Source organism: Pinus tabuliformis, chromosome 6 (genome assembly GCF_031772625.1).
Source record: "Pinus tabuliformis cultivar Carrire ecotype Pingquan chromosome 6, CPIR1, whole genome shotgun sequence".
NCBI classification, from domain to species: Eukaryota; Viridiplantae; Streptophyta; class Pinopsida; order Pinales; family Pinaceae; genus Pinus; species Pinus tabuliformis.
The window spans coordinates 58,874,188-60,027,620 of NC_142292.1; the positions used below are offsets into that span (position 1 = coordinate 58,874,188).

At 39.6% G+C, this 1,153,433-nt stretch overlaps 3 protein-coding genes and 5 pseudogenes across 11 annotated transcripts; 5 read left to right on the forward strand and 3 right to left on the reverse strand.

The window, feature by feature from the left end:
- Positions 1 to 131,807: 131,807 nt before the first annotated feature.
- On the forward strand, positions 131,808 to 703,337 carry LOC149257211 (uncharacterized). Of its 8 annotated transcripts, none has more exons than XM_089413730.1 (17): positions 131,808 to 132,571; positions 187,253 to 187,563; positions 228,482 to 228,559; positions 266,337 to 266,461; positions 308,142 to 308,234; positions 352,272 to 352,355; positions 352,559 to 352,675; positions 436,824 to 436,929; positions 437,044 to 437,115; positions 475,351 to 475,404; positions 475,517 to 475,574; positions 475,851 to 475,927; positions 521,965 to 522,035; positions 565,785 to 565,845; positions 644,512 to 644,571; positions 702,648 to 702,710; positions 702,924 to 703,337. In XM_089413730.1, the coding sequence occupies exons 1-17, from the start codon at positions 132,247 to 132,249 to the stop codon at positions 703,044 to 703,046; spliced, it is 1,878 nt and encodes a 625-aa protein (XP_089269856.1). In that variant the 5' UTR covers positions 131,808 to 132,246; the 3' UTR covers positions 703,047 to 703,337. The 8 variants fall into 8 exon arrangements, 6 of the variants coding, with proteins under 6 accessions (XP_089269856.1, XP_089269850.1, XP_089269852.1 ...); XM_089413724.1 differs by having other exon boundaries at positions 131,809 to 132,571; positions 266,241 to 266,461; XM_089413726.1 differs by lacking the exon at positions 352,272 to 352,355 and having other exon boundaries at positions 131,809 to 132,571; positions 266,241 to 266,461.
- LOC149257212 (heat shock 70 kDa protein 14 pseudogene) lies at positions 256,952 to 262,088 on the reverse strand (annotated as a pseudogene).
- Positions 447,215 to 448,771, forward strand: LOC149257213 (cyclin-dependent kinase D-2 pseudogene; annotated as a pseudogene).
- LOC149257214 (putative glutamyl endopeptidase, chloroplastic pseudogene) lies at positions 548,773 to 550,608 on the forward strand (annotated as a pseudogene).
- Positions 703,338 to 783,876: 80,539 nt separating the features above from the next.
- Positions 783,877 to 789,498, reverse strand: LOC149257215 (uncharacterized). Its single transcript, XM_089460913.1, has 2 exons — positions 788,809 to 789,498; positions 783,877 to 787,035 (listed from the first exon to the last, which is right to left on the reverse strand). The coding sequence occupies exons 1-2, from the start codon at positions 789,496 to 789,498 to the stop codon at positions 783,877 to 783,879; spliced, it is 3,849 nt and encodes a 1,282-aa protein (XP_089317039.1).
- A 72,683-nt stretch (positions 789,499 to 862,181) lies between these two features.
- LOC149257216 (acyl-coenzyme A oxidase, peroxisomal pseudogene) lies at positions 862,182 to 863,009 on the reverse strand (annotated as a pseudogene).
- An 8,856-nt stretch (positions 863,010 to 871,865) lies between these two features.
- Positions 871,866 to 1,077,604, forward strand: LOC149257217 (plasma membrane fusion protein). Of its 2 annotated transcripts, XM_089413740.1 has the most exons (6): positions 871,867 to 872,234; positions 910,891 to 910,998; positions 912,696 to 912,823; positions 965,927 to 966,027; positions 1,048,534 to 1,048,593; positions 1,076,914 to 1,077,604. In XM_089413740.1, the coding sequence occupies exons 1-6, from the start codon at positions 871,937 to 871,939 to the stop codon at positions 1,076,996 to 1,076,998; spliced, it is 780 nt and encodes a 259-aa protein (XP_089269866.1). In that variant the 5' UTR covers positions 871,867 to 871,936; the 3' UTR covers positions 1,076,999 to 1,077,604. The 2 variants fall into 2 exon arrangements, with proteins under 2 accessions (XP_089269869.1, XP_089269866.1); XM_089413743.1 differs by lacking the exon at positions 1,048,534 to 1,048,593 and having other exon boundaries at positions 871,866 to 872,234.
- Positions 1,073,803 to 1,074,919, forward strand: LOC149257218 (putative E3 ubiquitin-protein ligase RHC1A; annotated as a pseudogene).
- Positions 1,077,605 to 1,153,433: the final 75,829 nt, after the last annotated feature.

Genomic DNA, 1,153,433 nt, shown 5'->3' on the forward strand with positions numbered 1-1,153,433 from the left:
ACTCAATATTTGAAATTCCACTTTCCCCTGATTCTTAACATCCCTCCCTACTTCCAATCATTTTCTCAAGAATTTAGAAGCCACTTATCCCGTTCATTTCGCTTCATTTCGACAAATCTCTTGTTCCACACATCGGGATAGGTTTTACTCCAATGATGTTTTTGAGCAAGAAAAGATGAATTTGGGAAACCTGGGAGAGGTTTTTGTCCACAACATGCCAAGGAAGAAAAATATCCTTCACTTTTTACACATGTGTCATGGTTTTGGAGAAATGTCAAAAATATAGTTGCCTCGGTAGAATTGATGCACCTCTGAAGTGACCTTGGGAAAATAAAGTTTTCTCCTAGCTTGGCTATCCAAATGACTTGACTGATGAGTCAAATGATAACTAGACACAAATTGATTTCCAATGAGCTATCATGAGCTCAATTTGGAGTAGAGAAAGGCATTCAAAAGTTGATTGTAACAGCACTCTGCCTTTAGGCAACCTCATTTGGCACATTTAGACCAATATTGGGAGATTTGATTTTTGACAGAGCAAATGAACTCCAAATTGAAAAATTATGGTTGGGTTGGAAAGTATACTTGGAGATCTTTCCAACACGCTATTCTGCACTGAATTTGGACACCGGGAAGGCCTCCAAAAGTCACCTGGAAAAATGCGCAACGCACATAGAGAGCGCGACGCACTGGGAGAAAATTTCCAGTGTAAATGTACACTGGCGCGGCACACTGGGCTAAAAGGCCTGAAATTCATTAAAATTTCTCCAAATTGCCATTTGTTTGCGTGGATTTACCAAGTAGGGTCAACATCTTAATGTTTCATCCATTTTTGTGCTGAGTGATGGTGTTTTATTGATGATAATGATTGAAACAAAAACTTGAAACCCTACCTCTAAAGTGCCTCAAAGGAAGATTGTTGTGGGTTCCAAAATCTTTGTTTTGCTATCAAGGTCACTCCTCCTTCCCCATTTCTCCCTTGTTTCATCTTTTCCTACCCCCTCACCAAGTTGATCAATCCTACATTACATTCAACATCCCAAAACCCTAGCCCTTATTAAAATCTCCTCAACCCTATATAACTAATCCCAAACCATAAACCTTATTCCCATATATAAAATCCCCTTCCTCTCCCTCATTAAAATTATCCCAATAATTCTCATTCCTCAATATTGTTTCTCCTACCTAACAATCCCTAACAGTCCCTGTTGCATTGGTTTTTTCCCTTGGTGGCAAAAATTGAAATACAACACCAAAAAGAGCAGTTCAAGCACAGTTCATACAATGCAGTCATCTTGTCTTCAAGGTATTTGGCATAGCAGTCATGGCATCTAAGCATTCATTGGACTATGAGGAGGTAGAAACCCAAAGTGACTCTCCCTTGGAAGAAAAGGCACCCCGGAGGCCTCATAAGAGTGGCAGACATGTTAGAGAAGAACCGACCACCCTTACAGAATTGCAGGCCTGCCCTCTTGCTATGTCCTGTTTTCAGTTTCAGTCATGCTATGAGTTTTGTGAAAAGGTTGCAAATGTTCAATTTCACCATGAGTTGGCTCGCCTATTTGTTCTACATCTGCATGGTGCTCAAGTTACTTTGGCTGGTGTTACTTTCACACTTACACCGGACTCTAAGGGAAAACAAAAAGTAAGATAACAAGATTAATTATTCAATTTGTCTTGGTGATTCCACAGTTTGCAATTCAAGGTGATTCCACTAGGAAGTTTTGGCTCATAAGGGAGTTCACACTAGCATACCAGACATCCTAATCTTAATCCACCGGAGCCTCTTTCAAGTCAGGAGAAGTTGTTCAAGAAAAAAGGGTCAAAAAAAGAATCAGGTATTGTTAAAATAGAAATATTTTTTTCTTTGCCTAAAGAGGTACAATCTTTTCTTGGTAAGGTCAATTTTTTGAGAAGATTTATTCTGAATCTCATTGAAATTGTAAATAAAATTACCAGTATGTTGAAAAAATACAGTGAAATAAAATGGATAGTTTCAGCTACAGGAGCATTTGATTGAATTAAGCATGCATTAACACAAGCCCCTGTCCTAATCAATCCATATTTTTCAAAAGAATTTTTGTTTTCTTCATTTGCATCCGAACACACCAATTTACAACTACTACTGAAGAAAAATAGCGACATTCAAGGGCAACCTGTTTCTTTTTTCGATAGATTATTAAGAGATGCATAATTAAAGTATAATGTCATTAAGAAACATACATTTGCACTAGTGAAAATATTGAAAGGTTTCAGATTATAAATTTTACATTCTCATGTGATAGCTTTTTTCCCTAATGTTGTAGTAAAAGATATTTTAAGTCAGCCTGATAGTGATGCTAGACAAGGCAAGTGGATAGCAACATTGTTGGAGTATGACTTAGAAATTAAACCAACCAAGCTAATTAAAGGTCAGGGCTTAACAAAGTTGATAATGGAAACAAACTGTGATTCTTTGGGTATGATTTTTTTCTCAATATTTTCAAATGATACAAATGAGAGGATAACTTCAGAGGTATCTGATGAACTCAAAACTTCCCCTTGGTACAATGATATAATTTATGTTCCGCAGAATCTAGAAGCTCTGCCAGGTACAGACAAATCTTTGAAGTTGAAAGTAGTTAAGTATTGTTGTCTTGATGGCTTTTTGTATTGGAAGGAACCCTAAAGAATTCTCCTAAATTGTTTGATTAAAAGTGAAGAAAATAAAGTTGTAAAAGAGTTTCATCAAGGTGTTTGTGGAGGACACCACTACTGGAGGTGACAATTTGTTCATAAGGAGGTGACAACTTGCTATAAATGCCAAATTTTTTAAGGGAAAGCAAAATTGTTATCATTTCCTTTGAAACCCATCACAGTAGAGACCCCTTTTCAGCAGTGGGGATTGAACTTCATAGGAGAGATTCATCTAGCTTTTTCAGGTCAACATAAGTGGATTTTCAGCACCACTATAAACAATAAATGGATTGAGGCCATACCAACTAGATACGCTAGGGACATTATGGTAATTCAGTTTTAAGAAGATATTTTTTGTAAATTTGGTTACCCTAGGAAGATTATAATAGATAATGCTCAAGCTTTTAAATCTTGCAAGATGATAAAGTTTTGTAAGGAGTATCATGTTACATTGAGCCATTCTACAACTTACTATCCCTAGGGTAATGGCCTAGCAGAATCATCCAATAAAAGTCGAGTCAAAATCTTTGAGTATGTTTTCTTGTTTCTTTGAGTATACCAGCAATGAGGATTTTACAGGAACATGAAGAAGAACCTAATGACATTAAGAGAAGAATAAATCAACTCATTCAAGTTCATAAGTAGAGACAAAAATTATATGGCCAAGTACAGTTGTTATGGGAAAAACTGAATAAATTTTTCGATAAGAAAGTGAAAGAAGATAATTTTCAGGTGCAGGATTTGGTATTGAAGTGGGATTCTAGAATTGAAGATAAAGGGAAGAAAGAAAAGTTTGAGCACCTCTGGAAAGGCACATATAAGATATTTTCTTTTTTTTGCTAAAGCAAGAGTGGGACCTTCTATTTCATTAAAGATGTACATAAATTACAACAATCCACAAGGAATTGTGGATCAAGGGAGGGTCCTGAACACCCAACCGAAAACGGGTAGAACACCAAACTTTCGAAATCAAAACCAGTTGAACAAGGCTGAACAAAAATGAATTCGGAAGCAGAACCAAAACTAATAACTAAGCCAAAGTCAAAAGTGAAAGTCCCATCAATTCTTGGTAATGTTGACCTGGCTTGGACTTAAGGATATCCTCCCATTTTTCTAATCAGCCCAAAAAATAAGACAAGCGCAATTCCCGCCCACCCAGCAACCTGATCCCTTGATCATCACCATTGATCTAGCAGTCCCAATTCCTAGGACTATTTCTCAACGGGAAGAAGCGCGACCCTTACCCAACCCGACCACCAACTAGATCGATCATTTCCAGTCGTTGATCTGTTGCGGATGATCCAACGGTCGGTGATCATATCGCACCGACCAATGTCACTGAACATTAGCATGCAATGAGGGCGGTTTTCAAACCAACCCCACCGCCACGTGTTGCAATCTGTATGTGATCGCTTCAAAATTAGAGATACTTTTTTCCGCCCGCGATCGCCGGAAAACCGTCCCCCACCTGGTATTCTGACCCCGGATGGAAAGCTCGTGGTATTGCAACTGTCGAGGTTGCTTTCCGAAGTGGTTTTTCTTTCGGAGCTGAGGGAAGAAGAGACTCCCCCCAAACTACCCAAATTTTCAGAAACAGAGCCATCCGACAGGCTACCAAACGGGTTGTCTAAATCACCTGGGATCCATGTCCCATGCTCTTCTTTGAAACACGACTCTATTTTCTTTTTCCTGCTCATGACAAATAATTTTTAATCTACTCAGGAGCAGCTCGGGACAATTCAGCACAATCCTATTCTGTGTGTTGATAACACCTCGATTGGCTAGAAGATCTGCCATTTTATTCGCCGACCTTCGAACATGTTTAAAACTGACTATACGAAGGCTCTGGAGGTGAATTTGAATCCATTGAAAGCCGTGGATCAGACTCCAGTTTTTTGAAACTTTTTCTAGCTTAGTTCCCCAGTTGATCCTTTTGACCGAGTTGATGATGAGCTCAAAATCAACTATCACATTTTATCGATTTTCCTGCTTCAGGGGATCTAAAAATTGTTCCATAGCCATTAATTCCGCCATGTTGTTAGTGGCTTTTCCTAAATGACTGTGGAAGATGCAAACACTACCTTTCTCATCCCTTAACACACCTCCATAACCAGCGGTGCCCGGGTTGCCTTTTGAAGCCCCATCAATGTTGAATTTCAAAAAGCCCTTGGGGGGAGGATGCCAGACATCTTGCTCAGACACCATGGAGATTACTTTCCTTTCCAGTCCCTGAGGAGTAAGATCCTGCATACCTAAATCACAGAGAATTCTCAAATCAGTAGCAGAAGGAGGGTTCTTAGGAAGATTTCTCACAATGGTGCCAACAGTTTCTTTGAGTTGTTTTAAGATTAGCTTAAAAATGTGTTAGGGTGGCCTCATTTCATTCTTGAAGACTCTATTACTCCTTTCTTTCCAAACATTCCAAATGATGAAACTTGGGAATATGGCCCATGTTGAGCCAAGAACTTCATTATCTGAGAAGTTTTTTCTCCAATTGTTTAGGGTGTTGATGATATTCCTTTTATCTCTGTCAGTTTGGCAGAAAATGGTGGCAAAAGCATCCCACAGACTAGAGGTGAAAATACAATTGTTGAGAAGATGCTCCATAGTTTCCTCTTGAGCTTCACAGAGTTGACATCTGGAAGGCCCCAGCATACCCCTCTTCCTAATGTTATCCTAGGTTAGAATTTTCCTATGCTAAACCAGCCACATGAATAGTTTGATTTTCATCCAGCCTTGGTGTCTCCATAGTTCAAGCCAAATCTTGTCCGGAGCTTGTGTGTTCAGGTCAAGGAGAATGAGTTTTGCTTCCTTGAGATTAAAGGCTCCCTCATTCTTGTAGCCCCATCTTAGCTGATCTTGCCCCTCTGACTTTAGAATCTTCCTTTGGTCTAACATTTTTTGTAGAGTCTCTGCTTTAGCTTTTAGGGGGCTGTCCTCCCTAAAATCCAAGTTTCCCTAGGTTCTCCATTTTCCATTACTGTTGGCTTGATCCCAAAAGTCTTTTACTTTAGATAACCCTTTGGTTTCTGTTTCATCCTTGAGATCCCTCCAGTCATCTTTGAGCAATATGGGTTCTTGTTGCCATCTATCCTCCCAGAATAGGGCCAGATTTCCATCTCTGATTTCTCATAAGCTGTTTCCTTAGACTAAGTCCCTATTGTCCCAGGCCTTATTCCAAAGGTATGACCCCCTTCTGTGTCCTGACATTCTTATGAGATCATTATTTAGCCAAGTTCTGGCATATTTTTCTTTCCAGATCATTACCCACTGATCCTCTGGGTCTTTAACCCATCGCCACCATAATTTAGCTCCTAAAACCTTGCTTAGAATCTCAGGATCATCCAATCCAAGCCCACCGTAGATTTTAGGTTTGCAGATTTTTTTCCCATGCTACCAAGGCCCATTTCTTTCATTATTCCCCCTTGCCCCAAAGAAAATCCCTTTGAATGGTTCTGAGTTGTTGGAGGACTCCTTTTGGTGCTGGAAGAGCAAATAGCATGAAGACTGGGATTAATTGTAGGACCGCCTTGGTTAACACTAGCCTACCAACCAAATTTAAAGATCTGGTAGTCCATTTCTTGATTTTATCTTGCAGTTTGTTAATCACTGGCTCCCAGATGCTCTTCTGTAAAGGCTTGGTTGTTAGAGGAACTCCCAAATATTTTGAAGGGAGGGACTCCCTTTGAAAGCCCAAAATCCTATAAATATTTCTCTGAATAGCAATGTGAGTATTAAAGAAAAAAATTCTTAGATTTGGAGAGATTAACTTCCATACCTGAAGCCATAGCGAAGTCTCTCAGGATTTGCCTATAAGATACAGATTTTTTTACCGTGGGAATACCCTACATCATGGTATCATCAACGAATTGCTGATGAGTTAAGGCCTGGCCATCTTCAGAAAGTTAGATACCCTTGACCTCCCAACTAGTTTAGCTTGCTTGATCGCTCAACCCAGTCCTTCCATCATGAGTATAAAGAGAAAGGGAGAGAGTGGATCTCCCTACCTGAGGCCTCTTGAGGGAGTAAAAGTCTCTGAGGGAAAACCATTGACAAGGATAGAAAAATTGGGAGAAGTAACTAGGGCCATTACCCATCTGATCCAGTTATGATCAAACCCAAAAGATGTTAGAAATTTTCTAATATAGTTCCAATTAAACTTGTCATAATCTCTGGCTATATCCAATTGCATGATCATTACTGCTTTCCTATTGATTGTTAATGAGTGCACCACCTCATGAGCTTGAATGATGTTATTGAGGATTTGTCTTCCTTCCACATATCCAGACTGTTCAACCGACACCAGAGTGGGAAGAAGAGGTTTGAGTCTATTGGCCACAACTTTATATATTATTTTTAGACCACATTACATAAGGCAATGGGTCTAAACCTGTCAGGGATTTGAGCCACATCCTGTTCAGGGATGAGGGATATAAAGGTGGTATTAAGAGCCTTCAATATAGATTTATCCCTCCTGGAGTATTCCACTACATCCAGAATGTCCTGCTTCACTGTGTTCCAACAAGCTTTAAAGAAATCCACATTAAATCCATCTGGGCCTGGTGCCTTACCATTTTGCATTTCTTTTAGGACCTCACTGACCTCCTCTTCCGAGACTGGTCTATTGAGGTTGAAGTTGTCCTCTCTGGAAACCAGCTTAGGTATATGTCTTGAAATAATCCTGATGTATTGATCTCTGTCTGAGCTGGTTTCTTGAGCAATACCCCGAAAGTGCTGAACCAGTACTGCTTCTATTTCTTCATGAGAGTTGAGCAGGTTACCTCCCTCATCCTTAATCGAAGAAATCCTGTTGTGAGCTCTGTTCGCCATAGTGGATCTGTGGAAGAATCTAGTATTACGTTCTCCTTCTTTTAGCCATTGAACTCTGGATTTTTGACGCCAGAAAATTTCCTCTTGTTTACATAGGTTCTCCCATTCTTGATGATATAGAGTTGCTTGATCATTTCTATCTTTATCAAAACCCTCCATGATAAGGGTTTGGTTGAGCTCCTGCATTTTTCCTTCAACCATTTTTTTTGCTTCAAAAATGTTGCCAAATTCCTTCTTGTTCCACTCCTTGAGCCGAAGTTTGATATGTTTGAGTCTTTTTTGGAGAAGGAACATTCTTGTGCCCTGAATATTTAGATCTTCTACCCACCAGATAGCAATTTTGTTGCAGAAATATAGGTGGGAGAGCCAGATGTTTTCAAATCTGAAAGGTCGATTCCTGGGAGTACCAATGCCCTGAATTTCCAGTTGCACTAGCCAGTGATCAGAGCCTCCAAAGGGGAGAACTCTTGCAACTATGTCCTTATCCTTGATCATAAGATCTTCTGAGATTATGAATCTGTCTAATTTGGATGCCACCTGAGACACTCCTCCTCTTTTATTGTTCCAAGTATAGGTACCATTGTTCATTACAATATCCACTAGCTTCATATTGTCTATGAAGGATTGAAATGCACAAGAGTCCTTGTTCAGAATTCTAGTACCCCCTTTTTTCTCCGACAATGATTTGATCATGTTGAAATCACCCCCTAAGATCCAAGGGATTCTTGCATGTCTTTCCCTAAGATCCTGCAGGGAGTCTAGAAGCTTGAGTTTACCATCCAATCTTTGGGGGCCGTACACATTCGTGACCAGGTAAATTTCTTTATCTCCCACTGGTTGAATGACCACTGATAGATAGTCTCTAGATGCCTCTGCATCTATGATGTCAATTTTTTGGGGGTTCCAAAGCGTGAGAATTCCTCCTGCTGTATTCTTTGCTTTGACTTCTAGAAACTCAAATTTATTGAGCCATTTGCTTTGAATTTCTTTTAATTTTTGCATGAAACATTTTGTTTCCTGGATGACGATCACCTCAGGAGCTGCTTGTCTCATCCTATTACTAAGTAATTTTTGTTTTCTTCTACTGCCTAGACCTCTTATATTCCAAGAAGTGAACTTCATTATTAAATATTTGTACAGTAACTAAATAGGCCTTTCATCTTACCTAAGTCTATCATTAGCTTTCCACATTCCATCAACAGTTCGTTTTTCTTTTTCCGGCCTCGTTTCTTTCCTGGGATATTGGGTGCTAATCCTGGTGTGGTTTTCATAGCTTTCACCCCTTCACTACCCTGTCTTTAATTTTTCCCTTGCTTTTCCAGCCCTTTGGTTTGAGTTTTCCATAAGAACAGCTGTTGAACACTATGGAACTCTTCTAGAGGTAACGAATCCACTCCCTCCCTGGTACCTTGTTTCAAGAATCCTTCTAGATCTAGATTCTCTTTTTCAAGAATCTCCTGGAGTTCGTTGTCCTCCATTTCCATCTCACTCTGGGTCATTTCCTGGTCCATCTCCAGTTATGTGTCACTCATCATTTCTCCTTTCCGTTTATTTTTGTTTTGGGTTTGCTCATCATTTTCTTCATTCCTATTCTCCTCTGGACTGTCTCCCCTGACCTAATTTGCTTCCATTATCACATTCTCCTCTTCTAGGGTTTGAAACCTATTTTGACTGGCTTGTTGTTTTTCTGATTGAAGTTGCTTCGATTCTCTTTTGCTTCCCTTTCCTTTCTGGACCACCTTTTGAAAGCTTTCAAAATCTTTCATGGTGTTTGCTTTGCCCTTGTTTTCCGTTTTACTGAGAGGGCAATCCCTGAATAGGTGCCCATGCTCATGGCATTTACAACATCTGAATGGGATATGCTCATAATCCACTGTTTGCACCAATTCTTCATCAAACACTTCCAAGATCACCTCATCCGGCAAAGCTCCAGAAAGATCCATTTCCACACATATTCTTGCAAAGGATGTGTATTTTTCCCTTTTGGTGGCCTCAGAGGCTTTGACAAAACGCCCAAGCTTGTTTCCTATGGTAGATAAGGATTCCAGTTGCCTGTAATCCAAAGGTAGAGAGTAAAGTCTGACCCAAATTGGTACCAAGGTAAAATTTTCTCATTCTGGGACAAAATTCATAACCCATGGTTGCATGTACAGTCATGCTGCTGCATAGAAATAGGGCCCTCCTTCAAACACTTGTCCTTATCCTTTATATTTGCAAAAACAATAATAAAGAATCCCTTTGACACCAGATGTAGTTCTATGCTTCCTTTTGGTTTCCAGTGGTATTTAATCCATGTTTTTAAAGCTTTTTCAGTGGCCCATAAGCCCATGAATTTACAAATGATTGCATAAGTTTGCATATGATCCCTATGCGCCTGCAGAGCAGGATCATTCAAAACTACTCTGGGTGTGATAGTAGTTTTGGGCTTGCATGGTCCCTTCTATGTTTTGTCTTTTGTTCCCTGTTCCTTGTCCGCTTCCTTGCTTTCTGTGGTGTTATTATTCTCCATCGATTTAGAGCCATCCTGCTCCTCTTCCCTGTTTCTTTGTCTTACCTCTGAAGGACCTCTATTTTCTTCTATCTGTTTTTTACCTCTGCTGGTCACTGCCTGTTTGTAGGAGGGAGTGGAGCTCCCTCCTTCGTGTTCCTTCATGGAGAACAATTCTGCAAACCTATAAACCTAGCTCGAAAATCGCCTCCGCCCCTCAACATAGAAAAATCGACACATATAAGATATTTTCATTCCATGCTAAAAATATATTTATTCTGGAGGACCCAAAAGGTGAACTTATCAGTGGAGGCCTAGTAAATGGGTGGTTTCTGAAGCCTGCCTATCTTGAAAAAATAGACTTTCATTTTTCATTTGTACATATCCATTTTTCTTTAAGAGAAATTGTAGGTTTGGGAAGCACTTGGAAGGATTTGAAGTTTGAAGCGAAGGACCTGATATTTAGAGAGGTTATTGTCAAAGTTTAGTTTGAAGTTAAGTTTGAAGTTTATTCTAACCTTCAGCTTGAGTTACATTTCAGAAAATTTTATTTTCAACTAAAACAATAGTTATAGTTTAGAAATAGAGCATATATTTTAGTCCAATGGATCAGGCACATGGTCAAGTGAGTTATTTGTTGCCTCACGGGGAGATATCATCCCCATGGGAGCTAGTTGTTAACACTTTGTTTATACCTCAAAAGTCAAAATGGTTTGAAAAAGAGTTGACTGTCTTATTTCACTTGAGAAGTTTGGGTCATAAGGCATGCTTAAAATTTTTGATACATAATGAGTCATAGGGCTTTGGGTTTATCAAAGGTATTTTAAAATCATACCTAAGCCATAAACTAAGTTTCAAGAGTCGTTGCATTGTAATTACCAATTTCAAGTGACGTTACGAAAATATTTTCCAGCGCCTATAGGTGGCGCTATGAAAATATTTTGCATCGCCTACAGGAATGATAAAAAACTATAAATTATAACTGTTGGTTTGTCAAATTTGAAGTGTTAAATTCCTTAAATCTTGGATTAAGTTCTATTGCAATCCAATATCACATCAAAAAAAGTTCTAAATGATTGAAAGGGATTTTAAAGGGAAGTTTAAGATTTAAGTCGATGCTGAGAAAAGTCATTTCCAGCAAAGCCCAGAAACCTTATTTTGCAGCAGAGAGTTAGTTTTTTCACCATTTTGCAGCACAGTTGTGAGAGAGATACCTTGTTATCATGTGAAGAATGGGGAAATCAGTTCATATTAAGCATTATGAACCTGATGGTGTTGAGTAGTTCGAAGCCAATGATGAAGTGTTACTAGTGTTCAGAGATACAGGTTGGGAGCCAATTTTCTACAAATTTAGTGGTTATAACTTGAACTGGATCCATGATTTCATCAACTCCTTTTATGGCACTATAGCTAGGGCTAGGAACATGTAATTTCCAGTAACAGAAGATTCAATTGTAGAGGCCATAGGATTTCCAAATGAAGGAGATAAATTATTTAAGAAGAAAATGTTGCAGGGTGTTTATTTAAATTTTGTGTTGAAGGAGCACGCTCATAATCCTTGCTGGGGAATTGGAGTACCTTGGAGCCTATTGAAGCTTGAGTGGAGCAGCGTTGTTAGAACAATCTAGATGTTTTTAATATATGAAGGAAGGTGTTGTTGGGCCTCCAAAATGTCATCCTCTTTCACCCTCGTTTCTATCATTTTACCATATTCCATAGCTCTTTACCATATTCTGCAGCTCCATAACCCTACATTAATACCATTTGCATGATCATATGGGTTTATCATTATTATTTTCCAAGTCATTTATTTTAAGTATTTTAAGAGAATTTATGATTAAATATTAGGAAATTAGCATGTTTTCATATATGTCTAAAAGCAGGATGAGTTTTATGATGTTGTAGGCCTATTTGAAGATTCTAGAAGAGTCTTATTTGGCCACTCAACCACAAATTCGAATTTCAATTTCAACTCATGAATATTTGTGGAATATTTGTAGAATATTTGGATCATTGACTAAGCACATTCAAACGAGAAGAATCATGGATATTTCCATATGTGTCTCCTAAAGATGTGTGTGTTGTGAAGAGAAATCCCCTTTGCGGACAAAGGCGATTTCTCTAGCCCAATGAGTGGGTCTAGCAACAAACTGAACAAACTAATGTAGACTTTCCTAGCTTATGTTTAAAAATTCAAAGTGAGAGAGAAGCCTACCTCACTCTGATGCTAATCGCTCAATCCTTTGATGAAGACTTTGATCCCTTAGCTTCTAGGATCACTCCTAACTTATTCCTTACGTCTGTATATGTTGTGAAGATAAATCCCCTTCGCGGACAAAGGCGATATCTCTAGCCCAATGAGTGGGTCTAGAAACAAACTGAACAAACTAATGTAGACTTTCCTAACTTATATTTAAAAATGCAGAGAGAGAGAAACCTACCTCACTTTGATGTTAATCGCTCAATCCTTTGATGATGACTTTGATCCCTTAGCTTCCAGGCTTACTCCTAGCTTGTTCCTTACGTCCAAATACCTGCAAGAGAGATCAAAGGACAATACAAGATACAAGAGCATACATAGTGTATATCAAACATAAACTACTTGATAGATCAAGGAGTATCAAGCTAAATGCATAAATATTTAGACATTTATGGAAAGTGAACATTAGATGTATATGTTAATGAATCAAAAAGGGAAGTAGACAACCATTTCCTTGATGTTGGAGACCTCCTTTGGGTGGATGTCCAAGTCTAATCCAAGACTCTTCAAGCACTCCTTCTCCAAGTTAGATGGGTAGCATTTAGGACCAGTATCAGCATAGGAATGCAGGCAATCAATGACCAACCATTTGGGGATGGAGGGGATTTGATTTATAGGAAGGGACAGGGAGTTAGGGATCCACAAAAGAGGGAGGAAAGTCCATATATCAAGGGGAAATCTCTTAAAGATAGGATCAAGAGCTCCAAATGGGAGAGATCGACCATATTTATACCCAAAAACATCCAGCTAGTTGTTTCTCGAAGTTTCCAGCATACAAAGCTTCTCCTCCATTTTGAGAAAACCTGCTAGAAGAGGTTCAAAGCGGGATTTCATATCAAAACTCACGCTAGAAGCACTAGGTCAAAGAACTACAACCTGCCATCAACATGGGCAAGCAATGCAGCAAAGCATGTTGTTCCTGAAATTTAGGGTTTTAGTCAACCTACTCTAGAATTGACTAAGGGCAATGTTTCTTCCATTCTTCAGGGATATTTTAATATGTATTTCATGATGAGTACACTTCAAAGTTGTCAACATTTTGGCACTTCGGGATATGGAACAAGAAGTGAACAGGATCTGTGACAAAATACTATGTAATAGATGCCCCCTAAAGTATAAAGGAATAACAGGGAGTGATGGGTGAAATGCTTTACAAGTCAAGGCAAGGACTGGAAAAACACCATCAGGAGACCTGCAAATCAAGCATATACATATACATATCTGACATCTATGATATAAAAATGCCTAATGATACATGAATAGGCATCTAATAATACATGAATCCACGACATGGGCACAAACATCCAAATAGAAAGGATCATATATATGGACCCACAGTATGGTCACAACCATCCGTATAATCATGTGTACAATCATGAATAACTCACAACTCCACGCAACCTGGATTTTATCAGATGGAATCCAGGGTCTTGAGCTCTATCCTAATCCAATCAATGTATGAATTATAACATGTGAATATATATGTCGAAGTCGAATATGATAGATAACTACCTAATTATCGGTCAATGATTTAAACCGTTAACAGGCACAAGAGAAACCACCAATAATGACAATGGCTCTCAAGGTACAATCAGCACAATCCATGAGTGTGAATAATGAAGCTGAAGTCAAACACTCGTAGAATCATTCAATCAAAGGCTAATGATGTAAACCTATCGTCGAATGCGAAGAACTTGCCATTGAGGCATGCAAGCTCCAAGGTACTGGAAGGGAGTTTCTAGATCATCTTCCTGGATAATGAGCTGAAGTTGACAGGAAGCGATCCATCAAAGGAGGGCCATAATGTATCCCACATCATTGACATGAAACAAAGGATAGAGTAGAATAGGTAAGTTTGATTCAATATTATGGCAGAAAGTCAGAAAATGTATAAGTAGTAAAAACTGCAGATATGACTTCTCTTAAACATATCGGCGACACGACTCCAGAATTTAGAAGCATTTGACTCAACATAGGATCAGAGGTCATGATGATGAAGTAGTAAAATCATATGACAGGCAAAATAGATTTCCCAAACTCTGGAAGGCGAGTGACTAAGTGAGGATATCTGAAACCTGACACGAGCAACAAATAAGTGTCATGTTCAAGAGCGACATGCTGCCTTTACACAAAATACAAGAGATGTTCACTTTCATTCTTCCCCACTATTAATTCTAGTGAGTACTCCATTATTTTTTATCGCAATATTGAAGCAGATAGCATATGCTTTCCATATAAGTTCATCCTTCGGATGAATCCATCCTAGTAAGTTTAATGAGTCCTAGGAAGGAGAAACTCAGTCTCGTCATGGTGACAAATCCTACATCATTTAATTTTTATGAGTGTGACATAGGTGAAACTCGACATCTTTTTCATGTTTTAGAGAGTTTGAAAAAGAGGCAAAAAAGAAAACTCCAAAGGTCCCTTTTCGTACATCATCTCCTGAACCTGAAAAGGAAGAAAACAATATACAAGAGAACTGCTTAGCCATGTTTGACTAAGGTATTCATTTTTTGTACAATAGTCTATCTCAGTGTGGAAAACAGTTAAACTTATACTGAGTAGACGTCATTTCATTTACTTTAACGAGTTCGAAACAACAAGTACTTGTTGGAATTTCTAAGTTTATCTGTCAAAAATCCTTCATGTACTTTCTGATTTATTTCTTCCTACTTGTTTTGTTAATTAAAAAGTTATTTACCATGTCAATACTAAAAATAAATATGAGTACAGTCTCAACACATACAAATCATCAACTGAAGGAAAAACAAGCACACAAGTGACGCCATTATTTTTGGACTAATGTCCCTGGAAAAACCTAATGCGGGAAAACTGGGGCAGCTATTTGAGGGTTTTATTATTAAGCAGTTTAAGAATACAATCTAGGTGCCAAAAATGTCTCACCCAATAGAGAATGGCCTTGGCAGTAGTACTTCTTAGTTGGAGACAAATATCAGCCCCAATCTGCCCCATGAAATCTCCCAGCGTCAACCTCTAGGGCTAGCATCAGCCTCTCTGGCCCAGCGTCAACCTCTGGTGGCTCTGTGTCAACCTCTGGAGGCTCTGTGTCTCCCACGCTAGCCCTCCTTAGGCTCTGTGCAGCTCCTGGCTTGCTCTGTGGCCTCTGGTAGCTTCTGTGTGGCCTCTAGCTAGCTCTACGTCAACCCTCTCTCGGCTTCTGCGTTGATGCTCCTGGTACTATCTCTATCTCTCTGTTATTGCATTCATTGCCCCTCATCTGCAACTCTGATCACTCCTTCGATTTCCTCAGCAAGCCCTGCCCCATAAAATCTAATTCTTGATCAACTCGGTGTGTCCTCCAAGTGACCCTCAAGCCTCCTCTTATACTTTTCTTGTTAACAATTCAACGACCGAGATTAAGTCCCTAATCAACGGCTAAGATTAGATCTGGATTGATCCATGACTTTTGGGCCATTATAACTCAATTTTATATTACTTCACATTAATATTTTATTTTCCCTAAGTTTAGACTTAGGGACTCCATTAAAAATATTAATTATTTTAATATCTCCCAAACTGGTCAGATTCTGCCCAAACCATTTCTGGGTATTGGAGATCTCATGTGACTTAGCCTCTCCACCAATTTTCATGGATATATCACATCCAATGTTACCCCAAATCAACATTCCCTCTTAGCGAGGATTTTGCTCTAGTAATACTCCTCACTAAGCATCACCCTCATCATTCGGCATCGGTCCCTATGCTGATACTAGGCCTACTGCCCAACTTCCTCTACACTGCTTCATCATGTACTACTACCCATGGCCCTGCCACTGCCACTAATGCATCTGTATGGAAGCTCCCTCTGCATCTGTTTTGTTGCCCATGGCCCTGCCACTGTCACTGTTGCATCTGCACTACAACCCCTCTCATCATGTTGCATCATCCTGCCCATAGCACCATCACTGCTAACTGCTACACTGCAACTTAGTTATTGAGAAGTAAGTAACTAATCTCCCAACTCTGACATCTGTCAGCCTTGCTACTCCTCTTCCGGCCTCCCGTAGCAAGGTATAATCCAACAAGTTGGGTACCTCGAGGATCCTGCCCCTCGTCACCTGTATTTTGTCTGACTATAGCTCGATGTATCCCCACCTCTTCTCTCAAGGTGCATGAGCACTCATAGCACAGTCATCATCTGTCACCACTTCTTTCTCTGCCCTTGCTGGCACAGCCTTGGTCTCAGAAGCCTCTCCCTTGCTTTTCTTCCTCGGACACTGATTTGCATAGTGACCCAATTCTCCACAGTGGAAGCATTTGACCTTGTAGAGATCCTTCTTCTTATGTTTCTCTTGCTGATGAGCCTCATCATTGAGTAATTATATGGGCCTTAATTGGCCTTAATTCACCTCTTAGCTTAGTCAAACAAACTATTCTCACAACTTATTGCATACTTTTGATTATATTTTGTTTATGAAATGAGTTAGAGTTGGATATGTTGCTTTGTGGTCTAATGTGCATGAAATGCAGGAATAAAGGATAAAAGCAAGGAAAATGTAGGTATAAAGGATAAAAGTAAGGAACTATGGCAAAGACCTTGGTAAAACTAGAATGGGACAAGGGAGAGTAATTATAGGAGGTAAATCCTCCTCATTTACTACCCCTCCATTCGAATATTCCTTCACCATCTTGGAGTGCAAACAGCCATCACTTTGAAGACTAGAAGACAGTCGAGCAAGTGAAAAGGACAGAAACTAGTTTTTCTTGAATTAGAGGCCAAGCCTCCCTAATGGGAAGAAAGTCGTTAGAGACTTCACATGTATAAATAGAGAGGTTTAGGACCTCAGTAGGATTCGGACTTCATTTGTAAAACTCTATTTTATTTCTGAGTTGCAAAGACTTGTGATAGTTTGCTCTGTAATCCATGGTTTTTATAATAAGAATGAGTTCTGTTTAAGCCAACTCTGAGTTAACTCCGAGGGCTGAAGCTCTTGGGTTAGGGCCCAACCCAAGCAGCCAAAGCTCCTCTTTATTGTACATGTATGCTAGCATAGAGTTCTGTTCTGTTTATTTACTTTAGTAGTTTCATGGTTCTCTGTTTATTTGCTTAAGTAGCTTCCTGGTTCTGTTCATTTGCTTAAGTAGGATTCATGGTTTTTTTGGTTATTTACTTAGGTAGTTGCAATTTCATTACAGTAGTGTAGATTAGATTGGTTGTGCTATAGTTTACTTCCATTTGTGCCTTTTTTCAGTTACAGGTTAGCTAGGCGAAAAAGATCACTATCAGGTTATGCGCAGGTGTCTTGGCCTCATCTCCTCCCTCTAGGACCATGACTTGAGGAAGAGACCCTTCAACAACCCCAAAAACATAGGTTTCTGGTTCTCACATGAGCTATGGAGTTCGCTATTTGATGCAGTTATTTGTTCACCCACACTGGTTTTTCTGTCGTTTTCCTTTAAAAACCTCCTTCAGCACGTTCTTCATGCATCACTTCCTCGCCATCCGATCCGCAACAAACCTTCACAATCACCGTCTGATCCATTAGTTTTCCCAACTGCCACTTACTTTATGCGCTTTAAGTCCCCATCGTTGATTTTCCTCTCCTAATTTGACGATTGTTGCTTCACCCAATCGCCAACTAGCTTGGCCAATCTCCACCATTGATCAGCCCCACCTGATCCAATGGCTGTCGCTTCACCCAATCACCAACTAGCTTGGCCGATCTCCACCGTTGATCAGCCCCGCTTGATCCAACGGCTATCGTGCAATCTCGCGTGGATTAGTGCACGATTGTTATCCACCCAAGAGCACACGAGAAAAGTGGTTTTCTCGTGCTACGTGTCGCACAGTTAGGCTAATCGTGTGAAATTTCAAAATACAGCTTACAGCCTGAAGGGCATGCAAGAAACTACTTACCGCTTTAGAAACCCGCTCCATCATTTCTGCACGTTTCTTTTCCCCACGATACAATCTTCATCGTCCATCTCTTGACTTCACCCATGTGATAAGATCTTAGCCATTCATCGCTTCTGTTAGCCTCGTCTGTCCATCTCTTGACTTCACCCACGCGATTAGATATTGGCCATTCATCTCTTATTAACCTCGTTTGTCCATCCACTCACTTAATCCCTCGCGATACGATCTCTACCATTCATCCTGTTCATTAACCCCATTCATCCATTTATTTGCTTAAGCCTTCGTGATAAGATCTCCATCGTTCATCCTGTTAGTTAACCATGTTCGCCCATCTATCTACATAACCTCCTACGATCCAATCTCCAACGTTCATTTGCCTTTCACCCAACTGATCCAACGGTTCTTATGCACTATTGCTCCCTCACGTCCTCCTTTCATTGATTCCGTCCTCCGACTTCTCTTCCGCTTGAAAACCAATTTCGCTTAAGTTTCTTTGCTTACACCTTAGTATAGTTTGATGCTATTTACCTTTGCAACTTAGGTAGTAGCATAAGATTAGTGTTAATTTAGCAATTTTTCTTAGCATAGCTCTTTGGATGGTTAGTTTGGTTATGGTGTGGTTTATCATTACATGTTGTTTTCTTCAATACTACAGTAGAAGTAGCTCTCCCTTAGGATAGATTTTCTCTTCTTCCATCAAAGAGTTAAGCTTCTTCTAACCCTATAGAAGTCTGGCTTGGAACCCCTGGGGTCTCTTACCAGATGAGCAGTGACAACAGGCAGTACCTTCACTTTTACTTGTGCATATAGCACTGTCACCTCCAAGTTTGTACGAACCCCGGGTTGATAGGTAAAGCTGGTAGCCCTGGGAGTTGCAACATTCTTGTTGCAATACCTAGGCTCATCACCTGATTTCCCTCAGATGCTAGGGCAACATCCTCCTCTTCCTCCTTCTTGATTCTGACCCCCTTGTCACTGCTTCCTGCCTTGGTTAGCCTCCTAATCTCTTCTTGATGAAGAGTCACGCACAATTCCTCCCAATATGGAAGGGTCGACCTGCCTAGTATGCTCTAGAAAAATACCTCCCAATCCTTTGATATTGTGTTCAATGCGGTCCTCACCATCATCTCCTCGTCCGGCGTGGCCCCTATGGAAGTAAGTTGATCCTGGATCTCCTTCAATCAACCGAGGAAGGTGTCTATCTGTTCTCCCTTCTGCATCTGGTATGACCGCAGCTAATTTTCCAATAACATCTTCCTCTGCACAGAAGTATGCTGATACAATTTCATGAGGGCCTCCCACATCGCATTTGTTGTGTACTTTAAGGCAATATGTGGTACTACATGGTCCTTGACCTCGTCAAGGATGATGCTCTTGGCCCTCGCCATTGCCTCCTGGTACTTTTCGTTCTCATCCAGGTCAACTAGGATCGCTATCGTGTTCAAGGCGAAGAGCTTGAGACGATTCCTATCTAGAATAGATAAGATCTTGGCCTTCCAGACTACAAAGTTTAAGGCTTTGTCTAATCTGTCATGATCTCTTACCTCGTTCACTGCCATTTCGGTACTTCTCTTTCGACTCTTATGAGTCTCTCTGCTTCCCTCTTGGAAGTTCTCGGTGTGACTCCCTTTGAGCCTCAATTTCCCTCCTGGAAACCCCTCTGCCAATGTCAAGATTCCCCCACTCTGATCGTTAGTGCAGCTGCACCGTTGATCCGTATTTCTTGGCTAGAAACCCTCAGCAGCAACTCCCTCCTCCTTGGTCTTTCCCTATTAGGTACTATTTTGACCATAGTAGCCCACCAGCTTCACTTTGCAACTTACCCATAGCCTCCTATGCTCCATCAAACTGAAGGTTAGAGCCTTCAGGCTCTACGCAATCCCAGCACCAACAAAATCTGTACCTCCTGGCCACGGGCGTCAATCTTTCCTCACTAAGAAAGATGACCAGGCATTGCGTAGGTCAAGTCTACTCCTCTCTGCCACTGCGTTGATCCTCTTCCCGGCTCAAACTAATGACGCAGGCACTGTGTCACCCCTTCCTTGCTGCTTTTCCGCTAGGAACAACTTCTGTCACTCAGGACAACTGTTTCTGCTACTGCTGCTCTGCTTGGCTCATGCCCTCAGTTATCCTGTAATCTACAACCACGCATTGATACCATGTTGGAATTTCTAATTCTAACTGTTAGAAATCCTTCTTTTACTTTCTGATTTATTTCTTCCTACTTGTTTTGTTAATTAACAAGTTATTTACCAAGTAAATACTGAAAATAAATACAAATAATGTCTCAACACATACAGATGATCAATTGAAGGAAAAACAAGCACACAAGTGACATCGTTATTTTTGGACTAATGTCCCCGGGAAAACCCAATGCGGGAAAATCGATGTAGTTATCTAAGGGTTTTATTATTAAGCAGTTTCATAATACAATTTAGGTTTCAGAAATGGCTCACCCAATAGAGAATGCCCACGACAGTAGTACCTCTCAGTTGGAGATAGATATCAGCCCCAATCTGCCCCATGAAATCTCCCAACGTCAACCTCTAGGGTTTGCATCAGCCTCTCTGGACTAGCGTCAGCCTCTCTGGCCCAGTGTCAGCCTCTCGGGGCTCCATGTCAGCCTATGGAGGTTCTGTGTCTCCCACGCTAGCCCTCCTCAGGCTCTACATAACTCCTGGCTGCCTCTGTGTGGCCTCTGGAAGCTTCTACGTGGCCTCTAGATGGCTCTGCGTCAACCCTCTCCCGGCTTCTACGATGATGCTCCCCGTACTATCTCTGCCTCTCTACTACTGCATTCACTGCCCCTGAACCGCAACTCTGATCACTCCTTCGATTTCCTCAGCAAGCCCTGCCCCAGAAAATCGAATTCTTGATCAACTCGGTGTGTCCTTTAAGTGACCCTCAAGCCTCCTCTTATACTTTTCTCGTTAACAATTCAACAACCGATATTAAGTCCCTAATCAATAGCTAAGATTAGATATGGCTTGATCCATGACTTTTGGACCATTCTAACTCAGTTTTATATTAATTCACATTAATATTTTATTTCCCCTAATTTTAGACTTAGGGACTCCATTAAAAATATTAATTATTTTAATATCTCCCAAACTGGTTAGATTCTGCCCAAACCATTTCTAGGTATTGGATATCTCATGTGCTTTAGCCTCTCCACCAATTTTCGTGGCTAGAGCACATCCGATGCTACCCCATATCAACAGTACTCAACGATATTTCCATGTTTCGAGAGCCATAAAAGAGCTTAAATATGACTCGAGGGGTCGCTTTTTCATTTATTGTTTATGAGTCTGAAAAAGTGATAAGATAAAACTCATTGAATTAGTCATAATTAATCACCGTCACCATGTTCCATGACCTGTCACTGCACAAGTGAAACGCACATTACCAATTTCAGGGAAAAGTATTAAAATATAAGTGAAATATGCCATAATCTGGTAAAAATGTCATTTAAAAACTTATAAAAACTCAAAAAGGTAAATCATTTTTACCCTTTTACCATTTTTCAAATCAGAGATCTTTTTTAACCTATTTTACCACAATCTTCAGGCAAGGAATACAATCAATCCCCGACACCATTCATCGAGTCGTTCGCTGCAGGTAAGAGATATGTCCCTTCCCTTCAATTTGGTTGTATTTTTATGCATTTTCATCCATAGATTAGGTTGTACGGAGGGTTTAGCAAAAAATCATGTCAAGGCTGATCAACGTGGGTTTTACCCATTGGACCCGCGATGCTCACCCTACGGCCAATTGCGGCAGCGCTGGAAGCACGTAAAAATACATAGACAGACGTGCTGGTGCAGAGTTGCGAAATTGTTGGAAAATCCTCCATGTTTAATGACTTATTTCTAGATTTGCTTCCATATAAACTCATCAAATGTTGTTTTATGGATGTTCCATAGGTTAATCAACCAAAAATGGTGATTGAATGGGAACAACGAGTATACAAATCCAAATACCATCAAGCAGCCCAGGACCCAAATTGCATTGCTTCCCTTCAAGAATGTGGGTTACTGAAATTCTTTCAGATTCCTGGGATTAGGAGCCAAGTAGAGTTACTACAACATTTGGTTAGTTTGTGGGATGTGGATCGCCAACTGTTCATGATTGGGGACCAGGAACTTGAGATAGATGTCGTAGACATCTATTTCATTACGGTTTTGTCTAGAAAGGGACAACGAATTCAGTTGTCTGGGTCTCATACTGGAGGGGAGAGCATGGATATGTTGACTGTGAGACATTTTCCAAGCACTCAAAAAACTCAAAGTGGGGAGATAGATATAAAGACCATCCCTCAGACCAGTTGAAAACAGTGGGACTTAGACAATCAATGGTGTATTGGAAATGAGACTTTTTTGCTTCATGCAAAGCCTAAGCCCCAACTATTCGGGCCACTCATGGGCTAGAGAAATCATCTTGTCCATAGAGTGGATTTATCTTCACAACAAAATGACCAAACTAATGTAGACTTTCCTAGCTTATGTTTAAAATTACAGAGAGAGAGAATCTACCTCACTTTGATGCTAATCGCTCAATCCTTTGACGATGACTTTGATCCCTTAGCTTCCAGGCTCACTCCTAGCTTGTTCCTTATGTCCGAATACCTGCAAAGAGATCAAAGGACAATACAAGATACAAGAGCATACATAGTGTATATCAAATATAAACTACTTGATAGATCAATGAGTATCAAGCTAAATGCATAAGTATTTAGACATTTATGGAAAGTGAACATCAGATGTATATATTAATGAATCAAAAAGGGAAGCATACAACCATTGCCTTGATGTTGGAGACCTCCTTTGGGTGGATGTCCAAGTCCAAGCCAAGACTCTTTGAGCACTCCTTCTCCAAGTTAGATGGGCAGCATTTAGGCAGAATCTCAGCATAGGAATGTAGGCAATTAATGACCAACCATTTGAGGATGGAGGGGATTTGATTTATAGGAAGGGAGAGGGAGTAAGGGATCCACAAAAGAGGTAGGAAGTCCCACATCTCAAGGGGAAATCCCTTAAAGGTAAGATCAGGGACTCCAAATGGGAGAGATCGACCATACCTCTACCCAACAACATCGATCTCAATGTTTCTTGAAGTTTCCAACATACGAAGCTTCTCCTCCATTTTGAAGAAACCTGCCATAAGAGGCTCAATGCAAGATTTCATATCAAAACCCACGTTGGCAATGCTAGGTCAAAGAACTACAACCTGCCATCAGCACGGGAAAGCAGTGGAACAAAGAGCAATGGTCTTTAAATTTAGGGTTTCAGTCAACCTTGTCCATAACTGACTCAGGATAGATTTTCTTCCATTCTTCAGGGATGTTTCAGTATGTATTTCATGATGAGTGCACTTCACAGTTGTCAACATTTTTGCACTTCGGGATGTGGAATAGGAAGTGAACATGAGGTGTGACAAAACACTGTGTAACAATATGAGAGGATTTGTATCTCATATTTTAGGTAATTGGTTGTAACCACAAGAGATAATTGTTGATCTAAGAGAGATTTGTGGATCTACATTTAATAATTAGTTATCTTAAATTTTTGTATAAATAGGAGTGCATCCTTCATTCAAAGGTGTTCCATCCAAGATATGAGATATTATAGAATAGAGAATAATGGAGAAGAAATGATTAATGTAATTTGTAAAGTGAGGATAGAAAGGAAGAGAATTTAATTATTGTAATATCTTTAGAACTTTCTCCAACTTCATTTTATGGAATACATGTTGTTGCTTTGATCTCCAAGCTTTGATAATTGTTCAGTGTGCTTGTTGAGGAGTGGAGGGCCCCCATCAACCGCAACTTGCGCACCCCTTTTTCTTTGTTGTAAATATTTAAGTTATTTCATTTATGCAATTTTAGTTTAGTTTCTTTTATGTTATTTTGATTATATGTTTTTATGTTTATTTCATTAATGTTGTTTTGTTAAGATTGGTTTAATTTCATTATGTTTGGTTGGATTGGCACACTAGTAATCTCATAGAATACTAGATAAATTACTTTTTCATTTCATAGCTTAGATTAGAATTGTTGGTCTTCTTAGAGCTAGTCTTTGAGAGAGAAAGTGATTAAGACAAAACATGCTTGAGAGAGAATGTGTACACTTGCTTTTAACTTGATTTCATTATTTTCTCTATAATTAGTTTCAAGTTTCTTGCATTAGATTAATTTATCATGAGAAGTAGTCACCTAGTATATACAGTACATGTATACCTCATCAATTCATGAACCTCAGGTTGACAATTTAATGACATTGATTTAACTCACAATCAGCCAACATTTTAGCGTCGTTGCCGGAGAGGTATACATAGGTGCTTATCTTGAAAGTTTAGATAAAATCATGATAGTTGCATTCATTCTTAGATGCATTGTTAAAAGCATATTCAAATTATTTAGGATGCATGAATTTCAAATCCTTTTGGATGTTGTAAGAGTATCGATACTAATCCATTTGTGAAGCAAGAGCTCTAGGCTAGAAACTAAAATGATGCTCAAACATTTGTTGGGAAGAAAAGGATATACCCCTATAAGAGTCTTATCAAGCCCTTGTCCTAGTTTTAGAATAGCCACCAAGGATAAAGTTGCATCCCAAGAAGCAGTAAAAGAACAAGAGATACAATGGACTACAACTGAAGAGAAGCAAGCATTTGAGCCAAATATTGAAGAATTTTTAGCATGTTTGTCTCCATATCCATGGCACACTTTAGAGAATGAAGGGAAGCTTCCAGAAGAAACTCAAGGAATCATAACTTATAAAGAGAACCAGGAAAGAAAGGATTACATTCAATATTGGTTCCAAGCAGTTACTAGGCCACAACATTGCTTCATTCTTCAACAAATCTTGTCACCAAAAGTACAACTAGTCTCTCATATCCTAGAGGACATAGAGATATATTTTTCAGAATTGGATATGAGCACACTAGAGATCTTGATTCGTAGATGGTTACATTGGAAATATGCATATACTTGAAGAAAAGTTTTCATTTTTTAGGTAGAGTAGGTAGAATAAAGGAATAAAACCATGATTGTTGGCATTATGATTCTGGTATGGCTCTATGTTTCAGATGTTGTACTTGATGGCAACACCCTCAAGTGGCAATGCTCTGATCAGGATCTCAAAATGTTGAAAATTAAGAAGTACGTAGGAGAATAGTTCAGAAGATGCGTACACGCAGGTACACCATGAAGGAACTGCGGCCACCCACGCAGGTCACCCGTTCAAAGGGTGCGTACCCCCAGTTCCACTTACTTCAAGGCAGAGAAGCGCGTTCACGTGGGGTTTCCTATGTTTGGCCTGTGGTATTTAGCCCGCCGCTCTTGATTCTATGGTTTTGGCCCGTGGTATTGTTTTATATTATTATTATTATTGAGCCCCATGTTTTTGGGCCCCTGGTATTGGTTATCTATGGTATTGATCCATGATTTTAGGAGGAGCTTCCCTACATAAAGCAAAGGAGATCACTTGGCTAAGCATCTTTTGCAAATTAAATATCTTAAGATCTGAAATATTGGGTTATTGTTTTAAAAGCTTGATCTATATGAAAGTGAAGTTAAAAGCGAATCTGTGAAGGGTGATCTCTCGAGCGCATGATCAGATCTGGGCATCCGACTAACTGTAGCACACTGGTGAACTGCCAATTCGACCCTAATCAGAAGTACGCAGGTGATTAAGGGTGCAAGTGCGTGGGTACGCAGAGCAGAAACAGGAGAACCGCATGTGTACGCAGACCAGAAGTAGGGGAACTGCGTAGGTACGCAGATCACAAGAAGAAGAACTGTGTGGGTACGCAGCGCAACAGAGGTTCAGGTGCGTACGCACAGTAAAAGTACGCGGCGTGATAGTATTTATGAGTGCGTGGTTCCAGTAGCAGTACGCGGCGCGATAGTGTCTCTGGGTGCGTACTTGCAGTAACAGTATGCAGCGCGATTGAAGAAGCAGTGCGTGGGTACGCGATGCAGCAGAAGGCTCTCTACGGGTATACGCAGGGAAGCAGAAGGTGAAGTGCGTAGCGACGCTGGCCAGAGAAAGAAAAACTGCGTATCTGTCTTAAGATCTTCTGTTGACTGAATTTTTCTGTTGATAAGGTGTTCTGGGTTTAGTTCTATTATTGTTGATCTGGTTACTGCAGTTGACTGTGTAATTTACCTGTACTTGATGATCATTTGATGTGTATGGATCCAGTTTGAAAATTTATGAAAAGTGGTCCTTGTAAGAAAAGAAGAGAGAGTTGTAGCTCTGTACAGGTTGCAGCCTGCGTACTGGTAAAGGTCTGCATCAGTACAAAACCATTGTAAAAGGAGTTTCTAATTTGAAAGAAGATAGAGACATATTGTATCAGGTGGTTTTCACCCACATTGGGTTTCCACCTTACATCCCTTGTTCTTTGGTGTGACTATCTGTTTTCTTTGTTCATGCTCATTATTTATGGTACTGACATGCAAAAATAATTCAAAGAATAAATAAGGAAGATTTATCAAAAGAACCTAATAATACTGATTCACCCCCCCTCTCAGTATTATTTCCAACAATTCGTATCAGAGCAGGTCCTTCGGAGAAGCTTGATCGCTTGAAGGAAGATCATTCATCATGAGCAACTACGAGAGGGAAGCATCAATCAGGCCACCAATTTTTGATGGGACAAACTTCAATTATTGGAAGGTAAGAGTTACTGCCTATCTTCAATCTCTTGGTACAGAAGTTTGGGATATCATAGATACAGGCTACACTTTTCCTTCAGCTACTCCAACAGATACGGCCGAAAAGAAGAAATATGAAACAAATGCTAAAGCAGTCAATACTTTGTTGGGATGCTTATCTCAAATAGAATTCGTAAAGGTTATGCAATATAAATCCGCAAAAGAAATATGGGACAAGATTGTCTTGAGCTACGAAGGAGATGAACAGGTAAAGCGTGCTAAACTTCAAACTCTCAGGATTCAGTATGAGAATCTCAGGATGTATAATGATGAAAGTGTGGCTAACTATTTTCTTCGGGTAGATGAGATTGTTAATTGCATGAAAAACTTGGGTGAAGAAATAAAAGAGGCTATTGTGGTTGAAAAAGTTCTAAGATCATTGTCTCCCAAGTTTGAATCTAAAGTGTCTGCAATAGAAGAAAAGGAAAATCTACGAATTCTTACTATGTCTCAGCTACACGGAATTCTAACTGCTTATGAAATGAGAAAGGGAGGTCCATCAGACAGAAGAGAAGCTGCTTTCAAGGCTTCAGGCAAAGGAGATTATTATGAAGCAAGTCACGTGCCAGAAGAAGAAGAAGAAGAATCAAATTTTGTCAGAAATCTTCAAAGGGGTTCTGGAAGGTTCAGAGGTAAGTTACCTTTTAAATGCTTTGCTTGTGGAAGAGTAGGTCATTATGCTGCAAAATGTCCTTATAAGGATAAAGGAAAGGAACCTGCTAGATGGAACAAGAAACAGAGTGCAAATAAGAAAAGCTACTATACTCATGAAGATAGTAATGGTCTATCAAATAGTGATGAAGATGAACGAGGTAATGACTATAAACTGTTAATGGCATTTGAAGATGATGATTATATGGATGCTATAGATGTGGATAGCCTTTATGAAGAAATTACTAAACTCAAGAGATGTATAGAAGAAAAGAATATGATCATTGATACTCTACAATTTCAAATTGATGAAAAGGAAAAACATTTTGAAAAATTAGAAGGTGAAATTGTTGGTCTTAGAAAAGAGATTGAGAAAACAAAAGCTATTAATCTTAAGTTTGTCAAAGGATCTGAAACTTTGGATGAGATTATCAATGTACAGCGTTCTCCACTAAACAAGACAGGTCTGGGCTATAATGGAGAAACTTCTCAAGCATCCACCTCAAAAAGTTATCTTGATGCAGCAAGAAGGAATGAGCAAAAGCACAATGGAGACCATCAGGTAAAGCAGGGACGAATTGCAAACAGAGACTATCAGGGGCAATCCGTCTTAAGGGTGAACAAAAGCTACAACCAGCCACAGGTAAAATCTTCTCAATTTGGTTCAAGAATGGATGACAATAGAAATTACAATCATTTGGCCGGTAGATTTGATAACCGCAGAAGTTTCTTCAATGGACAATGTTTCTCTTGCCATAACTTTGGTCACAAAGTAGCTCAATGTGTTGCATATAAAACAATCATGACTAGAGAAGCTCAAAAACAAAGAGGTATGACCGGGATTACAAAAAGGACCTATAACAACTTTTCGGCTCTTGAAAATGAAATTGAATGTTCTATTTGCAATAACTTTGGTCATAAAGATTCTGAATGCAGGAGCAGGTTTCAGCAGACAAAGGAACAAGCCTCAAGCACCAAAACATGGAGAATAAAGGAACCACAAACAGAAAGATGTGGGATAGCATTTTATGCAGAAGGACAAGAAAATCTATGGTACATTGACAGTGGATGTTCAAAGCATATGACAGGTGATAAAGAAAAACTTGAGTCATATTCTGCTCTAGAAAAAGGAAGAAAGTTTCTTTTGGAAATGATACTCCCGCAACTATAAAAGGAAAAGGCATTGCTCAATTAAAAGAAAAGGTCAAGGCTGGAAATGTTTTGTATGTTGATGGATTGAAGCATAATCTTCTAAGTGTCAGCCAGATGTGTGATCAAAGAACCGAGGTGATATTCAGATCAAATGGATGTCTTGTTCGTGATCTTGATACAGGTAAAACAGTGATCAAAGGTAAAAGAACTCCAAATAATCTATACATATTTGAAGAAGGACAACAACAATGCTATCTGAGCAAGGATGATGAGCACTGGTTATGGCATCGGAGGTTGGGGCATCTAAGCTTTTCACAAATAAGGAAAGCATGCAAATATCAGGCAGTTCGCAATCTTCCAGATATCAAAATTCCAGACAACACCATATGCAAATCATGTCAGTTTGGAAAGCAAACCAGAACTAACTTTCCAAAGAAGGAAGGATCAGCTAGCATGCCTCTTGAGCTAGTACATACAGATACATGTGGTCCATTCAGGAAAAGAACACCTCGAGGAGAAGAATACTTGATATTATTCATTGACGATTTCTCCAGGTTTGTCTGGTTAGGACTTATGAAGCACAAAGATGAAGCATTCGAAAAATTCAAATCCTTCAAAGCCTTGGTTGAAAATGAATCAGGACACAAAATTAAGTGCCTCAGATCCGACAGAGGTGGGGAGTTTACATCAAATGAATTTTTCGATTTCTGTGAAGAACATGGGATAAGAAGAGAATTCTCTACAGCTAGAACTCCTCAGAAAAATGGAGTTGTGGAAAGAATGAACAGAACATTCCAACAAATGGCTCGTGCTATGCTTGATGATTCAGGAACTCCCGCAACTTTCTGGGGTGAAGCTGCACATGCTGCGGTTGTTATTCTCAACAAAACAAATGTCCGGGTAAACAGCACTCAAACCCCTCATGAGCTCTGGTGTGGTGAGACTCCTTCGGTAAAGCACTTCAAAATCTTTGGGAGCAAATGTTATATTAAGAATACTGATGAACAACTTGGCAAACTTGAACCTAGAGCAGATGAAGGCATTCTTCTTGGTTATTCTCCACATAGCAAAGCATACAAGTGCTACAATAAAAGACTTGGTAGAATTGTTGACAACATTGATGTAGTGGTTGATGAGAAGGGATACATTCCTAAGCAAGTACATCATGAAGACATCGAAGAAGATGAAGGCTATCCTCAAAGATAGAATGATGAAGAAGAAGAACCTCAAGAAGAACCAGAGGAGCAGACAAGAATAGAAGAGAAGACTCCATCCAGATATGTTCAGAAGAATCATCCAGAATCTCATATTGTGGGACAGAAAGAAGCAGGTGTACAAACAAGAAGAACAATTGCAGAAGCTTCAAGCTATTTGGCATTACTCTCTTCCACTGAAACACAAAATGTGAAAGAGGCATGCAAAGATGAATGTTGGGTCAAAGCAATGGATGAAGAACTTGAGCAGATCGAAAAGAATAACACTTGGGAGTTGGTTCCTAGACCAAAAGATAAGAATGTTATAGGGACAAAATGGGTCTTCAAAAATAAATTGAATGAAAATGGAGAAGTAATTAGAAACAAGGCCAGACTTGTTTGTAAAGGGTATGCGCAGCAAGAAGGAATAGATTTTGAAGAAACCTTTGCTCCTGTTGCAAGACTTGAGGCCATCCGAATGTTCCTTGCTCTCTCAAGCTTTCAAAACTTCAAAGTATTTCAAATGGACGTGAAATCAGCCTTTCTGAATGGAGACTTGGAAGAAGAAGTATACATTGAGCAGCCAGATGGGTTCATTCTTGGAAATGATCCAAATCTTGTATGCATATTAAAAAAGGTTCTCTATGGTCTCAAACAAGCTCCAAGGGCTTGGTACTATCGTTTGGACAAATATCTTCATCAACAAGGTTTTTCAAAAGGATCAGCAGATAGCAATCTTTATATAAAAGTTGAAAATGACAAATTGCTAATACTTGTTGTGTATGTAGATGACATTATCTTTGGCAGCAATTAAGAAGCTATGAGTCAAAGCTTTGCCTTGGTGATGCAGAAAGAATTCGAAATGTCATTGCTGGGAGAACTGACATATTTTCTTGGTTTGCAAATCCAACAAAAAGAAGGATGGATCTTTTTGTCTCAAACCAAGTATCTCAAACAGATTTTGAAGAAATATGGCATGGAAGATGCAAAACCAGTATGTACACCCATGGTCACAGGATGTAGCCTCAGTGCAAACGATGAATCTGCAACAGTGCATCAACCAACCTACGGATCAATGATTGGAAGCTTACTTTATCTGACAGGTACCCGACCGGACATCATGCATGCAGTTGGAATAGTTGGAAGATTTCAGGCAAATCCGAAAGAGACTCATCTTCAGGCAGTGAAGAGAATTTTCAAATATCTTCAAGGGACTCAAAATTATGGCTTATGGTATCCTAGAGATACAGATCTCACACTTCATGCGTATACAGATGCAGATTGGGCCGGAAGCGTGGATGACAGGAAAAGCACAAGTGGTGGTGCGTTCTTTATGGGTTCCAGACTAGTATCTTGGTTCAGCAAGAAACAGAGTTCAATTGCCTTGTCTACAGCCGAAGCGGAATATGTTGCTGATGCATCTTGCTGCACTCAACTCCTTTGAATGATGCAGACTTTGCAGGATTTTCAAATCACTTGTACACCACCTATCCCCATCTTATGTGATAACACAAGTGCAATCAGCATCTCAAAGAATCTTGTCATGCATTCAAAAACCAAGCACACACCAATCAAATATCATTTTCTCCGGGAACAAGTGCTTGAACAGAAGGTCAAGTTGGAGTATGTTCCTTCTGAGGAACAAGTTGTTGATATACTCACCAAACCATTGCCCAGGGAGACTTTTGAATACCTCAGGCAAAAGCTGGGGGTTGTTGATGCATCATCTTATTGTTGAAACTCTTCTGATTGATGGTTGTACGCATGGTTCATGCGTACATATGTTGGGTTGCGGATTGGTTGAAGATTGAATGGCACCGGTTCAGGGGGAGCATATAATGCATTTTTGGCATTATGGAGGATGTACAGAAGGAGATCATGGATGCTGGTTTGATTATAGCTGCAATATGTCTCTATCTCTTTCATGGTCATTTATGGTGTTTGGTGGATTATGGTTCTTCTTTGCAGATCTGGTTCATATTCAGGGGGAGCATGTTCTTAGGGGGAGCATAACCCTATGCCCTTGATGTCAAAGGGGGAGAATGAAGCTGAAGATTTTGAGGTTGCCATCAAGTCCAAAGGGGGAGATTGTTGTCATTATGATTCTGGTATGGCTCTATGTTTCAGATGTTGTACTTGATGGCAACACCCTCAAGTGGCAATGCTCTGATCAGGATCTCAAAATGTTGAAAATTAAGAAGTACGCAGGAGAATAGTTCAGAAGATGCATACACACAGGTACACCGTGAAGGAACTGCGGCCACCCACGCCGGTCACCCGTTCAAAGGGTGCTTACCCCCAGTTTCACTTACTTCAAGGTAGAGAAGCGCGTTCACGTGGGGTTTCCTATGTTTGGCCCGTGGTATTTAGCCCGCCGCTCTTGATTCTATGGTTTTGGCCCGTGGTATTGTTTTATATTATTATTATTATTGAGCTCCATGTTTTTGGGCCCCTGGTATTGGTTATCTATGGTATTGATCCATGATTTTAGGAGGAGCTTCCCTATATAAAACAAAGGAGATCACTTGGCTAAGCATCTTTTGCAAATTGAATATCTTAAGATCTGAAATATTGGGTTATTGTTTTAAAAGCTTGATCTATATGAAAGTGAAGTTAAAAGCGAATCTGTGAAGGGTGATCTCTCGAGCGCATGATCAGATCTGGGCATCCGACTAACTGTAGCACACTGGTGAATTGCCAATTCGGCCCTAATCAGAAGTACGCAGGTGATTAAGGGTGCAAGTGCGTGGGTACGCAGAGCAGAAATAGGAGAACCGCGTGTGTACGCAGAGCAGAAGTAGGGGAACTGCGTAGGTACGCAGATCAGAAGAAGAAGAACTGCGTGGGTACGCAGCGCAACAGAGGTTCAGGTGCGTACGCACAATAAAAGTACGCGGCGCGATAGTATCTATGATTGCGTGGTTCCAGTAGCAGTACGCGGCGCGATAGTGTCTCTGGGTGCGTACTTGTAGTAACAGTACGCAGCGCGATTGAAGAAGCAGTGCGTGGGTACGCGGTGCAGCAGAAGGCTCTCTACGGGTATACGCAGGGAAGCAGAAGGTGAAGTGCGTAGCGACGCTGGCCAGAGAAAGAAAAACTGCATATCTGTCTTAAGATCTTGTGTTGACTGAATTTTTCTATTGATAAGGTGTTCTGGGTTTAGTTATGTTATTGTTGATCTGGTTACTGCAGTTGACTGTGTAATTTACCTATACTTGATGATCATTTGATGTGTATGGATCCAGTTTGAAAATTTATGAAAAGTGGTCCTTGTAAGAAAAGAAGAGAGAGTTGTAGCTCTCTGCAGGTTGCAGCCTGCGTACTGGTAAAGGTCTGCATCAGTACAAAACCATTGTAAAAGGAGTTTCTAATTTGAAAGAAGATAGAGACATATTGCAGCAGGTGGTTTTCACCCACATTGGGTTTCCACTTTACATCTTGTGTTCTTTGGTGTGACTATCTATTTTCTTTGTTCATGCTCATTATTTATGGTACTAACATGCAAAAATAATTCAAAGAATAAATAAGGAAGATTTATCAAAAGAACCTGATAATACTGATTCACCCCCCCTCTCAGTATTATTTCCAACAATGATTTTGTTTTTGTTTTGTGATTTCATTGTGGTGCAGTAAGAACTACTTCATTCGCTAAGCATTGACAGGAATATTTATGAGGAAAATGGACATTCATGAAAGACGGAGAACTAAAAATTTGAGGTTATATCTTTTTCCTATGTTTTCTAAGTTTCAGATTTTAAAACGTAAAAATAATTGTTAAATTTCAAAGTATGCTCTCTTCTTGCACCTTGTTGTGACCTAGAAGATCAAAAAGTAGGAATCGAATAAATAACTTTGAAAAGTTTTCAGGAATGGTTTAAGTTGTTGACGATGTTAAAAATGGCGAAATTAATTTTCATCTTCAATAATGGAATAATTTTCATCTGCATTTGAGACAATAAAAAAAGGGTCATTTTTTTGCATTTTGTAACAAATGGACCTCGAAACTTTCTTGAAAATAGAAATAAAATTATCAGATCATGTTTTTCATGCATTTACTCTAATCTGTTTATTTTTAAGCACTCAAAATAGGCATCCAGAAAGAAAGATAATCTAAATACACCACCGCCGACAAGTAAAAGTGCATTTCATTTTTCTTTGAATCTATTTCATTAAGCACTATTTGTGAATTTTTGCACATCTTACATTTTATTGTAGATTAGTGCTAAGCTTCTCCAGGTTCGAGGACGATAACAAGACTACTTTATGCATGGGTGGTTTTCAAAGACCACATTTTTCAAAGAAAAGCATGTTCCAAAAGAAAGCTTGAATACGATAAATTGATCACATCCACCATGTCAAATGTTGCCAAAGAAACCTTTCAAACTGCCACTAATGTCATTATGAACTTATTCATTTTCATCTTTATAAGCTTACAGTCCATCTATAAATTTTCATCTCCCTATTGCCAGAGCATGATTTCAAAACTCATTTTCCTTTTACAATCTTCATACTTTCCTACCTCATTTTCACTCACCCTTAACTCAAAAATAAAGCCATTCAACTTCCTTACAATGATGAGTCACCCCATTTTCCTCTTCCTTAAACACTATTTCATGATGAAAATCTTCCATCTATGGTCCTTCAAATTATTATTTTATACTCGCATTAGATGATGGAGGATTCATTAAGGCCTCTCTCCTAACTATTCTTGACCCATCGACTCTGACACATTATCTGAGGTAGAGACTAGAGTTCTTGTAGTACTTTGAGGATGCATGCCTTAATGGCAAGTTCTCTTGCCAATAAACAATGAGAATACATCAATGTCCCCTATTTGTCAGATCTTCTAGGTGACTCGATTATGGCACATCTATTCGTACCTAGTAAGATGTACTTAGGCATATTGAAATCAATGGTGAGTAGTCTCGTGTTGGTTAATCACATTCATTTATGGCCGTTAATCTAACAATTTCTTTCTATGTTTAACGTCAACACATCTATTCACATAGATAAGGATTATGCCACTGAGTGGGAATGAATGAAGACTATATGATTTCAGCAGCTTGCAACAATGTCTTAATAAATCATGACTCAACTCCAGAGTTCAGCAACAATAGCATTGTCCTAGAAATAAAGATTTCAATTTCAGATAGATTCATACAACCAATAGAAAGAAGAAGTATATCATATTTTTTTTCACTACACATTCCATGATCCAGCAACAATGACCACACTCTTTCATATACATAGCTTATCCACTTTTCATGTGGGTGATGGTATGTTGTTTTCTAATATTTAATCATGTAATTCCCTAAATGCTGAAATTGTGATTTTGGAAAATACCTCACCAAATTTATATTCCATTTTTCATTTGCCAAAAACTGAAAATATCTTTAGTTGTGGGGAGGGGAAATATCCATTACCTTTTTTTTCCATATTACATATTCCTCATACATTGTTGACCAACATATCTTTCCCAACCAACTATTATTGCATTTTGATTCCAAAAGTTTATATGTTTTGCAATGATCAATTGATAAGCACATTAATGGTTGGCAACCACTATGGGGCCTTAAAAAGGAATTCTCAATGTGTTCAAGTATTTTGATGCAACAAAAATAAGAAAAATATTGTTACACAAGAACCAATACTCATAAATTTTTTGTTGTCACACAAGAACCAACCATAAAAAATATGTTGCAATCAAATGTCTTTCAAAGTACACTTTGCAAAGAGAATAAAGTTATCAAATGATCTGATTATGCAAAGTTAAAAGAGAAGCAATACAAAGCCAAAGTTCATATAGAAGCAAAACATTTCAAGAAGATCAAGTTATGATTAAAGTAATCAATGCAAAGTTGCATGAGGACATGGAACATCTTCAGTTAGGGGGAAATGTTGGGCCTCCTAAATGTCATCCTCATTTCTATCATTTTACCATATTTCATAGCTCTTTACCATATTCTGCAGCTCCATAACCCTACATTAATACCATTTTCATGATCATATGGGTTTATTATTTTCCAAGTCATTTATTTTAAGTATTTTAAGAGAATTTATGATTAAACATTAGGAAATTAGAATGTTTTCATATATGTCTAAAACTGGGATGAGTTTTATGATGTTGTGGGCCTATTTCAAGATTCTAGAAGAGTCTTAATTGGCCAATCAACCACAAATTCAAATTTCAATTTCAACTCATGAAGATTTGTGGAATATTTGTAGAAGATTTGGATCATTGACTAAGCACATTCAAAGGAGAAGAATCATGGATGTTTTGATATGTGTCTCCTAAATATGTGTGAGAGGATTTGTATCTCATATTTTTAGGTAATTGGTTATAACCACAAGAGATAATTGTGGATCTAGGAGAGATTTGTGGATCTACATTTATTGATTAGTTATCTTAAGTTTTTATATAAATAGGAGTGCATCCTTAATTCAAAGGATTGGAACACTAGTAATATCACATTAGTAATCTCATAGACTACTAGATTAAATTACTTTTTCATTTCATAGCTTAGATTAGAATTGTTGGTTTTCGTAGAGCTAGTCTTTGAGAGAGAAAGTGATTGAGAGAGAACATGCTTGAGAGAGAACGTGTGCACTTGCTTTTCATTTGCTTTCATTATTTTCTTTGTAATTAGTTTCAAGTTTCTTGCATTAGATTAATCTATTCTAATAAATAATCACCTAGTACATATAGTACACGTATACCTCATTAGTTCACGAACCCCGAGTTGACAATTTAATGATAGGGATTTAACTCACAACTAAATCACCCAACAGGTACTTTAAAGTATACCTATATCATAAGAGTTTCCTCTATCATTTGGTTGGTTTTAGTAAAATTAGTTTCCATAATTAATCCACCAAAGTTTGTTTAAAATGACAACCAAAGCTGGAACTAGGAGGGTTTTTCATCCTCATGACATCGGTCACCATAGTTTGATTAAATTGTTTTACATACATGAATTAAACAAGAAAATATAGCAATTCAGAAGAAGGGAATAGATGAACCCTATACCTAGAAGACAGAGAAAAGGTAAAACAAAAAACCTTGTTGAAACCATAGCTATAGAAGCAGAAACCAGTCAACTAGCTCCAGTAGCAGAATTTGTAGAAAACCCTATTAGAGAAACATAAATTAGGGTTTATCAGAGTTTTTCTAAAAGACAACAAATACAAGCACAAGAGGCTAAAGAATTAGAACACATTCAGGTAGAATGAAATAAAGGAAAACACCCTAGTAGAAAAACATAGGAGACTAGCAGAAAAATAGAGAAATGTAGAATACCACACACCAAGCCTTCAAACAAGTTAAGACTGGATTTTAAGGCTAAGTTTAACCCAAAATTGGAGCCCATCATTATTTATGAGGAGGACACATAACCTTCTGATATCAAGAAGAAGTCTACAAGGAAAATGAAAACATAGTCTTCTAGAAAGGTGAAGAAAGAAACCCTAACAACTGACAAGACCATTCAAAAGAGGAGCAAGAGGATCATGATATCAATGGGAAATCAAGATAACCTAAGTATTCTTGCACAAGTAGTAAAATCCATTGAGAACTGAACATGTCTAAAATATATTTTTTACTAACATTACAGCAGCTTTGGAAACAAGGAATGTTGACAATTTTGTCAACCTTAATGTTTTGTTGATGAAAAATATGATAAGCTACATCGATGGAGGAATTTTGATGGTTTCAATAGTTTAGCAAAAATATAGAAATACAACGCTTTTTTGTAGCTCCAGTCATGCAGATGAATGACTCAAAAAAAATAAAGATTCCTTTAAAGATGGAAATTAGGTCGAATAGGTGGAGACAATTTTTGCAGGTTTAATGTATGTCAGTTGTTAGAGGAGATGAAGGAATACATACCCCCCCTGATAGTGCACACTACCCTAAACTCCAACGAGCAATTTCCAGATCCATATTTTTAGTGATTTGACTCCAAAGTCTTCTCCACAGAAGCAACATATATCTCGAGCCTAGTTTTGACAGATCTCTTCATTTTGTGATCGAATTCAGGACTGAAGTACGAATAGCTTTATCAATAGGGGTAGACTTTACTTTGTAATTTGAATTATGAAAATATTGTAATATTCTGCAGTTACTTTCCTAGTTATTGTGGATATCAATATTTTTATGTTTTTCTATGTTATATATGAAAAACAAGGTCTAAAGGTTGGATTTTGAAGAAAGGATATCGATTGTTTGTGTTTTTTTTCAAAGCCATATTCATTTTTACAGTCACCAAGATCAGAAGATTTATGATTACTGATACAAATATTCATGTGATGTTTATTCCTAGTTTGTATTCTCTACATGTGTTTAATGTTTTCTTTCTCTATTATGCCATTTGAATGTTTGTCTTATGATGTTTGAATGAAAACAAATGTCTCATGATTCATAATTTGATGTTTTGTTCCATTAATTTGAATGTCTACACTCCTTCCTTCTAAAGCTACATTAGGATTCATGTTCCATGCCCTACAATATTGGATTGTTTTTCCTATTTTCTATCGCCATCTACAGCAATAATTTGAAATGTCTAAGGTGTGTCGTTTATCTTACCTTTATCAACCGTTGATCATGCAACCAATGTCTTGGTGATTGTAGCAAACCCTAGCATGTTGAATCCATTTCCCAATGGACTATCTCTTTCATGCCCAACCAAACCCTATTTCAACACCACTTAACTCAATACCTAGACGGTGTTTCAAGTACACAGACAATTGTTGAATACTAAGGGATTGAGTTGTAAGAGAGATCCCTCTCTGGGTTGGAAGGGTTAGCCTTCATCCTAAAATCTTGGTTGAAAAGGTTAACTTAAGAGTCTTGTTCGACAACCAAGATAAGATTTTGAGTGATAACACACCCATCAACAATCTAGGCCATGATTCTATTGTCATCAACAAACCAAGCCATGCCCCTGTTGATGTCTCATCAATGCTCCCTCTCACTCATAGAGGGGTTCTCCACAAGACCAAGTTAGTCCCTAAAGTATACTAACTTCACCCCAGACAAATGATTTGTGATAAAATCAATTGTATATTCATCAGCAAGAATATATTGGAGCCTCACTGCTCCCTTCAATACTATATCATGACTGTAGTGGTACTTTATCTCAATATGCTTTGTCTTATCATGAAACACTTGATTGTCTGTAAGCTTCACACAACTTTGATTGTCATAGAACAACACAATCTGTTCCAACATCTGATCGAATAATCCATAGAGTAGATTTCAATGCCATACTCCCTCACAGCATGCCAAACAAGCTGCAATATATTCTGCTTTTGTAGTACTGAATGTAACAAAGGTTTGTTTCTTGTTCATCCAGATATCACAGTAGAACCCAAACTGAAACATACACTAGATGTATCTTCCTTTCATCTGCACTCCTGCCCAATCAGAGTCTGTATATAATTGTAATTTCATCTCAACATTCAAATCATATCTAAAATAATAGTCAACAGTACCATGCAAATATCTCATTATATGCTTTGTTGCAATCCAATGCTCATATATTAGTTGCATCTGGAACTGGCTCAAGGTGTTTACCATAAAGGAAATATTTGGCCTGGTATTCATGAAATACATCAATGATTCAATCGACTTCTGGTACATAGATGGATCCATTAGGTTAGACTCAGAATCTCTCAGCTTTCTTAGGTTCGTCACCATAGGAGTTTCCATAGACTTGCACTCTGTCATGCCAACCTTTTGAAGGATATTGATGACATATTCCCCTTGTCCAAGAAGGATTTTCACAGGGTTTTTCCAAACTTCTAGACCCAAATAGTAATGCATCAAGCCAAGATCATTCATGTCAAATTCATAGGCCAAATCCCTTTTACACTGAGGAATAAGATGCTCTACACCAGTCAGTAACTAATCATCAACATATAGTAGCAGTATCACTGACTCATATTTTACAACCTTGATATAAATATTTGGATCAACAACACTTTTAGAGAAACCAAGTCTCATCAAATATACATCAATTCTAGAATACCAAGCTCTCAAAGCTTGTTTGAGTCCACACAAGGACTTCTTTAATTTGGAAACTAGTGCAAAGACTTCATCATAGTCTTGAAAACTAGAGAAAAAGCACGATCTCCCTCTTACTCAGAGAATCTTATATTCTCTCATCTCTTGTCACAAACAAACATATTTAAAATTTTCTTATCTACCTACTCCCTCTTAAGCCCAGATCTTCAAATCTCGATTTTGGGGCAGATCCTTTTGTCACAAGCTTTGATTCGTTCTTCCACTTCTTCTCCCTATGTTGGCATAGCCATTAACAACCTTCAATACATACCTGCAATCCTCACTAGGAGGCCATGGAAGAGAAAATTTTGAGAATAATGTTAGCTCCCTCTTGATCTTGGCCTTCTTGCATTAGCTTCCTCCACGATGTCATATCTTCCTTGCATGAACTAACATTTCTATCTTCAACGGAAATGACCAATTCAAGATTTTACTGCTTATTAGGGTTTATAAATCCTAGATTCTCAATTTCATAATCAAATGTTAGAATCTTAGAGTCGACATGCCCTTTCACATATCGAAAATTGTCAACAATCAAACAAGAGAGTCCAATTATGATTTACTTTCTCTAAATCATTGAAGCAATATTATTTTGTTCATAAGATTTTGGCCTTCATTTTAATGTACAAGGAATAGCTTCACCATTCTTAAACAAGAGATGGAAGATATCTTCCTGGCATCAATACTTTATTTTCAATAAAAACTTCAATGTATTTAGTCATTTGTGTCCTTGACCTGTCATAGTGCAGAGTTTGTAAATGAATTTACCAAGAAAGCCTTAGAACTTCCAAGCTTAAAGAGGGGCCCGACCTTTCCTTCTAAACTCAAGATATTTGAGCCAACTAAGTGAGCTTACAAGAATCATCTTTAGATTCTTCCAGGATTCTTCAATTCAACAACTTGATACTTTGAGCTTAGATAATCTTCTGATGATCCATGATCCAGGAGGATCTTGTCAGATTAGTTGCACAGGTTTAGTTTCGTTGTCAACATTCAGGTCCAGTGTCATCAGCTTCGACAATGATGTTTATGGTTCAGGTGGTCCGGTAACGTATATGGTTTTCATGGTGATATGGCTTGATACATGGTTGTCGACATGTGATTGTCGTCAATTCCACCAGGATATTGTTTATCGACGTGGGATGGTCATCCGCCTTGCAGAGTTTATTTATCGACAAGGGTTTTTCTACATATGGGTTAATGTCATATTGTGACAAATGATTGTAAAAAAGGGGTAGTTTTAAGAACCAAAAGATGTAAAGTCTTAAGGACTAAGACCTAAAACCCTAACCTAGTGATAACCCATGTATTAAAACACATTCAAATACATTAAAACCTAACACATGTATTAAACATTGCAATACTATGTATTAAAAATACATTAAAAAAAAAAAAAATCCTAAGTCTAAAAACCCTCAGCCTATGTAAGACAAAAATAAACATTACAAATATCATATATCAAAGCTCTAACCGCGTGGGAGAAGACCGCAATGGTTATGAGCATATGTGAACAGGAAGAGGTAACATTGCGGCTAACCACCGGGCTTGGAGACTGTAGTGGGACCGCGGCCATGTGAACAGTCGGGCAATCAACTCGCAGTAGGCTTACAGACAGCGGAGTCTAACCACGCAGGAATCCTCCTAATCGTAACTGCTAGGTTGTAGTCATCATGTGAGCAGGCTAGATCGCAGTAGGTGTAGTTACCAGAACTGCCAGGGGGAAGCTGCACCGTCAACCGAGACCGCTAGGAAGTCAGGTCACATGCACTGACCGTTAGCTGAAATCGTCAGAGATCAACATCGGGTGGTAGCCTGTGATTAGACCGCAACTGGTCACATGTTAACGGCCTCCCTCCTTCGCCCGGTTAGCAAATGTCTAGTGGTTTTCTGTTATTATATGGTCGAATTTGGGTTTTTTGTTATAGTTTGTTCTAAAATTAATTGAAAGACCATGTATGATACCCCTAAGGTGGCAAAACATAACTAGACCGAGCCATTTGTAACCAAAATTAGAAGCAGTTCATTCCTAAACTTGGATGAGGAAGTTCGAATGCATCTAGGAGGTTATAAAGGCAGTTTTTTTCATGAAGAGGACATTGTAGTGGTTTTGAAGTTATGTGTGTAGATTCTAGAGGTTAGAGGTTGTTTTGTTTTCAATGTAACAGGAGCATCTGAAGTCAGAATTGGGAACCGTGACAGGTGTTTGAAAGCTAGTTCAGAGAGATTTCTTATGATAGTGACCCAAATTGCCTGCATGCACATTCAGTTTGGTCAATTTGTTGTGTAATCGACCTTCTTGGATTCAATCCTAATAAAGCGATCGCCCATATTGAAAGCAGACCCAGAGACATAGTCCATCAGGGACGAACTCTGTAATCAATCTTGATGTCTGGTATCGTTGTGTATTTGTTGTTTTCACTTTTGTTTTGCATCTTGCTTATGTTTATAATCTATTGTAAAGTCTTTCTTCTCAAGCAGTTCTCACGGTTTCAGCACTTTAACATTCATTTCACTGTTGGCATAATCAATTCTACTTCAGTTTTAACATATGATCATTTCAGATCATATAATTTGGTATCAGAGCAAGTTGTGTTTGTAGAATTTTCCATTGAATGTTAACCATGTCAAAGTCGCAACGTGGAGAAGGAATCCTCAAGCAGATTGATCCAGAGATTGGAAAGTGAAGAGTCGTTCATAAGTCGACCATGATAGGATCTGATGCAGGTGAAAATCCAGAAACTAAGATGAGCGATGAACAGTTTCAGCAAGCATTCTTGAATATGCAGCAAATGTTGGGAGAACTCTACGAAGACAAGAAGGCGAGAGATGCAACTTCTTCTTCAAAGACATCAAAGAAGGACAAAGGTAAAGGCAAGGCTAATAAACCACCTTCACCTCCATCATCTCCATCATCATATTCTTCTTCTTCTTCTAGTTCAATATTTGAAACAGAAAAGAAACCTAAGAAAACATCTCTTTTGAAACTTGATGTAAAATTTGAGTTACCTATTTATGATGGTGAAATGAATCCTAAAAAGCTATATAACTGGATTAAGCAATTAGAAGTGTATTGTCGTATTCAGAACATTTCTGACGATAAAACAAAAATTCAGTTAGCTACTCTTAGAATGTGGGGAACAACTTTAATCTGGTGGGTAAGTAAAACTCAGATAGATGTAAAGCAGAAAGGAAAAGTCATCTCTTCATGGTCTAAGTTTTTAAAAGCTCTTAGCAAACAATTCTATCCTATAGGATACATGCAGCAAGTTGTTATTGATTGGCGTCATTTGAGGCAAGGTAAAGGGTAGAGTGTTTAGTAGTTTACTCAGGAGTTCAGAAAGAAAGCATTGGCGCTTGGTATTTCATTAGATACACATGAAACTTTATTAAAATACATCGGCAGTTTACATTCATATTTGCAACATACATTATCGATTTTTAATCTTGATGATTTTGATGAAGTGTGTGTTCAAACCATACATACTGAATCAGGTGGTAGACCATTCAAGTTTTCACTGTAATCATCCAAAGAGTTGGAAATCAAAGATTCCAATGACAGTAAAGGGAAGAACAATTCGAAGAGAAAGAAATTAGTGATAGCTCAGAAGGAAAGGCCTACTTGTTCTCATTGCCAGAGAATCAGTCATGATGAATCTAAGTGTTGGAAACTTCATCCAAAACTTAAGCCCAAAAAGTTCCTTAAGGATAAGGATGTGTTGGCAGGACGAATTTTCGTTTTGCCAACAAGGGGAACTAACCCGATCACAAGTCCCAATCAGATCTGCTTTCGTTTGGAGTGGCTAGTTCCAATGGGTTTTAAAGGACCCCATGAACTGTTACAGGTGTTGAAATATTGCTCCCCGAAGGAAGATTTCAATTAAATCAACAAAAGAAACAGCTAACCTATATGTATCAAATCCTATCTATACTAATTTTACTTACTTATGCTAATCTTAACTATTCTAATCTATCCTGCAGGAGCATAGCAAAAGAGATTAAACATCATATATAGATTCCAAGTCCAAATGAGGCACTTACTGCTTCATAGTTGAACGAGGCTGTATTAAATCTTAATTGCAATCAATTTACTCATACAGGAATACACATTCCTTTCAATACAAATAAAACTTGCAACTGATGTTTAATATGGTTTCGAATCAGCAACCGCTCATGAGTTAACCATGCTATTGAATCATATTCAAATAACCAGGACTAATCATGAACTGTATGTTATCAATATGCACAAAACAAAACACATTTATATTCATGCCAGCAACAACATCCTGATTCTAAACACATGAAATAAGCAGAAAATCAATCTGAAAAGGCTCCTTCTAGACCACAACAGTCTTCTTTATTAGCACAATAAATAAACAGTTGTTTTTCCAAAAGGAAAAAGCCCTCTCCTCATCTCTGGAGGTAATATTTATGCAGCAGGAAATGACCCTCAGTCTTCCATGACTTTTCACCTCCCCTCTTTTCATTACACAGATCAAAATATACAGATGAGAACGGTCGGTGAAACCGCTAACACGTCGAGGTCACCCTTGCTGGAGCGTTCTACTTCCTAGGGAATGAATGGATGATTATTATTCCCTATCAGTTTCCTGAAGGAAACTGAAGACGCTGTGCTCATCATCCCACATTTGGCATGCTTTTAGGTGTATCTGGAGGAAATGACATCTTGATGGATCAACGCTGCGATGAGTGCTTCAATTTTGCCTCTCATCTCCTGATCCTCGCCTGCAGAGATATTTAATTATTAGCTATGGATATAAAAAAATATAACAGAAATGCTTAAAAACACAAACCTTCAACTTGTCCTGACGATGAACCACACTATTTGGTTTGAAACGCGTCGACAAATTTCTGTCTACATGTGATTTACGCCGAAGTTATTCTTTCAAACACAAACCTTGTCTTTCTTAAAACTTTCATAAAATCGCAAGGAATAAATGTGAAATAATCAGCCCCTGGTTTAGCTAGGGTAGCGAAGCGATCAAGTCACAATCGCACATCGTAGTGGTCATTCACAATGCAACATCCCCTTGGTTTCATTGATTGCGATATGCAATGGCCGGAAGCGGATTTTCCTTTGAAAACCCAGACCACAACATTATATCGAATACACAGGAAAACACGGGAAAACCTGCGGCCGGACCATAAGGCCGGACTTCAAACATTATGCACCCGGGTCTATAACCATCGTCGGGTCTGCTAATCGCATCACGCCTTATGTTTAAGCCTTGGGCTCCGCCGATTGCGCTATGCGATTGGCCAGACCCAAAATATATATGTGCTGTAGTTGATAGCTCCGGTAGGTCCGCCATATGGGATTTTCCTTTGAAAACAGGACGCAACGTTTTATCAAAACCACGGGAATACACGGGAAAACCGCATCCGACCACAAGGCCGGACTTCAAATACCATAAACCCGGACGTATAATTATTGTCGGGTCTGCCATATCGCAGCACGCCTTATGTATGAGCCTCAGGTTCTACCAATTGCGATATGCGATTAGGTCAGACCCGACGATATATATATGTTATATTTAATAACCTCGGCGGGTCCGGTATATTGCAATGCGCTATATATATAAACCCTGGGCTCCGCCGATTGTGATATGCAACTCGGCCAGACCTGAAAATATATATGTTATATTTAATAGTTCAGCGGGTCTGCCATATCGCATTGCGCTATATATATATATCAATGTGTGAGTGCTGACTGCGTTATGCGATGGGCTCCAGACCCGAAATATATATATATTGTAGTTAATGATCCCAGCGGGTCAGGCAGATCGCGATTCGCTTTATGTACAGGCCTTGGACCCTGTCGATTGCGATATGCGATGGGGCTCTGGACCCAAAATATATATGTGTTATGGTTAACAATGTCGTCGGGTCCGGTGTATAGTGGTGTGCGTTATGTATTAGTGTTGATTGCGATAAGCGGAGAGGGAAATTTATGCATGCTTTGCAAAGCGAAAAGAGTTATAATGGGAATAAAGATGCGATGGAAGGTTTTGAGGGGTAAAGAGTGGGGTGATTATATGTGTGGGCATAGGGCATCATGAACGTTTATGAGGATTTAAAAGAGTCCCAATGAAAGATATGAATGAAGGGCTAGACTAGGTTGTGGATGAATCATGCAGCAGAGATTTATTAAAGGGGGGTCTTGACCATTAAGAATTGAGGATTTGACTCGGCAAAGATTTAAAACCCTTGAGATAAAATCAAATCATTAGGAGAAGTGAAAGATCAAACTCATAGGGGACGCATTCAAATTTTCTACCGGAGCATGTTTTAGTAGGGTGGTGGTTGTGGCCACAACAAATGGCAAACCGTTGGGCAAACCAGTTATCTATGTTTCCAAATAAACCTTGGATCAATAGAACATCAGGGTGTGAAGATAAACTTGGAATGCAAACTATATAGATGGATAGGCATGGGTTCCACTTCAACATTAATTACTTCAGGTGGGATAAAGACAAATAGCGTCATCTTACTGGTAGGGTTTTGACAGGCATTCTCCAATGGTAGTATTATGAGATTTATTAACCTTCCTTTACCTGTTTTCTACTTTCAAAATCATTTCGGGGCCATCACTAGTCTGCCAATACCTATTTAGGTGTGTACCTCAGCTCTTTATTATTCATCAAACTTGATGTAGATATCTTTATATGCACTTTATGTAAGCATTTTAGTGCTATACTTTCGTGTGATTGAATGGGGCGTAGTCATGGATCATGCCATATTTTTAAACCGCTTAAGCAAGGTTGGGTTTGCTGTGTCAACTGGTACTCTGAGTCCAGCAACAATCCCTACTCTAACCGGCTTCCCAAACAACCTATCCTTCCAGATTGGCACAAGGACTCAACATTTCATTTTCTTTTACATAAGTCCTTCCAGTTTCAGGCACAAGGACTAGAGCACAATTGGATTTGCCACAGGGTATATGACAATGAGCTTAGCCCATGAAAGGAGGTTTACTTGTAGATGACAGGTATTGGAAACTTAGTGTGGTGGATGAGACCAAATGGAGAATAACTGCAAACCTTACAGGCAAGTATAGGCTAGGTCTGAGTGGGATTTTAAAATGCAGCGTTCCGCCATGCCATTCCAGTTGTGGTTACACATTTTTTGTTTTATAAAGATGCCCCTACCTACTCCAGGTATCTAGGTTATCAATAGATCTTACCTAGTTCCCAACAGATGCTAATGAGTGGCTTCGATTTGAATTTCGCAGTTGATTTTCAAGTTTTCGTAGGCTCATTGAAAGTTTGTTTAATTTGCAAGGCAATGATGAATTTAGGACCGGCAGACTCATTAGCAGGTTAACGAGGTAGGCAAAATCTAAAGGTGATGAATGAGGGCAATTTGATGAGAGTTATAAAAGTGAAAACGAAATTGGAGGACAAAAATCCATTGGCTGAAAAGAACTGCAATTTGAAGAAAAATAAACTTTGCGTAAAATAGGAAAGGACAGGACGAAAATGCAACTAAGATAATCAGCAAAAATAAAATGAATCCTAACCTACTCAGGAGGTAACCACCATGTGGTGGCTACTGGAAGTATCTCTTAAGATGTTGGCCATTAACAGGGATTTTTTCGATTTCTCCCTGTAATGTTTTCAATCTGTAAGTTCCTTTACCAATTTTTTCCTCAACTTGGAATGGGCCCAACCATAAGTGTTGGAATTTCGTGTGTTTACCCTCTGGCTCATTCAACTTGTCCCATTTCAAGAATAGCTCTCCTATTTGGTAATCTTTATCTCCTGCCAGATGGTGATCAAACCATCTCTTCACAATCATTTGATGATTTCTAAATTTATTTCTGGCTTTATCTCTCAATTCCTCCAACCTTACCAGTTGGTTGATCCTGTTTTGAAGTAAGGCTGAAGGGGTTCCTCTTGAATCTTGGGAGAGATGTAATCAGGGAAAGGTAATGTTGGGAGGCAAGATGGCTTCTTGTCCATAGACAAGGAAGTATGGGGAGTTTCCTAAGGCCACTTTTGGGGTGACCCTATTGGCCCACATGGTGTTTGTCAGAGCGTTGTGCCAATTCCTCTGGTTGTCAGCAACAAACTTACGGATTATGCAGATGAAGTTTTTATTTGAGGACTCTGCAACTCCATTTCCCTAGGGGTAATAGTTTGATGCATACCTTATGCGAATTGATTTATCAATAGCAAATTCAGTCAATTTCAGTGATGAAAAGTAAGAAGCATTGTCAAACATGAGAGCGTCAAGAATGTCAAACTTGTTGATAATTAATTTCTCGATAAATCATATTACCTCATCTTCGTTTACCTTCCGAAGCGGGATGGCTTCGGTCCATCTAGTGAAGTAGACAGTCGTCGTGAGTATATACTTATGCTGCTACAAAGAGTTTGGAGTGATCTCGCCTATGACATCTAGGCCCCATTGCTGGAACAGGCGATAAATCATAACGGGCCTGAGGGGAACAGTTGGCTTTCTTTCTCGTCCTTTAGCAATTTGACATACCTTTCATTTGCGTAGGCATGCGAGTCTCTGAACACTATGGGCCAATAATATCCATCCCTTAATATTTTGTGAGCAGTGGTCTCTCCTCCATAGTGACCACCTGCTGGACTGTCGTGCATTTCTTTCAAGGCGTGATCAGCATCATCCTTCTCCAAACACCTCAACCACACTCCATCATAATTTTTTATGTATAATGTGCCATTGGCCAAGTGTTACTTATTAGATTTCAATCTGAGTGCTCTCCTCCTTAATGCATCCATGTGTTCAGGGCATGCTCCCCGTGTTATATAAAAGTGTATGTCGTAATACCACGACTCAAGATCCACAAAGGCTTCTGATGTTTTGCGCTCATACATAAGTGTCTCATTAATCCATAGGGGCTCCTCCCTGAATTCTACTTGTGCATTTTGCATGCTCTGCACTTCTGGTTTTTCAGACGCCCCTTCTTTATCCGCTAAGGCTTCTGCTGCTAGCCTACACAATCCCTGCCCTCGAACTATCTTCGTCGGCTTAATCTCGAGGTCGAATTCTTGAAGTGCGGTTATCCAATTCCCTCTCCGTTCACCCATTTCTTTCTGCACGAAGAGGGCTCTTAAGGCAGGGTGGGGAACAATTACTTTAGTACTGGCCTTTAATAAATAAGGGCATAAGTGTTTTACGGCTTTAAAAACCACAAAGCCTTGTTTCTCCACGTTTGGGTAGTTTAGTTCGGCTCCTTGAAAATTAGAGCTCATATAAGAAATAGGGACTTCATGGCCATCATCACTTTTCTGGGTGAGGATTGCGACATATGAAACATCAAAAGCGAAAGTGTACAAGAAGAATTCCTTGTCAAAAGTGGGGCTGACCAACGCAAGAGCTTTTGCGATGGCCTCCTTAATTCGCTGAAACGATTTCTTGGCTTCATTGCTCCACTTATACACAATGTCTTTCTTCATCATTAGCCGCATGGGATGCACTATTTCTGCGAAACCTGAGACGAATTTCCTAACGAAATTGATCTTTCCGAAGAAATATTGCATTGCCCTTTTATTTGCAAGGGGTTGTATTCTCATGATGGTCTCTGTTCTTTCAGGATCAATAACAATCCCTTCTTTAGAGAGGATATGACCCAGTAGTTTCCCTTCTGTAACTGCAAAAGCGCTCTTCTTGGGATTCAACGATATTGCATACCTTCAGCATCTTTCAAAAATTTGTTTCAGGTGATAGATATGATCCCTTTTGTGATACGAATACACAGTAATGTCATCCATATACAGTACTGCTGATCTGTTAATCAATCCTCAGAAAGTTATGTCCATATCTCTCTAGAATGTGGCGCCCGCATTAATAAGTCCAAAAGGCATTTTATTATATGCATAAGTGCCCCATTTAGTGTTGAAGGTTGTCTTGAGCCGATCTTCATTAGATACCAACACTTGATTATATCCTGAAAACCCATCTAATAGGGATAACATTTCAGACCCAAAAACGCACTAAAGAATGTGTTCCATAGAAGGGACAGGATAGTTATCCTTTTGCGATACTTTGTTCAGGTTTCTGAAATCGATACATAGCCTGGTGTCTCCATTTTTATTTCTTACTGGCACGAGATTGGCTACCCAGTAGGTGTGTCTGACCGGAAAAATGATTTTGGCATCCAGCATTTTGTTTAGTTCTTTCTTCACCAACGGTTCTAGGCTTGGATGCATCTTATGAAGCTTTTGTTGGTAGGGCTTAGCCTCCTTTTCCAAAGGAATTACATGCTGCATAATGTTGGTATCAAAGGTTTTTAAGTCACCATATGTCCATGCAAAGACGTCCTTGTACTCTTTAAATAGCTTGACAAATGCAGCCTTTTCTTATGGAGAGCACCCCAAGCCCAAATTAACAGTTTTTGGGTCTTCTTTGGTTCCAAGGTTGACCGATTCATACTTCATGGATGAGCTATGCATTTTGCAGTTAGTCAGCTTCCTGAATTTATCATGCAGGTCATACAAGTGCTCCATCTTGACAATTGACTTGGGAATTATATTGGACTGATCTTTTCCTCATCTTACCTCTCATTCATAAGCCTATCATGCTCCTTTTCATCAATGACTATATTTTTGAATGTATTCTCACCATGTAGGAACTCAAGGATTTGCTCGTCATCTTTGAACACCTGCCAATTTGAGATGTTATCAAACACGGATGGTTTGAAAATCAATTCAACATAATATTTATTCTTATTTAATCTAAGATCAGGCAAAAGTTTTGAAGCCATACTAGCCATCAGATCGACATCTTGGTTTTGCCCTCGAGGTATGTACGTGATATTAAAAGAATCAAAACTGTTAATTAAGCTCCAAACCTCATGTTGGTATCTTACCAGGTGTGGCAAATTGCAATGTATCCTTTTCCTTACCTCATCAACAATTATCTGTGAGTCACCAAAAACTTTAAGATTTTTCACCTTCATATCAATGGCTTTCTTCAGGCCCTGCAGCAAGCCTTCATATTTTTCCGTGTTGTTGGTGCACGCGAACTCCAACCAGTTGGCCATCAGATGTTGGTTCCCTTGCGAGTCAATGAGAACGCTTCCAGTGCCTGCACCTTCAAGGCAGTTAGAGCCATCAAAATAGAGTGTCCAAAATATAGAGTCTAATGTTACATCAATTAAATTTCTTCCTACGAAATTAATTCTATCATCTACTATACTACAGGGTGTTTCATCAGTTGGACTATGGGGAAGAGGTTCCAACTGTGTGTTTGTCACAGTTTCTTCAACTGTCTCTGTATGAAATTCTCTGAAACAGGTTTCGAAGGCACAAATGTCAAAACTATAATTCCCAAGGATAGAGTTGGTAAACATTACAGGTTCATTGGGACCGTTTAGCTCCGTCACTACATACTTCATGTATCTTTCTCGATCAACCCTCAACATATCACTTTTTCCCTTCTGAGGCAGCAAGAGATGGGAGCAATCAGTTGAGAAATATCCATTCAGTTTTCCTAACTAGTGCCTACTAAGCAGCATTCCATCAGCCTCGGGTATGTCTACTACCACTATGTCAATGACTTGAGTGTACTGTGGAATGGTAGCCATCTGAACCAACACATCTTTCAGTTCCCCAATTACTTTCACATTCGTTCTGTCCAATTGCATAATTCTCCGGTATTGCATGAAGTCTTTTAGCAACAGCGTAAGGCATAACAGTGGATGAGGCACCGGAATCTACCAAGCAATTGTGTACGTTCATGTTGAAGATTTCAAATGTGATAAGGAAAGGTGGAGTCATGGCTTTTGATTTCCTTCCTATCATGGCCGCACTAACATCTTGGGGGGTCTGATTCATTTGTTATAGAGTTGATTCCATGGCCGACAGTGTTTGGGCTGTACTGGGGGTACTAACAGGTCTGGACGCCGACTTCTTGGGTTGGTTTCTCGGAATGGTGGGAGATTTGCAATTCTGTTCATTCATAACTTTTAAGAGCAAATCTCTTTGCTGCGTTAACTTCAACAAATCGAAGTATGTGATATTGGCTCGAGATTTCTTAAGATCATCCACGATATTGTAATCAATGTTATAAACAAGGTAGGGTAGAGTAAATGTACCAGTTTTGTCGTTCTTAGGTGGGAGCTTACCATTTTGAGTTGCCTTCGTTACAGTTGGAGATGTATTTTCTTTCTCTGGATAGTTTGCAACTGGAGTATTCTTGGACTCACCACTAGGTCTACCCTTCTCAACAGGGACTTTGGGAGTGGATGCCTTCACAAGGCGAACATCTTTATTTGTCTGGTCTACAGGCTTCATCACACCTGCAAGTGGTCCTTTACTTTGTGTATGGATTTCATTAGTATGGATTTCTGCCATACTATCTCCTTTGTCGTCATCGTTCTCATTTGTATAGAAATCCCATAGTACATTGATTTGAGATTCTTTGTCCAAGGGCTCTTCTACTTGGTATTCTTCCTCATTTTCTTGTTCTGGCTCCAGTTCCATTATGGGTTCTTCTTTGTTAAGGAGTGATGCGATAAGAGCTAGCTCTTCTGTATTTAAATTCCCTTCATTGGGTGGAGCAGGCAACGCAAGTTGACCATGACCACCTTTTGTCTTCTTACGATAGAAAGGTTTGAAAGGTTTTCTGTTGTTATAATCTCCTCCATTCCCACTTGTACTCTCTCCAGAATTCCTTTTCATATCGATGACTGTGTTTGTCAATTTCTTAATGATCCGATGTAAACCTTCCACATCTGTGGTGTCCCTTTCTTTGATTTCAACCCCTTTGTTATCACCACCATTATTCTTCTTGGATGCTTGAGAGGCTTTCTTTTATCTGATTGTATGATGGCATGCTGTGAGACTGATCATTTCATTTATGACTTTTACTGCTTCATCGATAGCACCTTGTAAGGTTTGTGTGTTACTCGTTTTGACCCACATCACAGTAGGGACAGGGAGAGCAATGATGTAGAATTCCATGAGCACCTCCTCAGTAGGTCTAACGTTAGCCGGGATTCTTTTGAACAAAGTGTTGAACCAGATGTTAAAATCCTTGACCTTCTCTTTGGTTTCCATTTTCAAACAGGATAGTTCTAAAACTAAGGCCGCAAGTGTTTTGTCATCCCCATACTTGTCTAAAAAGGTCTGTTGAAAGGCAGCCCATGAGGTGATCGATCCTGTTCTCAAGCTAAAATACCATGTGGAGGTCGCACCAATCAAAGTAAAAGAGAATTGTTGACATACTATATCTTCATCAGCTACCCCCAACATGCACACGGCCATGAAGAAAGAGTGAATATGGTTATCAGCGGTGTCTCCCCGCTTAGGATCAAATTTAGGCAGTACTCTTTCTGCATTCTTGGGTAAGCGATGTTGCTGCCCAAGTACTGTTATGACATCCTGAGCAAGCCAGGGAGGGAGTGCTCCCGGAGGAGGTGGGAGTTAGTTCCCACCCGGTTGAGGCTGATTCCCACCTGGAAGAGGAACATTAGCCATATTATGGATAGGGATGCTCTGGTTGAAGGTTTATTCAAGGCTTTCTTTATTAGGATTTCCCAAATCGGGTCAGGGGTTACCTTCAGAGAGTGGATCTTCAGGAATTTCTTCCCAGGGAGTGTTGATACTTTGCAAGGACTCTAGCACAATATCTTCAAGAGACAAGGCTGCAGATGTCTCTTCATTTATGGAACAGATCCTTTGCTTTCTTTTAGTTATCGGAGGTAAAGAGTGAAATATGGTGAGCTGAGAGAGGGAACAAGCGTAAGCCCGAGTAAGTACTCTAATTGGTTGTTCCAGAGTGACAAGATACTCCCACAGTGTATCTTCTTCAAAATGAGGCTTTTCCAAATGGGAGGAAGGGTCTTTTAGACCTTCATGATCCATGCATTAATCTTTTTGAGTCCATGCGCGACATTTACAGATGCAATCATAAAAAGTTGTGGACAGCGGTTCAGGCCCTCCTTCTAGCACCAATTTGTTGACAGGATGAATTTTCGTTATGCCAACAAGGGGAACTAACCCGATCGAAAGTCCCAATCAGATCTGCTTTCATTTGGAGCGGCTAGTTCCAACGGGTTTTAAAGGACCCCGTGAACTGTTACGGGCGTTGAAATATTGCTCCCCAGAGGAAGACTTCAATTAAATCAACAAAAGAAACAGCTAACCTATATGTATCAAATCCTATCTATACTAATTTTACCTACTTATGCTAATCTTAACTATTCTAATCTATCCTGCAGGAGCATAGCAAAAGAGATTAAACATCATATATAGATTCCAAGTCCAAATGAGGCACTTACTACTTCACAGTTGAACGAGGTTGTATTAAATCTTAATTGCAATCAATTTACTCATACAGGAATACACATTCCTTTCAATACAAATAAAACTTGCAACTGATGTTTAATATGGTTTCGAATCATCAACCGCTCATGAGTTAACCATGCTATTGAATCATATTCGAATAACCAGCACTAATCAAGAATTGTATGTTATCAATATGCACAAAACAAAACCCATTTATATTCATGCCAGCAACAACATCCTAATTCTAAACACATGAAATAAGCGGAAAATCAATCTGAAAAGGCTCCTTCTAGACCACAACAATCTTCTTTATTAGCACAATAAATAAACAGTTGTTTTGCCAAAAGGAAAAAGCCCCCTCCTCATCTCCGGAGGTAATATTTATGCAGCAGGAAATGACCCTCAGTCTTCCATGACTTTTCACCTCCCCTCTTTTCATTACACAGATCAAAATATACAGATGAGAATGGTCGGTGAAACTGCTGACACGTCGAGGTCACCTTTGCTGGAGCGTTCTACTTCCTGGGGAATGAATGGATGCCGATGGAATAGAGAATGACTGCATATCATTTCTTTGCACCTGTGTGGAGTGGCTATTATTCCCTATCATTTCCTGAAGGAAACTGAAGACGCTGCGCTCATCATCCCACATCTGGCATGCTTTGAGGTGTATCTGGAGGAAATGACATCTTGATGGATCAGCGTTGCCATGAGTGCTTCAATTTCGCCTCTCATCTCTTGATCCTCGCCTGCAGAGATATTTAATCATTAGCTATGGATATAAAAAATATAACAGAAATGCTTAAAAACACAAACCTTGCCTTTATTAAAACTTTCATAAAATCACAAGGAATAAATGTGAAATAATCGGCCCCTGGTTCAGCTAGGGTAGCGAAGCGATCAAGTCGCAATCGCACATCATAGTGGTCATTCACAATGCAACATCCCCTTGGTTTCACCGATTGTGATATGCAATGGCTGGAAGCGGATTTTCCTTTGAAAACCCGGACCACAACATTATATCGAATACACAGGAAAACACGGGAAAACCTGCGGTCGGACTGGTTGGTCTAAAATGCGGATGCAAATCAGAGTTCAATTAATGTCAACCCAGGAAGGTAAACTTAGAAGTACCACCTATAGGTCTAGAAAGATTTCTAATTTGTCTAATCTATTGGTTCTCTTACAAGAACACATTCGACAAGATCTCTTCCAATAAATAAACAAACTAGAGAGATTCCTAATTTGTTGGAGATCTTATGGTTCCCTTACAAGAACACATGAATTTTAAGATTTCTTCCAACAATTAGAATATATAACAAGAACTTAAAAGCTGAAATGAAATAAAAACATAAATTGAATTATACCTAAAATAAGCATGCAAGTGAGGCCATGGGGGCCCTCCATAACTCCACAAGCACACCACTTCAAAGGAGACTAAAATGTAGAAGTAACAAAATCAAAGTATGATTCTTTATTTCAAAATCTCCATCATGATGTACAAACCGACTCTAAGATTACAAATGGAACTCTAAAATTACAAATGAAGATTCCCCAGATTACAAATGAAGGAGATTGTACTCCTATTTATAGAATGGGATGAGATAACAAACTCATAATGATGATCCATTAATCTCTCTTTAGTTCCATACATCTCTCAAACATAAATCCTTCAATTGAGGATAAAAGAGTTGAATTATTTAACATAAGGATAACTTCTAAGCACACAAAGATATATACAATGTTTGACAGTGGATCACAAGTAAATTTAATATCTGAATATTTAGTTAAGAACTTGGGTTTGGAGACACAGAATCATCCAAGACCTTGCTCATTAGGATGGCTAAATAAATCAACTTAGATAAAAGTCACAAAAAGTGTCGATTAAGATTTTCCATTACAACTAATTACATTGATGAAATGGAATTAGATGTGGTTCTAGTAGACATATGTGGAGTTGTCTTAGGAATTCCTTATCTTTATGATCGTGATGTAGTATTTTATAGAAGAGAGCATAAATATCACCTTAAGAAAGATGGGTTTGAATTTATTGTCAGGGCACATCAAAGTAAAAATCACTTGAATTTATTTGTTGCTAATCAGATGAAGCGGTTACTAAGTTCAAATAAGAGATTTGTAATCATGTGTGTAAAGGAACAACATAAGAATAGACATGATGTTTGTTCAAGTTATGAGTCTCAGCTTAAAGATAGTTTGATCAAAGAAGTAGAAACTTTTCCAATTCTATTTAAAGAAACCAAACATATTACTCATAAGCAGGGAATACAACATGAATTACAGTTGATTCCTAAAGCTCCTCTTCCTAATGTCAGAATGAATCAATTCAATCCAAGTTTGGAAGTTAATAATTTCAAGGATGCAGGTCAGTATTGGGGAAAGTCAGTGTTAAATTTCTCTTGTATTGTGTCACCATTTCATGTTTCAAACAGTTTGGAAGCCTCTTTTCAAGTGGAGAGAAAGCCTATTTGTTTTCACATCAAAGCCTTTTCTAAAGTAGTGTCAAATTATTCAATACCTTTAAGAGAAACTTATGCATCAAGGGAAGTGCTAATCAATGGAAACATCATTTAATGAATAATGAAATAGTGATTCAAACAAATCAATGACCATTTCAATACTTTCAAAGTCAAACTAAGTTGCAGTAGTTTACACCTTACAGTTTGATGGGGTTATTGCAGCAAGTTCACTTAGTGATCAGGAATCAGGAAACTATCACAAGTCAAGTAGCTAGAATGTTGTCAAAAATGTCTTTGATTATCTTTGTCATTCTGCAATATAGATTGCTAATACATGTCAATAGTATTGAACAATATCTTGTAGAGACTGTTTTCAAAGATGATTATGAATCACTAATTCATTCTACTTCGTGGAAGGAAGACAATTGCCATGTTCATAACAGGTTGTTTAACCATCTTCGCAAGTTGTTCATAATGCAAATGGATGGAACATTTCACAGATTCAAAATGTGCCATGATTAGCATCATCAGGGTCATCATTCTCAGGTGGTTGATTGAATGTATTGGTACATCATCAGGGTAAGGTGGAGAGTGAGGGAGCTCTACCCTCATTTGCTATATGTCTAGTCAATCTTTTGTGGTCCAAAAGCTTTCAAGTGGAGAGGATTGATCCAGGAGGATCTTGTCAGATCAGTTGTACGGATTCAGTTTCGTCGTCAGCATTCAGGTCCGGTGTCATCAACTTCGACAGTGATGTTTATGGTTCAGGTGGTCCAGTAATGTATATGGTTTTCATGGTGATATGGCTTGATACCTAGTTGTCGACATGTGATTTTCGTCAGTTCCGCCAGGATATTGTTTGTCGACATGGGATGGTCATCTGCCTTGCAGATTTCATTTATCGACAAGGGTTATTCTCCATATGGGTTATGTCACATTGTGACAAATGATTGTAAAAAAGAGGTTGTTTTAAGAACCAAAAGATGTAAAGTATTCAGGAATAAGACCTAAGACCTAAAACCCTAACCTAGTGATAACCCATGTATTAAAACACATTCAAATACATTAAAACCTAATACATTTATTAAACATTGCAATACTATGTATTAAAAATACATTAAATAAACAATAATCCTAAGTCTAGAAACCCTCGACCTATGTAATAAAATAATAAACATTATAAATATCATATATCATAGCTCTAACCGCATGGGAGAAGACTACAACGGTTACGAGAATATGTGAACAGGCAGAGGTAACATCATGGCTAACCACCAGGCTTGGAGACCGCAGCAGACCGTGACCATGTGAACAGTCAGGTAATCAACTCGCAATCAGGTTACAGACAGCGGAGGCTAACCGTGCGGGAATCCTCCTAACCGTAATCGTCAGGTTGCAGTCAGCATGTGAGAAGGGTAGAACGCAGCAGGTGCAGATACCAGAACCACCGGGGGTAAGTCACACCGTCAGCCGAGACCGTGTTGATGCCTCGAAAATCGCTGCAACAACATTGGGGGATAACCACCCGGTCCAGACCTTAAAGCAGCTCCTTTTTCGTTTGGTGTGGTGGCTCCGACTGTTCAACTAGGTCCAGTTACCTTCTCCCTATTGCTATTGGTTTATAATGTATCTTTAACTACCAATAGACAGGGACATCAGATCACTTCTTCTTGCTGATCAGGCAAGAGAATGACCCTTAAGTTGATTTGGGTTCAGCCAAGCCACAACTAAAGTTTTGCCTCTTTGAGGAGAGGACTTAAAAGAATGTAGAATTTACTCTAAATGCAAGCTTATTCTATGATGCAAGCAAAAGAAATTAATCTAAATCCTATCTTAATTAGGCAGATATAGATCTAACCCAACTAAGAGCAAGATAATTAAAGTATTGGGATTTAGATATGTCTTGTTTATAATGAATATCAAGTTAATGAAGTAGTTCAATTAACTGATATTATGGATATCAAAACACATCCTATTGAGACCTTTTAACTGAAATAATAAACCAACAACACTCAGGAAGTAGTTCACATAAATGATATTGATTATCAAATCAGCAAATCCAATAACTAAACAATAATATGTGGAAATAGTTCACAACATATTACCACTCAATAAATCAGTTTTAATTAGGCAGATTTCTGAGTAAATAGTTACTCAGAAATCAGAAATTAATCCATAAGAACAGAGATACATGATAACAACATTGAGACAAACTACCCATATTGACAATAATGCACAAACATGAATAAGATGAAACATTCCTGTTACCATAAAAATGAAACTGATATTTAAAACAGTAGTATTAAAAATACCAATTTATTGCATCCATTTCTCTGATCTTGGTCTCCAACAGTCATTGCATAAATTGGAATGATTTCTTGAATAGTGAAATCATGAAGATAATTTGCTGCTCTAAAATGAGGATTAGTTGGGATAATTCCTAAATTGAAGTGTTCCTCATCCTCAGATGTTATTTGGATTTTATCATGAGGATTCTCTTGAGAATAATAGAAATCAACATCCTCAATGTCAGATTAATCATCATAAATGACCTCACAAGGTTGTCTGGAATTTCCTTCGATTTCATCCAATATACCAAAACAAGGAGGAACAAAAATCTCATGTTCATTAGTGGCAAAAGAATGATCAATTATTGTTTCTTTATCTTGATAAAAATTTAATGGTAATTCATTTAAATCATCCTCTTTAATTTCTGAAATATCATTGATACTAAGAGGAGAAAAATTACTATCATTAAAAATATCAGGATAAAGGGAAAAATGTGAACCTGAAACAATGCATTTAAAACTGTCTCTGTTTGAGAGCTCTTGTGCATTATGCTCATTGTAAATTTCAGATTGCAGATCATTCCTTTGCATACTCATGCTTTCTTGAAGAAGGTTGCTTTGCTGCTGTGATTTCGGCATTTGCTCATCATGGAGAAATTCAGAAATTTGTACAGCAGTTTGCATTTTATTTACTTTGATTGCTGCTTGTACTTGCTGATTTGCGATTTGATTTTCCGAATTTACTTCAAAGTAGCTTTCAGATTTCAAGGCGGCTTCTTCTCCAAAATTGCTACTGTTGTCTTCTTGCATTTGATTAGAAATATCTTCTAAGCTTTGTGAAACCACTTCATCACAATTTATTTGCACATCCAAATTGGGATTCTCATTTATATTGGAAGGGGATGGAACAAAGCTTGAATCAATCTCATATGGATTGGGAATGGTTGGAAGAGAACAAATATATTTAAACCAATCTAATGATTCTTCTTCTGTAGGTTTATCTTCGTCCTTAAATCTTAAACAATTCAAGTGAAATCGAATATGAAAATCATTAACAGACTCATTTTTAAACCTTCGTAGATATTCAATTTCTTCACATACCTGTTCATAATCGTAGCCGTCAAATTTACAAATAAAAATTGTAACAAATTGATCCCAGCTATGGATTGAGGCAACTGGAAGAGTTTTACACCAGTTTTTGGCTTTTGCCGCAAATGTGAGAGTAAAAATTCTACATAAAATGCCTTCATCAATTCCTTGAAAATCATAATTTGAAATGTTTTGAATAAATTGAAAGACATGGTTAAAAGCAGAAGAATTTCTCTTACCATTGAATTTTGCCTGAGACAAGAGTCTTACCACTTCGGGTGGAGTATTGGAGGATGCACGTCCATGGATACAACTCCAAATTGGAAGTTTGAGAGGAGCCATCGCAATAAATAAAAATATTAAAATTGAAAAGACTCCAATAGATAAAAAATCTCATGCCCTCCTTCTAGCGCCAAAAATGTTGATGCCTCGAAAATCGCTGCAACAACATTGGGGGATAACCACCCGGTCCGGACCTTAAAGCAGCTCCTTTTCCGTTTGGTGTGGTGGCTCCGACTGTTCAACTAGGTCCAGTTACCTTCTCCCTATTGCTATTGGTTTATAATGTATCTTTAACTACCAATAGACAGGGACATCAGATCACTTCTTCTTGCTGATCAAGCAAGAGAATGACCCTTAAGCTGATTTGGGTTCAGCCAAGCCACAACTAAAGTTTTGCCTCTTTGAGGAGAGGACTTAAAAGAATGTAGAATTTACTCTAAATGCAAGCTTATTCTATGATGCAAGCAAAAGAAATTAATCTAAATCCTATCTTAATTAGGCAGATATAGATCTAACCCAACTAAGAGCAAGATAATTAAAGTATTGGGATTTAGATATGTCTTGTTTATAATGAATATCAAGTTAATGAAGTAGTTCAATTAACTGATATTATGGATATCAAAACACATCATATTGAGACCTTTTAACTGAAATAATAAACCAACAACACTCAGGAAGTAGTTCACATAAATGATATTGATTATCAAATCAGCAAATCCAATAACTAAACAATAATATGTGGAAATAGTTTACAACATATTACCACTCAATAAATCAGTTTTAATAAGGCAGATTTCTGAGTAAATAGTTACTCAGAAATCAGAAATTAATCCATAAGAACAGAGATACATGATAACAACATTGAGACAAACTACCCATATTGACAATAATGCACAAACATGAATAAGATGACACATTCCTGTTACCATAAAAATGAAACTGATATTTAAAACAGTAGTATTAAAAATACCAATTTATTGCATCCATTTCTCTGATCTTGGTCTCCAACAGTCCTTTACATTGCTTGAACTTCTGCCTTCAAAGCTAAAGCCACAATAGTGAAAACTCTGCCCCTCATACATAATTCAAGATACAAAGGAAAAATCCTCAATAATCCCCAGATCTGAGATTTTCTCTCCTCTCTCCTACAACTCTAAATTCCTATTACAGTAGTGCTTTTAGAAGTCTAGCATTGCAGAGGAGAGCAGCCCCTTATTCCATTTTGCAATCTATTACTTATACTATTTGTGAAGGAATTCTTGAGAGAAGAGTTTGTTGAAGAGAAATCTGCTAAATCCAATTTTACTTGCTCAAAATTCTGATCTTCAATTGCTGGAGCATTCTCATTGATTGAGATCTTTTTCTCCATATTCTTTTCACTGTTTTCCTGCAAAAAGAAATCAAAATAAATTAACATGCAACAATAAAATCAATCATGGCATTGCTGGCATTTAAATCAAATCCAATCAAATTCTATAAAATATAAATTCTCTATTGATGCCTGGGATGATTTAATTGGCCAAGAATATCATTGACGAGTGAATCTGCAATTAGAAGAGGTCTGGACCAATGAAAATAAAACTCAGAAAAATGATTTTGTTTTCAAAATTCGGAGCTTGATCTTCTGCCTGATTTTTGACCCAATAAATGACCAAATCTGTCAATGAAATCTCCTCAGAAATATTCTCCTTGATTTTCTCTTTCCAATGAGTCGTCATGGGCCTCATTTGGCCAAGTAAAACTCATTCTATGAGCTTCCAAAGTTGATAAGTCAAATCTGGCATGAATCTGGAAATTCTGTTGTTGGGCTAAAAATTAAAATTTTAATTAAAAATCTAATCCTAAATTAGAATTCTAATTAATTCTAAATTAATTGTTAATTATAAACTAAACTAATTATTAATAACCTATTTATTAATCTAACTAACTGATATCTAATTAGCGATTTATAAACAAATTTAATCTAATTAAAAAAACTAATCAATATTAATCTAAATGATATTTAAATTTTAATTCAGTTAATAAAATATTACATATTATTAATTAATATAAAATATTACATATTATTAATTAATTTAATTAATACAATATATTACATATATTAATTAATATAAAATTAATTATTTAAATATTAATATTTAAATTAATATATAAAAAAAAAAAACAAAATACAAACTATCCTCCACCTTTATTCCATTCATTTTAACTCTGATTCGAATGGGTTTAAAAAAAATAACATAGACCTCATATGATAACATGCTCACATAAACCTTTAAAGTGACGACTGATATGGTAACGTAAACCATTTCAAAAACAATCGAATTAACCCATGAGCCTAAAATCAATGTTTGACTTATCGCATCGGCGATCGGGGTATGGAGGTGTCGGGGCCTTTTTAAAATGTGTCAAGCCAAAATCCCGATGCGATACAAGAACCTTTTAATGATCGGCGATCGGGGATATGGAGGTATTCGCAATCGGCGGCATGAGTGTATCAGGGTTTAATAAACTTGCACATATGAAAACTCCCGATGCGATGCATTGAATGCTTTGATGATCGGGGGATCGGCAATCGGGTTGGGGTATGTATCGGGGATTCTTAAAATGTGTTCCGAATAAAACCTCCGATGCGATTCAAACTCCCGATGCGATTAATTTTATTTTATATATATTAATTTTATATATTAAATTTTAATTTAATTTAATTAATTATATTTTATATAATAATTAATTTGATTATTTTGAGATTTAATATATAAAATTAATATTTTGTTTTGATTTTATTTTAATGAAACTTAGTTATGAAATTAACTAAACTACAGCCACTTAAAAAATAAATGAAAAATAAACTACAGCCACTTGAATGTTTGGATTTTTGGGATTATGATTTGATTTGGAAATTGGAGTGAATTTCTTAAAATCGTGATAATTAATGGTTTGGCTGCATAACTAAAAATGAAAAAATGTTAGTAAAAACTCACTATGGGTTAATATTTAAAATGAATGCATTATTGAACTAATTTATTTACAAAATGCAATATTGTACATTTTATGCATTTTTAACCCAGGCCAGATAAATGATGAGACTTCAAAGGAGTGTCATTTTCAAACCGGTTGACCAAATGAGGCGAAACAAGCGTCAATGGGAAGCTTATAAAAAATTGATTCTAAGAAAACAATCAAAACAAGAATCCAAAGAAAACTAAAAATTAACAAAAGCGTAGGGAAATCAACTAAAATAAAAATCCAAAAAGGTGTTTAGCCAAAATTTTATAGAAAGGGTCCCCATTATTTGAAGTGAACACATCAATAATGGGGGGGTTGTGTTTTTACCACAACAATGGCGACACACGGGAGAAGAACCAGTTATCTCTGTTATGAATGAGATTTTCCTAAAATTAAAGCAAAAATAATTAAAGAAGAGAAAATTATGCTTGAAATGCTTGACTAAGTTTATTAATCTGAATAAAAACAGGAATCATCTAATTGTAATTTTTCTCAAAATTTCTCATGAATTAAAATATTTCAAAACTCTATATCAATCCGTAATTAGTTGTAGAGATAAAGCAAGTGTCACTTTACAGCTTAGCTTTTAAAATATACTCCTTTGTCATAGGTAGAGCCGCTGCTGCCAGCAAACATCTATAGTTTCGACAGGGTTACCTTTTAATCATAAATGATTCAGAATCCCATATGTTTAAGAATTATTGATCTAGAGATAAATCCATTTATATATGTTTTTTTTTTTTTTTTTTTTTTTTTTTTTTTTTAATCTTAAAAGCCATTGTCCTGGTTTGGTGGCCAGATAGTTGACAATGCCACTCACTGGCTATAATCGGACTGAACAAGCTGGCTCGTGATGAGACCCCTTGTCTTATAATTGTTTGCAATCATAAGTCATTACCTTGGTTTGTTTAGTAGTGTTGGTAATGTCAGCCTATTTTTCCCCTATGATCATGGTAAGCAGGCTCACGATGAGACCTCTTATCTTCTAAGTTTAAATATATTTCAGGATTATCCTCTAGAAAAATAAGACTCTTTGGGACAGGGAGAATCATTGACTCCTTAAGAGTTAAGAATGACAATTTCAGAGTTAAAGGTGCTTTGCTGTAAAGTGTCTTTACTTGGTTAAAAATAATTTTTCTTCACTGATAATAAAACTTTTGAAAAATCTTAATAAAATTTTGAAATCTCAAAATGATTACAATTTGATGAAAAAGAAATTTTTCAGATTTTATGATACTTTGCCAACTTCTCTTGATTGGTAATCTCTTCCTTAAGTATGTCTACCTCTATAATAAGAAAATCAAACTTCATTAAGAGATTTAAGAAAAAGCTAATAGGTGACTATTAACAATTTTTCTCCATGTATCCTGACCATTGTTAGGTAACAAGAAGACCTTCCATATAAATCACGGCAAAGTCACCAAAATCAAAACTGAAAACCAAAAGAAAAGAAGTCTTATGCTAAAGTGAGAAAAGAAATCAGCAATAAAAATAAAAACAAAGAAATCTCTAAAAATGGGAAGGAAAATCCAAGTTTCGCATGATAAACTCAAACAAGAATGTTTATACCAATGTCTCCAACAATATGAAGAAAAAGAAAATAAGCATGTAATCATTCCTTCTTATGTTGAGATCTAGAAATATACCTTGTAGAGTTGTAAGTGTTTTAGGCTTTTTTGGATAGTAGTGACGATAAAATTCAGCCACCATGAAAACTTTCTGTCTGATATTAATTTTCTTGTTTCAAAGCATCATCTTAATTGTTTTCCAATGAAAGGAATGCTAAAGAAACAAACTAAAGGTTCAGAAACTTCCTGGTGTAGCTGTTTCATGGAAGATCATCGCTGCTTCATGAAATTAATCTAGGAGAAGAGTATGGACTTCGAAAATATGATCTGGCAGAGGATTGAAAGCTTTAAATGGAGAGCTGCAAAACAGAGTTTTACATCAGCATAATTTAAAAACAAAAATGAAACTAGAATGATGAAATGGAAATTGATAAAAATGGGCACATGAATCTTACCATTGGATAATTGCTTTTAATCTTACCTTAAAGGTATCAATTTCCCCAAACTAGCAGACTCCTTATTTTAATTATCATTAAAAACATGAAGAAATCCCACTAACCAAAATCCTATAACCCAAAATCATTATTTATTTTATTTAAACTAAAGCAAGCAGTAAAATGTAAAAATAGAATGCTTAGTGCTCAGGGGAATTGAAATAAAAGAAATGCATCAGAGATGAGAATGAGAATTTGCAGTAATGACTATTCCTCAAAATATTATAAGTTTAATATAAACTCCATGATTTGATAAATTGTCCAGAATCAAGACCAAATCCAAGATAATAAAATTTAAATATAAAGATAGAGGTCTTGAATTCCATTTTTAATTATGGAATTATATATTTAAAACTAAAATGTATGAGAAATTGAAATGATTTTTGTATGCTGCAAATTTGTCATCAATTGCCTTTTTCCCATAGTGGTTACCCAAGCTCGCTTTAACACATCGCCTCATCGGATGATCCACACAACATGTTTCTTCACCATGCTTTAAGTTTAATTTGCAAGAATTCAATTTTGTTGCTATGCCACATATCGATTGAATGTTAATGGCTTAGAGGCATGCATTGGAAGTTCTCGCATCAAAGGTTGCAACGGCGAATCGTCGATATGAAAATATGCGATGAGAAGTTGTGCTATGAGATGGAGCGATCGCATCATTAAAGAAATATTATATCGGGGGTCGGGGCATATTTACACTGTGCTTCCCATATCGCACATCGCAGAGTCAGAGATTTGATGTAAGCATAAATAACAATGCGACGAAGCGATTGCGATATCGGCGATTGGCAAACTTTTGGTACCCGATGTAACACGATATGATTCTTGCGATGCCGATATGCGATGAATGACGTGGCTAGTCGACGATCGGCAATTTTAAGCACATGGTGTAACAATATTTGATATGCCGATATGCGATGAAAAGTGGACCCGATAATTTTATGATGAAAATTTGATAACATATCGGATCCGAGACATCGACCCTTTAAAATTATGTTCCTACCATTATTGCGATTAAACGGACGCGATATTTTTTAAACTTGATTTGAATTTCATATCGGGTCCAGAATTATGTGTTTATCGCAATATCGGTAAAGTTGATTATCAGAGATCGGCGATTCATGATAATGGAAGTATATGTCAACTGCAAAGCTCCGATATGCGAAATGCGATATGGCATATGAGTAAGATAATACATCGAAGGTCTTTGATGAGCAAAGAAATGCTAAAAATTACTTCCGATGAAATCTTATGATGTGAATGGTCTTATGATATTCCTTGGAATTTCAATTGGGTTTTCTAAGTGAATAAAAGCAAAATTAAAAATTGTTTAAATTCTAATGCATCACAAATAAAATTTCCCTGAGCCTATTGCAAATTTGAAATGGGTTTACTGCTTACTTCAAGTTTTTGAAAACAAATGAAAATCTGTAAATAAAATAGAACACGAATCAAAAATAAACTAAGGAAAAGAGAAACTAATAAGAGATGAGAACGAACTTGCAAATGCGTACCTGGAAGGAAATTGTTTGCGAATTTTACCTTACGAATCTTCAAATTCTTCCTTTGATTTATCAAAATTTTGACTTTGTTCAAAATCATCTCATCATTTATTCTAAATCTAAGTGTGCAATCAGCCTAAATAAAATCTGTTTATTCATGTCCAGGGAATATAAAATTTATCAGAAATAAATATTAAGCTATGCTTCCCTTTCGAAGTGAAACAACAATTTATTACCTCTGCTCATTCCGAATTAATCTTGAGAAAAATCTGTATTGTTATAGTGACTGTTCAATGATGCCTTCAGTAAATAAAGATGATGCATTTTACAGCATCAGATAATAAACTAAAGATTAGAATGAGATTAAGCCACTAATTGTGGAAAAATATCAAAACAGATTTGAATGTGTGCACTTGGCAAAATGGACATCCTTAAAATCAGCTTTTAGCAAACTCCGAGGAAGATAATATGAACTTCATATGATTACCGTGAAAGGTTAGACTGACTAATAATGATTGAATTAGAATTAAGCTTATGATAGACAGTGATACATTTCATGGGATAATGGGGTCATGAAGCTTTTTTATCCTCAAATCCTTACCATATAAATTTCAAAAGAAAATCTTAGAAGGAAATCCCGAAATGAAGAAAAGTGGCTTTGAGGCAATCGATACCAAGTGCAACTTTAATTGAATTTAATCAAGACATTATTCAAAATAGGCAGAGTAGAGGTATTGCTGTAAGAAATTTAAAAAAGAAAGCAAGAATTAAAATTTTCTGATAGGGAAAAAATGTTTTCACTGAACATGTATGAGAGTGGCTGATTGCTTTGTTTTATTTCTAATCTACAAAACTGTTGAAAATAAATTAACTACATAAAACAAACTAACTAAATTAATTCTACTCCTATTCTAACCATATACATGAAAATGACTAGGTATAGTCATATTTCCAGTGTAGCCATTTTCTCATTTTTATTCCCGTGTTTATGTACAGTTCAAATGTTAGTAATAAAAATACAGATTTGACTAAACTAAGGAAAATAAATATGAAATCAGAATGTATAGTTATTGTTAGGAACTTAATTAAAATCTCTCTCTCCTGAAATTTCCTTTCCAATTGACTACCAATTGGATCATAAAAATCTGGATGGATTTCTATTAAGGATTGAGAAATGTTCAAAGGAAGAGATAACAGGCCAGATTGTGAAGATGAGCTTTTAGATTCTTTGACCTGAAAAAATTTGTTAGTGTTATGTACAAATGTTAAATCATTGACAATTTTCCTTGAAGGAAAAATTTCCAAACAGTTTTCAAATGAGTCAATGAAAAATGGATGGAAACCTTTCAAATAAAATGGCAATTTATTAATTGAATTGAATTGCTAGCCAGATTGCAAAAATACATTCTCTTGTTGACATTGCCTTTGAAAAGATAGAAGCTTTTGATGAAACATTAGCATTGATATAAATTGGAATATTAATATCTTTCGATGCTGATGATTATAATATGAAACTTGAATTTCCCAATTGGGCAATGCATCAATTGAGTGTTTGATAGTAAGGTATTTAATATGCCAGCGAAAAGTGTGGAAAATTTGAAAAATTAAATCTGATTTTATACAAAATAAGTGGGGAAATAAAAATAAAATGAAATTACTATTTTTACAACTAATGTTACAGCACATTTGGGATCGTTTTGAAATGATTTCATTTTCACAAGGAATGGCCAGAATTATGGAATTTGAATAATTTTGAATTCCAACTTGTGAATTAGAAAATGAATTATGATTATGAATAGGAATGGGAGTTTGATCCTCATATGAATCATAAATTGGAATGATTTCTTGAATGGTGAAATCATGAAGATAATTTGCTGCTCTAAAATGAGGATTAGTTGGGATAATTCCTAAATTGAAGTGTTCCTCATCCTCAGATGTTATTTGGATTTTATCATGAGGATTCTCTTGAGAATAATAGAAATCAACATCCTCAATGTCAGAGTAATCATCATAAATGACCTCACAAGATTGTCTGGAATTTCCTTCGATTTCATCCAATATACCAAAACAAGGAGGAACAAAAATCTCATGTTCATTAGTGGCAAAAGAATAATCAATTATTGTTTCTTTATCTTGATAAAAATTTAATGGTAATTCATTTAAATCATCCTCTTTAATTTCTGAAATATCATTGATACTAAGAGGAGAAAAATTACTATCATTAAAAATATCAGGATAAAGGGAAAAATGTGAACCTGAAACAATGCATTTAAAACTGTCTCTGTTTGAGAGCTCTTGTGCATTATGCTCATTGTAAATTTCAGATTGCAGATCATTCCTTTGCATACTCATGCTTTCTTGAAGAAGGTTGCTTTGCTGCTGTGATTTCGGCATTTGCTCATCATGGAGAAATTCAGAAATTTGTACAACAGTTTGCATTTTATTTACTTTGATCGCTGCTTGTACTTGCTGATTTGCGATTTGATTTTCCGAATTTACTTCAAAGTAGCTTTCAGATTTCAAGGCGGCTTCTTCTCCAAAATTGCTACTGTTGTCTTCTTGCATTTGATTAGAAATATCTTCTAAGCTTTGTGAAACCACTTCATCACAATTTATTTGCATATCCAAATTGGGATTCTCATTTATATTGGAAGGTGATGGAACAAAGCTTGAATCAATCTCATATGGATTGGGAATGGTTGGAAGAGAACAAATATATTTAAATCAATCTAATGATTCTTCTTCTGTAGGTTTATCTTCGTCCTTAAATCTTAAACAATTCAAGTGAAATCGAATATGAAAATCATTAACAGACTCATTTTTAAACCTTTGTAGATATTCAATTTCTTCACATACCTGTTCATAATCGTAGCCGTCAAATTTACAAATAAAAATTGTAACAAATTGATCTCAGCTATGGATTGAGGCAACTGGAAGAGTTTTACACCAGTTTTTGGCTTTTGCCGCAAATGTGAGAGTAAAAATTCTACATAAAATGCCTTCATCAATTCCTTGAAAATCATAATTTGAAATGTTTTGAATAAATTGAAAGACATGGTTAAAAGCAGAGGAATTTCTCTTACCATTGAATTTTGCCTGAGACAAGAGTCTTACCACTTCGGGTGGAGTATTGGAGGATGCACGTCCATGGATACAACTCCAAATTGGAAGTTTGAGAGGAGCCATCGCAATAAATAAAAATATTAAAATTGAAAAGACTCCAATAGATAAAAAATCTCATGCCCTCCTTCTAGCGCCAAAAATGTTGATGCCTCGAAAATCGCTGCAACAACATTGGGGGATAACCACCCGGTCCGGACCTTAAAGCAGCTCATTTTCCGTTTGGTGTGGTGGCTCCGACTGTTCAACTAGGTCCAGTTACCTTCTCCCTATTGCTATTGGTTTATAATGTATCTTTAACTACCAATAGACAGGGACATCAGATCACTTCTTCTTGCTGATCAAGCAAGAGAATGACCCTTAAGCTGATTTGGGTTCAGCCAAGCCAGCAAAAGAAATTAATCTAAATCCTATCTTAATTAGGCAGATATAGATCTAACCCAACTAAGAGCAAGATAATTAAAGTATTGGGATTTAGATATGTCTTGTTTATAATGAATATCAAGTTAATGAAGTAGTTCAATTATCTGATATTATGGATATCAAAACACATCATATTGAGACCTTTTAACTGAAATAATAAACCAACAACACTCAGGAAGTAGTTCACATAAATGATATTGATTATCAAATCAGCAAATCCAATAACTAAACAATAATATGTGGAAATAGTTCACAACATATTACCACTCAATAAATCAGTTTTAATAAGGCAGATTTCTGAGTAAATAGTTACTTAGAAATCAGAAATTAATCCATAAGAACAGAGATACATGATAACAACATTGAGACAAACTACCCATATTGACAATAATGCACAAACATGAATAAGATGACACATTCCTGTTACCATAAAAATGAAACTGATATTTAAAACAGTAGTATTAAAAATACCAATTTATTGCATCCATTTCTCTGATCTTGGTCTCCAACAGTCCTTTACATTGCTTGAACTTCTGTCTTCAAAGCTAAAGCCACAATAGTGAAAACTCTGCCCCTCATACATAATTCAAGATACAAAGGAAAAATCCTCAATAATCCCCAGATCTGAGATTTTCTCTCCTCTCTCCTACAACTCTAAATTCCTATTACAGTAGTGCTTTTAGAAGTCTAGTATTGCAAAGGAGAGCAGCCCCTTATTCCATTTTGCAATCTATTACTTATACTATTTGTGAAGGAATTCTTGAAAGAAGAGTTTGTTGAAGAGAAATCTGCTAAATCCAATTTTACTTGCTCAAAATTCTGATCTTCAATTGCTGGAGCATTCCCATTGATTGAGATCTTTTTCTCCATATTCTTTTCACTGTTTTCCTGCAAAAAGAAATCAAAATAAATTAACATGCAACAATAAAATCAATCATGGCATTTCTGGCATTTAAATCAAATCCAATCAAATTCTATAAAATATAAATTCTCTATTGATGCCTGGGATGATTTAATTGGCCAAGAATATCATTGACGAGTGAATCTGCAATTAGAAGAGGTTTGGACCAATAAAAATAAAACTCAGAAAAATGATTTTGTTTTCAAAATTCGGAGCTTGATCTTCTGCCTGATTTTTGACCCAATAAATGACCAAATCTGTCAATGAAATCTCCTCAGAAATATTCTCCTTGATTTTCTCTTTCCAATGAGCCGTCCTGGGCCTCATTTGGCCAAGTAAAACTCATTCTATGAGCTTCCAAAGTTGATGAGTCAAATCTGGCATGAATCTCGAAATTCTGTCGCTGGGTTAAAAATTAAAATTTTAATTAAAAATCTAATCCTAAATTAGAATTCTAATTAATTCTAAATTAATTGTTAATTATAAACTAAACTAATTATTAATAACCTATTTATTAATCTAACTAACTGATATCTAATTAGCGATTTATAAACAAATTTAATCTAATTAAAAAAACTAATCAATATTAATCTAAATGATATTTAAATTTTAATTCAATTAATAAAATATTACATATTATTAATTAATTTAATTAATATAAAATATTACATGTTATTAATTAATTTAATTAATACAATATATTACATATATTAATTAATATAAAATTAATTATTTAAATATTAATATTTAAATTAATATATAAAAAAAACAAAATACAAACTATCCTCCACCTTTATTCCATTCATTTTAACTCTGATTCGAATGGGTTTGAAAAAAATAACATAGACCTCGTATGATAACATGCTCACATAAACCTTTAAAGTGACGACTGATATGGTAACGTAAACCATTTCAAAAACAATCGAATTAACCCATGAGCCTAAAATCAATGTTTGACTTATCGCATCGGCGATCGGGGTATGGAGGTGTCGGGGCCTTTTTAAAATGTGTCAAGCCAAAATCCCGATGCGATACAAGAACCTTTTAATGATCGGCGATCGGGGATATGGAGGTATTCGCAATCGGCGGCATGAGTGTATCGGGGTTTAATAAACTTGCACATATGAAAACTCCCGATGTGATGCATTGAATGCTTTGATGATCGGGGGATCGGCAATCGGGTTGGGGTATGTATCGGGGATTCTTAAAATGTGTTCCAAATAAAACCTCCGATGCGATTCAAACTCCCAATGCGATTAATTTTATTTTATATATAATAATTTTATATATTAAATTTTAATTTAATTAAATTAATTATATTTTATATAATAATTAATTTAATTATTTTGAGATTTAATATATAAAATTAATATTTTGTTTTGATTTTATTTTAATGAAACTTAGTTATGAAATTAACTAAACTATAGCCACTTGGAAAATAAATGAAAAATAAACTACAGCCACTTGAATGTTTGGATTTTTGGGATTAAGATTTGACTTGGAAATTGGAGTGAATTTCTTAAAATCGTGATAATTAATGGTTTGGCTGCATAACTAAAAATGAAAAAATGTTAGTAAAACTCACTATGGGTTAATATTTAAAATGAATGCATTATTGAACTAATTTATTTACAAAATGCAATATTGTACATTTTATGCATTTTTAACCCAGGCTAGATAAATGATGAGACTTCAAAGGAGTGCCATTTTCAAACCGGTTGACCAAATGAGGCAAAACAAGCGTCAATGGGAAGCTTATAAAAAATCGATTCTAAGAAAACAATCAAAACAAGAATCCAAAGAAAACTAAAAATTAACAAAAGCGTAGGGAAATCAACTAAAATAAAAATCCAAAAAGGTGTTTAGCCAAAATTTTATAGAAAGGGTCCCCATTATTTGAAGTGAACACATCAATAATGGGGGGGTTGTGTTTTTACCACAACAGACCGCTAGGAAGTCAATTCACATGCGTTGAACGTTAGCCAAAACCATCGAAGATCAATGCCGGGTGGCAGCCTACAATTAGATCGCGGCTGGTCACATGTTAACGGCCTCCCTCCTCCGCCTGGTTAGCAAACGTCTAGCGGTTTTCTGTTATGATATGGTCGAATTTGGGTTTTTTGTTACAGTTTGTTCTAAAATTAACTGAAAGACCATGTATGATACCCCTAAGGTGGTAAAACATTACTAGACTGAGCCTTTTGTAACCAAAACTAGAAGCAGTTCATTCCTAAACTTGGATGAGGAAGTTCAAATGCATATAGGAGGTTATAAAGGTAGTTTCATGAAGAGGACATTGGAGTGGTTTTGAAGTTTTGTGTGCAGATTCTAAAGGTTAGAGGCTGTTTTGTTTTCAATGTAACAGCAGCATCCAGAGTCAGAATTGGGAACCGTGACAGGCATTGGAAAGTTGGTTCAGAGATATTTCTTATGAAAGTGACCAAAAGTGCCTACGTGCACATTCATTTTGGTCAATTTTCTATGTAATCAACCTTCTCGGATTCAATCCTAATAAAGCGGTCGCCCATCTTGAAAGCGGACCCAGAGACGTAGTCCATCAGGGACGAACTCCGTAATCAATCTTGTTGTCTGGTATCACTGTGTGTTTGTTTTTTTCACTTCTGTTTTGCATCTTGTTTATGTTTATCATCTATCGTAAAGTCTTTCTTCTCTAGCAGTTCTCATGGTTTCAATGCTTTAAGTTAACATTCATTTCACTATTGGCATAATCAATTCTACTTCAGTTTTAACATATGATCATTTTAGATCATTCCACAACGTGCATAAAAGAGGTGTCATTACTCTAAAGAATTAGATTTTCATTTCTTCTTGTAGGTCCAAATTCCCATGATAAATTCAACATTGTGTAGCATCAATTCTTCCTTTATACATGTACTAGTCATGAGGTTCATAAAGATACTTTAGGCTGATATATCAATCCAAACTAAGACTTTTCTAGCATTTTTAGAGTGACATCATTTCGGATCCTTATGAGATTAAGGGACTTGATTCAAGATTAAGATAAGCATCATCATCAATATCATAAACACCAACATCACAATCATCCAGGTCAACCCTCTTGACCTATAACAATCATGGCATCCACTCAGTACCTATGGTACAACATCAATATCAACTAGTCACCATGATTTGGTTGACGCCTCAACCTCATGGTATCCAGACTAGTCCTTGTTCACCATTAGACAATTAGTGCACATAGTCCAAGTGAAACTCCAAATGACCTCAACCTAGGTCAGATGCCAAAACATGTTCTCTCTAAGTAGTTCTCTCAGAGATCCGAGTAGGATGTTGGGAGGCACTAACTAGCCTCTACCAGACCATTCTCCCTAATTCGGGTCACAACACTTGACACTAGGATACCTTTCCTAATTCTGGTCACAACATTCGACATAGAGAGAATGTTTGTCCACTAGATCATTCTTCCTAATTTAGGTCAATGTACTTGATACAAGGATAACATTCTTAATTCCAATTAGAGTACATGACACATGAAGAATGTTTGTCCATAATGTTATCTAATCCATCAAACCATTCTCCCTAATTCTAGTCAATGTACTTGACACAAGGATAACATCCCTAATTCCGGTCAAAGTACATGACACAGAGAGAAACCATATCCATGATGCAATCATCAACTTTGCTTTCTCTCAACCAGGGAGGCAATATTGAGGGTGAAAAAAATTCCCTCTAGAAAGAGGTTTCAACAGATTATCGACTATCTACTCATCAGTGGAGATATACTCAATCTTCACTACACCTTTCATATGTCATCATACAATCTTACAAGTAGCCTTTGAATCCATACTTCTTCTCAATTTGCAAATCCAGTTGCAATATACTCAGCCTCTACCATACGAGGTGACTTTCTCATTCATTATAACTAGATCCAAACTCAAACTAAATTTGGGAATCCTTGCAACTTCACAGGATCCATCATCACAAATGCACAGATGTTCGGTCTCATTCCTAAGGTTTCTCAAATTCTAGCAGAGATTGATTTAGCGGATTGACCTTGATCTATCTTCTTTGATCTCGAAGCCAACAATTTAGATTACCACTTTATATAGAGCCACTTACTCATATATCTCGAGCATAGAGAATTATTTAGTGCATTTATTAATGTCTTGCATTCTTGTGAACTTGTGTCCTAGACATATAACATAACACAAGTAATTGTAAGTTGGCTCCTACTCAGCCTCAACACTACTCGAAGCAATCATATCTTGCTTTATGCTCATCCATTAGATCATGGAGGATCCCAAACTAAAGCATCCTCCTGTAGTGCCCCTTCCATCCTGCTCACTGCCTACTCAGTTGGAATTTGTATATCCAATCAAGTGGTCATCATTTCTCCTATAATATCTTAGTCAATAATGGATTGTTCCTTGCAGATATCTCAGTATATGTTTTGCTACTATCCAATGATCATGCTTCAACTCCACTTGGAATTAAACAAGAACATTTACTGCAAACCAATGTATGGTCAAGTATTTACCAAGTACATCAGTGAGCTAATAAATTGTCTATACCTGGTAGGATCCACAGGCTTGATTCAAAACTCCTTAGTCTTTTCAAGTTTGTGATCATCCTGGTTTTCATTGGTTTTCAAGTTTGTGATCATCTTTGTAGGTATGCATACATCCTAGTATACCATGCCCTTGGTGCCTGCTTGAGGCCATATAATGCCTTATTCAATGTGCAAACATATGCCTTTATATCTTTAACTTAAAATACCGAGCGTTGATCTATATAGACTTCCTCATCAATTGTGCCATTCAGGAATGCAGTCTTGACATCCATTTGGTGGATGTTCCGTCCCATCGATGCTGCCAAAGAGACCAACGAACGACTAGTTGTATACCTTGTTGGAGCAAATGACTCTTCATAGTCAATGCCTTCTTGTTGAGAGAAGCCCCTAGCCATAAATCTTGCCTTATATTTATCAATACTTCCATCTGCGGCATGTTTTATCTTGTAGAGCCATTTGGAAGTTACCACATATTTGTCTTAAAGCCTAGGTACAATATCCCAAAATCCATTCTTCATTGTTGACTAATATTCTTCATTCATGGCATCCTTCCATTCTTGGTGATTTACAACCTCCTCAAAAGTGGATGGCTTTGATTCTATTAGTTTTTTCATGTAGGCTGCATACCTAGAATATCGTTTGGGCTTCTTGCTTCCCTGAATGTACCTTGAGCTTCTCCATGACCTTCTGCATCTAGTAGTGTAGACTTCAACTAGTTAGGTCTTTTTCTAGTTTCGGGAATTACCACAGGTTGTATAGGTTCACAGGGACCTTCATCTTCATTTTTTTATTCTTCTCCTTCCCTAGTAACTTCTTCTTCGAATACTAGAAGTTCTTCATCATTAGAGTCCATAAGGAGATCCTTTGATTTCTTGAATGCAATAATTTCGTCAAATATCACATCTCGACTAACATTTATTCAATGTCCTTCCTTTATGTAGATCATATATGCCCTAGAAGAGTTATTGTAGCAAAAAAATGTTCCCTTCATGCTTGATGGATCCAACTTCTATCTTTTGTCGTTAGGTATATGAATATATATAGGACAACCAAAAATTTGGAGATGATCCACGGTTGGTTTCTTCCCAGTGAACACTTCTTTGGGAGTCTTGTTATTTAGTGACCCATGGGGACTTCGATTTTGTATGTATACAACTGCCTTTGTAGCTTCACCCCACAAAAATTTCGGTAAATCTTGATCATGTAGCATATATTTTACACTTTATTCAATGGATTAATTCTTTCGTTCTGCAACTCCATTTTGTTTGGGATTATATGGGACTATTAGCTCTATCTTAATCCCAAACTCCTTAGAGAAGGCTATGATTTCCTTAGATGTGTATTCTCCTCCATTATTAAACCTTGATATCTTGATTCTTCTTTCTGTAGGGTTCTCTACTTCAACTTTGAATTCTTGAAATTTGGTAAATACTTCATCCTTGGATTTCATTAAGTAAACCCAAGTTTTCCTTGAATGGTCATCTGTAAATGTGACATAATATAGATGACCTCCAAGTGATTTAGGAGTCATAGGACCACAAACATCAAAATGAATAAGATCCAAGATTTATTTTGACCTTGAAGCATTGCTTCCAAATGTTCTCGTGTTGTTCTTACCCAATGCACATCCCTTGCATACTACTCCATGATCTTCTTTCAGTTTAGGGATTCCATCCACTATTGAATTTAAGGTTGGAAGGATTTTGAAATGGAGATGACCAAATATTCTATGCCAAATTTCACATGGGATAATTTCAATGTGAACTAAAGCTTGACCAAGGGGAGTTAGCAACCTATAAAGTATTCCTTCATGAATCCCAATCACTCTAGCATTTTCTATGCTTGAGTTTTTAACCCATACTACAAATTTTCCATCAATGAAAGCCACTCTATCTCCTTTATCTTATAGACTAGAAATGGAAAGTAAATTCTTATGTAAACCAGGAACAAATATGATGTTGTTGAGATGAATATTTCCTCCATTTTCCAACTCTAGCAAGGTTGATCCAATGTCTCTCATAGGATACTCTTATTATCACCAAGCTCTATGGGGTAAGAGGACTTTCCTTTTGAAAATGTTTTTTGTTGCTTGTGACGACTTTTCATGTGTCTTGATGCTCCACTATCGATCATCCAAATGTTGTCATCTTGAAATGTGCGAGTGAGTGTTGAGAAGAGTCCTTCATCCTTTGTCTTAGTCACTTCCTTCTTTGGAGTAAATAGGAGATTCCATACCTCTTTGATACCATTTTTTAGATGAATTGATACCTTTGAACACTTCTTTAGAAACTTCTTCAACGTAGTAGAGATCTTCATAATGCCCGCATCCAACCTTAGCTCTGATACAATGTTGAGAAATCTACAGGGCAATGATTATATTGATTTCTCTTTTCATGTTAACAGCTTGTGATGTATTTTAACTTTTTCTTACTTATTAGCTTCTTTACTTATTATTATGTTTGTATATCATCAAACAAATACCAAAACAAGAAGGACAAGAACACATAATATAGGTTGCAAGCCAGGGCTAAAACCTCTCCACTTGAGAGGAAAACCTACAAATCTCTTCTTTTCTTATAGATTCTTCAATTGATGAATTCCAAGACCTTTAGACCAAGACCAAGTCCAACCCTTCTGAATTATGTGCTTCCTTTGTCCAAGTCAAACCCATTCAAATCTCTTCGAGTAGCATAACTTCGACCCCCAATTGCAAAATTTCAGCCTCTGTTGCAGGTCTAAAATTTTCGGCCCTCCTGCAATAGTTGTTGCAAAAGTGTGAGCTTATTCTGTCCTCCCAAGGCTTTCTCAAACCTTCTATTGGCTTTATCTTCCTTCTTGAGCTTAAGGATGGCTTATAGTGACCTTCTTTCCCTTCCTTCTTCAAGATCGAACCTGCAGAAGAAAATCCCTATACCAACAGCAGAAACCCTCACCTTCCTTCGCATGTGTGAGAGAGAAATAGCCCAAAGACAAGTCTCCTTCATCCTCTTCCTTCTCCGTTTCCTTCTTATTCTTCCTCCTTCACTTGAATGAATGAGTGATGAATGTATTCCAAGAAGGTCGAGTTTCCTCCTTTATATAGGCTTCTCAAGGTGGACGTAACTCCTCAATTTAGACCAACTTGCCAACTGCAGGTCGACTTGGTCTTGAAGGGTATTTTGACACTTTTATGGACAAAAATAATTTTCTTTACAACTTACAATGTGCCTTATGGGGTCTTCAACTTATGACAATGACTCTTTTGACTTCTTGACCTAAGAAAAATCCTAGAAGCACTCAATGGGTGCTTGACCTATAAAATAAAAGACCTTGAGTATGAAAGCCATACTCCAAAAATAATAATAGTAATTCTTCTTTCATTTTACAGTATACAAGAATCAAAAGTACATTTCATATTTATGAAGATCAAATCTAGTTACACATTTTTCAACACCAAGCTTATGCTTGGAGGTAAATTTTAGAGATGTAAAGCTAGATCTACAAAACAAATTAGAGAATGAAATCTAAAACAAGTGCTTCAATAACAACTAGAATGAGACATTTCAAATATATCAATAATAAAATATAATCCCACTTTTAATTGATCAAATTGGGATGTGTGTTTTAGAGTGTTAAGATGACCAATAAGTAGCAATTATGAATTGCTCAATGAGATACACGGGAGTTAGATCTAATGCAATTTTTTTCAAGATCTAAATATTGGAGAGATTAACAAATTAGAATGACTACCTTAACAAAAATGAAAATGAGATTAGCCCCAAGGGTTAGCTCAATTTTTCGAGTTCCCATTGCTAAGTACCTCCTCGTTGGGAGGTGTTGATGCCCCGAAAATCATTGTATCAACATTGGGGGATAACCACCCGGTCCGGACCTTAATACAGCTCCTTTTCCGTTTGGAATGGTGGCTCCGACTGGGGATAATGGGACCAGTTTCCCAGTAATGAATAAAAGGGGTGGATGAATGATTGATTATCTAATCTAACGATAGGCGAATACTTTGATCTATCAGCAAAATAAAAGAACTACTACTAATCCCGGGAACTATTGTACTTTGAAATGTAGCACTTGATGATCTATGTCTATTGACAGGCATATAGATGACTCTATCTAATAAACATGGACATTTATTCATTCAAGGATTACTTTGTTTAAATAGTTAAACAAAGTGATTAACACAATATTGCTACACTTATCATTTATATTATCGATACATATATGATCAAAAGGAAAGCATATTGTAAACATCCAATAGTGGAAGGAATAAAGAATGTTGTTTAAAACACATATACATATATCCGATAATAGCAAAAGCGATCAAATGACAATTCATATAAAAAGAATGGATTCAGACATAGATAATAGTACCATATGAGTTGCTAATCACTCCCAATATCAATCGCTATTTGAAATTCTTCTTCGAACTCAGAAATACTTTCAAACAAAGACAGTAGTGCACATTCGCATAAAAGCTTCTTTGTCAAAATCAGAATGATTGGTCCAGTTTTATAAAAGAATATGCCTGAAGTACAGTAGTGCAACTTCAGGTTTTAAGTCATGTACAAAACTTACGACCCTTTCCAAATACATGAAAGGGTCTATAAATACTTAATTAAGCTAACTACCTATGAAACTGAAATCCTACTTAATTGGTATCAATTGATTTTGAATATCTCCTTCACAGCAATCTGGCAGTCGGCGGCATGAATCATCATTTAGGTTGTTTGCCTTTAAACCTGAGCTGGCATATCGCAAGCATTGGCTCCACTTCGGGTGGTCTGTTGAGGCGAGAATTCAGTTGGGCAGCATAGGTGGCATCCTGTATATCAGGAATGATATACCCGATTGCATCTGTAAGGCATTTGAGGGCGGCTCTTTGGCTGTATGGTTTGACTAAGAAGAACCAATAGGTGTCCCATGTCAAACTGTTAATTCCTGCGATTAATCTCCCATTTTTCTCTAGTTCCGGATAACATGACTGCTCCAATGTTTTCGCCACTGTCAATTTACCTAGAGTACATTGAGAAATCATATTAGACAAGTAGAGAGTATTATTAACCAATTCAACCAAATTACTTGTGGTTGATTTGCATCTTGAAATTTCCCTCTCTGCTTTCATTAACTGGGATTGCCATTCTGTAAATAATATCTCCTTATGTGATTCTAAAATCTTTGGTAAATTAGCCGCCTGTCCCTGATCGGTATCTTGCCACTCAAGAAAATTAGTTAATGTTTCATCGGCTTGATCCAAGTCTGTTCTAGCTTTTTCCGATTTTTCACTTATTGATGTCGTCAAATCGCATAACGGTTCCGCCTGGGCGATTTGTTGACATAAAAGCTTTATCTGTGTTATCAATGCCTTGTTTATCTGTAATGCCTCTGCTCTAAATTCAGCTAGCTATGGAAGATTCTTTGTTTTCTCTAGCTGGGCTGATAGTTGAGCAATTTGCTCATCTTTTGACTTCAGCATTTGTTCATTCGCTGCTTTCAGTTGTGCCAATGCCTCAGACAGCTCTTTCTGCTTTTGGACTACACTGTGATCAATCCTCTGTTTCTCTTCCTGCAATTGTTTAGTCAATTGATTATTTATTTGCTGTTGTGTTAACAATTGTCGTTCTGCTTGTTCCGCCTTCTACTGTGCCTCTGATAGTTGTGCTTCTAGTGAAAAGATCTCCTGGTCTTTTGTTTTTAATAAAATACTCACCTCTGATGCCTTGTCTATTGTCGCTGCCGAATAGGCTCCAGCATATTGTGATAGTCTTGTTAGGTCATTAGAGGGGTCAAATTCCTCTTTCCAAACCACGTTGCTCGTCACTATTTGTTCTGGGAATAGGGAAGGTTGATCAGTCCTTCTCCTCATCCTCTATCGTTTTACCACAGCTTTGTGTCTTGGGCTATAGAAGACATCTAAGGGAGGAATTCTTCTATTTGCAAAATAATCTGATCGGAGGGATCCTTTGGGATTATCTCTACTTCTTTCGAACTGGGTAGGCCGCTGGTTCCACTTGGAACCTGTTTTGAAGTTGTCTCCTGTGTATCAGCCGCTTTTGATGTCTCAGCTTCCTTAGAGCACTCAAGATTGCTGATGATTGAGTCGAATTGCTGCCATTCTTGGAGCAATTTCGGGTCAATTTGAGTATCTACATTCACCTCTATGATGCTCTATTCCTGCTCTTTCGTCTGGGTTTCCTCTTGTTTTTCCATATGCACTTCCTCCTGTTCTTTTGATGTAACAGGAGGTTCCTTAGTGAGTCGCTGCTCAGGCTCGCTTGATTCTGTCGTTAAGGTTGTTGCTAACAGATCTAGAGGCAAAGTTTGCAACCTCTGGTCTCTAAGTCTGTTGAATTCAACTAACCCGTCATCTTTGTATTCCATTTTGGCCAGTGATTTAACTTGGGACATTGACTCGGTTGAGGAGAACAGGTCATCGAACTTATCTTCTTTATGATCAAACTTTGTCAATTTGGCCTGTTCAAGTGCATTATAGGCGATTTTGTTTGGATCAAATCGCCTATTAGGGAGAGTTGCTAGAGTTAATGCCTTCATATTTTCAGCTTCTTTCTCTACATGTTTAAAATCATGCAAAGTGTAGACACCACATCTCAGAGGAAAAGAGGGCCAAACGTGCTTCTTATTTTTCTTTAGAGTTTGTGTAACTCCTTCGGACATAATCTGATAGGCTATCTCCCTAGCCAACAGTTTCTCGGGAATGTACAAAGGAAGGACATGAGGTTTGGCTTGGCTGCCGAAAATTCTTATATAAGTAAATTTTTCCTCTCCAAACCATCTTCCTATGGATGTCAAATCGACCCCTGCTTGGTAGGAAATCTTGGGAGCAGGTTTATCAAAAATAGAGTAATGAATGGGTAACATAAAGCCATTGCAGACTTGGTATAAATGGTGCTTATAGTAAGTTTTCCACAATTTCTGATGTTATATGTGAATGGGCATGGGGTCTTGTGAAGTCCACCTCCATCCGAGCACGGGAAATTCAGAATTAAAACACAGGGTGTCCAGGATATAAGCACTGTAGTAGAATGGGGGAATAAGCCTTTTAGTGACGCGGGTTTTGCTTCTAAAATCAAGAACTGTTGTTGCTAGCTTATCTGACAGTATAGTTGCCCAATCCATTATCTCACTATTACACACCGCTTCCATCAAAGGAACCATTTCTGTAGTGAAATTAGCGGAATCGTGCAACCCCCACAATCTACACATCATTATCCCAGCATAACAATAAGGAGAACATATAGAATCAACAAAGTACTTACCCGAAGATTCATGCTTGTGTTTTGCCAGATTTTGCCTCCAATCCCGAATGGGTTCAGATTCAATTTCGTTCTCATCTCGGAATTTCTCCAGAAATTCCTTGTTGTACTTCTTCTCTGGTACAGGCAAATGATACATTTTCCTTAAATCATTAGATTGAAATGAACCGAAGATTCTCCCATCTCTGGTGCAAAAGGTTCTATCTGTGATTGGGATTTCCTCAATTGCCCACCTCACTACATCCGTATATGGGAGAATTTGTTCCCGAGCTGCTATCCAATGAAGGAAAGAGTCGGCTAAATCTTTTAGAGTAGCATCAGATTTTCGAGTGGTATCTATTGTGGCTTGTACTGCTGTCACCTCGGGTTCTTCGGCTTCAATCAAATTATAGGTACTTTGCCAAGTAGTTTTGCCGAGTCCTAGACATGTAGTGTCGGATATCAATCCTTTTCTTTTAGTTCCTGGATCAGCGATGAGTTGTCCTATGGCTGGCGAAGCGGAAGCGATTGCAGTCTTCTTAGACTTCTTCCCCATTCTGCTTGAATCTATTGCTTCGGAAGAGTTCTGCATAGGAGTGAAAATGAACGTAATACAAAGAATTGGTAGTGCAAACCAAATATGAGCGAGATATATTGATCAATGCACAGTAAAGGATTAACTTAAAGTGGCCGCGGATACAATCTGTGAAAAGATTTTTAGACTTACTATTTCATTAAATGGCCGTTAAAACCTGCCAATCCTTTAAATGCCCATCATATCGTTTATTGGCCAAATGATTTGTTTAAGCGTGCCTTGGATGTTTTGGCGGTTGAGCGCAGGTGAATTGCTATTGGGAAGATAAGGCCTTTAATACGAATTAATCGTAATATCCCTGCTTTAACAATTCTTTGAAATTCGCGCTTTTGGCTTTATCGCAATCGGTCGTCGGGGAAAACTTAAATCGTTATATTGGTTCCTTTTAGAATCTCTGATTGCCGATAGCAAAATTGCATCGCATCGGGAGTATTAACTGAGCAGTTTGAAAAGCATGCATGGTACATCCCCGATCGCCAAAAGCGATATCGCATCGCATCGGAGCGAAAGGGACTTTATCGCATCGCATCGGAGCGAAAGGGACGTTTGTTATGATAACTCGTTATTGCCGATATCCGATAGCCTTTTGCGTGTTGTCGCGTCGGGGAAAACCAATGGGTCTTTAAGTTATGCCTCCTTTGTCATTGCGACATGCGATCTTGCGATCGCTTTATCGCAATGATAAAAGATTAATCATTTATATATTATAAGACCAAATAATTGGTTTATCAAAAAGGTTTTGTAATGTTTTCATTTTATTTTCGGACCCTTTTGAATAATACTAAGTTGATACCAATTAAAATAAAAAGGGACCCATTTCATATTAAAGTTTTGAGAATAAAATGATATGAAATGGGGGGTTGTTGTAGAGCACAACAATTGACGATTCGCTGGAAGAAGCAGTTATCTCTAAAAAGTACAGAAATACTTAAACTTTTTCAAAATAGAAATCTCATCAAAGGGGAAAATTCTAATATAACTAGGTATATATGCATTCCAAATAAAATGAAACTATCTTTGCTAATTTCTTCTTTTGTTTAAAATTAGATACATTCTAAGTTTTAAATTGGCCTCTATTGGTTGATAATCATAAAACAAAAAACTTTTCCAAATCAGCTTTTAGAATTGACTCCTTTGTCATAGGTAGAGCCTCTACTGCCAGCAAACGTTCATAGTTTCGACAGGGATACCTTTTAACCATGTTATTGTCCATTGTCCCAATCATTTCAGAGTATGATTAACAGAATGAATTCAAAACATGCTTTTCACATTTTGCATTTCTTTTCTATTTTTCTGTTATTTTGTAAGATAAAAAGCCATTGTCCTGGTTTGGTGACCAGCTGAGTGACAATGCCATTCACTGGTAGTAATTTAACAGAACAAGCTGGCTCGTGATGAGACCCCTTGTCTTATAATTCTAAGCCATTACCCTGTCTTGGTATGCAGTGTTGGTAATGTCGGTTAAACTATTTCCCTATGATCATGGTAAGCAGGCTTGTAATAAGACCTCTTATCTTTTATATCAAATATTTTAGAATTACACTCTGAGTAATCATAAGCTTTGGTGAGTGGGATGGACAATTTTCTCCTTAAGAGTAAATGGATGACAAGGTAAGAGTTAAATATGTTGAAGTTAGATTAGTTCCTATTTTGATATTGATAACCCTTTTGTGACCAATTTGAAAACATAAAATGATTTACAATATTTCTAAACTTTGAGAAGCGTTCACAAAACTTGAAGTGTGGTTTCAGAATGCAATTATACCTAGTTTCCTAGAAATTATCCCTTTTGTTTAAGACTTCTATAATTTTAAAAGCAAATATCAACACTACTTCTTTTGAACAACTTTTAAGTACAGCAAAGGTCAATGGAAGATACCTCACAACTTTATTTTCTAATGGTCCTACAAACTACAAAATTCTATTAAACTAAAAAGGAGAAGGGGTTACCTCCTCAATTGAAGAATTTTTTTAAGATAAGGCCATTAACAGGGAGAGAATCTCTCAAACCTGATAAATCTTGTAATATGAAGGTCGAATGGCCTATCTTCTCACAGATCTAAAATGGCCCAAGCCACATCTTCTGGAACTTGGTGTGTTTTCCCTTATCTTCATGGGCTTTGTCCCATTTCAGAACTAAATCACCGACTTGAAATTGTTTTGAACCAGATGAGGCTGAATCAAAGGATGACTTGATAATTTGTTGATGTTTTGCATGAATAACCTTGGCTTTTTCTCTTTCCTCTTCTAATTTTAGAATTTGGTCATGTCTAAGTTGAATAGAAGAGGAAGGGCTTTCCTCAATAAACTGAACTAGGGCTAGAGAAGGAAGGACAAGATTTGTTGGTAGCACTGCTTCTTTTCCATACACAAGATTGAATGAGGAAGAACCTATGGAAGCCTTCTGCGTTATCCTATCAGCCCACAGTGCAAATATTAAGGATTTGTGCCATTTTTTATGATTCTGTTCGATAGTTCGCTTAATAATTTTAATCAGATTTTTATTTGTAGACTCTGCTAAACCATTACCCTGGGGATAGTAATTAGCAGAATATTTCAATTTAAATCCTCTTTTAATAGCGAAATCAAACATAGCATTGCCTGAAAAGTAAGATGCATTATAAAAAACAAGAGCATTTGGGACACCAAACCTGGTAATGATGAATTGATCTATGAATTCTATAATTGCCTCGGAATTTGTTGTCTTTAAAGGAATTGCTTCAACCCACTTAGTAAAATAATCAGTAGCGGTAAGGATATACTTATGCTGTTTGGAAGAATGTGGAGTAATTTCTCCAATGATGTCCAATCCCCATTGCTCAAATGGTTGTTCAATGTTGACTGGTTGCAAAGGGAAAGCTGGTTTTCTTTGTCTTCCACTAGAAGTTTGACAAGTTCGGCATTTCCTTACATATTCATGAGCATCTCTAAACAGAGTGGGCAAATAATATCCAGCGTGAATGATTTTGTGGGTTGTTGTGTCAGCTCCAAAATGTCCTCCTGCTGGTCCATCATGTAATTCCTGCAAAACCTTTTGTGCTTCAGGTTTTTCTAGGCATCTTAATAAGATTGAATCATAATTTTGCCTAAAAAGCACATCATCAATAATTGTGAAATTTTTTGCTTTTAATCTAATGGCCCTTTTGTTTTTGTAAGACAGGTTAGGAGGTGCATATCCATTTTTGAAATAAAAGATTAAGTCAGCATATTGTGATTCAGAATCAGTAATATTTATCTGGTTGATCTCTTCGATTTGATCAGTATCACCTAATTCTTGAATGTTGGATGCTCCTGCCAATAACCTGCAAAAACCTTGGCCTCTAACAATCTTTGCTGGTTTAATTTCTAAGTCATATTCTTGAAGTGTTGTAACCCAATTTGCCCTTTTTTCACCTAATTCCCTTTGGATTAATAGTTGCCTTACCACAGGGAAAGGAACTATAACTTTTGTATGGGCTTTTAAAAGGAAGGGTCTGTAATGTTTGACAGCTTTATATACAGCAAAGGCTTGTTTTTCTACTTCGGAGTAATTCAATTCAGCACCCTGAAGATTTGAACTATAGAATGAAATGGGTGCTTCCAAATTGTGATTGTTAATCTGTGTGAGTACTGCTGCATAAGACAAATTGGATGCGATAGTATACAATGTGAAATGATTAGAAAAATTAGGAGTATTTAAAGCGGGGGCATTGATTATTGATTGTTTGATTAAATCAAACGCTTCCTTTTCTGTTGATCCCCATCTAAAGACTGAATTTTTCTTAATCATAGTTTGAAGTGGCAAAATGATTTGAGAAAAGTCTGGAACGAATCTTTTGACAAAATTGATTTGGCCTAAAAATGACTGCATGGATTTTTTATTATGAGGGAAAGGGATTTCAGAGATTTCTTTAATCCTGTCCGGATCAATATAAATGCCATCTTTAGAAACAATAAAGCCTAAGAGCTTTCCTTGGTCAAGAGCGAAGAAGGATTTTTTAGGGTTAAGTGAAATACCGTACCTTTTGCAGCGTTGAAAGATTTGATTTAAATCATGCAAATGATTGGATTTCTCTTTAGAAAATACAGTAATATCGTCTAAGTAGACAACTACTGTTTTGTTAATCAACCCTTTAAAAGCTATATCCATCGCTCTTTGGAACGTGGCTCCTGCATTAATAAGTCCGAAAGGCATTTTCTGATTCGCATACGTTCCCCATTTTGTTCTGAATGTGGTTTTGAGTCGGTCATCAGGATGGACCAAAACTTGGTTATATCCTGAAAAACCGTCTAAAAAGGACATCAACTCATGGCCTGCCACTGATTGGAGTATCTGCTCTATCGTAGGTAATGGGAAATTATCTTTTAGGCTCACCTTATTCAAATTTCTGAAATCTATACAAATCCTGATGTCGCCATTTTTCTTTCTGACAGGCACCATGTTGGAGACCCAGTTTGAGTGTCGAACGGGAAAAATAATCTTAGCTTTCAAGAGTTTATTGAGTTCAGATTTTATTTGACTCTCTAAGTTCGGATGTATTTTTCTCAACTTCTATTGAATTGGTTTCTATTCGGGAAGCATTGGAATGGTATGTTGGATGATGGATGTATCACATGTCTTTAAATCGTCATATCTCCAAGCAAAAACATGTTTATTTTTCCGTAACAGTCTAATAAATGCTTCCTTTTCTTCCACGGAAAGTCCCAATCCTAAATTAATTGTTTGAGGATTTTGCTCAGTGCCAAGGTTTATCAATTCAAACCTTAAGGTGGAACTTTGGAGCTTTGTATTGGTCATAGGTTTAAACCTGTCTTTAATATCATAAAGATCCTCAAGCTTCACCACAGGCTTTGGGATTGAATTTTCCTCGTGTTTACCTCTAATTTGAAGGTCATGCTCATTTTCCTCAATGATTTGATCATCATAGGACTTTTCAAAAGTTAAAAATTGTAAAATGTCTTCATCGTGGTTGAATACTCTCCAATTAGTGACATTGTCAGGAATCGATGGCCTAAAAATTAATTCTACTGAAAATCTATTTGGGCTATAATCTTCGGAAGGTAGGAGCTTGGAAGCAACATTGGCTAGCAAGTCGGCTGCTGAATTTTGAGACCTGGGAATGGAAGAAATATTGAATGCCGAAAAGTGGGAGGTGAGTTCCTGTACTAGCGACTGATAATGTTTGAGATGGCTAGAAAGACAATGAATTGTATTCCTTACCTATTTAATAATAATTTCAGAATCTCCAAACACTTTCAAATATTGAACCTTGAGGCCAATCGATTTATATAGTCCTCTGACTAAGGCTTCATATTCAGCTGTATTATTCGTGCATTCAAACTCTAGCCTACAGGACAACATTGTTTTTTCTCCCTGTGGGCTAACCAAAATACATCCTGCTCCTGAGCCCTCGCTAGACTTAGACCCATCGAAATATAATGAACAAAATAAAGAAGTATTAACAATTTTATTTACAGTTTCCTCAATATCATTAAAACATCTTGACTTATCTGTTTGTGAATAATTTTCGATCTAAGATGTAGAATTGTTTACTGAGAAAGGAGATGGTTGGGCAGCGAAGTTGCCAAAGAATGACTCAGATGAATAATTCCCCAAAATGTTGTTATTAAATGCTATTGGTTGGTTTTCTTGTTCAAATTTTGTAACTGTATGGGTCATGTGTTTCTCCCGATCGATTTTTATTTTACTTGGCTTTCCCTTATAGGGAAGCAACATATGGGACCAATTGGTAGAAATATACCCATGGAGTTTTTCAGACCAATCCCTACTCAAGATCAAACCATAAAATTCAGGTATATCAGCGATTAAGATATCAATTCTTTGAACTACTCTAGGATCAGTTGATAGCCTGATAGTTACTGAGTTGATTTCCCCTAAAACCTGTACTTTAGTCCTGTCCAACTGCACAATATGAATAGCGGACTTTTGGGGTTCAATGTTCAGTTTGGAACAAACTGAAGCTGGCATTATGTTAGAGGATGCCCCTGAGTCAATCAAACAGTTGTGCAGGTTTCTATTGTATATATCGTAGGTTAGAAGGAAAGGTGGAGTATGAGAATTTGATCTATCTCCAATCAAAACTGCATCAGTAGCTTCGACCATACCAGAAGGTGGTTGACCTGCATCATTTGCAGCTTTAGCACTGGGAAGGGGTGAAGTAGGAACAACATTTAATTCTTTGAGAAGCAATTTTTGTTGATGTTTCAATTTACTAAGTTCAAACATGGTAATGTTTGCCTTAGTCTTTTTCATGTCATCAACAATATTGTAATCCATTGAATCGGACACTACCAATGTCTTAGATGTTGACGGAATATTTGAGGTTGAAGGTTGGTTTTGTGGGACTGTTACAGGTGGCTTCTTCGGGTGTACCTTTTTCTTTGTTGTAGTAGCACCTGCACTCCTTTTCTTTGAAATTTTCTGAACAGGTTTGAAGGTACTTTTACTCCTAGTAGTGACAGGAAACGCTTCTTCTTCATTTTCTGTATCGGAGTTAGGTAATATAAAATCCCACATTCCATGACATTCAACAACTTCCTCTTCTTCATCAGTTGGTGAAGCTGTTTCTTCTTCTCCTTCTTCAAGATCTGAATCTGCATTAGATATAACATTCGGTGGTTTTGATTCAGTTTTCTTGTAATTCCTAAAGGGTCTTTTGGTTGAGGTTTCAGCTACTTGTTTTTTGATTTCAACCATTTCATTTGACATAGTCTTGAGGACCTTTTGTAGACCCTCCATGTCATATGGATCTTTAGGGGTTTTCTTCTTTGAATCATCTTTAAAAGAAACTTTTTTGGTTTTTCTATCTTCAAGAGCAGCTTTCTTCTCTAGAGCATTAATACGTTTCTCCACAGCAAGTGCTTCTTTCATGTTTTCAGCTAAAGTTGGTTTTCCAGCCCTGTCTACAAAAATAGCTATATTGGCAGGTAGGGCAGTTATATACCACTCGCTTCGGATTTGCTCACTTGGTTTGGAGGCCGTTGGGATTTTATTCAAGAGTTTATTGAATCGTGCATTAAATTCTTTAATTGGTTCCCTATGCTCTATCCTAAGATTGGAGAGATCATTTATTAGTGTGGCCAAAGACCTATCATCACCATACTTAGTAAGAAACTGTTCTTGGCAAGTCGTCCAACTGGTAATTGAACCAGAAGGCAAGGAAAAATACCAAGATCCTGTCGATCCTTGCAAAGTATAAGGGAAAATCCTAACGACAACATCTTGCTCCGTTACTCCCTTCAAATTAACTGCCAACATGAAGTTATTAATATGTTCCTTAGCTTTTGTTCCATCATCTGGATTAAACTTGGGTAGCCATTTCTCAGGTGCATCAGGTAATGCATGCAATGGAGCAGGCATGTTGACTACACCAGGCCTGGTCCATGGATCTGCCATTGTAACCGTAGTAGTGGATGATACTACTGTTGAACTTCCAGAAGTCTGGGAAGGAGTTGATATTGAGGATTGCGCAGGTTGGGATGTTGAAGTTGCTAATTCCTGATGAACAACAATGTGTGATGAGGGAGTGGATGGTTGACTTCACACTGGGGAAGGTGAGATGGAGGATGTGGATGAAAGTTCTTCACTGTCAGATCCTTCAGTGTTTTTCTTCGCCTTTTTCCTTTTGGGTAAAGGGAACTCAGTAGGTTTAATACTGAGCTTTCCACTCTGAAGTCTGGTGAGAGGGTGAGGTAAATTGAACTGCGAAGTCGCACTGCTTTGAGATACCTCAGATTTCTGTGGTGATATCGAGAAACTCTGAAGTTTATGGATAAGAGATTGAACTTCAGGAGATTCAAGACTTAATTGTTCTGGAGTATGGTGGGTTTGAGCAGTGGTAGTTGATTCCTCTTCTTCTTGTTTGGATACTGGAAGACCAGCATGCAATTGGGAAGAACAAGGTGATGTGGAGGGAGAATTACTCTTAGAATGGTTTGTAGATTTGGGTTTGCTTTCCATTCACAGTTGAAGCCCTCCTTCTAGCACCAAAAATGTTGATGCCCCGAAAATCGTTGTATCAACATTGGGGGATAACCACCCGGTTCGGACCTTAATACAACTCCTTTTTCGTTTGGAATGGTGACTCCGACTGGGGATAATGGGACCAGTTTCCCAGTAATGAATAAAAGGGGTGGATGAATGATTGATTATCTAATCTAACGATAGGCGAATACTTTGATCTATCAACAAAATAAAAGAACTACTACTAATCCTGGGAACTATTGTACTTTGAAATGTAGCGCTTGATGATCTATGTCTATTGACAGGCATATAGATGACTCTATCTAATAAACATGGACATTTATTCATTCAAGGATTACTTTGTTTAAATAGTTAAACAAAGTGATTAACACAATATTGCTACACTTATCATTTATATTATCGATACATATATGATCAAAAGGAAAGCATACTGTAAACATCCAATAGTGGAAGGAATAAAGAATGTTGTTTAAAACACATATACATATATCCGATAATAGCAAAAGTGATTAAATGACAATTCATATAAAAAGAATGGATTCAGACATAGATAATAGTACCATATGAGCTGCTAATCACTCCCAATATCAATCGCTATTTGAAATTCTTCTTCGAACTCAGAAATACTTTCAAACAAAGACAGTAGTGCACATTCGCATAAAAGCTTCTTCATCGAAATTAGAATGATTGGTCCAGTTTTATAAAAGAATATGCCTGAAGTACAGTAGTGCAACTTCAGGTTTTAAGTCATGTACAAAACTTACGACCCTTTCCAAATACATGAAAGGGTCTATAAATATTTAATTAAGCTAACTACCTATGAAACTGAAATCCTACTTAATTGGTATCAATTGATTTTGAATATCTCCTTCACAGCAATCTGGCAGTTGGCGGCATGAATCATCATTTAGGCTGTTTGCCTTTAAACCTAAGCTGGCATATCGCAAGCATTGGCTCCACTTCGGGTGGTCTGTTGAGGCGAGAATTCAGTTGGGCAGCATAGGGGGCATCCTGTATATCAGGAATGATATACCCGATTGCATCTATAAGGCATTTGAGGGCGGCTCTCTGGCTGTATGGTTTGACTAAGAAGAACCAATAGGTGTCCCATGTCAAACTGTTAATTCCTGCGATTAATCTCCCATTTTTCCCTAGTTCTGGATAACATGACTGCTCCAATGTTTTCACCGTTGTCAATTTACCTGGAGTACATTGAGAAATCATGTTAGACAAGTAGAGAGTATTATTAACCAATTCAACCAAATTACTTATGGTTGATTTGCATCTTGAAATTGCTCTGTCTACTTTCATAACTGGGACTGCCATTCTGTAAATAATATCTCCTTATGTGATTCTAAAATCTTTGGTAAATTAGCCGCTTGTCCCTGATCGGTATCTTGCCACTCAAGAAAATTAGTTAATGTTTCATCGGCTTGATCTAAGTCTGTTCTAGCTTTTTCCAATTTTTCACTTATTGATGTCTTCAAATCGCATAACGGTTCTGCCTGGGCGATTTGTTGACATAAAAGCTTTATCTATGTTATCAATGCCTTGTTTATCTGTAATGCCTCTGCTCTGAATTCAGCTAGCTGTGGAAGATTCTTTGTTTTCTCTAGCTGGGCTGATAGTTGAGCAATTTGCTCATCTTTTGACTTCAGCATTTGTTCATTCGCTGCTTTCAGTTGTGCCAATGCCTCAGACAGCTCTTTCTGCTTTTGGACTGCACTGTGATCAATCCTCTGTTTCTCTTCCTGCAATTGTTTAGTCAATTGATTATTTATTTGCTGTTGTGTTAACAATTGCCGTTCTGCTTGCTCCGCCTTCTGTTGTGCCTCTGATAGTTGTGCTTGTAGTGAAAAGATCTCCTGGTCTTTTGTTTTTAATAAAATACTCACCTCTGATGCCTTGTCTATTGTCGCTGCCGAATAGGCTCCAACATATTGTGATAGTTTTGTTAGGTCATTAGAGGGGTCAAATTCCTCTTTCCAAACCACGTTGCCCGTCACTGTTTGTTCTGGGAATAGGGAAGGTTGATCAGTCCTTCTCCTCTTCCTCTGTCGTTTTACCATAGCTTTGTGTCTTGGGCTATAGAAGACATCTAAGGGACGAATTTCTTCTATTTGCAAAATAATCTGATCGGAGGGATCCTTTGGGATTATCTCTACTTCTTTCGAACTGGGTAGGCCGCTGGTTCCACTTGGAACCTGTTTTGAAGTTGTCTCCTGTGTATCAGTCGCTTTTGATGTCTCAGCTTCCTTAGAGCACTCAAGACTGTTGATGATTGAGTCGAATTGTTGCCATTCCTAGAGCAATTTCGGGTCAATTTGAGTATCTACATTCACCTCTATGCTGCTCTGTTCCTGCTCTTTCGTCTGGGTTTCCTCTTGTTTTTCCATATGCACTTCCTCCTGTTCTTTTGATGTAACAGGAGGTTCCTTAGCGAGTCGCTACTCAGGCTCGCTTGATTCTATCGTTGGGGTTGTTGCTAACAGATCTAGAGGCAGAGTTTGCAACCTCTGTTCTCTAAGTCTGTTGAATTCAACTAACTCGTCATCTTTGTATTCCATTCTGGCCAGTGATTTAACTTGGGACATTGACTTGGCTGAGGAGAACAGGTCATCGAACTTATCTTCTTTATGATCAAACTTTGTCAATTTGGCATGTTCAAGTGCATTATAGGCGATTTTGTTTGGATCAAATCGCCTATTAGGGAGAGTTGCAAGAGTTAATGCCTTCATCTTTTCAGCTTCTTTCTCTACATGTTTAAAATCATGCAAAGTGTAGAAACCACATCTCAGAGGAAAAGAGGGCCAAACCTGCTTCTTATTTTTCTTTAGAGTTTGTGTAACTCCTTCGAACATAATCTGATAGGCTATCTCCCTAGCCAACAGTTTATCGGGAATGTACAAAGGAAGGACATGAGGTTTGGCTTGGCTGCTGAAAATTCTTATATAAGTAAATTTTTCCTCTCCAAACCATCTTCCTATGGATGTCAAATCGACCCCTGCTTGGTAGGAAATCTTGGGAGCGGGTTTATCAAAAATAGAGTAATGAATGGGTAACATAAAGCCATTGCAGACTTGGTATAAATGGTGCTTATAGTAAGTTTTCCACAATTTCTGATGGTATATGTGAATGGGCATGGGGTCTTGTGAAGTCCACCTCCATCCGAGCACGGGAAATTCAGAATTAAAACACAGGGTGTCCAGGATATAAGCACTGTAGTAGAATGGGGGAATAAGCCTTTCAGTGACGCGGGTTTTGCTTCTAAAATCAAGAACTGTTGTTGCTAGCTTATCTGACAGTATAGTTGCCCAATCCATTATTTCACTATTACACGCCGCTTCCATCAAAGGAACCATTTCTATAGTGAAATTAGCGGAATCGTGCAACCCCCACAATCTACACATCATTATCCCAACATAACAATAAGGAGAACATAGAGAATCAACAGAGTACTTACCCGAAGATTCATGCTTGTGTTTTGCCGGATTTTGCCTCCAATCCCGAATGGGTTCGGATTCAATTTCTTTCTCATCTCGGAATTTCTCCAGAAATACCTTGTTGTACTTCTTCTCTGGTACATGCAAATGATACATTTGCCTTAAATCATTAGATTGAAATGAACCGAAGATTCTCCCATCTCTGGTGCAAAAGGTTCTGTCTGTGATTGGGATTTCCTCAATTGCCCACCTCACTACATCAGTATATGGGAGAATTTGTTCTCGAGCTGCTATCCGATGAAGGAAAGAGTCGGCTAAATCTTTTAGAGTAGCATCAGATTTTCGAGTGGTATCTACTGTGGCTTGTACTGCTGTCACCTCGGGTTCTTCGGCTTCAATCAAATTATAGGTACTTTGCCAAGTAGTTTTGCCGAGTCCTAGACATGTAGTGTCGGATATCAATCCTTTTCTTTTAGTTCCTAGATCAGCGATGAGTTGTCCTGTGGCTGGCGAAGCGGAAGCGATTGCAGTTTTCTTAGACTTCTTCCCCATTCTGCTTGAATCTATTGCTTCGGAAGAGTTCTGCACAGGAGTGAAAATGAACGTAATACAGAGAATTGGTAGCGCAAACCAAATATGAGTGAGATATATTGATCAATGCACGGTGAAGGATTAACTTAAAGTGGTCGCGGATACAATCTGTGAAAAGATTTTTAGACTTACTATTTCATTAAATGGCCGTTAAAACCTGCCAATCCTTTAAATGCCCATCATATCGTTTATTGGCCGAATGATTTGTTTAAGCGTGCCTTGGATGTTTTGGCGGTTGAGCGCAGGTGAATCGCTGTTGGGAAGATAAGGCCTTTAATACGAATTAATCATAATATCCCTGCTTTAACAATTCTTTGAAATTCGCGCTTTTGGCTTTATCGCAATCGGCCGTCGAGGAAAACTTAAATCGTTATATTGGTTCCTTTTGGAATCCCCGATTGCCGATAGCGAAATCGCATCGCATCGGGAGTATTAACTTAGCAGTTTGAAAAGCATGCATGGTACATCCACGATCGCCGAAAGTGATATCGCATCGCATCGGAGCGAAAGGGACTTTATCGCATCGCATCGGAGCAAAAGGGACGTTTGTTATGATAACTCATTATTGCCGATATCCGATAGCCTTTTGCATGTTGTCGCGTTGGGGAAAACCAATGCGTCTTTAAGTTATGCCTCCTTTGTCGTTGCGACATGCGATCTTGCGATCGCTTTATCGCAATGATAAAAGATTAATCATTTATATATTATAAGACCAAATAATTGGTTTATCAAAAAGGTTTTGTAATGTGTTCATTTTATTTTCGGACCGTTTTGAATAATACTAAGTTGATACCAATTAAAATAAAAAGGGACCCATTTCATATTAAAGTTTTGAGAATAAAATGATATGAAATGGGGGGTTGTTGTAGAGCACAACAGGAGGTCATGGGGTCAAATCTCCTCGATGCCCTTGGGGTTAGGCCTTGCTTGTTTGGCCGAAGGGTAGATCCCTTTGGGTTGATCTGCCTAGATTTTCCCGTGGATGTAGCGGCCAATCAGTGTCCGTGAACCACCCTTAAAAAGATGCAAATGAGATCAGGATAATAATTGTTGAGATGCAATTTAGGTCAAGTAGTTAACGAATCAAACTAATTAAGTGATGAGCAATTAGAAGAAAAACCAAATCTAAATACAAGAAAATAAATTGATCTAGCAAGTTAGTGATCAATTCATCGACAAGCTCTCCTACCAAATGAGGAGAAGGGATACCATCAAGAAAAACCCTAAGCTCCCACAAGAAAAATATTCTTTATTATTAGATTACAAAGAGAGAAACCCTTTTGAGACAAGAGAGAGGGTTTTAAGATCTTGAAGAGGGATTACAAATCAAAGCTTTGAAAAACCAATACCTCCCCTCAAGCTACAAAATTTTATGAGGAACTATACAAGGCTTTGACAATGAATTACAAGGAATTTCCTTAAACAAATTGATGCCAATTATTCACAAAAATTAGAATCAAACCATATTCATCTAGATGGAGAAATTTGTTCACAACCTAGGAAAAAGAAAGCCCTAAAAATTTTAAAATTCTATTACAAGCCTTAATGATTAGATCTCCTCCAAAATTCGATGAAAAAACCCTTCCAAAAAACCGATTTTGTTGCAAGAAGGCCCAAGGAAGAGAATTTTCACACTAGGAGAAGGAGATAGGCCCTCTAGGGCTTACTACCAAGGAGAAGAGAAGCCAAAAATGCATGCGGCTTCCCAAAAGAAAGAAAAAAATCAATTTTAAATCTTAAAGCCACTTTTTTTTTAAACCCTTCATTTTAGAAGCAAGAAGAGGCCTCCTATGCTTGCGACTAGGAGAAATAACCTCTCTAAATTAAAAACGACTTCCAAAATAATAGATCAAGCTTAAAAAATGTTAATTTTAAATTTCCAAGCTTCAAATGATAATTCTCTTGCCAAATCGGACCTCAAAACCCCATCAGACCCTAGTCGTCTAGGGTATATGCAGAAGAGGATGAGAGGAGAGGGTTTATAACCATGATCAAGGGTGCTTGATCCTCCAAAAAAAAAGATATTTCTCTTAGATATCCAAATGATCCGCCTACAAAAATATTTATGGAGAAAAAACCCGAGAAAAACCCTCCAAATCAAGCTAGATCTGTGCAAGCCAAGGAGACTAGAAACAAGTATATATATATATATATATATATATATATATATATATATATATATATATATATATATATATATATATATATATATATATATATATATATATATATATATATATATATATATATATATATAGATAGAGAGAGAGAGAGAGAGAGACACACACACACACACACACACACACTCGCAAAGGGTTAGATTTATATACAAAATTTATAGATCGACTACATCTAAGGAGTATGAGTACAACTCCGCTCCTTGATTAGTAGGAATAAACTTTTTATTAACCAAATTATTTAGTTAAAACTAGAATGATAGAGAAGTAAATTGATATAAATATTTTTTTCAAACTATGGCCAAGAAAACCCTGCATTTTTTTTGGTACATAAGTCTTGAAAGAAAACAAAGTGGGTTCTTCCACTTCTATGGCTCAAGAGTTGGCTAGTTCAACCGAAAAACACCCCCCCCCCCCACCCTGAACGCTTTAGATATGATATGATTCAATAAAATTATTTCTACACAATCTCAAAGATTTTGTTAAATCCAAATGGAATAGGATAATACAATGGAAGGAAGTTCTAGGGGTCCCACTGAAAACCCACTAGAACGTCCAAGCCTAAAGTATTTCTCCAATTCTAAATACCAATCCAAGGTAATTATACACCATTAAATCTATGAAAGCAAATGGAAATAATAAATGTATGTCAAGTAGAATATTAAGCACAGTGAAAATTTACCCCCAAAGGCTTGCTTTATTATTCATAAAATCTAGTACATAGTAGAGTTTCCAGAGCCAAGAGCTTGATCTAATAATGATACAATGAGGAGCTTAGAGCTTCCTTAAATAGAAAAAATGAGAGATCTAGATCCCTCTCCAAGTGAAAATGGCTAGGTCCCAAGAGTTTCTCATCTTTGACTTGATCCCACAAGAAAAACGACTAGATCCTTCAAAAAATGTGTATCCTTTAATTGCCCGTGCAAATCTCTAAGAGGAAATTTGATTTGCCTTGAAGATTGAGCTAGATGGACCAGACCACAAAAATATTTTCTCAAATTTTCTCCTTGAAAATCCCTCATTCAAAATAACCTCCATGGACCATTCCCTTAAAAAAACAAATTTTCATGTGTTATGGGCCTTTTTCCTAGACCATCGAATTTTTCCTTGGACCACTGTGTTTCTGGAAAATGAAATTTCCACAGAGGGGTATAGGCACATTTTTTGAACCTTAAAGTATGTCTAATTTCAAGTACTCGTACCCCCCTACAACTTCTATAGACAACACTTTTTACATTTTACATCAAATATTTATTAAAAACCTCGACGAGTGGAAACTTTTAATAATTAAAAACTAACATTTATACTCATCCAAATTCTGCGAAACTTTAGACCTAATATAGTATGGCATTTTACATTGACTCTATACACTAGGACTCACCTAAGACCTTACCATCAAGCCTCACTCTAGCTTTAGGGGGTGTGTGGGAAAAAAACTTAATTGATTATAAGTGTTGAAAAATACAAATAATGAGCTAAGGAAAAAATACTCCCTAGAGTGAAAACTCTCTAGCAAAAAATCATGGATTTATTTTCATCATACTAAAATCATTTTTACGTAACATTACAAGGCTATATAATATGGAATACATAATGATAACAATCAACTGAATGATGATGATGAAGTAATTTTGACTTTCTAACCATGACTAAATGTTAAAAACCATACGCTGCTCAATGGGTAGTTGACTAATCCTCAAATGTACATTTGAGTGGTCAATAATACCCAAGAGACATGTTTCTTAAATTAAATCACTTCTCTTTGTAAATTAAATTCAAGTAAGTCATCACATTTACAGTTTTAGTTATATTTGTTAAAGGTTGAACATTACATAAATAATGGTGGGTAGTAACTCCTCATAAGTATATTTATTTACATAGTGTTCCTATTTTGTCTTTTATGCAAATACTTGTATAAATCATGGTGGGTAGTAAGCGATGATAAATATGTTATTTACCTCAGTATGAACTATTTTCAAGGATTTTAATTTTATGTGTTTTTGTTGATTTCATTTCTTTTAATTTTCTTTCTTCTAATTTAACATTTAATTTTCTTTCATGTTTTTACATAGTATTATAAATACATCAAGGATTATGAAAATCGACCATGGTTACTGTTATCATTGAAAAAAATTTCAAAAACAATTTGGACAACTTGTATGGTTTCAAAGTTGTAAGTCAGTCTTGGTCAAGTCATTTCTATTGTTTTATTTAAGGAGTCTAAAACATAAGATAGAGTCTTGTTCCCTTTGTTAAATATGGTCAACAATCTTGTTTTACCCACCATTGGTCCCACATTTATTCAAAGTGTCATGTGTTAAGGCTGTTTCAAAAATTACATGCACTACGAAATCAACTAGGAGTTTTCGTAGCGCAAACTCACAAAAATACACTATGTGCACTACGAAAACACCTAGACAGTTTCGTAACTAGGAGATTTCGTAGCGCAAAACACAGAATTTACACTGGTTGCGCTACGAAATCAGGGATTTGTGCCAGATTTGGTCTAACTGTCTTTTCCATCAAAATTCGTTAATTTTTCATCACCATGTGTCAGTCCTTGAACCATGCCTATCACATGCAGCCATTCATTCTCATTATTAGAGTCGTTAGGAGTCTTGGTATGCTTAGGTTGCAAGTTTCAAAAAGATCCAAGTATTCATAGTTATGATTTAGGTTTGGGTTCATGCATGAGGAGCACATTGACAGATGTTCAATTTGAATTCTTTGAAGATCAAGCGAGGCAGTTCTCAGTTTCAAATTCAAGTAAGGCAGTGTTCAAACCAATACAGTGCAGGTTTATCTTCAAGTTTCCTTGCAGGGATTTCATAGACATGTTTGAAGAAAGGAAAAATCACAGATCAGGCCAGTGTCTTAGACCTGAGCCTGAAGGCTTAGATGTTCTCACGAGGAATAGAGAGGTTGAAGAAGCATTCAAACAGTCATAGAAGAAGAAGGTTCAGATCAAGGAAGTGGTACAAGAGCAGTCTATTGATAAAATAGTCAAAAGAAGAGTAACTAGAAGTCAATTAGCCAAGGAAAAGGGGAAGACAATGATTGTTGATGAAAGCCCAACTTCAAAGGGAAGTTTGAACGATCTCCTCCACACCATCTACATAGAAGAGACTCCTCTGGTCCAAGCAGAGCTACTTGAAGCCAACAAGAACAAAACCAAAGGAGTTAAATCTTCCAAAAAGCTTCAATTTGATGACCAATTCTCAAAGTTTGTTTTCAAAGCCAAGAAGGCATGTGACTAGGCATTTAAGAAGATTACAAGAGGCAGGTACAGAGGTAAAAAAGACAGATTGAGGACCTGCAAATTCATTTGAGCAAACTAGGAGGACAATCTCAGCATAAAAGAACCGGGTTGTAAGTGATTGGAGCCTTAACACAATTTTGGTTAGAACATTACCTTTTCGAAGCTGTTTATGGATGAATTATGTCAAAGATATGTGGCCTATTGGCATAAGATGAAGCTATTAATAAATCACAAGAAGAATATTTTTTTGAAAAAACTGTGTTTTTTTTATTCACACAGCAGTTTCGTAGCGCGCTACGAAACTGCTGTAGCTGCATATTATGACTTGATGGACCAATTTTGAGAGACAAAAAGTAAATATTTGTGAAGAAGGATTTCTGAAAGGGAGTATTTACAAGGTTTAAACATCCAACAAGGGAAAAACAAGTAGCAGAAGGTCGAAGACAAGATTAAAAATGAAACTCTAAAAAAGAGGAACTTTGTCTCCTAGTTTCTACCAGTCAACTTCTAGAAGAGTTTCTGACAGTGGAAAACTACTCTCTGAAAAGTGAAAGAGGTTTTCATTCCTAAGATACTGAAGTACAAAAAATTATTCTACTTTCTTCAAATCCATTATGATCTGGGAGAAATGAAGGACCAAACTTGCGCTACGAAACTGCTGTAGGTGCAGTTTTTTACAAGCATATTACTCTGTTTTCCACCTGTTTTTAAAAGACACATTCTAGACGGTAGGAAAGGTGTTTCAAAAAACCAAGAGAGGTTTTTGTTCAGCATGGATTTTTTCCCAAAAGCCTCCTTCAGTTTTTCCAAATACATTTTTTATGAGAAGTTATGAGCTCTATCCCAAGACCTATTTTTCAGCCAGAACAGAGCAAGGGACAGTCTCCTAGTTTCTAGGAACAGCAAAAGGATGAGTCATCAAGGGCCATCTGGAAGGTTATGAGCACCATAAAATTCAACTTCATCGATTTATAGGTGTCAAATAATGCTTTAAATGTTTAGATAAGGTTGTTGTAATCATAATAAGGAGTTACACTCCTAGTTGTATTAGGTCTCTAGGACTCCTAGTTAGTTGTCTTTTGTATTAAATAGTTAGTTTAAGTGTCAATAGGTGTCAAATAAGGAGGAATTCGAATTCCCCTCATGCTGGAGGAAGGAATCTCAAGAATTCTATATATAGGAGAGAGAGCAATGTACCAAGGGTTGGAAATTTATGAAAAAAGCTCTGATATTTGGCTTATGTAAAGACTCTGTTTTTTTGGTAATACAGTACTGGCTTATGCTTCTCAAGAATCATAGAGAGTTCAATGTGTGAGTTTCTTTTGTTTTCGTTTCATGTTATCTACAGTGTTATGAGTAGTTGATTACTTAGAAATCGCTTACAGTGTTCTAATTTTCTTCATATACTCATAAACTGCCTTCTATGTGTTTGGTGTACTCTACATATGTTGAAATCTGAATGCCTTGACTTTAATGCAAATCCAACCCTACTGTTAATATTGAATCATATATGACTCCATAAGCCCAATGGATACTTGTTAGCTGTGTTTCCACCATTTTCATTTTTATTTGTTTCACAAGAGTTAGTCATCTTGATCATAATAAAAAACCTTTAATCCTTTGAGAGAGCCCTCTCAGGCTAAGGAGGCTAAGCCTTAACTAAAAGATTGGTTTGAAATAGTTACTTGAAGTCTTCCTGATATGTAGCCTTCCAGGGCCTGATTTTGAGATAACAATTACTGTTAGTGTCGGTATCTTCATCCCTCCATCAGTGATCAAATTCTCTTGTTGCATTGCATGGTAGGTGTCTCATCCGATTAGCTGCATTCCATTAGGGTCATGGATCATCTTATGGTAGTGGCATATTATACATTTTCCCTCATGCTCTTTACATGCTGGCCCATTTTCATACATTTACGTCATTGCAGTCATTTTTTGTACTTAAATCTGCAAAACTCATTTTTAGGGTTTTAGGTCTCATTAGGTCTAGGGTTTCATCCATAAGGTCTTGAAAACGCTCAATAATGGTCAACAGGCGCATGAGGAGGTCAAATAAAGTCTCAACAACAATAATTTCAATAATCACATGCTCAATGATTGATTTTTCCTCAAAACCCTGTTTTGAGGAAAAACAGAGTTTTTATGTTTCATGTACAAAATCTCATGTGATTTCATTTTTCTATATGTAATAATTTCAAGAGGCAACCCTGGTCACCTTGCCAAGCCTATGCAACTCCAGTTCCTGCAAAAGAAACAAAATGTCAAAGCATTTCTTCCATCAAAGGCAAAAAGTAAGACAAAGTGCCCAAAACAGAGTTTTAAAAAAGCACATGAAAGATAAACATTAGCAAAGTGGGTTTTCATAAGTCAAAAATTAAAACCATGGGTATATAAAGTTTTTAAATGTCAAAGAGGTTCATTTGCATGCCAAAGGAGAAGAGAGCAAGTATAATTTGTGTTTTCGAAACCAAGGGAGCGATTTTGCAGTCAAAAGGTGAAAATTTGCAGGTGCGGCGCACCTAGCCCGCGCGGTGCACACAGAGCGCAGTCCACATTGAAATTTTTAACTGGCGCGACGCACCTGTCAGTGGGCGCGACGCACCAGTCTTCAAGGTTGAAAATCATTCAAATCTTCCTCCAAAGCTCCCAAAATCGTCAATTCCTCATTGCACAAGTAAGTCAACACTCCCATATGGCGAATGTATGAGTTTGCTTTAGTCTTCATGGTGATTCAATAGGGAAAAATGTAAACCCTAGATCCTTACACAGTTTGTTGAAAAAAATTGCCTAGGGTTCACAAATCACTGTTTTTGTTGTTTAAAACCTACCCCTACCATTTTCACTCCCTCACTACATTTCATTCACCTCTTTCATCCTTTCATTTTTCACTCATACTTACTTATTCCCCTATCCCTAAACTAATAACCCTAATCCCTAATCCCACTACCCCAAACTTGATATCCCTAAACCCTAATATCATTTCCCAAACCCTTCCATCTCCACTTACCCTACAAACAACATTCCCAAACCCCCATTCACAGATCGTTCACTGTCCCCTCACCATTAATCCCTATCTTTTAGCAGCAAATACATATTGTCAATCTAAAATCTCTTCATACTCATCTAAGAAATTCAAGCATTGGCAAACATGGAGTCAGATTCTTCTTATGACAGAAATGAAGAAACAGTCAATGACTCCTCCAAAGAAATTCATGCACCAAGGAGACCTCACAAAAGTGGAAAACATAACCAGGAGGAGCCTACTTCACTTACTGAGCTATTGGCCTGCCCTCTTGCTATGACATGCTTCCAACACCAATCTTGTTATCAATTTTGTGAGATGGTGGAAAGAGTCAAATACCACCATGAGCTTGCCAGACTGTTTGTACTCCATCTTCACAATGACCAGGTCAATTTGGCAGGTGTGACATTCACCTTGACACCTGACACTGTAGCTTAAGCAACCGGTATTCCAAATGTAGGTGAGCAGTGGAATAAGGGGCAGCTGGTGGACAGAGATCATTATGAGCCTTATATCAAGGCTGGTTTTCAGAGACATGTCAGTAGGGTCTTCCTTTTCAAGTACCTACAGGACACATATGCTCCCCTTATGAAACTCATAATCAAATATTTCAACTGTGAGGGCAGATTTTCTCGCTTATACACCTATCATATCAGGTTGTTGATGCATTTCACTAGGGTGAGGATGATGAACCTCCCCTATTTTATTTTCCAGAATATTGAGAAGACGACCACATTGGTTCAAAGGAAGCCTCCTCATCAGCAGTATAACAACATCTATCACTTTGCACTAATCAAGATTGTGGTTTTGCATCAGCTCAGTTTACTGAATGTTTCATGGGAGGATTTCATCTCACATGAGGTCTTTACTGGTCCTCAAGTGCCCCCATCAGTTTTTCATGAGGCAGGAGAGCCCTCACATCAGCCAGAGGTGCATGAGACTCAAACCACTAGTGTGCCAGCGTTTATCACTTACAAAAGGGCACAAGGAGATTGTTTGCAGCAGCAAAACGAGTATTATCTCCACCCGGGGTGGAAGGGGTCTCGTTTCCTCTAACAGCAGAGCAGGTACAGGACAAGGGTAAGTAGCCATTGCATTATGAGGGACCTTCAGGGGGTCAAGAGACAGATTTCATTCTTATTTAGGATGATGGCACTGATTTGAGCTCAAAGCTCAAAGAGATCATTCGGGAGCAATAAGATGACATTCATGACTTGTCTCTCAACCTGGAAAGAGCCAAGTGGATAATCAATTATTTGGAGTAGAGAAACAAACAGTTAGAAGATCAGCAAACCATCATGGAGCTCCAAAACATAAGGGCAAACCGACAAGCTACCAAGAGGAGGAAAACCAAGTTGACACCACTTGAACAAGAAATTGAAGTTGATCGTGAATCTTGGCTTGAGAGGACAAATATGCACTTGGAAAAGATGCTGGAGAAGGCCAACAAAGAGAAAAATATGTTGAGGCACATGGCCTACCACTACTTGGCGAGAAACAAAGCTTGCAAAGCGAGAATTAGGACTTTGAAGGCCAAGTTGAGGAAAGCATTGAGGAAGAGAAAAGAGCAAGATAAACTCCAGATCTTGGCTGAGGCTTCCTTAGCCCAACACAGCACTTGATGAAGGACACTCAGCCCAAATTTCAAGAAATTTTGGAAACTTTTTGCAAATTTTGAATTTTTGGACTAAAAAACAGGTTTTTCTGCCTGGTGCGCCACGCCACCTAGCGCGCGCTTTTGCTAGGGACCTCCTTTGGAGGAAAAATCAGCATTTTTGGATTCCTCATGAAAAAATATGAATTCCCTCACATGGCCAAGAAATTTTTACAAGTTTTGAGCTCCCAAAAAGGTCAAAAACAACTCAAAAATGCCCTTTCAGCCCATTTTACACAGGAAGCAGTGTTGGGAGAACCCATTTTTGGAGGGGAAAATGGACACCAAATTCAGAAATTCCACTTGTTCTGGAAAGTAGACAGGTAGGAATTTCCAACAAACCCACTTGGAGCAAATTTGGTGCATGGGAAGGCCTCCAAAGTCAACTCCAAAGTAGCGTGGCACACAGGGACAGGGGCGCGGCTCACATGATGAAATTTTGTCATTTTGGCCAAAAAATCTGTTTTTCGCCTAGTTTTTTCTCAATTTGACTTTTATCTCTCTAATAGTCAAACTCATGATGTAATTTGATGTGACTTGATGGATTTTGATGTAAATATGCTAAATTTTCACTCATGGAGGTAGATACATCATGAAAAGGTAGTTTGCAACTGAATGAATCAGTTTCCTAGGTTTTAGAGGCATGTTGTTCCACTGCCTACTTTTCAGTTCTTAGTTTAGATCTTGTTGAAACAGCTCCTAAACTCATGAATTCGACCCCTAAATCCTAGCATGAGTTGTTTGTTGCCTATATCTAGTAGTTTTTCAGTCATTGGTAAAGGTTGGACTCTTGTGAATGCTTTGAGCATTATTGTACATTCATCTCTGCAGTTTGGCAAAGGAATAGACCAGGGTTTGCAGCATTTTGTGGGATTCTTGTGGCAACTTGATTTGGTATTGTTTTTCCTTCTGTAATGCAAGTTTACATGTGTTTATGTATGCCATCATCTCTTTCTGTTCAACTTAACTAAATGAATCAAGGATAAAGGTAGAATTCATCGATGTTGCAGTGCTCTACCTAGGGTTTGTTTAGTTTTTCATGTTTTCAACTTTTTGAAGAGGATCCCTGAGACTTTCATGCCCCTCCAACTCCTCACTAGTCTTAAGACTCTCCATCTCACTTATTTCAAAGTACTAAACTATTTGCCTACCTCACCCACAGAAATCTCTACAAGACTGTGTCCATTCCCCGGACCCAAATCCGCCTTTCACATTTGAGCCAACAAACCAAAATTAAATCCAATCAAACTCCTCTGAGCATATACCTAGCCTAAAATTAGTCTTTACATCAGTGATCTCAAACCTCATTGATCATATTTTCCTGAGATTGACAAGGAGAGAGCCCTCTCCCGATCTGGTAGGGCTAGCTACCAGGTTAAGCGTGGTTTGATGTTACCCTAGATCCTGCCTTTCTCAGCCTGAGGTAGATTTAGGCCACTAACAGTTACATTCTTCAACAACTTATACTCTCAAAAGTTCTTGGTCCCAAAACTCATGGGGTAATGAATTTAGTCACAACGATATAGGCATTGCTGAAAATTATTTTTTGTAAGGATAGAATTGCTTTACCCAAAAGCGGAGATATAACCTTGCAGAGTTAAAAAAAAAATATGGACCATTATGAAGGACCCTTTCTTTGTCCTCCAAGTTATTGAAAATTGCAGTAAAGAATCCTTTTGAGCCTAATTTAAGTTCCACATTACTTTTGGTTGCCAAATATTTTGTATCCATCCCTTTAAAGCTTGTTTGGTTGGGTAGACGCCCATAATTTTTCTAATGAGGGTGTGGTTTTGCATGGATTGGATGTTTTTGGTGATTCTTAGGGAAACTATCTCATATTTGGCATCACAACTACTTGTGGGAGGCATGAACTAGTCTTTCAATTCAAATTAGCATCCAAACTATTTAGATTAATCTTGATACATTTTTTTGCTCTTGTTGCCTAATTGTCATGCACAATAAGGGATTTCCTAGCCGATTGTTATCGATCCAGTTGAACCTTTTAATGCAGGATTGCAATGCCCCCTCCTCCGACAATAACATTGCGATACCCCCTCCTTCGACAACAACATTTTGGTAGGAGGGGCAAGTGTCCCCTACTCTTGATATAGCCATGAAGAAAAACCTATAAACCCTATGAACAATAACAAACACTAATTTGTTATATGCATAGCTCTCTTATATCTAAAGAAAAATGTTAAAATATAATATATCTTTTATTTAACAAATAAAAATATATATATTCAAATTTTAATAGAAAAAATAATTTTTTAAACCCAATAACCTAAATCAACCACTCCACCATTATTAGTCCATGCCTCACTAGGGACTATAGCAATCACCTCGTGCTAAAGTGCGTTGACCTCCCAATATTTTTTCGAGTCTTTTGCAATTTTAACCGAATTTTCGAGAAATTAGTTAATATTCCTATTTTCCCGTAAAAAAAAATAATAATAAAATAAAAAATATATATATAATCTGGAAATCTTATTTCTAATAGGGGGATTTTATTTTCGGTATTTGTCAGTGCCTGACAAATAATTTTAAAATAAAAAAGACTAATTTTGTGAGTGGTCATTCCATCGGTGAGTGCTCTGACACTAGCACTAACATTGTTATGCTACTGCTCGGCCCAATGACGCCAGAATTGATGTGGTTGCAGGTCCTTTATGTGGGCAAGGAGGGCTAAGCAAATCTCTATGAAGTAATACTCTATTCAGAATGTGGACAAAGTTCATTGAGCGGAGTGCGGAGAACCTTCACACTTAATACAATTAACTTCCTTCGAAAATTCCATTTTCATTGTTTCCAACTCCACCCCAAAAACCTGGAATTTTGTTTAGTCATGTGGTGGGTATTAAAATTGATTTAAAGTTTCACATATTCGAAAGTTGTTGGCAATATACTCTGACCAATTTAACCTCTTAATTACTACTCTAATAAAAGTTTTTTTTAATGTAATTAATCTAAAACATCAAAGAGCAGATTCTGTAATTCTTAGCTTGATTTAATATAAACAGTTATGTCTTGAATCCTTCGAATAAAATTTATTAATGTATATCCAACATGAATATTTTGTATTGTGCCAAAATTGTATTTATCCATGAAACCAAACGAACATGCCTTCAATTCTTTCAATAAAATTCATTTATGCATATCCAACATGTTTCTTTCTTATAGTGTTTACAAACAAGGCCGCATAGCTAGCATTCCCTACCGCTTTGTATAATAAAATATTTTAATGTCATGATATGTTGTATGTACTCCAAACAATAATAAAATTGCAACACGAGTTATATGAATATTTGTTTAACCTTTTTTTATTAATTTTTTAATATAATTAAACATTTTTTTGGTAGATAAAGGTTATATATATCTATATATATATATATATATATATATATATATATATATATATATATATAATTGACATTGAAGAGAAAGATAACAAGTTAATAATTATTTATTTAATATTGAATGATGACAATTTTGTTGGGTGTGGAGCCTGATTATCTTCTATATTCAAAGGTATCGTCACATTGGACCCCAGTTCGAAATGGGGGTGGCAATGTCGCCCGTAAAATATTCACTTCAGGGGGGTCCGGGGGGGGGGGCGGTTGCGACCTTTAGGAGCCCCCCCCTGGCGGGGGGTTTCGAGGGCAGCGCCCCCGAAGCTAAAAACAGCTGTAAGATTGCCTTGTAAAAGTATAGTAATTTCTAGTCAATTTGGGCCGTTCATTAGGCGGATGATCTGACGGTAGAACTTATGTTTAGTTTAGGGTTTTTTTGCCCTAGAAGGCAACCCCTCTCTTTGTATGAGGGCATTGTATTTGAGGTTGTGTGATAGATGTGTATTCTGTGAGCAAGAATAGAGAGGTGAGACTGTGAGAGAAAACAGAGGATATTACAGCGGAGCTGTTGTAGGTTGTGTCTCTTCATTTTGTTGGATAATAGAAAGGAAGGACTGGTTGTTCGGGGTGGACGTAGCCCAAACTGGGTGAACCACGTATATCTGTGTCTCTCTTGTTTTATGCGCTTTCTGTGTTTATATTTCTGCAATATTTTATGTGTTCCATTGCTCCATAATATATAATTTTCTAACAAATATTTTTTATATAATGCTCATATTATAGTACACATGTCATGTCATTAGAGTATAGATTGATATGATGAGAGTTGTACAAATTGTACTTATGTTATTTCTACATATTTTTAAAAATATTTTTTTGTAAATTAAAAAATAAAACCCATAAAAATGGTCTATTCAATATTTCACAACAATGAGAAAATGAAATTTTTGAATTTAATGACAAACCATTTGTGTTTATGATACATAGTAATTAATATATAATGTTAATTTTCAAATTATTTGTATTTATTGTACATAATAATTAGTGATATAGTACATAGTAATTAATAATAGAGTACATAAAAGTCAAATATTGCAATCATTACACAATAAGAGGGAAGGCATTTCAACCAATTATATTTGAGATAAATATAAATAAATTTAATTAAAAAATAATAAATTTAATTTCATAATGTTAAACTTTGAATAGATTTTAATTTTTAGTCAAAGCAAAACTAATAGCAAGTCAATGAAAAACTGAATACGTTATATCCTGCCAACGATAGGTATAATAAAAGCAAACAAACGCCATATGAAAAACTTGCGAGCCATGATCTCTGCAAATCTCAAGTCACATAAGCTATTTTGAATACCATCAAATCAAAAAGCCCTAAGAAATAAGTAAAATTACCTGTTTGAAAACTTCAGGGAGGTTGTTGTAGATAAAAGGAACAACCCTGGCACCCACCCCTCTGATTCTATGAATGTGACATAAGAAGCCATGATGTATGATGCATTAAATGTCGTGTTGAGTTTTCCATGAGCTCCATCATCTGGGTGAGTGACAATTCCTATTAATGGTTTATAGTACTATGAACTTAATGTATTTTCGACTTTGGCATCTTCTGAAGGCAAACAGAGATGCAGGAATTGTTCTGCAGTTAAGACGTGAATAAAAGGGTTGAGACACATAAGTAGCAGAGTCCTAGCCATGGCCATAGCTTCTCGGCTTCTGCCAACAATCAATTGCTTCTGTCTATTGTTTCTATTATTATTGATTTGTGTGTCATATGGCGTTTGTATGAACTATTTGCTTTAATTTAATAAATACTATGTTATCAGTCTTGGAGTGGGCTTAACAAGTTAATTTACTAATTTATGTGTTGTTAGTCTCGGCATGGCATCTTCGATGACATAATTTGAGAGAGCGAATCAAATATCGTGGGCTTCATGGATTATAACCGAGGAGGTGGCCGCTCGTTGATGTTATGTTACATTCACTTTGTGGTTTCAAGTATAACTAATTTATGTTCGTATTCGGCGTAATGGTCTCAGTGCTCACCACAACGACGTAGGAATTCCCATGGACTTGTAGAAGATTGTTCTCTCGATTCACCACTATGACCTAGGGTTGTAACCCATGTCGGACAGATTAAGCTCATGGTGTTCCTCTGCATTTTAGTGACGGAGATGGGGTTGGGTAAATTTTCAAAATTAACACAAATGCATATGTGCGGGACTGCGAAAAAATCTTGGATCTATGCACTCCACACAATTTTTTAATAATAAAATAACCACTGGTCTTGTCACTAATTTTTCAATTTTGCCTTGTGGTGCAAAAGTGTGGATCTTTGTGCGGGAATGCGAAGTAACTTGCATGTGCAAAGAAAGCATTCATTGTGCGGACATCAGCACTCCACGCAACCTTCGATGTCAAGCCCATGAGTTGAGTTGGACGCGCCAATGTGCGACGTGCGCTCGAACTCGGGTATGTGCAATGAGTTGTGCGGAGGCAAACTCAGTTATTTGCGACAGTGGGTAGACTTCTCAGTTTTATGCGACGAGTCGAGACGGGCGCGCCCACGTATACGACGGGCGCCTGGGCTCGGTTATGTGCGATGGGTTGTGCAGAGGCATTCTTGGTAATGTGCGATGAGTCGTGCGGAGGCGTTCTCAGTTTTGTGCAATGGACGGACGCGCCCATGTGCGAAGGGCAGACGCATCCCAAGACGTGTGACATGAGAGTTTATAGGCCGACTTGGGCATGCGATGGAGGAGGCTTACTTAACTTAAGTGGACCCGACAATGGGGCTGGGCCGACGTAGAAATGGGTAGGCTGACCCATACTTGGGTGGACGGCCGTGTCACTTGAGTGTGGAGACATGGGTATATATACACCATGATGGAGAGCATTCAAGGCATGAAGAAACAACAAAAAAACATCAAGGGCGAAACTTGGTCTGAAGTTTCGTAGAGTTTGGGAGACATAAGGAGAAAAACGAAGGTTGGGTTAGGCTGAACGAGCGCGAGTCAAGATGAACTATCTGGGCGAGTCTGAATGACCTCAGCGAGGCCGAACGACCACGGGCCGAGATGAATGACCTGGACGGGTCTGAACAACCTGGGCAAGGCTGAATGGTTTGGGCAAGATTGAACGACTGTGGGCCGAGCTGAACGATTGCGGGCCGAGTTGAACGACTGCGGGCCGAGCTGAATGACCTGGGCAGAGCTGAACGACTGTGGGCTGAGCTGAATGACTGCGACCAAGGCTGAACGATCGGGGCAGGGCTGAAAGACCGGTGTGACAACAGAGTTGCAGAATTGTTCTAAGGCAAGGAAACTTGAGGTTTCCTCATATTTGTGTGGGCAACAAGCAACTGACAATTGTAAGGTTGTGACATGACATTTGGTGGACTGTGTAGGCCAAGGAAATTGGTAGCACAAGACTATTGTAAAACTTGTAATTGTATATTATTGTACATTACTGTTATATATTACTGATACGGGCAGAATTTACAGGAGTTTCCCCTCCCAAGTATATGCGTGTATACTTGTATGATTTATGATTTTCATTGCATAATGATGATGATGAATGTTAATTGAAGTAAATGTTTTCCCGTTGCATTGTTAACACTTCAAGAATTGGAAAATTGGTTAAGTGTTGGAGTTAGGTGTAGTACATACGTATTGGTAAAAAGAAAAAGCGTAGTGATGTGGTTGAAAGACTACAATGAGGATAGGGGTGTGACATTCGTCATTGCATACGTGTTTGCAGTTTTAAGTCGTCATATGAAAGAGAAATAAATAATCTTATTTTGCATAAGCTCCAACTTATCCGTGATCAAAATAAGAATAAAGAGCTATAAATTCATTGAACAAAGCAATCTCAAATATATTTTTTTGTAAGTCAAAGCTCTATTCATTCATAAAAAAAGGAGTACATTAGTTTCAAAATGCAAGTAGTCTCACCCCGACCAAGTTTGTTGACTATTGCGGTCAACATATGACAAAGAAACAAAAGAACAACTAGAAACATAGTCCACAACTTAGGAGGCCAAAAGCATAAAAAAACATGTAAAACAAGTGAAACACCTGTAACCACGATTAGTGGTCTGAAGTAATTGAAGCAAGATTGTCCGAAGTAGTCCTTGGAGGAAGAGGAGGGCGAAAGGAGCACCGTACATGCTTCTCAAAGTGCACCATCCATGACTCCAGCTTCTCTAGGTTCTCTGTTAGAAAATTTTGGCCGTACCATACCACTACGACCCGTTCCCGAACATGACACTGGAAAGAATGGATCTTGTTCAACGTAGTAATGAGTGCTACATGCGCTTCCTGTCATGCCCTCTCTGAGGTATCCATGCGGTCTAGTATAGAATGGATAAAATCCTGATAATTATCTAGACAACAATGGTGATCCGTCATGCCTCCATGCGCATACCTCTTGCTTTCCCCCTGCTACTAGTGCCCATTCACCACGTCCACCCACCCCTCTTTGGAGTCTGCGAGGTGCTCCCCCCACGACCAGTCGATGGCTCACCGTGACTAGCGAACGAACCACCACGACCTCCAGAAGTTGTCCAACCCGCTCTATCAGTGGTGCAACCACCCTGACAAAAATTAGGAGACATTTATGTCATCGTTGCCACCTGCAAATAAGATCTCTGCCCTCCTAGTCTAGCTGAAATTCGCTTGGTCGGAGGGAGGGAACGAGCGTTACATGACTCTGGATGCATCATAATAAGCCTACCGTCACCATGAAGAGACATAACGAGCATGCAACTGCTAACCCACACCCGAATTATGACTACGGGTAGCCCCCCAACCACACTTGAAGAGCATTAACCAGATCGACTAGGGTAGCACCCAGACACCAATAACCCATACCAACAGTGAAACTATTAACCAACAATTCGCAGACCCCAACCCCTCGCAGACATAACACTAACCAGAATCCCTGAGAGTAGACACCCCACAACCACGAGAGAACTTTACAGATGCAGAACCCCAGGGGAGAGCCACTCAAAAGAGGAAACCTGTGCCTTGAAGACACATAAGAGAGCCAAAAGCTCGAGTACCCGACCACCCACTACCGAGTTTGCAGGTTGACCCAATTACTATGTGTCGAGTCCTTATCCTTCGCAGAGGAGCCATAGGCCACCCACAAGAAAAGAAAACAACTAATTCGATAATACTAACATTGAGGAGGGGGCACCGATGACAAAAACGCCACCAGTCCCATTCAGGATGCCAAACACAGAGGTTCACGCTGCTATCCGAGCTGAAGCCTCGACCAACAAACTGCTATAATAACCAAATCACTTGCCATGACAAAGGTTCGCCACCTTCCATATACCCTCGACGATCGTCCGCTCCCTCTCCCAACAAGGGTGATGGGAAATTCACACGCCAAACATTAAATTTGCCTGTACTATGAACACCGTGAGAGGACGAGAAGACCGATCCCCACACCGTCGGTCAGGCGTCTAACATCATCGTTCACGCGTAGGAATAATTTCCTTGTTTCTCACCCTTTCGAGGACAAACAATCTCAAATATTGCAGTCAAAGGAGGCATGAAAGTTGGACACGTAGATTATTCCTATAATTGTGTAAGATCTTTTGCAATAAGAACAAATTAAGCAAAGGTAAATATGTTCCTTTCTAAATTCATTTTAGTTCATGAAATTTAAAGAGCTATAGTTTAAAGCAATCTTAACAAAATAATGTGTGCAATTTGCTAAAAGAGTGCAAAATGTCCATAATGAACATAAGTATATTTTATGTGAGATCAAAATAAGAGTAAAGAACAATAAATCTATTGAATCAAGCAAATTGAACTTTTGCAGTCAAAGAGGACATGAAATTTGGAGTTGTGGATTATCTTTAATAATCGTGATATTTTGAAATATGTTGAGATTAAACAGAAAGCAAGGTCTCCTCCGAATTGCTCTCAAATAGCTATCGAAGTTTGTACGAAAGTAATTAATTGAACAATAATTGAACTAATATCTTTTTGAAGGCTTTTAATAGTTAATATACCTTCACACAAACTCGAGAGTACGAAGAATGGTGATTTCTTCGCACTCCCGCACTCAATCAACCAATGATTAGTTGACCGAGTACAGAAAAATCACCATTTTTCGCACTCCCACACAACTCGATCCATTATACATACATATAATATAAACTCATCTATTATACATACATATAATATAAACTCTAAGTGAAATTTTGTGGCAAAAACTGAGATAAAAAATTAAAATTTATTTATTATTTCGTACAATATACTTGACTTATTACCATAACAAAACTAGATTGAATGCGATACAAAATTATATGAAATTATACAATCAAGTTGTTTCAGAAGATAAAAATGATACGAGCATATAGTGTATATATTAACTAGGGGACCACAATATGCATCTATAATATGTTATTATTAATTATTATTCCCCTATTGTGAGGTTAATATATACTAATATTATAATTATTGCAAGTCGTTGTATTGGAGAGCAACGCGAAGGATGGTTTCTATTGAGGCTTGTGCAATGGCTAATGTGGAAAATGCTTACGAAATGAAAATGTGGAGAAGAGCTTGCGGAGCTATATATTCACGAATCTTTAAACTATCATTGAAACTTGTGCGAAAAAATTTTATTGTGTAAAAAACTTTCATTGTGTGGGGTTTTCTCCGCACTCACACAATTTTTAATTAATTAATGATAAAAGCAAAAATTATACTACACTATAATTATTAAAACTATGTTACATTATAATTATTACCTTAATAAAGGTTTCACTTATTATTCCCTGCTGCAGCAGGGTAATAATAACGTATTTACGATCCATTATTTTGACCTCGGTCTTAATGTCAAACTAGCAGTTGGTCTAGTTAGCGGTTGGAGGCTCGGCTCAGACTATTTAGCATGCTAAGCTGGATCTATTTCTTCAACTTGTCCTGACAATGAACCACACTAGTTGGTTCGAAACGCGTCGACAAATGATACTCCATGTGATTTTCGCTAAAAAATCTCTCACAAAATTTAACATTATAAATGAAATGAAATTATTTTTCGGAAATATTTTTAATTTATTTATTTAAAACATTATAAATGAAATGAAATTATTTTTCGGAAATATTTTTAATTTATTTATTTAAAATGTGATTGTTTGAGCAATTTTGAGTCTTATTGTTTCATCATGATTTGCGCCGCCATTTAGTTTGACAGATTGACAGCTCTAGGCGCAGTTTGGGCGTTTGTACTAGGTTTTGATTAGGTTAACAGATTGATAGCTCTGAACGCAGTTACGAGCGTTTGTACTTACATCGATCTATTATTTAATACGATTTGTAATTAATGTTTTATATTTTATTTTTTACTACATTAGAATTTTTTTTTATTACTTTTAAATCTTATTCAAGAAAACCTGCTCCTCAATTATGAAAACAAAAGGAATATCAAATATTTACTGGCAGATAATTGCCAAAGGCGCGGTTCAACAGGCGGATGGTGGCTGATAATGGCTAATAAATTCATAGCCAAGCATGAAAAACTAATATGCTAGGTTTGCAGTAAGAAAATACCTTGTGAGGTTTGCAAAATCCAAGAAGAGTTCTGACCAGTCTGGATTACTTGTTCCGTACGCGCTTTTTTTAGAATAAACTTATGGAATAATCTTAGAATATTTTTTTATATGAAATTATTTTGGAAAAACATGCTTTATTTTTCTTCAAATAATTTATATTAATCTAACGCTTATTTATTTATATTAATCTAACGCTTATTTTTTCAACATTCACACTTTACTCAAATCTTATGGAATAAATTTTTTATATGAAATTATTTTGGAAAAGCATGTTTTTATTTTTCTTCAAATAATTTATATTAATCTAAATTTGGTAGGTTATAAGACAAATAAATTGTTTTCATATGAGGAGGGTGCTAGTAAGTTGTAAAGTTTGACTAATGTAATCATAAATTAAAAATAATAATGATTTTGATTTTTGTGTGTGCTTATTTTATTTAAAATATGTCCAATCTATTTTAGTTGGGTTGTTTATTGAAATATTTTTCACACGATGTAATTTTGCTTTAGACTTAAATGGCAATATTTAGAAGCAAAATGGAGGAATTGTAAATATTTGTTTCTACTACTTTTGTGAAACACTTTAAAGGATAAAATTAATAACCAACATAATCCATTTTAAGTACGGACCGAGAGGTATCAAATTTCTTCATGTACAAACTTTTTTAGAGTGCAAAATACAATGTGTTATTCTTCATTCTTTAAATTGTATTTTTGAATGCTAAATAAAGTATATATAAGACCAAATAAAAAACTTAACCATAAAAATGTTGGGTTGTGTTATATTCTTTCTACGACTAGCCCCAGAGCCCCCCTTCATTGCGTCGATTGTGTAGCAGGGCTGTGGGAGGGGTCACAGGGGGTTTGAGGTGTACATGTAACCCCACTCTATGGAGTCTAGGGCAGCGCCCCAAAAATTTTTGGTTTTGGACCCTATGTTAGGTTGGGCAGACCAACCTATGGTTTTGTGCATGATTTTTGCACATGTTTTTGGATGCGATGGTTTTCGATCCATGGTTTTGGGCGTGATGGTTTTCGATCCATGGTATTGGATGCTTCAGCGTGTATAAATATGTATTGTAACATTGAAAGGAACATAATGAAAAATCAAGCTGGTAGTCCCGATTTTGAGATCCAGGGGAAAATCTCTGTGTATATGTGTTTTATGTGTTATGCTCTCGCATTGTTTATTTTCTGTTTTTTAGAATTCGTATGCATGTAATTTTTGTACGGGGTTAAAACCTACATTTGGTATCAGAGCTGTTTTGGCTTCAAGGGGACGCTTTTGTTGCTGAGGGGTTTCACTCGGGCTTGTGAGAGACCTTGTTCAGTGGGAGATCTGCGAGATCGATTCTGGGTGGTGAAAGAAGATGGCGAGCAGTGGAAAGATAGAGATCGAGATACACAACCTTCCTTGTTACAAGGAAGGTTGTGTACAACCGAGATGTCGTGTTCAGAGAGGTGAAAGATGTTATTAAACATGAAGTCCAACCAAAGGAACCTGAGAAGATAGAGTTTGAGCTAAAGGAGGAAGAATCAGACTCTACATCAGAGGAGGAATCAAAAGATGAAGAGCCACAAACTCCAGTTGTGAGAAGATCAGTTCGAGAAAGAAGGCAGCCAAAAAGGTATAGTCCATCTACTTTCTGTTCAAATTTTGCTTTATCTATTACGGATGACGATCCCAAAACTGTGAAGGAAGCAGTAGATTCGGAGGATGGAAAACTCTGGAAAGAGGCCATGGTTGATGAAATGGCATCTTTGCACAAAAATGAGGCTTGGGATCTGGTGGAGTTGTCGGTTGGAAGGAAACCCATTAGCAGCAAATGGGTGTTCAAAAAGAAGACAAATGTGGAAGGAAAAGTGGAGAAATACAAAGCTCGATTGGTAGCAAAAGGTTATTCCCAGGTGCCGGGAATTGATTTTGGTGATATTTTTTCTCCTGTTGCCAAGGTAACTTCTATTAGAATACTTTTATCTGTTGCTCCTGCTTTTGATTTTGAGGTAGAACAGATGGATGTGAAGACAACATTTCTTCACGAGAATCTGGAAGAGGAAATCTACATGAAGCAACCTGAAGGCTTTGCGGTGAAGGGTAATAAAGAACTGGTATGCAAGTTAAAGAAGTCTCTGTATGGGTTAAAACAGTCACCAAGGATGTGGTATCAAAAAGTTGATACATTTATACGGGGACTTGGCTTCACCGGAAGCAAAGCAGATCACTCTGTGTATTTTAAATTAATTGGTGACCGTGTTATTTATTTAGTCTTGTATGTGGATGATATCTTGCTGGTTGGAAATGACAAAGAAATTATCCAGGATTTGAAGACCCAATTGTTCTCCAAATTCGACATGAAAGATCTTGGTGCTGCAAACTATATTTTGGGCATGGAAATTAAAAGAGATCGAGCAAAGAGGAAGCTCTGGTTAAACCAGAGGAAGTATGTCGAGACAATACTGCAGAGGTTTAATATGTAGGATAGTAAAGCTGTGAAGGTTCCTATTCCTGTAGGTGTGAGGTTATCTACTGAACAGTGTCCCAAGACACAAGAAGAGGAAGAGGACATGTCCCGTGTTCCATATGCAAGTGCAATCGGTAGCCTGATGTATGCAATGGTCTGTACTAAACCAGACATTGCACATGCAGTGGGAGTATTGAGTAGGTTTATGTCAAAACCAGGAAAGGAGCATTGGACAGTAGTGAAGCAGGTTTTCAGGTATTTGCGTGGCACTAGTGATTATGGTTTATGCTACCAGGGAAGACCAGGATTGGACAGAGTGTTGGATATTTGTGGCTTTGTTGATGCAGACTGGGCTGGAGATCTGGATCAAAGAAGATCTACAAGTGGGTATGTGTTTAACCTATTTGGAGGTGCAGTCAGTTGGATGAGTAAGAAACAATTTGTAGTGGCACTATCAACTACAGAGGCAGAATACATGGCAGCCACTCATGCAAGCAAGGAAGCAGTTTGGTTGCAGAGATTGTGTTCAAGTATGGGGTTAGTACAAGGAGCTATAAGGATATACTGTGACAGCCAAAGTGCAATTTTCTTGGCAAAGAACCCCACATATCATTCAAAGACAAAGCACATTGATGTTCAGTATCACTTTGTGAGGGATATGATAGAAGACAAAAAGGTGTTGCTAGTAAAGGTGGACACATTGAAGAATATTGTAGATGCATTGACAAAATCTGTGAGCTCTGAGAAGTTCTCTTGGTGTAGAGAGACAATGGGCGTTTCAGGGCTGGAAAAATGACTAAGCTCCCTTGTGGGCTCTTGTGGAAAGAAAACAACAAGTGGGAGAATGTTGGGTTGTGTTATATTCTTTCCACGACTAGCCCACATAGTTAACCGGGAGGTTAGAGGGGGGGGGGGGGGGGGGGGGGTGGAGCCCCCCTTCGTTGCGCCAATTGTGTCGCAAAAGGGGAGGGGTGCACAGGGGGTTTGAGGTGTACCCATAACCCCACTTTATGGGGTCCGAGGCAGCGCCCCAGAAAATTTTGGTTTTGGACCCTATGTTAGGTTGAGCGGACCAACCTATGGTTTTGTGCATGATTTTCGCACATGTTTTTGGACGCGATGGTTTTCAATCCATGGTATTAGATGCTTCAACATGTATAAATATGTATTGTAACATTGAAAGGAACATAATGAAAAATCAAACTGGTAGTCCCGGTTTTGGGATCCAGGGGAAATCTTTGTGTATATGTGTTTTATGTGTTATGCTCTCGCATTGTTTATTTTGTGTTTTAGAAATCGTATACAAGTAATTTCTGTACGGGGTTAAAACCTACAAAAAACTTAAATTTTATTTCTATATATAGATATATATGAAGTTGATATTGACGTAAATTAGTTAACATAGATCTTCAAATAATTTATTTAAATATCTTGTTGAAATATTTTTGAAAAGTGTAAGATTTGAACATTTGATTCACACATTTTTTGTTACTTCTATTTACTTTACAACATTTTTTTTTTAGCTAACATTATTTTTCCATTTAAAACACTATTTTTATTTTTATTTTAAAGGAGACAAACAAATTTACATGTCCCCTCATACTGGGTTGTAGAATGAGTCTATCGACTCAATAATTTAATGAGTATTCAAATGGCACAAAGTGACAGAAAAATTTACATGTCCCCTCATACTGGATTGTAGAATGAGTCTGTCCGCTCAATAATTTAATGAGTATTCAAAAATAAGGATAATTAGTCTCGATCGCTTTGTTGTTTTTAAGTAAAAACTATTTTATAATTAATAATGTTAAACTTTTACTTTTATTATCTATTTTTTAAATTTGGTTATAAATTTTTTATTAATTAAATTAAAAATTAATTTTAACTTAAATAATATCTTGATTTTTCTATGCTTAAGAAAATGTGAGCCTCCAAAACCATACCAACAACTTGTACCTTAAAAAACCATGCATACTTTAAAATTTTGACTAACCTTAAATCTTAATTTGAATTTATTATTATTATTTTTTAAATAAAATGATTTTGAGTGACATTAAATCTTAATTTGAATTTTTTATTATTATTTTTTAAATAAAATGATTTTGAGTGACGTTAAATCTCAATTTGAATTTATTATTATTATTTTTTAAATAAAATGATAAATTTGTCATGAATAAAATTTTAAATAAAATAATAAAATAAATTATGATTTAATGAGTATTCAAAAATAAAAAGATAATTAGTATAAGATGCTTTGTTTTTAAGTAAGGATTATTTCATAGTTTATAATGTTAAATTTTTACTTTTATTATCTATTTTTTAAAATTTGGCATTGAAATTTTTTTGTTATTTTTTAATAACTTAAATAATAACTTGATTTTGCTAAGTGTTATGGTGATTTTACACCACAACTTATCTAGGAAGAACTCACTTGGGTTGAGGGGAAGCTTCCACTCTTAAAATCTAAATCCTTACACATTACCACTTCCTTATTTTTGATGAATAATAATGATGAATGCATTTATATTCTCTAATAATAGCTACCACTTGCCTATTGTTATTGAATAATAATGATCCATGAAATCATATTTTTAATATAAATTAGATGTGCAATTTAATGTTTATTTTAGGATGAAATTATTTCAAGGTTCCTTCTCCTTACATTACAAAGAAGATATTCATTGATGTGGAGAAACAAAATCGAGATGTCCCTCAATGTTTAAACTTATCTTCAATTATTTTCAATTTAAAATAGTCTCATCTCAAGGGACTTGATCACTCTTCCCACATAATAGATCTTAGAGTCAAAACAGATCAACATAATGTGCATGCTTTCAATATATAAATATGAGGTAAATTTGCAACATCCTCTACATTGAATGTGGAGTTAACTCATGTCACCAAACTTTTTATAAAATATTAGGTAAATATAAAATATAAAAGGCATCTTTAATTAATAGCTTATATATATCATTATGCATATTAATATATCTAACACTTTACTCAAAATCACCAAACAAATAGAAAGGACATAAAGAAAAATCTAATTCTAAAATTCCCCTTTGTTATTCTATTCAACGCAAATAAAAAAATCCAAAAAGAACAAAATCTCTCATTTGAATTTCTTAACAAATACTATAAAAAAAATAAGATATTGAAACTAATAACAAAGGGTCTCTACAACAAATGAAATCCCACTCCACTTAAAATTAATGGAGGTAGGTCATGTCCATGTTAGTATATAACCTCTTTGCTTGGAAATCACAGGTGATGTCATATCTATATATGTCTATAAGACATACAACAAGGAAATTTTGCATGTATTATGATGGAGTTATCCCACCTTAACATGGTCATAACAATAAAAATATAAAATATTTTACACATTTAATGTATAGTTATTGAGACGGCATATTGTAAATGATGTATCATAATATTCTAATTTAAAATATTTTTACTATTCAGAAATTTAATTTTTTTCAGGAACGAAAAAGCATAATTATATTATATAAGTTATATAATGAGCAGATAGTACATTGCCAGATATAAACTTCATATGAGCAAAAAACGGACGCATGGACAATCCGTAGCAGAAAAGTCTGAAAGGAGGAGGGAGAACTAGTCCCAAACAAAATGTTTTTGATGATCATCCAAATAGAGCCATTTTAGCTGTAATAGAGTTTACATAAAGAAATTTTGTGGATACAAAATTTGGAGAACTAGGATCCTTTATGGAGTAACAACGTTGTTCAGAAATTCCAAAATATATTCGACCATACATAAGTTAGAGGGAAATAAAAAATGATAAAAATTGACAAAGCATACCTGGAACCCGCAAGATTTGGGATTATGAATCAGGTAGAGAAAATTCTTTGATAGAGAAAATTTCCTCCTCAGAAATTACCTTCATGTTCCAGATACCTGAATCCGATAAAAGGCCTTCCTTTGATAAAATGTCTGCTTTCTTGTTCTGTACTCTGTAAATGTGCTGTATGGAACATCCTTCCATCCTCCTCCACAGGAACACTATTCTATTCATCCAACCTGCAAGGTGAGGATTGCTGATATGGATTTTTCCCAAAACATAATCCACCATGACTTTGGAATCCCCGAATATTGATACGGACTGAATGTTAAAGAAAATACAGAAAGAAAGAAGACCCGCAAGAGCCATCGCCTCCGCTTTGCAATTGGATCCTTTACCCCCATTCCAGGAAATAAGATATTGTGTATTTTCATCCATGATGATGTGGATCCCACATCCACAAGAGTTGTTTTGTGCAGCTCCGTCAAAGAACGCTCTCGGGAGCATGTTATGATCATGAACATTCATGTTGGGATTTGATCTTTTTTCCTTGAGTGGCTTTTCAGGTAAGGAGTCAAAAAGAGATGTTATGCTTTGAAGAATTCCCATGAAGGGCTCCTTACTTTCCTTGAAGATTTTGTTGTTCCTCCATCGCCATATGCACCAAAGGGCAATAATAAAAATAGGCCTCCAGGATTCCTTTTGCCCGCTCCACCAAAAGAAAGCCTCTTTTATGGATGAATGAGAAAAATGAGGGAAACCATATAGATTTTCTAGAGCTTGCCATAATTGCTGCGTTTTCTGACAGAATAAGAACATGTGGTAGTTTGTTTCCTCCTCAGACTTGCATATTGAACAGAGACCCGGCCCCTGCCAGTTCCTCTTTTTTAAATTTTCCCAAGATAAGTTTTTATTGTGGAATACCAGCCACGAGAAATAAATAGCTTTGGAAAGACAACCAGATTTCCAAAAAATTGATGGGAAAGTAGGGCTGGAAATGGTATTTCTTGAGGCTATCAGATTCTGGTAAATGTCCTTTACTCGTACCTGGGATGGACCTTTTGCATCTTTCCATGTAAGGACATCAGTTTCTAAGGAGTGATATATTCCACAGTTCCTCAAACAGTCTTTTAAACACTTCCACTGTCTTGCTATATTATCAGTCATCCCCATATTGCCATCTTCTTTCCAAATCGGGAAGGGTCCATGCCATTCTGCAATAAGTTTGTCCCAAGTAAAAAAACCTTTTCTGTGGAAAAAATTAAGGAGAGTCCCAGGCAAGATGATTTCCTCCTGTCTGCTCAAGAAAGTATCAAATCCTATGAGAATTCTGCTACCAGACTGGAAGTTCCATACCAAGTTCTTTAAGAAAAAACCTTCTATCTTACGAAAACTAAGCCATATTGCTGATCCATAAATGGATCCAATCCTTCCCAACCTGAACCAGTATGAGATATCCTTACTGCCCATATACTTCTTTTTTATTGTATTGCTCCAAGGGCCCTCTCCGAAAATCCCTCTCCATAGTGATCTACATAGAAGAGCCTTTTCAAAACTCTGCAGGTCCAGGAGGCCCCATCCCCCAAGATTTTTCGGCAAAGAGATGTCAGATAAGTTAGACAAGTGATATTTTCTTTTGTCAGCCTGGCCACCCCACATAAAATTAGCAGTTATCTTATTCATCTTCTAAATAATGCTTGCTGGAAGAAAAAAAGATGTGCCCAATAAACCGCAAGTTGATTTAAAACTGATTGAGCCAGAATAATTCTTCCTGCCATTGAAAGGCATTTGTATTCCCACACTGATATCTTTTTGTAGTATCTTTCTATTATCCATTGCCAGTCCGTTTTTGAGTATCTTTTTGCTTTTAACTGGAATCCTAAATATTTCATTCCATGTTTGATGGACCGCACCTCTATCCCAAAAAGAGAGGATATCCACTCTATTAATTCCAAATTGCCATCATTATGAAAGAGAACTGATTTGGATTCATTTATTTGTAATCATGTGGCCTTTTGAAACTTTTTTAGGATGTCATATAAGCATAACCAAGTGAGCCTGCAGAGCATACCAAAGATAAGTATATCATCAACAAATAAATTATGCGAGATATAATTGTTTCTGCAAATCCTCAATGGGCGACACCTGTTTTCACTAACTGCCTTATTGATGTGCAAGCTTAAAGAGTTCATTGCCAATATAAACAATAGGGGAGATAGTGGGCATCCTTGGTGCAGTCCTCTGGCAGCTAGAAAAAAAGGAGATGGAATCCCATTTATGATGATGGCATAGTTCACCTTCTCAACACAGGCCATGATCCAGTTTATCATGTTAACTTTCAGTCCAATCTTTGCAAGAAGGCATCTGATGAAACCCCAATCAAGGCAATCATATGCCTTTCGGAGATCAATTTTGAAAATGACTGCTTCACTTTTTTTGTGTGCATGGAGAACAAACTCTCTTGTGTGTTAGCAACAGCGTCCAAAATATTTCTTCCTTTCAAAAAAGCATGTTGATCCATTGATAAATGCTTTGCTAAAGTTTCTTTAATCCTTTCAGCAATAATTTTTGAAATGATTTTGTATGAAATATTACAGAGAGATATCGGCCTGAAATATTGAAAGGATTCTGCATCCCTTTTCTTGGGGATGAGGGCTATATGAGTGGATGAGGTTATCTGGTGAATGCTGCCTGATATTCTAGAGCCCTCAACCATCCTTAGCAGATCTTGTTTGATGAGGTCAAAGAAATGGATGAAGAATTCGATCGTCCAGCCGTCTGGGCCAGGACACTTATCCTTTTTAAAGGATTTCATGGTTTCTAGCAATTCTTCCTCAGTTATTGGCTGAAAGAGGCATTCATTTTGTTCATCGTTAAACATTTGAGGAAATAGGTCGATACCCCACAGAATGTCCTGTATCCTGCATTCATCAGATCTCTTGTATTGGTTTCCAAAATATCTCACAGCTTCACTTGAGATGTCTTGTTGAGAGTATAGAAAGTCTCCCTTTCCGTCCTTTATTTTCCATATAGAGTTCTTTTCTCTTCTTGAGCTTGCAAACCTGTGAAAGAATTTTGAATTTCTGTCTCCTTCCTTCAGCCAAATAGCCCTGCTCTTTAATCTCCATGATGCTTCTTCCTGTTCCAGGATTTTATGTTTTTTCCTTTGCAGCTCCTTTATACGACATCTCATGTTGAAAGGGAGAAGGTGAACAGCCAAATCTCTAGAGATGCTGTCCAATTCCATCTGAATTTCCCGAAGGGCTGTTCTGTTTTGTTGCCTTTTCTTATACTGCCAATCTTTTACAAGCTTTCTAATGGAGGACAGTTTATCTCTAAAAGTTAAGAAAGGAGGCATATTTTCTTTTGATGATAATTCCTTCCATGTTCTTCTTATGGCTTCATTGAATTTTGTTTCTTCCAAACATAGCCTGTTAAATTTAAACGGATACCCTTTTCTGAAACCCTTTTCTCTCCATCCTAGAAATATCGGCCTATGGTCTGATATGAAGTCATTACCAATTGATGAAAAATGCATGCCCAATCTATCAATTATGCTTGCATGTATAATAAAATGATCAAGTCTTTTTGCTATATATGCTCCTTCAGTCCTTCCATTGTCCCATGTTGGCAACATTTTAGGCGGACTAATGTCAACAAGATTCTTGTGTAGCAACTCATATCTAATGCGATCAGCAAGAGGATCTTTTTTCTGACTGTACCCCATGTTTCATCAGAGCTTAAAGTGACATTTAGATCTCCTGCAATCATCAAATACTCAATATCAAAAATCTCTGATGCAAATAATTTCTCCCAGAATGTTAACCTGTTTTTGTAAGGAGCATAGATGTTTAAAATGTTAATGGGACAATCTTTCCCCCTGATAGAAGCCGATATAAGAATTCCCGCAAAACATTTGTATGCTTTTGCTCTGATCCAATCGGGGTCCCATAAAACTGCCAGGCCCCCTGAAAGACCATTTGCCTCCGAAGCAACCATATGCCAAGTGGGGAACATTTTCCTGAAATAAGAAATAGATACGGGTGTGTTGTGCATGGTTTCTTGGATTAAGATGATTTTGGGTTGTTTTGATATGAAAAGATTCTTAAGGGCTAAAAATTTTTGATCAGCCCCCAGCCCCCTTATGTTCATGGATATAATGAAGGTCATTTGGAAGGCTTTTCGGCCACATTTGCTCTAAGAGGCCCTTCTTCCGACATATCAATGATAGGTACATCTACTAAGGAAAGATTTCGAACTCCTCTGCCTGCACCATCAATCCTTCCTCTGAAATGCCTGCTACCCCTATTATTTTTCCTTCTCACCGTAATATTTTTTGCAGAGTTTGGGCTTATTTGAGGGGAGGATGGCATTCCCGATTTATGAATGGTTAGGGGCCTGAGTTCAAGCGATTTCTTGCTAAGGAGGTAGTCCAGGTCGCTACCAATCGAATTTGATGGGGAAGACGCTGGGGGATTTAGAGGGGTAGCCGAAACCATAGGTTCTTTACCTTTCTGAGAATGAGTCAATCCCCTTTTTGGTGATGGAGAGGAAGATGAGATAAAAGTGATATTTGAGTCCACTTTAAAGTTTTTGATTGGCTGGGGAGCCGGTAGAGGGATTGGGGATTCTTTATCAGCATTAGGTTCCGGAGGGGGCAAGCTAAAAAGATTGGAAATCCTTTTATCAGATGGGGTGATAGATCTTCTCGAGCTTTCAGGCAGGACGCTTTGACTCTGGGGGTATGTTGATGGAGAAAATTTATACTGAGGATTTGATTTCTGACCGGGGGGAGAGAATTTTTGATAATCATCTTCAGGATTAAAAACCCCTTGTAGTTTGCCAGATTCTGATGGAGATGAGCTAATAGTAGAGGATGCCTTTGCCATTCCAGAGTAAGGAGACTTTGTCCTCTATTTATTTTTTGCTGACTGATATTTACCTTGATATATTCGGTTCTTTAAAACAGGGCATCGAGGACAATTTTTAATAAGGTGCCCTGTCTTGTGGCATACTGAACACCTGAAGGGGACTCCCCAGAAATCCAGTCTTTGATTTATCTTTAAATCCCTCCAGGATATCTCGATGTGGTCTGGGAAACCTCCCCTATAAGCTTTCTCTATGAGAACCCATGCTACTCGTTTATCCTTTTCCCCCAAACATCTTGGATCTACATATACACATCTTCCTATGGCATTTCCTATCTGAGTTAAAGTTTCCTTCGACCACAACTCCAGGGGAAGGCCGGGGAGTTTGACCCAAATTAAATTATTTGTGGGAGTATTCTTCAATGGATTATAGCCTATGTACCATTTGTATAGCACCAGGAAGCTCCTTCCGTGCACCCATGGACGAGTCTGAACGACTTCCAGATCGCTAGCACTCAGAAAATGAAAACAATACCATTCCTTCATCAGTTTAGCTATAATGGGGATGTAGCCAATCAAAGGTTTCCATTGAAGCTCTAGCCACTTTCGCATCCTGGCATCATCCATCTCTGGAAAGTGCCATCAGCCAACCAGGGCGAATTCCTGTAAACTTTCGATGCGGTCGGTTAGATAAGTACTATCTAACTTAATCGCCGTCAGTGGCGGGATGGTTTTTACAGGTTTTACATTCTTATTGTAATAGTTTGGAAGCTCAGATTCTACATATACTCTCTGAAGGTGTTCATTTCGGTTTCCTTCCTGAGATGTTTGAGTTTTTTTATGACAATCGTCATCCAGGTCATCAGATTGCAGCAAAGGATGAACAGTCACGTCAGCCAGCGTGGACTGCCAGTCATTTGCCAACATGGCGGTACCCTTACAAGTTTCAGCCTGAACAGTTGCTCGGATCATGGCCTCCGTGGCCGATGCGTCTGACACTAAGTCCATAAAAGTCCACCCCCTGTGTACTGATCAATCCTAAAAAGGATTTTCCGGATCGGGCAATAAATCATGCAATAACTTTGACCTGACCGCTTCTGAATATATTACCCAGAGCAAATATGACTCGGAAGGGAAAAGTAGATCTTGCCTGACATAAGTACTGACAGAAGGAAGCCTCGAGAATAAACAGCTCCCCTTCCAAAGCGGGGATCAGATTCCAAAGAAGCCCACTAGTCTTCAGGAGTTATGAGGGAGTGACGTATACATGAGTCAGCTTAGGATAGCAGTAAAGAGAGTTCAAGAGAATGACGGCTTCTAATGACCCCCAAGATCCGATTTCATACCTTCAAGTACCATTTCTTGTACCCCATAAGCTTTGAAATTCAAAACTCTGCAGTACCAGATCCAGAGGAGTGGAAAAACGTGAACCGGGAAAAAGGTTTCCGATTCCGGTGAGAGGAGAATCCGTCCCGGAAAAACCAGGAAACTGAAAGTTCCAAAGGATGCTGCAGGTCTCAGCCAAAAAGATTACCAGATTTTCGGAATGCAGTCAAGGGATAATTATAAGGAATAAAGAAGCTGATAACTCGTCAAAAGAGCCTTGATTCCCTCTCTTTCCCAGTATCAAAAAGTAACAGAAACTAAAATGGCTTTTTGGAGATGTTTCAGGATGAAAAATTCGGGCATACAATACAACAACAGTAAAACTCATACACACACCACCAAGAACCTATCCTTGAAGCGTATATCTGAACAGGGCTTGGATATAACAAAGAAATTCTTCAAATTGAAGAAAGATATCCACGACCAAACATAATTAACAGACTCCGACATATGGTATTGCCGGAAAACAAGCTAAAGCAGTCCTCCTCATCAGAATTTAGACCTTTGATAGAAAGCTATAATTCAGACTACAGCCCAAAGACACAAACCAACAGTTCCAACTTTTGAAAAGAAAAACTGAGATTTTCATCTTTGAAATGGCTATAACAAAAAGACATATTCCATATCACACTTAAACTTTAAATTTTCCAAGTTCCATGAAAAGGAAAAATTGTCCTTTGATGAGAGATTAACTAACCTGTTGAATGAGCATTTTTCCAAGCAGAGAGCACCGCGAAGCCTGAGCACCACGAAGCCGAAAAGCAAAAAACTTCCCCTTGAGAGCAAATAACCTCAAAAGCGGAATTATTGGGAAAAATCCCCCAAACGACGGATGAAAGAGGAAAATACTGAATTGGGAAAAAGTCTGAACTGAGTAAGAGGGTGCAGCATAAAACATAAAGTGTTTAGATACTTTCTTTTAGTGAAAAGCTGGTGAGAGCTAGATTGAGCCAAATAACTCGCGGGGACAGAGTAATAAAGGATAAAGTTGGCACTAATGGAGGAGTTACACTCAGCCAGAAGCTGTGGAAGAGGTAGCAGCATAAACAGAAAGTGGTCAACATTTTTCCTGTTAAGAAAAACTGGCGAGAGTTTGTATGAGCCAAAACCAGAGACATTCGCAGGGTTAGAGTAAAAAGAAAGTGATGGCGTTTATGGAGATGACATGTTCAGGTATACAAACAAACGTCATCATGCCGATAAAGGCACGTATCCCTCATGCACCCGTCCATTCTCCGGAAAATTCTTGTGGTGTCTTCAAGCTGTGTAATTGGTCAGATGTAGACAGTCGCATACCTGATACGTCGGCCGACGGTGCTCTCCACTGAATCCTGCTCTCCCACTCTCCAAAAAACAAAAATGGTGATTTGTTGTTGTCATCTATTCAAGAATTTAATTATCATCTTCATTCAAGTAAAGTTGCAAAATTATTGATTCTTTTTTTTCCACTTGGGATAATTTGTTTAGACATAGGAAGAGACATGCCCCAGTAAATTTCCTTGTTTGTTAGAAATCTAAATAAATAAAACCATGGTTCAAATTAATAATAGATTAATAATATAAATATTTTACAACAAAGATAATTGAAATAATTTGTACTGAATGGAGTAGATAACTATCCATGTAACTCAATAGACATTGGTCACATTTTTGTTAATTTGTACCATGTTTACTTCTAGTTATAAATAAGAAAGTATGAAGAATATTTGAAATAATAATGAAAGGTAAGGAATAAGTGAAAGGCATATTTAACAATGATGTCAATTGAGAACTTATCCAAAAATGTTAAAGAATCATCATTGTAACATTTACCTAGTCCTTTTCAAAATACAAAAGAGATAAAGACAAAGCTAAATAAGTTCACATGACCATTCAAACATAATTAAAGTTACATAAAGTTTCCTTAAAAAACCAACCTTTCAAATAAACTATATTTCTCGAAGGTGGCAAAACCTATCAAACTCAGGTGTCAAACCAACAGTGAGGACAACCATCTCTGGCTGCTATCCGCGAATGTCGATTTGACTCATCACCGTTATCAAGGAAAACCACGCCACCTGTAATAACCCGCTGGTGGTCCGTAAGGGAGCAGGCTTTCACTCCTGCCAGATGCCTCTGGGTCTTGGGCCGTTAACCTGTTTCCTTACGTCCGAGGAAGACGAGCTCTTAGCCAAGCAGAAGCAGTTTTACGGCATACTCCAGGCCGATCAAATAAACTATATTGTTTTTAATAATACTAAAATTAAAATTAAACTATATTGTTTTTAATAATACTAAAATTAAAATGGATTTGGAGAAACCATATTATTACTATGATTTTAAGAATAATAAACTATTGCTTAATAAAATCTATTTTATATATCCTATACATTAAAACGCAACTAATTTACTAATTTTAAAGCCCACTAATCAAAACAAGGGGCAGGGAACGCTACGCGGCCTTCACTAATTGCAATCCCTTAACTATATGAGAGCCTCATTCGTGAACCCTACACAAGTTAAGGCCGGGAAATATCAAAGATTACGCTTCGTATTCCCTTTGATTACATTAGAGCCTCGTTCTTGCCCTTACACGAGTTAAGGGCACTGCAATATTAAATATTACACCGCTTATTAATTTGGCGCGAGGTTGCCCTTTTCTAATGGATTGATCATAATTGCGGAATACAATTTTTGTTCCGCGGAGAAATACAAATCTACCGGCATCCTTGGAATATGCGGAGCAGACAGGTATAAGTCTGATCCACGGCATCATGGAAAATTACGAGGCGCTGAAATACCGGACAGTCGACTGAATGAGGGAGACATGAAGCCCAATTGGAGCTTGGCATTGCGCTCTAAAACAGATAAGAACGTCAATCAAGCAAACAGACAAAAGGGGCTCTGACGATTCCCATAAAAGCCCTTGCTCTGCTTTAATCTCATGAATGAATGCATGCAAAGGAAATGCGGGCTTGAAAACATATAAACCACAAAAGGAATACTTTAATCCCGTAAATATGACTTCATTGCTATCTAGCCTTATGTACGGGCCGAGATCCTTAGTTCGAACACAACTTTATTCGAATACAGCCGCTTATTTGTTTCCAATGTGCTTATTGGCCCCCGCAATGCAAATTCCAACGAGGTTTTCCGGACATTGTTGGAGAAATAAAAAAGACTCTCCCATTTTCTTTTCTTGCACCAGGCTCGTGAACTCCTCTCGCATTGCTGTTGCTGCTGCCGACTCTTCCGATGCGCATACGAAGGACGGTGAAGTTTCGTTTCACAATCTTTTATCGTAATTCGTTTTCAAAGAATTGAAAGCGTGCGTTTAATTTAAATTTTATTTTCCAATTCTCGCGTTTTTTGCTTGCATATTGGAGTCCTTTTGAAAATATTATTTAGGGCATTGGCAAGATTCACCGGGTCTTGAATCGTATGGAAGTTTTTTGTTCAAATTTAATAATTCATGGTACAATCATCTCTATGCGTTCGTGTTATGAACATAGCGCCTTCAACTTAATTTGCTGGCCAGGAGAATTACACCCTTGGCCTTATCGTTGTAGCTTAGACAATGCTTACAAATTGATGTTACGATTTATTGAAATTTCTTTAACTGATTTAACAATTTTTCAATTTCAATGGAATAGAAGCGGAGACGGTTCATTGTTTAACACCTTTTTGGTGGGAATATTAGTAGGTGGCAGGTGGCAATTTATTATAATGTAATTATAAACTTTTAACTGGAAGCCCCGATGGGTAGCCCAGTTGGTTGAAGCTCGGCCAAGTCTTTGGCCCTCTGTCATGAGGTGTGGGTTCAATTCTTCTTGGGTCCATTAGGGGTCAGGCTCCCTGCGTTGTGTTGAGTATGCTGCGTGGGTCTCGTGCATTGATTAAAAGCTCATGGTGTCCTGTGCATTTTAGTGACAACAACAAGCATTTTAGTGACAACGACAAGGTCAGGTATATTTTTAAAATTAACACAAATGCGTATGTGCGGGACTGTGGAGGAAGTTCATTGTGCGAAGGAAGCTTGGACCTCCGCACTCTGCACAATCTATTAATAATAAAATAGCCATTGGTCTTTTCAACAATTTTCAATTTTTCCTTGCAGTGCACTTCACAACGACAAGGTCAGGTATATTTTAAAAATTAACACAAATGCGTATGTGCGGGACTGTGGAGGAAGTCCATTGTGTGAAGGAAGCTTGGACCTCCGCACTCTGCACAATCTATTAATAATAAAATAGCCATTGGTCTTGTCAACAATTTTCAATTTTTCCTTGCGGTGTGGAAGTGTGAAGAATTGTGCAGGAATGCGGAGGAACTTAAATGTGCAGAGAAAGCATTCATTGTGCAGACCTCCACACTCCCTGCAACCTTCGTCATTGCATACATGTTTGCAATTTTAAGTGGCCGTACAAAAGAAAAATGAATAATCTTATTTTGCATAACCTCCAGCTTATTCGTGATCAAAATAAGAATAAAGAGTTATAAATTCATTGAATCAAGCAATCTCAAATATTGCAGTCAAAGGAGGCATGACATTTGGACACGTGGATTAGTTCTATAATGGCGTAAGATTTTTTGCAATAAGAAAAAATTAAGCAAAGATAATCTTGTTCCTTTCTAAATTCATTTTAGTTCATGAAATTTAAAGAGTTCTCGTTTAAACCAATCTTAACAAAATAATGTGTGCAATTTGCTAGAAGTGTAAACGGTCCATAATGAACATAAGTATATTTTATGTGAGATCAAAATAATAGTAAAGAACAGTAAATCTATTGAATTGAGCGGATTGAACTTTCACAATCGAAGAGGACATGAAATTTGGAGCCGGGGATTATCGTTAATAATCGCGATATTTTGAAATATGTTGAGATTAAGCATACAACAAGCTCTCCTTTGCATTGCTCTCAAATAGCTATCGAAGTCCGTGCGAAAGTAATTAATTGAACATTAATTGAACTAATAGCATTTTTGAAGGCTTTTAATAGTTAATATGCGTTCATATCATATGTTGTTAATTTTAGGTATGTTCTATGCTTAGAGCAATATATTTCAATTTTCACAGTTAGCTCAATATCTTTTCCAGATTAAAGTAAATTGCAGATAGAACATAAACATAGATCGCAGAAGACAAGCTAAGACAAGAAGACACAAGATGTGGCGCGAGTCAGGGACAAACCTGGCGCGAGTCAGAGACAAACCCCAATGTGGGGAAACCCTTGATCAATTCTTCTTATATGTTCTTCAATAGTTCAGCAGAGAGAGAGAGATGATACATATACAACAGAAGTCAACACTTTGACTTATCTAAATAAGAGCATAGATCATCTCTAAGAAGATGAACATGAGATGGCGAAACTTAGTTGAAGACAAGTAGCTTCAACTGATTCTCCAAGGTGACTCCACCTATCATTGTGCTGCATCTCGTCATCATGCTGCACCTCACCGTGCTGCACCATGCTGCACCTCACCGTGCTGCACCATGTTGCACCCATCATCACTATGTTGGACCTCATGACCATGCTGCACACATCATACTGTTGCACCTTATGCTGCCACTGTTGTCCCATGTGCCATTGCTGCTGTCCAACTGTTAGTGATATTGCCATTCCATGTTTGGCATACTACTGTCCCATTTGCTATGCTCCAACAAACATCATAGCCTTGTTGTCCCATTTGCTCATTGCACCAAGCACCATTGCCTAGCTGTCCCATTTACCATGCTGTACTAAGCACACTTGCCTAGCTGTCCTATTTGGCATGCTGTACCTTGCTGCTGTCCTAATGAGTTTGCAGCACCATGCTTGCTGCTGTCCCATTGTAGCCTTGCTGTACCATGTCATTACTTGCTGTCCCACTGTTAGAGACATTGCCATTCCATGTTTGGCATACTGCTGACCCATTTGCTATGCTCAACCAAGTGACCTTGCTGTCCCATGTATCTAGCTGCCAACACACCATACAAACGCTGCTCCACTAAGTATATACTAGCTCACAGTTTTCAGGTCTGTTTGGTTGCAGCAAACTAGGTCTGGTTAGGGCACACAACTGTCCTTAACTAGCCTTCTTTTTGTGCCCAAAAACACTCCCAAGAAATGCGGTTACCCTTCTTTGAGGGCCGAGGGTGGCTGCTTCAATTCTGGGCTTCCCTAGCCCTTGTCTACCCTTCGGCTTGCCTGTCATTTACTGCGGCACCCTACAACAAGACTGTGTAGGGTTGCGATTGCCTTTCCATGGATCTGCACCCCTCCAAAGTGCCCTCAAAACTGTCCTATGGTTGCGACTCTTCCAGCAAGGGAACTCGACCCCTTCTCCAGCACTTTGGACCCTTGGAATAGACCCAAAACAATCCTCCTTTTTACACGCTGTCCCTGCCTCTTCTTGATCCGGCTACCACAGGGAATTATCCTCCTTCAACAAGCTCTCTTCCTCCACAAATGGATGCGTAGAGCTGTCATAGGCTAGGGCTTGCTAGGACTGCGGCTAGGGCTGCTAAGACCTCCTCCATAGCTGCGTAGATCCTCTTTCTTAGGACTGCGTTAGGGCATCCTCCTTAGCACTGTGTTAGGGCTTGTAGTGACTGCGTCTAGGGATTCATTCTAGGGCTCCTTTACCTTATGTGTTTTAGGGCTTCCTCTCTTAGATTTCTCTTCCACTAAAACCCAGAACAAGTGGAGAGAAATCAAGAGTGAAGTGTGTGTGTAAAATGACTCTCAAGTCATCTCTTTTTATACTAAAACGTTGAGCACATGTGGGGTTTATTTGGTTGCTGGCCGACCTTGACGAATTATCTATTAACATAAATAAATTCATAACTCCATGAATACTCATCGGAATTAGATGATCTTTAGATCAATCCTACACCTCTCGATGAGAGGGATCCAAGAAAAATATCAACTGCCATAAATAAGATGACCCACATGGAGTTTGGCCCTGGGATACATCAACACCTGTCCTCCCCTGAACAGTACCTCATATCCTCTATCCTCCAAAGCTAAGACGGATATGAGGTTCTTCTTCATCCTTGGCACATAAAGAACATCTGACACTTTCAAGGGAGGTTTGGACTCCCTCTGAAATGTCAGTGTCCCCACCCCCACTACTCTAACAACTTTGTCATCACCGAGTACTACCTCTATATCAGTGCCACTCTCTGAAAGCTCTGAGAAGTACTCACGGACTCCTGTCATGTGACGTGAAGCCACACTGTCCACATACCAGATACCTGAAGATGCTCCGCTAATCGAGGGAAAAGCATGCTCCCTCTGAACCTGTGTGGCAGGTGATCCTGCACTAGAGGACTCACACGTAGTGAACGCAAACTCCCGGTCAAAACGACCTGCAAAGTCCTCAATCTCTGCTGAAGCTGACACGTCCTGGTTCTTACCCTTCTTCTTCTTCTTCTCCGGACACACAACTGCATAGTGTCCCATCTTTTGACAATTCCAACACTTCACCTTGGAATAGTCCTTCTGTGTGTTCCTCTGTTTACCTTTACCTTTGCCTTTGCCCCCACCACTGGTTGTGGAAGCCTGCTTCTTCCCTTTGCCTTTCTTGCCTCCTGCCACCAGTGCTACATCCTCATCCTGCTCAACTGGCTTGGCTGCCCCAAGCTGACCTTTCTTGATCTCTGTCTGAATGCAATCATCCCAAAACCTCTCCCATGTGGGAAGGGTCTCACGTGCACAAACCCCATCAGCAAAGTTCAACCATGAACGGGGGAGACCATTCACTGCAATCCGCACCAACTCAGTGGGTGGAATGGCCTCTCCAATCGCTGCCAACTCATCTCTCACATTAGTAATCTTTGTGAGATATCCAGCTGCACTATCATTACTCATCTTAATGTTCGTCAGCTTCTCCTTCAGGACCATCTTCAGGTTCTCATTGGTACTCTGGTAGAGATTGGACAATGCTGTCCACATCTCATGGGCATTGCTATTTCCTCTCACATGAGGAATGCAATGGTCTTTGATTCCGTCTAGAATCAACCTCTTACCCTTATTGTTTTTCTTATTATACTTAGCCAACTGAGTAGCATCAGTAGGCACAACAACAGAGTTCTGTGTGGTATGCACCATGATATCCCAGACTTCTGCCTCCTCAAAGATACTCTGCATTCTCTCCTTCCAAACGCTGTAATTTGTATGCCCATCCAACCTATCCTCCACCCTCAATCCCAATGACATCCTGCTGTCCTAAAACTGAAAAATAGCACTGCTGTAGTAAAGATAAAACTGCTGTTTATGAAAAAATCAGCTTGCTGGAATTTTCTGAGTGAAAAATCAGCAGCTGTAATTTTTCCTTTTGCTGTCCCAAACTGCCCTTCAGCACTCAAGCTCTGATACCATGTAAAAATTTCTCATTTCCCACCCTGGTTTTCAGTTTCTTCTTATTTCTCCCATATAGTTAAATGCCCTTTCCCATAAACATACATTTAACAAGCTGGAAAAAATAAATTTGCTGAAAACACAAATTCTGGAAATTTTACAGAATGTTGGAAATTGCAGAAATAAAAATCAGCAGTAATAAACAGCCATTAAAACACATTTAAACACTGAGATTTTTGGTCAACTTGACCCTGGAAAAACCCCCTACAACTTTTGGGGAAAACCGGTTCGAGAGCTCTTCTTTATTTCTGAAAATGCCTTTTTTCACAGTGAGAAATGTTCAGCAAAAAATCAGCAAGCAAATTTACAACTTATCTCTTTTCCCATGCCTCATAGCAAACTGGAAATTACAACAAACAGGACATCAATAAATGCTGTACGGCCTCCTCGATTTTTGTGCCCACTTTCAGCATTAAATGCTGCTGTACGACTAACATTAAATGCGCCGGACTGCAATAAATGCGCTGTACGGCCTGCAATAAATGCGCTGTACGACCCTCTTTTTGCGTGCAGAAAAATGAGCAAATTGCTCCTCGATTTTTGTGCAAACCACTCCTCGAAAATCGTGCCAAAATATACCTTTCACTGTGTGCTGAACCAGCTGTACAAATCTGCTCAACTGCTGCCTTGGAATGTGTGCCAAGCTGCTGTCTCCTTCTCCTCCCTGCTCAGAAATCTCCCTTGCTCTCCTTCTCCCAATCTGCTCATGAAAGAATGAATGACCTTTTCCTCCTTTAATCTAACCCTAAGTGACTTTTGGGTGATCCCTAAATCCAATGGCTGAAATAGATTGAAATCTAAGGCTGAGATTAAATGCTCATTTTTTATTTTTTAATTCACCCCACTTTAATAAAGACCCACTTAGTCATTTATTTCCAAAGTCACTTTTTCTTTCTAATTTTTCATTGACTTTATAAAAGTCACTTTAAAATTAGACTTAGTAACTTTATCACTTAAAGTCACTTTTAAATTAGATTTAACTTTATAAAAATTATAAAGTTACTTTAGGAGAAAAATTAAATTCTTTTGGACACTTTTCCCTAGGCCAAAGATTAAAGCCTAAGGGAACCACCTGTCCTCTGGTACCAAATTTCAACACTCCCTCTTACCGAGGAAGGTGTTCCTCACCACACCCATCTTGTCTCTGAAGTAGACATGCTTGCCCTGTGGTAAGGCTTTGGTAAGAATATCTGCAACCTGCTCATCAGTGGAAATATACTCAAGCTTCACAGCTCCCTTCTGAACAGTCTCTGATGAAATGATATCTGATCCCGATATGCTTTGACCTGTCATGAAATATTGGATTCTCCGTGAGTTTAATGCAACTCTGATTATCACAGTAAATCACTGAAGGTCTCAACGGCTGACCAAATAAGCCAAACAACATCTTGCGAAGCCAGATGGCCTCACAACTAGCTAGACTGGCTGCCATATACTCTGCTTCCGCTGAACTCAGTGCTATTGGCTACTGCTTCCGGCTGAACCATGACACTACTGCTGAACCCAACCCAAAACAACACCCTGAAGTGCTCTTCTTATCAGAAGCACAACCTGCCCAATTAGAATCAGTGTATCCTGCCAATCTCACTCCATCTCCCTACCTGTAGTCCAGACCATAATCCACTGTCCCCTGCAAGTATCGCAAAATGTGTTTTGCAGCCACCCAGTGAACCTTCCTAGGCTCACACATAAACTGACTCATCGTGTTGACTGCAAAACAGATATTTGGTCTAGTGTTGACCAAATACATGAAGGAACCAATCAACTGCCTGTACAATGTGGGATCCACCAACTCGGAATCCGAAGCATGAAGCTTCTTCCAGTTGGTGATCATCGGTGTTGACATGGGTCTACAATCCTCCATGTGGAATCTGCTAAGGATGTCCACAATATACTTCCCCTGCCCCAGGAAGAAATGCCCCTCCTCCTGCCACACCTCCAAGCCCAAAAAGTAATGCATCAAGTCGATGTCCTTCATCTCAAACTCCGTCGCAAGATCTCTCTTGCAGTGCTCTATGAGTCTCTCTGCACCTGTAATGACCAAGTCATCCACATACAGCACCAGAATGAGAGGCTCCTCACCAATCACAATAAAGTAAAGGTTCGGATCTGCCTCACTCTTTGTGAAACCCATCCCCTGCAAATATATATCTATCCTGGAGTACCAAGCTCTGGGAGCTTGCTTCAGGCCATAAAGGGCCTTCTTCAGTCTGCACACATGGGACTCCTTCCCATGCACCTCAAAGCCCTGCGGCTGCTCAATGTACACCTCCTCCTGTATGAAGCCATTGAGAAATGCAGTCTTCACATCCATCTGGTGGATCTTCCAACCCATCTCTGCTGCTATCGATATAATGGAGCGGATCGAAGTATATCGAGCCACGGGAGTGAAGGTCTCCTCATAATCAACTCCCTCTACCTGGGAGAACCCTCTAGCCACAAACCTTGCTTTGAATTTCTCAATGCTGCCATCTACAGCATGCTTTACATTGTAAAGCCATTTGGAAGTAACCACGGATTTGCCCTCAGGCCTCGGCACCACCTCCCAAACATCATTCTTCATGATAGAAGAATACTCCTCCTGCATGGCCTCTCTCTAGACCTGCTGGCTAGCTGCCTCCTCATAGCCAGAAGGCTCAGAGTCAAGGATGCTGGTAACCATTGCCATATAGCTACAAAACCTCTCAGGTGGTCTACTCTCTTTGATCGGCCTCTTCGGCTCAGCAACAGATGTGGCATCTCTCAAGGTGTCCTGAAGCCACTTGGGCTTCCTCTTCCCTGAGCGCACTTCTCCCACCGGAGAATGAAACTCCTCCTCATCATCATCAGGACCCTGAACTCCTGACTGTCTGTCTGCTGTCCTCCTGCCTGCACCTGAACCTGTAGAAGCTGAGGTATCGTGTGAACTGTCCATCAGTGGATTCCCTAGTGAACTGCTCTGCATGCTGCCCGGAGCACCACCCCTCTGGCTCAGTGAGCCACTGCTCACTGACGGACCTGAAATCCTCATAGATGTACCTCCGGATCCTCTTGATCCCCCTGATCCCTGCCCACTGGATCCCTGCGACTGACACAACTGCTGCTGAGGGTTTGGCTGATCCAGATACTCTAACTTCCGTGACCTCCTAAAGGCCCTGTCCTCCTCGAACTTCACATCCCGTCTGACAACAACTCTCCTCTGTGCAGGAATGTAAATCCGAAAGGCCTTTGAGGTCTCATTGTAGCCCACAAAGATACCCTTCTCTGCGGTGGGCTCTAGTTTGGTCCTCTTCTCCTTGGGTATATAGGAGTATGTAATGCATCCAAAGATATGAAGATGACCAATATCAGGCTTCTTCCCAGAGAAAGCCTCCTCCGGATTCATGTGCTCCAAGGCACGATGCGGACTCCTGTTCTGCAAGTAAACAGTTGTGTTGCAGGCCTCTGCCCACAAGAACAATGGCAATCCCTGATCATGTAACATGGCTTTGGCAGCCCCTATGATGGATCTGTTCTTCCTCTCCGCAACCCCGTTCTGCTGGGGGTTGTAAGGAACAGTGAACTCCCTCCTAATGCCTGCCTCCGCACAATAGTCAACAAACTCTCCAAGGGTGTACTCTCCTCCATTGTCCGACCTCAGGGACTTGATCTTTCGACTTGTCTGTGTCTCCACAAGAGCTCTGAACTCCTGAAACCGCTTGAAGACCTCACTCTTGTTCTTCAAAAAATAAATCCAGGTCCTCCTGGAGTGATCATCAATGAATAAAACATAGTACTCATATCCACTCAAGGAAACATGAGACATCTGACCGGTCACATCGGAATGAATCAAATCAAGTATCCCAGTCCCTCTGCTGTCACTGCTGGGAAAAGGGGATTTGGCAAACTTGCCCATCACACAACCTCTGCAAGTATCAAAGTGATCAGTACTGAAATCTGGCACACCTGTAGTGATCTCCCGCAATGTCCTCAAGGCTCCATGATACATATGTCCCATCCTGCGGTGCCAAATCTCACACAGTGCAGAACTACTAGCTCTGTTGTCGGTACTACTGCTCAATGCCAAAAGGGGCTGGAATGCAAACTTGTACACCTTTGCATGGCGTACACCTATCACTCTAGCTGAATCAGCTGGAGTGCCCCTGGGATACATCAACACCTGTCCTCCCCTGAACAGTACCTCATATCCTCTGTCCTCCAAAGCTGAGACGGATATGAGGTTCTTGCTCATCCCTGGCACATAAAGAACATCTGACACTTTCAAGGGAGGTTTGGACTCCCTCTGAAATGTCATTGTCCCCACCCCGACTGCTCTAACAACTCTGTCATCACCGAGTACTACCTCTATATCAGTGCCACTCTCTGAAAGCTCTGAGAAGTACTCACGGACTCCTGTCATGTGACGTGAAGCCCCACTGTCCACATACCAGATACCTGAAGATGCTCCGCTAATCGAGGGAAAAGCATGCTCCCTCTGAACCTGTGTGGCAGGTGATCCTGCACTAGAGGACTCACACGTAGTGAACGCAAACTCCCGGTCAAAACGACCTGCAAAGTCCTCAATCTCTGCTGAAGCTGCCATGTCCTGGTTCTTCCCCTTCTTCTTCTTCTTCTTCGGACACACAACTGCATAATGTCCCATCTTTTGACAATTCCAACACTTCACCTTGGAATAGTCCTTCTGTGTGTTTCCCTGTTTACCTTTACCTTTGCCTTTGCCCCCACCACTGCTTGTTGAAGCCTGCTTCTTCCCTTTGCCTTTCTTTCCTCCTGCCACCAGTGCTACATCCTCATCCTGCTCAACTGGCTTGGCTGCCCCAAGCTGACCTTTCCTGATTTCTGTCTGAATGTAATCATCCCAAAACCTCTCCCATGTGGGAAGGGTCTCACGTGCACAAACCCCATTAGCAAAGTTCAACCATGAACGGGGGAGACCATTCACTGCAATCCACACCAACTCAGTGGGTGGAATGGCCTCTCCAATCGCTGCCAACTCATCTCTCACATTAGTAATCTTTGTGAGATATCCAGCTGCACTATCATTACCCATCTTAATGTTCTTCAGCTTCTCCTTCAGGACCATCTTCAGGTTCTCATTAGTACTCTGGTAGAGATTGGACAATGCTATCCACATCTCATGGGCATTGCTCTTTCCTCTCACATGAGGAATGCAATGGTCTTTGATTCCGTCTAGAATCAACCTCTTACCCTTATTGTTCTTCTTATTATACTCAGCCAACTGAGTAGCATCAGTAGGCACAACAACAGGGTTCTGTGTGGTATGCACCATGATATCCCAAACTTCTCCCTCCTCAAAGATACTCTGCATCTCTCCTTCCAAACGCTGTAATTTGTATGCCCATCCAACCTATCCTCCACCCTCAATCCCAATGACATCCCGCTGTCCTAAAACTGAAAAATAGCACTGCTGTAGTAAAGATAAAACTGCTGTTTATGAAAAAATCAGCTTGCTGGAATTTTCTGAGTGAAAAAGCAGCAGCTGTAATTTTTCCTTTTGCTGTCCCAAACTGCCCTTCAGCACTCAAGCTCTGATACCATGTAGAAATTTCTCATTTTCCACCTTGGTTTTCAGTTTCTCCTTATTTCTCCCATATAGTTAAATGCCCTTTCCCATAACCATACATTTAACGAGCTGGAAAAAATAAATTTGCTGAAAACACAAATTCTGGAAATTTTACAGAATGCTGGAAATTGCAGAAATAAAAATCAGCAGTAATAAACAACCATTAAAACACATTTAAACACTGAGATTTTTTGTCAACTTGACCCTGGAAAAACCCCTTACAACTCTTGGGGAAAACCAGTTCGAGAGCTCTTTTTTATTTCTGAAAATGCCTTTTTTCACAGTGAGAAATATTTAGCAAAAAATCAGCAAGAAAATTTTCAACTTATCTCTTTTCCCATGCCTCACAGCAAACTGGAAATTACAGCAAACAGGACAGCAATAAATGCTGTACGGCCTCCTCGATTTTCGTGCCCACTTTCAGCATTAAATGCTGCTGTACGGCCAGCGTTAAATGAGCTGTACGGACTGCAATAAATGTGCTGTACGGCCTGCAATAAATGCGCTGTATGGCCTGCAATAAATGCGCTGTACGACCCTCTTTTTGCGTGTAGAAAAATCAGCAAACTGCTTTTCGATTTTTGTGCAAACCACTCCTCAAAAATCGTGCCAAAATCTGCCTTTCACTGTGTGCTGAACCAGCTGTACAAATCTACTCAACTGGTGCCTTGAAATGTGTGCCAAGCTGCTGTCTCCTTCACCTCCTTGCTCAGAAATCTCCCTTGCTCTCCTTCTCCCAATCTGCTCATGAAAGAATGAATGACCTTTTCCTCTTTTAATCTAACCCCAAGTGACTTTTGGGTGATCCAAGTGACTTTTGGGTGATCCCTAAATCCAATGGCTGAAATAGATTGAGATCTAAGGCTGAGATTAAATGCTCATTTAAATCTCATTTTTTATTTTTTAATTCACCCCACTTTAATAAAGACCCACTTAGTCATTTATTTCCAAAGACACTTTTCTTTTCTAATTTTTCATTGACTTTATAAAAGTCACTTTAAAATTAGACTTAGTAACTTTATCACTTAAAGTCAATTTTAAATTAGATTTAACTTTATAAAAATTATAAAGTTACTTTAGGAGAAAAATTAAATTCTTTTGGACACTTTTCCCTAGGCCAAAGATCAAAGCCTAAGGGAACCACCTGTCCTCCTGTACCAAATTTCAACATCTCAGAAGATTCTTGGCACTAATCCAATGAGGCTCAACCAAATATGAGTCCAACATGCTAACTGCAAAACATATATCCGGACGGAAGTTCACCAAGAACATCAAAGCGAATGAGTTTATGAAACTCAGAGGCATTTCCCAAATCTAGTCAGGCATCACTACCACAAACTTCTGAAAGTTAAGCTCCATCGAGGTAGTCACGGGCTTGTAGTTCACCCCGAATCCAACTACCTCTTACTTCTGCAAATGAAAGGGTCTGCACCTGTCAGAAAGAGGTCGTCCTCATAAGGTGCCAGTGTGAGAGGTCTATCATCCACAACCTTCAAGCAATGGTTTGGATTGGCTTCACTCCTAGTGAATCTTAGCTTCATCAGACAACTATCAATCGTCTCAAACTAAGCCCGGGGTGTTTTGCCTCAAGCCATAAAGGGCTTTCTTCCACCTGCATACATGAGATTCTCTATCATGAATCTCAAACCCCTCGGGTTGTTCCAAACTTGTGGACCTGCTACATGAGGGGAATGGTCCCCTTGTAGATTTTCCTTCGGTACATCTTGGACATGTACCTTCATGCTCTTCTTGAATTTAGGCATCCTTGACACTATCTGACTCACATTGGGTAGGGCCCCACAATAAGCAGACCTCCGGTGCTATAAATAAGATGTGTTAGCTGACGTGGTACCCAATGGACCATCTCGCAACTTGATACAAATTGCCAACCCTAAACCCATGAGTAAAATCATCTTTGAAAATTCTATTTCAAACACGTACCTTTCCATCAATGAATGCCACCCTGAAACCTTTGACTTCCATTGCTGAAATGGACACTGGTTCTTCTTGCGATCAGGTACATAAAAGAGATTCTTGTAAATGAATTGAGTTACCCTCATCCAATTGAGCGGTAACATTCCCTACACCCTTTCCAGGATAGGTGGCATTGACTCCAAGTATAATCCCATGATTGTTTCCATCTCCACCAAATTAGAGAGAGCACCCTTCTATCTGATGAAGTGCCTTGAAGCACTACAAGAAGGAGAGGGCCAATACAAGATAACGCTTCTTTATCTTATCAGAAACAACATTTGATTCTTCATACCTGGGGTTCTTTGCTTTCTTGAAGAGTCGGTTGTTTCCTAGATGACTTGCATTACTTGTCATTCCTCCGATCATTGAAGATGTCCCCGGAATGATTGTTATCATCATCAAGTGATGTGTCCCTACCATTCAGACACTCCTTTGCATAATGGTTGAACTTATTACAAACAAGGCATTTTCCTTTCCTTCCACCCTTAGATCCGGACTTCCCATTGAAGTGATCTTTAGGTAGGCCATCAGAAGCTTCTGCTGCGCCGTTATGATAATATTCTTTGCTTCGATTTCCCCCTCGCTGAATTTGAAGAGGGATAAGGAATCCATTTATCCTTTTGTCCTTTCCCAACTGTCTTCGGTGATTGCTCTTTCACTCTTGCTTGGGTTTTGTCTTCACCTCAGCTTTGATACCATGTTAATTTTAGGTATGTTCCATGCTTAGAGCAATTTATTTCAATTTTCATAGTTAGCTCAATAGCTTTTCCAGATTAGCAATCACATCAGATTAAAGTAAATTGCAGATAGAACATAAACATAGATCGCAGAAGACAAGAGGACACAAGATGTGGCGCGAGCCAGGGACAAACCCCAATGTGGGGAAACCCTTGATCAATTCTTCTTATATGTTTTTCAATAGTTTAGTAGAGAGAGAGAGAGAGTGAGAGTACATATACAACATAAGTCAACACTTTGACTTATCTAAATAAGAGCATAGATCATCTCTAATAAGATGATACATGAGATGGTTGAACTTAGTTGAAGACGTGCTGCTTCAATTGATTCTCCAAGGTGACTCCTTCACCTATCATTGTGCTGCATCTCGTCATCATGCTGCACCCATCATCACTACGCTGGACCTCATGACCATGCTGCACACATCATACTGCTGCACCTTATGTTGCCACTGTTGCCCCATGTGCCATCGCTGCTGTCCCACTGTTAGTGACATTGCCATTCCATGTTTGGCATACTGCTATCCCATTTGCTATGCTCTAACAAACATCATAGCCTTGCTGTCCCATTTGCTTGCTGCACCAAGCACCATTGCCTAGCTGTCCCATTTACCATGTTGTACTAAGCACACTTGCCTAGCTGTGCTATTTGGCATGCTGTACCTTGCTGTTGCCCTAACGTGTTTGCAGCACCATGCTTGCTGCTGTTCCATTGTAGCCTTGCTGTACCATGTCATTGCTTGCTGTCCTATTTGCTATGCTCCACCAAGTGACCTTGCTGTCCCACGTATCTAGCTGCCAACACACCATACAAATGCTGCTCCAATAAGCATGTACTAGCTCATAGTTTTCAGGTCTGTTTGGTTGCATCAAACTAGGTCTGGTTAGGGCACACAACAATCCTTAACTAGCCTTCTTTTTGTGCTCAAAAACTCTCCCAAGAAATGTGGTTTCCCTTCTTTGAGGGACCGAGGGTGGTTGCTTCAATTCTGGGCTGCCCTAGCCCTTGTCTATCCTTCGGCTTGCCTGTCATTTACTACGGTACCCTACAACAAGACTGTGTGGGGTTACAACTGCCTTTCCATGGATCTACACCCCTCCAAAGTGCCCTCAAAATTGTCCTATGGTTGTGACTCTTCCAGCAAGGGAACTCGGCCCCTTCTCCAACACTTCGGACCCTTGGAATAGACCCAAAACAATCCTCCTTTTTACACGTTGTCCTTGCCTCTTCTTGATGCAGCTACCACAGGGAATTATCCTCCTTCAACGAGCTCTCTTTCTCCACAAATGGATGCGTAGCGCTGTCATAGGCTAAGGCTTGCTAGGACTACGGCTAGGGCTGCGAAGACCTCCTCCATAGTTGCATAGATCCTCCTTCTTAGGATTGCATTAGGGTATCCTCCTTAGGACTGTGTTAGGGCTTGTAGAGACTGTGTCTAGGGCTTCATACTAGGGCTCCTTTACCTTTTACGTTTTAGGGCTTCCTCTCTTAGATTTCTCTTCCACTAAAACCCATAATAAGTGGAGAGAAATCAAGAGTGAAGTGTGTGTAAAATGACTCTCAAGTCATCTCCTTTTATACTAAAATGTTGAGCACATGTGGGGTTTATTTGGTTGCTGGCTGACCTTGACGAATTGTCTATTAACACAAATAAATTCATAACTCCATGAATACTTATCGGAATCGGATGATCTTTAGATCAATCCTACACCTCTCGATGAGAGGGATCCAAGAAAAATATCAGCTACCATAAATAAGATGACCCACATGGAGTTTGGCCCTAGTTGCCAATTTTAACATATGTACATTTAATGAACTGAGTTGTATGGTGATTTATTTATCCGCACTTTCACGTTGGTTGACCGAGTGTAGAAATGCAGAGAAATAAATCACCATTCTCTACACTCCCGCACAACTCGATCCATTAAATGTACATATGATATGAACCCTAAGCAAAAAGTTGTGACAAAAATTGAGATAAAAAGTTGCAATTTATTTATTATTTAGTACGACATACTTAGCTTACCATAACAAAACTAGATTGAACGCGATAGACAATTATATGGAATTATATAATCAAGTTGTTTCGGAAAATAAGAATGATATGAGCATATAGTGTATATATAAACTACGGGAATGTAGTATGCATCTATAATATATTATTAGTTATTATTCCCCCTATTGTGAGACTAATATATACTAATATTTCATATATTGCAGGTTGTTGTATTGGAGAGCAATGCGGAGGATGATTCCTATTGAGGCTTGTGAAATGGCTAATGCAGAGAATGCTTATGAAATGGAAATGTGGAGGAGAGTAATGCGAAGGAGAGCTCGCAGAGCTATATATTCACGAGTCTTTAAACTATTGTTGAAGTTTGTGCGAAGAGCTTTCATTGTGCAGAGAGATTTCATTGTGTGGAGTTTTCTCCGCACTCCACACAACCTTTAATCAATTAATTAATGGTAAAGACAAGGACTATGCTGCATTGTAACTATTACCCTTATTTATTTGGTAAGAGACTTCACTTATTGCAATCCCTTTATTTGTAGGATGTTTCATTAATTGCAACCCCTTAACTATATGAGAGCCTCATTCGTGCACCTACACAAGTTAAGGCTGAGAAATATTAAAGATTACACCTCGTCTTCCCTTTGATTACATGAGAGCCTCATTCTTGCCCTTACACGTGTTGAGGGCACGACAATATTAAAGATTACATTGCGTATTAAATATGTTGTGGTATTTATCCTCATTGATTTCTCCTGTTGCCTTATAATTAGAAGCATTATCAATGATGACTTGGATGACATTGTATGGCCCAATACATTCAATTCTTTGAATTAATGGTTGTGCAATGTTGATGGCGGTCTTGAACTTTTCTGAGTAATCATGTGATGAAAGGAAGACTACACCAATAGCAGACACACCAAGAACATTTATCAATGCCTTTTACATTTGTCCAACCATCAGATACAATGGATACCCCATATTCATTCCAAGCATTTGTGAATTTACCCAAAGAATTTGTTATTTTGGCTTTTTCACGATCAAGTCCCATTGTTATAGCTTTATCATCCCTAGGTCTCTTTTATTCTTTAGGGGCCTCATTGATGGTGACAAACAACCATTTCTTGCCAATAAGGTGAGCGAAGAACATTGAATGGTATCCCACATGTAAAGAGAAATCAATTTTATCCACCTCATCCCTACACCCTTGATCAAGGAATTTTGATATTGTTCTACACCTTAAAGAGATGTTTGTGCCTGTGGCTCTGTATCCACTACTGTGGGTGGATGTTGATGGAGTTCTTACTCTATGTGGGCTAGTGGTGTCATGTTCAACTTCACCCTTTGATATTTTAGATTTGTATTGGGCTTCCTCCTCTTCCCTTATGTATTTGGCTCTTTGTTGTGTTGACACACTTAGGTTTTGATTCCTATTTTCTTAGTTCCATCCCATGCCATTTTCCCACAAAGATGCTTTTTGGCACGAGTATATGACCCTGTGTAAGTGATTTTGCAATGGGGGCATGTAAATTTAGTGATTCCACCCCCTTTCCCTCCTACAAGCCTAGTAACATATTTCCACAAGGGGGTTTGGTCTACCTTGGTTTTCTTTCCAACATCATTTCCACTCTCATTATCCTCCTCCTTCTCTTCCTCTTGGTACTCCTCTTCTCCAGGGTTTCCTAATCCACCACTGCCCACTTCTTCATCACTTTATCTTTTTTTGCTCCCCACCAATGTTGCACAAAGCGGGGACGAAACGGGGACGTTTTTTGGAAGCGGGGACGCGGAAGTGTCATTTTCCAAAAATCTAGGAAGTGAAGCGTCTGCTATATATATATATATTTTGCATTTATATTCAAAACAAACATCCCAAATACCAAATTAGTTGTAGAAGACATGAAAACATGCATATTTTTGCATAAATCAAGATAGATATGGCATCCATGATTCCATTGTAGTTACTAGTATGTACATCAACCATCTATATTCTAGCGATTACAAACATACATCAAATTTTTAAGCATATTATAAAACATAAAACATTTAAGCATATTTTAAAACATAAAACATAGAGCATATTATGATTTATCTAGCAAGTGAGCAACTGTCAACATTTGTCATGTCCAAAATTCAAATAATAATGTTTACAAAATATGTCACTTGGTCACCGCCAAGACAAAAAAGGTTCAAAATTCAAATTCACAGGCCTACAAGTCTAATGAGTAATCTATGACAAAAGTAGTAAATTGTGAATATATCTACTAATCTCTCCTCCTTCCATTACGAAGAGAACGTGGTGGTGGGGTGGCGGGCCTCCACGTGGTGGCAATGAAGAAGATGGTGCCTGTGGAAGTTGTGGCAGTGGCACTGAAACTGATGAAGAAGAACCCCACGCTGTTGGTGTTGAACCATGGAACCTAGGAACCAAGGGACCAGATGGGGGTGGGGGTGGCATATCAACACGATCATCATCATCCTAGAATTGCTCAAAAAATTCATGCAAAAAAAAAACACTAGTTAACAAAAAAATTAAAAACATGAATTAGAGAGATTCTTTATAAGGAAAATTCATACCACAATGGACATACCTGGATAAGAGCATCCTCTAATTGCTCTAATCGCAACACTTCATCCTCCAAATTGGGCTCCTCTGGATTCTTGTCCCAAATCAACAGGTCTTTATTAGACTTTGCATCTTCACAGTAATGGGACAACAATCGCAAGTTGTAATGAGCATAAACCAAGCTCTCTGCCTGGTCTAAACTCAACCTATTCCTTTTAACACTGTGGATGAAAGAATAAGAGCTCCAACACCACTCTGCAGAAGAAATGTTTACCACCTGTGATAGCACCCGCAATGCCAAAGTTTGTAGAAGTGGAGTAGCCCCTCCATGCATGTTCCACCACTCAAGAGAAGAAAAAGTCTCTCGACCTCTAATTGCATGCATGCTCCCAAATGGACTAGTGTTAAGCGTATAGTTGCTCAACTGTCTCCGTACCAATGCAGCCTCCTCCTCATCAGGGATTAATATACTCAATGCAGTCATATATTTTTTGTGAACCTCTTGATCTTGGTGTGGTTTTCTCCCGCTCCCCCCGAGGTGCTAGTGTTGAAAGCCTTGATGGATGATAGTATTTAGGTGTCAAAACATATGCTAATGCATGCAATGGAACAATTAGCATTTCCCATCGGTTTTCCACCTCTGCACGAATATAATTGTACAAGTTGATATCTCTAGGCTCAACAATGTCTTTAATCTGCCCCAACATGCTACCCATTTGCTCATACACCTCCCCAATTACTGGTCGATTTGAATATCCAAACTTGATCATGTAATAAATTGGTTTGGTGAATTGCAAAACATATTTAACCTGTGACCGAAATTAAATGTCAAGAACAGTGTCCTTGACTGCATTAGCACCATCTCTGTCAGTGTTAATCTCATCCCATCATTTAGCACACACCAAACTAGTTAAAGCTTGTCTCACCTTCACTAGCCGCCTAAAGGTGAGGTAATAACTGGCAAATCTTGTCTTTGCAAGTTTAAGCAACTGCAACTTGGAGTAAGTGCCATAGAAGTAGTTTACCCTTGTATGCCCTGCGATGAATTTAATGAGTTGCTTCCCTCTCCTGTAAAGCTTAATAATCCACCCACATTCTTTGTGCTTCACAATATCATGCATCAAAAGGTTCAATGTGTGAACCAGGCACCCAGACCAAAAGATGTGTGGATGAGTACGCTCAATAAATTTTCCTGCTGCCTTACAATTTGCTGCATTATCTGTGATCACTTGAACCACATTATTCGGACCAACATATTTGATTGATTGCAATAGGAGATTTGCAATGTTTTGTGCAGATGCACTGGTGGAGGAGGAGTCATGACATGTAATAAATACTGCACCACTAGAAGAAACACCAAGAACATTTATCAAATGTTGGTTTCTAATATTTGTCCACCCATCTGATACAATGGATACCCTAGAATCTACCCACTCATTTGTAAAACGTGTCAAAGCTCTTTGAACCTTAGCTTTTTCTCTTTCTAATAACATTGTTCTAGCTTTCTCATAGTTGCGGGCCTTGTATCCTTTTGGGGCTTCATTGATGGCCTTTACCATTTCATGCCAATAGGGAGAGCGAAGCACATTGAATGGTACACCGCAAGCACAAAGAAAATGGACTATCTTTCCATCCACATCATCCCTCCTAGCAACATTAAGGAAATCCCCTATTGTTCTTCTACCTCCAGAGCTTGTAGAAGTACCATGAGGAGATGAGCTACCAAATTTAGAGGTTGCACTTGATTCAGAATGAGTTTTTGTTTCTTGTTTTTTTGTTGTGCAACCTCCTTTATTTGGATGTATTTTCTTCTTTGTTCAGATGAAATGTTTGGGCAAATTTGTATCCCCACAGGACCCTTTTTATCATCACTGTCCAACACCCCACAAAGATGCCTCCTCACACGGGTATATGAACCACTATATGGTCTTCCTCCATGACAACCATGAGGGCACACAAATTTGTAGCTTCCACCACCATTTCCCCCATCAAGTTTGGTCACATAGTTCCACAAGGGCGTTAATGCAACTTTCCCCTCTAGTGTTTCAGTTTCCCCTTCAGGTTCAACATCATCCCCTTCCTCCTCATCATACATTGGGTCACTCATATTGGGACCACTGCCCTCTTGTGCTTCTTCCCTTCTATTCCTACTCCCCCTTGTCATCATTAAAACCAAGAGTGGAATGATACATAGAAGTCAAAAGAACACCATCTTGGAATATGGATATAGGTGGTGGACAACCTGCAAGTAAAGGAGCAAGTAGAAACAATGGGAAAGAGTAGGAGAGGGAGGAGAAAAAGACAAAAAAAATGTCAAAAAAATAAGGGAGTTTGGGGTTTGAACTTACCTCTTTAGCTCTTGTAGATGAAGCCCTCCAAGCTCCTCCTCCTTCTCCTTCACTCCTCCAAGCTCTCCTCTCTTCTCCTTTCTTCTCCTCTCCTCTCATCTTTTCTCTTCACCTCTCCTCTCTTCTCTTCTCCAACTCTCATAAACTCAAAGTGAGCAAATGAAGAATGAATGGGGGCTTTAGTCCCTTCATTCCTCACCCTAACCTCACCCTAACCCAAGGTGGACCCACCCCCAATATGCAAACTCACCTAAAATTAAAAAAAAAATCGATTTTCTAAACTGCGTGGCACTTTTTCCGGAAGCGTGTACGGAACCGTACGCTTTGCCCTCTGAAGCGCCGCGCTTTGGAGATTTGGAAGCGCGCTTCGGAGGGACGCTTTCGGAATTTCCAGGAAGCGTCCAAAATAGGCGGAACTGCGTTTCCGAATTTTGGAGTCACGCTTCCAGGGATGCTTCCTGTACGAATCCGTACGGGATGCGCTTCGGGCATTAGATTCGGGGGGGACGTTTCTTGCAACACTGCTCCCCACTGCCATCATCATAACAAAAGAAGGAACCAACAAGAGAAGGCTAAGCCATATACCCATCATGTTTGGTGAAGTTTGAGTTTCTTTCTTGTAATAAAATGGAGGAGGAATGGGAGTTGGGAAAGAGTAGGAGAAGAGAACATCATTCATTCAACATATAAAAATACAAATGCTACATGGAAAAAAAAGAATGGGATTAGACCCTACCTCTTTGGCTCTGCAATGGTGGTGCCTTCAATCTCCCAAGCTCTCTCAAATGATAGCCTTCAATCTCCCTTGCAAGCTCCTCAAGCTCCTTAAGCTCAAACCTTCTCAATCTTCCTTTCTCTCAAGCTCCTCAAGCTCAAACCCTCTCAATCTCTCTCAAGCTCATGAAAATGATACAATGTGGGAGGGGAGGATGCCTTTTATTTTTTTGGCCCCTCCTTTTCCCTAAAAATAAAATTGTCCTCCAGGTAGGCCGTGTGCGTCTCTCAAGAGGGCAAGAGTTTTTTTTTGTTAGTTGTTTTATGTCTGCGTGAATGATCGCTCCCGTATTGATCCCCATACTTAAAAATTTGTTCCAGAGCAAAGGGTGTTGGCATTATGGCACAGGTTTGGAACTATGGCACAAGGGTTGTCCTTGATGGCAACTCACTCTGGTGACAGATCTCAGTTCAGGCTTTCAGAATGAAGGAAAATATATATACGCAGGTTCACCTAGACTAAGACGCGTATACACGCGTGTTATACGTTACAAAAGCGCGTATGCGGATACACGCACTTTCACGCAAGGAAAAGCGCGTACATGTTGGAGAACTTACTTTTGGTCCGCGGTATTTAGTCCTTGGTAATTGAAACCTATGGTTTTGGGCCTTGGTATCTCGTCAGAAGTGTCGATCCCAAGTATTGGGTCCATGGTATTGCTTTATTATGGTTTTGGACCGTGGTATTGTGAAAGGCCTAAGACTATAAAAGAGGAAGGAGATCTTTTGGCAAAGTATGATCTGAATTATTGAATATCTGATATAGTGCTAGATCTGGAATATTGGTGATTGGGTTATGGTGCAGATCTAGATCTAAATAAAGGAAGAACTTGAGCGCAAAGAGAAGGATAAGTTCTATTGATGGGTCATAATCTTAAGGCTTGAATAATAGTATCTTTGTATGATTTTGATCCGTTATATGTGGCGCATGATTGATCTATAAATCTGGTAATCTGGGTTAATTAATGTCTGAATATTTGAAAAGAGTGAATTATTCTTTATAGATCTGTACGCTGGTTTAGTGAGGTGAAGGCGCGTATACACGCTGGTTCTGTGAGTAAAAACAACGTATACGCAGGTTGATTCAAACACAGAAGCGTATGCACGCAGGTTTCAGGTTATTGAAGTAGCGTACATCTCTTGAGTTGTGTTCTAGCTGCTTCTGTTTATTGCTGCAGTGTTCTGGGTTCAGAATTTTGTGTGTGGTTACTGTTACTGTGTTTTGGGTACAGCTGTCAGAGAAGTGTCTACTTGATTCAGTTCTAATTGGTGAAAAGAGATTGTTTGATGCAGAAATTCTTGATGATTGATTGATGTTCATGGATCCAGTTTGAAAATTTATGAAACGTGGCCCCTGGAAGAAAGAGAAGGTTGTAGCCTTCTGTAGGCCAACACCTATGTACTAGTATCTTGGCTAGTGCAAGAGCTAAGGGGGTTGTAGCTCCCTTCCAAGAGAAGCTGAAGAACGAGAGAGGGTTGTAGCTCTCTGCAGGTTGCAGTCTGCGTACTGGTAAAGGACTGCACCAGTACAGAATCATTGTAAAAAGAAGTTTCTAATTAAAAAGAAAATAGAGACGAATTGTAGCAGGTGGTTTTCACCCACATTGGGTTTCCACCTTATATCTTGTGTTCCTGTGTGTGATTGTCTTCTGCTCTGTTTCACTGTTTCTGGTTACTGTTTGTTTGATTCTGATACACAGATTAATGATCAACATCTGTAAGATAAAGTAAATTTATAAGTTTGCATGGTATATGCGGGTTTCCTTATACATAGTTGCGTATATACGCGGTTTTCCCTAACTGAAGTAGCGTATATGATCTGAATTTGAAAAAGAAATAATTGACTTGATAACACTGATTCACCCCCCACTCTCAGTATTATTTCCAACAATTGGTATCAGAGCAGGTCCTTTTGAAGAAGCTTGATCGCTTGAAGGAAGATCCATCATCATGAGCAACTACGAGAGAGAAGCATCGATCAGGCCACCAATTTTTGATGGGACCAATTTCGTCTATTGGAAGGTAAGAGTCACAACCTATCTTCAATCTCTTGGTACAGAAGTCTGGGATATCATAGATACAGGGTACACTTTTCCATCCACAACTCCTACAGATTCGGCTGGTAAGAAGCAATATGAAACAAATGCAAAGGCTGTCAATACTCTATTAGGATGTCTATCTCAATTAGAATTCGTCAAGGTTATGCAGTATAAATCCGCAAAAGAAATATGGGACAAGATTGTTCTGAGCTATGAAGGAGATGAACAGGTAAAACGAGCAAAACTTCAAACCCTCAGAATTCAGTATGAAAATCTCAGAATGCACAATGATGAAAGTGTGGCTAACTATTTCCTTCGTGTAGATGAGATTGTTAATTGTATGAAAAAATTGGGTGAAGAAATAAAAGAGGCTGTTGTAGTTGAAAAGGTTCTAAGATCTTTGTCCTCTAAGTTTGAATCTAAAGTTTCTGCAATAGAAGAAAAAGAGAATCTACGGAACCTTACCATGTCACAGCTACACGGAATTCTGACTGCTTACGAAATGAGGAAAGGAGGACCATCAGACAGGAGAGAAGCTGCTTTCAAGGCTTCAGGCAAAGGAGATTACTATGAGTCAGAAGAAGAGGAAGAATCAAATTTTGTCAAGAACCTTCAACGGGGTGCTGGAAGATTCAGAGGTAAGTTACCTTTCAAATGCTTTGCTTGTGGAAGAATCGGTCACTATGCTACCAAATGTCCTCATAAAGATAAGCTTGACAAGGGTAAGGAACCTGTTAGATGGAACAAGAAACAAAATGTAAATAAGAAAAGCTATTACACTCATGAAGACAGTGATGGACTTTCAAATAGTGATGAAGATGAACAAGGTAATAAATATAGACTTTTAATGGCTTTTGAAGATGAAGATTTCATGGATGCTATAGATGAAGAAGGTCTTTATGAAGAGATTTCTAAACTCAAAATTTGTTTAGAAGAGAAAAATATGATTATTGATACTCTGCAATTCCAACTGGCTGAAAGCGAAAAACATCATGAAAAGTTAGAAAGTGAAATTGTGGGACTTAGAAAAGAGATTGAGAAATCTAAAGCTCTTAATCTTAGATTTGTTAAAGGATCTGAAACATTAGATGAGATTAACAAAATGCAGCGTTCTCCACTAATCAAGACAGGTCTGGGATATAATGAAGAAACAACTCAAGCACAGGAACCATCTACCTCAAAAAGTTATCTTGATGCAGCAAGGAAAAGTGAACAAAGGCCAAATGGAAATCACTAGGTAAATCAGGGACAATTCACCTCAAGAATGAACAAAGACTATCAGATAAATCGAGGGCAATCTACTTTGAACAGAGAATACAACCAGCCACAGGTAAAACCTTCTAATTCTGCCTCAAGAATGGATGTCAATAGGAACTACAATCATTTGGCTGGTAGATTTGATTCACAGGAGTTTCTTCAATGGCCAATGTTTTTCTTGTCATAACTTTGGTCACAAAGCAGCTCAATGTGTTGCCTATAAGACAATCATGACTAGAGAAGCTCATAAACAGAGGAGTATGTCTGGGATCATGAAAAGGACCTACAATAACTTCTCTGCACTTGAAAAATGAAATAGAATGTTCTATTTGTAACAATTTCGGTCATGAAGATTCTGAATGCAGGAGCAGGTTTCGGCAGACAACTCAGAAGGAGCAAGCCTCAAGTGCCAAATCATGGAGAATAAAAGAACCACAACCAGAAAGATGTGGTATAGCCTTATATGCGGAAGGGCAGAAAAATCAATGGTACATCGACAGTGGATGTTCGAAACATATGACAGGTGATAAAGAAAAACTTCAGTCATATAGTGCCTTAGAGAAAGAGAAGAAGGTCTCTTTTGGAAATGACACCCCTGCTCTCATAAAAGGTAAAGGTTCTGTTTAGTTGAAAGAAAGGGTCAAAGCTGGAAATGTCATGTATGTTGATGGCTTAAAGCATAATCTATTAAGCATCTGTCAGATGTGTGATCAAGGAATTGAGGTAATATTTCAATCAAATGGATGTAGTGTTCGTGACCTTGATACAAGAAAAACAGTGATCAAAGGCGTAAGAACTCCAAATAATTTATACATATTCAAAGAAGGACAACATCAATGCTATCTAAGCAAGAATGATGAACACTGGCTATGGCACAGAAGATTGGGGCATCTTAGCTTCTCACAGATAAGGAAAGCATGCAAATACCAGGCAGTTCGTGGTCTTCCAGACAATACAATATGCAAATCATGTTAGTTTGGTAAGCAAACCAGAACTAACTTCCCTGAGAAGGAAGGATCAACCAGCAGGCCGCTTGAACTTGTCCATACTGATGTATGTGGTCCATCTAGGAAAAGGTCACCTCGAGGAGAAGAATACTTTATATTATTCATTGATGACTTTTCCAGGATGTGTTGGATAGGACTTATGAAGCACAAAGACGAAGCCTTTGAAAAGTTCAAATCATTCAAAGCCTTGGTGGAGAACGAATCAGACAATATCAAATGCCTCAGGTTTGATCGAGGAGGAGAATTTACCTCGAATGAATTTTTCGATTTTTGTGAAGAACATGGAATAAGAAGGGAATTCTTTACAGCTAGGATTCCTTAGCAAAATGGAGTAGTGGAAAGGATGAACAGAACGGTTCAACAAATGGCTCGTGCTATGCTTGATGAGTCTGGAACTCCCGCAACCTTCTGGGGTGAAGCCGCATTTGCTGCAGTTGTTATTCTCAACAAGACAAATGTCCGGGTGAACAACACTCGAACTCCTCATGAGCTCTGGTATGGTGAGACTCTTTCGGTAAAATATTTCAAAATTTTTGGAGGCAAATGCTATATCAAAAATACTGATGAAAATCTTGGCAAGTTTGAACCTAGAGCAGATGAAGGCATTCTCCTTGGTTACTCTCCCCACAACAAAGCTTACAAGTGTTACAATAAAAGGCTTGGAAAAATTGTTGAAAGCATTGATGTAGTGGTTGATGAAGAAGGAAACATTCCTAGGCAAGTGAATTCTGAAGATTTCGAAGATGATGAAGACTATCCTTCAACATCAAATCAGACTTATGATGAAGAAGAAGCTCAAGAGGCACCAGAAGAACAGATAAGGATAGAAGATAAGACTCCATCCAGGTACGTTCAGAAGAATCATCCAGAATCTCAAATTTTGGGGCAGAAAGAGGCAGGTATACAAACAAGAAGAACAATTGCAGAAGCCTCAAGCTATTTGGCATTACTCTCCTCCACTGAACCACAAAATGTAAAAGAGGCATGCAAAGATGAATGCTGGGTCAAGGCAATGGATGAAGAACTTGAGCAGATTGAAAAGAATAACACTTGGGAGTTGGTTCCTAGACCAAAAGATAAGAATGTTATAGGGACAAAATGGATATTAAAAAACAAGTTGAATGAAAATGGGGAAGTTATTAGAAACATGGCCAGAGTTGTTTGTAAAGGGTATGCTCAACAAGAAGGAATAGACTTTGAAGAAACTTTTGCTCCAGTTGCTAGACTTGAGGCCATCCGAATGTTCCTTGCTCTCTCAAGCTTTCAGAAATTCAAAGTATTTCAAATGGACGTGAAATTAGCTTTTCTGAATGGAGACTTAGAAGAAGAAGTGTATATTGAACAACCAGACGGATTTATCCTTGGAAATGATCCAAAACTTGTATGCAGACTTAAGAAGGCTCTCTATGGTCTTAAGGGCTTGGTATTATCGTTTGGACAAATATCTTCATCAACAAGGTTTCTCAAAAGGATCAGCAGATAGCAATCTTTATATAAAAATTGAAAATAACAAATTGCTAATACTTGTTGTGTATGTTGATGATATCATCTTTGGCAACAATGAAGAAGCTATGAGTCAAAACTTTGCTTTGGTGATGTAGAAAGAATTCGAAATGTCCTTGTTTGGAGAACTGACATATTTTCTTGGATTACAAATCCAACAAAATGAAGGCGGTATCTTTTTATCTCAAACCAAGTACCTCAAGCAGATTTTGAAGAAGTATGGCATGGAAGATTCGAAACCAGTATGTACCCCTATGGTTACAGGATGCAGCCTCAGTGCAAATGATGAATCAGCAGCAGTGCATCAACCAACTTATAGATCCATGATTGGAAGTCTGCTCTATTTAACAGGTACCCGACCAGACATCATGCATGCAGTGGGAATGGTTGGAAGATTTCAGGCAAATCCTAAGGAAACCCATCTTCAGGCAGTAAAGAGAATTTTCAAGTATCTTCAAGGAACTCAAAACTATGGCCTGTGGTATCCAAGAGATACAGATCTCACTCTTCATGCTTATACAGATGCAGATTGGGCTGGAAGCGTGGATGACAGAAAAAGCACAAGTGGTGGTGCATTCTTTATGGGTTCCAGATTAGTATCTTGGTTCAACAAGAAACAGAGTTTGATTGCTCTATCTACAGCTGAAGCAGAATATGTGGCTGCTGCATCTTGTTGCACACAACTCCTTTGGATGATGCAAACTTTGCAGGATTTTCAAATCACTTGTACTCCACCTATCTCCATCTTATGTGATAATACAAGTGCTATCAGTATCTCAAAGAATCTTGTCATGCATTCAAAGACTAAGCACATACCGATCAAGTATCATTTTCTCCGGGAACAAGTGTTGGAACAAAAGGTCAAATTGGAGTATGTTCCCTCTAAGGAACAAGTTGCTGATATTCTCACCAAACCACTGCCCAGGGAAACTTTTGAATACCTCAGACAGAAGCTGGGAGTAGTTGATGCATCATCTTGCTGTTGAAACTTGTCTGTTTCAGAGAAAAATGGGTGTACGCGAGTTGCCTGAGGAGGATCCGCGTACATACGCCGGTTTATGCAGAGACAGTCGCGTATATGGCAGTTTGAAAGAAATCAGTGGGGACAAACTCTGGTTGAAGAAAGTCTGATATGGGTCTGACAGAGATCATCTGGCATAGGTTCAGGGGGGAGCAGATAAACTACTGATAATGCATTGTTGGCATTACATTAGAAGCTCTTGGTTTAGGTTCACAGCTGTTGATCTCAGGTGGAACAAATGCAGAGGGAGAACAGAAGGAAAACATGGTTGCTGATCTGAATAGTGATTGACAGATGCTGCTGATATCAGTTATTGGTGACTTTCATAAGTCTTGCTCTAGATATTTCGTCTCTATGTCATGTATCTCTTTTATGGTGTCAAGGTCATGTAACGGCCTATTTTGGTTTCCCCACTATGCCTGGGATGAATGATGTAATGTACTTGGTTGTCATATGTAAATTTCTGATGTATCCCCACTTGGTTGGGTGATGGATGTATGTATAGAGTCTCTTGGTGATAGGAAGGTCTTTTATGATGTATAAGTCATGGTTCTTCTTGAAGAACATCCTTTTGCAGATCTTCCCTACAGTCAGGGGGAGCATGGTTAGCACAACAGAGCAGAGATTTCAACATGATGACTCAGGGGGAGCACAACCCTTTGCCCTTGATGACAAAGGGGGAGAATGGCTTTGAGGATCTTGGGGTTGCCATCAAGTCCAAAGGGGGAGATTGTTGGCATTATGGCACAGGTTTGGAACTATGGCACAGGTGTTGTCCTTGATGGCAACTCACTCTGGTGACAGATCTCAGTTCAGGCTTTCAGAATGAAGGAAAAGATATATACGCAGGTTCACCTAGACTAAGACGCGTATACACGCGTGTTATACATTACAAAAGCGCGTATGCGTATACACACACTTTCACGCAAGGAGAAGCGCGTACATGTTGGGGAACTTACTTTTGGTCCGCGGTATTTAGTCCTTGGTAATTGAACCTATGGTTTTGGGCCTTGGTATCTCGTTAGAAGTGTTGATCCCAAGTATTGGGTCCATGGTATTGTTTTATTATGGTTTTGGACCGTGGTATTGTGAAAGGCCGAAGACTATAAAAGAGGAAGGAGATATTTTGGCAAAGTATGATCTGAATTATTGAATATCTGATATAGTGCTAGATCTGGAATATTGGTGATTGGGTTATGGTGCAGATCTGGATCTGAATAAAGGAGGAACATGAGCGCAAAGAGAAGGATAAGTTCTATTGATGGGTCATAATCTTAAGGCTTGAATAATAGTATCTTTGTATTATTTTGATCCGTTATATGTGGCGCATGATTGATCTATAAATCTGGTAATCTGGGTTAATTAATGTCTGAATATTTGAAAAGAGTGAATTATCCTTTATAGATCTATACGCAGGTTCAGTGAGGCGAAGGCGCGTATACACGCTGGTTCTGTGAGAAAAACAGCGTATACGCAGGTTGATTCAAACACAGAAGTGTATGCACGCAGGTTTCAGGTTATTGAAGTAGCGTACATCTCTTGAGTTGTGTTCTAGCTGCTTCTGTTTATTGCTGCAGTGTTCTGGGTTCAGAATTTTGTGTGTGGTTACTGTTACTGTGTTTTGGGTACAACTGTCAGAGAAGTGTCTACTTGATTCAGTTCTAATTGGTGAAAAGAGATTGTTTGATGCAGAAATTCTTGATGATTGATTGATGTTCATGGATCCAGTTTGAAAATTTATGAAACGTGGTCCCTGGAAGAAAGAGAAGGTTGTAGCCTTCTGGAGGCCAGCACCTATGTACTAGTATCTTGGCTAGTGCAAGAGCTAAGGGGGTTGTAGCTCCCTTCCATGAGAAGCTGGAGAACGAGAGAGGGTTGTAGCTCTCTGCAGGTTGCAGCCTGCGTACTGGTAAAGGACTGCACCAGTACAGAATCATTGTAAAAAGAGGTTTCTAATTAAAAAGAAGATAGAGATGAATTGCAGCAGGTGGTTTTCACCCACATTGGGTTTCCACTTTATATCTTGTGTTCTTGTTGTTGAAATTTGGTACCGGAGGACAGGTGGTTCCCTTAGGCTTTGATCTTTGGCCTAGGGAAAAGTGTCCAAAAGAATTTAATTTTTCTCCTAAAGTGACTTTATAATTTTATAAAGTTAAATCTAATTTAAAAGTGACTTTAAGTGATAAAGTTATTAAGTCTAATTTTAAAGTGACTTTTATAAAGTCAATGAAAAATTAGAAAGGAAAAGTGACTTTGGAAATAAATGACTAAGTGGGTCTTTATTAAAGTGGGGTGAATTAAAAAATAGAAAGTGAGATTTAAATGAGCATTTAATCTCAACCATTGATCTAAATCTATTTCAGCCATTGGATTTAGAGATCACCCAAAAGTCACTTGGATCACCCAAAAGTCACTTGGAGTTATATTAAAGGAGGAAAAGGAGGAAAAGGTCATTCATTCTTTCATGAGCAGATTGGGAGAAGGAGAGCAAGAGAGCAAGAGAGATTTCTGAGCAGGGAGGAGAAGGAGACAGCAGCTTGGCACACATTCCAAGGCAGCAGTTGAGCAGATTTGTACAGCTGATTCAGCACATAGTGAAAGGCAGATTTTTGCACAAAAATCGAGGAGCAGTTTGCTGATTTTTCTGCACACAAAACGGAGGTCGTACAGCATTTATTGCTGTCCTGTTTGCTGTAATTTCCAGATTGCTGTGAGGCACGGGAAATGAGATAAGTTGTAAATTTGCTTGCTGATTTTTTGCTGAATAATTCTCACTGTAAAAAGACAATTTTCAGAAATAAAGAAGAGCTCTCAAACTGGTTTTCCCCAAGAGTTGTAGGGGGTTTTTCCAGGGTCAAGTTGACCAAAAATATCAGTGTTTTAATGGCTGTTTTTAATTGCTAATTTTTATTTCTGCAATTTCCAGCATTCTGAAAAATTTCCAGAATTTGTGTTTTCAGCCATATTTATTTTTTTCAGTCTGTTAAATGTATGGTTATGGGAATGGGCATTTAACTACATGGGAGAAATAAGGTGAAACTGAAAACCGGGGTGGGAAAACAGAAATTTTTACATGGTATCAGAGCTTGAGTGCTGAAGGGCAGTTTGGGACAGCAAAAGGAAAAATTACAGTTGCTGATTTTTCACTCAGAAAATTCCAGCAAGCTGATTTTTTCATAAACAACAGTTTTATCTTTACTACAGCAGTGCTATTTTTCAGTTTTAGGACAGCAGGATGTCATTGGGATTGAGGGTGGAGGATAGGCTGGATGGGCATATAAATTACAGCGTTTGGAAGGAGAGAATGCAGAGTATCTTTGAGGAGGCAGAAGTCTGGGATATCATGGTGCATACCGCACAGAACCCTGTTGTTGTGCCCACTGATGTTACTCAGTTGGCTGAGTATAAAAAGAAGAACAATAAGGGTAAGAGGCTGATTCTAGACGGAATCAAAGACCATTGCATTCCTCATGTGAGAGGAAAGAGCAATGCCCATGAGATGTGGACAGCATTGTCCAATCTCTACCAGAGTACCAATGAGAACCGGAAGATGGTCCTGAAGGAGAAGCTGAAGAACATTAAGATGGGTAATGATAGTGCAGCTGGATATCTCACAAAGATTACCAATGTGAGAGATGAGTTGGCAGCGATTGGAGAGGCCATTCCATCCACTGAGTTGGTGCGTATTGCAGTGAATGGCCTCCCCCGTTCATGGTTGAACTTTGCTGATGGGGTTTGTGCACGTGAGACCCTTCCCACATGGGAGAGGTTTTGGGATGATTGCATTCAGACAGAGATCAGGAAAGGACAGCTTGGGGCAGCCAAGCCAGTTGAGCAGGATGAGGATGTAGCACTGGTGGCAGGAGGCAAGAAAGGCAAAGGGAAGAAGCAGGTTTCCACAAGCAGTGGTGGGGGCAAAGGCAAAGGTAAAGGTAAACCGGGGAACACACAGAAGGACTATTCCAAGGTGAAGTGTTGGAATTGTCAAAAGATGGGACACTATGCAGTTGTGTGTCCGGAGAAGAAGAAGAAGAAGGGAAAGAACCAGGACGTGGCAGCTTCAGCTGAGATTGAGGACTTTGCAGGTCGTTTTGACCGGAGTTTGCGTTCACTACATGTGAGTCCTCTAGTGCAGGATCACTTGCCACACAGGTTCAGAGGGAGCATGCTTTTCCCTCGATTAGCGGAGCATCTACAGGTATTTGGTATGTGGACAGTGGGGCTTCACGTCACATGACAGGAGTCCGTGAGTACTTCTCAGAGCTTTCAGAGAGTGGCACTGATATTGAGGTAGTACTCGGTGATGACAGAGTTGTTAGAGCAGTCGGGGTGGGGACAGTGACATTTCAGAGGGAGTCCAAACCTCCCTTGAAGGTGTCAGAGGTTCTTTATGTGCCAGGGATGAGGAAGAACCTCATATCCGTCTCAGCTTTGGAGGACAGAGGATATGAGGTACTGTTTAGGGGAGGACAGGTGTTGATGTATCCCAGGGACACTCCAGCTGATTCAGCTAGAGTGATAGGTGTACGCCATGCAAAGGTGTACAAGTTTGCATTTCAGCCCCTTTTGGCATTGAGCAGTAGTACCGACAGCAGAGCTAGCAGTTCTGAGCTGTGTGAGATTTGGCACCGCAGGATGGGACATATGTATCATGGAGCCTTGAGGACATTGCGGGAGATCACTACAGGTGTGCCAGATTTCAGTACTGATCACTTTGATACTTGCAGAGGTTGTGCGATGGGCAAATTTGCCAAATCCCCTTTTCCCAGCAGTGACAGCAGAGCGACGGGGATACTTGATTTGATTCATTCCGATGTGAGCGGTCGGATGTCTCATGTTTCCTTGAGTGGGTATGAGTACTATGTTTTATTCATTGATGATCACTCCAGGAGGACCTGGATTTATTTTTTGAAGACCAAGAGTGAGGTCTTCAAGCGGTTTCAGGAGTTCAGAGCTCTTGTGGAGACTCAGACAGGCCGAAAGATCAAGTCCTTGAGGTCGGACAATGGAGGAGAGTACACCCTTGGAGAGTTTGTTGACTATTGTGCGGAGGCAGGCATTAGGAGGGAGTTCACTGTTCCTTACAACCCCCAGCAGAACGGGGTTGCGGAGAGGAAGAACAGATCCATCATAGAGGCTGCCAAAGCTATGATACATGATCAGGGGTTGCCATTGTTCTTGTGGGCAGAGGCCTGCAACACAACTGTTTACTTGCAGAACAGGAGTCCGCATCGTGCTTTGGGGCACATGACTCCGGAGGAGGCTTTCTCTGGGAAGAAGCCTGATCTTGGTCATCTTCATATCTTTGGATGCATTACATACTCCTATATACCCAAGGAGAAGAGGACCAAACTAGAGCCCACCGCAGAGAAGGGTATCTTTGTGGGCTACAGTGAGACCTCAAAGGCCTTTCGGATTTACATTCCTGCACAGAGGAGAGTTGTTGTCAGACGGGATGTGAAGTTCGAGGAGGACAGGGCCTTTAGGAGGTCACGGGAGTTAGAGTATTTAGATCAGCCAGACCCTCAGCAGCAGTTGAATCAGTCGCAGGGATCCAGTGGGCAGGGATCAGGAGGATCAGGAGGTACATCTATGAGGATGTCAGGTCCGTCAGTGAGCAGTGGCTCATCGAGCCAGAGGGGTGGTGCTCCGGGCAGCATGCAGAGCAGTTCACAGAGCAGTTCACTAGGGAGTCCACTGATGGACAGTTGACACGGTACCTCAGCTTCTACAGGTTCAGGTGCAGGCAGGAGGACAGCAGACAGACAGTCAGGAGTTCAGGATACTGATGATGATGAGGAGGAGGAGTTTCATTCTCCGGTGGAAGAAGTGCGCTCAGGGAAGAGGAAGCCCAAGTGGCTTCAGGACACCTTGAGAGATGCCACATCTGTTGCTGAGCCGAAGAGGCCGGTCAGAGAGAGTAGACCACTTGAGAGGTTTTGTAGTTATATGGCGATGGTTACCAGCATCCTTGACTCTGAGCCTTCTAGCTATGAGGAGGCAGCTAGCCAGCAGGTCTGGAGAGAGGCCATGCAGGAGGAGTATTCTTCTATCATGAAGAATGATGTTTGGGAGGTGGTGCCGAGGCCTGAGGGCAAATCCGTGGTTACTTCCAGATGGCTTTACAAGGTAAAGCATGCTGCAGATGGCAGCATTGAGAAATTCAAAGCGAGGTTTGTGGCTAGAGGGTTCTCCCAGGTAGAGGGAGTTGATTATGAGGAGACCTTCGCTCCCGTGGCTCGATATACTTCGATCCGCTCCATTATATCGATAGCAGCAGAGATGGGTTGGAAGATCCACCAGATGGATGTGAAGACCGCATTTCTCAATGGCTTCATACAGGAGGAGGTGTACATTGAGCAGCCACAGGGCTTTGAGGTGCATGGGAAGGAGTCCCATGTGTGCAGATTGAAGAAGGCCCTTTATGGCCTGAAGCAAGCTCCCAGAGCTTGGTACTCCAGGATAGATGCATACTTGCAGGGGATGGGTTTCACAAAGAGTGAGGCAGATCCGAACCTTTACTTTATTGTGATTGGTGAGGAGCCTCTCATTCTGGTGCTGTATGTGGATGACTTGATCATTACAGGTGCAGAGAGACTCATAGAGCACTGCAAGAGAGATCTTGCGGCGGAGTTTGAGATGAAGGACATCGGCTTGATGCATTACTTTTTGGGTTTGGAGGTGTGGCAGGAGGAGGGGCATTTCTTCCTGGGGCAGGGGAAGTATATTGTGGACATCCTTAGCAGATTCGACATGGAGGATTGTAGACCCATGTCGACACCAATGATCACCAACTGGAAGAAGCTTCATGCTTCAGATTCCGAGTTGGTGGATCCCACATTGTACAGGCAGCTGATTGGTTCCTTGATGTATTTGGTCAACACTAGACCAGATATCTGTTTTGCATTCAACACGATGAGTCAGTTTATGTGTGAGCCTAGGAAGGTTCACTGGGTGGCTGCAAAACACATTTTGCGGTACTTGCAGGGGACAGTGGATTATGGTCTGGACTACAGGCAGGGAGATGGAGTGAGATTGGCAGGATACACTGATTCTGATTGGGCAGGTTGTGCTTCTGATAGGAAGAGCACTTCAGGGTGTTGTTTTGGGTTGGGTTCAGCAGTAGTGTCATGGTTCAGCCGGAAGTAGCAGTCAGTAGCACTGAGTTCAGCGGAAGCAGAGTATATGGCAGCCAGTCTAGCTAGTTGTGAGGCCATCTGGCTTCGCAAGATGTTGTTTGGCTTATTTGGTCAGCCGTTGAGACCTTCAGTGATTTACTGTGATAATCAGAGTTGCATTAAACTCACGGAGAATCCAGTATTTCATGACAGGTCAAAGCATATCGGGATCAGATATCATTTCATCAGAGACTATGTTCAGAAGGGAGCTGTGAAGCTTGAGTATATTTCCACTGATGAGCAGGTTGCAGATATCCTTACCAAAGCCTTACCACGGGGCAAGCATGTCTACTTCAGAGACAAGATGGGTGTGGTGAGGAACACCTTCCTCGGTAAGAGGGAGTGTTGAAATTTGGTACCGGAGGACAGGTGGTTTCCTTAGGCTTTGATCTTTGGCCTAGGGAAAAGTGTCCAAAAGAATTTAATTTTTCTCCTAAAGTGACTTTATAATTTTATAAAGTTAAATCTAATTTAAAAGTGACTTTAAGTGATAAAGTTATTAAGTCTAATTTTAAAGTGACTTTTATAAAGTCAATGAAAAATTAGAAAGGAAAAGTGACTTTGGAAATAAATGACTAAGTGGGTCTTTATTAAAGTGGGGTGAATTAAAAAATAGAAAGTGAGATTTAAATGAGCATTTAATCTCAACCATTGATCTAAATCTATTTCAGCCATTGGATTTAGAGATCACCCAAAAGTCACTTGGATCACCCAAAAGTCACTTGGAGTTATATTAAAGGAGGAAAAGGAGGAAAAGGTCATTCATTCTTTCATGAGCAGATTGGGAGAAGGAGAGCAAGAGAGCAAGAGAGATTTCTGAGCAGGGAGGAGAAGGAGACAGCAGCTTGGCACACATTCCAAGGCAGCAGTTGAGCAGATTTGTACAGCTGATTCAGCACATAGTGAAAGACAGATTTTTGCACAAAAATCGAGGAGCAGTTTGCTGATTTTTCTGCACACAAAACGGAGGTCGTACAGCATTTATTGCTGTCCTGTTTGCTGTAATTTCCAGATTGCTGTGAGGCACGGGAAAGGAGATAAGTTGTAAATTTGCTTGCTGATTTTTTGCTGAATAATTCTCACTGTAAAAAGACAATTTTCAGAAATAAAGAAGAGCTCTCAAACTGGTTTTCCCCAAGAGTTGTAGGGGGTTTTTCTAGGGTCAAGTTGACCAAAAATATCAGTGTTTTAATGTGTTTTAATGGCTGTTTTTAATTGCTGATTTTTATTTCTGCAATTTCCAGCATTCTGAAAAATTTCCAGAATTTGTGTTTTCAGCCATATTTATTTTTTTCAGTCTGTTAAATGTATGGTTATGGGAATGGGCATTTAACTACATGGGAGAAATAAGGTGAAACTGAAAACCGGGGTGGGAAAACAGAAATTTTTACACTTGTGTGTGATTGTCTTCTGCTCTGTTTCACTGTTTCTGGTTACTGTTTGTTTGATTTTGATACACAGATTAATGATCAACATCTGTAAGATAAAGTAAATTTATAAGTTTGCATGGTATACGCGGGTTTCCTTATACGTAGTTGCATATGTACGCGGTTTTCCCTAACTGAAGTAGCATATATGATCTGAATTTGAAAAAGAAATAATTGACTTGATAATACTGATTCACGCCCCCCCCCCCCCCCTCTCAGTATTATTTCCAACGAAGGGGAGTGATACGAGAGCGATCACTCCCCGATCGCTCCCTCTATTGCTCCCGAATTGGCAGGGAGTGTAAATTTTTTTAGGGAGCGCATTCTTGGGGTCGCTCTTGATGTGCTCCCGCTTAGAGTGTGCTTTAACAACAGATTTGAGGAGGGGGCGCTCCCACGCCGCCTTGGGGTAGAAAGCTTGGTTTATGTACACTACAACTTGAGATGTTGAAAATGTAGCGAAGAAAGGTCTTCTAGCTTGTGCCTCATGCTAGTTAAGACTTCAAATTGTCTTTCTCTAGCATGAATGTGAATTCATAAGTTAGACTTCAATTGTGATGAATTGACTTCTAGTTCACTGGAGTGGTCATTAGTAGATTGCATACGTAGTATTGGAGCTTCAGTTCGTTGGAGTCTTCTTCAGTTAGACTACAGGATGAGGTAGCAGAGACAAGTCCAATTAGGACAAGTTAAGACTACAGAGACAAGTTTAGTTAGGATGAGTTAATACTTCAGAGACAAGTGAAGAGAGGACAAGTTAAGTCCTCAGTTAACTCGGTTCACAACTAGAGGAAATCAAGGAGCAACTCGAGCCAGTTAACTGAGAGCTAGTCCAAGTGTAACTGAGACTTGCTCTAGTTAACTGGCAAAAGGAACTCGTTGCACTTGTGTGAACAACCATTCAAACTTGGCCTCCTTGCATGCATTAAAGATCTACTAAGGTAGAGAAGGATGAAGGCACAATGTTGGATAATTCGTTGTTGTTGATAGAGTGCATTGATTGAGGAGCAAAGATCAAAGTTTGAAGAGGAAGCCAAGGCCCAAGACTAGTTTTCAGCAGGAAACATTTATGTGCACGCTGAGATCAAGAGGCAGGGCCGAGAGCATATTTTCAAGGCCAAGAGCAATGATCAAGGAGCATGCCGAGAGCAATTGTGGAGCTAAGATTAGTGAGAGCCTCCTCAGAGGCTATTGGCTTGCTGCAGTAGCAACATATTGAATTTGTAAAAGATCTATTTGCTCAATGAACAATTAATAAAAGCCCACAACAATGAATGCAGGTTTTCCCATTTGGGTTTCCTGGGTAGAGCACTGGTGTCAAGTTTTTGTGTGCATGTGTTTTTATCTCAACTATTTTCCGCAACATGTTGAATGTTAAGAAACTGTGTATCTTGGTGAAAGTTAAACTTGGTTTTAGTTTTCAGTTGCCTTGATTTTTCAGTAAATTCATCTTAGTAGTTGCAGAGTTTCAAGAAAATTTAACAATTGTTGAAACATTATTGTGAGTGGGCTCGATTTATAGAGCATATATCACTTGGGACAATAACTCAGAGGAGGATAATTTGGAGGATGGGGCCTTACATTTAGAAGAGTTGGAAGCATATTTATTTTCTTTTCTTTGCAATTTTTTTTCGCTCTATTGTTCAACACCCTTGTAAAAGTATGCGACAAAGCTAATGAGAAGGAAAAGGGGTGGAACAACAAATTTTACATGCCCCCATTGTAAAACAACCTGCACTAGTTCATATTTATATATATATATATATATATATTTTTTTTTTTTGAACCGGAGAAAAAATCGAACTTTTTATTAAGATAATAAAAAGTTACATAGTATATGCATTTAAGCATTCAGTTAATTGTATGACTTTGTTCAAATCATAGAGTTGTTCTGAAATGGTAAGTTTGAGTATCTTCTAACTCTACCATCTCATTTTTGCTAAATCAAGATCGCTGAAAATTTTATCCCGGGCCTCCTCAATGAGGAAAACAACCCAAATAGGATATTGATCAGCTTCCAGTAACTGTACTCCAAAAAGAGCATAAGCAAACACTGATAACTGATAAAAATAGCACCAAAAGATATGTCCTGAGCCATTCCCGGGCCTCCTCATTGAGGAAAACAGCCCAAACAGGAATGAGTTCAGCTAACAGTTTAAACCAAGTCGATGTTGATGTTTACTAGTAACAATTTTACATAAGAAAAAATAGTGTTTGCTGCTTTTAATCTAGATTGCTGATAACAAGAAATAAAATAACTGACAGAAGAAAGTATCATATGCCGAAACCAAGTCTGTGTGGCAAGCTTGTCAAAATGGTGGCTGATTCAACACACAGATCTCATCCCAGTCTGCTTCCTCTATCCTCCAACTGTCCATATCTTGTTGTAGACCCGCTTTAGAAAGCTGGTCTGCTGTGCTATTACATTCCCTGTATATATGACATAGAGAAAAATCATTAAAAAAAGATTTTAAATATTTTGCTTCTTCTAATAACGGAGATAAAATGTAGTTTTGGCATCTGCTCACGCCATTGAACCATTTAATGATATTCATCAAATCCCCGAAGATCTGAACCGAATGTATGCCCAGGTGGGTAAGCCAACAAAGGAGTAGTTTTAAGGCAAAAAGTTCTGCATAATTATTGGTTCCATTCCCCAATCCAACCGAGGCTTTGAGGCTTCTATGTGCATTTAAGTGGATCACCAATCCTGCCCCACATTTGTTATTTTGATCGGATGCCCCATCAAAATAAGCCCATGGAATTCCATCCCTTATTTGTTCCTCTCTTACAGGTCTTGGGTTTACTTCCCGAATTGGCTCAGGTATACTTGCGTAAATTGCAATACATCCTACAGCAATGTGCCTAGCCGAGGGGTTCTGGTCTTTAAAAATAATGTTGTTGCGAGCCAACCAGACTCCCCAGGCTATGATTAGGGGTAAATTCCTCAAATTTCCTTCAGGATGGTCCTTCCACCATTTATTCCATACTTCAGCTAGTGAATCCCCTTCCCAAGTCATCCTGATCTGAATCAGTCTCCCTGATTCCATCCATACCTCCTTTGTGAACGGGCATTTTAGGAAGAGATGGTGAATTGTTTCTACATCATTTTTACATAAAGCACACCTCCCTGGGCCCGACTTGTATCTCCTTTGTAATATGTCCCAAGTTGGCACTTTATTTTTGAGTATGCACCAGAAGAACATTCGAGCTTTGGCTGGGCATTTGAGCTTCCAGATGAGGCTAACCCACCATTCCTGATTCCCCCATCCCTTTCTTGACATGAGAAATTTATAGCCTTGTTTTGGAGAATAGGAGCCCGTGGGGGCATGTGCCCATACGAGCTGATCTGGTCTGTCTCTTATCCTGACATTAGACCTGGTCAGTTCCTTGGTGAAGTTGTGCCACTCCTCCCTCCATTGTTGATTGAGATTTAGGTCAGTCCTGGTCAACCAGGCTTGTCCCCATATCGTGGAGTGACCGTTCTTTCCAATCTGGCTTATGTGCTGAATGCCTCTAGAGCCTAATTGGTTTATAAGACCCGGGGATAGTGCAAATCCTTCGTTGCACCCCACCCATGGATCCTTCCCTATCCTGACTTGTTCTCCATTTCCTATTTGCCAGGAAAGGCCTTGTTCTATGATATTGAAGGCATCTATGGTGGCTTTCCACACCACTGAAGCATTCCCTTTCTTCTTATTTGGCTTCCTGATCCAATCGTCCAGAGGAATGGGATCGATGTACTTCCGTTTGACTACTATTGTCCACAGGTTCTCCATCTTTATTAACCTCCATCCTAGCTTGGCTGCTAGAGATGGTCCAAATGCAGATAACTCTTTTATTCCCCATCCTCCCCACTCCTTTGGTCTTGCCACCTTATCCCATGCCACCCAAGGCAACACCGATTCCTCCTTCGAACTTGCCTAGAGGAACCGGCTTCATACTCGTCTGATTCTTTCCAGAATTCCTTTCGAAACTGATGCTTGTGCCGCCTAGTACACTGTTATGGCCAATATGACTGATTTAATGAGTGTCAATCTTCTTGCTCCGGACAGCCATTTGAAACTCCAATGATTGATCCTAGATTCTATTTTTGCTACCAGCCAGAACCAATCTTGTTTCTTGTATGAGTGTGGCTTTAGGAAGAATCCCAGGTACTTGAAACTATCCTCTAACTTCCGATCTTCAAAGGGCAGGTCTTCTGCTATATTCATTGCTTCCATTCTAGTGAATCCTTCCAGAAGTAGATGGGATTTCTCCTTATTAACTAGCATGCCCGTCGCCTTGAGAAAGAGTTCCAGTAGCCTTTTTAACTCCTTTGTTTCGCTCCTTCTTCCATTGCTGAAGAGAAGTATGTCGTCCACAAACAGTAAATGAGTTATGTATAAGTTGACTGCCACTTCAACTCCTTGAATATCTCCTTTTCTTTTGGCTTCTAATAGCAACTGACTAAGACCTTCTGCTGCCAGGAGGAAAAGGAGGGGAGATAAGGGGCATCCCTGTCTCAGCCCTCTTTGGCCTTGGAAGAAGGGGGATGCTGCTCCGTTGATTAGCACCACAAAACTCACATTGATCAAACACCCCATGACCCAATTTATGAAGTCCACTTGAAACCCCAGGTGGGTTAGAAGCATACGAAGGTACATCCAACTGATTCTGTCATAAGCTTTAGATAGGTCAATTTTCACTACTACTTTGCTTTTTTTTTTTTAATTTTATGCTATGAATAGTTTCCTGAGCCACTCCTATCGCCTCATGAATCTGTCTCCCATCCAAGAATCCAAATTGTTCTTTTGAAATATGCCTGGATAGTAGAGGCTTCAATCTGACAGCAATCACCTTTGCTATAATTTTGTAGATACAGTTGCATAACGAGATCGGTCTAAAATCCTCGAAAGAGGCTAGGTCTTCCTTTTTGGGAATAAGGGCTATAAAAGTGGCATTAAAAGGGGCATATCTTCTGGACTCTTCAACCACTTCAGTCAATTCACTGCCTATAGTCTCAAAGAAGTGTTGAAACAACTCCACTGTCCAACCATCTGGTCCTGGACTCTTGTCCTTCGACATTGATTTTATGATTCCTTCGACCTCCCCTCTTGTGACTTCCCCCATGAGCTCAACAGAATCCTCCTCATCCACATAGCGAGGGAAAGCCTGAGCTGTCTGGATCACTTCAGCTAGCGACACTTCTGTAGGTGTTGTAAAGAGGTTTTTGAAATGTCTTATTCCCATTGATGATAAATCCTCAAATGATTCTGCCTGCCTTCCCTCCTCTGATTTTAGAGACCAAATGGTGTTTGAATTTTTCCTTCCTTTTGCATAATTTTGGAAGAATTTAGTGTTTTCATCCCCTGCCCTTAACCAGATGGCCCTACTTTTCAAGCGCCACTATTCTTCTCTTGCTAAAAGGATTTTGCTCCTTTGGGTTTCCAATAGCTTGATCCTATCCCTTTTTTCCGGTGTCTCGTATCCATCAGCTTCTGGGCCTTTGAGCTCATCGAGCTCCATCCCTATTCGGATAAGGATTTCATCTTCTTTCATTTTCTTGACTCTAGACCATTCCATCGTGGCCTTCTTAAGGCGTTTTAGGTTCTCCATAAAGTGGTAAGCTTTGTCCCCATTCTCGCTAAACCTCACAGGTCTCCAGGTTTCTTTAAATAGGGTGTTATATGAATCCTCCATTAGCCAAGCTGGATTGAATTTGAAGGGAGCTGTCGGCTTTTTGGGGGGCCTATTTAGTTCTAACAAGACGGGCAGATGATCAAAATCACCTCCCTCCCCTACCCACTGATGGAACACTAGGATCTTTGCCGCTACCTCCTCTCTCATGAGAAAACGATCCAGTCTTTTGGCCACCCGATCTTCCCCTATTCTCCTATTTCTCCAGGTTGGTCTTGGTTTCAACAGATTAATGTCTAGCAGCTTATTTTCTCTAATGATTTTTGAGAAAAAGTCTGAGAGCGGGTCTGCTCGAGCAGAGGGGCCCCAGGTTTCAACAGTGCCCAGGGAGAAGTTTAAGTCGCCCCCAATCACCAGATTCAGGTTTTCCATAAAAGACTTTGAGCAGAGATTATTCCAAAATTGGACTCTGTCTTGACAGGGCCCATAAATATTGAGAATCAGATTTAGGTTTTCCATAAAAGACTTTGAGCAGAGATTATTCCAAAATTGGACTCTGTCTTGACAGGGCCCATAAATATTGAGAATCAGCAGGTTAGTGCAGAGCTCTGAGGAGTAAACTTCTATTCCAATCGCCTGGTCCAGCCCCCAAGTGTTCAAAACTCTTAATTTCCCTTCTTTTACTCCCAATGCCAGCCCCCCCAAACGACCTTTGGCATCCAATGCCTGGATGTACCATCCAGGCATTAATTTAGACAGAGTTTTTAAAACTTCAGGTCCTCGAACGTTTCTTGAAGTAGAAGAATGTCCGGATTGTAATTGCGAATTACCTCCTTTAGAGCCAGTTTTTTAGGATTACTGGCTAAACCCCTACAATTCAGGGATAGAATAATCATTGGATTACCTCAGGAGGGGTTTTTGCTGCTCTAAGCACCTCGGAGATGGACATTTGCTTTCCATTCGCTATGTCCAGTTTGGCTCTCAACTGAGCCTTAGACAAGTTTGATTTCCTCCCTCTAGCCTTCCGGTCCCCTTCTTGTGGATTCTGCATTTCTATTCCACCCACTGCCTCCCAAGGAGGAGGCTTTTTCTCTCGGGGTCTGAGGTTGTAAGAGGGTTTTACAACAAGGGTATCTACAAGGTTCGAGCCTTCCTCACCCTTCCCAGTCTTTCGGTTCAAATCTAGATCAGGGATTGATGTAATAATACTCTCCAGTTGTTCATTTGCTATGTTTGAAATGGGAATTACAATATTCTGAGGCCTGGAGGGACTAGGCACTGATTCTGAAATAATCAAAGAAAGAGCAAGAGTAAAATGAGGAGGGGTAGAAACCGGAACCGTACCCTCTTTTGGATGAGTATGGCTCCTGGCCTCCACTGCTACTGGTTCTGGTTCCGGCCTTGTCTCCTTCTGTTGCTGAATTGGCTGAATTGCTGGATGACCTTCTTCCTGCACTTCCATATTCTCCACTGAATCCTCCTGAGGCTTATCTATATCCATCTGATTGTCCTTCGAGCCCTTATTCGACTTTCCTTCCTTGGTCTCCTCCTCTGCTGTTTTCCCTCCCTCTGCCTTCCTTTGCTTTCTTCTTTCCCTGAACCCCAACGGGCATTCTTTTGCCAGATGTCCATATTTGTGACACCTGTGACATCTAAACGGCAGGTGTTCGTAATCTAAAATTTGGGCATACTTGAATTCCTTGTATTGTAGATTAATTTCCTCTGCCAAGCCTGTACGAGGGTTTAAGCATACCAATATTTGGGCCATCCCCTGATCTCTTGTTTGTAGAAAAGTCATATCTGCTTCGACCCAGAGAAACAGTGGTAGTCCAGGCATGCGTACCCATACAGGTAACTCGTCCACCCTTTCCCTCTGTGCATCAAACATGGGGTTCCATTTCTTAAAAAAGATTGGGTGCCTCTCGAAACACCAATTCCTCGCCATGACCCATTCCACTGATTCTCTCTTCCCAAACTTGACCATGAACCATCCTTTCGCCAGTGTTGTGACCACAAAAGCTGTGTCCGGTGCTTCCTGCCAATTTTTTGAGGTCCATTCTTGAATATAGTTTGCGGAGTATTTCTTACCTCTAGCCCTTCCTACCAGGGTTAGTTTTGCAACCTCCATGGCCTCGTCTATTTGAACATCCATTCCCAGGACCAAATTTGCTACAGTTTCACTTTTCTTAATTATTTTATGTTTTTTCCTCTTCTCCCCCGCCTGCCGCTGGCGAAACCCTTCCTCCTTGTTCTGTGTGTTTGCTTCCACATTGGTTGTTGCTTCCGGTAGCGTTCTGTTGATTTGGGGTAGCATTGGATGTGCTTTAGCCACGAAAATTAATGGAGAGGCTAAGGCACATGAGATCTCCAATACCTAGAAAGGGTTTGGGCAGATTCTAAACAATTTGGGAGATATTAAAATAATTAATATTTTTAATGGAGTCCCTAAGTCTAAACTTAGGGAAAATAAAATATTAATGTGAATTAATATAAAACTGTGTTAGAATGGTCCAAAAGTCATGGATCAAGTCAGATCTAATCTTAGCCATTGATTAGGGATTTAATCTTGGCCGTTGATTTGTCAACGAGAAAAGTATAAGAGGAGGCTTGAGGGTCACTTGGAGAACACACCAAGAGATCAAGATTTCGACTTTCTGGGGCTGGGTTTGCTGAGAAAGTTGAGAGAGTGATCAGAGTTGTAGCTGAGGGGCAGTGAATACAGAAGTAGAGAGGCAGAGATAGCACCGGGAGGATCAACGCAGTAGCCGGAGAGAGGGACGCAGAAGCAGCCAAGGGTTCACGCAGAGGCAGCCAGGAGCTGCGCAGTGCCTTAGAGGGCCAACGTGGGTGATGCAGAGGGCTAGAGGGCTGATGCAGTGCCTCCAGAGGCTGACGCAGGCCAAGCCAGAGTGACGCTGGGCTAACGCTGGGCCATAGAGAGGCTGACGCATTCCCTAGAGGCTGACGCTGGGGTTTCGTGGGGCAGATTGAAGCTGTGGAACTACCAGAGTGTTTATTCGGGATTTCAGCCGGAATATCTGCTTCCGAGTAGAGAGGTACTACTGCCGAGATTTTTCTTTGTTGGGTGAATCGGATTTGGCACCCAGATTGTATTCTGAAACTTCTTAATAAATCAAACCCTCAGATAGCTGCACCAGTTTTCCTGCATTAGGTTTTTTCGGGGACATTAGTCCAAAAACAACGGTGTCACTTGTGTGCTTGTTTCTGTTTCCTTCAGTTGATGATTTGTAATTTGTTGAGCATGTACTTGTATTTATTTCCAGTATTTACTTGGTAAATAATTTGTTAATTAATAGACCGAGTAGGTAGGAATAAATCAGAAAGTGCATGAAGGGTTTCTAATGGGTTAGATTTAGAAATTCCAACATGGTATCAGAGGGTGGTTGCAGATCATAGGAGAACTGAGGACATTAGCCGAATGGAGCAGCAACAACAGAAAACAACTGTCTTTAGTGACAAAAGCTGTTCCTAGCATAGTAGCAGCAAGGAAGGGGTGACGCATTGCCTGCATCATCAAGATTGAGCCAGGAAGAGGCAGCACAGAGGCCAATGGAGGCAAAGACAGGCTCACACAGAGGCCAGGGGGGCTGACGCAGTTGGTTGAGGAAGCTGAATTGCTGGTGTCGGTATTGCGCAGAGCCTAGGAGCTGTAACCTTCAGTTTGCTGGGGTTTAGGAGGCTGTGGGTAAGTTGCAGAGGGGAGCTGGTGTGGTAATGTAGTCAGAACAATTCCTAACAGGGCAAGACCAAGGAGGAGGGAGTTGCTACCGAGGGTTTCTAGCTAAGAAATCTGGATCAGTGGTGCAACGACACTAAGGATCAGAGTGGGGGCATCTTGACATTGGCAGAAGGGTTTCCAGGAGGGAAATTGAGGCTCAGAGGGAGTAACACCGAGAACTTCCAGGAAGGAAGTAGAGCAACAGCGAGATGGCGGTGAACGGGGTAAGAGACCAGGACAGTCTGGACGGAGCCTCAAACTTCGTAGTCTGGAAGGCTAGAATCCTATCCGTTCTAGACAGGAATCGTGTCAACCACTTCGCCTTGAAGACGATAGCTATCCCAATTGATCCAGCTGATAATGACAAGTACGAGGAGGCAATGGCAAGGCCAAGGGCATCATCTTTGACGGGGTCAAGGACCATGTAGTACCACATATTGCCGAAAAGGAAACGACAAATGAGATGTGGGAGGCCCTAAAGAAATTGTACCAGCATACTTTTATGCAGAGAAGGATGTTACTAGAAAATCAGCTGTGATCATACCAGATGCAGAAGGGAGAACAAATCGACCCCTTCTTCGGAAGATTGAAAGAGATCAAGGATCAATTGACTTCCATAGGGGCAACGCCGGATCCAGAATTGATGGTGAGAACAACCCTGAATGCAGTTTGAGAAGATTGGGAGGTGTTTGTCTAGAGCATATTGGGTAGGGCGATCCTTCCAGATTGGGAGGAAATGTGGGCTGCTCTTCGCCAAGAAGAGATCAAAAGGCCGAGCAAGGCAGGAAGCAGCGGCAAGGGGATCGGAATCAAGAAGGAGGAGGAGGAGGGTGCCGCCCTAGCATATGAGGGAAAGCAGGAGAAACGAAAGAAGGACCTCTCCAAGGTCAAATGCTGCCATTGTGGGGAGCTGGGTCATTATGCGATTAAGTGTCCAAGGAAGAAGAGTAAGGGAGAGGCCTCCGAGACCAAGGCAGTGCTAACAAGGGCAGAGAAGGAAGTGGAGACAGAGGATGACTGTGCCATGAGTGCACACACCACTTGAGCGGAAGTGGGGAGACATCGAGCTATAGTCAGACGGACTACAGATGATGAGGGGCAAGATCCTCGAGGTACCCAACCTCTCGGATTATACCTGGCTATGGGAGCCCTGAAGAGGAGTAGTGGTACTGGCGGATGTCAGTAGAGATGGATGCGGATGGAGCGACAGAGGGAGCTACAGTGCAAGATTCCCAGGACATCGTAAAGCAGCAATGCGAGAAGCACGGGAGTGTTGCACCAGTGCAGGATGGCACAGAGAGGTGTGCAACGGTGTGTGATGCATGGAGTTGTTGCAGCAGCGCAGAGGTCATAGAGGGAGCACTTGTTAGCGACAGAGGGAGTTTCAACATCGAGGGTGTCTCTAGCCTGACAGAGATGTCAGAGTTGGGAGATCAATTACTTCTCAGTAACTGGGTTGCAGTGCAGCAATTAGCAATGGTAGTGCTATGGGCAGCACGATGTAGCATGATGAGAGGGGTTGCAGTGCAGATGCAACAGTGGTAGTGGCAGGGCCATGGGCAGCAGCACGGATGTAGAGGGAGTTGCAGTACGGATGCAGCAGTGGCAGTGGCAAGGCCATGGGTAGCAATACAGGATGCAACAGTGCAGATGATGGGCAGCAGGCCTAGCATCAGCACAGGGACCGATGCCGGATGATCAGGGTGATGCTCAATGAGGAGTATTGCTAGAGCACAGTCCTCACTAAGAGGGAGTGTTGATTTGGGGTAGCATCGGATGTGCTCTAGCCACGAAAATTGGTGGAGAGGCTAAGGCACATGAGATCTCCAATACCCAGAAAGGGTTTGGGCAGATTCTAAACAGTTTGGGAGATATTAAAATAATTAATATTTTTAATGGAGTCCCTAAGTCTAAACTTAGGGAAAATAAAATATTAATGTGAATTAATATAAAACTGTGTTAGAATGGTCCAAAAGTCATGGATCAAGCCAGATCTAATCTTAGCCATTGATTAGGGACTTAATCTCGGTCGTTGATTTGTCAACGAGAAAAGTATAAGAGGAGGCTTGAGGGTCACTTGGAGAACACACCAAGAGATCAAGATTTCGACTTTTTGGGGCTGGGTTTGCTGAGAAAGTTGAGAGAGTGATCAGAGTTGCAGCTGAGGGGCAGTGAATACAAAAGTAGAGAGGCAGAGATAGCACCGGGAGGATCAGTGCAGTAGCCGGAGAGAGGGACGCAGAAGCAGCCAAGGGTTCATGCAGAGGTAGCCAGAGGTCACGTAGAGGCAACCATGAGCTGCCTAGTGCCTCAGAGGGCCAGCGTGGGTGACGCAGAGGGCTAGGGGGCTGATGCAGTGCCTCTAGAGGCTGACAGAGGCCAAGCCAGAGTGACGCTGGGCCATAGAGAGGCTGACACAGTCCCTAGAGGCTGACGCTGAGGTTTCGTGGGGCAGATTGAAGCTGTGGAACTGCCGGAGTGTTTATCTGGGATTTTAGTCGGAATATCTGCTTCCGAGTAGAGAGGTACTACTGTCGAGATTTTTCTCTGTTGGGTGAGCCGGATTTGGCACCCAGATTGTATTCTGAAATTGCTTAATAAATCAAACCCTCAGATAGCTGCACCGGTTTTCCCGCATTGGTTTTTTCCGGGGACATTAGTCCAAAAACAATGGTGTCACTTGTGTGCTTGTTTCTGTTTCCTTCAGTTGATGATCTGTAATTTGTTGAGCATGTAATTGTATTTATTTCCAGTGTTTACTTGGTAAATAACTTGTTAATTAACATAACAAGTAGGTAGGAATAAATCAGAAAGTGCATGAAGGGTTTCTAACGGGTTAGACTTAGAAATTCCAACACGTTCCAGCTCGCCCCTTTTTCTTGAATATGTTGAGTCCTTAGAAAATCACTTCGCCTTCTTGGTTTAACTCTTCCTCTCTTGAAATTTGTACCTTGTCAACCAATTGCCCTTCCCTTTCGCTTGGAATTCCTTTCCCGACCTCTATCAACCTAGTTCCTCCTCTCTTCCCGTCCTCCAGACTTTCTCCAACCGCCTTCCAGGCCTCTGGTGAGCCCTCTGCTATCTCTAGCAAGCTAGCAATCCCCGCCCCTGTAAATGGGTTTTGTTGTAGGGCCTTATTACGTCCATTTGTGTGAGGGCTTCTGTCTGCATGGGTATGTGACAGTCTCAGCCCGATTTCCTCTTTTCTGGGCCCTAACCCCACCGCCTGGAAGGTGCTCCAGCCTTCTTGGCTTTTAAACCCACAGCTAATTACAATATCCTCTAACCCGCCTGAGTAAAAATGACTTAGAGGATGAGAGGGGTCATGACTTACTTGAAAACCTTCGCTATCCGCTGCTCCGTGCTCCGACAAGGACGACCTCTCTTGCAGCTGCTGCCCTTCCCAGCTTTCCAGGCACGACAACCCTAAACTTTCCTCCAAGAGTCCTAGGGTTTTGCTCTGCTTCCAACCCGCTTCCGAACCTCCTTTCTTCCTCCCTGAACGTCTAGCTGGACGAATATACCTCTCTATATTTTGGTCCGTTACCTCCAGACCCCAGATCGACAGTATGTCCCCAGGTTCGGGGTCCAGATCAACAACATCGCTCTGTTTGACCATCTTCTGCCTTCCTGTTCCTTGTTAACTGCTTAGCGAGGAAAACGACCCTCTCTGCTCCAACTTCAGGCGCGTGCTGTGGGTAGAGGACGACAATGCATCTCTGATTAACCCTAAACTCCGTTCCGCCGATTTCCATTCTCTGCCTTAGTTCATGGGCTTATGGTGATTCCTACACCGAATACCATTCACGCTTGTCGCCTTCCACTTGTCCGCCTCTGTCCTCCCGTCCCTGACGACCTCGAGCCTATTGACGTCATATGGTCTCTTCCTGTACCACCTCCCTCTCAACATCTCGGCTCTGCAGGCCTCCCGCCTGCAGTTAGTTCCCACAGTTCCGAAACCCTAGTTCCATCGCCTCTGTCCGTTACCGCACTCCCGTGTTTGACATCTTGTACCTCACTAGTTCATATACTTGTGTAAGAAAACATCTCTACAAGATTATATTATAACATTTTATGAGTCAAAACTTGTGATTAAGTGCTAACAAAAGATAGGAATAGATACAGAATAATACGTAGTTGCAATACAAGTCCCTCATACAAATTGAGGGTTTCCTTCTAGGGCAAAAAACCCTAAATTAACATAACTTCTAGCATTAGATCTTTCGTCTAATGAATGGTCCAGATTGACTACAAAATTATAATATTTTACATGTCAGTTTTCTCAAAAATTTCCTTTTAGGGGCAATGCCCCCTCTGGATCCCCCCTACAATAGTAGTGGGCGGGCAAGACCCCCCACACCCCTGTTACGGACGAGGATCCGAACGTGGGGGAAACAAGACCTTTGAATTAGGAAGATAATCAGGCTCCACACCCAACATGATGAGAATCGAGATGTTGTAACTTGTGGACCTGTGGTTGATGAAAATTATAACTACTAGATGATTGATGTTATATGGTTTAATCCATGTTTTTATGCTTTTTATAACTAATTCATCATTCTACATGCTTTTGTTGACATATATGCATCACAATATATAAAAATATACAAATATAAAAAACACTACCAAAATCGGTCCTGACTTGGAAGTTCCGAAAATTGTTGCTCCCTGCTCCCACTCCTGCTTCCCGCTTCTGCTCCTGCTTCCAAGCAGCCTTGGGTGCACCTAGGTTTGGTCAATTATTCTTTATTGTGATGACTTGGATTCTTACTTCATGATGTTTTATTAGGGTACTCCATTTTCCCATCATTATGTTGACCAAATCATGTGATGTTAGCACACTTTGAGGGGGGTTACACCTCAACTAGAGCATTGTTTGATCACACATGTAGAATCCTAGTCACTATTTTTATTATTTTATGAGGCCACCCTTTTCTTGTGCAAATTTGTTGTAAATACTTGAGAATTTGCCTATGGTTTTGTCCCATGATTTCTTGTGCTCATGGTGACTTACAGTTTGGAGAATACAAATTATTTTTATTTATTTGTATTCTTGGTATTGGTTTAATATTTTCTTGAAGGTTGTTTTTTGAGGGAACTAGCAGGAGACTATTTATAATAGGTGAAAGTTGGTTGATAAAGCTAGCAAGGAGCCACAGGAGGAGCAAACTGCTACAAGTGGAGGAGCTTCATGAATAAAGATTTCTTCATAGTCCTTAGTGTTTTACATTTAGATGTATTGAGTTGGCAATGCTGGATTTGCCTTCCAACTCTTACTTCGGCATGGTGTAGAGGCTAGTCTTTGCCACTTAAGGATCTGGCAACACACTCCTACCACCATCAAGATTTTGGAAGCATCTAAGGTCTTTTGAGGGACCTTGTTGGGTACACACTAGGGTTGCCTAGGCCCTAGAGTTTCAAGATTCTCTGCAGAATCCAAATCCTTGAGGAGTATTGGTTAAATATGCCACCCAACAGAATAGCACTGGTCCTTGTTTCCTTACTCTCACTAAATTTTAAATTTGTTTTCACTCTTTATTGAGCAATTTAATGGTTTCATTGCTCCATTTTATCTGACTAGGTTGCCGGATCTCAGTTTATTTAAACTGTTATATCTTATAAAACTTTGATTTATAACGTTGCTAACTAGTCCTTTCATGACAAACCAATTAAATTTGGCACAGGCTAGGGTAGATCTCGTTTTTTTTTTACTCATTTCCGGATCTACCCTCTATCAAATAAGCTAAGTCCAGGATGCATAGTCTGCTGTCATTTCAAGTGAGTTACTGTTATTCAAGTTTGGAAAAAATATGGTGAATACTGGTCTTGTTCCTCATTGAGCTCATTTTTATAGAAATTTATGGCAGCAATGTGTTGAGGCAAGGTGACACTACACTATGTATAATGATCTAAGCTTTTGACTGGAATGGCCTGCATTTTCTTGCTCTCTATGGTTGATCTCTTGTCTTTTCTCTTAGATCTGGGCTCATTAAATAGTGGCATAAATACTTTTTTTTTTTCGTTGGTTCATGTAACGTTTCATGTAGGAACCCTTTCTGTCACTAAGGTTTGAAGTGCTGCAGAGTAATCGGTCTTGATACACAAACACTGGGAAACATTTGAACACTTAAAACACATCCTAAGCATCCCTTTAACCGAATTGATGCCTCACAAGCTGGGACGCTCTAACTATTTAAGTTCTCTGTGATCTGAATTTTCTTGCATAAGGGTTTAATTTATTTCTGAATGGATGTTCATGTTCTAACTCATACTTTTCAGCAACATCTTCCATCCAAACACCATTAAGAATCAAACAGACCCTATAATGCTTGAATGACCTTTTAATGGATGTTAACAATTGATTGGTTTAAGTGACTGTTCTGTTTCTTTAAGGACTGCAACATCTAAGTTTAAGGAATAGAAAAAAATCAAGGTCATATAGTTTATTCTCGCAATCCTAGAGATGTTTTCACGTTGAACACACTTTTCACATATTAATATTGTGGATTGATGTAGATTTCATCTGGATGTCCTGCTTCCTGAGCCTAACGTCACCCACCAAATTTGCTTAGGCCTGCTGAATCACTGTCTGAGAGTTTTTTGTGAGTGATTTGGTTTTATTTGTGAATTATTAAAAGGGTAGTTGAGGTGCATGCTTTCCTACATCCTCATGGGCTATAAATTCTGAATTCTTGCTCTCTAGTTATGGTCACACTTAATAAACTTGTGGATGGTGATAATCTACCCATAATTGACGATGTATAATTCTCTGAAAGATCGGTATATTTTCTGTCTATCAGCTTATTTTCACATGAATTTTGCCTTGAGAATCCTGTGATACCATGCTATGATGTTAAACATATCTTGAATGATGGTCATTTCTGAACATTGTAAACAACTGAATTTCACATCCTAAACATTCATTTCTTGTGATTGAACAATACGCCAACTGACATGATTCGATCCACATTGGATGGCATTTTCCCTAAAATTTTTGAGCACTATTGATATGGTATACTGGCATGTTTTTGTGGAGGAACAAATCTTTAATGCTGGTGTATTTTCTTAACTACTCACCACCGGTTCACAGTTTACATAGTGCTTGAAGTATTTGGATAATTGATGTTGACATTTGTAATATCGTCACCATTTGAAGTGCTCTAAAATAGTGAAATCTGTTCCAATTCACAATGGTATAAACTCTAATATCTTATTACCTTTAGATGATCATTGTTTATGTGGCAAAATTGCTGACTCTGTCCACTTGCATCTGTTCATTATTTTATGGTTTCAATCTGATCTAAAAACACAGAGATAACATTCCTTGAACGCTGATCATATTATTCACTATTTATTTAGGTTGGATTGCTGTTCTCATTGTCCTTTAGTGATATCAGTTTGCTTGGCATTTCTCTGGTCTATTATTGCAAGAACACAACTCTCTGAATATGATCTTCTAATGATGACAACAAATCCTTGATGATTAAGATGTAGTGACTAATTGGATGCATCTTGATGGCATTTCATGGTTGCTGATAATTGATAATTCAACCCACAAACTTTGACTTGTGGCTTGTGGACAGCTAGAGAAAAAGCATTTCCACAAGGCACTGCTGAGAAGTGCTCCCTAATCTAAACGATAAGCACTCAAAATCTTAACTCTCAGTGGAGTATTTATCAATATTTGATCATAACAGCACTCATACCTTCGATTGTGAATGATCTTCAAAATCTGAGCTCATTATTTGAATGAATGTTGAGCAATATCACTTGGTATTTGATTTTCAAACATAATAAGAGAACACAGGCACACTTGTTGCAATTTCGGATCATTTGATCTTGTTTAAACTCTAAATAATTTGCACATACCTGGTGAAGTGATTTGGTAGAGAATATATTCTTAGTCAAGTTGAGTTAGGAAATTCTCATTTCTACATAACGATTCTAGCTAGATGTGAGCTTAAGGAATCCCCCCTTAGGTTAGGAAACCTTTTCTTAGCCTTAAAGCGAGAGGCAAGGCTACTAAGGTGACAGCGGGTGGCTTGTCTATAGTTGCTCCTAGGCTCTCCTTTTGGATTAGGAGTTTTTCCTTAGGAGAGAGTTTAAACAGTAATAGGATGATAAGCTGATTTGAAGTAGAAATTATTGTGTGCGTGTGAAACTGTTTTATGCTTCGGCCATTTACTTCTCTAGCTATTGTGTAATTGATGATATAGTCTGAAATCATTTTCCACATTAATTAAATTCAACAATTTATTTGTTTAATTGAGACCATAAGGACAACAGTCACCTAGGGCTGTATATTTCTACATTCATTATATTTGAATTGATGGGATTTTATATACTTAGGTACAAGAATATTTTCCGTGTAATTGAAATTGACTTCAGCTGCAACCAACAACTTGAATGCTGAGCACTTCGACACATTCAATTTATAGGCAGATGTGATGCAGATACTTGATGAATTGATTCAAGGTTCCATATTATGTAATTTTGTTTCTTGTATGCAACATTTTTAGTTCTTTATATGACATATTGGCATATAATTCTAATTGTCTTCATGGACAACATATATACTTGTTCACGAGATCTCTCCCAATATTATTGAAAGTGACTTATAATGCAACCAAACAATTTGGATGCTAAGCCCTTTAATACCTCAAGTTGTTCCAATTACAAAAATTCAAATTTATTAAGTTATCCCTTATTTGCTAACTTTCCTACGTTATTTGTTAAGATATTCTCTTTCAGTATGTTATGGTAACATTTCATTATGTTCATCTATCAGGTTCCATGTTGAATGAAGGAGCCAATACAATGGAGGAGCCTATCCACATCAGTGATACATTATTTGAGCACCATCAAACTGCTAACCTTTATGGTCGAAAGTTCCCTCTTTGGATATCACGTGATTCAGATAGGAATATTGATACGAGAAAGAAAATCTTTTGCAACAGATCTCTTAATATGAAGAGCATTGTAGCAATTGGGTTTGACATGGACTACACACTTGCACAATATAGACCAGAAACTTTTGAAACTTTGGCATATAATGGCACAGTTAAGAAGCTTGTTTACAACTTGGGATATCCTAAAGAGGTTTGCTATTCTATTTGCTTTAGCTCTTAGCATTAGCTTATGTTAACTAATTGCATTCTCCATTATTTTCGAACCACTTATTCTTTCAATTTTGCTCCAAATGAAGCATGATAAGTATGTTATATTATTCTAAATGAAGCATGATAAGTATGCTTTATTATTCCAAATGACAAGTCTCAATATTAGCGTCACCTCCTTTAAGACATTGATGTTTTTTTCTGGTGAACTTAACGTTGCCTTATACATAACTTTGTTTAGAATCTATTTTGATCCATTGCCTTTAATTGTGAATAATTCTCCATTGGGAGTCTGAAATGGATGTGTTATCAATAAAAAGCGCATATACGCCAATTAATTGCAATCAACTGGGGAACTCTGTTCTTTTCTGAGCACTATATTTTTTTGCTCCAAATGAAGCATGATAAGTATGCTATATTATTCCAAATGAAAATAGTTTCAATGATAGTGCCACCTCCTTAAAAAGAATTAATGTTCTTTTCTAAACAGTAATGAGAATTTATATTATAAACAAAATTCTGCGCCTGGGATGCGGCCTGTACTGCCTCGTACTGAGGCTGGATAGGTCTATAGACTCCTCATTCCTCTCATGGATAATGCCTAACTGGCGACAATCTTGTCTTACAAAAACTGGGTCATTGGAAGTGAAAACTTTCCTAAAGACCGACAAAATCAAGCAAACTTACAATACATTATCATGGAACAGATTACCAAGGGACCTTAGCATTGTCCACCTTCTTGTCTTCTTCCAGAGTGGGCGCATTCAGATCTAGAGATGGCCCACTCTCATGACTTTCTATGCTTGCTATGGGGGACATCTGGAGAGACATATTGCTAATAATGCCCCGAATCTCTTCCATTTGTTGATGCAGACTGCATAGCTCATCGTCGCTGCACTATGAGTGCTTCTTTTGCTCTGCCAAAACTTCCAACGAGGTCATGGCTGTGTTTGCCAACTGATTGCATTTAATGTACAAGGTTTGAACATTTTCTTGTAATGCTTTCAGCCTGATCAGAATGCCCTCCATTGATGCCAATCTGTGCGACAAAACCAGCAATCTTTTCCAAACTAAAGGCTTTCTTGCCTGAATGGATTCGCTATCATGGTAGGGAGACCACATAACCAGAGAACACAATGAACTGTATGAAACCAGAATTTCCACTATGCGTAAGGTTCCTCTAACATTCCAAGACAGCAAAACTTTAAATGAGGAGCCACAGAAACTAAGTACAGATATATCATCGATGAATTGCGGGACTTTCTCCTGGCCCCTCAGCATGAGTACCCCCACATGCTCGGGGCCTGTTGTCTCTCAAATTGTACACGTGAAAGCGACAACGCTCAGGGTAGGGGCTATCACTCTGATCCCAGCCCTCTTTGTTTACGCTGTCTCCCTACAACAGGCTAAGGGGGGTAGTCCCTATGGATGAAATGATGAGTTCGGGAGACACAACGAAATGGCCTAGCAACTTGGTTGAAGATAACTGGGAAAGTTTAATTATTTAGCACAATTTGATTCGATTTATCGGAATTATCAATTAAAGACTAATGCCTTAGGAGTCAATTTACTTGCACAATATAGATTAATTTTCAAGTTACCGGATGAACAGTTGCTTCTAGGATGAAAACTATCCTATATGAGATGTGACACCTAGAACTAAGTGAAATGCAAACTTTTGGTTAATTTTAGATTAAATGCCTATTCTAAATGAATCCTCTCTCTCAACTGTTTTGAAGCTAGTCTCAAATGTAGGTTGTGGAGAAAAAACTAGGGGAAGAAGGCTATGACTTTATTAACGATAACTACCTTGGGGTTCTAACCACTCTAATGCCTCTGACGCTGCAGGGACTATGGCCGTAACCACTGCAATGTCACCGTGTTAACCACAAGTGAAGGTCTAAACTTCGCAAGCTGGGTGAGAAAGGTGGTCTTATCTTCTTTCAACCAGTCTTATGCTTGGAGGTAAATTAATTAATGCACAACTAATCTTAGGATGAAATGCAAGTTATGCGTGATTGCCTTAAATGAGATTATCAAATGGCCTCTTAAGTACTTCAATTTAAATTACTTGGGATTAGATGCTTATGATGTTCAATACAAGAGCATAAACAAAGTACTTGGAGAGCTATATTAGGAACAATATCAATTAAAACAATGTGCTAATGAAACAAGATCACTATGTTGATTTGGGGTAGCATCGGATGTGCTCGAGCCTTGAAAATTGGTGGAGAGGCTAAATCACATGAGATCTCCAATATTTTTAATGGAGTCCCTAAGTCTAAACTTAGGGAAAATAAAATATTAATGTGAATTAATATAAAACTGAGTTAGAATGGTCCAAAAGTCATGGATCAAGCCAGATCTAATCTTAGCTGTTGATTAGAGACTTAATCTCGGCCGTTGAATTGTCAACGAGAAAAGTATAAGAGGAAGCTTGAGGGTCACTTGGAGAACACACTGAGTTGATCAAGAATTCGATTTTCTGGGGCAGGGCTTGCTGAGGAAATCGAAGGAGTGATCAGAGTTGCAGTTGAGGGGCAGTGAATGCAGTAGCAGAGAGGCAGAGATAGTACCGGGAGCATTAGTGCAGAAGCCGGGAGAGGGTTGACGCAGAGCCAGCTAGAGGCCACGCAGAAGCAGCCAGGAGCTGCGCAGAGCCTGAGGAGGGCCAACATGGGAGACGCAGAGCCTCCAGAGGTTGACGCAGAGCCCTGAGAGGCTGACATTGGGCCAAAGAGGTTGATGCTGGGCAGACGCTGGGCCAGAGAGGCTGATGCAAACCTTAGAGGTTGACGCTGAGAGATTTCGTGGGGCAGATTGGGGCTGATATCTGTCTTCGACTAAGAAGTACTACTGTCGAGGGCATTCTTTGTTGGGTGAGCCATTTCTGGCACCCAGATTGTATTCTGAAACTACTTAATAATAAAACCCTCAAATAGCTGCATCAGTTTTCCCGCATTGGGTTTTTCCGGGGACAATAGTCCAAAAATAACGGTGTCACTTGTGTGCTTGTTTTTCCTTCAGTTGATGATCTGTATGTGTTGAGACTGTACTTGTATTTATTTTCAGTGTTTACATGGTAAATAACTTGTTAATTAATAGAACAAGTAGGAAGAAATAAATCAGAAAGTACAGGAAGGATTTCTAACAGTTAGACTTAGAAATTCCAACATGGTATCAGAGCGTGGTTGTAGATCACAAGATAACTGAGGGCATCAGCCGAGCAGAGCAACAGCAACAGAAACAACTGTCTCGAGTGACAGAAGCTGTTCCTAGCGGAAAAGCAACAAGGAAGGGGTGACGCAGTGCCTGCATCATCAGTTCGAGCCAAGAAGAGGATCAACGCAGTGGCAGAGAGGAGCAGACCTAACCTATGTAGTCCCCAATCATCTTTCTCAATGAAGAAGGATTGTGATGCCCATGGCTAGGAGGTGTGAATTTTGCTGGTGCCGGGATTGCGCAGAGCCTAGAGGCTCTAACCTTCAGTTTGCTGGGGCATAGGAGGCTGTGGGTAAGTTGTGGAGTGAAGCTGGTGGGGTACTGTGGTCAGAACAATACCTAATAGGGCAAGACCAAGGAGGAGGGAGTTGCTGCCGAGGATTTCTAGCCAAGAAATCTGGATCAGTGGTGCAACTGCACTAATGATCGGAGTGGGGGCATCTCGACATTGGCAGAGGGGTTTCCAGGAGGGAAATCGAGGCTCAAGAAATCTGGATCAGTGGTGCAACTGCACTAACGATTGGAGTGGGGGCATCTCGACATTGGCAGAGGGGTTTCCAGGAGGGAAATCGAGGCTCAGAGGGAGTCACACTGAGAACTTCCAGGAGGGAAGTAGAGAGACTCGAAAGAGGAGCAGCGAAATGGCAGTGAACGAGGTAAGAGATCAGGACAAACTGGACGGAGCCTCAAACTTCATAGTCTGGAAGGCCAGGATCTTGTCCGTTCTAGACAGGAATCGTCTCAAGCACTTCGCCTTGAACACGATAGCGATCCTAGTTGACTGGATGAGAACAAAAAGTACCAAGAGGCAATGGCGAGGGCCAAGAGCATCATCCTTGACGGGGTCAAGGACCATGTAGTACCACATATTGCTGAAAAGGACACGACAAATGCGATGTGGGAGGCCCTGATGAAATTGTATCAGCATACTTCCGTGCAGAGGAAGATGCTACTGGAAAATCAGCTGCGGTCATACTAGATGCAGAAGGGAGAACAGATAGACACCTTCCTTGGTCGATTGAAGGAGATCTAGGATCAATTGACTTCCATAGGGGCCACGCCGGATGAGGAGATGATGGTGAGGACTGCATTGAACGCAGTCTCAGAGGATTGGGAGGTATTTGTCCAAAGCATACTGGGCAGGTCGACCCTTCCAGATTGGGAGGAACTATGGGAAACTCTTCGTCAAGAAGAGATCAGAAGGCTAACCAAGGCGGGAAGCAACGACAAGGGTGTCAGACTCAAGGAGGAATAGGAGGGATCTTTCCCTAGTATCTGAGGGAAAGCAGGAGAAACAAAAGAAGAAGGACCTCTCCAAGGTCAAATGCTGCCACTGTGGGGAACTAGGTCACTATGCGAGCCAGTGTCCGAGGAAGAAGAGCAAGGGAGAGGCTTTTGAGACCAAGGCTGCGCCAGCAAGGGCGGAGAAAGAAGTGGAGACAGATGATGACTGTGCCATGAGTGGTCATGCACCTTGAGAGAAAGGTGGGGAGACATTGAGTTGTAGTCAGACGGACTACAGGCGATGAGGGGTAGGATCCTCGAGGTACCCAACCTCTTGGATTATACCTTTGCTACGGGAGCCCCGAAGAGGAGTAGTAGGACTGACGGATGTTAGAGTTGGGAGATCAGTTACTTACTTCTTAGTAACTGAGTTGCAGTGCAGCAGTAGCAGTGGCAGTGCTATGGGCAACACGATGCAACATGATGAGAGGGGTTGAAGTGCAGATGCAGCAGTGGCAGTGGCAAGGCCATGGGCAACAATACAAAGGATGTTGGGCAACAGGCCCAGCATCAACACAGGGATCGATGCCGGATGATAAGGGTGATACTCAGTGAGGAGTATTACTAGAGCATAGTCCTTGCTAAGAGGGAGTGTTGATTTGGGGTAGCATCGGATGTGCTCTAGCCTTGAAAATTGTTTGGAGAGGCTAAAGCACATGAGATCTCCAAAACCCAGAAATGGTTTGGGGAGAATCTAACCAGTTTGGGAGATATTAAAATAATTAATATTTTTAACAGAGTCCCTAAGTCTAAACTTAGGGAAAATAAAATATTAATGTGAATTACTATAAAACTGAGTTAGAATGATCCAAAAGTCATGGATGAAGCCAGATTTAATCTTAGCCGTTGATTAGGGACTTCATCTCGGACGTTGAATTGTCAATGAGAAAAGTATAAGAGGAGGCTTGAGGGTCACTTGGAGAACACATCGAGTTGATCAAGAATTCGATTATCTGGGGTAGGGCTTGCTGAGGAAATCGAAGGAGTGATCAGACTTGTAGCTGAGGGGTAGTGAATGCAGTAGAAGAGAGGCATAGATAGTACCAGGAGCATCAGTGCAGAAGCCGAGAGAGGGTTGACATAGAGCCAACTAGAGGCCATGCAGAATCAGCCAGAGGCCACGCAGAGGTAGCCAGGAGTTGCGCAGAGCTTGAGGAGGGCCAGCGTGGGAGATGCAAAGCCTCCAGAGGCTGACGAAGAGCCCTGAGAGGCTGACGCGGGGCTAGAGATGCTGACGCAAACCTTAGAGGTTGATGCTGAGAGATTTCGTGGGGCAGATTGGGGCTGATATTTGCCTCTGACTGAGAGGTACTACTGCCGAGGGCATTCTTTGTTGGGTGAGCCATTTCTGGCACCCAGATTGTATTCTAAAACTGCTTAATAATAAAACCCTCAAATAGCTGCACCGATTTTCCCACATTGGGTTTTTCCAGAGACATTAGTCCAAAAATAACGGTGTCACTTGTGTGCTTGTTTTTCCTTCAGTTGATGATCTGTATGTGTTGAGATTGTACTTGTATTTATTTTCAGTATTTACATGGTAAATAACTTGTTAATTAACAGAACAAGTAGGAAGAAATAAATCAGAAAGTACAGGAATGATTTCTAACAGTTAGACTTAGAAATTCCAACACACTAGAGTGCCGAATAGAAATAATTTCAAGATCTATCCAATGATTAGCAATCTCAAAATGTCAAGTGCTTTAAATAAATAACCAATGAGAAGCAAAGAGCACCAAATTAATGAATCCTTTGCAACTTGATATGCAAATTAGAAACAAAAAGAATTAATACCAATGAAACAAGATTAGCAATAGGATTATTCAATTGAGATCACAATATTGCTTATGACTAGTGCTTAAAGGAGTTGATATCTGTTAAAATTGGAAACTAGGGCCAAAATCCATGTGGGTCATCTTATTTATGGCAACTGATATTTTTCTTGGACCCCTCTCATCGAGAGGTGTAGGATTGATCTAAAGATCATCCGATTCCGATAAGTATTCATGGAGTTATGAATTTATTTGTGTTATAAGACAATTCGTCAAGGTCGGCCAGCAACCAAATAAACCCCACGTGTTCAACGTTTTAGTATAAAAGGAGATGACTTGAGAGTCATTTCTCACACACACTTCTATCTTGATTTCTCTCCACTTGTCTTGGGTTTTAGTGGAAGAGAAATCTAGGAGTGGAAGCCCTAGACATTGGAGGATTGAGGCTGCCCTAGCCGCAGTCAAGAAGAAGAACGCTGCCCTAATCTAGAGGATGCAGTGAAGTGAGAAGCCTTAACGCTACAAGGAGGACAACCCTAGTAACTACGCAGTCAAGAAGAAGAACGCTGCCCTAATCTAGAGGACGCAGTCAAGTGAGAAGCCCTAACGCTACAAGCAGGACAGCCCTAGTAACTACGCAGTCAAATGAGAAGGCTTTACACTACAAGGAGGACAACCCTAGTATCTACGCAGTCTAGAAGATAGCTGAGTTTATGGACAACCCTAGTATTTGATCACTGTTTTGGGTGCAGATTTTAGAGAAGAAGAGCCACAACTCTTAGCCACATTGTAGGAGGCAAGAAGGATGGCTTGAGCACTGTTTTGTGACACGTTGGAGCAGTGCTACCTTGCTAATCAAGCCGCAAACTATAGGTGAGTTTTGTGCATGTTTTTGAGGTGCATATCTCTGTGTATAGGGCCACAGTAAGGGACTACTACAACAGCTGTTGGGAGGTGAAAGTTAGATGGCCGAGAGGCCTAGAAAGGCCCTCCTAACCAGGCCACAGTCATCTCTAAGGGACAGCGTAAGGAGACAACGTGGAGGGTTGTGATAGGAGCAATTGCTGTAGGTGACAACGGATCTATTAAGGGCTAGTTTAGGGCTGTTTCTAGGCACGGTTAAGAGCAGGAAAGGCAAGCAGCTAGGCCGAGGAGAATAGGAGCAATACGCTGCTGTTTGTGGATTGATAGCTGGGTGTGTAAGGGCTGCCAGATGCCCTAACCAGTCACCATATAAGCAACAGTGAAGGCAACAAATGGAACAACAGTGCTAGTAAATGGGACAACTAGGAGCTTGGTGGAGCTAAAGATGCATGGGACAACAAGGTGACATAGTGTTGCTAAATGCATGGGACAACAAGGTGACATAGTGCTGCTAAGATGCATGGGACATCAGCAAGGTATGTTAAGACATATGGGACAACAGCAAGGTATGGCAAGGCAAAGTGGGACAATAGCTGTGACATGGCAACAAAGGCACATGGACAGCTTGGCAAGCATGGTGCAACATGGAAAGCATGGACAACATGGATAGCAGTGGCAAACATTGTGTTGCTAGCACACGAGACATGTTGTATGAGTAATGCAGCATAAGGTGCAGCAGTATGACGTGTACAACATGGTCATGAGTTCCAACATTGTGATGATGGGTGCAACATGGTACAACATGGTGAGGTGCAGCATGATGATGAGATGCAGTACAATGATAGGTGAAGGAGTCACCTTGGAGAATCAGTTGAAGCAGCGTGTCTTCAATTGATCTCATGGATCATCTTCTTAGAGATGATCTATGCTCTTATTTAGATAAGTCAAAGTGTTGACTTCTGTTGTAAATGTACTATCTCTCTCTCTCTTTGTTGAACTATTGAAGAACATAAAAGAAGAATTGATCAAGGGTTTCCCCACATTGGGGTTTGTCTCTGGCTAACGCCACATCTTGTGTCCTCTTGTCTTGGCTTGTCTTCTGCGATTTATGTTTATGTTCTATCTGCAGTTTACTTTAATGCTGATGTGATTGCTAATCTGGAAAAGATATTGAGCTAACTGTGAAAATTGAAATAAATTGCTCTAAGCATAAAACATACCTAAAATTAACATGGTATCAGAGCTGAGGTGAAGACAATGCCCAAGAAAGAGTGAAAGAGCAATCACCGAAGACAGTTGGGAAAGCACAAAAGGATCAACGGATTCCTCATCCCTCTTCAAATTCGCCAAGGGTGAAGTCGAAGCAGAGAACATTATCAGAATGGCGCAACGGAAGCTTCTGCTGGCCTACCTAATGACCACTTCATTGGAAAGTCCGGATCTAAGGGTGGAAAGAAAGACAGATGCCTTGTTTGTATAAAGTTCGGCCATTATGTGAAGGAGTGTCCTAATGGTAGGGACATATCTCTTGATGAAGATAACAATCATTCCAGGGACATCTTCAATGATCGAGGGAATTACAGGTAATGCAGGCCATCAAGGAAATGACCGACTCTTCAAGAAAGCAAGGAACCCCAGGTATAAAGAATCAAATGTTGTTTCTGATAAGATAAAGAAGCGTTATCTTGTATTGGCCCTCTCCTTCAAATTCTTTGGGAATCTGGCTTATTGATTGTAGTGCTTCAAGGCACTTCATCGGATAGGAGGGTGCTCTCTCTAATTTAGTAGAGATGGAAACAATCGTGGGATTATACTTGGAGCCGATGCCACCTATCCTGGAAAGGGTGTAGGGAATGTTACCCCTCAATTGAATGAGGGTAACTTGATTCATTTACAAGAATCTCTTTTGTGTACCTGATCGCAAGAAGAACGTGGTGACCATTTTGCAAATGGAAGTCAAAGGTTTTAGGGTGTCATTCATCGATGGAAAGGTATGCATTTGAAAATGGATTTTTTCATAGATGCTTTTGAGTTCAGGGTTGTATCATGTTGCAGGAGGTCCATTGGGGATCATGTCAGTTGTCACATCTCATCTATAACACCGAAAGTCTACTTATCATGGGACCCTACCCGATGGGAGTCAGATGATGATAAGAATGCTTGAATTCAAAAAGAGCATGAAGGTACATGTCTGAGATGTATAGAAGAAAAATCTTACAAGGGGACCATTCCCCTCATGTAGCAGGTCCACAGGTTTGGAACAACCCGAGAGGTTTGAGATTCATAATCGGGAATCTCATGTATGCAGGTGGAAGAAAGCCCTCTATGGCTTGAAGCAAAACACCTAGGGCATAATATGAGAGGATTGATAGCTGTCTGATGAAGCTGAGACTCACTAGGAGTGAAGCCGATCCAAACCATTGCTCGAAGGTTGTGGATGATAGACTTCTCATACCGACACCTTCTGAGGATGACCTATTTCTGTCAGGTGCAGACCCTCTCATTTGCAGAAGTAAGAGGGAGTTATATTCTAGATTTCGAATGGTGAACAACAAGCCCGCGACTACCTCGATGGAGCTTAACCTTCAGAAGTTATGTGGTAGGGATACCAGACCTGATTTGGGAAATTCCTCTGAGTTTCACAAACTCATATTAGCATTGATGTTCTTGGTGAACTCCCGTACGGATATATGTTTTGTAGTTAGCATGATGAACTCATATATGGTTGAGCCTTACTGGATTGGTGCCAAGAATTATTTGAGATATCTCCAGGGCACAAGCTCTCATGGATTGAGGTACACTGCTGGAAATGTGAAGCTACATGATTATTCGAACGCTGACTGGGCAGACAGTGTGGAGGATCGCAAGAGCACTTCTGAGTGCTGGTTCTTTTTGGGTTCTGCTTGATATCCTAGATGAGCACGAAGTAGAAGACGGTTGCTTTTCAGCACCGCTGAGACCAAATACATAGCTACGAGTATGATCTCGTGTGAAGCTGCCTGGTTGTGGAAGCTCTTCAGTGAGCTGTTTGTACACATGATGGATATCACCATGATCTTCTGTGTCAACCAAGGAGGGATTCGATTGTTGAGGAATCCTGTATTCTATGATTGCTCCATTATATAGACATCGGATACTACCTTATCTGGGATATGGTACGTCGATGAGCAAGGAGGCTCTATCGCATTGAGACTGATGTACAGGTCGCAGACATTCTGTCAAAGTCCCGGGGAAAGGTCAAATTTGTGACTTTCTCGAACGACTTGGAGTCGTTGAGAGACCTTATGAGGGTCCTGCATGTTGCATGCATTGAGCTCTGGGAGCTCCGGGGGGCTTGGGGTACTTCTCGAAGCAATAAGCGACCATAGGGCGACTCACCCTCCCCTAATGGTGCGCTGTGTACATGGTGAATGGCTCTGCCTTCCCTTGTGATACCTCACGGCGACTTAGGGACATGATGAGTGGTTCTCCTGTCGAGGCATCCTACCTATGCAGTCTAGGAATCATGGGAAGTACCTCTCATCTGGCCAATGAGCAGGGAAATGGGGTTAGGGACCATAGTAGTACTATCGATGGACGCATCGTTGTATCTACCGTACTCCCTATGCTAGGATGACCTCCATTAATATGGGATCAATGAAATTGATCTGGGATTAGTATGAGTGGTTTGAGACTCTCTTGTGATATTGATATGGGATCAATAAAACTGACTTTCGGTCAGTAGAGAATGGTATGAAACATTCTCGATCAATTCTTCTTCTTCATGGTTCAGCAGAGCTTAGCAGAGAAGAGCAGAGCAGAGCAGTGCAGGGCATTGATGGTAGAGATAGTATAGTTAGACATATGGATCAGCAGATGGACTTCTCCCTAGTTGAGAGGGAGTGTTAAAATTGGCAACTAGGGCCAAACTCCATGTGGGTCATTTTATTTATGGCAACTGATATTTTTCTTGGATCCCTCTCATCGAGAGGTGTAGGATTGATCTAAAGATCATCTGATTCCGATAAGTATTCACGGAGTTATGAATTTATTTGTGTTATAACACAATTCTCAAGGTCGGCCAACAACCAAATAACCCCCACATGTGCTCAAAGTTTTAGTATAAAAGGAGATGACTTGAGAGTCATTTCTCACACACACTTCTATCTTAATTTCTCTCCACTTGTCTTGGGTTTTAGTGGAAGAGAAATTTAGGAGTGGAAGCCATAGACGTTGGAGGATTGAGGCTGCCCTAGCCGCAGTGAAGAAGAACGCTGCCCTAATCTAGAGGACGCAGTCAAGTGAGAAGCCCTAACGCTACAAGGAGGACAACCCTAGTATCTACGCAGTCAAGTGAGAAGCCCTTACGCTACAAGGAGGACAACCCTAGTATCTACGCAGTCTAGAAGATAGCCGAGTTTGTGGACAGCCCTAGTATCTGATCACTGTTTTGGGTGCGGATTTTAGAGAAGAAGAGCCGCAACTCTTAGCCACATTGCAAGAGGCAAGAAGGATGGCTTGAGGACTGTTTTGTGACACGTTGGAGCAGTCCTACCTTGCTAATCAAGCCACAGACTATAGGTGAGTTTTGTGCATGTTTTTGAGGTGCATATCTCTGTGTATAGGGCTGCAGTAAGGGACTACTACAACAGCTGTTGGGAGGTGAAAGTTAGATGGCCGAGAGGCCTAGAAAGGTCCTCCTAACCAGGCCGTAGTCATCTCTAAGGGACAACGTAAGGAGACAGTGTGGAGGGCTGTGATAGGAGCAATTGCTGTAGGTGATTGTGGATCTATTAAGGGCTAGTTAAGGGCTGTTTCTAGGCACGGTTAAGAGCAGGAAAGGAAAGCAGCGAGGCCAAGGAGAATAGGAGCAATACGCTGCTGTTTGTAGACTGATAGATGCGTGTGTAAGGGCTGCCAGATGCCCTAACCAGTCACCATATAAGCAACAGTGAAGGCAACAAATTGAACAACAGTGTTGTGGACAACAGTGCTAGTAAATGGGACAACTAGGAGCTTGGTGGAGCTAAAGATGCATGGGAAAACAAGGTGACATAGTGCTACTAAGATGCATGGGACAACAAGAAGGTATGTTAAGACATATGGGACAACAACAAGGTATGGCAAGGCAAAGTGGGACAACAGCTGTGACATGGCAGCAAAGGCATATGGATAGCTTGGCAAGCATGGCGCAACATGGCAAGCATGGACAACATGGATAGAAGTGGTAAGCATGGTGCTGCTAGCACATGAGACATGTTGTATGAGTAGTGCAGCATAAGGTGCAACAATATGGCGTGTATAACATGGTCATGAGGTCCAGCATTTTGATGATTGGTGCAGCATGGTGCAACACGGTGAGGTGCATCATGATGACGAGATGCAGCACAATGATAGGTGAAGGAGTCTCCTTGGAGAATCAGTTGAAGTAGCATGTCTTCAATTGATCTCATGTATCATCTTCTTATAGATGATCTATGCTCTTATTTAGATAAGTCAAAGTGTTGACTTCTGTTGTAAATGTACTATCTCTCTCTCTCTGTGCTGAACTATTGAAGAACATAAAAGAAGAATTAATAAAGGGTTTCCCCACATTGGGGTTTGTCCCTGGCTAGCGCCACATCTTGTGTCCTCTTGTCTTGGCTTGTCTTCTGCGATTTATGTTTATGCTCTATCTGCAGTTTACTTTAATGCTGATGTGATTGCTAATTTGGAAAAGGTATTGAGCTAACTATGAAAAATTGAAATAAATTGCTCTAAGCATAGACATACCTAAAATTAACAATATCACAAGTTTATCCTTCGATCACAAATGATCTTAAACCATGAAACAAGATAATGCTCTTATCCAATTAGTAACCGATACGTTATGTTACTTAGCAATCAGAAACAATAAGTTATTTATAAGAGCAAGACAGAAATATTCCAATGTGCCTTTACTTACAAGAGCAAGATGCAACCAAGTGATGTCAATAGCATTCACAATTATCCATTTTAGAACATTAGTAATTTCTTACAAGCGCATTCGATGAGATTGCAATGCAAGCACCAATGATTTATGTGGAAGTCTTAAGATGCAAATCAAAGCTATGCCAATGATGCAATGCAAAAGTCAATGGAAATGCAATTAAATGACCAGCAAGACAATATGGATATTCAGAGATTACAGTTAGGAGCAGCCCACTTCTTTCACTTTTCCAATAGCATTAGACAATAATGAGAATGATTTAGGAGTTAGGAATGAGTCCTCATGAGTTTAGGACCCTTTTAGTTGCCTTCTCTATCACTGTTATGCTTATGATCAGACTTTAAAGTGCTTATATCAGAGATATCAGACCTTCAAAATCACTTAAGAAAGGCACAAAAGATAAACCTATGAGTTAATTATCCTCTTGAGATTAATGTGCAATTGTTACAGGCTCAAGTTAGAGTGATTTAGGGTTTCTGAAGGATGTTTAGATCAGATTTATGCCACTGTAAATATGATGTTTCAAATCTGACTTATGAAACAGTTGTTAAAATTTGGGTACCAGAGGACAAGTGGTTCCCTAAGGCTTTGATCTTTGGCCTAGGGAAAAGTGTCCAAATTTATTTGTACTTTTCTCCTAAAGTGACTTTATAAGTGGTAAAGTCAATTTAATTTAGAAGTTACTTTATAAGTGGTAAAGTTACAATCTAATTTAAATGTGATTTTTTTAAAGTCAATGAAGAGTTAGAAAGTGAAAAAGTGATTATGGAAATAAAAGGCTAAGTGGGTTTTTATTTAAGTGGGTGATTTAAAAAATAGAAAGTGTGAATTAAATGCACATTTATTCTCATCCTAGATCTAAATGAATCTCAACCATTAGATCTTATGGTAACCCAAAAGGTCATTTAGAGAGTAAAAGGAGAAGAGAAGAGAAAAAGATCAATTCATCCTTTCATGAGCATTTGAGAGAAAGAGGAGAGAGAGGAAGGAGAAAATTTCTGAGCAGTGAGGAAGTGAAGGAGAGCAGCAAGAAGACATTTCATCAAATCTGGGCAGCAACATTTATTGGCATGCATCCTAAGGCAAAACCGTACAGCAAGAGAAAGGCACTGAAATCGAGGAAGAGGGACAACAACAAGGGAACGAATTTCGAGGTAGGTTTTGGGTACAATTTTCGAAGTAGGAATATTGCTGAAATCCATACGGTCTGTACAACAGGTTCCGGGCATGATTTTCAAGGCAAGTCATACAACATTTAATGCTGTTTTATTGTTGGAAAAATTTCTATTTTGGTAGTTTTCTGATTGGCACGATTTTCAAGGCGGAGTTCAAGCACGAAAATCGAGATAAGTTGTAATTTGTGGTTGCTGGAATTTTTACTGTGTATTTCAGTTTCTCTGTAAAAGTATTTTCAGAAATAAAGAAGAGCTTTCAAACTGGTTTTCCCCAAGAGTTGTAGGGGGGTTTTTCCAGGGTCACATTGACCAAAAATCACTGTGTTATTTTTTGTGTGTGGCTGTCATAATTTTGCTGTGTTTTATTTCTGCAATTTCAGCGGTTGTGAAATCTCTAAATTTGTGTTTTCAAAAAATATTGTCATTTCCAGATTTTAGAATTTTTATCATGCTTGGATTTAAAACTAAATGCATGGAGTGATAAGGAAAACTGATAACCAGAGTGGGGGTTGAAATTCTTCAACAGCGAGGAAGAGACAAGGTTTAGAGAGCAAACCCTTAGGCTTTACGGCCTTACTTGATGACTAGTTGTCTTTCCAATGGACTAGAACTTCTTCAAACACCCGCAACACAATTTGTTAGCTTGAAATTGGATGGATCAGCCCTCTTATGACAATGGTTAGGGCTTCCAGGGTTGGTTGATGGATTGTTGAGCTATTGTAGGCCTTGAAACCCTTGTCGAAGAGGCCAAAAAGCTGCAAAACAAATAGTTAGCAAGGAAAAACCCAATATTTATGGCCCAAAATGATAAAAATCAATTACAAACAATTGCCCAACTTACCCTAGGTTTGCAACCACAAAGATTAGTGTTAAATCTAAGTGCCAAACTTAGAAAATAGCCCAAAAATGATTGAAGTGAAGTGATGAAGGGCCAAAGAGGCCAGCGACTAGGGTGAGAAGGCCTAATAGGCTGCGACCTGGCGAAAATCGCCCTCTAAGGCCTATAGCCTAGGGAAAATGGTCCTCTATGGCTTGCGGCCTAGGGTTTTAAACCCACTAAGGGCTGCTGCTAGCAAGAAAAGGCCTTCTAGGCCAGCGACAAGGAAGAGGAAGCCCTAGAAGGGTTGTGGCTTGGTAAGACAATCCCTATAAGGGCTACGACATGCCAAAAATAGGACAAGAAGGCCTATGGCTAGGCCTTAGAGGCTGCTGCTAGGGTAGAAGGGGCCCACAAGGGCTGCGACTAGCCTCCAAGAGGCTAAAAACCCTCACGACACCCAGGAAAATAACTTCGGCCCCCTGCAAACACCAATTTTACCTCAAAATATCATCGCCAAAGGCCCAAAAGGGGTAGCAACTTCCTTCTTCAGTTGGATGTTGAGTTGTTGGGAGCTGGAAAGGCTATATCTTACCCCCTAGGGCCTTGACCTTCTTCTCTTGAATGAATAGCCCATAAATTAATTGCCGCTTCAAACCCTCGAGCTATCACCTACGCAAATGAAAAAATAGAGAGCCCAAATATCCAATATATACAAAAATTTAAAACCCCAAACCCCAAAAGCTATACAAAATTTAAAAATGGGTTAGAATTAAAATACAAGGGTTAGATTCAAAATTATTTACAAAATAAAATTTTCCCTTATTAGCATGTAAATTTCGTTGTAGCACAAGAGAGAGGTTAAATTTTGAGAGATTTTAAAATAAATGATGTATGTAAAAAGATCACCGGCCTAAACCCTCCTGCAAAGTACCCTGCTAAAGAAATTTCAACCCCCACTTTGGTTATCGGTTTTCCTTATCACTTCATGCATTTAGTTTTAAATCTAGGCATGATAAAAATTCTAAAATCCGGAAATGACAAATTTTCTGAAAACACAAATTTAGAGATTTCACAACTGCTGAAATTGTAGAAATAAAACACAACAAAATTATGACATCCACACACAAAAAATAACACGGTGTGTTGACCACTACGTGTCAACTACCCATAGCAGTACACCCCATTTTCTTCGCAAAAGCAATAGCGCCTGATCGATATGTCTGTTCTATTCGACAGTCATCGTCGACCCGATCATGTTTTGTTGTAAACCTAGTTTGCATGTGTAAATTATAAATAATCTTAGCAGATCTAAGTCATGTATGTAAATTACCTAGGGAAACCTAATTTTCTAGTGATAATCTACACTCCAGAAGGTTTTTTTTGACATCATTTGAGATGGCCACTGCTGGACTATGAGATTAGGACAAGTTGGATGGTGCTTCCAACTATGTCGTCTCGAAGGCAAGGATGTCCTTCTTTCTAGATGAATATGGATTGAAGACATATATTGATGCAGTGGTAGCAGTTCCCACAAATGCAGATCAGCGGAAGGAATACCGAAAGGAGATGGCGAGGGCGAAGAGATTGATCCTAGATGGTGTCCGGGATCATGTTGTATCACACATAGTGACCAAGGGAACGACCAAAGAGATCATGTGGGATACACTTTCCACGCTGTACCAAGACACTTCCGAGCAAAGGAAGATGTACTTGGAAGAGAAGCTTAGATGCACCAAAACACAGAAAGGGGAAAGCATAGATCCCTTCCTCACCAGGATTCAGGAGATCCAAGATGAGTTGTCAGTTGTTGGGGCAATGCCTCAACCCACAAAGCTAGTACGATTGGCATTCAATAGTGTATCAGAGGAGTGGCAAGTATTTGTTCAAAGTATATGGGGCAGAGAAACCTTGCTAAGTTGGGACAAGATGTGGGCTAATTTGCAGCAGGAGGAGTTGAGATGGGCTCTGTTGACCACTACCGGTCAACTACCCATGCAGTACACCCCCCCTTTTTCTTTGCAAAAAGGGGCAGCACCTGATCAGCGTGTCGTGCCATCCTGCAGTCATCAGCAGCTTAATCATTTTGATTGTAAACCCAGTCTGCATATATGAATTGTAAATAATCTTAGCAGACATGAGTCATGTATGTAAATTGCCTAGGTGGACCTAACTTTCTGATGGTAATCTACGTCCCGGAAGGTTTTTCGTCTCACCGATCCATGATCGGCAGAGTTTTCCTTCAAACCTGACCCCAAAGCCGGGATGGATTTTGTCATTAGAATTTTAGGAGAATCCTAGTGTGTTGATCTGCTAGATTATAGTCGTGTCGCAGAACTAGGTGATTTATGAGGGTCTATGATAAGTGGGTTTGTCCCCTTAAGATGTAAATTGTAAAAGTCATGATGTAATGTGTCTTGAGGGTTGAAAAATGTTTTAAATCCCCTCATGAGTCCTAAGTCCTAGGTCCTAGGTGATGTTTCCAAAGGCTTAGTTCGATGATCCATTTAAAAAATGAATTAAAAAATAAAAAATAAATAAAAATAATAAAATAATAAAATAAATAAAAATTAAAAAATTAAAAAATTAAAAAATGAAATAAATAAAAAAATAATAAAAAATTATAAAATAGAGCAAAAACCCTAAAATAATAAAATAATAATATTTTGAGTGAATGCATGCAAAATATCATTTTTTAATAAATCGACGGATGAGATTAAGAAATGTCTTGATCCTCATCGACGGTCGAGATCATTTCGACATGGATCACTCGTACTAGCCGTTGGGATCATTTCGTTTAAATAGGGTGCTAGGGGTCATTTCAGATCAAGTGGAATTGGATCTGTGAGTCTGATACTGAAGAAGCTCTCTTGTAAATCTGTTTCTGGTTAATAAAAGAAGACTTTGGGGTCCATATCTTGCTGGTGTTACTCTCTTGAAATGCTGTGAGATTGTTTAAATTTTTTGCATATTTTATTTTCAGCCATTAATAATAGCTGTTTGTAGAGTATTGTGAGCACAGGTATCTTGTTCACTTGCTAGGGTTTGAGTGCTGTTACGGTTTCTGAAGTAATGGCAGGTATCTCCATTACTGTTTGAGATCTAGCAGCATTTTTGCCCTCTTTATTGACGGTTGTTTTGAGCTGTGCATAAAACATTTTCTGAAGGAATTTTGTGGGCGTTCGGGGAAGTTCTCGGCTGAACCAGCCAACTCCCGCAAGCATTTTTTGCTGAGCCTAGTTGGATTTGATCCTGGGTCTATCATTCGGTTTATTTTTCAAATTTGCTTGAGAGATTTTCTGAAGTTCTTCACAGTGAAAACCTTAAATTTTTATTCTTTAAGATATTTCTGTTTTTATTGCTGAATCTGGCTATAAAGGGGCCAAAAAATTTGTACATTAATCAGCTGTTTTAGGGTTTCAGATTTTTTTTTATCTAGGGTTTTAAATTTCTGCTTTACACATATTTTTTCATCTGGGTTTTTGTTTTCTTTTGTGATTGCAGGCATAGGGTTTTGTCTCTTTGCAATAATGGGTCACGCGATCTAGAGGTTCGGGGTTTCAACTTGTTCACAGCCATTGGAAAGCTAATATTACTTTGCCGGAGATTGAATAGCTGCTATCGGTATCAGAATTATTGGAAGAATCCATTTGGGTTCGCAAGAGGCCACGTTGTTGTTACATGGGCAGGGTTCATTGAAGGGAGAGCCATCTTCAATTGATCATTGAACCTTGACCAAACCATAAATTGAGTTGAGCTATCACCTCGACGGAAGTTGGAAGCTCATAATCTGATCCGGTTTTGTGGTGCGTTCTGAGTGAGCAAGAGCAACGCAAAATGCACGCAGGCCATCACGCCAGTAGCTCCAGCGTTTCATAATCCACGTCCACCACCTAAACAAGCACTGCATTAAAATGCGATTCTCAGTTGACGGCTAGGTTTCCCTGGAAAATCCGAGCCCAGTTGAAGTCTTTTAGCAGAAAATTCTTTAGGTAAGCTGTCTTAGATCCAATCGATCAGCTTACGTTATCGGCATGCTCCCGCTCAGGTCGCTCAGGTAACTGCGGGTCGACTGTTATACAAACTCTCTGCTGGCCTGCGTTTTCGACTTTCGTTTGACTCTTTTCAGTTTGCGGCTTGTTAGGTTATTCATCCCCATAGTCATGTACATATGCGCAATTCGTTTCGTTTTGATGTAAGCATAGGTATATTTTAGTTTATATTTTCCCTTCTTCTTTTTTAGATTTTCATATTAGCGTAGATTTTAGTTTAGATCTCAATTTATTTGTTAGTTCTGGGTTACACTATGATGGATTTGATTTAGATTTATTTTGTTTCTTTTAAAATTATCATATGAAAATAAAAAATGCAATTGGCCTTTTAATGTAGATTTTAAATTTTGTTTTATATTTTAATTAATGTTTAGATTTAGTTTTTCTTAGATTTTAATTTATGTTTTAGATTTTTTGTTTTAAATAGATCTTATTTTGTTTATTTAGATTTGTTTTAATTAATTTTTAATGTGTTAGCCTTAGTTTTATTTTATAGTTAGAATTTAGATTTATAATGTTTCAATTTTGTACAAATTTTAATTTTAAATTTTTTTAAAAATTTGGATTTATTTAAAAAAAAATAAAAAATAAAAAATTATTAGGTTAATTTTTTTTAGGTTTTGCTTTTCAGTTTAAAAAAAAAAAAAAAAAAAAATTCGAAAAAATATAAAAAATTTTGTGGAAAATTATTTTTTCCAGTTTCAGTGGTTTTTCATGTTATATCTTTCATGCTGAGATCTAAATTTTCAAGTCGAGATACGAAATTGATATCTAGTTAATGATTTACGATTCTCGTGGTGTTTTAAGGCATTTATCTCTTCAAAACTTTCAGTTGCCGGATATCGTTTTGGTCATGTGATTTAGCTGATACCTTTCGATGACAAATGATTGCTGTTCACGATTTACGTTTCTAACAAGTAATCATCTTAACCATAATCTCTTAAGGCACTGGTCTGCTAAATTAATTAAATCTTTTTTAGTGCTTATCTTAATCGTATCTCGTGTCTCCCAACCAACTGGTCGACAGTTGGCCTCATCATCTCACAGGGACTACCCCCCTTAGCCGCGGGAGACAGGCTTAAACGGAGGGATCGGGGATCAGAGTGATAGCCCCCGGTCTGAGGGTTGTCGTGTCAATCCGCGCGACAACATTTTTGGCGCCGTTGTCGGGGATAGAGTTTTTCTGTTCCTGGAAGTTTCATCGACATTCACCTTCTCATCTTTCTCATCTCTCATTTGAGCTAGCAGATTCAACCTTTGGGGTTATCATTTGGATCTTTCATTGCCTTTTCAGTGTCTCTTCGGTGTGTTTCTTGTTTGGGTGGCGACTCCATTTTCTTATTTTTCCCATACAAGAAGCCTCCCGCATATCTGTTTGTTGATTACTTCTTGGATCTTGGAATCAGATTTATTGTTCAAGTGGCGACTCCACTTCTTTCATCTTTTGATTTTCTTGAGCAGAGATCTAGTTCTATTATCCATTTCATCCCTTATTGTTCATCATGGATTATTCATGTAAACCATGTCGTTTTACTCACCATCTCCATGATTTTCCGGAGGAGGCCATTCCTGAATTACCTATTTTTTCAGATGGTAATCCGATCGCTGCTAAAAGGCATCTAGACTTGTTTATTCGCATCATGATCATATATTGCAGACCCCCTCAGTTTAATCATGAAGATATCAAAATGCGTCTATTTGTCCTTTCTTTAGAAGATGATGCTTTGAATTGGTTTAACAATTTTCCTAAAGATTTTTTCACTTCTTTGGAAGACATTATCAATGCTTTTGAAGATAGATATGGTTATCCAAACAGCTTGCCTTCTTCCTCTAAAATTGTGCAACAGAATGTAAGTAATTTGATAAAAGGTCCGGCTGATGGTGAAAGATCCCAAGACGATTCATCAGATCAGAATGTGTCATCCACCGGAAATATTGCAGATCAAGTTCATGATAGTGAAAAATCAGGGACAATTGACAATGAAAAAGAAGAGCAAAAGCAAATTTTACAAGACCTAATGATGCTGGTGAAAAATATGGAAAGCAATCAAACTAGTTATATCAATGATGTAAGAACTTTATGCACCCATCTGGAAAAACGTAATAGGGAGATGGAGGTCACACAAAATCAGCGTGCTAAAGAAATTGAGGCCATAAAAACTAATTATGAAACAAAAATTAGAATCATGCAAAGCAGGTTGTCAGGATTAGAGGAAAATATGGCGATCATGAAAACTGATCATGATAGAGAAATTGATTCTATGCAAAACAAGTTATTAACTATGGATGAGGAAATGACTATCATGATGTTCAATCATAATAATCAGTTGGCTGACATGCAAGCGAATCATAAAGAAGAAATAAATTTCATTCAGCATTGCTTGATGGACGTAAAGGAAAAGAACGATAAAGTAATAAAAGATATGCAAGAACACCGTGCCAGACAAATCAATGCTATAAAGGTTGAACACTCTAGTCAGATGGATGCCATTAGAATACAGGTTCAAAGGTTTCAGCAATTGGAAGATGAAAGAAACCAGGTGACATCAATAGATCAGGAGCCTTCTCATTTGTTGCAACAAGCTCCATCTTATTATGAGAAGGTTATTGATTCGATTGAAAGATGGTTAATTGAAGGAGATCCAGATAGGCTTAAAAATGATAAAGATCAGATGCAAGATGAAAAAAGACATAGCACGCATATCTTACATACTTCATCTGATAGTTTTGAAACAGAAAGTTCCGTGTCATCAGTCATACAACCAGCCAGAAAGAAAAAGCGCAAGAGAAAGAAAATGAGAAGAAGATTTGACGCATCAGATGGCCGCGAGCAGCTTGATTTTCGGATAGGAAAAAGTCCTACTATATGCAAAATTGGACATGGCACATCCGACAAGCAGCGGACAGATTTGCCTGAAAGCAGGCAAATGCTCAATATGCACTATATTGAACACATCTGATGGCATGGGGCATCCTTATCGTATTTCTAACCCTACTCCTTGTTTTTCCGCATTTTTATTTCTTTTTTAGATACTTAATAAATAAAGAGCTTTTATCTTTTCTTGCGCTTAATGTTATATGATGATTTTCGGATGGACGCTACTTATTTTTGTTGTATGGATGCAGAGTCTGGATTCTCACATTCCTGCAAGCAGCAACGTGTCCCCAAGTAGAGCCAGGTGTTGACCACTACTAGTCAACTACCCATGCAGTACACCCCCCTTTTTCTTTGCAAAAAGGGGCAGCACCTGATCAGCGTGTCGTGCCATCCTGCAGTCATCAACAGCTTAATCATTTTGATTGTAAACCCAGTCTGCATATATGAATTGTAAATAATCTTAGCAGACATGAGTCATGTATGTAAATTGCCTAGGTGGACCTAACTTTCTGATGGTAATCTATGTCCCGGAAGGTTTTTCGTCTCACCGATCCATGATCGGCAGAGTTTTCCTTCAAACCTGACCCCAAAGCCGGGATGGATTTTGTCATTAGAATTTTAGGAGAATCCTAGTGTGTTGATCTGCTAGATTATAGTCGTGTCGCAGAACTAGGTGATTTATGAGGGTCTATGTTAAGTGGGTTTGTCCCCTTAAGATGTAAATTGTAAAAGTCATGATGTAATGTGTCTTGAGGGTTGAAAAATGTTTTAAATCCCCTCATGAGTCCTAAGTCCTAGGTCCTAGGTGATGTTTCCAAAGGCTTAGTTCGATGATAATTTTAAAGAATGAATTAAAAAATAAAAAATAAATAAAAATAATAAAATAATAAAATAAATAAAAATTAAAAAATTAAAAAATGAAATAAATAAAAAAATAATAAAAAATTATAAAATAGAGCAAAAACCCTAAAATAATAAAATAATAATATTTTGAGTGAATGCATGCAAAATATCATTTTTAATAAATCGACGGATGAGATTAAGAGATGTCTTGATCCTCATCGACGGTCGAGATCTTTTCGACATGGATCACTCGTACTAGCCGTTGGGATCATTTCGTTTAAATAGGGTGCTAGGGGTCATTTCAGATCAAGTGGAATTGGATCTGTGAGTCTGATACTGAAGAAGCTCTCTTGTAAATCTGTTTCTGGTTAATAAAAGAAGACTTTGGGGTCCATATCTTGCTGGTGTTACTCTCTTGAAATGCTGTGAGATTGTTTAAATTTTTTGCATATTTTATTTTCAGCCATTAATAATAGCTGTTTGTGGAGTATTGTGAGCACAGGTATCTTGTTCACTTGCTAGGGTTTGAGTGCTGTTAGGGTTTCTGAAGTAATGGCAGGTATCTCCATTACTGTTTGAGATCTAGTAGCATTTTTGCCCTCTTTATTGACGGTTGTTTTGAGCTGTGTAGAAAACATTTTCTGAAGGAATTTTGTGGGCGTTCGGGGAAGTTCTCGGTTGAACCAGCCAACTCCCGCAAGCATTTTTTGCTGAGCCCAATTGGATTTGATCCCGGGTCTATCATTCGGTTTATTTTTCAAATTTGCTTGAGAGATTTTCTGAAGTTCTTCACAGTGAAAACCTGAAATTTTTATTCTTTAAGATATTTTTGTTCTTATTGCTGAATCTGGCTATAAAGGGGCCAAAAAATTTGTACATTAATCAGCTGTTTTAGGGTTTCAGATTTTTTTTTATCTAGGGTTTTAAATTTCTGCTTTACACAGATTTTTCATTTGGGTTTTTGTTTTCTTTTGTGATTGCAGGCATAGGGTTTTGTCTCTTTGCAATAATGGGTCACGCGATCTAGAGGTTCGGGGTTTCAACTTGTTCACAGCCATTGGAAAGCTAATATTACTTTGCCGGAGATTGAATAGCTGCTATCGGTATCAGAATTATTGGAAGAATCCATTTGGGTTCGCAAGAGGCCACGTTGTTGTTACATGGGCAGGGTTCATTGAAGGGAGAGCCATCTTCAATTGATCATTGAACCTTGACCAAACCATAAATTGAGTTGAGCTATCACCTCGACGGAAGTTGGAAGCTCATAATCTGATCCGGTTTTGTGGTGCGTTCTGAGTCAGCAAGAGCAACGCAAAATCCACGCAGGCCATCACGCCAACAGCTCCAGCGTTTCATAATCCACGTCCACCACCTAAACAAGCACTGCATTAAAATGCGATTCTCAGTTGACGGCTAGGTTTCCCTGGAAAATCTGAGCCCAGTTGAAGTCTTTTAGCAGAAAATTCTTTAGGTAAGCAGTCTTAGATCCAATCGATCAGCTTACGTTTTTGGCATGCTCCCGCTCAGGTCGCTCAGGTAACTGCGGGTCGACTGTTATACAAACTCTCTGCTGGCCTGCGTTTTCGACTTTCGTTTGACTCTTTTCAGTTTGCGGCTTGTTAGGTTATTCATCCCCATAGTCATGTACATATGCGCAATTCGTTTCGTTTTGATGTAAGCATAGGTATATTTTAGTTTATATTTTCCCTTCTTCTTTTTTAGATTTTCATATTAGCGTAGATTTTAGTTTAGATCTCAATTTATTTGTTAGTTCTGGGTTACGTTATGATGGATTTGATTTAGATTTATTTTGTTTCTTTTAAAATTATCATATGAAAATAAAAAAATGCAATTGGCCTTTTAATGTAGATTTTAAATTTTGTTTTATATTTTAATTAATGTTTAGATTTAGTTTTTCTTAGATTTTAATTTATGTTTTAGATTTTTTGTTTTAAATAGATCTTATTTTGTTTATTTAGATTTGTTTTAATTAATTTTTAATGTGTTAGCCTTAGTTTTATTTTATAGTTAGAATTTAGATTTATAATGTTTCAATTTTGTACAAATTTTAATTTTAATTTTTTTTTAAATTTTGGATTTATTTAAAAAAAATAAAAAATAAAAAATTATTAGGTTAATTTTTTTTAGGTTTTGCTTTTTAGTTTAAAAAAAAAAAAAAAAAATTCGAAAAAATATAAAAATTTTTGTGGAAAATTATTTTTGCCAGTTTCAGTGGTTTTTCATGTTATATCTTTCATGCTGAGATCTAAATTTTCAAGTCGAGATACGAAATTGATATCTGGTTAATGATTTACGATTCTCGTGGTGTTTTAAGGCATTTATCTCTTCAAAACTTTCAGTTGTCGGATATCGTTTTGGTCATGTGATTTAGCTGATACCTTTCGATGACAAATGATTGCTGTTCACGATTTACGTTTCTAACAAGTAATCATCTTAACCATAATCTCTTAAGGCACTGGTCTGCTAAATTAATTAAATTTTTTTTAGTGCCTATCTTAATCGTATCTCGTGTCTCCCAACCAACTGGTCGACAGTTGGCCTCATCATCTCACAGGGACTACCCTCCTTAGTCGCGGGACACAGGCTTAAACGAAGGGATCGGGGATCAGAGTGACAGCCCCCGGTCTGAGGGTTGTCGTGTCAATCCGCGCGACAACATTTTTTGGCGCCGTTGCCGGGGATAGAGTTTTTCTGTTCCTGGAAGTTTCATCGACATTCACCTTCTCATCTTTTTCATCTCTCATTTGAGCTGGCAGATTCAACCTTTGGGGTTATCATTTGGATCTTTCATTGCCTTATCAGTGTCTCTTCGGTGTGTTTCTTGTTTGGGTGGCGACTCCATTTTCTTATTTTTCCCATGCAAGAAGCCTCCCGCATATCTGTTTGTTGATTACTTCTTGGATCTTGGAATCAGATTTATTGTTCAAGTGGCGACTCCACTTCTTTCATCTTTTGATTTTCTTGAGCAGAGATCTAGTTCTATTATCCATTTCATCCCTTATTGTTCATCATGGATTATTCATGTAAACCAAGTCGTTTTACTCACCGTCTCCATGATTTTCCGGAGGAGGCCATTTCTGAATTACCTATTTTTTCAGATGGTAATCCAATCGCTGCTAAAAGGCATGTAGACTTGTTTATTCGCATCATGATCATATATTGCAGACCCCCTCAGTTTAATCATGAAGATATCAAAATGCGTCTATTTGTCCTTTCTTTAGAAGATGATGCTTTGAATTGGTTTAACAATTTTCCTAAAGATTTTTTCACTTCTTTGGAAGACATTATCAATGCTTTTGAAGATAGATATGGTTATCCAAACAGCTTGCCTTCTTCCTCTAAAATTGTGCAACAGAATGTAAGTAATTTGATAAAAGGTCCGGCTGATGGTGAAAGATCCCAAGACGATTCATCAGATCAGAATGTGTCATCCACCGGAAATATTGCAGATCAAGTTCATGATAGTGAAAAATCAGAGACAAATGACAATGAAAAAGAAGAGGAAAATCAAATTTTACAAGACCTAATGATGCTGGTGAAAAATATGGAAAGCAATCAAACTAGTTATATCAATGATGTAAGAACTTTATGCACCCATCTGGAAAAACGTAATAGGGAGATGGAGGTCACACAAAATCAACATGCTAAAGAAATTGAGGCCATAAAAACTAATTATGAAACAGAAATTAGAATCATGCAAAGCAGGTTGTCAGGATTAGAGGAAAATATGGCGATCATGAAAACTGATCATGATAGAGAAATTGATTCTATGCAAAACAAGTTATTAACTATGGATGAGGAAATGACTATCATGACGTTCAATCATAATAATCAGTTGGCTGACATGCAAGCGAATCATAAAGAAGAAATAAATTTCATTCAGCATTGCTTGATGGACGTAAAGGAAAAGAACGATAAAGTAATAAAAGATATGCAAGAACACCATGCTAGACAAATCAATGCTATAAAGGTTGAACACTCTAGTCAGATGGATGCCATTAGAATACAGGTTCAAAGGTTTCAGCAATTGGAAGATGAAAGAAACCAGGTGACATCAATAGATCAGGAGCTTTCTCATTTGTTGCAACAAGCTCCATCTTATTATGAGAAGGTTATTGATTCGATTGAAAGATGGTTAATTGAAGGAGATCCAGATAGGCTTAAAAATGATAAAGATCAGATGCAAGATGAAAAAAGACATAGCACGCATATCTTACATACTTCATTTGATAGTTTTGAAATAGAAAGTTCCGTGTCATCAGTCATACAACCAGCCAGAAAGAAAAAGTGCAAGAGAAAGAAAATGAGAAGAAGATTTGACGCATCAGATGGCCGCGAGCAGCTTGATTTTCGGATAGGAAAAAGTCCTACTATATGCAAAATTGGACATGGCACATCCGACAAGCAGCGGACAGATTTGCCTGAACGCAGGCAAATGCTCAGTATGCACTATATTGAACACATCTGATGCCATGGGGCATCCTTTGTATCGTATTTCTAACCCTACTCCTTGTTTTTCCGCATTTTTATTTCTTTTTTAGATACTTAATAAATGAAGAGCTTTTATCTTTTCCTGCGCTTAATGTTATATGATGATTTTCGGATGGACACTACTTATTTTTGTTGTATGGATGCAGAGTTTGGATTCTCACATTCCTGCAAGCAGCAACGTGTCCCCAAGTAGAGCCAGGTGTTGACCACTACTGGTCAACTACCCATGCAGTACACCCCCCCTTTTTCTTTGCAAAAAGGGGCAACACCTGATCAGCGTGTCGTGCCATCCTGCAGTCATCAACAGCTTAATCATTTTGATTGTAAACCCAGTCTGCATATATGAATTGTAAATAATCTTAGCAGACATGAGTCATGTATGTAAATTGCCTAGGTGGACCTAACTTTCTGATGGTAATCTACGTCCTGGAAGGTTTTTCGTCTCACCGATTCATGATCGGCAGAGTTTTCCTTCAAACCTGACCCCAAAGCCGGGATGAATTTTGTCATTAGAATTTTAGGAGAATCCTAGTGTGTTGATCTGCTAGATTATAGTCGTGTCGCAGAACTGGGTGATTTATGAGGGTCTATGTTAAGTGGGTTTGTCCCCTTAAGATGTAAATTGTAAAAGTCATGATGTAATGTGTCTTGAGGGTTGAAAAATGTTTTAAATCCCCTCATGAGTCCTAAGTCCTAGGTCCTAGGTGATGTTTCCAAAGGCTTAGTTCGATGATAATTTTAAAGAATGAATTAAAAAATAAAAAATAAATAAAAATAATAAAATAAATAAAAATTAAAAAATTAAAAAATTAAAAAATGAAATAAATAAAAAAATAATAAAAAATTATAAAATAGAGCAAAAACCCTAAAATAATAAAATAATAATATTTTGAGTGAATGCATGCAAAATATCATTTTTTAATAAATCGACGGATGAGATTAAGAGATGTCTTGATCCTCATCGACGGTCGAGATCATTTCGACATGGATCACTCGTACTAGCCGTTGGGATCATTTCGTTTAAATAGGGTGCTAGGGGTCATTTCAGATCAAGTGGAATTGGATCTGTGAGTCTGATACTGAAGAAGCTCTCTTGTAAATCTGTTTCTGGTTAATAAAAGAAGACCTTGGGGTCCATATCTTGCTGGTGTTACTCTCTTGAAATGCTGTGAGATTGTTTAAATTTTCTGCATATTTTGTTTCCAGCCATTAATAATAGCTGTTTGTGGAGTATTGTGAGCACAGGTATCTTGTTCACTTGCTAGGGTTTGAGTGCTGTTAGGGTTTCTGAAGTAATGGCAGGTATCTCCATTACTGTTTGAGATCTAGCAGCATTTTTGCCCTCTTTATTGACGGTTGTTTTGAGCTGTGCAGAAAACATTTTCTGAAGGAATTTTGTGGGCGTTCGGGGAAGTTCTCGGTTGAACCAGCCAACTCCCGCAAGCATTTTTTGCTGAGCCCAGTTGGATTTGATTCTGGGTCTATCATTCGGTTTATTTTTCAAATTTGCTTGAGAGATTTTCTGAAGTTCTTCACAGTGAAAACCTTAAATTTTTATTCTTTAAGATATTTTTGTTCTTATTGCTGAATCTGGCTATAAAGGGGCCAAAAAATTTGTACATTAATCAGCTGTTTTAGGGTTTCAGATTTTTTTTTATCTAGGGTTTTAAATTTCTGCTTTACACAGATTTTTTCATTTGGGTTTTTGTTTTCTTGTGTGATTGCAGGCATAGGGTTTTGTCTCTTTGCAATAATGGGTCACGCGATCTAGAGGTTCGGGGTTTCAACTTGTTCACAGCCATTGGAAAGCTAATATTACTTTGCCGGAGATTGAATAGCTGCTATCGGTATCAGAATTATTGGAAGAATCCATTTGGGTTCGCAAGAGGCCACGTTGTTGTTACATGGGCAGGGTTCATTGAAGGGAGAGCCATCTTCAATTGATCATTGAACCTTGACCAAACCATAAATTGAGTTGAGCTATCACCTCTTCGGAAGTTGGAAGCTCATAATCTAATCCGGTTTTGTGGTGCGTTCTGAGTCAGCAAGAGCAACGCAAAATCCACGCAGGCCATCACGCCAGCAGCTCCAACGTTTCATAATCCATGTCCACCACCCAAACAAGCACTGCATTAAAATGCGATTCTCAGTTGACGGCTAGGTTTCCCTGGAAAATCCGAGCCCAGTTGAAGTCTTTTAGCAGAAAATTCTTCAGGTAAGCAGTGTTAGATCCAATCGATTAGCTTACGTTTTCGGCATGCTCCCGCTCAGGTCGCTCAGGTAACTGCGGGTCGACTGTTATACAAACTCTCTGTTGGCCTGCGTTTTCGACTTTCGTTTGACTCTTTTCAGTTTGTGGTTTGTTAGGTTATTCATCCCCATAGTCATGTACATATGCGCAATTCGTTTCGTTTTGATGTAAGCATAGGTATATTTTAGTTTATATTTTCCCTTCTTCTTTTTTAGATTTTCATATTAGCGTAGATTTTAGTTTAGATCTCAATTTATTTGTTAGTTCTGGGTTACGTTATGATGGATTTGATTTAGATTTATTTTGTTTCTTTTAAAATTATCATATGAAAATAAAAAATGCAATTGGCCTTTTAATGTAGATTTTAAATTTTGTTTTATATTTTAATTAATGTTTAGATTTAGTTTTTCTTAGATTTTAATTTATGTTTTAGATTTTTTGTTTTAAATAGATCTTATTTTGTTTATTTAGATTTGTTTTAATTAATTTTTAATGTGTTAGCCTTAGTTTTATTTTATAGTTAGAATTTAGATTTATAATGTTTCAATTTTGTACAAATTTTAATTTTAATTTTTTTTTAAATTTTGGATTTATTTAAAAAAAATAAAAAATAAAAAATTATTAGGTTAATTTTTTTTAGGTTTTGCTTTTTAGTTTAAAAAAAAAAAAAATTCGAAAAAATATAAAAAATTTTGTGGAAAATTATTTTTTCCAGTTTCAGTGGTTTTTCATGTTATTTCTTTCATGCTGAGATCTAAATTTTCAATTCGAGATACGAAATTGATATCTGGTTAATGATTTACGATTCTCGTGGTGTTTTAAGGCATTTATCTCTTCAAAACTTTCAGTTGCCGGATATCGTTTTGGTCATGTGATTTAGCTGATACCTTTCGATGACAAATGATTGCTGTTCACGATTTACGTTTCTAACAAGTAATCATCTTAACCATAATCTCTTAAGGCACTGGTCTGCTAAATTAATTAAATCTTTTTTAGTGCTTATCTTAATCGTATCTCGTGTCTCCCAACCAACTGGTCGACAGTTGACCTCATCATCTCACAGGGACTACCCCCCTTAGCCGCGGGAGACAGGCTTAAACGGAGGGATCGGGGATCAGAGTGATAGCCCCCGGTCTGAGGGTTGTCGTGTCAATCCGCGCGACAACAGGCTCTATTGAAGAGCTCCATCAGTCGTAGTAGCAGCGGATCGAAGCGGGTGAAGGAGAGGGAGAATGTGGCCCTCGGAGTAGCGAAATAAGAAGGACATGTCGAAGTGTTGATTTGGGGTAGCATCAGATGTGCTCTAGCCATGAAATTTGGTGGAGAGGTTGGGGCACATGAGATCTCCAATACGCAAAAAGGGTTTGGGCAGATTCTAAACAGATTAGGGATATTAAAATAATTAATATTTTTAATGGAGTCTCTAAGTCTAAACTTAGGTAAAATAAAATATTAATGTGTATTAATATGAATCTGTGTTAGAATGGTCCAAAAGACATGGATCAAACTAGATCTAATATTAGCTGTTGATTAGGTACTTAATCTCGGCCATTGAGATGTCAACAGAAAAAGTATAAGAGGAGGCTTGAGGGGCACTTGGAGAACATACTTAGGGAGACCAGTCAATTCAATTTCTGGAGTGGGGTTTGCTGAGAAATTGAACCAGTGGTCTGGAGAGCAGTCAGGAAGCAAGAAATACGGAACAGAGAGATGGGAGATCAGCGTAGAAGAGGCAGACACAGAGCCAAAGGAAGCCACGCAGAGGCAGCAGAGACTGCGCAGAGCTAGAAGGGCCTGCGTCATCCACGCAGAGGCTGCAGGAGTGATGTAGAAGCCCAGAGAGGTTGCGCAGAGCCTCAGTAGGCTGACGCAGAGGGTTTCAGGTTGACGCAGAGGGTTTTAGGCTGTAGTAGAGGTCAGTAGGGCCTACGCTGGGTTTAGGAAAGTGCTGGAAATTTGTCCATCCGTGGGTAAGCTAGTTTGGCACCATGTTGTACAAGAAAATTGCTGAATAATAAAATCCTCCCTTGCTGCACCGGTTTTCCCACATTGGGTTTTTCCGGGGACATTAGTCCAAAATAACTGTGTCAATGTGTGCATATTTTTGTTTCTGTATTACGATGTGATATCTGCAGCAATATTTATTTTAATGTTTGTTGAAGTAATTTCATGAATAACTTATGATGAAATAAGTAGGAAAAGTAAATCAGTTGCTGCAGTGATAGAATTTTCACATGGTATCAGAGCAAGTAATCAGAGACAGAAAGGGAAAATCAGTTATGGGTCGAGACCACGATGCAGAGGCATCCACCTCAGGGGACTCACGCAGATTTTCAGAAGATTGCACAAGAGAGAGATTTCGATTTCTCTATGTTGGCTTCCAGGTTGGAAGAAGTGGCGTGCATGACTAGTGCTGCATCATCAGAAGTATGGTATATAGACAGTGGAGCCTCGTGGCATATGACGAGAATCAGGGAGTGTTTCTCAGAATATCGAGAAGAGAAGATGAACTTTCAGATCACCATGGGGAACAAGGCAAAGTGTACTCCAGTAGGAAAGGGTACCATAGTTTTTCAGATAGAATCGGGAGAGCGGTTCCATGCCACAAATGTGCTGCATGTGCTAGGAATGGGGATGAACTTTCCGTGTCACAAATACAAGGCAAGGGCTATGATGTCTACTTCATCAAGGAAAAGGTATACGTCAAACACCCGAGCTGGAAAAAGAAAGTGCAGATCGGGATCAAAAGTAATCGGTTGTACAGATTACAACTAGAATCTCCAATGGCACTAATAGGCAGTCATGGGGACAAAGACTTGAACGAACTATGGCACAAAAGGATGGGTCACTTGCACCATGGAGCTCTGAGAATTCTCAGGAGCACTGTAACAGGAGTTCCGGATCTGAGTATGGAACAAGATGATGTGTGCAGCGGATGCACTCTGGGAAAGTATGCCAAGGCGGCATTTCCTAGGAGCAACCATAGGGCCAAGAGTGTACTAGGATTGATACACTCAGATATCTGCGGACCTATGTCTGTCAAAGCTCTCAGCGGTGCCGAGTATGTCCTTACTTTCAGTGATGACCACTCGAGGAAAACTTGGCTTTGTTTTTTGAAAACCAAGGATGAGGTTTTCTGTTGATTCAAGGAGTTCAAGGCTCTAGTGGAGAATCTGACAGGTAAGAAAATAAAAGTCTTGTGCTTAGATAATGGTGGAGAATATGTTGATAAGGATTTCACTGATTTTTGCGCTAAGGAGGGCATCAGAAGAGAGTGGACAACTCCCTACAATCCGCAGCAGAATGGGGTGGCAGAAAGGAAAAACAGGACTATTGTAGAAGTAGCTAGGGCCATGCTATATGATCAGGATATGCCAAAATTCTTGTGGGCAGAAGCATGCAACACAACGGTCTATGTTCAGAACAGGACTCCTCATCGGGCAAGATTACTCCAGAGAAAGTCTTCACTGGGAAGACACCTGAGGTCAGTCATTTCAGGATATTTGGTAGTTTGGCATATTGTCGCATACCCGAAGAAAAGAGGAAGACGCTGGACTAGACTGCAAAAAAGGGGTATATGGCAGGATACAACAAGAACGCTAAGGCATACAGGATCTACCTTCCAGGGAGCAGGAAGGTAGTAGTACGATGAGATGTAAAGTTCATGGAGGACAAAGCTTTCAGAAGATGTCGCAAAATATCTTCCAAGGCGCAGTCGAAAGAGGATCCGTTGGTCATGCCTCTTCAACCAACGGAAATGAAAAATCCTTCCTCAGATCAGGAAGATTCTCAAGATGAGGAAGAGGAGCAAACAAAAGCACTTGTTGGCAGAGGAAGAACTAGCAAGGAACTTCATCAGATTCTACGTGATGCAAAGAACTTCATCGGAGAGCCAAGGAACAGCAAAAGGGAGCGAAAACGGCCAGACAGGTATCAGGCGTTAGTAGCTTAGGATGGAGAGCCTGCCAGCTTCGAGGAGGCAGCTCAACATCAAGTCTGGCTAGATGTGATGGTGGAGGAGTATAACTCCATAATGGTAATGATGTCTAGGAGGTGGTGTCAAGGCCTCAAGACAGATCTGTGGTAGGTTCAAGATGGATCTACAAGATCAAATATGTTGCTGACGATAGTATTGAAAAATACACGGCCAGATTTGTGGCTAAGGGGTATGCTCAAAAGGAAGGGATTGACTATGAGGAAACCTTCGCCCCGGTATCCAGGTATACATCTATTAGGATCGTGATATCTCTTGCAGCCCAGATGGGATGGGAGATCCATCAGATAGATGTCAAGACGACATTTCTGAACGGGGTAATAGAAGAAGTATACATTGAACAACCAGAGGGCTTTGAAACTCATGAGAAGAAGTCTCATGTATGTAGACTGAAGAAAGCCTTGTATGGGCTAAAGTAGGCACCAAGAGCGTGGTATGGTCGAATAGATGGCTACTTGCAGAAGATGGGGTTTGTCAAGAGTGATGCGGATCTGAATCTCTACTATCTGGTCGTAGAGAGCGAGCCACTTATCTTAGTATTATATGTGGATGATCTCTTCCTGACAAGATCATCCAGACTCATTGAAGACTGCAAGAAGAATCTAGCCACAGAGTTCGATATGAAGGATCTGGGACGAATGCATTATTTTCTAGGGTTGGAAGTTTGGTAGTAGAAAGGAGAAATCTTCCTTGGGCAAGGAAGGTATGCTACAGAAATTCTGAAAAGGTTCAGGATGGGAGACTATAGACCTATGGCTATGCCAATGATCACCAACTAGAAGAAGATTGATGCATCAGAAGACAAGGATGTCGATCCCACCCTATACCAACAGCTCATAGGGTCCCTGATGTATCTAGTCAATACCAGGCCAGATATTTGCTACGCTGTCAACACCCTCAGTCAGTTCATGGTGGAACCAAAGAGGGCTCATTGGGTAGCAGCAAAGCACGTTCTTAGGTATTTACAGGGAATAGTTGATTATGGGCTCTTGTACAACAAGGGGAAGGATATCATGTCGAGTGGATTTATTGATGCAGATTGGGCAGGAAGTTCAGTGGATCAGAAAAGTACCTCTGGGTACTGTTTCAACATTGGATCAGGAATAACCTCCTGGTGCAATAGGAAACAGAAGTCCGTGGCTCTGAGCTCGTCTGAGGCAGAATATATGGCAGCAAGCACAACTTCGTGTGAGGCCATATGGCTTAGAAAACCGCTGGTAAACATATTCAGAAGAAATATGGAGGCGACCAAGATCATGTGTGATAATCAGAGTTGCATCAAACTCTCTAAGAATCCAGTATTTCATGATAGGTCAAAGCATATTGATATCTGGTGTCACTTTGTCAGAGATTGTGTCCAATGTGAAGCTGTACAGTTGAGCGACACTCCTACAGGGGAACAAGTGGCAGATATCCTCACCAAGGCCCTTGGAAAGTCAAATTTGACTACTTCAGGGAAAATATGGGGATGGTAAAGAACCCTTTTCAGTAGTAGTGTGTTAGCAACACGAATGAAGAGGGAGTTGCAGTGCAGATGCAGTGTTGGGAGAAAGGACCAACAACAACATAGATATAGAGGGAGTTGCAGTGCAGATGCAGTGTTGGGAGAAAGGACCAACAACAACACAGATGTAGAGGAAAATGCAATGCAAATGCAGTGATGGGAGAAAGGACCAGCAACAGCATAGATGCAGAGGGAGTTGTCGTACAAATGCAGCAGTGGCAGTGGTAGAACCATGGGCAGCAGTACAAGATGCAGTAGTGCAGAGGATGTTGCGCAGGGGGGCGTAGCATCAGCATAGGTACCGATGACGGATGATCAGAGTAATACTTAGTGAGGAGTATTGCTAGAGCACAATCCTCGCTAAGAGGGAGTGTTGATTTGGTGTAGCATCGGATGTGCTTTAGCCACGAAATTTGGTGGAGAGGTTGGGGCACATGAGATCTCCAATACCCAGAAAGAGTTTGGGCAGATTCTAAACAGATCAGGAGATATTAAAATAATTAATATTTTTAATGGAGTCCCTAAGTCTAAACTTAGGGAAAATAAAATATTAATGTGTAATAATATGCATTTGTGTTAGAATGGTCCAAAAAACATGGATCAAGCTAGATCTAATTTTAGCCGTTGATTAGGGACTTAATCTCGACCGTTGAGATGTCAACAGAAAAGTATAAGAGGAGGCTTGAGGGGCACTTGGAGAATATACTGAGGGAGACCAGTCAGTTCAATTTCTGGAGCAGGGTTTGCTGAGAAATTGAACCAGTGGTTTAGAGAGCAATCAGGAGGCACCTAGTACGGAACAAAGAGACAGGAGATCAACGCATAAGAGGCAGACGCAGAGCTAGAGGAAGCCACGCAGAGGCAGCAAAGACTGTGCAGAGCCAGAAGGGCTTGCGTCATCCACGCAGAGGCTGCAGGAGTGATGTAGAAGCCTAGAGAGGCTGCGTAGAGCCTCAGTAGGCTGATGCAGAGGGTTTCAGGCTGACGCAAAGGGTTTTAGGCTGTAGTAGAGGTCAGTAGGGCCTACGCTAGGTTTAGGAAAGTGCTGGAAGTTTGTCTATCTGTGGGTAAGCCAATTTGGCACCCTGTTGTACAAGAAAATTGCTGAATAATAAAATCCTCCCTTGTTGCACTGGTTTTCCCACATTGGGTTTTTCCGGGGACATTAGTCCAAAATAATTGTGTCAATGTGTGCATATTTTTGTTTATGTATTATGATGTGATATCTGCAGTAGTATTTATTTTAATGTTTGTTGAAGTAATTTCATGAATAACTTATGATGAAATAAGTAGGAAAAGTAAATCAGTTGCTACAGTGATAGAATTTTCACACGAAGGTCAAGTGCTTCAGATGTGGTGAGCTTGGTCACTACAACACCTAGTGTCTTCTCAAGAAGAAGGACAAAGAGGAGAAGTAGGACTAGCATGCGACATCAACAGAGATCGATAGGCTTTCCTCTAGGTTGGAGGAAGACTTCACCATGTTTGTTGACATACCCCCAGGAGTGAAGTGGGGTGACTTGGTGCTGTAGCCCCAGAGCGTTACAGATGGGCAAGATTCTTGAGGAGATCCGCCTCTTGAATCAGTACCTTGCTACGGGGGCCCACAATATTTTGTAGAAGGATGGATCAGTGGCAGTAGATGCAGAGTCTAGTTGCAGTCAGATGCTGAGTAACGCAGTGCAGAGTTGGCAGCAGTGCAGAGTCAACTATAACGCAAATACCTCAGTGATATCGCAGATACTAACAACAATCAGGGACTTGGGTGGCAGATGTATCATACTAATCACAATTGATTCAATATTTAGGATGCTTTTCAGTTGCAGTTGTTGCAACAACAGATGAGAGAGAGTTGCAGTGCAGATGCAGTGTTGGCAGCAGTATGACAGGGTCAGTTTCAACACAAATGCAACACATATCAGAGTTGCGCAGTAGTTGGTGGGCAACAACATCCAAACATCAACAACGTGACAAGAAATGATGCAGAGACAGAGTGTTGCTACAAGGGGCAACAACACTAGAACACATTCCTCGCTAAGTGGGAGTGTTAGTTTTTGTATCATCGGATGTGTTCTAGCCACATAATTTTGTGGAGAGGCTAAAGTACATGAGATCTCTAAAACCCAGAAATTGTTTCTTGAAATACCGCCTAGAAGTGACTTAATTAGATTATTAGTCAGTTTTTAAATATTTCCTAAGTCTAAACTTAGGGAATATGACTAATTAATCAGAATTAATTAATTTAAGATGTGAATGTTCTAGAAACTCACACGAATCAACTTCAAGTTAATCCTAGCCATCAATTAAGATTTAATCTTGGCCGTTGAAGTCTCAACAGAGGATTATAAGATGAAGTCAATGGGGCTTGGAGAAATCACTTCTATAGTTTGATTTCATGAGCAGATCGATTTCCTGAGTACCAGCATTTAGTTGCCGGAGAGAGAGCCAGTGAAATCGAAGCAGTGAGAGAGGGGCAGAGACAGTGAAGCTAGAGGAAGATTTCCAGATCCAGTGAGTGCATTTGCATCGAGGCAGAGAAGCCACAGTGAGGCTGACACAGAGCAGTGCAGTAGCCTTTAGAGGTAAAGTCGAATTGCTGGGGAGAAGCTGAATTTCAGTGCTAGAAGCTGGGCAAAGGTTCCTGAGGCCAGGAGAGACGTTTTCTTAGACAACAGTTGGTCAGACGGCTTGAGGAGAAGTTGTTCCAAACTGAGAGCAGCAACAACTGCTAGGGTGATGTAGTGACTGCCAGAGGCAGTTTGGATGACTCAATTTGCGCTGAGGTCAGTGCTGGGATTTGCTTGTGGAGTGAGAAATTTCTCCTCATTAGATTTTCTTGCCAGCATTTCTCTGTAGGATTTCCAGTTTCGGTATCTAGTTGTACTCAGATTATTTCCGTGTTGCATAATAATAAAACCCTCAGCTACTGCACTTGTTTTTCCGAGTTGGGTTTTTCCGGGGACATTGGTCCAAAAATAACTGTGTAAATTTATGTGTGTGCTAGCATTTCTTCCAACATTTATTCTTCTGCAGTTTTATTTGTGTAGATTGTAGTGTGATTGATTCAGTATTTGCTGTAGCTCACAGTGTATAAATTGTGAAGAATTATTTTAACAATTAGGAGAATTATTTCTAGTTGCTGCAATAAGATTGGGTTTCCGAATTTTCACTTTGAACGATCTTTTACCCTATTTGTGTGATATCAGTTCCCCCCATGAGGGTTTTAGGAGGGCCGAGTTTTCTCTGAGAGAGGCCGATATTCCTTGTGGAGGCCAAGATTACGAGGATGAAGCTGTACAAATTTCCAGCATAGCCGATAGGCTAATTCCGTCTAGGCTGTGAGCATCAGAGGGCTAGAGAAGCCACACATGTGATATCGTACAGGCTGTATTTTCCAGGAGAGGTCGTGTTAGGTTGCATAGGGAGGCCATGAGCCTTCCAGTTGTCAGATCGACTTGTGGAGGTGAAGAAATATTTTGTTGGAGTTTTGCCGGGGTTTGGCAAACATATTTCAATATTCATCAATTGCAGAATTTGCTGAACATTAATAAAATTATAAAACTGCCAGATCTGAAGAACTGGTTTTCCCTTCGGGGTTTTTCCAGGTATGCTTTGTTCGAAAATATTTGTGTCTATTTTGTGATTGATTTTCTATCAGAGTTTCCACAGTTTGTTTTTTTGAATATTGCAATTGCGTTTTTATTCAGTTTTTGCGGTTTAATAATTTTGCTCGGAATTAAGTACATTGAATAATTACCAGTTGATTGCAATAAACAATTTTTCACACAGCTCAAAAATAGTTGGATCTACTAATAAAAAACATCAAAATAATCATTTTCACCTAGGATCTGCTGAAAAGTAGTAAATCAACAGCTAAAACTTCCAGATCTGCAAATCTGGGCACCAATATATGGAAAAAAAGATGTCAATCTGCTTCCAATTTGTCTATCCTGTCAAGGAAACCCAGAAATGAGATATTCTGGGCCATAAATGTAAATTTTCTGCAGTTTTTTGAGCAATCATGTACAGTACATATGGATTCCCTATGATTTTGTATGACTGTACTGCTGTATTGTACCACTATTTTGTACAACCTCTAGAAATGGTGGATAAAAACAACTGTTGAAAACCACTATATGGTGGCTGAAATTAAAAAAAAGAAAAAATTACCTTGCTTAAAAAAAAGAAACAATACTTTGTTTCAATGAAAGCCTTTTGACTCTTCAATGTGCTACGCTAGTGATCTCTCGATCTGTCTCTGCTGGAAGCAGTCTGTAGATCTTCATGCTCTCACACACTCATCAATCTAATCTTGCTTTTTTTATTCTCCAGATCATCATTCAGTGCAAGAGAAGAACATACTTAACGGATTAAATTGGCTCTGATATCATATTACGGAAATCGAGCACATAAAGAAACCAAGAAAACTCGAAAGAGTTCTTTATATTTAGTGAATAGTGAGAATGTGAAATCTTTCTTATATAGGTTACAATGGAGTCGAGTCAATCCACTTTATGAATGTGGGATAGATCGAAATACACACTAAAAATGAAATAAGACATAAAAAGCATAAAATAAACTAAAGTTGAATTGACTTTATTAATGCCCAAGTCTAGTACCTAATTGACCATTATTAAACTAACATTTGCTTGAGCAGGTAAGTTTCATTCTTTGTGGAGATCTGATATGATAACAAAATTGAATACCTGTGAACTTATAGGAATGGATAGTTCTAGAAAGGGTGGATAGTTCTAGAAAGGGCATTTGGCAGACATAAATATAGCTCATATGTAATTGGAGGTAAAGCTTGCATATGTTGCATTAAGTCAGTCTATATTGAATATGGGAGAGAATGGCTGTAGGAAGTTACTGCACCTATTCTAAAAGGTCGTTAATGCTTGGGGGAGATGACTTCTGATCCACCAAATATCCTTTTCCTTACTCCAAGATTTTCCCTGTTAGAATTTTTATTCTAATCCCATTTGACATAAAAGGTCTTGTTTTTTCTAAAATTTATTTGGAAGTGTGAAGGTTTCTTTTGCCATAATTTGAATTTTTAAATTCTTACAAGTCTACTTTCCTGATACAAGATTAACCCAACTAATCTGTGAGTCCCTAGACAATAACAAAGTTTGAGACCACCTACTTATGAGTTGTAGTCCTTATCTATTGATGAGGTGTTGTCATGATCCACTGATGAGTGGCCAGTGAGATTTATATCTAGAAGTGGTCAAATCCATGTATTATAAATTGATATCATGAGATCAATACAATGTGTAGAGAATGGCTTAAATCCTTTTCCACCAAGATTTCTTATTGTGCTTGCTTGTGCACTAATTCTATACAAACCCCACCTGAACACTAAATCAACATTTTGTGTATTCCAAGTATTAAAGGATGCCATTCATATAACAGCTGACATGCTTTGTTCCCATCAGTTATCTCCACAATGACATTTTTTCTTCTTGAGGTACATAGCCCCCAAGGCACAATATCTTGTTCATATATATTTCCAAAAAAGGTTGAATTTATATTGTGTAATGCTGTTTTGATCATAGCACATGAGAGAGAGGTGTTTCCAAAATTCAGTAAGGTATTAAAATGTCTGCTGGCAACTTTCATATTTCTCCAAGAACGAGGATTAGGGGGTGCACTTTCAAGGAAGGAATAAATCTGTTTGTCACTATTTTTTTAGTTGTTCATTGTAGTGCATTTTATTTTCATTAGATTATATCTTTGTCATTCTAGACTGCAAAAATTTGAAATTTGAACCCCATTCTATGCAGTTGCTGCAGTGGAAATTTGATTGGAGATACATGGTCAGAGGTCTTGTCCTTGATAAGAAACGAGGTAACATCCTAAAGGTGAGTTGTATAGGCTTACCAATATTCTTGTTTTTATGATTGCAAAATACTTGTATTTTACAAAAGAGAGCAAAAGGAAGAAGGGTATATCCATTGAAGATATTACATCCTCTTCCTTAGCATTACTAGAGCAAAAATTAAACATGAATAAGCTAAAGTATCTAAAATGTAATGGGGCAGTGGAATTTTGCCCTAACTTATCCTAGGGTTTTTTATTAAAATATGCAATCAGGATATCAATCAATACTGCAATGTTTATTCATACTGTAAATTCTGAATTTTCTAATGCAATTGTAAAGGCATGAATGCTAAACAGTGTTTACTGATAAGCCAATCCTCAAATAACCATTCATCAATTATGCCCTAGTGTAACTATTTATAAGATGTAAAGTAGTGCATAACGATCAATTTATGATTCCAAATACATGTTCCTCGAATCTCTGGCAGACTTTGATTCCACATAAATTTTTGATACCTATTTAATCCCTAATTTTCTTACTGTTCCAACCCCTGCAGACAGGAACCCTTAATGACTGTGTAATTTCCTTTTCTCAAGATGCGGCTAGCCACGCGATTTGTAAAGACTTCAGGTGATCACTCTGCAACCTGGGACCAGAATTGCTGTAAAAAGTGCCCTAATCGCAGGATCAGGGCTCGATCCTGTTTAGTTCAGGTGTCCACAGAGCTGGAATTCCTCAGGAATAATTTCACGTTAATCGTCCTTGGAGGTCAGAACATGATTTAATTTTCAAATGAACTTTTTCAGATGCTTTTTGCCGATGATCAAACCCTGACAGAAACGCGTAGAATTTTGTGCTCAGAGAATCTCTCACTCCTCTTCAGATGATGATTCCATGCCAGTCAAATGTAAGTTGATTTCGCTGTTCTCCAATTTCGTCCTATAGGAATTTACAAGGTAAGTTCCTTAGATAGAACACCAAAGGACACCGCTCACAAACAGATCACAGATCAGTACACCAGTGTTCTTGACGTGGTTAAAACCTTCAAAGAGGGAAACAGTGCACGACCTGAGCCAACGCGGCCACTTCAGGCAATTTATTAATGTAAATGAAAGAAAATTTACATAAGTTTCTCACATGAACGGTCACCTAACAGATGACCCTCCATGCTCTTGAAACAGAGATCATGGAGCAATCGGGTGTTAAGCCACGGATCAAGTGTCGGTAATACCGAGGAGAGAATGAACCATCGGATCACTTCATGTCTAGAACATATCGTGACTGTCGGATTGTAAGTTACAAAAAGTACATACTAAAGAAACACACTTTACCTAAATGTACACTAGACCAAGTTGTACTCAATTATTTCTTATGTGTCGGAATATCCTAACACCCCCCCCTTAAGAACAACTTGGGATAGGATTGAAGGATGTACAAAGATGACACAATAGGAGAAGGAAGGAGGCATTAGAGCCTATCCCCCCTTAGTGACAACTTCCTGAACTCCAACCATAAATCAAAGTTTAGTAAACTTCACCTCTGTGAGAGCCTTTGTAAAGATGTCTGCAACTTGATCATCGGTTGAACAATATTGCACTTCAAGAACATGGTCATGAATGAGATTTCTGATGAAGTTCATGTGTAGTTCAATGTGTTTGCTGCGCTGATGTTGGACTGGGTCTTTGCATATTTGAATGACACTTTGATTATCACACCAAAGTGTAGTCAGATGTTGGTGCTGAAAACCAAATTTTGACAGGATCTGACGAAGCCACAGGGCTTCGTTACTAGCTTCAATGGCGCCACGATACTCTGCTTTTGCTGAAGAAAGAGAAATGACACTTTGTTTCTTGCAAGCCCATGTAATAGGTCCAGAACCAAGAGTGAAGACATAACTTGCAGTAGACTTTCGATCATCAAGGTCACTAGCCCAATCAAAATCAGTGAAACCAACCAATATAGGAGATGCTTCTGCACTGTAATGAATCCCAAACTAAACTATACCTCGAACATAATGAAGTATTCTTTTCGCTGCTTTCCAATGAATTTCATGTGGTTTTTGCATAAACTGAGCAATAAGGCCAACAACAAAGGAAAGGTTAGGATGGGTATGGGTCATATACAAATGTTATCCAACAAGCTAACGGTAGAAGGTAGCATCAACTTCAGGGGAAGTACAAGTGACTGAAAGTTTGACTCCAGACTGAAAGGGAGAAGGGGTGTTGGGTTGTGTTATATTCTTTCCATGTAGTTAATAGGGGGGTTTGAAGGGCACCCATAACCCCACTTTATGGGGTCCAGGGCAGCGCCCCGGAAAATTTTGGTTTTGGACCATATGTTAGGTTGGGCGGACCCACCTATGGTTTTGTGCATGATTTTCGCACATGTTTTTTGGACGCGATGGTTTTCGGTCCATGGTATTGGATGTTTTGGCATGTATAAATATGTATTGTAACATTGAAAGGAAAATAATGAAAAATCAAGCTGGTAGTCCCGGTTTTGGGATCCAGGGAAAAATCTCTGTGTATATGTGTTTTATGGGTTTTGCTCTCGCATTGTTTATTTTCTTTGTTTAAGAATTCGTATGCAGGTAATTTCTGTACAGGGTTAAAACCTACAAGGGGCTGGCTTATAGTCTTCCATGTGAAAGTGGCGTAGAAGATCACAGACATACTTGGACTGGGAAAGGGAAATACCTTCTTTGGATTGCAAGGCTTGAAGACCAAGAAATAATGCAAGTGTCCTAAGTCTGTCATTTCAAACTGCTTTTAAGGCTACACTTCACATGGTTTATAAGGTTGGGATCACTACCAGTAAGGATAAGATCATCAACATAAAGAACAAGAATGATAAGAGACTTACCCACTTTCTTGGTGTAGACAGTATTGTCAGAATGACACCTAGAAGAGCCAGTATCTAAAAGAAAGCTATCCATTTTGGCATACCATGTTCGAGGGGCTTGCTTGAGACCATAAAGGGATTTTTTAAGCCGACATACAAGGATGGAGTCTGTTTGGATAAAAGCCAAGATGTTGTTTCATATAGATTTCTTCATGCAAGTCCCCATGCAAGAAGGCGGATTTAACATCCATCTGATGGACTTCCCATTTGAAAGAGGCAGCAAGGGAAAGAACAAGGTGGATAAAATTCATTTTAGCAATAGGGGAGAAGGTTTCAGTATAGTCAATGCCTTCAACTTGTGAAAAATCCTTAGCAACAAGATGAGCTTTATGTTTATCAACTTTTCCATCCGGTCCAAACTTGGTTCTGTAAACCCATTTGCATCTAACAAGTTTTCGTCCCTTTGGAAGAGGGACAAGGTCCCATGTATCATTTACCAATAATGAACGATATCTTCATTCATAGCTGCGTCCCATTTTGGATGGCCTGAAGCTTCTGCAAAAGTGTTAGGATCATAATTTGCTGAAGCTTGAGTTAGTAAAGAAGAGGCTCTATCGAATTGAGAATGTGTATGACCATTGACGCTAATTTGTAGGATCACGTGTAAGAGCCTCTGTTGCATCCCGAGTAGCGCAGACCCATTTTGGAAGTTGAGGAGCTGAAGGAGGATCTCGAGAAGGTGGGGGAGGATTGTCATCCTCGCTGTCATCAATTGAAGAAGGAATATTTTCAGAAGTAGAAGGGATAGAGAGAGGTGGCACATCCGCCAAACTAGGCTCGCAGGATGATATATTTTCAACAAACTTTACATCTCTTCTAGTGATAACTTTTTTGGATTTTGGGTTGAATAAGTCAATATCCTTTGACATCTTCAGAATATCCAACAAAAATACATTTTTCACTCTTAGGTTCTAAGGCTTTATGTTTCTCATCTGGAATATGGGCCCATGCTTCACTTCCAAAAACACGAAAGTGACGTACATTTGGTTTAATTGAGCTCCATGCTTTTTCTAGAATAATATTCTTTAAAACCTTAGTAGGAGTGCGATTTACTATGTAATTTGCACAGTTAGTTGCTTCTGCCCAAAAATTTAGACTAAGTCCTTTAGGTTGAAGCATACAATTAGCCATTTCCTTTAAGTTGCGGTTCTTCCTTTCAGCTACACCATTTTGCTGTGGAGTATATAGAACAATATGTTGCAATTGAATTCCATGTTGAGTGCAAAAATTGATGAATTTGTTGTTAACATATTCTCCGCCATTATCAGATCTTAGCTTAAGAATTTGATGCCTAGATTGTTTCTCAACAAAGGCTTTGAAGGCCAAGAACATGTTAAAAGACTTCACTCTTGAGTTTTAAGAAGTATACCTAAGTGTGTTTGGAGAAATGATCAATGAAAGTTAAGAAATACTTGTAGCCAGAGAATGAAACAATTGGAAGTGGACAAATAAATCACTATGCACAAGATGTAGAGGGGCTGAGGTGTGCCAAAAGGCACGTTTTTCAAAACTATCCCGATGATGTTTTCTGAGTACACATCCGAAACAAACAGCATCTCTGCAAGATACCATAGAAGACCTGTCACCATATTTTCTTTACATAGATTTTGAAGGGAGCGATAGTTTAAGTGACCAAATCGCTCATGCCAAAGTTTGCTCACTTCATCATTATGAGCAACAAATGCCGAGGGAAGAGTTGATGACCCAAAGTTGTTAAACTTATACAACCTTGTAGAATCATCAACGATGCCAGTAGCTAAAATCTGTCTAGGATCTCTTAGGTCCTTAATTACAACATTGTGAGGTGAAAATTCAACGGTTTTACCTTCACCTGAATGAGTTATCTAATATACAAATAGAAAGTTGCAGGATAAGGTAGGAACACATAATACATCATTAAATTGACCATTGTTTAGATGAATAGTTCCAGTCCCTACAACACTAAGAGATCTATCATCACCAACATATATATTTTTGGTGTTACAATCATTTAAAGAAGAAAACATGGCTTTGTTTTTGGCCATGTGATAAGAAGCTCCAGAATCAATGAGCCACTCATGAGAATGAGAAGAAGAAGATACATTTAGTGCATAACCAGATCGAAATGCTTGACAACCACATGCAGAAAGTGCTATTCTTGAAGATGAAGTTGAAGTTGAAGATTACGCCAAATGGATGTTATGCTTCTTCATTGCTGCTTCCAAGGCTTCCATCTTCTTAGAGCATTTGTATTCTAAGTGGCCATCACGATTACAAAAGCTGCAATGCCTATCAATCTTCTTCCCTTTATTTTTAGTTGCCTTATCATTTTGTTGAGTTGATTTTTCATTGTGAGATTGAAATTGCTTAGGACCCTTGTTTGGTTTAGGACCATTCTTTTTAGGATGCTGCTTCTTAGGATTCTTTGAATTTGGTTGCTGTCGGGCTGCTAAGGCTTTCTTAGAAGAGTTTCCAGTATTAAGAAGACCAAGATGTAAGAACTTTTCTTGCTCTCTTATTAAAGAATCACAAAAGGCATCAAAAGAGGGGGACTTGTAGTTTTGTCCCTGAGAAATAAAGGCTGCTCTAGTAGATTGGAAGGTGGAAACAAACACAAAGTAGGTTGGTCATAACTTAGTAAGAATGGAATAGATAAGACTACCATTTTTCTTTCTTAACCTTAACACCTCCGAAGAGAAGTCTAAGGGTCTTGAACTTGGACAAAAAATCTTCAATGAAATAAAAATTATGGGGGTCCAACGTAAGCAACTGATTTTCGAGTTGATGGGCTCTAATTTCATTTTTAATTCCAAAAAATTTATTGAGCTGTTTCATTGCTTCATCGGGGGTATCAATTTATGCGACATGGAATTGAAGGTCTGGAGAAATAGACATCCCTATCAACCCATGTGCTTGATCTTTCTTATTTTCCCGTTTGCCTTGCTTATCTTCATCTTTAGGTTTAAACTCTTGGCTTGAGGCTATTCTATAAAGACCTTTACTTCTAAGTAAATCCACTATGTAGGATAGCCATTGGAAGTAGTTGGTGCTGTCAAGAATAACAAGGCATGGACTTTCCATTTTAAAAGAAACTGAACCTGTAGATGTTGAAACTAAGTGTTCCAATGGAAAGATCTCGAAAAATTAGGCTGATTAGAAAAAAGCGATGTCCGGATGAAGAAATTATGGCTTTTTGAAGAAAAGTTGTTGAAGATGCCGACGAACCACGTGAATGTTGGGAAATGAATGATAAATGTTATATTTAAAAAGAACCCCACCTCTTTCCAAACATACTCTGGTTAGCTCACTTAAAAAAAGATTACTTTATGTGATCCACTTTTATAGATAAGTGAGAGTCACTTTTACAATGGTACTTTATGAACTATCCACTAAATTGTAACTTAAATAAAAGATAAAGTGACTTTAGAATTATAAGTGACTCACTTTTTATAATGGGTGAGAACACTTTTACATAAAGTAACTTTAAAACATAAGTTACATGTGCTTTTTGAAAAAGTAACTCAACAAAAAGAAAGACTTGAACCCAAGACCTCTATTTTCATAAAGTAACTTTAGACCAAGTGAGCTAGTTTAAAAGGTTAGTAATTTTTGGAAAGGAGGAAGGTTTTTTTTTTAATTTTTTATTGGCTCACTAAAGCTTTGGGGTGCGTGCTTACTTCAAAAACCCCTTTTTGCCTACAAAACAAAAAAACAACTACACAAACCAAACGAACAAGCAAAAGTATCCAACCCTTACGATTTTAAGTTAGATATGGTCGGAAACTAAATATTTTCCTCGATGTTTCTGATTTTCCGAGATCACACTAAGGCACGGCGGAAAAGAGCACACGCATGAGAAAAATCCTTTCTTTCTATTTCTGCCTTTGCCCAGATCGCATAGAGTCGCGGGGCAAAGAACATACGTAGAAATAAAAGGTACAAATTTGGTAATAATTTTTTTTTATAGAGGACTGTAAACCGAAATAAATAGAGAGATAAATAATTGTAACTGCAAATAAAGATTGTATACCTCTAGATCTTAAAAATGATGTAGCTAGGGCTACCAGAAACCTTTTCGTGTGAAACGAAAGGGATTCCTCATTAGAGCAAATGCTCCTAACACAATAGAGTAATCCTTTCGGCTCGAAAGCAGTTCAAAACAAGAGATCTAGGAAACGACAGTCGGGTGCAGTTTTACCGGCTTCAGATTTGGATCACCAACAGATGCGGCCCTCGAATAGCTCTGATACCATGTAGGAATTTACAGGGTAAGTTCCTTAGATAGAACACCAAAGGACACCACTCAGAAACATATCATAGATCAGTACACCAATATTCTTGATGTGGTTAAAACCCTCAAAGAGGGAAATAGTCCACGACTTGAGCCAACATGGTCACTTCAGGCAATTCATTAATGTAAAAGAAAGAAAATTTACATAAGCTTCTCTCATGAACGGTCACCTAACAAATGACCCTCCATGCTCTTTAAATAGAGATCATGGACCAATCAGATGTTAAGCCACGGATCAAGTGTTAGTAATACCGATGAGAGAATGAACCGTCGGATCACTTCATGTCTAGAACATATCGTGACTGTCGGATTGTAAGTTACAAAAAGTACATACTAAAGAAACACACTTTACCTAACTATACACTAGACCAAGTTGTACTTGATTATTTCCTATGTGTCGGAATATCCTAACACGTCCTTTTGTTCGACAGGAAGAAAGAAATACTCTGCTGCCTTCAAATAGATCTTACCTTCAAAAAGATTTTCGCACCCTTCCACAAACTTCCAGATTTTGTCCTTTTGCCCGACAGGAAGAGTGTAATCCTCCGCTGCCTTCAAACAGATCTTCACAACCCTTCAAAGATATTTTCGCACCCTTCCACAGACTTCCAAAGATCTCAGTGCCCAAGATAAAATTCATGTGCCAAAACAGAGAAATTGATTAGAAATTCACTACTCCTTCAAAAAGGATTATGTGCTAGAACAAGGATAATAAAGATAAAAGATAAAGGAAAATTTTCGACTAGGGTGGAATCTTTCACCACTGAAATTGACAAGGAAAAGGGTCTTAAAACCCTTAGAGCTATTGTTCAATTGTTCAACAACAAATGAATTGATCCACACTTGATGATCCAAATTGAATTCAATCCTCCTCTATTTATAGATTTTCTTGAGGGCTTTCACCTTCTTAAGTGATTGAGTAAATTTTACTCAAAATCCCAATTCTAGATTTTTTCATCTAGCTGCCCCAAAATTTGCCTAGCAATGGATATTTTGGGGCTTTTCCCCCCTTTTAGGTGGACGATAGCCTATGGGGATGGGTAGGCTAATGAGTCCCATTTGTCCTTAATTTGTAGAGGACATTACAGTTCCCCTTGCCTGAAATTGCTTGCCCTCAAGCAATTGCAAGTTTGTGTGTTGCAAAATCCATTCTCCTTCCCACATCGCATCCTCCTCCGATAAATTTTTCCATTTGATGAGATATTTCGGAATTACTCTTCCTCTTAACTTCTTTTCTCGCATGGCCATGATTGTTTCCGAAATCAGTTCCAATTGTCCCTCTTCATCTAATGGTGGCAATTCGACAGAGGTGGTGACCTGTTGACCCACAACCTTTTTGAGGCAGGACACATGGAATACATTGTGGATTCTGTTGTTACTCGGTAGCTCCAACTCAGATGTCACTTCGCAAACTCTTTGGATAACTTTGTAATGTCCATAAAATTTCGGCTTCAGTTTTACCGCCCTGCTCTTCTTGAGTGTAGACTGTCTATAAGGCTACAATTACAAGAAAACAACATGTCCTTCCTCAAAATTACGTTTTGTTTGATGCTGGTATGCCTACAACTTTTGGTAGTTCTGAGCACCCTGTATGTTTTCCGTGAGTACTCTGAGAATATCCTAACTCTCCTGTATCTAGTCTTTGGCCGGAGGTGCCTTGCTGTCTCCAAATTTTTTATCGATGGAGGTTGGTGCATCATATCCATATCGAGCTTTGAAGGGTGTCATCCCATTGGATAAATGGTAGGTGGTGTTATAGCAATGCTCCTTAAGGGACAACCACTTAATCCATGTTTTTTGCTGTCCTCTCACATAGTTCTGTAGATACCGCTCAATCCACTTATTCACAATTTCTGACTGACCGTCAGTTTGAGGGTGATAGCTAGTTCTAAAGGTCAATTTAGTTCCCACTAGCTTAAAGAGCTCCTGCCAAAATGCGCCCATGAATCTATTGTCACGATCACTGACTATATCCTTTGGCAATCCATGCAGTCTAAAGACCTCTTTGAAAAACAATTCTACCACTTGTTTGGCCGAGTAATCTGTTGAGATGACAAAGAAGTGTGCGAATTTAGTCAACTTGTCTACCACTGTGTAGATGCAGTCCTTACCTTATGCTTTGGGTAATCCTGTGATAAAATCTATCGAGATGCTCTCCCATTTTTGCTCTAGGATTAGTAGGGGTTGGAGCAGACCTACAGGATGTGAATGCTCAACCTTATTTTGTTAGCATGCCATGCATTCCTTGACTTATTTCATCACATCTCCCTTGAGCCCTTTCCACGAGAATCGCTCCCGAACCCGTTGATATGCCTTGAAGAAACCCTAATGCCCAGCGGAGGGAATATAACGTGTAATCTTCAAAATCTTCTCCCTGAGTGTAGATTCAGGAACCAAGAATATCCTATCTTTATAATAAATGACTCCATGAACTATTTTGTACCAGTGATCCTAGATGATTTTGTTGATTAGTGCATAGGCAAACTAGTTCTTGGCATATTCTGTTGAGATGTGTGCCTTCCAATTTTCTGTGATTTCGATGAGGGCACATTGTTTCACTACATAGTTTGGAGATTCTCCATTTCACCATCAAGCCATTGGCCATATAAAAAAAAAGTAAAAAAAAAAAGTAAAAAAAAAAAAAATTAAAAATGAGTTTATTAAAAAATAAAAATAAAATAAAAAACAAACAAACATTGTTAACAATAATTATAAAAAAAAAAAGTACAAAAAATGGGACAATATATACAAGTTCGAACAAAAAAAAAAAAAAAAAAAATAATAAAATAAAAAGATTTAAAAATAAAAAAAATTAAAATAAAATAAAAAGCAATAAGAAAAAAAGTTTTATATATACATAAAAGAAAAAAAGAGAATATATTACTTGTCGTAGCATTCTCGACTTACACCAGCCCTCGCCGTCGTCTGAGGCACACAAACCGTGCCCAAGCACCGTAGACTACCCTTTGAAGTCGCTGTCATAATCGTGTAATTCGATTGCAGCCCGAAGCCAACACCTAGACTCTTTGAGAAATCTACTAGTGACTTTGGTTCTGTCCAGCCACCTACTGTCGCTGCATTCCATCTCGACCAACAACTGCAAACCATTGCACCCCCAACGACAACATCCACAACCTTTTTACTGCCGCCTCCACTACCACCTATGCGCAGCCTAACCAACAGTTGTAGCCAGCTAGTAGCAGGCTAGCCCGACACCACTGTTACCTCCTAGGACGGTCCACCACCGTCACTCGATTTGTCCCCTGCCACAATAACCGTAAATCCTGAACATTGACGTGGGAGAAGTTACCTGAGCAGAGAGGTAAAAGAAGCCAAAGGTGCTCGCCATCTAAGAGTCACGACACTTCTAAAATTTAATTTGGACAAATATATTAATTATATTATAATTACAAGTACCTGTTGATATAATTAAGGAAAATAAAATCGTGGAAGAGGAATGAAGTGTTAAAAAAGGAAGAAAATAATGGAGTGTTAATAACTACAAGATATAGGATTTATGAAAGAAGAGATAAATCAAAAGTAAAGTTCAACAATTAATAAAAGGGTATTATAGAGATTTTAATAAAAAGTATAAAGTGAGTATTTTATGAAAAATGTGAAGGAAGTGAAAGAGTCATTAATATTAAGAAGGGAAAAGATTGAATTCTTAAAACATAAGGAAAAAAATAATAACTATTAAAAAAATAAAGTGAAGTGAAAAAGAGTATTATTTTAAGTCAAAGGGGAATAAAAGATCCACAAATAGAAAAGTTGGTTTAAGATTGATTTAAGCTTAATTATAAAAGGGAAGTACCTTTTATTATGCAAGGTTTTTTTAAGAAAAGGGTACTTTAAGAAGTTATAAAAAAAAGGGGATTACTTAGTAAAAGCATTACTTGATATTAATAAAAAAAACATATTATATCATTAAAAAAGATTTAAAAGGGATATTTCTAACGTTCTCCAAAGTTTTAACCTAAATTTGACAAAAATAATTCTAAGTGATAAGGTTTCTTAATAAAACGAGAAAGAGTTTATCATATATACAAGTTGCAAGGAGCATTATTATCAATAAGTGAGAAGGGTATTTAACAAAAAGAATAAAATTAAAGAAGGTTCCATACAAAGTTAAAAGAAGTGAAGAAAAATAAATATGGGTTTCTTTTCAAAATGTCCTTTTTGTTCAGAGGGATATTCTAATTTTCAAGAGTCATTCAGAAATCAAAATGTCATCTGCACAGAATGTTATAAATTTTTTACTTGAGTGGATGTAATGTTCCAAATTGAAATTTACAGCTAATAACAGATACATGGACACATGGACTAGGCTATAGCAGATAAAATCAGAAATACACATGCACCATCAAAAACACCAAGAAACTAGGCAAATTAGCTGAGCCATTTTATTAATTCATATGGGTAAATCAAGTACAATAGGATGAGCACTGTAGAACCTGGGCTTGCCACAAGCAAGCAAGGCAAGATCCCAGGTGAATATGACGGTACCCAAATGCTTTAAATGGCTCTACTACCAAATCTGCGTTCACCTAGAAAAAATGTTGCTGCTGTTGGAAAGGAACTGCTGATTTAGCCCTCCAAACTGCTCCAAAAATTCTGAGAAATTAGCCATAGGCGCTACTCCACCAGCGCAACAAAACCCAAAAATATCTCGTGGACCCAAGTGGTGCAAATGGTCCTGGGGTAAACTCCTCCCTCTAATAATTTCTGTTGTCGGCTGCTGAATGGAACTGGGAATTCTGCCCTCAGAAGTGCTCAGAAAATTTTGTAAAATTAATCCTAGCCTCCTCTCACCAAACCCACAAAAACCCAAGAAGGGTTTGGGTTGAATCCACTGACCCCCGGTGACCCCCCACGAGTGCAAATTGCTCAATTTGGCCAAAAAATGCCCCACAGTTCAGATACTGTTGAATTAGGCTCAAATCTCTCAGTAAGAAATCCTCCATAACTCCTGTGAATTTCTCCCATCAATCACCAAGCAAATCCCAGCTTGAGTGCTCCCCAAATTTTGAATATTTGCAAGCGCACAGAAGCTGCCAATAAACCCTCGTGCAAGCCCTAATTAAACAAATTCAGCCATCCAATTCACAACACTTTCAACCTTGCCAATTCAAGGGAAAAGTTTGTCCTCCCTGTGGGAAAATCCATTGCAGAATTCTGGCCCCAAACTCCTTTGTTTGCTGGCTCTTCTCACCCACACACTATCCTTCTATGCTCAAGGATAAGCACGCACCAGCGGAAGAATTACTTGCAATTTCGACTCCTTTAGAAGTTCTGAAATGGACTTCTCTCTACTCCCCTAGGGTGACACTCGAAGTTCACCGAAGGTAGAGGTGGAATTCCCGCTTGGGAATTCCTTGTGCTAAATAGCACTGGTTTGCTTGGCTAAACAACTCAAGGAAACTTGTGTCAAAGCTAGATTGTCAAAAGATACAAATGAAGGCCTCTTCTCCTTATTTATAATTGTTGGCCTCCTTTTCTCCCTTGGTGGCCCCACTCTTTCACTCTCCTAATTCGCACCCACTCTCTCTCTCTCCTCCAAGAGTGCGAGTTACCTTCTTGGCCAAATTTCTCTCTCTTGTGGGCTCCATGTTCCACTAGAGCTGCGATTTTCCTTTTCCCCCTAAGCCCCAATGTCGGAATTGCCTCCGAATCCAGAAAAAGTCTTGGTTGTACAATTTTAGCGACAACAGGGATCATCCCCTTGGCATCCCATCCTTTCTCTTTGAGAGTTGGAGATCTTGTGTGTTTGTTACTCTTCTATTTTATTGTTTTCCTTTTCATGCGAGTAGATTAGTTTCATTTCCATTTAGTTTCACTCTAATGCTAATGATCTAATTGCATGCAAATTTCTCCATTTACCAATACATTTTGATATTGAGTTGAGTGATTATTTCAATTTCAATTTCACTTAGCTATCACCTTTTTGCAAGTTGTTCATTTTGCATGTTAATTTTTGTTGTAGAATGTAACTAGGTTCGGTCTTCATAATGACTTGTGATTATGAATTTATGTAATGAAGAAGACAAAGATAATAAAATGTATTTTTGTAATACTTGTCTCATGGGTTTCATGAGCAAGGAGTTTTTATTATAGGTCAAAGACTACTTGATGTCTTTAGGGATTTGTAATTTTGTCATAAGTATAATTAAAGAAGTCATGTATATGAAGTGATGTTACACTCAAAGGACGAATTATTGATGTAAAAGTATGCCTCAAAACCTTGTCATATTGCTCCTTGAAGATGGCTCAATACACGTTGAAGATCCTACCTTATTCATGTCAGCCTACACACTTGTTCAAGTCAGCTTCCTAGCAAAAGGTCATGTCGACCTAGAAGTAGTAAGACTGTCTCTATATATAAATGGACTGCGGCATCATGAAGTTTGGATAACTTCTGTGATTACAGTGCTATTGAAGGACCACAAAAAGAACGAAATAGAAGAGGAAGACAACGAAGGAAAGAAGGATAAATATACCACTGTTTTGGTTCTCATCCACCGAGTTCAGTTCTGTGGAAAAGTGCGAAGAAAGGAATTGCTTTCTGAGCTAAGTCCGAAGACAGGAATGTGAAGGAGGAATCTACTCAAGAAGGGAACTGTGATCCGATACTAAAGAGTCGAGGCACTTATAGAGCTCAGCCTTGGATTCAAGGTGTAACTTAAAGGGTGCATAAACGTATTGACAGTATATTGAAGAGAGTCGAGAAAGAGTACCTTGTTTAGGGCTACCGAAATAGAGACCGATTTTCTCTAAGCATAGTCGAAGGAACAAGTACAGTACAATGCAGAAAAGAAGGATTGAATTAGGAGAGGCCAAGAAGGGTAACAAAGGAAAGTGACAAGGTTTTGAAGGCATACTGAAGTCAAGGGTCAGTGTCTTGGTAATGGTACTTGTCAATTGAAAATATATAAGAAGAATTGCTTTTGGGTTTTCCTCTCCAAGAGGGAGAGGTTTTAGCCCTGGCTTGGAGCCTAACTATTGTGTCACTAATGTTATTGTTTTGATAGCTGTTTGATGTATTGAACACTGTAATAATGATGAACAAATATAATAAGTAAAGATATAACACAAGCAGTTATCATGTAAGAGAATTTGAATTAATCTTTGCCCTACCCAATTCTCAACATGGTTTTAGAGCTATGGTTACAGTCAAGGGCATCTTAGTGACACTTAAGGGTTGGCTATCTCTTGGGCGAAGGATTGAAGTCACCATAGTGACTGTTTCAACACTATATCTCTGTGTTACTTCTAGTTTAGTATCAATTCTAAACTCTTTGGTGCATTTCAATGAGAGTCCAAGAATGACATCTAAGCAAATGTAGCATATCTCTATATAATCCACAGTCTTGGGCTATGTTGGATTACAGTCAAGTATACATTGCAAAATTAATCACAGGTTTGGGTCCTCTCTATACCCAGATACCTCCCTCAATCTCGGTTCAGTGATACACAGTTCTCGACATACCTTTACAAGTATAGGTGTTGTAGTTCGGATGTTCTACATGTTGGCTTTAGTTTGGATGCTAACCACAGTTTGGATAAATACTTAGTATAACAATGACATCAGTCTCGAATCCTTTCAAGATATATCTCAGAACCTCAATCAAGAAGATGGGTAAACTTTCGGTGGTACTACAGTGATAGTGCTTCATTGTATAGGTGCCATTTGATAGTGTTATAACCTTGGTAATAAGAAGTCTGGAACAACGACAGTATTAATAGCACATAGTGTCATAGTAATATGCCACACAATGTTGCTCGGTGTCAAGAGTCAGCTCATCATTCACCTTGCCATTGCTACTTTATTACAATTGATCTCAAACAATGATTGGTTCGACCTATATGACAATACCATAAGATGATTGGTGTCATATGTCATATCAATGATCATAAGAATCAGATGTATGAGGAGTCAAAGTATCTCAAGGCTCAAGTGATCTCAATAACATATAGTCTGAAGCAGTTTCGGTAATGTCATAATTATGCTATGGTGCTTGGTGCTGGACAATGCAAGAAGGTCTCAAAGGAAGTCTTGTAAAAGGATTTCAGTTGTGTCATGCTAGGCAGCTCAAGAAAGGATCTCATTCAAGGAAGCATCAAGGTGAAGATCTCCTCTTCATGTGCCAAGTAAGTATCTTTCATGTTTATAATCAATCCTTGGTTTAAATGACTTCGTTTTGCAAGGAAATCGATATGCTGGTTGGGTAACCGAAGGTCCTTGCATGAAATAAGGAGGATAGTCATAGTCCTCAAAGATAAGAGAAGTCATTGAGCATATCAATGAAAAGGGTCTCCTCTGATTTCATAGGAAGGGACTCTTAAGGTTCTCTCACAAAAACAATATTGGAGACATCAAAGAGATATATGATGCAATGAAGCAGGTCATATTGAAGGTATCGAAGAATGAAGGGATATCTTCATAAAATCTCAACTGTGAGATTTGGAGAGATGATAAGAAGATAATCATCATTAACTAATAAGAAAGGTGACAAATGTCCATGGAACAAGAGAGTTGCCTCATTCGACAACTTGTGGGTTCTATGCTAGATGGAAAAAAACAAGTGGAGGACAAAAGTATTGAAGATTAAAGCACTCAAACATTTTCAGAAAGGAAAGGGAAGTTTAGAAAAATTGGTCTTCAGAAAAGAAAGAAGACTATAGCTAAGATTCAATGCTATATGGAAAGAAAGCTCATATCACCGGAAAGATGGAGGAAGCTGAGGAAAAAGACCAAGGAAAGAGGGAGTAACAGATCTCTACTATGATTAAGATGGCCTCCCTCACAAAAGGATCTTATCATAAACTCCTAAATCTTTTGTTATAGATATGACCATGATAAATAATAAGATGCATTGTGGCATCATGGAAGCATTAGAAACAAGAGCTTGTGACATCACCATGGGAATCATGAAGGATAGAAGGAACAAAATCCATGGCAGTCAAACATGAAGGATATAGCTCTTGGGAACCTCATTGGATATTGAAGGAAAGGATGAAGTCATCTAAGACAAGGCTCATCATACATCAAGTCAAAAAGGAAACATCTTCCAGATGGGGATATGCAAGATCCTCAAGATTCTCGGATGGAATCCTCATCAGAGAGTTCACTGATCTAGAGAGGAAGCAAGTGTTTCATCAGGAACCCAAACTTGTGGAATTCATGGATGATGGTATGATGACATAAGAGATGAAGCAAATCAAGGGGTTGGAGATCTTTTCAAACAAGAAAGCTGCTGGAAAAAGCTTATATGACCTAAAGGTAAGATATGTATGCTTGTATTTAATATTATAAAGTCATGTCGTATGGTTGCAGGTAACATGGACCAATACTTCTATCTTGAGAAGCATGATCAAGGGAAAATGATCTCCTCTGAAAGGATGCAGGAAGGCATAAGTCACACTAGTTGAAATCAACATAATATGTCCTCATATGAAGTATGAGGTGGTTGATTACAATTAAGGAACTTTGGTTGGAAGTTCCTGGGAATGGAATTTATAAGAGGAAGAGATCGTGAGATATGCAACCATGATAAAGGCAATCAACATCCAAAAGACCAATAAGATTTGCCGAGGAAATCTTCCGGAAAGATATGAAGACTCTGATGAGAATTTGAAAAAGATGGAGACCCTTGAAAAAGGATATCTTTGGGCGATGTCTCAACATGTATGTGGGATGTTGATCCTTATAGGAAGATGTCATGATGAAGAACCATCTCGTAAGGTACTATTTGATTTAATGTTTTGTGTTGATTTCTTGAATAATATCTAGATGAGTTCATGTAGGGCTACTGGAACAAGAGTTGTAAGTGCAAGTACAACTAGCATTCATGTGGTGGATTGAAATTCCTGAAAGAAGCATGATGCCATATAAAGAAGGTTCCATATATGTACCAAGAAGGCCACTTTCCATGAAGAAAGGAATGACATGAAGAACCAAGAAAGAGAGTGATCAATGGCTAATGTCCTACAATGAAGAAGCTCGAATGAATTTCATGACATCAAGGAAAGAAATTGATCAAGCAGTTGAAGGACCCACGAAAAAGAAGCCGCTGATGAAAAGGAGAGTCCCCAATTAAGAGGTAGCTTGGGCAAGTCCCTGATCAGAGGGAGCTTGGGTACATTCCTTTACAGGAATGGGCATATCTTCCCTAGTTGAGAGGGAGAGATAGACACAACATTCTTGTCTTCACTTGGGAAGAAAGAATGGAGGATTGTGTAATCATCTGGCATCCGATGCTCTTTGAGGATGCATAGGGCATCCTAGATAAGAATAGGCAAGAGGATCGATATTCTTTGAGGGGTTGGAACCCAAGACAAGAATAGTCCTAGAAGGTCATACTCAGTAAACACCCGGGTGATTATGTACCTTGAGAAACAATGATGAAGGTGTCTATAGTCATTGGTCTCACCAACATTGTGCTCTGATCTGATGAGAGATAGAGCTGTCAGTCAAGGCCTTGCTGGGGAAACAATGTTGGTTACTATGATGCTATACAGATGGATTACCAATCCGATTCTTCTTATGAGATCTCTTCAGATTGAGAATGACCAAGTACCATTATTAATACCTCCCTAGTTAAGAGGGAGTGTTGTAGAATGTAACTAAGTTTGGTCTTCATAATGACTTGTAATTATGAATTTATGTAATGAAGAAGACAAAGATAATAAAATGTATTTTTGTAATACTTGTCTCATGGGTTTCATGAGCAAGGAGTTTTTATTATAGGTCAAAGACTTCTTCTTGATGTCTTTAGGGATTTGTCATCTTGTCATAAATATAATTAAAGAAGTCATGTATATGAAGTGATGTTACACTTAAGGACGAGTTATTGATGTAAAAGCATTCCTCAAAACCTTGTCTTATTGCTCCTCGAAGATGGCTCAATACACGTTGAAGGTCCTACCTTATTCATGTCGACGTACACACTTGTTCAAGTCGGCTTCCTAGCAAAAGGTCATGTCGGCCTAGAAGCAGTAAGACTGTCTCTATATATAAATGGACTGCGGCATCATTTGGCACCATGAAGTTCAGATAAGTTCTGTGATTATAACTCTATTGAAGGACCATAGAAAGAACGAAATAGAAGAGGAAGACAATGAAGGAAAGAAGGATAAATATACCACTGTTTTGGTTCTCATCCACCGAGTTCAGTTCTGTGGAAGTGCGAAGAAAGGAATTGCTTTCTGAGCTAAGTCTGAAGACAGGAAAAGTGCGAAGAAAGGAATTGCTTTCTGAGCTAAGTTTGAAGACAGGAATGCGAAGGAGGAATCTACTCAAGAAGGGAATTGTGATCCAATACTAAAGAGTCGAGGCACTTATAGAGCTCAGCCTTGGATTCAAGGTGTAACTTAAAGGGTGCAGAAAAGTATTGACAGTATATTGAAGAGAGCCGAGAAAGAGTACCTTGTTTAGGGTTACTGAAATAGAGACTGAGTTTCTCTAAGCATGGTTGAAGGAACAAGTACAATATAGTGCAAAAAAGAAGGATTGAATTAAGAGAGGCCGAGAAGGGTAACAAAGAAAGTGACAATGTTTTGAAGGTATACTAAAGTCAAGGGCTAGTGTCTTGGTAATGGTACTTGTCAATTGAAAATACATAAGAAGAATTGCTTTCGGGTTTTCCTCTCCAAGAGGGAGAGGTTTTAGCCCTGGCTTGGAGCCTAACTATTGTGTCACTAATGTAATTGTTTTGTTAGTTGTTTGATGTATTGAACACTGTAATAATGTTGGAAATACTGAGAGGGGTGGGGGGTGAATCAATATTCCTTTTCAATTGTTACTTTTACCAGTTAGATCACTTATATTTAGAACACAAAATGAACAATAAGAATAAATGCTTTTATTAATTTCTTTTTCACAATAAATCAAGTACAATGTATATAGGGCTCCAACCCTAGATGAAGACACCGATCTTCAATCTCCCAGGCTCCAACCTATTGCCAAGCACCAACTTGGACTTTTGTGAGGCTTCGACCTCTAGGGCACCGACCCTATCTTCTCAAGGCACCAACCTTGTGTTTAGAGGCTCCAACCCCTAGGGCACCAACCCTTCTCTCGTACAGGCTCCGACTTGGTTTCTTGAGGACACCGATCCTCTAGGGCTCCAACCCTATCCTCCAAGGCACCAACCTTGCCTTTTCGAGGCTCCAACCTCTTGGGCTCCAACCCACTGCAATACTTTGTCAAGATATGTTTGGTAGTAACTCACGGCTCCCAAAATCTTCTTCACTGAGCCCTGTCAATCTTCAGCTTCACTGTAGTCTTCCACTTTACATCATCAATGACAACCTTGTCGTATAGAATTTGTCACCACTGTTCTTCATGGTACCCAATCAAATCCTCCAAGTTCACCTCATGATGACATCAGCAATGCATCATGATCTCCAAAAGTATCTTCACAAGATGCTCCAAGGTGTCCTCAATGTGCTCCAAGTACTCTTCAAGAGTTCTAAGAATTTCACTGCTCCAAAAGTTCTAATACTTCATTGTCTAAGGGCTTCCAAAGCTTCTGCACTGGTACAAGCTTCCATATTCACTTAGTCTGGGCTCCAACTATCAAATCTCCATATACTTCAATGATGTTCAATGGTCTGATTCAAGGGTGACTTCAAGGTATTCCAGTTGTCTTTCTTGCCAATCACATATATCACCACAGGAGTTCACCATTGGAGGGCTATTGCACAGTCATGTGACGAGCTCCAAAACCTGTGCTTGACTGTCCAATATAGGTCTCCACCACCTTCCTTCGCTGTAGCTATATCTTCACTGTAGATATAAGAGTGTTGATGCTGCAATCATAATTTAACTCTGAATCTAGGCTTGATCTCCACAGTCTGAGAGCAACATTTGTCACAACATTGTTCCTTCAATGCTTCATACAAACTGAACCATCTGAGCCACTGTCCACTGTACCTGACCCACAGAAAGTCTCTGTCCACAGTATCCGAGCCTTCTTCAAAGTTTAATGATGTTTCATACTCCAAAGCTGTCACAGCTCTAAAATTGATGCCACAGGTTCCAGTTGCTCACAAAATAAATTCAGATTTGAAACATAACAACTTCCACAGGTCTAAAATAATATATCACAGGTTTGAAGCTTTTATGCACAAGTTTGAGCTTTGTTTTACAGATCTGAGCTCATAAAACTTTGCTTACACATCAGGAAGAGGTCCTATACAGGTCGAGGCTTTGTGACACAAATCTGAGTTCTTAATCTTAGGCTTTGTGACACAAATCTAAGTTCTTAATCTTCACAGGTTTGAAGTATTCTCCTGCCCAGAACCAACGTCTGTCCACAGGTAAGCACAGGACCAAAAAAAACGTTGTTCTGTCCACAATTTTGATGTTTTAGCCAATTTGAACTGTAAAGTGAAGAAGGCCTGCAAAAGGAGGACGAATAGCCCAAAAACCGACCACAAAAAAAAACTTAAAGATCTTGCCCAAACTGAATTCTTCGTCCTCTTCTCCTCCTGTTCGTTTCTTCTTCTTATCTCTGTGCTTCTTCACCGAATTACAGTCCTCTGAAATGATCACCAAAAAATTGATTGAAACAATTGAGCTTAGGTTTATATTTATAGTGGTTTGTCCTCAATGAAAAAACGTGACGGTTGGAGAATAGGCCGACATGAGAGCGGACATGAATGTGTAAATGTAGGTTGGCTAGCAAATAGGTATATTTATCTTAACTTAAAAATTCAATATCTCAACAACCACCGGGAATTTCAGGGCAAGTGATAGCTCCTTAGAAAGAGGAAAAAAACCTCTTTAAGATGGTCTAGGATTCATTTTGAAAAGATGCCTCCAAGGTGCCCAATTTTATTATTCTTTGTGACTGCTCTTGAATTTTTAGTGCAAAAGGTGATTAGGACAGCAAGGGCTTCTTCTTTGTCACCAGGTGTTTTTAAGTGAGGTCTCCACATGTTATGTCTTTAAATATCATGTCATCAAGTGATCTCCAATTCCTTCATTGTCCATGTCATCAAATGTAATGTCACCATATATGTCATCATGATAGTGCAGTGATATGTCGTTAACCATATGCAGCATTCAATAATTTGTTAGAGCAAGGGCTAGATCATCACAAGGAGAGCTTCTTCATCAAGAGTCACTATGAGCATCAATAAGGAATTCTTCATCAAGAGTAAGGACATCATGATGATTTCTAGGGCGGCTTCATCACGAGTAAGGATACAAGAGGTTATAGTGTCTTCATGGTTAGTTCAAGGACATTTAGGACAAGACTTCTTCTTAGTGGCTTGACATCATAATGGCATCATAAATAGCTTGACATCTTCATTAATGGTATCCTTATCAAACAAGAGGGACTTTCCATCATGAGCAAGGACATCATCATAATATGCTCATCATAATATGCATGAGGCTATGCTATCCCAAGAATATTTGCCATCCCAATAGTACCATATTGACATCAATGACAACCTTGATTAACAAATAATGATGAACAAATATAATAAGTAAAGATATAACATAAGCAGTTATCATGTAAGAGAATTTGAATTAATCTTTGCCCTAACCAATTCTCAACAATTTTCTTAAGCAAATTTAATTTCATTTCCTTGCTAATGTCCTACAATATAGTTTAGTTTCATTCACATGCAAGTATCATCTAGCTTGTTAGTTTAATTTTGTTTACTTGCAACAACAATCTAATTTCAATTTTCATTTCATTGTCTTTTACATGCTAGTTTAGTTTCATTTACATTGCAAGATTTCTAATTTCAGGCTTCATAGTTTCATGTTCATTTGATTTAGAACTTGTTTCATTTGTTCAATTTGCAATTTTATTTACAACTTTACTTTTAGTATTTTTCACAATTGCAATTTATCATTTTGCTCATTAAAATTGACCTCCAACATAAGTTGGTTCTATACAGACTAGGATCCCTTCCTTAATACTCTTTTCTCAAGTTTGTGAAAAAGGTAAACACATGATCAAATAGTTTAGGTTCGGCGTGTCCAATGTTGGAGTTCTGGCACATGGGTTGACTTGGTGGACTAGGTGGATACTCATTAATGAAGCCAAGCTTTTCCACTTGAGGCCCCTTGCAACCTATAACAACCCCACCCAAAGTTCTTGTGCAAATAGCATTTGTAAATACATTGTAAATATTTCAAGCAAAAAGGTATTCAGAGGACATGGATTCCAAAACTGGGAAGGAAGTCACTTGCTTGGGATGTTACGGTTCCGTGTGCAATGAGGAAACTTGAAAAATGGAGGACAACCATTAAAAGCTGGTTAGTGCATGACTTGATAAAAAAGAGCTCTTGAAAAATAAATGAGTGACAATAGGAGGTATGCAGGCCCACGCTGCTTGGGAAGCAACCACAAGAAAAAGGATAGGAACTTCAAGGAGGAACGACGCGTTGTAGGACAGGGCAGGATGCAATAATAATGGTGGTCGAGAGAGAGACCAAGAAAAAGGATGGACGCGAGTGAAGAAGGGGGGATTAAAAAAAAGAGAGGAGAACCAGAGAGACAGACATAGAGAGAACCGGGGAAAATTGAGATTTAGCAAGAGATCTCTGCAAGGAGCGTTGAAGAGAAGAGAAGAGAAGGGGATTAGCTATCGATCCTTGGAGGCTATGGGTTGAGTTGCTAGTCTCTGGAGCCCTGTAACAAAATCACTGGAGCCTGTAACAACTTGGGTCCTTGGAGGTTGTGGGTTGAGACAAAAGTCTTTGGAGCCTTGTAACATCTTGGGTCATTGGAGGTTGTGGGTTGAGATGGAGTCTTTGGAGCCCTGTAACAGCTTGGGTCCCTTGGAGGCTATGGGTTGAGATAGTAGGCTCTGGAGCCCTGTAATAGCTTGGGTAGAGGCCATCTTGAAGCAGAAGCTGAGGAATACCATAATGAAGACCAATTGTTACGACCTTGATGGCATAGTGGATTCTGCGACTTCCTAGGAAGGGGGTGAATCACTGTGTGTGCACCTGTGGGTGAGGTTGGGCACCTCTAGACTCTCGGTGTCGGCCAAGTAAGAAGCTTCCAGTTGGTGGGATTGAGGAAGGAAGTCCTCTAGAGTCCCTGAATCAGTGGCAGCTTGGTGCGTTAGTATGTCAAGCAAGCAACCCCCCATACTCTGGATTCTGGTTTGGGGGTGACGACTGCAAGTAAGTGTGGCTGCAACTGTCTGCAATTGGGTGGAGAGTTCTTGTCCCAGATTCAGTTGCCCTGCATGTTCCAAGATAAGTAACTGTGTATACTACTTAACTCATGATGAATGATGTTACTATGTTGTGGATAATGGTTTGAACTTATAGACTACACTGTGATGATGAAGCTTGCATATGTGTTATATTCCTTGTGAAATACGTTAGCGTGATTTTTATACATGTATGTATACGTGCTAAATATATGCATGAATGTGCGAGGAAGCTGAAAGTGAAATATGTCTAACAACTGCTAACGGTAGACATGGAACATTTGGCACATGAAAAGCATAACAAATCGCATGTTAATGAAGACTAGGTCATATTGCAGTACCGAGTCTAGATTTACGCTAATGCTTAGCTGAGTGAGAAATAACGTATTAATAACTCATTAAGAAAAGGACGGAACTCGTTGTAAATCACGACTGAGCCATGAGAGCTTGGATTTACACTTGAAGAATGGTGGGTTTCAAGACCCTTTTTATTAATGTAAGATTACATAGAAGACCCTCTGCATAGCAAGGTTGTACTCACTTGAGATTTATTCGTGGTCATGTTACAAGTTGCTTTGTTGCTCGACTAGAACGACTTTAAGGTCAAAGGGAGTTTTTCCCTGGTATCAGTTGAACCACCAACTTTACTTGAATGTCCTTCAACCATGCATTTTCAGCAGGTTGGATAGCTGTTGTTGGTGTCATAGGGTGGCTGTTGAGGCACTTGAAGCCCCTTCGTATTGGCATGTAGCTATTTGCAGGCCTGGCACCGCGTCTGGCACCATCGGTGTGTGGCAGGCGAGGTGGATACCTCCCTAGAGTCTGTGCCAAGTCTATGGTAAGTTGAAGCAACAAAACTTATGGCTTGTTGACTTTTAATATAAAAATACACAAAGGTATTTTGTAATAATAATTTATTTTATATATAAAATGTACAAGGATGTTGAATGTTACAATGAGGCCTTGCTTATATACCTAGCCAGGTGTCCTTTCATCACTGGGCATGTTTTTTAGACATGCCTTTTCACTTAACTTAATGACTATTTAACATAATCAATATTTGATTATTTATTATTTACATTATTTATATTCATTTTATTTTATGTAATTTATATTTGTAACATTGCCCATTCCTTCAGAAGCTTTGTCCTCAAAGCTTTATTGAGAAAAATTCTCCCTAATTTCACACGTTGTTCGGTATGTATAATTCATCATTATCTCGAAATCGAAGTTTATCCATTTTTCCTTCATATATATAAAATAATTTTATTTTATTTTATTTATATATTATGATTATTATTATTATTATTATTTTAAAGTATCTTTATAAAAATCTATCATAACGTAACTTTATAATTTTAATAAAGTCACTTTAACAATTTTTATAAAGTACTTTATGATTTATTATAATTCTTTTTGTTTATTTATATTTATGAGCAATAGGTAAGTCTAAGTCGGCATAACGCTTCGACTAGAGTCGTGTCTTCACCTCGTTTCGATAGGGCTCTCATTCAATCAAATCATAATTTTCCATAGTCCTTGGTTTGTTGATGATTATGCTGGTTTTGAAGATTGCAACCCTCAGGTTGTCTCCAACCCTCACTCCAACCTTCGATACAAGGTTGCAGATAACACCGATGCCACTGGTTTTCTTGATAAAAACATGACATTATTTTTCACTAAGAGGCTTTTCATCTGTTGTCACCATAAAAGTTTTTTTTTCTAAACCTGAATAGTTTACATTGTTCCTAGTCATTGGTCCTAGATAGGTGTTAAGTCATTTTATGTTTTAATGGGTAGGTGATGGGTTAAGAGTCTCAAAAGTCTCATTTTCATATCCAAATAAAGTTTAACAACCTTATTCCATGTCTTAGAAGTCTCACATTCTGTTTAGAACTCATATCTTAAACCATTTTGAAATTTTTTTGGAATTAGCCTCGAAACCACGTTTTCGTAGCGCAGACAGTGTAAAAGGTCTGTTTTGCGCTACGAAAATGCTGCTCTTTTCGTAGCACTTTTCCTTGAAAATACACTAAGCTCGTAGACAGTGTTGTCAAAACATCAATTCGTTCAAATTCTGTTAATTTTTCATTATTAGGTGTCAACTAGGAGTCAGTTCTTAAGCATGCAACCATCCAAATCCATCATTTCAAATGTAGGGGTCATCATGATAGGTAATTTCAAATTCGAAAGGGCTGGTTGGTTTCTTATTGCAGTTTGCATGCAAACACTCAAACAGATTGTTTTCAAATGATAAGCTTATGGTAATCTCTTACCAAAGCTTCTCTCATCTATAATTCAAGCGAGGTTGATTACCATTAACAAGCGAGGCTGATAAACAGAAATTCAAGCGAGGCTGATTTGTTATAGGAATTCAGAGGCAAAGATGACAGAAGAAAGGAAAAGCCACAGGTTTGGTCATTGTTTAAGAATAGAGCCTGAAAGCACTGAGGTCTTAGCCAGAGATAAATCAATAATGTAAGCCTTCAAGAAAACAGGATGTTGGAAATTTTGTGAAAAATTGTAGGGAGGACACACTTACATGACAAAGGAGTTTGCCCTACATTTCACTGGCTCAAACACAAAAATTGGAATCCTAAACTTGCCAATTACTCCTGAGATCATAGCTTTGGTGACAAGAGATTCCTAGGGGGCAAGATAGATGGTTCAAAAACTTCAGATTTGACATGGAACCATGTAAAGTGTTTTTGAAGCCAGAGTTTGTAGAAACAAACTTAACCAAGGCAATTCCAAGGAACTACATCAAAGACATCTATGCCAACTTGCTCTTCAACATTCAAAGGTATTTTACCTATGAGGGAAGATATCATAAAGTATATTCATATTATTTTAAACTCCTGTTGCATTTTACTGGTATGATTTCTTTAGATTTGCCTTTATTCGTATATTGAAGTATAGCTAAGATGGGAGATAAAAGTGCCAATGAAATCCCAAGGATATGAAACCTCCCTTTTTCATCATGGTCTAATTAAACTAATAGTTTTACATGAACTCAAAAGGATCAACAGAGAATGGTCTTCATTTTTGTTTTTATGTGGTTTTGGAATGGAAAATCAAGATACAGGCATTAACCCTAAGGCTAAAGAAACTCCACCAGCAGAAATCAGTAAGCCTGTAATGACCAGGTCAAAAAGATTTGTTAAGCTGAAACCTAGAAAGCAGGTGAAAGAGCAAGTGAGTAAAGCATCAGTGGTTATTCTTGAGACTCCTTAATATACAAAGGAAAAGATAGCTGAAGTTAAAGAAATGACACAAGAATAGTCAGCTAACAAACCAGTTCAAAGGAGATTCACTAGAAGTCAAATTGCAAAGAAGGGTAAATCAGTGATCTCAGGAGAAAGTCTAGACTTAAAAGGTAGTTTAAATGATATTTTACAAGCCATTGATATTGAAGAATCCCCTTTGGTGCAGGCGGATTTCATAAAATCTGATGAAGGAAATCGAAGAAGATGAAATCTTCTAAGAAACTGGAATTTGAGGATGAGGTTACAACATTTGTGTTCAAACCCAGAAAGCCTTTAACCAGGCAAATCTAAAAAGATGCAAGAGTCCAATATTGAGTTAGGGAAAACAGAGGAAGCTTCCATTGTTTAGGAAGAGTTGATAGACCTTTCATCACAAATACCTGAAGTTGACAAAAACAGAGTTTTTTCCACTCAAACAGAAAAAACCAGTTATGAAGAAATGGAAGAAAGGTTAAGAGTAGCTAATAATGAAATTGCTAGACTAAGGAAGAGAGCAAGAAGGCATGCTGCTGAGAAGACAGATTTCAAGAGGATAAAGGCTCTCTGGGAAGTTGAAAAAGTTTCCAAACCAGAAATAGTCAGTAGTGAAGCTCAATACTTTACTTGGACTATACCTGCAATTAAAGAAGCCAGATTTGTAAGGATGATGAATGTTCAGTTGAGAGCTACTAATAGGAGATTGAAGAGACAGGTTGAAGACCTAGAAATACAGTTAACAAAATCTGAAGAGAGGCTACAACAACAATGAAATAGGTATTTTCGTAGTGCAGTCATTTCATCAATGCCAACAAAACTACTCGAAGATAAGCATAAAGGCTTAAGGGCTAAAAAGGACGAACTTTGTCTCCTTATTTTTAGGACAGTTAGGTCATGAATCAACAAGGTTTGTAACAGTGTTGGAGGCATCATAAAGGTCGAAGATATGGATTAGCAGCTGTCAAAGAATGTATTTAAGTCATAGATAAGGTTGTTGAAACATGTTTTAGGAGTTTCACTCCTATTTGTATTAGGACTCCTAAAAGACAGTTAGCTATCAGTTTGTAATTAAGAAGTTTGTTTTATGAGTAGATAGGTGTCAATTTTAGAAATTCGAATTCTCCTAAGGATGGATCATAGAATCCAAGGTTGTAAAAACTCTATATGAAGCATGAGATCGAATTCCTCAGGGTTGGCAATATTATTAGCAAAAGAAGCTGTGTTATTGTAGAGACTTTGTTTTTCAAACTTAATATAGAGATCAGTTTTACTACTCAAGATTCACAAGGGGTTTATGTGTTTGATATTTCTATGGCCTTTTTCAATTACTTATTTGCAGTGGTATGAGCATGTGTTACTTAGAATTCATTGGAAAATGCTCTAACTTCCTTCACATGCTTGTAAACTGTGTTTATTCACTGTGTTACTGTTTCACTTATAAACCTAAACTCCAAGTGCCTTGACTTCCATGTTTAGCTGATTATGATGTTTTGTTGAAGACTATCTTGACTCCATAGCCCAATAGATGTTTGCTAATCTTTGATTCAACCAGTTATACATTTTTGTCCATTTTTATTCCTAGAGTTAGCCATCTAATCATTAATCAAAAATCTTAAACCTATTGAGAGAGCCCTCTCAGGTTGAGGAGGCTAAGCCTCAACCGAAAGATTGGTTTGAAAGAGTTACTTAGAGTCTACTTGATCAATAGCCTATCAGGGTCAGATTTTGTGATAACATCGTCCATCCTAGGGCATTATTACAGGAAGTTACTTTATTTTCAATTGCTTCCACAAAGGATCCATCGTGGGGGTGTTCGCTAGTGTTTTGTCGGTGTCTAATGAGTATTAGTTAACACCATTTCAAATTCTTCATTAGTAGCCTTTTGCAAATCTGCTCATGGCATGGCCCCAAATAATCTTTCAGTAAATGGTACCTCTATTTTCTTGACCTTCTTTTTCACAGTTTTTGCCTTGGCATCGGTCTCCATCTGGGCAACTTTATCCTTTGCCTCAGGAATTCCATTTTCAGCACCAGTGGTAGTTCCAGCTGTTGGTCCAACAACATTTTTGGTATCTTGCATATTAACATCGACATTGTCACCAGCTATAGATGTACCATTGTTTTGTGCATCATTTGTCTCCATTGCAACAATCTCCTTGCCATCATTTGATCCCTCTTTCACACTAGAAACATGGAATTCTATTTCTTCTTCCTCAATCATAGTTGCAGAATCAATTGAAACTATTCCATGCTTATCCAACTGGACTCTTACTTTCAGCTTAGCCTTTTCACCTTTTGAAGTCTGAAAAGGACTAATCATGTATGAACATATCAGTGCAGGCGCCCGAACTTGGTTCACATCTTCATATAAAATGTCTGCTGTGAAGGTCCCAGACCTTAAGAATGTAAAAAACCTTTGTATTTGGCAATGCGTTGCCTCTAGGAAACACAACTTTGGTTTGCTGTTGCTCTAAAGTTTCATCTTCACACTCGGGTAGAATCATCCCAGGCTAAAGCAATAGAGAATGAAAAACTTTCTTGAACCTAGAATTCCCGCACTTTGAATGTCGGACTAAGTATAGCACACTAAAGAGCACATCCTCGTGTCACACACTTGCTTGCATTCATAGTTCGCGTCGGTTCTTTTTCAAAAGTCTCGGTCAATATTTTTAACATTGCAAGAATATGAGAACCCGAGCCAACAACTTCAACAGCATGAATCTTATTGACAATAACTCCTACTTCAATCAAAGCCTGCACGCAGGGCCCTTTCACACGCTCAAGCATCGATTGTGCGAGTTGTTCAAACTTGTCTCATTTGATAAATTCCCTAACATCTTTTTCATCCATTAAACACTCAATATTGAGAGGTGCCTTAGGGTTAGCACTCAAGACTTTCTTCAACTTCTTTTTAGGCATTTTGCTGATAAATTCAAGGAGCAATATGAGATAGACATGCGATCTAATGTTTGAGCCAGTCAGAGATTGCGGACATTGTAAAGAAGTCGTTGCCCCTGGACATAACTTTGACAAAATAGCTATAAAATTTTGGACTTGCGTGACATCCTTCCCTTGTAATTTTAGAATGATGGCATGGGGAGGAACACCCGCCCTTGACAACATATACCTAGGGTTTGCAACATATACTAGACCACACTTAAAGTGGAAATTCCTATCCTGCTAGTAGGATAGATGATGAATGACGCCACCACTTACTTCCAAGAAGTAATTAGGAGTTATAGAATGCAAATATTGGACTTCCAAAGTAACCTTCAGAGGAACGCTACCTCTCTCAACCTCTAAATCCTTAGTCTTTCCAACATTATCATCCAGAATAAAATGCTTGATATTTTTCAGACTGAGATCCTTGTCTTTTGCCAATGCCAGAATTTATGCGATAAAATCCAACATAGCTCCAACTCCTGCTGAGCATGGGCCTCCCCCAAAACCAACGTTGTCCATTTGCAACAAAAGGTTCGGGCTAATGTTGAAGAAACTATTAGCACCAAATGCCCCCTGTACTTTTGACTTGAGTTCTTGTGATGTATCAATTTCACTCATGGAAGTGGATGGTGTTGCCAAGGATTGAATACCCCCAAAAGGCAGGATGTTCTCACTATGCCCAGAGCTCCTTAGCCAAGATGTTAAGGCAATCACTGGTGACATAGAAAACTGTTGTGCTGGCTTAAAATTTGATTTCTCTGAAGAAATAGGAGACTTTGGAATTAAAATAGACATTATGCTGAAAGTTGTCCACTTCTGACCTTCTCCAAATCCAGGAGGCAATTTCCCCCCTTTCAACTTTTTTGCATTGCTTGTTATGCTCTTAATTGGCAACACCTTCTTGAAAGTCCTTGGCTTTGTTATAGAAGGCAATGGATTTGCTAAAGAAGGTGATGGCTTTGTTAAACAAGGTGATGGATTTTTCTTTTTGGTGACTGAAGAGCTTAGACTGTTATCCCCTTGATTTGAAGGTTTCTTCTTGGAATTAATTTCAATTTTAACAGATTGAGTTTTTCCATTTATGTCTTTCTTAACCAATCCATTTGGTTTGTTCTTTACTGCTACATTATTTACATCACTATCCATAAGGGAACCTTTATTGTTTTAGATTGTCTCTTGTTGATAAAGGTTTCTCATCTTCAGAGTCGTCACTATCCATGGGGGAAATTTCACTGGGAGATTTTGGTTTGTCTTAATGCTAAAGGCTTCTCAACCTTGGAGTCAACACCGCGCATAGGGGAACCTTCACTGGGTGGTTTTGTCGACTGTTTAACCTGAAACGTCATACACAAAGGAACATCATCATCTGAATCATTCTTAGACTTCACAGATTCTGTTTGTGTAGATTGTTTAGGCTGAATAAATTTGCTAGTAGGCAACAAATTGCAATTTTTTTTGAATCTCTGGCCAATGTGTTTTCTGTAGCTCCTTTTCGCAATATAGATACCTCATAACTTAAAGGTTTGCCATGTTTAGAATCATCAATGTTTTCTTTAGCATCTTCCTCATTGTTATGATATTGTTCATCTTCTTATTTTTCAAGATTGTCTTCATCCACAACATCTTCATCTGGATCATCATCTTTACTTACATAGTCTTCATCGACATCATTTTCATTTGAATCATCCTCTTGACCTACATAATCCTCATCTTGGTCAATATTATTTTCATATTCATCATTCTGATCAAAATCCTCTTCTCATGCTTCACCTTGTTTCGTTTCCTCACTGTCGCTATCATCTTCCTTATTATCGCTTTCATTTAGACGTGCTATAACTTTTGCACATGATTTTTCTAATTGTTGAAGCTTTTCTTGGATTTATTAAACTGCTCAATGAATTCAGAACGTAAACGTAATGGCATATTGTGCAACGGATAACGTTCAAGGATTCACATGGTTATATTTTGTGGCGGATAATGTTTAAAGACTCGCATGGCTCTGATACCACTGAAGCAACAAAACTTATGGCTTGTTGACTTTTAATGTAAAAGTACACGAAGGTATTTGTAATAATAATTTATTATATATATAAAATGTACAAGGATGTTGAATGTTACAATGAGGCCCTGCTTATATACGTAGCCAGGTGTCCTTTCATTATTGGGGATGTCTTTTAGATATGCCTTTTCACTTAACTTAATGACTATTTAACATAATCAATATTTGATTATTTATTATTTACATTATTTATATTTATTTTATTTTATGTAATTGATATTTGTAACATAAATAATCCACGTAGGAGCACCTATGTCTCCCATCGTGGCATTCTCTACCCGTGGGAAGGGAAGTCTCGTGGGCCAGGAACTCGCTAGAGAATTTGTCACTCAAGCTCGAGAGGGATAATGTTGTAAATCGTCCTAGGCAACCAAGGGCACCATAGTGAACCCGTAAAACGTATTTGGAGGTCTACCAGACCCCTGAGAAAGAGCTATAGCTAGCAAGGCTAGTTTGGGAAGTTTGTGCGGCGACGGAGCTTGTAGCTGGTGTTAGTTCCAGCCTTTGCAGCCTATCACCGGGGATCAACATGAGCTCTTACTATGTCTGGTTTTGTTATATGTTTTGCACATGATGTTCAACACAAAACATGTTTCAAGTGCTTCTATCAGAAGGATCTCGGAAAAATCTTTCCAACGGCATATCACACTCCCGTAACCGGTTCCTGGATTAGAAGAAATGAATGAGTGATTCTTGGTTATGCATGTTTTTAGATTTCGAGCTATTGGAAATGAATTTCCCAAATTTGAGAGAGGTTTTTCTCCAACACTACCTTATCTACAAAAACCTCTTTCAGTTTTGCAACAGGTGTTATGGTTTAGGAGATACGAGTTCATCTTCAGCACCTATTTTCAGAAATTCGGCCCAAGTTTAATGTAACTAATTCTATTTTGAAGAAAATGGTTGAGCTCAATCCCTTAGTACAAGGATGAGAAAATGTATATATCCTATGAATTTCATAGTGTAGGGGTTGGATTTTGGTAGATGGTTGGACTCTTGGGGAAAAGTTTTGAGACTCTATTGTATTTTTTACTTCAGCATTTTGGCAAAGGAAAGACCAGGGTTTTGCAGCACTGTTTGGAATTCATGTGGCTTTATGTCTTGATGGTGTGTTTCTTTCAGTACTTGTAAGTTGTTATGTGTATCATTTTCCTTCTCTCATCTTCTGCAATTAAACAAATGAAGTGTTAAGGTAGAATCCATAATTTGTATGCTCTGCTTTTAAGTTTGTTTGATCTTCTATGTTTTCTTCTGTTTAAGGAGAATTCTTGAGATTTCCTTGCTCTCCTTAGCTCCTCACCTGTCTGATCTACTCACCTCATTTGCTTTTAACGCATCAAAACAATTGCCTACCTTGCTCCAATCAGACCTCTGCAGAAACTGTGTTTCATCCCCGCACCCAAAATTGCCTTTCCCTTTGATTCAACAAAAAACCTCAAAAAATCAACTTTAAACCTCTGCACTTAATACCTAGCCTAAGATTAGTTACAATTTCAGTCATCTCGAGCCTCATTGATTATATTTTCCGAGATTGACCCGGAGAGAGCCCTCTCCTGTCCTTGTAGGGCTAGCTACGAGGCTGAGCGTGGTTTGATGTTGCCTTGAGTTTTGCCTTCCTCAGCCTGAGGCAAATTCGAGCATTAATATAGTGGCGACCATACTGGGGAAGAAAATGGTTTGCTTGTTGATGTCATGTGTTTTACAAGCTACAGATGGAGCCTGAAGATTAGCCAGGTAGCCTTCGAAACGCTTTTGCTTTGCATTAGCGGAAGTAGATAAACGCTGCTTCAGTCAATCTCCGGTCTAGCTTGTAATCGTGACATCTAACTTGTTAATTGCCCCAGTACATGTATCAAGTTCAGATCTGATTGTTGATGGTGGACAACGGTCAGACACATATGAAGGCTGAGACATTCACCTGGCGACTCCAGCTCGATCCAGAGATTCCAGTGCTCACTGATCCATTCATGCAATGGTAGGGTATGTGGCAAACCCTGCACTTTGTGAAGTTGTAAAAGAAATTAGAGATCAGTTAGCAGATTTTGAAATTGATGAAAGATTTTTCAGTGTCGTGCTTCAATGTTTAAAATCTCCGAAGTTTCCTCTTGAAGCTAAAACGGGTGTCTGTGAGTTAATTGTTGAAAGAATTGAGAAGGAGATTCAGTACTTACATGATCAGATCCAATCATATGAATTCCGAGATCCCAAAAAGTTCTTGGAAACTCTCCCTCCTTCAGAACAAGAAACAATAGAGCTGCCCGTAGATGTTTGCATTGACAGTTTGCAGTTGGAGGTCTATGTTGAGGAATTAGGGCAGCAAACAGAGTCTGGTTTCTTTGATCTTATTGCAACATACATGGAAATTTTTTTCAGTTTGAATGATAGATCAAATTGTCTTTTACACAACCAGACTCATTATGTGCATGTAGGGCTGCATGCAATTGCATCTGTGATCTGGTTGACGCACTCTCAAGCAGCATTCTTCTCAGATTTACTTGATTGGTTGATATGGCATTACAACATTACTTGATCTATCTATTTTGCAGCAAAGTAGGTTAGATTTGTACATAAATAAGCTGCCCGAGGCATCATTTCAGTTTGCGGTATTTGTTTATGTACATGTTGCAGCATGTATATGTTTTTGGATTGGTATGAGTTGTTTTGGGTTTGCAGTTGTTTGACCATCCATGCCCAATGGAAGAGGCACTGTCTACTTTCCAGAGATCGGTATTTGTTTATGTACATGTTGCAGCATGTATATGTTTTTGGATTGGTATGAGTTGTTTTAGGTTTGCAGTTGTTTGACCATCCATGCCCAATGGAAGAGGCACTGTCTACTTTCCAGAGATCTGTAGTTCTTGGCACCTCCAAGGAGCTACCATCCCCATTGGAGCCGATGTTAGTTCCAGTCTTTGCAGCCTATCACCAGGGATCAACATGAGCTCTTACTATGTTTGGTTTTGTTATATGTTTTGCACATGATGTTCAACACAAAACATGTCACAAGTGTTTCTATCAGAAGGATCTCGGAAAAATCTTTCCAACGGCATATCACACTCCCGTAACCGGTTCCTGGATTAGAAGAAATGAATGAGTGATTCTTGGTTATGCATGTTTTGAGATTTCGAGCTATTGGAAACGAATTTCCCAAATTTGAGAGAGGTTTTTCTCCAGCACTACCTTATCTACAAAAACCTCTTTCAGTTTTGCAACAGGTGTTATGGTTTAGGAGATACGAGTTCATCTTCAGCACCTATTTTCAGAAATTCGGCCCAAGTTTAATGTAACTAATTCTATTTTAAAGAAAATGGTTGAGCTCAATCCCTTAGTACAAGGATGAGAAAATGTATATATCCTATGAATTTCATAGTGTAGGGGTTGGATTTTGGTAGATGGTTGGACTCTTGGGGAAAAGTTTTAAGACTCTATTGTACATTTTACTTCAGCATTTTGGCAAAGGAAAGACCAGGGTTTTGCAGCACTGTTTGGAATTCATGTGGCTTTATGTCTTGATGGTGTGTTTCTTTCAGTACTTGTAAGTTGTTATGTGTATCATTTTCCTTCTCTCATCTTCTGCAATTAAACAAATGAAGTGTTAAGGTAGAATCCATAATTTGTATGCTCTGCCTTTAAGTTTGTTTGATCTTCTATGTTTTCTTCTGTTTAAGGAGAATTCTTGAGATTTCCTTGCTCTCCTTAGCTCCTCACCTGTCTGATCTACTCACCTCATTTGCTTTTAAGGCATCAAAACAATTGCCTACCTTGCTCCAATCAGACCTCTGCAGAAACTGTGTCTCATCCCCACACCCAAAATTGCCTTTCCTTTTGATTCAACAAAAAACCTCAAAAAATCAACTTTAAACCTCTGCACTTAATACCTAGCCTAAGATTAGTTACAATTTCAGTCATCTCGAGCCTCAGTGATTATATTTTCCGAGATTGACCCGGAGAGAGCCCTCTCCTGTCCTCGTAGGGCTAGCTACGAGGCTGAGCGTGGTTTGATGTTGCCTTGAGTTTTGCCTTCCTCAGCCTGAGGCAAATTCGAGCGTTAACAGCTGGGAGGGTTGTCAAGCTCTCCGTTTAAGGCACTACATGATGCAAAGTCGGAAGCCTTCGACTGAGTCATGGTAAGAATGGGAAGGAAAGCCTTGTTGTGACTCAAAGGAAGGAGGCCATGAACCTAGAAGAAGTTGGGCTAACCATATCCTCGATGGTCAAAACCCTAGTCAAAGGAGATCTCAGATTGGTGGAGCTATATTTCCTTCACGAGATTGGTTAGAACGATAGGGTAGAAGGCCGTAGAGCTGGAAGCTAAGAGATAATGTAAATTAGAGCAGGGGACTTAGCGGATAAGAGTGCACCGGGGTTCTGTCGAGAGACGATGACAGAGATTTCTTTGTTACCCGAACTGTCAAGTAAGGGCGGGCTGCCATAAAGGGGCTACCCCAAGGGCCCGAAAGGTTGGAACCCCAGGGGGGGGAATATGAGCGAATGACTCCTTATAAGAATCCGGGTTTGAAGGTCTCGTTCACTAAGGGGGGACCCAATATGAATCCAGTCACTGAAGGATCCTTTCTTCCCAGTAACCGTTTTCCCACATTAAAAGATATTTTAATTGAAATGAAAAGAGGGAAATGTGCTCAATGATCTATAAAATAGAAGGTTTTGGAGGGGTCCATAAGATCTATAAAAAGAGGAGGAGGAGGCTATTATAGGACATCTTGGATTTGATTTTTCTTCTTGCATGAGAGGTTTGAGAACCCAATTCTCTACTTCATTGTAGCCCCAGGACGGAAACCCTCAGGTGATTTAGTGAGATTGGGTGAGTACCCATCTCCCTTTGGTGAATTCATACAAAATTTACTGGAGAGCTTGGCAGTGTCAGTTCAGTTCAGTTTTGGTGGAGGGCCAGTGCAACATTGGAGCAAATTCTTGAAAACAGTTCTATATCAGCTCTATCAGTTGTTTGAACATGTAAAAACCCCAGTTTATATATTACCAATAAACCTGAGAATATTTCTGCTCTTTCTTGTTATTTGCAGTTCTTTGTTGCTAAATTTTTACGTGGTAATCTTCTGTTTATGAATGGAAATTTTATATGAAGAATTTTTGAGTTAAAATTTCGAGAAATATCCAAATATTTGCATTTGGAACATTACATTTATCTTTTTTGTCGTGGACGTTGCAATTGGAGAAACTTCAAAATTTTGAGTGTGGCGAAAGCCTGACCAAAGGCTGGTGACCAGAAAACATTGCTTTGATACCGATGTAACAAATAGAGTTCGCACTCAATGGAATATTCAAAGTATTTGGAATATGTAAATATCCATTATAGGACAAGTAATATTTATATATAAGAATGTTGAATGTAGAAGAGATATGTTATCTTACAAATGTGGGCCTTGTTTATGTACCTAGGCAGGTGCCCCTTCATGAACAGTGATGTCCTTTTAAGACATGCCCTTTCATAATTAACTACTTATTAATCATTATTTATTATTTATATTATTTATACATAGTTATGTTCATAACACTCAACAATTTTTATTGCAGAAATTATTAAATAAAATTCTAAATTGCCATGAAAATAAAATCACTGGTATTTAACTTCTAAAATAAAATATTTGTAGCGGAAAAGTAAAATGAGAGATCAATCACATCACAACAGTAGATATAGACAAAATGTTAAGTAACGACAAGTGAAGATTACCATCATTTCAACATGAAATGATCCTATAATTCAATCACTGAATTCAAACTTAAACATTACCTTGGTCAATACTACATGTTGTGTGGGAAAGAAATTGGAATAAACAGCAATGCTTTTTCTTTGTTTCTCCTCTTTGTATCCCGACCCAAAGTGCAAAAGACAGGACATATGCAACTATTGTAGGCATCCTATACTATAAAAACCATTTGCAACTGTATGTTTTAATTACGTTATTGTTTAACTGCATGTTTATCTATATTATTATCAGGCTTTTCTAGTTCTAAATTTTTTATTAAGAAAGTAGAAGCCTTGTTTTTTTTATTTTTTATTTTTGTTCATTTTGTATTTATCTGGTCTGCTTAGAAATTGTGTTGTTAATGAATTTGGAGTGATGATTATTTTATATTACAGATGGACCGTCACAAATATGTAAAAGTAGCATATCATGGCTTCAAGGAAATGTTGAGGGAAGATCGTTTTGCAACTTATGGAAACACCTTATTACAGGAATCCTTTGATGAACCTGATTATGCTCTCATTGATACGCTATTCTCCCTTGCTGAAGCATATTTGTTTGCTCAGCTTGTGGAGTTGAAGGATGTTCATCCAGAGAATCTTCCTGCAGGCACTGAGTATGAATTATGATGATTCTTGAATAGTAACTTATGGCTTTGTATGCTGTAATTTTGAAAGAACAGAAAAATTAATTGATGGTCATCAAAAGTGGTCTTTGTGACATATTGCTTTGTTATTGATTGGACCAAAAATGATGCTGAGATCTCTGCTTATGTAGTTTGTACGGTTGATATCCTTTTCTTTTGGCTATGATGATATGTAAGTTTACTGTCCTGATCTTTAAATGCCCAAAATATTGTTCTTGATGTTTGGAAGCATCCTCCACAAGCAACAGTCTTGGCCAAATTACACCCTGCTTCAAAAACAAATTCCATCTAGAATCTCAAGTAGTTAATGCTGTTAAATATTCAGGAGAAGGCATTCCATTAGCTTTGAAATCAATACATAGTTTTACAAGGCTTGAAGAAATTTTTGTACAATCTCAGGTTATTGTTGAAATATGTAACTAGGTTCGGTCTTCATAATGACATATGTAATTATGATTTTATGTATTTGATGAAAAAGAGAAAAATAAAATTATTATTGTTATTCTTGAGGCATGAGTTTCATGCTCAAGGTTATTTGTTTTATAGGTCAAGCATGTTAGTTTTTGGTACCATCTGAAGTGCTCTAGCCAGCCTTGAAAATTGGTGGAAAGGTTAAGGCACACAAGTTCTAAAGAACCCAGAAACCGTTTGGTGAAATTCCACCCGGATTGTATTTTATTAAAATAATTAATATTTTTAATGGGGTTCCTAAGTCTAAACTTAGGGAAATTAAAATATTAATGGGTATTAATCAAAATAGGGGTGAGAACAATGTTGCACGAAGCGGGGGCGAAGCGGAAGCGTTTTTTGGAAGCGGGACGCGGAAGCGTCATTTTCCAAAAATCTAGGAAGCGAAGCGTCCACGGAAGCGTCTGCTATATATATATATATATATATATTTTTATATTTTTTTGCATTTATACTCAAAACAAACATCCCAAATAGCAAATTAATTGTAGAAGACATGAAAACATGCATATTTTTGCATAAATCAAGATAGATATAACATCCATTGTACATTAATGATTAATTATTCGAGCATCAACCATTTAGATGCATCAACCATCTAGAATATAGATTCTTCTCCTCTTGTCTAGCCTTTGCCTCTACCTCGATTGCCTAGGGATATTAGTCAACATTGCCCAATTTTGATCAAACTACCTAATTCAAGACTTAAAATATGGTAGAAAAAGCTTAACATGCTTGATCGATGATTTTGACTTGATTGAAAGGTAATTTTTTGCTAAGGGCGTGCCGCGTGACAAAGGAGTTCAAAAATTAACACCACCAACACTAGGGTACATATAGGGTTTGGTGCCCGTGCTCTTGATTAAATGCTAATCGCATACCTTCATACTTGATATAATCTAATGAAATGCCACAATCCCATTCGTCACCCTAACCCAAGGTGGACCCACCCTCAACAAGCAAACTCACCTAAAATTAAAAAAAAAATTGAAAAAAAAAACGATTTTCTAAACGCTTTTTTGGAAGCATACAGGAAGCGTACGCTTCCTCCTTCGAAGCGCCACGCTTCCGACGCCCGAAGCGCCGTACGAAACGTGCTTCAGCGCTTCGGAAGCAGCAAAAAATTTGGAAGCGGTGCTTCCGAATTTCGGAAGCGCGCTTCCGGCCAAGCTTCCTAGGCGCTTCCGTACGGGATGCGCTTCGGGGCTTGGAACCGTGGGGGGGGGGGTGCTTCGGCAACATTGGGTGAGAATGATCTAGAAGGCGGACCGAGTCATGTTTTAATCTTAGCTGTTGATTAGAGACTTAATTTCAGTCGTTGAAGTCTCAACAAGAAAAGTATAAGGAGGCTTGGTGTTCATTTAGAAACACACAAAGAGATTAAGGAAGTCGATTTTCTCAGGTGAGAAGTTTTCAGGAGGAAAATCGATTGGGGAGATCTTGCAAGCAGAGGGGTAGTGATATTCTGGGAGAAGGACTTTTTGGAGAATACAAGGCAGAGAAAGGACAAAAGACGTCTAGAGAAGGGCAGACGCTGGCCTACGCAGTGATGACGCAGAGGCAACGCAGTCAGTGAGGGGAAGTCGAGTTTTTGCAGAGGGAATTCTTAGTTCAAGTGCCAGAAGCCAGGGTGTGAGACTGGAGTCAAGAAAGTTGAATTCTCAGCAAATAGAAGATCCAAAGCAGAGAGGCAGCGTAATACCCAGGAGGGGTGACGCAGAATCTACCCAGGGTGACATAGTTTGACATAGAGGCGATCAGACGGTGACGCAAAGCCTCCTAGCGCTGAGGATTAGTCATTGATTTTCCAGTGGTAGGGTGAGATTATTTCACCAGTCTTTTTGTCCAGTATTTTCTTTGTAAATGATTGCTAGTTGAGCATCCTAGATTTGTATTCAGAATTTTCTCCTGGATAATAATAAACCTTTAGAGTTGCTGCATCGATTTTCCCGCATTGGGTTTCTCTGGGGACTGTTTTGTCCAAAAATAACTGTGTCCTATGTATCTTGTTCTTTGCTCAGTTTCATTGTTTAATCAAATTTAAGTAGTGTAGGCTGCAAAAGTGATTTGCTTCAGTACTTAGAAGAATAACTTTATGAATGTAATTAAAATCAAGTAGGTGAAGTAGATTCAGATTTGCTATAGTAGGGGTTCCTTGAGGATTAGAAATTTTCACATGGTATCGGAGCATTGATTTTGAAACAGGGAAGAGCAGATCTAGCATTGAGCATAGAGGCCAATATCTGCACTTGGCAACAATTCAAATCCCCTTGAAGGGATTGCGCAGTCCTTGCTGGGAAGCAGAGATTTCGAGGAAATCTCCCTCAGAGAGTCGACAGAGGTACGATTTCCAGTTCGTGAGTTTGCAGAGGCAGAGGGAGTGACGTAGAGCCTTAACGCAATGCTTGAAGGGCGTTGTTTTTGCCGGGGCAGAAATCTGTCGAAAAAAGAGCGAAGACACATAGAAGGGGAATTTTCTCCTTAGAGAACTTTTTGCCAAAAAGTTCGAATTTCTCACTTGCTAGGAAGCTGAACAGTGACTAAAGGAGTCAGTTCGACAGTTGGGTGAGATGGCATCACATGGGCTCAGAGATCAGGACAGGTTGGAAGGTGCTTCCAACTATGTCATATGGAAGACTAGAATCTTAGCTGTTCTGCAAGAATATGATCTCGAAGCCTACATCAAAAGTGTTGTAACTTGTAGCTGTTCCTGCTGACAACGATCAAAAGAAGAAGTACAAGGTCGAGCAGGGGAAGGCGAAGAGGCTTATTCTCGATGGAGTTTGAGATCATGTGGTCTCATACTTGTAGGGCAAGGATACAACCTGAGAGATGTGGGAAGCTTTGTCTTCTCTGTATGAAGGCTCTTCTGAACAACGGAAGATGTACCTAAAACAAAAGTTGCAATGGACATTGATGCAGAAGGGAGAAGGGGTTAACTCCTATCTTCAACGTCTTCAGGATACAAGAGATTAGCTAGCTGTAGTGGGGTCCACTCCTCAGTCAATCGCGATGGTGAGGATAGCCCTGAATGGAGTCTCAGATGAATGGCAAGTCTTCGTCCATGGCAGCAGTGGGAGTGGCACGAAGACCAAGGAGGAGGAGGAGAACATAGCTCTAGTATCAAAGGGACAACAGAAGCAGACACGGAAGAAGGACATTTCGAAGGTGAAATGTTTCAGTTGTGGTGAGATGGGCCACTATGCATCCGAGTGTCGTTTGAAGAAAAAGGATAAGGATGAGAAACATGATCCTAAGGCTGCTCCAAGAAAGATTGACAAAGACGAGTTTGACATGAGTGCCCGCGTATCTCCAGGAGGGAGATGGGGCGATATTGAGTTGTAATCAGGAGGACTGCATGTGGGCAGGATCCTTGAGGAGTCCACCTCTTGGATCAATTCCTTGCTACGGGAGCCCAAGATACAACAGTGGCGAGATGGACTTGGTGCCAGATGATGTAGTGGATTGTTTGGAGGACAGATGCAGTAGCTGGAGACCAGAGACTGATTAGTGCAGAGCAAGGTTGGTAGCAGTGCAGATGGCACAATGCAAGAGTCAGCAGCAACGCAAAAGATTCAGAGGGTCAGAGACTAGAGCAGTCAAATTCCAACATTCATGGTATTATGCTAAATGCAGTTAGGTTCAGGATGTTTTTCAGTTGCTTCTTTCAGCAACTGAGTTGCAGTATGAATGTAGTGTTAGCAGTGGCAGCGCTAGCAGCATAGCAGATGCAACATTTGAGAGGGAGCTATAGTACAGATGCATCAATGGCAGTGGCAATGTCATGGGCAACAATACAATAGCAACAACAACACAATGTTGGTGGTAGCAATAGTGCAGAAAGGAGGTGCTTCAGAGACAGAGCAACATGCAGGTGGACATTGTTGCTAGAGCACTTTCCTCGCTAAGAGGGAGAGTGTTAGTTTTTGGTAGCATCGGAAGTGCTCTAGCCTTGAAAATTGGTGGAGAGGCTAAGGCACATGAGTTCTAAAGAACACAACAACTGTTTGGTGAAATTCCACCCGGATTGTATTTTATTAGAATAATTAATATTTTTAATGGGGTTCCTAAGTCTAAACTTAGGGAAAGTAAAATATTAATGGGTATTAATCAAAATATGGGTGAGAATGATCTAGAAGGCGGATCAAGTCATGTTTTAATCTTAGTCGTTGATTAGAGATTTAATCTCGGCCGTTGAAGTCTCAACAAGAAAAGTATAAGAAGGAGGCATGGGGTTCATTTAGAAACACACAGAGAGATTGAGGAAATTGATTTTTTGAGGTGAGAAGTTCTCAAGAGGAAAATCGATTAGGGAGATCTTGTAGCAAAGGGGCAGTGAGATTTCGGGAGAAGGACTTTTCGGAGAATACAAGGCAGAGAAAGGACAGAAGATGTCCAGAGAAGGGTTGACGCAGAGGCAGCACAATCAGTGAGGGGAAATCGAGTTTCTGCAGAGGGAATTCGAAGTTCAGGTGCTATAAGCCAGGGTGTGAGACTGGAGACAAGGAAGTCAAATTCTCAGCCAACAAAAGATTCAAAGTAGAGAGGCAGCGTAATACCTAGGAGGGGTGATGCAGTAGCTGCCTAGGGTGACACAGTTTGATGCGGAGGCCATCAGAAGGTAACGTGGAGCCTCCCAGAGTTGAGGATCAATGACTGATTCTCTAGTGACAGGGTGAGATTATTTCACCAGTGTTTTGTCCAATATCTTCTCTATAAAGGATTACTAGTCGAGCATCCTAGATTTGTATTCAGAAATTTCTTTTGCATAATAATAAACCCTTAGAACTGCTGCATCGATTTTCCTGCATTGGGTTTTTTTGGGGACTATTTTGTCCAAAAATAATTGTGTCCTATGTATCTTGTTCTTTGCTCAGTTTCCTTGTTTCATGTAATCAAATTTTAGTAGTGTAGGTTGTAGAAGTAATTTGCTTCAGTATTCAAAATAATAACTTGATGAATGTATTTAAAATCAAGTAGGTGAAGTAGATTCAAATTTGCTGCAGTAGGGGTTCCTTGAGGATTAGGAATTTTCAAAAAGCACCCATTGAGTGCTTCTAGGGCTTGTCATTGAGTCTACAAGTCAATTGAGTCATTGTCATGTATGGAAGACACTTTTGGGCATGTTACATATTGTAAAGAAAATTTATTGGAGTCAAATTTAGAGTCAAAGACCCTCCAAGACCTCGTCACGATGCAAAGAACAAGTTGGCTTCTATGAGGGGACAAGTTGGTCTAAAGTTAGCAATCTACCTAGAGAAAGACCTCTATATAAGGGAGACTCGACATCACTTGAAGGACTCTCTCACCACACACAAGTTAGATCAAGGAAGAGAAAAGGGTGCGAAGAAGAGAAGAACACGAAGGAAAGAAGAGTGAAAATTTTGGACTATTTTTGGGCTACTACTCTTCACACGTGCGAAGAAATTGGGGCTCCTATTGTAGCAGCTAAAGCCGAAATTGCAATTAAGGTTAGGGCGTAAATTTTTCATTCTTTGCAAGCCGAGTTTCCAAGAAGAAAGAACCAATCCAAGTGAACGTGAAAAGAGAAGGAAATCATCATCTTACACACGTGCAAGGGTTAGGGTTTTTACAGAAGAAATTGCTAGAGGTCGAAGTTGCAGAAGAGTCTGCTGGGGGTCGAAATTGCAGAAGTTGCTGAGGTCGAAGTTGTTGGAAGGAAAACTTATCAAGGAGGAAAGGTTTGACTTGGTCTTGGAGGGGTCTTGGTCAAGGGTCATAGGTCTTGGAATTCGTCAATTGAAGTTCTATAAGAAGAGAATAATTCTTGTGGGTTTTCCTCTAAAGTGGAGAGGTTTTGGCCCTAGCTGATTGCCTATATCTTGTGTCCTCTTGTCTTATTGTTCTTTATGGTTTGGTAGCTGTTTGATGAAAAGAACACTAAATATAATCAATTGAAAGAAGAAGCTAATTAAGTAAGTAAAATACATCACAAGCAGTTATCAAAGTAAGAGAAATCACCTAATTAAGTTGCCCTTAGATTTCTCAACAGTTATCATACATACAAATAAATTAATTAATGTAGAAGTAGCTAATATTGCATTGAAGATGTTTAAGGAAGGCTAATAATGTATTTAAGATGGAAAGGAAAGAAGCTTTATTAAATTATGATGGTGTCTCTTAGACACTTGACAAGGTTAGCTGGGTCCCATAGAAGGTCAGTGAATGCTTATAATGTGATCACTTGTAAGACTTATAGGCCACGATGACGATATGTGTGGTAGTTATCAGTACCTGTAAGATACTTTTGGGCTTGAGGACAAAGCTAGATTCTTTAATACTGATGTTTAGATTATTTATAACAGATACTCAACACATTATTATAGGAATGTTAACAGGATCACAAACAACTATGGGGCAAGATGTTAGAGGATGATGTTTAGTGTTTTGGCCCAGGAATTGTTGGTAATTTCTCAACATCATCAAGATGGACAGGAGTAATGTCCCAAATGAAATTTTTGCAAGATATTGCTTCAGAAAATTATGCTGTTAATTTAATTAAACAATTTGTGCAATTTTGAATCACAATCAACAAGAAACTGAGAATATAATCTGCAACTGAAAAATAATAAAGATAAACATGCAGAGAATCTCAACCTTATTTTATTAATATAAGTAAGTTGATACAAGAGACTGAAAATGGTTGAGATGATGGCCTCAACAAGATCTACAATAATGCCGCAACTGGCCTCCAAAATAAATTGAAAATCAGTAAGTTGCAACTTGTGAATTCTGGATGAATTCACCAAGGAGAAAGATGGGTTCTCACCCACTCTCCCTTAATCACCCGAGGGTTTCCGTCTTAGGGCCACAACTCAAATTGGGAACTCTCGGTTCTCCAAACCTCTCTACAAAAAAATACTGAACTCAAGGATGTCCCAAATGATCTCCTCCTCCTTTTAAAGACTCCATAGGTAGATCTCCAAGCCTCCAAAAGCATCTTATTTTATTATTATTTTAGAAACTCCTCCATTGACTTTATCTTAAGTGACTTTTTAATTTTATTTTATTTCACTGAAGTCACTTTTGGCTTTTTTCCTCCAATTATTTATTTCCCCCTTTTTAATTAAATGACTAATTAAAGTCATTTTTAATCTGGGAAAATGGTAAATCCCCTATCATACTCTTTTTGACCATTGGAAGTCACTTCTAAGCATCCCATCTTGTAGATATTTTCGTTCCAGTTCCAATGAGCTATTATATTGAGGTATTCCATCAAATATTCCTCCTGGAATGCATCTCAAGCGTAATTAATTAAGTTAGGCCCAATAATAACGCTGTTTTATGAAAGTTGTCAGAATGCAACGGAACAAAAGGCAAGCTGTGCGGATGATGGAACATTGCCAAGCAAATGCCATCAGAGCCTCTTGCCCCAAGATTGCTTTCCCTCAAGCAATCCATTCTTGTCCATTGTAGAGGCATCTGCAAACTGATACTAGGGTCCCATATGAACCATTGGATGACATCATGCCTCCATGCAATCCAAACATGAATGGATCCCCCAATACCTGGATCCCAAGACCATTTCTGACTCAACTTGCCATCATTGGATCCACCTAGATCCCAAAGTTGCCATGGCCAATTATCTTCTCCCATAGCCCATGGCCTTGTCTCTAGTCGTAGATGCTAGTCCACCAATGGAATACCGACTCATCATTTCTCTCCAATCCAACCCATGGCATAAACTAAGGTCAATCTCACTATGTTGATGTTGGGCTAGTTCTATTGGAGTACTAATGAATTGTCGGCCCACATCCCACTGCCCACTGGAACATGCAGTAACCCTCGCACCTAAGGGCTCCTGTTGTATTGTGCCCCTGACTAAGAATGATACTCCATCAATAGGATACTAACTCACGATCTCCCCGCCAATCCAATGCATGGACACCAGTGTATGGAACAAGTCTGCTATGTTGATGCTGGTGCATGCTCAACTCTTGTCGCTCTATCTGATCAACCAAGGAAATCTTTGTCCCTCTCTCTCGAATGGATAAGGGTGTGCGAATGGTGTCACAAGCCTTATCTATGTACTCATTGAGAAGGCTGCCATCAATAAATACTGCAACTCTGTTGGCTACCACTACACCTATACCAACATGCAAGAATGAATTGTGTGTAGTCTGTGTATGCATGTCAATAAGTAATTGTATTATTGTATAAAATTCTGAATGGTGAGTTACATCCCCTCGAACGGTGTGCCTAAATAGGCATTGACTGGTCACGAGGGTTGATTGGTCATGCCTTTTGACCTTTCATGGTCTCTATTAGTCATTTGTCTCGCTAGCATTGTGCTCTGATCTTGTGGAGAGATAGCGCTGTTAATCAAGGCCTTGCTATGTAACAATGCTGGTTAGTATGATGAGATGCGATGAGATAAGCTGAAATAATAGCTTATGAGATGGCTTACCAATCCAACTCTTCTTATGAGAATTCTTTAGTATGAGAATGTCAAAGTACCTTGTATAGATTATGAATACCTCCTAGTTAAGAGGGAGTGTTGAAATATGTAACTAGGTTCAGTCTTCATGATGACATGTGTAATCATGATTTTATGTATTTGATATTAAAGAGAAAATAAATTTTATTATTGTCATTCTTGATGCATGGGTTTCATGCTCAAGGTTATTTGATTTATAGGTCAAGCACCCATTGAGTGCTTCTAGGGCTTGTCATTATGTCAACAAGTCAATTGAGTCATTGTCATGTATGGAAGATCCTCATGGGATTATTGTATCAAGTCAAAGAAAATTTATGTAAAGTCAAATGTGTCATATAGACCCTCCAAGACCTTGCCAGTAAGCAAAGATCAAGTCAACCTTCATGAGTGGACAAGTTGGCCTCCAATCAGCTATTCGACCTGTTACCCACCATTTTGTGGGTAATATCCCTAGGAGAAATTTTTTCTTCGAGATGATCCTCAGCTGGCAGCCAACAACGCCTTGCAGCCACCAACTAGCTCAGTGTGCCATTTCTCCGCTACCTGAGCTAGCCATGTGGTCCCTCGCCCATCTGCCATGATCGTATGTTTGAAGGTGTGCCTCCCGAACCTAAAGGTATGCCTTGTCATTTGGAAATTAAGTATTGTAGTTTGCTTATCATGGACACTTCTGGGCATGTATTAATGGGGGGATTTGGCGGAAATAATGGGCTAGGTCTGTGCTCTTGTCCCCTAGACCCCTTTTGGGTATTAACCTTGGATTCTAGTCCCATGGGATCTCTTTTATTGACCATTTGGCTCTAGGGATGGTATCTCAAGGGAAGCCTCGATTTTGGTTGCGTGGTCCCACTCCCTTATCTGCTTATATTACCCCCTTTTCATTCATTATTACCCCATTCCTCATTTCTCCCGCCTGCGTTCACATTTCTCCATTGGGTCCACATAGGGTTAGCTTGCCCCTTCCCCTTACCTACAACTTGAGTCATGGCTTGGAATGAAACTTGAAGGTTGATGCAGTTGAAAAGAAAGATAAAAGCATATATGGCCACATTCAACAAGAAAATGTACCACAAAATGCAAAAGATGGCTGGGACGAATACATTTAGCACGTGGGCAAAAGCCAATACATGAGCTCTACCCCATCGTCATGGCCATCTCCCTGGTTCCTATAGGTTCTATGAACCTCTTTCATCATATAGGAACTCATGATTGTCCCAACCCCTGGTGGGAAATGAACCGCCACACCCTAAAAGGGGGTATTCACTGCTATATCTTATACATCATGCTCTTACCCCTTTAGCCCCGAGCAGTTAATCAAGGAAAATCATAAAAGGGCAAAAGACATATAAAGAAGGGTGGAAAAATCAAGGTTGGGGCACCTCATGTAGCACGATTTATCGCTCCTATACATTATAAACCCAAGTGTGGGCTTTCCTCTTATTGTACCCCCGCATGTGACCTAGGGCTGCCCCTTCCAATTCCCTACTTCATTCACCTATCTGCCACATGCCACCACCTTTTGATGGATGTACCTTGACTATATTATCCCCTTTAGAAGTAGAAACCACCGAATACGATTATTGGTTAACCCCATTTGGAGTTTAGGTGACATTGTCACATCCCGAAGCCCATTATGGAAGGGCAGGCCATTATGAATTCCCCACTTGTGGTCCAAGATTAGGTAAGTTCATTTACTCGATTTCTCTAATGACTTTTTGTAACTTGTATTGGAAGGCTAGGGGACGCATTGGATCTTGCGCAGGATTGAAAAGTGTTTCCATCTTGGGTTTGATCTCCCTATATGGGGTCCTAATCCTCCAAAGGGCTACATTGAAACACGTAGAGTGAGTGTTGAGAGCCATGGGCCTCCACAACAATAGCTTGCACCCCATGGATCCCCACAACCATTCAGAGATTGCTTGTGGTTCACTTATTGGATGATGAGGATGCACCTAATCCATCATGCCAAGCTGGCCCCAGACTTGCACCATACACTTGGTAGATGATCCAGGACTTGCACGATGATGTGGCATCACCTACACCATCATCCTAGCCCTTGTAGGTAATCTACATGCATCTTTGATTTGTTTGGAAATCCATGAGGATACTTGTGTGCCCCCACATGTCATTTGGAGCACCACAGATTATTACAAGGGGCCAACCCCTTGTCCACTGCTTTTGAGGGTCCTATTCTTCATTGTGGCACCCATGGACCTCATTAGGCCTCTTAGAGGGCCCTATGACATGCATAGATTATTATTTGACCTCTTGAGAGACTTACTTTTTCATTTATGAGCTAGTTTGGTGGGCTTGTCACCAAAAGCTGAATTATTAGAACATTAGTTTATTTTTGTGGCTTCTGTAGGTCAAGGAGGCTAATTCGAACTCCTAAGTTGTGTATAAATACAAGTGAGATGAACTCATTTGCTCATCATCACTTTGGATTGGATCTTTTCTCTCTTGAGATTTTCACACTTTTTCTTGGTGGATGAATTGGAGCTTTATGGATGAATTTTGATGTGTGGATTTGGTTTATCTTATCTTGAAGCTTCTCTCTTGTCAAATTGTGGATGGTTGGATATATTCTATTACATGTAAGTACATGCTTTTAATGTTATTCTTGTTTAATTTGTCATATACATTGGACTGTGATTTTCACTATTCTTAGGGCTAATTGCTACACTTACTGCTTTAAATTGTGGAATTTTGTCTCTATTATAGCATCTCTCAATGTATGGGCCATGTAATATGAATGAAATCTCCTAGGGGTAATTCTATTAATGAATTGATCTTGATAAGCCATCACCTTTTGCACATCGAAGTATAAGAGCTGCAAGATTGCTTCTTTTTGATCTAGAAGGCTAGGAAAGTGGTCTTGAGGCCTTCTTGACCAAGAACCAAAGGTGCTCACTCATATTCATCATAGACTCCATTCTCCCAAGACTAAGGCATTGATCTACCAAAAGGTGGTCACCTTAAACCAACTTCTTTCACCTTTTCCTAGGTTTAGCCAAGTTGGGTCAAATAGTGCATCATTTTCTCGATGAACTAGCCCTCCAAAAATTTCGATCTGCTAGCCCCTCCTACATTGGTGTTTCCTCAAGACCTCCTCCAAATTTGAGGCCATTCTGACGGTGGAGTTTTGAGAAAAGCCAAGCCCTAGCTTCGAGATCAAACTTTGCCCTAGAATCCCTAAGGCTAGTGCCTCAAAGGATCAATTCAACACCTTTAAGTGAAAATTCTTTCTTTGATCCTTTCCCCCACCTTGTCTAGGATATCATTGGTTGCCATACTCTTTCCTCCTACCCTAAGCTGGGTCAACTTGGTCCTGTGTGGTCTTGTTCCTTTGAAAAGACAACTCTTCAAGAACCATTCGGGATACCAATTTCAATAAGGATTTTGTGGATTGGGAAACTCCTTCAAAAGTCATATATTATAAAGCTAACCCTCAAAGTCTCCCCTCCTTTCCCTAGAAGACATTGTACCTTTCTTAGAAAGCATGCAAGCTCCATCTTTCAAGCTCTTCTAGGAAAGGGATTATTTAGGTCACTTATATCCATTCATTGATTTATCCTTCATCGGTGACTCAATAATATACCGAGTCTCCTCCCATCGGCGAAAGTCCGTAGTAAATAAAAGGGAGCGTTAGCTAAGGTGACAGTGGGCTAAGTCTCCATTTGTTTCCCTTGACCTAGCATTTTCCCTTTAGGTCCCCTGCTAGTTTGAGTGGTAACACGACCTAGAAGGGAAGCCTATATATAAGAGACTTCGACCTCACTTGAAGAGCACACACTTATCAGACAAGATATTTGATCAAGGGAGAAAAAAAGACCAAAAGGTGCGAAAAAGAGGAGGACTATAAGAGGAAGAAGGAGGTGAAGTTTTTTGACTTTCTTTGGGCTATTTTCCTTCACACGTGCGAGAGAATTAGGGCACCTATTGCAGCAACTAGACCGAATTGCAGACTTGCTAAAAGAAGTCAAGTTAGGGCATACTTTGCAAGTTGAGTTCCATAGAAGAGGGAACCAAATCAAGCAAAGGAAAAGGTAGGAAGAAATCACCATCTTTGTCATAGGTGCAAAAGCTAGGGTTTCTGTAGTAATGAAGCTGCAGAAGAAACTGCTAAGGTCGATGCTGCAGAAGAAACAGCTGGGGTCCAAAGTTGCTGGAAAAATTGCTAGGGTTGAAGTTGCTATAGAAGTTGCTAGGGTTGAAATTGCTGCAAAGAAAGCTCATCAAGGAGAAAGGTTGACTTGGTCTTGGATGGGTTTTTGACAAGGGTCTTAGGTCTTGGAATTCATCATTTGGATTTCTATAAGAAGAGAAGAGTTCTTGTGGGTTTTCCTCTCAAGAGGAGAGGTTTTGGCCCTGGCTTATAGCCTATATCTTGTGTCCTCTTATCTCATTGTTTTATTGTTTGGTAGCGGTTTGATGATAAGAACACTAATGATAATCAAGTGAAAGAAGAAGCTAATCATGTTAAGTAAAAATACATCACAAGCAGTTATCAAAGTAAGAGAAATCACCTAATCTAGTTGCCCCTAGAGTTTTCAACAATAATGAGGTTTTGAATCATTCATTACTATGTTGCATTCAAAGTGATAATGATTAATTTTGTAGTGTTACTGATATATGAAGAATGTTACCGGTATGTGAAGAAAATTTAAGGTTAAATTTTTTTATATTTTTATATGTTTTTCTAATTGACTTGGTGCTGTTCTAATTGACTTAGTTTTTATATTTAAATATATATTTTTTTTAATTTAAATATAAAATTCAAGAGCGAGAAAATTATTTTTTAATTGCCTCACCTCTACTTTCTTTAGTTTCCAGGGTGAATTCTATGAACAAACCTGTGGTGTTGCGATGGGCTCCCCTCTCTCCCCCATTGTTGCAAAACTGTTTATGGAAGATTTTGAGACCAAGGCCCTTGCCTTTGCCAAATTCTGTCCTAATAAATGGAAGAGGTTCGTCGATGACACTTGTGTCATCTGGCCTCATGGACGAGAGAAACTTGATTTGTTTCTCAAGCACCTAAATTCTCAATCAGATTCCATTAAATTCACCATGGAAGTTGAGGAGAATGGTCACCTTCCCTTTCTTGACATCCTCCTTTCTAGGAGGGAGGATGGTTCTGTCTGTCACCAAGTTTTTCGAAAGAAGACTCACACGGAACAGTACCTCCATGCCAATTCTCATCATTTCCCTGCTCAAAAATTCGGGGTTCTCAGCACTCTCGCTACCCATGCTCTAAGAATCTCCGATGATGACCATCTTGATCAGGAGAAATCTCATCTTCTTGAGGTTTTTGAAAATAATGGGTATAGGAGATCCCATAGCCTCAAGGCCTTTCACAGAGCTAGCAAAGAACCAAGGGTTAAACCCGCCCTTTCTGATCCTATCTCTAAGGTTTATCTCCCGTATATCCAAGGAACCACTGATAGGATTGCCCATATTCTTAAGAAGACTAATGTCTCTTCTTCCTTCAAACCTCTCAATACCATTAAAAATTCTCTTAGGTCGGTTAAGGACCCTATTGACCCAAAGGACTCAAAAGGGGTCTACCTCGTTCCCTGCTCCTGTGGTATCCCCTACATTGGAGAAACTGGAAGATCTATTAAGTAGAGGATTAGTGAGCATGCGACTGACATCAGACACAATCGCTCCCGCACATCAGCCCTTGCAGAACATGCTGAGAAATCAAAGCACCATGTCTGCATTGAAGAATCTAAGGTCATTGCTAAAATTGGTCATTTCCACCACAGGAAGCTCAGGGAAGCGATTGAGATTGAGAGGCATGCCAAAAACCTTAATAGGGATGATGGCTGGAAATTAAGTAAAAGTTGGATTCCAGCTCTCGCCTCTTAACTCTTCCACCCTCTCCTCCCCCTTATCTTTCTTGGCTTCAGGTGTTTTCGTCCTCAATTTTATTTTCTCTCCTCTTGCTGTTAGTTATTCCTTCTTTGCTTTCCTCCTTTCAATGAGGTGAGCTTTCCTCTAGCTTATAACCCTTATTGTGGTTTTGATAAAATTTAGTTCTTAAAGTGTAGGTTATAAAATATATCTAAATCAAATAGAGGTTTTAACCAAATATTCTTTAAAGAAGTTTTTTTAAATAACTAGTTTAGGTCATAGTACTTTAAAAATTGATTATTAATTTATTACAACCTAATATTATTATATGAATTAATAATATTAGTAACCAATTTATAGCATAACCACTAGTCTCTAACTATTAATATTATAAATTATTCTTGAATATTATTATTTGAAATGAATATTAATATTATAAATTATTCTTGAATATTATTATTTGAATTGATATATTAATTAATTGTAATATTATCACCACTAATTCATTACATAACATCTAATTCCTTACATAACAACTAGTTTTTACCTAATTTTATTATTATTTATAACCACTAGTTTCTAACTATTAATATTATAAATTATTCTTGAATATTTTTATTTGAATTGATATATTAATTATTTGTAATATTATCACCAACTAGTTTATTACATAACATCTAAGTCATTACATAACAACTAGTTTTTACCTAATATTATTATTATATAAATTAATTATTTATTATAACGACTAGCTTTCTACATAATATTACTATTCAACGGCTAGTTTTTTTCCTAATTTTCTTTGACTAGGTCAACCCTTGCTTTTAATATTATTTTATTAGATTATATTATTATTTAATTAATAAATTGCGACTATTTCAATAATAAATAATTATTTATTACATAACAGCTAGTTTTTAACTAAATAATTTTATTTCACCAACGACTAATTCTGAATGGCTAACACTAAATAATGATGCATCCATGCTATTTATTCTCTCCGATCGATTGATTTCTCACCTTGTCCTGAGGATGAACCACATTAATTGGTTCGAAACGTCGACCCAATCCTTACGATGTGATTAATCCGGAAGACTATTCTCTAAAAAGATATTTTAATTTCATTTTGTTTAGACTATTAGTGTTTTCAAAGAGTTTTATAGATATTAATATAGCCATTAAAATTTAAAATATAAACTGTTTATCACATTATTTTACTTTTACTACATTACTCTTATATATGTAAATTTTTCATTAGATTTTCGCAAAGTTAAATAGAATACATGCATGGAGTATCATGTCCTGACAGAGTTTGAGTAGAGAGGTATCAGGGCACGAAAACCATCTTAACCAAGAGCCTACCGAGGAGAGAACATCTGCCCTTGAAAGGGATACCGGATAGTCCTTTGAATAAGTCTGAAAGTAGCATTTAGCTTCATGATACATTGACAAAAAAAGGCATGACACAGATAACAAAAGATCATAAGAAAACCATAGATAAAGCAAAAACTGGAAGAGCTTTTCCCTGAACCCGTTAATGGGTCTGATCATTTCTGGCGATGAACTGGAAGGGGTCCTCTTTTCCTTCTGGGAGTCAGGGCAGATGCTTCCAGTCAACAAAGATCCATCCTTGAGCCATGCCAATTTGGAGGTGGTGGAACATGTCCTCGTCCACGCATGTCACGCCTGGGTCGCCCTCTCTCACGTACCATGACTGCTTGGGGGGAGATATTACTAAGTGTTTTGCTTGTCATCGATGCCTTTGTTGCCCAATAGGTGCTAGAAAGACCAGACTCCAATTCCTGTGGACGAGGTTGTGGTAGTTGAGCAAGATTGTTCGAGCTAATCGGGAGCATGAGCCATGGAGAATAATTGTTGAGCAGCGAAGTGGCAGAACAAGATCACAGTTGGTTGTGGCAGAGGCAAACGGGTAGAGTTGAAGCTCATTCTCAAGGCCCACCAGAATTGTAGAGTTTTGCGAGAGAAACCAATAAAGACGACCAGGATGAGCATTACAAGTGGGAGAATGATTGTTCCCTTACATCTTAACTACCGTATTCATGACTCGATCCAGGTGCGATTGCTTGAGCGTTGTCCATTCACAACTGTGGATAGCACATTGATTGAAACCTGCATTGAGATCCGACTGCAATTGCCACCCAGACTGAACATTAAATGAGTTAAGCTGTGCTGTCATGAGGGATAGGTGTGCGTACACCGTGTGAGGGACTACTCAGATTCAGGGACATTACTATGTTAAGCTTACAAATTTTGATATATTAATTTATAATATATTTTATTAAAATAAAATATATGAATAAGAATAAATATTCACATATTGTAATTTATAATTAAAAAATGATAAATTGAAAAGAAAGATGGGAGGGACTTAGTATTAGAGGATTTTTTCTTTAATTTTATAATCATGAGAGAGATAAATAAAAATATAATAATAGTATATAATATATAAAGGTCACAATGTATAGTTATTATAAACCAACCTATATCCATCTTAACTCCGGATCTATCAAGCGTCGAGAGGGATCAAATCTCTCGAATTGTAAACTTATTTTTTTAGTGAAAAACTTGAGGAAAGGTTTGCACCTCGAGAGATTTGATCCCTCTCGACACTTGATAGATCTAGGGTTAAGATTGATCTAGGCTGGTTGTAATAAATTGAAGATTGTTTGAAAAAGATTCATGTGTTTCTTCTTCAAATTTGGATTTGCATTTTAATCTCTGTGATCATGGTTAGTGTTTGTTAGCACTCCTCAGTGTCCCAAGGTTGAGAAAGGAGACCGACGGAGGTAACCTCAAACCAATCTTTAGATCTGTTAGCTAGCCCTACCAAATCAGAGAGGGCTCCCTCAAGGATCTCACAGTCAATAAGTGACTGGAAAGGAAATCAGATGTTAGGCTAGATATTAAGCTCAATGGTGTTTGAATTTAGGGTTTGTTGGATGAACCTTAAAGGTCTAGGAACTAGGTTAGGGTTTCAAATGATCATTCGCAGAGATATAATGGGGCAAGCCAGGTATGCTCAGTGACAGAAGTAGGTTTTCATGGTGGTGTAGGGATGAAAAGGTAGAGGATCAGAATGAGCATGTACCCATGAATTCATTCATCAGAAGAACATAACACTAGCATGAAAATCTCATAAGAATAGAGCATATAACTTATGAATTATGTTAAACACCTATGAGATGATGACAAGAAAGCATAGATATGGTAATAAGGAGAAATAAATATTTCAAAATGATGATAAAATTGAGAAAAAACCACTGTCAATAAAGCATACCACAAGAATCCCAAGATAATAGCTGCAATTGCCTGTTGTATTACTGCAAAAAAGTGCACACTAGCTCCAAGCTACGATTATCAAACATCCAACCCTCTTTATGACTTAGATTAGGCTACATATAGATCAAAAACCACTTTCCCCCCTCAGGAGTCGAATCCACCATCATAGGAACTGTTTACAAGAATATCTCCAACCATACCTAAGACTAGGGAGGTTAGAAACCAACTCCTTGTTTAGACTAAAACCAACTTAATTGAATTTTACAAGCATTAATGAGCAGGAATCTACACTAATTTGACATTTACAAGCTTAATTACATTTAATTACATCATAAGAAAACCTTAGAGGAGAAATTACATCACAAAACTTGACTTTGACCAAGAAAAACTCAAAAATTTCACTTGCTGATAGAAGCGCAACGAATAGTTTGAGGGCACTTTTGAGTGACTTTTCTTCATCCATTTGCTAAACTGAAGGTAGATATGGAAAGCCTGGGATGTCTACTTATCCTTAGAACCTTCAAGCATGCAAAAACAACTCTCCAAGGCGGCTAAAAATCACTTTTCCCAAGACTGCTCCAGAAGCGCAGCGAGGGGGTCAAAAATGTGGCAGAAACATGATTTTTAGCATGTATTTTGACTTTTTCTCTGAAATTGCAAGCTGACATGGCAACCCAAGTATATATTTAATATGTACAGGTCATAAGACATCCAACCATATAAGATTTTCCTCATTTAGTGCCCCCAGGAAAAAGCGCAGCGAGGGCTCGTTGTGCTTCTGGCAGTATGAAATGTAGAAATTTCTCATTTCCCACCCCGGTTTTCAGTTTCTCCTTATTTCTCCCATATAGTTAAATGCCCTTTCCCATAACCATGCATTTAACAAGCTGGAAAAAATAAATTTGCTAAAAACACAAATTCTGGAAATTTTACAGAATGCTGGAAATTGCAGAAATAAAAATCAGCAATAATAAACAGCCATTAAAACACATTTAAACACTGAGATTTTTGGTCAATGTGACCCTGGAAAAACCCCCTACAACTCTTGGGGAAAACCAGTTTGAGAGCTCTTCTTTATTTCTGGAAAATGCCTTTTTACAGTGAAAGAAATGTTCAGCAAAAATCAACAAACAGACTTTTACAACTTATCTCAGCCTTGCTGAAACTCAGCCTTGCTGATACACCACTGCTGATACTCCGCAGCTGTTGCTGTTACACCGCTGCTGTTGCTGTTACACCGCGGCTGTTGCTGTTACTCCGCTTTCAGCTTTGCTGTTACACCGCTTTCAGCTTTGCTGTTACTCCGCTTTCAGCTTTGCTGTTACACCGCTTTCAGCTTTGCTGTTACTCCGCTTTCAGCTTTGCTGTTACTCCGCTTTCAGCTTTGCTGTTACTCCGCTTTCAGCTTTGCTGTTACACCGCTTTCAGCTTTGCTGTTACTCCGTTTTCAACTTTGCTGTTACTCCGCTTTTAGCTTTGCTGTAACTCCACTGTGCTGAAACTCCGCTCTCAGCTGCTGAAACTCCGCTCTCAGCTGCTGAAACTGCGCTCTCAGCTGCTGAAACTCCACTTTCAGCTGTCCAGAAATCTCCCTTGCTCTCTTGCTCTCCTTCTCTCAATCTGCTCATGAAAGAATTAATGATCTTTTCCTCCTTTTCCTCCCTTAACCCAACCCTAAGTGACTTTTGGGTGATCCCTAAATCCAATGGCTGAAATAGATTTAGATCAATGGCTGAGATTAAATGCTCATTTAAATCTCACTTTCTATTTTTTAATTCACCCCACTTTAATAAAGACCCACTTAGTCATTTATTTCCAAAGTCACTTTTCCTTTCTAATTTTTCATTGACTTTATAAAAGTCACTTTTAAATTAGATTTAACTTTATAAAAATTATAAAGTTACTTTAGGAGAAAAATTAAATTCTTTTGGACACTTTTCCCTAGGCCAAAGATCAAAGCTTAAGGGAACCACCTGTCCTCCGGTACCAAATTTCAACACTCCCTCTTACCGAGGAAGGTGTTCCTCACCACACCCATCTTGTCTCTGAAATAGACATGCTTGCCCCGTGGTAAGGCTTTGGTAAGAATATCTGCAACCTGCTCATCAGTGGAAATATACTCAAGCTTCACAGCTCCCTTCTGAACATAGTCTCTGATGAAATGATATCTGATCCCGATATGCTTTGACCTGTCATGAAATACTGGATTCTCCGTGAGTTTAATGCAACTCTGATTATCACAGTAAATCACTGAAGGTCTCAACGGCTGACCAAATAAGCCAAACAACATCTTGCGAAGCCAGATGGCCTCACAACTAGCTAGACTGGCTGCCATATACTCTGCTTCCGCTGAACTCAGTGCTACTGACTGCTGCTTCCGGCTGAACCATCACACTACTGCTGAACCCAACCCAAAACAACACCCTGAAGTGCTCTTCCTATCAGAAGCACAACCTGCCCAATCAGAATCAGTGTATCCTGCCAATCTCACTCCATCTCCCTGCCTGTAGTCCAGACCATAATCCACTGTCCCCTGCAAGTACCGCAGAATGTGTTTTGCAGCCACCCAGTGAACCTTCCTAGGCTCACACATAAACTGACTCATCGTGTTGACTGCAAAACAGATATCTGGTCTAGTGTTGACCAAATACATCAAGGAACCAATCAGCTGCCTGTACAATGTGGGATCCACCAATTCAGAATCCGAAGCATGAAGCTTCTTCCAGTTGGTGATCATCGGTGTCGACATGGGTCTACAATCCTCCATGTGGAATCTGCTAAGGATGTCCACAATATACTTCCCCTGCCCCAGGAAGAAATGCCCCTCCTCCTGCCACACCTCCAAACCCAAAAAGTAATGCATCAAGCCGATGTCCTTCATCTCAAACTCCGCCGCAAGATCTCTCTTGCAGTGCTCTATGAGTCTCTCTGCACCTGTAATGACCAAGTCATCCACATACAGCACCAGAATGAGAGCCTCCTCACCAATCACAATAAAGTAAAGGTTCGGATCTGCCTCACTCTTTGTGAAACCCATCCCCTGCAAATATGTATCTATCCTGGAGTACCAAGCTTTAGGAGCTTGCTTCAGGCCATAAAGGGCCTTCTTCAGTCTGCACACATGGGACTCCTTCCCATGCACCTCAAAGCCCTGTGGCTGCTCGATGTACACCTCCTCCTGTATGAAGCCATTGAGAAATGCGGTCTTCACATCCATCTGGTGGATCTTCCAACCCATCTCTGCTGCTATCGATATAATGGAGCGTATCGAAGTATATCGAGCCACAGGCCCACAGGAGCGAAGGTCTCCTCATAATCAACTCCCTCTACCTGGGAGAACCCTCTAGCCACAAACCTTGCTTTGAATTTCTCAATGCTGCCATCTGCAACATGCTTTACTTTGTAAAGCCATCTGGAAGTAACCACGGATTTGCCCTCAGGCCTCGGCACCACCTCCCAAACATCATTCTTCATGATAGAAGAATACTCCTCCTGCATGGCCTCTCTCCAGACCTGCTGGCTAGCTACCTCCTCATAGCTAGAAGGCTCAGAGTCAAGGATGTTGGTAACCATCGCCATATAACTACAAAACCTCTCAGGTGGTCTACTCTCTCTGACCGGCCTCTTCGGCTCAGCAACAGATGTGGCATCTCTCAAGGTGTCCTGAAGCCACTTGGGCTTCCTCTTCCCTGAGCATGCTTCTCCCATAGGAGAATGAAACTCGTCCTCCTCATCACCATCAGTAGCCTGAATTCCTGACTGTCTGTCTGCTGTCCTCCTGCCTGCACCTGAACCTGTAGAAGCTGAGGTACCGTGTGAACTGTCCATCAGTGGACTCCCTAGTGAACTGCTCTGCATGCTGCCCGGAGCACCACCCCTCTGGCTCGGCGAGCCACTGCTCATTGATGGACCTGACATCCTCATAGATGTACCTCCAGATCCTCCTGATCCCTGCCCACTGGATCCCTGCGACTGACTCAACTGCTGCTGAGGGTCTGGCTGATCCAGATACTCTAACCTTAGTCACCAGGTTCGAGTTCGAGTTCGAGTTCGGCGACCATGAAATTCGAATAAAATTCGGCAACTAAAATTTTGTCGATAAAATTCGACATATAGAAATTCGAAAAAAAAAATGTATATTAAAGATAGATATGCATATGAGAAATGGTATGGCAGCTACCAGCAAGTCCTGTGAGCAACCATTCATAACTGTTCAAAAAATAAAATACATCTGAATCTTAAAATATTCAATCTTTTAAAGATAGATTGGCATAAAAAAATATACAAAAACAGTTTTAAAGAATTTTCATTGTCCAATATGGGTGATACAAGGTTTCCAAACTCAAATTAAAAAAAAAGCTAAGAGTTAACACACAACAATGAGCAATTTGAATCTATCGAATTAAGCTTTTTGTGGTTACAACTTACTGACACCCTGTAGGTTTTAGTACCTATTCAAAATAGGTTTATATTATTATTTTTGGTAAATCCTAAAAAATCACCTAAATAAAACAACTGCAATATATTTTATCTTCTTATAAAATAAATATAAGAAAATTAATAAAAATAAAATAAACCATTTGGATCTTAATGAAAATTTATTATACTAAAACATATTTTAAGATATATTGTATTATAATATATTCTATGAAATTACAAACGTTCTCAAAACTCTCATTTAAATGAAAATGGTTAACCACATTTTATATTTTATACAAGGACCATAGTATGAAATGGGAAATGCTTTTCACGGACGAATAAGTGCAGCAAAAACCACCAGTAGCACTAAGCTCACATCGACGTATCGTGGACAGTTGAGTTGCATTGTAAATTCGTATTACGACGGTACCCTTTATAGTTAAGCACCAAAGGCTATCACACCACGTCCAAAGCTGGGCTCGAAAACAAATTTAATCGAACTGTAAAACCCCCGGGCCGCAACCTAAAGCGTAAAACGCGTGAAAAAAACGAATTTAATCGATGCGTCTGCAAATTGCAATGACCAGCGGCGGCAATGAAAGTCGAAAACAACCCGAGTCAATGAAACCTAACTAAAACCCGCGGGCGCGAAAAAAAACACGAATTTAATCAGCTCAGGCGAATTTAAACGTATCAAAACGAATTTAATCGCGATTTTATTCGGCTGAAATTCGAATTCGTTATGAAATTCGAGTTCGCCGAATTTAATGGCGAACTCGAACGAATTTATTCGTTTGCCCTTCAAATACGCCGAATTTCGAATTTTATGGATAAAAAACGGCGAATCCGGTGACTTAGACTCTAACTCCCGTGACTTCCTAAAGGCCCTGTCCTCCTCGAACTTCACATCCCGTCTGACAACAACTCTCCTCTGTGCAGGAATGTAAATCTGAAAGGCCTTTGAGGTCTCACTGTAGCCCACAAAGATACCCTTCTCTGCGGTGGGCTCTAGTTTGGTCCTCTTCTCCTTCGGTATATAGGAGTATGTAATGCATCGAAAGATATGAAGATGACCAAGATCAGGCTTCTTCCCAGAGAAAGCCTCCTCCGGAGTCATGTGCCCCAAGGCACGATGCGGACTCCTGTTCTGCAAGTAAACAGCTGTGTTGCAGGCCTCTGCCCACAAGAACAATGGCAACCCCTGATCATGTAACATGGCTTTGGCAGCCCCTATGATGGATCTGTTCTTCCTCTCCGCAACCCCGTTCTGCTGGGGGTTGTAAGGAATAGTGAACTCCCTCCTAATGCCTGCCTCCGCACAATAGTCAACAAACTCTCCAAGGGTGTACTCTCCTCCATTGTCCGACCTCAGGGACTTGATCTTTCGACCTGTCTGTGTCTCCACAAGAGCTCTAAACTCCTGAAACCGCTTGAAGACCTCACTCTTGGTCTTCAAGAAATAAATCCAGGTCCTCCTGGAGTGATTATCAATGAATAAAATATAGTACTCATATCCACTCAAGGAAACATGAGACATCCGACCGCTCACATCAGAATGAATCAAATCAAGTATCCCAGTCGCTCTGCTGTCACTGCTGGGAAAAGGGGATTTGGCAAACTTGCCCATCGCACAACCTTTGCAAGTATCAAAGTGATCAGTACTGAAATCTGGCACACCTGTAGTGATCTCCCGCAATGTCCTCAAGGCTCCATGATACATATGTCCCATCCTGTGGTGCCAAATCTCACACAGCTCAGAACTGCTAGCTCTGCTGTCGGTACTACTGCTCAATGCCAAAAGGGGCTGGAATGCAAACTTGTACACCTTTACATGGCGTACACCTATCACTCTAGCTGAATCAGCTGGAGCGCCCCTGGGATACATCAACACCTGTCCTCCCCTGAACAGTACCTCATATCCTCTGTCCTCCAAAGCTGAGACGGATATGAGGTTCTTCCTCATCCCTGGCACATAAAGAACCTCTGACACCTTCAAGGGAGGTTTGGACTCCCTCTGAAATGTCACTGTCCCCACCCCGACTGCTCTAACAACTCTGTCATCACCGAGTACTACCTCAATATCAGTGCCACTCTCTGAAAGCTCTGAGAAGTACTCCCGGACTCCTGTCATGTGACGTGAAGCCCCACTGTCCACATACCAGATACCTGAAGATGCTCCACTAATCGAGGGAAAAGCATGCTCCCTCTGAACCTGTGTGGCAGGTGATCCTGCACTAGAGGACTCACACGTAGTGAACGCAAACTCCCGGTCAAACCGACCTGCAAAGTCCTCAATCTCTGCTGAAGCTGCCACGTCCTGGTTCTTCCCCTTCTTCTTCTTCTTCTCCGGACACACAACTGCACAGTGTCCCATCTTCTGACAATTCCAACACTTCACCTTGGAATAGTCCTTCTGTGTGTTACCCTGTTTATCTTTACCTTTGCCTTTGCCCCCACCACCGCTTGTGGAAGCCTGCTTCTTCCCTTTGCCTTTCTTGCCTCCTGCCACCAGTGCTACGTCCTCATCCTGCTCAACTGGCTTGGCTGCCCCAAGCTGTCCTTTCCTGATCTCTGTCTGAATGCAATCATCCCAAAACCTCTCCCATGTGGGAAGGGTCTCACGTGCACAAACCCCATCAGCAAAGTTCAACCATGAACGGGGGAGGCCATTCACTGCAATCCGCACCAACTCAGTGGGTGGAATGGCCTCTTCAATCGCTGCCAACTCATCTCTCACATTAGTAATCTTTGTGAGATATCCAGCTGCACTATCATTACCCATCTTAATGTTCTTCAGCTTCTCCTTTAGGACCATTTTTCGGTTCTCATTGGTACTCTGATAGAGATTGGACAATGCTGTCCACATCTCATGGGCATTGCTCTTTCCTCTCACATGAGGAATGCAATGGTCTTTGATTCCGTCTAGAATCAGCCTCTTACCCTTGTTGTTCTTTTTATTATAAGTAGCCAACTGAGTAGTATTAGTAGGCACAACAACAGGGTTCTGTGTGGTATGCACCATGATATCCCAGACTTCTGCCTCCTCAAAGATACTCTGCATTCTCTCCTTCCAAACGCTGTAATTTGTATGCCCATCCAGCCTATCCTCTACCCTCAATCCCAATGACATCTTGCTGTCCTAAAACTGAAAAATAGCACTGCTGTGGTAAAGATAAAACTGCTGTTTATAAAAAATCAGCTTGCTGGAATTTTCTGAGTGAAAAATCAGCAACTGTAATTTTTTTCTTTTGCTGTCCCAAACTGCCCTTCAGCACTCAAGCTCTGATACCATGTAGAAATTTCTCATTTCCCACCCCGGTTTTCAGTTTCTCCTTATTTCTCCCATATAGTTAAATGCCCTTTTCCATAACCATACATTTAACAAGCTGGAAAAAATAAATTTGCTAAAAACACAAATTCTGGAAATTTTACAGAATGCTGGAAATTGCAGAAATAAAAATTAGCAGTAATAAACAGCGATTAAAACACATTTAAACACTGAGATTTTTGGTCAATGTGACCCTGGAAAAACCCCCTACAACTCTTGGGGAAAACCAGTTTGAGAGCTCTTCTTTATTTCTGGAAAATGCCTTTTTACAGTGAAAGAAATGTTCAGCAAAAATCAACAAACAGACTTTTACAACTTATCTCAGCCTTGCTGATACACCACTGCTGATACTCCGCAGCTGTTGCTGTTACACCGCGGCTGTTGCTGTTACTCCGCTTTCAGCTTTGCTGTTACACTGCTTTCAGCTTTGCTGTTACTCCGCTTTCAGCTTTGCTGTTACACCGCTTTCAGCTTTGCTGTTACACCGCTTTCAGCTTTGCTGTTACTCCGCTTTCAGCTTTGCTGTTACTCCGCTTTCAGCTTTGCTGTTACACCGCTTTCAGCTTTGCTGTTACTCCGCTTTCAGCTTTGCTGTAACTCCACTCTGCTGAAACTCCGCTCTCAGCTGCTGAAACTCCGCTCTCAGCTGCTGAAACTCCGCTCTCAGCTGCTGAAACTCCACTTTCAGCTGTCCAGAAATCTCCCTTGCTCTCTTGCTCTCCTTCTCTCAATCTGCTCATGAAAGAATTAATGATCTTTTCCTCCTTTTCCTCCCTTAACCCAACCCTAAGTGACTTTTGGGTGATCCCTAAATCCAATGGCTGAAATAGATTTAGATCAATGGCTGAGATTAAATGCTCATTTAAATCTCACTTTCTATTTTTTAATTCACCCCACTTTAATAAAGACCCACTTAGTCATTTATTTCCAAAGTCACTTTTCTTTTCTAATTTTTCATTGACTTTATAAAAGTCACTTTTAAATTAGATTTAACTTTATAAAAATTATAAAGTTACTTTAGGAGAAAAATTAAATTCTTTTGGACACTTTTCCCTAGGCCAAAGATCAAAGCCTAAGGGAACCACCTGTCCTTCGGTACCAAATTTCAACATGAAATTGCCAGAATTTGCATAAATGCAGAAAAACGCAAAAATTTGCAAAAATTCTTCAAAATTGCCTCTAACTTGCTCCTTTAAGTTAGTGAATGATAAGTTAGGCAATCAATGATGCATCAACAAACAAATCAAGGTTGTCCCTCTTCCTTAGCTTGATTAGGGTTTTCTTCAGTTTCTTCTTCAAATTTCTAACCCTAATCTTGTTGATCCAGTTCTTGGTGTAGTAGTGCATGGCCATGTGTCTCTGAAGGTTGGTGTCCTTGTTAGCCTTCTTTAGAAGCATCTCCAAGTGTCCATTGGCTTTGCCTAGCCAATACTCTTTGTCCTTTTCAAATTCTACTGCAATGGTGCCTTCAATATCTTGCTGACCTAGTGGAGGAGATGGCTCACTCTGTAGTGCTTCCTTTCTTTTCAGTCCTCTAGTCTTTGGCCTCCTTGGCTTGATTTGAGGCCCCTTATATTCAAGTTGTTCAACATCTATCACACTCTTACCTTTATCATCATCTGCCACCAAATCAACCCTAGGTTTAGAAAGAAAAAACTGATTTACCTTAAGTTGCCTGTTCTCCTGCTGTAAGAATGCAATCATGAAGTTTGCTTTTGCCAAGTCATCCTTAAGCTCTTTGATTTTTGCCTCTTTCTCTTGGATGATTTGCTCAGGTGACTTGTCTTTCTCATGCCCTTCTAAGTCTACATTGTGAGTATCAAAATGTACCTGTTCTTCTTCATGCAAAGGTGCATCATGATGATGTCCTGATGCTTCTTGTCCAACAGTAGGAGGCTGAACTCTTTCTACACTTTCAGGAGCAAACACAAGCCTCTTACCTCTGCTATATGTTTTTGTCACCTCTGCCCTAGGTGTCCTTGTCACTGGTTTGCTTGTAGAGCCAACTTCTTGAGGTCTTGGTGATCTTTCCAATGGTGAACTTTGACTGCTAGGTTGACTAGTAGCAGGCAAAAGAGAAGCTGACTGCATGAATGCCTCCCAAGATAAGTTGACCTGTGACAACTGATGCAAAACAATAATTTTGACCAAGCCATGATGAAATAGGTTTGCTTGGTGATATTTCCCTTTGCTCTATACCTTCTTTGTCATCTTGCCCAGGCTTCTGTGTAAGTAATGAGGTAGGTTTAGAGGTTTGATGGCTGTGAAATGCATTAGTAGTCTTATGTGATATTGGTATAGCCTTGAAACCTACCCTCACAGGGAAAGTACTTCATGGTCATCTTCATTAAAGGAGCATACCTGTCAAGCAATTGTCTGAAGGGAAAAATGTGTTTGGGAGCATTCCTGTAGGGTGGCTTTAAGAATGCTGTGTAGTTTTCAATATCTAGATCCATCTTTTTGAACTAGATTTCTCCATGTTTAGGGATTCCAGTGGCTATGGCAATGGCATCCATTGAAATGGTGAATTCAATCCCTGCTATGCTGGCCTTATCCCTCCTGAAGATGGTGGCAAAGAGACTTGTCAACTTGGCATTGGAACCTACTTCTTGAATCTTCTCACAGAAACCTAGGCAACCCACATCTTGGAAGGATTTCTCGATGAAAGGTGAGGCTATGATCTCTTTGACTTGAGTGGGCTCATACCTAGAAATTTGCACTCCTTTGTACTTTTTCTTCTCAATATCATTGGTTCCAGTCTCCATGGTAAAACTCTAGCTCACAAGGAGGAAGGATAGGGTTTGACTTGGGAAAACAGGGGATTTGGGATTGTTTTGTAGAGGGAAGTTTGTCTAAATTTATGGGGAAATTTTGGGGGGTAGGGATAGGTGTTAGGGAGTGTAGGAAAGCGGAACTTTTGGAAATAAGTGAGGGGAAGGGGTAGAAAACTGAAAAACACAGTCCTAGCCTAGGAAATTGTATCATAGGCTAGGGTTGATGGGAAAGTGAGGGGAATAGGTATGGGAAACACTTAGGGGAGGTAAATAAAGTGTAGGGGAGAGTGATTGATCAGAAAATGTGAGCGTTTTACCATTGCAATGAAACAAAATGCCCTAGAAACCAAAAGCGCAGAGAAACCCTAGGAGAGGGTGTTTCACTGAGTTTTTGTGAGAAAATTGATGAAAGGAGGAGTGATGGAGGTCCACTTACTTTCCAAGGAAGTTTTAGAACCTGTAGTCGCTGAAGAAAACCTCTGTGATGGTTGATTTGTCTCCCTCTTCAAAAGCACAACGTTTTGCCAGAAACGTAGCGAAGGCTACCAGAAGTGCATCGAAGGAGGAGAATAGCAGACTTGGAGGCAAAAATTCGATGCTTTGGTGGCTAGAGTGCACTCTGATGGTGGAGAGATGCTTCATGAGAGTGAAATGAGCAATTGGTGTGCTTTGTTGGTCTTTTTATGGGCTGGAAGTCGTTTTTTTTATTGGGTCATGATGTGACACCACTTGTCTTTTTGAAAAATGAAATGATAAGCTAGTGTACTGTAGATTTACAACTTTAGTATTCATAGTTACATCTTCATAAGGATCGAAATGTACTTTAGGAATCATTTTAGAACATTTTCCCTAATTACTACTCCCATAATGATGACCTAGGTGATGACATGACTCTTTTTGATGAATTGACCTAATAATGACACCTAATGGATTTACAAGCTGAGGATTTGGACCTTTGTACCTTGCAGTATGAATGACCATGAGATGATGATTGAAATGGTGATCAAGACACTTTACTAATGACCTATCACAAGGAGTGATGGCATCACCAAGATGGCATTTTGTAACCATGAAATGATGGGGGCAGTAATATACCTAGACATACTAACCAATGATCAAATTTTATTTGAAAAGTTATTTGAAACTATAACAATTTGACCTATACGGCTCTATCAACCATATTGAAAGAGTACATTTGATCACTGGTGACTCATAGACACTAACAATGTTGATTGATTATGTGATGAGATTTTAGACTAATAAAGTGAAAAATTGTTGAAAGTAATGAAATACTGATTCAACCCTCCTCTCAATATTTCCAACGGACTTGACTTTCATTGAGTTATTGACCATCCTCAACATCTAGTTCCTCCTCAGCAGCTAGCTTGGCCTCGCAAACAACTAGTTTGACTTCATACTTGTGGGATGTCCCTTTGCTTAGATTAGGCACATGCTAGATCTCCAACCCCTTAGCTAATTTGAGCCTTTGTTGATTTTGGTGACTCGGGACCTTGTGCATTGTGATCCGGTGAACCTCCTCAAGCAATGTGAAATGTTGTGGACTGTTAGAATGCCATGCTGAGAACTGTAAAATGAATAATGCACCAAGACCAAAGAATGAATTCAGAGTCTATGATACATGACCATGTGGAAAAGACATAGGTGTGCTCAATAATGGGCAAGACTGGTCGTACATAATGCAATCACCCCTACAAAACCAATGGCTGTTGAAAATTGTAACTAGGTTCGGTCTTCATTATGATGCAATTGTAATAATGACATTGTATATTCTTTATAAAGAAAAGAAAGAACGAAAAATAAATTATATTTTATTTTTGGAGTATGGGTTTCATACACAAATTTGACTCAAAAGCATGTTCTTCTTGCGTTTAGGTCTTCTAGGTTTTTCTAGGTGGCACTTTGATTATACCTCCGAAAGGTCAAAATGGTTTGAAAAGGAGTTGACTGTCTTATTTTCAATAAACTATTTTTGAAAGCTGCATGCAAAAAAAGAAAAAAAGAAAAAAAATGAAAGAGGTTAATTGTTAATTGAGAGGTATGGGTCATTAAGCATACTTAAAATTTTTGATGAAAAAGCAACCATAGGGTTTGGGGTTTGTCAAAAGGCTTATTAAACCATCCCTAAGCTCCTAACTAAGTTTTGTAGCCAATTAGATCAAGTTTATCGAAGATAGGTGGTGCTACGAAAATATTTTCTAGCGCCTACAGGTGCACTACAAAATGTTTTCGTAGTGCCTACAAGATTTTTAAATATAAAGGCTATCTAACCGCTACGTTGGTGATTTTAAACTCTTAAACACTCTTTGAAGTATTTTAAATTATATTGCAAGTTGATGTGACATATGGAGGGGTTTCCAAGCGTTAAAAGAGGGTTTTAGAGGTAAAACCTAAAAACTGAAACTGTGCATAAAAGAGCCATATCCAACATACCCAGGAAACCAGTTTGCATCAGACAGAGGAGATTTTAACAGTTTTCACAACGTGTTGGCAAGGTGTTAAGATTATTTTCAGTTGAGGAATGGGAAATTTTGGGCACATTAAACGATATGAACCTGATGGCATCGAATGGTTTCAAGCATATGAGGAGCTAATCCCTGTTTTCACAAAGGCAGGTTGGGAACCTCTTTTTCACTGTTTCAATGGTTATAATCTAAGTTGGTGCCATGATTTCATCAACTCCTTTGATGGCAGCATATCTAGGGTTAGGGACATGCAATTTCAAGTGACAAAAGTTGCAGAGGCAACATGTTTACCAACTAAAGGAGAGAAGTGGTTTAAGAAGAAATGGTAGCACTTTGTTTTTTCTTGTTTTAGTCACCGTGTTCAAACAGAGATTCAAAGCAGGTGGTGATCAATTTAAAAAAGAAAAGAGGTTTTTCTTGGGAACGAGCTAATTAAAAAAAACCTCATCCAGATTTTACATAGCTATCATAGTTTGGAAAATACAGAGGAATCTTTGAGGGTTATTTTTCCAGATTTTGTAATTATGTTTTTCCCTGTTTTAGTTGCTGTTTTCAAATGCAGTTTTCGAACAGATGGACATGAATTTTAAAAGACCAAAAGAGGTTTTTGTTGGTAACATACTCATTTACAAAAACCTCTCTTAGTTTTCTAACATCTATCATTTTTTGAGAGATTCAAATGTATCTTTGAGGCCTATTTTTCCAGATTTTTCAAAATTCTGTTTCCTATAAAAATGCCAAGTCAACAACTGAAGGCCACCTCATCAATTCGACTTGGGGATCAAATATTATCTCCTCCTTGATTATTTCAAACAAGAAACTAAAGATGGGTGAAGAGGTTTTTAGATCCATTTCTTTTGGATCTTGATGATTATTGTAATTAAGACTTTCCACAGATTGTGGATCTGAAACCTATGTAGTGTTTCTATAAATTAAATGTAAAAGGAGGACCAAGGGTTGGATTTAGAGCAAAATAAGACTATTGTTTGTGTGTTTATCAAATTATATGATTTTTACAGTGCTAAGACCAGAAGATTGTGATCAATGATACAAAGATTCTTGTGATGGTGTTCTTAGTCTGTGTTTCTTTAAGTGACAATTTTTTCCTTCTATGTGATGCCCATTAAATGTTTGTCTTCTGTGACAGAATTCATTGTTTTAATGCCTTGTTTCATCTATTCTAAACATCTGCACTCTTTCTTCTAAAGCTACTAGGATTCATGTTTCATGCCCTGCTGTAGTGGATTGTTGTTTCTATATTCTACTGCCATCTCAAATGACATTTTGATAGGTCTAAAGTCTGCCATCTACCCTGCCTCTGTCCATCTTGATCATGCAGCCAATGTCTTGGTAATTACATCTAAAACCTAGTTTGTTGACTCCATTTCCCAATGGATTAATTGCCTCATACCCAACCAAACCCTATTTCAACACATCTCAACTGAAGATCTAGCCATTACATTAAGTACACAACCAGCTGCTAAGCATTTAGTGATTAGGTTGTCAGAGATAGCCCACCTTGGATTGAAGGGGCTAGCCTTCAATCTACAAGCTTGGTTTGAAAAGGTTACCTTAGGAGTTTTTTGTCACAACCAAGAAAAACCTCTGAGTGATAACACTAGGATAAAGAATAATATTGGTCATGTGCCATAGTCCCATTTGGACTCATTGTAAGGAAGAAAAATATTTATTTTCTCATGAAAAAGCCATGGATAAACCTAGGGCCAAGACTGCACAAGGAGTATATCAAGTTGGCCTAAAGGGAGGGAATTCGACCCTAAAGAAAGGCTATATAAAGAATATCAGTTCGACTTATTTGGCATACTCCCAAGAAAGTTCAATCTGCAATAGTGAAGAAGGAAGAGAATAACTGGAGGGATGAAGACGGAGAATAGAAGCTGAAATTTTTCCGAAGATCATCTTCTCTTGTTTCACTCTAGGGTTTGTGAAGCTGCGTGTTGCAGGGGGGCGAAGTTCTGTTGTAGGGGGTCAGAATTCTGTGCAGCAATTGTAGGGGGTCAAAGTTGCAGCATCAAAGAGCAATATCAAAGTTCTGGAAGTTGCCTCAAGGAAGATCATGTTGGGCGCTAGCTTGGGGCTTGGAGGGTTTTGTTGACTTTGATCTTTGGGTCTTGGAAGTCTCTTTTTTAAGCAGATTCTAAAGAAGAAGAGAAGCACTTTTTGGGTTTTCTGCTTAGAGGGGTTTTGTTATGGCTTAGAACCTATATCTTGTGTACTTTGTCTTGTTGTGATCTTCACTGTTTTGGTTATTGCTTCATGAAAAAAGATCTAATAAAGTAATAAAAGGCCAACACATATCACAAGTAACTATCAAGTTAAAGAAAATCATCTAAATACGTAAGTCTCCTCATTTTCCAACAATGGCTCCCCTAAACCATGTGTTCAAGTAGGCCCACCCTAAGATCTCCAATCATATCTAGGATGAAAGTGTTGAATGGTGTTGTCATTGATGCCAAGGTCTGTTATTGAATGCTCTTAATATTTGTCTAGATTGCATCCATTGGAAGCTCCAAAGAAAGAAGCCTTGGAAAACCCTAAAAGCCCCGCACTTGTTTGAATTTTTGAGAATGATGATCAGTTAGGTTGCTCCTAAGATCACCATCATTGGAGGCTCTTCTTTGTGTCGACTCCAATGGTATATGGCACGTCACATGGTTCCTAATGGTTTAGGAAATATGCTTAATCAAAGAATGTGCTCCCATCTTTTGGTCAAATTTCCCAAAAGGAGATGATGTGGCAGCATAAAATTGGCTAAGTTATGGTCCAAGGCATAACAGTGCAAAGGATATTTTATTAAGGGATTAATTTTTTTTTTTTGGGATCACAAGGAAAGTTTATTAAAATATCTGAAGTTTGGGCCCTAACCATTCGAGGTTTTTGGCTCCATTTTGAAATTTAAATTTTAACTTCTTTTTCTTTCCAAAAGAATTATTTTTGGCACAAAAAATGTTTCGGCTTCGCTCAAAACCTTTTCAAGTCAGCTTCTACAAGCTTGTACACTAGTATATATAGCGACATAATTTCCCTCCCAAAATGTATCGATTAAGCAATTTTTCTTCACGTGATATCTATCTGTCTTATCTGAGATTTGGAATAGTGACGCCAAGCAAATGAGAGGTCAAAATTGAAGTTTTTTTGGGCCTAATTTGTTTATTCTTGATTATGGATCTTCGCCGACTTTTGAGTAGTTTCTGAGGCAAAAATTAAAGAAGGTTCTTGGTTAAATTTTATTTTGGCTATGGGTCTATGATTGAGTTTTCTCTGTATTCAATCTTTTGTTGAGATAAATGTTGAAATTTGATGACTAAAAAAAGTTTCAAACAATACCAACCTGGTTTTAATTTCACCTTATCACTCCCATTCAGTTAAATACCCTTTCCCATAAACATACATTCAACATATAGAATTCTGGAAATAAAATTTTCAGATTAAAACACATGGGACTGTCAACACATGCTGAAAAGAAATATGGACATAACCAAACCAACAACACAAATAAAAATACACACAAATTTTTGGTCAACTTAGACCCAGGCAAAACCCCTTCAATCTTCTCCTAGGAACACTTATTAGAGAGCTCTTAAAATTTATTTATCTTTCAAGTTCAAGAAAAATACATTTGCAAACAAAAGAAAACAACAAAATACAACTTATCTCTTTAGCCCAAAACTCCTTGAAAACCGTGCCAACCTTGCCTCGATTTTTGTGCCATTTGAAGCTGAAAATATGTATTTTATGGATACGACTGTACGAATTTTTTTTCAATTTTTTTTTTTTGCGAAAACTTCTCTCGAACGGCGTGCAACTCACAGTGTTCAATGCTGTTCACACTGTACCTTGTGCTGTCTTCTAAACCTTGATTTCCATGCCCATCTTTGCCCAGAAATCACTCCTTCAGCTTGCTGCAACAATTTTATCCTTCAAAACTTTTCTCAAGCTCTCAGCCTCCTTTCTCTAATTTGCTCATGAAGAATGAAATGCAATCTCTCTTTTCTTTTGCCCCTTTTGTTTCCCTAAATGATTTTTGGGCAACCCTAAGATCTAATGGCTCAAATTCATTTAGATCAAGGGATGAGAATAAATGTGCATTTAATTCTCACTTTATATTTTTTAACTCACCCATTAGATAAAGTACCCACATTGTACTTTATGTCTAAAGTTTGGTAGCAAAATTAATATTTAATTCGCTGTAAACTGATAATAAGACCTCAGATAAAATTCTGAATGTAATATGTTTATATATATATATATTGATAAAAATTGAATGATGATTACAAGGCTGAGGCGGTGCTCCTTAAATAGGAGTTGATTGGCCATGCCTAATCAAAGAGACATGTCCCTTGGGGACTGATGTCTCTTCATTTAACTAATTATTTGCTAATTAATTGATTATAATTAATAATTTATTTATTTAAATAATACTTTAATATTTTAATATTTTATTTAATTGTTATGATTTTAAGTTCATAACATTGCCTTCCCCTTAAGATGCTTTGTCCTCAAAGCATAGGTAGGCCTGGGTGTTGATGCACGAAACGTTCTGATTCCCAAGACGAATCTTCCTCTGGTAACCTCTTCCACTTGATGAGGTATTCCTTTATTGTCTTAGATCGTAAAACCTTTTCTCGGGTAGCGAGTATACCCTCAGGTTCAAGGACTATTCTTCCTTCTTCATCGGTCTCTGGTATTTCTGTTTGTGTTGTTTGATTTTGCCCTAATACTTTTTTGAGACTTGATACGTGAAAGGCATTATGGATTCCACAATTGTTCGGTAACTTTAACCCATAAGCTACACTACTTATCTTTTTGATTATCTGGTACAATCCATAATATTTAGGTGATAATTTATTCTTCCCTTATTTTTTTAGTGATAGTTGCTTATAAGGTTGGAGTCTAACAAAGGCCTAATCTCCCTCCTTGAACTCTCGTTCAGAACGATGTTGGTTGGCTTGTTGTTTCATTCTATTACGGGCCATGGTTAGATTTTCTTTTAGTAAGTTGATGATTCTTTGACTTTCTCCTAAGTGGTCTTTAACTGCTAGTACCCTAGAATCAAGGAGTGCAAAGTCCTTCCACCTAGGTGGCTCGTAACCATATAAGGCTTGGAAGGGTGTCATCTTAGTTGACGTGTGGTATGCGGTATTATACCACCATTCGGCTAGGTGTAGCCACTGTGTCCATCTGTTTTGTTTATTTGTAACGAAACAACGAAGATATGTTTCCAAGAATTTATTAACGACTTCGGTTTGCCCATCCGTTTGGGGTGATAGGCCGAACTCATATTAAGGGATATTCCTACTTGATGGCAGAAATCCTTCCAAAATTTCCCTTTAAACCTTACATCTCTATCGCTGACTATGACCTTAGGAAACCCGTGTAGTTTGTAAATGTTTTTACAAAACACATCAACGATTTGTTTGGTTGTGTTAGTCTTTTTAATAGCCATAAAGTGGGCATATTTAGTGAGCCTGTCGACTACTACAAATATTTTATCCTTTCCGTCAGATGCAGGTAGTCCTTCAATAAAATCCATCGAAATCTCTTCCCACTTCTGATTTGGAATGCGTAGTGGATGTAGCAATCCTGGAGTTGGAACATTTTCGCTCTTGTTTCTTTGACAAATATCACATTCTACAACATATTTCTGAATTTCCTTGCTCATACCCTTCCAGTAGAATGACTGTTGGACGTTGTAGTAAGTCTTGTAGAATTCGACACGTCCGGCCACTGGTGAATTGTGAGACTCTGTTAGTATTTTCACCTTAAATTTGGATGCGTGTGTTAGGTAAATTCTTCCCTTGTACCATAATATGTCATTTTTCCACTCAAAGTTGGTATATTCACTGATATTGTTAATCATGGAGTCACAATCCTTATCCTTGGCATATTTGGCTCGTATTTCATCCAACCACTCGGAACGACTATCATGGCGACACATGTTGTGTGATCGTCATCTTTACGTGAGAGTGCATCAGCTACGACATTCTCCTTTCCCTTCTTGTGTAATATTTCTAAATCGAAAGCTGACAACTTCTCCATCCACTTCTGTTGTTCTGTTGATAATGTCTTTTGCTGAAGTAAGAATTGAAGACTGTTGTGGTCGGTTCGGATTGAGAATTTACTTCCAAGCAAATACTGGCGCCATTTCGTCAGAGCGTGTATGATGGCGAGCATCTCCTTTTGGTATGTTGATTTTAAGCCTTCTTGTTTATTAAGTTTCCTGCTCTCAAATGCTAATACAACGCCAGTTCCAAACCCAGAAGCATCACATTTGACCACGAACGGTTTGGAGAAGTCAGGAGTTGCTAGTACTGGTGTGGTTGACATCACTTCCTTTAATTTCTCAAAACACTTGTCTGCTTGGTCATCCCACTTAAAAGCATTTTTCTTTAACAAATTCATCAGGGGTGCTGTCAGATGTGCGTAGTTTTTTATAAATCTTCTGTAATACCCTGTTAAACCCAAAAATCCCCTTAACTTAGATATGTTCTTGGGTTTCGGCCACTCTTTGATTGCCTTGATTTTGTTGGGATCCACTTGGACTCCTTCCCTTGATATAATATGACCTAGGTATTCAACTTCCTTCTGCCCAAACGTACATTTTGATAGCTTGGCGTAAAACTGGTTCTTTTCCAAAATAGACAATACTTCTTCTAGATGTTTGAGATGTTCTTCCCATGTCTTACTATAGACTAAAATATCATCGAAGAAAACTAATACGAACTTCCTAAGGTAAGGGTGAAAGAGCTCATTCATGGTTGCTTGGAAGGTGGCTGGTGCATTTGTTAATCCAAATGGCATGACCTTGAACTTGTAATGCCCTTCATGAGTCCTGAATGCTGTCTTTTCGATATCTTCTAACCTTACTCGTATTTGGTAGTAACCTGATCTTAGATCTAACTTGGAAAAATATTCTTCACTGTGTAATTCATCTAACATTTCATCAATGAACGGAATCGGAAACTTATGCTTAATAGTGATTTTTGTTTAAGCCTCTGTAATCTACTCCTCCTAGGGGAACCATATAAAAACTGGACTCCATTGCATAGTCACTTAATTGCAACTTAACTTTATGGCACTTGCCAACTCCATCTATTTGCTTTCCATCTGCTACCATAACTTTTAAGTCTGCTACCGGGTAAGCAAAGATGTTCAATCTTTTTGCAACATTGACATCTACAAAGTTGTGCGTACTTCCTGAGTCCACCATCACAATAACGCTTTGCTTCTTGATGTAACCTTTAAGCTTCAATGTTTGTGGTTGAGCTATCCCTGTGATGGTTGCTATGGAAATTCGTGGCATATCGTCTTCTGATTCTGGACTAGGGTTTGCATTTTCTTCATTTTCCTCTTCGTCGGAGCTATCTTCTGAGGATTCCTCTTCTTGTTTAGCTTCACAGTTGTACAATTTTTGTGTTGCGCATTTGTGTCCTGGATGATACTTGTCTCCGCACTTCCAGCATTTGCCATCCTTTTTTCTTTCGACATTAAATTGTTGTTTTCCTTCACTTCGTAATGGTGGTGGAACGTACTTACTAGTATTTTCTGACGAGGTTTTACCTGCCTTTCCCTTGAAATAGCTGTTAGTCCTGTCGTTACTGACATATGGTGGTTTGTGAAGTTTATATTTTCGCTCGATAATTATGGCTGCATGTCTGGCCTCCTCAATAGTTTTAGGTTTATGCAATTTTAATTCTTCGCGAATATAATCTTTAAGGCCACAACGGTACATTTTTAGCAGCTCCTCATCTGAAAACCCTCTCTGTCTTACTGCTAATACTTCCCAATCGTGAGTGTATTCACTCACTGATCTTGTTTGCTTCAGGTGAACAAATCTCTTATAGACATCATCCTCCTCTTCGTCATGAAACCTTTTTAACAGAGCGTTTTTAAGGTTTTGCCAATTGAATGAGCAACTCGTGCATTTAGATGACCACCACAAAAACCAATCGTACGCTTCTGCTTCTAAGTAATTGGATGCAGTCACGACTTTTTCTTGTTCGCCGAGTGGAGGGTTTGCTAAAAAATTGCATCTATCTTATTTACCCATACGACATCGCCTTTAAAGTTCTTACCATCATACTTCGGTAATTCATTTTTGATTTTAAGATGGTTCTTTTTGGGAGAATGAGTATAATATTGGCTTCCTTCGAAGTGAATTTGGGGTATTTGTTGCTTCTCACGCCTCATGAAGTCCTGCACTAGGGATGTCTCCCTTCTGGAGTCTTGGGACTCTGTGTAGCTGAAGGTGGATCGGTCTCTCCGAAGCGCCGGCTCATCAAGTTTTTTAAGAAAGAGATATCGTTGGCCATCTGGTCCTGCTTACTAACTGACTTTTCGACGTTATCCATGCGTTTATTTAGCTGATGTCCTCTTGGATCTTTTTCATACTATCATTGTTGTTGCTCGTCATTTTGTTCCGATTTTTTTTTTGAAGACCCAATTTTTTTTTTTTAGTTCAAGTATTTTTAATAATAATATATATATATATATTTTTAAATTAATTAATTAATTAAAAGATATTAATTAATTAAATTACAGTTACGTATATACATATAATTTTAATTGGATATATATATATATGTGTGTGTGTGTGTGTGTATTATAACTATAATTTTAATTAACTCACCACTTGGATGGTCACGTCACCTCTGAATGATCACGTTGCTAGGTTCGACGGTTGACCCACCCTCCGTGCAGATATCACCACGACGGCAGCCAACTTCGGCCACAGCTATCGGTGGCAGTCGCAGGTCAAACCACCACGACTGCAGCAAATTTCGACACCCTTGCAGTGTTAATTGCGTTAATTGACTGCAGCGATTCGACACCCTTACATTGCATTAATTGACTGCATTTGAGGAAGATGTAGAAGGGACTGCAAGACAAAGACATTCTTTATTAGAAATATTGACTTTATTTCCTATTACACAATATATTAGTATAATAATAGTAATCTAATTATAAGGTCGCCAAGCAGACACCAAATTGGTGTATGAGACCTCCTTGTTTGTGGGACAAGGGACCTGCCTCCATGCAGCAATTTGACTGCTAAAGTCCATGGAGGTGTCCATGCTCTACCCCCTTGGGATTTGAACCTATGACCTCTTAGGAGGAAACACATGTCCTTAACCATTAGGCTCTCTCAAGTTGTACATTGGATATATATAATATATAATATAAGAAAGGATTTGGTATGTAGATTAACAACCTATAACCAGCAAATAATGATATAGCTAAGAGAGAGGGGGAATAAAGGATTGTTTTGATTCTAGGAGAAATCTGCAGTAGCCCCCAGTTAGGAGCTTTTTGTCTTACTTGCACTCCAATGCTCCTTATTCAGTTGAACATATGCACATGTCTTCAATATCTGATCTAAGTCTGCTACTTTATCTTGTCAATGAAAATCATACAGATATGCTATGGATTAAGCATATGTTCTGCTAGTGGATGTGTCAGGGACTAGAATGATATTTATTGTGTCAAGCCTATTTGGGCTCAGTATGTTAGTGTTTTACACTTCCTTCTGTCTAGCAGAGCACCGTCAAGGAACCTCTTCCCATGATATGATGGTTTGAAATTGACTTGGAGAACCCCCAAGCTTATTTCTCCGTAATATTTGTTGTATGATTCATTTTGGGATTGAGTTCCTTTAAGTATTAATTCTGGATCTTTCCTCAGATGGGATTCATGTTACTTCCTAATGACACATGTTTTGAGATTTTATTAAACTTTACTCTACGTTAGTTTGCAAAACTGAAGATGAGTTGGTATTTGTTCTGTTACTTAAAGTGTTGTCTTTTCTCCTATGTCTATACTCATACACAGATGAAGGATTTCAACCCTCTGTTTGCTATTCCAGTTCATTGACTGGCTGCACTTAATACCTGCTGAATGATAGTTCTTCAGATTCCTCTACTGGCAGTCTTAAAAGACAAAAATAATAATCCATCTGTGATCCATTTCAAGTTTTCATGGAAGTGTGCCTGCTTGTCCCATCTAGAGTTGCATTTCTTGGCAGTAGTCATCTTTGTGGAATCTGCTGGCACAACAATCAGTATAAACAGAGAGAGGCATGATTGTGACAACCATTGTTTACATGATAAGAAATATGGATTCCATCAGTTTAACAATAAAGATGTTATCTATGCTAATTTAATTGGTTCCACTATTGTCTGAGATTCACTAATAGCTTGATTGGGTTTCTCTTCCAACATTAGTCCGCTTGATGTTGGCATAACAAAATAAACAAATAAGCCATTGTCTTGGAAGATGCATAATTTGATAATGAGAGATTATGATGCTACACTGAAACACGAGAGGTAAACTCAGCACTTTGATAAATGACTGGTCCATTGTATTAATACCTGTGGAGGGGGGTACCATGACAGCTATTTAAACTTGTTGAATAGTGTAATAAACAAGGCATGCGGCATCTTCTGTGAAAATATTTGTTTATTTCTTAATTTTCTTGTTATGTAAGTTTTTATTTTCTTAATACTGAAGGAAATTTCAAATTGAAGTCATGCCAATGCTTGCTTTGCAGTTATAGTCAAATCTATAAAGATGTCCGAGCTGCTGTTGATTTGTGTCATAGGGATGGAACGATGAAGCAGGCTGTTGCAAGTAACCCTTCCAAGTGAGTATATGACCTACCTATTACTGTTTAGGCTTCGACAATGCCCAAGAAACTTTCTAGATGATACTTGTATGAGCTTAGAAAAATGGAGAAGCAGTAATATCTAAAATTACTTTTTGGATTCTCAAAGTTATTGCTTTCTTTCAATAGGATCAGTTATCACAATATAAGTTTTCCTATTGCAAAGAATAGATTCTTGTCACTCACATTCACGATTCACAACTGACATGGTCCAGGAGCATAAATCTACAATAAATAAACACTCTATTAAACAAAATAAGTTCAACAAAAGCTGACAAATATTAGTTCATATGTTTGTCTTTATATGAATTGAAAGGTCTTAAGTCCTCTATAGGACCAAGATACATTTCAGAATTGGTTAGGTTTAACAATTAAAGGAAAAATGAAGCCCACAGGTGGAAGAAGAGATGGTTTTTGAAGGATGATAGGGATGAATATGTAAGGTTGCAACCATTTTTAGTGTTTCATCTATAGATGGACTTGGTTGAGATTTATTAGTCTTTAAATTGGTGTTTTTGTTTTTGATTTATTGATTTTTCTTTGTTTCTTGGTGTTTGTGTCTTTCTCATCATGTTGAGTAAGTTGTACTTAGTTTTCAAAGGTCCACAAGGGGTAGTTTGAACCAAGTATAAGGGGAGGGGGGGTCGGGGGGGGGGGGTTGTTGAAGCGAACAAAGTTCCTTATTCAAATTAATTACTCCAGAAGACTTGGAATCAATGTTTTAAAACTCCGACTCCGACTCGGAAACGACTGAGGGTCGACTCCGACTCGGTATCGACTCGGTTAGTTTGATTTCAATGGCTCGGTCGTTGTAAAAAATACATTAAATATATATATTTTTTTAATAAAAAACGTAATTTTAAAGATTTTCATTCATGTTTCCAAACACAAAGCTTTAGAATATAGAGAGAAGACAACATATGATCAAAGTAGGCTCATGAATATCTCCATTATATCAAAATGGCACCCAGTGCAGTGTCCAATACAAAGTTCACACTTAGCCACCAATGCCAGGATTCTTTTTTGCCTTAGCCTAAGGACAATCACTAGACTACAGCAACAATAATACCAATTCTTTGCCCTTAATGAAGTCTCAAAACCCTTGATTTAATTCTGGTCAAGCTCGAAGACAATCAGAGGTAAATACTAAATATGTATTTATTAGTCCATTTGCCAGAACGTTTGCATTTTTAAAAGCATTGTATGGCTCAATGCATTGTTTCAGTTTTCTAATTCATGCCAATAGGATAACCATACTTCGGCCTTCTAATTTTCAAAACTTTCTCACAGTGATAGATTACTTTAGGGCTATAAATATGCAACAAAAAACTACCCAACCATTGATATGTAGGAGGTGGAACAACTTTTGACAATGTGCTTTAGGATTTTTGTCAAAGAGCCGAGCTGACCAAGTTGTTACCGAGCCGACCGCCATTACCGAGTCGGCCGAGTTGTTATTGAGTCGACCGAGTCAATGACTGGTGTTGTCGCACAGATTGTCACGACAACGCTCAGATCGGGGGCTGTCACCCTGATCCCCGATCTCTCTGTTTAAGCCTGTCTCCCGCGGCTAAGGGGGGTAGACCCTATGGGACAATGGATGACCAATTGTGGACCAGTTGGGTTGGGAGACACGAGGGAAAACAAGCACTTATTTGATTTTATTAAGTTAATAGACCAGTGCCTTATGGAGTTAATGATTAAATGATTATTTATTAAATGTTGCAGAAGTATAAACCATGTAAAACAATCATTTATCATCAAATAACCCAAGCGATGTAAGATATTCAACAAATGCACAACGCCTTAACGATGATCCAACAATTAAACTTCAAGAAAAAATAAATGCTTTAAATGATCATAAAATTTAAATGCTGACCAGCTACCACTTTCATATAGCCAACTTATAAATAAACATTTAAATGCATTTAGCTATAGAGAAATGGAACATAAATACCATAAGAAACTCCAAAAAATGAATTTTCGAATTTTTTGGTAAGCTTTTTCAAAATATTTTTTTAATCTCTATATATATATATATATATATATTTTATAAAATTTTAAGTCAAAACTAAAATCCTAAATAAATAAAAAAATAAAATCTAATCTAAACTAAAGTCTAAAAAGTAAAAAGAAAATTTTTAACTTTTTATGAAATTTTTTATTTTTATTTTTATTGATTTTTTGATTTATTTAAAATCAATCTATAAAAATTAAATCTGAATTTAAATCCAAACAAATCCTAAAAAAACTACCCCTTTTTTAAATTTTTTGATATCATTTCTTAAAATTAAAATCTAAACAAAAGCTAAATCTAAAAGAAAAGTAAATCTAAAAAAAACTAAACAATTTAATAAATCTAAAACTAATCTATAGGAGCTTTTTATTTTTCACTTTTTTAATTTAAATCATAACATAAAACTTAAAATGAAAGCCAAAACTTTAAATGAAGCAAAACCAAATAAAAATTAATAAACCTAACCCTATGGATATATAAAAAAAACTAAATTAAACTTATAAGAGACAACCTATCACCGTAGACATGAAATAAAGCTCAACGCAAAAAGTTGGCCCGTATCCAAGAATAATTCGAAAAATTTGTTTTGTCGCAGGAAAGAGAAGACACGAAGCAGGTTTGACGGCGGATTGTTTGCAGGTGCCTGGAGTATGCAGATCTGGCAGCAATCAACACGCAGGCAGAAGGGAAGAGCAAGGGGTGAAAGACGCGCGAGGAAAGAAAGGATTGCAAGAGAGCACAAGTTTGGGCAACGTAGATAAGAACGAGCAGATAATTGGAGTTGCGTGGGACGGAAAGTGGCAGCGTGGAGCTGGATGGGACGATGATGGAGATGTGAGAAGTTGCGTGATTTTAGTGGGCTGTGCGATTTCAATGTATTTTGCAGTTGAGAACCCAAAGAGCTGAGCGTGGAATCAACACAGAGATGGCAACGGATGGGCTGATGAGTAGAGGAAGCTTGTTGTTGCGTGAATTTATGGGAATGGAAATAAAGCCGCAGCGACAAGAAGGGAGAAAAGAGCTGCGTGAGGAGGGAGATGATTGAGGGATGGACGCAAATTTTTTTATTTTTTATGCAGCGTTTGGGTAGCAGAATGGAGGGCGTGAAGATGACTGCGGGATTCGATAACTGTTTGGAAGGGGTTTGGAGCAGCAGGAAGTAACCCATAAATTTTCCAGATTTTAAAATTCGAACCCAGATCACAAAAGAAAATTTCGAAACAAAATCGAAATCTTCCTGCTTAGAAGAAACCACGCAGTCAATCTGTAGAACTTCCACCAGAACCTCTAAATATTTTCCAGGAATCTTAATGAAGTTTTGAATCAGCTGCTCCAGATTGTCTGAATGAAACCCTGAAATATTTCTCAAAACCTGTACCTGCAACCTGCAAAAGAAAAGAAAACCCAAAATAATATGTGCAAGAAACGAAACTGAAAACCCTAACTAAATAATTACAATATTCACAAACTGCAGGCTCTAAAATAGCCAGATTTCTTGTTATGCCACATAAATATTTTCAGAATTTTAATTTAATGTGAGATGCTTCAGAAAAACCCTTCATGCATTCATAAAAAAAAAATAATTTTCAAATGATAAGCCCGGGATCAAGAACTGGCTGGGCTCTTTCAGAAAACACAACCCAGGAGTTGGCTGGTTCAGTCGAGAACTTCCCCTAATGCCCGGTAATTAAAAAAAAGGATTTCCTGCACAACTTACAATCAACCATTAACACAGAGGGAGAAAACAATAGTGAAATCTAGATCAAATGGAGATACCTGCCATTATATTTCAGAAATCTAAACTATCATTCAAACCCCAGAGATTAGACAAGAAACCTGTGCCTAAATCAATCTTCATCAAGCTATTATCAATGGCTGAAAATAAAATTATGCAGAAAAATAAAAGCTCTTATAGCATTTCCAAAAGAGTAACATCAGCAAGATTTTTAACTCCAAAGTCTTTCTTTATTGCACAAAAAAATGACTACAAGAGAGCTTTCTTTAGCACTAGACTCCCCGATCAAATCTGATCTCAAATGACCCCTAGCACCCTATTTAAAGGAAAAATTCCCAACGGCTAGTTCGAGTGATCCATGTCAAAATGATCTCGACTGTTGATGAGGATCAAGATATCTTTTAATCTCATCCGTCGAATTTTTAAATGCATTTTAATATATTAAAAATTGAAATTCTGCATTTATTTACTCAAAATTTGGCTTATTATTATTTTATTATTATTTTTAAAATTTTTATTTTATTTTTTTATTTTTAATTATTTTTAAAATTTTATTATTTTATTATTATTTTTATTTATTTTTATATATTTTTAATTTTTTAATTATTTATATCTTTAATTTTTTTATTGTTTTTTTTATTTTTTTCAATTTTCAATTTTTATTTTTTTAAATGGATCCTCGAACTTAGCCTTTGAAAAAATCTCCTAGGACCTAGGACTTAGGACTTGTGAGGGGATTAAAACATTTTCTAACCCTCAAGACACTTTACATCATGACTTTTACAATTTTACATCTCAAGGGGGACAACCCATTTGACGTAGACCCTCATAGACCACGCAGTTCTGCGACACAACTATAATCTAGCAGATCAACGCATTAGGATTCCCCTAATATTTTAATGACAAAATTCATTCCGGCCTTGGGGTTAGGCTGAAGGAAAACTCTGCTGACCCTGGATCGGTGAGACAAAAAACCTTCCGGAACGTAGATTATCACTAAAACATTAGGTCCACCTAGGCAATTTACATACATGACTCAGCTCTGCTAAGATTATTTACAATTCACACATGCAGACTGGGTTTACAACATAATATGATAAGGTCGACGATGACTGTCGAATGGCACGGACACGTCAATGAGGCGCTATCCCTTTTGCGAAGAAAAGGGGGTGTACTGCTAAGGGTAGTTGACATGTAGTGGTCAACAATTGGCTCGGTAAAAACCCAGCCAACGGTTCCGTTTCGGCCACTAAGCCAACCCGGCTAGGCATTAACTCGGTCTGACTCGGCCGAGTTGGAGTCGACTCAGCCATTTTTTAAAACAATGCTTGGAATATAAAGGTATCCATGAGGATACAAATATTATATATTAAATGTGTGAATAAGAATGATTTTACAATGAGAACGAGAGGCTTGCTTATATACCAAGCAGGTGTCTCTTCATGGAGAGTCATGTCTCATTTAGACATGCCTCTTCGACCTGATTACTAATTAACTAATAATTATTTATGATTATTGTCATTTACATTATTTCCTATATATTTATTTATAACATTGCTTTCCTCCTCAAAAAGCTTTGTCCTCAAAGCTTATTCATGAAAGGCTTGATCTCTTTTTTTTTTTCTATTTCAGATGTCTTCTTGTTTCGGAATTGTCATCTTTGTCGAAGCAAAGACAATATGATCCTCTAAGTGACAAACAAAACTGTCACATTGAGAAGGGATTAGACCATCCTAGATTAATCTTCTGTGTAGTATTTTGATCACTGGAATTCTGTAATGACTTGTCATCATAGGGCTGGATTGAGGTTACATCACTCTTCTCTGGAACATCAGTTTGTTGTTTTTGTTCTGAATGGTCCCAATATGTAGCATGGTTGAGTTGTCTACTGTCATGATTCGGATGCTGATATGGAACCTTTTTGGTTTGACATTCCCTTATTAGGTATGAGGAAATTTTTTGAATTACTTCAGGGGGCGATGTTGTTGAGTTGGTTACAAAATCTTCACTTGGGATGTTAATCATATGAACTGCAAAATCTAAGTGTGTCGTTTCTTCAACTGACTTGTCTTCTTGAGTTGTCATATTCACTGGATTGGTATTCGTTCCCTTATCTTCAACTTGGACTGTGATGACTGGAGATTTCGATACTTTTCCTTGAGTGAATTGTTCTAACTTGTCTTTTAATGCTTTCTTATCATTCTTAAGTTTCTTAATTTGAGTGAGTAAACTTTGATTATGGTTTCTCAGACGTAAAAGTTCTTTGGTTTTTGTTTCATCAACCTTACTTTCAATGTTTTGACTTTTGAGTTTTTCATCTTTTAGATCTCTGATTTGTTCTAATAAATTTTTATCAAGGTTATTTAAATGTAAAATTTCCTCTTCTTGTTCTGATAAGCGCTTCTTGAGTTCTTTCTTTGTGACCTTAGTCTTTTTCACTTGTGCAAGTAATTTTTCGCCGTGGTCCTTGAGACGAGAAATTTCTTCGTCTTTTTCCATTATTTCTTTGTAAGGCATATCCACAAGATTTTTATGTTCGTGTTCTGACGCTTTTTTGTTTTGCTAAAGTTTGACTATTTTTCCAATCTCTTGATCTTTTAGCTGCACTTTCTCGGTACACTGGATTACATCGTTTTGTGGGAGTGATGATGGACGTTCAATATGCAATTGGGATTCCATTTTCTTTCTCTCCTCATTAAAATCAACATGTTGTCGCTCAAAGTATTGTCATTAATTGTTCTATATCTCTTGCGAATGATTGTTTTTGTTCATTACTTAGAGATTCCATATTTTTTTCTTTTTCTTCACTTCTTTTACTTTGTATGGAACATGTTTTTTGGTTATTTTATCTCTTCAATATATCTTTTTAATTTTTAATTTTTTTTAAATATGTATATATATATATATTTTTAATATAAACTTTCACTTATTAACTTCAATAGTTTTGCTTTATAAATACCCTCCCACTTGTAATTGCCTTCACATGAATGTACTTACGACTTTAATAATATAATATTTCTTTTTCACTTTTTAACTTAGAGGGTTTTCCTCTTTTCCTAAGTTATTTCCCTTCAATACTTCCAATTATGATCAACTCTCTTATAAATGTTGGTGCCACATATAATAATGTATTAGGTAATCTTAATAGAAGGTTGACCGTCGCATCCCTTGAGATTCTTAACAATATTAGTAGCCCAAATATTTGAACTAATCACTTGAATGATTCTTCTCTTTGGATTTTGCAAACCTATGTTGTATCAATTTACAACATGCGCTTCTGATGAATTTTCTTCACTGCTTAAGCAGGGTGGACGGTAATTGAAATAGTTGGTGTGACTGTGCAGTAGTGCCTACAGGTTCAATTAAAGGCTATTGGGTATGGACGAGGGCCGTGTTGGGTGGTGGATGTGTATGTATGGAATTGTGGATGCAACAATTGAGATTGTGGGCGACTAGCGCGGTGAAAGTATCTACGGTCAAATGTTATTTGTATGGCGAAAATGGTACAACGACAGGGTTTGACTTTGGACGGATGTGGATTGCAATAGAACGTTGCAGGGTTTGCTGTCAGATTGTATGTGTTGCTGTGTTGTTGGGTCTGCAACGATCGAGGATTGTCAGGTAGTAGGTGTGAATGCGGTTATGGCTTCCATTGCGAAGATGGTGGCTTCCTACTTTAGAATCGGCCTAACACAAGATTTAGCCCTTGAAATTGGGTGCTGGAAGATGACACGGCCTTGGCAAACCTCGACCCCACTTGTACTTAAATCATCCTTCTTGTATGGCTGCGCTGGCAGCTACGGTGGTTCCGGAACGAGCGACTACACCTTTGCGCAAACCTGTCTACTATGTATGGTGGTGGGAGGACCTAGTTGCAACATGGTTTTGTTTATTTTATTTTTTATACATAACTTTTGTATAGTTTTTTTTTGTTTTTTGTTTTATTATTTGTGATTTATTTTATTTTACTGCTTTTTAATTAAATAATTTTTTTTTTTAAAGATATGGCCAAAGGCCTAGTAGCAACTGCAGAATGGAGAAGCTCCCACTTCGTAGCTAAACGCTTGAGTCTTGACGACAGGTTGGTGGCCAAAGGCCTGATGATCAGCCAAACGTGGCTTTGATACCAAATGAAGTGAACAAAGTTCCTTCTTCAGATTAATTACTCCAGAAGACTTGGAATATAAATATATCCATGAGGATATAAATATTATATATTAAATGTGTGAATAAGAATGATTTTACAATGAGAACGAGAGGCTTGCTTATATACCAAGTAGGTGTCTCTTCATGGAGAGTCATGTATCGTTTAGACATGCCTCTTCAACCTAATTAGTAATTAACTAATAATTATTTATGATTATTGATTTACATTATTTTACATTATTTCCTATATATTTATTCATAATAGTTGTCAAGCTGACATGGATTTCCATGTTTTCACTATCAAGATAGTTGTGTATGTCATCCTTGTAATCTAGGGATTGAAGAAATAACTCTATATGTTGTTGGTGTTGAAATTTCTAAGTTTAACCCGTTAGAAATTCTTCCTGTACTATCTGATTTATTTCTTCCTACTTGTTCAATTACTTAACAAGTTATTTACCATGTAAACGCTGAAATAAATACAAGTACAGTATCAACACATACAGATCATCAACTGAAAGTAAACAAGCACAAAAGTGACACCATTGTTTTTGGACTAATGTCCCCAGAAAAACCCAATGCGGGAAAACCGGTGCAACTATTCAGAGGGTTTTATTATTATGCAGTTTCAAAATACAACTTGGGTGCTAGAAATGGCTCACCCAACAGAGAATGCCCTCGGCAATAGTATCTCTCAGTCAGAGACAAATATTCTGGCTAAATCACTGGATGAACGATCCCACAGCAACAATGCAGCTTCTGCTGCTCTGCGTCAGTCTGATAGGGACTGCGTCACCCTATCCAGCTCTCTAGCTCCAATCTGTCCCACGAAAAAATATCCCAGTGCTGCCTCTAGGCCCCTGCGTCAGCCTCTTTGGCCCAACGTCAGTCTCTTTGGCCCAGCGTTGGCCTCTCTCTGCTCTGCGTCAGCCTCTGGAGCCTTTGCGTCTCACACGCTAGCCCTCTCTGGCTCTGCGCAACTCCTTGCTGCCTCTATGTGGCCTCTGGCTGCCTCTGTGTGGCCTCTAGCTGGCTCTGCGTCAACATCTCCCGACTTCTGCACTGATCCTCCTGGTATGAACTCTGCCTCTCTGCTATGTATTCACTGCCCCTCAGCTGCAACTTTGATCACTCACTCAATTTCCTTAGCAAACCCTGCCCCAGAAAATCGAGTTCTTGATCTCTCTCGATGTGTTCTCCAATTGACCCTCAAGCCTCCTCTTATACTTTTCTCGTTGGTCCATCAACGACCGAGATTAAATCTCTAATCAATGGCTAAGATTAGATTTGGCTTGATCCATGACTTTTGGAGCCTTCTAACCCAGTTTTATATTAATACCCATTAATATTTTATCTTTCCTAAGTTTAGACTTAGTAACTCCATTAAAAATATTAATTATTTTAATATCTCCCAAACCGGGTACAATCTATCCAAACCATTCTGGGTCTTGGAGATCTCATGTGCTTTAGCCTCTCCACCAATTTTCATGGCTAGAGCACATCTGATGCTACCCCAAATCAACAGTTGGGATTAAAAGGCATGGATGTAAAACTTTTGAAGTTGCTGGTTAGGAAATGAGTGAGTGCAAGCATGAATCTCTATATACCATTTTTGTTCAAAAGAAAAATGAAACTTCTTGGGATCTTACCTTCAGGATGAAATGATTCTTGCGACTAGCGTTGTAAGGTCTACCAATGTCAAAATCCGAAATAGTGAGAATTAGACTCCATTTGGATTTGTCAAGGCCCTTAAACTCAGAGTTGACTTCGACAAAAAGCAATGTTCCACCAAGACTCTGGGATAGGGGGACGTGGGTGCGGGGAGACACATAGGGGGGCGTGTGGGAGTACCCTCAAACTTTAGGGAAATTTAGTGGGGGTGGGGGGATGTCGGGGTATGTAACTTTAATATATATATATATATATATTCAAATTCATATTTAATAATGAAAGTATAAATACATTGATCCATACACACTTGAATTAAATAATGAAATACACTGATCCATACTCATCATTCATAATGATGCATATATCATTCGTCCATAAACCACGATATTCAATAATGAAATACATTGATTCATATTCATCATTCTAGAATCTATATTGATTTAAAATTAAATTCATCATTCTAGATTCTAAATTGATTTAAAATTTAAATTCATCATTCATTATTCTAGAATCTAATTAGTATTGAGAAAAATAGACTCTAGTCTGAAGGCTAGAATGGTAAATTGATATAACTAAAACTCAAAAATAGTAAAGAGTGACGAGTCAAAGAATCAGTCTAAGGTCATCGATATCTAGAGTCAAAACCCAAAAGTTAAAATTGAAAGTTAAAAATGGACATCGAACATTGAAGGAGTGTCACGGGGGAGGAGAGGCAACAATTAACTGGTAAGTTAGATAGCGTTGCGTGGTAAGCCAAGTAGAGGTAAGCTTGGTAAGTCGAATGAGTGAGTTAGGGATTGCAAATTAGTTTAGGTTTTGATATTTGTTATGTATTTTTCTTTTTAGTTTTAATTTTGTATTTTCTTTAATCGTTTTATTCAAGGGCTATTAGACAAAATTGAGGGGAACATGTCTCCCCTCAAAAAGGGTGATTTTGGGCTTGGTGCTCTTGATTAAATGCTAGTTCCAAACCCTCATACTTGATAGAATCCAATGGAAACATTACAATCCTCCCAATCTTGAAATACTAAAAACTGTTAAGTTTGTTGAATTTTGAATGGGATATGAAATTCTATTTTATCCATATGAAGTTCGATGAGGTTGGAACCATTCTCAAACATCCTGAGTCATTTAATGGTAATGTTAAAAATTTAAGTAAAAGGATGAAAATGAAATATACCATTTTCATCCTTTTACTTTAAGAATTTAGCATTACCATTAATTACATAGCATTAGTAGGGCCCTAGGGTTGAATATTAAGCTTCCTTACTCATAAATTATTGTTTTCAAGCAAAATTAAGTGGGGACGCCCAAAAGCACCCTTTTTGGGGAGTTGTGTCCCCCACAGTGGGGACCCCCCCCACCCTTGCGTCTCCCCAAAAGATGGACGTGGGGAAACTCCCCCCCCGCGTCTCCCCAAAAGAGGGAAATGGGGAAACATTTCCCTAGATGCCCCCCCCCGTCCCAAGTGCATGGGGTGCGAGCACCCAACCTTGGGCGATGCGTCCCTAGGGAACACTGCAAAAAAGCATAAAATAATAAAAAATTGTTTATAAATTTGTCAAGGAGGACTTGTTAGGGTAGTGATGTTAACTTTTACTAATTGAAGCGGAAATAAAATATGAAAATCAACTAGAAGAACAACAAAAATTTTTGCCCAAACTAAATTTCATGACATCAAGGAGAAAAGTTGATCAAGCAGCTGAAGGACCCACAAAGAAGACGTGCTGATATATAGAAGAGTCCCTAGCTAAGAGGGAGCTCTGATAAGTTCCTGATTAAAAGGGAGCTTGGGCAGGTTCTTGATCCGAGGGAGCTTGGGCATATCATCCCCAGTTGAGAGGGAGAGATAGACACAACATTCTTATCTTCACTTTGGAAGAAAGAACGGAGGATTGGGTAATCACTTGGTATCTGATGCTCTTTGAGGATGTTTAGGGCATCCAAGAGAAGAGTAGGCAAGAGGACCGATATTCTTTGAGGGCTAGGAACCCAAGAGAAGAATAGTCCTAGAAGGGCATACTTAGTGAACACCCGGGTGGGTATGTACCTTGAGAGACAATGATGAAGGTGTCTATAGTCATTAGTCTCGCCAACATTATGCTATGATCTAATAAGAGATAGAACTGTCAGTTAAGGCCTTGCTGTGGAAAGATAGAGCTGTCAGTTAAGACCTTGCTGTGGAAACAATGTTTGGTTACTATGATGATATACAGGTGGGTCACCAATCTGATTCTTCTTATGAGAAATTCTTCAGATTGAGAATGACCAAGTACCATTATAAATACCTTCCTAGTTAAGAGGGAGTGTTGAAGAAAGTGTAACTAGGTTTGGTATTTACAAATGTAATTTTGATCTTTGTACTTGTTAAGGAAAAAAATATTATTTTTGTAAACTATTAAAATGAGTTTCTTGCTCATTACCTAAGTCTAGGAAAGTCAAAGAATCAAAGTCATGTATAAGGAGCTCTTCTTGAGCCTATGTGTAAATGTATACTAGTCTAAAAGGCCCTCCAAGACAAGCACAAGAAGAAGTCTGCAAGCTAAACGATGAAGAAGACAGTCATGTCGGCCTCAAATCATATATAGATGACAAGTCGGCTCATAAATAAAGTCACCATGGTTCACTATGACATGTCGACTTATTTTTGGGAGACTAACCACTATATATACCCTGTCAAAGTCTGTGCAAAACAAAGACACAAAACTCAGATTCCTCTGTGATTTTCGGTGGTACAGTACAGTTATAGGAGCTCAGATATCTTTGAAATCTTTGGTGACAATCTTAGTGAGTAAGTCCAGTAAAAAGACCTCGCAATCTTAGAAGATCCTCTGCAATCTTGGGATGGGTACAAACTCTATAATCCGCATTACTAGAATATAGACCTCAGATGGGTAATTACAATGGCAGTACCTCTGTGTCTCGGTCTTCTCATAATCACTCTCTCAGCATACAGTAATGATCTCGGTATACTTGATGAGTAAACCTCACAATGACATACACTGTCTCGGCATAACAGTAATCACAGTCTCACTGTCTTGACATGGATGAAGAGGATCACATAGAAGCACATACGGTCTCGGCATACGTGTTATGAAAAGGATCTCTATAAGACACTCTCGACATACTCTAGACACTGTTACAGTCTAGGCATCGTTATAATGAGAAGGATCATGGTTATACTACAGTGACACTCTCGGCATGTATTCTGGATGATGATAATCATGATCTCAGTCATGATCTTAATGAAGAAATAGTTTCAAGGTCATTATCTTGATAATGATATCCGTGTATCTAGATGCAACACTCTTATATGTATATCTCAGTATAAGATCTTGATGTTAAGATAAAAGATCTCTATGAAGATGCAACAGTGTTGTAACAATAATGTTCTCAGTGATGGCAGCAGTAATGAAGATCTCAGTAGTGCAGTGATGATGAAGATCTCAAGCAGTGACAAAGAAGAGGATTGATGTCTTGGTCTTGGAGTTGCTTAATAGGTCAAGGGTTTAGGTCTTGGTATTCGTCAATTGGAATCTCTATAAGAAGATTTTGTGTAGGTTTTCCTCTCAAAGAGTGAGAGGTTTTGGCCTTGACAAAAAGCCAACATCGTGTGTTCTTGTCTCTTTTGTTTTTGGTAACTATTTGATGAACTAAGGAGACACACTCTAATAATAAGAGAAGATTTCACTAATAAGAACGTTAGAGAACCTCATAAATAGTTATCATGCAAGAAGAATCTAATTAATTCTAACTGCGCTAGATTCTTCAACAATATCTGCTTATCCTGAGAAGACACAAGGTTTTGATTATGATCTTGTGAGTAGGTCTGAAGAGTTAAGACTAAAGAATCTTGAAGAGCACATTGTGAAAGCAGTGTATTAAAGAACCATTATAGATTTGTTGATTGGAAAGATTTGTTGGGTAGCCTTGTTAGGCTTGGATAGACAGAGCTTGCTAGAGTCTCTTCTTGTGAACAAAATAAGGCCAAGTTGAAGCCTTTGAAGAATTGTTTAAAAGGCCTTGTTGAATCACATTGAAGATCTAAGATTGTGGAGTGGACTTTGGAGGAGAACCTTGAAGCAACTTGTCTTGAAGAAGACCATTTGCATCTTGAAGGTCTCTTGAAGATTTGTTGAGTCACAATTGAAGGCTTGTAGAAAGTTTTTTGGAGACACTTTGTGAAGAAGTTTTGAGTTGCTAGAATACCCTTGAAGATTTGTCAAAATCCTTGAAGACATTTTGAAGATGCACTATTGAAGCCCTCATGGAGTGATATTGAATAGATTGCTTGGGTAAATATGAAGAGTCTTGGAGACACCTTCTGTGGATGCTAAAGTTGTCATCGATGAATGAAGAGTTACTAAAGATTGACTGAGAGCATTTGTTAGGGTCCCACCCTAACCCCCTTATTTATGTCATGGGATCACGTCATAGTCAAGAGTCAATAAAGCCCATATTAATATTTGTAAGTGGTTAACCCGCAATTAATGACGGGACCACAGTTAGTTGCAAATGGGCCGTAGTATTAGATAGATGGTATTAATAAAACCCACGGTATTGGCCGGTGGTATTGCATGTATGAGTCATATATAAAGGATAGAGACTCCTTGCGAGGAGTATCATGTCTTATTTTGTAATCGAGCTCTGCTCTATTGGAGGTTGCCCCCTCGAAGAGGCATGTGAACATTGCTCTTTGAATAATAAAATCATTGCTATTCTGTGTTCTGGGTATCTTTTCTTCGCATATTCTGTGTTCTGGGTATCTTTTCTTCGCATATTCTGTATCTGGGTATTATTTTGCAGGTTAAGAGCATAACAAGTGGTATCAGAGCACTTTCCAGGGCTCGGTGGGATCTCCAATTTTTAGCAAATTTTTTTTTGGCTAGAGACGTGTTCCGGCGTCTTTAAACCACGGGATCTGTCGTTAAGCGCATAAACCTGCGGATTTGGGGAGGCATGCACGCAGGAAATACAAGAGGTGGTCACGTCTGTTGGACTCCCTTGTAACCCCTGTGGGTACCCCTTCGAGTAGTAGCGCATTAGACAGAACCGCGCACGGACTGTCTTCCACGTACCCTCTGGGTATATAGGAAGCCCCCTAGGCTCCTTGAAACCTCGCCATAGATAAACCTTCGGCCGTCTTGTGGCTACAGTACACCGAGAACAGCACTTGGAGAGATTACTCGCCCGTATGATAGGGTAGTCGGGTTGTACGGCTAAGGGTACGGTCGATCCTCCTTAGTTAGAGCCCTGAAACATTGGGCCGAGTACTACTGTCAGACCCTTATGTATATTGCGATCTGTAGCACCTGACACTCCTCTAGACCATAGTTCCCTTTTCTATCAGGGGATCACACATCATCTATTCCAGATCCGCGTGTGCAAAGACGTGCCGCAGCAGCAGACATCAGTCCCGCAGCTCCATCAGATCCGCAGCAGCAGTTGTTCCACCATTCAGATCTCTCAGATCCACCAGATCGGAGTTGTTGTGAAGGGTTCCTATACCGGGGTCTACTTTTCGCAGGACTTTTGGCAGCATTGACATTTTGAGGATTTGGCGACTGCAGTATTGATAAAGGAGTAAAACTCCGTTAGGAGTTTTCCAAAAAAAAAAAAAAAAAAGTCTGAGATCTGCCGGGGTGCTTATTGGTGATCTAGCCCATCAGAATCAGGACGACGAGCTGAGCAAGGTGGTACCATTCAATTTATTAGAAAATTTTTTTTAGGCAGTCCCAATTTTTCATCCGGTTGGTGTATGGTAGAAACTAGAGCTCAAGCAATGGCCAATGAAAGGATGGACAAACTTGAAGACACTGTGAACACCATCCACACTGCGATGAACTCCCTCAAACGTGAGATTAGCAGACTAACTCTCCAGGTACAGGAAGCACTCTCGAAGGGCAAGGAACCAGCCCACGAGGAGGCGTATAAGGGCCCTGAATACCATGAGGGTGAGTCGAGCCACTCTCCTCATGTCTGGCACACCCATCCACCAACTAGTCAGCGACCTCCCAAGTTGGATATGCATAAATTTGACGGTTCTCACACGTCAACATGGCTAGCACAAATGGAGCAGTGTTTCAGATTGAATCATATCCTAGATGATTGGACTAAGCTTATGGTGGGGACCATGTACTTGGACAATGAACGCTGGCAATGGGCGGAATGGCATCAGCGTTGCAATGGACCTTTTTAGAATTGGGACCAATTTACCAAAGCTCTTCGAAATCGCTTTGAACAGGAAGACTCTTTTTTGGGGCGTCTCACTAAGCTCCGACAGACGGGTTCAGTGGAGGAATATATTACCGCTTTTGAAGCCTTAGCCTTCCGCACTAAGGGTCTCACAGATGAGTTCTACACGGAATGTTTTATCAGCGGTCTTAAAGAAGCCATCAAAGCTCAAGTTCTACTCCACCACCCTCCCACGTGGACAGAGGCTTGCCAGGTAGCTCGTAAGGTGGAACGTGCATTAGCAGCTCAATACAGCCGCCCCAATTTCCCCGCTAAAGGTCGTCCCCCACAGGCTCCCAACACGACTCAGACACTTAAGATTCAAAAGGTGTCACCTGCGGAAATGGCCGAAAGAAGGAAGCAAGGACTATGTTACTACTGTGATGAAAAATATTCCCCGGGTCATAAATGCAAGGAGCCCAAGTTTTTTCAAATAGATGCCACTGACTACAGTTCCACCGAGGAAGATCCACCACTTGAGGAACCGGAGGCGATCGAAGAAGACAACCAAAAGGAGATTGTATCTGACGAACCAGTTATTTCGCTAAATGCATTGGCAGGAATTTCTTCCCCTCAAACTCTCAAAATCAGGGGTTTTCTTAAACATCGCCCAGTAGTAGTATTGATTGATAGTGGAAGTACCCATAATTTCATCCATCAAAAAATCGCCGAAGCAGAGCATTGTTTTGTACGGGCAGTTTCTAACTTCCAAGTCCAAATTGCAGATGGGGGCACAATGAAATGTGAAGGCCGCTGTGAAAATGTAAAACTTCAAATGGGGGATTATCAGTTGAAAACCCACATGTTTGCCATACACATGGGGGGTTGCGACATTGTCCTAGGCGCGGAATGGCTCCGCACTCTTGGGCCAATCACAATGGATTTCCAGGAGTTATATATGAGTTTTAAGCAGAACAACTCCACACATACCCTCCGTGGACTCCAGGCGGGAGCCCCCTCTATCATCAGCTCGCATAGGATGGAAAAATTGTTAAAAAAGGGCCATCATGGAGTGGTCACTCAATTTAATGCCATCCAGGTAGTCGAAACCATGTCTCTGCCAATTCATCCTGAGATGCAACAGATTTTAAATAACCATCGGACGGTCTTTGACAAGCCTCATGAGCTTCCACCCTCGCGAGGGGAACATGATCATAGCATCACCTTGGTTCCAGGGGCCCAACCCCCAAATGTGCGGCCATACAGATATCCGTTCACCCAAAAGAATGAAATAGAAAAAATCATCAAGGAATTGTTGGAAGCAGGTGTCATTCGTCCCAGCATTAGTCCTTATTCATCCCCAGTGGTCATGGTCCTCAAGAAAGATGGGGAGTGGCGGATGTGTCCCGACTTCAGGGCCCTCAATAAGTTGACAGTCAAAGATAAATTTCCCATCCCGGTGGTTGATGATTTGCTGGACGAACTCAATGGGGCTCAATTCTTCACTAAGTTGGATCTTCGCTCAGGCTACCACCAAATTCGCATGAAGGAAGTCGACATTCCCAAGACGGCTTTCAGAACTCATGAAGGCCATTATGAGTTCCTGGTCATGCCATTTGGTCTTTGTAATGCCCCCTCTACTTTTCAGAGCCTTATGAATCACATCCTCAAACCATATCTCAGAAAATTTGTCCTTGTCTTCTTCGATGACATCCTCATCTATAGTGGCACTTGGGCGGCACATCTTCAGCATGTAGATCTACTCTTGCAACTGCTCCGCAAGCATAAATTATTTGTCAAGATGTCTAAGTGTTCGTTTGGCATGGAAGAAGTTGAGTATTTGGGCCACATTGTGGGGCGTGAAGGTGTCAAGGTGGACCCCAAAAAGATCCAGGCAATGCAAGAATGGCCTCAACCTAAGACCTTGAAGAGCTTGAGAGGATTTTTGGGTCTCACAGGCTATTATCGTAAATTTGTCCGCAACTATGGCCGCATAGCTAAGCCCCTCACTCAACTCCTAAAGAAAAATTCCTTCTTTTGGAACGAGGAAGCACAACAGGCATTTACCGCTCTAAAAAACGCCATGTGTTCCACTCCAGTCTTAGCACTACCTGACTTCACCAAAACCTTTATCATTGAATGTGATGCTTCGGGTACAGGTATTGGGGCGGTCTTAATGCAGGAAGGGCAACCATTGGCCTTCACAAGCCAACAACTTAGTGGGAGGAATCTGGGCCAATCTACCTACGAGAAGGAAATGATGGCCATCTTACATGCAGTCGAGACCTGGCGACCTTACTTATTGGGGCGACGTTTCCAAATCCGCACAGATCATCACAGTCTCAAATATTTTTTGGAGCAACGCTTATCCTCCCCACAACAAAATAAATGGTTAGCCAAAATGCTGGGATATGATTATGAGATCATTTACAAGAAAGGGAAAGACAACAGTGTAGCAGATGCATTATCGCGCCAATTTGAGGAGGAAAGTACTCTGCTCGCAATTTCCCTCCCCATTCTAGACTGGATTGAAGAGGCTCGCAAGGAATGGTTTTCACACCCCGGGCTCTCCCAACTCATTTCTCACTTGCAGGTAGATCCTAATTCCAGCAAGGGCTACTCGTGGCAGAATGATATTCTTCGCTACAAGGACAGAGTCGTAATATCACCAACATCCACCCTCAAAAGTCGCATTTTGGCAGAATTGCACTCATCTCCCATTGCAGGACATTCGGGCTTTCAGAAGACGTATGCTCGCACCAGAAGATCATTTTTTTGGACAGGCATGAAAAAGGACATCCTTACTTTCGTAGCAGAATGTGATGTCTGTCAACGCCACAAAGGGGAAACCGTCAACACACCAGGCACATTACAACCATTGCCCATTCCGACATCAATCTGGACGGAGGTTTCTATGGATTTCATTATAGGGCTTCCAAAGTCGGGGAACAAGTCAGTCATCATGGTGGTTGTGGACTGACTGTCGAAGTATGCTCATTTCTGCGCCCTTCCTCACCCGTTTACACCAACTTTGGTTGCTCAATCTTTCATGGATCAGATCTTCAAATTGCATGGCATGCCCACTTCTATTGTGTCCGACCGCGACCCGATCTTCACCAGTAATTTTTGGCAGGAACTCTTCAGAATACAAGGCACTCAACTCAAACTCAGTACTTCATATCATCCACAAACAGATGGTCAAACCGAAGCCGTCAAAAAATGTCTAGAAACCTACCTTAGGTGTTTCACTTCAGAAAAGCAACACCTTTGGTTACAGTGGTTACCTCTGCTGAATGGTGGTATAACACCAACTATCATGCCACCACCAAAATGACTCCCTATGAAGCAGTCTATGGTCAACTTCCGCCTTCCCCTACTTCTTATCACGGGGTGCTCCAAAGTACAAGCAGTGGATCAACTCCTACAACACCGCGCAACCATGCTCGCCCATCTTCGCGAGAATCTTCATCAAGCTCAGAACCGCATGAAGCAACAGGCCGACCAACATCGCTTAGAGCGCCAATTTCAAGAAGGGGATCAGGTCTTTTTGAGGCTGCAACCATATAAGCAAACATCACTCAAAGACAAGGGTTGTCAAAAGCTCTCTCCAAAATTCTACGGACCATACCAAGTACTTCAGCGCATTGGAGAAGTGGCTTACAAGTTGGCTTTGCCACCTACAGCAAAAATCCATCCAGTTTTCCATGTATCGTGCCTCAAGAAAGTGATTGGGAACAATTGCCGAGTTCAAACCAGTGTACCTGAATTGGACGAAGAAGGGTCAATCTGGCTTCAACCCGAATAGGTTCTAGACACACGAGACAAGCACCTGCGCGGCCGCATGATTAAGGAAGTCCTCGTCAAATGGAAAGACACCTCTCCGGAAGATGCAACTTGGGAACCAGCCACTATTCTTCAGCAGTTTCCGCAGCTTCAGCCTTGAGGACAAGGCTAGTCTTAAGGGGGAGGGCATGTTAGGGTCCCACCCTAACCCCCTTATTTATGTCATGGGATCACGTCATAGTCAATAAAGCCCATATTAATATTTGTAAGTGGTTAAACCGCAATTAATGACGGGACCACAGTTAGTTGCAAATGGGCCGTAGTATTAGATAGATGGTATTAATAAAACCCACGGTATTGGCCCGTGGTATTGCATGTATGAGTCATATATAAAGGATAGAGACTCCCTGCGAGGAGTATCGTGTCTTATTTTGTAATCGAGCTCTGCTCTATTGGAGGTTGCCCCCTCGAAGAGGCATGTGAACATTGCTCTTTGAATAATAAAATCATTGCTATTCTGTGTTCTGGGTATCTTTTCTTCGCATATTCTGTGTTCTGGGTATCTTTTCTTCGCATATTCTGTATCTGGGTATTATTTTGCAGGTTAAGAGCATAACAGCATTGTTCAAGATATTGTCAAGGCTCGTTGCGAGTTGTGAAGAATCACTAAACTTATCTTGATGAATTGAAGCTATGGGTTGGAGTCCTAGAGGATAGGAGTCCTCAAGAAGTCTAGGTTGGAGCCTCATAAAGACAAGGTTGATGCCTTGAAAGATAGGGTTGGAGCCCTAGAGGTTTGAGCCTTGTGAAGTCCAATTTGGTGCTTGGCAAAATATAGGTTGGAACCTGGTGGATTGAAGATTGGTGTCTTCATCTAGGTTTGGAGCCCTACACATTATTGTATTGGATTTATTGTAAAGAAGAGATTAATAAAAGTATTTATTCTTATTGTTCATTTTGTGTTCTAATTACAAGTGATCTAACTGGTAAAAATAACTATGGAAAACAAATACTGATTCACCCCCCCTCTTAGTATTTCCAACAATTGGGATTAGAGCCAGTACCTTCACTCAAAGCCTAATAGCTTGAAGGTAGATCCTTAGAACACAACTAGTAAAGCAAAGGAAGAAAGCCTCCAATCCTTCTAAAGATGTCTCTTCTTGAACCATGAATGTAGAAGATAATCAAATTGGGAAAGCTCCATTATTCAATGGAAACTTTGATATATAGAAGGCAAGAATGAATAATTTTTTAATTGCTCAAGGTTTTCAAGTTTGGGAATCCGTGATTACTGAAAGCACGATGGAAAATGAGGAGCTCAAGAAGCAATCAGAAGATGGTGCCCATACCCTTGACAAGACAAGGAAGGAAGTTGACCTTTTCAAGCTTCAGGTACAAGAAAGAGATGAGAAGCTCACCAAGCTAAAGGAGGAATTTCATCAAAACAAGAAAAGGCATTATGAAGAAGTCATATCCATGAGAAATCAATTGGATAAAGCAAAGAAAACGGAAGACACTTTGTCAAGCCATCTTGAAAAAAGACACGAGGACTTGAACAAACTTGAAGCGAAAATTGGTCAATACAAGGAAGAGGTCTTCTCCCTTAAGTCCTAGTTGGAAGAAGCAAACAAACAAGCACAAGGAGTTGAAAGGGTAATGGCAGTTTTGACTCTCATTGAAGGACAAGTCAATGAAGCAAAAAAAGAAAGAAATGCCATGACATGCCAATTAGAAGAAAAGGATGAAGATATCACCAAATTAAAATCAGAAATCACCTCACTTAAGGCCCAATCATGTGAAGCAACCAAGATGAAGGAAGAAATGGAGAATCATCTAGCAAAGAAGGATGAAGAATGCAAGATGATGGAAGAAGAAATTAATCTCCTAAGAAAAGAAGTTGATCATCTAAACAAGAGTCTAAAGAGCTCTCAAACCCTAGATGACATCCTAAGTCATCAAAGGTCTCTCCTCGATAAATCAGGTCTTGGTTATGTAGGGGAACCCTCAAACAAAAATGATGCAAACCCTAATGCTTCAAATAGCACGGGTGTGGAAAAGCTTGGAAGAAATGTCGATGCCCCTAGTTCCAACAAAAGCAAGGAGAAGAGTCAAGATGACATTGGAAGAAACCCTACTCCAAGAAGATATGCAGATGATGTCAAGAATGCAAGAGGAAACACATTTAACCAAAGGATTTCAAGGCAAAGTGACCTTAGAAGTACATCAAGGCAATACTCTACGGAAGGTATCAAGGATGCAAATGGTAATGGATATCACCAAAGAATCCCTCGGCATAAAGACTTTAGAAGCACATCAAGACAATCTCCATCTCCCAGGTACCAAAGTATATTTTTTTTGTTATTGCTATTCTTGTACAAATTTTGGGCACATGGCAAAGGATTGTAGGGCATACCACAAGGACAAAAATAATGGTCACCATTAATTTCTCTGAAGCAACTTTGTAGGAGGAAATTATGCTTCCTTATTTATGTACAAAACTTAATGCTACTGTTGACCACTACCGATCAACTGCCCACATCAGTACACCCTCTTTTTCTTTGCAAAAAGGGTAACGCTTGATCGACATATCCATGACATTCTACAGTCATCGACAACTTCATCAATTTATGTTGTAAACCCAGTCTGCATGTATAAATTGTAAATAATCTTAGCAGATAATGAGTCATGTCTGTCAATTGCCTAGGTGGACCTAATTTTCTAAGTGATAATCTATGTCCCGGAAGGTTTTTCGTCTCACCGATCCATGATCGACAGAGTTTTACTTCAGCCTAACCCCAAAGCCAGGATGGATTTTGTCACTAGAATCTTAGGAGAATCCTAGTGTGTTAATCTGCTAGATTATAGTTGTGTCGCAGAACTGGGTGGTTTATGAGGGTCTATGTCAAAAGGGTTTTCCCCCCTTGGGATGTAAAGTTGTAAAAGTCATGATGTAAAGTGTCTTGAGGGATGAGAAATGTTTTAATCCCCTCATAAGTCCTAAGTCCTAGGTCCTAGGTAAATTTTCCCAAAAGCTAAGTTCAAGGATCCATTTAAATATATATATATATATATATATATATAAATAAAAAAATAAAATAAAAATAATAAAAAGTGAAAACTAAAAAATAATAAAATAATAATATTTTGAGTAAATAAATGCAAAAATTCAATTTTTAATGCATTAAAAATTTGACGGATGAGATTAAGAGATATCTTGATCCTCATCGACGGTCGAGATCATCTTGACATGGATCACTTGAACTAGCTGTTGGGATCTTTTCCTTTAAATAGGGTGCTAGGGGTCATTTGAGATCATTGGATCTCTGAGTTTTGTACTGAAGAAGCTCTCTTGTAATTTGTTTCTGGTTAATAAAAGAAGACTTTGGGTTCAAATCTTGCTGGTGTTACTCTCCGGAAGTGCTGTGAGCTATTCTATTTTCTGCATATTTTGTTTTTCAGCCATAAATAACAGCTTATTATAGAGTATTGTGAGCACAGGTATCTTGTTCACTTGCTAGGGTTTGAATGATATTAGGATTTCTGGAGTAATGGCAGGTATCTCCATTACTTTCTGAAAAACTAGTATTATTCTCTCTCTCTTTACTGATGGTTGAAGTGAGCTGTGCAGGAAACCGTTACTGAAGAAAACCAGTGGGCGTTTGGGGAAGTTCTAGGCTGAACCAGCCAACTCCCACAAGCTTTTCCTTGCAGAGCCCAGCTAGTTTTTACCCTGGGTTAATCATTTAGTTTCTTTTCTAAGTTTGCATGAGAGATTTTCTGAAGTCTTTTTCATAATAAATCTAATGTTCTACTGCTGTTATTGCTAAATCTGGGTGTTCTAGAGCTGTAAATTTTGCGATTTTAGAGCAAATTTTAAGGGTTTTTCATTTAAAATTTTGCATATATTTTCCGGTTTTTGTTTGGTCTGAGACAAAGTTCTTGTTGGAAAATTAAGTTTTGCAGGGTCATTGTTTCCTTGTCCAGGGTTTTGCAGATCTGGAAAAATTTTCACATCGATTCCATTTGCTGTAAAATCTGCCATTCAAACCCTCTCTACAGTCATCTCAGCTCCATCTGGGCTCTATCCACCTCACGAAGTAGCAGTTTTCAGTCGTTTCCAAACCCTCACGAAGACATTTTCTCTGCCTTTTTTTTTCTTTCTTCACGCCGGCAGCTTCAACGCACCCCTGCAGTTGCTACACCAACCTGCATATATTACGCCCAACAAATCCATTTTAAAATTTGCTGATCTACCCACCAGCTTTTCGTTGGTTTCAATTTGCACATTCATTACGACTCCAAACTGCAGAGAAGAAGCGTCTTTTTTTGGGGATACACGCTGTCCAGGTGATATATTTTGTGTTGTCATGTGCGTTGAAAAGCAAAACTGTGATGCGTCCTCACCCATCCGTCATCAAAGAAACCAGCAAACGTCATGCTGATCTCTACGTTCCTCTCCACCTGCATTCCTCTCTGTTCACCATCAAAATACTCCGCAGACAAAGAAGAACGCTTTTGTTCTGCGTACCTGTCACTGCGTCCAGCGTGCGTTGGGCATTTTTGTGTGGGAGTTTCAGGTGAGAAAACATCAGCAGAAGCCTTTCAACGCATTTAGAATTTACATGAAAGCCAGCAAGCTTATGCTGTCCGCCGTCTTCATTCACGGGCCAGGTAATCTCTGCGTAAGTCTGCGTATCGTTTCAGCGTGAGTGAGATTTGGTATTCATTTGCATTTTAGTCTAGGGTTACGACTTTTCCTTAGTTTAGATCTTGTGGTTTAACGTTCAGTTACAATTATTTTTGATTGTTTTAAATTTAGTGTTATACGTTTTTAGCTATTAGTTTAATTTTAATATTAGAATAGACCCCTTTTGATTTAAATAGTTTTGTTTTAGTTTAAAATTTAAAGAGTCTCTTTTAAAATTTTTAAATCATAAAATCATAAAAAATATTGTGGGAGATTTTTGCCAGATTCAGTTTTTCTCGGGAAATTATCACGTTATATTTTTCATGCTGAGATTTAAATTTTCGATTTATGCACATGAATGATCATCTTTAAGATTTAGCTGCATAAATGTGATATCTGGTTAATGATTCATGATTTGCGTGGTTGTTTAAAGCATTCATCTCTTCAAAATTTTTTAATTACTGGATATCGTTATTGAGCTTTGGTCATTATAAGAACTTCGTGGTTTCAACAGATATCTTGCACTGTTCTAGTTATTTGATAACAAATGATTGCTGTTCATGGTTTATATTTCTATATCATCTAGCAAGTAATCGTTTAAGGCACTGGTCCGCTAAATTAATAAAATCATTTTAGTGCTTCGTGTCTCCCAAACCAACTGGTCGACAGTTGGTCACCCATATTTCTATAGGGTCTACCCCCCTTAGCTGTGGGAGACAGGCTTAAACGGAGAGATCGGGGATCAGGGTGACAGCCCCCGGTCTGAGCGTTGTCGTGTCAATCTGTGCGACAACAGCTACAAATGTCATAATATTGGTCATATGGCTCGTAATTGTAACTTGAATTGGGTCCCTAAACAAGATAAAGCCATGACTACCAAGCATGAAAGGAAAGTTACACAAGTTTGGAGAAGGAAGCAAATTGGATCAGGAAGCCTCTTGAACACTCAAGCCATCAACACATGTTGTTAACTTTATGAATAAGCTATCCGTGAAGAGCCCTATGAAATTCTTGATGAGTCACACATGGACAATCATCTTTTGATAGATCATCTCTTGGAGCAACTCCATTGAAGAACATGATCCTTTACTGATCTGATGGACCATTATTGAAGATATCTTCCACTTGATCACAAGGCAACAATCTTTCTTGTCTTGGGAAAAAGGAAGAGCTAGATGAGTTTATGCAGGCAGGGGGAGTTGGTTGATCATTTACCTCATCCATTTCCATGAAGGCATGCAGAGGTTTAGGGGGAGCATGTACATTAAAGAAAAGCATAATGACAAAGGGAGTTGCAAAGAACAACATAACAAGAAGGAGCACCATGACAGGGGGAGCAAAACTATCATTGATGAAGGAAATACAATGGAGCAGCATATCAAGAAGCAACTTGATAGTGGGAATACTTGGTCACCCCATTTGCCATTGATGTCAAAGGGGGAGAAATTATTGAAAGGGCAAGAATATTGCCATCAATGACAAAGGAGGAGATTGTTGGTCAAAGTTGTCATTGATGTCAATATGGCATTGTTGGAGATGGAAAATATTCTTGTGATGCTTGAATTACCCCTTTGAGATGTGCCCTAACCTCATGCAAACCCTAGGAGAAGACCCTAAGCATAAGGTGTTGCAAATTGCCTAGCTATATATCCCTACGATGACAATTCCCTAATCTAATGATGCATGATCTAATGAAGCCCTAGATGCCCATGATCTATCTTGGATGATCTAATGATGCATGATGATGAATCCCTTACCATAAAACCCTTCTACTCATTAATGATGCATGAATAAATGTTGATTGGAAAATAGGATTCCCTAAGCCCTAAATATCTTGTTAAATGATGATTCCCTAAAGATGCCCTTATCCTAAAATCTTGAAGGCCTAAGTCCATGAAGAAGGAGCCCTAGACATAAAATACTAAGAGCTGCCATGAATAAAATTAGAATGACAGTCTCACAAATTTAAGTTTCTTGATGGTAAAATGAGCCTATCTAAGAATGAAATTGACACCAACTTGTAGAGGATATTTTTCCCTTTCTAACGAGCTATTATATGTTGATTTGGGGTAGCATCGTATGTACTCTAGCCACGAAAATTGGTGGAGAGGCTAAGGCACATGAGATCTCCAATACCCAGAAAGGGTTTGGGTTGATTCTAAACAATTTGGGAGATATTAAAATATTTTTAATGGAGTCCCTAAGTCTAAATTTAGGGAAAATAAAATATTAATGTGAAATAATATAAAACTGTGTTAGAATGGTCCAAAAGTCATGGATCAAGCCAGATCTAATCTTAGCCGTTGATTAGGGACTTAATTTCAACTATTGATTTGTCAACAAGAAAAGTATAAGAGGAGGCTCGAGGGTCACTTGGAAAACATACCAAGAGATCAATATTTCGACTTTCTGGTGCTACGTTTGCTGAGAAAGTTGAGAGAGTGATCAGAGTTGCAGCTGAGGGGCAGTGAATATAGAAACAGAGAGGCAAAGATAACACTGGGATGATCAACGCAGTAGCCGGAGAGAGGGACGCAGAAGCAGCCAAGGGTTCACACAGAGCCAGCCAGGGCTCATGCAGAGGCAGCCAAGAGCTGCATAGTGCCTCAGAGGGCCAGCGTGGGTGACGCAAAGGGCTAGAGGGCTGACACAGTGCCTCCAGAGGTCGACGCAGGCCAAGCCGGTGTGACGCTGGGCTAGAGAGAGGCTGCCGCAGTCCCTAGAGGCTGACGTTGGGGTTTCGTGGGACAGATTGGAGCTGTGGAGTTGCCGAAGTGTTTATCCGGGGTTTGAACCAGAATATCTGCTTCCGAGTAGAGAGGTACTACTGCCGAGATTTTTCTCTATTGGGTGAGCTGGATTTGGCACCCCGATTGGATTCTGAAACTGCTTAATAAATCAAACCCTCAGATAGCTACACCGGTTTTCCCGCATTGTGTTTTTCCGGGGACTTTAGTCCAAAAACAATGGTGTCACTTATGTGTTTGTTTCTGTTTCCTTCGGTTGATGATTTGTAATGTGTTGAGCATGCACTTGTATTTATTTCCAGTATTTACATGGTAAATAACTTGTTAATTAACAGAACAAGTAGGTAGGAATAAATCAGTAAAGTGCATGAAGGGTTTCTAACATGCCAGACTTAGAAATTCCAACATTATACACCTCCTAACTCCTAGATTGTGAGAAAATGATTTTTCAAGTTTAAATATTATATTTTTTATGCAAGCCGACCTAAGCCGACATATGTAAGTCGGCTCCATGGTCAACACACATGTCTCTTCACCATACGCTCAAACAAGTATAAATACAAGTTAAAGCTCCTCATTTCAGGGATAATTTTTGGTGAAGATTTCAGAGGCAAAGAGAAGAAGAAAGAAGGAGAACTAAAGCTGAGGAAGATATAAAAAAATTACTGTTTGGGTAAAATTCTATTGGGCCAATATTATGGTTATTGGCATACATTTCAGAATTTTTGGAGCAGAGTTCTTCACCTCTTTTGGAGCAGATCTCTGAACATTTAGAAGATAAAAACTCGACCCTGAAGGAAGTGACCTCGTCCCCTCTTTTTAAAGTGCTGAACTAGTCCAAGAAAGCCTGCATCCTCGACCCTGTGGAGGCCTGTAAATTCGGACCTGTGGCACTGCAATTGTAGACAACAACTTGTGATAGTTACAGTGACTTGTAGCTACGTTTTTAGAGAGAACAATGGTGGATTTTGTGGAGACCTGTGTTAATTAAGTGGTTATTCTTTGAAGGATCGGTTAAAGATTGAAGGGCTACTTGTGTTGATCGGATAACTGAACTTGGATAATAAAAGAGCTCGGACCTGTCTACAAAATAGCTCAAATCTGTGGGAAGATTTTTTGAGCTTGTATCTATTATAATAAAAATCACTAGACCTATTGCAAGCACAAATCTGTGACATACTTAAGGTCAATTTGTGACTTGTGGAATTGTGCTAGACTTGTGATTGTTGAAGCTTAGATCTGCTTATCTTGAGAAGGCACAAGGTTTTGATTATGATCTTGTGAGCAGGTCTGAAGAGTTAAGAATAAAGAACCGTGAAGAGCACCTTGTGAAAGCAGTGTATTGAAGAACCATTATGTTGATTTGCGGTAGCATCGGATGTGCTCTAGCCACAAAAATTGGTGGAGAGGCTAAAGCACATGAGATCTCCAAGGTCAAGAAATGGTTTGGGCAGAATCTAACTAGTTTGGAAGATATTAAAATAATAATATTTTTAATGGAGTCCCTAAGTCTAGATTTAGGGAAAATAAAATATTAATGTGAATTAATATAAAACTGAGTTAGAATGGTCTAAAAGTCACTGCTCATGCTAGATCTAATCTTAGCCGTTGATTAGGGACTTAATCTCAGCTGTTGATGGACCAACGAGAAAAGTATAAGAATAGGCTTGAGGGTCAGTTGGAATATACACTGAGGGAGAGACCAGTTAGTTCGATTTGTGGAGCGGGGTTAGCTGAGAAATTCGAACTTGTGGTCTGGAGAGTAGCAGGAGGCAGCAAGTACCGAGTAGAGGGTCAGGATCAACAACAGAATACTAGCGCAAAGGCAGGAAAGGTAGACGCAGGGCCTTTCAGGCAGACGTTGAACTAGAGGAGATTGTGCAGTCACTAGAGGGCCTGCGTGGGTGACGTAGAGAGGCCCAGGGCTGATGCAGAGTGTCTGGGAGCCACGCAGAGGTCAGCCAAGCTGACGCTGGGACTGGGAGAAGTGCTAGAGAATTTTTCTCTCTGTTGGCACCCGATTGTACTGAAAAATTGCTGAACAATAAAATCCTCCCTTGCTGCATTGGTTTTCCCACATTGGGTTTTTCCGGGCACTGTTGTCCAAAATATCTGTGTTGATGTGTTGATTCTTGTGCATGTGTTTGTTTCTGTATTATGGTGTGATATCTGCAACATAATTTATTTTAATGTTTATTGAAGGAATTTCATAAATAACTTATTGAAAATATGTAGGCAAAGTAAATCAGATGTTGCTGCGATAGAATTTTCACATGGTATCAGAGCGAGTAATCAGAGACAGGAAGGGAAAATAAGTTATGGGTCGAGACCATGATGTAGAGGCATCCACGTCAAGGGACTCGCATAGATTTTCAGAAATTTGCACAAGAGATTTCGATTTCTCCATGTTGGCTTCCAGGATGGAAGAAGTGGCTTGTATGACTAGTTCTCCATCATCAGAATTATGGTATATAGACAGTGAAGCCTCTTGGCATATGACGGGAATCAGGGAATGTTTCTCAGAGTATCGAGAAGAGAAGATGAATTTTCAGATCACCATGGTGAACAAGGCAAAGTGTACTCCAGTAGGGAAGGGTACCATGGTTTTTCAAACAGAATCGGGAGAATGGTTCCGCGCTACAAATGTGCTGCATGTACCAGGATTTGGGATAAACTTATTTTTCGTGTTGCAACTTCAAGGCAAGAGCTATGACGTCTACTTCATCAAGAAGAAGGTATACGTCAAACACGCGAGCTAGAAAAATAAAGCGCAGATCAGGATCAAAAGTAACAAGACTTCTCTTTGGTGATTTCTCTTGTTCTTGCTTGGGTTTTGTCTTCACCTCAGCTCTGATTCCATGTTAAATTATGGTATATTCTATGCTTAGAGCAGTTTACTTATTTTCTTTAATATTATCCACAGATTAGCAATCTCATGTGCATAAAGTAAAGCACAGATAGAACGTTAAACAATCAATAGAAAACAAGCCAAGACAAGAGACACAAGATGTGGCGGCTAGCCAGGGACAAACCCCAATATGGGGAAACCCTTTGATCAAATCTTCTTTTTATCTTCAATAGTTCAGTAGAGAGAAATAGTACAAAATCTGATTTCTGAAATGTTATATCAGCAGTAGCAAACCCTAGATCAATAAAGTCAAACTTAGTCAAATGAGTGAAAATTGACCTCCAATATGCTTGGTCATTTTCTAGTCAACTTGCCCTTGAACAACCTGAAGAAGCAACCCTAGAACAGCCCCAAAAGTTCAGTCAAAGTGCAGATTTCTGAAGTTGACTGCAACCCTAAACTAGGGCAGTCAATACCGGTCAAATCTGAGGTCAGATCACCTCGATTTTTGTGCCAAAAATTGCGGCCTGCCTAGGAGAGGCAACCACACCTAATCCGCACTCCTTAGAGGGTCAACACTGGTCAACGTTGGTCAAAGATGCTTGCTGTCCTGTTTCTGCGTCCTTTTTGCCCTAGGATGACTTCCTTTTCATCCACACGTGTGAGAGAGAGAGAGACTCTTTCTGCACAGAAGAGAGAGAGATGTGTGTGAGAGTGAAGTGTCCAAATGAGGAAAAGAGCTCCTTGTATTTATATGCAAAACCTTGAGGTTGAATAGACATGACTATTGGGCTTCTGAGCCTACATAAGTCGCTGGCCGACTTTGATAATTTTTCCATAATCAAAATAAATTCATATCTCCATAAATACTTATCGGAATCGGATGATATTTAGATCAATCCTACACCTCTCGATGAGAGGAATCTAAGAAAAATATCAGTAATCACAAATAAGGTGATTCACATGGAGTTTGGCCCTAGTTGCCAATTTTAACAAGGTTGTACATATTACTACTAGAACCACCAATGGCACTAATAGGCAGTGATGGAGACAAGGACTTGAACGAACTATGGCACAAAAGAATGGGACATTTGCACCATGGTGCTCTGAGAATTCTCAGAGCACTATAATAGGAGTTTCAGATCTTAGTACGGAATGAGATGATGTATGTAGAGGATGTGCTCTAGGAAAGTATGCCAAGGCAACATTTCGTAGGACTAAACAGAGGGCCAAGAGTGTACTAGGATTGATACACTCAGATATCTGTGGACCTATGTCCACCAAAGCTCTTAGTGGTGCCGAGTATTTCCTTACCTTCATTGATGACCACTCAGGGAAAACTTGGATGTATTTTCTAAAAACCAAGGACAAGGTTTTCTGTCGATTCAAAGAGTTCAAGGCTCTGGTGGAGAATCTGACTGGGAAGAAAATAAAAGTTTTGCTCTCAGATAATGGAGGAGAGTATGTCGATAAGGACTTCATTGATTTTTGCACTAAGGAGGGCATCAGAAGAGAGTGGACAACTCCGTACAATCCGAAGCAGAATGGAGTAGCAGAAAGGAAGAACAAGACTATTGTAGAAGTAGTTAGGGTCATGATGTATGATCAGGATATGCCAAAATTCCTGTGGGCAGAAGCATGCAACACAACAGTCTATGTTCAGAACAGGACTCCTCATCGGGCATTGGGCAAGATTACTCCAAAGATTTTTCACAAGGAAGACGCCTGAAGTTAGTCATTTCAGAATATTTGGGAGTTTAGCATATTGCCACATACTCGAGGAAGAGAGGAAAAAGTTGGATCAAATTGCAGAAAAGGGATATCTAGTGGGATATAGCGAGAACGTTAAGGCATACAAAATCTATCTTCTAGGGAGCAGGACGGTAGTGGTTCGACGAGATGTAAAGTTCATGGAGGACAGGGCTTTTAGAAAATCTCGTGAGATGCCTTCCAAGGAGCAGCGAAAAGAAGAGCCGCTGTTTTAACCTCTTCAACCAACATAAGTAAAGAATTCTTCCTCGGATCAAGAAGATTCACAGGATGAGGAGGAGCTAACAGAGGCACCTGCTGGCAGAGGAAGAACTAGCAGGGAACTTCATCAGATTCTGCGAGATGCAGAGGACTTCATCAGTGTGCCAACAAACAATAAGAGGAAGCAAAACAACTAGATAGATATTAGGAATTAGTAGCTCAAGATGGGGAGCCTGCTAGTTTCCAGGAGGCAGCTCAACATCAGGTTCGGCTAGATGCGATGGTAGAGGAGTACAACTCCATAATGGTGAACGATCTTTGGGAGGTAGTGCCAGGGCCTCAAGACAAATCAGTAGTAGGTTCGAGATGGATCTACAAGATCAAATACGCTGTAGATGACAGTGTTGAGAAATACAAGGCCAGGTTTGTGGCTAAGGGGTATGCTCAAAAGGAAGGAATTGACTACGAGGAGACCTTCGCCTTGGTAGCCAGGTATACATCTATTAGGACCATGATATCTCTTGCAGCTCAGATGGGGTGGGAGATTCATCAGATGGATGTCAAAACGACTTTTCTGAATGGGGTAATAGAAGAAGAGGTATACATTGAACAACCAGAGGGCTTTGAGACACATGAGAAGAAGTCTCATGTATGCATATTAAAGAAAGCCTTGTATGGGTTGAAACATGCACCTAGAGCATGGTATGGTCGAATCGATGGCTACTTGCAGAAGATGGGATTTGTCAAGAGTGACGCAGATCTGAATCTCTACTATTTGGTTATAGAGAATGAGCCGCTAATCTTAGTATTGTATGTGGATGATCTCTTTCTGATAGGATCATCCAGGATCATTGGGGACTGCAAGAAGAATCTAGCCACAAAATTCGATATGAAGGATTTGGGACTAATGCATTACTTCCTAGGGTTGGAAGTTTCGCAGTAGAAGGGAGAGATCTTCCTTGGGCAAGGGAGGTATGCTACAGAAATCCTGAAAAGGTTCAGGATGGAGGACTGTAGACCCATGGCTACTCCAATGATCACCATCTGAAAGAAGATTGATGCATCAGAAGACAAGGATGTTGATCCCACCCTATACAGGTAACTCATAGGGTTCCTGATGTATCTGGTCAATACCAGGCCAGAGATTTGCTACGCTGTCAACACCCTCAATCAGTTGATGGTGGAACTGAAGAGGGCACACTAGGTAGCAACCAAACACGTTCTCAGATATTTATAGGGAACAATCGATTATGGACTCTTGTACACCAGGGGTAAGGATATCAGATTGAGTGGATTTACTGATGCAAATTGGGCTGCAAGTTCAGTGGATTGGAAAAGTACCTCTGGGTACTGTTTCAACATTGAATCAGGAATGACTTCTTGGTGCAGTAGGAAACAAGAGTCTGTGGCTCTGAGCTCATCTGAGGCAGAATATATAGTGGCGAGCACAGCTTCGTGTGAGGCCATATGGCTTAGAAAACTGCTTGTGAACCTATTCAGAAGGAAAATGGAGGCGACCAGGATCATGTGCGATAATTAGAGTTGCATCAAGCTCTCTGAGAATCTAGTGTTTCATGATCGGTCAAAGCATATTGATATCCGGTGTCACTTTGTTAGAGACTGTGTCCAATGAGGAGCTATACAGTTGAGCTACACTCCTATAGGAGAACAAGTGGCAGACATCCTCACCAAGGCCCTTGGAAGGACAAAGTTTGGTTACTTCAGGGAAAAGATGGGGATGATAAAGAACCTATTTCAGTAGCAGAAATGGGAATGATAGCAACACGGATGCAGAGGGAGTTCCAGTGCGGATGCAGTGTTGGGAGAAAAGGACCAGCAGCACCACAGATGCATATGGAGCTGCTGTATAGATGCAGCAGTGCAGAGGATGTTGTGCAGGGAGGCTTAGCATCAGCACAGGGACCGGTGTCGGATGATCAGGGTGATACTCAATGAGGAGTATTACTAGAGCACAATCCTCGCTAAGAGGGAGTGTTGATTTGGGGCAGTATCGGATGTGCTCTAGCCATGAAAATTGGTGGAGGGGCTAAAGCACATGAGATTTCCAAGACCCAGAAATGGTTTGGGCAGAATCTAACTAGTTTGGAAGATATTAAAATAATTAATATTTTTAATGGAGTCCTTAAGTCTAAACTTATGGAAAATAAAATATTAATGTGAATTTATATAAAACTGAGTTAGAATGGTCCAAAAATCATTGATCAAGGCAGATCTAATCTTAGCCGTTGATTAGGGACTTAATCTTGACCGTTGATGGACCAACGAGAAAAGTATAAGAAGAAGCTTGAGGGTCAGTTGGAATATACACTGAGGGAGACCAGTCAATTCGATTTTTCGAGTGGGGTTAGCTGAGAAATTTGAACTAGTGGTCTGGAGAGCAGCAAGACGGAGTAAGTACAAAGTAGAGGGTCAGGATCAACAATAGAAGACTAGCGCAGAGGTAGGAGAGGCAGACGCAGGGCCTTTCAGGCAGACGTTGAACCAACAAGAGACTGCGCAGTCACTAGAGGACCTGCGTGGGTGACATAGAGAGGCCCAGGGCTGACACAGACAAGCAGGGACTGACGTAGAGTGTCTGGGAGCCATGTAGAGGTCAGTTAGGCTGACGCGGGGACTGGGAGAAGTGTTGGAGAATTTTTCTCTCTGTTGGGTAAGCTAGTTTGGCACCTGGTTGTATTGAAGAATTGCTGAATAATAAAATCCTCCCTTGCTGCACCATTTTTCCCACATTGGGTTTTTCCAAGGATTGTTGTCCAAAATATTTGTGTCGATGTGTTGATTCTTGTGCATGTGTTTGTTTCTATATTGTGGTATGATATTTGCAACAGAATTTATTTTAATGTTTATCGAAGGAATTTCATAAATAACTTATTGAAAATAAGTAGGCAAAGTAAATAAGATGTTGCAGTGATAGAATTTTCACACATTATAGATTTGTTGATTGGAAAGATTTGTTGGGCAGTCTTGTCAGGCTTGGATGGATAGAGCTTGCTAGAGTCTCTTCTTGTGAACAGAATAAGGCCAAGTTGAAGCCTTTGGAAAAGTGTTTAAAAGGCCTTGTTCAATCACATTGAAGATCTAAGATTGTGGAGCGTAATTTGGAGGAGAACCTTGGAGCAGCTTGTGGGGACTTGTCTTGAAGAAGACCATTTGCATCTTGAAGGTTTCTCGAAGATTTGTTGAGTCACATTTGAAGGCTTGTAGAATGTTTTTTGGAGACACTTTGTGAAGAAGTTTTGAGTTGCTAGAATACCCCTGAAGAATTGTCAAAATCCTTGAAGACATTTTGAAGATGCATTATTGAAGCCCTCATGGAGTGATATTGAATAGATTGCTTGGGTAAATATGAAGAGTCTTGGGGACACCTTCTGTGGATGCTAAAGTTGTCATCGATGAATGAAGAGTTACTGAAGATTGATTGAGAGCATTGTCAAAGATATTGTTTGGGCTCATTGAGAGTCGTGAAGAATCACTAAACTTATGTTGACGAATTGAAGCTGTGGGTCAGAGCCCTAGAGGATAGAAGTCCTCAAGAAGACCAGGTTGGAGCCTGTAGCAGAGATAGGGTTGGAGCCCTAGAGGTTGGTGCCTCATAAAGACAAGGTTGATGCCTTGGCAGATAGGGTTGGAGCCTCATGAAGTCCAAGTTGGTGCTTGGAAAAATACAGGTTGGAGCTTGGTGGATTGAAGATTGGTGTTTTCATCTAGGGTTGGAGCCCTAGACATTATTGTATTGGATTTATTGGAAAGAAGAGATTTATAAAAGTATTTATTCTTATTGTTCATTTTGTGTTCTAATTACAAGTGATCTAACTGGTAAAAATAACAATTGAAAAGAACTATTGAAGTACCTCTCATGACTAGGATGCATGGTGTTCAATAACTTGATTTGGGATCAAGGATTGACTTTTGTTAGTGGAGAGTGGTAAGGTTTTGTGACTCACTCTCGATCACTTCTTCTTCATTATTACTTCACGGTTCAGCAGAGTAGAGTAGAGCAAAGCAGAGCAGTGATGACAGAGATGGTACATGATGACAAGATGGCATGATGATGATAGATGGATTGGCAGGTGGAATTCTCCCTAGTTGTGAGGGAGTGTTAAAATTGGCAACTAGGGCCAAATTCCACCTTAGGACAACTCATATGATGGAGATGATTATTGCATTGGATTCCTTTTTTTGAGAGGTCCAAATTTCATATAAATATCATCTCATTCGGACAAGCAAAAGTGGAATTTTGAATTTATTCTCTCTCATGCACAAATTGTTAAGGTCCGCCTCAACTTAATGTAGGCTCAAGAAGCCCAATATACATTTCCTTTCACGCTTAACGGATTGTATAAATAGGAGTGACATCTCTCCTCATTTGTGTGAAAATTCCGAAATCTGGAATCCTACTGCAACGACTGAATAAGTTTCTTCTATTTGTTAAATGAATTGAACAAATTATTTACTACATTCGATGGTTAATATCGAAACTAATAGATTGCAGCGTTCACAAATGCAATATTGCGGAAGAAAAATAATGTTGGAAGAATAGATGCGCACACACACAAATACATAGTTATTTTTGGACCAATGTCCCCGGAAACACCCAACTTGGGAAAACCAGTGCAACAACTGAGGGTTATATTATTATGCAGTAGTAAATCTGACTACAAAACTATAGATGCTCAAATCCAGCAATCCATGCAGAGAAATGATTGACAGAAAGTCTAGTAAGAAAAATCTCACTCCCGCTGGCAATTCGACACTGACCTTCGCTCAAGATGAGCTGCTCTCTGCTGCCTCTGCACAATCCCTGCATCAGCCTATGCAGTGCTGCATCCCACAACTCGGACCAACGTCTCTCTCGCTAACTGATCAACTACTGTCTAGAAGATTGATTCTCTTGGCCTCTGGGCTCCCACTTCGGCTTCTGGCACTGAATCACTGCTTCTCCCCAGCAAAATACAAATTCCCCTTTGAAGCACTGCGCTGCCTCTCTGTGGCACTCATTGCCTCTTTGCTATGCACTCACCGAACTAGAAAATCTCCCTCCAACCTTACTATCCCTGCCCCTCTCTCACTGAATCACCTCTGGCAACTGAATGTTGCTACTCTAGAGATCGATTTCCCAACAAAATTGAATTTCTAGTGTCTCAAGTGTGTTTTCCAACCCCCATCAAATTTCTTCTTATAATCTCTCGTTGAGACATCCACTGTCAAGATTAAAACATAATCGATGGCTAAGTGTTGATTTGTGGTAGCACCGGATGTGCTCTAGCCATGAAAATTGGTGGAGAGGGTAAAGCACATGAGATCTCCAAGACCCAGAAATGGTTTGGGTAGATTCTATCCGGTTTGGGAGATATTAAAATAATTAATATTTTTAATGGAGTTCCTAAGTCTAATTTTAGGAAAAATAAAATGTTAATGGGTATTAATATAAAACTGAGTTAGAAGGTTCCAAAAGTCATGGATCAAGCCAAATCTAATCTTAGTCGTCGATTAGAGATTTAATCTCGGCAATTGAAAGACCAACAGGAAAAGTATAACAAGAGGCTTGAGGGTCAGTTGGAGAATATATTGAGGGAGACGAGTCAGTTTGATTGCTGAGAAATTCGAACTAGTGGTTTGGGGAGTAGTAGGAGGCAGCGGGTACGAGACAAAGAATCGGGATCAACACCAGAAGACCAACGCAGAGGTTGGAGAGGCAAACACAGAGCCTCTCAGGCAGACGCAGAGGCAGCAGACTGCACAGTCACTGGAAGGCGTGCGTGGGTGACGCAGAGAGGCCTAGTGTTGACGTAGAGAGGTCTGGGAACTGCGTAGAGGCCAGTAAGCCTGACATTGAGGTTGGGAGAAGTGTTGGAGAATTTGTTCTGTGTTGGGTAAGCCAGTTTGGCACTTAGTTCTACTGAAGAATTGCTAATTAATAAAATCCTCCTATGCTGCACCGGTTTTCCCGTATTGGGTTTTTCCGGGGACATTTGTCCAAAATATTTGTGTTGATGTGTTGATTCTTATGCATGTGTTTGTTTCTGTATTATGGTGTGATATCTGCAACAAAATTTATTTTAATGTTTACTGAAGGGTTTTTCGTAAATAACTTATTGGCAAATAAGTAGGTAAAATAAATCAGTTGTTGCAGTGATAGAATTTTCACACTAAGATTAACTAGAACTCGATCCATGTCTTCTTCTAGAAGATTCTCACCATGACTTAATTAATACCCTTTAATTAATCAATGTTCCTAAGTTTAGAGTTATGAACCATTAAAAAAGAGATTAATTATTTTAATTAAGTTGTCTCTAGGTGGAATTTCCAGAAACAATTTCTGGGTTTTGGAGAATACATGTATTCTAGCCTCTCCACCAAATTTCGTGGCTAGAACACATCCGATGCTACAAAAACTAACAATTTGGACATCATTCACTCATACATTCTTCTCTCTCTTCTTCTGATTGGGTCGTACAACTATTGGGCAGCTTTTCTCTCTCTCACACATGTGGCTGGAGGACGGTTTTTGGGACAGATTGCAGGCTGAAATTTTTTACAGTTTAGGGATAGTTTGACTAGTATTGACCAAGGTGTTCTTGATCATGTTTGACTTCGATTTTGGGTGGAAAAGTTTGATGTTTGCAGGCCGTACAACTGGGCACAAAAACCGAGAACTTCTAGGCTAAAGCATAGAACCGAAGTTGCTGAAATTTCAGATTGTTGACCAGCGTTGACCAAGACCTTCCAGGCATCATTTGACTTCGATCTTTTGGGGAAATTTCTGTCTCATCAGGCTGCAACTTTTGTCACAGAAACCGAGGTTTTCTGAGCACTTTGACCGTACACCAAATTGTAGGTTGACTGCAGAAAATTACAACAGTTTTCTCTCCTTTGACCGTGTTTGACTGCACTGTTTTGGGCTGATTTTGACCTTCTGATCAGGCTGAGTTTGAGTGGAGAAGATCAAGTTGTTTTGAGGACATTTTATTGCTGCTTTGATCAACATTGTCTTTCTGGTTAGGGCTGATTTGACTGTGTGTTGGGCAAGTGAATTTGATTTTTGTACTCTCTCTCTGCTGAACTATTGAATATTAATAAGAAGTTTTGATCAAAGGGTTTTCCCCACATTGGGGGTTTTCCCTGGCATCCACCAATTTGGTGTCCTCTTGTCTTGGCTTGTCTTTTGCATTTGTTTTTATGTTCTATCTACATTTACTATCAATGTGATTGCTACTGGAAATTATTGGAAATTGTCATTGGGTTGCTAAAGGGACATTGAAGTAAATTGCGCTAAGCATCGAACATACCATTGTTATCTAAAATTAACAGAAGTCCCACCTTCAAACATACGATCAAAACAAATGGGCGAGGGCACATAATGGCTAGCTTAGGTGGCGGAGAATGTCTGCACATCAAGCTATCTAGTGGCTGTTGGCTGTCGGCTGAAGACAAATCTAGGAGAAAAATTCTCCTATAAGGGTCACCCACTGGTGGTGGGTAACAATGCCCACAGTTGGCCAAATACATGCTTTGATATCACTATAATGTTCCTAATTAGCTAAGTTACTAGGATTCGGATACGGATCCGCCAGTTTTTTGAAAAGCCAGGATCTGGATACGACAAGTACAAACAATATAAAATATTTTATAATTTTAAAAAATTAAATTTATATAAAAATAAAATAAAAACATATATTAGTTTTTAAATATATAGTTTTTTTATATAGTACCTATAAAAATACATATTAGATATATTAGATAAATAGTATCAGAATTAATATATTATTTATAAATATTAATTAAATTTGTATTAAAAAAAAATTATAATTTCTGTTTAAAATTTTAAATATTAAACTTCTATATAATATTTTTAAAATAATTATTAATTTCAGATGAAAAAAAATTATTATTAATTTAATATATTAAAATTAATGTATCATAATATTGAAACATTAATTACTAGTTATTATATTTAAATTAAATAAACTTACGTTATGAAACTTTTAAAATAAACATATAATTTAATAATTATTATATTTAAATTAAATGAAGTTACTTTATAGAACTTACTTCATGAAACTTTTAAAATAAACATATAATTTAATTAGAATATCCCAACATCCGTATCTTATAATCTTGAAATAAAGTTTATACTATGTTCAACCGCAAGTGTATAATCTTGAAATTAATGAAGTCCCTTGTTAATTATTCCCACGGCTGATTTTTCCAATATAGCATTATTCATCCGCTGAAATTTTCTTTCTGGAATTCTGCGCTGAGATATAATTTGAAAATATGTGCTGACGTCAAACCATATTACACACAGATTAATGAACTCCCGCACGACTGATTTTTCCAATATCGGGTTATTCATCTACTAACATTTTCTTTCTAGATTCTGCGCTGAAATATAATTTGGAAATATGTGTTGACGTCAAACCATATTATACACAAACAAATGTTGGGCGGGGCGGATCTTCGTGGATCCGGATCCGAATCCGTCTCTGATCCGGGGATCCGCGGATCTAGCCGCTAAGCCTGACGGATCCGGTAACATAGCTAATTAGGAATTAACAATAAATATCAAATGCATGCATTAGCTACAACAAAATAAAAATTTATAACACAACCACAAATCAGTGCACACATAAAATGGAGCCAAAAGTTTGAGCCATTGTATTAAATCTGGAAATATGAGTACATCAATGGAAGAAAAATGGAACCTGGGCTTGCTACTGCAAGCATGCAACACCCAGGTGAAATAATGTGCAATCCCCAACTGATAATATCTCAATTTGACAATTAGCTCTACCTAAAAAAATTCTATTTCTACTGTTGGAGGTGAACTGTGATTTGGCCCTCAAATCTGCTCCAAAAATTATGAAAAATTAGTTGTAGGCTACTTATGCTCAATCCAACAAAACCCAAAAATATTTCAGGCTAATTCCTGTTGACCTGGAATGCCCTAAAACTTGCGAATTTCCCAGCGAGCCAATTTTGCGCCCAACAAGAGTAAAATTGTTGAGAAATGGAAAAAATCCTCCCGCAAATCGCTGAGAAATTGTGCACAAAATATCTTTCGGAAAATAACAATCTTCCCCAACTGAAAACCTAAACAACCACCAACTCCAAATATCTTGGAAATTCCAATTCTGCCAACCCCTGCACAGGCCCTTGAAAAAGAAAATTTGACCTAGCCAAACAACACTGCTTCAACTTTGAAATTAGGTGCCAATTTGCTCCTCTGACCAATAAAAAATCACCTGCAAAAGCTTGGACCCTGTAATAGAAGGAAGCTGCTCCAAATAAACTTGAGGGCTTGTCTTATGTGCCCATAAATAGCAAATAGTTGACTGGAATCACTGCAATAAACTCAATTGAAAGTCATGAAATAGACTCCCCCAAAGCCTCACTAGGTAGACACTCAAAGTTCTCTGAAATGAGGTTGAGTTTCGCTTGAAACTCTTGAGCTAAACAACTCTGCTCCTTTGGTGCTGTAGTATTCCAAATGAAAAAATATTGTAGATAACAGAAGCAATGAACTAGCTACAACTACAAAATTCAGAAATGCACAACCATACACTTTTGATCACATAAATATGAGCAAAATATCTGAGTCATTGTATTAATTCTGATAAATATGGGTACAATAAATGAGATCAGAGGAACCTCGGCTTGCTACTGTAAGCTATGGCAAGAATCAAGGAGTGACTACAATGCTCAAATGCTAGAAAGATCCCCCAGGAAGAATTGCCCACTGTTGCTAGAAGGAAACTGGAGAACTGCTCTGAAGAGTGATTAGAATGAATTGAAACTCTTATGATGGCCTCCTCACTAGATACTCGGCAAGATCTTGAAATATCTCACGAACCCAAGTGGTGGAAATGGTCCTAGGGTGTACCGCACCCTCCTCCAATAATTTCTGCTACTGGCTACTAGATGGAACTAGGGATTTTGCCCTCAGAAGTGCTAAATAGTAAAAAATTCTACAAAATTAATCCTAGCCTCCTCTCACCAAATCCACGAGAACCCAAAAAAGTTTGGGCTAAATCCACCGATCTCCAGTGATCCCCAACAAGTGCAAATTGCCCATTTTGGTCAAAAAATGCCCCACAATTTTTGGTGTTACTGAATTATGCCCCAAATCTACCACGGGAAATTTCCCCCAACTCTGGTTAATTCTCCACTGAGAAATACCTCCTATCTCAAGCCCTTATCTATCCACAAATTTTTCTCCCTTCCTTTGTGGCTAAGCCAAAAGAACCCCCTACGAATTGTTCAGAATGAGAGAAATGGCTCCTTAAAATCGTTGCCTCACAGGCCAACAAAGTTGCTACAAAATATCTGACAATGTGTGGTAAAAACTCTTGCAAATCCTCTGGAACTCTAGCAATCTACACCTGATCTCAATTGGGGTGCTTCGAACAGCTTCTGTGCCCGAAGAAAATACGCACTAGCTAGAAATGATCTGCAATGTAGCTCCTTTAGAAGTCTTGAGATAGACTTCTCTCTACACTCCTAGGGTGACACTTGGAGTTCACGGAAGGTAGAGGTGGAATTCCCGTTTGGGAATTCCTAGTGCTAAATAACACCAGTTGACTTGGTTAAGCAACTTAAGAAAACTTGTGTCCAGAAGTTAAATTACAAAAGATGCAAATGAAGGCCTGTTCTCCTTATTTATAATTGTTGGCCTTCTTTTCTCCCTGGGTGGCCCCCACTCTTTCTCTCTCCTAATTCGCACCCCTTCCTCTTTTCTCTCTCCTTCAATAGTGCGATTTGTCTTCTTAGGCCGTATTTCTCTCTCTTCTTGGGCCAAATTTCTCTCTTTTGTGGGCCCCATGTTCCACTAGAGCTGCAATTTCCTTTTTTCCTCCCAAGTCCCAATGCCAGAATTGCCTCCTCTTCCAAAGATCGTTTGTAATGCGGAAAATCAAAATTGGGGATGTTACAGGTGCTCAATAGCTTCCAAGAGAGAGTTCGATCTCAGACAATAGATGGACAAAAGATGCAAAAATGGAGCCCCCATATGCTATTTATAGATGTTGGTCCCTTTCTTCTTGGTGGGTCCCCCTTTCTCCACAAGTTCGAACTCTTTCTCTTTCTTCTCTTTCTCCTAGTGTGAATTTCTCAAGGGGGGGTCAATTTCCCTTTTTGATGGTCCCCACATTCCACTTAACCAAAAATATTTCCTTTTTCTCTAAAGTTTATTTTCTTCTTTTCTCCAAAAATAAAGTGAGTGGCTCCTCAACCCACTTTTCCTAAGTTTTATTTGCCAAAATACTTTATAATGCCAAAATTGCAAAATTGAGGATTTCACTTAGCAAAATTATTTATTGGGGACATGACAGGTTTATAAAATGCCAAGGTCACTCATCATTGTAAATAATTGATTTCATATATATTTAATCATCATATATTTAACTGTCTTCTATGAATTCTAACCTGTTTTCTTTCTTATGTTGAATATTCCTTTGTAAATGAACATTGTTCATTTCAGTGTCAAGTGTGGGCAAGTGGAACCTCCTAGTGAAATACATCTGTGGAAAACTTTCCATCAAGCTTTCAGTACTTCTCCACAACCTTTAATTGCCACTGAAATCTGCTATTGTTAGTGAGAAAGGAAAACCCATGAAAATCCAAAATGAATCCTGTAACTTCAGAGGGTAACAATAATTATAACACTTGATTGTTTTAAATAATATTTAACCTTATTTACCTTAACAAGCCTAAGTTACGTTTTACACTTACTTTTACATAGCATTAACACTTACGTTTTATTTGTGTACATAAAGTAACATTGATAATTATATGCTATCTTTTTATTACTTTTTGTCTGTTTCCTCGTTTTTATTTTTACTTTGTCTCCATTCTGCTTCATGAGTGCCTCATTTTTAACATTCAATATCGGGGCTGGCATAGGTTCAGGGGATCGAGCTGTGGGTAAAATGACCTGGGACTAATACTACATGTATTTAAATATGTTGGCATTCATGAGGTTAGTAGGAAAGTTGGCAATATGGTTAGGAATGTGATTGTAGCCACTGATACATAAGTAGTCAAGGAAATCTGCCAAGTGTGAAAAAATAATAAATTGCTTTTATGTGCTATTTACTAGTCTCAAATGAAAACAGTCAGTACATCTAGGAAACATGCCTTCTTAAGGGTTAAGTGAAAGCGTTGTCTATGAGTATTACTTGTATATGCTGCTAACTTTGCATGCTGCTTGATTAATAGGTTTATTGATGAAGATCAAATGATAGTACCAATGCTTAAAATGCTTCGTAATTCTGGTCGGATGACGTTCCTAGTTACAAATAGGTATTACTATGTGGTTTCTTCTTGAATTTTTTGTCTTTTTGAAATGGGTAAATTTTTTTCTTTGCCACATATATATGTGCTTCCACTAAATAAATTTATCATTAATATTAATAAAACAATTATGTGTGTTCTTTTATTGCGGAAGTTTTTATCAGTTCCTGTTGCATTGTTTATCCATGCGACTGTTGTTCTGTTTTTCGCAGCTTATGGGATTATACCCATGTTGTTATGAATTACCTTTGTGGAAAGTGTGGAGGAAGTGGAACTGCACCTCGTGATGATGAGTGGCTAGACTATTTTGATGTAGTCATTACGGGCAGGTTTTCTCTCTCCTTGTTGGAAAATTCAGTAGGCATTATTATTTGCTTTATTTTTGTTTTCTGCAGGTGTAGGAAGCAGACATGCTTGAGCAAGAAATAATATCATTATATGTCTTAGGTTGATATTGTACCACGGGTGCTTTGCGGAACCAATATTTTGGAATCATTGGAAAAGACTACTGAATATCTTGAAACCTTCAATTATTGGCATGGCGAAGTTCTATACTATCTAAATAACTCCATATCCACACAGAAAAAAATGAAGAGATGAGAGAGAAATAATAAATAATATACATCAATTGAGTTGCCATGCTATTTCATTCATGTTGAGGTGTTTATATACATGTACAACTTGTGTGGCTAGATGCCACTACTTTCCACTTACTAGATGGCACCACTTTCTACTTACTACTTTAGGGCTGCACTTCTCTTTTACGTTCTCCTACATGCTATGACGCCTCAGTCCATATATGACATTCCTCTGTTAATATTTGTTTTCCTCATATCTACTCACATGAGTCTCTTGTCGTACCTAGGTGGGCTGACCTGAATCATTTTTTTAGGAAAACTTGTCTAAGCTGGCTGTTATCTTGGTTAGTGGAGTTGGTGTGACTTGACCAAATCAAATAAAAAGTCCAAAATTTGTGACCTGATCGAGTTAGACATGATTGGGCTGAGTCTTTCTCCATAGACACCAGCCTAACCGTGGGCTCCTGATACTGCAAATTCTAGCAGTAACAATATGGCACTATATAAACCCCAATTTCAGAAATTACATGCAAAATGGAATAAAATAGCATTAAACTTACAACATTCTTGCATGAATCTCTTCATCAATCCATAATATAGTCTCTCCATGCACTAAATATCCTCCTCCCAAGACAAGTCATACTCTATTTATCCATTGCATACAAGAGAAAAGAATAAGTGAATGTGATGATGATCTAATGAAAATCATTTCCCTCTATTTATATGAGGAAAACCAAGACATTTTCATTAATGTACAATGAAAAAACCCTAAAAGTTTACTTGAAGCGTTCAACTAGGCTAATAGGCCACAAGTCGACCTAAAGAGAGCTTTACAAATGATAAATCATGATAAAAATGTCATAAATCCTCGACATGTGTGGAAGAAAAAGGCTCTCCACAAGACACTGCCCTCCAAAAGTGGGCATCTCCATCAAGCAAGTGACAACGTGGGTCCAAGATGTCGATTTTTCTTATAATAGAAACTAATTTTCTGGTCTCGATAATTACTTCCAATGATTTATATTCTCAAGTTGTCTTATGTCACTTATATCATTAAGCAATTATTCTTAGAAAATCTCAACTATAATGCAATAATAACCATAGGATCATAAAGAGAGAGGCAGACTATCAGGCCAGGAGGTAACTCCTCAAATGAATTGAGTTTATTCATTAAGATTACTCATGGTTATATACATGAGGGAGTGAATCTTGGGCTTCACCTCCCGATGACTTTTCATTTTCCATTATTTACTATTTACGTTATTTATAAATGTTCACCCAATCCCAATGATTAGGTGTCAACATTCCCCCCTTAATCTAAAGGGATGTTGGTGAGTCCAAGCATCGTTCTAAATCTTTCAAACTTTTCTCTTCCAAGCACTTTGGTGAAGATGCCTGCAATATACTCATTAGTGGAACAATGGCGTAGATGGATTGTCCTAGCCTCAACATGATGTTGAATAAGATGGTATTTTGTATTGATTTGCTTCATTCGATCATGGAACTTTGGGTTTTTGGCTAACTTTATTGCAGAGGTGTTTTCAATCATGAATGGAGTTGAATGTACTTGTTTTACCTGCAAATATTCTAGAATTTTATTGAGCCACACAATTTCTTTTGTTGCCTCACCTGTTGCCACATATTCTGCCTATGTTGTGGAATCTGCTGGAACTGATTGTTTGTGTGTTCTCTAGGAGACAACTCCTGATCCAAGATTCATAGCATAACCAAAAGTAGATACCCTAGTTTATTTGTCCCCATCGAAGTCTGAATCAGAGTATCCAATCAAGTTGAAGTCGCCCACCTGTGTATACTTGAGTCCAAAGTCTTGGGTTCCCCTCAAGTACTTTAGAACTCTTTTTGCAGTAGACTAATGTCCCTCACAAGGCTTTTGCATAAACTTGGAGGGGATTCCAACAACAAACAAAATGTCTGGTCTGGTAGTAGTCAGGTAGTTGAGACTTCCTACAAGCTGTTTATATTTTGTTGCATCCTCAAATTCTTTTCCTTCAATGGATGTGAGCTTTAAGTTTTGTTCCATTAGAGTAGTCAAAGGATTGCACTCAGCCATGCCAAACCTGTTCAACAGATCTCTAATGTACTCCTTTTGAGAGAGGAATATAGATTTCAGATGTTGAGATACTTCAATACCAGGATAATAGTGAGCATAACCCAAGTCAGTCATTTCAAAACCTTTCCTCAATTCCTTCTTTATGGATGCAATGTAGGTCTCATTGTTCCCTGTCATCAAAAGATCATCTACATATACCACAAGATATACAACTGTTTTGCCAACTTTCTTGACAAACGAAGTTGCATCATCAAGATCATAATGTTTGAAGTTGAGTTTCAAATGATGCTCAATTAACTTTTCATACCAAGCTCGCGGTGCTTGCTTGAAGCCTGTTGTTGCATAGAATGTCTAGGCACCATGACAACAGCTCAGATCAGGGGCGGTCACCTTGATCCCCAATCTTTCTTTTTAAGCTATCTCCCTACAACAGGCTTAGGGGGGTAGACCCTATGGAAAAATGGAATGAAGAAGAACTAGTTGGGAACCAACCAGTTTGGGAGACACAGTGAAGCGATCAAGTACTTGATCAAGATTTAGCAAGACTTATAGGATTTGATTAGATTTTTAACGATTGATATCAGTGCCTTATGGAGTCAATGATTTTGTTAGGGAAATTAAGACCAAGTAATCTATTAGCGACTGTTGCTTAGAAGAATGGCTATCTTATATGAAATACAAATTCTAAAACTAATGTGAGATGCAAGAATCCTGGTTAATTTTAGTTAAATGCCTATTTAAGTGTGAATCCTTCGATCCTTTCTGTGTTGAGCCTGATTTCGTAGTAAGTGGCAGAGAGAAGATAAGGCGAAGCACACTAAGGTGTGATTAATGATACCTCTCTTGAAAATCTAACATACCCGGTGCCTCCGGCGCTGTAGAGAGATGTGGCTCTGACGATTGCAAGGTCACTGTTCTAAGTACTATTAAAAAGCAGGCTTCTCAAGCAAAGATGGATGAATGCCTATCTATCTATCGACCAAGCTTATGCTTGGAAGTAAATTTTATCTATGTAGAGCTAACTTATATGCAAATGCACCAGAGGATGAGATGAAGTTAGACTCGAGGATGGGAAACACTTGTGTTGCAGAAACCTTCAATCACCAAAATTAAATGCTTGCTTTATTGGATGAAGACTTAAAAATAAACCCTTGAAGATATTACAATTAAACCACAAGCTTATTTCAAATCTTCTTGATACAATAATAGCTCAAAGAGAACATAAACTTCTTTGCAATTTAATATCAATGTCAACAGATGTTCAAAAATACTCAGCTTAGGAAACAGAGATATGCAATAATTATAATTCCATGACAGAGCTCTTTAACAACCACTTGAAAATTTTCGCAATGTATCTAATATGTAACACACATCAAATAATTCAACCAATGACGATAGATTTCAATAGATGCAAAATATTCTAGCAATTAAATTTCTAGAGATCCAAATACTTTAAAACACCATGAAATTTAAATTCTAATCAGTTCCAATCCTAGAATTAAAATGATTTATGCTTAGTGACCCAAATCTAGGAAAATTTACCACTTTCCAATAGTTAATCTTTAGATGCAAAAGATTTAAGCGTGCTTAACTATAGAGAAATAAAATATTGATACCACAAAATTTTTCTTTTAGATTTTATCCTTAGCACAAAAAGACACCAAAAGGAAATTTAAATTGACAACTTAACTAGTCCTTAGGAAGATTTTTTCAATATGGTAAACAAAACTTAATGTGGTAAATGATTAATCAAGATCTTTTAATGTGACCAAAATAAATCAAGAGACTTAATAATTTTAATTTTTTTTTAATGGGCCAGAGGCCACACAATTTTTTTTTAAAATCTTTTAATGTGAAAAATCGCCTTTGATTTGAGTTTTTATAAGGTGCGGAGGTCACAATAAAAATGGACATGAAACCCCTTTCTTATTTTTAGGGCTTTTGATGTTTTATGATAGAATTTTTTAATGTTTTTTTTTTAGATTTTTAATTTTTCGGATTTTGTTTTTAAATGAAAACAAAAATTCAAAAAAAAAAGTGAAAAAGTAAAATCAAATCAAAAAATCAAAACAAAAGATCGAATAATGAAAAAAAAAGGAAATAAAAATAAGTGCCAAAAATAGAAATAGAAATTTTATTTGAATTTTGTTCCTTTAGGCTTGGACCTAAAAAAATAAATCAAAGCTAAAGTAAAAACGAATCGAAACTAAAAAAAAAAATCATAAATTAAAATTGCATAAAACCTACGCTATCCTACTAACTCAATGAATGCACAAAAAAAAGGGAAAACGCAAAGGCTCGATTTTTTAATGCAGGTCTGCGGTAGGGTGGAAGGGCTTTGACGACGAGGATGAAGAACAGGTCGACGGATGGCTATGAGCTTGCTCGACGGCGGGGAGATGAAGTTTGTTTTTGCTTGTTGCAGCGTGCAGGTATGGCAGCGATGAGCACACGGATCTATGGGCAGCGGAAAGAGGAAAAGCGTGGAGAGGGTTAGGGAGAGGAGGTAACGAATGGCTAAGCGATGGAAGGAGCTGTGTGAGGGTTTGCAGGAGGATGGATGGACAACTCGAAGTAGGCAGCGTGCAAGGGATGAAGGGTCTGCGATGAAGGCGGTGGGCTGTCAGCAAACGGAACGAGGAAGGAAGAGCTGGACCGAAGCGTCGTTTGGAAGAGCCGCAAAGATAGTCGCAAAGGGATGCGTAGAGGGTTAATGGGGCAGCATTAAGGAAGAATAAACCAGGCCGCGGAAGGATGAGGAGCGATGAGGGAGGACGATTTAGTTTTCTGGCAGGTTTTTGTAGGTTTAGGAAGCTCGACAGACAGTGGGGGTTTGAAGGAAGAAAACGCAGGTATGAGGGCAACGAAAATGTGTATAGGTAGAGGAGAAAGCAGCAAATGGAAAGACGCAGAGCTGTGGTTGTGGGCCTCTCCAAAAAAAAAATCGAAATTTCTTCAGCAAAACTGCAAAATGAAAACACCAGGCAGCAGGCAAAATGGAAGGTCGTGGTCCAATAAAACCCAGAAATTTCCAGATTAAGTTGATATGTTTTGATTCAGATTTATAATCGAAACCCCTATAAAATTGTCTCTGATTTTTTTTAAAACCCTTGGACTGCAAAAATATCTAGATAGTATCCCTGCAAAAATAATTTTGAGGCCAGATCTTACCCTCTAGGGCCTAGATCTGGCTTTCAAATCAAACATCACCTTCAGATCTGCAACCTGTACCTGAAAACAAAAACACCCAGAACCTGGATATACAAAAATAAATAAAACCCCAAGACCCCAAGTCAGAAAACCCCCCAAAAAATAACTTTACAGTTATATGGACAGGAATAGCGGATCTATTAGATCTGGTGAGTGTGAGTTCAACTCTGCTCCCAGATCTGATAATCTAAGGCTCTTAAAAGCCAGATTTATCAATTTAGCACAGGAAAAATTAAAGTTTTAAATTTAAAAGGAGGTGCTTAGCCCAAAACCCTTCATGCATCACCAACAAAAATCTTATGATAAGCCCGGGATCAAATCAAGCTAGGCTCTTCAAAAAATACGAATCGGGAGTTGGCTGGTCCAACTTAAAACTTCCCTGAACACCCGATGATCTAAAAAATCAAGACTTTCTTGCAAAACTCAATTCAACCATCAAAATAGAGCGAGAAAACTATAATAAAATTCAGATAAATAAAGATACCTGCTATTAATTCAAAATTTAGATTATCATTTAAACCCCAGCGACTAAGCAAGATATTTGTATTCAAATCACTCTTCTTAAAGCTATCATCAATGGCTAAAAAGAAATCTATGCGTGAAAATGACACATCTTACAGTATTTCCATGAAGAGTAACACCAACAAAAATTAACCCGAAAGTCTTTCTTTATTGTTCATAAAAAGATTACAAGAGAGCTTTTCACTTAGCACACGACTCAGAGATTGGATGGATCAATTGACAAATGACCTCCTATTTAAAGATAAATCTTCCAACGGCTAGTTTGAGTGATCCTTGTCAAAGCAATCTCAACCATTGATGAGAATTAAAATTTCTTTTAATCTCATCTGTCGAAATATTAAATTCTTGAGGAAGTTCGAATTTTTCAATTAAACGCATCTTAATTAACTCCAAAATAAAAATTTTGAGTTAATTTCCTAAAAAGTCTGACTTTGACTTAACCCCCAGGGACCAAAGGCTTAAAGTTTAGCAAAGTAATAATATTACCTAGTCCCGGGACCTTTTAAAATTTAAATTTTAAGGACCAACGAATTTTGCCTTGGGAAAATTTAAATTTACCTAGGACTTAGAATTAATTAAATTTCTGGCTTAGGATTTTAATTAATTTTGGGCCAGAAAATTTAATTAACTAACCTATGAGGGGATAAATTATTTTTCCAACCCTCAAGGCACTTCACATCATAATTTTCATATCTTTTACATTATAAGGGGGAAAACCCATCTGCAATAGACCCTCACAGACTATCCATTTCTGCGACACAAATATAATTTAGCGAACCAAGCAATTTGTAATAAAATAACCTAACCAAATAGTTAGGATTATTCCCAAATTACTTTTACATAGACTCGATCTATAACACTAGGACTCGCCTAAGATCCCAGTGACAAAACTCATTCCGGCTTTGGGGTAAGGCTGAAGGAAAACTCTTTCGACCATCTGAGAATGGATCGATGAGACAAAAAACCTCCCAGAATGTAGATCGTCACTAGGAAAATAGGTTTACTTGGGCAATTACATACATGACACAGATCTGCTGAAATTATTTACATCATATACATGCAGAATCGGTTTACATTATAACATGACAATTAGGTTGGTGATGAAAGCTGATGGCACGGACATGTCGATCATGCGCTATTCCTTTTGCAAAAAAAGGGGGTGTACTTCTATGGGTCGTTGACACGTAGTGGTCAACATCTGGCTTTACTTGGGGACACGTTGCTGTACTGTAGGAATGTGAGAATCCATAATCTGCATCCAGAAAGCGTCCATTCAAAAATAACATAAGCAGCGTCCATTCAAAAATCATGATATAACATTAAGCACAAGAGAGATATAAGCTCTTCATTTATTAACTATCTAGTAACATGAAAAGTAAATCTAATCCTAAAACAAAAATGAAATGTTGAAATGACAAGGTGTAGGGTTAAAAATACAATACAAGGGATGCCCCATGGCAACAAATGTCATCTTTGAAGAATAGCTTGATCATTTGGCCATTTGCAGGTAAGTCAAGTGGTTCACCATCCAATCTGTTGAAGTGGAATGAATTTGGTCGAACAATGTCTCGGATAATGTATGGTCCCAGCCACAAATTGTCAAATTTCTTATGTTTTCCTGGTTTTTCATTCTTGCGATCCCAAAGGAGTACCATATCTCCAACCTGCAAAGATCTAGATCGAGATGATTTATCAAAACTTTTCTTAATGTCAGATTGACTTTTACATATATTATCAAAACCTGTCCTACGAGTTTCATCCAACTCCACAATCTGATCAATTCTATTTTGAACAACATCTTTATTAGTAGAAAAATGCTGAAGGAGTTGATAAGCTGGCAATTTAAGGTGCACAGGTAAAGTTACATCAAGCCGTAAACTAATTCAAAGGGACTTTTACCAATAGCTTTATTTTTAGTAATCCTATCTGCCCATAAAGCATACTTGATTTTGCTATCCCAAGATTGCTTATTATCTCCTACTATCTTCTTAATAATGGTTACGATATTTTTATTACTTGATTTTGCAAGTCCATTACCCTGAGGATAGTAATTTGATGAATGAGATAAGACAATGCCATACTTGAAACAAAAAGATGAAAATTCTGAAGAACTAAAAGCCTTGGCATTATCAGTAGTGATCTTAGCAGGGACACCAAATCTAGTAATGATATTATTTTCAATGAAATCCATAATGACCTTTTCAGTGGCATTCTTAGCAGGGATGGCTTTGACCCATTTAGTGAAATAATCAGTAGCAGTCAAAATCCATGAGTAGCCATTGCTAGAATTTTCATGAAACTTCCCAATGAATTCTAGACCCCAATGCTGAAAAGGTGCCTCCACAACCACAGGGTGTAAGGGCAAGGCAACAAGTTTCTGTTTCCCAGTGAACAGTTGGAAGGCTTGACAACTTCTAACAAACTTATGCACATCAGAAAAAATCAAAGGCCAATAATAACCAACTCTCAAAATTTTGTGGGCAGTAGTTCTAGCAGTGTAATGACCACCACAAAATCTTGAATGAAACACAGGAACTAACTTTTTGGACTCAATTGCATTAACACACCTAAGTATTATGCCCTCAGGATTTCTCCATCCAAGGTCATCCTTCATGAGGCAATACTTAGTGGATTTTAAACTAAGAGTCCTTCTCTTATGAGCGACTAAATAGTTAGGACATGTAAGATTTAACAAGTAATAAATAATGTCCTTGTACCACTCATGCTCTCCTATTTTTTGCAGCTCAGGGGAAGATGAATCATTAAAACAAATCAAACCAAGAGCTTTCTCATTACCTTCGGTCATCATTTGTGCCAAGCCTTGGCCTTTGACTAACTTGGTGGGTTTAATCTCTAAATCATATTCTTGTATTTTAGTAACCCACCTAGCACGAGTCCCTAAGCAATCAGTTTGATTTAATATATCTTTAACTGCAGAATGTCAGACAAAAGCAATGATTTTGGAATAAGCCACATAAGTTCTGAAATGCTGAAGGGATTTGACTAAGGCATAGGCTTGTTTTTCCATGGTATTGTAATTGAATTCAGAATTTTGAAGCGCTCTACTCATGAAAGCAATAGGTTGCTCGTAACCATCCTTATTTTTTTGCAATAAGACACTAGCAATGGTATCTTCAGAAGCGAAAGAGAAAATCATGAAATCCTTCGAGTAATCAGGACTAACTAAGATAGAAGCTTTTGCAATAGCACCTTTAATTTCCTAAAAAGCCTTTTTGCCTTCTATAGTTATTTATAAATAAAAAGGCGAGGAAAGGGGGACATAACTCACTTTTTGAATAAAGTCACTCCCTAGTAGCACAACGTTGTAACTTAAAAGGGGAGCCAAGGGGGCCAAAGGACCACATAGAGAAGAGGGCCCACGTAGACACTTGGAGGGACTGCGCAGATGGAGAAGGAGCACGTGGCAAGAGAGAGGCTATGTTGGAGGAGGTGGGCCTTAGGGTTTTGAGAGAGGTCAATGCTATAAAGGAGAGAGGAGCCTCCTCATTTGGGCATTCTATTATGTTGCATTTGAGCTAGTCACTTCGACTTAGAGCATGTTGGCTGTTTAGCCTGTCTGCAGCACTGTTTAGTGCATCGAGTGTTTCCGTTCGGAGATCTCACCCTTAGCCCCGAAGGACATCGAGTGCTTGCTCGGGCAAGGTAGTTTCATCAGCATTTTGTAGGAGGAGCGATCTCTGGAGTTGAGGAGGAACTGAGCATTTTGATGACTGTGCAGTATTCAGAGGGGAGGACGCAGTCTCTTTTGGTAGGAGCTCCGGATTGGGTTTATGTGGAGGATTTGAGCTTGGAGATTGAGCAAGGGATCAGCCCTTGCATATTGGAGGATTTTGGCAGAGTCCTAGGTAGAGTTTTGGAGGATTCTCTTCAGGGGCAGCGCAGAGCCTGGAGGGATAGTGTAGATCCTCAAGGGGGTGATTTTTGGGGGTCAGCTATATTAGAAAATCTTTCTGGGCTTTTCTGGGTTTATTGAGCAGAGGTTGATTATAGAGTTTCAACATTTTCTGAGGAGGGGAACAGCTCCAAATCCTCACTTGATTCCAGCAATAGCAGCAGCCCAACAATTCTCTGGCAGCTTGGATGCAGTTCAGAGAGAGGCCATTTCCTTACCATTTTGAGTGTATTTCTTCACTTGCCTTGTGCAAGTCGAAGTGCTATCTTTCTGATCACCTCTTGTACTCTTTCCAATACTTAGTATAATAGAATGGCTTAGCATTTCTCTCTCCATTTCTCGAGTATCTACTTATATTCCATGTATACATTATTGTATGTTGCACTACTGTTATTTTTATCTTTTTGAGCTTCTCGGCTACTATACCACTTGTGTGTTTTTCTCATATACTCTTTGACAGAGTCTGGAAAGGGCCAGATAGCCTCCGGATCTCGTCATCTTTCCAAAGGCGACATATCTGGTAAACGCCCTCCGAATCCATCTCTGGTTGGAGTTTGCTTGTATTTGAGGGATACCCCTGATAAGGGATATTACACCATTTTCTTTCCATAAAAATTTTACATCCTTTTTTAGAAGACTTTGAATAGGCTTAGCTACTTTTGCGTAACTTGGAATAAATATTCTAAGAAAATTTGTCTTTCCAAGAAAAGACTGAAGGGATTTAAGATTATGGGGGAGAGGAATCTTTTGGATTGCCTCAACCCTTTTAGGATCAATCTTGATTCCATCTTTAGAAATGATGTGACCAAGTAATTTCCCTTCAGTTACTCCAAAAATAGACTTAGCCGGATTTAAGGAAATCCCATACTCTCTACATTTATCAAAAACCTGCCTAAGATGACTTATATGACTAATACCATCCTTAGAAAAAACAGTAAGATCATTTTGATAAATTTCGATAAACTTCCTAATTAAACCCTTGAATGCATAATCCATAGCCCTTTGAAATGTAGCCCCAGCATTGGTTAATCCAAATGACATTCTAATATATTCGGAAGTACCCCATGGTGTGGTGAATGTAGTTTTGTGACGATCCTCTTTCTTAACCCATACCTGATTATATCTAGAAAAACCATTTAGCAATGACATCCTTCCAGAACTAGTTACTATTTGCAACATAATCTCCATGTTTGGCAAAGGGTAATTATCTTTCTTACTTGTTAGATTAAGGTTTCAAAAATCAACACAAAGTCTAATAGTACCATTCTTTTTTCTAACAATCACCAGGTTGGAACACCAAGTTGAATGCCTTGTTTGAGCAATAATTCCCGTTGCAAGCGTCTTTGAAAGTTCCTTTTGAACCAAAGGGGTTAACTTAGGATTTATCTGCCTAAGCTTTTGACGAAAGTGTTTAGCATTTTCATCTTTCAAAGGGATAGTGTGCTCCATGACATCTTCCCTATAACCTTTTAATTCATTATAAGAAAATGCTAAAACATTTCGATATTCACAAAGTAAATTGGTTAACTTTTTCCTTTCTTCATCATTAGTACCCTTACCAATTTTGATAATCTTTGGATCACTAGAGGTACCAATGTTTACCTCGATGAATTCACCTGGATCCATTTTATTTTCCTCTTTTATCTTTGTGGCATCATGCCGATCAAAGTGTTCTTCTAAAGAAATCACATTCCTCGGAGTAGGATTTATAATATCTTCATGATCATTAGATCCATCCTCAGAATCTATCCGAAAATTTTCAAACTCATCCAAATTATCAAGAAAACGAATCACTTGTTTCTCATCATCAAAAACTTGCCAATGCTCTGAGTTATCTGGAACAGAAGGCCTAAATATAACTTTCATTTTTATATTATCCTTAATCAACCCATCAGATAACTGCAAAGTAGAATCAGCTATGGAAAGCTCATCTGTCGAACTATTCTTCTCTCTTGGGATAGCCTCAAGGTCAAGGGCATCCAAGTATTCCGTAGTATCCCATACAGTGTTTCGATATTTCCTTAACCTTTGATTTTTACATGTAAATTTATTTTTAATTTGCATGATAATTAAGTTAGAACCCCCCTTGATGCTAAGAAACTTAACCCTTAAAGCCTTTGCCAACTCAAGACCCAACAACAAAACTTCATATTCAACAATGTTGTTGGTTGCTTCAAATTCCAATCGATAGACAAACTTGAAAATATGATCAAGGGGAGATTTCAATACTATTCCTGCACCTTTACCATGCCTAAATGATGCACCATCAAAATACATGTACCAAACTTTATCCTTGAGATCCTCAATCTTTTTATGAACCTTGTCATCGGGAAGAACTATGAAATTAGATAGGATAGCATAATTCCCAATGTCAGATTGTTCTCTAATTATCTCATTGTGAGGTCCCTTAGGATCTTCAACATGGAATCTTCTCTCAGGCTCTCTATTAAGTCTTACAAACCCATCACCTCTAGGAGAAGGAATCGTAGTATATGACCAATTCATTTGAATACTCCCTCCTAGATCAGAAGCCCATTTTCTAGATAAAAGCATACCCCAAGCATCATGCACATCAACAACAACAATGTCCATAACAATCATAATGTCAGGGTAAACCGATAAAGGAACTTGTAAATCCTTGATCAATCCATGAAATTCAATCTTCTTAGAATCCATGGCACATATATTGCAGTAAGGCCTAGAAACTCTTAAATTAAGCTGTTCCATGACCCTCTTGGTCATGACACAAGCTGATGCAACCAGAATCCATCATACAATTATTCAATTTATATCCATTAACCATCAAAGTAATAAAGAATGGTTGATGATCCTTGTTATTTGAATCCAAACATTGCAAATATATAGGAGCATCCTGATAATCAGCTTTAGGTGCCTTCTGTTGAGAAATATGCACTTGAGGAGCTTTAATAGCTTTTAGTAACTTAGCCCTTTGGGAAGGAATCTTTGTGATCTCAGTGATAGGAACCCAGATTTTTGCATTATTAAACCAACTTCCCAAATCGATATCTAATCTAGAGTTTGAACCCAGGTTAAAAATTCGAGGGGGAATTTGATTCCCACTTTGATCTTTATCCCTTCTTTGATAAGTTAAACCCTTATCTTTAGCAATTTCCATGACTTGCTCTAGAGAAGGCTTTTCACCAAATAATTTAACCATCATATCATTTTCATGCTCAAAATTATTTATACTAAAAGCTGATGTGGAAGACATAACATCTCGACTGTTTTCCTTAACTTCCATCCAGTCTTCCATAGACAAAGAAAACTCTTTACCCACTACATTTATTTGATTACTTGCCCCAAACATTCCATTATCCAAAATCCTTCTAACCATGGGGCAAGTAGCCTCTTCATGAAGAGCATCACGAGCCCGACCATAAGGCGGAGCATCATCGACCAAATTAGTAGATTCAAGCGGATTAGGTGGTCTCTGCTCACTAGATTGACCTTTCTTCTGCGAATTATTATTTCGATTATTATTACTATTTCTAGGCTAGAGATTCTGCATTAGAGCTCTTTCCATTTGAACCAACCTATTCTACAAAGTAGTTATCTCCTTAGCATGGTTAAAGATTAATTTCGCTTGGTTAAGCTCCATGCTTTCAATTTTTTGTAGTAATTTTTGAATAGGGTCGTCGTCAGATTCTTTAACCTCTTTCCCTTTAGGTTCTTTAAATTTTGTTGAAGCCCTATCGAAACCTGGGATTTCAGACTTCCTAGATGCTGCCTTATCCTTTTCAAGCTCTATCGCTAAAGCTTGACAATCCCTATAATCAAGAAGTTTAGCACATCTTAACTCATAAGAGGGCTCAGGGCTAAAGGCATCAATATAGAAGTCTTGAAGAGATTTATCAGGGGGTTTACAGTCTTGAGGTAATTCCTTAATAATATCATTGAACCTCTTATTAAATTCTTCTGCGGTCTCATTTTCTCTCTTTTTAATGATACCAATAGCTTTTACGAGATGCTTTTCTTCTCTATTATCTCCATACTTTTCCTTAAAGGCATTAACAATCGATTGCAAAGAATTAAATGAATCACGAGGCTTCTCCGTAAACTAATCTAAAGCATCACCCTCCAAGGTAAGAACAAAAAGGGTCATTTTTACATCTTCATGATTAAAATCAGCAACCCTTGCATACTTACCCAGCCAAGAACTAAAAGCTTTTAGATGAGTGTTAACACTCACTGCATTATTGCCCTGAAAGGCAGACAATTTATCCATCCCATGTTTTGGAATATCATTGGGATAACCTTGGATGTTAGCAAAGTTACAAGGGGCGAATATGTCTGTGATGTCGTGCTCAACTGGGTTAGTAAAATGTTATATACCTAGGGGGGATAATATGGGGTACCAAGGGGGGTACCCAAGGTAATAATATAATAATGGAATGGGCCATAGTAATAAATAAGGTGGTTAACCCATATCATGTAAGGGACCACAAATAGTTAGTAATAATGTAATGGGCCCATGGTATTAGTTGATGGTATGAGGGAACCATGGTAATGACTTATGGTATTGTATGTATGAGGCCTATATAGAGGCTAGAGACTCCAAGTCAAGGAGGATAGTCAAGGATTATTGTATGAACAGGCATATGGCTTGTGGAGTGTTCTCCTTCCTTAAGGAGTGAATGTATGGTGTTGCCCTACCTTAAGGGTTTGATCAATAAATAATCATTTCATATTATTTCTGGGTTTATTTGCATTGTCTTATATTTTTATATTAGATCTATAATATTTCTGGGTTAGATCTATAACAAGTGGTATCGGAGCTATAACAAGTGGTATCAGAGCACTTTCTTGAGCAAAAGTGGAGATTTTTTTTTATTTTTTGTAGGATTTCTGGGGTGGCGAGTTGCAGATCAGATCTATACATTTTGGTGCAAGATCTGCAAAATCTAATTGCAGATCTGGATTCCTTGTGAAAAAATACCCAATTTCAAAAAAAAAAATCAGTCGAATCGGAGTCCGGATGAGAGAGATATTGCTGATTTAAAAGTGGCTCTTTTTTCAGAAATTTTGGGTGACGGCGGGAGAGTAGCAGCGCAGATCTGAAATTCCAGTGTCTGAATCAGGATTTCTATCACATGGGCAGATGCAGAATGGTTGTTCCATTTCCAAAAACAGGTTATAATAGGGATTCTGAGCAATATTGACGGAATTGTGACCATTTCAAATTTTTGCCAAATTTTTTGTGATGGCGGGCCCAAATCGGAATTTGAGGAACTTGTATAAATTTGATGGCTCTCATCCAGCTAGATGGCTAGCACAAATGGAGCAGTATTTCAATCTGAATAACATCTTAGATAATGAGACTCAGCTTATGGTGGCAAGCATGTACTTGGACAATGAAAGACGACAATGGTGGCAAGAGCATCAATGTTCCAATAGAAGGTTTTGGACTTGGGACATATTCACAAAAGCTATTATGGACCACTTTGGCCGAAAAACTAATCTTGTTGATAAGTCCACACAGATAGACACATTGCCTAGCAAAGATTTTATTTTTACAGAAAAGAAGAAAACCATGAAACCTAAAGGGTTATTTTCTACTGATGTTTTCTTATTGCAGGTTCATGGATTGATTCAGAAGGAGAAAATCATTATTTCTATAAATCCGAGTTGCAAGCATAATTTTATCAATGTTAATTTGGCAAAAAAATTGCAAGTTCCAACCAAACACATTGAAAACACACAGGTGGATGATGAGGATGTTCAAGTGTGTAAGGATTTGAAGCTTTCTATGGATAAGTATGTGTTGCATTGTGACTTTTATACTTCAGATATGGATAACATGGATGTTGTTTTGGGATATCCTTGGATGGAATCTGTGGGTACGGTCAATATTAATGTGCAAAAGAAATTCCTGAAGCTATGGTATAAAAAGAAGAAAATTACATTACAGGATATTTCCATCAATAAACAGGTAGAGTCCATGGAGGTTGACGCAGAAGATGTTCCAGGGACTGACATATCAGATGATGAGCAGATGATGGTCGACAATCAAACACAAACAGAGGCTGAAGCCGAAAAGGTAACAGGTGCTGACACATCTGATGAGGGTTCAGTGGTTGAAGTCATATTGGAAACGAAGACACCACAACAGGCACCACAACAGGGTGAATTAAAGAAAAAGACACCGTGGGTTAAAACTTCAACATATCATCACCCACATCACCCCGCAAGAAAACAACCAACAAGATGGCAACCAATTAGCCATAAGGACAACAACCCCCGTATGACGGATAGCGAGGAGCGACGATCCACCTACTACACATCAACACAGAAGAGCTGCCATGGTCAACTTCCATCTCAAGCGAGCGAGGCACCAGCGAGATCGAGGGTTCACCTTTCTCTTGGATGGCTAGATGCACGTTCATGGTACCAGTGGACTACTCTTTTGAGTAGATCTTATTATTTGTGTTCTTCCCATGTTTCGGGGACGAAACATGCTAAGGGGGGTGGAATGTTATATACCTAGGGGGGATAATATGGGGTACCAAGGGAGGTACCCAAGGTAATAATGTAATAATGGGATGGGCCATAGTAATAAATAAGGTGGTTAACCCATATCATGTAAGGGACCACAAGTAGTTAGTAATAATGTAATGGGCCCATGGTATTAGTTGATGGTATGAGGGAACCATGGTAATGACCCATGGTATTGTATGTATGAGGCCTATATAGAGGCTAGAGACTCCAAGTCAAGGAAGATAGTCAAGGATTATTGTATGAACATGCATATGGCTTGTGGAGTGTTCTCCTTCCTTAAGGAGTGAATGTATGGTGTTGCCCTACCTTAAGGGTTTGATCAATAAAGAATCATTTCATATTATTTCTGGGTTTATTTGCATTGTCTTATATTTTTATATCAGATCTATAATATTTCTGGGTTGGATTTATAACAAGTGGTATCGGAGCTATAACATAAAAAGCAAACGAATATCAGAGAGAGCTTATTGTCTAAGATTAACAAGAAGGGTATGAGAAGAGAGTTTGTGTAATCGTACTCTGAGAGCCCTTTCAGGATCAGGAGCAGGATTAACCAAACTGCTTGGATGTCTTCTAGTATACACTCTTGTAGAAGATAGAGGAAGTGGAGTCGCCACTCGGACAAAAGTCTAACTCGAAATAACCCGAAAGCAAGGAGCCAAGGACAAGGAACTTATCCTGGCAAGAGACGAAAGGATGAGAAGAAAGAAATGAGATGAATGTTGAAGAAACCAAGGACAGAAAAAACTCTATCCCCAACAACGACACTAAAAAATGTTGTCGCACAGAATGTCTAGGCAACACGACAACGGTTCAACTTGGGGGTTGTTACGCTGATCCCCAATCTCTCCATTCAAGCTGTCTCCCTACAACAGGCTAAGGGGGGTAGAGCTTATGGAAAAATGGAATGAAGAAGAACTAGTTGGGAGTAAATTTTATCTATGCAGAGCTAACTTATATGAAAATGCACCAGGAGATGAGATGAAGTTAGACTCGAGGATGTGAAAACACTTGTGTTGCAGAAACCCTCAATCACCAAAATTAAATGCTCGCTTTATTGGATGAAGACTTAAAAATAAACCCTTGAAGATATTACAATTAAACCACAAGCTTATTACAAATCTTCTTGATACAATTATAGCTCAAAGAGAACAAAAACTTCTTTGCAATTTAATATCAATGTCAATAGATATTTAAGAAACATAGATATGCAATCTATTAAAATTCCACGACAGAGCTCTTTAACAACCACTTGAAAATATTCGTAATATATCTAACATGTAACACACACCAATGACGATAGATTTCAATAGATGCAAGATATTCTAGCAATTAAATTTCTAGACATCCAAATACTTTAAAACACCATGAAATTTAAATGCTAATCAATTCCAATCCTAAAATTAAAATGATTTATGCTTAGTGACCCAAATCTAGGAAAATTTACCACTTTCCAATAGTTAATCTTTAGATGCAAAAGATTTAAGTGTGTTTAACTATAGAGAAATAAAATATTGATACCATAAAAGTTTTCTTTTAGATTTTATCCTTAGCACAAAAAGACACCAAAAGGAAATTTAAATTGACAACTTAATTAGTCCTTAGGAAGATTTTTTCAATATGCTAAACAAAACTTGATGTGGTAAATGATTAATCAAGATCTTTTAATGTGACCAAAATAAATTAAAAGACTTAATAATTTAAATTTTTTTTTAATGGGCTAGAGGCCACACAATAAAAATTTAAAATCTCATAATGTGGAAAATCGCCTTTGATTTGAGTTTTTAGAAGGTGCGGAGGTCACGATAAAAACAATGTTCCACGGGGACTCGCCCCCACCCCTAGGGGTCTAGTTTCCTAGCTCCCCGCGCGCTCCAGGGACTTGGGGACGAGAAGGGGTCGTTTCCCCATGCTCCAAAAATAAGGGTATGCAAGGGGACATGCCAGGGGGATGTTTCCTTGTGCTGAGGGGTCGTTTTCGAAAAGGGGGTCGTGAGGGGTCATGGGGGGTCAAGGGGGCGGGGTCGAGGGGGGACGTGGGGGGTCGAAGGGGGACGTGGGGGGTCGAGGGGGGATGTAGGGGGTCGAGGGGCTCGATTTTTTTAAATAAACTTTTGTTTATAATTAAAATTTAACATTAATTTTAATACTTTAGGGTGTCAATTCGTTTTCTTATAAATTTAATTCATTATTCGCCCTGGCCCCTCACTCCATTCGCAAGACGCTCCTAGTTCCTCTGCAGCAGAGAGGAACTGGTCCACATATAGCTTCATCCACTTTATCAAGAGGAACAAGCTTACCTCTAAAAGAGTGGAGAAGTTAGTTGCTGTGCACAGTGCCCTACGTCTTGAGCATAGGAAGACACCTAAGTATTTGAAGGGACCAGCAACACGATGGGATGTTGATCCAGAGGATGATGCACAGGTAGATATGGAGGAGAGACTTGATGAGAGACAAATGGGGTTGGTTGGTGTGCCACTTAGCATGTTTGAGAATGCTAGTGATTTAGATTCAAATGGTGATATGGTTGATCCTTATTTATTCATGCAGTAGCTAGATGCAGAGACTAGTAGGGCATTACCTATATTTTATATTTATAAGCTTTTAAGACCTTGACGTCCCCCCATGTTTCCTAAAAATTGGCAGGGAGCTTTTGCATAGGCCACTCCCGCATATCCTCGCTCCTAACTTTGCATGCTGCTTGATTAATAGGTTTATTGATGAAGATCAAATGATAGTACCAATGCTTAAAAGGCAGGGCTCCTGCAAAGGCAGCCAGGAGCTATGCATTGCCTCAGAGGGCTAACGTTAGTGACGCAGAGGGCCATAGCACTGACACAATGCCTCTAGAGGCTGACGCAGGCCAAGCCAGAGTGAGGTTGGGCTAACGTTGGGCCAGAGAGAGGCTGACGCAGTCCCTAGAGGCTGACGCTGGGGTTTCGTGGGGCAGATTGGAGTTGTGGAGCTGTCGGAGTGTTTATCCAGGTTTTCAGCCAGAATATCTGCTAACTTAGCAACCGGAGAACCCACAGTAAAAACCATTTTTTGTCAACGTTTCAAATCCCAACAGGGATCCATCATCAGGACTGTTATTGAGTTTTGATAGTAGAAGAGCTCAATTGCGAGATCAACTTTTAAGAAATTGAAGGTCTGCAACTCTTCTTGCTATCTTCACCCTAAATTTTTCGAGTAAAATGATTTCACTCCATGTATCCCCTCCCCAGTGTTAGAGTCGGTCTAGTAGCCCTCCATCGGCGATCAAAGCTCTTTGCATTTGCATAAGTAGGTGTCTCATCAGTGTCATTTTTTGCATTCCATTAGGCATGCCATAACCCTGATGGAGGAGCTGGTGCCTTTGTCCCCCTCTTGGCATTGCTGGATCAAGGTTGTTTCAGTCCTTAGACTCTTTCAAGCTTACTTGTCTTGTTTTGAAATCAAATTCTAGGTCTAGGGTTTTGGTCAAGTTTGTCTTCAAGGTCATTGTCTCTGAAGGTCAATAAGTGCCCAGCAAGCCAGAGGGCTGTTTTTCAAAGTGTTTCTTCGAAAATTTCTATCTTGTACAGTTAAATTTCACCTTGGATTTAAAAACCCTGTTTTTTAAAGCCAAGGTCATTTTTCAAATTTTTGTAAAAAATGGTAAAATTTCAAAAGGCTTCAAAGGATAGCATGTAATCCTGGCTCCCTTGCCAAGATCCCTCAGATGTTATCCCTGCAAAAAGTATCGAGCAAAAACATCAAATTAGTCAATTTCAGGACAAAAGGAAACCAAAAACATCAAGTTTATAAAGTGTCAAAGAAAAACATTATAAAGTGGGTTTGGGCATGAAATTAATTCAAATCAAGGTTATAAAAGCCCAATCTCCCTCCATCGAGCCTCATTGTGCATCTAAGTCATTGAGCAAGTGATTGCAAGTGAGTTCGAGGCGAATTTGTGAGTTGCAGAGGCGCGCGACCCGTCAGACCAGGCGCGCGACCCGTCAGAGGCGCGCGACCCGTCAGGCGCCCTCCGACAGTGCAATTTTTTAACGGGCGCGACCCGTCAGTGGCGCGCGACCCGTTGGGTGAGGCGCGCGACCCGTCAGCGCCCTCCTTATCAAACTGCCTGCAAATTCATCCAAGGAACCACCAAAATCGCCGAATTGCCTAAGGTAGGCCCTCCAACTTAAAAATTGTTGCTTGTTATGGTCAAAGGAAATCGTGATTGCATTTTTAAAGATCTATATTTGCAAGAGAAAAGCTCCATGTGGCTGTGGTTTAAAATTGTAAAAAATGGCTAGGGTTTTATGCTGTTTTAAGGTATTCCCTTGTAATCATTTTTTCCCCATTTCCCATTTCATTTTCCTTGTCTTCCTATGTAAATTTCCCTTTTAAATTTGTAAAGAAAATCTAAACCCTACCCCTCTTCCCTAAAAAACATAAAAAATCAAGCCCTAACCCTACCTCTCATAATACCCATGTAAACAAATTTATATAATGATGCATGTGCAATGATTTTGCAATGATTTTTCCCAAAAATCCCTGTTTTATATATTTATTCCCATTTTCCCTTTAAAGTGTCCCTCCCCTAACATTCCCCTCGTGCTCCTTGTCCCCTTGAAACAACATTTTACCAAGCAGAAACAACAGTACATTTCAGCCACTTTGCTCCTTAAACAATGTCAGAAACCGAAACCAATTACGAGCAAAGTGATGACCAGGCATCAGCTTCAGAGTTTGAGGTACAGAGGAGGCCTCATAAGGGTGGAAAGGGTGGTCATCATAAGAGAGAGGAGCCCACTTCTTTGACAGATTTACAGGCTTGTCCTATGGCAGTCTCATGTTTCCGGTATATGTCTTGTTATGAGTTTTGCGAGAGGATCTCTCGGATTCAGCATCACAGAGAGTTGGCTCGCCTATTTGTTTTACATTTGCATGATGGACATGTCAACCTTGCCGGGGTGGACTTTACATTGACACCCGAGATGATTGCACAGGCCACAGGGATACCTAATGTCGGAGAGGTATGGAATAAGCGCAAGGTGTTGGACAGTGTTCAGTTTGAGCCTTTCGTTAGACCCGCACTCATGAGACACTTGACATGTGTGTTTCCCTTCAGATTTCTCAGGAGTGAGTATGCTTCCATGATGAGGCTTATCATGCTCTATTTTACCTGTGAGGGCAGATTTTCACAGGTATATTCGTACCATATTCGCTTATTGATGCACTTCACACGGGTACGGATGATGAACATCCCTGTTTTCTTCTGCCAGAACATTGAGAGGATGGTGCCTGTGATGCAGCGGAAGAGCCCGGCACAGCAGTATAGGAGCCTTTACCATTATGGTTTGATTCAGCTTGTGGTCTTACATCAGTTGGCTCAGCAGGGCATCTCATGGGAGGAGTTTATCTCTCGTGAGCTTTTCACAGCACCACCACCGCCACATCCTGAGGTTATTCACGAGGAGGGAGGACCATCACAGCAGCATGACATCCCCGTGACTAGACATGTCAGCTCCTCACCATTGGTCACTTATCAGAGAGGCCAAAGGGCCTTATTTGCAGCAGCTCGGCGAGTACTTTCTCCACAGCATGTGGAAGGGGTCTCGCCTTCTTCATCGGCTCAGCGAGTGTTATCTCCACATCAGGTGGAAGGGGCCTCGCTTTCTTCAGCAGCACAGGTATCAGAGAGGGGCAAACAGCCCAGGATTGATGAGGGACCATCAGGTGTTCCAGATATAGAGCTTATTGATCTTGATGTCAGTTCTCCTAGCCTAGAGTCAAAGGAGATCATTCAGCACCTTAGAGCTGAAAATGATGCATTGCAGAGGAGATTAGAGGGGGCACAATGGACAATCTCATATCTAGAGCAGCGCAACAAGCAGTTGGAGGATGAGCAAGCTCTTGATGAGTTGTGGAGGATTCGTGGAGACCGCATCTTGAATAGAAGAAGACCTGGTGATCTATTGCCTGCTGAGCGAGAGTCCATGCTAATCCGGCTCAATGCTCACTTGGAGAGGCTGTTGGCTAAGGCCAACCAAGATAAGAAATTGTTGAGAAACATGAAGAACCATTATTGGGCGCGGATGCACGTGTGCAAGGCGAAGATGAAAATGTTCCAAAGGCGGTTGGCAAAGGCACAAAAAAGGAGAAAAAGGCTCGATCCCCTCCACATCTTGGCCGAGGCTTCCTTGAAGGAGCAAGGCACTAAATAGCTCAGCCACAGCACAAATCCCAAGAAATTTTGAGCATTTTGGGTCAATTTTGGTTTTTTCAGGCAATTTACAGGTTTTGTCCTTTTAACGGGTCTCACCCCCTGCGCGACCCTTTCTCTTGGCAACTTCATTTTGCAAAAACTCAGCATTTCCAGATTTGTCATGAAAAGTTACACATGCTCATCCATTGCCAAGAGATTTTATGAAGTTTTGGGCCTCCAGAAAGTCAAAAAACAAGCAAAAAATGACTTTTTGCCACATTTTTGACACACAGAAAGCAGTCTTGGGAGATTGCAATTTTGGAGGGGCAAATGACAACCAAATTCAGAAATTCCAGTTGGGTTGGAAAGTAGACTCACAGACCTTTCCAACAAGCCTACTCTTGCCTCATTTGGACACCTGGAAGTGCCCCAAAAGTGCCCTCAAAGGCGCGCGACCTGTCAGGCAGAGGCGCGCGACCTATCAGGCAAATTTCTCAAAATTTCACTGTACAGCTCAGAAAAACGCAGTTTTGACCATGTTTGACTTTTTGGAGTGGATTGTTATCCTCATTGATGTAGATAATGTAATTTTTTGACACTTTTACACTTATGTATCTCTTTTAGAAGATTCATTCATGAAATAGGTGAAAATTAAATGAATGAATTGGTTTCCTAGCTTATAGAGGCAAGTTGTTTTGACTGCCTAGTTTTCAGTGCTTAGTTTAGAAGTGGTTGAAACAGCTCCTAGGATAGTGAGCTCGACCCCTAGAGGCAGGGAAAGATGTTAGATGATCTATATTATGTACTTTCTTGCTCATTTTCATGGTTGGACTCTTGAGGGAGAAGCTATCATTGTATTATTCACTGTATCTCTGCAATTTTTGGCTAAGGAAGACCAGGGTTTTGCAGTCCTTTTTGGGATTCTTGTGGTTACATGTATTGATGGTGTGTTTCTCTATGTACTTGTAAGTGTGTTATGTGAATCATTTCCTTTCTTTTCCTTCTGCACATTAAGCAAATGAAGTGTTAAAGTAGAACTCATGACTGTCATGCTCTGCTTTTAAGTTTGTTTAATTTCAATGTTTTCTACTGTTTAAGGAGAATTCAAAGTTATTGTTTGCTCTCCTTAGCTCCTCACCTGTCTTTCCCATCCATTCACTTCAATTTAAGGCATCAATACTGTCTCCTATCTCGCCCCAAAGAACCCCCTGTAGAAGCTGTGTCCAATCCCCGCACCCAAAATTGCATCTCCTCAATTTGCCACCAAAAACCCTAAAAACCCCAAATCAACCCTTTTGATCAGTTTACTAGCCTAAAATCAGTGTTACCCTATTGGTCATCTCACCAATTGAAGATCTTTACCGAGATAGACCGGAGAGAGCCCTCTCTTGCCCCGTAGGGCTAGCTACGAGGCTAAGTGGTTTGATGTTGCCTTGAGGTTTACCTTTCTCAGCCTGAGGTGAAATTTCAAGCGCTAACACCCAGAATATCTACTTCCGAGTAGAGAGGTACTACTGTTGAGATTTTTCTTTGTTGGGTGAGCCGGATTTGGCACCCAGATTGTATTCTGAAACTGCTTAATAAATCAAACCCTGAGATAGCTGCACCGGTTTTCCCGCATTTGGTTTTTCTAGGGACATTAGTCCAAAAACAACGGTGTCACTTGTGTGCTTGTTTCTGTTTCTTTCAGTTGATGATCTATAATGTGTTGAGCATGCACTTGTATTTATTTCCAGTATTTACATGGTAAATAACTTGTTAATTCACAGAACAAATAGGTAGGAATAAATTAGAAAGTAGATGAAGGGTTTCTAACGAGTTAAACTTATAAACTTCAACATGGTATCAAAGCGTGGTTGCAGATCACATGAGAACTAAGGACATCAGCCGAGCAGAGCAGCAGCAGTAGAAAATAGCTGTCTCGAGTGACAGACGCTGTTCCTAGTAGAGTAGCAGCAAGGAAGGGGTGATGCAGTGCCTGCGTCATCAAGATTGAGCCAGAAAGAGGCAGTGCAGAGGTTGAGGGAGGCAAAGACAGGCTCACGTAGAGGCTAGGAGGGCTGATGCATTTGGCTGAGGAAGTTGATTTGCTGGTGTCCGGATTGCGTAGAGCCTAGGAGCTCTAACCTTCCATTTGCTAGGGTTTAGTAGGTTGTGGGTAAGTTGCAGAGTGGAGATGGTGGGGTACTGTAGTCAGAACAGTACCTAACATGGCAAGGCCAAGAAGGAGGGAGTTGCTACCAAGGATTTCTAGCCGAGAAATATGGATTAGTGGTGCAACTTCACTAGCGATCGGAGTGGATGCATCTCGACATTGGCAGAAGGGTTTCGAGGAGGGAAATCGAGACTCAGAGGGAGTCACACCGAGAACTTCTAGGAGGGAAGTGGAGGAGCAATGAGATGGCAGTGAATGGGGTAAGAGACTAGGACAGAATGGACGGAGGCTCAAGCTTCATAGTCTGGAAGGCCAGAATCTTATCCGTTCTAGACAGGAATTATGTCAAGCACTTTGCGTTGAGGATGATAGCTATCCTAGTTGACCCAGCTGATAACGACAAGTACGAGGAGGCAATGGCGAGGGCGAAGAGTATCATTCTTGACAGGGTCAAGGACCATGTAGTACCACATATTGCCAAAAAGGACACGAGAAATGAGATGTGGGAGGCCCTAAAGAAATTGTACCAGCATACTTCTGTGCAAAGAAGGATGTTACTAGAAAATCATCTGCGATCATACCAGATGTAGAAGGGAGAAGAGATCGACCCTTTCCTCGGTCAATTGAAGGAGATCCGGGATCAACTGAATTCCATAGGGGCCATGCCGGATCAAGAATTGATGGTGAGAACAGCCTTGAACGTAGTCTCAAAAGACTGGGAGGTGTTTGTCCAGAGCATATCGAGCAGGGTGACCCTTCCAGATTGGGGGGAAATGTGGGCTGCTCTTTGCCAAAAAGAGATCAGAAGGTTGAGCAAGGCAAGAAGCAGCAACAAGGGGATCAAAATAAAAAAGGAGGAAGAGGTGGATGTTGCCCTAGCATCTGAGGGAAAGCAAGAGAAACAGAAGAAGAAGGACTTCTCCAAGGTCAAATGCTTCCACTGTGGGGAGCTGGGTCATTATGCAACCTAGTGCCCAAGGAAGAAGAGCAAGGGAGAGGCCTCCGAGACCAAGGCTATATGGATTACCTAATAATGCTAAGTTTTCCATAGAATGGATTCCTTTAATTGATGCCTATGTCAGTTCCCTCATAATGAATTGGGCCACTATTCTATTTGATAACCTAGCCACTACCATCTTCGAGTATCGTCAGAAGAGATCCTCCTCTGCAGAGAACCTTCGTCCATTCTATTTCAGTGCATACATCATTGATGCCATCTGTTTCTACACTAAATTTCCAATTATGGGTTGGAAATGGACTTTGCAGGATCCTTACCCTATCCATCTCAGCCATGAACAGATTTGGTAATTCCATTATATACCCATTTTTATAAAATATGCCATCCTGTTATTTTGCCATTGCATCAATTAATTTTTAATAAGAAAGCCCCCAGTTTTTCCAAAGAAGCCGCTATAGACCTTCTCGTAGTGGGCAAGTATTTTGTTGAAGAATGGTTTAAATACATCATGGTTTTTGGCAGTACAACGGACCTGCATGTCCTCCCTTTGTATGTCACTGATAAACTATTAGCAAGAGAAATAGCTGTAGGAATTTACAGGGTAAGTTCCTTGGTCAGAACACTAAAGGACACCGCTCACAAACAGATCACAGATCAATACACCAATATTCTTGACATGGTTAAAACCCTCAGAGAGGGAAACAGTCCACAGCCTGAGCCAATGCGGCCACTTCATGCAATTTATTAATAAAAGAATGAAAATTTACATAAGCTTCTCTCATGAACGGTTACCCTACAATTGACCCTACATGCTCTTTAAATAGAGATCATGGACCAATCGAGTGTTAAGCCACGGATCAAGTGTCGGTAATATCGAGACGAGAATGAACCGTCGGATCACTTCATGTCTAGAACATATTGTGACCGTCAGATTGTAAAATCAAAAGTACATAGTAAAGAAACACACTTTACCTAACTCTACACTAGACCAAGTTATACTTAACTATTTCCTATGTGTCAGAATATCCTAACATCCCCCCTTAAGAACAACTTGGGATAGGATCGAAGGATGTAAAAATATGACACAATAGAAGAAGGAAGGAGGCATTAGAGCCTATCCCCCCTTAGTGACAACTTCCTGAAATCCAACCGTAAATCGAAGTTTAGTCTGTGAGAGCCTTTGTAAAAATGTTTGTAACTTGATCATCTGTTGAACAATATTGCACTTCAAGAACATGGTCACGAATGAGCTTTCTGATGAAGTGCATGTGCAATTCAATGTGTTTTCTGCGCTGATGTTGGACTGGATTTTTGCATAGTTGAATGGCACTTTGATTATCACACCAAAGTGTAGTCGGATGCTGCTGTTGAAAGCCAAACTCTGATAGGATCTGACGAAGCCACAGGGCTTCCTTACTAGCTTCTACGGCACCACGATACTCTGCTTCTGTTGAAGAAAGAGAAATGGCACTTTGTTTCTTGCAAGCCCATGTAATAGGTCCTGAACCAAGACTAAACACATAACTTGTAGTAGACTTCTGATCATCAAGGTCACCAGCCCAATCGGAATTAGTGAAACCAACCAATAGAGGAGATGCTTTTGCACTGTAATGAATCCCAAACTGAACTGTACCTAAAACATAACGAAGTATTATTTTAGCTGCTTTCCAATGACTTTCATGTGGGTTTTGCATAAACTGAGCAATAAGGCCAATAACAAAGGAAAGGTCAGGACGAGTGTGGGTCAGATACAAAAAATTTCCTACAAGTTGACGGTATAAGGTAGCATCAACTTTAGGGGAAGTACAGGTGACTGAAAGTTTGGCTCCAGACTGAAAGGGAGAAGGGGCTGGCTTATAGTCTTCCATGTGAAAATGGCGTAGAATATCACAGGGATACTTGGATTGGGAAAGGGAAATACCTTCCTTGGATTGCAAGACTTGAAGACCAAGAAAATAATGCAAGTGTCCTAAGTTTGTCATTTCAAACTTCTTTTTAAGGCTGGACTTGACATGGTTTATAAGGTTGGGATCACTACCAGTAAGGATAAGATCATCAACATAAAGAACAAGAATGATAAGTGACTTGCCCACTTTCTTGGTGTAGACAGTGTTGTCAAAATGACACCTAGAAAAGCCAGTTTCTAAAAGAAAGCTATCCATTTTGGCATACCAAGCTCGAGGGGCTTGCTTGGGACCATAAAGGGATTTCTTAAGCCGACATACAAGGCTGGAGTTTGTTTGTATAAAGCCAATAGGTTGTTCCATATAGATTTCTTCATGCAAGTCCCCATGCAAGAAGGTAGATTTAACATCCATTTGGTGAACTTCCCATTTGAAAGAGGCAGCAAGGGAAAGAACAAGGCGGATAGAGTTCATTTTGGCAACAGGGGAGAAGGTTTTAGTATAGTCAATGCCTTCAACTTGTGAAAAACCCTTAGCAACAAGATGAGCTTTATGTTTATCAACTTTTCCATCTGGTCCATACTTGGTTTTGTAAACCCATTTGCATCTAACAAGTTTTCGTCCCTTTGGAAGAGGAACAAGATCCCATGTATCATTTGTCAATAATGATCGATATTCTTCATTCATCACTGCGTCCCAATCTGGATGGCCTGAAGTTTCTGCAAAGGTGTCAGGACCATAATTAACTAAAGCTTGAGCTAGTAAAGAAGAGGCTCTATCGAACTGAGAACGTGTACGTCGCTGATCTGTAGGATCACCGGTAAGAGCACCTGCTGTATCCTGAGTAGCATGGACCCATTTTGGAAGCTAAGGAGCTGAAGGAGGATCCTGAGAAGGTGGGGGAGGATTGTTGTCCTCGCTGTCATCATCTGAAGAAGAAATATTTTCAGAAGTAGAAGGGATAGAGAGAGGTGGCACATCTGCCGAACTAGGCTCGTAGGTCGATATATTTTCAACAAACTTTACATCTCTTCTAATGATAACATTTTTGGACTTAAGTGGAATAAGTCTATATCCTTTGACATCTTCATAATATCCAACAAAAATACATTTTTCACTCTTAGGTTCTAAAGCTTTATGTTTCTCATCTGGAATATGGGCCCATGCTTCACTTCGAAAAACACGAAAGTGACTTACATCTGGTTTAATTGAGCTCCATGCTTCTTCTGGAGTGATATTTTTTAAAACCTTTGTAGGAGTGCAATTTACTGTGTAATTTGCACAGTTAATTGCTTCTGCCCAAAAATTAAGACTAAGTCCTTTAGATTGAAGCATACAATTAGCCATTTCCTTTAAGGTGTGATTCTTCCTTTCAGCTACACCATTTTGTTGTGGAGTATATGGAATAGTATGTTGCATTTGAACTCCATTATCAGTGCAAAAGTTGATGAATTTGTTGTTAACATATTCTCCGCCATTATCAAATCTTAGCTTAAGAATTTGATGTCCAGAATGTTTTTCAACAAAGGCCTTAAAAGCCAAGAACATGTTAAATACTTCACTCTTGAGTTTTAAAAAGCATACCCAAGTGCGTCTAGAGAAATCATCAATGAAAGTTAAGAAATACTTGTAGTCAGAGAATGAAACAACTAGAAGTGGACCACATAAATCACTATGCACAAGCTGTAAAGGGGCTGAGGCGTGCTAAGAGGCACGTTTTTGAAAACTATCCCGATGATGTTTTCCAAGTACACATCCGGAACAAACACCATGTCTGCAAGATACCATTGGAAGACCTATCACCATATTTCCTTTACATAGATTCTGAAGGGAGCGATAGTTTAAGTGACCAAATCGCTCATGCCAAAGTTTGCTCACTTCATCATTATGAGCAACAAATACGGAGGGAAGATTTGATGACCCAAAGTTGTTAAACTTATACAACCTTGTAGAATCATCAGCAATGCCAGTAGCTAAAATTTGTCTAGGATCTCTTAGGTCCTTAATTACAACATTGTGAGGTGAAAATTCAACGATTTTACCTTCACTTGAATAAGTTATCTGATATACAGATAGAAGGTTGCAGGATAAGGTTGGAACACATAATATATCATTAAATTGACCATTGTCTAGATGAACAGTGCCAGCCCCTACAACACTAAGAGATCTATCATCACCAACATATATATTTTTGTTGTTACAATCATTTAGAGAAGAAAACATGGCTTAGTTTTTGGCCATGCGATAAGAAGCTCCAAAATCAATGAGCCACTCATGAGAATGAGAAGAGGAAGACACATTTTGTGCATAACCAAACCGAGATGCTTGACAACCATATGCAAAAAGTGCTATTCCTGCAGATGAAGTTGAAGTTGAAGAGTGCTCCAAATGGATGTTATGCTTCTTCATTGCTGCTTCCAAGGCTTCCATCTTCTTAAAGCATTTGGATTCTAAGTGGCCATCTCGATTACAAAAGTGGCAATGTCTATCAGTCTTCTTCCCTTTGTTTTTATTTGCTTTATCATTTTGTTGAAATGATTTTTCATTTTGAAACTGAAATTGCTTAGGACCCTTGTTTGGTTTAGGACTATTCTTTTTAGGATATTGCTTCTTTGGATTCTTTGAATTTGGTTGCTGCTGGGCGGCTAAGGCTTTCTTAGAAGACTTTCCAAGATTAAGAAGACCAAGATATAAGAGGTTTTCTTGTTTTCTTATTAAAAAATCACAAAAGGCATCAAAAGAGGGGGACTTGTAGTCTTATCCTTGAGAAAATAAGGCTTCTCTAGTAGAATGGAAGGTGGAAACAAACACATAGTTGGTTGGTCCCAACTTAGTAAAAATGGAATAGATAAGGCTACTATCTTCTTTCTTAAGCTTAACACCTTCCAAGAGAAGTCTAAGGGTTTTGAACTTGGATAAAAAATCTTCAATGAAAGAAAACTTATTGGGTCCAATGTAAGCAACGCATTTTCGAGTTGATGGGCTCTAATTTCATTTTTAATTCCAAAAACTTTAGTGGGCTGTTTCATTGCTTCATTAGGAGTATCAAGTTCTGCGATAGGGAATCTAAAGTCTGGAGAAATAGACATCCCTATCAACCCACGTGCTTGATCTTGCCTATTCTCCCATTTGGCTGCCTTGTCTTCATCTTGAGGTTTGGTTTCTTGGCTTGAGGCTATTTTGTAATGACCTTTACTTCTAAGTAAATCCACAATGTAGGACCACCATTGGAAGTAGTTGGTGCTGTCAAGAATAACTTGGCATGGACTTTCCATTTTAATAGAAACTAAAGCTATAGATGCTGAAATTAAGTGTTCCAATGGAAAGATCTTGAAAAAGTAGGCTGATTAAAAAAAACAGCTCTAAAAACGGCTTCTGAATTAAGAAGTTATGACTTTTTGAAAAAAAGTTGTTGAAGATGCCGACGAAGTGCGTGAATGTGCGGAAATGAATGATATTGTTATATTTAAAAAAATCCCCCTCCCCCTCCAAACTTAATCTAATTAGCTCACTTTAAAAAAAAAAGATTTTATGTGACTCACTTTCAAAAATAAGTGAAAGTCACTTTTACAATGGTACTTTATGAGCTACCCACTAAATTGTAACTTAAATACAAGATACAGAGATTTTAGAATTATAAGTGACTCACTTTTTATAATGGGTAAGAACACTTTTACATAAAGTAACTTTAACACATAAGTTACATGTGCTTTTTGAAAAAGTAACTCAATAAAAAGAAAGACTTGAACTCAAGACCTCTATTCTCATAAAGTAACTTTGGTGTGTGTGCTTACCTGAAAAAGCTCTTTTTTGCCTACAAAACGAAAACCACAAAACCCAACACGGACATACAAAAAAAAACAAACCTTACGGCTTGAAGTTAGCTTTAGCCGGGAACTAAATATTTTCCTCAATGTTTCTGATTTTCCAAGATCACACTAAGGCGTGGCGGAAAAGAGCATACGCATGAGAAAAATCCTTCCTTTTTGTTTCTGATTTGCCTAGATTGCACAAAGTCGCAGGGCAAAGAGCATATGCCATACACAGAAATGAACGGTATAAATCCAGTAATAAAAAAACAGAGAGGTAAATAAACCGAAATAAACAAAGAGATGAATAGCTAGAACTGCAAATAAAGACTTCCTTACAAATTACAAAATTCCAACCTCCAGATCTCTCAGATTAGGGATCCATTTATAGATGTCTTGTAAGGGTGTGAGTCAGCTTTGGGTTTTTGATTAGTGTCATTCCATACTTCCAGATCTTAAAAATGACGTATCTAGGGCTATCAGAAACCTTTTCGCGTGAAACGAGAGGGGTTCCTCACTAGAACAGATGCATCTAACACAATAGAGCAGTGCTCTCAGCTTGTAAGCAGTCAAAAATAGTAGATCTAGGAAACGACAGTCAGATGTAGTTGTACTGACCTCAGATTTGGATCACCAATGGATGTGGCCCTCAAATAGCTCTGATACCATGTAGGAATTTACAGGGTAAGTTCCTCAAACAGAACACCAAAGGACACTGCTCACAAATAGATCACAGATCAATACACCAGTATTCTTGACGTGGTTAAAACCCTCAAAGAGAGAAACAGTTCACGGCCTGAGCCAACGCAACCACTTCAGGCAATTTATTAATAAAAGAATGAAAATTAACATAAGCTTCTCTCATGAACGGTTACCCTACAAATGACCCTCCATGCTCTTTAAATAGAGATTATGGACCAATCGGGTGTTAAGCCATAGATCAAGTGTTGGTAATACCGAGGAGAGAATGAACTGTCGGATCACTTCATGTCTAGAACATATCGTGACCGTCAGATTGTAAGTTATAAAAATACATAGTAAAGAAACACACTTGACCTAACTCTACACTAGACCAAGTTATACTTAACTATTTCCTATGTGTCAGAATATCCTAACAAGTAGAGGCGGATGCGGATGGAGCAACAGAGGGAGCTACAGTGCAGGATTCGCAGGACAGCGTGAGGCAGTAGTGGGAGAAGCACGGAAGTGTTGCGCCAGTGCAAGATGGCACAAAGAGGTGTGCAACGGTGCGAGATGCATGGAGTTGTTGCAGCAACGCAGAGGTCAGAAAGGGAGCACTTGTCAGCAACAGAAGGAGTTTTAGCATCGAGGGTGTGTCTAGCTTGACAGAGATGTCAGAGTTGGGAGATCAATTACTTACTTCTCAGTAACTGAGTTGTAGTGCAAATGCAACAGTGGTAGTGGCAGGGCCATGGGCAGCAACACAGATGCAGAGGGAGTTGCAGTACGGTTGCAGCAGTGGAAGTGGCAGGGCCATGGGTAGCACTACAGGATGCAACAGTGCAGATGATGGGCAACAGGCGTAACATCAACACAGGGATTGATGCCGAATGATTAGGGTGATACTTAGTGACCAATATTACTAGAGCACAATCCTTGTTAAGAGGGAGTGTTGATGTGGGGTAGCATCGGATGTGCTTTAGCCACGAAAATTGGTGGAGAGGCTAAGGCACATGAGATCTCCAATTCCCAGAAATGGTTTGGGCAGATTCTAAATAGGTTGGGAGATATTAAAATAATTAATATTTTTTGGAGTCCCTATGTTTAATGGTTTGGGCAGATTCTAAATAGGTTGGGAGATATTAACATAATTAATATTTTTTGGAGTCCCTAAGTCTAAACTTAGGCTGCACAGTTGAAAGAAATACGTGCCCTGTGGGCTCCTCCCGTGCTTCGATGTTTGGCACTAGTGTTTGACGTTTGACTTGCATGGATTATGACTTGTCACATCGGGCTTGCATGATTGTTGGTGGACTTCAATCTTTACCCCGGATGCGGGTGCCACGGGCGAGGAGATGGATCTGCCACATGGTAACCATGGGCGGTACCAAGATTAAAAGAGGTACTCATGGCAATCTGCCGTCGCGGATTGCAAGTGTGGGAGCCGAGGAGAGAAGGGACGACAATTTAATGCCCAGTCCGGTTTACAGCTCTGAGTTCTGTGAGCAGTTATGGTTCGCGAGGGCCGAGACGCTGCGGAGAGGCATAAGTATGGTGCAGGTAAGGAGAGCTGTGCATTGGAATGTCGGCAGTTTATGGAATTGGAAGTCTGTGCATTGGAATGTTCACGAGGTCTGGCTCAAGGTGCCCCCGCTGCCATTGAAGTTGGTTGCAAAATTGCAAGAGTGGGCGACGAGTACGTTTATGGTTATCCTGCTCTGTTGGGATCTCTGGTTTCCATCGCCACCATGGTCAAGCCCAGACAACGCCTTATCAGTCGCCGAGGCTCTGGCAGAGGCGGCACTTCTCGCCCTTCTGTCGACAATGCCTCTACCCGCTGCTGTCGCTGTCTCTGTCATCGTGTGGAAGAAGCGAATCCCTTGCAATCGAGCCAGTTCATGGACTCTGGCAATCCTGAGGCGGGCACTAATTCCCTTCCGGCGTTTGGCACAGCGGTTTTTTCCTTCAACAGCGCCCCGGCCAATTCTCGAATTAATGCTCATGTCTCTGTCTTGTTTATGGAAGAACCAGTGGAGGAGGTCGGGGAGCAGCCTCGCCCACAGCTCCATCAGGCTGAGAGCTCCAGGGCAGCAGAAGGACTGCCAGAAGATCGTTTCAAGCCGGACCTCGACCCGCCAGCTTCTCAGGAGGTGCCTCCGTCCGGAAAAGCCAAGGTGGATTGGGGCCCTCCTCCGGAAGGAACGTGCTGGATATATGAAGAGGAGCCTGAAGATTAGAAGCCCGCTCATTCAGTCTCTTCATCACACTCGGTGCTCTGGTTCTGCCCTGAATTGTCATATAAGCCGCTATGGCAGCTGGTATGTTTTGAACGACTCTGTTTTGTATGCGAATTATAGTGTCCACTGCGTCTCCAAGCCCTGTTTTGTAAGTCTCTGTTTTGCGAGGGCAAGTGATAAAATTTTTCCTTTTCTCTTCCACGCCCCTGAGTGGAATGACAACTCTGCCCCTCTGATTTTCAAAAGGTTAAAGCCCCTGCGTGGGCTCTCTATTTTCATGGCAATTCCCCTGTGTGGGTGTTTTGATCTCAAGGAAGCTGCCCCTGTGCGGGCGTTTTAGTTTTTTGGTTAAGGCCCCTGCGTGGGTATGCAAGACTGTGGCGTGGACCCTGTATGGGTGGTTCTTCTTTTGTTTACTGTAAGTCCAGAGGCCATCCCAGGCCTCTGGCAAATGATAGCATGGATGTAACTGTTTTTTCTTTAATGTAAATATTAGCATAGTATTAACGAGAAAAAAAAAAAGTCTAAACTTAGGGAAAATAAAATATTAATGTGAATTATATAAAACTGTGTTAGAATGGTCCAAATGTCATGGATCAAGCCAAATTTAATCTTAGTCGTTAATTAGGGACTTACTCTCTGCCATTGATTTGGCAATGAGAAAAGTATAAGAGGAGGCTTGAGGGTCACTTGGAGAACACACCGAGTTGATCAAGATTTCGATTTTCTGGGGCCGGGTTTGCTGAGGAAGTCGAAAGAGTGATCAGAGTTACAGCTGTGGAGCAGTGAACACGGAAGTAGAGAGGCAGAGATAACATCGGGAGGATTAGCGCAATAGCCAGAGAGAGGGACGCAGAAGCAGCCAAAGGTTCACACAGAGCCAGCCAGGGCTCATGCAAAGGCAGCCAGGAGCTATGCATTGCCTTAGAGGGCTAACGTTAGTGACGCAGAGGGCCAGAGCATTGACACAATGCCTCCAGAGGCTGACGCAGACCAAGCCAGAGTGAGGTTGGGCTAACGCTGGGCCAGAGAGAGGCTGACACAGTCCCTAGAGGCTGACGCTGGGGTTTCGTGGGGCAGATTGGAGTTGTGGAGCTGTCGCAGTGTTTATCCGGGTTTTCAGCCAGAATATCTGCTAACTTAGCAACCGGAGAACCCACAGTAAAAACCATTTTTTGTCAATGTTTCAAATCCCAACAGGGATCCATCATCAGGACTGTTATTGAGTTTTAATAGTAGAAGAGCTCAATTGCGAGATCAACTTTTAAGAAATTGAAGGTCTGCAACTCTTCTTGCTATCTTCACCCTAAATTTTTCGAGTAAAATGATTTCACTCCATGTATCCCCTCCCCAGAATATCTACTTCCGAGTAGAGAGGTACTACTATTGAGATTTTTCTTTGTTGGGTGAGCCGGATTTGGCACCCAGATTGTATTCTGAAACTGCTTAATAAATCAAACCCTCAAATCGCTGCACCGGTTTTCCCGCATTTGGTTTTTCTGGGGACATAAGTCCAAAAACAACGGTGTCACTTGTGTGCTTGTTTCTGTTTCCTTCAGTTGATGATCTGTAATGTGTTGAGCATGCACTTGTATTTATTTCTAGTATTTACATAGTAAATAACTTGTTAATTAATAGAACAAGTAGGTAGGAATAAATCAGAAAGTTCATGAAGGGTTTCTAACGGGTTAAACTTATAAACTTCAACAACATCCTGGGTCCTCTGGGCACATCCTCATTCAAGCCAATGTCTTGGCTTCGTAGCTAAGCATTTTAGGATCTGGAGGTGAAGAGGGCCATACATCCATGTGGATCTCCTCAAAGCCTAGTGTTGGTCTCTAAAAGGGCAATGCTAGCTCTGCAAGATCTCGAATACTCTCATACCTAGGATGGACATCCTCCTCAATGTGATAGAAAGGTAACAAGAAATCCCTTAAGGGACATCCAATGTGTCTATGTGAAACCACTTGAAACATGGTCTCAAGATCAAATGAGATCAACATCGTTAGGGACAAAAATCATTAAAGTATCATAGTGGACCATATTCAATGCTAATGGCACAAAAGTTGTAACAAACAAGGTTTGTGTTTGCAAAGGAATATTCATAATATCTGGAATATAAGAATGTCCATCATGGGACGAATACTACATTTATATAAGAAATGTTGAATGTAAAGAAAGATATGATATATGATATTGGTTACAAATGAGGGTTTGCATATATACCTAGGTCGGTGGCCCTTCATGAACGATTATGTTCTTAGAGACATACCTCTTTAGTATACTAATTATTATTAACTATTAATTATTTATTTATCTTCATAACATTGCCTTCCCCTTTAGAAAAACTTTGTTCTCAAAGATTATTGATGGCAATGCTTGATATCTTTTTCTGTCTCGTAATATCTTCTCTTCGTTCTCAATTCTCAAAACTGACATTTTCGACAATATAAGATGTAATGTCCCCAATTTTTGGATTGCCTTTTGTGGTGATATTAGGAGGGATTTCCAGAGCTTATGTCAGTTAGGTCATGGGAGGGTTTTGAGGAGTTTTATGGGGGCTGTCTAGGATCGCTTGCCGTTTTTCATCATCAGGGATCAATTCTGCATAATTCTATTTTGGTTCCGCTGCATTTTGATGATTTCTGTAAATGAATTTATTAACTGACATATTTTAATTAATTATGCTTAAGGTGTTGTTTCATGATGATTACTTGGAGAAACACCTTAGTATAATAGCTTGTTGGAATAGGGGCGAAAAGATCTACAAGAGAGGATGATGAAAAGGGGCTTTGGGTGGTCAGTGTGGTTATTGAGGTGAATTAAGTAGTTTTAGAGGTTAAAAGTGGCTTTAATTAGTTAATAAAAGTCACTTTATTAAATAAAGCAACGAAAAGTTCCTTTATTATTTAATTGGAGGGAAATGGTAAAAAGGGTGGCAAAAGAGTCAAGCGAGTTATAAAAAAGGGGAAATGAGGGGGTCTCTCATTCTTGCATTCACTCACTTGAAAATTAGAAATTTGGAGAGTTATTGAGAAGAGTCTAGGTTTTTTGAAAACCCTCATTTTTGTTGTTAGTTTCTGGGAAAATTCCGGAGTCTGGAATCCTATTGCAGTAACTGATATTATCTCTCCTATTTGTTAAATGAATTAAACAAATTATTTGCAGTTTCTTACGACAAATATCGAAATAAATTCACTCTAGCCCTCACAAATTAAACACTGAGGAAAAATAAATGCAAGGAAAATTAGAGAAATGCTAGCACACATATAAGCATATTAACACAGTTATTTTTGGCCAACCGTCCCCGAAAAAATTTAATGTGGGAAAACTAGTGCAGTAGATGATGGTTTCTTTATTATTCTTCTGCAATAATTCATGTACAAGATATCAAACAACAAAAATAGAGAAAGAAACATTGAGAGAAATTTAGTATTAAATTTCTCACTCTCCACAATGATTCTCGAACCCCGAAATAGCCCCCCTCTGCGCAGTGCCGTGATGAACTGCGTCCTCTCTCATGCTGACCCTTCCAGAATTTATTCTGCACTCTTAGACTACTGTTGATGCCCTCTCTCTCTCCCCTGCAACTCACCCCTTGGCTCTATCTTCTCTTGCTGAACATCATCCACTGAAAAAATCTGAGTTGCTGTTGCTCCCTCTGACTACTAGAATCACTATCCTAGGCAACTCAACTTTTCTGCAACCGTACAACTGAAAATCGAATTTCTGCCCCAGCAATTCGGCCTGCCTGCCAATGAATTGCGCAACCTCTAGAAATTTCGGCCAATTGTTCCCACTAAAAACCGAAATTCCCTTCTCCTTCTGAGCTTCCCAATTGACCAGTCACGCTTTGATACCACATGTGAAAATTCCACAAATGGAATCCTATTACAACAACTAAAATTTATTTTCTAATTGTTAATTATTTTAACAATTTATCTGCTATGACAAATATCAAATAAATCACACTGCAACATTCACAAAAAAAACTGTGGAAATAATAGCACTAAAAATTGAGAAAATACTAGCACACACACACAAACACACTAAAAATGACACTGTCATTTTTGGACAATTGTCCCCAGAAAAACCCAATGCGGGAAAAGCGGTGCAGCAGATGAGGGTTTTATTTCATTATGTAGTAGTGAAATCTGAGCACAATCTATGGATGCCCAATTGGAAATCCAAACAAGAAGTAAATGTGGCCAAAATTATTTAAGGGAAATTACCCTTCTTCCACAAGCAACCCCGCCACAAATTCTCTTCAGAAACTCGCCCTTTTGGACCCTTTGCGTTAGCCTTTGTGCTGCTCTGCGCAAACCCTATGACTCTAGCCTCTGAACTGCCTCTAATGAAGTCGTTCTCCCTGTCTCTGCTGAGGAAATAGCTTCTCCGACACTCTTGACGCTCTGCTTGGCCTCTGCAACTGAAAACGAATCTCTCCAGCAAAATTGAATTGATTCTGAAGGAACTGCACAGTGTTCTGTGCTGCTCAATTGGGAATAACTCGGCCCCTTGCCGCTGCCTCTTTGGATCTGTAAAACATCCTCCGAATCATTGTCTTTGCCCCTCACTGACCTTGCTTCGATATCTGGCTTTATGGCAACTACCGCTGCTCTTTGGAAATTGATCTGCCAAGAAAATCAAACTACAGAAGTGTCTTCTCCAAGTGCCCATTGAATTTTTCCTATAATCCTCTGTTGGGACTCTAATGGCCAAGATTAAATCTCAATCAATGACTAGGATCATCTTGAAGTCGATCTGTGTGAGTTTCTAGATGATTCTCACGTTATCTCAATTAATAATGATTAATTAACCATATTCCCTAAATTTAGACTTAGGAATATTTAAAAAACGGTTAATAATCTAATTGAGACACTTCTAGGTGGAATTTCCAGAAACTATTTATGGGTTTTGGAGATCTCATGTATTCTAGTCTATCCACCAAATTTCGTGGTTAGAACACATCTGATGCTACAAAAAGTAACAAACATCTGATAACTAGAAGAATTGACCGTGACATCTCCATGGAAAAGGTATGAAGACTCCGAAGAAGTCTGGAAAGGAAGATGACCGTTGACATTTAATATTTTTTTATAGATGTGTCAATATGCATGTAGGATGTTGTTACAACAAGCATATGTCATGATGTAAGACCATCACAAAGGTAATTTGATGTTCATTTTTTATTTTTGAACAATATATGGATGGGCTAATGCAGGGCTACCAAAGGGAGAGTTGTATACGTCATCTACAACTGATACTCATTTGGTGGGATGATAAGATCCCGAAGAAAAACATGATGTGGAGAAGGTAGTTGTATGAAAGAAAGCCAGATATGGATTAGTGAATCACTTTCTGATGAAAGAAAGGATGACATGATTGACATGATTCATGAATGAAAGTGATGGATGGTCAATCCCTTACGAAAAAGTCCCAAAATATGTAGCCTCTAGAACAAAGAAAAAATTCATGACATCGAAAGAGGGAGTCCTACAAGCAGCTGGTTGTCCTATGATCTTCACCTAGAAACTGCTGGAAGCAAGTCCTCGGTTAAGGGGAGGCTTGGTCAAGTCCCTGGTTAAGAGGGAGCTTGGGGACATTCCTTTTATAGGAATTGGTGCATTCCTTCATTGGAATGGGTATATACTCCCTAGTTGAGAGGGAGAGGTAGACACATCATTCTTTTCTTCACCTGGGAAGAAAGGGTGGAGGATTGGGTAAGCATTTGGCATCCGATACTCTTTGAGGATGTGGTAGAGCATCCAAGATAAGAGTAGTCGTAGAGGACCGATATTCTTTGAGGATTGAGAATCCAAGATAAGAATAGTCTTGCTGGAACATTCTCTGAGAGAACCTCGGTGGGGTATGTTCCGAAAGAGACAATGATGGGGTTGTCTATAAATCATTGGTCTCGCCAACATTGTACTATGATGTTGTGGAGAGATAGAGCTGTTAGTCAAAGCCTTGCCACGTGACAATGTTGGATGATATGATACTATATAGATTGGTTACCAATCCAACTCTTCTTATGAGATTTCTTCAGATTGAGAATGTCCAAGTACCTTGTATGGATTAGGAATACCTCTATAGTTAAAAGGGAGTGTTTAAATATGTAACTAGTTTTGGTCTTCATAATGATATATGTAATCGTGATTTTATGTATTTAATGAAAAGAGAAAAATAAATTTATTATTTGTGTTCTTGAGGCATGGGTTTCATGCTCAAGGGAAATTTATTTTCAGGTCAAGCACCCATTGAGTACTTCTAGGTTTGTCATAAAGTCAATTGAGTCATTGCCATGTATTGAAGACCCATTTGGGAATGTTACATATTGTAAAAAAAAAAATTATTGAGTCAAAATAGAGTCAAAAGTCCCTCTAAGACCTCGTCATGGCACAAAGATCAAGTCGGCCTACATGAAGGGACAAGTCAGCTTCAAGGGGACAATTCGTACCCTCACAAACCTATAAATAAGAAGGAATTTGATCTCACAGGCAAGCTTGATCTCCTCAAGATAAAAGTTGGAAAAAGACGAAGAAGAAGAAGAAGAAGAAGATCAAGATCGAAGTTTTTGGGCCTCTCTCTCTCTCTCTCTCGTTAGGGTTTCTACAATTTCTGGGCTAGATGAAAGTTTGAAGCTGCATCGAATCTGTGAAGCTATAAGGTTGAAGCTATGAAGCTGCAAGGTCGAAGCGTGAAGATGCCTCTAGGTTGTTGCTAGGTCGAAGCTGCATCAAGGTCGAATTTGTGAAGCTGCTAGGTCAAAGTTGATGAAGCTGCTAGGTCGAAGTTGCAGTAATTGTTGTTGGAGTCGAAGTTGTTGGAGAAGTTACAGGAAGGTTGAAGTTTGTTGCTAGAAGCTGTGTAAGGAATGCTCATCAAGAAGGAAGGTTGATTTGGTCTTGGAGGGTCTTGGTTAAGGGTGATAGGTATTGGAATTCGTCAATTGAAGTTCTATAAGGAGAGAATGATTTTGGTGGGTTTTCCTGTTAGTCGGAAAGGTTTTGGCCCTAGCTGATCGCCTATACCTTTTGTCCTATTGTCTCATTGTTTTTTATGATTTGGTAGCTGTTTGATGATAGATAACACTAATAATAATAAAGGAAAGAACAAGTTAATCAAGTAAAGTAAAAATACATCAGAAGCAATTATCATAAGCAAGAGAAATCACTTATACTGTGCCCCTAGATTTCTCAACACTGAGTAGATTTATGTTCTGCTCAACCACCCTTTCAACTATCTCATAAGATGTCGGTGAGACCAACTGTTCTCTCCAAATGGACAATAAATGAGACCGCAACTCCCGACAAATGGCATCACAACCTCTCATACGTCATGAAAATATGACCTGCATGTGTGTTTTGACCGATTCATGATGATGTCTCCTAATGTTGAAAAAGCATTAGAACATTTGCATGATCAAGTGATCATACTCTAGATCAAACATGATCTCATAAGTCCTAGTTATGGCCATAATTTCCAAAACCTGAAGGTTCTTCCCAAATGTAAAACCCGTAGAGTTATCCAAGTCTCACAAGGTTCCTACCATCAGCTGGAAGACTCTCCTCATAACATCATCATTGTAACGAGTTATAGGGGTGGTCAACATTATGATGCTACTAAGACAAGAGGCAACTGGAAGTGTGACCCCTTCACAAGGGTACTCCAAAAACTTGGGTTGTATTGAAGCTAGAATGGTGAGTTTCAAAGCCCACATCAACTTCTTCCCCTCTAATTGGTCTATCTCGGCAATGAGTGTGTCTAGTTCTTTGTAATATTCCTAATTAGCCATGGCTAATTGGAATATTTGATTTTGTTCAGATTTTGCCTTCTATAGTTATTTGTAAATAAAAAAGTGAGGAAGGGGGACATAACTCACTTTTAGAATAAAAATTCACTTCTTAGTAGCACAATGTTGTGACTTAAAGGGGAGCCAAGGGGGCCAAAGGGGGACGCAGAAATGGAGCCCACGCAGACACATGGAGGGACTGCGTACGAGGCAAGACACACGTGGCAAGAGGGGAATCACGCAGGAGGAGGTGAGCCTTGGGATTGAGAGAGGCAAAGGCTATAAATGAGAGAGGATCCCCCGCATTTTGATCATTCAGTTATGAGCATTTGTGATAGTCATTTTTACTTAGAGCACGCTGGCTGTTTAACTAGTCTGCAACACTGTTTAGTGCATTGAATGTCTCTGTTCGGAGATCTCACCCTTAGCCTCGAGGGACTTCGAGTGCCTGCTCGGGCAAGGTATTTCCATTGGCATTTCAGCAGTAGATACTTCAGCATTTCAGCAGCAGATTATCAGCATTTTGGAGGACTGCACAACACTGAGAGAGGGACGTTGTTAAGTTATGGTATGTTCTATGCTTATAACAATTTACTTCTTTTACTTATTATATTCCATAGATTAGCAATCACATGTACATAAAGTAAAGTGTAGATAGAACATTAAACGATCGACAGAAAACAAGCCAAGACAAGAGACACAAGATGTGGCGGCTAGCCAGGGACAAACCCCACAATGTGTGGGGAAACCCTTTGATCAAATCTTCTTTTATCTTCAATAATTCAACAGAGAGAAATAGTACAATAAATTTGATTCATATCAGCAGTAACAAACCCTAGAGCAGTAGCATCAGCGTTAGCGGCTTCATCATCAAACTAGGGTAGACGATATCTCACAAACCGACCATTAGATCGGCTTGATTCCACCACCAAAAGTTGCGGCTTCTAGAGGAGGTTCAGATGAACCTACAACGCAGTTTAGATGAGGAGATATTCTAGTCCACGTAGGTCAAACTTTACTTCTGCAGTTGCAGCTTCAATTTTGGCAGCTTTTGGCTTCAAACTAGGGCAGTCGATATCTTGCAAACCATTCGTCAGATTGACTTGATTCCACCACCAAAAGGTGCGGCTTTCAGAGGAGGTTAAGATGAAATTGTAGTGCAGTTCAGATGAGATCTTCTAGTCCACCCAGGGCAATCTTTACTTCTGCAGTTGCAGCTTCAGTTTCAACAGCTTCCGGCTTCAAACTAGGGCAGTCGATATCTCGCAAACCGTTTGTCGGATTGACTTGATTCCACCACCAAAAGTTGTGGCTTTCAGCGGAGGTTCAGATGAACCTACAACGCAGTTCAAATGAGGAGATCTTCTAGTCCACGCAGGTCAATCTTTACTTTTGTAGTTGTAGCTTTAGTTTCAGCAGCTTCCGGCTTCACATGTGTGAAGGAGGGACCCTTTTCTGCGCAGTAGAGAAGAGACTCTTTTCTGCGCAGTAGAGAGAGAGAGATGTGATGAGATGAGTGAATCCAAATGAGGAAAAGTCCTCCTGTATTTATACACAATGTTGGTGTTTGAATAGATGCGACTGTTGGGCTTCTAAGCCTACATGAGTTGTAGGTCGGCTTGATAATAATTCCATAATCAAAATAAATTCATATCTCCTTGAATACTTATCGAAATCGGATGATCTTTATATCAATCCTACACCTCTCAACGAGAGGAATCTAATAAAAATATTATTAGCCATGAATAATATGACCGACATGAAGTTTTGCCCTAGTTGCCAATTTTAACACTCCCTCTCAACTAGGGAGAACTTCATCTGCAATCTGTCTATCGGTCGTTACTATTCATCCATCAAATGCCCTGCCTTGTACAGCCTGACCCTTGCCCTGCTCTGCTCTATTCTGCCTGTTCTGCTTCTTGTTTTGCCCTGTACTGATCTGTATGGCTTTGCTCTGTTATGCGCTGCTCGGCTTTGTTCTGTTCTACTCTACTTTTGTCTAAATTATGAAGAAGAAGAAATGATCGAAGATGTATCATACTGACTCAAAGTCAGTCTCAAAGTATGTACCACTGGTCCCAGACCAGTCTCAACCAAACCGAAGTCAGCGTCATAGTGAGTACAACTCCACTGGTCCCAGACCAGTATCATCCTCTACTGACTCAAAATTAGTCTCAGAGTGCGTACCACTGGTCCCAGACCAATCTCAACCGACCCGAAGTCAGCTTCATAGTAAGTACCACTCCTACCACTGGTCCCAGACCAGTATCACAGTCTCAGAGAGTGTACCGCTAGTCCCAGACTAGTCTCAACCGACCCGAAGCCAGCGTCATAGTATGTACCACTCTCACTGGTCCCAGACCAGTACTGTACTAACACGAAGTCAGTCTCAGAGTATGTACCACTGGTCCCAGACCAGTCTCAACCGACCCGAAGTCAGTGTCATAGTATGGTACAATTCCTACCACTGGTCCCAGATCAGTGTCATTGATCCCAGATCAGTGGAGGTCATCCTAGCGTAGGGAGTACGGTAGATGCAACGATGTGTCCGTCAGTACTACTATGGTCCCTAGCTTCATTTCCCTGCTCATTGATCAGATGAGAGGTACTTCCCATGAGTCCCAGACTGCATGGGTACTATGCCTCGACAGGAGAACTAATCAATTCTGTTCTCACAGGAGAACACATCAATCCTACTACAATCGCCATGGAGAACACATCAATCCAGGCCGCCATGGAGAACACATCAATCCAGGCCTCGCAGGAGAACACATCAATCCTGCTACAATCGCCATGGAGAACACATCAATCCAAGCCTCACATGAGAACACATCAATCTTGCTACAATCGCCATGGAGAACACATCAATCCAGGCCTCACAGGAGAGCTAATCATCCGGCTACACAGGAGAGCGAATCATCTTGTTCCACAAGAGAGCGAATCATCTTGTCCCACAAGAGAGCGAATCATCTTGTTCCAGTGCGCACCACCAGGGGAGGGTGAGTCACCCTGTGGTCGTATGTTGCTCTAGTAAGAACTGCAAGCCCTCAGAGCTCCCAGAGCTCAATGTATGCAACATGCAGGACCCTTGTACAAGGGTTTCTTGACGACTCCATGTTGTTTGGGAAAATCACAGATTAGATCTTTCGTTGGGGCTTTGACAAGCTTTATTGACCTGTACATCATCTTAATGTGATGGAGCCTCCTTGCTCATTGACTTACCATATCCCAGATGATGTCTATCTGCTGGAGCAATTGACGAATACGGGATTCCTCAATAATCGAATCCCACCTCTGGTTGTTACAGAGAATCACAGTGGTATGTGTTCAAACAGCTCACTGAAGAGCTTCTCCAACCAAGCAGCTTCATACGAGATCATACTCATAGATATGTATCCGGTCTTGCCGGTGCTTATGGCAACCGACTTCTGCTTCCTGCTCATCCATTATATCGAAGTAGAATCCAAAGAGAAACAGTGCTAAAAAAGTGCTTCAATGATCCTCCACACTACCTGCCTAATCAGCATCATGCAATTTCATATTTCCGGCATTGTATCTCAATCCATGAGAGGTTGTGTCCTGAAGACATCTCAGAAGATTCTTGGCACCAATCTAGTGAGGCTCAACCAAATATGAGCTCACAATGCTAACTGTAAAACATATGTTCGGACGAAGGTTCACCAAGAACATCAACACGAATGAGTTTTTGAAACTCAGAGGCATTTCCCAAATCGGGTCCGACATCACTACCATATAACTTCTGAAAGTTAAGATCCTCGAGGTAGTCACAGGCTTGCAGTCCACCATACCAAATTTTTTCAGAATCTTCACCACATATTTTCCTTGAGATAGGAAAATTTCCCTTGGCTTCTGCCACACTTCAAGTCCTTGATTCTTCATTTCAAATTCAGAAGCCAACTCCCTCTTACATTTGTGAATGAGAGGGTATGCACTTGTTAGAAAGAGGTCATCCACATACAACACCAGTATGAGAGGCTTGCCATCTTCAACCTTAAAGTAAAGGTTAGGATCAGCTTCACTCCTAGTGAATCCCAGCGTCATCAAGTAGCTATCGATCCTCTCATACCATGCTCAGGGTGCTTGCTTCAGCTGATAGAGAGCCTTCTTCAACCTGTATACATGAGATTTTCATCATAAATCTCAAATCCTTTGGGTTGCTCCACATAGACCTCTTCTTTGATCGAACCATGCAAGAACGCAGTCTTGACATCCGTTTGATGTAGGTTCCATCCTTGTGAAGCCACAACGGCTATGATCATGCGGATGGTCGTATATCTGGCAATAGGCGCAAATATCACATCATAGTGTATACCTTCCTTTTGGGAGAAACCACGAGCAACAAAACGAGCCTTATACTATTCCGTACTTCCATCTGCTACAACTTTATCTTGTAAAGCCATTTGGAAGTAACAATTGTCTTGTCCTGGGGTCTGGGAACTACTTCCCAGACATCATTCTCCATAATGGTCATAGCATCCTTCCATACTTGATGCTTGACGACATCTGAGAATGATGAAGGCTCATTTTGTATGATTGTGCTCATACTGGTTAAGTATCCCTGATACCTGTTGGGTTCCTTACTTTCGCGGAAGGTTCCTCGTGGTGCAACATTTCCTTCAGCATCATCAAGTAGCCCCCTAAGCCATGAAGGCCGCTCCCTGGAAGAGGAAGGCTCAGGTGGATAAATAGGATCCATTGGTTCTTGCACATCAGGCATTGTTACATCATCTACCCATAGAGACAGCTTCCACAATCGTATGGTGCCACACCATTCTGCTCTAGAGTATGTGGTGTAGTAGTCTCCTTCTTAATGCCAACCTCAGGTATGCCTGAGTGAACCAACTATAATATATCGAAGGTATTGCTTAGGCTTGAGGGGAATGGTACCCTTTTGAGCTTTCCTTCGGCACATCCTGGACATACACCTTCTTTCTCTACTCGGAATTCGGGCATCCCTGTCACCATTTGTCTTACACCGAGTAGAGCTTTATAATGAAGGGGGGCAAACCTCCGATGCCAAAGTTTGGACTGAAAAGATGTGTCATAAGACATGACATCTAGCAGACATGCATCGACTTGATATAATGAATCAACACGAAACCCAAGAGTAAAGGCATCTTTAACATTATTTTTCCATATACGTACCTTGCCATCGCTGAAGGTTATCTTGTAGCTTTTGTCTTCCATTGCCGAGATGGACACCAAGTTCTTTTTGAGGTTAGGTGCATTTAATACATCCTGGAATTTCTAGCCTTCTTGAATGGTTGTCCTCTTCCTTGATTCCCAACTCTCCTCTTACCTTTGCTATTGAATTTGTCATTTCTTTGATTGCCATTAGAGGGATTTTGATCATCGTCCCGGTGTGAGTCCTTTCTATCAGGGCACTCCCTTGCATAGTGACCTGCTTTATCGCAGATGTAACATCGTCCTTTTCTTCCACTCTTAGGTCCAACCTTTCCTTTTGATTTAGTCCTAGAATTATTTCTTTTCTTAGCATGAGAAGAAAAGGCAGTAGGAGGACCTTTAGGCATGGGCATTTCTTGCTCTTCTACCCTTGTTTCTTCTTGAATGCATCTAGCCATTAATTCCTCGAAACCAGGAATTACATTATTGTTCAGAAGAGTAGTCCTGAACACGTACCATTCGGATGGTAATCCTCTAAGAGTCATGAGTGCCATTTCTCTGTTAGTAATAGTCTCCCCAATAGATAGGAGATCGTTCTTGATCTCGGTGATTCTTAAGAAGTATGCTTGCATACTCGCATCTTTACCCTTATGAATTTCCTTCAGCTTCTTTCTAAGAAACAAAACTTGATTTGCATCATTAACTTTAAATAAACTCACCAGTCTATCGTATGTTTCCTTGGAGGTGTCTAGTTCAGAGATGTAGGCCACCAAGCGCTTGTCGATAGAGTCCCAGATGATCTTCTTCGCTTTAATTTCTTCGTTCTTCCATTTGTTCCTGGCAGCAGGAGGTGCATTTGATGGAGGCTCAACGATATTGCCTCTCACATGATCCAAAATTCCTTGATCTTCAAGGGTTAGATTGATAGACATCTTCCATTCGTGATAGTCAGCTTTCTCACGGAGCTTCTCTTCGGCAGGAAAGAGCGTTGAGGACTCCATCGTTCTTTTAGGATAGTCTTGCCAATCTTCTCTCCGGTGATTGCTCTTGCTCTTGCTTGGGCTTTGTCTTCACCTCAGCTCTGATACCATGTTAAGTTATGGTATGTTCTATGCTTATAACAATTTACTTGTTTTCCTTATTATATTCCACAGATTAGCAATCACATGTACATAAAGTAAAGTGTAGATAGAACATTAAATGATCGACATAAAACAAGCCAAGACAAGAGACACAAGATGTGGCGGCTAGCCAGGGACAAACCCCACAATGCGTGGGGAAACCCTTTGATCAAATCTTCTTTTATCTTCAATAATTCAGCAGAGAGAAATAGTACAATAAATTTGATTCATATCAGTAGTAACAAACCCTAGATCAGCAGCGTCAACATTAGCGGCTTCATCATCGAACTAGGGCAGACGATATCTCACAAACCGACCATCGGATTGGTTTGATTCCACCACCAAAAGTTGCGGCTTCCAAAGGAGGTTCAGATGAACCTACAACACAGTTTAGATGAGGAGATCTTCTAGTCCACGCAGGTCAAACTTTACTTTTGCAGTTGCAGCTTCAGTTTTGGCAGCTTCCGGCTTCAAACTAGGGCAGTCGATATCTTGCAAACCGTTCGTCGGATTGACTTGATTCCACCACCAAAAGTTGCGGCTTTCAGAGGAGGTTCAGATGAACTTGCAGTGCAGTTCAGATGAGGAGATCTTCTAGTCCACGCAGGTCAATCTTTACTTCTGCAGTTGCAGCGTCAATTTCAGCAGCTTCCGGCTTCAAATTAGGGCAGTGGATATCTTGCAAACCGTTCATCGGATTGATTTGATTTCACCACCAAATGTTGCGGCTTTCAGAGGAGGTTCAGATGAACCTACAGCGCAGTTCAGATGAGGAGATCTTCTAGTCCACGTAGGTCAATCTTTACTTTTGCAGTTGCAACTTCAGTTTGAACAGCTTTCGGCTTCACATGTGTGAGGGAGAGACCCTTTTCTACGCAGTAGAGAAGAGACTCTTTTCTGCGCAGTAGAGAGAGAGAGAGATGTGATGAGATGAGTGAATCCAAATGAGGAAAAGTACTTCTGTATTTATACACAATGTTGGTGTTTGAATAGATGCGACTGTTGGGCTTCTAAGCCTACATGAGTTGTAGGTCGGTTTGATAATAATTCCATAATCAAAATAAATTCATATCTCCATGAATACTTATCGAAATCGGATGATCTTTATATCAATCCTACACCTACGAGAGGAATCTAATAAAAATATTATCAGCCATGAATAAGATGACCCACATGAAGTTTTGCCCTAGTTTCCAATTTTAATAGACGCAGCTCTAGAGGACTGCGCAGCACTGAAAGAGGGATGCAGTTCTGGTTTGGTGCTGGGTGGTAGAGCAGGGGATCAGCCCTTGCAGCTGGAGAGTTTTTGATAGGGGTTTCAGGCATATTTCCGGAGGGTTGCATTTAGGGGCAGCGCAGAGCACTGAGAGACTGCGCAGAACCCCAAGGGGGTGATTTTTAGTGGTGAGCCATTCTAGGAGAGCTTTCTGGGTTTTTTCTGGGTTTCTTTAGTAGAGTCCAATTCCAGAGTTTCAGCCTTTTCTGAGGAGGGGAGCAACCCCAAATCCTCATTTGAATTCTAGTAGCAGCAGCAGCAGCATAGCAGTTTCCCAGCAGCTTGGACGCAGATCAGAGAGGGCCATTCCTTCGCTATTCTGAGTGTATTTCTTCACTTGCCTAGTCCAAATATAGGTGCCATCTTCTTGATCACCTCCTGTACTCATTTTATTACTTAGTATAATAAAATGGCTTAGCATTCTCTCTGCATTTCTTGTGTATCTGCTTATGGTTTATTTGATATATATATCATATCATTGTTATTTGTATCTCCTTGAGCATTCTCGGCTATTATACCACTTGTGTGTTTCTATTATACTCTTAGACAGAGTCTGGAAAGGGCCAGGTAGCCTCCGGATCTCGTCCTCTTTGTAGAGGCGACATATCTGGTAAATGCCCTCCCAGTCCATCTCTGGTTGGAGTTTGCTTGTGTTTGAGGTATATTCCTGATAAAGGATATTACATTCTTTTAATTTGGAAAGAGTTTTTAATGTAGTAACCCTCAAGTGCTTTAAGCTTGTCCCCAGTGAAAAAATCTTGTGTTCTATTTCCTGCCCCTTCTGTAGATCTTTTAGCAGTTCTTGTTGGAGAAGGGTGTGGATCCCTTTTGAGAATGGTTCGCTGTTTTGTGTGGGTTTTTGGTCCAATGCTGCATTATGGTTCCAAGGGTCATTATTTAATGTTTCCAATTTATTCAGGAGATTGGTGAGTTTCTCCATGGTTTTAGTTTAGTGATGGCAAGTTCATGAAGTTGTTTTATGCATGACTTGATTGACAACACAACAAAAGTACATAATAATTGACTAGCTGGCTATAGATTTCTCATGACATAAGTCTCACTTACAACCCAACCATACAATGAAGGATAATAAGACACTTCACTCACTCTACATGGCATAGAACAAGGCATGGTAGCATCGGATGTGCTCTAGCCATGAAAATTGGTGGAGAGGCTAAAGCACATGAGATCTCCAAGACCCAGAAATGGTTTGGACAGGTTGTACCCGGTTTGGGAGATATTAAAATAATTAATATTTTTAATGGAATTCCTAAGTCTAAACTTAGGAAAAATAAAATATTAATGGGTATTAATATAAAACTGGGTTAGAAGGTTCCAAAGGTCATCGATCAAGCCAAATCTAATCTTAACTGTTGATTAGAGATTTAAGCTCGACTGTTGAAGGATCAACGAGAAAAGTATAAGAAGAGGCTTGAGGGTTAGTTGGAGAAGACGCCCAGAGTGATTAGTCATTCATTTTGCTAGATCGGGGTTGCTAAGTAAAAGCGAATCAGTGATCAATAGTGAGGGGTAGTGAGTACTCGGCAGAGAGGCAAAGAAAGTACTAAAAGACCAACACAAAAGCAAGGAGAGCGAGAGCAGCATCCAGTTTAGGCCACGTAGAGCCCAACAAAGACATCGCAGAGGCCAGAGGGATTGCGTCATCCATGCAGAGGCTGCTGGAGTGACGCAGAGGGTCCTGTGGTTGAGGCAGGTCAGCAAGAGGCTGATGCAGAGGCCAGAAGGGTCAGCGTTGAGCTTCAGTTGTGCTAGAGAGGGTTTCGTGGGACAGGTTTTCTGAATACCTTGTTTCCAAATATAGAGGTATTGTTGCCATGTATTTTTCTGTGTCACAGTTATACTCAGAAAGACTGCATAATAATATAACCCTCAGAATAGCTACACTGGTTTTCCTGCATTGGGTTTTTTTGGGGACATTTGTCCAAAAATAACAGTGTCACTTGTGTGCTTGTTTTCTTCTAGTTGATGATCTGTAGATGTTGTGACTATATTGTGTTTATTTCGGTATTTAAATGTTTTCAATAACTTTTTCAGAATTTACAAGTAGAAGAAATAAACCAACATAATACAGATAAATTTTCTAACGGATAGACTTAGAAAATTCAACATGAATATGGAGCTCCAAGTCACATGACATGAGGACACGAGACATGGAGGACACGTAAATACGAGTATTCAATACGAAACGCAGCGACCCAGAAACAGGACATGAGGGACACATTTTATATATCTATCTATCTATATATATATATATATATATATATATATATAGTTTTTGATCCATATTAAATTGTAGGCTGCAGCTTATCTAATCAAATTAAAATATAATTACTTCAAAGTTCATAGTTCATTTAAAAAAATAAATAGAATCATAATTTAGAAATTAGAATGTGATATGCTTGGTCTTGATTAAGATCCAACTGTGTTTTTGGGGATCAATAATGAAACAAAGATTATAAATTTATAGATCTGTACTTTGATATTAAACTGTTAAATAGTAGGTACACTGCATGCTAGCTCTTTTGATATAATCGTAACCAGAACAAATTTGATTTCAAAAACCAATGAAAATTAATAGCTCGAATGAAAACCTAGTGGGTTGAAAATCGTCTGACATAATCATTATTATATTATTGTAACATTTGATTAGACGACACTGTTTCTGAGTAGACTTATTTATATTTGTATACCGGTCCCAGAATTCGATAGTGTAAGCTGCACACAGAATGGTATTAAGACACCAAATAGTTAAGGTATTTTAAATAGAGAGAGAAATAGTGTAGTAATCAGGCAGGTGATACGTAGCCATACAATATGCAATCTCGGATGTTTCCTTTTATGTTTACATAATTTCTGAGGACACCTTCTCGGGCAAAGCCTGCCTTGTGGAGAACCCTTTGGGAAGCCACATTTTCTGGCAGAACCAGATATACAGTTTCCCCCAACTGTATATATATTGTTTAACTAGAATTGGTTTGCTATATACGAAAGAAGAGGGAAAATCCTGGGTGTAGAGAATGGTGACAATGGACATCTTATTTTATTATAGCCTTAGGCCCTCAGCTAGTCATTGTTACGAATCAAACACATTTTTAACGGGCTTGCCGCTTAAGTTTTAACTGTGTCTATGCCATATGGTCTATGACTTACCTGAACCTCACACACGCTGCCAGGTTGCCAAACTTTCCATTGACCAAACAGCTCCAAGGAGATGACTCGACTCCACTCGACGATTATACAACGACGGAGAGCGATGACATTGGAGGAAAATAGCAAAAGAACCTCGAAAAAATAGTTATGTGGGCTTTAAAGCTATTGATTTCGTGGGGTACGTATTCAACTGGAGAAAAAACGTCAGGGCAACATTTTTTAGACTTAGAAAACTCGTTTTCCACTACTAGGACACGAAGAAAATGACAAAGTATGTTTTATGTTTTCCAGGACACGTTCAAAAACGTTTTCAATACGTTTTAGGGCGTTTTTCGTGTCCGACACGTTAAATACGGGACGCGAGACCTTGGAAGACGTGTCCTGTGACTTAAATGGAGCTTGAAACCACACACTGTGTCCTTGACCACAGAGTATCATAGAAAACATTTTACAAAAGTGAACACCCACAAACCTAAGCATTAAGTATGTCTTCTAATTTAAATATCGGTTCAAAATTTATAGAGCATGTGTTTATTCGTGTTCAACACTACATAAGGAGTTATATATCAAAATTTTACTCAGATAATAGGTATACAGTTAAACTTGGAGCATGAGAGAGCAGGATGGACAATCTTTGAACAAGCTTGAAATTTTTTGGGTTGGCTGGCAGTGGGATTCCGACATCCAACTCCTCAAATCACGAACAACTTGAGGATACTAGCGTTCTCCTTAAACGCAACCTCAAAATTGCTATGAAAATCTCCACAAGAAGTTTTCTGCTATTTGAAATTGACGGTCCAAGAACATGAATGCAACCCTCTAGTAATCACACCTTTCAGATACCATATTCTGCCCATGAGGAATCCTCCAACAATGAGATCTCTTCCTTTGCGCCATCTATCACATGGGCTCTACCACTTTCACTGCAACACTGTTCACGCACTCGCATAGGTGTATTTTCTAGCTCATCATACGCTTAATCTAACCTATGCAATGGGAACGAAATAGATTTGCACAAGCCAGTTCGGACCAGGTTGTTGGCTAGATGAAACCACTATGGAGGATACGCATTGCACTACCATGGAGTGTCAATCGCTGATTTATTCGCTTCCTTCACGTTTTGCGCGCAGACTTCGGCTCCAGCTGTGTAACTCTATCTTAGAATAGTTAATAGATTTGGCCTTTAACGTATATGAAGGTTACCCAATTATTAGCACTGCTCATCACTAGCAATCACCCTGGTTTAAAGTTTAAACAACTCAACACACTATCTCTGCAAAGATGGTGATCACAACCATCCCATATGTAGTTGGCCTTTTCTCATAAAGACTTGAAGCACATCTATGCACATATTCATGTACTTACCGAAATAGGCCCTATCTTTATGTAAGTGGCCCTCTAGTTTCCCTTGCTACAACGATATTGTGATGGTTGTTCATTGGTACTATCTTTAATTGACCCAGAACCCTTGTATATCAAGAAGGAAATGTATGAGACTCTATACCAGTACGCAAAGACTGTTCTTGCTTGTTCTGACCCCAACTCGTCCAACGAATCTGAGTCTACTTCTTCATTGGCCCACGTCCAAGTCATATGAGTTTGTTAGGGGCAAAATGCAGCCTTCTGTGGAGGAAATATATGCCCAACAACTGAGAAAAGCCCACGACCTGAGCTGATAAAGGGGCTCCCCTTAGACCAGAACTTGATCTCTCAGTAGAAACTCGGCCCAACAATTCGAAATGTGCCCAGCTGTCAAAAGAATTAACTCGACTTCCTTATCTTTCATTTAGGAAGGACTCAAGCTCCTCTTCAAGCCAATTGCGCCCCTCTATTTTCGGATTTGGGGATGGAGAAAAAGATTTAGCCCACGGACTCAGAGCACAATAACCTTCTCGGCTCTGGAAAATGATACTGCGACATCTCACAAATTCGACCCCTTTCCAAAATGATTCGGTCATGGAGAAACTCGAAACCAGATGATGATGGCGTTACGGGTAAAACCTCAACCTCTGAGACGTGCTGTGAACACCCAAAACCAATAATTCATTCTCTCTAAGGTTCGACCTTGAAAATAATTTTGCTGACATTTAAATTCGGCCTTGTTACTGCTCAAACTAGTAGGGGTCCTAGAAGGGGATCCTAGAGGGGCAACTACTAGGTCAAGGGCAACAATGGAGCAATAATGCGTTGTCACCTCAACTAAAGCTCCCTACTCTTTACAGACTTCCACCAATGGGAGGAGACCCGGTATTGAGGGAATCACCTCGATAAATGAGTCAATAATAGGAAATGAGTGATTCCTAAAGGCCTATTGATAAGAGAGACTCAAATTGTGGTTTGCTTGCTTGAAAAACAAGGTGTAAGGCTCTCTAAGAAGGGCCGAGGGGATTTCAAGGGCTAGGGTTTTGCAAATGAGACTTGTAATGGACGGGTCTAGTCCAAGAAATCTTTGTGGATTTCGGGGTTCCAAGTGGTCTTTGTGAAGTTGACTTTAAGAGGTTACGAGACCACATGAGACCAAGTAGACCTACAATAAGGTCAAGGAGGTGGAGTTGATCAATCAAGGGTATGCGTGATCTAATTGGGAAGGAGAAAGGGATCAAAGGAAGAATCTTCGATGAAATTAATGCAATGAACCCAATGAGGCTACTAGCTTAAAGAAACCAAGGGCAAAATTCAATCTCAGGGCTAGGGCTTGAGATATCTCAAGATTCCATTTTTAAAATTTCTTCAAAATTGGAGGGCACCTAGGAGACACACCAATGCAGTAGAAGTCAAGAGATCGAATTTTTTTGATGGATAGTTTGTGAGAAATGTGATGCCCTAGGTCCCCTATGGAGTGTAGGAATTTACAGGGTAAGTTCCACAGAAAGAATACCAAAAGGACACCGCTCACAACCAGATCTCAAATCAATACACCAGTATTTTTGACGTGGTTAAAACCCTCAGAGTGCAAGGAGGGAAACAATCCACGGCCTGTCCCAATGTGGGTACTACAGGCAATTTATTAATCAAAGAATGAAAATTTACATAAGCTTCTCTCATGCACAGATTACCCGAACAATGACCCTCCATGCGCTTTAAATAGAACTCATGGACCAATCGGGTGTCAAGCCACGGATCAAGTGTCGGTAATACCGAGGTGAGAGTGAACCGTCGGATCACTACATATCGTGACCGTCGGATTGTAAGTTACAAAATGTACAACGGTAAAGAAACACACTTTACCTAACTCTAACCTAACTCTATACTAGACCAAGTTGAACTTAACTATATCCTATGTGTCGGAATATCCTAACATCCCCCCTTAAGAACAACTTGGGATAGGATTGAAGGATTTACAAATATGACACAATAGGAGAAGGAAGGAGGCACTAGAGCCTATCCCCCCTTAGTGACAACTTCCTGAACTCCAAGCATATATCGAAGTTTAGTGAACTTCGCCTCTGTGAGAGCCTTTGTGAAGATGTCTGCAACCTGATCATCTGTTGGACAATATTGCACTTCAAGAACATGGTCATGAATGAGCTTTCTGATGAAGTGCATGTGTAGTTCAATGTGTTTGCTGCGCTAATGCTGGACTGGATCTTTGCATAGCTGAATGGCACTTTGATTATCACACCAAAGTGTGGTTGGATGCTGCTGTTCAAAGCCAAACTCTGATAGGATCTGACGAAGCCACAAGGCTTCCTTACTAGCTTCCACGGCACCACGATACTCTGCTTCTGCTGACGAAAGAGAAATGGCAGCCTGTTTCTTACAAGCCCATGTAATAGGTCCTGAACCAAGAGTGAAGACATAACCGGCAGTAGACTTCCGATCATCAGGGTCACCAGCGCAATCAGAATCAGTGAAACCAACTAACAGAGGAGCTGCTTTGGCACTGTAATGAATCCCAAACTGTACTGTACCTCGAACATAACGAAGTATTCTTTTAGCTGCTTTCCAATGACTTTCACGGGGGTTTTGCATAAAACGAGCAACAAGGCCAACAACAAAGGAAAGATCAGGACGAGTATGGGTTAAATACAAGAGTTTTCCGACAAGTTGACGGTATAAGGTAGCATCAACTTCAGGAGAAGTACAAGAGACTGAAAGTTTGACTCCAGACTGAAAGGGAGAAGGGGCTGGCTTACAGTCTTCCATGTGAAAATGACGAAGAATATCACAAGCATACTTGGACTGGGAAAGGAAAATACCCTCTTGGGATTGCAAGACTTGAAGACCGAGAAAATAGTGTAAGTGTCCTAAGTCTGTCATTTCAAATTTCTTTTTAAGGCTGGACTTCACATGGTTTATAAGGTTGGGATCACTACCAGTAAGAATAAGATCATCAACATAAAGAACAAGGATGATAAGAGAGTTGCCCACTTTCTTGGTGTAGACAGTATTGTCAGAATGACACCTAGAAAAGCCAGATTCTAAAAGAAAGCTATCCATTTTGGCATACCAAGCCCGAGGAGCTTGCTTGAGGCCATAAAGGGATTTCTTAAGTCGACAAACAAGGCTGGAGTCTGTTTGTATGAAGCCAATGGGTTGTTCCATATAGATTTCTTCCTGCAAGTCCCCATGCAAGAAGGCAGATTTAACATCCATCTGATGGACTTCCCATTTTAAAGAGGCAGCAAGGGAAAGAACAAGGCGGATAGAGTTCATTTTGGCAACAGGGGAGAAGGTTTCAGTGTAGTCAATGCCTTCAACCTGTGAAAAGCCCTTAGCAACGAGACGAGCTTTATGTTTATCAACTTTCCCATCTGGTCCATACTTGGTTCTGTAAACCCATTTACATCTAACAAGTTTGCGTCCCTTTGGTAGAGGAACAAGATCCCATGTATCATTTGTCATCAATGAATGATATTCTTCATTCATAGCTGCTTCCCAATGTGGATGGCCTGAAGCTTCTGCAAAAGTGTCAGGATCATGATTTACTGGAGCTTGAGCCAGTAAAGAAGAGGCTCTTTCAAACTGAGAACGTGTACGTCGCTGATCTGTAGGATCACCGGCAAGATCACCTGCTGCATCCCGAGTAGCACGGACCCATCTTGGAAGTTGAGGATCCTGAGAAGGTGGGGGAGGATTATCATCCTCGCTTTCATCATCTGAAGAAGAAATGTTTTCAAAAGTAGAAGAGATAGGAAGAGGTGGCACATCCGCCGGACTAGGCTCGCAGGCCGATTTATTTTCATCAAATTTTACATCTCTTCTAATGATAACATTTTTGGACTTAAATGGAATAAGTCTATAACCTTTTACATCTTCAGAATATCCAACAAAAGTACATTTCTCACTCTTAGGTTCTAAAGCTTTATGCTTTTCATCTGGAATATGGGCCCATGCTTCACTTCCAAACACACGAAAGTGACTTACATGCTTCACTTCCAAACACACGAAAGTGACTTACATCTGGTTTAATGGAACTCCAAGCTTCTTCTGGAGTGATATTCTCTAGAACCTTAGTAGGAGTGCGATTGATTATATAATTTGCACAATTAATTGCTTCGGCCCAAAAACTAAGACTGAGTCCTTTAGATTGCAGCATACAATTAGCCATTTCCTTTAAGGTGCGATTTTTCCTTTCAGCTACACCATTTTGTTGTGGAGTGTATGGAACAGTATGTTGCATTTGAATTCCATTTTCGGTGCAAAAGTTGATGAATGTGTTTTTAACATATTCTCCACCATTATCAGTTCTTAGCTTAAGAATTTGATGTCCAGATTGTTTTTCAACAAAGGCTTTGAAGGCCAAAAAAGTGTTAAATACTTCGCTCTTGAGTTTTAAGAAGTATACCCAAGTGCGTCTGGAGAAATCATCAATGAAAGTTAAGAAGTACTTGCAGCCAGAGAATGAAGCAACAGGAAGAGGACCACATAAATCACTGTGCACAAGCTGTAAAGGGGCTGAGGCGTGCCAAGAGGCACGTTTGTCAAAACTGTCCCGATGATGTTTTCCGAGTACACATCCGGAACAAACACCATCTCTGCAAGATACCATAGGAAGACCTGTCACCATATTTTCTTTACATAGATGCTGAAGGGAGCGATAGTTTAAGTGACCAAATCGCTCATGCCAAAGTTTGCTCACTTCATCATTATGAGCAACAAATACTGAGGGAAGATTGGATGACCCAAAGTTGTGAAACTTATACAACCTTTTGGAATCATCAGCAAGACCAGTAGCTAGAATCTGTTTAGGATCTTTTAGATCCTTGATTACAACATCATGAGGTGAAAATTCAACAATTTTACCTTCACCTGAATGAGTTATCTGATAGACAGATAGAAGGTTGCAGGATAAGGTTGGAACACATAATACATCATTAAACTGACCATTGTCTAGATGAACAGTTCCAGTCCCTACAACATTAAGAGATCTATCATCACCAATATATATATTTTTGGTGTTACAATCATTTAAAGAAGAAAACATGGCTTGGTTTTTGGCCATGTGACAAGAGGCTCCAGAATCAATGAGCCACTCATGAGAATGAGAAGAAGAAGAAGATACATTTAATGCATAACCAGACTGAGATGATTGACAATGACATGCAGAAAGTGCCATTCCGGAAGTTGAAGTTGAAGTAGGCTCCACATGGATGTTATGTTTCTTCATTGCGGCTTCCAAGGCTTCCATCTTCTTAAAGCATTTAGATTCTAAGTGGCCATCTCGATTACAAAAGTTACAATGTCTATCAGTCTTCTTCCATTTGTTTTTATTGGTCTTATCATTTTGCTGAAATGATCTTTCATTTTGAGGCTGAGATGGTTTAGGACCATTCTTTTGAGGATATGACTTCTTAGGATTCTTTGAATTTGGTTGCTGCTGGGCGGCTAACGCTTTCGTGGAAGAGTTTCCAAGATTAAGAAGACCAAGGTGTAAGAGTTTTTCTTGTTCTCTTATTAAGGAATCACAAAAGGAGTCAAAGGAAGGGGCCTTGTAGTCTTGTCCTTGACAAATGAAAGCTTCCCTTGTAGAATGGAAAGTGGAAACAAATACAGAGTAGGCTGGTCCCAACTTAGTAAGGATGGAATAAATAAGGTTACCATCTTCTTTCTTAACTTTAACACCTTCCAAGAGATATCTAAGGGTCTTGAATTTGGACAAGAAATCTTCAATGCAAGAAAAATTATTAGGATCCAAAGTAAGCAGCTCATTTTCAAGTTGATGGGCTCTAATTTCATTTTTAATCCCAAAAACTTTAGCAAGTTTTTCTAATGCTTCATGAGGAGTCTCAAGTTCTGCAATGTGGAATCTAAGATCAGGAGAAATAGACATCCCTATCAAACCACGTGCTTGATCTTGTCTATTTTCCCATTTTGCCGCCTTGTCTTCATCTTTTGGTTTCTTCTCTTGGTTGTGGCTATTCTGAAGAGACCTTTACTTCTAAGTAAATCTTCCATGTAGGCTACCCATTGGAAGTAGTTAGTGCTGTCAAGAATGACTTGGCATGGACTTTCCATTTTTAAAAAAAAACTGAAGCTGAAGATGCTGAAAGTAAGTGTTCCAATGGATAGATCTCGAAAAAATAGGCGGTTTTAAAAAAAACGGCTCTGAAAAAGGCTTCCGGATGAAGAAGTTATGGCTTTTTGAAAAAATTGTTGACGTTGCCGGCAAAGTGCGCGAATGTGCGGGAATGAAAAAATCCGCCCCCACAAAATGGAGACTTGAACCCAAGACCTCTACTCTCTTAAAATAGCTTTGAACCAATTGATCTATACAAAAAATTTGAGAGAGAGAGAGAGAGAGAGAGAGAGAGAGAGGGGGGGGGCCTTGGTTTGCGTGCTTGCCTTGAGAAAGCTCTTTTTCCCTACAAAACACAAAACACAAAACCCAACACGAATATGCAAAGAAAAACGAACCTTGCGGCTCGAAGTTAGCTTTAGCCAAAAAACTAGAAATTTAAAAAAAAAAATCTCAAAGTTAGCTTTAGCCAAAAAACTAAATATTTTTCTCAATGTTTCTGATTTTCCGAGATCACACTAAGGTGCAGGGAAAAGAGCATACGCATGAGAAAAATCCTTCCTTTCTGTTTCTGATTTGCCCAGATCGCACAGAGTCGCAGGGCAAAGAGCATACGCAGAAATGAAAGGTATAGATCCGGTTAAAAAAAAAGGCTAAATAAACTGAGACCGAAATAAGCAGAGAGAAAATAACAGTAAACTGCAAAAAAACACTGTATACCTCCCGATCTGAAAAATGACGCAGCTAGGGCTACCGGAAACCTTTTCGCGTGAAACGAAAGGGGTTCCTCACTGGAACAGATGCTCCGAACGCAACAGAGCAGTCCTCTCGGCCCGAAAGCAGTCAGAAACAGCAGATCTAGGAAACGACAGCCGCATGCAGTTCTACCGGCTTCAGATTTGGATCACCAACGGACGCGGCCCTCAAATAGCTCTGATACCATGTAGGAATTTACAGGGTAAGTTCCACAGAAAGAATACCAAAAGGACACCGCTCACAACCAGATCTCAAATCAATACACCAGTATTTTTGACGTGGTTAAAACCCTCAGAGTGCAAGGAGGGAAACAGTCCACGGCCTGTCCCAACGTGGGTACTACAATTAATTTATTAATCAAAGAATGAAAATTTACATAAGCTTCTCTCATGCACAGATTACCCGAACAATGACCCTCCATGCGCTTTAAATAGAACTCATGGACCAATCGGGTGTCAAGCCACGGATCAAGTGTCGGTAATACCGAGGTGAGAGTGAACCGTCGGATCACTACATATCGTGACCGTCGGATTGTAAGTTACAAAATGTACAACGGTAAAGAAACACACTTAACCTAACTCTAACCTAACTCTATACTAGACCAAGTTGAACTTAACTATATCCTATGTGTCGGAATATCCTAACATGGAGGCTAGACCTAGAAGAAAGAGTGAGAGGTGATAAAGAAGATGATTTATGGTGATCACCTGTGGAAGACTAGTGGCTATTCCTTTGGGAGAAATTGAGTTAAGAAGATTCAAATAATTAGGGTGGTTTCATTTAGTCAAGGAGGCCTCTAAAAAAATTTCGCATGGCAATCAGTGCACGAGGAAAACTGCTTCGAGGTCTTTATACTTCAATGTGCATTATGTGATGACTTGTTAAGATAAATTTCAATGATATATCTCTAGGAACAGTCACTTATTCAAAGATGGCCCATAACATGATGCAATGCTAATAAAAGACAATTTTATATCCTTTCACACAAGAAAGTAGATAAATTTCGGCCTAGTATAGTGAAAATCTTAGCATCATTTCGGTAACATAGAAAAGTATGACAAAATAGCATTAAAAGAGCACTTACATGTGAGAACAAGTATATCCAATCATCATATGTCAACATAGAAGCTCCAAGATAAAAATGAAGAGATCCAAACGTCAAAATTCACCCATCCATCCAATTTCGTCCTCCATAGAGAATAGCGAAAATCTCTCAAGAGAATATGATCAATCCAAGTGATGATGATCAAATGATTCCATCACACTTTTATTTATACACTTCCTAATGAATTCGATTTAGCTAATTAGGCCTAATTTGGCCCCTAAAATAAAATAATGTGCATAATAACAAAACCTTTGGTGACAAGTCCACCAAATAGCTCAATAATGTAAAGATAAGTGTCTCAAGAGGGTCGAATGATCAACAAAGTGATGTCGTTGGGCCTTTGAGGAGGCCTGATGAAGTCAAAGGGGTGCCATGATGAAGAGAAGGATTCCAAACATAGTGGACAAGCGGTTGGCCCCTTGTTATCCAATCAAGAACCTGTGGTGCTCCCAAGTGGGTGTGGGGGCACAAGGACAACCTCATGGGCTTCCAAATGGATCAAATATGCCTGTAAACCATCTATAAGGGTCGGGGTGATGACATAAGCCCTCCATTTGTAGCAAGAGGCATCTTGGAACATCTGCCAAGTGTTTGGTGCAACTGTGGAGCCGATTGGGCAAGGTGGACCAGGTGCACCATCCTCATCCAAAAGGTGGAACATGAGCAATCAATGAACACTGTTGGGGATCCATGAAGTAATATCTGCTATGGTGGAGATCCATGGCTCTCAATGCTCGCCTTACAAGTGCCAATGTGGCCCTCTGGAGGACTAGGACCCCTTATAGGGAGACCAAGCCCTAAATGAAGATCCACCTGCAATCTTGCATAAGATCCAATGTGTCCCCTTGCCCTCCAATACAACAAATCATTAGAATAATCAAGTAATAATGCTTACAAGTTATAGGGATCAATGAGGCACTTCATGGTGGCATGCCCTTCCATAGTGGGTTTTGGCAAGTACAAGTGTCTACAAGCTCAAAAGGGGGGTTAACCAAGGACCCTATTAGGTGGTTTCAACCTCTAAAGGGGAGGGCATGTGCATAGTACATCCTTTAAGAAGTTGGTGGCATATGATATAATGATGGAATGGAGTGGGGATCAAAGGAAGCATCCAAACCACATGTCGCGGTACATTTGGTAGCTATAACAAGGGAAGCCTACACCTGGGTATATGAATGTACGAGGGAGAAAATCGTGGTACATGAGTTACCCCGAATTTTTTTTTTCCACCCTTATTCATATGCCTCATGCCTTTGATTGATTTTTTTTCATACTTGCTCAGGGCTCCAGGGGATGGAGAGCATGAGATGTAATATATAGCAGTGGATACCCCCTTTGTGGTGGGGATGTTCATTTCCCTTTAGTGGGTGGGACAATCATGGGTTCTTTAGTGATGGAGGGGGCTCATCTAGGGTCCATAGGAACTAGGGTGGTGGCCATGAATAAGGTGTAGAGCTCATGTTTGGCTTTTGCCCACGTGCTAAAGTTGTATGTCCCAACCATCTTTTGCATTTTGTGGTACATTTTGTGTTGAGAGTGGCAAAATTATGCTTTTTACTTTATTTTTAGCTACATCAACCTTCGGGGCATCATTCCAGGGCCGACCCAAGGTGTGGACAAGGGGAGGGGGAGGCTAATCCTATGTGGACTTGAATGGGAAAAGAGATGAATGGTATTTAGATGAGTGGAAGGGGAGCAATGTGGGTGGTATTGGGAAGCGGGACCATACAACCAAAATCGGGATTTCCCATGTAGTGCCAACCTTAAAGCTAATGGCTAGTAAAGGAAAGCCAATGGGACGATGATACAAGGGTAACCACGAAATTGAGCAATGGAGACAAGAATACAAACCTAACCCACTCTTTCCGTCGAATCCCCCCACCAGTTCATTCCCCAAAGTGCCCATGACAAGTAAGGAAAACTACTTAATTATACCAATGAAAAGCCATACCTTTGGGGTTGGGAGGCTCACCTTCAAACATACATTCATAACAGACGGCGAGGGACCACATGGTTGGTTTAGGTGGCGGAGAAAATGGCACATCGATCTATCTGAGGGTTGCAAGGGGTTGCCGAATGAAGACGATCTAGGAATTATTTTTCCTTCCATATATACTACCCATAGAGGGTGGATAACATCTGGCTCCAACTGGGACATTAGCTCTTGGAAAAGTGTGCGAAGCTACTCGATCGAGAAGTCATGAGAACACCAATAATCTCTTGGTTACGGTAGACGTGTTACTTGCACATATCAATGACCAAGCACACGGTGCAACATGTTTTTGTGGTGTCTTATGATCACCCATGCTTAGTATTAGGCCGTAAAATCAACATAAAAGTAAATAAAATATGCAAATTTAAATCTAAATGCAATTATTCTACCATGGGAAATATCATATGATGTTAGTTCTAATGAGAAAACCAATATGCAATGCATCCTACTCTAACATGCATATGGTACAATGTGAAGTGCCCTCGGGGTAACACTGCTTTAGGAGTTGTCCATTCATAGGAAGGGGAATGGATTCTCCATCAGGGGTTTCTAAATGGTATGAAAAAGTACATAGTACCCATCAAGGTTCAGGGAAAGAAGAAAAGAAAAGAAAAAAAAGAAAAAAAATGAAGCATCCTGAACCTTGATGGGTACTATGTACTTTTTTACCATGTCACTTATCCTAAATGGGCCTACCCATAAGTTGCCTCATTTCTTGTACATGGCAGGGTTCTCCTATTCTATTGTTCCATAGGAGCACAAGGTCACCGGGTTTGAAGGCTTTGCTTTGTGTGTGTTTGTCGAAAACAACTTTCATTTTATCATGACTATGACCAAGCTGGTCAAGGGCTTTCCTCCTATTTTTTTTGCTCTCAATTATTTGGTGAATATAGGATTGTATAGCATCTTGTTGATCGGGGAAATATTTTAGGCACTCAAGGATGGCCCACTGGAATTTGATAGGCAATTTGACCTCAAACCATAGACTAATTTAAATGGGCTAAATCCAGTGGAGGCCTTCATAGATGTCCAATCAGTCCAGAGGGCATACTTGATCTTGCTATCCCAATCCCTTTAATGATCAAAAATAGTTCTTTTGATAATTTTTATGAGGTTTTTGTTGCTTGACTCAGATTGGCTATTTCCTTGAGGATAATAGTTAGATGAATGTGACAATATTATACCATATTTTTTACATAGGGATGTTAGAGCCATGGAGTCAAAAGCTTTAGAATTGTCAGTCAAGATTTTGTCGGGAACACCGAACTTGGTTGGAAATCTAGGATGAGTGTCATATGGGGGTAATGATTCCTGCATCAACTCTCTTTTGGAGTTCTTCTCTGACCAGGGGAGAAAGTTTGGGATTTATTTGTTTCAAATTTTGCTTGACAGGGTTTGCCCCTTCTTTGAGAGGAATGGTATGTTGAATGATCTCGGGGCTATAGGCCTTTAAATCATTGTAAGACCAAGCGAAAACATCCTTGAATTCTCTTAACAACTTTTTGAGTTCATCCCTTTCCCCTTTGGATAAATTTTTCCCAATTTTGATGATTTGGGGAGAAGTTTCGGATCCTAGGTTGAGGTCTAATGTATTAGGTAACTCTTGGTTATGATGCTTGGTAATGCTAATGTCATTCTTATTGAAATGTTGCCCATTGATTATATCCTGATCACTCTTAAAGGGGTCTTGATGGTCTTGAAGGAAATTTCTTGTGTCTTGGTCGTTTTCAAAAACAGCCTAGTGATCTTCATAATCAGGGACAAAGGGTCTATGAATCGTATCAACTATATACATTTTCCTTTTTTCGAGATAGCACTACGAATGATTGAGGAAGTGGATGCGGACATGGCTAAAGCATTGGCCATGTCGTTTAAGCATCGGTCTAGAGCTCGGAAAGATAATTCCTTAAAGCCCTTAATCATGTGAATGATCCTTTCTCTATAAGGCTTCAATTTCTCATCTTTTGTACCAAAAGTTCCCCTTATTTGCGAGATAACTAGGTCAAAATCCCCTATTATGAATAATTGTTGAATTTTTCTTGATTGGGCTGCTTCTGTTGATTTGGGGTAGCATCGGATGTGCTTTAGCCATGAAAATTGGTGGAGAGGCTAAAGCACATGAGATCTCCAAGACCCAGAAATGGTTTGGGCAGATTCTAACTAGTTTGGGAGATATTAAAATAATTGATATTTTTAATGGGGTTCCTAAGTCTAAACTTAGGAAAAATAAAATATTAATGGGTATTAATATAAAATTGGGTTAGAAGGTTCCAAAAGTCATGGATCAAGCCAAATATAATATTAGCCATTGATTAGAGATTTAATCTCGACCATTGAAGGACCAACGAGAAAAGTATAAGAGGAGGCTTGAGGGTTAGTTGGAAGATACACCAGAGTGATCAGTCATTCATTTTGTTAGAGCGGGGTTGCTAAGCAAAGTTGAATCAGTGATCAACAACGAGGGGAAGTGAGTACGACGCAGAGAGGCAGAGACAACACTGGGAGACCAACATAGAAGAAGAGAAAGCGAGAGCAACAACTAGTCTAGGCTACGCAAAGCCCAACAGTGGCAGCGTAGAGCCCAGAGAGACTGCGTCATGCATGAAAAAGGCAGAGGGAGTGATGTAGAGGCTCCCAGAGGCTGCATAGTGCCTCAGAGGGCTGATGTAGAGACTCTTGGGGTTGACGCAGGCCAACAAGACGCTGATGCAGAGGCCAAAAGGGCCAGCGCTGAGCTTCAATTGTGCCAGAGAGGGTTTCATGGGACAAGTTTTTTGAATACCTGTCTCTGAATATAGAAGTATGGCTGCCGTGTATTTTTCTTTGTCGGGTGAGCTGGTTAGGCACCCAGATATACTCAGATAAACTGCATAATAATATAACCCTCTGAATAACTGCACCGGTTTTCTCGCATTGGGTTTTTCTGGGGACATTGGTCCAAAAATAACGGTGTCACTTGTGTGCTTGTTTTCTTTCAGTTGATGATTTGTAGATGTTGATACTGTACTTGTGTTTATTTTTCAGTGTTTACATGGTAAATAACTGTTAAGTAATTAAACAAGTAGGTGAAATAAACCAGATAGTACAGAATTTCTAACGGGTTAGACTTAGAAATTCCAACAGCTTCAAGTCCCAATAATAGAGCTTTGTATTCGGCAATATTATTGGTGCAAGTGGGTAACAAGCCTTTAATAAACATGGCTCTGTTTTTTATATTTTTCCACGACCCCAAAGCCTCAGTAATAAAATTTGGGCAAAATATTTTCATGCTCAAATAGTTATAAAAAATCAACCCCTTTTTAAAATAATAAATTTTGGCTTAATAAAATTTCTTGGCCCCTTTAGCGCCTTAACTTGATACGACCCTTTGAATGCATGCGCTCACCAAATTGTCAAATTTTTATTAAACCTGAAATAATTTGCCGATGAAATTGTAGAGCATTTTCTATAGGTGCGACAATTTTGCAACATAAACTCTGGCCATAAAGTGTTCTTTAGTAACGATCTGGCTCCTCTGATAAAGATATGTGCTTTGCAATAAACCCTCAGGTTGGCAGGATGCATAGTTATGATACCACTGTAATATCCCAAATGAGATATTTGACTAATTTTGCAGAAATTTAACCCAACTAGAATTACGCCATAAAAAATTACCACTCATTTAACAAAAGATTTCCATATAAAATATAACAAATAGAGTGCATGCAATTCAATAATACAATGAACAAAATAATCTCAGCTTTATTATAATAGAAAACTGGGGTTTACATGCTGATATAACAAAATTGTTGAGATGGAATACTAGGCTCAAGAATCTACTCCAATGTTGTGCTAGCCCTCCAAAACTGAACTGAAATGCCACTACTAAGCTCCCCTGTGAATTCTGGATGAATTCACCAAGGAGAGTTGGGTACTCGCTCAATTTCATTGAATCACTCAAGGGTTTCCGTCTTGGGGCTACAAATGAAGTAGAGAACCGGGTTATCAAACCTCTCATACAAGAAGAAAGTTCAAATCCAAGATGTCCCCCAATGGCCTCCTTCTCCTCTTTTTATGGATCTGATGGACCCCTCTAGAAGCTCCTATTTTATTATTATTTTAATCATTGAGCACATTTCTCTCTTTTTGATTCATTAAAATATCCTTTTAATGTGGGAAAATGGTAAATTGGCCACCATGCCTCCTCAGGCAATTGAAAATCCCCACTAACCATTCCATCCTGTAGATTTACTCATTACGGTTCTAACAAGCTATTATGCTCAGGTGTTCCATCAACTATTCCTCTTAGAATGCCACTTTAAGCGTAATTAATTTAGGCACAATAATAACCGTGTTTTCCGAAAGTTGTCGGAATGCAACAGAACAAAAGGCAAGTTGTGTGGATGATGGAATATGCCAAGCGAATACCATTAGATCCCAAAGAAACTCCTCAAAACCCCATAAAGCCCCTCCAGAATCTCCTGAGCCTGCTGATGGAGTAAACTTGCTCCTGTGACCTAGCTGTCTCCAACCATGGAAGTCCATCTTGACCACGCCATAATGGAAACCAGAAAAAAGGAACATGACATGCACAAGAGGCAAGGAACAAATGCCAAAGGAAATTAGATGACCTCCAACATCTTTTTCCACCACTGTAAATTTTATATCAGACCTTTATACAGTGTATATCAGTCCTCAAATTATTATGACAGCCTTCAAGAAATGATCAAAGATGCCAAGGGCTACAAGCCTAAACAATGCCAAGAATTTGCCAATGATAGAATATGCTTGTAAATTGATTATTATGCCAAGATTATGTCATTTTATCACTGTGGTAGGTGAAATTATATGGCTGTAGCAAAATATCAGATCTGGAAATTAACCCATAGTCCACAAAGATTCACTTATATGCACCCAATTTGATTTTAGATTAACTCTTGATGTCTTGGCCCTTGGGTGAATTATTTTGTAAATTTAGGCTTATCTTAAATGTGTTTAGGCCCTAAATACCAGTGTTGCACACATCGCGATAAAATCGCGATAAAATCGTAAAATCGCGATTTTTTAATTTTGCCGATTCAAAGCGCGATTTTTATCGAAAAAATCGCCCCTTTTTTTATAGCGATTTTTATCGAAAAAATCGCGATTTTTTGAAAAAATCGGGAAAAAATCGGAAAAATCGGGAAAAAATCGGAAAAATCGGGAAAAAATCGGAAAAAAGCGGGAAAAAATCGTTTGGCACAAAAATATTCATTTTTTTTCAATTTTTTTCCAATTTGTGCCAAACGATTTTTTCCCGCTTTTTTCCGATTTTTTCCCGATTTTAACGATTTTTTCCGCTTTTTTCCCGGCGCCGATTAAATCCCGATCGCGATGTGTGCAACACTGCTAAATACACTGTTGTAATAAAATGCTTCAGAATTCAATATGACGACAATGATGAGAATGAAGGATTAGAGAGCAAACCAAGAGGCCTAGTAGCCTTATAGCTAGAAAATCTCCCAATGAACGTGACTACCTACAGCCACCAAGTTAGCTGTAGAATGACTGAAAAACCAAATGTTAGAGATGAAATACTCATGCAAACTAAAACAATGACTGAAGAATGGCCAAATGAGGGCTAGACGTGGACGCTAGGGCTAGGAAATGGCAACACTAGGGCTATAAAAGGCAAACCAAAGGCTAGAAGGACCAAGCAAGGACAATGATGAGAGGGAAGGGGCCTAATAGGCGCACGACGAAGGAGAAAAAGTCCACAAGGGCTGACCTCAAGCCCTAGAGGGCTGACGCTGGGCAAGGGAAGGCCCTAAATGGGATTGCGGCTAAGGGAAAGTCCATTTAGGGACTGTGACTAGGGCTTGGAAGGGGGCCAAGGGCTTAAGGAAGCAGCCCAAGGCTGCGGCCAAGGAAAAGGAAGGGAGCCAAGGCCCCTTAAGTGCCGCGGCCTAAGGTTATGACCCTAAAAAGGGCTCTTGGTAAGCCTAAAAGGCTAATGACCTAGGGAAAAGCCCCTTACGGGGCTCCAACCAAGCAAAGTGTGAAAATTTAGTGATCCTGAATCCTATTGCAGTAACTGATAATATTTCTTCTATTTGTTAAATTACTTTAACAAATTATTTGCAGTTTTCTACAAAAAATATCAAAATACATACCCTGCCGCCTTCACAAATAAAATTCCTTGGAAAATAATACAAAGAAAATACTAGCACATATAGAACCACAATGACACAGTTATTTTTGGACAATTGTCCTTGAAAAAACCCAATATGGGAAAACCGGTGCCACAGATGAGGGTTTCTTTTATTAATCTTTAGCGATAATTTTTGTACAAGACAAAATAGAGGAAGAGTCACTAAGAGAAATTTACTGGTGAATTTCTCACACTCCACAACACTTTTTTGACCCCGAAGAGGACCTCCTGCCTCTTTTGCTGGCCCTTTTGCGTCACTCTCTACGCAGTGACTGTGTGGGTCTTGCGCCAACCCTTCTGTTGCGCTGACCTGCGTCCTTCCTTTGTGCGGCCTCCTCTAGATTTGTCCTACACTCTCAGACTATGCTGATGCCCTCTCTCTCCCACCTGCAACTCATCACTCTCTGGCTCGATTTTCTCTTGCCGAACTTCAACCACTGAGAAAATCGATTTGCTTGAGCAACTGAGTATCTACCCTAGTGTGTCCTCCAGCTACCTATTGACTTTTCTTATAATCTTTTGTTGGAGCACCAATGGCCAAGATTAAAACATAATCGATGGCTAAGATTAACTAGAAGTCAATCCATGTCTTCTTCTAGAAGATTCTCACCATGACTTAATTAATACCCTTTAATGAACCGAATTTCCTAAGTTTAGATTTAGGGAATCATTTAAAAAAGCTGATAATTTTAATTAAGTCATCTCTAGGTGGAATTTCTAGAAATGATTTCTGGGTTTTGGAGAATACATGTATTCTAGCCTCTCCACAAAATTTCATGGCTAGAACACATCGGATGCTACAAAAATCAACACAAAGGAGGGGGGACGAGGGCTTGGAAAGGCCACTGAGAGCTATGTAGGGCGGAGGAGGAGGACGACCTATTTTTTTTTGAAATCCTTGCAAACACAAAAAATTCGCAACAAAATGCCAATAATCACTTCAAAATGTTGGACGACTTCCCTTTTATAGTTGAACGTTGAGTTGTTGGAAGCTAGGGAGGCTAGATGTTACTGTTAAGGGCCTATATTAGCCTTCCTTGCTTGGATTAGTAGCCCATAAAATTTTGCTACTTCAAACCCTTGAGCTATCACCTGCAAAATGAATAAAAGAATACCAAATCCCAGATATATATACAAAATTATAAAACCCCAAATACTCAAGTGTTGCAAAATAACAAGGGCTAGAGAAATAATTACAAATATTTACAAATTAATTTACAAGCTCTCATTAGCAAATTAATTCTTTTTTTTAGCTCAAGAACAAATAATAATTTTGAAAAATATTTTTTGAATAAATGACAATGGACGAATAATTTCGAAAGATAGATTGCCCAAAACCCTTCTACAAAATTAATTACCACAACGAAATCTCGGAGCCAAACAAGTTCGGCTCTTCCGCACAGTGTGTAAACTTGGAGTCAATCTCTATAATTTTCTCAAGATAAAATTGTTAGATCATATGATGAATCAGATCACCTAAGATAACATGTATCAATAGAATGTTCTTATCACCGACAAATGAAATAACTATTCGAAAAACTATTTAGCACAATATAGGATCACACGTAACTAACACATACCAAATCAACAAAAGAGGAACACCATGAACTGAGCCCCAAAGTCTTTCTATTATGATAAAAAATGTTCCCAACAGAGCAACATCTCAATACCAACGTTACAAATTTTTTCTTATCTAGAGACCATTCAAAGATATCTAATAGAAGCTCGATAGCTTCATTATATAGGGAAATCCCTCAAAGTGGAAAATAACAGTTAGTTGGCTTGATCCTCGTCAAAATAATCTAGATCGTCGAAAATAACTTGATCATCTTTTAATCTCCACCGTAGAATTTTAATTTTTGAGGAAAGATTCGAATTTTTCTTAAAACACATTTTTTATTAACCCACAAATTAATATTTTGGATTAATTTCCTCAAAAATTTGACTTTGACTTAACCACTGAGGTCCAAGGGTTCAAATTTTCTTAAAACATCCATTTTTCCCTTGGTGGAGGACCTCCAAAAATTGACTTCTTTTTGATTCATGATCTTTTTATTACTTTCCAATTGGAGAGAAATTAATTTCTCTATAATTATTTTTTGACTCAAAATTAATTCATTTTCTGGCTTAGGATTTTTATTTAATATAGCTAGAAAATTAATTAATTGACTCTAGAGGAGATTAATAATTTCTCCACTCTCAAATATTTTAGCCATGGTGTCTAACTATGAGGAACCATGCACTAAAATATTTTTTACATAAAATTATTACAAAGTCGACCCTTAGAAGGGGAAATACACATTTATATTAGACCTTAAAGATTTCACCCAATTCCGTGACACAATATGATCTAGTGTGAAACCAAGTGTGCTTGTAGTAAAATAATTTAGCCATGGTGTTTGACTGCGAGGGACCGTGCACTAGAATTATTTCCAAACACACTTTTACAATAGACTCAATATAATACTAGTACTCACCTAAGACCTTGTCAAGGAATTCCACCCTAGCTTTGGGGTTATAACTGAAAGAAAAATTGTGCCGATTTGGCATGTTTACAAACACACATAATTCAGGGAGGTTAAAAAAACTTCCTAGGATGAAATCCTTTACCAAAATCAGAGGCTTACCTAGCTGTTGTTACATAATTAAATGCTCATACTAGCATCATTTACAATACAACTTGCAAAAATTGGTTTTACACTGATATAATTGTGTTGGCTGATGACTTTGATCTTGGAAAATATTTCTTCACTGCTTTGTACCCTGCTTCCTTCGATTGTTGACAAAATGTGGTCAACAGGTCCCTCAATACCTGGATCCCTAACAACCTGCTAACTCAATCGCCATCCATAGATCCACTTGGATCCCAAAACTACCATAACCAATCATCCTTGGCTATACCCAATGGCTTCGAGTTGTGCTTTGTCTCTGATCGTAGATGCTACTCCACCAGTAGAATACCAACTCATCACCTCTCTCCAATCCAACCTCTGGCATATGTCGAGGTCAACCCCACTCTGCTGATGCTGAGCTAGTGCTACTATAATACAGATGAACTGTTGGTCCACATCCCACTGCCCATTGAGACATGCAGTAGCCCTCTCATTTAAGGCTCCTGCGGTACTGTGCCCTTGACTAAGAATGATACTCCATCAATAAGATACCAACTCATGATTTCATGCCAATCCAAAGCATGGACATTGGTGTAAGGAATAAGTCCACTATGTCGATGCTGGTCCACAATCAACTCATGCTGCTCTGCTCGAACAATCGACAAGACTTGTCTAAGAGATCTTGCCCCTCTCTCTATAATGGACAAAAGTAGATAACGCCTGCTGCAAACTTTGTCTATGTACTCCTGAGGAGGGTTGTTGCTTGAAAATACTGCAGCTTGCTGGCTACCACTGCACCTATCTGCACCTCATCAATGGGTAAACCCAAAAATGGATGCATCACCATCTCCAAAAGATCCTTCCTCATCTGACCGAAAACTCCACGCTCTCCCAGTGTACCAGTCTCCTGCAAAATTATCCTGTTTGGCTCCAGCACCTCCTCACGACAAGTGTCTGAAAGTACTACAACCCTGCTGGTTGTCTGTGCATTTGTTTGCTCCTCATCAATCGCTGTTCTAAAAGGTGGTTCCAATGAGCTATTACGCTGAGGTATTCCATCAAATATTCTTCCTTGAATGCTATCTCAAGTGTAATTAATTAAATCAAGCCCAGTGATAACTCCGTTTTGCGAAAGTTGTTGGAATGCAACGGAACGAAATACGAGCTGTGCAGATGATGGACTATACCAAGCGAATTCCATCGGATCCCATAAAAACGATTCAAAACTCCTTTGGGACCTGTTGTCGCGCGGATTGGCACGACAACGCTCAGACCGGGCGCTGTCACTCTGATCCCTGGTCTCTCCGTTTGAGCCTGTCTCCCGCGGCTAAGGGGGGTAGACCCTGTGAGGTGATGGAGGCCAACTGCCAAACAGTTGAGCTGGGAGACGAGATGCACGATATAAAAAGCACTCGATGGATTTGATTAATTTAGCAGACCAGTGCCTTAAGAGATTGTGGTTAAAACGATTACTTGTTAAATGATATAAGAATATGGACCATAAACAACAATCATCTATCATCAGCTAAATCACAATGCTTTAAAAATAACCAAAACGATATCCAGCAACCGAAAGCTTCGAAAAGATGAATGCTTTAAACCATCACGAATCATAAACCATTAACCAGATATCAATTTCGCATCTCGGCTTGAAAATTTTAGATCTCAGCATGAAAGATGATAAATCCCGAAAATGGCTGGATCTGACGAAGAGAATTTTCCACAAAATTTTTTATACTTTTTTTTATTTTTTTTTTATTTTTATTTTTTTTTTTTAAATCTAAGAAATGAAAATTTGAAATCTTACTAATATCTAAAATCTAAATAAAAAAAACAAAACTAAGGCTTAAAAATTTTCTAAATAAATCCCTTTTTTATTTTTTATTATTTTATTTCAAAACCAAAAATAGAACAAAAATTAAGATCTAATTAAAATCTAACATAACTTTAAAACTCTAGAAATAAAATCTAACTAATATCTAAATCTAAGGACTAAAAACTTACAAATGAATCTTTTTATTTTTTTAAAGGGGAAAAGTTAAAAAACACAAAAAAAGAAATCTAGAAATTAATCAAAATACTAAACTATTTTAAAACTAAATCTAAAATCTAATTATAACCTAGTCTAAACAACGATTTTGATTTTTTCTTTTTTAAAATTCAGAATTAAAAAATATAAAACTAAAGCTAAAGAACTTAAACCAAATCTAAACCTAAACATATAAGACTATAACCTAAATCCAAATTAAATATGAATCAAAATAAAATAAACCTACGCTGGCCTTTCAATATACATATTTTTTTTTTTTATATTTATATTCAAAAGCAAAGATTGAAATCTAAAAATAAATCGAAACTACATATGAACCCTATGCTAAAGCGAACCAAAACGTAAATACTCAAACGGTGAACTGTTTCCTCTGCGTAAAATCCTAAAGGAAATGCGGGCGGGAAAAAAAACTTGATGAACAGATCGCTTTCGGCCTCAGGGATGCTCCTATTTTCAGCGAAAAAAAAATTTCGAAACCGTTTAGGGGCTCACCTCAGTCGTACGTTACCTGGTCCGATGGAATTCGATTTCTTTGTGTATTTGCAGGTGTATTGACAGGGGGACGGTGCAGTTGGAAATCAAATCTGAAACTGGCGTGAGGTGCATATTTTAAAAAGCGGAGATATGATGAATACGATGACGCGTTGATGCACTGGCATTCACGTTGGAAAGCTCTCAGTTTATCACGTATCCAGAAATCTCCTCACAGCAAACTCGAATTTTGATCAGGCCACGTGAAATGAGAGGAGCAATTCATGATTCGAGCTTTATTCATGCCTGTCACGCTTTGACATCTGCGTGCTTCTTCCAGATCCGCGGGATTTATAGATGGCTTTGGTGACGGCAAAATTTCAATGGAGCAACTCTATAAAGACCGCTGCAGAGGCTTGATTTAATTGCCAACGTGTACGTGCGGGCTTCTCATAGCATAATTTTTCAGCTGTAGTACCAGCAAACAATAATGCTCTTCCTTTCAAAGTGCTTCAGCACCACCTTTGCCGGCAGAAAGTCACACAGCAAATAATAGATCGGCACAATATGCAATGCCCTAGGGCATCTGAAACCTCGAGCTGAGTGTGGAAGGACTGCTAGCGAAATAAAGTACGGATGATGGCCCTGAAAATTTAATAATCCTGCAAACCTGAAAGGAAAAGATCACCCAAAGGAAAAATATGCCTAAAACCAAGAAACTGAAAACCCTAATGAAAACTGAATAAAACAAAAATTTGGAACCCTAGATCAGCCTAATAAATTTACAGATTTGGCCCCTTAAAAGCCAGATTTAACAGTAAGAGCAGAAATGTTTTCAATATATCAGAAATTTTGAACTTCACTGTGAACAGAAAGAAAATCTCTCAATGTAAAACAGGAAAGAAACTTTGAATGATTAACCCAAGGAACAATCAGCTGGGCTCTGCACAGAAAAGCCAGTGGGAGTCGGCTGGTTCAGCCCAGAACTTCCCCAAACGCCCACAAACATCCTTCACTAAAAAGTTTCCCTGCACATCTCAAACAACCATCAGCACAGAGAGAAAGAGTGCTGCTAGATCTCAGAAAATAATGGAGATACCTGCCATTATTTCAGAAACCCTAGTAGCCCTCAAACCCTAGCAGGTGAACAAGATACCTGTGCTCAAACTACTCTAAAAACAAGCTATGATTAATGGCTGAAAACTGAAATATGCAGAAAATTAAAGATCTCACAGCAATTCCAGAGAGTAACACCAACACGATTTGAACCCCAAAGTCTTTTTATTAACCAGAAAATCAGATTACAAGAGAGCTTTTCAGTACAGACTCACAGATCAGATGATTTGAAATGACCCCCTAAGACCCTATATAAAGGAAATGATCCTAACGGCTAGTTCGAGTGATCCATGTAGAAATGATCTCGACCGTTGATGAGGATCAAGACATTTCTCGATCTCATCCGTCGATTTATTAACTTAAAATATTATTATTTTATTAGTTAGGGTTTTTGCTTCATTTTTTTATTATTTTTTATTATTTTATTATTTTTATTCATTTTTTAATTTTTTAATTCATTTTAAAATGGATCACTGAACTAAGCCTTTCAGAAACATCACCTAGGACCTAGGACTTAGGACTCATGAGGGGATTTAAAACATTTCTCGACCCTCAGGACACATTACATCATGACTTTTACAATTTACACCTCAAGGGGACAAGCCCACTTAATACAGACCCTCATAAAACACCCAGCTCTGCGACACCACGATAATCTAGCAGATCAACACACTAGGATTCTCCTAAAGTTCTAATGACAAAATCAATCCCGGCTTTGGGGTCAGGTTTGAAGGAAAACTCTGCCGATCCGTGGATCGGTGAGACGAAAAACCTTCCGGGACGTAGATTATCATCAGAAAGTTAGGTCCACCTAGGCAAAATACATACATGACTCATGTCTGCTAAGATTATTTACAATTAATACATGCAGACTGGGTTTACAATCAAAAAGATCAAGCTGCTGATGATGGCAGGATGGCACGGACATGCTGCTCAGGTGCTGCCCCTTTTTGCAAAAAGGGGGGGGGGTACTGCATGGGTAGTTGACCAGTAGTGGTCAACATCTGGCTCTACTTGGGGACACGTTGCTGCTTGCAGGAATGTGAGAATCCAGAATCTGCATCCATACAACACCAAAAATAAGTAGCGTCCATCCAAAAATCAGCATATACGTTAAGCACAATAAAGATAAAAGCTCTTCATTTATTAACTATCTAAAGCAGAAACGAAAATGCGGAAAAAACAAGGAGTAGAGTTAGAAATACGATACAAAGGATGCCCTACGGCATCAGATGTGTTCAATATAGTGCATACTGAGCATTTGCCTGCTTTCAGGCAAATCTGTCGGCTGCTTGTCGGATGTGCCATGCCCAATTTTGCATATGGTAGGACTCTTTCCTATCCGAAAATCAAGCTGCTCGCGGCCGTCTGATGCGTCAAATCTTCTTCTCATTTTCTTCCTCTTGCGCTTTTTCTTTCTGGCAGGATGAATTACTGATGAGGTGGAACTTTCTGTCTCGAAACTATCAGATGAAGTATGCGTGATATGTCTCTCTTTTGCCCGCATCTGATTTTTATCATTCTTAAGTCCATCTGGATCACCCTCAATCAACCATCTTTCAATCGAATCAACAACCTCCCAATAATAAGATGAATCTTGTTGCAACAAATGAGAAGGCTCCTGATCTGTTGATGTTCCCTGGTTTCTCTCATTTTCCAATTGCTGAAACCTTTGAACCTGCATTCTAATGGCATCCATCTGTCTAGAGTGTTCAACCTTTATATCATTGATTTGTCTGGCATGGTATTCTTGCATGTCTTTTATTACTTTAACATTTCCTTCCTTTATGTTCATCAAGCAGTGCTGTATGGAATTTATTTCTTCTCTGTGATTTGCTTGCATGTCAGCCAACTGATTGTTATGATTGAATGTCATGATAGTCATTTCCTCATCCATAGTGAATAACTTATTTTGCATAGAGTCAATTTCCCTATCATGATCAGCTTTCATGGTCACCATATTTTCCTCTAAGACTGACATCTTGCTATGCATGTTTCCAATTTCTGTTTCATATTTAGTTTTTATGGCCTCAATTTCCTTAGCATGCTGATTTTGCGTGACCTCAATCTCTCTATTACGTTTCTCCAGGTGAGTGCATAAAGTTTTCACATCATTGACATAATTAGTTTGATTGATTTCCATATTTCTTACCAGCATCATTAGATCTCGTATAATTTGCTTTTGCTCTTCTTTTTCATTGTCATTTGTCCCTGATTTTTCACTATCATGAACTTGATCTGCAATATTTTCGGTGGATGACACATTTTGACATGAAGAATCATCTTGGGATCTTTCAGCTGGACCTCCTATCAAATTACTTACATTCTGTTGCACAATTTTGGAGGAAGAAGGCAAGTTGTTTGGATAACCATATCTATCTTCAAAAGCATTGATAATATCAACCAAAGAAGAGAAAGAATCCTTAGGAAAATTGTTAAACCAATTCAAAGCATCATCTTCTAAAGAAAGGACAAATAGACGCATTTTGATATCATCATGATGAAACTGAGGGGGTCTGCAATATATGATCATGAAGCGAATAAACAAGTCAATATGCCTTTTAGCAGCGATTGGATCACCATCTGAAAAAATAGGCAATTCAGGAAGGGCCTCCTCCGAAAAATCATGGAGACGGTGAGTAAAACGACATGGTTTAAATGAATAATCCATGATGAACAATAAGGGATGATAGAACTAGATCTTTGCTCAAGAAAATCAAAAGATGAAAGAAGTGGAGTCGCCACTTGAACAACAAATCTGATTCTAAGATCCGAGACGCAATCAACAAACAGATATGCGGTAGGCTTCTTGTCTGGGAAAAATATGAAAATGGAGTCGCCACCCAAACAGGAAACAAACCCAAGAGGTACTGTTGATACGTGATGAAAAGATGCAAAATATTGAATCTGCCAGCTCAAATGAGAGATGAGAAAATGAGAAGATGCATGAAAAGTCGTTGAAACGCCGAGAACACAATGTTCCCCGGCAACGGCGCCAAAAAATGTTGTCGCGCGGATTGGCACGACAACGCTCAGACCGGGGGCTGTCACTCTGATCCCCGGTCTCTCCGTTTGAGCCTGTCTCCCGCGGCTAAGGGGGGTAGACCCTGTGAGGTGATGGAGGCCAACTGCCAAACAGTTGGGCTGGGAGACGAGATGCACGATATAAAAAGCACTCGATGGATTTCATTAATTTAGCAGACCAGTGCCTTAAGAGATTGTGGTTAAAACGATTACTTGTTAAATGATATAAGAATATGGACCATGAACAGCAATCATCTATCATCAGCTAAATCACAATGCTTTAAAAATAACCAAAACGATATCCAGCAACCGAAAGCTTCGAAAAGATGAATGCTTTAAACCATCACGAATCATAAACCATTAACCAGATATCAATTTCGCATCTCGGCTTGAAAATTTTAGATCTCAGCATGAAAGATGATAAATCCCGAAAATGGCTGGATCTGACGAAGAGAATTTTCCACAAAATTTTTTATACTTTTTTCGGATTTTTTTTTTTTTTTTTTTTAAATCTAAGAAATGAAAATTTGAAATCTAACTAATATCTAAAATCTAAATAAAAAAAACAAAACTAAGGCTTAAAAATTTTCTAAATAAATCCCTTTTTTATTTTTTATTATTTTATTTCAAAACCAAAAATAGAACAAAAATTAAGATCTAATTAAAATCTAACATAACTTTAAAACTCTAGAAATAAAATCTAACTAATATCTAAATCTAAGGACTAAAAACTTACAAATGAATCTTTTTATTTTTTTAAAGGGGAAAAGTTAAAAAACACAAAAAAAGAAATCTAGAAATTAATCAAAATACTAAACTATTTTAAAACTAAATCTAAAATCTAATTATAACCTAGTCTAAACAACGATTTTGATTTTTTCTTTTTTAAAATTCAGAATTAAAAAATATAAAACTAAAGCTAAAGAACTTAAACCAAATCTAAACCTAAATATAAAACTATAACCTAAATCCAAATGAAAATTAAATATGAATCAAAATAAAATAAACCTACGCTGGCCTTTCAATATACATATTTTTTTTTTTTTTTATGAATTTATATTCAAAAGCAAAGATTGAAATCTAAAAAAAATAAATCGAAACTACATATGAACCCTATGCTAAAGCGAACCAAAACGTAAATACTCAAACGGTGAACTGTTTCCTCTGCGTAAAATCCTAAAGGGAATGCGGGCGGGAAAAAACTTGATGAATAGATCGCTTTCGGCCTCAGGGATGCTCCTATTTTCAGCGAAAAAAAATTTCGAAACCGTTTAGGGGCTTACCTCAGTCATACGTTACCTGGTCCGATGGAATTCGATTTCTTTGTGTATTTGCAGGTGTATTGACAGGGGGACGGTGCAGTTGGAAATCAAATCTGAAACTGGCGTGAGGTGCATATTTTAAAAAGCGGAGATATGATGAATACGATGACGCGTTGATGCACTGGCATTCACGTTTGAAAGCTCTCAGTTTATCACGTATCCAGAAATCTCCTCACAGCAAACTCGAATTTTGATCAGGCCACGTGAAATGAGAGGAGCAATTCATGATTCGAGCTTTATTCATGCCTGTCACGCTTTGACATCTGCGTGCTTCTTCCAGATCCGCGGGATTTATAGATGGCTTTGGTGATGGCAAAATTTCAATGGAGCAACTCTATAAAGACCGCTGCAGAGGCTTGATTTAATTGCCAACGTGTACGTGCGGGCTTCTCATAGCATAATTTTTCAGGTGTAGTACCAGCAAACAATAATGCTCTTCCTTTCAAAGTGCTTCAGCACCACCTTTGCCGGCAGAAAGTCACACAGCAAATAATAGATCAGCACAATATGCAATGCCCTAGGGCATCTGAAACCTCGAGCTGAGTGTGGAAGGACTGCTAGCGAAATAAAGTACGGATGATGGCCCTGAAAATTTAATAATCCTGCAAACCTAAAAGGAAAAGATCACCCAAAGGAAAAATATGCCTAAAACCAAGAAACAGAAAACCCTAATGAAAACTGAATAAAACAAAAATTTGGAACCCTAGATCAGCCTAATAAATTTACAGATTTGGCCCCTTAAAAGCCAGATTTAACAGTAAGAGCAGAAATGTTTTCAATATATCAGAAATTTTGAACTTCACTGTGAACAGAAAGAAAATCTCTCAATGTAAAACAGGAAAGAAACTTTGAATGATTAACCCAAGGAACAATCAGCTGGGCTCTGCACAGAAAAGCCAGTGGGAGTCGGCTGGTTCAGCCCAGAACTTCCCCAAACGCCCACAAACATCCTTCACTAAAAAGTTTCCCTGCACATCTCAAACAACCATCAGCACAGAGAGAAAGAGTGCTGCTAGATCTCAAAAAATAATGGAGATACCTGCCATTATTTCAGAAACCCTAGCAGCCCTCAAACCCTAGCAGGTGAACAAGATACCTGTGCTCAAACTACTCTAAAAACAAGCTATGATTAATGGCTGAAAACTGAAATATGCAGAAAATTAAAGATCTCACAGCAATTCCAGAGAGTAACACCAACACGATTTGAACCCCAAAGTCTTTTTATTAACCAGAAAATCAGATTACAAGAGAGCTTTTCAGTACAGACTCACAGATCAGATGATTTGAAATGACCCCCTAAGACCCTATATAAAGGAAATGATCCTAACGGCTAGTTCGAGTGATCCATGTAGAAATGATCTCGACCGTTGATGAGGATCAAGACATCTCTCGATCTCATCCGTCGATTTATTAACTTAAAATATTATTATTTTATTAGTTAGGGTTTTTGCTTCATTTTTTTATTATTTTTTATTATTTTATTATTTTTATTCATTTTTTAATTTTTTAATTCATTTTAAAATGGATCACTGAACTAAGCCTTTCGGAAACATCACCTAGGACCTAGGACTTAGGACTCATGAGGGGATTTAAAACATTTCTCGACCCTCAGGACACATTACATCATGACTTTTACAATTTACATCTCAAGGGGACAAGCCCACTTAATACAGACCCTCATAAAACACCCAGCTCTGCGACACCACGATAATCTAGCAGATCAACACACTAGGATTCTCCTAAAGTTCTAATGACAAAATCAATCCCGGCTTTGGGGTCAGGTTTGAAGGAAAACTCTGCCGATCCGTGGATCGGTGAGACGAAAAACCTTCCAGGACGTAGATTATCATCAGAAAGTTAGGTCCACCTAGGCAAAATACATACATGACTCATGTCTGCTAAGATTATTTACAATTAATACATGCAGACTGGGTTTACAATCAAAAAGATCAAGCTGCTGATGATGGCAGGATGGCATGGACATGCTGCTCAGGTGCTGCCCCTTTTTTTTTTTTTGCAAAAAGGGGGGGGGGGTACTGCATGGGTAGTTGACCAGTAGTTGTCAACAGGACCTCTGATGATGTAATCCTGCTCTTGCGGCATGACCATCACATACCCTGGAAACCCATCTCGACTGTACTATAGAGGAAAATAAAAATGGGGACATGACAATAGAGATCAAAATGCACAAGAGACAAGAGACACTAAAGATTAGGCCAGAGGCCAGGGTAAAACCCACAAGAGGAAAACCCAACAATCCTTTCCTTATAGATTCTTCGTCAACAAGAGAAATCCAAGTCGAATTTAACCAAATCCAAATGCCAAGTAAGCCCTCCATCAATAGCTCAAATTCTGCCACAATGTTGTACATAAGATGCCACATTTGTGTTTTTAGATATTACATCCCACAGAGACAGATTTAACTTTGCATTCTGCAGGGACACAGTCCTTCAAAATAGCTCTTCAACTTGCTCGCATTCACAGAGATACTGTCTTTCAACTGTCGCATTTCACAAGAATATAATCTTTATTAGCTCATATTTACAGAGATACAGTCCATCTAGCTCACATCTCACAGGAATATGGTGGTTTCAGAGCTTGCATTTACAGAGAGAGATACATCACAAAGACTTGCATCAGAGAGAGAGATACATCACAGAAAATTCGCATCTTATATGTGTGTCAGGTTCCATGCCTCAGATAGCTCGCATATGTGCCTCAGGATCCAAATTGCTCTGTCGCAGAAGACCACTGAATTGGTTGTGAAATGGTTGAGATAGGTGCCAATAGATAGTTGTTACTTCATATGAAATGACACGTTCTTTGGGCAGGCCGAGATGAAGTCTAGGAGTGCCTACTTGGCAACTTGATGAGACAAATGACACTTGACATTGGACAAAAAATTGATTTTTCTTCTTTTCGTAGGGCTGTGAAGAACATGCCCTTTAGCTTTTGTTTTTTGACCAAAACAAAACATGAAGAACATGCTTGGCAACAAAAAATAAATATATTATTTTTTTTTCTTCTTTGTTAAATACATATTGATACAAGTACATTGACAATTATGAAGACCGAACCTAATTGCAATTTCAACAGATTGCAATTTGCAAGAAGTGATAATGCATTGAGTGATTATGGAAGTTACTGAAGCCTGTGTTCTGTGCAGCTCAAAGCCTGGATTTTTTAAGGATGAGAATAGGGTTCCATTGTTTGAAGTGGATATCAGAACAGGGATGCTACAGAACACGGATAATGGCACTCCACTTGCACAGGTTTGATGTCTCTTATTTGATACTGTATTAATTTATTTGTAGTGTTTGTTTCCGTGGTCGAACATATATTTTTTCATTCAGGCTTTCTCAGACTACCATTTCTTTCTTCTGAAGATTGGAGGAAGTGGATTAAGCCCAGGGTCACTCCCTCAAAAGGAGGTGAAGCAGGGATGCAGGGTTTTTCAGGTATTTTCTTACCATCACAAGCAAACCATTGAGTAGAGTGAGGCAAATCATGACTACAAAGAGCGAGAATAAAGACATAAAACAACATGAAAAGGCACCTCGTATGTGAATGAATGTATGCATGTATCCACATTTATAATGACATTCTGATTTTGTTTACCTGAGATCCACTTTTACTGGAATTTGTATCGACGAACAATATGGAATTTGTATCAATGAACAATATATGTGCATATTAACAAACTCTCTTCATAGGTTCTCTGCGCTCCCTTTTGAATCGTCGTGATCAGGGATGTAATGCATACTTTACATGGGAGATCTTCTCCTATAATAGGGTGTCCTTGGTCATTTGTGCACATTGATGAAATTATATTATCTTATCTATAGGTGGGAAATTATGGTAATACTTGTCCAGTCAACCTCAGACACACAATAGATTATCAGTGTTCATCAACAAGCAATTATCATTAACTCAAGGTAGAAAGCCCCCTTTTAGAACTTTTACTGCTCAGACAGCTATCTGGCAGTGCACAAGGTTAGCTCGGACTTGATGATGACCTAGAGACAAAGCATGAAGTTTCCAAAGGATGGTGTTTTGGCCCTGTACAGAACAGTTAATAAGAATAATTTGACATTGAAATGCAGCTTTTATACAAGGAAAAATATCATTTAATTGTACAATATAAAATATGGACTTATTGAATATTAAGGAAGAGAAATACGAAGCTCAATAAGGTTGACCTATTGCATATGATAGGCCACCCTGCATTTATGATAAGGATGGCCTGTCTACCTTAAATGTGGGCCAACCTTATCCCTTACTAGGCTAGTGTTAGACCAACAGTATAGTGACCAATGTTGCTGACATTGACATTATGAAAAAATTGGCAAGTGTCCGGAAAAGAAAAAAATTGGGAAAATCTTGGTAAAAATAGGCAAACATTTCAAGAATATTCATTTGTTTTTGATTTTTTAACATCTAAAGTAACAACATTAAATAAATTCATTGCCACATAAAAATGAAAACATAAGTTATATATAAGATGTATAATATGTCTAGTGCTATATCACACATCAGCACTGCATCATGTCGTGAATCTTGAGTTTCGACTCATCCTCAAAATATAAAAAATATAATAATAAATATATCACATCATCACGAGTCATCTACAATAAAATTAGATAAATAAACTAATGATCCCTCTGCCCCTTTTGTGGGAAAAGGTTATGAATTTTCATTTAGAGGAATAAGGCCTTGGGGCTTGCATTGGACTTTGATGTCCTCTAGAAGAAGTAGGAGGTAGACTCTGATATCCTTTATTAGTGCCCATGCTACTAGTAAGCCCGACTTGCTTTGTTTGAGTCTCTGAATGTGGTGGTGTTACCTACTCCCCTAACTCTCTCTCTCCCTTGCTACCTCCAACCAATCAGGGACTGATTCCATAATAGCCTCTTGGTCTCAACCCTCCATGCAACAATGGTGTCAATCCCGTCCAATGAGATGGCATCCACATTAGGTGTTTTTGGAAGTTGCTTCACCAACAATCCAAGATCGTAGTAAACGTAGACCATGTCATTAAGGTGTTGGGACTCCAACTTATCTAAGGGTTAGAAATTATAATTAATAATTATAGTACATATTAGAATTAAAGGTTTAGAATTAAAGGGTGACTAGGCATAAAATAATAAATACAATTTATAATGAAATCAAAATTAAATTTGAAAATTTTCACTTGTTGCTCTTCTTGGTGTGTATTTTTTCAAATACGCTCCAATTGTGCTTGCCTTTGGAGGAGCTACGTGTTTTGTTGAGTGCCCAAATGGCAAGCATTTGGAGATTGGGTACTCTTGCACCATAGCTTTACCACCAAGCATTTACAACAAATAAGAGAAATATAAGAAAAACCATTGAAATTTGAAAGTTGAAACGAAGTATGGAGAGACAATGAAATTTGAAACAAAATCCTACCTAACGATTTGGTTTCCAATCCTGGATAGCCATGGAAAAGCTAACTGTTCCACCTACCATCCTATATATTTTCATTTCTATAGAAATCTCCACTTACGAAGATGGCACCATCCTCTAAACATAAGTGAGGAATCAATCCATCACCTCCACATCAAATCCGAAACTGCTATTTGTATGCACTAAATCCTAGATCCCCTTGGACCTATTTTCCTTTCTAGGAAAAGTATGCTTGGCATACTTGACAAGACCATACCCCTTGCACACTCCATATTGCAAGAACACATGTTCGTATCCAATAGGAAAAATAGCCTTGGCATACTTGACAAGAGCATACCACTTGCATGCTCCCTGCTGCTCCACGTTGAACTCTGGAAGATAAGTGATAGTCTCCCTCAGTATGGGAAATTCTTTGTGAGGCTAGTGATCCATCCTCCTATGCCAAACCTCACATAGGTTGTCATTGTCATGAACCAAGGCTTGTAGTGTTACTTGGGAGCGGGAACGACATTTTCAGAAGCTCCCGGTTTGGGAGCGAATCTCGAAGTGTTTATATATATATATATATATATATATATATTATTTTTTATATTTTGATACATATATGTCAACAAAAACATGTAGAATAATGAATTAGATATAAAAAACATAAAAAAACATAGATTGAACCATATAACAACAATCATCTAGAAGTTATAATCTTCGTCAACCACGTCCACAAGTTAGTAACATAGTAACATACAACATATTGTGTCTCATGATTCAACAATCTTAAAGTTTCAAGATTTCAAAATTCAATATATAACATTTATCATCATTGATCACCAAAGTTGTACTTGTAAGCTAAGTGTAACCATTACAACAAATAATATCTAACATGAAATGAAATGTTATAAAATGAAATGAAATGAAACAACTTTCAACTTTCATGAAGCATCATATTCATAATTCATTACTAATGAGTTATAATTGCCAACTTCAAGCTTAAATTGTCATATATTGTTTAAAAAAATATCATAATAAATATGAAAGAGTCAATAGTTATAAAAGTTACTAGAAACTAGAAAAGAGAAGTAAATCTATTATCTATTTCTTATGCCTGGGCCTCTTGCCACCACGAGAAATGTCTAATTTTTTTAGTCTTGTTGGAAAATCAGGATCTTTGTCATTAATAAATAATATCACCCTCTAAGCATTAATATCCAGAGGTATCTTTGTCATTACCTTTGTATCTGTATAGGGATCTTTGCCATTAATATCACCCTCTAATGCATAAGATAGAAAAAGCCTAGCATGTCAAGTCAAGATTTTGTTTGAGTGATGTGTACATTTTTAGGAGGGTTATGATAGAGGAGTTTGACAACCAATGTCACTAACATCAAGGTACATATAGGGATTGGTGCTCTTGATTAAATATGAGTTCCATACTCTAATACATGACAAAATTCAGTGGAAACATTGTAATCCCCCAATCCTGAAATCCTGAAAAACTGATAAGTCTGCTGGAATTTGAATGAAATCTAAAATTCTACTTTCTCCATATGAAATCCAATGAGGCTGAAACCACTCTCAAACATCCTGAGTCATTTCATGGTAATGTTAAAAATTTAAGTAAAAGGATGAAAATGAAGATTAAGGAACAAGATAGTCCCAACTCCCTCTACACCATGCTTGGCATTATTGCCAAGTTCCACATGCAGATCCAAGTCTCTTTTTGATAAATTTGTGAACAATTCTTGTGTTATTGTCATGTGACGAGAAGCTCCATTATCCTCGAACCAAGCACTAGTGGTATCTGTTGAGAAATCAATGCTAGTAGGATTAGGGTTAGATTTCTCTTTCTTGATAATTACTTGTGAATTATTTTTGCTTCTTTTACTTATATGTTATATTATCTTTCATCAAGCAATTACCAAACTATGTGTGCATGAAGATCACAAAAACACAAGACGCAAGATGTAGGCACTCTGCCAGGGTAAAACCCCTATCGAGGGGGAAACCCAGTCAAAATCTCTTCCTTCGGTAGTTTTCCTTGAGACTCTTCAACCTAGACAAAGACCTCCTCCACACCAAGCCAACCTCCTTCTTCGATCCAACCTTCGACTTGTTGAGAAATCCAAAGTGTGGCAATTAAACGATTGCTCTTATTATGACATTATCTTGTGATATTTTTCATTATTATTATTTGTTCTTTTGAATTATCTTTTCTTATTATCAAGACTAATGCCAAGCAACAAATAGAAAAGAACACAAGATGTAAGCACGCTGCAAGGGCAAGACCCCACTCTAGGGGAAAACCTAGTCAAAATTCTTCCTTCAGTAGATTCAAGATGAGACAACCAAGACCCTTACAAACTAGACTAGAGACATCCTCCATCAAGTCATCCTTATTTGTTCTTCCTTTCACTGTGTTTGCATACGAAGATCCATGTCATTGTGTTAGCACCAAATTCTTGTCACTGTGTTTGCACGAAGACATCATCATTGTAATACCACTGAGACCTTATCACTGAAAGAGCACCGAACTGATGTCATTGTGATACCACCGAACTGAAGTCACTGTAATAGCTTCGAACTGAGGTTATTGTGATATCACCGAACTGAAGTGATTGTAATAGCACCGAACTGAAATGGTACCCAACTTGTGAGACTAAAATAGCACTGAGTCATTGTGACATATCACAGAACTGTCTCCACTGTAATCCACATTCTATATGCTGAGAATATCACTGATGCTTGTCTTTGTTAGCAAAATTGTCTCTGTAAACAATCCGAACTTCTATGGTAGCACCGAGATCATCCCTATACCCTATCCGAGCTCCTGTAGTGACACCGAAATATTTCCTCTAAAATTCTTGTCCAAACTTGTGATCTAAGCGAAGGCCTTAGGCTTGTATATATAGTTGTCTCCATGTGTAATAGGCCGACATGACTTTGTTGAAGGGTTGTGTCTTCATATGTTGAGGCCGACTTGAGTTTAGTTAAATGTAGCCGACTTGATGATGATCTATTTGAAGTCGACAGTAAGGAGACTTGATGGAGGAGTCTTTGACCAATCAACAAAATGATTTTGACTCAAATAAACAATCCTAAAGCCTACAATGGAGGCTTGACCTATGAAAATTGACCCAAGCATGAAACCCATGCTTTAGCAAGTCAATTCAATAATAATAAAAATTCATTTTGCTTTCTTTTGACAAATATATTACATTTTGACTTCAAGTACAATTATGATGACCGAACCTAACTACATTCTTCAACGCTCCCTCTTAACTAGGGAGGTATTAATATTTACGAGGTACAAAGAAGTTTAGGCACTGCAATGCCATGGACTAGATTCTTAATTATGGCAATCTATCCATTTGTCTCTCAACAATTTAGGCACTGTAATGCCCTAGACTAGATTCCTAAATAGGGCAATCTATCCCAGGTGAGACTAAGATGGAATCAAGCTTTCAGCCTCTCTAGGTACCATTAGGCTTACTTACTAACCATCAACCTAGGGATCCAGGTGTGTATTCGAGGTTAGATCTCTATGACCAACACCACCCTCCCAGCTTTTGGGCCTAGACATCAACACAAAGTGCTGGCTAGATGTCCTCCTAAGCAATGCTTCACTTACAAAGCCTTAACTCTCTTGATCCAGCAGATCAAGGACGACAAATCTCTCCCAATCAAACTGATCAGTAACTAGCATGCTATCAAAACCTTCGAGAGATTTACCTGTACAAACACAACCCCAATCAATAATATACTTTCACATATTGATCAATAAACACAAACCTTCGGAGTTTTTCTGGTGTTGCTTCTCAACACGGTAGGACTATCAACTGAATCTTTGACAGAAGATACTCTCCTTTTCTACTTCACATGCAACAACGTATCCGTCAAAATTCATTCTCCAATCAAAACTATGCTATGGCCTCCCTCTCATCCAGGGAGATTTCCTCTATCCAGGGTCCCTCTTAATCTCCGGGAGACCTCTTCTATCCGAGCCCCCTCTTAACCTAAGGAGATCAACTTCTTCTTTACGACATCGAAGAATCTTTCATGGCTTCCATTCATCTCATGAGAGTTATTATTACCATTCCTGTTCACATCATGCTTATCACATCAACTTTACAAACATCTTCACCATGTACCTGCACAACTTAGATAGCAAGTACAACCAAAACTATAGAAGCATGAAGTTAGCCATACCAAAATCTTGTAATAATGGAAGCATTTTTACAAACATAATTAGCAAGAGACTATACTTCAATACTTCAACTTCTTGCCTAGGTTTTGTTACAAACCCTAAATCACATCCACAACTCATTAAACTTATTATATGTAGGGTTTCAATATTCTTTCAATGACATGACAAGTTCTTTCATATAGAAAACCCTAGAAACAAATAAGATCAATGAATCTAACAACTTTCAAAATTTAAATGTTAGATTCCTTGGATTTCATACATATCCTAGATTTTATACAGGAGCTTCAATAATCAAAACCAATCACAACTTAATCAACATCATGACTAGCATCTAATAGGGTTTGATGTAAACCTTAGATTTCCATCTACAGATTCTCAACAATCACTCTATAGATTCATAGATTCCAGATTGTCATATCACACATACTAGAGATATTAACTATTAGGAGGGTTTAGTTGAAGAACCCTAGATTTACTAAACAACATCATCCTAGAACATCAAATTTTGACTAGGGCTTGTTTCCAAACTGTAGGACTTATGACCATTAATAATTAGGTCAACACATATATCTAGGAATTCATCATCAATCATAAGCATAACATATGTCATGCAATATTAACATATTAGACGTATACTGACCTAGACCAAGCTAGGGTTTCAACCAAATGAACATATACCTAGGGTTTCATTCCTAGGACTTATAACAAGGGTTTTGCTTATAGACCAGTGTTTTAAAAAATGGCTGAGCTGGCTCCGAATCGGCCAAGCCGATTGAGCCAGACCCCCAACCAGTTCGTCTCGGTAGAGAAAACGGATCGACAACCAGTTTGTTACCGAACACGCTGAGCCGGTCACCGACTTGGCCGGTTCGGTAACAAACTGGCCGGCTTGATCGAGCCCGAGCTAAACCGACCAGTTCAGCCAGTCACGCCCATGCACGCCCATCGTAAATTTCTTGGGGGAAAAGCGGACACCTCACTGCATTCTAATTGGGTTTTAGGCTTTTTTGAGGTCTATTTACCTCTCCCAAGCTTATAAAAGCTAGCTAACACCCTCACATTTCCTCACAACTATCTCATTGCATTTGTGTGAGAATTTGTGAGGAGTTTGTGAAGAGTTGTGGAGTTTGTTTTAGAGCAGCAGTGAGGAGTCTTGGGTAATCATTGAAGCAGCAGTGTGGAGCTTCTTGAGAAACCATTGGAGCATCATTAAGGAGTTGGTTTGTTGGAGCAACATTAAGGAGGTGGTTTGTGCTTAGAGGTACTTTTTTTTCACTTCTAAAATCTATTTTTTCTTGTTTATTTTTTTGTGAAAATTTGGAAATTGAAAAGAGCCTTTTTTTGTAAAAGAAATGAACATTGAAGCAATGCTAATTTTTTGTTTTCATTTTCAGATTTTTTCCTTTCATTTCCAAGTCCAAAAATGGCTCCTAGAGTGAAAGATGCTGCTTGGGCATATGCTGAAATGATTGATAATCAAATGCATTGCAAATTTTGTCATAGAAAAATTAAGGAGGGTGGAGGGGGCATTCATAGGCTGAAACAACACTTGGTTGGTATTAGAGGCCAAATTACTCCATGTGAAGCACCATCAGAACAAATTGGGGAGATTAGGAAGGAGTTGCTAAATAACTTTGAGAAGTTTGAGCAAGAAAAAGCTAGGCAAAAAGAAATAGAGGTTGAAATTGGGAGGAAGAGGAGTATACAACAAATGATGGCTGCCAACCCCAATTTTGATTATGAGGGCTCTTCATCTATCCCTTGCACTAATGCATCCAACCCCTTTCGCTATGTTCCTCCCTCTTTGGAGTCTATGCAAGAAAAGGGTAAGGGTAAAATGAAAAAGAGGGGAGATATCAAAAGTTATTTCACACCCTCTCTAGTAGAAGTCCTTAAGCTAGTAGAAGTCATATGCAACCCACTTTAGATGACCATTGGAAGAAAGAATTGAGAGAGACTACCTGTGATTACATAGCTAGATGGTGGTATGATTCTGATATCCCCTTCAATGCTTCTCGTTCACCATATTATGAACTTATGTTTAATGCCATATTTGCTGTTGGAAAGGGGTTCGAAAGCCCTACTATGCATGAGTTAAGGGGATTTCTTTTGTGAAAAGAAGTTTCCTCCATTGATGAATATTTGAAATATTTCAAAAGCTCATGGGCAAAGGAACCGTACCATCATAAACTTTCTTATCTTTTTCCCACAGGGAACCATGTTTCTAAAATCAGTTGATGCATCTGGTAGGGTGAAAGATGCACACTTGTTGTTTCATCTTTTGGATGAGGTTGTTAAAGAGGTGGGGGTGGCTAATGTTGTTCAAATCATCACAGATAATGCCTCTATCTATGTTCTTGTTGGTAAAATGTTAGAGGAAAAAATAAAAACCATCTTTTGGACCCCATGTGCTGCACATTGCATAGACCTCATGCTTGAGGTTTTGGCAAAATAGATTGGGTCAAGAACATTGTAGAGCATGCCAAAAGCATGACAAAATATATCGACAAGCACTCATGGATTTTGAGCCTGATGAGGAAACACACAGGGGGCAGGGATATTATTAGGTCTGCCATCACTAGATAGATTTGCAAATCATTTTTATACATTGAAATCTATCCTTTCCCAACATAGAAACTTGCAAAGGCTGTTTTCCAATGATGAATGGAATGAAAGCCAATGGTCTCGCAAATAGGATGGCAAAGATGTGAAGAAGAAAGTTAATGAAGAAATATGCTGGAAAAAGGCAACATAGATTGTGAAGGTTGCTGAGCCACTGGTTAAGGTGTTGCGGTTGGTGGATGGGGAAAGATTGGCTATGGGCTTCATTTATGAGGCTATGGATCAAGCAAAGGAGCAAATAAATGCAACATACAAGGATAGAGTGGCTAAGTATGGGCCCATTTGGGCAATCATTGATGAAATATGGAACAATCAACTCCATTGTCCTATACATGCAGTTGGGTTTTTTCTGAACCCAAGGTATCATTATAAAGCTCTGGAGGCAGATGCTTTGATTGGGGAGGTTAGAGATGGATTGATTCACTGCATTGATAGCATGGTCCCTAAGGAGAGTGATCAGTTGGAGATACACTGACAGATCACTTGTTTCAGCAGAGCCACAGGTACCTTTGGCAAGAACCTAGCAAGGATTGCAAGGGAAGCAGATGAGCCAAGTAAACAAACAATTTCAATTTTCAAATTCTTATTTTGTTAAATTGTTTATAATTTGAAAGTTTGATATAATTTATTCAACTAACTCATTACACAACTACATTTTTTGTAGCACAATGGTGGGAGGCATTTGGTAGCCATTGTCCTCAATTGCAGAAGTTTGCAATCTGTATTTTGAGTCAAACTTGCAGTGCTACTGGGTGTGGGTGCAATTGGTCCGTCTTTGAGAGGATTCATAGGAAGAAGAGAAACCGCTTGGAATAAAAACAATGAAATGACCTCCTCTATGTCCAATACAACCTTCGACTAAGACGCAACCAATTGCTGAACAAAAGCCCTGATACATATCCCATTGTGTTAGAAGATACTGATCCAGCGTTAGATTGGGTAGTGGAGGGTCATCCAACAGAGTCTGATTATGACGAGGATTTTGGTATTGATTTGGATTTATAGACAGAGGCATTAGTTGAAGTTGCTGCTGAACATAATGTTCAGTTGAATGTAGATCCACTTGTACTAGGCACAACCCGAAGTCCTCTAGTTGCAAGCAATGGGAAAATTCATATGCAGAAGTTAAAGCACGTCTAAAGGAAATCGATAATAAGGAAGATGATAGCGATGGAGAAACGAAACAAAGTGAAGCAAGAGAAGAAGATTTTGATCAGAATGATGATAATGATAATGAATATGCAATAGATAATGATGAATATGAAAATGATAGAGATCAAGATGATGATCCTGATGATAAAAGGGAAGTGAAAATGGCTGATTCTGATAATGGTGATGAAGGGGAAAATGAAATGAATGGAGAGATAAGAAGTGGAGAAAATGAATTTGAGGATGTAAATATAGTTATTGATGATGAAGATGCGAAGATTACTCATTTTGATGATGTAAAGGAAGTGAAAAGGGCTAATTCCGATAATAGCAAAGGCTCTCGTGTTCCTCCTCCCCATCCTCGTCTGAAGCCACTCGATCCTCTGAACGGTACCGCAAAGGTATCACCCTTGGGCAAGGTACCTATGGGACCGTCTACAAGGCCTTTGATACTGTGACAAACAAAACTGTGGCAGTAAAGAAAATCCATCTGGGTAAAGCCAAAGAAGGTGTTAATGTAACTACTTTAAGAGAAATCAAATTATTGAAGGAGCTTTCGCATCCAAATATAATTCAACTAATAGATGCATATCCACACAAACAAAATTTACATATTGTCTTTGAATTCATGGAGAGTGATCTTGACACTGTTATAAATGACAGAAACATAGTTCTCTCCCTTGCTGATGTAAAATCTTATATGCAAATGATGTTGAAGAGGCCTGCTGTTTGCCATAAAAAATGGGTTTTGCACAGGGATATGAAACCAAATGATTTGTTGATTGCTTGTGACGACCAACCGAAGTTAGGAGATTTTGGCCTGGCTCGCTTGCTTGGTAGTCTAGACCGCAAGTTTACTCATCAAGTTTTTCACTTTGGTACAGGGCACCGAAGTTACTGTTTGGAGCTAAACATTATGGTCGAGTTGTAGATATTTGGGCAGCAGGTTGTATTTTTGCAGAACTTATGCTCCAAAGACCGTTCCTTCAGGGTGTGGGTGATCTCGACCAGATAGGGAAGGTTTTTGCAGCCTTTGGAACTCCTAGATAGTCACAGTGGCCAAATGTGGCCACTCTTCCAGATTTTGTTGAATTCCAGTTTGTTCCTGCACCACCACTATGTTCTTTATTTCCCATGGCTCGTGAAGATGCCTTGGATCTTCTGTCAAAGATGTTTACGTTGGATCCAAAAATTAGGATTACTGCACAACAAACATTTGAACACATTTTTCTTCTGTGCTTGCTCCCACGAGGCCAAATTTGCTTCCCAAACCCTCTAAGGTGGACTCATCAAGGCCCGCAAAGCATGCATCTCCAGATGGTCCTAGAGTGGTGTCTCCTTTTAAGACAAGGCAAGTAATGCTCTTTCCAAATAATTTGGCTGGAAATCTATCAAAGAAAGTTTCTCAATCTACCACTAGAGGGACACCAATTGAATTTGACATGCCGACACACAAGCTACATGAAGTTTGCCCTCCTAGGTCCAGAGTTACTGAATCTGGCAAGAAACATTTGAAGAGGAAAACAATGGACATGTCTATTGCATTGGATGAATGCGCAAGGGAGCAAGAAAGTGAAACCAATTTGGACCCTGACCATCATCGTTTTGCATCTCCAATTCCCTATCTTCTCCGCTGTTCTTGTCCTGTCCACCGTTGTTCCTGTCCGCTGACCATCCGTTCCATAAACATTGTGTTCCCCGTTCCATACCTTCCTTGCTAGTTCTCCATCCGACAGACTTTGACACATCTCCGGTTCCGTACGGTTAATTCAGGCGGTGTCAACGTTTCATATTTCCTTCATGTTCGACAATGCTCCAACATTTCGACTGCTCGGTATTGGACGAATCAAAACGTCACTGCCCATCTTAATAGTCACGCCGTCGAATTCCTTTTTACTATCATAACTATCATATATTATCGATTATAAGTTATAACTATATAGTTATTTATAAAAAAAAAATTAATTTAATTAATTAAAATATACATCTATATATATATTATTATTAACAAAAAAATTATTATTAAAAAAAGAGAAAAAAGGGAAAATAGATATAACCCTGGGTCCAAAATAGAGTTACTACTAATTTATATAACTTGAGCTACCGGTGATGATGAATTACATATGTCGAGACGACAAACACAAGATGAACAAATTGTTAGCAATACAACTTTGAGGACAAAGCTTCTGAAGGAAGGGGCAATGTTTTGAATATAATTCATAACAAGCAAATAAATAAAAAGAAATGTAAATATTAAATAAATCAAAATAAGGATTATGTTAAGTAGTCATTAAGTTAAGTGAAAATGCATGTTTAAAAGAGATGCCCAGTCATAAAAGGCCACCTGCCTAGGTATATAAGCAGGACCTCATTGTAACGTTCAACATCACTTGTACATTTTTATATATATTAAATTACTTTTACAAAATACCTTTTGTGTATTGTTACATTAAAAGTCAACAAATCATAAGTTTTGTTGCTTTACGCTCTTGGTCTCCTCATCCAATTGTCCACGCCCATGGACTGCTCGCTGTGGTGGGGGCCTTGTGTCATGTCTCCTCTGTGGGTTGGGAGCCCATGGTGGTATGGGTGCTCGAGTCTTGGGGATTGCCCCCTGCAAATCCCTGACACAAGTCACAACCTCCTGCATAGTAGTGGGTCTGTGGGGTCTCACCAACCCATGCAATGGTTGAAGCAAGCCCTCTACAAATGTGTACACCCTCTTGGCATCAGATAAATCTGGCACCATGACTGAGACCCTCAGAAACTCTGATATATACTACGCTGGATGGCCAGTTTGCTTGAGCTGGGTCAGCTCTCTGAAATGGGCCTCTAGTCCTTACTATCAAAATGCTCCACTACTCTCCATGTGAAATCCTCATAAGAGGTCACACTAGCATGCCCTAGCGTGGTTAAGCCATGAAACCACCAGTTGTGTACCTCTCCCTCCAAGTGCAAGGTAGCCATCTTGATGGCTTCCACCTCTGTCATTCGGTTAAGCTGGAAATAAGTATCCAACTTTTCTACCCAAGCTCGAGCTGTGCTCTTGGTAGATTCACCAAACGTGGGAAAATGCATCCTCTCAATGGTATGCTGTAACTTTGAACTCTGTGTGCTAGACCCACTAGTGCTCATGCATCTCTCGTTCTGCTTGAACTGGAAAAAATCTTTGAAGGATAATGCTGCTTTGAAATCCTCCTCCATGGACTACCACTCCCAGAAATAATCTCCCATGGGCATTTGATCATCTTGCCCCAGTTTCTTACCCGGACCTGCAGGCAAGAATGTAGGTGACGTGGTCTTGGTTGGCCCACTATAGGCCTGAGGATGGGTGATGGGTGATTTGTGGTCATATTGGTGAGATGCACCTGAAGTCTCCCCAAACAAAAAGTCTCTTCTAGGTCCCTTCTCGTTGTTCTGATGCCTAAATTCCTCCAACAACTCCTTCTTCCCCCTTGCATAAAGCGTAGTCGCGTACATACGCGGGTTTCTGTGGGCACAGTCGCGTATATGTTGGTTTGAGGAAAAGGAATGGGCCAGTCTCAGAAAAAAAAGGGGGTCTGATATGGTTCTGTCAATTATCTGCTCTGTTTGTTGATGTATACAATCTGCTGATAACATGTGGAAATATGTTGGTCCTCATAAGTTTTTGATAACTTGATATATATCTGATTGATGATGATGCATTGACATTTCTTACTGATATATGCAATAATCAGATCTAATAGTGAACATCTGACACAGGTTCAGGGGAGCATATGCTTCTAATAATGCATTGTTGGCATTATCTTAGAAGATCTTCGTACAGATCCGCATAATTGTTTTGATTCAGGTGACTCTTTTGATGATGGAAATATACAGGCTATTGATCCTAATGTTGCTGATGGTGCAGATCATATATGGTGTATGATAGTTGCTGATGACTATCATGGTCTTGTTTAGATCGGTTGTCCTTATTATAAATGTCATGTATATAATTTAATGTAAAGGTCATGAAAAGACCTAATTTGTAACCCCACTATGCATGGGATGGATGATGTAATATTTCTTGTTTTTGTCATGTATAAACAATTGGTATATCCCCACTTGGTTGGGTGGATGAGTCAAATTTGGTATATCCCCACTTGGTTGGGAGATGGATGTATGTATGAGTCATTGGTGATGTATGTATAGAGTCATGTTTGCAGACTTTGCTTGTGCTCAGGGGGAGCATGGACTCAATCATGGGAGCTCAATCAGTACACTTTAGCATATCAGAGAATTCAACATGTACTCAAGGGGAGCATGACCAGCATAATGTATGTCAGAAGGGGAGCATGACCCTTTGCCCTTGATGTCAAAGGGGGAGAGTGACTTGGTGTTGTTGTTGCCATCAAGTCCAAAGGGGGAGATTGTTGGCATTATGATACAGGTATTGTCCTTGATGGCAACTCACTTAGATGAAAGATCACAGTATAGCAGGTTAACAACAAAGAATTACAGATCAGTCTACATAGAATGAAGAAAGAGAGGTATACGCAGGTTCACCTTGACCAAGGTGCGTATACACACAGGTTCACTGACCACAAGTAGCGTATACGTACACACACACTTTCACAGAAGGAAAAGCGCATATACCTTGGAAAACTAAGTTTTTGGCCCAAAGTATTTGGTCCATGGTATTGGTCCAAGGTATCTGGTCCGAGGTATTGAACCTAGGTATTTGGTCCAAGGTATTGGTCCTAAGTGGTTTTGGTCCATGGTATTGAGAAAGGCCTAAAACTATAAAAGGAGGAGAAGATCATTAGGCCAAGGTGTGCAAGTATCGAATATCTGATGAAGTGTGAGATCTAGTATGCAGGTTATTGGCTTATGGTGTTGTGCTTGATCTGAACCAGGGATGAACCTTAGCGGTTGATGGAGGATAAGATCTAATGATGGATCGAGATCTTAAGGCTTGAAATGAATTATCTTCATATGGTTTGATCATGTTTATTCTAGATCTGTATATTGACGCATGTGTTGTTCTATAAATATTATGATCTGGGTATAACTGAAGTCTTGAATAGCTGCAGAATTATGAATTAATATTTGCAGATGTATACGCTGGTTGGCTTTGAGAAAAGTGCGTATACACGTAGGTTCGACACATGGAAGTAGCGTATACCTTATAAAATATGTTTCAGTTGTTTCAGTTTGCTGTTGCAGAGTTCTGGGTTCTGGTTATTGTATTCTGGTGACAGTATTCTGAATGATCAGATTGATGGGTTGTCAAAGTGATTGATTGATTCGGTTGTGGTTGGTTCAGAAAGTGATTGGTTGATGCAGATGTATTTGATGATTGAATTACAGTAATGATGTTGTTGATGGATCCAGTCTGAAAATTTATGAAACGTGGTCCTTGGAGGAAGAGAGAAGGTCGTAGCCTTCTGTAGGTCATAGCCTACGTACTAGTAAACATATCGGCTAGTACAAGAGTTAGGGTTTGTAACTCCCTTCGAGGAGAAGCCGGAGAATGAGAGAAGGTTGTAACCTTCTGCAGGTAGAAGCTTGCGTACTGGTATAAGTCTGCACTAGTACAAAATTGTAAACAGATTTTTCTTATTGTTAAAAGAAGACAGAGACGACAACAACGGGTGGTTTTCACCCACATTGGGTTTCCACCTTATATCTTGGTGTTCATGTGTGGTGCTTATGTGTGATGCTTTATTTTGTTTTTATTGCACTGTTTAATAAATCTCTGATATACTGGTTAAAGTCCACTGCATGATGAATTGGGTAAATCAATAGTTCTTTGCATATACGCTGGTTGCCTTAAGTACAGTTGTGTATACACGCTAGTTCACTTAGCTGAAGTAGCGTATACAAATCTATTTGGAAAATTAAATTATTGATCTGTTTATACTGATTCACCCCCCCTCTCAGTGTTATTTCCAACACTTGTTACTAGCACAATCGTTGAAGTGTTGATAGTTGTGATTCGATAGGAAGATGGAACCGGTATGACTTATCCTTGGTGTATGCTTTTGCTTCTAGTGACAAAAATGAGTTGCATAATGATCATGAGGATGACTTTATGAAGTTTGGATTGATATTACGCGATAGATGACAACTTGTTGGCATGACAATAGATGATGTCATGACTTGATGAAAGCTCTACCTGTCACTTGGTCTAAATAATTGACACTGTGATATTGATGACTTTGATATTAGTGTTGATCTGGCTTCTAAACTTTGATGAGTTGACTTAGTTGATTTGATTGAACAATATTGATTTATGCGAGGCTAACCATATTGGTTTGGAAAAGTGTTGTGGTTGCAGAGAGCTTTGAATGAAGCTAGCTCCCCAATCCAGATATGTTTGCATTGACTATTATCTGGTGAAGCCAAGAAGATGTGATGATCAAAACCTCTACTTAAGAAGTGTTCCAAGGTATGACTTTGATTTTGGTTTTGGATTTATATACTGATGGGTTACTGTTGACAAGTTATGAGCCTTTGGTAATCTGAGTAAGAGAGAGATGGCTTTTGAAGCTCAAAATAATGAATCATGGCATGATGAATCAATTCTTGAAGTTGGGAAAAGATAATCTATATGTTAAAATTGGCAACTAGGGCCAAACTCCATGTGGGTCATCTTATTTATGGCAACTGATATTTTTCTTGGATTCCTCTCTCCGAGAGGTGTAGGATTGATCTAAAGATCATTCGATTCCAACATGTATTTATGGAGATATGAATTTATTTGTATTATTGACAATTTGTCAAGGTCGGCCAGCAACCAAATAACCCCCAGCTCAACCTCAATGTTGCATTATAAATAGAAGAGGGCTCAAGTCATTTGTCACACACACTTCTCCCATGATCTTTCTCCACTCGTTTGGGTTGGTGGCAAGAGAGGTCAAGAAGGAGAAGCCCTAGCCGCAGTCTTCATTCAGATGTGCCCTAGCTACAGTTCAGATGTGCCCTAGCCGCAATCCTCATAAAGAAGCCCTAGCCACAGTTCAAATGTGCCCTAGCTGCAATCCTCATAAAGAAGCCCTAGCTGCAATTCAGATGTGCCTTAGCTGCAGTGAAAGAAGGCAACCCTAGCCACAACCAAAGGGAGCCCTAATCCGCTATCTAAAGGAGGCCTAAGACGCAGTCTAGAGAGACCTAATCTAAGGTCATCTATCCGCTGTCAAGAAGCCCTAATTTGCTGTCAAAAAGGAGTTCTTAATTCCGCAGCAAGGAGAGGCCATATCTGCAGCAAGAGGAAAGGAAGAAGAAGCCCTTAACTGCAGCTATAGGAAGCCCTAGCCGCAGCAAGGAGAAGATTGGACAACGTGGACATTTGAGGGCTATTTCACGGGTCCGTTTAGAGGACAGAGTGACTATTCTTGGAGGTCGAGGCAAGGAGCGTTTGCTGGAGGGTGCAACAAATGTTTTAGGGTGACAAGTCCATGCGTTGGGCTTGAAACTGCCCTAAAGGAGTAGCGTGGAGGGAAACATCCTATTGAAGGACAACCGCAATAAGAGGAAGCAATTCTGGGTTAGTTTGAGGGTTGTTAGGGACTGTGGTTGGGTGCCCTAACCAGTTCAGAATTGCAGCAACCTAATTACCTAGAATAGTGAGCTTGTGCACACATTTTCGAAGTGTATCCTGTATGTGTTGACACAGTTTGATGGGCAACTTGCAGGAATCCTTAGGACAACTAGTTTGCTGACATCGTGGAAGGTTAAGGGCTGCCTATTGTGCCCTAATCAAAATTGCAGGAGCAACAAGCAATCAGAGGAATGTTGTAGTTGTATTATGTTGAAGATTGATGATCTCCTAAAAGGGTATGCTTCAATTTTCTTAGTGATTGATTGTAGATTGTCAGGAGAATTCAGGGTTGCATCTTTGAACAATCATCATTAGCATAATGATGGACTTTCTACTGCTGTCATAAATATCAGTTTTGTATATTTGTGCTATCTCTCTCTCTACTGAACTATTGAAGAATATAAGAAGATTTGATTAATAGTTTCCCCACATTGGGGTTTGTCCCTAGCTGGTGCCACATCTTGTGTCCTCTTGTCTTGGCTTGTCTTCTACTATTTATGTTTATGTTCTAACTGCATTTTACTATCATGTTGATGTGATTGCTAATCTGGATATTGATATTGAGCTAATAAGAAAATTGAAGTAAATTTCTCTAAGCATAGAACATACCAAAATTTAGCACTATATTGCGAAGCTATTGAGGAAATATTGGAATGTGGAAATGCAAATCCTTGGACACTTCGATTGAATTTCAAGTAGTTGTGAAGATATTTTGTTGAACTTGACTTGGCAACCAACAATTGGTTGAAGCATTGATGTTCCATTTTGAACATCCTTCCGTATATATATATATATATATATATATATATATATATATGTGATGTACATAGAACCTGAATGAGTTCATGATTGAGCCACTTCACTCACATAGAGTTGTGACCAAGCATCCTTTGGGATATTTGCATGATATGATCTATCTTTGACATTCTTCCTACGATATGTGGCTGCATGAATGTACGAATGATGTTTAGGATTATTATTGATGAGCACATTTGCCATGATACCTTGGATGAGAGGTTTGTAGCACGACTGAGGTTGAGTACGATGTTGCTGGCATGGCTAGCTGCGAGGTAGGATGAAGAAGCTCCTTAGAGCGCTGTCTGAGCAGGATCTAGATATGACATGGATACATTGCGATGACAAAGAGTGGATCCAATTGGCAAAAAATATTGCATACAGCTGTGATCTGAAAATCACTCTTGAGTGACCTCAGTTAATTAATTATTGAATGGAGGTATTACAGACTCATGTGCTAGTGTGTGTCTATGTCATTTTAGGCAACAGATCGATCAGATTGCAAAATACACAGACATTGGAAATATGGAAAACAGCAGAGAAGCACAGTAAGCAAATACAAGAACACGACAATTAATAAGGAGTTCACCCTAATCTCCAGGGCTACGTCTTTGGTCGAGCTTTTCTGTGGTGGCCTTCTTTTAATGTGTCTTTAAAGCAGAGATTTACAATGAGGAGCTCAATCTGAGTCTCCTGAAATAGAATTGCTTGGCAGGGTGGTTCTTGGATTTCCCAAGCCACTACAGTGCACAAACTCTTTTTCTTACCAGCTCTTGACCTCTCTGGTCTTCAATGGAAGGAGCCCAATGTGGTGCTCAATTCCTGACAGATCCTCTCAGGGATGGCTCGATGCTGCCTTATGCTGCAAGTCAGCTCGGCTCTTTGTCTTTCTGCTCTTTGCTTCACTGTCTCTTTGTTCTCTATCTTCGTCTTCCGTCTTCCTCTCTTCGTTCTCCTTTCTCCGTGTCTTATGTTCTGTCTGTTTATGGCTTTAACGCCAAACGATCTCATGACTGCTCGATTCCGCTTCCTTCCTTTGTCGGATCGCCTGCTGCTGTTCACTTGGAATTCCCTGTCCTCTGCATCATCATCAACGACTCACAGGGAGTGGCCACTTGTCCTCTTGCAAACTATGCCAGCTCTTCCTCGTCGGTTCGATTTTCCAGTTACACTGTGGAATGAGTCATCTGCCATCTCAGCAGTCAAATCAGACCTCAAATCCTTATACATTGTAGCTTAATCCCCTCTCAAATCCGGTTCCTTTATCGGGCGCAATCTCAGTCATTAGATCTGGAGCCCCCAGATCTGACGCCATTTGCTCATATCGCGTAGTTGACTTGCTCGACCGCTAGTGTGCGATGAGCGGTGGTTTTCTCTCTCCTCCGCTTGCCATGCATCGGGCGTTGAATGGAATCGCTCACTTTTCTTCAATTCCGCTTACTGCCCAAGGGTGCCCCCGATAAATACCACCGGTTTTGGAGCGCGGGTCTCGCCTTTAGCCTTTAGCACTTTCCCCATAGTTTTCCCGGCTTCCATGCGACCGAGCGCTTCGCGTCTTTCTTTCTCGAGGGGTTTTGCCCAGCGATGCGCGATTAGCACTAATTGCGCATCAAAAACTGCCTCTTTTTCCTGATCCGGGCTTCCAAGGTGCTAGTTTCGCCTCCTGTGCGGTCTCCATGGGCCTCGGTCAGCGTGCTTTGACCGAGGTCCTCGTCGTTCCTTGCTGGTTGCCAACTACCACTGTTCAAAGGTCTTCCTGATCACTCTGTGCTCTTGAATTCGAAGTTTTGTCCTAATTTGATACAGTCATGGTGCTTTGATTATTCTTCATGGATCCAATTCGGATTACGCTCTTCCCACTGAAAAAGCTTTTGGACCACCAAAAGTTGGTTTTCAAGCATCGACTAAGTGAGGATACAACTGTCTCACTTGTCCAATCTCAATCCACTTTGCACTGCTCGGCTTTGAACCTTTGAGCCCAATTCTGAGGTATTCAACATCTCCTCTGCGCATTGTCCTCAACTTCCTGTCGAGAACTGTGTCCTCCTGCAATTCATTAAGATATTCAAGTAGTAGGTCATCAATAGAAGGTAATTGGCTCTGCTCTTTGGGATCCCCAATTAGTGAAGGTTTAAACAATCTCAAGCAATTTGCATTTACAACTGAGTAGATGTGCATGTAAGCTGGGAGATCAAGGCGAAAAGCATTCTCACCAATCTTCTCAAGTATCCTAAAAGGTCCATACCTGATAGGCTTTAGCTTCTTACCTTCACCTTGCATTCTGTCTTTGCTGATATATAGCCAGACTTAGTCACCAACTTGAAAATTATGCTCCATCCAATGCTTGTCATGCCTTGCCTTGTATTTGGCTTGGCTTTTTTCCAGCGTTTCCTGTACTGCCTGGTGGATCTCCTGGATATGTTCAATGAACCTAGTTGCCCTGTCCACATCACTGTGTCCCTCAACTGTGGTATCTTTACCAAAAAAAAAATCCAAAGGAGACCTTGGTGTGAAACCAAAACAGGTCTCAAAAGGAGATCCCTGTGTAGAAGAATGTTTTGCTCTGTTGTAAGCATGCTGCACATAACACAAATGTTCATCCCAAAGCTTAGGATGTTTGCTGCAATACCCTCTGAGTAACTATATCACTGTCCCGTTAATTGCTTCTGTCTGGCCATTAGTTTGTGGATGAAAAGTTGTGGTTTTCTTCAGTTTGGTATCCATTAGTTCCCACAGACTTGACCAAAACTTCCCCACAAATCGGGTGTCTCGATCAGATACAATGGAAGTGGGTAATCCAAAATGAATCCATACATGTTCAAAGAATAGTTTTGCAGTTTGTTCAGCTGTAATCTGCTTATTACAAGGTATCAATATACACATTTTGCTGAACCTATCCACAACAAAATATAGATAATCATGATCTTTCCTAGATTTAGGTAGTCCTCCAACAAAATCCATGGAAACACTTTCCCAAGGGTGAGAAGGAACTGGTAATGGAGTGTACAAGCCTAGTTTTCTATTGCTGGGCTTGCTTTTAGCACAAATAGTACACCCTCTTACATATCTAGAAACTATCTCATTCATTTTTGGCCAATAACAAAATCTTTGCTGTTGTGCAACTGTTTTACTTACCCCAAAGTGACTTGATATCAGAGAAGTGTCTGCTTTTCTAATTATCTTTACTCTTTCAGTTTGTGGAATGCATAACCTCCCACAATGGTATAAGAGTCGGTCCTTTACATGATAGTCCAATTCTTCTACTCTTTTGCATTGACTTAAAGTTGCATATACATCTTTAAAGTCTATGTCTTGAGCATATTGTTCAATGTAACTTTCATGTAACACAAAATTATGCTTAAGTATAGTAGATGCACTTATAATGGGTTTAGATAACATGTTTGCAACTTTATTATGTATGCCCTTTTTATATCTGATGACGAAATGAAACTGTTTTAGGGAACCCATCCATCTATAGTGTCTTGATTGCTGCAACTTAGTTTGGGAGTGTAGATATTGAAGTGGTTGATGATCAGTATGTATTATTGTCTCCTTGCCCATTAAGTAATGTTTCTACTTTTTCACACTCTGAACTAATGCATACAATTCTTTGTCATATGTAGGATAGTTAACTACTGTAGGATTAAATGTCTCAGAATGATAACATATGGGTTTACCGTGCTGTGTCAACACTGCTCCCATGGCATAGTCACTGGTATCTATTTGGATCTCGAATGGTCTTTGAAGATCAAGCAGTGCTAGTACAGTACTAATCCTTTCTTTCAAGGTGTCGAAGGCTTTCTGATGTTTGCCTCCCCACTGAAACACCTTGTTCAATCTTGTGAAAGCATGTAAGGGAGTTGCAATTGAGGAAAAGTTAGAAATGAACTTCCTCCAATATTGTGCTGCCCCTAAGAAGCTTCTCACTTCTGTAGCAGACTTGGGTTTAGGCTAGTTTACAATGAATGCCACTTTAGAGGGATTTATCTTCAATTCATCACCCCTACTATATGACCCAAAGAATTCAGAGATGTTTTGCCAAATTCACATTTTGAGAGTTTAACATGAAGTTTTTCTCTTTTCAAAACATCTAATGTCTGCTTAACATGCTTTAAGTGTTCATCCCATGTTTTGCTAAATATTAGAATGTCATCCAGATACACAATAAGAAAATCATCAAGAAAAGGTCTGAGTACATCATTCATTAATCTCATGAAAGTAGCAGGAGCATTAGTTAAGCCAAAAGGCATAACCAACCACTCATACAATCCCTGCTTTGTTTTGAAAGCAATCTTCCATGCATCTTGTTCTGCAACTCTGACCTGTTGGTATCCACTGTGTAAGTCTAGCTTGGAAAAATAAACAGCTTCTTTCAATTGATCCAAAGGATCATCTATGCGAGGAAGGGGATAATGATTTTTGATTGTTATCTTATTCAATGCTCGGTAATCATTGTACATTCTCCATGAACCATCTTTCTTTCTCACCAAAACAATTGGTGACCCACATGGTGATGTGCTAGGTCTGATGAACCCTTTCTCGAGCAACTCCTACGCCTGCTTCTTGATTTCAGCATTCCCTAAAGCAGACAACCTGTACATTCCAATGTTAGGCAATGGAGCATCTTGCTGCAAAATAATATCATGTAGTATTTCCTTTTTGGGTGGTAGACCTTTAGGTTCTTGAAACAAGATATCATATTCTGAAACAACTTTTTCTAAATTAGCGTGCTGTTCAGCATTACAACCCTCAAATACATTGGTTTTATCAGGTTTCTTTTCCTTTACAACCATCAGTATGAATTGTTTACATGAATTTATCATTCTTTTCATCTGCCCTGAGTTTATGAGAGTATAATTATTCTTGAGCTTATGAGCTCTTACAATGTATTCGATTCCATCTTTGACAAGCAGATACTTGTTCTCAGCTCTATAGAAAATAACATTCCTATCATACAAGTAAGGACTTCCTAAAACAATTCCACATATATCCAAAGGAATTATGTCTAACTCAACCTCATCTACAAGTGCTGACCCAAAAGAAAACTTGAGTTTGCACTATCTAGTCACTTGTATTTGTGCTTTATCATTCAACCATCCTAATGGGAATGGTTTCTTGTGAGGTGTAGATGCTAATCCCAACTTCTTTACAATTGCTCCAGAAATCAGATTTACTTGTGAGCCACTTTCAAACAAAGTATCAATCTTTTGATATTTGAAAATAACTCGAATATGGAAAATCTGATGTCTTTTTCTCTCATTTTATTCATCAATAATAGATTGTGCAAAATTACTAGTAGATGCTTCAAAATTCTTACATTTTATACCTGTGGCTGCAATGGTTGTTTCATCTCCTGAGTCTGACCCCAAATCTTTCTGAATAGCTGTAGCAGTCTTCTTCTTCTTGCCCTCGAACTTCTTAGGTCTCAGCTCTGGATGCAGAATCCAACAGTGCTCATCATCTTGCCCATCCTTTTTATAGTGGGTGCATGAAGCCTTACTCTTCTGTGCAGTATTAGCCTTCCTTGCTTTCCACTTCTGCTTTCTTTTCTCCTTATTCTTGCTTGCAGTGGGTTGGGATGGTGCCCCAACTTCTGGATTTCCATTCTTTCCTCTAGCTTCTAGATGAGTAACTTGTACAGATACCTCATCTATACTAGTGGGATTAAACATGAGGATGGTATACCTCATGTAGCTGTGTAGACCACCAATGTACTTCAACAGAGTCTCAGGTGAGTCTAATGAGATTCCTAGAATCAATGCTCTCTTCCTAAATTCTTGAGTGTACCCTTGCACACTTTGCCCTTTCAACTGTCGAAGAGTTTGCCAACTCATCATGGCTTGTTGCATGTAGGCCAATGGATAGAACTGCTTTTTGATTGCAGAAACAAATTCACTCCAGACAGAGATAGTCTTACCATGTCTTTTCATATCAGCTTGGGTTCTGCCTTCCCACCAAACCAAGGCAGTGCCTCCAAGGCATAGGCTTGCCAGCTGAATCTTGCTCTTGTCTAAATCAATACTCTGCACTCTGCAATAAACATCAATTTGTCTAATCCAATTGTCCAACTTTTCTGCATTCAACTCTCCATCATATATAGGCAAATCAAATTTAACATCTAGCTTAATCAAAGATGCTTTCTTTTTGTGTTCAGGGCTATTAGGTGGTGTGAGAAAGTGTTCTTCTTTCCCTTTGCCTTTTGAGTGGTCATGGAAGTGAGACTCATCTTCTCCTTTGTCTTGTTTAGAGCTTGATGAATCTTCATCCTTGTGTTTTCTAAAGTCCCTATACATTTCTTCTACCATGGATTTTATGGCTAGGAAACTTTCTATGAATTGAGGATTTGGCCCCATAGAACCTTCCTCTGACATTGTCTTCCGAGGATAGACTCTCCCAATTTTAGGATTAGTTTCGACCAACTCTCCTTCTCCTAATTTGAGCTTTGATCTCGTTAGCATTCAAAAGCTAAACCAACACAAGCTTGTCTAACCGTAACAGCCTAAAGCTCTGATACCATTTGATTTGAAAATCACTCTTGAGTGACCTCAGTTAATTAATTATTGAATGAAGGTATTACAGACTCATGTGCTGGTGTGTGTCTATGTCATTTTAGGCAACGGATCGATCAGATTGCAAAATACACAGACACTGGAAATATGGAAAACAGAAGAGAAACACAGTAAGCAAATATAAGAACACAACAATTAATAAGGAGTTCACCCTAATCTCCAGGGCTACATCTCCGATTCAGCTTTTCTGTGGTGGCCTTCTTTTATTGTTTTTAAAGCAGAGATTTACAATGAAGAGCTCAATCTGAGTCTCCTGAAACAGAATTGCTTGGCAGGGTGGTTCTTGGATTCCCCAAGCCACTAGAGTGCACAAACTCTTTTCCTTACCAACTCTTGACCTCTCTGGTCTTCAATGGAAGGAGCCCAATGTGGTGCTCAATTCCTGATAGATCCTATCAGGGATGGCTCGATGTTGCCTTATGCTGCAGGTCAGCTCGACTCTCTGTCTTTCTGCTCTTTGCTTCATTGTCTCTTTGTTCTCTATCTTTGTCTTCCGTCTTCCTCTCTTCGTTCTCCTTTCTCCGTGTCTTCTGTTCTGTCTGTTCATGGCTTTAATGCTAAATGATCTCATGACTGCTCGATTCTGCTTCCTTCCTCCGTCGGATTGCCTGCTGCGGTTACTTGGAATTCCCTGTCCTTTACGTCATCATCAATGGCTCACAAGGAGTGGCCACTTGTCCTCTCGCGAGCTGCGCCAGCTCCTCCTCGTCGGTTCGGTTTTCCAGTTACACTGTGGAATGAGTCATCCGCCATCTTAGCGGTCAAATCAAACCTCAAATCCTTATACATCGCAGGTTAATCCCCTTTCAAATCTGGTTCTTTCATCGGGCGCGATCTCAACCGTTAGATCTGGAGCCCCCAGATCTGACGCCATTTGCTCATATCGCACTGTTGACTTGCTCGACTGTTAGCATGCGATGAGCGGCGATTTTCTCTCTCCTTCGCTTGCCACGCGTCGGGCGCTAAATGGAATCGCTCACTTTTCTTCAATTCTGCTTACCGCCCAAGGGTGCCCCCGATAAATATCGCCGGTTTTGGAGCGCGGGTCCCGCCTTTAGCACTTTCCCCACAGTTTTCTCGGCTTCCATGCGACCGAGCACTTCGGGGCTTTCCTTGTTGAGGGGTTTTGCCCAGTGATGCGCAATTAGAAACTACCTCCTTTTCCCGATGCTGGCTTCCCAGGTGCTAGTTTCGCCTCCTGCACGGTTTCCATGGGCCTTGGTCAACGCGCTTTGATCGAGGTCCTCGTCGTTCCTCGCTAGCTGCCAACTGCCACTGTTCAAAGGTCTTCCTGATTGCTCTGTGATCTTGAATTCGAAGTTTTGTTTTGCTTTGATACAGTCATGTTGCTTTGATTATTCTTCATGGATCCAATTCGGATCAAGCTGGCACTGAGTTACCTTAATATATTGAGACAATGTTGTTGTATGAGACAAGCTTAGGCTTGTGGTTGGCACCTCCTTGAGAGGAAGGATGAGTATGGTATCTTTTTTGTGATATATATATGATTGTTTATGTTCTAATATGACATTTGATTTGATGCCCTGTATGAACATGAGACATCTGCTATTGAGAAATGATGATTTCCAAATACGAATACGATGATATGTTGATGATTTATAGAGAGCATCGCTGATCGAGGACACTAAGCTAACTCTTCCTCCCCTGCTTGAGCTCCCAAGGTGTGGAATTGAGTTGGAGGGCTCCTGGGGTTGAGGGAGCTCTAGACAATAGGGTTGGAGATGTTGCTCCCCTATCTTCATAGAGTCGAAAATGTTGCTCCCTATCTGGTCTATGCAGAGCAAGGTTGCACGAAACGGGGAAACAAGTACGAGTTTCCGAAACGGGAAGCGATACGAAACGCGACCTCCCCAAATTTTGGAAATGGGGAAACGCGAATATATATATATATATATATATATATATATATATATATCTATATATATATATATTAGGACATTTAAGAAATATGTGCAATCATAAAGCATATATGATACATTCTAATTTATTACATTATGATAAAACTGTCAATTGTCAATGCATAAACTATAAGTATCTAAATTTGCATCACATTTACTCATGAATAATCACATAATGAAAATAGAAATATCCAAAATCAGCCACGAGAAATTTCAAATTTCTTGTCTCGTGCTTGATTGGGAGTCTCCTCCTACATAGTCGAACGACCTTAATGCTCTTGATTAAATACAAGTTTCATACCCTAGTACCCTACATTCTCTTGATTATTGGGAGTCTCCCCTGCATAGAGGGCTTGGTTCTCTTGATTAAATACAACTTCCATACCCTAGTACATGATAAAATCCAATGGAAACATTGCAATCCCCCCAATCCTGAAATCCTGAAAAACAGATAAGTCTGCTGGATTTTGAGTGAGATCTAAAATTCTACTTTCTCCATATGAAATCCAATGAGGATGAAACCACTCTCAAACATCCTGAGTCATTTCATGGTAATGTTAAAAATTTAAGTAAAAGGATGAAAATGAAAAATAAAGGAGAATATCACTTTTACTTTAAGAATTTAACATTACCATGAACTGCATATCAACACTAGGGAAAAAGTTCACTTTTATAACTTTAGATAGGCATCTGGAAGCAACTAGAAGTCACTAGGCTAACGTAAGAATAGATTAGAAAACAAATAAAAAAAAAAAAAAAAAAAAAAAAACACAAGTAAATGCTGAAACGTGGGTCGTACGGCCCTGAAACGCGTTTCAGGCCGTACTGGCCACGTTTTAGTTTCGTGAAACGTGGCAGTACGGCCTGAAACGCGTTTCAGGGCCGTACCAAACACGTTTCAACGTTTCGTACCCGTTTCCATATGGAAACGCCCTTCTGCCCCACGTTTCCTGCAACATAGATGCAGAGTATACCCCAATTGGCATCATACCCACAAGCGAGGCTTGTTGGGAATACCACTCCCTGTCTGGCCAACGGGTTGAGAGTGTACTTTGGGTGTACAACCCAAATCGATTATGATGCAGGTGTTCTACCACATGACTTCTCAGAGTCATCAATGGGAAGATCTACAGGCAATAGGATTGGGTTGAGATTTGCTCCCCTATTGTGTTCCGAGTTGAGAATGAGCTCCCTGATGTGATACCATGGTTGAGATGTGCTCCCCTGTATGTTGGGATATCCTATTGCTCGACATGGGGTGAGAGTGTCCCATATGACCTTCCCCACTGTCATAGACATGATGTGAGAAGTGTCCAATAAGACCTTCCTCATTGTCATTGGTTTCCAGGTTGAGATGTGCTCCCTGTTATATGCTCTTCGATGATCATGCAGGTTGAAGATTTAACTCCCTGCCGATGTTCCTAGGTAGTAGTCCACTGGCAGAGATTCTGGGTAGTAGCCCGATGGACAGAGGGTGGTAAAATGAGCTGCCCTCTGATATCAAAATTCTTCTTCTATTAGATTCGACAATGTTCAGCATATGAGCAGGGACAATCAAGAGATAAGCGGGAATAAGCAAGAGATGAATCAAGATGAACATTGATTATTCGAGATGATGAGATACTTGACATGGGACATATGATGATAGGATGAGATATTGATCAATGAACAAATATTATCAGGTGGAATTCTCCCTAGTTGAGAGGGATTGTTAAAAATATGCAACTGCGGTCAAATTCCACTTTGGACAACTCACTTGATGGAGATAATGATTGCATTGAATTCCTCTTTTTGAGAGGACCAAAATCGACCTAAAGATCACTCAAAATGGATAAGGGAAAGTGTACTTATGAAGAAAAGCCCACATGTGCATATTTGATAAGGTTGGCCCTAAAGCAAAGTGGACCACCTTGAAAGGCTATAAATACAAGTGCCCTCTACCTCATTTAGACACAATCATGAGACACTCTTCTATCTTGGTTTTTGGCTCGCACAGGTCTGAGGCTCGTCTGTGGAAGAATAGGTTCACTCTAAGGTGAAATTGTAGGGTCTGAAGCTTGCATTTCAGATCTAGGGTTTTGGGCCATAGTCGCAAGCATGACACAGGAAGGTTCCGAGTATAGTCGCTCTCAACGAGGCTCATGAGTGCGATTGGAGCCTTCCAGTTGCACGAACATCTCACTGTGCATGCGACTAAGGGTTAGGGTTTCAGAATCACAGTCGCACGCTCACCTCACACCAGATCTAACCCCAGTCGCTCGCATGTCAGGCTTAAGGGAGCGACTGGGCTGCTATAGTCGCTCGCATAACATCTTGAAGGGTGCGACCGAGGCTCTGAGATAGATCTGGGTAGATCCGACCATAGTCGCTCACTTACAGTACTTCAGAGAGCGACCAGGAAGCCATAGTCGCTCGGATGACTCCTCCTCTATGCGACCGAGACTCAAATGATGGAATCTCAGTTGTCCGAAGATTTCACTCAGTGACCGCAGGGTTCGACAGTTGATTGCAGACAGTGATAGTTCTTTACAGACTTCAGAATCAGATTTTGAGTAGAAATATTGTTGGGTTCATTTCATGGATGTTGCAATTGTTTTTGTTGGTTAGTTGCATAGACGAAGATATGGATCGTTGTATTCTCTTTTTGCTGAATCATTTGATGACAATCTAAAAAGAAGAAGAATTTGAAAGGGTTTTCTCCACAGTGGATTTTGCTCTAGTCTCCGACCAATCTTGGTGTCTCTATACTTTTCTTCTATTGTTCCTTTATGTTCCACTGCAATGGTGATGATGATATTGTTCTTTCTACATAGTTGTGTTGGAAATAATACTGAGAGGGGGGGGGGGGGGTGAATCAGTATTATCAGATCAATAAAACTTTTCAAATTTCATGCTCAGAAACATATACGCTACTTCAGTTAAGTGAACCCGCGTGTACACGCTACTGTGTCTAAAGCAACTAGCGTATATCCAGAAATCTTATGATTCAGTTAGCTTATCTTCAGTAAATGCATCAGAACATTATTAACCACATTGACAGTAAACAGGTGCAGTATAACAGAACAGATCATCACATAAAAGCCACACACATGAACACCATGATATAAGGTGGAAACCCAATGTGGGTGAAAACCACCTGCTGCAATTCGTCTCTTTCTTCTTTAATAAGAAACTTCTTTTACAATGTACTGGTGCAGTCCTTTACCAGTACGCAGGCTACAACCTGCAGAGGGCTACAACCCTCTCTCGTTTTCCAGCTACTTCTGGAAGGGAGCTACAACCCCCTCAGCTCTTGTACTAGCTGATCCATTTACTAGTACGTAGGTGCTGACCCTACAGAAGGCTACAACCTTCTTTCCTTCAGGGACCACGTTTCATCAATTTTCAGACTGGATCCATGAGTACAAAACAAACACTGCTTCAATACAATCATCAACTTATACTTGCATCATAATTCTCTAAATCACCCAATACTGAATCACTGAAACCCTGTCATCAAGAACACAGAACACAAACCAGAGCCCAGAACTCTGCAACAACCACCAGAATCAACGGCAACCTGAAATATCAAATCTTATTATGCATACGCTACTTCGCTATACCAAAACCGCGTGTATACGCACTTTCTCCAAAGGCAACCCGCGTGCAGATCTAGAAATAATTACTTATACCTTCGCTGTCAGATCCGACCCTTGCCAAGCGTCCCGGACAGATAACCAGCAATACCAGATCTTCTCACTTCGTCAGACACCCATTGCTTACCCCTTTGCCTAATGATCTTCTCCTTATATAGCCTTAGGCCCTTCACAATACCACGGTCCAAAACCATAGTAACACAAAACCATCAACTTCAAAACTAGGGATTGACACGTCTGTCGAGACACCATGGTCAAAAACGATAGGCACAACTTACAAGGACTAACCGCCACGGACCAAAGGTACATTTTCACATGTACGCGCTTTTACTGAAGCCAACCTGCGTGTATACGCTGATTTTCCTTAATGAACCTGCGTATATCTCTTTCTTGTCCTGCTGTACTAAGATCTGTCCTCTGATTAAGTTGCCATCACTTGTACCTGCTTCTGAGTGAGTTGCCATCAAGGACAACACTTGTATCATAATGCCAACAATCTCCCCCTTTGGACTTGATGGCAACCACCACACCAAGTCACTCTCCCCCTTTGACATCAAGGGCAAAGGGCGGACCAAGATATTCTCTTCTTTGGTATACCTTCTGCTGTCCATACTCCCCCTGAGTACATGCTGAAGTTTCTGATTTGGCTCCCCTTTGTATATGCCAAGTTGTATCAATCCATCCATGCTCCCCCTGAGCAGATGCAGGTTCTAAGACCAACAATAACTATCATTTATCATATATGATCTGTTCCATACGCATAAGCCTGCAATACCATTCCTTTGATCAAACAACAAGATGTATCATTTAGTTTCATCAGCAACTTCTAACCATAATGCCAACAATGAATTATTTGAATTATATGCTCCCCCTGAACGTGAGCCAACCATGAATGAACCATTTCCTGAGTCTGTTCTGCTGCCCTTTATGCTCCCCCTGAGCCTGAGCCAACCATGACTGAACCATTTCCTGGGTCTGTTCTGCTGCCCTTTCTACATATACGCGACTTTGCAGCCTGTAACTCGCGTATATACGTGACTTGTCTTCATTATATCAGCGTATGCAAGATGGAATACTGAAATTCATCACTTTCAGATTCCCCTGTGTCTGTTATGTCAGCTGACTGAGTTATGCCACACCTTTCTGTCTCTGTCTTCCTCAATTCCTGGAACTGTGATGATGTATGGTCCTCTTGTTTTGAATTTTGAAATCTGCTCCTGCATTCCCTTGCTTTATGCCCATATTTGTTGCATGTATAACATCTTACATATTTCATGTTCCTTCTATCGCAATCAATTGCTTTGTGTCCATATGCATTGCAGGCAAAGCAATATCCTCTGAAATACCTGGGATGCGATGATCTTTTGTAATGGTCTTGAACCATTCTACTTCTACATCTGGCTGCAACATGTCCAAGATTATGACATACATAACATTCAACATTATTCAGTGGAGGAAATAATCGTCTATCACGTCCATAGTTAGGAGTAAAGGATCTTCCTTGAGGAATTTCTTTCCTTGGTTGTTCCTTGTTGAGCATTTCAGATTTCTCATTAGAGTTTCTTGCCTCACCTTGTGAACTAGATTCACCTTCAACATATTCATGAAAACCAAGACCAGTTTTGATAGCAGGAGACCTTTGACTATTAAGAATATCATCCAAGACTTTAGTACTATCTTGAAATCGTAAAAGCTTATCCTTTTCTTCTAGTTTACCTTTCAAGATATTTACCTCAACTTGATGTTGTTCTTCCTTTTCCAGATACTGATTCCTTAGGTCTTCTTCAGCTTTTCTTCCTTCTTCCACTTGTCGCTTTAGTTTGATCACTTCATGTTCTTGATCTTCAAGAGCTTCTCTGTTCTGTTCTCTTGATTTTTTAAGATCTTCTTTTAGAGAGAGGATCTTTGATTCAAGTCTCTGAATTGTTATGCTCTGCTCCTTTACTATATCCTGCAATTGCTCTCTTACCCTGGTTTCTGTCTCCAATTGTTCATTTAATTTGGTAACTTCTTCAGTTTCTGCATTCTTCTTTTCATGTGCCATGAGACTTCTAATATCTTCACTATTATTGGATGAAGCATTCTTCTTTTCATGTGCCATGAGACTTCTAATATCTTCACTATCATTGAATGAACTTTTAATATGGGTATAATAGCTTCTACCATCTTCTTCAGATATCTTTCCTTTGTTATGAGGGCATCTAGCAGCATAGTGACCAACTCTACCACATAGAAAACATTTGAAAGGTAGCTTACCTTTGAACCGTCCAGTTCCCCGTTCAAGATTCTTGACAAAATTTACCTCATCTTCTTCCTCTGACGCTTCGAATGCGGCTTTTGATGGTACCTCTTGTCGCATTTCAAAAGCAGTTAAGATCCCGTGAAGCTGTGACATGGTGATTTTCTGCACATTCTCCTTTTCTTCTATGGCAGATACTTTAGAATCAAATTTAGCAGACAGAGATCTCAAAACCTTTTCAACTAAGACAACTTCCTCAAATTCTTCACCCAGATCCCTCATACAATTTACAATCTCATCCATACGCAGGAAATAATTAGCTATGCTTTCATTACTATGCATCTTAAGAGTTTCATACCGGATTCTGAGAGTTTGAAGCTTTGCTCTTTTTACCTGATCATCTCCTTCGTAGCTTGTAACGATCTTGTCCCATATTTCCTTAGCAGATTTGAAATGCATGATCTTCATAAATTCTGATTGTGTCAAACTACTCAATAGGACAGTAACAGCTTTGGCATTGAGCTCATATTGCTTTTTCTCTGCTGGATCTGTAGGAGTTGCTGATGGGAATTTGTATCCTCCTTCTACGATTTCCCAAACTTCTGCTCCAAGTGATTGTAGATATGCAGTGGTTCTTATCTTCCAGTGGGTAAAATTGTTCCCGTCAAAGACTGGTGGCCTGATGTGTGCCTCTCTTTCTGGATTAGCCATTTTGATGGATCTTTTCCTTCAAGCGATCAAGCTTCCTCTGAAGGACCTGTTCTGATACCAATTGTTGGAAATAATACTGAGAGGGGGGGGGGGTGAATCAGTATTATCAGATCAATAAAAATTTTCAAATTTCATGCTCATAAACATATACGCTACTTCAGTTAAGTGAACCCGCGTGTACACGCTACTGTGTCTAAAGCAACTAGCGTATATCCAGAAATCTTATGATTCAATTAGCTTATCTTCAGTAAATGCATCAGAACATTATTAACCACATTGACAGTAAACAGGTGCAGTATAACAGAACAGATCATCACATAAAAGCCACACACATGAACACCATGATATAAGGTGGAAACCCAATGTGGGTGAAAACCACCTGCTGCAATTCGTCTCTTTCTTCTTTAATAAGAAACTTCTTTTACAATGTACTGGTGCAGTCCTTTACCAGTACGCAGGCTACAACCTGCAGAGGGCTACAACCCTCTCTCGTTTTCCAGCGACTTCTGGAAGGGAGCTACAACCCCCTCAGCTCTTGTACTAGCCGATCCATTTACTAGTACGTAGGTGCTGACCCTACAGAAGGCTACAACCTTCTTTCCTTCAGGGACCACGTATCATCAATTTTCAGACTGGATCCATGAGTACAAAACAAACACTGCTTCAATACAATCATCAACTTATACTTGCATCATAATTCTCTAAATCACCCAATACTGAATCACTGAAACCCTGTCATCAAGAACACAGAACACAAACCAGAGCCCAGAACTCTGCAACAACCACCAGAATCAACGGCAACCTGAAATATCAAATCTTATTATGCATACGCTACTTCGCTATACCAAAACCGCGTGTATACGCACTTTCTCCAAAGGCAACCCGCGTGCAGATCTAGAAATAATTACTTATACCTTCGCTGTCAGATCCGACCCTTGCCAAGCGTCCCGAACAGATAACCAGCAATACCAGATCTTCTCACTTCGTCAGATACCCATTGCTCACCCCTTTGCCTAATGATCTTCTCCTTATATAGCCTTAGGCCCTTCACAATACCACGGTCCAAAACCATAGTAACACAAAACCATCAACTTCAAAACTAGGGATCGACACGTCTGTCGAGACACCATGGTCAAAAACCATAGGCACAACTTCCAAGGACTAACCGCCATGGACCAAAGGTACGTTTTCACATGTACGCGCTTTTACTGAAGCCAACCTGCGTGTATACGCTGATTTTCCTTAATGAACCTGCGTATATCTCTTTCTTGTCCTGCTGTACTAAGATCTGTCCTCTGATTAAGTTGCCATCACTTGTACCTGCTTCTGAGTGAGTTGCCATCAAGGACAACACTTGTATCATAATGCCAACAAGTTGCATATGCTACTGAATAATATTATGATGTTATGGGGTGAATATAATGTGTTAATGAAGAAATGCAATTATCAAAGCAAAGAACAATATAGCCCTATCAAAATTAACAATGAGTGTCACCCTAGGAGATTCTTCTACTTCATTTTAGAGTTGTTCTAGAGCTGATTGCAGGAAGATCACAACTAATTTTGCACGTTGCCAGGGCGCAAAAGAGAAATTCGTTTTGCTTGGGGAGTCAGTATAGTGCATGCTGGGTTTCAAAAATTTTGGGAGTGATTGGTCTTGCTTTTTGCTAGAGATTTGAGGAGGTTTGTTGGGCTAAGTTTGGGGCAATTCTACAGGCCAAATTTTTGTCTTTTGGAGCTGTGTAGAGGCTCTTTGGCTGGGCGTGTGCAGGCCTTGGAGGAGCTGAGCTAGGGTGGTGTGAAGGCAGTGGAGTTGGAGCTGATTTTTAGGGGAATTTTAGTGGAGAGCTTGGGGGTGATTTCAGGGAGACTTGGCACCTATTTTGCAGAGCTATTCCGCAGGGTGCGAATTTCTGGTTGGAGGAGGAACACACACTTTTTATCGGTCTCCGGGAGAGTTGGTTTGGAGCCAAACCCTTTCTGGGTTTTATTAGGCTTGTTGAGAAAAGGCACCAACTCAATTTGCAGAATTTTCTGAGCATATCTGAGGCCGCTTTCCTTTTTTCTTTCCAGTAGCAGCAGTGAATTTTTGGGTCAGCGCAGAGTTTGGAGGGAAGACTTTCCGGCACTTGGGAATCACAATTACAACCTGGGTTTTTTCCTTGCTTGTTGTAGCAAGTCCAAATTCCTCTATACCTATCTATTTTTACTCCAGTATGCTCTGAAATAATAAAATGGCTAAGAGATTTGTTGCATTTCCTTGTGTATTTTGATATATTGCGTGTGTTGAAGTTTTAGTTGTTGTTCATAGTACATGTCTCTGTTATTCACTTGATATTTCCTTTAAGAATATTAGATGCCTCTAAGTGGAACAAATTTGAATATTAAGGGCATATTAATACTTCAAACAATGACAACCTTGTGATATCTGACTAGACCAAGTCCCGTAAAGTTATTCTTTACCTTGATAGAGGTGGTTAATGGTAAACCCTATTTGGTGCTTGACAGTTCCAAGGTCATCCCCTCAATAAATAGGTGTTAGTGTAAATATGTGATAATGGTGGGGGGATGGGGAAGGCTTCGTGGCCAAGCGCCATGGTCAAATGGACTAGCTGATGGGGTGTCCACATCCTAAGTGTATGAATGTAAAAGGAGGGAGCAATCGTGGATACATGAGTTACCCTGCTTGGCCTGCTTTTTCCACTCCTCTTGCTCTCCTTTTACTTCTTCTTGATAATGTTTTGTATTACTGCATATAGCTCAAGGGTTAGAGCTTGTTTTTCATGCTGTGCATTTTTAGTACCCCTTAAGATGAGACAGTTCATCGCTCACTAGAGTTAGGACATGCAATGATTCCTTCTCATGTAAAGGAGCATCATGTCCTCAGGAACCGGGTGATGGCTAATCATAATGAGGAGGGTAGAGCTCATGTTAGGATTTTTAAGACATGCTGTTTATGTCCCTGGCCGTCTTTTGCATTTTGATTTTCTTCCTTCTCTTTTATTGTGGCCATGGTATGCTTTTCCATTCTTTTAGCTACATCAACCTCCAGGGCAATGTTTTTTAGCCCTACTCAAGGAGTGTGGGCATGAGGGTGCCAAATTCCAATGAAGCCATGACAAGCTAGATCTGAAGAATGGATGTGGTCAATGGGACTTGTAATATATCATGGAAAGTGTCAAGTATGCTGTAGGGGATAATGAACATGCTATGTCAATCCAGATTTTCGAAGTAGTGCACCTCCTATAAGTCTGAGGCCTTAGGGGAGGTTCCACTAGATTAGGGCTAAACGTTAACCGCCTTGGTAAGGTGAGAGAACAGATGTACAGTCAAGATTGGTCAATCTTCCAGATCACCCCTTTATTCATACTAAATGGCCAAAACAAACAAGTAGAAGCACCCAATTGCAAAATGATCAATGTACCTTTTGAATAGCATCCCACCTTCATTCAAGTGGTAATGTCTGATGGGGAGAGGCATATGGCTAATGCAGATAGCAGAGGCACCCGGGATATCATCATTGAATAGTGGATGTCAGGGGCTGCTGGCTGTCAAATGTAGGAGAAAACTTTTCTCCTTTGGGATTACCATTTTGGTGGGTAACAATGGCCACATCAACAAGAAAGCATACCAGCAACAATGCTGCACATGACAGATCCACTGGAAAACCACCAAGACCATAGAAGCTGATGTAGTGCAACATCCTAGCCATCTTCCAAAGCAAAAATGCACAGGGGATGAATCTGATAATATCCTCAGGAGAATGGCCAGGGCTGAGAGAACTTGGTTGTACTGACTTCGGAGGATGAAGTTAGGGACCCCCTCCTGTACCTCCCCTAGCATCCAAGTTCATTGAATCCCTCTAGAACTAAAGAAACTTGGATGTGGTCATTGATCTGTGAGCTCTGTACTAGTGACACGTGAAAATAATGTCTAGTTGACCCCTATTTATATTGGTCAAATCATTGTTGAGACTAGCATAATAATCTTCTTCAGGAATCCAATTTTCAGTTGGACATGGGCATACGTGTTGTGGGTACTATGTAGATGATGTCAAATTACATATCTATGTATATGTCGACCTATTTTTCTTTGCTTTGTTTAAATTTAGTTGATAATTTGTCATATCAAGGTTGCACAAGCCTAATTTTCTCATGACAGTTTTCCTCTTATTCAGGGCATTAACAAACTAAGCAGACTCTTACTATCTTCCAAATAACCTAAAAAGATGTTTCTCCTCTCATCTATACTCTCTATCATTTTATTCAAAGCAACACTTTGCTTATTCCTGAAGATGAACAGAGTTTCTTTTCAAAATGCCAGTTTTCGAAATTCTTAATGCATGCTTGAAATCCAAAAACAAATATGGAAAATACTAAAAGTAGTGAAAGTCTAAATTAAACAAACCAAACATGCTAACAATGTTGAAGATGGTAGAATGCAAGAACCCGGAGAGATGGTAGTGTGCATGTATTGGGTGCAATCTATGTAATGCATCATACTTGATTTGATGAGACTGGTATTTGTTGTGTCACAACGTAAAAGATGGAATCAATTGTGATCCTAAGTAAAAGAAGGCAAAAGATGGAATTGTCTAATTTGGTCTCAGCACAATTAAATTTAAGTTCCAACTTCCAAGAACTTATTCTGAATTCTCTTTGGCTTTTTCAGAAAAGTTGAATGGCTATGGCACTTTAATAATGGCCAAATGTTTTTTCTGGTTGATCAGTTATTATCTTCTAGAAGTAGTTAAGTAACTATTCTCATTAACTGCATTAATATTTGGTTAGATACAGGTGTTGCTTGTAGGCTAATTCTGAGAATATTTGTGAAGTCACCGTACTGATTTCCAATAGGTATGTGCTTAGGGAGGGAACGTTGGTCACCTTCATCAACTTCTTTCAATTGAAGCAGGTTCTCAGGTGAGTGTAGCTGTCAATACTGAGACTTCTGCTTTGCATTTTTTACACCAATAAAGTTAGATTGGCCTGGAAGAATTGTGTATTAACACATTTTCAAGATCTTATGTGTCAGGTCCTATATGTTGGAGACCATATTTATGGAGACATATTGCGTAGCAAGAAGCAGCTCGGTATATTCCTTTACCTATAGTCAGGAGGTTTGTGCTGAATAACATTATTGCTAGGATGGTGTTTGCCAGATGTCTGTAATCTCTGTTTAAAATTTCTCTAGAGATACGCCCCTTTATATTAAAGGAATTTGTTTTCCCCGTACATTACAAGGTGTTTAGGCTGTCATATGAAACATCATAAAAATAGACTCTTTGTTGCAGATTATGCATTGAACATTTCAAGTAAAAGCTCTCACGGATATTGGGGTTTTATTTAACAGCCTGTATTTGGAACAGGTTGGAGAACAATGCTTGTAGTACCAGAGCTTGAAAGGGAAGTAGAGATGATTTGTGAGTCAAAGGACATCCGCAAGGTACAACTTTCAAGCGTCCCAGATTTTTTCCAATGAAAAGTTTTCCTTTTGCCATTGTTCGCGAAATTTGTAAGCCATGCCCATGCACACTGTTATAAAATGCATATGGAGAGTGTTTTCAGGTGTGGTCATTGCTTTGAGCTCTATAAAATGGCTTTCCAGATCTCTATACATGAAAACTACAAATTACCATTATGGACTGTTACCCCTCATTCAAGTAGGGATGCATACATTTTTTCACTTTGCATTATCACCATTGTAAGTCCAATGATACAAGTCAAAGCCCTGTATCCCATGTGGAGCCACTGTATTAAGATATCCTAGGCCTAGTTTTGGTCGGCCATGGTCTGGCCTTTTGGGCTTAAATCCTTGCTTTCTTTCTCCTATATAGGAATGGGGGGTTTTGGAAGGATCTCGTGAGAACTCATTGTTTAGTGGAGCCATCAATTTGTAGGGGTGATCACCAGTGTTAGGGTCAGTCTAGCCCACATTGAGTGCATCCTTGTCGACCCTCTTTGGGATCAATATTGATGAGCTGGAGTCTTTCATACATGAGCATATCTAGGAGGGAGATGGCTGTCTTCTACACCAGATGTTGATTTCACTCCTTTTCGTCGATGGCTTGGTCTTGTTGGATGCTACCCTTGAGGGCTTACAAAGACAAATTGACACATTGTCTAGCTTTTGTGACGTTTGATAGTCTAGACCCTTCTCAGACACATCACCCACTATCAGTAGAAAGTTTCACAACCCCTTATTGAGGCAAAGTTCAGTGTTCTCCAATTTCTCATCGAGGTCATCTTTTGTTTTGTCTCTTTCCTTCATAGAGTCAGGTCTTGAAGAGACATTGTGATCGAGAGAGAGGCATACCCATACCTGATACCCCCACCTTGCTCTTTGCTCATCGGAGGCTCTTGCCTCGAATCCACACTCCCCACGCCCCCCCAATATTTAGGATGTGCTTGAGGCTGGTTCTTAGAGGCATCTCAACTTCTCTAGTCAATAACTATATTCAGATTCTCCTTTGATGCATCAAGCCATCTCTTGCTGACTTGACAAGTATTGATTAGGCCATTAGAGAGGATATATATAGATTGTGCATTTAGGTCACCTAGACCTCACCTTTGATGAGCCTAGGCTCAAAGATGCCCATCTATGTAGAGAATTTTTTGGAGCTTTAGTGTGTGAAAATTCCATCACTGCAACAATTGATTTATTTTTCCTGCCTATTCCACAATAAGTTATTTATGAAATTACTTCAATAAATGGGAGAGGAGGATTTTGAGCGCGCAGCTAGGGTATCCGAGAGTTACAGAGCTTGTTACTAATGGAGGGCCGCAGAGGAGGGAGCTCCACTCCCTCCTACAAGGATGCAGTTGCCAGCAAAGGTAAGACATCACTGGGTAATGTCAGAGAAACTGCGGAGGAAGGGAAAAGAAATAATGAAAAGGAGACAGATGGGGCCAAAACCAAGGAAAACAGTAGCACAAAGGACAAGGAGGAAGAAGACAAAAGTCAGGGAACAAGAGAAAAAAAACAAAAGGGACCTTGCAGACCCAAAACGGAGATCACTCCTAGAGTAGTGTTAAATGATCCTGCTCTGCAGGCGCACAGGGAACACATGGGGACTTACGCCATTATTTGTAAATTCATGGGTTTATGGCCCACTGAAAAGGCCTTACAAATGTGGATCAAGTTTCACTGGAAACCCAAAGGAAGCATCGATCTACATCTTGGGTCAAAGGGATTCTTCACCGTGGTGTTCACAAATATCGAAGACAAAGACAGAATATTCGAAGGAGGACCATACTTTTATGCAGCAGCTGGCCTCTACATGCGGCCTTGGGTGATGAACTTTGTTCCAGAACGGGAGACTTTCACCTCAGTTCCTGTCTGGGTAAGGCTCTATTCTCTACCTCTTGATTACTGGCAAACTGAATCGCTTGCTGCCATAGGCAATAAACTAGGTCGTTTTGTCAAAGCTTCGGAAGCCACTAGAAGGGGCAAATATACTTCCTTTGCAAGGATTTGTGTGGAAATGGATCTATCAGGAGCTCTTCCGGATGAAGTTATCTTGGAAGTTTTTGATGAGGAATGGGTACAAATAGTGGATTATGAGCATATCCCGTTTAGATGCCGTAAATGCCATGAACATGGACATCTGTTCAGAGACTGCCCTCTGAGTAAAGCTGACAACAAAAGCAAACCGAATACAATGAAGGACATAGAAAGCTTTCAGAAAGTGGCAAGCAGAGGAAAAGGAGGTAAAAAAGGACCAAAGCTACAACATAATGAAGGGCAAAAGGTCAGTCAGAATAAGTTTCAAGTTCTGGAAGAAAATGAAGAAATTACGAAAGGAGACCAATCTATGGAGGAAGAAACTATTGAAAAGGAGAAGGAAGAAGACTACAACCCAACACAAGATATTAGGTATAAGAAAGAGACTATAAGGAGTGAAACAGAATTGGATATGGATCAGGAAATGACCCAGAGTGAAATAGATCAGGAGGACCATGAACTTCAGGAAATTCTAGATAAGGAACACCTAGATCTGGAAGGGTTCTTGATGCAGGGAACCACGGGAGGGATAGATTCACTACCTCAAGAAGACTGCAACAGAATACAACAGTTGTTTTTATGGAAAACTCAGGAAAGGGGGTTTGATAAAGGCAAAACCATCGACAAGCAGGAGTACAGAGGGGTGAAAACAATGAAATCAACTCCAGGATTAGCCACTAGAAATCCGGGAAAGAAGAGAGGTAGGAAAAAGCAGAATGAGCTCTTGATGGAGTGTGGAAAGCTAATGATAGATTCAGGTAAGATGAAAGACCTAACCAGCTATTCCTTTACAAATCTTTAATAATGAAGTTCACATCTTGGAATATCAGAGGGCTTGGCAGTAAAAGAAAACAAAGAATGCTTAGTTATAGAATGAAACAAGCAATGCCGGACATGATCTTCATCCAAGAAACGAAATGCTCCATTCAGAAATTAAAACAAATCCATAGCAAATGGCTCAATAGGTTTGAGTTTCTAGAAGTCAAAGCAGAGAACACAGCGGGGGGCATTCTCACTCTATGGAACCCCCAAAAAGTCAGCATAATAGATGCAGAGGCATCTCGAAATTATCTATCAGTGGTTATTCAACCAGTGGGGGTTTCGGATACCTTCCTGGTCACAAATGTCTATGGCCCTCAAAGAATAGATGATAAACTCAGATTGATAGACTCCCTTATGGATCTCAGGAACAGACAGGCTGGAATTCCTTGGATCATAGGAGGGGATTTCAACATGATCAAATCTCTTTCAGAGAAAAAAGGAGGTACCAGAGCGCTAAGCAAAGACTCCTTAGCGTTCCAATCATTCACAGATAATATGAAACTGGTAGACTCAGAAACGAGCAATGGTTTTTTTACATGGAACAACAAAAGAGGAGGTGAGGCTCAGGTAGCCTCTAAGTTAGATAGGTTTATGATATCAGAGGAGCTTATGCTTGTAGACAAGGAAATAACAGCAAAAGTTCTTCCCTTTGGAGGATCAGATCACTGGCCGATTCAATTGGAAATCAAGGGTTTAGACTCTCCCAGGAACAGACCCTTCAGATTTGAGAATATTTGGCTCTCCCACCCGGATTTCATTAGTAACATTGAAAAATGGTGGTCAGAAGATTTGCAGTTCCAGGGATCAAAAATGTTCCTTCTTCATAAAAGACTAAAGCACATTAAGTTCAGGCTTAAAGAATGGAACAAGAAGGATTTTGGCAACATTTTCGAGGAAAAAAAATCAGTGGAAATCAAAATTCAGGAACTCAACCAAGCACTGATCAAAGATGGCTTTGACAAAATCAAAAGTGATCAGGCTGATAAACACCATCAAGATTGGGAGAATTTATGCAAACAAGAGGAAATATTTTGGAGGCAAAAGTCTAGAGTGCAATGGCTCAAAGAAGGAGAGCGTAATACAAAATTTTTTCACAAATCCACCATGGCTAACAGAGCATATAACAAAATCTCGACGATAAAGGATAAGGAGGGGGAGTTTCAGATCACTCATAAGGATATCGAAGCTGTGTTGGTTCAACATTTCCAAAGCATCACTCGGGAAAACAATTCAGACAGGGAACAATCCATCAAGGAGATTACAAGTCACATCCCTAAGCTGGTGTCTAGAGAGGACAATTTTAACCTAAATAAACCAGTAACTGAAGAGGAGGTCAGCGAGGTTCTCAAAGATATGCAGAATGGCAAAGCACCAGGCCCGGATGGTTTCAATGTGGATTTTTTTAAAGCTTGCTGGAATATAGTCAAACAGGATATTTTGAATGTTGTGGAGGATTCCAGGAGAAACAAAACTATTCTGAAAGCCCTCAACACCTCCTTCATCTCCCTGATCCCCAAACAGGAATCAACTCAAACTGCAGATAAGTACAGACCCATTGCTTTATGTAATGTAGTATACAAGATAATATCCAAGGTAGTGGCTAATAGACTCAAACCTCTACTTCCTTCTTTAGTGTCAGAGGAACAATCAGGTTATGTGGAGGGTAGACAAATTTTAAATAATATTATCCAAGCCCATGAGGTGGTTCACACGCTAACCAGTAAAAGGCAGGCTGGAATGATCATGCAATTGGATATTGCCAAAGCATACGACAAGGTGAATTGGATTTACATCAAGAAGGTTCTCACTGCTTTTGGGTTTGATCACAACTGGGTCAGATGGGTTATGGCTCTGGTGACTTCTTCTAGCTTTTCAATTTTGGTGAATGGATCTCCCTCTGAGATCTTTAGCCCTTCTAGAGGCCTCAGGCAGGGAGACCCACTCTCTCCCTTTCTCTTCATCCTCATGATGGAAGGACTTGGTCGATCCATCAAGCAGGCCAAGGCCACGGGCAAGATCAAGGGCCTTCAATTAACTGAAAATGGTCAGGCACTGACTCACCAACAATTTGTTGATGACACCATGCTGCAGGGCATCCCCACAGTCAAAGAAGCGTCAACCTACAATCAAATCCTTAATGAATTTGCCAGGGCTACAGGTATGGAAGTCAATCTCTCTAAGTCAAAAATCTTCTTCTTTAACACTAATATAGCTATTCAGAGAAATATCTCCAGAATTCTTGGCTTCCAAAGGGATTCCCTCCCCTCAAAGTATTTGGGAGTTTCCCTCACGGCCAGACCAATGCTCAAGAATGTCTGGGAACAGGTGCTCAATAAGATGCAAGACAAAGTCAAAAAATGGACCATTAGAGCCTTGAACCTAGCTGGCAGGTTAGTGCTGACAAAGGCTGTTCTGCAATCTATTCTGGTATTCATGTTATCTGCCCTCCCAGCTCCCAAAGGTGTCTTAGAAAAATTCAGAAATATTCAAAGGGATTTCCTTTGGGGTAAGGAGGAAACAAGGAAGAAATGGGCCCTTGTTTCTTGGGACAAAATCTGCAAACCCAAGAGCCACGGGGGTCTAGGCTTAGATGATCAGGAGATTCTTAGTAAAGTTCTTGGAGCCAAGCTTTGGTGGCGATGGGTTCAAGAACCAAAAGCACATTGGGCAAGGATCTGGAAAGAAAAATATGCCAACTCCTGGCACACTAGTGATCTCATAAGAATGTCTGGAAATATAAAAGGCTCATATATCTGGAATAAAGCCTGGGAAAACAGAGGCCTAGTACAAAATAACAGTTTCTGGGAAATCAGAGAAGGAGATCTGGCTCTCTTTTGGGAGGACAGATGGCAGCAAGAACCAACGCTGTTAAATGAGGATTTTTTAAGCCTCAAGCAGGTAACAGATTCCCAAGGGTTAAACAAAGTAAAGGACTTCTGGGATCTTTCTCATAACTCGGATAAGTGGAGAAGCTGGAGAAACATTGATTGTAGAGATGACAACCCCATAAAAATAAAAGCAGAGGCACTCAGGGACTTGTTAAAACAAAGGATGATCTTGGTAACAGAGGGGCAGGATCAGTTGAGATGGGGCAACAACACTAAAGGCACCTTTAATCTTAAGGAGGCTAAAGGTATTCTCCTTGGGCTAGATTTTAATGTTCTGGACAATACCTGGCTGAACCTTTGGAGACACCAAGGATGGATGAAGATCAAGCTTTTCATGTGGTTGGTTCATCAGAAGAAAATCTTGACTTGGGACAACATAAGGAAGAGGGGTGTCATAGGGCCTTCTAGATGCTAGCTATGCAAAGAGAATGAGGAAACAATGGAGCACATTCTTAACAGCTGCACTTTCACTACTTGGCTGTGGGATTCCTTTGCTTCCATTTTCCATCAGACTGATAGGGACAGAGGAAGTATCATAAACACCCTAAACAAGTGGAGAAAAAATTATACAGAGAATGAGTTCCTTAATTTGGCCTGGGCCTTCACGCCTAGTTTCATTATCTAGAATGTTTTGAAAGAAAGGAATAAAAGAATCTTCAAGAATGAAAAGTCCACTCCTCACCGTTTATTTGACCTGATCTTGAAACAACTCAAGGAGACAGTTAGTACCTCAGTTCACAATCACCCCAAGAATCCCCCCTCAGAAACTGAGTTGAGAACTCTCAAGCAACTGGGAATGCAAGGGATTATTCCACAAGGCCAAAACAGGAAGGAAATAGCAATGGTTACAGAGAAGGATTTCTGGAATCCTCCACCGAAAGGCTATCTGAAATACAACATTGATGGTGCTTCAAAAGGCAACCCGGGAACTGCTGGTTATGGAGGGGTGCTAAGAGATGAAGAAGGAGGTATTATCTTTATCTTCCACGGCCATTTAGGAAGAGCCACCAACAATATGGCTGAATTAATGGCTATGGAGCAATGCCTGGAGTTTTTGATTCAGAACCATGGCTCAAATGTCATTATAGAAGCGGACTCAGAGATAACCATAAACTCGGTGAAAAGAATCAGTTGTGGTTCGAGGCCGGAGAAAGTCTCAAATCACTGGAGATTAATCCAAGTCTACCAAAGAATTCAAGGACACCTCCAGGGTCTTCGATCTGTTAGTTTCAACCATGTCCGGCGAAATGCCAATAAGCTAGCGGACATTCTGGCCAACCAAGGTGTGAACAATGCAGAATGTGGGGTTGCAATGAAATGGCAGGAGATGCCTCAGAGTCGTATAAAAACTCTATGCGATGAACAAGCTATAGAGGATAGAGAAATTTTTCGATATCGTGCCAGGGTAACTGGCACGAAATGAATTTTTCAGTTAAAGCAACCACTGTCTTTCAGTATGTTATTGGAAGGAGGGAAACCAGAGATTGGTCTCATTTCTCCCCGGAGTATGTTGACCGGATTCCTCAGGTTCTCGGAGGGCAACTTGATGGGTCAAATTTCAGACAGGCATAGTCTAGGCTTCACGTTCTGAAGAAATAATTGGCGGGCCGGGAGGTTGGTTGTTTCAGGCAGCCGGAATTTAAACTCTTTCCACTTTCGAGAAGAAAAACCACACCCGAGCCGGTTTTCCAGTGATCGCACGACTCTTGGGCGGTTACCGGTTTTGCAGTTTTGGAAGCGATTCCATTGGGCTTCCAACACGTGGCAGAGGGGTGGTTGTGAAAACCGCCCTCCATCGCACACTATCGTTCGGTCATTTTGGTCGTGCGATATGGTTCCAGGCCATTGGATCCAGCAGCCCAGATCAACGGTCTGGATTGTCCGTGCTGTTTTGTGGGGCCGGGTCGGTTATCACAGCTCGTCCAGGTGGCGCACTTTTTACCTATTGCATTGTACGTGCGATTTGCATGGTTGGGGGGGCGGCGGTTGACTATTTGCACAAGGGAATGTGGAATTCCGAAGCTTCCCTTTTGGTTGGGGGTTCTTGTAACCTTGCAGATTATGTTTCTCATGGGTTTGGTGATTACTAGTGTAGGGGGGGGGTTATCTTTAGCAAGGAACCCTTTTTCCTGAATCCATGTAAATGGATGGTTTTTTATTGTACATTATGTAACTTTTCTTTAGATTCAATGAAATAGAAGGATCGTCTCTTGCTTCAGCAAAAAAAAGAAATTACTTCAATAAACATTAAAAATAAATACTGCTACAGATATCACACTATAATACAGAAACAAACATCTGCACAACCATTAACACATTGACACAGATATTTTGGACAATAGTCCCTGGAAAAACTCAATGTGGGAACGCCGGTGCAGCAATGGAGGATTTTATTATACAATAATTTTTATGTACGACAGGGTGCCAAACTGACTTACCCACAGAGAGAAATACTTCTCTATCACTTTTCCCAATCCCAACGTTAGCCCGACTGACCTCTGCGTGGCTCTCAAACCCTCTGCGTCAGCCCCTGCTTGACTACGTCAGCTCGACTGACCTCTGTGTGGCTGTCAAACCCTCTGCGTCAGCCCCTACTTGACTGTGTTAGCCCTAGGCCTCTCTGGGTCACTCATGCAGGCCCAACAAGTGACTGCACAGTCTTCGGCTGCCTCTGCGTTTGCCTGAAAAGCCCTGCGTCTACCTCTCTTGCCTCAACGCTGATCTCCAGTGGTTGATCCCACCTCTCTATTCCGTACTTGCTGCCTCCTGACTACTCACCAGGCCACTGGTTCAATTTCTCAGCTAACCCCACTCCAGAAATTGAACTGACTGGTCTCCCTTAGTGTGTTCTCCAAGTGACCCTCAAGCCTCCTCTTATACTTTTCTCATTGACAAATCAACGACCGAGATTAAGTCCCTAATCAATGGCTAGGATTAGATTTGGCTTGATCCATGAATTTTGGACCATTCTAACACAGTTATATATTAATACACATTAATATTTTATTTTCCCTAATTTTAGACTTAGGGACTCATTAAAAATATTAATTATTTTAATATCTCCCAAACTGTTTAGAATCTGCGCAAATCCTTTCTAGGTATCGAGATCTCATGTGCCTTAGCCTCTCCACCAATTTTCGTGGCTAGAGCACATCCGATGCTACCCCAAATCAACATAGGATGGCATCATAATTCACCCCCGTCAGATGTAGATAGTGGATATTTTCGCTTAGGACCCTGTTAGGACAGTTTTGAGTTGGTTTTCATAGACTCCGAATAGAGATAGACACATGCTATACCACGTTCGGATAAGATCTAACAAATGTGCCACCTACAAGAGCCAACTGTTGGAATTTCTAAGTCTAACCCGTAGAAATACTTCATGTACTTTTCTGATTTATTTCTGCCTACTTGTTCTGATTAATTAACAAGTTATTTACCATGTAAATACTAAAAATAAATACAAGTACATGCTCAACACATTACAGATCATCAACTGAAGGAAACAAAACAAGCACATAAGTGACAATGTTGTTTTTGGACCAATGTCCCCGGAAAAAACCAATGCGGGAAAACCAATGCAACTATCTGAGGGTTTTATTATTATAGTTTTTGAATGCAATTTGGGTGCCAAAACTGGCTCACCCAACAGAGATAAACACTGCGACAGCTCCTAGCTCCAATTTGCCCCACGAAAACCCCAACGTATGCCTCTAGGGACTGCGTCAGCCCTTTCTGGCCCAGCGTCTGCCCAACACCACCCTAGCTTGCCCTGCGTCAGCCTCTGGAGGCACTGCGTAAGCCCTTAGAACCTCTGCGTCACCCACGCTGGCTCTCTGAGGCACTGTGCAGCTCTTGGCTACCTCTGCATGAGCCCAGGTTGTTTCTGCGTGAACCTCTGGCTGGCTATGTGTCCCTCTCTCCTGGCTTTTGCGCTGATCCTCTTGGTACTATCTCTGCCTCTCTGCATTTGTATTCACCGCCCCTCAGTTGCAACTCTGATCACTCTTTCGACTTCCTCAGCAAACCCTGCCCCAAAAAATCGAAATCTTGATCAACTTGGTGTGTTCTCCAAGTGACCCTCAAGCCTTCTTTTATACTTTTCTCGTTGGTAATTCAACAACCGAGATTAAGTCTCGAATCAACGACTAAGATTAATTTTGGCTTGATCCATGGCTTTTGGACCTTTCTAATATAGTTTTATATTAATTCACATTAATATTTTATTTTCCCTAAGTTTAGACTTAGGGACTCCATTAAAAATATTAATTATTTTGATCTCTCAAATTGTTTAGAATCTGCCCAAACCATTTCTGGGTATTCAAGATCTCATGTATTTTAGCCTATCCACTAATTTTTGTGGCTAGAGGACATCCAATGCTACCCCAAATCAACACTCCCTCTTAGCGAGGATTATGCTCTAGTAATACTCCTTACTGAGCATTACCCTGATCATCCGACATCGATCCCTGTGTTGATGCTAGGCCTGCTGCCCAACATCCTCTACACTGCTGCATCATGTACTGCTACCCATGGCCCTGCGACTGCCACTGCTGTGTCTGTACGACAGCTCCCTCTGCATCCGTGCTACTGCCCATGGCCCTGCCATTGCCACTGCTGCATCTGCATTGCAACCCCTCTCATCATGCTGTATTGTGCTACCTATAGCACTGCCACTGCTAACCGCTGCACTGCAACTCAGTTACTGAGAAGTAAGTAACTGATCTCCCAACTCTGACATCTCCGTTAGACTAGAAACACTCTCGATGCTGAAGCTCCCTCTGTCACTGACAGGTTCTCCCTCTCTAACGTCTGTGCTATTGCCACAACTTTGTGCATCTCGCACTGCTGCCTCACACTGTCCCGGGACTCCTGCACTGTAGCTCCCACTCTCGCTTCATTTGCATCCATCTCTACCGACATCCGCCAGTCCTACTACTCCTCTTCGGGGCTCCCGTAGCAATGTATAATCCAAGAGGTTAGGTACCTCGACGATCTTGCCCCTCATCGCCTGTAGTCCGTCTGACTACAGCTCGATGTCTCCCCACTTTCGCTCAAGTGGCATGTGGGCACTCATGGCACAGTCATCATCTATCTCCAATTCCTTCCCCACCCTTGCTGGCGCAACCTTGGTCTCGGAAGCCTCTCCGTTACTCTTCTTCCTTGGACACTGGCTCGCATAGTGACCCAGTTGCCCATAGTTGAAGCATTTAATGTTGGACAGGTCCTTCTTCTTCCGTTTCTCCTACTTTCCCTCAGATGCTAGGGCAACATCCTCCTCTTCCTCCTTCTTGATTCTGATCCCCTTGCCACTGCTTCATGCCTTGCTTAGCCTTCTGATCTCTTCTTGGCGAAGAGCCGCCCACATTTCCTCCCAATCTAGAAGGGTCGCCCTGCCTAGTATGCTCTGGACAAACACCTCCTAGTCTTCTGAGACTGCGTTTAGGGCTGTTCTCACCATCTATTCTTGATCCATCGTGGCTCCTATGGAGGTTAGCTAATCTCGGATCTCCTTCAATCGATCGAGGTAGGGGTCGATCTGTTCTCCCTTCTGCATTTGGTATGACCACAACTGATTTTCTAGTAGCATTTTCCTCTGCACGGAAGTATGCTGATAAAACTTCTTTAGGGCCTCCCACATCTCATTGGCCATATTCTTCTCGACAATGTGTGGTACTACATGTTCTTTGACCTCGTCATGGATGATGCTCTTGGCCCTCGCCATTGCATCCTCGTACTTATCGTTATTAGTTGGGTCAACTGGGATTGCTATTGTCCTCCAGGTGAATTGCTTGAGACGATTCCTATCTAGAACGGATAAGATTATGGCCTTTCAGACTACAGAGTTTGATGCTCCGTCCAGTCTGTCCAGGTCTCTTACCCCGTTCACTGCCATCTTGTTGCTCCTCTACTTCCTTTCTCGAAGCTCTCGGTGTGACACCCTCTGAGCCTCGATTTCCCTCCTGGAAACCCCTTTGCCAATGTCGAGATACCCCACTCCGATCCCTAGTGCAGCTGCACCATTGATCCGGATTTCTTGGCTAGAAATCCTCGGTAGCAACTCCCTCCTCCTTGGTCTTGCCCTGTTAGGTACTATTCTGACTACAGTACCCCACCAGCTTCACTCTGCAACTTACCCACAGCCTTCTAAGCCCCAACAAATTGAAGGTTGGAGCATCTAGGCTCTGTGCAATCCCAGCACCAACAAAACCCGCACCTCCTGGCCACGGGCGTCAATCCTTCCTGATTGAGAAAGATGACCAGGCACTGCGTAGGTCGAGTTTGCTCCCCTCTGCCACTTCGCCGATCCTCTTCCCAGCTCAAACTTGATGACAGAGGCACTGCGTCACCCCTTCCTTGCTGCTTCTCTGCTAGGAACAAATTCTATCACTAGGGAGAGCTGTTTTTTGTTGTTGCTGCTCTGCTCGGTTGATGTCCTCAGTTCTCCTATGATCTGCAACCATGCTTTGATACCATGTTGGAATTTCTAAGTCTAACCCGTTAGAAACCCTTCATGTACTTTTCTGATTTATTTCTGCCTACTTGTTCTGATTAATTAACAAGTTATTTACCATGTAAATATTGGAAATAGATACAAGTACATGCTCAACACATTACAAATCATCAACTGAAGGAAACAAAACAAGCACACAAGTGACATCGTTGTTTTTGGACCAATGTCCCCAGAAAAACCTAATGCGGGAAAACTGGTGCAGCAATATGAGGGTTTTATTATTATGCAGTTTCTAAATACAATTTGGGTGCCAAAACCGACTCACCCAACAGAGAATAATTTCAGTAGTAGTACCTCTCAGTCGGAGACAGATGTTCTGGCTGAGACCTCGGATAAACACTCCAACAACTCCCAGCTCCAATCTGCCCCACGAAAACCCCAGCGTCTGCCTCTAGGGACTGCGTCAGCCCTTTCTGGCCTAGCGTCTGCCCAACGTCACCCTAGCTCGCCCTGCGTCAGCCTCTGGAGGCTGTGTCAGCTCTTTGAGCCTCTGTGTCACCCACGCTGGCTCTCTAAGGCACTACGCAGCTCTTGGCTGCCTCTGCGTGAACCCTGGCTGGCTCTGCATCCCTCTCTCCTGGCTTTTGCACTGATCCTCATGGTACTATCTCTGCCTCTCTGCTTCTGTATTCACTGCCCCTCAGCTGCAACTCTGATCACTCTTTCGACTTCCTCAAAAAACCCTGCCCCAAAAAATCAAAATCTTGATCAACTCGGTTTGTTCTCCAAGTGATCCTCAAGCCTCCTTTTATACTTTTCTCGTTGATAATTCAACGACCGAGATTAAGTCCCTAATCAATGGCTAAGATTAACTATGGCTTGATCCATGACTTTTGGACCGTTCTAACACAGTTTTATATTAATTCACATTAATATTTTATTTTCGACTCCGTTAAAATTATTAATTATTTTAATATCTCTCAAATTGTTTAGAATCTGCCCAAACCATTTCTGGGTATTGGAGATCTCATGTGCCTTAGCCTCTCCACCAATTTTCATGGCTAGAGCACATCCGATGCTACCCCAAATCAAGACCAACAATGCTTAGCCCTCTAGAACATGGAGATATTCAGCCATTGATTGTAGTTCCTCCTCACCATTTCTTGCCTTGGGATGATCAGAATGATCAACTCATACTTTCATGTGGTTTGTTAGATGAAAACCACAAGGGATGGGTAGAAGTTTAGGGTGCACCAGACAATAGAACGCTGAAATCTTGGGTCTATTCTTAGCCTCCTCATTCAGGGTATTGATGGATATCATTAAGACCAATGATGTTGAATTGTACATCTTTTCACATATCCTTAGAGCGTCAAAGGGACCAACTCTAGGTTGTTTTAGAGAAACACCCTTGATCTGTTCGATTACCTCCCAGTTCCATAGGAGTGACTAGAGACCTATTCATAGTTTCTTTCTTTTAACCTTGGATGGTATGGAGTATCCCTTGTAGGATCATACAATCAAACTATCCACTGCTTCTAGGGGAATTTGACAGCGAGCTAGTGCCCAATTTGCCTCCCTTACCATTGGTCATTTGACTTAGGATCCCTTGACATATTTTTATTTCTCACTCATTCTTTCTTAGCTAATTATTTTGTATCATGCCACAGTCCTTTATATTCATGTCATGACAACATTATCGCTTGTTTTTTTTCTTTCATGTTACTTTCAACATTTCTAAGGGTTTCACTTGCACTTCCACATTTATTCATACTTTTGGGGTCATTTGTTGGACATTAATAAAATTATCTTATCTTATCTAGGGCATTGGAGATTCATCTCCCATGCATGGTGATGTGGCACATATGGTCAAATAATGAAAACACAAGGGTTAATCTAGCCAATGGCTCTAGTGGAACAGGAAATAAAGACAAGATATCAACAAATTATGATAAAATCAAGGAAAAACATTGAAGGACATTGGAGAACTAGCTAAGGTGGCCAAGTCGACTTTCTATTAGCTGTCATAGTCAAAGGAGATAGCCATTGGAGGTTGATAAAGCGACATTGGAGGTTAACAAGTAAACATTGGGGGTCAAGAGGACTATTTGGTGGCTTTTGGACTCAATTGTAGCCGTTGTTGTTGATGTTCTATAGCTATGGAAGGTATTTTACATTGGCTTGGTGTCTTAGCACGTAGAAGAAGTTTGATTGCCTCTTTAGCTGCTTGCTTGGTGGAGTAAGTGACTTTATTATTTCTTTCTTAAGGTTAACCTTAGCAATGTACAATGATTAAAGCAATTAATTATTGTGGACTATTAATCAAAAGTTCTAAGGATAAATTATAAACTTATTTAAGTGACTTAAATTTAATCTTAGCCATTGATCTCAAGAGAGGCTTAGGATCTAATCCTTGCCATTGAGATAAGGTTAAGGGATTATTTGATTAATTAAATGATAAAGTGAAAAAAATGGAGAGGTGAAGACATCAATTTGTACATTGAGAGAGTAGTTCTCTCAAGAGGAGGGCAAGATGCTCTAGTTGACTGCAGAAGATTGAGGAGGAATTGTTGGGGGAGATTTCCGAAGAAATTCAATGGAAGCAGAGCGAGAAGAGAAGGACTGAGTTGAGGGGCTAATTTGTTGTGGAGGCTGAGTCATTTCCTTTGGCCAATTTGATAGGTGCGCCGGCCATACAATTGCCATAGAGGTTGTGAGCAGGGAGAGAGGGTTGAGAGCATCCCAATGAGGCCAAGTTTCTCTTGGGGTTGATTCTAGGTCAACATTTGAGTTCCAAGCAACCATAATTTCCAGGGGGCCAAGTTAAAGGTTCCCCTTCAGCTGTAATTTCTATGAGTAATTTTTCTATGGGTCAAAACTCAATATTTTGCAGATTTAATATGAGTGAAGGAAAAGCAATTTGGTCAAATTTTTGTTGTTCTTGTGATTTTTCTGTTGCGTTTTATTTGTTAACTTAAGGAATACCAGAGTATTTATTTTCAACACTTCAAAATTTTATTTGTGTAAATTAATTTTTTGGGTATAGATAATTATTGGGTAAAATATATATGGTCTGGGATTTAAATTTTAACATGGTATCAGAGCACTAGAAACTCTGCAGGATGACAAAGGTTTGAAAATAATATAATTTTTAATTTGAGGGTTTTGAAGCCAAGGTTGATCTGGTGACATGTCATCATTGAGCTCGAGTTATGAAGACTAGTTGGAAGGGGCTAGTAACTTCAGTCCATGGAAGGAGCACATAACCATTGTCTTGAAGACTAATGGTCTATGGGAGTTTGCAGATCATGAGGTTCTACTTTCTTCAGATGCTCCCCTAGCAACTGAGCATAAGTTAAAATCTGTGAAAGCAAAGGATATCATCGTACATGGTGTGAGGGATCACGTGATTCCTCACATAACAGGGTAAGATAGAACACAATACGTGGGCGGTATTAACTATGTAATATCCCCAATTTTTATTTTTCATTTGAAAAGGTCAACAAAGATCCTTATAGTGGTGGTAAGCATAACACAATTTTGCAATTCGGACGTTGGAGGCAATTTTGTTATGAGAGACATGACTACCTAGGAGAATAGGAGAAATTACAACCTTAGTGGAATGTGGGGATGACAAAAAGGAGACAATTTGACCCCTAGAGATAATTCGCACTTGTGGAGGAAGAGAGAGGAAGAAGGGGGTGCGAGTTAGTGGAAAATGGGGTACACCAAGGGAGAGAGGACCAACTTCTATAAATAAACCAAGGAGGCCTCCATTAGGTATCTTGGACAATTTTACTTTTGAACCCAAGTTTTCTTGACCTACTTAGCCAAGTCAACTAGTGTCATTTAACACAAGGAAGGAATTCCCAAGCAGGAATTCCATCTTTACCTTTCGTGAACTTTGAGTGTCACCCTAGAAGAGATTTAGAGATTTGGAGGGGAACCTTTTGAGCCTTTGTAGAGACACATCATATCATCTTGCAGCTGTAGCATGCTTCTTTTTGGGCACAGAGGTAGATCGAACTACTCATTAGGGGACAACTACAAATGGTACTAGAACCGAAGGATTTTGGTACTAGGTGATTTTGCTAAGCTGTCGGATTTGTGGAGCCATTTCCATTGATTATTGGCATCGCGCAGGGAGTCACTTGCTGGACTTGCGCAAGGGTGGAAGGAAAAGGGAGTTGAGGAGACATAGCATGGAGAAGCAGAGCCATTCCTGGAGGAGGATTTTGCAGCTTTCTTTAGTGGCATTTTAGTGGTGAATTTAGGGCTTCTTTCAACAGTTTGTTTCTTGTAGGACATAGAATTGGCCAATCCGGGTATTTCACTTTTCTTGGGGGTTCCGGGTGATGCTTGATTCAACCCAAACCCTTTTTGGGTTTCTGTGGATTTTGTGAGAGGAGTCTAGGGTTAATTTTACAGAATTTTCCGAGCACTCCTGAGGGCAGAAACTCCATATCATTTATAGTAGCAACAAAAGTATTTCCAGAGTAGGGTGCAATTATTTGGGGTGAGCTATTCTACCACTTGGGTCTGTGAGATATTTTTGGGTTTTATCGAGGCTCTAGTGGGGAGGCCACCTGTAGAATTTCAGTTCATTTTGAGCACTCTTCAGGGTAGATATTCTAGTTCCATTTAGCCGCCAACAACAACATTTTCTAGGAAGGGTGCAGTTTTGGCAGAGAACCTCACCGACACTTGAGAATTGTACTCTCACTTAGGTTTTCGTAGCTTGCGGCAGCAAGCCCAGATTCTATCTTTCTTATCATTCGATGTACTTATTTTTCCACGTTAATAAAATGGCTCAATTATTCGCCCTATTTCTTGTGTTTTATTGACTGGTGCATGTGTAGTAAATTTTATTTTCCATAGCTTAGTTCATGTATTTGTTATTCGCTGTAAATTTCAATTTGAGATATTAGTATATTACAGTGGTATCAGAGCATGATCTTGGCCCACTGTGGGGACGCCAACAAGATGATGGAGGTGTTGGGCATTCATTCATAGTAACAAGTGAAATCACTAACCAACCAATGGCTTAGGAGAGAGGGAGTATGCAGGAGATCCGGGATGGGATCCACAAGAATGTTGAGATATTGACCTAGTTGAGGGAGATGATGGACAACTATACTAGGGTTGTGTATGCTATGGGGTTGAAGCCACTTACATTGTGTGGGAAAAGTTAGCAAAATCAGGGCACCAAACCTCCTCAAAAGGAGTGGACAAGACAGGGACAGTTAGAGGGTGAGACCAAGAAGCACTTTTGTTGGTGGAGACCTGGTTTTAGATATCAAGATCCTAAGGAGGAGGTTGAGCATGAGGCTGAGGGTACGCAAGATTGTGAGGAGCACATAGTTCCACCCAGTGTGACACAGGAGTCACCTTTGTTGGAGATGTTGAAGTTTCTAAGTTTACTTAGTTTAGAAACCCTTCATGCACTTTTTTTGATTTATTCCTACCTACTTATTATTATTTTTTAACAAGTTATTTACAAAGTAAATACTGAAAATAAACACCAGTGCATGCTCAACATATTACAGATCAACAACTAAGAGAAACAAGAACAAACATACCACATGACACCATTATATTTGGACCAATGTCCCCGAAAAAATCCAATGCGGGAAAGCCGGTGCTGCTATCTGAGGGTTTTCTTATTAAGAAATATCAGAGTACAATCTGGGTGCCGAAACTGGCCTACCCAACATAGAATTTCCTTAGCAGCTATACCTCATAGTTTGAGAGAAATCTCTTGGCTGAAACCCCGAAAAATCCTTCTGGCAACTCCTCAACACAAAACTGCTCTACAACCCCAACGTCTGCCCAATTTGGACTTCGTCAGACCCTCTTTGTCTCACGCTGGCCCTACGTCAACCTTTCTTGGCCTGCGTTAGCCCCAAGAGGCCTTGCGTCATCTTTCTGGGCCTCTATGTCAGATACGCTGGCACCTCTGGTGCTTTGCGGAGCACTTGGCTGCTTCTGCGTGGCCCTGCGTGAGCCCTTTCTGGCTCTACGTCACTCTCTTTGGCTGCTCACTGCTCTCTCGACACAATCTCTGCCTTCTCTATTTCTCTGTACTCAATGCCCTTTAGCTGCTCTCCCGATCACTGATTCTATCTCTCTTAGCAAACCCCGCTCTAGAGAATAGAATGACTGATCGCTCTGGTGTATTCTCCAAGTGACCCTCAAGCCTCCTCTTATACTTTTCCTATTGACATATCAACGATTGAGATTAATTCCTTGATCAACGGCTAAGATTAGATCTGGCTTGATCCATATCTTTTGGACCATTCTAACACAGATTGATATTAATACACATTAATATTTTATTTTCCCTAAGTTTAGACTTAGGGACTCCATTAAAAAATATTAATTATTTTAATATTGTAATAGCCGTAAAATTTGAAAGTAGGAAGCATGAAAATTTGATTTGTACTCACCTTAACTGCTGCTGATTCTGCTGCTGAACTGGTGAATCTGCTGCTGATGATGCCGTGGCTATTTTGATCCAATCTCCGAGAGACCAATACCACCCAACCAGACTGAGCAACCTAGCTGCTCAATCCAGAGAGCTGCTCAACAGAAGCTCTCTGTCCCTCCGTGCCCAGAACCTCAGACGACTTAAAGCTCTTCCAATAGATAATTAACTTCTCCTGGTTTTCTCCTGGTGAAATTCTGCTTTCGGTTCTCTCTGCCCCTCTCTGGTTTTCCCCTCCCCCTTCTCGATCCAGGCTGTTGGTTTTTATCCCCGGGCCTGGCGGTGGCCGCCCTCCTACCTGCAGCCACCGCCTTCCCCCGACCTGACACGCCCTCCATGCAATTTAACTCTCAGATCTTTTCCTGGCAAAGGGCGCTCTGCTATGAATTCTCAGCTGGTTGGACGCGCCCCCTATTAATGGATCCTTTAATGATTTTTTTTGTTTTAGGTATGCTAGCATAGGTTGTTTCACGCTTAGCATACGTATACTTATAAAATTTATATTATAAAGTACAATTATGTATTTTGTAAATTTAATATATATATATATTATAAAGTTTAATTTATATATTTTATAAAATTTAACTTATATATGTTTATAAATTTAAATTTTATTTATAAAACTTAACACATTTATTGTTTAAATTTCATCACATTTGGTTTTATTATAAGGTTTAAAACTTTATATAATGGATCAATTTAGCTGGGTCGTTACATACACCCCCCCTTCTGAGAACTTCGTCCCGAAGTTTAGAGTTTTAAGTTTAAGGTTTTAATGGACATGACCTTTTCTATCCCGGTCCCCAAGCTATTCAAAATCATCCTATCCTCCCTAATCTCTTCTGCTCCCATCCTATCCGTCCTCTACTGGAGTATGCCATGGCGTCAATTTTACTGACCTAACCATTCATAAACACTAAGGTGACAGCGTCGGTTATACCGACCTGATTCCCAGTAGGCATCCGGCAGTCATCATCACACGTCTAGGGGAGCGTGACTCGCACAGTCCTCCCATGACTCCAGGGTTCGGAGGATAAACGGTGGGCAACACCTCCACCCCTCCCAGTAGAATTAGGGCTACTACCCTATCATAGGATCACTTTGAGCTTTAATTGTTCTGAGGTTCTGTCATCACGTGGTCATCTCGGAAATTGGATCATTTATCTGCAATCATACACTTACCCATGCATTTGTAAAATGTGCATCAGCATGTTCAAAATAACTCATGTATTATTTACATATGTCACTACAGCATAACATATTTTGCCATATTCCAAGCACGTCTTTTGGCGTTCATCTAAAATGTATTCACTTCCTGATTTCTATCCCATTGATCATACTAAAATAAAATAAATCAGATCTACAATATCTTAATTTTTATCAGAAGAAAACTTATTCAACTGTCTTAACTTTACTTCAACATTCATAATTTAGTAAAATAAATCACATATATTGTTTTGGTATCCATGTACCAGCACGAATTAAACACATATTATTTTGGTATCCATGTACCAGCAGGAATTTAAACATATATTATGCCACAAAATTTCATGTTTATCCATAATCATTCAAAATGTTTTTGAGTCCCTGATTGTAGTGAAGTAAATATATACTAAACATAGTGTAAAGTTCTTCAAAATGGACATAAATTAGGGTATCTCTGACATATGTCCTCTGTATTTTCCCAAGTTGCTGATCCAGGACTATACTTGTCCCATTGGACCTTAACTTGGTCCACCAGACGGTTCCTCAACTGTCGAACTCTACGTTCCAGTATACGTAAAGGTTCGACCGTTATGACTCCCTCGTCCGATACCTGCAATTCTTTCCACTGGATGTTATGAGATAGATCAGCTACATAATGTCTTAATACAGAAACATGAAATACATTATGAATTCTATGCAGGTGGGGTGGCAGGGCAAGACGATAGGCAACAGGTCCAACTCTTTCCACGACTTTAAATGGTCCTATAAATCGGGGTGACAACTTTGTCCCTTTTCCGAATCGAATAGTACTTTTATTTGGTTTGATGCGGACGAAGACCTGGTCCCCTACTTCATATCTCCTATCAGATCGGTGAGCATCAGCATAACTCTTTTGTCTATGCTGTGCTTCCTTTAATCGTTGTCTAATCTGGCTGACCTGCGCTTCCATTTCATGGATTAATTCTGGTCCTATTATCACTCGATCTTCTAACTTGTCCCAACTCAACTGTGTTCTGCAAGGTCTGCCATATAAAGCTTCAAATGGAGGCATCCCAATCGAACTGTGGTAACTGTTGTTGTATGCGAATTCAACCAAGGGTAAATACTTTTCCCAGTGTGATTGCTGATCCATTACATACATTCGCAACATGTCTTCAAGTACTTGATTTACTCTTTCAGTTTGCCCATCAGTCTCAGGATGGTAAGCAGTGCTTAAATTTAGCTGAGTACCCAAGGCTGTCTGCATGCACGTCCAGAATCTGGAAGTGAATCGCGAATCTCTATCGGATATAATCTTCTTAGGTACTCCATGAAATTTGATGATTTCATTTATGAATACTCTAGCTACGTTAGCAACATCATAAGTATCTCTTACCAGAATGAAATGGGCGCTTTTTGTTAATTTATCCACCACTACCAGAATGGCATTGTGTCTTTGAGAAGTAAGAGGTAGTGCAGTGATAAAATCCATAGAAATGGTCTCCCATTTAGACATAGGAATGTCGTGGGGTTGTAAGAGGCCCGCAGGGTGACGATGATCTGCCTTTACTTGCTGACATTCCAAACATTTTGCAACAAATTGAGCGATATCACGCTTCATGCCTGCCCAAAAGAAGAGTTTCTTGGTATCCGCATACATTTTCCCTACTCCAGGATGAGCACAATATACTACTTTGTGAGCTTCCCCAAGGATGGTATCTCGAAGATCTTTATCATCAGGAATGTACATCCTTCCATGGAATCGTAGGATCCCATCGTTTTCTAATTCATAACCCTCAAATTTAGATTCTTTTGCCTTAATTCCCTCAAGACTTGCCCTCACCTTTAAATACCAGTTGTCTTTTATAAGACGATCCAGTACTTGTTGTCTTAAGTCCACTTTAATGGGTATGAGAGAAAATATCCGGGGTCTCCTGCTTAAGGCATCGGCTACTACATTTTCTTTTCCCTTAATATATGATATTCCGAAGTCATATTCACTTAGGAATTCACTCCATCGTCTTTGCCTGGCATTTAAGTCTCTTTGGGTGAACAAATATTGCAGACTTTGATGGTCGCTTTTAAGTGTAAAATTTCGTCCTACCAGATAGTGTCTTCAGATCTTTAAAGCTAGCATTACAGCGGCCAATTCTAAATCGTGAGTAGCATAGAGTTCTTCATGAGATTTTAGCTTTCTGGAAGCATAAGCTATCACTCCCTTATCCTGCATCAATACTGCACCCAGCCCTTGCTTGGATGCATCAGTACATACCGTGAAGTCTTTGCCCATATCAGGGACTCTTAGGATTGGTGCACTGGTGAGTAGTCTTTTGAGTTCAGAAAATGCTTTATTACATTCCTCGGTCCACTCATACTTAACACCTTTACGCTGAAGGGTTGTGATTGGCTTTGCGATTTTGGAGAATCCCTCCACAAATCTCCGGTAATAACCAGCTAAACCCATAAAGCTTCGTATCTCATGTGCATTTTTCGGTATTGGCCATTCCATGATCGCTTTTACCTTCTCAGGATCTACTGAAATCCCTTCACCTGATATGATGTGACCCAAATAATGAATCTTTTCCTGAAAAAAAGAACACTTGGATAGTTTTCCATATAACTGACGTTCTCTAAGGCAGGATAATACTAGCCGTAAATGCTCTTTATGCTCTTCTTCATTCTTGGAATAGATGAGAATATCATCTAAAAAGACTTGTACAAATTTATCAAGATACTGACGGAAAATACTGTTCATAAGATTCATGAATACGGCTGGCGCATTTGTTAACCCAAATGGTACCACAGTAAATTCATAATGCCCAAAACGTGTCCGGAATGCAGTCTTAGAGATATCATTTTCAGAAATCCTTAGCTGATGATACCCTGATCGAAGGTCAATTTTTGAAAAGGCAGCAGCTCCTTTCATTTGATCGAAAAGATCATCGATTCGCGGCATAGGGTATTGATTCTTTACTGTAGCTCGATTCAAGTCTCGATAGTCTATGCATATCTTAAGGATCCATCTTTCTTCTTTACAAAAATTACAGGAGCGCCCCAAGGTGAGGTACTGGGTCGAATAAGCCCTATATCGAGTAGTTCCTTCAACTGGATTTGCAATTCCTGAAGTTCTGGAGCTGTCATTCTATAAGGCGTTTTAGAGATCGGTTGGGTACCTGGCTTTAATTCAATAGTGAGGTCCAATTCTCTTACCGGGGGTAATCCAGGTAGTTCCTTTGGAAATACATCCGGGAACTCGGCTAACACCGGATATTGTTCTAAGGATGGCCCTTTTTCCTGGCTTACTTCGTGAATTGCATAAGCCTGACAACCCTTTCTTAAACAACGCTTCACCTGCATTGCCGAAATGTAGCGTAAAGAAACTTCCCTCTTGATTCCTTGAATTTGGATTACTTCTCCCTCGTCGTTTATGCCCAGAATCCTTTTTCCATAACAGTCCACCCAAGCTTGGTGAGCTTCCAGCCAATCCATACCTATGATAAGATCATACGTTCCTAAGGCTGTGACATAGACTTTTAGTTTAGTCGAACAGACCCCTAGGTCAATTTTGCATTGATCCACACTCAAGCCCACAGTTTGGAGTTCTCCTGAGGCCATTTCCACTTGGTGGAAATCATTTTGTCTACGAGCTGCCAACCCACATTTGTTTAATGCATATGACGAAATGAAACTATCTGTGGCACCAGTATCAAATAAGATTTTGAGTTTTATGCCATTGATAATACCTGAAGATTCCACTACAGTGGATTGATGGGCTACTTGGTCGTGGTTGACTACTGCATGAATTTTATGATTACTTCGATTGGCTGATACCGGCTCCTTCCCAGTCCTATGCAATATATTCGATGAAGCTTCTGGGCAGTTACGCTGGAAATGCGGCCCCCCACATCCCCAACAATTGAGCTGCGCTGATCCTCTTGAATCAAGGTGTGAATTTCTAGAGAACGAGCCGCGTCCTCCCATGTTGATTCCTCTCGCACTCCTTCCTCTACCGGTAGTCCCTCGCGATGCCCATGGTCTGGTGTTGGACGATTCTGCGGCTATAGTGTTTACAGCCATGGGAACTCTTGTCCCCATACTTGGGGTAAACCTGTTACCGTAAGGTGGCCTCAAGCTACCTCCTCTGAAAAAGTTCCGGGGAGCCTTCCCTGGAAATCCTGATTGTAAAGGCCCTGCTGGCCCCATATCCTTTTTGATTCCAAGGTGCTCTTCTGCATAACGGCCACATTCGACTGCCTCGGCTACAGATGATGGTTTCCACATACTTACCAAGGCTCTGATGCGAGGATTTAACCCAAATATGAAGCGTTCAGCTTGACGTTCATCAGAGTCTAAGTAGTGAATGTATTTTACCAGCTCCATAAACCTTATTTCGTACTCTTCCACTGTTTTACTTCCCTGAATTAGTGTATGAAAGGCTCTGGCTTGCTGTTGTTGAAAGTATGGAGGTAAATACTTCGCGCGGAACCTTTCCTCAAACAGATCCCAAGGAACGTTATCCGATGTAAGGTGTAGCTGCTTTTCCAGGTTTCCCCACCAAATCAAGGCACTTTCCTTTAGTTGAAACATGGCAATTTTTGTTTTTGCTGAAGGCGAATATTCTCTTAACCTAAAGCACCGGTTCATCCCTTCCAACCAAGCCTCAGCGCATTCACCAGCTCGACCTCCCGAAAATTCTGGGAGTCTAATTTTCTGAAGCTCTCTAGAGATGTCCTCTCTCGATCCTCTGGGCTCCAAATTATTTGGTTCCGCTGAACCAATGTTTTAAGACTCCGACTCCGACTCCGACTCGGCCGAGGATCGACTCCGACTCCGACTCCGAAACGGTAATGACTCGGCCGGCTCGATTTCAATGACTTGGTCGTTGTAAAAAATACATTAAATATTTATTTTTTTTATAAAAAAACATAATTTTAAAGATTTTAAACATAATTTTAGAGATTTTCATTCATGTTTCCAAACACACAGCATTATAATATAGATGGAAGACAACATATGATCAAAGTAGGATCATGAACCAATCCATTATATCAGAATGGTACCCAATGGCAATACATAGTCAACTGTCATACATGATCAAAGACTCAAAACAAAGAACACATAACCAAGGAGGCTAGAAATGGCCTCTACAACAAAAGTAAATTGTGACCAGACTCCAGTACTAGTACTACAGCTACTGACTAGTAGCTATTGCTAGAGGAGCCAAGATCATGTCGATCAATCTCTGGATCATCATCAGAGTCAGACAGGGGGTCCATGGCTCCTCCTCATCATCATCTCCAACTGCAGCTGTAGAAGTGGTACCACTAGCAGGCTGTGCAACTGCAGCAGATGCAAGCTAAGATAGAGTAGATATGCGGCTGCGCTTCTGTCGTGGCTGAGCAGAGGAAGCACCTACAACTGGAGTCCTTGCTGGCTATGAGACTGAGGATGGTGGATTGGGATCTGCATTCAACTGAACAACATGTTCAAGTTCAATTGATGTCTCGATATCTAAATCTAAATCAAGATCCTCATCAAGATCAAACTCTGCTGGACGACTCTCCACTACCCAATCTGATGTTGGATCAATGTCTTCCAACACAATGGGATCTGAATAAGGTCTTTTGTTCAACAAATGGTTTTGTCTGAGCCGGAGGTTGTATTGGACATAAACTAGATCATTTAACCGTTTTTGATCCAAACGATTTCTCTTCTTTGTGTTACTTGGGAGCAGGAGCGAAAATGGGAGCGGGAACGACATTTTCAGAAGCTCCTAGTTTGGGAGCGAATCCCAGAGGAGTTTGACAACCAATGTCACTAACATCAAGGTACATAGAGGGATTGGTGCTCTTGATTAAATACGAGTTCCATACCCTAATACATGACAAAATTCAATGGAAACATTGCAATCCTCCAATCCTGAAATCCTGAAAAACTGATAAGTCTGCTGGATTTTGAATGAAATCTAAAATTCTACTTTCTCCATATGAAATCCAATGAGGCCAAAACCACTCTCAAACATCCTGAGTCATTTCATGGTAATGTTAAAAATTTAAGTAAAAGGATGAAAATGAAGATTAAGGAGAATGTCACTTTTACTTTAAGAATTTAACATTACCATGAAATTTGAATAGCATATCAATAGTAGAGAGCATTTGAGTGTGTTAAATAGGGTTTGGGAGGGGGAATGGACCCCAAATGACATTTAGCAAATTCATATAACACCTTGGAGTCCAAACCAATCAGAAATCACCTTAAAAATCCATTAAAAAAATATTAAATTGCTGTTTAACGTGTTCTGGGCCGGCTTTTTGTGACTCGGCCGAGTCATAACAGAAACGGCCGAGTTGGCCGAGTCAGCCATGACTCGGCCGAGTCATTCAATGACTCGGCCGAGTCATGGCTGACTCGGCCAAACGTACCGTTTCAAAGGCCGAGTCATGGCTGAGGGTATCGGCTCGGATCAACTCAGCCGTTTCGGTATCGAAACGGCCGTTTTTTAAAATAATGCGCTGAACTGGTGGCCACATGCTGAAATTCCTCTTTGTTTTTAGCCTTAGTTGATTCCTTTAATGTCTCCAGTAAGGCTTCCAAAGAGTTCATTATCACAGTCAACTCTGGCGCTGGAGCGTTTGATGTTGACAATGGTCTTGGTGGTGACGATGGTGATGGGGATGATGATGGCGGCATTAATGGTGATGATGCTGCCTGGTCACGTCGTCGTCGCTCATACGTCCTTACCATGGTAATGGTCCCTGAACACATAATAAAATTTCTATAAAAAAATTTGGGGTGGATAACCGAATTTTAACACACAATTTTCTTTTGCAACATCACATTTATAAACGGGTATAGTTTTTTCTAATTTTACCCGCTAGGCGGATCTTACTGGTACCGAGGTCAAGGAGGGTGGTCTCGCGACCTCCTTGTCCTAATGCAGGGTATTCTATCCTAATATGAAGAATGCAATAGTGTTTTATTCAGTATTTGCCACATATAATTTGCAGAAAACAAATAGTCTATTTCACTTAGGAGAATAATAACCAATAACTGCGACAATATTAAAAATTTCACACCAATGCTATCCAAGAAAAAGTGAATTTGATACCCTTTCCTTGAAGGCATTTTTACTCCATTCACTTAGCTCAAATAGAAGCATAACATAGATGGTTGGAAATCTTATTCCAAGACCTTTCCAACAGTATATGACACTCCCTCTAACTCCTCATGGTTGAGGAGATATGAATTTTTGAAGTTTATTAATTATGCATTTTAGCAATTCGCTCAAGGAAAATTCGAATCTGTTTAAACAAGCAACGAAAATAAGGGTTTTGGCACAGTTTTTCTTCATTCATGGACACTCATCCAGTTCAGGAGTGTAGTTGGTTTGAATCCCACCAGGTATGAGATGTAATCAAACACTCGTGATCTTCATGGAACAGCACTCGAGGGGCCCTCACAGCCCCCTAGATTTGTGGCTGCTATGATACTATATCAGAAAACTGAAGGCACTCAAAACAAAACATGAACAGAGATAACAAATGATCACAACACAGTTTGATATTAATTGAATAGAGATACATGAATAGTATACATATCACTATGCCGGTATGCCCATTATTATAGATGGGTAAGCCAACGTTAAACAGCTGACATAAAACCTGTAGCACCGAGAAGCATAACAACAGCTTAAAACAGTGAGCCACAAGATCAACAGTAAATATTTATCAAGACCGTCACTGAGTCCTCACTCCATTGAATAATGTGTTGAAATAATAATTGCAGCTTGGAAAGGAAATATAATAATCTAGTTGGACACAAAGATAGCCTTTATTGTGATTTGCCGTCATAATTTCAATGTCAGTATATAGGAGTATCGTATCCATTATATTTACTTGAGGGATTGTACAGCTTTAGGCAATTTACAATTTGTTAGTATTATGGTGCTATACAATTTCCAAAGTTGTTCTGGAGACCATACAATAATCGATATTCCAATTTCTTGTTTCTTAGTATCTGGTTTTTCATACAGTTTGTCGTAAATATTTTTCTATAAATATAAGATGTAATTTTCAAATATTCAAATGTATATATCTGGAATGGGAACAAAACATACAGAGCGCATACCATGCATATTATAATGCATTGTGTAGAACATATACCGAAAGTACCAAACAAAGAAAGCTTATAGAACATAGGATTGCCAATGCTTGTACTTTCTACTGTTTGGTTAACCATGCAATTATTTAACCCAGCAAATGAATTTTTCTATGGTAAATAAAATCTGAAAACTACAAACAGAAAGTCACCTGGCACTTTAATTCAGCAAATAGCAGTGGAAAATAACCCAGAGAAAAATTAGACGAACAACAGTTATTTTAAACCTCCAATCTCTCTGTGCAGATATCTAAATCCCGTCAGCTTCCGCACATACGGACAATATCTACTCTCCGTTCAATAACAGCTGTCTTCCCGTGAAACGTTGAGACATTTGAGTCCTGGCCATATTAAAATATTCGATTGAAAGCGTGAGGCGGGGATCGAATTTGCAGCATAAATTAATAGCCCGGAGGCAATTGAAGTGTAAATACTATCAATATTCCGGCCAAGTTTAGCGTATACGTTAGCACGAAATATGTAGAAGGTTATGGGATTATTTAAAATTCCGATCATGGATTGCCAGTCAGGAGAGAGAGAAACGCGGCGGATATTTGGTGTGCAAGGAAATTTTCCCTTCTCAATGCAGAACTCAGGATGAACTTCTCAGGCTGTCCTCAGCCTCTTATGTTTCGTAGACACGAAACTGCACATAATTTGTTTGTAGATGGTGTGTGCCGATTTTTTTGCACGAATCTTTATACTATAATCGGAAATATCGACGCGGACAAAAGTGGGTGTCATAATCAGTTTGGGACATGGTTCAATTCTGTAATCAAAAACAAACTGTGACGCCGCTCCAAAGGAATTGAACTCGGGCCACGCACTTAACCCAACGCGTAATACTAATCCCTGTCGGCAGAATATAAATGTTTCGTCGTCCTTCTGGCTTTCTCTCAATGAGATTTTAAATCTTACAGAATTATATATCGGAAAACCATTAATTTTGCGAAACGGGTGAATTAATCAATGGTACCTTATCAACCACAGCCCTGTGAACCGAGAATGAACCCAAAATTTGAAACCCTTGAATTCCAACGAACCGATTAAAAAGAAGAAAGTCCCCAAGTAGCTCAGAATTCACGGAAGTCGGCCTGAACGAGGTAAATTGGCCGATCTTGGATAAATATGAAGAATTAATGGTGATAATTACAAGATCAAGGGTTCAATCAGCCTCTGCAGCCAGATTGCCGAGGGTTTAAAAAAAATCCATCCTCCGTATCGCATGGCCTTCGAGAAAATTCAAAAAAACAGAATCAAGCAAACAGAAAAGGGACGCATATGATAAAATAAATCAACAGATACCACAGACGGCAAGACCTAGCCCGAACCAGAAATTTTGAAAACTCGTGTAGAATGGAATAGCAGTAATAAAACTTGGCCACCAAGGCATAACTGCCCATCGTTCTACCTGCGTAGGGCCTGTGAGGTCCCGAAGGGTTTGAACGCAGCTCTAATACCATGTGTAATAGCTGTAAAATTTGAAAGCAGGAAGCATGAAAATTTGATTTGTACTCACCTTAACTGCTGCTGATTCTGCTGCTGAACTGGTGAATCTGCTGCTGGTGATGCCGTGGCTATTTTGATCCAATCTCCGGGAGACCAATACCACCCAACCAGACTGAGCAACCTAGCTGCTCAATCCATTGAGCTGCTCAACAGAAGCTCTCTGTCCCTCCGTGCCCAGAACCTCAGACGACTTAAAGCTCTTCCAATAGATAATTAACTTCTCCTGGTTTTCTCCTGGTGAAATTCTGCTTTCGGTTCTCTCTGCCCCTCTCTGGTTTCCCTCCCCCTTCTCGATCCAGGCTGTTGGTTTTTATCCCCAGGCCTGGCGGTGGCCGCCCTCCTACCTGCAGCCACCGCTTTCCCCCGACCTGACACGCCCTCCATGCAATTTAACTCTCAGACCTTTTCCTGGCAAAGGGCGCTCTGCTATGAATTCTCAGCTGGTTGGACGCGCCCCCTATTAATGGATCCTTTAATGATTTTTTTGTTTTAGGTATGCTAGCATAGGTTGTGTTTCACGCTTAGCATATGTATACTTATAAGTTCAGCCATATATCTTTATAACCTTTAAGTTATATATATATCATACAGTTCCATTATATAGTATATAAAATTTATATTATAAAGTACAATTATGTATTTTGTAAATTTAATATATATATATATTATAAAGTTTAATTTATATATTTTATAAAATTTAACTTATATATGTTTATAAATTTAAATTTTATTTATAAAACTTAACACATTTATTGTTTAAATTTCATCACATTTGGTTTTATTATAAGGTTTAAAACTTTATATAATAGATCAATTTAGCTGGGTCGTTACAAATATCTCCTGATTTGTTTAGAATCTACACAAACCCTTTCTGGGTATTGGAGATCTCATGTGCCCCAACCTCTCCACCAAATTTTGTGGCTAGAGCACATTCAATGCTACCCCAAATCAACAGGGGATTCCTTTGATAGCTCTAGTTGACACATTGGTGGAAACAATTGAGCATATACCTGTAGGGCCATCTGTTGATGATGTGTTAGGGGACATAGAGATACCTATCATTGATGAGGTGCCAGGAGAGATACCTGTCGTTGATGAGGTGCAAGAAGACACAGAGGGATCCAAAGTTGGGACTAATTTTACTAATGATAGTCGCCCACAATAGTTTCATCAGTTCCAAGCCGACCTTCTAGCATTGAAAAAGAAGGCCATGACAGTATGAGAGGCCAATCTGCAACATAACAAGGAGCTGGAGGGCTTGAGAGCAGTTTGTGCCGAGTCAGCGACCAAATTGTCTCTCATTGGGGAATGGTTGGATTCCCTAATGGTACATGTAGGCTATCCATTGGAGTGTCAGAGCAACCCTCTTAGACATACATAGATGGGGCTTGTAGCACTAATGGGCTTCCTTTGCACATTGGAGAGGGAGAGGTAGAGTTACTACGAAAGTTTTTATGTGTTAACTAGGATTGTGAGATGAGGCGACATGAGCTACATAAGGTGCAACATTCGCAGGGTGGAGGGCTTGTTTCATGTACAAGTGCTTGTGCATTCGATCCCTCTCTTGGGGTTGGATGGCGGGAGATATTGAGCTGGTATCTGGTGGAGATGGCTAGGTGTTTGGATATATCCATGGCCAGTAGTGTAGTCCAGCAGGGGCCGTGGGTTACTAGAGGAGTCCAAGGGTCATACTGTTGTTGGGATCCAGGTGAGATTCCCCGCCACAATGTGGGTTTGGTTAGTGGCAATATTAGTGGTGCGATGGATTTGGTGACCAAACACCCAGACACTTTTAGATCTCCATCAGCACTATTGACGGGTTGGGCTGGCGGGGGAGTAGGCAGACTCTGAGGGTTGTCCAAGCATGTTGGTCGTATATGGGACTGTAGGATGATCAACATACTCTGGCAAGAGTTTGTCAAAGGAGGTGGCATTGGCAGGCCACCAGTCAATGCCTTGTTTGGGGCTAAGGACTTTCTACAGTTAGTTGTGACATAATGGCCACCGAGGAGCAGTATAGTGGTGGCATTGCGAGTGGTACTTAGAGAGATTCATCTCATGGGTCTCTCAAGGGGGATTCGGAGGGGAAATCCGTGCATTAGAGGGTATGGTGATGTGACAGTGGAGGTGGTGATATCGACATGGTGTAGACTGATGCATACTACCTCAACCCTAGATTAGGGCATCCAATGGTGTGTAGGAATATGCAAAAATGAGTAGTGGCTTGTGGAGGAGCACCGAGGTGTATGGTGGAGTGACGTGACGTGCAAGCTGGCACTGTGGAGTAGGAGGAGGGATGTCAATTGATTCAGGATGATATGGGAGCCGACAGTGGTATCTCGGAGTGCATAAAGGGGTGCAACTGGGTGTAGTTGTTTACTAAGGGGCACGAAGATACATGTTTGTATGCAGCGGAGCACAGGGATGCTTGGCCATATGTAGTGATGTGTGATGCTGCCCACTGGGATTTTGGAGCGTTACCACCAGGGGTTCAGTGGATAAGTGGATCACTTTACTTTGCTATGAGCAGACCTTGACAGAATGTGATCTAGTTCATTCTTGGGTTAACACATGGGAGGTCACTGAGACTTTCGCCATGTGGCGAGGCTAGTGTTACCTATTGTTGCCAGGATCAAGGCTAGCCATGGGGTTGGAGGATCAGGCATTGTTGATTTGTCCTTGCAAGTTGGGCATAGCTTCGATCATTACATGTATGGTGGTCGCGAGTTACAGGAGAGAAGGGCCCAATATATGCATGATGGACAACTAGTTTTGACTAGAGAGTTGCAACATCAACATGGCAATTTTCTTTTGCGATTAGCACGAGATATCGACATCTCAAGACTTGGCCGTTCATCCATGTTGACACCTAATCCGAAACGGATGAGGTGAAGCCGGACAGTCATCTAGAAGATGAACTGATCCGTTTCTTGTGTATATATAAATAATAGTTGTCTAATGAGAAATAATCAGTTCTGTCTTGCACTCATAAATTGCTGGAGTTACCCTGGCCTGACATGGTATCAGAGCCCAGGTCCCAGTCCCTAAAATAGTGTAACTCCTGCTGAGCGCTGCATCATCCTCAGAGATTCCTGACACTGCTGAAGACTGCGCCCTCTGTCCTGACATGGAGACTGCGCCCTCTGTCCGCGGAACTATGCGTTGATGCGTTTTCTGCTGTTGGTAAAAAAAAAAAAAAAAACCTATCTCATTCCATTCAAACAAGGTTATTGATGCGCTTCTGCTGTTGACTGCGACTGCGTTGCTTGTATGGTGGCTGCGTTCTCATTTTAATAAAGACAACGTTTGTTTTTGTAATGGAAACGCTACTGTTAAAACCTGCGTTTGTTTTTGTAATGGAAACGCTACTGTATTAAAACCTGCGTTGTATTATTTTAAAGCTATTACGGTTGTGGAGGAAGATTAAAGCTTGGACTGCGTTTTTTTTTGAAGCCTGACTGTATACATTGTAATAGACTGCGTTTCCCACTTCAGAACCCAAACTTTGGGCATGAGATTTGGCACGATATCTGAATGACAGAACGCTGGAACGCTGCATCAACTGGAACGCTGGAAAGCTGCATCAACTGGAACGCTGGAACGCTGCATCGGTTGTTGCCTTGGTATGGTGACTGCGTTTTTTTATTAACGCTGTGGGTATATGGTGACTGCGTTTTTTATTAACGCTGCATGACATGGTATATGGTGACCGCGTTGTTTTTGTAAAGACTGTGGTATTGCAAGAAAAATACGTGGTATAACCTTTATGCAGATATAAGAAAAGGCAACATACGGTGGTATGGCTGCGTTTGTTTGTAAAGACTGCTCCATGGTATCGAAGTGCAGTGGATAGAGGCTGCATATTGTTTGTAAAAAGAATACTATTGGTATTAGCTGTGTTTGTTAGTAAGCTGCTCCATGGTATTGGCTGTGTTTTGTTGGTATTGAGCGCCCTCTCTTTTTTTTTTTCAAAACAGAGATATATGTTGAGCGCCCTCTCTTTTTTCAAAACACTACATATGTTGAGCGCCCTCTCCTTTTTCAAAACAGTGACATATATATGAGCGCCTTTTTTTTTGAGCAGTGATATATGTAAACAGTGACATATATATGAGCGCCATGTTTTTTGTTGAGCAGTGATATATGTAAGCAGTCATATATATATGAGTTGAACAGTGATATATGTAAGCAGTGAGCGCCCTCGTTTTATTAAACAGTGATATATATGAGCAGAGATATATTCTTTTTTATAGAATGCATAAGGCTATTACATAAGAATTTTTTTTTCCAGCAGAAGTCTTGTTGTGGCATAAGAATTTTTTTTTCTCCAGCAGAAGTTTTTTTTTAGCAGAGATATTTTACAGAATGCACTCAATCATTTCAATGGTCGGAATAGTTCTCACTGGCAAGGAGAACTATTCTGAATGGTCTCGGATGGTGAAACACACCCTCATCTACAATGAGCTGTGGAAAGGAGTGTGTGTCGGAGAAGAAGACAGAGACCCTCTGCAACCCACATCAGACAAAGAACTCGCCATTTGGGAAAACAAGAACAGCAAAGCCTTTGCATTGATCGCAGCATCTGTCAATGAGGAAGTAAGTCGTCATATTTCATCCTATTCCACTGCCTTTGAAGCTTTACAAAAGCTGAAAGAACTCTATGATACACATTCTGCACTTGAAGTTGTTCAGCTCATGATTAAACTCTTCACTCTTGAACTGAAAAATAATGATCCTCTTACTCTTGCATCTGAAATAAAGTCTATAGTGCATGATATTAAATCCACTAAGGTTGAGCTGGATATCTCTCTTATTGCCTTTCTCAAAGCACTCTATCCTACCTACTCTAACTATCTTGAGTCTTTACAAGCAAATGGAAATCTTAAAGATATAACCTTTGACACTCTTGTGAAAAAGTTTGCTGAAAGAGAGAAAGCCTTTGGAAAGAAAACAGTCCCTGAATCTTCTGAAGAGACTGTTTGCCTTGCTCATAAAGAAAAGCAGCCTGCTCAAGATTCTACAAGAGGAAGAGGTGGACGAAGAGGAAGAGGAAGATACTTCAGAGGCAGGGGGGGCAGACATCCTCAAGCAGAAAAGGCAGATCTGCATTGCATTCGCTGCAAACGAAATGGATCACATGATGCTTCTACATGCAAGCTACCATGGGACAAAGTTGAGCAGAGAAGAAATCAGCAGAAAGGTAAAACTGATGACACAGACAAAGGTAAAGCACCTGAATCCGCTCACTATATTGAGGCACAATGTAACATTGGAGTAAATGAAGATTTGTTTAATGCTTCACTTGCTTCTTCGAAAAATGACTGGTTGCTTGATTCAGGAGCAACCTGTCATATGACTCATAGGAGAGATTTTTTTGAAGATTTCACTGACAATGTTGATGGAGCAGTATACTTTGCAGATCAGTCAAAAATCAAGCCATCAGGGCTTGGCACAATCAGGCTTAAACTGCCTGGTCTTCCAGACTTTCTTCTGGATCATGTTCTATATCTCCCACAGCTGAAGAGAAACTTGCTGTCCCTGGTCCACATCCGCCAGCAAGGTCACTCCATTCACATGTTTGATGGCAAGCTTGAGGTAAGAAAGGCATCTGACCACTCACTTGTCATGAGGGGTATAGAAGAAGAAAGACTCCTTAAACTGCAAGGAACCTCTGCTCATGCACAACATTTCTCATATATTTCTCATCATGAAGAAGGTGCATTTCCATCAAGTTTATTATGGCATGCTAGATTTGGACATTTAAACTATGATAGTCTCCGCTTGTTGAAGAAAAATGGTGTTGCTGGTTTGCCTACAATTCCTAGAAAACATAAACAATGTGATGCTTGCATTCTAGGAAAGCACAGCAAACAGTCTTTTCATGATTCACATTCAAGAGCACATAGGAAGCTTGAACTTATTCATTCAGATTTATGTGGTCCAATGCCTGTTTCTTCTGCAAATGGAAATAAATATATCATGACATTTATTGATGATTACACCAGAATGTGTTGGGTTTACTTATTGAAGAACAAATCTGATGCTTTTCAAACATTCAAGAATTTTCATAAATGGATTGAAAATGATGCACAATCTCATATTGGGTCTATTCGCACTGATAATGGAAAAGAATATACATCAACTTGGTGTCTTCATAGATGGGCAAGCTCATAGAACTTGCTCAACTGCATCTCCAGTTGCACTCTCGACGGTGTCCTTTGACCCTGCTGTCTTGGAAGCCATTGTACCTGTACTGCTAAGAGACGGATGAAAAACTGTGATACGTGGAGACATAACAACACTCATGGCAAGCAATCTGTCAGTTGAAAACCAAAACAAGTTGAGGACTGACATGCAACACATTTGGGTCATTGATTGGAAAGATTGTGCAATTTTCACTAGGAGGCTGGGAGACTTACTGCGAAAATTGCACAAAGCACCGTCTGAACTATCAGTGGGTTAATCGACTGCTGAAACTGCGTAATGCATAGTCCAGCTTATCTTGTTGAGGACTGAAACTGCGCAATGCACAGTTTCAGTCAGCAATGACTGTAACCCAGAAAATGCATTTGCGCAATTTCGGGGACCAGCAAAGCACTGCCTCTCAGAATTGCCCAAAGCAATTTTGGAGGCCAGTGTTGGGCTAACTCTGCACACTTTCTGGGAGGAAGGGAGAGCCTTCACTCTTAGAAATGCATGGTGCAAGTCATGCAAGGCAAGGTCTGGGCCAAGGCAACCCAGACCCGTTGATGGGCCACTGAAAACATGTAAAGGTTGAATGCATGGCAAAGCTGAGTGCAGACAAGAGTGAATGATCATGCATGCAAGCAATGAGTGCAAGATTCAAAAAACGAGAAAATAAGTAAGTGTGTGAAGCAAGTCGCCGCAACGGTAACTATTAGTGCAAAAACAGTGTCATGCATGCGACAACAGTGAGATGCAATGAAAAACTTGAAACAATGCCTCTACAAGTGAACATGTATTAAAATGACAACAAGCGTTCAACAAAACCAAGCAAACAACACTCACACAAACCGAAATACAAAAAACAACAGAGAAGCAGCAAAAGACATGAAAAGTGGACTTACTCAGAAAAAGCTGAGCTGAACGTGTCAAATGCTCCTAGATGTGATGTGGGATGTCAGAGCTCCAAGATTGATCTGAGGAATGAGCTCTGAAGCGTCAAATAAATAAGTTTGATAAGATCGAGGCTTATGACGTGCATGGCACAAATATAGGAAAAAGCGACACTTGGCAGGAGGTTTCTAAAATGGCTTTTGCATGTAACCTCTAGCTGCTAAAAATGGATCCCAATGGATCCCTAAAATCTAGGGATGTTTTTTGCTTTTTTGCTTTTTCTTTTTTGGGAAAAAGCAGCTCATGCATGCAAATCAAGATTGCTCAGTGTTGGAGGGAATCGGTCAACTTGGGAGCATATGCAACAGACTGCAGGCCTTGGAGTGACTTTTGCGCAATTTCTGGACTGAGCAAGTCTGGCTGTCCCTCAAGCTCTGCACAGCTTCTAAACTGAAGCCCTGGCTGTCAACTAGAAGCAATTTTTTAGAGCAAGCCCAAGGATTGGCTGCTCTGCGCAATTTCCAGAGGGAAGGCTTCATGGTTGTTCAACGCATTTCTGGAGAGCAACAGGTAGCCTAGATGGATTGCGCAATTTTGGAGAGGAAAGCTGGTTCCCCTCCAAATTTGCGCAATTTTCTAGGTGATCATGACAACCAGAAAGTGACCAAGCTCCGGAATGTCAGCCTGCGGGAGGGAGGAAAACAAGTTGTCAAACACAAGCTGATGAACCATTGAAACTCAATTGAAGCATACGTACTTGGACAGTGCAAGACATGCTGCTAGGGATGGTTGGTAGGGAGGCCCCAAAACGAAGCTAAGGCAAAATTTTGGAGGGTGTTGTAGCTGCTACAACAAGTTCATATTGAGCCCATGATGGTGGGGCATGAGTAGCCACCCTTGGGGTTAGCCAGTGATGAGGAGCAGACAAGTGTACAGACAGGTTGCAGGGTGGCAGTATTTGCAGACACTTGTCCTTAGGAGGTGTTGGAGGCTGAGATGGTAGTTTTGTGGGAGGCTAGTAGATGGAAGGAGTGCGAAGTTGCCAATCAAAGAAGGGAAGAGCTGTTGGAGATGGTGGTGCATCCATCTTTGGGCCTATCCATTGATGTAGTGTAGATAGGTGCAATGGCAACTGGTAGAGCTATAGTATTTCCAGGACACAACCCTCTCCAGGAGTACATAGATAGGGCTTGTAGCACATCTTTCCCACTTTTGCCTATTATAGTGAGAGGGGTAGGTTTCCTTAGACATATTTGGTTGATTGACCAGATAGAGCATCAATAGTTGAGCAGGGACCCATATCAGCCTAATAGACTTGTTCCTTACAAAGGTAACCATGCATTGGATTGGCGAGAGATCATGAGCTGGTACCCTATTGATGGAGTATCATTTTTAGTTAGAAGCATTGTATTGCAGGAGCCCTTAGAGGTGAGGGATATTACATGCTTCAGTTGGTAGCAGGATGTAGCAGTGTTGTAGGAAACATCCCCCCCCGGATCTAATGCCCGAAGCGCGTCCCTTACGAATTCTTACAGGAATCGTCCCTAGAAGCGCGACTCCAAAATTCAGAAACGTGGTTTCGCCTGTTTTGGACGCTTCCTGGAAATTCTAGAAGCGTCCCTCCGAAGCGCGCTTCCGAGGGAAAAGTGTACGGTTCCCGTAGGGTTCCGTACACGCTTCCGGAAAAAGCGTCGCGCAGTTTAGAAAATTGATTTTTTTTTAATTTTAGGTGAGTTTGCATATTGGGGGTGGGTCCACCTTGGGTTAGGGTGAGGAATGAAGGGAATAAAGCCCCCATTCATTCCTAATATGCTCACTTTGAGTTTATGAGAGTTGGAGAAGAGAAGAGAGGAGAGTAGAGGAGAAGAGAGGAGAGCTTGGAGGAGTGGAGGAGGAGCTAGGAGAAGGAGGAGGAGCTTGGAGGAGTGGAGGAGGAGCTAGGAGAAGGAGGAGGAGCTTGGAGCAAGAGCTTGGAGGATTTCATCTACAAGAGCTAAAGAGGTAAGTTCAAACCCCAAACTCGTATTTTTCTCCTCCCTCTCCTACTCTTTCCCATTGTTTCTACTTGCTCCTTTACTTGCAGGTTGTCCACCACCTATATCCATATTCCAAGATGGTGTTCTTTTGGCTTCTATGTATCATTCCACTCTTGGTTTTAATGATGGCAAGGGGGAGTAGGAATAGAAGGGAAGAAGCACAAGAGGACAGTGGTCCCAATATGAGTGACCCAATGTATGATGAGGAGGAAGGGTTTGAAGAGGAAGGGGATGATGTTGAACCTGAAGGGGAAACTGAAACACTAGAGGGGAAAGTTGCATTAACACCCTTGTGGAACTATGTGACCAAACTTGATGGGGGAAAGGGTGGTGGAAGCTACAAATTTGTGTGCCCTCATGGTTGTCATGGAGGAAAACCATATAGTGGTTCATATACCCGTGTGAGGAGGCATCTTTGTGGGGTGCTGGACAGTGATGATAAAAAGGGTCCTGTGGGGATACAAATTTGCCCAAACATTTCATCTGAACAAAGAAGAAAATACATCCAAATAGAGGAGGCTGCACAACAAAAAAGCAAGAAACAAAAAACTCATTTTGAATCAAGTGCAACCTTTGAATTTGGTAGCTCATCTCCTCATGGTACTTCTGCAAGCTCTGGAGGTAGAAGAACAATAGGGGATTTCCTTAATGTTGCTAGGAGGGATGGTGTGGATGGAAAGATAGTCTGTTTTCTTTGTGCTTGCGGTGTACCATTCAATGTGCTTCGCTCTCCCTATTGGCATGAAATGGTAAAGGCCATCAATGAAGCCACAAAAGGATACAAGGCCCCCAACTATGAGAAAGCTAGAACAATGTTATTAAAAAGACAAAAAGCTAAGGTTCAAAGAGCTTTGACACGTTTTACAAATGAGTGGGTAGATTCTGGGGTATCCATTGTATCAGGTGGGTGGACAAATATTAGAAACCAACATTTGATAAATGTTCTTGGTGTTTCTTCTAGTGGTGCAATATTTATTACATGTCATGACTCCTCCTCCATCAATGCATGTGCACAAAACATTGCAGATCTCCTATTGCAATCAATCAAAGGTGTTGGTCCGAATAATGTGGTTCAAGTGATCACAGATAATGCAGCAAATTGTAAGGCAATAGGAAAAATTATTGAGCGTACTCATCCACACATCTTTTGGTCTGGGTGCCTGGTTCACACATTGAACCTTTTGATGCATGATATTGTGAAGCACAAAGAATGTGGGTGGATTACTGAGCTTTACAGGAGAGGGAAGCAACTCATTAAATTCATCACAGGGCATACAAGGGTAAACTACTTCTATGGCACTTACTCCAAGTTGTAGTTGCTTAAACTTGCAAAGACAAGATTTGCCAGTTATTACCTCACCTTTAGGCGGCTAGTGAAGGTGAGACAAGCTTTAACTAATTTGGTGTGTGCTGAATCATGGGATGAAATTAACACTAACAGAGATGGTGCTAATGCAGTCAAGGACACTATTCTTGACATTTACTTTTCGTCACAAGTTAAATATGTTTTGCAATTCACCAAACCAATTTATTACATGATCAAGTTTGGAGATTCAGATCGACCAGTAACTGGGGAGGTGTATGAGCAAATGGATAGCATGTTGGGGGAAATTAAAGACATTGTTGAACCTAGAGATATCAACTTGTACAATTATATTCGTGCAGAGGTGGAAAACCGATGGGAAATGCTAAATGTTCCATTGCATGCATTAGCATATGTTTTGACACCTAAATACTATCATTCATCATGGCTTTCAACACCAGCACCTAGGGGGGGTGGGGGGGGGGGGGGGGGGGGGGAACAGGAGAAACCACACCAAGATCAAGAGATTCACAAAAAATATATGGCTGCATTGAGTAAATTAATCCCTGATGAGGAGGAGGCTGCATTGGTACGGAGACAGTTGAGCAACTATACGCTTAACACTGGTCCATTTGGGAGCATGCATGCAATTAGAGATTGAGAGACTTTTTCTTCTCTTGAGTGGTGGGACATGCATGGAGGGGCTACTCCACTTCTACAGACTTTGGCATTGCGGGTGCTATCACAGGTGGTAAACACTTCTTCTGCAGAGAGGTGTTGTAGCTCTTATTCTTTCATCCACAGTGTTAAAAGGAACAAGTTGAGTTTAGATTGGGTAGAGAGCTTGGTTTATGTTCATTACAACTTGCGATTGTTGTCCCATTACTGTGAAGATGCAAAGTCTAATAAAGACCTATTGATTTGGGACAAGAATCCAGAGGAGCCCAATTTGGAGGATGGAGTGTTGTGATTAGAGCAATTAGAGGATGCTCTTATCCAGGTATGTCCGTTGTGGTATGAATTTTCCTTATAAAGCATTTCTCTAATTCATGTTTTTAACTTTTTTTGTTAACTAGTGTTTTTTTTTGCATGAATTTTTTGAGCGATTCCAAGATGATGATGATCGTGTTGATATGCCACCCCCACCCCCATCTGGTCCCTTGGTTCCTAGGTTCCATGGTTCAACACCAACAGTAGGGGGTTCTTCTTCATTAGTTTCAGTGCCATTGCCACAACTTCCATAGGCATCATCTTCTTCATTGCCACCACGTGGAAGCCCGCCGCCACGTTCTCTTTGTGGTGGAAGGAGGAGAGATTAGTTGATATATTCACAATTTACTACTTTTGTCATAGATTACTCATTAGACTTGTAGGCTTGTGAATTTGAATTTTGAACCTTTTTTGTCTTGGCGGTGACCAAGTGACATATTTTGTAAACATTATTATTTGAATTTTGGACATGACAAATGTTGACAATTGCTCACTTGCTAGATAAATCATAATATGCTCTATGTTTTATGTTTTATAATATGCTTAAATGTTTTATGTTTTATAATATGCTTAAAAATTTGATGTATGTTTGTAATCGCTAGAATATAGATGGTTGATGTACATAGTAGTAACTACAATGGAATCATGGATGCCATATCTATCTTGATTTATGCAAAAATATGCATGTTTTCATGTCTTCTACAACTAATTTGGTATTTGGGATGCTTGTTTTGAGTATAAATGCAAAAAAATATATATATATATATATATAGCAGACGCTTCGCTTCCTAGATTTTTGGAAAATGACGCTTCTGCGTCCCCGTTTTGTCCCCGCTTTGTGCAATATTGGGATGTAGGCTGGCCACTCATCAATAATTTAGCACGACATCAACATGGTGAGATTGACCTTGGTCTATGCCAATGGTTGGATTCGAGAGAGGTGATGAGTTGGTACACAGTCGATGGAGTAGCACTCATAGTTGGAGTTATAGCACAATAGGGGCAATGTAGCTTTGATACTTGTTCTGGGTGGCATTGGGATCCAGGAGGATTGGTTGATGATAGGTTCAGTCAGAGATTGGTCTGGGATCTGGGCATTGAGGGGTCCATTCATGGTGGGTTGACACAGAGGCATACTGTCACCCAGTGGTTTGTATGGGATCCGAGCATTGGGTCTCAGTTACATTGGGCCACTAGACTGGTCCACAGGTTTGGATTGCTTGAGGGCAAACAATCTTGGGGCGAGAGGATTTGTAATGTTCATTTTTCTGGTGTTCCTTATGACATGGTTAGGATGGACTTTCAGAGTTGGGGGCAAATAGGTCACAGGTGCAGGTTGGTGTCATCAACGGGCCTAAGGGCTTTTGGAGGGGTTTTGAGGAGTTTCTATGGGGTCTGATGGAATTTGCTTGGTATATTCCATCATCCGCACAGTTTGCCTTTTGTTTCAGTGCATTCTGACAACATTAAAAAAATAGAGTTATTATTGGGGCTACTCAATTAATTACGCTTAAGGTGACATTCTGGGAGGAATACTTTACAAAACAACTTAGTGTAATAGCTCGTTGGAACCAGAACAAGAAGATCTATAGGATGGGATGATTAGATGTGAGTTTCAGTGACCTTAGGAGACATGGTGAGAAATTTACCCTTTTCCCACATTAAAAAGAATATTTTAATTGAAATAAAGGAGGGAAATTTCCTCCATGATTAAAATAATAATAAAATAAGAGGTTCTAGAGGGGTCCATCAGATCTATAAAAGAGGAGGAGGAGGCCATTGGAGTACATCTTGGATTTGATATTACTTCTTGTATGAGAGGTTGAGAACCCGATTCTCTACTTCATTGGAAGCCCCAAGACAGAAACTCTCGGGTGTGCTAGTGAGTGTTGGACAAAATCCCAATACTCTTGAGGAGATTTCACTCAGAAATATCACAGTGCTTTAGTGGAGTTTGGAGAGAGTAGTTTTGTCGTGGCCAGTTTGCAACAGTCTTCTCACCGAGCCATCTACATCATTACCAAAGCCATCCATCAGTTGGGTCAGAGATCTTTTTCTGGTTTTTGCACTACATGCTTAGCAAGCTTAGGTTCCATTATTCCTTCATGTTGATGTACTCTTGTCAATGGATTAATAAAACGGCTCAGTGATTTTATCAACATCTATTTGTGTATTATTTGTTGGTTGTGTGTCTATTTACGTTTATTTTGTTGTTCAAGTTTATTTTTGGTATCTATTGTTCAAATTCCCATTTGGGACATTACATGCTTTTTGGAATTGGAGGTCTAGTAGCAGCGAAGAGAGATTTTTCTTGGGCAGGGTGAGTATGCAATGGAGATTCTGAGGAGATTCAGGATAGAGGATTACAAGACTATGCCTACACCTATGATCAATAACTTAAAGATGCTAACCACTTTTGAGGGTGAGATGGTGGATCCCACATTGTACAGGCAACTGATAGGTTCTTTGATGTATCTAGTCAACACTAGGTCATGTTGGGAATCACGATTGTCGTTAGACCAAAACTCGCAGGTGTTAGTCAACGATCGCATCGCGAGAGATAAGGATCCACAAAAGGCAGTTAGTCCGTGTCGTGAAACACACGGGGAGCGTTGGTTTATCCAATGTCCAATAATCTCCCCCTCAACACGAGCCGAGTGCGTATCAAACTTGTGACCTATGCTCTTATACCACTTGTTGGGAATCACAATTGTCGTTAGACCAAAACCTGTGGGTTATAGTCCATGATCGCATCACCAGAGATAAGGATCCATGAGACGCGATTAGTCCATGTCGCAAAACACACAAACAGCGTTGGTTTATCCAATGTCCAACAATCTCCCCTAATGCGAGTCGGGTGTGTATCGAACTAGTGACCTACGCTTTGATACCACTTGTTGGGAATCACGATTGCGGTTATACCAAAACCCGCAGGTGTTAGTCAATGATCACATCGCCAGAGGTAAGGATCCACGAGAGGCAGTTAGTCTATGTCTCAAAACACATAGGGAGTGTTGGTTTATCCAATGTCCAACAGGTCAGATATATGTTTTGTTGTGAATACACTCAACCAATACATGGTGGAACCGAGGAGGGTTTGTTGGGTGGAAGTGAAACATGTGCTCAAATACTTGAGAGGTACATTGGAGTATGGACTCAGGTATGTTAGAGTTGGTGGAGTGGAGTTACAGGGCTATATAGTTTCAAATTGGGCAGGGAATGCAGTGGATAGGAAGAGTACATCTGGATGTTTTTTTTGCTTGGGATCAGCTATGATTTCATGGTTCAACAGGAAGTAGCACTCAGTGGCACTTAGCTCGGCAGAGGTTGAGTACATGGCAGCAAGTCTGGCAAGTTGTGAGGTCATATGGCTTTGCAAGATGGTCTTAGGGTTATTTGGTTTTCAGGTGGAGTCCACGTTGACTCACTTTGATCAAGTATCACTTTATCAGAGACAAGGTCCATAGAGGTGTTGTGAGATCGCAGTACATATCCACAGGGGAGTAGGTATCAGACATTCTTACCAAGCCTCTAGTGAAGGGGAAGTTTGTGTTCTACAGGGCCAAGTTGGATGTGGTGCAGAATGCCTTCCTTGCTAGGAGGAAGTGTTGATGTTTTATAGCTATGGAAGGTCTTCTACATTGGCTTGGTGTCTTAGCATGTAGAAGAAGTTTGATTGCCTCTTTAGATGCTTGCTTGGTGGAGTAAGTGACTTTATTATTTCTTTCCTAAGGTTAACCTTAGGAAAAGTACAATAATTAGAGTAATTAATTATTGTGGACTATTAAGCAAAAGTTCTAAGGATAAATAATAAAATTATTTAAGTGACTTAGATTTAATCTCAGCCATTGATCTCAAGAGAGGCTTAGGATATAATCCTAGCCATTGATATTAGGGTTAGGGATTATTTTCTTAATGAAATGATACAATGAATCAAATGTAGAGGTGAAGACACCATTCTGCACATTGAGAGAGTGATTCTCTCAACATGAGTGCTGGAAAAACTCTCTGGCCAAGGGAGCCCAACCAAAAGGAAGATAACCACAAAACTATAAGGAGAGCCAACAAAACAGAAACAAATGACTGGAGAAATATAACCTAGAAAAGTATATGAACAACAATTTAAAATTCCTTAAATTTCCTTGTATTCATCAAAAAGCAACTAAAATATGAAAAGTCGTGTAGTGACATGTTGTCCCACCTGTAACATTATCCGACATGGTGCTATCTTACCATCACCCATCCATGTAATGCTACTCCACCTTGACTCAACCTAAAACACACCCATTATTAATATGGAACTCTAATACCATGGGCTCCTTTCGAGGTCAACTATTCTTGTATGGTTTCTAAGTCTAAGGGACCTTTTTTACTTAATAAAAGGCTTATATCTTTCCTATGAAAGCCTTTATTGATGATGTTAAATACAATACTCATTTGTTGTGAATTAATTAATATATATATATATATATATATAAAACTTATGCTGTAATAAGTGCCTGGCATGTGGGAGACTCGTTTTGTCTATGAAAAGTTAACATGGATTTTGAAGGTTTGCTATGTTAAATTATATGTTTGCTTTCTGAGTTTTGTTGTGTTGTGCATTGATCCAAGTGGATCTTTCTCGAATAAGTTATTTCATTGCAATTTGCCATCGAGACTGCCATGCCATTCTATTTGATCATGTTGTAATTCTCTCTGTTGGCATAACTTATATAATTGACATGTTTTGGTGATCTCCCAAGAATCAATAGAGTGAAGATCTACTAGATAAGCTGCACTCAAAGGCTGTCTTCAAATGCTATTTTTATGGATGGTGTTTATGCTTTTCATAGGTAGGGAATCCCTTGAAAACATCAGACATCATCACAATGCTGGCATTTTACTATCATTTGATTGATCATCCTTTAGAAATCCTCTGCAAATCTTTACTATAGTAATGTGGATATCTTGCCAAAAAAAATTCTCATATATTTCAGTTAAGATGCAAGATGGTTTATTAAAATTCATAATTTTTTGAGGAAGAAAATATAACTATAGCACTAAGTGAATCCTTACAAACTGTTTTCTCCAGGAATTTAGGTGGTTGCGCCAACAGAGGGATCTCATTGATGATAAACTACAATGGCTGAATTGGGCTCTCAAGTATGTTTAGTTCCTTGTTTGATTTGTATGCTAGTTCCTTTAATTTGTGGGACTAGCCATTTTCCCCTCTTTTTCTGCTACTTTTAGCATTTGTGGGTAAGCCACTTTTTTGTTTTGTGATTTTAGTTGTTTGCATTATTTAGTTTATTTCTCTTGTACGGTACTTTATATTTTAGAACTCTAGATTTGGCTTGGTGAGGGATCAAAGCCATGACTGTAGATTGATACCAACCTTTGTTTTATGGAAATTTCTTGCCTATGGTTTCTAATATATATCCTTGTGATATTTGCTTCTTTTTATTGGAAACATCGTTCTCATTATAATTTTCATTCATTGACAATGAATAGCATTAAAGTCTGGTCACTTCTACACTAATATTGTGTGTGTCTGATGATGTGCTGAAGACATTCTATCATCTATTACATGGGTCGATAAGAAAGTTAACAAAATCGAGTACAAATTAGAAAGGTGGATTATACATGTCAATGAGTAATTATAAATGTAACATATTGCAATTTGGAAGATGTACATAGCTAAGCTTGATAATTCTTGTGGTTCTTCAAGTCTATCCTTGCCCCCTTATACACCTGGACTGAGGTGAACTTTTGTCTGCTTGTTCTGGCTGCAGTAATTTCTTCCATAAGCTCTATACCATTCTCTCCATAGGCTGAACTTGCCCCATTACACTCTCTTGATTTCTTCTGGAGGGAAAAATAAAACATCACAAATGGCAAATTGTAAGGTACACAAACTGTTCTACTGCTAACATGCTTTCTTAGAGCTTGCAGTTGATTTGAGCAACTCCAAATAACTTCATTATGAACCTCTCTAGTGCCTGTCACCATTACATATGCATTTTGGACGCTCTTTTAACGTGTATCAATGTAGGTGTTACCTAGCCAGCCGTAACCATTGCATTTTTTTTTCTCAAATGTGTCTTATATCTACAGAAAAATATTTCCAATCAGAAATGCAAAATATAGAAAGGTATATACAATGCACTGAAAATTCCAAAACTGAATTCTATTGCAGCAACTGATATTATTTCTCCTAATTGTTAATTATTTTAACAATTTATCTGCTACGGAAAATATCGAAATAAACACACTGCAACCTTTACAAATAAAATACTGCAGAAAAATAATGCGTTGGAAACTGAGAAATGTTAGCACACGTACATAAATATGAGAGAATTATTTTTAGACAAATGTGCCTAGAAGAATCCAACTTGGGAAAATCAGTGCAATAATGAGGGTTTTTATTATTATGCAGCAGTGAAAATCTGAGTACAATCTAGATGCTTGAAACTGGTAATCCACAACAAGAAATTATGGGCAAAATTATTGAAGGGAATTTACCCTTCCTCTATGTTGACGGTGTTGGACCCGCTAAAATGTCAGGGGATCTCCTCGGTAAGAAGTCCCAACTAGACGTCAGAGCGTTTGATGTAGGAGTCCCAGCAGTGGGTCGTACGGTATCACCTTGACTGCGGTTGTGCGCAGAGGTAAGTAAGATGTCCTTGTTGGTAGCAAGGGTGTGACATGCGCAGCAAACCAAGGAAGGTGCATGAATGGTTCTAACACACGGAAGGTGGAATGAGTGCGCCCCTTCGAAACCTTTGTAAACACACAACTTGGAAGGAAACAGACTAGCAAAGATGCATCACGAATTGGAAGGCGGATGAACCAACAATCCAAAGTGATGGTTAAACCAAAAACACATCTCAGTAAGATTCATACATACATATACAAAAAGAGTCTATACATACATGCATAAGCAAACAGATACATATATTATTAGAGTAACCAAGATAACTAAAATACAATAACAACATATGCATGAAATGTGTTGGCTCTGTTATATTAAGAAGTGAAAGTTCCAATCATACAGTACAACCATGATCAACCACTAGTCCCAATAATGGAATGCTACAATCACTGTCATCTACTCCTCCAAAGAGATGTACTAGCTCTACACTGTGGAGAAGCTAAAGCTCGTTACAATACTCTCCAAACTTTCTCTAAGATACTCCTATTGGAAGCTTGGCTGCCCAAAAGCCTCTATAACGAGTTATGAGGTACTATAAATAGCAAAGGGTGGGGTGACCCTTGACATTCCCCTTTGTGACTGTTCACCAACCCTCATGACTCTTCAACTACTCTATGAATATTACATTCAACAATCGACACTTCGACTTTCACTTTACAAGATGTTACATACAATCTGCACATGTACCCATGTGAGACAAAATAGGCTTGAGCAAGCCATGCAATACATCACTAAGACTCAGACAACTGTGGAAAGACCAACTCTTTGACATCCTCATGATAGTCAGTGGTGGCGAATTGATGCCAAGCTTGGTAGTCCGCGATGGTGTTTGTGTACTCTTTGGCGAACTCTTGCCTCTGTTGCATCTGGGTACACTGATTTGCTGTGTTGCACGGGTACCCGCACCCGGGGGTGGGGTTCTCGAACCCGTCCCGGGTTCCCGCACCCAAGTACCGGATTCGGGTACAGGTTCTTCCCAGACGAACCCAAAAGAACCGGGTTCTTCAAAAAAAAAATTTGGGTTCTTTTCCTTTAACGGGTTCTTGGGTTCTTGGGTTCTTCGGGTGCTTGGGTTCTTGGGTTCTTCGGGTTCTTCGGGTTCTTCGTGTGCTTGGGTTCTTCAAGTTCTTCGGGTTGGGTTCTTTGGGTTCTTCGGGTTCTTTGGGTTCTTCATAAAAAAACTATATTAAAAATTTAATTTTCAAATAATTTTTTTTTATTGAAATTTAAAAAATGATATGCCATAAACGAATGATATCATTTTTGGAGTCATTGATGTTCATTGGTCTGGATTGTCCTTCAGAGATGGTTGTAAGGTCTTCTGAATGTTTCTCAAGGAAATTTTCTGCCATCATTTCCAAAGATCACAGTGTCCAAAGACTGTCTTTGTTCACATGCCTTAGCATTGCTCTGTGGGCATGACGTGCTGCTCAAGGGTAATGAATCATTGTAAAAATTTATCAACAGTGATAAGTTTTTCAAAACTTATGAGCGACACAGTATTCTGAAATCATATATGATTATGATATCTCAATATTATAAAATGAACATTATGTACAATCCCACAAGCAGAATATCATATCATATTGGCTGTAGCTTCGTGGAAATATTTAATAAGGTGATGACCATAGTTGGAAAAAAAAGGGTAGCTGTTTGCACATTCATGAGTCCCTTCCTACCGCAAGAGACTCTTATGATCAGTCTCTCCATTAGTCTTATGCTATAAATTTATAAAAACAATTTCAAAACTTATGCCCAAGGTTTGTTAGAGTCTCAATGTAAATTATGGATCTCCTGTATTTGTGGATCTTCAATGCCTTTAATATTATATGGCATCGAAACTAGAACTGGAAAAGAGACCTCTTACTCTGTAATTTGAGCTTGCAGATTCTTGTAAACCAATTTGGAATGAATTTATGAAACATTCATTCCCGAGCCAGATAAGTTAATAACCATCAAATTATAAATTGTATATTCACACATACAGGTTCAGACATTTTCAGTCAAATAGAAAGTAGGATTGAGACCATCCATAAGCTGTAATCAGCTGATGCTATTAAATGGCGAAGGGCTATTTTGGAAAATGGCTAGATTAAGTATCAAAATCTGCCAATTTCTCACAGCGTTCTGATAACATCATGTTAAGATTAAAACTAGGAAAATATGCCTAAAAGAATAAGCGTGTTTTGTGGAAGGGTAAGGCTGCCACTGTTTTAACTTTTTGGGATTGCTTTACCACAGAGCACACCATGCATGGGGCAGGTGGATGATTAGACATCAAGAAAAGTCTAGACCACTATCAGGTTGAGAAGAATCTCCTATGAAAAAATTGTGTTTTTATATGGGAGAGACTAAACATGTTTAAATGATTATCATTAAAGTTTTCTTGTTTAAAGTTGAAAAAATATACAAATTCAAATTTAATATATATTATTAATTATAAATTATAAATTTATAAAATATAATTATTAAAATTTAATATTATTATATTACCCGACGAACCCACGCACCCTGTTTCCAAAAATGCCGTCCCCGTCCCCGCACCCACGTTTCCTGGCAACATAGCTGATTTGGCTCCTCTATCCAACTCGTCTTATAACATGCGCATCATCGTCTTGAGTGCGGCCAGACTAGCGACATACTGATGCATAGTTCCTGCTTTGATCGTGAAGTCTGCGCTGGTGGCTATGCGCATCAACTTGTCAAAGTACGAGTCCAACTCCAGTCGGACTTGACTCTTTGTCTTTGCCTCGGTGAGTGTCCCAATAGATGGGATCGCATGTGCGTGCACAACAACATCCATGCTTCTGAACACCCGTGCATGGGAAGCCTGCAAACTGGTGATGAGCTGCAGGAGTTCCTCATAGTTCCAGATCTTCAACTCAACCGCCTTGGGCTTCATCAACTTGGGCAAGTGTAACAGGGCTCCCTTGTATCTCATTGTCCATGTTTGCATGTGGTTGACATCAATATGTAGATTTGCCAAGATATGTGCTCTCCTAACACAACGCTACTACCAACCGTTGAGATGGACAACTACCTTATGCACGGTACCAAATCTGGAATACAACATCTGCATGACTGTCTCAAGGGACGATACTTCATCTAGTATTGCCTTCTTTAACTTTTCTCGAGCGAAAGATGTAACCTGTTCTCCTTCTTGCTTGGTCACTTGTAACTCCTTAGCCATTTGCTCGTTCTCTGCTATTAAGAAGCAAACACTCGAGCTAGTGGCTTCGTGTTAAAATTGACAACTAGGGCCAAACTGCCTGTGGGTCATCTTATTTATGGCAGTTGATATTTTTCTTGGATCCCTCTCATCAAGAGGTGTAGGATTGATCTAAAGATCAATCGATTCCGATAAGTATTCATGGAGTTATGAATTTATTTGTGTTATAAGACAATTCGTCAAGGTCAGCCAGCAACTAAATAACACCCACATGTGCTCAACGTTTTAGTATAAAAAGAGGTGACTTGATTGTATTTCAACACACACTTCATTCTTGATTTCTCTCCACTTGTTTTGGGTTTTAGTGGAAGAGAGATCAAGGAGTAGAAGCCCTAGACGTTGGAGGAAAGGAAGCTGCCCTAGCCGTAGTAAAGAAGACAAGCCAACGAAGCTATGGAAGGGATCTACGTTGACCTAAAGGAGCTCATGGAAGAAGTTTAACACAGCTATGGAGGAGGCCTTAACAAGCCCTAGCTGCAATCCTAAAGCAACCCTAATGCTGTCCTAAATCTGCCCTAACCGCAGGTCTGCCCAACCCTAATCATAGGTTTGTTCAAGCCCTAGATGCAGGTCTATTGAGGTGTCTTGGGTGAAAGAAAGGGCAGCGTATGATGCCACAAGAAGAGGCCAAGGCAACAAGGAAGTTAAGGTCTGGTTCAAGGCTAACCGAGCTGCTGTTAGAGGGTCAAGGAGTTGAGCTTGGAGGCCGAGTTGAAGAAGGGTGATCACAGGTCTGTTTGGGGCAGTGAAAAGGTAAGGTAAGCCTGTTTTGAGTGGGCTGTAGGTGACAGCATTGGACTATGGTAGGCTGCAGTCTAACCACCTCAAAACAGGGACAACGTTGAGAGGTTGAGGGCTCAAACATGCCTAGAACAACAATGTGCTAGGGGAGGGAGTCTCATGAGGGTGTGCCGCAGTTTTCCTGAGTGCTATTCAAGGACTATGTGAGGAGTTTAGGGCTGCCCTAGTGCCCTAACCAGAACAGCCAGGAACAACAGTATACAAACATATTTGGAGCAACATTTGTATGGTGTGTTGGCAACTAGATACATGGGATAGCAAGGTCACTTGGTGGAGAAAGCAATAGGACAGCAATCAATGACATGATGCAGCAAGGCTACAATGGGACAACAACAATAGCATAGTGTTGCAAAATCATTAGGACAACAACAAGGTACAACATGCCAAATGGGACAGCTAGGCAATGGTGCTTGTTGGAGCATAGCAAATGGGACAACAATATGCCAAACATGGAATGGCAATATCACTAACAGTGGGACAGCAGTATGCCACACGAGACAACAGTGGCTAGTGTGGTGCAACTATGGCACATGGGATAGTTGTGGCAGCATGGTGCAACAATGACACATGGGACAGCAGTGGCAGCATAAGGTGCAACAGTATGATGTGTGCAGCATGGTTATGATGTCCAGCATGGTGATGATGAGTGCAGCATGGTGCAGCACGGTGAGGTGCAGCATGATGATGAGGAGCAACACAATGATAGGTGCAGCATGGTGATGGAGTCACCTACGAGAATTAGTTGAAGCAACTTGTCTTCAGCGATCTATGTTTATGTTCTATTTGCAATTTACTTTAATGCTGATGTGATTGCTAATCTAGAAAAGATATTGAGCTAACTATGAAAATTGAAATAAATTGCTCTAAGCATAGAACATACCTAAAATTAACACTTCGGCATATGCTCTGGTAGCATCGGCTAATGTTGTTGGATGCTTCGCACATCAGATACGATCACTCGGGATGCTTCGCACATCAGATACGATCACTCGTTCTTCAAACTGTGCAGGAGATGTGTGGACACCTAGAGTAGCCACTCTGCGCGATTGGGCAACTCTATGTTGCTACTCGTCGAATGATATGTTGTGCATCTTTGCTTCCAGATTGTCTCCAAGGATATCAGTATCTCCTTGCTCACTCAGGACTTGCTCTGCTTTCGGATCTGGTGAAGCCGGTTGGTCGACCTCTTAGTTGTAAGGCATGAGGTCGATGTCTTGTTCTAACTCTGGCTGCTCCATCTCCGTGTCCATCTGCTCAAGTATCTATTCAATCTCTTGAGCGAAGTCCTTCTCTTGTGATTGCTCACCCTGTCTGCTTTGTGCCAGCTGCTCGTATGAGTCTACCACCTGTATGGGCGCAGTTTCATCAATTTGTGCATGTTGCACCCCCTGCTGTGTCTGTCTCTGCTGCACTTGCTTCTCCTGTATGCGCAACTCTTGTTCTTCCCGGTGTTGCTGCTTCAACTCTTGCAACTCCTTCATTGTTTCCTCCATCCTCTGTTTATCTCTCTGCCTTTGTGCGTTCCTCTTGTTGCGTTGTTGCCTCTTTGCCTCTATCTCCAAAGCTGCTTTCTCCACAAGTGGGTCCGCTTTAAACTTGCATCTTTGTTCTGCCTTTGTGATGTCAACAATCTGTCTCTTGCCTTTGTCACGCGCATGTATGTTACCCTCTACTGCTGCTGATGATGGTGCTCTCCTAGATGCTGCTTCGCTAACTACTTCACAGCTATGCCGACCGGTTAATTGGGCCTGGAGAAGCTGTGGCAATATCCCCATGGGTCTTTGTCGGCCCAATGACATGCCCTGTGGATCCAAGGAAATTGCACTCTTGCACAGTGATCCTTTACAAAGCAGTGTGGGTCGTATGGATGAAGCTTCTGGTGCCGAAAGTAAATCTTTTGAACTCTTTTTTCTCGGCATTAGCATGCTTGAGATTCCATATCTCGTACAACCCGATCTGCAATGGAAGAGTAGGCAACGGTGCCTTCTTCTGATGCAGTCTAGGTGACAGTGTTGCTGAGATGTGGTACGACACTTCTTGCATGACGAGTTTGTCCATGGCAAACTTCGATAAAACATGCAGAGGCTTCTCTGCATTGTACATCTGTATGAAGGTGCCAAAAGGTGAGGCATACCAATCCGCTATGTCGATCAGTGCCTCCATTGTTGCCTTCGACATGCAAGGTGGATCCTGCTCAAATATCATCTTGTACACCGGGGTGACAAAATGGTCTGACAACTGTGTGATGACTCCACGGAAGTTGCATTTGGAAAACAATTTGCAATAAGTGTGCACAGAGGTTTCCGCTGATGTCCATGCCCACTTCAAGCCTGGGAACTTTTGACGGGCACAAATTGCATCCAGAATGTATGCGGACATGTATATTTCTGCTTGTTGACCTTTGGGCTGTTATCAGGCTCCTGTCACTTGTTCCTTCAGCCTGTGAGTCAACATGTCAGACCAGTTGCACGGTTTGCCTTCACTGGCTAGTTGGTCCAATGCGATCACCCAACTCTGCGGGAAGGTCTCTGTGCTCTCTTGGCCATATAAGCGGCATGCAAAGATGACCAAGTACTAATATGCCTTTCGCAGTATCTTTGTCTTGTAAATCTGGTTGGGTGTCATCCTGAACTTGGCTGGCTCCTTCACCCAGCTCTTCAAAATATCCCTGGAGTTTGCACTATTGCTGGGTATGCTGAAGGGTGTCTCCATTATGATCACTGGCTTCGGCAAGTGGTACATCTGTTGATAGTCCTGTGCCCTGAAGGTAGCAATCTCTGTCCCACTGACATTGCTTAACACCATCGTCTCGGGATCAATGTGCGAGACGATCCAATGTATCATGTCTGTGCATGGAAACATGGGATACCTGCATGCAATCTGGTACAAGCCAGACTTGTGGATATTCACATAGACCTTGCGGTCTTCCAGATCTTCCCCAAATGTGCCTGAGAACGTATCATTGATATCCTGCCATTTCAGCTTGATGTCTTTGTCTACGAGCAGCTTGGTGTCTTCGTAAATCGACAAACTCATAAACACTTGCTCAACTGCATCTCCAGTTGCGCTTTCGTCGGTGTCCTTTGACCCTACTCTCTTGGAGGCCATTGAACTTGAATTGCTGAGAGACAGACGGACACGTGCTATACTTGGAGACATTGCGACATGCATGGCAAGCAATCTGTCAATTGAAAACCAAAGCAAACTTGAGGACTGACCTGCAACATACCCGGGAGACTGATGGCAAGGATTGCGCAATTTTCACCGGGAGGCCGGGAGACTAACTGTCGGAACTGTGCAAAAGGCAGTCCAGACTGTCAGGAGGCTGGTTGACTGTTGGAATTGCGCAATGCGCAATCCAAGCTAACCTGCTGGGGGGCTGAGATTGCACAATGCGCAATTTCAGTCAGCAAGGCATGCAGGCCCATGGCCTGCATTGTGCAATTTTTTGGCCCAGCAAAGCACTGCCTCTCAAAATTGCGCAAAGAAAGCATGGAGGACAATGTCTGGCTAATTTTGCACATTTTTAGGTAGGAAGGCAGAGGCTTCCCTCTCAAAAATGCGTAATGTTGTCCGGGCAAGGCAAGGCCTAGGCCAAGGCTGCCCAGCCTCGCCGATGGGCAAATGAAAACATATGAAGATCTGAATGTATGGCGAAACCGAGTGTAAGCGAGAGTGAATGATCATGCATGCGAATAGTGAATGTAAGATTCAGAAAATGGGAAGACATGCATGTGTGTGAAACGGGTCAACAAATCGGCGACTATTAGTGCAAAAACAACGTCATTCATGCGACAACAGTGAGATGCAAACGAAAATTGAAACAGTGCTTGTACATGCTAACATGCATGCAAACGACAACAAGCATTCACAGAAATCAAATAGACAACACTCACACAAGCCAAAACACAAAAAGCGACATAAATGCTGCAAAAGACAAGCAAAGCGAACTTACCTGGAAATAGTTGAGTTGGATGTGCCAAAGAATCCTAGATGTGTTGTGGGATGTCAGAGCTCCAAAATCGGTGTGAAGAATGAGGGGGCTATAGCATCGAATAAATAAGTTTGAGGCTCATGACGCACATGCCACAAATCTAGGAAAAAGCGACGCTTGGAGGGAAGTTTCTAAAACGATCTTTGCATGTAACCTCTAGTTGCTAAAAATAGATCCCTAAAATCTAGGGATGATTTTTGCATGTTGCTTTTTTCTATTTCGAGAAAAGCAACCCATGCATGCAAATCAAGTTTGCTGGGTCCCGGGTGGAACCGGTCAACTTGAAGGCACATGCAACAGCCTGCAAGACTGGGAGAGGGATTTGCGTAGTTTCTGGGCTGAGCTGGGTTGGCTGTCCCTGAGGGATTGCACAATTTATGGGGTCAGCAGGTGACTGCTTCCAAGAATTGCGCAATTTTTGGGCTGACCTATAGTGTCGGGCCAAATTGCACAGTTTTCTCAAGGAAGTCTGTCTGATTGTTCTGCGCACTTTTGGAGCCTAGCAGGCTGCCCAATAGATTTGCGTAATTTATGTAGGGAAGGCTGGTTCCCCTCCAGAATTTCACAATTTTCTGGGGGAGTTGCTCATCCATCGAATAACTTAAGTCCAAAATGGCAGCTTGTGAAGGGAGTGAAACAAACTAACATGCATAGGCTGGCAAGCCACTGAAAAACAAATGAAGCCTATGTACTTGACAGTGCAAGACATGCTGCTAAGAATGGTTAGTAGGGAGGCTCCAAAACGAACCTAAGGCAAAATTTTGGAGGGTGGTTGTAGCCGCTACAATCCTTTACCAAGAATCCTAGCACGACCTGGCTTCAAAAACTCTGCCTTTTGACCCTCTGTGTCAGCCTCTGTGCTACTCTTCGTAGTCTTCTTGATGTCAAGCCTCCAACCAGTCTCTGATGAAGTCGTTCTAGCCTCCTAGAACCTCTGCTTGGCCTCTGGAACTGAGAACTATTTTCTCTCCAACAAATCGAACTTCCCTCTTTGAAGCTACTGCGCATTTCTTTGCGTTGCCTCACTGGGATAACTCCGTCCTCTTGTTGCCGCTTCTCTAGATCTGAAAAACTTCCTCCAGATCACTATCCCTGCCTCTCACTCACTTCTTCGATCTCTGGTTCTCTCCGACAATTGACTGCTGCTACTCTGGAAATCGATCTGCCAAGAAATCGAACTACTCAAGTGTATTCTCCATCACCACATCGGCCTCCTCTTATAATCCATTGTTGGAGCACCAATGACTAAGATTAAAACTTAATCGATGGCTAGGATCATCTCTGGATCGAGCCGCTTGAGTTTCTAGATTATTCTCGCCTTATCTCAATTAACACTGATTAATTAACCATATGCCCTAAGTTTATACTTAGGAAATATTTAAAAATCGATTAATAATGTAATTGAGACACTTCTAGGTGGAATTTCCAAAAACGATTTTTGGGTTTTGGAGATCTCATGTATTTTAGCAAGTCCACCAAATTTCATGGTTAGAATATTTGATGCTACAAAAACTAACACTCCCTCTTATCAAGGAATGTGTTCTATTGCTACACTCCCGTCTTTACGTCATCTCCTATCACGTTGGTGATGTCTAGTCATACTGCCCACCAACCACTGCGCAACTCTGATATACGATGCATCTGTGCTGCTACTAACACTGCATCTGCACTAAAACTCCCTCTCATCTGTTGCTTCCGCAACTGCAACATATACAACTGAAAAACATCCAAAATGCTGAATCATCTGTGTTCTGTATGATGCATCTGTCTCCCTAGTCTCTCACTGCTACTAGCATTTGCACTGTCTTTGAAGAATTTGCGTCACTGCGAACTCTACACTAAGCCACTTGCTCTACTATCAACATTGCACTGCTCTCCCCAACATTTGACTGTTACTAGTCTCTGCAACTATCACTCGGTCTCTGGCTGCATCAACTGCCATTGATCCATCCTGCTACTGAATACTGTGAGCCCCTGTAGCTAGGTAATGATCCATGAGGTGGACTCCTCAAGGACCCTACCCAATCTATATAGTTCTCTGGGACTACAACAGCAAATCTCCCCACGTCACTCCTGGAGGTATATTTGTAAACATCACGAAGTTCTCCTCCAATCTAGAGGACAACATGTCGATCTCTGCTGAGGTTGCCTGCTAGTCTTGCTTCTCCTCCTCGTCCTTCTATATGAGAGGACACTGGGTATTGTAGTGACCAAGCTCACCACATTTGAAGCACTTGACTTTTGACAAGCCCTTCTTCTTCTTCCTCTGCTCCCCCTGCCCCTCACTGAGACCCTTTGATGCGAGGGCCACATTCTCCTTCTCCACCATCTTTGATCCGTTGCTGCTGCTGCCACTGATGGAGCTCTTCAATAGAGCTTGTCTCAACTCCTCCTGCTATAAATCGGCCCACATCTTGTCCCACTCTAGTAGCCTATCTCTGTCGAATATGCTTTGGACAACGACCTGCCACTCCTTTGAGACTATTGAGTGCCAATTGCACTAGCTCCGTGGGTTGAGGTGCTACCCCAACAACTCACAACTGGTCTCGAACCTGCTAAATCCCGGTAAGGAAGAGATCTATGCCTCACCCCTTATGCATCCGGATGCATCTCAACTCCTCAAGAAACATCTTCCGTTGCTCGGAAATTCCTTAGTATAACATGGAGAGAACATCCCACATATGTTTCACAAAATATTTGCCAGCTATAGGTGAGACTATATGTGAAAAATTTTGAATCTAACAGACCAAAAATCCTACTGCAAAAAAGTGATTTACATCACCTACTTGTATTCTTCATTTAACAAGTTATTTTTAGAAATTTTCAGAAAATATTAATGTAAATACACTGCAGCCTACACCACTATATAGATTAAGTACTAAAAAATAAATGAGACAAACATGCAAAGGACACTTATTTTTGGACTAAACGTCCCCGGAAAAAGCCAATGCGGGAAAACCGGTGCAACAACTCTAAGGGTTTTCTATTATTAAGCAGAAGTTCTAAATACAAATATTGGTTGCCCTCCCGACAAACCAATGACTGAGAAATACAATGGCGGAGAACTCGTGTGAATTTTACCTCACTTCACTCGGCATAATCCGGCAGCAAAATTGGCTGGCCCTAGTTACAACTTCGCTGCCCCTTTGCAGTAACTGCCTGGGCCTGCGTGGAGCTCTCTGAGGCTTTGCGTCAACTCTGTGTCAACACTTCTTCCCACTGTGTCAGCTTTCCCAGCTGTTACGACAGTTTTCGGCAACTCCTCGACTTTCTGCGTGGTAGGCAACTCTTCCTTTGCACTGGCCCTCTTGAGTCTGCGTCAAGGCTGCATGGGCCCAGAGTGGCCCAACATTAGCTCTCCTGGCTACTGAGCTGCCTCCACAAGCTTCTCTCTGTGTCCCTATCTGTATTCCCGAACTATCATTGCCCGTCACCTGCAAGATCTCCCCAATTGATTTCCCTCCTGAGAACTTCTCACCTCAGAAAGTCGATTTCCTCAATCTCTCTGTGTATCTTCTTCAACTGACCCCAAGCCTCCATTTATACTTTTCTTATTGAGAAATCAACAACCAAGATTAAGTCTCTAATCAACAACTAAGATTAAATTAGACTTGATCCTCGTCTCTCAGAAGTTTCTCACCTGTATTTTCATTAATACCCATTAATATTTTAATTTTCCTAAGTTTAGATTAGGAACCTCATCAAAAATATTAATTATTTTAATAAAATACAATCTGGGTGGAAATTCACCAAACGATTTCTGGGTCTACCCCAAAATCAACACATCTGATGCTACCCAAAAATCAACACTATATGGTCCCAGACTCCATCCATGATAAACTACTTTGCCTGCGACATCTCCTTCCTATATTCCTTGAGCTGGTTTGTATCCTGAGGAATTGCCACTACATTTATCGATGTAGGTTTTCAGGCCATATTCATCTAGAAGGAAGGACATCCTTGCCTTCTAGATGAAATAGTTGGAAGCTCCGTCCAACCTATCATGATCATGAAGCGTAGCAGTGGCCATCTCAACGAACTGTCGAAACTTCCTCTTTCCTTCTGCTTGGTTGTTGCTCAGCTACTCACACTCCCTTCTGGAGTGAGAAGATCCGCTCAAAACCACTGCCAATCTGCAAGGAAAATCAAACTTCTTGAGACTAGAAGTTCCTTGAGTGAAATTTTCCCTTTGTGTGTGCTCTTCTCTCTTCCACCCCGATGTTGGTCATGCACTAGCGAACTATTGCAAAACCCTCTGTGTCCAGTTAGAGATCTGCCCAACGAAAAATGAGTTGCTCCCAGTGCCTTTGGAATCACTCGATCTGGAAGGATCAAATTTTTTTGCCCCTCAAAAAAATCGAACTTCCTCAAGCAACTCAACCTCCTGGAAAAATACTTTTCTACCTTTGGGAATTTCGGTTCGTTGCTCTTACTGAACAATGAAATTCCTTGTTTTGCTTCTGAGCTCTCCCACTGATCAATTGCGCTCTGATAACATCTGAAAATTCCAAAATTGAATCCTATTGCAGCAACTGGTATTATTTCTCCTAATTGTTAATTAATTTGACAATTTATTTGCTATGAAAAATATCGAAATAAACACACTCCAACCTTCACAAATAGAATATTGCAGAAAAAATAATGCGCTGGAAACTGAGAAATGCTAGCGCGCACATAAAATATGAGAATTATTTTTGGACAAATGTCCCTGGAAAAATCCAACTTGGGAAAACCGATGCAACAGTGAGGGTTTTTATTATTATGTTGTAGTGAAAATCTGAGTACAACCTGGATGCCTAAAACTGGCAATCCACAACAAGAAATTTTGGGCAAAATTATTGAAGGGAATTTACCCTTCCTCCACCAGCAATGTCGACACAATCTGCCTTCAGGAACTCGGCCTTTTGACCCTCTATGGCAGTCTCTGTGCTACTCTACTCAGTCTGCTTGACGCCAGGCCTCCAATCAGTCTCTGATGAAGTCGTTCTGCCTACAACTGTTTAGGAAATCGTCTCTCGGGGCGAACCTTTGCCCGGTGTCTGGAACTGAGAACGATTTTCTCTCCAGCAAATCGAATTGCCCTCTCTGAAGCTACTGCACAGTGCTCTACGTTGCCTCACTGGAATAACTCGGCCCTCTTGCTGCTGCCTCTACGAATCTGGAAAACTTCCTCCGGATCACTGTTTCTACCCCTCACTCATTGCTTCGATCTTTGGCTCTCTCCGGCAACTCACTGTTGCTACTCTGGAAATCGATCTGCCAAGAAATCGAACTGCTCAAGTGTATTCTCCATCATCATATCGACCTCCTCTTATAATCCATTGTTGAAGCACCAACAACCAAGATTAAAATATAATCGATAGGTAAGATTATCTTTGGATCGATCCGTGTGATTTTTTCGACTATTCTCACCTTATCTCAATTAATAATGATTAATTAACCATATTCCCTAAGTTTAAACTTAGGAAATATTTAAAAATTGGCTAATAATCTAATTGAGACACTTCTAGGCAAAATTTCAAGAAACGATTTCTGGGTTTTGGAGATCTCATGTATTCTAATCTCTATACCAAATTTCGTGGCTAGAACACATTTGATGCTACAAAAACTAACCTTTTCTCGACGTTCTTATCTCAAAGAAGGATGACGGTTCTTTTTCTCATCAAGTTTTTCGGAAGAAAATTCACATGGAGCAATATATCCATGCTAGTTCCCATCATTTTCCTACTCAAAAGCTAGGCGTTCTCAACACCTTAGCCACTCGGGCATTGCAAGTTTCTGACAAAAATCACATTGAAGATGAGAAAACCGACCTCCTTAAAATTTTTAATAAGAATGGTTATAGTAGGTCTCAAGGCCTTAGAACTTTTCTAAATGCTGAAAAAGGTCCTAAGAGTAAGATTGACCCCAAGGATTTGTCTTCTGGTGTTCATCTTCCTTTTATTCAAGGGACCACGGATAAAATCATTAGGATCTTGAGGAAACATAAGATTCATTCTTCTTTTAGACCCCTTAACACTATCCGGAGTTCTCTTCGTTCTGTTAAGGACCCGATTAACCCCAAGGATGGGAAGGGTGTTTACATCATTCCCTGTTCTTGTGGAACTCCTTATATTGGTGAGATCGGTCGATCCATAAACCAAAGGATTTGTGAACATGTTGCTGACATCAAGCATGGAAGGTCTCGCTCCTCCGCTTTGACAGAGCATGCAGAAAAAACCAATCATCACATCTGCATTGAAGAGGCTAGGGTCATTGTGAGGATTGACCATTTTCATCATTGTAAATTTAGGGAGGCCTTAGAAATTGAAAAGAGACTTGTTAATTTAAATAGAGATGATGGTTGGAGTATCAACAGATGCTAGATTCCTGCACTTCCTTCCTAAAAAAAATATTTATTTATTTATTTCTAATTATTTTAAAATTCGTTATTCCCCTAAACAATATTATTGCTTTTTAATATTATTTATATTTTTATAATATTATTATTTGTTAATCCACCTATTAATTAATTTATGACTCTAAATTATTTTTATAGTTGGGGATATGATTAGGATTAAACCTTAATATTAATATATTTTTAGAATATTATATATAATAATATTCATTAATAAGGTTATAAGGGGTTATAAAAAGTTCAATAAAAATTTATTATCTTATTAAATCAACTTATTATAACTTCTTGTTTTATAATATTATTTTATCAAAATAATTTTTAAATTCTTTAACTATTTTCCCTTACCTTTTTGGTCAAAACCTGTACTAATTTTATTCCCCTAAACAATATATATATATATATATTATATATATATTTTTATAATATTATTATTTGTTAATATCCTGTTATCTAGGGATATGAATATGATTAATATTTTTTACAATATTATATATAATAATATTCATTAATAGGGTTATAAAGGGTTATAAAGGGTTATAAAAAGTTTTAATTAATTATTTTATTAAATCAACATATTATAACTTTTTATAATATTATTTTATCAATATTATTTTTAAATTCTTTAATTAGATTCCCTTACCCTTTTTGGTCAAAACCTTTGCTAATTTCTGCCCTTAATCAAACTAGTTGTTACTCGCTAACGACTAGTTAGCCGCTCTCTACATCTATTTATTACATTTCTTGGATCTGGTTCGAAACGCGTCGACAAGAATATCTCTTATGCGATTTTTTACCAAAAGATGTTATTATAATTAAAAGCATAATACTTTGGATTATCCAAAAGTTGGACATGTTTGATCAACAAGGTTCCTTTTTCCAAAAGTTGGTGGTGTACCTCATCTTTTAACAATGAATTGGAAGAAAACAAAGATCTAATCTATTGATAATAAACAAACTCATGCATGAGTTTCCATAACCCATAAAAACATGAATAACACCGGAACCTGCTAGTAATGGCAAAGTCCAAAAAGCATTGTGAACAAGAAAATAGCCATCCCTAAAACAACAATGCACCAATGCACCTTGCCCTGAATCAACACAAAATCTTGATCCTCAAACGAGCTTCGACAACACTTGGCAAACTAACAATCCTAGAATATATACTTGATGGTGTTATGAATATATTCATAACAAGTAAATAAATAAAATAAATGTAAATATTAAATAATCAAATATTGATTATGTTAAATAGTCATTAAGTTAAGTGAAAAGGCATGTCTAAAAGACATGCCTAGTCACGAAAGGGCACCTTCTTAGGTATATATATGTGGGTTCTCATTGTAACATTCATCACTTGTACATTTTTATATATTAATAAATTATTATTTAAAAGTACCTTTGTGTATTTTTACGTTTAAGTCAACAAGCTATCAGTTTTGATGCTTTAGCCATGGCGCACAATATAATCATGCGAGTCTTTGAACGTAATTCGCCGCAAAATATGCCATTACGTTCACGTCCTGAATTCATGGAGCAGTTTAGTAAAATTCAAGAAGCATTTCAGCATTTAGAAAAATCATATGCAAAAATTAAAGCATGTCGAAAGGAAATTGATAATAAGGAAGATAATAGGGACAGTGAAGAAAGGAAACAAGGTGAGGCTGGAAAAGAAGATGTTGATCATAATGATGAATATGAAAAGGATATCAATGAAGATGGTGAAGAAGACATTGATGATGTGGATGAGGACTATCTTGAGAAACAAGAAGATGAACAATATCATAACAATGAAGAAGATGTTGCAGAAAATGATCAAGAGGATGATTTCGATGAAGCTGATATAGATCAAGATAAGGATCCAAATGAAGTTGATCTTGATGTGGATGAGAATGATATAGATCAAGATGATGATCCAAATGAAGATCACGTGAATGTGGACGGGAGGCATGTGACCTCTTTTCCTTATCGAACAGGATTTGTGCTTGAAGATGCCACTGGCTTCTCTATAAATGGTGACATTGATGTGCATATAGTTGTTGCTGCTTCCTTGCCTGTCTCACATCCAAGCTTTTCACCTCAAAGACTTCTAGATGCAATGAAAAACTATCTCCAAAATCTTTCCAATACAATGCAGACTAGAGAACACTGTCGAGAGTTAGAAAACTTTGAGAAGCTTCAAATTTCTGCTATTGTGACGCCTCCACATGTTGGGGTAAGCAGCAATTCCAACCATGGCCCATCTTATGAAGGTGTCCTAGTATATATATACCCTCAAAGTGAAAGGAAATCTGAAATTGGACAAAAAAGGTTACCATCAATAAGACTTTCTTTGAATGAAGTATGGAACCAAGATACTAGAGGCCGACAAGGTTCTTTCCCACCCAAAATTTTTATTGGTTCTATGTTGAATAGCAGCTTTGCTGCCCCCAAACAAGTTAGTAAGGTCATTAGAGTTGGAGCCACAAGAACAGACATGACTAAAGACGTGGCTCTTTGGGACATTATTGATCGAGTTGCAACTTTTCCATCATCACCTGAACCAATGATGTTTTCTTATTCTCGAACATCTGTTCCTGATGGCACATGGCAACCTCAGGGAATTCTAGTTGCACATCTTCAGGAGCATCCGTTAGTGGTCTATGATATTGCAGGTTCACATGATCACAACTTTTTTGTAACAACCTCAAATGATTGTACAATTGAAATATGGGATAGTCATAGACTAGAGAAATACATATCTTTCTATTCAAGATTAACCTATTCTCTAGATGATGGTCGAGCCTTGCATGTCACGATGTTTTCTGGGGGATTCCAAGTTGTTGTGGCATCAAGCAACGACACTGTCAATTTATTTTCTATTGATTATGTACCAAGGGGAGGGGGCAGTGTTGAGAGATACTTTGGAATTTCAGACATTAAGAAGAAAGAGACCCAGAAAGGAGCAATGCTAAGTTTGCAAAGCTATGCTATAGAGGGCTCCCAATGATATATTACAACAACATTGGTAAAATTGAGACAAAGCAGAGAGAAAGGGAAGAGTTTGTCATCCGTGCAACCCATTATTATAATAAGGCTTCCAGAATTGATAAACATGAACCTTCTACTTGGGTTGGAAAAGGCCAGCGACTTCTAGCAAAAGGTTATCTTGAACAAGCATATGGTGCATTCAAAACTGTACTAGATGGACAGGCTGATAATATTCTTGCTCTTCTTGGACGGGCATGTGTACAATTCAACCGCGGACGATATACCGAGTCATTGGAGTTTTATAAGAAAGCTTTGCAAGTTTATCTCGGGTGCCCCGCAGCGGTGAGACTTGGTTTAGGTCTGTGTCGGTACAAACTGGGTCAGTTCAGGAAAGCCAGACAAGCTTTTGAGCGTGTTTTACAGCTAGACCCTGAAAATGTGGAAGCTTTGGTGGCACTTGGAATAATGGATTTGCAAATGAATGAATTAGAAGGCATTCACGAAGGAATGGAAAAAATGTGGAGGGCCTTTGAGTTATATCCATACTGTGCAATGGCATTAGATCAATTAGCCAACAATTTTTTCTTCACGGGGCAACATTTTCTTGTAGAACAATTAACCGAGACTGCTCTTGCTTCAACGGATCATGCTTTGATGAAATCTCATTCTTATTATAATCTTGCATGGTCTTATCATAATAGGTTGATTATGAGACTGCATTTGCCCATTTTTCTGTGTCACAGGGGCTCTAGAGCTCCGTCCTCGAATATCTGCGGGTCTTCTACCACGGTATATGCCGGCTCCCTTGATTCTCACCATGGCCCTGACCATGCCTCTACGATGACAGTGCCCGCTACCATGACCACTATCCACACCATTCAAACAGCCCCCCGACTGATGCATCTTTCCAACCTTGACCATCGGGCCATCCATTGCCAAACAAAACAAAATTAAACACCACTGTTTCGACCAGCTTGTCTACACTGTCAATTCTGCTATCTTCTCGTTGAATAGCACGCCATCGTCTTTAGAGCCACGGATCAAAAGGTGTGACCTCTCCATCCGTCACGTTCAACATAACATTAATATTAATGAATTCATAACATAATATATATATATATATATATATAGATATAGATATATATATATATATATATATATATATATATATAGATATATATATATATATATATATATATTATTAAAAAAACATTTTTATAAAAAAAAAGGAACAACAACCTTATTATTTAAAAATAAAATAAAAAATTAGAGTAATTAAAAAAAATAAAAAATAAAAATTGATAACCCTGGATTCAAGATAGTGTTACCAAGCGAATTATATAGGCAGAGGTGCCAATGGCATCGAGTTACATATGCCGAGATGACAAATGCAAACTGAAGGAAACTGTCGACAATAAGCTTTGATGACAAATCTTTTGAAGGAAGGGGCTATGTTATGAATATAATTCATAACGAGTAAATAAATAAAATAAATGTAAATATCAAATAATCAGATATTGATTATGTTAAACAGTCATTAAGTTAAGTGAAAAGGCATGTCTAAAAGACATGCCCAGTCACGAAAGGGCAGCTACTTAGGTAGATATACGCGGGTCCTCATTGTAACATTCATCACTTGTACATTTTTATATATTAATAAATTATTATTTAAAAATACCTTTTGTGTATTTTTACGTTTAAGTCAACAAGCTATCAGTTTTGATGCTTCAGATGGTCTCTGGACATTGACAAAGTAGATAAAGGCTGTTTAAAAGACCACTCTTGGCAAAACCTGGCCTTAGATGGAATCCATTGATAAATAACTAGCGAAGTAAAAGTTTTAGCTTGTAGGAAAGTTGCACAATCCAGAGTCCAGACATTATGTTGAAACCAAACCCAATGATCCTCTAGATCCTTAGATGCTTGTTGCGACTCAGATTCTCACCTAAGAGAAGAAGTCCTAACCCCAATGAGATAGCCAAGAGGCGACTCTCAAGCAAGCTAGCAATGTCTCCTCAGTGACCTTTCCTCCCACTTTAAGGCTAAGGAAGAAAGGTTCCTAACCTAAGGAGGGTGTTCCTAAGGGTCAAACTAAGCCAACATTGTTGAGTATGGAAGGGGATCTTTATGACTTGGTTTGACTAAGGAAACTTGATACTACCCACTCTCAAGGTAAAGGGCATGCTTCTGTAGCTGTGAATAGTAGATCGAATTTCAAAATGCAAACAAGCTCAAAAGTTTTTTAACTCAGACAAACAATTCTTATTCAAAGTATATGCTTGGAAAAGAAAAAAAATTAAATCTTGATCAAATCCTCATACACCATGAATTTAATGTGAAACATAAGATAAGCATTATTACCCACCATAAAGTGGGAATCCATAGCTAAAAATTTTCTCCTCCTTAGACAGCTAGCCAACCAACAACCATGTATGATTAGTACATAACATGATGTCAAGATCCTCCACTTCTTGCTCCAATCATATTTCTCTCTCCCATCTGACATTCCTTCTTGAAGGAAAGTGGGTCATCCATTGGCAAGTACTTTAACCATTTTGTAATCATGTGTTTTCACTTAATGTTTTGGGCATACTAATATGGATCAAGGGGCAAACTAGATGATTGACTGATCTTGACTATGTTCTTGTTCCCTCACTTCACTTGGGAGGCTAGTCTTTGACTCTAGTCCATTGGGATCGCCTCTGAGGCCTTAGGGTTTTAGGAAGGGCACTATTGGGGAGGCTTTGATTGAAGTAGTGTGTCGACGGTGTTCCATACTTACCACTTTCTATCTTTCCCACTATGTTCATGCTAAGGTTAATGAATTTATGCTAGGGTTTGTAAATGTTCCATGACTAAATGCATATTGTTTATTGGAAACCTTGGTGATATTTTGCATATTAAAATTACTCTTCCTTGAAACCTATATCAAAACTCCTAGGGTGCATCTTCTATATTTTATTGTTCCCCTCACAAAAAAGATAGCAAGGGTTTTATTGTGAAAATTCCTAAACCAGAATCCCTACTACAACAATTGATGATATTTCTCCTGCCTGTTAAATTTACATGAACAAGTTATTTGCAGTTTCCTACGACAAATATTGAAATACATACACTGCACCCTTCACTTAATTAATTTATATACGGAAGCAAGAGACTAAGTAAGAAAGAGAATGCAACACTATAACACCATTATTTTTGGACAAATGTCCCCGGAAAAACCCAATGCCGGAAAACCAGTGCAACAGATATGAGGGTTTATTATTATTAAGCAATAGCAAATTCTGAATACATCTCTGAATACCTCAAGGGTTATTAACTTACAAAGAGAGAAATATTGGCAAAAAGTTTGTGAGATTACCTCACACAATCATTGAGAAAAATCCCAGTTGATCCTGTCATTGGATAAGGTGCCTCTCGCAGGCCCTGTGCTGCCTCTACGCAGTCCTCATGCAGTCCCTATGTCATCCCCTCTAGGCACTGCATCACCCAGCCAACTGATCAATTTGTTGCCCAGAGTCACTACTTAGCGTCTCGGTCTCACATCCCGACTCCTGGCTTCTAAAACTGACTCTGCTGCAAAATTTCAGACTCTCTCTCACCCTCTGTGCTGCCTCTGTGTGGCCCTGCATGGCCCTGCGTCAGCCTCTGCGTGAGAGCTGCTGGATCACTCTCTGCCTCTCTTTGTTGATGATTCTCCAGCTGAGAAAATCTCTCTCTTCGGATGCTATCTCTGCCCCTCAACTGCAAGAAATCTACTCGATCAAAATTTCCTCCTAAGAACTTCTCACTTCATAAATTTGATCTCTTGATCTCTCGGTGATCCGGGTGCATCTTTAGGAACACATACAAGACAAGGAGGACTTAGGGATGCTCAAAAATCAAAGTCATTGGAATGACTTCGACCCATGACCAGAGCGTAGTCTCGTCTTCCTGGTTATGGCGGTGCGAACAATTTGTCAAACCGAGCTCGTATGCAAAAGATAGAGCTCTTCAAAGTTTGACATGACAGGGAAAAAGTGGGGCCCACAATGTGCCACATGGCATCCCAATCAGCACGTGGGACCCGCATGGCAACGCATCAGCCATTGACACATGGCAGCCCGTCATTGGTCTCCTAACGCTGCACAAGAAACAAAAAATCATTTTTTTGGTTAAAACCATATAACAAAATTGTTTTAATATAGTTATTAAAATAACTATATAAACAATTAAAACAAAAAAATCATAAATCCAAAAACTATATATATATTATATATATAACCAAAAAAAATGGGTTAATATATATTAATGAAGTCAAAAGGTTAATCTATATATATGTATATATATTTGGTTATGTTAAATATTTCATATAAAAACAAACCATAGTGGGTTTGTTATATTCAACGAATGGTTAAAAAAGGGAGATATATTTTAAATGGGCTAAGGTTATAACGACATACACATATAAAGACCATATCTATATATTTGCAACCTCCCACTAAACATATGTATCAAATCACATATATGCCAATCGTAATCCCAACACCATAACCACCGCACCATTAAATCTAACCTTAACCACAACCGTCGGCACTATATGTGTAATGGTGACTGCAACACATATATAAACTTTAACCGCCAAAACAATGTGCCAAGTTTGGGGGTCGGCGGGATTTGAACCCCGACCTCCCCGCCTCTAACCATCCGCCCAAACCATTACACCATCGGTGGCAGCTTTGTAAAGTCCGCCACCCAACCATCATATAAGCCTGAATTCTCATTGGCTCGGGAGGTGAACAGAGGTGGATTTGAGCAGAACGAGGAGGTCACATGGGAACGGAACGGAGGCGCTGAACGAAGAATGGAGAACAGAACCCCGTTATGCAGGAGGAGGACTACACGAATTTTGAGACAGGAGCTGGCACGCAAATCAAGGCAGTTTAATAATTTTTTAATGCAGGAATCATGAATTTTGCAGGAGGGCAAAATTTTCAACTTCTCAGAAATTGACAAATTTTATATGGATTTTACACCTCTCGTCGCCACGAACACGATGGCGCTATCTGTTTTTCAATATGAGTTCTACATCTTCTAGTCATTTCCAGAATGCACATGAAACCATGATTTCAGCGAAAACAAGGAGCAAAACCATGAGCCATGAAATTTTCCCACGGAGGTAAAATTTCACTTTGTCAGAATATGGTCAAGTATATACTTGTTTATCATGGTTTTACACAGGGATTCTAATGGTGAAATTAGATTTGACATCTAAGCAGTGGATTTTCAGCTCATCCCTGAAACAGAATCTTTGAGGAATCCCGAGGGAATCTAAAAGATTCCTTGAGCTCCGAATTTTCAACTTCTCAGAATTCGGATTTTGGATAGTCGATTCAGCACTACTCGACGCCACAAATCTGATGGTGTATTCAGATTTGTCTTTCTCTCATTCCTTCTTTCAGTCACTTTTCTAAGTGCCATTGTAGATGTTCATCTTCATGTGCAAACATTCTTCTTCCTGCGATCGATGATGTGAGATCAATGTTTTAGTAAGCTTCAGCACTTTGACAGCCTTTGCTTCAGATGGCCCTTGGTTGTGAGGTATATGATTCGTCATGTTCATGTACTTCTTCTTTTTGCATTATGTTGTACAGATCGATGATTGATGTTGATGTAGGATCTTGTTTATTACATGTCATGATTCCTTGCTTGATTTGATGCAGAATCTTTCTTTGTAATGTACTTGCTGTCATAACTCTTTATGTTATGCTTTGAGATCCCTTGTTGTATTTTGTTGGGATACTCTTGTTGTCGTCATGCATGTGTTTTTCTTTGACATCCCTTTTGTGCCATGTTGGCGGGATGCACACCATGCTTGTTTTTGTGTCATACTGATAGGAGTCTTTTGATTGAGAGTTCTAGCTGTGGAACATCTCTTCGAGCCACTCCTGCGTGAGGGCATTCTTCTTTATATGATCAAGACATCATCTCAGTGTACATCATCTTTATTGACAAGTACAACACATAATGCAATGGCCTACACCATCTTGACACTGGGGCCCGGAGACGTAGTCCCTCTTGGACGAACTCCGTTGTCAACGACTTTTGTTCTCATGTGCTAATGATTGTTATGTTCTTCTTCTTTTCCACTTGCAGATGTATTCATTGATGTTATTTTAAAAATCAATTTTAACACATCACGAAAGTAAAAGGTCAAGGAAAGGTCCTTCTTCACACCTGGACCTGGATCACTCGGTGTATTTTCCAAATGACCCTCCAGCTCTCTTAAATAATCTTCTCGTTGACATTTAACGACCCAGATTAAAACCTATCAATGGCTAAGATCATTTTAGCTTGATCCTTGTCTTCTTGTAGAAGTTACACCCACAATTAGATTAATACCCATTAATATTTTTAATTTCCTAAGTTTAGACTTAGGGTCCCATTAAAAAATATTAACTATTTTAATAAAATTGTTTCTGGGTGGAATTTCCCAAAACACTTACTGGGTTCTTTGGAATACATGTGCCCAAGCTCCTCCGCAAAATTTGAGGCTTAGAGCACATCCGATGCTACCCCAAATCAACACTCCCTCTTAGCGAGGAATGTGCTCTAGCAATATACGTTGCTGCATACTGCTCTGACTCTGAAGCATCTTCCTTTGCGTCGTTGATGTCTGACATGCTGTCCACCAACTACTGTGTTGATGTTGTAACTATACTGTTGCTGACATTGCCATTGTCAACACTACATCCGTACTACAACTCCCTCTCAAGTGTTGCACCTATGTTGCTGCTAGCACTGCCACTGCCACTGCCAACTGTCACTGCACTACATATTGTTGCTGCTACTCAATCAACAACGGAAAAACATCCAAAATTATTGAACTAACTATGTTCAGTATGATACCACATGAATGTTGGAGCTTGATTGTCATTAGTCTCTGCACTGACCCTCTGAATCTACTGCATTGTTGATGACCTCTGCTCTGTGCCATCTACATTGCTGCCAACTCTTCTATGCGTTGCTTAGACTTTGGTGCTCCTAGCCACTGCAACTGTCTCTCTGACACTACTCAGCACCATCTGACACTAATCCATCCTGCTACTTCTGATTTGGGTTCCCATAGCAAGGAGTTGATCCAAGAGGCAGACTCCTCAAGGATCCTGCCTATCTATAGCTCTTTCAAACTACAACTCCAAATCAGCCCACCTCCCTCCTAGAGGTATCTTGGCTGTCATGGTGAACTCCTCCTCTTCCATCTTTGCAGGCGCAACCATTGGATTGTGCTTCTCATCCTTGTCCTTCTTCCTGAGAGGACACTAAGTAGTGTAATGACCCATCTCACCACACTTGAAACACTTGATCTTCGAGACGTCCTTCGTATGTCTCTGTTACGAACATAAATTGGATAAAATAAAATAAAACATAAATAAATGTAAATGCTAAATAATCAAGTAATGATTATTTTAAGTCGTCATTAGTTAAGTGAAAGGGCATGTCTAAAAGACATGCCCAGTCATGAAAGGACACCTACTTAGGTATATATGTGGGTCCTCATTGGAACATTCAATCTTCACTTGTATAATTTAGACATGCCCAGTCACGAAAAGACACTTGCTTAGGTATATATGCAGGTCCTCATTGTAACATTTAATCTTCACTTGTACATTTTTATATATAATAAGTTATTATTACAAATACGCCTCGTGTAATTATACATTCAAGCCAACAAGCTGCAGGTTTTGTTTCTTCAGTGGTATCAGAGCCATGACGCACAATATAATCATGTGAGTCTTTGAACGTTGTTCGCTGCACAATATGCCATTACGTTTATGTCTTGAATGCGTTGAGCACTTTAGTAAAATTCAAGAAGCATTTAAATGTTTAGAAAAATCATGTGCACAAGCTACAATATGTTTTAAGAAAAGTTATGCAGAAATCGATAATAAGGAAGATGATAGCGATAGTGAAGAAATGAGACAAGAGGAAGCAAAAGAAGAAAACCATGATCTAGATAATGATGATGAAAAGGAAGTGAAAATGGTTGATTCTGATAATGGAGAAAAAGGTGTGGATGCAGAGAGTACCAATGGAAGAAATGAATCCATAGATGATGAAGGGGATTCAATGGATTCTTTTAGAGGGCATTCCACAAACAGGCTTGTTCCTGTTTCAAGCATGGAAGATACACAGGACTCTGATAAGTCAGCAACCCCTCCTTTGGAAGATGATGAAACTTCAGTTTACAATGGCTATCGTCTCCCTCCAATAGATATTAGAAATATTGTTGATGCACCACCAACTCCTGCTCTGTCTTTTTCTCCTAATAGAGATAAGATTTTATTTCTCAAACGTAGGGCTTTACCTCCACTCTCAGAGTTTGCAAGACCAAAAGAAAAGCTTGTTGGAATCTGTATTGATGGAAACTGTAATACAAGAAGCTGTATGTCATTTTACACTGGAATAGGGATCCATAAACTGATGGAAGATGACACTCTAGGACCAGAGATTGAAGTCTTTGGTTTCCCAGATGGTGCAAAGATCAATTTTATAAGTTGGTCACAAGATGGTCGGCATCTATCTTTTACTATTCGGTTTGATCAGGGGGATAATACAAGCAGTAAGTTGAGTCTTTGGGTTGCGGATGTAGAAACAGGGTAGGCAAGGCCATTATTCACCACATCTGAAATCTATGTAAATGCAATTTTTGACAACTTTGTGTGGATTGATGAGTCGACACTAGTTGTGTGTACCATACCTTTATCTCGTGGAGAACCTCCAAAAAAGCCACTGATTCCATCGGGTCCAAAGATTCAATCCAATGAGGACAAAAATGTAGTGCAAGTGAGAACCTATCAAGATCTTTTGAAAGACGAATATGATGCAGACCTCTTTGATTACTATGCGACGACACAATTACTTTGGGTCAAATTAGATGGAACAACAAAAGCTATAGGACCACCAACCATCTATACATCCATAAATCCTTCTCCTGATAATAAATATCTCCTTGTCACCTCAATTCACAGGCCTTACTCATTTATTGCCCCTTGTGGAAGGTTTCCCAAGAAAGTTGAAGTATGGACCTCTGATGGAAAATTTGTCCGGGAGATATGTGATCTTCCTCTCGCGGAGAACATTCCAATAGCTTTTAACAATGTTCGAAAAGGCATGAGGTCTATCAATTGGCGATCTGATAAGCCTTCATCGCTCTACTGGGCAGAGACACAAGATGGCGGTGATGCAAAGGTGGATGTTTCTCCTCGTGATATTATCTACACACAATCTGCTGAACCAAAGCTTGGTGAGGAACTTGAGGTTCTTGATAAGCTAGATCTCCGTTTTGGAGGGATATCATGGGGTGATGATTCATTGGCTATGGTGTATGAGTCATGGTATAAAACAAGGCGCACACGGACATGGGTAATATCTCCAGCAGATAGAGGAGAAGGGGCTCATATATTATTTGGTAGGTCATCAGAGGATGTGTATTCTGATCGCAAATCCTCTGGCGAAATGGAGAAGCTACTGGAGAGGATAAATTTGTTTTGGTTGGAAAGGGTGGAAGTACCAACCCAGAAGAAGATTCTGAACACAATTCTTTCTATTCATTGCCAAGGTCATCTTTATGACAAAATTTATGTCCGTCGTTGATTCCATTTTGTCCCCTTCAGCGATCGCTTCCCCCCTGCCCGGTCCTGTGCTTGTCACCCACTCTCTACTTCCCGTCCAAGCCACCAAACATGCCCGTCAGTTTATTTGTTTCCATAGCCCAACAACCCATTCCACTTCAAACAGTGAACAGTCAAACATCATGTATGTTCTGCCGGCGGATCAATTCGTATCATTAAAATTCGACTCAATCAAACCCAAATCATTTTTGGGTAACAATAAATTTAATGAATAGTCAAACATGACTTAATTAATAATTACAATTGACATAGTTAATAATTATAAATAATTTAATTATAATTATTATTATATATATTAAAAAAATTATTTCAAAAATAAAATAAAATTATTTAATTAAAAAAAGAAGTTATTTAAAATATATATATAGATATGTTATTAAAAAATAATAATAATAATAAAAAGAAAGATAAAAAGAAGGCAGAGTAGACATAACCCTAGGTTCAAGAGTATACCTAACCCTGGACTCAAAACAAAGTTACCAGCGAATCATAGAAGATGAGCTACCAATGATGCAGTCAAATGAAGAAATTATTAGCGGTCAAGTGAAGAGAAGACATTCGTAGCAGATAAGAGATCAAGTCCTTTCATCAACAAGCTTTGAGGACAAAGCTTTTTGAAGGGGAAGGCAATGTTACGAACATAAATTGGATAAAATAAAATAAAACATAAATAAATGTAAATACTAAATAATCAAGTAATGATTATGTTAAGTAGTCATTAGTTAAGTGAAAAGGCATGTCTAAAAGACATGCCCAGTCACGAAAGGACACTTGCTTAGGTATATATGCGGGTCCTCATTGTAACATTCAATCATCACTTGTACATTTTTATATATAATAAATTATTATTACAAATACCTCTCGTGTATTTTTACATTCAAGCCAACAAGCTATAGGTTTTGTTACTTCAGCCTCCGCTACTCCTGTTGTCCCTTCGATGCAAGGGTTGCATTATCCTCCTCCTCCTTGGGCTTCTACCCACTATTGTTTCTTTCGTCAAGTTTGACCTTAACTAAGTCTCTCCTCATCGCTCCTTGTTTTAGAGCTGCCCACATATCATCCCAATTCGGCAATCCTGCTTTGCCCAGGATACTCTGGACAAAGACTTGCCACTCATTTGAGACAAAATTGAGGGTCAGTCTAACCAACTCTGAATCTTGAGGTGTATGCCCCGCCGTAAGCAATTCATCACGAGTCTCCTTAGGCTTCGTGAGGAATGGATCCACATGCACTCCCTTATGCATCTGAGCAGATCCCAACTTCTGCTCCAAGTACATCTTCCGCTGCTCGGAAGATCCTTGATATACTGTTGCCAAGGCATCCCACATCTCCTTAGCAATCCCTCTGCTAGCGACATGACATATTACGTGATCCTTTACTCCATCAAGGATCATCCTCTTGGCCTTCGCCATTTCTGATTAGTACTTCTTCAATGGATTTGCATCTACAGGCACAACCACCATGATGTCGACATATGTCTTGAGGGCAAGCTCATCTAGAAGGAATGACATTCTAGCCTTCCAGATGACATAGTTGGATGCTTTGTCCAACTTGTCTTGATCCCTCAAGCCACTGGTGGCTATTTATGCCAAAAATAGAAAGTCGAATGACCTCCTTTCTCCTCTATGTTGCTATTGGGCTAGCCTACGCACTCCTTGTTGGAGCTAGTAAAACTGTTGCCCCTTGCTGCTACTCAGCTCTAGAGAATTCAAATTCCTTGGCTAGGAATTCTCTAAGGAAGAAATACCCTCAATCGTGCTTCTCCTCTTTCTTTCGAGGATTTTCTTCCTGGCAAACTGCCTACAGAAAAATTTGCATCCCACTAGCTCTCCTCAGACTGAGGCTTCAGCGCTGCTCCCTCGGTCCCGACAAAAATTCAATCTGGAAGCCCTTCTCTGCGTCAACTCTCTTGGAGAGAGACTACCTCGAAATTTTAGCCCTCCGGCTAAGAATTGCGCAAACCCTATGGGGTTTCGAACTGTTGTCTCTTGCAGCTTTTCGATCTCCCTCTTCTGCGCAATGTTGGGTTCTCTGGCACTACTCTTCTTGTTTCACTTGCAACTCCAATACCATGTGAAAATTCCTAAACGGGAATCCCTGCTACAACAACTGATGATATTTCTCCTACTTGTTAGATTTACATGAACAAGTTATTTGCAATTTCCTATTGCAAATATTGAAATACATACACTGCAACCTTCACTTAATTAATTTATATGCGGAAACAAGACACTGATCAAGAAAGAGAATGCACCACAATAACACCATTATTTTTTAATAAATGTCCCCGGAAAAAACCAGTCCGGGAAAACCAGTGCAACGAATCTGAGGTTTTATTATTATTAAGTAGTAGAAAATTCTGAATACATCTCTGATTACCTCAAGGGTTATTCAGTCATAGAGAGAGAAATACTGACAGAAAGATTTGTGAGATTACCTCACACAATCACTGAGAAAAAATCCAGTTGATCCGATCACTAGATGAGGTTCCTCTGGCAGGCCTTGCGCTAGCTCTATGCAGTCCCTGCCTCAACCCCTCTAGGCACTGCGTCACCCAGCTAGTTGATTGATTTGCTGCTTGGAGTCATTGCTCTCAGCTTCCCGGTCTCACACCTCGGCTCCCGGCTTCTGAAACTAACTCTGCTACAAAATTTCAGACTCTTTGTCACCCTTTGCGTGGCCCTGCGTCAACCTTTGCGTGAGAGCTGTGGGATCACTCTCTACCTCTCTTTGTTGATGATTCTTTGGCTGAGAAAATCTCTCTCTCTGGATGCTATCTCTGCCCCTCAACTACAAGAAATCTACTCGATCAGAATTTCCTCCTGAGAACTTCCAACTTCAGAAATTCAATCTCTTGTTCTCTTAGTGTGTTTTCCAGATGACCCTCAAGCTGCCTTAAATAATCTTCTCGTTCACATTCAGTAGCCCAGATTAAAAGCTAATAAATGGCTAAAATCATTTTAGCTTGATCCTTGTCTTCTTCTAGAAGTTACACCCACAATTAGATTAATACCCATTAATATTTTTAATTTCCTAAGTTTAGACTTAGGGTCCCATTAAAAAATATTAATTATTTTAATAAAATTGTTTCTAGGTCGAATTTCCCAAACGCTTTATGGGTTCTTTGGAATACATGTGCCCAAGTCTCCCTGCAAAATTTGAGGCCTAGAGCACATCCGATGCTACCCCAAATCAACATTTATTAGAGAAAATGATTTTCCCCCGCTTACTCTAATCAATTTTCATCTTCCTTCTAAATTTGTCTGTAAAACTCCATTAGCCCAAGTAGGATTAAGTACAGGCCAAGGTTATCTTGATAAAAAAATATAAAAAATTAAATTTTCTCTTTTTTGTCTCTCCTAGGCCTTTTAAGGCCACCTGTTAGGGTTTTTCTAGGGCTAATTTTCCATAAGGGTGAGTTTGAGTGGATGCTTGTGGACGAAATTCCAAGGTTTGCCTCCATGAACTTTTTAAATGCAAAATCTAGCATTGATTGTGGGAAAACCTCCCTAAGTAGGGCTGATGTCATTCTTTCCAAGCTCCTTTGTGCCATTAAAACCCTAATCCCTAGTCATGCTTGAACTTGAAGCCTATTTGAGAGTTTCCCCTATTACTTTGTTGATTTTATGCATTGAGAAAACCCTTTCTTTAATATTTGCATGTCTAAATACTCCTATATCATTACATATCAACTAAGTTGCACGAAGCGTCGAAATGTTTCGGCATTTCCGAAACGGGTACGTTTAGAAACGTCACCTCCCAAAAATGGAAACGTCGGCCGAAACGTTGGCTGAAACGTCAGCTATGTTTATATATATAGAAAGAAATTTATAAATAAGTGAATAACACATTATCTTGCAAGAAAAAAGGGAATAAGACCCGTAGATGACAATTTAGAAGGAAAACCAGGTCTATATTAACTTTTATGGATGATAACATAATGGTCGAGTTTCGTTCAAGTTTCGGCCGAGTTTCGGAGTTTCGGGTACGGGTACGTCCCGAAACCTTGGCTTCCTAGAAGTTTTGTGCAACATAGCATATCATTAAACTCTACCTTGCACTAGTCCTTAACTAGTTTAGGGTTAGAATACTTGTTCCTTCATGAAGAAAATCTAAGTATACTTTGACTTTAAGGTGTCTTTCCTTTGGCCATTCATATCACCTTGAGCCCTCTAAATAGAATAGCCTTATAAGTGAATACATGGAAGTCTCCCTTGTGGTGAAATTCCATTGAACAACAAGGGGAAGATTACTGAGGTGACAGTGGCAATCCTTCGTCATTGTTGCCATAGGGTCTGGCCCTTACCTTGTGAGTCCCCTCACAAGGCATGCTAGATTTTGCAACAACAAGCACCTTGCCCTGAAGTCTTTCCCACTCTGGTGCAACTATTCTCACACACACCTATGAATTGATGGGCTAACTTGGAACATGTCACTTCCCCTTGGGGCTTGGAAACACGTAATAGGGTTATCCATCTAACCATCCCTAACATAAGGAGGTAACCTATTTATGGGACTTGATCCAGTTAGACATTTGAAGGAAGCCTTGTGTGAAGCATTATTGTGTCCTCAACATTAGGTATTTTCCATTATGATGCTTTTATGGTTATTATGTTGAAATTTGGTACCGGAGGACAGGTGGTTCCCTAAGGCTTTGATCTTTGGCCTAAGGAAAAGTGTCCAAAAGAATTTAATTTTTCTCCTAAAGTGACTTTATAATTTTTATAAAGTCAAATCTAATTTAAAAGTGACTTTAAGTGATAAAGTTATTAAAGTCTAATTTTAAAGTGACTTTATTAAAGTCAATGAAAAATTAGAAAGGAAAAGTGACTTTAGAAATAAATGACTAAGTGGATCTTTATTAAAGTGGGGTGAATTAAAAAATAGAAAGTGAGATTTAAATGAGCATTTAATCTCAGCCCTAGATCTCAATCTATTTCAGCCATTGGATTTAGGGATCACCCAAAAGTCACTTAGGGTTAGATTAAAGGAGGAAAAGGAGGAAAAGGTCATTCATTCTTTCATGAGCAGATTGGGAGAAGGAGAGCAAGAGAGCAAGGGAGATTTCTGGACAGGGAGGAGAAGGAGGCAGCAGCTTGGCACACATTCCAAGGCAGCATTCTAGCAAGTCCGTACAGCTGAGTTAGCATACAATGAAAGGCAGATTTTTGGGCACGATTTTCAAGGAGGCCGTACAACAGTTTGCACAGAAATCGAGGAGCAGAAATCTGAGTTTGCTGGCACGATTTTCAAGGAGGCCGTATAGCAGATTTTCAAGGAGGCCGTACAACAGTTTTCGACACAAAAATCGAGGAAATCGTACAGCAGAATTTCTGGCAGCTTGCACAATTTTTTAGGCAGGCCATACAACAGAATTTAAGGCTGAAAATTGGCACAGAAATCGAGGAGGATGTACAACATTTATTGCTTTTCAGATTTTGTTGTTTGCAAGTTTTTCCAGTTGGCTGTGAGGCACGGAAAACGAGATAAGTTGTAAAAGTTTACTTGCTGATTTTTGCTGAATATTTCTCACTGTAAAAAGCATTTTTCAGAAATAAGGAACTCTCGAACTGGTTTTCCCCAAGAGTTGTAGGGGGTTTTTCCAAGGTCACCTTGACAAAAAATTACTGTGTTTAAATGTGTTAAATGGCTGTTTGTACCTGCTGATTTTTTATTTCTGCATTTTCCAGCGTTCTGTAAAATTTCCAGAATTTGTGTTTTCAGCAAAATTTATTTTTCAGTGGTTGAATGTATGGATATGGAAAAGGGCATTTAACTATTTTGGAGAAATAATGTGAAACTGAAAACCGGGGTGGGAAATGAGAAATTTTTTACATGGTATCGAAGCTTGAGCGCTGAAGTGCAGTTTGGGACAGCAAGGAGGAAAATTACAGCCTGCTAATTTTTCACTCAGAAAATTCCAGCAAGCTGATTTTTCACAAACAGTAGTTTTGTATTTACTACAGCAGTGCTATTTTTTTAGTTTTAGGACAGCAGGATGTCATTGGGATTGAGGGTGGAGGATAGGCTAGATGGGCATACAAATTACAACGTTTGGAAGGAGAGAATGCAAAGTATCTTTGAGGAGGCAGAAGTCTGGGACATCATGGTGCATACCACACAGAACCCTGTTGTTGTGCCTACTGATGCTACTTAGTTGGCTGAGTATAATAAAAAGAACAACAAGGGTAAGAGACTGATTTTAGATGGAGTCAAAGACCATTGCATCCCCATGTGAGAGAAAAGAGAAATGCCCATGAGATGTGGATAGCATTGTCCAATCTCTACCAGAGTACCAATGGGAACCGGAAAATGGTCCTGGAGGAGAAGCTGAAGACCATTAAGATGGGCAATGATAGTGCAGCTGGATATCTCACAAAGATTACTAATGTGAGAGATGAGTTGGCAGCAGTTGGAGAGGACATTCCACCCACTGAGTTGGTGCGGATTGCAGTGAATGGCCTCCCCCATTCATGAATGAACTTTGCTGATGGGGTTTGTGCACGTGAGACCCTTCCCACATGGGAGAGGTTTTGGGATGATTGCATTCAAACGGAGATCAGGAAAGGTCAGCTTGGGGCAGCCAAGCCAGTTGAGCAGGATGAGGATGTAGCACTGTCAGTAGGAGGCAAGAAAGGCAAAGGGAAGAAACAGGGTTCCACAAGCAATGGTGGGGGCAAAGGCAAAGGTAAAGGTAAACAGGGTAACACACAGAAGGACTATTCCAAGGTGAAGTGTTGAAATTGTCAAAAGATGGGACACTATGCAGTTGTGTGTCCGGAGAAGAAGAAGAAGAAGGGGAAGAACCAGAGCGTGGCAGCTTCAGCAGAGGTTGAGGACTTTGCAGTTCGTTTTGACCGGGAGTTTGGGTTCACTGCGTATGAGTCCTCTAGTGCAGGATCACCTACCACACAGGTTCAGAGGGAGCATGCTTTTTCTTCAATTAGTGGAGCATCTTCGGGTATCTGGTATGTGGACAGTGGGGCTTCACGTCACATGACAGGAGTCCGTGAGTACTTCTCAGAGCTTTCAAAGAGTGGCACTGATATAGAGGTAGTACTCGGTGATGACAAAGTTGTTAAAGCAGTCGGTTTGGGGACACTGACATTTTAGAGGGAGTCCAAACCTCCCTTGAAGGTGTCAGATGTTCTTTATGTGCCAGGGATGAGGAAGAACCTCATATCCATCTCAGCTTTGGAGGACAGAGGATATGAGGTACTGTTCAGGGGAGGGCAGGTGTTGATGTATCCCAGGGGCACTCCAGCTGATTCAGCTAGAGTGATAGGTGTCTGCCATGCAAAGGTGTACAAGTTTGCATTCCAGTCCCTTTTGGCATTGAGCAGTAGTACCGACAACAGAGCTAGCAGTTCTGAGCTGTGTGAGATTTGGCACCGCAAGATGGGACATATGTATCATGGAGCCTTGAGGACCTTGCGGGAGATCACTACAGGTGTGCCAAATTTCAGTACTGATCACTTTGATACTTGCAGAGGATGTGCGATGGGCAAGTTTGCCAAATCCCCTTTTCCCAGCAGTGATAGCAGAGCGACTGGGATACTTGATTTGATTCATTCCAATGTGAGCGGTCGGATGTCTCATGTTTCCTTGAGTGGATATGAGTACTATGTTTTATTCATTGATGATCACTCCAGGAGGACCTGGATTTATTTCTTGAAGACCAAGAGTGAGGTCTTCAAGCGGTTTCAGGAGTTTAGAGCTCTTGTGGAGACACAAACAGGTCGGAAGATCAAGTCCCTGAGGTCAGACAATGGGGGAGAGTACACCCTTGGAGAGTTTGTTGACTATTGTGCGGAGGCAGGCATTAGGAGGGAGTTCACTATTCCTTACAACCCCCAGCAGAACGGGGTTGCGGAGAGGAAGAACAGATCCATCGTAGGGGCTACCAAAGCCATGTTACATGATCAGGGGTTGCCATTGTTTTTGTGGGCAGAGGCCTGCAACACAACTGTTTATTTGCAGAACAGGAGTCCACATCGTGCCTTGGGGCACATGACTCCGGAAGAGGTTTTTTCTGGGAAGAAGCCTGATATTGGTCATCTTCGTATATTTGGATGCATTACATACTCCTACATACCCAAGGAGAAGAGGACCAAACTAGAGCCCACCGCAGAGAAGGGTATCTTTGTGGGCTACAATGAGACCTCAAAGGCCTTTCGGATTTACATTCCTTCACAGAGGAAAGTTGTTGTCAGGCGGGATGTGAAGTTTGAGGAGGACAGGGCCTTTAGGAGGTCACAGGAGTTAGAGTATCTCGATCAGCCAGACCCTCAGCAGCAGTTGAGTCAGTCACAGGGATCCAGTGGGCAGGGATCAGGAGGATCCGGAGGTACATCTATGAGAATGTCAGGTCCGTCAGTGAGCAGTGGCTCGCCGAGCCAGAGGGGCGGTGCTCCAGACAGCATGCAGAGCAGTTCACTAGGGAGTCCACTAATGGACAGTTCACACGGTACCTCAACTTCTATAGGTTCAGGTGCAGGTAGGAGGACAGCAGACAGACAGTCAGGAGTTCAAGCTCCTGATGATGATGGGGAGGAGTTTCATTCTCCTATGGGAGAAGTGCGCTCAGGGAATAGGAAGCCCAAGTGGCTTCAAGACACCTTGAGAGATGCCACATCTGTTGCTGAGCCTAAGAGGCCGGTCAGAGAGAGTAGACCACCTGAGAGGTTTTGTAGTTATATGGCAATGGCTACCAGCATCCTTGACTTTGAGCCTTCTAGCTATGAGGAGGCAGCTAGCCAGTAGGTCTGGAGAGAGGCCATGCAGGAGGAGTATTCTTCTATCATGAAGAATGATGTTTGGGAGGTGGTGCCGAGGCCTGAGGGCAAATCCGTGGTTACTTCCAGATGGCTTTACAAGGTAAAGCATGCTGCAGATGGTAGCATTGAGAAATTCAAAGCGAGGTTTGTGGCTAGAGGGTTCTCCCAGGTAGAGGGAGTTGATTATGAGGAGAGCTTCGCTCCCGTGGCTCGATATACTTCGATCCGCTCCATTATATCGATAGCAGCAGAGATGGGTTGGAAGATCCACCAGATGGATGTGAAGACTGCATTTCTCAATGGCTTCATACAAGAGGAGGTGTACATTGAGCAGCCACAGGGCTTTGAGGTGCATGGGAAGGAGTCCCATGTGTGCAGACTGAAGAAGGCCCTTTATGGCCTGAAGAAAGCTCCCAGAGCTTGGTACTCCAGGCTAGATACATACTTGCAGGGGATGGGTTTCACAAAGAGTGAGGCAGATCCGAACCTTTACTTTATTGTGATTGGTGAGGAGCCTCTCATTCTGGTGCCGTATGTGGATGACTTGGTCATTACAGGTGCAGAGAGACTCATAGAGCACTGCAAGAGAGATCTTGCAACGAAGTTTGAGATGAAGGACATCGGCTTGATGCATTACTTTTTGGGTTTGGAGGTGTGGTAGGAGGAGGGGCATTTCTTCCTGGGGCAGGGGAAGTATATTGTGGACATCCTTGGCAAATTCCACATGGAGGATTGTAAACCCATGTCGACATCGATGATCACCAACTGAAAGAAGCTTCATGCTTCGGATTCCGAGTTGGTGGATCCCACATTGTACAGGCATCTGATTGGTTCCTTGATGTATTTGGTCAACAGTAGACCAGATATTTGTTTTGCAGTCAACACAATGAGTCAGTTTATGTGTGAGCCTAGGAAGGTTCACTGGGTGGCTGCAAAACACATTTTGCGGTACTTGCAGGGGAGAGTGGATTATGGTCTGGACTACAGGCAGGGGGATGGAGTGAGATTGGCAGGTTATACTGATTCTGATTAGGCAGGTTGTGCTTCTGATAGGAAGAGCACTTCAGGGTGCTGTTTTGGGTTGGGTTCAGCAATAGTGTCATGGTTCAGCCGGAAGCAGCAGTCAGTAGCATTGAGTTCAGTGGAAGCAGAGTATATGGCAGCCAGTCTAGCTAGTTGTGAGGCCATCTGGCTTCGCAAGATGTTGTTTGGCTTATTTGGTCAGCTGTTGAGACCTTCAGTGATTTAATGTGATAATCAGAGTTGCATTAAACTCACGGAGAATCTAGTATTTCATGACAGGTCAAAGCATATCGGGATCAAATATCATTTCATCAGAGACTGTGTTCAAAAGGGAACTGTGAAGCTTGAGTATATTCCCACTGATGAGCAGGTTGCAGATATTCTTACCAAAGCCTTACCACGGGGCAAGCATGACTACTTCAGAGACAAGATGGGTGTGGTGAGGAACACCTTCCTCGGTAAGAGGGAGTGTTGAAATTTGGTACCGGAGGACAGGTGGTTCCCTAAGGCTTTGATCTTTGGCCTAGGGAAAAGTGTCCAAAAGAATTTAATTTTTCTCCTAAAGTGACTTTATAATTTTTATAAAGTCAAATCTAATTTAAAAGTGACTTTAAGTGATAAAGTTACTAAAGTCTAATTTTAAAGTGACTTTATTAAAGTCAATGAAAAATTAGAAAGGAAAAGTGACTTTGGAAATAAATGACTAAGTGGGTCTTTATTAAAGTGGGGTGAATTAAAAAATAGAAAGTGAGATTTAAATGAGCATTTAATCTCAGCCCTAGATCTCAATCTATTTCAGCTATTGGATTTAGGGATCACCCAAAAGTCACTTAGGGTTAGATTAAAGGAGGAAAAGGAGGAAAAGGTCATTCATTCTTTCATGAGCAGATTGGGAGAAGGAGAGCAAGGGAGATTTCTGGATAGGGAGGAGGAGGCAGTAGCTTGGCACACATTCCAAGGCAGCATTCCAGCAAGTCCGTACAGCTGAGTTAGCATACAGTGAAAGGCAGATTTTTGGGCACGATTTTCAAGAAGGTCGTACAGCGGTTTGCACAGAAATCGAGGAGCAAAAATTTGAGTTTGCTGGCACGATTTTCAAGGAGGCCATACAACAGATTTTCAAGGAGGCCATACAGCAGTTTTCAGCACAGAAATCGAGGAAATCGTACAAAATAATTTTTGGCAGCTTGCACGATTTTCTAGGCAGGCTGTACAACAAAATTTAAGGCTAAAAATTGGCACAAAAATCGAGGAGGACGTACATCATTTATTGCTGTTCAGATTTTGCTGTTTGCAAGTTTTTCCAGTTGGCTGTGAGGCACAGAAAACGAGATAAGTTGTAAAAGTTTACTTGCTGATTTTTGCTGAATATTTCTCACTGTAAAAAGCATTTTTCAGAAATAAGGAGCTCTCGAACTGGTTTTCCCCAAGAGTTGTAGGGGGTTTTTCCAGGGTCACCTTGACAAAAAATTACTGTGTTTAAATGTGTTAAATCGCTGTTTGTACCTACTGATTTTTTATTTCTTCATTTTCCAGTGTTCTGTAAAATTTCCAGAATTTGTGTTTTCAGCAAAATTTATTTTTCAGTTGTTGAATGTATGGATATGGGAAAGGGCATTTAACTATTTTGGAGAAATAAGGTGAAACTGAAAGCCGGGGTGGGAAATGAGAAATTTTTTACATATTATCCCTAATGATTGGTGATTTTCAATTGATCTTGAGAGGGTTTTGCTAGGTGGCACTATAACAACAGAGGCCTTGGGAGACATGATTATCACTGCATTCAACAACATACCAAATTATGTTTTACACATTGCAAAGAGCAGATATGGTTGATGCAATGTTGCCTATATACCCCGATCTAGAGCAAACTGTTGGGCTACTTGATGACCCTACATGGTACTTGAAACTTCAACGTACCCCTAAATGTTGAAACGTTGAGATGTGCCTTGACACTATTTGATGGGCGTTACTTGTTTCGAAGCTTGGATGATGACACTTATCCTTGTGATGATAGGGGAGGGTTTACACATCGCTTTTGAGCCCCAACACTTGAGTAGGAGAGTGCCATGTCACACCTCTTACCCTTTAGAGGGTGATGTTGGGCAACATGGATATGGCATCTTTGTATGGAGGCACTTTGGAGGCATGCCCATGATCATAGAGCTGCATATTGGAGTATGGAGCACTCATTAGCCTACATGGCACTTGTGCATTTACTATTTAGAGCACATGTGGAAGATGACGTCATAGTGGAGAGAGTCTTTCTCCTACACATGTGGTCATCATATGGCATTTTATGTTTCATTTTCGAGCTATGAGGTTGGCTTGTAATCTCTCTTTTGTAGAGCACTCAAAATAAACTTGTAATTAGGGCTCGTTACTTGTGTTATTGTAGAAATGTTGGGATAAATCTCATATAAATAGAGACTCCCCTCATTTCAACTTTTCATCATCAGACATTCACCTCTTCTCTCTAAAAGAGTGCAAATTAGTTCTTTTTTGCTACTTGAGAAAAATGTATCTTTCTATGGTGCAACTTTTTTCTTAGAGCTGGACTTTTGTGTGGAGATATTTTCTTGGGATTGAAAGAAGTGCTTCTTGAAGAATTGTGTAAGCTTAATGCTTTATTTTCTAGAGTTTGCATACTGTATGTGTGAAGTAGGGCTTCTATTTTGTGCCATGACTAAATTCTAATTCTTTGATGAAATCTTGCTTCGCTATATTATGCAAAATTGTTCTCTTGAATTCGGTCAAACAGTAGCCTAATTCTTGGTCAGATGAAGCAGATCAGATTCAGTCAAAATGAGGTCAAACAACAACTTCTATACTAGGTCAAACAATCCAATTCGTCGTCCTTGATTTCACATGTGTGAGCAAAATAGAAGTGATATGTGTTCAAATTCGTCAAAGTGAAGGAGGTCATTTGTATTTATATTAGTTAGATGGGGTGAATTTTGACCAAAAGTCACAACCCTTCACTTGTGGGGCTGACTTGACTTTTGGGGCCTACATGAAGCCCAAAATAATAATTTTTATTTTCATTTTTGTAGAATTTTATTTGGTTGACTTGGGAGGCCTTTTGGCATGTGGGAATACCTCTTGATGCTACAAAAAATCAACACAACGTACTATTGCAAAGCTTGTAGGCACCAACCTATTAGAGACACCAATCTCCTTGACTGAACACCAACTTAGCAAATACATATATGGTGAAGAAGGATGGGACCCTTCATATGAGTATATAGAATATTGGGCCCTCAACAAAAAGACACTGAAGAACAGGTATCCCGTTCCATGCATTGTTGAGCTGATGGACGAGCTTAGAGGAGCTAAGTACTTCTCTAAAATAGACTTGCGCTCGAGGTACCACCAGATCAGGGTGAGGGAACAAGACATCACACAAATTGCCTTCTGTTGCCACTATGGACACTTTGAGTTCTTGGTTATGCCCTTTGGGCTAACCAACACATAAGCCATGTTTCAGTCTTGCATGAACCATGTGTTCCACAAGAAGTTGCAATGATGTGTCTTGGTTTTCTTTGATGACATTTTGATATACAATTGAACATGGGAGGAGCACCTCCAACACTTGGAGGAGGTACTACACATACTATAGGAGAAACAACTGTATGCGAAAATGTCCAAGATTGAGTTTGGATTCACGGAGATGTTATATCTTGGACATGTGATTAGGGAGGATGGAGTACAGGTGCACCAGGAGAAGATTAGGGCCATCCTGAATTGGCCTACACCCAAGAATGTGACAGGGTTGAGGGGATTCTTAGGCATCTGCACATATTAAAGGAGGTTCGTGAACGGGTTTTTCGAGCTAGCAGCGCCCCTCACGGATTTGACGAAGAAAGGACTACCACCCTTGGCTTCACTAGGAGTTAGCCTAGATGGAGGACTTGGGAATTGGGTGACAACCCCAACTTGCAACTTGCCCACAAGGCTACACCAAGTGGAGTTAGACACTTCTCCATGATAATCCAGTTATGGATTTATGTGGCAACGAGGCAAACCTGATAGAATCTTTTATATCTCCCCATTACTATGTGGTTAGAGGGAGTGCCATGTACCATTGCAAGGGTCTTGGAATAAGGTTTTCAACCATATATCCTATGCTCCCATTTGAGCTAGGTCTTTAGAGTAAAAAGGTCTCTAAAGAGATGGTGTCCAAAGTAGGCATCAAAAGTCCAAAAACAATATTTCCAACAATATCCATCTTGTAATCCTTATCATGGACATCTGCACTCTCCCATTGCCTTTGACATCAATAACATATTGCCAACATAGATTAGGGTGCTCATCTCCACCTCTAAAAATAGAGAACATCCACATATATTGGAGTGCTTAGAATCTTTTCGATATTAAAACTCATCTCCATTGCTAAAAGGGCAATCCTAGGTTACTTGCTATATCTAGAATTGAGAACTCAAAATTTTTATTTTCTCAAAATCACTTGAAACTTTTGGTTTTCATCTCCATGATCATATGAACGTTGCTCAATGTCCGATTTTCAAAAAATAGGAATGCTAATTTGACCTAATTTTTCATGTCCTTCAATCATCTCCACAGTTTGCACACATGCCCTCCATAAAAGGTATCTAAAAAGTGTAATTGGTTTCCAAAAGAAAAACTTTAATTTTCCCCCTTTTTTATAAATTTCTCTAATCATAACCAATGTTAAAGCATATGCATGTCTCCATAAAAGGTATCCAACCTTATGATCAGAGTCCAAAAGTATGAACTTTCTAACAATAGAAAAATTACCAAGATAGAAAATCTTGGAAATCTGAAATTAGCCTTCTGAATTCTTCTCCTTCCTATGCATCTGCCAAGTATTACATGTCACATGCAACTGTGGGAAGACTGCTGAATTCAAGAAGAACATCAGACTCTGTACTGGCATGAGTGTGGATTGATCCCTAAAGAAAACTTCCTTTAAGGTCTCATGTAAGAAACACGTTCAATCTCATAACTTTGAAAATGAAGATTTATAGCCATGTGCGAAGTTTGGCTAATCCATCAAATTGTTAATATCAAATCTATCAAGATATGTCCATGAACTGAAAATTCTGAATCAACCAAGATAAACTTTTGACTAGTTCATTCTAAGTGATAAAAATTACTATTTATATAAATTTGCCACATGCAGAGACATTTCCTTCATTTCACAAGAAATAAATATATCGATAGTTACAATTATTTGAGATTAATTACCATTGTTTTAATTGCTAATTAGTTAAGATAGAAAAAAAAAGAATAAATGGAATAACCTATTTTAGTACTATTACTAGGTAACAACTCATCAATGTATATTGTTCTAATGCAGATATAAGGTGAACGATGAAGAAGAACAACATCAAGCATCTTCTGAAGTCAACAAGTTGCAGGTAAATTTTTAGTAGTGCCTAAAACATGGTGCAAAGAAAAGATAATCAATGAGCAATTAATTAATCCAACTTTTGTGAATGTTGTATTGAAGGTCATTAATCACAATTGATAATGAAAGAAATATGAAAGAAATTTTAGCGCTGATATTTTGGATAGCAATTCCTTTGATTGAGCATGAATTAAAGTTGGTGACTTAGTTTGGGACATAATAGTGAATACAACATGTTAGTAGGGGACATTTATAAGGTTTCTTGGATAATTCATAAGTAGAATAGGCTAGAGAGTTGTGATGGAGGAGAGGTGTTGAACCAAGGAGGATCATGCTTGGAGGGTGTTTCATTAAGGGTATTGGATAAGCCTTAGTTTGACACATCTACATCCTTGTATTATATAGCACTTTATGTGGGGTTTCCTTATTAGCTACTCATATTAAAACCTGTCCTTAATTTATGTTGGCCTTCCTCACTTGTATATATAAGGAAGTAGAGAGCTCTTGTAGCCATTATCATCATTATACTATTTTCTTTGTATTATCTTGGAGTAGTCTTGTAGCGAGCAAGATGCTAGGGTTCATAGCGCAATTCTACGAGCATGATGTTGGGGTTCATGAGGAAACTCTGGGAGAAGATAAGGGGAGAGAGATGTCTTTGATGTTATGATAGAGATTTCTCTTGTGAGATGCTAGAGTTTCTCTTGTGATGTTAAGATTTGAGCCATGCATATTAACTATGAAAATTTATGAATCTAACACTTTAGAAACCCCTACTGCAATATCTGGTTTACTATCTCCTACTTGTTCTTTACATTAACAAGTTATTTAATAACATAAACATCGAAGTAAACTGATCAACAACTAAAATAAACTGAGACAACACAAGGGACACCGTTATTTTTGAACAATCATCCCCAGAAAAACCCAATGCGGGAAAACCGGTGCAACATATATGAGGGTTTGATTATTAAGCAAATTTCTAAATACAACTAGGGTGCCAAAAATGGCTCACCCTTCACAGAATATCCTTGGCACTAGTACCTCTCTCTGGAGACATATATTCCGGCAAATCAACAACCGGATGATCAACCCCACAGTGACTCTGACTGTTCCTTGTGTTGGACAGCGAACGCTGCTCCTAGCACTCCTCTGGAACTGCGTCACCCTCTCCTAGTTGATCTACTCTTAGTCTAACCCACAGAACCTCCTTAGCGCAACCTCTTCATCCCAGCGTCAGCCTCTATAGCCTTCTGCGTTGTCTGCGTCAGCCTCTGCATCCTCTGCATCTGCCTCTGCAGCTTCTGCGTCCTCTGCATTGGCCTTCTTAGCCTTTGCGTCAGCCCTCCTAGGCTCTGCGCTGCCTCTTCCGACACTTTGTTGCCTCTCTGATATGTATTCTTCAGCCTTGGATCGAAATCCCTTGTTGAACTACCCCTCACTGCAACTGATCTCTAACTTGATTTCCTCAGCAAACCCAACCCCAAAAAATTGAATTCTTGATCTCTCTTGGTGTATCTCCAACTGACCCTCAAGCCTCCTCTTATTCTTTTCCTGTTGACGATTCAATGACCGAGATTAAGTTCCTAATCAACGACTAAGATTAGAACTGGTTTGATCCTTGTCACTTAGAACTTTCTCACCCATTTTATATTATTACACATTTATATTTTTATTTTCCTAAGTTTAGACTTGGGGAACCATTAAAATATTAATTATTTTAATATCTCTTCATCTGGGTGGAATTTCTCCAAACGATTTCTGGGTCTTGGAGATCTCATGTGCCTTAGCCTCTCCACCAATTTTCATGGCTAGAGCACATCTGATGCTACCAAAAATCAACATAAACCATAGAGGAACATGATGTTGGAGGTAATGATTGTTCTTGTGGCTATTGTTGTAGCATTGGGGTTTCTACCTATGTTGGGGGAAACTTGGCCATCCCAACATATCAACCATATTTCGGTATTGAAACTCTCAAACACGACTAAAACAAATTTCATTTTATCTTTCCTTTTCATAATTTTATTGAAAATTTTCACATTACCATTAATTGTTTATAATATCCCATTTTTTGGTTTCCCTTATGATGCAAATATGATGGGTTTCCAACCATTAAAAGTGACTTAAATTTAATTTTATTAGATAAAAGATGGGAAAGGTGCTTAATTGGAGAACAAGATCAAAAAGGGAAAAGTGACTTAAAATAAAAAGTCGCTTCAATAAAATAAAAGGGAGAAGCTTTTATAGTGGGAATGAAATAACAAAATAAAAGTGTTTCTAGAAGGCTGGAGAGAGATCTGTTGAATCTTTAAAAGGAGGGGAAGAAAGTCATTTGGGATCATCTTGGATTTGGAGTAGTGTCTTTGGGAAAGGTCCTGAGAACTTAGTTTTTAGGCATAGAGAGTCCTAGGATGAAAACCTTTGGGGTTTCTTGGTGTGTTTGAACTTTGGACGAAACCCAAACTCACTATTGGGAGGTTTTAGTGAGAAATCTCACGCAACTTCATCAACACTAGTGTGAGTAGATATGTGGATTGGATTGGGGATCACCCAGATCTCCAATTTGGGCGTAATTTCTAGTTCAGTTTTGGGAGCACAGGATCAAATATTACAACAACTAAGGGCAATCTCAGATATTTTCCAGCTCAACTATTGACCATTTGTATTAACATGTATTCATCTTCTAGTTAATAAAAATATAGATGAGTTTGCTATTATTCATTCTATCAGATTGAGTTACAGTATTTTTGGACTTTTCATAATGCCAAATTTATTGTTTTGTTGATAACTTCATGATGTAAATTGTGAATTTTGATTGGGTTTTAAATGAAAAGATTTATGGTATAAACTTTTGAAGAAAATATTCCAAAAAAATTGTCAAATTAATTTTTGGGATATTACAGTGGTATCAGAGTTGGTTTTCCTGTTAGCCTGAGGGTTTTTCTCATCAATTAGTTGGGTTGGATCTATCAATTGTTGTAGGAGACAAAATTGCTTTTGTGCCAAAGCCAAGTTGGAGGATTTAGGAGATTGTGATTCACCAAAAAATCATTATTTACAAGATCGAGTTGCAAAGCATCAAGGGTTCTTCTTATGAAGCTAATCGAACTTACATGAGGCCGAGGAGATATGAGCATGTACACTCGTAGCATCAAGAATTTGTTCTTTTGACAAGACTGATTGAGCCTATGTATGGAGCCATGTGATTTTGTTGCAGAGGTCAATAAGTCAAGTGCGATGGAGATTTAATGTGGTTGAAGTTGTTGATCTGGTAGATATGGTTGGTGAGCATTTTATGTAAGCATTATGTATTGATTGATGGGTAAAGTCATGGTGTGTTTTCTAGGATATTTAGTTGAGGTAGACTAGTGTGTTGAAGTTTCTAAGTCTACTAGTTAGAAACCCTCCATGCACTTTACTGATTTATTCCTACCTTCTTGTTCTGTTAACAAGTTATTTACAATGTAAATACTAAAAATAAACACTAGTGCATGCTCAACATATTATAGATCATCATCTGAGGGAAACAGAAACAAGCATACAAAATGACACTGTTATTTTTGGACCAATGTCCCCGGAAAAACCTAATGCGGGAAAATCAGTGCAGCTATCTTAGGGTTTTCCTATTAAGAAATTTCACAGTACAATCTGGGTGCCAAATCCGCCTTACCCTACAGAGAATGCCCTTGGCAGTAGTACCTCTCAGTTTGAGACAAATGTCCCGGCTGAAACCCCGAATAAACCCTCCGGCAGTTCCTCAACTCCAATCTGTCCCAAAAACCCCATTGTCTGCCTTTCTGGATTGCGCCAACCTCTCTCTGCCCAGCACTGGCCCTGTGTCACCCTGAATGGGCCTGCGTCAGCCTCAGAAGGTTTTGCGTCAAGCTTCTGGCCCTCTGTGTCAGCTACGCTGGCCTCTCTGAAGCACTGTGCAGCTCCTGGCTGCCTCTGCGTGGCCCTGCGTGAGCCCTGGCTGCTATTGCGTCACTCTCCCTAGCTCCTGTGCTAATCTCCCAGCACTATCTTTGCCTCTTTGTCTCTCTATACTCACTGCCCCTCAGCTGCAACTTCGATCACTAATTCTATCTCTCTTAGCAAACCCCGCTCTAGAGAATAGAATGATTGATCATTTGGTGTACTCTCCAAGTGACCCTCAAGCCTCCTCTTATACTTTTCTCGTTGACATATCAATGGACAAGATTAATTCCCTAATCAACGGCTAAGATTAGATTTGGTTTGATCCATGTCTTTTGGACCATTCTAACACAGTTTTATATTAATCCACATTAATATTTTAATTTCCCTAAGTTTAGACTTAGGGACTCCATCAAAAATATTAATTATTTTTATATCTCCCTAACTGTTTAAACTTTTCCCAAACCCTTTCTGGGTATTGGAGATCTCATGTGCCCTAACCTCTCCACCAAATTTTGTGGCTAGAGCACATCCGATGCTACCCCAAATCAACACTCCCTCTTAGCGAGGATTGTGCTCTAGCAATACTCCTCACTGAGTATTACTCTGATCATCCGGCATCGGTCCCTGTGCTGATGCTAGGCCTGCTGCCCACCATCCTCTGCACTGTTGTATCCTGTACTGCTGCCCATGGTTCTGCCACTGCCACTGTTGCATCTGTACAATAGCTCCCTCTACATCTGTGTTACTGCCCATGGCTCTAACACTGTTGCATCTGCACTGCATCTCCTCTCATCATGCTACATCGTGCTGCCCACCGCTGCACTATAACTTAGTTACTGAGAAGTAAGTAACTGATCTCCCAATTCTGACCTCTCTGTTGGGCTAGAGACACTCTTGATACTTAAGCTCCTTTTATCGCTGACAAGTGCTCCCTCTCTGACCTCTGCGCTGTTGCAACAACTCCTTGCATCTCACACCGTTGCACACCTCTCTGTGCCATCCTACACTGGTGCAACACTCCCGTGCCTCTCGCACTGTTGCAACTTGCTAGCCTCGCGTTTTCCTAGGAATCCTGCACTATAGCTCTCTCTGCTGCTTCATCTGCATCTGTCTCTTCCCACATCCGCTAGTCCTGCTACTCCTATTCGGGGCTCCCGTAGCAATGTCTAATCCAAGAGGTTGGGTACCTCGAGGTCCTACCCCTCATTGCCTATAGTCTGTCTGACTACAGCTTGATGTCTCCCCACTTCCGCTTAAGTGGTGTGTGTGCACTCATGACACAGTCATCGTCTGTCTCCACTTCCTTTTCTGCCCTTGTTGGCGTTGCCTTAGTCTCAGAACACTCTCCCTTACTCTTCTTCCTTAGACACTGGGTCGCATAATGACCCAGCTCCCCACAGTGGAAGCACTTGATCTTGGAGAGATCCTTCTTCTTCCGTTTTTCTTGCTTTCCCTCAGATGCTAGGGCAACATCTTTCTCCTCCTTTTTGACTCTGATCCCCTTATTGCTACTTCCTGCCTTTTTCTATTGTCTAATCTCTTCTTGGCGAAGATTTGCCCACATCTCCTCCCAAGGTGGAAGGGTCCCTCTGCCCAGTATAATTTGGACAAATACCTCCCAGTCTCCTGAGACTGCATTCAAGGTTGTGCTCACCATTAATTCTTGATCCAGCGTGGCCCCTATGGAAGTCAACTGATGTTGGATCTCATTTAGTCCACCGAGGAAGGTGTCGATCGGTTCTCCCTTCTTCATTTGGTATGACCTCATCTGATTTTCTATTAACATTCTTCTTTGCACAGAAGTATGTTGGTACAATTTCTTTAGGGCCTCCCACATCTCATTTGTCGTTTCCTCCTCGGCAATGTGTGTTACTACATGGTCCTTGACCTCATCAAGGATGATGCTCTTGGCCCTTTCCGTTGCCTCCTCGTACTTGTCGTTATCAACTGGGTCAAGTAGGATCACTATCGTACTCAAGGTGAAGTGCTTGACACGATTTCTATCAAGCATGGATAAGATTTTGGCCTTCCAGACTGCGAAGTTTGAAGCTCCGTCCAGTCTGTCCTGGTCTCTTGCTTCGTGTAGTGCCATGCTGCTCTTCTACTTCTCTCCTGGAAGTTCTCGATGTGACTCCCTCTGAGTCTCGATTTCCCTCTTGGAAATCCTTCTGCCGATATCAAGATGCCCCCTACTCTGATCGTCTGTGCAACTGCACCACTGATCTGGATTTCTCGGCTAGAAACCCTTAGTAGCAACTCCCTCCTCCTTGCCCTGTTAGGTATTGTTTTGACTACACTACTCCACCAGCTCCACTCTGCAACTTTCCCACAGCCTCCTAAACCCCAGTAACTTGAAGGTGAGAGCTCCTAGGCTCTGCGCAATCCCGGCACCAGCAACTCGGCCTCCTCAACCAACTATGTCAGTGTTCCTAGCTTTTGTGTGGCTCTGCGTGAGTCTCCATTTGCCTCCCTTAGCCTCTACGTTGCCTCTTCTTGGCTCACCCTTGATAACACAAGCACTGTGTCACCCTTCCCTTGTTGCTACTCTGCTAGAAACAACTTCTGTCACTCGAGACAGATGTTTTTTGTTGCTATTGCTCCGCTTGGCTGATGTCCTCACTTCTCTTGTGATCTGCAACCACGCTCTAATACCATGTTGAAGTTTCTAAGTTTACCAGTTAGAAACCCTCCATGAACTTCACTGATTTATTCCTACCTACTTGTTCAATTACTTAACAAGTTATTTACAATGTAAATACTAAAAATAAACACTAGTGCATGCTCAACATATTACAGATCATCAACTGAAGGAAACAGAAACAAGCATACAAAATGACACCATTATTTTTGGACCAATGTCCCCGGAAAAACCCAATGCGGGGAAACCGGTGCAACTATCTTAGGGTTTTCTTATTAAGCAATTTCAGACTACAATTTGGGTGCCAAATCCAACTTACCCAACAGAGAACTCCCTTGGCAGTAGTACCTCTCAGTCTGAGACAAATGTCCCGGCTGAAACCCCGAATAAACCCTTTGGCAGTTCCTCAACTCCAATCTGCCCCAGAAACCTTAGCGTCTACCTTTCTGGACTGCGCTAGCCTCTCTCTGCCCAGTGTTGGCCCTGCGTCACCCTGAGTGGGCCTGCGTCAGCCTCAGGAGGCCCTATGTCAACCTTCTGGCCCTCTGTGTCAGCTACGTTGGCCTCTCTTAAGCACTACGTAGCTCCTGGCGGCCTCTGTGTGGCCTTGTGTGAGCCCTGGATGCTACTGTGTCACTCTCTTTGGCTCCTGCGCTGATCTCCCGACACTATCTCTGCCTCTCTGTCTCTCTGTACTCACTGCCCCTCAGCTGCAACTCCAATCACTGATTCTATCTCTCTTAGCAAACCCCGCTCTAGAGAATAGAATGACTGATCATTTGGTGTACTCTCCAAGTGACCCTCAAGCCTCCTCTTATACTTTTCTTGTTGACATATCAACGACCGAGATTAAGTCCCTAATCAACGACTAAGATTAGATTTGGCTTGATCCATGTCTTTTGGACCATTCTAACATAGTTTTATATTAATCCACATTAATATTTTAATTTCCCTAAGTTTAGACTTAGGAACTCCATTAAAAATATTAATTATTTTAATATCTCCCTAACTGTTTAGAATCTACCCAAACCCTTTCTAGATATTGGAGATCTCATGTGCCCTAACCTCTCCACCAAATTTCATGGGTAGAGCACATCCGATGCTACCCCAAATCAACATATTGTCTGCGTGTGATTTAGTGTAAATTGGATATATTCGTAGCATATGGTGGACCAATCAATCAAGCTCGAGTGTATTTTTGCTGACGTATATGAGCATTAGTGACATCAGTATAAGGAGGTGAACAAGTGTATTGAGTTTGATTGGGCTCAGATTCTCGAACGTAGATTATGTAAGGTAATGTAATATCCCTTATCAGGGGAAACCCTCAAACACAAGCAAACTCCAACCAGAGAAATAACAGTAGTGCAACATACAATAATGTATACATGGAATATAAGCAGATACGCGAGAAATGCAGAGAGAAATGCTAAGCCATTTTATTATACTGAGTAATGGAAAGAGTACAAGAGGTGATCAAAAAGATAGCACCTCGACTTGCACAAGGCAAGTGAAGAAATACACTCAGAATGGTAAGGAAATGGCCTCTCTCTGAACTGTGTCCAAGCTGCCGGAGAACTGCGGTGCTGCTGCTACTGTTGGAATCAAGTGATGATTTGGGGCTGTTCCCCTCCTCAGAAAATGTTGAAACTCTGGAATCAGCCTCTGCTCAATAAACCCAAAAAAGCCCAGAAAGCTTTTCTAAAATAGTTGACCCCCAAAAACCACCCCCTTGAGGATCTACATTATCCCTCAAGGCTCTGCGCTGCTCTTGAAGAGAATCCTCCAAAACTCTACCCAAGACTCTGCCAAAATCCTCCAATATGCAAGGGTTGATCCCTAGCTCAATCGCCAAGCTCAAATCCTCCACATAAACCCAATCCGGAGCTCCTACCCAAAGAGACTGCGTCCTCTCCTCTCAAGACTGCGCAGTCATCAAAATGTTCAGTTCCTCCTCAACTCCAGAGATCACTCCTCCTACAAAATATTGATGGAACTACCTTGCCTGAGCAGGCACTCGAACTCCCCCGGGGCTAAGGGTGAGATCTTCGAATGGAGACACTCAATGCACTAAACAGTGCTGCAGACAGGCTAAACAGCCAGCATGCTCTAAGTCGAAGTGACTAGCTCAAATGCAACATAATCAAATGCCCAAATGAGGAGGCTTCTCTCTCCTTTATAGCGTTGGCCTCTCTCAAAACCCTAAGGCCACCTCCTCCAACATAGTCTTTCTCTTGCCACGTGCTCCTTCTCCATCTGCGTAGTCCCTCCAAGTGTCTATGTGGGCCCCTTCTCTACGTGGTCCTTTGGCCCCCTTGGCTCCCCTTTTAAGTTACAACGTTGTGCTACTAGGGAGTGACTTTATTCAAAAAGTGAGTTATGTCCCCCTTTACTCACCCTTTTATTTATAAATAACTATAGAAGGCAAAATTGAGCAAAATCGAATATTCTAATTAGCCATGGCTAATTAGGAATATTACAGGTAACTTGGAACAACAGGAACGAGGCCACGCTGGTTGGGGACACCAGAGGTGCATAGCAATATGCAACAATATGTGTTCATATTACTATTGAAGCTACTCAAGGTTGATTTCCTTGTTTCAAAGGGCCGCATTCATCGACTCTAGGGGTTGCAATACCATCCGACAACTCAATATCGACTTTCACTATTTTAAGGGGTGCAGTGACAGTAGAAAATCCCAGTCTAAATTCTTTACATAGCAAGCCATATAAAAAATTAATTGAACAACACTCCATGCAGGGCAAGCAAAGGAATCAAGGCAAGATTGATCGATTACTGCCAGTGGTGATTAGGAACTGAGCTCCTCAAAATGCGAGGTCACTATAACAATCAACTGAGTTGAGTCATGATGGAGCTAAAGTCAAGTCCTTCATTAGCGAGATTAGAGTTTTTGTTGCCTATTTGAATTGAGTTTTAATCATGGAAAGTTGTGTGTTGGCCTGTTAGGCAGTTTGAGTTAGAAAGTGCTGGTGACGGAGTATCAAGCCCCTGTATCAAGCCCAAACTCTTGGATCACATACAGCTATGGGAGCCCTTAACAACAGTAGCATGATGACAGGTGTTAGGTGGAGCAAGGTGTGGTGGAGCGGAAAGGCAGTGCTAGAGTGCAAAAGTCTGTAGTAGCGCAGTGGAGGTTGCAGCAATGCGAAAGGCATAGAAATGGTTGCAGCAGCACAATGGCAACAGAGGTAGCACAGGATAGCAGTAGAGGTAGCTTCAGCATCACGAGGCTTCCAGACTGACCAGGATGTCAGTGTTTGAGTGAAGTTAGTTACATACTTCTCAGTAACTGAGTTGCAATGCAGCAGTTAGCAGTGGTAGTGCTATGGGCATCATAATGCATCATGTTGAAATGGCGCTACAGTACAGATGTAGCAGTGGCAGTGGCAGTGTCATGGGCGGCAGTATAGGAAACAACAGTGCAATGGATGTAGGGAAGGAGACCAAGCATCAGCACAAAGGACTGATGCGGAGGATCAGTATGATGCTTCTATGGTGAAGCATTGCTAGAGCACATTCCTCGCTAAGAGGGAGTGTTGATTTTGGGTAGCATCATATGTGCTCTATTGATTTGTGGTAGCATCAGATGTGCTCTGGCCATAAAAATTGGTGGAGAGGCTAAGGCACACAAGATCTCTAAGACCCAGAAATCGTTTGGGGAAATTCCACCGAGATGGAGAGATATTAAAATAATTAATATTTTTGATGGGGTTCCTAAGTTTAAACTTAGGAAAATTAAAATATTAATGTGTATTAATATAAAATGGGTGAGAAAGTTCTAAATGACAAGGAACCAAATCTAATCTTAGTTGATTAGGGACTTAATCTCGGCAATTGAATTGTCAACAGGAAAAGTATAAGAGGAGGCTTGAGGGTCAGTGGGAGATACACCAAGTTGATCAAGAATTTGATTTTCTGGGGCAGGGTTTGCTGAGAAATCGAGTTAGTGATCTGTTGCAGCGAGGGACAGTTTGGCAGAAGGACGAGAATACATATCAGAGAAGTAGACAAAGTGTCGGAGAGATAGGGCAGAGCCTTGGAAGGCTGACGCAGAGGCTGAGGAGGCCAGCATAGGTGACGCAGGGGCGAAGAGGCTAACGCGAAAGCAGCAGAGGCTGTGAAGAGGCTAGAAGAGCTGACGCCGGGTTGAAGAGGCAGTGCTGAGGAACATTCGTGGGGCAGACTGGGAACTGAGAGGCAGACGCAGAGCAGAAGAGGGTGTCGCAGTCCCTGGAGGGTGACTTTGTTCCAGAGAGAAGCTTGGAGCAGCTTTCACTATCCAGCTAAGGAACTGTCGAAGTTGCAGTGGGATCAATCATCCGGTAGTTGATCAACCAGAACATCTATCTCCTAGGAGGGATACTTCTGCCAAGGAAATTCTTTGAAGGGTGAGCCATTTCGGGCACCCTAGTTGTATTCAGAAAACTGCATAATAATAAAACGCTTATAGTTGCTGCATCAGTTTTTCAGCGGACGATTGTCCAAAAATAACGACGTCCTTTGTGTGATTGTCTCAGTTATTTCAGTTGTTGATTTGTATATGTGTTAAGGATGCATTTGTGTTTATTTCAGTATTTATATTTATAAATAACTTGTTAATGGAAAGAACAAGTAGGAGATAATAAACCAGATAATGTAGTAGGGATTTTTGATGTGTCAGACTTAGAAATTTCAACATGGTATCAGAGCGTTGCAGATCACAGGAGGACTGAAGGCACCAACAAAAATTTGAAATTTGCAGCAGTAGCAGTTGTCCCGAGAGACAGCGTTGTTCCAAGCAGAAGGAGCAAGAGAAGAAGTGACACAAAGCCTGCGCCATCATTTCGAGCCAGGAGGAGGGCCAGCACAGAGGCAGAGAGGGGCAGATCAGATCTACGCAGTGCCTGATCATTTTCTTAGCCAGGAGGGATAGACGCTGCGGCCAAGAGGAGCAGATTCAGCCTTTATCGTGATTGCGCAAAGCCTGAAGGGCTCAGTTCTTCAGTTGTCGGGGCTTGAGGAGCTGTGGACAAATTGTGATTTGAGGAGCTGGTGATTTGTGTCGAAGCAGAACAGTGTCTAAGGAGACGGTACCAAGGTAGAGGGAATCAATACCTCGACGGATTTCTAGCCAAGGAATCCAGATCCGTGTTGTAGCGACAAAGGAGGATTGGAGAGGAGCGGTTCGACAGTTGGCCAGAGGATTTCCAAAAGGGAAATCAGGTCTTAGAGGGAGATTTCTAGGAAGGGAGTGGAGACTCAGAGGGAGTCCAAAAGAGCTAAAATGGCAATGAACAGACCAAGGGATCAAGACAGGTTTGACAGAACTTCCAACTTTGTCATCTGGAAGGCCAGGATCTTGGCAGTCCTGGATCGACATCGCATCAAAGACTTTGCCTTGAGAACTGTGGCTATCCTAGTTGACCCAACTGAGAACGCAAAGTATGAGGATGCAATGGCGAGGGCAAAGTGCATGATCCTAGACGGGGTCAAAGATCATGTCATACCACATATTGTTGAGAAGAACATAGCAAAGAAGATGTGGGACACCCTGATCACCTTATACTAGGGCTCTTCTGTGCAGCGGAAGATGTTATTGGAGAATCAGTTGTGGTCATATCAGATGCAGAAGGGAGAGCAGATAGATCCATTCCTTCTCAAGTTGTAGGAGATTCACGACCAACTTACTTCTGTGGGGTCTACACTAGATCCAGAATTTATGGTCAGGACTGCCCTGAATGCAGTTTCCGAGGAGTGGGAGACATTTGTCGATAGTATTTTGGGCAGGGCTACTCTTCCTTGTTGGGAGGAGATGTGGGCAACTCTTCGCCAGGAAGAGATCAGGAGGATGACCAAGGCAGGGAGTGGTGGCAAGGGAGGTCGAATCAAGAAGGAGGAGGAGGATGTGGCTCTAGCATCTGTGGGACAGCAAGGGAAGAGGAAGAAAAAGGACATATCCAAGGTTAAGTGCTTCCATTGTGGGGAGCTAGGACATTATGCATCCCAATGTCCCAGGAAGAAAAACAAGGGAGAGGCTACCTATTCAAAGGCAGCTCTAGCTAAGGCAGAGAAAGAGGTCGAGACTGATGACAATTGTGCCATGAGTGCTTATGCACCTCTAGAGAAGAGGTGGGGAGACATTGAGTTGTAGTCAGGATAACTACATACTAGGGGCAGGATCCTTGAGGTTCCCAAACTCTTGGATCATATCCGGCTACGGGAGCCCTTAACGACAGTAGCAGGATGACAGGAGTCGAGTGGAGCAAAGTGTAGTGGAGTAGCGAGGCAGTGCTTGGTTGCAGAATTCTGAGGCAATGCAGTAGAGGTTGCAGCAATGCAAGATGCACAAAGGGGTATACAGCAAAGGGAGCACAGAATAGAAGTAGAGGCAACTTAAGCATCACGAGGCTTCTAGATTGACCAGGATGTCAGTATTTGGGAGAAGACAGTTACTTACTTCTCGGCAACTAAGTTGCAGTGTAGCAGTTGGCAGTGGCAGTGCTAGGGGCAGCATGGGCAGCGTGTTGAGAGGGAGCTGCAGTGCAGATGTAGCAATGGCAGTGGCAGTGTCATGGGTAGCAGTATAGGGAGCAGCAGTGCAGAGGATGCGAAGCAGCAGGCCAAGCATCAACATACGTACCAGTGCGAAGGATCAATGTGATGTTTCAATGGTGGAGCATTACTAGAGCACATTCCTCACTAAGAGGGAGTGTTGATTTGTGGTACCATTGGATGTGCTCTAGCCATGAAAATTGGTGGAGAGGCTAAGGCACATAAAATCTCCAAGACCCAGAAATCGTTTGGGGAAATTCCACTGAGATGGAGAGATATTAAAATAATTAATATTTTTAATGGGGTTCCTAAGTCTAAACTTAGGAAAATTAAAATATTAATGTGTATTAATATAAAATGGGTGAGAAAGTTCTAAATGACGAGGATCAAGCCAAATCTAATCTTAGCCATTGATTAGGGACTTAATCTCAGCCATTGAATCGTCAACAGGAAAAGTATAAGAGGAGGCTTGAGGGTCAGTTGGAGACACACCAAGTTGATCAAGAATTCGATTTTCTAGGGCAGGGTTTGCTAAGAAATCGAGTTAGTGATCTGTTGCAGTGAGGGGCAGTTTGGCAGAAGGCTGAGAATACATATCAGAGAGGCAGAGAAAGTGTCAGAGAGACAACGCAAAGCCTTGGAAGGCTGACGCAGAGGCTGAGGAGGCCAACGTAGGTGACACAGAAGGCCAAGAGGCTAACGCAGAAGCAGCAGAGGCAGCGCTGAGGAACTTTCGTGGGGCAGACTGGGAACTGAGAGGTAGACGCAAAGCAGAAGAGGGTGACGCAGTCCGAGAGAGAAGCTTGGAGCAGCATTCGTTGTCCAGCTAAGGAACTGTCGAAGTTGTTGTGGGATCACTCATCAAGTAGTTGATCAGGCAGAATATGTGTCTCCGAGGAGAGATACTTCTGTCAAGGAAACTCTCTCAAGGGTGAGCCATTTCTGGCACCCTAGTTGTATTCAGAAAACTGCATAATAATAAAACTCTCATATTTGTTGCACTGGTTTTCCTGCATTGGGTTTTTCTAGGGACGATTATCCAAAAATAGTGTCCCTTGTGTGATTGTCTCAGTTATTTCAGTTGTTGATCTGTATATGTGTTAAGGTTGCATTTGTGTTTATTTTGGTATTTATATTTATAAATAACTTGTTAATGGAAAGAACAAGTAGGAGATAATAAACCAGATAATGCAATAGGGATTTCTAATGTGTCAAAATTAGAAATTTGGTGGAGAGGCTAAGGCACATGAGATCTCCAAGAGCCAGAAATCGTTTGGAGAAATTCCACCTGGATGAGGAGTTATTAAAATAATTAATATTTTTAATGAGTTCCTAAGTCTAAACTTAGGAAAATAAAAATATTATTGTGTATTAATAAAATATGGGTGAGAAAGTTCTAAGTGACGAGGATCAAGCCAGTTCTAATCTTAGCCGTTGATTAGGGACTAATTCTCAACCGTTGATTCGTCAACATGAAAAGTATAAGAGGAGGCTTGAAGGTCAGTTGGAGATACATCGAATTGATCAAAGAGTTTGATTTTTCTGGGGTGAGGTTTGCTGAAAAAATCGAACTAGTGATCTGAGTTGCAATGAGGGGCAGTTTGGCAAGGGAACTTCAGTTCGAGGCCGAAGAATACATAGAAGAGAGGCAAAGCAGCACCAGGAGAGACAACACAGTCCCAGAGAGGGTGACGCAAAAGCCGTAGGAGCTAACGAAGGCCCTTAGAGGCAGCGCTTGGGAGATTATGTGGGGCAGAGAGGGAGCATTTTAGCAAATTGACTTTCTGAGCAAGGGAGGCTCACTGTGAGGGTGACGCAGCTCCTAGAGGAGGTGACGCAGTTCCAGCGCAAAGCTTGGAGCAGCCATCGCTGCCCAACACTAGGAACGACCGGGTCATTTGTGGGGTTCTAAGTCACAGAACACGTCCTCCAAGGTCTCGTGTCCCGTATTTAACTTGTCGGTCACGAAAAACGCCCTAAAAAGTGTCGAAAACGTTTTTGAACGTGTCCTGGAAAACATAAAACATACTTTGTCATTTTCTTCGTGTCTTAGTAATGGAAAACGAGTTTTATGAGTCTAAAAAATGTTGCCCTAACCTTTTTTCTCCAGTTGAATACATACCCCATGAAATCAATTGCTTTAAAGCCCACGTAATTATTTTTTTAGGGTTCTTTTGCTATTTTCCTCCGATGTCGTCGCTCTCCGTCGCTGTATAATCGTAGAGTGGAGCCGAATCATCTCCTTGGAGTTGTTTGGTCGCTGGAAAGTTTGGCAACTTGGTAGCGTGTGTGAGGTTCAGGTAAGTCGTAGACCATATGGCATAGACACAGTTAAAACTTAAGCGGCAAGCCCATTAAAAATGTGTTTGATTCGTAACAATGACTAGCTGAGGGCCTAAGGCTATAATAAAATAAGATGTCCATTGTCACTGTTTTCTACACCCAGGATTTTCCCTCTTCTTTCATATATAGCAAACCAGTTCTAGTTAAACAATATATATACAGTTGAGGGAAACTGTATATCTGGTTCTACCAGAAAATGTGGCTTCCCAAAGGGTTCTCCACAAGGTAGGGTTTGCTCGATAAGGTGTCCTCAGAAATTATGTAAACATAAAAGGAAACATCCGAGATTGCATACTGTATGGCTACCTATCACCTGCCTAATTACTACACTATTTCTCTCTATTTAAAATACCTTAACTATTATGGTGTCTGTTGACCACTACTGGTCAACTACCCATGCAGTACACTCCCCTTTCTGTCAAGAAAAAGGGGCAGCACCTGATCAGCATGTCCGTGCCATCCAGCAGTCATCAGCAGCTTGATCATTTTTGATTGTAAACCCAGTCTGCATGTATGTAATTGTAAATAATCTTAGCAGACATGAGTCATGCCTAGGTGGACCTAACTTTCTAGTGGTAATCTACGTCCCGGAAGGTTTTTCGTCTAACCGATCCATGGATCGGCAGAGTTTTCCTTCAAACCTGACCCCAAAGCCGGGATGGATTTTGTCACTTAGAACTTTAGGAGAATCCTAGTGTGTTGATCTGCTAGATTATAGTTGTGTCGCCGAACTGGGTGGTTTGTGAGGGTCTATGTTAAGTGGGTTTGTCCCCTTGAGATGTAAATTGTAAAAAGTCATCATGAAATGTGTCTTGAGGGTTGAAAATGTTTTAAATCCCCTCATGAGTCCTAAGTCCTAGGTCCTAGGTGATGTTTCCGAAGGCTTAGTTCGATGATCCATTTTAAAATGAATTAAAAAATTAAAAAATGAATAAAAATAATAAAATAAATAAAAATTAAAAAATGAAATAAATAAAAAATAATAAAAAATTAAAAAAATAAAGCAAAAACCCTAACTAATAAAATAATAATATTTTAAGTGAATAAATCGACGGATGAGATCAAGAGATGTCTTGATCCTCATCAACGGTCGAGATCATTTCTACATGGATCACTCGAACTAGCCGTTGGGATCATTTGCTTTAAATAGGGTGCTAGGGGTCATTTCAGATCATTGGATCTGTGAGTCTAAAACTGAAGAAGCTCTCTTGTAAATCTATTTCTGGTTAATAAAAGAAGACTTTGGGGTCCATATCTTGCTGGTGTTACTCTCTTGAAATGCTGTGAGATCATTTCATTTTCTGCATATGTTATTTTCAGCCATTAATAATAGCTTTTTGTAGAGTATTGTGAGCACAGGTATCTTGTTCACTTGCTGGGGTTTGAGTGCTGTTAGGGTTTCTGAAGTAATGGCAGGTATCTCCATTACTGTTTGAGATCTAGCAGCATTTTTACCCTCTTTATTGACGGTTGTTTTGAGCTGTGCAGAAAACATTTTCTGAAGGAATTTTGTGGGCGTTCGGGGAAGTTCTCGGCTGAACCAGCCAACTCCCGCAAGCATTTTTTTGTTGAGCCCAATTGGATTTGATCCTGGGTTTATCATTCGTTTTATTTTTCTAAGTTGCATGAGAGATTTTCTGAAGTTCTTCACAGTGAAAATCTGAAATCTTTATTTCTTTAATATATTCCTGTGCTCATTGCTGAATCTGGCTGTTAAGGGGCCAAATCTGTAAATTATTAAGCTGATCTAGGGCTTCAATTTCAGTTTTACTTATATCAGTTTTCATTAGGGTTCTCAGTTTTGATTTTATGTATATATTATTTTTCGATGATCAGGTCTATTTCAGGTTGCATGATTGTTAAAGTTGTCCGAAAACCCCTCGTTCGTATCCAATTTCGCTAGCAGCTGCAGTCCTTCCGCGCTCAGGGAATCAGGCTTCTTGCAAAAACCTTGCTGCTGATTTCTTTAAAATCGATTTCGAAATTTTTTTGGGCCGTTGACAGACATTGATATCGAAACGCCTTTTTATTCACGTGTCTTGGCTCCTGACGTATTAGCCTTCTGGCGTAAAAAGAAATCTGTATATTGATGCAGCAAAACGATTCAAAGCCGTCTCAAACAAGCAAAAATCAAAACCCTGCGTCAGGCAGCAGGCCATCACGCAGTCAGACGAATTCATTCAAATTTATGACGTGGAATCTTGCAAAGCCCGCGGATCTGGTTTCAGTTGACTCCATTGTGGACCTGCAAGCGTTCAAAACATTTCTCTCTTGTCTCAGTTCTTTTTCGAACCCATTCGTTACACGTGATTGCAAAACGAATCGATCCGTCGAAGTCCTGTTTTCAGTGTAGCATAAATCGGATTGGTATAGTGCCGGCCTGTCAACACGCCGCTGTTTCAGGTAAAAGAAAATTTCGCGTTTCAGGTTGGGAGAGCTTCAAGATCATCAGGTAAATCATCCGTCGGCTCAGGTAAGAAAACCGATTCATCTTTCTTCTGCCCTCCTCCGTCTAGCTGTGCTCTCGATTTTCTGCGTTTCATTCTCTGACGGGGTCGGGATCTTCATTCTAACGCAGAGGGTAAGGGTACGCATCTTCAGGGCGGTAGTCTCACTATAGTTTCGTTTTTATTAAATCGTATTTCCTTTTTTTTAGTCTTTGATGTATAGAAAAGGGTTAGCATAAAGTGTAATTTAGATTTTAATCTAATTTTTAGTTTAGTTTAGAGTTTTATAAATTTGGGATTTAGATTTAGTTTATTTTTTTTTTAGATTTTAAAATTTTCGTAAAAATTCGTTTTTCTTTTAAAATAAAAAAGGGTTAGTTTATGATTGCAATTTAGACTTTAATTTAGTTTAGGTTTTGTTTTACATAGATTTTAATTTTTAGTCTTTAGATTTATATTTTGTTAGATTTTAAATTTTTAGATTTTAATAGTTAATCATTTTCTTTTTAGATTTTTATTATATGGAAATAAAAAATAAAAATAAAAGATTTATGTATTTTAATTTTTTAGTTTTAGATTTCGTTCTTTTTTTTAACTTTTATTCAAATCAAAAAATAAAAATGTGTGTGTTTTAGTTTTTTTTTTATATTTAAATTTAGTCTTTTAAATTTAAATTAGATTCTTGACTTGGTTTTAAAATAAAAAAAAGAAATAAAATTTCTATTTTTAGGCTTGGTTAAAATTCAATTTTGTTTTGGTAGGATTTTGATTTGTTTTAGTTAGGTTTTATTTAAATTTTAATATAGTTTTAAATTTTCATAGTTTAGATTTTTTAGTTTTAAAAAAAAAAAAATAAAAAAAAAAATAAAAAAAAAAAAAATTTAATGAGTTTTTTAGGGTTTTAGGTTTAGATTTAGAATTTTGCCTTTTTAGTTAAAAAAAAAAAAAAAAATCGAAAAAATATAAAAATTTTGTGAAAATTTTTTTAGATCCAGTTATTTTTGGGAATTGTCATATCTTTCATGCTGAGATCTAAATTTTCAAGCCGAGATGCGAAATTGATATTTGGTTAATGTTTTATGATTCGTGGTGGTTTAAAGCATTCATCTTTTAAAATTTTCAGTTGCTGGATATCGTTTTGGTCGTTTTAAGAGCATTATGATTTAGCTGATGATAGATGATTGCTGTTCACGGTTTATTTTTCTATATCATCTAACAAGTAATCGTTTTAATAACAATCTCTTAAGGCACTGGTCTGCTAAATTAATCAAATCCATCGAATGTTTTTTTATATCGTATCTCGTGTCTCCCAACCAACTGGTCGACAATTGGTCTCATCATCTCACAGGGACTACCCCCCTTAGCCGCGGGAGACAGGCTTAAACGGAGGGATCGGGGATCAGAGTGACAGCCCCCGGTCTGAGCGTTGTCGTGCCAATCCGCGCGACAACATTTTTTGGCGCCGTTGCCGGGGACTTTGTTTTCTCGGCATTTCATCATCTTTTCATCATTCATCGTTCATATGTCTATCATTCGTTTGAGCCGGCAACGCCAACATTTTTTGGCGTCGTTGCGGGGGACATTTTATTCTCGACGTTTCAACGACAATCATCCTTCTCATTTTTTATCTTTTCATCTGGCCTGGCAACGCCAACATTTTCTGGCGCCGTTGCCGGGGAAATTGTTTTCCTGGAGTTTCACGACATTCATCTTCTCATCTCTCATCTCTCAGTTGAGCTGGTAGATTCAATATTTTTGACATCTTTTCATCCCATATCAGCAGCATCTCTTGGGTTTGTTTCTTGTTTGGGTGGCGACTCCACTTTCTCATTTTTCCCAGACAAGAAGCTTTCCTCATATCTGTTTGTTGATTACTTTTTGGATCCTAGAATCAGATTCATTGTTCAAGGGGCGACTCCACTTCTTTCATCTCTTAATTTTCTTGAGCAGAAATCTTTTTTTATCATCCAGTTGATCTCTTATCGTTCATCATGGATTATTCATTTAAACCATGTCATTTTACTGATAATCTCCATGATCTTCCGAAAGAGGCCGTTGGTAAATTATTTAAGTTCTCGGGTGGTGATTCGGTCACTGTTGGACAGCATTTAAACAGGTTTACTTGTGTAATGATCTTATATTGTAGATTTCCTCAATATAATCATGAAGATTTCAAGATGCGTCTATTTGTCCATTCTTTAGAGGGTGATGCCTTGAATTGGTTTAATAATTTTCCTAATGATTTTTTCACTTCTTTACAAGACATTCTCAATGCTTTTAAAGATAGATATGATAGTCCAAACAGCTTGCCTTCTACCTCTAAAATTGTGCAAACGAAAGAAAGTAATTTGATAAGAGGTCCAGCTGAAAGATCCCAAGACGATTCATCATGTCAGAATGTGTCTTCCACCGAAAATATTGCAGATCAGGTTCATGATAGTGAAAAATCAGGGACAAATGACAATGAAAGGGAAGAGCAAAAGCAAATTATACGAGATCTAATGATGCTAGTGAGAAATATGGAAATCAACCAAACTAATTATGTCAATGATGTGAAAACTTTATGCACCCACCTGGAAAAACGTAATAGGGAGATTGAGGTCACGCAAAGTCACCATGCTAAAGAAATTGAGGCCATGAAGACTAATCATGAAACAGAAATTAGAATCATGCAAAGCAAGATGTCAGTCTTAGAGGAAAATATGGTGACCATGAAAGCTGATCATGATAGGGAAATTGACTCTATGCAAAACAAGTTATTAACTATGGATGAGGAAATGACTATCATGACGTTCAATCATAATAATCAGTTGGCTGACATGCAAGCGAATCATAAAGAAGAAATAAATTTCATGCAGCATTACTTGAGGGACATAAAGGAAGAAAATGTTAAAATAATAGAAGACATGGAAGAACATCATGCCAGACAAATCAGCGCTATAAAGGTTGAACACTCTAGTCAGATGGATGCCATTAAAATACAAGTTCAAAGGTTTCAGCAATTGGCAGAGGATAAGAGAAACCAGCAAACATCAACAGATCAGGAGTCTTCTCATTTGCTGCAACAAGTTCCATCTTATTATGAGGAGGTTATTGATTCGATTGAAAGATGGTTAATTGAAGGTGATCCGGACAGACTTAAGAATGATAAAGATCAGATGCAGGATAAAGAAAGACATAGCACGCATATCTTACATACTTCATCTGATAGCTTTGAAACAGAAAGTTCCGTGTCATCAGTAATTCAACCTGCCAGAAAGAAAAAGCGTAAGAGAAAGAAAATAAGAAGAAGATTTGATGCATCAGATGGCCGTGAGCAGCTTGATTTTCGGATAGGAAAGAGTCCTACCATATGCAAAATTGGACATGGCACATCCGACAAGCAGCCGACAGATTTGCCTGAAAGCAGGCAAATGCTCAGTATGCACTTTATTGAACACATCTGATGCCATGGGGCATCTTTTGTATCGTATTTCTAACCCTACTCCTTGTTTTTCCGCATTTTCATTTCTGCTTTAGATAGTTAATAAATGAAGAGCTTTTATTTTTCCTGTGCTTAATGTTATATGATGATTTTTGGATGGATGCTACTTATTTTTGTGTTGTATGGATGCAGATTCTGGATTCTCACATTCCTGCAAGCAGCAACGTGTCCCCAAGTAGAGGCAGATGTTGACCACTACTGGTCAACTACCCATGCAGTACACTCCCCTTTCTGTCAAGAAAAAGGGGCAGCACCTGATCAGCATGTCCGTGCCATCCAGCAGTCATCAGCAGCGTGATCATTTTTTATTGTAAACCCAGTCTGCATGTATGTAATTGTAAATAATCTTAGCAGACATGAGTCATGCCTAGGTGGACCTAACTTTCTAGTGGTAATCTACGTCCCGGAAGGTTTTTCGTCTCACCGATCCATGGATCGGCAGAGTTTTCCTTCAAACCTGACCCCAAAGCCGGGATGGATTTTGTCACTTAGAACTTTAGGAGAATCCTAGTGTGTTGATCTGCTAGATTATAGTTGTGTCGCAGAACTGGGTGATTTGTGAGGGTCTATGTTAAGTGGGTTTGTCCCCTTGAGATGTAAATTGTAAAAAGTCATCATGAAATGTGTCTTGAGGGTTGAAAATGTTTTAAATCCCCTCATTAGTCCTAAGTCCTAGGTCCTAGGTGATGTTTCTGAAGGCTTAGTTCGATGATCCATTTTAAAATGAATTAAAAAATTAAAAAATGAATAAAAATAATAAAATAATAAAATAAATAAAAATTAAAAAATGAAATAAATAAAAAATAATAAAAATTTTAAAAAATAAAGCAAAAACCCTAACTAATAAAATAATAATATTTTAAGTGAATAAATCGACGGATGAGATCAAGAGATGTCTTGATCCTCATCAACGGTCGAGATCATTTCTACATGGATCACTCGAACTAGCCGTTGGGATCATTTGCTTTAAATAGGGTGCTAGGGGTCATTTCAGATAATTGGATCTGTGAGTCTAAGACTGAAGAAGCTCTCTTGTAAATCTGTTTCTGGTTAATAAAAGAAGACTTTGGGGTCCATATCTTGCTGGTGTTACTCTCTTGAAATGCTGTGAGATCATTTCATTTTTTGCATATGTTATTTTCAGCCATTAATAATAGCTTTTTGTAGAGTATTGTGAGCACAGGTATCTTGTTCACTTGCTGGGGTTTGAGTGCTGTTAGGGTTTCTGAAGTAATGGCAGGTATCTCCATTACTGTTTGAGATCTAGCAACATTTTTGCCCTCTTTATTGACGGTTGTTTTGAGCTGTGCAGAAAACATTTTCTGAAGGAATTTTGTGGGCGTTCGGGGAAGTTCTCGGCTGAACCAGCCAACTCCCGCAAGCATTTTTTTGTTGAGCCCAATTGGATTTGATCCTGGGTTTATCATTCATTTTATTTTTCTAAGTTGCATGAGAGATTTTCTGAAGTTCTTCACAGTGAAAATCTGAAATCTTTATTTCTTTAATATATTCCTGTGCTCATTGCTGAATCTGGCTGTTAAGGGGCCAAATCTGTAAATTATTAAGCTGATCTAGGGCTTCAATTTCAGTTTTACTTATATCAGTTTTCATTAGGGTTCTCAGTTTTGATTTTATGTATATATTATTTTTCGATGATCAGGTCTATTTCAGGTTGCATGATTGTTAAAGTTGTCCGAAAACCCCTCGTTCGTATCCAATTTCGCTAGCAGCTGCAGTCCTTCCGCGCTCAGGGAATCAGGCTTCTTGCAAAAACCTTGCTGCTGATTTCTTTAAAATCGATTTCGAAATTTTTTTTGGGCCGTTGACAGACATTGATATCGAAACGCCTTCTTATTCACGTGTCTTGGCTCCCGACGTATTAGCCTTCTGGCGTAAAAAGAAATCTGTATATTGATGCAGCAAAACGATTCAAAGCCATTTCAAACAAGCAAAAAAAAAAAAAAAATCAAAACCCTGCGTCAGGCAGCAGGCCATCACGCAGTCAGACGAATTCATTCAAATTTATGACGCGGAATCTTGTAAAGCCCGCGGATCTGGTTTCAGTCGACTCCATTGTGGACCTGCAAGCGTTCAAAACATTTCTCTCTTGTCTCAGTTCATTTTCGAACCCATTCGTTACACGTGATTGCAAAACGAATCGATCCGTCGAAGTCCTGTTTTCAGTGTAGCATAAATCGGATTGGTATAGCACGCCACTGTTTCAGGTAAAAGAAAATTTCGCGTTTCAGGTTGGGAAAGCTTCAAGATCATCAGGTAAATCATCCGTCGGCTCAGGTAAGAAAACCGATTCATCTTTCTTCTGCCTTCCTCCGTCTAGCTGTGCTCTCGATTTTCTGCGTTTCATTCTCTGACGGGGTCGGGATCTTCATTCTAACGCAGAGGGTAAGGGTACGCATCTTCAGGGCGGTAGTCTCACTATAGTTTCGTTTTTATTAAATCGTATTTCCTTTTTTTTAGTCTTTGATGTATAGAAAAGGGTTAGCATAAAGTGTAATTTAGATTTTAATCTAATTTTTAGTTTAGTTTAGAGTTTTATAAATTTGGGATTTAGATTTAGTTTATTTTTTTTTAGATTTTAAAATTTTCGTAAAAATTCGTTTTTCTTTTAAAATAAAAAAGGGTTAGTTTATGATTGCAATTTAGACTTTAATTTAGTTTAGGTTTTGTTTTACATAGATTTTAATTTTTAGTCTTTAGATTTATATTTTGTTAGATTTTAAATTTTTAGATTTTAATAGTTAATCATTTTCTTTTTAGATTTTTATTATATGGAAATAAAAAATAAAAAATAAAAGATTTATGTATTTTAATTTTTTAGTTTTAGATTTCGTTCTTTTTTTTTTAACTTTTATTCAAATCAAAAAATAAAAATGTGTGTGTTTTAGTTTTTTTTTTATATTTAAATTTAGTCTTTTAAATTTAAATTAGATTCTTGACTTGGTTTTAAAATAAAAAAAAAGAAATAAAATTTCTATTTTTAGGCTTGGTTAAAATTCAATTTTGTTTTGGTAGGATTTTGATTTGTTTTAATTAGGTTTTATTTAAATTTTAATATAGTTTTAAATTTTCATAGTTTAGATTTTTTAGTTTAAAAAAAAAATAAAAAATAAAAATAAAAAAAAAATTAATGAGTTTTTTAGGGTTTTAGGTTTAGATTTAGAATTTTGCCTTTTTAGTTAAAAAAAATAAAAAATAAAAAAATTCGAAAAAATATAATAGTTTTGTGAAAAAAATTTTAGATCCAGTTATTTTTGGGAATTGTCATATCTTTCATGCTGAGATCTAAATTTTCAAGCCGAGATGCGAAATTGATATCTGGTTAATGGTTTATGATTCGTGGTGGTTTAAAGCATTCATCTTTTAAAATTTTCAGTTGCTGGATATCGTTTTGGTCGTTTTAAGAGCATTATGATTTAGCTGATGATAGATGATTGCTGTTCACGGTTTATTTTTCTATATCATTTAACAAGTAATCGTTTTAATAACAATCTCTTAAGGCACTGGTCTGCTAAATTAATCAAATCCATCGAGTGTTTTTTTATATCGTATCTCGTGTCTCCCAACCAATTGGTTGACAATTGGTCTCATCATCTCACAGGGACTACCCCCCTTAGCCGCGGGAGACAGGCTTAAACGGAGGGATCGGGGATCAGAGTGACAGCCCCCGGTCTGAGCGTTGTCGTGCCAATCCGCGCGACAACAGTGTCTTAATACCATTCCGTGTGCAGCTTACACTATCGAATTCCGGGGCCGGCATACAAATATAAATAAGTCTACTCAGACACACTGTCATCTAATCAAATGTTACAATAATATAATAATGATTATGTCAGGCGATTTTCAACCCACTAGGTTTTCATTCGAGCTGTTAATTTTCATTGGTTTTTGAAATCAAATTTGTTCTAGTTATGATTATATCGAAAGAGCTAGCTTGTAGTGTACCTAATATTTAACAGTTTAATATCAAAGTACATATCTATAAATTTATAATCTTTGTTTCATTATTGACCCCCAAAAGCACAGTTGGATCTTAATCAAGACCAAGCATATCACATTCTAATTTCTAAATTCTGATTCTATTTATTTTTTAAATGAACTATGAACTTTGAAGTAATTATATTTTAATTTGATTAGATAAGCTGCAGCCTACAATTTAATATGGATCAAAAACTATATATATATATATATATAACGTGTCCCTCGTGTACTGTTTCCGGGTGGCTGCATTTCGTATTGAATACTCGTATTTACGTGTCCTCCATGTCTCGTGTCCTCGTGTCATGTGACTTAGGCGGGCTTTGATCATCTAGTCGCTGAATTTCCAGAATATCTGTCTCCGAATAGAGATTCAAAAATTTTCACATGGGCTGCTGGATCACTCTCTGCCTCTCTTTATTGATGATTCTCCGGCTAAGAAAATATCTCTCTCTGAATGCTATCCCTACCCCTCAACTGCAAGAAATCTCCTCGATCAAAACTTCCTCCTGAGAACTTCTCACTTCAAAAATTCGATCTCTTGATCTCTCAGTGTGTTTTCCAAATGAACCTCAAGCTTCCTTAAATAATCTTCTCATTGACATTCAACGGCCCAGATTAAAAGCTAATCAATCGCTAAGATCATTTTAGCTTGATCCTCGTCTTCTTTTTGAAGTTAAACCCACAGCTAGATTAATACCCATTAATATTTTTAATTTCCTAAGTTTAGACTTAGGGTCCCATTAAAAAATATTAATTATTTTAATAAAATTGTCTCTGGGTGGAATTTCCCAAAATGATTTTTGGGTTGTTTAGAATACACGTGCCTAAGCCTCCCTACAAAATTTGAGGCCTAGAGCACATCCAATGCTACCCCAAATCAACAAATAGCACTTAGACAATGATTATTAGATTCTCAATGTACCAAGACAATAAATTTCTCAATGATATTCTTTAAAGATAATTGAAACAAGACACTTCAATGCCAATTAAATCTCAATGCCCAAAGTAACTTAAACCATTCAACAAAATTATGAGATTAAAACTTAGTGTTTCAAGTGCCTTGTGAGTGAGCTTAGTGCAAAGTTAGTGACCCTTAGAGATTATGATCATACAAGAGACAGGCAAATGTCAATGTTCTTATCAAATCTTACCAATGCTAGACAATAAGAGCAACTTAAACAATGGAACAAATGTCCTCCACGATGAACTATTAGAGTGTGAGCAATGTTATCCAAGCAAGGCAAATTTATGACAACAGTAAATTACTGATGGAAACAGTGAATGAAATGCCAAGAGACACTAAACTTATCACTTCCTTTCAATGCAAACAATGAGGAGATGACTGTGTCACTTATGATATTCAATGAACAATAGGACAGCAGTAATATTACTTAAGTTCTATAGCTCCTTTAGGTGTCAAATGAGATGCATATGTGTGTTAAATATGAGCAATAGAAACCCAAGTGTCAAATTACTTTGCCAACACAATAATTTAGATGTATTAACCTTCTTATATGCACTTTGCCACTGCTTTATCAGAATTACTATGCAGAGATGACAATCACCAAAACAATTAGATCTATGCCAAATGATGAATGCCCAATTAATGCAATAAATTCCTTAATATCTTAGGCAACTTATGGAAGAATATTATGGCACTAAAATGGAAATTTACACCATTGTTAACAGGAGATAGGACCGCTGTAGCAAACAGAGATGAGTAAAGGGTTTAGAGATAGCAAACCAATGACTAGAGGCCTGGAAGAAATTTTGCCCACCTTGCCAAAAAATTTCCAATGACTGGAACACCTGCAAACACCAAAAATTGTGCCAAATACCTCTGCAAAACACACCAATATTCAGTCCGGAAATAAAATGCTTACAGAGATGAATGAGGGCAAATGAGGGTCAAAAGAGGGCAATGTTAGTTAGAGGGCTAGTGTTGAGGTGGAGAAGTGGTAGAAGGGAGGACGCAAGGCTTGATGGGATTGCATTAGGGATACCAAGGCCTAGTAGGCCTACGGCTAGGGGAGAAGAGGCCAATTAGGGTCTGCATTGAGGTAAGGAGAGCCCACAAGGGTTGCCGCAAGGGGGAGAGGCCACGACAAGGCAGACAAATGGGAGAAAGAGGGGGATAGAGGAGGAGAAGGTCAACGGAGTTGGACAGAGGGCAGATGGAGGGAGGCTGAGGGACTTAGGCCTTACATCCAGGCCTACAAAGGCCAAAAATACCCACGACAGGGTCTACAAAGGCAGGTTGAGGCCCTTAGGGCCTGTGGCTAGGCCTGGAAAGGGTGACGACAACCCCTAAAAGGGCCACGCTAAGGCCACAAAGGCCAAAATAGGCCTGCGGCCTAGGGCTAGAGGGAAAAAGGGAGTTGTGGCTAGGCAAGGAAGGTTGGTGGGCAAAGGGAGCTACGCTAGGCAAGGAAGGCTAGACGGCTAGGGTAGAGGAGGACACTAGGTCTAGAGGCCCCAAAAAAATTCAAAATCCTTGCCAAAATCTCAATTTGCTTCAAATCTGCAATTTTGCTCCAAGTCACTGCAAAATATCTTGACGTTGGCCCTGCAAAAATTCTAGAGACTAGATCTTACCCTCAAGGGCCTAGATCTAGCTCTAACCCAGTAAATCTTCTTGAATATCACCTGTACAAATTTAAATACAAGTGCCCAAAACCCCAACTGCAAAACAAAGATTAGAAAAATTTATATACAAAAAATTATTTTACAAAATGTATGTAACAAACTAAATTTCTAAAAAAATAAACACAAATAATGTAAAGACAACAAATAAAATTAATGATTAATTAGTTAGAAATTAATGAAAAGGTATGTCCCTAAGGACATAACTGTTAGTGAAAGGGTACTTACCTGGCCATATATATAGGACCCTCATTCTCATTTGCATCATCCTACATCAATTCTTTATACAATATACAATTTACAATTACTGTCCTACAATGGATGTATTTGTCTACGAAGTATTTTAATATTTCCGCTGCGTATACGACTTTTGGTTGTTACATTGGTATCAGAGCTACGTTTGATCCGACCTTTGGCCATCAACCTATCGTCAACCTTGTTGTCATCGTGATTTAAGCGTTTCGCTACACTAGTCTTCGAGATTCTCCATTCCACCAGTTTCGTCATTCAGGGCTTTGGCCATTAAACACAAAAATAAAGGAAGGAAAAAATTAGATAGTCAAAGAAAAAAATAATAAATAAAAGTACAAATAAAGATTTAAAAAAAAATATATAGTCTGATGTAAATTTTGGAGAACATTCATATATATAAAAAGGTTCTACATTATTGATAAAAAGTGCATAATAAAGTTATGAGGGAATCTTTCCAAATTTATTTAAAACTATATGTAAGAGAAGGAAGAGTAGATAATATTATCTTGATTCTTCATTAAGTAGTTTACAAGCCCTTGTCAGACTAGGCAGTAGCTCCTCAACCAAAAATTGATTCATGTTTATTCTTTCAGGTAGGTATTCATTAAATACATGAGGGAGAGACTGTTCAGTTCATCTCCTGATGATTGTTCATATTACTTATTTATCTATTTACATTATATTCACCCAATCATGAGGATTAGGTGTCAACATTACCCCCCTTAATCTGAAGGGATGTTGGTGAGTCCAAGCATCATTCTGAATCGTTCAAGCTTTTCTCTTCCAAGCGCTTTGGTGAAGATGTCTACAATTTGCTCATTTGTGAAACAATGACGGAGATGGATTGTTTTGGCCTCAACATGATGTCGAATCAGATGATATTTAGTATTGATGTGCTTCGTTTGATCATGGAACTTTGGGTTCTTGGCCAACTTTATTGCAAAGGTATTGTCAATCATGAGTGTAGTTGATTGTACTTGTTTTACCTGCAAATCTTCAAGAGTTTTCTTGAGCCACACAATTTCTTTTGTTGCTTCAGTTGCTGCCACGTATTTTGCTTCTGTTGTGGAATCTGCTGGAACTGATTGTTTGCGTGATCTCCAGGAGACAGCTCTTCATCCAAGACTCATAGCATATCCTGAAATAGATACCCCATTTTCTTTGTCTCCATCGAAGTCTGAATTAGAGTATCCAATCAAGCTGAAGTCGTCCACCTCCGTATAGTTGATTCCAAAGTTTTGAGTTCCCTTCAAGTACCTTAGAACTCTTTTTGTAGCAGACCAATGTCCCTCACAAGGCTTTTGCATAAACCTGGAGAGGATTCCAACAGCAAATGAAATGTTTGGTCTGGTAGTAGTTAGGTGGTTGAGACTTCATACAAGCTATCTATACTTTGTTGCATCCTCAAATTCTTTTCCTTCAATAGATGTGAGCTTTAAGTTTTGTTCTATTGGAGTAGTAAGAGGATTGCATTCTGTCATGCCAAATCTGTTCAACAGATCTCCAATGTATTTCTTTTGAGAAAGAAATATGGTCTTCGGATGTTTGGTTACTTCAATGCCAAGATAGTAATGAACATAGCCGAAATCAGCATTTCAAAACTTTCCCCCAATTCCTTCTTTATGGATGCAATGTAGCTTTCATTGTTCCCTGTCATCAAAAGATCATCTACATATACCACAAGATATACAACTGTTTTGCCAACTTTCTTGACAAATAAAGTTGCATCATGAAGATCATAATGTTTGAAATTGAGTTTCAGAAGATGCTCAGTTAGTTTTTCATACCAGGCTCGCGGTGCTTGTTTGAGGCCATACAAGGACTTCACAAGTTTGCATACTTTATGTTCATGTCCTTTCACAGCAAATCCTTCAGGCTGAGACATAAAAACATTGTCTTTTAGATCTCCATTTAAGAAAGCAGTTTTTACATACATTTGATGGACTTTCCAACCGTTCTGAGCTGCTAGTGCAAAGAGTGTCTGAATGGTAGCCCATTTTGCTAGGGGTAAAAGTCTCCTCATAATCAACCCCTTCCTTCTGTGCAAAACCTTTTGCCACAAGCCTAGCTTTGTGCTTGTCAAGTGAGCCATCAACTTTGTACTTATTCTTGTAGACCCACTTGCAGCCAATTGGTTTGGTTCCTAATGGAGGATCAACCAGCTTCCAAGTGTCGTTCTTTATGAGGGCATCATACTCCCTTTGCATCGCTTCTTTCCATTCATCATGAGAAGCAGCTTCTTTGAAGGAAGTTGGTTCAAAATCTGTAGACAAGTTCAATTCACAATCATAAGAAACATCCGTATCAATAGGTGAATTAGAGTCATCCACATCACCTCCATTTTGTCGGTTTGAATTTCTAGTTCCTATCTTTCCAACCTCATCAGGATGAACACTTTCAAGTGTCTTTGTCAGCCACTTTGGAGGACCTTTCTCAAATGGTCCAGGCTGCTCCATTGATTGAGTTGGGACTGAATCAAGATTGAGTCTCCCAATTCTATCAATCACATCATTTAAAGCATCATCTGTTGTTGGAGTTTCATGCAGGGGAACCAAAGACCCTGAGATGCTTTACTAAAGGAACATGTCCATACCACATTTCATAAGGAGTCTTGTTTCTAATAGCATTAGATGGACATCTATTCTTTATATATGCAGCACATAGAACAGCATCAGCCTAAAACATTATCTTTACATTTTTGAAGAAGAGCATGGATTGTACCATATTTAAGATTGTCCTATTCATTCTTTCAGCTACACCATTCTATTGGGGATTATAAGGTACAATTGTTTGATGTTTGATCCCATGTTGGTGAAGATGATTTTCAAATTCATTTGATGTGTATTCTTTTCCATTATCAGTGCGAATAGACCCAATATGAGATTGTGCATCATTTTCAATCCATTTATGAAAATTCTTGAATGTTTGAAAAGCATCAGATTTGTTCTTCAATAAATAAACCCAACACATTCTGGTGTAATCATCAATAAATGTCATCATATATTTATTTCCATTTGCAGAAGGAACAGGCATTGGACCACATAAATCTGAATCAGTGTTACTTGGGAGCGGGAGCGGGAGCGGGGAGCGGGAGCGGAAGCGGGAGCGGGAGCGACCATTTTCAGAAGCTCCCGGTTTGGGAGCGAATCCCGGAGCGATTTTTTAAAAATATATATATTTTTTATATTTTTTAATTTTTGATACATATATGTCAACAAAAACATGTAGAATGATGAAATAGACATAAAAAACATAAAAAAACATAAATTGATCATTGAACCATATCACATCAATCATCTAGAAATTATAATCGTCATCAACCTTAGTAAAATAATAAATTAAAATAACATTCAATTCAATAACATTTATCATCATTGATCACCAAAGTAACAAGTTGTACTTGTAAGCCAAGTTTAACCATTACAAGAAGTAATATCGAAGATATTTCTAAGTCCTAACTTCTAACTGTTAACATGATATGAAATGTTAAAAATTTATAAAATGAAACATGAATAATGAGATGAAATGAAACAACTTTAGTCTTTCACAAAGCATCATATTCATAATTCACAATCATTACCAATGAGTTATAATTGCCAAGGCCCAACTTCAAACTTCAAATTTTCATTGTCACAGTGATATAATGTTTACAAAAAATATCATAATGTCATAATGATATGAAAGAGTCAAGAGTCAAGAGTCAAGGACTCAAAACTCAACACTGAACAGTTATGAAAACTAAAGTGACAAGTCTAATAGAAACTAAAAAAGACAAGTAAACTGTAAATCTACAAGTGGCCCTTGCCACGAGAGTCTCCAGGAGTATAAGTAGGTCTTGGCGGTCTTCTAGGAGTCTCCCTCCCAGACCGACGACCAGAACTCGAGCCTCCACGCGAGGGTGTCGATGGAGGTGGCGACAGCAATGGAACAAGACTCGGGCCCCGAGAACTGCTACTGGATGGTGGAGGTGGCATGGCTGCTGCAGCTGCTTCAGCTTCATCCCGTACAAGCTCATCTTCTAGTTCTTCCATATGTACAATGCCATCCTCTAAATTGTCGTCCTCAGGGTGACTGTCCCAAATTTTATATGTGGGATCTTCATTGGCCCGATCACAGTAATGGCTCAACAACCTCAAATTGTAGTGCACATAAACCAAGCTTTCTGCTCGGTTTTCGTTGAGCCTGTTTCTTTTCACATTATGTATATAACTGTAGGTGCTCCAACACCTCTCTGCAGAAGAAGAATTTACAACCTGTGCAAGAACTTTCAATGCCAATTTTCGCAAAAGTCCGTCGCCGCCATATGTTTCCCACCATGTGAGAGAATCAAATTTATCTTTGTCGTCCATTGCATGGAAGTTACCATACAAACCACTGCCAGTGAAGTATCTGCCTATTTCAAGGCGCACAGCTGCACATTCCTCCCTGTCAGGCACCAACTTTTCTAATGCATCCAGATATCCTTTAGTTACCTCTCGATCTAAATGGGGTTTGGTCCTAACACCACCCCCTGCTGCAGGTTTGCCCAACCAAGAATCTGAGTAGTATTTTGGCGTAAGGATATACGCCAAGCAATGTAGTGGAAGGTTAAGCTTTTTCCACCGTTCACACACACAATCGTGAATCAGATTGTACAAGTCGGGATCTCTGTTATTAACAATGTCTTTTATTTCCCCCAACATGGTATCCATTTGCTCATACACCTCGCCAATCACCGGTTTGTCTGTATCTGCAAACCGAATCATGTTATAAATTGGCTTGGTGAAATCCAATACCTGTCTCACAGCTGTCCAAAACTGCCCATCAAGAGCGGCCTCCTCCACCGTATCAAAACCTGCAATGTCAGCTACATTTGTAGCCCTTTCCTTTAACACCTGCCAATTTGGACTTGATACCATGCTAGCTAAACCCTCTCTTACCTTCAAAAGGCGCCTGAAGGTGAGGTAATAGCTACCAAATCTAGTCCTCGCAATCTTCAGCAACTCCAATCTCGAGTGACTGCGGAAAAGGCCATGGGTATTGCTATGATTTGTAATAAATTTTATCATTTTTTTTCCTCTCTTGTACAAATCCCCAATCCATTGGTATTGTTCATTTTTGTTTTTGACAATATCATGCAACAGAAGGTTCAATGTGTGAACCAAACATCCAGACCAAAATATGTTCGGGTATCTATCCTCAATAATTGCTCCCGCTGCCTTACAATTAGGAGCATTATCAGTGATGACTTGGATGACATTGTATGGGCCAATACGCTCAATTGTTTCAAGCAATGCTTCTGCAATGTTGATAGCGGTCTTGAACTTGTCTGAGTAATCATGTGCAGCTAGAAAAATGGGACCACTTCGGGACACAGCAAGAACACTTATCAATGGCTTGCCTTTTACATTTGTCCATCCATCAGATACAATGGACACCCCATTGTCAGTCCAAGAACTTGTCATTTTATTCAAAGAATGTGATATTTTTGCTTTTTCATGATCAAGGCCAACTGTTCTTGCCTTGTCATACCCAGGGCTCTTGTATCCTTTAGGGGCATCATTTATGGCAGAAACCATTTCGTGCCAATAAGGTGAGCGTAGAACATTGAATGGTATCCCATTTGCATAGAGGAACCTGTAAATTTTTGAATCCACATCATTCCTACACCCCTCATCAAGGAAATCTGATATGCTTCTACGGCGTAAAGATGATGACCCTGAGCCTCCATGTCCATATCCACTGCCTTGGGAGGATGCTGAAGGAGTTCTTTGTGAGCTTGGTTCAAAGAAACCCCTTGATCTTTTTGTTTTGTATTGGGCGTCCTCCTCTTCCTTTATGTATTTGGCTCTATCAACTGTTGACACCCCGTTGCAAGTTCTGATTCCTATTTGTTTCTCTCCATCCCATGCCCTTTTCCCGCAAAGGTGTCTTCTCAAACGGGTGTATGAGCCTGTGAAATCAGTGTTGCAATGGGGGCAATGAAATTTAGTGGTTCCACCCCCTCTCCCTGTTTCAGGCCTCTGAACATATTTCCACAATGGAGTTTGGTCTTGTTTAGTTTTTTCACCCTCATGTTCACCCTCCACATCCTCCTCACTGGGGTTTTCATCTATTTGACTTCCTCCGGCTTCTTCATCCACCTCTTCAGGGTCAGGCCCCCTCCGTTTCCTACTCTCCACCACCATAATAACCAGAAAGGGGACCAGGAAGAGGAAAATGCCAATAAAAATGCTCAGGTCCATCGTGTTTGATGTTTGTAGGGTTTGAGTCTTGAATCTGCAAATTAATTTAGTTTATTGGGATTAATTCATTTAATTTATTAATTTAATTTAAATTAATGATCTTTAAACTCAAACAGGTAAATGAAACTAACCAAATTAACTACCTAACCAGCTAAACTAACTAAATGATTAAGTTACATACCTCTGCAAGCTTGCTCCTCGCTCCTTGGCACTTGCTCCTCGCTCCTCAGCTCTGGCTCCTTGCTCCTCAGCTCTTGCTCCAGCTCTCAATCTCTTGCTCAAGCTCTCAATCACTTGCTCAACAAAGTTGTAATGACAAGTTTTTGGCCCATTGGGCTTATAAAACAAAAAAAATTAGCTAAATTTTTTTAATTTTTCGGGTCCGGCGGAATTTTTTTCCGCCGAACCGCTCCCGGCCGGTTAAAAATCGCTCCCGGAGCGTTTTTTAATGCCCGGGAGCGATTAGGGAGCGATCGGGGAGCGATCGCTCCCGGGCATTAAAAAACGCTCCGGGAGCTCGGGAGCGATCGCTCCCTGAAACGCTCCCTATCAGAGCAGGGAGCGTAAATTTTTTTAAGGGAGCGCGCTCCCGAAAATCGCTCCCGTCCGGGAGCGATTTTGGGAGCGCGCTCCCGACCCGCTCCCGAGCCGCTCCCGCCCGGAGCGCGCTTCGGGAGCGGGTTCGAAGGGGGGGGGGGCGCTCCCCCGCAACACTGATCTGAATGAATGAGTTCAAGTTTTCTACGTGCTCTTGAATGTGAATCATGAAAACACTGTTTGTTATGCTTTCCTAGAATACAAGCATCACATTGCTTAAATTTCCTAGGAATTGTAGGCAAACCAGCAACACCATTTTTCTTCAACAAGTGGAGGCTGTCATAGTTCAAATGTCCAAATCTGGCATGCCATAATAAACTTGATGGAAGTATACCTTCTTCATGATGAGAATTGTATGAGAAATGTTGTGCATGAGCAGAGGTTCCTTGCAGCTTGAGAAGTCTTTCTTCTTCTATTCCCCCTCATGATAAGTGAGTGGTCAAATGCTTTTCTTACCTCAAGCTTGCCATCAAACATATGAATGGAGTGACCTTGCTGGCGGATGTGGACCAAGGACAACAAGTTTCTCTTGAGCTATGGGAGATATAGAACATGATGCAGAAGAAAGTCTGGAAGACCAGGGAGTTTAAGCCTGATTGTGCCAAGCCCTGATGGCTTGATTTTTGATTGATTTGCAAAGTATATTGCTCCATCAACATTGTTAGTAAATTCTTCAAAAAAATATTTTCTATGAGTCATGTGGTAGGTTGCTCCTGAATCAAAAAACCAATCATTTTTCCAAGAAGCAAGTGAAGCACTAAATAAATTTTCATTTACTCCAATATTACATTGTGCCACAACATAGTGAGCGGATTCAGGTGCTTTACCTTTGTTTGTATCATCAGTTTTACCTTTCTGTTGGTTTCTTTTCTGCTCAATTTTGTCCCATGGTAGCTTGCATGTAGAGGCATCATGTGATCCATTTCTTTTGCAGCGAATGCAGTGCAAATCTGCCTGTTCTCCTTGGGAATGTCTACCCCCCCTGCCTCTGAAATATCTTCCTTTTCCTCTTCGACCACCTCTTCCTCTTGAAGAATCTTGAGCAGGATGCTTTTCTTTATGAGTAAGGCACACATCCTCTTCAGAAGATTCAAGGGCTGTTTTCTTTCCAAAGGCTTTCTCTCTTTCATCAAACTTTTTCACAAGAGAGTCAAAGGTGATATCTTTGAGATTTCCATTTGTTTGCAATGACTCAAGATAATTGGAGTAAGTAGGATAAAGTGCCTTAAGAAAAGCGATAAGAGGAATATCCATTTCAACCTTACTGGATTTGATATCATGCATTATAGACTTGACTTCAGATGCAAGAAAAAGAGGATCATTATTTTGCAGTTCAAGAGTGAAGAGTTTAATCATGAGTTGAACAACTTCAAGTGCAGAATGTGAGTCATAGAGTTCTTTCAACTTTTGTAAGGCTTCAAAGGCAGTTGAATATGACGAAATATGGCGACTCACCTCTTCATTTACAGATGCTGCGATTAATGCATAAGCTTTGCTGTTCTTGTTTTCCCAAATGACGAGCTCTTTGTCTGAGGTAGGCTGTACTGGTTCATTGTCTCTGTCTCCGACACACACTCCTTTCCACAACTCATTGAAAATGAGGGTGTGTTTTATCATCCGAGACCACTCAGGATAGTTCTCCTTGCCAGTGAGAACTATTCCCACAATAGATATGATTGAATGCATACTGTAAAAAAAAAATACTTCTGCTGATAGAAAAATACTTCTGCCAATATATAGTAAAATTGTACTTCTGGTGGTAATTTTTTAATTAAAAATTACAATTCAAAGAAATATAGAAAATTCAACTGGGCAGCGCTCTGAACAATGTAAATACATAAAACTTTATAGTGCATTAAACAACACTCCTTGTCAAAAATCTCTTACAATTGCAAACTCAGAAATCCCTTGCAATGTGTCTCAGTGCAAAAACTTACATAACTCGATGCAAATGATAGTTTTGCATCTCTTCTCCTTGTTGTTGGTGCGACCTCTTTTACCAGATCGGTCAACTCTCAGAGTGTAGCATCAACACAACACTTTACCAATACACCACCATAGGAAGACTCGTACCCCACAGCCACACCATTACAAAGCTTTACCAACGCAACAGAGGTTCATTCAATGGAGGTGTCAATTTCAAGTTTAAACACAACCAAATTCTAGTTCATCAAAAATATAGGTCTGTCATTATATTACATAAATCCACTGCCTTTCGCAACAAACATAGTCAATTGAAAATGACGAAACGCCAACTTAGTCAGTTGTGAATGGCAGAATGCCAAATGTTTGTTAAAGGAGATTGTCCTGAGAAAAGCTTCAATTCACGAGAAGCATCTAAACTAAAATTGGCATAAACAGTAAACAATTATAAATTCAAAGTTCCAATGACCAGAGCAGCATGGACTTTGGTTGATGGCCGATCCGTTATAAAATTCCCACAATCTTCTGGACGTCCCGTATCAGGAACCAATGCTCTGAACCCTCCGAAAACTTATGCCTCTGTTGTCGCTGCTGGATCCAGAAAGGAAAGTGGACCAGAGTCCAGCGAAGCTTGCTGTGCTCCTGTGCGCACGGAATCTACACCTACCAAATCAACGCATGATGTTCAGTTCAGAGGTGCTCCATCTTCTTTGAATGATTCCAAAGGAAAAAATAGTACTCAACGCAACACCTTAAATACTTCGGATCCTCTTGAAAGGAGAGGAGTAACCAAACCAGAACCCAATAGTGGTCCGGTTCGTTCGAAGAAACTCGAAACAACTGAATCAGGAAAGAATGCTCTGATTCCTCTGAATAGGCCGAGTGGTCTAAGGTGCCAGACTCAAGATAGTAAAAAAAATACCACTAAATTTCCAGCAATACCAGCTAGACCACCGAGAAGAACCGTTAAAGGGCGGACAGGGCAGACTGGTCTATGCGCAGCGTTTAGACAGTGGTAGTGACTGTGGAGGGGATAGAGGGACAGAGAGCCCAACAATGGACAAACTGCATGAAACTAGCAGAAGGGAGTTACAAGACTATGCCAAAAATGGAGCTGGCTCTGATACCATGTCAGACCAGGCAGTAACTCCTCAACCAAAAATTGATTCATGTTTATTCCTTCAAGTAGGTCTTCATTAAATACATGAGGGAGAGACTATTCAGTTCATCTCCCGATGACTGTTCATATTACTTATTTATCTATTTACATTATATTCACCCAATCATGAGGATTACGTGTCAACAGCCCTTGGTTTTAGCAACCCATGGTAATTGCCGATGGTATTTTGAAAGTAAAATAAAAACAAAAGAAATACAAAACTCTTTATGTGAATGATAAGTTTTACTTTGTACATAGAGAACATTAACCGAGTCAAAAGAACATAAGTGGACATATATTTTATATTATACCCCAAAGAGGTGAATAGCCACGTTTCACTAGGGTTGTAACTTTTCAAAAAGAAAAATAAAAGATTATAAATAAAAGATATGTAAAGAGAAGTTTTATATTATAAAGGGGTATTTAAAGAAAATTTCAAGTCATAAAATTATTGAAAATATATATAAGTACAAAGCGGGTATTATTATAGAAGGTTACTTAAAAGAAGCCAATTGAAACAATATTTAAATATTCTTTTTAAAGTACAAAAGGAAAAAACGTAAGTAGAAATATATAAAAAGAATACAAAGGAGTTTTGAAATATTAAGGATAATAGGAAACTCGATTTAAAGAGTTTTGAAGAATTATAAAAATTAAAAATATTAAAAAGGCACTTTTAAAGGAGGCTTGAAGTATGAAGTCCAAAGGAACTAAAAATATATGCCTAAAGTCATCTCGACAAAACAAAATGGGATCAATCATTGAAAAAATGATGGAGCTCAATTCTAAAATGACAAAGGAAGAAAGGTTTTCCTATAATGGTCTTTCAGTTATAGATCACAGTGTAATTACATTAAAAGGAAGTATCCAAGGTAATGTCGCCATCAGCCCAAGCAACAATAAAAATTATATCAACATCAACTTGGCAAATCAGCGATTAATTCCAGAGCATTGGTGTACATAAAAATATTTTTGACCAAAAAGAGTATAAAATTAGTGATCTACAAGTGACAATAGGTCATTATGAGTACATATCTCAATTTCATGTTGTAAGGACAGATAAAAACACTGACATCATACTCGGTCAACCCTGGTTTAAGGATTTGGGTACATTCATGTTAAACATAGAGAAACAAGTTTTGACGTTTCCTTATAAAGGGAAGATGGCCAGGGAAGATGGCCATGTTTTGTGACATAACAAGTAAATCAAAATCAATAAAATCTTTATTGAAAGACCTCAAGGATATCTCAGACTTGATGTTTCAAGATAACAAAAAAACTATATCAAAGAAGCAAAAAGAGCTTGAAGAAGTCATCTGCAGCAAAGACAGAAATTTTGTGCCTCAGAGATCACCAAGAAAAACTACTCGAACAAGTCAAGAAAGCTAAAGCATCAAAGAAGGAACTCAAGGAGTGTTTATTAGAACAAGAAGAAGAAAATTTATGTTTAAGGAGCCTTAACCAAACATTAGTAGAACAAATCAAGTGTTTAAAAAACGAGAAGTGTGAAGGCCAAAATAAAGTTGACTCAGAGAATGAGGAATTCTTATGTCTCAAAAATCATAATCAAAATCTGCTCAAACATATTAAAACATTTGAGGATGAAAAGAAATCATTGACGAATAGATTCAAAGAACTTGTCGCAAAGGAAGCATCAACATCTCCAGATGTAGCAGTCCAAACTGAAGAAACAAACATCAATACTAGTAATCTCGCAGTTCAGGCAAATCCAAACCCTATTGAAGAAAAAACGCACTCAGAGGTTGTCGTTCAAAAAGAAAACACCCCAAATAAGGTTTCAGTATTAAGTCAACAACAACAATGCCTGATGGAAATCAGGAGACTACCATAAAAACGTTAAAAGAAGTTCAAACAAGAAAAATTCCTTATCTACATCTGAATCACAAGAATAGACACCTTAATAAATCTACAAGTCTATATCACGCAGAACATAAACAACAAACTTATGTTCTGAAGAATACTGAAGTGAGCTCAATCCAGTCATATGATAACTATTCACCACACAGTTCCAAGGGTCAGAAGATTTCCCAGAAGATTAATCTAGGATGGTCTGATCCGTTTTCAGTATGACAATTTTGTCTATCGCTCAGAACATCATATCATCTTGTATCAACAAAGATGAAAGCTCAAAAATAAGAAGATATGTCGATCAACATAAGAGAACCAATCCTCCATCAATAAGCTTTGATGACAAAGCTTTTTGAAGGGAAAGGCAATGTAACAAACTAAATTTCTATAAAAATAAACACAAATAATGTAAAGACAACAAATAAGATTAATGATTAATTAGTTAGAAATTAATGAAAAGTTATGCCCCTAAGGACATAACCGTTAGTGAAAGGGCACTTACCTGGCTATATATATACAGGATCCTCATTCTCATTTGTATCATTCTACATCAATTCTTTATACAATATACAATTTACAATTATTGTCCTATAATGGATGTCTTTGTCTACAAAGTATTTTAATATTTCCACTGCGTATATGAATTTTGGTCGTTACAATGTACAAATATAGATATTAACCACAACCTTAGCGAAGTAAGAAAATCACATAAAATATATGAAGTCCAAACAAGGTCAGCTTGTGCCCACAGTCTGTGAACTTGGAGCCCAAGGGTCGGGAAACCCGCAAACTCTATATATTTCTTAGGAGAAAATTGTCAGTTCATACAATGAATCAAATCACCTAAGATAAGCCCAAAACTTATCAATAGAATGTTCTTATCATTTACAAATGAAGTAACAATTCATATAATATTGACGTCCAATATAGGAAAGCACATACCCATCGCATACCAGAGATCATTGAGACAAAGACACCATGAACTGTACCCTAGAGTGTTTTATTATGAAATTCAAACATTCCCAGCAGAACAGTGGCTTCACACCAACGTTTACAAAGTTACATCCAACCAAAGATCAAGATGTCAATAGAAGCAAAATGCCTTCTATTTATAGGGAAATCCCTCCAAGTGGAAAATAATGGCTAGTTAGCTTGATCCCTGTCAAAATAATCTCGATCGTCAATAAATTCTTGATCAACTTTTAATCTCTGCGGTCGAGAATATTTATTTTTGAGGAATTTTCAAATTTCTCATTAAAACCATTTTTTGTTAATCCAAAAATAATTATTTTAGATTAATTTCCCTAAAAATTTGACTTTGATTTAACCACCAAGGTCCAAGTGCTTATTTTTTCTTAAAAAAATCTATTTTTGCCTTGGTGGGGGACTTCAAAAAATTGACTTCTTCATGACCGACGAATTTTTTTGTCATTTTCCACTTGGAGAAATTAATTTATCTAATTTTAATTATTGACTCTAAATTAATTAATTTTCTGGCTTAGGATTTAATTTTTATTTTGCCAAAAAAAATAATGAATTGACACTTGGGGATTAATTATTTTTCCACCCTCAAATACTTCAACCATGGTGTCTAATTGCGAGGGACTATTTACTAAAATATTTTTACATCAAATAATTACATTTTCAACCCACAAAGGAGGAATACCCATTCGTTATAGACCCTCAAATAATTTGTCAATTCTACGACACAATATGATCTAGTAGACCAAGTGATTTGTAATAAAATAATTTAGTCAAATCGCTTAAATTATTCCCAAATCACTTTTACAATAGACTCGACTAAAAACACTTGGACTCGCTTAAGACTTCGACAATAAATTTCACCCTAGCTCTGGGGTTTAAGTTGGAGGGAAAAAAACTCTTCCAATTAGCCGTCTTTAGAAACACAGGTAATCAATGAGGTTAAAACATCTCCTAGGATGAAATTCGTTGCCAAAATCATAGGCTTACCTAGGTTCTTATGTAATTACACGGTCGTACTAGCATCGTTTACATTACAACTTGCAGAATTTGGGTTTACAATGACATGATAGATAGTTAGATGATGGCTTCGAATTTGAAAAATTTTGCACCACTGCTTCCTTGGACTTGTGGCAAAATGGGTGCAACATGGCCCAAGACTGAATGTTATTTTTGTAGTTTGCATTTTACTTGGTTATCATATTGTTGAGAAATCTAGGGCATTGTAGTTAGATGATTTCTTTTTATTAGATCATTGCTTGTGGATGCTTTTTACTTCTTAGATTGGGATCTTCTTTAACTTGTGTTATTATAGTGTTCTTTCATCAAACAACTACCAATGCACAAACCATAAAGAGACAAGAGACACAGAATGTAGGCGATCAGCCAAGGCCAAAACCTCTCCCACTTAAGAGGAAAACCTGAACAAATTCTTCTTCTTATAGAGACTTCAATTGATGAATACCAAGACCAAGACCCTTGACCTATTTGCTACTCCAAGACCCAGACACGTGTTCTTTCTCTTTGTTTCTTCTCTTCCTTGCACAAATCAACGCAAGTCAAACTTCTCGTTCTTCTGCACTTTTTGGCTACCCTGAAACTTCGGCCTCTTTTGTTAGAAACACTAAGAGGGGCGGGGGGAGGGGGTGAATCAATATTCCTTAGCAATTAGCACTTTTTAATCTTTTCAGAGCATTAGTTAATCTTCAATTATTTTTAATGTTTATGCAGTAATAAAAGTAAAGAAAAGAACACAGCAGGCACAAGAATTTTAGGTGGAAAACACCCTCTGGGACAAAAACCACCGAACGCTTTTCTAATAAATTCTTTAATCTTCAGCCCCAACTGAAATGAAAGCAACAACCTCCTAGAATTCTAGAAAAGCATTCTTCGCCAGCTCCCACTGGAAGGACACCCCAACGCCCTGGTTTCTTCAGTAATCAACTAAATGGATGCCCCAACACCCTAGCGAGCCACAACTTGCCCTAGCACAACCCTACCACCCTGAAGTGTTCACAAGCTCCAACTTGTAGACGACTTCATGCACCAACCTAGCACCTCCCTGCCACCATATAATGACTGAAATGAGACAAGAGTGTGGATTCCCGTACCAGGGACAACGATCCACGATACAATATGATTTACAATGATTTTGACCGAACACCCAATCACACTATGACCTACAACCCAACCATGACATCATCCCAACAGAGACTCCTATACCTCCCAATAATGCCTTTTCGACTTTAGGAAGGTTGACTCTTTTACAATAATGACTCTTCAATGATGACACTTTTACAAATTTACAATGATGACTCTTGGCCTTGACACTTTTTCACAATATACGGATGGTTGTCATGTCTTCAAAGGATGTCCCGCTGCAATGCTTCCTTTGATTTGATACTTCTGCTCTTGAATTCTTGCTTGAAGTTGTACTTGAATCTTCTTCTACCTGCATGCAAAATTTGCCCGGCGAAACCAATCCCAAAACAAAACAAAATACCCTTCAACTTACCTCTGCCTGCAAAACACATGTAAGTGCATAATAATGAATAAATACAAATTAAAAATTAGAATGTGTACTTGAAGTGTTCTTGTCACTTTTGTTGTTGACTTGCTGCAGCAATAGACAAAGACTCCCACTCTTGATATAGGCTTGGACTCTATGCAAGACTATATCCAAAACTGACCTAAAGATATATACAATAAAAACTGATGACATACCCTAGACTTGTGATGGACCAAGTTCTAAGTACAACAACAGAGACCATTCTATCAAATATGACAAGACAAGTAACATGAACTTACAACATCATATACATTTAGCAAACTTGGTGAAGCATCAAGAATATGTAGCATCAAGTGTGTAGTATCAAGAATAGGACATTCGAAAAACTAATTGTGACATATGGAGACAGAGAGATATAACCGAGACCCTGTATATACTTACGTTGTCCTGCAAAGACATATGTCAAAGATGATACTCAAAATTCAAATGTAAACACTAATCATACATACCTTGTTGTAGGAGACTTACCCTTGACTGTTGATGTGTGGTCCTTACTGCAGTGATCCTTGAATGCATGCTTTTTCTTGCTTTCTAGGAGCTTGATATTGAATCTGTTGTATCTATGTAATTTCAGATTTCTAGGGTCTGAAATTTCGTCATGTGGTATCCCTCTGAGTCCTCTTTCCAACCCCATAGGTTTGATCAAGATTGGATTCTTCAAGAAAGAGTTATGCCCAATCTCCCACGATGACTTGATTATAGACAGGTTCAGTAGAGCGAACTTGTACGAAGTGCCATGTGTCACTGTTGCGACCTTCGGCCCTAAAAACGCTACTCAACAAACTATAGTTTGTCCTCTTTCTATGACTATTAGGAAATTTGAATCCAATGCTCAAAGTGAATGTTATGACGATTTTCCCAACATCCCCTGTTTGACATGGAATTCTGGAGCCTGCAAAAACCCTAACTTCCTCGGATCATATCTCGAAAATATAGCGAACCAAGATTTGAAATTCGGTCACTAGGTTCATCAAGATTTCAACTCAAATGTGTTTTAATTTCAGCTTCTCAAGGTTCGTAGAAACAAAGTTATAGCGAAAATTCCACGATGACCTATTTGAAGCCACAAAATTCCTACTAGAGGATGATATGAGGGTCATTATTTATATGAATGTCTTGAGTTGAGAGAGTCCTCAACAAGTGAACGTTGGAGGGATTTTAGGAGCAAAAAAAACATTATTAATTATTGATTATTCAATGACCACAACCAATTATGAGTGCCATGCAACACCCTGATAGGGTTTTAGCCCACTAACTGGGGTTACTAACTTCAAACATGAATATCTCTCAAACCGTGAAGAATTACTTAACGTGCAATATATCAACAGAAACATCTCGACGAGTAGAATCCATTTAAAAATCCTTGACTCAGAATAGAGTAAGTTGTCAAGTCAAAATTCCTATGCAAGATCGAGGCAGCCCCTGGTGCTACTTGTGTTGACATCAATGACAACTACTTATCAACATCTTTTCCACAGATCTGCACCTCGTATTGCTGTAATGCCACACATGTGAGGAGTAGTGACACATTTGGAGGTGATTCCTTCTTTCGCTATACTTGGAAGTGTCTCTTGATGAACTTGACCAATAATAGTACAGATTTGGAGACCCTTTTATTGTCCTTTATTACAACAAAACCTACTGCAGAAACCCTAGTTTATGCCACATGTGTGAAGTTGTTTTCCCAAGAAACAGTCCCAAACGAATGCCAAAAGACCTCGCTACTCCTTTCCTCCTCCTGGTTGGTTATAAGGCTTCTTTGATGACCTTTTCACTTCTTTCAACTATAGACCTTGACCGAAAATCAGTTTGAAATGATGTCGAGCCGCCCTATAAATAGTTGTTTCATCATCAAAATAAGCCAACTTGTTGGAGGGTGAACCGATGTGTCATTTTGAGGAGATCATTTATTCTATTTTTTAAGCCGACTTGAAGGAGAGGCCTTGTGCTTGTCTTGGAGGGCTTTCATACTTATTTTAATGACTCTTACAAAATGTAACATGCCCAAGAAGGGTCCTTCTTACATGACATTGACTCAATTTGACTTTTATGACTAGATGACAAATCCTATAGGCTCACAATGGGTTCCATTACAAAAAATAAAATTCCTTGCTCTTGAAACTCTTGAGACAAGCCTTACAATAATAATTTATTTTTCTTCTTTTCCTCAATTACATAAAATCACAGTTACACATGTCATTATGAAGACCGAACCTAGTTACACTTTTCAACATGTATGGTGTCTTACACTCGTTGTATGATAGTGACCTCTATATAGGCAACATATGACATTACTTGAATGGTACATTGCACTCTCGGTGTTTAGTATAAATAACAAGAAGTTTTGATTTCATTGTGTCTCGGCAACACTTAATATGCTAAAGTTGAATTGAGAGTGTGAGCAGAGTATTGTGTCAAGAAACTACACAAGACCAACAGTATTGATAGCAAAAATCTTAACACACAACAGTAACCTTTGACATAGTTTCCAATGGAGTTTCACAGTGGCAGTGACTTTGTATGACAATATAAAAGTGACTTGAGGAATATTGTTGTAACAATGATCTATATATAAAAGAGACTTGATATTGTTGATTAGGGGTAGCATCGGATGTGCTGTAGCCACAAAATTTGGAGGAGAAGTTGGGGCACATGAGATCTCCAATACCCAGAAAGGGTTTGGGCAGTTTCTAAACAGTTCAGGAGATATTAAAATAATTAATATTTTTAATAGAGTCCCTAAGTCTAAACTTGGGGAAAATAAAATATTAATGTGTATTAATATGAAATTGTGTTAGAATGGTCCAAAAGACATGGATCAAGCCAGATCTAATCTTAGCCGTTGATTAGGGACTTAATCTCAGCTGTTGATTTGTCAACGAGAAAAGTATAAGAGGAGGCTTGAGGGTCACTTGGAGAACACACTGAGGGAGACTAGTTAGTTCAATTTCTGGAGCAGGGTTTGCTGAGAAATTGAACCAGTGGTATGGAGAGCAGTTAGGAGGCAACGAGTACAGAACAGAGAGACGGGAGATCAACGCAGAGGCAGAAGAGGCAGACGCAAGGCCAGAAGAAGCCACGTAGAGACTGCGCAGAGCCAGCAAGGCCTGCATCATCCACGCAGAGGTTGTAGGAGTGACGCAAAAGGCCAGAGAGGTTGCGCAGAACCTCAGTATGCTAACGCAAAGGTCAGTAGGGTCTATGTTGGGTTCAGAAGAAGTGCTGGAAATTTGTCTATCTATGGGTGAGCCAGTTTGGCACCCTGTTGTACTAGAAAATTGTTGAATAATAAAATCCTCCCTTGCTGCACTAGTTTTCCCATATTGGGTTTTTCCGGGGACATTAGTCCAAAATAACAATGTCAATGTGTGCATATGTTTGTTTCTGTATTACGGTGTGATATCTGCAGCAATATTTATTTTAATATTTGTTGAAGTAATTTCATGAATAACTTACGATGAAATAAGTAGGAAAAGTAAATTAGTTGCTGCAGTGATAGAATTTTCACATGGTATCAGAGCAAGTAATCAAAGACAGAAAAAGAAAATCAGTTATGGGTCGAGACCATGATGCAGACACATCCACCTTAGCGAACTCATGCAGCTTTTCAGAAGATTGCACAAGTGAGAGAGACTTCGATTTCTCTATGTTGGCTTCCAAGTTGGAAGAAGAAGTGGCGTGCATGACTAGCACTGCATCATCATAAGTATGGTATATAGACAGTGGAGCCTCGTGGCATATGACATGAATCAGGGAGTGTTTCTCAGAATATCGAGAAGAGAAGATGAACTTTTAGATCACCATGGGGAACAAGGCAAAGTGTACTCCAATAGGAAAGGGTACCATAGTTTTTCAGACAGAATCAGGAGAGCGGTTCCGTGCCACAAATGTGTTGCATGTACCAGGATTGGAGATGAACTTACTTTCCGTGTCTCAACTACAAGGCAAGGGCTATAACCTCAACTTCATCAAGGAAAAGGTATACGTCAAACACCCAAGCTGGAAAAAGAAAGTGCAGATCGGGATCAAAAGTAATCGGTTGTACAGATTACAACTAGAATCTCCAATGGCACTAATAGGCACTCATGGGGACAAGGATTTGAACGAACTATGGCACAGAAGGATGGGTCACTTGCACCATGGAGCTCTAAGGATTTTCAAGAGCACTGTAACAGGAGTTTCGGATCTAAGTATAGAACGAGATGATGTATGCAAGGGATGCGCTCTAGGAAGGTATGCCAAGGCGGCATTTCCTAGGAGAAAACACAGGGCCAAGAGTGTACTAGGATTGATACACTGATATCTGCGGACCTATGTTCGTCAAAGCTCTCAGCGGTGATGAGTATTTCCTTAGCTTCATTGATGACCACTCGAGGAAAACTTGGATTTACTTTCTGAAAACTAAGGATGAGGTTTTCTGTCGATTCAAGGAGTTCAAGGCTCTAGTGGAGAATTTGACTAGTAAGAAAATAAAAGTCTTGCGTTCAGATAATGGTGGAGAGTATGTCGATAAGGACTTCACTAATTATTGCGCTAAGGAGGGCATCAGAAGAGAGTGGACAGCTCTCCCTACAATCCAGAGCAAAATGGGGTGGTAGAAATGAAAAACAAGACTGTTGTAGAAGCAGCTAAGGGCATGCTGTATGATCAAGATATACCAAAAATCCTGTGGGCGGAAGCATGCAACACAGCTGTCTACGTTCAGAACAGGACTCCTCATCAGGCATTGGGAAAGATTACTCGAGAAAAAGTCTTCACTAGGAAGACGCTTGAAGTCAGTCATTTCAGGATATTTGGGAGTTTAGCATATTGCCGCATACCCGAAGAAAAGAGGAAGAAGTTGGATCAGACTGCAGAAAGGGGTATCTGGTGGGATATAGCGAGAATGCTAAGGCATGCAGAATCTATCTTCCAGGGAGCAAGAAGGTAGTAGTACGACGAGATGTAAAGTTCATGGAGGTCAGAGCTTTCAGAAGATCTCGCAAAATGCCTTCTGAGGAGCAGTGAAAAGAGGATCTGTTGGTCATGCCTCTTCAACCAACAGAAGTAAAGAATTCTTCCTCAGGTTAGGAAGATTCTCAGGATGAGAAGGAGGAGCGAGCAGAAGCACTTGCTGGCAGAGGAAGAACCAACAGGAACTTCGTCAGATTCTGCGTGATGCAAAGAACTTCATAGGAGAGCCAAGGAACAGTAATAGGGAGCGAAAGTAGCCAGATAGGTATCAGGCATTAGTAGCTCAGGATGGGGAGCCTGCCAGTTTCAAGGAGGCAGCTCAGCATCAGGTCTGGCTAGATGCGATGGAGGAGTATAACTTCACAATGGTGAACGATGTCTGGGAGGTGGTGTCAAGGCCTCCAGACAGATTTGTGGTACATTCAAGATGGATCTACAAGATCAAATATGCTGCGGACGACAATGTTGAAAAATACAAGGCCAGGGTTGTGGCTAAGGGGTATGCTCAAAAAGAAGGGATTGTTTATGAGGAAACCTTCACCCCGGTAGCCAAGTATACATCTATTAAGACTGTGATATCTCTTGTAGCCCAGATGGGATGGGAGATCCATCAGATGGATGTCAAGACGACATTTCTGAATACGGTAATAGAAGAAGAGGTATACATTAAACAACCAGAGGGCTTTGAAACTCATGAGAAGAAGTCTCATGTATGCAGACTGAAGAAAGCCTTGTATGGGCTAAAGCAGGCACCAAGAGTGTGGTATGTTGATTTGGGGTAGCATCGGATGTGCTCTAGCCACGAAATTTGGTGGAGAGGTTGGGGCACATGAGATCTCCAATACCCTAAAAGGGTTTGAACAGATTCTAAACAGATCAGGAGATATTAAAATAATTGATATTTTTAATGAAGTTCCTAAGTTTAAACTTAGGGAAAATAAAATATTAATGTGTATTAATATGAATCTGTGTTAGAATGGTCCAAAAGACACGGATCAAGTCAGATTTAATCTTGGCCGTAGATTAGGGACTTAATCTCAACCCTTGAGATGTCAATAGGAAAAGTATAAGAGGAGGCTTGAGGGTCACCTGGAGAATACACCAGATGATCAGTCATTCTATTCTCTAGAGTGAGGTTTGCTAAGAGAGATAGGATTAGTGATTGGGAGAGCAGCTGAGGGGCATTGAGTACAGAGAAACAAAGAAGGCAGAGATTGTGCTGGGAGAGTAGTGCAGCAATGAAAGAGGGTGACGTAGAGCCAGCAAGGGCTCATTCAGGGCCACACGGAGGCAACCAAGTGCTGCGTAGAGCACCAGAGGGGCTAGCTTGGCTGACGCAAAGGCTCCTAGAGCTGACGCGGGGCCTCTTGGGGCTGACATAAGTCAAGGAAGGTTGACACAGGGCCAGCACTGGGCTACGAGTGGCTAACGCAGTCCAGATTGGGCAGACGCTAGGGTTGTAGAGCAGTTTTGTGCTGAGGAACTGCCGGAAGGTTTTTCCGGGGTTTCAGCCAAGAGATTTCTCTCAAACTGTGAGGTATAGCTGCTAAGGAAATTCTCTATTGGGTAGGCTAGTTTTAGCACCCAGATTGTACTCTGATATTGCTTAATAAGAAAACCCTCCAATAGCTGCATCGGTTTTCCCACATTGGGTTTTTCAGGGACATTGGTCCAAAAATAATGGTGTCATGTGGTGTGTTTGTTCTTGTTTCTTTTAGTTGTTGATCTGTAATATGTTGAGCATGCACTAATGTTTATTTTCAGTATTTACTTTGTAAATAACTTGTTAAATAAAAATAACAAGTAGGTAGGAATAAATCAGAAAAAGTGCATGTAGGGTTTCTAAGCTAAGTAAACTTAGAAAATTCAACATGGTATCAAAGCGTGATTGCAGATCACAGGAGGACTAAAAGACATCTGCCAAGCAAAGCAATAGCAGTAGAAAACAATTGTCTCGAGGTGACAGAAGTTGTTTCTAGCAGCGCAGAAGCCAAGGAAGTGTGACGTAAAACTAGCCAGAGCCATGCAGAAGAAGCCGGGAACTGCGCAGAGCCTCAGAGAGGCCAACGTTGCTAACGCAGAGGGCGAGAGGGCTGACGTAGGGAATCCCGTGGCTAACGCAGACCCATCTGGGGTGACGCAGAACCAGCGTGGGGCAGAGAGGGGCTGACACAGTTCACAAAAAGGCAGTGGCTGGAGTCTAGAAGGCTGCAGAAATATTGCAGAGTGGAGCTAGTGAGGTACTGTAGTCAGAACAGTGCCTGATAGAGCAGGGCCAGAGGAGTTGTTACCGAGGGTTTCTAGCCGAGGAACCTGGATCAACAATGCAGTTGCACAAGACGATCAGAGTAGGGGGCATCTCGACAAGTAGCAGAAGGATTTCCAAGAGGGAAATCAGGACTCAGAGAGAGTCCAGAAGAGAACATCCGGACGGGAAGTAGAGACTCAAAGAAGTCGAACAAAGAAATTCCAGGAGGGAAGTAGAGGAGCGTCATGGCACTACACGAGGTAAGAGACCAGGATAGACTGGACGGAGCATCGAACTTCGCAATCTAGAAGGCTAGAATCTTATCAGTGCTTGACAGGAATCGTGTCAAGAACTTCGCCTTGAAGGTTATAGCTATCCCAATCAACCCCAATGATAACAACAAGTACGAAGAGGCAAGGGCAAGGGCCAAGTGCATTATCCTTGACGAGGTCAAAGATCATGCGGTACCACATATAGCCAAGAAGGAAATGACAGTTGAGATGTGGGAGGCTCTCAAGAACCTGTATCAACATATTTTTGTGCAGAGAAGAATGTTGCTCGAGAACCAGATGAGGTCATATCAGAGGAAGGGTCAATCGATTGACACCTTCCTCGGAGGACTGAATGAGATCCGAGACCAGTTGACTGCTATAGGAGCAACACCGGATCAGGAGCTTATGGTGAGGACAACCCTGAATGCTGTCTTAGAAGATTGGGAAGTGTTTATCCAGAGTATCCTGGGCAGAGGGATTGTTCCACCTTGGAACGAGATGTGGGCAGCTCTTAGCCAAGAAGAGATTAGATGGACGTCGAAGACAGGCAGCAGCAACTAAGGGATCAAGATCAAGCAGGAGGAGGATGTGGCCCTAACATCTGAGGTAAAGCAGGAGAGCGGAAGAAGAAAGATCTCTCTAAGATCAAGTGCTTCCCCTATGGGGAGATGGGTCATTATGCAACCCAGTGCCCAAGGAAGAAGAGTAAGGGAGACTCTTCCGAGACTAAGGTAGCACCAGAACGGGCAGAGAAGGAAGTTCTGACAGATGATGATTGTGCCATGAGTGCACATGCACCATTTGAGCGGAAGTGGGGAGACATCGATCTGTAGTCAGGCGGACTATAGGCGATGAGGGGCAGGATCATCGAGGTACCCAGCCTCTTGGATTAGACCTTTCTACAGGAGCCCCGACGAGGAGTAGCAGGATTGGCTGGGTGGGTAGAGATGGATGCAGATGGAGTGGCAGAGAGAGCTACAGTGTAGGAGTCCTGAGACAGCGTAGAGCTAGCAGGCTGCAACAGTGCAAGAGGCACAGGAGTGTTGCACCAGTGCAGGAAGGCACAGAGAGGTGTGCAACGGTGCGAGATGCAAGGAGTTGTTGCAGCAGCGCAAAGGTCAGAGAGGGAGCACTTGTCAGCGGCAAAGGGAGCTTCGGCATCAGTGGGTGTCTCCAGCCGAACAGGGAGGTCAGTTGGAGGATCAGTGACTTACTTCTCAGTAACTGAGTTGCAGTGCAACAGTGGGTAGCACGATGCAACATGATGAGAGGAGGTGCAGTGCGGATGTAGTGCTGGGAGAAAGGACTAGCGACAACACGGATGCAGAGGGAGCTGTCGTATAGATGCAGCAGTGGCAGTGGGAGAACCATGGGCAGCAGTACTGGAGGCAGTAGTGTAGAGGATGTTGGGCAGGAAGGCTTAGCATCAGCATAGGTACCAATGTCGGATTATCAGAGTAATACTCAATAAGGAGTATTGCTAGAGCACAGTCCTCGCTAAGAGGGAGTGTTGATTTGGGGTAGCATCGGATGTGCTCTAGCAACGAAATTTGGTGGAGAGGTTGGGGCACATGAGATCTCCAATACCGAGAAAGGGTTTGGGCAGACTCTAAACAAATCAGGAGATATTAAAATAATTAATATTTTTAATGGAGTCCCTAAGTCTAAACTTAGGGAAAATAAAATATTAATGTGTATTAATATGAATATGTGCTAGAATGGTCCAAAAGACATGGATCAAGCCAGATATAATCTTAGCTGTTGATTAGGGACTTAATCTCGGCCGTTGAGATGTCAACAGGAAAAGTATAAGAGGAGGCTTGAGGATCACTCGGAGAATACACCAGATGGTCAGTCATCCTATTCTCTAGTGCGGGGTTTGCTAAGAGAGATAGAATCAATGATCGGGAGAGCAACTAAGGGTCATTGAGTACAGAGAAACAGAGAAGGAAGAGATTTTGCCGAGAGAGCAACGCAACAGCCAAAGAGGGTGACACAAAGCCAGCAAGGGCTCACGCAGGGCCACGCAGAGGCATCCAAGTGTTGCGTAGAGCACCAGAGTGGCCAGCTTGGCTGACGCAGAGGCTCCCAGAGCTGACGCAAGGCCAGCGCTGGGCCAGGAGTGGCTGACGCAGTCCAGATTGGGCAGACGCTAGGGTTGCAGAGCAATTTTGTGTTGAGGAACTGCCGAAAGGTTTTTTCGAGGTTTCAGCCAGGAGATTTCTTTCAAACTGTGAGGTATAGCTACTAAGGAAATTCTTTGTTGGGTAGGCCAGTTTCGACACCCAGATTGTACTTTGATATTGCTTAATAAGAAAACTCTCAGATAGCTGCACCTGTTTTCCCGCATTGGGTTTTTCCAAGGACATTGATCCAAAAATAATGGTGTCATGTGGTGTGTTTGTTCTTGTTTCTTTTAGTTGTTGATCTGTAATATGTTGAGCATGCACTGGTGTTTATTTTCAGTATTTACTTTGTAAATAACTTGTTAAATAAAAATAACAAGTAGGTAGGAATAAATCAGAAAAAGTGCATGAAGGGTTTCTAAGCTAAGTAAACTTAGAAAATTCAACATGGTATGGTCGAATAGATGGCTACTTGCAGAAGATGGGGTTTGTCAAGAGTGACATGGATCCGATCTCTACTATCTGGTTGTAGAGAACGAGCCAGTTATCTTAGTATTATATGTGAATGATCTCCTTCTGACAGGATCATCCAGACTCAGTGAGGACTGCAAGAAGAATCTAGCCACAGATTTTGATGTGAAGGATCTGAGACGAATGCACTACTTCCTAGGGTTGGAAGTTTGGCAGTAGAAAAGGGAAATCTTTCTTGGGCAAGGGAGGTATGCTACAGAAATCTTGAAAAGGTTCGGGATAGGAGACTGTAGACCTATGGCTATGCCAATGATCACCAACTGAAAGAAGATTGATGCATCAGAAGACAAGGATGTCGATCCCACCCTATACCGACAGCTCATAGGGTCCCTAATGTATCTGGTCAATACCAGGCCAGATATTTGCTACGCTATCAACACCCTCAGTTAGTTCATGGTGGAACCAAAGAGGGCACACTGGGCAGCAGCGAAACACATTCTCAGGTATTTACAGGGAACAGTTGATTATGGGCTCTTATACACCAAGGGAAAGGATATCAGGTTGAGTGGATTTACTGATGCAGATTGGGCAGGAAGTTCAGTGGATCGGAAAAGTACCTTTGGGTACTGTTTTAACATTGGATCAGGAATGACCTCTTGGTGCAGTAGGAAACAAAAGTCCGCGGCTCTTAGCTCGTCTGAGGCAGAATATATAGCAGCAAGCACAGCTTCGTGTGAGGCCATATTGCTTAGAAAATTGTTGGTAAACCTATTCAGAAGAAATATGGAGGCGACCAGGATCATGTGTGATAATCAAAGTTGCATCAAACTCTCTGAGAATCCAGTATTCCATGATAGGTCGAAGCATATTGATATCTGGTGTCACTTTGTCAGAGACTGTGTCCAACGAGGAGCTATACAGTTGAGCTACACTCCTATAGGAGAACAAGTGGCAGATATCCTCACCAAGGCCCTTGAAAAGTCAATATTTGACTACTTTAGGGAAAAGATGGGGATGGTAAAGAACCATTGTCAGAAGTAGTGTGTTAACAACACGAATGAAGAGGGAGTTGCAATGCAGATGCAATGTTGGGAGAAAGGACCAGCGACAGCACAGATGCGGAGGGAGTTGCAGTGTGGATGCAGTGTTGGGAGAAATGACCAGCAACAGCATGGATGCAGAGGGAGTTGTCATATAGATACAGCGGTGGCAGTAGCAGAGTCATGGGCAGCAGTATAGGATGCAGCAATGCAGAGGATGTTGGGCAAGGAGGCTTAACATCAGCACAGGGACCGATGCCGGATGATTAGAGTGATACTCAGTGAGGAGTATTATTAGAGCACAGTCCTCGCTAAGAGGGAGTGTTGATTTGGGGTAGCATCGGATGTGCTCTAGCCATGAAATTTGATGGAGAGGTTGGGGTACATGAGATCTCCAATACCCAGAAAGGGTTTGGGCAGTTTCTAAACAGTTCAGGAGATATTAAAATAATTAATATTTTTAATGGAGTCCCTAAGTCTAGACTCTAAACTTAGGGAAAATAACATATTAATGTGTATTAATATGAAACTGTGTTAGAATGGTCCAAAAGACATGGATCAAGCCAAATCTAATCTTAGCCGTTGATTAGGGCCTTAATCTCTGTCGTTGATTTGTCAACGAGAGAAGTTTAAGAGGAGGCTTGAGGGTCACTTGGAGAACACGCTGAGGGAGACCAGTCAGTTCAATTTCTAGAGCAGGGTTTGCTGAGAAATTGAACCACTGGTCTGGAGAGCAGTCAGGAGGCAACAAGTACGGAACATAGAGACGGGAGATCAGCATAGAGGCAGAAGAGGTAGACATAGGGCCAGAGGAAGCCATGCAGAGATGCACAAAGCCAGAAAGGCTTGCGTCATCCACGCAGAGGCTACAGGAGTGACGCAGAAGGCCAGAGAGGTTGCGCAAAGCCTTAGTAGGCTGACACAGAGGTCAGTGGGTCTACGCTGGGTTCAGAAGAAGTGCTAGAAATTTGTCTATCTATGGGTAAGCCAGTTTGGCACCTTGTTGTACTAGAAAATTGCTGAATAATAAAATCCTCCCTTGTTGCACTGGTTTTCCCACATTGTGTTTTTTCCGGGGACATTAGTCCAAAGTAACTGTGTCAATGTGTGCATATTTTTGTTTCTGTATTACGGCGTGACATCTGTAGCAGTATTTATTTTAATGTTTGTTGAAGTAATTTCATGAATAACTTATGATGAAATAAGTAGGAAAAGTAAATCAGTTGCTGCAATGATAGAATTTACACAGATATGTGATAGTGTGAATGTGACCTAGCTGATAGTGAGACATTGTAACGACCACTAGTCATATACGCGACGAAAATATTAAAAATACTTCGTAGACAAAGACATCAAATGTAGGATAGTAATTGTAAATTGTTTATTGTATAAAAGAATTAATGTAGGATGAGTACAAATGAGAATGAGTGCTATATATATAGCCAGGTAAGTACCCTTTCACGAATAGGCATGTCTCTAAGACATGCCTTTTCATTATCAACTAACTAACCATTAGTTAATTTACTTATTATTTATTATTATATTTATATTATTATGATTATTATTTATTATCTATTTTTACACAATTTATGTTCATAACATTTCCTTCTCCTTCAAAAAGCTTTGTCCTCAAAGCTTGTTGATGAAAGGGCTTGATCTCTTTTCTACTACGAATGTCTTCTGTTTTATATATTTTTCTACCACGAACGTCTTCTCATCTCGAAACAATCATCTTTGTCGATACAAATTGATATGATCCTTGGAGTGATATATAAAATTTTCTTACTAAGAATGGATCGGACCATCCTAAATTAACTTTTTGTGGAATCTTCTGATCACTAGAACTTTGTAACAAATTGTTATCAGTAAACTGAATTGAGCTCACTTCAGTATTCTTTGTAACATAAGGTTGTTGTTTATGTTTTGAGTGATACAGATTTGTAGATTGATTAAGGTGTCTACTCGAGTTTTTCTTGTTTGAACTTCCTTTAACGTTTTTATGACAATTTCCTCATTTCCATTAGGCATTGTTGTTGTTGACTTAACTATTGAATCTTTATTTGGGTTGTCCTTTGTTTGAACGACAACCTCTGTGTACGTTTTTACTTCAATAGGGTTTGGATTTCCCTGAACTACAAGATTAGTGGTATTGATGTTTGTTTCTTCTGTTTGGATTGTTACATCTAGAGATTTTGATGCTTCCTTTGCGACAAGTTCTTCGAACCTATTCGTCAATGACTTATTTTCGTCCTTAAGTTTTTTAATCTGTTTGAGCAGATTTTGATTATGATTTTTGAGATGTAAGCATTCCTCTTTCTCTGAGTCAACTTTATTTTGGCTTTCACGCTTCTCGTTTTTTAAACACTTGATTTGTTCTACTAATGTTTGGTTAAGACTCTTTAAACATAAATTTTCTTCTGATTGTTTTAATAAACGCTCCTTGAGTTCCTTTTTTGATGCTTTAGCTTTCTTGACTTGTTCAAGTAGTTTTTCTTGGTGATCTCTGAGGTGTGAAATTTCTTTATCTTTGTTGTAGATGACTTCTTCAAGCTCTTTATGCTTCTTTGATATAGTTTTTTCATTATCTTGAAACATCAAATCTGAGATATCCTTAAGGTCTTCTAATAAAAAATTTATTGATCTTGATTTACTTGTTATGTCTCGAAACTTGTTTCTTTATGTTTAACATGAATGTACCCAAATCCTTAAACCAAGGTTGAGTGAGTATGATGTCAGTGCTTTTATCCGTCCTTACAACATGAAATTGAGATATGTAGTCATAATGATCTATTGTCACTTGTAGATCACTAATTTATACTCGTTATGGTCAAAAATATTTTTCTTTGCACCAATGCTTAGCTCTAGAATTAATAGTTGATTTGCCAAGTTGATGTTGATATCATTTTTATCATTGCTTGGGCTGATGGCGACATTAACTGAAAGACCATTATAGGAAAACCTTTCTTCCTTGGTCATTTTAGAATTGAGCTCCATCTTTTTTTTTCAATGATCGATCCCATTTGTTTTGTCGAGATGACTTAAGTTATTATATTTAAAGTTCCTTTGGACTTTGCACGTCAAGCCTCCTTTGAAAGTGCCTTTTTAATATATATATATATATATATAATTCTTCAAAACTCTTTTAATTCAATTTCCTATTATCCTTAATATTTCAAAACTTCTTTATATTCTTTTTATATGATTCTACTTAAGCTTTTTTTCATTTTGTACTTTAAAAAGAATATTTAAATATTGTTTCAATTGGCTTCTTTTAAATATCTTATTGTACTTTGTATTTATTTTTTAAATTTCATATAACTCTTTAAACTTTAATTCAACTTCTCTTTAACGTAAACTTTTAACTGATATTTTATCCTTGTGTAACCTTTTATAATAATACCCGCTTTGTACTTAGATAAATTTTCAATAATTTTATGACTTGAACTTTTCTTTAAATACCCCTTTATAATATAATATTTCTCTTTATATATCTTTTATTTATAATATTTTCTTTTTTTCTTTTTGAGAAGTTACAACCCTAGTGAAATGTGGTTATTCATCTCTTTGGGGTATAATATAAAATATATGTTCACTTATGTGGCTATGTGGCTATTCATCTCCTTGGGGTATAATATAAAATATATGTTCACTTATGTACTTTTGAGTCGGTTAATGTTTTCCACGTAAAAAGTAAAACTTACCATTTTCATAGACTATTTTTAGTCTCGCTAACCTTAAAATATCATTTCATTTCATAAAGAGATTTTATATTCCTTTTGTTTTTCTTTTACTTTTAAAATACCATGGGTTTCTAAAACATCGGTTAATGTTCTCCACGTAAAAAGTAAAACTTACCATTCACATAAAGAGATTTTGTATTCCTTTTGTTTTTTCTTTTACTTTTAAAATACCATGGGAAATTACCATGGGTTTCTAAAACCTCAGTTAATGTTCTCCACGTAAAAAGTAAAACTTACCATTCACATAAAGAGATTTTGTATTCCTTTTGTTTTTCTTTTACTTTTAAAATACCATGGGCAATTACCATGGTTTTCTAAAACCATGGGCTCGTAAACCAGTTAATGAAGAATCAAGATAATATTATTTAGTCTTCCTTTCTCTTACTTATAGTTTTAAATATATTTGGAAAGATTCCCTCTTAACTTTATGATGCACTTTTTATCAATAATGTAGAACCTTTTTATATATATGAATGTTCTCCTTCAAAATTTAAATTGGACTATATTTTTTTTTAATCTTTATATGTACTTATTTTATTTTATTTTTTCTTTTCTCCTTTTTTTTGAATTTGATTTTTTTTTTCTATATTATTTTTTCTTTTCTCCTTTTTTCTATATATATTGAATGGCCAAATGCTTGATAGCAAAATGGAAAAACTCCAAATTTTTGTAGTGAAACTCTTCAACGACAACAATGTTGATAAATTTGACGGTCAAAGACCTAGATCAGAGAACACGACTCTGTGCAGCGATTGAGCAACCAGAGGATTGAACATCTCTAATACCAATGTAACAACCACTAGTCATATACGCATCGGAAATATTAAAATACTTTGTAGACAAAAACATCCATCGTAGGATAGTAATTGTAATTGTATATTGTATAAAAGAATTGATATAGGATGAGTACAAATGAGAATGAGACTCCTATATAGCCAGGTAAGTACCCTTTCACAAACAAACATGTCTCTAAGACATGCCTTTTCATTATTAACTAACTAACCAGTAGTTAATTTACTTATTATTTATTATTATATGTATATTATTATGATTATTATTTATTATCTATTTTTATTTATTTTTACATAATTTATGTTCATAACAGACATGAATGAGCTTGATTGTGATATGATTACCTGATAGTAACTTATGCATGAGAGGCTCCATGTATGCAGAGTTTTTATATGACAATACCTTAGATGTGGGACTCAGATCTTCATGACAATGACCATGTTAATAGTAACATTGTTGATAGTAAACAATGATTGTGTTAACAGACTGATTGACCAAGTTTGGTGCTGAACAATGATTGAATCCAAGTAGGGTTTGACTTGAAGCAATATTGTGAAAGTTGCATGTTGGGACATGTGCATGATGAGACAAGCTTTAATAGATGTAATTGCTGAGAAGATTGAATATTGAATTGGCTATTGATGCAAATTACTAGGGTTTGATGAATACAACAACCAAAGTAGACGTGTTGATGTTCAAAGCTGATCTACTACGGTTTGTTTCATTGGAAAGACTGAGGCAATGAAGCAATACATACGCAACAATGGAAGTACATTAGTGTTATTGTATGCAAGGGTTTGGTGTTGTACTTGGCAGAGGTGTGTGTTTAGTTGGGACTTGATATGACAACAATAGTGGGGTTCTACAATAGTGGTAGTGGGAGAGATAACAACAACGGCAGTTGAAGTGGGGACAATATGTGCTTGTAGAGGAAGTGAGAGTGGTAGCAGTAGCAAAAGCAGTGAGAGTGGTAGCAGCAGTAGAAGCAGTGAATGAAGAGTAAAACTATGGACAGTGGTTGCAACAGTGGTAGCTAGTGGTTGTGGTAGTAGTAGGTGGATCTGTTGATTGTAAGGGAGGCTGGAGATTGTTGCAGGCTTCATATACGAACACCTTTAGTCTTGGGGAGTTTTATACTTCCTTCAAGCTCGGCTGGTAAAGTTGTATGTGTTTATTTGAGGTAGCATCGAATGTGCTCTAGCCATGAAAATTGGTGGAGAGACTAAAGCACATGAGATCTCCAGGACCCAAAAATGGTTTGGACAGATTGTACCCGGTTTGGGAGATTTTAAAATAATCAATATTTTTAATAGAGTTCCTAAGTCTAAACTTAGGAAAAATAAAATAGTAATGGGTATTAATAAAAACTGGGTTAGAAGGTTCCAAAAGTCATGGATCAAGCCAAATCTAATCTTAGTCGTTGATTAGAGATATAATCTCGACCGTTGAAGGACCAACGAGAAAAGTATAAGAATAGGCTTGAGGGTTAGTTGGAGAACACACCAGAGTGATCAGTGATTCGCTTTGCTAGATCGGGGTTGCTAAGCAAAGTCAAACCAGTGATCAGCAGCGAGGGGCAGTGAGTACTAGGTAGAGAGGCAAAGACAGTGCCAAGAGACCAGTGCAGAAGCAGAGACCGAGAGGCAATAGCCAGTTCAGGCCACGCAGAGCCCAACAAAGACAGCGCAGAGGCCAGAGAGATTGTGTCATCCACGCAGAGGCTACAATAGTGACGCAGAGGGTCCCAGAGGCTGCGCAATGGCTCAGAGGGCTGACGCAAAGAGGTTTGAGGTTGATGCAAAGGCCAGAAAGGCCAACGCAGAGCTTTAAAGACATTGGAGAGGGTTTTGTGGGACAGGTTTTTTGAATACATGTTTCCGAATAGAGAGGTATTGTTGTCGTGTATTTTTTTTGGTTAGGCACCCAGTTGTACTGAAGGAAACATTGCATAATAATAAGCCCTCAGAATAGTTGCACCAATTTTCCTGCATTAGGTTTTTCTGGGGACATTTGTACAAAAATATCAATGTCACTTGTGTGTTTGTTTTCTTTCAGTTGATGATCTGGAGATGTTGTGACTGTATTGTGTTTATTTCGGTATTTAAATGTTTTAAATAACTTGTTCAGAATTTACAAGTAGAAGAAATAAACTAACAAAATACAGACTTAGAAAATTCAACATGGTATCAAAGCGTGCTTGCAGATCACAGGGAAGCTGAAGGCATCAGCTAAGCAAAGCATTTGTAGCAGATTCAGCTATCCCGAGTGACAGAGATGATCCTTACAGAAAGCAACAAAGGAAGGGTTGACGCAGAGGGATTGCTTCATCAATCTGGGCCTGAGAGAGGCCAACACAGAGGCTGAGGAGGGCAGAAACAAGCTCACACAGAGGCTAGGAGGGTTGATGCAGTTGGTTGAGGGAGTTGTTTTTCCAGTGCCGAGATTGCGCAGAGCCAAGAGGCTCAATCTTTCAGTTGTTGGGGCGAAGGAAGCTGTGGGCAGTTTGCTGGAGCGAAACTGGTCAGGGATTGTGGTCAGAACAGTACCTAATGGGGAAAAACCAGTGTTGTTAAAATCGCGATAAAATCGCGATTTTTTGAAAAAATCGCGATTTTTTCACCTTGCCGATCAAATCGCGATTTTTATATGAAAAAATCGCCTACTTTTTTTTTGCCGATTTTTACTGAAAAAATCGCGCTTTTTTTAAAAAATCGCGATTTTTTCGAAAAAAGCGCGATTTTTAACGAAAAAATCGTGGGGGCTCAGGACAGCATAGTTTTATAACTTTTTTTGGGTTTTTTCATGCAATGTTTTTTGAAAGAAACAAATAATTTTTGAGTGGGGTAGCTTAATGATCAAGTCTAGGCTCTAGTATGGATATGCTATTCATGGTAATGTTAAATTCTTAAAGTAAAAGTGACATTCTCCTTAATCTTCATTTTCATCCTTTTACTTAAATTTTTAACATTACCATGAAATGACTCAGGATGTTTGAGAGTGGTTCCAGCCTCATTGGATTTCATATGGAGAAAGTAGAATTTTAGATTTCATTTAAAATTCAGCAGACTTATCAGTTTTTCAGGATTTCAAGATTGGGAGATTGTAATGTTTCCAGGTGACACCACCTGCCCGGGCTACCCCTGCCACCAGTAGAGGACGTGGTCTACCTCCTATAGCTCCTACTTCTAGTTCTTCAACGTCTAGAGCACATCAGACTCCACTGCCATTTCCACCTGCACGGGCACCAGCATTTATATCTAGAGGGAAAGGGAAAGCTGTGGCATTTTCTCGCAAGAGGGGCAGAGGAAAGCAATAGGATTAGACTTTCATTTTATTGTATATGACATTATGACATGATGAGATACATTATCATATTTTTTGTTGATATTTTGAGGCTGAGTTGGGACTCAGGAGTCAGGACTTACTATTCAGGACATGATTCAATGTTATGTGTGATTTTAGCGCTAGAAATGATATTAAACATCTTATATATTAGTTTTTTTATCATATTTATGTGTCAATGTATTTATTTTATGTTGTAGATGGTTTAGATATTAAAAAAATTGAAAAAAAATGAAAAAAAATGAATATTTTTGTACCAAACGATTTTTTCCCGCTTTTTTCCGATTTTTTCCCGATTTTTCCGATTTTTTCCGATTCGTTCCCCGTGCCGATTTAATCCCGATCGCGCTTTTAACAACATTGGGAAAAACCAAGGTAGAGGGAGTTGTTGCCGAGGCGGATTTCTAGCCAAGGAATCCGAATCAGTGTTGCTGTTGCATAGACGATCAAAGAGGGGCAACTTGATGGTTGGCAGAAGGATTTCTAGGAGGGAAATCAGGACTTAGAGGGAGTCCAGAAGATAACTTCTAGACGGGAAGTAGAGAGACTTGGAGGAGTCGAACCGAGAACTTCAAGACTGGAAGTAGAGAGACTCAGCAAGAGTCGAACCGAGAACTTCCAAGCATGAAGTAGAGAGACTCGAAGGAGTCGACAGAGCAGAGCAGAGAGATGGTCGTGAATGGGCCGAGGGATCAAGATACGTTGGATGGAGCGTCCAAATTTGTGGTTTTGAAGGCCAGGGTCCTATCCATTCTAGACAGACATCGCATCAAGGGCTTTGCCTTAAAGTAATGGCTATCCCAGTTGACCCGGTAGCTAATGAAAGGTACGAGGAGGCAATAGCCAAGGCAAAATGCATCATCCTTGATGGGGTCAAGGATCATGTGGTCCAACATATTGCCGAGAAGGAGACGACAAAGGAAATGTGGGATACCTTGAAGACGTTGTACCAACAGGCTTCCGTGCAGAGGAAGATGCTACCTAAGAATCAGCTACGGTCATACCAGATGCAGAAGGGAGAGTAGATAGATCTCTTCCTCAGTCGATTGAAGGAGATCTGGGACCAACTGACTTCCATAGGGGCCACGCCGGATCAGGAGTTGATGATAAGAACCGCACTAAACGCAGTCTCCGAGGAGTGGGAGACATTTGTCCAGAGCATATTGAGTAGGGCAAATCTTCCAAATTGGGAAGAATTGTGACAAATCTTTGTCAAGAAGAGATCAGACCGCTGACCAAGATGGGAAGTAGCAGCAAAGTTGTCCAGATCAAGAAGGAAGAGGAAGAGGATGCAGCTCTGGTATCTGCGAGAAAGCAGGAGAAGAGGAAGAAGAAGGACCTCTCCAAGGTCAAGTGCTTCCACTATGGGGAACTGGGTCATTATGCGAACCAGTGTCTGAGGAAAAAGAACAAGGGAGAGGCATCTAACTCTAAGGCAGCACCAGTGAAGGCGGAGGAAGAAGTCGAGGAGGATGATGATTGTGCCATGAGTGCTCATGTGCCTCTAGAGAAGAGGTGGGGAGACATCAAACTGTAGTCAAGAGGACTACAGGAGGTGAGGGGCAGGATCCTTGAGGTACCCAACCTTTTGGATTATACCTTACAACGAGAGCCCCGAAGAGTAGTAGCATGACTGGCGGATGTCGGTAGAGACGGATGCGGATGAAGCGGCAGAGAGCGCTACAGCGCAAAAGTCCTTAGGCAGCAAGTTGTAGCAGTGCGAGAGGCACGAGAGTGTTGCAACGGTGCGAGATGCAGGGAGTTGTTGCAGCAGTGCAGAGGTCAATAGAGGGAGCACTTGTGAGCGACAGAGAGAGCTTCAGCATCGGGAGTGTTTCTAGCCTAACAGGGATGCCAGAAGTTGGGTGGATCAGTTACTTCTCAGTAACTGAGTTGCAGTGCAGTAGAAGTTTGCAGTAGCACGATGCAACATGATGAGAGGGGGATGCAATGCAGATGTAGTGTTGGGAGGATGGACCAGCAACAGCACGAATGCAGAGGGAGCTGTTGTACAGATGTAGCAGTGGCAGTGGCAGGGCCATGAGCAGCAGTACAGGATGCAGCAGTGCAGAGGATGTTGGGCGGGGAGGCCCAGCATCAGCACAGGGACCAGTGCCGGATAATCAGGGTGATGCTACTAGTGGAGTATTACTAGAGCACATTCCTCGCTAAGAGGGAGTGTTGATTTGGGGTAGCATCGGATGTGCTCTACCCATGAAAATTGGTGGAGAGGCTAAAGCACGTGAGATCTCCAAGACCCTGAAATAGTTTAGACAAATTGTACACGGTTTGGGAGATATTAAAATAATTAATACTTTTAATGGAGTTCCTAAGTCTAAACTTTGGAAAAATAAAATATTAATGGGTATTAATATAAAACTGGGTTAGAAGGTTGCAAAAGTCATGGATCATGCCAAATCTAATCTTAGCCGTTGATTAGAGATATAATCTCAGCCATTGAAGGACCAACGAGAAAAGTATAAGAAGAGACTTGAGGGTCAGTTGGAGAACACACTAGAGTGATCAGTTGTAATATCCCGTTTCCGAGATATTCCCCCAAACCCCAATAAACTCCAACCAAATACGTATAAATGATATAATAACCGAGAAGCTCAAAATGATAAAAATAACAGTGGTGTAACATATAATAAGCATGAAATATAAGCAGATACTCAAGAAATGCAGAGAGAAATGCTAAGCCATTTTATTATACTGAGTAATAGAATGAGTACAGGAGGTGATCAGAAAGATGGCACCTAGACTTGCACAAGGCAAGTGAAAAAATACACTCAGAATAGCAAAGGAATGGCCTCTCTCTGAACTGCGTCCAAGCTGCTGGAGAATTGTCGTGTTGCTGGTGGTGGTGGAAATAAAATGCGGGTTTGGGGCTGTTCCCCTCCTCAGAAAATGCTGAAACTCTGGAATCGGATTCTACTCAAGAAACCCAGAAAGCTTTTCTGAAATGGCCTACCTCCGAAAATCGCCCCCTTGAGGACCCATGCAATCCCTCAAGGCTTTGCGCTGCTACTGAAATAAACCCACCACAACTCTACCTGAAACTCAGCCAAAATCCTCCAATATGCAAGGGTTGATCCCCTGCTCAACCTCCCAGCACAAATCCCCCTACAAAACCTCAATCCAGAACTCCTGCCAGAAAGAACTGCGTCATCCCTCTCAAGATTGCGCAGTCATCCAAGATGCTCAATCCTCCTGCCAAAATATTGATGAAACTACTGCAAAATACTTATGGGAATACCTTGCCCGAGCAGGCACTCAAAGTCCCCTAGGGCTAAGGGTGAGATCTCCGAACGGAGACACTCAATGCACTAAACAGTGTTGCAGACTAGCTAAACAGCCAGCGTGCTCTAAGTCGAAGTGACTAGCTCAAATGCACATAATCGAATGCCAAAATGAGGAGGCTCCTCTCTCCTTTATAGCGTTGGCCTCTCTCGATCCCAGGTTCACCTCCTCCAACGTAGCGTTCCTCTTGCCACGTGTTTCTCACCATCTGCGCAGTCACTCCAAGTGTCTACGTGGGCCCCTCCTCTACGTGGTTCTTTGGCCCCCCTTGGCTCACCTTTTAAGTTACAACGTTGTGCTACTAGGGAGTGTCTTTATTCATGAAGTGAGTATGTCCCCCTCTCCTCACCTTTTTATTTATAAATAGCTATAGAAGGCAAAATTGAGCAAAATCGAATATTCCAATTAGCCATGGCTAATTAGGAATATTACAGTCTCCCCCGGCAAAATGTTGCTTGTCCTCAAGCAACTGAAGTGATGGATGCTGCAAGATCTTCTCACTCTCCCAAGTGGCATCCTCATTCGGTAAATTCTTCCACCTCACCAAGAATTCCCGGACTGTCCTGCTCCGCAGCCGCCTCTCCCTGGTATCAATAATAGCCTCTGGCTGCAACACCAAATGCCCCTCATCATCTATGGGTGGTAGCTCATCTATCACTGTCACATGCTGCCCCAATGCCTTCTTCAGGGATGATACATGAAAGTTGTTATAAATCTTGTTGCCTTGGGGCAGCTCCAACTCATATGCAACCTGTCCAATCCTGCGTATCACCTTGTATGGCCCATAAAAGCGGGGCTTGAGCTTCTCAGCCCCCTTCTACTTTAGTGACGATTGTCGGTATGGCTGTAATCATAGGTAGACCAGGTCCCCTACCTCAAACTGTCTCTCCACCCGACCGCTGTCAGCATACAGCTTCTGCTGGTTCTGCATTGTAGCCATATTATCCTTGAGAGCTCGGAGAATATCTTGACTCTCTTGGATCCAAATCTTGGCTCTCGGAGCCTTGCTAGCACCAAACATCATGTCAGCAAAAGATAAAGGATGATACCCATACAAAGCATAAAATGGTGACATACCGATGGACATGTTATGAGTAGTGTTGTAGCAGTACTCCCCCAGATGCAGCCACTTCAACCATGCTCGTTGTTGCCCACGGACATAGTTATGCAAGTAGCCCTCCAGCCACTTGTTAACTATCTTTGTCTGCCCATCCGTCTGTGGGTGATAACTAGTACTTGGTGTCAACTCCGTCCCCACCAATCGGAAAAGCTCTTGCCAAAACCCGCCCATGAAACGGCTGTCCCTGTCATTGATGATGGTCTTAGGAAGACCATGTAGCCTGAAGACCTCTCTGAAGAACAGCTCGGCCACCTGTGCTGCTGTGTAGTGTGCGGATATGGAAAAAAAAATGTGTGTACTTTGTCAGTTGGTCAACGACGACAAAGATACAATCCTTGCCCTGTACCATGGGCAACCCTGTGATGAATTCCATTGAAATGCTCTCCCATTTCCCCTCCAGAATGGGAAGAGGCTGCAATAATCCTGTGGGATGGCTCATCTCCCCCTTATTCCTCTGGCAAACATCGCACTCCTGGACATGCGGGAGTACATCCTCCTTGAGGCCTTTCCATGAGAACCTCTCTCTAATGGCCCTGTAGGTTTTGGTGAACCCCTGATGACCAACCAATGGTGAATCATGTGATGCCTGAAGTATCTTCTTCTTGAGCTGAGACCCCTTAGTCAAGAAGATTCGGTCCCTGTAGTAGATGATTTCATCGATCACCCTGTACCTGTCATTCGCCACCTGCCCATCCAGAACCTCACATGCAAATCTGTCCTTGAAATACTCTACTAAGAGTCGAGCCCTCCAGTCTGCGTCCAAGCTCATAAGAGACAACGTGGCTGGCCTACGTGAAAGGGCATCTGCTACCACATTGTTCTTACCCTTGACATACTCAATGTCAAAGTCATATGCTTGGATCTTGCTAATCCACTTCTGTTGCCTCTCTTGTAGTTGCTTCTGCTCCAAAAAGAACTTGAGGCTGTTGTGATCAGTCCTCACCCTGAACCTGTTACCCACCAAATACTGCCAGTACTTAGCCAATGCATACATGATGGCCAGCATCTCCTTGTCGTATATAGAATACAACCTCTCATGCAGAAGGAGATTCCAACTCTCAAAGTCTATAGGGTGACCTGCCTGCATCAACACTGCGTCGATCCCCTCTCCTGACGCATCACACTCCAAAACAAATGGCTGTGTAAAATCTGGCAACACAAGCACTGGGCAGCTGCTCATAACCTCCTTGAGCCTGTCGAAGGCTCGCTGCGCTGTATCCGACCAACTGAATGCCCCCTTCCTCATCAAATCTGTCAGGGGTGCAGCAAGCTGTGAGCAGTGTTTTTAAAACCGAAACCGGTGACCAGACCGGTCCACCTAATGAACCGGTTTACCGACCGGAATCGGTCTAACCGGGACTGGTTTGGTCTAAACGAACCGGTTTTAAAAAAATACATTAAATAATTAATTTTTAATGAAACAAAACTATTTTTAAGATGTAAAACCATGATTCCAAGCCAATAGAGACAAAATATGCAAAGTTTGCTCATCTATATACCATGTAAAGGTGAATATATCAAAATGGCACCGAGTACAATACATATAATCGACAAAATAGCAAAATACATAAGAAATGAGGCTCTAAATGGCCTATAAAGTCCAAAAACAATGTTGCAAGCTATGAGGCCATTGGCCTACTACAAGTCTACAGTGTACACATGATCAATCATCAAGTTCATCACCACTACTAGACACAGGATCATCATCAGGAGCCACATAGACATCATCTGGTTCAGAGTTGGGTTTTTTGTTTTTTCATATTAAAAAGATTGAATTTTTCTTTCTCAATCAACCACAGTGGAGTCCAGCATCTACTCGGCTGAGTAGGGCCGATTCGATATAGAATCGGCTGAGTCATGTTTGGTACCAAACCAGCCCACAGAGCCAAGTCAATAGATTAGTCAACCCAGCCACATATCAACTTGGTATAGTTGACCAAGTATAAGTCAACTCGCACCAAGTTTTAAAACATTGTCATAATGATCTTCAACAGATTGTAACCTGTAGCTTGAGGATACGTGTTTGGAGCCTAGCCATTCTTGAAATTTCACCCAAAGACAGCCTTATGAAGATCACTTGGTTGGTCGAATGCTTAGAGATGTATGATTTGTTGAGTTTACATTTGAGTGCATAACAGAACAACTTCTTTATTGGAGAAATTTAGATCCTTCCAAGAGGATAATTCTTGAAATGTCACCTAAAGAATGAAGATCACTTGGTTGGTAGAATGCTTAGAGATGTATGGTTTGTAACTTTGTTGAGTTTACATTTGAGTGCATAACTAAACAACCCCTTTCTTGGAGAAATTTAGAGCCTTCAAGAGGATATTATTAGTAGGATGAGGGCATTACAACTACACTTGAAACAACAAATCCGCTTGATGTCCAGTAATGATCATGCAGACAATCCTATATTGACTATGGTCCTGATTCATAGGTCTGATCTACAGAGAAGAATGCTTCAAAAATTTTATGACGGATCTTTATTGACATAAGTATGCTCAAGAAATTTAGAAAACAATATGTCAGTCCTACAAGCATAGAGAAATGTAAGAAAGAATGGAGAACTAGGGTTGTTCAAAGGCGTGCCTGAAACCAACCGATTTAGGACGGAACCGGTCGGTTTGATACAAACTGGCCGGTTCCATCCTAAACCGGCCAGTTTTCACCAGTTAGGGCTAAAAAATGGTGAAATGCCCTATCAAACCGGGTTTTTTGGCCGGTTCGGACCGGCAGCCTTGCTAACCGGCCGGTTTGACCGGTAACCAGTTTTAAAAACACTGGCTGTGGGAAACCCTTGACGAACTTCCGGTAGTAAGTACAAATGCCAATGAATCCTCAAAGTTTCGTCACGTTTCTCAACTCTGGCTAATCTCTGATGGCCCTGATCTTCTCCTCGTGGACCCTCACTCCGTCCACTCCTATGATGTGTCCCAAGTATAACATCTGTGTCAACCCGAACTCACATTTGGATAGCTTGGCATAGAACTGTTGCTCCTCCAAGATGCGTAATACTGTTTCAATGTGCTGGAGATGCTCCTCCCAAGTCCTACTGTAAATGAGGATATCATCAAAGAACACCAACACAAACTTCCTTAAGTGACTGCGGAAGATGTGATTCATGCAAGACTGAAATGTAGCTGGGGCGTTGGTTAGCCCGAAGGGCATCACCAAAAACTCAAAGTGCCCATAGTGACACCTGAAGGCGGTCTTGGGAATGTCCTGCTCCCTCACGCAAATCTGATGGTACCTAGATCTCAAATCAATCTTTGAGAAGAACCGTGCTCCTCTCAACTCATCCATCAACTCATCGATCCTAGGTATGGGGTATCTGTTCTTCAGGGTCTTCTTGTTCAGGGCCCTGTAGTCAATGCACATCCTCAATGTGTCGTCCTTCTTCTTCACCAACACCACGGAAGAAGCAAAAGGACTTGTGCTTGGCTGAATGTGCCCAAGAGCTAGCAACTCGTGAATGGCCCGCTCAATCTCATTCCAATAGGCCTTGGGATGCCTATAGGGGGTAGTAATCACTGCCTGTATGCCCTGCTCAAGCTCGATGGTGTGCTCAAACCCCCAATCCGTTGGCTGTCCTGGCGGAATCTCCCCAAATACTATGGCATACCAATCAAGGATGGACTGTACCTCTGGGTGCACCATCTGCCCTGTAGTCCCTGCCTTTGATGCACGCAGCTCCACTGCCCACTCTATGTCTCCCTTCCGGAAGACTGCCTCCATCCAATGAACCGAAACAGTCTGAGGCGAATATGTGTGTTGTCCCCGTATCTTCTCATGTCTCCCTGTCTTCTCATCATCCCACTCCATCTCTAGGGTCTTCCAATCTGTCGTGACCTTCCCTAGAGTGATAAGCCATTGAACACCTAATATCATGTTGGTGTCCAGAATATCGACCACGAAAAAGTGGTCAGTCAGTGTGTAGGTGCCCATCGTCACTGATAACTCTGGAAAATAATGAGCACACACCATGGTTTGATCTCTCGGGACCAAAACTAAAAAGCCATTGAAGCTCTTTGTCTGTATACCTCTACGCTCAACCATCTGTGCATTGATGAAGTTGTGGGTTGCCCCACTGTCAACCCAAACTGATACCCACTGGCCACGTACTGTCCCCCGTATGCGCAGTGTCAAATACTTGGGAACTCCTCGCAATGCTGCAAGGGCCCCTCCGGTAGGTGCAAAAGTTGCACCACCCGCTGCTGGTGGTGGACGTGGCAAACGATCTTGTGCAGCATGACTACTTCCTACCTCCACTTCATCCTCCTCATCCTCTTCCCTGCTGCTCTCGGAGAAGACCTCAATAAAATGTGCTTTGCCAGCAACACATCTATGTCCTAGGGCCCACGGCTCCTGACAGGTGAAGCACAACCGCTTCTTCTTCAACTCCCTCCTAGCATCATCATCAATCTGTGCTCGTCCTGGATTCCCCTTTGGAGGTGGAATCCTCACATCCTTCCCCTTAGGCTGGAAAGCCTATCTCTGGGGCTAAGGTGTTCGAGTCCTAATTAAGGCATCCTGTAAGTCCCGGGTCCTGCTAATAGCATCCTGGAGTGTGGTTGGTCTAGTGGACCTGACTAGACCCCGAAGTGGCTCTACTAACCCCTCAACATACATGTAGATCCTCTGTGACGTGGATAGATCTGGCACTATCACTGAAATCCTCAAGAAGTCTGCAATGTAGGTCTCTGGGCTCCCTGTCTACTTGAGCCCTATGTCACACGGTTCGAGTTCGAGTTCGAGTTCGACAACGATTAAGTTCGATTCGAGTTCGAATTTTCCGATCAGGTTCGAATGAGGTTCGGCATTAGGTTCGACTATACATATTTTTCAATATATATATATATATATATATATATATATATATATATATATATGACAAAATAATAGAAAATTCAAAATCAATCCATAAACACATGAACACAAATTCTTATTAGTAAACATACATCAATAATGTAATCATTCTAACATCTAGTTAAATGTAAACATACACAATAGTAGTTTGCAAAAAGAAATGACATAATTTTCAGTCTTCAAAATTTAAATGAATGTCAAATACTAGTAATCTTTTAAAAAATCACATAATCAAAACATGATCAAAATTTAAACATACACATCATTGTAGGACATATTCAAATTTCAAAGTCATAATATCATCAAAGTCATCAACACATGGAATTCCATCATTTGGCTCATCATCATCAATGCTAATATAATAAGCAAGTCATAAAGACCATTGCCAAATAGTTATAATCCATAAAATTGTTCTAGGAAATTCAAAAAACATAGATAGTCTATACTTATGGCCTACTAGACTCTAGTATGATCAAAAAGCTCTCAATCATCATGTGCATATGGCATAGTAAAGGCACTAGAATGGTGATCATCAAAGTCATCAATAGATGGAATTCCAACATTTGGATCATCTAGTGAATCACCATCAGTGCTAATATCATCTTCTTCTGGCTCTAAATCAGCATCAAACCATGGCTCGTAGGAACTAGATGCATCTTCGGCTTCAGGTTCGTTCAGGTTCGGCTTCAGGTTCGTTCAGGTTCGAGTTCGGCTTCAGGTTCGAGTTCGGCTTCAGGTTCGGCTTTCAGGTTCGGCGAACCTGAACGAACCTCAATTTTTTTTACAGGTTCGGCGAATTTCGAACCTGAAGCTTCAGGTTCGCCGAACCCTGTGACTTAGCTTGAGCCTAGTCAGCTCAATGAAGTGTTGTTCCGAATCCCTCTTGTCAAATCTCTCCATCAATCTCCTGGTAAACTCGGCATATGTCGTCACTGTGGAATGTCCGAGTGTAACCATCCCATGGAACCACCAATCCTGGGCCTCACCATCCAAATGTAATGTCGCCACCTTGATGGCCTCTGCCTCCAACATCTAGTTAAGCTGGAAATAGATGTCCAGCTTCTCCACCCAAGACCTTGCCGAACTTTTTGATGAACCATCAAACATAGGCAAGTAGAATCTACTAGCTGTGCGGTGGGTGTCTCCATCGTGATAATGCCTGTTCCTTTGTGATGGTCGCAGGGTCTACTATCCCACTGGAGCTGAACAAAGTCTCTGAATGAGAGAGTGTTCCTGAACTCCTGCCCATAGGCCTGGTACTCTGCAAAATAATCGCCCATGTGACCGGGCTCTGCCTCCTGCTGTGCTCCGACCCCCGTGTCTGCCCCTAGGAAAGTGGGCATGGTAGAGCGTATAGGGGCATGTGAGGCCCCCTGTTGAGTAGTATCACGCTAAGTGGAACCCTGCTCTGGAAAATGGTGAGATGCACCCAATCCCTCTCCAACCTGGAAAACCCGTGGGCTCTCACGCTGTCGAGCCTCCACTGCCGTGAATCTCTACCCCATCACCTTGATCTACCTTGACAGATCCTGCACTGATTTGAGGAGCATGTCTGCAAATCTCTTCCCATCATCATCTGCTATCGGATCCTCCTGCTCTGCGTCCACCACAGGCTCCTCCTGTCCTGCGTCGAACACAGGCTCCTCCTGTTCTGCGTCCACTACTGGAACACAGTCTCCCTCTCCGTAGGTGTTCTCCAACCTACGCCCAGTGTGTCTGTATCTCCTACCTCTGTAACAGATGTAGGGCTTTTCCCTCGGTGTCATAGATTGCTAGCTCCACAGGTTGAGCCAGATCTATGCTCTGATACCACTGTAATATCCCATTTCCGAGATATTCCCCCAAACCCTGGTAAACTCCAACCAAATACGTATAAATTATATAATAACCGGGAAGCTCAAAATGATAAAAATAACAGTGGTGTAACATATAATAACCATGAAATATAAGCAGATACTCAAGAAATGCAGAGAGAAATGCTAAGCCATTTTATTATACTGAGTAATAGAATGAGTACAGGAGGTGATCAGAAAGATGGCACCTCGACTTGCACAAGGCAAGTGAAAAAATACACTCAGAATAGCAAAGGAATGGCCTCTCTCTGAACTGCATCTAAGCTGCTAGAGAACTGCCATGCTGCTGCTAGAAATCAAATGAGGATTTGGGGTTGTTCCCCTCCTCAGAAAATGCTGAAACTCTGGAATCGGATTCTACTCAAGGAACCCAGAAAAACCCAAAAAGCTTCTCTGAAATGGCCGACCCCGAAAAATCGCCCCCTTGAGAACCCATGCAATCCCTCAAGGCTCTGCGCTGCTACTAAAATAAACCCACCACAACTCTGCTTGAAACTCAGTCAAAATTCTCAAATATGCAAGGGTTGATCCCCTGCTCAACCTCCTAGCACAAATCCCCCTACAAAACGTCAATCCAGAACTCCTGCCAGAAAGAACTACGTCATCCCTCTCAAGACTGTGCAGTCATCCAAGATGCTCAATCCTCATGCCAAAATGATGATGAAACTATTGCAAAATACTGATGGGAATACCTTGCCCGAGAAGGCACTCGAAGTCCCCCAGGGCTAAGGGTGAGATCTCCGAACAGAGACACTCAATGCACTAAACAGTGCTATAGACTAACTAAACAACCAACATGCTCTAAGTCGAAGTGACTAGCTCAAATGCACATAATCGAATGCCAAAATGAGGAGGCTCCTCTCTCCTTTATAGCGTTGGCCTCTCTCAATCCCAAGGCTCACCTCCTCCAACGTAGCTTTCCTCTTGCCACGTGTTTCTCACCATCTGCGCAGTCACTCCAAGTGTCTACGTGGGCCCCTCCTCTACGTGGTTCTTTGGCCCCCCTTGGCTCACCTTTTAAGTTACAACGTTGTGCTACTAGGGAGTGTCTTTATTCATGAAGTGAGTATGTCCCCCTCTCCTCACCTTTTTATTTGTAAATAGCTATAGAAGGCAAAATTGAGCAAAATCAAATATTCCAATTAGCCATGTCTAATTAGGAATATTACATCAGTTATTTGATTTGCTAGAGCGAGGTTGCTAAGAAAAGTCGAATCAGTGATCACCAGCGAGGGGCAGTGAGTACTAGGCAGAGAGGCAGAGACAGTGCCAAGAGACAAGCGTAGAAGTAGAGAGCGAGAGGCAGCAGCTAGTTTAGGCCACGCAGCGCCCAGCAAAGACAGTGCATAGGCCAGAGGGACTGCATCATCAATGCAGAGGCTACAGGAGTGACATAGAGGGTCCCAGAGGCTGCACAGTGCCTCAGAGGGCTGATGCAGAGAGGTTTGAGGCTGATGCAGAGGCCAGAATGGCCAGCACAGAGATTCAGAGATGCTGGAGAGAGTTTCGCGGGACAGGTTTTCTGACTACTTGCTTTCAAATAGAGAGGTATTGCTGCCATGTATTTTTTCTCTGTCGGGTGAGCCAGTTAGGCAGCCAGTTGTACTCAAGGAAATACTAAATAATAATAAACCATCAAAATAAATGCACCTGTTTTCCCGCATTGGGTTTTCCTGGGGACATTTGTCCAAAAATAACGGTGTCACTTGTGTGTTTGTTTTCTTTCAACTGATGATCTGTAGATGTTGTGACTGTATTGTGTTTATTTCAGTATTTAAATGTTTTAAATAACTTGTTTAGAATTTACAAGTAGAGGAAATAAACCGGCAAAATACAGATTAATTTTCTAATGGATAGACTTAGAAAATTCAACAGTATGTAAACCATACATAATGCAAAGCTTTGATTGAGACAAAATTTTCTTTGTACTACCTATATGATGTGATGTTGATGTTTTATGTTTGAACTTTGATCAATAATCTGAATAAATGAATTAATCTAACTAATTATGTGAAAAGAAACAGAAATATTGATTCACCCCCCTCTTAGTATTTCCAACAGAGGTTTGGTTTTCTATTGTACATTTGAAGCATACATCATTTGTAAAGGAGTTTTATTGAGTACTTGTAAGTGGGTCATTGTACCTGGTACGGGAGCCCACAATGATTTCTCTCTTTTATTTCCAAGGTGGTTGGGTGGTGCAAGGCAAGTGAGTGAAGTCTCCTTCAGGTTGTAGCTTGAAAATACTTTAGGGTGGCAAGGTGGTGCTAAGGCAAGGTGGAGTTTGCAAGGTGTTGGAGCATCCTATCATTTGTAGCTGATAAAACCATGGCGTTGGAGCATCCTTCTAGTTGGAGTTGGTAAAACCAGAGTGTAGGAGCATCCTTTCGGGAGTTGGAGCTACTTGATAAAATTGAATGCGTTTCTAGAGTACTGGGGAGTTGGGGCTTCCCTTTCAGTTGGAGTTGAAGCATTATCCTACTCACAAAATATTAGAAAAGTGTTCGGTGGTTTTCCTCCCGGAAGGGTTTCCACCTAAAATTTGTTGTTGCTCTTGTGATGTGTTGTTGATTATTGTTCTATTGTTCATGCTATAAAAATTTAATAATTAACTAATTGCAAGTGAAATATTGATTCACCCCCCTCTCAGTGTTTCCAACATCTTTTACCATATTGCATCCATTATGTGAAATGGTCTTTCCATAGTTGAGAAGTATTTATAATTTTTGAGCTCATTATATATCCATTGGTTTGGATTTCCCATCAAGGTGGCTCAATGTAGATCCTTCTTAGTGGTGGATCTTGTGTATCTTCGTGTTTGAGGGTCTTGAACTTTTCATTGTAATATCATTTGGTGGTCAATAAATTTGTCATTTACAATGTTCTTCTTACACATTATAGGAGTTCTACCACAATAAATCTTGATTATTATGTTAATTTGTGGTAGCATTGGATGTGCTCTAACCATGAAAATTGATGGAGAGGCTAAGACACATAAGATCTTCAAAACCCATAATTCGTTTTGGGAAATTCTATCAGGTTGGAGAGATATTAAAATAATTAATATTTATTAATGGGTATTAATATAAAACTGGGTGAGAAGGTTCTAAATGACGAGGATCAAGCCAAATCTAATCTTAGCCATTGATTAGGGACTTAATCTCGGTCGTTGAAGACTCAACAGGAAAAGTATAAGAGGAGGCTTGAGGGTCAGTTGGAGACACACCAGCAAATACTCAATATCTCAAGGAAAATTGATTTTCAAAGAGAAAGAGATAGATTTTCAGAGGGAGAGTTGCAGGGTGGAGGAAGAGGGGGGAATTAGCAACAGTCAGGAAGCTCAAAAGAAGAGAAGTAGGGACTCTGAGAAACAACGCAGAGGGAGACACAAATCAGAGAGACGCAAGGATGACACAGAGAGGGACCAGAGCTGCGCAGAGCCACGCAGAATGACGCAGTAGAGAAAGGAAGCTCTCTAGGGTGTCAGAAAGTCTCAGAGAGAAGTCTCGGGTGTTTTCTCCTAGTGTTTATGTAAATTTTTCTGTAAAAGCGATTGTTGTTGAAGATTAATAAAACCCTCCCCTGCTACACCGGTTTTCCCGCATTGGGTTTTTCCGGGGACAATTGTCCAAAAATAATTGTGTTGATGTGATTGATTCTTGTGCATATATTTGTTTCTGTATAATGGTGTGATATTTATAGTAGAATTTATTTTAATATTTACTGAAGGGATTTCATAAATAACTTATTGGGAATAATAAGTAGGTGAAGTAAATCAGTTGCTGCAGTAATAGAATTTCTATTTAGAAATTTTCACATATTATGTCTCTTGTATTGTATTACTTGAGTTGCTTTAAGTTTATATTTTATTTATGGTGCATGCTCATAGGGGATTAGACAATTAGTAATCAAGGCTTGTTCTTTATTTTTCAAAAATGGTATTAGAGTTATAGTTTTTCTTAGAAGGTACATGAAATAGGATGTTGCATTTATTGGCTAGTCTCTTACATAATTTTGAAGAATGAATTAGCAATGGACAAAGTAAATTTTAATGGAAAGATGTGTATTTTCTAAAAATGGTATTAGAGTTCTGGTTTTCTATCAATAGGTGCAAGAAAGAGGACGTTGCATCTATTGGCTAGTCTCTTAAACAACTGTGAAGGATGAGTTAGCAATGGACAAAGTAAAGATTAATGGAAAGATGTTAATCCAAATGTTAATGCACATGATCACTAATATTGTAGGTCAATAGGAGGTAGGACAACTAACTTCTAATGTTGCATTGCAACTAAACCTTAGAATGTTACATTTAGATCAACATGTACATATCATTTATTACAGTATTTTTCATTTAACAACAAAAGGATATATATATATATATATATATATATATATATATATATATATATATATATATATATATATATATATATATATATATATATATATCTGTGTGTGTTAATTTGTTTATCTTATGACATATGGCTTTGTTCGTACTTAATATAAAGATGACAAAAACAGATTGCAATGCCATGTTGCAAGAAACAAAACCAATTTGTCATCCCGAATTTTTCTCTGCAATTAAGATTGCAATGAGCATATACTCTTTAGCAAAGTAGAAATGTTCATAAAATTAGGAAAAGCTCCGCTAATTGTATACATTTATGTTATATATCTGCGTGTCTGTGTGTGTTAATTTGTTTATCTTATGACATATGGCTTTCTTCATACTTAATATAAAGATGACAAAAACAGATTGCAATGCCGTGTTGCAAGAAACAAAACCAATTTGTCATCACGAATTTTTCTCTGCAATTAAGATTGCAAATGAGCATATACTCTTTAGCAAAGTAGAAATGTTCATAAAAATAGGAAAAGCTCCGTTAATTGTATACATTTATGTTACTTTTTTGAATCCTTTATAATATCCTTTTTCATTGCCCATTTGCAGGTAGAGATAGAAAGAATTCGTGAACTTCATAGAAAGACACAAAGGGAATGTCATGAAAAGGTATTTCCCAATCCACAATATAATTGTAGGAATTTTGGCTTTTGTAATTATTTTTTTGCTTTCCTTCTTTTGTTGTTATTGTTACCACGGAAACTCTCACCCTAAGAGCAAAGTCCTCACCAAGTGAAACTCTGAGGAGTTCCCACTGTCACCTTAGCATCCTCTTCTCTCACTTTTGGTCAGCTTACTTCCAACACAATAGGGGCTTCCCTATATTCACTAGGTCCAAGGAAGTACAATAAAATGAGGACTTTATGTTTCTACTATAAATCTGATTTGTGAATTCTACTAAGGTTAAAGATGTTGATTTATTTGACAGAATTTCACATCTGGTATTAGATGCAACAAACATTATACCAGATTTAAAGGCAGATTTGAATGGAACATAAGCTGTAGTTTTCAAATTTGTTTAATGGTCAAATAAAGAGTTTTCAAAGCCTCTATAAATCTGTTTTTAGGTTATATTCTGTGGCTGAAAATGCAGACTTTATAGGGAAAAAATTTAATTTAGTGTTATGTGCAAAATTCTGTGTAGATCTAGAGTACAATAAACAACATTAATTTCCAGATCTTTCGATACCAAGATTAAGAGTGCTTTTAAAGGTTTTAATGCTGATTGAAGGGGATTAAAATGCATACAGTTTGTATGGGCATATGGGGTTGAAAAAAGGCTCAAAGGGAGGCTGTCCTGTTCAAGAGGAAAGGGAAATATGGCTAAAGCATACAGATGGAAATAATGTTGAAATTTCACCTACAATCTAGTTTTCTCTTGTAGGACTTTTGTCAAACACTTAGCCGATAGTCTGATCTCTGTCTCCACTTAAATTTTCACAGTTAATGCATCAAACTTAAACACATCCAAGCCTTTTTTTATGAGTTGAAATACACATGACTAACTCAGACTTTTAACAGCTGCAAATGAACAGCAGACAAGACACATTTGACACATTGGATTTTGGGAAAAACCCTTAGAATAACCCTGAAGGGAAAACCAGTGAGAGAGATGTTGAATTTTGGTAGCTGCGGTCAGTATTCATAATTTATATTAGTCAACAAAATAAAAGAAAATGAAAATGAAAATTTGGTTCAAGTTGTCTCCTAAATTTTGAATTTTAAATTTTGAAGTTGCCTCCAAACTTAAGTCGGCCGAGCCAAGAGACACAGCAATTCAGGCTCATCAAACCACTATATATTGCCAATCAACTTCCTCACTTGAAGACCAATTCAGATCACCAAAAAGATCTTCTGATTTCTATTCACACGTGCAAAGGAGAGATGAGAGATGCAGATCGAAGTTTGACCAAGTCTGAGGCACAGTTTCACCGAAATTTGGAGGGTGTTTGACCACAAGTCTGAGGCAGTTTGACCACAGTTGACTAGGCTTTCTGAGGCAGTTGCAGCAGGCTGAAATTCAGCCATGTTGACTGAATTTCAGAAGAAGGGCAGGAGGCTGAAAATGTGGTCTGTTTGACCAGGTTTGACTCATTGGATAATTGTGGTCAGTTTGACTTTATTTTACTAGAAAAATCAGATTGTATCTCTTGTTGAATTGAGCAATTTCTCTAAGAAAAGGTTGTTGGGTTTTTTCCCTAGTCAGGGTTTTTTATGGGTAAAAATTTGTGTCTCTTGTATTTGGTTATCTCTTCATGATCCTATTGTCATTATTGTTTTTCTGTTGAGATTTTCTATGTATAATTTCTTAATGATGAATGTGACAAGAAGAAATATTTAAGATATCATTGGAAGTAATTATCAGATTAGAAAGTCTTGAAACTTCAACATGGTATCAGAGATATGGATAAAGAGCAGCCATTTAGGACACCTATGAAGGAGTATATGTTCGTGTCATAATAAGGTCTGATGAAGAAATCCATTTCTAGAGAAAGCTTGTATCTATGGTCAAGCCTGTTCTGACCTAGAAGAAACGGGGGTCAAAACCCTAGAATGAGGCCTCAGACCTTGGGTTCTTTGAATATAGAAGTGCAGAAGGAAACCTCAAGCAGATGAACATAGGACACAACCCATATGAGGAAGGCTGAAAGGCCTCGGGCCTGTCTCAGGAGGGCCGAAAGTCCTCAGACAGAGAATATGAAGGCTGAGAGGTGTCAGTGAGTAAATAAAAGAAGCCAAGCCTGTGAAGAGGCTAGTAAAGTGAAGAATCCAAAAATATTGCCCTTTTATCTGCTGAAGTTTGTTTGCAAGAGGAGGTTTGAATAAATGCTTCCTAGATTTGTAATTTCCCTTGTAAACCTCAAACTGTGGACAAGACTGTTGTGTATACAGGTCACTAAAAGGAGCATTTCTTGTAAGTTAATGATGCAATTTGACTGATATAAATAAGAGACAATTACTTGCTAGAATAGAATATTGTTTGATTCAAGAAACCAGAGGGAGCTAATCTTTAGTTCCTAATTCCTAGACTGATACGTACATTTTTTTGAAGAAGTGAATCTTGGAGGGTTGATTAAGTACCTCAAATTCAAGTGCAATCTATACCTCTTAAAGTGTAAATACATATGGCCAAGTCAAGGGCATTGTAAGTTTAAAGTAAAGAAGAGGTTGAGTTCCTCATTAGTTTAGGAAGCCGAAATACTCTTGTGAAAGTTGAGTCATTTTCAGAACTGGAGTTGTCCTTGTAAAGGACAAATTGTTGCTATTGCTACAATGTTTTTGAGGAGGCTGAGCTACTTGGTTTGGAAGGGCCAAGAGCAATCATCTAAGATCTGCCAAGTACTGCCAAGTATTTTGTTTGTTCCCTAAAAGAGGCCCTGCTACCCTCCATCAGTGGGTGACCCCTATAGGAGAAATTTTATCCTAGATTCGTCTTCAGCTGGAAGCCAGCAGCTCTTTGCAGCCACTAGATAAAGTGATGTGCCAAGTGTTGAGAAATCTATGGCATCTTTGTTTAATTTGATTTCTTCATTATTTGACAAGTTCTTATGATTTATTAAAGTTATGCTATTATCATCAAGACAATTGCCAAAAACACAAAAATACCAGAGAACACATGATGTAGGCGCTCAGCCAGGGCAAAACCCCTATCTAGGGGAAAAGCCAGTACAGAACTCTTCCTTCAGTAGATTCATATGACAGTGAGACAACCAAGACCAAGACACTGACCTCCTTTCTATGAAAATTCTGTCACTGCAACATCTGATTTACTTTGCCTACTTATTTTCAATGAGTTATTTATGAAATTCCTTCAATAAACATTAAAATAAATTCTGCTGCGGATATAACACCATAATACAGAAACAAACACATGCACAAGAATCAACACATCGACACAGATATTTTGGACAACAATCCCTAGAAAAACACAATGTGGGAAAACCAGTGCAGCAAGGGAGGATTTTATTGTTCAGCGATTCTTTAGTACAACCGGGTGCCAAATTGGCCTACCCAATAGAGAGAATATATCCAACATTTCTCCTAGTCCTAGCGTCAGCCCTTGCTTTTCTGCTTCAGCCCTGGGCCTTTCTACGTCACCCACGCAGGCCCTCTAGTGACTACGCAGTCTACTGCTGCCTCAGCGTCTGCCTGAAAGGCCCTGCGTCTGCCTCTCCTCCCTCTGCGCTGGTCTTCTGTTGTTGATCTTGACTCTCTGCTCCGTACTTGCTGCCTCCTGCTGCTCTCCAGACCATTAGTTCGAATTTCTCAGCTAACCCCGCTCCAGAAATTGAACTGACTGATCTCCCTCAGTATGTTCTCCAACTGACCCTCAAGCCTCTTCTTATACTTTTCTCGTTGACAATTCAACAGCCGACATTAAGTCCCTAATCAACGCCTAAGATTAGATCTGGCTTGATCCATGTCTTTTGGACCATTCTAACTCAGTTTTATATTAATTCACATTAATATTTTATTTTCCCTAAGTTTAGACTTAGGGACTTCATTAAAAATATTAATTATTTTAATATCTTCCAAACTGGTTAGATTCTGCCCAAACCATTTCGGGGTCTTGGAGATCTCATGTGTTTTAGCCTCTCCACCAATTTTCATGGCTAGAGCACATTCGATGCTACCCCAAATCAACACTTTCCTCGCTCAAGTCAACCTCTTTAATCTTCAGTGAACATTACTGAATTTTTAAGGTCAAAGTCTTCATGATGTGGAATTCTAGATTTCGGCCTTCTTACATTCATATGTAATTGCAAAACTTCGGCCTCCTCTTACTTCAGACTTCAGTTTCCTTTAATTTAGACTTCAGCTACCTTTAATCAATGTGGGACTTTCAGTTTCCTTCACTACAAATTTCGGCTACTTTACTTCAAACTGTGACTTCCTTGTCTGTGGAATCTCATAACCAAACTTCCTTCACCTCACTGAGACTGGACGAGCTTTACTTGGTATATACAATTGTTGGAGCCTCTTTAAATGAGCCGACATGATCATTTGAAAGGGATCGACTTTATATAGGCCGACTTGTCATTGTTTGTAGGTTGATTAGTTGAGGAGGTTGACTTGATGGGAAGTAGGACAATAATTTTCTTTCTTGACTTGAAGGAGCCCAAGAAGGGTTTCTTACAAAAATAATTTTGACTTTGACTCAATAAAAATCCTAGAGCACACAATGGGTTCTATGACCTATTGACTATTGACCCAAGCATGAAACCCATTCTTTAACAAGTCAATTTAATTAATAATAAAATTTCTTTTGCTTTCTTTTGATAAATATATTTCATTTTGACTCATGTACAATTATGAAGACCGAACATAGTTACATTCTTCAATACTCCCTCTTAACTAGGGAGGTATTCATACACACCTATACAAGTACATGGAAGATCTCAAAACAAATGAACCATGAAGAGTTTTAGGCACTCACGGTGCCACAAACTAGATTCTTGACCGAGGCAATCTATCTAGGTGGGACTAAGATGGACTAAAGTTTCATCGAGTCTAAGTACCATCAAGCTTTTTTGCTAATTGTCAACCCATGGATCTAGTTGTGTATCCAAGGTCAGAGCTCCATGACCAATGCCACCCTCCCTCTTCGGGATCTATATTAGAATATATCTCTATTTAGTAATGCTCAGTCTTTTAGATGTTTCTATTCTTATTCTTTTAGCAGTTTCTTAGATGAAACTGTTTGTTCGATATTCTACATAGAAACCTGATGTTTCTATTCTTGTAAATATCTTTGTATTATCATTGAGCTGTTTGCTCCATGTGAATTAATTCATTCAACATTCTTTTATGGTATCAGAGCACAGGGATTTTTCGAAATAATTTTTCATAGTTTGAAAAATTCAGGAGTTCATTTCGAAACTGCTCTCAGGGTTTGTAGATTTCTTGATCAGCTATCCTCTTCATTTCTTTCTAAGGTCGAGCCCTCTGTAAGCCAGGTAGCCTTCACTGAGTCTTAGCTTCGGCTTTGCTCATTGTGATAAAAGCTTACAGTCGTCAATCTCGATACAGAAAGGGATTCTGCTTCTACATTATCTTTATTATGAGGAATTAACTTTGTGGCGATACTCGGGATCGTGAAATTCTCTTGAAATTAAATCCGGCATTTTGAATCTGGGGACAGCAGTCGATTTGTAGGTTGAACAGTTTAGCTGATGGAACCTTAGACTAGTATAAAGCTAGGCTTGTGGCTCGAGGATTTTCACAGCAGGAAGGCATCGACTATGAGGAGACTTTTTCTCCTACAGCCAAGATGAGTACTATCAGGCTTGTGCTTGCCCTAGCAGCTCAGTTCAATTGGAAAGTTCATCAGATGGATGTAAAAAGTGCTTTCCTAAATGGTGATCTCCAAGAAGAAGTCTACATGACGCAGCCTCCAGGATTCAAGGTTGCTGGTCAAGAACAGAAAGTGTGTCGGTTAGTTAAAGCAATCTATGGATTGAAACAAGCTCCTCGGGCTTGGTACATAAAAATTGATCAGTATCTGACAGATCAGGGTTTTCAGCGGAGTCCATCTGATGCAAACCTGTATATCAAGCATACTGATGATGATATCTTGTTTGTAGTTGTCTATGTGGATGATCTTATCATTACTGGCAGCTCTGCACATTTGATCCATGGGATCAAACAAGATCTATGCAGAACTTTTGAGATGACAGACTTGGGACTTCTTCATTACTGTCTGGGGGTTGAAGTGTGGCAGACTGAAAATCAGATCTTTCTTTCTCAGTCCAAGTATGCCAAAAATCTTGTGGAAAGGTTCAGAATGCAGGATTGCAAACCGGCCACGACTCCTATGGAACCAGGGCTCAAACTTTCAGCACAGTCATCCTCTCCTCTTGTGGATGAAACTTTATTCAGGCAATTAGTGGGCAGTCTCATCTATCTTACTGCTACCAGACCTGACATCAGTTTTGCAGTAAGCTACATTTCTCGCTTTATGTCAGCTCCTAAAGCTGATCATTGGATAGCAGCAAAGCGAGTGCTACGATATGTGCGTGGTACTTCTGATTATGGCCTCTTATATACTCACAGCTCCACTCCTATTCTCAGTGGCTACACTGACTCTGACTGGGCCGGTTCGGTTGATGACCGTAAATCTACAGCTGGGTATGTGTTTAGTCTAGGATCTGGAGCTGTTACTTGGACTAGTAAGAAGCAACAGGTAGTGGCTCTCTCCTCAACAGAAGCAGAGTATCGGGGAGCAGTTAAGGCCGCCTGTGAGGCAGTTTGGCTTCGTCGTATGCTTGCAGATATGCATGTTTTTCAGACAGGGCCTACTTCTTTGTTTTGTGATAATCAGGGAGTGCTCAAACTTGCCAAGAATCCTGTCTTTCATGAACGAACAAAGCATGTGGAAACTCACTGCCACTACATTCGACAGCTGGTTGAAGACGGCTCAGTTCAGTTGCACTATGTTCCCACCACAGAGCAGCCCGCCGATATTTTTACCAAGCCTCTTGGTCCTGATAAATTTGTAAAATTTCGCGGGTCTATTGGTGTTGTAAATAGATTGAGCATTAAGGGAGGGTATTAGAATATATCTCTATTTAGTAATGCTCAGTCTTTTAGATGTTTCTATTCTTATTCTTTTAGCAGTTTCTTAGATGAAACTGTTTGTTCGATATTCTACATAGAAACCTGATGTTTCTATTCTTGTAAATATCTTTGTATTATCATTGAGCTGTTTGCTCCATGTGAATTAATTCATTCAACATTCTTTTAATCTAGACATCAATACTGTTAGGATATTCCGACACATAGGAAATAGTTAAGTTCAACTTGGTCTAGTATAGAGTTAGGTATAGAGTTAGGTAAAGTGTGTTTCTTTACCGTTGTACATTTTGTAACTTACAATCCGACGGTCACGATATGTAGTGATCCAACGGTTCACTCTCTCCTCGGTATTACCGACACTTGATCCGTGGCTTGACACCCGATTGGTCCGTGAGTTTTATTTAAAGCGCATGGAGGGTCATTGTTCGGGTAATCCGTGCATGAGAGAAGCTTATGTAAATTTTCATTCTTTGATTAATAAATTGCCTGTAGTAGCCACGTTGGCGCAGGCCGTGGATTGTTTCCCTCTTTGAGGGTTTTAACCACGTCAAAAATATTGGTGTATTGATCTGTGATCTGGTTGTGAGCGGTGTCCTTTTGGTGTTCTTTCTGAGGAACTTACCCTGTAAATTCCTACATGGTATCAGAGCTATTTGAGGGCCACGTCCGTTGGTGATCCAAATCTGAAGCCGGTAGAACTGCATGCGGCTGTCGTTTCCTAGATCTGCTGTTTCTGACTGCTTTCGGGCCGAGAGGACTGCTCTGTTGCGTTCGGAGCATCTGTTCCAGTGAGGAACCCCTTTCGTTTCACGCAAAAAGGTTTCCGGTAGCCCTAGCTGCGTCATTTTTCAGATCGGGAGGTATACAGTGTTTTTGCAGTTTACTGTTATTTTCTCTCTGCTTATTTCGGTTTCGGTTTATTTAGCCCTTTTTTTAACCGGATCTATACCTTTCATTTCTGCGTATGCTCTTTGCCCTGCGACTCTGTGCGATCTGGGCAAATCAGAAACAGAAAGGAAGGATTTTTCTCATGCGTATGCTCTTTTCCCTGCACCTTAGTGTGATCTCGGAAAATCAGAAACATTGAAAAAAATATTTAGTTTTTCGGCTAAAGCTAACTTTGAGCCGCAAGGTTCATTTTTTAAAATATCTAGTTTTTTGGCTAAAGCTAACTTCGAGCCGCAAGGTTCGTTTTTTCTTTGCATATTCGTGTTGGGTTTTGTGTTTTGTGTTTTGTAGGGAAAAAGAGCTTTCTCAAGGCAAGCACGCAAACCAAGGCCCCCCCCCTCTCTCTCTCTCTATCTCTCTCTCTTTCTCTCTCTCTCTCAAATTTTTTGTATAGATCAATTGGTTCAAAGCTATTTTAAGAGAGTAGAGGTCTTGGGTTCAAGTCTCCATTTTGTGGGGGCGGATTTTTTCATTCCCGCACATTCGCGCACTTTGCCGGCAACTTCAACAAATTTTTTTTCAAAAGCCATAACTTTTTCATCCGGAAGCCTTTTTCAGAGCCGTTTTTTTTAAAACAGCCTAATTTTTCGAGATCTATCCATTGGAACACTTACTTTCAGCATCTTCAGCTTCCGTTTTTTTTTTTAAAATTGGAAAGTCCATGCCAAGTCATTCTTGACAGCACTAACTACTTCCAATGGATAGCCTACATGGAAGATTTACTTAGAAGTAAAGGTCTCTACAGAATAGCCACAGACCAAGAGAAGAAATCAAAAGATGAAGACAAGGTTGCAAAATGGGAAAATAGACAAAATCAAGCACGTGGTTTGATAGGGATGTCTATTTCTCCTGATCTTAGATTCCATATTGCAGAACTTGAGACTCCTCATGAAGCATTGGAAAAAATCACTAAAGTTTTTGGGATTAAAAATGAAATTAGAGCCCATCAACTTGAAAATGAGTTGCTTACTTTGGATCCTAATAATTTTTCTTGCATTGAAGATTTCTTGTCCAAATTCAAGACCCTTAGATATCTCTTGGAAGGTGTTAAGGTTAAGAAAGAAGATAGTAACCTTATTTATTCCATCCTTACTAAGTTGGGACCAGCCTACTCTGTATTTGTTTCCACTTTCCATTCTACAAGGGAAGCTTTCATTTGTCAAGGAAAAGACTACAAGGCCCCTTCCTTTGACTCCTTTTGTGATTCCTTAATAAGAGAACAAGAAAAACTCTTACACCTTGGTCTTCTTAATCTTGGAAACTCTTCCAAGAAAGCGTTAGCCGCCCAGCAGCAACCAAATTCAAAGAATCCTAAGAAGTCATATCCTAAAAAGAATGGTCCTAAACCAAACAAGGGTCCTAAGCAAACTCAGCCTCAAAATGAAAGATCATTTCAGCAAAATGATAAGACCAATAAAAACAAATGGAAGAAGACTGATAGACATTGTAACTTTTGTAATCGAGATGGCCACTTAGAATCTAAATGCTTTAAGAAGATGGAAGCCTTGGAAGCCGCAATGAAGAAACATAACATCCATGTGGAGCATACTTCAACTTCAACTTCCGGAATGGCACTTTCTGCATGTCGTTGTCAATCATCTCAGTCTGGTTATGCATTAAATGTATCTTCTTCTTCTCCTTCTCATGAGTGGCTCATTGATTCTGGAGCCTCTTATCACATGGCCAAAAACCAAGCCATGTTTTCTTCTTTAAATGATTGTAACACCAAAAATATATATGTTGGTGATGATAGATCTCTTAATGTTGTAGGGACTGGAACTGTTCATCTAGACAATGGTCAGTTTAATGATGTATTATGTGTTCCAACCTTATCCTGCAACCTTCTATCTGTATATCAGATAACTCATTCAGGTGAAGGTAAAATTGTTGAATTTTCACCTCATGATGTTGTAATCAAGGATCTAAGAGATCCTAAACAGATTCTAGCTACTGGTATTGCTGATGATTCCACAAGGTTGTATAAGTTTCACAACTTTGGGTCATCAAATCTTCCCTCAGTATTTGTTGCTCATAATGATGAAGTGAGCAAACTTTGGCATGAGCGATTTGGTCACTTAAACTATCGCTCCCTTCAGCATCTATGTAAAGAAAATATGGTGACAGGTCTTCCTATGGTATCTTGCAGAGATGGTGTTTGTTCCGGATGTGTACTCGGAAAACATCATCGGGACAGTTTTGACAAACGTGCCTCTTGGCACGCCTCAGCCCCTTTACAGCTTGTGCACAGTGATTTATGTGGTCCACTTCCTGTTGCTTCATTCTCTGGCTGCAAGTATTTCTTAACTTTCATTGATGATTTCTCCAGACGCACTTGGGTATACTTCTTAAAACTCAAGAGCGAAGTATTTAACACATTTTTGGCCTTCAAAGCGTTTGTTGAAAAACAATCTGGACATCAAATTCTTAAGCTAAGAACTGATAATGGTGGAGAATATGTTAAAAACACATTCATCAACTTTTGCACCGAAAATGGAATTCAAATGCAACATACTGTTCCATACACTCCACAACAAAATGGTGTAGCTGAAAGGAAAAATCGCACCTTAAAGGAAATGGCTAATTGTATGCTGCAATCTAAAGGACTCAGTCTTAGTTTTTGGGCCGAAGCAATTAATTGTGCAAATTATATAATCAATCGCACTCCTACTAAGGTTCTAAAGAATATCACTCCAGAAGAAGCTTGGAGTTCCATTAAACCAGATGTAAGTCACTTTCGTGTTTTTGGAAGTGAAGCATGGGCCCATATTCCAGATGAAAAGCATAAAGCTTTAGAACCTAAGAGTGAGAAATGTACTTTTGTTGGATATTCTGAAGATGTAAAAGGTTATAGACTTATTCCATTTAAGTCCAAAAATGTTATCATTAGAAGAGATGTAAAATTTGATGAAAATAAATCGGCCTGCGAGCCTAGTCCGGCGGATGTGCCACCTCTTCCTATCTCTTCTACTTTTGAAAACATTTCTTCTTCAGATGATGAAAGTGAGGATGATAATCCTCCCCCACCTTCTCAGGATCCTCAACTTCCAAGATGGGTCCGTGCTACTCGGGATGCAGCAGGTGATCTTGCCGGTGATCCTACAGATCAGCGACGTACACGTTCTCAGTTTGAAAGAGCCTCTTCTTTACTGGCTCAAGCTCCAGTAAATCATGATCCTGACACTTTTGCAGAAGCTTCAGGCCATCCACATTGGGAAGCAGCTATGAATGAAGAATATCATTCATTGTTGACAAATGATACATGGGATCTTGTTCCTCTACCAAAGGGACGCAAACTTGTTAGATGTAAATGGGTTTACAGAACCAAGTATGGACCAGATGGGAAAGTTGATAAACATAAAGCTCGTCTTGTTGCTAAGGGTTTTTCACAGGTTGAAGGCATTGACTACACTGAAACCTTCTCCCCTGTTGCCAAAATGAACTCTATCCGCCTTGTTCTTTCCCTTGCTGCCTCTTTAAAATGGGAAGTCCATCAGATGGATGTTAAATCTGCCTTCTTGCATGGGGACTTGCATGAAGAAATCTATATGGAACAACCCATTGGCTTCATCCAAACAGACTCCAGCCTTGTATGTCGACTTAAGAAATCTCTTTATGGTCTCAAGCAAGCTCCTCGGGCTTGGTATGCCAAAATGGATAGCTTTCTTTTAGAATCTGGCTTTTCTAGGTGTTATTCTGACAATACTGTCTACACCAAGAAAGTGGGCAACTCTCTTATCATCCTTGTTCTTTATGTTGATGATCTTATTCTTACTGGTAGTGATCCCAACCTTATAAACCATGTGAAGTCCAGCCTTAAAAAGAAATTTGAAATGACAGACTTAGGACACTTACACTATTTTCTCGGTCTTCAAGTCTTGCAATCCAAGGAGGGTATTTCCCTTTCCCAGTCCAAGTATGCTTGTGATATTCTTCGTCATTTTCACATGGAAGACTGTAAGCCAGCCCCTTCTCCCTTTCAGTCTGGAGTCAAACTTTCAGTCTCTTGTACTTCTCCTGAAGTTGATGCTACCTTATACCGTCAACTTGTAGGAAAACTCTTGTATTTAACCCATACTCGTCCTGATCTTTCCTTTGCTGTTGGCCTTGTCGCTCGTTTTATGCAAAACCCCCGTGAAAGTCATTGGAAAGCAGCCAAAAGAATACTTCGTTATGTTCGAGGTACAGTACAGTTTGGGATTCATTACAGTGCCAAAGCAGCTCCTCTATTAGTTGGTTTCACTGATTCTGATTGGGCTGGTGACCCTGATGATCGGAAGTCTACTGCCGGTTATGTCTTCACTCTTGGTTCAGGACCTATTACATGGGCTTGTAAGAAACAGGCTGCCATTTCTCTTTCGTCAGCAGAAGCAGAGTATCGTGGTGCCGTGGAAGCTAGTAAGGAAGCCTTGTGGCTTCGTCAGATCCTATCAGAGTTTGGCTTTGAGCAGCAGCATCCAACCACACTTTGGTGTGATAATCAAAGTGCCATTCAGCTATGCAAAGATCCAGTCCAGCATCAACGCAGTAAACACATTGAACTACACATGCACTTCATCAGAAAGCTCATTCATGACCATGTTCTTGAAGTGCAATATTGTTCAACAGATGATCAGGTTGCAGACATCTTCACAAAGGCTCTCACAGAGGCGAAGTTCACTAAACTTCGATATATGCTTGGAGTTCAGGAAGTTGTCACTAAGGGGGGATAGGCTCTAGTGCCTCCTTCCTTCTCCTATTGTGTCATATTTGTAAATCCTTCAATCCTATCCCAAGTTGTTCTTAAGGGGGGATGTTAGGATATTTCGACACATAGGAAATAGTTAAGTTCAACTTGGTCTAGTATAGAGTTAGGTAAAGTGTGTTTCTTTACCGTTGTACATTTTGTAACTTACAATCTGACGGTCACGATATGTAGTGATCCGACGGTTCACTCTCTCCTCGGTATTACCGACACTTGATCCGTGGCTTGACACCCGATTGGTCCATGAGTTCTATTTAAAGCGCATGGAGGGTCATTGTTCGGGTAATCCGTGCATGAGAGAAGCTTATGTAAATTTTCATTCTTTGATTAATAAATTGCCTGTAGTAGCCACGTTGGCGCAGGCCGTGGACTGTTTCCCTCTTTGAGGGTTTTAACCACATCAAAAATACTGGTGTATGGATCTGTGATCTGGTTGTGAGCGGTGTCCTTTTGGTGTTCTTTCTGAGGAACTTACCCTGTAAATTCCTACAAATACATATGTCGGCTAGATGTCCTCCCAGGCATTATACGCACTCAATGTGACAATATATCAAATATCTCTAACCTCAAGCATGCTTTTCAAAAACTTTGAGAGATTTACCTGAACAGTCGCAACCCCAATCAGTAAAAACCTTTCAAGTACTCATGAGTAAACACAAATCTTCGGGGTATTCTGACTTCTTGATGCTGCCTCACAATTCATCATAGTAGGACTTCGGGGTTTCCCAAACAAATCTTTGACAAAGGTTTCCCCAATCATTTAGCTTCCTTTCCTACTTCACATGTATCAACCAAAACCAACTTTCCTTCTTTCAGCAGCACCTCAATGTGCATTCTCCAATTTCTTCTTCAAGGTATCCATCATGATGATAAAATGCCCTCCTCCTCAACTCAGGAGTTATACTATTTTCTAGGCTCCCTCTTAACTTAGGTAGATCAACTTCTTTTCTATGACATAGGAGAATCTTTCATGGCTTCCATCCTTCTTGATCATCATCATTTATCGAACTTCCTTTATCATGCTTTATCAATCAAATCAACTTTACTTACGAACATCTTCACAGTCTTGAAGTTTATGTACCTGTGCAACCTAGATAGCAAGTACAACCAAATATATATAGAAGCATGAAGTTAACTATATAAGAATGGAAGCATTAGACTTTAGGCAATAATCTAAATTTAGTTAGGTTCACAAACAACAAGAGACACTTACTTTATACTTCAACTACTTGCACGGGTTAGTGTTAAAATTGGCAACTAGGGCAAAACTTCATGTGGGTCATCTTATTCATGGCTGATAATATTTTTATTAGATTCCTCTCGTCGAGAGGTGTAGGATTGATATAAAGATCATCCGATTCCGATAGGTATTCATGGAGATATGAATTTATTTTGATTATGGAATTATTATCAAGCCGACCTACAACTCATGTAGGCTCAGAAGCCCAACAGTCACATCTATTCAAACACCAACATTGTTTATAAATACAGGAGGACTTTTCCTCATTTGGTCTCACTCATCTCATCACATCTCTCTCTCTCTACTGCGCAGAAAAGAGTGTTTTCTACTGCGCAGAAAAGGGTCTCTCCCTCACACAGTTTGAAGCTAGAAGTTGTCGAAACTGACGCTGCAACTGCAGAAGTAAAGATTGACCTGCGTGGACTAGAAGATCTCCTCATCTAATTGCGCTATAGTTTCATCTGAACCTCCTCTGAAACCCGCAACTTTTGGTGGTGGAATCAAGTCAATCCGACGAACAGTTTGCAAGATATCGACTACCCTAGTTTGAAGCCGGAAGCTACCGAAACCGACGCTGCAACTGCAGAAGTAAAGATTGACCTGTGTGGACTAGAATATCTCCTCATCTGAACTGCGTTGTAGGTTCATCTGAACCTCCTCTGAAAGCCGCAACCTTTGGTGGTGGAATCAAGCCGATCCGACGGTCGATTTGTGAGATATTGTCTGCCCTAGTTTGATGATGAAGCCGCTAATGTTGATGTTACTGATATAAGGTTTCTTACTGCTGATATGAATCAGATTTATTGTACTATTTCTCTTTGCTGAATTATTGAAGATAAAAGAAGATTTGATCAAAGGGTTTCCCCACACATTGTGGGGCTTGTCCCTGGCTAGCCACCACATCTTGTGTCTCTTGTCTTGGCTTGTTTTCTGTCGATCGTTTAATGTTCTATCTGCACTTAACTTTATGTACATGTGATTGCTAATCTGTGGAATATAATAAAGAAAAAAAGAAAACTGTTATAAGTAGAGAACATACCATAACTTAACATGGTATCAGAGCTGAGGTGAAGACAAAGCCCGAGCAAGAGCAAGAGCAATCACCAAAAAGAAGATTGGCAGGGCTATCCTAAAAGAACGATTGGGTCCTCAACAGTCTTTCCTGCCGAAGACAAGCTCTGTGAGAAAGCTGACTATCACGGATGGAAGATGTCTATCGATCTAATCCTTGAGGATCAAGGAGTGTTGGATCATGTGAAAGGCAATATTGTTGAGCCTTCATCAAATGCATCTGCTGTTGCCTGGAACAAATGGAAAAACAAAGAAGATCATCCGGGACTCTATCGACAAGCACTTGGTGGCCTACATCTCTGAACTGGACACCTCCAAGGAAATCTACGATACACTGGTGAGTTTATTTAAAGTAAATGATGCAAATCAAGTTTTGTTTCTTAGAAATAAGCTTAAGGAAATTAAGAAGGGTAAAGATGAGAGTATGCAAGCATACTTCTTAAGAATCACTGAGATCAAGGACGATCTCTTATCTATTGGGGAGACTATTACTGATAGGGAAATGGCACTCTTGACTCTTGGAGGATTACCATCCGAATGGTACGTGTTCAGGACTACTCTTCTGAACAATAATGTAATTCCTGGTTTCAAGGAATTAATGGCTAGATGTATTCAAAAAGAAACAAGGGTAGAAGAGCAAGAAATGCCCATGCCTAAAGCTCCTCCTGCTGCCTTTTCTTCTCATGCTAAGAAAATAAATAATTCCGGGACTAAATCAAAGGGAAAGGCTAGACCTAAGGATGGAAGAAAAGGACGATGTTACATCTGCAATAAAGCAGGTCACTATGCAAGGGAGTGCCCTAATAGAAAAGACTCCACGGGGACAATGATCAAAATCCCTATGATGGCAATAAAAGGAATGACAAATTCAATAGCAAAGGTAAGAGGAGAGCTGGGAATCAAGGAAGAGGACAACCATTCAAGAAGGCTAGAAATTCCAGCATGTATTAAATGCACCTGACCTCAAAAAGAAACTGGTGTCCATCTCGGCAATGGAAGACAAAGGCTACAAGGTAACCTTCAGTGATGGCAAGGTGCGTATATGGAAAAATAATGTTAAAGATGTCTTTACTCTTGGGTTTCGTGTTGATTCATTATATCAGGTCGATGGAAGTCCGCTAGGTGTCATATCTTATGACACATCTCTTTAGTCCGAGCTTTGGCATCGGAGGTTTGCCCACCTTCATTATAAAGCTCTACCCGGTGTAAGACAAATGGTGACAGGTATGCCCGAATTCCGAGTAGAGAATGAAGGTGTATGTCCAGGATGTACCGAAGGAAAGCTCAAAAGGGGACCATTCCCCTCAAGCCAAAGCAAGACCTCCGATATATTACAGTTAGTTCACTCAAGCATATCTAAGGCTGACATTAAGAGGGAGACTACTGCACCACATACTCCTGAGCAGAATGGTGTGGCGGAAAGGAAGAACCGTACGATTGTGGAAGATGTCTCTATGGGTAGATGATGTAACAATGCCTAATGTGGAGGAATCCATGGATCTTATTTATCCACCTGAGCCTCCCTCTTCTAAGAAGAGGCCTTCACGACTTAGGGGGATACTTGATGATGCTGAAGGACATGCTACACCCCGAGGAACCTTGCGTGAAAGTAAGAAACCTAACAGGTATCAAGGATACCTGACCATCATGAGCACGATCATACAAAATGAGCCTCCATCATTCTCAGATGCCGTCAAGCATCAAGTACAAAAGGATGCTATGACCAAAGAATATGAGTCTATTATGGAGAATGATGTCTGGGAAGTAATTCCCAGACCCCGGGACAAGACGATTGTCACTTCTAAATGGCTTTACAAGATAAAGCATGCAGCAGATGAAATTACGGAAAAGTATAAGGCTCTTTTTGTTGCTCGTGGTTTCTCCTAGAAGGAAGGCATAGACTATGATGTGATATTTACACCTGTTGCCAGATATACTACCATCCGCTCGATCATAGCCCTTGTGGCTTCACAAGGATGGAACCTACATCAGATGGATGTCAAGACCACGTTCTTGCACGGTTCGATCAAAGAAGAGGTCTACGTGGAGAAACCCGAAGGATTTGAGATTTATGATCAAAAATCTCATGTATGTAGGTTGAAGAAGGCTCTCTATGGGCTGAAGCAAGCACCTCGAGCATGGTATGAGAGGATCAATAGCTACTTGATGAAGCTGGGATTCACTAGGAGTGAAGCCGATTCTAACCTTTACTTTAAGGTTGAAGATGACAAGCCTCTCATACTGGTGTTGTATGTGGATGACCTCTTTTTATTAGGTGCATACCCTCTCATTCACAAATGTAAGAGGGAGTTGGCTTCTGAATTTGAAATGAAAGACCAAGGACTTGAAGTGTGGCAGAAGCCAAGGGAAATTTTCCTATCTCAAGGAAAATATGTGGTAAAGATATTGGAAAGATTCGGTATGATGGACTGCAAGCCTATGACTACCTTGAGGATCTTAACTCTTAAAAATTATATGGTAGTGATGTCAAACCAGATTTGGGAAATGCCTCTGAGTTTCATAAATTCGTTCGCATTGATGTTCTTGGTGAACCTTCGTCCAAACATATGTTTTACAGTTAGCATTGTGAGCTCATATTTGGTTGAGCCTCACTGGATTGATGCCAAGAATCTTCTGAGATATCTTCGTGGCACAATTACTAATGGGTTAAGATACACTGTCGAAGATGTGAGACTACTTGGATATACTAATGCTGATTGGGCAGGCAGTGTGGTGGACCGTAAGAGCACTTCCGAGTGCTGTTTCACCTTGGGATCTGCTTCAGTATCCTGGATGAGCAGGAAGCAGAATTCGGTGACTTTGAGCACCGCCGAAGCAGAATATATTGCTGCTAGCATGGCTTCCTGTGAGGCAGTCTGGTTGCGAAAGCTCTTCAGTGAGCTGTTTTGATTTACATTGGATACCACTGTGATTCTCTGTAACAACCAGAGGTGGGATTCGATTATTGAGGAATCCCATATTCATCGATTGCTCCAGCAGATAGACATCACCTGGGATATGGTAAGTCGATGAGCAAGGAGGCTCCATCACATTAAGATGATGTCCAGGTCGATACACCTTGTCAAAGCCCCGAGGAAAGATTAATCTTGTGATTTTCCCAAACGACTTGGAGTCATCAAGAAACCCTTGTACAAGGGTCCTGCATGTTGCATACATTGAGCTCTGGGAGCTTTGAGGGCTTGCGGTTCTTACTAGAGCAATATACGACCACAGGGTGACTCACCCTCCCCTGGTGGTGCGCACTGGAACAAGATGATTCGCTCTCTTGTGGAACAGGATGATTCGCTCTCCTATGTAGAAGGATGATTAGTTCTCCTGTGAGGCCTGGATTGATGTGTTCTCCATGGCGATTGTAGCGGGATTGATGTGTTCTCCTGTGAGGCCTGGATTGATGTGTTCTCCATGGCGATTGTAGCAGGATTGATGTGTTCTCCTGTGAGGCCTGGATTGTTGTGTTCTCCACGGGGATTGTAGCAGGATTGATGTGTTCTCCTATGAGGCCTGGATTGATGTGTTCTCCATGGCAGCCTGGATTGATGTGTTCTCCATGGCGACCTGGATTGATGTGTTCTCCATGGCGATTGTAGCAGGATTGATGTGTTCTCCTATGAGGACAGGATTGATTAGTTCTCCTGTCAAGGCATCCTACCCATGCAGTCTGGGACTCATAGGAAGTACCTCTCATCTGATCAATGAGCAGGGAAATGAAGTTAGGGACCATAGTAGTACCGATGGACGCATTGTTGTATTTACCGTACTCCCTACGCTAGGATGACCTCCATTGATCTGGGATCAATGATACTGGTCTGGGACCAGTGGTAGTAGTTGTACCATACTATGACACTGACTTCGGGTCGGTTAAGACTGGTCTGGGACTAGTGGTACATACTCTGAGACTGACTTTGTGTCAGTGCAGTACTGGTCTGGGACCAGTGAGAGTGGTACATACTATGACGTTGACTCCGAGTCGGTTGAGACTGGTCTAGGACTAGTGGTACACTCTCTGAGACTGCGATACTGGTCTGGGACTAGTGGTAAGAGTGGTACTTACTATGAAGCTGACTTCGGGTCGGTTGAGACTGGTCTGGGACCAGTGGTACGCACTCTGAGACTGAATTTGAGTCAGTGGAGGATGATACTGGTCTGGGACCAGTGGAGTTGTACTCACTATGATGCTGACTTCGGGTTGGTTGAGACTGGTCTGGGACCAGTGGTACATACTCTGAGACTGAATTTGAGTCAGTATGATACATCCTCAATCATTTCTTCTTCTTCATAATTCGGACAAAAGCAGAGCAGAACAGAACAACGCAGAGCAATGCATAACAGAGCAAGAGCCATACAGATCAGTACAGGGCAGAACAAGACAAAGCAGAGCAGGGCAAGGGTCAGGCTATACAGGGCAGTGCATTTGATGGATGAATAGTAACGATTGATAGACAGATTGCAGATGAAGTTCTCCCTAGTTGAGAGGGAGTGTTAAAATTGGCAACTAGGGGAAAACTTCATGTGGGTCATCTTATTCATGGCTGATAATATTTTTATTAGACTCGTCTCGTCGAGAGGTGTAGGACTGATATAAAGATCATCCGATTCCGATAAGTATTCATGGAGATATGAATTTATTTTGATTATGGAATTATTATCAAGCTGACCTACAACTCATGTAGGCTCAGAAGCCCAACAGTTGCATCTATTCAAACACCAACATTGTGTATAAATACAGGAGGACTTTTTCTCATTTGATCTCACTCATCTCATCACATCTCTCTCTCTATTGCGCAAAAAAGAGTCTGTTCTCTACTGCGCAGAAAAGGGTCTCTCCCTCACACAGTTTGAAGCCGGAAGTTGCCGAAACTGAAGCTGCAACTGCAGAAGTAAAGATTGACCTGCGTGGACTAGAAGATCTCCTCATCGGAATTGCGCTATAGGTTCATCTGAACCTCCTCTGAAAGCCGCAACTTTTGGTGTTGGAATCAAGTCAATCCGACGGATGGTTTGCAAGATATTGACTGCCCTAGTTTGAAGCCAGAAGCTGCCAAAACTGAAGCTGCAACTGTAAAAGTAAAGATTGACCTGCGTGGACTAGAATATCTCCTCATTTGAATTGCGTTGTAGGTTCATCTGAACCTCCTCCGAAAGCCGCAACCTTTGGTGGTGGAATCAAGCCGATCTGATGGTCGGTTTGTGAGATATTGTCTGCCCTAGTTTGATGATGAAGCCGCTAATGCTGATGCTGCTGATATAGGGTTTGCTACTGCTGATATGAATCAAATTTATTGTACTATTTCTCTCTACTGAATTATTGAAGATAAAAGAAAATTTTCTCAAAGGGTTCCCCACACATTGTGGGGCTTGTCCCTGGCTAGCCGCCACATCTTGTGTCTCTTGTCTTGGCTTGTTTTTTGTCGATCGTTTAATGTTCTATTTGCACTTTACTTTATGTACATGTGATTGCTAATCCGTGGAATATAATAAGGAAAAGAAGTAAACTGTTATAAGCATAGAACATACCATAACTTATCAGTTAGGTTACAAGCCTTAGATCACATCAGTAACTCAATCAAGATATTAGTCTCACTATATCTAGGGCCTCAATATTTCTTCCAGAGATATGGCATACTCTACTATAATATATTTCAAACCCTAGAAACAATTCAAACAAGTATAGTTCTATAATGCATCCAACAACTTTAGAATTTATATGTTAAACTTCTACTAGGATTTAATGCAAACCCTAGATTCCATACATAAGACACTAAGCCTTAGATGACAACAAACAAAAGAAATTAAATCATATTCTAAGGTTCCAACTTCTACTAGGGTTTGTTGTAAACTAGTGTTCCACGGGGCTGATCCCCCCACATGGAGGTCGAGATTCCTTGCTCCCTCATGCTCCGGGGACTTCGGGTCGATTGAGGGTCGTTTCCCCACACTCCCAAAATGCAGAGTATGCGCGGAAACTTGGAAGGGGACGTTTCCTCAATTTGAAACTTGGAAGGGGACGTTTCCTCGATTTTCAGGGTTGAATCCTCAAAATGGGGTCTTTTTCTAAGCAAAAGGGGTCGTTTGGGGTTGTTTCCTTAGACAAAAGTCGCATTTTTTTAATAAAAAAAAAAAAAAAATCTAATTCTAATTCTTATGAATGCTGGGAAGGGTTTAATTTCATTGTTTCATGATTTCATTGGAACTTGGAAGTCATCGTCCGAACGGTGAACCGTTGCACTATAGCCCATCCGAAAAGTGAAATTGAAGACACACTTGACCATCGACCATCGACCATCGTAGCTGCTCTCAAAGGACCTCTGTCGCCGCGACCCATTGACCTCTGTTGCCATCACCCATCGACCTCTGTCGCCATTGCCCATCTACCTCTGTTGTCGCAGCACGCTACTGTTCTTAGCCTCCGTTGTTGCTCTCAGTCTCTCAGGAGTCAGTGTTGGCTAAACAGTTTTCTTGGTGAAACCATATATTAACATTTATGCCTAAAACTTGGTTATGCAATTTGGAGCATTTTCATTCTTGAAACGGTGAACATTGAAACGTTGCCGCTAAACGGTGAACACTGAACAACTGCCTACAAACATACAAAGCCATTACTTAGCACAGTAAGTAAATTCTTTCAGCTGTGTAATTTTTTTTAATTTTTATCTTTAAATTTTCAGACACCAGTTACTCCTATAGTTCTAGTAATCACTAGAAATACCAAATCACTATGTAATTTTCAAATTTTGCATAAAAGGTTTATTAAAATTTAATATTTATAACTTTATTGTTTTAATTTTTAAATCAATTCAAATTTAAAAATTGAAAAGTTAAAACACTTGTTGTAGCCTACAAGTTACAACTATGACTCTGAGTTATTTTGGGAACACTGGGAATAGTGACATCAGCAACAATGCTAGTGAGTCACATGATGCATAAGAAGAAATTGAAAGCAGTCATAGGAGGGTAGGAAATTGCAATAGGCCATTGCGTGGTGTAGATTCTGAAGACCCAGCAAGAGATCTGGCAAAATTTGCAAAGGGGATATTTAATCCTCTAAAACCGCTTCTAATCTATGTAGCCAAACTTCCGAAAAAAATCCAAAAGTTAGTGGTGGCTCACGTGATTGGGTCTGCAAGATTTGTGGGCATCACTTTGTTGGCAACTATATCAAGGTGAAGCAACATATTTTGGCTATTATAGGTAAAGGAGTCAATATGTGTCCCTCAAAGAACCTGAATCGAGCTCAAAGAAAGCAACTTTGGAGGTTAGAAAGGGCAGCCAGTGGAAAATGATTGTTTTCTAGAAAAAATATTGATCCATGCACAAATATGCCTCCATCCAGTGCTTCATTATAAAAGACAAAGGGTTCTACTTGTGCATCTCGTTCTTGTGCAAAGGGTGCTACAGTGTCTGGGATGTATAATGTTCTAGATCGAGATGACACAAATGATGCAATTGGAAAATTTCTTTTTGCCAATGGAATTCCCTTCCATGTTGTTCGTTCTCCTTATTACAAGGAAATGGTCCAAGCAATTGCAAAAATAGGGCCTTCACGTGTAGCACTTAGAGAACATAAGCTAAGAACAACAATTTTAGATATACAAGTGTCCAAAATTGATGTGCAAAAAGAGAGAGTGAGACAAACATGGTTGAGTTTTGGTTGCTCTATTGTTATAGATGGATGGATTGACATCTGAAAGCGCCCACTAATCAACATCTGTAATGTCCCTTCTTAATTATTTTCCTAAGGTGAGAGGAACAATTTTGTCATTTATGGCCTAAGGCAATTTTTCGTGAAGGAAACTTAGGAAAAGTGGGTTGATGAGCATCTTAGTGGAATGTGGGGGCCACTTACTCACAAATAGTATGCACCCCATGGTAAGCAATTCGATTTTTCTAAGTGAGGTTGAAATTAGATATGGGACCCACATGAGACTCAAGGCCAACAAGCATAAATAGGAGAAGAGAAGCATCATTTGAGGCCTTTTGACAATTTGAAAACTCATTGTTGCTTTGGTTGTTCAGCTGAGCCACAATGTGTTGCTTAGCGCAAGAGATTCCCAAGGAGTGAAGCTCACCCTTTCTTCGGTGGACCTCGAGTGCCACCCTAGGAAGGTTTTCCTTTTCATCTGGACACCGGAGGAGACATATCCTACAGGAAATCACATTGTGCATCTCGTTCTTGTGCAAAGGGTGCTACAGTGTCTGGGATGTATAATGTTCTAGATCGAGATGACACAAATGATGCAATTGGAAAATTTCTTTCTGCCAATGGAATTCCCTTCCATGTTGTTCGTTCTCCTTATTACAAGGAAATGGTCCAAGCAATTGCAAAAATAGGGCCTTCACGTGTAGCACTTAGAGAACATAAGCTAAGAACAACAATTTTAGATATACAAGTGTCCAAAATTGATGTGCAAAAAGAGAGAGTGAGACAAACATGGTTGAGTTTTGGTTGTTCTATTGTTATAGATGGATGGATTGACATCTGAAAGCGCCCACTAATCAACATCTGTAATGTCCCTTCTTAATTATTTTCCTAAGGTGAGAGGAACAATTTTGTCATTTATGGCCTAAGGCAATTTTTCGTGAAGGAAACTTAGGAAAAGTGGGTTGATGAGCATCTTAGTGGAATGTGGGGGCCACTTACCCACAAATAATATGCACCCCATGGTAAGCAATTCGATTTTCCTAAGTGAGGTCGAAATTAGAGATGGGACCCACATGAGACTCAAGGCCAACAAGCATAAATAGGAGAAGAGAAGCATCATTTGAGGCCTTTTGACAATTTGAAAACTCATTGTTGCTTTGGTTGTTCAGCTGAGCCACAATGTGTTGCTTAGCACAAGAGATTCCCAAGGAGTGAAGCTCACCCTTTCTTCGGTGGACCTCGAGTGCCACCCTAGGAAGGTTTTCCTTTTCATTTGGAGACTGGGGGAGACATATCCTACAGGAAATCACGTTGTTCTGGTTCAGCAGGGACGCAGTAGAGAAGACCACGCAGTCTTGGAGGAGCAGAGGTGTTGGGGATTGGGTGTGAAGTGTTGTCAGAGTGTCTCTTGGCCAATTTCTAGCCTAGAGGAGTGAATCTTCAGCAAGAGAGAAAGCATAACATTCAGAACGATTTTTTTTTCTCAAAGACTGCGTCATCACCTATAGGACTGTGTAGTCATTGGTGTAGGTTGGAGAGAGTCTTGGCCGGAGGATTGAGGAGTTGGGTTGCTAGGATTTTGGTTGGAGGCTTATTTGGAGGGATTTCTAGCATTTTGGGAGTAGGAAACGATAGACTCAGCTACAAGTGTAGATTTATGGTTTTGGAGGAGGGCCAAGCTGTGGGAGGTCAAATTTGGAGGGTCAAAACTAGGGAAAACCCTTTCTAGGTTTTTGGGAAGGAGTCCACCGCTATTACAGAATATTTTGGGCAGTTTTGAAGGGGCAAATCAGGTTTTGAATTTGGCCAACAGTGCAAAAACATAGGGCCAACGCAATTTTCTGGAGAGCAACATTTCTACAGTAGTTGGAGATTTTTGTATTGCTCACTTGAGGCTTGTAGCTTACCTTGTGCAAGATCAGGTGCACTCCTTCCATCTTCTATTGTACTCCAACAATTATATTTAATAAAAATTGGCCAATTTGGTGTTCCAGGTAAAATTTCTGTTTATGTGTGTTCACTAAGTAAATTTCGGTGTTGGAATTATTGCATGTCTTTGTTATCACTGTAAATTTCTATTTGAAATATTACAACATCATAGTGACATCTGCAGAAGGTCCATTCTTTCTTAAAGTTGTTCACTGTTCAGGAAAGCACAAGGATGCATCTTTTCAATTTGAGCTTCTTCGAGAAGCTATAGAGGATATTGGGGCTAATAGTTGTGGTGCAAGTTGTAAATTTAAAGATACAAATTGTAAAAAACTACACAGCCGAAAGAATTTACTTACTATGCTAAGTAATGGCTTTGTAAGTTTGTAGGCAGTCGTTCAGTGTTCACCGTTTAGCAGCCACGTTTCAATGTTCAACATTTCAAGAATGAAAATGCTCCAAATTGCATAACCAAGTTTTAGGCATAAATGTTAATATATGGTTTCACCAAAACACCGTTTAGCCAATGACCAGTATTTTTCTATGTTCTTATGGGTAGAGATATGTAACACAGCAGTGTATATTCAGAACAGGGTTCCTCACAGAGCATTGAGGAAAATAACACCTAAAGAAGTCTTCTCAGGGAAGAAGCCAAGAGTCAGTCACTTCAGGATCTTTGGCAACATAGCTTATTGCCATGTGCCAGATGAGAAGCATACCAAATTGGATCAGATTGCAGAGAGGTTATTTCGTTGGATATTGTTATCACTCTGAAAGTTTCTTCTGTGATAGTTTCCTTTCTATGTGATGTCATTTATCTTTTATCTTCTGATGTTTAAATGAGATTATGTGACAGAATTCATTAGTTAATGCTCGAGTTCATATGGTTTAGATATCTGCCATTTTTCTTCTAAAGCTTACAGGATTCATGTTTCGTACCCTGCTATAGTGTGTGATATTCCCAGTTAGCAATGTTGCTAAGGGAAATATCAATTTTGGTCAATTTTGCCAATTTTGGGTTGCAACTTATCAAAAGTGGGTTGTGGGGCCCCACTTGCAATTTTGGGCCAAAAGGAGACTCCAACATAAGGGAAAAGGGAAAATTGAATTGCTAGTGGATGGTGGGGGCCACCCCCAAAAGGAAATATGCTCCTCTTGGCTAATATGCACTCATGGAGGGAAGAGAGATGAATGGGTCGATGTATGGGGCCCACATGGAGAATTAGAGGCTCAAGGCTAAATAGGAGGTGCATTCATCACTTTGGGGACTTTCAATCATTTGACATTTACACTTACCTAGCACGCTTGAGCTGAGAGCCAAGTCTGCAAGTATTGTTGAGCACACGAGATTTTCATGCCAGATTCTCACCCTTCCTTCGATGGACTTTGAGTACCAAACCAAGGAGGTGATCTCCACTACGTTTGGGAGTTACCTGGGAGTTTGTCCAGCAATTCGTGGAGCTTTTCTAGCAGGTTGGGCGCAGAATGGGAAATACGCATCACTTGGAGGAGTTGGTTGTGGAGTAGAGAATTCATTGGGTTTTTCGGGAGTGATTTGGGCCACCATTTGTTGGAGATTTGGTGTAATATTCCTAACCCAGAATATTCCTCAAACCCCAGCAAAACTCCAACCAAATATGTGCAAATGATATAATAACCTAGAAGTGATAAAATAACAGTGGAACAGCATATAATAATGTAAACTGGAAATATAAGCAGATACACAAGAAATGGAGCGAGAAATGCTAAGCCATTTTATTATATTGAGCAATAAAATGAGTACAAGAGGTGATTAGACAGATGGCACCTTGACTTGCACAAGGCAAGTGAAGAAATACTCTCAGAATGACAAGAATGGCCTCTTTGCGTGGATGTTGTTGCTGTGCTGCTGCTGCTACTAGAAAACACATGATGATTTGGGGCTGCTCCCCTCCTCAGGAAAAGCTGAAACTCTGGATTCGGGCTCTACTCAAAAAACCCAGAAAGCTTTCCTAGAATGGTCGACCACCGAAAAACACCCTCTTGGGGTTCTGCGCAGTTCCTCAATGCCCTGCACTGCCACTGAAGAAAACCCTTCTAAACTTTGCCTGAAACCCTGCCAAAAATCCTCCAATGAGACAAGAGCTGGACCCCTGCTCAATCTCCCAGCATAACTCCACCTGCAAAACCCCAATCTAGCACCACAACCCAAAAGAACTGCGTCCCTCTCCAAGTGCTGCGCAGTCCTCCAAAATGCTAATGAAACTGCTGCTGAAATGCTGATAAAACTACTGCTGAAATACCAATGGAAATACCTTGCCCAAGCAGGCACTCGAAGTCCCCCGGGACTAAGGGTGAGATCTCCGAACGGAGACACTCAATGCACTAAACAGTGCTGCAAACCAGCGAAATAGCCAGCGTGCTCAGAAGTCGAAACGACTAGCTCAAAATGCACATAACTGAATGATCCAAAATGAGGGGGCTCCTCTCTATTTTTATAGCCTCTACCTCTCACAATCCTTAGGCTCACCTCCTCCTGCGTGATTCTCCTCTTGCCATGTGTTCTTCCCTCCTGTGCAATCCCTCCATGTGTCTGCGTGGGCCCCATTTCTGCGTCCCCCTTTGGCCCCCTTGGCTCCTCCTCAAGTCACAACGTTGTGCTACTAGGAAGTGACATTTTATTCTTAAAGTGAGTTATGTCCCCTGTCCTCACTTTTTTTATTTATAAATAACTATAGAAGGCAAAAATTGGGCAAAATCAAATATTCCAATTAGCCATGGCTAATTAGGAATATTACAGTCTCCCCCGACAAAATGTTGCTTGTCCTCAAGCAACTAAAATGATGGATGCTGCAAGATCTTCTCACACTCCCAAGTGGCATCCTCATCTGGCAAATTCTTCCACCTCACCAAGAATTCCTGGACCGTCCTGCTCCATAGCTGCCTCTCCCTGGTATCAATGATAGCCTCTGCCTGCAATACCAAATGCCCCTCGTCATCCATGGGTGGTAGCTCATCTGTCACTATCACTTGCTGCCCCAATGCCTTTTTCAGGCATGATACATGGAAACCGTTATGAATCTTGCTGCCTTGGGGCTTAAGCTTCTTAGACCCCTTTTGTTTTAGTGACGATTGTCGGTATGGTTGTAACCGTAGGTAGACCATGCCCCCTACCTCGAACTGTCTCTCCACCCGATCCCTGTCGGCATACAACTTCTACTGGTTTTGTGTTGTAGCCATGTTATCCTTGAGAGCTCGGAAAATATCCTGACTCTCTTGGATCCATATCTTGGCTCTGGGAGCCTTGCTATCACCAAACATCACGTCAACAAATGATAAAGGATGATACCCATATAAAGCATAGAATGGTGACATACCAATGGACATGCGATGTGAAGTATTGTAGCAGTACTCCCCTAGATGCAGCCACCTCAACCATGCTCGATGTTGCCCACTGACATAGTTACGCAAGTAGCCCTCTAGCCACTTGTTAACTATCTCTGTCTGCCCATCCGTCTGTGGGTGATAACTGGTACTTGGTGTCAACTCCGTCCCCACCAACCGGAAAAGCTCCTACCAAAACCCGCCCATAAAACGGTTGTCCCTATCATTGACGATGGTCTTAGGAAGACCATGTAGCCTGAAGATCTCCCTGAAGAACAGCTCGAGCACCTGTGTTGCTGTGTAGTGTGCGGATATGGCAAAGAAATGCGCGTACTTTGTCAGTTGGTCAACGACGACAAAGATACAATCCTTGCCCTGTACCATGGGCAATCCTGTGATGAAGTCCATCGAAATGCTCTCCCATTTCCCCTCCGGAATGGGTAGCGGCTGCAATAAACCCGCGGGATGGCTCATCTCTCCCTTGTTCCGCTGGTAAACATTGCACTCCCTGATATGCCGGAGTACATCCTCCTTGAGGCCCTTCCAGGAGAACCTCGCTCTAATGGCCCTGTAGGTTTTGGTAAACCCCTGATGGCCTGCCAATGGTGAATCATGTGATGCCTGGAGTATCTTCTTCTTGAGCTGAGACCCCTCAGTCAAGAAGATTCGATCCCTGTAATAGATGATCTCATGGATCACCCTGAACCTGTCATCTGCCACCTGTCTGTCCAAAATCTCACATGCAAACATGTCTTTGGAGTACTCTACTAAGAGTCGAGCCCTCCATTCTGTATCCAAGCTCATAAGAGACAACGTGGCTGGTCTACGTGAAAGGGCATCTACTACCACGTTGTTCTTACCCTTGACATACTCAATGTCAAAGTCATATGCTTGGATCTTACTGATCCACTTCTGCTGCCTCTCCTGCAACTGCTTCTGCTCCAAAAAGAACTTGAGGCTGTTGTGATCAGTCCTCACCCTGAACCTGTTGCCCACCAAATACTGTTGGTACTTAGCCAATGCATGCATGATGGCCAGCATTTCCTTGTCGTATATAGAATACAACCTCTCGTGCGGAAGGAGCTTCTGGCTCTCAAAGGCTATAGGGTGACCTCCCTGCATCAATACTGCGTCGATCCCCTCTCCCAACGCATCACACTCCAAAACAAATGGCTGCGTAAAATCTGGCAATGCAAGCACTAGGCAGCTGCTCATAACCTCCTTGAGCCTGTCAAAGGCTCGCTGCGTTGTATCCGACCAACTGAATGCCCCCTTCCTCGTCAAATCTGTCAGGGGTGCAGCAAGCTGTGAGAAACCTTTGACGAACTTCCAGTAGTAAGTACAAATGCCAACGAATCCTCGAAGTTCCGTCACGTTTCTAAGCTCCAGCCAATCTCTAATGGCCCTAATCTTCTCCTTGTGGACCCCCACTCCGTCCACTCCAATGATGTGTCCCAAGTATAACATCTCCGTCAACCCGAACTCACATTTGGAGAGCTTGGCATAGAATTGCTGCTCCTCCAAGATGCGTAATACTGTCTCAATATGCTGGAGATGCTCCTCCCACGTCCTGCTATAAATGAGTATATCGTCAAAGAACACCAACACAAACTTCCTCGGGTGACTATGGAAGATGTGATTCATGCAAGACTGGAATGTAGCTGGAGCGTTGGTTAGCCCGAAGGGCATCACCAAAAACTCAAAGTGCCCATAATGACATCTGAAGGCGGTCTTGGGAATGTCCTGCTCCCTCATGCGAATCTGATGGAACCCTAATTTCAAATCAATCTTTGAGAAGAACCGTGCTCCTCTCAACTCATCCATCAACTCATCGATCCTGGGTATGGGGTACCTTTTCTTCAGTGTCCTCTTGTTCAAGGCCGTGTAGTCAATGCACATTCTCAATGTACCGTCCTTCTTCTTCACCAACACCACAGAAGAAGCAAAAGGACTCGTGCTCGGTCGATGTGCCCAAGAGCCAGCAACTCCTGAATGGCCCGCTCTATCTCGTCCCAATAGGCCTTGGGATGCCTATAGGGGGTGGTGATCACTGCCTGGATGCCCTGCTCAAGCTCGATAGTGTGCTCAAACCTTCGATCCGGTGGTTGTCCTGGTGGAATCTCTCCAAACACTATGGCATATCGATCAAGGATGGACTGGATCTCTGGATGTATCGTCTGTCCTGTAGTCCCTACCTCTGATGCACACAGCTCCACTGCCCACTCTATGTCTCCCTTCCATAAGACTGCCTCCATCCGATGAGCCGACATAGTCTGAGGCAGATATGTGTGCTGCCCCCGTATCTTCTCATGCCTCCCTGTCTTCTCATCATCCCACTCCATCTCTAGGGTCTTCTAATCCGTCGTAACCTTCCCTAGAGTAATAAGCCACTGAACACCCAGTATCATGTTGGTGTCCGGAATATCGACCACGAAAAAGTGGTCAGTCAATGTGTAGGTGCCCATCGTCACTGAAAGCTCTGGGACATAATGAGCACACGTCATGGTCTGATCTCCTGGGACCAATACTGAAAACCCATCGAAGCTCTCTATCTGAATACCTCTCCGCTCAACCATCTGTGCATCGATGAAGTTGTGGGTTGCCCCACTGTCAACAAAAACTGATATGCGCTTGCCACGTACTGTCCCTCATACGCGTAGCGTCAGATACTTGGGAACTCCTTGCAACGCTGCAAAGGCCCCTCCGATGGGTGCAAAAGATGCACCACCTGCTATTGGTGGTGGAGGTGGCAGAGGTCCCTGTATGGCATGGCTATCTCCTGCCTCCACATCCTCCTCGTCATCCTCTTCTCCATTTCTCTCAGAGAAGACCTCAACGAAATGTGCCTTGCCAGCAACACATCTATGCCCTGGTGCCCATGGCTCCTGACATGTGAAGCACAACCGCTTCTTCTTCAGCTCCCTCTTGACATCATCGTCAATCTGCACTCGTCCTGGATTCCCCTTTGGAGGCGGAATCCTCACATCCTTCCCCTTAGACTAGAAAGTCTGTCTCTGGGGGTAAGGTGTCCAGGTCCTGGGTAAGACATCCTGTAGGTCTCAAGTCCTACTGATAGCATCCTGAAGGGTGGTCAGTCTAGCGGATCTGACTAGACCCCGAAGTGGCTCTGCTAACCCCTCAACATACATATAGATCCTCCATGCCATGGATAGGTCTGGCACCATCATGGAGACCCTCAAGAAATCTGCAATGTAGGTCTATGGGTTCCCTGTCTGTTTGAGCCTCGTCAGCTCAATGAAATTCTACTCTGGATCCCACCGATCAAATCGCTTCATTAGCCTCCTAGTAAACTCTGCATACGTCGTCACTGTGGAGTGCCCAAGTGTAACCATCCCATGAAACCACCAATCCTGGACCTCGCCATCCAAATGCAATGTTGCCACCTTGATGGCCTCTGCGTTCGACATCTGGTTAAGCTGGAAATAAATGTCGAGCGTCTCCACCCAAGACATTGCTGAACTGTTTGATGAGCCATCAAACGTAGGCAAGTGGAATCTACTCGCTGCACAGTGGGTGTCGCCATCATGGTAATGCCGGTACCCTCTGTGATGGTCGCGGGGTCTGCTATCCCGCTGGAGCTGAACAAAATCTCTGAATGAGAGGGCTTCCCTGAACTCCTACCCATAGGCCTGGTACTCTGCAAAATAATCACCCATATGTCCAGGCTCTGCCTCCTGCTGGGCTACGGCCCCCGTGTCTGCTCCTAAGAAAGTGGGCATGGTAGAGCGTGTAGGGGCATGTGAGGCCACCTGTTGCGCAGTATCACGCTGCTCTGGCAAGTGATGGGATGCACCTGATCCCTCACCAATCTGAAAAACTCGTGGGCTCTCACGCTGTCTGGCCTCTACTGCCGTGAATCTCTGCCCCATCACCTCAATCTGCCTCGACAAATCCTGCACTGATTTGAGGAGCATATCCGCAAATCTCTTCCCGTCCTCGTCGACCATCTGTTCTGCGTCTACCACAGGCTCCACTTGTTCTGCGTCCACCACAGGAACACAGTCTCCCTCCCCGTAGGTATTCTCCAACCTACGTCCAGTGTCTCTGTACCTCTTACCTCTGTAACAAATGTAGGGTTTTTCCCCTAGTGTCATAGATTGCTAGCTCCACAGGCTGAGCCAGATCTATGCTCTGATACCACTATAATATTCCTAACCCAGAATATTCCTCAAACCCCAGCAAAACTCCAACCAAATATGTGCAAATGATATAATAACCCAGAAGTGATAAAATAACAATGGAACAACATATAATAATGTAAAACGGAAATATAAGCAAATACACAAGAAATGCAGCGAGAAATGCTAAGCCATTTTATTATACTGAGAAATAAAATGAGTACAAGAGGTGATTAGACAGATGGCACCTCGACTTGCACAAGGCAAGTGAAGAAATATTCTCAGAATGACAAGAATGGCCTCTCTGCGTGGATGTTGCTGCTGTGCTGCTGCTGCTGCTAGAAAACAAATGATGATTTGGTGCTGCTCCCCTCCTCGGGAAAAGCTGAAACTCTAGATTTGGGCTCTACTCAAGAAACCCAGAAAACTTTCCTGGAATGGTTGACCACCGAAAAACACCCTCTTTGGGTTCTGCGCTGCCATTGAAGAAAACCCCTCTAAACTCTGCCTGAAAGCCTGCCAAAAATCCTCCAATGAGACAAGAGCTGGACCCCTGCTCAATCTCCCAGCATAACTCCACCTGCAAAAACCCCAATCCAACACTACAACCCAAAAGAACTGCGTCCCTCTCCAAGTGTTGTGCAGTCCTCCAAAATGCTAATGAAACTGCTGTTGAAATGCTGATAAAACTACTGCTGAAATACCGATGGAAATACCTTGCCCGAGCAGGCACTCGAAGTCCCCCGAGGCTAAGGGTGAGATCTCTAAATGGAGACACTCAATGCACTAAACAGTGCTGCAAACCAGCTCAACAGCCAGCATGCTCAGAAGTCGAAACGACTAGCTCAAAATGCACATAACTGAATGATCCAAAATGAGGGGGCTCCTCTCTATTTTCTAGCCTCTGCCTCTCACAATCCCTAGGCTCACCTCCTCCTGCGTGATTCTCCTCTTGCCATGTGTTCTTCCCCCCTGCGCAGTCCCTTCATGTGTCTGCATGGGCCCCATTTCTGCGTCCCCCTTTGGCCCCTTTGGCTCCTCCCCAAGTCACAACGTTGTGCTACTAGGAAGTGACTTTTTATTCTTAAAGTGAGTTATGTCCCCTGTCCTCACTTTTTTTATTTATATATAACTATAGAAGGCAAAAATTGGGCAAAATCGAATATTCCAATTAGCCATGGCTAATTAAGAATATTACATTTGGAGTGCTAGCTAGGCACGATTTTGAGGGAGTTTGTTGTGCCATTGAACCATCATCAAGGATTGCATGGGCTTACGCAGTGGTGATTTCGTGTCACACATGGGAGCTTGGGAGAGGCTAATTTGGGTGTTAGGGTGAGCTGACACTTGTGGAGACTTTCGAAGGGGAATTTCATTGGGCCTTGCTGCCATTTTGGGGACCTCAAACAATGTTATTTTCTAGAGGGTTGATTTGCCCAACAGTTGGAGGAGAGCGTGGAAATTGGGGCTAATTTCGAAGGTTAGCATTAGAACAAACCCTTTTTGGATTTTGGTGGATTATTTGTGAGGAGACCGGGTTAATTTCCCAAAATTTCCTAAGCACTGGAGGAGGGACAAACAATAGTTTCTTCCACCCAGCAGTGTAGTTCTGGGTCTAGCGCGGAGCATTTGTGAGGAGCATCTTCCTAGCAGCTGAGCAGGTATTTTCATCACCTAGGTCTTGTTAGCTTGCCTTGGGCAAGCCCAGGTGCATACATTTCTTGCTTATATTGTACCCCCTTTTATTTTTTAATAAAATGGCTCAGTTCTACGCAGTTTTTGGAGTATTTCCGAGTATTTTATTTTGTGTGAAATTTTTGTGTTGCTTTTGCTATGCATGCGTTGTTTATTGTTGTCAATTTTTCTTAGCAATATTACAGTGGTATCAAAGCTCATAATCTCGGCTCAACCTGTGGGAGCAACCATCAATCTATGAGACCAGAGGACAAGCAGGACATCACGTACAGGAGGCAAAGGTACAAAAGTAGGGAAAGGGAGCTACAGATTACTCTTGATACAAAGACCCTTGAGTCGGAGGTTGAGGGGCCAAATATGGGGGACAACCCGAATGATAGAGTGAGTAAAGAAGAGGAGTTTGCTCAACATCTCTTGAAGGCTATCCATGACTTATCTAGGGGTATGATGAGTTGAGGCAACAAAACAACAGTAACAAGGGCAAGGGTGTTAAGGGAGATGTACATTTGGGTGAGGGCTCAGGTACCTCGCACCACCAGGCAGCAAACCCACCCATCATGCCTCATGTCTCTAGCACACCACCCAGGTCGACCATTGTCAAATTTTAGGTATGTTCTATGCTTAGAGAAATTTATTTCAATTTTCATAGTTAGCTCAATATCTTTTCTAGATTAGCAATCACATCATCATTAAAGTAAACTGCAGATAGAACATAAACATAAATCGCAAAAGACAAGCCAAGACAAGAGGACACAAGATGTGGCGCTAGCCAGGGACAAACCCCAATGTGGGGAAGCCTTGATCAATTCTTCTTATATGTTCTTCAATAGTTCAGCACAGAGAGAGAGAGATAGTACGTTCACAACAGAAGTCAACACTTTGACTTATCTAGATAAGAGCATAGATCATCTCTAAGAAGATGATACATGAGATTAGTTGAAGGCATGCTGTTTCAACTGATTCTCCAAGGTGACTCCTCCACATATCGTTGTGCTACATTTCGTCATCATGCTGCACCTCACCATTCTACACCATGCTGCACCCATCATCACTATGTTGCATCTCATAATGCTTCATTAATCATGACTGTACCCATCACTGTACTGCATTATGTGCCATTGCTACACCATGTTGCCATACTGACCTATGTGCTGGCTGCATCTTGCTTGCTTGTTGTCCCTAGCATGCTTGTTGCCCCTAGCATGCTTGTTGTCCTTTGCATGCTTGATGTTGCATGCTAGCTGTCCCTTGCATGTTAGCTGTAACATTGCATGCTTGGTGTATTTGTTGCTAAGTACCATACAACTGTCCCAATGTTAGTTAGTTGTCCCTTGAATGTTGTTCTCCTCTGAAGACAGATGCTCCGGCTGTTCTGGCAGTTCCCGACAGTTCTAGCTGTTCTGGCTGTTCCGGCAATTTCCGCAATTCCGGCTGTTCCAGGCAGTTCCAGCAATTCTGGCAATTCCAGTTGTTCCCGGCAGTTCCAGCGTCTGCCCTCTGCGTTAGCTTTCCCGCCTGTTCTGGCAGTTTCGACAATTCCGGCTATTCCCGGCAATTCCGTCTATTCTCGACAATTCCAACTTTTCCCGGTAGTTCTGGCTATTCCCTTCTGTTCCGACAGTTCCGGCAGTTCCTGACAGTTCCGGTAGTTCTGGCTATTCCCGACAGTTTTGGCTTTTCCCGGCAGTGCTGGCTTTTGCCCTCTGGATTAGGGCAGCGTTATCCCTTAGGATCTCTCCTCCTACTAAAACCCAAAGACAAGTAGAGAATAAGAGATCCCAAGTGTGTTGAAATGACTTGAAGGCCACCTCCATTTATACTAAAACGTTGAGCACAAGTGGGGTTTATTTGGTTGTTGGCCGACCTTGACGAATTGTCTCATAACACAAATAAATTCATATTTCCATGACTACTTATCAGAATGGGATGTTCTTTAGATCACTCCTACACCTCTCGATGAGAGGGATCCAAGAAAAATATCAATTAATAAGATGACCCACATGGAGTTTGGCCCTAGTTGCCAATTTTAACACTCCCTCTCAACTAGGGAGAACTCCATCCGCTGATCCATATGTTCGACTGTACTATCCCTGCCATTAGTGCCCTACACTGCTCTGCTTTGCTGAGCTCTGCTCTGCTCTGTTGAACCATGAAGAAGAAGAATTGATTGAGAATGTCTCATACCATTTTCTACTAACCCGAAGTCAGTTTCATCTGAAGAGAGTGTGTCACATCACTCTTACTGGCCTGAAGTCAGTTTTATTGATCCCAGATCAATATCACAAGAGAGTGTCTCAAACCACTCATACTGATCCCAGATCAATGGAGGTCATCCTAGCATAGGGAGTACGGTAGATACATCGATGCGTCCATCGATAGTACTACTATGGTCCCTAACCCCATTTCCCTACTCATTGATCAGATGAGAGGTACTTCCCATGAGTCCCAAACTACATGGGTAGGATGCCTCGACAGGAGAACTAATCATCCTGTCCACATGAGAACGAATCATCCTACCCCAAAGTCGCCATGGGAGAACTAATCATCCTGGCACACAGGAGAACTAATCATCTTGTTTCACAGTTGCCACTGGAGAACTAATCATCTCGGCCCACAGGAGAACTAATCATCCTGTTTCACAGTGCCCATGGGAGAACTAATCATCCTATTCAACAGTTGCCACGAGGTATCACAGGGGAAGGTTGAACCTGTCATCCTATACATAGCGCACCACCAGGGGAGGGTGAGTCGTCCTGTGGTCGTATGTTGCTCCAATAAGTACCCCAAGCCCCCCAGAGCTCCCAAAACTCAATGCATGCAAAATGAAGGACCCTTATAAGAAGGTCTATCAACGACTCCAAGTCGTTCTTGGAAAGTCACAAATTTGACCTTTCCCTGGGGCTTTGACAAAATGTCTGCGACCTGTACATCAGTCTAAATGCGATGGAGCCTCCTCGCTCATCGACTTACCATATCCCAGATAAGGCAGTATCTGATGTCTATCTACTGGAGCAATCATCGAATACGGGATTCCTCAATAATCGAATCCCCCCTCTGGTTGTCACAGAGAATCACAGTGGTATTCATCATGTGTACAAACAACTCACTTAAGAGCTTCTACAACCATGCAGCTTCACACGAGATCATACTTGTAGCTATGTATTCAGTCTCGTCGTTGCTTATAGCAATCGACTTCTACTTCCTACTCACCCATGATATCGAAGTAGAATCCAAAGAGAACCAGCACTGAGAAGTGCTCTAGTGATCCTTCACACTGCCTGCCCAGTCAACATTCGAATAATCATGCAGTTTCATATTTCTAGCAATGTATCTCAATCCATGAGAGATTGTTCCCCGGAGATATCTCAGAAGATTCTTGGCACCAATCCAGTGAGGCTCAACCAAATATGAGCTCACCATGCTAACTGCAAAACATATATCTGGACGGAATTTCACCATGAACATGAACGCGAATGAGTTTATGAAACGCAGAGGCATTTCCCAAATCTGGTCCGACATCACTACCATATAATTTCTGAAAGTTAAGATCCTTGAGGTAGTCACAGGCTTGCAGTTTATCATTCCACATCCGGAATCCAACTCCCTCTTACTTCTGTAAATAAGAGGGTTTGCACCTGTCAAAAATAGGTCATCCTCATAAGATGCTGGTATGAGAGGTCTATCATCCACAACCTTCAAACAATGGTTTGGATCGGCTTCACTCTTAGTGAATCTCAGCTTCATCTGACAGCTATCAATCCTCTCATACTATGCCCAAGGAGTTTTGCTTCAGGCCATAGAGGGCTTTCTTCCACCTGCATATGTGAGATTCCTGATCATCAATCTCAAACCCCTCGGGTTGTTCCAAACCTGTGGACCTGCTACATGAGGGGAATGGTCCCCTTGTAATATTTTCCTTCGATACATCTCAGACATGTACTTTCATGCTCTATTTGAATTCAGACATCCCTGTCACCATCTAACTCACAGACTTCCGGTGCTATGTGTCAATGGACATGGTCCCTAGTGGACTTCCTGCAACTTGATACAACCCTGAACTCAAAAACATCTTTGAAAATTCTATTTTCAAACACGTACCTTTCCATTGATGAGTGCCACCCTGTAACCTTTGACTTCCATATCTGAAATGGACACCAGGTTCTTCTTGCGATTAGGTACATAAAAGATATTCTGTAAATGAATCGAGTTACCCTCATTCGATTGAGGGGTAACATTCCCTACACCCTTTCCTGGATAGGTGGCATCAACTCCAAGTATAATCCCACGATTGTTTCCATCTCTACCAAATTAGAAAGTGCACCCTTCTATCTGATGAATTGCCTTGAAGAACTACAATTAATAAGCCAAATTCCCAAAGAATCTGAAGGAGAGGGCCAATACAAGATAACGCTTCTTTATCTTATCAAAAACAACATTTGATTCTTCATTCGTGGGGTCCCTTGCTTTCTTTGAAGAGTTGGCCATTTCCTTGATGACCTGCATTACCTGTCATTCCTTTGATCATTGCAGATGTCCCTGGAATGATTGTTATCTTCATCAAGAGATGTGTCTCTGCCATTCAGACACTCCTTCGCATAATGGCCGAACTTATTGCAACCAAGGCATCTACCTTTCCTTCCACCCTTAGATTCGAACTTCCCAATGAAGTGATCTTTAGGTAGGCCATCAAAAACTTCTATTGCGCTATTCTGATAATATTCTCTCCTTCGACTTCACCCTCAGCGAATATGAAGAGGGATGAGGAATCCACTGATCCTTTTGTCCTTTCCCAACTGTCTTCGGTGATTGCTCTTTCACTCTTGCTTGGGCATTGTCTTCACCTCAGCTCTGATACCATGTTAAATTTTAGGTATGTTCTATGCTTACAGCAATTTATTTCAATTTTCACAATTAGCTCAATATCTTTTCCAAATTAGCAATCACATCAGCATTAAAGTAAACTGCAGATAGAACATAAACATAAATCACAGAAGACAAGCCAAGACAAGAGGACACAAGATGTGGCGCTAGCCAGGGACAAACGTCAATGTGGGGAAGCCTTGATCAATTCTTCTTATATGTTCTTCAATAGTTCAGCAGAGAGAGAGATAGTACATTTACAACAGAAGTCAACACTTTGACTTATCTAGATAAGAGTATAGATCATCTCTAAGAAGATGATACATGAGATCAGTTGAAGACATGTTGCTTCAACTGATTCTCCAAGGTGACTCCTTCACCTATCATTGTGCTGCATTTCGTCATCATGCTGCACCCATCATCATTATGTTGCATCTCATCATGCTTCATTAATCATGACTGTACCCATCACTGTACTGCATTATGTTCCATTGCTGCACCATGTTGCGATACTGACCTATATGCTAGCTGCATCTTGCTTGCTTGTTGTCCCTAGCATGCTTGATGTTGCATGCTAGTTGTGCCTTGCATGCTAGCTGTAACATTGCATGCTTGGTGTATTTGCTGCTAAGTACCATACAACTTTCCCAATGTTAGTTAGTTGACCCTTGAATGCTACTCTCCTTTGGAGACAGAAGCTCTGGCTGTTCTGGCAGTTCCCGGTAGTTCCAGTAGTTCCAGTTGTTCCTGGTAGTTCCGGCAATTCCAGTTGTTCCCAGCAGTTCCGACAATTCTAGTTGGTCCCGGCAGTTCCAGCTCCTACCCTCTGCGTCAGCGTTCCCCCCTGTTTTGGCAGTTTTGGCAATTTTGGCTATTTCCGGCAGTTCCTACAATTTTGGCTATTCCCAGCAGTTCCGACAATTCTGGCTTTTCCCGGCAGTTCTGGCAGTTCCGGCTTCTGCCCTCTGGATTAGGGTAGCGTTATCCCTTAGGATTTCTCCTCCTAAAACCCAAAGACAAGTAGAGAGGAAGAGATCCCAAGTGTGTTGAAATGACTTGAAGGCCACCTTATTTATACTAAAACGTTGAGCACAAGTGGGGTTTATTTGGTTGTTGGCCAACCTTGACAAATTGTCCCATAACACAAATAAATTCATATCTCCATGAATACTTATCGGAATGGGATGTTCTTTAAATCAATCCTACACCTCTCGATGAGAGGGATCCAAGGAAAATATCAGCTTCCATTAATAAGATGACCCACATGGAGTTTGGCCCTAGTTGCCAATTTTAACAACCATCCCTACATTTTTAGCATCAGGTGCCGGAGGACCATAGGGGTAGGAGAACATGCCCATGGGGGTCTATTTCGTGGAGTACCAGTCCTCTGGGGATGATTTTAGAGATGCCATCACCTTCAAATTTCTACCAACTAAAGGGAAACAATAGGAGCAAGGGGAAGAGTGGAGGAGGTTACTCCTTCCGACTTTTGATGGCTCACCTAAGAGCTCAGCTAAGGCGTGGGTTGAGAAGTTGGATGTCTATTTTGTTGTAAAATGTAACTAGGTTCGGTCTTCATAATGACATGTAATTGTGATTTTTGTAAATGATGTAATGAAGAAAATAATTTATTATTGGCTTGCTTCATGGGTTTCATGAGCAAGGGATTTTTGTTTTTAAAGTCAATGTCATGTATGACCCTTCTTGGGCATATAAAGAATGTATCTAGGTCTACAAGTTGACTAGAAGCCCTCCAATAGACAAGAACAGTCATCCTCTTCTTGATGTCGGCCTCAGAATGTATACAAATGACAAGTCGGCTCACATATGGAGACACACCCTTTCAAATGATCATGTCAGCTCAAATGTAGGGGAAAACAACTATATATAGGAGCCTATACCCCTCGCATTTCCACAGTGACAATTCGATATATCTATGAGATTTTGGATGGGTACAACAGAGATAAGGTGTGGATCATCCACAACAATCTTCTCAGCATATATTTCGAGGTTCTTAGTGGTCAAGACAGCAAGGAGTTCGATTACCACAGTGATCACAGTGTGGACTAGTTTGGGGTGACATTACAGTGATATCTTTCTCACTGTCTTGATATATATTCATTGTAATGCAGATGGACATATCACAGTGGTACAGTTTGGATAAGGTCTCGGTGTTGTGCTAATAAGATGATACTCAGTGATGCTCGGTGCTAGATCTCAGTGATACTAGGTGTTGTGCTCAGTAGTGATATGATGATCAATGATACATGATGCAGCTAGTTGTTACATGGTGCAACTCGGTGCTAGTGACAGTATGAAGGTATGATGCACAATTTTGTGAGGCCAAAGTTCAGGGATATATCACAACATTTAGATGTTGTAGTGATCATGTTTTGAAGAAATTTAAGAATCAAGGAGGAAGGATGACTGTGTCTTGGTCTGGGAATGGCAACATAGGTCAAGGGTCTTGGTTTTGGTATTTGTCAATTGGAATCTCTATAAGAAGAATTTGTGTGGGTTTTCCTCTCAAAGAGTGAGAGGTTTTGGCCCTGGCAGAAAGCCAACATCTTTTGTTTTTGTTTTGGTAACTATTTGATGAAGTAAGAAAACACACTCTAATAATAACAAGAGAAGATTGTGCTAATAAGAAAAAGTAAAAAGTACCTCACAAATAGTTATCATCGTGAGAAGAATCTTATTAACCTAATTGCCCTAGATTCTTCAACATGGTATCAGAGCTAAGGTGTTGAAGTCAAAGGCAAGGCATAAAAGAGACATTCAAGGATCAAGTTTTAAGAAGGGCATCAAAGCAAGTTGAAGGTTATCAAAAGAAAAGGATCAAGATCTACATCAAAGATTGAAGAATCAGTCTACAACAACAATCTACAACTACCCACAGTCTCGGTGCTATTGGAATCTCGGTGTCACAATAGAAGATCACAAGATGATTAAGTAATCTCAGTCAAAAGATGAGGTCTCGATGTTAGATCACAGTGCTCAGAACTCGGGTACATGGCAGCAGTTTTGGTGCCTCTCACAGTCTCGGTCTATGTCATACCATAGTGATCTCAATAATCTCACAATGGCATGATCTCAACATACCAGTGATAGTCACAACCTCGGATTGAATCCTTTCTATAAAGAGAACAATCTTGACAACTCGGATTCCCAGAGCTTGATGATACATATTCGATGGCATATAGAAGCGGATCATCTACGGCATAGTGCTCAGAAATAGGTCTCACTACACCTCAGTCATAGTTTGTATGGACAGTGCTCGATGCAAAATGAAGGTGTTCGTTGATATAGCCATGGTAATAGTAAGTGATGGGTCTCAATACTATAAGATGATAATCATGGGAAGTGACCTCAATGCTCTATGGTTCTACACGATGTTGCAACTTCAATAGAATGCTACAAGGTTCCATAGTCCACTTGTGTGACAGCAATACAGTGCCATCTCAAGTATATCAACAATTTTTTAATCATAAGGATCAGATGTATAGGTCAAAGTATCTTGAAGGCAAGAAGGAAAGCTTCCTATCATTACAACAAGGATCTCATCCGAAGGAAGCATCAATGCATTTGCTTCAACCACTTTCAACATTATCAAGGTGAAGATTTCATCTTCACATGACAAGTAAGTATTTTTCATTCTTTAATCAATTTTGGTTAAATGACTTTGTTTTGCAAGGAAATTGATAAGCTGGTTGGGTGACTAAAGATCCTTGCATGAAATAAGGAGGACTGTCATAGTCCTCATAGATAAGTGAAGTCATGAAACATATCAATGAAAAAGGTCTCCTTTGAATTCATGGGAAGGAACTCTTAAAGTCCTCTCACATAAACAATATTGGAGACATCAAAGAAGCTGGAAGAAGAATTATGAACATTACAAGAAAAGAAAGTTCATATCACTAAAAGGATAGGAGGAGCTGAGGAAAAGAATTCCATGGTAAGAGGGAGTAAGAAATCATTAAGATAGTCTCTCTCATTGGCTCCTAGATCCTGCATAGGTTATGTCTACAATAAGATGTGGTATGACATCTTAGAAGCATTAGAAATAAAGACTCGTGACATCATCACGAGGGTAACAAAATTCATGGAATAAGTTCAACTTGTGATTTCTATGCAAGATAGAAAAGGACAAGTTGAGGGCAAAAGTGTTGAGGACTCAAACATTTGCTGGAAGGAAAGGAAGTTTGGAAAATTCTGGTACTCAAAAAGGGAAAAAGAGCATAGCTGAAATTCAATGCTATGGAAGGTTATGTACTTTACAGGAAAGATTGTCCTTAGCTTAAGAAGGACAATAACAAGAAGAATAGAGAAGAAGCCCATTTCACCAAAGAAATGGAGGAAATTGAAAGAAGAAAGAACAAGGAAGGAGAAGCATTAGAAGCAAGAGCTCGTGACATCACCATAGGGAAATATGAAGGACCGCTGGAACAAAATCTATGGTAGTCAATATAGCTCTTGGTGACCTCATTGAAAGATCAAAGGAAAAAGTCATCCAAGACAAGTCTCATCATACATCAGTCAAAAGGGAAACATCTGTTGAATAAGAATATGCAAGATCCTCAAGATTCTCTGATGGAATCCTCATCAGAGGATTCACAGATCTAGAGTGGAAGCAAGTGTTTCATCAGGAACTCCAACTTATGGAATTCATGGGATGATGGTATGATGACATGAGAAATGAAGCAAATCAAGGGGTTGAAGATCTTTTCAATCAAGGAAGTTGTTGGAAGAAGCCTAGATGACCTAAAGGTAAAATGAGGTATGTATGCTTGTATTTAATATTATAAAGTCATGTTGTATGGTTGCAGGTAACATGGATCACTACTTCTATCTTGAGAAGCATGATCAAGGGAAAAGGATCTCCTCCTCTGAAAGGATGCAGGAAGGCATAAATCACACTAGATGAAATCAACATAATATGTCCTCATATGAAGTATGAAGTGGTTGACTACAACTAAGGAACTCTGATTAGAAGCTCTTGGGAATGGAATGTGTAAGAGGAAGAGATCGTGAGATATGCAACCATGATAAAAGCGATCAACATCCAAAAGACCAAGAAGATTTGACTAGGAAATATCCCGGAAAGATATGAAGACTCTGATGAGAGTTTGAAAAAGATGGAGACCCTTGACAATGGATATCTTTGGGAGATGTGTCAACATGTATGCAGGATGTTGATACCTACAGGAAGATGTCATGATGAAGAGCCATCTCGTAAGGTACTATTTGATTTAATGTTATGTTTTGATTTCTTGAATAATATCTGGATGAGTTCATGCAGGGCTACTAGAACAAGAGTTGTAAGCGCAAGTACAACTAGCATTCATGTGGTGAATGGAAATTCCTGAAAGAAGCATGATGAGAAAGAAGTAGCCATATGAAGAAGGTTCTAGATATGTACCAAGAAGGCCACTTTCCATGAAGAAAGAAATGACATGACGAACCGAGGAGGAAAGTGATCGATCGCTAATGCCCTGCAAGGAAGAAGCTCGACTGAATTTCATGACATCAAGGAAAGAAATTGATCAAGCAGCTGAAGGACCCACGAAGAAGAAATTGTTGACAAAAAGGAGAGTCCCTAGTTAAGAGGGAGCTCTGACAAGTCCCTAATTGAGAGGGAGCTTGGGCAAGTTCTCGGTCAGAAGGAGCTTGGGTACATTCCTTTACAGGAATAGGCATATCTTCCCTAGTTGAGAGGGAGAGATAGACACAGCATTCTTGTCTTCACTTGGGAAGAAAGAATAGAGGATTGGGTAATCATCTAGCATCTAATGCTCTTTGAGGATGTTGTGTAGGGCATCCAAGATAAGAGTAGGCAAGAGGACCGATATTCTTTGAGGGCTGGGAACCGAAGATAAGAATAGTCCTAGAAGGTCATACTCAGTGAACACCTGGGTGGGTATGTACCTTGAGAGACAATGATAAAGGTGTCTATAGTCATTGGTCTCACCAGCATTGTGCTCTGATTTGATGAGAGATAGAGTTGTCAATCAAGGCCTTGCTGTGGAAAAAACGTTGGTTATTATGATGCTATACAGCTGGATTACCAATTTGATTCTTCTTATGAGAAATTCTTCAGATTGACAATTACCAAGTACCATTATGAATACCTCCCTAGTTAAGAGGGAGTGTTGTAAAATGTAACTAGGTTTGGTCTTCATAATGACATGTAATTGTGATTTTTATAAATGATGTAATGAAGAAAATAATTTATTATTGGCTTGCTTCATGGGTTTCATGAGCAAGGGATTTAAAAAGTCAATGTCATGTATGACCCTTGGGCATATAAAGAATGTATCTAGGTCTACAAGTTGACTAGAAGCCCTCCAATAGACAAGAACAATTATCCTCTTCTTGATGTCAACCTCAGAATGTATACAAATGACAAGTCAGCTCACATATGGAGACACACCCTTTCAAATGATCATGTTGGCTCAAATGTAGGGGCAAATAACTATATATAGGAGCGAGCCTATACCCCCCGCATTTCCATAGTGACAGTTTGATATATCTCTGAGATTTCGGATGGGTACAACAGAGATAAGGTGCGGATCATCCACAACAATCTTCTCGGCATATTTTTTGAGGTTCTCGGTGGTCAAGACAGCAAGGAGTTCGGTTACCACAATGATCACAGTGTGGACTAGTTTGGGGTGACATTACAGTGATATCTTCCTCACTATCTCGGCATATATTCACTGTAATGCGGATGGACATATCACAGTGGTACAGTTTGGATAAGGTCTCGGTGTTGTGCTAATAAGATGATACTTAGTGATGCTCGATGCTAGATCTCGGTGATACCAGGTGTTGTGCTCAGTAGTGATATGATGATCAGTGATACATGATGCAGCTAGGTGTTACATGGTGCAACTCAGTGCTAGTGACAATATGAAGGTATGATGCACAATTCTGTGAGGCCAAAGTTCAGGGATATATCACAACATTTGGATGTTGTAGTGATCATGTTTTGAAGAAATAGAAGAATCAAAGAGGAAGGATGATTTTGTCTTTGTCTGGGAATGGCAACATAGGTCAAGGGTCCTGGTTTTGGTATTCGTCAATTGGAATCTCTAAGAGTGAGAGGTTTTGGCTCTGGAAGAAAGCCAACATCTTTTGGTTTTGTTTTGGTAACTATTTGATGAAGTAAGAAAACACACTCTAATATTAACAAGAGAAGAGTGTGCTAATAAGAAAAAGTAAAAAGTACCTCACAAATGGTTATCATCATGAGAAGAATCTTATTAACCTAATTGCCCTAGATTCTTCAACATATTTCCATCTTAACGAGATGACAGAGGTGGAAGCAATCAAAATTGCCACTTTACATTTGGAGGGAGAAGCCCATGATTGGTGGTTCCATGGATTGACGACGATGGGGCATGCATGAGTCACAGCCTATAAGGATTTCGCACGGTGGGTACTTGAGCGTTCCGAGAGGAGAGACCCGGAGGAGCGTTTTAGGGAGTTGACATAGCTCAAGAAGACTCGTAGTGTAGAGTCATACATCTCTGCGTTTTTGAGAGTATCAATGATGGTATTGGATCTATCGAAGTCCAAGAGGGTTTTCCTATTTTTGGAGGGGCTAGCATAGCCACTGAGGAGCTTAGCGAAGTCCAACTGACCCACTGTCAAAATTCCAAACTGGAACCCTATTGCAACAACTGATATTATTTCTCCTAATTGTTAATTAATTAACAATTTATCTACTACGGCAAATATCGAAATAAATAAACTGCAACCTTCACAAATAAAATTCTGTGGAAAAATAAAATGTTGGAAGCTGAGAAATGCTAGCACACACATAAAATTAACACAATTATTTTTGGACAAAAGTCCCCAGAAAAACCCAACTTGGGAAAACCGGTGCAACAGCTGAGGGTTTTATTATTAAGCAACAATGAGAAATTATGAGTACAACTGGATTCCGAAATTTGGCAATCCTACAAAGAAAAATACTGTTGAAAATCTAGTCAGGAATTTTCCTCACCCCACAAGAAAAACTCCCGGCACAACTTGCCTTCAGAAATTCAGCCCTCTAACCCTTTGCGTCAGCCTTTGCACAACCTGCTTGACATCTAGCCTCAGACTGGTCTCTGATGAAGTCGTTATGCCTTCTGTTGACTAGAAAGATGCTTCTTCGACACTCTGGGACTCCTTCTAGGCCTTTGGGACTGAAAACGACTCCCTCTCAGCAAATCGATCTTGCCTTTAGAGGCTATTTCACTGCCCTAGTGTCTGCCTCTCTTCAAATGCACTCGCTGGATCTGGAATGCCTCCTCCATCCTCACTCTCTTTGACCCTCTCTCACTGCTTCGCTCTCTAGCTCTCTCTCCAGCAATTGACTGTTGCTACTCTGGAAATCCATTTGCCAAGAAATTGAACTGCTCAAGTATCTTCTCCATCACCACATCGAGCTCCTCTTATAATCCTTTGTTGGATCACCAACGACCAAGATTAAAATTTAATCGATGGCTAGGATCATCTCTAGATCAATTTGTGTGAGTTTCTAGATGATTCTCACCTTGACTTAATTAATACTAATTAATTAACCATATTCCCTAAGTTTAGAGAAAATATTTAAAAACTGATTAATAATCTAATTAAGTCATTTCTAGGCGGAATTTCCATAAACGAGTTATGGGTTTTGGAGATCTCATGTATTCTGGCGTCTCCACCAAATTTCGTGGTTAGAACGTATCTGATGCTACAAAAACTAACACTCCCTCTTTGCAAGGAATGTGTTCTAGTGTTACTGCACACACTGTAGCAGCACCTTGTCTCTGCATCATCTCCTATCATGCTGTCGATGTTTGGCCATATTGCCCACCAACCGCTGCGCAACTATGATATACGCTGCACTGTGTTGCTGTTGGCAACTGCCATACCGCTGCCAACACTGTAACTCCCTCTCATTTGTTGCTGCTGCAACTACGACATCTACAATTGAAAAGCATCCAAAATATTGAATCAAATGTGTTCAGTATGATGCATCTGTCTCCCTCGTCTCTGACGATTGTCCAAAAATAATTGTGTCATTGTAGTTATATATGTGTTAGTATATTTCCTTGTATTTGTTTTCCACATTGGTTTTTTCCGGTGACGATTGTCCAAAAATAACTGTGTCGTTGTAGTTATATATGTGTTAGTAATTTTCCTTGTATTTATTTTCCGCATAATTTTATTTCTGAAAAATGCAGTGTATGTATTTCGATATCTGCTGTAGAAAACTGCAAATAATTTGTTTAAGTAATTTTACAAATAGGAGAGATATTATCAGTTGCTGCAGTAGGATTCGGGATCACCGAATTCTTACATGGTATAAAAACAACCGGTAAAGCAGGAAGAGCTCAATTGCAGATGGAAAAAGGATTTCGAAAACACTACATAGGCAGTGGTTCAAAACCCCAAAGAGGTTGCACAGTCCATTGGCTAGGTGGGCAAATTTTTGTGGAAAATTAATTCTCTGAGTGAGTCGATAGAGAATAAAATTTTCCAGATTGAGATTTGTCAGAGGCAGAGGGAGCAGCATCGCAGTTTCCACGCAAAGCAGGATGTGTATTTTGCAGTTGAGAATTCAGTGTTGAGAAGGAAAAATAACAGAAAATTATGGATAGTCAAGAAGTCTCAGAATTATCCTCCAGATTAGAAGATGAGTTTGCGTGTCTGTCAAGATCAACATCAGCTGGTGTCTAGTATATTGATAGCGAGGCTTCAGCTCAAATGACTGGAGTAAGGGGCTAGGGAGAGAGAGCCCTCTCTGGACTAAAGGGGATAACCTTCAATCTGCAAGATTGATTTGAAAAGGTTACCTTAGGAAGTTTTTTGTGACGGCCAAGAAACTTTCTGAGTGATAACAGGTATAGCAAAACCTCTAAGGCATACAAGGTCTATGTTCCTAGCAGCGGGTGTTGATTTTTGGTAGCATCGGATGTGCTCTAGCCATGAAAATTGGTGGAGGCTAAGGCACATGAGATCCCCAAGACCCAGAAATCGTTTGGGAAAATTCCACCCGAATGGAGAGATATTAAAATAATTAATATTTTTAATGAGACACTAAGTCTAAACTTAGGAAAATTAAAATATTAATGTGTATTAATATAATATGGGTGAGAAAGTTCTAAATAACGAGGATCAATCCAAATCTAATCTTCGTTGTTGGTTAGGGACTTAATCTCGACCGTTGAATCGTCAACAGGAAAAGTATAAGAGGAGGCTTGAGGGTCAATTGGAGACACACCAAGATCCCAAGAGAGATCAGTGAGTTCGATTTTCTAGGGCGAGGTTTGCTAAGGAAATCGAACAAGTGATCAGTTACAATGAGGGGCAATTCGGCAGGAGACCGAAGAATACATATTAGAGAGGCAGCAGCGTGTCAGAAGAGGCAACGCAAAGCCTAGGAGGGCTGACGCAGAGGCTAAGGAGGCGAGCGTTGAGGATGCAGAGGGCCAAAGAAACTGACGCAAAGGTCGTAGAGGCTTACAGAGAAGACGCAGAGGGCTTCAGAGGTTTTGCTGAGGTGATTCAATGGGACAGGCTAAGAGTTGATTGGCTAGCACAGAGCCAGAGAGGGTGATGCAGTTCCATAGGAGTGTGTTGAGCAGCTTTCATTGCCCAGCACAAGGAACAACCAGAGTCACTATAGGATTGTTCATCTAGTTGCTGATCAGCCGGAATATCTGTCTCCGAATAGAGGTATTGTTGCCAAGGATATTCTCTGAAGGGTGAGCCATTTCTGGCACCCTAGTTGTATTTAGAATCTGCTTAATAATAAAACCCTCTATATGCTGCACCGGTTTTCCCGCATTAGGTTTTTCTGGGGACGATTGTCCAAAAATAACGGTGTCCCTTGTGTTGTATTAGTTTATTTCAGTTTTTGATATGTATATTTGTGAAGGTTGCAATTGTGTTTACTTTGATATTTATGTTAATGTAAAGAACAAGTAGGAGATAGTAAACTAGATATTGCAGTAGGGGTTTCTGATGTATTAAATTTAGAAATTTTCAGGAAGATCATCGTGAGACGGAATGTGAAGTTTATGGAGAACAAAGCCTTCATGAAATCTCGTGAGATGCCAGCAAGTGATCAGAGTGAGCCAACGGAAGTTCCATTAGTCTGGTAGCAGGGGCAGCCACTAGGACCGCCACAAGGTCACTGATAGGGATCTAGTACAGTTACCAGTACCAGCACATCCTCAAGTGTACAAGATCCAATGATTGTGCAGCAGATGGGGCAACAAAGTCAAGATGAGGAGTTGGTTGATCCTCCCACCACTAGTGGTTGAACCAACAAGGAAGTTCATTAGACATTTTGAGATGCAGAGGAGTTCATTGGAGCTCCAAGGACGAACAAGAGAGAACACAAACAGCTAGACATATACCAAGCTTGAGGCCATACGACATCAAGTGTGGGTGGATGTCATGGTAGAAAAGTATAGCTCTATCATTACGAACAATGTTTGGGAGGTGGTGTCAAGGCCCAAGGACAAATCAATTGTGGGCTCTCGATGGATCTATAAGATCAAGTATGTTGCGGATGGCAGCGTGGAGAAGTACAAGGCTAGATTCGTGGGAAAGGGGTATGTGCAGAAAGAAGGGATAGATTATGAGGAGACATTCGCCCCAGTTTTCGGGTATACTTCTATCCAATCAGTTATATCCCTAGCATCACAAATGGGATGGCAGATTCACCAGATGGACATCAAAACAACTTCTTGAATGCGGTGATTGAGGAGGAGGTATATATAGAATGGCCAGAGAGCTTCGAGACACATGAGATTGGCTTGCATGTGTGTAGGCTACAAAAATCTTTGTACGGGCTCAAACAAGCCCCTAGGGCATGGTATGGTCGAATCGACAGCTACTTGCAGCAGATGGGATTCGTCAAGAGTGATGTTGATCCCAACCTTTATTATTTGATGGTAGAGAATGAGCCACTCATCCTAGTGTTGTATGTGGATGACCTCTTATTGACAGGGTCATTAGGGCTCATACTACATAGAGGACTGCAAGAGGAACTTGGCAATAGAGTTTGACATGAAGGACTTCAGGTTGATTCACTACTTCCTAGGCTTGGAAGTGTGGCAGAAGAATGGGGAGATCTTCCTTAGCCAAGGGAGATATACTACAAAGATTCAGAATGCAAGATTGTAGACCCATGTCTACTCCTATGATCAATGTTGCACTAATCGTTATCGGGATAATATCGGCGCGAGGAAAAAATCGGAAAAAATCGTAATAATCAGGAAAAAATCGGTAATAATCGGGAAAAAATCGTTTGGAACAAAAATATTCATTTTTTTCAATTTTTTTAATATCTAAACCATATACAACATAAAATAAATATATTGACAAATAAATATGATAAAAGAACTAATATATAAGATGCTTAATATCATTTCTAGTGCTAAAATCACACATAACAGTGAATCATGTCCTGAATAGTAAGTCCTGACTCCTGAGTCCCAACTCAACCTCAAAATATCAACAAAAAATATAATAATGTATCTCATATCATGAGTCATAATGTCATATACAATGAAATGAACCAAATAACTAAAGTCTAATACTATTGATTTCCTTTGCCCCTCTAGATGTAGATGTCGATGGAGTTGGCAGGCCGCAGTAGACTATGGAGTCTGTTGTGCTCTAGAAGCTGAAGAACTAGGAGCTACAGGAGGTAGATCACGTCCTCTACTTGTGACAGGGGTAGCTTGGGTCACCTCCTCCTCCTCAAAAAACAAAATATATATATATATATATTTTTTCCCACGATTTTTTCTGAAAAATCGAGCAAAAAAAAAATTTCAGAGTACTAAGCGCGATTTTATCTTTTTGTTGAAAATATCTCAATTTTAACAACACTGCCTGTGATCACAAACTGGAGGAAGATAGATGCATCAGAGGACGAGGATGTTGACCCCACCTTGTATAGACAACTTATTGGTTCCCTAATTTATTTGGTCAACACTAAGCCAGATATTTGCTTCACGATCAACACTGTTAGTCAGTTTATGGTGGGACCGAAGAGAGTACATTGGACAGTAGTGAAGCACATTCTGAGGTATTTGCGCGGCACAGTCGAGTATGGATTGAGATATACTCGAGGTGATGGTGTCAGACTATGTGGATTCACAGATGCAGATTGGGCAGGCAGTTCAATGGACAGAAAGAGCACATCAAGGTGTTGCTTCAGCATTGGATCAGGGGTGGTTTCTTGGTGCAGTAGGAAGCAGAAGACAGTAGCACTAAGCTCTGCAGAACCAAAGTATATGGCAGCTAGCACAGTCACGTGCGAAGCTATATGGCTTTGGAATCTGTTAGTTGTCAGAGTTGCAGCAGGCTCTCTGAAAATCCAGTGTTTCATGATAGGTCAAAACACATAGATATCCAATATCATTTCATCAGAGATTGTGTGCAACATGGAGCAGTCCAGCTACAGCATGTTCCCACAGAAGAGTAGGTTGCAGATATACTCACAAAAGCTCTAGGGAGAGCTAAATTCGTCTAGCTCATAGAACATATCGATATAATGGAGAACCCTTGTCAATGGGAGGACAAGAATTTGGTTCTCAGATGCAGTCAATAGCATGAGATCAGTTGCAGCGCATAGCAGAGTTGGCAATAGTAGAGGTTGTACAGTGCAGTGTCAATAGCAGTGTAGATGCAGGGTGGTTCAGCTTAGAGTGGCAGATGAATCAAAGTTGCACAATGGTTGATGGGCAGTGGTAGGTTGTCACAGTTGTCAGACATCAACAACATGTATGGGAGGATGTTATGAGACAGAGAGAGCGAACACCTTCCTCGCTAAGAGGGAGTGTTAGTTTTGTAGCATCGGACAAGTGTCCTAGTCTCGACTTTGGTCAGAGAAGCTAAGGAACACAAGATCTCCAGAACCCGAAAAAAGTTTCAAGAGAAAACACCTAGAGATGGCTCAATTAAGTTAATTGATCAATTATTAAATATTTCCCAAGTCTTAGGAAAAGTGATTAATTAATAGTAATTAATTGAGAAAGGTGAGATTTCTCTAGAAACTCACATGGATTGAGTTGGAGATGACCTTAGCCGTTGATGGGGTTCTAATCATGGTTGTTGGTTCACCAACAAGGGATTATAAGAGAAACTCAATGGGTAAATGGATAATACACTAGCGAGGTTGAGTTCCTTGGTAGATCGACCTATCCAGTAGTAGTAGCTGAGCAGGGAAGAAGAGTTTGAGCCAGAAGGGACGCAAAGATAGAGAGTCATCCGTATTTAAACAGGAATGCAACAAATTACAGATATAACCATAAATACAAAGATGCAGTAGAAATAACACTTCAGTTCATTAATATCAAACACTGAAATATGCTTACAAACAAAATGGAAATAAGACTAGCTCGGGCGATGGTAGCTCATTTCTAAGAAGAGATGTGGCGGCTACATGCCTCTGAACTATGTTACAATGAGGCTCAAAGGCCTATCTATTATTGAGAAACAATGGAAAATCCTAAACATCCAAAAAACTAACCCTTTGAGATGAAGTGCCAAACTATGGGCCCCATTTGGGTAAATTGGTACATCAATTTCCCGAGGTCGTAACTTTGGCATACAATCTCCGTTTGACGCGCACAATACCACGTTAGGAAGATCTATTTGAGGACTACAACTTTTGAATGACAAATATTAGTATAAGACCCATGTTGGTCCCGGTTTTCCCAAAAAACATTGTTTAGGGCCTCAAAACGGCTCTAGAAGTTCAGGACCAAAAAAACTGCCAAAAATAGTAAATTGTGCTACAAATAAGGAAACTGAAAAACTGAGAGAAACAATGGTGGGGGTCTAAGTGGAATAGGTGGGTGGACACCAATATCCACCTGGATCAAAGAGGGAGCAGAGAAAGTGATTCCGAAAGAGTTTCTAGTTCCGAAGAGGCAACAACAAAGAGGCCAAGGTATTCCACTAGAGGTTGCGCAGGGACTCCACAAGTAGCTTCAGTGAGGCAATTCGATTTGGTTGAGCAGGGGGTCGATTCAATAGCTAGAGGCTGGGATAATTTTCCACAAGGCCATATGATCGCTTCCAATAGTAGCAGGCAGAACAACTTGATCAGAGGCAGATTCAGGTTATGCATGTGAGGGACTGCGCAAGCACTACGCGGGGGCCTGCTCAAGGTTTCTTGGAAAGCTATTTTTCTGAAACAAGTTGTGTCGGGACTGCTCGTGGAGAGAGAGAAAATTATCTCTAATAATTGTGAGCAAATTATTTGTTGAAGATTGTCAGTTTTGGACATCTAGATTGTACTCAGATTTTCACTGATGCATAATAATGCTAAAACCCTAATGTGAAAAGTACATGCATTACATTGGTTATAGGTTGCAGTAGTTGCAACAACAGTAGTAGCATGAGATCAGTTGCAGAGTAGACCAGAGTTGGTAGCAGTGCAGGTTGTACAGTGCAATGTCAGCAACAGTATAGATGCAGGGTGGTTTAGCTCAGAGTGGCGCATGAATCAGAGTTGCACAATGGTTGATGGGCAGTAGCAGGTTTTCACAGTTGTCAGACATCAGCAGCATGTATGGGAGGATGTTATGAGACAGAGAGAGCGAACACCTTCCTCGCTAAGAGGGAGTGTTAGTTTTGTAGCATCATACAGGTGTCCTAGTCTTGACTTTGGTCAGAGAGTCCAAGGAACACAAGATCTGCAAAACCCAGAAAAAATTTCAAGAGAAAACACTTAGAGATGGCTCAATTAAGTTAATTGATCAATAATTAAATATTTCATAAGTTTAACTTACGAAAAGTGATTAATTAACACTAATTAATTGAGAAAGGTGATATTTTTCTAGAAACTCACATGGATCGAGTTGGAGATGATCTTAGTCGTTGATGGGGATCTAATCGTGGTTGTTGATTCACTAGCGAGAGATTATAAGAGCAACTCGATGGGTAGATGGATAATACATTGGAGAGGTCGAGTTCCTTGGCAGATTGAGCTATCCAATAGCAACAGCTAAACAAGGAAGAAGAGTTTGAGCCAAAAGGGACATAGAGATAGAGAGGGAGAAAAGACAGTGATTCTGGGGGAGTTTCCAGTTGCGGAGAGGCAACAACAAAGAGGTCAAGTTATTCTACTAGAGGTTGCGTAGGGTCTACACATGTAGCTTTAGTGAGGCAATTTGATTTGACTTAGCAAGGGGTCGATTCAATAGCTAGAGGTCGGGATAATTTTCCAGAGAGGCGGAGGATCACTTCCAGTAGCAGTAGCAAGCAGAATGACTTGATCAGAGGCAGATTCAAGTTGTGCATGTGAGGGTTTGACCAAGCACTACGCAGGGACCTGCTGAAGGGTTCTTGGAGGGCCAGTTTTCATAAGCAAATTGTGCCAGGATTGCTCATGGAGAGAGAAAAAATTCTCTAATAATTTAGACCAGATTATTTGTTGAAGATTGCCAATTTTGGGCATCCAGATTGTACGCGGATTTTCACTGTTGCATAATAATAATAAAACCCTAATGTGAAAAGTACATGCATTGCAAATAATAATAAAACCTAAATATTCCATCATAATTCCTTATAAATCTGCCAAAACACATCAATTCACAAGTAGTAACTAGATAAACTGAAATGTTTATATGATTGATAAATTAGCAATACATATTGGAAATTTTGGGTCTCATGATGGGTAAATGGATAGGGAAAAGATGAACAAAAAGGGGGCTATTACTTACATTGGAATAACAATCTAAACTGAAGTTGAAATTGTAATATCCCAACTTTGGCCTCTAGTTTAAATAGAATGGCCATGAGTAAGCTCTATATGCTTTATATAATGAGTGCTCATTACTTAATGCCCCTTTGGTTGTGATCATTGTATAAAGAGATGTTTTGTATGTGATTGAAATTTGAATTGTCAGGAACCAAATGAAAAGGCTGATTATTCAGAATAATGCCTTGATAATATGTTTGATAATAAGATATGGCATTAAGTTGGAAATAAAAAACATGTGGCAAGGGAAGTGGTGAGGACAAGTGGGAGCAAGCTCCAATTTGCAAATCCAATTGTTAAGTTAGAAGATATGCACATACAGTGGTTATTTTAAAAGGGGGTGTCATGCTTATGCACATCCAATTGCTATTTTGGATTGCAACTTGCATGTTTATGATACCCCAATGCTATTAGAGGAAAAACAGTCCTTGAATAGGGTAAAGCAACAATGAGCTTGACCTATATATACATTATTTTCCTAAGGAAAGGGGTTCACATGGACAGGTTTACTAGAGGAGATCTCCCATTCAAGAATAAGCTTCGGTTTACAAACTCAGTGCAAGTTGTCGGATCTTGCCATTTTTGGAGGATGGTTGTCAAAGGAAGTAGGGGATTTTTCTAACACAAACGGTACTGATTCCAAAAGCACTCTAGTTTTCCCCAATCTTTTGCACAACAAAAGTTGGTAGAGAGGAAAACTAGCTCTGATCTTGTTCTATTTCATGCTCAGAAAGGACCTTTTGTGGGCTGACCAAACTGAGATAGCTCTGTGTCATGGTTGGACCTCAGCTGAGATAGCTGTGTTGTGATTGGACTGAACAAGGTTCCTTTTGCTTGCTTAGCCATTATTGATAGCTCGATGTTGTCAGCAGTGAAATTTTTGGACTATGATACCAGTTAATTAATGCAAGAGAACATTTCCAAGTAGGTTTTCTTCACCATTAGGGTTTTGCACCATACGCCATGGCCTTTGATCTGGTCTCTTCTATGTGTTAATTCTTCATGTTTGATTTTTAGTCACATTTAGAATTTATGGACTTGACTAATCTATTATGCTTGTGTAATCTGTAGTGTTCAATGCTTTCATTGTGATGTTAAGAGATCCAACGAGGACCCTCTATTAGTTACAAATCCAAGTATTTGTAACAGAGCAATAGAGTATTTGAGATAGAATTTCTCCATTTCCTCGAAGGGGAAAATGAAGGGATCGGTTACATTACATGGAAGGTTGGAGAAGTGAAGATAAAGTGATGATGTTTGTAGATACGAGTCATTCTTGTAGCATGAAGAAAATGATGCGAAAATACAAAGCCAATTCTTGCAATTTCTCAATGTGTTTGTGGATTTTATTAATTAGACCTGAAATTATTGCTACTAACGAGGAGTATTGAGGACTATTCAGTTGAGAGAATCGTATGTTCGATGGAGAGAAATATCTCAGTTATTTAGGGTATAATACTAGTTTCTAAAACTTATGCGAAAGGTTGGCACCCTATGTATGCGGTAACCTATCCTATATACAAGCAAGCGAACCGTGCACATGCTGTACGGCAACAACATACTTTAAGGTGGATCAACTGCCATTAATGCTTATATGTCCATCTTGGAAAATTATATATTTTTTTCTTTTTAAATGGAAATATACACTCTTTTCTTTCAATCAAAGCAATCTTCTAGTACATTGGTTGGAGCTCACAATTTCTATGTTTATGTCAGTTGCGTGTTGATACAGGACATGGACAAATCTCGTTTACCTTGTTGGCAAAACCTTGACGGAAAAACATCCCAGGGTTCTCTTTTATCCTTTGCCTTAGTTTAAAGATATTATAGTAACAAAAGTGGTTGTGAAAAGCCTTTTGTTTGTTTTTTAATAGGAATATGATAAATAGCAAATCATCTTTGAATTATAGCTTGGAAAGATGTCTAAGATACAAATCTACTATTGACTACTAAGATATGTGTGCACTTTTTCAATTTAGCTCAGTAACTTGTGGCACTTAGAAGCCAGTTATTTTTTTATGAGGTAAAAGTCTTTGATTACGATTAGTAATCATATTTATAAAACACATATATAATGGATATCATTTTTGGGATTCAACTGCGTTAAGTAAGTCATTCATGTATGACCATTTCCATGAGAGGTAGTCGTAAGTGACTAATTTTTCATGATTTGAATAGTTCACTTAGCACTCATTGCATTGGGTGATGCTCACAGGGGTGAAGAAGTGGGATTGAAACTGGTGAAATAAATCACATAGCGTCGATCATCACTTCCGGGGCTTGCACCCGGTAACCAGGACTTCCCGGGAGGTCACCCATCCCAGATCACCTCTGACTCAAGCGCGCTTAACTGTGGAGTTTTTCACATATAATGACCTTACATGACACATATTTTGTTAACCTAGTGTTAGGAATTCTAGCTGGGAAGAACGAGTTTATGTAAATTCTATGATACTTTATCAGTAATCATATATATATATATTCCAAGAACATGTATTTTGTTCACCTAGTGTTACAAATTCCAGTTTAGAAGAAGTTTATGATGCTGGCGGGAAATTAGCATAGATTTTTTTGTGTATTTGTCCTCCACGTTTTGATATTGTTAAACGTTGTATATAATTCATGCCCCTTTGAAACGCTTAACATACATTATTTTATGGTTTCCTACAATCTAAGATTCCTCATCAAATGTCTTGCAGTTCCACAAAATATGGGGTCAACTTCTGAAGACTGGCTATCAGAATTCTCGTTTCGCAAATCAGGTACAAAATGATGGAACTGTGGTTTCCTTCTTAATACCCTCCTAATCCAAATATTTGGATCAATGGTTACATTATTTTAAATGTAATATAACGTATCAATTCCATAAACCTAATGCATAATAAAATAAAAACAAAATCAACGCGGATAAATCAGCTAGGTTTTAAAGCGATGACTTGTTAATTGTTTCTCCTTTACTGTGATTACATTTGCAGGTCGAGCGGTTTGCGTGCCTCTACACAAGCCAAGTTACGAATCTGTGTTACTATTCTCCAAACAAGTGCTACCGAACAAGTGAAGACTGCATGCCTCATGAGTTTGACATCCTAGAACTTTGAAAGATATGTTGTTGAAATTAATTCAGGGATTGACGTAGATTGCCTTTTTTGTATTAATACCAGTGCAACAAAACAATCTTGACTTTTCATATTCGATATAATTTTGTGGCATAAGTGGGCAATTCTCTCTTATCCATAACTTGTTTGTATGCGTATAGATAAAAGCTCAAGAATCTATTCTTGATGTATTTTGTGTATATAATGCAATGAAGCATACATTACATATACATTGACATCTAAAATATAGAAAAAAGAAGCTCATAAATAAAGTATTTGCATGCTTTCTAATTCTAGGATTTCTTATTCTACAAGTTCTTATTTACTGGCACCTGGGACAAAGTATGACTTGCTATTTTGGAGAAATAGTAGCAACCAAGAATCAACTTAAATTATTTGTCTGCATCTTCTCACGTGATTAAGGAAAGTAGTATATTAAACTAGTTTAGATTCTTTTTAACTACATATCTCTCAATCACTGAGAGAAACTAAATCCTTTGAGGAACAAATTTCTTTAGTTTTGTAATAATTTACAAAATTTATAACACAAAAAATTATAATATACTAATATTTTTTAAATCCAAAAAACAAAGTGTATATGCAAGTAATTCTCTCCCCCTCAATTCAATTCATTGGTCTTCATAATATATATATGAAAAAAAAAATGGATACTTCAAAGGCTTGCATGAACAAGGCATCCTTCATAGGGAATGAAAGGTCATTTTTGGAGGGCATAGAGAAGCACGCGACACTTGATATCAAGTATAGTTGTTATGCATACATGGAAAATTATTCAAAATTTACTTGAAAAAAATGCATTTTTAATTAATTTAAAAATTAATTATTAGTGAACCCATAAAACAAAAAGAAGAAAAAGATATAAGAAACCAAATTCAAATATATGTATGGGGAAAGATAATAGATTTTTGAAATAGTAAATAGAGGATTTAATCATGTGCAACAACTCAAATATGGAAAGAAGATAAAGAAAATATAGGAGTAAAAAATAGGAAAAGCAATTGTAGGGTGATAATTGTGTGCAAGTGACACATAGGTGGATGAATAATAATAGGTAATTAGTAATTAAAGAAACTGAATTTTTTTGCAGGAAATAGACAAAGTGGATTAGGTCACAAAATGTATAAATAAAGCTTAAGCTAGCGAGCCCACACTTTTGCTCCTTAATGTTGTGTGCTTATTGTAATATCAAATTTTTGATTGGTGAATTGTATTAAGTTTGGTGTATTGGAGAGTGTGTTTGAGGTTTGCATTTCTTCACAATTGTGATGCCACTCTTTTCTCATTTGCTAGCATTGTACCTTGTTGCAACTTGGGAACCTCTTGGAAGGCATGAGGGGAAATTTGATGTCTAAAATGGGCTTTGTAAGGAAAACAATAAAATAGAAGTTTATGAATTTTCAAAGGGGCATTTGAAAATTAGCTTGTTTATCATATTCTTGACTTATATCCTTATAGGTTTACTCAAATTTTAATGGGGATTCCAAGCTCACAATTCAAAGTTCAACAAATCAAGAATCAATTTATGATCATTCTTATAAATTAACTTTGTTAACAAACATTGTTGTAATTAAGGGGAGACCTCACACAATGTATACAAGTGAAGACATTCCTTATATGATATTTTTTTCTCTCATTTTATATATTATTATAATCCTAATCCAAATGATATATATATATATATATATATATTCTTTCATGAAATTATAATTGGATAGCATATTTTAACTAAGAGAAACCTATCTATTTTTATTACAAAAATTGTTATATGAAAATGAAGCAAATTGAAATCTGACTTTATATATATATATATATATATATAAGTGTTGAAAACATAATCCTTAAGGATTGGGTGAATTTGGATTATTCATTTGAGAGGAAGGCAAAAGCCACAAGTGAAAGTGAAGAGTCATAAGGAATCCAAGAGACCTCCTGGAAGATGAAACCAAGGGTCATTAAACAATGTATTTGTGTATTATATGAATAAGAAATGGATCACGTTCTTATCAATCTCTCTCTCCCATTTTCATTTGTGTCTAATAGGTGTATCAAAGCCATGGATGTGTGAACTCCTCGACCACTAGCTTTCTTGTATTCCATGACCTAGGCTCTTTTCCTATACAATTTGTGCACTGGTATGTGAATGAGCAACACCCTACCTTGCTTCATCGGTAGAATAAGAATTCGCCCATCTGACTAAGCAACTAGTGGATTTCTTGATAAGTTTTAAGAAGAGTTTCAAGATTGTTTTTGGTTTTAAACCTCTAATTTTGTGGAATCCATTAGAGAGATTGATTTTTTTTATCTACATCCAGATATTTGACAATTCAAAGAGTAAAGTGTGATAACAATCTCCCCCAAATTGGCATTGGTGTGATAGTGTTATCCCTCGATGAACTTGTTCTTGTGAAAAAAAATCGGAGGTTGTCATTCTTTCCATGTTTTTCAAAGTAAACCTTCCTATCGTCAGCGATTTAATGAAAAAGGGAGCATACATTGAATCCATGTAGGTCTTTGAATAGAACACAGGATTTTGAAACCTGTCAATAGATGTTGTAGAAAATTGTGTTTTAGGCACAAATAGTTTCAAATTCATGAAGCCGCATAAAGAATAATGCCCAACCCAACATGTTTTATGTTTAAGTATGGGGGATTTACGCAGTGCATTATATTAGATATCATTTTTGGGATTCAACTGCGTTAAGTAAGTCATTCAAACGTATGACCATTTCCATGAGAGGTAGTCGTAACTGACTAATTTCTCATGATTTTTGAATAGTTCACTTAGCACTCATTGCATCGGGTGATGCTCACAGGGGTGAAGAAGTGGGATTGAAACTAGTGAAATGTGGAGAACGAATCACATAGCATCAATCATCACTTCCGGGGCTTGCACCCGGTAACCAGGACTTCCCAGGAGGTCACCCATCCCAGAACTCCTCTGGCTCAAGCGCGCTTAACTGTGGAGTTTTTCCCCACAATCAAGCCCACTTAGCTTGCTACCCCATTTGCAAAACCTTAGCAAGTATTGTGCCTCATGAACCATTCAAGTAGAGATCCCTTGACTCTTTTTGAATTTAAGTATGGGGGATTTACGCAGTGCATTATATTAGATATCATTTTTGGGATTCAACTGCGTTAAGTAAGTCATTCAAACGTATGACCATTTCCATGAGAGGTAGTCGTAACTGACTAATTTCTCATGATTTTTGAATAGTTCACTTAGCACTCATTGCATCGGGTGATGCTCACAGGGGTGAAGAAGTGGGATTGAAACTAGTGAAATGTGGAGAACGAATCACATAGCATCAATCATCACTTCCGGGGCTTGCACCCGGTAACCAGGACAGGAGGTCACCCATCCCAGAACTCCTCTGGCTCAAGCGCGCTTAACTGTGGAGTTTTTCCCCACAATCAAGCCCACTTAGCTTGCTACCCCATTTGCAAAACCTTAGCAAGTATTGTGCCTCATGAACCATTCAAGTAGAGATCCCTTGAATGGTTCATGTTGTCATGAACATCAATATTTTAAAATGTAAAAGACATGAACCTACTCTACTCTTTCATTTTTGCTGAGAATAACACAAGCAACCTACAAATTTAACATAAGAGATTTTTGGTCCAAAGACCGTCAAAAAAACCTTGAAGGGAAAACCAGTGTGAGAGAAATATATTTCTTATTATATAAAGTATTACAGCAATTTAATGCAACACAGTCAACTTATCTCCTAGATTTCATGCCCAAAATTACTTGGGAAATGTGTAGATTTCTCCCTTGAAACTTATGTCAACAACACCTCGATTTGTGTGCCTAATAGTCCTTTTTTTTTGTGCTAAACTCTACTCTGTTAGTCTCTTAAAATTTGTTCCAAACTTGTCTAGAATTTCGTGCCCAACTCAATTTATTAGCCACCTCTAATAGCTCAAACAACCTTGAATTTCATACTTAGGAAGCTTCAAATTTCACGTCCATATTTCCTTGAAATTTGTGCATTTGTGCCTCAAATTTCATGCATGTGTTCCATTTCTTTGACAACACAATAATAGTGTAACACCTTTGCAATTTCTGTGCCTAATCTCAAAAAACGTGCAGCTTCAGAGTATAACTTCAGCATGAAATTCGCATTAGTACAGTGGTAGTTTATTAGAGGGTGCCTCGAAATTCGTGTTTGTCCTTGCTATTGTTTTTTATACTCTCCTTCCTCTGTTGTACTTCTCCCTTGGTCTCTCTTTCTCCTCTTCTCCAAATCTCATGAAGAATAGTGTGCCTCTTCACTCTCCTTCCTCCTTTTATTCCTCATCAATGACTAAAATCCCTACCCTAGATTTCAATGGTAGATTTAATCTAGTTATCTTGTGTGTTTTGTGACATGTGCTTAACCGCCTCGAGGATCTGTTAACTCTGGCGAGGCATTTGTTTATTAATGTTGATTTATGTAGCATCGGATGTGCTTTAGTGTTGAAATTTTGCAAAGAGGCTAAGACACATGCATTCTCCAAGACCCATAAATCGTTTGGTAAAATTCTGCCTAGAGATGGTTTAATTAAAATAATTAATCATTTTTAATGTATTCCAAAGTCTAAACTTAGGAAATGTGATCAATTAAAGGGTATTAATTAAATCTAGTGTGAATATTCTAGATAAATACGAGAATCAACTCCTAGTTAATCTTAGCCCTTGATTATGTTTTAATCTTGGTCGTTGGTGTTCCAACAAGAGATTATAAGGAGCTTGATGGGCACTTGGAGAACACACTGAGATAGTGAGATCTAGAGATCGAATTTCTCAAGAGTAGCAGCATTGAGTTGTGGGAGAGAGATCGAGCGATCTTCTTACAGTGAGGGGCAGGGATAGTAGATTGGAGGGGATTTTTCCAATTCCGGAGAGTGCAAGGTAGAGAAGGCAATGAGAGGTTCAGAGAGGCAGCATAGTGCTTCATAGGGAGTCCATAATTTTGCTAAGAGCAGTCAAGATCTAGTGTCGAAAGTCGGGGTGTGAGGCAAGAGGGCTAGAGAGTCAAGTTCCAGTCAGCAAATCGATCAACTGGAAGGTTGATGCAATGCCTAGAAGCTGTGACGTAGTGACTACATGAGCCCACGCAGAGACTACACAGAGCCGGTGTGGGGATAGCCATCTAGAGCCTAGATTATAGTCAGATCGCCAATGACAGTGTGGGAATATTTCTCACTACCTCTTTGCCAGTTTATTCTCTATATCAGATTGTCAGTTTGGGCATCTAAAGATTTGTACTCAAATTACTACAGCATAATAATAAAACCCTTAGCTGCTGCACTGGTTTTCCCAAGTTGGGTTTTTCCGAGGAACATTAGTCCAAAAACAACGGTGTAATTGTGTGTGTGTTTATTTCTCTCCTGTGCAGTATTATGTTTCTGAAGTATTTTATGTTGTGAAGGCTGTAGTATATTTTATTTCGATGTTTATTGTGTAACACTGTAAATAACTTGATTCAAAAATTAACAAGGAGGAGAAATCTAATCAGTTGCTGCAGTAGGGAATTGGGTCACCGATTTTTCACAACTAACACCTGTGGGTTTTGGTGTAACGGCAATCTTGACTCCAACAATTGGTATTGGAGCTTGGTTCCTTCAGTAACAGCCTAACCGTTGGAAGGAAGTTTTCAAAGCATAGAGATCGGAAAGTAAAAAACGCAGGTTGCAAGGATTTCAAAGGAAGGTACAGGTACAACAAAATCTGAAGAAAGTGAGTATTGTGTACCAACCCCTAATTTTGATGCAGATAATTATTGGATATGGGAATCCAAGATGGAAGTAAATTTGCAGGCACATGGAGTATGGGAATCAATTGTCTCTGGAGACACATCTACTGACGAAGCTAAAAGGTACAATTCAAATGCCATGAATGTAATTTTGAATGTCTTGCCAAATTCTGTGAAAACAAAAGTTGGTCAATGTTCAACAGTTAATTCTCTTTGGGAAAAGCTTCATAATCTCTATTCAACAAAACAATCAGGTCAAGATGTTATTGAAAATTCAGATCCTTCTGACTATGATGAAGAAATTGGAGAAATGAGTAAGACAGAGTTTCAAAATCAAGTGATCAAGGTGATAAAGGAACTCAAAAGTCAAAAGGAAAAGACAAGACTTTTGGAAGCAGAATTGAAGATAGAAAAAGAACTCATCAAAGAAAATGAAGAGTCTGAGAAGATAATTAGCAACCTTAGAACTCAATTGGAAGAAGTCAAGAATACAGAGAAACAAGACCTCAAGAGAGAAGTCCAACAGAAGCAACAAGAACTCGACACAACGTTTGCAGAGATTTGCAGGCTTAAACAATAGATGCAGGAAGCAGAAATTGAAGGGAGAGAATCTGATCAAAGATACATATCCGCAGTTGACCAAAGGCAAAAGGAATTGGAAGCCTCTTTAGCTGAGCTAAGCAGACTCACCGTTGAAAATGAGGAGCAGAAGGAACATATATAGGCTCTCAACAGAGAAGTAGAGAAGACCACTCTTCTCAAGCTACAGGTTGAGGAGGCAGAAAAAAGAAGGGAGATCTTGAAAAGATGGTTTCAAGAAGATCTTGCTCAAAAGCAAGAAGAACTTGATGCAGTGTTTAATGAAATCAACAAGCTCAAAGAAAAGGACCATTTACAGGTTATGGATAGGACAAATAAAGAATTGGCTAAAAGAATAGGTAAGGCTCCAATTGATGAAGGTACAAGCTCCACACCTTCGCACATTGAGATTGAGAAGACGATTGAACCAAAGAAGAATGTTGTAACTCCGAAGAATGATGTCAAAGCAGTCAAGGACAAAGGACAACAATAGAATACAACACTGCCTTCAAAGAAGAATGAAAAATTTTCCAGATATGTTCGTTTATTTAATGGTTATTGTTTTTCATGTGCTAACATTGGACATATGGCCAAGGATTGTAAAGTTGTTGATAGGTACAATTATCAAGGACCATCACCTCCAAATTAAGTATCCACGTACACACGTTCATTTGAAGGTTATTGCTTTTTATGTGCTAACTATGGACATATGGCTAGGGATTGTGAAGTTTTTGACAGATACAATCATTATCTGCAAAATCCTAGATGCAAGTTTGCAGGATCACGAGACAGGTTCTACGATGATTTTGTCAGAAGAGATTATGTGCTAGATGGGCCAAACATTGAATGGTTCAAATGCCATAACTATGGCCATAGCACTTGCGATTGCAAATATCAAATGGAATCACCTATTGACAACATTGAATGCTTCAAGTGTCATAATTATGGGCACATGGCTCGAGATTGCAGGAATAAGAAGGTTTGGAAAAGAAAACAGGCACAGGATGAACAAGTACAAGATGAGCAAGAAAAGAAGGCAAGAATGTCTCAGCAGTTATGCTTCTAGGATTCGTAATAGGTCTTAAGGAATCAATAGTTACTTCGGTTAACAACTCGAGTCAAGATGGTATGTTAGATGATACACTGTTTTGAACAATTCAACTTGTCACCTCCTTGAAATTTGAAGAGGGGGAGTATTATAGCAGTATGAGGCACGGGTCTACCATTGACAGATAGTTTGAACAAGATGGCAGCTTCATAACAGGTTCAGGGGGAGCAGAACGATTGAAGGATTACAGGTTCACAAAGGAAGGCTTCTCTTCAAGGGAAGCACATACAAGACATAGGTCCACAAGGATCGTCATTGATAGACTATTACAAGAGGCTTCTGATTAGGGGGAGCACAGACAGATAACAGGTCCACATGAAGCAAGCAAATTCTTAGGGGGAGTAACCCTTTGCCATTGACATCAAAGGGGGAGAGAAAAACCTGAGAAGGAGATTGAAATCTTGAGGAGGTGAAGCATGAAGGTAGGGGGAGTTGTAATCGCAAGCAGAGAACGTGTGTTGCCAACAATGAAAAATGGGGAGATCATTGGATGGTGTTGTCATTGATGTCAACCCATGGAGTTGGTTGGGTTTGACTTTGACCAAAAACACCAGTCATTGATGTCAAATGGTTAATGAATGTTTCTTAGTAATTGTTGGATTACATCAAGATGGCAGTTATACTGTTCGATAGTTGAAAACCCAGGTCCTAGGGTTTGGGTTCCCTATACTGAGGATGTACCCCAACTTTGTCGAGGATTTTTTAAGGGTCAAAACATCGAGTTTTACTTGGAAATCCATGTCATTGGATTCTCCTTGTCGAGATATTTCTAGTGATATGTGGTACGCCACTTACATCCTCCTGGTTTGAGAGAAAAATGCATTTGAAGTTGATAACCCCAGTTGGAGGGTTAAAACCCCATAGGAGTGTGACTTGGCACATTGTCATTCATTGAGGGCATCCAAAAGTTGTATAAGGGTTCCTTGTCATCCTTGGTAGGAGAATTAATTTTTATTTTCACACCCATAGGACATATGTAAGAGCAAAACCTCTTAACTAAAAGATAAGTGGTTCTTTCTTATGATGTAAGGTAATATATTATTAATAATTTATTCAAATGTCAAGCAAATTCAAAAGATCCCAAATATCCTAAATATCCTCTAACGTTTAACTTAGAAGCCCTCACTAAGCCTAATAAATATCTATAAAAAGAAACCTTACCTCCTCCAAACTACATTCAACTCAATAAATATCTTTGACTTTGCTTTGAAATATTCGGTAAGCTTGAACTTATCTCTGAAATTGTGTGGACTACCTGAGGTAGATTAATTCGGAGTTCTGAGACAGATCAGCAAGTTCTTAAGGGAAAGGTTAGTTCTTTGTTTGAGCAATTTTTGTGGATTCTAGGGATCTATTGAACAAGGGTTTTGAATAAGGCTCAAAGGCCTTCTTACAGGTCTTCGGCCCTCTTCTAGGGCAAAGTTTCACAATAGCAAGCCTAAAAAATTTGGCTCTGAGGTAAGTAACCTTGTTCTTAGTTGACTTTTGAATAATCTCTTGGCCCTCTGTTAGGGCTTGTTTCAGAACTTTGCATGACCATTGGTCGAACTTGAATTTGTGTTATTTTGTTGGGTCGATTCCTCTGAAGGCTAGTTTGATGGCAAAAGATAGTACTTCGACCCCTTGATAAAGTGTCATTTATGTATGTTTTTAAGGCCAGCGAAGAATCTTTCATATTATTGATTGTAACATGGTTGGGTCTATTAAGGTATTTACTATAAGTTGACATATGGTGTGTCTCATATTCTAGCTCATTATTTAACAGAGATACAGTGTTGGGGTGTGCTCTTCATCACCTACAGTAGTTCTCTTTGACAGTGGCATAAACGTTATGTTATTCACCTCAAGTTTGTAAGTGATTATATGTTGGTCAAAGTTGTCATTGATATCAATATAGCATTGTTGGAGATGGCAAATATTCTTGTGATACATGAATTACCTTTTTGTGATGTTGCCCTAACCTCATGAAAACCAAATGATGCATATATTCCCTAGCTACATTTATATCCCTATCTATATGATGACAAGCCCTAGATTGTCGATGTATGATCTAATGATGAATGAAAAAACACTTATAATGAAACCCTTCTAGGCATAAATCCTTAGTCCTTGTCCTTATGTGATGATGATGCATGGATAAATATCGATTGGCAAAACAGATGCCCTAAGCCTTAGCCTTGTTGAAGATGCCCTAAGAAAGAAGACACGTTGAAAAGGTGCATAGCCTTAAAGCTATTTGATGGATCCTACATCTATGCCCTTTCATCCTAGTCGAATATTAAGAAGCCTATCCAGATTCCAAATGTCCATAATCCCCTTTCCAACGAACCCTTACTCACCCTCTAACTTCTCATAGACCGAGAGAAAATAATTTTTCAAGATGAAATATTATATTTTTTATGCTACCTGACGTAATCCGACTTGTGCAAGTTGGCTCCCTCTCAAAAGGATGTGTCTTTTCATCTATGGTCAAAACCTATATAAATATAAGCTCAAACACTTCATTTCAAACATCAAAAAATTCAGTGAAGATCACAAAAATTCAAAAAGGAGGCATAATCGCAGCAAGGAGGCCGAGAGGATATAAAAGTTTATTGTTTTGGGTTGATTCTTGTTTTAGGGTTATCATTCAAGTTTGGAGAACAATCACCTATTGGGTCGATTTGAAGACTTATATGTTGTGCCTCATACTGCTAGTAGTGGAGAGATCATACCTCGGATCAAGGACAATCTCCATTACAATTTGGTTCCATGTATGGACAGTCACCTGTGATGGCATAAAAACTCGAATATGCACCTGTGACAAGTGTGTCTGGATAGCGTTGCAGAGGCTCAAAATTTCTGGCATCTCTATCTTGGAACAAGGGTATATACCTCAGACCTCTAACCTAACCTTAGATCTAGGACAGAGACAAAGGACAATCATCTAAGGCTCGGATTTATGACAGTCCTATGGAGAAAGTATTCTATAAAAAGCTCGTACCTATAGCTTAAGAAAGTGTTATGAATTAAATATTCATAGCTAAATACATAGAATTAAATTAAATTAAATAACTAAATATTAAAATATTAATAAATTATAAAATAAATTAACATTAAGCATTAGTTTTGAAGAGACATTAAATCCAAAAGACATGTCTCTCTAATTGGCAAGGCCAGTGAACTCCTATATAAGGAGAACCGCCTTAGCCATGTAAATCATCCAATTCATTATTCATTAATAAAAAATATTACATTTGATTATGAGCATATCAGTGATTCTGATTGTTTAAAAACGTGAGTGTGCAGTGTAATTGTACCATTGGTATCAGAGCGTCAATTCTCTCAACCTGTGTTGTGCTCATTCCACTTGTGTTTCATTCCCCTGTCTCTATTGTTGTTGTTGATTTGGGGTAGCATCGGATATGCTCTAGCCACAAAATTTGGTTGAGAGGTTGGGGCACATGAGATCTCCAATACCCAAAAAGGGTTTGGGCAGATTCTAAACAGATCAGGAGATATTAAAATAATTAATATTTTTAATGGAGTTCCTAAGTCTAAACTTAGGGAAAATAAAATATTAATGAGTATTAATATGACTCTGTGTTAGAGTGATCCAAAAGACATGGATAAAGCTAGATCTAATCTTATCCGTTGATTAGGAACTTAATCTCGGTCGTTGAATCGTCAACAGGAAAAGTATAAGAGGAGGGTTGAGGGTCACTTGGAGGAGTACAACAGATCATCAGTCATTCTATTCTCTAGAGAAGGGTTTGCTAAGAGAGATAGAATCAGTGATCAGGAGAGCAGGTGAGGGGCATTAAGTATAGAGAAATAGAGAAGGCATAGATTGTGTCGGAAGAGCAACGCAACAGCCAAGGAGGGTGACGCAGAGGCATCCAAGTGTTGCGCAGAGCACTAGATGGGTCAGCGCAGCTGACGCAGAGGCTCCTAGAGGTGACGCAAGACCTCCTAGGGTTGACGCAGGGCCAACGTGAGATAGAGAAGGGCTAACGTAGTCCAGATTGGGTAGACACTGGGGTTGCAAGAGCAGTTTTTTGCGGAGGAGCTACTGGAAGGGTTTTCCGGGGTTTCAGCCAGGAGATTTCTCTCGAACTATGAGGTATAGCTGCTAAGGAAATTCTCTGTTGGGTAGGCCAGTTACGGCACCCAGATTGTACTTTGATATTGCTTAATAAGAAAACCCTCAAATAGTTGTACCGATTTTCCCACATTGGGTTTTTTCGGGGACATTGGTCTAAAAATAATGGTGTCATGTGGTGTGTTTGTTCTTGTTTCTTTTAGTTGCTGATCTGTAATATGTTGAGCATGCATTGGTGTTTATTTTCAGTATTTACTTTGTAAATAACTTGTTAAAGAAAATAAACAAGTAGGTAAGAATAAATCAAAAAAAGTGCATGAAGGATTTGTAAACTAAGTAAACTTAAAAACTTCAACATGGTATCAGAGCGTGATTGCATATCACAGGAGGACTAAAAGACATCAACCGAGTGGAGCAATAGCAGCAGAAAATAGTTGTCCCTAGGTGACAGAAGTCGTTTCTAGCAACGCAAAAGCCAAGAAGTGTGACGCAAAGCCAGCCAAAGCCACGCAGAAGAAGCCGGGAGCTGCGCAGAGCCTCAGAGAGGCCAGCATTGCTAATGCAAAGGCCCAGAGGGCTGACGCAGGGCCAGCGTGAGGCAGAGAGGGGATGACGCAGTTCACTCAAAGGCAGTTGTTGGAGTCTAGAAGGCTGCAGAAATATTGCAGAGTGGAGCTGGTGAGGTACTGTAGTCTGAACAGTACCTGATAGAGCAGGGCCAGAGGAGTTATTACCGAGGGTTTCTAGCCGAGGAACATAGATCAGTAGTGCAGTTGCACAAGACGATCAAAGTAGGGGGCATCTCGACAAGCGGCAGAAGGATTTCCAGGAGGGAAATCAGGACTCAGAGGGAGTCCAGAAGAGAACTTCCAGACGGGAAGTAGAGACTCAGAGGAGTCGAACAGAGAACTTCCAGGAGGGAAGTAGAGGAGCGTCATGGCACTACACAGGGTAAGGGACCAGGATAGACTGGATGAAGCATCGAACTTCGTAGTCTAGAAGGCCAGAATCTTATCAGTGCTTGATAGAAATTGTGTCAAGAACTTCGCCTTGAAGATGATAGCTATCCCAGTTGACCCAAATGATAATGACAAGCACGAAGAGGCGATGGCGAGGGCCAAGTGCATTATCCTTGATGGGGTCAAGGATCATGTGGTACCACATATAGCCGAGAAGGAAACGGAAGTTGAGATGTGGGAGGCTCTCAAGAACCTGTACCAGCATACTTCTGTGCAAAGAAGAATGTTGCTCGAGAACCAGATGAGGTTGTATCAGATGAAGAAGGGTCAATCGATTGACACCTTCCTCGAAGGACTGAATGAGATCCACGACTAGTTGACTGCTATAGGAGCGACACCGAAATAGGAGCTTATGGTGACGACAACCCTAAATGTTGTCTCATAAGATTGGGAAGTGTTTTTCCATAGTATCTTGGGCAGAGGGACTCTCCTACCTTGGGACGAGATGTGGGCAGCTCTTCGCCAGGAAGAGATCAGACGGCGGTCGAAGACAAGTAGTAGCAACAAAGGGATCAAGGTTCAGTAGGAGGAGGATGATGTGGCCCTAACATCTGAGGGAAAGCAGGAGAAGCAGAAGAAGAAGGATCTCTCCAAGATCAAGTGCTTCCACTGTGGGGAGATGGGTCATTATGCGACCTAGTTCCCAAGGAAGAAGAGTAAGGGAGAGTCTTCCGAGACTAAGGCAGCGCTAGCACGGGCAGAGAAGGAAGTTTTGACAGACGATGACTGTGCCATGAATGCGCACACACCACTTGAGTGAAAGTGGGGAGACATCGAGCTGTAGTTAGGCGGACTAAAGGCGATGAGGGGCAGGATCCTCAAGGTACCCAACCTCTTGGATTAGACCTTGCTACGGGAGCCCCGACGAGGAGTAGCAGGACTAGCTGAGTGGGTAGAGACGGATGCGGATGGAGCGGTAGAGAGAGCTACAGTGCAGGAGTCAGGAGACAACACAGAGCTAGCAGGCTATTGCAGTGCGAGAGGCACAGGAGTGTTGCACCAGTTTAGGAAGGCACAGAGAGGTGTGCAATGGTGCGAGATGCAAGGAGTTGTTGTAGCAACGCAGAGGTCAAAGAGGGAGCACTTGTCAGCAACAGAGGGAGCTTCAACATCAGTGGGTGTTTCTAGCCCAATGAAGAGGTCAGTTGGGAGATCAGTTACTTACTTCTCAGTAACTAAGTTGCATTGCAGCAGTGGGCAACACGGTGCAGCTTGATGAGAGGAGATGTAGTGCGGATGCAACGGTGGGAGAAAGGACCAGCAGCAGCATGGATGCAGAGGGAGTTGTCGTACAGATGCAGCAGTGGCAGTGGCAGAACCATGGGCAGCAGTACAGGAGGCAGCAGTGCAGAGGATGTTAGGCAAGAAGGCCTAGCATTAGCATAGGTACTGATGCCGGATGATCAGAGTAATACTCAGTGAGGAGTATTGCTAGAGCACAGTCCTCGCTAAGAGGGAGTGTTGATTTGGGGTAGCATCGGATGTGCTCCAGCCACGAAATTTGGTGGAGAGGTTGGGGCACATGAGGTCTCCAATATCCAGAAAGGGTTTGGGCAGATTCTAAACAGATGAGGAGATATTAAAATAATTAATATTTATAATGGAGTCCCTAAGTCTAAACTTAGGGAAAATAAAATATTAATGTGTATTAATATGAATTTGTGTTAGAATGGTCCAAAAGACATGGATCAAGCCAGATTTAATCTTAGACATTGATTAGGGACTTAATCTCGGCCATTGAGATGTCAACAGGAAAAGTATAAGAGGAGGCTTGAGGGTCACTTGGAGGAGTACACCAAATGATCAGTGATTTTATTCTCTATAACGAGGTTTGCTAAGAGAGATAGAATCAGTGATCGGTAGAGCAACTGAGGGGCATTGAGTACAGAGAAAGAGAGAAGGCAGAGACTGTGCCCAGAGAGTAGCGCAGCAGCCAAGGAGGGTGACGCAGAGCCAGCAAGGGCTCACGCAGAGGCAGCCAAGTGTTGCACAGAGCACTAGAGGGGACAGCGCAACTGACGCAGAGGCTCCCAAAGCTGACGCAGAGGCTCCCAAAGCTGACACAGGGCCTCCTGGGGCTGATGCAAGGCCAACGTGAGACAGAGAAGGGCTGACGCAGTCTAGATTGGGCAGATGCTGGGGTTGCAAGAGCAATTTTGTGTGGAGGAGTTGCTGGAAGGGTTTTCCGGGGTTTCAGCGAGGAGATTTCTCTCGAATTGTGAGGTATAGCTAGTAAGGAAATTCTTTGTTGGGTAGGCCAGTTATGGCACCCAGATTTTACTCTGATATTGCTTAATAAGAAAACCCTCAGATAGCTGCACTGGTTTTCCCACATTGGGTTTTTCCGGGGACATTGGTCCAAAAATAATGGTGTCATGTGGTGTGTTTGTTCTTGTTTCTTTTAGTTGTTGATCTGTAATATGTTGAGCATGCACTGGTGTTTATTTTCATTATTTACTTTGTAAATAACTTGTTAAAGAAAAATAACAAGTAGGTAGTAATAAATTAGAAAAGTGCATGAAGGGTTTCTAAACTAAGTAAACATAGAAACTTCAACACACTTGTCCATTCATCCCAGATTCTGCTACATGTCCCTGTTCTATTGTTTCCCCCCACTCGAACCCTCGTTCGTGCCTTTCCACTACCCGTGTTGTCTCGTGCTTCCTTTCCCACTATCGTGTTATCCAATCGTAACCCTATCGGTACCCCGTTTGTGTCCACGCTGCATCGATCTGTTGCCATGTCCACATTCCCTCCGTCCCATTTGATTGGTCCTCCCACGACAATGCTCTCTACTTTTGCGTTGTCCGAAGCAACTGCCATTAATCATTGTAAATCATGTCGGTTGCTAAGTAAATTCTGTCGGACGGGTCTCAAACATCATGTGTCCTTTCACCATCATGTTGTTTTTTTAAAATGATTCATGGTGATATATATTCGCGTGCTTTTGTTCACCGCCAGTGCATATAAGGATTCGATTAATTACATCTCATGTCTTGTGAGGAGCGGTATATTCATGGTGGTATATATATATATTAGTTTTTATATATAAGTTAATTAATTATTGTGATTACATAAATTAATTAAATTAATTTAATCAATTTTATTATAATAAAAAAAGTATTATTAAAAATTAGGTCTCCTAGGAAGAAAAAGTCCAAAATGGGGAGCAGCAATAATAGTGACGAATTTAAAAAAATTCACGAGGACATCAATAAATTAAACAAGCATGTGGATAACGTAGAGAAGTCAGTTAGTAGATAGGATCAAGTGGCCGAGGAGAATTCATATTTAAAAGATGTGATAAGTCAGCGTTTTGGGAAGACTAATCCACCCTCAGCCACACAGAGTCTCAAGACTCTAGAAGGTGAAAATTCTCCATATCATGAGTTCCTGATGCACGAAAAGTCGTGAATACCGCAACTACACTTTGAAGGAAGCCGGTACTATACAAAGTCCCCCAAAAAAAACCCCCTTAAAATTAAAAATGAGTTACCTAAGTATGATGGTAAGGACCATAAGGGCATCATTGTATGGGTAAATAAAATGGATGCCATCTTTGGAGCAAATCCACCACTAGGTGAGCAAGAAAGGGTCATGACCGCATCCAACTACCTAGAAGCAGAAGCATACGATTGGTTCCTGTGGTGGTCTACCAAGTGTGAATCTCGCTCATTCAACTAGCAAAATTTTAAAAATGCTATGTTAAAACGGTTCCACGACGAAGAGTAAGATGATGTTTATGAAAGATTCATTTGCCTTAGGCATAAGGGATCAACAAGTCAATATACTCATGAATGGGAGATTTTAGCAATAAGACAAAGGCGGTTTTCAGACGAAGAACTATTAAAAATGTATCATTGTGGCCTTAAGGATTACATTTGGGAAGAGTTAAAATTATATAAACCCCAAACCATTGAAGAGGCCAGACACACACCCATGATTATTGAACGGAAATATAAACTCCATAGAGAACCATATGCCAATAATGAAAAATCAAACAGTTACTCCAAGGGGAATTCAAGTAAACCATCGTTAGAGAACACTAGCAAGTGTGTTCCACCACCAATACACAATGAAGGAAAATGTAGAGACCAACCCTACATTTTTTTTTTAATTAAACTTAAAATACAACCATGAGAAAATAGCATTGGGAACTCAAAATTTATTAAGCACTATATAAAATGTCCCTGAATTTCACTTCATTGGACATATCATCTAATTTACATATTATTAACTAAAACCATAATGAAGTCATATAAAAGAATATTATAACAACATAGGTACCGTTCACCAGAAGATGAGATTCAAATTTGACTTGTCGCTACTTGCCTTCCTTTCTTGTCGGTCACCTCTGAGTGTGAATATTGATGTGCTTATTCTAGATGCAGTGACCCACTGGTTGACCTCACAATCTACTCCTTGGGTACTCTCCTTCCCCGCGGTCCCCCGAGCTGCAATGGGGTTGTACAATGGAGGAATGTACTAGCTGGTAGAGGAGAGCACTCATTGGCTCAAGAGTCCCCTCTCTAAAGTCCTCTACCTCACCAAACTCACAATAGCTCGTAGTCACTACTCTGACATAGTCTCATCCATCCAACAATAAGGTAAAGAAAAAGTCTATTCTCCCATGGCATGCCCTTTCTTTTATAGGAGTCCTCATAGGTGACACTTGGAATTTCATGCATAATTAATTATTTTTGTTAATCCAATAGTTTGATTATTCACCCACTCATGTGTCACTCTCTCATCAAGGATCTCCAAAATTATTTACTTAAATTTTAATTTAAAAATAATATTTTTCCTCACCTCAACAAGATTCCTATTTCTTCTCCTAGTTGTCTCTTGATCCCCCTTTTACTCCTTAATTTGTGTTCATTACTTAAGTCAATTGATAAGTCACAGATTTGATCCCCTATCTACTCCCTAATTTAACTCAAGTTGTCTCTTAGATGGATATTCTTATGTTGGTTGTTACCACATGGAGGTTCTCTAAATTTCTCTAAAATTTAATTTATTAATCTTATTTTAATTCACCACCCTCTTCTCTTAATTAGGTTTAACTATTTTAGGATTAATATTTATCCTTACATTTATGTCCCTCTTTCCCCTTTTTACCTAATTAAGTTACATTATCTACCTTATATTTTCCAACATGGGAAGGGTAGGTCAAATATTTTATTTCTTCCTATGATCCCCTTAGCCAAAGTTTTATTCTTGATTTAATTACCTCGGTTCTACCATCATTTACCACTTGATGTGAATTTACGTGGTTTTCATATCTTGATTATTTTTATTAATTTAGTTATTTCTAATGATTCCAAGGATGCCAAGTTTGGTCGTGCCCTTCAAGAACTTCCCTTGAAGTTCCAAGGGTGTCACGCCTAACAATTTATTTGTGATGCCAAGGGTGCCAAGTTGGCCGTGCCCTTCAAGAAATTCCCTTGAAGTTCCAAGGGTGCTACACCACTTTCCCTTCAAGGATTCAGTGGCTACGAGGGGAAAGTATAGGTGCAACGACAGAGACCACTATCATCTCTTATGTTGCCAACTATAGTGAGACTAATGGTGTTAGGGATTAAGGAATCCGTCTTGATGTGCGCCCCCCCAGTAAAATCCTCATGAGCGAACCAACTTTGGGACCTTCCCCCATGACATCATGATCTTCAAGGTGAAGGTGTCTCAACCTTTCCAACCCAAGTCATGGCGGGAGTGCTAGTGGGTGAGATCAGGGACACTGTCCCACCCCTCCCATGCAGTTCCATCCAATTGTACAACCCCATCACCCATATGTGATTCATTCGGCCAAGCAACTAATATGTGCCTGCAACCACTAACATATCTTCAGAATATAGATTAACATATATAGCAGGTTTCAAAATTGACTTAAAATTTCAAAGACAAAATATAAATTTTGATCAAACCAGGTGTCATCAACTCGTCATATGCGAGTGTCTCTAGTAGTTTCCTGCCATACTCAAGAATCATTAGTAACAAGGTTTCTCAGTGTTAGTCATTGTCATAATAGCATCCATCAACATCACCTAGTCATTCGCATTGTTGTTCATTGTGAACCAGAACTAATGCAAGTAGGTAACATAGGGGACACATCCATCATGGCTATCATCATCATAACATCAATGGAAACATACATATCCATCAAAGCTATCAACATCGTAACATCAATAGAAAACATACCTATCCATCAAAGCTATCATCATCATGATATCAATAGAGAACATACATACCCTTTACTGCTATCATCATCATAAATTCAATAGGGACCAAACATAACCATTTATGTTACAATCATCATAATATCAATAGAGAACATGCATAATCATTAATGCTACAATCATCATGATACCAATAGATAACATACATAACCATTAATGCTATCTTCATCATAATATCAATGGAGAACATATATAAACATCACAACCACTAATAATAGAGTCATGTTGCCGGATCCTCAACCTGAGGTCCTCAAAGAATAAAGTGTGGGCCTTAGGGATAAATAAATGTTAATGTCATATCACTGTCAGTCAACTAGAGTGGGGCACCACAGAAAACAACAATCTAGTGTTGAAAGAAAAAAGGATGTCAAACGATAGAAATGCAGAGACAAGTATTACGCAGGACAAATGCACAATGCAAAAAATTTACAATTGGGAAGAAGAACAAGAAGAAGAATATTCAGAAGACAGGTCTGACGAAGAGAACAATGAAGAAAATGAAAACCCTAATCCAGAATTAAAAGAGGATATGCCACGAATTTCTCTGGTAGCCATCACAAGGATAGCTCAACCACAGACACTAAAGCTTAAAGGTCACATCAAGAAGAAAAATGTTATCATTCTAATAGACTCAAGGAGTACACGCAACTTCGTATATGTTAATGTTGCAAAAATATTGAGCATTGTTTCTTACCCTATAGCATATTTTAAAGTTATGGTAGCAGATGGGAAACGAATAGTTGGAGGAGGCAAGTGCCATAAAGTTAAATTGTAACTAAGTGAATACGAAATGGAGTCTGATTTTTATACAATCCCCTTAGGAGGAGTAGATGTCGTTTTAGGGATACAATGGTTACAAACACTAGGCACGTATTCAGCTAATCACCAAAAGCAGTTCATTAAATTCAAATGGGATGGAAGGAAGTATAAGTTGTTTGGGTTCCAAGCTCCACCCACTCAAGTCATCTCTGCTCAACAGATGAAAAAACTTATTCGCAAGGGAGCCCCAGCATTTGTTGCACAATGTCAGCAATTGGAGTTATTATTGATAGAAGGGACTCACCAGCCATCAAAAATTTCATCCTTGATCCAGAAATACAAGAAGGTTTTTCAAGATCTGCCAATGAAATTACCCCCTGAAAAACAAATTGAACACATCATTGAAGTCAAACCAGACTCGACACCAGTAAACATAAACTGTATCGTTATCCCCATCATCACAAAACAAAAATAGAATGATTGATACAAGACTTGTTGAAGCATGGAATCATTATGAAAGTATAAGTCCATATGTTGCACCCATAGTATTGGTCAAAAAGAAAGATGGGTCCTTCCAATTATGTATAGATTACATAGGGTTAAACAAAATCACTATCAAACATAAATTTATGATTTCGTTCATTGATGAAATGCTAGATGAACTACACGGTGCAGAATACTTCTCAAAATTAGATCTAAGATCAAGTTACTACCAAATACGGGTAAGAATAGAAGACGTGAAAAAGACAACATTCAAAACTCATGAAGGGAATTATGAGTTTAAATTTATGCCATTTGGCTTAACAAATGCGCCAACCACCTTCCAAGCAACCATGAATGAACTTTTTCACCCATATTTGCGAAATTTTGTATTAGTTTTCTTCGATGATATTCTTGTTTATAGTAAGACATGGAAAGAGCACCTCAAGCATCCAGAAGAAGTATTATTTGTATTAGAGAAGAATCAGTTCTACTCCAAGTTATCAAAATGTACCTTTGGGAAAAAAGAAGTTAAATACCTAGGACATGTTATATCCAGGGAAGGAGTCAAAGTGGATCCCAACAAAATAAAGGCAATCAAATAATGGCCCAAATCCAAGAACGTATCCAAGCTAAGAGGATTTCTAGGTCTGACTGGGTATTAAAGAAGATTTATAAAGAAGAATGCCTCGTGACCAATTTGTTAAAGAAGAATGCTTTTGAGTGGAATGACCAGGCAGATGGATGCTTCGAAAATTTAAAAAACGTAATGTCAACCACACTGGTACTAGCGACTCTTGATTCCTCCAAACCGTTTGTAATTGAATGTGATGCTTCAGGATTCGGTATTGGAGTCTTGTTAATGCAGGACAATCACCCTATAGCATTCGAGATCAGGAAGCTTAATAAATGAGAAGGTTTGAAATCAATGTACTAAAAGGAGATGCCCGTTGTTAGTGCCTATCAGTCATTTCAGTCATCAGTGATCAAATATGCTCTTTCAAAGTTTTTTGCTAGGGATTTAGGTCAAATTTTTATGGTTTCAAATGGGTTTTCAAATAAAAATTTGATCATTGGTTGGTGTGTCTAGGTCAGTGCTACTGCCTTCAATATTCATGGTTATCATCATTCATCATGGCCATGTCATCATTCAGGTGTTACAGGTCATGAATCAGTTAAAATGTCATCATATGGGTCTTAGTCTCGGTCTTCACCTATTTTGTCATCGCCATGTCAGTTTTAAGTAAAAAGAGTTATGTTTATTGTCTTGAGTCCTCATATAAAGGGAGTTAGAATCTTAGGGAGCAAATGTAATAAAGGTAAAGGTAATACTTTAGTTCATAAAGATATTTCTCCAATCAATGAGGTATGATGCCATGTCATGACATATGCCAAAAAGGTGTTTTTGAGTTTTAAAGGATCTTTCAAGAATTTATTTCATTCATCTCATTTGTATAGAGCTCCAATTGGTCATTGAAAGCCTTTCAAGCAACTTCAGCATCGATTTCTACTCTCAAAGGGCGTTTTGCATCCTCTCGCTGCTTTTTCAACCTCACGTTGTGTTTTCTCCAACTCGCTATGTTTTCAGTGTGTGAAGTAAAGGAATAGCTCCAAATGTTCTCTCCTGCAGGTGAAGCTCTCCTCAACTCAGTTACAAGTAATTTTAAGAAAAATACCACCTCCAATCATCCTTTTTTTTAGCCTTTTAGTGGGGAACCCTCTCCTAGGGTTTCACACTATGTTTTCTTTGTTTGGCACTATTGTTTACTTTGTGCACACCAAAACCTATTTCCTGCGGATTTTACCCTTCCCCACACTCAAACACACTTCCCTTGGCTTTCCTTATCCCTCCTCCCTCATTCCCCTAAGTCCTAGAGCTAACTCTAGTCTGTACGCTATGTTTTTGGCAGAAATTAGGGTTAGGACTGTGTTTTAATTCCTACCACTCATCCCTTCACTCCCTATCTAATTTTTCACTTCCCTAAGCTTCCCAACACACCTCCCTACCTCCCAAAATTTTCCTACTAAGATATCTCCTCCCTAACCCCTCTATCCCCTCACCTCAAGACACTAACCCTAATCCCTTGTTTTCCCAAGTAAAACTGCATTTTTTTTTCCTTTCATCCATCTAGGGTTTTGTTGTGCAAATTCAAATCATGGAAAGTGAGAAGAAGGAATATAATAAAGGAGGTCATGGGTCTAGATTTTAGCCAGATCACACCCATGAGATCAATGCTTCACCATTCATCAAAAATTCATATGAAGAAGTGGGTTGCCTATGGTTTTGTGAGTGTTGTAGCGGTTACAACCACCCTCCAAAATTTTTCCTTAGCCTATTTTGGAGCCTCCCCTACCAACCTTACACAGCACTTTGTCTTGCTTCATCAAGTACTCAAGCTACAATGCTTTCCTTGCACAAAGGTAGCCTGTCAATCACAGTTGATCCATTTCCTTCACAGGCTACTCATCCGGACTTGGTCCAGCTGCAGGTTGAGCAGCTTCCCCTTGAAAATTTCACATTCCTAGAGGGAAACCAGCCTTCCCCCCAAAAATTGCGCAATCCTCTCTGATTGTCTGTTGGGCTCTAGGATTGCACAATCCTGCTAGCCAACCATCCCAGCAGGATTTGTGCAGATTTTCCCAGCAGCAGGTTGTTCAACCCAGGATTTGCACAAATCTGGGCAGCAGTCAGCTACTCAACCTAGAAATTACGCAAATCTCCTAGGCAGCCAGCCCAGATCCCAGCCAGAAATGTGCATTTTTCTCCAGCAGTCAAGCAATCTCTTGCATGTGCAACTGAGTTGACCAGTTCCCTCTGAGACTGAGCAAAACAGACTTGCATGCATGGGTTGTTTCTCCCAAGGCAGCATGCAAATGCATCCCTTGTTTCAGAGATCTATGTTTAGCAGTTGGAGGTTACATGCAAGGAACAATTCAGAAACCTCCCTCCAAGTGTCGCTTCCCCTAGATTTGTGGCATGCGCGTCACAACCTTGATACTATCAAAACTCATCAACCGGGCATTGTAGAGCTCATTCCTCACATCAACCTTATAGCTCTGACATCCCACATCACATCTAGGAGCAGTCGGCACATTCAGCTCAATTGTTTTTGGGTAAGCTCGCTTTCCATGCCTTATGTTGCATTTTTGTCGCTTTTTGTGTTCGCTTGAGTGAGTGTTGTTTGCTTGATTTCTTTGAACTCCTGATGTCGTTTACATGTATTCTAGATTTTCCTTGCTCTGTTTCAATTTTTGTTGCTATCTCACTGTTGTCGTATGCATGAAACTGTTTTACATGGATGTTCGCCCAATCGGTGAACTACCTCACCCACATGCAAGTTGATCTATTTGTTGAATATTTCTTTCATGTTTTTCATGCACTATCAATCACTTTTGCTATCACTTAGTGTTGCCATGCATTTACTGTCTTAGTTGCTTTCAGTTGCCCGTCAACTAGTCGGGCCAACCTTGGCCCAGACTCTACCTCCACCAAGGCTACATTGCGGCAATCTGGGGAAGGAAGGCTCACCTTCTATTACACAACATTTTGTCACTGTCCTTATACTCACCGTCTACGCTCCTGGAGAACCTCTACAGTGTACCCAACATGTTTTCCCATCATGAAAAAACTCCCAGTATGTCCCTCTTCATGAGCAAAATAATTCCCCTTTACATAATTTCCCAAGAATCTTCCTTCTATCCCAGTTTACAAGACCGATGCTACTGACCAGTTTTCTCCTCGCGTTGATTTACAGAGGTTAAAACTAACCCTCGCGCCGATCAAAGTGACTGAGCCCTTTTCCAGTCGCGCCAATCAGAGCAACTGAGCTCTTTTCCAGTTGTGTCGATCCTCTTTTGGAATGTTTTTTAAATAAGGATTCGAAGCTTCCATGTCTATAAGCTTCATAACGGAAGTCCAGTAGATGGTTGGGCCGGATAGAGCCGAGGAAATCAGTTTGGGCTCCTTTCCCCTATTAGGATGGAACAACCTCAAATAAGACCTTCTCCCGTGATGAGAGGAACCATCTCCCATCCATCCAAGCTATATAAGCCTCTCCTTTTCCCAAGCAAAATCTAGTTGGAGTTTTGGAGCAAGTTTGAATAACCAGTAAATCATCTATACTTTGTAGCTTTCTAGTGTATGTTTGATGGAGAATAGTGTGATTTTGGTTTGGTTTGAGACTAGAGGGAAAGAGGCCTTAAACTTCCATTGTTGGGGCTATCCATGAAGTGCTAGCAGAAGTGTGGGAACCCGAATATGTCGGAGGAGACCAACAACGTTAAGACACTGGTTGTAATCTCTTTATGATTTATATTAATGCAACTATCAATTGATTTCCTACATGAAGTGTCATTTCACATCTTTATGGCTTAATGTCCCTTGACTTATTAAGTAGGTTGAATACAATATTGTGTGCTATCATGTTTGTTGTTGTTGTTGTTTGCTTGTTTCAGGTATTCGAAGGAAGGAAACAGAAGATAGTTGGAGTGAGGAAGCAAAATCATCACCAAGCAGAATAGCATTCTAAGAGGTAGGCCCTCTTAATTGAATCTAGCTTAAGGAGATTTTCCATATATTGTTTGTTTGTGGCTAGACCCTCTCTCTTGGGCTAGAGGAATTGTTTGTGTCTGCACTGATAATTTACCTGCACCACAAATTGGCAACCATACTGGGGAGCCAATCCTTCTGTTTGATTGATTGTCATTTTATGGTTTTGTGTGAACTTTTCTAGTATCACCATTTCCCTTTAGTGTTCTCTGCTTTGCCTGGTTTACTACTCTGAGCCTGAAATTTATAGTGGCGAGTATGGTTTTAGCCTTTGAAATTTTTTTTTTTTTTTCCTTGAATCCTCAATTAGCGCGTTTATTTTTTTGACAGTCGCGTCGATCAGCACGAGTTTCTCAAAAAAAGTCACGCCGACCCCCTTAGCCGTGTGTTTTCAGTTAGGCATTCGCATCGATTCCTGTAAGTGAAGTTCTTTTTTATTTTTTCTTTGAATCTCTTGATCAACGCTAGTTGTAGCATGGCCAGTCAAGCCAATCAGGCCTATCAGTGCTAGTTGTAGTCTGGCCAGTGGTGTCGGTCGTATCGATCAGTGCTAGTTGTCAGTTAGGCAGTCGTGCCGGTTTCTAGGTTAAGAATAAATCAGAATTTCTCCCATTCCAGTGCCAATGTGTCTTGACCCTCAGACTCTCTTCTTCCACCTAGAAGTGACTAGAATGCTTTGTTTGCTGGTTTTGATTGATTGATTGGTTTGAAGTTTCATTGCTTGATTTTTTTGAGTTTTTGGATGGTTTCTATGACCCTAGGGAATCTAGGTCAATTACCGTTCAATTATTTGTTTATTCATTATGTCAAGTTTCTAATTTGCTGCTTCATTTAATCCATCTTTCAGTCGCATTATCTTCATTGCTTCATTTTCAATTGAATGAGTGAAAGAGTCTCATTTGTTCTCTTATTTCGAGTGTCTCTTTCTCTTTCTGAGAATAGATTATATTGCTTGGTTTGTCAATTGAAGCATTTATGTGTTTGGTTTGTTCGATTCAGGGAAGAAGTTGATTTTACTTTCATTTATCATGCTTTAGATTTGATCGATGCTTGTTTGTTTGGAATAGTGATAATTTTCATTGAAGTGCTTTATGTGAAAGATTCATTTTGCATTTTATGAAAAGAAGAACATCATTCTAGTTTACTTCAGCGAAAATATTGCATTAGTAGCACTATTGAGAAGCTAGAATTGCATCATCATAGGCATGGAAATGAAATGAAACTTCTTTTGTTGCTAAGGGAAGATTACAAGCATTTAGGACATGTATTAGTGAAAGGTTTCATTCTTTGATTGTTGCATTAATTTTGTGCTCTCTATCCCTCAATTAGTGTTAACTTCCATCGAAGTCAAAGATCTCTTTTCTCATATAGCTGCATGTAGGAGTTTTTCCAGGTGACAACGATAGGGCCTTGTAATTGAAACCTAATTCAAGATCAACCGTTAAAATCTATTGAATTAACCTAAGGAAGCATTGAAACTTAATGCTCATATTTAGAATTCTAGGCTAGAGACATGTTCTAGCATCTTTAAACCTAGCAGTTGTCGTTCGCTTCAGCACTAGACAGTGCTAGTACGGACTTGTGCTCCCCGTACCATCGAGTATATAAAGGGAGACCCCACTAGGTCTACAATCCTAAAACTGAACCTCCATTATTCCCATCCTCAAGTCAATCTACCAGGACAGTTATGGCAGGAAGGTATGCACCCTTGGTGTTACCATGTGAGCTAAATTCTATGCCTGCATATTATCCATCCAAAATTGTGACCTTTGATAATACTGGTGATAATACTGCCCAACAGCATGTGGATAGTATAAATGATGTTTTTGACCTCCAAGAAGTTGATGAAGCCAGTGTTAAAATGAGATTGTTTGCCCAAATCTTAGGAGGTGATGTCAAGAAATGGTTTAGGGGTTTACCTACAAGAAGTATAGCTAACCTTGATGTTTTCCATCAAACTTTTTAAGCTAGATGGGAGATCAAGAAGAACCCACTTCAACTCCTAAATGAATATAATAGGTTAAAGAGGAAACCCAACGAAACTGTGGAAAAATATTGTGAACGATTCAATATTGTTTACAATGCTATTCCACAAGACATCAAACCCTCCCCTGGCCTAGCTATGATTGATTTTCCAGATGGTTTTGATGTAGACATGGAATATCAACTTAGAGAGAGAGACCCGGCAATTTTGGAAGAAATGCAAGCAAATGCAATTAAAGTTGAAGCTAACATCCTGGACAAAAAAAGCCAAACAGAAGTCTGAACGTAGAGTAACCATAAAAGAAGAACCTTCTACTTCTGTTGTTGACCATAAGATTGATAACTTAGTCAGAGTAGTTAATCAAATGATGCAAAGAGTGAACATTAATGACCAAACTCAATTAAGAGAAAACCAAAATGTCCCTCAAACTAGAAACCAAAACTTTAGAAGGAATGTTCCCCAAATTAAACAAAGAGAACAAAAGGGACCAAACCAGCAGGTCTGACCTCCTTTTCAGGAAAATTACATAGATGATGAGGGGAATATTGTGGAAGATTTGGATGATAATCAAATAAATTTGTTAGGGATAAGTGATGAGGAAATAGTTTTCCTCACTCAAGAGGAGAAAGAGATTTTTCTTATAGCCCATAATGAAATGGATTCTGAAGAGTCAGATGAATACAAACAAGGATTTGAAAATGCCATAATGGAAGTCCATAGGCAGTATAATCTTAGAAGTAAGAAAAATCAAGATACTGCCAATAAAAAGAATGCTGAAAATCCTGTCAAAAAGGTCTCTAATTCTAATTCCAAGAAAATAGCAGAAAGTCTTCCTAAGAAAACCACTGAAAATCTTGGAAAGAAGCCAACAGAAGCTGCTATCAAAAATACCATTGATACTCCTTCCAGAACTACTCAAATTGATCTCCCTTCTACCAGTCAACAAATAGAACTGGCCACAAAAGTAGTTGCTGATAAGTCTGATTTTCCAAATCTACTTAAGAATCAAACACCATTCAGTATAGAAAATGAACTTGCCAAGCTGAAAATTTCTATCCCCTTAACTGAATTAATGAACAAAAATACATATAGGACTCAGGTCATGAAAGCATTAAACATTGGGGAGAAAACTGATGATGTAAATTTGAATGATGATCAACTTGAACTCTTATTTGGGCCAGAAGTTGAAGGAAAACCACAAGAAGGAGGAGTCCCTCCATTTTATGTCAGTTTGAATATTCATGATAAAATTCTCCATAATGCTATGCTAGATTCAGGTGCATCCCATAATTTAATGCCCAAAGTTGTCATGGAAAAACTAGGACTTGACATTACTAGACAATACAAAGATTTGTATTCCTTTGATTCAAGAAAAGTTAGATGCCTAGGTCTTATCAAAGACCTATGTGTTACTTTAGCCCAAATCCATGCTAAAAGTCTAGTGATGGATATAGTGGTTGCAGACATTCCCCCTAAGTATGGCATGTTGTTTTCATGCTCTTGGGGAGCCAAATTACAAGGGACCCTACAAATGGACATGATTTATGCCACTATACCAGTGTTTGGTCAATAGAGAAGGTTGTATAGGGAAACTTTAATGAAGTATATGGTCAGTAGTCAAGAGAAACCACATAACTATCCTCTTTACTTTGTTCATTTTGACCTAGACTCTTTCATTCTTTATAATGATGGAGACATTGATGCACAGGTTACTAAAGCAGAAAATGACATTGATGAAAAACATGAAAATCAAACACAAATTGTGCAACAAAACACTGAAACTGAACCTTTTTGGAACATGAGCTTTGATGGCTCTTGTAGCAAAGCAGGTTCAGGGGCAGGTGTTTGGGTGTCCAATTCAGGGAACAATCATGCAGAAGGTCATTCCTATAAACTCAACTTTCATTGCACCAATAATATAGCAGAATATGAGGCACTTCTCTTAGGATTGCAATTATTGAAAAGGCTAGGTGCTAAAATAATTTCAGTTCAGGGGGATTCTAAATTAATTCTAAAATAGATCAAAGGAGAATATGTTGCAAAACATCCTAGGTTGAGAGCCTACAAAAATGTTGTGCTTGACTTTCTAGGAACTTTTGTAGAATATGATCTTGCTGTCATTCCCAGAAATCAGAATATATTGGCTGATGGTTTAGCTTTTTCAGCTAGCACATGCAAAATGCCTCATCCCAATAGAAAATATACAGTGGAAGTTAAACACCATCCAGCTGTACCCGATAATATGAGATACTAGCAGGTATTTGGAAGTGACAAGAAGATTGAAAAATTTTTGCAATCCAAGGATGAATATGAAGAAAGTAGCATAGATTTAGAGTGTGAAGTAGAAAATCAGATTGTTGAATATGTTAATGTAGATAAGTAGTTTGATCATTCTGATGTAAATATTTTAGTCAGTAAAGATGTACATAAATTAGAATTGCATGAAATAGATCTAGAAAAAAGAAGAATTTGAAGTACTTCAGCTTAAGTATAATGTTCTGCCTAGGGATCTAGCTCCGTTAGAAGAACTTTTTTATTTTAATCATGTAGCAAAGAAGCTAAAAATGGAACCCACATGGGCAAACATAGAAGAATGCAATATAGGTAGTGAGCAGAATCCCAAAATGATAAAACTCTCAAAATCACTTCCTATTGTCACAAAACAACGATACATAGCTCTTTTCAAAGAGTTCATAGATGTCTTTACCTGGAGTTATGAGGATCTAAAATCCTATGACACTAGTATCATACAACACAAAATCCCAATCAAGGAAGATCAAAAACAGTTCAAACAAAAACTTCGTAGGATAAATCATGTCCTAATGCCTTTGGTTGAGAAAGAAGTAAAAATTATTTATGATGCTAATATTATACTTCCCCTTAGATACTCTGAATGGGTGTATAACATTGTATCTACTAGAAATAAAACTGGAGAAATCAGATTGTGTATCGATTTCAGAAATCTTAATAAGGTATCCCTTAAAGACAACTACCCCTTACCTAAAATGGATCATATATTGCAAAAGGTAGTAGGGTCTAGTAGTATTTCCATATTAGATGGTTTCTCAGGTTATAACTAAGTCTTAGTGCATCCCAATGATGAGGATAAAATTGCCTTCACTACACCATGGGGAAATTTCATGCATGTGAAAATGCCCTTTGGGTTAATGAATGTTGAAGCCACTTTCCAAAGAGCAATGGATATTAACTTTGCTGTTGAAATTGGCCATTTTATTGTGATTTATCTATATGACATTACTATCTATTCTAAAACTAATGATGAACATTTAGCACATCTGAGAAGGGTGTTTGGAAAATGTAGAAGGTTTGGAATCTCACTAAATCCTAAGAAGACGTTGTTTGGCTTGGAGGAAGGAAAACTTCTTGGTCACATTATTTCCAAGGATGGAATTAGGATTGATCCCAGTAGAATTGAAGAAATATTAAAAATCAGTCACCCAAGAAATATCAAAGAGCTTCAATCTTTTATTGGAAAAATAAATTTCCTGAGGAGATTTATTCCTAACCTTGCAGAACTTCTTAGAAACATAACAAACATGCTTAAAAAGTATTCAGAAATCAAGTGGAATATTGAAGCTAAATAATCCTTTGACTAAGCTAAATAGGCATTGACTAAAGCACCAGTGTTGATTAGCCCAGATTTTACAAAATATTTCATAATATTCTCTTTTTCTTCTAAACACACTATCGCGGCAGTCTTACTACAGAAAAACGATGAAGGTTTTGAGCAGCCTATTGCATTATTTAGTAAAGCTTTAAGAGATGCATCTTTGAAATACAACATTATGGAAAAGCAGGCATTTGCATTGGTTAAAGCAATGAAATATTTTAGATTATATATCTTGCATTCCCATATTATTGCTTATGTACCTAATTTAGTGGTCAAATATATTTTGACACAGAATGGACCTGATGGAAAACGTGTTGAAAATAGCAACAAGAAATGCTATAAATAACATTTTAGGATATACTCCAACTCTGTTGGAAATAGCAAAAAATAGAAATGCTATAAATAGCGTTTCAGGATATATTCCAATTTTGATTTGTCCTTGAATCAAAATTAAGAATTAAAATTCGAATTTAGTCTCACTAGTTGTTTTAAAAATAATTAATTAATTCATCTTGAGTTAATTAATTGGAGAAAATCAAACATGAAGTCTTTGTGAAGACATGCAACAATTATCCCTTTGATTGAGGAAGTTATCCCTTAATTAAGGAGATAAGGATGAGTTGTATTTGAGTTGTAATTAGTTAGCTCAGTTAACTGAGTTAAGTCCAATTAAATTAGTTCTAAATAGTTGGAGGAACTAATTGTGATTTTAGTCAATTAATGCATGCAACTAGTGTTCTCCAGATAACTGAATATTCTCTCATAAATAACTCATGCATGTCAGTTCAAACAGAGACCCATTTGAGATTAAAGGAAGGGACAGTGTACTATCAGTTGGAGGAATTTTCCTATAAAGGAAACTCATCCATGCAAAACGAATTAACTCCTTCAGGATTGCGCAGTTATTTCAGAGGTCAGTGTTGTGTGTGAGGTGAGAATCACACAGGTTGCAGCTGGAGGACCCAGGAGAAACTGTGCAAGGAAATAGGAGGCTTGGAGGACTGAAGAAAGGCATATGTGTTGTCTATTATGTCTATGAGCAGAAGTGAGGGCTTGTACTGAGAGCTGGATAGCTTGAGAGCTAAAGCTTTGTGTAATCCTGAGGTATTTCCACTTGTATGATAATATAGATAGCGGGGTTTTTAGCTGAGGCTTTCCCCGGAGTATTCTTTTGTGTTTCATGTGTATTATTTTTTCTTCTCTGTTATATGTGTTCTATTTGATCTTGCTCAAAATCGATTAAGCTTTCGCAAAGTTTGAGAGTAGAAGTAGATCAAGTATTTTGTTTTATAACATTGCATTATTAGGTGATCTACTGTAAGAATTTCTACATGGTATCAGAGCTAGCTGATCTATAGAAAAATTTTCTACATGTTATCAGAGCCAAGTTGATCAAAGTAGAGAACAGTATACAAATAAGGGAGAAGTTCGAAGTTTGAAGTTCTTGATTATAGAAATCGAATTCTTATCACATCTCAAAGTTCACCAATGGCATTCAATGGTGTGAGACTCGAGTATGCCCTGGATGGTAGCTCAAATTATATAGCCTGGAAGGATTGCATGGAAGTGGGAGGAAAACGGTTTGAAGGACTTCATTGATCAAGAAGTCCCCAAGCCAGCAACATCTAATGCCCAAGAATTAGCGAAATGGAAGAAGTGTGTGGCTAGAGCGAGGAGGATTCTTCTAGAGGGAGTTCGAGACCATATTGTCTCGAGTCTCCATGGGAAGGAGACACCGTTTTCAATGTGGAAGACATTGAAGTATCTATATCAGAATAGTAGCGATCAGAGGAAGCTGGCACTGAAAGACAAGCTTCGGAAAATCAAGTGTGAAAAGGGTGACACGGTCTCTACATATCTGAACAAGCTCACCACCTGCAAGGATGAGCTTGGAAGTGTAGGAATCACGACAGCCAATGATGACATGGTGAGTCTTGCTCTCCTAGGTCTTCCTAAGAGCTAGCATAGCTACGAGGACTCAGTGAATGAAAGAGAGAAACTTCCAGATTGGGAACGACTGTGGTGAGATCTGATGCAGGAGGAGATTAGGTGGAGCACCAGAGATGGTTCTTCATCCAAGGAGGATGAAGAAAATTTTTCCTTAGTGAGTAAGGCAAGGAAAGGGAAGGAGAAGGATTCTCATCCCAAATCGAGTTATTCTCATGGAGGGAAGAAGATTGACAAATCTAAAGTGAGATGTTTTAATTGTCATGAGGTGGGCCATTATGCAACTATTTGTCCATTGAAGAAATCCAAGAAGGGATCCTCAAAAGGATCTGAAGGTGAGGCATTGGCCTCTCAGTTCAAATTGGATTTTACCCTCATCGCATGCATGGTTTCATCGATGATGGGTTGTGGTTGGTTTCTTGATAATGGAGCCTCATTCCACATGACCGACGATAAGAGTTTGTTCAGTACCTTGGAGGAGAAAGACCTCCAGATGTGCATAGAGATGGGTAATGATGAAAAGTATAATGTTTCAGGAGTGGGCACGGTTGCTTTTCAGAGGGATCATGGAGCTCTCATTACCTTGACAGATGTGAAGTATGTGCCTGGACTGAAGAAGAACTTGGTATCGATTGCGATGATGGAGGACAAAGGCTACGATGTTGTCTTCAGTAAGGGAAAGTTTTTCCTTAGATACATCACTATGGGTCAGGCGAAACACATCGGTTCACGGGTACAAAACCTGTATGCTCTTGAGGTTCAAGATGCATGCAAGGCCTTGAGGAGCAAGGAAACTGTTAGAGACTTGGTGGTTGAGAGGGAGAGTACATTACCTCTCAACATGCAGCACTAGAAGAAGTCTTAGACGATTGTGGAGGAGCCACAATTGGTGAAGTAGCTTTAGGAGGTTATGGAGCAACCACAACTGGAGAAGCCAAGAGGAGACCGAGTGGAGGCATCCACTCATGCAGAGACCCCCAGTAGGGAGAAATTTCAAGCCAAGTGGGCAGAGGGATCACATGCAACCATACCTCGAGGTGTGAGGTGGGGCGATGTGAAGTGATAGTCCTAAGAGGGCTGAAATAGGGGCAGGATCCTTGAGGTACCCAACCTCTTTGATTAGACCTTGCTACGGGAACCCCGACGAGGAGTAGCAGGACTGGCTGAGTGGGTAGAGACAGATGCGGATGGAGCGGCAGGGAGAGCTTCAACATCAGAGGGTGTTTCTAGCCCAACAGGGAGGTCAGTTGGGAGATCAGTTGCTTACTTCTCAGTAACTGAGTTGCAGTGCAGGAGTGGACATCACAATGCAACATGATGAGAGGAGGTGCAGTGCAGATGCATGCTTGGAGATAGAACCAGTAGCAGCACGGATGCAGCAGTAGGAATCACTGTGATTGATGCAATCAGAGATCAAAGTGAGAGAGGCTAGAGCAGTCAGATACTGAAGAGCACAGAGGTGCAGAGTTTTTCAGTCGACAGAGGCAATAACAGTCAGAGACTTTGATGACAGAGGCATCATTCTGATTCAGGTTGGATATTTTTTTGTTTCTGAGTTGCTTGAGAAACAACAATAGTGAGAAGTGTTGCATGCAGAACATTCCAAAGGTTCAGGATCGGGATCGATTTGAATTCCTTTCTTGTTGAGAGGGAGTGTTGAAAATAGCAACAAGAAATGCTAAAAACAAAAAATCTATAAATAGCATTTCAGGATATACTCCAACTCTATTATAAATAGCAAAAAATAGAAATGCTAAAAATAGCATTGCTATAAATATCATTTTGGGATATATTCCAATTTTAATTTGTCTTTGAATCAAAATTGAGAATTAAAATTTGAATTTAGTCTCACTAGCTATTTGAAAAATAATTAATTAATTCATCTTGAGTTAATTAGTTGGAGAAAATAAAACATGAAGTCTTTGTGAAGACATGCAACAGTTATCCCTTAAATTGAGGAAGTTATCCCTTAATTAAGGAGATAAGGATGAGTTGTATTTGAGTTGTAATTAGTTAGCTCAATTCACTGAGTTAAGTCCAGTTAAACTAGTTCCAAACAGTTGGAGGAACTAATTGTGAGTTCAGTCAGTTAATGCATGCATGCATGCAACTAGTGTTCTCCAGATAACTGAATATTCTCTTATAAATAACTCATGCATGTTAGTTTAGACAGAGACCCAGTTGAGATTAAAGGAAGGGACAGTGTACTATCAGTTGGAGGAATTTTCCTATAAAGGAAACTCATCCATGCAAAAGGAATTAACTCCTTCAAGATTGCACAGTTATTTCAGAGGTCAGTGTTGTGTGTGAGGTGAGAATCACACAGGTTGTAGCTGGAGGACCCAGGAGAAACTGCGCAAGGAAATAGGAGGCTTGGAGGACTGAAGGAAGGCATATGTGTTGTCTATTCCGTCTATGAGCAGCAGTGATGGATTGTACTGAGAGATGGATAGCTTGAGAGCTAAAGCTTTGTGTAATCCTGAGATATTTCCACTTGTATGATATTACAAATAGCGGGGTTTTTAGCTGAGGCTTTCCCCGGAGTATTCTTCTGTGTTTCATGTGTATGATTTCTTCTTCTCTGTTATATGTGTTCCATTTGATATTGCTCAAAATCGATTAAGCTTCCGCAAAGTTTGATAGTAGAAGTAGATCAAGTATTTTTCTTTAGTACATTTCATTATCAGGTGATCTACAGTGAGAATTTCTACATGATATCAGAGCTAGCTGATCTATAGAGAAATTTCTACAAAACGAGGCAAATGGATTGCTATCATTCTTGAGTATGACTTAGAAATCAAGCCCACCAAGTTAATCAAAGGTCAGGGACTAGCCAAATTGATGGCTAAGTCAATTTTTCATGCATTAGACATTAACTTGATTGGTTCATTAGATAATCAAGAGGAATAGGCGACTCCCAAAATTTATGAGGCATTTTTAAACTCACGCTGGTATGCAGACTTACTTTATGTTTTATTTAATTTAAATGCTTCTCCTGGTTTGACAAAAACAAAGGCAAGATTTCTGAAGTTAAAAGCAGTTAAATTTTGCATTATAGATAATGTTTTGTATTTGAAAGATGTTGGGGGTATTTTACTTAAATGTTTGTTTAAGGATGATGCAGAAAAAGTTATGCAAGAATTTCATGAAGGAGATTGCAGTGGACATCTTTATTAGAAAACCACTGCCAATAAATTCCTTAGAGTTGGTTCCTACTGGCCTACCCTTTTCCCTGACATACACAAATAAGTTACCTCATGTCATAAATGCCATATGTTTTAGGGAAAGATAAAATTGTTGCCCCTTCCATTAAAGCCTATCTTTGTTGAAAGCCCCTTCCAGCAATGGGGATTGGATTTCATTGGTGAAATTCATCCCTCTTCCTCTACCCAACACAAGTGGATTCTTACAACCACTGACTAATTTACCAAATGGATAGAGGCCACCCCTTCCATAGTTTCCACTGATGTTGTCATTATTAAATTCCTTGAGACTAATATCCTCTCCAGATTTAGCTGTCCTAGAAAACTCATCATTGACAATGTTGCAACCTTCAAATCTAACAAGATGGTTGAATTCTGCCATAAATACCACATTACTTTGGGACATTCAACAACTTATTACCTTCAAGGTAATGGCCTGGTTGAATCCTCACATAAAAGTTTGGTGAATATCATCAAAAAGTCGTTAAAAGACAACAAAAAATCTTGGCATAACAAATTGGTCAATGCACTTTGGGCTGACAGACTTACTACTAAAAAATCAATTGGCATGTCACCATACCAATTGGTCTATGGAATGGATGCAGTTTTTCCATCATCTTTAGGAGTTCTAGACATGAAGATTATTCAAGAAGCGCAAGCTGAACCCAATGATCTACATAGAAGGATCAATCAAACTATTCAGTTACAGCAGTCTAGGGAGGAAGTATACAACAGGACCCAAGTTATTCAGGAAAATATAAAAAATATCTTTGACAAAAGAACAAAAGCTTATGACTTTAACATTAGGACCAAGTTTTGGGATGGGATTCTAGGAGAGAAGACAAAGGAAAACATGGAAAGTTTGATAATATTTGGAAAGGGCCATATATTGTTCATGCTTTCAGGGGAAATAATGCATTTTTCCTTAAAGAGCTAGATGGAGCCGAGATACCTGGAGGTCCTGTCAATGGCAGGATGTTGAAGCACTACTTTTCTTAGCCTACAGATTTTTCTTACATCATTGTAAATATCATAGTCTTTATGGTTTTGATTGGGTAACTTATTAACAAAGGTTGAAGCCTGCAGTGAAGGCCCTAAGCCTGGATTGATGAGCTACCAAAAGTATCTTAAAACAACAAAGAAATCAGATGAAGACATTACAGACATGGAGTACTCAAGGCTACTGATCATATGTTCTTGACACTTCACTTGGAGAAGTGCCATCCCCAGCTGGAGCCACTGTTAGGGTCCTATAAATTATAGGATCTCAAGGTGATTGAGTATTTTGTATTTGTGATTTCATATTATACATAATTTCAATATTCAAATGATTTCCAAAAATATATGAAAAAGAAAAATGAAAAGAGGGTATCTTAAAAAAATGAATAAGGAAAAAGGAAATAAGAACCCCATAAAAGAAAAAATAGAAAATAACACGGAAAGTGTTGCAAGTCTAAATGTCACTACTGATAAGTTAGTTCTTTTAGTTTATTATCAAATAAGGTTATGTGCAAATTGTTTTAAATGCCACAAATGACTAAAGTTATGTTCAAATCATGCAGTCTAATCGTGATTGAACACATTTAAATTTATGTTGAATAGGTTAGTGAATAAATATTTACCAAATAGTTTAATCTTGGTAAATTAGGAGCTAGGTAGAAATAAAATTGATTCAACAGTGTAATCTGAATCAATGGCAAAATAAGTGATAGAATAAGGTAGATTTCCATAAATAAACAAAAAAAGTGATCTGGGTCTGCTAGTTTAAATGCACCCTGCAATGAAAGAAGAGAAAATGTTAGCTTAGAAAAAGAATTGAAATGAGAAAGGGTAGGTAGAAGCACAATGATGATTTTAGGTTAAGCATGAAAGTTTTATCCTAAGTTGAATGTTAAATATATTTTCATGCGCAGAAGAAAGGCAAGGGATAAAAATTTTATCCTAAGGTTCGGTATATCAAATGAGGTTTGGTACATTATTTTACTATTCCTAAAAGTTTCACTACCCTAAAATCCCTCCTCCGCTCATATTTTCATTTATTCGCCTCCCCCACTATATGCCCATCACATCACGATAAATTACCGCCACCTCTCACATCATATGAGCCCACCTTTTTGCATCTGATAGCTTATATGATGTTTTGGCCCCCCCTCACCATCTAAACTTTACCGTCGAGAGGGGGGGGGGCGGCGGTCCGAAATGAGCGATATTCAAACTCGCGCACACTGCAACGTGTCACCATCCCATGTTTTCGCAACCCCCTTGGCCGAAACCATTAACCACCTTCCCCCCCCCCCCGAAAAATGGTTTCTCCACCATGCGATACCACTGCCCTATCCGTTACGCTCCCACCAATCCCCCTTCGCCACCTCATCTATCCGTTGCTCCCGCCAATCACATCCACTCCCTCCAAAATTAATCCATTAAGTAATTTAATTACTTAACCGTTAATATAACGAACCCACGCCACCATCAACAGGAAAGCTAGAAAATTATAAATTCCACTCCCTTCGCCCATTCACAGGTTACCGTTTTTCACTCTGCCAATACCATTTTTGCATGACCAGCTTGCCAATTCAAAATGCAACTTTTTCACTCAGTTGAGCATCACACTCGCTAACTTATGTTTAATCCAGCACCTCTGTTTCTTGTTGTCTTAAACCCAAGGCCCTCTCTATACCCTGCAAACATGCATAGTGAAGATTATGTCAATGCTCTTTACCTTATCCAATCATGCCTCTGAAAGACAAGGCATAGGAAGAACCCGTAAGTCCTCTGATCCACCCTCCGATCGATTTTCACCATATACCTTTGGCGGACAGGGACTACAAAATCCATGAAACCCTGTCTGAATTTGATCTATTTGAAATGTACTGCTGGCTTGAAGACAATTTCATAAACAAGTCTAATGATATTGGACTGTGGGAATCCAATTTACCCCATTATATCTTTCCCCACACCCACAGTTCCCCTGAATTCATCAGAAAATGTCATGCTTGTTATCTACCAAGTCAATGAGATATTATTGCCCCTACAGGAGAAATTCTATTTACCATAACTTCCCAATCAATAGATCAAATGATGCAAGCTCATGTTGCAGAGAATGCCACTCCTTTCTCTCATGAAGCCCTCACTGAATTATACCAGAAACTAGACATTGCAAAAAGAGCCAAAACCCTTGAGCTCTGCTTGACTGAAGATGCCCCTCTACCCAAGAAAAATCCTCCCTATCCATCCTCCATTTTCCCTGAGAGAGCCAAGCAAATTATCATAGTCATCTCCTACCTCCTTAGTTATTACTCAGATCAGTGGGTGGATGAGGCTATTATAGGTTTCCTTTCTATTTTCTCCACAAATTCCAAGCCTTCCATCTTGTTCAATTTCAGTGAATTCTTGCAGATTCCATCCATGAACAGTTTGTCAAATTCCAAACTGAGGAAGTATTCAAATATTCTTCTGTGTTAGTATACATGTTTTTATATTTTCAGGGAAACAACCTCAAGCTTGCCTTACAAAAGTTGGATGAAGAGGTAAATCAGCAATTAGTCATCTTCTGGACTATGATGGTAATGAAGAAGCAAAAAGAGTATTCATACAAACAATTCATAGAAATGTTTTTACATCCAGCACTCAATCTCCTAAGCAGCACTCTAGAGCCAAGAACTAGTGAAGAAATTAGGAAAATATTGCAGTTACCAAACCAAGTCAAAATAGGATATTAGTATCTTTACCAAAATTACATAGAGCTAAGGATATATGACTATGAACTTGCTCCTTACAAGCTGCCAAAATTCCGCCCAATGAGGATTTTTGTCTTAGAATACATCACACAAATGCTCAATGTTGATGAGATTCATTTTGTATCTACCAAGAATAAATATCAATTCAAAATCAAAACTCAAATAGGACCTTTCATTTGCAACAGCAAGGCAGCAGGGGAAGAAGCAAACAAATTGTTGAAAAAGATGCAATTCAGACTCAGTTTCACATGGTCATACGATCCATTAGGGGTCATCTCCAAGTTAAGGGTAGAGAATAAATCTACTCCTTATTTTCATACATCCAGACTAGAGATTGATGAATACAAGAACGAGCTAGAATGGGTTTAAAACACTCTCCAAGAGGCAAAGGAGAAGTTGGTGTCAACTTCAACATTACAGACTCCCGTCACACAGGACAAAACAAGAAAAAGGAGCAAAGAAGAAGAGTCACCTCCAGTGATTGATACTCCTAGTGAAGACTTCAAAATCATGTACAGAAAGAGGACCAAGCTCAATTCCAAACTAAGCCTAAGCAAGGATTTAGATCAAGAGGTTATTATCTCCACCAAAGAGACACCTCTTTCCTCACTAGTAGGTGATCAGACTACACTTTCTCCTACCACCTTGACATCTTCACAGGATGAACAGCAAGTTATGCAAACCAGTACATCTACCACAGGGGAGACAAAAAAGAGCATATTTGATATTTTCAAGGAGATTAAAGTAAGAAATGAAGCTCTGAAGATCAATACATATAATCAGTTATGGAAGAAGACTTCCAATTCTCAAAGTAGACTGCTATCAACCTTTGACTCTGAGAAAGGAAAAATGCAGATGGCCTTCCTCCAAGCATAGATCCCATAGCCCATGATAGAATCAGATTACAAAAAGACTTCATTTGAATTTGACATAAAGGACATACATCCCATTGATCAAATGGAGATGCACAAACAAACTAGTCAAATGATTTCATCGACACTCACTAACACTGCTATGATTTTTTCTAAATTACAGGTTACTTTAGCTAATGTTCAGTCACAATTGAAGATGGATAAAGTCTCTTCACTTGCCAAAGATACAAGGATCAAGACTTTGGAGGACTTGGTGATCAAGATAGGATATGATCCTTCAAATATCAATGCTATAGAAGAGCTCATAAGAAAGAAGAACATTGACATAGCAGCATTGAGAAAATAGTTAAAATTACCAGCCACAGAAGACACTCTGGCCAAAGACATTGAAGAGATAGAGTCACAGAAGGCAGACATGATGAAGCTCATCATGGAACAGAATGTACAGTTGAAACAAATGGAAACAGAGATGGAGAAAATAATCAAAGAAAAGGAGCAAGTTGCGAGAATGTCCATTGTCCCTTTGGAATTTGTACCTCTTACAGCAGTTCCTACATCTACATCTTCTACAACAAACATAGGGAATGATGCAGATCAGTTGGCAAGTGTAGTGGAGAATATATCTCTCCAAACATAATAAATTAAAAGATTGCAGGCTCAAGTCAATATTCTACAAGACCAGAAGGCAAAGACTGAAATTTTACATGCAGCAGAACTACAGCGAGTTGAAAACCATATAGAAGTATGGCAGAAATCCGCAACTGAGTCCTCCATTCGCCACACACTAGCTCAAGTTAAGGAAATTATGTGGAATAATATCATTGAAGCCATGGATGAAATATGGCCATGTATCCAGATTATATTTGAACATAAAGAGTTGATTGAGAAAGCCAATCAGGTTATTTCCACTATTAACAATGAGTTGGGAGATATGCCTGCCATAGTCAACAATGTCATCAAGTTTATTGATTCCAAAAACAGATATGAGATGGATGATTTGGAAGTATAGGACGGGACAGAGACGATTTTAGAAGTAAAGAAAGTGCTTACAAAGAAAATTTTGATTGTGCAGCTTACAGAGAAATGTCATGGTTTGGAAGTAGCAGTCAACATATTTTTCACCACAATAGAGGTATTAACAAAGAGGGGCCTACCTTCTTTATTTGTAATTAATGACAAATTAATGACCAGGGAATATTATAAGAAGAATCTTACAAACATTGCAAAGGATACCGCTAAGTCTTCCCACATTAAAGGTGCTATGACAGGGAGAGCTTTTTTCAAAGCTATCAGTAACATTATGTTCATTCAGCATGAGATAAAGCATATTTTTGTGGTAAGGCCTATATTTTCTAAATATACTGAGGTAGATGAGATCTACCGCAAGGCAACAAAAATCACCGTCCCAGATGAAGAGCAGTGGGATAAACTATGTGAATTTCAAGATTAAAGAAAAGATCAGCTACGTCCAGCGCAGCACCCAAGTCATGGCAACTAAGAAACTGTTCTTCACTCAAATAGTGCCAAACATCCAGATCACTTCACCGAATTCACCTTTTGTGGGCACATTAGTCATTTTGTTATTTTGTAGTTAATAATAGATTGCCATGTCAATGTGGCATTCATTGTAATCTTTTTGGAAATATTGTTTAAATACTTCATTCATTCAAAGTATTGAGGGTCGGTTCCTGATCATTGTAAGACTTCTTTTGAGCACTGTACTTTTTCCACGCTACTGGAGCATTAATAATACAAATACTTTCACAAGATTCTTGTGCTGCAATTTACTGGTGATGTTTTTCCTATTGTAACAGTTGTTCCTATTGTTTTTCTCTGCGTTATAATCATCTGAAAATCTAATTGTAAAACAGGAAATGTGAAAAATAAGATTTGTTAATTGAACACCTTATTTGCATTTTTTTTACAATCTGTATGTTTTCCTTCTGAAGTCTGATTGAAAAATTCTTAAATGCTTTTCAATCATTACTTAAATCACCTCTTCTCCATTTCATAATTCACATTAAGGATCCAGTAAATGCAACTAGATTGCCTTGTGATTATTCCAGCATATTTGACTCCATAGCCTAATGGAAAGTAAATAATTTGATCAGATCAACCAACCAAACCAATCAACCAAATTCAAACAAACAATCAAACATAATCATAACTAGCCTAAAATCAATTTAAAAACCAAGTTAAATTATAAAGAGGGATCCCTCTCCGAAGCTAGCAGGGCTAGATCCCAGCTTCAAAAGTGGTTTGATGTTGTCCAATGTGTTTACTCCAACAACCTCAAAAATACAGAACTGTAACAGGACTACCTGTATCTGACGACATGGATAAGATATTTGTTGTAGTCGACATGCTCACTAAATATGCCCATTTTAAGGCTATCAAAAAAGCTGACACAACTAAGCAAATTGCAAAGATATTTTGTAAAAACATATACAAACTACATGGGTTTCCCAAAGTCATAGTAAGTGATATAGACGCAAGGTTCAAAGGAAATTTTTGGAGAGAATTTTTCCACCGAGTAGGAATATCCCTCAACATGAGTTCAGCCTATCACCCCCAGACACATGGTCAAACTGAAGTCGTAAATAAATGCTTGGAAACATATCTTCATTGCTTCGTAACTAACAAACAAAATAAATGGACTCAATGGCTACACCTGGTGGAATGGTGGTATAACATGGCCTACCATATGTCGACTAAAATGACACCTTTCCGAGCTCTCTATGGTTATGAGCCACCCAGATGGAAGGACTTTGCACTACTAGATTCTAAGGTTCCAGCAATCAAAAACCACTTAGAAGAAAACCAAAGAATCATCAACTTATTGAAGGATAATCTAATCATGGCACGTAATAGAATGAAATAGCAAGCCAACCAACAGCGCATTGAAAGAGAGTTCGAAGAAGAAGATTGGGTCTTTGTTAAGCTTGAACTTTATAAGCAATTGTTGTTAAAACAACATGGAAAAAATAAAATATCACCTAAATATTATGGGTTGTATCAAATAATCAAAAAAATAAGTAGCGTAGCTTAAGGGGGTAAAGTTGTCAGATAAGTGTCGAATCCATAATACCTTCCATGTATCAAATCTCAAAAATGTACTAGGGAAAAACCAGATAGCTCAAACGGAGATACCAGAGACCGATGAAGAAGGAAGAATTGTCCTAGAACTGGAAGGTATACTCACTACCAGGGAGAAGGTATTATGGTTCAAGACAATTAAGGAATACCTCATCAAATGGAAGAAATTACCAGAGGAAGATTCATCTTGGGAGTTAGAACATTTTCTTCATCAACACCCAACGCTACCTATGCTTTGAGGACAAAGAATTTTTAAGGGAGAGGCAACGTTATGAATTAAATATTCATAACTAAATACATGGAATTAAATTAAATTAAATAATTAAATATTAAAGTATTAATAAAATAATAATTTTTAAGATAAATTAACATTAAGAATTAGTTTTGAAGAGGCATTAATTCCAAAAGGCATGTCTCTCTAATTGGCAAGGCCAGTCAACTCCTATATAAGGAGAATCATTTTAGCCATGTAAATCATCCAATTCATTATTCATTAATAAAAAATATTACATTTGATTATGATCATATCAGTGATTCTGAATGTTTAAAAACATGAATGTACAGTCTAACTGTACTGGACAGGTCTGTGGTTAAACTTTTGTGATTGGCTCAGAACAGTCACAAGTCTAGGACTCAGACCAGCAATCTCAGTATTGAAAGAAACACACTTTAGACAGACATCCTTTGGAAGAATTGCAGAACTATAGTATCGGTCATGTAGCAGCTAGTCTTAGTAACTCAATCCTGTGAGTGGTTGTAGCATCTAAGCAGACTTTGAGTTGTGGTACATCATTGGCATTAAGATTGGAGGAGCCTTGGAATTCTTGAGAGTCTTTTGGTAGCTTTGAAGAGTAGTCTCTTGAGCATCATTTGATGTTTTTGAACAGTGTTCTTAACATCACCTCAAGACAAACTTGTGACACCTTTGGACTAGAATATAATAGACATGAAGAGTTGTAGGTGAGCATCACTTAAAGATCTCCATGAGCATATAGAAGCACCTTGAAGCATAATTTGAGACTTGTTGAAAGACTAAACTTGGACAAGGCGTTCGAGCAACTATTTGAAGTATCTTGGAGAAAATTTGATATACATCTTGGAGTTGTCTTGGGATAGTCTTGAGCAAACCTTGGAGTATCATCCTAGAGCACATTGTGAAGCACTTGAAGTTTTGTGTGTTGTATAACTTGGGCAACTTATTGAAGACACCTTGATGCATCATTGAAGACATCTAAAGACACTTGTAGAAGTTGATATTGGAGAAATTATTGGAGACATGATGCATTATTGAAGTCATCATGATGTAACCTTGAATATTATGTTTGGGTAACATGAAGAGCAGTGATGACACCTTCTAAGAAGACAAATTTGTCATTGATGAGCTAAGATCTTTGGAGATCGATTGAGGGGAAGTGTTGAATGTGAAGATATTCTCAGGGCTTATTGCAGAAGATATTGGGAGCCTTGAAGAATCGCTGAATCCATATTAAATATATGAAGCAGTGGGTTGGTTCCTAGATGATAGGAGTCCTCAAGAAGACCAGGTTGGAGCTTGTTCTAGTGAGAGGGTTGGATCCCTAGAGGTTGGTGCCTCATAGAGACAAGGTTGGAGCCTTGGGAAGATAGGGTTGGAGCCCTAAATTTTGGAGCCTTGTGAATTCCAAGTCGGTGCTTGGCAAAGTACAGGTTGGATCCTGGTGGATTGAATATTGGTTTCTTCATCTTGGGTTGGAGACCTAATTATTATTGTAATTGATTCATTGTAAAGAGGATTGGAGTCATCAACATTGACTAATAAAATTATTATTCTATCATTTTTCATTTTGTGTTCTAATTCTAAGTGATCTTAACTGGTAAAAATAACAATTGAAAAGAAATATTGATTCACCCCCCTCTTAATATTTCCAACATTATATGACAAATAAGTTGGACTAGTCTTTCAGTGAAGTGTTTTGTATGTCATTTTTTAACAACAACAATGATCTGCCTAACATAACCATGTGATTCTATGATTGTCAATATATGACAATGATTCACAATGTAATCTCACCACATATCATTGAATAACTTCAAGAACAAAGGCAATAACCCAATCATTGACTCTGAATTTTATTTTATGCATCTTGTTAACAAACCTTTCATTGCAATCCTGAACCAAAATAAAACAATAACAAAGCAATATTATGCCTACCCTATGTGATCTTGATGTATTGACTGTGAGATGGTGTATGATCTTATATATGCAATGAACTAATATGTGAAGAGTTTTTGATATAACAATTATATGAACTGTGACTTGACAGTGATACATATGACAATGGTAGTATTTTTATTTATTAATATATCAATGATTCATTAATATATCATTCAATAATAACGATAGAGACATGAAACAGTAACATGACTGATCTCTTGACTTCAGTTTGACCTTGATGAATGATGACTTGATGATTTAGAGACTTGACACTTCATTGGATATTAATAAAATTAACAGTGAACTGATATGACTTAATGAGCCATACAAACTTAACAAGGTGACTATTTCCTCTTGGCATTAGTGAGTTGATAATAATATAATAACAATTGACTGAGATAGGGATTTGACTGTGTATGAGCTTAGAACACCTGCTGTATAAGGAAATTGAGCAATAGAACTATGCCTTGAATATATGCTGACTTGACATAGTGACTTGGTGTATAGTAACCTGACGTATAGAGTTGACAGCGTGACCCTGAATTGACATACTTACCAGTGGCTTGGATTAGCTATTCATGACACATATGTAATGCTTAGGTTTATATTAAATTTCATCAATAAGATGTTGTGACTTGACTATTGAATTGACTCATAGACATGACAAACTTGACATGAATTTGCATAGTCTTATATACCTTTTAGTGACTTGACATACCTAGTGATTTGACACACACATAATGACGTTTTTGTACAACTTATTGATGAGAAAAATGGATAGCAGTGTATGATTTGTGATCAGCAGTAAGAAGACATATGTTGGTAGCTCTTCGTGGGCAGAATTTGAGAACATTGGTAGCGGGTCATAGGGATGACCTGTGGCATCTTGGTATATGCCATTATCAGACATTTGGATTCGACACATTACAGGGTGTGTGGTTTAGTGATGTGATAGTCTGCTTATGAGCTCTTGATGATTACTCATTCATGAGCAGTGCAGCGACAGTGGATATGACATGGTCAATTTAAGCAACGATGGTGATGTATAGTTATCAGTGATGTTTAGTAATCAGTGATGAGCAGTGTTTAGGAATATGCAATGATTGTTTAGTGGGTTGACTTGGTAGTGGTCAGTTGAATAGTTTTTGGCAATGGGATTTGACAGGATATACATATTCATTACAACCTTCTTCTATTGATTCAAAGCACAAGGGGATCCAGTGTGAAAATTGTGAAACATGATCTACTGACTCTTCTGGGTGATTGGAGTCACCTTCAGGTTGTGGCATGAGAACACTTCAGGGTGGCAAGGTGGTGCTAGGGAAAGTTGTGGCTTGCACAACGTGGTGTGGCATCCATTCAATTGTGGTTGATAAACTAATAGGGAAGTGAAGCATCATTTCTAATAGCAGCTGGTAAACAGAGTGTTGGGGAACTCATCGGGTTGTGGCCTGATCTACAGGGCATCGAGGCGTCATTTTGTTTGCAACAAGATCTTAGGGTTTAGTAGCATCCTACAGGTTGTAAACTGTGAATTAATGGGTTGACGCCTCCCTTAGTTGTAGTTGAAATCTTAATGTAATCAAATTTCTTTTGGCAGGGAGAAGACAATTACTAAAGAAGTGTTCGATGGTTTTTGACCCAAAGGGGATTTTCCACCTAAAAATCTTTGTGTCCTCAGTTTTATCTTTCTAAATTGTTGTATGGTGTTGTCTACTGTTGATTATTGTTTATGATCATCTAAAGAAGAACAATAATAATAACTGAAGATTAAATAATGCTCTAAAAAATATTAAAAAGTGCTAATTGCTAACAAATATTGATTCACCCCCTCTCAGTATTTCAAACAATTGGTATTAGAGCCAAAGGTCTAAAGTTAAAAACACATCGGAGTCACGCTGGGGGGGGATTGTTGGGCATTGGATAATCTAACGCTCCCCGTGTGTTTCGTGACATGTACTTAACCGCCTCTCGAGGATCCGTTAACTCTAGCAAGGCATTCGTTTACTAACACCTGGGGGTTTTGGTGTAACGAAAATCGTGACACCAACACAATGGTCATGTCTCAATCTCACATTGGGCTCACTTAAATCACTTAAGGGACCCAACTTATAAAGTCACACTCACTTTATAAAAAGTCACTTTTTAGTTATTAATTTAAAAAATACACTTCTCAACTTTATAAAATCACTTTATAAAATAGAGTGCCTAGAAATAAAAATGTGTTCGGTCATTTCTGCATGTGAGGCATTGTCAATGCAAAAGTACCCCAACCTACCAAAAATTAGCTCTCCCTCTTAGCGAAGGAGGTACTTATGGAACCTCCACCACCAGAATCTGTCTCCATGCCCATCTCAGTACCTATCGTTGCTCCCTCTGACCCTGAAGCATGTTCTGCTACCTGCCCTAAAACTTGATCTTAGAACTTGTCATAACCAACCGTGCTCTAAGGAATCCTATCAAACTCTTAAGCATCTATCAATTTCATATCATACCAACGGAGTCTCCTCACAGTACCAGAAGAGACACTCTTCCTAGCAACCTATCCCCTCTATGACTAACATTGATCCCAAATCTAAAATCCTCTTGGATATACCCACAGTTGTCCTATCAACCTATATGACTACCCCTGTCTGATGCCAAACACTATTGTTGCATCCAAGGTCGCTGCCTCTGAACATAGAAGCAATTGCCCATCCTGGAACAGAATTTTATATCCATCATCCTCCATGATTGATACTAAGATCACATGTATAATCATCGCTGGAACAAATAACATCCCTGTCACCTCCATAAATCCTCTTGACTCTAGTTGGAATCAACACATCAAACCCCCTACACTGCATGTGTGGTGCTAGCTCCGCAACTCACATGGAAGTTTGAACCTGTCTCTGAAATATTGCGGAGCACTGACCTTATCCCCATCATGTGACTAGATTCTCTACTGTCTACTATCCATAACCCATTGTCCTCATACACAACAGTACTATTTCTTGAAATATAGGTGCTAAGAGAAAACTCTTTCTCAAGTTTCTTAACAAAATTGTCAATCTTATATGAAGTTGTTACTACTACCTATTGCTCTTTCTTCTTCTTTTTGTATGGAATTTGGCTTGCATAGTGACCATTCTTGTGACATGTAAAGCATTTCACTTTGCTCATTTCCTTCATATAAGCATATCCCCCACTTCCCTTTACCTTTACTTTTCTCTTTGTCGCAAGAGAAACATTCTCCTCATCTCTCCCACCATCTTGCACACCACTCTTTGCATTTTTTCTTATCTCCTCTTGATGGAAATCATCTCACATCCTTCCCCAATATGGAAGTTTCTCACATGCTAATATCCCATCAATGGATGCATCCCAACTCTTGGTGAAACCACTCATGGTTGATCTAACTAGTTGCTCATCAAAGATTGCTTCTCCCATGGTTTCCAACTCATCTCTCACTTGAGTGACCTTGGTGATGTATGAAGATACAATGTCAGTTTCAATCATCATGGTTTGCTTTAGTTTTTCCCAAAACGCCATCTCTTTGTTCTCATTAGTACTTTGGAAAAGTTTGATTAAGTTTGCCCACATCTGAAAGGCATAAGTCTTTCCCGAAACATGGGGAATAAGGTGGTCTTTAATAACATCTAGAAGGAGCCTCTTGGCCTTAACATTTCTCTTGTTAAAATCAGCCAGTGTCATTGGATTAGTGGGAGGGACTAGTGCATTCTCAACATTATCTAATAGTTCAAACTCCTGAAGTATCAATACAAACATCTCATTCCATGGGCCAAAATTTTCAGCCCACTCAGCCATTCATCCACCCTCAACCTTGCTGCATTAACCTTCTTACCTACACAAATTTTTAAATATGTCCAAGAGTAAATACAAGCTCCCTCTCAACCAAAAAACCCTATTTAGTTTGTTGTTATAATTGTTGTTAAATCATTGTTCTCAACAAATATGCCCACTTGGCTCTGATACCATGAAGAAAATTGAGTTTTAGGTCGAACTAGTTTTAATTTCATGAAGTCACATCAGTTTTAATTCCCAACCCAACATGTTTTATGTTGTTTTCAGAAACACAAATATTTTTAAACTTAAAACACACCTACTCTACTCTTTAACTATTGTTGAGAACAACACAAGCAACCCACAAATTTAACGTAGGAAATTTTTGGTCCAAAGACCCTAAAAAACCTCGAAAGGAAAACCAATGAGAGAAAGAGAAATTTATTTATTATCAAAGAAATTATTACAGCAATTTAGTGCAACACATAGTCAACTTATCTCTCATATTTCAAGCCCAAAATTCCTCGGGAAATGTGCAAACTTCTCCGTTGAACCTTGTGCCAACAACACCTCGATTTTTGTGCTTTATAGTCCTCATTTTTTGTGCCAAACCTACCTAAAAAAATGTTCCAATATCTACTCTATCAATCTCTCGAAATTTATGCCAAACTTGCCTAGAAAATCATACCAATCTTTACTTTGTTAGTCCCTCAAATTCTATGTCAAACCTACCCAGAATTTTGTGCCCAGCCCGTCGATTTTTGTGTTGCTTTTGAGAGCTCAAAGAACCTCAAATTTCACACTCATGCAGTGTCAAATTTCATGCCCACATTTCCTTGAAATTGTGCATTTGTGCCTCAGATTTTGTACCTAAGTTTCGTTGGTTTGAAAACACAATAAATGTGTTGCACCTTCTTTGTGTTTGTGCTTGAGTTCCTTGAAAATCGTGTAGGTTCAAACCTCAATTTTTTCACCTCAAAATCGCACTGGTACAATGGCAGTGTGCTAGAGGGTACCTCGAAATTCATGTTGTTTTTCCTTGCTACTGCTTGTACTCTCCTTCCTTTGTTGTACTTCTCCTTTTGCTCTTTTTCTCCTCTTTTCCAAATATCATGAAGAATAGTGTGTCTCGGCACTCTCCTTCCTCCTTTTATTCCTCATTAATGACTGAAACCCCTAACCCTATATCTCAATGGCTAAGATTTAATCTAGCCATGTCAAGATCAATGGTCATGACTTAATCTCACATTGGGCTCACTTAAATCACGTAAGTTACTCAACTTTATAAAGTCACACTCACTTTATCAAAAGTCATATTTTAGTCATTAATTAAATAAGTACACTTCTCAACTTTATAACTTAAATACACTACCAATGCACAAGTACCCCTGAACTATCAAATTCTAATAGAAGTCATGGTGTGGTTGGGATAAACACGTTTTTTAAGTTACAAATTCGAGTTGGATGGGTGAGCCGTAGCAATCAAACTAAATTGACGATAAATTATTGGTGTGGAATCACCTTGCAGAGTGATTGATTGCAGAGAAATAAAGAATAGTTTGTGGGTAGAAAAAAATAGCCTAAATTGTGGAGTGAATATTGGCCCAAAGCACCTTGCAAATGATTGGTGTGGTAAAGAGACCATTGGCATTCTTTCCTTAAAGAATAGTGGTATCTACAAACCTTTTGTTTTGAAACATGTGATAAAGCTTCTTTGATATGTTGATGATCTTGTATTGATTGCTAAATCAACCCATGGATTGCAGGTGCATCTATATTCCCTTGGGAATTTTTGTAAAGAAGTGGGGATGCAAGTCAATACTAGTAAGACCAAAATAATGATTTTCTCTAATAAAAGGAAGCAAATCCAACATACGTTCTTCTTTGAAGGCAACGTTCTTGAAGAATTAAATGAATACAAGTACCTCGGGATCGATTTCAACAACAAGCTTAATTGGGAGGACTGTAGAAAGGAGAATTTTAGGAGGGTGGAAAGCATTATATGCACCTCAAAATAGATGTAGAGAGATAGATTTATGGGATTGGAAAATGATTAAAGTGCTTTTTGGACTCCTAGTTTGTCCAATGATATTATATGGGTGTGAGCTATGGGCTAGCAGCATACCTGTTTCAAAATGGAAACAAATTGAGAAAATTCAAAAACACTTGATCATGAGCAAGTTCAAAATAAAAATTTTGGTTCCTTATGAGATAATGTTGAGTGAAACAGGAGCAGCTCCCACCGAAGCAATTGCTATGGTGTGTCTTATAAGGTATCTAAAAAGAATTGAGAAAATGGGAGTAGGTAGATGGTCGAAATTTATCTTCAATGAAGGCATGAGTGAAAGAAAGAAATCATGGATGAGACAAAACAACAAATGGATGCAAAAAAGAAATATTTACCTCAATGCATGTCCCACAAATATCAAGGAGTTAAAAAAAATTGTTTTGGAGAAGTTTCGTAAGTGTATATGGGGAAAAGAGTTGGGTAGAAATAAGAAGTATTATGCTCAGGAATTCAACCCCACTTGTGATCTCCAGCAAAAAGAGTACATTGGAGCCAGCATTTCGTGGGAAGCAAAGATTCTTATTGCTCAATTAAGAACTAACTCACATCAACTTTGATGTGAAACAGGAAGGTGGAAGAGACCTAAAGAAGCTTAGGAAGAATGGGTGTGTACTTTTTTCACTTTTGGGGTAGTGGAATCGGAAAAAACATTTCATTTTAGAATGTGATGCTTTTAGAGACATCAAGGACAATTATGGAAGTATGTTAGCATCAATTCCTTGGCATTGTCTTTTTAGTGAAGGGATTGTTAGAAAGTTGGGCCAGTTCATCATCAGTTTGAGTAAGAAAAGGATTGAATTGCAAAAGGAAAAAAGCAGGGAGGTTGGTAGTCCCATAGACTAGTTTTAGTCTCATGGATGTTAAAATATCATTCATTCATTCATTCATGGTACGGTTGAAGACAACCTTTTTCAAGTGTCTCTCTAGTATCAAAGCTCATGAGAATGAGCTCAACAAGGGAGAACGACATCACATCAATGCCAATTTGGGGGAGAATGGTATTACACTTTACTCTTTGAATTGTCAAATATTTGGAGATACGTCCGCAACCTTTTGATTCCAGTTAGTGTTATATCTGATGACCACATTGGTAGACAACCCCGCGGTTTTTTGCTTGGATTTTCAACCCTAGACTATTCAAATGTTGGTATACACCTAACTCTGCAAATGTGGGAAACAAATTGACCATCAACTATTCTCATTTCCAGTGAATCCAAAGAAATAGTAGCAATAAGAGCCTATGTAATTTTAAGAGTACAATTAGATTGCTAACATTGGCATCAAAATTTAGTGGACTCGCTCACAATATTCATCTCAAAAAGCATATCTCTGGGAATTTTATCTTTATCTCAGTTATTCTCTCAAATTGAAGTAGGTTTCTACCAGATTAGAGGAAAGTGAAATGTTACAACGTCATAGGCCTCCCACAAATTTTTCCAGTGGTTTGTTGCTTCCCATCTCAATAATTGGTTTGGAACTGTAAGAGGTAGCATAGAGTAAAATGAAATATAGTTAGGGTGCAAAAAATGAGGATTGTGATTGATATCCAAATACAATAGAGATTGGAGTTCACATCGGCAGATTCACCTTGTTAGATTTTTCTATTGTTGTAGCATTCAACACTATTGAATTTTAACTAAGTTCAAGTGAAATCATAAGAAGTTGTGAGGGATATCTTGATCACAGGTACCGAAGATCTTGAAAAGCTAACAAGAAGGTATTGTTAACCTTGTGGTGAATCCTACATTGATGTCATCCAGAGATTAGGATATGTCATTGAACAAAAATGTTATTTTGTTGTGTCTGAGAATTTTGGGATCCTGCTCTTCCTCTCTACCTATTCACCTTCAACATTTTGAATATTTCCGAGACTCACACCTTCTCACTGAGGCAACATTCAGTTCTGCAACATCTACTCCATTTAGACAATGTGGAGGTGGTAGAACAGGACTCAAAGAATCAACATATACAATATTGAAGATCAATTATAACCCTAGACTAATGGTAACTTACAAATAGATTTTTTGTTAAGTTGGCTTGTATCTTTCTGAAGTTTAATTAAATTGCATTGTAAATGGGTGCATTTTGGTAGATTCCAAGACCCTTCATTTCTTGAGTATGCTTTTTTGCTAAAATGGGTAGAATTGATGGATTATTAGAGTTACAAAATACTCTAATACTCTCTACTATTGAAAACACAGTCAAAATCAATAAATCCACATTCATTGATGTTTGAACGTGTTCACAAAATTCACATGTCAAATCGAGTTTCTCCAACTTGAATCACAACCCCAACAACATGAACTACGCTAAAGGAATCAACATTTTGATCTAGTTCTTATTCAAAACAATTTATTGTTTCAGTTTGATTCCCATTAGCATCCAACACAATCATATTAGTGACACCACTTCAAGAGCACAATCAAATGAAGCCACGAAAGTTTCACTTACACTTCCCAAGCCCAACATCAAATATTGGGAAGAATTCATTAACAACAAGCACATAACCTGTATTGGATACCAAGGAAGTGACCTTCCACATTCCTGACTATTGCAAATCAATCTAGTTTCAAAGTTTTAGGTTTCTTCAAGGGAACTCATCTTCACTTACTCCACTTCCACATCAGATTCCAAAATGGCAATGTTGTCATCGAGTTGGCCATATAAGAGATCAATGTTTTGATCTTCATCCTTGTGAACACTGTGGAAATCATAATGATCATTCAAACATATGTTCTAGACATAAAAATCATGCAAGAGCAAAGATTCACCTTGGATTGATCACTTCTTGGCAATGGTCATCCAAATCTAAGAATATATATATCGGTCATATTGTATAATTCATTCTCGATTATTGACGCATCTTGTAGTGGAGGGATTTTCATTTTCTCACATTTTATCTAACAAGGGGGAAATTGATAGTCAACTACTAGTTTCAAAGTCATATCAAGCGAGTCTAAGTCACATCAAGAACAAGATCTAATAGTTAAATCCTAAAGACAAAGTCATATCTATATCTATAGGCACACTCATGTTCAATGAGCACCATTTGGTTTGTGGTCCTCCTTAAACCACCATTCAATAGAAGACATACTGCTTCTGCAAGAAAATAGTTTGTGGTCATCTTTAAACCACTATTAGAGAGCACTTCCATTTCACAGAAGACATTAATTTCTCACTAGATTTATAATTGTTCAAGGAACTTCTTTGAGCCAAGTCCAAATTTGGTGGTCAGCTTTAAACCACCACCAATTGAATAATTTGGCTTCTAATACCCCATTTAGTTTGTAGTTTTTCTTAAACCACCACATTCAAATATTATATGTAGTCATTCATTGTTATCCACCTCCATATTTCATCTCTCTTCTTGGAACTACATACACAGGGGGGTGATGTTGAAAATATAATCTGTAGGGATTATGTGAATTTCTATTATTCACTTGAGAGAAAGGAAAAAAGCCACATGTGAACATGAAGAGTCACAAGGATTCCAAGAGGCCTCTTGGAATATGAAACCAAGGGTCATTAAACAATGTATTTATTTGTATCATATAAATAACAAATGAATCACACCTTATGAATATCTCTCTCTTAATATTATGTCTATATAACAAAAAGCATGCAAACTATGTGGTAAATCTTGATGAATATAGTATAAATGTTAGCCATCCCAATTGAAAATACAAAACTATATAGTAATTCTTAGTATATATAGTATGATAGTTATACATCCCAATCAAGCATGCAAGTTATGTGGTAATTCTTGGTAAATTTCATATGAATGTTAGTGAGCATGACCCTATCATTTTAAAAAGACAACTTATGTACATATATCAATGATATAGGGGTCCCTAATCTAGTGTTCAATTGACCTTAAAACTAGTATGTCAAGAGGCATTACATATTAAACAACTCTATTTCAAATGGGTTAAAACCCCAAATATTGTGAAATGTTTCATATTGTTATGGTGTTGATCAATTCATTCAAGCCAACATTAGATTGATTGTGAACCAGAATGCTAAGAAGCATTACATGGTAAATTTTGTGTTGTGTTGGTTAAAACCCAAATGTCAAGAGGTGTCTCATATTAGTCTGGAGTTCATTTGATTCACTTCAATGTGTCGAATCTCATGTATGTTGGTTCATTCAATCTAGTGTACCATAGATTTTTTTTTCTTCTATCATTCCTTTATGTTCCATTGCATTGATGATGATGATATTGTTCTTTATATATAGTTTCATATGTTGTTGAATAATGATGTAAATATGAATAATGTTATGATGTTATGGGGTGAACTTAATGTGTTAATGAAGAAATGCAATTATCAAAGCAAAGAATAATATAGCCCTAAGAAAAATTAACATGGTATCAAAGTTGGGCTGAAGAAAAGTCATGGAGATCACCCCTATGATGACACCATCAATGGAAGCAAGAGAGGATGGAGGAGACCTAAAAGAATTCTAGGGTTTGAAGGAAACCCTAGGCAAATTGTGTGTTAGGGTTTGACGAATATTAGAAGGGTTTGAGAGAAACCCTAGTTTATGGCAAATATTTGAGATATGAAATTTGGAAACCCTAGCAGGGTCAATGTGAAGATTCTCAAGCACTTGTGTAAGAATTGATGAAGCCCTAGATGGGATAGTCTCTATTAGTCCTAGTTCCCGATAAATTTGGTTGAAATAATGAAGGCAATATCGTCATATGGACAAAATAAAATGATGGCTCTTGAAGGTTGGTTCAAGAGGGAGATAATCGCCTCTCATTTAAGGCAAGTACTTTCTGACTTATGATGGTCCTTTATATATTTACTTTTGACTTATGGATCTAATTATTGTTTTGATTATTACTTATGCTTCCTAAATGTATATTTGAGTATTTGGATACTTCTAACTGCCTGATGAGTTGTGATCAGTGAATCCCTCTTAAGGATCATGGCTAGTGCAGGAAGAGAAGAACTAGCGTTGGAAAAATTAAAGAGGCACCTAATGAAAAGGTGACAAAGTGCTACTAGCTAAGAAGGTGCACATGTATCTAAACACTACAAGGTATGTATGGTGTTATGTTTCAGATGCAATATTGATGACAAGGTAAGCCCGAAGGTATTATGAGAATGTCTCCTTCACAAATGGTTCATGCATATGAAAGTGATTTGGATTAATGGTTCTTATAATGAAATCGTGCACTTGGTAGTAAACAAATATCTTACCTTTTAAACATGATGAACATCTTGATTCTATGAAGCTACTTAATATTGATCTTTGATATAGTGGTATGCTTGATGTTTGGGTAACATCTATCATCTTGAATATCTTGATCCTATAAAGAAGGCTAACACCTTGATTCTAGTAGATGGTAACTTGACATTATTGATATTATTTGCGCAAAGCATGGTAGTCATGATGATAGAAGTATAAGATTGATATTCATGATCTTTTGTTGACCATGTTTATGTTTTGATGTGTTTATGATCCAAGTGGATATTGATGGCCACCCACCTTTTCCACTTGGAACCCCACCATTCTTTATTTTGGTTTTTTAGTTTCTTAATTGTAGCATAGTTTATTATTTTTGGCATTTTTTCGGGTCCTAAACTTTCAGAGTTGTTTTGAGGCCCTAAACGATGTTTTTTTGGAAAATGGGAAAATGTGAGTCTTTGAATGAATTTTGTAGTAAAAAGTTATAGTCCTCGGATAAATATTTCTAACGAGGTATCGTGCATGTCAAACGAAGATCCAATGCCAAAGTTACGGCCCCGGGAAGTTGATGTACCAATTTACCCCAACGAGGCCCATAGTTTTGGTGTTTCATCTCCTAGGGTTAGGTTTTTGGATGTTTAGGGTTTTCCATTTTTCTCAATAATAAATAGGCCTTCGAGCCTCATTGTAACACAGTTAAAAGGCATGTTGCCACCAAATCTCTTCTCATAGATAAGCTTCCATCGCCCGAGCTATTTTATTTTCATTCTGTATGTAAGCATATTTCAGTTCTTTGATACTAATGAAATGAATTTTTCTTTTTGCAGCATCTTTTTTTTTATGTTTATATCTGTATTATGTTGTGTTCCTGCATAATTCTGGATTAGTTTAGTAATTATGGCATATGGTAAAATTGATTACCCTGACTTCATGGATTGAGTTATGTGACAAAGAAGTAATGTTGTGATCATGACTCTTGAAGTATACTCCTATTAGCTATTTCACACTAACCCTTGATGAAAAATTGATTTCATGGTGAATTAGTTTATTCTAATGTGATATGATCATGATAAATATATGGTATAGTCTGACTTTATGATCTAACAAATCTGTTGATTCATGATAGCATTATAAACAGGTTGATGGCATGAATGAAGATGATTGAAGTGGATTCCCATTCAGAGGGAGAATCTATCCATAAGATTCTTACTCCCATTATCATTTTCATTATATGTATATTCTTTACTATTGAAGTATGATTTATGGACATGAATAGACAAATATCTGATATTGTTGGTCTACAGCAAAGTTTTGATCTAAGAAGAGAGTTCTCCCGTACTCTAAGCCTCAATCGCATGACAGCAAGCTTATAGGTGTGATTGTAGCCTCTCAGTTGCATGTAAGTAAGGTAAAGGATGCGACTATAGCTTATCAACCACAGAGAAGAAGGCCTATCAGTGCGGTTATGCCTGCAAGACACAAAAATGAAGTTTTGTGTATGAAATCAGATGTTCACCTGAAGGATGGCAGTCCTACAAACATGGAGCAAACAACAAAAAGTTCTATGAGCAAGTATGTTTGAATGTTTTACTATAATGTGAATATGTTGACTAAACTTGTGTTTGCAAGTGACCGGGATATGCATTTTGTGATTTATCCATTGAGGCTAGTGTATGACAGTGTTTGATAACAGCTCCAAGAGTTTGACATTATTTGGTTGAATGATATAGATGAGTAGTAAATCCAAGCACCTCATATTCTTTGACCAAGGTAAAATCCTTGTCCATGCTCCCTTCCATTCAACTCAAATCATCCACGAATCCTAAAGATGGCTACAAGTTAAGCCATTCTTGGAAGCCTCTCATTCAAATCCTTAATCTTTTACCACACCCCATCCTCCTCATTAATTTTTCAAATTAATTTTCTCTTTGGCTTCCCCCCATTACTCCAAGAATTTATTTCATTCCATTACAAAAAATCCCAAAGAAATTGAACTCCTTTGTTATGTATCTTGTGCCTACAAGGATGGTCATTGTTATGGGACATTTATGTTAGTGTAACTTTCTTCTTACATTTAACCCCCTACTACATTCTTTAGAAGATATATAAGAACTCAAATTTTGATTGTATTTCATTGTCCATATAATTGGCTTGATTATTGCTTTCCACATTCCCATTGTTTGATTATTGTCTTCCACATTCCCCACTCTTATTGAGATTCCTTTACACCTCTCATTACAATGGCTAGTTAATAACATGGTAGATATTTCTAGTGCATATAAACAGGTGAATAATTACCAAAGCCCAATTTGTGTTTGAATCAACGTATGTGGATTACATCTATGTTTACATTGGGTAGAAGGAGATCCAAGATTAGGGTCATCTTAGTTATTGAAAGAAAAAAAACCATACCTTCATGGACGTTTCATCGGATTGGGATTCTCTTGTCAGAGTTTTCTATAGAATTATCTCACAATCCTCTTCGCATTGTAAACCAAGTAATGTCCACAATCACATGCCCTGTACAGAGCCACGGGCTGTCAAACTAGATCCTCGCATAATCATGCTATCTTGTGGATTGAAGGTGTTAAATTGAGGAATTCACCAGTCGCCTTCACAAACACAATGTGTTGTCAATTGGGATTTCTAAAACCTATCTTACTGTGTCGTGCAAAAGACACAATCTACTATGACGTCAATCACCTGGAACCCTGCATTAACAGAGTCGTTGATCTTCTCATCCTTATTAAAACCCTTTTATTCAATGCAAAATCGGATCTGCCTATGAAATCAGTCTAGCATTTTGACTCTAAAGACGAGACTAGCGAGGTTGAAAATGCTACTGAAATCACGGAAATAAAGAATGGAACAAGAGAACTTCGAATCGACTCAAGGCAATATGAGCATGGAGCATAAAGGTGGAAGCCATCTGATCAATGTTTATTCAACTCTGAAGTCTGGCAAAGTGAAAAAATTATGTCATATTTAATTATGTCAATGTTTAAAATATGACATGAACATCATATTTTAGAAAATAAAATAAAAAAATGATTTATGGATCTATCAAGCGTGGAGAGGAATCAATTTTTTTTTTACTCAAAGGGATTTTCATATCAAGAGATTTGATCTCTCTTGAGGTTTGGTAGATCCTTAGTTACAATGGATCTAAGCCTTGAGATGGATCAAATCTCTTTCTACTCTAAAATGGGTTTACATATCAAGAGATTTGATCTCTCTAGAGTAAAGATAGATTTAGGCTGGTTTAATTTCCCCATTTAAATAGGTTATATTCTACATGAATACTATGGGTCAATGCCATGGGCCATTTTAACTTTTGTTATTATTTTATTTTTATAGGGTTATTTTCATTTTGATATTTTCATTTTTATTTTATTTTATTTTATGTTGACCAAGTTAAAATGTTTACATTACATTGCATTAATTTTTTATTTAATTTTATTTTTTTAATTTCAATTTATTTTTATTTTTATGTAATTTGACTTAGTCAAAATGTTAAACATTACATTATAACATCTCTCCTGTCACGCCCCTATCCTGGCGGTGATCTTTCAACCGCACATAGGCAGGTGCGGCACCAATACCCAATTTCTTTTTAACAATACTCTCTAGTATGGACTACACCCAACATTTAACACTTAGAATATTTTTCAACTTCACTAAGCATTCATCATTCTTTTACACAGTAGAAACATTCATCTTTATCATCATTCATATGAAAGTACAACATTACAATATTTCTTCAAAGGTAGGAGCAACTCCCTGATTAGAGCTTGCCCAACAATATACAAATATAATTTTACAAGTATTTATACAACATCATCCTTCACAAGGCAACCCCAAAATTACCTTGGAAAAACTGTCAAAACTTCACTTTCAACTCGGTTGTCGTTCAGCCTTGCTGCAAGTTATCATTCAGCCTTGCCCCAAGTTATTGTTCAGCCTTGCCCCAAGTTCTCGTTCAGGCCTGCCCAAGCTCTGTCGTTCAACTCGGCCCACCCTATCGTGCAGCCCTGCCCAAGCTTCATGTTCGGGGTGGCCCACCCTATCGTGTAGCCTCGCCAGAGTCAGCTCGTGTCGCGGGTTGGGTAGCAGCACCCATTGCGTGTTCACCTACCGCGCCCAACCTTTGTTTCACCCAGCTTGTCGTGGCCAGTTCTCTAGTTCACCGTGCCCGCAGCTCCGTGTCACACCACCCCAGCTTGTGGGAAAGGGCGCCCACACCTTCGTGCAGTCCACCCGCAACTTGAGTCCGGCTCACCCAACCTTTTCATGCCCAACACTCCACTCGCCCGACTGTTGACTGTCCACTTGACCGTTCACCAAAATCGCCTGATTGCAATCCTTCGTTCAGACTTCAGGTAAGTGTGCCCTCGGCAACTCGCCCTGCAGCAGTCCACCTGACTCGCCAAAACAGCCCCACCCCCGGTTCACCCAACACCCTGCTATTCGGTTTTCTATTTTTGCTTAGTACTTCAGCCCTCCAAGTCCACCTGCACCTCGGCCTACATCTATGCTTGTCTTCCTTGCTCACCAAGTTCACTTGGTCTTGCTTGGAATGACTTGTGTTGATGATTGTCTTTCCTCCTCCATCCATCCACCTTTATATACGGTTCCACCGTGTGTTAGTGTCAGTCTTTCCAGCCTTCCTCCAGTGATCAAACGTGCTCTTACAAAGTGATTTTGAAGTGTCAAGGTCAAATTTTGTCATTTCAGTGAGTCTTCAAGCAAAATTTGGCCACTAGGCATAAGGTCTAGGGTTTGTTTTGACTCTTTTCAAAGTTGCCCAAATGTCAGTCTATGTTACTATTCAGCTGAGTCTATCATCATTCATAGGGTTTTCATTATCATGTCAGTGTCTAATGAGTCATTTTACACCTTGTTCATGCTTCAGTTGCGCCCAGGCAAGGTCATTTCCCTCTCCTAGGGTTTTGAAAGCTAATTTCTCTTGGATGGTCAAATCATTAGAAAAACTTGTATCCAGATGTTCATACACCTTCCCCTATCTTTCATGTACCTTATCAAACACTTCCCATCACTGAGATCCCCCAAATTCCTCATTTTTGCACAAACCCTAGTTTCTTGCCACAACTTGGCAATTTTCTAGGCTAGGCCTGTGTTTTGCCCTTTTGGACCCCTTCCCCTCACTCGATCTCCACAATTCCACTTTCCCCTGCTTCCTAACATCCCTCCCTACTTCCAAAAATTTCCCCAAGAATTTAGAAGCCTCTTATCCCCTTCATTTTGCTTCATTTCGACAAAATTCCTTGTTTCACACATCGGGATAAGTTTCACTCAAAAGATGTTTCAGAGAGGTTTTTGTCCAAAACATGCCAAGGAAGAAAAAACTCCTTCACTTTTTACACAGGTATCATGGTTTTAGAGAAATGTCAAAAATACCATTGCCTCAGGAGAATCGAATGCACCTCTGAAGTGACCTTGGGAAAATCAATTTTTCTCCTAGCTTGGTTGGCCAAATGACTTTCTTGATGAGTCAAATGATAACTAGACACAAAGATATTTCCAATGAGCTATCATGAGCTCAATTTGGAGTTGAGGAAGGCATTCAAAAGTTGACAGCAACAGCACTCTGCCTTGAGGCAGCCTCATTTGGCACATTTTGACCAGTCTTGGGAGATTTGATTTTTGACAGGTCAAATGAACTCCAAATTGAAAAATTCTAGTTGTGTTGAAAATTAGACTCGAAGACCTTTCCAACGAGCTATCCTGCGCCCAATTTAGACACTGATAAGGCCTCCAAAAGCCTCTTTCAAAATGCCCTATGTAGCTGGGTGTGTGCTACGCATCAGGGAGGGCGCGCTACGCATCAGGCTGCCTTTCTCAGAACAAAATTGCTCGTGCGCTACGCGTCAGAGGGGCGCTACGCGTTGGGTGAGGCGCGCTACGCATTGGGTTTTTTGCCCAGAAACTTGCCAGCAAGCATTCAAATCCTTTCTTAACTCAAGCAAACTACAGTGATGCATCAATTGGCACAGCAGGGTATTGCTTGGGAGGATTTCATTTCTCGCGACTTTTTCACGGTGCCACAGCCACCTCCTGAGATTGTCCATGATGAGGGAGGGCCTTCACATCAATTTGACATTCCTGAGCCCGAGCATGTCAGCGCTCCTTCATATGTTACATATCAGAGAGGCCACAGGGCCTTATTTGCATCTGCACAACGAGTATTATCTCCACATCAGGTGGAAAGGGTCTCGCCTTCTGCAGCACAGGTACAGGTACAGGACAGAGGCAAGCAACCCATATTTGATGAGGGACCTTCAGGAGATCCGGACACGGATATTATTGACCTTGATATCAGCTCTCCTAGCTTAGAGCTAAAGGAGGTCATTCAACAACAAAAGGCTGAGAATCACTTGTTGCAACAGAAATTGGAAATGGCCAATTGGACAATCAACTACTTGGAGCAGCGTAACAAGAAGCTAGAAGATGAACACACTCTTGATGAGGTGCGGCGAATCCAAGAAGACCGAAACTTGGCCCGCAAGAGACCCGGTGATTTGACACCTATTAAGCAAGGGTCTATGCTCATCCGGGTGAACACTCATTTAGAGAAATTGTTAGCCAAGGCAAACAGAGACAAAGATATGCCCCGCCATATGAAGAATCATTACTGGGCCCGCATGCATGTTTGCAAAGCGAAAATGAAGATCCTTAAGAGGCAATTGAGCAAGGCATTAAAACGGCGAAAAAGGCCCGATCCACTCCAAATTTTGGCCGAAGCCTCTTTGACTGAGCATAGTACTTGATTGGGGACCCCCAGCCCAAATTTCAAGAAATTTGGGGAAAATTTTGTCAATTTTGAAATTTTTGTGTGAAAAACAGGTTTTTGCCCTCAACGCGTAGCGCGCCGCGCGCTACCCTGAAGATGGGGAGGCCCAATTCAAGAAAGGTTTGCATTTTTGGATTTTTCATGACAAATTACACTTGCTCAGCAATTTCCAAGACATTTCATCAGGTTTTGAGCCCTCAGAAGGTCAAAAAACGTGCAAAAAATGACTTTCTGCCACTTTTTGGACACAAAGGAAGCAGTCTTGGGAGATTGCAATTTTGGAGGGGCAAATGGACACCAAATTGAGAAATTCCACTTGGGTTGGAAAGTAGACATCCAGACCTTTCCAACAAGCCTACTTTTTCCTCATTTGGATGCCGAGAAGTGCCTCAAAAGTTGGCTCAAAGGCGCGCTACGCATAGAGAATTGGGGCGCTACGCATCAGGGAAATTTGCCAGATTTTCACCTACAGCTCAACAAAACGCAGATTTGACTAGTTTTGACTTTTTGGAGTGATTTTTCATCCTCCTTGATGTAATTGATGTAATTTTATGATGTCATGGCACTTGTTTATCTCTTCTAGAAGATTCATTCATAAAAAGTCAAAAATTTAATGAATGAATTGGTTTCCTAGCTTATAAAGGCAAGTTGTTTTCACTGCCTAGATTTTAGTGCTCAGTTTAGAATTGGTTGAAACAGCTCCTAGAAGGATGAGCTCGACCCCTAGAGGCAAGGAAAGGTGTTAGCTTGCCTATATTATGTATTTTCTTAGTCATTTTCATGGTTGGACTCTTGAGGGATAAGCTTAGACTGTTTTACACTTTGTATCTCTGCAATTTTGGCAAAGGAAAGACCAGGGTTTTGCAGCACTATTTGGGACTCCTGTGGTTATTTGTGTTGATGGTGTGCTTCTCTCATGTACTTGTAAGATTTGTTATGTGTATCAATTTCCTATTTCTCTTTTCTGCACATTAAATAAATGAAGTGTTAAGGTAGAATTCATAATTTGTATGCTCTGCCTTTAAGTTTGCTTAATATCTATGTTTTCCTCTGTCTAAAGAGAACTCTCGAAAGTTTCTTGCTCTCTTTAGCTCCTCACCGGTCATTCCTATCCATTCACTTAAATCAAAGGCATCAAGACAATCTCCTACCTTGCCCCAAAAAGACCTCTGCAAAAGCTGTGTCCCATCCCCGCACCCAAAATTGCTCTCCTCTTGTTTTCCACCAAAACCCTAAAAACCTGAAATCAAACTTTCTCAATCAGTTTACTAGCCTAAAATCAGTGTTCTTTATTGGTCATCTCCGCCCTTTGAAAACCTTTTGCCGAGATAGACCCGGAGAGAGCCCTCTCCTGCCCCGTAGGGCTAGCTACGAGGCTAAGTGGTTTGATGTTGCCTTGGATTTTGTCTTTTTCAACCTGAGGCCAAATTCAAGCGCTAACACCGTGAATATTGATGTGTCCACCTGCCCAGGCTGACCATATAACTCGGCCCCCAATCATGTATGTTTGCCCATCCTCAAGTCGACTTCACCCCAACTATGGGCCGGCTCACCCAATCGACTGGTTTTTCGCCTCTCTTATAAACTTGTCGCAACTCGTCCAACACTTAGTCATTTTTTTACTTTCTCAGTTTTTCGACCCCCGTTCTAGCTCATCAAAACCCGCCCTCTCGTCACACTTTCTCAATTTTTTGACCCCCGTGCTAGCTCATCGCAACTCACCCTCTCATCGCACTTCGTCACACATGGCTTGTGCCTTCATCACATTTTGTCGCAAGTGACTCGAGCATGTTTAAACGACCACCCAACTCGTCACCTTTAACAGAGAATCATGTCACCTGGCTCCTCACACATCACCAACTCGTGGGTGTGACATACTCCCCCACTCTAAATGGTTGTCGTCCTCGACAACATCATCCCAACAACCTCCATTGCCAAGACTATAAGTCCACACAAATATGTGTATGGGTATCCAGATGTTCCCACCTCTGACCTGCCTCGTGCCATAGATATGCCAAACTCTGCAAGAAAATCATGTGCTGGTACCCCTCATGTCGGTGACTAGTTGGGTAGCTAATCCAACCATACATCGCCTCCATAAGAACGCATGCCCCTACATCATCATGACTCATCTCTGCACATTGTTGCCAATTGTGTCCATCTCACCCGAGATGTCTGCTCAAAATGTTGGAGACTCACTTCCATGAGCAGCTAACAATGAGCCTCATCTCCATGATAGTATAAGAAGAGGGGGAGGAAGTGGAGCCTAAAGGCTCTCCTTCTTCCTCACATATCATCTCAATCCATCTATCAAGATCTTCTACTTCTAATCTCTACAAGTATGCTTCTCGACTCTTCGTTTGATCATCTAGTCTAGCATCCTCATCCTTCTCCATTGCCTCTAGTCTGCTTGATAGATCCAAGATACTATCAGACAATGCTCTAATCACCTGTGACTGCTCCATAAGTTTTGCCTCTATAGAAGACAACCTCTTATAGACTTCGTCATCTCGCTTGACTTCCTCCACATTCATCATTGTCAACTTACATTCGGATGTCGTAGCCCCTATGGTTGGTATCCCAATGGGTACTTCCTCACACCCGTCATAAATGTACAACTTCTTCATGTTTGGAACTATCGTAGCTTCAAATTGCTTCATAAATTCAATGCCCGGTGTTGTCCCTTAAGAAACTAATTTCTTGGTTGTGTAGAAATTGTGCTTAAGACATTAATATTTATTGTTTATGTCACTCAGTTATATGTTGTATTCTCAATTGAAGGACCTGAAAGACTTGGTTTTAAACCCTCAATACTTAGGTGATATGAAAGTCTCAAAATGCCATTTGATTGTTGAATATGAATGTTGAATGAAGAATGCTTGGAGAAGTCAGAGACAATATGTTGTTTTACACAGAAACTATTATCTGTGACACTTAGGGAAGTTAAAGACAATATGATGTTTTACACAAAAACTACTATCTGTAACTTAGAAGAATTGCAAAGGTAGGGGTTTTAAGTATAGGAGCGCTCTTTTAAGGAACTTTAACTTTATTCACACAAGTAAACAAAGACCTGCAACTTCATTACTATACTTAAAGGAAAGAAGACATATGATGACACATAACAGAGAAGTTACAAAATCATACCCAACAATGTGTGGAAAACTTTTGAATCTTTCATTAACCAACAGTTTATCAAAAATACAGTAGCCTAGTCTCCAGGTTCTTCAAAATTCGAACCCTTTCTCTATAAATTTTCCTCTTTTTATACATTATGAGACAGTTGGTAATCACCAAAACTGTCAAACTTCTTAACTATTTCCTAACTGTCTAAAGTAAAAGTTATTACAAAATATTACAATGGAGGGTAAAAGACACCTCATTCTCCTCAAGAAAACAAAATAATGAGAGGTAACAGAAATTAGAAGGTGATGGTTGTTCGTTGTTCGAATCTGTGGCTTGAGTATGTGGTCTGAGTGTTATTCTACAAGCTGTAACCCTGTAGACATCCTGATGACAGTTAGACTATTTTAACACAACAAACTGCAACTTTACAAGAACTTTGTGCATGGACTTGTGGGTTATGGGCCCTAGTTCATTACATATCGGAAGTGTTGTGATTGGCCAAAACACAAGGAAACACGACCAATCACTGTCACCGGAAACCAAAGGAATTAAGCCCCAGTTCATTACATATCGGGTCCACTTGAGCCATTAACCCACGCGCACATTTGAGCGATCACCATCCGATCACCCATTCAATGGACGATCCAATCCTTCGGAACTCAACAAGACTTTAAACCTGTTGAACAAAACCTTATTGCGTCTGCTTTTTCCACAAGCCTTTGACTTCCCCACAGACCCGATAGGAAACTAAATTGTGGTTAAAAGGTTTCTCGGGTCTGAAATTTAAAATAAAACCTGTTCACTTTTCAACGCGATATCCATCGGATCTGCTACCTTCAAGCAGACGGCCCTAATTAACTAAGGTTTTGACTCCATTATATAATTTATCGCGTCTAATTTTGAATTAACCCTCGCGCTTGTTAACCACGTGATTATCGTCGGATCTGTTGCCTTCGAAGCTGACGGCTCAGATCTTCTCATGGGTTTCTCACATTCAAAAGCCATTAATAATATAAAATAAGTCATTTCTTTCAAATTTCTGTGTTTCCTCTTATTTCCGCTATAACAAAATATTTGATTTTTTTCCATTTTTGTAATAAAACAGAAAAATAAAATTTAAAGGACAATGGATGCTACAACATCTGGCTCCACTTGGGGATAGTTCTTTTGCCATAGAAGCACTAAGAACCGCAGATCAGTGCCTTCACCTCGAGCATGGAGTCACATATTGCTTAGCCAATTTAAATTCTATGGAATCTGTACAATGAATTCACTCCAGTATCTACATTAACAGGATGCTTGTGCTTCAGAACTAGAAGTAATGTTTGAGGTACTTCCCATTGACAGGCAGCTGTAAAGATTCACCATCAAGACTCTCCAGGAAGAATGTATTATTTGTCCTTTCTTCTATAATTCTGAATGGGCCATACCAGAGAGGATCAAACTTCCCATGTTTACCCTTATCTTCTCTTCTAGTATCCCACCTTAATACCAGGCCTCCAACTTTAAAATCAATTTCTATGGCCTTTCTGTCAAAAATACCCTTCATCTTTGATTGATACATAACCAAGTTGTCTCTTACCTTATCCCTGCTTTCACTTAATTCCACTACCTTATTCATCCTTCTTATCAGAGCATTGGGTTCTTCTTTTGCTTCCTGAACCATTGCAATCGCAGGCTTCACAAGCTGACTAGGGGACAGAGCTTGAGTTCCATACACTAATTCAAAAGGTGATTTGCCTGTAGACCTTCTTGTAGTCACTCTGACAGCCCATAGAGAAAACTTTAATGTAGAATCCCAGTATTTTTTATTCTCTGCAATTGTTTTCTTAAGGATCTTCATCAATGTTTTGTTAGTGGATTCAACCAATCCATTTCCCTATGGATGATAAGTTGTTGAATGAGATAAAATAACATTATACTTTTGACAAAAAGCAACAAACTTACTTGAACTGAAGACTTGAGCATTGTCTGTTATGATTTTGACAAGGCATCCAAATCTGCTGAAAATATTTTCCTCTAAGAACTTCATCACCACTTGGTCATTTTCCCTTTTAGTAGGTATAGCTTCTACCCACTTGGTGAAATAATCAGTAGCTGTAAGAACCCACTTGTGCTATCCACTTGAAGGTGGGTTAATTTCTCCAACAAAATCTAGTCCCCATTGTCTGAATGGTTCTTCTATGAAGACTGGGATCAAAGGCAAGGGAGCTAGCCTCTTCTTCTCAGCAAAAAGCTGACACTTCTGACAGCTTCTAACAAACTTATATGTATCACCAAATAGAGTAGGCCAATAAAACCCTTCCTGGAGGATTTTATGTGCAGTAGCCTTCCAACTATAATGTCCACCACATAACTTCTCATGATAATCTTTAATGGTCTCTGTAAATTCATCCTCTGTTAAACATAACAATAAAATTCCCACAGGATCCTTCCAATACAATCTGCCCTCAACAATCACATATGGTTGTGCTTTGATCTTTAATGCTCTATATTTTGTTCTATTCAAAGATTGAGGACAAGAGAGAAAACATAAATAATGGACTATGTGCTTGTACCATTTTGAACATAAAAACTTATACCTAATCTTCATACCTGGATTTGATTTTTCTTCACCTTCTTCAATTATCTCCTCATTTGCAAGTGTTAGCAAGTTGATTCCCAATGCCCGAAAATTTAACTCTGTCAACATCTTTGTCAATCCCTGCCTTTCACCAGCTTTGTGGGCTTTATGTCCAAGTCATACTCTTAGATCCTAGTATCCATTTCCCTCTTTTTCCTTCCACATCACTCTGGACTAAGACATCCTTTACTGTAGCATTTGGCACATAAGCAATGATCTGTGAATGTAGCACATAAGTCTTGAAGGCCTTTAGGGCTTTTACCAAAGCATATACCTGTTTTTCAAGAATATTGTACTTTAGTTCAGCATCTCTGAGAATCTTGCTAAAGAAAGCAATTGGTTGCTCCTTTTCTTCATCATTCTTCTGTAACAAAACAACAACTATTGAATTAGGTGATGCAAATGAAAAAACTTGAAAAGGCTTTTGATAATCAGGGCTAATTAAAACTGGAGCTACTTGTAATGCTTCTTTAATTCTGGAGAATGACTCTCTAGCTTCCTTGGTCCAATGCACTTCATTCTCCTTCTTCAACATATTAGTAATTTCTTTTACAATTTCAGCATAATTGGACACAAACCTCCTTAAAAAGTTTATCTTTCCCATAAATTTTTGAATGTCTTTCTTACTCCTGGGCAGGGGTATTTTCTGCACAGCTTGCACCCTTGTTGGATCTATCTTCACTCCATCTCTAGAAACAATGTGCCCTAGCAGTTTGCCCTCTTCTAGAGCAAAAATAGACTTCTTAGGATTCAAGGAAAGCCCAAATTTTCTACATTTCTCAAAAGTCTTTTTAAGATGGTCCAAATGCTCCTCATCAGACTTAGAGAAAACAGTGATGTCATCCAAGTATATCACTACAAACTTATCACCCACAAAAGCAATGTCCATAGCCCTCTGAAATGTAGCACCTGCATTCATCAACCCAAAAGGCATTCGAGCATACATAAAGGTTCCCCAAGGAGTTGTGAATGCAGTCTTCTTCTGATCTTCTTTATCAACAGCCACCTGGTTATACCCAGAAAACCCATCCAGCATTGACATCCTAAATGATCCCGTTACCTTCTACAGCACATGATCCATTTTAGGTAACGGATAGTTATCTTTTAAGGAAGCCCTATTTGTATTTATAAAGTCCACACATAGCCTTATTTCTCCATTTTTCTTCCTTACAAGCACTAAATTGGCCACCCAGCCAGAGTACCTGAGTGGAACTATTATTTTGGCATTAAGGTTCCTTTTGACTTCTTTCTCAATCAATGGTAAAAGCAGAGGGTTTATCTGTCTAAGTTTCTTATTAAATGGTTTAATCCCTTCTTTCAAGGGAATATTTTGTTGAATAATACTTACATCATATGTTTTGAGATCCTCATAGGACCAAGAAAAAACATCAATATAGTCCTTGAAAAGCTTAATATATCTCTCCTTGTAATTAAGTGGAACTCCATTAAATAATTTGACTAACCTGGGCTCCTTTTGAGTTCCAGTATTGTGATCTTGAATATGCTCATCCTGTGGAATTTTCTCTGAACTGACAACTACATCATTGGAGTTACAAGCCCCCTTCATAGAATATTATCTTTCAATTGGATAATTTTTTTATTAACTATAGAATTTTTCAAACCACTTACTTCTGTTGCTTCATCTTCATCTTGATCAATCTTGGTGCCCTGAAAATCTTCAATCATAGTCAAGAATTCCTTAATCTGTTGATCATCTTCAAAAATCTGCCAGTGTTTTATATTATCAGGAATAGAAGGCTTATGCCTCATTTCAACCTCATATCTTAGCTTTGGATTAATAGGAGGCCTAAAAGTACTAGTAGTCATAGCCAAAGAGTTTGCTAATATGTTTCCATCTCTTGGAATGAACTGAATGTTGAAAGCTTCAAAGAAGTTCTCAACCAAATCCCACACTTCATTTTTGTATGCCCTAAGCCTAGGGTGTTTTGTTTGGCAGTGGTTCTTTATTTGCTTTATAATCAGCTCTGAATCTCCAAAAACAGAAATTCACTGGACTCCCATTTGTTTTGTTGTTTGCAGAGAAATGATCAAGGATTCATATTATGCCACGTTATTTGTTGCTTTGAACTCCAATTTAAAAGAAAAAGGGAACATATTACCTCTAGGTGTAATTGGAAGTAAACCAGCACTTGTTCCTTCTTTAGAATAGGCTCCATCAAAGAAGCACGTCCACACCCCTTTTGTTTGCAGCTCTGTATTTACACTGGCTGAAGTAAGTTGCCTCTGATTATCTTCAGCCAATCCTGCATTGTCATGCAGCACGAAGCAAGAAAATTCATCTTTCTATTGGCTATATACAGGTGAATTACTTACTTCATTTTTTGTGATTGTTTTTCCAAATCTAGTTTCTCTATACAACCTCCTTTCTTCTCCACCAAAAATTGGTATGACATCATAACTAAAATCTAGTTTCAAAACACCACCCAATTTAGACCCCCATGACCTATATAGCAACATTCCAAACCTAGCAGGGATACCTGCTACCACTACATCCATTACCAAGCTTCTAACAGGGATCTGGGCTAGTGACACCACCATATCTTTAATCACCCCCAGACACTTGACTTTATTTGAATCAAAAGAATACAACTCTCTGTAAGGTTTAGTAGCTTGTACGTTTAGTTGTTTCATCATTGATAATCGCATAAGGTTATGTAAAGCTCCTGAATCAAACATACAATTATGCAAGAGGAAATCATGAATCAAAAAAGAAATGTAGAAAGGAGGTGTTGAATAATCTACCTCCTCCACATGTGGACCAAAAACAACTACTGGTTTATCTTCTTGCAAATTCACAATGTCATTTATATTCACATTCTCTCTTATATTAATAAACTCAGCAATCTCTCTCTGATAAATTGGTGTTTTGAACAACTCTGTGAGGGGCACTTGAATTCTAATTTTTTCTAATTCTTTAGTAAGACTAAACACATGAACCTGTTTAGTATTCCTTTCATTTTCATCTTCACTTCTCTTCATCACTGAAACCTCGTGTGGAATGGAAACAAGCTTTTCTAAAGGAATTTTATCACTTTTGTCTTGAGAAAACTCACCTTGAAGTATTTGAGTCTTGCTACGTGTATTATGTTGACGCTTTCCTTTATTCAATTGTTTTGCAGGTTGTGGTTCTTGTGGAGTCACCTTTTGTAAGGGAGTTGGAACTTGCTGCTCACCTTCATTTTCTTGACTTCTAGATCTTTTCCTTGATCTCAAGTCATATTTCTTATGTAATTCTGCCTGCATAAAATCAGAAAACTGCTTCCAATACTCGTCAATTTCACTCTCATCATAAATGGCATCTGTTTCATCATATTCATATTCTTCTCCCTCAACACCTAGTTCATCTTCATCTACTACATACAATGTGGAAATTTGATCATCATGGTCCCTGGAATGCTTTGGTACTTCATCAGGATCTGCCTCTAAGTAAAGTGGTGCTTGAACCTGATCTTGATCTTTTCTCTCCTTCTGCAAAATTTGCAGAGGTTGTCTTCTATACTGAGGATTAAAGTTTCTGTTCTGTTGTGCTTACCTCTGAGAATTCTTACTCTCCAACTCTAATTTAATCAATTTATTTGACAAATTTTTAATTACATTACTCATATCCTCTAATTTTTTACTTTGAGAGGATTCCACTTTAGCCTTTCCCTTATCTTGGATAGGCTGTGTCTTTGGTGCTTTACCTACAGCCACCAGATTTTCTTCTATCTCTAAGGCATCAGTTTGGATCTGATAAAGGGTTGCAGATCTTTTCTCCCTCAATGTGAATCCAAAATTTGACTCAAAAGCCCCTGCAAAAGTTATTTTTGCACCAACAAGAGGGGACTTAATCTCCACTGGAAGACTATTGTACAATTTATTGAACCTTCTGATAAATTCAACAACACTTTCATCATATTTATTCTTAATAGCATTGAACTCTGTGAGTGAATACCCATGGTCTCTTTTGTAGCCCCATCTCTGGGTGAACAGACGCTCCATCTCTTCCCATGTAGGAATAGAGTTATTAGGAAGCCCTTTAAACCATTTTCTTGCTTCTCCATCCAGGGATTGCACAAAAAGTCTTAAAACAACATCCAAATGTTCAACATTTATATTTTCTGCAAAATTACAAAATACTGCTATATGATTCTCTGTTGTTGTTCATCCTCCCCTATGAAACGAGGAATAATCTTCAAGTATTCTTAAGGCATTTGATTCAACTGTTGTGGTAACTCAATAGGTGCATACCTATTCATCAAGAATGTAGGTGTTGCCATGTTTGCTCCTAAACTTGTTGAACTTTGAGTACCAGCAGATGTGGAAACTGACTGAGGAGTAAATGGAGTATGAGAAGGTGACAATGTAGTTATAGGTTCAGGTTGAATAACTATAATAGACACTGAGAAAGAAACAGACTCTAAAGATTGTTCTTGACAGTTGGGTTCTTGAAATGAAGTGGATGTAAAAGGTGACTCTTGGTCAAATAAAGGTGAATGTTTGGATGAAAAATGAGTTGAACTGCTGCCAGGTGCAGACAGTGTAGGACTTGGTGTAACTAGAGTTTTTGGCCTTCCAACCCTCTTGGAAACTAGCCTCTCAGGGTCTGAAAGGGCTTGAACTTTCTGTTGTGAGGTATCTGACCTTGTATGGGGCCTTTTTGGAGCTAGAGTTATTATTTTTTGTTCAATACAGCCAAATATTTCCTCCTCACTGAACAACCAGAGGAAAATATTAAAAACCCAGGGAAAAGTGTTCTTGTCTTCTCTCCCCAGCAACAGCGCCAATTAATGTTGTCCCTTAAGAAACCAATTTCTTGGCTGTGTAGAAATTGTGCTTATGACATTAATATTTATTGTTTATGTCACTCAGTTATATGTTGTATTCTCAATTGAAGGACCTGAAAGACCTGGTTTTAAACCCTCAATACTTAGGTGATATGAAAGTCTCAGAATGCCATTTGATTGCTGAATATGAATGATGAATGAAGAATGCTTGGAGAATTCTGAGACAATATGTTGTTTTACACAGAAACTATTATCTATGACACTTAGGGAAGTTAAAAACAATATGTTTTTTACATAGAAACTACTATCTGTAACTTAGAAGAATTGCAGAGGTAGGGGTTTTAAGTATAGGAGCGCTCTTTTAAGGAACTTTAACTTTATTCACACAAGTAAACAAAGACCTGTAGCTTCATTACTATACTTAAAGGAAAGAAGACATACGATGACACATAACAGAGAAGTTACAAAATCATACCCAACAATGTGTGGAAAACTTCTAAATCTTTCATTAACCAATAGTTTATCAAAAATACAGTAGCCTAGTCTCCAGGTTCTTCAAAATTCGAACCCTTTCTCTGTAAATTTTCCTCTTTTTATACATTATGAGATAGTTGGTAATCACCAAAACTGTCAAACTGCTTAACTATTTCCTAATTGTCTAAAGTAAAAGTTATTACAGAATATTACAATGGAGAGTAAAAGGCACCTCATTCTCCTCAAGAAAACAAAATAACCAGAGGTAACAGAAATTAGAAGGTGATGGATGTTTGTTGTTCGAATCTGTAGCTTGAGTATGTGGTCTAAGTGTTATTCTGCAAGTTGTAAACCTGTAGACGTCCTGATGACAGTTAGACTATTTTAATACAGCAAACTGCAACTTTACAAGAACTTCGTGCTTGGACTTGTGGGTTATGGGCCACATTTCATTACATATCAGAAGTGTTGTGATTGGCCAAAACACAAGGAAACACGACCAATCACCGTCGTCGGAGACCAAAGGAATTAAGCCCCAGTTCATTACATATTGGATCCACCTGAGCCGTTAACCCACGCGCACATTTGAGCGCGATCACCGTCCAATCACCCATTCAATGGACGGTCTGATCCTTCAGAACTCAATGAGACTTTAAACCTGTTGAACAAAACCTTATTGCGTCCGCTTTTTCCACAAGCCTTTGACTTCCCCACGGACCTGATAGGAAACTAAACTGCAGTTAAAAGATTTCTCGGGTCTGAAATTTAAAATAAAACCCATTCACTTTTTAATGCGATATCCGTCAGATCTGCTGCCTTCAAGCGAACATCCCTAATTAACTAAGGTTTTAACTCCATTTTATAATTTATCGTGTTCGATTTTGAATTAACCCTCGTGTTTGTTAATCATGTGATTACCGTCGAATCTATTGCCTTCCAAGATGACAGCTCAGATCCTCTTGTGGGTTTCTCACATTCAAAAGCCATTAATAATACAAAATAAGTCATTTCTTTCAAATTTCCGCATTTCCTCTTATTTCCGCTATAACACAATATTTGATTTTTTTCCATTTTTGCAATAAAACTAAAAATAAAATCAAAAGGACAATGGATGCTACAACACCCAGTACAGCTTCATAGTCATCTATCCACACCACTATGAAATCGACCTTCCTTGTCCATTCACCTAGTGTCACATCGACCTTCTCAGCCACACCAATCACAGAATTAGGTGGAGAATTCACCGCTTTCAATTGTGCTTGAACTGGTATAAATTTCAGCCCAATCTTTCTCATAGTATCTTCACTCATGAAGTTATGAGTTGCACCACTATCCACCATAGTGAGAATAGTGCCTTTCCCAATATTCATCTCCACATATTCCAACTGGTTCCTTTCGGGATCTCTTCATGAGATTGCTTCTAGAGCCATTGCAGCTCCCAAAATCTACATAACTCCAAGGGAAGTTTCTTCTTTCTTCTTAACATCGGATTGTGCCATCGCTGCCACTTTCGGTGTTGAAGGAAAATTCTTCACCATATGTGGTTCTTCACATATCCAACACTTCAAGGGCTTCTTCGTCTTCGTCTTATCATACGATCTCGAAGGCTCTTCTTTCGTAGACTTCTCTTTCGGCTTATCAGTCTTCTTCTTTCTCTCTTCGGTTCCTTCATCATAATGTTCTACCAAGCGATCAACTGCTGCAAAAGCTTCTTCAAGTGTCTTAATATTTTGCCTCTTCACCTCATTGTGTGCCCAAGGTTTCAATCCTATAATGAAATTGAACACCTTGTCCCTTTCCGCCATATCAGGTAATTCCAAAACTGCACTCGAAAATTCTCATTGATATGCTTGTAGACTCCCTATTTTCTTTATGTATTTTATCTTCATCCTTGCATCCCATGTCTCGTCTTGTGGACTAAAATGAGCTTGCAAAGTTTTCTTCATGTCATCCCATGAAGTGATTTCCACAGCATCGCCATTAGCAATCTGGTCCATCTTCCTTCGCCACCACATCTTAGCATCCTTCGTCAAAAATTGAGCAGCTACCTTCACTTTGGCCTCATCATCAAACATACCCAAACGCTCCAAGTATTGCTCCATATCCCATAGAAAGTTACCAAGATTTTTCGCACTTCTTGTCCCGTCATAAGAATCAGGTTCTTTGACTTTCACATGAGCAACTCCTCCACCAGAACTTTGCCCAATTGCCTTCTTCAAAACCGCTATCTCATTTCGAGCATCTCCAAGATCTTTCTGTAACTTCAAGATTTATGCCAAACCTTAGTCCCTTGTAGCTCCAATCTCTTTGAATTATTTTTTTGTTTATGTATACAGCCATTCCGTATACTCGTATTGGATTTTGAGGTCTTCACAATCTTCCTTCAACTTCGTATATTTATCTCGAAATTCAGCATTCTTGGCCTTCATCAAAGCTACTTCAGAAGCTAATTCCTCCATTCGATCCAATACCTTATCCATAAAAACTGTGTCGGCATCCCTACTAAATTCCCTCGTCATAACTTGAGGTTCCTCTGCTTGACTTGCCATCAGCTTCCTTTGTGATCTAGTAGCAACCATATACTTCTTCTATCGTTCAACTTGGCCCTTTACTTGCCCCTGTCAAACTTCCAACTTCTTGTAAATCTGGTTCAACTTAATCAAGCTTTGATACCAACTGCCATGAAGTGCAGTTGTATCACTTCACTTCAAATAAGCCTCTAATACTTGTCATGCCCCTATCCTGGCGGTGGTCTTTCAACCGCACATAGGCAGGTGCAGCACCGCTACCCAACTTATTTTTAACAATAATCTCGAGTACGAACTACGCCTAACATTTAATACTTACAATATTTTTCAACTTCACTAAGCATTTATCATTCTTTTACACAACAAAAACATTCATCTTCATCATTCATATAAAAGTACAATAGTACAATATTTCTTCAAAGGGAGGGGAAACTCCCTGATTAGAGCTTGCCCAACAATATACAAATATAATTTTACAAGTATTTATACAACATCAGCCTTCACAAGGCAACCCCAAAATTACCTTGGCAAAACTGCCAAAACTTCACTTTCAACTCAGTTATCGTTCAGCCTCGCCCCAAGTTATCATTCAGCCTCGCCTAAAGTTCTCATTTAGGTCTACCCAAGCTCTGTCATTCAGCTCGGCCCACCCTAATCATGCAACCCTGCCCAAGCTTCCCATTCAGGGCATCCCACCCTACCGTGCGGCCTCGCCCAAATCTGCTCGTGTCACAGGTCGGGCAACAGCACCCACCACGTGTTCGCTTGTCGTTCCCAACCTTTGCTTCACCCGGCTCGTCGTGCCAAGTTCTCCAGTTCACCGTGCCCGCGAATCAATGTCACGCCGTCCCAGCTTGTGGGCAAAGGTGCCCGCGCCTTCGTGCAGCCCACTCGCAATTCAGGTCTGGCTCACCAAACCTTGCCACGCCAAACACTCCACTCGCCCGACTGTTGATTGTTCGCTTGACCATTCACCAAAACCACCTGACCGCAATCCTTTGTTCAGACTTCGGGCAGGTGCACCCTCGGCAGCTCGCCCTGTGGCACTCCGCCCAACTCGCCTAGGCAGCGTCGCCCCTGGTTCACCCACTACCCTTCTGTTCGGTTTTATGTTTTCGCCTAGTGCTTCAACCCTCCAAGTCCACCTGCACCTCGGCTTGCATCTATGTGTGTCTTCTTTTCTCTCCAAGTTCGCTTGGCCTTAATTGGAATGACTTGCATTGATGCTTATCTTTCCTCCTCCATGCGTCCACCTTTATATATGGTTCCACCATGAATAGCGATGGGTCAACCTGGGCATATAACTTGGCGCCCATTCATGTTTGTTCGCCCATCCTCAAGTCAGCTTCACCCCAACTATGGGTCAGCTCACCTAATCGATCGGTTTTTCACCTCTTAGAAACTCGTCGCAACTCATCTAACACTTAGTCTTTTTTCGACTCTCAGTTTTTCGACCCCCGTGATAGTTCGTCATAACTCGCCCTCTCGTCGTACATGACTCGTGCATTCGTCTCATATGACTCGGGCGCGTTTAACCAACTGCCCAACTCGTCATACCACGACTCGTTGCCTTTAACCGAGAGTCATGTCACCCGGCCGTCGCACATCGCCAACTGGTGGGCGTGACATCTCCCATACGAACATCTCTCCCATACTGGGCTGGAGAGCGCCTAGCAATCACTTTAACATGATTATTTTTTTTATTTTTATTTTTTGAAACCTTTCACAATTTTAATTTAATTTTTGAATTCAGGCTTTTGTGATCCATACTAGAATTATTGAAAAAACTTTTGGCAATAATCGTGGATGGTAGATATTTAACCTCCATAGGATATTAAAAAATATTACTAATAGTTATATAAATTGAGATTTATTTCCAAAGTAGATATATTATTTTTTATTTTTTTATTAAATTAATTAATTAAAAAAATGTCATATGAACAAAGTGTCATATGAAATAAATTATGGTTTTTTGAACAGTATTGTTGAGACATAGTATTGACCATATTGTAACAAAGTCTATTTATAAATTAAAAATCTTTGGGGTAAAGTGGGATGAATCTCCATAGTTAAGAATCTTGTTGCATGTTTTTTTTTTAAATGTATGTATGTATGTGTAACTTATATATTAATTATTATTATTATTATTATTATTATTATTATTATTTTAAATAAAGTTATAATTTAATTAATTCTTATGATTTTTTTAATTTTAGCAACTTATGTCTATCAACATTCACCATCCATTTAATTTATATGGTTGTGTTAGTTGTATTAAATAAATGTGAAAAATGTATGAAAAAGGTAAGCATATATCCACATGTTGTCATTGAATATTTGATAATTTGTATTGTAATTTCATAATTGTATTAGGTAAATATGAAAAAGTAAATATGTATTTTCATAATGCCATTTGTTATTTGATAATTTTCATGATAATTTCATAATTACATGATAGTTATGTCTATTCTGGAGTAGGGCTTTCAAAATTTTAATTGAATTATCAATAACTATTAGATGGATGGTAAGGATTTAACCTCCCCATAATATTCTTAATAGTAATCACAAATCAAAGGTTGAGATTTATCTTAAAAGTAGTTGCCTTTTTTACTTTTAATTAAATTGATTAATTAAAAAAATGTCATATGAATGTGAGTTATGGTGTTTTTTGGAATTTGGTATTAGTAAGTCATGATATTGGCACATGGTATTGTAACAAATCTTATTTTTATTTTTTTGACAAGATCGGTTGCTATATATTGATTGAAAAAAGTAATAAGGCATGAAGCCATACATAGGTTGCTTCGAGAGCACTACAAATCCAAGGAGAGAGCATGAGGTTCCTATCCTTGAATTGGTTTCTGTAACTTCTGACTAAAAAACATCTATTGCTACTATAAATCCGGATATACTGATGGCACCAAAACTTGCATTTACAGCACATAGTTAATCAATGTCAATACGACTGATATTTCTCGCTGTGGAGTCCTCTGGGCGCTGATCTGCTTCCATTGGCTTTGCGCTTGAAGATGTTGATTTTTCTTTCTGCTTTGCTTCCATGATTTCCCTTAGGATTGTCAGCGATTCCTCAGCGTGAATGCATCTATTGTTGAGTCCGTTGAACTGCTCATGAAGTGAATGAACCCGGTGGAGAAACAGGTTCATTTCTGTGCGGTATTTGGCGTGAAGACTTCTGAACTGCTCATCAAATTTGGCTTCCAGGCTCCGAATCTGTTCAGCGTGCCTGGCTTCCATATTTCGCACTTGATCTTCCAGTATTCTTTGTTGAGCTCTGACCTCTTCGAATTCGGCCTGAAGGTCGCGGCAGTGAAAGCATTGCTCAGAACGAGCCATCACTATTTGGGCTTGGGTTCTATGAGGGTCAAATCCACTGAGATGGTCAGCTGACTCCTCCTTGCTGCGGGAGAAGAAAAAGAGGGGCCGGATGATGAAGCGAGGGGTTGAAAGAAGAGAGCTGGAGGTTAGTGAAAATAAACATAAGGGTTTCGAGCTTACAGTTCTCGCTTTCTGGATGAGAGCAGGGATATAAAAGGAAGTCTGGTTGATAGCGCTCAAGATTGAAGGGGAAAAACTTGAAGTTAGAGAGGATGAGCCAGAGAGGGGCGAACTTAAGGGGCAAGAAGGAAGGATGGGGGACGGCCAGCAAAGGTTCAGAGTATAGAGCAGAGACTGTTGAAAGAAAGGCGCTATAGCTCTCAGCTTCCCACTGAAGCTAGCCCTGAAAAAAACCACGATATAGATTAGAGGATAGATAAACAAAGCAAGAAGAATCGATACCAGTGATGGAGTTCGTCTTCGAGTCTGGACAAGAGCGCCTTCTTCGTCCCAGCGAGGCTGCTCTTGTTCATAGCAGTGTATGACAAATATTTGCCTTCCTGTGCCCGTATTTATGGATCGGGACCAACAGTAGCCTGAATACATAACAGAGATCGGATCCTCTGCATTATTGTGATATTTTCCTATATCTCTATGACGATTCGCTGGAGCAGTGAAACCGTTCTTCCGTCCATCGCTGAGATGATTATTTTCCCTCGGGATGTCAGCTATTCTTTGGATCAAGACCTGAATGAGACTGTTTGTGCACTTCATACTCTCAATCGACTGTCCTGAGTCTGTTGTAACCATGCCCGTCACACGCTTGCTAGATTTACGCGCCTGGGCAATGTCAGGATCGGCCTGCTTCATGGCAGAGGCTGGAAAAATTCTCTGTGACTGTGCCTCAATGCACCTTCCGGTTGTCCAACTGCATTATTTGCATGTTTATCCGCTTCCCCATTGTGTGTGCGGAGGATGTGACAGAATCGGATTTTTTCAAAGTATTCGGTGAGGAGATTGATGCGTTGGATATGTTGCTGAAGATTGCTGTTTGGGGATCTCCTGTAATGGTTCATGAAGCCAATGATTATTGAGGAGTCTCCTAGGACAAGAGCTTTTCTAATTCCCATGCTTTTTAATTGCAACAATCCTTGATACAGAGCAAGAGCCTCTGCATTATTATTTGTTTTTTCTCCTAAACTCCATTCATAGTTGCAGATTTCTTCTCCTAATTCATCAATGATAACACCTCCTGCGCCTGCTGGTCCTGGGTTGGACTTTGAGGCGCCATCAAAGAATAAGGTTGAGCAGTTGTTACTCAGAATCCACCTTTTGAACTCCTGGGTTGGTAGTCTAATTTCCCAATCCTTGGTCTTATGTTGATGCTGCCTATAATTTCTCCGAATACTCTGTTGTTGACCTGAGCGACCTAGAATATGCTTGATCATGAGCCTCTCCTCAACTGAATAGTCTGTTGCTTTAATTGTTCCTGAGTATTTGACTGCCATCGTCTCCTGCGCCAAGAGGTGAGCACTGCTACATGTCTTCCAAACATTGCCCTCTTTGTTTTGAAATATTTTCTTGTTTCTTGTGAGCCAGATTTTCCAAAGAAGGTTGTGGGGAATGATATCCCATGTTCTTTTGACTATCTTGCTTCGTTTATCTTTCCAAGGGCAATTCCTTGTCCAATCTTGGATTGTCTCTGCAATGTTTTGCTGAGGTTGCCATGTTATATTGCCCAAGTTGGCCATAATGGTCCAGCATTTCTTCGCGAAGATGCAGTCAAGAAATAAATGGTGGATGGTTTCCTCCTCGGAGCAGCAGTTAGGACAGATTGAAGGTCCATGTACCCCTCTCTTTCTAAGGTTTTCCGAAGTGAGGATTCTGCCCTTTAACAGCAGCCAAATGAAAAATTTGACCTTGGGGATGGCCTCAGACTTCCATATTATTCTCCAATGATTCCAGACCGAGGTCTGATAAGTATTGTTGCATATGAATTGATAGCCAGATTTAATGGTGTAACATGAGCCCGTGGGGTCCCATCTAAACCCATCTACTGCTCCTTTTTTTATGGGGGCTCTGTTTTGAAGATTTTTATGGAGGGCTTGGTAGCTTGAATCCAAGTGTGGGGGAATAACTGGAAAATCCCAGCTAGTCCAAGCACCATTCTCAGCATCCCATTTTGAAATTTGGTCCATCCTCTGAATGCCTTTGCTGTTAAGATAGAGGATGAAGGGAATGGCTTCTTCAACAGTGTTTAGGGGTTGGTAACCCATGATTTTATCAGTGGCATAATTTATACTGCTCCCTTCCCCCGGAATCTTTGAGGTATTTTGAATGAGAATGGGGATTGCTTTCTTGCAGAGATGCCAGATTTTGGTGGAGTCTCTGTTGGGAATATCAGATTCAAGAAGTCTTTGTCTATTGTCCGAGAGGTATTTGCATTCAATGACCTGTTTCCACCAGGATTTTGGTTCATTAATTAGTCTCCAAGCCATTTTAATCCCAAAAGCGAGATTTAGAATTTTAGGAGCTCTGATTCCCAACCCACCTCTGTCTGGAGATTGTATTACACTTTTCCAATTGACCAAATTGTATCTATTTTTTTCTTTTTTCCCTCCTTGCCATACAAAATTGCGGAGAGCGACTTCCAGCTTATAGTGGAAAGAAGCAGGAGCTTGGTAAAGAGTGAATCGGTATAAAGGTGAGGAAATACCTGATTTGAGCAAAATTAATCTGCCAGCTGGGTTAAGCCATTGAGTTCCCCATTGCTGAACCTTCCTTTTGACTTTGTCGATTATTTCATTCCAAGTGGTGGCTTTAAGAGAGCCCAAGGTGACCGGCATCCCAAGGTAGGTAAAGTGGTCCCAGGTTGCTTTGAAGGCTACTCCAAAAATGTTAGCAATACTGTGGGCTGTTTGATTGGAAATGTTCCATCCATAGATGCAACTTTTTTGAAAGTTGACTTCTCCTCCTGAGCACGCCATAAATTGATCGAGGAGGCTTTTGAAGCGCCTTGCTATAGTAGTGGATGCCCCACCAATAAGCAGAGTGTCATCAGCAAATTGTGAATGATTGATATTTTTCACTCCGTTCCCAAACTTGATACCAGAGATGAGACCAACTCTTCTGTTGTGATCAAGGATGCTGCTGAAGGATTCAGCCATCAAGATGAATAGATAGGGGGAAAGAGGACATCCTTGCCTTAGCCCTCTTGAGGATTGGAAAGCTTCACAAGGGCGGCCGTTTATGAGAGGCGAGATCCAGGGTCCAGAGATGCAAGCAGCAATGGTGCTAATGAAGTCAAAATTAAAGCCCATTTTCCTCAAGACAGCGAACAAGAAGGAGTGTCTTACTCGATCGAAAGCGTTGGCTAAGTCAAGCTTAAGAACGAAGCCTTTCTCTTGCCTAGAAGTGCTGGAATGGATAGCTTCTTGAACCAAGGTGATGGAATCATGAATTTGCCTATTGGACATGAAGCCTCCCTGATTTTCAGATATAAGGGAAGGGAGCAGAGGCTGGAGCCTGGCAGCTATAATTTTTGCAAAGATCTTATAAGAAGTGTTACACAAAGAAATAGGTCTAAATCTGGAGAAGGAAGTGGGCCGGGTTTCCTTAGGAATGAGGGCGAGAAAAGTTGAATTTGTGAAGCCCCCCATTTTCTTTTTCCTTTGGATTCCTTTCATCATTTTAACAAGATCTTTTTTTATCAAGTGCCAATGATCTCTGTAAAAATTTATAGAGAAACCGTCTGGACCTGGGGACTTGTCAGGCTGTAAAGTCCAGATGGCTTTTCTTATCTCTTCCTCTGTTATTTCACTGTTTAACCTCTCATTCTCCTCAGCAGAGATTTTCCCCGGAAGGTACTTAAGGAAAGCCGAGTAGTCCGTGGCTCCTTGATTTTCAGTGAGAAGGCAATTATAATGGTGGAAGGCAGCTCTTTTAATAGATTCATGGTCATTATGCTGGCTGCCTTGACTATCAGTAATAGTGGTAACATTGTTTCTCGTTTTTTTTGCTGTGGCCTGCTTATGGAAATATGCCGTATTTTTATCACCTTCCTTTAACCATAATTCTCTTGACTTGAGCCTCCATTTGATCTCTTCCGCTCTCTTTATTTGAGTTAGCTATCCCTGAACCTCCCATTCCTTACTTTTCAGCTGATTAGTGAATCCATGATCTTCTATTTGTTTGTGGATCTCTTCCAATTTCTGCTGCATTTTTTCCTTTATTTTTTCTGGCTCTTGGTAGCTGGCTTTTGCCCAATCCTTGAGTGCCTTCCTTGTGTTTCGAAGTTTTGTTTCCCAAATATGATTTGGGGAACCTTCGACGTGTTTCTTCCATGTTTCTTCTATGATAGCCTCTGCCTCAGCGCTATCTCTCCACAAGGGATTGTACCTGAACGGAATTGGTCCCAAATGAGCGTGGGAGTCCAACGTCAATAGAATGGGGAAGTGATCTGAGGCTGTGGCGCTGAGAATTTTGGTGTGGCCTGCAGCAAAGGACGAAAGAAGGGAAACATTGATCAGTATTCTGTCCAACCTTTCCATAATGTTGCCTGGCCCCACTCTTCTATTGTTCCAAGTATATTTCCTATTTTTTGGTATGATATCCATCAGTTCATGCTCAACCATTATCATTTCCAGCTGCCTTCTGTAGGGATCGGGGTTGAAGGTGCCCCCCCTTTTCTCATTCGCATGAAGAATTAAATTGAGGTCTCCAGCAAGAATAACATTTGAATTCTGCTCCTTGTCTATTTCTTCCTTCAATTCCTTCCAGCATTTGTTCCTTTTCCCGGAAATGGTTGGGAATATAGACATTGTAAATGATTAAGTCACAGCTCTCTTCCTTGTTGACAAGGTTGGTCCTGATCCAGTTTTGGTTGAGGACAGAGGATTTGCAATCCCACTGCTGCTTATTCCACATAGTTGTGATTCCTCCAGAGGCTCCTCTGGAATTGCTACTGGCCCCTGAGAAAGTTTTTTGGGCTTCTATGATTATTTGCATTTCGCTCTGACTTTGCTTGGTTTCCTGAATCAGAACAATTTCGGGTCTTTCTGTTTGAAGAAGATCTCGTAGGGCAGCGGATTTAGAGGGGTGCCCCATACCCCTGCTGTTCCAGGATAAAAGCTTCATCATGAGGCATTCGAGCGAGGAGGTGCTCGCCTCTCAAGTTCTTTACCTGCTGTGTCTTTCTCTTGTGAACCTGTAATAAAAGAATCCATAGGAGTTTGGATCCCTAGAGCTATGTCCTTTTGCGTGCTTTCTTCCCGATGCTGCTTGGCTGACTTTCTGCCTGGTCCAGGTTTCTTGTGGATATCACCGGATGCTCCAAAGTCCTTGGAGGAACTTCTAGTAGTTCTGATGGGGGGAGGTCCAATGACGGGCTGAGATGGGGTCGAAGAAATCAAGGGGGGCTCAATCCGATTCAAGGATGGTTGATCAGGCTGAGGATCATCATAGGATTCCTTCGATTTGTTTCTTGTTAAGATCCTTTCCATTGAGTGAGGAGGGGAAGCTTGGAGGGGGGAAGAGGGGGAGATGCTGGGGCCTTTGGGGGAACGAGGGGGAGATGGGAGATCCTCTGAAGCAAGGGATCCAAAGGGGTTGGAGGATGAGGGGATGACAGAGGGGAAGGGAGGGGTTCCGGAGTGAGGCACCTCAGGCTCAGGGGGAGGGTTTGACTTCTTCTTTTTCCTTACTATTTCCCATGCTTCCTCAGGGGTTTCAGAAATATTATTGACTTCTGGTTTAGATTTAGAGCACCTATTGGCAAAATGACCGTACTCATGACATACCTTACACTTGAAGGGGAGTTGCTCGTAGTCCACCTGTTGAATATGCGTCCACTGGTCCACTCTGAGCTTGACTGCCTCTGGTAGACCTTTGCCCAAGTCTACCTCCACACAGATCCTCGCACATGCATGCATATTTTCTTTTGGCTCTGATCTATCCACATATTTACCTATTGCGTTTCCAATTGCTCGAACAGATTCATCGGCCCAGCAGTGAAGCGGAAGATGGGGAAGGCGAACCCAAACAGGAACTGCGTTGGGTACATCCATTTCAGGGTCGAAGTCCGGGGTCCAACGATTGAGATAAAGGCCTCTAGTGTCCATGAAGTATGGCCCATTCCTGAAAATTAGATTGCGATCCTCCACTGTTTCGAAGAGGAAGGTGAAGAAGCCTCTTCCACAAAACCTTATCGCAATTTTCCCCTGGACCATGGCGTTCCAGTTTCTTTCCACCCAACGTTGAACAGTTCGAGGGGAGGGCCATAGCCCCGTGAACTGTCCAACTAGGCCGCGTTCAGCCAAGGCTACAGCAGATCTCCTTGGAAGAGATGGGGGAAGAGGGATTTCCGGAATTTCATCAAGCTTTTTGATAAATTTTGAGGCAGTAGGTCGGATCCTTTCAGAGATATTCTCTGGGATGAGAGAAGCAAAGGCTTTCTCAAGATCGATCTGATCAGGAGCGGGAGGATCCATCGAGCCTGGGACGCTCAACGGGCGGCAAGGAAAGGGAAGGAGGGGCAGGAGGCCCGGGAGAACAAGAAATGCAGCAGAGGGCTACCCTCAGGGGCAGCACGAACAGCCAGAGACGGGGCAGGAGGCCCAGGAAGCAGGAAGGAAAAGCACAGCTGGGGAGGCCCGCAGCGGGGGCTGCAAGCCCGGCAGCAGGGCTGCCAAGCTTGGGCGAAGGCGATCAGGGCGTCCAGGGGCGGGAGAGCTCCATTCTCCAGCGCGCGCTCCTCTAAAAATCTCGAAGTCATAACAAATCTTATTTACAAATGAAGAATCTCAATGATAAAGTAAGAGTGACCTTCCATGGTCTAAAGCATTGTTACATGTTTTTTTTTTTAATGTGTATATGTTAAACTCATATATTAATTCTTTTCATATTTACTAATAATAATAATAATTAAAAATAAAGATATAATTTAGTTAATTTTTATATTTTTTGTTAATTTTAATAATGTCCAATAGATCATGAAGTAAGAATTTTGATACTTATCAGTGTTTACAAATCATTTATTTTGTGCTACTTTTGTTAAGTAAATATGAAAAATGTAAATGTAAAAAGATAAACATAGATTTAACGATATAAACTAGTTAATATTTGAAATTCATTCATTGATATAAAGGAGAATTTTATGATCATAAAGTAAAGATTTAAATTAAAATGTTCAATAAAATGATGTTTATATACATAATTAACATCTTTGTATTTGGAAAAAAATATAAATTCAACAATGTAAACTTTGAAATGGGAACTCATATTGTTACATGTTTCATAGAGATAGCATAAAAGTGACCCGATTTTGAAAAAGGGCGATGCAGAACACACATTTTTTTAGAGCATAGTTTTTGGCATTTTAAATTTTTTTATGTACAATATGTTTTAGAATGGTAGTGATTTTCATACTAATTTTAAAAAGTGGTAATTCTACATCAGGCCATTTTTAAAAGACCTATTTTTACTTTAAATTTTCTAATGTATGAAATGTAAATAATTATTTTATAAATTTAATAATTTTTGAAGTGGTCTTCTTCTTCATATTTTCTTGTTTTTATTTTAAATTTTTTTTTATTGTAGTGATGTTTTTATTGTTTTGCATATTTAAAGAAGGTCGATATTTTGAATTTGCGATATTCTACATAGTTATACATCGTTAATTAATTTTTCAATCCACATGAAATAATTGTTTCTAAAAAAAATTAATTTTTAACAATTGACATAAAAATAACCATTTTCAACATAAATATAACTAAAAAATTACACATTTTGATACTTTTTTGTAAAAAAAATTTCTAGAAATGACATATCAAAATCACAATTTTTATAGGAAAATTTTAACTAACAATGGTTAAATAATATATATATATATATATATATATATTTTATGAATTTCATGTCAGAAAAATAATAATAATAATCATTGTTTTTTTTTAAAGAATGATTAACATAAAAATTAATGCGAAAATCACATAATACAAATATTGAATGCATAACAACATTAATTTAGTGCTTATTCTTCTCATAAAATGTCAAAGTCAAAAAATTACAAGTATAACTAATTAATAGTTACAAAAAATGAACTTGATTTCCAAGCATAACTTAAATTGAATCAACAATGTCACGTAATCCAAACTCTTCGTCCTCTAGAGTTTCATAGTTGTCTTCTCCCACAATATTTTCTGCTTCATTTTCCTTATTTTCATCTTCTAATGGATCTTTGATGTCTGCGAATTTCCCAATATATGCCTTTCCAATCATTCCGTGTAACGGTGGTTGGGGTTCCTTTGCCTTTTTTGCTACATGTGATTCACTAAAGTCTCCTTTCTTCAACCCAATTTCTTGCATTGCATCTCGAAGAAATTGAAGAGCATTAATTCTTTGCTGAATAAAGTTGCACTGTATTGGATATTTTTCAATGACAATGCAATTTCTTCCTTTTTTAAGGCAACGTGCTAGTGTTGTACCTAATTATCAAGCACAAAAGAAATAATGAAATATTATCAAGCATAAAAGAAATAATGAAATAAATTAGTACAATGACATATAAATTAAGAAATAACATATTGAAATTCATTTCCATATAATAAAACTTACCTGAGCCAGCAAATAAATCTAGAACCCAATCTCTTTCATTTGAACATGTCTATAAGATAGTTAATCAATAATTGTGGTTTTTTATAAATGTTAACTATCTTTCCTTTTGCTTCTTTCTCTTCATATGTTAGTTTTCTCACAACAACATCATAAGTCAATATTTGGCTATGACTCTTTCCATCTACCCGATTAAAAATAATAGACATATAGCTATCATATTTTGCCCAGCTATCAATATGGATGAACTCACAATCATTTATAAATTGTTGATCTTCACAGTTAAGAAGATTTGACTTTTGCCTGTAACATGAAATAGTAAAAGTTCAATTAACTTGTACATAAATGAATTTTTTAACATTAATCAAATATAGATTTTAAACGTCTTACCATGTAAGCTGCATCCTTGAATTTGTTTTCCCCTTGAAGCTTGACAATAACATTGCCAATTGTGTGTGAAATGTTACAAATATCCATAATGGTTATGACGTGACTTCTAGAAATCCCGCAACCACTTTACTGACAGCTTGATAAGTATAAGGGTCACTATCATAGTCAATGTTTGGAATATTGAAACCATGAGGAATATCTGCAATAACTAGGGCATAATCCCTTTTAGGTATGAATTTAGCAATGTCTTCACAATTTCCTTGTATTACTTGATATTGAATAGTGTCAAGCCCATTCCAAATGAAATGAGTAAGAGTTGGATCAAGTTCAACATTCTTAAGACGTTGCTTCTTTAATCTTTCGATCTTAATTTTTTCAATAAAGGTTCTAAAACTATCTAGTGCTCCATTTGCATCATTTTTCATCTTTTATAAAATAAACAAATAAATGTGTAAGCTATAAATTAAAAATAGTATACAGATGAATAAAAATGAATGCATAAATCAACATACATTTTTAAATGCAAGATAAAAAAAATTAATGTTGATGTAGAACTTGAATCTAGATAGTTACATACAACATCATCCCAATTATCTTCATTCAACAATTTAACCACTTGTTCTTGAATTTTCATATAAACTTTGCGACTACATAAAAAATAAAAAAATAAAAAAATAATTAATATAATGATATGTATAACAAATACTACCAAGAACAATATGTTATATTTAAAAGAAAATTATAATCTAAAAATAAATAAAATAATTCAACAAACTTACTTTTGAAATTCCTCAGACATTTCTTCCAATGATAATTCCCCTAACCTCACACGACATAATATTGCTTTGACAAGTTTTTCATCCTTCACTCCTTACAATGCTCTCCAAGGTGTGATAGTCATATCTTCTGGAAGTTGCTTCATTTCAGGGCCTGATTTACTGTTGCTACATATCAATGGTTTAGACTTTTTGACCTTCTGGTTTTTAATGCCAATGTTCTCCCACATGCTAAAAATCTCATTAATCAATTCCCATATCTCTCTAGTTCTAAATTCCAACTGAAAAATGTTATCAATACCTCTGAATAAATCAGTAGTTATTCTACTGCATTTTGAATTGGTTTTCTCTTCAATTTGATAACCTATTTCCATACAACATTCCTTTCAGAAATCTATAGTAACATTTAACTTATCCACGCCACATTTTTCTTCAAATTCACTCTGAATAAATCTAACCCTTTGGATGAAAGTCATAGACCCCCTATATTCATTATCTGAATTATGATCCCATGCCACTAACTTTTCTTTTGTATCTGATAAACCAACATAAATGATATATTTCATTGTTTCAAAGCGTGGGTTATTGGGATATTCCTCCATCAATTGTCTTTGAGCTTCTACAAAATGGTTCCCCCCAAGCACATAATAATTGTATTCAAAACATTTTGACTTATTAAATGCTTCTTTGTTGGGAACTTGAACTGGATCAACAAGAAGCACATAATTAACCACATGAGCATATGGATTGTACCTCATTAATGTCTTCAAGTTGTGAACATGCATATGGTGTGGCTTTCTGATTTGATATTTACATTGTCCTTCACTTACCTTATAGATTTGTCTGACATTAAGCTGAAATGTACGACCACCCTCAATTAAGTTTCTCTTTGTCAAGTTCTGTCGAATGGCATTTTGTTTTGTTTTGATAATGCCATCCTCTAAATCAGCTCCTGGTGTAATGATTTCTCTACTTTCTTCTGAAGTTTCACTAGGTTCTTGGTTGTTGGTAATGACTACTTCAAAATGTTCAACTTTACTTTTCTTCCTCATAACATTCTCATCATTAACTAGAACAAATTTATTCTTAGGCATTGTTACTTTTGGTCTTTTACGAATCTTCTTAGTTCCAATGTCATCCTCAGTAACGACAACATATTCTTCACTGCCAGTTTCAACTTCCTCATCTTCAAAAGTAATATGTCTACCTTTGCTAGATGCTTTTTTTATGATCCCTTGGATGTAGTTTTGTAGCATCATGAATTACTACATTTTGCTTGTTTTCCATATCTTCTTCTGACACTTAGTAGAAACTACTGACAACTTTCATAATACCATGCTCTATGAAATGAATGCCTCCCAACTTAATTGAACAACTTTCAACAAAATTCTGTCAAACAAAATATCATATGTCAATAAAAACAAAGTTATAAAAATATAGTGAGACAGTTACAAAAACCCAAAACACAAATATAAATAACAATACTTACGATATTTTGTGTAATCTCATTTATGATTTGCTTACACAACTTTGTAGATACCTCTCTCGTGCCATACAATGAATATAATAACTGGTATGTAATCCTTTCATGTGACTTGGGTGGTTTTGTAAGTATGTAAACAACTTCATTTTCTGGTACCAAACACATGTTTATCACCTTTCCCATCACCTCATAAATTCCATTATTGTTAGGTATATCAACATATAGATATATATGCACGTTTTGGCTTTCTCTTTCTTTCATATACTAGACATTTGTTGGAAGTTTCACTTCTTTTGATTTCTTCCAATATGAAATCATCTTCTTATCGTTTGAAGCACTTGAAAGATTTGTAGCCATCAGCTCAGGTGGGGTTCGTTCAACAATGTTTTTTGAAGATCCACCTTTAAGAGTCTTTGGTCTAGAAAGATTCACAGAAATCTTCTCTGATGCCATTTTTCTAAAAAAAGACACATATAAATCAGTAAATCATAAAAAGATAATAACTTAAATTAATAACGAAAATGATAAATGATAATTAATTTTGTAAACCATAACAATTAAAAAAAAAACAATTTAAAAAATACAGCACCCTACTGCCCCACCCTGAAAATCGGCCAGCCAACTGAGCCGGTCGTTGGGTTCCGCCCCCCTACCCCACCCTGGCAGCCCAACAACTGCCGCCCCTCCCAAAGCCCAGCTCCCGCAGCCGATTCTCGGAGCTACCGGGGTGGGGCGGGGTGCCAGGTAGCCAACCCCACCACAGCTAACCCACAGGGCCTTTGGCCACCATGAGAATTACGAGGCCCACCATGCCCACTGCGGACGTAGTGGATAAATTTGGCCCACAAAATTTTTTAATTAAAAATAAAAATAAAAAACAACAACTTCATTAAACTTATTTAATTTTAAAATTTGCAAAGCAGAAAAATTAATTAACCTTTTAAATGCGAGAATCCTCTGTTTAATATGTTGTTGATAGCAATGTAGCTACTCCACAAATTTGATCCAAGTCTTTTAACGAACCTCGGAAAACCTTGATGTGATGTGAGTAATAGTGATAATGAAATTTATTATATAGGTGAAATTACGGAAATGTTTTACCATACGGTTAATGTGGGATTAATTTGTTTTTATAAAATTTAACATGTTAATTTTGTTATAGCGATATAGGAAACTATGATAAAGCAAATATTATGGAATTGTTTTACAACACGGTGAATGTGGGATTAATTTGTTTTAGAAGGTATTATAAAAATTTAAAAAAAAAACATTCAATTGTCTAGTAAATATTATATAGTTTAACTATTAAATTAATTTAGGTAAAAGATTTAGTTTACAATTTTAAATTTAAATATTTATTTCATAAAAAATAATAATAATAATAAAATTAAATAAAATTTAAATTTAGTTAAAAATTTTTAATAAATTGTAGAAAAAAATAATGGAGGGAAATACATGAAATGAAATTTTTGGAAGGAAAAAATTTGGCGAAAATTTTTGGAGAGAAAATTTCATTCTTTAAGCTATATAATATCATTAGGAGAGTCTGCATTTATATCATTCAACCTCTTCTATTTGAAAGGGATGGATTCTTCTGATAGTGAAGTTTCTCTTTGTGAAGCATCAACATCTTCGTCATGTAACAACTCTATTCATATTGATGAATATAACGGAAATTCTTCCGCTATGGATAGAGAGTCAATTCTTCCACTTACTCCTAATCCTAAGGATTATGAGAGAAGCACTGATGAAAGATAGGATGAAGAATCTCAAATAAATAAATAGTCATGGTTTCCACTTAGTCATAATCCTAAGGATTATGAGAGCAACAATGATGAGGAGCATGATGAAGAATTTCAAAAGAATGGAGTGTCACGATGTCCACTTAGTCCTAATCCTATAGACTATGAGAGCAGCAGTGATGAAGAGCACGATGATGAATTTCGAAAGAATAGATTGTCACAGTGTCCACTTAGTCCTAATCCTATGGACTATGAGAACAGCAGTGATGAAGAGCATGATAATGAATTTTAAAAGAATGGAGTGTCACGATGTCCACTTAGTCCTAATCGTATGGACTATGAGAGCAGCAGTGATGAAGAACATGATGAAAAATTTCAAAAGAATGGAGTGTTACAATTTCCTCTTAGTCCTAATCCTATGGACTATGAGAGCAACAATGATGAAGAGCATGATGATGAATTTCAAAAGAATGGAGTGTCATGGTGTCCACTTAGTCCTAATCCTATGGACTATGAGAGCAGCAGTGATGAAGAGCATGATGAAAAAATTCAAAAAAATGGAGTGTCACGGTGTCCTCTTAGTCTTAATCCTATGGACTATGAGAGCAGCAGTGATGAAGAATTTCAACTGAATGGAGTGTCACAGTGTCCACTTAGTCCTAATCCTATAGACTATGAAAGCAGCAGTGATGAAGAACATGATGAAGAATTTCAAAAGAATGAAGTGCCATGGTGTCCACTTAGTCCTAATCCTATGGACTATGAGAGCAACAGTGATGAAGAGCATGATGAAAAATTTCAAAAGAATGGAGTGTCACGGTGTCCTCTTAGTCCTAATCCTATGAACTATGAGAGCAACAGTGATGAAGAGCATGATGACGAATTTCAAAAGAATGGAGTGTCACAGTGTCCACTTAGTCCTAATCCTATGGACTATGAGAGCAGCAACGATGAAGAGCATGATGAAAAATTTCAAAAGAATGGAGTGTCACGTTGTCCTCTTAGTCCTAATCCTATGGACTATGAGAGCAGTAGTGACGAAGGACGGGATGAAGCACTTAGTCCTAATCCTAAGGACTATGAGAGTAGCAATGACAAAGGACAGGATGTAGCATTTTCAGTAAGTAAACAGTCACATTTTCGACGTAGTCCCAATTCTATGGACTATGAGAGCGGCACTGAAAATGCACATGAGGAATAATATCCAATAAACATCGAGTCAAATTTTCCATTTAGTCCCAATTCTAAGGACTATGACTGTAGCACTGAAGAAAGGGAAGATGAAGAATATCCTCCAGATTAGTCTTTGAAAAGCACAGTTGATCATAGTGTGGATAACATTCCTCATAATGATGATGAAAATGCTTATACAAATTGTTAGCGCTTGAAATTTCACCTCAGGCTGAAAAAGGTAAACTCCAAGGCAACATCAAACCACTTAGCCTCGTAGCTAGCCCTACGGGGCAGGAGAGGGCTCTCTCCGGTCTATCTCGGTAAAGATCTTCAACGGGCGAGATAGCCAATGAGGAAACACTGATTTTAGGCTAGTAAACTGATTTAAAGGTTTGGTTTGCGATTTTTAGGGTTTTGGTGGAAAGTTGGGGAAAGGCAATTCTGGGTGCGGGGATTGGACACAGTTTTTGCAGGGGGTTCTTTGGGGCAAGGTAGGAGACTGTACTGATGCCTTTGAATTAAGTGAATGGATATAAATGACCAGTGAGGAGCTAAAGAGAGAAAGAAACCTTCAAGAGTTCTCTTTAGACAGATGAAAACATAAATATTAAGCAAACTTAAAAGCAGAGCATGGCAATCATGAATTCTACTTTAACACTTCATTTGCCCAATTTGCAGAAGGAAAAGTAAGAAGATGAATCACATAACAAACTTACAAGTACAAAGAGAAACACACCATCAATACATGTAACCACAGGAATCTCAAAAAGGACTGCAAAACCCTGGTCTTTCTTCCTTTGCCAAAACTGCAGAGATACAATGAGTAATACAATAGAGCTTTCTCCCTCAAGAGTCCAACCTTTCCAACCTCTGAAAATGACTAAGAAAATACATAATATAGGCAAGCTAACACCTTTCCTTGCCTCTAGGGGTCGAGCTCATCCTTCTAGGAGCTGTTTCAACCAATTCTAAACTAAGCACTAAAAACTAGGCAGTCAAAACAACTTGCCTCTATAAGCTAGGAAACCAATTCATTAATTAAATTTTTGCTTATCTCATGAATGAATCTTCTAGAAGAGATAAATAAGTGTCAAAATATCATAAAGTTACATCATTTACAACAAGGAGGATCAAAATCTACTCCAAAAAGTCAAATCCAGTCAAACCTGCGTTTTGCTGAGCTATAGGTGAATTTCTGTGAAAACTACCCAACAGGTTGCGCCCTGATCCTGAACAGGTCGCGCGCCTTTGGAGCTGCTTTTGAGGCACTTCCAGGTGTCCAAATGAGGCAAAAGTGGGCTTGTTGGAAAGGTCTAGATGTCTACTTTCCAACCCAAGTATAATTTCGGAATTTGGTTGCCATTTGCCCCTCCAAAATTGCGATCGCCCAAGACTGCTTCCTGTGTGTCAAAAAGGTGGCAGAAAGTCATTTTTTTGCATGTTTTTTGACCTTCTGGAGGCTCAAAACTTGATGAAATCTCTTGGTAATTGCTGAGCAAGTGTATCTTTGCATGAAAAATCCAAAAATGCTGAGTTTTTTCAAAATGGAGTTGCCCATCGAATAGGTCGCACGCGGCGCGCGACGTGTTGGTGAAGAAAACCTGTGTTTGGCACAAAAAATTCACAATTGACAAAATTTTCTCCAAATTTATTGAAATTTGGGCTGGGAGTCCCCAATCAAGTACCATGCTCATTCAAAGAGGCTTTGGCCAAAATTTGGAGTGGATCGGGCCTTTTCCGTCGTTTTAGTGCCTTGGCCAACCTCCTTGGATCTGGCGATTGTAATTTTGACATTTCTCTAAAACCATGACACCTGTGTAAAAAGTGAAGGAGGTTTTTCTTCCTTGGCATGTTGTGGACAAAAACCTCTCTCAGTTTTCCAAAATTCATCTTTGATTTCTCTGAAACATCTTTTGAGTGAAACTTATCCCGATGTGTGAAACAAGGAATTTTGTGGAAATGAAGCGAAATGAAGGGGATAAGAGGCTTCTAAATTCTTGGGGAAATTTTTGGAAGTAGGGAGGGATGTTAGGAAGTAGGGGAAAGTGGAATCGCGGAGATCGAGTGAGAGGAAGGGGTCCAAAAGGGAAAACCACAGGCCCAACCTAGAAAATTGCCAGGTTGTAGCAAGAAACTAGGGTTTGTGCAAAAATGAGGAATTTGGGGGATCTCAGCGATGGGAAGCATTTAATAAGGCACTTTAAGGATAGGGGAAGGTGTATGAACATCAGGATACAAGTTTCGCTAATGATTTGACCGTCCAAGAGATATTGCCATCAAAACCCTAGGAGAGGGAAATGACCTTGCCTGGGCGCAACTGAAACATGAACAAGGTGTAAAATGACTCATTAGACACTGAGATGATAATGAAAATCCTATGAATGATGATAGACTCAGCTGAATAGTGACATAGATTGGCATTTGGGCAACTTTGAAAAGAGTGAGATCAAACCCTAGACCTAATGCCTAGTGACCAAATTTTGCTTGAAGACTCACTGAAATGACAAAATTTGACCTTGACACTCTGAGACCACTTTGTAAGAGCATATTTGATCACTGGAGGAAGGCTGGAAAGACTGACACTAACAAAAATGATGATCCAATGATGGATATGTTGCCAAAAAATATTGTATCGAGGAGTAGGAGCAAACCTTTTCGTATCAATCCAAGATGTTCTAGTTATACAAGGGGTAGATTAGAATATCTGACGAGAAGAAGCTCTATCAGCGCTCTCATTTCAAGTGAATGTTGTCAAAAATATTGCTTGAAACATATGGATTTCAAATTTGCATTAGAGAAAAGGAAGAGATATTTGTCAACGAATATAAGCATGCAAAATTCATATTTAGTTGGGTGCATGCAATCTACATTGTTAGGTTATGATTATCATATTGGGTCTTTATGTATCTATAGAAAGGCTTTCAGAATGTTTCATTTGATGGGTAATTTTCGCCTCTCAAGAATCCAAGAAAATTTGGAAAAGGATCCCACATTTTATTCAAAAGTACGTCATAAATGACAGTTTGGGCCATTATACTGCAATGTCACGGATAAAAGATTTATTTTCAAAGCATGGAAAGTGTATGCCAAATAGAGAGACAATACATATTCCAGATAATTTTTCAAGACGAGAAATCTACAACTTATACAAAGAATATGTAGAAGGTTCTGATGGACATGGTCAGTTTATTACATATCAATATTTTGTGAAGGTATGGAAGAAAGAATTCAACAATGTCTGTATTCCTAAGAAGACAAGGATGGGGATTTGCAGTACATGTGCTTCTCTTAAATAAAAAAGGGACAAATGTGAAGGGTCAGAAAGAAGTAAGCATTCATAACTTTAAATTTTAAAATTGTATAGTCATCAACTATGAAAACGTATTTCTTAATGGCATTCTTTGATGTTGTGTAGATTCAATTGTTAAAGAACTTCAGGAGTATCGCGAACAACAAACAAGTGAAAGGAAAAAGTTGTACAAGCATCGAAATAAGTGTTATGATAATCCAAATAAATATTTGGGTTTGATAATTGATGGTATGGACCAAAAGAAAACACTTTTACCACATTTTGTTCGCACACCCAAAAATTTACAGGAGGAAAATTTTATTCAGTATCACTTGGTCGGTTGTATGGTCTTCATTGGGAAAATGTTGCCAAGGGTGTACTTCACAGTGCCAAATATTCATAATGATGCAAATCTAACAATAACCATAATTCATGATGTGCTTTCTCATTGGCCTGGTAATCTTCGTGAAGTTTTGTATCTACAATTGGACAACACTTGTCGTGAAAACAAAAATCAGGTTGTTTTTGGATATCTAAACATGCTTGTTGAATTGAGAATTTTTCAGAAGGTAATGGTTTGTTTCCTTCTTGTTGGGCACACTCATGACCATATTGATCAGATGTTCAGTCGTTTTTTAGTCACATTGAGGAGGAAGGAAGTTGGGAGTTTGTCATCATTAATTGAATGTATTAAGAAGTCATACATGTCAGAGCCTACTTTTGATGTGTTGGAAAAAATTGTTAACATGCAAAGGTTTATTCTGGGATCGCATGGTGAGAAGAAATGCATTGAACAACTTAATGACATTAGCTTCCAACATCAATTTCGTATCAAAAATATTGATGGGAAAACACTAATATGGGGCAAGAAGTATTCACTTACTGCAGAATGGGCACTGTCATCAGGTTTGGAATTTTTTAAGTTCATTCTAGATCATCCAATATTTGCATATAAAATATTGCTATTACAATCAGTTGGTGAAGTTCATAATGCACGCAGCCGAAATAGAGATATAAATCATTCTGATTGCCTAAAAGAAATTAAAAAATGTATTAGATATACATATGAGTACTTTGACATTGCTGATTCAGTTTGGTGGGAGTCATTTTTCAATAATCAAAGTGATATCATTTCAACAACAACAAATGAAGGTATACCTTTGAAAAATCCATTTAATAGGCCACAAATGTGTCAAATGAACATGAGGAAATAAACATTGTTAAACAACAACAATCTCAAGGTATTATTAATTCTTCACGGGCAGAGGAAAGAGAGATGTATATTGGTTCCAGAAGATCTCGTGCACAACGTGAAGCCATGGAAGACCTTTACAGGGGTTCAGTATAGGATATTGAAGGTTGCATGATCGCAGTGCTAGCAGATGGAGATCCCAATGGTTATCCATTCTTGGTTGCTAAGGTTATAAAGGTATTTACAGAAAATGAGGATGTTATAGGTGTTGAAATACATTGGTATGCCACAAATAAACACCCATTCAATGGTCTGTATAAGCCAGAGATGGTAGTTGACAAAAAAAAATAGCGGAAAGAGAAAAAAAAATGGTACAAATATAAATCGCCACCACACAGACCTCTTAAAATTAGAAGATGTTGACATACTTGTTTATGAATTCAATTTAACAAAGAGAAGAACTCTTTGCTTCAAGACGATATAGATTCTAAAAAGGTTGTTACCAGAAGGAACAGTGTTGAGATGGGAGTCTGCTGAAACCAATCGTAGATCCAAAAGAATTTTTAAACCTGAAATGGTGGGCATGCCTGTGGACTCAAATGGGGCACTAGTTGATGAAAGAGAAGAATATGGAACATCTTCGTCTGCATCCAGTAATTCATCTGAAGATGTGAATTTTGATGGTGTGCAAGAAAATATCACTGATTTTGAATAATTGTCTGAGACAGTTTATATAACTAATGTTTGCATCGTATCTTGAAATAAAAATTTTGATTTCCATATGGTGTTAAATCAGAAGTTATGAGTCATTTTTATGTTGTTGCATTATGTCTTAATTATGATGATTTTTATTGTTTAGAATATCTACAATGCAACAATAAATTAGAGATATAACGTATGTTTCATTCAATATACAAATAATGAAATTTTGATTAATTTATTCATGTAATTTGTTCATAATGTTATGGTTTTTAATTTTATGATTGAAAAAATTCCAATTTTTTTTGTATCTTTAATGTTATGGTTGAAAACAATTAGAATTTTAGTGATCTTTAGTGTGATGTTACTATATGTTTAACAACATGGATGAAAACTAATAGAATTTTAATGTATTTCAGAGCTCATTATTTTATCTTTATGGTCATTATTAAAACAGGTTGAATTTATACTTAGGAAATAAAAATGTTATTATACCAAAAACATTAGTGTGTTTTTTCCTCATAAATAACTATTTTTTTGCACATAAAAATTTGGTTTTACTAGCATTTTTTTTAAATGTTGAAAATTGACCTTCAAAAAAAATCATCGTTCCAGTATCAACACTTTTCGTTTTCAGGGTGTTTTTTGCACAATTTTTGAATGAAAAATTCGTTTTCACTGCCATTTTTAAAACATGTTCAAAATTGACCCTAGAAAAAAAATCATCGTTCCAGTGTACACACTTTTCGTTTTTAGCACTGTTTTTGATGTTTTTTCAGGGTTTTTTGGTGAGAGTTCCTGTTTTGAGTTTATAGTTCACCTTTCAAAATTTACATTATTATTCTTCGATGCATAAAAAATTAATGTATTATTAAAATATTTTCTAAAAAGTATCATTACATTATTTTCAATAGATAGCATTAAATACCATGCGATCTTACTTGATTATAAAAAATAATTATAATATAATAAAGAAATAATTTATAAATTCGAAATTTTAATTATTTATTTATCAACAAATTATTCATAACAAATTATATACTATAGTTGAAAGTAAATAAAATAATAATAAAATTTCGTAAATAGCAAAGTAATATTAACTAAAATCCAAACATTAAAATTAAATATAAAAAATAAATTAAATTTGGTCAATATCAAAGTAATATTGACTAAAGCCCAAACTCATTGAATAAACTCGTGACCTAACAACAATAATCTTGATCCCAAAGCCAAAAATCAAAACTCTAAATATACTCTTTATAACGAACCAAAATTACCATCAAATGTAAAGAAATGCACTTAATTGAAATCCAAGTCATAGGTGCAAGGAACAAAAAGTCTTCTGTGAAATAAATAGTAATCATATTGACAATTAGGAAAACACAGGTGATATATCTACATCTTATGTGAATTGACCATTCAATTCATGAATCTAATAATTAAAACAAAAATACCATTTTGTTAGTTGTTGTGAATTGACCATTCAATTCATGAATCTAATAATTAAAACAAAAATACCATTTTGTTAGTTGTTGTGGTCATAATGGTGAGCATTTCTTAAAATCTTTTAAATTTTTTAGTTATATTAATAAAATATAATTCATAATATTTATAGATAGTGAGAGTTGAAAATCTAATTGGTATTAAGTTAGCTAGTTAATAACAATGTACTAAGTTCTTGTTTTGAATCTTTTTGGTTTTTATGAAAATTTTATCACTGCAATAATTGATTTATTTTACTTACTTATTTTCCAATAAGTTATTTAGGAAAATATTTTAGTAAACATTAAAATAAATTATGCTGCAGATATCACACCATAATACAGAAACAAACACATGCACAAGAATCAACACATTGACACAGATATTTTGGATAATAGTTCATGGAAAAACCTAATGTGGGAAAACCGGTGCAGCAAGGGAGGATTTTAATATTCAGCAATTTTTCAGTACAACTGAGTGCCAAACTGGCTTACCCAACAGAGACAAAATTCTCCAGCACTTCTCCTAGTCTCAGCGTTAGTGTAGCTAACCTCTTCGTAGCTCCTAGATCCTCTGCGTCAGCTCCTGCCTCTCTATGTCAGCACTAGGCCTCTCTGCATCACCCACGCAAGCCCTCCATTGACTGCGCAGTTTGTTGCTTCTGCGTCTGCCTCTCCAACCTCTACGCTGGTATTCTGGTGTTGTTCCCAACTCTTTGTTCCGTACTTGTTGCGTCCTGCTGCTCTCTAGACCACTGGTTCGAATTTCTCAGCTAACCCCGCTCCAAAAATCGAACTGACTGGTCTCCCTCAGTATGTTCTCCAACTAACCCTCAAGCCTCTTCTTATACTTTTCATGTTGGTCCTTCACGACCGAGATTAAATCTATAATCAACGGCTAATATTAGATTTGGATTGGTCCATGAATTTTGGAACCTTCTAACCCAGTTTTATATTAATACCCATTAATATTTTATTTTTCCTAAGTTTAGACTTTAGAATTCCATTAAAAATATTAATTATTTTAATATCTCCCAAACTGGGTACAATCGGTCAAAACCATTTCTGGGTCTTGGATATCTCATGTGCTTTAGCCTCTCCACCAATTTTCATGGCTAGATCACATCTGATGCTACACAAAATCAACACTCCCTCTTAGCAAGGAGTATGCTCTAGTAATACTCCTTACTGAGCATCACTCTGATTATCCGGCACCGGTACCTATGTTGATGTTATGCCTCCCTGCCCAACATCCTCTGCATTGTTGCATCTTGTACTGCTTCCCATGGCTCTGCCTCTATCACTGCTGCATTCTTACGACAGCTCCCTCTGCATCTGTGTTGTTGCTGGTCCTTTCTCCCAACATTGCATCTGTGTTGTAACTCCCTCTACATTTACGTTGTTGTTGGTCCTTCTTCCTAACACTGCATCTGTACTGCATCATCTTTTCATCATGTTGCATCATGCTACTGCACTACAAAATCACCCCCATTTCTGCTACTGAAATGGATTCTTTATCATCAGCATATTTTCCCTAAAGTAATCAAACTTTGTTCTTCCAAGGGCCTTGGTGAGGATGTCTACCACCTGTTCTCTTGTAGGAGTGTAACTCAACTGTACAGCCCCTCGCTGGACACAGTCTCTGAAAAAGTGACACTGGATATCAATATGCTTTGACCGATCATGAAACACAGGATTCTCAGAGATCTTGATGTAACTCTGATTATCGCACATGATCCTGGCCACCTCCATCTTTCTTCTGAATAGGTTCACAAGCAATTTTCTAAGCCATATGGCCTCAAACGAAGTTGTGCTTGAAGCCATATATTTTTCCTCGGCTGAGCTCAGAGCCACATATTTCTATTTCCTACTGCACTAGGAGGTCATTCCTGATCTAATGTTGAAACAATACCCAAAGGTACTTTTCCAATCTACTGAACTTCCTGTCCAATTTGCATCAGTAAATACACTAAATCTGATATCCTTACTCCTAGTGTACAAGATTCCATAATCGACTACTCCTTGTAAATACTTGAGAACATGTTTGGTTGTTGCCCAGTGCGTCCTCTTCGGCTCTACCATGAACTGACTGAGGGTGTTGTCAATGTAGCAAATGTCTGGTCGGGTATTGACCAGATACATCAGGGACCCTATGGGTTTCCTGTATAAGGTGGGATCAACATCCTTGTCTTCTAATGCATCAATCTTCTTCCAGTTGGTGATCATTGGTGTAGCCATGGATCTACAGTCCTCCATCCTGAATCTCTTCAGGATTTCTGTAGCATATTTCCCTTGCCCAAGGAATATCTCCCCCTTTTGCTGCCAAACTTCCAACTCAGGAAATAATGATTTCGTCCCAAGTCCTTCATGTCGAATTCCTTGGCTAGATTCTTCTTGCAGTCCCCGATGAGTCTAGATGATCCTATCAGGAAGAGATCATCCACATATAATACCAAAATAAGAGGCTCATTCTCTACAACCAGATAGTAGAGATTTGGATCTGCGTCATTCTTGACAAATCCCTTCGATTCGACCATACCATGCTCTAGGTGCTTATTTCAGTCCATACAAGGATTTCTTCAATCTGCATACATGAGACTTCTTCTCATGTGTCTCAAAGTCCTCTGGTTGTTCAGTGTATACCTCTTTTTCTGTCACTCCATTCAGAAATGTTGTTTTGACATCCATTTGATGATCCCACCCCATCTTTGTTGCAAGAGATATCATGGTTCTAATAGATGTATCTACCAGGGCAAAGGTCTCTTCGTAGTCAATTCCTTCCTTTTGAGTATACCCCTTAGCCACAAACCTGGCTTCGTATTTCTCAACATTGTCATCTACAACATATTTGATCTTGTAGATCCATCTCGAACTTGCCACTGATCTGTCTTGAGGCCTTGGCACTACCTCCCAGACATCGTTTACCATTATGGAGTTGTACTCCTCTACCATCGCAACCTAATGTTGAGCTGCCTCCTGAAAACTAGCAGGCTCCCCATCCTGAGCTACTAATGCCTGATATATATCTGGTTGTTTTCGCTCCCTCTTATTGTTCCTTGGTGCACCGATGAAGTCCTCTGCATCTCGCAGAATCTGACGAAGTGCCCTGCTTGTTCTTTCTCTGCCAGCAGGTGCTTCTGTTAGCTACTCCTTATCCTATGATTCTTCCTAACCCAAGGAAGAATTATTTTCTTCTGTTGGTTGAAGAGGTTTTACCAATGGTTCCTCTTTTGACTGCTCCTCGGAAGGCATTTCTTGAGATTTTCTAAAAGCCCTGTTGTTGAGCTTTGAAATTACACCTCTCCTACACATTTTCCCAGACCTTTTCCCCTCACCAATACTCCATAAGTTATCAAAGATCATTTCATATTGATTCTAGAAGAGAATTTAAGTGGTTTTCTAACTATGTTTTTGTGTTGGTTGTTTGACTTAGATTTTTCTCATGAGCTGCGAAATGCAGCCACTTTCCGCAGCTGATTCAACTTTCCGCAACTATTTTTGTTAAACTCCAAATTGTGGGTGTCATCAGGCAAAACAAACCACATGGGCAAGTTAGAAATGACCTGGACATGGATCAGGTCCTATTGGTTCAGCCGGATTCATCAAAGAAAGTCGTGGTCAATGGTGGTCAAGCGGTGGTCAAACAGAGGAGTCCTACAGCAACAGGACTTCGTTTTCAAGCACGTGAAGGATTCGTGGCCATTCCTAGATCCCTGGGGACATGCTGACAGCTGTAGACTGCCCCACGATGTGAATCCAACAACCACAGTTGATAGATTTAATAATCTTGGCAACCATTATGCTAAATCCATGGACGCTGTCTTTTACGTGTCTTCTGTTGACGTAGTTTCACAGGAAAACAGTTATGATGTTTTTGTTATAAATAATGCATTTATATACGCATAGAAGTTAGTTTTTGTTAATGTAATTTTGTTGTTAAAATTACTGTGTCGTGACACTAGTTCCATTGTGTTAACGAGAGGATTCTTCATCTGTTTTGATATATAAAGAAGACTCTATTTCTATATGATTGCGTAAACATAATTTTGGATTGATAGCCTGTTGACCGAGGCTGTGCAGAGGGCCCCTGTATGCTGAGGTTTCATTTTCCTTGTTGTTGTACAGTTTTTATGTATTGTTTCCTTATTTTCATTGCACATGTTTCATAGTTATCCACTTGTATATATATTTCATCTGTTATGGTACTAACATTTCTTTCCTGTTCATGATTTTACAAGCTTTGTATATTGTTGTTAACGCTGATCAGTGTATGTATGTTTCAGGATAGAGTAGGCTTGGGCATTTTCATATAATTTTTGCAATGACTAATGACATGGGATTAATTCTCTGCTGACTTTGTTTTTCTTAGTTTTCTTTTTAATTCCAGTTCTGTTTTGTTGATTTCAGTCTTGTTTACTTGCTTTGTTAGTTAGTTTAGATATCAACTTTCTCATATCATTGACGATTATCTCCGAAAGCCATAGCTTAGACTACCTGGCTAGGAATCAGATTATGAATGATGTGATCTGATTTTAGTTTTACTTTTCTGCAATTAGACATCAACTTGCTCATATCATTGACATTATCTCCGAAAGCCATAGCTTAGACTACATGGCGAGGTATCGGACTATGAATGATGTGAATTGATTTTAGTTTTACTTTTCTGCAATTAGACATCAACTTGCTCATATCATTGACATTATCTCCGAAAGCCATAGCTTAGACTACCTGGCGAGGTATTGAACTATGAATGATGTGAATTGATTTTACTTTTACTAGAATGTAATTTTTGATTTATTTGAGTGCAGTAGCTTAATTCATTTCTATGTTTAGACAGAAACAAAGATAATGGTTTCATGATCAGTAGTTCATTATTTGCTTGATTTGAATAGCAGCACATTTTCATTTTTGTTCAAGTATTAATTTCATCACTAGTATGTTCTAAAACCCTATGAAGTGTTAAGTTCTGGAAATCATTATAGAGGACATAATTGCCTTAAAAACTATATCCATACTTGCCTTCTAGAGTATTCTTAAAACTCGGGAATAGGATTTCCATTCATATTAGAGATAAACGAAGATAAAAACCCCCAAAACAAAATAAAAATTGAAAACGACAAAAAGGTAAGAAGGAAGTTGTCTTGCACATATAGTGTGCCACACTTAATCAGTTTACGACTCCTGGATTGATAATTAATGTAGCAATTTAGGACACACTAAATTGACCAAAAATTTTGGCGCCGTTGCCAGGGAAGTGTGACTAGGTAGCCAATCTCTTAAAAAAAAAGAAGGGAAAAATTGATAACTTCTTGAAGTATGCTCTCCTCTTGCACCTAGTGTGACATGGAGGATCAGAAAAGAGAGTTGTTAGTTCAATAATTTCTTGATTATGCTCTCTTCTTGCACCTAGTGTGACCTGGAAGATCAGAAAGAGAATTATTAGCCCGACTTGAAAAAATAAAAAATAAAAAAATGACATGCATAGAGCAAGAGATTCTAGGGGAAGGTTTATAGCTAGGGCCAAAAGTTCGATTTTCACAACTCCAGCTACTTCAAGGCATAGACAAGATACACCTCCATCATCTCCGACTCACACTCCCAGCCTTAGGATTCCTGGAATTCAAGGGGTAGCAGCCGAATTAGGAGACTCTCCCACACTATCCATTAAATCTGACCTAGGAGAAGAACCTTTCTTCACTTCTACAGGGGAACATATTGTAATCAAAGAAGTAGAATCACCTGAAGAAGAGGAGGGAGAAATTCTTCCTCGTTTGCCATTAATAGAAGAACTAGAGGACTCTGAGAACTCTGAGGAAACTATCATGACGGAGGAAGTAGTGAATGGATTTAGAGGAGCGGGTAGAGGTAGAGGTAGAGGAGGAGGAAACAATGGAGGAGGTAGAGGTAACAATGGGGGAAATAGGGATGGAGATAACTCATTTGGATTCCCTATAGCCGATGAGGAAACCCATACAACAATGAAAAACATTTCACCATCTGTCCTCCCAAACTTTTATGGGTTTCGAAGTGAGGATCCTGAAACATTTCTATTTGAGTTTGAAGTCTTGTGCTGAACCTATGACTATATGGAAGACTCTCAAAAACTCAAACTGTTTCCTTCAACATTGAAAGGAGCTGCTTTGAAATGGTTCATGGGATTAGTCACTCAATATATTAGGACTTGGAATGATATGAAACAAACATTTTTGGATAGATATTTGGATTATTGCATGCCCACCAATCATAAGGATGAGGTATTCAAGATGATGCAAAAAGAAGATGAAAACTTGGAGGATTTACTTGAAAGATTTCAATACAACCTAGAGAGAAAAAATGAGTAATTTAGATGAGGAAACCTTGAAAGCCCTTTTATTAAAAGCCATTAGAGATGAATGGATAGATATTTTAAACATGATGGGGAAGGAAGATATTTCTCAACTTCCACTCAATGACATAGCAGAACTATGTGTCCATCTCTCAAGGGGAAAATCTAAAACTGGAAAAGGGCCTAGAGATCCTTCACTGATTAGAGAAAACAAATTTGCAACTGGATCAGTAAGTAGGGCAGAGATTGGCAATATGCTTGATGAATTCAAAACTGACATTCTAGGGAGCCTTAGTGAAAAACTAGACACCCTTAAAATACAAAACAAACAGAAAGCAGAAGTCGAAGCCTTAGCCATCTTTTGTCCAAAATGTAGAAAGAAACATTCTTTAAGGGAATGTCCCTTGGATGCAAAAGTTGTAGAAACATGTGTGATTTGCTCAGAGAGCCATGAGACCAAGGATTGTCCTTCAATTCCTAGGCTCAAATCTGTCTTTCAGGAAGATCCAAATTCAGTAGAGTCCCTTTGTTTTGTTTCAAGAAGACCATGGCAGGACCACAAAATCAAGGATTTAACAATCCTGTGAACTTTCAGCTCCCACCAAATTGGAATTCTTGGCAACAACCTTGGCCCCAATCTCAAAATCCATACCAATCATGGGCACAAGGGATGCAAAATCCTTATGGGAGATTTTCTCAATTTTATCAATATCCTCCATCTTTTCAAAATCCACAAATTCCAAATCAAAACCCACAACTTTCATTACCACTTCCACAACAACAACCTTCTCAACAAAATCCAAATTCTCAACTCTTGCTTCCATTTCAACAAAAGACGAATCAACTACTAGCCCAACCATTTCCAAATCCCAATAACAAAAATCCTCAAAATGCTTACATGGTAGAAGGACAACAATTTCCTACCTATATGATTGTTCCTCTCAATGATGTACAACTCAGGTCTGGTAGAGTTTTAGAAAAACCTTCTATAGATACCTCTGAGGAGGATTCTCTTAAAGCCAATAAAGGTTCTGAAGAAGCATCTCTTCAAAACCCAAACATTCAAAAAGAAAAAGAGTCAACCCCCACAACTCCTATAGTTGAGCAACCTGCATCTTCATCTACACCTCCTTTCCCTGAACAATTACAAATTGACAAAGGGGTACAAAAACAAATCTTGTTGGCTGACTATGATTTTCTAGATGAATTAAAGAATGTCTATATCAAGCTTCCCTTGCTATAAGCCATTAGAGAGATTCCTATTCTAGCAAAAACAATAAAGGAGTTGAGTTTCAAAAGACCAGGAAGGAAACCAAGAAATACAAGAAGAATCCACCTGGTAGGAAAAATTGCATATATAATGATGGGAAAAATAACCATGCAGAAATATGTAGATCCAGGTAGTCCAATTGTCAAGACACATATAAATGGGATAGAAATTCCAAATACTTTGATTGACTTAGGGGTTGCTATCAACATTATGAGTAGACAGACTATGGAACAGCTTAAACTTCCTAATCTTCTTTTTACACCCACCTTACTGCAACTTGCAGATAGATCAATAATCAAACCAGATGGTGTATTAGAAGATATTTTAGTCTCCTTAGATTATTGAGAATATCCAGTAGATTTCATGATTTTGACTCCCAAGAGTAATTTAGGAGGGCACCCACTTATCTTAGGAAGACCTTGGCTAGCCGTAGCTTATGCTTTCATTAGTTGTAGATCTGGGGATATGTACATTTATGATGGTAGTTCGACAAAGAAATTCAATTTGTATCCTCCAGCCAAAGTAGTTACAGAAGTAGGAGACAATGAATGGGTCGATGATGAGGACAGTATACAACCTGTCTTTACCATGTCTGAAATTAGTGAAGATAGTCAAATTCTGAACACATTAGAAAATTTTGAAACACCTTCAGAATATGACCACACACAATTTCAGTTAGATTCTGATATTGAGTACTTATCATCAAGACAAATGTCTCTTTACTCTATGGAAGAGTTCAGTAGTTCTACCATTGAGATTCTTCCAGGTAAAACATTGAATATCAACAAAAATTTGGAAAAATCACAATAGGAAGAGCTAACCAAAATCTTGCAAAAACATTTTACTGCATTTGCATGGGAGTATACTGATATGAAAGGTATTGATCTTAAGACTTGCATCCATCATATCTATATTGAGGAAAACAGTAGACCAATCAGACAACCTCAGAAGGATGAATCCAAATCTTAGGGAGATAGTGAAAGAAAAGCTCCAAAAACTACTCAATGTAAACTTCATTTATCCAATTTCAGATAGCCGATGGGTTTCTCCTTTGGTTATAGTACCTAAAAAGAATGGTAAATGGATGGTATGCATTGATTACAGGGAATTGAATAAAGTAACTCTGAAGGATCACTTTCCTTTGCCCTTTATCGATCAAGTATTAGATACATTAGTAGGCAAAAAGTACTTTTCATTTCTAGATGGTTTTAGTGGTTATAATCAAATTCAGGTAGCGCCTGAAGATCAGGATAAGACCACATTTACCTATCCATGGGGAACTTTTGCTTATCGAGTGCTCCCTTTTGGATTATGTAATGCACCTGCAACATTCCAAAGAGCAGTACTAGGATTTTTTTCTGATCTAATCCATGATTGTGTAGAGGTTTATATGGATGATTTTACAGTTTATGGTGATTCGTTTGAAGAGGCATTAGAAAATTTGGAAAAAGTCCTTATAAGATGTAAAGAAATAAACCTTTCATTAAGCCATGAAAAATGCTTTATGATGTTTACTGAAGGTATTGTTTTGGGACATCATATTTCAGGGGATGGGATTAAAGTTGATAGATCAAAAGTTGAAGTCATCTCCAAGTTACCTATTCCAAATTGTCAAAAAGATGTTAGGAATTTTCTAGGATTTACTGGATATTATAGAAGATTTATAGAAAACTTCACTAAAATAGCATCTCCACTCTTCAAACTGCTTACAAAAGACTGTGAATTCAAATGGGATCCTGATTGTCAATTAGTGTTTGAAACTTTGAAAACAAGAATATCTGAAGCGCCTATCTTGAGAGGACCAAATTGGAAACTTCCTTTCCATATTTCTACAGATGCTTCAGATACAGCTTTAGGAGCTGTGTTGGGTCAAAAAGATTTAGTTCCTTATGCCATTTACTATACCAGTAAAAATTTAACTCCCACTGAGTTGAACTATACTGTGACTGAAAAAGAGTTCTTAGCTGTTGTTCATGCAATCAATAAGTTCAGACATTATATAACAGGCTATGAAACTTTTATTCATACTGATCATTCTGCAATTAGATATCTAATGAACAAACCTATTACTAATGGAAGAGTTACAAGGTGGCTCCTACTTTTATAGGAATTCAATATTACTGTGTTGGATAGACCAGGGAAACAAAATACAGTAGCTGATTTCTTGTCTAGGATTCAGAATACTAAAGAAGATTCTCCTGTAGAGGATAAGTTTCCTGATGAATATTTATTTGCAATAACTACTAAGACCCCTTGGTATGCAGATATAGATAACTATTTGGTTACAGGGAAACTACCTCCACGTTTATTTCCTGGTGAAAGAAGAAAGATTATTTAGGAGAGTTCAAAATATTCATGGATTTCTAACGAATTCTTTAAAACAGTGCCAAATCTTGTGATCAGAAGATGTATTAGGGAAGATGAAATGCCTGATATCCTCAAAGCATGTAATGATGAACCATGCAGTGGATACTTTGCTGAAAAAAGGACAGCCTATATAATCCACTCTTTAGGACATTATTGGCCATCCCTCTTCAAAGATGCAAAACAATATGTCAAAAGGTGTGACAGCTGCCAAAGAGTAGGGAAACCTACCCTTTCAAATGAAATTCCATTGCAGCCACAGGTACTCATCGAACCCTTTGAAAAATGGGCTTTAGATTTCATTGGACCTATTAACCCACCATCTAAACAAAGAAAGTATATATTGATATGTACTGATTATGTCACTAAATGGGTAGAAGCTAAAGCATTATTTTCTGCTACTGAGCATTCAGTTGTTAGTTTTCTTTATGAGGATATTTTTACTTGCTTTGGTGTTCCAAGAGAAATTGTGACAGATCAGGGAAGTCAATTCACATCCAACCTGGTGGAGAAGCTGATGGAAGAATACAAAATCAAGCACAGAAAATCTATTCCTTACCATCCGCAAGCAAATGGTCAAGTGGAGTCTACAAACAAAGTTATTGAAGGCATCATCACCAAGATTGTTCATCTACACAGAAGAGATTGGGCAGAAAGGCTTCCTGAAGACTTATGGGCCTACAGAACTACATGGAAAAATACAATAGGACATTCTCCCTATGAACTTGTTTATGGGAAAGAAGTCTTGCTCCCCATTGAGTTCCAAATCGAAACTTTCAAGATCGCAGTTCAGTTGGGAATGGATCTATCAGAAGCCCAAAAACATAGAATGGAGCAGTTGAATGAGCTAGATGAGATCAGATAAGAGGCAATCCTAAGAACTGATCTAGTTCAATATCAAAGAGCTAAGTGGCATGACAAATACATCAAGGAGAAAAAGTTTCAAGAAGGAGATTGGGCATTGCTATTTGATTCCAAGTTTAAAGATTTTAAAGGAAAATTTCAGACTCATTGGCTTGGGCCATATGAGATTGACAAAATCTTTAGCAATAGCGGTAAGAATCAAAACCATTGATGAACATCAAACTCCTCTTATTTTGAATGGCCACAGATTAAAGATCTATCATAAGCCACTCTCAGAAGAGGAATTTGTCAAAATATTTCAAGATAGTTCTGCAATAAGGCTGGTGAAGAAGAATCCTTCTTCTCCACCAGCCTAGCCTTTGTTCTTTTCTGTTTAAAAAAAAAAATGTGTACAAGCTTGAAAATTAATCACTGATTGGCAGTCTTATACAAAGAAACAGGGTGAAAATCGAGAACTCCTGACGCCCTATATTTTCCAAAAAAAAAAAATCTTTTCTCATTGTATTCATAGTTTCATGGCATCTCACTTCACTTCATTTCATTTCATTTCATCATCTCATTCCGCCAATAAAATTCCTTTTATGACCATTTTCATTCACTCAATCATCATTTATCCATCTCCATTCAGTCATATGATCACTGTGTCAGTTTCCGTAGCTAAACCTAGTTTCCACAGCTAGAAGCTGATCCCGCAGCCACCACTCTGTTTTTCAACACTGACAGTCAGATGTTAGTTAAATGATCATGAAAATCAAATGCAGGTATGGCAAAAGGAAGATATTCTGAAGATATAAAGCACTTAGAAGCATACAATAAGCAGCCAATCAAAGGTCAGTGGACGGAAGTGGTAAGTTCCAAGGTATGAGCAAAGTTCATTTCAAATAGCATTTTAAAACACATTTTATATAGTTATGAAACCACTAGCTCCATTATATGCAATGATTTAATAGCGTCCATAACCATCCCACGACCTATGATTCCTCCATGAACCTTGTATTTCTTTTTCAAATAGCCTCATGATCAAGCCTCCAGATTTAACTCGTGTTTGGCTGTACTTTGACACTCCACCTGTAATTATAGGGATGTGGTTGATTTGATCATGGCTCTTCTCCGCCGCACAAATTCCACAGCCATTTCATGAGCATGTTTACGTCTACTTCGTAGCCATCCAGTTTAAAAAAACTCTGTCGGGCTCACTTTACTCCCCTACTATTCTATTGAAGTCACGTTTGCATTCACATAAGCCTCTGCTCCGCTCCATGAACTCACTCCCGCTACTTGTTCTCTGTTTTCCATTTACAGTCACTGGTTTTTCTCCATAAATCTTGTCCATTCCCTGCTAACCCAGCTGTCTCACCTCCGTTCATCCAATACCCACGCAGACGTGTTTAAGACAGGAGGAAGGAATGGGTCTTTTGTTGAGGGCAGAGCCAGAAGGGCCCAAATTTATGGAAGGGTATCCGCAAGTGAAAAGCATGCTAAGGAAGGCCCGGTGGCTACAATTTATTCAGAAATTCAGAGGCTACAACAAGGAAGTTACGAAGACTTTTGCGAGGGCTTTTGATGGCGTGGAAGCTGAGGTAGGAGACCTTAAATTCTCAGTCACAGAGGCGTCCATAGTAGCTGCAACCGAACTCCCACAGGAGGGAGAACGCTGGTTCAAAAATAAAAGCTTTGACGAGAGAGCATGGAGGGTTATCCTACGAAATCCAGGTATGGATGTAACCATCTTTAAACGTGGAATCCCTGTCTCTGCTTTAGAAGAAAAATGGGCTAGTCTATTATTGATAATCCAGAAATTCATCACATGTGAGGGACGATTCAGATCAATGTACATGTACCACACCCGGTTGCTGATGAATTTTCTAGAAAACCAAACTATTAATTTGCCCTACTTCTTGTTAAATAGCCTGAAGAAAATGTCCATCACCGTCCAAAAGAATCTGGGGGACATAGAACCCCATTTGTATCATCATGTCCTTATGAAAATTTTGATTGAAAGACAATTAAAGGAAAAGAAGGACACCTGGGAGCAGTTTTTAGTTAGAAATTTCTTTCAAGATCCACAAGAAACCCCTGAAAGAAGCACATCAAGGAGAAGCAGAAGAAAGAAAACAAGTGATAGAATTCAGGACACTCCTACTAACATAGTTAAAGAAACTAGTAGGGAAGAAAAACTGTCTGAAAGTAGGAAGGAAAAAACTGAGGGTAAGAAGCCAAGAAAATGAAAAGGGAAAAGAAATATTGAGGCTATCTATCAAATACTATCTGAAAGACTAGTTTACCTTCAGGAACAGTCAGCTACAACAAAGAGAAAAGGGAAAGAAAAACAGAGTGTGAAGAAAGAAGACACTGGTCCACAAAATTTAAGGAGAAATTCCAGACTTAAAGGGAAATTGAGGAAAATACAAATTAAAGGGCCCCACTTTATTGATTTAGGAGGGGAAACACCGAAACAACCTTCAGCAATCCCTCCTAGCCGTGGCCCCCACCATACTCCTATTTCTCAGCCAAATTTTGACATGAGTCCTTCTCGGCCAGATTTTGAGATCAGTCCTTCTCAACAGGATTTTGGGGTCAACCCAAGAAAGACTACACCTGAGATAGACCCGAACCAGCAAGAAATGTATGATTATATAGAGTCCTTGGAGAAAACGGCCATAGATCCAGGCACTTCATCTACCCAGCCTAACACAGCACAGGAAGCTCTAATCCAATCACTGAAACAGGAAGTTTTTGAGCTGGAGGTCTTAAATAGACACATCAAAAGAGAAAATGAAACATTGAAGGAACAGGGCAAGTTAGATAAGATTATTCATGACAACACCATGTTGCATCTTGGGCTATGGCAGAAGAAAAATAGAAAATTAAAGAAAAAGAACAGGAGGTTGAGCAGGGCTCTCATCAACCTCAAATTTAAGTGCATAATGAGGAAGCCGAACATGACAGTGGTCCCAAGAAAGAAGAAAAGAAGGCTGGATGTATTGGCAGAGGTCTCAGAACACATGAACTGAAAGGAGGATGATCAAAGTTTTGGTTGCATGGGGACATGCAACACCTTCACAGTGGGGGTATGTTGAGCTTTGAAATTACACCTCTCCTACACATTTTCCCAAGCTTTTTCCCTTCACCAGTACTCCATAAGCTATCAGAGATCATTGCATATTGATTCTAAAAGAGCATATAAGTGGTTTTCTGACTATGTTTTTGTGTTTGCTGTTTGACTTAGATTTTGCTCATGAGCTGCGGAATGCAGCCACTTTTCGCGGCTGATTCAACTTTCCGCAGCTGTTTTTGTTAAACTCCAGGTTGCGGGTGTCATCAGGAAAAACAAGCCACATGGGCAAGTTAGAAATTACCTGGACATGGATCAGGTCCTATTGGTTCAGTCGGATTCATCAAAGAAAGCCGTGGTCAAGCGGTGGTCAAACAGAGGAGTCCTACAGCAACAGGACTCCGTTTTCAAGCACGTGAAGGATTTGTGGCCGTTCCTAGATCCCTGGGGACATGATGACAGTTGTAGACTGCCCCATGATGCGAATCCAACAGCCACAGTTGATAGATTTAATAATCTCGGGAACCATTATGCTAAATCCATGGACGTTGTCTTTTACATGTCTTCTGTTGACGTAGTTTCACAGGAAAACAGTTATGAAGTTTTTGTTATAAATAACGTGTTTCTATACGCATAGAAGTTACTTTTTGTTAATGTAATTTTGCTATTAAAGTTACTGTGCCGTGACACTAGTTCCATTGTGTTAACGAGAGGATTCTTCCTCTGTTTTGATATATAAAGAAGACTCTGTTTCTATATGATTGCATGAACATAATTTTGGATTGATAGCCTGTTGACCGAGGCTGTGTAGAGGGCCCCTGTACGCTGAGGTTTCAACTTTTCCTTGTTGCTGTATAGTTTTTGTGTATTGTTTCCTTATTTTCATTGCACATGTTTCATAGTTATCCACTTGTATATATATTTCATCTGTTATGGTACTAATATTTCATTCATGTTCATGATTTTACAAGCTTTGTATATTGTTGTTAACGCTGATCAGTGTATGTATGTTTTGGGATAGAGTAGGCCCGGGCATTTTCATATAATTTTCGCAATGACTAGTGACATGGGATTAATTCTTTGCTGACTTTGCTTTTCTTAGTTTTCTTTTTAATTCTAGTTTTGTTTTGTTGATTTCAGTCTTGTTTACTTGCTTTGTTAGTTAGTTTAGATATCAACTTGCTCATATCATTGACGATTATCTCTGAAATCCATAGCTTAGACTACCTGGAAAGGAATTGGATTATGAATGATGTGATTTGATTTTAATTTTACTTTTCTGCAATTAGATATCAACTTGCTCATATCATTGACGTTATCTCCGAAAGCCATAGCTTAGACTACATGGCGAGGTATCGGACTATGAATGATGTGAATTGATTTTAGTTTTACTTTTCTGCAATTAGACATCAACTTGCTCATACCATTGACATTATCTCTGAAAGCCATAGCTTAGACTACCTGGCGAGGTATTAAACTATGAATGATGTGAATTGATTTTACTTTTACTAGAATGTAATTTTTGATTTATTTGAGTGCAGTAGCTTAATTCATTTTCTGTATTTAGGCAGCAGCAGAGATAATGGTTTCATGATCAGTAGTTCATTATTTGCTTGATTTGAATAGCAGCACATTTTCATTTTTGTTCAAGTATTAATTTCATCACTAGTATGTTCTAAGACCCTCTGAAGTGTTAAGTTCTGGAAATCATTATAGAGAACATAATTGCCTTAAAAACTATATCCATACTTGCCTTCTAGAGTATTTTAAAACTCAGGAATAGGATTTCCATTCATATTAGAGATAAACAAAGATAAAAACCCCCAAAACAAAATAAAAATTGAAAACGACAAAAAGGTAAGAAGGAGGTTGTCTTGAACATATAGTGCGCCACACTTCATCAGTTTACGACTCCCGGATTGATAATTAATGTAGCAATTTAGGACACACTAAATTGACCAAACACCTGTCCTCCATGAACTTCACATCTCATCGAACTAATACCTTCCTGCTCCTTGGAAGATAGATTATGTATGCCTTAGCATTCTCGCTATATCCCACTAGATATCCTTTCTTTGCAATTTGATCCAATTTCTTCCTATTTTCCTCGGGTATGTGGCAATACGCTAAGCTCCCAAATATCCTGAAATGACTGACTTCGGGCGTCTTCCCTGTGAAGACTTTCTCTGGAGTAATCTTGCCCAATGCTTAATGAGGAGTTTTATTCTAAACATAGACTGTTGTGTTGCATGCTTCTACCCACATGAATTTTGGCATATCCTAATCATACACCATGGCCTTAGTTGCTTCTACAATAGTCTTGTTCTTTCTTTCTGCTACTCCATTCTGCTCCAGATTGTAAGGAGTTGTCCACTCTCTTTTGATGCCCTCCTCAGTGCAAAAATCAGTGAAGTCCTTATCGACATACTCTCCACCATTATCTTAGTGAAAAACTTTTATTTTCTTCCCAATCAGATTCTCCACCAGAGCCTTGAACTCTTTGAATTGACAGAAAACCTCGTCCTTGGTTTTCATAAAATAAATCCAACTTTTCCTTGAGTGGTCATCAATGAATGTAAGGAAGTACTCGGCACCACTAAGAGCTTTAATGGACATGGGTCCGCAGATATCTGAGTGTATCAATTCTAGTACACTCATGGCCCTGTTTTTACTTCTAGGAAATGTTGCTTTGGCATCACTTTCCTAGAGCATATCCTCTGCATACATCATCTCGTTCTGTACTAAGATCTGAAACTCCTATTACAGTGATCCTGAGAATTCTCAGAGCCCCATGGTGCAAATTTCCCATTCTTTTGTGCCATAGTTCGTTCAAATCCTTGTACCCATGACTGTCTATTAGTGCCATTGGTGATTCTAGCTGTAGTCTGTACAACCTGTTACTTTTGATCCCGATCTGCACTTTCTTTTTCCAGCTCGGGTGTTTGACGTATACTTTCTCCTTGATGAAGAAAATGTCATAGACTTTGCCTTGAAGTTGTGACATGGAAAGTAAGTTCATCCTCAATCGTGGTACATGCAGCACATTGGTAGCACGGAACCACTCTCCCGTTTATGTTTGAAAAACTATGGTACCCCTCCCTACTAGAGTACACTTTGCCTTGTTCCTCATGGTGATTTGAAAGTTCATCTTCTCCTCCTGATAATCTGAAAAACATTCCCGGATTCCCGACATATGCCAAGAGGCTCCACTGTCTATATACCATAACTCTGATGATGCAGAGCTAGTCACACAAGCCACTTCTTCTTCCAGCCTAAAAGCCAACATAGAGAAATTGAAATCACTTCCTCTAGTGCAATTTTATAAAAATTTGTGTGAGTCTCTTGGCATAAATGCCTCTGCATCATGGTCTCGACCCATAATTGATTTTTCCTTCCTGTCTTTGATTAGTTACTCTAATACCATGTGAAAATTCGATCACTGAAACAACTGATTTATTTTACCTACTTATTTCCCAATAAGTTATTTATGAAAATCCTTCAGTAAACATTAAAATAAATTCTGCTGCAGATATCATGCCATGATACAAAAACAAACACATGCACAAGAATCAACACATTGACATAGATATTTTGGACAACAATCTCCGGAAAAACCCAATGTGGGAAAACCGGTGCGGTAAGGGAGGATTTTATTATTCAGCAATTCTTCAGTACAATTGCGTGCCAAATTGGCTTACCCAACAGAGACAAAATTCTTCAGCACTTCTCCCAGTCTCAACGTCAAGCTAGCTAACCTTTGCGTAGCTCCCAGATCCTCTGCGTCAACTCCTGCCTCTCTGCATCAGCACTGGGCCTCTCTGCATCAACCACGCAGGCCCTCTAGTGACTACGCAGTCTGTTGCCTCTGCGTCTGCCTCTCCAACCTCTGCTCTGGTCTTCTGTTGTTGTTCCTGACTCTCTGTTCCGTACTTGCTTCCTCCTACTGCTCTCCAGATCACTAATTCAAATTTCTCAGCTAACCCTGCTCCAGAAATCGAATTAACTGGTCTCCTTCAGTATGTTCTCCAACTAACCCTCAAGCCTCTTCTTATACTTTTCTTGTTGGTCTTGTAACAGTCGAGATTAAGTCTCTAATCAACGGCTAAGATTAGATTTGGCTTGATCCATGACTTTTGGAACCTTCTAACCCAGTTTTATATTAATACCCATTAATAATTTATTTTTCCTAAGTTTAGACTTAAGAACTCTATTAAAAATATTAATTATTTTAGTATCTCCCAAACCGGGTACAGTTTGTAAACTTAAGAACTCTATTAAAAATAATAATTATTTTAGCATCTCCCAAACCGGGTACAATTTGTCCAAACCATTTCTGGGTCTTGGAGATCTCATGTGCTTTAGCCTCTCCACCAATTTTCATGGCTAAAGCACATCCGATGCTACCCCAAATCAACAGTTTTAACATATTGACAAATTTAATAGAGATGTCATCACAAATGTGAAGAAACACTTTTTAAGTTACCATGTAAAAAAAAAAATTATTAAAAAAAAACACACACAAAACCAAACAAAACAAAAATCAAATCAAAAACCTCATAATTCCATATATGATAATATCAAAACATAAAAATATGTTTATCGACCTTCGCTTTGACTTTAAAGTCAAAATACCAAATGATAAAATTACTTCACATGACAAAAATACTATAAAATATATTTGAATATTAATAATTACAAATTAAGGTCACCAATATATATCATGTTAATCATTTTCGAGTGGACATTTTCTTAAGAGCCTAGTGGCTAGCCATACGGGTATAGCGGGGTTAAACCTAAATAAACCATTCGTAATATTTTAAATGAAAATAAAAGAAACATCAGTTTTATGGAGTCAAGATTCCACCAACACAAATAAGATCCAAAATTGATTTGAAATTTGATTATTACTATAAAAGATATGAGAGGAAGACATTATTGATTTGAAATTTGATTATTACTATAAAAGATATGAGAGGAAGACATTATGAAAACAAATTTACATATGCACAAAGGTTTGTATGAATTCTTTATCATGCCTTTTGGATTATCCAGCCCCATTCACTTTTCAATAAGTAAAATGAATAATTTGTTTTTACCATACTTATGGAAGTTTGTATTAGTATCTTTTGATAACATATTAATACGTAGTAAAAATTGGAGTTTATACCACGAGCATGTTGATAACATATTAATACGTAGTAAAAATTGGAGTTTATACGAGCATGTTGATAACATATTAATACGTAGTAAAAATTGGAGTTTATACCTCGAGCATGTTGATAGAATACTAAATTTATTTAAAAATAATAACATTTACGCAAACAAGTCAAAATGAAATTTTAGAAAGGAGGAAACATAAATCTAAGGTTAAATTTTATCAACCAAGGGAGTCAAAGTAGATCCAAGAAAAATTATTACAATCATTGATTAATCTAGGCCTAAAAGCATCACACTATTATGTGGATCCCTAATCCTCACAAGTTGCTATAGAATAATTATAAAAAAATATATAAAAATCCTTGCTCCACTAACAACACTATTTAAAAACAATGCATTTATATGGGATGATGTAACACATGGAAAAATTTAGGGGTGAATTTCCCTTTTTGGGGAAATTAAGGGGTTTTATATTTTTACTAGACGAATATTTAGTATCATAGTACATTGTTACAAATCGTCTCAAATTTATTTTATAAAAAAATTAGGTATAGAGGTTATTTTAAGGGAGTGAGTAAAAAAAGTAAATTTAGCCCTTAAAATTAGGAGTTACAACCTTCCATTCGCCCTAATTTTCAAGAATAGGTATTTATGATAGTTATTTCACCCTTCACATTCGGTGTAAAAAAGGTTTTTCTTTCATTTTCCCATATTTCATGGTATTGGGGTTAATTTCGAGAAAATGACGTTATTTTTGGAACAAATGGTCACACAAGAATAATTCATTTTATTTAAAAATTCAAGTCTCTTATTTTCATGTTTATTTAAAGATTGAATAATGTTCTTGCCATATTCCAAGTTTGCATCTGTTTAGTCATAATCATATAAAGAATAATGGAAAACATTTTTTTTATATTTACTCCATAAGTCACCTTATATTTACGTGTAAATAAATAAAAATATAAATAAAGTGGAGTATGGTAAATAAATAAAACCTCTTTTTATACTTACTCCAAAGGTATGGTAAATAAATATAAATATAAATAAACTAGAGGTATGGTAAATAAATAAAACCTCTTTTTATATTTAGTCGATAACCCTCTTTCTATTTAAGAAGGTTCAAAAAAGAGATTTTATTTAAATGAATCCTATGGGCCAAATACCATATTTATAAAAGAGGTATGGTAAATTAATAAAAATATAAATAAACGAGAGGTATGGTAAATAAATAAAACATTTTTTTATATTTACTCCAGAAGTCACATTATATTTAAGAACACTAAAAAAATGTGTTATATTTAGGTGAAGCCTATGGGCCAAATTATTATTAATACCATGCAAAAAAAACATTATTAACCCATTATTAACCCTAATATTAGTATTAATAAAAAAAAAATATGGCACATGGTATTAACCCATGGTATTCACGTGGAATGTAGGCTATTTAAAGGGGGGAATTAAACCAGCATAGATCCATCTTTACTAAAATGTGTTATATTTAGGTGAAGCATATGGGCCAAATTATTATTAATACCATGCAAAAAAAACATTATTAACCCATTATTAACCCTAATATTAGTATTAATAAAAAAAAAGATGGCACATGGTATTGACCCATGGTATTCACGTGGAATGTAGGCTATTTAAAGGGGGGAATTAAACCAGCATAGATCCATCTTTACTCTGGATCTACTAAGCCTCGGGAGGGATCAAATATCATGATATGCAAACTAGCATAGAGTGAAAAAATATTTGATCCTCGGGCTTGGTAGATCAAGGATAAAAATGGATCTTGTAATTTAATGTCACTTAAACATTTTAATTTGGTTGAAATAAATATATAATAAAAAAAATAAAAATAAAAATAAAAATCAATTATTAATTTTATTAATTTTTATGGATTACTAATAGTAGTTTTTATGCTCCAGGTTTACGATAACCCATGGTATTGACCCATGGTGATTCGAATTGGATCCATAGAAGACTGTCAAACAACCATGACTGTATCAGGTCGGAACAAATCTTTAAAAATTCCAAAACAGCAATCAAAAACACCCTGAACCAGTGGCAATGGCAGCCAGCGTGGAACGACGAGGACCTCGGCCAAAGCGCGCTGACCGAGACCCATGGAGACTACGCAAGAGGTCAAAGTAGCCCCTGGGAGCCTCGGATCGGGAAAAGAAGGTGGTTTTTTATGAGCAATTAGCGCTTAGTGCTAATCGCACATCGTTTGGCGAATAGGGACCTAATGGAAAATCCCGAGCACTCGGACGCATGAGGGAGACGGAGAATCGCAGGCGGAAAAGCGAAAAGCGCCAAAGTACAAAGGCGAGACCCGCACTCTGGAAACCGACGGTTTTGATCGGGGTGCCCTTAAACGGTAAGAGGTTTTGGACAAGAGCGTAGCGATTCCATTGATCAATCGATGCGTGGTAGGAGGAGGTGAGAGAAAACTACCGTTCATTGCGACTATCGGTTGAGCAAGTCAACCGCGCGAAACGTGCGTATGGCGTCGGATTTGGAGGCCCCATATCAGAGGGCTGAGATCGCTCCCGATGGAGGAAGCGGAATCAACGAAGGAATATGCCACGTTTTAGAAGGATTTGGAATGCGTTTGACTACCACGGTGGAGGAAGAACGCATCCACAACGTAACTGAAGAAACGAACCGACGAAGTAGGCTAGCGCCATTTAGAGGAGGACATGTGGCCACTCCCTACAAGCTGATGATGATGCCGAACAGGGAACTCCAAGCACAGCTGCAGAAGGTGAATCGACAGAAGCGGAAGAGGAACCGAACAGTCTTGGAATGGATGGCTTCAAAGCCATGAACAGAGACAGAATACACAGTTAGTCAGTCCAAGAGACGAAGAGAGGGACAGAGAACCCCGAAGACAGCGAAACTAGAATCCCGAGAGGAGGAGAGGAACACAGAGAAAAGTGAAGCAAAAGCAGAAAGAGACAGAGGGTCAAGCTGACCAGTGGTAACATCGAGCACCAGAGAGCTTGAAGATTCAAGCCATCCCATAAAGGATATGTCCGGCTAAGCACCACATTGGGCTCTTACCATTGTAGACCAGAAGGTCACAGAGCTGGCAGAAGAAGAAGAGTCTGTGCACTCCAGTGGCTTGGGAATCCAAGAACCACCCTGCCAAGCAAAGCCTGCTTCAAGAAAACTCACATTGAGTCCCTGTATTATAATTCTCTGCTTAAGACACAATAAAACAAGGCCACCAATGAAAGCTGGACTGGAGATGTAGCCCTGGAGAATAGGGTGGACTCCTTATAAATTTCTTGTGTCTTTATGTTTGCTTACTATATTTCTCTGTTGTCTTTCCATTTAAATGTCTGTGTATTGGCAATTTGATCGATCTGTTTCTTAAATAACACAGAACACACACCAGCACATGAGTCCGTAATACCTTTGTTCATAAAATCTTTAATTGATGTCACTCATAGGGTGAATATCAGATCAAGTGGTATCAGAGCTCTAGGCTATAAGGTTAGACAAGCTTGTGTTGGTTTCGCTGTGAATGCTCACTAGATCAAAGCTCAAATTAGGAGAAGGAGAGTTGGTGGAAACTAATCCTGAAATCGGGAGAGTCTATTCTCGGAAGAGAATGTCAAAGGAAGGTTCTATGGAGCCAAACCCTCAATTCATAGAAAGTTTCCTAGTTATAAAGTCTATGGTAGAAGAAATGTACAGAGACTTTAGAAAGCATAAGGTGGAAGATTCATTAGGTTCTAAACAAGATAAAGAAGAAGATGAGTCTCACTCCCATGACCACTCCAAAGGAAAGGGGAAAGAGGAAAGCTTTCTCACACTTCCTAATAGCCCTGTGCATAAAAAGAAAGCATCTTTGATTAAGCTAGATGTTAAATTTGATTTGTCTATATATGATGGAGAGCTAAATGCTGAAAAGTTTGACAATTGGATTAGACAAATTGATGTGTATTGTAGGGTACAGAACATAGACTCAGACAAGAGTAAGATTCAGCTGGCAAGCCTACGACTAGGAGGCACTGCCTTGGTTTGGTGGGAAGGCAGAACCCAAGCTGATATGAAAAGACATGGTAAGACCATCTTTGTCTAAAGTGAATTTGTTGCTGCAATCAAAAAGCAATTCTATCCATTGGCGTACATGCAATAAGCCATGATGAGTTGGCAAACTCTTCGACAGTTGAAAGGGAAATGTGTGCAAGGGTATACTCAAGAATTCAGAAAGAGAGCATTGATGTTGGGTATCTCATTAGACTCACCAGAGACTCTTTTGAAGTACATTGGTGGTCTACACAACTACATGAGGCATACCATCCTCATGTTTAATCCCACTAGTATAGATGAGGTATATGTACAAGCTACTCATCTAGAAGCTAGAGGAAAGAATGGAAATCTAGAAGTTGGGGGACCATCCCAACCCACTGTAAGCAAGAGTAAGGAAAAAAGAAAGTAGAAGTGGAAAGCAAAGAAGGCTAACACTACATAGAAAGCCAAAGCTTCATGCACTCACTGTAAAAAGGATGGGCATGATGATGAGCATTGTTGGATTCTGCATCCAGAGCTAAGACCTAAGAAGTCTGAGGGCAAGAAGAAGAAGACTGCTGCAGCTATTCAGAAATATTTGGGGTCGGACCTAGGAGATGAAACAACTATAACAGCCACAGGTATAAAAGGTTGTCTTCTTTAGAGAATGTTGAAATCAAGAAGCAGGTGCAGGAGTTGCTCGAGAAAGGGTTCATCAAGCCTAGCACATCACCATGTGGGTCACCAATCGTTTTGGTGAGAAAGAAAGATGGCTCGTGGAGAATTTGCATTGATTATCGAGCACTGAAAAGATAACAATCAAAAATCGTTATCCCCTTCCTCGCATAGATGATCTTCTAGATCAATTAAAGGAAGCTGTTTATTTCATCAAGCTGGATTTGCACAGTGGATACCATCAGGTCATAGTTGCAGAGAAAGATGCATGGAAGACTGCTTTCAAAACAAAGCAGGGATTGTATGAATGGTTGGTTATGCCTTTTAGCTTAACTAATGCTCCAGCTACTTTCATGAGATTAATGAATGATATACCCAGACCTTTTCTTGATGACTTTGTTATTGTGTATCTAGTTGACATTCTAATTCTTAGTAAAATGTGGGAAGAACATTTAAAGCATGTTAAGCATACATTAGATGTTTTGAAAAGAGAAAAACTTTATGTTAAACTCTCAAAATGTGAATTTGGAAAAACATCTCTAAACTACTTGGGTCATATAGTAGGGGAGGTGAATTGAAAATAGATCCCTCTAAAGTGGCACTCATTGTGAACTAGCCTAAACCCAGGTCTGCTACAGAAGTGAGAAGCTTCTTAGCAGCAGCACAGTATTGGAGGAAGTTCATTTCTAACTTCTCCTCGATTGCAGCTCCCTTACATGCTTTAACAGGATTGAATAAGGTGTTTTAGTGGGGAGGCAAGCATCAGAAAGCCTTCGACACCTTGAAAGAGAAAATTAGTACAGCACCTGTACTAGCACTGCCAGATCTACAAAGACCATTTGAGATCCAAAATGATGCTAATGACTATGCCATGGGAGCAGTGTTGACACAGCATGGTAAACCCATATGTTATCATTCTGAGACTTTTAATCCTACAGTAGTTAACTATCCTACCTATGATAAAGAATTGTATGCATTAGTTCAGAGTGTGAAAAAGTGGAAACATTACTTAATGGCCAAAAAAACAGTAATACATACTGATCGCCAACCACTTCAATATCTACACTCCCAAACTAAGTTGCAGCAATCAAGACATTATAGATGGATGGGGTTTCCACAACAGTTTCATTTAGTCATCAGATATAAAAAGGGCATACATAACAAGGTTGCAAACATGTTATCTAGACCCATTATAAATGCATCTACCATACTTAAGCATAATTATGTGCTACATGAAAGCTATATAGAACAATATGCTCAGGATATGGATTTTAAAGATGTATATGCAACTTTGAGTCAAGGAAAAAGAGTAGAAGAATTAGACTATCACATGAAGGACCGACTCTTATATCAGTGTGGGAAACTCTGCATTCCACAAACTGAGAGGATAAAGATCATTAGGGAAGCACACACTTCTCTGATATCAGGTCACTTTGGAGTAAGTAAAACAGTTGCACAGCGGCAAAGATTCTGCTATTGGCCAAAAATGAATGAGACAATTTCTAGATATGTAAGAGGGTGTGCTATGTGTGCTAAAAGCAAGCCCAGCAATAGAAAACTAGGCTTGTACACTCCATTGCCAGTTCCTTCTCCCCCTTGGGAAAGTGTTTCCATGGATTTTGTTGGAGGACTGCCTAAATCTAGGAAAGGTCATGATTATTTATATGTTGTTGTGGACAGGTTCAGCAAAATGTGTATTTTGATACCTTGTAATAAATAGATTACAGCTGAACAAACTGCAAAATTGTTCTTTGAACATGTATGGGTTCATTTTGGATTACCCACTTCCATTGTATCTGATCGAAACACCCGATTTGTGGGGAAGTTTTGGTCTAGTCTATGGGAACTGATGGACACCAAACTAAAGAAAAGCATAGTTTTTCATCCACAAACAAATGGCCAGACAGAAGTAGTAAACAAGACAGTGATCCAGTTACTGAGAGGATATTGCAGCAAACATCCTAAGCTTTGGGATGAACACTTGTGTTATGTGCAGCATGCTTACAACAGAGCCAAACACTCTTCTACACAGAGATCTCCTTTTGAGACCTGTTTTGGTTTCACACCAAGGTCTCCTTTGGATTTTTTCTTTGGTAAAGATACCATGGTTGATGGACACAGTGATGTGGACAAGGCAACTAGGTTCATTGAACAGATCCAGGAGATCCACCAGGCAGTACAGGAATAGTTGGAAAAGAGCCAGGCCAAGTACAAGGCTAGGCATGATAAGCATCGGATGGAGCATAGTTTTCAAGTTGGAGACCAAGTCTGGCTGTATATCAGCAAGGACAGGATGCATGGTGAAGGTAAAAAGCTAAAGCCTATCAGGTATGGACCTTTTAGGATACTTGAGAAGATTGGCGAAAATAATTTTCGCCTTGATTTACCAGCTGACATGCACATCTACTCAATCGTAAATGCAGATTGATTGAGATTGTTTGAACCTTCAATGATTAAGGACCCTGAAGAGTAAAGTCAATTGCCTTCTATTGATGACCTACTACCTGAATATCTTAATGAATTGCAGGAAGACACAGTGCTGGACAGAAAGGTAAGGACAACGCGCAGGGGAGATGTTGAGTACCTCAGGATTGGGCTCAAAGCTTCGAAGCCAAGCAGTGCAAAGTGGATTGAGATTGGAAAAGTGGGAAAGCAATACCCTCACTTAGTCGATGCTTGAAAACCAACTTTTGGTGGTCCAAAAGCTTTTTCACTGGGAAGGCCTTGATCCGAATTGGATCCATAGAAGACTGTTAAATAACCATGACCGTATTAGGTCGGAAAAAATCTCTAAAAATTCCAAAACAGCGATCAAAAACACCCTGAACCTGTGGCAATGGCAGCCAGCGTGGAACGATGAGGACCTTGGCCAAAGCACGCTGACCGAGGCCCATGGAGACTGCGCAGGAGGTCAAAGTAGCATGTGGGAGCCTTGGATCGAGAAAAGAAGGTGGTTTTTGATGCGTGATTAGTGCGCGCATTGCTGGGAAAATAGGGCCCTAATGGAAAAATTGTTAGGTCCCTCTAATACTAGTGATTACCCCATTACTATTGTAGTTGTATCCCTTATTAATATTGTTGTGCCCCTATTGTCCCCATATTGTTATTAATGTGCCCCATAGAATCCCTTTATTGTTATTTTTGTGCCTTTATATTATTATTGTTAGGTCGGTTGGGTTATATTGTGACTCCTTAGACTTCTATATATAGAAAGGAGGTTTTGTCATTTGAATCATGAAGGAATCATTCATTTATGTAATGTGAATGAGGTTGCCACCTCGAAGAGGCTGAATTCTAAGCCGTTGATATATCTTTTCTATCTTTTTGCGAGTTGGTTTCATAACATTTGGTATCAGAGCTTTTGGATTCTATGGTTTTGTTGTTCTAAATAGGTCATCATGGCATTTTTGTTATAACTTTTTTTCTGCGACGTTTCAGAAGCGAAAAAAAAACATTTGAGAGGAAATCGCATTGAACCTTGGATCCGAATTTCATAGCTTTTCGCGCTATATTTGTGGAGATATGATCTGAGGAATTTGGTCTTTTTGCAGACTCCTGAATTACATTCAGAATAGGTGACCTGGGGAAAATCGTCATAACTTTCTCTCTGAGCATCAAATTTAAATTTCGTAAGAAGGTACAGAAATAGGACGGAATATAGTTTCTTATATATATTTTTCAAAGCCAAAGGTTGAAACAGGGACACATGGCATGTCGTATAAGTTCGCTCTACTGAAGTAGTCTATAATCAGGTCACTGTGGGAGATTTGGCATAACTCTTCCTTGGAGAATCCAATTTGGATCAGACTGGTGGCATTGGAAAGAGGACATAGAGGGCTACTACAGGTCGCAATTTCAAAACTGGATGATCCAAAATTATAGAGATACATCAAAGGCAATATCGAGCTCCTACAAAGTGAAAAAAGGTGTGTAGATTTTTTTTAAATTCTTGCTTAAGCTTGGTTTGAAAAATTATTTTGAAGGAATTCAAAGGGAATAGTAGAGCATTATTATCAGTAACTAATGCCCCAAGGAAATAAAATGCAAACACCTAGTAAGCAACCTGAAAGCTCTAGCATGACTCATGAAGAAGAGGAAGAAATGCTACATGATATATCAAAATTACAAGACCAAGTGCAACAAATGTCACTCTCACAAAAGCTAACAGAAGCTAAGATAAATGGCGTGGAAGCTAAGATGAATGGCATGGAAGCTAAGATGGACAATTTGAAGATAGATTTGAACACAAATTTGAAGACAGGCATGGCAGATTTGAAGACAGATTTGACAATTTTTCTACAAGAAATACTTACTAATGGTGAAAGGGTAGTAAAGGAAACTCATGATGCGAACAAAATAAATGTTAATCATGATTTCATAGACTCTAATGTTGGATTGAAAACCCACCATATTCCAAAAATCGATATGATGAAGTTTGATGGCAAGGATCCCGCAACATGGATATTACAGATGGAGCAATTTTTCGATCTCAATAATGTGCAAAACACACAAAAGGTACGTATTGCAACTTTATATTTGGAACCAAATCAGTTTGTATGGTATCAATGGCTTTGCTCTCGTAAACAAATTATCACTTGGGCAATTTTTACGGAAGAATTGACAGCACATTATGAGGATACAAAAAGCAACACTTTTTTTAGCCAATTGATAAGTCTCAAACAAAAGGGTTCAATAATGGAGAACATTGAGGAGTTCCAAAAATTGAACATAAGGGTAAAAAATATTGCAGAGGAGCATAGGATTGATGTGTTCATAGGGACTTTAAAGGATAATATCCAACATGATGTTTGCCTTTGGGAACCTGATTCATTAGAGAAGGCATTCAGGTTAGCAAGAAAAATGGAAAGCAAAATTATGGCAACCAGGAAGCATACCACTCACAACTATAAAGATGGAAGTGTTGTTGCCCCTAGTCTTTCACAACCTATAAGATTGACACCACAAAAATTGGAAGAAAAAAGAGCAAAAGGGCTTTGTTACAGTTGTGATAGCAAATACACTAAAGGTCATAAGTGTGCTGAGAAGAAATTATTCTACATAGATTGTGAAGAGGAAGAAGAAAAGGAGCAAGAAAGGTCAAAAGAAGAGGATATACTCTAGGAACAATGTGTAGATAAAGAAGAAATGAATCCAACCATATCTTGTAATGCATTGGCTGGAATTACCACTCCTCAAACCATCAAGATAGAAGGACAAATCAAGAAGAAAAAGGTAATAGTGTTGATTGATTCAGGAAGTACCCACAATTTTATTCATTGTAAGGTAGCAAAAGAATTGAATTGCTTCCTATATCCAGCACCAGAGTGTCAAGTGATGGTTGCAAATGGAGGAACAATAAATTGCTCTGGAAAGTGCCATAATATCAAGCTATCCATGGGAGAATATGTATTGACTAGCCCAATGCTTTCCATTCCAATGGGAGGTGTTGATGTTGTACTAGGAGTCCAATGGCTACAATCCTTGGGTACAATAGCTTTTAATTTTCATGAAATTTTCTGCGGAAGGAAAGGAAGTTGAATTAAGGGGTATTGCAGGGAAACCAGGAAAGATAATCAGCTCTAACGGTATGACAAAGCTTCTAAAAAAGGAACAAAGAGGTGTAATTGCACAATTATGTTCGCTAGATGTTTCCACATCGAAATCATCTATTTCTCCAGATCTCCAAAAAGTCTTGGACAATCATTCCAAGGTATTTGAGACTCCCAAAGGTCTCCCACCTATTCGTGATCATGATCATGCTATTCATCTGATTCCAGGAAGTGTTCCTCCAAACATCAGGCCGTACAAATATCCCTATGCCCAAAAGAGTGAAATTGAACGTATGGTTGCAGAAATGCTAGAGGCTGGTATAATTCAACCTAGTCAAAGTTCTTTCTCTGCTCCAGTAGTATTGGTGCACAAGAAGGATGGATCATGGCGCATGTGTCCGGATTATAGGGAGCTCAACAAGCTCACTATTAAAGATAAGTTTCCCATTCCTGTCATTGATGAATTACTGGATGAATTGCATGGATCAATTTACTTCACCAAGTTGGATCTTCGTTCAGGATATCATCAAATCAGAATGAAGACTGAAGACATTCCTAAAACAGCATTTAGAACTCATGAGGGTCATTATGAATTTTTGGTCATGCCTTTTGGCCTTACCAATGCACCTTCTACATTTCAAGGTTTGATGAATTCCATTTTCAAACCCTTCCTTAGAAAATTTGTGTTAGTATTTTTTGATGATATACTAATCTACAGCAAGTCTTGGAAGGATCATGTTGAACATGTTGACAGTGTGCTACAACTATTGGAGGAGAAACAATTATATGCAAAAAGATCCAAATGTTTCTTTGGAGTACAAGAGGTGGAATATCGGGGTCATATTGTATCTCATGAAGGAGTTAAGGTAGACCCTAGCAAAATTAAAGCCATTAAGGAATGGAAAATCCCCACATCCATAAAGCATCTGCGAGGATTTCTCGGGTTGACAGGGTATTATCGCAAGTTTGTTAAGAATTATGGGAGAATAGCAGCACCTCTAACAACATTATTGAAGAAAGATGCATTTTCATGGACTCCAGAAGCAACAAAGGCCTTCGAACATCTTAAAGAGGCAATGTGCCAAGCACCGGTCTTAGCTACACCAGACTTCACAAAAACCTTTATTGTGGAATGTGATGCTTCAGGAAATGGAAATGGTGTTGTTTTAATGCAAGATGAAAGACCCATTTCTTTTGAAAGTCGTCCAATCAAGGGAAAGTTTTTACACAAAGCTATTTATGAGAAGGAAATGTTGGCAATACTACATGCACTTAAGAAATGGCGACCCTACCTAATGGGAAGACACTTCAAGGTAAAAACGGATCATGATAGCCTTAAATACTTTTTAGAACAAAGATTATCCTCTGAAGAGCAACAAAAGTGGGTCACAAAGATGTTGGGTTATGACTTTGAAATCATCTACAAAAAAGGGAAGCAAAATGTGGTGGCAGATGCACTCTCAAGAAAGGATGAGGATGTGGAAGCATTGTTGTGCGCCATTTCTATTATCCAACCAGATTGGATAAACGAAGCAAGGGAGGAATGGAAGAATGATGAAGAAGTGTGGGCACTTATTCGAAAGTTACAACAAGATTCCAGTACATCTGATACATTTAGCTGGCAAAATGATTCGTTATGGTACAAAGATCGCTTATACCTCTGTAAGAATTCCCAACTAAAGCAAAAGATTCTTATGGAATTGCACACTTCTCCCTTAGGAGGGCACTCAGGATTTTTAAAAACTTACCATAGGGTTAAGAAGGAATTTTTTTTGGATGGCCTTAAATCAGATATTCAAAAGTTTGTGGCAGAATGTTTGGTTTGCCAACAAAATAAAGTTGAAACAATTAAGACCCCGGGTCTATTACAACCTTTATCCATTCCAAGCCAACATTGGGAGGAGGTTTCAATGGATTTTATCACAGGTTTACCCAAGTCTGAGGGAAAGAGTGTCATCATGGTAGTAGTTGACAGACTTACCAAGTATGCACACTTTTGTGCATTTTCACATCCATTTAAAGCCAGTACAGTTTCTACTGCATTTATGGAAACAATTCAAAAGCTACATGGAAACCCAAAGATTATTGTAAGTGACAGAGATCCCATTTTCACTGGAAATTTTTGGACAAAATTATTTTCTTGTCTCGGTACTCAGTTAGCTCATAGCTCATCTTATCATCCTCAATCTGATGGGAAAACTGAGATAGTAAACAAATGTTTGGAAGGATATCTTCGTTGCTTTGTATCTGATAAACAGACACAATGGGTCAAATGGTTGCCTCTGGCTGAATGGTGGTATAACACTTCCTTCCATATAGCAACAAAAATGACCCCATTTATGGCACTTTATGGATATCAACCACCATCCATCACATCATATTTAAAAGAAAATTCTAAGGTTCAAGCAGTGGAACATCACATCGAGCATCAACAACAAGTCCTCCAACTCTTAAAGGATAACCTCATGTTGGCACAAAATAGAATGAAACAACAGGAATATCAACATCGCAGCGAAAGAAGTTTTGATGTAGGTGATTGGGTATTCCTACGGCTACAACCATATAAACAAATGTCCCTCAAGCAAGCTAAGAAGGATAATAAATTATCACCAAAGTATTTTGGTCCGTACAAGGTGTTGTAAAAGATTAGTACTATGGCATACAAATTGGAGCTTCCTGCAACTTCTTGAGTGCACCCAGTTTTCCATGTTTCATGTTTAAAGAAGGTTATAGGCGACAAGCTCCCAGTTCAAACAATATTTCCAGAACTTGACGAGGAAGGAAAAATTATATTGGAACCGGAAGCAGTCACAGAAACAAGAACTCGACAGCTACAAAATCGATCAATTTCGGAGTATCTCATCAAGTGGAAGAACTTATCCACTGAAGATTCCACATGGGAGGATGAGAATTTTATACAGAAGCATCCAGAACTACTGAAGCATTGAGGACAACACTTTTTTGAAGGAGAGGGGCATGTTAGGTCCCTATAATACTAGTGATTACCCCATTACTATTGTAGTTGTATCCCTTATTAATATTGTTGTGCCCCTATTGTCCCCATATTGTTATTACTGTGCCCCATAGAATCCCTCTATTTTTATTTTTGTGCCTTTATATTATTATTGTTAGGTCAGCTGGGTTATATTGTGACTCCTTAGACTCCTATATATAGAAAGGAGGTTTTGTCATTTGAATCATGAAGGAATCATTCATTTGTGTAATGTAAAGGAGGTTGCCCCCTTGAAGACGCTGAATTCTAAGGCGTTGATCTATATTTTCTATCTTTTTGTTAGCTGGTTTCATAACAAAAGCCCGAGCACTTGGACGCATGGGGGAGCTGGAGAATCACGGGCAGAAAAGTGAAAAGCGCCAAAGTACAAAGGCGGTATCCGCGCTCTGGAAACTGGCGGTTTTGATCGGGGTGCCCTTAAACAATAAGAGGTTTTGGACGAGAGCGGAGTGATTCCATTCATCGATCGACGTGTGGCAGGCGGAGGTGAGAGAAAACTGTTGTTGATCACGCACTATCGGTCAAGCAAGTCAACCGCGCGAAACGTGCGTATGGAGTCAGATCTGGAGGCCACAGATTGGACGGCTAAGATTGCGCCCGATGGAGGAAGTGGAATCGATGAAGGAATATGTTGCATTTTAGAAGGATTTGGAATCTGTTTGACCGCCACGGTGGAGGAAGAACGCATCCACGACGTAACTGAAGAAATGAATCGACAAAGCAGGTTGGTGTCGTTTAGAGGAGGACATGTGGTCACTCCCTGCAAGTTGATGATGACGCCGAACAGGGAACTCCAAGCGCAACTAGAGAAGGTGAATCGATAGAAGCGGAAGAGGAACCGAACAGTCTTGGAATGGATGGCTTCAAAGCCATGAACAAAGACAGAATACATAGTTAGTCAGTCCAAGAGACGAAGAGAGGGACAGAGAACCCCGAAGACAACGAAACCAGAATCCTGAGAGGAGGAGAGGAACACAGAGAATAGTGAAGCAAAAGCAGAAAGAGACAGAGGGCTGAGCTGACCAGTGGCAGCATCGAGCGCTAGAGGGATTGAAGATTCAAGCCATCCCATAGAGGATCTATCCGCGCTGAGCACCACATTGGGCTCTTGCCATTATAGACCAGAAGGTCACAGCGCTAGCAAAAGAAGAAGAGTTTGTGCACTCCAGTGGCTTGGGGAATCCAAGAACCACCCTGCCAAGCAAAACCTGCTTCAGGAGAACTCACATTGAGTCCCTATATTGTAATTCTCTGCTTAAGACACAATAAAACAAGGCCACCAATGAAAGCTGGACTGGATATGTAGCCCTGGAGAATAGGGTGAACTCCTTACTGTATTTCTCTGTTGTCTTTCCATTTTAATGTCTGTGAATTGGAAATCTGATCGATCTGTTGCTTAAATAATATAGAACACACACCAACACATGAGTCTGTAATACCTTTATTCATTAAATCTTTAACTGATGTCACTCATAGGGTGAATATCAGATCACATGGTAATATCATGGTATTCATGTGAGCATAGACTATTAAAAGGGCAAATTCTATCAGTTTAGATCCATCTTAATTCCGGGTCTACCAAGTGCTGAGAGGGATAAATAGATTTCATCCCTCCAAGAGTGGTAGAAGTGGAGTTAACATGGATATAGGTTGGTTTTTATGATAATGAAGATATTAAATAGACTTAGGAAATTATATTATAAAAAACATCTTAAGGTGAATGATTAAAGCTGCATTTAGTCACTTCACAAAATTTAGTAAAAAATACCAATATCTCCATTAATATTGGTTTTTCTGATTTAACCAAAAAAAAATTCAAAACAGTGAAATCTTATCACTCTTTCTGCATCACCCTTGTAGAAGAGAGATAGTCAGTGCCCAAATTTCCCACCATTTTTCAAACGTTCTCAATATGATATCTTCATGAAAAAGTTAAGGTACTGATGTTGGATTAGTTGTTTGAAAAATATGTTGGTTTGTACAACCTTTCATCTTCTCTGTTATTCTTAATTTGTCATAATGATCTGTAGGGGTTGGGCCAGTGCTTGAAAAATATGTTGGTTTGTACAACCTTTCATCTTCTCTATTTTTCTTAATTTGTCGTAATGATCTGTAGGGGTTGGGCCAGTGCACCATATTGTCCTAAAAGGTGGAGATTGTGCACCAAAAAGGAAATTAATCCACATGTTACAACGTTGTTAAAAAATGCAAGATGTATGAAGGTAGTGAATTATGCTAATAAGCAATTTAGATTGGGAGAGACGTAATTAAATTTTATTATTTAATTGAAGATTTCCAATTAAAATAATAATAAATCTATATGTATATATTAATATATTGATTGGAAGGCTTCTAACAATGGTCACTTCTTTCCATTAGATCCCCTTCAGGCCTTTGGGATACCTACTACTTTCTTATATTATATAGTTGGGGCTTGCTACTTGTTGGCGTGTTGGGGTAAACAAAATGTGTGTTTGTTTGTTTGTTTTTGTTTTTGTTTTTTTTGTTTTTTTGTTTTGTTTTGTTTTTTTGTTTTGTTTTGTTTTTTGTTTTTTGTTTTTTTGTTTTGTTTTGTTTTTTGTTTTTTTTTTGTTTTTTGTTTGTTTGTTTTGTTTTGTTTTGTTTTTTGTTTTTTTTTGTTTTTTTGTTTTTTTTTTTTTTCTATCTCGCAGTTGGAGTCTATGGAATAAGAAAGAAATTTGATAGCTTGACAAAAGTGGTACAAAATATGTTTTTTTTTATCTCGTAGTTGGACTCTATGGAATAAGAAAGAAATTTGATAGCTTGACAAAAGTGGTAGAGAAAAGATTAATCTCTCCTACCTTGACAGAACTGGTGGTCAAGATCAACACCTACAAGAACTTTGTTGTGGAATATTATCAAAACTAATAGAAGGATATGAAAGAGTGTACAGTGAGAACCTTGACAAACATGGCCACTGAAACTTGCAACATTGTTTGTAGGAAGAGAAAATTATGTTTCTTTTTTCCAAACATGTATGTTAGTATATTACAATTTAATGAATATGTTTTCCTATTATCATATATGGTTTCATACTTTAACAAAACATTCGCCAAGACTTCACCTTTTATTTATTCAGTGAAAGATTTGCCAAGATCTTACAAGATTTTATAATTTAGTGATAGATCCGCCATGACTTTACAAGATAATATAATCCGGTGAGAGATTCGCCAAAAAAAATTATATATACATATTATATTATTGATAAAATCGTCTCCCATTTTTCCTATGTATCATGGGGATTCTCCCATTTATTATACATATAAATTTAGGGTGGTTCTTAAAATTTTCCCTGAATTGCAACATGAAGTTATTTCTAGTGGATGAAAATTGTAATGAATTCCCTTGTTGTCTTAGTTACCCCAAACTCCATGAAGCCATTTGTAGTCACATCAAATATTTTGGGGTTAAGTATAGGAGGCAATGCTTGTATAGGAGAACCATTCCTTTGATTTCAACAGTCAAAGATTAAACCAAGGAGAGCAGGAAAAATCAATATATGACAAGGAGATGTTAGCAATCATTCATGCCTATAAAAATAGAAATAACGCCTACTTCTGCCAAATTCTTGGTCAAAACTTATCACATTATCTTGAAATATTTCTTAAACCAAAGGATCTTATCATTAGAACAATGGAAGTGGATCAACAAGATCTGAGATTTTATTTTGAGATCCTTTACGTGAAGGTCATTTTTAGGCCAGGCTTGGTAACTCCACAAATAATTGCATTTCAATTAAGAATAGTTCTAATATATACAAATAGAGGAGAGACTCTCTGGATTCATATTCCAATATATTACAATATTTTCCCAATCCCTAAGGATTAGGTTTCAACAATCTCTCATTATGCCTTTTAGTCTTTGTAATGCTCCATCCACTTTCTAAAGCCTCATGAACAAGATTTTCAAGCTCTTCCTGTGCGAGTTTGTGTTAGTATCCTTCAATGATATCTTTATTTATAATAAATTAAGGTAATAACACAAATCATGTTGATAAGTGATTGCGACTTTTAAGAGAACTAGTTATTTATAAACCACTACAAAGATTATTTTCTGGCTCCTGAAGTTGAATATTTTGGGTCACACTTTCAGTCAGGAATGAGTACAGGTTGATCCTAACAAAGTGAAGGCTATGTAGGATTGGCCACATCCCAAAACTTTGAAGCTATTGATGGGGTTCTTAGGATTTATAGGCTGCAACATAAAATTTGTGAGAATTTATGGTCAAATTGAAACTCACCTAACTTCACTCCTTAAAAAGAATGCCTTTAATATGGAATGACGAAGCCACACAGACATTCAATGCTTTAAAAAAATCCATGTGCACTACCCCAATACTAGTAGTGCCTAACTCTAACAAGAAATTTTCCTTGAAATGTGGTGCTTCAAGAAGAGGTTTAGGAGTATTATTGATATAAGAAGGATGCCCATTGGCATTGGCTAGTAAGCAATTGTGTGACCAAAATTTAGGAAAATCCACATGTTAGAAAGAAATGATGGTTATGTTTCATGCAATGGATACTTGGAAACCATATCTCATAGGGATGTATTTTCAAGTCAATGCTAACCATTATAGTCTAAAGTACTTCCTTAAACATCAAATTTTTTCACTAGAGAAACATAAATGGGTCACCGAGATGTTGGGATGTGATTATGATATCATATATAGGAAGGGTAAAGATAATGTTGTGGCTAATGCCTCCTCCAAACAATTTGAAGAGAAGGCTTCACCCATTTCCTTATCATTACCAAGTCTAATATGGATTAAAGAAGCCCACAATAAATGGCCAGCAAAAAGTACTTTAAGGAATTTCATCCAACAACTTTAGATATATCCCAAACCACCTAAAAATTATGCATGGTAACAAGATACCTTGTGGTATAAAGGGTGCATTATTTTGGAAAAAATTCAACCCTAAAACACCAAGATTTAGAGGAGCTACACTCACCACCAACAATGGGTCACTCTAGCTTTCATAAAATCTATGAAAGAACTAAGCATTCATTCTTATAGGAAGGCATGAAAATAGATATCTAGAATTTTGTAGCACCTTATGATGCTTTCCAAATAAACAAGGGAGATACATTGAAGTTGTCGCGGAATTTGATCTGAAATTGGATTAGGTGATTTCTTCCTCTTTTCGCAAATCAAATAAAACAGAAATTAGGACTGTGTTGATGCTTTGCAAGGTTAAAAATGGGTCTTGAAACAACATGTTTTTCAATGTATCTTCAACTCATGAATTAGTCTTCATATGTAACTTAACATAATGAACATAACAACATGTAATCCATGCAAGCATAATGAAGAGCAAAACAAAAGGTTTGTTGATGGAGTTCACCCCTCCTGGGATACATCTCTGGGCTTGTCAACATGACTAGACCACTCATATATTCAGTATTAAATGAAGTATATAAATGTTTCCTGCAGATAAATATGTGGTTATTACCCCTACAAGGTAATGTTCTCCTACAAAGAAATCTCACAAACAACAACAACTCAAAGCATCTCCTACAAATATGACATACTTCAACTTAAATGAACTAAAAAGAGCATGTGAACCCTTCAATTCCACATTGAAGCACATAATCAAAACTTCATGTTAAGAGAAGTTGAACCTGAACTGAACCCTGCTGGTTACAGTTGTTACCATATACTTTTGGAAGTAAGTATACCCCTACAAGGTCTTCTCCATTCCTAAATACCTTCTAGAACTTCTTACAAACCCTAGCTGATCCATACACATTTAGTCTCAAACCTACAAAAATACTCTGTAGATGTGCTCAAATCAGAAATTAGAGGTTACCAATGGATTCAGAACATCCAAAAACCCCTAAGTGCACTCTTTTTGAGCTCAATTTGGTCAAAAACTCAAAAATATATGAGCTCCCAAGCTCTCCCATGAACTTGACTGTTAATCATCCTACAAATTCGACCTTTTGTCTATCAGTCCTACAAATCTGCCTAGAAATTCGCTAAGAGAGCAATAATTTTGCTACCCATTGGTGCATTCTATTGGATAGTTAATTCATCCTTGTACCCCTTAATCTGAAAAACAAGGCCACATGGGCCACATAAGGACGAGGGTTGGGCCTTAACGCCCGCCCACACTGGTTAAGCCCTTAATTATCGGGCACATGGTCATGTGATGCCTTACGGTGCCGAGGGTCGGCCAATGACCCACCCTACTCGTCGGCGCCCCCTTCTGCTCTGACGTGTGGTCCTGTGGTAGCATATGACCCCGAGGCTGGCCCTAAACTCCACACTCATTGCAAAAACCTTCGCCAATCCCTCCGCTGATGGTGTGTGGTTATATGTGGTAATGTGACCGGGGTTGGTCCCCAAAACTCGCCCCATTCAATTGTTTTGTGCTCTGAATTGGCATGTGGTCCAATGGTTGGTTATCGTGGTGTTGGAACCATGGGTCGAGGCTAAGCCCGAGCCCTCGCTGCCATACCTGTGGTCTCGTCGGCGTGGGGTGATTGGGGGCTAGCACTTGTCCCTGACCCCGTCCCCTAATACAATCGACGAAAAAACTTAAATAGCAGTTGGGAACTATATAGGTTAAAATCCACCCGGTGGCATGGCATTAAGGTGCCTAATTGCTAGACCAGAAGTCCTGTGTTTGAATTTGGTTGGTTATTGTTCGACCATAACCAAATTTTAGTGAACCTCGAGGTGCCACATGGCATCCCATGATTGGGCCATGTGGCATCTTGTCATTGGTCCACCTAAAAAACTCAACCACTAATAAAAATTGCTCAAATTCGAACCAATCATAATAGGACACTTGTCAACCTGCCATTGGCCAAAATTGTACAGTCTACTTGCCCAATCAGTAGTCCTACATCCAACATGCAAATTTTTTACATGTTTGGAAAAACAACCAGAACGCAATATTTGGAGCATACAATATCGGTTTTGAGTGATTCAAGTTGTGTTGGATTCATATCGGCGAGCTCTTAGATTTGGCGCTAGTTTCAATAATTTCTTGGCACTTTCATTTTTTAGCTTAAAATTGACCACCTGATCAAAATTGTAACATCTACAAATAGATTTGGACAAACATTTCAATGGATTTTATTTTGGGGATTCCAAAAACAAATAACAAAACAAAGATTATGGTGGTGGTAGATCATCTTTCAGAAGCTACTCATTTATGTAACCTAGCTCATCCTTTCACTCCTTCCTTAGTTGCTCAGACCTTCATGGATTAGATCTTTAAGCTACATGGTATTCCCACTTATATTTTTTTGGATGGATGCCCCACATTCACCAAAAAATTTTAGTAGGATACATTTAAAATCCAAGGTACAAAACTAAATATGAGCACTGCATATCATCCTCAAATGAATGGTCAAACAAAAGTGATCAACAAGTTATTGGAAACCTATTTAAGATGCTTTTCTTCTAAGAAGCTACAATAGTCGACACAATGGATTTGCCTTGTTGAATGGTGGTACAATTCCACTAATCATGGAGCTACCAAAATGACACCATATGAAGCAGTTTATGGCAAAAAATATTTATCTGTAGCATGATATGTACCAAGCACATCCAAGGTTCATGCAATATATAAAATGCTTCACACTAGAGAAACAATTATTCGTATCACCAAGGACAACTTAGTTATGGCTTAAAAATGAAGGAAAAATCACTCAAAGATAAATTTCCATATAAGCTAGCTCCTAAGTTGATCTGATAATCACCCTATGAGTAACCTCAGTTAAAGATTTATTGAATAAAGGTATTACAGACTCATGTGCTGGTTTGTGTGTCTATGTTATTTACGCAATGGATCGATCAGATTGCAATTACACAGACACTTGAAATGGAAAGACAGCAGAGAAATACAATAAGCATATACAAGAACACAAGAAATTAATAAGGAGTTCACCCTATCTTCTAGGGCTACATCTCCGGTCCAGCTCTCAGTGGTGGCCTTATCTTATTGTGTCTTAAGCAGAGAATTACAATGCAGGGACTCAAGATGAGTCTCCTGGTACAGATTTGCTTGGCAAGGTGGTTCTTGGATTCCCCAGGCCACCGGAGTGCACAGACTCTTTTGCCTACCAGCTCCTTAACCTCTCTGGTTTGACAGATCCTCTCGGAGATGGCTTGAATCTCTCAAGCTCTCTAGTGCTCGATGTTGCCTTTGGTCAGCTCGACCCTTTGTCTTCTTTTTGCTTTTCTTTGCTTCACTATCTTCTATCTTTGGTTATGTCCTCCTCTGTGTCTTCTATTCTCTGTTCATGGCTTTAAGGTCATTCGAGCTCATGTCTGTTCAGTTCCTCTTCCACCTCTGTCGAATCACCTACTGTAGCTGCGCTTGGAGTCCCCTGTTTGGTGTCATCATCAGGCTCACAGGGAGTGGCCACATGTCCTCCTGTAAACTGCGCCAGCCTGCTTCGTCAGTTCAATTCTTCGGTTACATCGTGGAATGAGTCTTCCTCCACCGTGGCAGTCAAAGCGGACCTCAAATTCTTCTGAATCACGGCTTATTCCCTCATTAAATTCGGTCTTGCCTTCAAGCACAATGTCAACCGTTCGATCTGGATCCCCTAGAGCCAACGCCATCTTCTCATTTCGTGTGGTTGACTTGCTCGACCGTTAGCGTGCGATGAGCGGTGATTTTCTCTCTCCTCCGCTTGCCATGCGTTGATCGCTGAGTGGAATCACTTCGATTTCACCAAAACTTCTGTTGGAAATAATACTGAGAGGGGGGGTGAATCAGTATTATCACATCAATAAAACTTTTTCATTCCATATTCAGATTCATATATGCTACTTCCACAACTTCTTATGATTCAGTTAGTTGATCCTTAATGAGTGCATTAGAACATTATCAATCATATTAACAGTAAACAGGTGCAGTAAAATAGAACAGATCATCACACATAAGCCACACACATGAACACCATGATATAAGGTGGAAACCCAATGTGGGAGAAAACCACCTACTGCAAGTCATCTCAATCTTCTTCTTAATAAGAAAATCCTTTTACAATATTTATGTACTGGTGCAGTCTTATACCAGTACGCAGGCTTCTACCTGCAGAGAGCTACAACCCTCTCTCGTTCTCCAGTCTCTCCTGGAAGGGAGCTACAACCCCCATAGTTATTGTACTAGCCGATCCATTTACTAGTATGCAGGCTGCTACTTGCTACAATGCTCCAAAGTTTTCAACTGCTACTGGAAGGGAGCTACTACCCCCTTAGCTCTTGTACTAGCTAAGATACTAGTACATAGGCGCCGGCCTACAATCTTCTCTCCTCCAGATACCACGTTTCATACATTTTCATACTGGATACTCCTGAAGCACAACACATAATCTGAAAGGCCACGTTTCATCCAATTTTCATACTGGACCCATTAATATCATTGAAGCACATAATCAATCAATCTTCTGAATCACCCAAACACCAGATCAATACATATACAAGGATAATATATGTGTTAGCACCCAGATCTAGTCCATCAGATCACATAAATATGAGTCATTATGATCCTGATCCGATATTAGTTCTCATCCATCAATACTGAAGCTAAACACAATCAACCAAACAGGATATGCAGAATACTGACACCTTTAAACTGTCATCAGAACACATCAACAACCTGAACCACTTGTAACTTTAAACATCATAGCTCAAATTGTATACGCTACTACAATGAACCAAACCTGCATATATACGCGCTTACACCAAAGCCAACCCATGTACAGATCTATAAATATTCAAACATGACTTGCAGTGATTTCACACTTAAGTTATACCCAGTTCAGATCATTTTTCAATATACAGATCTAGAATAAGCATAATCAAATATATAGAGATAGTTCATTTCAAACCATTTGATCCCGATCTATCCTTAGATCTTGTTCTCCATCAACCGGTGAGATCCCTCTTTAGCTCAGATCCAGATCTGCACCATAACCTAATCACAATATTCTAGATCTAGCACTTTATCAGATATTCAATAATTCAGATGATACTTTGCCAAATGATCTCCTTCCTCTTTTATAGTCTTAGGCCTTTCACAATACCACGGGCCAAAACCATAGGATCAAAAAACTGTTGGACTAATACCATGAACCAACCATGAAAGTACGTGAGATCAACACTTTTGGATGCAATACCATGAGCCAAAACCATAGGATCAAAAACTATCGGACTAATACCATGAAACAACCATGAAAGTTCGTGAGATCAACACTTTTGACGAGGTACCATGGTCCAAAACCATAGGTTCAAATACCAAGGACTAACTACCATGGACCAAAGGTAAGTTCTCCAACATATACACGTTTTTCCTTGCATGAAAGTGCGTGAGATCAACACTTCTGACGAGGTACCATGGTCCAAAACCATAGGTTCAAATACCAAGGACTAACTACCATGGACCAAAGGTAAGTTCTCCAACATATACGCGCTTTGGACTAACTACCATGGACCAAAGGTAAGTTCTCCAACATATACACGTTTTTCCTTGCATGAAAGTGCGTGAACTTTTTCTCTACATGAAATAAACGTTTTTCTACATAAAAGTGCGTGAACTTTTCTCTACATGAAATAAACTTTTCTCTGCATAAAAGTGCGTGAACTTTTCTCTACATGAAATAAACTTTTCTCTGCATAAAAGTGCGTGAACTTTTCTCTACATGAAATAAACTTTTCTCTGCATATAAGTGCCTGAACTTTTCTGCACTATAATTTATCATCTGAGATGAGTGGGTTGCCATCAAGTACAACATATGTATCATAATGCCAACAACTTCTAACCGCCCAAGGAGCCCCTGATCAATACCACTGATCTCGAAGCGGGTCTCGCCTTTTAGATTTTAGCCTTTTCACCTTTTGTCCTTCGATTCTCCAGCTCTCCATGCGACCAAGTGCTCGGGGCTTCTCAATTCTGAGGGTTTTCTCCCAGCGATGCATGATTAGCGCTAAGCGCATCAAAAATATCCTCTGTTTCCCCATCTGGGCATCCCAGGGGCTAATTTCGCACGTCAAAAACCTCCTTTGTTTCCCGATCTAGGCCTCCCAGGGGCTAATTTCGCCCCCCGCGCAGTCTCCATGGGCCTTGGTCAACGTGCTTTGACCCAGGTCCTCGTCGTTCCACACTGGCTGCCACTGCCACTGGTTTGAGGTGTTTTTGATCGTTGTTTTGAATTCTTTGAAGTCTGTCCCGAACTGATATAGCCATGGTTCTTTTGATTATTCTTCATGGATCCAATTCAGATCACAACCTTCCCATTGAAAAGCTTTTGGACCACCAAAAGTTGGTTTTCAAGCATCAACTAAGTGAGGGTATTGTTTTCTCACTTGCCCAATCTCAATCCAATTTTCATTGCTTCGCTTTGAACCTTTGAGCCTGACTATAAGGTACTCAACATCTCCCCTGCACGTTGTCCTCACCTTCCTGTCCAGCACTATGTCTTCCTGTAATTCATTAAGATATTTAGGTAGTAGGTCATCTATAGAAGGCAACTGACTTTGCTCTTCAGGGTCCTCAATCATTGAAGGTTCAAACAATTTCAAGCATTCTGCATTTACAACTAAGTAGATGTGCATGTAAGCTGGTAGATCAAGGCGAAGAGCATTTTCACCAATCTTCTCAAGTATCCTAAAGGGTCCATACCTGATAGGCTTTAGCTTTTTACCTTCACCTTGCATCTTGTCCTTGCTGATATACAGCCAGACCTAGTAACCAACCCGAAAACCATGCTCCATCCGATGCTTGTCATGCCTAGCCTTGTACTTGGCTTGGCTCTTTTCTAGCTGTTCCTATAATGCCTGGTGGATCTCCTAGATCTGTTCAATGAACCTAGTTGCCTTGTCCACATCATTGTGTCCATCAACCATGGTATCTTTACCAAAGACAAAATCCAAAGGAGACCTTAGTGTGAAACCAAAACAGGTCTCAAAAAAAGATTTCTGTGTAGAAGAATGCTTTGCTCTGTTGTAAGCATGATGCACATAACACAAGTATTCATCCCAAAGCTTAGGATGTTTGTTGCAATATCCTCTAAGTAATTGGATCACTGTCCTGTTAACTACTTTTGTCCGGCCATCAGTTTGTGGATGAAAAGTTGTGCTTTTCTTCAGTTTGGTGTCCATCATTTCCCACAGACTTGACCAAAATTTCCCCACAAATCGGGTGTCTCGATCAGATACAATAGAAGTGGGTAATCCAAAATGAACCCATACATGTTCAAAGAATAATTTTGCAGTCTGTTCCGCTGTAATCTGTTTATTACAAGGTATCAAAATACACATTTTTCTTAACCTATCCACAACAAAACATAGATAATCATGACCTTTCGTAAATTTAGGCAGTCCTCCAATGAAATCCATGGAAACACTTTCCCAAGGGTGAGAAGGAACTGGAAATGGAGTGTACAAGCCTAGTTTTCTATTATTGGGCTTGCTCTTGGCACACATAGCACACCCTCTTACATATCTAGAAACTGCCTCATTCATTTTCGGCCAATAACAAAACCTTTGCAAATGTGCAACTGTTTTACTTACCCCAAAGTGACGATATCAGAGAAGTGTGTGCTTCCCTAATTATCTTTACTTTCTTAGTTTGTGGAATGCGGAGTTTCCCACAATGATATAGGAGTCGGTCCTTTACATGATAATCCAATTCTTCTACTCTTTTGCCTTGACTCAAAGTTGCATATACATCTTTAAAGTCCATATCATGAGCATATTGTTCAATGTAGATTTCATGTAGTACAGAATTATGCTTAAGTATGGTAGATGCATTTATAATGGGTCTAGATAACATTTCTGCAACTTTGTTGTGTATGCCCTTTTTATGTCTGATGACTAAACGAAACTGTTGTAGAAAACCCATCCATTTGTAATGTCTTGATTGTTGCAACTTAGTTTGGGAGTGCAAATATTTAAGTGGTTGATGATCAGTATGTATTACTGTCTCTTTGCCCATTAGCTAATGTTTCCACTTTTTCACACTCTAAACTAATGCATACAATTATTTATCATATGTAGGATAGTTAACTACTGCAAGATTAAAAGTCTCAGAATGATAGCATATGGGTTTATCGTGTTGTGTCAACACTGCTCCCATGGCATAGTCAATGGCATCAGTTTGGATCTTGAATGGTCTTTGTAGATATGGCAGTGCTAGTACAGGTGCTATACTAATCTTTTCTTTCAAGGTGTCGAAAGCTTTTTGATGTTTGCCTCCCCACTGAAACACCTTATTCAATCCTGTTAAAGCATGTAAGGGAGCTACAATTGAGGAAAAGATAGAAATGAACTTCCTCCAATATTGTGTTGCTCCTAAGAAGCTTCTCACTTCTGTAACAGACTTGGGCTTAGGCTAGTTTACAATGACTTCCACTTTAGAGGGACCTATTTTCAATTCACCTCCCCCTACTATATGACCTAAGTAGTTTAGAGATGTTTTTCCAAATTCACATTTTGAGAGTTTAACATAAAGTTTTTCTCTTTTCAAAACATCTAGTGTCTGCTTAACATGCTTTAAATGTTCTTCCCACATTTTACTAAAAATCAGAATGTCATCCATGTACACAATAACAAAATCATCAAGAAAATGCCTGAGTACATCATTCATTAATCTCATGAAAGTAGCAGGAGCATTAGTTAAGCCAAAAGGCATAACCAGCGATTCATACAATCCATGATTTGTTTTGAAAGCAGTCTTCTATGCATCCTGTTCTGCAACCCTAATCTGATGGTATCCATTGTGCAAGTCTAGCTTGGTGAAATAAACAACTTCTTTCAATTGATCTAAAACATCATCTATGCTAGGAAGGGGATAATGATTTATGATTGTTATCTTATTTAGTGCTCAGTAGTCGATGCACATTCTCCACAAGCCATCTTTCTTTCTCACCAAAACGATTGGTGACCCACATGGTGATGTGCTAGGCCTGATGAATCCCTTCTCGAGAAACTCCTGCATCTGCTTCTAAAGCAGACAACCTGTACATTCCAATGTTAGGCAATGGAACATCTTGCTGCAAAATAATATCATGTACTATTCCCTTTTTGGGTGGCAGACCTTTAGGTTCTTGAAATAAGACATCATACTCTGAAACAACCTTTTCTATATCAGCTTGTTGTTCAACATTACAGCCCTCAAATACATTGGTTTTATCGGGTTTCTTTTCCTTTACAACCATCAGTAAGAATTGTTTGTATGAATTTATCATTATTTTTATCTGCCCTGAGTTTATGAGAATATAATTATTCTTGAGCTTATGAGCTCTTACAAAGTATTCGATTCCATCTTTAATAGGTAGATACTTGTTCTCAACTCTATAGAAAATATCCTTTCTATCATACAAGTAAGGGCTTCCTAAAACAATTCCACATATATCCAAAGGAATTATGTCTAACTCCACCTCATCTACAAATGTTGACCCAAAAGAAAACTTGAGTTTGCATTGTCTAGTCACTTGTAGTTGTGCTTTATCATTCAACCATCCTAATGGGTATGGTTTCTTATGAGATGTAGTTGCTAATCCCAATTTCTTTACAACTGCTTCAGAAATTAGATTTACTTGTGAGCCACTATCAAACAAAGTATCAATCTTTTGATATTTGGAAGTAACTCAAATATGGAAAAGCTCATGTCTTTTTCTCTCATTTTCTTCATCAATAACAGATTGAGCATAATTACCAGTAGAAGCTTTAGAATTCTTACCTTTTATACCTGTGGCTGCAATAGTTGTTTCATCTCCTGAGTCTGACCCCAAATCTTTCTGAATAGCTACAACAATCTTCTTCTTCTTGCCCTTGGACTTCTTAGATATCAGCTCTGGATGAAGAATCCAACAATGCTCATCATCATGCCCATCCTTTTTACAATGAGTGCATGAAGCTTTGCTTTTCTGTGCAGTGTTAGCCTTCCTTGCTTTCCACTTCTGCTTTCTTTTCTCCTTTCTCTTGCTTGCAGTGGGTTGGGATGGTCCCCCAACTTCTGGATTTCCATTCTTTCCTCTAGCTTCTAGATGATTAGCTTGTACAGATACCTCATCTATACTAGTGGGATTAAATATGAGGATGGTATCCCTCATGTAGCTGTGTAGACCGCCAATGTACTTCAAAAGAGTCTCTGGTGAGTCTAATGAGATCCCTAGAATCAATGATTTCTTTCTAAATTCCTGAGTATACCCTTGCACACTTTTCCCTTTCAACTGTCGAAGAGTTTGCCAACTCATCATGGCTTGTTGCATGTAGGCCAATGGATAGAACTACTTTTTGATTGCAGAAACAAAGTCACTCCAAACAGAGATAGTCTTACCATGTCTTTTCATATCAGCTTGGGTTCTGCCTTCCCACCAAACCAAGGCAGTGCCTCCTAGGCGTAGGCTTGCCAGCTGAATCTTACTCTTGTTTGAGTCGATGTTCTGTACTCTGCAATACACATCAATTTGTCTAATCCAATTGTCCAACTTTTCAGCATTTAGCTCTACATCATATATAGGAAAATCAAATTTAACATCTAGCTTGATCAAAGATGCCTTCTTGTTATGCACAGGGCTATTAGGAGGTGTGAGAAAGCTTTCCTCTTTCCCTTTTCCCTTGGAGTGGTCATGGAAGTGAGACTCATCTTCTTCTTTATCTTGTTTAGAACCTGATGAATCTTCAGCCTTATGTTTTCTAAAGTCCCTATACATTTCTTCTACCATGGAATTTATAGCTAGGAAACTTTCTATGAATTGAGGGTCTGGCCCCATATAACCTTCCTCTGACATTTTCTTCCGAGGATAGACTCTCCCAATTTCAGGATTAGTTTTGACCAACTCTCCTTCTCCTAATTTGAGCTTTGATCTAGTAAGCATTCAACAGCTAAACCAACACAAGCTTGTCTAACCTAATAGCCTAAAGCTCTGATACCACTTGATCTAATAATCACCCTATGAGTAACCTTAGTTAAAGATTTATTGAATAAAGGTATTACAGACTCACGTGCTAGTGTGTGTGTCTATATTATTTAAGCAACAGATCGCTCAGATTGCAATTACACAGACACTTGAAATGGAAAGACAATAGAGAAATACAGTAAGCAAATACAAGAACACAAGAAATTAATAAGGAGTTCACCCTATCTTCCAGGGCTACATCTCTGGTCCAACTCTCAGTCGTGGCCTTATCTTATTGTGTCTTAAGCAGAGAATTACAATGCAGGGACTCAATATGAGTCTCCTGGTACAAATTTGCTTGGCAGGGTGGTTCTTGGATTCCCCAAGCCACTAGAGTGCACAGACTCTTTTGCCTACCAGCTCTTTGACCTCTCTGGTCTGACAGATCCTCTCGGGGATGGCTTCAATCTCTCAAGCTCTCTGGTGCTCGATGCTGCCTTTGGTCAGCTTGGCCCTCTATCTTCTTTCTGCTTTTCTTTGCTTCACTGTCTTCTTTGCTTCTCTGTCTTCTGTCTTTGGTTCTATCCTCCTTTGTGTCTTTTTTTCTCTGTTCATGGCTTTAAGGCCATTCGAGCTCATGTATGTCCAGTTCCTCTTCCACCTCCATCGAATCACCTACTGCAGCTATGCTTGGAGTCCCCTGTTCGTCATCATCATCAGACTCATAGGGAGTGGCCACATGTCCTCCTGTAAACTGTGCTAGCCTGCTTCGTCGGTTCAATTCTTCAGTTACGTTGTGGAATGAGTCTTCCTCCACGGTGGCGGTCAAAGCGGACCTCAAATTCTTCTGAATCACGGCTTATTCCCTTGTTAAATCCGGTCTTGCTGTCGGGCGTGATGTCAACCATCCGATCTGGATCCCCCAGATCCAACACCATCCGCTCATTTCGCGCGGTTGACTTGCTCGACTGTTAGCACGCAATGAGCAGCGATTTTCTCTCTCCTCCACTTGCCATGCATTGATCGCTGAGTGGAATCGCTCTGATTTCACCAAAACTACTTACCACCTAAGGATCCCCCGATCAATACAGCCGGTTTCGGAGCGGGTCCCGCCTTTTAGCTTTTAGCCTTTTCGCCTTTTGTCCTTCGGTTCTCCAGCTCTCCATGCGACCAAGTGCTCGGGAATTCTCCATTCTGAGGGTTTTCGCCCAACGATGCGAGATTAGCGACCTCCTCTGTTTCCCGATCTGGGCCTCCCAGGGGCTAGTTTCACCTCCCGCACAGTCTCCATGGCCCTTGGTCAACGCGCTTTGACCGAGGTCCTCGTCGATCCACGCTGGCTGCCACTGCCACTGGTTTGAGGTGTTTTTGGTCGCTGTTTTGAATTCTTTGAAGTCTGTCCCGACCTGATACAGCCATGGTTCTTTTGTTTATTCTTCATGGATCCAATTCGGATCATAATTTCTATAGGCCCTATCATATCATATAACACATTGCTTAGGTTGCCTAAAAACTAGCTCTTCCATTCCATTGCAAGATTCATCCAATCTTTCATGTATCTTGTTTGAAGAACATTGTGAGATCTAATTGCAAATTGAAAACCAACCTCCCACAATTTGATGAAGAAGGTTCCATTTGGCTCCATCTAAAAGAAGTATTGGATACCAGAGAACGACAATTATGCCATTGCATTATCAAGTATTAGTCTAGTGGAAAGATGTGCAACTAAAAGATGTCACATGGGAACCAGTATTGATTTTCCAACAATTTCATCAACTTTAGCTTTGAGGACAACGCTACTTTTCAAATTTGGTGGAATGTTAAGGTTTAACCCTAACTCCCTTACTTAGATATATTATTAATGTATGTGGTGTTGAAAAATGTAGCAATAAGGGCTCAATTTGACTTTAGTCTTGGTCAAATTGAGTAAATTGAATTTCCACATCAGTAGGACAACTTGGAGGAATTTAACTAGTGTGACATGGCTCTTGTCACTCAGTTAGCTCAGTAAATTCGAGTTAGAGGGCTTGGAGTTCAGTTATGCATGTGTGATTGCAAAATTTTAGTAATCCAATTCAATTATTTTTCGTTATATGGCCTCTAACTATTGTTGGAGTCAGTTGAAGGTTAGTTGTGCATTGGGACAACAGTCTAACTTAGAGATATGTTAATTAATTGATCAATCAACCCAAAATAGCTAACGCATGCATGAAATTTGAATTCCTCATCTGAAGTAGAGATGACAAGGAAGTGTAATAAGAGTTGTATACTAGTTATGAGTATACAGGTGTTGCATACAACCATTGATCAATCCTTGGGAATTGTGCAAGAAATTAGGAGGAAATTCCTATCTTTTAGAAGTTGATTTCCTCAGGAATTGTGAAAGTAAATAGGAGGCCGGTGGAGGCATAAAGTGGCTCAGTGTTGGCTAGAGGTCCTAATTCAATTGAGAGAACAATTTTACCTTTGCAGGTTGTGCTCAGAGCTAGATCATGCAATTGTAATACTTTCTCTATTGAACTGATTAATGCAAAAAGGCTTGAGGGGTTTTTTCCAGTTGGGTTCCCCTAGAAATCATTATGTACTTGTGGTTTTGCTTGTTGCATGTATTTGCATGTTGTTATAAATTGTGATTTACATTTCGCATAATTGTAGAGTAGAATTGTGTCTCTTGTTTTTTAGTTTGAAATCTTCTGCAGTTGCAATTTCTATCAAATTTCTACATGGTATTAGAGCCTTGAAATCACATGAGAACCAGTGTTTCGAATTTTTTCTTCAGGAATTTTGCATTTTAACTTTAGTGTAGTGTTTTTTCTTCATATCTGGGAGAATGGCTTTCAACAGATTGAGATTGGAGTATGCCTTGGAGGGTAGCTCTAATTTCATATCCTGGAAGGACCACATGGAAGTAGTGCTTGATGATAATGGTGTGTTAGAATATGTGAAAATTGATATTGCAAAACCCCAGCCGTTTGATGTGCAACAATTAGCCCAATGGAAGAAGGATGTTGTTAGAGCTAGGAGGATCATCCTTGAAAGTGTGAGAAACCATGTGGTCTCAAATCTCCATGGTAAAGAGACACAATTTTCTATGTGGAAGGCATTGACCGAGCTATTCAAAAATAGCAGTGACCATAGAAAATTGGCCCTGAAAAACAAACTTTGAAACATTAGGATGTAGAAGAATGATACTATTCCATAATATCTCTCTAGATTTACACACGTTCGAGATGAGCTTGGAAGGGTTGGGGTGAATGTTGCAGAAGATGAATTAGTGAGCCTAACTCTTCTAGGCCTTCCAAAATCTAGGCACAACTACCAAGACTTTGTGAATGGATGGGAAGAATTACCAAATTGGGAAAGGTTGTGGTCTGATTTGGTTCAAGAAGAATTAGGGAGAAATACTAGAGATTGAGTATCATCCAAAGAAGTGGAAGAGGAATTTGCTCTAGTTGGAAAAGGAATGAAGTCCAAGGGAAAGAAGTCCCAAGGTGAGGATGAATCCAGCCAAAAAAATGGCAAGAAGAAGGATCTAAGTAAGATAAAATATTTTCACCGCCATGAATTCAGAGACTATGCAACAAAGTGTCCGCAAAGGAAATCTAGCAAGGAGCTTGCAACAGCAATGGGAGTAGATGCCTTGGCTTCTCAATTATAGCTATATTACACCCTCCTTGCTTGCTTGGCCAACACAGTAAGAGGGAGTGATTGGTACTTAGATACTGGTGCCTCTTACCATATAACAAGAAACAATGAATTTTTCAGTACCTTGGAGGAGAAGGATATCCATATGCATATTGAATTGGGGGATGATGGGAGGTACAGGGATACAATAATTGGTACTGTATAACCTTTAAGAGGGTTTCTGCCCCCCATCTTTGCCTCAAATATGTTATGTTTGTACTTGGGCTAAATAATAACTTGATCTTTGTATTTGTATTGGAGGATATAGGTTATGATGTTATTTCCTATAAGGGAAAGGAATTTTGAAACTTGTAGTTATCGGGAAAGTGAAGTAGATTGGAGTTAGAATGAGAAACCTCTACAAGCTAGAGGTATGTTTTTCTATGCATGCAACTATACCTCAAAGTGTGTGGTGGGGCGATGTAGATCCTTAGTCCCAGAGTTGCGGAAATTTGGGTAGGGTCCATTGAGGTGTTCTCCTCATGGATCATTACCTTGCTATAGGGGCCCACAGTATTCAATAGCAGGAGGATCGTGTCAATCAAATACCAAGGAGTGTAGAGTAGTGTTGACAACATAGTAGGAGGCTCAGTAGCAAAGTCAGCAACAACACAATTTTCCTAGTAGACAGTTGCAGACATAGTTGATTCAGTTTTTTATTTTATGCTTCTCAGTTGCAGTGGTTGCAGTAGCAATAACAACAATGAGAATTAGTGCTACACTACATTCCACAAGTGTTGGATAGGGGTGCTAAAAAATATCTTTCTTTCTAAGAGGGAATGTTGAAAAATGTTGCAAGAAAGGCTCAATTTGACTTTAACCTAAGTCAAATTGAGTAAATAGAATTTTCACATCAACAGGACAACTTAGAGGTAGTTAACAAGTGTTACATGGCTCTTGTCACTCAGTTAGCTCAGTAAATTCAAGTTAGAGGGCTTGGAGTTCAATTATGCATGTGTGATTGCCAATTTTTAGTAATTTAGTTCAGTTATTTTTCAGTTGTATTCCGTTGACTAACCTCTAACTATTGTTGGAGTCAATTGAAGGTCAGTTGTGTAGTGGGACAACAGGCTAACTCAAAGATCTATTAATCAATTTATAAATCGACCCAAAATATATAATACATGCATGAAATTTGAATTCCTCAGCTGGAGTGGAGATGACAAGGCAGAGTAAAAGAGTTGTATACTAGTTCTGAGTGTACAGGTGTTGCATGCAGTCAGTGATCAATCCTTGGGAATTGCGCAAGCAATTAGAAGGAAATTCCTATCATTTAGGGGTTAATTTCCTCAAGAATTGTGCAGGGAAATAGGAGGTTGATGGAGGCTTAAAGTAGGTAAGTGTTGGATAGAGGTCCTCATTTAGTAGAGAGAACAATTTTACCTTTGCAGGTGGTGCTCAGAGCTGGAGCATGCAAGTGTAATAGTTTCTCTATTCAACCAATTAATGCAAAAAGTCTTGAGGGGTTTTCCCCAATTGGGTTCCCCTAGAAATCATTGTGTACTTGTGGTTTTTCTTGTTGCATGTATTTTCCTGTTGTTCTAAATTGTGATTTACATTCCATAAAATTAAAGAGTAGAATTGTGTCTCTTGTTTTTTAGTTTGAAATCTCAAGTAGTTGCAATTTCTATCAAAATTTTACATGTGGCCCATTAAATAGTTAGTTAATAGTCCACTCATTTTAAAAAGCACCCTCTTTGTTAATAAGGCCTAAAATAGTTAATAGGCTCTCATTATAAGTGGACCCATAGGTTGTTAATATTTTTTAAAGATAGTAATATATTGAGTAGAAGGTTATGTAATGTTTTGTCAAGAATTGTGATTGTACCTAGAGCATTTCTCCTTGAGGTTTCCCCCTTGAAGAGGCAAGTGAACATAGTTCTCTATTTTTTTATTACCAAAGAGATATTTTTGGGATTTATCTCTTATTTTTCTTGTATGCTTGAATTTTACACTATATTTCATGTGAATTACACTACATTGAGAATATAAATATCTTTGCAATTCAAGAATACTACCCTTATGAGGGTGATCAAACAACTTAATAAAGTGCTTGCATAATTTCAAACTATGGGGGGGGTGAAGTGACTTTAAGAATAACTTTCCATTTTATATTTTTGTTGTCACTTTGTATTGTAGCATTAAGAGGAGGTGTTGCAATGTTAGATTCTAACACTCTAATAATAATACAATTTATTACTATTTAATATAAAAATCACTTTAATATGTGTAGGGTGGTTTAATGGTATATTAAATCCCTTGTTATTTTAATATGTCAACTCGGGGGTTTTGTAAAATTAGAAGCAAACCAAAATATATGGGACCTCAGATGAAACTGTTGTAGAAAGTTTGTTTAGGATGGAAAGAAAGAAAGGAAATTGATATTACAAATAACTTCTAAGTTTAAAGAAACTAAAAAGTTTCTGATTCAAAATGTAGCAAGCAAGAGAAGGGGCTCCTAACTTAGGAGGTCGTGGTTGTCCTTCCTCACAGTTCTACTCCAACAAAATTACCATTGCATCAAATCATAAACTGGAATTCAAGAAACAATTAAATCTTCACATAAATTTAATCTAGGAAAGCATATAAGAAAGTAAATCTTGTTTCAGTTCAATCTAGTGCATGGAGAAGAGTCTCTTGTTTAAGATTCCTGGTTGTCCTTCTCACATAAAAACTAGCTACTGAAAGGAAATCAATCTTCACATAACAAAACACACTTGCGGAAAGTAAATCACACCTGCATGAAAGGAAATAACATAAATTAAACTATGTTACAGATGTATGTGAATTGTGGTTGATGGGGATCTGTCCATTCCTCAATGAACACACATGAACAACTATCACTGGTTAAGAATCAAGCAACATTCATAACTCATAATTGCAAGAAAATAATATTATTCATGTTGGATGAACAATCATAAATCTGATGCTAGTGAATAACTGACAATTGTTGACTTCCTTTAAAGGATGCTCCTCTTATTTATACATGAATTAGGGACATCTTCTAAATAAATGTAAATCCCTTAAATATCTACTAGATCCATACTTGTCTCAACTTATCCCTAAATACTAGATACAAATCCCATGATACATCAAGATCTCCATGATCTGTCTCCTTGGAATATGGTCCACCTCTTGAGTTGAAATTCGAATTTGATTTTGGGAGGCCAATTAAGACCCTTCTAGAACCTCCAAATAAGACTACACATGTCACAAAACTCATAACACATATATAGATATACGAAACCATGTTAATTTCCTAGTTTTTAATCATAAATTCGCTTTATATACATAAAATAAATAACTTTGGAAAGCAAGGATCCTAACCCATATAATAATGAAGATGGTTACTTGATGTAGGTTTTTAGGCTATATAATTATGAAATGAGTGCTAAATGGTTATGAAATGATGGAAATATGGATGAAGATGGAAGGCAATTTTGAGACTTAACATACCCCCCAACTGAAGTTGTTGCATGTCCTAATGCAACTATTGCATTGATTCATTTGTCCATAAGTTTATCTTCTTGAAATGCTTTGCTTCTTTATGAGATTTTGACTTGTATTAATTCTCTTCAATCTTTGCATCATAATATTCTCTTTTGCAAAGTGTAATATATTTGATTGCAACATATATTTTTGATGGTTGGTTCTTGTGTGACAACCGAATTTTTTTGAGCATTGGTTCTTGTGTGACAACCACAATTTTTTGAGCATTGGTTCTTGTGTAACAATGCTTTTTATTTTTTGTTGCATCAAAGTTCATGAAAACATTGAGAATTTTCTTTTAAAGTCCTATAATAACTATCAATGAATTGATAATTTGCAAAGCATATAATCTTTTTGGAATCATACTGCAACAATAGTTGATTGGGAAGAATATGCGAGTTGGAATGAAATGAAAATGTGTGATGGTGTGTAAAATGAATTGATGTCCCTTTCCCCCAACTAAAGGTGTTTTTCAGTTTATGACAATATGAGAAAGGGAGTGAGGAATTTTCAAAATTATTATGTTAGCATTTTAAGGAATTGTATGACTAACAATTAGAAAACAACATACCTTCTCTTACCTTCAATGTGGATGAGTTGTGTTTACTGAAGAGTGTGGCTGCTGATGTTGGATCATGGAGTATGTAAACAAGTGAATTTGATCTACTTCTTTGTTCTCTTTGTGTTGGTGACAAGATTATGATCTTTATTGTTGTTGTTACAATTTGATTCTTGCTGCAAACTGTTGAGATGATGTAGTCTTCAATCGTTACAAAACTCGATGGTACAATTCTAGTCATGCGAATAAATGTGTTGTGTTGAGCATGAAGAGAAGTCAATGGATTACCGACCATTGATGAATGTCGTTAACCAATGTGAAGCAAACTCACCATTAATGGCAATGAGTGCCAAGGTACCTAAGTACATCTTGCGAAGTGCGAATGGATGAGATGATGCCAAGCCACTTGCAAGATCCAAGTATTCCCATGATTGTTAGCGAAATAACCTATCATTAATGCATACAAGCCTCAAGGTACTAATAATGACTCTAGTCTTTATCCCAGATAAGGTGCTGAGGTCGATGGGTCAAGACTTGTTGAAAGGTGGTCCTTAAGGAATCCCACATCAGTCAACGCAAGTTCGTACAAAATTATTGGTAGGAATATAGATAAAATATATCACGGTCAAACAATTTTTATGGTAAGGAAAACAAGGCAATGTAGAGAGATGGATGGTTTATTCGTGAGGAAAAAGGTTGAACTGAAAAGAAGGAAAAAATGTATGCGACTTAGAAAAGTAGACATGTATGAAGTCATGATGGGTAAGGCAATGAATCAGTGGACTCCAATATGGATGATTGATGAGGCTTTGAAGGAGAAGTGTGGGTAAACATATCATGACACAAAAGGTTTCTGTGTAGTGGAAAATGTCATGACATATGTAATGAAGAATTAGCTTCTCCAAGCTTTCAATGATGCATGTTTTATTGTGATTTCTGGAGATCACAACTACATGAACTTGAATTGTTTGTGCACCTGTAAAATCTTAGTACAAATCTCGCATGAAAACTATGGGAGCTTTTTGAAAGACATAAAATGCAAGAATGAGTATGAATGATAGCAACCAAATAAAATAATGTGAATTTTTTTTACCTGTTGCCTTTGCGCACAAGTTCCTTTGAAGTAACTCCAAGAAACCAATTAGCATAAATTGCTTCCAAGAATTATGAAATGTCCATTTGCGATTTTATTTATTTATTTTAAGTTTTATTTATTTGTTTTGATTTTTTTTTTACACAACCCATTAGTAAACATGAAACAAAAACAATCTATCAAATGAGGAAAATGTTGGTTGAGTCAGCAAGAAAGGGTGTATAGGCCTAGCGAATAGGAGGAGATCAATCCTCAACCACCCATTTGCTTTATTTCTTCGTTGGCACACCATAATCCTGTAAACCATGGAGATAGCTGTAGATTTGTAAAATAGCTACAGAATAATGTTAATTCTGTAGCTAATAATAATAAGGCATATTGAAAAATAAGACATATAAATGTTTTTACCTTATTAAAATTTGTGGTTTTACTGCTTTATTGAGTTGGTAGCGATGATGAAAAGAGGAAAATGGATGAAAAAGGGTGTCAAAACAAAACAGTCATGGAATTCTATACTCCGCCAGTGGAACTTGTTGCATGTCCTCATGCAACATTGCATGACTTCATTGTGGCATAATGTGAAAATAACCAGGTATATTTTACCACTTCTACACTCAGTGAGAATGAGTGAATGAAAAAAATAGACCTAAATGCTTTTGGAAGGTGGCGCTCTGCTTTGTGACCAATTTTCTCCTCGTATTGTTGCTGTATTACACCTCTGGTTGTCATGGCACTGATTTTCACCATCGCTGCCTCTGTGCACATCAAGCAGGTTTAAAGATGACGAATCAATCTTTTCATCCTCCATATCTGATACATTTACGCCGTTGTGGCCCTTGCTGAAGCATTCATTTATATCTGCGGGTCTTTCGGATTGATAGAACTAGAATTTCTAGACATAGGTGGAGGCTTGCTGATTGAAAACACATAAAAAAAAATTGTTTGTCCCTCACAAAAATACTTGGTTCTATAATGCAATGGGATGAGGAAGTCGAGGCCTAACTTGGTCAAGATCAAATTTCAACAAACTAGAATCTTGGATATATTCCACCAATATCCTTTCACAATGCCTTCTTCTATAGTGGGATGCTTTGTATATCCAATATTCATCTTTATCATACAAGCCAGACACAAGGTGTACGATATATCTATCCTTACATCCTGCTATGTCTACTTGCAATAGCTTCTATAGAGAGCAAGGAATTTTTTATGAATTCCCTATCTAATTCAATTGATGGGTCCCAAGCTTCTTCTGGCCTCTCCAACTTATATTCAGAAATCTATAATGCATATTTTTCTCTGCTTTTCTCATCTAAAATTACCAATTGTCAAATAGTGAGTTTAAAATATCTGTATAGTTAGGCCTCTGATTCAGCTCTCAATGGACGCATTAGAAGCCGACAAATTGTGTATACTCAGCATACTGTCCAGACTGCATACCTATTGGTGCACGTAATGCAAAATCAGGAATACCAAATGCATCCACAAGTTCTCTTGCCACACTCCTCACTTCAAAACACAGGTATTCGTTGAGCCGAAGAATTGCCTTAGCCTTGTTGGGTGCAACATAGTCTACATTTCTATAGCTTCCAATGTCTTTCCAAATTCGATCAAGTGCATAAAGATCACAGAGAAGCTTTAAGTCTGCATGATCGTTCTTGTGTTTACATCTATTGACAACCTCTATAAATCTTGCAAGGATCACAGACTCTATATGTGATTCAACAAGTATTAGTAAATGATTCAAGCATCTATTCCATGCCTCAAAACTGCCAAGTGACTTTGAGTGCTTCCTTAGACGCAATGCAGTAGTATGCAACAATCTTGATGTCCGATACCTAAATGCATTGAGCTAGAATTTTGGGTCTCGCAAATGGTCCTGTCCTTCACAACGAGAAATTACTGGATTTAAATTGGAGTGAAAGCCCCCTGGGATGCCGAAAAGAATAATCTTCTTCCTAGCGGCCAAAGAGTGGATAGAAGAACGTTGTTTGGAACCTCATCTCCGACTGCTATGGGTGCCATAGTAAATTCTCTTATCAAAATATAACACAACCTACTAAGATTCAACTTCAACGCACAACAGCAAATACATTTTGCATTGTGGTGTCAAGTCACCATACCACCCATAGTTGCTCTCCATCAAATAGTTTCTCCATTGTCGATTATGCTAAACTCAGTGACTTTTCTTTTAGGAATTTGATGATACATCGTAGCTGAATGGAGGACAACAAAGAACTGAGGTATAGCCTCCTAAAGCTTCGAGTATGGTGTTGACTTCGAATTCCACGGCTTTGCGAACGAGCATATACACCTAGTTTTGGAAGGGCTCTGACATTCGATTTGAATATAACGGTGGGTTCAATGCCATCTCTGCTTCACCGATTATGAATTTCTCCTCATGGATTTAACGCCATCTCTGCTTCACCGATTGTGAATTTCTCCTCATGGATGTACAACAGGGGCATATCAAAAGCCTAAAAGTTCCCAACAGGCTTATTTGCAACAAGATCCCCTTTTGCAGAGACTACATCCCCACAACCACCTTCTTTAGAAAGAATGTGTTGAGAACAATGCTCTGTTTTCATGAGGAGGTATCACAGGATCTACTTTCCCTGAGATATTGTTGTAGAAAAGCAAGAACTCCAATTTCAAACAAAACACAATGCCTCCCACGAGTATGAAGTAATGTTGGACGATTCTTTTATTTGCCATGTCGGAGTTTCAAGATACCTTCGATTTACATTATACAACATAGCCCAATACAACGAAATCGAGATTCTTCGATCATGCTAGAGAATATTTGGCATGATCTCTTCCTTATTCTGCGAACAGAAACCTGATTTTTCTCATGGATTTGTTCCCAAATCTTGCTGCTTGCAATTGCACTTCTCTTCCTTTGAAAATTGTAATGCCAAGCCAAACCTCTCGACATGCTGATGCTTCTTCTCCAAGTCCGACAACTATAAAGGCTCTGGCATTAGAATCCTCTTCAAATAGAAATTTTGTATCGTGGACTTTAATACATAGACAAATGGATTTTGAGGACTGTAACAACCAGATTTTTTTTTTTTAGCTGAGATAATTATTTACGGAATTTTTTGTCATCAAACAAAGGTATCGTTGCACCTCTATCAATAGCAAAGCTGACTTCTCTTGCCTCGCACCATTGGTCAAAGATGCATCCATTGCTTGGCTGGCTAGAGTTGGCAACACACAACACAATAAACCTTGCAGAGCCGAGGAACAACTGATGTTAGATATGCAAATTCTGGTTGTAATTCACAACAAAATCGTTGTATATGTTAAACTCTGTAAAGCTTTTTGCCCAGGTATTCATGAGATAATTTGGTTCAAATAAGAAATATACCCTTGACAGACTGGCTCAATGGGGAGATGTATCGATTGATGTCTCAAAGGTGGGTTAGAACGAATGGATTAATAACGCATATAGTAAGTTAGACTTGTGAGTATGATCTGGTAAGAAATCTTCTTCATCAATCTGGCGACTCTTTAACGAGTGGTTTTATTACTCTTAACTACTCCTAGGGTCTCCTCGAAATTATTTATTTTTTTATTTTATTATTATTATTATTATTATTATTATTATTAGTATTGGTATTATTATTTTATTTTACTTTATTTTATTTATTTATTTATTTTTATTTTTTACGTTGCATTAAATTTAAAAATATTTTAATTAAGAAATTAAATTTTATTCCTAATTTTTATATGTTTTAAATTTTTATGTTGTATTAAAAATTAAAATCTTTAAAAAGAAATGAGATTTTATTCTAACTCTAAAACAATCTAGAAAATTTATTGATTTAGGGAAAAATAAATTAGCAAATGGAGACAAGCATATTGCAAACCCTTGATTTATTCATTCCTGAAAACGTTTATAGACATCTTACTTTCTGATCCTCGAGATCGTGCAAAGACGAAGGAGGAGAGCATACTTATTCGAAACTGAAAATATCATCCTACCTACTCTATGTTAATTGGAAATTACAAACTATTATGTGTAATTAAATTTCCAATGTAACCATTCACACAATAGTAATAAAAATATATTCATTTCCAATTTTGCAATTTTAAAATGAAAATATACAAGGATGATCGAATCTAGTTTTTGTGACTGTGATTTAATGAAATAAAAACAAAAACGAAATTGATCTAACCTGGTACTTGCTTGAAACCATTGAAACCATCTTTCGATAAGGCTTTCATAGGCGTGATTTCTACTCTGATTCAGATCATGCTGCAACTTCTCTTTGTCCTCCTCAATCTCCTGTTCGAATAATTGTTCCTCATCAGATGTACAAGATTCTTCGAATGTTGATTCATTGTTTTCTTCTAGAGGAGTAGTTAAGCTTTTGGTTGTTTTCAAGATCTCTTTTTCACAAGAAGAGGAGATCTTGACTCTTGCTAGGATCTCAGTGAGTTGTTCTAAACGTATACTCATTGTTCTTACAGATATACATATAGATTAGTTGGAAAGGGATTCTTATAGTACCCAAAACTTAAAATCTGAAAAACTTAAAGGTTGTTGCAATTGGATTTTTCTTATGTTTTTGTTTTTATTTTTTATTTTTTAGTGACCGGGGTTTTTTTGATTTGTGGATGTTTTGTTTTATTTCTATGTTTTATATATGCAAATGCAAAATAAACTTAAATGAAAATGACTAAATACAGTTAAACCTAAATGAAAATGACCCTAAATTAAAAATGCTTCCTAAACAATCCTCCTAACTAGCTTACATCTAAGTTTGCTTCCCCACAACGACGCCAAAAATGTAGGGTGGTTTAATGGTATGTTAAATCCCTTGTTATTTTAATATGTCAACCTAAGGGTTTCATAAACTTAGAAGCAAACCAAAATATATGGGACCTCAGATGAAACTATTGTAGAAAGATTGTTTAGGATGGAAAGAAAGAAAGGAAATGCATATTACAAATAACTTATAAGTTTAAAGAAACTAAAAAGTTTCTGATTCAAGATGTAGCAAGCAAGAGAAGAGGCTCCTAACTTAGGAGGTCCTAGTTGTCCTTCCTCACAGTACTATCCCCAAGAAGAGAAACTAAAGAGCAGTGGTTTGTGATGTGTAGATAGCAAGAGAAGAGGCTCCTAACTTAGGAGGTCTTGGTTGTCCTTCCTCACAGTTCTACTCCAACAACATTACCATTGCATCAAATCATAAACTGGAATTCAAGAAAAAATTCAAGAAACAATTAAATCTTCACATAAATTTAATCTAGGAAAGCATATAAGAAAGTAAATCTTGTTTTAGTTCAGTCTAGCGCATGGAGAAGAGTCTCTTGTTCAAGAGTCCTGGTTGTCCTTCTCACATAAAAACTAGCTACTTAAAGGAAATCAATCTTCACATAACAAAACACACTTGTGGAAAGTAAATCACACCTACATGAAAGGAAATAACATAAATTAAACTATGTTACAGATGTATGTGAATTGTGGTTGATGGGGATCCGTCCATTCCTCAATGAACACACATGAACATCTATCACTCCTTAGGAATCAAGCAACATTCATAACTCATAATTGCAAGAAAATAATATTATTCATGTTTAATGAAAAATCATAAATCTAATGCTAGTGAATAACTGACAATTGTTGGCTTACTTTGAAGGATGCTCCTCTTATTTATACATGAATTAGGGATATCTTCTCAATAAATTTAAATCCCTTAAATATCTACTAGATCCATACTTGTCTCAACTTATCCCTAAATACTAAATACAAATCCCATGACACATCAAGATCTCCATGATATTTCTCCTTGGAATATGGTCCACCTCTTGAGTTGAAATTCGAATTTGATCTTGGGAAGCCAAGTAAGACCCTTCTAGAACCTCCAAATAAGCCTACACATGTTACAAAACTCATAACACATATATAGATATATGAAACCATGTAAATTTCCTAGTTTTTAATCATAAATTCACTTTATATACATAAAATAAATAACTTTGGAAAACAAGGATCCTAACCCATATAACTATGAAGATGGTTACTTGATGTAGGGTTTTAGGCTAGATAGTTATGAAATGATGGCTAAATGGTTATGAAATGATGGAAATATGGATGAAGATGGAAGACAATTTTGAGACTCAACAATATGTGACTAATAAGACATAGAGATAAGTTAAATTAATAATAAATGAGGTATTTAGGTTTTACAAGTAATAGAACTACCTAGAAAATGAAATAAAAAGGGATCAACCCCATTGTATCAAATGACTTCATTATATATAAAACATATATTCTACTTGAGTTTGATTATAACATGTCTTCTTCTTACTTGTATGCTTAAATTTTTAGCATATAAAACAATTGCAATTGGGAAAAGCGACATCTATGGTCCTCTTGAGAATTTCTTTTATCATGTTCACCTTACTTCATAGCATTTATTAATGACTATAATATGTGTTCATGGATGCATTTGGTCAAAAAAGGGTGAAGCATATCATAAATTTCAAGATTTTAAAGCAATAGTTGAAAACAAATATGTGAAAAACATTCAAGTTCTTTGAACATACAATAGGTGGGAGTATATAAAACATGAATTTTCATTTTTTTTTAATCTAAGCATGGCATCAAACATGAAAATATTATTACTTACACATCTCCACAAAATGGGGTTTCCATAAGGAAATATAGAAATTTCCTTGAGATGGCTAGATGTATGTTGTATTGTAAAGTACTTAAAAAAATATTTTGTGGAGAGACAATGAGTTGTGAAGCTAGGATTCACAAGAAGCAATGTCACCTCTACTTCAAGGTAGTCCAAAGTATGTTGTTGATTTTGGTTTTATATGTTGACGATCTATTCTTGACAAGTAGTGAGCCCCTTATGATCAAGTGTAAGAGGGAACTAGTTTTTGAATTCGAGATGAAGGACCTTGGACTCATGCACTATTTTCTAGGCCTTGAGGTGTGGCAAAGGTCTAGTGAAATTTTCCTTTCACAAGTAAAATATGTCATGAAGTTGTTGGAGAGATTTGGAATGACAGAATGTACGTCCTTTCCCACACTGATGAAAATTAATTTCAAGAAGTTATGTGGAGATACTGTAAAACCTGATTTGGTGATTCACATTAAGTCAATTCATGACTGAGCCTCTCCATCCACATTGGATTGCTGCCAAACACATTTTGAGATATTTGCATGGGATGATCACCCTTGGTCTGAGATATATTTTCGGAGATGTTCAACTCCATGGATATACCGATGTTGACTGGGGTGGAAATGTTGTTGACAAGAAGAGTACATCTAGATGTTGTTTTAGTCTTGGATCTTCCATGATATCTTGGATGAGCATAGAGCAGAAGTCCATAGCATTGAGCACCGTCGAGGCAGAGTACATTGTCGCTAGCATGGCTAGTTGCGAAGCAGTTTGGTTAAGGAATCTCTTTGGAGAGATATTTGAGCAGGTCCTAGACACTACAGTGATATATTCAACAACAAAAGTGGGATTCGTCTGGCATAAAATCCCATATTTCATGACAAGTCCAATCATATTGAGATTAGATATCATTACATTCAATATATGGTGCATATTGGAGCCGTTAGACTCCATCATATATCGACAGATGAGCAAATTGCAGATATTCTCACCAAGGATTTACCGAAAGGGAAGTTATTGGTCTTCAAAGAGAAGCTTGGACTGATGGATGTGACCCCTCCTGATAAGGGGCATCACTGATTGAGAACACTGAGTTGACTCTTCCACCTTGTTAGAGCTCCCAGGGTGAGGAATTTAGATGGAGGGCTCCTGGGGTTGAGGGATCTCTAGACAATAGGGTCGTAGATGTTGTTCCCCTATCTGTTACCCATAGGGCTGGAGATGTTGCTCCCCTATATTGATCTTTGCAAAGTATACCCTAGTTGGCATCATACCCACAAGTTAGGCTTTTTGGGATTACCGCTCCCCATTTGGCCAACGGGTTGAGAGTGTACTTGGGGATGTACAACCCAAGCTGATTATGATGCAGAGGTTCCACCACATGACTCTTGAGGGTAATTGTTGGGACGATTAGTGGGAAATAAGATGGGTTGATATGTGCACCCCTATATCATCTATTACTCGATATGTGGTTGTAGATGTTTAGCTCCCCCATGAGATTTTGGGTTGAGATATGCTCCTTGATGTAGTTTCAGGTTGAGATGTGCTCCCTGATATTGTTTTTAGATTGAGATGTGCTCTCCGACATTATAGAGGGTGGTAGCTAATGCTCCTTGATTCTTCTTCTTTAGATTCGATAATGTTTCAACAAATAGAGTTAAGCAAAGATGGGACATGATATGACGACATGATACACATGGCATGATGCAGTTTGAATTTCTCCCAAGCTTAGAGGGAGTTTTAATTTTGGCATCTCAGTGATAAATTCCAACCATGGGACTAGATTCCTCTCTTCGAGAGGACCAATTTTGACTATTGAAGCACTCAATTTGGATTAGGGAAAGTGTACTTATGAAGAAAAGCCCACATATGCACATTTTATCAGGTCAGCCCTAAAGAAAATTGGACACCCTTGGAAGAATATAAATTTAAGTGACCTCAAACTCATTTGGACATCATCATCACATATCTTTTCTTCTACCTTTTGGAGTTTTGTTCTATCTAAAAGTGAATCTTGAACAAAAGTGCGAAGGGTGAAAAAGAATTGCGAAGTTTGAACAGGAATTGCGAAGGGTAAACATGAAGTGCGCAGTTATCTTTGATTGCATTAACTTGACTATTGACACATATTTTGGATATTGGTTGGCAGATTTGTTGAACATGTCAATACTTTGACTTTGATTCTCATTTATGGACTTGGGCTCATTGTACTCTCTACTGAGCATTTTATGACAATCTAATAGAAGAAGAATTTCAAAGGGTTTTCCCCTAGTCTTTGACCAAGTAAGTGTCTCTTGTGATGTGTTGATTGTCTCCTCTTATCATTCATTCACTGTTCTATCTTCAATTATTATTGATAATTAGAAGTATTAATTGTTAGTGAAAGATTTCTAATTGAAGAATTGAATTGCTAGAGTAATTGAAAAAGCATAGAGCAATGTGAAAATCAACATCGAAACCCTAATATATATATACATGGTGCGCACGTTGATGAAAAGCCTAATTCGATAAAGGTCAAAGTTTGTAAATAGGTCAATATTTGTGAACCTTTGACATATCCTAAACAAAAACACCAATACAAAATTTGATGCTGGAAGAATCACCATTATCTTCTCTCGCTCTCATTGTGAATTCTCCGACAACCACTTCAGTCCATCCATCAATATTTGTACACAATCTTTCCTGTTTTCGCTCCCCTAGAAGTTGCTCTATTTCAATCTCTTCTCCATCTTGAGCCATAATTGAAAACCTAAATGACCTCAGATTCCATCCCTAGGCATACTCTCCAAATTTTAGCATAAACATTATCTTATACTCGCTACCCACGGATAAAACCCTATAGTCATTTTGATCGCGGACCTCCAACCAAATCGCTGCTATTAATGCCGCTAGCTCCTCAAATTTGAAATCATGATATGTAACATGAGCATATCAATTTGAGTATAACAATAAGAAAAATGAAAAACAAACCGAAACTGGAGTCATCTCAAGAAACCCAATGCCAAAGGCCCTGAGTCATGCCTAGTTCTCTTCCCGACAAGAGGTAACCAATTGTCATTGTTGGTTGTTTTAGCCAAAATATCTATTGTGGATACACAAAAAAATATGAATATTAATAAAGCAAAGAAATGCATTATTAAAATCTTGTAACTGAAACCAAAGTATTCGAAATTACCTTTCATCCTCCATATTATCCAAATCATTGCACAATCACGCATTCCTAAAACCTTGAGAATGACGCAATGAGTGGATAAACATGGTTGATTCTCGGAAACAATTCACCTCCTAAGCTTGATGTCCGAAACAATTCAATTGAATCGACTCAACAAGGAAAAGAAGGTGAATTCGTAATGCTTGTAACGTGACCCCATTCTTGATCAGGGAGGCAAGTAGATGGAACCAGAGTACAAGTGGAGGATATTTGTTATAATAATATTTTCAAATTTGGTACATGTTATATGTTTTGAAACATAAAATATGTTGAGAATCATTTCATATCAAACAAATATATAAGATGAAGAATATTCTCACACTATTAAATCTAAGCCATCCATATTTTTTTTATTTTGTAAATAATCAAAATTCATGCACCCTAATTCCAATATAGACCACGCCTATCCACGTAATGAAATTTGGTCTTATACTATTTACACAATCTTATATATTATAAGTTTAATTTTGATCCATTCTTCTACGAAAATTGCATTTGTAAACTTTTGTAATCATCATCGCAGATATATAACAAATGATACAAGTAATATGAAGTATAAAATATTGTTCCAAGGGCAGCTCAATTGATGATTGTTGTGATATGAAGTATTGTGTAAACTAAGAGATCCAAGATTCAAATCCCCCGAGTAACCCGATCTACGAAGAAGAGGATTATGTAAACCTTAGAGTTACACTGATAGCGGCTAAATTCAACCCTATGTCATGAGAGTAAAGACATGGTCAAATTACTAATTCCTTTAATACCAAAAAAAACTTATAACAAATAATATAAAAAATAAAAAATAAATTATCGCTTTAATAATTTTAACACAATTATTATTAAATGGTTAAAATAAAAATAGATTTAATTAATGTAAATTATGAAAGGGATCACACAGATTTCATTTTTTTTGGGTCAAATTATTTTAAATATAACTTAAACTCGTCCCAACTATTTTAAAACATTCATTTTAGCTGAGTAACTCCGCCTAAAAATAAAAATCCTTCTAATTTTAAGAACATAATACAAATATGAAAAACTTTGAACCTTCCACGGTCACATAACTCCCTTGCACCATAAAACGGTTAACTGCATTGCAAACATATTAGAGTTATTTTCCGGACCACATCAATTTTATGGATATAAACAATGGGCAAACTCGTTGAAAAGCAAAATAGAGGATCAATAAAGCGTTATCCACTTTCTACGATCATCTCAATAGATATTGAACATGGAGCGTGTTTGCGCTGCTCTGTTCCCTGACGCTCTCCTCCCCTTGCACTCTTCTTCTGCAGTCTCTTTTCCACCTAATCCATCATCATGTCTTTCAACTCAGTCAACTGGCAAGTCATCCTGCTTGCCTTCAATTTCCATACACATGGAAAAAGCTCACACTCATTTCTACACCCAACTGGAGACGAGGAGAAATCTCATGAACAATGCATTGCTTACTCTGCTGGGCGGCTTCGCTGTCTCAGTTTTGCCTGCTGCAGATTGTAAACCTGCACTAGCTTTCTCTTTGGGCATTTGTAAGTTGAAAAACATCCACTCATATTTACATTCTATTTCAAAACAGGGAACAATATTCAGTTATTGTCTGAAATGTCTGTAATTGGCCACTTTGTAGAATTTTCGTGTAGTGGTCTAAAACCTATACACCAAGTTAAAAGGCATTAACTGATAATTACATTCTATTTGAAAACGGGTAACAACGTTCATTTTTTTTTTTGGTCTTAAATGTCTTTTGTGGCAGCTTTGTAAACTTGAGTGTGCCGGCTATACGGGCTAAAACCATACATAAAATGTCTATTCGTGGGATGATTGACTGGTTAGAACAATGGAATACCAATGTGATAAGGCCCAAGGAGTAGGAATTTCTCTCTGGTTAAGTAATAAATTACTGTTATATCTGGCTTGCGGAATGTTGGATATATAGTTGGTGTTACAGTGGCAGACACGGTTAGTGTTATAATGGCAGACGCTAAATTTGACGATAAATTTGATCTTCAGATTACTCCAACAAATTAACAAATTACCAATTCACTAGGGTGAAAACAAAAAAAACAACCCCTCTGGCTGCCATCACGGCAATATTTTGTATTGATATGGCAATATTTTTTTTTATTGATAGCAAGAAAACCTGAATCTGATTGGTATTCCTAAATGATCCTGCCCCCAGTGTTGAGTGTTGGGTAATTCTGATGATGTTGGCAAATGCTTTTGTTGTTCATTCTTCGAAGAAGGCCATCTCTCCCTACTAGCGCAGTTTCTCTTGTTGTCTAGTTGCCTTCAATCCTACGCTTCCCGTGGCTGGCGTTGTCATATCAATTACAGCCCCACTGCTCTGTTAACATTTGATAAAACCATTAGTCAAATTGGAGTATGGGGTCGTCAGAGATGTTGAAAACTGAACAAGCTAGGAATTGGACGTTGGACCGCCCCCGACCCTTGGGCTGCTCTATCACAGAGCCACATTCCCCATATGAATCATTCCCCTTTCATGATAGGAATTCTTACCAATTAGATGTCAATGTGTGAATTACTCTCTCCAAGGGCCAACACCCACCTTGAAGCCACACTTTGGCTTAGGTATCCTAGCCATTTCCAGTGAACCTAAACACCTAGTTCTATTATCATGTTAATAATCAAATCCAAGACGTGCCCTCACTTGGTGGGTTGCTCTTCCACTGAGGTAAATGCCCCTTTCATTACGGGCATCCTTACCAATTGGGCATACTATCTCCAACACCGCCTGGATGCTCCAACATTGAGCTATGTGCCCATTTCATGGCGAGCATCCTTATTAGTTGGATGCTAAGGTGGGGATGACAATCTCCAACAACCCCATTCAAGCCACAGTTTGGCTTAGGCATCCTAAACACCTATTTATATTATGATGTTGATAATTGGACAAACCAGGAACCAAACCCTAGACATCCCCCCACTTAGTGGTCTTCTATACCATTGAGCCACATGTGCCTTTCAGGATGAGCATTCTTACTAGTTGATATAAAGATTTGGATTGTTATCTGCAATATCTCCTTTCAAGCCACACTTCGGGGCTCCTATCCATTACCCATAAAGCTCAACACATCGCTCCGATACGAGGTTGATAATTGGAGGCGCTAGGAATCAAACTAGGGACTTGACCCGTTCCAGTGGACTGATCTGCCCTAGGCTACATTCCACTTTCATGGCAAGCATCCTTCCCCATTTGATATCTAGGTATGGATTGCTATCTCCAACACTTCTTTAGGAAACACTTTGGCTCAAGGGCAATGTTGCAAATATTGGCGTTGAGATAAAATCCAAAAGGGTTTGGAAAACCAAAATATCATTAAAAAAATGGATAAAAAGGCAAAATTAAGATACCACTAAAATATTGGCAAAAATAAATCAGCAAACATGGTCTAGGCTAAAAAAAAATCGCGATTTCTCAATTTTATCCAGATAAAATTGAGATGTTTGCAACATTGAGACCCCTACCCACCACCAATAAACCTCAGTACTTTCCCTCTGATAGTATCTTGAAAATTCGATAGCCTAGGAATCGATCTCAAGATATGTCTCCAGCCAATAAGTTACTTTACTATTGAGCTATATGCCCATTTGATGACGAGCATCCTTACTACTTCGGTATCAGTACCAGGAGTGCTATCTCAAACAACAAACGATGTGGAGAGGTATATTTAAACTTTAAAGTTGATGTTTAATTTTCTTTTTTCATTTTTTAGTTAATTACTTTAATAAACTATGTATTCACTATCTGATTTGGATTTCCTATGATGAAATATCTTGGAAGCGAATTTTCAATTCACATCATTTGATCTGTTCTAATACAATCTTAACCATGGTTAATGTTTCTTCCTCAGTTAGATTTAGCGTTAATAAGTTAAACAAGCATTAATGATGAATTTCTTGCTTTGTCAAGATAGACTTTGCTAAGAAATCTCAAAGTTTAATGTTGAATGATAAGACATTAATTCAATTATGATGGCCATTACTTGTATTATTGTTTGGCTTCAATCTTGAGCCATATCATACAAATTTCATTTCCATCAATCTGGGTGCTTAGTTCTAAGTCTTGGAGGTTTGGATCCTCACAATTAAAACTTCTATCATCCATGATGAAGAATTGATCGTCTTGGTTTCATGAGGTTTTTGCAAACTAGTGTTCAGCGTTTCACTTAAGTCCCTCAAGATGGGTTTACGCTCTCTGAGGAATCCTCCAACAAATGAATACCTTGGATTATTAGGGTTTACTTTTTTGTTGTATATCTTCCAAATTTTCTTGGATCAAATAGTCCTTTTCTCCAAATTTTCTTGGATCAAATAGTCCTTTTCTCCAAGCACTACTCTGGAATTGTGTCACCCTCTCCTAGCTGATCTGCTCTAATTCTGCCCCAAAAAATATCCCCAGCGCTGCCTCTGAAGCCCAATGTCCGCGTCTACGGCCCTCTACACTGCTTGCGTCAGCCCCTACGGATTCTGCGTCGGCCTCTACGGCCTTCCGCGTCCTCTACCTTAGCTCCTGCTGCTTCTGCGTTAGCCCCTCTAGGGCTTGCGCTGTCTCTCCTGCACCGCACTGCCTCTCTGCTATGTATTCTTCAACCTTGGCTGAAAATCCCTTGATGAACTGCCCCTCGCTGCAACTTATCACTAACTCGATTTCCTCAACGAACCTTGCACCAGAAAATCGAATTCTTGATCTCTCTTGGTGTGTCTCCAACTGATCCTCAAGCCTTCTCTTATACTTTTCCTGTTGACGATTCAACGACCGAGTTTAAGTCCCTAATCAATGACTAAGATTAGATCTGGCTTGATCCTCATTATTTAGAACTTTTTCATCCATATTATATTAATATACATTAATATTTTAGTTTTCCTAAGTTTAGACTTAGGAACTCATTAAAAATATTAATTATTATAATATCTCTTCTTCCGGGTGGAACTTCTCCAAACAATTTTTGGGTCTTGGAGATCTCATGTGCCTTAGCCTCTTCACCAATTTTCATGGCTAGAGCACATCCGATGCTACCAAAAATAAACATTTCCTCTTAGCGAGGAATGTGCTCTAGTAATGCCTCACCATGGAAGCATCACATTGATCTTTTGCATCAGTCCTCCGTGCTGATGCTTGGCCTGATGCCCCACATCCACTGCACTGTTGCTTCCTGTATTGTTGCCCATGACACTGCCATTGCCATTGCTACATATGTACTGCAACTCCCTCCCAAAATGCTGCCTCATGCTGCCCATAACACTGCCACTGCTAACTATTGCACTGCAACTCAGTTATCGAGAAGTAAGTAACTGACTTCTCCCAATCACTTACATCCTGGTCAGTCTGGAAGCCTCCTGATGCTGAAGCCACCTCTGTTGCTATCCTATGCTCCCTCTACTGCCATTGCGCTGCTGCAACCTCTTTTGTGCCTCTAGCACTGCTGCAACCTCCACTGCGCTGCTACGGATTTCTGCACTCTAGCACTGCCTTGCTGCTCCATCACATCTTGCTGGACTCGACACCTGTCATCATGCTACTGTCGTTAAGGGCTCCCATAGCCGGATGTGATCCAAGAGTTTGGGCACCTGAAGGATCCTGCCCCTTCTTTCTGTAGTCCTCTCGACTACAGCTGTATGTCTCTCCACCTCTTCTCTAGAGGTGCATGAGCACTCAAGGCACAATCGTCATCAGTCTCAACATCCTTCTCCACCTTTGTTGGAGTTGCCTTAGAGTCAGAAGCTTCTCCTTTGCCTTTCTTCGTGGGATACTGAGATGCATAATGTCCCAGCTCCCCGCAGTTGAAGCACTTGACCTTGGAGATATCTTTCTTCTTTCTCTTTTGAACCCCCTGTCCTCCTCTTTCTTGACTCGAACTCCCTTACTGCTACTCCTCGCCTTGGTCAACCGCCTAATCTCTTCCTGTCTAAGAGCTGCCCACATCGGGAGAGTCCTCTGCCCAAAACGCTTTGGACAAACGTCTCCCAGTCCTCGGAGACTACATTCAGATCAGTCCTGACCATAAACTCTAGATCCAGTGTAGACCCCACGGAAGTACGCTGGTTGCAAATTCCTTGCAACTTAAGAAGGAAGTGATCTATCTCCTCTCCTTTCTGCATCTGATATGATGTCAGCTGATTCTCCAATAACATCTTCCGCTGCACGGAAGAGCCCTAGTATAAGGTGGTCAGGGTCTTCCACATCTTCCTTGCTGTTGACTTCTCAGCAATATGTGGTATTACATGATCCTTGACCCCTTCTAGGATCATGCATTTCACCTTCGCAAGTTCGCCATGGCCTCCTCATACTTCTCATTTACATCAGGGTCAACTGGGAAAGTTACTGTTTTTAAGGCATAGTGCTTGATGCTGTGTTTATCCAGGATTGCAAGGATCCTAGCCTTCCATATGACAAAATTAGAAGCCTCGTCCAATCTGTCCCGATCCCTCAATCCGTTCACTGCCATCTCTGCTCTTCTCTGCCAACTATCGAATCACTCCTCTCCAATCCTCCTTTGCTACTGCAACCCAGATCTAGATTTCTTGGCTAGAAATTTGTCGAGGTAGTGCTTCCCTCTACCTTGGTTTAGTCCCCTTAGACACTGTTCTACGCAGACAAAAACAACGTGTGAAAATTTCTAAACTGAAATTCTATCACTGCAACAACTAATTTATTTCACCTACTTATTATTCTCAATAAGTTATTTATGAAATTCCTTCAGTAAACATTAAAATAAATTCTACTGCAGTTATCACACATTTACGCAGAGAAAAATACATGCACAAGAATCAATCACATCAACACAGTTATTTTTGTACAATTGTCCCCGTAAAAACCCAATGCGGGAAAACGGGTGCAGCCGATGATGGCTTTATTAATCTTCAACAACAATTGCTTTTACAAGGAATGATTTTACAGAGAAACTGAAAGAAAACACTCGAGACTTTCCTTCTGAGACCATCTGACACTTTGGAGCCCCTGCTCTCACTACTGCATCACCCTTGCGTCACTCTAATTGACCCAGCGTGGCACTAAGTGGCTTTGCATCCCTCTGTGTCAGCCTGCGTAGGCACTACGTCTCTCCTCTAGATTGCGTCTCCCTTTCTGTGCTATCTTCCACTGCCCCTGCGTCACCTCCTCCTTGATCAGTGCCTGCTGCTAAAGCCCTCCTCTTCCTCCACCCTGCAACTCCCTCTGAAATCGATCTCCTCTCCCTTGAGAATCGAATTTCCTTGAGACACTGAGTATCTATCGGTGTGTCTCCAAATGACCCTCAAGTCTTCTCTTATACTTTTCCTATTGATGAATCAACGACTGAGATTAAGTCCCTAATCAACGGCTAAGATTGAAACAGACTTAATCCTTGTCTCTTAGAAGCTTCTCATCCTTATCTTTATTAATACCCATTAATATTTTTATTTTCCTAAGTTTAGACATAGAAACTCGTTAAAAATATTAATTATTTTAATAACTCCTCATCTAGATGGAATTTCTCAAAACGATTTCTAAGTCTTGGAGATCTCACGTGCCTTAGCCTCTCCTCCAAATTTCAAGGCTATAGCAAATTCGATGCTACCAAAAATCAACACTCCCTCTTAGCGAGGAATGTGCTCTAACAATGTTTCACTATAGAAACATCACATTGATCTTCTGCATCGGTACCTGTGCTAATGCTTGGCTTGCTGCCTCACATCCCTTGCACTGCTGCATCTTGTACTACTGCCCATGACACTGCCACTGCCACTGCCACTGCTGCTCCTGTACTGAAACTCCCTCTCAATCTGCTGCAACATGCTGCCCATAACACTGCCACTGCTAATTGTTGCACTGCAACTTATGATACTTATCCATTATTGAAATGGATTCTTTACCATCCCCATTTTCTCCTTGAAATGAACAAACTTTGTTCTTCCTAGAGCCTTGGAGAGGATGTCTGCCACTTGTTCTCTTATAAGAGTGTACCTCAACTGTACTGCTGCCCATGACACTGCCACTGCCATTGCTAACTGTTACACTGCAACTTCTGATGCTTATCCATTATTGAAATGGATTCTTTACCATCCCCATCTTCTCCCTGAAATGAACAAACTTTGTTCTTCCTAGAGCCTTGGTGAGGATGTTTGCCACTTGTTCTCTTGTAGGAGTGTACTTCAACTGTACTGCCCCTCGTTGGACATAGTCTCTGACAAAGTGACACCTGATATCATTGTGCTTCGACTAATCATGAAATATTGGATTCTCAAAGAGCTTGATGCAACTCTGATTATCACACATGATCCTAGTCGCTTCCATCTTTCTCGTGAATAGATTCACAAGCAATTTCCTAAGCCATATGGCTTCGCACAAAGCTGTGCTAACTGCCATATATTTTGCTTCAGCTGAGCTCAGAGCCACGAATTTCTGTTTCCTACTGCACCAGGAGCTCATTCCTGATTCAATGTTGAAATAGTACCTAGTTGTACTTTTCCGATCTACTGAACTTCCAGCCCAATCTGTATCAGTGAACCCACTCAGCCTGATGTCATTGCCTTTGGTGTACAATGGTCCATGCTCGACTATTCCTTCTATATACTTGAGAACATGTTTGGTTGTTGCCAAGTGCGGCCTCTTAGGTTCTACCATGAACTGACTGAGGGTGTTGACAGCGTAACACATGTCTGGCTTGGTATTGACCAGATACACCAGGGACCCTATAAGCCGTCTGTACAAGGTGGGATCAACATCTTTGTCTTCTAATGCATCAATCTTTTTCCAATTGGTGATCACTGGAGTAGCCATAGTTATACAGTCCTGCATCCTGAATCTCTTCAATATTTCTATAGCATATCTCCCTTGTCCCAGGAAGATCTCACCCTTTTGCTGCCAAACTTCCAACCCCAGAAAATAATGCATCTGTCCCAAATCCTTCATGTCGAATTTTGTGGCTAGGTTCTGCTTGCAGTCTATGATGAGCTTGGATGATCCTGTCAGGAAGAGATCATCCACATATAACACTAGGATTAGAGGCTCATTCTCCACAACCAGATAGTAGAGATTAGGGTCTGCATCACTCTTGACGAACGCCATCTTCTGCAAGTAGTCATCAATTCGACCGTACCATGCCCTAGGTGCATGTGTCAGCTCATATAAGGCTTTCTTTAATCTGCATACATGAGATTTCTTCTCATGTGTCTCAAAACCTTTTGGTTGTTCGATGTATACTTCATCTTCTATTACCCCATTCAAGAATGTGGCCTTGACATCCATCTGATGAATCTCCCACCCCATCTGTGCTGCAAGAGATATTACAGTCCTAATAGAAGTATACCTGGATACTGGGGCGAAGGTTTCTTCATAGTCTATCCCTTCCTTCTGAGCATACCCCTTAGCCACGAACCTGGCTTTGTATTTCTCCACACAGCCGTCTGCAACATATTTAACGTTGTAGATCCATCTCGAATCTACCACTGATTTGTCATGAGGCCTAGGTACCACTTCCGAGACGTCATTGACCATTATAGAGCTGTATTCCTCCACCATAGCATCCAACCATACTTGATGCTGAACGGCCTCCTAAAAACTAGAAGGTTCCCCAACCTGAGCTACTAAGGCCTGGTATCTGTCTGGCTGTCTTCGCTCCCTTTTACTATTCCTGGGTGCACCAATGAAGCCTATTGCACCCCGTAGAATCTGTCGGAGTTCCCAGCTCGTTCTTCCACTGGTATTAGGTACATCTGTCAACTCCTCTTCTTCTTGAGATTCCTCCTGTTTTGAAGCCTTGTCTTCAGGAGGATTTATGGTACCGATTTCTGCTGGTTGAAGTACTCTGACCAATGGCTCGTCTTTCAACTGCTCCTTGAAAGGAATTTCTCGAGATTTTCTGAAAGCTCTATCCTCCATGAACTTTACATCCCACTGAACTACTACCTTCCTACTCCCTGGAAGATAGACTCTATATGCTTTAGCATTCTCGCTATATCCCACAAGATATCCTTTCTCCGCAGTTTGATCTAATTTCTTCCTCTTCTCTTTGGGTATATGACAATATGCTAAACTCCCAAATATCCTGAAATGACTGACTTCAGGTGTCTTCCCATTGAAGACCTTCTCTGGAGTGATTTTTCCCAATGCCTTTTAGGAGTCCTGTTTTGGACATAAACTGCCGTGCTGCATGCTTCTGCCCACAGGAATTTAGGCATATCCTGATCATACAACATTGCCCTAGCTGCTTCCACATTAGTCCTATTTTTCCTTTCTGCTACTCCATTCTACTCCGGATTGTAAGGAGCTGTCCACTCTCTTCTAATACCTTCCTTAGTGCAAAAATTGGTGAAATCCTTGTCAACATACTCTCCACCATTGTCTGAACGCAACACTTTTAACTTCTGTCTTGTCAGATTCTCCACTAGAGCCTTGAACTCTTTGAATCGACCGAAAACCTCATCCTTGGTTTTCAGAAAGTAGATCCAAGTCTTCCTGGAATGGTCATCGATGAAGTATTTGGCACCACTACGAGCCTTTGTGGACATCGGTCCGCAGATATCTGAGTGTATCAATCCTAGCACACTCTTCGCCCTATTGTTACTTTTGGAAAAAGCAGCTTTGGCATACTTGCCCAGAGCGCACCCTCTGCATACATCATCCGGTTCAATACTTAGTTTTGGAACTCCTGATACTGTTTTCGTGAGAATTCTCAGAGCCCAATGGTGTAAGTGTAAGTGTTCCATTCTCCTGTGCCATATCTCATTCAAGTCTTCGTCTCCATTACTGCCTATCAGTGCCATTGGTGATTCTAGTTGTAACCTATACACCCTGTTACTTCTGATTCCAATCTGAGCCTTCTTTCTCCACTTTGGGTATTTGACATATACTTTCTCCTTAATGAAAAAAACGTCATAGCCCTTGTTTTGAAGTTGAGATACGGAAAGTAAATTCATCCGCAATCTTGTTGTCAGATCTCTGTTCTGATACCATGTGAAAATTTCTAAATTGAAATTCTATCACTGCAGCAACTGATTTATTTCACCTACTTATTATTCTTAATAAGTTATTTACAAAATTCCTTTAGTAAACATTAAAATAAATTCTACTGCTATTATCACACATTTACCTAGAGAAAAATACATGCACAAGAATCAATCACATCAACACAGTTATTTTTGGATAATTGTCCCCTAGAAAAACCCAATGCGGGAAAACCGGTGCAACAGATGAGGGCTTTATTAATCTTCAGCAGCAATTGCTTTTACAAGGAATGATTTTACAGAGAAATTGAAAGAAAACACTTGAAACTTTCCTTCTGAGTCCATTTGACACTTTGGAGACTTTGCTCCCACTACTGCGTCACCCCTGCGTCACTCTGATTGCCCTAGCGTGGCACTGAGTGCTCTGCGTCCCTCTGTGTTAGCCTGTGTCTCTCCTCTAGACAACGTCTCTCTTGCGCTGTCTTGCATTGCCCTTGCGTCACCTCCTCCTCGATTAGTGCCTGTTGCTAAAGCCCTCCTCTTCCTCCACTCTGCAACTCCCTCTGAAACCCTCTCCCTTGAGAATCAAATTTCCTTGAGATACTGAGTATTTGCCGATGTGTCTCCAAATGACCCTTAATTCTTCTCTTATACTTTTCCTGTTGATGAATCAACGACCGGGATTAAGTCCCTAATCAACAACTAAGATTAAAACAGCCTTGATCCTCGTCTTTTAGAAGCTTCTCATCCTTATCTTTGTTAATACCCATTAATATTTTTATTTTCCTAAGTTTAGACTTAGAAACCCATTAAAAATATTAATTATTTTAATAACCCCTCATCTTGATGGAATTTCTCAAAACAATTTATGGGCCTTGGAGATGTCATGTGCCTTAGCCTCTCCTCCAAATTGCAAGGGTAGAGCACATCCGATGCTACCAAAAATCAACACAGCGTCCGACCAGCGCTTCAAATCACAATATACACAGCTCCCTTAGCCCCGACAACTGAAGAATCTAAGTCCTTCAGGCTCTGCGCAATCACGGTTTGGGCTGAATTTGCTCCTCCCGGCCAGCTGCGTCAATCCTTCTTGGCTGAGAAGGATGACGTGGCTCTACCTGAGCCTGTTTTGCCCCTCTCTGCTTCTGCGTTGGCCCTTCTCTTGGCTTAGAATGCTGACGTGAGCTCTGCGTGAGTCTCTGCGTCACCCTCTTTGCACCGCGTCACTCCTCTTGCCTCTTCAGCTCTGGAACAATGCTGTCTCTCGGGACCGTTGCTTCTCTGCTGCAAATTTTCATATTTCTTCGGCTGGCGTCTTTAGTCCTCTTTGATCTGCAATTGCTCTGATTCCATGTGAAAATTCCTGAATCTAACACATCAGAAACCCCTACTGCAATTTTTGGTTTACTATCTCCTACTTGTTCTCTACGTTAACAAGTTATTTAATTTCATAAATATCGAAGTAAACACAAATGCAACCTTCACAGATACACAGATCGTGCACTGAGGTAAACAAAAATAATAACACAAGGGACACCGTTATTTTTGGACAATCGTACCCGGAAAAACCCAAAGTGGGAAAACCAGTGCAACATATATGAGGGTTTTTATTATTAAGCAAATTTTGTGAATACAACTAGGGTGCCAGAATTGGCTCACCCAACAGAGAATGTCCTCGACAGTAGTACCTCTATTCGAAGATAGATATTCCGGCAAATGAACAACTGGATGATCAACCCCACAGTGACTCTGATTGTTCCTTGTGCTGGACAACGAAAGCTGCTCCAAGCACTGCTCTGGAACTGCATCGCCCTCTCCCGACTGATCTGCTCTAAGTTTGCCCCACAGAATCTCCCCAGCGTTGCCTCTAAAGCCCTGTTGTCGCGCGGATTGACACAACAACGCTCGGATCGGGGGCTGTCACTCTGATCCCCGATCCCTCCGTTTAAGCCTGTTTCCCACGGCTAAGGGGGGGAGTCCCTGTGAGATGATGAGGCCAACTGTCGACCAGTTGGTTGGGAAACACGAGATACGATATAAAAAGGGCTCGATGGATTTGGTTAATTTAGCAGACCAGTGCCTTGTGGAGTTAATGTTTAAATGATTACTTTTTAAATGATATAAAAGATGGACCATGAACAGCAATCATCTATCATTAGCTAAAACACAATGCTCTTAGAATGACAAAAAACGATATCCAGCAGCTGAAAATTTGAAAAGATGAATGCTTTAAATCCCCACGAGAAATCATAAACCATCAACCAGATATCAATTTCGCATCTCGGCTTGAAAAAACTTTAGATCTCAGCATGAAACATATAACGCGAAAGCTCATGAGACTTGCAAAAATAATTTCCCACAAAATTTTTATTTTTCAAAATTTTTTAAATCTTTTTCAATTTTTATTTTATTTTTTTTTTCAATATTATGGAAATAAAAGATCCTAAAAAATTAAAAAAAATATATATATTTTTTAATTTTTTTAATTTTTAATTTTTTAATTTTATAAAAATGAAAATTAAAAATCTAAAAAATTTAAAATTTAAAACCTATTCTAAAACTAAATCTAAACTAAAAATTAAAATTTACAATCTAATTTAAACAAAATATTAAATCTACACGAAAACTAAATATTAAAGTCTGTATTAAACAAAACTATATAAAATTAAAAATTTTAAATCTAAATCTAATAAAAATTAAACTAAACGATAAAAGTAAAAACTACATGAAACAGAACTACGCTAACCTATGACCCAACTAACCTAGACGCTATGCTAAATCTAACATAATTTTTTTTTTTTTTTTTTTTGCTTTTTATTTATTTATATGAATCTATATTAAAATAAAGTTTCAAAACAAAACTATTTAAAATACAATTTAACATCTAAAAGAAATAAAATAAAATAAAAACCCTGATATTAACGTACTAAATCTAAGACTGAATTAGAACTAAATAAAAAAAACTTAAATCAAATCCTAAATTTAAAATTAACCTACGACTACGCCCCCAAAATTTTTTTACGCAAATGAATAATACAATCGACCCTGCGTATTTTTTGAATTGAACTGGCATAGCATTATTTTTCGACGGGGTAATGGAGCACGATATTTCAATGACGGCGATGGATAGAAGGGAAACTCACCAAAAAAAACGAAATTTTTTACCTGCTACAGCGCGTGCATGAGGATTGGAGCTGGCCTGCGAGTTTCTAAAAACGATTTGGAACGGTCATCTTACCTGGATCGTTGATTTGCCCCTGCTGCCGGTGTAGCAAGATGGCTCAGCTTATGCCTGCTCCGTCGTTGAGAAATGGGCACGAATTTTGTGTGGAAACCCTGGCCGATGATTCATAAAAACACCAACCCGATATACAATGATGATTAGCTGCGTTTATGAGTCGGCCCTTCGTTTTTTTTTTTATGCAGATAAATCCTCTGTTCCTGAAGCCGTGGCTTGTCTGGAAATGCTGGCAGCCTGAATCGATTACGGTATACATCTGTTTTGCAGGTTCATGCGCGGGTCAGAGAAGAGGCCATGCATGCGTGGAGCAGTTGGACAACGGCATAGGAAGCAGCGAAAGTATATGAGGAGCTCCGGGGTGAAACAAATCGATTGTGATTGGCCAGGGTCACTTTGATGTATCGGCCGGCCACTGTCAGAAAGATTACAACCGAATGCAGATTGCTCACAATTGTAATGGTCACTGAAACCTGAGATAAAACCCAAAAATCTGTAAAAAAAAAAACCAAAATCAAAACCCTAAATAAACCTGACCTAAACAAAACTAAATTTGAAACCCTAGATCAGCTAATTTATGTACAAATGTGGCCCCTTAACAGCCAGATCTGGCAATAAGAACGAAAAATATTTAAAGAACAGAAATTTCAGATCGTCACTGTGAAGAACTTCAGAAAAATATCTCATGCAAATCAAATAAATAAACCGAATGATAGACCCAGGATCAAATCCAACTGGGCTCAGCAAAAAATGCTTGCGGGAGTTGGCTGGTTCAGCCGAGAACTTCCCCGAACGCCCGCAAAATCTTCTTCCGCAAGGTTTTTTCTGCACAGCTCAGAAACAACCATCAGTAAAGAGGGCAAGAATGCTGCTAGATCTCAGGAAGTAATGGAGATACCTGCCATTACTTCAGAAACCCTAACAGCACCCAAACCCTAGCAAGTGAGCAAGATACCTGTACCCACAATACTCTACAAAAGCTATTATTAACAGCTGAAAGTAACATATGCAGAAAATTAAAACAATCTCACAGCATTTCAAGAGAGTAACACCAGCAAGATATGGACCCCAAAGTCTTCTTTATTAACCAGAAATAAATTTACAAGAGAGCTTCTTCAGTCTTTGACTCACAGATCGAATGATTTGAAATGACCCCCTAAGACCCTATATAAAGGAAATGATCCTAACGGCTAGTTCGAGTGATCCATGTAGAAATGATCTCGACCGTTGATGAGGATCAAGACATCTCTTGATCTCATCCGTCGATTTATTAACTTAAAATATTATTATTTTATTAGTTAGGGTTTTTGCTTGATTTTTTAATTTTTTATTATTTTTATTCATTTTTTTAATTTTTTAATTCATTTTAAAATGGATCACTGAACTAAGCCTTCGGAAACATCACCTAGGACCTAGGACTTAGGACTCATGAGGGGATTTAAAACATTTCTCGACCCTCAGGACACATTACATCATGACTTTTACAAAATTACATCTTAAGGGACAAACCCATTTAATACAGACCCTCACAAAACACCCAGTTCTGCGACACAACGATAATCTAGCAGATCAACACACTAGGATTTTCCTAAAGTTCTAATGACAAAATCAATCCCGGCTTTGGGGTCAGGTTTGAAGGAAAACTCTGCCGATCCGTGGATCGGTGAGACGAAAAACCTTCCGGGACGTAGATTATCATCAGAAAGTTAGGTCCACCTAGGCAAATTACGTACATGACTCATGTCTGCTAAGATTATTTACAGTTAATACATGCAGACTGGGTTTACAATAAAAAAAGATCAAGCTGCTGATGATGGCCGGATGGCACGGACATGCTGATCAGGTGCTGCTTCTTTCCGTCAAGAAAAATGGGGTGCACTACATGGGTAGTTGACCAGTAGAGGTCAACAAGCCCAGCGTCAACCTCTACGGTCCTTTGCACTGCCTGCATCAGCGCCTATGGCTTCTGCGTCAACCTCTACGACCTTCTGTGTCCTGTGTGTCAGTGCCTGCTACCTCTGCGTTAGCCCTTCTAGGGCCTGCGCTGTCTCTCCTACACTGCGCTGCCTCTTTGCTATGTATTCTTCAGCCTTGGATGAAAATCCCTTGCTGAAATGCCCCTCGCTGCAACTGATCACTAACTCGATTTTCTCAGCAAACCTCGTCCCAGAAAATCGAATTCTTGATCTCTCTTGGCGTGTCTTCAATTGACCCTCAAGCCTCCTCTTATACTTTTCCTGTTGAAGATTCAACCTCTGAGATTAAATCTCTAATCAACGACTATGATTAGATCTGACTTGATCCTCATTATTTAGAATTTTCTCACCCATATGTTATTAATACACATTAATATTTTAATTTTCTTAAGTTTAGACTTAGGAACTCGTTAAAAATATTAATTATTTTAATATCTCTTCATCTGGGTGGAATTTCTCCAAACAATGTTTGGGTCTTGGAGATCTCATGTGCCTTAGCCTCTCCACCAATTTTCATGGCTAGAGCACATCCGATGCTACCAAAAATCAACACTCTTAGGAGTTTGGGATACTTCTTGGAGCAATGAGCAACCATAGGGTGAGTGGTTCAGCCTTCCCCTAGTGGTTTGCTGTGTACAGGGTGAGTGGTTCAACCTTCCCCTGTGATACCCCTTAGCGACATGTAGGCAGGATGAGTGGTTCATCCTTCTCTTGCTAAGACATCATACCCATGCAGTTTGAGACTCATGGGAAGTACCTCTCATCTGGCCAATGAGTAGGGAAATGAGGATAGGGACCATAGTACAAGCGATGGACGCATCATGTACTATCTTACTCCCTATGCTAGGATGACTGATATTGATCTAGGATCAATATGAACTGCTTTCAGGTCAGTAAGAGTGGTATGAGACACTCTCTTTCGATGGGAACTGACTTCGGGTTAGTAAGAGTGGTATGAGGCATTCTCTTTTAATTAGGATTTGTTGACCACTGGAGTGGCACCTGATGATTATATGAAGACTCCATGCCCAAGGATGATCCAGAAAACACTTGTACCATAAGATATCATCAGTCAATAGAGTTTTTATACTCTACTTCTATCTTCTCATCATCTTTCTTGTACCCAGATTCCACACCCCGCGGGGAATTGTAATAAGTGATACTAGTAATGATGAGTTTTTTAGTCTGTAACAAGCCTAGGATGTTGGGACTCGATCAACAAATGAGTACACCTTGGAGTAATTTTTTTATCTGGGTAATTATCCCTTCTTTTTTAGAGGCGGATAATTTTCTAGGTTTTTCACTCACGTTTTACCTCAAAGTCGGAGTGATGGTTTGAAGGTTGAGCCCCTAACACATCTTAGTGTCTAGAGTCGATGTATATTACCATACTAGATCACACAAAAAATTTCGTGGAATTTGGTTAGGTCTAGGTAGTCATTTTTTATTTTTTTAGATTTTCCGCATTGCGGAAATTGCTAATAAAATTGTATTTGTAATGTAATAAGTGATGTCTAGAGAAGTTGTATGGGGTATGAGTAATGAAATTTGCACTTCTCACCCTCAACTTTCTACTATGACACACTTTGATGGGTTAAAAATGTGTTTTGAACCCTCAAAATCCACTTTTCCTAAGTTTAGTGGGAAATCTGGCAATTAATTAAGCCAAAAATTAAATAAATGGAGAAAAATAAATATTCACACATGCTAAATGTTGTGGAAATGAGGTGGAAAATTATGGGGGAGTTAAAGTGAAGTCCCAAGGTGATGTGGACTCCTAAAATCAAGGAAAAGACGTGCTCAAATAAAATCGAATTTTTGGCATTAAAGGAGAAAGCTTCTTACTTGGAAATTCGAATTTGTGAAGTTAATGCACATTGGGAGAATATTTGGTGGAAATTTTTGTGGGAAATTGTCCCCACATGGGTTACCACCCATATGCACTTGTCATTCTATCATAAAATTCGAATTTGGCCAATAAGAGAAGAAGAAAATGATGTCCACTTGCCTGAATTCGATTTTTACACTTTGTTGAAGTTTCTAAGTTTACTTAGTTTAGAAACCCTTCATGCACTTTCTCTGATTTATTCTTACCTACTTGTTATTTTTCTTTAACAAGTGATTCACAAAGTAAATACTGAAAATAAACACCAGTGCATGCTCAACATATTATAGATCAACAACTAAAAGAAACAAGAACAAACACACCACATGACACCATTATTTTTGTACCAATGTCCCCTGAAAAACCCAATGCAGGAAAACTGGTGCAACTATTTGAGGGTTTTCTTATTAAGCAATATCAAAGTACAATCTGGGTGCCGAAAGTGGCCTACCCAACAAAGAATTTCCTTAGCAGCTATACCTCACAGTTTGAGAGAAATCTTTTGGCTGAAACCCCGAAAAATCCTTCCGGCAGCTCCTCAGCACAAAACTGCTTTGCAACCCCAACATCTGCCCAATCTTGACTGTGTCAGCCCCTCTCTGTCTCACGCTGGCCCTGCGTCAGCCTTTCTTGGCCTGCGTCAGCATTCTGGGCCTCTGCGTCAGACACGTTGGCCTCTTTGGTGCTCTGCGCATCACTTGGTTGCCTCTGCATGAGCCCTTGCTGGCTCTGCATCATTCTCCTTAGCTGCTGTGCTGCTCTCCTGACACAATTTTTGCTTTTTCTGTTTCTCTGTACTCAATGCCTCTCAGTTGCTCTCCTGGCACAATCTTTGCCTTCTTTGTTTCTCTGTACTCAATGCCCCTCAGCTGCTCTCCCCATCACTGATTCTATCTCTCTTAGCAAACCCCACTCTAGAGAATAGAATCACTGATCACTCTGGTGTGTTCTCCAAGTGACCCTCAAGCCTCCTCTTATACTTTTCCTGTTGACATCTCAACAGCTGAGATTAAGTCCTTAATCAACGACCAAGATTAGATCTGGCTTGATCCATGTCTTTTGGACCACTCTAACACAGATTCATATTAATACACATTAATATTTTATTTTTACTAAGTTTAGACTTAGAGACTCCATTAAAAATATTAATTATTTTAATATCTCCCGATCTGTTTAGAATCTGCCCAAACCCTTTTTGGGTATTGGAGATCTTATGTGCCCCAACCTCTCCACCAAATTTCGTGGCTAGAGCACATCCGATGCTACCCCAAATCAACACTCCCTCTTAACGAGGATTGTGCTCTAGCAATACTCACTGAGTATTATTCTGATCATCCGGCATCGATACCTGTGCTGATGCTAGGCCTTCCTACCCAACATCCTTTGCACTGCTGCATCCTTTACTGTTGCCCATGGTTTTGCCACTGCCACTGCTGCATCTGTACGACAACTCCCTCTACATCCGTGCTGCTGCTGGTCCTTCTTCCCAATACTACATCTGCACTGCACCTCCTCTCATCATGTTGCATTGTGCTGCCCACTGTTGCACTGCAACTTAGTTACTGAGAAGTAAGTAACTGATCTCCCAACTGACCTCCCTATTGGGCTAGAAACACCCACTGATGCTGAAGCTCCCTCTGTCGCTGACAAGTGCTCCCTCTCTGTGACCTTTGCGCTGCTGCAACAACTCCCTGCATCTCGCACCGTTGCACACCTCGCTGTGGCTTCTTACACTGGCGCAACAGACCTGTGCCTCTCGCACTGCTGCAGCCTGGTCTTCCTGCACTGGTGCAACACTCCTGTGCCTCTCGCACTGCTGTAGCTTGCTAGCTCTGCGCTGTCTCGGGACTCCTGCACTGTAGCTCTCTCTGCCGCTCCATATGCATCCATATCTACCCGCTCAGCCAGTCCTGCTACTCCTTGTCGGCGCTCCCGTAGCAAGGTCTAATCCAAGACATTGGGTACCTCGAGGATCCTGCTCCTCATCGCCTGTAGTCCACCTAACTACAGCTCGATGTCTCTCCACTTCCGCTCAAGTGGTGTGTGTGAATTCATGGCACAGTCATCGTCTGTCAAAACTTCCTTCTCTGCCCGCGCTGGCGCTGTCTTAGTCTCAGAAGACTCTCCCTTACTCTTCTTCCTTGGGAACTGGGTTGCATAATGATCCATCTCCCCATAGTGGAAGCACTTGATCTTGGAGAGATCTTTCTTCTTCCGCTTCTCTTGCTTTCCCACAGATGCTATGGCCACATCCTCCTCCTCCTGCTTGACCTTGATCCCTTTGCTGCTACTACCTGTCTTCGACTTCCGTCTGATCTCTTCCTGGCGAAGAGCTACCCACATCTCGTCCCAAGGTGGGAGAGTCCCTTTGCCCAGACAAACACTTCCCAATATTCTGAGACAACATTTAGGGCTGTCCTCACTATAAGTTCCTGATCCGGTGTCGCTCCTATAGCAGTCAACTGGTCTCGGATCTCATTTAGTCCTCCGAGGAAGATGTCAATCAATTGACCCTTCTTCATCTGATATGACCTCATCTGGTTTTCGAGCAGCATTCTTCTCTACACAGAAGTATGTTGGTACAGGTTCTTGAGAGCCTCCCACATCTCAACTGTCGTTTACTTCTCGCCTATATGTGGTACCACATGATCCTTGACCCCGTCAAGGATAATGCACTTGGCCCTCGCCATCACCTCTTCGTACTTGTCGTTATCATTGGGTTCGACTTGGATAGCTATAACCTTCAAGGCAAAGTTCTCGACACGATTCCTATCAAGCACTGATAAGATTTTGGCCTTCTAGACTGCGAAGTTCGATGCTCCGTCCAGTCTATCCTGGTCTCTTACCTCGTGTACTGCCATGACGCTCCTCTACTTCCCTCCTGGAAGTTCTCTGTTTGACTCCTCTGAGTCTCTACTTCTCGTCTGGAAGTTCTCTTCTGGACTGCCTCCGGTCCTGATTTCCCTCTTGGAAATCCTTCTGCCACTTGTCGAAATGCCCCCTACTCTGATCGTCTTGTGCAATTGCATTACTGATCCAGGTTCCTCGGCTAGAAACCCTTGGTAACAACTCCTCTGGCCCTGCTCTGTCAGATATTGTTCTGACTATAGTACATCACCAACTCCACTTTGCAATATTTTTGCAGCCTTTTTAGACTCCAACAACTGCCTCTCTGTGAACTACGTCAGCCCCTCTTTGCCTCACGTTGGCTCTGCGTCAGCCCTGGGATGCCCTGCGTTAGCCCTCTGGCCCTCTACGTCAGCAACGCTGGCCTCTCTGAGGCTCTACGCAACCTCTCCACCAAATTTCGTGGCTAGAGCACATTTGATGCTAGCCCAAATCAACACACTTGGCATTGGAGCTCCATCCAACAAATTCGAATTTCTATTTGGGATTGTCACCTCATGCCACTTGTTTAATCACTTCTACATTGGGATTGGCTCCAATGCCATTTCTCATTGTCATTCTTCATTGGGATTTGCTCCCAACTCTCTATATAATAAAGCCATAGGCTCTCACATTGTATCATGTAATACAAGCTATTGTGCTTGAGGAGACTCTACGAGATTATATTCACTACTTGCAATATAATACAACAGTCTTTGGGGTAAAGCGTGATAGTGTGTTTCTCTTTGCATGTGTGGTAAATTATTGACTTGTTGTTATGCTTCTATTTATTTCCTCATGTTATTATTTCTTTCATGTTTGTTTCAAGTTATGTTAGTTTGCAACTATCTCATATTAGTATAAGAATTAATTATTTGTTTTAGCAAAAGAAATCTTCTAGTGGATACTAAATGTATCTCTAAAAATTCTTTCCACTGCACTTATTTAATTTCATGTCGATTTAATAATTTGTGGTGAAGTTTTGTAGATGAATCATTATTTGGTCAAACTTTTCAAGCTCGAGGAGAAATTCTCAGAGGAATTAACCCATTCTTGAAAAATATTCAAGAACCTGCATGTTTTGAATTCCAAAGTCTCATCTATATCTTATTTGTGTCTTGCAGAGATTCTTTCAATTTTCTTAAAGCTTTTATTTCTTGCATCAAAATATCAAACTTGGAAAAATTATACTTTTTACGTATTGTACTTCATTTATCAATATTAAGCTATTTCAAAGAGCTTAGTCATGGCTAGTCAAAGAGGAGAGCTTTCTCATACTCTTTGGCGTAGCCTCTTGTAGATTATTTTTGTAACATACTTTGTTGTGATCTTGGTCTAACATGTGAGTTATTTTTGTATCCTTTTGAGCAATATAGTTTCCATGCTTTGATTTGTAGATTTATTGATCTTGAAAGCATTTATGATATCTTGTGCTGACAATTTAGTGTTTCACTTTTCAAGTTTATTTTGGCTTTCCATTTGAAAGCATGTCACTACATTTTAAGCAAAATACAGTTTCATTTCTTAAAGAGAAAATACTTGGAAGACAATGGTCGTTTATGTATTTGATGCTTATCTTATGATGGTTATTGCTCATATCAATTTTTTGCTTATAAATCTTAAAGAGATAATCTATTTAACTCTAACAATTCTCCTAGAAATTCACATCCTTTTTAAATTAACTTTTCATTAGGGACCAGCCCCCTTAGCTAACTTAGGAGATAGATCAAACGGAGAGAGTCGGGATTAGTGTGATAACCCCTTCTTTGAGTTCCCTGCCACCAATCACACCTTGTGGGGTTGAAGGCTTTTCTCACTGACTTGTAGGTAGGTGTAGGCGGCAAGGTCAACATCTTTGATGCCGTTGTTGGGGACAAGTCTTCTTGTACCTGGAAAATATGACTAACTTTTGGTTTTTGCATGTTGGATTTTAGAGTTAGAAACCTGTTCAAGTGGTGACTCCACTTATTTTATTTTCTGCAAGGATTTCTGCTTGAAGCTTGCTTCTTGTAGATTTCTTGCTAATCTTGGACATGAGCCTCTCTCTAGTATCCATTTGTTCTTTCAGGGTCAAGCGAGCATGACATCATGAATGATTTGTTCGCACTTTGTGATTTTACTAACATTTCAAGCTATTCGAATTTCATTCCAGATGAAACCATTGAGGCTATTGAAGAGTTGCCTAGTTTTCTAGGTAACAATGCCATTAGTACTGAAACTCACCTGAGGAATTTCCACCTTTGTGTGAGCAAATGGTGCCATGATATTAACCATGAGGATGTTAAAATGAGACTTTTCATCTTTCCATTAGATGGAAATGCAATGGATTGGCTCATAGAATTGCCTGCTAACAATTTTGATTCTCTAAAATCAATCATTGATGCCTTTGAAGAAAAATATGGAGATGAAAGAAAGATCAAAGCGAAAGCAAATGAGAATGATAAGGATATCATCAAAGGGTTGAATCAAGTGATTAAGGATATGCAACTCAACCAAGTTCAACTCATTAAGACCATGGAGGTAAATCATGCACAAGCAATAAAGTCCATGGAAGTCAATCATTCTAATCAGATGACCTCTATTCAAAACAGGTTGCTCGCCATGGAAGAAAAACAAGTGCAATTAATCAACACCATGGAAACGAATCATGCCAAGGAAATAAGTGTTATGAAGGCTAATCAGGTCACTTTTCAGAATAGGTTGGATGAAATGGAAAGATTACAGGTACAAAAATTCCAACTTAGGTTAAATGATGAATGAAAAGAGAACAAAGAAACAAATCATAAGCCTCCCGGTCCACTGAAGCAATCTTCATCTCATTATGAGGAGGTCATTTACTCCATTGAAAAATGGCTAATTGATGTAGACTTGGATAGCAAGGAAACTGAGGGGAATCAGGTTTATACTTATGAGATTGATCCATCACCCATGTCAGAGCATAAGCAAAATGGACAAAGGCAAGTCAAAGAAGTCTTGGATACTTCGAATTTTCCATCAGAGCATCTTCAAAATCGGACAGAAAGGTCTACTTTGATCACCTCAACATCAACATCACAATCTATTAAGAAGAAAAGAAAAAAGCGGAAAGGATTTGGTAAATCTAATGGCCATGTACAACACAGTGTTGGGATTGATCAAAGTCCTCAAATATTCAGAATTGGACAGGGCACATCAGAAAAGCAGCCCATGGATCTGCCTGAAAGTAAGCAAGTTCTCAGCATGAACTTCATTAAGGACATCTGATGCTATGGGGCATCTTTTTGTATCATATTTCTAACCTTATCCCTCGTCATTTTATTTCATGAATAAATTGTCATTTATTCTTTTAGAATAAATCTCCATTGCTTCATTTATGTACTTGATGATATTTTTGAATGGATAATGCTGATATATGCCTTTTGTCGGTGGATGCAGATTCTAAGTTCTTGCACGCTATCACTTTGTATCTGCATGCATCCCCATATGGAGCCAAATGTTGACCACTGAAGTGGAAACTGATGATTATATGAAGACTCCATGCCCAAGGATGATCCAAAGGACACTTGTACCATCAGATATCATCATTCAACAAAGTTTTTTAACTCTACTTCTATCTTCTCACCATCTTTCTTGTATCCAGATTACACACCTTGCGGGTAATTGTAATAAGTGATACTAGTAATGATGAGTTTTTTTATTCTATAACAGGCTTAGGATGTTCAGACTCGATCAGCAAATGAGTACACCTTGAAGTGTTTATTTTATCTGGTTAATTATCCCTTATTTTTTAGAGGTGGATAATTTTCTGAGTTTTTTCACTCACGTTTTACACCAAAGCCGGGGTGACGGTTTGAAGGTTGAGCCCTTAACACATCTTAGTGTATAGAGTCGATGTATATTACCATACTAGATAACACAACAAATTTCGTGGAATTTGGTTAGGTCTAGGTAGTCATTTTTAAATTTTTTAGATTTTCTGCACTGCGGAAATTGCTAATAAAATTGTATTTGTAATGTAATAAGTGATGTCTAAAGAAATTGTATGGGGTATGAGTAATGAAATTTATACCTTTCATCCTCAACTTTCTACTATGATACACTTTGATGGGTTAAAAATGTGTTTTGAACCCTCAAAACCCACTTTTCCTACGTTTAATGGGAAATCTGGGAATTAATTAAGCTAGAAATTAAATAAATGGAGAAAAATAAATGTCCACACATGCTAAATGTTGTGGAAATGAAGTGGAAAATTATGGGGGAGTTAAAATGAAGTCCCAAGGTGATGTGTACTCTTAAAATCAAAGAAAAGACATCTAGTCAATAAAATCGAATTTCTGGTATTAAAGGAGAAAGCTGCTTACTTGGAAATTCGAACTTGTGAAGTTAATGCACATTTTGGAGGATTTGGGAGAATATTTGGTGGAGATTTTTGTAGGAAATTGTCCCCACATGGTTTGCCACCCATATACACTTGTCATTCTATTATAAAATTCGAATTTGGCACATAAGGGAAGAAGAAAATGATGTTCACTTGACAAAATTTGATTTTTACACTTGGCATTGGAGCTCCATCTAACAAATTTGAATTTTTCTTTGGGATTGTCACCTCATGCCACTTGTTTAATCACTTCTACATTGGGATTGGCTCCAATGCCATTTGTCATTGTCATTCTTCATTGGGATTTGCTCTCAACTCTATATAATAGAGCCATGGGCTCTCACATTATATCATGTAATACGAGCTATTGTGCTTGAAGAGGCTCTGCGGGATTGTATTCACTACTTTCAATATAATACAACTGTCTTTGGGGTAAAGCGTGATGGTGTGCTTCTCCTTGTAGGTGGTAAATTATTGACCTGCTCTTATGCTTCTATTTATTTCCTCATGTCATTATTTATTTCATGCTTGTTTCAAGTTATGTTAGTATGTAGCTATCTCATATTAGCATAACAATTAATTATTTGCTTTAGGAAAAGAAATCTTCTAGTGGATAATAAATGTATCTATGCAGCTATATCATATTAGCATAACAATTAATTATTTGCTTTAGGAAAAGAAATCTTCTAGTGGATAATAAATGTATCTCTAGGAATTCTTTCCACAACACTTATGTAATTTTATGTCAATTTAATGATTTGTGGTGAAGTTTTGTAGATGAATCATTATTTGGTCAAGCTTTTCAAGCGTGAGGGGAAATTCTTGGAGGAATCAACCCATTCTTGAAAAGTATTCAAGGAGAACCCGCATGTTTTGAATTCCAAAATCTTATCTATATCTTATTTGTGTCTTGCAGGGATTCTTTCAAGTTTCTTAAAGCTTTTATTTCTTGCATCAAAATATCAAACTTGAAAAAAATGATTTTGTATGTATTGTAATTCATTTATTAATACCTGGCTATTTCAAAGAGCTAAGTAATGGCTAGTCAAAAAGGAGAGCTTGCTCATACTCTTTGGCCTAGCTTCTTGTAGATTATTTTTGTAACATAGTTTGTTGTCATCTTGGTCTAACATTTGAGTTATTTTTGTATCCTGTTGAGCAAGATAGTTTCCATGCTTTGATTTGTAAACTTATTCATCTTGAAAGTATTTATAATATCTTGTGCTAACATTTTAGTGTTTCACTTTTCAGGTTTATTTTGGCTTTCCATTTGAAAGCATTTCACTTAATTTTAAGCGAAATACAATTTCATTTCTTAAAAAGCAAATAATTGGAAGACCCTGGTCGTTTATGTATTTGATGCTTATCTTATGATGGTTATTGTTCATATCAATTTTTTTCTTATAAATTTTAAAGAGATAATCTATTTAACTCTAACAATTCTCCTAGAAACTCACATCCTTTTAAAATTAATTTTTCATTAGGGACCACCCCCCTTAGCTAACCTAGGAGATAGCTCAAACAAAGAGAGTCGGGATTAGTGTGACAACCCCTTCTCTGAGTTCCCTTTCACCAACCACACCTTGTGGGGTTGAAGGCTTTTCTCACTGACTTGTAGGTAGGTGCAGGCGGCAGGGTCAACATCTTTGGTGCCGTTGCCGGGGACAAGTCTTCTTGTACCTAGGAAATATGACTAATTTTTGGTTTTTGCATGTTGGATTTTAGAGTTATAATCCTGCTCAAGTGGAGACTCCTCTTATTTTATTTTTGCAAGGATTTCTGCTCGAAGCTTGCTTCTTGTAGATTTCTTGCTAATCTTGGACAGGAGCCTCTCTCTGGTATCCATTTGTTCTTTCAGGGTCAAGCGAGCATGACATCATGAATGATTTGTTCGCCCCTTGTGATTTTACTAACATTGTAGGCTTCCGAATTTCATTATGGATGAAGCCATTGAGGCTATTGAAGAGTTGCCTACTGAAACTCACCTTAGGAATTTCCACCTTTGTGTGAGCAAATGGTGCCATGATATTAACCATGAGGTTGTTAAAATGAGACTTTTCATCTTTCCATTAGATGAAAATGCAATGGATTGGTTCATCGAATTACCTGCTAACAGTTTTGATTCTCTAGAATCAATCATTGATGCCTTTGAAGAAAAATATGGAGATGAAAGAAAGATCAAAGCAAAATCAAATGATAATGATAAGGATCTCATCAAAGGGTTGAATCAAGTGATTAAGGATATGCAACTCAACCAAGTTCAACTCATTAAGACCATGGAGGTAAATCATGCACAAGCAATAAAGTCCATGGAAGTCAATCATTCTAAGCAAATGACCTCTATTCAACACAGGTTGCTCGCCATGGAAGAAAAACAAGTGCAATTAATCAAGACCATGGAAACGAATCATTCCAAGGAAATAAGTGTTATGAAGGCTAATCAGGTCACTTTTCAGAATAGGTTGGATGAAATGGAAAGATTACAGGTACAACAATTCCAACTTAGGTTAAATGATGAATGAAAAGAGAACAAAGAAACAAATCATAGGCCTCCCGGTCCACTGAAGCAATCTTCATCTCATTATGAGGAGGTCATTTACTCCACTGAAAAATGGCTAATTGATGTAGACTTGGATAGCAAGGAAACTGAGGGGAATTAGGTTTATACTTACGAGATTGATCCATCACCCATGTCAGAGCATAAGCAAAATGGACAAAGGCAAGTCAAAGAAGTCTTGGATACTTCGAATTTTCCATCAGATCATCTTCAAAATCAGACAGAAAGGTCTACTTTGATCACCTCAACATCAACATCACAATCTATTAAGAAGAAAAGAAAAAAGCGGAAAGGATTTGGTAAATCTAATGGCCATGTACAACACAGTGTTGGGATTGATCAAGGTCCTCAAATATTCAAAATTGGATAGGGCACATCAGAAAAGCAGCCCATGGATCTGCCTGAAAGTAAGCAAGTTCTCAGCATGAACTTCATTAAGGACATCTGATGTTATGGGGAATCTTTCTGTATCATATTTCTAACCTTATCCCTCGTCATTTTATTTCATGAATAAATTGTCATTTATGCTTTTAGAATAAATATCCATTGCTTCATTTATGTACTTAATGATATTTTTGAATGGATATTGTTGATATATGCCTTTTTTCGGTGGATGCAGATTCCAGGTTTTTGCACACTATCACTTTGTATCTAGTATGCATCCCCATATGGAGCCAAATGTTGACCACTAGAGTGGCATCTGATGATTATATGAAGACTCCACGCCCAAGGATGATCCAAATGACACTTGTATCATCAGATATCATCAGTGAACAGAGTTGTTTAACTCTACTTCTATTTTCTCATCATTTTTCTTGTACCTAGATTCCACACCCTGCGGGGAATTGTAATAAGTGATACTAGTAATGATGAGTTTTTTAGTCTGCAATAGGCCTAGGATGTTGAGACTCAATCAACAAATGAGTACACCTTGGAGTGTTTTTTTTATCTGGTTAATTATTCCTCTTTTTCAGAAGCGGAAAATTTTCTGGGTTTTTTCACTCACGTTTTACACCAAAGCCGGGGTAATGGTTTGAAGGTTGAGCCCCTAACACATCTTAGTGTGTAGATTCGATATATATTACCATACTAGATAACACAACAAATTTCGTGGAATTTGGTTAGGTCTAGATAGTCATTTTTTAATTTTTTAGATTTTCCGCACTGCGGAAATTGCTAATAAAATTGTATTTGTAATGTAATAAGTGATGTCTAGAGAAGTTGTATGGGGTATGAGTAATGAAATTTGCACCTCTCACCCTCAAATTTCTACTATGACACACTTTGATGGGTTAAAAATGTGTTTTGAACCCTCAAAACCCACTTTTCCTAAGTTTAGTGGGAAATCTGGCAATTAATTAAGCCAGAAATTAAATAAATGGAGAAAAATAAATATCCACACATGCTAAATGTTGTGGAAATGAGGTGGAAAATTATGGGGGAGTTAAAGTGAAGTTCCAAGGTGATGTGGACTCCTAAAATCAAGGAAAAGACATGTGCTCACTAAAATCGAATTTCTGGCATTAAAGGAGAAAGCTGGTTATTTGGAAATTCGAATTGTGAAGTTAATGCACATTTTGGAGGATTTGGGAGAATATTTGGTGGAGATTTTTGTGGGAAATTGTCCCCACATGGGTTACCACCCATATACACTTGTCATTCTATTATAACATTTGAATTTGGCACATAAGGGAAGAAGAAAATGATGTCCACTTGTCAGAGTTCGATTTTTACACTTGGCATTGGAGCTCCATCCAACAAATTCAAATTTCTCTTTGGGATTGTCATCTCATGCCACTTGTTTAATCACTTCTACATTGGGATTGGCTCCAATGCCATTTGTCATTGTCACTCTTCATTTGGATTTGCTCCCAACTCTCTATATAATAGAGCCATGGGATCTCACATTGTATCATGTAATACGAGCTATTGTGCTTGAGGAGACTCTGCGGGATTGTATTCACTACTTGCAATATAATAGAATCGTCTTTGGGGTAAAGCATGATGGTGTGCTTCTCTTTGCATGTGTGGTAAATTATTGACCTGTTCTTATGCTTCTATTTATTTCCTCATGTCATTATTTCTTTCATGCTTGTTTCAAGTTATGTTAGTATGCAACTATCTCATATTAGCATAACAATTAATTATTTGCTTTAGGAAAAGAAATATTATAGTGGATAATAAATGTATCTCTAGGAATTCTTTCCACAACACTCATTTAATTTCATGTCAATTTAATGATTTGTGGTGAAGTTTTGTAGATGAATCATTATTTGGTCAAGCTTTTCAAGCGTGAGGGGAAATTCTTGGAGGAATCAACCCATTCTTGAAAAATATTCAAGGAGAACCCGCATGTTTTGAATTTCAAAGTCTCATCTATATCTTATTTGTGTCTTGCAAGGATTCTTTCAAGTTTCTTAAAGCTTTTATTTCTTGCATCAAAATATCAAACTTGGAAAAAATTATTTTTTATGTATTGTTCTGCATTTATCAACATCTGGCTATTTCAAAGAGTTAAGTCATGGCTAGTCAAAGAGGAGAGCTTGCTCATACTCTTTGGCTCTCCTCTTTGGCCTAGCCTCTTGTATATTATTTTTGTAACATATTTTGTTGTCATTTTGGTCTAACATGTGAGTTATTTTTGTATCCTTTTGAGCAAGATAGTTTCCATGCTTTGATTTGTAGACTTATTCATCTTGAAAGCATTTATAATATCTTGTGCTAACAATTTAGAGTTTCACTTTTTAGGTTTATTTTGGCTTTCCATTTGAAAGCATTTCACTTCATTTTAAGCAAAATACAATTTCATTTCTTAAAAAGCAAATACTTGGAAGACACTGGTCGTTTATGTATTTGATGCTTATCTTATGATGGTTATTGCTCATATCAATTTTTTGCTTATAAATCTTAAAGAGATAATCTATTTAACTCTAACAATTCTCCTAGAAACTCACATCCTTTTTAAATTAACTTTTCATTAGGGACCACCCCCCTTAGCTAACCTAGGAGATAGCTCAAACGGAGAGAGTCGGGATTAGTGTGATAGCCCCTTCTCTGAGTTCCCTGCCACCAACCACACCTTGTGGGGTTGAAGGCTTTTCTCACTGACTTGTAGGTAGGTGTAGGCGGCAGGGTCAACAGGACTGACTTCGGGTCAGTAGAGAATGGTATGATACATTCTTAATCACTTCTTCTTCTTCACAGTTCAGCAGAGCAGAGTAGTGCATTGACGGAAGAGATAGTACAAATTGGCAGATGGATTAACAGATGGAGTTCTCCCTAGTTGAGAGGGAGTGTTAAAATTGGAAACTAGGGCCAAACTCCGCATGGGTCATCTTATTTATGATAACTAATATTTTTCTTGGATTACTCTCTCCGAGAGGTGTAGGATTGATCTAAAAATCATCCGATTTCGACATGTACAAATGTAGTTATGAATTTATTTTGATTATGGGCAAATTGTCAAGGTTGGCCAACAAACTTTTGTAGGCCTAGAAGCCAACAGTCACGTCTATTCATCCTCAATGTTTGCTATAAATACATAATGTCTTAGCCTCATTTGGATACACTCATCTTCACACTTCTCTCTCTCTCTCCTCATTGATTGGGTACGGATTTTTGGGCCTCTCTTTCTCCACGTCTGAAATTTCAGGAGGTCGAAATTTCAGGAGAGCGAAATTTCAGGAGGCCGAAATTTCAAGAGGCCGAAATTTCAGGAGACCAAATTTCTGGACAGTTTGACCAAGCGTTGACCTGCGTGCGTTGACCTCCTTTGACTGCGTTTTTGTGAGGGCTATCTCTGTTTGGGTATGCCATATTTCTGGGCATAGAAATCAAGGCTAAATGTTGATGTTGACCAACGTTGACTGCAGCTAGGGCTGAGCGCAGGTGGGTTGTTTGACCAGACTTTGACTGGGCTGAATTTCATTGTTTTGAGGGTTGTTTTATCTTTCTGTTTGGAGGCCAAAGTTGACTGAAGTTGACCAATTTGCTGAGGGTCAAATCTGCCTTATTGACCAATGTTGAATTTTCTGGTTAGGGCTCTTTTGCTGTTGTTATAAATTATCAGATTTATAACTTGTACTATCTATCTCTGCTGAACTATTAACGACTAAAAGAAGATTTGATCAAGGGTTTCCCCACATTGGGGTTTGTCCCTGGCTGGTGCCACATCTTGTGTCCTCTTGTCTTGGCTTGTCTTCTACTGTTTATGTTTATGTTCTATCACCGTTTCACTGTCATGTTGATGTGATTGCTAATCTGAATATTGACACTGGGATAATAAAGAAATTGAAGTAATCTCTGCCCCATCACCCCAATCTGCCTCGACAGATCCTACACTAATTTGAGGAGCATATCCGCAAATCTCTTCCCGTCATCATTTGCCATCTGTTCCTCCTGCTCTGCGTCCACCACAGGCTCCACCCGTCCTGCGTCCACCACAGGCTCCTCCTGTTTTGCGTCCACTACTGGAACACAGTTTCCCTCTTCGTAGGTGTTCTCCAACCTACGCCCAGTGTCTCTGTATCTCCTACCTCTGTAACAGATGTAGGGCTTTTCCCTTGATGTCATAGATTGCTAGCTCCACAGGTTGAGCCAGATCTATGCTCTGATACCACTGTAATATCCCTTATCAGGAATATTCCTCAAACACAAGCAAACTCCAACCAGAGATGGATTGAGAGGGCATTTACCAGATATGTTGCCTCTGAAAAGAGGACGAGATCCAGAGGTTACCTGGCCCTTTCCAGACTCTGTCTAAAAGTATAGGAGAAAACACACAAGTGGTATAATAGCCGAGAAGCTCAAAGATATAAAATATCAATGGTGCAACATATAACAATATAACCATAAGCAGATACTCAAGAAATGCAGAGAGAAATGCTAAGCCATTTTATTATACTGAGTAATAGAATGAGTACAGGAGGTGATCAGAAAGATGGCACCTCGACTTGCACAAGGCAAGTGAAGAAATACACCTAAAATAGCAAAGGAATGGCCCCTCTCTAAACTGCGTCCAAGCTGTTGGAGAACCGTTGTGCTGCTACTGGAAATCAAATGAGGATTTGGGGCTGCTCCCCTCCTCAGAAAATGCTGAAACTCTGGAATCGGACTCTACTCAAGAAACCCAGAAAAACCCAGAAAGCTTTTCTGAAATGGCCGACCCCCGAAAATCACCCCCTTGGGGTTCTGTGCAGTCCCTCAATGCTCTGCGCTGCCACTGAATGAAACCCTCCAAAAATCTGCCTGAAACCTCTGCCAAAACTCTCCAATATGCAAGGGTTGATCCCCTGCTCAATCTCTCAGCACAAATCCTATTGCAAACCCTCAACCCAGACTCCTGCCAGAAAGAACTGCATCACCCCTCTCAGTGCTGCGCAGTCCTCCAAAACGCTGATGAAACTGCTGCTGAAATGCTGATGAAACTACTGCTGAAATGCCAATGGAAATACCTTGCCCGAGCAGGCACTCGAAGTCCCCCAGGGCTAAGGGTGAGATCTCCGAATGGAGACACTCAATGCACTAAACAGTGCTGCAGACTAGCTAAACAGCCAGCGTGCTCTAAGTCAAAATGACTATCACAAATGCTCATAACTGAATGATCAAAATGAGGGGGTTTCTCTCTCCTTTATAGCCTTTGCCTGTCTCAATCCCAAGGCTCACCTCCTCCAACGTAATTTCCCTCTTGCCACGTGTTTCTTCCCTTCTGCGCAGTCCCTACAAGTGTCTGCGTGGGCTCCATCTCTGCGTCCCCCTTTGGCCCCCTTGGCTCCCCTTTAAGTCACAACGTTGTGCTACTAAGAAGTGACTTTTAGTCTAAAAGTGAGTTATGTCCCCCTTCCTCACCTTTTTATTTATAAATAACTATAGAAGGCAAAAATTGAGCAAAATCGAATATTCCAATTAGCCATGGCTAATTAGGAATATTACAAATAGAGACATTAGTTGGATCATCTTCATCATTAGACTGTCGAGTGAGAGATCTATCACTGCTGTCCAATGTGCCTAGACTGCTACAGGAGAACCACCGAGATCTGATGTTAAGACTGCTCCTGGCCATGCGAGGTTAGTTCACCACTGTAATGCCGAGATTGCCATTCATAGAAATGCCGAGAATGTCCAGACCTCACATCACTGCTGCGTCTATTACCTGAGATCATTCTACTCCATTTATCTGAGGTCTTGACTGCACCTAAACCCCAAACGAGGTGCAGTCAAACCCTACCTGCGACTCTGCTCCTCCATACGAAATCTCAAAGGCATCCGAATTTTTGTTGTGTCTTTTTGCGCTGACCCTTCATGGGTATTTATAGTGGTGAGCATATATATGAGCCGACATGAACTTCTGAATTTTCTAGCCGACTTGAAGATCCCTTGTTGTTTTGCTTGCAGACTTCGGTAGGCTAGATTTTGAGGCATTGATCTTGGTCTTGGAGGGCTGTTACACAACTTTGAAGACTTGTACATATTTACATGAACTCATGAAGAGTTGCTATACACATGACATGACCCTTTGACATATAAATAAATCCTAAAGACATCAAGAAGAAGTCTTTTACCTAGAGACACTTCTTGCTCATGAAACCCATGTAGCAAGATTACAAAAATAATTTATTTCCTTTTATTGCATCTAATACAAAGATCATGTCATTACGAAAATCAAACCTAGTTACACTTTCTTCAACATTTTCCGCCTTCTAATATTTTAACCATGGTGTCTAAGTATGAAGGACCATGCATTAAAATATTTTTTACGTAAGATTTTTTACAATTCAACCCTCAAAGGGGGAATACCCATTTAGTTTACACCCTCAAATTACATACCCAATCTGCGACACAATGATCTAGTATACCAAGTGATTTGTAATAAAATAATTTATTCAACTAACTTAAATTATTCCCAAATCACTTTTACATAAGACTCGATTAGAACACTAGGACTCACTTAAGAATTTGATGAAGAATTCCACCTAGCTTTGGGGTGAGGTTGGAGGAAAAATCTTTGCCAACCATTCGTGTTTAGAAACATAGATAAGTCAGAGAGACGAAAAACCTCCTAGGATTAAATCATCACCAAAATAATAGGTTTACCTAGGTTGTTACATACATTCATTGTCTTACTGGCTTCATTTACATTAAAAATTTGCAAAATGGGTTTATAATGACACATAAACTGTTGATAGACGATCTGATCCTGTTGAAATAATTGGTACTTTTGCTTCCTTGAAACTTTGACCAAAACTGTGCAATAGGAATAATTTAAGCTTATCGGCTAGATTATTTTATTTCAAATCACTTGGTCTACTAGATCATATTGTGTTGCAGTTTTGGGTATGTATTTTGAGGGTCTATACTGAACAGATGTTTCCCCTTTGAGGGTTGAATTGTAAAAATGTTATGTAAAAAATATTCTAGTGCATGGTCCCTCATACTTAGACTGGCTAAAATATTAGAGGGTGGAAAAAATTATTAATCCCCTCAAGTGTCAATTAATTAAATTTTTTGGCAAAAATAGATAAAATCCTAAGCCAGAAATTTAATTAGTTAGAGTCAAAATTAAATGTCTAGAGAAATTAAACTCCAAGTGGAAAAATTCGCGGGTCTCAAAGGAATTAATTTTTGGAGGTCTCCCACCAAGGGAATATTGGAAATTTCAAGAAAAAATGGATCCTTGGATTTGGTGGTTAAGTCAAAGTCAATTTTTGGAGAAAATTAGCTCAAATTAATTAATTTTGAGCTAATAAAAAGTGGGTCAAATGAGAAATTCGAAAATTCTTCAAAAAATAATTATTTCAACGGCAAAGATTAAAAGTTGATCAAGGATTTATCGACGACCGAGATTATTTTGACGAGGATCAAGCCAACTAGCCGTTATTTTTCCACTTGGAGGATTTATCTATATATAGAGAGTGATTTGTGTGTCAAAGCCATTAGATGTTTGGCTAAGAAATTTCTCCAGAAAAACTGATGTAACGCTACTGTCCTGTTGGGAACGTTTTTTGAATCATAATAAAGACTTTGGGGTGCATTTCATGGTGTTTATTGTCTACTGATTTGTGGTACGTGCTGGGTACGAGCTTTCCTATATTTTGCTTAAATATTTTTAAGGTTTGTTTTTCATTAGATGGTGATAAGAACATTCTATTGGCAGATTTTGGGTCTATCTTAGGTTATCTGATTTGCCATATGTCTAACAAGCTTTTTTGAGGAAAATATAGTGTTTGTAGATTCCTCAGTCCTTGGGCTCCAAATTCACAAACTATGGAGGTAGGCCGACTTTGTTTGGGCTCCGAATATTTATATGGTTTATTTAACTTCGCCAAGGTTGTAGCTTGCATCTATTCTTGGAAATACACTTATTAGCCATTTAACAAAAAATTTCATAAGAAAATTTTCTCAAAATTCTCTTCAAAAGCATTGTATATTTGTGCCTTTGTAAATAACTTTTGTATAATATATTTTTGTAAATTGTTTTTTTTAACTAGGGTATTGAGATTTTTTAGATATATTGGGGTTTTGGGCATTTGTAAATTTATTTTTACAAGTGTGATCAAGCAAGAAGAGCTGGAATAGAGTTAGATTTAGGCCATTGAGGGTAAGAGCTAGCCTCTAAAATTTTTATAGGGCCAACCATTGAAGAATTTGCAAGTAAATTCCAGATCTGAAGCAAATTCATTTTTTTAGAGCAAGGGTTTTGAGTTTTGAGGCTCTTAAGTTTGGATCTAGTCTCTCCCAGGCTAGAATCTCCCTCCTAGCCCCTTGTATCACCCTTCCTTCCCTTTGTGTCAGGGTTTCGAGCCTCTTTGAGGCCCATAGGTTCTAAGAACCTCGACCCTCCTCCTCTCCCCCTGCGTCTTGGTTCTAGGGCCTTTTTTGGCCCGGATGTGAGGCCTAGAGGCCTCGGCTTCCCCTCCTCGGCTCTCCCTCCTCTCCTTTCCCTTCCTTTTCCCTAGTCACGGCCCTCTAAGGGCTTGCGGCTCCCTTTCTCGGCCTCCTTACCTTAGGTTGTGGCCCTTGTGGGGTCCATGACAGCCCTTTAAGGCTCCTAACCATAGCCGCTAGCCCTTAGAGAGCTTTCTCCCTTTAGTGTCAGGTCTTCTCGGCCTTTTCCCTCTTCCTTTGCCTCTTCCATGGCCTTATAGGCCTTCCTCCCCTCAATGCTAGCCCTATTGGGCCTAGCATTGCCCTCTTTTGGCCTTGGTTTGCCCTATATCTACCTCTGAAATTTCTGGACACAATATTTGGTGTGTCTTGTAGAGAAAATTGTCTCAAAGCTTGTGTTTTCAGGTGGCATCTTCATTGGAAAATTTTAGGCAAATTTGGCAAGTGTGCTACAAGGCCTTGGGTCTAGGGTTTGCTCTCTAAACCCTCACTTTATCTGTGTTTTACTTCAGCTGTCATAAATTCTTGATAACAGTGATATAAGTTCCCTAAAATCACATTTAAGTAGTCTCAACACCTTAATAATTTCATGGTTAAATTTTGCTAGTGTTTTGGCCACTTGGGTATTAAGTATCTAGCCTAGATCTAATCATTTGCTTGCTAGAAAATCACTGCATAACTGAATAATCATATCTGATGTTTCCTGAATAGTAAAGAGCTTAAAAATCTAATTTTTTAGCGTGGAAAACTTGTTCTAGCATTTGATAAATTTTGGGCACTTTTTGGCATAAGTCATTGCACTAATAGCTCAGTAATCACATAATTTTCTCACTGCTGTAATAAGAGTTTTCAAATCTGATATACACTGAATATTGCATCATAAGTGAGCTAAAATTCATAAATTTACATTGGCAAGTCATTAGGTCATTGGTCATTTTATGTTTCATAGTGCTTGGTAATTTCTTGGTTTGAAGTGATTTGTTCACTGCTGTCCTAAAGGTTAATAAGTGCTAATAATTCTGAAGTGCTACTGCAATTATTGTTTATTTGGAATCTAACATTTATTTGTCTTGTGTTAGCTATAAGAATTGTCAAACTTTGCACTTGAATCACTCACATATCTAAGCTCTAAATCCTCTAATTGTGTTGATGGTCTAAATTGGCATTTTGGTTGAAGCATTCTTGAGAAGTTATTTGTTGAATAAGTGCCCTAAATTAAGAATATCATGCATCTTAGAAACTTTGGTAACTCTATTGTCTATCTTGAGCAGTTGGCATCTTAAATTTTATTTGAGCATTTTTCATTATTGGCATTGTCTAAGAATATAATAATGGCTTACGATTGTTAACTGAATATCTTGAGTAATTGGCGTCTTGTGGATTTGACATTGGCACTAAGTTAATTGACACTTTCTTGGTTGTGAGATTGCATACAATTCATTGATAAGTACTCTTGTCGTTAGAGATTAAATCACAACTTAAAGTACTTAAACATTAAGCTAATCTCAAACTAAAAATCTCACTCATTCCATTTGCATAAGCATTTTAGGCTTGATTTGCACTAATAATTTATCTCCAAGCATAAGCTTGGTTGATAGGCTCCTAGGACAACCCTTTCTCATCTAGTTTGAGTGATTAAACCCCTTTTTAATGGTTAACACAGTGACCTTGCAATCGTTAGAGCCATAGTCTCTGCAACACCGGAGGCACTAGGTGGTTGGAACACAGGGCGAGGTATCATTAATCAAGCCTCTGCTTGCTTTCCATTGGCTTCCATCCGAAAACCTACTCTAAAAACTGGTCTCAAAACAGTTAAGAGGGAGGTTCCATTTAGGCTAGGCATATAAAATAAAAGTAACCAAGATCCTTGCATTACACATAGATCTTAGGACTTGCATAGCATATAGGTTAATAAATCATTTAAGCATCGGTTGTCCATCTGGTTACTTGGTCTTAATTTATAATAAGCAAGAATTTTGACTCCATAAGGTACTGGTCTCATTTCTAAATCTAATCCAATCCTTAAATCTTGCTAAATTTAACCAAGTAACTAGGCCACTCAACTGTGTCTCCCGGCCAAGTTGGTTCCCAACTTGTCTTTTATCATCTCATTTCCATAGGGACTACTCCCCGTAGTTTGTTGTTGGGAGACAACTAGAATGGAGTGGGCAGGAAGCAGAGTGACAGCGCCCGCCCTAAGCCGTTGTCGCATTGCCTGTACAATTTGAGCGACAACAGAGAGCGAAATGCTCACATAAGGTTCCTCATTAGAAGTTGCCTTACACTTCTATTTACACAGGAAGCCAATAGCATATCACTGAACCATATGCCATAAAGCTTTGCAATTATCCCTAACTAGCCAAGTATCCCCAAGGAGATGGCCTTCCCAATAAAGTAGGGTAGTGAAAATGGTGAAATTCAGCCTGATAAGGGCCTTTCCAACAAAGTGGGGTAGTGAAAAAAAGTAAAATTCAGCTGGATATCAAGCCTTTAGTCTTAGTAGATAGGTATGTCCAAAAGACATGCTCAACCATTTCAACCCTACCAAATCACATGTATCTAGCAGTTGTAACGCCAACCTTTTGAAGCCTAGTCTTGATGGCCAAACCTTGGAGGAGCATAAGCCAACCCAATACTTCTGTTTGAAAGAAGAGTGAGATTTCCAAATTGATTGGCACCTCCTTAGCCAACATGATTTTGGATGCCTTACCTCCTGTCTTTTGTTCAATCATGAAATTGGAGGTGTGTCTTACAAGTTCAAAAGGTCCATTACCACATAGTTATAGAAGGGCTTCCCACCATCCCATTTTAAATCTCTTTAGCTAGGGCTTGATCCACGGAGTTGCATTTTATAAAGGCAGTATTCAGGAATCAGTTGACAAATGTTCTCATAAGCAGGTTTCTTTAATCAATTTGGCTTTTAAGCATGGTTCAGATCAATCACATGCCAAGCAATTGCTGGTTCTCATAGTTCCACACACCCCTCCAATAGAAAATCCCTTTTCTGGCAATCTTTTACCAGCAAACATAGTTAAGAGACCAAGCTGCCATCTTGGAGAAAGAAACGTCCAAATGAGTCTTAACACCATACCCTAGACATCTTGTTCCTCAAATAACGATTTAAGAAAGTCAGATACTTGTTTCTGTTTTTGAACGAACATTTTTTTGTCTTTCTATGATATCTTTACCAAAGTGAATCCATTCATTGGATTTTGTGGATTATCTACAAGAAAAATTTTCTTCAGTTCTCTCTGCATATGATTCTATGTTGTGCGGCCAAACACAAGATTCTGTAATAGCTGCCTGGTGCATTTTCTAAGACTAATTACTTGTAATTGTTTCTTTTTTAGTCAACCTTATGCAATCTTTTCCAGAGTTATTGTTTCGATGACATTGTTGCATTGATATGATTTTACCTAGCTTGAATGAGTAAGCTGATTTTCATTTAACTGTTTCCAGCAGGACCGAAGGAATGGTTGAAAGAGCAGAAAAAGAAGACAGCAGAATTTTTGTTGGCACCAATTATTGCCTCACGGGACAAACTCAACAATGCTTATTATCTTCTAAGTACCTTCTCCTCAATGACTGTATGGTGTGGCACTAGAGCTCCATTGTAGGAATAAAATGTTGAAGAAAAGTGTAACTAGGTTTGGGCTTCTAACATGTAATTATGACTAATGTAAATGATGTAATAAAAGATAATAATTTTTTTTGTATGCCTTGCTGCATGGGTTTCATGAGCAAGAAGTGTCATAGGTCAAAGACTTCTTCTTGATGTCTTTAGGATTTGTCATAATGTCAAAGAGTCATGTCATGTATGAAGAAGCTCTTCATGAGCCTATGTAAAATGTATTCAAGCCTAGAGCAGCCCTCCAAGACCAAGCTCAATCCTCCAAAGCAAGCACAAAGAAGTCTGCAAGCAAAACGATAAGGAGAACATCATGTCAGCCTCAAAATTGAATTAAATAGCTAAATGGCAGTCACGTCGGCTCAATAAATAGACATGTCGTTTCACACTATCAGGTCGGCTTGCATACATGGACAAACCACTATAAATACCCACGTCAAGGTCAGCGCAAAAAGCATAGAACTCAGATTTGTCTGCATCTTCAGATGGGCATAAGGTGCAGGAAGAAGAATTCACATTCTTCTCTGAAGTATTCGGATGGGTATGGGTCTAAAATCTGCATTACAGGAAGACAAGTATCCCTGCAACTTCGGATGGGTATGGGGATCTCGGATACCTTTGTAATCTTGGTAGTGATGACAGTAAGCAATTATGGGACCTCCTTCTCGGTAGCACAGATCTCAGTGCAAATCACAGTATCCTCCTCAGTGGTAGCTCGATGGAACTAATTTCGGTGGAAGGATAACATCACAGTCATAGCTTCGGTGATGAAGATGACCTCAGGGATCCCACTGTAGCACAAATAGTCTCGGCATAATTGAAGGAAAAGATCCTGAAGCAAGGAGATGCACTCTTAGCATTACACAGTCACAATCTCGGCATGATTGTGACCTCACAGTTATACATTTTGGCATTCTAGACACAGTCAAGATCTTGGTGAAATAGCAGTCATGATCTTGTTCTTTTATGAAGACAAGGTCATGATCATGATCTCGGTTATGATGAAGACAAGGTCCTGATCCCTATCTCGGTGTAGCTATCATAAAGACCTCATTGTTATGATCTCAATAAAGGTACAACAATGGTGACCTCAATGAAGGTACAACAATGATGATCTCGGTGAAGGAGCAACAAGGATGATTTCAGTGAAGGTGCAGCAGTGGTGCAACTGTGATGACATCAGTGATGCAATGATGATGACCTCAGTATAGCAGCAGTGATGATGATGATCTCAGCAGTAACAGAGAAGAGGATTGGTGTCTTGGTCTTGGAGTGGCAGAATAGGTCAAGGGCCATGGTCTTGGTATTCGTCAATTGGAATCTCTATAAGAATATTTTTGTGCGGGTTTTCCTCTCCAAGAGGGAAAGGTTTTGGCCCTGGCAGAAAGCCAAACATCTTGTGTTCTTGTCTCTTTGTTTTTGATAGCAGTTTGATGAAGCAAACACACACACTAATAATAATAAGAAGATCAAGCTAAGATAAAATTGCAAAAACACTTCACAAATTGTTATCATGCTAAGAAGAATCTTATTAATTCTGATTGCCCTAGATTCTTCAACGTAAAATGAACTCTTGCTGGTCTGTCTATTTATGTCATTTAAAGTCTTGATGTTCTCCAGATGCCATTTATTGCAGAAACAGGTGAGATTACATTCAATGAAGACCACAGAGAGGCTCAAAGGCTTGTGAAGGTTGCAGCTCGGGATTGTATTCCTCTCGAAAGAGGTTCACTTGTTGCATTTCAAGCCAGTACAGGAGTTGAGGTTTGTACTCGCTTTTTAGTTATTTGAGTTGCATCATTTTGTTGGAAACACCATTTCTTGGAGGTTAAATTGAGTCCACCATATCCTTTTCCTATTTCTCCTTTTATTCTTTTTGAAAATATAAAATTTATCAATGGAGGATATTATCTGTCAAATGACAACAGTATAGAGGAGGTTGTAGGACTATGCATTGGTTGTTTTTTATAAAATGATTCAGCATTTTGCGTTTCTTGTAAGAATTTTGAAGAGCATGATAACCATTCTGTAGGGAAGTTTGACATGGTAAACTAGTTTTTATCCAATTCAGGATACTAGCTGTTACTACTCAACTCTTGCTTCAGAGATGAAGGTCCTAAAGCTCAAGTAAGACCTAGGGGGCACTAAAGAGAGCTACCCAATATCACTGTGGTATATCTCAACTCACTTTTGGCCAGCTCTTCTCCAGCACAAGGGGGAATCCCTAAGGGTACTATGTCTTTGCACAGGGTTTAAAATGTTAGGATTGTAAAGGCTACAATGAAATCTAGTTTATTTCAGATTTATCTAAACAAATAATTATGCAAGCAAATGACAATACAATGAGGGTTTCCTAGGATCAAGATTCAAAATAAATCTGATTTCAATTGTAATTTTCAGATTTATATAATGGAAATCAAGCCTAAAAAAAAGCAGCAGAATGAAATGCTTTTAGGCTTGTTAGGAAATCTGGTTTTGAGTGATTCTAACAGTATACCAAAAACAGAAACAAAGAAAGGTTTCAAGCGTTTTTTGTTTGGGTGGGAATAGGATTAGTGCCTTGGACAGATTTGGGCATATGTAGTCTAATAGAGCAGCAAAGATCTAAAGAGTTTTATAAAGGGAGTTGTCTAAATGTTTAATGATTTGGACCCATATACGACCAAAATTGGTCACATCACAACTAAGAAAGGTCAATTTATGACTGAAATTGGCCCGAATTGTAGAACATTTAGACAATTCCTTTATGAAAAATATGAAGTAATCAACCTAAATCAAGAACTTGTTCACTCATACCATACTGCAATAAAGGGGACATCTTTCATAAAATAATGCATCTACAACCAATCTTAGTTAAGATATTAAGCATATGGATACATTTGCAGTATTTAGATGAGAAAATATAATAGGAGATCAATCACGACACTTTCAATAGGAACAACATCACCGGTCTTTCCAGCCCTTCATTAACAAACTTGATGCACGAATCTGGCATAGAACTTCAGCAGTAAAGCTCCAAAACAAGTGACAAATTGTTCCTACAATAACCAATCAAATATCTCAAGTGTTTCTCCAAAGCAATGTTTTAAAGCTCGGACTTGACGTTGGAATAGGCTGAGGATCAACTCAAACATGGACTTAGACTTGGCCATGACTTGGACTGGTTTGAATTTAATGACTCAGTTTACTAAAAAATACATAATATATATAAATTTTAATGAAAAAAGTGTGTGATGTTTAGAGGAGAGTGGATGATGCAGGGTTATTTATGTCCTAGAGCCTAGTAGGACCACTATTGATTGAACAATGATACATTACTTACAGAGCAGCAATTGTACTCTGGTGTGTTTCAGTGAGTTCATGATGTATGCAGAGATATATCACGGACACACACACTTTCCCAAACCATCTTTCCAGTGGTTTCTTTCATCATGGTCTCATCTATCCACAAAGCATGCCTATTCTTACTATCCCATGACTTATTATCTCCCACAACCTTTTTAATGATAGTCATAAGTGTTGAAATATGTAGCTATGGTCGGTCTTCATAATATTCAGTTGTACTTGTAATGATGAAATATGAATTATATTTGTAAAAGAAACTTTATATGAAGCATGTTATTCATGCTTGCAAGAAAAATAAAATATTTATTTGATTTTATATTCAAAAGGAAATTTTTGAATTTTGAAATTATGATTTTCCCTCCACAAGAAGACCAAGTTGGCCCTCCTCTTGCACAAGTCGGCTCAGTCCCTTATGGCACCCATTCGACCCTCAAGAAAGGCTATAAATATAAGCGACTTGTCTCCCTCAAGGCACTTCGTGTTGATTTTGGGTAGCATTGGATGTGCTCCAGCTCTGAAATTTTGTGGAGGGGCTAGAACGCATGAGATCTCCAAGACCCAGAGATCCTTTGGTGAAATTCCACCCAGATTGTATTTTATTAGAATAATTAACATTTTTAATGGGATTCCTAAGTCGAGACTTAGGAAAATAAAAATATTAATGGGTACTGTTGACCAGTACCGGTCAACTACCCATGCAGTACCACCGCCCCCCCCTTTTTTCTTTGCAAAAAGGGGCAGCACCTGATCAGCGTGTCCGTGCCATCCTGCAGTCATCAGCAGCTTAATCATTTTGATTGTCAACCCAGTCTGCATATATGAATTGTAAATAATCTTAGCAGACATGAGTCATGTATGTAAATTGCCTAGGTGGACCTAACTTTCTAATGATAATCTACGTCCCGGAAGGTTTTTCGTCTCACCGATCTACGATCGGCAGAGTTTTCCTTCAGCCTGACCCCAAAGCCGGGATTGATTTTGTCATTCGAATTTTAGGAGAATCCTAGTGTGTTAATCTGCTAGATTATAGTTTTGTCGCAGAAACTGGGTGGTTTATGAGGGTCTATGTTAAGTGGGTTTGTCCCCTTAAGATGTAAATTGTAAAAGTCATGATGTAATGTGTCTTGAGGGTTGAAAAATGTTTTAAATCCCCTCATGAGTCCTAAGTCCTAGGTCCTAGGTGATGTTTCCGAAGGCTTAGTTCGATGATCCATTTAATAAAATAATAAAATAATAAAAAATTAAAAAATTAAAAAATTATAAAAAAATCATAAAATAGAGCAAAAACCCTAAAATAATAAAATAATAATATTTTAAGTGAATGCATGCAAAATATTATTTTTTAATAATTCAACGGATGAGATTAAGAGATGTCTTGATCTCCATCGACGGTCGAGATCATTTCGACATGGATCACTCGAACTAGCCGTTGGGATCATTTCCTTTAAGTAGGGTGCTAGGGGTCATTTTCAGAAAAATGGGAATCTGATCTGTGAGTCTGATACTGAAGAAGCTCTCTTGTAAATCTGTTTCTGGTTAATAAAAGAAGACTTTGGGGTCCATATCTTGCTGGTGTTACTCTCTTGAAATGCTGTGAGATTGTTTAATTTTCTGCATATTTTCTTTTCAGCCATTAATAATAGCTTTTTGTAGAGTATTGTGAGCACAGGTATCTTGTTCACTTGCTAGGGTTTGAGTGTTGTTAGGGTTTCTGAAGTAATGGCAGGTATCTCCATTACTTTTTGAGATCTAGCAGCATTTTTGCCCTCTTTACTGATGGTTGTTTTGAGCTGTGCAGAAAACCCTTTCTGAAGGAAATTTGTGGGCGTTTGGGGAAGTTCTCGGCTGAACCAGCCAACTCCCGCAAGCATTTTTTGCTGAGCCCAATTGGATTTGATCCTGGGTCTATCATTGAGTTTATTTTTTAAGTTTACATGAGAGATTTTCTGAAGTTCTTCATAGTGAAAACCTTAAATTTTTATTTCTTTAAAATATTTCCGTGCTTATGGCTGAATCTGGCTATTAAGGGGCCAAATCTGTAAATTAATTAGCTGTTCTAGGGTTTCAAATTTCAAGATTTTGCTTTGTACAGTTTTGATTAGGGTTCTCAGTTTTCTTGTATCTACAGGTAGCTCATCGGTCTAAAACAGTGGCGCATGTGTACGTAGGCATAAGGTAAGAAATCTGTCTAGACCAAAATTGCTCCAATGTGCTCAATCGCAGAACAAGGAGAGGTTTCAGTCAATCAGTTGTCAGATCGGTGTAATACTGGGCATCAAGCCGCCTGCAAACCCTGCCGATGTGGAGTTAAGCGTTACATCTATCGATGTGGGCATCTTACGTGGGAATAACAGTTGGCAGCTTCAAAAGAATCGATTCAAATACGCTGTCCATCTGCAAGCATAGTTTCTTTCTGCATATTCATTGAGAATCTTCAGCGTGGGTGAAGAAAATATGTGGATCTGCAAACGATTTCTCTCTGCCATCGAGCACAATCAGCCAGCAGAATCGAAGCGCATATTTTCATGAACGAATTATCTCAGGTTGCTGAATATCTTGCATTTACCATCGACTGGGGCAATCTGCGGCTCAGTTTTTCCTTCGACCCTGCACATCGTATCACTGTATTGCATCCACGTCCCTCAAGAGATCAATTAGAAAGCGCCACCGTCATTGGCCCTCACGACAGAGAACTGTTCACTCAGCGGTTTTCAGCATCTGCGTATTCCCTTGATCTCATCATCGATTGAAAGACCAGGAAACGTGTCGGCATGATCACGCTCAGCTTCAATGATTCACAGCTTCATTCTCGAACAGGTAGCCTCTGCGTATCGTAGCGTTTTCCCTTGGATTGTATGCGGTGAGTATGCGTGAGACTGTTCATCGTCCTTCTGCCTGAAGTTTTATTTGCGTGTGCGGGCAAGTGAATTCACATTTTGGTTTACATGGTTATTTTTTACAGCTGTTCGATGCGTTTTGATTCATGTTAATAGCGTGGTTTTTAGATTAGGGTTTTCATATCGTTTTAGTTTTGTTTTTATTTTATGTTAGATTTCAAATCGTGTTTTATTTTAGACTTTGATTTTTTATATGTATGTAAAAGGGTTCTGCATAGTTACGTATTCTTTTAGATTTTAATTCTTTTTAGTTTCTTTTTGTTAATTTTAAATTCATAAAAAATCAAAAATATTTATGTTTTAGACTTAGGTTTTTATTAACTTTTGTTTATTAGTTTATTTAGATTCTAAGTTTAATGTTTAATAAGTTTTTTTTTTTAGATTTTTTTTTCATTTAAAAAAAAAAAAAAAATAAATAAAAAGATTTTAGGCTTAGTTTTATTTTTTAGTTTTAGATTAATTTTTAGATTTCATTTTTTTTAACTTTTGTTTTAAAAAAAAAAAAAAAAAAAAATTCGAAAAAAGTATAAAAAATTTGTGGAAAATTTTCTTCGTCAGATCCAGTTATTTTCGGGAATTATCATCTTTCATGCTGAGATCTAAAATTTTCAAGTCGAGATGCGAATATGATGTCTGGTTAATGATTTACGATTCTCTTGGTGGTTTTAAGCATTTATCTTCTCAAAATTCTCAGTTGCTGGATATCGTTTTGGTTATGTGATTTAGCTGATACCTTTTGATGACAAATGATTGCTGTTCACGGTTTATTTTTCTATATCATCTAACAAGTAATCATTTTAACAACAATCTCTTAAGGCACTGGTCTGCTAAATTAATCAAATCCATCTAGTGCTTTTCATATCGTGTCTCGTGTCTCCCAACCAACTGGTCAACAGTTGGTCTTCATCATCTCATAGGGTCTACCCCCCTTAGCCGCGGGAGGCAGGCTTAAACGGAGGGATCGGGGATCAGAGTGACAGCCCCCGGTCTGAGGGTTGTCGTGTCAATCCGCGCGACAACATTTTTTGGCGCCATTGCCGGGGAAATTGTTTTCTTGGCGTTTCAACGACAATCTTCCTTCTCATTTTTATCTTTTCATCTGGCCTGGCAACGCCAACATTTTTTGGCGCCGTTGCCGGGGACAGAGTTTTTCTGTTCCTGGAAGTTTCATCGACATTCACCTTCTCATCTTTCTCATCTCTCATTTTGAGCTGGCAAATTCAACCTTTTGGGTTATCATTTGGATCTTTTATTGCCTTATTTTTCGCCATATCAGTAGCATCTCTTCGGTTTGTTTCTTGTTTGGGTGGCGACTCCACTTTCTCATTTTTCCCAGACAAGAAGCTTTCCTCATATCTGCTTGTGGTTACTTTTTGGATCCTAGAATCAGATTCATTGTTCAAGTGGCGACTCCACTTCTTTCATCTCTTAATTTTCTTGAGCAGAAATCTCTTTCTATCATCCATTTGATCCCTTATTGTTCATCATGGATTATTCATGTAAACCATGTCATTTTACTGATAATCTCCATGATCTTCCGAAAGAGGCCATTTCTAAATTATTTAAGTTCTCGGGTGGTGATTCGGTCGCTGTTAGACAGCATTTAAACAGGTTTACTTGTGTAATGATCATATATTGTAGACTTCCTCAATATAATCATGAAGATTTCAAGATGCGTCTATTTGTCCATTCTTTAGAGGGTGATGCCTTGAATTGGTTTATAATTTTCCTAATGATTTTTTCACTTCTTTACAAGACATTCTCAATGCTTTTAAAGATAGATATGATAGTCCAAATAGCTTGCCTTCTACCTCTAAAATTGTGCAAAAGAAAGAAAGTAATCTTGTAAAAAATCCAGCTGTTGAAGAAAGTTTTCAAGATCAGAATGTGTCATCCACCGGAAATATCGCAGACCAAGTTCATGATAGTGAAAAATCAGGGATAAATGACAATGAAAAGGAAGAACAAAAGCAAATTATACGAGATCTAATGATGCTAGTGAAAAATATGGAAAGCAATCAAACTAGTTATATCAATGATGTAAGAACTTTATGCACCCATCTGGAGAAACGTAATAGGGAGATGGAGGTCACGCAAAATCAGCATGCTAAAGAAATTGAGGCCATAAAAACTAAATATGAAACAGAAATTAGAAGCATGCAAAGCAAGATGTCAGGCTTAGAAGAAAATATGATGACCATGAAAGCTGATCATGATAGGGAAATCGATTCTATGCAAAACAAGTTGTTAACTATGGACGAAGAAATGACTATCATGACATTCGATCATAATAATCAGTTGGCCACCATGCAAGCAAATCATAGAGAAGAAATAAACTCCATGCAGCATTGCTTGATGGACATAAAGGAAAAGAATGATAAAGTAATAAAAGACATGGAAGAACATCATGCCAGACAAATCAGTGATATAAAGGTTCAACACTCTAGTCAGATGGATGCCATTAGAATACAAGTTCAAAGGTTTCAGCAATTGGAAGATAAGAGAAACCAGGGAACATCAACAGATCCAGAGCCTTCTCATTTGTTACAACAAGTTCCATCTTATTATGAGAAGGTTATTGATTCGATTGAAAGATGGTTAATTGAAGGAGATCCAGATAGACTTAAAAATGATAAAGATCAGATACAAGATGAAGAAAGACATAGCACGCATATCTTACATACTTCATCTGATAGTTTTGAAACAGAAAGTTCCGTGTCATCAGTCATACAACCAGCCAGAAAGAAAAAGCGCAAGAGAAAGAAAATGAGAAGAAGATTTGACGCATCAGATGGCCGCGAGCAGCTTGATTTTCGGATAGGAAAAAGTCCTACCATATGCAAAATTGGACATGGCACATTCGACAAGCAGCCGACAGATTTGCCTAAAAGCAGGCAAATGCTCAGTATGCACTTTATTGAACACATGTGATGCCATGGGGCATCTTTTGTATCGTATTTCTAACCCTACTCCTTGTTTTTCCGCATTTTTATTTCTGATTTAGATAGTCAATAAATGAAGAGCTTTTATCTTTCCTGTGCTTAATGTTAGATGATGATTTTTGGATGGACGCTACTTATTTTTGTGTTGTATGGATGCAGATTCTGGATTCTCACATTCCTGCAAGCAGCAACGTGTCCCCAAGTAGAGCCAGATGTTGACCAGTACCGGTCAACTACCCATGCAGTACCCCCCCCTTTTTCTTTGCAAAAAGGGGCAGCACCTGATCAGCGTGTCCGTGCCATCCTGCAGTCATCAGCAGCTTAATCATTTTGATTGTAAACCCAATCTGCATATATGAATTGTAAATAATCTTAGCAGACATGAGTCATGTATGTAAATTGCCTAGGTGGACCTAACTTTCTAATGATAATCTACGTCCCGGAAGGTTTTTCGTCTCACCGATCTACGATCGGCAGAGTTTTCCTTCAGCCTGACCCCAAAGCCGGGATTGATTTTGTCATTCGAATTTTAGGAGAATCCTAGTGTGTTAATCTGCTAGATTATAGTTGTGTCGCAGAAACTGGGTGGTTTATGAGGGTCTATGTTAAGTGGGTTTGTCCCCTTAAGATGTAAATTGTAAAAGTCATGATGTAATGTGTCTTGAGGGTTGAAAAATGTTTTAAATCCCCTCATGAGTCCTAAGTCCTAGGTCCTAGGTGATGTTTCCGAAGGCTTAGTTCGATGATCCATTTAATAAAATAATAAAATAATAAAAAATTAAAAAATTAAAAAATTAAAAAATAATAAAAAAATCATAAAATAGAGCAAAAACCCTAAAATAATAAAATAATAATATTTTAAGTGAATGCATGCAAAATATTATTTTTTAATAATTCGACGGATGAGATTAAGAGATGTCTTGATCTCCATCGACGGTCGAGATCATTTCGACATGGATCACTCGAACTAGCCGTTGGGATCATTTCCTTTAAGTAGGGTGCTAGGGGTCATTTTCAGAAAAATGGGAATCTGATCTGTGAGTTTGATACTGAAGAAGCTCTCTTGTAAATCTGTTTCTGGTTAATAAAAGAAGACTTTGGGGTCCATATCTTGCTGGTGTTACTCTCTTGAAATGCTGTGAGATTGTTTAATTTTCTGCATATTTTCTTTTCAGCCATTAATAATAGCTTTTTGTAGAGTATTGTGAGCACAGGTATCTTGTTCACTTGCTAGGGTTTGAGTGTTGTTAGGGTTTCTGAAGTAATGGCAGGTATCTCCATTACTTTTTGAGATCTAGCAGCATTTTTGCCCTCTTTACTGATGGTTGTTTTGAGCTGTGCAGAAAACCCTTTCTGAAGGAAATTTGTGGGCGTTTGGGGAAGTTCTCGGCTGAACCAGCCAACTCCCGCAAGCATTTTTTGCTGAGCCCAGTTGGATTTGATCCTGGGTCTATCATTCAGTTTATTTTTTAAATTTTACATGAGAGATTTTCTGAAGTTCTTCACAGTGAAAACCTTAAATTTTTATTTCTTTAAAATATTTCCGTGCTTATTGCTGAATCTGGCTATTAAGGGGCCAAATCTGTAAATTAATTAGCTGTTCTAGGGTTTCAAATTTCAAGATTTTGCTTTGTACAGTTTTGATTAGGGTTCTCAGTTTTCTTGTATCTACAGGTAGCTCATCGGTCTAAAACAGTGGCGCATGTGTACGCAAGCATAAGGTAAGAAATCCGTCTAGACCAAAATTGCTCCAACGTGCTCAATCGCAGAACGAGGAGAGGTTTCAGTCAATCAGTTGTCAGATCGGTGTAATACTGGGCATCAAGCCGCCTGCAAACCCTGCGGATGTGGAGTTAAGCGTTACATCTATTGATGTGGGCATCTTACGTGGGAATAACAGTTGGCAGCTTCAAAAGAATCGATTCAAATACGCTGTCCATCTGCAAGCATAGTTTCTTTCTGCATATTCATTGAGAATCTTCAGCGTGGGTGAAGAAAATAGGTGGATCTGCAAACGATTTCTCTCTGCCATCGAGCACAGTCAGCCAGCAGAATCGAAGCGCATATTTTCATGAACGAATTATCTCAGGTTGCTGGATATCTTGCATTTACCATCGACTGGGGCAATCTGCGGCTCAGTTTTTCCTTCGACCCTGCACATCGTATCACTGTATTGCATCCACGTCGCTCAAGAGATCAATTAGAAAGCGCCACCGTCATTGGCCCTCACGACAGAGAACTGTTCACTCAGCGGTTTTCAGCATCTGCGTATTCCCTTGATCTCATCATCGATTGAAAGACCAAGAAACGTGTCGGCATGATCACGCTCAGTTTCAATGATTCACAGCTTCATCCTCGAACAGGTAGCCTCTGCGTACCGTAGCGTTTTCCCTTGGATTGTATGCGGTGAGTATGCGTGAGACTGTTGCATCGTCCTTCTGCCTGAAGTTTTATTTGCGTGTGCGGGCAAGTGAATTCACATTTTGGTTTACATGGTTATTTTTTACAGCTGTTCAATGCATTTTGATTCATGTTAATAGCGTGGTTTTTAGATTAGGGTTTTCATATCGTTTTAGTTTTGTTTTATTTTATGTTAGATTTCAAATCGTGTTTTATTTTAGACTTTGATTTTTTATATGTATGTAAAAGGGTTCTGCATAGTTACGTATTCTTTTAGATTTTAATTCTTTTTAGTTTCTTTTTGTTAATTTTAAATTCATAAAAGTCAAAAATATTTATGTTTTAGTCTTAGGTTTTTTTAGTTTATTTAGATTCTAAGTTTAATGTTTAAATAGTTTTTTTTTTTAGATTTTTTTTCATTTAAAAAAAAAATAAATAAATAAATAAAAAGATTTTAGGCTTAGTTTTATTTTTTAGTTTTAGATTAATTTTTAGATTTCATTTTTTTAAACTTTTGTTTTAAAAAAAAAAAAAAAAAAAAATTCGAAAAAAGTATAAAAAATTTGTGGAAAGTTTTCTTCGTCAGATCCAGTTATTTTCGGGAATTATCATCTTTCATGCTGAGATCTAAAATTTTCAAGTCGAGATGCAAATATGATGTCTGGTTAATGATTTACGATTCTCTTGGTGGTTTTAAGCATTTATCTTCTCAAAATTCTCAGTTGCTGGATATCGTTTTGGTTATGTGATTTAGCTGATACCTTTTGATGACAAATGATTGCTGTTCACGGTTTATTTTTCTATATCATCTAACAAGTAATCATTTTAACAACAATCTCTTAAGGCACTGGTCTGCTAAATTAATCAAATCCATCTAGTGCTTTTCATATCGTGTCTCGTGTCTCCCAACCAACTGGTCAACAGTTGGTCTTCATCATCTCATAGGGTCTACCCCCCTTAGCCGCGGGAGGCAGGCTTAAACGGAGGGATCGGGGATCAGAGTGACAGCCCCCGGTCTGAGGGTTGTCGTGTCAATCCGCGCGACAACAGGTACTAATGAAAATATGGGTGAGAAGCTTCTAAGATATGAGGATCAAGTCTAATTTAATCTTAGCCATTGATTAGAGACTTAATCTCGGTCGTTGATTCATCAACAGGAAAAGTATAAGAGGAGGCTTGAGGGTCAGTTGGAGATACATCAGGCAAATACTCAATAACCCGAGGGAAATTGATTCTCAAGGAGTAAGAATTCGATCTCAGAGGGAGAATTGCAGGGTGAAGGAAGAGGAGGGCATCAACATCAGTTAGAGACTGAGGAGGAGGTGACGCAAGTGTATCAAAGAGACAACGTAGAGGGAGAGCTCTGAGAGATAGCGCAACTAGGGATGCAGTCCTCATGCAGAGATGATGCAGAGGTGACGCAGTGAAGGCTAGAGGGTCTCTAGGGTGTTAGAATTTCTCCAAAGTGAGGAGGAAAATTATCTCAGGTGTTTTCTCAGAAGTTTCTCTATGTTCTGCAAAATCATTCCTTGTAAAGAGATTGTTGCTAAAGAATAATTAATAAACCCTCATCTGCTGCACCGGTTTTCCTACATTGGGTTTTTCCGGGGACGATTGTCCAAAAATAACTATGTTGATGTGATTGATTCTTGTGCTTGGATTTCTCTGTTCTTTTCTCTATCCTATTATGTAACAACCGCAGTAGAATTTACTTTGATGTTTACTGAAGGGTTTTGTAAATAACTTATTGTGGAAAATAAGTAGGAGAAATAAATCAGTTACTGTAGTAGAATTTCGTGTTTGGAATTTTCACACTTCAGATCTCTAACTCAAGTAATATGCCTCTGCCATCTATGAAGGTATACAAGGAGTCAAGTGTTGAAATATGTAACTAGGTTCGGTCTTCATAATGACATATGTAATCATGAGTTTATGTATTTGATGTAATGAGAAAAAATAAATTATTTTTGTTATGCTTGAGACATGGGTTTCATGATCAAGGAATTTTATTTTTGTAGATAAAGCTCCCATTGAGAGCTTCTATGGCTTGTCATGTGGTCTACAAGTTAAAAGAGTCTTTGTCATGTATGAGAGATCCTTCTTGGGCATGCTACATATTTATTTGAGTCATTGTAAGAGTCAAAAGATTCTATAAGACCTTGTCACAAGTACACAATCAAGTCGGTCCTCAAAAGAAATAAGTTGATTTATCAAAAGGACAAGTCGACCTATGGAAGATGTCATGTCGGCTTATTTGCATGGAGAGATCACTATATAAAGGAGTACTCGGTCTCACTTGAAAAGACAAACATCAAGCATTCGAAAAGAAGAAGGAAGTGCGAGGAAGGGGAAGAAAGGAGCCTCTCATCTAGTGAAGGGAAAGAGAAGAAGATCAAAGTATTTTGGCATTGTTTTTGGGTCATCTTCCTCACACGTGTGACTACTGTCTACAACTAGGGTTTCTACAGTTAGGTACTGCAGACCTCAAGGAAACCGAGATCTAGTCCAAGTAAAGGGTATATTTGCTAGCCGAAATCACAAGAAGAACTAAGAAGTATTCAAGACAAGCAAAGGAGAGAAGCCACTCAAATCTTCCCTAATCAACTCACACGTGTGGGATCTCTATAATTGTAGGTAGGTCAAAAATTACAAGTTTGTGAAAAGAGGCTAAAATTCTAGAGACGCTGAAATCAAAGGTGCAGAAGTCAGTTTGACTAGCATTGACTTGAAGAAGAAGAAGAGTAGTTCAAGGAAGCCTTGTGACTTGGTCTTGGAATTCATCAATTGAAGATTCGGTGGGTTTTCCTCTCAAGATTGGAGAGGTTTTGGCCCTCGCTAATTGCCTATATGTTGTGTCCTTTGTCTCATTGTTCTTTATGTTTTTTCTAGTTGTTTGATGAAGAGAACACATAATAATAAGTAAAGCAAATGAAGAAAAATTAAAAAAAATACATCACAACAGTTATCAAGCAAGAGAAATCATCTCATCTCATTGCCCTAGATTTCTTAACATGGTGTCGGAGCTAAGGTGACAAGTCAAGGAAGGGCAACTCATCAAAGAATAATCAAGGACCAAAGTACTAATAGATCATCAAAGGCATCGATCATCAAGAAGGGCCACTCACCCCAAGATCACCTTAAGGACAAGGATCACATCATCGTCGTGAAGGAAGTCAAAAACCTAGTTCATTCAAAGAAGGCATCTACACTTAAAGCATTCTTGGGAACCTCGCTCAATCATCACTTTGAAGAAGGAAAACTCAAAGACCCTATCTCCAAGAATGAACTACTTTCTGAAGCATCTTGAAGTCTACTCTTCTAAGGGAAGCAAGAACAAAGGCGTTGTCATCATCAAGGATTCAAGGTGATCTCCATTTCATTAGATCAAGGATCACTTTTTGAAGGAAGACATCTTAATCAAGAGGAAGTCATCTATTACCAATATCATCATTAAAGACAAGAAGGCAACAGGCTGAAGATATTGTCATCAAGGAGTATCTTCTCAAGTAAGTATATTTATGTCTACATTTGAATCTATCAAAATGTCTTTTTGCAAGGAAAGCAACAAATTGGTTGGGGCTTCCAACTTTCTTGCATAGAAGAAAAGGACAAATATGAATCTTATAGAAAATGAAGTTATGGAACATGTTAAGGGCTCAATCACTAAACCTCCAAAGGAAGAAGCTCAAGCACTTACAAAATTCATGAAAGGGGAAGTAAGGGCTCAAAGGATTCTCATAGAATCCATTAAGGATCCCCTCATTCCCTATGTATCAAAATTAGAAACTTCAAAAGAAATATATGACAAACTTGTAGAATTGTTCTTCGTAAGCATTGCAGGAGAAGTGATCTCGTTAAGACAACAACTCTACAAGATGAAGATATTGAAGGAAGAAGGAATAGGCTCATACTTTATGAGGGTGTTTGAAATAAGGGATCAACTGCAAGATTTGGGAGAAATAATGTCTGACAAGGAAATGACTACCATAGTGCTCAATGCACTACTGGAGGAATGGGGCAACTTCACATCCAACGTCTATGGGAAGAAGGAAGCTACTCCATTCAATGAACTATGGTCACTATGCAAGATAGAAGAAACTAGGTTGAAGGCAAAGAGTGATGTAGGATCAAGTGAGCAAGCTCAAGCATTTGCTGCCATGGCTAGAAGAAAAGGGAAGTTTGGGAAGCTTGGTCCTCAGAAAAAGAAGAACATGTCAAAGGTTCAATGCTATGGCTGTCTTGAATATGGGCACTACAAGAGTTTGACCACATACAACAGGAAATGTACCACAAAATGCAAAATATGGCCAAGACAATAAAATTTAGCACGTGGGCAAAAGCCAAACATAAGCTATACCCCTTATCATTATAGTCATCACCTTGGTTCCTAGGGCCCCTATGAGTGCCCTTTGCATCATTAAGGAACCCATGAATGTCCTAACCCTTGGTGGGCGACGAACTACCTGACCTTAATGGGGTAATCACTATTATATCTTACACTTCATGCTCTCATCCCTTTGAACCCCGAGCAGTAAAATGAAGAAAAATCAATAAAAGGAAAAAGACAAATGAAGAAGGGTGGAAAAACAAAGGTCGACGTAACTCATGTACCATGAGTGCTCCCTTCTTACATTCATTCACCCAAGGTGTGGGCCTTCTTCATCATTGCTACCCTTGTACCATGGCACGTGGTTTGGAGGCCCCCCTTTGCCCGCACTCTGTTCCATCATTATTTCACATGACACCTGCCATTTGATGGATGTACCATGGACCTGTCATTCCCTTAGAAGTTGAAACCACCTAATAGGGTCCTTCACTAACCACTCTTACCTAGGAAGGTAACACTAGTACCTGTTCAAAGCCCAAATTTGGAAGGGCATGCCGCTATGAAGTGTCCACTTCTGCCTTTGATTAGCAAGCTTATTTACTCAATTGCACTAGTGAATTATGGTATTGGAAGGTGAGGAGACGCATTGGATCTTATACATGATTGTAGGTGGGTGTTCATCTTGGACTTGGCCTCCCTATACGGGATCCAATCCCTCCAGAGGATCACAATGGCACTTCTAGGGTGAGCATTGAAAACCATGAGCCTCCAGCATTGCATAACATTGATTGTCGCGCCATGGGATTCTTCAGCACCACTACTTGCTTGCCCGTGCCCCATTTATACAGAGATGATGATGCACTTGGACCGCGTTGCCAAATCGACTACACATTGGCTCGAAACTTGGCAATTCATCGAGGACCCAAAGGAGTTTATGCCTTTCCTAGGGAGACATAGGAGAGCATGCATCATTTTCTAGCCCTCATTGATGGAGCATTGAATTGATTATGAGCTATTTGGAGACCCATGAGACCCATTTGGAGCCCACAGAGCCAAAATTGGGGTTTGGAGACATTTTGCAACATTTGGAGGGCATCCCCCTCTTACTCATCATTTTTGAGGCCCTCACCCTCATCCTTAGCACTTGAGGCCTGTTACCCACCATTTTGTGGGTGATATCCCTAGGAGAAAATTTTCTCCAAGATGGTCCTCAGCTGGTAGCCAACAACCCCTTGCAGCCATCAACTAGCTCGTTGCGCCATTTTTTCGCCACCTAAGTCAGCCATGTGGTCCCTCACCCATCTGTCATGATCGTATGTTTGAAGATGGGCCTCCCAAACCTAAAGGTATGCCTTGTCATTTGGTAATTGAGTATTGTAGTTTTCTTATCATGGACACTTTTGGGCATGGATTAATGGGGAAATTCAATTGAAAGAGTGGGCTAGGTCTGTGCTTCTGCCCCCAAGACCTCTTTTGGATGTTACCCTTGGATCTTAGTCCTATGGGATCTCTTTCACTGACCTTTGGGTTTTAGGGTGGTACTACATGGGAAACCCTGATTTTGGTTGCGTGGTCCCTCTCCCTCATCCACATATATCACTTCCGTTTTGCTCATTATAACCCCATTCATCATTCCTCCCACCTGGGTCCACATAGGATTAGCCTTCCCCTTCCCCTTGCCCACACCTTGGGTCGGGTCTGGAACAATGCCCTAGAGGTTGGTGCAGCTGAAAAGGAAATTAAAAGCATAACTGGCCACATTCAACAGGAAAATGTACCACAAAATGCAAAAGATGGCCGGGACAAACAAATTTAGCATGTGGGAAAAAGCCAATACATGAGCTCTACCCCATTATCATGGCCATCACCCTGGTTGCTACAAGCCCTAGATGAGCCTCCTTTATCATTTAGGAACCCATGATTGTCCCAACCCCTGGTAGGAAATGAACCGCCCTACCCTAAAGGGGGTATCCACTGCTATACCTTACACATCACACTCTTATCCCTTGAGCCCCGAGCAGTTAATCAAAGAAATATCATAAAAGGCAAAAGGCATATAAAGAAGGATGGAAAAATCAAGGTCAAGGCACCTCATGTACCATGATTTCTCCCTCCAATACATTATATACCCAAGTGTGGGCTTGCCTTTCGCTAGCTACCCTAGTACCCCAGCATGCGGCCCAGGGCTGCCCCTTTTCATTCCCTACTCCATTCATCTCTTTATCACATGTTGATTTTGGGTAGCATTGGATGTGCTCTAGCCTTGAAATTTGGTGGAGAAGCCAAGGCACATGAGATCACCAAGACCCAGAAATCGTTTGGAGAAATTCCACCCGGATGAGGAGTTATTGAAATAATTAATATTTTTAATGGGTCTTGTTGTCGCACAGAATTCTAGGCACCATGACAACGCTCAGATCGAGGGCTATCACCTTGATCCCCAATCTCTTTGTTTAAACTATCTCCCTACAACAGGCTAAGGGGGTACACCCTATGGAAAAAATGGAATGAAGAAGAACTAGTTGGGAACCAACCAGTTCGGGAGACACAGTGAGGCGATCAAGTACTTGATTAAGATTTAGCAAGACTTAGGATTTGATTAGATTTTAAACGATTAATACCAGTGCCTTATGGAGTCAACGATCTTGCTAGGGAAATGAAGACCAAGTAATCGATTAGCGACTGTTGCTTAGATGAACGACTATCTTGTATGAAATGCAGATCCTAAAACTAGTGTGAGATGCAGGAATCTTGGTTGATTTTAGTTAAATGCCTACTTAGATTTTGAATCCTTCAATCCTTTCTGTGTTGAGCCTGATTTCGTAGTAATTGGCAGAGAGAAGGTCAGGAGAAGCACACTAAGGTGTGATTAACGATACCTCTCCTGAACTTCTAACATACCCGGTGCCTCCGGCGCTGCAGAGAGCTGTGGCTCTGACGACTGCAAGGTCACCGTTTTAAGTACTATTAAAACAGGCTTCTCAAGAAAAGACGGATGGAGATCTATTTGTCTATCGACCAAGCTTATGTTTGGAAGTAAATTTTATTTATGCAAAACTAACTTATATGCAAATGCACCAGGAGATGAGATGAAGTTAGATTCGATGATGGGGAAACACTTGCTTTGCTAAAGCCCTTAATTACCCAAATGAGATATTCACTTTATTAGATGAAGACTTAAAAGATAAACTCTTGAAGATGTTACAATTAAAACACCAGCCTATTTCAAATCTTCTTGATACAATTTAGCTCAAAGAGAACAAAAACTACTTTCCAATTCAATATCAATGTCAAAAAATGCTCAAAAGTATGCTTAACTTAGGAAACAAAGATATCCGATCTATTATAATTCCACAACAAGATTCTTTAACAATCACTTGAAAACATTTGCAAAATGTCTAGCATGTAACGAGCATTAAATAATCCAAGCAATGACGATAGGTAGATGCGAGATATTGAACAGATGCACAATGTCTTAGCAATTAAATTTTAAGAGATTCAAATACTTTAAACAACCACAAAATTTAAATGCTAACCAATTTAGATCCTAGAATTAAAAGATTTATGCTTAATGACCCAAATCTAGGAAAATTTACCACTTTCCTATAGTGAATCTTTAGATGCAAAAAATTTAAGTGTGTTTAGCTATAGAGAAATGAATGTTAATACCACAAAAGTTTTCTTTAGATTTTTTTCCCCTAGCACAAAAGGCACCAGGAAGGTATTTTAAAATTGACGAGTTAATTAGTCCTTTAAGAAAACTTTTCGATGTGCTAAGCAAGGCTAAATGTGACCAAAATAAATCGAAAAAGGTTTAATAATTTTTAAAAAATTTTAATGGGCCAGAGGCCAAATAAAAAATTTAAAACCTTTAAATGTGAAATTTATTTGGATTTAAAACTTTAGGATATCTCAAAATCACATTAAAAATGAAAATGAAGCCCCTCTTTTTTTATTAACCCTCTTTTTAAAAAAAAAATTTAGGACTTTTTTTAAATTTTTAGGATTTTAATTTTTTAAATGTTTTTAGATTTTTTAATGTAAAATTTGAAATCATAAAAAAAAGTGGAATAAAAACTAAATCGAAATTTATATTTTTTATTTTAAAATCTTAATGAAATCTAACTAAAGCAAATAATGAAATTTTTTAAAAAAGGAAATATTAAAATCTAAAAATAACCCTAATCGAATATGCAAAAAAAAAAAAAAAGAGAAATAACTAAATTAAAATCAGACCTTTGAATATTTTTATGTTTTAGATATCAAACCTAATCTAAAAAAATAAAAATAAAAACAAAAACATGCCACACTTAAACCTACGTATCTAACCAAATGGAAACCTCATACATAACAAAAATACAAAAAAGAAATCGAACGTATGTTCTTGTTGACTGCAGGTTCGCGGAAGGGTTCGACGACAGGAGCTTGGAGCTATAGCGAGAGGAGGGAAGAAGAATGTTGGAGCAGAGGACTGGCTACTGCAGGTTAGACGAAGGGAGCTTCTACAATGGGGAAGAAAACGTGTAGCGAAGGTTGAGTTGTTACAGCTGCGCGGAAGGAAGTGGGATCATAGAGGATGCAGGTCAGATGGGGCGGCGTGGATGGACAGGGGCGCAGCTGAAGGAGCTCGGAGGGGATTTGGCAGCGCAGATCTGGAGGAAGGAACAGCGGACAGAAAGATATGGGAATGAGGGATGGCGTGGAGGTCAAGGGTATAGGTGTTTGTTGTATGCGTTTGCAGGTTGAGGGTATGGACAACGAGCAGCGGATGAGGATCTATGCAGGCTAGGAGGGACCAAAGCAGCGAATGGAGGGAAGAGAAACCACATGGAGGTTAGGCAGCAATGGGCAACGTACAGTATGAGAATAAGTTTGGGAAAGAGAGAAATTCACGCGGGTTTTGGCAGGCAATAAAGATTTTTTTCGAAAAATCTCCTAGAGGAGAAAATCACGCAGCCAGAGACGAATAAACCCAGCCAGCAGAAAAATCCAAAAATCTTCTTTTGAAAACTCCAAGCAGCAGAAACGATTTAAAAAAACAATTTCAAAAAGCCCTAGGAAGACAGCCCAATAAAACCCAAAAATTTCCAGATTAATTTGATATGTTTTGATTTCAGATTTATAATCGAAGCCCCTTCCAGATTTAAAATTTTTTAAGAAACCCTTGGACTGCAAATAATGACCTTGCAAACGCTGGTTTTGAGGCCAGATCTTACCCTCCGGGCCTAGATTTGGCTTCAAAATCAAACTTTACCTTCATATCAAAAGCTGGTTTTGAGGCCAGATCTTACCCTCCAGGGCCTAGATTTGGCTTCAAAATCAAACTTCACCTTCAGATCTGCAACCTGTACCTGAAAAACACAAACACCCAAAACCCAGATATACAAAAAAATGAAACCCCAGAAACCCTAGTTAGAGAAAATAAAAAATAAAATTACAGATCTATGCATAGGGACAACAGATCTATTAGATCTGGCGAGTGTGAGTCCAACTCCGCTCCTTGATCTGATAATCTAAGGCTCTTAAACGCCAAATTTATCAATTTAGTATAGAGGCACTGTGTAGCCTCTGGAACCCTCTGCGTCACTCCAGCTGCTCTCTGCGTGGATGATGCAATCCCTCTGGCCTCTGCGCTGTCTCTGCTGGGCTTTGCGTGGCCTGCTCTGGCTACTGCTCTTTTGGCACTATCTCGGCCTCTCTGTCCAGTATTCACTGCCTCTCGTTGCCGATCACTAATTCGACTTTGCTTAGCAACCCTGATCTAGCAAATTGAATGACTGATCATTCTGGTGTATCCTCCAATTCACCCTCGAGCCTCCTCTTATACTTTTCTCATTGGTCCTTCAACGGCCGAGATTAAATCTCTAATCAACGACTAAGATTAGATTTGGCTTGATCCATGACTTTTGGAACCTTCTAACCCAGTTTTATATTAATACCCATTAATATTTTATTTTTCCTAAGTCTAATTCACCCTCGAGCCTCCTCTTATACTTTTCTCATTGGTCCTTCAACGGCCGAGATTAAATCTCTAATCAACGACTAAGATTAGATTTGGCTTGATCCATGACTTTTGGAACCTTCTAACCCAGTTTTATATTAATACCCATTAATATTTTATTTTTCCTAAGTTTAGACTTAGGAACTCCATTAAAAATATTAATTATTTTAATATCTCCCAAACCGGGTACAATCTGTCCAAACCATTTCTAGGTCTTGGAGATCTCATGTGCTTTAGCCTCTCCACCAGTTTTCATGGTTAGAGCACATCCGATGCTACTCCAAATCAATAGTATATTCAGAAGGGGACATGTACTCGATAGATTTTGAGATGTAATGGATTTGTGTCCTCCTTGAACACTTGATGGCTTGCCTTCCTAGGATCTTGATGTTATTCAAGTTGCCTTCTTCAAGTGGACTTTCTTGATGATGAGATTTGCTTGATGACTTGTAGCTTGGTGTAGGTCCTGCTTTAATTTGTTCTTCTTTGTAGGTGCCTTTATGTAAGGCTCTTCTTCTAGCTTTGTAGACCTCCTTGATGAATGATGGATTGTAGACCCTTCTTGTCCTTGAAGTGATTGAGACTTCTAGGCTTGATGCTTCAACTTTGTAAATGCTTCTCCTTGATGAGTGTTCTTGAGTTTCCCTTTCCTTGATGTGTCACCTTAGCTCCGATACCATGTTGAAGAATCTAGGGCAAAGTAGTGTAGTGTGATTCTTCGTTACTTGAGAACAATTTTTGGACTCTTTTTGCTTTTTCTAGTTAGCTTAATCTTCTTCTTCTTATTATTAATGCATGTGTGTGTACTTCATCAAACGACTACCAAAACATAAGAACAAGAACACAAGATGTTGGCTCTCTGCCAAGGCCAAAACCTCTCTTCTCTTGAGAGGAAAACCCTTAAGTGAATTTCTCTTATTGAAGCTTCTATTGATCAATGCCAAACCCTAGACCCCTGACAAGAGTATTCTCCAAGCACAAGTCAAATCCTTCCTTCTTTCTGCACCTTATTCCCTGGTACTTCTTCCGGCACTTTGGTCTTTGGCACTTCATCCTCCTTCTTCCGACACTTTGTTCTCTTACTATGATTCTTGTCTAGAGATAAACCTTCCTTGAGTGAGTCTTCTAGATGAGATGTTCCTCTTCTATCCCTTGCTCAAGTATCCTTCAATTTTGACCAACCGAGATCCTTCTTGAATGTATGACTGTTCTGCTATTCTGCTGCCCTAGTTTCTCGCACGTGTGGAGAGTATTGCTAGGTGGTATATGCCCTTCTCCTTCGCTTGAGTGTCTTTCTTCCACGCTGGAGGAGGAGGCCTTGTAGGCCTAGTTTTAGCCCAAACGAAGGTAGGTGAGTGTCTATAGATTGCTGCTGTCCTAGCCGCAGGGACAACCCTCAAATTTCCTCACACGTGTGACTATAGCAGCCCTAAAACAGACTTCTAGACTTCGGTGGTGTACCCTTTCTCTTCGCTGCCTTTGGAGACCCTCTTACTTCGTTCTTTCTTGCCTTTCCCTTCGCAGATTTCAGAGCTGAGTTGATGCATTGTATTGGAGTGGACAACCTCTATAAATAGAGGTTTGTCCCTCCATTTAGGCTGACTAGTCATCTGTTTGTAGGCTGACTTTAAGGGCAGATTGGATGCTGATTTGTTGCACAGAATGCGGATAGTTTCCATGGTGGTGTAGTATGCTTGAAGGGTCTTCTTGAAGGTGCCATTCCATAGGAGTACACTTGAATTTGCTTGGAGGTTTTTCCCTTCGACTTTAATATATATTTATACATGGTGTAACATGCCCTTAAGGCCTTTAATATTTTCTCTTGACTATTTGACACACCTATACCACTTTGACATGTGCTAGACCTACTTCAGTAAGCAAGAAACTCATTGACATATATAATAAAAATAATATTTCTTTTCTTGAATAAGTATAAATATCAAAAGTACATTTATGAAGACCGAATCGAGATACACTTCCTTCAACATGTTCTTGGGTCTAGGGACCACATCCTAGACATCATTCTTCATAATCGGCTCATACTCTTCGTTCATTGCATCCTTCCAAACTTGGTGCTTTACAGCTTCTTCAAATATGCAAGGTTTAGATTGAACAATGGTGCTCATTGCAATTAAGTACCATTGGTATCTATTTGGCTTCTTACTTTCACGAAATGTCCCCCTAGGTGCAACATGTCTCCTTTTTGAGGAGAGTGACTCATGAGGGGGTGGATCATTAGGAATCCCTACTGCGTTATCTGGCTTATTATCTCCTACTCGTTCATTCCATTAACAAGTTATTTATTAACATAAATATTGAAATAAACACAAATGCAACCTTCACACATATACAGATCAACAACTGAAATAACTGAGACAATCACACAAGGGACACCGTTATTTTTCGACAATCGTCCCCGGAAAAACCCAATGCGGGAAAACTGGTGCAGCAGATATGACGGTTTTATTATGCAGTTTCTAAATACAACTAAGGTGCCAGAAATGGCTCACCCTTCAGAGATTTTCCTTGGTAGAAGTACCTCTCTTTGGAGATAGATATTCCGGTTGATGAGCAACCGGATGATTGATCCCATAACAACTTTGACAGTTCCTTAGTTGGACAGCGAAAGTTGCTCCAAGCTTCCTTTTGGCACTGCATCACCTTCTACGGCTCTGTGTCGGCCTCTCAGCTCCCAGTCTGCCCCACAAAAGTTCCTCAACATTGCCTCTTCAGCCCAGCGTCAGCTCTAAAGCCCTTAACGCTCTCTGCGTCAGCTTCTGCTGCCTCTATGTTAGCCTTCCAAGGCTCTACGTTGTCTCTCCGGCACTTTCTTTACCTCTCTGATATGTATTCTCGGCCTTCTCCCGAATTGCCCCTCGCTGCAATAGATTGCTAACTCGATTTCTCAGCAAACCCTGCCCCAGAAAATCGAATTCTTGATCAACTTGGTGTGTCTCGAACTGACCCTCAAGCCTCCTCTTATACTTTTCCTGTTGACGATTCAACGACCGAGATCAAGTCCCTAATCAATGACTAAGATTAGATTTGGCTTGATCCTCGTTATTTAGAACTTTCTTACCCATATTATATTAATACACATTAATATTTTAATTTTCCTAAGTTTATACGTAGGAATCCCATTAAAAATATTAATTATTTTAATATCTCTCCATTTGGGTGGAATTTTCCCAAACTATTTCTGGGTCTTGGAGATCTCATGTGCCTTAGCCTCTCCACCAATTTTCATGGCTAGAGCACATCCAATGCTACCAAAGCTCAACACTCCCTCTTAGCGAGGAATGTGCTCTAGTAATGCTTCACCATTGAAAAGTCACACTGATCTTCCGAATCAATACTTGTGTCGATGCTTGGCCTGCTACCTCACATCCCCTGCACTGCTGCTCCCTGTACTGTTGCCCATGACACTGCCACTGCCACTGCCACTGTACATCTGTACTGCAGCTCCCCCGCTCAACATGCTACCCATGCTGCCCCTAGCATTGCCACTGCTAACTGCTGCACTGCAACTCAGTTACTGAGAAGTAAGTAACTGTCTTCTCCCAAATACTGACATCCCGGTCTAGTCTGGAAGCCTCGTGATGTTGAAGTTGCTTCTGCTGCTATCCTATGCTCTCTCTGCTGCCACTACGTTGTTGCATACACCTATGTGCCTCTTGCACTGCTGCAACCTCTACTGCGTTGCCTCAGATTTCTACACCTAAGCACTGCCTTGCTGCTCCACTACACTTTGCTCTACCCGACCCATGTCATCATGTTATTGTCGTTAAGGGCTCCCGTAGCTGGATATGATCCAAGAGTTTGGGCACCTCAAGGATCCTGCCCCTAGTATGTAGTCCTCCTAACTACAACTCGATGTCTCCCCACCTCTTCTCTAGAGGTGCATGAGCACTCATGGCACAATCGTCATCAGTCTCGACCTCTTTCTCCGCCTTAGCTGGAGCTGCCTTTGAATTGGAAGCCTCTCCCTTGTTTTTCTTCCTGGGACACTGGGATGCATAATGTCCCAACTCCCCACAATGGAAGCACTTAACCTTGGAGATGTCCTTCTTCTTCCTCTTCCCTTGTTGTCCCGCAGATGCTAGAGCCGCATCCTCCTCCTCCTCTTTCTTGATTCGACCTCCCTTGCCACTACTCCTCGCCTTGGTCATCCTCCTGATCTCTTCCTGGCAAAGAGCTGCCCACATCTCCTCCCAACCGGGAAGAGTAGCCCTGCCCAAAATACTTTGGAGAAATGTCTCCTAGTCCTCGAATACAACATTCAAGGCAGTCCTGACCATAAATTCTAGATCCGGTGTAGACCCCATGGAGGTAAGCTGGTTGCGAATCTCCTGCAACCTGAGAAGGAATGGATCTATATGCTCTCCCTTTTGCATCTGATTCTCCAATAGCATCTTCTGTTGCACAAAAGAACCCTGGTATAAGGTGGTCAGGGTGTCCCACATCTCCTTTGTTGTGTTCTTCCGAGCAATATGTGGTATGACATGATCTTTGACCCCGTCTAGGATCATCCACTTCGCCCTTGCCATTGCATCCTCATACTTCTCGTTCTCAGTTGGGTCAACTGGGATAGCCACAGTTTTCAAGGCATAGTCCTTGATGTGATGTCGATCCAGGACTGCCAGGATCCTGGCCTTCCAGATGACAAAGTTGGAAGCCCCATCCAACCTATCCTGATCCCTTAGTCCGTTCATTGCCATTTCAGCTCCTCTTCTGGACTCCCTCTGAGTTTCGACTTCCCTCCTGGAAATCTTCCTCTAAGTCCTGATTTCCCTTTTGGAAATCCTCTGGCCAACTGTTGAACTCCTCCACTCTAATCCTCCTTGCAACTGCAACTCGGATCTAGATTCCTTGGCTAGAAATCCATTGAATTAGTGACTCCCTGTACCTTTGTTCCACCTCCTTAGACACTGTTCTGCTTCGACAGAAGCAATGTCCCACTAGCTCCTCAAATCACAATCTGCCCACAACTCCCCAAGCCCCGACAACTGAAGAAACTGATCCTCTCAGGCTCTGCGCAATCCTGACAAAGGCTGAATTTGCTCCTCTTGGCTGAGAAAGATGACTAGGCACTGCGTAGGTCTGACCTGTCCCTCTCTGACTCTACACTGACCCACTTGTTGGCTCGAAATGATGACGCAGGCTCTGCATCACTTCCTCTCTTGCTGCTTCTGCTCTGGAACAACGCTGTCTCTCGAGACAACTGCTTCTGCTGCAAATTCTTCAGATTTCTCCTGCTGGCTTCTTCAGTTCTCCTGTGATTTGCAACCCTTTGAGACCATGTGGAAATTTTGAAGTCTGACACATTAGAAATCCCTACTGCATTATCTGGCTTATTATCTCCTACTTGTTCATTCCATTAACAAGTTATTTATTAATATAAATACCGAAATAAACACAAATGCATCTTTTACACATACAAATCAACAACTGAAATAACTTAGATAATCACACAAGGGACACCGTTATTTTTGGACAATCTTCCTCGGAAAAACCCAATGTGGGAAAACTGGTGCAACAGATATGAGGATTTTATTATGCGGTTTTTGAATACAACTAGGGTGCCAGAAATGGCTCACCCTTCAGAGATTTTCCTTGGTAGAAGTACCTCTCTTCGGAGACAGATATTTCGGCTGATCAGCAACCGGATGATTGATCCCACAGCAACTTCGACAGTTCCTTAGCTGGATAGCGAAAGCTGCTCCAAGCTTCCTTCCGGAACTGCGTCACCCTCTATGGCTCTGCGTCTGCCTCTCAGGTTCCAGCCTGCCCCACTAAATTCCTCAGTGCTGCATCTTCAGCCCAATGTCCGCTCTACAGCCCTCAGTGCTGCCTGCGTCAGCCTCTGCTACCTTTGCGTCAGCCTCTTGGCCCTCTGCGTCACTTGTGCTGGCCTCCTCAGCCTCTGCGCTAGTCCTGACTGCCTCTGTGTCAGCGTTCCAAGGCTCTGCGCTGTCTCTTTGTCACTTTCTTTGCCTCTCTGATATGTATTCTTGGCTTTCCGCCAAACTGCCCTTCGGTGCAACAAATCACTAACTCGATTTCTCAGCAAACCCTGCCCCAAAAAATCGAATTCTTGATCAACTTGGTGTGTCTCTAACTGACCCTCAAGCCTCCTCATATACTTTTCTTGTTGACGATTCAACGACTGAGATTAAGTCCCTAATCAACACTAAGATTAGATTTGGCTTGATTCTCATTATTTAGAACTTTCTCACCCATATTATATTAATACACATTAATATTATAATTTTCCTGAATTTATACTTAGGAACCCCATTAAAAATATTAATTATTTTAATATCTCTCCATTTGGGTGGAATTTCCCCAAACGATTTCTGGGTCTTGGAGATCTCATGTGCGTTAGCCTCTCTACCAATTTTCATGTCTAGAACACATCCGATGCTACCAAAAATCAGCACTCCCTCTTAGCGAGGAATGTGCTCTAATAATGCTTCACCATTGAAACGTCACACTGATCATCCGCATCGGTACCTGTGTCGATGCTTGGACTGCTGCGTCACATCCCCTGCACTAGTGCTCATGACACTGCCATTGCCACTGCTACATCTGTACTGCAACTCCCTCTCAACATGCTGCCCATGCTGCCCCTAGCACTGCCACTGCTAACTGCTGCACTGCAACTCAGTTACCGAGAAGTAAGTAACTGTCTTCTCCCAAATACTGACATCTCGGTCCAGTTTGGAAGCCTTGTGATGCTGAAGTTGCTTCTGTTGCTATCCTATGCTTCCTTTGCTGCCACTGCACTGCTGCATACACCTCTGTGCCTATTGCACTACTGCAATCTCTATTGCGTTGCCTCAGATGTCTACACCCAAGCACTGCCTTGCTACTCCACTACAGTTTGCTCCATCTGCCCCTATCATCCTACTACTGTCGTTAAGGGCTCCCATAGCCGAATATGATCCAAGAGTTTGGGCACCTCAAGGATCTTGCCCTTAGTATGTAGTCCTCCTGACTACAACTTGATGTCTCCCCACCTCTTCTCTAGAGGTGCATGAGCACTCATGGCACAATCGTCATCAGTCTCGACCTCTTTCTCCGCCTTAGCTGGAGCTGCCTTTGAATCAAAAGCCTCTCCCTTGTTTTTCTTCCTGGGACACTGGGATGCATAATGTCCCATCTCCCCACAATGGAAGCACTTAACCTTGGAGATGTCCTTCTTCTTCCTCTTCCCTTGCTGTCCTGCAGATGCTAGAGCCGCATCCTCCTCCTCCTCTTTCTTGATTCAACCTCCCTTGCCACTACTCCCCGCCTTGGTCATCCTCTTGATCTCTTCCTAGCGAAGAGCTGTCCACATCTCCTCCCAACCAGGAAGAGTAGCCCTGCCGAAAATACTTTGGACAAATGTCTCCCACTCCTCGGGGATTGCATTCAGGGCAGTCCTGACCATAAATTCTGGATCTGGTGTAGACCCCATGGAAGTAAGCTGGTCGTGAATCTCTTGCAACCTGAGAAGGAATGGATCTATCTGCTCTCCCTTCTGCATATGATATGACCGCAACTGATTCTCCAATAGCATCTTCCGCTACATGAAAGAGCTTTGGTATAAGGTGGTCAGGGTGTCCCACATCTCCTTTGTTGTGTTCTTCTCAACAATATGTGGTATGACATGATCTTTGACCTCGTCTAAGATCATGCACTTCGCCCTTGCCATTGCATCCTCATACTTCTCATTCTCAGCTGGATCAACTGAGATAGCCATGGTTTTCAAGGCATACTCCTTGATGCGATGTCGATCCAGGATTGCCAGGATCTTGGATTTCAAGATGACAAAGTTGGAAGCCCCGTCCAACCTATCTTGATTCCTTAGTCCATTCACTACCATTTCAACTCTTCTTTTGGACTCCCTCTGAGTCTCGACTCCCCTCCTGGAAATCTTCCTCTAAGTCTTGATTTCCCTTCTAGAAATCCTTTGGCCAACTGTGGAACTGCTCCTCTACAATCCTTCTTACAATTGCAACTTGGATCTGGATTCCTTGGCTAGAAATCCGTCGAGGTAGTCTCTCCTTTGGTCCCGCCTCCTTAGACATTGTTCTGCTTCGACAGAAGCAGCGTCCCACCAGCTCCTCAAATCACAATCTGCCCACAGCTCCCTAAGCCCTGACAACTGAAGAAACTGAGCCTTTCAGGCTTTGCGCATTCCCAACAAAGGATGAATTTTTTCTGCCTGGCCACAACGTTGATCCTTCCTGGTTGAGAAAGTGCTGGAAATAATACTGAGAGGGGGGGGGGTGAATTAGTATTATCAAATAAATATAACTTTTTCATTTCCATACTCAGATTCATATACGCTACTTCAGTTAAGGGAACCTGCGTGTACACGCAACTGTGTCTAATGAAACTAGCGTATATCCAGTAAACTTATGATTTAGTTAATCTATTAAATGTTGATCTTTAGTTAGTGCATTAGAACTTTATTAACCATATGAACAGTAAACAAGTGCAGTAAAACATAACAGATCATCACACACAAGAAGCACACATGAAGACCATGATGTAAGGTGGAAACCCAATGTGGGTGAAAACCACCTGTTGCAAGTCGTCTCTATCTTCTTTTAATAAGAAACTTCTTTTTACAATATTTCTGTACTGGTGCAGACTTATACCAGTACACAGGGTTCTACCTGCAGAAGGCTACAACCTTCTCTCATTCTCCAGGAGAAGCTGGAGAATGAGAAAAGGTTGTAGCCTTCATACTAGATCTCATACTTCATCAGATATTCAAGACTTCCTTCATGCCTTTGCCTAATGACCTTCTTTTCCTTTTATAGTCTTAGGCCTTACTCAATACCATGGTCCAAAACCATTTAGAACCAATACTAGGGACCCAATACCTGGGTTCAACACTTCGGACGCAATACCAAGGTCCAAAACCATAGGTCTAAATACCACGGACCAAAAAATAAGCTTTCCCACATGTACGCGCTTTTCCGTGCATGAAAGTGTGTGCATACGTATACGCGACTTTTGATCAGCAATACCGCGTGTATACGCACCTTTGTATATAGTGAACCTGCGTGTATAACCTGCGTGTATACACTACTTGGTATATAGCGAACTTGCGTATATACGCGACTTGGTATATAGTGAACCTGCGTGTGTACATGACTTGGTATATAGTGAAACTGCGTATATACTTTTCTTTCTTCATTCTTTGTAGTCTGATCATCAATTCTTTGCTATTGACCTGCTGCACTATGATCTGTCATCTATGTGAGTTGCCATCAAGGACAACACTTGTATCATAATGCCAACAATCTCCCCTTTGGACTTGATGGCAAAGCTAACTTGCCATACTAAGAATTGTCAACTTAATGAGTTGTCATTGTACATTACATCTGAACTGATTCCTTTGAGCTGCCTTGCATCCCATGTGTTCTGTCACATCTGATTTCTCTTCTGTAGATTCATCTAGTTATGTATAAGTGAGATGTTTTGCTACAAGTGGGTTGCCATCAAGTACAACACATGCATCATAATGCCAACAATCTCCCCCTTTGGACTTGATGGCAACAACCATACCAAGTCACTCTCTCCCTTTGACATCAAGGGCAAAGGGTGGACCAAGATATTCTCTTTCTTGATATACATTCCGCTGTCCATAACCCCCCTGAGTACCTACTGAAATCTCTGATTGAGCTCCCCCTTTGTATATGCCAAGGTGTACCAATCTATCCATGCTCCCTCTGAGTACATGCTGAAAGCTCTGCTCTGCTGAAGTGTGCTGTTCATGCTCCCCCTGACTGTAAGCAAGGTCTGCAAAAAGATGTTCTACAAGAAAGAACATGACTCTGTACATCATAAGTGACCTTCCTATCACCAAAGACTCATACACACATCCATCTCCCAACCAAGTGGGGATACACCAGATACCAAATGTTTATACATGACTAAAATATTACATCATCCTTCCCATGCATAGTGGGGGTACAAATTACAACATATGACCAAAGGAGATTCATCAAATGACTACAATAGATAGAGACAAACTATTACATCAAGAGTCTTGTTATGACCTTTACATGACATTTATAACAGAGACCAAACATCTAAATAAGACCATGATAGTCACAATGTATGATCTGCTCCATAAGCATCTGTCAACAGCATCTAGACCAGCAACCGAATCATTCACATTATATCATATGTGAAAAACGCCATAGCCATCTCATCAACATCAAGATCTGCATGATCTTATATATCATCCAAGTATCATCACTTGGGAATATCTGCATCAATCAACATATGTAAGTATCAACCTATCATCATATAGGTAAGAAATCATCATCATCATGTCTCCAACAATGCAACTTTGAGTAATCATCCATGTATCCAACATATTGTATATAGCACTATGTAAAGCAATCCTCATCCTTTTGAGCGCCAAGAACTATAGGAATCCTGCATCATAACTGTATTATATGTCGACAGCAGCATATGAGTGACTCATCATCAAGTGTATTCAAGCTTTTTACTTCTCCTTATCCTTATGAAGATCACCATGTGAGCACCATATATGCGTTATCAACCACAAATCTGATCTGAACACCAACTATGTAATCCCAAGAATCATATGAGATTTTGTCATGGACAACTCATAACCATAACAAGATGTATCATAAGCATCATCACCAAGGACTACTAACCATAATGCCAACAATGCATTATTAAAGGCATATGATCCCCCTGAACCTGTGCCATCTTGCTTACTGTCAGATCTGATCATGCATATATCAGCAAGAAGTATCAAGGCATCATCATCATTAATTTAGGATCAAAAAATTTTTAAACATCTTACAAGTATCAAGACATTTCCACCACATCATCAGCAGATTGTAACCATTATCAAACAGAGCAAATAATGGACTAAATCATATCGAACCCTTTTTCCTGAGTCTGTCCCACTGCTTTTCCTCAAACTAACATATACACGACTATGCAGTGTCTAAGTCGTGTATATACGCGACTTTTCTTCATGAAACTTGCGTATGAGATTTAGAACATTGAAGTTTCACACTTTCAGTTCCCTTTGAGTCTGTTATGTCTGTACATTATGCTGTGCCACATTTTCCTGACTGTACTTCCTTCTTCTTCCATATCTTCAAGTGTGATGATGTTTTCTCCTTTCGGTATGGTGCCCGTACTTTGTTCCTGCATTCCTTTGCTGTATGTCCAAGCTTGTTACATGCATAACATTTTACATGTTTCATATTCCTTCTGTAACAATCAACAACTTTGTGGCCAAACATATTGCAAGAAAAACAATATCCCTTAAAGTACCTGGAACGTGATGATCTTTCTGTGTGATGGTATTGAACCATTCTACTTCTGCATCTAGCTGCAACATGTCCAATATTATGACATACATAACATTCAACATTATTCATCGGAGGAGTAAAAGATTTTCTTTGAAGAATTTCTTTCCTTGGTTGTTGATGGGATTGACCTCTCATCTCCTTGTTGAGTATTTCAGATTGTGCATTAGAGTTCCTTGTCTTATTTTGTGAACTAGATTCACCTTCAACAGATTCATGAAAACCAAGACCAGTTTTGATAGCAGGAGACCTTTGACTACTAAGAATATCATCCAAGATCTTAGTACTATCTTGAAATCGTAAGATCTTATCCTTTTCTTCTAAGTTATCTTTTAGAATATTTACCTCAACCTGAAGTTGCTCTTCCTTTTCACGATACTGCTTCTTCATGTTTTCTTCCTTCTTCCAACTGGTGTCTTAATTCAAGAACTTCGTTTTCTTGTTTTTCAAGAGCTTGGAGTAGTTCTTTATTTTGCTTATTTGATTCTTCAAGATCTTCTTTTAGCGAGAGGATTGTGGCTTCAAGACTTTCATAGTAACTGGATCTTTCTCTGAGTTTCTTGATTGTTGTGCTCCTTTCATTTACTTCATTTCTTAATGATATCACTTCATCCTGCAACTTTTGATATTTTTCCTTGAATAGCTTCCTTACCTTGTTTCCTTCCTCTAGTTGAGCTTTTAGTTTGGTAACTTCTTCTTTGGAGATACATTCCATTTTGTGCAATAGATCTTGTTGATCTCTAATTTTGTTTGTAAGCCTTTTAAATTCTGCCTCTATTTGATATCTTTCTTGCTCACCCATAAGAGCAAATTCAGTTGTTTCGCTATCACTTTCATCATCTTTAAATGGATGGATAAATGTATCACCAGAGGATAACAAATTCATAGCTGATAGTTCTTTTGCTTGTTCATCTTCATTCTGAAGTGATTCTGAATCTGAAGTGCTTCTTCCACATATTCCCCAATCGATTCTCCCACTGTTATAACTCTTCTGAGATGTCTTCTTCTTCTTAGGTGCTTTCTTCTTAAGCTTCTTTCCCATTGTTCTACGGATCTCCTTCAAGCGATCAAGCTTCTACCAAAGGACCTGCTCTGATACCAATTGTTGGAAATAATACTGAGAGGGGGGGGTGAATCAGTATTATCAAATCAATATAACTTTTTCATTTCCATACTCAGATTCATATACGCTACTTCAGTTAAGGGAACCTGCGTGTACACGCAATTGTGTCTAATGCAACTAGCGTATATCTAGTAAACTTATGATTCAGTTAATCCATTAAATGTTGATCTTTAGTTAGTGCATCAGAACTTTATTAACCATATGAACAGTAAACAGGTGCAGTAAAACAGAACAGATCATCACACACAAGAAGCACACATGAACACCATGATGTAAGGTGGAAACCCAATGTGGGTGAAAACCACCTGCTGCAAGTCGTCTCTATTTTCTTTTAATAGGAAACTTATTTTTACAATATTTCTGTACTGGTGCAGACTTATACCAATACACAGGCTTCTACCTGCAGAAGGCTACAACCTTCTCTCATTCTCCAGCTTCTCCTAGAAGGAAGCTACAACCCCCTTAGCTCTTGTACTAGTCGATCCTTTTACTAGTACGTAGGTGCCTGCCTACCGAATGCTCCAACCTTCACTCGTTTTCCAGCTGCTATTGGAAGGGAGCTACCACCCCCTTAGCTCTTGTACTAGCTAATGTACTAGTACGTAGGTACCGACCTACAGAAGGCTACAACCTTCTCTTTCTTCCTCCAGGTACCACGTTTCATAAATTTTCAGACTGGATACTCATGGAACACATCATCATAATCTGAAGGCCACGTTTCATCCAATTTTCATACTGGACCCATCAATATCATTGAAGCACACAATCAGTCAACACTAGCATCATCAATCTCTGAATCACCCAATACTGAATCACTGAAACCTAGTCAACAAATTGCAATCACCAGAACACAAAGCAGAACACAGAACTCTGCAACAATTTTCAGATCTAACTGTATCATCAAAAATCATGTATCAGAGTGCATATGCTACTTGGAAGAGTCGAACCAACGTGTATACGCAACTTCACCAAAGCGAAAAAGCGTATATGTCATTAATTACTTACTATAACTTCGCTGCACTTCCTTACTCCAGACAAACCTAGATCATTACATATACAAGGATAATGCGTATGTTAGCAACTAGATCTAGTCCATCAGATCACATAAAGATAAGTCATTATGATCCTGATCCATTATAGATCTCATCCATCAACACTGAAGCTAAACACAATCAACCAAACCGAATAAGCAGAATACTGACACCAGTAAACAATCATCATAACTCATCAACAACCAGAACCACCTGTAACTTCAAACATCATAGTTCATATGGTATACGCTACTTAGATGTATCTAACCTGCGTATGTACGCACTTTTATCATAGTCAGCCAGCGTATACATTTGTAAATATTCATTCATGATTTGCAGCTATTCCAAAACTTGAGTTATACCCAGATCATAATATTTACATAACATTACATGCGTCAGTATACAGATCTAGAATAAGCGTGATCAAACCGTATAAAGATGATTCATTCCAAGCCATTAGATCCCAACCTATCCTTAGATCTTGTTCTCCATCAGCCGCTGAGATTCCTCCTTAGAAAAGCATTATGAACCCATAACCTCCATACTAGATCTCATACTTCATCAGATATTCAAGACTTTCTTCATGCCTTTGCCTAATGATCCTCTTTTCCTTTTATAGTCTTAGGCCTTACTCAATACCATGGTCCAAAACCATTTAGAACCAATACTAGGGACCCAATATCTGGGTTCAACACTTCGGACGCAATACCAAGGTCCAAAACCATAGGTCTAAATACCACGGACCAAAAAATAGGCTTTCCCACATATACGCGCTTTTCCGTGCATGAAAGTGCATGCATACGTATACGCGACTTTTGATCAGCAATACTGCGTGTATACGCACCTTTGTATATAGTGAACCTGCGTGTATACACTACTTGGTATATAGCGAACCTGCGTATATACACGACTTGGTATATAGTGAACCTGCGTGTGTACACGACTTGGTATATAGTGAACCTGTGTATATACTTTTCTTTCTTCATTCTTTGTACTCTGATCATCAATTCTTTGCTACTGACCTGCTGCACTATGATCTGTCATCTATGTGAGTTTCCATCAAGGACAACACTTGTATCATAATGCCAACAGAGAGTTGACGTGGCACTGCATAGGTCTTATCTGCCCCTCTCTGCCTCTGCATTGACCCTCTTGCTGGCTCGAAACGATGATGCAGGCTCTGCGTCACTTCCTCTCTTGTTGCTTTTGCTCTGGAACAATGTTGTCTCTCGGGACCGCTGCTTCTGCTGCAAATTCTTCAGATTTCTCCTATTGGCATCTTCAATTCTCTTGTGATCTGCAATCATCTGATACCATGTGGAAATTTCTAAGTCTGACACATTAGAAATCCCTACTGCATTATCTGGCTTTTTTTCTCCTACTTGTTCATTCCATGAACAAGTTATATATTAATATAAATACCGAAATAAACACAAATGCAACCTTTACACATATACAACTCAACAACTGAAATAACTAAGACAATCACACAAGGGACACCGTTATTTTTGGACAATCGTGCCCAGAAAAACCCAATGCGGAAAAACTGGTGCAACATATATGAGGGTTTTATTATGCAGTTTCTGAATACAACTAGGATGCCAAAAATGGCTCACCCTTCAGAGATGTTCCTTCGCAGAAGTACCTCTCTTTGGAGACAGATATTCCAGCTGATCAGCAACCGGATGATTGATCCCACATCAACTTCGACAGTTCCTTAGTTGGATAGCGAAAGCTACTCCAAGCTTCCTTTTGGAACTGCGTCATCCTATACGGCTCTGCGTCTGCCTCTCAGCTCCCAGTCTGCCCCACGAAAATTCCTCAGCGCTGCCTCTTCAGCCCAGTGTTAACTCTACAACCCTCAGCGTTGCCTGCGTCAGCCTTTGTTGCCTTTGCGTCAACCTCTTGGCCCTCTGCATTAGCCTCTTGGCCCTTTGCGTCACCTGCGCTGGCATCCTTAGCCTCTGCGTCAGTCCTTGCTGCCTCTGCGTCAGCGTTTCAAGGCTCTGTGCTGTCTCTCCAACACTTTCTTTGCCTCTTTGATATGTATTCTCGGCCTTCTGCTGAACTGCCCCTCGCTGCAACAGATCACTAACTCGATTTCTTAGCAAACCCTTCCCCATAAAATCGAATTCTTGATCAACTTGGTGTGTCTCCAACTGACCCTCAAGCCTCTTCTTATACTTTCCTTGTTGACTATTCAACAATCGAGATTAAGTCCCTAATCAACAACTAAGATTAGATTTGGCTTGATTCTCGTTATTTAGAGCTTTCTCACCCATACTATATTAATACGCATTAATATTTTAATTTTCCTAAGTTTATACGTAGGAACCCCATTAAAAATATTAATTATTTTAATATCTCTACATCTAGGTGGAATTTTCCCAAAGGATTTCTGGGTCTTGGAGATCTCATGCACCTTAGCTTCTCCAGCAATTTTCATGGCTAGAGCACATCCAATGCTACCAAAAATCGACATCACATAGATTCTATATGACTTAGAAGTTTCACTGTAGCCCACAAATGTTCCTTTCTTCCTAGAAGCATCCAATTTGCTTCTCTTTTCTTTCGGCACATGAAAATATATGGGGCTACCAAAAGTTCTAAAGTGAGAAACATCATGTTTCTTATTGGTGAAAAATTCTTTGAGAGTTTTGGAGTCCAACGCTTGATGAGGGCATCTATTTTGAACATACACGACAGTGTTTGCAGCTTCGGCCCATAAGAACTTTGGAAGGCTTTGATCATGAAGCATGGCATGAGTGGCTTCTATGATAGAACGATTCTTCCTTTCAACAACACCATTTTGCTCAGGAGTATATGCAGTAGTAGTCTCCCTCTTAATGCCAACTTCTCTACAATAATTATTGAACTCATTTTATTCATATTCGGTTCCATTATTTGTCCTCAATATTTTGATCTTCTTCCCCGTTTGATTTTCGGCCAAATCTTTGAAATAACGGAACCATAAGAATACTTCGTCCTTCTTCTTCAAGAAATATATCCAAGTCTTGCGAGGGAAATCATTCATAAATATAGCATAATATAAATATCCTCCCAATGAGTTCACGGGCATCATACCAGATAGATTAGAATGAACCAATTGCAATATGTCGGTAGTCTTGCTATCACTTGAGGGGAATGGTCCCCTTGTATGCTTTCCTTCGGCACACCCTTGACAAACACCTTCATGTTCTACTTTAAATTCGGGCATACCTGTTACCATCTTCCTCACATCGGGTAGAGCCTTATAATGTAGATGAGCAAACCTTCGGTGCCATAATTTGGATTGAAGTGATGTGTCACAAGACATAGCTCTCAATGGACTTCCTTCAACTTGATATAGGCTATCAACCCTGAATCCAAGTGTAAATGCATCTTTGAAATTTTATTCCACACATGTACCTATCCATTGATGAATGCCACCTTGAATTCTTTATCCTCCATCGCCAAGATAGGTACCAGGTTCTTCTTTAGATCAGGTACATATAGTACTTCTTGTAGATGAATGGTGTTATCTTGATTCAATTGAAGAGTAGTATTTCCAACTCCCTTGACGGGATAGGTGGCATTGTCTCCAACAATAATTTCCAAATTTGTATCCTTTTCAATCAGATTTGAAAGAGCTTCCTTGTACTGAGTGAAGTGCCTTGAGGCACCACTATCAATCAACCAATTTCCCAAAGTGTCCGGAGGAGATGTAGTAGAGAGGGCAGTTATAAGATATAGTTCTTTTTGCTTGTTATCAACAACATTAGATTCATCATACCTAGTGTTTCTTGATCTCTTGGGAGGGCGACTATTTCCTTGATGAGGAGCGGGAGCATTCCTTTTTCCTTGGTTGTTGAATCTGCCATTCCTTTGATTGTTGTTGCCCCTGAAATTGTTGTTGTTGTGGTTGTCATTATCATGAGGTGTATCCCTTCTATTAGGACACTCCCTAACATAGTGGCCAAACTTGTTGCAAATGAAGCATCTTCCCTTCCTTCCATTTTTGAAACCCGACCTTCCTTGACATTGCTTCTTTGAACTTGCATTGTTCTTCTTTTTAGCATGAGCAGAGAATGCAGTAGGATCATTTCTATTTGAAGGCATATCTAGTTCCATCATCCTTGTTTCTTCTTGAGAACATCTAGTCAACAATTCTTCAAAACCTGGAATCCTATCGTTGTTAAGAATAGTGGTGTTGAACACGTGCCATTCATGAGGGAGTCCTCCAAGGGCAATGAGAGTAAGCTCCCTATCAGCGATAACTTCTCCAATCGAAAGAAGATCATTTTTTATCTCAGTAATCCTCATGAAGTAGGATTGAATGTCTTCACCTCTTCCCTTCTTTATATCCTTCAGCTTGTTTTTGAGAAAGAGAACTTGGTTTGCATTGCTAGATTTGAACATGCCAACCAACCTGTCATATATCTCCTTTGATGTGTTCAAATCGGAGATGTAAGCAACTAAATGCTTATGAATAGAATCCCTGATGATATTCTTTGCTTTGACTTCACCCTTCTTGTACTTTGTCTTAGTAGTAGCCGATGCATTAGAAGGAGGTTCTGAAATATTTCCCTGCACATAGTCCATAACATCTTGCTCTTCTAAAGTCAAATCAAAAGACATCTTCCATGCATGATAATCAGAGTTATCATAAAGCTTGTCATTAGACTTGAAGTAGGATGTGGAGGCCATTGAATCTTTTCCTTGATCAAAGGATCTCAGTGATTGCTCTTCCTAGTTATTGCTCTTTTCACTCTTGCTTGGGCTTTGTCTTTACCTCGTCTCTGACACCATGTTTATTTTAGATAACAATGGTATGATCTATGCTTAAGAGCAATTTTACTTCAATTTTCTTATTAGCCCAATACCAATATCCAGATTAGCAATCACATCAACATGACAGTAAAATGCAAATAGAACATAAACAATGACAATAGAAGACAAGCCATGACAAGCGATTTTTTAAATTTGCCGATTCAAAGCGCGATTTTTATCGAAAAAATCGCCAATTTTTTTTTATAGCGATTTTTTCGATAAAATCCCGATTTTTTCGGTTAAAATCGCGGAGGGCGCGGGCAGCGGGGTTTTATATGGAAAAAAACGATTTTTTTTTTATTCATTCAGCAGTCCGCCGCGGAGGAGAAGGAGAAGAAGGGAGGGAGAGGGTTGCCGTCGGTTGTGGGAGCGAATCGAAGCGATTTTAGGAGGAATCCAAGCCAAGATCGCCAATTTGTCCATAAACCAGGTATGTAGATTAATTTTTTTTTGTTTTGGTTCAATAAAAACTTTGTTTTTCATTGTTTTTAAAGAATTTTTGGAAATTTTTCATTGATTTGGGATGGGTTATTTGTTATGACTATGAGAACCAATTTTTGATTTTTATTTTCTCATTTTCTTTAAACATTGTTTATTTTTTTTGATTTTTCATTGTTTTTTGGCATTTGGTTGGGTGACTTGGGTTTAGAAATTGGGATTTTGGAAATAATTAGCTTGTAATTTTGCAAATGCTAAATTGTAATTTGTATTTACTATTATCATTTATGTAATCCTAAATTCCTATTTCCTAATCCTTATTTTTCCATAGGTTTGCAAATTCAAAATTCAAAAACAAACATGCCAAGGAAATTGGATCCTTTCTGGGAATATGGTGACCCTAAAACTCCGAATGATAGACAAAACTTGTATTGCAAGTTGTGTGGAAAGGAAATATTCGGGGGGATATACAGGTTGAAGTTCCACCTTGCACAAATCCCTGGACGTGATGTGGGGCCCTGTCTAAAGACAAATGCTGAAATTATCCAAAAAGCCATGAGAGCATTGGGAGAATTAGAGCACACTAGAGACGCCAAAGAAGAACTCAAAAGGCAACTAAAAAGGTCAGCTGAAGGAAGTGGGCCAAGTGGCACAGGTTCTACTGCAGCGTCAGTCAATCCGTTTGCTGCATCATCATATTTTGTTCCTCGAACCACACCTGGTTCACAACCAACTATCGGTTCAATGATGAAAAGAACTGAAAAAGAAAAAGCTGACAAGTTGATGACAAAATTTCTCCTCTGGAGTGATATTCCTTTCAGCATTATAAGGAATAATCCATTTTTCCAACCTACTCTTGATGCTGTTGCCAGTGTTGGCCCGGGGTACAAACTCCCTTCTCTTCATGATTTCAGAGGCCGGCTTCTTCAAGATGAAAAGCGTGACTGCACCCAAAGATTGGAGGATTTTAGGGCATCATGGGCACAAACAGGATGCACTGTTATGTCAGATGGTTGGACTGACCAAAAGGGGAGAACCCTTATAAACTTCTTGGTTAGTTGTCCCTTGGGGACTATGTTTATCAAATCTGTTGATGCAACTCATCAAATCAAAGATGCAAAAAATTTATGTGATTTGCTGGATGTGTTTATTTTGGAGGTGGGTGCAGAAAATGTTGTCCAAGTCATAACGGACAACGCTGCAAATTATGTTGCTGCTGGTAGAATGCTTATGGACAGGCATCCTACTTTATTTTGGACACCTTGTGCTGCCCATTGTATTGATTTGATGTTAGAGGACATAGGGAAAATTCCCTTTGTCAAAGAGGCTGTTGACTCATCAAAAACCATCACAAAATTTATTTACAATCACACATCTGTGCTTAGCTTGATGAGAAAATGCACCAACAACAAAGAGTTGGTGCGCCCCGCCATTACACGGTTTGCGACGAGTTTCATATCTCTTCAATCCCTCTTGAATTCTATGTGGGATTTGAAGAGAATGTTTGTTTCAGAGGAGTGGCGTTCTTCGCCAATGAGCCGCAAACCAGAAGGAGAGGCCGTCTGCAGACTTGTTTCATACCAAGAAGACTTCTGGGCGGGAGTGCAGGAGGTGTGCGCTGTCACTGAACCTTTGGTAAAGGTTCTTCGGTTGGTAGATGGTGAGAAGCCCGCAATGGGCTATTTGTATGAAGCCATGGACAGGGCCAAAGAAGCCATTCGGTCCTACTATGATGACAAGGGAGATGATGGGTTCCAGAGACAACTCCTTCTATGGAAGGTCATTGATGAGCGATGGAACAACACACTCCATCGTCCCATTCATGCTGCTGGGCTTTTCCTGAACCCTGCATTTTCTTATGCATGTGGGTTTAATTTTGATGTTGAGGTCGTGGAAGGATTATTAACCTGTGTCCAGAAGATGTTGAGATCTTCAGAAGAACGTATGGAGATCTCTAGACAAATTGAGCAATATAAGTTGTCAGGTGGCTTATTTGGCTTTGATATGGCTGTCATTGATAGGACGGTTAAAATGCCAGGTATTTTTTAGTTTGTAGTATGTACTTTGTAACTTTGTTTCAAATTTCATTGTTTCTTCAAATTCCATTTTTTTCTTATGTTTATTTAAAATTTTATTTGTAATTTTGTTGTAGACGCATGGTGGAAGATGTATGGTGGCAGAGTACCCCTTTTGCAAAATCTTGCCATACGCATCCTCAGCCAAACATGCAGCTCCTCGGGATGTGAGCGCAATTGGAGTGTATTTGAAAAAATACACAACAAGAAGCGCAATAGGTTAACACTTAAACATTTAAAATATTGCAAATTTCCAAATAAATTTTTGAATTCATTAAAGTTTTAAACAATATTTTTTTTATAATATTAATTATTAATTATTAATTTATTATTTCATGAACTTTGTACAGGTTGGAGTCCCATAGACTTAATGACATGGTCTATGTCTACTACAATCTTCGATTGTGGGTGAAACAACTAGAGAAGACACCTGATACGGAAGCCATCTCATTGGATGGGATTGACACCACTGCTGAATGGAGGGTTGAGACCGAGAGGCCTCTCATGGATCCCACTGAGGATTGGTTAGTGCAGGATGAGGGGGAGGAGGAGGGGGAGGAGGAGGAGCAGGAGCAGGAGCAGGGGGAGGAGGAGTTGGAGGAGCAGGAGGAGGAGGTGACACCGCCTACCCGGGCTACCCGGGCTACCACTACCACCAGTAGAGGACGTGGTCTCCGTCCACCTCAGCCTCCTATAGCTGCTACTACTAGTTCTTCAGCTTCTAGAGCACGTCAGACTCCACTGCCATTTCCACCACCACAGGCACCAGCTTCTACATCTAGAGGGAAAGAGAAAGTTGTGCCATTTTCTCGCAAGAGGGGCAGAGGAAATCAATAGGATTAGACTTTCATTTTATTGTATATGACATTATGACATGATGAGATACATTATCATATTTTTTGTTGATATTTTGAGGCTGAGTTGGACTTGGGACTCAGGACTTACTATTCAGGACATGATTCAATGTTATGTGTGATTTTAGCGCTAGAAATGATATTAAACATCTTATATATTAGTTTTTTTATCATATTTATGTGTCAATGTATTTATTTTATGTTGTAGATGGTTTAGATATTAAAAAAATTGAAAAAAATTGAAAAAAAATGAATATTTTTGTGCCAAACGATTTTTTCCCGCTTTTTTCCGATTTTTTCCCGATTTTAACGATTTTTTCCGCTTTTTTCCCGGCGCCGATTAAATCCCGATCGCGATGTGTGCAACATTGGGACAAACCCCAATGTGGAGAACCCTTTGATCAATTCTTCTTATTATTCTTCAAAAGTTCAGCAGAGAGAGAGAGAGAGTACAATATGCAATATTCACTTGCCCAATCATGGTGAAATCTGTCCCAACAAACGACAGCGACAGAAAGCCCTAACTAGAAAGTCAACGCTGGTCAACAGGACAAAATTTGACCTCCAAAACAAATCGGTCAAACCTGGTCAACTCAGCCTCCGACAACAAATCAAATCAGCCCAAAAATAGTCCAAAAACATCCAGTCAAACCTAGTTAACAAAAGTCAACACTGGTAAAAAAGTATGGTCTGCCTCGTTTTCTGTGCCCAGAAATGCGGCCTTCCTAAACAAAGAACCCTCACAAATCGCAGTCAAACAGGTCAATGTTGTTGGTCAATGCTGGTCAAAAACCCTTCCTGCAACTTCGGTCAACGCAGGAACAAAACTGCCATTCTTCGCACGTGTGGAGCACTGGCTCAGAAATCCATACCCAATCAATGAAGGAGAGATAGATATGTGAGTGAATGAAGTGTCTAAATGAGGAGGAGGTGCTTTGTATTTATATGCAAACATTGAGGATGAATATATGAAAATTCCTAATCCTCAATGAACCCCTACTACAACAAATCTAAATCTACTTCACCTACTTGATTTTAATATACATTATCAAGTTGTTCTCTGAATATTGAAGCAAATTACTTCTATAACCTACACTACTTTAATATTTGATTACATGAAACAGAGAACTAAGCAAAGAACAAGATACATAGGACAATTATTTTTGACAAAATAGTCCCCGGAAAAACCTAATGTAGGAAAACCTGTGTAGCAGCTCTAAGGGTTTTCTATTATTAAGCAGTAATTCTGAATACAAATGCTGGTTTCCCTCCTGGAAAAGCAATGACAGAGAAAATACAATGGCGGAAAAACTGAGTGAGTTTTACCTCACTTCACCGGGCAGATTTCAGTTGATTCGGTAGCAAAACTGGCTAACCTCGACTACTTTTGCGCTGGCCTGGCGTAGGCCCTGCGTCAGCCCTACAGGATCTGCGTTTCTGCGTTGTCTCTTCTACCCACTGCGTCAGATTTCTTGGCTGTTCTGGTAGTTCCCCGACAATTCCGATTTTCTGCATGGAGGGCAGCGTCTACTTCTACGCTAGCCCTTCTGGCTCTGCGTCAAGGCCTGTGTGGGCCGAGATTGGCCCAGCGTCAGTCCTCTTAGTTGCTGTGCTGCCTCCAGTAACTTCTCTCCGCCTCTCTGTTAGTACTCCCGAACTATCCCTTCCCCTCTGCTGCAACTGATCACTCAGGTCAAATTCTCAGCTTCCTAGCCCCAGAAATCAAACTCTAGATCAATTTGTTCTCTCCAAGTGTGTTTCTAAATGAACTGTTCATTTGGGGTAGCATCGGATGTGCGCTAGCCATGAAAATTGGTGGAGAGGCTAAAGCACATGAGATCTCCAAGACCTAGAAATGGTTTGGGCAAATTCTAATCGGTTTGGGAGATATTAAAATAATTATTATTTTTAATGGAGTTCCTACCTATAAACTTAGGAAAAATAAAATATTAATGGGTATTAATATAAAACTAGGTTAGAAGGTTCCAAAAGACCATAGATCAAGCCAACCTAATCTTAGCCATTGATTAGAGATGTAATCTCGATTGTTGAAGGACCAACAAGAAAAGTATAAGAGGAGGCTTGAGTGTCAGTTGGAGAACACACCAAAGTGATCAGTCATTCAATTTACTAGAGCGGGGTTGCTAAGTAAAGTCGAACCAGTGATCAACAGCGAGGGGCAGCGATCATTGGACAAAGAGGCAGCGATAGTGCCGAGAGACAAGCACAAAGGTAGAAAGGTAGACGCAGAAGCCAGAGCAGGCCACACAGAGCCCAACAGAGATAGCGCAGAGGCCAGAGGGCCTGCATCATCCACGCAGAGGGTAGTAGGAGTGACGCAGAGGGTCCTAAAGGCTGTGCAGTGCCTCAGAGGGCTGACGCAGAGGGTTCTGAGGCTGACGCTGTGGCCAGATGGGCTGATGCAGAGGCTAGGAGGGTTGACGCAGAGGCCAAGAGGTTGATGCAATGCTTCAGTGTTGTTGGAGAGGGTTTCGTGGGGCAGGTTTTTTGAATACTTGCTTCTGAATAGAGAGGTATTACTGTCGGTTATTTTTCTCTGTCGGGTGAGCCAGTTTGGCACCGAGTTGTACTCAAGGATATACTGTATAATAATATAACCCTCAGAATTGCTGCACCGGTTTTCCTGCATTGGGTTTTTCCGGGGACGAGTTGTCCAAAAATAATGGTGTCACTTGTGCGTTTGCTATTTCTTTCAGCTGTTGATCTGTAGATGGTTGAGACTCTATTGTGTTTATTTCAATGTTTAAACTTTATATCTTTAAATAACTTGTTGGTAATTAACAAGTAGGAGAAATAAACCAGAAGAATACAGATAAAATTTCTAACGGATAGACTTAGAAATTTCAACATGGTATCAGAGGGTGGTTGCAGATCACAGGAGAGTTGAAGGCACCAGCTGAAGCAGAGCATTTGCAACAGAAACAACTGTCCCGAGTGACAGAAGTTGTTCCTAGCAGAAAGCAGCGGAGAAGGGTTGATGCAGAGGGATTGCGTCATCAATCCGGGCCAAAGAGAGGCCAACACAGAGGCTGAGGAGGGCAGAAAAGGCTCATGTAGAGCCACGCAAAGACCAGGAGGGTTGACATAGTTGGCTGGGGGAGCATTTCAGCCAATGCTGGGATTGCGCAGAGCCTAGAGGCTCAATCCTTCGGTTGCTGGGGTTTAGGAAGTTGTGGGCAGTTTGTGAGGAGTGAAGTTGGTGGAGTGCTATGGATAGAACAATACCTAACAGGGAAAACCCAAGGTAGAGGGAGTCGCTACCAAGGCAAATTTCTAGCCAAGGAATTTGAATCGGTGTTGTAGGTGCACAAAAAATTGGAGAGGTGCGACTTGACAATTGGCATGAGGATTTCCAGAAGAGAAATTGTGACTCAAAGGGAGTTTAGCAGAGAACTTCCAGGTGGAAAGTAGAGAGACTCAGCAGGAGTCAAAGAGAGAACTTCTAGAGGGAAGTAGAGAGATTCAGATGAGTTGACAAGAAGAGTAGAAAGATGGCCATGAATGGGCTGAGGGATCAGGACAGGCTGGACGGGGCGTCCAACTTTGTGGTCTGGAAGGCTAGGATCCTGTCCATTGTAGATAGACATCGCATCAAGGCCTTTACCTTAAGAACATTGGCAATCCCAGTTGACCTGACTGATAATGAGAAGTACGGGGAGGCAATGGCCAAGGTGAAATGTATCATCCTTGATGGGGTCAAGGATCATGTGGTCCAACATATTACCGAGAAGGAGGCGACAAAGGAAATGTGGGACGCCTTGAAGACGTTGTACCAACATACTTCCGTGCAGAGGAAGATGTTACTTGAGAATCAACTGCGATCATACCAAATGCAGAAGGGGGAGCAGATAGATCACTTCCTCGGTTAGTTGAAGGAGATCCGAGACCAACTGACTTCCATAGGGGCCACGCTGGATCAGGAGATGTTTGTGAGGACTGCTCTAAACGTAGTCTCCGAGGAGTGGGAGACGTTTGTCCAGAGCATTCTGGGTAGGGCAAATCTTCCAGATTGGGAAGAATTGTGGGCGGCTCTTCGTCAAGAAGAGATCAGACGACTGAGCAAGATGGGAAGTAGCAACAATGGAGTCGGGATCAAGAAGGAAGAGGAAGAGGATGCAACTCTGGCATCTGAGGGAAAGCAGGAGAAGAATAAGAAAAAGGACCTCTCCAAGGTCAAGTGCTTCAACTGTGGGGAACTGGGTCATTATGCGAACCAGTGTCCGAGGAAGAAGACTAAGGAAGAGGCGTCTGACTCCAAGGCAGCGCCAGCGAAGGCGGAAAAGGAGGTAGAGGAGGATGATGATTGTGCCATGAGTTCTCATGTACCTCTAGAGAAGAGGTGGGGAGACATTGAGTTGTAGTTAGGAAGACTACATGCGATGAGGGGCAGGATCCTTTAGGTACCCAACTTCTTGGATTATACCTTGCTATGGGAGCCCCGAAGAGAGAGTAGCAGGACTGGCAGATGTCAGTAGAGACGAATGCGGATGAAGCGACAGAGAGTGCTATAGTGTAGGAGTCCTCGAGTAGCACGAGGATAGCAGGCTACAACAGTGCGAGAGACACGAAGAGTGTTGCAACAATGCAAGATGGCACAGAGAGGTTTGCAGATGCGAGATGCAGGGAATTGTTGTAGAAGCGCAAAGGCAGTAAAGGGAGCACTTGATAGTGGCAGAGAGCTTCAACATCGGGAGTGTTTCTACTCTGACAGGGATGTCAGTAGTTGGGTGGATCAATTACTTACTTCTCGGTAACTGAGTTGCAGTGTAGTAGCAGTTGGCAGTAGCACGATGCAGCATGATGAGGGGGTTGCAGTGTAGATGCAGTGTTCGGAAAAAGGACCAGCAGCGGCATGGATGCAGAGGGAGCTGCTGTACGGAATCTACGGATGCAGCAGTGGCAGTGGCAGAGCCATGGGTAGCAGTACAGGATGCAACAGTGCAGAGGATGTTGGGCGGGGAGGCCTAACATCAGCACAGGTACCGGTTCTGTATAATTAGAGTGATGCTCAGTGAGGAGTATTACTAGAGCACAATTCTCGCTAAGAGGGAGTGTTGATTTGGGGTGGCATCGGATGTGCTCTAGTCATGAAAATTGGTGGAGAGGCTAATGCACATGAGATCTCCAAGACCCAGAAATGGTTTGGGCATATTCTAATCGGATTGGGAGATATTAAAATAATTAATATTTTTAATGGAGTTCCTAAGTATAAATTTAGGAAAAATAAAATATTAATGGGTATTAATATAAAATTGGGCTAGAAGGTTGCAAAAGACATGGATCAAGCCAAATCTAATCTTAGCCGTTGATTAGAGATGTTATGTCGGCTGTTGAAGGACCAACAAGAAAAGTATAAGAGGATGCTTGAGGGTCAGTTGGAGAACACACTAGAGTGATCAGTCATTCGATTACTAGAGCGGGGTCGCTAAGTAAAGTTGAATCAGTGATCAACAATGAGGGTCAGTGAGTATTGGACAAAGAGGGAAAGATAGTGCCGAGAGACCAGAGCAGAGGTAGAGAGGCATATGCAGAAGCCAGAGCAGGCCACACAGAGCCTAGCAGAGACAGCGTAGAGGCCATATGGCCTGCGTCATCCACGCAGAGGGCAGCAAGAGTGACGCAAAGGGTACCAGAGGCTGCGCAGTGCCTCAGAGGGCTGACGCAGAGTCCAGGAGGGCTGACGCAGTGCTTCAGTGTTGCTAGAGAGGGTTTCGTGGGGCAAGTTTTTTGAATACCTTCTTCCGAATAGAGAGGTATTATTCCCGGTTATTTTTCTTTGCCGGGTGAGCCAGTTTGGCACCCAGTTGTACTCAAGGATAAACTGCATAATAATATAACCCTCATAATTGTTGCACCGATTTTCCCGCATTAGGTTTTTTCGGTGACAAATTGTCCAAAAATAATGTTGTCACTTGTGTGTTTGCTATTTCTTTCAACTGTTGATCTGTAGATGGTTGAGACTATATTGTGTATATTTCGATGTTTATATGTTCAAACAACTTGTTGGTAATTAACAAGTAGGAAGAATAAACCAGAAGAATACAGATAAAATTTCTAACGGGTAGACTTAGAAATTTCAACATGAACCCCAAGCCTTCTTCTTATACTTTCTTGTTGAGACTTCAATGATCGAGATTAAGTCTCTAAACAATGGCTAATATTAAAACATGACTTGAACCACCTTCTAGATCATTCTCACCCATATTTTGATTAATACCCATTAATATTTTATTTTTCCTAAGTTTAGACTTAGGAACCCCATTAAAAATACTAATTATTTTAATAAAATACAATCTGGGTGGAATTTCACCGAATGGTTTCTGGGTTCTTTAGAACTCATGTGCCTTAGTCTCTCCCCCAATGTTCATGGCTAGAGCACATCTGATGCTACCAAAAAATTAACACTCCCTCTTACCGAGGAAAGTGCTCTAGCAACAATGTCCAACTGCATGATGCTTTGCTTCTGAAGCATCTCCTTTCCCCACTGCTGCCGCCACCAACACTGTGCTATTGTTGCTACTGTACTGTTGCCCATGACACTTCCATTGCCACCGTTGCATCTGTATTACAACTCTCTCTCAATTGCTACATTTGCTATGCTGCTAGCACTGCCATTGCTAACACTACATTCGTACTGCAACTCAGTGGCTGAGAGAAGCAACTGAAAAACATCCAAAATTACTAAACTTAACTGTGTTCAACATAATACCATGAATGTTGGAATATTGACTTCTGCTAATCTCCGACCCTCGGAATTTTCTACACTGCTGCTGACTTCTGAACTGTGCCATTTACACTCCTGCCAACCTTGCTCTGCGTTGATTAGTCTCTGGTCTCAGGCTACTGCATCTGTCTCTCCAAACAATCCATTGTATCATCTGACACTAAGTCCATCTCGCGACTACTGAATCTCGGGTTCCCGTAGCAAGGAATTGATCCAAGAGGTGGACTCCTCAAGGATCCTGCCCACATGTAGTCCTCTCGACTACAGCTCAATATCACCCCATTTCCCTCCTGGAAATGCGTGGGCAGTCATGGCAAACTCATCTTTGTCAATCTTTGCTAGAGCAGCCTTAGGATTGTGTTTCTCATCCTTATCCTTTTGCTTCAAAGGACACTGGAATGCAAAGTGGCCCAACTCGCCACATTTGAAACATTTCACCTTTGAAATGTCCTTTTGCTTCTGCTTCTGCTATTTCTTTGATGCTAGAGTTGCGTTCTCCTCCTCCTCCTTGATCTTCGTGCCACTCCCACGACTGCCATTGAGATTGACCTTTACCAGGTCCCTCCTCAATTCCTCCTGTTGAAGGGATGCCCACATCTCGTCCCATGAAGGTAGTCTTTCCCTGCCCAATAAACTTTGGACAAAGACTTGCCATTCATCTGAGACTCCATTTAGGGCTGTCCTTACTATCGCGGTAGACTGAGTAGACTCCACTGCAGCAAGCTGGTCTCTGGCGTCCTGAAGACGCTAAAGATAGGAGTTAACTCCTTCTCCTTTCTGCATCAATGTCTGCTGCAACTTTTGTTCTAGGTACATCTTCGGCTGTTCGGAAGAGCCTTCGTACAGTGAAGACAGAGCTTCCCACATCTCTCGGGTTGTATCTTTGCCCTGCAAGTGTGAGACCACATGATCTCGAACTCCATCGAGAATGAACCTCTTCGCCTTCCCCTGCTCGGCCTTGTACTTTTTCTTCTGATCATTGTCAGTGGGAATAGCCACAACACTCTTGACGTAAGCTTCGAGATCGTACTCCTCCAGAACAACTAAGATTCTGGTCTTCCATATAACATAGTTGGAAGCTCCTTCCAACCTGTCCTGATCTCTGAGCCCATGCGATGGCATCTCACCAAACTGTCAAATTGAATCCTCTAGTCACTGCTCAACACTGCTGGCAAGCAAGTGAGAAATTCGAACTTTTGGCGAGAAAAGTCCTCTGAGGAGAAAATTCCCCTTCTATGTGTCTTTTCTATTTTGCGACGTATTTCTGACCTGACAGATCCGACGCCCTTCAAGCACTGCACTGAGGCTCTGCGTCACTCCCTCTACTTCTGCAAACTCACGAACTGGAAATCGTACCTCTTTATCGACTCTCTCAGAGAGAGATTTCCTCGGAATCTCTACTTCCTGGCAAGGACTGCGCAATCCCTTCAAGGGGATTCAATTTGTTGCCAAGTGCATCTTTCGACCTCTTTGCTCAGCGCTGGATCTGTTCTTCCTGTTTCAAAATCAATCCTTTGATACCACGTGAAAATTCATAATCCTCAAGGAACCCCTACTGCAGCAAATCTGAATCTACTTCACCTACTTGATTTTAATATACATTATCAAGTTATTATCTAAATATTGAAGCAAATTACTTTTGTAGCCTACACTATAATATTTGATTACATGAAACGGAAAATTGAGTAAAGAACAAGATACATAGGACACAGTTATTTTTGGACAAAATAGTCCCCAAAAAAACCCAATGCGGGAAGACTGGTGCAACAACTCTGAGGGTTTTCTATTATTAAGCAGTATTTCTAAATACAAATGTTGGTTGCCCTCTTGGCAAACCAGTGACAGAGAAAATACAATGGTGGAAAAACTGAGTGAGTTTTACCTCACTTCACTTGGCAGATTTCGGCTGATCCCGCAGAAAAAATGGCTAACCAATGCTACTTCTGCGCTGGCCCTGCATGGGCCTTGCATCAGCCCTACATGCTTTGCGTCAGCTTTGCGCTGTCTCTTCTACCCACTACGTCAGCTTTCTCAGTTATTCTGGCAGTTCCCCAACAATTCCGATTTTCTGCGTGGAGGGCAACTTCTGTTTTTGTGCTGGCCCTTCTGGCTCTGCGTCAGGCTTGCATGGGCCCTGATTGGCCCAACGTCAGTCCTCTTAGTTGCTGCACTGCCTCTAGTAGCTTCTCTTTGCCTCTTTGTCAGTACTCCTGAACTATCCTTGCCCCTCTGCTGCAACTGATCACTCAGTTCGAATTCTCAGCTTCCTAGCCCCAGAAATCGAACTCTAGATCAATTCGTTCTCTCCGTGTGTGTTTCTAAAATGAACCCCAATCCACCTTCTTATACTTTCTCGTTGAGACTTCAACGGCCGAGATTAAGTCTGTAATCAACTGCTGAGATTAAAACATGACTTGATCTGCCTTCTAGATCATTCTCGCCCCTATTTTGATTAATATCCATTAATATTTTAATTTTCCTAAGTTTAGACTTAGGAACCACTTTAAAAATATTAATTATTTTAATAAAATACAATCCGGGTGGAATTTCACCAAACGGTTTATGGGTTCTTTAAAACTCATGTGCCTTAGCCTCTCCACCAATTTTCATGGCTAGAGCATATCCGATGCTACCAAAAAACTAACAGAATAAACGTGACTTTTGGGCTTCTGAGCCTACATTAGTTTGCTGTCGGACCTTGACAATTTGTCCATAAACAAAATTAAATTCATAATTCCATTTGTAGATGTCAGAATGAGATGATGTTTAGATCAATCCTACACTTTTCAGAGAGAGAAATCCAATAAAAATATCAGTTGCCTCATATGAGCTGTCCAAGGTGAAGTTTGGCCCTAGTTGCCAAATTTAACACATTTCCATTCAAGAAACATCCTAATATATTGAGTTAGGTCCACAATCCAGCGTAACTGAAGTTCACTAGTTTGAACTCATTCAATTTAATTGGTAGATATGTCGGGCAATTTGCTATCAATTGACGATGGACATATATCATGATTCTTATTAATATGTAAACTCCAATTTGCACTTGATATCAAGCTAGAAAATTGAAATTTCAATGTGAATATTCAATTATGTGCATGTTTAAATCTTTAAAAGTTTAAAGTTTAAATCATAAATATTTTATTTTTCTTGTTTAAAGTTGGAAAATATACAAATTCATATATATATATATATATATTGTATCTTTATAAATTTTAATATACCCCCAAGTTCCAACAAACCCATGTACCTTGTTTCAAAAGTGACGTCCCCGTCCCTGAACCTGCGTTTCCCCGTTTCCCTGTATCATGCAACTTAGATTTGCTGATTTTTCAAGTTTATCATAAGAAAGAAAGTCATTTACCTTGGGGTTTATTGAAAATAAAGTTGTATATTAACCAAGACCTGATATGTTGATTTTTGAGGTTTTATCTCTTATATTTTCACGATATATCTAGGTTTTTTGTTGCTGATTTGTGTGTTTTTACTACTGTTACAGAACAAATCTGTAGTCTTTTCAAGGTTCCATGCTCTCACAAGTTTTTGCTTCAGATTTACACACAAAAAACCAGTAGGACAACTAATAATTAACTGCTCACCTCCTCCTTTGACCCCAAAGAAGGCATTGGTCTTCTTTTGGTTGGTTGAGGTACTAATTGGGAACCCTCCCTTAGCCTTTTTGGAGGAAGTTGGGCTTAGAGAGTGGGGATTTGGGCTGAGGTGATAATGGGCACTTACCTTGTGTGTGCCCATCTCAGCATGTTGCATGGGCCTTTGCAACCATGCTAATCAGACTGGTAACAATAACTAATGTCTGAAAACCTCAACATAGAATCAAAGCTTGTTAATATTATTAGGAATTCCTAAACTTATAAGCATGAATCATGACTTGAAGAGGTGTTGGAGATAGCAATCCACAAAGCACCATCATTGTGACATTCAATAATCACCATCATTCATTTGTGGGGATGACTCACTGCACTTTTTCGAGTTGATGTTTGAAGTGGTCATGAAGGTGTCTTGGCCTAATATTAAAGGGGCCTAAATAAGGGTTCTCACAAGCTTAATGACATTTTATTCTAAAATGGGATATTTTGGGCTTATAAAATCCATTTACAGTGAACATTTTTTTTGAAATCACGCAAAACTTTGTAAGGATTTTGATGGTGCAGTCAACTTAGTGTGCCTTTGTTGTTATTATGAAAAGCTCATGCAAAGTTGAGGATGGTACTTGGTGACTTAAGAAGAGTTTGTGAAAATTTTCCTGCAACAAATAAATTTGGCCTAATACCTTGATGAATGCCTCTTTGTCTAGTGTAAGTCTTGAAAGAATTTAGTGTTTGTGATCTTTAGTGTCCATTAGAATGCGAAGGAATGTCTCATTCTTCATATTAGGTATCCTTTCCAGGGCCATAACAGATCTCTTGAAGCTATCTAAAACAAAATTAACTGTTCCTTTTAGTATGTAATGAATTGGTGTGTTCGGTAATGCATTAAATTTTTTTGCATTTTCGGTTTTGCAGGTTTGCACTTTTCGACTTATTGTAAAAAATGCAGCATCATTACTGGATGATTCGGACCCTATAAAGGTCAAAGCAGATGCTGCCTTTAATGACCTCATAAGGTATTCTGTTTCCTTTGTATCCTTCGTAGCTAAAATTAGATATCAATACTCTAGCTTTTGGGATAGGCAACCATAAATCCTGCTTAGCGTTTTACTCGGTTGAACATTGAGTACATAATACATATTGCTGTTAGTTATTTTATTCAGTACACTATTTGGCTTAGTGGTTACTTTTGCTCTTTCTTTGAAGGAGAGATTGAGGATTGCTTATATGCACCATAACTAAGATGTAGTTGGCTTAGACCTCTCTCAAATGTTGCAAGAGGTGCATACCTACATGCTTCAGTGACAATGATATTTCCATTTGTAGGACGCACCTAACCTAAACATAGGGGCATGGGGCACCAATTGAGCTACTCCTTATTTTACAATATAGTTTTTCTGACACCACAACTACACGAGACATCCTTTCCACTCCACAAATAAAAACCTGCAGTTTTGAGTTAGCAGAAAACAACCTCACACAATTCACAACCGTAAAATGTGGGCAAAGAGCTCAAAAGCATTTGTATTCACCACTTTTTTTCTTTCTTAAAATACATCTTATATTTACAGAAAATTATTTACAACCAAAAATGCAAAATGTGGAATTGTATATACTATACCATGAACTTCATGAACTCTTCCTTAGAGCTACTAGAGCAGAAATATAAGCAGAATGCATATGATCCAATTATGAGGTTGTATTTACCACTTGAATACAATTTAACATTCTTCCCTCTCCTACTCTAAAACTGAGTCTTCTTTTGTACTGTTCTCATTCTCCATATGTTTCTTCCATACTTTTTATTCTTTTCTACAATTGTTGCGAGACTCTTTAGTGTCTACCTCTTTGACCTTCTGTATTCCACTGTCTATTCGTCTTATGTCTTGTGTCGTCTTCCTCAAATTTGTGGCTTCATCAAATCCATGGCTACCTCCAATTTAAGCTCCATGAAATTGCAGCTTTCAAAACACTAATGTTCCTTAAAATCATGTCTTCATAGAAACTGTCTAATCAAAACCATGGCTTAATAAAAAATCCATCTCTTCTGAAAATTGATGCTTCATAGAAAAATATAAGTCTCCTAAAAACTGGGCTTCATGAAAATGTTGATCTTTCTGAATCTAACACATGAGAAATTCTTACTGCATTATCCGGTTTATTTCACCTACTTGTTTATTCTTTAACAAGTTATTTATCCATATAAATATTGAAAATAAACACAAATGCAGTCTCAACTCATATACAGATCATCAACTGAAATAATAGACAAACACACAAGGGACACCGTTATTTCTGGACAATCGTCCCTGCAAAAACCCAATGCGGGAAAATAGGTGCAACGATTCTGAGGGTTTTATTATTAAGTAGCTTTCTTGAGTACAACTAGGGTGCCAAACTGGCTCACCCAACAAAGATTTCTACACGACAGTAATACCTCTTCTCGGAAGCAGATATTCAGCTTCTCAGCACTAGTCTGCCCCACGAAAATCCTTCTAGCGCTTCTCTGAGGTTCTGTGTCTACGTAGCTTTGGAACTCCCTGCGTCAGCCCTACTAGCCTCTGCGTAGATTTGGAACCCCTTGCGTCAGCCCTCATCCTCTTTGCGTTAGTTCTCTGGCCTTCAACATCACCCACGCAGGCCCCTCAGCCTCTGCGCAGTCTCTAGTTGCCTCTGCATGGCTCCTTTTGCCTTTGCGTAGCCTCCTCAATCACTGCGCTGGCCCTCTGGCACTATCTCTGCCTCTCTTCTATGTACTCACTACCTCTCACTGTAACTCAAATCACTTCTTCGAATTTTCTCAGCAAACTCCGCTCCAGAAAATCAAACTGACTAATCAATCTTGGTGTATATCTAACTGACCCTCAAGCCTCCTCTTATACTTTTCCTGTTGAGTCTTCAACGGTCGAGATTAATTCTCTAATCAATGGCTAAGATTAGATTTGGCTTGATCCATGTCATTTAGAACATTCTCACCCAGTTTTATATTAATACCCATTAATATTTTAATTTTCCTAAGTTTAGGTTTAGGAACCCCATTAAAAATATTAATTATTTTAATATCTCTCTAACCGGGTAGAATTTCCCCAAACCATTTATGGGTCTTGGAGATCTCATGTTCTTTAGAATCTCCACCAATATTCATGGCTAGAGAATCCGACGCTACACCAAATCAACAGAAAAACTCAAGACTCGTCAAAACTGTGAATTCATAAAAAACATACCCTGGTCAAATGTGTATGCATCCACAATTGCGAGTAGGACTTGTATATTTTGAGACTGAATCACCAGATGCAAGTCATACTGCTCCTACTACTATTTTGTAGGAACCAAATCTTGCACTATGTTTTGAATCTTTTATTCATGATATGTGAGAGATTGAATTTGTCACTTCAAATGATTCTACTATTGAGTTTCAAGAACCTCATGTCACACCTTTTGTTTAGTGAGTAGTAGATTCTTTGGCATTTACATTTCAGCCATATGTGCACCCTAATCATTGTGATTGAAGACATTGTCCCTCTCTATCCAAGTATTGAAATTTCTTTCAGTATGCTATCAGTTTTTCTTATAGATCCTTGGTGAAGAGGTATAAAAGGGAAAATATTGTATTGGTACCAACTACTAGGGTCTATTGTGGTGGGATTAATGATTGGTCATGGCAACATTTGAGCACTTGCTTGAGGACATCATATCAATTTGTCTAGTGGATTCTATAGTTGTATAGTCCCTAATGCTCTCTTTGATTGATTGACCATGGTAATGGTCCCTGTTGCCGCAAAATCTAGCAGGTCCAGTGCAAAACCTCATTGGGTGTGAAATTTCCTTAATTGCAGCAACTGCAATTTAATCTTCTACCTACTGGAGATTATTTGTCTTCAAAAATTTAATTAAGGCAAATAACGATTAATTCACTACTGTAATCTTCACTAATAAATACAGGAATTGAGAAATAAATGACACCGGTATTTTTGGACAAATTATCCCTGGAAAAACCCCAGTGTGGGGAAAACTAGTTCTGCAGATGAGGGTTTATATTATTAATAAATATTCAACAAAATTGAGAAATACAATCAGCTTGCCTCTCACTGGCAAAGCTCTGGCATACAATATCTCCACTAGAAAAATCAATTTGGAAACCCAAGTTTCCTTCTGCAAAACAAATTGGCCTCCTCAGTGCAATTCACACTCCCTGCCTGCTACACGCACTGGCTGAACTGGAAATGTGTATGGCTCTATTTGGAACTCGCACTACCTCTGGAAATCAACTTCGACAATGATCTTTGCCTCCTGCAAATCCACTAAGCAACAATGCACAATCCCAGGATGACGGTTAAGTGTTTGTTCGCTGGGTGTTTGAGCCTTACGCTACAAGTGGGAGTCTAGTGTCTTAAGCTATTGACAATCCCGTCACACTGCAGAAACCTGGTTTTGACAGTGACCCATTAGCATCTTGGGTGAGGCTTCACCAACTCTGTGGGTGTTGTCGAAAGGTTTGATGCAGATCAGGTTTTGTTGGTCAATCGCGTAACAAATCCCGAGTCTGTCAGAACCTCGCACGCCAACAAATGGTTACATTGCTAGGACTGGGATGGTTGTGTGATGGGATTGTCTTGTAGGAACGTGGAAGCCATGGAATCCCACCAAGGAGGAGATTAGTCGATGGTTTAAGCAAAGCAACACGAGTTTGCGGTAAAAGAGATCGGGGACAAGAGACAAAGCACAAAGAAATGGTTGCAGAAGCACGTGTTTATTGAATTCCATGAAACTTTCTTTGGAGATTTCCTGAATCTCTTGAAAGCGTGGGTTCAACAGCTAAAGGACCACAATTCGACATATTGTCACGACGGACCGAGGAGGTACGTCAGCTACAAGCAGTAAGTAATAAAACTTCACAGGTTGCGAATTTTTGGTTTGAAAGTGTGTTGGAGGGGTAGATTGTTGAGTTTGCAGTGGAAGCAACAATATTGTATACCACGGCGCAAAGAAAGTTTCTGAAGGGACTGTGAGGCATATTTATATGGTCATTGCCATTAGCCATCAAGATGTTGCTATATGAGCATGGAGTTTTTCCTTTGCAATTAGACAACATGAGCAACTAGACCGTTTGCGTGCCAAGGGGAGTGGGGGAGAACTAGGAGATGGTTTGAGAAGAGGGAAAGGAGAAAAGGTAGGGAGACTGCGATGGAAGCTGACAGAGGGTATGGGACTGTGTAAGTGAAGGTAAAGAGACAATGTGGAGAGAGAGAGAGTTTTGAGGGTGGTAATTTGATGAGTGGAAGGAGGTTCCGACGGGGTGATGTGGGAGGAGGTTGATTAATGGCTATGCCTGCAAAGAGGAGAAGCCTAAGGAGAGGGTCTAGGAGAGGCCATCAAAGGATGAGGAGTAGTGCAAGTGACTAGAGTTATGAAGGAACACAGTTCGATACTCTAAGCATGGAAGAGGAGGAAAGAGAGTAGCTACACACAGCATGAAGTCTTTGGATCCTGGACAACAGAATCAAATCGTGCCTGGTGTCGAACATACGACCCCACACTCTTCTCAAATTAGGAGGTAAGTACTCAAAATACTGTCACAACTAGTGTAGAAGGTAATTATAGTCAAGGGGGTGGAGGTTCTAGTAACAATGGGATTAGTCAAATTGTAGGAGGAACGACTCAGGGTGCTCAAACTCAACCTAGTGCGCAAACGAGTGCACAAGTTTCTAGTAGTTTAGCGAGTGCAAGTAGAAGTACTTCATCTAGGAGTACCATATAGAGCGGAATGGCGGGTGTGGACCTAAGAATGCCAATGTTTCATGGCGTTGGGAATGAAGACCCAAAACAACACTTATTTGTGTGTGAGGATGTTTGGACAGCCAAGCAAGTCCAAGATGAGGCAACAAAGATCGCGCAGTTGGAGGCAACTTTCAAGGACCACGCATTGGAATGGTACATGAAATTCAAGAGCATGAATCCAACTGAACAAAACATGATTTTGAATGAGATCAAACAAGCTTTAATAAGGGAATTCTAGAGGTTGAAGTTTGAGTCCCAGTGCATTGTGGAGTTGAAGGTAATTAAGCAAGGCTCAAGCGAGTCGATGTGGGACTTTAATCAACGATTTAAGATTCTGAAGGATAGGCTGTGTTGACCACTGTTACCACTCAAACTAGCAGGGGGCTTAAGAGGGGTTCCTAAAGGGCAACTGCTAGATCAAAGGGCAACGATGGAGGCTTAGCCCACTATCACTGCAGCTAAGACTCCCTACTCTTTATGGAATTTCACTGATGGGAGGAGACTCGCTTTATAGGAGGTCTTATTCTCTTCCCTAATATATTACCCACCACTCGTGGGTAGTGTATATAGGAGGAATTTTTCTCCTATATGGTCCTCATCCGGTAGCCAGTAGCCCCTTGCAACCATCAGATAGCTCATTGTGCCATTGTCTCCGCCACTTGAGCCAGCCATGTGGCCCCTCGACCACTTGTCATGAATGTATATTTGAAGGTGTGCCTCCTGACCCCAAAGGTATGGCTTTTCATTAGTATAGTTGAGTAATTTTCCTTACTTGTCATGGGCACTTTGGGAATGGATTGGTGGGGGGATTCAACATAAAGAGTGGGTTAGGCTTGTATTCTTCTCTCCATTGCCTGATTTTGTGGTTACCCTTATATCCTAGTCCCGTGGGATCTCCTTTACTGGCCATTAGCTTTAGGGATGGCACTACATAATAAATATCGATTTTGGTTGCGTGGTACCCCTTCCTAATACCACCTACATCACTCCCCTTCTGCTCATTTTAGCCCCATTCATCTATTCTCCTATCCGGGTCCACATGTGTCCACTGGGTCCACATGCAATTAGCCTCCCCCTCCCTTTGTCCACACCTTGGTTCGAGCCTGGAACGATGCCTCAGAGGTTGATCCAACTAAAAAGAAAAGAAAAAACATAATTTGGCCACTCTCAATAGGAAATGTACCACAAAATGCAAAAGATGGTCAGGACATATAAATTTAGCGCGTGGGCAAAAGCCAAACATGAACTCTACCCCTTATCCATGGCTATCACCTTGGTTCCTATAGGCCCTAGATGAGCCCCTCTGTCATTAAGGAACCCATGATTGTCCCAACCCTTGGTGGGCGATGAACTGCCCCACCTTAAGGGGGTATCCACTGCTATATATTACACATCATGCTCTCATCCCCTGGAGCCCTGAGCAATTATGAAGAAAAATCAATCAAAGGCAAAAGACATATGAAGAAGGGTGGAAAAACAAAGGTCGAGGTAACTCATGTACCACGATTTTCTCCCTCCTACACTCATACACCCAGGTGTGGGCTTCCCCTATTATAGCGACCCTTGCATCTTGACATGTGGGCTGGAAGATTCCCCTGATCCCCACTCCATTCCACCATTATATCATTTGCCACCTACCACTTGAGGGATGTACCATGGACATGTCACCCCCTTTAGAGGTTGAAACCACCTAATAGGGTCCTTGGTTAACCCCCCTTTTGAGCTTGGAGACAATTGTACATGCCAAAGCCCATAATGGAAGGGCATGCCACCATGAAGTTCCCCATTGATTCCATGACTTGTAAGCTCTTTTACTTGATTATTATAATGATTTGTTGTATTGGAGGGCAAGGGGATGCATTGGATCTTATGCAGGATTGCAGGTGGATCTCCATTTGGGGCTTGGTCTCCCTATACAGGGTCTTAACCCTCCAGAGGGCCACATTGGCATTGGTAGGGTGAGCATTGAGAGCCATGGGCCTCCAACATAGCATAGATTACTTCATGGATCCCCAATAACACTCATTGATTGCTTTTGTTCTACCTTTTGGATGAGGATGATGCACCTGGTTCACCATGCCCGGTTGGCTCCACACTTGCAGCATACACTTGGCAGACGTTCCAGGGTCCAGAGGATGTTTCCGACTGCAAAGGGAGGGTTAAATGTGATCATTCTAGCTCTTATAGATGGTCTACAAGCATTTTCGATCCATTTGGAGACCCACGAGGATGGTCTTGTGCCCCCACACCCACTTGGGAGCACCACAAATTCTGACTTGCAAAACAAGGTGCCAACCCCTTGTCCACTATGTTTGGAGTCCATTTCTACATCATGGCACCCCTTGGACTTCATTAGGCCTCCTCAAAGGCCTAACGACTCACTTTGTTGATCATTCGACCCTCTTGAGAGGCTTATCTTTACATTATTGAGCTATTTGGTGGGCTTGTCACCAAAAGTATTGTTATTATGCACATTATTTTATTTTAGGGGCTAAATTAGGCCAATTTAGCTAAATTGAATTCATTAGAGAATGTATAAACAGAAGTGAGATGATTCATTTTCATCATCATCACTTTTATTGTGTTATTTTCAGTTGTGAAATTTTCGCTATCCCTTTTGGAGGACGAGTTTGGATGTTATGGATGAATTTTGATGTTAGGATATCTCTCTCTTATCTTAGAGCTTCATTATTTGCATAATTTGATGATTGGATATACTCTTTTATACATGTAAGTACTCTTTTAATGCTTATTCTTGTCATTTACTTTTGTCACATGAATGTTGTTGGGATTTTCACTATACAAGTTTGAAATTTACTGTTGCTCTATATGAAATTGTGGGAATTTTTGTTCTTTATAACGTTGCATCATGTCATGGGCCATGTATGAATGGGTGCATGTTCCTAGAGATGATTTATGTTAAATACATCTCGATAAGTCATCATTTATTACAAACCGAAGTATAAAGTCCTTGCAGCAGCTGTTCTCATGCTCTAAATGCCATGCGAAGTTGTTGAAGGCCTCCTTGATTGGGTGAATTCTTCCCAAAGGATAAGGCACTAATCCCCATTGGTGATCATTTTCAATGCTTATTCTTTTCACCTCCCTCTTTTTCTAGGCCTAGCCTACATAGGTTACCTAGGGCACCAATTATTACACAATCTAGCCATCCAAACATTTCGATTTTTGGTCCACAACTGCACTGGGGTTTACTCTAAAGTGTTGAGAAATCTAGGGCATCAAAGAGATAGGTGATTTCTCTGCTTATGATAGTCTTTTTGCTTCTTGATTATGATCTTCTCTTCTTAAGTTATTCTTGTGTTCTTTTCATCAAGACAATTACTGATTCATGAACAATAAAGAGACAAGAGATGCAGTATATAGGCTGTCAGCTAGGGCCAAAACCTCTCTCTCTTTGAGAGCAAAACCAAAGAAAATTCTTCTTATAGAACCTTCAATTGACGAATACCAAGACCATGACAAAGAACCTTGACACTAGAGCCCTCCCAAGACCAAGTCACAAGCCTCCTCTTCTCCCTTAAATCAATGCTGCTCTTCTTCTTCCTCTTCTCATCTTCCTCTTGTAGGTCTACAATTCTTTTTCCTCACAACAGAAACCCTTAGATCATTATTGTTTTTTGAATAGTCTCTTCAAGAGGGAGCCTCATTACACTTCTACTTAGCTTCTTCTAATGAAGTCTTTTCCCAAACTCGATCACCCTTGTATGACTGCAACCTTCGGTCTATCCTTGCCAACTTCGAACCTGCAATCTTTTGCATGTGTGAGGGTATCCTGGCCTAAAAATAGTCCATAATGAAGACTCTTTCCCTCACTATCCTTCCTTCTTCCCTCGTTGACTTTAAGGCTTGTTCTAAGATGGTTTGTGCACTTCCTGTTAGAGACTTGCTTCACCAAATTGATGTCCTCCAAATGAGGTCGAGTACTGCTATATATAGTTGTTTGTCCATGTCCATTAGGCCGACATGATCTTTGGAGTAGGCCAACTTTGTCTTACTAGAATAATCCTTTCATTGTAGGTCGACTTGAGTGAAGGCTAGTGACAAGGTCTTGGAGGGTGACTTACAAAGACAAATATGACTCTTTACAATGTGTAACATGTATTCATTACATGACAATGATCTCTGGAGTAGGTCGTCTTTATTTTACTAGAATAATCCTTTCATTGTAGGCCGACTTGAGTGAGGGCTAGTGACAAGGTCTTGGAGGGTGACTTACAAAGACAAATATGACTCTTTACAATATGTCTTCATTACATGACAATGACTCTTTAGACCTTTATAACTAGATGAAAATATCCCTAAGGGCTCACAATGGGAGCCTTAATCAAAAATAAAAACTCTTTCTCATGAAACCCATGATGCAAGCATTACAATAATTTTATTTTTCTTCTTTACATATTTTACATAAAAATCACAATTACATGTCATTATGAAGACCAAACTTAGTTACACTTTTCAACACTCCTCTTAACTAAGGAGGTATTCATAATGGTACTTGGTCATTCTCAATCTGAAGAATTTCTCATAAGAAGAATCAGATTGGCAACCCATTTTTTTAACATCATATCAACCAACATTGTCACATAGCAAGGCCTTGAATAACAACTCTATCTCTCCACAAGATCTAAGCTCAATGTTGGCGAGACCAATGATTTATAGAGACTCTTATCATTGTCTCTCCTGGAACATAACTCACTTGGGTTCTCAGGGTATGTTCCATCAAGACTATTCTTATATTGGATTCCCAGTCCTCAAAGAATATCGGTCCTCTACAACTACTCTTATCTTGGATGCCCTATCTCATCCTCAAAGAGTATCAGATGCCAAATGATTACCCAATCCTCCATTCTGTCTTCCCAAGTGAAGACCAAAATGACGTGTCTATCTCTCCCTCTCAATTAGGGAGGACATATTTATTCCAATAAAGGAATGAACTCATTCCTACAGAAGGAATGTACCTAAGCTCCCTCTTGGCTTAGGAATTTTCAAGTTTCTTCCAAGTAAGAAACTTGTTTCTAGGCTCCCTCTTAATTAGGGACCTACAATAGCTCCTCAGGTGGAGATGAAAAGACAACCAATTGCTTGAAGAGCTCCTTCCTTCGATGTCATGAATTTCTTTGTCATAGAGTCTTCATCTTTTGGGACTTCTTCATAGGGTACAGACCATCCATCACTTTCATCCATGAGTTAGTCATGTCATCATTCCTTTCATCAGAAAGCGATCCATTAGTCTACATATGGCCTTGCTTCATGTCATGTTGCCTTCTTCATGCTATCTTCTTTGGAAGGATCTTACATCCTTCTACATGGTTCTCGGGGAAGACATCCACAGTTCTTCCTTTGGCAATCCTGCATAAGCCCATCCAGATACTTGTTCAAAAATAAGAAATGAACACTTAAATCACAATTACCTTTGTGATGGTCTTTCATCATGACATCTTCCTGTAGGCATCAACATCCTACATACATGTTGACACATCTCCTAAAGATATGCATTGTCAAGGGTCTCCATCTTTTCTAGACTTCCATCAAAGTCTTCATATCTTTCTGGGAGATATCATAGTCAAATCTTCTTGGTCTTTCGGATGTTGACTGCCTTTACCATTGTTGCATATTCCATGATCTCTTCCTTCCTTTCTTCACACATTTCATTCCCAGGAGCTTCCAATCAGAGTTCCTCAATTGTAGTCAACCACCTCATACTCCATATGAGGACATATTATGTTGATTTCATCTAGTGAATATGTGACCCATGCATTTGAGGGAGGAGATCCTTTCTTTTGATCATGCTCTTAAGATAGAGCAGTGATCCATGTTACCTGCAACCATATGACATGACTTCCATAATATCAAATGTAAGCATACATACCTCATCTTTTCTTTGGGTCATCCAGACTTCTTGCAACAACTTCCTTTGAATGAAGGAGCTTCATTCCCTTGATCTGCTTCACTGTTATGTCATCATACCATCATCCCATGAATTCCACAAGTTTGGAATTCTTGATGAAACACTTGCTTCCCCTCATGATTGGTGAACCTTACAATGAAGATTCCATCAGAGAATCTTGAGGATCTTGCATATCCTATCCTGCAGATGTTACCTTTTGACTGATGTATGATGAGCTTTGTCCTAGATGACTTCTTTCTTTTATCATAAGTGTCACTTGAGATTTCAATGAGGTTTCCAAGAGTTATATCCTACATAGTTGACTACCATAGATTTTGTTCCAAACATCCTTTGAGCTCTTACTTCTAATGCTTCTATCATGATGCCATTTTCTAATATGATGCATCCTATCTTATTCACAATGTTTTCTATCTTGATAGCTATAATTTACACAACTAAAGAGTACTTTTAGTGAAGGAGATTATCTCAGGCATAGTAGAGGTCTCTCACTTCCTCCTTCTTAGGCTTCTTCATCTCAGGTTCTTCCACTTCTTCTGTAATATGGGCTTCTTCCTTATTTCTCTTGTTATTTTCCCTTTTAAGTTTAAGACAATTTCATTTATAGTGCCCATAATTTTGACATCCATAGCACTGAACCTTAGCAATGTTCTTCTTTTTCTTCTGAGGACCAAACTTTCCTTTTCCTTTTCTCATAGCAACATATGCTTTATTTTTCTCATTTGATCCTACATCAGTTTTTTCCTTCAGTCTGGTTTCTTCGATCTTGCACAATGATCATAGATCCTGGAAAGTAGTGGCTTCTTTATTCCCATAAATACTTGAAGTGAAGTTGCCCCATTCCTCTGGTAGTGCATTTAATACTACAATGGTCATTTCTCTATCAGACATTATTTCACCCAGATCTTGAAGTTGATCTCTTATTTCTGAAATCCTCATGAAATATGAGGCTATTCCTTCTTCCTTTGAAATCTTCAATTTGTAGAGTTCTTGCCTTAGAGAGATAACTTCTCTGCAGTGCTTACGGAAAATGACCCTACCAATTTGTCATATATTTATTTTGAAGTATTTAATCTTGATACACATGGGATGAGGGAGTCTTTGATGGATTCTATGAGGATCCTCTGGGGCCTCACTTCCCCTTTAATGTATTTAGCAAGTGCTTGAGCATCTTCTTTAGAAGGTTGGGTTATTGACCCCTTGATGTGTTCCATGACTTCATTCTCAATAAGGTTTAGATCTGTTCTTTTCTTCCATGCAAGGAAATTTGAAGCCCCAACTAATTTGTTGCTCTCCTTGCAAAAAGACATTTTGATAGATTCAGATGAAGTCATATACTTACTTGAGTAGATGCTGCTTTCTCCACTTGCTTCCTCTTTTAACTTGATAGTGATATAGATAATGGAAGACTACTTCTTGATAGATTCTTTCTACAAGACTAATCCTTGATCCCTTTGGTAGAGAGATCACTTTGATGAAGTTCTTCAAAGGTTAAAGCTTTGCTTTAATGAGGGAGAGCTTTCTTTTCAAACCCTTTTGAAGATGATGACAATGTTCTTCGATCTAGCCTTCTTTTGTCTTTGAAACAACTTCCATTCCTTAGATGATGGTTGAGTGATGATCTCATAAATACTTCTAGGGTTTTGGTCTTACTTTCTGCTTCCTCCTTGATGATGATTCCAAGACTTTTGCTGAAGTAGATTTCTTCGGTCTAGGGTTTCAGTATGATGTAGATCTTGAACTTTCACTTTGGTATTCTTTAACTCACTTTGATCCCTTTCTTGAAACTTGATCCTTGTGTGTCTCCTTGATTGGATGCCCCTCCTTGACTTTGTCACCTTAGCTCTGATACCATGTTGAGAAATCTAGGGCATCAATAGGTAGGTGATTTCTCTGCTTATGATAATTGCTTGTGATAGTCTTTTTACTTCTTGATTATGATCTTCTCTTCTTGAGTTATTATTGTGTTTTTTTCATCAAGACAATTACCAATTCATGAACAATAAAGAGACAAGAGACACAGTTTATAGGCTATCAGCCAGGGCCAAAACCTCTCACTCTTTGAGAGGAAAACCCAAACAAATTCTTCTTATAGAACCTTCAATTGACGAATACCAAGACCATAAAAAAGACCCTTGACACTAAAGTCCTCCCAAGATCAAGTCACAAGCCTCATCTTCTCCCTTAGATCAACACTGCTCTCCTTCTTCCTCTTCTCGGCTTCCTTTAGAATTTTGGCCTCTCCTTGTAGGTTTGCAATCCTTTTTCCTCACAACAGAAACCCTTAGATCAATTTTTCTTCTTCAATAGTCTCTTCAAGAGGGAGACTCATTACACTTCTACTCGGCTTCTTCTAGCGAAGTCTTTTCCCAAACTCGATCACCCTTGTATGACTGCAACCTTCGCTCTGTCCTTGCCAACTTCGGACCTGCAATCTTTCGCACATGTGAGGGTATTCTGGCCCAAAAATAGTCTACAACGAAGACTCTTTCCCTCGCTATCCTTCCTTCTTCCATCGTTGACTTTAAGGCTTCTTCTAAGATGATTTGCGCACTTCCTATTAGAGACTTTCTTCACCGAATTGATGTCCTCCAAATGAGGCCAAGCACTGCTATATATAGTTGTTTGTCCATGTCCATTAGGCTGACATGATCTCTGGAGTAGGCCGACTTTATCTTACTAGAATAATCCTTTCATTGTAGGCCGACTCGAGTGAGGGTTAGTGACAAGGTCTTGGAGGGTGACTTACAAAGACAAATATGACTCTTTACAATGTGTAACATGCCTTTAGTACATGAAAATGACTCTTTAGACCTTTATAACTAGATGACAATATCCCTAAGGGCTCACAATGGGAGCCTTAACTAAAAATAAAAACTCTTGCTCATGAAACCCATGATGCAAGCATTACAATAATTTTATTTTTCTTTTTTACATCTTTTACATAAAACAATAACATGTCATTATGAATACCGAACCTAGTTACACTTTTCAACATAAAGGCCCTTCAAATTTGAAGCAAATCCGACGGTGGGATCTCGAGATATAGCAAGCCCTAGCTCAGGGACCATTTCTTGCCCTAGTTTTCCCTTGGCTAGTGTCCTCATTAGGATCATTGCATTAAATCATCAAAAGAAGATTCTTTCCTTGATCCTCTTCCCTTCCCTAATTAGGTCAAGTGCATCCTTAGTTGATCAACTCCATACCCTTGACCTAATTTTGGGTCCACTTGGCCCTTTGTGGTCCCGCAACTTGTTGACTCCAATTCCACAAAGATCACTTAGAAGCCAAGCATTCATAGGGCCTTTTGAGTCTAGGGGCTTCCTTGATAAGATATACTCTCAAACCCTAACCTCAAAGACCCTCTTAGCCCTTCCTAGAGAGCCTATCACCTTGCTTCCCGAGCAAGCAAACCATACAATTGAGTCTCTCTTGTGAATAGGCCTTAGGAATCACTCCTTATCCTTTCATTGACCTACTCATCTTGTGATTCCCTTTATGCAAATTCCTAAACCTGGAATCCCTACTACAACAAACTGATGTTACTTCTCCTACTTGTTAAGCCATACAGGTTATTTACTGTGTTCTACAGTAAATATCGAAGAAAATACAACTGCAGCATTCACTATTTTAAAAACAATATGCAGAAACAAGAAACTTAACAGGAAATAGATACAACACAATGACACCGTTATTTTTGGACAAAAGTCCTTAGAAAAACCCAATGTGGGAAAACTAGTGCAACAACCTGAGGGTTCTATTATCATGCAGTAGTAAATCTAAATACAACTTTTGGATGCCTTCTCAACAATCCAGTTACAGAGAATATCATTGATAGAGAGATCTGTGATTACCTCACACTATCACTGCAAGTCCTGGCTGATCCAGCCCTTGAATGAGCAACCCCTGGCTGCCTCTGTGTTGCCTTTGCACAATGTCTGTGTTAGCCTAGCGTCACACTGTCTAGGATTTGTGTCACTCTTTCCAGCTGATCGATTTGCCTTTGAGATTCAGACTTCTTCTCTCTTGGTCTCACACCCCGGCTTCCAGTTACAAAAATCGAACCCCACAGCAAATTTTGGACTCCCTCAAGGCTTCTGCATTGCCTCTGGGTCAGCCTACGCTTCCTCTGCGTGGGCTTGTGTAGCTCTGCATTAGCTTCTTTTGGCCCAGCGCTACCTTTCTCGGATCTCTCTCCGCCTCCTCTGCTGGGTATTCCTGGATCAAGAGAAATCTCCAACCAGAACTATCCCTGCCCCACTGCAAAAGCTCACTTCGAATTTCTCACCGGCGGCTGCTCTGTATCAGAAATTCGATCTTCTGAATTGTGTGTGTGTGTTCTTCAAGTGCCCATCAAGCCTTCTCTTATAATCTTCTCGTTGATCAATCAATGACCCAGACTAGATTCTAATCAATGGCTAGGATCATATTGACTTGATCTCCGCCTTCTTCTAGAAGTTTCATCCAAAGTTTAGATTAATATCCATTAACTATTTTAATTTCCTAAGTTTAGACTTAGGGTCCCAGTAAAAATAATTAATTATTTTAATAAAACTGTCTCCAGGTGGAATTTCCCAAAACGATTTCTAGGTATTGGAGAATGCATGTGTCTAAGCCTCCCTGCAAATTTTGAGACTTAGATCACATCTGATGCTACCAGAAATTAACACTCCCTCTTAGCGAGGAATGTGCTCTAGCAATGCACCCTATTGAAGCATCACTCTGTTCTGTAATATCTCCTTTTGCGTTGTTGGCGTCTGACATCCTGTCCACCAACTATTGTGCAAATGCTGCATCTGTACTGCTGCTGACCCTGCCACTATCAACACTACATCCGTACTACAACTCCCTCTCAATTCTGCATCCATGCTGTTGCTGGCACTGCCAACTACATCTGCATTGCAACCTTCTCCAATTGCTGCTACTACTGCATCAACAACGGAAAAGCATCCCAAATTAATGAACTGATGTTTAGTATGATGCATCTCGCTGCTGGAGTTTGCCTGCTGCTAGTCTCTATGCTGATCCTCTGAAACCTCTGCGCTGTCGCTGACCTCTGTTCTGTGCCAACTGCACTGCTACCAAATCTGCTTTGCGCTGCTCAGTCTTTGGCGCTCCTAGCCACTGCAACTGTCACTCTGACACTCCTCTGCACCAACTGACACTGGTCCATCCTGCTACTACTGATCTGGGCTCCCGTAGCAAGGAATTGATCTGAGAGGTGGGCTCCTCAAGGATCCTGCCCATCTGTAGCTCTTTCGAACTACAACTCTAAATCAGCCCACCTCCCTCCTGGAGGTATCTCGGCTGTCATGGCAAACTCATCCTCCTCGATCTTCGCGGCTGCAACCTTTGGATCATGCTTCTCATCTTTGTCCTTCTTCCTGAGAGGACATTGTGTTGCGTAGTGACCAAATTCACCACACCTGAAGCATTTGATCTTTGAAACATCTTTCTTCTTCTTCCGTTGCTCCTGCTGCCCCTTGGATGCGAGGGCTGCATTCTCATCCTCCTCCTTGGGCTTCGACCCACTACTGTTGCTTCCGTCAAGTTTACACTTGACCAAGTCTCTCCTCAGCTCCTTGTTGACCACTACGTGTCAACTTCCCAGCAGTACACCCCCTTTTCTTCGCAAAAAAAGGATAGTGCTTGATCAACATGTCCGTGCCATTCGACAGTCATCGACAGCTTGATCAATTTATGTTGTAAACCCAGTCTGCATATTTAATTGTAAATAATCTTAGCAGAGTTGAGTCATGTATGTAAATTGCCTAGGTGGACCTAATTTTCTAGTGATAATCTACGTTCCGGAAGGTTTTTTGTCTCACCGATCTATGATCGGCAGAGTTTTCCTTCAGCCTAAACACAAAGCCGGAATGGATTTTGTCATTAGAATCTTAGGAGAATCCTAGTGTGTTAATCTGCTAGATTATAGTTGTGTCGCAGAACTAGGTGGTTTATGAGGGTCTATGTCAAATGGGTTCTCCCCCTTGAGATGTAAAGTTGTAAAATTCATGATGTAAAGTGTCTTGAGGGCTAGAAAATGTTTTTAATCCCCTCATAAGTCCTAAGTCCTAGGTCCTAGGTGATTTTTCCAAAGGCTAAGTTCGAGGATCCATTTAAAAATAAATTAAAAAATTAAAAAAAAAAATAAAAATAATAAAGTAAAAAACTTAAAAAATAATAAAATAATAATATTTTGAGTAAATAAATGCAGAATTTCAATTTTTTAATGCATTAAAAATTCGACAGATGAGATTAAGAGATATCTTGATCCTCATCGACGGTCGAGATCATTTTGACATGGATCACTCGAACTAGCTGTTGGGGATTTTTCCTTTAAATAGGGTGCTAGGGGTCATTTGAGATCAGATTGGATCTTGGAGTCTTGTGCTGAAGAAGCTCTCTTGTAAACTTTTTTGGTGCTAATAAAGAAAGACTTTGGGGTTAAAAATCTTGCTGGTGTTACTCTTCTGAAAATGCTGTAAGATTGTTCTATTTTTTTTTTTTTTTTTTTTTTTTTAATTTTATTTTTTATTTTTTTTCTGTGCATAATTTTATTTTCAGCCATTGATGATAGCTTAATGAAGATTGATCTAGGCACAGGTATCTTGTCTGATCTTTGGGGTTTGAATAATAGTTTAGATTCTGAAATATAGTGGCAGGTATCTCCATTTGATCGGGGTTTCACTATTGTTTTCTCCTTCTATGTTAATGGTTGATTTTAAGCTGTGTAGGAAATCCTTTTTTCAGATTACCGGGCGTTAGGGGAAGTTCTCGGCTGAACCAACCAACTCCCGGGTTGTGTAAACTGAAAGAGCCCAGCCAGTTCTTGATCCCGGGCTTATTATTCGAAATATTTTTTATGAATGCATGCAGGGTTTTCTGAAGCGTTTTACATTAAAATTAAATTCTGATAATATTACTGTGATTATTGATAAATCTGGCTGCTTAAGAGCTTTCAGTTTGTAAATACTGTAAAAAAAAAAAAATTGTTGGGTTTAGGGTTTTCAGTTTTGTTTTATGCACATATCATTCTTGGGTGATTTTTCATTCCAGGTTGCAGGGTTTTCTGAAGATTTCCGAGGGTTTGCTATTTTGCTGTCCAGGGGTTTCAGATATCAGTTGTTTTCAGATATGGGGTTTCATTATTTACAGGAAGTTAATTTTTATGTGCTCCCCATCAAATTCCAACTTTGCCTGTACGCTGCCAGTGTTTCTCTTCCTCTCCAAACACATCAATCCATTTTCTCAGCGGCCACCTTCCATACAGCTGCTATTACTCATTCGTTCTCCCTTCTGCTCTCCTCATTGATCCTCCACGCTGTTCCCCATTCCACAATCGAGTTTACATCAAGCTGCCCGCAGACAATTCACTGCCCACCAACGTGTTTTTCTGCTCCAAATCCATCGCTTGCCTGTTCACGCATATCTACCCACGCTATTTCTGCATTCGCTGCTCTTCACGCAGCTCCAACCTCCACCTGCTCAGCCGCTTCCATATTTCCCCTCACCTGCACATACTTGCCACGTAAATTCGATTTCTTGTAAAACGCTAAGGGAAAGCGTATCAATCGATCTTTGCGCCTTTCACTGCATAATATCTCCATCAAAATTGTTGTGGCCCGCACCTGTCCAAACAGAAAATCGATTGAAGCTCCCTGAGACTGGGCAAGGATCAGGCTTTTCTCCCGTGGACACCAGGTAAAAAATCCCGATTCATGCGAAAAGCGTCGGTCGAATCGTCTTTTATTTACGCTATTGCGTAGAAAGCATCCCTGTTCTGGTTTCAACGTAATCAGGTAAGTTTAGCGTAGATTTAGTCTTTTATTTCAGTTTTTTATTTATTTCATAGCGTAAGTCCCTTTCTATGATTCGTTTTGACTTTATAAAAATTCAAATAGAAATTCGATATGCTTTAAATTTGTTTAGATTTTGATATGTATTAAATTTCATTTTTTTTATGTTTCTTTGACTTAGGTTATATATATATATATATATATATATATATATATATATATATATATTTTAAGTTTTAGATTTAGATATCTTTTGTTTTAGTTTAAATTCTTTTTTAAATGAAAAATATATAAAAAGGAAAAAGGGGTTCATTTTTATTTTTAATAGTTTTCTTTTTAGTTTAGATTTAGTTTTAGTTTTATATTTTCTTTTTTATTTTTCTTTATAAAAAATATCAAAAATAATTTTTTGTTTTAAATTAGATTTTGTTTGGTAAATTTTTCATTTTAAATTTAAGATTTCAATCATAAAAAAAATAAATAAATAAAAATAAATAAAAAATAAAAATTTGTCAATTTTGGTCTAACCTTGGGATCTTTTAGGTTTCATTTTTTTTTTTTTTTTTAATGCTGAGGCTAAAATTTTGATGTGGGACTAATGTTTATCATCTTTTATGTGATTTGGCATGCTTGAATGATCATAAATGTAATATCTGGTTAAACGTTTGAAATTATGTGGTCATGTATCGAGCTTTATCTTTTGAAATTTTAAATTTGCTGGAGTATCATTAAGCCGTTAAGCATTTTCTCGCATTTGATAAAAGTTAATATTCGCTCAGGCTTTGATGATAAATGATTGTTCTTAATGGGTTTATATTTCTGCAGCATCTGATAGTTAATCGTTTAAACATTAAATCCGCAAGGCACTGGTCTATTAAACTTAACAAAATCAATTTAGTGCTTGTTTCTTCGTGTCTCCCAACCCAACTGGTCGACAGTTGGTCTTCATCACATCATAGGGTCTACCCTCCTTAGCCGCGGGAGACAGGCTTAAACGGAGAGATCGGGGATCAGAGTGACAGCGCCCGGCCTGAGCGTTGTTGTGTCAACCTGTGCGACAACATTTTTTGGCGCCGTTGCCGGGGACAGAGTTTTTCTGTCCCTGGCGTTTCAACGACATTCATTTCTCATCATTCTTTCTCATCTCGCGTTTGAGCTGGCAGATTCAACATTTTTTGGCATCATTTGGATCTCTTTCATCACCTTATCTTTCGTCATATCAGCAACTTCTCTTCGATTTGTTTCTTGTTTGGGTGGCCACTCCATTTTCTTATTTTTCCCAGACAAGAAACCTCCCTCATATCTACTTGTTGGTTGCTTTTGGGATCTTAGAATTAGATTCATTGTTCAAGTGGCGACTCCACTTCTTTCATCTCTTAATTTTGTTGAGCAGAAATCTCTTTCTATCATCCATTTGATCCCTTATTATTCGTCATGGATTATTCATTTAAACCATGTCATTTTACTGATAATCTCCATGATTTTCCGAAAGAGGCCATTTCTAAATTATTTAAGTTTTCAGGTGGTGATTCGGTCGCTGTTAGACAACATTTAAATAGGTTTACTTGTGTAATGATCATATGTTGTAGACTTCCTCAATATAATCATGAAGATGTCAAGATGCGTCTATTTGTCCATTCTTTAATAGTTGTCCTGAAGATTCCTTCATTTCTTTGCAAGACATTGTCGATGCTTTTAAAGATAGATATGGTGATCCAGATAGCTTGCCTTGTGCCCCTAAAATTGTGCAACAAAATAAAAGTAATCTTGTAAAAGGTCCAGCTGTCCAAGACAATTCTTCATATCAGAATGTGCCATCCACTCGTACCATTGCAGATCATATTAGTGTTGACAATGAAAAGGAAGATCATAAGCAAATTATACAAGATCTATTGCTACTGGTAAGAAATATGGAGATAAATCAAACTAATTACGCCAATGATGTGAGAACTTTATGCACTCACCTGGAAAAGCGTAATAGGGAGATGGAGATCATGCAAAATCAACATAGTAAGGAAATTGAAGCCATGAAGATTAATCATGACATAGAAATTAGTTTTATGCAAAGCAAGATGTCAGGCTTAGAGGAAAATATGACGACCATGCAAGCAAATCATAAGAAAGAGATAAACTCTATGCAGCATTGCTTGATGACCATGGAAGAAGACCATGCCAGGGAAATCAGTGCTATAAGGGTTGAACACTCTAGTCAGATAGACGCCATTAAAATACAGTTTCAGAAATTTCAACAGCAGTCGGAAGATGAAGGAAACCAGGAAGAATCAATAGATCAAGAGCCTTCTCATCTGCTGCAACAAGCTCCATCTTACTATGAGGAGGTCATCAGTTCGATTGAAAGGTGGTTAATTGAAGGTGATCCAGATAGAATTAAAAATGATAAAGATCAGATGCAGGATAAAGAAAGACATGTCACGCATATCTTACATACTTCATCTGATAACTTTGAAGCAGAAAGTTCCATGTCATCAGTGATGCAGCCTGCCACAAAGAAAAAGCGCAAAAGGAAGAAAATGAGAAGAAGATTTGATGCATCAGACGGCCGCGAGAAGCTTGATTTTCGGATAGGAAAAAGTCCTACCATATGCAGAATTGGACATGGCACATCCGACAAGCAGCCGACAGATTTGCCTGAAAGCAGGCAAATGCTCAGTATACACTATATTGAACACATCTGATGCCATGGGGCATCCCCTGTATTTCTAACCTTACTCCTTGTTTTTTCAGCATTTTCATTTCTGTTTTAGGATTAAGATTTACTTTTCATGTTACTAGATAGTTAATAAATGAAGAGCTTATATTTTTCCTGTGCTTAACGTTATATGATGATTTTTTGGATGGACGCTACTTATGTTTTGTTGTGTGTTGCATGGGTGCAGATTCTGGATTCTCACATTCCTACAGTGCAGCAACGTGTCCCCAAGTGGAGCCAGATGTTGACCACTACGTGTCAACTTCCCAGCAGTACACCCCCTTTTCTTCGCAAAAAAAGGATAATGCTTGATTGACATGTCCGTGCCATTCGACAGTTATCGACAGCTTGATCAATTTATGTTGTAAACCCAGTCTGCATATTTAATTGTAAATAATCTTAGCAGAGTTGAGTCATGTATGTAAATTGCCTAGGTGGACCTAATTTTCTAGTGATAATCTACGTTCCGGAAGGTTTTTTGTCTCACCGATCTATGATCGGCAGAGTTTTCCTTCAGCCTAACCCCAAAGCCGGAATGGATTTTGTCATTAGAATCTTAGGAGAATCCTAGTGTGTTAATCTGCTAGATTATAGTTGTGTCGCAGAACTGGGTGGTTTATGAGGGTCTATGTCAAATGGGTTCTCCCCCTTGAGATGTAAAGTTGTAAAAGTCATGATGTAAAGTGTCTTGAGGGTTAGAAAATGTTTTTAATCCCCTCATAAGTCCTAAGTCCTAGGTCCTAGGTGATTTTTCCAAAGGCTAAGTTCGAGGATCCATTTAAAAATAAATTAAAAAAATTAAAAAATTAAAAAAAATAAAAATAAAAATAAAAAATAAAAAATAAAATAAAAATAATAAAGTAAAAAACTTAAAAAATAATAAAATAATAATATTTTGAGTAAATAAATGCAGAATTTCAATTTTTTAATGCATTAAAAATTCGACGGATGAGATTAAGAGATATCTTGATCCTCATCGACGGTCGAGATCATTTTGACATGGATCACTCGAACTAGCTGTTGGGGATTTTTCCTTTAAATAGGGTGCTAGGGGTCACTTGAGATCAGATTGGATCTTGGAGTCTTGTGCTGAAGAAGCTCTCTTGTAAACTTTTTTGGTGCTAATAAAGAAAGACTTTGGGGTTAAAAATCTTGCTGGTGTTACTCTTCTGAAAATGCTGTAAGATTGTTCTATTTTTTTTTTTATTTTTTATTTTTCTGCATAATTTTATTTTCAGCCATTGATGATAACTTAATGAAGATTGATCTAGGCACAGTATCTTGTCTGATCTTTGGGGTTTGAATAATAGTTTAGATTCTGAAATATAGTGGCAGGTATCTCCATTTGATCGGGGTTTCACTATTGTTTTCTCCTTCTATGTTAATGGTTGATTTTAAGCTGTGCAGGAAATCCTTTTTTCAGATTACGGGCGTTAGGGGAAGTTCTCGGCTTAACCAGCCAACTCCCGGGTTGTGTTTTCTGAAAGAGCCCAGCCTGTTCTTGATCCCGGGCTTATCATTGGAAATATTTTTTATGAATGCATGCAGGGTTTTCTGAAGCGTTTTACATTAAAATTAAATTCTGATAATATTACTGTGATTATTGATAAATCTGGCTGCTTAAGAGCTTTCAGTTTGTAAATACTGTAAATTTTTTTTGCTGGGTTTAGGGTTTTCAGTTTTGTTTTATGCACATATCATTCTTGGGTGATTTTTCATTCCAGGTTGCAGGGTTTTCTGAAGATTTCCGAGGGTTTGCTATTTCGCTGTCCAGGGGTTTCAGATATCAGTTGTTTTCAGATCTGGGGTTTCATTATTTACAGGAAGTTAATTTTTATGTGCTCCCCATCAAATTCCAACTCTGCCTGTACGCTGCCAGTGTTTCTCTTCCTCTCCAAACGCATCAATCCATTTTCTCAGCGGCCACCTTCCATACAGCTGCTATTACCCATTCGTTCTCCCTACTGCTCTCCTCATTGATCCTCCACGTTGTTCCCCATTCCACAATCGAGTTTACATCAAGCTGCCCACCAACGTGTTTTTCTGCTCCAAATCCGTCGCTTGCTTGTTCACACATATCTACCCACGCTATTTCTGCATTCGCTGCTCTTCACGCAACTCCAACCTCCACCTGCTCAGCCGCTTCCATATTTCCCCTCACCTGCACATACTTGCCACGTAAATTCGATTTCTTGTAAAACGCTAAGGGAAAGCGTATCATTCGATCTTTGCGCCTTTCACTGCATAATATGTCCATCAAAATTGTTGTGGCCCGCACCCATCCAAACAGAAAATCGATTGAAGCTCCCTTAGACTAGGCAAGGATCAGGCTTTTCTCCCGTGGACACCAGGTAAAAAATCCCGTTTCATGCGAAAAGCGTCAGTCGAATCGTCTTTTATTTATGCTATTGCGTAGAAAGCATCCCTATTCTAGTTTCAACGTAATCAGGTAAGTTTAGCGTAGATTTAGTCTTTTATTTCAGTTTTTTTTTATTTCATAGTGTAAGTCCCTTTCTATGATTCGTTTTGACTTTATAAAAATTCAAATAGAAATTCGATATGCTTTAAATTTGTTTAGATTTTGATATGTATTAAATTTCATTTTTTTTTATGTTTCTTTGACTTAGGTTATATATACATGTATATATATATTTTAAGTTTTAGATTTAGATATCTTTTGTTTTAGTTTAAATTCTTTTTTTAAATGAAAAATATATAAAAAGGAAAAAGGGGTTCATTTTTATTTTTAATAGTTTTCTTTTTAGTTTAGATTTAGTTTTAGTTTTATATTTTCTCTTTTATTTTTCTTTATAAAAAATATCAAAAATAAATTTTTGTTTTAAATTAGATTTTATTTGGTAAATTTTTCATTTTAAATTTAAGATTTCAATCATAAAATTTTTATAAAAAAAAAAAAAAAAATATATATATATATATATATATATATTTTTTTTTTTTTGCCAATTTTGGTCTAGCCTTGGGATCTTTTAGGTTTCATATTGTATTTTTTTTAATGCTGAGGCTAAAATTTTGATGTGGGACTAATGTTTATCATCTTTTATGTGATTTGGCATGCTTGAATGATCATAAATGTAATATCTGGTTAAACGTTTGAAATTATGTGGTCATGTATCGAGCTTTATCTTTCGAAATTTTAAATTTGCTGGAGTATCATTAAGCCGTTAAGCATTTTCTCGCATTTGATAAAAGTTAATATTCGCTCAGGCTTTGATGATAAATGATTGTTCTTAATGGATTTATATTTCTGCAGCATCTGATAATTAATTGTTTAAACATTAAATCCGCAAGTCACTGGTCTATTAAACTTAACAAAATCAATTTAGTGCTTGTTTCTTCGTGTCTCCCAACCCAACTGGTCGACAGTTGGTCTTCATCACATCATAGGGTCTACCCCCCTTAGCTGCGGGAGACAGGCTTAAACGGAGAGATCGGGGATCAGAGTGACAGCCCCCGGTCTGAGCGTCGTTGTGTCAATCTTAATTTGGCAAAGTCACCCTACCCAGGATACTCTGGACAAAGACTTGCCAATCTTCAGAAACAATTTAGGGCCAGTCTTACCATCTCGGAACCTTGCGGTGTTCACCCCACAATTGCCAATTCATCTCGGGTCTCCTTAAGCTTCATGAGGAACGGATCAATGTGTTCCCCCTTCTGCATCTACATAGATCTCATCTTTTGCTCCAAGTACATCTTCCGTTGCTCGGAAGATCCTTGATACAACGTTGACAATGCATCCCACATCTCTTTGGCAGTATTTTTGCCAGCTATGTGACAGACTATATGATCCTTCACTCCATCGAGGATCATTCTTTTTGTCTTCTCCATTTCTCCCTTGTACTTCTTGAGCTGATGTGGATCTGTGGGCTCACCTATCACGTTGTCGACGTAGACTTTGAGAAAATGCTCATCGAGAAGGCATGACATCCTTGCCTTCCAGATTACATAGAGGGATGCCCCATCCAACCTGTCATGATCTCTCAGTCCACTGGTTGCCATTTTTGCCAAATAGAAAGTTGAATGACCTCCTCTCTCCTCTGCGCTGCTGCTGGGCTACCCTACGCACTCCCTACTGGAGTCAGTAGATTCGCTGCCCCTTGCTGCTGCTCCGCTGATGAGAATTCAAACTTCTTGGCTGGAATTCCTCTGAGGAAGAATTCCCTCAATTGTGTCTCTCTCTTCCCTCTAGCGTCTTTCTGCCCAGTAATTGCCTATAGAAAAAAACTGCATCCCACCAGAGAAACCCCTCTTCCTTGAATCCTCTACTGCGCTGCTCCCTTTGTCGTTGAAAGATTTCGATTTGGAAACCTTACCTCTCTGTTGACTCAATTAGAGAGAGATTTACTAGGAAAATCTAGCTCTACTAGCCTGAACTGTGCAAACCCTTTGGGGATTCAAATTACTGCCTCTGCAGGAATTTCGAATTCCCTTCTTCCTTCAGTGTTGGATCTACCGACTTTGTTCTTCTTGCTTCACCTGCACCTCTGATACCATGTGAAAATTCCTAAACCCGAAATCCCTATTGCAGCAAACTGATGTTACTTCTCCTGCTTGTTAATCCATACAAGTTATTTACTATGTTCTACGGTAAATATCGAAGTAAATACAACTGCAACATTCACTATTTTAAAAATAATATGTTGAAACAAGAAACTGAATAGGAAATGGATACAACACAATGACACTGTTATTTTTGGACAAAGTCCCCGGAAAAAGCCAATGTTGGAAAACCGGTGCAACAACTCTGAGGGTTTTATTATTAGCAGTAGTAAATCTGAATACAACTTCTCGAAGCCTTCCCGACAATCCAGTTACAAAGAATATCACTGACAGAGAGATCTGTGAAATTACTGTTAGTTTTTGGTAGCATCGGATGTGCTTTAGCCATGAAAATTGGTGGAGAGGCTAAAGCACATGAGTTCTAAAGAACCTAGAAACCGTTTGGTGAAATTCCACCCGGACTTAATATTTTAATGGGGTTCCTAAGTCTAAACTTACGAAAATTAAAGTATTAATCAAAATATGGGTGAGAATGTTCTAGAAAGCGGATCAAGTCAAGTTTTTAATCTTAACCGTTGATTAGAGACTTAATCCTGGCCATTGAAGTCTCAACGAGAAAAGTATAAGAAGGAGGCTTGGGGTTCATTTAGAAATACACACGGAGAGAACAAATTGATCTAGAGTTCGATTTTTGGGGCTAGGAAGTTGAGAAATTCGAACTGAGTGATCATTCTACAACAAAGAGGCACGGATAGTTCAGGAATACTGGGCAGAGAGGTGGAGAGCCACTAGTGGAAGCAGCGCAACATCTAGAGGCACTGACGTTGGGCTAGTCTGGGCCCATGGAGTTTTGACTCAGAGCCAGAAGGGCCAATGCAGAAGTGAGTTGTCCTCACGCAAAAAGCCTGAAACTGCTGGGCAGCTACCGGAACAGTCGCGAGAGGTTGACGCAGAAGTTCCAGGAGGCAGAAGAGATAGTGTAGAGTTGATGCAGAGCCTGTAAGGCTGACGCAGGGCCTACGCAGGGCCAACACAGAGATAGTCAAGATTAGCCAGTTCTGCTGTCGGATTAGTCGGAATCTGCCGGGTGAGGTGAGGTAATCTCACTCAGTTTTTCCACCATTATATTTTTCTCTGTAACTGGGTTGCCGGGAGGGCATCCAACATTATATTCAGAACTAGTGCTTAATAATATAAAACCCTCAGAGCTGCTGCACTGGTTTTCCCGCATTAGGTTTTTTTGGGGAATATTTTGTCCAAAAATAACGGTGTCTTATGTATCTTGTTCTTTGCTCAGTTTCTTATTTCATGTAAAACCAATTAAATTGGTGTAGGCTGCAGAAGTAATTTATTTCAGTATTATTCAGAAAATAACTTGATAATGTATATTAAAATCAAGTAGGAGAAGTAAATTTAGCTTTATTGCAGTAGGGGTTCCTTGAGTGTGTAGGAATTTTTACAATTACCTCACACTATCACTGGAAGTCATGGCTGATCCAATCCTTTGATGAACAACCCCTCGCTGCCTCTACGCAGTGTCTACGTCAGCCCAGCATCACACTATCTAGGATTTGTGTCACTCTTTCTGGCTGATCGATTTGCCTCTGAGATTCAAACTTCTGCTCTCCTGGTCTCACACCCCGGCTTCCAGCGACATAAATCGAACCCCCCAACAATTTTTGGACTCCCTCAAGGCTTCTGCGCTGCCTCTGTGTAGGCCTGTGTAGCTCTGCGTCAACCTCTTCTGGCTCAGCGTTTCCTCTCCCGTATTTCTCTCTGCCTCCTTTGCTGAGTATTCTCGGATTAGGAGAAATCTCCAACTGGAACTATCCCTGCCCCACTCCAAAAGCTGACTTCGAATTTCTCACCGACAGCTGCTCTAGTTCAAAAATTCGATCTTCTGAACTCTCTCTGTGTGTTCTCCAAGTGCCCATCAAGCCTTCTCTTATAATCCTCTCGTTGATCAACCAACAACCCAAATTAAATTCTAATCAATGGTTAGGATCATATTGACTTGATCTCTGTCTTCTTCAAGAAGTTTCATCCATAGTTTAGATTAATACCCATTACTTATTTTAATTTCTTAAGTCTAGACTTAGGGTACCATTAAAAATAATTAATTATTTTAATAAAACTGTCTCTGGGTGGAATTTCCCAAAACTATTTCTGGGTATTAGAGAATGCATGTGTCTAAGCCTCCCTGTAAATTTTGAGACTTAGAGCACATCTGATGCTATTAGAAATCAACAACGTCTCCTCCCATCGGTGAAAGTCCATAAAGTGTAGGGAGCCTTAGCTGAGGTGATAGTGGGCTAATGCTCCATTTTTGCTCTTGACCTAGTATTTTCCCTTTTAGGATCCCCTCTTAGGACCCTTGCTAGTTTGAGCAGTAACAGGGACCACAAGGGAGACCTAGGGGATCCAACCAAGACCTACAATCCTGCATCTTGAATGTTTTCAGAATTTCTATAGCATATCTTCCTTGACCAAGGAAGATCTCGTTCTTCTGCCACACTTCCAATCTTAGGAAATAATGCATCAACCCCAAATCCTTCATGTCAATCTCTATTGCCAAGTTCCTCTTGCAATCCTTTATGAGCCCTCATGACCCTGTCAAGAAGATATCATCCACATACAATACTAGGATGATTAGCTCACCCTTTCCCATCAAATAGTAAAGGTTGGGATCAATGTCACTCTTGACGAATCCCATCTGCTGCAAGTAGCTGCCTATACGACCATACCATGCCTTGGGAGTCTGCTTGAGCCTGTATAAATCTTTCTTCAGTTTGAACACATGTGTGCCTCTCTCATGTGTCTCGAAGCCCTTTGGGTGTTCTATGTACACCTCCTCTATCAGCCCGTTAAAGAATGTTGTCTTGACGTCCATTAGGTGAATTTTCCATCCCACCTGTGCTGCTACGAATATAACTGACCGGATAGAAGTGTATCTAGCAATTGGGGCGAAGGTCTCCTCGTAATCTATGCCTTTCTTCTGCGCATACCCCTTTTCTACGAACCTAGCTTTGTACTTCTCCATGTTGTCGTCTGCAGTGTACTTGATCTTGTAGATCCATCAAGAGCCCACAACTGTCCTACCCTCATGCCTCGACACTACATTCCAAACATCATTAGTCATGATAGAACTATACTCTTCCATCGTGGCATCTATCCACACCTAATGCTGTGTGGCCTCCTAATAGTTGGAAGGTTATTCAACCTGTGCCACCAATGCTTTGTTGAAGAATCTAGGGCAAAGTAGTGTAGTGTGATTCTTCGTTACTTGATAACAGTTTGTGAAGTATTTTTACTTTTCCTTGTTAGCTTATTCTTCTTCTTCTTCTTATTAGTGCATGTGTGTGTACTTCATCAAATTGCTACCAAAACATAAAAACAAGAACACAAGACGTTGGCTCTCTTCCAGGGCCAAAACCTCTCTTCTTTTGAGAGGAAACCCTTGAGTGAATTTCTCTTATTGAGGTTTCTATTGCTCAATGCCAAACCCTAGACCCTTGACTAGAATATCCTCCAAGCACAAGTCAAGTCCTCTCCTCCTTTTTGCACTTTGTTCCCCGACACATAGGCTTCTTCCTCCCGGCACTTCATTCCCTAGCACTTCGTTCTCCTCCTTTGATTCTTGTCTAGAGATAGACCTTCCTTGAGTGAGCCTTCTAGATGAGGTGTTCCTCTTCTATCCCTTGCTCAAGTAGACTTCTTAAGTGAGATCCTTCTTGATGTATGGGTGTATGACTGTATTGTTGTTCTGCTGCCCTAGTTTTCTTATGTGTGGAAGGTGCCCTTAGTGAATTAGGTTCCTTCCACCTTCGCAAGAGAGATAGTTTCCTTCGCTAGGCTTGGGAGTCCTTGTAGACTTTATTTCTCACCCAAACAATGATATGTCATGGACTGTTTACCAGTTGCAGACTTCTCCTCTTCTTTTTTGCACGTGTGACTGTTTCTAGCCCTCGAAACAGTCCACTTTTCCTCGGCCTTATTCCTTCTTCCTCCGTTTGTGAGGGTCTCTTCTTTGCTCTTAGAGGGAGGCCTTATAGACCTTAATTTGTAGCCCAAACAGCGATAAGTATTGGACTGATGTACTGCTGATGTTATGACCGCAAAGAAGCCTCCTTCCTTTGCACATGTCGCTGTGTTTGACCCTTGGAACAGCCCTCTAACCTTCGGTTTTGTCTTCTCCTTCTTCACTGCACTATGTTGATTTGGGGTAGCAAAGGATGTGCTCTAGCCACGAAAATTGGTGGGAGAGGCTAAAGCACATGAGATCTCCAATACCCAGAAAGGGTTTGGGCAGATTCTAAATGATTTGGGAGATATTAAAATAATTAATATTTTTAATGGAGTCCCTAAGTCTAAACTTAGGGGAAATAAAATATTAATGTGTATTAATATAAAACTATGTTAGAATGGTCCAAAAGTCATGGATCAAGCCAGATCTAATCTTAACTGTTGATTAGGGACTTAATCTCGGCCATTGATTTGTCAATGAGAAAAGTATAAGAGGGGGCTTGAGGGTCACTTGGAGAACACACTGAGGGAGACTAGCCAGTTCAATTTCTGGAGCGGGGTTAGCTGAGAAATTGAACCAGTGGTCTGGTGAGCAGTCAGGAGGCAACAAGTACGGAGCAGAGAGGCGGGATCAACCACTGGAGATCAGTGCTGAGGCAGGAGAGGCAGACGCAGGGCTTTTCAGGCAAACGTAGAGGCAGCAAAAGACTGTGCAGTCACTTGCTGGGCCTGTGTGAGTGACGCAGAGAGGCCCAGGGCTGACACAGTCAAGCAGGGGCTAACGCAGAGGGTTTGAGAGCCACGCAGAGGTCAGTCGGGCTGATGCTGGGATTGGGAGAAGTGCTGGAGAATTATTTCTCTCTGTGGGTAAGCCAGTTTGGCACCCTGTTGTACTGGAAAATTACTGAATAATAAAATCCTCCCTTACTGCACCGGTTTTCCCACATTGGGTTTTTTCGGGACTGTTGTCCAAAATATCTGTGTCAATGTGTTAATGCTTGTGCATATGTTTGTTTCTATATTACGGTGTGATATCTGCAACAATATTTATTTTAATGTTTATTGAAGTAATTTCATAAATAACTTTTTGTGGAATAAGTAGGAAAAATAAATCAGTTGTTGCAGCGATAGAATTTTCACATGGTATCAGAGCAAGTAATCAAAGACAGAAAGGGAAAATCAGTTATGGGTCGAGACCACGATGCAGAGGCATCCACTTTAGGGGACCCACACAGATTTTCAGAAGATTGCACAAGAGAAAGAGATTTCGATTTCTCTATGTTGGCTTCCAGGGTAGAAGAAGAAGTGGCGTGTATGACTAGTGCTGCATCATTAGAAGCAGTGGAGCTTCGTGCCATATGATGGGAATCACAGAGTGTTTCTCAGAATATTGAGAAGAGAAGATGAACTTTCAGATCACCATGGGGAACAAGGCAAATTGTACTCCAGTAGGGAAGGGTACCATAGTTTTTCAAACAGAATCGGGAGAACGGTTCCGTGTTACAAATGTATTGCATGTACCAGGATTGGGGATGAACTTACTTTCCGTGTGTTAAGATTTGGAATGTCTATGCTAGAGCAATTTATTTAAATTTTCACAGTTAGCAATCACATCAGCATTAAGATAAACTGCAGATAGAACATAAATATAAATCGCAGAAGACAAGCCAAGGCAAGAGGACACAAGATATGGCGCAAGCCAGGGACAAACCCCACAATGTGTGGGGAAACCCTTTGATCAAATCTTCTTTTATCTTCAAAGTTCAACAGAGAAAGAGAGAGAGAGAGAGAGAGAGTACAATTACAACAGATGTCAACACTTTGACTTGTTTAGATCTAAGCATTGATCATCTCCTATAACGATGAGATCAGTTGAATACATTCTGCTTCAATTGATACCTATCAGCGTGCTGCATCCTCTAGTTGCACCGATGCATACTACACCATGCTACAGTAGACATGATAATCATCATGCTGCCCATACTAATATGCATCATCATCATATAGTTGTCCTTATAGAAATGTCTCTAGAGGGTAGACCGAGACAAGGAGTGTCCCTTCAAGATTCTTGTCTTCACAAGTATAGCGTATCTCCATGACTGTGCATAAGGTGTCAACATGACAGTGTATAGATGTATCCATGACCTGCATATAAATGTTGCCATGGCCTGCATATAAAAGATTCGAAGTCCTGTATATAATTTCCATGGCCTATATATAAATTCCATGGCTGCGTATATGTTTCTCAATGTCCTGCGCATAAGTCTACTCCTTTACAGTGTTAAGGGCATCACGTGGCTGCAGTTTAGGGTTACGTAATGATGTCATCTTCACACTAAGATTGGCAGTTACAGGTCTCTCATGACTGCGGCTTCCTTCTATGACTCTGTTGATCTGTCTCCCATGACAGCATGAAGATGCCACTGTCTTCTTTTGCCTACGGATATTTATGTCCTGCATAAGTGTCTCCATTGCATGCGAAGACTGCATCAGTTCCTTCTTTACTGCGGCTTGATGGCATATATATTCCGGCGGTTATATATTCCTGCATATATATTTCTGCGGTTATATATTCCCTCATATATATTCCTGCGTATATCATTGACTGCAGACAGCGTGGTGACTGCATACAACTATCCAGCATGAACATTGAGACTGCGTGGGTCATGAACAGGACTGCGAGTATATATGAACGAGTTCTTATATGAGTGCGTATACATGTGTGATTTCCAGTGGCTAAGATGACATGACAGCGTATGACTTTATTGTCATTTTCTCTATTCAGATGCTATGCGTATGACTGTATTGCTGTTTGCTTCATATACATATTTATTGCCAGCGTATACATGAACTCATACACAGTGTGTTGAACAGCGTATATATAATGCCCAACGTATATGCAATCATGACTACGTTTTCCTTAACAGCATGTGAGTCTCCAGCATGTAAGTCTTCCTGATCTTACGTATGTGCATGACAACGTAATAGAGTATTTGTTGTGCGTATGAGGCCTCCTTCACTGCGGCTAGATATCTACGGCTGGGGCAACGTACAGCAGCGAGGGCATTACTTGAGTGACCAGCGTATCATTCATGATGTCTCTCTCCTTCACCAAAAACCCAGACGTGGAGAGGAGGAGACTACTCAAGAATGTGTTGTTCTAATGACTCCAAATCCTCTCTTATTTATACTAAAGGCGGATGATTGAATAGACATGACGTTTGGGCTTCTAGAGCCTACATAAGAGCTGGTCGGCTTGACTATAATTACATAAACAAAATAAATTCATATCTCCATAAATACTTATCGGAATCGGATGATCTTTGGATCAATCCTACACCTCTCGACGAGAGGGATCCAATAAAAATATCAGCTGCCAGAAATAAGCCAACCCACATGGAGTTTGGCCCTAGTTGCCAATTTAACACTCCCTCTCAACTAGGGAGAACTCCATCCGCTGATCCATATGTACGACTGTACTATCTCTGCCATTAGTGCTTTGCACTACTCTGCCCAGCTCTGCTGGCTCGGCTCTGCTCTGCTCATCTCCGCTGAACTATGAAAAAGAAGAATTGATCGAGAATGAGTCATATCATTCTCGATTGACCTGAAGTCAGTCTCAGAGTGCATACCACTAGTCCCAGACCAGTCTCAACTGACCCGAAGTCAGCTTCATAGTAAGTACCACTCCTACCACTGGTCCTAGACCAGTATCGCAGTCTCAGAGAGTGTACCACTGGTCCCAGACCAGTCTCAACCGACCCGAAGTCAGCGTCATAGTATGTACCACTCTCACTGGTCCTAGACCAGTACTGCACTAACACGAAGTCAGTCTCGGAGTATGTACCATTGGTCCCAGACCAGTCTCAGCCGACCCGAAGTCAGTGTCATAGCATGTACAACTCCTACCACTGGTCCCAGACCAGTATCATTGATCCCAGATCAATGGAGGACATCCTAGCGTAGGGAGTACGGTAGATACAACGATGCGTCCATCGGTACTACTATGGTCCCTAACTTCATTTCCCTGCTCATTGATCAGATGAGAGGTACTTCCCATGAGTCCCAGACTGCATGGATAGGATGCCTCGACAGGAGAACTTAATCAAACCTGTCCTCACAGGAGAACACATCAATCCTGCTACAATCGCCATGGAGAACACATCAATCCAGGCTGCCATGGAGAACACATCAATCCAGGCCTCACAGGAGAACACATCAATCCTGCTACAATCGTCATGGAGAACACATCAATCTAGGCCTCACAGGAGAACACATCAATCCTGCTACAATCGCCATGGAGAACACATCAATCTAGGCCTCACAGGAGAACTAATCATCTTGCTACACAAGAGAGCGAATCATCTTGTCCCACAAGAGAGCGAATCATCTTGTCCCACAAGAGAGCGAATCATCAGTGCGCACCACCAGGGGAGGGTGAGTCACCCTGTGGTCGTATGTTGCTCCAATAGAACTGCAAGCCCCCCAAAGCTCCTAGAGCTCAATGTATGCAGCATGCAGGACCCTTTTACAAAGGTCTCTCGACGACTTCAAGTCGTTCGGGAAAATCACAAATTTGATCTTTCCTTAGGGCTCTGTCCTGTACATCATCTCAGTGTGATGGAGCCTCCTTGATCATCGACTTACCATATCCCAGACAAGGCAGTAATTGATGTTTATCTGCTGGAGCAATTGTCAAATATGGGATTCCTCAATAATTGAATCCCATCTCTGGTTGTCACAAAGATTCACAGTGGTATTCATCATGTGTACAAACAGCTCACTGAAGAGCTTCAGCAACCAGACTGCCTCACAGAAGGCCATACTATCAGCAATGTATTCTGCCTTGGTGGTGCTCAGAGTCACCGACTTCTGCTTCCTGCTCATCCAGGATATCAAGGCAGATTCCAAACAGCACTGAGAAGTGCTCTAGTGATCCTCCATACTTCCTGCCCACTCATCATTCGAATAATCATGGTTTCATATTTCCGGCAGTGTATCTCAATTCATGAGAGATTGTGCCCTGAAGATATCTTAGAAGATTCTTGGCACCAATCTAGTGAGGCTCAACCAAATATGAGCTCACCATGCTAACTGCAACACAGATGTCCGGACGGAGGTTCTCCAAGAACATCAACGCGAATAAGTTTATGAAACACAGAGGCATTTCCCAAATCTGGTCCGACATCATTACCATATAACTTCTGAAAGTTAAGATCCTCGAGGCAGTCACAAGCTTGCATCTTATCTTCCCACATTCAGAATCCAACTCCCTCTGTCTCCTATAAATGAGAGGGTCTGCACCTGTCAGACATAGGTGCCGGTACGAGAGGTTTATCATCCACAACCTTCGAGTAATGGTTTGGATCGGTTTCACTCCTAGTGAATCTCAGCTGCATTAGACAGCTATCAATCCTCTCATATTATGCCTGAGGTTTTTTTCTTCAAGCCATAGAGGGCTTTCTTCCACCTGTATACATGAGATTCCTTGATCATGATTCTCAAACTCCTCGGGTTGTTCCAAACCTGTGAACCTGCTACATGAGGGGAATGGTACCCTTATAATATTTTCCTTTGGTACATTTCATACATGTACCTTCATGCTTCCTTTTGAATTCAGGCATCCTAGTCACCATTTGACTCACAGACCTCTAGAGCTGAGTCAATGGACATGGTCCCAGTGGACTTCCTGCAACTTGATATAACCCTGAACTCAAAAACATCTTTAAAAGATCTATTTTCAAACACGTGCCTTTCCATCGATAAGTGCCACCCTGCAACCTTTGACTTCCATTTCCGAGATGGACATCAGGTTCGATCAGGTACATAAAAGAGATTTTGGGGTTCCTTGCTTTCGTGGAAGAGTCGACCATTTCCTTGATGACTTGCATTACCAGTCATTCTATTGAAGATGTCCCAGGAATGATTGTTATCTTCATCAAGAGATGTGTCTCTGCCATTCGGACACTCCTTCGCATAACGGCTGAACTTATTTCAACAAGGCATCTGCCTTTCCTTCCACCCTTAGATCCGAACTTCCCAATGAAGTGATCTTAAGATGGACCATCAGAAACTTCCACTGCGCCATTCTGATAACATTCTCTGGTTCGACTTCACCCTAGGTGAATTATGAGGAACCCATTGATCCTTCTGTCTTGTCCCAATTGTCTTCGGTGATTGCTCTTTCACTCTTGCTTGGGCATTGTCTTCACCTCAGCTCCGATACCATGTTAAGATTTGGAATGTTCTATGCTAGAGCAATTTATTTAAATTTTCACAGTTAGCAATCACATCAGCATTAAGATAAACTGCAGATAGAACATAAATATAAATCGCAGAAGACAAGCCAAGGCAAGAGGACACAAGATATGGCGCGAGCCAGGGACAAACCCCACAATGTGTGGGGAAACCCTTTGATCAAATCTTCTTTTATCTTCAAAGTTCAGCAGAGAAAGAGAGAGAGAGAGAGAGAGTACAATTACAACAGATGTCAACACTTTGACTTGTTTAGATCTAAGCATAGATCATCTCCTATAACGATGAGATTAGTTGAATACATTCTGCTTCAATTGATACCTATCAGCGTGCTGCATCCTCTAGTTGCACCGATGCATACTACACCATGCTACAGTAGACATGATAATCATCATGCTGCCCATACTAATATGCATCATCATCATATAGTTGTCCTTATAGAAATGTCTCTAGAGGGTAGACCGAGACAAGGAGTGTCCCTTCAAGATTCTTGTCTTCACAAGTATAGCGTATCTCCATGATTGTGCATAAGGTGTCAACATGACAGTGTATAGATGTATCCATGAACTGCATATAAATGTTGCCATGGCCTGCATATAAAAGATTCGAAGTCCTGTATATAATTTCCATGACCTATATATAAATTCCATGGCTGCGTATATGTTTCTCAATGTCCTGTGCATAAGTCTACTCCTTTACAGTGTTAAGGGCATCACGTGGCTACAGTTTAGGGTTACGTAATGATGTCATCTTCACACTGAGATTGGCAGTTACAGGTCTCTCATGACTGCGGCTTCCTTCTATGACTCTGTTGATCTGTCTGCCATGACAGTATGAAGATGCCACTGTCTTCTTTTGCCTGCAGATATTTATGTCCTGCATAAGTGTCTCCATTGCATGCGAAGACTGCATCTGTTCCTTCCTTACTGCGGCTTGATGGCATATATATTCCGGCGGTTATATATTCCTGCATATATATTTCTGCAGTTATATATTCCCGCATATATATTCCTGCGTATATCATTGACTGCAGACAGCGTGGTGACTGCATACAACTATCCAGCATGAACATTGAGACTGCGTGGGTCATGAACAGGACTGCGAGTATATATGAACGAGTTCTTATATGAGTGCGTATACATGTGTGATTTCCAGTGGCTAAGATGACATGACAGCGTATGACTTTATTGTCATTTTCTCTATTTAGATGCTATGCGTATGACTGTATTGTTGTTTGCTTCATATACATATTTATTGCCAGCGTATACATGAACTCATACACAGTGTGTTGAACAGCGTATATATAATGCCCAACGTATATGCAATCATGACTATGTTTTCCTTAACAGCATGTGAGTCTCCAACATGTAAGTCTTCCTGATCTTACGTATGTGCATGACAACGTAATAGAGTATTTGTTGTGCGTATGAGGCCTCCTTCACTGCGGCTAGATATCTACGGCTGGGGCAACGTACAGCAGCAAGGGCATTACTTGAGTGACCAGCGTATCATTCATGATGTCTCTCTCCTTCACCAAAAACCCAGACGTGGAGAGGAGGAGACTACTCAAGAATGTGTTGTTCTAATGACTCCAAATCCTCTCTTATTTATACTAAAGGCAGATGATTAAATAGACATGACGTTTGGGCCTCTAGAGCCTACATAAGAGCTGGTCGGCTTGACTATAATTACATAAACAAAATAAATTCATATCTCCATAAATACTTATCGGAATCGGATGATCTTTGGATCAATCCTACACCTCTCGACGAGAGGGATCCAATAAAAATATCAGCTGCCAGAAATAAGCCAACCCACATGGAGTTTGGCCCTAGTTGCCAATTTAACACCGTGTCGCAACTACAAGGCAAGGGCTATGACGTCTACTTCATCAAGGAGAAGGTATACATCAAACACCCGAGTTGGAAAAAGAAGGTGCAGATCGAGATCAAAAGTAATTGGTTGTATAGATTGCAACTAGAATCACCAATGGCACTAATAGGCAGTCATGGAGACAAGGACTTGAAATAACTATGGCACAGGAGAATGGGTCACTTGCACCATGGAGCTCTGAGAATTCTCAGGAGCACTGTAACAGGAGTTTCGGATCTGAGTACGGAATGAGATGATGTATGCAGGGGATGTGTTCTAGGAAAGTATGCTAAGGAAGCATTTCCTAGGAGAAAACACAGGGCCAAGAGTGTACTAGGATTGATATACTCTGATGTCTGTGGACCTATGTCCGTCAAAGTTCTCAGTGGTGCCGAGTATTTCCTTACCTTCATTGATGACTACTCAAGGAAAACTTGGATTTATTTTCTGAAAACCAAGGATGAGGTTTTCTATCGATTCAAGGCTCTAGTGGAGAACCTGACTGAGAAGAAAATAAAAGTTTTGCACTCAGATAATGGTGGAGAATATGTTGATAAGGACTTCATTGATTTTTGCGCTAAGGAGGGCATCAAAAGGGAGTGGACAACTCCATATAATTCGAAGCAGAATGGGGTAGCAGAAAGAAAGAATAGGACTATTGTAGAAGCAGCTAGGGCCATGATGTATGATCAGGATTGTTGGCATTATGACATAGGTTTGGCACTATGACACAGGTGTTGTCCTTGATGGCAACTCACTCAGATGGTAGATCACTGTTTAGGCTCTTAGATTGAAAGAAAAAGAGGTATACACAGGTTCCCTTTGATGAAGTCGCGTATACACGTGGGATTGCCGACCAAAAGTCACGTATGCGTATGCACGCACTTTCATGGACGAAAAAGCACGTACGTGTGGGAAAACTTATTTTTGGTCCATGGTATTTAGTCCTTGGTATTTGGACCTATGGTTTTGGACCATGGTATCTTGTTTGAAGTGTTGAACCTAGGTATCTGGTCCAAGGTATTGATTCTTTATGGTTTTGGACCATGGTATTGTGTAAGGCCTAAGACTATAAAAGGGGAAGGAGATCATTAGACAAAGGCATTGACGCAAGCATTGAATATCTCATGAAGAACTAGATTTGGAATACTGGTCATTAGGTTATGGTGCATAGCTGGATCTGAATCAAGGAGGAACCTGAGCGCAAAAAGAAGGATAAGTACTATTGATGGATCAAGATCTTAAAGCTTGAATAGTAGTATCTTTGTGTGATTTTGATATGTTATTTTGGCGCATGACTTGATCTATAAATTTGATAATCTGGGTATAACTGATGTCCGAATAAGTGAAAAGGATAAATTATCTTTTATAGATTTGTACGCAGGTTTAGCGAAGAAAAGGCGCGTATACACGCTGGTTCTGTAATGCAGAATAGCGTATACGCTGGTTGGCCTTAATTCAAAAGCATATGCACGCAGGATGTACATATTGAAGTAGCGTACATCTCGTGAAATATGTTTTAGCTACTTCTGTTTATTTTTGCAGTGTTCTGGGTTCAGGATTGGTTCTGATTATTGTCACTGTATTCTAGTTACAACTTTCTGAGGAGTGATTGATTGATTCAGTATTGGTTTGTGCAAAGGAGATTGGTTGATGCAGATATAATTGATGTTTGATTGATGATAATCATGGATCCAGTTTGAAAATTTATGAAACGTGGTCCCTGGAAGAAAAGAGAAGGTTGTAGCCTTCTGTCGGTCAGCACCTATGTACTAGTACCCCAGCGAGTACAACAGCTAAGAGGGTTGTAGCTCCCTTCGAGGAGAAGCTAGAGAACGAGAGAAGGTCGTAGCCTTCTGCAGGTAGCTGCATGCGCACTGGTATAAGACTGCACCAGTACAAAATCATTGTAAAAAGAAGTTTCTAATTAAAAGAAGATAGAGACGAATTGCAGCAGGTGGTTTTCACCCATATTGGGTTTCCACCTTATATCTTTGTGTCCATGTGTGTGATGATCTGTTCTGTCTTACTACTCCTATTTACTGTTATTATGATTAATGAAGTCCTAATGCACTGATTAAAGATCAACAATTAATGAATCTTAAGCTTTCTGATATATGCTGGTTTCTTTAGACACAATAGCGTATATATGCAGTTTCCCATAGCTGAAGTAGCGTATACAAATCTGAGTGTGAAATGAAAAATCATTGATTTGATAATACTGATTCACCCCCCCTCTCAGTATTATTTCCAACAATTGGTATCATAGCAGGTCCTTCAGAAGAAGCTTGATCGCTTGAAGGAAGATCTATCATTACGAGCAACTACGAAAAGAGGCATCTATCAGGCCACCAATCTTTTGATGGAAGCAACTTCGTTTATTGGAAGGTAAGAATCACAACCTATCTTCAATCTCTTGGTATAGAAGTTTGGGATATCGTGGAAACAGGATACACATTTCCATCAGCAACTCCTACAGATACGACTGGTAAGAAGCAGTATGAAACAAATGCAAAGGCTGTCAATACTCTATTAGGGAGTTTATCTCAATCAGAATTCGTCAAGGTTATGCAGCTCAAAACCGCAAAAGAAATATGGGACAAGATTGTTCTAAGCTATGAAGGAGATGATCAGGTAAAATGTGCAAAACTACAAACTCTCAGAATCCAATATGAAAATCTCAAAATGCACAATGATGGAAGTGTGGCTAATTATTTCTTATGTATAAATGACATTGTTAATTGTATGAAAAACTTGGGTGAAGAGATAAAAGAAGCTACTTTGGTTGAAAAGGTTCTAAGATCTTTGTCTTCTAAGTTTGAATCAAAAGTTTCAGCCATAGAAGAAAAACAGAATCTTCAAAGCATTACCATGTCACAGCGGCACGAAATCCTAACTGCTTTTGAAATGAGAAAAGGGGGACCATTAGACATGAGAGAATCTGCATTCAAAACCTCAGGAAAAGGAGAGTACAATGAGTCAGGACATATGTCAGAAGGAGAGGAAGAATCAAACTTTGTCAAGAACTTTCAACGGGGTTCTAGAAGATTCAGAGGTAAGCTACTTTTTAAATGCTTTGCTTGTGGAAGAGTCGGTCACTATGCAGCCAAATGTTCTCATAAAGATAAGCTTGACAAAGGTAAGGAACCAGTTAGATGGAACAGAAAACAGAATGTAAGTAAGAAGAGCTATTATACACATGAAGATAGTGATGGATTTTCAAATAGTGATGAAGATGAACAAGGTAATGATTATAGACTTTTGATGGATTTTGAAGATTATGATTTCTTGGATGCTATAGATGAAGGTCTTTATGAAGAAATTTCTAAACTTAAGATTTGTTTAGAAGAAAAGAATATGGTTATAGATACTCTGACATTCCAACTTGCTAAAAGGGAAAAACACAATGAAAAGTTAGAATGTGAAATTGTGGGACTTAGAAAAGATATTGAGCAAAAAAAAGCTCTTAATCTTAGATTTGCTAAATGATCTGAAACTTTAGATGAGATTATCAAAGTGCAACGTTCTCCTCTAATCAAGACATGTCTTGGTTATACTGAAGAAGCATCTCAAGCACAAAAGCCATCTACCTCCATAAGTTATCTTGAAGCAGCAACGAGAAGTGAACAGGTTGACAATCGACAACAAAGGCACAATGCAAATCACCACGCAAATCAGGGACAATTTACTTCAAAGATGAACAAAGATCACCAAGTAAATCGAGGGCAATCTACTTCAAGGATGAACAGAAGCTACAACCAACCACAGGTAAATCATTCTCAATTTGCCTTAAGAATGAATGGCTATGGAAATTACAATCACCTGGACGGAAGGTTTGATAATCGCAGGAATTTCTTCAATGGCCAATGTTTCTCTTGTCATAACTTTGGACACAAAGCAGCTCAATGTGTTGCCTACAAGACCATCATGACCAGAGAAGCACGAAATCAAGGGAGTGTGACTGGAATCATGAAAAGGACCTACAATAACTTTTCTGCTCTTGAAAATGAAATAGAATGTTCTATTTGTAACAACTTCGGTCATGAAGATTCTGAATGCAAGAGTAGGTTTCGGCAAACAACTCAGAAGGAGCAAGCTTCATTGAGTCCCAAAATATGGAGAAAGAAAGAACCGCAACCAGAAAGATGTGGTATAGCCTTATATGCGGAAGGACAAGAAAATCAGTGGTACATCGATAGTGGATGCTCGAAACATATGACAGGTGATAAAGAAAAACTTCAGTCATATAGTGCCTTAGAAAAGGAAAAGAAGGTCTCATTTGGAAATGACACCCCTGCATTCATAAAAGGTAAAGGTTCTGTTCTTTTGAAAGAAAAGGTCAAAGCTGGAAATGTTATGTATGTTGATGGCTTAAAGCATAACCTATTGAATGTCAGTCAAATATGTGATCAAGGAAATGAGATAATATTTCGATCAAATGGATGTATTGTTCGTGAGCTTGATACAAGAGAAACAGTGATCAAAGGCATAAGAACTCCAAATAATTTATACATACTCAAGGGAGGACAACAACAATGATATCTAAGCAAGAATGATGAACCTTGGCTATGGCACAGAAGATTGGGGCATCTAAGCTTCTCTCAGATAAGGAAAGCATGCAAATATTAGGCGGTTCATGATCTCCTTGACATCAGAATTCCAGACAATACAATATGCAAATCATGTCAGTTTGGTAAGCAAACCAGAACTAATTTCCCTGAGAAGGAAGGATTAGCTAGTAGGCCACTTGAACTTGTCCAAACTGATGTATGTGGTCCAACTAGGAAAAGGTCACCTCGAGGAGAAGAATACTTCATATCGTTCATTGACGACTTTTCCAGGATGTGTTGGATAGGACTTCTGAAGCATAAAGACGAAACTTTCGAAAAGTTCAAAGCATTCAAAGCCTTGGCTGAAAATGAATCAGATCGCAGAATCAAATGCCTCGGGTCTGATCGAGGAGGGGAATTTACCTCGGATGAATTTTTTGATTTTTGTGAAGAACATGGAATAAGAAGGGAATTCTCTACTGCAAGGACTTCTCAGCAAAATGGAGTAGTGGAAAGGATGAACAGTACGGTTCAACAAATGGCTTGTGCTATGCTGGATGAGTCTGGAACTTCCGCAACCTTCTGGGGTGAAGCTGCATTTGCTGCGGTTACTATTCTCAACAAGACAAAGGTCCGGGTGAACAACACTCAAACTCCTCATGAACTTTGGTATGGTAAGACTCCTACGGTTAAGTACTTCAAAATTTTTGGAAGCAAATGTTACATCAAAAGGACTGATGAAAACCTTGGCAAGTTTGAACCTAGAGCAGATGAAGGCATTCTCCTTGGTTATTCTCCCCACAGCAAAGGATATAAGTGTTACAATAAAAGACTTGGAAAAATTGTTGAAAGTATTGATGTAGTGATTGATGAAGAAGGAAACATTCCTAGGTAGGTAAAATCTGAAGATTTCGAAGATGATGAGGAATACCCTTCAACATCAAATCAGACTTATGATGAAGAAGACCCATGAGGCACCAGAAGAACAGATAAGGATAGAAGAAAAGACTACATCCAAGTACGTTCAGAAGAATCATCCAGAAACTCAAATTTTGGGACAGAAAGAGGTGGGTGTACAAACAAGAAGAACTATTTCAGAAGCCTCAAGCTATCTAGCATTGCTCTCCTCCACTGAACCACAAAATGTAAGAGAAGCATGCAAAGATGAATGTTGGGTCAAGGCCATGAATGAAGAACTTGAGCAGATTGAAAAGAATAACACTTGGGAGTTGGTTCCTAGACCAAATGATAAGAATGTCATAGGGAAAAAATGGATATTCAAAAACAAGCTGAATGAAAATGGAGATGTTATTAGAAACAAGGCCAGACTTGTTTGTAAAGGGTATGCTCAACAAGAAGGTATAGACTTTGAAGAAACTTTTGCACTGGTTGCTAGACTTGAAGCCATAAGAATGTTCCTTGCTCTTTCTAGCTTTCAGAAGTTCAAAGTTTTCTAAATGGATGTGAAATCTGCCTTTTTAAATGGAGACTTGGAAGAAGAAGTGTATATTGAGCAACTACATGGATTCTTCCTTGGAAATGAACCAAAACTTGTATGCAGACTTAAGAAGGCACTCTATGGTCTTAAACAGGCTCCAAGGGCTTGGTATTATCGTCTGGACAAATACCTCCATCAACAAGGTTTTTCAAAAGGATTAGCAGATAGCAATCTATATGTAAAAATTGATAATGATAAATTGCTAATACTTGTCGTGTATGTTGATGATATCATCTTTGGTAGCAATGAAGAAGCCATGAGTCAAAACTTTGCTTTGGTGATGCAGAAAGATTTTGAAATGTCCTTGCTTGGTGAGCTGACATATTTTCTTGGTTTACAAGTCCAACAAAATAAAAACGGTATCTTTTTATCACAAACCAAGTACCTCAAGGAGATTTTGAAGAAATATGACATGGAAGATTCAAAACCTGTATGTACCCCTATGGTAACAGGATGCAGCGTCAGTGCAAATGATGATTCAGCAACAGTTCATCAACCAACCTATAGATCCATGATTGGTAGTCTGCTCTACCTGACTAGTACCCGACCAGACATCATGCATGCAATGGGAATAGTTGGAAGATTCCAGGCAAATCCAAAAGAAGCACACCTTTAGGCAGTTAAAAGAATTTTCAAATATCTTCAAGGGACACAAAACTATGGCCTATGGTATCCTAGAGATACGGATCTCACACTTCATGCATATACAGATGCAGATTGGGCAGGAAGCGTGGATGACAGAAAAAGCACTAGTGGTGGTGCATTCTTTATGGGTTCCAGATTAGTATCTTGGTTCAACAAGAAACAAAGTTCAATTGCTTTATCTACAGCTGAAGCGGAATATGTGGCTGTTGCATCTTGCTGCACACAACTCCTTTGGATGATGCAAATTTTGCAAGATTTTCAAATCACTTGTACTCCACCTATCTCCATTTTATGTGATAATACAAGTGCAATCAATGTTTCAAAAATCCAGTCATGCATTCAAAGACCAAGCACATACCTATCAAATATCATTTTCTCCGAGAACAAGTGCTTGAACAAAAGGTCAAATTGGAGTATGTTCCCTCCAAGGAACAGGTTGTTGATATACTCACCAAACCATTGCCCAGGGAGACATTTGAATACCTCAGACAGAAGCTGGGAGTAGTTGATGCATCATCTTGCTGTTGAAACTTGTCTGTTTCAGAGAAAAGTGGTTGTACGCGAGTTTAATGAGGAGAATCCGCGTACATACGCCGGTTTATGTGGATACAGTCGCGTATATGTTGGTTTGAAGACAAACAGTGGGCCAGGCTCAGGATGAAAGGAGTCTGATATGGGTCTGACAGAGACCATCTGGCACAGGTTCAGGGGGAGCATACATATTCTTCTAATAATGCATTGTTGGCATTATCCTAGAAGATCTTGGTTCAAGTTCACAGTGTTTTGGTTTCAGGGGGAACAGGTGCAGAAGGAGAACATGGTTGCTGGTCTGAATGATGATTGACAAATGTTGTTGATGATAGTTGTTGATAACTATCATAGTCTGGTTGTAGATATTTCGTCTCTATGTCATGTATTTCTTTTCTTATCAAGGTCATGTAACAGCCTACTTTGATTTCCCCACTATGCTTGGGATGGATAATGTAATGTTCTTGTTTTATCTTGTGTAAACTTTTGGTGTATCCCCACTTGGTTGGGAGATGGATGTATGTATGAGTCTTTGGTGGTAGGAAGGTCATTTATGATGTATAAAGTTATGTATCTTCTTGTAGAACATCTTCTTGCAGACCTTGCCTACAGTCAGGGGGAGCATGGACAGCACAACAGAGCAGAGATTTCAGTATGAACTTAGGGGGAGCATAACCCTTTGCCCTTGATGTCAAAGGGGGAGAATGACTTTGAGTGACGTGGGGTTGCCATCAAGTCCAAAGGGGGAGATTGTTGGCATTATGACATAGGTTTGGCACTATGACACAGGTGTTGTCCTTGATAGCAACTCACTCAGATGGCAGATCACTGTTCAGGCTCTCAAAATGAAAGAAAAATAGGTATACGCAGGTTCCCTTTGACGAAGTCGCGTATACACGCGGGATTGCCGACCAAAAGTCGCGTATGCGTATGCACGCACTTTCATGGACGAAAAAGTGCATACGTGTGGGAAAACTTATTTTTGGTCCATGGTATTTAGTCCTTGGTATTTGGACCTATGGTTTTGGACCATGGTATCTTGTCTGAAGTGTTGAACCCAGGTATTTGGTCCAAGGTATTGATTCTTTATGGTTTTGGACCATGGTATTGTGTAAGGCCTAAGACTATAAAAGGGGAAGGAGATCATTAGACAAAGGCATTGACTCAAGCATTGAATATCTCATGAAGAACTAGATCTGGAATACTGGTCATTGGGTTATGGTGCATAGCTGGATCTAAATCAAGGAGGAACCTGAGCGCAAGAAGAAGGATAAGTACTATTGATGGATCAAGATCTTAAGGCTTGAATAGTAGTATCTTTGTGTGATTTTGATCTGTTATTTTGGCGCATGACTTGATCTATAAATCTGATAATCTGGGTATAACTGATGTCTGAATAAGTGAAAAGGATAAATTATCTTTTATAGATCTGTACGCAGGTTCAGCGAAGAAAAGGCGCGTATACACGTTGGTTCTGTAATGCAAAATAGCGTATACGCTGGTTGGCCTTAATTCAGAAGCGTATGCACACAGGATGTACATATTGAAGTAGCGTACGTTTCGTGAAATATGTTTTAGCTACTTCTGTTTATTGTTGCAGTGTTCTGGGTTCAGGATTGGTTCTGGTTACTGTCATTGTATTCTGGTTACAGCTTTCTGAGGAGTGATTGGTTGATTCAGTATTGGTTTGTACAAAGGAGATTGGTTGATGCAGATATAAATGATGTTTGATTGATGATAATCATGGATCCAGTCTAAAAATTTATGAAACGTGGTACCTGGAAGAAAAGAGAAGGTTGTAGCCTTTTGTAGGTCAGCACCTACGTATTAGTACCCCAGCTAGTAGAAGAGCTAAGAGGGTTGTAGCTCCCTTCCAGGAGAAGCTAGAGAACGAGAGAAGGTCGTAGCCTTCTGCAGGTAGCTGCCTGCGTACTGGTATAAGACTGCACCAGTACAGAATCATTGTAAAAAGAAGTTTCTAATTAAAAGAAGATAGAGACAAATTGCAGCAGGTGGTTTTCACCCACATTGGGTTTCCACCTTATATCTTTGTGTCCATGTGTGTGATGATCTGTTCTGTCTTACTGCTCCTGTTTACTGTTCTTATGATTAAAGAAGTCCTGATGCACTAATTAAAGATCAACAATTAATATATCCTAAGCTTTCTGATATACGCTGGTTTCTTTAGACACAGTAGCGTATATATGCAGTTTCCCATAGCTGAAGTAGCGTATACAAATCTGAGTGTGAAATGAAAAATAATTGATTTGATAATACTAATTCACCCCCCCTCTCAGTATTATTTCCAACAAGGATATGCCAAAATTCCTGTGGGCAGAAGCATGCAACACAACAGTCTATGTTCAGAGCATGACTCCTCATCGGGCAGTGGGCAAGATTACTCCAGAAAAAGTCTTCACATGGAAGACACCTGAAGTTAGTCATTTCAGCATATTTGGGAGTCTAGCATATTGCCGCATACCCGAAGAAAAGAGGAAGAAGTTGGATCAGACTGTGGAAAATGGATATCTGGTAGGATATAGTGAGAACGCTAAGGCATACAGAATCTATCTTCTAGGGAGTAGGAAGGTAGTAGTGAACATATTCAGAAGGAATATGGAGGCGGTGATAATCAGAGTTGCATCAAGTTCTCTGAGAATCCAGTGTTTCATGATAGGTCGAAGCATATTGATATCCGATGTCAATTTGTCAGGGACAATGTCCAACGAGGAGCTATACAGTTGAGCTACACTCCTACAGGAGAACAGGTGGCGGAAATCCTCACCAAGGCCCTTGGAAGGACAAAATTTGACTACTTTAGGGAAAAGATGGGGATGGTAAAGAACCCGTTTCAGTAGCAGAAACGAGAGTGATAACTCTAAGGATGCAAAGGGAGTTGTAGTGCGGATGCAGTGTTGGGAGAAAGGACCAGTAGCAGCATGGATGCAGAGGGAGTTGTCGTACATATGCAGCAGTGGCAGTAGCAGAGCCATGGGCAGCAGTACAGGATGCAACAATGCAGAGGATGTTGGGCAAGGAGGCTTAACATCAGCACAGGGACTGATGCTGGATGATCAGGGTGATATTCAGTGAGGAGTATTACTAGAGCACAGTCCTCTCTAAGAGGGAGTGTTGATTTGGGGTAGCAAAGGATGTGCTCTAGCCACGAAAATTGGTGGAGAGGCTAAGGCACACGAGATATCAAATACCCAGAAAGGGTTTGGGAATATTCTAAACAGTATGGGAGATATTAAAATAATTAATATTTTTAATGTGTATTAATATAAAGTTGTGTTAGAATGGTCCAAAAGTCATGATCAAGCCAGATCTAATCTTATCCGTTGATTAGGGAGTTAATCTCGACTGTTGATTTGTCAATGAGAAAAGTATAAGAGGAGGCTTGAGGGTCACTTAGAGAACACGCTGAGGGAGACCAGTCAGTTCAATTTCTGGAGCGGGGTTAGCTGAGAAATTGAACCAGTGGTCTTGTGAGCAGTCAGGAGGCAGCAAGTACGGAGCAGAAAGGTAGGATCAGCCACTAGAGATTAGCGTTGAGGCATGAGAGGAGGACGCAGGGCTTGTCAGGCAGACACAGAGGCAACAAAAGACTGCGCAGTGACTTGCTGGGCCTGCGTCAGTGACGCAGAGAGGCCTAGGGCTGACGTAGTCAAGCAGGCGCTGACACAGAGAGTTTGAGAGCCACGCAGAGGTCAGTTGGGGTGATGCTGGGATTGGGAGAAGTGCTGGAGAATTATTTCTCTCTGTGGGTAAGCTAGTTTGGCACCTTGTTGTACTGGAAAATTGCTGAATAATAAAATCCTCCCTTGCTGCACCGGTTTTCCCACATTGGGTTTTTCCAGGGACTGTTGTCCAAAATATCTGTGTCAATGTGTTAATGCTTGTGCATATGTTTGTTTCTGTATTACGGTGTGATATCTGCAGCAGTATTTATTTTAATGTTTATTGAAGTAATTTCATAAATAACTTTTTGTGGAATAAGTAGGAAAAATAAATCAGTTGCTGCAACGATAGAATTTTCACATACTAGAGGCTCCTTAAACTCGTCTTATTTATCTCCTTTCTCGGCTTCCCTTGCTGATTTCAGAGATGAGTTGCGTTATCTTGGAGAGGTGTAATGACCCTTATATATAGGTGTCTACTCCTTTTAGGCCGACTAGATGACTTGAGGCTGACTTGACTTTTATGCTTTGGATTTCTTCCTTTTAGAATGTCGATGCTTGGAGGAGGCTTGTGACTTTGCTTGGAGGTATTCTCTTGACCATAATACATACACATACAAGGTGTAACATGCCCTTAAGGTCTTCAACCTTTTCTTTTGACTATTTGACTCACCTATAGCACTTTAACTACTGCTAGACTTGTTTCAATGAGCAAGAAACTCATTGACATATATTATAAAAAAAAATTCTTTTCTTGAATAAGTACAAGTATCAAAAGTACATTTATGAAGACCAAACCTAGTTACATTTCCTTGAAAACTCCCTTTTAACTATGGAGGTATTCATACAACATTACAAGGTGTTTGGCTATTATCAATCTTTGAAGAATTCACATAAGAGAAATCGGATTTGCAATCCATCTGTTATAGCATCATATCCATCAACATTGTCATAGTGCAAGGCCTTGACTAACAACTCCATCTCTTCATGTGATCATGAGCTACAATGCAGGCAAGACCAATGATTTATAGGCATCTTCATCATTGTCTCTAAAGGTACATACCCACCCAGGTGTTCACTAAGTATGACCTTCTAGGACTATTCTTATCTTGGGTTCCCAACCCTCAAAGAATATCGATCCTCTTGCCTACTCTTATCTTGGATGCCCTACAAATCCTCAAAGAGTATCAGAGGCCAGATGATTACCCAATCCTCCCATTCTCTTCTTCCCAAGTGAAGACAAGAATGTTGTGTCTATCTTGGTTTACATTTCCATTCATGGCCTTCATCTAGACTTGACAGAGCTCCCTCTTAACTAGGGACTCTTTCATTCATCAACAACTTCTTCTTTGTGGGTCCTTCAACTGCTTGCTCTTCTTCCTTGCTTGATGTCGTGAAGTCTTTGTTCGAATTTATTCTAGGTAGGGCACCATCCATTGATCACTTTCCTTCTTGGTTTGTCATGTCATTGTTTCCTTCGTGGAAAGTGGCTTTCTTGTCATTCATCAGGTTTTCTTGTCATCTTGGCCACTCCTTTGTCATCTTGTCCATGCTTCGGAATACTCTTCTCATGGATGCTTCGTTGTACTTGCTTGTTTACATGCTTCGACCTAGTAGCCCATCATGACTTCATCTTGATGTTGTTTCAACATTGCTTTTTATTTTGTTGGATGGCTTCTTCATCACGACATATTTGTAGAGTAGAATCAATTATTTGCATATTTCATATCTCGAAGGCCCTCATAGGTGTCAAGGATCCTTCCTTCCTTTGTCAAAGTTGTCCTGCCTTCTTTCGGGAGATATCTTCAAGGTATCTTGTCAGATAGTGATTCTCGGTGATCATGGTATTCTTTACCTGCTTGATCTCTTTCTTCATTTGCTTCTTCTTAGATAGATCGATCAACCATCTTATGCTCCTTGTGAGAGCATTTCTTCATTGCTTGCTTTCTGGACTAGTCAACATTTCTTCTTTCTTCTTAGTTAGCAATCTTATACTCCTTATGTGAGGATTTCATTTTGTTGACCTTCATTGCAATGTAGTACATGCCTTCGAGCATGTCCTTTGTGAAAGAGATTTTTTCATACTTGATCATGTTATAGATCTATTCCCATGACTCAATAATATACAAATGATAACATGACTTAAACTTTGATGCATACATACCTCATCTTGATTCTCCTTTGATCATCCTTTGGTGTGGCCCTTCTTGCTTAATCTTAGCTTGCCTAGATATCAACCTTTTCTTGAATCCCATGAATGGGATTCCCAATGAGACATCTGCTTAGGTTCATGAACCTTCTTTTAAAGATTCCATCAAAGCATCTTAAAGACCCTTTCCTTGCAAATGTTTTCTTTCTTTTGATGATGGAGGTCTTCTAAGATTCTTAATCATGATCAATCTTCTTTTATCGTGGATGAGGTCCTATACTAAGTATTCTTCTTCTACATGAATATCTTGAGCTATATCTTGTCGTGCTCCTATATTCTAGAAGACATTTCTACCCATGCATTTTATTTTCATTATAAATGCTACATCTTCATGAGTATCTAGAACTCTATGTACATCATGCTTCTAGATTCTAGAGGATGTTTCTAGCCATGTAATTTTATTCTATTCCTACATGCTCCTATACTGCTCAAAACCTTGAAAGAAGACTTGAAGTAAAGAGTTTGATCTAGTCATAGTAGACATTTGGAGGATCTTCCTTCTTTTGCTTATTTTCTTCTTCTTTCATCTCTTGAGTCATGTGAGCTACTTCCCTCTTTCTTTTGTTGTTGTTGTCCTTCTTAAGCTTAGGACAATTCTTTTTGTAGTGTCCATATTCTTGGCATCCAAAACATTGGATTTTGGACATGTCTTTGTTGTTTGTTCTTTGTGGACCATATCTGCCAACCCTTTCTCTTGGCCATGGTAGCAAATGTTTGCTCCTTTAATCCCACATCTTCCTTTGCCTTAAGTCTGGTTTCCTCTTGCTGATTTTTGGTAGCATTGGATGTGCTTTAGCCTTGAAATTTGGAGGAGAGGCTAAGGCACATGAGATCTCCAAGATCTAGAAATCATTTTGGGAAAATCCATCCGGATGAAGAGTTATTAAAATAATTAATATTTTTAATGGGTTCCTAAGTCTAAACTTAGGAAAATAAAAATATTAATGGGTATTAATAAAGATAAGGATGAGAAGCTTCTAAGAGGAGGATCAAGTCTGTTTTAATCTTAGTCGTTGATTAGGGACTTAATCTCGGTTGTTGATTCATCAACATGAAAAGTATACGAGAAGACTTGAGGGTCATTTGGACATACATCGATAGATACTCAGTATCTCAAGGGAATTCAACTCTCAAGGTAGAGGAGATCGATTTCAGAGGGAGTTGCAGGGTGGAGGAAGAGGAGGGCTTCAGTAGCAGGCAGTGATTGAGGAGGTGATGCAGGGGCAGTGGAAGATAACGCAGAAAGAGAGACGCAGTCTAGAGGAGAGGCGCAGAGCTTACGCAGGCTGATGCAGAGGGACGCAGAGCCACTCAAAGCCACGTTGGGTTAGTCAGAGTGACGCAGAAGTGGGAGCAAGGTCTCCAAAGTGTCAGATGCTCTTAGAGTGAAAGTCTCAGGTGTTTTTTTTTTCAGTTTCTTTGTAAAATCATTCCTTGTAAAAGCAATCGTTGCTGAAGATTAATAAAGCCCTCATCTGTTGCATCGGTTTTCCCACATTGGGCTTTTCCGGGGACAATTGTCCAAAAACCACTGTGTCGATGTGATTGATTCTTGTGGATGCATTTTTCTTTGGGTAATTGTGTGATAACTGCAGTAGAATTTATTTTAATATTTGCTGAAGGAATTTCGTAAATAAATTATTGAGAATAATAACTAGGTGAAATAAATAAGATGCTGTAGTAATAGAATTTTTCAGTTTAGAAATTTTCACATGGTATTAGAGCAAAGATCCGACAACAGGAAAGGAAAATCGATTATGGGTCAAGAGCATGATGCAGAGGCATCTACTCATGGGGACTCGCGCAAATTTCCAGAATAATGCCCAAGGGACGAATATTCGATGTTAGCTTCCAGATTGGAAGAAGAAGCCGATTGCCTTGCAAGCTCTGCCTCGGAGGTTTGGTATATAGACAGTGGAGCTTCCTAGCATATGACAGGAATCTGAGAGTGTTTTTCAGATTATCAAGAAGAAAGAATGAATTTTCAGATCACCATGGGGAATAAGGCAAAGTGTACTCTAGTAGGAAGAGGTACCATAGTTTTTCAAACCGAAGCAGGAGAGCGACTTTAGGCAACCAATGTGCTACATGTGTCGGGATTGGGGATGAACTTACTTTCCGTATCTCAACTTCAGAACAAGGGCTATGTCATCTTCTTCATTAAGGAGAATGTATATGTCAAACAACCAAGTTGGGAAAAGGAGAAAGTAAGTGTAATAGGTTCTACATGTTACAGTTAGAATCACCAATGGTATGATAGGCAGTAATGAGGACAAAGACTTGAATGAGATATGGCACAGGAGGATGGGATGCTTACACTATGGGGCTTTGAAAATTCTTAGGAAAACAGTGTCAGGAGTTCTAGAACTAAGTATTGAACTGGATGATGTATGCAGAGGGTGCGCTTTAGGCAAGTATGCCAAAGCTGCGTTTTCCAGAAATAACAATAGGGCGAAGAGTTTGCTAGGCTTGATAGACTCAGACATCTGCAGACCGATGTCCACAAAATCTCTTAGTGGTGTCGAATACTTCATCACCTTCATTGATGACCATTCCAGGAAGACTTGGATCTCCTTTCTGAAAACCAAGGATGAGGTTTTCGGTCGATTCAAAGAGTTCAAGGCTCTAGTGAAGAATTTGATAGGAAAAAAGATAAAAGTGTTGCGCTCGAACAATGGTGGAGAGTATGTTGACAAGGACTTCACCAAATTTTTGCGCTAAGGAAGGCATCAGAGGAGAGTGGACAACTCCCTACAATCCGGAGCAGAATGGAGTGGTAGAAAGGAAAAACATGACTATTGTGGAAGCAGCTAGGGCAATGCTGTATGATTAGGGTATGCCTAAATTCCTGTGGGCGGAAGCATGCAACACGATAGTTTATGTCCAGAACAGGACTCCTCACAGGGCATTGGGAAAAATCACTTCGGAGAAGGTCTTCACTGGGAAGACACTTGAAGTTAGTGATTTTAAGATATTTAGGAGTTTGGCATATTGCCGTATACTCGAAGAGAAGAGAAAGAAGTTGGATCAAACTGCTGAGAAAAGATATCTTGTGGGATATAGCGAGAATGCTAAGGCATATAGAGTCTATCTTCCAGGGAGTAGGAAGGTAGTGGTTCGGCGGGATGTAAAGTTCATGGAGGATAGATCTTTTAGAAAATCCCGAGAAATGCCTTCCGAGGAGCAGACGAAAGATGAATTGTTGGTCAGACCACTTCAACTAGCGGAAACTAGAACTAGAAATCCCCCTGAAGACAAGGCTTCAGAACAGGAGTTGACAGATGTACCTACTACCAGTGGAAGAACTGTGAAAGTTCTATTACTGCAACATCTGATTTATTTTTCCTACTTATTCTTCAATAAGTTATTTATGAAATTCCTTTAATAAACATTAAAATAAATTCTACTGCGGATATCACACCGTAATATAGAAACAAGCACATGTACAAGAATCAACACATTGACACAGATATTTTGGACAACAGTCCCCAGAAAAACCGAATGTGGGAAAACTGGTGCAGTAAGGGAGGATTTTATTATTCAACAATTCTTCAGTACAACAGGGTGCCAAACTGGCTTACCCACAAAGAGAAAAATTCTCCAGTAGTTCTCCCAGTCCCAGCGTCAGCTTGGCTGACCTCTGCATAGCTCCCAGACACTCTGCGTCAGACCCTGCTTGACTGCGTCAGCGTTGGGCCTCTCTGCATCACCCACTCAGGCCCTCTAGTGACTGTGCAGTTTCCTGCTGCCTCTGCGTCTGCCTCTCTTGCCTTAGTGCTAGTCTCCAGTGCCTAATCCCGTTTCTCTATTCCATACTTGCTACCTTCTGACTGCTCACCAGACCACTAGTTCGAATTTCTTAGTTAACCCCGCTCCAGAAATTGAATTGATTAGTCTCCCTTAGCATGTTCTCCAAGTGACCCTCAAGCCTCCTTGTTGACAAATCAACGACTGAGATTAAGTCCATAATCAACGGCTAAGATTAGATCTTGCTTGATCCATGACTTTTGGACCATTCTAACACAGTTTTATATTAATACACATTAATATTTTATTTTCCTTAAGTTTAGACTTAGGGACTCCATTAAAAATATTAATTATTTTAATATCTCCCAAACTATTTAGAATCTTCCCAAACCCTTTCTGGGTATTGGAGATCTCATGTGCTTTAGCCTCTCCGCCAATTTTTGTTGCTAGAACACATCCTTTGCTACTCCAAATCAACACTCCCTCTTAGAGAGGACTGTGCTCTAGTAATACTCCTCACTAAATATCACCCTGATCATCTGGCATCGGTCCCTGTGCTGATGCTAAGCCTTCTTGCCCAACATCCTCTGCACTGCTGCATATTGTACTATTGCCCATGGCTTTGCTACTGCCATTGCTGCATTTGTACGACAACTCCCTTTGCATCTGTGTTGCTACTGGTCCTTTCTCCCAACACTACATCAACACTGCAACTCCTCCTGCATCCTTGCAGTTATCACTCCCGTTTCTGCTACTGAAACGGGTTCTTTACCATCACCATCTTTTCCCTGAAGTAGTCAAATTTTGTCCTTCCAAGGGCCTTGGTGAGGATGTCCGCCACTTGTTCTCCTGTAGGAGTGTAGTTCAACTGTACAGCTCCTCGTTGGACACAGTCCCTGACAAAGTGACATCAGATATCAATATGCTTCGCCCTATCATGAAACACTGGATTCTCAGAGAGCTTGATGCAACTCTGATTATCACACATGATCTTGGTCGCCTCCATATTCCTTCTGAATGGGTTCACAGGCAGATTTCTAAGCCATATGGCCTCACACAAAGTTGTGCTTGCCGCCATATATTCTGCCTCAGATGAGCTCAGAGCCACGAAATTTTGTTTCCTACTGCACCAAGAGGTCATTCCTGATCCAATGTTGAAACAGTACCCAGAGGTACTTTTCCAATCCACTGAACTTCCTGCCCAATCTGCATAAGTGAATCCACTCAAACTGATATCCTTACCTTTGGTGTACAAGAGTCCATAATCGACTGTTCCCTGTAAATACCCGAGAATGTGTTTGGCTGCTACCAGTGTGCCCTCTTTAGTTCAACCATGAACTGATTGAGGGTGTTGACAGCATAGCAAATGTCTGGCATTGTGCTGACTAGATACATTAGGGACCCTATGAGCTACCTGTATAGGGTGGGATCAACATCCTTGTCTTCTGATGCATCAATTTTCTTCCAATTGGTGATCATTGGAGTAACCGTGAGTCTACAGTCCTCCATCTTGAATCTTTTCAGGATTTCTGTAGCATACCTCCCTTGCCCAAGGAAGATTTCTCCCTTCTGCTGCCAAACTTCCAACCCTAGGAAGTAATGCATTCGTCCCAAATCCTTCATATCGAATTTTGTGGCTAGATTCTTCTTGCAATCCCCAATGAGCTTAGATGATCATGTCAGAAAGAGATCATCCACATACAATACTAAGATTAGCGGCTCGTTCTCTACAACCAGATAGTAGAGATTCGGATCCGCGTCACTCTTGACAAATCCCATTTTCTGCAAGTAGCCATCCATTCGACCATACCATGCTCTATGTGCCTATTTCAGCCCAAAATAAGGCTTTCTTCAATCTGCATACATGAGACTTCTTCTCATGTGTCTCAAAGCCCTTTGATTGTTCAATGTATACCTCCTCTTCTATTACCCCGTTCAGAAAATCCGTTTTGACATCCATCTGATGAATCTCCCATCCCATCTGAGCTGCAAGAGATATCACAGTCCTAATAGACGTATACTTGGCTACAGGGGCAAAGGTCTCCTCGTAGTCAATTCCTCCCTTTTGAGCATACCCCTTAGCCACAAACCTGGCCTTGTATTTCTCAACACTGCCGTCTGCAGCGTATTTGATCTTGTAGATCCATTTCGAACCTACCACTGATCTGTCTTGAGGCCTTGGCACTACCTCCTAGACATCGTTCACCATTATGGAGTTGTACTCCTCTACCATCGCATCTAGCCAAACCTGATGTTGCGCTGCCTCCTTGAAACTGGCAAGCTCCCCATTCTGAGCTACTAATGCCTGATATCTATTTGGCTGTTTTCACTCCCTCTTATTATTTCTTGGCGCACCGATGAAGTCCTCTGCATCTCGCAGAATCTGACGAAGTTCTCTGCTAGTTCTTCCTCTGCCAGCAGGTGCTTCTGTTAGCTCCTCCACCTCATCCTGAGAATCTTCTCGACCTGAGGAAGAATTTTTTACTTCCATTGGTTGAAGAGGCTTAACCAACGACTCCTCTTTTGACTGCTCCTCGGAAGGCATCTCATGAGATTTTCTGAAAGCCCTTTCCTCTATGAACTTTACATCTCGTCGAATTACTACCTTCCTGCTCCCTGGAAGGTAGATTCTGTATGCCTTACCGTTCTCGCTATATCCCATTAGATATCCCTTTTCCGCAGTTTGATCCAGCTTCTTCCTCTTTTCCTCTAGTATGCGACAATATGCTAAACTCCCATATATCCTGAAATGACTGACTTCAGGTGTCTTCCCTGTGAAATCCTTCTCTGGAGTAATCTTGCCCAACGCCCGATGAGGAGTCCTGTTCTTTCTTTCTGCTACTCCATTCTGCTCTGGATTGTAGGGAGTTGTTTACTCTCTTCTGATGCCCTCCGTAGCGCAAAAATTAGTGAATTCCTTATCGACATACTCTCCACCATTATCTGAGCGCAAAACTTTTATTTTCTTCTCAGTCATATTCTCCACCAGAGCCTTGAACTCTTTGAATTGACAGAAAACCTTGTCCTTGGTTTTTAGAAAATAAATCCAAGTTTTCCTTGAGTGGTCATCAATGAAGGTAGAGAAATACTCGACACCGCTAAGAGCTTTGATGGACATAGGTTCGCAGATATCTGAGTGTATCAATCCTAGTACACTCTTGGCCCTGTGTTTGCTCCTAGGAAATGCTGCCTTGACATACTTTCCTAGAGCACATCCTCTGCATACATCATCTCGTTCCGTACTCGAATCCGAAACTCCTATTACAGTGCTCCTGAGAATTCTCAGAGCTCCATGGTGCAAATGACCCATTTTTCTGTGCCATAGTTCATTCAAGTCCTTGTCTCCATGACTGCCTATTAGTGCCATTGGTGATTCTAGTTGTAATCTATACAACCTGTGACTTTTGATCCCGATCTACACTTTCTTTTTCCAGCTCGGGTGTTTGACGTATACCTTTTCCTTTATGAAGTAGACATCATAGCCCTTGCCTTGAAGTTGCAACACGGAAAGTAAGCTCATCCCTAATCCTTGTACATGCATCACATTTGTAGCACGGAACCGTTCTCCTGATCCCTGTTTGAAAAACTATGTTACCCTTCCCTGCTGGAGTACACTTTGCTTTGTTCCCCATGGTGATATGAAAGTTCATCCTCTCTTCTCGATATTCTGAGAAACATTCCCTGATTCCCGTCATATGCCACGAGGCTCCAATGTCTATATACCACACTTCGGATGATGCAGAACTAGTCATACAAGCCACTTCTTCTTCCAGCCTGGAAGCCAACATAGAGAAATTGAAGTCTCTTTCTCTTGTGCAATCTTCTGAAAATCTATGCGAGTCCCCTGACGTGGACACCTCTGCATCGTGGTCTCGACCCATAACTGATTTTCCCTTCCTGTCTCTAATTACTCCCTTTGATACCATGTGAAAATTCTATCACTGCAACATCTGATTTATTTTTCCTACTTATTCTTAAAGTTATTTATGAAATTCCTTCAATAAACATTAAAATAAATTCTGTTGCAGATATCACACCATAATACAGAAACAAACACATGTACAAGAATCAACACATTGACACAGATATTTTGGACAATAGTCCCTGGAAAACCCAATGTGGGAAAACTAGTGCAACAAGGGAGGATTTTATTATTCAGCAATTCCTCAGTACAACAGGGTGCCAAACTAGCTTACCCACAGAGAGAAATTCTCCAGTAGTTCTCCCAGTGCCAGCGTCAGCTTGGCTGACCTCTGCGTGGCTCCCAGACACTCTGCGTCAGCCCTGGGCCTCTCTGTGTCACCCACGCAGGCCCTCTAGTGACTGCGCAATTTCCTGCTACCTCTGCGTCTGCCTTTCCTGCCTTAGCGCTGGTCTCCAGTGCCTGATCCCGTACCTCTGTTCCATACTTGCTGCCTCCTGACTGCTCACCAGACCACTAGTTCGAATTTCTCAGCTAACCCTGCTCCAGAAATTGAACTGATTGGTCTCCCTCAGTATGTTCTCCAAGTGACCCTCACGCCTCCTCTTATACTTTTCTCGTTGACAAATCAATGATCGAGATTAAGTCCCTAATTAATGGCGAAGCTTAACTTTGGTTTGATCCATGACTTTTGGACCGTTCTAACACAATTTTATATTAATTCACATTAATATTTATTTTCCCGAAGTTTAGACTTAGGGACTCCATTAACAATATTAATTATTTTAATATTTCCCAAACTGTTTAGAATCTATACAAACCATTTCTGGGTATCGGAGATCTCATGTGCTTTAGCCTCTCCACCAACTTTCGTGGCTAGAGCACATCCAATGCTACCCCAAATTAACAAGAACGAGCCGAGAACTCCGACAGATTCTACGGGATGCAAAAGACTTCATTGGTGCACCCAGGAATAGTAAAAGGGAGCGAAGACAGCTAGGCAGATATCAGACCTTAGTAGCTTAGGTTGGGGAACGTTCTAGTTTTCAGGAGGCCATTCAGCATCAGGTATGGGTGGATGCTATGGTGGAGGAATACAACTCTATAATGGTCAATGATGTTTACGAAGTGGTACCTAGGCCTCAGGATAGATTTGTGATAGGTTCGAGATGGATCTACAAGGTCAAATATGTTGCAGACGACAGTGTGGAGAAATACAAAGCCAGGTAGTTGGCTAAGGGGTATGCTCAGAAGGAAGGAATAGACTACGAAGAAACCTTCGCCCCAGTAGCTAGGTATACTTCTATTAGGACCGTGATATCTCTTGCAACACATATGAGGTGGAAGATTCATCAGATGGATGTCAAGACAAAATTCTTGAACAAAGTAATAGAAGTAGAAGTATACATCGAACAACCAGAAGGTTTTGAAACACATGAGAGAAAATATCATGTATGTAGATTAAAGAAAGCCTTGTATGAGTTAAAACAGGCACCTAGGGCATGGTATGACCGAATTGATGGCTACTTGCAGAAGATGGGGTTCATCAAGAGTGACGCAGACCCTAATCTCTACTATCTGGTTGTAAAGAATGAGCCTCTAATCCTAGTGTTATATGTGGATGATCTCTCCCTGACAGGATCATCCAAGCTCATCAAAGACTGCAAAAGGAATCTAACCACAGAATCCGACATCAAGGATTTGGGACAGATGCATTATTTTTTGGGGTTGGAAGTTTGGCAGCAAAAGGGTGAGATCTTCCTAGGACAAGGGAGATATGCTACAAAAATCTTGAAGAGATTTAGGATGGAGGACTGTAGATCTATGGCTACTCCAATGATCACCAACTGGAAGAAGATTGATGCATCAGAAGATAAATATGTTGATCCCACCTTGCACAGGCAGCTTATAGGGTCCCTATGTATTTGGTCAATACCAGGCCAGACATTTGTTACGCTATCAACACCCTTACTCAGTTCATGGTAGAACCTAAGAGGGCGCACTGTGCAGTAGCCAAACGCGTTCTCAGGTATATACAAGGAACAGTCGAGCATGGACTATTGTACACCAGAGGCAATGACATCAGGTTGAGTGGGTTCACTGACGCAGATTGGGCTGGAAGTTTAGTAGATCGGAAAAGTACAACTGGATAATGTTTCAACATTGGATTAGGAATGACCTCCTGGTGGGAAACAAAAATATGTGTCTCTGAGCTTAGTTGAAGCAGAATATATGGCAGCTAGCACAACTTTGTGCAAAGCCATATGGCTTAGGAAATTGCTTGTGAATCTATTATGGAGAAGGATGGAAGCGACTAGGATCATGTGTGATAATCAGAGTTGCATCAAGCTCTTTGAGAATCCAGTATTTCATGATCGGTGTTGATTTGGGGTAGCATCGGTTGTGCTCTAGCCACGAAATTTGGTGGAGAGGTTGGGGCACATGAGATCTCCAATACTCAGAAAGGGTTTGGGCAAATTCTAAATAGTTCCGGAGATATTAAAAACATTAATATTTTTAATGGAGTCCCTAAGTCTAAACTTAAGGAAAATAAAATATTAATGTGGATTAATATGAAACTGTGTTAGAATGGTCCAAAAGACATGGATCAAGCCAGATCTAATCTTAGCCGTTGATTAGGGACTTAATCTCGGCCGTTGATATGTCAACAGGAAAAGTATAAGAGGAGGCCTGGGGGTCACTTGGAGAATACACCAGAGTGATTAGTCATTCTATTCTCTAGAGTGGGGTTTGCTAAGAGAGATAGAATTAGTGATCGGGAGTTGCAGCTGAGGGGCATTTAATATAGAGAGACAGAGAGGCAGAGATAGTGTCGGGAGAGCAGTGCAGTAGCCAGGGAGAGTGACGTTAATAGCAGCCAAAGCTCATGCAGGACCACGTAGAGGTAGCCGGGAGTTGCGCAGAGCCTCAGAGAGGCTAGCATTGCTGACACAGAGGGCCAGAAGGCTGATGCAGGGCCTCCTAAGGCTGATGCAGACCCATCTGGGCTGACGCAGGGCCAGCGCTAGGTAGAGAGGGGTTGACGCTGAGGTTTCTAGGGCAGATTGGAGCTAAGGCGCTGCCGGGAGGATTATCTAGGGTTTCAACCAGGAGATTTGTCTCAAACTGAGAGGTATTATTGCCAAGGAAATTCTCTGTTGGGTAGGTCGGTTTTAGCACCCAGATTATACTCTGATATTGCTTAATAAGAAAACCCTCAGGTAGCTGCATCGGTTTTCCCGCATTGGGTTTTTCCGGGGACATTGGTCCAAAAATAGCGGTGTCATTTGGTGTGATTGTTTATGTTTCTTTCAGTTGTTGATCTATAATATGTTGAACATGCATTAGTGTTTATTTTCAGTATTTACATTGTAAATAACGTGTTAAGTAACGAAACAAGTAGGTAGGAATAAATCAGCTAAAGTGCATGGAGGGTTTCTAGCTAAGTAGACTTAGAAACTTCATCATGGTATTAGAGCGTGATTGCAGATCACAGGAGGACTGAGGACATCAGCCGAGCGGAGCAATAGCAGCAGAAAACAACTGTCCCGAGGTGACAGAAGCTGCTTCTAGCAGAGCCACATAGAAGCTGGGAGGGCTGACGCAGTTGGTTGAGGAGGTTGGGTTGCTGGTGCCGGGATTGCGCAGAGCCTAGGAGCTCTCACCTTCAGGTTGCTAGGGTTTAGAAGGCTGTGGAAATATTGCAGAGTGGAGCTGGTGAGGTACTGTAGTTAGAACAGTACCTGCCAGAGCAAGGCCAAGAGGAGGGAGTTGCAACTGAGGGTTTCTAGCCGAAGAACTTGGATTAGTGGTGCGGTTGCACAAGATGATCAGAGTAGGGGGCATCTCGACAGCGGTAGAAGGATTTCCAGGAGGGAAATCAGCAAGCAGAGGGAGTCCAGAAGAGAACTTCTAGACGAGAAGTAGAGACTCGGAGGAGTTGAACAGAGAACTTCCAGGAGGGAAGCAGAAGAGCATCATGGCACTACACGGAGTAAGAGAGCAGGATAGATTGGACAGAGCATCGAACTTCACAGATTGGAAGGCCAGAATCTTATTCGTACTTGACAGAAATTGTGTCAAGAATGTCGCCTTGAAGGTTATATCTATCCCAATCGACCCCAATGATAACTACAAGTATGAGGAGGCAATGGTGAGGGCCAAGAGCATCATCCTTGACGGGGTCAAGGACCATGTAGTACCACACATTTCCAAGAAGGAAACAGCATATGAGATGTGGGAGGCCCTCAAGAAATTGTACCAGCATACTTTTGTGCAGAGAAGAATGTTACTAGAGAATCAGTTGAGGTCGTATCAGATGAAGAAGGGAGAACCGATTGACACCTTCCTCGGAGGACTGAATGAGATCCAAGATTAGTTGACTGCTATAGAAGCCACGCTGGATCAGGAATTGATGGTGAGGACGGCCCTGAATGCAGTCTTAGAACACTGGGAGGTATTTGTCCAGAGTATATTGGGCAGAGGGACACTTCCACCTTGGGATGAGATGTGGGCTGCTCTTCGCTAAGAAGAGATCAGACGGCAGTAAAAGACAAGTAGCAGTAGCAAGGGGATCAAAGTCAAGCAGGAGGAGGAAGATGTTGCCCTAGCATCTGAGGGAAAGCAGGAAAAGCAGAAGAAGAAGGATCTCTCCAAGATTAAGTGCTTCCACTGTGGGGAGCTAGGTCATTATGCGACCCAGTGTCCAAGGAAGAAGAGTAAGGGAGAGTCTTCTGAGACTAAGGCAGCGCCAACAAGGGCAGAGAAGGAAGTTTTGACAGATAATGATTGTGCCATGAGTGCACACGCGCCACTTGAGAAGAAGTGGGGAGACATCGCGCTGTAGTTAGGCGGACTACAGGCAATGAGGGGCAAGATCCTCGAGGTACCTAGCCTCTTGGATTAGACCTTGCTATGGGAGCCCCAAAGAGGAGTAGCAGGATTGGCTGAGTTGGGTAGAGAAGGATGCGGATGGAGCAGTAGAGAGAGCTACAGTGCAGGAGTCCCAGGACAATGCAAGGCTAGTAGGCTGCAACAGTGCGAGAGGCACAGGATTGTTGCACCAATGCAGCATGGCATAGAGAAGTGTGCAATGGCGCGAGATGCTGGGAGTTGTTGCAGCAGCACAGGGGTTAGAGAGGGAGCACTTGTCAGCGGCAGAGATAGCTTCAGCATCAGTGGGTGTCTCTAGCCCAACAGAGAGGTCAGATTGGGAGATCAATTACTTACTTCTTAGTTATTGAGTTGCAGTGCAGCAATGGGCAGCACAATGCAACATGATGAGAGGAGGTGCAGTGTGGATGCAGTGCTGGGAGAAAGGACCAACAACAACACGAATGCAAAGGGAGCTGTCGTATAGATGCAGCAGTGGCAGTGGCAGAACCATGGGCAGCAGTACAGGATACAGCAGTGTAGAGGATGGTGGGCAGCAGGCCTAGCATCAGCACAGGGACTGATGCCAGATGATCAGAGTAATACTCAGTGAGGAGTATTGCTAGAGCACAGTCTTCGCTAAGAGGGAGTGTTGTTTTGGGGTAACATCGGATGTGCTCTAGCCACGAAATTTGGTGGAGAGGTTGGGGCACATGAGATCTCCAATACCCAGAAAGGGTTTGGGAAGATTCTAAACAGTTCTGGAGATATTAAAATAATTAATATTTTTAATGGAGTCCCTAAGTCTAAACTTAGGGAAAATAAAATATTAATGTGGATTAATATGAAACTGTGTTAGAATGGTCCAAAGACATGGATCAAGCCAGATTTAATCTTAGTTGTTGATTAGGGACTTAATCTTGGTCATTGATATGTCAACAGGAAAAGTATAAAGGAAGACTTGAGGGTCACTTGGAGAATACACCAGAGTGATCAATCATTCTATTATGTAGAGCGGGGTTTGCTAAGAGAGATAGGATTAGTGATCGGGAGTTGCAGCTGAGGGGCATTGAGTACAAAGAAACAAAGAGGTAGAGATAGTGCCATGATAGCAGCGCAGTAGCCAGGGACAGTGATGTAGTAGTAGCTAGAGCTCACGCAGGGCAACGCAGAAGTAGCCGAGAGCTGCGCAGAGCCTCAAAGAGGCCAGCGTTGCTGACGCAGAGGGCCAGAAGGCTAACGCAGGGCCTCCTAAGGCTGACGCAGACCCATCCGGGGTGACGCAGGGCCAACGCTGGGCAGAGAGGGGCTGACGCAGTCCAGAAAAGGCTGACGCTGAGGTTTCTGGGGCAGATTGGAGCCAGGAGATTTGTCTCAAACTGAGAGGTATCACTGCCAAGGAAATTCTCTGTTGGGTAGGCCAGTTTCGGCACCCAGATTGTACTCTAATATTGCTTAATAAGAAAACTCTCAGATAGTTGCACCAATTTTCCCACATTGGGTTTTTCTGGGGACATTGGTCCAAAAATAACGGTGTCATTTGGTGTGATTGTTTCTGTTTCTTTCAGTTGTTGATCTGTAATATGTTGAGCATGCACTAGTGTTTATTTTCAGTATTTACATTGTAAATAACTTGTTAAGTAACAGAACAAGTAGGTAGGAATAAATCAGCTAAAGTGCATGGAGGGTTTCTAACTAAGTAGACTTAGAAACTTCAACAATCGTTCGAAGCACATTGATATTAGGTGTCACTTTGTCAGAGATTGTGTCCAACAAGGGGCAGTACAGTTGAAGTACACCCTTATAGGAGAACATGTGGCAGACATCCTCACCAAGGCTCCACGAAGAACAAAGTTTGTTCATTTTAGGGAGAAGATGGGGATGGTAAAGAATCCATTTCAATAATGGATAAGTATCAGAAGTTGCAGTGCAACAATTAGAAGTGGCAGTGCTATGGACAACAGGTTGAGAGGGAGTTGTAGTACAGGAGCAGCAGTGGCAGTGTCATGGGCAGTAGGACAGGACGCAGCAGTCTAGGAGATGTGAGGCAACAAGCCAAGCATCAACACAAGTACTGATGCGAAAGATCGGTGTGATGTTTCTATATTGAAACATTATTAGAGCACATTCCTCACTAAGAGGGAGTGTTGATTTTTGGTAGCATCGGACGTGCTCTAGCCTTGAAATTTGGAGGAGAGACTAAGACACATGAGATTTCCAAGACCCAGAAATCGTTTTGGGAAATTCCATCCGAATGAGGAGTTATTAAAATAGTTAATATTTTTAATGGGTTCTTAAGTCTAAACTTAGGAAAATAAAAATATTAATGGGTATTAATAAAGATAAGGATGAGAAGCTTCTAAGAGATGAGGATCAAGTCTGTTTTAATCTTAGCTATTAATTAGGGACTTAATCTCGGCCGTTGATTCATCAACAGGAAAAGTATAAGAGAAGACTTGAGGGTCATTTGGACATACATCGACAGATACTCAGTATCTCAAAGGAAATTCAACTCTCAAGGAAGAGGAGATCGATTTTAGAGGGAGTTGCAGGGTGGAGGAAGAGGAGGGCTTCAGCAGCAAGCAATGATCGAGGAGAATGTGACGCAGGGGCAGTGGAAGACAACATAAAAAGAGAGACATAGTCCAGAGGAGAGACGCAGAGCCTACACAGGCTGACGTAGAGGGACGCAGAGCCACTCAAAGCCATGCTGGGTCAGTTAGATTGACACAGGGGTGACGCAGAAGTGGGAGCAGGGTCTCCAAAGTGTCAAATGCTCTCAGAGGGAAAGTCTCAGGTGTTTTCTTTTAATTTCTCTGTAAAATCATTCCTTGTAAAAGCAATTGCTGCTAAAGATTAATAAAGCCCTCATCTGTTGCACCAGTTTTCCTACATTGTGTTTTCCCGGGGACAATTGTCCAAAAACAACTGTGTCGATGTGATTGATTCTTATGCATGTATTTTTCTTTGGGTAATTGTGTGATAACTGAAGTAGAATTTTTTTTAATATTTGTTGAAGGAATTTCGTAAATAACCTATTGAGAATAATAAGTAGGTGAAATAAATCAGATGCTGCAGTAATAGAATTTCAGTTTAGAAATTTTCACACATCTGTCCTGCAGAGAGACCAAATTTCACTGAGAGTGGTTGCTTCCTTCTTGGCGTATATTCTTGATGTGAAGTTGCCCCAATCCTCAGGCAGAGCATTGAGTATTATAGTTGTCATTTCTCTGTCAGACATGACTTCACTGTTGATTTGTGGTAGCATCGGATGTGCTCAAGCCACAAAATTTGGTGGAGAGGTTGTGGCACATGAGATATCCAATACCCAGAAAGGGTTTGGGTAGCTGCTAAATAGTTTAGGAGATATTAAAATAATTAATATTTTTAAAGGAGTCCCTAAGTCTAAACTTAGGGAAATTAAAATATTAATGTACATTAATATAAAACTGTGTTAGAATGGTCCAAAAGACATAGATCAAGCCAGATTTAATCTTAGCCATCGAGTAGGGACTTAATCTCAGCGATTGATATGTCAACGAGAAAAGTATAAGAGGAGGCTTGAGGGTCACTTGGAGAGTACACCAGATGATCAGTCATTCTATTCTCTAGAGTGGGTTTGCTAAGAGAGATAATATCAGTGATCAGAGTTGCAGTTGAGGGGCATTGAGTACAAAGAGACAGAGAGGAAGAGATAGTGCTGGGAGAACAGTGCAGGAGCCACAGAGAGTGACGCAGTAGCAGCCAGAGTTCACGCAAGGCCACGCAGAAGCAGCCAAGAGCTGCGCAGTGCTTCAGAGAGGCCAGCGTTGCTGATGCAGAGAGCCAGAAGGCTGGCACAAGGCCTCCTGAGGCTGATGCAGACCCATTCAGGGTGACACAGGGCCAGTGCTGGGCAGAGAGAGGCTGATGCAGTCCAGAAAGGCAGACGCTGGGGTTTTTGGGGCAGATTGGAGCTAAGGAGTTGCCGGAAGGTTTATCCGGGGTTTCAGCCTGGACATTTGTCTCAAATTGAGAGGTATTACTGCCAAGGAAATTCTCTGTTGGGTAAGCCGGATTTGGCACCTAGATTGTACTCTGAAATTGCTTAATAAGAAAACCCTCAAATAGCTGCACCAGTTTTTCCACATTGGGTTTTTCCGGGGACATTGGTAAAAAAATAACGGTGTCATTTGGTGTGATTGTTTCTGTTTCCTTCAGTGGTTGCTCTGTAATATGTTGAGCATGCACTAGTGTTTATTTTCAGTATTTACATTGTGAATAACTTGTTAAGTAACGAAACAAGTAGGTAGGAATAAATCAGATAAAGTGCATGGAGGGTTTCTAACTGGTAGACTTAGAAACTTCAACATGGTATCAAAGCATGGTTGCAGATCATAGGAGAACTGAGGACATCAGCCGAGCGGAGCAATAGAAGCAAAAAACAGTTGTCCTGAGTGACAAAAGTTGCTTCTAGCAGAGCAGCAACAAGGGAAGGGTGATGTAGTGCCTGCGTCATCAAGGGTGAGCGGGGAAGAGGTAGCGCAGAGGCTAAGGGAGGCAAAGGGAGCCTCACGCAGAGCCATGCAGAAGCTAGGAGGGTTGGCGCAGTTGGCTAAGGAGGCCGGGTTACTGGTGCCGGGATTGCGCAGAGCCTAGGAGCTCTCACCTTCGGGTTGCTGGGGTTTAGAAGGCTGTGGGAACATTGCAGAGTGCAGTTGGTGAGGTACTGTAGTCAGAATAGTACTTGATAGGGTAAGCCCAAGAGGAGGGAGTTGCTACCGAGGGCTTTTAGCCTAGAAACTCGGATCAGTGGTATAGTTGCATAGACAATCAGAGTAGGGGGCATCTCGACATTGGCAGAAGGATTTCTAGGAGGGAAATCGAGACTCAGAGGGAGTCAGATCGGGAACTTCCAAGAGGGAATTAGAAGAGCATCACGACACTAAACGGAGTAAGAGACCAGGACAGGTTGGACGGAGCATCAAACTTCGCAGTCTGGAAGGCCAGAATCTTATCTGTACATGACAGAAATCGTGTCAAGCACTTTGCCTTGAAGACGATAGCTATCCCAGTTGACCCAAATGATAACGACAAGTACGAGGAGGCAATGGCGAGGGGCAAGAGCATCATCCTTGACGGGGTCAAGGACCATGTAGTACCACACATTGCCGAGAAGGAAACAACATATGAGATGTGGGAGGCCCGTAAGAAATTGTACCAGCATACTTGTGTGCAGAGAAGAATGTTACTAGAAAATCAGCTGAGGTCGTATCAGATGAAGAAGGGAGAATCGATTGACACCTTCCTCGGAGGACTGAATGAGATCCAAGATCAGTTGACTGCTATAGAAGCCACACTGGATCAGGAATTGACGGTGAGGACAGCCTTGAATGTTGTCTCAGAAGACTGGGAGGTATTTGTCCAGAGTATTCTGGGCAGAGGGACACTTCCACCTTAGGATGAGATGTGGGTGGCTCTTCGCTAGGAAGAGATCAGACGGTAGTCAAAGGTGGGAAGCAGTAGTAAGGGGATCAAAGTCAAGCAGGAGGAAGATGTTTCCCTAGCATCTGAGAGAAAGCAAGAAAAGCGGAAGAAGAAGGATCTCTCAAAGATCAAGTGCTTCCACTATTGGGAGCTGGGTCATTATGCGACCCAGTGTCCAAGGAAGAAGAGTAAGGGAGAGTCTTTCGAGATTAAGACAGCGCCAGCAAGGGGCAGAGAAGGAAGTGTTGACAGACGATGACTATGCCCTGAGTGCACACTCACCACTTGAGCGAAAGTGGGAAGACATCGAGCTGTAGTCAGGCAGACTACAGGCGATAAGGGGCAGGATCCTCGAGGTACCCAGCCTCTTGGATTAGACCTTATTACGGGAGCCCCAAAGAGAAGTAGCGGGACTGGCTGATGTGGGTAGAGTTGGATGCGGATGGAGCAACAGAGAGAGCTATAGTGAAGGAGTCCCGAGACAATGCGAGGCTAGCAGGCCGTAACAGTGCGAGAGGCAAGGGAGTGTTGTACCAGTGCAGGATGGCACAGAAAGGTGAGCAATGGTGCGAGATGCAGAGAGTTGTTGCAGCAGCGCAGAGGTCAGAGGGAGCACTTGTTAGCGGCAGAGGGAGCTTCAACATCAGGAAGGTCTCTAGCCCAACAGAGAGGTTAGAGTTGGGATATCATTTACTTACATCTCAGTAACTGAGTTGCAGCGCAGTAGTGGGCAACCTGATGCAGCATGATGAGAGGAGTTGCAGTGCGAATGCAGTGTTGGGAGAAAGGACCAACAACAACACGGATGTAGAAGGAGTTGTCGTACAGATGCAGCAGTGGTAGTGGCAGAACCATGGGCAACAGTACAGGATACAACAGTGCAAAGGATGGTGGGCAACAGTTCTAGCATTAGCACAGGGACTGATGCCGGATGATCAGAGTAATACTCAATGAGGAGTATTGCTAGAGCACAGTCCTTGCTAAGAGGGAGTGTTGATTTGTGGTAGCATCATATATGCTCTAGCCACGAAATTTGGTGGAGAGGTTGGGGCGCATGAGATCTCCAATACCTAGAAAGGGTTTGGGTAGATTCTAAGCAGTTTAGGAGATATTAAAATAATTAATATTTTTAATGGAGTCCCTAAGTCTAAATTTAGGGAAATTAAAATATTAATGTGGATTAATATAAAACTGTGTTAGAATGGTCCAAAAGACATGGATCAAGCCAGATCTAATCTTAGCTGTCGATTAGGGACTTAATCTTGGCCGTTGATATGTCAGCAAGAAAAGTATAAGAGGAGGCTTGAGGGTCACTTGGAGAGTACACCAAATGATCAATCATTCTATTCTCTAGAGCAGGGTTTGCTAAGAGAGATAGAATCAGTGATCAGAGTTGCAACTGAGGGGCATTGAGTACAGAGAGATAGAGAGGCAGAGATAGTGCGAGGAGAGTAGCACAGGAGCCAAAGAGAGTGATGGAGTAGCAGCCAGAGCTCACGCAGGGCCATGTAGAGGTAGCCAGGAGTTGCGCAGTGCTTCAGAGAGGCCAACATTGCTGACGCAGAGGGCCAGAAGGCTGACACAGGGCCTTCTGAGGCTGACGCAGACCCATTCAGGGTGACGTAGGGCCAACACTGGGCAGAGAGAGGCTGACACAGTCCAGAAAGGCAGACGCTGGGGTTTTTGGGGCAGATTGGAGCTGAGGAGTTGCCGGAAGGTTTATCTGGGGTTTCAGTTGGGACATTTGTCTGAAATTGAGAGGTATTATTGCCAGGGAAATTCTCTGTTGGGTAAGCCGCATTTGACACCCAGATTGTACTCTAAAATTGCTTAATAAGAAAACCCTCAGATAGCTGCATCGTTTTTCCCACATTGGGTTTTTACGGGGACATTGGTCCAAAAATAACGGTGTCATTTGGTGTGATTGTTTTTGTTTCCTTCAGTTGTTGATTTGTAATATGTTGAGCATGCACTAGTGTTTATTTTCAGTATTTACATTGTAAATAACTTGTTAAGTAACGGAACAAGTAGATAGGAATAAATAAGATAAAGTGCATGGAGAGTTTCTAATTGGTAGACTTAGAAACTTCAACATTCACCAAGCTCTTGAAGTTGATCTCTCATTTCATAGATTTTCATGAAGTAGGGAGCTATTCCTTCCTTTGTTATCTTCATCTTATACAATTCATTTCTCAGAGATATTACTTCTCTGGTTGTGGATACTGAGAATAGCTTTACTAGCTTATCATAAATTTCTTTTGATGTCTCAAACTTGGAGACATAAGGAATGAGTCTTTGATTGATTCTATTAGAATCCTTTGAGCTCTTGTCTCATCCTTATTGTATTTGGCTAAGACTTGAGTTTGTTCCTTAGCAGGAATAGTGATATTCCCTTTGACATGTTCCAGGAGTTCATTCTCCTTGAGAAGTAGGTCAGTCCTTTTCTTCCATGCAAGAAAGTTAATGGTACTTACCAATTTATTGCTTTCCTTGTAAAAAGACATTGATGTATATTCAGATGGGGACATGTGCTTACTTGATAGGTTTTGAGATGTAATGGATTTGCTTCCTCTTTGAAGAGTTGATGGCTTGGCTTCTTTGGATCTTGATGTTCCTCAAGTTGCCTTCTCCAAATGAATTTGCTTGATGATGAGAATTTCTTGATGACTTGGAGCTTGATGTAGGTCCTGCTTCAATCTGCTCTTCTTTGTAAGTGCTTTTATGTAAGGCTTTTTTGTAGAAATTTCTCATTTCCCACCCTAGTTTTCAGTTTCTCCTTATTTCTCCCATATAGTTAAATGCCCTTTCCCATAACCATACATTTAACAAGTTGGAAAAAATAAATTTGCTGAAAACACAAATTCTGGAAATTTTACAGAATGCTGGAAATTGTAGAAATAAAAATCAGCAGTAATAAACAGCCATTAAAACACATTTAAACACTGAGATTTTTGGTCAATGTGACCCTGGAAAAACCCCCTACAACTCTTGGGGAAAACCAGTTTGAGAGTTCTTCTTTATTTCTGGAAAATGCCTTTTTACAGTGAGAGAAATATTCAGCAAAAATCAGCAAGCAAACTTTTACAACTTATCTCAGCCTTACTGAAACTCAGCCTTGCTGAAACTCTGCCCTGCTGAAACTCCACTGTACAGACTTGCTGAAACTCTGCCCTGCTGAAACTCCGCTGCTGAAACTGCGCAGCTCATTGTGCAGAAATCTCTCTTGCTCTCCTTCTCTCAATCTGCTCATGAAAGAATGAATGACCTTTTCCTCATTTTCCTCCTTTAATCTAACCCCAAATGACTTTTGGGTGATCCAAGTGACTTTTGGGTGATCCCTAAATCCAATGGCTGAAATAGATTGAGATCTAAGGCTGAGATTAAATGCTCATTTAAATCTCACTTTTTGTTTTTTAATTCACACCACTTTTTTTTTTTCTCGGTAAAACTATACTAATATATTATATACAGAAGTCAAAAATTTACATTAGATCAAAACAGAAAGAACCAGGCACCTGAGGTGTCAACCTGGAACAGCTGAGACTGCAAGGTCCAAAGGACTAGACCATTCAAAAGAGCTAGCCCACACAGGGGCCCCAACCAAAAATCCAAATGATCCCGCGCAGGGGAGACAGACATAACCCAGACCATCAACAAAGGTTCTTGAACACATACAAAATGCATACATGACGAAACTAAGCTAACACAGACAGCAATAGAAACCAAAAGACCAGACAGAAGAGCCATGTAGACCTTGAGCGAGGGCGTCTCTATTCTTCCAGTTGCTCCTCCACTACCCGGCACCATCCGTAAGCCTCCCTCTCCGCAGCAGTGGGGGCAGTGTCCATATGGATGTCTTCTGTTTTGCTGGTCCTCGCCTTCTGATCCAAAAGGCTTTTCAAGACATTCTCCAGGTCTGTAGCAGGATCCTTTGTTTCTTTCTCCAGGTCTGTAGCAGGATCCTTTGTTTCTTTCTCCGGGCTATAAGCATGCACCTGCCCACGATTGTCCAGAGAGTCATTGTCTTCCTGGGAAGTTTCAATGAACAGAACCGATACATGCGCACTGATCTGGGGGCTGTTCATAGAACTGCTGAAGTTAAAAATAGCAGAGCCAAAGGCGGGCAAGGAAGCTGAGTTCGAAGCACCAACATCCATGAACTAACTAGATTGAAGGGGGTTAGCTCCAGTAGAGCGAATGCCATGGCAATGACAGCAGTGGGCAGAAGTATCAGCAACGGGAGTGCGTGAAGTTCCTCCCCTGGAGGTGCCTCGACGGCTGAGCATGCGCTGTCGAGGCCTTACCATCCTTGCAGGGACCGAAGGGATGAGACCCAGCTCCCGAGTGTGATACAACTCCTTCCTGTGAGGAATGCGAACAGACAGCGGAATAACCCAGACAGACAGCGTAATGACCCAGACGGAGAGGCAGTTGCATGAAGCTGCGCAGAGCATCTGAGGTTGCATAGACCTGCCTGAAGGAAAAACCAGAAACATACCCTGACCCGACACAGTGACATGGTTTTTAATCGCAGCGACCTCACCTTGGAACGCGTCCGCCATAACTGCAACCTCCAAGCGAGCCGAATAGCCGTGCAGGGCATTAACTCTGCTCTGTTGAATGACCTTATACCTGCTTCCACTTACGCATATACAGGCTTGAGCCCAAACGTCTGCCACATGATGGCACATGGCCGGCATGTGGGCAGCGTTAAACGCCTGTCCCATCCTCACTATCACCCGCATCCAGGGGAGCCGCATCTCTTTGGACCAGATGTGTGCATTCTTGAGCCTTGTCATGAGTCAAATGGTATCCATTTGCCCGATGAGTAGGGAGTTGTCATTTTCCACCCCCAAATTGGCCATGAAGTCAGCAACCTTGTTACCTTCCCTTTTTATGTGATTGAAGGTGATAGCTCTGTTTCTGTGGAGCTCAAGTTCTATGGCCTCCAATCTTGCTTCTAGCCTCCAGTTGGTGGCTATTTTCCTGGCATGAGATCCATTTAGGAGATGCTTGGCCATATTTATGAGGATCTGAGAGTCTCCTTCCATCTCCAGGGGATGGAAGTTATGACTCCATGCGAGAAGGAGTCCTTGCCATAGTCCCTCTAACTCAGCTGAGTTATTGGTGTCCCATCCAATGTTCCCGTAGTACAGCATCAGGGGTTCACCTTCATGATTCCTTATTATTCTGCCAAAGCCTGCAATTCCGGGATTCCCTTTTGAGGCACCATCGAAGTTGAGCTTAAACGTGTGCTTTGGAGGGGGAGTCCAGGTAACTTTTTTTTGATTGCTGCTTTCAGAATGGCCTTGCTTGTGAGATCCTTGAGGAAGATGTATTTGCCAATTTTCCAAAATGGCTTTCTCATTATCTAGAGTCGGAAAGTCCTCCCCCTTCCACGTTCTTAGCATCAGAGTCTCTTTAAGATTTCTACAAAGCAGGCTCCAAATATTATCTATCGAGGAGCACTGATCTTTGAATATGCGTCTATTTCATTCCTTCCATATGCTCCATAGTAGCAACCCGGGAATTATTTTCCATAGGCGATTGAGGATTTCACTTTTGTAAGGATCCTGTTGCCACTGACGTATTGAGTTGGTGATTTCATTCTCAAGTCTGCATCTTCTTTGACATCTGAAGCTGGCCTTTTCCCATAGCTGATTGGCCAAGGGACAGGAGTCCAGAAGGTGTTGGAGAGTTTCCTCATGGGAATTGCAATTAAAACAAATGGAGGGGCCGTGAAAATTTCTGCTCCTGAGTTTGTCCCACGTTAGAATTCTCTGATGTCCTACCAACCAAGGAAAGTGGAAGATTTTGGGCCAAGAGCCAAAACTCCAGATTTTGCTCCAGATTGGGTCCTGGGGAGAAAAACTATTGCAAATGATTTTGTAGGCCTCAGATGTGGTGAAGGCTCCTTTACGCTGGTATCCCCATCTTTGAATGTCTCTGCTTTCATCATATCTGATTTTTCTTTTGCGCAGTTCCCTATCCATCTCCTCAACAATTTGGTGATCTCCATTTGTGATTACTTGGTTGCCCTGTTTCCAATTCCTGAAGCCTTGCTCAGTTTCCTGAGTCCAGTAATGCCAAATCTTTTCTTGTTGCTGCTCCTCCCTATTGAGATTCGGTGGCAAGTTAAGTACTCGGCTGAGTTGAGGCATTTGATTCCAGGGATTTGTCCAGAATCTTGCAGTATTACCATTTCTTACCTCCCAAAAACTGTGCCTCTGAATCATTTGGAATTGTTCTTTGGCTGCATTCCAAATTAGCGAGCCTTTATCATTGGGAGTGAACCTGATGAGCTCTTCCTAGGGTCGGTGATTGGCATACTTGGCCGTCCAAATTGTGACCCAAGGTTTTCCTGGGTTGGTGAGCCATTGCCACCATATTTTAGCTCCCATGATGGCGTTGCTATGCTCGGGATCTCTTAGGCCAATGCCCCCTTTTTCTCTGGGTTTGCAAACAGTGCTCCAATTTACCAGAGGGCCCATTTACAATTGGTTGCAGTGTTTCCCCAGAGGAATCCTTGCTGAAGATTCCTTATTTTTTTTAGGACCCACTTTGGCGCAACAACGATAGAGAATAAGTATAGCGGCATTGCTTGAAGTATAGACTTTATGAGCACTGCACCATTGGCTAAGTTCAAAGCCCTGTGCGACCATAGGTTGAGACGGGATTCGAGCTTCTCAATTAGATTACGCCAAGAGGAATGCTTGATGGCGGAGACAGTTAGGGGGGCTCCAAGGTACTTGGAGGGAAGAGTGGCAATAGGGAATCCCAGGATTCGGGCGATTGCAGTCTTAACAATAGGAGGGGTGTTAAAGAAAAAGATCTGCGATTTAGAGTTGTTTATGTTGGTTCCAGAGGCTTCAGAGAAGTCATTGAGCACGACTTTAAATCTAGAGGCCTCCTGGACAGAGGGGTAACCGAAGAGCATAGTGTCATCTACAAACTGCTGATGGGAAATGGCAGGCGAGTGGTGAATGGAGAGGCCTTTGAGCTGTTGAGAGTGGAGGGCGCTTTTAATGTGATGACCCAGGCCTTCAGCCATTAAAACAAAGAGGAAGGGGGAGAGGGGATCTCCTTGCCTGATTCCACGGGAGGGAGAGAAGGGGCGAGAGGGGATCCCATTCACGAGAATGGAGAAGAAGGAGGAGGAGATTAGACTCATAATCCAGCGGATCCACATGGGACAGAATCCGAAAGCAATTAGCATTTGTTGTATGTAAGTCCAACTGAGCTTATCAAATGCTTTAGAAAGATCAAGTTTTAGGAGCATACCTGCCTGTTTGGAGTGCTTGAGGGAGTGCATGATCTCATGCGAGAGGATAATGCCATCCATGATCTGTCTCCCTTCCACATATCCAGACTGTTCCGGAGACATGAGCAGTGGCAAGAGGGGTTTTAACCTGTTTGCAATGACTTTAGAGATGACTTTGTATATGATGTTGCATAGAGCAATCAGCCTGAATTTGTCCGGGGTGATTGAGTCCTCCTCTTTAGGGATTAGGGCTATGAAAGTAGAATTAAGTGAGGGAAGCAGCCAATGATGAACACGCGATTCCTCTACCACTTGCCAGACTTCCAATTTTATCAGCTCCCAGAAATTGTGGAAGAAAGTTGTGGTGAAGCCGTCTGGGCCAGGAGCTTTTCCATCTTTGAGCTGGGCCATAGCGATATCCACTTCCCGAGTTAGAATTGGACGGAGGAGAAGTTCATTATGTTCCTCCGTGATTAGTTTTGGCACATTGTGTGTAATTCTATCAATTGCAGGTCGCTTGTCTATTTCAGGCTCTTGATGAACTTTCTTGAAGTGATTAAGGAACTCCTTCTCAATTTCCTCATGCTGTTCTACCTTTTCCCCTCGTTGTTTTTGAATAAAAGGGATGTTATTGCACATTCTTTGTTGAACAGTGGTTCGGTGGAAGAATTTGGTGTTTCGTTCGCCCTCTTTCAACCATCTAGTCCTGGATTTTTGCTTCCAATATATCTCCTCTTGTTTTCTTCTCTCCTCCAGCTGGTTGTGGATGCGCTACTCCTGCTCAAGGGTTCTTTCTGTGTGTCCTCCTGTGCTTATTCTTGCTGTAGTTCCACCAATTCCTTTTGAAGGTCATGTTGCGCCTTGAAAATGTTTTCGAAGGTCTCGCTATTCCATCGCTTTAAGTTGAATTTTAAATGTTTTAGTTTCTGTTGGAATTGGAACATCTTGGAGCCTTCTGGCGGGATGAAGGTTGTCCAAATTGTGTTAACAAAGTCTTTGAAGGAGGGATGGGTGAGCCAGAATTCTTCGAAGCGTAAGGGTCTTCTAGTGGCGCTGCCAGGACGTTGCCATTGAAGAGCAATAGGCCAGTGATCCGATCCTGAGTGGGGAAGAATGGCCGTTGATATGTCTCCTCCCAAGTGAATCGAGTTGTCTAAAATTAGAAACCGATCCAGTTTGGAGGCAATTTGATGCCTTCCTGCTCTTCGATTGCTCCAAGTAAAAGTGCCATTGCAGAAATGCAGATCTATTAGAGAGGTGTTCTGGATGAAGTCTTTGAAATGGGTGTTTCCCTGTTCCAATCTATTTCTTCCCCCAATCTTTTCCTCCAATTTGGTAATCATGTTAAAACCCCCCCCTATAATCCATACTGGCAGAGCTTTGTCCAGGCGCATGAAAACGCAGATGCGGGCGTATGATGTATATCTTCGCATTTTTGTTTCTTCTGCCGCCTTTATGTATTCCCCTATACCATTTCCTATGTCTTTGAGAATATCTTCATCCCAGTACTCATCTGGAGTGAGTACATTCTTATCCAGACTGGCGCCCAAGTGAGGTCTTACTTGTCCGGATTAAATCTGGTTGTCCATTCCCTTAGGTATAGACCAGCTGAGTTGAAGAAGTAGGGTCCTTCAACCAGGATTCTGTATTTGTCTTCCAGGCAAAAGAAAATCGCAGTGAAGAATCATTTTGGGCCTAGCTGCAGAGTCACATCTCCTTTAGGCTTCCACTTCGCTGCAATCCAGCCGTATAGGGCTTTTTCCGTCGGCCAGAACCCTATAAATTTCCCAATGAGGGCATGATCTCTCATATATTGGATTCGTTCTTCTATTTTTTGTCCCGGCAGTTCTATTCTGGGCCAATCTGTTGCTATTGGTTTGCAAGTAGTCGAGGAAACCTTCGGGGCTCCTTCTGGTTTGTTCATCCGTCCGGGTATTCCTTCTGTCTTGTCTCCCTGACTGTCTTTTTCAGTGCGCTCATTCCGTCGTGGGATCTCCTTGTTTATCACTTCCTCATTGACCGAACCAAATAGAATCGTCCGTTCAGGTCCTTGCTGCAGGTTACTTGCTTTGGGGGAGGGCGTTGAAGCCCCCCCTGGGGAATGTCCATTCGCCTTTCGATCCGTCACTGAACAGCTGAGTAGCGACAGAGCAAGAGGTTAGGTCCGTGATGGCTTTCTGAGCTGAGCAGACTGCGTCGTCTGAGATGTGGTCAGAACCCTAGTAGTCGAGTTCCCAGCGCTCCAATTCACCCCACTTTAATAAAGACCCACTTAGTCATTTATTTCGAAAGTCACTTTTCCTTTCTAATTTTTCATTGACTTTATAAAAGTCACTTTAAAATTAGACTTAGTAACTTTATCACTTAAAGTCACTTTTAAATTAGATTTAACTTTATAAAATTATAAAGTCACTTTAGGAGAAAAATTAAATTCTTTTGGACACTTTTCCCTAGGCCAAAGATCAAAGCCTAAGGGAACCACCTGTCCTTCTTTTGAGAGGAAAACCCTTGAGTGAATTTCTCTTATTGAAGCTTCTATTGATCAATGCCAAACCTTAGACCCTTGACTAGAATATCCTCCAAGCACAAGTCAAATCCTCTCCTTTCTGTACTTTGTTCCCTGCCACATAGGTTTCCTCCTTTTGACACTTCGTTCCCTGGCCCTTCGTCCTCCTCCTCTTTGTCTAGAGATAGACCTTCCTTGAGTGATCCTTCTAGATGAGGTGTTCCTCTTCTATCCCTTGCTCAAGTAGACTTCTTAAGTGAGATCCTTCTTGATGTATGGGTGTATGACTGTACTGTTGTTCTGCTGCCCTAGTTTTCTTATGTGTGGAAGGTACCCTTAGTGAATTAGGGTCCTTCCACTTTCGCTAGGCTTGGGAGTCCTTGTAGACTTGATTTCTCACCCAAACAATGATATGTCATGGATTGTTTACTAGCTGTAGACTTGTCCTCTTCTTTTTGGCACGTGTGACTGTTTCTAGCCCTAGAAACAATTCTCTTCTCCTCGGCCTTATTCCTTCTTCCTTCGTTTGTGAGGGCCTCTTCTTCGCTCTTAGAGGGAGGCCTTATAGACCTTAATTTCTAGCCCAAACAGTGATAAGTATGGGACGAATGTACTGCTGCTGTTATGACTGCAGAGAGGCATCCTTCCTTCGCACGTGTGGTTGTGTTTGACCCTTAGAACAACCCTCTAACCTTTGGTCTTGTCTTCTCCTTCTTCGCTGCAATAGAGGCTCCTTAAGATCGTCTTCTTTATCTCCTTTCTCAGCTTCCCTTACTCGCTGATTTCAAAGATGAGTTGCGTTATCTTGGAGAGGTGTAATGACCCTTATATATAGGTGTTTGCTCCTTCTTTTAGGCCGACTTGACTTTTATGCTTCAGATTTCTTCCTTTTAGGATGTCGATGCTTGGAGGAGGCTTGTGACTTTGCTTGGAGGTATTCTCTTGACCATAATACATACACATACAAGGTGTAACATGCCCTTAAGGTCTTGAACCTTTTCTTTTGAGTATTTGACTCACCTATAGCACTTTAACTAGTGCTAGACCTATTTCAATGAGCAAGAAACTCATTGACATATATTATAAAAATAATATTTCTTTTCTTGAATAAGTACAAGTATCAAAAGTACATTTATGAAGACTGAACCGAGTTACATTTCCTTCAACATGCTTGGTACCTGTCTGGCTGTCTGCGTTCTCTCTTGTTCATCCTAGGAGCTCCAATGAACTCCTTTGCATCTCTCAATGTCCTACAAACTTCCCCGCTAGTTCGACCACTAGTGGTGGGAGGCTCAACCAACTCCTCATCCTGCCTCCACTGCTTCGTTTGCTGCGAACTACTTAGATCACCTGCACTCGAAGATATGTTGGCACTAGTAACTATACTAGATTGTTGTGATTGTCGTGGTTGTTGTCCTTGTGGTCGCATGTAACGAACAAAGATTCGTATACTCAAAGGAATGCTCTGATATCAATGTAACGAACAAAGTTCGTATATGAAACAAATTACTTTAGAAGCTCTGAAATATATAAATATCCATGATAGGACAATAATATATAATATATAAGAATATTTGAATACAAGTGAGATGATAATGATTACAATGAGGGCTCACTTATATACCTAAGAAGGTGCCCTTTCATGAATGGTCATGTCTCTAAGACATGCCTCTTTATTATTAATTACTAGTTAATTACTATTTATGTTTATTATTGTTTACATTTTTAATTATTTGTAATATAAATTGTATTCATAACATTGCCTTCCTCTTCAAAAAGCTTTGTCCTCAAAGCTTACTGAAGAAAGGGTTTGATCTCCTTTTTTGTTTTGAATATCTTCTTGTCTCTGAACATTCATCTTCGTTGACACAAGACGATATGATCCTCTGAGTGATAAACAAAATTGTCAGATTGAGAAAGGATCTGACCATCCTAGATTAATCTTCTGTTAAATATTCCGATCACTGAAAATTTGTAATAAATTGTTATCATAGGAGTGGATTCTGCAAACTTCAGTATTCCCTAGAACATAAATCTGTTGTTTCCGTTCTGACTGGTTGAAATATGTACACTGACTTAGTTGTCTGCTCTTGTAATTTAGATGTCGATAAGGAGTTCTTCTGGTTGGACTTTCCCTTATCATGTGTGTGGCGGTTTCCTGATTTACTTAAAGTACTGTTATTGTTGAGTTGACTATTGAATCATCACTTGGAATTTCCATTGTTTGAATTGCAACTTTTGAATATGTTTTAACTTGTATTGGTTTGTCATCATCTTGTGTTGTAGCATTTACTGGATCAATATTCATTCTTTTTTCTTCAACTTGGACTATTGTATCTAAAGATTTTGATGTTTCTTTTGCGATAAGTTCTTCAAATTTGTTTTGTAATGATTTCTTATCATTTTAAAGTTTTTTAATTTGATTGAGTAGCTTTTGATTATGATTTCTGAGACGTAAGAGTTCTCCAATTTCTGCTTCCTCACTCTTATTTTCAATGTTTTGATGTTTAAGCTTCTCATCTTTTAGATCTCTGATTTGTTCTAGTAACCTTTGATTAAGGTTTTTTAAGCACGAATTTTCTTTTGCTTTCTGGGATAGATTCTCATTGAATTTCTTATCGAGGCATATGATTAAAAAGTCATGATTTTTCATTAAAATACACCTTAGACTATATTTTATAATTAGAGCCTTTCAAATGTAAATCATTGTTCATTCAATCATTATTTTATCAACGAATTTTTATATATCATAATTATCTTAAGAAATAATCTACTATGAGCATTAGACACTCCACACACATAGATCAACATTAATGACACTATATTTACATGATTACAAACCCTCGAAGAGGGAAAACAATCCATGGCACTGAAGGCAATTTATTAATGCAAATGTAATTTACATGAACATCTTTTGGATGAACCATCAACAAATGATCCTCCATGCTATTTAAATAGAGATCATGGATCAATTGGATAACAAGCCAAGATGTTGAGTTGTCAGATCGCTCATGTACAAGACATAATTGTGGCCATTGGATTATTAAATTACAAAAGCACACTAAAAAAACACAATAAAAGCACACCAAACTAAAAAGCACATTAGATCAAGATGTACTTAAAGTCTTAGACTAACTCCTAGCATCAAAATATTCTAACAATATATGGGTCATTGAGCTTCTACATGTACACACCAAACCTTGTGAAATAATGTAATGGAATATTTTGTTAGTGGAGATTTCTACGGCATAGGGTTTCTCCACTAAACATGTTATCATGATTTTATGTGATGTTGTGTTTCTAATGGTGTTAGGTTATAGGCCTATATTTTCAACATATTATCTTAAACAGAAATGGTTTTACACTTAAACAATTAACAGGTCTATTCGTGGAGTATAGAATACATAAGTTTTTACGTTTAGTTAGATATTGTTGATCCTATTTACTCCAACGTCCTGCTTGCAAATAACATAGGTAGTCAATATCCTTGTCTTTGGGTTGTGGCAGTGTACTTCAACATTCAATCAGGAAACATGAATGCGGAGATGAATATAATACTCTCCTTCCTTGCAGGCTTTTATTGTCTTTATTAAATAGTTTCAAAGGAATGTTGGAAAAGCATGAGCAATTAGCGCTTTAGGACTCCTGGAAGCTTTTCATAAGAAGGGTTTACTACTTAGCTAGAAAAACCATCTGTAATAAGTAAAACAAATGTTCATACTTTAATGGCACTAAAACTTTCCTGTATGAATTACAGATCCTTTGCCATACTTGATGAGCTAGTTGAAAGTGGTGAGCCCGGAGTTGTGCGGAACAGGTGAGATTTGCTGTTTTATAATAGCCAAAAGAAAGAAGTACTTTCATGCGTAAGTAGTCACGCATGTCCTCAAATCATTGTGCAGAGACATAAATATTAAAAGTTATTGCCAAGCATTTCACTTCCTACCTCAAATCTTGATTTGAGCAGATGCAAAGAAGTTCCTGGGTAGCTTTCCTCATTTATAAATTTCAGAAAAGACATTTCTTTTCCATTGTTTCTTCTGGCATCTAACATATACTATAATCCTTGTCACAGATTCTGTAATTCAATTAGAGACTGTAAGTACTAAATTTTTTCCATCTAGGCTGTTATGTTGTGTGTGATGATACAAATTTTAATATCCTTCGACTTGTTATTTCCACAGTGACTATCTTGATCTGCATATCACATTCTCTTCATCTGTGCTCATTGGGATGTCACCAAATAAGAGAGTTGGAGAATTTATTTGATCATTCTACTGATAAGTAACAATAATTTGATACACACACAAATTGAACTGCTAAACTTACAGAATCAGAGACTTTCCCTGGGGTATACTGTTGATGGTAATGATTCATGAAACCTTCAGCTGAGAGCCCTCAATCTTTGTTTTCTAGCAGTAGCGCAACACGAAAAATAGTGCTAGACGATTGTTCTTTATTTCCAGTTTTGAGCACTTTTGACACCTACCAAGTCATAGTACAAACAGTAGCATTCTAAGTCTCCTCTAACATAGTTTCACAAATGTCAAGACACAAACCCCTTCCGATCTTTAAAAAGTGAAATTGTGAGCACCTTTCAGTGCTTGGAATGGTGATGCACAAAACCCTATTAATATTTGCGATGTAGAGTTGGTATAGTATTAATTTGTATTGTGATTACACCGGTCTATAATATCAATGGAGTCACTGGAATCAAGATCATGTGTTAGAATAAATATTGATCTAAAATAGGTTTCATAAGAAAAAATATGGTTGAAGAGTTGGAATTCAAAAACCAATAGAATTTCAAGAAATTAGGTCAATAATAATTATTGAATTGTAACTATACAAATCAAAGATGATTATGTGTCATATTTTTATTTGGCAATACTGAATTACATATAAATCTCACACTGGTTAATATTTTGGTAGGATCATTTTGAAATATGATAAATATTCTTGAAATAGTAGATGTGGATAATTCATATCACAACAAAATCACTTTGAAATCTGATAAACATTTTATATTATTCTTTGTTTATATATATAATTTATTAGTTGTAACTCATTGTAACTAATGAATTATAATATGTAAGTTTATTAGTTATAATATATAATATACTATGTTATATAATTCATTAGTTGTCATTTGTTATAATTCACAAAATAATATATCTCTTTTTAATATTTCCAAAATTTTGCAAAACTCTTAAGTGATTTTCCCATGCACAAAAATTGGAACATGACAGTCCTCCCCACCAAAAATTGCTTTTCCTCAAGCAATATCACCCTGTGTTGCTGATCCATAGGCTGGCCGAGCTAATGCCAAAGTCCCAAATGTGCCACTGGACCACTCCTTGTTGTTGCGCCACCATCACATTAACAAATCCTATGTCACCAGGGTCCTAAACCAACGTGATCTCCTCCTGGGGAATATCCTGTCACACTGGTGAAGTTTCCCATGTCATTAGTGAATCACTAAAGCCCAATGGAAGATCTAAATGATCTCCCCCTATAGAAACTAGATCACCCCTGAGGGTAGTTGAACCGCCAAATCCTGTGATGCGTGGATCCCATGCCAGTCTGAGAAGGGTACCACAATGCTGACGCTGCACACTCTGACTATGAAAGACTACCCATCGTGCACATATTGTATCCTCCTCTCCTGGAACCTGATAGCGAAAATCTGCGAAGGCCAAGCTCGTCCTACCCAGGCATCTCCATAATGTCAACGTCTACCCATCCACTACTAATCCCGATCCTAAGTAGCAACAAGGAAAATCGGCCTCCCATGTCATTAGTGAATCACTAAAACCCAATGGAAGATCTAAATGATCTCCCCCTATAGAAACCAGATCACCCCTGAGGGTAGCTGAACCGCCAAATCCTGTGATGCGTGGATCCCATGCCAATCTGAGAAGGGTACCACAATGCTGACGCTGCACACTCTGACTATGAAAGACTACCCATCGTGCACATATTGTATCCTCCTCTCCTGGAACCTGATAGCGAAAATCTGCGAAGGCCAAGCTCGTCCTACCCAAGCATCTCCATAATGTCAACGTCTACCCATCCACTACTAATCCCGATCCTAAGTAGCAACAAGGAAAATCGGCCTCACCATACAATGGAGGTCTGAACGATCCCCCATGTGTCCAACCCAAAGTGAAGTAGATCACTCTCTGCCATGGTCCTGCTCATCTCGAAATGGAGTGAACTATCAACCAATTGAATCCCTGGATCCCAAATCCAGATGTGCTGCGGCATAACTCTGACAACTGTTGGAATCCCTCTGTGCCTTGTTTCTGATCCCTAGATGCCATCCATATAACAAGTCCATATATCATGAATAGATCTTATGCATGCTAAACTGCCCTGCTCCTGCCATACTGTTACGAATACAAATTATATAAAAACAATAAATATAAATAAATGTAAAAATAAATAATCAAGTAATGATTATGTTAAATAGTGATTAGTTAAGTGAAAAGGCATGTCCAAAGGAGATGCCCAATCATGAAAGGACACCTGCTTGTTGAAGAAAGTGTAACTAGGTTCTGTCTTCATAAATGTAATTTTGATCTTTGCACTTGTAAAAGAAAAGAAATATTATTTTTGTAAATTATAAAATGAGTTTCTTTCTCATTGCATAGGTCTAGCATGTGTTGAAGTGCTATAGGAAAGTCAAAGAGTCAAAGAAAATGTTGAAAAACCCTTCTTGGGCATATATCAAATATATTTGAATCAACCTAGTGTCTAGAAAAAGCCCTCCAAAAAGACAAGCACAATCCTCTTAATGTCAGCCTGCAAAAATGAATTAAATAAGCTAAAGAAGTCATGTCGGCTTGCAAATAGAGACACATCGGTTCACTCTGACATGTCAGCTAAATATGGAGGGCAAACCACTATATATACCCAGCTACGGTCCGCGCAAAAGAGGAGGACTATCACTCGGATCCTCTGAAATCTCGGATGCGTACAGTAACTCTGAAATTTCGGATGAGTAAAAGAGTTCAGGTTTTTGGATGGAGAAAGATCTCTGTGTTTTTTGGATGATAGAGGTGATGTCTTAGCCTTAATGATTACAATGTTCATCTCCTTGATGTTCATAGTCTTAGCCTCTTCACAGGTTACAGTCTCAGCGTAGGTGTGATGATAAAGACCTCAGTGCAGGAAGAAAACACAATCTCAGTCTCAGTTGTGATGATGTTGATCTGGGTGATCCAACAATGACACGTTTAGTATCAACATAAATTCAAGATGAAGTTATGATCTCAGCATAGATATTGATGGAGACATTAGTTACACAATTATGATCTTAGTGAAGTTGCAACTATGGTGAAACAATCATGATCTCAGTGGATCTGGGTGCAACTCTCATTCGTATATATACATATCTCAATATGAAGATCTCGTTGAAGACCTCAGTGAAGGTGCAGTAAAGGTGTTACAGTAGTAATGAAGATCTCAGTGGTGCAGTAGTGAAGGCCTCCATGGTGTAGCAAATATGATGATCTCAACAGTGACAAATAAGAGGATTGTTGTCTTGGTCTTGGAGTGGCATAATAGGTCAAGGGTCATGGTCTTGGTATTCGTCAATTGGAATCTCTATAAGAAGAATTTTGTGTGGGTTTTCCTCTCAAAGAGTGAGAGGTTTTGGCCCTGGCAGAAAGCCAATATCTTGTGTTCTTGTCTCTTTTGATTTGGTAGCTATTTGATGAACTAAGAAGACACACTCTAATAATAACAACTAAAGATTGTGCTAAGAAGAAAAAGTTAAAACACCTCACAAATAGTTATCATGCTAAGAAGAATCTCATTAACTATATTTGCCTTAGATTCTTCAACACTGCCTAGGTATATAAGCGGGTCCTCATTGTAACATTCATCATCACTTGTACATTTTATATATTAATAAATAATTATTACAAATACCTTTGTGTATTTTTACATTAAAGTCATCAAGCTATAAGTTTTGTTGCTTTAGTGGTATCGGAGCCATGCGAGACTTTGAATATTATCCACCACACAATATAACCATGCGAGTCTTTGAACGTTGTTCGCTGCACGATATGCCATTACATTTACGTCCTGAACTCATTGAGTAGTTTAGTGAAATTCAAGAAAAGCTTTAGCAATGGGAAAAATCATATGCAAAAGTTAAAGCACGTCTGAAGGAAATCAATAATAAAGAAAATGATAGCGACAGTGAAGAAACAAAACAAGAAGATGAACAATATCATAACATTGAGGAAGATGTTGAAGATGGCATGTTTGAGAAAGAAAAAATGGATTATGAGAGAGAGAAGGAAGAAAACCATGATCAAAATGATGAAGAATCATTACATTCCGCAAAAGATCACGAAAATGTTATACCAATCAGAGATTATAATGATGATGATATTAAAGGTTGACATAATTCTTTTACAGATGCTGAAAGTGTTGGAATCCATGGTATGGGAACCAAAAGCATTGGACAATAGACCTATAAATAAACCTTCAAGGATCCTTAGCCCCCCTTAATGCTATATAGTCTGTCGTTGTTTCACAAAATCAATGTAGAAGTTGTTGTTCCTTTAACTGTCGTGAGAAGTGATATTCCACATGGGGATACCGTTAACACTCCCAAACTTCAAAACTTGCACCCCTCCATGTCAATTGACAAGACTTAAAGTGAGGGGATCATGGACAAGAAGTTAGATAACCTACAAGATGGGAAAAAATCAATGGATTTGCAGGGTTATTCACAATCTTTGCCTAATCCAGGGAGCCCACAAATTTCTAAGGCAAATAGAAAAATTGTCGGTGATCATAATATTGTCGTGAAACCAAAAACAAAAACCTTTCAAAAAATTAATACAAAAAAAGGGTTGCAATTGTTGAGCCGTCCATTCATCCTGATGAAGAGAAAATGACACAAGTGAAGTCTATATTTCTTGATGAATTGGCCCCATCTTGGAATGGAGAGGAATCTGAAATCAACAAACATGAAAACCATATCATTGATATACCTAGAAGCAAAGATTCCAAAACCAACAGTCATAATAGTTATACATATGAAATACCCATTAGAAAAGACTCTAAAATCAGTCATGGAAGTTCTAGAGTCAAGAAACCAAGACAAGGAAAACCTAAAACCAGCCATAATAGTCGTAGCATTGAAACACTAGTGCCTATTAGATATAATGAAACAAACTGTCAGAAAAGAAAAGGAAAAACCATATACAGAGGCTCTTTGAAATCTAGTAAGAGAGATGTATTATCAATTCTGCTCTCATCGAATCCTTCTCTCAACAAAAATAAGAAGGTCGAGCTTCAGGGTTCACCGTAGGATACTTTGCAAACTCTCGGCATCATGGGGACAAATTGATATTTTATATACTTAATGCCGATGGCTTTCATCTCGCGAATAACACAAAGAACCCCAACCGGGGCTGAGAGGAAGAGAAAAATCTGAAATTTATGAAAAAATTATGCCCTTCTGTGGCCGTTAAGCTGGCTTCGAATGGAGATGGTTCGAACTCTGGGCCGTCAAGAGAAACCTAGATATATTCCACCCGACAAAGTGTTGTGCGTACCATGCTTCCCCCGTCTGCTTTGACAACTCTACCTCCGACACCCTCGACAGTTTCCAACCACGGCTCCCGCTGCTCCAATCGTCGTCATTCCACTGGTTGCTGCCGGATCGCCCACGTGTTTTTCCCGCTGTTGTTCCACTCCCCGTTGCGGGATCACCCACGTCGTTTCCTAAATGCCAAGTCAATCGTTACATTGGTCCAGTTGCGTTAACCTTCAACATTGTTCTTCTTATTCTTATTCTTCGCTATCAGCATCCCGACTTATTCTTTGCTGCCAACACGGTTCAATACTCCGCCTTTTTTTTGGGGCTGCGGTCAAACGGTGTGACCTCCCAGTGACATTTTGATCTGTATATATATATATATATAGTACATAATAATATATCATAGAGTAAATCAATCATATAATTAAAATTAATTTAATAAAAAAAATAAAAAGATTTAATATTCTAAAAAAATTAGAAAAGGAGAATTATTATTTTATAAAAAAGTGGATAAATCCTAATTTTAAGGGAGTATCACTGAAAAATTATAAATGCCAAGACGACCAACGCCGACAAGAAGGAAATCGACAGCTACAAGCTTTGAGGACAGCTTTTGAAGGAAGGGGCAATGTTACGAATATAGATTATATAAATATTAAAAACAATAAATATAAATAAATGTAAAAATAAAGAATAAGTAATAATTATGTTAAATAGTCATGAGTTAAGTGAAAAGACGTGTCCAAAGGACATGCCCAATCATGAAAGCACCCCTGCATAGGTATATAAGTGGGTCCTCAGTGTAACATTCATCATCACTTGTACATTTTATATATTAATAAGTTATTATTACAAATACCTTTGTGTATTTTTACATTAAAGTCAACAAGCTATAAGTTTTGTTGCTTCACATACCAATAAGTGACATCTTCTATATTGTCTCTTGCAGTCATCTCTCATCCCAACTGTTATTGGTCAAACTAGCAGAGGTCCTAGGAGGGGATCCTGAAGGGACAGCTACTAGGTCAAGGGCAACAATGGAGCAATAGCCCACTATCACCTCAGCTAAAGCTCCCTGCTCTTTACGGACTTTCACCGATGGGAAGAGACCTGGTATAAGAGGAATCACAATGATGAATGGATCAATGATCGGATAAGGAGTGATTCCTAAAGCCTATTCACAAGAAAGACTCAATTAAATAGCTTACTTGCTTGAGAAGCAAGGTGATGGGCTCTCTAAGAAGGGTTATGAGGATACCTTGGCCTAGGGTTGGAGGATATGCCTTGGCAAGGGGCTCCCTAGACTTAAGGATTCTTATGGAGAAATGGATTCTATGTAATCCTTGTGGGATTTGAGTTATAAAGTTGCAGGACCACAGAGAACCCAAGTGGACCCAAACTAGGTCAAGGGTATGGAGTTGATCAACCAAAGAGGGGCTTGACCTAATTAGGGAAGAGAATAGGATCAAAGGATTAATTTTCTTTTGAAATTTGAATTCAATGATCCAACTAAGGACACTAACCCAAAATCAGTGTAGGGAGAGAAATGATCTTGGAGTTAGGGCTTGCGATATCTCGAGATTCCACCGTCGGATTGTGTTCAAAATTGGAGGGCCCCTTGAGAAGACCCCAACATAGTTGTGGACCAATTTTCAAGGTCTTTGGATGACTAGATTGTGAGATAATTGATGCCCTAGGTGACCTATGGGGGTAGGCCTAGAAAGAAAGAGGGAAGGTGAGAAAGATGTGCTATGGAGTGATCACTAGTGGAGGATCAATGCCTAATCCTTTGGGAGAAAGAGTCAAGGAGATTCCAATGCTTGGGATGATTTCACTTAGTCAAGGAAGCCTCTAGAACAATTTCACATGGCAATTAGCGCATGGGACAATTACTTCGAGGTCTCTACAATTTGATATGCAATATATGATGACTTATCAAGATAAAATTTCAAAAACATATTTCTAGGAACATTCACTTATTCCTACATGGCCCATGACATGATGCAATGCTATAAAAAGACAAATTTCCACAATTTCACATAAGAAAAGCAACAAATTTCAGCCTAGTATAGTGAAAATCCCTAGCAACATGCATGTGACAAAATTGACAAAATAGCATTAAAAGAGTACTTACATGTATGAGAAAGTATATTCAATCATCATTATATGCCAATACTAAAGCTCCAATACAAAAAACAAAGAGATCCACAAATCAAAAGTCATCCATTCATCCAATTTCTTCCTCCAAAAAGAATAGCGAAAATCTCCCAAGAGAGAATGATCAAATCCTAGTGATGATGATCAAAATGATTCATCTCACTTCTATTTATACACTTCCTAATGAATTCGATTTAGCCAATTAGGCCCAATTTAGCCCCTAAAATAAAATAATGTGCATAATAACAAAACTTTTGGTAACAATCCCACCAAATAGCTGAACAATGCAAAGATAAGCTTTTCAAGAGGGTCAAATAATCAATAGAGTGAGTCGTTGGCCATTTGAGGACGTTTGATGAAGTCCAAGGGGTGCCATGATGAAGAAATGGACCCCAAACATAGTGGACAAGGGGTTGGCCCCTTGTTATCCAATCAAGAACCTGTGGTACTCCCAAGTGGGAGTGGAGGCACAAGGACATCCTCATGGGTCTCCAAATGGTTCAGATATGTCGGTAGAGCATCTGTAAGGGCTAGAGTGATCACATAAACTATCCATCTGCAGTAGGAGGCATCCTGGAACATCTGCCAAGTGTATGGTGCAATTGTGGAGTCGGCTAGGCATGATGGACTAGGTGCATCATCCTCATCCAAAAGGTAGAACATGAACAATCAACGAATGCTACTGGGGATCCATGAAGTAATATCTGCTATGGTGGAGGCTCATGGCTCTTGATGCTCATCCTACAAGTGCCAATGTGGCCTTCTGGAGGGCTAGGACCTTGTATAGGGAGACCAAGCTCTAAATGAAAACCCACCTGCAATCCTACATAAGATCCAATGTGTCCCCTTGCCCTCCAATACCACAAATCATTAGAATAATAAAGTAATAATGCTTACAAATCATGGGATCAATGGGGCACTTCATGGTGGCATGCCCTTCCATAGTGGGCTTTGGCATGTACAAGTGTTTCGAAGCTAAATAGGGGGTTAACCAAGGACCCTATTAGGTGGCTTCAACCTCTAAAAGGGTGGCATGTCCATAGTACATCTTTTAAGAGGTAGATGGCAAATGATATAATAATGGAATGGAGTGGGGGATTAAGGGAATCATCCAGACCACATGTCAAGGAGCATGGGTAGCTATAATAAGGGAATCCCACACCTGGGTTTATGAGTGTAGGATGGAGAAAATCGTGGTACAGGAGTTAACCTAGCTTTTTTTTTCCACCCTTCTTCATATGCCTTTACCTTTGATTGATTTTTCTTCATAACTGCTTGGGGCTCCAGGGGATGGAGAGCATGATGTGTAATATGTAGCAGTGGATACCCCCTTGAGGTGGGGTAGTTCATCGCCCAATAGGGTTTGGGACAATCATGGGATCCTTAATGATGTAGGGGGGCTCATCTAGGGTCTGTAGGAACCAGGGTGATGGCCATAGATGAGGGATGGAGCTCATGTTTGGCTTTTGACCACGTGCGAAATTTGTATGTCCCAGCTATCTTTTGCATTTTGTGGTATATTTTTTGTTGTGAGTGGCCAAATTATGCTTTTTATTTTCTTTTCAGCTGCATCAACCTCTGAGGCATCATTCTAGGCCTGACCCAAGGTGTGGACAAGGGGAGGGGGAGGCTAACCTTGTGTGGACCCAATGGACACATGTGGACACATATGGGAAAAGAGATGAATGGGGCTAAAATGAGTGGAAAGGAAGTAATGTAGGTGGTGTTGGGAAGTGGGACCATGCAACCAAATTTGGGATTTTCCATGTAGTGCCATCCCTAAAGCTAATGACCAGTAAAGGAGATCCCACGAGACTAGGATACAAGGGTAACCACGAAATCGGGCAATGGAGACAAGAATACAGACCTAACCCACTCTTTCCCCCAAATGCCCCCACCAATTCATGCCCAAAAGTGCTCATGACAAGTAAGGAAAACTCAAATATACCAATAAAAAGCCATACCTTTGGGGTCGGGAGGCCCACTTTCAAACATACATTCATAACAGATAGGCGAGGGACCACATCGCTAGCTTAAGTGGCGGAGAAAATGACACATTGACCTGTCTGGGGCTGCTAGCTACTGGCAGAGGACCATCTAGGAGAAAATTTTTCTCCCATATACACTACCCACAGGTGGCGAGTAACGTCTGGCTCCAACTGGGACATGAGTTCTCCGAAAAGTGCATGAAGGTACTCGAACGAGAGGTCATGAGAACACCAACAATCTCTTGGTTACCACAGACCTGTTATCTACACATATCAAAGACCAAACACATGGGGCAACATGTTTTTGCAATGTCTTATGATGACCCATGCTTAATGTTAGGATGTAAAATCAACAAAAATTAAAAAATATGCAAATTTAATCTAAATGCAGCTAATCTACCATGATAAATATCACATGATGTTAGTTTTAATGAAAAAATCAGTATGCAATGCATCCTACTCTAACATGCATATAATACAATGTTAAGCTAAGTGTAATCATAAAGCTAGTGCAACCAACATATCATAAAATCAATATACGCATGCCTACCTATATGACTATTTGTGTAAATCTGAATGTGAATGCAGACATAATCACATGGAGGATGAAGTTGGTGGGAGGTGGGAAAATATAATTTCCATGTGAGGTAAAAGGAAGCCCTAGAGGGATAGGTCAATTTAGAAGTGTGGGGCTTTCCTTCTAAGTACACAATGATGGAATGAAAGATCACTCTCAAGAACTCCTTATCACAATCATTGCTTATAATATTATGCTTTGTAGATACCACAAGGTCATGATGAGAGGGGAACGAAGGGTGAGGAAAAGGAGCGCAACAAGTAGGTTGCTCAAGGTGATGGACCCATTAGAGAGGGGAGATCATGGATTGATCAAAACCTTGAGGGTGTGTCCAAGGAGATAAAGTATAGCCAATGAGGGGCTCGTCCTTGACACTATACTCAACAGGGGAATGTTAATTTTTCTTATGGCTATATTGTTCCTTCCTTTGATAATTGCATTTCCTCATTTACACATTAAATTCACCCCATAACATCATAACATTATTCATATTTACATCATTATTCAACAACATATGCAACTATGTAGAAAGAACAATAACATTATCATCAATGCAGTGGAACATAAAGGAACAATAAAATAAAGACATTCACACATAGAGACACCAGGATTGGTCAGAGACCAGGGCAAAACCGACTATGGGGAAAGCCCTTTCAAATTCTTCTTCTAATTAGATTGTCATGGAATGATTCAGCAAAAGGGAGTACAATGATCCATATCTTCATCCATACAACTATCTAGCAAAATCAAGTAAACAACATCCATGAAATGAACCCAACAATGCTCATACTAAAAAACCCTGATCCTGAAGCCTGTAATGAACTATCACTGTTTACAGTCAACTGCCAAACACTACAGTCAACGAGCGAAAACTTTAGATCACTGAAAAACCAACATTTAGGTCTCGGTCGCATGAAGGAGGAGTCATGCATGTGACTAGGAAGGTCCAGTTGCTCCCTTGAGCCTGAAAGCTAGCGACTATGAGTCAAAAACCCTAGATGGCAGTCACATGGAGGACATGTTGTGCGTGTGACTGAAAAGATTTAGTTGCATGAATGAGTCGGCCAATGAGCGACTGTGGTTGAGTTCATACTGTGTCATGCATGTGAATGAGGCCCAAAACCCTAAAACAGAGATGCGAGCTTCGGACTGTGTAATTTCACCTTCGTCCGAACCCATTCTCCGCGGATGTGCCTCAGATTTGTGGGAGCTAGAACCAAGAAAGTGAATAAAAGAATGTCTCATGATGATGTCCTAATGAGGCAGAGGTCACTTGTATTTATAGTCTTTCAAGGGTGTCCACTTTGCCTTAGGGCCGACTTGATCAAATATGCACATGTGGGCTTATAATCTAAAAATACACTTTCCGTTGTCCAAATTTGATGGTCTTTAGGTCAATTTTGGTCCTCTCGAAAATAAAAATTCAATGCAATCATTATTTTCATCAAATGAGCTATCCAATGTGGAATTTGACCATAGTTGCATAATTTAACAAGGAAAGGGCTCATGGTCACTTGGGATCATATGACAAGGGGTGAGGGAATCACTTGAGGAAGACTCAAAATGATGAACAAGAGGAAAAGGAAAAGGGGAGGGTGAAGTGTCATATTCAATGGGTATTTCTTCCCCAAAATCATAATCTAAAGGCTCAAGTGATTTGAATATAGAATCATAGGTGGTAGCCTTATCGATTTCCTCATTATTAGCATCAAAGATTGGGTTTTCCCTAGAAGGAGAATCGATTACTTCCAACTACCCCTCTTCATGCAAGGGAAAATAATAATTCTCCTTCCCAAGGGTATCGATGGATATGTCATCATAAATAATGCTCGAGAGAAAGGGAAAACCAATCTCAACCTCATCCTCCTTGTTAGTATCATAAATAGGAGCATGATCAAATTGAGGCCCAACAATTTCCCATTTCTCCTTTTCAATGTGGAAATAATTTCCAATTTCATCTTCCAAGGAGGTCATGGGATCACCTTCCTTAGGGTTCTCAAAAGGAGTCATTAGGAGTGATATCCTTGAGAAAGGTAAGGTCAACCTCAGCTTTACTTTCCATAGCCTCATCTTCCCTAACAAATGTGTTCACAAAATCATCCCCCTTTTCCTCATGCAGACGCAAGAAGGACTCATCCTTTTGTTCATTACCAAGGTCCTCTCCAACTTCTCTAGATTGAGTCCATTCCTCATTTTGACGATGATCCTGCACACTTGAACTTTCTTTAATGTTACCCTGACCGTCCAATTGACTATTCTTTGCAGGACTTTGCAATTGATTATAATATTGTAATGCTTAAAAAAAAAAAAAACTTAACCAGATATTTAGCCTAAACAGAATATGAACTCTTCATGAACCTGCTTTAAAATTTAACCAAAATTCATATATCAAATTAATTGATTTGATGAGAAGTACCTACCTGAATTCCTGCGGATGAAGAGGCTTCAAAATTGCTCCAGCTCTCGCTCCTGTTACCAAAAGACCATAACCTCCCAGCCAAACTGAGTACAACCTAGGTACTCAGTCCAGAATGCTTCTCAATTGCTGCAATCTGTTCCCCCGTGCCCAAAAACTTCAGAACAAACAAGGCTCAATCCTTACTGTCGATAACTTTGTGTTACAAATTTTCCTCCTCTCAACTGTACTTCCTCCAACCGCCCCCTGATCATTCTTTTTCCCCCTTCTCTCAAGATAACCTTCCTTCTTTTAAGTCTCTGTTCACCACCTCCCTCCATCTCCGTGTCCTAATTTTGATACGTGTTAATTTTATAAACAAAATCTTATTTGATTTGGTGATTTTATTCGAATATGTAATTTGATTTGTTAAAGTTTATTTATTACTTTAATGAATTTATTTAATTTATAATTTTAATTAATTAATTTTATTAATTTCATAAATTTTAATTTACAAATTAAAATTTAACATTAAAACTAACATTTTCTGTTCGTTTGAGGGTTTATCATATATATAGTGTGTTACATACGGGTCCATGCATACGTAGCTATCGTATGGATGTCTCGTATGTATGCTAATACTTGTATTTTATTTAAGCTATAGGTGGGTCATTACAAATATTTGCCATTGATTAGGTCAATCAGAATATTCAAAGCACATAGCACCGAGTGCAATCCATCTTTGAACAATGAACAAGCTCCAGATGGTCTCTATAGTCCAAGAAAAATCATGCTACAACATATCATCAAAATCACTACCTATATTAGGATCCTCATCATTAATATCACCCTATAAGCTTAATATGTCACGTCAAGATTTTGCTTTAGTGATAGGTACAATTTTACTAGGATTATAAAGAGGAGTTCAACAATTAATGGCACCAAGATCGAGGTACATAGAGAGCTTGGTGTTCTTGATTAAATGCCAGTTCCGTACCCTTCTCTTTGATGTTCCATTTTTAAGAATTTAGCATTATCATTAATTATATAATGTTAGTAGGGCCCTGTTACCTATGAAAATTCCTTAACCGGAATTCCTACTGCAACAAATTGATGTTACTTCTCCTACTTGTTAATCGATACAAGTTATTTACTGTGTGTTATGGCAAATTGAAGTAAATACTACTGCAATCTTCACTTAATTAAATTATAAGAAGAAACAAGACACTGAGCAAGAAAGAAAATACAACACAATAGACACCATTATTTTTAGATAAAAGTCCCCGAAAAAACCCAATGCGGGAAAACCGGTGCAACAACTCTGAGGGTTTATTATTATTAAGCAGTAGCAAATTCTAAATACATCTTTGAATACCTCACAGGGTTATTCAGTTATAGAGAGAAATACTGGCAGAGGGATTTGTCAGATTAGCTTACACAATCACTAAGAAAATCCCCGCTGATCTGGATACTGAATGAATGGCCTCTGGCAGGCCCTACGTTGCTCTACGCAGTCCTCACGTAGGCTCTGCGCCAACCTCTCTAGGCTCTGCGTCACTCAATCTGTTGATCGATTTACTAACCGGAGTCTCTACTCTCAGCCTCCCGGTCTCAAACCCCGGCTTTTGGCCTTTGAAACTGACACTTCTCAGCAAAATCTCGAACTCTCTCTCACCCTCTGCATTGCCTCTATGTGGCCCTGCGTCAGATTCTACGTCTGGGCTACTAGATCACTCTCTGCCTCTCTCTCCTGATTATCTGCGACTGAGAAAATCTCGCTCTCTGTGGAAGCTATCCCTGCCCCTCAACTGCAAGAAATATCCTCAATCGAATTTTACTCCTCAGAACTTCTCACTTCAGAAAATCGATATCTTGATCTCTCTTGGTGTGTTTTCCAAATGACCCCCAATCCCCTTCTTATATCTTCCTGTTGGACAACCACCGACCTAGATTAACTCCTAATGAAAGGCTCAGATCGTTTTAATTTGATCTCCTCCTTTTTCTAAAAGTTACACACACAATTAGATTAATACCCTTTAATATTTTAATTTTCTTAAGTTTAGACTTAGGAACTCCATTAAAAATATTAATTATTTTAATAAAATCGCCTTTGGGTGGAATTTCCAGAATGGTTTCTGGGTTCTTTGGAATGCATGTGCCCAAGTCTCCCTGCAAAATTTGAGGTCTAGAGCACATCCGATGCTACCCCAAATCAACATTACCCACTAAAAGTGGCAACTCCATAGGAGAATTTTTCTCCTAGATATCTCTTCAGCCGACAGCGAACAACCTCTAACATCCACCAGTGTAGCCGATGCATTTTTCCATCTGATCTCTGCTCCTTGCATCAGTCATGTGTCCCCTCGCATGTCTGTCAAGAGCATAAGTAGAAGGTGGGAAATGCAACCCAAAATTATGTTTTTCATTGTGCATTCAGGTGCTTATACTTGTTTTTCTTGGGCATATTGGGCATGTATTATTGGTAACTTGGAAGAAGGAAGGGCTTTGACCATGGTTCTGTTCCCTCACCTTAAATAGGGGGTTAATCCTCAATCCTAGTCCTATGGGATCTCCCTTATTGAAATGTGGTTTTAGGAAAGGCACTACTGGAAAACCCCGATTTTGGTAGCATGATCCCGTTTTCTGTAAAAATTCTATCACTGTAGCAGCTAATTTACTTTTCCTACTTATTCCACAATAAGTCATTTATGAAATTACTTCAATAAACATTAAAATAAATACTGCTGCAGATATCACACCGTAATATAGAAACAAACATACGCACAAGGATCAACACATTGACACAGTGATTTTGGACAACAGTCCCCGGAAAAACCCAATGTGGGAAAACCAGTGCAACAAGGGAGGTTTTTATTATTCAACAATTCTTCAGTACAACCGGGTGCCAAACTGGTTTACCCATAGAGAGAAAAAAATCTCCAACACTTCTCCCAATCCCAGCGTCAGCTCGGTTGACCTCTGCGTGGCTCTCAGACCCTCTGCGTCAGCCCTGGGCCTCTCTGTGTCACCCACGCAGGCCCAGTTAATGACTGTGTGGTCTCCTGCTACCTCTACGTCTGCCTGAAATGCCTCAGCACTGATCTCTAGTGGTTAATCCCATCTCTCTACTTCGTACTCACTATTTCCTGACTGCTCACCAAACCACTGGTTCAATTTCTCAGCTAACCCGGCTCCAGAAATTGAACTGACTGGTCTCCCTCAGTATGTTCTCCAAGTGACCCTCAAACCTCCTCTTATATTTTTTTTTGTTGACAAATCAACGGTTGAGATTAAGTCTCTAATCAACGGCTAAGATTAGATCTGGCTTGATCCATGACTTTTGGACTATTCTAACACAGTTTTATATTAATACACATTAATATATTTTTTTCCTTAAGTTTAGACTTAGGGACTCCATTAAAAATATTAATTATTTTAATATCTCTCGAGTACTGGACTATGTCGGCTCCAACACCAATTTCTGCTATATGTGGGAGACATCTTGGTGCTCCATTGACAGCAGGACCGGTTTCTTCTGCCCTGAACATGTCACTTATTGAACATCCTGATAGTCTTCCTACAGAACTTTGGCTACAGGATGAGAGATAGCTTAAAAAGCAACGAAGAAAGCAATCTAACAGGGAGTCTGCAAGGCAGTCAAGGCTATGTAAATAGGCTAACTGCGAGGATGATAGATACAATGTGCTCGAGTGTCAGTGTTGAATGTTGATGTTTTAATGCCAGTCAAATCATAAAATGTCGTAAGCTTCATTCATAAATACAATAGTATTATTATGCCAAAAAGGCATACCGCTGTGTTGAATCTATCCTTGGACCATTAGTTATGACAGATTGGGGTTCACATTTGGCCATACTTGATTACCTGCCTAAATATTTATTATAGCTCTAGGAGGCCTATTCAAAGTTGATCACTTTACAATAATTTCGCAATTCCACAAATAGATAATAACATTAAGAGTGTACCATATGTATATAGTTCCAACTTCCAACTATTTTCTCTTATACTTGCATACCAGTCCTCTTTATGTTTTCTTGTATGTAAGTATCTTTCCATCATTGGTATTTTGTTTGTATCAAAATGACTTCAGGATTTCCTTTGATGGCCACATTCTGAACTGGGATGTTTGACTTTGTCCTCCATTTTAAAGTTTCTGCACTAACAAAGTGGAAGCAACAAGCTTCTGCTAAAAATCAAGGGCAGTACTATAAAGGAGAGTGTACTGTTAAATTCAGTGTTCCTGAAACTAAGGTTTCTAACAAAATTTAATTGGAGTCTACAAATACTGCATATGCACTTAAGGTTTCCTGGTCTGAGAGTTATGAAGGATACTCATAAATCTAATATAAAATTTCGAAAATAATACTGATTACAGTGTTTATAATTCTTATTTATTATGACTGTAACCTTATTTTAACAGGTCCGAGAGTTTGAGATGGCTCTGATACCAAAATGTAAGAACCCAGATTTCAAATTAATTTTAAATACCAGAACATGAAATTTGAATACTGAATTTGAAAGATTAATCTAATGAATACCAACTTGTCTGCTCTGCTGCAAATTTGTCTGCTCTGCTATAATTCTTGTCCGACTATGTTACTAAAACGGCCAAAACCTCCCTGCCGAATTGGGTACAACCTAGGTACTCAGTTTCAGAAAGCTTTCCAATTGAAGCAATTTGATTCCCCCGTGCCCAAAAACTCCAGTATAATCAAGACTCAAGTTCCCTTCATAGTTGTACCACCGTGTTCCAAAATTGTTCTCATCTTTGCTCCCTCCGTAAAAATGGTTTTTCTTTCCTCCCCTTTCAACATTTCCTTCTTTTATTTCCTCATCCACCGCCTTCTTCTCATCTCCGTGCCAATATTTTGGTTACATGTAACTTTTATGAAATCAAATCTCATTTGATTTCGTTGATTTTTATTTGGATACACAGTTTTGATTTAATAAAGTTTATTTATTATTTTAATGAATTAATTAAATTTATTTAATTTATAATTTTAATTAATTTATATTATTATTTTATTAATTTTAAATTGTAAATTTTAATTTGTAAATTAAAATCAACATTTTCTACTGGTTTTGAGGATTTATCATACATATGATACTCTGGTGAGGTATTGATTTATTACCTTAATTTTTATCTCCTATAGTAACTAGTTTATATATAGTGCGATACATGCGAGACTATGCATACGTAGCTATCGTATGGAGGTCTCGTATGTATGCTAATACTCGTATTTTATTTATAGGTGGGTCATTACACAAACTCCCTCTTTCTCTTCAATGCTGGCTCTTTTCTCTTGCTTCCCTTAAGCTCCGATACTATGTGAAAATTTCTGAATAGAAATCCAACTGCAGTGATTGATATATTTCTTCTACTTATTAATTCATAAATGAGTTGTTCACAGTGTTTCTACAACAAATATCGAAATAAATTCTACTGCAGCCTTCACAATTAAAATACTGTGGAAAGTAAATGCAAAGAAAAATACTAGCATAAGTATAATCACAATGACAGTTATTTTTGGACAATTGTCCCCAAAAAAACCCAATGCAGGAAAACCGGTGTAGCAGATGAGGGTTTTTTTATTGATCTTCAGCAAAAATTTCATGTACAAAATACAACCAACATAATAAAAGAGGAATTTCTGTGAGAAATTTTACAGACAATATTCTCACGCTTCTTAGCGAGATTCCGACTCTAGAGAGGACCTGCTGCCCTCTCTGCGTCTCATTGCATCAACTTCTCACTGCCTCTGCGTTGTCCCTCTTCTACTCTGCGTCTTCTTTCTGCTCTTGCATTCCCGACTGATGTTTTTGCCCTCTCTCCTCACTTGCAACTCCCCCTCTGATTCGATTTCCTCTTGCTAAACTTCGACCAGCGAGAAAATTGATCTTACTTGGGTAAATGAGTATCTACCTGGTGTGTCTTCCAAATGCCCATCAAAGTCCTTATAATCCTCCAGTTGAGTAATCAATGACCCAAATTAGATTCTAATCAATGGCTCAGATCATATTGACTTGATCTTCATCTTCTTTTAGAATTTTCACCCTCAGTTTGATTAATACCCTTTAATTATTTTAGTTTCCTAGGTTTAGACTTAGGCACTTATTAAAAATAATTAATTATTTTAATAAAACTGTCTCTAGGTGGAATTTCCCAAAACGATTTTTGGGTATTGTGGAATACATGTGTCCTAGTATCCCTGCAAATTTTGAGGCTAAGAGCACTTCTGATGCTACCAGATATCAACACCACCGAACAACGAAATTCTCAACTCCACTTCTGAGCTTCCCGATTGATCACTCACACTCTGATACCATGTGAAAATTCCTAAAACTGGAATCCTATTGCAACAACTGTTATTATTTTTTCTAACTGATAAATTAATTATTCAGTTTATTACTACGACAACATCAAAATAAACCCACTGCAAGCTTACCAAATAAAACCGAGGAAATAAATAGTGCTGGAAACTAAGAAATGCTAGCACACATAAAAATTAACACCATTATTTTTGGACAAATGTCCCCAGAAAAACCCAATGCAGGAAAACTGATGCAGCAGATGAGGGTTTTATTTTATTATGTAGCAGTGAAATCTGAGTACAATCTTTGGATGCCCAATTGGCAATCCAAAAACAAGAAAATGTAGACAAAATTATCTGAAGGAATTACCCTTCCTCCACAAGCAACCCAAGCACAATTTTTATTCAGAAATTCATCCTTCTGGATGCTCTGTGTCCACCTCTATGTTTCTCTACACAGACCCTATGATGTCAAGCCTCTAAACTGCCTTTAATGAAGTTGTTATGCCTATCTCTGCTGAGGAAATCACTTCTCCAACACTTTAGACCCTCTTCCCAGACTTTGGAATTGAAAACAAATTTTTCTCAAGAAAAATCAAATTTCTTTTGAAGCAACTGTGTAGTCCTCTGCACTGCCTCTCTAGGAATAACTCAAGCCCTTGTCGCTGCCTCTCCGGATCTGGAAAACTTCCTTCGGATCACTGTTTGTGCTCATTGACCCTGCTTCAATCTCTAGCTCTCCGACAACTGCGACTGCTCTCTAGAAATCAATCTACCAAGAAATCGAACTCGGAAGTGTCTTCTCCAAGTTCCCATCGTCTACCTCTTATAGTCCACTGTTGGAGCACCAACGACCAAGATTAAAACTTAATTGATGGCTAGGATCATCTTGGAGTCGATCCATGTGAGTTTCTAGATGATTCTCACCTTATCTCAATTAATACTGATTAATTAACAATATTCCTTAAGTTTAGACTCAGGGAATATTTAAAAATCAGCTAATAATCTAATTGAAACACTTCTAGGTGGAATTTCCAGAAACAATTTCTCGGTTTTCTAGAACTCATGTATTCTAGCCTCTCCACTAAATTTCGTGGGTAGAACACATCCAATGCTACAAAAACTAACAACAACTAGGTTAATGTTCTTGTGTCCTAATTTATTGAAGATCATTTTTGAAAACTATTTGGTTGACAATTGCATATGTTATTCATTGTATGGAAAATGATGAATGTTCCTAGTGGATAAAATATTGTTTTTCCTCTATAAAACTCCATAATTCTTGAGTAGGAAAATGTGGAGGTTTGGTACCCAGGGCATCAATTCTTGATCTCCTTAAGGACAATTTTGGATGATCTAAAGCATCTAAGACTCCATATGCCCAAAGAACAGGGCATTGGCCCAAGCCTTCGGTGATCAAACTCTATTCTTCTCCATAGTTTCTTCTAAAATTTCAGTCGTCGTTTCTTGGACGGCTAGGCTAGGGCATAGAGCGAAATTCATTAGAGAGTGGTTCGTAGATTCCAATAGCATAGGCTTCAAGCCTAGGGTCTTATCTACAAGACTTCAAGGTTTGGCAAGCATTCCATTGGTTTTCATCCATAAAATCTCTTGCTCTAGGTGTGCCCTAGAAGGGAAGTCCTAGTTTTCATTTCTTTGACTTGGGAACTTCTTTGAGGGTTATATGAGCTTAGTGCTCGGTGGAGTAAATCATAAGAAGCCATTTCTCCTCATTGTCTTGGTCTTAGGACTTCCCTTCTCCATGATAATTCATGAAACCCTAGATCTCTTGCAAGTTTGTTCTAGGTCTCTTGGAGGGAAACAAGTACCTTTGAAGTGCCATAGTATCACATAGAGTTTCCCTTTAGAGGTCCTATCTTATCACCTAGCACCATAAGCCTTTGAATATCCATCACAAGGTGACTATCATTCTACTGGGACTCCTCCCATCAGTGAAAGTCCGTCAAGAGCAGGGGACATTTGCTGAGGTGAAGTGGGACATTGTCCAATTGTTATCACTTAGTCTAGCTCTTTGACCTATAGGATTTCTCTCCTTAGGGCTTGCTAGATTGTGTGGTAACAGGCCCTAGGGTTGAATATATTATATTAGGCTTCCCCACTCATAAATTATTGTTTTCAGGAAAATTTCATGGGGCATGCCCAACTCTTTTTGAGGGGGACACCCACAAACACCCCTTTTGGGGAAACACGTTCCCCACATTGGTGAAATCCACCTATGTCTCCCCGAGTTTCCCTAAAAAGGGTGTTAAATTTTCTTAAGGTTGAAGTGTTCTTTGCTTAAGATAATTGCATTTCATCTTTTACATATTACATTCACCCCGTAGTATCTTTAACATCTTTAGTGATTATGTAGAAAGAGCAATTGCAGCGGAACATAAAGAACAACAGAAGAAAAGTATGCACAAATAGAGACACTGAAATTTGGTTGGAGACAAAGGCAAAACCCCACAAAGGGGAAAACCAGGAATTCTTTTTCTTCTATTAGATTTCATTAATTGTTTTAGCTAAGATACAAAGTACATCCATAACAATATTCATCAATTACATATAACCCCCATGGTCAACCCAAAACAGTTCACAACTTCGTTTGCGAACTTAGCAAAATAAGTGCACACAAGAGAGAGAGAGCTGGTATCACATTACTGGCATCATACTGGTCACTGTTATCATCCTTCATGGAGTGAGAGCACTGTCATCATTTCCCATAAGAGGAGATCATTGTATCTTGCATACTAAATCACTGATATACTAGAGGCCTTTGCCATGAAGAGTCACATACTGATATCTAAAGATACTGTCCAGGTCATGCTGTGGCTATTGCTGCTGTCATACTTTCAATAAAGTTTCTGTCATGAAGATTCCAGTTACACATCCAGTCTACCAAGGGTTGCTTTCACTGTTCACACAAGACTGTTACAGCCATACATATAGATCACTGTATCATGAGTAAGACTGTCGTTGTATCATAAGCAATACTGACATCAATGTATCATAAACAAAGTTGTCATCACTGTATCACAAATCTCACTACCTTAATATAAGAGTAAAAACACTGATTAGGGTATGTTAGCAAAAATCCTAACGGGTTAGGAGAAATTAGAATTCTTCTGTCACTGTATTGTTACTATTGTATTCAAGACCCAAATTGGAGAAATGCGACTCACAATAAAGAGAATTTAATTCACTATCAAATATGCATCGATATTGATATTGCAAGCCAACACAATACCACAGTAATAATATACAACCCACCATGGTGAGATACGATTCATAGTAAAGTGATATGCCCCACAGCAATGAGTTACGAATCTTGACAATGAAATACAGTCAGCAGCGAAAAGGTATAACTTACAGTAAAGACATACGGCCCTCAATGGAGAAATACGATGCACAGAAAGGAGATATGACTCACGGTGAAGAGATGCGACTCACTAGCAAGAAATGCGATGCCAACATCACCATAGATATATGCAATTGGAACAGCAGAAATATGTCATTGTAACCACAGAGACACATCAGTATAATCGCAGAGATATACATGGAATAAACCACTGGCCGCTGTATAGATCAGAGTCAACCTACGAGCCCCTATATGATGTAACATGAGCAATGTCACGGTAATACACTGTGACGCCAGATTCGAACCATGAAAACTTTAAGCCGTAATCTAACTATTATGCTTTTTTGCTCAGAAAGTTTTGGAAATTCTGGTTATATTTTGAAAAAATCTGGGATTTTTGTAAATTCAAATAAAAGATGTCAAACTTCATAATTTTAGGTCTCCTGAAAGTATTTGAGGGTGCTGAATCCATTTCCACCATCAAAAAAACATGATTATTTACAAAAAAAAAAAAAAAAAAAAAATTGAATTTTCTTTGCCTAGATTCTTGTCGCTTTTAATTGTGAAAATAATTCCTCCGCCTCCAATATGAATCAACACAGAGATGTATCATGCATACCACGAGGCATACGGTTCCACAGAGAAGTAAGCGAACATGCTACAGTAAGAATAATGAACGCAATACAGAAATCGAGCCATTTCGAAGTGTGAGACTTAGAACCATCAAAGAAAAGCGAATCGTATATTTTAGTTTCAGATATAAATCAACTTTGTTATATGTAAAATCATGAATTATAATGTCTCATTTATATATAACAATAAAGTGTTTTTGGAGTCGAAGAAGAAGAAATTGTTTTAATGTCCACGAGGTTAAAGATAGTCTATAGGATAGATTGCTTCTCCAGGTCCTTGTATGCAGCCCTTTTCCTGTGAAGCCTCACAATAAGCACTCTTAGCTTCCCGACAAACCCCTTGCTGAATAGATTATCCCAAGAGCTAGCTGCGAAAATATCTGCAAAATTTTCCGTGATGTCTTAATTTAGACCCTCAATTTAGACTGACTTCTTAATTTGGAGGGAATTCCTCACATTTCAAATTTTGAATTGCATCCAAATTGTTTAATTTTATATCTTCAAACCCTCATAATTAATTTGTTTTTATAATTCTTCGTTTGGTGAGATGGGCTTCATATGGGGCTCACGGTTTTCCTTAGGGGAAATTTGTCTTGGCACTGCCCAATTTTAACAAGGGGATGTGGGAAACATTTCCCCATGCATTTCCTCGTCTTGAGAGCATGGGAAACACGGGGAGCACGCCCCCCACCTTGGGGGACATATCGCTATGGAACACTGAAAATATCCTAAGGGATTAGCTCCATTGGTTGCTGTCCTTGTTTTTGAGCAATTGATTAGTTCCATGTCCACTAGTGCCTGGTTTGAATCCCCTTTGTAAGGTATGGTAGTCTATGCCAATGGTTTTACTAGAAATGTCAGGTGCAGATGTGGAGAAGCATTCTTTGGGCTTTCCCGTATAAGATTACATTGGGAAAAAAGTTACTATATGACAAAGTAGACTACAAGACAAATTAAAATATTACTATAAATAATTTGGTTCTAACAATAGATTCTTAGCCAATTTTTAGGCCGATAGGCCTTTCCTATGCATCAACAATTGTCAACACTTTCATCCTCCTCCGTTGGATCAAGTGAGACACTTTCAACCGTTGATTTGAAGTATGACTGCTTTTTCCAAATATCAGTTGAGTTGCCTTCTTGACATGGCAAGATATTTTTACTGCTTTTTCTAAATATCAGTTAAATTACCTTCTTGACATGACAAGATATTTTCACTGCTTTTTCTATCTTCGCTGGCTTTTGCCAAAAGCCAGCTTGGCTTTTCTGTGTTCAAATTTCTCTAATCCATAATGAATTAAACAGTCTTTTGACAGAAATCACTAGATATCAAACTAAATAAAACATTTCAAATTATTTTATATATATATATATATATGGGGTCTATATTTTAATAAAATATTATACATAAACGATTTCAATTTCATTTTTTTGTTCATATATATATATAAATTAATTAATTACTTATTAAATAAATTATTTTAGATTTTAATTTATATCTATCTTTAAAAAAAACCACAAAATAACCCTAATTAACTATGATAAAAATATATTCCATCATTATTTTCTTTTCTAATCTTCTATCACGCATGACAGCTTAATGGATTTCTGATTTTATTTTCTTTTCTAATCTTCTATCACGCATGACAACTTAATGGATTTCTGATTATTAAGATATCTAGCTTAATGGATTTCCGATTATTAAGATATCTAATTTAAGATTAACCTCATTGAAAGCTGAGTTGACACTGGAGATGAACTCATCTCGATACAGTCCACGAAATCCCAACCGTGTAACTTGTAAATTCTCAGCTTTGATCTCCCAAAAGTCTCCCACGGGCAACATTCCCATAAATAATTGCATGATTCCTTGCATGCCTTGAGTTTGGAGCTGTAACTGCCATTCCTGGGCGATAACTTCGAGGATTTTGGGCTGAATTCTGCTCGTAGCGCAGCGCGATCAATATATTTGAGCTTCATCGGGCTTTTTAACATTTGGATTTGAATAGCGGTCGTCATAAGGGTTTCGAAGGTCGTCTTCCTGAATTTTCAGGGTTTATCGAGATGGGTTCTAGAAGTAGTTCTCCCTACTGGTGTCATGCTTGCAATCGTATGTTAAGATTATTGACAGGAGAGCCCACTGTTTGTCCCACTTGTGGCGGAGGGTTTGTAGAGGAAGCAAGCGATGGCATTTCGAGCTCCCGAACAAACCCCTTCGAGGGCTTCTTAATGGAGGGCGGAGAAAGGCTTTCTGTGGCTGACCTCATGGCTGACCTGCTCAACTTGATGAGTAACCAAGAAAATAGAGAAGGCCGCGGTCATGTCCCTGACAGGAGTCTCAGACGGGGTGCGATTGAGGGTAATGGCCCCATGGTGTTAATTTTGGGCAGTGATACAGGAATCGAACCCAGGACCTTGCCTGCAAATATTGGGGATTATTTCATGGGTCCTGGGTTAGAACAGCTAATAGAACAGCTGTCTCAGAACGATAGGTTGGGCTCTCCTCCTGCCCCGAGGGCCGCCGTGGATGCAATGCCCACGATTAGGATCAATTCCCGACATCTGATTAACAATTCGCACTGCCCTGTCTGCAATGACCGGTTCGAAGTCGGAGGCGAAGCCAGGGAGATGCCCTGCAAGCACATTTATCATTCAGATTGTATACTTCCCTGGCTGGCTCAGCACAATTCGTGTCCCATCTATCGCCTTGGATTGCCGGGCGACTTTCCAGCTACATCACAGGCTAGATCTTCATCCAGGCCCAGAAGTGCCGCGTCATAACCCCCGGCTGCCAAGGTAATGTCCGGGGATCTCAGGATGCCCCTTGTTTTATGCTGCGCAAAACAGTAATTCTAGGAATTATGTTTCAAGTGGAAAGAATACCAACGTTAATACTAATAATAATTCAAGAAGCAGAGACCATGGACGAGGTTCGACCAACGGAATTTAATGTGGTCTGTACATTCTTCCACTGCAAATCACTGTTCTCATCGTGATCAATATGCTTCAAATACAAATGATAACGTTATCCGGAGGCAGCCGTGATGGCCCTTTGAGGAAGGCAATGGTTCTCCTTGGAGGATCAAGCTGAGTCACTCAGTACTCCAGTATGTTGACTGTAGACTGTAAATACTGGTTACATGGAGTACTATATTTTAATAAAGTACTATACATAAACCATTTCAATTTTAATTTTTTTTTGTTCCTCATATATATATAAATTAATTAATTACTTATCAATTTTAATTTTTTTTTGTTCCTCATATATATATAAATTAATTATTTTAGATTTTAATTTATATCTATCCTTAAAAAAAACCTCAAAATAACCCTAATTAATTATGATAAAAATATATTCCATCATTATTATCACGCATGACAGCTTAATGGATTTTTCTGATTATTAAGATATCTAATTTAAGATTAACACCCCCTCATTGAAAGCTGAGTTGACACTGGGAGCCTAGATGAACTCATCTCGACAGGCAAATTGGAGGAATCATTTTTCCCTGTGCAAGATAATAGCAGATAAAGCATAATATTTTTAGGACTAAACGTCACACATCTTGCTCGAATTGAACCGTTCAAGCACAGAGCGACATATATCTATTGATATTCACTCACTGCATATAGTTTGTAAATTTATCTGGATTTTGATAAAAATTTGTAAAGTTTTTTAGGATTTTCGTAAATTTAGATTACATGTGTCAAATTTCAAGATTTTAGATGCTTTGGAAGTTTTTGATGGGGTTGAATTTATTTTCACCATCAAAAATATGATTCAAACACTACACTTTTTTGAATTTTATTTTGGGCAATCACTTTTGACCATTCACACAATTACTCATTAGACCTGGCCTTAAATAATTAAGTTAGGTAGTTAAATATTTAATAATAATAATGATAAATATATTAATGTTAATATTAATAATAATAATAATATTTATTAAATAATTAGGTTATTTAGTAAAATATTTAATACTAATAATGATAATTATATTAATTTTTATAATGTATTTTTGATAAATCACATTTCAAGTTATTAATTTCTTCCAAACTAATATGATTTATCATCACAACAAAAATTAATTATATTAATATTAATTATTATTATAATACATATATAATAATATATTAAATTAACTTAAATAATTAAATATTTTAAAATTTATAAATAAAGAAATTAAATTAATTTATTATGTATTTTAAAATTATATATATATATATATATATATATATATATATATATATTTGTTTTTAAGGTTGATTTTTTTTTTAAAATTCTGATTTATTTTCCAATCTAATTTATCTAAAACTTAACGAGAATGCGTTGAAATCACAAATTAAATTTAATGAGTGAACTCAAAAAATAACAACATAAAACCATAAGATAATTATTCAATATAAAATAAAATTAAAAATATATATAGTTTGGACCACCTGGAAAACTATCAATTCCCTTTCGTTATCTATCCTTCAAATGAGTATTTTCTTGCCATTGACTTTTTTGGTTGACTTTCAAGCTTTGAACTTACGGAGATGTACACTAATATGCAGTTGAGGACTTTGACCAAAGGATAATGGAATATTTCATCAAATTGATCAAGAAAAAGCACCGAAAAGATATTAGCAAGGATAGCAAAAATGAAATAAGACATTCAATGTGTTCCTTATAATATAGATATAAACAAAACATCTAAAGAAAAGTAATTGCACAATGATCTAGTCTGAAAAAACAACGTTTTCCACGAATCAATTAATTCTTCTAGAAAAATTCAACAATTCCAATTTAATAATCCTATCGGCCTCTCTTTGTACCTTTTGGGACAATTGCTAGTATAGTGTAATATTCTCAATGTATTTATCATAAAAACATTGTAGTTGAATAGATTATCATTACTTAAATGCAAATTTGACAAATGAATGGAATCAAAAAGATCGTACTGGATGTTCTTTTTGCTTGCATTCACAAGGTGAGCAATTCTTAAAATAGTGATATCTGCAAAATATCAGTTATATAGTTTGTACCAGTGGCATATTGCCATTTCATAATGCAAATAACCTATGTCAGCTTAGCTTTTTTTTGTTTTCATTATTATGATTTATCTTACAAAGATTTGTTGAATATGTTGCAGCGAGAAATTGGGGGGTGCTTTTGCAGAGGCTTTTGTAGCTTTGGACAAATTTGAAACATCTATCAAACATTGTCTGGGCGTTTAGTAGAAACGGATAAAATGCTTTTTATGCGTACCTACCTTGAACACACTAGTTTTGGTTTGTGCAAACTGCGAGAATGACACTTGAATATATATCATAATGATTGTATCGTTTAAAATCTTTTTATGGTGTCATATTGTATTTATTTTCGCTGGCAAGGTGACATTGTTTCCTTGTATATCGGATGACCTCTCTTTATTTCAAAGCATTGTCCAATGCCATTTGAAACATGGCATTCTTCTTTTAATACTTGCACTACATTGTTGTCATTATCATCTCAGAGGCTGTTATCTTGATCAACAATTGCAAATATTGTGGGCGTCGGAGCTACAATTCGAAAGGATTTATTGCAGTGGTCTCTGTTATACAAATGACATTCACATGACTGCAAGGGCATTCTGAATTTGTTCAACTACAAGAAAACTTTTGTATAGACAGATATGGAATTCAAGGATAAAATTAGCCATCCATAAATACGAATTGATCAAATTGTTTTGGAACTATGTAACACATGAAAAGGGGAAGATGTGTTCAGAGATTGTGGGCTCAATTTTGTTTTAGTCAGTTATATCTAATGTTGAAGTAACGCCTTGGTTTCTTTATATTCAATGCGGTTTATGGTACGATAATATAATTGAAATATGTATAGTTAGTGAAATAACCAGTCTCAATGTTAATGTTGAATAGAAGAACGATTTGTTTGTATATTTTCACCAGGATGAGGCAAGACTGATCAAAATTAAATGTGAGATGGTTTATGTTTGTATATTGTCACCCGGATGAGGTGGTACGATAATATAATTGAAATATGTATTGTTAGTAAAATAATAAGTCTTAATGTTTGTATATTGTCAGAGGTGTTGAGATTTTTTGTTTTATTTAATTTAGCAAAAATTTCATGTAGGTGACAACAATAGGATTTGTTGCTATATTAGCTCCATTATTCTTGAGGAGGAGTTAATGCATCCTTTATTTGTTGTGAAAGAATTTATGATTTAGTTTTATACTCCAGCGATAAGAAACGTAAGCCCGTAGAGGATATGTGTGTAGAAAATAGGGTGCGCTGAGAATATGTGTGAAGAATTAAATTGTTGTAATCTCCTGTTGAATAATAAGATTGCCGATGCCTCTGTTTGGTGGATGTAGCCCAGATTGGTTGGGTGAACCACGTTAAATCTTTGTGTTATGTTTTTTATGATTTTGTATGTGCTGTGTATACCTTTTATATTTCCGCTGTGCATTGTTTGCTCTAACAATTAGTATCAAAGCATGTTGTGGAGCTGGTACGTGTGACAGAGACGCCGCGGAAGGAGGAAGGTTGAGCTTTTTTGTTGGCGCGGTTTTGTTAAGAACAGTCACGCCAATTTTGAAGTAAATAAGGGCTAGCACGGTTTATTCAGTAATAGTCGCGCCCATTGGCACGAAACATTCAGGAATAGTCGCGCCAGCGCGCCAGAAAGGGCTATTGGCGCGAAAACGCAAGGGTTAATCGATTTCATGCCTCGCGTGGATTTTGTTTCAGGCACGGATCGTCCGCCGTCGAGGAGCGCCAGGCATTTTTCCCTCTGGTAAAACTGCAATTTTTTTGTTTTTTGAAATTATAATGACATGGTACGGCAGAGGCATTATAGTATAAGGTAAAGGCATTTGTTAAATAAGAACTTCATTTATTAAAAGTTGGAATTGGAGATTTTGTTTGTAACAACATGGCAAAAACTCAAAGTGCTCGTTTTGAGATCGAGAAATTCAATGGCAAAAACAACTTTGAGATCTGGAAAGTGAAGATGCATGATCTACTTGTGCAACAAGGCGTGGCGAAGGCTTTGTTGGGAAAATCCAAACAGCCTTACACCATGACAGATGATGAATGGAGTGAATTGGATGGAAGAGCACTGAGCAGTATTCGACTGTGTTTGGCGGATGATGTTTTGTTTAACATCGTGTTAGAGAAAACTGCTGCTGGTTTGTGGACAAAGCTTGAGAAACTGTACATGACAAAATCCTTAACCAATAGGATTTTTCTGAAGCAACAATTGTACAGTTTGCGCATGAAGGAAGGTACAGCTATTACTGATCATTTGAATGTCTTTAATACTCTCCTGGTGCAATTAGAAAGTATAGAAGTAACATTTGAATCAGAAGATAAAGCTATAACTTTATTATGCTCGTTGCCCGAGTCATGGGATCATTTTGTTACTTCTATAAGTCTTAGTATATCAGAAACCCTTGAATTTGATGATGTTGTTGGAGCTTTGTTGTCCGAAGAGACAAGGAAGAGGTCAAATTCAGAAACCTCTACATCAGAAGCAATGATGGTCAGAGGTCGTTCTAAAGAAAGACGCTTCAGTAAGCACAACGACTCGCGTTCAAAATCGAAAGGGAAGAAGAGTAAGGTAAAGTGCTGGTTTTGTGGCAAATCGGGACATTTGAAGAAGGACTGTTGGAAGAGACAGCAAACATCCAAAGAAGACTCTTCAACAGAGAAGAAAGAAGCAAACACGACAGATACAGGTTCGGCATCCAAGACAGGTATGAGTGATGAAGTGTTATCAGTTGATTTGTCTAATCATGATCAACATTGGTTGTTAGATTCTGGTGCATCAAATCACATGTGCATTCATAGAGAATGGTTTAAAACTTATAAATCAGTCAATGATGGAGTAGTTTACATGGGAAATGATGTCACATGTAACATTGTGGGAATTGGAAGCATCCAGCTAAAAATGTTTGATGGGACAAAGAAAATTCTAACTGATGTAAGACATGTACCTGAATTAAGAAAAAATCTCATTTCACTAGGAGTACTAGACACTAATGGATATAAAACTTTTATTCAAGGTGGAGTAATGAAAGTTTATAAAGGAATTTTACTAGTAATGAAAGCAAAGAAGGTTGGAAATCTTTTTCAGTTAGAAGGAAGAACAGAGTCAGATCATGTTTCTACAGTGTTTGAAAACGACAGTAATTCTATTCGTTTATGGCATCAAAGGTTGGGCCATATGAGCGAAAGAGGTTTAAAGATTTTATCTGATCGTAAGTTACTTCCTAATTTAAAGTCTGATAAGTTAGATTTCTGCAAACATTGTCTGTTTGGGAAACAAATCAAGTAGAAGTTTAAAACTGGAAAACATACTAGTAAGGGAATCCTTGATTATATCCATTCTGATGTTTGGGGTCCATCTCCTACAACCTCATATGGAGGTTTGTCATATTTTGTATCTTTTATTGATGATTTCTCTAGAAAAGTGTGGGTCTACATGTTAAAGAAGAAGTCTGATGTGTTTACAGTTTTCAAACAGTTTAGAGCATTAGTTGAAAACATCATTGGAAGAACCATTAAATGTTTAAGAACTGACAATGGAGGTGAGTTTACTTCAAAGGAATTTGATAATTATTGCAAGGACGCTGGGATCGAAAGACATAAAACCACTGTATATACTCCTCAGCAAAATGGAGTTGCTGAACGCATGAACAAGACTCTTTTAGAGAGAGCAAGAAGTATGCTGAGTAACGCCAATTTGCAGAAGGAATTGTGGACAGAAGCGGTTTCTACAGCTTGCTATTTGATAAATCGATCACCATCAACTGCAATAGGATGCAAAATTCCTCAAGAGGTATGGAAAGGTCATCCTTGTGATTATTCTAAACTGAAAGTTTTTGGTTGTGATGCATATGCTCTAATTCCAAAATATCAGTGTTCTAAATTAGATCTTAAATCAAAAAGATATATCTTTGTTGGATATGGTGATGGGACTAAGGGATACAGATTGTGGGATCCTACTACTCACAAGATCATCATTAACAAAGATGTTAAATTTAATGAATCCTCACTTGAAAATCCAGATGTAGATGATAAATTGAAACAGGATAATGTATCTAAGCTTCAACACATTCAGTTTGAAACTAGTTCAAATACTGATGATAGTCAAGATGAACATGGTTCAGATGTAAGTCATGAACAAGTTTCAGATGCAGATCATGAACAAGTTTCAGATGTAGATCATGAACATGTTTCAGATGCAGATCATGAAGAAGTTCCTACAGATAATAATCAACAAATTGTGGAAGTACCATAAACATCTTTAAGGAGGTCCACGAGAATCAAACGTCCTCCTAAAAGGTATGATGATTATGTTACTTCAGTTGCTTTAACCGCTAACGATGATGAACCTTTGTGCTATCAGGAAGCTATAGAAGGTTCTAAAAGTGAAAAGTGGAAAGAAGCTATGAAGGACGAGATGATGGCATTAGACAAGAATGGCACATGGGATCTGGTAGAACTTCGTAAAGACAGAAAAACTATGGGATGTAAATGGGTTTACAAATTGAAAAGGGGTGTTGATGATACAAAGGACAGGTACAAAGCAAGGTTTGTCACAAAAGGTTTTTCTCAAAAAGTACGCATTGATTTTCATGAGATATTTTCACCAGTTGTAAAAATTGTTTCAATTCGAATTGTATTAGCATTAGTTGCTTTACTTAATTTAGAATTACAGCAACTAGATATTAAAACTGCATTTTTACATGGAGATTTAGATGAGGAGATTTACATGGAACAACCGGAAGGGTTTGTTCAAAATCGCAACAAGAAATTTGTCTACAGGCTCAAGAAATCATTGTATGGTCTGAAGCAATCGCCTCGACAATGGTACAAGAAATTTGATTATTTCATGATGAGTCAAAATTATATAAGAAGTGAATATGATCATTGTGTTTACTTTAAGGAATTAAGTAAGTGCATGTTCATTATCTTAGTGTTGTATGTTATGCTTTTAGCAAGCAAAAGCATAATAGAGATCAACAGGTTAAAGACTCAGATGGCTAGGACATTTGATATGAAAGATTTAGGAGCAGCAAGACAAATTTTGGGCATGGAGATTTTCAGAGACAGGAGCAATGGTAAGCTGTGGCTATCACAACAGAAGTATATTGAGAAAATACTCTTGAGGTTTGGTATGAACAATGTGAAGCCTGTTTCAGTCCCTTTAGCTTCCCATTTTAAGCTTTCTTCAAGTTTATGTCCTAATACAAATGAAGAAAAGGAATATATGTCTCGAATTCCATATGCCAATGTAGTAGGTTGTTTGATGTATGCGATGGTTTGTATTCGACCAGATATTTCACATGTAGTTGGGGTTATCAGCAGGTATATGGAAAATCCAGGAAAAGAACATTGGTCAGCAGTGAAATGGGTGCTTCGGTATTTGAGAGGCATAAGTGAGTATTGTATCACTTATAACAGGAGTAGTGAATTTGTTTGTGGATATGTTGATTCCGATTTTGCAGGTGATTTGGATAAGAAAAATTCAACTTCAGGGTATGTCTTTACTCTTGCAGGTGGAGCTATTAGCCGGATGTCAAAGCTACAGAACATTGTTGCTTTATCCACTACTGAAGTAGAATTCATAGCAGCTTCACATGCTTGCAAAGAAGCGGTTTGGTTGAAAGGTTTGTTTGGTGAGTTTGGTAGGTTGCAGGACAACATCAAGTTATTTTGTGATAGTCAAAGTGCAATTCATTTGGCTAAGAATTCGGCCTATCATAGTAAATCAAAGCATATACAAATCAAGTCTATTTGTAAGACAGGTTATCACTGAAAGTGGAGTCTCTCTTGAAAAAATGCATACGAAGGAAAACTGTGCAGACATGTTCACGAAACCAGTTTTGTTAGAGAAGCTACGTTGGTGTCTGGCTTCTCTTGGCTTGCAGAAAAGATAAAATAATAAATGAACAGGCTATCAGGCTAATTGTTGTCAAGGTGGAGATTGTTGAGATTTTTTGTTTTATTTAATTTAGCAAAAATCTCATGTAGGTGACAACAATAGGATTTGTTGCTATATTAGCTCCATTATTCTCAAGGAGTTAATGCATCCTATATTTGTTGTGAGAGAATTTATGATTCAGTTTTATACTCCAACTATAAGAAATGTAAGCCCATAGAGGATATGTGTGTAGAAAATAGGGTGTGCTGAGAGTATGTGTGAAGAATTAAATTGTTGTAATCTTCTGTTGAATAATAAGATTTCCGATGCCTCTGTTTGGTGGATATAGCCCAAATTGGTTGGGTGAACCACGTTAAATCTTTGTATTATGTTTTTTATGATTTTGTATGTGCTGTGTATACATTTTATATTTCCGCTGCGCATTGTTTGCTCTAACAAGTGAGATGAGGCAAGACTGATCAAAATTGAATGTGAGATAGTTTATTTCTATTTATAAAAGAGAAAAGTAAATGTGATCTATAGCTTGACTTAAAAACCCTATGACTCGAAAAGGCACCAAGGCCATGCTGCATTATATATTCAAAGTTTTAAATAACAGGAACAAGCATATATGCCATTAAACTGCATCACAATAAGCTTTTGTCCCACATGCAAAGAGGAGGCCAATCATACTCTCAGCAATGCCCACCACTAACCCATTTATATACCTGATTCGTGAACAACAACAAGGCTTCGGCCTCCAATTGTAAGTTTTGATTTGATTTTCCTTATGATCTTGGATGAGCAAGCATGAGCAAATAGCATTCTCACTGATGCATATTAGTTTTTTTAATGGAATATTTATTCTTTGAAGATGGTTGGTGTGCGTTTAACGATCATGGGAGTTACGGTTGGAATTTGATGTCTCCGTGTTTGTCAAATGAATGGATGTTTTTCATTTTAATATTTTGTTATCGTTTTAAATTTATATTAAAAAAAGTTTATGGACCAAAAATGTTAATGCGTGTTTTGTTAGAATTTGATATCCTTGTGTCTGTAAAAAAGAAAGTGTCTATGGTTTTAATTTTTTTAATTATAAAATTTTAAATTATAAAAAATATGTATAAAACGTCGTTTTTATTGTAATTTTTTATATTATAAAAAGTAATATTAAAAAAACCATTTTTGCTAATAAAATTGTTAAAAACCATGGTTATACAAAACATATGCAATATTTATTTAACATTATAAGATAATATGGAATAAAGTTTTTATTTTTAAACAATAATAAAATATATAGAAATTCAAATAAATAATTTGAAACCAAGTATTTTAAAAGTAAATGAAGATAAAAATTTAGTGAAAACTAATTAAATTTGAGACAATTTACTATAAATGTAGAAGGGTTTGTTTATATATATATAATTTTGATTTAAATAAAATATATAAAAATAAAGTTAATAAATTGTGAAAAAAATATGGAAAGATTATTTTTAAAAGGTTATAGTTTCAAATTTAAAGGAGGATAAAGTATGTATATCTTTGTAGATTTTAGTAGACAAATTGTTGCAAGGAGTGGGTTCCTTGTTCCACAAATAAGAGGATTTCATACACCAATTTGGCATCTAGATTGATTGTGATCTTAAATTAGACATGCATGTGGGTGTTTCACGATTTCTGGAGATTGATGACCAGTACATCCACAAAATATTGGTACTAGGCAGATTTACCCGAAAGGGTCACGTTTTGTTGGCTCAACCATGTAGCTTGAACTGGAAAGTGTCAAGAGAATTAAAACTGCAACTTCTCAATAGCAGAGGTGCTTTAACGACAAGAACTCGACCAACTGAGCTAACCCTCAAGGCCATATATATATATATATATATATATATATATATATACCTTGAAGCATAAGTTTTTCGACAATTAAAAAAAATAGATTTAAAATCAAAGAACAATAGAAAATGAAGGGGTTATTTTTTTCATGGAATGGGTGTACAAAAATATTACTGAAACGAGGGTGGGGACATTGACACCTCAGGAAGTGGGAGGGGTATACATGCTCACTTCCCTTTGTGATTGATGATGGCTTGTAATGGATCTTGATCGTTTCAGGTGTGTAGTGGATTGATGGCTAAGTTATTCAAGGAGGTGGGAAAGTTTCTTGTTGTCTAATTAGTGTCCTTCATATCAGTGATGGATTTTGGGTTGGGTATTGTTGGGAATGGGATCCCCCAAGGACAGTTTTGGGGCTAAAAGCCCATGTTTTGGGTCAAGTTTTGTAATAAAGTTGTAAAGTCTTCGCATTTTGTGGTCACGGAGCGCGAAGGTGTCATGAGTCATAAAGGGCTATCTGCCCTTATTTTGTAAAGTATAAAGTCAGCTGTAAAGATCCACCCATGGTCCGCGGACCATGAGATTGTATAAAAGGAGCTAAGTAATTAAGCTTTTGAAGAAAGAAGAAAGAAGTCTTGAATGATAAGGAGGAAGTCTTTAGAGAAATCTAAGTTTTGGGTCTTAGTGTAGGTAGAGGCTCTACAGCTGAGTGTGCGGACCCCTGCAGCGATGTGCGCAAGGTAGATAGAGCCTGTAATTATCTGAAGATATCAATAAAGAGAAGCATTCTACAAATTCAGTGTCTTTGTTTCCTGTTAATGCATCTTGTCGTATTGTGTATGAATTTCATTTACAATGCTTATGTGATGCGTGAATGTATGTAATTACGTTGGTTAATTGAGCGCAAGTAAGAATATCTGTTTATGCGAAACCGTGATTGTTTATTAAGATAAGTAAGACACTTAAGATAATTTGGGAATCTGCACAGTACGCTGCCCTAGCAGCGCGAAAGTACCTGAAGTGCAAGTTAGGGTTGTGTGAAGGTCAATCGTACCCTTTGGCAGAGGTACTGAAAGGCGGAATAAAGAGTTAGACAGACAGAGCCCTAGAACTTAACAACCTATGTGAAAGCAGGAACAAAAGGAATAAACTGACATCACGACCATCTCAGGGTGCGGAAACTTGGTTCCAACATCCCCCCATACTGCTTCGGGTGAGACTTCAATCCGCGCTCTGCGGGTTGATGCCGAAAGGGCCAGTAGCGTAGGGATTTGTTTCGCTAATTAACGTTGAACCTGGGTCAGGCCCCACGTAGCCAATAAGTGGTTCCGTTGCCGGGACAGGAATCTGCATAAGAGATGTGTGATATCATATCACTGGAATCCAACTAAGAAAGAGATCGAAGACTGGTTGGATAGGAAGATCCATGAATTCGCAGCGCAGGAGAACAAAAATCCGTGACTGACAAAGGAACAGTGGCTGGACAGGTACTTATATACAGAAATCCACGAGATCTTTTTCTGTTCCTTTCCGGTTGAGCTATACGAGTGGATCGCAAAGCTACCAGATAGCCAAGGAAGGTGGAGACTTGACGGTCCTCTTGTTTGGACCTCGGAGTTAGTACAGAGACTGGAAGCCTCTGATGATAAGATTGTCCGCACTGTCGATCATTGGCTCGATCGCATCATAGGAGGATTTGTGACTGAATTTGTGGTCGATACCTTAGTTAGCTATAGCGAGGCAGAGCGACGCTTTTTCAAAGGTCCGCGAGGTAAGTACTTGAAGTCTTTGAATACTTGGATTAAGATGTTATTGTGTGAAAAACAAGTTATGCAGCTACCTTGATGTTTGGGGCTACACAAATTGGAAAGACTTACAGGAACGAAGGAAGAAAGGGTCCTGAATATAGTCCATCGATTTCACCTCCATTGGGTGACGAAGAGGGAGTAGCGTAGGCTTCTTCGCGAAGTGCTATTTAGTTAATAAGACAAGGATTCCCGCAACTACCACCTCCACCCACACCACCTCCAACTTCACCACCATCACCTATGACTTCACCCATACCACCACCACCTCCACCACAGTTCAGCATGGCAAATTCAGTGAAGCTGCCTTTGTTTAAAGGCTTGGGAAATGAGGATCCGGACTAGTTCTGGTTCATCATGAAAGCTATATGGGAAGCTCAGGGCATCACAGATGATCACATGAAGAAGGCAACATTGGTTAGTGCTTTGTAGGATCGCGCACTAACCTGGTACATCAAGTACTCTAATGATAACCCAAACGCTGGGGTGGTGGACATCCAAACCGCGCTGAATAAAGAATTCAATAGGCCTAAATCCGAGGCACAATTGATTGTGGGGTTCAAGGAAATCACGATGAAACTAGGTGAGACACCTTGGGAATTAGATAAGAGATTGAAGTGTAAAATCCGCGAAGCTAATATGAACTTAACAGATGGACAACACGCGAGTGGTTCATGGCTTCGCTCCTGCCACACCTAAGGGTTGTGCTGTCACAACAGATGATTACGACTCAGGAAGAAGCCTTAGATATTGCAACGAGATTGCATGAAACACCGATGCAAGATTTGAATATCAGGGTTCAACAGATCCATGTGCAATTGCAAAATATTTTCCTTGAAATGCAAAGTTTGAAGCAGGACAGAACAGTTCGACCGGAGGTGCGCGAAGAGGTATGGTTCCTGAAATGCAAGGGTCAGGGGCATGACAAAGACCATTGCCCAGTCTTTGCAAACTATATTGCAGGAGGAGGATCGATGTCTTTGACACCGGAAGCTCAAGCAGGACCGAGCACGGGGCATGCGTTGTGGTGCGCTATATGTCAGGTAGCAGGAAAACATACGACGAATAACTATCATTTGCTGCAGAAGTTTGTACAAACACCACAACAACTGTTCTGCAACTTCTGTAGGTCGATAGGGCATGATGGGCACAACTACAGAAGTTATGAATTGATGATGGATATAACGCCCACATATAGGGTTCAGGTAGAAACGCAACCCCTTGACCAAAGCGCGGGGATGGCGCGAACATGCTTTCAGGGGTGCGGATGAGGCTGAGGCTGAGGAGGACCTAGCAGAGGTCGAGGACAGCGAATCTACTACAATTGCGGAGGACCAGGACACTATGCCAGTGATTGCACTAACCCAACGCGTCTGTCATAAAAATATTGCACTCTGTTTTATCATGAAACGAAGGACTGTCCTACGCTGATAGCGAGGATACGTGACAAAGAGGCGCTACCACCTCAGCTGACTTAGAACCTACAGATGATGAGGTTTGAGCCTTGCGAAGAGGATTCGAATGTGAATATAATGCTCCAAAGTGGAATTGCAACAGGGGATGATAAGGGGAAATAGTTTGAAGACAACGCATGGATTCGCAAAGCTCCAACGAAGGAGGCTGAATTTGCTTTGGAGCGCGCACGCGAAACATTCATGGAAGCAAAGAAGAGCTTCGCTAAGGCCTCCACCTTAGGGAGCAAGGATAAGCTAGATCAGGAGATGGACCCTTCTATGCTTACGACGTTTCTAGAGACTTGCATGAAGTTGCTATGTGATAACAAGGCCGTGAAGGGATTACAAGAGCTTATAAATAGATGCATCGGAAACACTCCGGGTGAATCGTGTGTGGTACGAAATATTAGTAAGCATAAAATAAGGACAGGACGAGAGATGAGGTTGACCACGCAGATAGGAGAATACGAAATGGATCAGGTTATTTTGGATCTGGGGTAAGACGCGAATGTCCTACCAAAGTAGACTTGGGAACAGATGGGAAGACCTGCGCTGCAGTGGTCTCTGATTCAGTTAAGAATGGAAAATCAACAAAAGATCATCCCCATGGGACGGCTACAAGGGGTGACTGTAGATATTGAAGGTGCAAGCGCATTGGCTGACTTTGAGGTAATAGAAATTGTGGATGACAACAACCCCTACCCTGCGCTCCTTGGCATTGATTGGGCTATTGATATGAACAGGGTAATCAACCTAAAGAAGTGAAAGATGATATTTGAGAAGAAATCGCTCTACGTAATAGTACCCCTAGATCCTACTGAAGGATCGCGCTATACTAAACCAGTCCACAATTATGAGAGTGATGACGATTTGGACTGTATATATAAGATAACAACGTAAGACCAAGATTGGGTGAATCCAACAATGGATGGATGAATTACATGGGATTGTGAGAGTTCCTGTACCTCGGACTCTGATGAAGAATTAGAGCACTGGCAGAATCGGTTACATGAAGTAACCACACTAAGCTATAACATGATGACCTGGTCACTGTGTTGTGTGTCATCAGAGGTAAGAAATCTACCCACTTATGATGGCCTGAATGATGTAGATATATTTTTGGATGCATTTGAGAGGGAGGTACCAGAGAAGCAGCGCTTCCAGGCTTTGGACTAGGCACTGCGCACTACGCCCACAAGGTGGTGGGGTACGCACAAGGGTAGCTTTGATGATTAGCGCAAGTGTAGGAGGATGATGAGAACACACTTTGGGAAGTCAAAGGTACGAATGATAGAAAAATATGATGGGAAGGATGATCCGTGCGTGCACTTGGCCAAATGGGCTCAGGCTTATGGAGCAAAGCCCCAACTTGAATGGGTGCACTTGTTTTGTCACACCTTGGATGTCGTCCGATGAACTGGTACTTAGAAACAGAGCTTCGCCATGGTATAGGTGAATGGGATATTCTGCGCGAAGGATTCATAATGACATTTAGCTTTGAAGACAGGTTTGATTATATTGATGAGGTGCTACAAGAAGTGAAAGTAGCATTCTTTAGGATACCGCAGGATCTTTTGGACCTGATTCAACCCAATTGAACTTCTTCACTGAGTCACGTGTTGGAATGCTATAACGTAACTGCTGAAGAAAAAGATGAGGATCCGTGAAAGATTAACATCCCTGAAACAGAAGGTCACCACGAGGTTGAGGGACCGCAAATTAAGAATCCTGATATAACCACGCCATTGAAAATGAAACAGGTAAATATTGGTATGGAGGCAGAGCCCAAATTCACGAAGATTGGAGATTACTGGGATGACGCGATGGTGGATAAGGTCGCTGAATTGCTCCACGAATACCAGGATTTGTTCCCTACCAAGTTTACGGATCTAAAAGGGATAATAGGAGACCTAGGTGTTATGAAGATCACGTTGAAGCTCGATGCAAAGCCGATTAAGCAAAGACCTTATCGGCTCAAATCCGAAGTATAAGGAGAAGGTCTACTTAAAGCTAGAAAAGATGGTCACGGCAGGCATCATTGAGCCCATAGAAGAATCTAATTGGGTAAGCCCAATGGTGGTACAGGAAAAGAAGCAGAAGGATGAAATAAGGATATGCGTAGATCTCAGGAAGTTGAGTGACGCTTGTGTACATGATCCTTTAAGGAATTTATTCATAAGTTCTTGGAAGTGTACTTTGATGACTGGACTGTGTTTGGGCTGGTGAAATGCCATGTGGCAAGTTTGCGCCTGATGCTAGATACCTGTCGAAGATACCAGACTATGCTCAATCTGAAGAAATGCCTATTTTGTGTTCCTTTTGGGACCCTGCTGGGTCATGTGGTTTGTAGACAGAGGCTGATGGTAGATCCTGCGAAGATCGTGGTGATCCTTAACTTGGAAACATCGAGGAGTGTGAAACAACTGCACACTGCCCTAGGACATACTGGATATTGCAGAAAGTTTATGAAAGGTTATGCCTAGATCACCACACCTATGGAGAAGTTGTTGAAAAAGGATGTCACATTCTGCTGGAACGAGGAATGTAAGAAAAGCTTCGGTGTATTGAAAGAAAATATGGTCACCGTGCCAATTTTAGTCTTCCCGGATTGGAAGAAGGAGTTTCATGTACATGTCAATGCGTCATGTATAGCGTTGGAAGCAGTACTGGCACAGGCTAGCGGAGGAGATTTGGACCATCCTATAGCGTTCGCAAGCAGAAGGTTATCCAAGGCGGAGAAGAACTATTCCACCACCGAGCGTGAAAGGTTAGCCATGGTATACGTGCTCTAGAAGTTTAGACACTATTTGCTGGGTGGCCATTTCAAGATGTATATAGATCATTCTGCGTTGAAATACCTAGTCAATAAGCCTGTGTTGGGGGGGGAGAATCTGCAGGTGGTTGTTATTGTTCCAGGAGTATGATTTTGAATTTATTGTGAAGCTTAGACAACTGAACGCGGTACCAGACCATCTATCGTGCATTGAAACAGGGGAAGAGCCCACTAATTTGGAGGAGGGATTGCTTGAAGTGCAACTATTCGCAGTACACGTTGCGGATGGTCATTTTGAAGATATCATACACTTCTTAATGACAATAATTGCCCCAGAAGGATACACTGTCCAGTAGAAGAAGGATTTAGTGGTTCGCGCGGTAGATTTTTTTGTCATTGTTGGGCATTTGTACAAAATGGGGTTTGATGAAATATTGTGACAATATGTACCAGAGTTTGAAAGGAGCAGTATCCTCACGGATGCTCATGGGGGTGCCACGGGAGGACATTATGCAGGAAGAGCCACCACACATAAGATTCTACGCACAGGGTTGTGGTGGCCAACCCTCCATTGGGACTCAAAAACTTACTACAAGATGTGCGATATGTGTTAAAGGACTAGCAGGCCGTAGCAGAGGGATGAGCTGCCTCTGAATCCACAGATGACGTTACAACCCTTTGAAAAATGGGTGATAGATTTTGTGCGACCCATTCAGCCCTAAGGAAAGAAGATGGGAGCACGATACATTATCATCGTGATGGAGTATTTGACTCGATGGGTGGAGGAACAACTTGTAAAGGATTGTACAAACGCGACTGCTACGAAGTTCCTCTTTGAGTATGTACTGACGCGATTCGAGTGCCCAAATATTTTGATGAGTGGTTGCAGTATGCACTTTCTGAATGAGACGATCAACATGCTAATGGAGGAATTTCAGTGATATCACCAGAAAAGCACGCGTTATCACCCATAGGCTAATGGGATGGTGGAAGAATTAAATAAAGTGCTGGAAAACGCACTAACCAAGGTTTGCAATGCTCAATGAAGTGAATGGGATCTACGCATACCCGCAGTACTATGGGCCTATCAGACGACATGCAAGAATTTGAGTGGACAAACACCCTTTAGGCTTGTATATGGTGTTGAAGCGGTGATGCCCATGGAATACATTGTGCCTAGTCTGCGCATAGTGACACTCACAGGTATGACGGATCACGGAGCCCTGGAGGAGAGGCTTGCGCAGCTGGCTGAGCTTGAGGAAGAAAGATTTCTAGCTAGATTTCAGCAACAGGTCCAAAATCAGCGCGAAAAAGCATGGCATGATTAATAGATTAAGCTATGCACCTTTAAGGTAAATGACCTAGTTTTGTTATATGATAGCATGTTTGATAAATTTCCAGGGAAATTCAGAATGCACTGGTTAGGGCCCTATGTCATTAAGGAGATTACCGATGGAGGAGCAGTTCAGTTGGTCAAATTGAATGGAGATCCCTTCCCAGGAAAGGTGAATGGCAGTCGATTGAAGCCATACACCGGTGGTCCGGCCATGTGACTATATGAAGGTAGCACAGTCTTAGCGCTCCAGGTAGTTGAAAGGAGGCGCGGGACTATAAATTACACTGCCTAGGTTGGGGAGTTGCGTGATTGGAGGGTTGTGCGAAGCAAGGAAGTGTCACAGGGTTCGCAACAATGTGAAGGGGACTGCGCTACCCAGGGAGAAATCCCGTGGGTCGGTTGGAAAGTGACTGTTAAAGTCACTTTTCATGATCTGACTGTAGAAACACAGTTAAAGGGAGTGGGCGACCGACATTTAAGAAAGAATTTATGGATCAAATCCCTGAAAATTTGCCACCAATCTGACATTAATGAACCGAATGTGGGGGGAACGGTTGGATTTAAATTCAAATTGCCCTATAAATTACAGGTGGCTACCCAACGAAAAACACTTGGAATTTTGAGAATTGAGTTGTTAAGCTCTCAGGCGCACATGAACCGATATTTCTTCGAGGCTCTGATAGCAAGTTCAGTGTTTGAGCAGTTACTAGAGATGACACGATCATTATCTAATAGCATCATGTCGGCACTCGCAAAAGCTATAGATACTGAAGCAGTGACAATAGAGGAGTCGGTGCTAGAAATTGTTATGGAGGTAAAAGAAGCTGCTCCAGAGGTTGTCGAAGTATTAACGGAAGTCCCCAAATCACCAAGGATGCCGAGACCAAAGCCCACCCCAACCAAGGAGAGCGCGAAGGATAAGAAGGGCAAGAAGCCTGCAATACCAGTGTGCGCATCACCGAGAAGAAACCCACCGAAGGATAAGCCCATTGCACAGGAAAATGGCAAAGCCATCAATCTGGAGCCGGAGGAGGAATAAATCGAAGACATTTCGATGGATGATGAGAATGTGGGGATAGACATGGAGGAAGTTGAAGCCTAGGGTGCTAACCCTATCACTCAGTTGCTTGATTACGTCCCTCCGCACAAAGGCAAGACCAAGGTACTGAAAGATATCGATGAGAGCAAGGTCCCCTTGCAAACCCCTTTATTGCTGGATGAGATTGTTTTTGAAGGACCGCGCTTGGGGCAGGTTCCTCTGTTAAAACTCGAAGACTGGGACTTGGATGACCATGAGAAGTTCCCACACTTGGCGACCGAGCAATTGATGTGCCACATTATCGATACAACCACCGGAATGACCGCATTGGAGCCGCGGAGGTGGCTCAGAGGAGTAGACAAGGCAGGTCTGCTCAACCTGCTATGGGTGCCACACTACAACTGCACCCTGATTATAGTATTGGTCATCAAGCAGCTACTATGCTTGGTGCATGATGGGTGTCTGTGGCTGGAGGAGCCAATACCCATCATTGACAGATTGATCCATAGGATCATGCAGTTGGCCTACATAGGAGAAAATCCAGCCATGATGTTTGGCGGAAAAGGTGGCAAGAAGGCCCTCGCAGAGGCAATGAAAGAGATATTTAAGCTTGTGAAGAAACCGCGCAGATATGCCATATCAAGCATCAGTGACCCTGTTGTAAAGGTGGCTACTTTTTGGCAGGGAAGGTGATGAGGAAGTGTTGCACTAATGAGGTGCCGACGCCTATCGTCGCGCTAGTAGCCCAGTGTGCCAAAGGAGTCCAGTTCAATTGGGTGCACTATATCTACGTGAGTTCCTTGTGAACTGTCGCGAGGCACAGGAGCTCAGTAAGACATTCCACTACACGTGGCTCTTGCTGTCTATTGTGTTGGTAGCATGGGAGCTGCCATAGGACAGTTATTTCCTTCGGTTGCACTAGACCTACTAGAAGTAGCGAAGTACACTTCATTGTGCGCGGCCAAGGATGTGCAGTCCATTAAGGATAGCAAGATCTTCTGTATGTTGATGGAGATAAACATATGCATGTCCATCAATCGCAAACCATGGTTGTCGCCTATGGTGTTTGCCAACCTGCAGGGCGATGCAGAATTTAAGGCCGATTTTCACCATGTGTCCATCAAGGCATGGAAGGACCCTGCGCAGACATCTTATGACTTGCCTTACCTGGCAATAGATGATGCCATTGATGTAGTACTTAATCACTGGCCGATAGAATGGCGCACTACAGCAAACTTGGCAGTGGGAGGGAGCAAGTCCATTGCGCAGTGCAAGAAGGAGGAGGCCAAGCTCAAGATGACATAGCTAGCCGAAAAGAGAAAGAATGAGGTTGCTGACAAGGCCCAGGTGGAGCGCGATGCCGCTTAGTAGACAGAGAAGCAAACAGGTGGAATAGAGTAGGGCTCTTACAAAGGCGTGGATTCACCTTCCTCCGAAACAGAGGAAGAGACGAACGAGCAAACAAAGCAGCATGACACAGACCCACAGGCGACGTTTGCTTGCATCAAGTGTCCAAGGGAACAAGAGAAAGGAGGGTCAAGGAAGAAGTCCAAGGCCAATAAGACATCGTTGGACCCAATCACCCTCACAGAGGGCGACTTGCACGACATTGGAGACACGGTGCGAGATGTCACCACGGAAGCCATACAACAGTTTGAGCAGAAACAACAACTAATATTGGGGGCCATCCAGACAGGTTTGCAGGAGCTGCAGACCCACGTGTCACAGGCTAGCATGGTGTCCATCAGCCTTGCTATCGGCACTTCAAAAGCTGTTGAGATGATGTGCGCGAAAGTCTCTAGCGCGATAGTGTTGCCCGATGGAGCACTGACCACAGAGAATGAAGCTGATAGGCCCTCTATCAGCACCCTCAAGGGAGTAGGGTTGAATCTGGTAACGCTCCCTGGCGAGGCGCTCCACCTATTGCAGGATGGAGTAATTACGGAGCTGAGGGCTCATGAGCACTGTGCTCTACAAGTGATCAATGAGCAACGGATTAACAATGAACAGGTGGCACTACAACGAGACTTTGCCATCGCCGCCATGACCGAGGCGACCGACCAAAATGAGCGCATACTTCAGGTCGTGGAGGAGGCATGTCGAATGGTCCCAGAGTTGGCCATTCCTGAGGAAGAACAAGTTGAGGTACGCTTCCGCAGGCTGGCTACAGGGGTTGAAGACCCAACCTTCAACTCCACCAGAAGTAGAGGAGTAGTGTGCAACTGCTGTCACAGAGGCAATAACTGCGGTTGATATTGCAGTAGTGGACTACACATAACTCTTTGAACAGTCGTTTGAGGTCCTGACGAGCTTGCTGGAGGAACCTAATGTACAACAACTAGAGACAAAAGTGCGCAAGCTGCAGTGGTGCTATGATGAGGTCAAAGGCACAACGTGAACCGTCGCGCTCACACAGAGACTTCCAAAGCTACAGGAGACAAAGCAGCTGAAAGAGCAGGTAGATGCAAGGTAGCACAAGGAGGTAGTACTGAAGGCACGATTTAAGCCTTGGCTGGATGAGGCTTACATGGTCACAACCTCTATTGAAGGAAAGCTTGCGACTCTGCAAGCAACTCAGTAAAAGTTTCTGGCCAATAATTCAAGAGTAGTGATCGATCAGATGGTTGAAGATGCAAAGCAAGCAGCCGCACAGTGCATTGCCGAGGTTGTGGTCATATAGGTCGAGCTGGGAGGTCTTCGCGCTAAGATCTCTGTGCCTGCAGAGTGACTCGAGGGAAAGTCACCATGTTTTTGTTGGGGGCTTGTTAGGAACGGGATCCCCCAAGGACAGTTTTGAGGCTAAAAGCCCATGTTTTGGGTCAAGTTTTGTAATAAGTTGTAAAGTCTCCGCATTTTGTGGTCGCGGAGCGCGAAGGTGTCATGATTCATAAAGGGTTGTCCACCCTTATTTTCTAAAGTATAAAGTTAGATGTAAAGATCCACCCATGGTCCGCGACCCATGGGATTGTATAAAAAGAGCTAAGTAAGTAAGATTTTGAGGAAAGAGGAAAGAAGTCTTGAGCGATAAGGAGCAAGTCTTTAGAGAAATCTAAGTTTTGGGTCTTAGCGTAGGTAGAGGCTTTGCAGATGAGTGTGCAGAGTCCTAGGGTGGAAGTCCGCATTTGAGTGCGTGGACCTCTGCAGCTATGTACGTAGGGTGGATAGAGTCTGTAATCATCTGAAGATATCAATAAAGAGAAGCATTCTACAAATTCAGTGTCTTTGTTTTCTGTTAATGCATCTTGTCATATTGTGTATGAATTTCATTTACAATGCTTATGTAATGCGCGAATGTATGTAATTACGTTGGTTAATTGAACACAAGTAAGAATATCTGTTTACATGGCGCTAACTGTGATCGTTTAATAAGATAAGTAAGACACTTAAGATAATTTGGGAATCTGCACAATACGTTGCCCTAGCAGCGCGAAAGTACCTGAACCACAGGTTAGGGCTGCACGAAGGTCAATCATACCCCTTTGCAGAGGTACTAAAGGGTGGAATAAAGGGCTAGACAGATAGAGCCCTAGAACTTAATGACCTACATAAAAGGAGGAACATAAGGAATAAATCGACATCATGACCATCTTAGGGTGCATAAACTTGGTTTCAGCATCCCCCCATACTATTTCGGGTGAGACTTTGGTTCGCGCTCCGCGGGTTGATGTCGAAAGGGCCAGTAGTCTAAGGATTTGTTTGGCTAACTAACGTTGAACCTGGGTTAGGCCCCACATAGCCAACAGGTATTGTTCCTTATTTTGTTATGGAGCTCGAAGTAGCTCTCTATTTGTCCCTATTATTTTTAGGAAGGAGGGTCTGGTGATTTACAACTCAAATCTCAAAGGGACCAAACCCTTTGGTTTTTTCTCCTCCTTCACGAGATTTATCTCTTCTATTGTTTTCCTTTCTAGCCTGTTGGGTATCTCACTTTTGGAAGGTTTCTTTCTAATGGTGATGTGCCCTGACTTTTCAGCCTACACTCTTTCTTTCCTGGTTTTTCGGTTGTGCTTTCTCTCTAGTGAGGTCAACTCTTATAGTTTGAAAAGCTCGACCTTTCTTGTTGTCAATGCTCTCCCTAGTTTCCCTAGATGCTTATTCTCGCATTCTCCTTAGTTGGGTCCTTTGTATAGATAAAAATTCCTCTCTGAGCGAGTTGCTTTGCAATGGGTATAGTGTTTTAATTTATGGGGTGTTCAAGTGGAGTCATTAGTTTAGCTTTATTTGGCACACTCAGCACTCTAGCTAAGTTTTGTGGTTATGCTTTGCATGTAGCAACCTCTCTTTGAGCGAGCTAATTTGTAGGTGGTAGAGTTTTTTAATTTTTGGGGTAAACAAGTGAAAACGTTGGCTTTGTCTTCATTAACACACTCAATGCTATGGCTATGCTTTACATGCCATGCCCTCTCTCCAAGTGAGTTTATTGGTAGGAGATACAGTAGTGTAAGAAGGGTGGTAGTGTTTTATCTATGTTTTTCAGTATGGTGTGACAAGGTACTTGTTCTGGGTGTGGTGCTCGTAGTATAGACATGATGGGAAGTGCTCGTTCTGCACCCATGCACAATTAACAACTATATTTTATAGAACACAAATCCCCCCAATATTCAGTAGAAGCTTAAGGATATTGAGGAGAATGTGGCCCATGAATGATGGCATCATTCTAATTTTGAAGTTAAGGCCATTTTTTAGGACTGAGTGCCAGATTTAGGCCACACACAAGGGCACAAAAATTAATACCTACACACAAATTGACTTGTATTGGCATCTCAAAACTTTGCTTGGCAAAGTGTTGTTGGATAGGAATGATGCAAAAAATTAAATTTAATTGGAGCTAGATGAACTAAAGTTCGATTTCAATGCAATGGATAGACGATTGACTTGAATTAAAGTTGTGCTATGGTGTGGCAAAGGTTCGACAACTCCAGACAATGACAGTGATCCTAAGCCCATAAAGGTGGAAACGTCCACCTCCCATTAAAGTATGTTTATTCAATGTTGTTCTTTTGTTTTGATTACTTTGATATTCTACCAACCATTATGACATACTCTTCAAGCAATTTTTGGGATATAGGCATATTTTAGTTAGTCATGGATAACAAATCTAGTATTAGTTTAGCTAGTTGTAGATAAGATGACTACTTGGTCTTTTTCAAGACACCCTTTGATTTTTGGACATCCATTTTCATGTATTTCATATGGTATGGTTTTCATAATGTTATGAAACCAACTCACAAAAATATAGAAAATATAGATCAACGACTTCAAAATCAGCCTCTTCGAGGGAGCAACCTCCTTTACATTACACAAATGAACAATTCTTGGATGATACAAATGACAAGGCCTCCTTTATATATATAGGAGTCTAAGGGGTCCCAATACGATCAGAGCCTACATAACAATAATATTGTAGGGGCACAAAAATAACAATAGTGGGCTTCTATGGGGCATAATAATAACAACATGGGGACTATATAGGCACAATAATACAATAAGGGGTTTACACTAATAACAATGAGGGGTTACACTAGTAGTATAGGGACCTAACATGCCCCTCTCCTTCAAAAACTGTTGTCCTCAATGCTTGAGTAGTTTTGGATGCTTCTGTGTAAAATTCTCATCCTCCCATGTGGAATCTTTAGCGGGTAAGTTCTTCCACTTGATGAGATACTCTAAAATTGATCGGTTTCGTAGTTGTCGATTTCTTGTTTTTGTGACTGCTTCTGGTTCCAATACGATTTTTCCTTCCTCGTCAAGTTCTAGCAATATTGTTTGAACTGGGATCTTCTCACCTATAACCTTCTTTAAGCATGAAACATGGAAAACTGGGTGCACTCAGGAAGAAGAAGGAAGCTCCAATTTGTATGCCATAGTACCAATTTTTTGTAACACCTTGTACAGACCATAATAATTTGGTGATAATTTATTATCCTTCTTAGCTTGTTTGAGGGACATTTGTTTGTATGGTTGTAGTCGTAGAAATACCCAGTCACCTACATCAAAATTTCTTTCGATGTGATGTTGATCTGCTCGTTGTTTCATTCTATTTTGCGCCAAAGAGAGGTTATCCTTTAAGAGTTCGAGAACTTGTTGTTGATGCTCGATGTGATCTTCCACTGCTTGAACCTTAGATTTTTCTTTTAAAGATGATGCGATGAACGATGGATGTTATCCATAAAGTGCGATAAATGTGGTCATTTTTGTTGCTGTATGGAAGGAAGTGTTATACCACCATTCAGCCAGAGGCAACCACTTGACCCATTGTGCCTGTTTATCAGATACAAAGCAATGAAGATATCCTTCCAAACATTTGTTCACTATCTCAGTTTTCCCATCAAATTGAGGATGATAAGATGAGCTATGAGCTAACTGAGTACCCAAATATTCTGCCTCTTGTACTCCAAAGAAAAATTTGAAGCTTTTTGCATATAATTGTTTCTCCTCAAATAGTTTGAGCACCCTGTCAACATGTTGAACATGATCCTTCCAAGACTTGTTGTAGATTAGTATATCATTAAAAAAATACTAACACAAATTTTCGAAGGAAGGGTTTGAAAATGGAATTCATCAAACCTTGAAATGTAGAAGGTGCATTGGTAAGGCCAAAATGCATGACCAAAAATTCATAATGACCCTCATGAGTTCTAAATGTTGTTTTTGGAATGTCTTCAGTCTTCATTCTGATTTGATGATATTCTTAACAAAGATCCAACTTGGTGAAGTAAATTGTTCCATGTAATTCATCCAATAATTCATCAATGACAATGTTGTCGCACAAAATGTCTAGGCACCACGACAATGCTCAAAGTAAGGGTTGTCACTCTAATCCTTACTCACTCCGTTTAGACTTTCTCCTAGACAAGTTAAGGGGGGTAGTCCCTAAGGTGGATGAATGAGAATATCTTGTGGAACACAGGCTCTAGGATACTTAAATATGGACAACTTGATGAATGCAAACGAATCTCGATTAACTTAGATGAATAGATTAAACACTAATGTAACCAATACACAACCACAAGATAGAAATGATTATAGACCAGGGCCTTTATGTTCAATCAACCGTAGATTAAGTAAAAACAAGTTATCGAAATTGTTCCAATATGTGACGAATATGAATAATCAATGTAAACGCCCAAAATTACAATATGCAAGAGATTCGAAATTTAAAATGGTTTTCATTAATTGCCGAGATCTAGAATAAATGAAGTTTCTCCTCTAGCCAATATAATTTGAAACATTCATCGCACCTTGACCATAGAGAAATATTACCACAAAATGACACCAAGGAAATTTAAATGAATAATTTAATCATTCCTTAGGAAATTAATTAAATGTGGTAAATGAAGAAATTAAATTTTTCAATGACAAAGTAAATCGAAAGGATCAATAAATTGAAATTTTAATGGGCCATAGGCCACATTAAAATTTTTAATGTGAAAGCGCAAGTCCTTTAATTTATTTCTTTAGTCACCAGAATTAGATTTTTTAGACTTTTAGAATTTTTTATGATTTTTAAATCAAAATAAAAATTAAAAAAATAAATAAAAATGAAATGAAATCGAATCAAAATAAAAGTCAAAACAAAATTGTTGTTGTTGTTGTTAGTTTTTTCTTTTTAATAATGAATCTAACTAAAATTTTAAATGAAATCGAAAGCTTAAAAAGAAGAAAGAGCTAAACCTAAATGAAGTTATATGCCTACATAATATACAAATAAAAAAATCGAAATGTTTATTTTTGGGGTGTGCAGGTTTGCAGTTGAGAGTTCGACGGCGACAATGAAGAGGAGTTTGATGAGCAGGGATGGAGTAGTTAGGGGATACGAAGGTAGGTTGACGGTTGAGGAATGGATGCGCGGAGGAGGAGAAAGCAACAATGAGGCAGTCATGGAGGGAAGACAAAGCAACAAAAGGATAAATGAAGGATGGAGATGAGGGATGCTCAATGGGAAACAAATGGAGCCGTGGTTAGGGAAAAGGTTTTTGGCTACGGTGAGGGAAACACACAGCAGAAATGGGAACAAGGTGTAGCAAAAAAAATTGACGGATTTGAGGTAGCCTGCAGAGAATGAAGGAAAATGAGCAGCGTATGATGGAGGGTTTAGGGAGTGAGGACAAATCAGTATATGCAAACAACTGCAGGTCAATGGCAGGAGCTGGACACAGATTTGAAGGCTGGAGAAGACTGCACGCAGGTGAAGGATAGAGCGATGGGGAGCCAGATGAGGGCAGCAGGTGATGGAATGAACACTCAGACTGTAGGAAAAATGGCACCAGCAAATTTGATACCAAAGGATGAGAAATCACAGGGTTTGGTGGCATCGATGGAGGGCAACGAGGTAGGAGCTACGGGTGATAGATAGTAGAACGGATGGCCGAGAGGAAACAAGAGGATGCGGGTCTCGTTGAAGGAGCAGAGAAGGCCGTATGAAGGAATGGAGGAGTCGGGCAGGTTTGCAAAGGTTTGGCAGTAGCTAGTTCAACGCGTTTGCAGGTAGATGGAGACTTGGACGACTGATGAGGATCGACGGACTAGCAAGGGAATGAACGCAGGTTTGAGGGAGAGATAGAGGGAAAGGTAGCATTTGGAGCAGTTGTGACTGCAGGTATGCATGGAAGGGTATGAGCGATGGGAATGGAGAGTGCAAATGGGAAGTGAGAAAATCGACTGTAGGGACGGAGTGGTGAGGGGAGAAGGGTTATAGACAGATTGGATAAGGCTGAATGCAGATCAGGTGAATGGGACTGTTGGATACGCAGAAGAATGGCAGTGAATAGAGGAGAGGGTTTGAGGATGTAGCCAAGAGAGAACGTAGACAAGGGTTTGATGGCTGAGAGGGTAAAAATAAAGTTTGAATTTTCACAATGAACCCCAAAAACCAGGTAGAAAATCAAAGAAATCAGACAAATGGTAGCCCAGAAACCCTTTGAAATCTTTCCAGAAGTTTTAATTAAAATTTTGAATCCACCTACTTCATATTTATCTAATCTATCCGCCGCCTTTCTCCCCTCATTTCTCTGCCCTTGTAGTCGATCTGCGGATGAGATTAAAAGAAATGTTGATCCTTATCAACTGTTGAGATTGCTTTGACAATGATCACTTGAACTAGCCATTGGAGGATTTATCTTTAAATAGGAAGTCATTTGTCAGTCGAATCATCTGACCTTTGAGTCGTGTGCTAAGCTAAAAGCTCTCGTGTAATCATTTTTTTGATAATAAAGAAAGACTTTGGGGTTAATTCTTGTCGGGGTTACTCTTCATGGAAACACTGTAAGATGTGTCATTTTTCATGCATAATTTTTTTAGCCATTGATAATAGCTTCTGAAGAGTGATTTGAGTACAGGTATCTTGCTCAGTCGTTGGGGTTTAAGTGATAATTTAAATTTTGAATGTAATAGCAGGTATCTCTATTTATCTAAATTTTATTATCATTTTCTCGCTCTATTTTGATGGTTGGATTGAGTTTTGCAGGAAAGTCTTGATTTTTAGATCATCGAGCATTCGGGGAAGTTTTCAGTTGGACCAACCAACTCCCGATCTGTGTTTTTTGAAGAGCTCAGCTTAATTTGATCCTGGGCTTATCATAAGATTTTTATTGGTGATGCATGAAGGGTTTTCAGCTGAGCACCTCCTTTAAACTTTAAAAATTTAAATGATTTTTTTTGCGTGAAATTTGTTAGCGCTTGAAATTTCACCTCAGGCTGAGAAAGGTAAACCTCAAGGCTACATCAAACCATTTAGCCTCGTAGCTAGCCCTACGGGGCAGGAGAAGGCTCTCTCCGGTCAATCTCGGCAGATCTTCAATGGGATGAGATGACCAACAAGGTAACTCTGATATTAGGCTAGTAAACTGATTAAAAAGGTTGATTTTGGGTTTTTTGGGTTTTTGGTGGCAAATTGAGGAATTGCAATTTTGGGTGTGGGGATTTGACACAGTTTCTGCAGGGGGTTCTTTGGGGCGAGGTAGGAGACCGTATTGATGCCTTAAATTGAGATGGATGATCAGGAATGAAAGATGAGGAGCTAAAGAGAGCAAACAATGACTTTGAATTCCCTTTAGACAGTAGAAAACATTGAAATTAAACAAATTTAAAAGCAGAGCATGGCAAGCATGAATTCTTACTTTAACACTTCATTTGTTTAATGTGCAGCAGTAAAGGAAAGGAAATGAATCACATAACAAAGCTTACAAGAACATTGAGAAACACACCATCAACACATGAGTCCACAAGAATCCCAAAGATGACTGCAAAACCCTGGTCTTCCTTAGCCAAAAATTGCAGAGATACAGTGAAATAATACAATGATAGCTTCTCCCTCAAGAGTCCAACCATGAAAATGAGCAAGAAAGTACATAATATAGATGATCTAACCTCTTTCCCTGCCTCCATGGGTCGAGCTCACTATCCTAGGAGCTGTTTCAACCACTTCTAAACTAAGCACTACAAACTAGGCAGTCAAAACAACTTGCCTCTATAAACTTGGAAACCAATTCATACATCACATATTTACCCATTACATGAATGAATCTTCTAGAAGAGTTACAAAAGGGTAAAAGTGTCTTAGAGTTACAAAAATTACATCAAAGATAATCATCTTCAACCCCAAAAAGTCAAACCAAGTCAAACTGTGCTTTTCCGAGCTGTACAGTGAAATCTGGCAAAGTTTGCCTGACGGGTCGCGCCCCCCTGCCTGACGGGTCGTGCACCTTTGGAGCTCTGTTTGAGGCACTTGCAGGTGTCAGAATTGGGTGCAGGATAGCTCGTTGGAAAGGTCTGTGAGTCTACTTTCCAACCCAACCAGAATTTTTGAATTTGGAGGTCATTTTCCCTGTCAAAACTTAATTCTCCCAAGACTGGTTTCTGCAACTCAAAAAAGGGGCAGAAAGTCAAATTTTGCATGTATTTTGACCTTCTGGAGGCCCAAAACTCCATAAAAACTCAAGTCCATCCATAGGCATATGTAACTTTGCATGAAAAATCTAGAAATGCTGAGTTTTTGCAAAAAGGAGCTGCCATGACAAAGGGTCTCACCGGGGGTGAGACCCGTTAAAGAGCCAAAACCTGTAAATTACCAAAAATTGCCAAAATTACCCAAAATTCTCAAAATATTTTTTGGGATTTGAGCTATGGCTAGGCTATTGAGTGCCATGATCCTTGAGTGAAGCCTCAGCCAAGATACGAAAGGGATTTGGCTTCTTTCTCCGTTTTAGAGCCTCGGTCAAGCGCCTTTGAAACATTTTCATTTTGGCCTTGCACACATGCATCCTTGCCCAATAATGATTTTTCATATTCCTCAGCAACTTTTTCTCTTGGTTGGCCTTAGCCAACAGCCTCTCTAAGTGTGCATTCACCTGGATGAGCATGGACTCTCGGTCAGCAGGCAATGGATCACCGGGTCTTCTTCGGTTCAAGACTCGGTCACTACGAATCCTCCATAGCTCATCAAGTACTTTCTCCTCCTCCAATTGTTTATTGCACTGCTCTAGGTAAGTGATGGTCCATTGAGCACCCTCAATTCTCTTCTGCAAAGCATCATTTTCAGCTCTGAGATGCTGAATGATCTCCTTTGCCTCTCGGCTAGGAGAACTGGCCTCAAGATCAATGACCTCGGTGTCTGGGACTCCTAATGGACCCTCATGGATCATGGGCTGTTTGCCCCTCTGTGCTACCTGTGCTGATGAAGAGAGCGAGGCCCCTTCCACCTGATGTGGAGATAACACTCGCTAAGCTAATGATGAAGGCGAGACCCCTTCCACCTGCTGTGGAGATAGTACTCGCCTGGCTGCTGCAAATAAGGCCCTTGGGCCTTTCTGATAGGTGACCAGAGGTGTGGAGCTGACATGTCGGGTGACCGGAATATCAAGCTGCTGAGATGGTCCTCCCTCCTCATGAATGACCTCATGATGTGGCTGGGGTGGCACTGTGAAAAACTCACGAGAGATAAACTCCTCCCATGAGATACCCTGCTGTGTCAACTGATGCAATACTACTAGCTGAATCAAACCATAATGACATAGGCTCCTGTACTGCTGGGCCGGGGTCTTCCTCTGCAACATGGGCACCATCTTCTGAATGTTCTGAAAGAAGAAAACCGGGATGTTCATCATCCTCACTCGGGTGAAGTGCATCAAGAGGCGAATGTGATATGAGTACACCTGTGAAAATCTGCCCTCACAGGTAAAATAGTGCATAATAAGCCTCATGATGGGAGCATATTCGCTCCGGAGAAATCTGAATGGAAAAACACCCGCTAAATGTCTCAAGAATGGTGGCCGGACATAAGGCTCAAAGTGAACAGTATCTAGCAACTTGCGCTTAGGCCACACCTCACCAACATTAGGTATCCCTGTAGCATGTGAGATCACCTCAGGTGTCAATGTAAAGTCCACCTCTGCAAGGTTGACATGTCCATCATGCAAATGTAAAACGAAGAGGCGGGCCAGCTCTCTGTGATGTTGAATCCGGGAGATCCTCTCACAAAACTGATAACAAGACATGTACTGAAAACAAGTGACTGCCATAGGACAAGCCTGTAATTCTGCCAAAGAGGTGGGCTCCTCTCGCTTATGATGTCCACCCTTACCACCCCTACGAGGCCTCCTCTATACCTCAACTGATGAATGGTCATCACTTTGCTCATAAGTTTCGGTTTCTGACATGGTTTAGGAGAAAAGTGTACAAACTGAACTGCTGTCTCTGCCTGCAAAAAGTGCTGAACTCTATTCTGTTTCAAGGGGAAAAAGACATGAGGGAAATGTTAGGGGAGGGATCTTTAACAAGGAATGGGAATATATAAATATAACAGGGAATTTTTAAGGGAAATGTTGCAAATCATTATGCATATGGGAATACATATTTATAATTGGGAAATCATTTGCAAAGATCATTGCATATGGGAAAAAACATGTATGAAAGTGAACATGGGAATATGCATACATGTATTAATAGGGGAAATAGGGAAACTATGCACAAAACATGCTGACATATTTACCAACATTTTTTGTTTTATTTACACATGCATATGGTGGAGGGAAATTAGGGTTTGAATTTTGTTTTTTGATGCTTTGGGAGAGGGATAGGGTTTTCATTTTTAGTGATTAGGGATGGGGAAAGATTTGCATTTCATTTGTAAAATAATATGGGAAAAGAGATGAACATATAAGTGTGAGTGAAAGGGAAAGGAGGGAAACAAACCAAAGGGAAAAATAGCTTGAAACAACACAAACCCTAGCACAGTTTGCTCATTAACATTGCAGCCATATAATGTCTTTTCACTTGCATGATTTGAGGTTAAAATACAAGCATGAGAGCTTACATTCATCACCAACCACAAAAATGATGTGTAAAGAGCCTACCTCGAACAAATTTGATGACTTGGAGGAAAATTGGGCAATTTGTTTGAAGTTTGCAGCAAGACAGTTCAACGGGTCGCGCACCACGCCCAACGGGTCGCGCCCCTCTGACGGGTCGCGCCCGTTGTTTTTCTGAACTGTGGGAGACCCTCTGACGGGTCGCGCGCACCCAACGGGTCGCGCACCTGGCTCGACGGGTCGCGCCCCTCTCTGCTGCCCGAAATCGCTCTGCCTTTGCTCCTTTCTCTCAATCACTCTCTCAAACTTCTCTTGCAAGCGTTAGGATGCACAATGAGAGTGAAAGGAGGGAATTTGGGCTTTTATAAGTTTCATTTGAAAAAATTTCATTCATAAACCCACTTTCTAAAGTTTTATCTTTGACACTTTTATAACACTGACTTTTGGTTTCCTTTATCCTGAATTTGACTCATTGAGTTCTTTGACTTGATTCTTTTTGCAGGTAGATCATCTGAGGGATCTTGGTAAGGGGACCAGGGTTGCACTTTGTCCGCTGAAAATTTTTGAAATTTCATCACTTATTTACAAAAAACTGAGAAAATGACCTTGGCTTTAAAAACAGAGTTTTTAAATCCAAGGTGAAAGTTCACTATACAAGATAAAAATATCGAAGAAACCTGTTTACAATCCTCCCTCCGGCTTGCTGAGTACTCATGGATTTTCAAAGACATGACCTTGCAGAGATAAATGACCAAAACCCTAGACCTAGGACTTTGACCTCAAGACAAAACAAGACAATCTTGAAAAAGCTTAATGACTGATATGACCTGATCCAGCAAAGCCAAGAGGGGTATAAATAGACCAGCTCCTCCATCAGGGTTATGGCATGCCTAACGGGATGCAAAATTTGACACTAATGAGACACCTACGAATGCAAATGCAAAGAGCTTTGATCGCTGATGGAGGGCTTTCAAGACCGACACTAACAAAATTGATAAATTTGGCTGTTGAGAGCCTTAGATTATCAAATCTGGGAGCGGAGTCAGAATCACACTCCCCAAATCTGATAGATCTACCATTCCTGTGCATAGATCTTGTAGAAATTTTGAATAATATAACACTTATTCACAGAGATTATCCTGATTATACACTATTTGCAGAATGCATGCATAATACATAACCTCCTCTACGTTGATCATCAATTTTGTGGAATTAAAAACAATCGTATGTGCACATTGAAACATCAATCACACATATCAACACAATATGTACAGGGGAAATCATACAGATGAAAACCCCCAACTATCTGTATATTATAATGATAGAGAACATTTAACAATACATAATACAATACTCCTCACAAGTACTCAATACTATCTCCACCTGCTACACAAAAACTAGCTTAGATATGAACAAGTCACAGGTTCAAATCTCCTCCACTGTTTGCCTACCTCTATTGCACAATCCAAGTTGAGAATAGATCTGATCCAAGCTCATTTTCCCTTGGCTTGTACTGCACAATCCTCATTGGCAATCTCAATCAATGATTGTGCAAATATCATGCACAGCTATAGTCACAACTGATAGTAGTCTCACTCTTTCACCCACCTCTAACATTTGTCTCCACTGAACTGTCCATGCACTGAGTTAACTGATGTATTCTTTAGTTGATTTACGAGTTAATAATTAGTGAATTAATTAATAGTTAATTCACATCACTCATCACTAGTGTATTTGGCAGTTAGACTAAATACAACTAGTTCAACTAAGTCAAACTGAACACAACTCCATCAACTCCACCAAACTCAATCACTTGATTTCTAACTGAAGTCCATCATGAAATAGCTCAACTAACCCATAGGAAAAGCGTATTTCCTTCTGGCAGTTGCACGTGCCACATTCGTAGCTCGAACTGAAGTGCTGCAAGAGGATAAAATAATGTTTATAGTCCAAATATTATTAAGTGCTAATAATATTCGACTATTCTATTTTTAGACTGGCAGTCTAAAAATAGACTCCGCCCATATGTCTAAAAATAGAAGCCCATCTATTTTTACCAACATGACCAATCATCCATAAATATCATCCTGCAACTCATAGACCATGATCCATATGTCTAAAAATAGACTTTGCGCCAAAAATAGCCTGCGGGCCCACTTAGTGAAAGCGACTTCTTTTCACTAAGCTCCATCATCTTGTTGCATTTTCAACACTCCCTCTCAACAAGATATGGATTATCTGCAACCCCTATCCTGCCTCTGTGGTATTCGAATTTGCTCCTGGTGAGTGCCTTCGTCAAGATATCAGCATCCTGATCCTCTATGGGAATGTATGAAAGTAACATGATTCTCCGCTGCACACAATCTCTGATATGATGGTACCTGATGTCGATGTGCTTGGATCTATCATGAAATACTGGATTAGCCGAGAGTTTAATGCAACTCTGGTTATCACAATAAATCACAATAGGCTCTAAGTGTGACCCGAACAACTCGATCAGGATCTTCCTCATCCATATAGCCTCGCATGCAGCCAAACTTGCTGCCATATACTCAACCTATGCTGAATTGAGTGCCACGGATCTCTGCTTCCTGCTGTACCAAGAAACTGTTGTCGACCTGATACTGAAGATCCCTCCAGATGTTCTCTTTCTATCTGTTGGGCTCCCTGCCCAATCTGCATCCGTGAAGCCACATAGCTTCACCTCATCCTCCTGTCTGTACCACAATCCATATCCCGATGTGCCTCTGAGATAACGCAATACATGTTTGCCTACCTTCCAGAAGAGCTTGGTTGGCTTGACCATAGCTTGTGAAAGCTGGTTAACAGCATAGCATATATCGGGTCGTGTATTGACCAGATACATAAGCGACCCCACCAACTGTCGATAAACAGTGGCATCCACTACCTCCGCTAAAGTAGCATCCTCCTTCCTCCAACCCCTAGGAAGAGGAGTATCAACAGGCTTGCAGCCATGCATGTTGAACTTCTCCAGTATCTCTCGGGCATACTTACCCTGAGAAACAAATAGTCCATCACTACGCTGCCAAATTTCCAATCCCAAGAAATAATGAAGGAGGCCCAAGTCCTTCATCTCAAACTCTCTAGCAAGATCCTCCTTGCATGAAAGTATCAACAACTCATCTCCCGTCAAAATCAAATCATCTACATAAAGTACAATGATCAACAACTTACCCTCCACCACAATCTGGTATAGGTTAGGATCCGCCTCACTCTTGGAGAATCCAAGTCCGGTGAAATAACTGTCTATCCGTGTGTACCAAGCACGAGGTGCTTGTTTCAACCCATACATCGCTCTCTTGAGCCTGCACACATGCGACTCGCTGCTGAAGATCTTGAAACCTTCGGGCTGCTCTATGTACACCTCCTCCTCAATGACTTCGTTGAGGAATGCAGTCTTCACATCCATCTGATGAATGTGCCACCCCATCTGCGCTGAGAGAGAAAGAATCGTCCGTATGGAAGAATACCTTGTGATAGGTGCAAAGGTCTCCTCATAATCGATCCCCTCTATCTGTGAGAAGCCTCGAGCAACAAATCTTGCCTTGTACTTCTACACACTCCCATCAGCTGCCTGCTTCACTTTGTAGATCCATCTCGAACCCACCACTGATTTCCCTTCTGGTCTTGGGACAATCTCCCATGCATTGTTTCTGACAATCGAATCATACTCTTCCACCATGGCATCTACCCATGCAGGATCCTCCACATCTTCCTCGAAAGAGGATGGCTCAGTCATGACACATTTGCTCACAAGAGCCATGTATCTAGTGTACCGATCAGGTGACTGTCTCTGTCTGCATTGTGCTGTAGGTGGTCCTACAACCTTCTCTGCATCTTGAGCCAGTCGCTCAGCTTCTGTAGTGCGCTTTCACCCTCTGATGGTTGGCGCTACATGAGTGGTCTCTTCCACTCCATGAACTTCATCTTGTGGCTGATCCACATCCTGAAGCTCATCCTTAGGAACTAATAGCTCCTCATCTGCATGTAAGTGTGGCTCCCTCTCAAGCAAACACTTCATGGCTTTCTCCTCCTGAAATTTGATATCCCGTCGCACAACAGTATTGCGACTGTCTGAAAAATACACACGATAGTTGTGGGGCGTATCAGTGTACCCCACAAATATCCCAACCTTTTCGGTCAGCTCCAGCTTCTTCCTGGCATCCTTCGTCACATGCATGTAAACAGGAGAACCAAAAATCCTCAAATGGAAAATATCAGGCCTCTTACCAGAATAAGCCTCCTCGGGTGTACTCATGCCAAGTATCTTGTGAGGACAACGGTTCTGCACATATACTGTAGTATTGCATGCCTCAGCCCACAAGTGAAGGGGTAGGCCCTGATCATGCAACATTGCCCGTGTAGCACCCACGATCGTTCTGTTCTTCCACTCAGCAACCCCGTTCTGCTGTGGGTTATGGGGAGCTATGAGCTCTCTTCGAATCCCTTCTGTGCTGCAGAAGTCCTTGAACTTGCCAGAGATGAATTCACCACCATTGTCGCTCCTAAGAGCCTTCACCTTCTTCCCCGATTCCTTCTCGACCAGTGCTTTGAACTCACAGAACTTTGAGTATGTCTCGCTCTTCTTCTACATGAAGAAGATCCAGAACTTTCGAGAGAAATCATCAAAAAAAATCACATAGTACTTGTGCTTTGCTGTCAAAGCTATTGAGGAAGGTCCACGCACGTCTGTGTGAATTCTCTCAAGGATCGTCGTGGCGCAACTATCCTTCTCGTGAAAGGTGGCTTTCACAAATTTTCCCAAAGCACACCCCTTGCACTGATCTGACTGCGCAAGAGTGCCTTTAGGAAGCCCAATAGAAATCTGCTACAGTATCTTCAAGGCTCCATGGTGAAGGTGGCCCAATCTCCGGTGCCACAGCTCGCCATCATCCCAGCTCACCAATCCTTCTGCCTTGCATGCCATTGCTGCATAGCCATCTACATGCAATTGATAAAGGTTCTTGACTCAAACCCCTATCTTCCGCGTTTCTCCAGTTGTCTTACTGCACAGGAAAGCCTTTCTCTCGTTGAAGACAACATCATATCCCTTGTCTTCTAACATCGCCACAGAGATAAGATTCTTCTTCAATCCAGGAACGTGCATCACTTCCTTCAATACAAAGGGTTTACCAGACTCCCTCTCAAAGGAAATGGTACCGATACCGATCGCACTGTATCTACCATCATCGCCCATCTCGATTTGCACTCCAAGATTTTTGTCATCCAGATCAGAAAACAAATCTTGATCTCCTGTCATGTGAAAAGACACACCACTGTCCAAGAACCATACCGATCCCATCACACTTGATACCATGCATGCGATCAGTGAAAAATCCAGCTCAAACTGCGAGGCTAAGGCCTCTCCCGCTGCAGATCCAGCGGCTTGCTTATTTTTCTTCTTCTGCGGACAATTTGTGGCATAATGTTTGTGCTGGTGACAGTGAAAGCACTTCACCTTGGACATGTCCTGCATCTTGCCTTTCGCACCGAAATGAGAAGCTTTCTTGTTCTTCCCCTTCTTTGCTTTGGCAGCCAAAGCGCAATTTTTTTCACCAGATGCCTTTGATGAAGATCCGTCCCTGGTATTCCGCTTGATCTACTCTTGCACAAGATCAGACCAAAGTCTCTCCCATCCTGGCAATTTTTCCCGACCATTGACAGAGTCTTGATAGGAATTCCAACTCTTCGGAAGACCAAGGAGAGCCAAGCTCACCAAGTCCTCATCATCGACAGTCACCCCCACACTTCCCAGCTGATCCTGGCATTGGGTGAACTTCGTGAGATACTTGGGCATACTGTCTCCTTTCTCACACTTAATGTTTCTGAGTTTATCCTTGAGCGCCAACTTCCTCTGGTTGCTCTTGCTTTGGATAAATCTGTCAATGCTTTCCACATCAAGTATGGAGAAGCCTTTCCATGCAAGCTGGATACAATGTGATCCTTCACGCCCTCCAACAGAATCCTTCGACACTTTGCTGTCTTCTTTTGCCAAGCCTCAACGTGAGCAGCATCAGTAGGCTTTGGGACCTCAACATCTATGAAATCCTTCAACCCATTGTCATCTAACACTGCCTCCATCCTGTCTTTCCATGCAATATAATTCGAGCTGCCTTCAAGGGCATACTCCAATAGCAATCCGTTGAAAGACATTTCAACTTTGACACCAAGAAAACACTGCTGCAAATTCGAATTCCACCATCTCAAAACTCAACTGCTTCTGATCTAAAATTCTTGAGAACAAAGTATTTCTCGTACAAAGATTGATTGTATGGGCACTTACCAAATATCTCACCTTCCAAAAGAAGGATGAATCCAGAAGCTACCTGGCCCGATTACAAACTCTGCCTGAAGAAATAAAATGTAATCACTTTCTGAATAATAGATCTGATGATCAACTTCGCTCTGATACCATGTAGAAATTTTGAATAATATAACACTTATTCACAAAGATTATCCTAATTATACACTATTTGCGGAATGCATGCATAATACATAACCTCCTCCACATTGATCATCAATTTTGCGGAATTAAAAACAATCGCATGCGCACGTTGAAACATCAATCGCACATATCAACACAGTATGTACTGGGAAAAGCATACAACTGAAAACCCCCAACTATCTGTATATTATAATGATAGAGAACATGTAACAATACATAGTACAATAGTCCTCACAAGTACTCAGTACTATCTCCACCTGCTACACACAAGCTAGCTCAGATCTGAACAAGTCACAGGTTCAAATATCCTCCACTGTTTGCCTGCCTCTACTGCATAATACAAGTTGAGAATATATCTGATCCAAGCTCGTTTTTCCTTGGCTTGTACTGCACAATCCTCATTAGAAATCTCAATCAATGATTGTGCAAATCTCATGCACAGCTATAGTCACAACTGATGGTAGTCTCACTCTTTCACCCACCTCTAACACTTGTCTCCACTGAACTGTCCATGCACTGAGTTAATTGATGTATTCTTTAGTTGATTTATGAGTTAATAATTAGTGAATTAATTAATAATTAATTCACATCACTCATCATTAGTGTATTTGGCAGTTAGACTAAATACAACTAGTTCAACTAAGTCAAACTGAACACAACTCCATCAACTCCTCAATCAACTCCACCAAACTCAATCACTTGAGTTCTAACTGAAGTCCATCATGCAATAGCTCAACTAACCCATAGGAAAAGCATATTTCTTTCTGGCAGTTGCATGTGCCACATCCGTAGCTCGAACTGAAGTGCTGCAAGAGGATAAGATAATGTTTATAGTCCAAATATTATTAAGAGCTAATAATATTCGACTGTTCTATTTTTAGACTGGCAGTCTAAAAATAGACTCCGCCCATATGTCTAAAAATAGAAGTCCATCTATTTTTACCAACATGACCAATCATCCATAAATAGTGTCCTGCAACTCATAGACCATGATCCATATGTCTAAAAATAGACTTTGCGCCAAAAATAGCCTGCGGGCCCACTTAGTGAAGGCAACTTCTTTTCACTAAGCTCCATCATCTTGTTGCATTTTCAACATATCTATGATTATTTTTTGGTTTTCTGACTTGGGTTTTTTTGGGTTTTAGTTTTATCGTTGTATATTTTGTTTTGGTGTTTTATTGTTGTTGTGCAGCTACAGACTTGAGGAAGAAACCCATGTAGAGTCCAGATCTAGGCCCTGGAGGGTACGATCTGGATCCCTGGGGTTTGTTTGCATCATTTTGCAGGAATATTATTCAGCCTTTTGCAGTCCAGGGGTTTAAATTTATTTATTTTTTTAATTTGAAATTTTATTTTTTTAAGGGTTTCACTGATAAATCTGACGCAGAAGTATAAAAATTTGATCAAGGTCTTCTGGAAATTTTTGAGGTTTTCTAGCTACCATTTCTCTAATTTTATCATTTTTCTGGTTGGGTTTTCGTCTCGCTGCAAAATTTTGAATTTTATTTTTACAAGACCCACAACCTTTTGCTGCCTGCCTGCATTCCCCTTAAAACCCAGGCTACCCTCATCTATTCACCTTGGGGACTACCCCCCTTGACTTATCTAGGAGAGAGTCTAAATGGAGTGAGTAAGGATTAGAGTGACAGTCATTACTCTGAGCGTTGTCACTGTCAATATAGGTTGTCATTGATGTCAATATGGCAATGTTTGTGATGGCAAATTCTTGTGACATGTGTGGTTTCCCTTTGATAACAATACTGCTCATGGAGGACCCAAGTGGATTGAATATATATACACAGACAGAATAGAAGAAGTAGATCCGTGAAGCAAATGGAGCAAGAAGCCAAAGAGGAGAAGCCATTGTGAAGTCAAAAAGTGAGAGGAAGAGTTCATTGGAAGCCATCAAAGAAGTAGGTTACGGAGCAACAGAAGCAGGTTATCGCATATGCCCAAGGGTAAGTGTTATCGGAAGAACAAAGAGCAACACCAATATCAGAGGAGTAAATAAGAAAACATTGGAGGAGCCATATCGGAAGTATTGCATGTAATATATGCCAACGAAGAACTGATAGGAAGAAAACAACGGAGGAGCATAAACAGAGTTATCGGAGGTCATAGGAAGATAAGCCACATGAGCAACAACTATTGGAAGAGCGGAAGAGTGAAGAGAAGTCACAGGAGTAAGAACCCAAGTGCTTGCGGAAGAAGAATGGCGAAGGAATAGATCTGGATCATCAGATCGACATATCTGTTAGATCGATCGTGACTAGCAACTACAGGGGTAGGAAAGTATGGATTTCCTTGATCGTGGTTGAAGTCCTGCACTCAATCCTAGTCGTCGATCTCATATTCAACTCTTAGATCCCAGTCAACTGTGGGGGTTAAGGCCATTTTAATCCATGTGCCAGTCGAAGTCCCGCAAATCATAGATTACGATATGTATTATGGACCTGATTGCTCCAATAGAACACGTCCTAATGTAATATCCCATCCGCCTATCAGAACTTTCATATCGCAAGTTATAAAGGATGTCACATTAAAAACTACGATTGTGATATTATTGTGGACCTGACTGCACCACTATAATATGACTCAATATAACATCGCATCCCCCATATCGCAAGTTTTATAGGGTTGTCACGATAAAACCTCCGATCGCGATATTATTACGGACCTACTACACCATTATATCATGATTTAATATCATATCACATCCGCTCCGTCGGTAGTAAGTGATCCGGATTTAAACAGGAACGCAACAAATTACAGAGATAACCATATACACAAAGATGCAGCGGAAATAATACTTCATTTCATTAATGGAAAATACTGAAATATGCTTACAACCAGAAATGGAAATCAACCAGCTAGGGCGATGGTAGCTTATCTCTGAGAAGAGATGTGATGGCTACATGCCTCTGAACTGTCTTACAATGAGGCTCGAAGGCCTATTTATTGTTGAGAAATAGTGGAAAAACCCTTAACATTCCAAAACCTAACCCTAGAAGATGAAACGCCAAACTATGGGCCCCGTTTGGGGTAAGTTGGTACATCAACTTCCCGGGGTCGTAACTTTGGCATACGATCTCCGTTTGACGCATACAATAGCTCGTTAGAAAGATCTATCCGAGCACTATCATTGTTGGAACGGGCAACATCGGTCCATTCCATGGACCCATGTTTCCCCCGGATTCCCCAAAAAACGTCGTTTAGGGCCTCAAAACGGCTCCGGAAGTTCAGGACCCGAAAAACTGCTAAAAATAGTAAGTTGTGCTACAATTAAGGAAACTGAAAATGCTGAGGAGAACAATGGTGGGGGTCCAGGTGGACTTGGCAGGTGGCCACCAATATCCACCTGGATCATTCCTCCCCCCTTAGGAAGCAATGGTCCCCATTGCATTGAGCTCCTCCATGAGATGAGGAAACTTCTGCTGAACTTGTTCCCTGGTGAGCCACTTGCCCTGCTGAAGGAGTTGGCCTGCTTTGACAACTCGATACAGTTGGATATTCTGTTGGCGAGTGTTCTTGATCTGTGTGTCCATGATCCGATCAGTTGCAGCTTGTTCCATGCAATCTGGATTTAATTTTGTGGGTTTGAGCTGTTCTGCAATGTCGAATGTGTCTAGCAATGGTGGAAAGTATGGCCGAAGGCGGTCCACATTGAACACTGGGTGCAGGCCAAGGAATGGGGGAATGCTGAGCTCAAATGCATTGTCTCCCATAGCCTTAGTAATGGTGTAAGGACCATATCGGAGTGGTCTCAATTTCCGATAGGCTCCAGTAAGGCGTTCCTTTTGCAAATGCAACCAGACTTTGTCGCCCACCTGAAACTTGTGTGGCACCCGATGTTGATCATGTCGCTGCTTGTACTTGGCATTTGATTTCTCAAGAATGTCATGGACCTGTTGGCAAATGTGTTGGATGCGCTCAATGAAGCTGGTGGCCTTATCTGTTTCGGACTGGACATGAGCTGAATTTATGTGAGTAGCTGCAAGTGGCATGGCCACATCAATGGGGCATAGTGGCTGGAATCCCAAACCCACCTGAAAAGGGCTATGGCCAGTGGAGCTGTGAAGAGCTCGGTTGTAGCTGTGCTGAACATAGGGGAGGCTCTCGTCCCATGTGCGTGGATGCTTTGAGTTATACATGCGCAGAATGTGCACAATCATCCTATTGACAACCTCTGTCTGGCCATCAGTTTGAGGATGGAAGGCTGTGGACTTCGTGAGTTTGGTGTCCAGCATTGACCAGAGACTGGACCAAAATGTGCTGAGAAACCGACTGTCCCGATCTGAGATGATAGACTGTGGGATCCCAAAGTGCACCCACACTCGTTCAAAGAAGAGTTTAGCAGTGGCTTCTGCTGTGATATTCTTCTTGCAGGCCACCATAATGGCCATCTTCGAGAACCTGTCGACGACCACAAAAACACAGTCATTTCCATGCTTAGTGGAAGGAAGGCCTGACATGTAATCCATGGAGATGGATTCCCAAGGTCGACTAGGGGTAGGCAACGGGGTATAGAGGCCGTGCTTCTTAATGGTCGGTTTGGCAATGGCACAGGCAGTACATGATCTGATGTACTTCCCAACATCCTGTCGAAGATTCGGCCAATAGAAATAATTTTGCAGTACTGCCACTGTTTTCTCGACCCCGAAATGCCCAGCAGCCCGACTGTAGTGTGCTTCCCAAATCATCTTGGCACGCTCGCTTGAAGGAACACAAAGGTGACCGAGGTGGCATAATAGGGCATCCTGGAGGTGAAAATCTGGAACATGCCGACCCTCCAAGAGTGTCTGGTATGTGTGGCCGAATTCTGGGTCGCTTTTGTAGAGAAGTGGCCAATCAGAAGTCTCGTGCCCACAAGAGTTGAGCACGGTGGTTAACGCCATGATCGGTGGTCGACTGAGGCAATCTGCAACATTATTGGTGTTGTGCTTCTTATACTTGATATTCAAGTGGAACTGTTGCAGGTATGTAGACCACTTCTGATGGCGATCATTCTGCAATTTCCCTTGGGTCTGTATGAACTGCAGGGGTCGGTGGTCTGTGTGGATGACCGTTTCCTTCCCCAAAATGTAATGCTTCCATTGTCGGCAGGCCTGTACAATGGAATACATCTCTTTATCATAAGTGGGGTACTTCTGGACTGTGTCTGAAAGTGTTTCACTGTGATATGCCACTGGATGTCCATGTTGAGTAAGGACTGCCCCAATAGCATAGTCAGAGGCATCTGTCTCGACCTCAAATGGTTGTTGTAAATCTGGTAACGCGAGCACTGGTGCCGTGCAGAGGCGATCCTTCAACTCCATGAATGCCTTCTGTTGAGATTCAGACCAAAAGAATTTTGCTTTTTCCCCTCCCTTGGTGACTTGACTCAAGGGCCAAGAAATATGAGAAAACCCCAACACAAACCTGCGGTAGAAGTTGGCAAGACCTAGAAAGCTGCGGAGCTCTGTTAGAGTGGTTGGAGAGGGCCAATCCCGAATGACTTGGATCTTGGCTGGATCGACATGCACCCCCTGTTCATCAATGATGTATCCCAGATACTGAACCTGGGTCATGCCAAAAGTGCATTTCTCCAAATTGGCACATAGCTTGTGTTGCCGCAGTGTTTGGAGAACCTGTCGGATGTGGTGGAGGTGCTCTTCCCAACTCTGGCTGAAGATCAGAATGTCATCCAAGTATACTACTACAAAGGAGTTGGTGAATGGCCGCAAGATGTCATCCATTAGCCTCATGAAGGTTGCAGGAGCATTCGTCAATCCGAAAGGCATAACCAACCATTCGAAGAGGCCCTCCTTGGATTTGAAGGCAGTCTTCCACACATCAGAGGGTTCGATTGGTACCTGGTGATATCCTGACTTCAGATCGATCTTGCTGAAATATTTCGCCCCCTTCAGTTGGTCTAGGAGGTCATCAATCCGCGGGATCGGGTACCTATTACGGACAGTGATCTTGTTCAGCGCCCGATAGTCAATACAGAGTCTCCACATCCCATCCTTCTTCTGTACCAACACGATCGGGCTCCCACAGGGCGATGAACTCGGATGGATGTGACCTTTCTGCAGGAGCTCCTGAATCTGCCTCTTGATTTCATCTTTCTCCAGAATGGAGCGCCGATAAATTGGTCCATTGGGTAGCGGCGCACCTGGGGTCAGATCAATGGAGTGCTTGACTTGACAGTGCAGAGGAACCCCTGCTGGGGAGGTGAAGATGTCCTCGTACTCCTCCACAACCTTGTCCATCTGTAGTTGTCGTGCAGAGGGACCCCGTCTGGAGGCCGCGGCCACTGTCTTCTTCTTTCCTTGAGGGCGTATCATCAGGAAAACAAATTTCCTGGTTTTGGAAATGATCTTACTGCATTGTTTTGCAGTAATCAAAGAGATGGCGGTAGGTGGTGCTACCTCTGGTATCCTGTACAACTTATTTCCCAATGTAATAATAACAGCACGGGGCCTTGATTCATACACAGCATGTCGCTTCCACAAGTATGGTTGTCCTAGTAATACATCACAAACTTCAAGGGGAGCAATGTCACACAATACCTCATCCGTGAAGGGCTTGATGTTGTATGGAAGGCGACACTGCTGGCTCACGCGAAGATCTCGTCCTTGGTGAAGCCACCCAATGGTGTATGGTTGTGGATGTGCTGTGGTCGGTAAGCCCAACCGCTTCACGACCTCTGCCGAAATGAGGTTCTTTTGACTCCCGCTATCAACAATGAACTGTATCGGGGAGCCCTTTACCCACATCTGGGAGTGGAAGAGACGCTCCTCCTCCTCTGGATCTTCGGGTTCATTTTTCTGGATCTTTGCGGTAGCAACAGTGGCGCTGGGATCCGCATCAATGATCTGCTTCCCTTTTTCATTCCCCTTATCGGGTTCTGACTCAGAGTCGGAACATGCATCTGATTCTGAAACCTTTAGCTCAGCCACCAGTGACTGCTTGGCCCGACACTCACTTGTGTTGTGAGTGGAGCTCTTATGGAACTCGCACCATTTTCCAGTGTCCTTTCTCGGCTTCGCGGCGCTGTTCTTTGCTTGCAGCTTCGGCTGGTTGTCTTGGGTTGTCCCGCCTTGGCTTTGTCCTTTGTTTTGTGGTTTAGGGGCACCTTTCCCTTGCTTTGGATTCGCAGATCCAAAGTCTCGCTTCTTTTGTTTAAACTTCTGCTCGACCTTGACGGCATATCGGTATGCTGCACCGAGCGAGGAGATGTTTAGGAATTGTATTTCTTCCTGGATGTACTTGTGCAGGCAGCCACGGTATTTGAGTATCAAATGTTGCTCCGAATCCTTGATACCCAACTTTGTGCGAAGGGTATGGAAAAGATTGGTGAACTCCGACACGTCTTGGTCCCTTCCCTGGCGCAGCGTGGTCCACTTTATGTATTCATCCTCATAGCTTCCAACAGGGTAGTACTGCTCCTTGATGGCATCCTGGAACGAATCCCAGGTGGGTGCGGCTGAAAATAGTGAGCCAGTACTTTCATCCTTCTGCTCGCAGTAGGTTTCCCACCAGTCCTTGACGTGGGGGGCTGCTTTGAGAAGAGCAAAAACAATCTTTTCCCGACTCGAAAATTCATGAACAGAAAAATAACCCTCTAGCAGATTTAACCATTTATCTACGGCATCTGCGTCTATCTGACCCTCGAATATGGGGATTTCAAAATTAACTTGTACCTTAAAGGGTGTGGCATTTCCAGAGTAGCTGCTGGAAGCCGATGCGTTGCTTCTGGGTAGCCGCTGAAGGATCTGGGCAAAGCTGTCAATCATCGCGTTCCGTTGTCGCTTGAGGGCTTCTTCGAGCAAGATTTTGATGGGATCTCCTGCCCCCTCGTCTTTCTTCTCATCCGCCATGGGAGGCCGTCGGGATTTGCGAGGCTGGTCTTGCAAAGGTTCAACCAATTCAAGCCCTAACTCCTTATATCCCGGCCTTGTTGGGGACATGCAAAGAAAAACAGAGAAAAAGCAGACCGCTCTGATACCACTGATCCGGATTTAAACAGGAACGCAACAAATTACAGAGATAAACATATACACAAAGATGCAGCGGAAATAATACTTCAATTCATTAATGGAAAATACTGAAATATGCTTACAACCAGAAATGGAAATCAACCAGCTAGGGCGATGGTCGCTTATCTCTGAGAAGAGATGTGATGGCTACATGCCTCTGAACTGTCTTACAATGAGGCTCGAAGGCCTATTTATTGTTGAGAAACAGTGGAAAAACCCTTAACATTCCAAAACCTAACCCTAGAAGATGAAACGCCAAACTATGGGCCCCGTTTGGGGTAAGTTGGTACGTCAACTTCCCGGGGTCGTAACTTTGGCATACGATCTCCGTTTGACGCATACAATAGCTCGTTAGAAAGATCTATCCGAGCACTATCATTGTTGGAACGGGCAACATTGTTCCATGGATTCCCCAAAAAACGTCGTTTAGGGCCTCAAAACGGCTCCGGAAGTTCAGGACCTGAAAAACTGCTAAAAATAGTAAGTTGTGCTACAATTAAGGAAACTAAAAATGCTGAGGAGAACAATGGTGGGGGTCCAGGTGGACTTGGCAGGTGGCCACCAATATCCACCTGGATCAGTAAGGGCATCGGCTATATTGGAAAATAGAGCATGAGCACGACTTGTAAAACCTTTGATTGTGATAGAATTGTGGACCTGATGGATTCATTAAAAATAGTTCATTGAATATCGCATCCGCTCCATCGGAAGATAGAATATGTGCACACTTGTAAAACCTCCGATTTTTATGAAGTTGCGATTGCGGGATTAAAGGAATGACTCTGATTCTCATGAAATTGCAATTGCGAGATTAAAGGTGATGACGTGGCATGTGGGACCTCCAAGTGGGTATAGCAACTCTTATATGGTTTCCATGAATAATAAGTCTATTGGATGAATATTAAAAAAAAGGGCCTCTCTGATATAATTTTAATATGCGACATCATAAGTCGGCCTCTCGTCCAATAGACGTGTCCTTTGGTCATTGGTGAAACTCGTATAAAAACAAGTTAAAACGCTTCAGTTCTGAGCATCTATCTCCAGCATAAAAATAGAGAATAAATAATTTCACAACTCGTGAACTTGAAGAGACAGAGGAAGTCGAAGGAACAGTAGAAATGAAGCCGAAGATCGAGAAGTCGAAAGGTCGAGAAGCAAAAGGTCTAGCAGATGATGAAGGTACAAAAGAAGTTGAAGATCAAGTGAGAAGTATGCCATAGGTCCAGTAGAACAAAAGGAAGCTAAAGGTCCAGCAGGATAGAAGGAAGGCGAAGGTCCAACAGGACAAAAGGAAGGTGAAGGTCCAGCAAGACAGAAGGAAGTCGAAGGTCTAGCAGGACAGGAGGAAGCCGAAGGACAAAGCAATTCTGTTGATTGGGTTAATCTTTGAAAGGATCAGACTTGTGATAAATTAATCTATGGAAGAAGTACAGAATGCAATTTGAAGAACAATTCTGTGAAAGGAAATAAAGTTTCATTTGTCATCGTCTGAAGGGAGCAGTAGACAGCACCAACATTGAAGTGTTTGTGAGTTTGTTTCTTGGAAGTAAGATATCGCAACAGTAAGAGGTAACTTTGGAGACTTTGTGTGGGCAATATGAAGAGTTGTGAAGAATCCTTCATATGAAGACAGGTTGTCATTAATGATGTAGCATGGGGACTACAGTGAAGCTATAGATTGAAAGAACTCAGTGAAGAAGATTTTGGGAGCAAAGAATTATTACCAAATATATCTTGACAAGATAAGGTCGGAGCCCTTGGGGTTGGTGCCTCTGAATTGGAAGGATTGGTGTCCTTGGAGTTGGTGCTCCTAAATCCAAGGTTGGTGCCTTGACAAGATAGGGTTGGAGCCCTTGGGGTTGGTGTCTTGACAAGATAGGGTCGGAGCCCTTGGGGTTGGTGCCTTAGAATTGGAAGGATTGGTGTCCATGGAGTTGGTGCTCATAAACACAAGGTTGGTGCCTTGAGAAGATAGGTTTAGTGCTTTAGAGGTTGGAGCCTCACAAAAGACCAAGTTTGTGCTTCGAAACAGGTTGGAGTCTTATATATATTGTACATGATTTATTGTAAAGATTATATTAATAAAATCATTTATTCCTATTGTTCATTTTGTGTTCTAAATATAAATGATTTAACTAGTAAAAATAATGATTGAAAAGGAATACTGATTCACCTCCCCCCTGCCCAATATTTTCAACAATTGGTATCAGAGCCAATACCTTCACTCAAATCCTAACATCTTGAAGGTTTATCATTAGAACACAAATGGCGAAGCCAAGGAATAAAGTCTCCAATCCTCCTAAAGATGTGTCTCCCTCTACCACTAAAATAGAAATCAATCAATTTGTGAAGGCTCCATGGTTCAATGGAAACTTCGATATATGGGAAGCAAGAATGAGGAATTTCTTAAAGACTCAAGGCATTGAAGCATGGGAATCAGTAATTACTGATAGCACGATGAATGGAGTATCCAAGGAGTACAATTCAAAAGCAATGAAGGAAAACTTGAATGGGCTACCTGATTCCATAAAGAAAATTTTAGGAAAATGTTTGTCAGCGAAGGGTATATGGGACAAACTTCATGACCTTCACTCAAAAGGAGCATTGACCATGACCACTAGTCAAGAAGATGATGGAAACCAAGAAGGAAATCTGGAACCCATCATAGAAGCTGAAAATGAGAATGATGACATCAAGGCTAAAGAATACCCAGAAGATGAAGAGAATGAAAAATTCTTTGAAGAAGATCTCCTCACTAAACTTATGGTTGCCATGGAAGAGATTATCAATTTGAAAAAGGAAAACAAGGAACTTAAGAAGAAAGCACTAGCTGGTGACCAAGACCAAACAAGGAAGAAAGTTGGCCTTGTCAAGCTTCAAGTACAATAAAGGGATGAAAAGCTTGCCAAGCTTAAGAAGGAATTTCATCAAAGAAAAAGAAAGCATCATGAATAAGTCATATCCATGACAAATCAATTGGATAAAGCAAAGAAACGGGAAGATAACTTGTCAAGCCGCCTTGAACAAAGGCACCAGAGCTTGAACAAACTTGAAGTAGAGATTGGTCAATACAAGGAAGAGGTCTCCTCCCTTAGATCACAACTAGAAGAAGCAAGGAAATAAGCACAAGGAGCTGAGATGATAATGGAAGCATTGGCAATCATAGAAGGACAGGTTGATGAAGCAGAAAAGGAGAAAAACACCATGATATGCCAACTAAAAGCAAAGGATGGAGAAATCTTCAAATTAAAATCTGACATCAACCTAGTCAAGGCCGAAACATGTAAAGCTACAAGGATCAAGAGCAGTCTAGCAAAGGAAAATGAAGAATTCTTCAAAATGAAGTCAGATATCATCTCCCTTAAATTAGAAACAAATGAAGCAACATGTATTAAGGAAGAGATTGAGAAACAACTTGCTAAGAAGAATAATGATTACGAAAAACTGGAAGAAGAGATTGTCTCCCTTAGGAAAAAGGTTAAAGGGATGGACAAAATCTTGAAGAGTTCTCAAGTCTTGGATGACATGCTCAGCCATCAAAAATCTTCATTTGATAAATTAGGCCTTGGCTATGAAGATGAATCCTCAAGCAAGGGTGACCATACTTCAAACAAAAAGGATGTCAGGAATCCAGAAAGAAATAATAATGCTCCCAGTTCCAACAAAGGCAAGGAAAAGAGTCAAGGCAACAATGGAAGAAATCTCGCTCTAAGAAGACTTGCAGTTGACGTCAAGAATACAAAAGGCGATGAATATTATCAAGGAATCCCAAGGCAGAAAGGCTTCAGAAGTATATCAAGGAAATCTCCATCTCCCAGGTACCAAAGTTTATTTCTTGGTTATTATTATTCTTGTACAAACTTTGAACACATGGGAAAAGATTTTAGGGCTTATAATGATCCTCGTCAATCTCTGAGAAGCAATTTCGCAAGAAGAAGTCGTGAATTCTTATTCATGAATAACATAGAATGATTCAAGTGTCATAACATTGGTCATATGGCACATAATTGTAACTTGATTTGGACACCTTCTCAAGCTAGAACTATGCCAGATAAGAAAGTTACACAAGTATGGAGAAGGAAGCAAATACAATCTGAAAGTCCCTTGAACTCTCCAGCCAACAACACATGTTATTGACCTGATCTTCGACAATCTAAGCATTTGATGGGAAGACTCTGCCAAAAGAGATGATGCATACAGTTAGGGGGAGCCTGTGATTCTTGATCATTATTGCAGAAGCTATTCATGAAAGGGTCCTTATGAAATCCTTGATGAGCTATATTAACAATCATCCTTTGATAAAGATCATTTCTTAGGAGCACTACATTGAAGAACATGATCTTGTAACCATTCTTTGGACTGTTGTTGAAGATGTTTTCCACTTGATCACTAAGCAGAAATTAGAGCAGCAGAGAAGGCCATCCAATGCTAGAGAAATAGGGAAAATAACTATGTTTTTGTTATTACATATGTTAAATATCTCGACTCAGGGATTTGATGTGAGAATAGGTAAATTATGGACACAAATAGAGGCAACCTTCAAACAAACAGATACATCTTGGAATGGAGCTTGAAGCAAGAGTAGTTGGCAGCATCTAACAAAACTGAAGCATTGCAAAAAGATGCCAATCAATAAAAATAATTTAAAATACAGTCACAATGGGATATCAAAATTTGCTAGTGGAGATAACTTATAGAGACTTTTACAAGAACACAATGAAAAGATGGCTCATCAAAAGGACTATAGAAAGGAGAATGTTGCGCAGTCGAATATAGCTCAGTAACTTAAGGAGAAGCATAGAGATACAAAGGAACTTGGATATGAAGAAATATAGCAATTTTAGTGGCATCTTCTCTTGATTCAGACTATAAAGACTCCTTAATTTTGACTGTGAAGACAACAAAATTTGGATTGCAGAAGCATAAAAAATTGGACTTGAACGTTTCGTGTATGTCTATTTTGGAGTCTATTTGGAAGCATTGAAATGGAGCATCTTTAAGCATTGTTGAAGCCATGATAAAGTATTTTTTGAGACATAAAGAAGGGATAATGTGCTAGCTGATGATGAGGCAACAATCCTTCTATCTTGAGTAAAAATATTATATTCATAAAGAACATAAGCAGTTTGACAGGGGGAGTCCTTGTGCACTCCTTTGCCATTGATGTTAAAGGGGGAGAGAAGAAGAATATTTCCATCAATGACAAAGGGGGAGATTGTTAATCTAGGTTGTCATTGATGTCAATATGGCAGTGTTTGTGATGGAAAATTATTGTGAGATGTGTGGTTGCTCATTGATGCTCATTGATCACAATACTACTCATGGAGGACCCAAGTGGATTGAATATATATATACAGACATAATAGAATTATTAGATCTGTGAAGCAACATGAGCAAGAAGCCAAAGAGGAGAAGCCATCGTGAAGTCAAAAAGTGAGAGGAAGAGTTCATCAAAAGCCATCAAAGAAGTAGGTTACGGAGCAACAAAAGAAGGTTACCGCATATGCCTAAGGGTAAGTGTTATTGGAAGAACAAAGAGCAACAACGATATTAGAGGAGTAAAGAAGAAAACATTGGAGGAGCCATATCGGAAGTATCGCATGTAATATATGCCCAAGAAGAACCGATAGGAAGAAAACAACAAAGGAGCATAAATAGAGTTATCGGAGGTCACATGAAGATAAGCCACAGGAGAAATAGCTATCGGAGGAGTGGAAGAGTGAAGAGAAGTCACAGGAGCAAGAACCCAAGTGCTTGTGAAAGAAGAATGGCTGAGGAATAGATCTGGATCGTTAGATCGATAGATCTGTTAGATTGACAGTGATTGGCAACTGTGGGGGTAGGAAAGTACAGATTTCCTTGATCGTGGTTGAAGTCCCACACTCAATCCTAGCCGTCGATCTCATATTCAACTCTTAAATCACAATCAATTGTGGACGCCGTTTTAATCCGCATGCCAGTCAAAGTCCTGCAAATCATAGATTGCGATATGTATTTCGGACCCGACTGCACCAATAGAACACGCCCTAATGTAATATCGCATCTGCTTATTGGAACTTTCATATTGCAAGTTATAAAGGGATGTCACATTAAAAACTGCGATTGTGATATTACTGCGGACCCGACTGCACCACTATAATATGACTCAATATAACATCGCATTTGCCATATCGCAAGTCTTATAGGGTTGTCACGGTAAAACCTCCGATCGCGATATTATTACGGACCCGCTACACCATTATAACATGATTTAATATCATATCGCATTTGCTCCATCGTAGTAAGGGAATCGGCTATATCGGAAAACAAAGAATGAGCACGACTTGTAAAACCTTCAATTGCGATAGGGTTGTGGACCCGATGGATTCATTAAAAATAGTTCATTGAATATCGCATCCACTCCATCGGAAGACAAAGCATGTGCACACTTGTAAAACCTTTGATTTTTATGAAGTTGCGATTGCAGGATTAAAGGAATGACTTCGATTCTCATGACATTGCGATTGTGGGATTAAAGGTGATGATGTGGCATGTGGGACCTCCATGTGGGTAGAGCAACTCTTATATGGTTTCCGTGAATAATAATTCTATTGGTTGAATATTAAAAAGAAGGGCCTCTCTGATATAATTTTTATATGCGACATCATAAGTTGGCCTCTCCTCCAATAGATGTGTCCTTTGGTCATTGGTGAAACTCGTATAAAAATAAGTTAAAATGCTTCAGTTCTGAGCATCTATCTCGAGCATAAAAATAGAGCATAAAGAAGTTCACAACTCGTGAACTTGAAGAGACATAGGAAGCTGAAGGAACAGTAGAAAGGAAGCCGAAGATCAAGAAGTTGAAAGGTCGAGAAGCCAAAGTTCTAGCAGATGATGAAGGTACAAAAGAAGCTGAAGATCGAGTGAGAAGTATGTCATAGGTCCAGCAGAACAGAAGGAAGCCGAAGGTCTAGCAGGACAGAAGGACAAAGCAATTCCGTTGATTGGGTTAATCTTTGAAAGGCTCAGGCCTGTGATAAATTAATCTATGGAAGAAGTACAGAACAAAATTTGAAGAATAATTCTGTGAAAGGAAATAAAGTTTCATCTGTCATCGTTTGAAGGGAGCAGTAGACAGCACCAGCATTGAAGTGTTTGTGAGTTTGTTTCTTGGAAGTAAGATATTACGACAGTGAGAGGTAACTTTGCAGTCTTTGTGTGGCCAATATGAAGAGTTGTGAAGACCTCTTCATATGAAGAGAGGTTGTCATTAATGATGTAGCATGGAGACTACAGTGAAGCTATAGATTGACAGAACTCAGTGAAGAATATTTTGGGAGTATAAAATTACTACCAAACATATCTTGACAAGATAGGGTCAGATCCCTTGGGGTTGGTGCCTCTGAATTGGAAGGATTGGTGTCCTTGGATTTGGTGCTCCTAAATCCAAGGTTGGCACCTTGACAAGATACGGTTGGAGCCCTAGGGGTTGTTGTCTTGAAAAGATAGGGTTGGAGCCCTTGGGGTTGGTGCCTCAAAATTTGAAGGATTGATGTCCTTGGAGTTGGTGCTCCTAAACACAAGGTTGGTGCCCTAGAGGTTGGAGCCTCACAAAATACCAAGTTGGTTCTTGGCAATAGGTTGGAGCCTTATATATATTGTACCTGATTTATTGTAAAGATTATATTAATAAAATCATTTATTCCTATTGTTCATTTTGTGTTCTAAGTATAAATGATTTAACTAGTAAAAATAACAATTGAAAAGTAATACTAATTCGCCCCCCCCTCTTAGTATTTCCAACAGTCACGGTGCCTAAAAACTTTGTGCAACAACATATTTTGGTGCTATTTCAAGGGAAATTTTATTCTCGATGTTTCAACAACATTTCCTCATCATTCTCATCTTTTCATTTCAGCCGGAAACAACAAATTTTTTTGGCACCACTCCCAAGGATAGAGTTTTTCTATCCTTGGTTTCTTCGACATCATTTTAATCATCTCATATTTTCCGTCGTTGATTAGCTGGTCAAGCAGCACAACATTTTTTGGTGTCATTTGATCTTTTCATCACTTCATCTTTCGTCATCTCTTTAATCGTTTCATCTGCACCTTTAGCACCTGGACATATCGGTTCATTTCTTGTTTGGGTGGTGAATCCTCTTATTCAATCATTATTTCTTAGACAAGAAGCCCTCCCTTATATCCAATGTTTTTTGTCTTTTAGGTCCTAAAGCTAGATTCATGTTCAAGTGGCGACTTCACTTCTTTCATTTCTTACAAGAATTTCTACTAGAATCTCACTTCTTGTGGATCTCTTGATTTTTCTTGAGAAGGGGTCTCTCTCTAGCATCCATTTGATCCCTCCTTATTCCTTCAAGCAAGTCATCATGGATGATTTGTTTACCCCGTGTCATTTTAATGATTTTCTCCATGATATGCCGAAAGAGGCTATTCGTAAATTGCCTTTGTTCTCGAGTGGTGATTCAGTGGCTGTTAGAAAGAATCTATGCAGGGTTATTCATAAAATAATCAAATATTGTAGTTCTCCTCACTATAAATATGAAGATGTTAAAATGTGTCTATTTTCCTTTTCTTTAGAAGGTGATGCTTTGAATTGGTTTCATAATTATCCTAAAGATTCTTTCGCTTCGTTACAAGACATCATCAATGCTTATACAGATAGATATGGTGATCAAGGTAGCTCGCCTTGTGCCCCTAACATTATGCAACAAAATGAGAGTGATCTTGTAAAGGATCCAGTTGTCCATGAAAGATTTCAAGAAAACCCTCCATATCAAAATGTGTCATCCACTTGTACCATTGCAAGACGAATCCATGATAGTGGAAAAGAAGGAATAATTTATCAAATCAATGTCAACAGAAAGGGAGAATGATAAGCATATTATAGAAGAACTAAAGCAATTGGTTAGAGACATGCAGTTTAGTCAAACACAGTGAGTAAAAAAAACTTAGTTAAGAAAAATTGATAGTTGTTTACGCCAACGATATGAGAAATTTGTACACCCAACTGGAAAAACGTGATAAGGAGATGGAAATCATGAAATTAAACACTCTAATCACGTAGCCACCTTAGTAGTAAAGTGTGCTCAGAATATGGAGGCTCATCATGAGAAAGAAAGAACTTCCATGCAAAACTATTTACTTGTCATGAAAGAAAAACATGCTAAGGAAATGGAAACCATGAAAGCTAATTTCTCTGTCATGATTAGCTTTCATGGTTTCCATTTCCTTAACCCCATGGATCAAAGGCTTAAAATTTATCAAAATAATTAATTTACCCTAGCCCTTGGACCTCTTAAAATTTAATTTTTAAGGACTGACGAATTTTTCCTTCGAAGAATTTAAATTTACCTAGGACCTAGAATTAATTAAATTTATGGCTTAGGATTTTAATTAATTTTTGGCCAGAAAATTTAATTAATTAACCTATGAGGGGATAAATTATTTTTCCAACCCTCAAGAAATTTTACATCATGATTTTCATATTTTTTACATCTTAAGGGGGAAATCCATTTGTAATAGACCCTCACAGACTACCCATTTCTGCGACACAAATATAATCCAGCAGACCAAGAAATTTGTAATAAAATAACCTAACCAAATAGTTAGGATTATTCTCAAATCACTTTTACATGGACTCGATCTATAAGACTCGCCTAAGATCCCAGTGACAAAAGACATTCCGGCTTAGGGGTAAGACTAAAGGAAAACTCTGTCGACCATCTGAGAATGGATCGGTGAGACAAAAAACCTCTCGGAATGTAGATCGTCACCAGAAAAGTAGGTTTACCTAGGCAATTACAAACATGACACGGATCTGCTGAGATTATTTACATTATACACATGCAGAAAGGGTTTACATATCATCTTGGAAGTGAAACTGATGATGATAGTTGTATGGTGCGAACACATCAATCAGGTGCTATCCATTTTACGAAAAAGGGGGTGTACTACTATGGGTTGTTGATACGTAGTGGTCAACAGATAAGGATGGGAAATTTATATTTAATAGTAAGCATGTTGAGCTCCCAATTATCTAGATACATGTGCCATGATCCATCCTTCTTGTGCACCAATACTACTTGAGCAGCGAAATAACTTTGACTAGATTGAATTATACCAGCCTCTAGCATTTCTACAACCATACATTCAATTTCACTCTTTTGGTCATAGGGATATCTGTAATGCTTGATGTTTGGAGCAATAGTTCCTGGAATCAAATGAACAGCATGATCATGATCATGAATAGGTGGGATGACTTTGGGAGTCTAAAATAACTTGGAATGATTATCCAAGACTTTTTGGAGATCTGGAGAAATAGATGATTTCAATGTGGGAACCTCTAGCAAACATAATTGTGCAATTATGCCTCATTGTTCTTTCTTTAGAAGCTTTGTCATTCCGTTAGAGTTGATTATCTTTCACAGTTTCTCTGCCATACCCGTTAATTCAACTTCCTTTCCTTCCGAAAAAAAAAATTCATGAAAATTTCTTGAAAATTAAAAGATAGTGTACCCAAGGATTGTAGCCATTGGATTCCTAGTACAACATCAACACCACCCATTGGAATGGAAGGAATTGGGCTATTCAATACATATTCTCCCATGGATAGCTTGATATTATGAAACTTTCTAGAGCAATTTATGGTTCCTCCACTTGCAACCACCACTTGATACTATAGTGTTGGATATAGGAAGCAATTCAATTCCTTGGCTATCTTATAATGAATAAAATTATGGGTACTACCCGAATCAATCAACACTATTACCGTTTTCTTCTTGATATGTCATTCTATCTTGATAGTTTGAGGAGTGGTAATTCCGACCAATGCATTACAAGATATGGTCAGATTCATTTCTTCTTTCTCTAGGGTTTGTTCTTGGTGTATATCCTCTTCTTTTGACGTTTCTTGTTCCTTTTCTTCCTCCTCTTCACAATATATATAAAATAATTTCTTCTCAGCACACTTATGACCTTTAGTGTATTTGCTATCACAACTGTAACAAATCCCTTTTGCTCTTTTTTCTTCCAATTGTTGTGGTTTCAACCTCGTAGGTTGTGGAAGGCTAGGGGCAACAACACTTCCATCTTTATAGTTGTGAGTGGTGTTGTACCTTCAGAAACCAATTTCCTAGTTGTGTAGAAATTGTGTTTAAGACATTAATGTTTATAATTATTTTCACTTGTTTGTCACTTAATTGTATGTTGTATTCTCAAATGAAGGACCTGAAAGACTTGGTTTCTAATCCTTAATACTTAGGTGACATGAAAATCTCAGAATGCCATTTGATGGCCGAATATAAATGATGAATGAAGAAAGCTTGAAGAAGTCAGAGACAATATGTTGTTTTACACATAATATACTATTTGTGACACTTGGAGAAGTTAAAGATAATATGATGTCTTACACAGAAACTACTATCTGTAACTTAGAAGAATTGCAGAGGGAGGAACTTCAAGTATGGGAGCACTCTTTTAAGGGGTTTTAACTTCATTTACATAAGAAAATAAAGACCTGCAACTTCATTACCATACTTAAAAGAATAAAACATATGATGACACATAACAGAGAAGTCAAAAAATCATACCCAACAATGTGTGGAAAACTTCTGATTCTTTCATTAATCAACAATTTTATCAAGAATACAATGGCCTAGTCTCCAGGTTCTCCAAAATTAGAACCCTTTCTTTGTAAATTTTCCTTCTTTTATACATTATAAGACAGTTTGTAATCACCAAAACTGTCAAATTGCTTAACTATTTCCTGACTATCTAAAGTAAAAATTATTACAGAATATTACAATGGAGGGTAAAAGACACCTCATTCTCCTCAAGAAAACAAAATAATGAGAGGTAACAAAAATTAGAAGGTAATGGTTGTTCACTATTCGAATCTATGGCTCAAGTACGTGGTCTGAGTATTATTCTGCAAGTTGTACCCCTGTAGATGTCCTGATGACAGTTAGACCGTTTTAACACCGCAAACTGCAACTTTACAAGAACTTCATGCATGGACTTGTGGGTTATGGGCCCACGTACATATCGGAAGTGTTGTGATTGGCCAAAACATAGGGAAACCCGACCGATCACCGTCCCTTTCAAGTTTTGGTCATTCGCCTCTAACTTTGATTATTTTGCTAAAACAACAAAATTAGTTAATTTACATAGTATATAGCTTAACACGGAACTAAAAAGGATTTAGACTCTATTTCATAAACCTATTGCCTCCACTTGAGCCATTAATCCACGTGCACATTTGAGCACGATCATCGTCTGATCACCCATTCAATGGACAGTCCGATCCTTCAGAACTCAACGAGACTTTAATCCTTTTGAAAAAAACCTTTTCGCGTCTGTTTTTTCAATAGCCCTTTGACTCCACACAGACTCGATAAGAAATGAAACTGCTAGTTAAAGATTTATCGGGTCTGATTTAAAAAAAAAAAAAAAAAAAACAAAACAAAACAAAACAAAACAAAACAAAACAAACAAAACAAACAAACAAACAAACCGATTACTTTTCGACGCGATATCCATTGGATCTGTGGCCCGTTGATCAGATAGCCCAGATCTTCTCACGGGTTTATCACTTCCAAGAGCCATTAATAATATATAATCAACCATTTCTTTCAAATATTTGCATTTCCTTTTATTTTTGTTATAACATAATATTTGGTTTTTCTTTTATATTTTATATTTTTCTTTCATTTTGTGATTAAACTGAAAATAAACTTAAATAACAATGGATGCTACAACATCTGGCTCCACCTGGGGATAATGATTTTGCCACAAAAGCACTAAGAAAAGCAGATTAGTGCCTTCACCTCGGGCGTGGAGTCATATATTCCTTAGCCAATTCAAATTCTATGGAATTTGTACAATGAATTCACTCTGGTATCTACAATGATAGGATGTTTGTGCTTCAGAACTAGAAATGTTGCTTGAGGTACTGCCCATTTATAGGCAGCTGTAGAGTTTCACCATCAAGATTCTTTGAACTGAAGACTTGAGCATTATTTGTTATGACTTTGATAGGGCATCCAAGTCTGTTGAACATGTTTTCCTCATATGCCTTTGTTGCGTTGTGTTATATTCTTTCCACCACTAGCCCACGTAGTTAACCGGGGGGTTAGAAGGGGGGAGGATCCCCCCCTTCATTGTGCCGATTACGTAGCGGGGGGAGTCACATGGGGTTTGAGGGGTGCAGGTAACCCCGCTCTATGGGGTATAGGGCAGCACCCCAGAAAATTTTGGTTTTTGACCCTATATTAGGTTGGGTGGACCTACCTATGGTTTTGTGCATGTTTTTTGCACATGGTTTTGGACGCAATGGTTTTTGGTCCATGGTTTGGACGCGATGGTTTTCGGTCCATGGTATTGGATGCTTTGCATGTATAAATATGTATTGTAACATTGAAAGGAACATAATGAAAAATCAAGTTGGTAGTCCCGATTTTGGGATCTAGGGGAAAATCTCTGTGTATATGTGTTTTATGTATTATGCTCTTGCATTGTTTAATTTTTGTGTTCTTGCTTCAGGGGGACACCTTTGTTGCTGAGGGGTTTCGCTCGAGCCTGTGGTATACCCCGTTCAGTGGGAGATCTGCAGGATCGATTCTGGTGGTGAAAAAAGATGGCGATTAGTGTAAAGATAGAGACCGAGAAATTTAATGGTCATAGTTTTGAGTTGTAGAAACTCAAGATGGAGGATTTGTTAGTGGATAAAGATCAGTGGATCATGGTAGATCTAGGTACTAAACCAACGGAAGTGTCTGATGAAGAATGGAAGAAGTTGGATCGGAAGGCAAAGAGAATAATATGATTGTGTGTCTTAGATTCAGTATTGTTGAATGTATCAGGGGAAGCTACGACAAAGGCTTTGTGGGACAAGTTAGGGACTTTGTACCAATATAAGTCTCTGGTGAATAAAATGTTCCTATGGAAAACCAGTGAAAATTTTAAGAACCCCCCTAAATTTATAAATATAATAAATGGGCGAATCTCCATGGTATATAGGAAAAATGGAAGGCGATTTTATCAATAATATAATATGTATATATAATTTTTTGGCGAATCTCTCACCAGGCCTGGTGAATATTTTACTCAATTATAAAATCTTGTAAGATCTTGGCGAGTCTTTCACTAAATAATAAAACTTTGTAAAGTCCTAGTGAATCTTAGCATAGGCTACATGCTGGTTTAATTCCCCCATTTAAATAGGCTACATTCCAGGTGAATACCATGGGTCAATACCATGTGCCATTTTGGTGAATAACATGGGTCAATACCATGTGCCATTTTTATTTTTATTAATTCTAATATTAGGGTTATTAATGGTTTTTTGCATGGTATTAATAACAATCTAGTCCATGGTATTTGTCCCATAGTATTTTGGCCATAAGTTTCACCTAAATATAACCCATGTTTTGAGTGTTCGTAAATATAAGGTGACTTATGGAGTAAATATAAAAAAATGTTTTATTTGTTTACCATACCTCTCGTTTATTTATATTTTTATTAATTTACCATACCTCTTTTACAAATATGGTATTTGGCCCATAAGATTCACTTAAACAAAACCTCTTTCTTGAGCCTTCATAAATAGAATGAGGGTTATGGACTAAATATAAAAAGAGGTTTTATTTATTTACGATATGTCTAGTTTATTTATATTTTTATTTATTTACCATACCTTTTGAGTATTTATATTTTTATTTATTTACCATACCTTTTGAGTAAGTATAAAAAGACGTTTTATTTATTTACCATACCTCCACTTTACTTATATTTTTATTTGTTTACACTCTTACATGTATATAAGGTGACTTATGGAGTAAATATAAAAATGTTTTATTTATTTACCATACCTCTCATTTATTTATATTTTTATTAATTTACCATACCTATTTTATAAATATGGTATTTGGCCCATAGGATTCACTTAAATAAAACCTATTCTTGAAAATGGGCGAATGGATTCACTTAAATAAAACCTATTCTTGAAAATGGGCGAATGGAAGGTTGTAAGTCCTAATTTCAAGGGCTAAATTTACCTTTTTTACCCTCTCCCTTAAAATAAGGTGGGCTATTTGAGGTGATTTGTAAAAATGTACTATGATACAAAATATTCGCCCACTAAAAATTTAAAACCCCTTAATTTCGCCAAAGGGCGAACATTCACCCCTAAAATTATCCTTGTGGAAAATGTTGTATAACCTGAGGATGAAAGATGGAGACTTGGTGACAGAGCATCTGAATGCATTTAATACTGTAGTAAGTCATTTATTGTTTGTTGATATCAAAATTTCAGATGAAGATAAGTGCATTAGTTTGTTGTGTTCTCTACCAAATTTGTGGGATAGTCTAGTTATTGCAATAGGTAGCAATGCAACTGCCTTGCAGTTTGATGAAATAGTCTCATCCTTGTTGACAGAGGAGATGAGACAGAAAAATATGGAGAGCCAGAATGGTGATGCCTTGTTTGTATGAGGACGGTCCCAAAATAGAAACAAAAATAAGTCATCGAGTGGGAGATCTAAATCTAAAGGGAGATCTAAATCTCCAGGAAAACCTGTAAAGGTGGTGTGCTAGAAATGCGGAAAGGCAGGGCACTACAAAAGGGACTGTAAATCTAAAGCTCCTGACAAAGGAAAGGGATTTGATGATGCTCCTTCTGCCGAGGCGAAAACCACCTCAGATGAAGGTGGGAATGTGTACTTGGCTTCTTCAAGTACACATGTAGATCATGAGGCATGTTTGATTGGCTCAGGTGCATCCTTTCACTTCACTCCCCATAGAGAGTGGTTCTGCGAGTATGAGAAATACAATGGTGGTGATGTCTTCTTAGGGGATGATAGGAAGGCTAGAATCGTTGGTCGCAAAAAAGTAAAGTTGAAGTTGCAAGGTGGAAGGGTTAGAACACTTCCGGGTGTTCTACATATTCCTGCATTGGCCAGAAATATGATTTCTATAAGCAAGTTGGATGATGCAAGTGTAAAAACAGTGTTTGAGAAGGATACTTTCAAAATGGTTTGGGGAGCATTGGTATTGATGCAGGGAGTTGGGATTGGAACTCTGTACAAGCTACAAGGTAGCACTGTTGTTGATGGGTGCAACAGTTCTGTGGTTCCTGAAAGTGAAGCAGAAAATCTAGTGGTCTCTGGAGAGAAGACCATGTTGTGGCATCAAAGGCTTGGACATATTGGAGAGAAGGGCCTTCAAATACTTCATGGTAAAGGTATGGTAGAAGGTATGAGTAATAGCTCTTTGGACTTTGATTTCTATGAAAGTTATGTATATGGGAAACAGAATCGGGTGAGTTTCCCCTTTGGTGGTAAGAGGGCAAAACAAATATTAGAGCTTGTGCACAGTGATGTGTTTGGAACTGTGAAGGTTCCATCACTGGGTAAGTCTGTGTAGTATATATCCTTTATAGATGACTTCTCAAGGAATACATGGATATATTTCCTTAATAAGAAATCAGAATTCTTTGACAGGTTTAAAGAATTTAAGTCTCTGGTGGAAAACCAGATAGAGAAGAAGATAAAGGTGTTGAGGACAGATAACGGTGGAGAGTTTTGTAGTAAGGAATTTGAAGAATTCTATAAGAAGTGTGGTATAGCACGGCAGAAGACTACTCCATACACACCTAAGAAAAATGGAGTTGTAGAAAGAATGAACAAGATGTTGACGGAAAGGGAAAGAAGCATGCTCAGGGTGTTGGGTTAGGACAGGAATTCTGAGCAGAGGCAGTGGAGACAACATGTTACCTAGTCAACAAATCACCTTCATCAGCATTGGAGGATAAGACTCCACAAGAGGTATGGACTGGTTAGAAACCCTCCTTTCACATCTGAGGGTATTTGAATGTGATTCATATGTACATGTTCCAAAGGAGAAATGAACCAAGTTGGATAGTAAATCTGAAAAGTGCATCTTTATTAGGTATAAGGATGGTTTAAATGGTTATAAGCTTTGGAACCCAGTAACAAGGAAGGTTGTGTACAACCGAGATGTGGTGTTCAGAGAGGTAAAAGATGTTATTAAACATGAAGTCCAACCAAAGGAACCTGAGAAGATAGAGATTGAGCTAAAGGAGGAAGAATCATAATCTACAGCAGAGGAGGAATCAGAAGATGAAGAGCCACAAACTCCGGGTGTGAGAAGATCAGTTCGAGAAAGAAGGCAGCCAGAAATGTATAGTCCATCTTCTTTCTGTTCAAAATTTTCTTTATCTATTACTGATGATGATCCCATAACTGTGTAGGAAGCAGTAGATTCAGAGGATGGAAAACTCTAGAAAGAGGCCATGGTTGATGAAATGGCATCTTTGCACAAAAATGAGGCTTGTGATCTAGTGGATTTGCCAGCTGGAAGGAAACCCATTGGAAACAAATGGGTGTTCAAGAAGAAGACAAATGCAGAAGGAAAGGTGGAGAAATACAAAGCTTGGTTGGTAGAAAAAGGTTATTCCCAGGTGCCGGGAATTGATTTTGGTGATATTTTTTCTCCTATTGCCAAGGTAACTTCTATTAGATTACTTTTATCTGTTGTTGCTGCTTTTGATTTTGAGGTAGAAAAGATGGATGTGAAGACATCATTTCTTCATGGGGATCTAGAATAGGAGATCTACATGAAGCAACCTGAAGGCTTTGCGGTGAAGGGTAAGAAAGAACTGGTATGCAAGTTAAAAAAGTTTCTATATGGGTTAAAACAGTCACTAAGGATGTGGTATCAGAAATTTGATACATTTATACGGGGACTTGGCTTCACTAGAAGTAAAGCAGGGCACTGTGTGTATTTTAAATTAATTGGTGACCGTGTTATTTATCTGGTCTTGTATGTGGATAATATGTTGTTGGTTGCAAATGACAAAGAAATTATCCAGGATTTGAAGACCCATTTGTCCTCCAAATTCGACATGAAAGATCTTGGTGCTGCAAACTATATTTTGGGCATGGAAATTAAAAGAGATCGGACAAAGAGGAAGCTCTGGTTAAACTAGAGGAAGTATGTCGAGACAATATTGCAGAGGTTTAATATGCAGGATAGTAAACCGGTGAAGATTCCTATTCTTGTAGGTGTAAAGTTATCTGTTGAACAGTGTCCCAAGAAACAAGAAGAGGAAGAGGACATGTCCCGTGTTCCATATGCAAGTGCAGTCGGTAGCCTGATGTATGCGATGGTCTGTACTAGACCAGACATTGCACATGTAGTGTGAGTATTGAGCAGGTTTATGCCAAAATTAGGGAAGGAGCACTGGATAGTAGTGAAGCTGGTTTTCAGGTATTTGTGTGGCACTAGTGATTATGGTTTGTGCTACCAAGGAAGACTAGGATTGGACAGAGTGTTGGATATTCGTGGCTTTGTTGATGTAGACTGGGCTGGAGATTTGGATTAGAGAATATCTACAAGTGGGTATGTGTTTAACCTATTTTGAGGTGCAGCCAGTTGGATGAGTAAGAAACAATTTGTAGTGGTACTATCAACTATAGAGGCAGAATACATTGTAGCCACTAATGAAAGCAAGGAAGTAGTTTGGTTACAGAGATTGTGTTCAAGTATTTGGTTAGTACAGGGAGCTATAAGGATAGACTGTGACAACCAAACTACAATATTCTTGGTAAAGAACCATGCATATCATTCAAAGACAAAGCACATTGATGTTCAGTATCACTTTCTGAGGGATATGATAGAAGACAAAAAGGTATTGCTGGTAAAGGTGGACACTTTGAAGAATATTGTAGATGCATTGACAAAATCTATGAGCTCTGAGAAGTTCTCTTGGTGTAGAGAAACAATGGGCGTTGCAGGGCTGGATAAATGACTAAGATCTCTTGTGGCCCCTTGTGGAGAGAAAACAACAAGTGGGAGAAGGTTGGGTTGTGTTATATTCTTTCCATGACTAGCCCACATAGTGAACTAGGGGGTTAGAAGGGGGGCGAAGCCCCCCCTTCATTGCACTGATTGCGTAGTGGGGGAAGTCACAGGGGGTTTGAGGGGTGTAGGTAACCCCACTCTATGGGGTCCGGGGCAGCGCCCTAGAAAATTTTGGTTTTGGACCCTATATTAGGTTGGGCGTACCTACCTGTGGTTTTGTTCATGTTTTTTGCACATGGTTTTGGACGCGATGGTTTTCGGTCCATGGTATTGGATGCTTTAGCATGTATAAATATGTATTGTAACATTCAAAGGAACATAATGAAAAATCAAGTTGGTAGTCCCAGTTTTGGGATCCAGGGGAAATCTCTGTGTATATGTGTTTTATGTGTTATGCTCTCGCATTGTTTATTTTCTGTGTTCTAGAATTCATATGCAAATAATTTCTGTACGTGGTTAAAACCTACAACCTTGAGATCCTTATAGGACCAAGCCAAAACATCAGTGTATTTCCTGAAAAGCTTATTATATCTCTCCTTATAATTAAGTGAAACTTCCTTGAACAATTTGACCAGCTTGGTCTCCTTCTGGGTTACAATATTGTGATCTTGAATCTGTTCATCCTATGAAAGGAAACCAACACATGTTCCTTCTTTAGAATAGGCTCCATCAAAAAATCACTTCCACACCCATTCTGTTTGCAGCTTTGTATTTACACAGGCTGAAGTAAGTTGCCTCTGTGTTACAGGGAAAAGTGTCAATGCAGAACTGCTAATCCCACTAAGGCTGGTAGCTACCTTAGAAACAAACAAAGTAAAGCTACTTTCGTTTTCCTTTATGAAAGATAGATGAGGGAATAATAAAGGAGACCAACCTCTGTCTTGCGCTTGGTTCCTTGCTCGATTCCTCTCTCTTCTAATAGTCCTTTGCTACTTGCTCTCTTGTATACCTAGCTTCACAGAGTACCTGCAGAATCAAAGCATCATAACACTATACGAGAACATGGATCTATTATCATAAACAATCTAGGATCAGATGTAAATTGACCATACAAATGCATAAAACATAAATCACACAATAGTATGGAGGAAAACTTGAATAGCTTTATTGATAATCAAGAAAAAGCCAAGAGAGTTATAACTAGTTGTTCTGACCCAACATCATCCTCTCAGCAAGTAAGCCCTTCTTCACCTCATGAAAATCTTAGATCACCGAACACTATGATGTTACCTCAAGAAACCAACAACAATTCCTTACAAGATGCAAAATTCCAGCCTCTAGATCTCTAGGATGAGGGATCCATATATAGATGTCTGTAAGGGAGATGAGTCAACTTGTGATTTGATTAGTGTCTTCCCTCTAATAGTTCTTGCTTCCACTTGGAGATTGATGATCTCTTACTCATCCCTGGTTGAATTCAGAGAGGCAAGTGTCACAGGAGAAGTTTCTGGAAGATTCCATGCTTCTCCACCTCGCGGATTGACACTACCATTTGTCTCTTCTCGCCCATCTCACCCCATAGAAGGGCTTTTTGAAATGCAACGCACCCACTGTGTGTATTTAGGTGAGATGCAACGCACTTTGCCTATGGAGCAGGTGAAATGATCCAGTTTTGACCAGTTCTGAGTAGTTTTTCATGGAGAACTTCTGGGAGAAACTGTAATTAGTTGACCTTGTTCTTTTAGGGGTTGGAACAAGAATTTTAGGGACTTAGGATCCCTTGGTTTATGGACATTTTATGCTTGGGGTTGCAGTGCCCAAAAATGCCTATAACAGTCGCCCCCTAAAGCATGAGGTCGTTAATCTTTTTGATGTCGGGTGAAATTCTTTATCATGAGGATCCGAAGTTCTTTCAAGCTGGAAGGAGACCTGTAATAAGATACAATACAATACATTATCTTCATAATATTTTCATGATCTAGCTGAGGCGGGCATTCCCATGCTCAGCTTTATAAATTCATTTTCATGTACATAGGACAGATAATCGTCTGAGTGTAGACTGATGATTCTGGTAGAGCCATCATCCCTTAGATTGGATGATTATCTGTGCAGCAACGATGTACATTTGATGTTTTTATTTCCTGAATATATATCGCAGCCCGGATGGATGAAACTAGATCCGGGGTCTTCAATCTCGTTCGATCTTCACTCAAAGTACAAGTCGATCCATGTGAGAGATGTTCTGGAGTCGAACATGGAAAGACATCGCTTGATTACCAGCCAATGATGTAAGCTGTTAACAGGCGCGAGAGGAATCACCGATAATGATAATGATCCTCAAGGTACTACAGTACAATTCACGTGGTGTGAATAAGGGACTTGGCGTCGAACACCACACAAAATCTTTCGGTCGAAGGCCATTGGTGTAAACCTGTCGCCGGAAGTGAGAAACTTGCCATTGAGGCATGCAAGCTTCAAAGTACTGAAATGGGTGTTCCTAGATCGACTTCTTGGATAATGAGCTGATGTCGACAAGAAGCGATCCATCATAGGAGGGCCTTAATGAATCCCACATCAATGACATGGAACAGAGCAAATGATTTTAATGGAGGTGAAAATGGTCTAGTGATATAAGGTTCAGGGTGGCGGTCATGAAAGAATGGAGCGTAATTGTATTGCAGTGGGTGAGACACAGGTGAATTCTCTGAGTGACTTCTCTTGAACATATCGGCGACACTGACATGATGGATTGGTAGCATTAACCCCAAATGTAGATGGTGTGATGTGACCATGGTGATGTGACCGTGAATGAAACAACCCAACCCGACTTGGATGCGGAGTGAAAGTGTCATGTTCAAGAGCGAATTGCTACCGACAAAGTTTCTTCAAGTTTTCTTCCCAATTTTTCCCCAGTCATTGCTGACCAGTACCTCTTTAGTTTTGTCAAGCTTGAGGAGGATAACATATGCTTGTTCTATAATTTTCCCTTCGAGCAAACCCATCGCTATGTTTTAACAAGCCTAGCGATAGTGAAACTCGTTCTTGTCTGCTATGGACAAGTTTGTCGCTATTAGGTTTTAACGAGTTTAACGACAAATATAACTCAGTCCTTTTCAATTTTAGAGAGTCTGAAAAGGGAAGTAAAGGAAACTCCAAAAATCCTTTTTCATCATCTAATCCCTTAAGTCCGAAAAAGTATAAAACAATACAGAAGGGATGAATTTTCAATACTTTTAACGAGCCGAACAAAACAAGCACTCGATCTTTTTGTGTAATAATCCCTCAGGTCCAAAAAGATTAAAATCTAAAGGAGGGATAACACTTCCAGTCACTTTAATGAGCTGGAGAGGCCAATGGCTCGGCAATATTTTCATATTTTACGAGTCAGGTGAAAAGAGCTTAAAGGAGACTCGTCTTTGAGGAACGAGTGATAAATTCGGGTAGCAGCTGATTCCAGGTAAGGTTTGGAATTTTCCAATCACGGCAGTGTTACAAGGATGGCTAACAGGATCACTCTTCGTAGCTGTTCCTCAAAAGGGGTAAACAATCAAATGGAGGTGAATGATCGGCCAATACGGAGTGGAGGTGATGATGAGAACACGACCAAGGCTTTAAAGGCTGAAGTACTACATTCACGACAGTTATTTACCAGAAATTGGTTCATTTTTTATTGAGCTTAAACGCTGGGGGAAACATTTGCTCATTGCTTATGTTTATTTTTTAACGAGCATGAAGTCCGCATTAAAACTGCTCGATATAACAGTCATTTCTTGACTTTACCATTAATAGCTTTGTTCTTTCAAAGATTGTACTGCATGCTCAATTGCTTCATCAAACTAGTTAGAAATGAACAATATATGTTTGAAAAATGAGTTAGGACACTAATATTTTACTCGAATTACGTAAAAGTAATTTAAAAGTGCTTTTACCTCTCATTTTACCATTTCATTTGAACTTTGGTTTGTTGGAGCTTTGGAGGTGCTTTCCCCCTTTGATTTTTCACCAGCTGATTCCGGGAGATTCTGTGGACGATTTTCGGCACCGTCTGGACCAGGTAGGAGCTAAACCTGAGCTCTTTCATTTCATCCTTTCCATTTTGCATTCTGAGCCTGATTTCTGGTTTTTCTGAGCCTCTAGGGTTTGAAAAACTCGCCCTGGCTCCATCGCACCCTTTATGCATCGAAAGGTGCGTTGTATGTTAGCCTGTCCACTGGCCAATTGACATGCAACGCACCCAGAACACTACTATAGGTGCGATGAGCGCAAGGAAGGAAATTTATGCACAGTTTTCAATGGAAATTTTTGCTTGTTTCTCACCAAATCAGGATCTAACTCTTCTCTTGTTTGTTTTCAGAGATTTATTGGAGCAAAATGACCATTACATGGTGAGAACGTGAGCATGAAGAAGATGACATGCTTGATTTACATGATCTGGTTACAATAAATGCATTACGGAACTGTGGCTTGTTGAAGTTTTTCCACATTTCTAGCATGAGACAACAAATCAACTTGCTGCAGTATTTGCTCGATGCTTGGGATCCTACAAGCCAGGTGTTCCAAATTAGGGGCAAATCCATCCCCTTAACTATAGTGGACATCTATTTTTTGACCGGCTTATCGAGGCGGGGTGCCCCTATCTCTTTATCAGGTTCGGTCCGTGGAGGTGAATCTGTGAGAGATTATGTTCGCAGGTACTGCAGAGAGGGATCTTAGCCAAGTAAATACGGCAAGATCATCATCCAAGATGTCACTGACAGGTCTTTGAGGACCATTCTGTTCACTTTTGGTAGGATGGCTGGTGGTGTGGCTCTTCATGTGGCCAACCGATCTTATATGCAGTATGCCTTGGAATGTCTTGAACCGAAGGTGTTCAACTGGTGTGACGCAGTACTCCTTGTGATGAAAGAACAGTTGACCAAGGTGAAAAGCGGGAGATTGAAGAACTTTGGATACGGTTCTATTTTGATCGCCTTCGCCTTGGAAAAGATACCACTGATGCAGCCGCAGTATATTGCACTTGGTTTACCTCCACCGACTGAACCACGTATGCAGAGATGGGTCGACCATATGTCTAGGCATGTTGGTCAGTCTCAGATTTCCTTTTCTGATACCTTCTTCGGGTGGTTCGATCATCAGGAGATGGTTTATTCCGAGTATCCATATGCTGGTATGGACTTCCGGGGTGACCTGGATTTGGTACTGCCAGTTGGCGAACAGTGGGGTGCCATTGCTAAATTCTTGACCATATTTCTGTTTATCGTTTTTCCTTTTATAATTTCCTTGTGCTTTATTCTGTCAAGACTAATCAAAAGTCATGTGCTCATGCAGGTGTTGGTCCCGTTCAGCCAGTAGTACGCCTGAGAGTGCCAGCGACCGCTCCAGCAGGAGAGGCTGTGGGAAGGGTTATCCTTCGCGACCTTGATGTGGCCGAGACTCTTTCAGCATTACAGGATCAGGTCGAGGGCCTCACTCTCGGTATTCTAGACGTGAGGACTAACGAGCTGCCTTTGAGGTTGCAGCGACATACTACTGGCGTGCCAAGTCGATGGACTAGGCTTTTACGCATGATTGCACAGGCGGTGACTTGTTATCACCAGCATCATTAGACTAGGGTGCCCCCTAGCGTTTTGAGTTTTGGTTCATTTGACCAATTTTTTCTTGGTTACAGAACATTATGTGTAAACCATAAACAGTTATATATATATTTTTTATTTTCGGAGTTTTATTTTGGTTAAGTTACATGATCTTGATACAAATATTGATGAGATGCTTCTTTTTATAAATGTTGCAAATGTCTATCTAACACATAATTTGACAATGAGTCATTTAATGTGTTTAAGCTTCTGGAAATATGTTGATATTGAATAAAATCAAATTTCCTTTCCAAAATCTTGACCCTTAGGAACATGCGATAGATAGCTGGATTTCGGACGGAGTAGATACTAGTGAACTGTAGTATGACCAGCTGTGAGTCTAGCCTGACGACCAGTCGGCATATGCCATGTGTGATGGCATCAAAGAGAAGTTCTATCAACGCGCTATATTCAACGATGTTATTCATTGATCGACCAATACACACCCCTCTGAAACTTGCTAACTCGTCGCTTGGATCAAAAATGGCCCATGCCGCAGAAGATAGGTTCTGCGAACTACGACTTGCTCTGTCGGCATATCCAACAAATTATTCCAATAGGTTCGACATCTACGACAAATGTAAAAAGCGAACTTACTTGACCAAAACAAATACTTTAGCGAAAACAAAAATGTAACAAAAGCATATAGGTTACCACACTGAATCATGCATAATAACGCTTAAGGTACAACCCATTACGAGGTTGTGCCAGTGGAATCTCATCATAATCCATTAACTCATAGGCTCCTTTTGCTAACACTCGCTTAACAATATAGGGGCCCATCCATAAAGACTTGAATTTACCTGCTCCCAATTTATCGGATTCTTGCTCATAAAGCAAGACCAAGTCACCTTCTGAGAAGACACGGGGTTTGAATTCTTGTTGAATTGCACCTTGACTCGTTTATTCTGGGCTTCGTTAGCCAAAGCGGCATCACGATGGGTTTCATCCAATTGGATTAGTTCCAAGAAACGAGCCTCCTCTTCTGAAGTTCTAGGGAGAAGGTCGATATGAGTTTGAGGGACGAGATTTCACACTGAACTGGTAAGATTGCTTCTAGGCCATACACCAGTTGGAAAGGTGTAAACCCGGTCGCATTCCTTACCGATGTTCGGTATGCCCACAAGGCTGAGTACAGGATCAGGTGCCAACTCCTTTTGTGGACTCCAATCATCCTTTGCAGCATGCGCTTCAGGACCTTGTTGATTGCTTCAACTTGTCCGTTGGCCTGCGGGTAGTATGGAGTAGAGCTGTCGTGGGACAACCCTAATTTGGCAGCTAATTCGACCATCATGTGATTGCGAAAATGCGATCCATGATCTGTGACTATAGCCTGTGGAACGCCGAATCTGGCGACTACATGATTAAAAAAGAAAAGGGCAGTTGTTTCACCAGTGTTATCTAATGTAGGCATCGCCTCGGCCCATTTGGTAAAATAGTCACTACGACTATGATATACCCATGTCCCCCGGTCGAGGTGGGGTTACATGTCATGAAATCGATGCCCCATTTGGCAAATGGCCCAACAACAACTATTGGCTGCAGAGGTGCGGGTGGTCTTTTGGTTTTGCTATCGAAAATTTGACAGGCATGGCAACTTCTGACTGCGGTTATGCAATCTTTGAACATTGTTGGCCAGAAGTATTCGGCTCATAAAAATTTTTGCGCCGTAGCGTAACCGGATTGATGCCCCCCACACGCGCCTGAATGGCAATCATTCAGGACTTTTTTGGCCTCCTCTTGGGTGAGGCACCTCCTCAGAACTGTATTGACACCACGACGGTAAAGTGTATCACCGACGATCATGTAGTCTTTTGATTGGTATCTAATACGTTTTTGTTCGGAACGAGAGGTATTAGGCCTATATTTTTGGGTTTGGAGATAAATGATTATATCTCCATACCACGGATTGCTTGAAGATATCAGAAACAAAGATTCATCCACGATTTTTTCTTCGGATGTTTCATCGTTGGATGACGATGGGAGATCGCATAATAATTCTACGAAAACCAGGCCTTTCTTTGACTTGGATTTTACAAATTCCATATCAAACTCTTGTAGAATTGCTATCCATTTTGAATATTTCCCCCCCAGCAACTGTCGCGACAATATATAAGTCATGGGGTTGCAATCTGACATAATGGTAGTTTTTCGAAAGAGGACATAGTGTCGAAATATCTGTATCGCTTGAACAGCTGCGAGCGCTAGCTTTTCAACATAACAATATTTTCTTTCTGTATCATTTAAGTTCTTACTCAAATCATATATAGGGTGTTCAATTCCATTGTCTTCTTGAACTAAAACCATTGCGATGGTTGTATCCGCTGCAGCTAGATACAGGTTAAAGTCTTTTTGATAATCGGGAGCGTAAATTAATGATGCTTTCATTAGGGATTCTTTTAAAGCATCAAAGGAAGCTTGTGCAACCTGATCCCAGATGAAGGGTACTTCCTTTTTCAATAGACGTGTATAACCTTTAGCAAGTTCAGCGTAATTTGGAATGAACCTCCTCAGAAAGTTTGATTTCCCTTGGAGTTTCTAAATCTGAAGCAAATTTGAAGGTGGAGGCAAATTAATGATTGCCTGAACCTTACATGGGTCGAGACGAATCCCGTCCTTTGAGACTACAAAGCCAAGTAAACGACCAGAACTAACACAGAACACACATTTGTGTGCATTGAGTCGTATCTTGTAGTGTCGGCAACGTAGAAATATCGCTCTTAAATGTTGCAGATGATCAGTCCGCTTTCGCGAATGAGCCGGAAGGTCATCGAGATATGGTTGAATGATGTTTTTGATGCCATGGAAGGCATAATTCATTTCCCTCTGAAATGTTGCCCCTGCGTTCTTTAAACCAAAGGGTAATTTTCAGTATGCGAATGTGCCCCACGGACAAATAAATGCAGTCTTTGACTGGTCCTGTGGGCGGATATTTATTTGATTATACCCGGAGAATCCATCCATAAATGAAAAGATTTCACATTCGGCACATTCATCAATTATCTGGTCAATGAAGGGTGTAGGGTAGTTATCTTTTGGACAAACTTGATTTACATCCCTATAATCGACGCACACTCTAATCTTTCCTTGTTTTTTCATAACAGGAACAATGTTCGATACCCAATCGGTTAGAGGAACCGGGTAAATGAAACCAGCATGGAGAAGCTTTTCAACTTCTGCCTTGATGGCAGTGGCTTTCTTGGGGTGCACCTGCCGTAGCTGTTGTCGTACTGGTTTGACATCTGGATACATCTTAATTTCGTGTTCAACGATACTCGAGTCAATGCCTGGCATTTCATTATATGACCAAGCAAAGACATCTCTGAATTCGCGAAAAAGAGCGTTATATATTTCCAGTTCTGAAGGAGAACAACATTTGCCAACATAAATATTCTCTACAACATCTGTTTTGGTCGAGATATTTATGGCGATAGTCTCTTCAATGTTGGACAAGTTTCGCTCGGAATCCACCGTGTTTACAGTATTTGATAGGAAATCAAAAACTGAGGGATGATAAAGGTCATCAGGAGTATCTTCTTCACAATCCGGAAGAAGGGAACGATGGTGGTAATCTTCCCATGGTGCCCCTTCAATTACCATTGATTGAACAATTCCTTCGTCGGTGTAATGCACTCGCGACCAAGGATCTGAAGGGGTGCCATATTCCTTATACCTATCTATCCAAACGCTTGGAGAGCGTTGATTTGGGTTTGCCTCCCATACTAGGAACATTGATTGCTACAATATTTCCATTGGGCTTGGAGGCAATACCTGAATATGATCCATTTTTATATCATTTTCTGAGATCTTTTCAATCGAAGATATCATATTGTAGGTTCCTACTGATGCTACTTCCGCCAGATTTATTGGAGGTGGAAGGGCAAAAGTTCCCATTAATATAGGGTCTTTTAGTAGGCCTACTCCGATATTTTGAAGCAGATGAGGGCTTCCATGGATCATTGGAATGCTTCCCGTAACTTGAGAACCATTGGGGAGGACAGTTTGTTGATCGATGATTGTAATCCCTCCATGAAAGGGAAATGCAATCTTCCTAAAATAGGTCGACACAACAGCAGCCATAGCATATATCCATGGTCTTCCCAGTAGGATGTTGTAATCAAGGTTTCGTCGATTACTTCAACATCTATTTCTATTGTTTTCCCCCAATTTCAACTTGCAAGTTACTTATAATAACATATGGGGTATATGTTCGTCCGTCGAATGCTTTTAATGTCGTCGAAGATCGCGACAAGGTTGGAGATCCTAAAGTTTTCCAGTAACTCATCGACATAATACATGTAGATTCCCCCTCATCAATAATTGTTTGATGAACAGTTTTGTTGAGGCTTTCACTTGAATGAGGAAAGCTAATTGAGCTGGTAACTGAGGATCGTATCCTTTATGATTAAAGGACACAAGATTGGAATCCTTTGGGTCTATCCCACCAATGGCTAATAATAAAGCTTGCTTTTGGGATGGGCAATTTTGCAGTACCTCAAGTGTCGACATAGCGGATGGTGATTGGGACAGATCTTCCACTATATTATAATGTTGTGCCGCTCTAGCACGAGGATTAAATGTTGACTTGTGTACTACTCCCTTTGGTGGTTTTATTGTCAGCTCAGGAATGATGGGCGGCACAACTTCTGTCGAAGTTGTTGTCGAACTACTAGGTTGATCTTTATCCTTGTTATTCGACAGCTGTGGATTCCCGTAATCTTTGTTCCTTGTCGATATCAAAGCATCATTTTGCTGTTTGGAAACTGACAACATCAGAACTTGAGACGGGGAAGCATTTCCACTGTCAACCAGATTTGTCCCTGGGTTCGGAAACAGATCAGTTAATACTGCCGAGGTTTTTGAATTCTTTAAGAATTTTTTAAGCTCAACTCTGTGTGGAAAATCTGATGTCCAATGACCCTCATCGCATATAAAGCATGGATTTTTTGGTTTCCTATTTCCAGGAGGGTTTGCAGAAGATTTTTCAGGTGATGATTCCTCCTGTTTCTTCTTCTTCCCTTTGTTTTTCTTCTTGCCTCCTGGTTGCTTGGTTTCTTTGCCTTTGTCTGTCGAGACGGCATTTACTTCTGAGGCAAGAAGTTATTCTTTTGCATTTTGACCAGAAATCTTACGGGCCTTTTTATATGTAGCCTTTTTCGATCTCATGTCTGTTGCGCCAATCATGCCATCGTCGGCATGAGAGTCATTGTTTGATTTAGGAGGAGGGGGGACCAAGAATTCCGGTCTAGGAGCGTCAGGTATTTTATCGTAGAGTGTGCCAGACTGAGTGTAAATCAAGTCTAAATATTGTGCATGAGTGATAACTTGCTCTTCGGTGACGACTCCCCCTTTTGCCACATCTTCCGTGATGGAAGGCAATAATGACTTAATAAACCATTCAGCTAAAAGCTGATCAGGAACATACGTTTTTACCATTCTATGACGACGTCGCCACTCATGTATATGATCGGATATGTGAGTGGCCATTGTTTGTTTTAAATTGGTAAGAAGTTCTGTTCCCGTTTCGTACCTTATCGGTAACTGAAAATGGGTTAAAAAGGTTGTGGCTAGGGTACTGAAGTTGTCAAACGAAGCTCTGGGCAATTCAATATACCATTTTGCTGCCGGACCAGTTAATGTCCTCTGAAAAAGGCGAAGCCTAATCGAATCATCGTTTAGGGTGTTTGATGAACACCACAGTTGAAAGGTCATCACATGATTCGACAGATCTTCACCCGGATTTCCATTAAATTTAGAAATCTCTTATGGAAGTTTATGCGGAATCACTGGCCACCAAGGGGCGTAAGCGATTGGATCATTTGTTAACCGATTTAGATCCGGTAACTCTAAAGTCGCCACGAAGGGTAACTGTTGATTCAGGGTATGCGAAGCATACCAAGGATAAGATGGAATCGCCTGAGCAGTTGGTCTTTGCATACCAACATAATGCATTTGATGTTGGTAAATTTGGTAAGGTTGGTGGGCATAACCATTGTAGAATGGTTGATTTTGACTGTTTTGAATATACGGCTGCCCACTATTTGCAAAGATTTTTTGCTCAGATCCTTGGTATACTTGTTGGAATTGCGGTTGTTAGTATTGCACCAGCCATGGTTGTGAAGCCATGTGCTATTGCCCGATACTAACTGTTTGACCAAGATGAGGGGTAATTGTACTCGTTTGGGCCTGTGTCATTCCACCAGTCGGCGATTGTGGCTGAGTCGCAGGGTCAAGAGGCTGTTGCATTACAACCTGAGAAACCTAAGATTGGCATACAATAGGCAGCGCTTGTACTTGCAACACTGTCACAATAGCTGGCGTAGTTGGTATATTTGACATAGGTAAACATTGTTGCATCGAATATACAACTCTTGGTTGTTGAGGTAGTATCGGTACCTAATCGCTAGATGTAATTCCAACATGATCTGAATTTTGTTGTGAACTCCTGTATGGTTGTCCTCCCGGAGGAGACAACGAAAGGGTATACTGCCCCCCATACGGCGGTAATCCGGTACTTGAAGGAATTGTTTGCCCTTGAGGACCGGACTGCCCAAATTGACATCCTGAAGGATCAATTTGTTGAGACTCAACATAAGAGTTTCTGGATACTAATCCGGATGAACAAACAAGAACGGACCATACTGTCGAAATAGCCCCTAAGTGAGCCCCTTCTAGCAATTGAGAGCTAGTTGGGACAGATGGTATACCGGCAAACATTGTTGGAGTGATAGCAGGAAGTTCTGTCATCACTGTGTTGGACGACACAGTCCTAGATGTCGACGGTCGTTCAGACATTTCTAGTATATCCAAAAGATTACCTAGCGATTCTACAGGAGCTTCTGATGGCGGTAGACTAATTTCTGATGAAGAAGGATACAGAGTGATCCCGACTCCAAATTGCGATGGAGTACTAGATGTAGGATCCTCCACAAAATCTTCTATAGCAATCAGACCAGGTGGAAGAGGTAGACCGTCAAGTCCGTAAAATATTTCTGGTGCCGAAGAAGGTATGGAATCTGTAGTGACAGATGTTTGGGGAATAACACTCTCTGAACCGGTTGTAGATGAAATTGGTTCAGTAACACAAGTGTTTACCTTCAAACTAGGATCAGAGCTATTGTCCCTCGGTGGCTGCTGAACTTCTTCTGTAAAGGCAGGGATACCAGAAATGGTTGGAGTAACCGGAGTCTCTGATGTTGTTGGAACACTTGTTCTAACTTTACCAGGAGATTTGGAACCGGTTAAATGAGTTCGCTTTGTCCGTAATAGTTTCGATTCCGGAGACAAAGACGGTTGACTCGTAAGCCTCCGCGAATGACGGGGTTTCAATTGACTTTCTTCCACGATTGCAGATTACTCGATCAACTAAAAATAAAGGGGAAGTATGTTTCTGAATTAGATGAATTTTAGATGCTTTGACACAACTTGTTTTTCCAATTTTTAAGAGTCGAGAAAAAACAAAAGATGACTCTGGTTGCCTTCGATTTTTAATGAGCCTGAAGTGACAAGTGCTCAGATGGACCTTTTCCGTTAAGGAGTCTGAAAAGGAATGAAAGGGAATGCTCTGGAAATCTAGGCAGAGGGATTACCAAACCAATCGCAAAACTGCAGAATACTTTTTATGGTACGGCAGTCAATCTTTCCGAATGTTGTGTTTAGTGCATTGCGATCGATAGGGCGGCAGACACGGCTTCCTATGGATAAAGGATAAAGCCTATTGTGGTCTCCCAAAATATACTCGACGGTACGTGGGAGCACAAGTGCATACTGGCACTTATCGTCTCAAAGTGGAGGAATCACCCAACCAACAGTGAGATCAACAGTTACCAGGCTTTACGACGTCGAAATACGTCTCTAGCCTAGACTTCTAGATGTTGTGCGTTAGGTTCCAAAGCGTTGTTAGATTCATTAAATTTATTTTATAGTTGATCTTGCTTAAGAAATTTTCCTTTCAGGTTCACCACGTGATGTAGATGTACAATTCCTAAAATGCAATCTAAGATGATAAACAGTCGTTTTATCTTCTTTGTGTAATGAAAATCCTAGCTACTAAGGAAAGAGAGACAGTATTCTTTCAACAAAGAGCAAAGAGCACACACTATATGCACTGTCCTAAATCAAACCAATCAAAGAGTCTAAATGAAAATGCACATGCATGTATTTGTTTTTAACCTTCTTAATATGTGAATGATAAAAGAAAGCTAATAAGCAATTCTGAATTATTTTCAAAGCAACAATTAGT

What these genes read in the sequence shown, in the direction of transcription:
- LOC149257217 (XM_089413740.1), top strand. Translation starts at nt 871,937, where the DNA reads ATGGAGCGTGTTTGCGCTGCTCTGTTCCCTGACGCTCTCCTCCCCTTG. An exon ending in CAATGCTTATTATCTTCTAA is followed by an intron (nt 910,999 to 912,695) that starts GTACCTTCTCCT and finishes CATTTATTGCAG; the next exon opens with AAACAGGTGAGATTACATTC. An exon ending in GCCTTTAATGACCTCATAAG is followed by an intron (nt 966,028 to 1,048,533) that starts GTATTCTGTTTC and finishes TATGAATTACAG; the next exon opens with ATCCTTTGCCATACTTGATG.
- LOC149257215 (XM_089460913.1), bottom strand. Translation starts at nt 789,498, where the DNA reads ATGGATCCTCCCGCTCCTGATCAGATCGATCTTGAGAAAGCCTTTGCT. An exon ending in AACTCCCCTTCAAGTGTAAG is followed by an intron (nt 787,036 to 788,808) that starts GTATGTCATGAG and finishes TTCCATAAGCAG; the next exon opens with GCCACAGCAAAAAAAACGAG.
- LOC149257211 (XM_089413724.1), top strand. Translation starts at nt 132,247, where the DNA reads ATGAATGCATGCAAAGGAAATGCGGGCTTGAAAACATATAAACCACAA. An exon ending in GATGTAGTCATTACGGGCAG is followed by an intron (nt 352,676 to 436,823) that starts GTTTTCTCTCTC and finishes TGTTCTGTGCAG; the next exon opens with CTCAAAGCCTGGATTTTTTA. An exon ending in CAATTGAAGCAGGTTCTCAG is followed by an intron (nt 475,405 to 475,516) that starts GTGAGTGTAGCT and finishes CTTATGTGTCAG; the next exon opens with GTCCTATATGTTGGAGACCA.